A 1,153,433-nucleotide genomic window follows, 5' to 3' on the forward strand; every position below is an offset into this window, starting at 1 on the left:
GTAAATTGAATTAAGACATTTTGGTATTTCAAAATTAATTATCTTTGGAAGTTTTAAATACCTACTTTTTCTTCCAACTGGAGCGAAGTATTGAAGCAGAAGTTCTGGATACTGCTTTCATCTGCACGTAGGCCATGCAGATTTTGATGTCTACAGCAGTGCAAGTCTGACAATGTTTTTCCCAGAGAAAAGAGCTTTGTAAAAGTTTTCTGGTAAATTTGTTGGTATCTTGTCAAGTGTGTGCTACCCTGCTGCTTATTTTTTATAAAATGTAGCAACCTAGGATCCCAGAAATTTCTCCTCCTGTAAAAAGGAATGAAATTGGCTCAGAAGTTGAAAGGACACAGAGGAAGAGACAGGATGATCCCATATGTTTTGTAGCAACAGAACACAAATCACATTTGAGGCCCTATGAAACCACAAGATTATAGCTTAGAAAGCATGAGAGTTCTTCTCTAAATGGGTTTATTTTACCTTCCTTCTTTCTGAAGTTTCAGAGACTATTAAAGTCACTCGGAGCTGAAATTGTCACTTCACCTTCAGAGGCAAAGCAATAAATATGGCAAATAAAAATCCTACAGTAGCAGACAAGTGTTGTAACACTTCTCCTGATACGGGGAGCACTTAGGGAACAAAAATGCTCACATGATTCTTGCTCATGGCCAGCGTCTTCAGGGGAGGGGACCACAGCAGCCTTAGCTTTTCTCCTGAAAACAATTATTTCCAAAAACAAACAAAAAAATCAACTGTGAATTCCATGAGAGTCCCTTTCATCTTTCATTACATTTCCAACAGAAATCAGGACTGTAGGTACAGTAAATAAAAGAAAAATAAGCGTCCGAACACAACAAAAAGAACGCACCTTTAGATGCACCACGGAAGCAGCCACGTAAAGGTAAGTAAGAGTGAGGATCATTTCATTCATCATGTAACTGCATGTAACAGCACTTTTCAAATCACAGCTCTTACCATGGTATCTGCTTGTGGGAGCTTGTGTAAGCTTCCTGCTCCCTGGAAACACAGGATTATGAGCACTGGGCTAAGATTCAGAGGGTAGGATCAGGCTTCCTAGATGAGTTTCCACATTACCTTTGCAAGGGAGTTTCTTTCAGCACTCGGCATGTGCAAAGGTCCACTCAACTAACAAGTGTATTTGATCACTAGATGTGAAATTCTGGGATAAAAACAATTCTTCCTCTGTAGTTATATAATACCTGGTGTTCTGGAGACCCTACTTCAATTGGCACCTGTAAGAGTCGTTGTAACATGACATTAAAGAAGGCTACTGTAGGAATTCAGCCTTTGAGACCTACAGCATCTGATCTCAAAGATAAAAGGAGTGACCTGGGATCCCATCTTATACAAGGGCTTGGATTAAATTATTGTCCTGGTTTGAGTCAGGAAAGCCAATTTTCATTTTACTGATTTTTTTTCCTTCAGTAAGGAAGGAAAAAGACTTTTAACTACTCACAAAGCCTTCCAACTAAGGCTGATAAGAGAGGAATGTTTTTCTAACTGCTGGGTCTTCAAGGTCACACCTTTATTCTGCCAGCTCAGACACTATGGGGAGATGTATGACCCCCCCCATAGGAGGCCAAGTTAGACAGACAGCAAAACTGGCCAGAGATATTCCATTCCATATATCTACGTAAGCTCAGAGGAAGGTCAGAGATCACAGAAGACAACTTCCTTCCTGCTGCTTCTTCCCTTCTCTCCCATCCATGGCTGGTGCCCGGGGAGGACTCCGTCCATCCAGCACCGTCGACCCCCAGGCTCGAGCTTTCCTGACCCTCATCACTTCGTGCTTTCTCCAGCAGCAGTCTGGGAATTTTTGGGACTGTTCACAGCTAAGGAGAGTGCTGTGGGAGTTGCTGGGGGTGGGGGGAGGCAAGTGGCTTTTGCACATACCTGAACATATTTGTATAGAATTGTATATATATTTTATTAGTATTTAATTAAAGCTGTGTGCTTAATTTTCAATCCAGCCAAGTCTCTCTCATTTTCTCTCTCTCCTTCCCCACCTGGGTGGGAGGGGGAGGGGATGGAAAGCATTGTTGTTGGACCTGAGTCAAACGGTGACAATGATCAAAATGGTCCTTCAGGTTTTCAAATCTATGGTTTTACAATGTCTGCCCTTTTTCTTCATAAATGAAGATGGATTCAAATACGTCAGGATTCTGGTTTCTATTTTACCATATATGACAACTGAGTCCTTTCCTGCCGCGTCAAAATGTTGAGTCAGCCCAAATCCAATTTTCTGCTAATGTGTTTGTTTCCCTGATGTCTGTGGCAAAACTGGCATTAATTTCAAATGGTTAAAAAATTCATCTTCAGTTTCTGCTTCCTAATCATGTAGCTGATAGCAAGGAAATTTGATCACAGTTGGACAAGAAATAAAAATAGAGGCTCCTGGGATGCTAACAACTAATAAAGCAATAATGGAAACAGGAATTCTTATTTATAGCTTCCTAGTGGAAACTGCTAACTAAGTGGTAATTTCTTACACCTTACATAGGAGGTAGGACAGCTTTTAAAATAATTTCTGTGTGGAAAGTTACCATGAGAAGTACATCTTCTTCCCTTCAAAGAACAGACTTTCTATATAATTTCACTAACTACTGTAGATACATCCAATTATTATTTCTGTGCATATAGGAACAGTCTATGCTATTTAAAATTAGGTCCTTTTCACTTTCACAAAACAGGAGCAGGAAGAACATTTCCATAATGTTTGCAATTTATTTGAAAATTGCTTGGGTTATAGTGACACCTTATGGTAGTTGTGCTATATTTTACAGATAATTTTTAAAGTTAAGATCTTACAGACTGTTAAAGCCTGTCACTATCAGCAAGGAACTTCTTTGATGTTTTCAGAAAGCTTTTTGTCACAAGTTACTAAAAAACTAATTTCACCCTTTCAGTTTGTCTGGTTTCCCTATTGCTTTTACTAGGAAAATAGATTTTAAAGGGGAATAGTCTTTGGTATTGTCTTCTCTCCATGTTCAACAGATAATCTATGCCACAACATACGATTCAAAATTATCTGTGGTGATACTTGACTAGAGAATACAGCCTCTTACTGGTTTGATTACCAAATTATCACATCTAGTGCATGGTGTCCCTCTAATCCCAGGTATGAACTGTTTTAATATCATGAAAAAAAGGTAATTAAAATATTATTTATTTTAAAATCCCATCTAAAACCAAACCTGTATGATATGTAAGTAAATGCCTGAACCAGCTACTATGTGAAGACAAGAATTTATAAACCTGCCTTCCTGGAGCTCTGCCTTAGGAACCATCATACTCTACAGCCCCTCCCTCACTTGAAGTGAGAAGTTAGTCCCTGTAATTTAAGTGCTGACAACTTATGTTAGTGCCTAAATATGACATACTCTCTTACAATAAATAAATTAGAAAATAAAAATAAAAAAACCCACAACAACAAACATTTTAGCCAGAGTTTTAAAGATACTCACATTGCTAAGCTAGCTGAAACGTTGGCTAAGCACCTTGCACCAGCTGCAGTTTTTTGAAAGAGTGGAGAGGATGTGAGTTCTACTTCCATTTAAAAAGACTAGGTTTTCAAACTTCAGAAACTGTGGAACACTGAAGAAGCAACATCTTGTCTTGCCTTCCAATGCATCCAAAAAAAGAACCGAAAAATGCAATTCATCAACTGTAGCATCTTGAAAGACATGCTGACCAGTCATGCACAGGTCAGGACAGTACCTTTCGTTCAAGTAAATTTGCTTTAAAACAAACAGGTTTAATGAAGTTCCTTTTTTACTAATCTAATCTCTATGTAGATTTATATACTGAATATTTTACCTTCCTTTCATCAGAAATATCTGCTACAGCAAAACAGGTAAAAAATTAGTAATTTATTCAACTTTCTAATCACAATCAAGCTAACAAAGTAGTCATTTCAAACAAAAACAAACACAGAAATTAAACAATCCAGTAAGTGTGTCATAGCTAAATTAAATCTGAGCTCCAGCAGCTGTCAGCACCAGTTAAACTCTTTCATGAGAGCAGCAGCCAGCACCCTCTGCACAGGCAACTTAGGAATTTGAACAGAGCAAGAGGGCAGGGGCACTATCTCAAAGAAAACAGGTCCAGGCCTACAGAGCTGGCTGTGGATATTCTGTCATTTTGGCAGATGACAGTTCCCAGCCATTCCCTGCAATCTGCCCCTCTATTCTGAACAGTTGCTGCATGGCTCTGAGATCTGTGTTCCGTAATCCTCTGCATCACTTACCTGCAGCTCCTTTTCACATTTCTCCTTCAGTCTCACGCTGCCCATGAAAAAAGCAGCAGATGCCTCACATCTCTACTCAGCAGCCACCTCCATTGCATGGTGTGGCAGCTTGCCAGAGCTGGACCATCAAGCAGAGACAGAGCTTCAGGTCAGGTTCACTTCTGCAGCCTCTGATGCCAAATCAATGAGCTCCAGCTGAAGAGCAACAGGCACGAAGTTCAGGCTGCTGCTGTCTTCAACTCAGCATTCTCTTAACAGTTATCACCAGAAAAAACCTTGTCAGAGCCTTCTGATTTCTGTTGCCCTTCTATGATTTTACACTGCCATGCACTGCCTGTGGCCATTGACATAGGATGGAATTATCAGAGAGAACCTGCAAGAGATGGCTGCAGCAGAAAGGGCCTGGAGAAGTAGCAGGCACAGAGCCCTTTAGGACATTTTGATGAAAGAAGTGTGAGCTCAGTTAAACTGGAAATTATGTGTGAAGAGACCTGTACTTACTTAATTTCTCCCATGTGCAGAAAATCAAGGCTTTGCACTATCTGTGTCATGGAAAGAATAAGGAAACACCTTGGACCCAGCAGCCAGTTCATTATCAATTAGCTTAAGTAATATTTATAGTGTTTATTTAATGAAAGAGATTCAACTCCACAGTTCTGTTTTGCAAAATGGAGCAGTGAGTATAATGCAAAGGCTGCTATTTCACTGTAAATATTTTTCTTGCAATGGTTGTCTATCAGTACGAATCAAGGAACAAATTCTTCAGGAAACATCATATATGCTCAACCAAACGATAAAAACCTAATTTTAAAGAGCTTCCTGCTTGCCAAGTAACAAAAAAGAACAGATTAATCAATAATTTAACTCTGCTCAGGATAGCAATGAAAATATGTTAGTACTTTGCACCAAAATCACTCAGATTGCAGAAACAGCATTCAGAATTACAGAATCACACAGAATTATTGAGGCTGGAAAAGACCTCCGAGATCATCAAGTCCAGTTTATGGATATAGATATTCAGTATTTATCAAGTCAGAAATCCACACCAAAAACTATTTCTCCTGCTAGTTTTATACAATAGATCAAGATTTTGAGCACAGCTGGCATAAAAATTGTATTTAGTGTGTTCCAAATATTATAAATTATATTTTTAATTTTTTAGATAGATTTTTCTGTTTTGTAGCCAAGTAAAACCAGGGTTTGCAGCATAAGGCTTTTTGGGGAAAGGCAACATTCAAAGTTCCTGTTTAACAACAGAAATATTAAATGACATTTTAATGTAATTTTATTTTTCCGGAGCCTTCTGCTCTGATTTTGTAAGATACAATTGTAAGACACAATTGCTGTAAGATACAACTATTTTTAGAAACAATTAAAAAAGTATTTTTATTATTTTTTTTAATCTATCTGGTGCCATGTTAGGCATTCTTTGGATAAAATGTATCGCTCTAGTTACAGACATATCTGATAGCTTCATTAGCATTTTTATTTCATTTTGTTTATTCTCTGACATGAGCTAAGCACATACTCAGAGCTTTGGTGCCATAGGTAGGTATTAATTTTATCAGCATGGCAGAGGCAGAAATCTCTTTTCCAGGTTTGGTTCCTCTTTTCTGATTTTTTTTTTTCTAAGTTCTCTTTTTTTTTCGTATTTGATTTTTCTGCTCAGAAAATAAGCCAGTTATCCCTTTCTGTGCTATTTGGTTCTTAAATCACCAGCTGGAAAGGCAACCCTTTAGGGTTTTTTTTTTTTTGTTTACTCTTACTTGCATTAAGGAGGCAGAGAGACAGAAACAAACATGCTGCCTGTGTAGTTAACTACAGCTCCCAAACCTACCTCCCAAACTACCCTACCAAACCTGTCAGGCTTCAGGTGTAAGATGATAATGTTTACATTGATGCAGTTTCAGCTGGAGCTTCTGCTTTGATTAGCCTTCATTTGAACAGCTGATTACTGCAGAACAGTGCAAAATACAATCTTTTGAATGTTGTGCAACAGATGACGCATTAATGAAAAAATCCATTTTAAAAGGTCAAATAATGATTAAAGCAGAAGCAAAAAAACTGACAAAAAAAACCAACCTAAACTTCAAAAATTGTTAAAGGGCCTTAGACAGGCCATGAAATCTCAATAATATATTTCTAAGTTCCAAGTTGTTCCACATCTATGACTGCCTTAATTTGCAGTAACAAACTGCACTAGAGCCATACTACTGTAGGTCATAGGCAGGGGTCCTACAGAGGAAAAAAGGATTCTTTTTAAAAATCTAGTTTAACTTTAAATTGTGTGCCTAGAACACTTACTTTCAAAGCTTGAATAACTATTATTTATTTAACTGCTCTTGGGTTTGTGCATGGCTAGGAGTCTAATTCTCAGTAAGTTTGGGGGTAAGTTGGGCACAATAGATTGGAATCCACCTTGTCACCCCAAGAGCCAGTTTTCCAATTCTACTGAGCAACTGCGGAGGTCTCCAGCTGGTGTCACGAGTGTAGGGAGCTTCCGACATGCAGGACATGAGTGCATTTAAATGTGTCCAGCAATAGGAAAAGTGACAGAACATCCAACAAACCATTTCTCTTTGCCTAACTCCTAAGAAACGGCTCATTTCCTACACCCACTGACCTGCATTCCTCACAGCTGCAAACTTCATAAGGGTAAACACAGATCTACAAACACTAATATAAAAAGGATTAACATAAATCTCTGCTGTTTGACGTACCTAAAGACTAGACATAGTTAAGTGATGAAGCAGAGACAATTAATTGCCAATACCTAAGTATTCCAGACAAAGAACAATTAACTGCAGACTTCCAGCTTTTCCTGTTTGAAGTCTTAGGTTATCTGAATTCATGAATGAACTTCTGAAATTGTGAATTTTAAGCTACAACAAACCAACATTCAGAACATCTGGATTTTAGCGCCTGAGACTTTCCCACTCAAGAAGAAGTCATGGATCCTTCCAATGTCCAGAAATGGAGGGGGACAAAGAGAATGTCACCAGAATAAAGAACATCCAAGTCTGATAAGGAATGTGATCTGCTGAGCATTTTAAGGCAGAAGTTTTCTCTGCAGCATGCCATCAAGTATGGCTCCACCTTACTGAAATGTTACTCTTCTATCTTCTCCTGCTGTTGACTGAAAACTGACATATAATAAGGCTGTCCTCAGCTGATGGATACAGCTGTGGGAGGAATGGGGATGCTGTCATGAAAATGAAGAGAGCAAATTGGACCCCACCTGATGCTGCCTTTCTGTTTCCACCTAATCCATCTCTTTTGCCTTTTAACTTTCTCCACCCATACCATCTCTAGCCAACAATGATGCTTCTGAGCAGATCAGACCTCAGGTGTCTCATACTTGATCAATTTATACCACACAAAAAGCTGAGAACTAGCTTCCTTCAGAATGCTGGCAAACTCTAAGCCTGACAAAGCAGCACACCTTGAAACTCAGTTTAGAGAAAGGGCTGGTTTCCAGGGAAATGAGCAGCCAAAATGCAAACTGAGATCACTATGTGGCTTCAGAACCCCAGATTCTGCCACGGGCTAAGTGGCTTTCAGAAAAAGCAAAGGCTAATTTTAGAGACATCTAGTGCATCAGTTTTTCCCTAGGACTTTTATTCTTTGCATGAAGGTAGAACGTCATCACATTTTACAGATGTCTGGACAGGAACTATTCTAAGAAATTAATTCCAAATGATGTGGGACAAAATGTATTTCAAACAAAATACAGAGTGATAATTTTCTACATAAATTACTATTACTTAATTTCATGGGAATTTTAAATAAAAATATCTTCCAACATGAAAATATGAAAAGTTCATTTATTTCCATAGGCAACCTCATTCACAGTACAAAGTGATATGAATTTCTCAAAACTGTCACTGTACCTTTTACATATTTTTAAAGTAAATGATCTAAAAGTTGATACAAGAATAAATTTGGCTTTTTAAGAGCTGTCCAATAAACCGGATATACACTAATGCCATGCTATGACAGTACTATTTATGAATCACAGCTGACACTACAGTAACATCACTTTATAAATCTCATGAGAATTTTAATGTTTTACAATCAAAACATAAAACTGCCACTAGTACAGAGACTGTACGATTAGACAAATAAACAAGTATTAAATATTTTGCACAAGGCCTGAGTTCACTATAACACATTTTGATTTACAACTTCATCTCAGAAATCTGTACAGCAGTTAGAACTGTTTCAGAGAACTTAAAAGACAATACAACTTCTGGGGCTTATTCTGTTGGTACAAGTGTGAGGCCTGGAAGGCAAGAGGATTTGGTGCATGAATCCAAGGTTTTACTGCCTTGTGTAATGTCCTTGTGAAGCAGTCAAAGCCTAATGGAAAGGAAAGTACAAGGCAGGACCTCACTTGAAAATCACCCAACTCATCTGAAATTCTCCAGATAGGTCTCCCCACAGCTATTTCAGAGCAAAAGTCCACAAGGAGTATATAAAATGCAGCATATCTCTTAACAAAGAACAAAAAAGGGTCACATATACAACAGGGTATTTTTTCTGTACTCCCCCTCTCTGTATTTCTTTCACTGGAAATGGCACAAATCAGCAATATCCCACCCACCCCCAATAAAAAATTCCTAATCAATAAACAAAGGTAACTCAAAGTCCAAAAATCTCATCTGTAATGAGAGATCCAGCACTCATAAACTTATATTTTATAACCTTTCAATTTCTGCTCAAGTCACATAGATATAGGCAGACTAATCATGTAAATTTGTGACAGATAACAAAGGTATCATATAATTGTTAGCCTATATGGAAAGCCTTGTGGGATCTGACTGAAACCTAACTTCTCTTTAAATCTTTGCTGTTTAGGTGCAAATGAACTGAAAAATCTAAAATCCTGTACTCTATATACACACTTATCTACAGACATAGGTAACATTATAACACGTTATAATACAGATGTTAACCTTTTTTTTTTTACTTTAAATGGCCATTGGGATATTTAAGCTCCACATAAATGTGAAACAGGTGTTGCTAAAAAGTCTAAACAGAAAAGGAAAGGTTTAAATAATAAGCCTCAAAATGTTGTGCACCTCTACATCAAAAAATTCAACCTTTTAATTGGGGTACTCGGCATCTGTGCAGACTCTGTAAGGCCATGACTTCCCAAGACACTTCTAATTCACACCACCATGGAGAGAGGAAGACCCAATTTCCCAGCAAAATTTTTCTCTCCATCTCCCAAGTAATTGGTGGACTCCTTTACCTATCAAAGGATTCCTCCAGTACTGCTGTCCTACTGGATAAGCAGGTTCCACAGGTTGCTCTGTGCTTTACTGACACCACTTGTGTGAAAAGGAACAGAAAGTCCATGCTCCTTCCTCCATCCTTGAAATGACACTTGTAGAATTTCACTCCCTGTTTCTCTCCTCTGGAGAGAGGCAAATTGAGGGGCTGCTAAGCTAATCATTAACTCAGTAGTTTGAAGGTTCCTCTCCATCAGTGCCAGCAGAGGCTTTTCAAGCCTCTTAAATAATCCATTTAGCAGGATTAATTTGTTTTCTGAGTTTTCAGAAGATGCTTCAGTTTCATATTTAAAACCAAATGGAACCAATACAGAAAACACTGCTGTCTTGTTGCAGTCACATTAATTTAGCATAGACCAGAGCAAGGACAACTGATGCGTATACTTATGATGTGAAGCTACTTCCACCTCTTTTCTCCTTTTGTAGCAAACATAATATAGATAAATCAATTAAAGAATAGGTATTTACTCCCTTCTCTTTACCTCTCCTTAATAAAATGAATGTAAAGTAAAGCAGGTGCCCTGAGCAGTTCAGCCCAGACTCTGCTTTAATTTCCACAGTGGAATGAAGATCTGCTCAAAGTGGGCAATGGCAGTAGGTGCAGAAGGTGGAGGCTGTAAGGTGATGATACAATCTGCCAGGCTTCCACATTTTTCCATTAAATTAGGTTGAAAACAAAGGGTAGAAATTTTGTCTAATTTTCAATATTGTTCAAGCCATGGTAATAAGAAATTATTTTAGATCAGATTACTTTTTCAGTAACAGAATTTGCAATTTCATAATCAGACAGAGATTTCAAATCTGTGTTCTCCTTCTGTTCTGCACTAGTCCCTCTGCTTCAGGCAAAGCTAGATGTAACAAAGCTAGATGCTTTCCATCCAAGTCTAGAAACAGGAGGTTCCTGGAATGTCCACATTTTGTAACTCTGTCCCTTCCTCCTACTCCTCCCCAAACAACTTGGATGTGAAGTACAACTGTTGTTCTCAAACAACGGTATCCACTCTGGCCAAAAGATGAGTCTTCCAGGCTCTTGCAAGGCCTCAGAATGTCAACTTGCAAGCATAGAGATCAACTGGACAAGGCTTTCTAAAGAAAAACTACTGTAGCAAGAGCCAAGTGGCAGACGGCCTTAATGACTTACCTCTTGCAACTCCTCTTCCCTTTAAGTTAAGAAGAAATAGAGAATTTCACACACACACAGTTTCCTGACACAATAAGCAGGAAGCATCTACAGGGAAGAGAGATTTGACCCTCTCATTTAAATTAAAGTTAATTTTTCATTTTTATTTTTAAATAACAGGAAAATTTTGTTAAAACTTTCATAAGCACCCTTTTCAGTTTTCTTTCTTGTTATTTTTCTACTCTGGTCATTCTGGAAATTGCAGTTAACAAGAGAAATCAAAAGTATGCTTTCAAATCCAAATTTTAAAAAAAATGACATTACTTGAGCCAGGTAAAGATCATATTCCATCACATTACTACTGCACAGAAGAGCCTCTCTTAATTTGCATCTGTAGGATTTTTTTTTACTTTTTTCCTACAAAATAGATTGTATTCTCAGATAGCCCATGCCAAAAGCACATACCCCAAACCCCACACTTAGGGAGGTCTAGTATATAAAATCAACTAATTTTTTTTTCCAGCTGATTTTCCTTCCAATAGGTTAAATTAAAATCCATTTCTGAAAAGTCCCCAGACCAGAGAGATCTGTGACTGAAAATGCAGCACAGGACACTGACATTTAAGACTGCCTTTACCACGATGTATTAATTTCATACACAGTAGAGTCCTAAGAGATGTTATTTCTAAGATAGACTTATTTTCCATATAATTTAGAGGAATACAGATTCAAGTAATTCTTCAAAGGCTTGCCTTAGGTTACCCTAACAAAACATAGCTTTCAAAAGTTGACATAAAAAAAGACATTAGTGTGATTGAGAGTATAGTACACTAGTAACTGTAAATGAACTTCAACAGCTTAACAGTTCTAGTATTGTACTTAAGTTTACACAGATATCTTAACATAGCCTACAATCTTTATCATGACTATTAACTGCACATAACCATCACAATGTGTTAGGTATTGTTTTCTAAACCACAATTTCACTGGTCCCGGGTATTTTAGAATAATAGGACTAAGGCAGCAGCTAGAATACATAAACGATTCTTTAAGAAATATGCTTAGTGCTATTATCACTTTGAACTGTGGAAATATAACAAAACACAAGTCACATTTACAGCATAAGGCCCTTTGGTTTCTTAAGCAGCAAATGAAAGAACAATTTCTCCAGTGAAAGGCTTTGAAAAATAAAGCATGTAGGCTTTCCAAAAAAAGGCAATTAGTTCTTTCCTTCTCAAAATACTCAGCTCTACTCTTCAAATAGTACGTAAGAAAGCTCCTGAAATTCCTAGGAAAGAAAAAGTTAAAGCCCAACAGTAGTATCTGACAGAGCACAGGTTCTATCATGGGCAAGCTGAACATACACCTTCTGGGAAGTAGAAGAAACTGCTGTTTGGTTTTCTTGGGAGAGCTTTATTAAATTTGGAGTAATACAATAAAAAGGATCTGAAATGCCTGTGTATTTACTATATATTCTAGGGCTTACAAATTCATATTTGAGAACTCGCTTGGTATTCATCTATCCTTCATAGGGACTTGAGTCAAACAAAATTAAATAGTTCATTCTAGTCAAGGCAATTTATGGCAGTCTGCTTTTTCACACAATCATGTGCAACTTGTACGAAACTACCTTCTTCCATCTTTCCAACAGAGCCAAAAATCTATGAAGTAATTAAAGATAGTTCTGTGTAACTAAACAGCGTGTGTTCAGTTCCACAGTTAGGGCAGTCAACAACGGAATTTTACACAGAACATTCTTTTTAGGAGGTTCCATAGCTACTCATACTCTTTTTTCTTTTCACACCAGTTAGAAGCAGTGTCAAATTAGCCAAAACACTGGAATACATAATAAATGTGATCAAGTCACCACATGTATTTTAAAAGTGGGATGTTGCTTTTGCTATGTGGCTGGTAACAAGCATCTGGCATTATACAACAGGTCCTAAGCCAGCCAGTGCTCTTACCCTGTCCCAAACTTGCTCAAAATTTTAAACCAACTTAATGCCTCCTGAATCTTGTTGTTGTTTACTACCACATTAATTTAAATTATCTCATAAGAGAAGAAATACAAAATATTTTCTCTTCATAGCCTCTGACACAGTTACTACTTAGAGATCTTTCTATATAACATAACTTTTTGAGGCAGCATAAGAATTTACTTTTTGCAAACTGTCACATGGCAAAAAGACAGTTTGTGCCAAATCCAGGAAGCACAAACCATCGATAAGAATTTAGCAGGCACGGAAAGGACTGAGCCACAGGATGGTGTTATCCCAGCATTATTACCCCCTAAGCATTTTTGCTGAACTTCAGAAATAAAATTTTGTAGTAACTTTCAAAGGAGTTGATTGAGTACACCTCTGAATAATTTTGAAATACTTAGATGCTTCTTTTTTAATTGAATATAGGCATCCTACCTTCAGTGCTTAGATGTTCAGTTAAGAGACAGGAAATTTTTAGCATGTACGATGACCTTGCACTTTGCAATTCCACTGCAGTACCAGGTGAATGCAAAAATCAGTCTTTTTTTCCAGTGCAAAAGTCTTTACTTTGTTGGGTTGAAAGTTTCCCCAGGTCATGCCTTTACTAATCAAAAAAGATGTTAATCAGCTTACCCAGGATCCAAATTTCATCCATCTTTTAAAGAAGAAAACAAAGCATTTTACCCAAAAAGATCTTTTAAGTCATTACTAGCTGAGCTGCTGTTTGTCATTGTGTTTGCTGGTTGTGCAAAGTTCTGAGGAGCAAAGAAAGGATTACCGTGTATACCAAAGCCAGGCTGTCCTATCATGTTCATCTGAGGTCCCAAGACTGAACTGCTTGCACCTGGGGACCCTTGCGGGGGTACAAACTGATTAACCCACTGGTTTGATTTCTGTTGAGCCAACTGTTTCATACTAACTTTGGGTTTTTGAGGACCAAAAAGATTATCTAGAGCAGACATATCTGGAGGTCTGTTTTGTTGTGTCAGTGGAGAGATTGCAGGTGCAGCATTCATAGGACTGTAATTTGGCATATTGGCAGCTGGTGCAATGTTCATCTTGGGTGTTCCTGTTGCACTTGGACCGCTGAAGAAATTCTGAGTGGTGGGACCAGCTCCCATGCTGAATCCAGCAGTCTGAAAACCCATATTAGTATTTAGTCCGTTCGTTATATTTCTCTTTGTGTTGTCAACAGGTGATGAAAATCCCATTCCAACACCCATAGCAGGGACAGGAAAGCTGTTTGAAGATGCAACTTTAGCTTTGTTGATTGACTGGCTAGTCAAAGATGACATATTATCAATCAAGGTATCTGTCAAGTCTTTTGTCTGCAACATACGTAAAATACAGTTAAAGGTTTTCCCTGTACAGACACTCTAGCAACAGTCTTTGTCATTGCTCCTGCAGAAGTGGCATTCATTTTTCAGAACTTAGAATTTACTGCATGGAATTGGGCATGAAATGTAATTACACACAACAGCAATTATGTTATTTGCATTCTTTGCTACTTAGAACTGACAGTTATATTATTTTAATTTGACAACTAAGACTATACACTAAATAATACTGTGACATTTGCTTATGTGTCCCATTCCTGTCTCCAAATCCTTTATATATTTAGCTAATAAACTCTAAAGAGCAAAACCTTTTTTAATATGTGCTTTTTCCTTATCAAGAACAATGGCCTTCCAGTAACAATTACTCCTTTGGCAACTTCTGCAATTTAAAAAATGGGAAATACTGCTAATGCAAACGGAAGGCAGATTAAGATTTTAGTTTTTCTCAGCTGTACCACTGTACTACTAGTGAAAACAAAGGTGACTCATGGGAGAGGAAAAAAAAGCTAAATTCATACAGCACTTGAAAGGAAAAAGCACCACAGCTCCAACAGAAAAGTGCAGGATTTTGTTCTTTCTCACCTGCTTCACTGGAGGTGTTACTGTAGCTGCTTGTGGTTTAAGAGGTTGTTGGCTTTTCAGTTTCTGTGCCTGTTCTTGTTCTTTAGCTAATTTCTGCTTCTCTTCAAGTGTCAGTGATGCCTTTAAAATAGAAAGTACTGACAGTAAGTTGCACAGAATAGTTATTCTACAATGATATTTCATAAATATTACTGTCCTTTTGATAATATGTGGTAGAATGGCACACAACATTTATACAAAAGGGAAAGTGGGTAAGCACAAAATTTATTATAACATTTATCATATTGCCAAAAAAAGACTTTACAAACTTAGAGTAGCATAATGAGAAATTTGGGAAGATCGCAAATAAAAAGGTATTACAACAAAACCATTTTAGCTTTGTCTTCTCAATGTTGGGCATAAGAAAAAGTGATTGTTACTATTTTTGGTTTTATATGGTTACCAGTTGGCACTTGATACAGAACTGCAACTGATGATAAAGTTGGAAAGGAAATTTCATTTTAAAGTTACTTAAGATGCTTTTCAGGATTTTAACTCTACTTTTGTTAATTATGAAGGACAACATCATAAAATTATTCCCTCTCAGTCAAAGATTAGTAACAGGGTGCGGGTAAGTAGAAATGGAAATTTTAAAAGGTATAGATTCTGGGGATCCACTTTCCTTATTAACAGTGTGAAAAGAATTTTACAATTGTTTATCCTTATTTTTTATATTCTATGTCATGTCATGCTTTTTCTTTGCTTTTTATATTTATCTCCGCATTGACTGTTCAGTTTCACTTAACTTTGAATCGTTCAGTAAATGTTAGCCTCTGCTACTACAGGGAATTCTACATTTTCTCTTCATCTCTGTTTGTAATTTTATCATAAAGTTCTCTATTCTAATTTTCCTATCTAAATTCACTGCTGAAGTTTCAGCTTAATTGAAATCTAAAGTTAAGGAAAAAGAAAATGGCCCAAAATTTATAATTCTAATTGCTGCCTACTTTGTACAAAGCTATTTTCAAGAAAAGGCATTCGTAGAAATTCAAGGATATGATCTGAACACTTCATGCAACCACATAGCAGCCTTGTATTAGACAGATGGATGTTACAGGATACCAAACAAAAATATCTCACCTTTCTCTGTTTTGATGACATCTCATTCTCTTTGCTATCAGATCCACTAGTTAGAAGGTCAGTTCCACTAGTATTAAATACCTTGTCAATCTGTTTAATTTCAAAGAAACAAAACTTAGTTATTTGAAATGTTATAAGTTATTGTAACTAAGTAATTATGCATTTCAAATTTCTCTACATAAATAACACAATTGTTGCTTACCTGATTACTTGTACTACTAGATCTTGCCTCTTCAGACACACTCATTTGATTAGCTATATCCAAAGATCTATACAGTGCAGAATATATATATTACAAAAAGGTAGTTTTGCAGTCACAACCACAACACTAATTCAGCAATGCAGATTATTCTTCTGCATTTAAACCATACACAAAAAAATGCATTATGAGAGCACTACCATTTTTACAGAATGCCTGCTGGAGACTGGTAAATCTTAGTATTCCAGATTGCAAAGGCTTCCTAAAGATCATTTCACTAGGTCCTAGTTCCTCCTTTTGAAGAGGGTCACAGACTTCGGGTAGCCCAAATTAACTTGTCTCAGAAAGCTCACCTCACATCAGCTTCCACAAAGTAGCTCGAAATAGCTTCAGATATCATGGCCTTCTAAAAGGCTGCAATGTTTGTATTTCTCCAGTATGGTTTATGTTCTCAACAACTACAGAAAAGCAGCTTAGCATATAGAAGCAAGACATAAACTGTACTAGTGGAGCTTAGTATGAACTGTTACACTTAATTAAAAACTGATGTAGAATAATAAAATGTCACTGAATGTGTAAAAGTAAAGGACTTTACTCCTGTAAAACCATTAATATCACAACATTATTATGCTAGGACTAATACATCTTACAATTATGCTTATTTGCTAGGCTAGAGTTTTCTTACATATGGTAAAAAATTAACTGAAATATATCTCTGCTCACTTTTTCCTTCTCTAATACAAATATAAACACTTACTTCTGTTGCTCTTGCATGACATGAAGTTGCTCAAGTTTTGTTTTATGCTCTGCCTCCAATCTATTAAGCATATCTTTTATAACACAAATAAAAGAATTGAACTGGAAAAGAAATATACAAGAAGTTTGGATTTTGCAGTGATGGAATTCAGACGTATAACTTAAAAGGCAGTACCTCATGAAACTTAAAAAATACAGTATTAGATAAAATGCAGATTTTTAAGTAATTTATAATCCACTTCCATTATCTTGTGTTGGGTGCCCAACTACAAGCAGGGTGTATACTGAAACAATGAAAAATATACATCACTAATTGAAAAAAACAAAGTGGGGCAATACAAACAAAAACCCCACAGATTAGTATTACCAGGTTAATTTTTTAAAAAATCCCATCATGTATTTAAATTCCTAATATTTCATGGCAACATGATTGTACTTCTACATTTTCTGCAATACTTACCACCAAAAGAAAGAAATATTAAGGGTGCACTTTAGCTTTTATTTTGAATTGTAGTTTTTAGTAGCTAACTGCTTTAGCAGGATATTTGGAAGGCAATATTATTTATTTTGAAATTTTATACAAGATCAGTTAAATCCACTCAAAACCAAAAAGCTTTTAACATGCAACTACAGTAATACTGAAAGGTTTTTTGGTTTTGTTTATTTGTGTTTACAACAGATACATACCAATGTATGCATTTTGCTCTGACAACAGTTTAAATTTATTCTCTGCCAATAAAGTAAAAAGCATGCAAAACAGGCGTATTCCTACCTGATTAAGATTAAGATTGTTCTCAATGCTAAGAGGAATCAGATGGGGCAATACTCTTCCTGCAAGCTGCTCTTTGGTAATTCCCAATTTCTTATGAGTAAATGTACACTTGTAAATACCTAACATACAATAAAAAATAGCAAAAATCATATGTTTAGTGAACAATATCAACTCCAAGTAGCACTCTAGACTATGTACTGATAATATGAATTGACTCTGTGTGCAAGCAGAGACAAACATGATCAAGAGAATCTTAAAAGCTAAGTACTCATCCACAAGACAAATATATAGCAAAAGGCTTTGCTAAAGTTCAAAACAAGAGGAGGTCCAAAGTAATACTTTGCAGCTATATTAGTCAATGTATTGTTCTGGTCAATTATCTGAGAATCTTAATATTTGTACAGAACACAAACTGAATTACCACAAACTGACAAAATGCCACCGAGAAATTAAGCTGTGTTAACTAAGGATGTGTTCACTCCTGTCATATGGATGTGGCTAGGAGTTAGCATCACATTGCTCTCTGATTGCATTTTAAAAAGGCTCTTACCTAGAATCTTGGGGCTGTGTTACACATAGGATCAGTCTTTATCTGTTCTAAAATCACTGAAGAAAGCACACTGACAGGCACAAAGGATACAGTGTTAAGCCTATATTTTTTGATAGTGTTTTTGACAGGAGGATTCTCTGCTTAAAAATCCACCTCTGCTAGCAAACACTGAAGATAAAAGAAGCATCTTTCCTCACTTTCTATAGTTAGTTTTAGAACAGAGTTGTCAGCTGGCCACAGAAGATACTGCATACAAGACAGAAGATATTATGATTCTGGAAAAAAGAAGAGTCCAAGTATATAAAATGGATTTTAGCCTTTTCAAAGGCTAAATTTTCAAAGTAGTGTTCACTTATCCACTGTATGCCAGTAGGATTCAGGAGTAATATAACTAAAGTAAGAGAAACGCTATCCCTCATTCTCACACAGCAAATATAAGTCAAGCTGCAAAGATTAAGGGAAACAGGCAGCTTTAAATGGGTGCAAATGATGCCCTCTTGCTGATTTTGAGCACATCAAAATAATTCTGCCATCACATACTATTATGGAGTTTAATGAGGGTTGTTGCTGGTACAGCTCTATTGTTACAAATGGTCTTCTGTCTACTATTTGTTGTCAATAAGAAAAATGGTTACTGTTGTTAGAAATGAAATGTAGTGTTGATTTTGCATTCTAGTGTTAGAAATGTAGTGTTTGGTTTGGTTATATAGTTTGTTTGAGATATATATTTTAGTGTTAGGAATATAATTGTTTGTTTGAGACATATCTACACATTCCAATGACACCTGGAGTGGTTTATGGGCCAAGAAACTGAGGGACTTAATTGGGCTCCATCTGGGGGATCTGAACATGGAGAAGGATTTATGGCCCAAGATAAGGCCGAACAAAGTTACTTCTATGTTGCTCTTCAGGGCAGGATGACACCAGTAGATTGTTAATTGGGAAGACAGCCAAGGGGGCAAGAAAGGTCAAAATTTTACCTTAAAAGGTAAAAAGTAAACTGCTAGAATGGAATGTGTAAACAGGGGCGGGAAACTTATAGGATAATTTGAAGCGTCGGATAGGCTGTAAACCCTGGAGTACTCAGCCAGTGGGGAAACAGGGGAGGGAATTTTGCGTCGGGAATAGGGAATATAAACCGTTATTCACCTTGCTATAGGTGTGCCTACTTGCTTAGGTCACCCATTCTTGCAAGGATGTAAATAAACTGTGCTTCGCTGAAGGATCTGTGTGGGCCTGCTCATTGGCGCGACAAACGTTTCTCACGCTGTCTTCCAGACTCAGCCAGACAGTCACACCTCTTTCTTGGCAGCGACTCTGGTCACTTGGTCTCCTTGAGCCCATTCAAGTTGTTAAAATCACACACAAGTTAGGCAAGCACCAGAGTGGCACTAGGGAAGTGCAACTGGGAACGAAGTCTCCCCTTCCAGAAGTAACAAGCCTTTTGTGAAACCTCACTCAGACTATGCTCCATTTCAGTGCAAAGGCAGCTGTGTTTGCTTAAATGTCCAACAAAATGAGTCTAACAAAACCTGTAGTGAAGAGCAGGAGATTTCCATCTGACATGCAAGAGTGGTAAGAGAATGCAACACCAACATCTTAAAATCTCCATCAGCATCTGAAAGAAGACAGGCCATACCCTCTGAGGAAAACAGCCTCTCTCGCTGTGTGGACCATTCAGGCTGTGAAAGCGTCACAGCTCAACTGCAATGAGTGCTCAGAACTGCACCCTTGAAGACTACAAATATACGTACTAGTGTTCAGAAGTACCAGCAAAAAATAAGGTAACTGAACAGGGGCACATCCAGAAAGAACCAGGAACAGAAGGTTTTAATTGTAATTTTAGCAATATACAATGTAAAGATCAGTGATAATACAGAAAGCTCTCAGATTTGAAACATTAAAACACGAAGGAGGAGAAAGTTTATAATACTAATTACCTAAAATTCCCATTAGCACGGCAGGTTCCTTGGATGGAATTTGTTGTAGAAAAGGTAAAATATCATCAAGCACAAACCATTTATCCAAGTACTCCAAAATCTTGCCTAAACATACTAGTGAGTTTACCCGGACCTGTGAAGTATGACAAGAATTAAACTCTACTATATTTTTACTTAAGAAAAAAAGCCATACAAAATTCACATTTGGAAGGAGAAAGGTGCTGCTGAAATTATGACATTCGTATGTTAAAATTCAAAACAAGTTAAAAACCCCCTTTTGTGTCATGAAAGGAAAATATATACAGTCACACACTGATTACAAACCCTTGGCTTTTCTGCAGGACAGTTATTGCACAGCACACTTTAACAATTTTTACAGTATTGTCAACAATTAGTTGCTAATAACTTTAAACATCGTTAGAGAAAAAAGTAAACAGTGCTTTTGTATTTGTAAAAAAGTAAACAAAAAAGAAAATCCTAAGAAGAAACCAAAGCACACTAATGGGCTTCTTTACAGACATAACAGCAGAAAAGCCGAAGTAATTAAAAGCAACAACATTTTCTGAGGACTGAGAGAAATAAAATTATTAGGATACTTACAGCAAGTGAAGAAGTTTGCAAACATGCATTTTTAATTCTCGGAATTAATGAATTTTTCATTGACGGGTAATCTATTAAATTGGCAAACGTGGGAATTATGTTTAGGCAAAGCTCCTATAAAAACAAATTGCACGTAAGTTGAAAAAGAAACATGCATGTTTATTATAAAATTAGCACTAGTTTTATTCAAGATAAAGTGAGTTTAAAATGTCTTCTTGAGCTTTCCTTTTAAGGAAATATTTAAGGAAACATCATGTTCAACTAAGCTAACCTTAATCTATCAAACTTGCTTAAAAATAGCTGGAATAATAAAGCATCAAGATAGAACCCTGGAAAACAGTTTTTTTTAAAAAAAATTCATAAATTTATAATAAAATATTTAGATAGCAAGAATATATTGCATTTTCACAAAACATCGCTATATAAAAAAACCCCTTTTAGTCCATCAAACTGTAACATCTGCCTATATAAATCAAGCAAGTTCAAATGAGTACTATCAACAACGCTGCAGCAGCATGATAGGCTGAAAGCTAAAAGAGCATATAAAGATTAAACATACTTGGGCAACAGAAAAAAATTACACTCAATTTCAGCCCCATTTCGAAAAATAAGAGACAGCAATAGGTTAAAAGTAAATACCTGAGTAACCAAACTACTGATGCAATAAAACCTCAAGTCAGGTATTTAGCAACAAAAACCATTCTCCATAATACTGCAAGGCTTTGCAAAGGTGAAAGTCACATTTGATTATCCAAATTCTTCTTTAAGAAATATTTTCTTTATCTCCCCTGCCCAGTCCCAAATAACTTTGGCTAACTGGAAGTTAATTACAGCAGAAGCACTGATTTCCAAAAAAAAGACCCTTAGAAAGGCAGAGAAAGCATGAAGAGAAAAAATAAAATAATGATACATAAAAATGTCATCAGAAGGTACATTAATATGATTTTACAGCAAATCAGGTCTTCCAAGGTAACTGTCACCACACATTGCTAACAGTGGGGCCAAAGAATAAGCCACCACTAACTGGTAAGATCATGCATGCCTGTATAGTTTGTGTGGCTCAAGCAAATCCACATCCTACATCTTGCTATGGTGGTTGGTCAGAATTTAGGGTAAGAGCATTAGGGCAATAATCAAATGGTGCCCCCTGGAAAATAAGGGAACGGAATTTTCTTTTACTAAAACAAATTTTCTTTAATAAAACATTCATCTCTGTCAACATTCAGAAATATTACACAGCTTTATCATTTTTTTTTCAAATAAACAAACACAATGGTATACAACACATCGGCTCAAACAAAGAAGAAGCTGTTTTAAATAAAGCCTGCAATTACTATACCTGGATCTGAATCGAAGGTGCTTCCAAGGCTCTATAAACCATTGGTAGAACACTGTTCTTTATTTCATCTGGTGGAGTTTTGGTTAGAAGCAAGTCCATTTTTTGCAGGAAGATCAACAAGATCTATTAAAAAAAGGACAATTCAGAAGCTAAAAAGCTTTAACTCCATATATTTAGAATATAAAGTGTGTTGTATTATATCGTAAAAACTTCAGAAGTTTTCTTGTAACTAAGTAAATGTGATCACTTACCATGTTGCTTGCCTGAAGGCATGGAAGACAAAAAACACTTTGACATATTATTGCATTTTAAAAACAGCAAATACAAATTAAACAAAAAATGCATGTTCTAGACTAAGCCTTCTGAAACAAGAAATCAAAATTGTTTCTATTTACAATATGGTCTTTTTCTTAAACTCCACCTACAGAAAATCTTCATACACACATCACTATTGAAAAAGCTAAGCTTTCAAAAAATTATGGCTCAAAGGCTGTCCTCAAAACATTTGACCACAACTCCACATATAAGAGCTGCATCTATGATCAAAATAGGGACATATTGAAAATAATATTACAGCTACTACATGGACACAAACTACCTTTATTCTATTTCACATGGAAATTATTTATAATAAAATAAAAAATCCCCAATAAAAAAAATTCACATCACATTAACCTAAAAAGCAACACTAGAATAGCACATTCACATAGTGAGATCCACCTTGCTTAGCCTTAACCATCTAAAAGTTAGCAGCTATTCTAGATTAATCACCCAGGGTCAGTCTCCAATACAGAGAGCTACACAACTAATTAAACTCATGCCTCATCTCAGATAGGTGAGGCAACTTGCTACAGGTGACTCTGACTACCCATTGATATCTAAACTCCTTTTAGAAAATAGGTTAGACTAGATGGATAAATTGTGGTGAATGGTATCAAATTCATAATCAAAAGTCAAGTTCTTCATAGGAGGAAAATATTTCCTTTTTTAAGTCTAAAAATGTACAGCAAGCGGTGCTTGTATGTCAAATAAGCAGAATCATGATAGTGTAGAAATTCAAGTATACCAAATCCACATATAAGTTTCCTCTTTCGTTTGCTTCCTTTACAGGGAAGAAAACCAAATTCTTTTAACTGCAGCTAATGTGTGCTTTCTTATTATATAAATACCTAAAACATTACCTTATTATATAATTACCTAAAAAATGACACAGACTTATTAATTAATTAATTCATCATTCATTCCATGAACACTAGTTCTAATGAAATATCCACAAATTTGGGAGAATCACGAGTGAGATGGACCAGATAACGTTTTAGGTCAGATTTTATAAATTCTTGAATAAATAATTTTTATTTGTCCTAAATTTGGCTTTTTGAAACATTCCTGTGTTCATAACATTGTTCTCTTGTCTAGCAACCCTGTCATGCTGTGACATGACAATTTGCATGTTAGCTAAATGTGTATTTCTGGAGGAGCGACATTTGATTATTTTTGCAAATTTGAAAAGGACATGAATGAAACCTGGTATTTAACAACTAGAGAAGCTTCTTTAAAATAGGAAATAGATGTTTGAACATATAAGAGACTGCTTTTAAGTTAAACATTGTACTATATAGAGATTTAGTTTTCACTATGCAGTTCAGAAGCAGTTCAGCTGTTTTCCACTGGCTGTCAATGCTTTTCAACTAAGATACCATAATGCTGAATTGGTTTTGATCTCTCTGTCTACCTGTCCTTAACTTGAATCCCAATGAACCCATTTTATTTTTAGGTTTGAGCTCTACACTTATTTGTCTTTTTAAGTAGAAACTAAGATGTCACGGATTCAAACACACCATCTAATACGCAAGGAGCAGAAGGTGCACTCTAAACAATAATGCTAAAGATGTTCTTTGTTCATCACTACAGAGCCCAGCACTTGTCAGGGTACACTGATGTACTGAATTAGAATATGAACTTACAGCACATCATATGCCAACTCTCTCTGGATTCCCCTAGATACAAATTACGGGCTTGTCTACACTGAGAAGCCATGTCAGAGTAGGGTAGGATGGTAAATTACAACACACTCATTACTCCATGCTAACTCCAAAAGCATGATTAGAATTTATAGTTTAACGAAATATTCAATTTTCATTTTATAAATTCCCTCATACAAAGACATAGTGAACAATGGATAACAATATTTTCATACTGAATTACAGGAGCCTCCTTATGATACATTCACTTCCTAACTCAAGTGCCCTACAAAAGCCAAGCAAAGCATCTTGAGCGTTTGAAAGAAACACTGATACCTTCCCCATCTGCCCATCCCCATGAGTTACTAACACACAAGAACTGGACATTTTTGTCTTGCACAAAGGCAGACCTGGAATTCTGTCCCCTGATATTCTGAACTTTTATTTTTTTTCCTGAATTCCTGGTATATTTTTTAACTATGAAAACCTGTCCTAGAATACTTAAATAATCTTTGCCATACTAACAGACCATAGAAATAATAGTGGAAAAAACCATCTAGTACTTAGTGTGAATTAAAAACGTCAACATAAGAATTTATTATACAACATCTAGAAAACTACAAACTTTGCAAAGGTAGCTCTCTATGAGCTGACCCCAAGTCTGTATTTTGCTTCCCTCATTTCTCAAGAAATAAACCAGCTTTTTTTTGTCTGTTGCACTCCAAAGATAACTTTGAGACAAACTTTTTGCAGTGAGGACTGTCTCACAAATCTGATGTTTAATGTAGCAAAGCACAATGTTACGTTTAGGGATGAAACAGCATAAATAGGATGTTCACTGGCCTCTGGCTGGTTAGATGTTTCATTATTTCCAGACAATGACAAAGCTAACATAAAGCCCCAGTGAAGAATATTAAGTAGTTCTAATTTTTGGAGGTATTATCAGTTACACAATTGTCCCCTCTCCCCTCTCCACAGTATAATAAGAGCTCTCTGATCCAGTTTAACGAAACCCAGAAAGAAAAGGTCTGCTTGTTCATTCCTATGTTTATCTTGCCCTTTAAATGCTCTGCAGAGAAGTAACAGCATCCAGCAGTAAACCAAAGTAAGCTAGAAGGAACCCTTAGCTGCCTTTTACCTGTGGAGGCACAATGCCCACCTTAGTGACAGAAATCTCAGGAACCATCATGCATATGGTGTTGACAAAAGGATGCAAATGTTTTGCTCCATTACGGTATTGATAATGTTTTACTACTTTTATGCATATGAACAACAGAAAAAAAAGTATACTTCACTTCCACAATACATGTCAAATAAAATTAAATTTTACAAATTTGTGCCCAGCCCTCAAATAAACACTATTTTATTATAATCAATAAACAGCACTTAACAGAGTGTCAAAGTTACAACTTTATCACTCCATGATACCAGTGTCAGCAATCTGGATACAAGAAAACAAATAATCATAAGTTCAGCTGCTGTTAGAATATGTGCAGATACTGTACTCCACAAGACTGCTCCGATTGGCTAGATAATTGATAAAATGCTTACAAATATAACTTCTACAATCAACCAAAACCAAAATTGAGTGGTATATTAAATGTTTTGGTTTTTTTCTTTTGTTTTTTTTTTCTTTTGTTTTATTCTCATCTATTATCACCTATAAATGCAGATATATCTTCAGAAAACCCATCTTAAAAAGCAGGGGTAGAGGCTTTGTGAATTTCCTGGAAAAAATCAATTTCATATGAATCAAGACTGACTGCTTGGTTTACAGAGCAGGTTGGGCAATCTGTGTGAAGCTGGAAAAGGGAAATAGAACAATTAGTCATTTTTCAGGGAAAAAACATAAAAATGAAAAAAGTGTAATCTGAACAATATTAACATACCTGGATTGGTTCTTGCTGCTTAAAAACAGGACCAAGATCAGGCAGAATGAGCCTGATATATTCCTCTTTGGTGCACTCCTCAGCAATTAGGAGGACATTAGGCAAGACAAAGGGTACCATATCAGGATTCACAAATTCAGAAGTCAAGCAAGGCAAAATTCGTTGAATTATAACACGCTAAAAAAAAAAACCCAACAAACAAGTATGCGTCACATTGTACTGCATTGCTGTAAGATACTTCTGTGCCAGCTCAATGGCTTTTGCATTAGTGTCATATTTACAAAAAAGCAGACCAGCAATTTTCAGTTTTGAACTCTTATTTTCACAGTATACTCTATCTAATTTACACCTTGCTACTTTGCTTATTCTTCTCTCTTTGCTCTCAAAACAAAACTGGAGACTGTAACAACTGTGAAAGTCAACAAAAAGCAATTAACTGTACAGAAAATAGGACTTCCCATCACATACATGAATAACGAAAACCTTACTCAATATGCTTTCTTTAAAAAGACCCTAAAAAGGCCGTTAAAAAAGACCCTGTCACCCCCCCAAAATAATCAGTTTTTCAGTATCCCATCACTCACTGAACAAGCACATAATCCTGCTATACCTCCCTGTAAAAATCCAGGTACATCATTCTGTAAATTGGATTCTGCTGACAAAACAGGTATTTACACTGTGGATGTTCTCAAATGCTTTAAAATCGCTAAAGAGAAAAACACAACTCCAGGGCACAGTCTCTTTCCTCACAAAATACACTACCAAGGCAGAAATAAAACAGTAATAATGGCCTAAAGGTGATTAGGTCAGCCAATGGCTGTCTAATGTTGTTAGGCATTTATTTCCAAATTCAAAGCATCAGCTACTTCTGATCAATAGAAAAAACTACTAAGTTAAAAAGAAGAGACTATTGCACATGAAGTTTGAATTCTGCACTGTGCAATTCCAAATAGAATCAAAAGTTTAAAACTTTAATGCAATGGTTGAGAAGCTCAGTTATTCTATCATGTATTAAACTAATACCATTTTTCTATCACATAGGCATTATGCCTTATATAAATTAAAGAATATCACAAAAGGAAAAGGAGTCAGTCTAGACATAGTGTCTGACACTACACAAAAGAAATCTGTAATGACAGACATTTGCCTTTGAGGCTTCAGGGCACTACTGGCACAAGCAAGCACTTAAGTCTGTTGAAGGAAAGGAAAACTGCATCATTCAACATTAAAGTACTGCCTTGCTATGAAAAAACTTGAAGCTATTTTATTGGGAGAAAACGTGATAACTTCAAAGGGCTGTGATAGCATCTGGAAACAAAGGGAAAGCCCTGTAAGTGGAGAGAAGACAACTCCCTTTCAAAGTGGATGAACTACAAGAGGACAAGCAAACTGTGGTTCCTTACAAATACTGCTAGCATAATTCGCCATTTTCTGTTTATATAACTATTGGTAGCTGACGAATATTTACCCACCAATTATTTTCTGATTTCCCCTTCTTTCCCACTACTGTATCCTGACAGTCTCACGGCAGTCTGTTTTGGTACGATGCTCCACAAAGCCAAGCATTCCCAGATTCAAAATATTAATAGATCTTCACATATTTTTAACTCACTATTTTAAGACACCATACAGACATACCTTAGGTAGTTTTGGCAGAACCTTTGGTAGACCTTTAAAAAACTGTGATTTCTGAAGGTTATCCCTTTGAAATAATGAATCAAAATACTGAAGCGTCATTGCTCCTACATCATCGAAGAATGGTATCTAAAAATAAGATTAAAAGCTTGTGATCTGGATGGAGACAACAATGACACTGTTACAAAGATTCTGTAATACAATAATCTATTTACTTTCTCAGTGCACTATAGTAAACCTTTAAAATTATGTGCCTGCAACTAACAATTAGAAAAGTTAATTTTTACATACTAAGTAGTATAACATTTTCAGATAAAGATTGATTATTATAACAGAATTTTCCTAACATTTTAAAGAAGCCCATGTAAGTTATGTGCATCTTAAGTAAATTATTACATATGAAATAATGTTGTCTACAAAAAATGGAATTAAAAACCCTCCTCAATTAAAAGTTCTCCTAGGAATCATTATGCTTTTTAATATTACAAAAAAGGATTACTGAATAGGCCATCCAGATCTGGCTACCATCCCTGGAAACTTATAATCATAAACAAGCATTTATATGCAATAAATGTGTAATTATGTAAATTTCTCTCCAATGTTCAGGCCCATTTCTAAATCCTGGCCGCTATAATTTCTCATATTGTAACAACTAAATACATAGATCAGGCTTACAAAGATGGCACCAACAAAATAGCAGGGGTTTCATCTATACCTGTGGTATGTCATATTAATACTGATAGAGCTCCTTCATCATTAATGAAAGGCTGATAAAAATGCCTTATGACAACATGATTGCTATACAAAAATCCATCCCAAACATTCAGCTTTCAGTTAGCCGATGAACAAAAAGACTAGAATCATGTCTATTCCAGACCTGTGCAAACTGGAATCAAAAGTTCTGTGTTCAAAAAATTGCATGAGTAGGATTCCTCCTTCCTTCTGGCTCTCAGTTTTAGTGAGGGCTACTATTTCAAATCTTGTGGGCTTACAACAGTTAAAGACGAATCATGGTCTCTCAGACTATGCAGAAACTTGTTTTCAGTTGAAAAATGTGTGCAAAAAAGAATATAAAAATATTTAAGGAAGCTCTGCTATAAGACAAAGAGAAGCTGATAAGGGTAGGGCAATAAAGAAAACATGCAGAAAAGCAGACTGGAGTAGAGCAATACAGAAGGAAAGACTATCAGCAGAGAATTGAAGCTAGTCTACACTGTGGACTTCAATTCTGTCTTCTAGGTCACATGCCAAGATGTATGTGATCATGGAATTCTACACAGGGGTTAACACAAGCTAGTTAAAACTAACAAGGTAACCTTGCCCATGACAAGCTCCATTTTAGCTCATGTCATGCTGGCCATAACAAGCCACTTTTGGAATTAAAGGACTAATATCTCAATCCTACAATTCAGGCTGTAGTGTAACCATGGTTAGAGAGACTTCATATCTTTATAAAACCATACTGCTTAATACAACCATTTACAGATTTGTCTGTTGTAGTCCTTCAGACAAGTGAGTTGATACGTAAGTAATATCTGCCAATTTCCTCACTCCCCATGTTTCAGCATGTATGTTGGCAGAAACATGACCTGCTACCCCTTCCTTCTTCGCTCACTGTTTCTTTCAACTGTTAAATACACTGTTTTCTCTCTCTGCGTAGAATCTTTATATAACAGGAAAAGAAGAAAATTGTTCAGCTAAACAAATCTGTAAGTAGGAACTTGAAAGGCTATTGGATATGAGAAAAGAAGGCATAAGACAAAGGAAGAATCATGTAAGTTCTACTTTCCGATATGAAAATACATGAAGAGTTTGTCAAATTAAACCTTAAACTAACCTACTTGCAATTTAAATTATTCTTCTTTATACTTAAGAATACACTGAAAATCATTAGCCAAAACTTAATCCTTACATTTATTGCCATTTACAATTTTATAGTTTTAAAATCCTTCCAATACAGTTTTAAAGACTGAATTGCATGAAAACATAGCATAGGAAATACTTACAACTGCACTGGAAAACAAAAAAATAGTATTGCATTGAATGTTTATTCTAAATTCTGTCTCAGCACCCACTTCTTCCATATTAATAAAGGTCAGCATAAGGACACCTTTTGGCATCAACTAACGTTACTTCCAAAACAGTAAAAAACTAAAATTAGTAACAGGAAAACACCTGAAAATAGCTCTATTGTTTCTGCAAATCAAATACTATTTTTCCTCTTCCCTGTGGCTACTGTATTTTCTGTGAACTGACCTTAGTCATTTGATCTGCGTCTGGTCGCACTGCTGGAGCTACATTTAAGAGCAGCTTTACATGTTCACGCACCTCCTCTGGTATGTTCTGAAGATTACTGGAGCTTAAACGGCTCAGCTGCGTAATTGAAGCACATGAAGTCACAACACGCTGCACATAACTATTTCCAAGATACAACAGGACTATATTTTGTACTCTTGATGGTTTCTTTACCCACACGTTTGATATCACTCCCTTCTCCCTTTTTTGAACTCATTTGCTTCTGAACCCACTTAAGACTTCTTTCTGTCTCCCAACAGCCTACCTGCTTCAGGTCACATTTTCCTGTTTCCAACTTACTATGTTCAGGTTACTGGAGAACACAAATCCAGTATTCTTAAACAGGTACATGTTATTATCTGAGGTGTTGACTACACACATGAAAACATAGTACATGCAATTAAGGCAATGGGCATTCAAAGTAGTTACGACAAGGTACATGATGTCAGCTGATCCAGGTAACTGTCTTCTGTTAATATTCATAGTCCACAAAGAATGTGGAATAGCTGATAATTAAGTGGATACCAATTGCAATGTCAAATCATGAAATCACTCTAAACTCAGCCATCTTCAACGGTTCAACATAGGTAATTCACTGTTTTGTGTTTCACACTGTTCACCCCAACAGGTAATGTACTTATTCTACAAAACCAGCATTCAACAAGTTTACAGAGAAATCATGTAAAAAATGAAATTTGTAGTTTATAAAGTTGGTACATGTAACCCTCTCTACACATATGTTTAACTCCCATCTTTTGCTAGGGTTCTTTTTTCTTGTAATAAAGAGAGCATTCAAGGCAAGATACCATTATTGGACTGTTTATGTTGGAGCACTAGTATTGTGTTCTAAATACTTAAAATCTATTTAAAACCAGTAACTTTTCAAATATGAAAATCAATAATAGTCACAAATACAATAAATACCTGATCCAGCTGTCTACTAAAGCTTTTATAAATATCCTGCTTGTTGACCTCAAAAATTGGTTTCCCTTTATTAAACACTGCATACATAACAGCTCCTAGAGAGTACATATCACTGGCTGTCTCACAGCTCACAGAGAGAATATATTCTGGGGCCAGATACTCAGGATTTGGAAGACACAAGGATGGCAAGTTTGGATCCCATTCCTTACAAGGGAACTTTGGCTAGAAGAGAAGAAAGTACATTTATTAGGGATTTTTAAAGAACATTTTAAATAAGGTATTTGAGCAGAAAATAGTTAAGGCACTCAAATTCAATTATGAATGGAACTAAAATGGAGGAAGGCAAAAATGTTTAGAACCTGTGTCTGTAACTTAGAGTGATTAGTTGATGCTGTTAAGCCTGAATATTAGAATAGTGAAGTGTAATGTAAAATAAAATTCACTCTAGGATGTAAGAACCAGGCACTGAGCGGATGCAACAGACTAAATTAGGAAGCTCTGCATGTCATCCAACATGCAAGTGAGCAGCAGTGGCACCGGCTTCAGCCTTTGTCTGAAACCATCACTAGTCTGTTTTGACTCCACTGAGCCAACTCAGACCAAAGGCAGCAAGCACTTCAAGTCCAGACCTGTTGCATTTATTCAAACTTCCTGCCAACAAAATACAGAGGTGAACATTAAATAAATTATTCTTTATTTAAATGCATGGTCATAAAACTCATTTCAGACAAAGATCTGAATTTGAAATAGAATGATCATAAATATAAATATGCATTACCTCCTGTTCAGATGGATTGTTTGACTGGATGCAAAAATCAAAGCCCATAATTTTCCATGCCCCACTCTTATTCAAAATTATATTTTCAGGAGTAACATTTCCATGGACCATTTTCACACTGCTATGCAAAAATGACAAGCCTTCAGAAACCTGTTGATCAAAGATTATTATTTTGGGTTAAATATTTCCCCAAATATCTCATAAGACTTAAAAAAAAAATCTGTTCCTGTCATAACAGTTAAATTGTTAAGTTATCTAAGAAACAATTTTTCACCACTATTTTAGGTACATCTTAAAAATTATGCATGAAGGATATTGAATAGAGATGGGTAACCAGCAGGTGAGATTACTAATGCCAATTAACTATCACAGCATAACAAAAATGCTTTTCAAAGTTGATCAACATTTTCACCACATAAAATCTCAGAGCTACTGTTCCTCCACAGAAGCTTCACATATGGTGAACATAGCTGTAGCACACACATTTATATGGAAAATAAAAATTAATTCTATTTTGTATTTTCCATGCCAGGATAAGCAAAACCAGTAGCAACTCAAAGCCTCCAGTGTTCATCCTCTCTTATACTTATAGTGACTAGGGCACTATCATCTCTCATTTCTCAATTATTTGATGCACTATAGGAAAACTTTGGCAGTTTACAAACTTTATAAAACTATCAGTAATGCTAAAAATTATAAAGACAACCTGTATCATACCTGAAGCAAACCATATTTGGTCTCCACATCATAAAGTTTGTATTCTTTAATGTCAGATGGTAAAGGAGAAGGTAGGTTGTCCCAGCTACCAAGAACGTTGGCTAAACTGGCACAGACTGGTTCTGTACAAAATGCCAAGCAATCCCTATAGTGGAAATACATAAAAACATTTCTTGTAAATAATGGCAATACATCTCTATACTGTGATTAAAGAACCATACAAACATCATATTATACATTACCAGAACCCTTGGTTCTACCTAACAACGTTACATTTCAGGTTTTGAATCTTTATAATATATAATTATATAATTATACTAGAGAAAAATATACAAATGTCTGAAGTATTTTTAAAAAATGGAATATAGAAAGCCACTTATTTTACTCTCTAACATTCACATACATCGCTAGTGATGCACACAATGTTTCATAAAAAGTTATAAGAAAACAAAGCTTTTCTTGTCCCGATCCAGGAAAATAAAACCAAATAATTCTTACTATTATTAAAACTTGTAAAATCAGGCTTTCAGCTCTTCCTGCAACTGGCATATCCCCAACTGAAGCAACACTTAATGTGGTCAGACAATGATCAGAAACAAAATTAATAAAACAAAAGGTAGCACCTGAATATTCTTTTACCTTGCAAATGAATAGAAGAGGTGCAAAGACAAATATTCTTGTTGTTTGAACAGCAGTTTGCATGTTAAGTGATTGTTTTCTATTGTTTTCCTCATGGAAAAACAACAGGTTTTGTTCATGCATTTTTGTGTCAACACTCACAAAGCAAGCTTCCCCACTTAAAGTGGACTGGTTTTAACACTATGCTTCAAAATTTTGAAGTCGTGAAAACAATTTATGCCTCAGTATCCCACTCCCATTTTTGGTTTTTTTGAGACAGCATTACATGGATGGTAGCACACATACCTGGTTTAAGAATGAGTAATTTGTGGGAACGATAAATTATACGATAAAGCATCAGTAGAACACAGAAAACTGAGACTGAGTAACAGTAATAAAGATGTATTTTTGAAAAGAGAAGAAGACAGAAGTTTAACTTCTTGATCATTTCATAAAAACATCACAGAAGACACAATGCCTCGGCATGAAACTACCACATAGGTTTTATATATCTCGATAATTAAGCTTGCTCTTTGAAGTAAAACATGGCTGATGAAACATGCAAATCTCTTATTACTTAGCAGATTTTAGTTTTACTTTAGTTTTCTCTACTGCCTTTCTGAAGGAAAAACAACTGTAAATTAAAATACTTTGAATCATACATGTCAGCCAACCTGACAGAACATTTTTCTTTGGTGTCCTTCCCACCATTCCATTCATGCCCTCCATGTTTCCAGTAACACAGCTTGGGCTACAAAGCCTGGTTTTGTAGTAATCCCAAGGAAGAATCAGAGAACAGAAAGACCAAGTCCTTGATTTTCAGTCTGACCTAAATTTTTTACCATAGATCTCATACATTTAGTTATGGTTAAGGCATAAACGATAGAAAATAGCTAGAGAAAAGTTATTCAGTGGTTTTCGTAACATAAACTCTCTGATTGCTGTTGTTTTGAAGGAACAAAAAAATAGCTGTTTATTTTTTACTTTGGGAGCTTATTAAATAAGGAACCAAACCAGAGTAACGGAAGGATGAGGCAAATCTACTTAAAGCAACTGAATAATGCAGAAGCTGATGTCTGCCATACAGTGCAGGATCTTCAACAGTTGCTTGAATAATATAAAAATGGAATTCAAGCAACATAATCAAAAGAAAATAAGTTAAAAATAAAAATTATGACTAAAAATGCATACGCTTTGAGAAAAACTGCAACAGATGGAACGTCTAGTAAATTAAGCATCTAGGACTCCCCACACAACTTCATTTTTAATGGGTAGTAATGACATAAGTGAACTTGTAATTTGGTTTTTTTCATCCTTTTCTCTGTCTACTTCAGCTCTGCAGGTAAACCAAGTACCTTTTGCCCCACAAAGAAGGAATAAAGGGTGACTTGCAAGCACTTCAACACAAAGGTATGTTACTTTGGAGACACAAAAAAAGACCAGGTACAGTCTAGCCAGAAGGAGCCAATGACAGATTTCTTCAAGAATAAGCACTCTGTAAAGATCCACAATTTTACAGAAATCTTCAAGCATGCTTTCATAAAGTTACACACAACTATCCTAAGCAAACTTTTCTTTTAGGAACCCCTTCCAAAAGCCACTACATCAGTTTCTGGCACAGAAAGCAACTGGACAGGTTTTGTGCTACTGGTGTTTCTACCAGTAGCTGAGCGTGCCAAGTATGCACAGAACACTAGGAGCAAAGCACAGGACATGACTAAAAATTCACAAATGAGAACTCTGACATAACTACACCGTTTATTTTAGTAAAAGGCTTAAATTCTTCAAAAAAAGAACACCAAAGCTTTCTTAAAACTGCAAGGTATGAATCTGAGCCTTTTTTTCTGAAGTGCAGAGATCAGGGGAAGAAAGATGCCCTTTCTAAGTCAAGCGAAATACTGTGACAACTTCACGAACTCCACTCCCGAGATTCACCTGCACGCACTATGACTGAGATGACCTTAGGCCTTTTAGTGTGCAACCATTTATTTACTGTTGTAGAGTACTGAGAGCTGCCTTCAACTACCTAAATTAATCTTCCTTAGGCTTTTGTGATAGCATACTGAACCACAGGGGCAATGACAGCTTTGAACCCTTGTTAATGTAAAATGTGTTTAATACTGTAGGAAAGATATACATGAATATGCAAGTCTGATTTGATCTAAGAAATCTTTGCCCAAGTAGGCACTGCAAAGATGAAGAGGCATTCCTGCAGTATTGTCAGCTCTCAGAAGCCAGGACATTTGGAAAAATGCATCTTAACAAACACAATAAAAAAAGGAGAGTTTGAAACATAATGTACATTCATCTTTCTTAGGCTACAATTTAGAACAACTACTTTGGAAAACAAACTTCTAAAATCTTAATTATCTTCCTCAATAAGATTTCAGTTTTATTTTCAGCTGTATCAGCTTTCTGTTTTAACATGGAGCCTTCATTTTAATTGTTAGATTTAGTGTGCTGTCATCACTGCAGCTGAATGATAAATCTGTAAGACTAACCCATTATTGTGCCTAGTGATCAACTTTACAAAAACCAAATAAGCAGTACAAAGACACACCCCCTCGATTGGCATTTGGGGATCTTTTAAACTCGTATGTGGCCACAACACATACAATTTACCAAAGATCTCCAATATAAATGTATGAACAACCTTTTGAAAGAAAACAATTTTTCAGAGATTTCTTTAAAAATTACATAAATCAAACTACCAAATTTTCACGCTGTAAGGGTCATGTATAGTTTTATAGTGGCAACTGGACTAAGACCACACAATAGATTATGAATTAGATTCACTAGACTCACAATGGAAGTGCATCCTCTGGCTCGGGAGGAAAAAAATTCTGGGGGTGGGGTAAATACCATTCTCACATGAGTAAATACAATGACCTTGAAGCTCCTGAGATACATGTGTTGAATGTTCCAGATATTTTATGTCCAATAACCAAACAATTATCAAGAAAGTCTGTTCTCAACTTTACTACAGCTTACCTGGATTCTTCCAACGGATGTTGAACAGTAAGTAGTCGAGGGTGTCGAAGCCTGGTTAGCTGTTGAACACCTCGTTTTAAAGAATCAATAATCTGATCCTTTTCAAATTTTTGATACTTGTCTATTAGTTTCTTATCAAAGACAAAAACAGCCACTTCCTAAAAACAGGCAACAAAATTCACTCAGTATAACATAGCCAAAACCCAAGCCTATACACAGTTACATAAACACACACATTCTTTGAATCAACAGCACAATCCCACCAATGCAGTAAGTACTTCAATGTATATGTACATACACTTATTTATTGTTCTTACTCTGTCCCAGTCATAGTCACACAGGTTACTGTATATAACTTCTGGAATATATATTATAATAGAAGGTCCTTAGCTTACAATCACTAATATATGATTTATAACCACTATCTACACAGTGACAAAGTAGCAGATCCACAGGACAGAAATCACCTTGATTATAAGTAGATAAAAGCATTTACATCAACTATGAACAATTACAATATTCTGAGCATATATGAGCTCATCTGACAGTAAGTATATCAAGTGGTGCTTTATTAAACCACACCCTTTCTCAGTGTTCTGCTCCAAACCAGTATGATCTACATTAAATTAGATATTCATGAAAGACAATTATAGTCACAGTAATCAGTCTGATTAAACCATTCATGTGACAAAACATGAAAATTTTTCCAGTACTTAAACGTGTTAAAAGTCCCAGAAATGTAGTAATGTTAAAACCAGAAAAAACAGTTATTCCAACCAAACTTTACAAATTAAGTGGGAGAAAAATAAGGCATTTACATGAAACTTTGAAATTACAGAGGTTGGTGTGAAATAAAAAAATAGATTACATCACCGTCTTGGAAGCAATTAAATAGAAATAAACCAATTGAAGAAAAAAGGAGTTTAAAACTTTCTCAAGAAATGGAGACATTCTTATACTCCTATAATAGCATTATAAATAATAATAAAGGTTAGAAACCAGCAGTAAATAATATGAAAATATAGTTTTCAGTCCCAAGACAATGTCTACGCTATATAGGGTGTTTATGTTATAAAATGTATCACATTTTATAACCATGATTCTAATTAACATCTCACATGAACAGCTACATTGTTGATTAAAAAAAAACCTCAAAAATGTCTAGAAATAGGCTATACAAAAAAAAGAAATTCAGTCAATACACAAAAAAATTGGTTTATATTTTTTAGCTTATACCTATTTCATTAAGCCATTAGCAGGTTCTATAACTTACTCAAGCAAGTACACTTCCCTGATCGGACTCACACCAGGTCTTTGCTCCAGCTCTTAAGTGTGATGGAACAAACATTAACATTGACACAAGGCAGGGAGGAACCAATGAGACAGGATAGTAGACATATACTACACCAAATATTCAAAACCACACATTTTCCAGTACAAAGTGTGAACGTATGGAGCAGTACAGGACCAGTAAAAAGTTTCAAACTAATCCAGCACTTCTGAAAGCACTGCTGTTTAATAACAAGTGAAAAGACTCAGAAAGTGAATATTCAAATTCTATAGTATGGGACATCAGCCATGGTTTGAATATTTTATGATGGCTATAAATAGGTTCTATTGCTGCTTGCTGCAATCCTGCATGGTTTGTTTGAAGTTCGACAGAATTTTTACATATCTAAAATTAGCTCATATTTAAGTAGGTACATGATTTTGTAGGATTCTAGGTATGAAAATGATTGCTATCATATGGATTTTGAAGGCTTAGTTATTGTGGAGTGTCAAGAATCAAAATAATTTGAGCTGTGTGACAACTTGCTTTTAATACCTTCATTTTCATGTAACACATCTGATACAAGAAAGCATTCAGCCATCTCTGTCTGCTCCTGGACATGAAAATGTTAAATGTCTTCTCATATTAATAATTCAAAATATGTCATTCTGAAATTCAATTCTATAATAAACGTTGATTTTTATATGCAGCATGCCTTATCAACAATGTAACATCTTAAGGCACACAAGTCACCAGCTATTATTGTGCAAAAAAATGAAGAAATAGATGAGTCATGGGCCATAGAACCCACTCTCAATGCACCAAATTTACTGAAACTATATAGTACACTCAGAAACATTTAAAAGTGTTCATGCCTGGGACAGTTAACTTGAACTGGCCAAAGGGCTATTACATATCAGGTAACTTTATGTGCACTGATAAAAACTAGGGCAGAGCAAGAAGGAGGGAGGGGGCTGCCTCCAAAATGGCTGTTGTCTGGAGACTAGCTGAGCATCAGCCTGTCTATGGGATGTGGTGAGAAATTTTGTTTAGCTTGTTTTTTTCCCCTCTTCTTTCACCTATGAAACTGACCTACGAGTTTTCTTGCTTTTCTTCTTCCTATTTTCTGCCCTCATCCTGCTGGGAGTGGGGAAGTGAGTGAATAGCTGCTTGGGTGCTTGGTTGCTGGGTGGGGTCAACCCACTACATCCTCTAAGTCCATTTGCTATCCTGCATTCCTTATGAAACACAAATCAGTTTGAAACACGTGCTGACAGTTTAAGACACATGTCCCTATTTACCCATATAAATACCTTCCGAACCAAAGAGAATGTAAAAAACCTGCTACTAATCTTAGCCAATGCAACTGCTAAAAAAAGTTAAGAAACGAGCAAGGGGAGAAAGAGAGAATTCTCAAGCAAGTCCTACTTTTTTCTCATGCAAGGAAAAAGTACTGCTGATGTCCATGAACAAAAGCCATGGTCAAGGGAAAGAAATATAAATAGTACACCTATCCTGGATGCTTCTTTGCAAGGCTGTGCTCCATCACTTCCAGTCTAGCCCCTGATGTCCCCTGCCCCTAGCAGAAAAAGGCAACCAGGCAACAAAGGCATGTCATGCTTTCTCCCCTGCCCCCAAGAAGAACTCAAAAATTCAGAAACACTGGGTTTGTGTGTTAAAAAAGGCGCAAACAAAATTAAAAAGTATTCTAAATTAAAGACTAAATTAAAAGCTGTGGAAATGTAATGATAATGGAATAGCTATATCTCTTCCTATTCATCTCATTGGATATTGCGAAAACATGTTAATAACAGCAGTAAAATATTCAAGCATTCTAGTGATGAATACTACAGAAATTTAAATCCTTTTTTCAGTGACATTTTGAATAGTTTGGAGTAATAATGCCAGAGACTAAGTACAAAACAATAAGGGGGGGGGAAAAAACAAACAAAAACCACACACCAACAAAAAAACCTCAGAAAACATTTAAGAACTACAGTTCATCATCTATGCTGGGCACTGAATGATACCATGCTGTCACAGAAAAAAATTAAATGTGATCATGTTAAAGACTAAGTCAGGAACAGAAAAGCAGAGGAAATGCTCATGTAGCAGTCACAGTGCTTGATTTTAGAAACTTTTATTTCCCTCTCATTTTTGTTCTCTCTTTTACTCATATGCACTCCAATATTTTTAAATGAATAATCAAATGTAACTCAATATGCAAACACATGATGTTTTACTAAAGCCTCCCACTGTTCAAAGCAAAATAGTCTCTAAACTAAATACTGTAAAGCATTTCAGTATTACTCTGGTATTTTGCCAGATGATGTTTTACCTCCAGCTTTTTTTAGAAGTTTGCCAATGTTTTTTTTATAACCCTACTTTCCCATCTGTTTGTTTCAGTCACAAGGTATTCAATACAACTATTGCAGTTCTTAAATTAATTTAGTCTTTAAAGCTTGAATAGTGGGAAGCTTTCATTTCAAAGCTACTGTATGCACAGCCAAAACAACATAAATCTGTCTTAAATACCATTAATATATTTAGTACTACCACAATAAAAGTTAAACATGACTGCAGCAGTCTTGAAGTCCAAACCATTATCTCCTAAATTCTGCTAGCTTTTACGACTGAGCTGCCAACAAGAACATTAAGCGATGTAATCCCACCTATTTCTTCATGATCACACTTTCGAAACAAAAAGGACAAGTGACGTTTTATGCCAGAGAAAAAATAAAAATGCAAGTGCATAAAGACTAATTTAACAAATCCAAAATGAGCAGAAGTACATACTTTAAAATTAGCAACATTACTTCATCTATACAGATATAACTAGAAAGATTCATAAAACTTTCAATAAAATGGAGGAAGTCAGCTATCAAATAGCAACAGTCAAACATATGCACACAGGTAACTTCCTCATATTATGTTAGGCTGTTATTCAGTCACCTAAAAACTAAGCAAGAAAAGAAAAGACACATACAAAAACTCCAACCAAACAAAAAAAAAAACCCCAAACTGAAACATTTAGAAACCCAGGATATCCAGCAAGGCAGAAACTTTGCAGAACTCTAAAGAATAATGAAATCATACATATCTACAGAGATGGAATATTTTTAACTGTCCACTGACTTTGAAAAGGAACCAAATTAATCCATATTTGATAACTTCAGCTGACCAACTTCAGCAAGACTGGTTGGTGACTTCCATTTGTCTTGTAAAGATTTCTGATCAGCTCTACTGCTGTAATATTAAACCCCCAAATTTAGTTATTTTATCTGGCGACAGTGATTTAAATTACTTGTGTTGTTGAAAATTGACAACAACACAGGCAATTAAGCCTGTACATCCTGCTTGTCTGATCATGATACACATGTACTGTAAAAAATCTAAGTGCTTGTAGCTTCAAATTAGATATATTCACTTGCAACACAGCAAATATGTACATCACTTCACAAAAGTGACTGCTACCAAGTGGTAAATGACAGCCAGTCACTTCCACACTGCCCAGACAGCATTCAAAAGGTACATGTAAAAGACATTTAAAATAATGTTAAATAACAGATACATTGCAGTACAACACAACATAAATTGATTGTATTGCTGCATAGTTTCATTTTGCAAAGGCAAACTGAATGTTGCCATGATGTTAACTAACTACTATTAATAATAAACGGTAATCACCAGCCAACTAAAATTCCCTGCAGAACAACTGCTGCTGTATTTTAGTGAATAATGATGGCATAAAAATTTACAGAAAGATTTGAGGGTTTACAGACATATAAACAGGATCATATATGGTAACATCTGAACTAAAACTCTGCAAAATCATTGGTCAGAGCAGTGCTTCAAAGCTTGTAAACACGACTGAGAGGAACCAAGTTACACACAATGAAACAAACTTGCTACAACTCTCTAGACCCTCAAACTACACTTGGTCAAAAAAACTAAAAAAACGATCATATTTTCAATGTTACAACTTGAAAAAGACAAAAAAACCCCCACAACCCAAACAACTGGTACATTTGTAAACTCAGTAAACACTAGACAGCTGCAACAGCTAGATAGATGCTTGAGACTATGGCAAAAGTACCTGCTTAATGTTACTCAGATTCTGTCACAATCAGCTCACACAATTCTCCGCAGATTATTTATTCTGTGCAGTATATTTCTTCTCTATTTGCTACAGTTTATTTTCTGACAATCTAACAGATTGTATATATGTTTTCCAAATTTGTTCCTTTGTATCCATCTCTTTTTGGTACATCTGTAGCAAACTGATTTACTGTCTAAGTGACTTCACATCATTTCAGCATCAAGTTTAACTGAAGGCCATAATGTATTCACTCTCATATTTATTAATTGAAAATTCTGTTTCCTCTCCAAGTTTGAAAAAAGACTTTTCACATTTCTGCATTACAATAAAATCATTTTCTATAACAGCAGTTCTTCAATTCTGTTTTTCTAGCAAACCATCTTCCAAAGTCACAATGCCACTTTCACTCACACGTGACTTCAACAGTCAAAACCTTATATTTGAGTGCTCTAAATCTTAATACTTTAAGGAAACTAAAAGGGAACAATACATATCTGAAAGCAGCACAGGGGAGGCTCAACTCACTTCCTCCACAGTCTCCTCTATCCCATGCCTTCCTGTTACTGTATCACATGACTTAACATTTCTAACCCGTCAATTTCTGTATGAAATTTCTGTATTTCAGGTGAGCAAAAAACTACAGTCTCTTCTGCTGAAAACAAATTATGCACACTTTATGATAATTTTAAACTGTAAAAACCAGTACTGCTACCAAAAAACCCAAACAAACTGCAAGGAAAAAAAAAAAGGGGGGAACTAATCCATGTTAAAACAAGCTTCTTCCTTCTTGTCAGATCAGTTTTAACTCAGATTAATTCTTGATCTTGGTTTTGAACTGTATGCTATGAATGCAGAACCACTTCTTTCTTGAGCAGGGAATGCTTAAAGCAACTATCACTTACGTAGCTGAGAACATTCTATTTAAATACCGTTGAGTTCTTAATTTCATTTTACTTACAGTAATACCTTTAGCATTAGTCTACCCTGTTGGATTTTGTTTTTAAATGCCACTTACCAGCTGCTACCCTCAAGTCTGTCTTCTAATGCTTATAAACTTAGGTCTTAACTTGACAACTCACCTGTTTTGTTGATTTTTTAGTCCCATTAAATATCTTCCAAGCAAGACCATTACCACCACTGGCAATATGTCGGCCAACATCAAATTCCCTGGTAACAGGATTTCCCATGACTGCACTGGTGACATCAGCCGTTACCTTTGTAACGGTACTCTTCAATTTATTCAGCATGGACTCCATTGTCTCAGATGTGCACCAATGTATTACCCTACAAAGACAAGAAAAAAAACAACAACTACATAGTCCTGTCACAATTTCTGTTAACATAAGAAGCGTGTTGTAAACTGTAACATGTAACCAAGGATCCAACAGGATACAGGAGTAACCCAGAAAAATAATACTGAAATATAACTTCAAGGTCTTTGCAGTTACACGTATTCACACTGCATGCACACTCTCTGCACATGCTTGGGGATTTTATGTCATTGCTTCTACTTCTTCTCATAAACTTCTCAGTCACTTGATCATTCTACATTAGATCTAACAATGCAATTAAGGACTGAGAACTTCAACCATTTATTGAAAATAAGTAACTGAATAAAGCAGAGAATCTATAAATTGTTCCCATGAAGGGAAAGATTCACACCTTGTATATCAATATAAACAAAGAGAACCAAATATGAAGGAAACCAGACTTCTTTAATTCCAATGCTCATGGAATTACACATTTTCTGAAGAGAGGGATTGCTTAAGATCCCAGATCAGCAAAAGAAGAGATGTGTATTACACATAAGACAAGTAGAAAGTGTGTTCTTTCCTACATTGTGACTGTCAAAATACAAGCTTAAAATTGGCCAGCAGAGTGCTGACATTACTAGTAGTATTATCTAAATATTAATGAACTTAAGTATTAATCAGAGGCCACAGGGGAAGGAAACAAGAAACAATGTTTTTATCCTTTATTTTAACAAAATTCTACAAGGAAGTTTCTTATATATCACCTTACAAATTTAAGACCTAAAAGACTGTGGTGGCTTACAGTTTAGTTCCTCTTTCCCTGTACTGTGTACTTCCAGTTTTCCGAGTTGTGATAATTCGTTCCAAAAGAATCTGACTTGGTAGTCTGCCAGACAGAAGTTCTGAATCCTATGTCTCTCTGCTAATGGATACACAAGAAAGAATGACAACAGGAAAGAAAACATGAGGAGGGGAAAGAAGAAAAGATAGACAGACGCTCTTCCTTATTGGTGTGAGAAAAGACAGAAGAGAATGCAAGAAGTAATTACTTCCTGGAATTAGTATTACATGGTATATTCAAAAGCAACATTTAAGGATATTTCTTCATACTTTTTAAAATAAGGTGTGAGGAGTACTAATTTCTTCAACCTATAGGAAAATAAACATAAGACAGCACACCAGCAAATGCACTGAAATCTGCAGAAATACTGTTTTAATTTATGGTCTTATTTACCAAATACTAATTTCATTGGCATAATTCACATAAAACTACTTCTTTGAAAAACAGAGAATGTTATTCCTATTCAAATGGAAGTGACAAGATTTTTTTTGTGATGAAGATGATATTTTCCATGTCATAGTAACAACAACAAAAGAAGTAGAAGGCACTAACAAATAACTCACTGAGCACTGGGACTAATTAGCCCCAGTGACCCTCAGATGTGAGATGCTTGCTTATATAAACTAAATCTCTTCCCTCTGTATACCTTTATGAGGCAATGTTCTGGCCTACAGAGATTATCTGGTGTCTATTAATACAATCACTTATGCCACACCTTTATCCACATTCAATACACCAATGGAGATTTTTTCCTTTCCACAGCTTCTGAGACTCATAGAACTTATTTTTGACACCTGTATAGCTCAGTCCACCTTGACTGAAATCAACCACACTAAATTATCTGGATATGCACATCTTCCCTCCCTGGTACTATAGATATGATTCCATTAAAAATCAAAACAAATAATCTGCTTAGTATTAAATTGGAAAGACAGACTTATTTTCTAAAAGAAGTAATATACTAAGCAAAACTTCCTAAAAAGTTCTATGAGTTACTGAACAATTCAATCCTGTGTAGATGTAACTATTAACCTAGTCCTGAGCAAACTATTGCACAGTGTTGGAAGCAACACAGCTACATTGCTCTGGCTTGATTGTTGTTGCAGTTATATCCCATCTTCAGTATTCTTTCAAAATGAAATGTAGAAATACAGTCATACTGTGGCTCCATAGATATTTCTCCAACTTCCGTGTCAGCTGTGACACAACTTCACACTATTAAAAGGAGAACCAGAGTAGCAGTTTCACGAAAATTTTTAAAAGAAAGGTATCTAGCTGCATAGATCTTGATTTTGCAAATACTCCACTTTAAAATCTGAAACAGTAGCTATGGCTTCAATGTGACTACTCATGAGCAGAACCAGATATGACTGCAAGCATATTCAGGGTGGAGTTAGTCTTAATTATGGGGAATTTGAGTTTTATATATAAGAAATTGAGTCCAAATACAATGAGATAATCTTAAGAATAATTAAGTACTTACTCGGTATATATTAAGTGTTTTTTTGAGAATATAGCTGGAAATAAATTTCAGAATCATGCAATTCCTTTATTACGTAACTTAATTACAGTACATGATGTTCTGTTTCACAGAATCACAGAATGTTAGGGGCTGCAAGGGACCTCTGAAGATCATTGAGTCCAACCCCCCTGCCAGAGCAGGACCAAAAAAACTAGGGCAGATCACTTAGAAAGGCATCCAGACAGGTCTTGAAAGTCTCTAGAGAAGGAGACTCCACAACCTCTCTGGAGAGCCTGTTCCAGTGCTCTGTAACCCTCACAGTAAAGAAGTTCTTCCTCATGTTGAGGTGGAGGAAGAATTTTTCAATATATTAATTCTATTTTATGAATTCTTCTATAGAAAAATGCATGCAATTCTTAACTGTGCAGCCCAAGACCAAACTGTTGTTACACATAAGCCAATATTCCTGCATAAAGGAACTTTTCATTAACCTGACAAATAGGTAGAAACAAGAATCATGGAGTATTATGAATAGGACCTATAGGTATTTCCAGCTCTGAGATTTTATTCTGCAACTATTCCACCAGGCAAACTCTATATGCTAAAGAACTATTAAATCAATCCTAATAAGTTTAAGATAATTACAAGTCTAATTTATTTGTTTTTAAAGCTTATGCTTTTTTGGATTTTCATTCACTTCCAGCCATCAAACCCTCTCTAATATCAATGCAACACAAACTTTTGTTAGAATTCTCAAAATGAGACGTTGTGCAAAATTAATTGTAGAGCTAGTAGGAAGAAAATGCATGTACATGGAACATGGGTATGTTCAAATTCCTTTCTATAAAATTGAAAGGAAGGTTGTCTATACAAATGGTGGAAAAATGGTGTAGTACTTATTTAATCAGAAGTGCCCTCTGCTGTGGGTGACAGGCTAACTGCAGTGAGAAGCCTGGAAATGCCACTAGGTGAGAATGATAACAGCATTCCAGTGTCTGAAGGGTTAGGACTTAAAAAAGCAAGCCTGGTAGGCCCTGTCCAACCTGTTCCTCTCCAGCTTGACAGCACGCAATCTACTGTTTAACTTAGCTACTGAGTAAGGAGTACTATGAAACTAACTTCCCAATATGCAGCTCGGGCTTTTGAGTTTATGTCCATCTAACACTGTCAATTTGTAGAAATCCTCATGTCAGCATTTGAACTGTAATCTAAAATAGTGCATTTCTTTTGCTGTATAAAAATTATTATTACCAACTCCAGTAAAAACTCAACATATGTCACCAGGAACAATGTACTTAGAAAGTTCATGCAAAAAAAAATTAACTACTTTGGATAGTATCTATAACACTACAAATTGTTATATTAACCACATCCAAAATACACAATATTCGTTATCAACTGTATGAAAACTGGTTTGTTTCATTCTTTTAAGACTGAACAAGTATTTATAGAAAATATAACCACCATGGGCCAATAAAGCAAGTCAGTCACCCACAATGAAACTTTCAGGTTAAAAGGTAATACATGAGAAAAGTACAAGATCTTAAGAGTAACAATGCCCAGACAAGCAACACAGGACATGTAACTAATGTTTAAGAACTCTGATTTCTTCCTCTTCCCATTTCATGGGTAACATTAACGCTACTGATTCTAGGTTCATGAAACCTGGCACTAATCCTAAATAGAAATCCAGATGGTCAATGTCTTGTCTTCATTAATTCCCCTCACAATCAACAATGATCTTTATGCTGCTGTACATCAGCACAATGCTGACCTAATTGCTTGGCAAGGTAGTATGCAACTCTAAACACAGCAATAAGAAACGAGGCAAAACATTAAAAATGTTGAAACAGAGTAAATCCAAAATAAAGATTCCTCACCACTCTTTGATTCTCACTCATGTAGAACAACTGTATGATTTGAAACTACGAATTTATCCTTGAACTAATGCATAGCTTCATCTGATGCCTGGCTATAGATGCACACTGTATAGCAGTGCATCATACACTGTAACAGAATTTTGACCTATAACAAGCTGGGATTCCAACTGAACTAAGGCAGCAGGCAGGTGCACAGGCACTTCATACCATCCATCCAACCCAAACTTCCATCCGATCCACCTGACCCAAACAATAATGAATTCACAGAAAAACAGATGGCAGAAAAAACAAGTTCCAGGGAAAAAAAACAAAAACAAACAAACAAAAAACAATAAAACCAAACAACAACACAAAAAAAAAAACCACACCAAAATATTTTTGGGCACAATCAAGCTTCTACACGTGCTACAAAACCAACAGTAGGATCAAATGCAATGATGCACTGTGCATGGTGTAATTGCCCTGAGCATATGTCACCTTCATGGTTTATTTCAGCATTGTGGTAACGAGCTGCAACTGAAACCCTACCCAAAACTCATGGAACAAGATCCACGTACGAGGATCTGCTCGTCGCCTGCTACAGGAGAAACCCAACCACGCAACCCACATGCCGCACCAACACCTGGACTGTCTCTGGCGGACCAGTCCTGCCGAAGTATTTCCTGTTATTTAAAGCGAGACTGGACGCGCAGCGCTCCACCGAGAAACCCCCGCCAGCGGCGGGCAGGGAATCCCTCCTTCCCGCTGCCGAAGGGCCGGTGACCGTGCTCACCGCCCCGCGCAGCCCCCGGGCGGGCCCTGCCCGGACCGGGCGGCGGCCGCGGCCAGAGGCGAACAGCGGCGAGCGGGCTGCGGGCAGGTGATCCGCGATCCGCCGGCGCGGCCACCCCAGCGCTCGCCCCCAGGCCCTCCTCCCGCAAGGACCGCGCCTCCAGGGCTGCCTCCTTTCCCCTCCACCCCTCGGCTGCCGGGACGCGACACCGGTGCCCCCAGCCCCCGCAGAGGCAGCAGGCCCTGTCAGCCCCGCGCAACGCCGCTAGGTCACGGGCAGCGGCTCCTGCCCCGGGGCGCCGGGGACAGGCCTCTCACCTGAGACTGGGGGAAGCTGCCGGCGCGGTGCCCGGCTGCCCGTTGCCCTGTGGGCCCGGCGGGCCGCCTGTCACGCCGGCTCCGTCTCTGGCTCCAGCCCCAGCTCGACCCCTTCTCGCTCCAGCTACTCCATAGCGACGGCGCCTGCCCCAGCGCCGGGAGAGGAGGCGGCCCGAGCGCGCCTGACTTCCGCCCCGGAGGGCGGGGCTGGGGCGGTGGCCGCGGGCGGGAAGTGATGCGCTCGGGCGGCTTCCGGCAGCGGCGCCCGCCGCCGCGATGGCGGCTTATTTGACTCCGCGGTTCAGGCGGCTCCGGAGTCAGAGCGAGCTGGAGCCGCGGCGGGGGAGCGGGCGGCGGCGAGGTGGGGGAATAGATGCGGCTTCGTCTCTCCGCTACCGCTGCTTTTTCTCCGGCGGGGCCGGCGGCGGCTCCGCGTCCGGCCGGGGAGCTGAGCGGGCTCTGAAGGGCCGGCGCGTGCCCGCCGGTTGGGCGGGCGCCCCCGGCTGCCGGTGCCGCGGGAGGGGCCGCTGAGCCGGGGGCGGCAGGGAGGGAGGGAGGGAGGGAGCGGGCGGGGCGGGCAGCAGGTGGAGAGAGGCGCTTCCTCCGGCTCAGAAGTCCTGGTTAGCTGGGGACGCCGCTGCTCTGGCTGGGCCTGGGGCTATGACTGAGTGTTCGGAGCGAGAGACTGGGGGGCCGGCGGGTCTAAGGTGTGCTCAGTGTTGGTTTCTCCTCTGCTGAGCTGAGGGTGATGGATAGAAGGGAAGTTTGGGGCTGGAGGAACATCTCCCCTAGATGAGGTTAAGAGAGCTGGGACTGTGCAACCTGGAGAAGAGAAGGTTTAGGGGGTTCCCGTCAGTGCCTACAAGCACCTGAAGGGAAGGTGCCAGGAGGACAGAGCCAGGCTCTTCTCGATGGTGCCCAGAGAGGTGGTGAACGTTCATTCTTTAGAGGTACTCAGAAGCTTTCTGAATATGGCCCTGGACCTGCTCTCATAGGCCCTGCTTGAGCAGGGGAGGTTGGACTAGATGTACTGCAGAGGTCCCTGTAAGCCTCAGTCGTTCTGTGATTATGTCATGAATTAATGTGTACATACCTATAGATTACATGGTGGTCTGTTTTGGTATCTTTTGTTCTTTACCGTGGACTCTGCCCTAGTGGGTGTGAGTCAACTTACAAGAATGACTGATTCATGAAGTGTTTTCTTTCTTATCTTCATAAAATTAAGCTAATTTCTGGAGAATTTCTAAATATATGTATAAATATAACTAATTTCACAGGCTAAAAACATATTTTAAAATGTTAAAGCTTTATAAACACCTGTAAAACTTTCATACAAATATTTTGCAGATTGTGATGGTCCTTTTCAGGCAACTCAGCTGTGGAATAGTATTATTCATGCTCTTCACAGTCAGGTGGAAATCAAAAGACGTAGACAACATCTGAAAACATATAAGAACTGTTTCACTGGCTCCAATGCTGTTGATGTGGTACTAAGCCATCTTATGCAAAGCATGTACCTAAGCTGCAATGATATTTCTCGGCTGAAGGGAGTTCGTGTATGCCAAGCATTGATGGATCACAAGGTGTTTGAGCCAGTTGGACCAAAGCTTTCCTTATTCAAGAATGAGAAAGAAACAGAGTTTGAAGACACAAACACTAGCCTCTACAAATTTGTAAATAAGTGTCCTACTCCTCTTCTTCCACGAAAGAATAAAGACAATGAGAGCACATCTCCGGAGCAAATCTGCAAACAGAAGACAATAATGTGTTCCAAGTGAGTTACTCTGAACTAGTCTGATTTTTTTGGGTTAACTGTAGATGAAATTCTATCTGTGTAATCTAGGCATTGGAGATTTAAAAACTACATGCCGGTTTTGGGAAATGTCATGTCTAAATCACAGATGTTTCCAAGTGTTTGTTAGTAATTCTGTCCTGCTTTGATCTGCTCTTTGTTATTTCTAATAGAGTCTGGCATAGTATGTTAAGGATTTGGAACCAATATCCTTGCCCTTTCAACAAGACAGATATGGATGATTGATTTTCTAGCAGGAGTATAGACCCCAGATACAATGAAGCCTTAAAGTCCTCATTTGGTAACAACTGAGGAAGTGACAAGATAAATATGTCCTGATCGTGTTTCTTATACATCTGCTTTTTTTCCCCCTTAAGCAGAATGAAGAGTGAAACAACACTTTCAAACCCCTTAGCATTAGAAACAGCCGATAAAAAGAGAGTAGAGGAGCTTCTTCAATCAATAAATGTTCATGCATCTTTGTATCCAAGGATCATGGTTAATGAACCAACTCATCTGCTTTCAAAAAGAGGTGAGGATTGAATTTCCCTTTTTAGAATTTGAGTGCTCTTCACTGTATCTGCTTGAGTGAATACCTCAGTTCTGTTAAGCCCTACCCCTCAGGGTCCTACATTTAACATGTCACTAAAGACAAAATAGGTAAATGAGTGGTAAATGCTCATAGCAAATAAACTGAGGGAAACAAAACAGGATTAAGTTTTTGCAGGATGGTGCTTTTCAATTTATGCAAATATCCCTTCAGAAGGAAATAGGTTTTAAGATTAAGTACATTTGTACTACATTATTCCTTTGCTATTCACTTGTCTTTTCTTGTATGTTATTATTTGGAGTAGATTATTACTAATTTTAACGTGATGGAGAGATGTGTTGTCTTTAAAGCTTTCTTTCTTAGCATTCTTATTTTGATCCCTTCTTCCCTAACACAAAAACTTCACATTATGCTGTTAACTTGCTTTCTTTGAACATTTAAAACAGTTTTGAGAGTAAAAGCAAAGGTTAATGTTTTTCATAATATTTTATTTTGAAGGTGTGTTTTTGTGTTTTTTATGGTATCAGTAATAGATAATGTCTGGAAACAGCAAACTCTGCTACGACTCCTGCAGTTAATTGATGTTCCACTTCTAGAAGACATCTTGGTGTCTTCAGTGAAGAAAAAAACAGACTGTTTTGGCAAAGAAGAAGACCTGATTATCTCAAATACTTTCCTGGACAGAGAAGTTACACATAGCTTAAACTTGCCTGAGTAAGTTACACATCTATAAAATGGATTTGTTAGTAAATGCTTTATTTTACCCTTGATCAACAGTTTAAGTTAACAAAATAGACACTATTACACTTGCATATTTGTAGACAAAGGTGGCATTAATGTACTTTCCTTTGTTGATGTCTTTTCAGAAGTGGGAAGGGAATTCATAGAAAGTGTATGTTTAGGATTGGACACTTCAGGATGTTACCTGTATATTAAAACTTTAATCTCAAGTGTTGAAAACGCTCCTGGTTTCTATATCAGACACTTCACTCTTAGATCTCTATAACAGATGTTGGAAATTGAACAAATTTATTCTGAAGCTTTTTGTTTGTCACAGTTCCTGGTGATGGTGCTGTGAAAATATGAAGTCAATAAGGCATCTAGTGTTAGGAACAGAAAAGGAGAAACTAATCTGTAGCACTGAAGAATGCCTATATCCTCAGAAGTGGAAGTAGCTGCATGTCATCTTTGCTTTTTTCCTTAAATGTTCTCTTATTTTTGTAGTGTTCCTGGTGATTGCACTTGGGCTGATCTATATCTTAGCATGTCCTTTTAATGAATATGTCAAGGCATGTCTCCTCTTAGTAATGCTTATTTCTGTCAAATCAGTATGTTACAGTTTATCTATTCCTGTTTTAGGGAGAAAATAATGTGATTATTTTTACATATGTTTAGAGTTTTATATAAGATAAAGAAACTCCTGGTTTCAAACTGGGTTTATTGCTGGATAGCATCTTAAGTCTCTGGGTTATTTGTCCCGGAATGAGTTAATGACGTCTTTTTCCTTTGAGCTTTATACTTTCTGTATACTTGATTCTTTTGTGATTGCTGGGTTTATGTTTCTTAATCTCTCATGTGGTTGTTACTCTGTATTATTCTGTGGGAAGTGTCTCTAACATCTGGGTCTTTGCTGATATCTCAGATGATTAAATGCTTGCTTCATCTCTTTATTCTACAATTACTTAAGTGGAGGGCTGGGGTAGCATCTTTGCAGAGAGTATTTTATTTAGGTCTGGCTTATACCATGCCTGAGAAAGTACTTAATTAAAGCTGTCCAGTTTTAAATCTGTAAAGTCGTCTTATTCTCTCTCTCTTTCCCTACCTGAGGGGGAGGGGATCGAGAGCGTTACTGTCACCGTTTAATTGCCAATTCTGAGTCAAACTGTGACACCAGGTATAGAGAACAGCCACCAGTATTTCAAATTGTTGTAGGATTAATTGCCCTGATTTGAAGGGGAGGAGAGTAGCATAGTTTGTTTCTCAGACTTTCAGTTTTCAAATAGTGTTGTGTTATTGTTCAAAATAATCAAATACCTGTTCTCCATGTAGGTACTTGAAAACTGTAAGCAAATACTGTTTTATCCACCCTCTTTTATAAAGTGAACTAGACTGCTTTCTGGATTTTTAACTTACAAAGATGTTTTCCAGATTAGTTTTATCATCCATAACAGGAAAGTCATAAAAAAAAATAGAGGCAGTGTGATTGCACTGTCGTGGTTTTGGACAACACGACAACCAAGGAACAGCCCCATGGCCGCCCACTCAACTTTCCTCCCCCCCACACACACGCACACACTCTGGGATGATGAGAACACAGCTCCTGTGTCAAGACAAAGGACAAGGAAGGTTCTTCACTGATTAAGGTCCTGGGCAGAACAGACTCAACTTGGGGAAAAATAATAATTTAATTTCACACTAATGAAACACACACAGGACACAGACAACACCCAGAGCAGGGCTTGCATATGTTACCCCACCCCTCCCTTCTTCCCAGGCCCAAATCACTTTGTTCCCGGTTTCTCTCCCTCCTTCCCCCCGGTGGCACAGGGGGACAGGGGATGGGGTTTAGAGTCACTTCACAGGCTGGTGGTTCCTGCTGCTCCTTCCTCCTCAGGAAGAAGGATTCCTTCCAGTCCTTCCCTGTTTCCCCATGGGGTCCTTCCCATGGGAGAGAGTCTTCCATGAACCTCTCCTTCATGACTCCTTCCCACGAGGTCTGGAGCTGCTTCAGCCTGAGCTTCCCACAGAGTCACGGGCTTCTTTGGGAACAAAATCCCCTGGTGCCGGGGTCTTCCAAAACTGCATAATCAGAGTCCACTGGCAGCAAATCAAGAGTCCACTGGTCACAAAATCCAAGTCCACCAACCAAGTTCACTCTCCTGGCACCTTCAGGGAATGTTCCACCACATTCCTCCATGAGTGGAGGGGGACAGCTGCCATCTCACCACAGGTTGCATGGGAAGTTCTGCTTGGGCACCTTCTTCCCCTTCTTCCTCACCAACCACCAGCACCGCTCTCCTTCCCCAGCACAGCTGTTCCCCTCCAGCACAGCTCTTCTCCCCCCAAATGCCTCTCTGCTCTGGTGTTATAGCTGTTCTTTCGTTAATCACTGAGGTGCATCTGTTGTCCCTCTAATGGCTCCTTGGCTGGGTTTTGAAAGCAGGGGCAGTGTCTCAGCTTCTTACCGGAGCCACTCCTGGGGCCCTTCCCCCGCTACCAAAAAACCCACCAAACCAAACCAGAACACACTGCTCATGGGATCATAACTAAAGGGAGGTCATAGTCCCATTTCTACTTTGCTGTATTACCCAGCTTATGCATCCAAGAGTTAGACAATATTTGTTGGCTGCAGCAGCCCTAGCAAAAATTTCTGTTTATCTAGTTGTCTAGCAGCAAGTTAAAAAAAACTTTGGTTCTGCTCTCCATGAAGATTGTGTGGATCATAAATAATATTTGCATTTTCTCATTAATCATTGATTCAGTTAGAATTATTTTATACCCAGACCGTCAGATAAAAGTATTTCTCCCTCCACCCCCCCCCCCCCCAGTTCTATTATTTTAGATTTCTTCTAGGCAAAATGGTTAATGACCTTTTCCTCTGACTTTCTAGCCTCTTTGAACAATAAGTTGTCTACCTAGATTCTATATTTGCCATACATTTTCTCTCCCTTAGTTAAGTCTTACAGGCAACAAATGTATAACAAAACTCATGCCTTTTTAGCAGGTCATATAATAAACTGGTTCTGCAGACTTTTGGGTTTTAAACTATTCTTATTTTTCTCTGTTTTCAAGCTAATTGTTTTTTGTCTCTCTTCTGAAGATTCAGGTCCTTACCTTTTCACTCTGGTTAGGTCTGGTGGATTTTCATTGTGTGTGCTGAAGGAATGGCATGGCTGTGTTTGGTTTTAAATAACAGCTGAATTGGACAAGTGTCCTGGGGTCAGTGGCAGTCTGACATGATTGCAGCTTTTGATCTGGGTGTGCATCAGGTGTCTTTTCTGTAGTACAGGAGGACCATGGAAGTTGCTTATTTTTAAGCTGGTCTATGAACTATTATAGTGAAATAAATTACATAAGCTGCTTAAAAAGCAACAAGTTTAATGCTGTGGTTCAAATATATGATGATGCCTGCATGGTTATTGCTACCTAATTTTTTTTTTTTTTAAAGCATTAAATAAGAAAAGATGGAGTATTTTAAAGTAATCACTAAAACTAACTTTTCCTTCTACAGGCTTGACAAATGGCTCTATGCTGCAATTGAATGCTTGGAGTATCTCCCAGACCAATTCATAGTGATGGTTAGTCAGCAGTTACCTCAAAGCACTAACAAACCAGGCAGTCTGAATATATACAAGAAAATTCTTTTTGATGTTATAATAAAGTATTATAGCCAGAAGAAGGACTCCCTTCTTACTACTCAGGATCTCGCTATTCATTCAGGAATTATTGAACTTATAGGTAAGAGCAACCTGGAACAATAATTGCAAGTGAAAGCTGTATAAAGGGTGGAATTTACTAAGCTTTAATTGGTTGAATCATAACACTATTTGCAGGACTACTGCAGATGCCCTTTAATTTATAGGTTGGAAAGGAACACTCAGGTCAGCACCTCCTGCTCAAGACAAGGACAAATTTCAAAATTAGACCAAGTTGCTTAAGGTCTGTTCCAGCTGAATTTTGAACATCTGCAAGGATAGAGATTTGCCAGTCTCAATGGGTAACCAGTTTCAGTATGTAACTACCCTTACTGTGACAATTTCTTACTGCTAGTCAGAATTTCCCTTACTTGTGACTAATAACAAAAAAAATTAAAATAATTGCTATAAGGTTTTCTTGTTAACCAGAATAAGGTTTTGTAAATTCTGGATTTAGGGGGGGTTGTTGAGACTGTTTCAGGATGTGATCCCTCCAAAAAAACCCTCCTTATATATGCTCACGAGTAAAATGGAAGAGTTTAATTTAAATACAAGTTTAAGATTATCCAGGCCTATTTAGGGTAGAAGTACTTCAGTTCTGTAGGTTTTATGGGCTGTTGCCAGAGGTTTCAGTTTTTAGTGAACTCTGACTAGCTTACTGGCATAGGAGCCCAGTTGGCCTATATAAAGATTGGGGCAGTGTGGTGGATCCTGTGGCCAAAACCTCTTGAAAATAATAATAATAAAAAAGAAATATTTTTATCAGTAGTATTTTGCTAAGGAGAAAAAAAAATCAAATTAAAGTAGAAGTCATTAAAGGGAAACTATTGGAAAATTATATATTCTATCCACAAGAAAAGAATGCTAATTTATTTATTTAATGCTAATAATCTACTTGATCTAAACTACATGACTAGTGAATGTCCAGGGCTATTATGCTTTCTTCTTCTTGCTTTCACTGTGTCATCTTTCCAACTTGAGTAAGACCATCTCACAAGAAGTTTCAAATGCTTTATTTCTTTCTGATGGAGTGGTAGCCATAATTTTATCATTAGGAAGTGATTGTCTGTTTGAGTATATTAGCCTGTGTTCTTGGGTCTTCCGCTGTGTTTTAGTTCATAGTTTAAGATCACTGTTAGGAGGTTGTGCTTAAATATTTTACAACTGCTTTTCCCTCTCGGTGCTACAGAATAGATTATGGTCATCAGTGCATAACAACTTGGATTCTAGTGATAGTTTTCAAGTAGAATCCAGTGCAGTTAACCTTACTGTGATAACGGGCTGTTGCTCTGACTCTCATGCAAGAGAGGGCACAAACTAACTATGAACATTTATATATTTAAAATGCTTTTAACATTAATTTGAGGAGTGCCGCAATTAAAGTACGACTTCCTTGTTATCTGTTTATATACAGTTATAACTGTATTTTCCTCAGATGTTAAGTAGTTCAAGATGGCTGATAATACAGATCTGGTGTGAAGGCAAACATGTTAATATGATTGTTGCCTTTAAAATAAACACATCTAGAGCATTTATGTTATAGATGAATACAGCTGGTCAAACTACCCCATGTGGTTTACGGAACCTTTTAAGAGTGGAATTTTATTTTTTCTTCCTTTTTTTTTTCTGTAGTCATTTAATGGAATTCAGTAAAGCTTTTATCTCAGATCAGAGAAACTCTTTAAACTTTTATCTAGGAATGATTTAACTTCCTTTTTTCATAACTACACTTCTACCTTACCTTGATCATGTCCTTTGATAGTTCTTTCCTGCTTTTATTTCTGCCCTTCTTTTGGTAAAAGGTCACTTACTTTCTCTTTTGGTGTTCTTTTAAAATAAAGATGGTTTGAAATGGTTTGTGGTACACCCCTGAAAGTTCTGGATGATTTCTTGTAGAATCTGACCTCTGTCCCAGTAATAGCACAGAGGTCAGAAAATCATACAAAGTTCTATTCCTGTATCTGTCCTTGTCTTGCTCTTGCCTCAAGAAAGTTCCTTGGATTTTTTTGTAGTTCCTCACTTTCACAGTTAACTAGAATTATAATCTAAAGGGGTTTTTATAGGTGATTGTTTTGACTTTAGCACATTTCCTTGAGAAATTCATAACCTAATTACTTAAAGCAGGGGAGGAAATGAACAACAGACATCAATTGACAACAAACAAGCAAAAAAACCAAACCAAACAAAAAAAAAAAACACACAAAAAAACCCCCAAACCAAAATAAATTAACAAAATCTCAAAGTAATGAGAAATTTAGACTTGTTCAGCTCATATTCCAGGATTAATCTCAAAATAATTAATAATACAAAGATGTGTAAACATAAACAGTGCAAACATCACTTCAGTGTTTACACATTGTACAAAGAACATAGTAATGTCCTGTTAGATATTGTCCAGGTACATCTGTTCTCTGCCTAACTATGGGACAAAGGTTTTAAGGTTATGTTGATTAAATGCTGTGTTGAGTCTTCTCAAAAGGTTTTAGAGGTCACGAGATAACCTCCTTTGTTTGGAAGGAGAAGGCCCAAAAATAGGATTATTATTGGATTTTAAGTATGTATTCCTGATTCTAGTGGGTTGCACTGGATACACTGTTTTACTCCATTGCAGAAAAAGGAAAAGCAGATCAGGCTCTAGAGGCATCACAACTTTATTTAAGATTATTAGCACCAAATATCCGAGAGGAACTACATAGACTCCTGACATTTGCTGCCATTGCATCTGAATCTGAGGGCTACAAATTACAAAAACAAGTAAGTATTTGTTATGCTTAGTGTGGGAAATAGCAGTCTGCATCCTGTTATACTTTGTTCACACATTGCAAGTCAATCTAATGCCAAATCTGGGTTCTTAATTTTTTAGTTTGATAACAGATCGGTGATCATCAAGACTTGCACAAAGTTCATCTTACAAAACAAGACATCGTCTAAATCACAGGCAGAGCTGCTGACTCAGTTTCTGATGGACAATCATTCTGAGCTGTTCAAGGTAGCATTTTCCATACCTCATCAGCTTTGTCATTTTTACATATCAAATGCCATGAAGTGCCATTTTGGAGATGAGAGGTCTGAGTAGCAGAGTTTAATAGTACAGCTGGTACAGTTTAATGGTACAGTCAAGTAGGGTGAGAAGCTGTTCCAGACTATGGAGGACAGCTTTTTGAGAGCTTTGTTCTCTCCATATGATATGGTTTCTCTTTATTTGCATCATTTGTGTTAAGGAAATATTGGAAGTATTAAGAAATTTTTATTTAGGCTTTTTCATACCTTGTTTCTGATGGCTATCTACTAAATTCTTAGGCTGCTTTAGTGTCTTTCTCCTTTAGAAGTCAGCTGACATACTCTGGGTGATACACAATATGGCATGCTCTATTGCCTCAGTATACATGTACAGCTCAGGTAACAGTTAAGAGTTCCTTTTGGTGTTTTGAAATGTTAACTTCTAAATTAAATGTTAAATTCTAAATTAAAGGAAATAAATAGAATCGCAAAAAGAAATGGCCTTTTTAATTAACTTGGTCAGGTATGTAACTATATAGATATATTTTATAATATCCTTTATTTATGTTCCATCATATTGTCACAAATACGAAAACATACAACCTTCCCAGCCCTATATTGACTTCCTGAATTCAATCAGTGCATTGCAGTTGTAATGCTTCTGTATTATTTTCTTCAACTATAAATTTCCTCCTAGCTGTAAAATGCTCTAGACATTGTCCAGTTACAAATAAGTCTCAGAGAAACATTGGTGTGGTTTCAGTAAAATGTTTTTAGTTCTTATACAACACATTCTTTCCCACTTCTGACCTCAGCTAAAGAGACGTGGCAGATATTTATTTTTGTAATTGCCTCTAGTTTAGTTTGAGAGTATCAAGTGGTTACCAAGAGTTTTGTGTGTGTTAATACACAGCCACTTTTTTTGTTATTGTTAAGGTTTTGTAATGTGGATGAGGGCTTTGATTAATGATTGGAGATGGAGCCAGATCTGACAAATTACGTGCCCACTCTGCTTCATAGCAGTGACAGCAGAGTGGATAGAGGCTTGCTCTTTCACAACTGCAGTTCAGAGCCTGTTGTATTAAATAAGCTGAAATCAGTTCAAGGTCTACATGACAGTTTTTTCTGTAGTTCAGTGGAAAACATCTAGAACATCTTTCCTCCTATTTCTTTGGCCAGAAATATCAGGAATCAACATAAATATGTGTTCTAGGGTGACTTTCATTAGAGGTTTTGAATGCATACCTAAATAAATGTGGGCATAGATTCTTCTGCAGTTAATTATGTGGTTTTTATTTTTTAAGATGAATTATTTGAAAGATTTAGATTCTTAAAATACAGAAGTATTTGGGTTGTAATTTTTTTTTCTTTGTTTAATTTTATTTTCAGACTCCTTTAACTCTTCTGGAACTAACTAGTAGGAGACTCAAGAGTTTGCTAGAAGGACAAGATGCAGATACTGATTCAGGTAGATGATACACATTTTTATATAAACCTTGCTATACAAACTAATTTTTCATCAATTGTCTATAATTTTGCATAGACTGTTCCATTATTAGAAGTGAAGCATTGAAGTGACTAGTGGCTAATTCACCAAATAATTAAATATAAGCAAACTATAACCATAAGTAAAGCACTGACCTCTGAATATTAGGAAACAAGGATTCTATTATCTAGTTTGAACACATTGCAAAGATTTTTTTACCAAATAATTACTTCTGGAGAAATTAATGCAAAATGTGCTTCCTTAAGTGACTTGCTTATAATTATGTTTGTGAATTTGATGTGATTTTTATATTCAGGAACAGCATTCTTGTCTTTCTGCCACAAGACACCCAAATACCTCAGAAAGCTCAGTGGTTTGATGTTCTAACAGATGGCTTGAGCACAGATCTTGATTGTTTAGTGTTTTGAAGAACCACGTTCTAGATAAGCACAAAGTTTATTAAGAGCTTAAGACTTAAAGAATGGCAGTGTAGCCTAAAAAAAGGAAGGCATTTGACACTTGGTGCATACATGGGATTTGTGTTTTCCAGCTAATTTCCTTTATGAGCTAACATTCCATCTGGCCTTGCTGCCAAAAATATCTTTCAGCACTGTGATTAAAAGGGTTGGCTTAAATAATTGAATTTCTGACTCTTTAGCTTCTTCCTCTTGGCTTCTGTATTACCAGTGCACTTTGTGCTCAAACACTGAGGAGAAACCATTAGGGAACTGAATAAGACTTAAGTTATTGTGCTGTTTAATACTATATTTGATAGAGCAGATGTCTGAGAAGTACTTTTGGTACAGAATCTTTTACCGTCTGTTAGGTTCTGGAATGTGTCCAAATTGCTTCCAGTTCAGTATTCTGAGTATCACACGTGTAGCCAGATAATACAGAGATGACCAACAGAAGAAGGAGCTGCCTATCTGCTGTATTGTTGGAGCCTGTGTGAGCTCTATTAGCACATTGAGCTGAAAACTGAAGCACAAACCCCATACTATATTCTCCCTACTACATCAATCCGTAAATGCACATAGATTTCTTCTACTTGTTGAGATAGATAGTTTGATCTGATTGTAAGCTCTCTGGTGTGGCATAGCCCTACTTCACTATGTGCTTCATAATCTGGTGTCATTTTCCCTTTTCTCATGGAGGCGATGGGAGGAAAAAGAGAGAGCTACTGAGCATTCTTAGCTGGTGAACTTCTGAAGTGCATGTGAGAGCAGGAAGGAAAAGGCCAGGGGACCCTGATATGAAAAGGAATCTGTCTATTGCAGGAAGGTAATCCGTAGGTCTGCTGGAAATAAACATTTCTAAAACCAGTGAGGGAACTCAGGGGTTGATTTTTATCTATTAAGACACTTGAAACCACTGGACTAAAGGATCCACCCTGAAATTTTAAGAGTTAATCTCTTTGCTAGAAGTTGTTAAGTTTTGCCTTTTGAAAGAGCTATCTTTTAATCTAATTCTACTAAACCATAAAAAGTATTTCACATTTTGTGTTTTACAGGCTCTTAATAAAAAGAAAGGAGGGACAGGTCCACATGAAAATCCTAGCAGCTCAGGTTATTACCACTCTATGTGAAGCCTTAAGAAGATGATGTTTGTACAGAAGGAATAGTGAGAATGTTTTACATGTTAGGCAATTGACAGTTGTTCAACCAACTTGCTCCCTGACACCTAGAGGAGGAAAAAGTATCTGTGGAGTAGCTGAATGCCAGTCTTTCTTCAGGCCAGAACTCACCTGCCCAATGATGGGGCTTGCATCCTTGCAGGGCAGTACTCTACTGCATAGGTCCACAACAAAGCTAAGTCATGCTTAAGTTGCTTATGTCTTTCACTCCAGTTCTTTGCTCAGACCTCACCCTGAGCCGCTGCCTGTTACATCGCCTCTGCTTCTGGTGCCCAAAACATGCTGAGCTTTCTTGTCACCTTGAAGTTCCTGAATTCTCTTCCTGATTTCAGAGGTGTGGTTCAGAGGAAACTGTTTCTCCAAATTATTCATTCACTTGCATTATGTACCAGGCCTTGATACTGATCTGTGTCACTCACCAGGAATCACTGGATCATTCCATCTGCAAGGTGCCATTCTTGTCATGTTCCGTTCTTCACTATAGCGCCTGATTGCAATAATTGTATTGGTTCTTTGTCTTGCAGGTCTGTTTGCAATACAAAATCATCTGTGATACTGCACTTGTAACACTGCTTTTCAGTTTCATTCTTGCAGTTAAAGCTTAGGTGTTAATCCATGCTCAGTATGTTTCACATTGTTTGTAGAGAATTGTAATCATGTAGGGACTGGAATATCAGTATACCTATGTTTTTGATCATAATTTTGAATAAGTTTCTACATGATGCATTAATCTTAATCTGAACCTCTGATTTCTCACAAAGGCTTCACCTTCTGTCAACGTGTGACAGCTAAAGAATATGAAGATCAAAAACAACAAACAAACAAGTATCTTCTGGCATTGGTCAAAGCGATGGACAATGACCCCACCTTTACCTTGAAGCAGAAGAAGAAATTAGTTAAAGAATTCCGAAAATACCATTCTCTTATCTATTGTAGTGGTTGTAAAACTACATGTGAATTTTGCACTCTAAATGGTTAGACATCAATACAGCATTTTTTGGTTTTTTTTGGGGGGGAAAAATGGGGGGATTCGTATGAAAATTTCTCATATTACAAAACATTTTCTTCTTAAGATCTTACATTTTCAGTTCCAGGAAAAAAAAAAAATCAAAATTGTTTGCTGCTAAATGTGTAAATTCTAATGACTCTTTTAAGCAAATTATACTTAATTGCTTTTAAGGTAGTAGTTATGGCACACAGCTTGTGCTGCGTTGAGTTCAGGGTTTGGCACTTTTTTCCTTCTGCCCCACACCCTGTGGCTTTCTACCTGAGCCAACTCTACATTCAGAGACATGCTTGGGTTGATAATCAGTGAAGTTTTTAAACTTTTCTATCTGTAGTTCATACTCCAACTGTAACCTAGTATTAAACTGTAGATTATGACTCCTAGGAGTATTGTGAAAGAGTACAAAATGTGTCAAAAATATTAGGAGCAGGTCAGTAGATTTTCAGTCTGTGGCAGGCAAGATTCATGAGGCAGGGGAGCGGTGTGTTCTTGCAGTCAGTAATTATAGCCTGTTGCTCCTTCCCCACTCTGGCAGACTGAGCTGCTGCTAATTCTGCAGTTACACAAAAGCAAGTAAAAAATTACATTTTTCGAAAACTTTAATTTCATAGAATCATAGAATGGTTTGAGTTGGAAGGGACCTTAAAGATCATCTGGTTGCAACCCCCCAGCATGGGCAGGGACACCTCCCACTAGATCAGGTTGTTCAGAGCCCCATCCAACCTGGCCTTGAACACTTCCAAGAATGGGGCTTCCACAATTTCCCTGGGCAACCTGTTTCAGTGTCTCACCACCCTCACAGGAAAGAGTTTCCTCCTGATACCTAACCTAAATCTCCCCTCTTTCAGTTTTGATCCATTACCCCTTGTCCTATCACCACCCTCTCTGGTGAAAAGCCACTCCCCAGCTTTCCTGTAGCTTCTTCAGGTACTGGAAGGCTGCTATAAGGTCTCCTTGGAGCCTTCTCTTCTCAAGGCTGAACAACCCCAACTCTCAGCTTGTCTTCATAGAAAGGTGCTCCAGCCCTCAGATCATCTTCATAATCATCTTGTTTTAGACTCTTGCTGTACTTAAGCAAGTTATTTTAACATGAGAATACTTTGCCAATGTTCCGTTATTTGTCATAAATACTTTTGTAATATTTATAAATTCATAGGACAAAGCTAGAAAGAAAGCACCTTGGCCTCACTTGACACATTGATGATTAACTGTACATTGACAAGGAAATGTTGATTTATATTCCATATTTATTTAATGATTTAATGTTACAGGGGTAAAATTACTTCTTTCATCCTCATGACAGATACTTGAGCTTGTATTGGACATAGAAACAGCATTGACATTGAAAGAGACCTCTGCTGTAGTCGTACCATCCAGCTCAAAGTAGAGCCAATTATTGCAGGCTGCTCAGGGTTTTTTCCAGTTGGGTTTAGAGTATCTCCAAGGATGAAAGTGTACTCTGAACATGATTTTTTCTGTGAATATGTTTCTTCAGATACCTGTATCCTCAACTGCTCTTCAGATGTGTGGTCAAGTTACCAGGATACCAAAGCTTTCTGAAAGAAAAGTGCTGTTTTCTTTTCTTCTCTAAGTTGAAGTGGTTACACTGTTAGATATAACTACCTATGTGTAAAGGTAATAGGTTGTGTTAACTTGCATATTGCAAGTAGCCTTAATTACAGGACCTGGGCCTGTTGGAAATCAGGGAAGGTAGTTGAAATAAGTCTGTCCACTCTGTCAAATACTTTCTGGAAGAGGAAAAAAAGACCCAAGTTCTTCCTTTTAAAGGTGAATGCCTTAATTACTGGACCACAGGGCCAAGTTTTCTTTTTCTAGCCCTGTGTGGAGTGTTTTGGTCATTCTTCCAGGAAAAGGAGCATGTGTAGTAGGTTGAGAATTGTAAATATGAAAATATATTCTGATTAAGTGCTTCTGGTGTTGAGTAGTAGGAGAAGAAGATTTTTAGGTTGGCTTTTTTGTTTTCCCTCAGTGTCTTTACTGGATCTCACTTAAAATACTGAACCTGGTCACAGGGAGGGATAACATGGTAATTTATAGGATAGATGGAGTGGGAATTGCTTTGGAAAAAAAACAAACTTATGTTTTTAAAAACAAATTATTGCACTTTGTGACGTGATTTGAATTTTCTTGTTCTGATTTAAGGATGACAATAAAGTATTGCATAAAAAGCAGTGAATCAGTCTATCATTTCATAGTGTTTTTATGAGGAGGAGGCAGCTCAGCAGGTGTGGAGCCAAGTATCAAAGAGTAAGGAAATACTTCAAGTGGACAGCAGGAGAGTGTCTAGCTGCCAAATGCTTTGCTTCAGTTCATGGGACAAGAAATCAAGATTCATGTAGTTCTGCAAAGGAAAGGAAGAGCTCTTGAGAGCCATGTTACTCACCTACACTGCCAAGAGGATCTACCAAGTAATCTTTTGTAGAAAAAAATGTGATTTTTACATATAAAGGGCCTGCTGAACAAAGCAAGTTTGGTGAGCTACAGATTACTGTTTATCATTTATGCTTTCAGTTACATTCCAAAATTAGGAAAACTCTACTGGACTTGAGAAAGTTGTCACTTCAACAATATTTGACACACAATCATCTGGTAGGGAAACCTCACTCATTTCTATTTATGATTTTTAGCAAAGAGCTATCAAATGTATTGGCAATATTAATTTGTATTTGAATTTTAAAATTTCCAGAGTGAAGAGTTTAGTTTAGAGGTACTTCCCAGTGCATTCTTATCAAAGAACAAGTGATACCACCCTCAAAGTACAGAGGCTTACTTCTATTCATAACACATTCACGTTTGCTTCTACCATGGAAAAGGATCATTGCTGCTTTTATGGTAACAAAGTGCATATTTCCTAAATCCCAGGTAAAGTGTGAAGCAGATATTTGAACTAGAGGTCAGACACAAGGGCCTTTACATGTGGCTGTCAAAATAACAATGTACTGGACTTACATATGTTCTATATTTTCTCTTAAAGAGTAATATAGTAGCTGTATCCTAGAATTTGTGGGTGATGTTCTGAATTAAACCCTAGCTGCCTCATCTATGGCTCATGTGTTCACAGGAGCAGGAGGGTACCTCTTCAGCAGGTTAGTCTGGAGGAAAGCCACCATGAGCTGGCAGTCAGGAGTAAAAAATAAATATTCAAGAAGAAAAATCTCAGAACTATTTAATCGGGGCAGCTCATCATCAAGGTCTCCCATTCTCAGTAGTGTTGGCTTCTCTTCTATATTGCCCTTATGCAATAAGGCAACAATAAGGCTACCTCTGGGTAGCAACAGGAGCTCATGAGAATCTGAAATGTTGAGCAGAACAACATGGCTGTGACTCTATGTATATATCTGAAGCAGAGAAATGGAAGCCAGAGATGAGGATAGCTCTGTATCTTAATGCTATCAGTGAGTTCAGGGGCTGGTGCTGTTAACACCTTTATTTCCCCCGTTCACAGCTCTGACAGCTGAACTACATCCAGCACCCTTGGGTAACAGATCATCACAAAGAACCATTTTTCAAAAGGTGATAGTAGTGCTTGTCAAGGACCACTGGCAGGGCATGAAATCCAGTGAAGCCTCTGCTTGATCCCAGCCATCAGCTGCCCAGGATATTCAGTGCTCTTTGTTCCAAGCCAGGCAAGTGTACAGCATAAGAATGCCTACTGGTTTTATGTAAGGGCAGACAATAGAAGGAATGAGACTTCAGCTGAGAACAGGATACTCCTGCAAATCTGTGAGCAGTGAATATCACCAATCCAATTAAAAGGGCTCTTTTGAGATGTGTTTCATGTCCATTCATCTGGAAAAAAACTAAATCTTGACTTATCACTAGGTATTAGCATCACACCAGTACAAGCATTCAGTATCTTTATTGCCTCATGCATAGAGGTTTTCTGCAGTAAGAATACAATGTAGCTATCAGTAAAAGATGAGAACAGAATGAAATTACAATGAACATATTATTTCATAGTATTAGGCTTGTAAAACTTTATATTTTTAAACTCTGAAAATTAATTTTTCCCAACCCACTTAAATACAGGAAAGCTAAAACACAATCCTAACTGACAGACAACAGGTTGCAGTTCAGAGTTCCATTGGGCATAAAACAATGAAAAAACAATGTATCCAACCACAGTATCTATATATCAAATTTCTCTTCACAGATATTGTGTCCATGTTCTTCATAATCTTCTCTAGTTACTACCATGTCTTCAAAATCATCATTTTCAGAGATGAGCTTCCCACCTTCCCAAGAATAAGTAATGGGGCTGAAAAATGAACAAAGTTACTGTCACTCAGGTGTATGTTTATTTTCAATGGAAGTATGCAGTGATGATTTCCAAGACTTTTTACTTAACCATACCTATTTAAAAAAGTATTTTTGATTGCTAAATCAAACCATCCAGCTCCAGACAAGTTATTAGACAAAGTTTGATATTTTAGCAGGGCTAACTGACTTTGCTTTTTATAAAAAGCAAGTGCCTCTTTGGAGGTAAGCGGGCTGGAAGCGGAGATGTCTTTGTATTTACTTTGCACACATGACTCTTTAATAATATGTAAAAATACTCATTAATAATACTTTTACAACAACAAAGATTTTTTGTACTTTCAGGATATACTTGTTTTGTTTCAGCTGTATATTGTCTCTCTGCAAAGGTGTTACTACTACCCCTTCCAAATTGCTGAAGTGGCTACGTTAATAATAACATGGTGGTACTCAGATGCTGAAAATTCTTCTAAGTAGAAGACTAAACTCTAATCTTGCCTACCTGTGTATCCACTTAATGACAATACAGTCTTATTTGTCTGTTTACAATAAAAAGATTGATCCTGAAAACACTTACATGCTTAACTTTATTATTCTAAGTGCAGGGGAATCAGATGTTCTCTAATTTATTTGATTTGTCTGAAAATACAGTGATTTAACATACCCCTTCTTGTTCACCTGATATTTAAATTAACCCCTTTACTCCATCTGTCTTTTTAATCAGCAAAATAAATCCTACTTTATAGTTTGTTCTGCTAGAAGGACAAAGCTTGCTCTGTACAGTTTAAAACTTACTTTTCAGGAAGAACAACAGAAACATCATAATCAGTTGGAGTAAGACATCGAACTTCAGAATAAACTCTATCTCTGAAGCCTGGAAAAAGGGTGTTTCCCCCAGTCAGAACTATGTTCTTGAAAAAATGAGGCTGCATTTCTGTGAAATGAACAATCTGTAGTTAGAGACTGAATATCTATTTAGAGATGAAAGGCTTTTTTCCCCCAATTTTGTTATGAAGTGGAACAGAAGTAAGAAATATGCATACAATAATTTAATTATAATTTAATTATCACATTGGTTAAATAGCTGCATTGGGAAATGCAAGAAACTCATAAATTACCTCCTGTTCTTTGTGATTTGTAGAATTTGGCTTTGATAACTACTGTTTTCTTATATTGTCTATTACATTTCAGGTCTGCTAACACAATTCCCTTTTGAAGGGGATTTTAAATGATACAATTTTTTAAAGAGTACAGAATAAAAGCCTCAATGCTGCCATACTTATGTGGTATCATAAAACCTATGGAAGTCATATTTGTAGTAATAACATTACTTTCATATACATCATCTATAAAATGAAAGCATTACTATTATTTCTGAGAAACACAGAGTCAGAAAGGTTTTATACTTTAATCCTTAAATTGCTGAGTTAGGTCAGTTTCATTTATCTCCTGAGTTTGTTTTCTCTTCTGAAGAAAGATACTTTTAACACAACTAAAAGGAATTTCAAGTATATTCCATCATTGGCATCCAAAACAGATAGGTCATGTTAGAAAAAGATTGTAAGAAATACGTCTACAGCAATTAACTGAAAAAAAGAGTAGAACCCAATAAATCAATCACCACAAAACTGTGTTTGCCTAGCAGAGGATCTTGTAGACAATTAATTCTAGAGTATATGACACACACCAGAAAACAGAACAGTTCATGGCAACTTAATAACTGGCATATTGAGAGTACTGACAAGACACTTGGGATGCTTTAAAAAAAAACCCACACCAAAAACTAAAAAATACCCAAAAGCCCCAAAATAACACCACCACCATGCTTCCCCCACTTTTCAAAATACTTCTAGGTTGTACCTTCTGGTAGATTCTGAATAGAATAAACAATGGCTTCAGGAATTCCCATCTCTTGAATACCAATATCAGAAGGATGGAACAGTATTTCTGGAACTGCAAATCTTTCATTTGTTAGACGAAGTGTCTGCTCACCAGTCTTGTATTTTCCACTCAGCACCATCTCTTCTCTTGGCTAAATTAAAGACATTAATAGTAGTCACTGTTTAAGAAAAGATATTCAGCTTACCTTTTCCATATACTGCAGAGACAAGCAATGTATTCTATGTTAAGCTATATTATCAACAAATCTTTTAAGGTATGGTATTAAATCCGAAGTGACTTTGCTCTTATCAACTGTTGGTTTCCTTGAAGGAAAATAAGTACGCACAAGGGTGGACTTAAAATATTGGGACTGCTTTTGAAACTATGATGAACTTGGTAAATAAGAAAAAAATTGTTTAATTCTCTTCATTAGTATGAAGACTTTTCAAGCTCTTCTGTAACACGACTTGGAACTTTCTACCTCTTAGGATATTTAAATGAAATACAGAGTAGCTTACAAGAATGTAACAAAGCAGAGAAAACATTTTCCAGCTTAACTTTAAAAACAAACAAACAAACAATAATTACATGGATAGGTTGTATTACAGAGCACAAGTACATAAAGCTACAAGTATTAAATAACAGAACATAAAATGCTGGAAAAACAGTATGTAATTTTCATCTCAACTTCCTAAACTTTACCAATTAATGCATAGTACAAAAATAAGTAAAAATAAAGCATTAGGGAAAAAAAAAGTATTTTTATCCTCTCTACTAGACTTGTGCAGGGCAACAGTCAAATAAATACTTCAAAACACATACTATCATTACCTTACAAAATCCTTTTTTGATTGTGCTGAAGTCTGGCAAAACGTAATCTACCATTACAGTATTTTCCTCTCCTTTCAATCTGAAAAAGAAGAATGTAAAATACAATAGAATAAAGAACAAGTTCTAAATCCCAACTATTTTATGCTGACAAGACTTCCTTTGACTAAACTGGACAATTTTCCAATTAACAGTATGGTTTTATTTGTACAAATAGAATTAACAGAAATACCAACTTTCACATTGAGTACCATTGTATACATACTTGGCAATGTCCATGTCCTTGTAAAAGTTTTGAGAAACATAACACACATCTTCTTTCACTTGATTAATTACATGTGTTTCATCCATAACATGTAGCTGCCTATGAAAAACAAAACACAGAAGTTTGAGAGTAAGTATCAGCATTACCTGTCCGGTTTTCCACTGGAGATGAGCAACCATACTTTTCAAATAGCAGAAAGGTACTGTCTCAATATCTAACACTTGTATTCAATTTACAAAAGCATTCCTGACCTACTGGAGTTTAGTATTTTCATAATTCACAGTTCAAAAAAAGCAAACACCTACCTGCATTTGCATTTGTTTTCATAGCAAGTATAGCCATAATCCTGCAATTAGTTCTACTGTCAAAGACCTTTTACTAGATAAAGCTCCAAACTACAGGATCCTAACAAAAAGCTGATCCTGTTGATTTTTTTTTTTGGTGACATTGACAGAATCAGCAAACTGACTGATGGTCTACTGAGACATATCAGAAAATATGTAAGGTCTTGTATAATTGTGAGCACACAGGTAACCTCAGCAACTTCAAGTGCTGGCACTTAAAAACTAATGGCTTATACTCATCTTAATTCATCTTAAGCTCAAAATGGCAAGTAGCAGATTATGACAGACAAACATTCCCTTCTCCTTCAAACAAAACTTAATTTAAAATTCACAGAACCAGTAAGAATATCACCACAAATTTCTAACTCATTTCATACCAGGTCTCGAGAGATGATCAGCATGTTTTACCTGTAAGAGATGATCTCCTTCAAATGGTTGGTTAAGAGCTTTCCTCCAACATTAATCCTACAGAAAAGGAGTAACACACGAGGAATTCTGTCATTATTAACTTCAGGCATAGCAAGCAATTTGTCTAGAAAATATATACCAGTTTACCTGATGATTGCCTCTTTCTTCTTTTTACTTCTACAATAAGGTACAATGTGTGTGAAAGAGTATCCACTATCCACAATGATACAACATAGCTCAGATGGATTATCCCGGAAATACCTGTGTGCACTAAGAGCTCCAGCTGAAGGAGAGAAAGCTTCATTCAATTTTTATTTGAACATGCACTTTTAGAATTTATATTGCTATGCAAATGTACTTGCTTCATATTTTAAATGCCTTAGAAGACTTCCAAGACCTTGATACATAATACTACAGCCAACACATGAATTCATTTTGATAGTGGATAAAATTAGATATTGTGTATGCCCCCATTATTCTTCCTCAAGAATTCCAGTCCACGTTAAGTTCCTTAAGTCCAAGCCAACTGATCAGACCACAATTTATCAAACCTATCTGAAGGAGTATTCTATGATCAATCATCTTTAGGAAGGTTTGTGATATTATTTACATATTCCCTCTAAGATACATTACATTATTGTAATTCTGCATTTTACTTGCTAATACAGAACAAAACCAAACAAAAAAACTACCACCACACCCCAAAAAAAGGGAAAGCTATCAAGGTCTGCTTTAGCAGACTTTCTCAAATGCTATCCTGTCTCGATACCCATCCATCACCCTGACTCTCCTCAGATTTCCTTTATTTATATACCATGAAACTCTTTAGTATATACATGTGTGCATATGCATTTATTTATTTATTTTCAAGGTTAAACTTCAAAATACATAAATAATAAATGTGAAGTAGAAGGAGACAGACTCACCGTTTACTCTAAGAACTGCTTGAAATTGGTATTCTTCAAATAGGATTTCATTCATGGACTCTTGTATTGAACTGAAGTTAAAATAAGGTTCGGTAATAATAATATTGGTATCTACAAAATCCACCTACGAAAAATACATCAAGATTGTTATTATACAAAACTTAGCAATTAATACTCAATTACCATATCTTGCAGCAGCTGCAGATCATGTACATCTGAAGACATGACTGGCACTTGCTGCATCTGTTTGTGGAAGCTAGGCTTTGGAAGTTTTAGGGAGTTTTTTAAGCCTTCATGAGCAGTGATACAACCTTATCAAATTAGTGGGTAAAACATACCAGAAGGGAACACCCTCATACCTATTCTGTTCCTGTTGCCGCCCTTAAAAATTGTTATCCAGCATTTTGAAGACACATCCACAGAGGAACTATACGATACTAACACAACATACTTTACACTAATGGTGTCAATTACAGAAAGGAAAAGTCTCTTTAACAGCCCAGCACTTGCATCACAAAATTACTATGTAATAACCAAAGATTAAGCCCTGTGCAAAGCAGAATCAGCAATAAAACTCCCAGTGACCTCTGGGTCAGCAACCCAGAGGTCAGCAAAAGATTCTGGACGTTCCCCATTTACTGATCTCTCAAACTCCTTTAGAGAGGACTTCAGAGAGGTTACTTCAGTCATAACTGGATACAGCCCTAAAACACATTACCAGCTGTATCTCTCTGAAGCCTTCACTCATTAAAAAGAATAAACAATATTCCTCAAAACCATGACTAAATTGAATCTAGTTCCAAAACTAAAATGAAAACTAAGTATCAAAAGCCAACACTGTATATTTTTCTGTATGGAGACTATGCTATTTTGAGGTGTACTTTCATTCTTAGGACAATTCTGCCTCCTAGGTGTTATTAAAAATAAAAAACTTTCCTAATACCTAACAATACCTTTTTAAAAGAAAAATTATAAGGGAAGCCTTACTACACTTCTTATGCTAAATCAAATTTCTGTGCTAAATAAGAAAAATTAAGTATCAGCTATTTATATTTTTTATACATTCAACCTACTCATAGGCAGGAAATGGTTATCCAAAGGTGGTTACTTAATGGGTGTGTCTTTCGGCCTACTGACCCAGCACATCACTCTTTTACATCAATGATTTCTTGATCTCTAAACCACATTCTGTCTGTAATTATTATTATTATTATTTACTAATTTAAACTGTAATTATATTGATATGAATTTCTTAACATGTGAACCAAACTCAGTATGAATACACACATGACTGAACAACTTAAATATTTTTTTATTCCTACACCAAAGCTTGACATAAAAATATTCTTCAATTTGTAAAAATAAATCCCTATGATTTCTAATTGAAGGCACTTTCAAAGAGGACAATAAACTCACCAGTTCTATTTAATATTTGATGTACTTAGGTTAATTCCATTAGTCAGTATATAAGCTACACAAGATCTGTAATTAAAAAAAGCCTCTTACTTGATACATTTCTTTTCCAAAAAGATAATCCCAAACCTGTCTCTGGACATCCCAGTTCACCAAGTAACCCTATAGGAATTTAGAAAAAAAAATAAATTACACTATTTAAAAAATAAAATCATACTTTAAAAAAGTCACTAGATATCAAAAATGTCAAGTGATTGACAGAATGGTAATATAAAAAAATTGAGAGTAAAACCATCTAAATTCACATTTCTATGCCAAGGAGTACGTTACATAGGATAAAGAATGCTACAAATACTCCCCATCCATATGTTAATTACTATACCACAAAAACTATGTAAATTGTGTTTCCTATATACATTCTTCTCTTTGACAGAAGCCTGTCAATCTGACCTCTGTGCCAGTGGAGGTTATGGAGCAGATCATCCTTAGTGCCATCTTGTGGCATGTACATAATGTACATAACGAGGTGATCAGCCCCAGTCAGCATGGATTTATGAAAGACCGAGTAACCTGACCTCCTATGACAAGGTTACCCAGTTAGTGGATGAGATAAAGGCTGTGAAGGTTGCCTACATGGACTTCAGTAAAGCCTTTGACGCTGTTTCCCATAGCATTCTCTTGGAGAAACTGTCTGCTCTTGCCTTGGATGGGCATAGATTTCACTGGGTAAAGCACTAGCTGGATGGCTGGGCCCAGAGAATGATGGTGAATGGAGTTAAATCCAGTTGGCAGCTGGTGACAAGTCTTGTTCCCCAGGGCTCCAGTACTGGGGCCAGTTCTGTTTAACATCTTTATTGGTGATCTGAATGAGAAGATCAATTCAGTTTTAGGCCCCTCACTACAAGGACATTGAAGTACAGGAGCGTGTCCAAAGAAGGGCAACAAAGCTGGTGAAGGGTCTAGAAAACAATGCTTCTGAGGAGCATCTGAGGGTATGGGAGTTGTTTAGCCCAGAGAAGATGAGGCTAAGGGGAGACCTTATCACTCTCTACAACCACCTGAAATGAGGTTGTAGTGAGGTGGGTGTCAGTCTTTTTCACCAAGTAACAAGTGACAGGATGAGACAAAACAGGTTCAAGTTGAGCCCAAGGAGGTTTAGATTGGATATTAGGAAAGATTTCTTCAGTGAAAAGGTTGTCAGGCCCTGGAACAGGCTGCCCTGGGAATTCATTGAGTCACCATCCCTGGAGATATTTAAAAGCCACGCAGATGTGGTGGACATGGTTTAGCAGTGGACTTGGCAGTGCTGGGTTAACAGTTGGACTCAGAGATCTTTTTAAATATCTGATTGTATGACTGATTGTTAAACTTAACACTGCTGAACTTGACTCTTGTATACGTACAACCTACATACAACCCTGCAGTTGGGGCACATTGTAGGAAACGTATTCCTTAAAACACCAATTTACATCTGGCCATAATGTTAAACTCAAGGCATCTCACTTACTTTCTGAAAGGGGAGGATATAAAACAGACCAGAAGGATCTTTAATTTCATCCAGTTGATTTGCTGTAAAGGTTTTCAAGCGTGCCGTCTTTGATCTGAACTGACAGTTGGGAATAACGCTGGAAAAGATTGGGAAGTTTCATATATATCATTTTATGAATCAATAATTGTCTTTACACTCCTTCGTAACTCGTATACTATCAGTAACATTTTTGCTGCTGTGTTTTGGTTTCAATCAGTTTATTGGAGAAAGTTACAAGGGAAATTTCTAATTTCTAACCCCTCCAGTGCAGACGAGGCACGTTTCGGAAAACCAACACAGACCCCCCCGCACACCGCACTGACCCACATCCCCTGTCCCCAGCACAACAGAGCAGGCGCCCGGGGCTCCCCTGCGTTCCGGCACCTCCCGCCCCGCGGACCGACCCCCCTCCTCGGCAGTGACGGACACCGCAACGCGCCGCTCGCCGCAAACCGCAGGGGCGGGGCCCCGCACCCGCCGCAGGGGCGGGGCCGGGCCGGGCCTGTCCGCCACCGGCGCAGGCGCGCAGACGGCCCGCTCTCCGTGAGGGGCCGAGGGAGAGGAGGGGCTGCCTCCCGTGCGCCCCGGCGCCGGCGGGAGGGTAGGTGGGCCGAGAGGCTGCCCGCGGAGCGGTAAGGGGACGTCCCTCCAGCCCCGCTCCTCCCCGGGCCCTCACCTGACGTTGGCGTGGCTGTAGCCGATCTTGGCGTTGTAGGCGCCGTTATCCAGCACCAGCGTCGCCATGTTCCCCACGGCGCCGCGGCCGCCGCCGTCCCAGTATTGATCCGCCACCGCCGTGGGTCTCTATGGTTACCATAGAGCGGAGGAGCAGCGCGCGCTGCCTGACGGGACGCAGGAGGGCCGCGGAACCGCCGCCGCCAGGCGCGCGCCGGTCACGTGGCGGCGGTGACGCCGGCGCAGCTGCGGAGGCGATTGGTCGGGCGCCACCCGGAAGCGACGGGGAACCGGGGCGGGGGGGGGCGGAGCGGAGTCACCTCGAGGAGCCCAGAGCGCCTGCGCGGGCCGCCCCTCCCCCGGCCGCCCCTCTCCGGGCCGCGGCTCCCCCGGCGGCTCCGGGCGGCCTGCGGTCCGGGCCAGCCCTGCCCTGCCAGCGCGGCCCTGCCAGCGCGGCCCGGGAAGGGCGCAGAGTGCACGGGGCAGTCGGCGCGAGAGGGCGGGGAAGGGGGCCCGAGCCTTTCTCGGGTGTGTGTGAAGTGAGAGACCCCCCCCTTGCTGAGGGGGCCCTGTGCTGGGGTGGGTTGCAGGTCTTGACGTGGGTGTGCCTGCCATGTCAGTGCCGGGGCTACCGCCCTACGGGAAACCAGCGCATCGGGCAGGAAGGAGATCAGGGAAGGTAGAGGGGAGGTGATTCTCCCCCTTTTTTTCCGCTCTTCTGAGGCCCCACCCGCAGTACTGTGAGCAGGTCTGCAGTCCCCGACACAAGAGGGACGGGGAGAGACGTCCAGAGACCGGCTGTGAAGATTTTCAGAGGGCTGGAGCACTTCTTTTGTGAAGACAGGTTGGAAGAGTTGGGGCTGTTCAGGCTGGAGAAGAGAAGGCTCTGGGGATACTTCATAGTGGACTTCCAGGACGTGAAGGGGCTACAGGAAAGCTGGGGGGGGATTTTTACAAGGGCCTGTAGTGAGAGGATGAAGGGTAACGGTCTTAAGTGGAAAGACAGTAGATTTAGATGTTAGGAAGAAATTATTGACTGTGAGGGTAGTGAGACACTGGAACAGGTTGTCCAGAGAAGCTGTGGATGCCTCATCCCTGGAAGTGCTCAAGGTCAGGTTGCATGGAACTTTGAGCAACCTGGTTTAGTGGGAGGTGTCCCTGCCCATGGCAGGGGGTTTGGAACTAGATGATCTTAAAGGTCCCTTCCAACTCAAACCATTCTATGATTCTGTAAATTCACCCTGTGTGAGAACTAAGCATGCAAAGTGGGGCCTTCCTGTGTAAGAATGTTAAAAAGTTAAAGGCAGAAGACTTTTCAAATTCCACCATAACTATGTTATTGTTGTTCTAAGCATGTTTTAATTAACACTCTTTTATTATAACTAATATACAAACCAGTGCTATTGGTATTCACTGTCACTGATCTGCTCTTGTTCTACTGAGGTCTGTGTCAAATACCACACACCCTTACTGAATCACAGAACCACAAAACGGGCCAGGCTGGAAGGGACCTTGAAAGACCACCTATTCCAGCCTTCTGTGGGAAAGGGAGCTGATACGAGATGATCTTAACACCCTTTCTAACTATCTCAAAAACCTCCAGTGATGAGGACTCCACCACAGCCCTGGGAGGTGGTTTCAGTGACTAACTGTTCTCACTATAAAAACAATTATTTGATTAGGGTGAAACCTCTCCCAGTACCACTCGTACCTGTTGTCCCCTGTCTTCTTGTGAAGAGAGAGCTTCCACGCTTTGTGGCTGCCTTTTAAGTAATGGGATACTGTGATGAGGTTCCCCCTGAGCCTTCTTCAAGGAGATATGACCTAACTCCTTCAGGGCAGGGCAGGTTCTTCAGCCTTTGGTCACCTTCATTTGGACGCTTTTCTGTCTGTCTACATCTTTTTTGAATTGCAGGAATAAGAGCTGGACACAGCACACCAATGTGGCCTGAAAAGCACTGGGCAGCACCCCCAGAACCCTTCCAGAGTGGCTGCTCCCACGCTACACAAAGCTGAGCCTGACCTGGGCTTTTTGGTTATGTCCTCTCAGGTGCATGATCTTAAACTTGTCTTTATGATGGATTTTGCTTTATTTATATGTTTTACTTTCCATCACTGGTGTCTTTGTTGTTATCCAATAAAACAGGAAGTGTATTACAGTTTTGTATCTGTATGCAATTGGCTTACCTGGAAATATCAGATCCTAAAAATAACTGCTACTCCATATGATGACTCTGTAGCCTAGCAAATATCAAATGTCTTTCCAGGACCCAGGATGTTCAGCAGAACTCAGGGCAATCTGATTTGAGACCAATCCTCTTCACATGCTTGTCAGTATCTTAAGGACAGCATCTTTAATCCCTGCTCTAGCAGATACATTGTTTGTTTCTTGAGGAGAGGTCACAGGAATTAGCAAAAGCCTTTTTCCAGTTCAGAAGTTTCTAGATCCTTTTAAAGAAAACTTTAAAGTGTTGGTTGTTCTCCTTATTTGCCCACCCACAGATATAGTAATAGTAAATTTTGGTTTTGTAATTAACCCCAAATACACAAAACATAGAATTGTGACAAATGCTTTAGGTAATCACAGTGTTACAGAGAAATATAAAATATTGCTCTTAAAATCACATATTACCCTTTTATTAATAATAAAAAGTTCCTAGAAGAATAATTTGGACACAAAAAAATCATTATAGCTATTGCTATCTTTTCCTTTGTGAAAATAAAGGTGAAAGCCAGAATTTAATTTTTACTTTCTCCTAGATACTAGCTCCAGCAATTTATATATATATATATAAATACTTATATATATATATATATTTAGCACCTACAGGACAAGTGCCAGGCTTTAACAGTTAACTTAGATTTATGTAGTGGCTGATACACATCAATATTTAAGTCTCTCACAACTCAAGTTGGTATATTTACTGTCCTTGCTAACTGAGGGCATTTATTGAGTTTATCTATTCACCCATATATTGCAATGGCACTTCTGATAATACTTTCTGTTGATAGAGTATCTAACAAAGTCAATAACATAGCAAGGACACATAAATGTGACTGTCAAATATCCATATGGCAGCAAACCATATACATTGCCCCCTCCAATAGCATAGAATTGGTATTTTGTAGTGCTCTTTAACTTTTAATAATGTTCCATCAGTCTACTGAAGCCTGGGATGTCTGCATTTGAAGACAGTTTTCTTTTGCATTGTCCATATGAAGCTGTGGCAAATTTCTCATTCTGCAAGTAGGAAACAAAGCACTGACTGAAACCAAATCAGAACTTCTTCAGTCACATTTTACTTATATTTCTGACTGCTTTATTTGAAGGGGAAAATAACTTTTTTGTTGTTAATTCTGTGACCTTCATGTTTCTGAAGTTGTGGGAGCTCTAGTAATGGTTTGTTTTTTTTGGTTGGATTTTTTTTCTCTCTACTCCATTTCAGCTTTTACAGTTAAGGATTCCACATGACCACATGAAAAGTCAAACTCAATTTATTTGCACACCATACACAAAAGCACACAGGTGCTTATTTGCTCTGCTCTGCAGAAACATGCAGCCTCAGAGTGACTGAATGGAGCCAGCTACAGAATTTGCAGGTTGCTTAGAGCATCCAAAGAACCTTGTCCTTGAGGAAGAAGTTGTTGCATCTTTGACCCTGAGATGGGGGGCATTATCTTGGACTTAGTATACATGAACAGGACTCAATGCACCTTTCTTTATTTAGGTGACAGTGAAGGGCAGGCTGGTGGATGACATGACTGCCTGGTGGGAAACTCTACATTCTTGGGTTCTTGGATCTTCTATTGAATGGAGAGAGTTCACAACTAGGCCCAAGAAATTAGCTGTGATAAATATAAGTCAGAATTCTTTGACATCAGTTTAGTATGCTAGATAAACTAATAAGTGGGGTTCTTTCACAGTGACATGAGTGCCAGCTGTTCCATAAACCAGGAGCTGAGGGGGTTATTGTGCCAGCAGGGCAGGACTTTGCCAGCCAGGGCCGGTCCTTCCACCTCCAGCCAGGGAGTAAGGCAGGCAGTCTAGGGAGGGCAGTCCAGAGCCCAGGTCATCAGGCAAGTGTAATGGCGAAGCAGATCCAAGGTCAAGCACAGAAATGAATCTTCAAGTCAGGGTCAGGATCAGGTCTGGTGGGGTGAACCAGGGCCAGACATAGCCCAGGAATCACCAGAGAGTCCCACAGTGACCAGGCAGGATGGAAATTTGGTGGGTCAGGGTCTAGATCAGCAGGACCCATAGCAATACATGTGATGATCATACTACGGCCACCTCTTTTTTTCTCCTGTGACACAAGAGCAAAAAGCCTTGGTTGCTAGATAAAGCCCACTGAGCAATGTTCGTAAGTGCAAAGTAGTCAGGAAGGCTAAGCCACTCATTCCTCTTTGTGGTTATTGTATTAAGATGACAGCTGATGAAATTCTCACAAGTTTCTTCATAAATGGTTCCCTTCTCCTGTTCAGAGCTGGAGTCAGTATGTGGGACTTTGTATCAAGTTCCATTTTCACGTAGCAGTGGTCTAGTTAGCATGAACATACTAGCAGAAATTAATCTGCCTGCATGTGACTTTGTTTTGGAGAATCAGTCCAAAGTCTTAATAAACATAATCTGGAGATATCCTGATATTAATTTGTGTCAGGCTCTAAAGTGTCAGATACTCTGCTTGATGCAAGGGATAAGCTGGGCTCCTTATCATGTGCTCTTCTTAGTCCCTGGGGTGGGGAGGGGTTGATCTGTGCGGTTTCCTTCAGTCCTCCATTCAGTGTGCAACATGAGGTCATGATTCAGATCAAGCCTGCTGGACAGCAACATTTCTGATTTCCAATTCTGACATCAGTGAAGAGCCTTTGAACTTTCCCTTTTTTTGTGCCAGAGCTATGATCCCAGGACACTTGGAATGGGAACACAGAGCATGGGTCTTGCTTTCCTTGCCCCTTGTATTTTCTTTTTAGAATCATAGAATCATAAAATCATTAAGGTTGGAAGGGACCTTAAAGATCATCAAGTTCCCACCCCCCTGCCATCAGCAGGGAACCCTACCACTAGATCAGGTTGCACAAAACCTCGTCTAACCTGGCCTTAAAAACCTCCAGGGATGAGGCATCAACAACCTCCCTGGACAACCCATTCCAGTTCCTCACCACCCTTACAGTGAAGAATTTCTTCCTAATATCTAACCTAAATCTCCCCTCTCTCAGTTTAAAACCATTACCCCTTGTCCTACCACTATCTTCTCTGATGAAAAGCCCCTCCCAAGCTTTCCTATAGGCCCCTTTCAAGTACTGGAAGGTTGCTATAAGGTCTCCCCAGGGCTTTCTCTTCTCTAGGCTGAGCTGCCCCAACTCTCTCAGCCTGTCTTCATAGGTTTCTCCCAGCCTTTGATCATCTTGGTGGCCCTTCTCTGGACCCTCTCCAACAGGTCTATGTCTTTCTTGTGCTGAGGGCACCAGGACTGTACACAGTATTCCAGGTGGGGTCTGACCAGAGCAGAGCAGAGGGGCAGAATCAGCTCCCTGGCCCTGCTGGCCACACTTCTGATGCAGCCCAGGATGCAGCTGCTCTGTGGGCTCCAGCGCACACTGGCGGCTCATGTTGAGTTTCTCATCAACTACCACCCCCAAGTCCTTCTCCTGAGGACTGCTCTCCAGACATTCTGCCCCCAGCCTGTATTTGTGCCTGGGATTATGCTGACCCAGGTGTAGGACCCTGCACTTGGCCTTGTTGAATTTCATGAGGTTGGCACTGGCCCACCTCTCCAGCCTGCCAAGGTCCCTCTGGATGGCATCCCTTCCCTTTAGGGTGTCAACCACACCACACAGCTTGATATCACCAGCAAATTTGCTGAGGATACACTCCATCTCACTGTCCATGTCTCCAGCAAAGATGTTAAACAGCACTGGTCCCAGTACTGACCCCTGAGGGACACCACTCGTCACCTGCCTCCATTTGGACATTGAGCCACTGACCACAGCTCTCTGGGTGCAGCCATCCAGCCAATCTCTTATCCACTGAGTGGGCCATCTGTCAAATCCGATTTGATGAGAAGCTGATCCATCATTATGGTAAACATAATTTTTCCGAGGTATTGGTAGCATTTTTTCTACTTGGGAGGTTTTAATACAAGAAAAAAAGTGTCAGCTTCATACACAGCTCATTCTCACTTTATAAATCTCTTTAAAGAGTCTAACAAGGTCAGTATTACACAACTGGCTGATTTTTAAATGCCTGGAAAAATCAATTTAAAATGTTCATCTCCTGACCTATTTTTTTTGTTTGTTTGTTACTGCTTCATAGTTCTGATGTAAAGATCCCTGGGGTTTTGGTTCATTGCATGTAAATTATTAATTTGTTATGTATCTGAGAAGCAAAGAAAATAGTATCTGATGTCTTTCCTCTGCAGCTCTAGACTATATTCTAGAGCCAGCAAGCCATCCTTCATACAGAGATCACATATTAAAATTTTGTTAGTTTTACAGTTGTTATTTTTTTTTCTTTTTCCAGTTAATACGTATACTTAGGATCCTCAGTTCTTCAAGATACCTTTTTAACTGACTGGGAAATTTGGTACATCATGATAAGCTATTATCTCAAAATAACTTTTATGTTTTATAGTTATCACAGATACCCAGCAAAATATAAGGACATGGGGAACAACCTGATTTTACAAGTCTGGGGATTAGAGTAATAGCTGAGAAATTCAAGTTAAGCAAAATATTACATACATATTAATTTACTGCCATACAATAGTAAGTTTATGTCAGTAAACTTTTCTTCTTTTATCTGCCCATGTTCCTTTTGTATGGTGCTGTAGGAGCAATGCCATCCTGGCTATAAGCTGGGCTGGGAGGATCAAGTTCAGGAGAAGGCATGTGGCTGTGCGGGTAGGGCTTGCTATGTGAGCAACTCTCCCACCTTCCTGTGGAAGAATAGGTGGCGGAGTCGAATTTGTTGCTTCTGAGGTTTTTTGCTCGTTCTGCCTATTATTTTGGAATGATTTTGGGGATCCCAGATGGAAACACATTTCAGGGTTTCTTTTTATAGCTGCAAAGGAATACTGCATATATAAGAGGTATAAAAAGGATGTCTCAATTGGCTAGAGTAATGGATTTTATCTGAACAACTTAGAAGTTATTTTAAGTATTTATTCTATAAGAGAGATTTGCAGACCAGCCGTCAAGACCACACTACAAACACGTATTAACGCCAAGTATTAATGCACACAGGTAATATGCATTTTACCGAGTAATTCTTGCTACATGCTAGATCCAGTTTTATCGTTGTTACACGTAACACCTTTCAGTGGCACTTCCTAACAGATGTTTAACAAAACATAACAACGGGTGTTGGTCACAACGGAGCGGGAGAAGCAGCGCCCACGGGGGACGCGCTCCACAGGCGGCAGGAGGGGTGGAAACACAGGCAGGGACACAGAGTTTTGGAGATGGGAAGGCCGAAGAGGGAGGAAAGAAGCAGCTGGCTGAGGACAGCGGAGGAGAGGCGGGCGGCGATGCCAGGGACGGGCAGAGGCTGCGGGAGCTGAGAGGTGACAGCGGCGCTGACGAGACGGACCCCGGCTGCGGAGGGTAGCGAGGGCGGCCCTTTCCGAGGCGGCCCGTGAGCTGAGGGGAGCTGGCGACCCTCCCCGCCTGCCTCCGCCTGCCTCCTCCTGCCCGGGGCCGCCGCTCGCCGGGCGGGGCGGTGGCTGCGGCTCGGGCCCTCCCCGTTGCCGCCCCCGCCGCCGTCACTAGGCGATGCTGCATCCAAGATGGCGGCGGGTGCGGAGTGAGCGCCAGCGGGGGCAGCGGCAGCGGCTCCGCTCCCGGCAGCCTCCCCGCCTCGGGCAGGGGGAGGTGGAAGGATGAGGCGCGGCCCCGCTCTCGGCCGGTCGTCGTGAGGGGCGCGGACCGGCAGACGCCATGGCGGGGATTATCAAGAAGCAGATCCTGAAGCATCTCTCCAGGTCAGTGGTGGGCTCAGGGGTGTGCGGGAAGGAGGTGGCAGCTCCCGGCCCCGCGTCGCTGGGCCTAGCGCTGGGCTGGGGGGACTGAGCTTCCTTCTGCCCGCGGAGGGTGGACTTGGAGACGCCTCCTCGGGGTGACCCGGAGGTGGAGGGGTGGCCGGCTGCTTGTGTGGGGCTGTCCGGCGCTGACAGCCGCATAAAGAGCTCCTGGCCCCCTCGCTCGGTGCCCGGCGGCGCGGGGGGTGCGCAGACGCCTGCCCGGGGCGACCAGGGGGCTCGGTCTGCCTGGCGCAGAAGGGAGTCTCGGAGTGAGTCGCCGCCGGGCTCCTGTTCCCCCCCCGCCGGGCTCCTGTTCCCCCCCCGCTGGGGTCCCGTCGCCCCCCGCCGGGCAGACGATGCCCGTCCCCGCAGCTCGCCGCGCCGGGCGGGGGTGTCCTGCCAGCGGGCCCGGAGCCCCCCGGGAGGCGGTGGCCCAGCCGCTCGGCGGGGAGCGCTGGCGGGGCCCGTGTCGGCGAGAAGGTGTGCGAGGGGGAGTGTGAAAAAGGCAGGGGCGGGAGGGAAGCCCCAAATCCTGTCGTGATTCCAAGGCGGAGAGGGGGTTTTCCAGAAACCGTCCCCGTTCGCTTGCAGGCGGGCGTGTGGGAGCGGGGCGTGTGTCCTTGCAGGTCTGGTCTCGACATCTGAGCTCATGCGAGCGCAGGTGAGGCCAGGTGACAAAAGAGAAGCGTTCCGGTGCACGCAAAGCGGTAAAATAAGTTCGACATTTGCTGAGTGACTGAAATAACACCTAACGTGCCTCGTGGGTTAAAGCAAGAAACAAACAAAACCACAGACAACGCCTTCCCCCCTTCCCTCCCCCCCCGAATGTTGTAGCTGTCAATGTCGTGGCTTGAAAGATGGAAGATTTGCAGAAGGTACACAATCTGACTGATACAGTTTTAAACAGCCACATTACATTTCTTCTATTTTCTACGGAGACAGAAACCTATTAGGTACTCCTATCTGCCATGATACCACAACGTTGTTATTCCTCAGAGCTTACTTTTGTAAATTAAGAAATAGAACCTGAAATATTGCTCTCTTACTTGCTTGGTTTTTTTTCAAAATGTTTTATTCAAATTTTGTGTGGTGTATCCGAAATGTGTTTATTTTCATCAGTGCTAATGGGAAAATCAAATGAAATCCAGATTGTCATTTGACTAATCTGTTGATGCACAAGGAAAACAAAATTCTCATTCCAAATCCTTTGATATCTATCTGATAAAAATGGTGTATGATGCAGAAGTAGAATAGTTTTTCTTCTCCACCCTACTAGTGAGGTTTGTAGCTGGGAATGCTGGTAAACTTGCCTTCACATGAACATAACTGAGCAGTCAGAGAATGGAAATGCAGTACGAAGATGTCATCAGCCTTGAGTCGGTTTTCTAATCAGAAATGTGCATGGGATCACTAGACTTAGCTCACTTTCTATAGTACTATTTAGCAAGCTGTGTGGGAAGAGGTGCAGTGAACTGTAGTCTCTGTGCTACAGGTTAAAGTCTAAAATGTGTCTCAGAGCTGGGCATGAGTAGTGTTAGCTAGTTTTTCCCTGGTTTTTCAGATAAACATAGATTAGAATCAAGTACTTTTTAGTGTTGATTAATCCGTGTTTGCTTTCTTGTATGACGTGGTAATTCTTATTCAACAAGACTACATCAATTGATTGTGACAACTAGCTATTTTTTGAAAGTTTATTGGATATATCTAAAAATCTGAGGTTTGCAAGTTGAAGCTGAGTCTCCTGATCTGCACTATGTTGACATTAAAGAGTAAGTTTGCTTCCTAAAATACAGACGGTATTAAGTCCCTTATTATGGGTATTCTTAGTCACATGATCAGACAATACCTTTTCTCTCTGTGTAACTGGTGCTTCACTGGTTGCAAAAGTTGATTACGCAAGAAAACAGAATTCAGGTGACACAAGCACCTGCAAATCTGGTGGCTTTTTTTGATTTCAGGAACTTTTTTTTTTAACAACAAAAATGATAGTGTTGTTCTTTATTTCAGGATTTTCTGATTTTTTCTAAGAACATTATTAAGGTAGTGTTCATACACTGTTTTATTTCAGTCTGGAGCCAAATACATAAGGAATTTCCTGTAATACAGAGAGTGCCAAAAGACACTTTCACTTTTTACTCTTAACACTAAATGGGTTCCTGTTCTGCAGTTTTCATAGTTCCTCGAAACAGATGCCTGTTTGTCATCTTCAACAAAGCAGTTACTAGTGGCAGGATTAAAATTACTGGAAAAAGTCCATATATAATGAAGGAAGAGTGGAAAGAATTATCCTGTTATCTTGATTTACTTTCACTTTTTATTATTTTATTTCTGTTTGAGCAAAGTCAAATCTAGTACATACGTCAAAGAACAGAGAAGTACTTTCCTTTTTTTTTTGCCATAAATCACAGACTTGCAGACTGGTTGAGGCTGGAAGGGTCCTCTGGAGGTCATCTTGTCCAGCTCCCCCAAGTCATCATTGATTTGGCAATATTTACCATGTAGTTTACTGCAATATCTGTTACTCCTGCATCAGCAATTTTCAGCTTTCTTACTATCTAGATACTCTATATGCAAATTAAAAAGCATTGTGTCATTCAGCAGTGTAGTTTCCATGTATTAGTTTACAGTGCTTTTAGATGAATTGATACGAGCACTGGTGTTGTGAAGAAGCCTTATCATTCTGCATTTGCTAGCTAGGGACATTTTTTTCATAGGTAATAGTCTTTGAGGTCTGAGAAGAAGAAGAAGAGGAAGACCAAATGTGCATTTTGAAATACTTTTGCTATCTAAACAACTTTTTACTTTTGTAAAAGGTTTTCTTAATTGCTGTGTCACAGCTTCAGAACAGTGAAGGTAGTAATGCTTATTGACTCAGCTTGTCAAAAACCTGCATCTTGTCCTCTGTCTTCAATATGTTTTGCTCTTCTCCAAGGCTGTGGAAGAAGATGAGGAGGGAAGGAAGAACAAAATACTTACTGTTGTTATTGTTCTTCAGATTAGATGGTGCTTGCTGTAGGATATGAAACTAAATGCTATCTGCTAAGATGAAGAGGTGAGTTTGTCAATTGGAGGCTTGAATTTTTGTCAACTCCATCGTGTGTTTAGGTGTACTTTTTGTGAATGTGGATGGCAAAGTGTATTTCATAAAATATGTGTCCTTGAATGAAACAAGCATCTAGATAGTGGTATTATTCTTTACAAAGGGAGGAATGAGACACTGTGCCTAGGAGTCTTCTCTATAGTGTTGGGATGACTTATTCTTACTTTCAGGATCTTCCCCAGTGAACTGGAACTTGTGTTGAATCTTCCTATGTGCTGTTGTTACATGTTTTCCCAGGTGACAGATTTCTTGTTGAACAGCACCTTTCATTGCAAATGTTTTCTGTGCACTCCTCTCTGGTAATAGCAGATACCCTTCAGCCCTACTTCTTTTTTCCTCAGTTAGACTTTGCAGACAAGTTTATAAAACAGTGGTGCTAAAGATTTCCAGTAGGGCTCTAGATTGTACTGTGCAAGTTTGCAGTGTTCCTGTTACACTATCTGTGGTTCTAAGAGGATCATCTCCATCACAGGGTTTTGAATCTTGAGTTATTTGTATCCAAGGTATTGACAGAGATTGAGTATTAGTGTCAAAGACTGGTATAATATTTTTTCAGGTGTTTTGTGCATTTGGCTTTTAGTATCAATGACTGAAATTCCCTTTCTAGCTAATAAGTGGTCAAACTGGGTCTTCTGTTGTAAGTATCTGCAGTATCCTTGCCTTTCTGTGAAAGTGTTTTATCAAAACACATCTAAGCGGTACGAAGGAAAACTTGCAAACTTTGCCTCTACCTTGAGTTAAGTAGCCTCACTGAATATGACAATATCCAATTCAATTAGATACTAACTCTGAAGTTTACCAAAGGTAACACATAATTCAACTTAAAACATTGCATTCTTTGTGTGACTCTTATTTGCTGTTTTCACAAAGAAAACAGGAAGAGGTTTAAAAGTGTTTCATATGGCAGAAACCCAAATTGTTTTCAGTTTGTGTCATCAGTTAATTTTCTGTGTGAACTTTGGCCTTCTTTGCTTTTGCTCACCTGAAGCAATAGATGTAAAAATACTAAGATTTAATTAGAAGAAAATTGCAGTAAATTTTTTTACAATTTTTTCACCACACAGTTGGGAACTCATTCTAAAACACATACAAAGATTAGTTTTATAAACAGTAGCATACTAATTGTGTAAATCTGAGGAATCAGTTTATCCTGATGTACACAGTGGTATCCTACATCACCTGGCACAGCTTCGCTGATATGTGTCCTACCTAAATATTTGACCTGTGTGTCACCCTGCTTTTATACCGGTAAGACGTGCCTGTTTGGTGAGGGATATTGCCACCTCGAGATCTGAGGTGACTCTAGGATATCTAATGTAACACCTTTATTTGGCCAGAATGGGATAGATTCTCCCTGTAACTAAATGACCAAAGTTGTTTGGATGACCTTTGAAACTCCTGCTGCAAGCAAAAGGAGGAGAGTTTTTTGCTTATTTTCAGTTTTGTATATTCCACTTCTGTGTCACTTTAGTTTTGTGAAAGTTGCCCAATTCTTTTAGCCAGCCAAAGAACACGAAGAGTGTACTTATCCTAGAATAAGCGTAGAATGTCTTCTCTCTTTGCTTGTACTGAAGACTTTACAGAATGTATTCCACGTGAATGACTTTATTGGCTTGTGTAGTATGTAGGACAATTGCAAAACACAGCATATGCATGACAATCTACGTTGTTCTGAATGAATCTATGTTGAATCTGAATGCTGATGAAACATGTTAGCGTATCTATCACAAATGCTGCAGCTAGTGAAAGAATGAGTCTAAATAAGACAGGTGCTAAAGCAGAACTGCTTGAGATGACAGAAGAAAATGAGGAGAAAGAGCAGGTAAAAGTTTCATTATAATCCTGTATTTCTTAAATTCCATTATGTTTGAAATTCAGCATTTTTGTATTGAAGTAGAGACTTAATACCATTTGCATGAACATTTTAGTAGCATTCTGATGAGCATAAAGGAATCAACACATGCCTTTTTCAACAAAAAAAAACCAACAACAAACCCTTCTGGTATTGTTAGTGGCTGCACGTGTCGTATTGCATTTTAAGCTTTTGTAACAGAACATCTTCCAAAAGGCCAAACTGAAATTCCCATGGTGCTTTATGAAATTATGAAGGTATTTTGAAGATAAACCAATAATAATGTATTTGCTGTTAGATTTCTTAATCATTACATTTATTAAGATTTAAATACATTAAATCTTGTATTACATCTCAGAAAGTGCTCTCAAGCTTTCAGTAGCGTTTGGGTTAATAAACCAAAGTCACAGAATTTGACTTCCAGTTTTCTGTTTCTTTTGCATTACTTTTGCAAATGTATTAAAAATCTGGATGCTGATTCTGCAGACATTTTATTTGTAGTATTAAAGTTCTGCTGAAGCTTTGCTGAAGTTACACAACTCCTGTGTATACATAGTAAAATAAGTGCATTTGCAGAATCAACAAGAATTAATCAACAGCATTTTCTTGTATTGTATACAATAATTTTCTTTCGTCTCACAATACTTTTACTAGGAAGTAAGTTTCAGAATGAAAATTATGTTGAAGATGACTTCGTGTTCAAGTACCTGATACAATAGCATGAAGCATTCTTTGGAAAAAGTGAATTTAAATGAAGCCTGTGAGGAATAACATTGTGTCTTATATTCAAATTATTATGGAGTATATAAGAATCAAAACAAAGGCTTTTAATTTGGTATTTCTCCTGCTAAAGCCTTGGTGGATTTTTATATTGAAAGAGGTATAGAAGTATGTACTAAATAACTTCCAGAAAGAGAGGTGCTTTTTATGGTGTCTTTTGTTTAGTGCTTTCTTGTACAAACAAATTGGGTGAAGGAGATATATTTTCTGATGAAACATTAATGGAATTATAAAGGCTTATGCAAAGTGATTTGTGTCACAGATCCATTTTGCAAATCCTGAGAATAATGGCTAACTCAACTCATCTAGTTTTTGCCTGCTTGCAGGGAAACCCGAGTTTCTCAGTCCTGTACTCTTCCACTGGAGTTCTGTAAACCTTAGTGGAGGTGGTGCCAGTGCTCGGGTTTAGGTTGTTTCATTCTCTCCTCTTTACATGAGAAGAAACAGGAGAGGAAAGTTAAAAAAAGCTCCAATGGCTTTTAGTACTTCCCAGCTCCCCCTCTGTGGATGTGGGAGCCTTGCTGTGTGAAGCATGCCCTCAGCGCAGATTTTGTGGCAGCTCTGCCACACAGCTTACCATATAGTTTGAGAATATAAGAGCTCTAACTGTCTTGGAGAAGCTGGCTTCTTTTGTTATCTGACTCCCAAGGAAACAACCCTGGGATACATCTGCCCGGCGATCTGGAAGTTACGGTTTGCTTACAATTTTCATGTTGCTTCCATTGCTGGGGATCTGGAGACCTTATAAAAATAATAATTCATAACTAGGTATCTGCAATTCACTATAGTGATAAGGCTCTTAAATGTTGTTCTAATATCTCAGCAAGCTGCCTCCTAAGGGCACTATTGTCCAAATGCTTGTATTTTATTTGACCCAAAAGGGTAAAAGTGTAGGAATCAATTATATTTAGGCTGAGCCATTTTTTTCTAGGTGAAGACAGTTAAGAAAAAAACTCTTTAAAAAAAATAAATAAATTACCATGTGGTTTACCATGGTAACTATTTTGTTTATCAATTTTTGAACAGCTTCATGTACTAAAATGTTGTAGCCTGCAAAATCAGAATGTCAAATGTGTGCAGGTCTTCATAGCACTGCCCCAAACTCAGAAATCAATCCAAGAAGTCCTGTTCCCTTACTTCTGTGGAGTCTTGTTTCTTTCGTGCAACTTGTGAATAGGTGAAGTTGAGACACCATGAATAGGGACAGATAATGTTGGCTGAGGACAAATAGCGTCGACTGAGAAATCTCAGGCTCAACAAAGCCAAACTTAAAAGCTGTCTCCCATTTCAAAATAAAATAAAAACCTCTAATGCTGCATCTCTGGGCTGTCTTCCTTCTCACATTCCAAATATACTTACTGAGTATATCTGAAACCACTTGGCTGTATTATATACACCGTTTTCTGCATGGTTGCATTATTCTCCATGAGCTGTTCATTTAAACATGGCTGCAGTATTGTAATAGCAGACCTCAAGGCCTATTCTCATGGGAATCTACCCTTTTACACAGGTTGGTTTCCTTTTTGGTTCTATAATGTCATGATGTGTAACAAACTGTTTTAACTGCAGTTATCTTTAGCTAAAACTCTCTTACGTTATTATGTCACTCCTCTTTCCCTTTGAACTTGATCCCTTGTGTGTCCCCTGTGTCCCGTTCCCTGCAGCGTTCCCAGCTGGCTCTGGTGGAGATTGGTTTGCTGTGAATATCCTTACTACCAAAATGAGTACAAGAAGCTTCTCAGAAGCCAACTGACCACTTGCTTTCACCAGGAATAGGGGCCTCTTGTCTGAATACCTTGCCCTCAGGTAACTTCCCCTCTCCCACCTTTGTAGAGTAAATTTAAGAGGTGGTATGCATTTATACAAATTTGAGAGTGAAATGAGCTCTATAAAATGTTAACTGGGTTTTCTCTCTTTTCTCTTTGTTTTTGTAACTTACAATTCTGTAAAAAATAATTATTTGCTGTGCAGCTATGTGTTTTCAGTTGGGTTTTTTTGTTTGGCTTTTTAAAGTCCTAAACTAAATTTGCAAAAGTGGTTTGTGAAGTAAAGCAGCAACTCCATTATAAACATACCTTTATTTGTATTTCCTAAATGTAATCTTCTAGGTGTTTCTCAATATCTTTAGGCTCTTTTACATTTGCTGTTTATAATTGATACCTACTTCATTTGTTTTTTGTAACTTGATGCTTATTACCTCCATATTGATAGATATTTGAAGGATTAGTCAGCTTTTTAACCTAGTTTATGTAATAGAATAACTTTAATTTAAAAAAAAACCACAACAATCTATAGTCTATAGTTAGTCTGTATTGAAAAATCTCATTTTGTTGTGAGATCTCATCAGTTAGCATTAAAAAGATACCTACTAACGTCGCATAAAGAAATCATGCCTTTTCCAAAAGGCAGATGTTCCCATGCATTGTTGCACTGCATTGTTACGCCTTGCTTTTAAATTTACAAAGTTATTTTGCAGTGAGTGGCTTTTCTTTGCATTAGTTACAGAATATTGTATTTTGAGTGGAACGTAATAGTTACCAAGTGTAAGCACATTCTCAAAATGTGTTATTTTTGTTGCCTGCAATATGGTCTATCGTATAGGATTGTCATGTTTGAAGCAAGTTTTTGTGTTCGATAATATTGACCATGGCTATGCTTGTGTAAACGGTTCGTGAAAAGACTCGTGGAATAGAAAAGCTGATGTTGGTCTGTGTGAGGTTTTGTCAAAAATGAAACAGAAGTGACTTGAGCAATATTTTACTTGCAAGATGATTATAATTCTTACAGTGTAAGCTCCTCATTTGTGCACAGTGCTTGGCTATGTCTGAGCAGATCTGCTGCATGAGACATAATTAGATAATAGCCGTTGATGACAGCAGCTGTTTCAGTTCTGCCTGTAGCCAAAGAGCAGCCAATACGTTTTTCCAAATAGAAAGAAAGTAATTTCCCGTGTATATTATTACAGAATTAACTAGAGGAAGCTTTATTACTGTCAAGCTCACAGAGTTGGTGGACATGTCAGCATTTGAGAAAGTATGGAATAGGTCTCCGAGTGCATGGATGACTGGGCTAAGCTGTACTTAGGAAGTCAGCTGGAGTAGGAGTCCACACTGCAGCCCTTCTGTGTCGTGATGAAAAGGAGTCAATTATTTGGAAGGCATCAGCAAAACAGACATACTAGCCTGCACAGCACCTCCTAGAGTGGGAGGGATAAGGGTTATGGTGTGTCATTGCAGCAGACACATTACACAAGTATGAGCTGGTTGATGAGTCAGGGTCCTAATTAGTGATTTTCCTGTAAAGGGAAATCTCTTTAGACTGATAGGTCGAAAAGCCTGATGAGTGTAAGGTGGTTGAGGTCCTGTCAAGTAGCCTGAAAAGTCTCATCTGAAGCTGTAGTGTTGTAGGCAGTGATCTGGTCTTGTCAAATGTGTTGTAACTCACAGTCAGCTAACAGGAGTAGGTCCAAGCTGGGTGTGCAAACAGGGGAGGTGCAGGTCCAGAGGGGTGGCCTGTGAGTAGCTTTGCAAGATGCTGCACAGCAGATCATGCAGATCCTTTCCAGCAGGCCTTGCAGAGTTCTGCATCTTGCTCTCAGCCACCAAACACACAGCTGACAATTCTATACAAGTTCAAGGTGTGATTAAATGGAGCATGCAAGCATTCATGTGGCATGGCCACATTACTCAAGGGTAAAAGGGTGATACCCTTCTGTACAAATTGATGTTGGAGGGTGTACGAAGATGCCAGTCAGGTAGTCATAGGTAGTGAGGGGTATACTTGAAAAGTCTGGTGACAGGTGTAGCTGCTGCAGTTAGTATTGCCATTTGGGAGTCTGCTGTGAATCCGTATATACTGCAGAATGAGGGAGTGGTAGCCCTTGCTATGATATTGATAGGGACCTCTTGGGATGAAACTGTGGTATTTGGGATTCCGTGCAGGGAATGACATTACTGATACAGATGTCTTCTGTAAGGAGGCTAGAGGATAGCCTCTCAGACCACCAAAATTATGTCCATTATAGACTTTATCAACTGGTTACCCACTGGCTGCTGACAGTGGTGGTGGTATTTTACAGTGCTATGGCAATACTCTTTCCTGGTGTAGACTGTGAGAGTGTCATTGTTTGTGGGAGTTTTATGTCCAGAAATATTAAAATGTGTCCTCACAAGTGTTTATTTTCAACCTAATGTACTGTGAATATTCTTAAATGTTTGTGTCAGAGTGTGTCTGGTTAATCCTACTAGGTTGTAGACATAAAAGTTGTTACCTCTCCTACAAACTCTACCCTAAGTGGTTTTTTCCCCCCCCCCCCCTTTAATTCTTTTAAGCTTTTTATTTTGGGGCTGTATTCTATCCTAATGCTTTCACAGGCATTAAAGTGTTCTGCAATGAGTGTTTCTTTTTACTGGCTTTACTTGTGTTCTCTTTTATTTTCATGTGTGTTTTTGTTCTTCTGTTAAGATAAAAAAGCATCTAGTTAACTTTTTGTGATGTTTGTAATTACTATTTTTGTTTATCCTTTCTGTTTCTAAATTAGTGTAGATATTTTTAGAAATTGATAGAATCTCCAAGATGAGGATGTCATCATATTTTGTGGTGATATTTAGTACTACTTGCCATTAATTTTTATACATAGTAGTTTTTTAACCTTCATGTGTTCCAGGCAGTTTTTCATCAATTGTCTCTTGCCTTCCAGCTTCCTAAAAATGTACCTTCACTTAGAACCTGGTAGTTTCCATAAATTATATCTTCAGATGTTCAGTGTCTTGGATCTTCAATGAGTCAGCTGTTGCTGCAAAGCCAATTGCTGATGTCTTGGGTTTCTTAGGAGGTCAGTTTTCTGTGGACTTGATGAATGTGACTTTAATGTTACCTGTCAGCTTTTACACATTTTAACTCAGCTCGCGGATATATTAGGTATTGTTGCTCTCGCAGTCTTCAAGGCTTTATTGTAAAGTTAATTTTTGTAGCAGCTTTTGTGATGCTTTTTGGCTTAAGTTTTTTAAGGAAATATATCAGCTGCTTGATTCTAGTCTTTTTCCATGTGTCTGAAGGACATCTTTTCTAGAAATTTGATTTTTCAATTTATTTTTTTTCCTGGTCTATCACATGCATTCAAAATTTTCATTATTGCCTTACTATTTTAATCACTTGTTGAATTTGTAAAGTCTGTCTTTAGTCTGTCTGCCATTCACCTAATGGCAGCTAAATCTTTAATCCTGTATGACTCTAGTCTGTCTCCCCTTTTCTCCTGTCATACCTGGATCAAGAAGGGTATGCTACTGAGAACTCTTCTTAATGTCTCTGAGCTTAACATTACTGGTATGTAGAGTTGTTTTTTCAATCTAGGGAGTCCGTCTTTTTCTCATCTAGGACTTGCTGCTGTGTAAATAGATCTAAGCATCTTGGTACTTTAGACTTAAATAATAAAGTGCTGCCATGGGAAAAAGTACAGCAGTGCTCCTGAACTCAGTATTTGCAGGTAAAGTTTTGTGCCTGAAACACTGATAGTTCTTCTGTCTACAGGAAAGAAGATAGATGAGAGGAAATTACTATGTTGGCTGCAGCATGCTATTTCCTGTAACTTTTTTTTCTTATTTAAAGGTGGGAGGGATTTAGATTTATTTTTTCCCTCCAGAGATCAAACCGGTTATTGAAAATTGACTTTAATTTGTGGTGGTACATTGGATGAGAGGAACTCATAGCAGTACACACTTTGGTGATACCAACACGTTTTTTCTGTGGCAGATTTCGTAGAGTTAGTTCTGTTCCTCTTCTGTTTAAATGCAAAATCTTAAAATTTGAAGCGAAGCAGTGAGCAGAATTATATTAGACCTCCTTTTCTCTGTTGCCTATAGTCCTGGGAAGCCAAAACTTTCTCAGAATGTCAGTTGAAAAAAAAACTGGTTTTCTTGCTTCAGAAATCATATAGCATTCCATAGTTTTGTAGTAAAATGGTTCAGGCAGGTAAAAGAAAAAAAAAGTTGTCTTTCTATTCTGTGTCTGCTGTGTTGTTACTGATACGGTTGCCAGTGCTTGTTACACTCTGTTGCTCTTTTTCAGAGCCTGTTTTTTGAACCATACACCTTTTTAAGGAGTTGGAGTTCATAACCAGGAGATAAGCAAAACATGTGGCACATTATGATTTAATGGTCTGTCATAATTAGAGCATACATGTAGGCTCCAATTGATGAAGTAATTTTATTTAAAAAGCAGGAGAGGCAGATGATGGAGCCAGGCCAAAGAGATTGTAGATTCAGTAGATGTGCAAAACAGCTGAGAATCCTGTGTCCAAATGCAATCCAGACTTCCGTTACTTCTCTATCACATCCAGAGGTTGGAGTTTCTGTTGATGAACTTGACAAGGCATCTGGTGTTCTCTCCAAACCTTAGTGGAGCGCCACTCTTCATGTGGTCTGTGGCCTTCATTTTATACAAACCATAAGCTTGTGTTTTCAGATAAGTGTTTTCCCCTCTGCACTGTTTTTTGGTTGTTTTTTTTGTTTCGAGTTTCACTTCTTGATGATCTTCTCTGCAAGCATGTTGGAGTGTTCCATACAGAGCTCCAAGCCTGCATTGTCACAAGTAATACTTTAGAAAATAATTATTTCAGGCAAGAAAAAAACTGCATCTTCTGTGCAGATTTTTAGTTCTTTTGGAGAGAAAAGAACAAAAAGAACTGTTGTTGTCCTGACAAAATACAGTTCTTATAATTTATTACTCTGCATATGATTCTTGATACTGTCCTGTTATTGTGCAGTCTTTTATGCCTATCACTAAACTATTAGTCTACTCTTTAATTTAAAGTTTAACCACCTATCTCACTGCATGGTAACATTGAGAGAAAGAGCATGTGTGTGTATGTGCCCAAAGGAGCTGTGTCAGGTTGCTTGTGATACTGATAACTTCACATTTCTGTAATTCTTGCCTTTAAGGCATGAAGTATTTTATAGCATTAATGTACCATATTGAATTGAATATTGAACTGAATTGAAATTCACGCTATCAGATGTATTAATTCAAACCTCAAATCCTGTTTTGAGAAAGCAAGAGTAGGTTGTGAAATTGAATCTACGTCTATGAAAACATTTTTGCTAAGAATATCTTGTGGTATTAGCAAACCAAATATGTATTGCCTCAGTGAGAGTGATGTTTTACTGCCACAGGAAGACAGTGTGGCAGAAAGCTCTGGTGAGCTCAACCATGTCCTCTATTTCCGTTCTCCTTTTATTATTCATTGTTGGGCTTTATTCACTTCCTGTACTGAGTAGTGGGTGTTAACACTCGGTCTGTGCCCTAGAAAAGGAGCATTGGTCAGAATTTCAAGGGATGTTATGCAGGGAAACGGCGCTGTTGTTGAGGCTTCTGCTTGCAGTTTGACCCAGTTTTTAAGGAATAACTAACTCAAGGAATGAACACCAGGATGGAAAATAAGTGGCAAGCTGGGGCGAAGCTGCTTGCTTGTGCCAAGTCAGAGAGAAGAATTTGGACAAATTATGAAATCTGTGACATTTGCTAATTCTGAGTAGTTATATGAAAAACTCATAAAGAATTTCTAAATTGTTTTCCTAGATCAAAGATTTCTAATAATGAAACAGCATGACACAGTAAAAGTTTTCTAGTTCCCACATATTCAGAACAGCAAGGTTCTGCCCTGTCTTCATGGGAAGTAACTCTCTGCATAAAAATGGCATTATAAATGAGTGCCTAATAAAGTCTCGAAGTTCAAGTAATTAAGCATTCTAGGTTAGAGTACTGAGAGACACAGTAGCTCTTTAGATATATAGACAATTTGCCAGCCTCCAAAACCATACTACTTCTTTCTTAAATTTTGCCTGACAAGAAATATTTTAAAACATTGCCAAGGCATTGTTACCACTGGCATATTTAGAATAATATTAACATTTAGTTAAATAATAACATTAAAAGTTAATAGTATTAAATATCAAATTGCAGATTTTATCTGAGTAAATAACTTTGTCAGTGATGTTTATACCAGTTCATGGTGAGTTCACTAGAATGTGGTCCAGATACATCAGCGTATCTGTGGCACATCTCCCCGAGTCTCTGTCACCTGAATGTGAAGGACGTGAGAAAGAAAAGTTGAAGCAGCGTGGGGGTATGTCCTGTTTTGATGTACCATGTGGTCCTAGAACAATAACATTTGGAGAGCTGTGGTTGCTCCAAGCCTTTTCAAATTTTTTTTTAATTCAAAATGTTTTGCTTTTTTGTTGTTTGGCTCTTCTTTTGATTACGGAGATCTGAATTCTTATAAATTCTATCTAACAACTATGATCACTTGTGTTTTGCAGGGCTAGCTGCCCAAATAGGCCAACTGCTAGTTTTCTTAGTTAGAGGCCACTGTATAAAACAGAAAGGATTTCTGGTTATATCTAGTAGTGTAAAATGGTTCTAAAGTGCTGAAATAGCCAACAGACAAACAGGCATATTCTACGGAAAAACTGAGTTGAGAAAGAGCAGAGAACTGGCACAGAGAAATAAAGTGTTGGCATCCTTGGTGGAAAATTTGCTCTGACAAAGCAGATGTGTTCGTTGTATTTGAAGTTACTGTTGATTTTGGGGTAACACTACAGTTTCTTCAGCATCTGCTTATCAGTCACATGCCAGCCATGGAAGCAGAGTGAAGAGATCTGCTGCTTAAGGTGCCTACACCTGCAATACCTGTTCACAACTCACCTGTTTTAAGAGTTTCCTGGAGAGTGTAGTCTTAAAGGTGAAGATCCTCTTATGTTGGTCTGTGCTGAATCAAGCAGCACTCAGAGCATTTTTTCTTTTGCTGACTGCAGCAGACATAACAAATTCAAAGCAACACTCTCTAGAAGAACTTAAAGAGGTAGAAATGGACGAGAAAATAATTATCCTTGTTGAGAATGCTTTCCCTGTCCTGCTCCTTGTTGGCAGGAACTGACTTCTATTTTGTCGGTTTGAAGGATATCTGAAGTAACTCAAGATTGGCTTTGCTGCTTCCATTCTCCTCCTTAATGTCTTTATTGTGTCTTTTTTTGGTGTCTTTCTCGCTGTGAAGTTTGGAAACCCCTACCTACAAATCCTCTGGTTTTCACTGTGGTGTATCTGCAGTTGAGACAAAGATGATGGTTAGATTAGTCTCCAAGTTGAGTGGCATTCGTGGTATGACATAGTGACAGGGAACCCCGTGAGGGGACTCTACTTCCACAGAGCATGAGTCTCAGGAGACTCTGTGTATGTGTGATAGCAGAATGTTCTGGCATTCGCTATATAAATGTGGCTTTAAAATAACACCCCTTTGTGATTCTGATGTTGACCGTCATCTAGAAAGTCAAGAGTGAGAGGTATTGTGCTGTGACTGCAAACATTCAATGACTGCTTTTTTTCTTCTAGGAATTTGAATTAGCCAAGTCAGATGAGACTTGCAAATATGATTTCTGAGATGGAAGGCTTTATATTTTGCAGTTACTGATGGGATGTTTTACTGAGGTTATTCAGATTTTCTCATTACTCTTTCTTGTTAAAAGGAACAAAGAAGGGTAACCAGAAAGTTAAAAAAATAATGCCTTTATTCCCTTCATAATGTTTCTAAATGGAGCATTTAGAAATATGTATTAGTTGTCAATGAACATGTATATGTTGGTAGCCTTATCTTCATTTAGCACTGAAATTATGAATATATATTATTCATGGATCAAAGCTCATTCTTTCTGGATTATTTATGCCTTGTATGCGATACAGAAACAACTGCAACACTTCTGTCATAAGAAATGTAAGAAACACGTCTGGTATTATTTGCAAATAGGCACTGAGTAATTTCAGTCTAGTAAAAAACAAACAAACAAAAAACCCAAAACCCCAGACTTTTAATTCTGAACAGGCTTCTTTCTCTGTGCACCTCTATCCCAGATGTCTTGATCTTTGAGAGTTCCTCTTTGCAATTAAACTGACGAGGGATGAAACTCTTAAGTTTTGATGTTTGGCTGAATGTTTTATAGGGGTGAAAAAATGGCTGTTTTCATTTTGTCAGGCTAGGTAAACACATTTCCAAAGCTTACTGTCACAAGAACACAGTAAAGCAGTTGGACTGAGAAAATGCCTGCCATGCTTCAAGCCACATCTGGAAACTGTTAAAAGGAAAAGCTTGCCAGCTGCCTTCTCCTTCTTCCACCATCTCCCACTGAGCATCTGACTTAATAAGGACCTTGTGGTTTGGTTAGAATTTGGTGGCTGGATGGGAAGAAAATGTTGGAGCTGCACCTCCTGAGACGTCACTTCAGGGTTATGTTCGATGCTGGTAGGCAGACAAACCCCTTTGCTCTCTGCCTGCAGAGTGTCAGCGTGGCGGTAGCTCGGTCGGAAAAGCCCTAAAGCAGAAAGCAAACGGTGTTTTCTGCTGCCTCATCTTGTGAAATTAGACCAAATCATGAGCAGAAACAATTTTTCATGGAAGAATGCACGTGTGGTTAAGCATAGCTCATTCTTCAGCTTGTAGTAGATAAAGTGTTACAGCTGTTGATTTGAGGGTAGAGTACCCATGATTTTTCTCATCCTCACAAGGACGAGAAAAGCACAGTCGTATTGGTTGTCCTATTGTATCAGTAAACCATAGAATCTTAGAGTGGTTACGGTTGGAAGGGATCTTAAAGATCATCAGGTTCCAACCTCCCTGCCATGAGCAGGGACATCTCACACTACATCTATATCAAGGTGCCTTTGAAGTGTAATGACGTTTATTGCATATGAACTCTTTAAAAATAATAGTTCTGGTTTTTAGACCTTGCATATCAGATTGACCTTTCAAGTTTTCATCCGATATTTTTTTACACCATCTTGCTACTTGTGTTTGTATATTTTTAATCTATGTTATTAAATTCTATGATTATACCTAATGAATATTGTAAATAAAACTTTACTGGTTTACTGTAAATATATAGAAAGGTACAATTTATAAGGAGTAGCTTTTTGTTACTCCTCCTGAGTGAATTCTAAGCCACTCCTGCTTGCTCTAAGAATGACAGTGTAAGTTGTAGAGGTTTTGGATTATTTTTTTTCTCCTTTTGAAATACTGAAGAAGAGTGAAATGGATTCAACTTCTACCTTGCATAGTTTAATATAAATAGTTAAATAGTTTGAATCAAAGATTTGTTATTCTGGGTGGTGCACAAATTGAAACATACCTCATAATGTATCTAATCTTACTTATGGAGTCTATTTTTTTTCTCTTCCATTTTGTAAATTGAGTTAATGAGATGCCAGAACTTAGAGGGACAAAGTAATTCCATGGTACTGTTCTTTTCAGGGTGAAATTGTACCTAAGAACCTAATAATTGCTCATCCCCAGATCATTGTTTTAAGTTAAATTGTCACTATATGTGGGACAGCTCTGGTTGCTTTATATGCATTTACTTAAGTTTCCTGTTTCTTCCTAGGTTCACCAAAAATCTGTCACCTGACAAGATCAACCTGAGCACATTAAAGGGAGAAGGTCAGCTGACCAATTTAGAGCTGGATCAAGAGGTGCTTCAGAACATGCTGGATCTTCCAACATGGCTTGCTATAAACAAGGTCTTTTGTAATAAAGCATCCATTAGAGTGAGTATTTTATTATGCCAGAATGGTAAATAGCCAAATCTTTTTTTTTTCCCTTCTGTATTTGTAGACTTTCAAGCAACCTTATATTAATAGAAAATTGTGGTGAGTGTTTAATAAAATTTTAGATAAAACCAAAAATCCTACTAATTTTAATTTCTCAAGTGATTACATGAAATATGTACAGAAATTATTAAAATTAGCAGTGATTTTTTAATTTATTTTTTTTATTTCTGAGTAGGATTTATTCCTGCATGTTCTGAAATAGGGGTAGAGATAAAAGCTTGTATTTCCCTGTGGTCATTAATCTACTGTAATTATTTATTATTCTTTTTTTTATATGCTATTTCCTCTCTTTACCCCTCTCTTTATATTGCTTTCTCTCTTACTCCATTCCTGTGTCCAAAACCATCTTTCTGAGGTAATATGGTCTCGGTGGGAAATGGGAAACACTCTAGATCTAAGAGATGTTGCTTTTTTGGTCATTGTGGCTGTTAATTGAAGCCATGTATATAATCTGTCCTAGATTATACTAATATGAGAGTAAGAAATGAAGCTATGGCATTTTTTTTGACAGATGTTATGATCTGGTCAAATTTTGGCAGCTCTTCAAGTATTTTTGTTTGTTTGTTTGTTGTGTTTGTTTTTGTATTTTTTTCCCTTACTGGGAGGTTGTCCTCATTTTTCTGAATGCAGAGAACTTGATGCTTTTTTGCAGGCATCCCATTAGTTGCAGGCCAACAGAGCAAATGTGGATTTTCTTTCCTTTTAAAGGAAAGAATGTGGAGGACAGTGTTGCTTTTCTGGTGCTTGACAACTCAGTATTAAAGAGAAAGATTATTTTTTTGTTCCTCTATTTTCTGCTCAGTGATAAGTAGATTCTGAAGCTTTGTTTTTAACACCTGAAATAAATTTGTGTGAGCATAAATTTACTATACAGTATTTTCAGATAAACTTGATATTTTGAAAGTACTACTGTTCTGAGTTCACAAGTTACAAATATAATTTGTATGCATATAACACATTCTAAATAAATGCTGTATTTTACTGTATTTTTAATAATTACTTTGCTTTAGAAGAATGTTTTCTCTTGCAGATACCATGGACAAAATTGAAAACTCATCCCATCTCTTTGGTGAGTTCTGAGATCAGCTCCTGAATATACTCTGTAGAGCATAACTTACCTGAAATATTTGTATTTTTCTCTTGACTTGAGTCTAGAAATAACTGAAACATTAATAGGCCTTTACTGAGTATCCTCTCGGTAGTGGTAGAGCAAGACAAAATGCCGTAATGTTTTTTTTGGCATATTTTCTGTGTTTTGCTTTGGTGGGTTTTTTTAGTCTATGGCTTTGGGCATCAGCAGTGTAGTGTTTGACTGTTGGCTCATTTCTGTTAAGTTCTTCAGTTACTACATCTTAATTTGGATTCACTTGAAGGGTAGTAATTTGTCAAATTAACCCTTTTACAAATTTCTGCCTGTGCTTTGGAGCTGTCTTTTAAAAATATTTTTCTGTTCTACATCTGGACTCTGCCCAATGATCGCAGTTTGAGCTGATTTGATACACATAACATTTACAGAGTTTCTGTAACCGCCTAGGGTTCAGTCTGGATATAAATAGAATTTCAAATGTGTAAACAGGATTCAGCAACAATTAGAAGTAATGCTAATTCTTGCTTTTGTGTAATTTTATTATTTATTTTGAAGTATCATAAGAAACGTGGTAGCACCAGAAATTATTTGCTTGATGACGGCTAAAGTTTCTTAATTGCATTTACTTATGAATTAATATTCCTTTAATTGTAGTGCTTCTCAGTATTGCAGTGAATTTCTGAACGTGCTTGTAATTTCTTAGTTCTGAATCAGACTTGGAAAGGACACATTTGCTAGTGACCCAATTGTAATGCACCAATGGCAATACAGCTTCCTCCTGACACACAGAGCTTTAAGTGTGTTAGTGCTGAGGTGGGATGACTCAACTGTAAGATGAAACTGCCAAATTAGGAAATCAGTTTAAGCCCTGCTATTCTTAAAGATTACATGCATTGACCTACAGTAGAAAGGCCTGATTGTTTGCTTTGCTCGTATTGAAGTTACATGAGCAATCTTTGAGGCTAAGACAACGTTCAAGGTCACCTTCTTTTACATAAAGCTTTCCTTGAACAAGTGCATAACATGGAAATTGATAATAGAGGTTCATTCGTCAATGGCAGACTGTACAACAGCCTTTTTATCTTCTAAACTAAGATGAATTCAATGGTCTAAATGTCCAACTTCAGCCCTTTATTACATCACCAATCTTCCACTGTTTTAGTGGGAGTATTTTTGCTACTGAATGTTTAATTAAATTGGATCAGCTTCCTCTGTTGTCATAGCTTAGGAGGTAACTAAAACCCACTTGTCTAGCCAAAGGTACTTGCATTGAGGTGAGTCACCCTCTGTAAAAATCTGTCTGTTAACATACTGGCAAATACTGATTTATTTTTGCTCATAATCAATTCCTGTTTCTAGATGAAAAATTATACAGTTTTGAGGACTGCTTGGGGTCTCAAAGATGCTATGCAGCAGTTTTTCCTCTGCCAAAGATACAGTAGTTGCCAATGACAAATGAACAGACATCTACATCCAGATGTTTTTTGTTAACTTCTATGTATACTAAACAAACTCCTTAAATCACTGCCCTACTGTTCTTTGCATTAGTCATGTAGTGAAGGAAATTGTTCCAGAGGTCTTAAAAGATACTTTAAAAGAGTTGTCAAACACTCAAAAATGGTAGGACAGCCAGAAGAAATCTTGGCTTCCACCTGCATCCCCAAGATAAAATAATGTGGGGTTTTTTCTTGCTTTTTTCCTCTGTTTTTGTTTTGCAAGGCAAGTTATTTATTGAGACAGCTGAGAAACTACTTTAAAAATGTTTAGATTTACTGTCAACAGCTAACACTTCACTTTAAGCATCACGACATACTGAAGTATAAATAAATCCAGAGTAGAGAGTTTATGAATTTCTACGTAGTAGTCAGGGCATTTCATAGATAATAGCACACAAAGTTTGTGGAGCAAATAGATTATAAAGACAGGCACAATTAATGCAGTATGATAATAAAGTCCAGCAGGTAGGCCAGATTTAATTGTGAAATATCTAAAATGGAGAACAGAGCCTTTTAGGCCTTATTCCTGAGAGGGGTTGAATGGAGGAATTCAGAAGGGGTGCTATAAAGTCAGAACTAGACAAGGAAGTAATACTAGTTGTGTTCTCAGTGGGCATCCAACGAGATATCAGAACTATAAGCACTAAACTAAGAGCCTTTCCAGGTTGTCTGATAAATTTAGGACACAAACATTGTAAATGAAATTAGGAGCTTCTTGAATTTATTCAATCACTATGAGTAAGGTTTTGCATTTGTTTTTCTCTCATTCTCTTCACCCCTGTTATTATGCATTATTTATAATGTGTTCTAGTTCTGCTATTTAAATACAGTTTTCATTTCAAATAGGATTTTGGTGTCTCGTTCCCTTAATTCACAACTGCTTTTGTAAGGGTCCCACGCCAAGTACAAAGAATACAGTAATAGCATACAGTTTGACTGTAATATCGTCTGTTGCAAGTTATACTAGAATATATCTTATTTGAAAGTACTTGTTTTAATAGCTTTTCTGAAGATTCGTATGCTCACACAGAATGTATACATGCTCATTTGTGTATATTATATGTATTCAGGTTTTGATGAAAGATGCAGGGCCAAAACTGCACCTACTAAAATGAGTTTTAGTTGGCTAGCTTCAAATATATTCCACGGACATTTTAAGAACTTATTGAACCATTTGGAAAACTCAGGAGCTATTACATATTTCACTGAAAGAACAGCCATATAGGAGGAAAATCCACATAAGTATGCTTTAAATCATGCCCTCTTTGAAATGGGAATTTTTGAAAATATGTGTGATGGATAAATAATAGTCAGGGATCAAGAATTCTGAAATGCAATATTTGACTAGGAAGGTCTATTAAAATTCTCAAAATTTTAACATTTATATGAACAAATTAAAAGGAAAAGGTAATCCTGATGCTTTATGAAAGTTTATGGGAAGATTGTCACAGTAATAAATGTTTTATGTATATTTACTTTGTTGCCTCTTACGTCTCAAATTTTTGGCTTTGTTTTGTTTTTCAAGTCCTTGGATAAAGTTGTAATGGAAATGAGCACATGTGAAGAGCCACGTGCCCCTAATGGGCCCTCTCCTATAGCAACTGCATCGGGACAGAGGTCAGTGACAACACTTATATGTAATTGATGCAAAAAAGGTTGAATTACTTGTTTTGAATTACTATAAGACGGTCATATTCCTTGCAAATTTCCAGAAGTATATAGGGTTGTGACTTGCTATTTCTATCTCTCTAAAATTTTATTTTATTACATGTGGGTGAAGTAACTTATGTATAGTGATAATGGAACTATCCAGACCCAAGCCTGGAAAGAACATCTTAACTATGTATGGGACTTTCTAGGCATATTTCATATGAGTGCTACTATGGCTTAAAAAATATACCAAGATGAACTGATAGTAAGTTTTTTGAAAATTAAGGATAACTTGCCTTCAACCTATTTGGAAAATACATAAAACATTGTGGTGGGTTTTTTGTTTGTTTGGTCTAAAAAAATGCAGTAATAAGGGCTATTGGTTAGTGTGGTGTTTTAAATTTCCTTCATTGTATCAGCCAAATCTTACAAAAAGATTTCATACACACTGTATAGCCCAAAAGTTAATTAATTTGGGAGGACAATAAAGCATTACATCAGTGAATCTCCACATCCACCCCTCCTCCCAGGCATTTTCTTTTATGGACCTGAAACATTTTTCAGTGGACATAGGGACCCATCTACAGAGAAATGAATTTGATGACACGATTGCTTTTCTTGTTTTAACTTCCACGTAATATGCAGAAGTAGTCCATGGCTCTCTACATCTCCTAAAGTACAGCTTGAAATTCATTGCCATAGAGATTCTGTGTAGGATGGAAGTTCTAAAAAGAAATGAAAAACTGCATAAACTGTACTTTTGAAATAAGGAGGAAAGAAAAATCTGAAGGCAAAAAATTTTAGATGGCCAGGGCATACTTAAAGTAAAATTTTCCATTCACTAGTTGAAAGTAGTCAAAACGCGTAACATTTTTATTAAAAAATGAAGTGCAACTGCTATATCATTTTTAATACTGGAATGCATATTTATTTGGTGTGGAAATGTACCCACCGTTTAGGATGGCTTTCTTTTACAGAATGAAACAAATAAAATGCTCTAATACTATTTTGTATCTATGGAAGATAGTAGTTTTAATGGACAGAATGAACTTAGCTTATAGCAATATAGACTAACCCGACTGGAATTGTCCAGTACTCCTTATGTATACATAAAGAAGAGTAAGATTTCTACTTACTGCTGTAGACTGTTATTTTTATGTATATATAATATGTATTTTATTTTTCCATACATTTGTGTGTCTCTATATACAAAATATATATCATGGAGAATTGCAATAATTGTTATACTTTGTGGACATGTATCTTGATCCAAAATATTTTCTTGAATTATTATTTTGCTGTTAGGACCAAAGGGTAGAGAAGAAACTATTGTAACCAAGATCAAGTATATTTAACAAAAATTCCTAAGTGGAGAATACATTAAGAACTTATTTTCTGGTTTGTTTCATGTTATGCTTCAGCTATTTGATAAGTTTAATTTTGTGCCCTTTAATTAGGTATGTATTTAATATGTTGGCGTTTCACTTTTTAGTGAATATGGCTTTGCTGAAAAAGTGGTAGAAGGAATTTCAGTTTCTGTGAACTCCATTATAATAAGGATTGGCGCAAAAGCCTTTAATGCTTCATTTGAACTCTCCCAGCTGAGAATATATAGTGTAAATGCAAACTGGGAACATGCTGACCTCAGATTTACAAGAATACAAGAAGCTCAACGTGGAGAGGTAAATATTTTGCTAACTTTTTTCCTTGTTTTTGTGGTAAAGGAGGAGGAAATTGATTTGCAGTCTTACACAGTCTAGGAGACATGCAGTGGTTGGAAATGGGCACATTCTGTGATCAGTGATTTTAGCTGTCCTGTAGGAACACAAGGATGTAAAAACAGTGGATAGAGACAGATCAACCATTACATCTCTAGCAGTGTCCAAAGTGGGAAGAGCAAAGACCAGGGCAAGCAGATGTACTGTCCCCCTTTTAGATTCTTCAAGCTTGTGACCATTATGAAATGCAAACTAGACCAAACTTTTAAGAGTACTTAAGGTGAAATGAATGGTTTAATAAATGTGAAAGATAGGATGTTGTTCTGGTTTTTATTATTATTTGTAGAGCTTTAACTGGTTATTTATTTGTTTGAGAGGGTTTGCCTAATAAAGTTTTATTTTCTTTAAGCACTTCTGAGTTTTAATGAAGTTCCTATGCCAATTTTTTTTTTCTTGCAATAATTATATCATGTATCCAAAAAAGTAATAGGAGTAAAGTACATATTTCGCTGCTGTCTGGGAAAATGAAAACAAGTTCTGGATTGGTGTACACTAGTCTTTTGATTTCTCTCATTTAACGTAGTTAAATGTCTAGTGAGTGCAAGGTTGATTTTAAATATTGTATTTTGTATTGAAGAAGACATTTAGCGTGCATCTGGCTTTGGATCAACGGGTGTTTCAAATTTTGTCCATGTTTATTTATTTTGAGCCTATTATTCTGGAGCAAGCAGAGTTTACTCAGAGTTAAGGAGTCTGGTAGTTGCTTTTTATGTAGGGAAATAAACTCCAAGAGAATGTTATAGTTAAAAACACCAGAAAAATAATAAGGTCAAAACTGTTTTTATGACAGTTTATTTCCTGCAGCTTCTGTGCAGGCTAATGCTCATGTGTTAATGAAGTCTAAAAAGTTTGACTAGATAGAATTTTGTGTTGCCATATTTTTCTATTTTGTGCTTTTTAAAGAAAAATCTGATTCTGTTTCTCCTTTGAGGGCTTGTTCATTTTTAGTGGAATGAATTCTGGAAACACAGATTTCTAGGAACTGTAGCAAATTATTTGTTAGCAGGAAATTGGATTAAAAGGTGAAAGAACAAAACCAACACTGTATTATAGAAATAAGTTGTGCTAAACTGCATTTTAAGGGAGTAAGCTTTTAGGTTTGTAGCTACAGTCTTAATGTAATGAGGAATCGCCTTATAAATTTTTAAAAGCTTCCATTCATGCTCCATCTCCTGGATAAGGATGGTAGGTGCTCTGCTTTTCTGCAAATAGTGTTTTTTGCATTACTCTGTGCTGTGCCTTTCCATCTTACTTCCCAAACACCTCAGGTTTGTTTTACTTATCTATCTGCTTATATTCGCAGGACATTGGCTGTACAGTTTTCAAATGGATGGAGAATGACAGCTGAAAAATAAGGCACATACAAAACAAACTCTTCCCTCTTCCACTTTCCGCATGGCTTATCTTTTTTTCTTCAGAGAGGAACATAGGAAGGAGTTTAGTGGAACTAGAATTAATGGTTTTTACCTCTTGATGTCCTGTTCATTTGATGTTCTCCATGATGCTTCTTCTGGTCAATCACTCCTTCTCCCATGTTTAATTTTCAATGTCCAGCTGTACTTATGTGCCGGCGGCGAGGGAAGCAAGCAGTCCAGAATCAATGTGATTGATAAAGCAAGCTTCGATTTATTGAATACACAGTGTTACTTTTATACCCTTTTCCAAACCTACATGTAGTGAATTCATTGGATGGTAACCACACATAGTGAATTCATTGGATAGTAACTACTTGTAGTGATTTCACTGGACGGCAACTACTTGCAGTGATTTTACTGGATAATAACACACATCTAAGTTCCAGGGTTCTTCCTTGTTTTCTATCATTCTACTTCTCTACCTTGTCCTTGAGTTAGTTTAAGCTAACAGAGATTGTTTATACTTGTGTTAGGCTAAAAAAAGAGATTGCTTGTACAGCTGCTATTTGTGCTACACTCTCAAGGCCTCTCGAGGAGATAGCAAGGGCCCATGGCCCTGCTGCTCAAGCCATTCTACAACACTTATGGCTCTTGTATCATTATTCTAACGTTTGCTTGGTGCTTCTTCCATATAACGGATACAAAGCTCGTGGAGTCTCTACAACAGACAACGTGCTCAGTGTTTGACTGTCTCTTAATTGATACAAAACACTCCAGAAACCTCCCCCGTGCAGTCCTGTCACTTCCCTCCTCACTCTTTTCCTATATACTAGGATTTAGCCTTTTTGAACTAAACTACACAATCTCCTATTTTCCCTCTATTAAAAGCGACCTAGCACACAACAATTCTGACCTGTATTTTCTTCTAAGTATTTGAAATGCTACTTGGAACTGGTATAACGTTTTCGTGACATTCTGGAGGTAAAAAGAAGGATCAGGGCTTCAATTCCTGACACCTATGAGTAGAATAGCAATGACATGTATTTGTTCTGTTCATATGGCTATACATGAAGCACAGATATATACATACATGTGCATTCCTGCACATGCTTAGGCACAAGTAAGTGGTTATATTGCATGAAGTTGTTTCTCTTTTTCTCTTTCTTTAAAGGTTTTGACTTTTAAGGAAATCACCTGGCAGATGATCAGAATAGAAGCAGATGCAATCCAGAGTTCAAAGCATGAAATAATGAGTGCTCCAGTTCGACTGATTACTAACCAATCAAAAATTAGGGTCACACTGAAGAGAAGGGTAAACTTAAAAAGTTTGAGATATTTTATTATTTTATTAATAATTTTTTAACTCATACTCTTAATGCATACATGTATATGGTAAGAGTTTAAATTTAGGCCGTACAAAATGTAGAATTTCCATAATGAAATTTTTAATAGCATATAATCAGTAAGACTGTAGGGTTTACAGGAACTATTGCAAGCAGAATTTGAAGATGAAGACCTTGCTCAGGTCATACTAATGAAATTGTTTGACCCACAGAGCTTTATTTATGATGATGATGCATGTTGTCTTACCTCTGTGGATTCAGGCAATATTTACATTATATACATTTAGATAAATGCATTAGTTTAATATCCAGTGCATGCCAAACAAAAAGTGAGATACAATTACACTGTATCTTCAGTGCTTTTTAGTTAATGAGAGAAATACAATTTAACATAAAAGATATGTTTGTTATTATGGTTGGATTCAATTATCTTAAAGGTCTTTTCCAACCTGAGTGATTCTGTGATTCTATTTATGTGAAAGAAATTTGCTGTTTGAGAATTATGGTTTTGCATTCACCTTTTTATTTTCTTGTGTTTCCTATAAGAAGTGTAAATATTTAATTGACCCATGTCTTATTTAAACTTTTATCCTACAGCTGAAGGATTGTAATGTTGTGGCATCAAAACTGGTTCTGATTCTGGATGATTTGCTATGGGTTTTGACTGATTCACAGTTGAAAGCCATGGTGCAGTATGCCAAGTCTCTTAGTGAAGCCATAGAGAAATCAACAGAACAGAGAAAAAGCCTGGCTTCTGAAACAGCACAGGTAGGATAATTGATTGTTTCATTATATCATTAGAAGGTGTAGCTGTTCTAAAATACACCACAGTGTGGTTGTTTTTTGAAATATTTTTAGAGAATACTTAGTTACTTATTTTTATTCACCTGTACATCTTAAATCACATTGGGAATGAATCACAGTAATATAAAAGATACTTTATTTAGCAAAGTTTTGTGTTCTTTTGCAGGAAAGAAAAAAAGTTGTATTTCTTTATCCACATACAGAATATTTAGAACTCTGCATTAACTTAACAGCTGATTAACTATTTAGTAAATTTTCTCTACTATTTAGAAAATTTCTGAATATGAATTAAAAAAAATAATTGAGATATGCCAAGGTAAACATAATATGGGGATAGATGTGCTTACTGTAATGATATAAAGTGCTTGTCCAGTTTGTTTTCATGGTCCTGAAAGAGCTCTCCTTCATGCAGTTGTCTTCTTGGAATGTATAGTGAAAAATAATTCTACTTTTGACATATTTCTGCTGGCATAAAAGTGGTATGGGTGCTGCATACTAGATACTGTTATGTAAATCTTGATCTTCTTTCAGCACTTACAGCACACTAGACCAACTTGGGTTTGTGAGGGTTGGGGGGAGAGACCTCTTGTCTGTGAGGAAGCAGGACAAATAAACTGGTAAAAGGTGGTCCTATAGAAACAAAACTGATTCAGTGAAGACACTTGCTTAAAATCTCTTAAAGCTGATGGAGAGTTCTGTTCATGTGGTAATCCTGATTATCTACGCTGTGATTTGATGGTTTAGCTACAGTAATCTAATAGTAGGCTGTTACTGAGCAGGGAGGTCCTGAATTTTCAGTTCCCTGTGTGTGCATCTCACCAGTTTCTTGGCACTGGGACTGGCTCACATTTGACCCTATTGCAATGCAGTTTGAGGAACTAAAGTAGCAGAAACAAGCCCAATGAAAATGGGATTGTTTTCTGCTTGTTCAGTTCCCTGAACAGTTTGCAACAAAATTAGAAAAATAGCGTTGCTGTCAGTGACACAGGTGTAAAGAAGAGGGGAGAAGGAAGGATGGGGGATGAACTGGCATTGCATCTCTGTGCCACTGAGCCATTAGCTTAACTTAGCTTTATTCTAAAATAGCACATGTAAATCTCAGTAATGATCCAAGGTGAATGTATGTGGTGCAGATTTTTTCTTATTGGGAAGGCCTGTTTTGAGTGAGTAGGACGATACTTATATTTGAAAGAAGAGAAACTTGATAAATCAATATTTATAACTAAGTATTTTTTCAGAGCTCTGCCCCTGCACCCAGCTCCCAGCAGGTGAAAGCGCATCAGACAACAGCAGCACCTGATCAAAATGATGCAATAGTAAAATTGTTTAATGATTTCGATGTCAAGGAGACTTCTCATCACTTAGTTATTTCCCATTTGGACCTACATATATGTGATGATATCCATTCTAAAGAAAAAGGTAACTTTTTAAAAAAAGTAGTCATGATTGATTGAATTGTGCCATATTTATAATCAGAAAAAAATAAGACAAATGGCAGCACTTTCATGCCTTTTAAAAGTGATTGGAGGAGAATCAGTGTATATCCAAGGAGCTGGCTAGTCACTGAGAAGAAGAGTGTGAAAAACACTTAGGTTTTAGTGAATGTGTTTCCCTGACTAGGGAAGGTACTTGAAGAGCATAAGGTTGACTGGCTAGAGACCCATTTCCTTACATGCAATATAGCTACTGCATTTGGAATTCATAATTGTTGGTGAGATGTCTTTATTGGTCCTTTATTTTTGGCCATGAAGTTTAAATTTAGCAGTGGAGAAATCAGAACAGAGGACTCAGAAGACCTCTTCCCTGAAATAGAATAAATAAAATAAGAAATTCTAGTCACAATATTCTTGAAAGTAAATGTTGACTTTGAATCATAATCATATATTCTGTGTGAAAGGTTTTGTTTCAGAAAAAACTGCAGTAATGTGTGTACAAAGAGTTGTCTTTTTAACAAGCACTTAAAACAGTATGCAATTTGTTAGTAGTGACTGAGTACAGAACTCAGAGTTCTAAAGCTGATCTTTAAAAATCAGTGAAGACCACCTGAATGAAGTTTTGAGGGAAGATATTGAGGTTTTATGGATAGCTAGTAAAAGGGAGGAAGAAGTGTATGTTAGATATTTAAAGAAAGGTACCATCATAAGACTGGCATTAAATACAATGTCTACAGAGCTAAGCATTGTTTTATTTTACAGACTCAAATAGGCGTGTTACAGGAGGGGCCATGCAGCTTTCCTTCAGCTATTTAACAGTGGATTATTATCCATTTCACAAAACAGGTACGAAAGTGAACATTTTGTGAAATACTTGTGAATCTTTCTTAAATACTAAAAAATCTGTGTATGTGTAGGACTTGGATAATATTGCTCAAAGTGTTTGAAATACACCCTTTTTATTTCCCTTTATATGCAAAATGAAAAAACAAAGGCAACGGCTTGGGAAGCAATTTAATTTGTGTGAATGAGCCAGACACTTTTCACTGTTTTATTTCATCAACAAAATGGTATTTACATATATCTGACCTGAAAATAATTGTCTGTTGACAGGAGAGGGCAGTACAGCAGATTGACAATTCACTAATTGGATATTTGCGAGAGTCAAATCTGCTAGATTTTTTCAATATAGAAATCTAACATTTTATGCCCATTTCCAGGCAATTTTTTGTTCTATTTTATTTCATTAACATAGCATCCCAGCATGTAGAAGTTCAATTACGTAGCCTTTCGTTAAAGAATCGGTATTCAAAAGATACTAGCAATTTCCGAAGAAGAATTTCTTACAAATCCTTCCTAATAAATATGTTTTTCAGAAATCTAAAAAAATTAGAAGTGACAAAGTACATTTGGTGTTTAATTTGAGATCAAAGGCAATCCAGTACAGTGGAAGGAGCTTTTAGTTGGCAGAGGGGTTGGTTGTGCTTTGTTTTACTTTTTACTAACACAGACCAGTCATTTTGGAGTGATTATCCACATACATTAAATACATGATTTAGCTTGCCTCACATCCTTGTCACTCATGGTTGCAGATGGAATCACGTAATGTCATTTCTTTCATAAATAACAAGTGTAGGTTTTGCACCTTAAAAAATGTAACTTAATGTAGGTCAAATAAACATACAGAGCCACAGAAAATATGCTGAAGATTATCAGTATTCTTCCTTTGCTATAGATTGACTCAGTATGGTTTGAAATTTGTGATGTTTGTTTCCTTTCCTATAGAAGTGGGACGTTAAGTTACAGGAGTTTTAACACATGCCTGTCTTGTGATGCAGCTATGTTTTTTATTCACTGTCACTCCTGATTCCTGCTATTTTTAGGTGAGGGTCTGATATGTGATTTCTTTGAGCTCTCCTCAGAGAAAATGTAGAGAACCAGGAAAATAAATAGATTATTTCTTCTGGAAGGATTTTTAGCCAGATTGAAACATGCGCTGTAGACTCTAGGATGGGTATGTTAGAAGCCCGGTAAGAACTCCTTTAGGTGATGGCTACATAGGACATCACTCCCCCTACATGAAACCAGTGATGGAAAAGATCATCTGCAGAGCAACGGTGGTGCCTCCAAAGGTAGTGTTCTCCTGCAGTCTTAAATGATGGTCTGTACAAGTATAAGTAACAGAAATCTAGGTCTCACTGGTAAGCTATGGCAAAAATCTGCCAAAGGTGGTCATGTTTGGTCCAATAGGGTGTATCTGTGGAGGGAGAGGGAACACGCCATAGTTTTCTTTTCTGCTTTAAAAGCTTGTCATCCTCTATGGGCTAACTCATGACAAGGGTGGGAGTCCACTTGCTGAACATAAAAGGAGCACATATTAATCTTGAAAGGTAAAAGGGAGTTTTTTAGCTGTGTAGCTACCATGCTTCTATCTACTGCTGCATCAGGCTATCAACCCCATATGGAAAGCTTTCCTACCCTGAAGTCAAGGCTCTGCATTATTGCATACTTAAGGATGACATTGTATGAATACTCAGTAGGCAAAGAGGAAACAGCTGTATATTTCTGTGGCTGTTACCAGACTGTTTTCTTGTTTTGTACCTGTGGAATATTTAGAAATAGCTTATTTGGAATAGTCTTGGAAACTTCAATTAATCCTTCAGGAAAAAAGCCCTTTATTATTTATCTTTGCAAATCTGGTTCTTGTGAGGCTGATTTGTTTCATTGTTTTTGTAACAGACCCTACTCAGAAAGACTCTAAAGTGAGTCTGAAACATAATTGCCACGGGGTAGCTTTCTAATCCATTGAATATCAAGCCTTCCAACAGTAGCCTTTCATAGTACTTAAGAAAAATGAAGCAGATTGTGTGTCCATCGACTGTGATAACACTAACATAAACCAGATTATTATTGAATGTTGTAAACCTGCCTGTACAGCAATCCATCTTGTCCTCCCAGACCTGCTCTCGCAGAAGCTTTTATCCAGATCCATTATGTGTGCAGCTCATGTGCTGCTGGATGATGATCAGAGAAAGCTACTGCTTTGCCATCGTGCAGGACATGTTGCAGCACAGGAAGTAGTTGATCAAGCTGATATATTGAGACAATATGAGAAACTGGAAAACATTTTCTTCCTGGACAACCAGCAATAAATTCAGATGGTAGCAATATCAGTGCCAGCTCCACTAAAATACTATGTTCTTTTAACGGTCTGGCCTGTCTCTCCACTTTGCACAGATAAATGTGGCAACGATATCTCCATATATAGAATTGTAGAATAATTGAGGATGGAAAGCACCTCTGGAGATTGTCTAGTCCAACCCTTCTGATTAAAATCAGTTGAAGTAAGCTTCCCAGGATTGTGACGAGTTAGGTTTTGAATAGCTCCAAAGGTGGAAACTCCTAACAACCTGCCTGAGCAACCTACCCCACCGTTTAATCACCCTCACAGCAGAAAAGTATTTTTTAATCTTTAAGTGGAATTTCTTGTATTTCAGTTTGTGCTTATTCTGGTTTTTTGTGCTATGAAGCACCACTGAGAAGAATCTGACTCCGCTGTCTTTGCTCTCCCTATCAGACATTTTTACACATTTACAAGATCCCTCTGAGCATTCTCTTTCTCAGGCTAAACAATCCCAACTATCTAAGCCTTTCCATGTAAGACAGGTGTTTCGGTCTCTTAAATATGTTTGTGACCCTTTCCTGGACTCACTCGAGTAAGTCCATGGCCTTCTTGTATGGGGAAGCCTGGAACTAAACCCAGCACTCCAGATGCAGTCTCACCAGGGCTGAGTAAAAGGCAAGGCTCACCTCCCTCGACCTGCTGGCATTGCTTTTCCTAAGTAGCCCAAGGTGCACTTGCCTTCCTACACATCAGGGACACATTGCTTGTTCATAGAATCATTAAGGTTGGAAAGGACCTTAAAGATCATCAAGTTCCCACCCCATGAGCAGGGAACCCTACCACTAGACCAGGTTGCACAAAACCTCATCCAACCTGGCCTTAAAAACCTCCAGGAATGGGGCATCAACAGCCTCCATGGGCAACCCAGTCCAGTTCCTCACCACCTTTATAGTGAAGAATTTCTTCCTAATATGTAACCTAATTCTCCCCTCTCTCAGTTTAAAACCATTACCCCTTGTCCTATCACTGTCTTCTCTGATGAAGTGTTCAACCTGTCGTCACAGATTTTTTTTTCTGCAAAGCTGTTTCCCAGCTGATCAGCCTCTAGCCTGTAGTCTGGGTGTTGAAGTTGGATTTCCCTTTGAAGTCCTTGAGATTATTGTTGGGTCACTTTTTTAGCCTTTTAAGGTCCATCTGAATGGCAACACAATCACTTGGTGTATCAGGTGAATAAGTTTCTGAAAAGGGACCAGGAACTTCTTAGGCGCACAGTTCTGTCAGGAAAGATAAGTGTGTAAAAAAACTAGCATGAGAACATAATTCTGTTACTTGCTCTCACGTATTTTTTTCAATGAAACATTTTTTTTGCATGTTCTTACGTAAGAAATTAATCATGTCATTGGATTTCTCTGCACTGGAAATATCTGATAATGTTTTGAGCATTAGTTAGTGGTGTTAAAAGGCAGGTGGCAATATTACGTTTTTTTCTGAGTGAATTTGTGAAGTAGTGAGACTTGTTTGCATGCAATATACAATCTCTGTTTTAACGTCTGTTACAACTTCTGTTGTTCTATAATTACAGCATGCAATGAGATCATATTTTGAAGAAGAATTGTGAAATAGAAATTCGTGATCATTTCGGAGCAGGCTTTCAGATGAGTTAATATTTCACTCATTCCTCTTCTTTGCAGGAGACAGCTGTGATCACTGGATGCATTATAGTGATGCCACTAAAACCAGAAGTGGATGGGCCAAAGAATTACTAAATGAATTCAAAAGCAATGTTGAATTGCTTAAGCAGGCCGTGAAGGATCAGGTCATAGATTCGCCTCCCAAATCACCACCTGCTGTATCTCCACAAAACCTACAAACAGGTACTTTGTTTGTGTCACTAATGCTCTAGTTCCATTCAATATTAAAAGTTTTCTAAAAAAGGCTGTTCTTTTCAATGATTTCATCACTATTCTTTCCTACAGGCAAAGAACAGATACCGAAAGGAACATCTAGGGCTTCCTCTGTATCTTCCCAACAACCAAAGGGCAAACTGATGTCTAGTCCTATTGTGGTTAGACTTGCAGATTTCAATATATATCAGGTACATTTCTTCAAGTTAGTAAAACTGGGGCCACTTCGCCCTTGACTGTTACATAAATACGGTTTTTAGGGGACAGTTCTGAAGCCCATTGAAATTAGTAGAAGTCACTCCATGCATTATTGGATTAGATCATTATGGGCCTGCTTTTGCTTTGCTAAAATCAGTGGCTATTTTCTTATTGAATTCATATGAGATTATACCCCATCACAACTATGTTTAGGATCCATGTTTTTCTATTCCCCAAATCCTGACATTTGGCATGTCATCTTTTATTATACCATGTTAGTTACACAGCATTTTAATGTAAGGGTTTGTATTTCATGCTTCTCTTATACCTAGATGATATTAATTTTTTTAAATGTTAAATTAATGGGATTTAAATTTTTTTCCCCACTCTTTCCTCCCCCATTGATATTTTGAGTAGACACTTTAACCTTTCTTTCTCCTCCCCCCCAATTGTTTCCTTGAGTAGTTTTATTTGCTGGCTGTGGTTCAGATTTGCTCTTCGATGCAGGTAGGAGGCAACTGGAATAGAGGAGGAATATATCTCTAAGGCAAAATGGTAGTGTTGCAGGAGGATCCACACTTAAATCTCAAGTTCTGACAAAAATTCTTAGCTTGTGACTTCGACTTGCTCCTGTTTTAGTTTTCAATACTTTTTTCCCATATCTTGTCCAGTAGAGGGGGAGGTTGCAGCTTGCTGCCAGAGGTGTTCATCTGTGTTTCAAGTGGTTTTAATAGTATCATTTTGTACTGTCAGGTGTTTTCATTTGCCTTCTACTATGCAGATACTTGTTTCCTCCTCCCTACACAAGTACATTTTCGTTTTTTTTTAATTGCCACTATTTCTGTACAATTTACAAAAAGATATTTTTCTAAATAGATCTATTAGTACTTGAACTTGTGTGTGTTAACACAGATGTTTGCAGCTTGAAGAGCTACAGAGAGTGAAGCAAGCTCATAAAGGTTGTATATTCATTATTTCCGGTGAAACTAATACAAGTGGACATCATCATATATTCAATATTAATAAGTTGGCTAATTTCAAACTAGCAGTCTGACCTACTAAATGTTGGATGAAACAGCTTTGTTTTGACAACATACTTTTTAAACTTCAGTACATTTCAAGACTTTTAAGGTCAAATATATATATCGAAGAGTGATCTCTTTCTTGTGTCATAATTTACATTGGAAGGAAGCAGAAATGGAGTATTACTGTTTTGTAGTCTCTTAACTCTCTGGTGAAGCAGACCTTCAGGCATAGCCAAGTATACATATTTCGCCAGGTAATGCTGAACACTGTACTTAGCAGTATATAGTGGAGAGTTGGCCCATGTACTGGAATCTGTCCTTAGAAACAGTACAAGGAATTCCTAATAAACTTATCTAGCTCACCTATCCCTTATAATCTAGGTATGGGATCCTTTTGGACAGGTGGTATGCAGATACACCATGTCCCAGCATAATTGCTTGTACAGGAGCTGTAGTGTTTGCAATAAAGATATCAGATGATTCCAGGCTTCTGCTGAATGCCTTTGAAAGTGACCGGCTGCCTCCTGCCTCATGTGAAGGAAGGGGATCTGGTACTGTTAATACTATATAGTTTTCTTGTGAAACTGTTCTATACAGAGTGCTTCTACTGCAAGGCAACTAGGTGTTTCTCAGTGTCAGACTTTGTGTAGTTGGGGATCTACATCTGAGAGCAGTGGAATGTACCTTACTAGGGGCAGTGCCTTGCAAACTACAAATGCTTAATGATTCATAAAAATATATGTTAATGAAGTTAATCTTTTATCTTTTACAGGTTTCAACAGCAGACCAGTGTCGTTCTTCCCCTAAAGCTCTGATCTCTTGCAATAAAAAGTCACTTTACCTTCCACCAGAAATGCCAGCTATTCATATTGAATTCACTGAATATTACTACCCAGATGGAAAGGACTTTCCTAGTAAGGCTTTTTTTATACAAACCATACATTTTGTGTGTTACCTTCACTTTTACAAAGCTTAATTTCAGGTTGACAACTGGAAACTAATGGCTTTCTAAAACATAAATAACAAAACACTGCTTCATTTCCACAGTGTTTGCTCCTGACAAACTCCTATAAATACCATTTTTAATAAACATGGTATGAAGTCTGAAAACACTCAGAGCATTTTTACTGGGACATAAATATTTTCCAACATACCTGTGTTGGTCTGGCTATGTAAAAGAACTCAAACTATTGCAGTAGCATCTAAGACACAGCAAAGATCTGCTGGAGTTATTTTTATTAATATGTTATGGGACTGGCCCTGGTTTGTATACAGAAACGTCAGTGGATTTCTTGGTGATGGGACTTGAGGACAGCAGATCTCCTTGGTCCTGCCCTTCCTCTGTAATGAGGACATTCTCACCTTCTCCTCAGACTTCATTTTATTGCAATATTGGGCTTTACATTAAAAAATTCAGTTGCTTGCTTGGAGTGAGAGAAAAAGCACCACTTTAGGTATCCCCTAGCAGTTTCTTCTTGGGACCAAAGGAGTGGCTTTCCATTCTTTCTCTGATGTAAAATGCTGGTGAAATGTAAGTCTGCATTCGTTTTAAAACCCAAGACCGAAACCCATCCCTGAATGTTTTACTTGTTCTCATGGTTTGGTTTTGTTTTCTCTTTTAGTTCCATGTCCAAATTTGTATGGCCAGCTGAATGCTTTACAATTCACTCTGGATGAAAGAAGTATTCTTTGGCTAAATCAGTTTGTGTTGGATTTGAAGCAGAGCCTTATTCAGTTTATGGCTATGTACAAGTTAAATGACAATGCAAAATCAGATGAACATGTTGATGTTAGAGTTGATGGACTAATGTTAAAGGTAAGCTGTCATTGAGGATTGGTTTTGTGGTTCTTTGGAAGAAATTACTTTTTCTCTTATTCCGATACCTGTTAGCCAAGCAGCTTAAGGAATAAATGAAAAAATAAATTCATAAACAATGCACACAGTAAGAGACACTGCTGTGGAAAACTGTGCAGAATATAATGGTTTGAAGACAGACATCTGTCTTTTATACTACTTCATCTGTGTCCTATGGATATTTTGGTTTTGTATTGAAGGCTTAAATGGGAGTATTAAATTATTTCAGTGTGTTCAATGAAGCTGACATGGCAGAAGAAATAAAAATTGAGCACTGAAGTGTAAATAACTAGCAAAAAATTCATATTTGTGCTCTGTATTAATGCAGGGGCCCTTTCTTGTTCCTCTGGTATATCAAAACCTTTGTCTCAGTAGTGAATGCCTGGAGTGAAGAAGGTAGTTCAACTGAAGGCTTATTTCCTTCTCCAAAACCCATTCTCACTGTTTTCTGTTTCACACTGGCCCTTGGCACTAGGTCAGGTACACAAGTTCTCTGTATGTTTATTCCAAAAGAGTGAAGCTTGTTAATGCAGCTGAACATCAGGTTTTTGTTTCCCTTGTCATTGTGTTAGTCTTGGAAGGAAAAATGTTTTACCAGCCTCGATTTGTGTTGGGCATTTGTTTTCAAGGTCTGGAGGTGAACAAAACAATGAATTTTTTTAATGGTGCCCACAGGAGAGGTTTCAAGAGTTCTAAAAAGTCAGCATATGGAGAGATGTTTTGTTTTGGTTTTTTTTCCTAATGCTTTTGGTGCGTATTTAATGGAGCTGGTTCATGGTTTATACTGAATGAAAACAATTGTTGAGAGCTAACGACCAGGCAACTGCAAATACAGATTGATCCAATATCGAATTACTGTATGTGAATACCCTACAAAACTAAGGAAGATAAAAGTACTCTTAAATCTCTCAAACCTGGATTCATCTGAATGATTTCATCCTTATCTTAACTGTATTGTCTTTATTTTAGCAAATGATGAATTTTTTATTATTGGTGTACTTGATGTTTTCATATGATACAGTTTATTATTATATAGTTACCTATTTGGTTACTTTGTTCTGAGTCCTGTTATTTATGTGAAGAAGTCTCATCTCTCCCATCTTTAAAGTGTCTTTGGGATGACTTACTCTCATCTTTCTAGATTCAGCATTGGAGATGTTGTGACAGAAGGTAGTATCACTGGTAATAGCAAAACTAGTATGGACAAGAAACATCAGATGAAGGATTTGGCATAAAAATATGTTTACTTTAAAAGTTGCACTAAAGATATCCAAGTTAAATTAAATCCATATACTGAACTATTCTGGTTTTTAGGAGTCAGAATATATTTTTATGATGAAAATAATTTATGATTGTCAGATAATGGTCACAAAATACCTGTTCTGTATTCTGCAATATTAAGAATATTAGCTGTATTTGTTTGTTTGTTTTCTTATATCTTAACCTAGAAATAAAATACTGTACTACTCAGTGCAGTGAAAAACCCTACTTGACAAATCAAATTAAAAACCAGATAATTATAATTTGGAGTTAAAAGTTAGAAATACTTGGAATGCTGGAAGAAACTTTCTGCCAAGCTGTTTCTGAGTTGAAGAAATATGATGCTTCAGCCTAATATAGCTGACCTAAATCTAAATTCTTCAGTTAAGAAAAGCCTGAGACCCTTCACATTTTCATACCAACATTGAGTTTTAGATGCCACAGCATCCTCCTTAAAAATGAGAGGAAATGACAGTCTGCGAGCCTGACTGTTCCCTGTTCTGTGTCAGTATAATTAGTTCTCACAAAACTGTTTATTTTAGCTGCCATGTCTCTCATTTTGTTTCTCTAATGATAGTACCTTCTTAATCTTCATGTTTATAACTAGACAAAATATATATCTCTCTTGCAGTTCATCATTCCATCTGAAAACAAACCTGAAATTCATAAAGATCAACCTCGTGCAATTTCCATTCAAAGTTCAGAGATGATTGCTACAAATACAAGATACTCGCCAAACTGCAGGCACTCTGATCTGGAAGCTTTGTTTCAGAACTTCAAAGACTGTGAATTTTTCAGTAGAACTTTCACCACTTTTCCTAAGTCCCAGAAGAATTTTAATCTTTTGCATCCCATCTTCCAGAGACATGCTCATGAACAAGATACTAAAATGCATGATGTTTATAAAGGTTATATCATCCCAAAATTGAATAAATACGCATTAAAGGCATCTGCAGCTACTGATGTTTGGGCTGTGCATTTTTCCCAATTTTGGATAGATTATGAAGGAACGAAAAGTGGGAAAGGCCGACCAATAAGCTTTGTGGACTCATTTCCACTTTCACTTTGGATTTGCCAGCCAGTAAGATATGCAAATTCACAAAAAGAGCTTTTATCGCATAATCAGACAGCTTTGAACATTCCAAAAAGTGAATCTAGTGATCTTGCTAATAGACTGCAACGTAAAAAACTTCTAAAGGAATATTACAGCACTGAGATGGAGCCCTTAACCAATGGCATTCAAATGTCAGACACTTCAGGAGTGCTTTCTGAAAGCTCTTCTGATGCCGATGTACATGTTCTTGTCCATGTTCAAAAGCACGTAAGCATGCAGATAAATCATTACCAGTATCTTTTTTTGCTGTTTCTCCATGAATCCCTTGTATTGCTCCTGGAAAACTTGAGGAATGATGTAGAAGCGGTGACAGGAAAACCTGCAGAGCAAACAGATGTCTGCATTGGAATCCTACTGAAAAGTGCAGAACTAGCCTTACTACTCCATCCAGTGACTCAGGGAAACCCTTGTAAGTCTCCAGTTGTGGAAGAAGAAAGTCCAATGGCATCAGAGCTCTCCCCTTTGGGAAATGGAGAAGCTCTTACCTCAGAGAGTAAATTAGCTGGCAATAAGATAATGCAAGCTGATATTACTAATTTTGATTATGTGAATGACTGCAAGCCTTTGAATGCTGAAGTTAATAAAGCCATTTTAATAGATCCTCTTTTGTTTAAATCAGACAGTAATACGGATTTTCAGAAAGGAATGTCATTTTCAGATGATGCATCCGATAAAGGTCTGGGAGATACAAGTGAAGGAGGAAGCAGTGGACTTTTTAGTAGAAGTGATTCAGAGGAGGTCTGTGGACCTCTAAGTGAGAAAAGTAACTTGCATCCTAGGGATTCAGCATCCATTTTAAATCAGAGAGAAGATTCTACTGAATTCTTCATTGATAAAGAGGATGACAAAAACATATTCTCAAATATGAAAAATGAACTCGAAGGTACAACTGAAGGCTGTCTTAACCAAGTCACTGACTTGGAAACAGAAACTGCCTTAGAATCTGAAGAGCTTGAAATCAACAGAGAGAAAGTGACTTCAGTTAAAATGTTTGCATCCCAGTCTTCATCCAGGTATAGAAGATTTAATACTAAATCAGTTTTCCTAAATATTTGAAAATATTTATCTGTCTTCTTGGCCACATACTTTTAGTAATGGTCAATGGAAGTGAACATCCAGTAAGTGAAAATTTTAAAAGTATATAAAGGTATAAGATACGCAGTCACCAGCATTCAATGAAAGCTAAAATGAACTGTTAATTTATTTAAACTATTTACTTTGAGTTGAAATGTTGTAAAATCTGTATTGAGACAAATACTGGCACAAATATCTGCAGGAATGCATGTTGTTTCTATGCTGATCTCCTTTTCTTATCAAAGGGTTGTTGAACAATCAGATTTTTTCTTTTATGTCTTGAATGATTTAGAGGAATTTTTTTAAAGTAGCTTCTGTCTAATTCCTTTAATTTGAAATAACAATTTTCTAATGTCTTTATGTTTAAAAAGTGCAAAGCCTAAGGAACGCTGCCCATCCAACCTTCCTGCATTCTCTGTTTCTTACAAGAATATGAAGAGAAGTCCATCACAAGTCTCTCTGGACACCATCTCTATTGATAGTATGATGCTAGAGGATCATTTGATAGAGAGTGATGGAAGTGACAGCCAGAGCTTTCTAGAAAAAGGTAAGTAGGCTTAACAAAATATTTTTACACAATATTTGAAAATGTTGTTATTAAAATAATACTTAAAAGGATTGCTGAATACTTTACAGCACTATGTGTGTTAGCTTCTCCAGTCAGTAACATCAAGTAAATTCACAGCAAATCTTTTAAAGGGAAAGCTGCTTAAGTAGTGTTACTTATTTAAACACTACTTAATTTTCCTCTCTTGAGGAGAGTAAAATCATTGCAGTGCTATGTTGCAACCCTGAAACAAGCACAACTGTTCCCTGCTTTGGTTGAAAGCTGTTGCTTTGGCTGTTAGTGATTACAGGTTTGTACCCTGAATCAGTGTTACGCTTCAAGTGCTAAAGAAGCTTTAAATTTAAGAGCAGATGAAAAAGAAATGGATTTTCACTAATACTCACCATCCTAATTATCAGGCAAAAAGATTTGGTAGTCTCCTTGCAGCTTGTTTGTTCCTCACAGAGCAGTTCCTAGATATTGACTGTCTAACAACAGGTATTTGTCCAATTTTTGCTCATCTGTGCATGACTGTTTGCTGCTGATTTGAGGGATGAATTCAGGCACATGGTAATTATGTCTGTATAGTCTGTAGCAGTGTGGACTTAGGCAATTGTAATGATCTACTAGCTCTCCAGCAAAACTGTTTAAATTATTTTCTAATGCTGGGAAATACAATAAGAAGACTTTATTGATACCTTTTTTCTGATAAATTCTATTTTGAATAAAGAATGACAGTATTTTTTTCTGTAGGATTTCTTTTTAGTCTAGAGCAAAAGTGAAAAGAATGCTTCACTCACAAACCTAATATGTATTTGGATTGTAGGAATATTCCTGCATGTGCTTTTGTGGGAGTATGCCATAAAATACAATTTCCGTTTTAACTAACCTTTGTATGTCTTTTTAGCTTGTTAAACGTTATTTAACTATAGGCTAAGTCTGCATGCTTCCCAGTTGTCAAGGAAACACTGCCTTGATCACTCTAAAGAAAATATATATAGCTTATTTTTCTAAACATAAACCCACAAACATTTGCTCTAGAGGCACTGTGCAGTGTTGTAGATACATGGCTTGGGATCGTTAACCTTTGTTGTTGTTGTTGTTGGGGTTTTTTTTTGTTTGTTTTCTTGTTTTCTTTTTTTCTGGAACAGTTCTCTATTTGATCTGGAAGACTAAAAAAGGCCCTTCGCAATTTTTTAACCAATGTATGAGGAGTGCCATTTTGGTTGTCACGATATTCTGCTTTACTTGCATAGCATGTAGAACTTCAAAGTCTCTGTAAGACAAATGGCTTTGGCAGTTGAATGATAAATATTTGTTTAATAAGCCATTCAACTCATTTTAATACATGATTTAATGTATGCATACAGTAACAGACACTGACTTTATTCTTGATGCAGGAGTGATTCTGGTTATGCTGTGCTAACTTTGCATTTTTTTTCTGATGTATGTACAAAAGGCATTACAGCCACTAACTATCAAAGCCCATCAGAAAATGTCCATGAAGGAAGCACACTGATGGAAAATTGTGATGGGTCATCTCCAGATGCCATGAGCGCTGCTTCAGAGAATACCCATGAGACTAGCGAAGAAATGGTAATACTGAATTCTGTTAGAATACATGCTTCAGTAAACTAAACCTTAAAATAGAGCTAAAATGAATGCTTTTAGAAGTGGTTTTTCAAGTAGTTTTGAAAGCTTTTGTTAGTGTGTTATGTAAGCTTGTAGATCTAGTGCACTTATGTTAAGTACTAATGAAGATTATAATCAAAGCACTGAGCATTCTCTGTCCTTGATATCTCCTCTGTATCCACTGTTGATGAATAACAGCGGCCACTTAAAAATGTCAGAAAATACTTCTCCTTTAGTACATAGCAATATTTTGTAATATCATCTTGTTCTTTTATGCTCTACTGAATATGATGTTTAAAATGAGCTTTTTACCATCATCAAGTATAGATAAAAGAAAGCACCATAACTCTGACATCTCTTATATGGAGGTATTTCCTTAGCACTGGTATAACTCTATAGCATTTGTAAATAGGAGCATAACAACTGCCTTGCTGGCTAATATTAGAGATGCCTCTTGTTCCAGATTATCAGGACACTGCCCAGTATTTAGAGAAGATTATAAAAGTAGTGCACATGGAGAGAGATTCCCTCCCTGAGACACCATGTAGGGTCCCACTTTTTACATTTGCCTATCTACTTACACCTTGTTGATCCTTGCCCTAATCAGTACTTCTTAAATTACATTCTTGCAATCAGTTAAGGCCATGAACTGAAAACCTAAGAGTATGTGGGCCCAAAGAAAGTGAATTTACTGAAATCTGTTGTGTTCTTGCTGACACATTTTTCTCTTTTAATAATGTTCATAATGAAATCCTACCTTTGCTTTAAAATATTTGTGTATCACATACATTTAAAAAAATGTCAAAAACAGCAGCTTACTGAAATAATTGGTTCCTTTTAAATAATTTTTCAATCATCAGTGCACATAGGTAATATGGAAGAAGCAGAATTTGTTCAGATTGTTATGCAAATGCATGTTAGCATATTTTTTCTACCTGTAGAATATAACTGAAAAGTCATTAGAAAAATAGCAGTAACGATGATGGACATTTATCTTCTGAAATGAAAACTGACTTCTGAAACTGGCTGCTACTATTTTATTTTTTTGTAAAGATAACTGCAATCCAATAAATAGAGACAAAAAAAGCTGACTACTCTGCAGACAGCTAAAGTTTTACAGTCTGAACTGGGTCTTTAACCTGGTCTGTTTCAGCACCGCAAATGCCTTGTTGTGCTTATGATATGTATGAGGATGAACCCACCTTTAGAAGACTTCAGGTGTTACATAGGTTGTGTGCTTCTTTGTCAGAGTGGAGAAAGTGTCTCACTTTCATAACTTTTCTGTCAAATTCTGAATTGATATTAGTGGGTTATAAGTACAAGTGTCTGTCTTTGGACAAAAAATCAAGCAACCCATTGTCAAGCCGATGTGTGAAAAAAGAAAAGCAGAGGAAGAAATTAGAAAACTGCAGCTTTTGGTGAGCAGGAGTTATGGATACAAAGGTTCTTTTGTGGGGGAAGAGGTTTAGACAGAACTTAAAAAACAATAACCCCTGTAAACTCAATTTATAATTTCATATTGTTTTATCTTGATTTTGTTGACAGATGTCTGTTGTGGTTTTCCAAATATTTGGTGTTAATGGTGAAATTGACATCAGAGGTGAAGACACAGAAATATGCCTACAGGTCAACCAAGTGATACCAAATCAATTGGGAAATATCAGTGTTAGACACTATCTTTGCAACAGAACTGTTGGTAAGAACAAAGAATGAGATCTCAGTGTTGTGAAACTGGAGTTGATAACATCTGTTCTAAGGAAATAAAGCACTGTATTAGCCTTGGAGCACAAAGCCAATTTTATGTTAGTACAATAGCATCCTTTTTATCCTGGTTTACAGTAGGTACTCTGGTTTCTTTCCTAGTTGCCAAACATTGAAAGGGAAGAGGGAAGGAAATAAGAATGGAACTATTTCCAATAGTGTTGGTAAAAAAAATGCATTGCATTGAATTCTGGTCACTAGTTTGCTTTTTTTAAAAATCAGATCAGTTGTATTCTGCTATTGTTTTATGAAGATGGAACTCCTTTACTGCTCAAATGATATTTAGCTTAAATGTACCATGGTTTGAAGGGCTGTTTTTTTTATTCAAGATCTATCTCTCTGGATTAAATTAACACCCACATTTTCAACAAATTGATAACCTGTGATTTAAGAAAAGCTGAAAATTGACTCTGTGTCAGGAAAGATAAGATGCAAGGACAGCCCCTTTTTCTTTTTTTAAAAGCTCAATAGGATCACAAGGTGTAGTTTCATGCCAGAAATTTGCATGACTAGATCAAGCAGTGTATTGTTGAAGTTGTTCTTGGACATAAGTACATATATATTCCCTGCCAGAAAACCTAGTTCACAAACTGTGAGGTTTTTTTTCTTGGCACAATGTTTTGGCGTGCCACTTCATGTCACAGTTTGCTTTGCTCCCCTCTGCCAGCCTTCCACACAGATTGCTGGATGCCAGCTCTATTGTGCTGCAGGGATTTGGGGGCAGATCCATGATGCACCTGCTTCGTGCTTTCTTCATCTCCTTTCCCAGGAAACAGCTAGAGCAGCTGTTGGCTGCCATTCATTTCCAGCCTTGCAGCAATGTGGATTTTCTTCAGGATATTGGTGCGTGGTGATACAATCTCTACTTACTTACCGGTGAGCTGAGCAGTTGCCAGCATCTGCTGCCAGAGCAGCTGTTGCAGTTGCGTTCAGGCATCTGAAGGCAAGAGGGAGCTCCGGCAGGGAAGACTTAGGCTGATATTCAGTTCCTACAGCAGACAAACTGATTTGTGGTTATCTGTCATATCCTCTGTAAAAGCAAGAGGGAGTAAATAGGAAGAACATGCCACCCACCTGCTCTCACATGGATCTAAAACCTGCTTCCTCTGGTTCAGCTGCTTGTGAGAGGCACATGCACTGACTTCTTATTTCATGAACAAAAGGTTATAATGTGATTGGAGTCTCCAAATGCTTTCACTTCAGATCTCTTCCTTTATTTTTTCTGGTAGATATGTGGGTGGGCAGGCCAACACCCCTTTTTCTTGTACATTGCTCGTCACTTACATTCTGGAATGTATACCTTTTCTCATCTCCACTGCAGTGCTATGCTTTCTGTACTGAGTCAGGAATCTTCTGCAGCCACTGCTGCTCCCAATCTCCCACATTTATTCTAGCAGAAGAACTAAGGCAGAAAACAGTTTAAAAAAAGAGGAAAATTCTGGAGGATCAAGGTTGGGGGAAAGCTTGAGAATTACACAGAAATAAACAACTTACATGAATTAACAATAGCCAAATACAACCAAAAGAACCAGTGAGCAAAATTGTAAGAAAATACTCCAATAAAAGCTCACCTCCTAAGACAATTAGTAAAACTTACTCAAGTGCTGAATTTACTATAACCAGTAAACTGAGGAACCATGCAAAGCAATGAATTATCTAGTCATAATTACAGTTTATGAAGGTATTCTTGGTAAAAATAACCATTTTAAACCAACTATTCTTTTAATACAGTAGGTGTAGAAAGCGAAAAGTGTGTCTAATAGGTGTAATAAGTTTGAGGGCAGTGTGGCAGCTGTGCATTTCCCTGCAGGGCTGGCTGCAGGAACTTCTTTATCAGATCTTGTCTGTCAGCAATAACAAGAGAAGAGGTGATGGAGTATGGCAGAGATACTCTGAGAAGGACAGTGCTTTTACTGAGACCTTGTCATGCTTGGAGAGGGGAACATCAATTCATAGCAGCTTCCCAATTATTTAATGCAGGTTTTACTCAATCCTGTCTTGGCTACGTCCCTTTCAGATACCTGCAAGATAACCAACGTTGACTTCATAGCTAAGACTGAATGTGTGGTGTTTTGCTGTTTTTCTGCACTTTGATGGGTTCTCCTGGCAATGACACAGACACCCTTTTCTGGTCTGGAAATATGTTGGGCACATACTGCTTACTTCTTTCTCTGTATTTCTGGGAATAATATAGATCATTAAGGGAAACAAAGTTTCCCAAGCCAATTGCAGAACATTGTGGGACAGAGTGGTCATCATTGTTCTCCTATTTGGAGAGTTGCTCTTCCTCTCAAGGACTGCTAGTCACTAATTTTCTTCTGTCTGCACTAGGGCCACAAAAGGTACCTGATACTTGCAGTGTGCTGCTTGCCTTTTTTTTAGTGGGGGAGATGTGTGAGATGTAGCACTTCTTAAACATAAAATGTTGAAGGATGGAGTCCTGGCTGTTAGTGTCATGGAAACCTCTGTTCACAGAGGTAGCAAAGGGAGAAGTTCAGGTTTGCAGCAGAGGATGAAGATTCTCATGTTCATTTACACTTCTTCCCATTGGTCTTTATCAACCCCAATCAATAATGTGTTCATCTACCCTGACTCTAGTGCCAATAGATATGTGCATATGCGCTGCCTCTACTGCTGTGCTAGGTCATCCATGAGAACTAGGCTCCATACAGCAAAAGGAACCCAATTAATCTACAAATAGGAAAGCAAATTATTTGCTCTGCCAGGCTGTTGTAGCTCCAGGCAATGTCTGTTGCATGCTGTACTGAAACTTGGAATTACACTCCTCAGACTTGTACTACATTCAGGCTGGGGCAGTATTACTTGAACAAAGTTGCTGCCTCTTGCTGTATGTCTGGCTGGCTGCACTTCATCTAGAACTTGACTAGCCTGCATGTGTTCTGGGATGAATACAGAAAGTTAATTATCCTTCTTCTTTCCCCTCTTCTTCCCCCGGTTTTTTGTTTTGTTTTGTTTTGTTTTGTTTTTTTAATATATACATACAAAACAGAAGCAAACACACAGTTCCTCTTGACTGCTTAAAAACTTCTTCCCAGTGCTCTTCTGGAGATGGCATCTTTAGTTGTATTTTATATCCATGGGCATTGCGTGCATCTGTTTTCCTTAGTCTGCCTCCCTTTCAGGGGAAGCACTGTGTGCAGGAGCACAGTGTTAAATTTTCTAGGCACCATATCAGCATCCCCACTAGGGATGTGGTGCACTTCTCCAGGTTTTAGGAACTTGGACCAAATCCAGTTTTGCCCTGATGTCCTTTGTCTTCTGGGTGGTTCTCTTTAGCCTCTTTACAAGCCACTACTGAACGTTCTAGAGGCATATCAGAGTGATCTGGTCTGTAGTTTTGAAAAAGAATACATCACATACTGCTTAAGAGGAACTGAACAGGTAACAGTCCCATTTTGCTACTTCCCAAGGGCAAATAGGAATTCCTCCTAGGTCCAGCAGAGAACTTGCTGTGACTGGTAAGCAACTATCACTGAGGCTTCACTCTAGGTCTGTCTGTCTGGTGACTGGGCTAAGTGCATGAGGTACCTCTGCAACTTGGCAACCACTGAAAATTTTTATCTATCCATAAAGAAGACTCTGATTCTACATTTAAAGGGCTTTGAGGTTCTAGACATACTGATTTTGGGGTCAAGAACTGGGGAGAATGCAAAAGGAACTGTTGCAAAGACCTGTGGGATACCAGTGGGAAGCTGCTGTAACTTCAGCATGGACACGTTGTCTAATCTGCATAAATGTTATTAATTCACTTTGAATGAATCTGATGCAGCATAGTGTCACTGTGACTTAGTGAATTGTCACCTGGTTTCTACAGTTTTGATCTGTGCTTCATTTGCTTTAAAGTATCAAGAAACTGAATCCTTAAATACTAACGTTATGAACAGTTGTTATATCATGGCAGTAGCAATTAACACTATACTAATGATGCCTTTTAAAAATATGTTCACATGCTGCAAATGTATTTTCTTTAACAGGATACCTGAGTATTTCTATAAAGACTTGGTATATCAACAAAATTGTGTCTTGCAAATGTAATGTGATCAGCAGTGACACCTTGGAGTCTTCAACCAAGTGCCTTGTAAACCCAGTGTGTAATTTCAGAAGGAACACTAATTCTGTGATGTATGATTTTCATCTATAAAGGCTATCAGTATAAGCTTAACTGAAGAGAAGTGATGTAACTCACAGCCTACCAGTGTATTGTGTTTTTGTTCTACCGTACATGGAAGATTATTCATAGTAGGTTGTCTCTGAAGTGGATAAGGATGCTGCATTCATTACAGTATGTGTTATTACTTAACATTAGATAGTACAGAGAGAAGAAGGCACCACAGAGGAAACCTGCACTTCACAGGATCACAGGGTAATTGAGGTTAGAGTAGTGGAGGCAATGTTAAGATGTTTCCAGTACAGTCCTGTTCTCAAAGCAGCATCACCTTGGAGATTGGGCCAGGTTGTTCTGGGCTTTATGCCATTAGGTCTTGGAAAGGACCTTCAACTGCACAACCTCTCTGGGAGGCCTGCACTACTGCTTAATTTTCCTCATTCTTCGCATTGAGTTTGAACCTCTCTTGTTGCAGTTTGACCTGTTGTCTCTTAACCTTCTGATGAGGACCTCTTTGAAGAGCCTGGCTCTTGTCTTTATAATTTCATTGTAGGTATTGGAAGGTTACTAGAAGATTTCCCATAAGCCTTCTCTTCAGCTTTCTTATAGTTGCTCAAATATGCAGAAGCAGAAATCAAAAAAGCTATTACAATAAACTGCATGTTAGTAATATGGGGAGAGAAGAAAGAGTAGTACTAAAGAAACAAAAATAGAAAAAGAAAGTCTGTGTTCATCTTTGGTCATTTCCCCTCTCCCATTTTCTAATCTTTCAAATGTTAGACTTTTCTGAAGGAACCAGAGTTTAAGCTAATAAGCTTTTTTTTTGTTTTAGTTCTCTCAAATTTACTTATCCGTTAGATGCTCTACTAATATAAATTGACATAATTAAGTTGATTTTACTAGAGTTACTTCAATTTCAGCTATCTTTCAAGTTTCAGTATTTGCTTCTGAATATAATTGCTTTTAATTACTGAGTGTGTACTTTTTGTTATACAGATAATTCTGTAGGTCAGTCGTCATAATGACCAAATTACTTGAGAATCCCATGGGGTAATTAATTCTTGTGGTGAACTCTGTTTTTTTGTACAACAAAGGGATTCTGGCCAGCTCCATGCTCCTCTTCCCCAGATATCTGGTTATCTAAAATATTTTAATTTTTTATTTTACTTTTAGAACTGTTTAGTTGAATGTTGCAGTTGTCCTTAATGTTTAAAGTTACTGAAACTAACAAGAAACTGCTAGGGTTTTTTTGAGGTTCAAATCTGCTGCTACCCGAATAATGGAAGCACCATGTGTTCATGTTCTCCATCTGTGTGTTAGCAAGTAAGTTCCTGATTCAGGAAATTCTGCTTTTCCTAGAGAACACCTGCTCTCTGAGAGAATGAACTGACTTAAATGTTTATTCTGAGTTAAAGTTGAAGGAGTTAGTGGAAAAGTATGCAAAATAATTGGTTTTCCATCATCAAGACATTTTGTGCACAGTTGTTATTTCTGTGTTGTCCTTTTCTGTTTGTCAGAGTTAGGTAACTAATCCTTGTGTGTACTGTTTATTTCTCTTTAGTACTCTGAAGTGGTATACATAGTAATTTGCTCTGAAGTTCTGCATTTGCAATGATGTAATTAATGTATAATATTTCTAAAGTACTTTTAAAATCAGTTGGACAATGGAGGTAGAAGTAATTGCATTGTAATTGCTTTTTTGTACATTGCAGAATTGTAATGCAAATTTGTTTTCCTGTTGCAACAGGTTCTGACTGTAAATCTGTGGCTGGACCAGCTAATTCATCACCTGAAATTAGTCTGAGATGGGAAAGTGGGCCTAGTGCTGTCATACATTCTCTGCTGGCTGTAAAAAACGGTTTTCTTCAGTGTCACGTAGAGAATTTCAGTGCTGAGTTTCTAACATCTTCCCTCACAAACATCCAGCATTTTCTAGAAGATGAAGCTGTTGCAGAAGTGATGCCTATGAAGATAAAAGTTTCTAATGCAAGGATTAATTTAAAAGTATGTTAACAATGAGTTATTTTGCTGCTCTAAAAAATTGTGTTCTCGTGTCTTTGATAATAAATTTCTAATCTGGATACAGTTAACTTTAAAGGAAGTGCTCTCGTACTCTGGAAGGTCTATAGATAACACTAAAACTATCTGAAAATCCATAGACTTGGTTAGCTCTGTCATATGCCTAGAGGGGAATTCTCTGCATGACCAAGCTGTTTATATAAATTAATATGTTACACTTTTTTTCCTCCTCTCCCTGTCTCTTGTAGAGTGAATGTCTGGGAGTTCTATAGGTGAGGTATGCCAAATGCCTAAAGGCACAGTGTGGGTTTTTCTGGTTGAGCTTTTTTGCTTAGCGTAGTAATAGTTTTCACATTACGGGACACAGACTTTAGAGCTTCATTCTCTCTCCTGCTTACGGGATAGTTCTTGTGATTAAAGTTCAGTACCAAAGAAGGAAAGAGGTTACAGTTTAAACCACCTGAATACTGTTTCTTAGAACCCAGATTTAATGTTCTGCCCTACCTAGAAACAGATACTAAATAACATAAGCTTTTCTCACCATTGTAGCTTAAAATAGTATAACTATGAGGACACTCCTGGTCAAGTCTCCTAGGGGATTTTCTTTCAGACGTTTACAGGAGATGGTGAATTCTATACCGCACAACCACTGGATATAAAGACAATGACACTTTTCTGAAGGGGGGGGAGAACACCACAAAAAAAGAAGTAAAGATACGATAATTATAGCATTGCTTTGGAAATTAATAATAACCCATATAAGCTTTGTTCAAAGTGTGGACTAGAAAAGCAGCTCCAGTTCTGCGTCTGAAGGCCTCGATTGTGTTAAGATCATTCTTGAGTGGACGGGCAATTGTTACCTCCACAGCATTCTACTCAGAGTGCATCAGAATTCCCTCCCTCTTTGATTCAGCTTTTCCATCCCTTGAGCATCCTTAAGCACCCCTTTAGGGCTGTTCATACTGCAGGAGTAGCACAAGCACTTGCTGTAAGAACTGTGGATCTGTTCCTCAGATTTCAGTGTACCACAAATGGGAATGCCCAAGTGCAGAAAGGAAAGTCTTAACATTAAAAACAGGATTGTGCTGGTTTATTGGTAAAAACACAGACTTAAGCAAAAGGTTCTTGAAAAAGCTGCTTGAGGTGGGGAATATACATTAAGTATACAGTAAGAGTGTCTGGCAGCAAAGGCACTGAAGTGCTCACTCAGCAGTGCACACAAGTCACAGTGAAGTTAACATGATGGTTGATAAACTGCAGATTTGACATAAAAGGTTTCATTTCTATATAGTTGTTGAATAATAAAGAGAGGGTATGGTTCAAATTTATGTTACATTGTCTCTTAAATGCAGTATAATTGATTTCTTCTGTATGAGACTTGATGCAGTGTGTTTTAGTGGGGGAGAAGAATTTTAAGAAAGATTACTTCATTTTTTGCATTTTCTGCTGCAATCTCGGTGCTGTTTCAAGAAACTTGGCAGTTACATTTCAGCAGCTTTCTTGCTACATGCTTATATAGTTTCTGATTGTACTGGCTGTGTTATTCTTCTTGATAGGACTTCCTGGGGAGACCCTAAGAGAAGCAATTTGTGAAGTTTCTGTGGAGTACAGTAATGTAGCTGAACTGCAACTGGTGTCATCCCAAACTAACTTCTACAATTACAAAATCCACTTAAGAATGATAGCTGTACCCATTCAATCTTTAAATAGTTCAAGGGAAAATCAGATTTTATATAGTGCGGGCTTCTTATCTCTGAGACTGAGAGCTCCTGAGCTGAAGAATATCTTGAGTTTGGGTATAATCTTCTTGAGATGTCTGTAAAAATACTTTGAAGTATTTCAGTCAGATTGTATATACTGAGTTCAGCAGACTTACTCCAGAGATAAGCTGGGCCTTTAAGATGATCCTGGGAGGAAAAAATGGAGGAAAAGTTTAGTGGAAATCCCATTAGAAAATTCTACTCTGAAATGTTCTCTTTCAAGTTTCATTAGATCCACTTATGTTTAATTGATCATCTTAAATTAGCTATTTAATTTTCCTGGTAAATTCAGTTTTGAATACTTGTGGGTTTTTTTTAGGATGACAGTCTACGTGAAAATCTGAAGCCATCTGAGCTGGTACCCATAAAACTACATATTGACATACTCTGGATAGAAAGAAATGATGATGGGTCTTTTCTCATTAGAGGTTTGTATGTTCTTGAACTTTTATTTTTCAATATGTAATCTAATAATTATTAATATATTTTTTCTTTTGTGCTGATATGTGGCTAATAATGAAAAGGTAGCCAATGATAATTTGTATGAGTTGCATTGCCATTTGCCTTATTTCTCAGTGTAGTCACATAGAAGATGATCACCTTTTTGAATAGTGTATTGGCTGTGATTAACAACTCACAGCTAAATCAATCTGAGGGAAATAAAAATATTCATAGAATTTCATCAGGATATGCTTCATCAATGCCTGTCACTTCATCATGATAAATTTAAGATTTCCTTTGATTGACGACCAAATGAAGCAAAAAAAATTCCCTTTCTTTAGAGATTACCAAGGTGGTTACCTCTTGTCTTTGTGGTTTTTGTGTTTCAGGTGTAATAGGGAATAATGTAAAACAAACGACTGTTTGAGAAGTACAAGTAGCAGTTTTCAACTCTGTGTATTGCAGTCATGTCCTGGTAGCTTGTGGCTGAGACTGGTATTTGAGCAGTGATTTAACTTTGTACTTTCCGTGAAACATACACTTTTTTCCTGCATTTATGGGCAAATACTTAATACTCACAACAAGGCAATACGTTTAGAGCTGGAGCTTTCCTGTTGTCTTTCACAGATACGTCAAAGAATCATAAAGTAATCTAGGTGTCAGGAAGCCTCTAGAAGTCATCTGTTCCTACTCCTTGCTCAAAGCAAGGGCAGATGAGATCAAGTTGCTCACTGCCCTGTCCAGTCAAGTTTTGATCATCAAAAAGGCAATACCACAACCTACCCTAAATAATGTGTCCCACTGATCACCCTTATGGTTTTGGGGTTTTTTTATGTTTAATTGAAATTTCCTTTGTTCTAGCTTGTACCTATTTCCTCCTCTCCTGCTACCTCAAGAAACAGGTGCTTGAGCACTTGCCAAGCACCTTGGGGAAGTCTGATCCATGTTTTCTGTATCCTTCTACTAGGTAGGCAAAGACAGGATTAAGATCACACTACAGCCTTCTTATCTTCAGATTTGATAGGGGTATCTCTGAGCCACTCATTTGTACACAGGATCATAACATTATTTAGGATGGAAAAGACATTTAAAATTGAGTCCAGCTGTTAACCCAGCACTGCCAAGTCCACCACTAAACCACGTCTACACGTCTTTTAAATACCTTAAAGATGGTGACTCAACCAGTTCCCTGGGCAGCCTGTCCCAGTGCCTGGCAACTCTCTCAGTAAAAAAAAAATTTCCTGACATCCACTCTAAACCTCCCCTCTTGCAACTTGAGGCCATTTCCTCTTGTTATGTCGCTTGCCTGGGAAAAGTGATGGACAGCCACCTCGCTACAGCCTCCCTTGAGATAGTTGTAGAGAGCAATAAGGTCTTCCCTCAGCCTCCATTTCTCAAGGCTAAACAACCCCAGTTCCCTCAGCTGTTTCTAGTAAGACATGCTCTAGACCCTTCACCACCTTTGTTGCCCTTCGGCAACACTTCGGCACCTCAATGTCCTTCTTGTAGCAAGGGGCCCAAAACCAAACACAGTACTCAAGATGTGGCCTCACCAATGCCGAGGACAGGGGGACAATCCCTGCCTTAGTCCTGCTGGCCACACTATTCCTGATACAGGCCAGGATGCTGTTTGCCTTCTTAGCTACCTGGGCACACTGCTGGTTCATATTCAGCCGGCTGTTGACCAACACCTCCAGGTCCTTTTCCTCTGGGTAGCTCTCCAGCCATTCTTTCCCAAGTCTATAGCATTGCATGGGTTGTTGTGACCCAAGTGCAGCACCTGGCACTTGGCCTTTTTGAATCTCATACAGTTTGCTGTCCAGATCCCTCTGTAAAGCCCTCCTAGCCTTAAGCAGTTCAACACTCCCACCCAACTTAGTGTTATCTGCAAACTTACTTGAAACTGCACCGAATCCCTTTGTCCAGATAATTGATAAAGATATTAAACAGAATATCATGTACTCCTGGCTGTGATTTTCTTGGAAGTCCTCTGCTGTCAATACATTTCTCACACTGGGGTATCCAAAACTGCATCCAGTAGTCCAGATGGGATCTCACTGATGCTGACTATAGGGGAATAATAACATCCCTCATCTTGCTGGCTACACCCTTGCTAGTACAGTGTGTATGTGATTGGTCTTTGCAGTGAGAGCTCACTGCTGACTCATGATAAATCTTCTTATTGACCAAGGCCTACAGGTAGTTTCCTGCAGTGTACCTTTCTGTCCACTTGGTCCCCAACCTGTAGTGGATCAAGAAGTTATTTATTCCAGCTCCAGGACTTCACACTGGTTTCAGCTGAATTTCATTACTCCAGTCAGTCTGCTTTTCTAGCCTGTCCACATTCCTGTGAAAAACAGCCTTGCCCCTCTGTGTCAGTCACCCTTCAATTTGTTACTGTTCACAAAATTACAGAAGGTGCACCTACCTTTTCATCCAGGTCCTGAATAGATTAACCCAACAATTTGCCATGTATTATATGACTTCAGGAAGAGGAAGCTCCAGGGTGATCTTAATGCCCCCTTCACTTATCTGATGGGAAGGTATAGCAAAGAGGGATCAGACTTCTCCAAGGTATGCTGAGGCATTATTTGCTTGTTTTTTAATTTCTCCACATTATCTAATACATAGTTTGAGTGTTTAAAGATGTTCAATGTATTTTGGTCATTTTTTTTTATACCCAACTTTGAAGAAGAAGAAATAGTAATTTAGTGGGAAAATATATCCGTTTAAGGTTTCTTTCAGCATGTATTTTCTCCGCTTTTTGCTGAAGTGCTTTGATGCCTGTTGTTCCTGGGGACTCCTCTGGTACAGTGACTTCAAATGCACAGGTCAAATGGTGTCTGCACTGCAGTGATTATATATCTGCAGTGCTACATTTTTGAGTCTTTATGTGTGTGTGTGTGTGGTGGGAGGGGGCTAATAAGCAGAAAACTCTTTTTTAGAAGTCCATGTTTGAAAAAGAATTGTAAAAAAAGGGGGTATTTACTAGACTACTAAGAACTGTGACCCTCATTTTTCCCAATGGTGTATAACAGTGTATTTAATAGATATTACAGTGCTCTTCAGCTACACATACCAGAAAGTTTATTTAATGCTCAGTCAGTTGAGTTATTTTTTAATTTAAAAACTTGATCCTGCAGGTTTATCTCATTCTATCTTCAAATGTAAATGCAGTCTTCAGATCTGATTTGGACCTGGAGACTTTATAGTAATAGCAATATTAATAGTTCTCAAACTTCTAATGATTCAGAGTGAAAATTCTGTGGAGATGCAGTATAAAAATGGGATAATTTTCTTCAAGCTGGAAGCTACATATTGCTTCTTTTCATGCCTCCTTTCCTTTCTCTTTTCCTCCAAAAAGTTATAAGACTTTTAATTATTTTTTTATTCTCTTAAATTGTTTTTTGGGAGATAAATGTAAATGTATTTAATATTACAAGTATATTTATTTAATTTGTTTTACTTTTATGCTGATGAGAATAAATTTTTTAAAAAGACAAGAAAAAAAACCTGAGTACTTTCTGTGATACAGACAGTCAAAGAATAAATGATGTGTCAAAGATGAATTCAAGCAGTGCATTGCAGCAAGCAACTGGACCTGTTGGACATAAAACACAGGACCGAGCCACACAAACTGTTTGTGAAGTTCCCAGACCTTCTCAGTCAAGCAGGGATTCAGCTGACTTCCTTAAAAATGAGGTATTAAGAATTTCTTCTGTCTTCCCTCCCACCCCCTAAAATTGTGTTACAGTCATTAATCATCATAATTGTTAAACTATCTGGGCATAGTCTTGGGGGTTACTTCAGCTGAGAAATCTGTTTTGGTTGGAAAATATTAATTATACTATGGTTCAGTACTTAGGCATACAAAATAAATTTAATACTGCTTTCTCAGTAAGGCAGTAATACAGTGCAGACCAACTCTTGTCTTTTACATCAGAGGGATTTTTATGAGGGAGCAAGGCCCTTCTCCCCATCTCCCTCATCCCCATACATAAGAACTGCCAAAGACAATAGACTAGACTGTTAAGTCAGACCCTTATTAATCTATCAATCATACCTGGATTTTTAGTTGGTGATGGCAAAAGTTGAGCAACAATTTGGTTATTTTTTTCCACTGGGTAACAATATATTCCTAGAGCTGGAAACCTGGTGTCATTTCCACTCTGAAATGGAAATGACATAGCAAAAATTTTTGGTATCTTGCCTTTCAAACTAACTGCATCACCTCTATCCACATTGTTCACTCATTGACTGAGAATCAGACACAACTGCCTCATCCCCAACAAACCTGTGCTCAGCAATGAATGACAGGAAGTGGTATTTTAAGAGTTACTGCAATGGAAAAAGTTGACAGCATGCAGAAATACTAACAAAGCTCTTTTCTAACCTGATCATTTCAGCTTATTGAAGAAAATGAATGTCTCAAACAGGAACTAGCCAAAACCAAAATGGCTCTTGCTGAGGTCCAATTGGAAAAAGATACCCTGCTTCATCATATAAAGAAGATGAATGTTGATCATCGGTAGTACAGTGTTCTGTTGATGCAAGGCATCATCAACAGAACTTCAAGTGATGGTGGCATCTAAAATACTGTTTGTAAATTGCTGGAAGACAAGGTTGGGTTTTTTTCGGTCACAAAGTTTTGTCATTATGAACAAAATGTGAACTAGTAACTATTCCAGAATTATCATCAAATGTTGTAACTTTTTTCAGCCCGTTTTAAACTGAAATGACTTTGGAAAAAATTAGTTAATACTGTACTTTATTAATTTACTGAAGGAAAAAAATGATCATATAATCTACTTTTAATATTGTCAAAGGAGGTATTATTTTTAAAATGTTTTCTGAAAAAAACTGGATGGCTCAGCAATGAAAGAGGGTGCCTGGGTGCATAATGGAGTAAAATGTACCATGTGTTGTTAACAAACTGTACCTCTGTTTGTTAAGATTATCTTGTTTTATTATTACCAGAAGGTATCTATACAGGAGGTTACATTTGCACTATAATGATATGGGCTAAATCCTCTAGAATGGTATGGCTACAGAAAATTAAAATACCAGCCCTAAACTGACCCTAAATTCATTGTAATTTGCCCAGAGAGGATTTTAGGAATAGTCCTCTGGTGCTATAGAGTTCCATATACCTTTTCCATATGCACTCCTGAAATACCACAGTCAATGGTGGAGAATTTAAGTAAGAGGGCATACTACAGGGCTTTCCTTCTGCATGAAGGTCTGCTACATCTCTACAGCTGATGTAATTTAGACATTCACACTTTATTTTTCCTCTCTCTGTGATGAGGATATATCCCTGCAATAGGATCCAGCCCTTCATGAAAGGTGAGCTTTGAACTGTTTTGCATGTGTGTCTGATTTCTGCACTACTCATCAGACATGCTCAAGGATTTGGTCCAATGTATTTAAATATGTAATGTCTTTGCTTGTGAGGAGAGGATGGGAATCCTACAGGGATTAATTAATTGTATATTGCATTTTTGATAAAAAAGCTGTAGAGAATAATTTAATTACCCAATGAAATTGTGAGATTACATGAAATGTAATTATACAGTTTAAATCATGGGTGATTTGTACAAATTGAACAATAAATTTCAGATAAAAACTGGTACAGATGAATAAACAAAAAAGCACAACACTGTAAAATAGAGAATATAAGAGTGTGCTTCTAAACCATTTGAGAAACAACATACAAAAACATACATGCCTTTAAAAAGCTGGTTTTGCTAGGAGTAAAAATGAATAATTCAACTAGTGACCTTGAATCTGAAAACTGAACATTTTTTAATTGCTGCCACAATTGTTTCTGCTCCATGGGATGTTTGAGGGAAGTTTTATTTGTAGATATGCATAAAAATCTCGAAAAGTATTTAGTATCCTGTGGTTTGACTTTGCATATTCAGGCTGTCAAACTAGTTTTACTTAAAAATGGTTTTCATTAAAACTTTGGAGGACACATAATTTACGCTGCTGAAAATAGTTATTGAAAGTATGTAGATTTTAAGCAAGAGCTCTGTGGAAAAACTGGTTGAGGCACTATTTTAAAGCCTGCCTTATGAAAACCTAGTTGAAACTCCCTTTAATGCCCATGGAAGTTTTAATCTTATTATTCTGAATAAGATGAAAACATATACACACAGCTGTTTCTAATAGAGGAACTAAATATTTATATTTAAAAAGGTACTTAAGACAACACAGTATTAAATATGGGTAGTCCAATTTCACACAAATGTGTCAGATTCATGGGAGGATTTAATCTCAACTGGTTTATTTCTGTACTGATTGGTACTGTTAAAGTCAGTAATTCTTACTTGGTTTATCCCTGCCAAGCTCTAGTTAGGATTATTCTGAAGAAAGGAATGTACAGAGTGCTTAGTAGCATGTTGCTGGAATAATACATTGAGAATTGTTTAATTTTTAAAAAGAAATAAACAGCAATATCAAATGTCTGTCCTTATTATTTCACAAGCAACTACCTGCTTCTTTTGACAAAAAAAACAAACACAAACCAAACCCAAGAACCCAAACAGGCTCTTCGCAGTACACTTGAAATTCCAAGTATCACTTCCCTGCACTTCATTATAAGTGAATACATTTCTATTTTGCAGCAGTTTTGCACTAATGAGCATTATCTGTGGACAGTTAGAAGAGATGAATGTCCTTGGTTGTTGACTTGGCATTACTGAGGGTGGTAGTGCTGTGTCACTCTGAAATGAGTTTTGCTACTGAAAACAGGCAGAGTGTTAATTCATTTATTAATGTTTGAAAGGACAATGATTAAACTAAGCCTTAATAGGTTACACTAAAAATAGCACTTAAAGGCCTCAGTTTAAATACAAAGATTTATTTCATGGTGAGGGCTCTGCTAGTGTTCATAACCTCCATAAATCCTAGGTATGAAATGTGTACCATCAGTAGAGCCTCTTGAGTGGATCGTCCCTTTTATTCTGCAACAAACTAAATGGAACAGAGTTTGGAGAACTTGAATCTGTACAGAAAACTGACTCTAAGAGTACAAAATGTGCAAATGTATTGCAGAAGCAAACGTCTTGCAGTAACCAGATTTCAAGTAAGTAACAATGGAGAATGGCTTCTGTATTTTTAAAAAAATGCTGGTATTGATCTAGTGCTTAAAACATTATTCACAGAAGTAAATTTTCAGCTCACTGTTGCTATCTGCAACTTTTTGATAGTACTTCAGATTGTGATTCAGGTGTTGATATAGATCAATGTCTTTTTATCTATTGTAGGAACAAAAAATGATCTTGCTAATATGTTCAGTAATGATGAAATTGTGGGTGCTTGCTGTGAAATCTAATTCATCCCTCCTGGTAGGAAAAGGAGGTTTTTGACAGCCCTGCAACACAACCCTATCTTTTTGCGTTTTTTCCTTCCATCCCATGCCACTCCAGTCTTGACTACCTTTTGAGTAGTAGCCCCATTTCCTCTGCCTCAGTGAACATACCTGCCATTGTGACCTCATAGGAGGCTCTGCAGTGCAGAAGCACGTCTCCAGTGAATTGATGCAAACTTCAATGGTGCAGGCGATCTATTCTAAGCTGGAGTCTACTCAGTTTTGTAGTAGGGTACCCCCTGATCTTGTATTTCTATTAAGGGCATGAAATGTGGAAGCAGTGCAAAGATCGTGTTAATCACTCTTAAGGAATGCAAAAAATGTGTGGTGGAAGGCTAAGTATAGTGTGGAGAGCATAATGCATGAAGTGGTTAACACGGTTCGAGGCAAGAGTATGTTAGAAACCACCACAATTTGGAGTTAGATAATTGGGAGACTCCTGCACAAATGAGCAAGCACTTCAGAAGTGGTAGTCTGAGCCACTTAAGTGCGGAACAAAGAATAACCCTCTGAACAGCTTATCTGTGGAACAAATCTGGATGTTTTCACAGTGTCTGCAAACCTCGATACACCATTACCACGGAACCTGCAACCATCATAAAGACTTATAATGTAATTATAATGTTCTGCTAACTGTTTAGGTTTTCGAGCACTGGAAAATACTTTTTCACTGAGAAATACCATACTGAAGTCTACCATAGTTAACCTTTCACCAGTAAGAAAAAGAGCGCTTAACCAGTTCTCAGAATTACGAATTTTTCAGTCGTTTTTCTTTTTAAGCAGCAAGAAAACATGGTGAGCTGCACTCTCCTCACATGGCCACCACTAGGTGGCAGTCCGAGAAGTCACTTGTGGCTTCGTTTCCTTGGGGGCACCAGATTGTCCTTGTTTCTTGACTCTTGACCAGTCTCACTAAACTAGAAAATGTCCGGATACAATTTGGGGGTTTTATAAGCTTTTGATGATTAACTTCTTAACATGATTTTAAATCAGAATTTTTCACTTTCAATTTAGATAGCTTATCTTTGTTTCTGCTGCCTTCTGTAGAGCATATTAATTTTTTCCTCTTTAAATAAATTGTATTAACTGCATGAACATTATTAGGAGACCTTATTCCCCCTTTTATGTTTAAATACATTTTTGCACATATTGTCCCTTTCATAGCAAAATGTTTATCATGTTTGTAGGGCTTCATCTGTTAAAAAGTTCAGGAAATGTTTCTGGTTTTTCTGTCACTGCGTAGATGAACAACTCCACCTTGATGTAATCAATCTTTTTTTGCTCAGTTTCTTTGCTAAATAGAAAAAAACACCCTGATTTTAATTCTACATATTTTTAGTAAAAGGATGATATATAGAGGTTTCCTATGTTTCTTTGGGGATAACCAAATGAATTCCTTTACAAATGCTGACCTTACTGATCTTCACCAGATGGAAATATAATAAGATAGTTTATATTAACACTATAGTGCATGTAAGTGATTTGGAGTAATTTCTTTTTATATCCTGTTTGGCTTTTCAAAACCTCACAGGCAGAATGACTAAGCAGAGAGAAGAGCAAACTATAAAATTAACTGTAGGAAAGGGGTCGCTTTATTTTTGTCAAATAGTTAGAGAAAATAGCGTAGAAAGCAGATGTCTTTTCATTCCTCTGGAATCTTAATGTGGTTTGTTCCTTCCACTTATTTTTAAATTTGATTCTAATAAGAGACTGCAATTCAGGATAGGTATGGTGGAGAGTTTCAAGTACCATCCTGCAATGCCACATACTAAGAACATGTTGCAGAGTTTGACAATATGCTGGACACAAACACAATCTCAGCCACTTTTATTAAAATATGTTATCATCTCCAGACATTTAATTTCTTATCTAGGAGTAATGCAAGAAATATGGTAAACTGCAGTCATTGAGCAATTATTTAAAGCAATATCAGAGCTATTTTCTTTAACTGGATCCTAAATCCTTCCAATTTGCTAACAGCTGGAAACATGTAACTCTTAAGGAAAACTGCAAGTTAAGTTTCCAGCTTATATTCTTCTGAAGGTATATCCAGGAGTGGTCATGACCTGAATGCTGAGGTTTTAAAACTTTCCTTTGCAATTATTATAAGTGTTTTCAGCTTATGCAACAGAAAAGTATTCCTTCAAAGTCATAATATTAAGAAGATTTTAAAATAGTCCTTGAAATGGGACTTGACAAAATATTTCAACAGGCAAAGACAATGTAGAGTTAATCTCTTTTGCCTTTTCATTATGCAAAACACGTCCCTGATTTAGCTACTGTAAGTCACTGCTGTCAGGAAGGAGAAGAAAGGGATGGTATTTCAAGTAAGTGTAGGGAAAAAAATACATTACAATGAATTCTGGGCACCTTATTCACAAACAGTTGTTCCTATCTGGCTGAATAGTTGTCATCCTTAATGTCATCATGGCTGCCTTTATAGCTACTGGGGTCAAAATCAAGATGTTTATGTCATGGCAATTAGTAATGTAGAGGCTATAGATTTTGGGTTTTTTTTCTTTCCCATCTGGTGATAGAAACTTGTACATGGAGCAACACCATACTGTATGTAGTGGCAGACTACTAATTGACAAACACTGCCATTTGAGTATTATTGCCATCATCTCCCACTTTGTTGATGCCCCCTCACTTTAAGGACACTTGGAAACTGCTTGTGCCAATCAAGAGAGCCTACATAAAGTGAAATCACAAGCACAGTTACAGGCTGGGTAGAGAAGAGCCCTGAGGAGAAGGACTTGGGAGTGTTGGTTGATGAAAACCTCAACATGAGCTGGCAATGTGTGCTTGCAGCCCGGAAAGCCAACTGTGTCCTGGGCTGCATTGAAAGAAGTGTGGCCAGCAGGGCCAGGGAAGTGATCTCTCCCCCTCTGCTCCAGTCTTGTGAGACCCCCACCTAGAGCACTGTCTCCAGGTCTGGAGCCCCCAGCATGAGGATAGGAGCTGTTGGAGCCAGTCCAAGGGAGGGGTAACAGTTTTAAGCCGAAAGAGGGTAAACTTAGACATTAGGAAAAAATTCATCACTGTGAGGGTGGTGAGACACTGACAAAGGTTGCCCAGAGAAGTTGTGTATGCTCCAGCCCTAGAAGTATTCAAGGCCAGCCTGGATGGGGCTTTGAGCAGCCTGCCCTAGTGCAAGGTGTCCTTGCACACGGTAGGAAGATGGGAACTAGATGATCTTTAATGTCCCTTCCAGCCCCAACCATTCTATGATTCTATGAATACTAGGGTAGTTGTATCAGATAGTGTGCAATCTCACTCACAGTCCTATCCTGAGATCCATCGGAAATGGGCCTGCCAGAAGAATCTGAGGTTCTGAAGCACTGGAGGTGAAGTTACCAGCTGAAGTTAACTGAAGCTTCACATACTTAGAAAAGGATGAGGCAGAGCTGCAACTCAAACATGTTGTAAACACAATGCACATTCTCACTACAACCACACTAATCTTCTCTATGAGAAATATGAAGTGATATTAAAGAAGAGATGGAAGTAGAAAAGAGAATTTTTATGAAAGGAAGTTTAACAATTGTGGCAAGAGAGAAATGCACAATAAATAAAGCCATGCTGAATACTAAATCAGGTGGTATGAGTATTTAGATCCCATAAACACATGTATACATAATGTACATTAGATCAGGTACATAAGAAAATGTACAAAAAAGATTCAAAATATCTAGAAGAGATGATCTGATGTAGAAAGAATCCTACCTGAAACAAAAGAAATTGACTTGGCTTCTACAGCAAATCTGTGTTTTGCTGAATCAGCTCCAGTTACATGAGTGTCATGGATACTCTGGCATTCCTGTAATCCTCTCTGCTACCTTTGCTACTGGAGTAGGTCAGTATGCTGTTGTGTTCTTAACACATTTTTGTTAAATTTAATATTGTTTGTGCATGTTTCTGCCTCTCAAATCTTAGCTTTAACTTAGTTGCTGAATTAAAATTAGTAGGGCTCTTTGCCAGAGGACGATACTCATCTTCAGATAAATAATAAGAGTAAATCAAATGAATTGGCTGGTTTAGCTGTAGACTTTACCAATTACTACTTTTGACCAAAATCTATTGTATTGTCTGAAGGCTGAAAATGAGTTGTCACATTAGCAAAAAAATTACTCATGCTAATATTTTCCTGCATAATCCAGTTATAAAAAAGATAAATGAGATTTAGAAATTAACTGCATAACCACGTCCTCTCATGCAAAAAAAGCAATAACTTTCTTCCCTAGGCAGTACAGGATTAGCTTTCAAATTTTAATAAACACTCTAGAATGCTGTTTTGTGGGGCTTGGAGAAGTAATTAGAAATGAAGAACCTTTTTACCGTTGGGCTAACTGAATAAAATACGCCTAATCTTGTGCTAGGAGCAAAATACCAGCTTCATAAAATCACTGTCTCTGACAAATTTGGTATCAGTTCCTCCTAGCATACAGCAGAAGTATCCTCAACGTCAGAATCGCTGTGTGGTTGTGTGTGTACTGTACAAAACCAGAGAGGGCAATACTCTGTGTATTTAAATTTACATGTGAAGACTACATAAAACTACACTCTTACACAATGCAGTAACCCGAGTCAAGATATATTAGCAAGATGATGAGCAAAGCTCACCTACCTCTTGCTTGTGCTTTGTTGCTGTCAGTGTGCAAACACAGGGAGCAGTCTCCAGGCTAAAAGGTAATTTCTCAGAATAAAAGCACATGGAACCAACCGTAACACAAAGCAACCCTATGCCTATTCTAAATTAAAATGTTTGAGTGAAAAAATAGATAAATGCATTTTAAGCCTGTCCTCTGAAAAATTCTTTGTGTTTCCCTAGTTTTTGTTTAGGAAAAAATAATGGATGATGGTTTTATATTTACATTTTCCATACCACTTATGATTTTATATGCTTCTCTTATATCTCCCTATGGTAGGAATTTTTTTAAAGCTGAAGTGGCCTAGTCTATTTAGGTTATACAAAGGCTGTGCTATACATCTGATTATACCTCTTCTTTACCCTACCTTGCTTAGTTCTGATGTAATCTTTTTGAGACAAGGCAAACACAGTGGTTTTATACATTGACATAACAATGCTCATTTCTGTTCCTAATAATTCCCAATTATTTTATTTGCCATTTTGATTACCATACAGCATTAAACGTAAAACTTCATAGAAATATCCAAAATAACTTGAGATTACAGGGATGTAACAGCAGTTTTGCAACTGTTAAAGGGAAATCCAAAATCTCTCTCCTTTGCTGCAACAGAGAATTATTTTCTTTTGTCAATATTGTATTTTACTGTCTACTAGAACAGTGCCTTGATGTACTCTTTCATACTCAGTTTTAGTTCAAGCTGTTCTGAAACCTATTGTTTCACTTGAAAATTTTGTTACTTCACTTTATACTCACTTCAGAGAGTCTTTGTGAGTTTGATGGATAGTGCAGGTCCTAGGAGAGACCTCTACACAGCTGTCCTGACAGCTCTCACCATTGTGAAAACCAGGCATTCCTCTATATTTTCCCCCCTCCTTTAACCAGTTGTCCATTCACAAGAGAATTGTCTCTCTTTCTTAACAACAGTTTAGCTTCTTTAAAAGTATTCAGTACAGACCTTGTCAACAGCTTTTTGAAAGCTAACTGCAATCTACTGATGTAATTGCCATTTTCCATATGCTCTTTGACTCCTTCAAAAAAACTCTGATACACAAGACCAGACTTGCTTCTCCAAAACCTGTACTGAATCTTCTCCATTGTATGTAGCCAGATGGCTACCAATTTTCCAGGCATGAAAATTAGGCTCAGTAGTTCTCAAAATTCCTCTTCAAGACCCTTCAAAGTTATTTGCATCACATTTTCTTCCTTGCACTCATCTAGTACCAAAGCCAATTGAAAACAGTAGTTTCCACCTCATTATTTTAATGTCAGGAGTGTTTGATTTTAGGTTCCTTCAGACTCTTTGGAGAATTTAATCTGGTCCAGACAAGTTGGTTTTATTCACTGGTTTGTTTAAGAAAAGCTTTTCTTATGGGACTGTAGCTTGAGTTTACCCTTTGGACCTGATCTGTAAAGAAAGGCCCTGATAGTTGAAAGGACAACCACTTTTTCACCACAAATAGTTCTGTTCACTCAAAAAGAACTGGCCAGACCCAAGAATCCAGTGCAAAGTTAGCTACCTGCATCATTTTTGTTAACTATCAAATTTAGATTTTGCAAAGATTTGGTAAATTTCAGCTAGTAAGAGAAGTAGTGGAAGATTGCTTTTCATTGTATATTTGGCAGCACTATATCCATTATATCAATTTGGTTTTTGAAAAAAAACAACAAACCAACACAAACAGTGCTTTGTGTTTTTGCTTCCATGTTAATTCCCAAAGCAACATTAATAATAAATTTCTCTGTCATTTATTTCCTCTTCAGAATGTCTTATTATTATTCCTAGTTGTATGAATCTCTTACCACCCAGCTCTCAGTCTGAGATTTATACCTTTTAAACACATATAGACAGTTCTGAGCCTTCCCACATCACTATCTAAATATGTTCTATTTTCTTCTGTCTGCATGATTCATTTCCAGTAACTACTCTCTCTTCTGGACCCAGTGAGGTCTGAAGCTCTGTGATGCAGAGCAGCACAGTTGGAATTTCAAATGCATTCTGCATTACTAGTTTTCATAACATGTATCCACAAGCATAAACCTACCCAAATGATGTACGATAAGCATTTGCTCAACCAGTTCTGTTAATCCTGAGAAGTGATTTACCACTACATCTATTCCTGTGTAAATGTTGCTATTAGTAGAGACACAAACAGAATGGAACCACTGGCAGAATACCTCTAGCTACTCTGTCACCTTAGAGTGCACTAGCTCCCCTGTGGTGGCATTCTTGTATGCTTCTGTTCAAGAGACAAGGATAACATTTGGACACAATTTTAACAGCTGTCTGTACTTTCAGTTGCAGCCCCTCATCACTAGCACGTTTCAGCTGAGATTTCTCTATGATCCTTCTTTCAGGCAGGCAAAATCTGATGTGTGGGCAATGTTGTACATATCATAAAGGGAAGACAAGAAGGGGAAATGATTTTAAAGTCTGAAAGAGGTTACAACATATTGAAGGTAGAAACAAGTTATTTTGTTATCACAACAAGCATTAAGCAGTACGGGCAAAGGTTTAATACCGTATTGTATCTGTCAGCACACACTGGATTTGGGCACCTAATCAGCATGCACCAACTTGCATTCACATTTGATTCTGCATTTCTCTCTAACGCATGAAGAATAGTCTGAGCCATATTTTGATAGCAAACTGATGTAAACCTATGACAGAGCAGAAGGATTGGATGAATAATTACACTGCTAACCCCACCGGCTGTCACACGAGAAATACATGTAAAAAAATGTATAGATGTACCAGTTAATCTTGCATCTGTAATCAGAGTGAAATGGCAATTGCACTAGAAATGGCATGGCAGACAGATTTGACTTACAGTCAGTACCATCCCATCACTGATTTCTGGAGGCTCAGCTCTCCAGCACAGACACAACCTGCAGCCTGCATGCCCTAGAGACTTTCAAGCATTGGGACATTACAGCCCTCTGGGGAACACACCACATTCCCCATGGTATGTTCAGATGACTCTGCAGGTCAGTGTCTGGGTGACAGACTAATAGTTTAATTTCTTCCTCTTCTTCAGTTTGTTCAGAGCCCCATGAGAATGATATAGTGGGGTCAGTCAGTGCAAATGCTGATAGAGCACCTTGCTGCTGCGCAACATTTCTAAGGGACCATTTCCTTGCATGTTCTTTCCGTTACAAATTTACACCATGACATCTCTGAAAGCAAGTGTTTACAGCTGTGATCTAGTCAGAATTCTACAGTCAGAGGTAGGATTGTTGGGGATAAGCAATAAAAAATGCTTTTCCCCTTACATGTTACTTTAGGTTCCACTTAATCTGCTCAATGCAAGCATTCATGTGCTCTTTTGAAACCCCAGCACTCTTGGTGTTTTTACATTCTCCATGAGTTGGTTTAGTACCTTCAGTTTCTATTCTTTTCTTTTACAGTGGAGGAGGATGTCAGTCCTTTAGCATATTTCAGTGGCAAGAACTAAACTAAGCAGCTGGTGAGTATCGTGGTGCATCCCACTTATTTCAACTGAGGACCTGTCCACTGATCTGAGCAGATCACTGAGGAAGGGTGATGTGCATCTGGGTTTCACCCTAACAGGGACCCAGGACATGACGGGCATTCACGCCTGGCACCAAGGGCTCAGATGTGCTCCTGGGACCTCCACTTTGGGCTTATCCTCTGAGTCTGATGTTTAGATATCTCCTAAACGAGCAGTGCAAACACATGGTTGTCTGAAGTTCACTGTGCCTTTTTTTACACTATGTATATATCCTGTAAAGAGCAAAAGACAATATCAAGCCTGGAAAACTGTTGTCACCTAGGTGCATGAGAAATAACACTATTTTGGACTCTTCGTAGCTTTTGTCCCTGACTTATCATGGGTATACAAAAATAAGAATAATAATTAGGTCAATTTAATGCTAATTTATTTTCTACTGCCCAAATGATGTGATGATTTGAGCTCTCTTAGAATATCCCTCAGAATTTGTAACAGGGATCTTAGACATTCCTTATATCTTTACATGAGAGAATTGATAATATACAGTCCTGAATTATGTTAATATGTTTTCTATTCTACACAACTATTTTTAAGATCACAGATTTGTTTTTTTTTCAATACTTGCAATTCAGTTTTCCTCATCCCTTCTGTACTCCTGCTTGAAAATAGAGAGGGGAAAGTCACAGTGTTAGAAACCACCCATTTAGTTTGCCTTTAAGTATGGGAGGCTACAGTAGGAGGAAATTAAGAAGCTGGCACCCTGAAATGAGAACAAAGCCAGGTGATAGCTGCATTGTAAAAACATTAAGCAAAGTTCCTGCTTATTACAGTCAGTCCCATTCCTTTCAAATTAAAAAACAGATAAAGAATTTCTAGGTAGGATAACTGCTTTCTCTGGTATTTTAGAAAATGGAAGAAAACAGAAGGTAAGGCATATGTTGTGTTAAGAGAAATCTTGAGATTGAAACTGTGATGCCACTTAGACACTGACAGCTGCAGTGGTCATAACTTAAAATGTCTTCGCAAATACTAAAATTATAGAATCAAAATTCTGCTGTGGTATGAAACAGCACTGCCCAAAAAGCATACAATGTTTTTAAAGATCTCTTGGCTGTTTTACAAATTATTTTTCTCATCTATAACTGCTGCAAATTATAAAGCTACATTTCTATGCCTAGTTAACTTATTTATCATACATATAATTTTTAGCACTCCACAATGTTGTCCTGATGTTACCAAGAACAAAGAATGTAAGACACTTAAAACCACAAAAGAATCCACTTGATCTAATAGGTTTGACCATTTACATTCAACTCAGTCTTGGCATGTTTTTTTGATTCCTACAGTCCACCACCAATTTAACCTCTGGAAAGAGACCAACCCATGTTCTGAGATCTTTGCTTCAATAGCCCTTAGAATTTACCCATTTTAACCCTTCCATTACATGGTGCTGCTTAAATTCCTTTTTACTTTTCAGACTGATGGAATAACTGTTTTCTGCTCTGTTTGCTAACGAAACTAAATCCTCTGTTTGGCCTTTTCAGTTTTGTGGAGCATTAGGCTGATGGGCTTACTGGAGTGGTTTCAGCCTCACTACATTCATAAAATCTTCCTGAATCTGCTGGCTACTCCATTGATATTTCTATCCTGACTCTCCATAGTGTTCCACAACAGCGTTCTGGATGATCTTTTCAATTAGAGCACAGCCTTGAGATTATATTTTCCCAAAAAGCATTATGTAACGTTTATACTGAGTCATATTTGCCATCTGCTGATCCAACCCCATAAACAATCCAAATTCTTAAAAACCTGAGTTTTCCTTAGTATCTGCTTCTAATCTAACTTTTCACAAGTGCCAGGTTTGTGCACATACCCCTGCTTTGCCATTAGCTCTTCACAGAATACTGGCAGCTCTTCAGAGGCTCTCAGCAAACTTGAAGACATCTGTTCATGCAGAGGATACATGTGAGAAGGTATTTATCAGGCAATGCATGAGATCGCATACAAAATCAGATGCAAGACATGAATAAAGGGAAATGATGGCTACTTTAACAGAAAACATCAAGAAGCTGAAGAATTGAGGGGTATTCTTAGCTAATGGCTAACTTCTTTGGAATCAGTTAATGATCAAGGGGCTGGTAACAAGACACGTTAAGTTTTTACTCCAGCTTTAAATTACTGTTTCCACTGCTGTGACTATGGACTTAAAACATAAATCCTAATTCATGTGATTATACATGTATTTATTTAATCTACAATGAAACACTTGTGATCACAGAATTAGGCCTTAAAATTGCTATTTATATCAGACTCAATCAGAAAGGCTGTGGTTAAAGAGTCTCTGCACCTAGTAATTTTATGCCAGTGCTCAATTCCTTGTCCTGTTGACAATATTGGAGAAGACATCATTTCACATCCTGAAAATGCCAAACCACGTAAATTACATTTTCTAGGTAAAAGAATAGATGCTGTACTATTGATATGGACAACAGGTCTTCTGAGGAGAGGCTGAGGGAGCTGGGGCTGTTCAGCCTGGAGAAAAGGAGGCTGAGGGGAGACCTCATTGCTCTCTACAACTACCTGAGAGGAGGTCGTAGTGAGGTGGGTGTTGGCCTCTTCTCCCTGGTGACTAGAGATAGGACAAAAGGAAATGGGGTCAAGTTACACCAGGGGAGGTTTAGACTGGATATTAGGAAAAATTTCTTCACAGGAAGAGTGGTGAGGCATTGGAACAGGCTGCCCAGGGAGGTGGTGGAGGCACCATCTCTGGAGGTGTTAAAAAAATGGGTGGACATGGTGTTTTGGGAGATGGTTTAGTTGTTAGGGGTTGTAAGGCAGATGGTTGGACTTGATGATCTTGAAGGTCTTTTCCAACCTTGATGATTCTATGTTTCTAAGTATATTGGAACAACAGATGTACATTGATTTTTTTTTTTCCTTTGTAAGAGAAAATTCAACCCAGAAAGAAATTTCCATTGATTTTTAAGAGATGAAAACTGTTTAATGAGGTAATAAAAATAAGAAAACACCTATAAAACTGACAGGGAGCAAACCCAATCATTTGTGAAATCAACACAGATCTTTCCACTGACTTGAATGTCCCACAGGTCTGCAGTAATTAACACTCTCTCTGAAAATGTAACATCGAAGCCCTGCCTATCACAATGTTACTTTGTCATTGCTTGAGCTTTACACCTTGTGAGCACGGTTCTCAGGAGGACGCCGCTGATCTCAGAGGGGGAACAACAAGGGGTCTATTTGCTTGTTCTACCTATGATTCCACAGCCACAAATTACTAAGCAGGAACATGGAGCTGAAATTTGTCTTCACACGTACACACAATATCACCTGGTGCATTAAACAAGGATGTAAGTGCCTATGCTGGCTAGCACTGAGTATCTTCAGCATAGCTTGTAAGAACTTGGAAAGCCATAAGGAATGATTAATGCTCGGATTAATGGTGCTCAGAAAAGTCATACAATTCACGAAAGTCATACAGTTACATGTTTGAAACATGTAACAGAACAAGGCATGACTGACACTGACGCCAAATGTATTTAGTTACATCCCTCCTCTGAAACATTACAAAGCCACAACCCCGGCGTGTGACGGGCGTGAGTAACCCCGCCTGCCTGACCCGCCTGCCTGATCCGCCGAGCCAGCACCACGGTTCTGCTCCCGACCTCAGCGGCGCCTGGATTTTCCTTTCCCTCCACACTGCCCTGCTCCAGGACGCAGGCTCCCATCGCTGCCGGCCGGTCCCTGGATGGGGATAAAGCCTCTCCTCACACGCACCGACACAACGCCGCGCCCCTCAACCCCGCCCCAGCCCCACCGGCTGCTGACCCGCCCCAGGGCGGGCGCCCCGCACCGCCCACCCGCCCGCGCCCCGCAGGGGCCCGCCCTGCGCTCCCTGCCCCGGCGGGGCAGCGCAGCCCCGCCCTTCGCCGCACCCAGGGGTGCGTTCGGCCGCCTCAGCAGCGGGAGGACTCCCCGCCCCGCCCCGCCCCCGCGGCTTCTCCCTTCCCTTCCCGCAGCGCCAGGAGGCGCCGCGTCCCCGGAGCTGCTGCCCCAGCGCACCTGCGGCGGCCGGACCCGCGGGCGCGGCCGCCCCGCAGAGCGCTCCCGCCACCGCCGGGGCCCTGGGCCCCGCACCTGGCCGGGCGGGGAGGCCGGTCCCCGCACCCCCCCCGGCCCGCAGCACCGCAGTGGCGCGCCAGGCGCTGCCGGTGGCGAGGGGCGGCGGGGCGGGGTCCGGGAGGCGGAGGAGGGCGGCGGCAGCGGAGCCCTGCGCGGCGGCGGAGGGGGCAGCCAGCCCGGGCAGCCACTGAGAGCGCGGCAGCCGCGTCTCCCCAGCAACGGGCCTGGCAAGTCAGGGCTGCGCCTCCTCCCGCCCTCCTTCCCTCCCTCCTTCCCTCCCGCCCTTTTTCCGTCCGTCCGTGAGGGTCGTTCTGCCCCTCGGTCTGGCCGGGCACGGGGGCCGAGGCTGCCCGCTGCCCCCCGCCCCGTCCTCCGGGCCGGGGCTCGGGGTGTGTGCATGGGAGCGGGGGGGGAGGTTCTTTATTGGCCTCGTCCTCCCCCCTTTCGCTTCCACACTCCACCCAGAAATGATCCAGTGAAACTAGGAGGAGGTGATTCTCCTCCTCCCTCCTGCTGCTGCTCCTGCTGGTCTGGAAGGGACTGCAGGAATCTCTGCTCTGCTCTGAGGCAGGGGCTGGGGAGGGGAGGTCGTTCTGTGGAGCGAGGGGGCCGCTGTGGCCCAGGTGTAGCTCTCCTGGTGCGCGGCGGGGTGCGCGGGGGCTGCTCGGTTCCTGACCATGGGGAAGGACCAGGAACTGCTGGAAGCTGCTCGCACTGGGAATGTGGCTCTGGTGGAGAAACTCCTCTCTGGGAGGAAAGGAGGGATCCTGGGCAGTGGATCTGGAGCTATTCCCTTATCAAGCTTACTGAGGTAGGGACATCGTTCCCCATCAGATGCTGGGGATATTAACCTCTTCTTCCCTGTCATCATCATCGCACCTCTCATCTTCATTTCTATTCCTGCATCCTTCATAGTAACAATACATTGTTCACTCTCTAGCCAAGTACAAGTGTGCCTGTGTTTAAAGTCACAGGCAGTCATTTTATTAATGTAGCGATACAGAATTTGTTGCCTTCAATGCGTCAGGACGGTACTTGTTCATTCTGTTGCTAGCTGTGGTGCAGAACTTAGGTTTTTATTGTTGGGCTAATATGCACATTATACTAATTACTCATCTTCCCTTTGATATTTCATCTTCAAATTACTACTTTTAATCACAGATGGAAATGTTAATCACAGACAAGGCATTGCATTGTGAAATTATGTGCAAAAAGCTATCACTTCACCCCATACTCTCACCCATAGTTGCTATCCTCACTTGCAGAAGAAATGAGGCATGCTGTAGTAACAAGCCTATAAACCAAAGAAAGGGATTTTTTTTTTTTTTTTTTTTTTTATGAATGACCATCAAGGCATAGGTATAAAACTTAGGGAGCAGGTTAGGTAATAGCAGCATTACTTTCAAGGTACCTGGGTTTAGTGGAGTGAAACTGGGTTACTGGCCATGTTGGGTGAAAGGACTTAACTTTAGACATTAGTCATATCTTGGGTATTCTACAGCATGGCTTTGATGTTAAGTTTCATCATGCTCTTAAGTTAGAGCATTATCACAAGCATTTATGACATTTTACAGTATTCAAACACAGAAAGGTCTGCAACACACAGTCCAGTGCTGGTGTTCAATAATACACTGGGAATAGCAAAAGAACACTGAAACACTGGTGACCTAGAACTTGAATTAATTGAGTTTTCATTATTTGGCTTTTTTTTTTTTTTTTTTTTTTTTTTTTTTAAGAAAAGGCCTAGAGAAATGGAAATAACTTAATTGAAAAGATATTTGTTATTCTATTGCCAGTACGTCCTCATCAATATATTTATATTATTGCAGTATTCCCTGTCAGAAAATTTCGTGTAACTGCTGGAATTATACCTGTTTATACTATATTATAAAGTCTTCTTATTTTGAAGCTGGCTTTAGTGCTGTAAACAACAACAGTTCAGATATTCATACTTTAACAAAGTTGTATGGTGCCCCAGTTCAATTGGTTATTGCACTATTGTTTAATTACAAGCCCGTTGACCAAAATCAAAACACACAGTTTAATTGCTTTTTGTGCAGTACTTGAATAGACTGCTTAGCAAGGAGTATGCCAGATAATTGGTTGAATTTAAAATACGAGGCTTCTTAAAATGTGGTAACTTGGGTTTTTTTGTAAGTGCAGAAGTAGGTTCACTTCAGTACAATGACTAGCCATTTATAATCCAGTTCTACTGCATGATTTGTGTAGTGACTTTCTTCAGGGCTAGTGCCTGTGCTTTATTTTTGCACTGTTACATTCATGTTGTGTATCGTAAGTTCTGTGTATCCAGAGGGAGTGTATTTGCTTGTGTTTTTCTTTTTTATTAAACAATGTTTAAACAGTGTTTTAGTTTGTGTAGACAGAACACATCGACCGTGTGTTTTGTATATACAGGGTGTCATGAGAGTCATAGTTTGTTACTCAGAATTTAAGTATCTTAGGTTGTAAACTCAACTGTAGGTTCTTCTTTTGTTTTGTTTTTCTTTTGTGGTTTGTCTTTTTTTTTTTTCTGGAAGTGCACTTAGCATAAAAAGAAGTAAAGCAAAATAAAGCAAGTACTGTTTTATTGATGATTTTTCTTACTACTGTTATAAAGAATGTCTATGGCTTCTGTACATGTAACATTAAAAGTAAAAATGCATTTTAAAGTAATTCAATAATGGATTAATGCATAAACATTCATAATCTAACACGGTATTGAACATAATGCTTTTTAGAGGGAATCTTCTTAATGTAATTGACTTCACTAGGCATATTCAAAGTAGAAGGTACTGTGCATTGTAAAAAGTGTTTTCAAGAAATAATTATATGTGTTAGGTATTTTAACATACCTTTTCCTGGAGATGTTGCATGATCTAACTGCTGGTAGTAATTATTAATTAAGTCCAGAATGACATGCAATATTAAGGTTGGATATAACTTGCTACAGAACACATCAAAATAGAAGAAGGTACTGAAAGGGAGTCATATGAACATCTTGCTCCAGTTTAGGAAATCAGCACATACTGAAAATAGCAAAGTTATAGAAAAGCTGTAATTGTACACTAGAATAAAGTTTGAGTTTGGGGTGATCTAAAGATGTTTTAATAGAAAGCCAATTGAAATAGCCTAGTAGTACAGCTATCCTAGTATTTTTTGTATAAAGTTTATTAGACTAAAAACTGCTTTTAAGGGTTATAATAAAAAGAAAGCAGCAGAAAAAAATATAAGAACAAATTTTTCTTCTTTTTATAGAATCTTTAGGAATCATTGTGTTTGACAGTGACTCCTGCTGTTTCACTGATCATTATTGCTTAGTTCTTAAAATGGTGCCCCAGATCTGTATCTGTCCTACTCTGGTGAGAAAGGTCCATCTTGCTTTTTCTTTCTTCTTTTGGTAGTACTCTTCCTATCATTAAGGCTGGAGAAGCCCAAGTCTTTCAGCACATAAATGGACTAATACTGTACTTGATATGTTCATCTAAGTAGCAGTACACTTTAATTCAGATTTCTCCTAAGTACTGGAGACAACTCAGAAAAAGAAAAGGCTTGGAGCCATGGAGGGTTCAGCCACATAAACTGAATTGTCTCTTTTTTTTTTTTTTTTCTTTTTCTTATTTTAATTTGCTTTGTAGTAATCATGTACTTTTTGAATGAAATTCACATTTTTAAATGAAATTCACAATGTGCAAATGCACAAACTGTCTGAGCTCTGATCTCCTGTTTACATTTTTGTAGCAATTTTTTCTGACTTATAGAATAATAGAATCACAGAAGGGTTAAGATTGGAAGGGACCTTAAAGATCATCAAGTTCCAGCCTCCCTGCTGTGATTAGGGATGCCTGACACTAGACCAGGAGGCTGCACAAGGCCTCATCCAACCTGGCCTTGAACACCTCCAGGGAGGGGACATCCAGAACCTCCCTAGGTAACCTATTCCAGTGCCTTACTACCCTCATGGTGAAGAATTTCTTCCTAGTATCTAAACTAAATCTACCCTCTTCCAGCTTATAATGATAGGACAAGGGGTAATAGTTTTGAGTCCTTGTAAATAGTCCCTCCCCAGCTTTCCTGTAGCCCCTTCAGGTGCTGGAAGGCCACTACAAAATCTCCTCAGAGCTTTCTGTTCTCTAGCCTGAATAGCCTCGATTCTCTCAGCCTATCTTAGTGTACACTCTTAGTGTATTTTATGGCACTTGGGGGGAACAATAGGGCAAACCTTTGTATGGTTGTTTTATATTTGAACATTGATGTTAATTGCAGAGTAAATTATCTAATTGTTACAAAGTTTTAAAAAGTTTAGGAAAAAAATATTGTTCTGGAAGGCTTTTTGAGCACACATACAAATATATGAATGGATTCCTGTGAGGATTTAAATGTATGCTTAAAGCAGAGCATGCATAAAGTGCATAAAAATGATAAATACTTCCTTAACAGGTCATATACACCCCAATATTTGTAATAGATACAGATTAAGACCTCGTGCCCAAATTGATTCATTTAAAGCAATGACAACAAATCAGTGATGTTTGACTGTGTGGGCCATATAACATGTTTCAGTTCAGGAGAAGCTTTGAGAGGTTCTGGGTCCATTTTTGGCCCCCTACTTCAACTGACATACTTTGGAATATAAAGATAGTGAGTGAGTATACTGAGGGTGGATTCCAGGAATGCAAAAGTTAGCATACAGCATAGCAAAATACCAGAGCAAGTATAATCCATAGTAAACACCTGGCATGGAGTAATATCATTGCTTAAACCTAGATATCTTGGGGCATTTTACATGCCCATGAGTTTTTGAGCCATCTGTGTGGGCTGATGGACTTCTAACAAAGAGCCATGGAGATGTGGAGATACATCTAAATTCCAGGTGGGATATACTAGGACATCTAAAGCTGTGTTACTTGTGTGTAGGCTGCAGTCTCCAACCCAAAACATTAGTGCAGGGCTGGGATATATCCTTTTTCTGTGAAGCATGGGTATTTTGAGACACATCAGTAGACATTCAGAGTTTAAAAGACTGAAGTGTAAGGGAGGTGGCTTTTCTCTGTTTTTTTTTTCTGGAATTCCACTTCCAGAAATTGACATACATTAGTATATTAATTATGTTTCATATATAAAGAACCAACCAACCAACCAAAACCCAACATTTTTTATGTGTGTGTGATTGCAAAGAGAATTTTGACAGACAGATCTTTAAATTATTTTGCAGGCTTTTGTATTCTTCCGGTATAAACACAAAAGCTTGAGAGTGAAATCCCACAGTCCCTCTAACTGAATGTATCATTCAATACCTTCATCCCCAATCAGTAAATGTATGTTAAGCAATTCAACATGTGGAAAGAGTAGATTGTTTCTAACAAACCTGTTATTTTAAATGTACTTAATTTTATTATCTCTGTAGGTATATAACAAGTTTTTATTGACTAATCAGTTTCTTATTGGCTAGAAACAGCCTTATTTTCTTTTAAAGTGGAGAAAAATTACTTTGAAGGTTTTAATGTATCACAGAGACATTATCTCATTTGCCCACTTGCAGTCATCCACATGCCTTTTTCCCCTTTATATTTTACAACCTAAAGAAGAATTGGTAGTTCTTGATCAAATGCTATTTTTTAGCATTTTTAAACTTTACATGTTATAAGAGCTTTGGATTTTTAGCAGGACAGAATATGAATGGATGTGAAGTGGCACAGAGTAGTAGGGAAGGGTGTGTTGTCCCTTTCTTGTTCTTTGTTGGCTACTGCCCTTACACAGCGTGGGAGGGTGGAGGAGTCTACACGCTGTTTTTCCCCTTCCACACTCAGCAGACTATGGCAGGACACAGCTCTGTTCTTTGCTTATTCTTAGCGCAGCTACACCATGTATAGGCCTGGCCGAAGATATTTCTCATCCAAAGTATAAGAAGCCCAGCAAGCAGATTGTCAGTCCGCGAGTTGCAATCTGTTTCCTCATCTGTTTCTCAGAGCAGTGTCTTGCTTGCAGCAGAGCCACAGTTTAGCCTGATGGCCTCCGTGCATGCTGAGCATCACACAAATCTACTTCTGTCCTTGTGCAGAGCCATGTAATTCGCTTGGCTTGCTGTGCAAAATCGGATTGCACTTCAGTATGGCTTATAGAGCAGGAAGTGTTTCAAATATTGAAATCACTTATGAAGCTTTAGTTAAAGTTTTAGCAAAGTTGTTTTTCATGTTATAATGTAAATAACAAATGAATCACCTTATCAACAAAAATAAAGGCACTGGTTCTGTTTTTCATTACAAATAATGTTGTTTAAAGTAACAGAAACTTTCTTAGGTTGGTTTTATAAAGAAATTGTATTATATGAGGCTTGCAGTAGCAGGGCCCTGGGCTCACCTGCTTCTGAGGTTACTTGTTTCTGTTAGAAGGTGTTTATTTCAGACAACTAGTGCAGGTAATAAAATAGCAAGTATTTGTTCTAATTTTAGTTACACTGCTTTTAATTAATATATGGAGACTTTTGTACTGTCATCCTAAGCAGAGACCAGCATATCCAGATTCCTCAATTACCTTCTTGTCCTGTTAGAGTAGGAAACTTAGGTCTTTTGGGGATCCATTTAATTTTCCTTCCTTTTGTCTTTCAGTATGAAGTGCAAATTAATGATCACTGCAACACTTAGTTCATGCTGTTTGATATTAGCAATAGTTGATTGCTGCCTTGACTGCATGCTTGCCCTTCCAAAGTATGAGCCTCTCTTAAAACTTAACTTTAATTTATTTTTTTTTTTCCCCTTCCTTTGACTTATTCTTATTTCTGAGAAACAGTTTCAATTAAACTTTAGACAAAATTTGATCTATAGAATTTCTTGGATTTCTTCACAAGTTTGAAACACACAGTATATAGAAATACGGGCAGTGTCCAGGACATCTGGTAGAAATCGCATTGTTGAGGGCAAGGCAATTAACAAAGTTTGTGTAATATATCTTTCCTCAGAGCTCAATGTGATTCTGATTTCACAGCTCTGTACTTAATCTCTATGGATAAACTTCTTATTTCTCCTTACTCCAGATCTTGTTTTCTGATTATTGTTCAAGTGTGCATTCTACTAATTTTCTAAAATGTGACACCAAATGTAAAAAATAACCACCAAGAATTGTACACCCTATGTAAAATCTACTGAGGTCATATTATCTGCCTATAGATATGATCAAGATATGGGATGTAGCAGTGCTGGGAGGACTGATAGAGTTTGTGATGGAGTCAGGAAGATTAATAAGACAAATTTTACAAGCTTGATAAGAAGAAGGTAAGGAAAAAACCCAGAAAATTGAAGTGTCTGTAACTTAAAAGAATTCTTTTAGAATTCTTCTAGAATTCTTAGCCACTAGAAGGCTAGTGTCTAACTCTGCAGGGAACCATATAAATGCATTTTGATCACCATCTTGTTTTCCCCCTTGTCTGACATTGATGATTTGAATAGTTTGGTAATTCAATAGAATTAATGCTGCTTTATACATTTTTAAATTTGATCTATGACATTGCTGCTTTTAAGTGGTAGTATTATAGCAGAACTATGAGGGGAAATAAATGAAATAAAATGAAGAATGATGTAATCTGAAAGGTCTGCTATCTTGTGACTTGTCAAGGTTGGAAATGGTATGATGAGCAAATATAGATACTCTCAAGACAAGCATTTTCACAGTCACTGCACTAGTGATCAAGAAGAACATAGCCATGTTTCTAAAAATCTACAGGTAGGTTCTTTTATTTGCCCTGGTTTCAGTTTGAATGAGTATTTGTGGGTGAACTATTAAGGAACTGCTTGTAGCTCTGACTATTTGAAGCATCCTATAAAGAGCTTTAATTTATGTTACTGGTATCTCATCCTCAAGGGACAATATGCAGCTACACTGCCTTTCTTCCAGCAAGCTTAGCATGCTCACCTGTACAGGTGACATATAGAAGAGTTGCACAGCTGGAGTTCCCTTCTGCCATGGAATATTTCTACTGGCCACTTCCAATCAGAGTACACATCCTAATATTTTTTATTACTTCAAGGTAAAATATTTTGACAACTTTTAATGTTAAATGTGCAAGGCATAATAAGCAGTGTTAATTCCTGCCTACTGATAACAGCATTTTCATGGACATGGATCCTTTTGGGAAGTAAGGAATACATTCTGTTTGAACTTTATAGTCTTTATGGGGAGACTTTTATTACTTTTTAATTACCTTTTTCCTGATGACAGTATTTTCAGAATGTTCATTTTGCATTTAAAAAGTAGTATAACAGCTCTTCTGTACCTAATTAAACATCTATGAATTTCTAATACTGTACATGTATCTAATATAAGGAAGGTTCTGTGAGATTTAATTGCAAGAGGTTATGCTTTTATTAAATAATTTTGCACTATTTCCTATTTCTTGCATGTAGGTTTTCTAAGAAAAAGGAAATGCTAAAATGTACATCTTGGGAGCAATTTAGTTCCAATTAAAAACACTTAGTAGTAGCCATGTTCCCACAGGTTTTGATGGCTGTGCTAGGTGTCTTAAGTTCCTATTATAGTCAATGGAGATCTAGTCAGTACAGTTAGAGTAGCTTACAGACTGATTCTGCTCACCCCAAAGTAGATACTGAATTATTTTATTCCAGACAGAATCACATCCCAAATTTTAATCTTCTTGTAGTTAAAAACATTTCAGTGAAGAACAGGAGAACAATTCTAATTGAAGGTATATGTAGAATATATATTAAAATGATCACTTAATTATCTCTTTCCATATTTTGCAGCTCACTTGTATGAATTCAGAAATAGTAGACAATAGGTACTGACCAGGTAATCAATAGATTATCTGGTCAAAATGCAGAATACTGGATGGTTGAAGTTAAGAGATACATGAAAAATGCATAAAATGCATGATGTTGTATCACATGAAATTTGTTACAAGTGTGTAATAATGGAACCACAAAAAGTTTGGCTGGAGCTGAAACTATTGAGGGATGAGAAAGGCAAAAGTACATATATTGACAGGAAAAGAAATGTGGACCCACTGCTTAGTGGAGCAGGAGACCTAGCAACAACATGGTAAAGGCAAGGCACTCATTGCCTTTTCTGCATTTTTTTTATGGTAAAGTTTGATTTCCCTGGTTCCTGAGCCTACTAGCTGACTTTGTGTGGCAGTGAAACATTACCCACAGTACAGGAAGATCAGGGGAACACTTACATTCAAGGGACCAACCTTACTGCGAGGCTACTGTTACCTGTGGACGGTCATGTCAAGCATGGGAAGTTTCTGATGACTGGAAAAGGAAAATGTCATGCTCATCTTCAGAAAGGGCAAGATGAATGTTCTGGGGTCATCAGGCTCATCAGTCTAACCTAAGTCATTGTGAAAGTTACAGAGCATTTCCTCAAGGAAGTGATTTCCAGGCACACAAAGAGTAGAATGTGATTGAGAACAGCCAGCACGGATTTACCAAGCTCAAATCACACCTGACCAACCTTAATTGCTTTCTACAATGAGCTAACTGCCTCTGTGGACAAGGGGAGAGCTGTGAATGCTATTTCACTTTAGTTTAGAGCAGTCTCTAAGTCTAAATGGTGAGCTATGGGCTGAATAAGAGGATGATAAGATGGGTGGAAACTTGCCAAGACTGCATGGCTCTGCAGATTGTGATCAACAGTACCACATCCAACTGTTGGTGTCTGCTAGAGGGTTTCCTCAGGACTCAAGGGTCAGTATTGATTGCTATATATGAAGTATAGCAGGTTTGTAGATGATGACAAAGTAAGAAGAAACAATTCATATGAAGAGTCACTATCAGGAGGGACCTGAAGAAATCAACTGATAGGACCGCCCCCCCCCCCTTTTTTTTTTTTTAATTTCAAGAATCAGGTAGACGCTGTGTTTCATGAGATGGTTCAGTGGTTAGGGGTTGTAGGGTGGACTGTTTGACTTGATGATCTTGAAGGTCTTTTTCAACCTTGATGATTCTGATTCTAAATTAAGCCAGAGCCATTGTGAGTCGGGAGTGAATAATCTCTCAGACCACTTCAGGCTCTTATGCTGGAGTTGGACAAATTTTTGTGTTTCTCTTCTTCTACTGTCGTATTAGTCATTACAAAACCATCAAGATCACATTTAGTCTTTTAGTTAAGATGTAAAGTATTCATGTTATCACAGTGTGAGAAGTGTCCAGGAAATAGATACCTTTTAGAGAAGGTAAAAAAAGAGAAGAGTTTTATAAATTGGAAATAAAGTTGGGAATATCTTCTGGAATATGTATTTCCCTCTGCAGATTGCCTGAATTTCAAACCTTTGTGATGTAACTTTCTAGTGTGTTACTGGTAGTTCTGAGAGGTAAAGTGTCTTCCATATTCACTTGCTGACTTGTCAGGGTCACTGTTTTTTATTTTTAGATGCTACTAGATATGAGTAATGAATCTGTGTGTCTGGGTTATTTTTGCAGATTAAAACACACAACACATGAATATTAGCAGTTTGACCCCAGAATCTTAATCAAGTAATTGCTAGAGGTTTCCTAAAAAATGTAATTTACAATTATTTTTAGTTTTCAATTTTTTTGAAGTAATTATGTATCTACTTCCATATCCTCCTTGTCATCGGTGTAGCTAATTTGACAGATTATGCTTGTAAGTAATTTGCAATCACTCTGCTTCCTGTTTGTGCCCATTTATTGCAGAGCAGTATCTTGCATAACCAAGTGGTCCAATGATCTGCCAGAGATCTTCTCATGTGCACAAGTAACATTTCAGAGAACCAGATATACTAAAAGTAGAAATAAAGCATATGGTATATAGTATATGTTACAAATCTGTTGTTTGCCCATCACAATAGTTAAATCTATCCCCTCTATTTTTACTTTTATATAGACTATGTAAATCTTCCTTTAAGAAGGACTGGAGTCATGACATAAGCAAAAAATGAAGCCAGTAAAAAAATGGAACAAGCATGGGTTGTGGCTGAGGAGAAGTGGCTAGAAGACAGGTGGAGGAAGAGACCTGAATAGGAGCATTTGGAGTGTTTTGTGAAGCAGGCAGCATATAAAAACATGAAGATTCTGGAAGGCCAGAGATGGCTGGTAAAGTGAATGGGTATAAGAATTGAGACCGGGAATAAAAACTGAGACTGGTTGACCACGGAGGTTAGCAGTGGTGGAGCAGAACAGGCAAGTTTAGGACAAGAATCAAGGAACAGGACAAAAGGAGTTATGTTCATCAGAATAAAGAGAGAATGTATATACGCTGAAATACGGTTTTCATTCAAAGCCTGACATTTTCGTATTTCCTTTTCATAACAAATATTCATGAAATGCATTTGCAAACTGTCTTATTTTTTTTTAGTGCTAAAATAGACAGCAGTTAATAAAGTGCCATCAGTCATTCCATTAGTTTAAGTGGGCACTGTTTTTGTGATGGATATAGAGTTCTTCATAATCTGTGGTAAAGTTTTGCCAAGATGACACCATATGGTGAAATTTCAGGAGGTGTAATTTTCCTTTTTATTAATGGTAAAATTAAGGCTGCTGATGCAGTTTTTAGTTAGATACTATCCTGTAGTCTTTTCTTTTGCAAGGTCCTTACCTTGGTTGCAGCTCAGGATAGCTTATTCAATATTTTTTTATCCTTACTGTTCAATGTTTAGCCCCAAGCCTTATTTACTGCACAAAATTAAAACTCTTCTCTAGAAAAAGAATTATTAATTTTTCTCCTGGGCTCTTCTGTGGTGTTTGTCACTATAGTGTCTGACTGCTTCACAACACTAATGAGTTTACGATCACAATAATTCTGTGACTGCATAAGGTTGTTCTGCAGTTCATAAATGCCAACCGAAGTACAGTTAGACTATGGTGAGAAGTATCCACTGACTCGGTGTTTCTAACTGGTGCTACAAGGAGATCATTTTTCACAGTGTGAATATAGTTAATGTAAAAATGTAGGAATGGTTCTTCTTGGTCAAAATAAATGTTCATCTAACCAAGTACTCTTCTCCAGTAGTGACTGGGAGTTAAGAGGCAGATCTTGGAAGAATATAGCAGAAAAGCAAGCATATAGTAAGTAGTAATTCCTCCAGTATGCTCTCAGTTTCCAACAAATTACAGTGGCTTTCCAAGACAGATGCATTGTATTTAATAGCTCCAGTGGATTTTTTGCATTTGTTCAATTGGTCTTTGAAGCAATGCAAATTTTTAGCATCCATAGTCTCTCACAGCAAGGGTTTCACATCTTAATGAAGTATTATGCGAATAACATTCTCTATAAATTAGGTAGCATTGAATATGTTCAAATATATAAGCATCTGTTCAGATATTCAGAGGTTTGTTGCTGGAGACATGGATAGAATCCAGTTCTTTGGTGCAGCATTAAACTGCTGTTCCTGTTCTGAACTTGTTGAATTGACTTAGTAAACACCAACACACCTTTTAATACCTTTGATTTTTAAAAATAAGAGAGTTCTTATTCAGTTATTTCCATTATAGGGGATAGGACTTCAGCTCTTCCAAGATCAGCATTCATTGCCAGGGAAAAACAATATGGAATAGTGTAATTATTAAGGCTCATACATACGTGCAAGCAGAATGACTTAGCACCAGCATTTTAATCCTTGCCTTTATAGCCTCAATAATTTTCAATCACTTCTCTGTATACATATAAATATATATTTCAACAGAAAAATGTATTTCTTTTGATAATGTAGATATAGACTATCTATGTGATGGTGAAAAGAACATAATGAATTTGGAGATGCCTGTAGTAATTCCCAGAAAATACAACTCCTGATGTGTATCTTATATTCTTATTAAAAGTTATGTGGGATTAGAGGTGCTGAATGGTTTTTTTGTGGGTTTTTTTTGTACTTTTTTTTTCTTTTTGGCAAGCAATGATATGCATTTGAACAAGATTCCTGTTATATTACCTGAAACAACAAAGGTGAGGCAAGAAAAATCAAGCTTTAGTTGTTGAGAGAAATTTGTGAAGATGGAAATGAAACCACTGTGTTTAGGGGAAGGTTGTTATTTTCCTTTCTTCTTTTGTGGGAAAGGGTTATTGAGAAAAAAGCAAGGTCATTCCCCGGTGATGAAATGTTTCCTTTTCGATGCCATGCCCTAGAAATAGTCTTTGAGGCATAAATGAGATATGTATCATTTCCCCGCTTGAAATGGTGATTCAGAGTTAATAAGTTACTTTAGGAGTAAGCTTTGCAGTAGGTGAAGCCAGTCCTGGTGACTGATCCTTACCATGTTGGTACTGCTTAACCAGAAAAGAGAGAAGTTTCAGGATTCAGCCTCCATGTCCCTGTCATTCAGGCAAGAGTAAATGAAAGAAAAGTAAAATGAAAAGTTCATTGTATACTTGCAGGCCCAATAATTTTGACACAGTGTCAGTGTTTGAGGATACATCCATCCCCTGTGATCTGAAGAATCTATATGATTGATGTGGAGCTTCCTGTTACAGTCTAAAAATACTGGTACTTGACTGTGACATTCTTGTGATACTATTTGTGTGCACTTTGTGAGCTATAGTGAAGATTATCAGAAATGCAGTCAAGAAAGAGGATTTGGATCCAGATGCAGATTTTGCAGAAAATCCTGGAGAAACAATGAGAGATATTCAGTATGATGTCATTATTTGATCTCTTCTAAATCCCAATAAACTGATCTTGGGGAGCAGGTTTAGGCTTGGGCATCAGCTAGGTTTTGAGGTGTACTATTGAGAGAGTGGGAGCAGAGTCATGAGAGACACAGTGAGATCCAGAACCACACAGACTCTTTAGGTTCCCTTTACTCACCTCTCATTATGATCTAGATCACATGATCACGTTTGCCTATTATTTAAAGAAATACACTGTTTGAAAGGCAAATTTAATTTGAAGAGATGGAAGCATATTCTTGAAAAGGACCCACGTTAATGCTTTCTTCACTTCGAGAATTAAAGTGGCAAATGTCTCATATGGTTGAAGTTCCAAATGTTTCATCAAATTATCTGTATGTATATTTTATATCTGTTTCTACATGTAAGAAGCCACTGCTTAATGACTATCCCCTAAAGAATAGTAGTTTATTTTGGGATATTTACTTCGCCAGCACTTGCTTCTCCTTCTCTTGCTTTAAAGCTCTCTTGGTTCTGACATGGCACAGACTCAGGAAATAAGTTTTGAGAAAACCAAGTGATGTTGCTAAGAAATATCTGCCTTTTAAACAGCCAAGGAAGCATCCTCACTGTGAGGCTGCCTACTTCAGTAGACAACCTCCAGGGAATAAATCAGCTGATTATAATATTGGTAAGAGACAGAGGTTTCTTTCCCTTCCCTCAGTATCTAAGTATTGTTTTCATGGATTTTCTTTTTCCTCACCACCCCTCCTAATTTCCTAATTTAACTGTTTTTCTCCCCTTCCTTTCTCTCACTGTGACACCCAGCTTGAAAAGGGGAAAAAAAGGGGAAGTGAAGAATCCTGAAGATTGTTATGCAAACCTTGAAAAGTAAGACCTTGCAGCAGATACTGACCCCAAGGCCAGGGAGTCCAGTATGAAAAAAAAAAATTAAAAAATTCCAAGTTAAAGCTTTTGCAGAATGCAGAAGGAACTAGATTTGACACTGGCATGGAAAAATTGAATGTGATCAGGACACAATTCATGTGGCCCAGAAAGCCAACTGTATCCTGAGCTGCGTCAAAGAAAGCATGACTAGCAGGTTGAGAGAGGTGGTTCTCGCCCTTTACTCAGCTCTTGTGAGACGCCACCTGGAGTACTGTGTCCAGGTCTGGAGCCTCCAACTAAAGAAGAACATGGAGTTGTTGGAGCAAGTCCAGAGGAGGGCCACAAAGATGATCAGAGGGCTGGAGTACGTCCCCTGTGAAGACAGGATGAGAGAGTTGAGTTTGTTCAGCCTGGAGAAGAGAAGGCTCCAGGGAGACCTCACAGTGGCCTTTCAGTACCTGGAAGGGGCTACAGGAAAGCTGGGGAGGGACATTTTACAAGGGCATGTAGTGATAGAACAAGGGTTAAGGGTTTAAAGCTGAAAAAGAGTAGATTTAGATTAGATATTAGGAAGAAATTCTTGACTGTGAGGGTGGTGAGACACTGGCACAGGTTGTCCAGAGAAGCTGTGGATGTCCCCTTCCTGGAAGTGTTCAAGGCCAGGTTGGATGGGGCTTGGGGCAACCTGGTCTAGTGGGAGATGTCCCTGCCCATGGCAGAGAGTGGAACTAGATGATCTTTAAGATCCGTTCCAACCCAAACCAGTCTGTGATTCTATGATTTCACTGAGGAGCTTGAAAGAACAGACACAGTGCTGGGCAAACATGGCAAGATCAGGGATACAGGATTGATTTAGGAGTGGAGCATGATAACTTCCTGGGTAGAAAGGTATAGATCCACTTTCAGAACCTTCCTCAAAGGGTTATGAAAACTAAGAAGTGGCAAATTTATTTAGAGACTAGATAATATATGGAAGTGGTGGCATGTTGCCTGGTCTTTGTCCAACAGACCTGTAGTACATGTGAATGAATCTGTCTAACTGCTTGGAAAAATGCCAAAACCAAATCCACCAGCTCTGAAAAAAGGGTGAAGGAAGGAGCTGAGTCCCTCTGTGGTATTTCTGTTTAAATGTGTTCTTGGGTTAAAAAAAAACAACCCAAAACTCAGGAGAGAATGAGACAGCAGGCCTCAGGATTACTCTTTAAAGGATGGAGCCAGAGTGTCTAGACCTCTTTGGAATGAAGTATACTACTTTGGCTAGCCTTCAATTCATAGTAGCTAATTACCAAAATCTCCCTTGAAAATATGATTTTCTTAAATGACACAACTTACCATTTCTGGGTAAGTTCCCAATAAACTCTAAAGAGGAAATAAGAACAATTATTGCAGAAGGTCAGCTCATAGTACACATCTCTCTCCCAAGTTTCTTTTACCTTGTGAGATGCTGTGGCATTTTCAGAAGTTTCAGCAAACGTAATGCAGCATGCATCTTTACAGTCTTCTGGAATTCTTGGTAAAGTCCAGAGTACAGCGAAGATCTTCCCGAGAAGAATGAAACTTTTGGAAAAACTGACAATTCATGATATTCCTGAAAAGTACTTCAGTTATTTTTGGATCTTTGGGGAGACCATTTCTCAGCTCCGTAGAGCACAATCTAGATACCAGATTCATTTCAGACTGCTGCACCACAACATTTAATGGGCATCAGATGACCCCGTTATAAAGCTTATGAAACTCTGCAAAGGATTACTTTATTTTCACTGTAACTAAAAGGCTAAAACCCTTTCAAAGCAGTTGAATTGATGCTTATATAAGGAGTTGTCAGGAACTACTACAAATGAGTGCAGATTTACCAGAGCAGAGAAGAGGCCTGTCCTGTCTGGGTCAGCAGTGCTCAGTGCATTCTTCTAATCATATGCAATTTTAGTCAACCAGCCTAACATTCAGATCATCACAGGCAGATGCATTGTAGTTTTGATGACAAATCTCTTTCCCCTTGCAACTCTGTTAGGGCTCATTATTATACATCTAAGCATAGAGAACTTGACAGTAATTTAAATTATTAAAATACTTGTTTTTCATTTAAAGTTGGCATTTAAAACATGCTAGGTTAATTTATGAAGAATTATTTTATTTCTAAAAGTCTTTTCACTTTAGTTTTGATGGTCATCACGCAGAGTTAGTAGACAGTTTTAAAAATGCTGAAAAACCTATCAACAAACAGGGGAAACAATGGCCTGACTTGAACTTCTCATTTGAAAAGTAAACTGTCTCTCAGTTTAGTGTTACGGTGCTGTGCTGAGCTTGGTCATATGGAATACAATATCTGATTTTTTTCTATCATATTGAAATGATTGTTTGATTTTGAGCAGATTTTTTGGTCACTAAGCATATGGTCTGAATAGTAATTACTGTATCCAAAGAGACGTTTGCCATGCATCCCTTAAAATTGATTCTTAGTCTTCAGCTGGGAGGATTTATTTTTAGCATAACAGCTGAAGACTTGCACACCTAAACATTAAGTTGCATTCCGAGTTTAAAAAAAAACCCAACAGATTTTGACTAATAGCAATGTATTCTGTAACTAGACACTGAACATACTAATGATACTGTGTAACTGAGTGTTACTGCTCTCATTTGTGCTAGATATTACATACCTCAAATTCTGTTAGTGCTTTAATAGATTCTCTTTTCCATTGGAAACACCGTCAAGTTGTGTTTACATGTTTTACTGTTAATCAATAGTGTGCTAGCCTATAATTTTCACAGTAGGTCAGTATTTTCCACTACAGCTTAAAAACTTAAATGTAATTAATTGTTTACTTTATTGTCACAGTTTGTTTTTGGTTTTGTTTTCTGTTGAGGGATGTTACTGAAATGCTAATGATACAGGGTTTTGTATCACCATTTTCCAGAAAGTAATGCAAATAGGAGAAAACATATTGAAGAAATTTTGCAAATTAGATTGAATAAATAAAGTCTTACCTATAGAGGAAACACTGGAAAATCTGGAAATGGGCACAGTCACAGTTAGGTAACTGTGTTCATTTTGTAGATTTATGCTTCATTGAAAAGAGCAAGTTCCTTTCCCTAGAGTTGTTACCTGAAGTGATACTATGACATTGAAGGTATATGTCCTTTTCCCCACAACCCCTATCTTTTTTCCAGTAAGTAAAGGTGTCTGTCTATATGTCTGTAGGTGTGCATGAATGTGTAACATAGCCATGAAGGGCAGATAATCCCATTGAAACAGTTAGTAAAATCAAAGAAATGCCAGCTTTTTACTTTGAACTGCACTAGTTTTTGTGATATTTTTAGTGATCTGGGTTTATCAGCATAGAAATGACATGGAGTGTAAGAGAACCAGGAACAGTAGTTAACCTGATAACCATATCACTCAAGTCTGGTGCGGAGACTCAGGTTCAAGTCTCTGGTCTGTCATTATCCCAAGAAAGTTCTCCTACCACTGGTTTACACAACACACACGTTTTCCTTGGTCCAGAGATTACACACAGTTGCGTAAACATATTGAAATGCTTTAAAAAAGTAAAAAGTAGAACTTACAAGCATTATTGGTCAGGACACTTGCTTGGAAAGAAAGAACGGTGAAGGGGGACTTTAAGCTTCCCATCATAATCCAGCAGTATCTCACCCCTCCCTCTGGCCCCTCCCTGCCTCTCTGTCTCCCTCTCCCCATTGCTCTCCATTAATCTATCTTTCCATCCATCCCTCTGTCTCTCTACCTCTCTTCTCCTGCTTTCCTCTCTCTCCCTTCACTCCACCTACTCTCTCTGCTTCCCCTTTTTTTTCTCTCTTTTTACCTGTTTAAATCATAAAGAGAATCACCTGAAACAAAATAATACAAGAACACAGATCAAAAAGCATTGCCTATTTAGTTGGAAATAGACGTAATGATATAGTGAGAAAAAATAGTCTGAAAAGAGAGAAGCTGGTCTTTGTTTAGAAAAAAAATAGTATTCCTCCCTGAGGCTGATCCAATGACAAGGCTGATTAGACTGAAACGGACAAGTCACCCATAATCCTATCTAACATTAAAAAGGAAAAGAGTGAAACAAAGGAGAATACATGTTTTACTTAGAATATGGAAATATGCTTGGGTTGTATAATATTTTCTAGGAACTGAGACCATCGTAAGAATAGCAAACATCCTAAAGAATTACTAGTGTATTTGTCTGATTATACTTAAGTTCATGAAGGAATAAAAGCCAGTGGAGAAATACCTGATAGGAACATGAAGTACTTCAGACAATCAAGAAAATAACTTAGATGACAGCTACAAGAGAAAAGAAAAAAAATGTGACTAGGGATTACTGGCAGTAAAGAGAGAAATGTTTTAGATTCATATGCATTTGATTGACTTCATTTTACTAGATTGTGTTGGATGGGTATCACATGTTCAGAAATGCCTTTCTTTTTATGTATGGTAAACAAAAGAATGTAACACTCAAGTGCTTCACGTTCACAATGGAGCTGCTTTGGAATAAACATGAAGAGTAAGACAATTAAAGTAATGATTTGTACAGAAAAACAAAGAGTGGGGAAAAGTACAGTGACTGTCTAATTTAGTGGTTTATAACAAACCTAAGGAGATGGTTTTGTTAGTTAAAACAGATTCAGTGGCATACAAATGTGACTACAATTCTTGCAGATCTTAGCTAGCTTTGTAAACGTTATAACTGCATGTGGTTGGCTGAAGCACTATTAGATCCAAACTGGCTTTATGCAGACAGTTCCTATGTCTCTGTACCCATGTTTGTCTGCAGATAGTCTGCCCATGAATAGTGGCATGCTGGTGGCGTATTGTAAGTACATGAATGTTGTACAATATCAAGTGGTATTCTTCAGATAAAATTCACTATCCTTTCACGGTACAAGATGGATGGTGCTCCCTTAGTTGCTATTTCATATTTTCTCATTGTTAATGTTAACTTAGGCCTTTAGTGCACATTATGTGGATGTTTTTATAAAGTGATTTATTTTCCTCACATACTTTTCAGTAGAGTTGTGCAAACATAATGCATTTATTTTCCAAACAACCTTGTTTGATGTCAGGGTATTATTACACCATTTTACAAATGAGTATGTCAAACCCTGAGTCATTAGGTTCAATGTTACTGGCTAATTTTAGATGTGTAGTTCAAAACACCTAAAACACGATTTCCGATTTTGCAGAATATTTGTCATCACATACTATTTAAAAGTGAAAAGCACAATTTCCTTTGACTACCAGAGCAACTGCTTTTACAGTCGAAACTCAGGATATGAAGTTGGGCACCCTGAAAGTTGCATACTTAATGATAATTCTTGCGAAGATAGATTTAAAACACTTTCCTACCTTCAAGAAAAAACCTCTATGGTAGAAAATATCTACGTGTCTAGGGCAACATTACATGACCCTGCATACCAATTTATTCTCTTCCCTGTTGCAGTCCTCTAGTTCATTTAGAACATATCCCCCTCTCTGTTTACCTTCAACAGGTTCTGTTGCTACAGAATCATGACCTACCTTTGCAGTAGGTTGCATAGACACGCTGAGGCAGGTTTACTGAAGAAATACATTAAGTGATCATGGAATCAAAGTTTGTGCAATTTTTGCATCACAGCTGACCATCTGCATGGGAACAGCTCACGGGGCAAAGCACCTTTGTATTTGTGGCCAAAGAAGTAATCTTTTAGGCCTGATCAAGCCTGCAAGCCACTAACTAAATGAATCTGTTGTAGGTAAATAACAGAGATGGAACTTCAAGATGTGCTGCAGAGAGGTCTGACTGTGTTAGTGGAATGCTTGGTAGGAGTTGACAGTGGTCATGGACATTGTTATTTTGCCAAAAGTGTTGCTGACATTTACTCAGTTGTCATGGGATTCAGTTTAGAAAATGTGTTCTAGCAGAGTGTCTAATAAATGTTCCTGTTCATTTAATGGAAGTTCAACTCTTCTGCTTTGCCTGACTGCCTTCTTAGTTTTAGCCTTTACTCCAAATATCTTGTGCATCTTTGTGTCCTTTCATAGCTCTTACCCTAGAGGCTGATGCTTCCAGTATTTTTACGCACCTATTTTCATTCTTTCAGCTTCCCCTCTCCAAATTTCCAGTCTTGCCTGTTCTAGTTCAGTCTTCTTTTCTGTCTTCTGATTTAATTTTATTTAGTTATCCCAGGGATTTCCCTTCTTCTGCTCACTCATATTTCCTGCCCTCAGAAATCCCGTGTTATCTTCTATTACTCTGTCTAGATCTACTTTCTTAGAACTCTTTAGTCTGAGGTAGATGTCTGAAATATGACATTCCAACCCAAATGAAGCAGTTGTAGTCATAAGCAAAGAAAAATGTGATTTTACACTGAGGAGTGGAGGTAATGCTTAAGAACAGGCAGTGTTGCTAGGGCACTTTCTATATTTACCATCCGTAAAGAAGAAGAGTTAGCTAGAGAAAGAACATCCCTGGATCTGGCTTTTACTGATGGACAGTAACAGTTTAGAAGGGTTTGTACAGGAAACCATGACTTACTTAATTCTGCACGGTAGGATGAACTGATTTGTAGAATGCATTAGTGCATGAATAGTACACTCAAGGAACTTAGTGTTTATAAAAGACAATCTGATTATTAGACTAGAAGGAAGGGAATACCGTAATCAAGTAGTATAGAAATAGTTTGAGAAATCCTAAAATAATATTAAGATTTAAGAGAATTTTCAAAAAATAATGCATGAAAATTCATGAAGATTTGTGGGTTAAAAACCTGCTAGTGGACAGGATACAAAAGGGTTTTATAAAAGGAAGAATAAAATCCCTCAGTAAATGAAGTTAATTTTATTGGTTTAACTGGTTACTCTGAAGAGTGAATGGGAGTCTTTTGTGCCAGTAAAAGCACTATCTTGCTCACATCCAACATATATGCATGTTACAGTTAGTAACCGCTGTACAGTGAACAAAAAATAAGACACTACAGTAAAACCTTGAAAATAGGCCAGGTTGGATGGGACTTTGAGCAACCTGGTCTAGTGGAAGGACTAGGAATCTGCAGTAATAGTTGGAGCTCAATAAAACAGCTTGGTAATGAAAGATTATTACAAGAATACCAAAGAAATAATAAAGAAAGATTATATAAAGAATGCTGAGGATGCAGAAGTTGATACCAGATACTTTAGATAACCACTCTGTACAGATACTTCTGTTTATGCTATCAAAAGAATTGAGAAATCTCAGGAAAGCTCAGGGTATCTACATTCTCTAACAACATATAATAAGAATACTCCTAATTCCAGTTTACAACACAAAAACACAGGCAAACAAAAGTAACAGAAAAAAATCCCAACATGTAATCTCAGTTTTTCCCCAAGGCTACAAAACAAAAGTGCCTAAACTGTGATTTCTTGTCACATCTTTCAGCATGGACAAGTGGTTCTTGTAGTTTTAGAATCTGCCTAGAGTTCCTCAGATGTCTCCGTTTTGGTATTAAGTTTCTTTCAAATTTAGCTTGTCTACTTTCAGTCTTCCTGCCCCCCAAGCCCCACATAGGATTTGTTGCCTTTTTTATTTTCCTCTTCTTTGATGTCTGTAGTAAAAAAATTGTCACTTACACAGTTGATGCCTGGGAGGCAGTCTGGTGCCTAGTTCATTTTGTGTTGAAACACCCAGAGGAATTAATATCTCTTAGTACCTGCAGGTAGTTGGGGCAAAATCTGTTATTTAGCCATGTGTTTGATCTAGGATCTATTCTTGTGATCTCAAATAATTGTGTTTTTTTCTTGAATAGTGTATGAAGACTAGCATACTATCACTAGTAATAAATTGTGACATATTTTCAATAATTTCTTAAGTAATTTGAAGGTAAAGCAGATTCTCAAATTGGTGAAAATTTTCTCATTATAGTGGACTGCTATTCTAATCTGTGCTACTTTAACTTGATAAAATTATGCCCTGCACCTACAGGTTTTCTCTTTCATTTTCAGAAGCTGTATCAAACCTAATATTAGTGATTATAGGCAGCACCTAAAATGTGTATTTACAACTTAAACTTCATATCTAGGTGCCCATGTTTTGAAATAGATCCTTATGTTTTGTACTGGATCTGTGAAAACTGTCCTCCCTATCCTTCCACACTCAAGATGCAATTTGCAATGCAGTTAGAGAGCAACCTTCATCTGGTGGTGCTTGAGGCTGAATCTGAGAACTGAAATGCTGAAGGCCCCAAAGTTTCACTTTCAGTACATTACCAAAGATTTTGAAGCCAACAGAATCTTATCCACATCTTCAGAGTATTGTGCTGACATTCTGACTGTTGTATTTCAACAGCTGAAATCGACACAGCGTGTATTAGTTTTGTATTACATTATTCCATGTTAGGTGTATTAGAGTATTTCCTAGTCAGGTGTTTATGAATGTGTTTAGAGAAGTGCATGATTGAAAATTTATGGAAAGCACAGCAGACTGAATTAGAAATTACAAGGAGTAACATCAGCGAAACATTATAGAGTTGACTGATATCAGATTAATCAAATACATTAAGACATAATTTAAACAGATCTAGCATTACCCATCCCCCAAAAAATCATCCATGCATGTAGTTAGCCTTCTAAAGTCATTTTGTGGCACTTGTGTCACGCTTAAAATTGAACAGTTGTCAGAAGACACTTTGAAATTATAATTACTCTCTTATTTATAAATAGATCAACTATTCAAATATTTTTATGTATGAATACATCTTAATAAGATTTGGCTAGTTCCTATAAGGACAATAATTATTGTTAATATTTTTCTTCTAGTTTGTGATATTAGTATAATATTACATAGTTTTATTATTAAATTATTCTCTATTTATCTTGATCTTTTGCCTTAAAATCACACTTTTAATGGCTGTTTTTTCATAGTTTCAGTCAGTTTTAAAGGTGAAAATGTAAGAATAACCATTAGTTTATGAGCACAGAATTAAAAATGTGTTAGTGACTGGCAATTGCAGAATTCAAGATAAATTATGAAAGCAAGAATTTACTTAAATGTGAACAAATTTCGTATTTCTGAAAGCATCCAAAGTCACAGAACTAAGTATATTCATACGCATTTGGAAAACTGAGGCTTCTATCAAAACTGATTTATCATGGGGACAAATAAAGTAGGAAGATGGGATTAAAAGGTGGAAAAGATAAAACTACTGAAATGTCTTATTTAAAAGGTGGTAGGTGCTTTTCAGGAACAAGTGTACAGCGTGAGGTAGTAAAAGAGATGGTGTGTTCTAGGAGAGTGAAAGAGTGTGTATGTATGTGGCTAAGTGGTTATCTTATTTGGCAGTGGTTTGCTCTGTCTTTTGCAAATCATTTTAATTTGGAAAGATAACATTTTCCCAACACTATTAAATTTAGAATGGAATAGTAGGGGCAGCTGGCTTCAGGATAATTGGTAAATTTGAACTGTGATAGACCAGGCTGACAGCAATGATAATATCAGTTGCTTTAACCCTTTAATGTCATAGACAAGTGTCTAAGCCCTTAGAATTTTAAGTTAATACAGCTCCCCTACCTTTCTCCAGCTTTCTCTCATATGCTCTCACAGCATAACCTTACTCTTAATCTTTCCTTCTGAGGGATGCTTGCTGGTCTTTTCCCAGACAAAATCTACACAGCTAACTGAAGTTCATCTCCATTTGCTTTTTCTGCTCACTTGGTAAGCAAGCCCCCTCATGCTGAAGCATTCTGGTTCCTTTACCTGTTCTCCTCTTTTCCTTTCTGAGCTGCCTCTGAGAGATCTGCATCCTTCCCTGCTTCTTGCAAGAAGGGTCAGCGGTTATAGAAGCTGGAATTGGTTCTTATTTGGGACTGGAAGGATTTCAGGTCATGTGGAGTGTAGCACAGTATTTATTTTATCCTTTCAGATATGTAATAATCTCTGTCTTGAATTCAAGAAACAAGTCAATCATGAAAGTATGGTGCATTTCAGGAATAACTTCTGACAACTACTATAGGCAAAACTGAGATGTTCTAATTTTCTTTTAGTGTGACTCCATAGATTATTACTTTTTAAAATAGATATCATACCACAAACTATGTAGTTGTTATTTTTTGTTTGACTGTTGTTAAACTAGCTGCCATTAAAAACACAAGCCCTTAGCAGCACCTTCTGCAAGATACTAAGCTACATTCAGAGATTCTCATAGAGACTAGTCATAGTTACTGAGAGAAAATCCTTCTGCTTATTTGTGTTTGAAATCTTCTATTGCAAAAACAGTGTCAACTGATCTATTATACTTAGGAATTACCCAAAGATAAACTATAAAGCCATTTGCTGGTATTGGACTAGAGGGTAGGATATTTCTTTCCCAGGTGGGTGAGCGGGTGCCCTATTCTCCCTTTTTAAGGATTTGCCACCATCACTGAGCACCTTGAAAAGGAAGAAGTCACCTTTTCTCAATTATTTGGGAAGAAGAGATGGCTGCTTATATTCATGGAAAGCCCTCTGAACTATGGGTCTTAAATGGAGAACATCTTTCTTCAGTCTTGAGATGCCTTATCCTTGAAACAAGATGGGTTTTTAGAAGCATGCATGTCTTCAGTGTTTCCTTTTGACCAGTTTTAAGGAACTGCACACTGAGTGTTCTCATTTTAGATGGTTCTCTGCTGGAGTGTTCACTGAGATGCCTAATTCTGGCAATGCAATGGGTGTGGGTAACACATATTTAACTCAGGGTTGATTCTAGAGAGAGATATGTAAAATCTATGTGTTACCTGTATCCTATGTCCTTTTCATAATTGTAGGCCTTAGAAAATAGCAAAACTGCACTTCAAAATAATGAAAAAGAATTTCAGGCCATGGGAAACTGAATACAAGGCACAGAACATAGAAGCCTTTCAGCTTCAGCCAGATAATATCTCCTTACCATTTGGAATGCCTTTCTTTCTAGAAGAAAGCTGGGAAAATAGAAGGGCGTTGCAAATGTGAATTGAAGGACAACAACTAGACTTCAATCCATTGTGGAGTAAGATCAAGATTCAAAAGCCAATCATCATAGTAATTGATTTCTTTTAATCCATGTATAGAATAAATCCATGTAAAATTATTATTCCTTTCTTGAATAATTTTCAGGGGTTTTATTATCTTCAGCCCCATCAGTGTATCTGTGTTTTCTTCAGGAGGCCATGTCCAAGTAAGTGAAGGACAAGAGGGTGAATAAAGGAATCAGCATGGATTTCCCAAGACTGAATTATGCTTAGTTAACCTGACTGCTACCTGTGATGAGAAAGTGAGTCGGCAGTGTGCCCTCACAGCAGAGTAGGCCAACAGTACATGGCCAACAAGTTGAGGGAAGTAGATGTTAACCTCTGTTGAGAGCAATCAATAGTTTTGAACTCCTCAACAGAAGGCACAGACAAACTGGAGCAAATCCAGCAGAGAGAGACACCAAGATCATTAGGAGGCTGGAGCACTGATATGCAAGAAGTTGAAAGAGCTGTTTGTTCAGTCTGAATGAAAGAAGACTAACCAGGATCTCGCTAGGGTGTCCTCAACTGCTTAATTTGGTGCTGAGAAGAGACAGGCTCTTCTCAAGAGCACACAGCAAAGGGAAGCAGGGGACAAATAAAAACTCCAACAATTAAAATTATAATTAGATATTAGGGATAAAAATCACAGTGAGAGTAATCAAGCACTGGAAAAGACTGGCAAGAGAAGCTGTGAAGTCTCTATTATTGAAGCTACTTGAGATTTGCACAGTTTTCCAAGCAAACTGATCTAACATCAAATTTAGCTCCAACTCCATTTTTTCCATCTCAGATAAAGTGATCAAATCAAATGGTTCCAAAGGTCCGTATTCTATTAATATTCTTCATTAAGGGTTGGTAGTGATGATTGCCTGTGCCCTCTGTTTTCTGCTGAAGTGTCAGTCATTGTTAAAGGTGGCATCGTCCACAAATAGTTCAACAGTAGAGCAGTTCTGGTACCTAGAAGCCCATTACCTACATTGTCACAAACCCTCTAAGAAGATGACATTGTTCAAATTGGCTTGCTATCCAGATCACAAATACTTAGATTTTATTAACAGAAGAAATAGGCAGGTTTGCTTGAGTATTATCAGGTGTTGTGGTCTCACTTTTGGTACAAGTAATTTGACCAAATTTTGACCAGTCTCATAATTTTTATCCAGTGATTAACGGGAGGACTTTATGGCAGTACTGAATGCAGTTTGATGTATCTCCCACATTTCTCTCTAGGACAGCCAAAAGCAGCCTAGATGTTATTAATGAATCACGTATCCTAGCTCCAAGTTTCGTAGAAAGTGTGTGTAGGATGGGACATGTGGTACATGTGCCTTATAAGTCTTAGAAGTGAAAACACCTTCCTGGTTTCAAACAACTGGGTGTATTTACTCTGTCATTATAATATGACAGTTGATCTTGATGTAATCTGTTTACTGGTGTACAGCTTTATTTTCTATATGAAGTTCAGTATAGTTAAAGATAAGAAATTGAATTCTCTGGATTTGAAGAACAAAGATTACAGGTGCCTCTTCTTTTATGTATACTTGTATACATGCTGTCAAGAGGTGGACATCTTAGTAAAAATTAAATATATCTTAATGTAAAATTCCTTTACAGATTCACAGAACAGTTGGTATTGGAAAGCACTTCTGGAGATCATTTGCAGAGGTCAGCTAGAACAAGTTGCTCAGGACTGTGTCCAGTGAGATTTTGAGTACCTCTGGAGATGGAGACTCCAGAAACTCTTGGGGCATCCCACTGTAGTGTTCTATCACTCTTACAGTAAAAGAGTGTTTTATTATTTTCAGATAGAATTTTATGTGTTGAAGTTTATGCCTGTCGCCTCTTGTTCTGTGACAGGGCACCACTGAGTAGTCTGGGTCTCATTTTGTTTTCTTTAAACATTTCCATCAGATGCTTATTGATAAGATCCTCCTCAAGCCTTCTCCATCCTAAACAGCCCCAGCACTCTTATGAAAAGAGTCTCTTAGCTTTGAGAGTCAAACAAATTATTTTTTTTCATTCATTAACAATTGGGTAGTAACCGTGCTGATGATTTGGACTTGAATTTGTAAAATCTTTTTCTTTTAATTTATTTTATTTTGAAAATATACCTTTATTAAAAGAATACCTTTACAGAAAGGAAATCTTTTCACTTAAAAATAATTATCAAGAAAAAATAATTACTCTAGTTATATATTACACAGCTTGCATAACTGACCCTCATTTGGTTTTCACCTTAACTACTAGAAAAAAGGAATAACAATAGAACCAGTGAAACCAGAGCCAAGTGCTGTTGGAATCCCTGTTACATGGGGAATTGCTGTTCTTGTATTGCTTGAACTATAGACAAAGCAACTTTGCTCATTCAACTTCGAAATATTTTACGCATAATTTGTTTGATGGGATAGTACCAAATGATGTAGTAAAAAAAATAATTTTATATCATTGTCTTTACAATGCTAAATATTGATGGTGATATGTATAGTAACTATGTTGGCTTTTGTATACCTTATTAATTGAAATCTTAAATTGAGTTCAGTATATAAAGACTTTAAATGGCATCTTATAAGAATAAAATCCACATATTTTCTTTTGGAGAACATGATTTTTTTTTCTTCAGAAATGTTACAAATAAGAGTTCTACTTGATATAGTTCAATGTCTAAGTATGGAAATGATTTTCAAAGGGAAGTGGTCTTGGGAAGAAGTGAAAAATCATACTATATGCATATACTTCTTATTTACAAAACCCTCTGCAGTACATAGCATTTAGAAGATTATTTTATCCTGTGTTTTTAAATGTCTGTCTTTGCTTATAGCAATACCTATATTTATAATTATTTCAATTTAAAATAAAGATACATTATACAGTGTACCAAGTTTTTATCTGTAGATTGTATGTATATGGAGCATTGTTCTTTTATGTTTAATTTGAAATCCTTGGGTTGGAGTATAAATTTAGAGCTACAAACTTCTTTTACATCTTTTAATTCACAGTGAACCAGATAACTAGACAGTGTAAAGAAAGAGTAATGTAAGAATATGACTTTTAATCTATAACTATCTTTAGTGTTTATTATTTATGATCTCGTGGCTGACCATTACAGTGTGTAACTCAGTAGGACCAGTGTAATTTTTCTTCTCTTCTTTGGTTTCCCTTCTTTTGTGTCATGATTCTTCTCTTAATACCATCCTTTTTGTTTCTCTTTTTGCCTTACACAGTCAACACACAATCCTATCTATGACGGTTTGACTTCTGTTCCGTTGTTTCATCCCTTAAGCACTTGAATATATTATTCTTCCTAAATTTTGCTCCATGCTTGACTTCTGCACACATAAGACCATGCAGCTGAAATCAGAACTCTTTGATGAGTAGTGTTTGTAATTCATTACCTCCACCATGTAGAAGTGTAAAGATGGTTCATCCAACTAACAAGTCTTCATGTTCTTTTAATGCTTGTAATTGTAGGATTGAACTAGTAGAAGCTCAGTTGAAATACTTTCTAATTTTTTTCTTCCTTTTTCTTGTGTTTTCTTTAGTTTTATTCCTAATACACAGAATAACTGCATTTAGGTTTTTATAGGTGCTTTAGTTTGTCCCCTTATGTACTTATGAGGGCTTGAAGTATTCAGAAGAGAAGGGAGAAATGTAAAAGCTTCAGTTCTTTCTCTCTGGTAGATCCCTTTCACTGGAATCAAGTAGTGACACTTTTGTGAACTCTTCACAGCCTGAGAAGGAAGAAATCAGGAGTCTTTAGAAACATATTTCCCATGTGCATGCTGGTCAGGACAGTGATCTCTTATTAGATACTCGAGTTGTTGCAGCATGTAGATGATTCTGGAGAAAAGCAGTAAGAATCCTGGACTTAAATTGTGAACTCACCGTAGTAATTTTAATGACAAGGCTGGTGTTGTCACAGCACTCACCTGTGTCCTTAAGAAGAGGTATGAGTAGTTCCAGTTTCTAGTTACTGATGTCTGAAATCTAAACACTGGAGATTTTCAAGGAATTATAATATTAAATAGATGATCCCCTAGATTATATGAATGATGATTTGTCTCATTAATTACAAAGCTTATAATCTGAAGAGTATCAGCAGAAGGAAAATGCCATATCAAAGAGAGCTCATATCTCTGCTTTTTAGTGCATAGTGTCAGGGTTCTGCCTTACCTTTCCACGAAAATATTGTTCTGTGCTATTCTGTGCTACAAACTTTGTTGGCAGCTTGGCTACATGAGGATGCACACTGCAGAATAAGATTCCCTTGTGGTTCTGTGCACAGCCAAGCTGCCAACACTGTTTGAAGCATAAAATACTGCTATATGTCTAATATGCCAAGAGGCTGTAATTTAATGACCTTTCCTGTCAGAATTCACAGACATTATAAACTTGATTTTTGGTTGCTTGTGGCCCTGAAAAGTACTGTAAGACTATTTGTACTGTAATTTTGCCTATAAAATATAAATTTTCCATAACTGTAGCATGTCCTGTTCAGTGGATCTAAGAGGATGTGTTTTTCTTCCGAATTCCTGTCCTTGTCTCTTTCTTTCCCTGGAGATACCACTAAGCCTTGCAGCAAAGATTCTCTGTTATTCATGGTAGACTCGTGTCTATACTAATATTCTATTCAAAGTATATGCCAAGTATTTCTTTGCCAAATTGAAGGATACATGGCCTTGCCACAATGTGATACATAAACAAGGTAAGAAATTATTTCTCCTGTATTGAGAGCTGGTTATTCTTTCAGATTGGTGCATCCAGTGTAAGATTTTCCTTATGAATTCCTAGAAGCTCTGAATACACTATCAGACAATTTATTTTAGGCTTGTGAACTGTAAGTGGGTGATTTAGGACAACAGTCTAAAATTTAATCTTACAACCTCAGCCTTCCAGAAGCTGATTATTTTGTCTCAGAGATCAATAGAAAGTGTTCTCCACCCTGCTTCAACTGTAGTAAAGCCTTGGAATCTCTATTATTGACTACTTCTCAGTTTAAATTCCCTGATGTATACTTTCCTTTCATTTCCATTTCTTCCAGAGATTGTCAGAGACAGTATCACAGGCTGGCACTATGGAAGTGCTTAGTTCCAGGACTTTCTTCCTAATGAATGTGGATATCCAACTCTCACTTTCATCCTTGACCTGTTCCCACAAGACACAGATTTGTTCTTCCTTCTGGAGAGACCATCTGATTAATTACAGGAAATACTATCTCTGATAAGTAGGCCAAATTTCCAATGTTTAACTAGGTCCCTCTCACCTAAGAGACTTTATTTCTCCTTGATTTATGATTCTTGGGAAATTAGAAGTGAGAAATCTGTCAGTTTAGTAAAGGCTTTTGTTGTCCTTAATTTCAACTTGTTTCCCCTGGTGGGGAACTCTTTTTTCCCATCCAGTCACTTCTGGATTCCTCCCATACAATTTGGATGGGAGTTTTTCCCAAGAGCTCTTGTTCCTCTATAGAACCTAAATTTGTGTATTTTTCCTGTGAGAATTTTTCAGGTCTATGCCTACCTTGTTTTTTCAGAACCATTTTCTAAAGAATGCTTTTTTTTCATAAGAATTTGAGGAGATTCGTGCTGCTGTAGCCAGTAACTATATATTCCTGGAATAAGGTCACACTGAGTCCACTGTAGATTCCTTTCTTAGGTTGGTACCCAAATGAGACTGATACACTGCCTTGCAGGTAAACTGTGCAATTATGGATGCACTGCTAGGAATTTCCATCAGTACAAATGTTTATGTGAAGAAGGAGAGAAGTAAATAAGTTGACTTACTAGCAGCAGTATATTTGAGATAGTCACATATATAACTTTCCTTCCCCTTCCCCTCTATCCTGGAGTCAGGCAAAGGGCTCATAAAAGAAGAGGGGGTCAGTTTACCACTCCTCTCTTCTATGGCCCCTGCTGGGAGGATCAAAAGCGTAAAGCACAAACATGAAATGTGGACAGGGCTCATCAGGACTATTTGTAACCAAACTCAGACAGTATTTCTCTTGCATCTTCTAGGCTGAGAAATGCTGTTGTTGGAAGATGGGTTCTGCCAAACCTATGACAGGAATATCAGGCTACATCTATCTTTAACATGCCAGGGAAGATTTCTGGGTACTGGAATATGATGAATGTGCCATATGGCATTCTCCCAAGGAATAAGCTACCAGGCACAGCTAAAGAATTAGCATGGGCCTAGGGCCTGATAGACAGTCTGGATGCAGCTATCCTGTTTGGAAGTTTTGAGTAGTCTAAGTGTGAAGCATTCTATGCCAGTATGGCCTCAATGCCAGAAAATAGTTCCAAACGTTTAATTTACTATTGCTGATGCAGCCCAAGTTCTGGGTGGTTCAGACTGGAAGTGACAAGAGAACTGACGTGGTATTCAGAGTCTGGCAAAATGGAGACTCCTAACCTGCATACAACCTATGACATAACTTCTGGAAGCCTAGCAGAGCCAGAGAGTTTTAATGATCCAGATTGTAATTATCTCAACAGTATATGAAAATTCTAGATCCCGGATTGCCCAGTGCATTTTGTGAATCAAAACGTGCAGTGGGCCTAAAACAACTGTTCCTCCATTAGTTGGAAGACAAGTATACAAACCCCACTACTGAAATACGATTGCCTGGAAAATTTGTTATGGATTGTTCAGAGTGACTGCAGATATATGAAAGCCTATCAGAAAAAACAGTTCCAATTTGCAAACTGAAAGGGACAATCTGGTATCAGTTTACCTTTGGGTAAAGATTTTAGTAACCATAAGTGGCTACAAAACTGAAGTTGTAAAAGTCATCTTACCATTTGAAAAAGCTTCCAAAGCCGCTCTGAAATTATTTCATGCCCTGAATTTGTTACTAAAATTTTGCCTGCTATGTAGCAGAATTATATGATCAACTAGGTTACAATTTCTGTTTCACGGTAATGAGAATCTATTCCTTCATTGGCTATTGAACTGTTAAAGCTTTCTGTTTTACAAAAAAGATCAGAAATTTTGTTTCTGTGTGGGTTGTTGTTTGTTTTTTTTTTTCCTGTAGATTAGATATAGTTTTAAAATTTCTACAACCATAACCTGCATCATGGTATTCTGTTTCTGTACCCAAGGAGAAATTAACCTTTCAGTTTTGTTTGATTGCTCTTTTGTTGAAAATGTTTACAGGTTCTCTATGCATTCAGACTTCTCTGAACTGGAATGATCAAAGTCTGTATGGAATTATTTTTATCACGGCTGGCAATTCATTATTCTAGTAATGAACCCTCAATTAATTCAGTGTCTCAGCAATATTAAAGGAGCTGTGCTGGGGTACAGTCTTTTTTTAAATCATAAGTGTGTTATTAATACAGGTATTTCATATAAAACTGGGGTGAGCTCTCATGCCTCTTAAGATGCAGGGTTCCTTCAGATTGCTTTGCACTGTTTTCTGTTGGCTTGTTTGAAATCCAGAAGAGATGGATATTCTAGTGACTTGATGGTTTTTAAGCATTTGCCTTTTACTACAACACTTCCCCCCCAGCTGGGAAAGAAATGTTCCTGGAATTGCACAAACATAAGCTGTGTTAGGCACACCTATTAGAGATTCTTTGCCTGGATAGTGGGACCAAGGGAGACTATCCATGAGCCAGCAACTAGTCAAACCTTACATGAACAGGACAATTTAAGGAATTAATATCTTTTTCTGTTTTTTTTGCTGGGTACTGGGCATCCAGCTACTCAGGAAAACTGACCTAAACAGTCTTGGTTTGATTTAATACCTTCCTGGGTGAAGCCTCAGCCACTTTTAAAATTTATTTCCACTAGAAGGATATATATATATTTTTTTTTTTTCTGGTATGACTCAAAGTATTACGGGTGTTTTTTCAGTTAGGCTTCAGCACTTGGAGGAAAGCATCCCTCTTCTTGCTACTTCAAATCAGACTGTGCACCCTATGGTGAAATGATAATTTCTTCATTTAACAGAATAATTATACTGTCAAGATTGAACTAAGAATCAAATCTACTTGTTGAAAGTGCCCTTAAAATGAGATGTAGAAAAAGACTTTTCTTTCCAGGCTTGAAGACAGTAGAAATTTAAAGTTAATTCAGTATAAGGTAAATTCAACATGGGCCTGCTTTTCAGGGGGGTTTGGGTCTGGATTCTTTTAATAGTTGCTATTAAGTAGTTTCCAGAGGACTTCACCCCTATGAATGTCACAGTCCTTCCATCTCCATCATTCTTTAAAATTCTACACCTTTCTAGGGATATAACAAACAAGGATCCCTTCCTCTCTGCAAATCATAGACTCATAGAATAAAATCATAGCATATGTGGGGTTGGGAGGAACCTTTAAAGATCATCCATTCCAGCCCCCTCTGCAGTGCCAGGGACTTTTCTGACTAGATCTGGTTGCTCAGAGCCTGGTCGAGCCTGACCTTGAATGTTTCCAGGGATGGAAACAGGGGCCTCCACCACACCTCTGTGTATTGGGAGGAATATTTGCAACCAAATTTGGATTCTCCAGATATTTCTTACCAAAGAGGCAGTTCAGAAAGAACATGAAATTATTTCTTTAATGTCTGAGTCTTATAATGTATTTTACATAAAGGTATCTGCCAAACCAGATTTTGTAGAGTATCCTACCAGTTCTATTTTAAAGAGCAGAAATATGACAAGATTACTCTGGTAACATTCTCAAAATATTTTTACCCCAAATTTAGCATTTTATTATAAGATTACTGAAAAATTCATGATCCATGAGGCTGCAATTGAACAGAGCAGTTGCAATACTTAGAGTAGATGCTAGCTGCTTCATTTTTTTAGAAAACATGCCCCAGTAGAAGTATTTGAGGTACTGAGAATGTTTAGTTTCTTTGTTAGTATTTAATTGTTTTTGTAGAATTAAGAAGCATAGTGTTCACTTGAGATATATCTAGAAATAAGTTGGGGTTTATGTTTTTTTAAGCTTTTTGAAGCTCTACATCAGCCAGATCTTCATTTATAGTTGAAGATTCTATGTCATTTAATCCTCTTAGTCTTGGATTTCATTTCTACATTTGATAAGGTTTTAAAATAGAATAGAAACAATAATTCCTAATTTATCTGAATAGGGAATTCTAACATAAATAGGCTGCGGATTTAATGAATATTTTTACTGCAATTACACTTTTCTTTCTAAGCTATGTGTCATAAATGATTTTGCTCAATAAAAGCCATAATGTTAGATGAACTTATTTGTTCTGAGTGATTACTGGTACATCTTACCAAATATTTTGTTGGTGATGTGGTGGATATGACCTTTGTAATTATTTCAGTAATGGTGTTAATGGAATTGTAAGTGCTGATATTCTTGTTACATACCCAAAAGACCTTTGGAAGACATTTTTAGTATGTAAAGGTGGGAAATTTAGTCTCTGTAGTTGAGGTATGTTGTCTTTGTGAAAGTAATTTTTGTGCTGATAAAGCAATCCCAGTCATGATCATAGCAATGCTTTGGATGCTCCTGAGGTAATTCTGACCTCTGTTGGCAAAGCACAGCAAATGAAATGTGTGCTGAGCAGCACACTTGTGTTTTGATGTTGTTTATTTGACATGACGTGTTTCTGAGAGGAGAAATTAAGGCATCAGTTCTCAGATTTTATTGTTGGAAAGCTTCTTTTATCATGCCAGTCTGATTAGCTTGAGCATAGGGTAGAGGATTTATGCTCAGACTGTCCTTAGACAATAACATTTCCCAATGTTGTAATTTTTTGTACCAGAGAACACAGTTTTATCCAATATCTTTCTTATCCAAATTTTCTATACCATGTCAACAACATTTAAACGTGGCACAGTATAATATCTCTTTATGTTAAAGACTGGCTGTTTCAAATATTCCATTTTAGGTTATGCGGTATTTCTGCTAGAGGCACCATTCTGTAATGCCATTTTAAAGCCTCTGAGTAAACGTGATCAGTGGATTGGTTTTGCTCTGTTATGCTTATTGCAATAGATAATATCACACTAATCAACATTCTTATTCAATGTGTTAATCCAGCTAAAATAAGTAAGTAAAAGAAATATTGAATCTAAGAAATGAGTAATCTGAACAGGTGCTTTTTTTTTTTTTTTTTTTCCTCCTGTGCAGTAACTGTAATTTCTATCATATATTTGTCATATCTGTGTTTATAATCAAAATGGCTTCCCTGAGTTGTGTTCTTGTTAACAAAGTTAATATAATGCTGATGGAAGGAATGAGTGTTAGTTTGATGGAGCCAGGTAACACACTAACAAAGACATTAAGTGAGCCTTTGTTTTGAAACTACGTTGCTCCATAGAACAAATGTGTTCATATTTTATGTTATGGATGGGAGAGTTTTTAGTACTATTTTTATTTCCTTTTGATCAAGATTAATTTCAATCACCTTATGTCTTGCAAAAAAATACTGTTGCAGGCTTCTGATATTCTCTGCCTTGCTCATGGTCTGCTTAGGGCTATGGATCTTCCGAATTGAGGAAGTATTCTACCAGAAAGCACAAATGTTGTCTATATATTGTATGTTTGTTATAGGTCATCAACAGACTTCAAGAGCCGTAATATATTCAGGATTCATATTTTGGTAGTTAATTGCTGGAGCTGTACTCTTTCACTGTTCTGAGTTTAGGTTAAGTTTATGATAGATTGTCCAATATAGTTGGACATGAGTGCTGCTGCTGTGCGATGAAGATATGGAGGCTTTGGATCGAGAATTGGGAAATCATGTGGGTAGGTGATGTAATACCATATAGATGTAAACACAAGATGTGAGACTCTTACAAATATTAATGTTCTCATATGTCAAAATAGCTAGTGATTGATTTCATTGATGCAGGGATTAAGACTCTTGCTATAGGTTGATTTCTTAATCTCCTTTGCAAATCTCTGCATAAACTGAGAATGAAGTTCAAGAATCAAGAGGAAATGGAATCACCTATTTTTTCAAATGTCTAATTTGCTTGTGTCTGATAGAATTACTCTATGTTTGAGGAAACCCAGATTAGGAAGGACAAGGTATTAAAGCCAGCTGAATTGCAGACTCTATAGATAGCAAGTTCTGTTTTGTGTGTCCTAGAGCTATAACAAAGAGTCTCAGGTTGGTTTCTAGGATGAACAATCTTTAATTTTGGAATGAGGTCATAGTTCTAACAGCATCCATATTTAAAAAATGTATTATACATGTTGTTACAGTTATATATATATTGTTTTATATATATAAGCATATAGAAAAAAACATATATATAGCGTGTTATATAGATAGCTATTGTTATTTTTATATATATATATATATATATATATATATATATATATATATATATATATATATATATATATATTATTGTGCTACTTCCAGTGCCAGAGGTTCAGGAATTTTATTTCACTTAAACAAGTGTTAGTAGGTGTTCCAGGATGCATAATTAATCATTTAGAGGTTTTAAAATCTCCTTTTGTAATAAACGCTGACTCTGTCTGTGATAAAAATATATTTAAATTTGCAAACGGCATGAGTTTATGGTGGGTGCAAATAATATGTTGGACATCCAAAGATATATTCTGAAAAAAGTCTCTATGACTTTTCTTACTAAAGATTCAAAGTCAGTTGAATTAGGAAAAAAAATGGCTAAGGGAATATCTCTCCTAACAAAATACGCCATCGTATCTGTATTCTTCAGAGAAAGAAATGGGACTTTGCTTCAGTTCATTTCTGAAATGGGAAATATTAGTGGTTTTTAGGATTTTAGTGTAATCTAATTTTTACAAGAGAAGGGGTGAGAGTGGTCTGTCTGAGGTTGTCCAAAGAAAATACTGATGATATATAGTATAATTCAGTGTTTGCAGGTATATTCATGTATCTTACAGTCAGGATATATTCATGGGCTTTCAAAATACTTCAGAAGATCAATTTTCATTTCTGTGCTTACAGAAAAAATAATTATGCTTTATATAATTTCACTAAATAGCATTTGTCTGGGAAGAGTTGAAAAAAAACCATTTATTTCTAAAGGGAGTTTGAGATACATATATACACACATATATATATATTAGATACTGAAAAAAGTTATAGTGAAGTGTGTCTGATTGTTTTTCTTTGTCAATTTGCCTAATATTGCATAACACAGTGGAGCCCTGTTTCTCGTTGATTTTTATCAATTTATAGATCTTATACAAAGCCTTCAGGTCTGATTCATAACAAATATGTAGAACCCATCTACCTTTATATGTAGGGAGCCCAAACTTACCATACATGGGATATGGAGTTGCTCTCCATAGGAACAATTTATCTGATGCACTGATCTTCAGCATCTGCCATATGACATCCTTGCATACTGTTCAGATCACAAAAGATCATACCTGGGGATATAATTTACAACAGTTTTAAAACATGCTCTATGTTTCTTAAACTTGAATGCTTTTATTTGTTAAAAATACTGCCTGCTGATCTGGTTTTGGAGTGAGTATTTTCATAGTTTGGTTATTAGCTGTTCTCACAGTGTTCTTGTGCAGGATGATGGCAAATGAGAGTTAACATTTTTTCCTATCAGGATGACTGGATTCTCAAGGTCAGAACTATGGAGTGGATCCAAGTATCTGTCTGACTCATCATGGACAAGCTGGAGTTACTAAGGTTCTCTGTGAACTAAGCAAAACTCCAGTTTTTCCCTATAGACAACTGGAATACAGAGAAACCTTGCTGTCATAACTGATGAAAGCTTTCTCTCCTCTAGCCACACCAGGCAAATTGGTCTTGACTGTAAGGATAAGGTAAAACTAACCAGTATCAATCAAGATCATATTGCTCTCTGAATATAACAACTGTATTATGCAGTACCCATCCAGTGTACATCCAAATAAGTAGTCTGGAAAGAATGATGAAACAAAGCTGGTTAGAAAAAGGTCAAATGGAAAGAGACATTTTAGATATATGACAGATTCTTTTAATGAAGAATGACTAATTTATTCCCTATTCCTTTGTGTGACACCATCAAGAAGTATTTCTCCTTTACGTTTTTGTGTGTTGCCTGATTTTTAACATTTTAACTAATATAGCTGTTATCTCTATCAGAATAAAATTATATACCTTCAAGTGAAGTTGATTCCAACTTCAAGTAAACTGAGTTCTAGTTCAGTTAAACTAGTTCATATGATTTTTGTTCAGGTTTAGTTTGTTTATTTTTTACCATAGAAAGTACTTAACTGGAGAGACTGAGTGCTCTTAAATGTGTTTTTCTAAGGTAGATTCTTTCCCAAACTGAATGTATATACATTTGCATGTACTTACACATGCACAGGTTGTCTAACCTGGAGACTCATAGAACAGCGGCTGCCATACAAAATCACTTATTTCTCTAATATTCTTAAAGCAGAGCTTCAAAGTTGGCTAAAATAGCAAAATACTTTTTGTGGCTTCTGCAGAAGCCTACTGCTCATCTTTTGGTCTGCAAAATTTAACTTCCTTCTGGTCTCAAGTGGCAGCCAGCTCCTTGTGTGGTCTCAACCTCAGAGACATGCAGACACACACAGCTGGCTCCCAGGTTACTTCACCTACATGCTGACTAGCATGGCTCGATCATCACTAGCAATCACAGACTGTCTTGCACACTCATAGTCCCTACAGTTGCAAGCACCATGGACACACGAGTTCTCTGACCCACAGTCCCACTCCAGTTTCTAGTACCAAGACCCCTCATTCACTCCAGTTGCTGGCAGCACAGACACATGGGCTCACTAACTCATTGTCTGACCCAGTTGCTGGTATTCGGACCCTCATATGGACCCACATGGACACAGAATAGAGCTCTTCACCCAAGGAAATAGAAATGGAATTTAGTAAGATTAAGTGCAAGATATTGCCAGACATTTGTTCTGTAAAGTCAACAATATACACGTGATTGACCCTTTCTGTACCTTTATTGCTCTATTTTCTTACACTTGTTCCTCCCCAAAATTACTAAAATAGAACCCTTTCCCTACTCTTCAGTCCTCCTCTAAACATCACTTAAAAAGCCTTGCTCAGTCCCATGTGTCGCATACCTGTAGACAGTAACCCCTCTCAGTCTGAAATGTACTTCGGCATTTCCTCATCTTAATGGTTGTCAGCCCTGGACAATGGGGTGAAGGCTCCCACAGGACAGCCCTGGGAGGGGCAATTACAGGGTGCCCTTCCTCTGAGTCCATAATTATGAAATTCCTGCCTGCTGTTGTACTGCTGTTCTCTCCTGACTTGTAGACGTGGGCCTTTAATGTGCTGATGGCTCTTCTGTAATGAGCTTGAGAGTGGCTGGACCAGGGTATTACTTGATTCTCCCACCTATCCTTGTCTCTTTGTATTTCTTTGTGGGTATACACAGGAGCTGTTTGTCATGTAACTTAACACTCTTGTGCATGAAACTTTGTGTAGTTTCTATCTATCTCAGTACTGTTCTAGCCCTTTCTTTGGGTACTTCACAATCACAATATCCTCATATACAGGTTCTGTAATTTCTCGCCTCAGATGTTTCTTTAGAGTTGTTTCTTAGATCCTAACCCAGTGAGAATATGCTTGTATAAGACCTTTTCTATTTCTTTCAGCTACAATTCTTCTGTTCTCCTAAGGTTAATCAAAGGGTAAGGATACATTGACTCTGTGAGGGGCCATATGGACTCAATGACTCATTATGACTTAGGGGGGTATTCTGGAAATCTAAGGCTTGTGTGTGTCTCTCTCTGTCTGGGATTCCATCTCTCCTCAGCAACATGTTGAACTTCTGTCATTTATGACCAGCCTTTTCTTTTCTTTCCACTGGAGAAAGTGCGGATGGCAGATGGATTAATGACTGTACTAGCCTGGTATTGCTTGAATCAAAAATACAGTTAGTAACAGCATGAATGGTAATGGGCAAGTATACTAGATTAGCTGGCACTAAGGTTATTTGTAGACTTTTAAATGCTGCAAGCCTAGTCCAAGTTTTAATCTGAGGCACATGTAGCCTGTTAAATCCATCAGTGTTCATTTAGCAGTGATATTTCACAGAACTTGAAAAATAGTAACTGCACTTAAGATACTGGTTTTTGAGTCTTACATTGTTGTACATGATGCCTTTGTTCTACATGTTACTTCTATGCTTGTGTTATCAAGCTGTTATCAAACAGCTGATTCTGCTGTTTCTATATTTGGAAAAAGATCTTTTCTAACCAACTGTTTTTTTTTTTTGTGGAGGAAAGAAGCATGATCCATAGAAGATAAACATAACAATAGTGCCAAATTTATGTTATTTTTTTTTTTCTCCTTCTATACTGCTTGATATCCATCTTTATGGATATTACTATTACTACACATATAATTGCTTAGGTTTTCAAAAGCAAACCCAAATTCTGAATTCTATTACAGCAGATATAGCAGGAATGCTCTTTGGAGGTGAGGATTATTACATATCTATTGATGCTTATGCCTTTTTATAATTTATCTTCACATTTCTGTTCCTGGTTAACATTCAAAAGGTGTTATATGTATAGTGGAGATTTCTACAACAGCTGGGAGCAAGAAACCCTTCTCCGCCTTTCCAACAGACAGGAAGCATCCCAATAGTGTTTTTTGTGAATGCCTACTATATTTCCCTAATGAGGAATCAAATGTTTCTCAATATTCTCATTTCTTAGCTTATAACAACTTGTTCTTCAGATTTCCAAGTAGAAGTGTATAATTCCTTGATGGGAAGGGAATGGGGATATCTGAGCAGAAATTTTGTATCTTACACATATGCTGCATTGGAGAGTTTCCTTTATCTATCAAAATCTTCACTGCTGAAGAAAGGTGGAGACTGGACTCATTTCATGGTGATACAACAAAAGCACTTAATCAATTATAATTATATATATAATTAGCTTTAAAAATGCAGTTAATATTAATTGAATGGATAATTCCTCTGCCCTTCTTTTTAAATAAGTAAATAAATTAAAATATTATTATTTTAATTTTCAATTTTTAAAAGTTTCTACATGCAACAGCTGCTTTTAGTACTGAAAAGAAGATCTAAAATAGACCTACTCAAGACATCATCTACTTTTGTCAATTTAAGACCTATAGCTGCACTTCCTCAAAAAGAATCCTGGAATGTGTTTTTTTAATGTTGGTTTTCTGTGTACAACTTCTGAGGACCTTATTATTATATACTATTTATTTCTTATGCTTTAAAATGTGACCTTCTGAAAGGGTTTTTTCCCAGTGTCACTAAAGGCAAATATTTAAATTTACTTTCCTTGAAGTAATTTCAAAATATATCTCAAATTCAACAAAGTAAGGTCAGCTATAGGTAAAACCATACATGAAAAAGACATATGTTCTTTTTACGGGGTAACTTATATAACAGTGGATTCCCTCTAAGAGGAATATACAGAAAGAAAATATGACATTCACTAAAATGCAGATTATTAATTTACACAGTTCAGAGCAACATGGTTGTAAATTTGATATATTTTTGCATAAGATACAAAATGGGAGCCGTTTTGCTGTTGCTAAGTAAAATTATTGTTTTGTGTCTGAATAACTGATTATATATATTATTGTGTAAAATTTTGCATTTTCAAAAATGCTTTGTAAAGTTGTCTGTATATTTTGTATAAGCTCAGTGTACATGACTGAAAATGTGTATGAATGTAGGCAGAGCACTAATGAGTATAGAAGCCTGGTTATGTGCTCTAATAACTTTAGGCAATGTGCTCCTGTCAGATTAACAGCAATAAACATGGAAATTTTGTAAGATTTTGTCTCAGAACAACACAAATTCCTCTAATATGCATTTATTCTGTGGAACAAAGGAACAATAAGGAAACTAGGTTGATCTGAACTGCTTGGTGTTTGCCACTGACATCAGTGGGAACAGGGTGAAGTTTAGGTTTTCTTACTGTTAAAACTGACCTGGCAAGATGAGATTCACGACTTCTGTAGACCTGAAGAGCCAGGGCGTCTCTAGGAAGAGCTCCCAAAGATAACTGAAGACCTGGGAAAGAAGGTGGGGAGAGAATTGGGAGGGGTGAGGACATGCTAAGTCTCTCTCAACCCTCATCATGGTTTAGATCCTAAAATGTGCAGGCATTAACATCATCCTCTGTCCGTATCCTATAGAAGAACCGATTCCATCTAGACAGTGTCACCCTCTTGTTTGCCACTTCATTTCTGAGAAGAAATCAATTCCTAAGAGGGTTACCAGTCAGTTGTCAGATAAGATTTAAGTGAAACCAATGGGCAGACAAACACTGATGTAATCAAGCAGCTTTCTATGGCTTTTAAATACTCTTTTCTTTGTTTTACCAGAACATTTTCCTTACCCCTCTATAGTGAAACTACTGTAGAGAGACCATAATTGTTAATGTGTGGATAATGAACTAATAATATAATAATAATGAGATACTTTAATAATATATTGAAAGTTTTTTACACAGGGGAAATACGGTGGAAACAGATTAAAAGTTGTAATGGACATTCTGTGCATGTATGCATGATTCTTGTTGGCAAGGACTGTACCTGTGTGCTGAAGATGAGCAGAATTAACTTATTATTTGCTTGCTATTGTGTTAATATGTGTATAACAGCAGCCACTTCACAGGTGGTTTTTTTGTGTGGGTGGGTTTTTTTGTGTTTTTTGGGGTTTTTTTTGCATATAGCAAAAAGCATAGCAAAATAACAAATAATAGAATCATAGAATCATAGAATGGTTAAGGTTGGAAGGGACCTTAAAGATCATCAGGTTCCAACCCCCCTGCCATGAGCAGGGAACCCCACCACTAGATGGGCTTCCACAAAACCTCATCCAACCTGCCCTCAAAAACCTCCAGGGATGGGGAATCAACAACCTCCCTGGGCAACCTATTCCAGTTCCTCACCACCCTTATAGTGAAGAATTTCTTCCTAATATCTAATCAATAAACTAGCCATCTTTTTCTTTAGTCTTCATTTCGATATCACTTTTGGAATGCTACTCTTTATAACATCTTCATCACATAAAAAAGAAAACATGCTGATCTTCTTGCAAACTAAAGAATATTTCCAAGTCATATTTGACATGAGTTCAAAAGGTCAATATTCTTTGTCCACTGTGAGAACAAATTGTAATTAGAAGGCCTTTCTGCTTTTGGCAATAGTATAAGCACCATAACAGACTTCAGTGTCTTCGTGCCTCACTTTGGCAAATGACAATGGAAGAAACTAATTGCTGATCATGTTGTATTTTGGAGTTTTAATTCATTATTGACTGAAAACCAATTTTTTTTTTTTTTTTTTGCAATTACTTCCTTACAATTCATTAAGTGATAGATTTTCCTAATTTGCTGATGCTCATAAGAAAAAAGATCCTGACTTACTAATGTACGTAAAATTAAGAGGATTGATTATTGACTGCATCAAAGCACTAGGAGAAACATGGCTTTGAGAGCATTCAATGTTAGCAGTAAACTAAACAGCTGCCAGTGTTCTTTCAAAATCTTCTTTTCTTGAGGCTGAATGGTAATTTGTTTTGTTCCAAGCTCTCCTTGGTGTTGCTTTCACAGTAAACTGTTGAAGTGTCACACAGATAAATCAATATGTTTGACAATTCCTCATATATTATATGTGTTTATGACGCCAAAGAGCAATTTTGAGTTTTTCTCTTTCTCTGTCCCACTTTCCTATGAAATTAGATGGGTTTTTTTAATGGAGCTAATACACCACTATAATTTTGCCTTGCTGTATTTTGATTACAAGAGAAGTGTGTTGGATCAACTATTCAAAACATCTGGGAGTTTCAGGGTGTAAGGATATTTACAGATTGTACAATTCAAATTTGATAGTTATTAAACTATAAGTATCCAGTGTATACACTGAAGCTGTATTATTTTTTTAGGAAACAATGTTGCAAAACTGTAGCTATGCAAGACTTCCTAGGACAGGTTTTCTGCTCTTGCCCAGGGGAACAGAAATGCCTACAACTGAGTCCTGCTCATGTCTCCTGTGTTCTTTCGTTTGATAACCTGATTCTGATTTTGAGCATGTCTTTCTGTACCATTTGGGAGCTGACAGTAATTTGTCTGTCCATCCTGTCTCATCTTTCTGAGTCATCAGGATTTACTTGCTTTCCTTTGTCCTTTATCTTCCAACCTGAGTGTCCTGAGAAGCTTCACCTAGGTGCATTTACATAGCCACTAATCAAGTTTCAGTTAAAAACAAACAAAAAATTGGGATAATTTCAGTTGAGAAATATTTTCTAAGAAGAGCATCAAGAAGTACAATACATTGAAGAGTGCCTGGATTAAAGGAGAAAATTAGAGGAGAAAAGAAACACTTTTTGGGTGTTTTGGTTGGGTTTAGTTTGGTTTGTTTTATTAATATTTTTATAAACACCTAATGCATCATTAATAATATGAATCCCTTGCATTTAAAAAAACCCAACAAACCAAAAACAGGCAAATCCTAACAACTGCAAATCAAAGAAAACAAGCAAAACCAAGTAAATTAACATTCTGGTTATTTATGTATTTATTTTACTATTTAAAATACTATTTTCTATATCACTTTCAGTCTTCTGCTTCATTCTCATATAAGCTGGTACAAGTCAAAGGAAGAAAGTAAAATAAATAAGAAAATAAGTAAAAGGGTATTATGCAAAAGTATAAAAGAGGTTATAGAATACTGATAGTTTAGCACTTCCTTCTGATAGACAGGACAGCCTGTCTTTGCCACATAAATAACATCTGTGTATTATGGAAAAGTATAATATAAAATCCTTCATTCTAATTGGAAAGATTAGAGTGACTTTCACGGCTGGAAGTTGCCTTTTGTGTAAGAAAACTTCTGTAGACTTCTGAGAAGATTAAAACAAATTACTTCATTTTGTGCTTCTTCACACCCAAGAAAATATTCCAGTCCTGTTCTTCCAAGAAATTAAATTGCAGGGAGAGGCAAAGATACCCAGCTCACTGCAGAACACAATGTAGCACACAAATAATTCTTTATGCATGCAGTATTACTTTTGGGAAAACAACTGTTTAAATTTATGAACCAATTAATCATTCAAACATGCAAAATAAAGCAGAAAACAGTCTGCAACACTAGTATTCCATTGGTAATAAAACACAGATTCAGTAGTAAAGAATTCTTTAAAAGAATATGTTAAGCATCACATGTCATTTTTTTGATGCAGAACATGAAAAATGTCAGTATGAAAAACTCTTTTCACCTATTAGCTTCAGATTTATTTTTGTTAAACTGCAGCACTTGCTTCTAAGGTACAAAGTGATGAGGAAAAGGCTGAGATACTTAATGCCTTCTTTGCCTCTGTCTTTAGTAGTCAGACCAGCTATACTAAGGGTGTTCAGCCTCCTGAGCTGGAAGGTAAGGATGGAGAGCAGAACAACCCCCCCCCACAATCCAGGAAGAAGTATTTAAAGATCTGCTTCTGCACCTGGATATGCACAAATCTATGGGACCTGATGGGATCCACACTAGAGTGCTGAGGGAGCTGGCACAGGAGCACGCTAAGCCTCCCTCCATCATTTATCAACAATCCTGGTCAACAGAGGAGGTCCCAGATGACTGGACAGTGGCTAATGTGATGCCCATCTACAGGAAGGGCTGGAGGGAGGATCCAGGGAACAACAGGTCTGTCAGCCTGACCTCGGTACTGGGAAAGAGAGGCTTTCATGGAGAGGCTCATCTTGAGTGAGCTCACATAGCAAGTGCAGGGAAGTCAAGGGACCAGGACCAGCCAGCATGGGTTTCTAAAAGGGATGTCTTGCTTGACCAGCCTGATCTCTTTCTATGTCAATGTGACCCATGTTTTGGATGAGGGGAAGGCTGTGGCTACCTAGGCTTTGGTAAGGCCTTTGACACTGTCTCCCACATCATTCTCCTGGAGAAGCTGGAGAATCATGGCATAGACAAGTGTATGCTTCACTGGGCAAAACGCTGGCTGGATGGCTGGGCCCAGAGAGTTGTGGTAAATGGAGTCAAATCTGGTGGTGGTCACCAGTGGTGTCCCTCAGGGCTTAGTTTTGGGGCCAGTTTTGTTCAATATCTTTATCAATGACCTGGGTGAGGGGTTGAGCTCACCCTCAGTAAGTTTACAGATGACACCAAACTGGATGGGAATGTTGATCTGATTGAGGGTGGGAAGGCTTTACAGAGGGACCTGGACAGGCTGGATTGATGGGCCAAGGCCAATTGTATGTGATTCAACAAGGCCAAGTGCTGGGTCCTGCATTTGGCTTGCAACAACCGCAAGCAACACTACAGGCTTGGGGAAGAGTGGCTGGAAAGCTGCCCAGCAGAAAAGGACCTGGGGGTGCTGGTTGACAGCTGGATGAACATGAGCCAGCAGTGTGCCCAGGTGGCCAAGAAGGCCAAGAACATCCTGGCCTGCATCAGGAATAGTGTGGTCAGCAGGAGTAGGATTAAAAAACAGGTAGAAACTTGCTTCCATGAAGGATATGGGTAGCTTCACATATAGTCAGCAAAAAACCTGCAAGCACTCAATATGTTTGTGGTATCCAACTTCAAGGCTTTGGTGGTTTGGGGTTTTTTTGCAAATTAGCAGGCATATTTTTCAAATTTGAAACAAAAAATCACCTTTACTGTTTTGTGACTATTATAGATTGTAAAACTGGTTATACTGGACATATAATGAAGATGCCTCTAAAATAAGTGCTGTAAAATACAGAAAGATAACAAAAGAAAGAGAAAAGTAGTTTGTTAAGCTTTTGGTTTATATATATATATATATATATATATATATATGTCATTTATGAAAAATATAATAGGTTAAAATGGGAGCTAAAATATGAGGCCAAGTAAAAAGAATAAATTTACTATCTCATTAAAGCATATGATTGGATCTCACTAATCTTATGTTTGTATCTCAACTAACTGACCTAAAGTCAATGAATATATACTTGTGAAAAAGTAGTGCAAAATCATATTCTAATCTCAGTATTATTACCACAGTAATACTGGGAGAACAGATCTAATTGAAATGACAGAACGGTTATTAGTCTTCAAGACTGCCCTCGATAAAGTTCATTACTGCTATAAAGATGAATGTGTAAAATTATTTTTATAAATAAATTATACTGATAGCAACATGACATTTTAAGTTCTTTTCTAGGTAATTTGTTTCTCAAAGTTTAATCACATTTGTTACAGTGATCTTTAGATTATATATATATATATCAAATTCTGACATTTCTGTACTTCCCAAGACAAACAAATAACTTTATAATTGTACTTTATTTACAGTATCTGGCGAGGACCAAATATAAACTGCACAGACAGTTCAGGTTATACTGCTTTGCATCATGCAGCTTTAAATGGACACAAGTAAGTGCCTCATATTTGCTTTTTATGTTGATTGGTATCTGTGTAACTTAGAAGTATGTAGCTTAACACTGAGATTTTCACAGAAAGTTGACAGCAAGGAACTGATGAAAAAACAGAAACTGAGAGTGATTTGTGCTACCTTTAATGTGATTTTGGACTGTCCATAAGATAACATATGAATTGATAATAATTATATGTTTGGCTTGTTCGTTTTGCAGTTTTCATTCTTCCTTGGAAAACTTAAAACTTTAGAATGTGTCTTTACTTACATTGTACATTAATCTTTTGGTAAATACTGGATATTCTGTTTATGAATAAATAAATTAAAATACTGTAAAATATTTATTGTGATTTTTCTAAAATTTTAGTTCTGTAGCTAAAGATTTAGAATAATCCATTAATATACTTTACCTCCATGGAATTAAGTCTAAGTCCTTAATATGGTCTGTTAAACTCAGCTTTAAAAAAAAAAAAAAAAAAAAAGGCAGGAAATCACATTTCTCTTGTTTGTATTTTATTGATTGTTTCTTGTGCCATTGCACATTTTTGACTGACAAAAGCCCAGTCCCTTTCAAAGCCTGCTAGTTTTAAATAGACAAAAACTGGTTTTAGTATGTTTAATAATGACTAAACCCAGCAAAGGAAAAATATTGCTGTATAAACACTGAATCTATCAGAGATTTCAAGTGAATCCTGGCTATGTAAACTATAAAATCCCAAAACACACAAAAGCCAAATAGCATTTTCCGACACAGTATTGGCCAATCTTCTGCTGAAGTCAGAGAGGACTTCAAGATACGGACATAATGCACAGCAGCAGATTTAACTGTGGCTTTTGTAAAGGTCATACTGGCCAGTGCCTTCTGTGACCCCTTACCCTTAGAGCAGGGTAAGTAGCAGTCACTCACATCACATTTATACCTGCTACAGTAAAGTAAGCTGAAATACGTCATGATAGTTCAGGCCCTGCTATCCAAACCATCATCCTGATTCTGCTACAATGGTCTGCAAGAGAATTTGACAGTTACTTGGTGGTTGCAATTTTGTTAGTCACCACAAACAACAAATAAATAGCCATACACTCTGATTCAGATTTGAAACTTGATATAAAAAATCAGTACTAGGTACAATCAATTGACACAAAAGCCTTCCCACTTAGGAGAAGTTCTAATTCTTCAAAAAATGCTAGGAATTTAATTTTTTAAACTTTATATTAGGATGAACTTGAGAGATTTCAAACTTTTTCTGGAAAAGGGAAAACATAAAACTTAATGATCCAACAAATAATTTGTGGCTGGGACACTTGTTGGACATCGGTGTTCAAGTCACTGCTTGATCATTGTATGTGATGAATTCTCTCCTCCTTGGTTATTCTGGGATAGTTCTCTCTGCTTTTGAAATTATTCTGCTTAATATAAGTAATTAAATAATATCTGGGGCAGGGACTTGAATCTCAGTTTCCCTAAGTAATTTTCCTTAGCCCAGTAATGTTACTGGGCTAAGGACTCTCAGTGTTCTCCTCTCAGAATTTTATTTCTACAAAATGAAAAAGTTCTGACAGAGCACAAAAAAGGACTCACGCTTGAGAAGTGTGATGGGTCAGGGCATTCTTGAAGGGTGAAGGAGACCTAGGTTCTATTTTGTAGTTTGATTCTTGCAACAGACTCCTAATTGTTGCTGTATATCATTATCCATATTTTTCAGTTGCAGGTTGTTTTTCAGGTTTTTTTATTGTTTGTGATTTGTTTGGTGTTTTCTTTTTTCTGTTTTCCCCCCACATATTTCAATTTCTCTTTGATTAGTGTCCCTTTCAAACCACTTAATATCTCTATGCTTCATTAGACCATCTACTGCAAAATGAGCTATTACATCAGGAGCAGTCTCTCAAACCTTATTTGTACTTGAAAGTCTTAGGAAAGTTTTGGTGTACCAAAAGTCATTCTGCACTGGAGCTGCTCCTTCTGGGTTGTTTTCATATTATTTGACCTTGTCAGGAGTAAGCAAAATCCAGCATAGTCTCCCTCAAAGCTTAGATGTGATGACTCCAGTATCTCCATGATTTCTTTTGGAGACAATTGGGAGTTTCTTTCGACCTGAATATGTTTGCTCTTGCCACATTTTTCTCTCACTAGGCAATTAAGTAAGGTTCCATCAAGGTTGGTAGAACAATTTCCTTGGGATTTATCTTCTGTTTTAATTTGTAGCCAAGGCCTTCATTTATAGTTGTAACATGGATCACACCAAGCTCCTACAACCTTCCCTTGCCCCTGATTTTTTAAGCAAAATTGGTGTCAGTGTTTCCATATTTAGCAAAAATGTGAATAGAACTGCCCACACTGGATCATAGATGCTATTAATTTAATAACTAATGAGGCCTGACTATGTCAAACTATGAGGAGACAGACAGAGAGGTAAGACAGAATTTATTTTTTTTTAACATAATTGATAACCAATTATTATACCTCTCAGTTGATTTTTAAGTTTAACCTTTGAGGTTAAGTACAGAAGACTGCTTAAAAATCAGGGATGCAATATACCAGCTTATCTTAATCTTTCATTCAATCTATGAGAAGCCACACTGAAAATACTGAAATAAATATAATAAGAATCAAAATAATATAAATCACGTTTTTACTCACTGCTTTTGGGAGCAAGAAATGAAAATAGAAGCAATTATTCCATAGAATATAGCATATGTGTGAGTAGATCATAATTAAATTATTTCCTCCAAAATAACTCTTTGAGATAATGCCTTAAAGGAGAAGAAAACCTGCTACTTCTGAGCCTTACTGCAAGAACTTCGTCCATAAATGTACCCTCTTCTCTCCCTGCCTCCAGAATTCAGCAATGCGTACTTCTCTGCCCTTAGCGCCTGGCAGGTTTGTCTTGGGGAACATGAATGTGGCCTTGACTGGCAAATTCTAAAAATGTTTTCATGGCCAGGTGATCCTGTTTAAAGAAAGAGATTCAGAAAACTGATGGTACTATAGTTGATGGGTTTTAAAAAGAAGTAAGAATCATTCAAATGAATAACACTTTGACAATGTTTTGCTGTCTATTTCATAAACAATAGGTCTTTTTTGGTAGTAATTTCACTTGAAATACAGATTTTTTTTTTCTGTTATTCAGTGTTAAAATTTTGGTAATATATATGTTCATATAAAAACTTAATAAAATAAACTTCCTGTCAATTTTTAGATTTATATTCTGTTTTCCAGGGATATAGTTCTCAAATTACTTCAGTATGAAGCATCAACTAATGTGGCTGATAATAAAGGTTATTTTCCTATTCACTTGGCTGCTTGGAGAGGAGATGTAGACATTGTGAAGATTCTCATCCATCATGGACCATCACATTCCAGAGTGAATGAACAGGTGAAGTGATAAAAAATATTTGTGTGTAAATCAGAAAAGAGACACATATGCTCTTTAGGTCTGGCAGATTTATCGCCAAATAAAACCAAAACCAAAACTAAAACCAAATCTGTTTTCCATTCTTTCTGTAATTTCTTCTTCAAGATTGATAACATCTTTCAGTATAAGCATACCAGGTATATTTCTTCCAGATGGACACTGACCTAAAGGATATTAGATTTTTAAAGTAACAAAAAACCTTCTGCTTATTTCTAAAAAATCATACAAAGGCATACTTGCATAAAATATGCATCTTATAAATATTAATGTAAATTTGCATAAACCATAGACTGCCAGGGTGGAAAGGAACTCAAGAATCATCTGGTATGACCTTTCTAGGTAATACTATAGTTAATATGAGATGGCTCAGCACCCTGTCAAGCTGAGACTTAAAACTGTCCAATGTGGGGGAATCTACCACTTCTCTTGGGAGACTATTCTGATGTTTTTATTGTTCTCAGGGTGAAAAAATGTACTTCTTGTGTCCAGTCAGAATCACCCCAGGATCAACTTGTGCCCATTACCCCTTGTCTTTTCCATGTGACTCCTTGTAAATAAGGAGTCTCCATCTTCTTGGTAGCCACCCTTTAAGTACTGGAACATGGTAATAAGGTCTCCTTGAAGCCTTCTCTTCTCAAGGCTGAACAAACCCAGTTCTTTCAGCCTCTCCTCATATGTCAGGTCCTCCAGTCCTCTGATCACCCTTGTGACCCTTCTCTGGACCCTCTCCTGCCTGTCTGCATCCTTTTTGTAGAGCAGGGACAAGAATTGAACTCAGCACTCCAGGTGTGGTCTGACAAGCGCTGAGTAGAGTGGGATGATGACTTCTTTATTTTTGCTGGTGATGCCCTTGTTGATGCAGCCCAGGGTCCTGTTGGCTTTCTTTGCTGCTGCAGCACTGCTCACTCATGCTGAGCCTGTTATCCACCAAGTCTCCCAGGTCCCTTGCCACAGGGCTGCTCTCCAGCCAGGTGGATCCCAGTCTGAACTGTGCTCCTGGGTCATGTGTTCCCAGGTGCAAGACCTTACACTTCTCCCTATTGAACGTCGTAAAGTTCCTGCTAGCCCACTCCTCCAGCCTGTCTAGGTCATCCTGGAGGGTGGCTTTCCCTTCTGGAGTGTCAACCTCTCCACTCATTTTGGTGTTGTCAGCAAATTTCATCAGGGTGCTCTTGATCCCAACATCCAGGTCACTTATGAAGATGTTAAACAGCATTGGGCCCAATATTGATCCCTGGGGGGCTCCACATGTGACTGGTTGCCAGTTTGAGGAGGAACTATTTGCTATCGCCCTCTGGGTATGGTCTGTCAGCCAGTTCCCCACCCACTGCACAGACCATTTGTCAAGGCTGTAACAAGTCAGTTTCTCCAGGAGGAGGCTGTGGGGATCAAAAGCCTCAGAGAAGTCCAGGTAGACAATGTCCGCCGCTTGCCCTGCATCAACCAAGGGCGTGACTTTGTCACAGAAGGCAACCAGGTTTGTCGAGCACGATTTGCCCCTGGTAAATCCATGTTGGCTTTTCCCAATCATGAGCTTCAATTGACTTGTGACTGTCCCCAGAAGGATTTGCTCCATGACTTCCCAGGGACCGAAGTGAGGCTAATGGGTCTACAATAACCTAGGTCCTCCTTGGAGCCCTTCTTATGGGTGGGGGTGACATTAGCCTTCCTCCAGTCTTAACTTTGTTACCTATTAAATTCCTGAAAAACTCTGAGATAAAATTAATATTCTTGGTATATTTTGAGTGTACTGTAAATGACCTGATAAGCAGAGATAAATGACAAACCAGATGGACTGCAAATATGCATGTGCAGCAGAAGGACACATACTAGCAAAAATGATGAGAGTATTACAGTGGGTAAGAGCAGGATAAATATGTTGCATTCTGTTGTCAAACATACGGCACACCTTCTGCTTCCATTCTGTGTATTTTTATGTGGTCCATTTGTAGGGTTAGTATTTAGAATAGAAAGAAAGAAGGTGCTTAAAATCTGACACAATCTATAGCCAGCTGAACCGTTTGAGGACTGAATGTGTAATATGAGTAGTAACCCTAAGCTGTTGAATTTGCCAGGGTAATCAGTAAGTTATTAGAATGTAAATATGGGAATTAGCTCCACATTCAGATTGAAATTTTAGTGCCTACATTGACTGGATATGCAACATTTTATTCCACAGAGATCTAGCCACTGCAATCAAAGGAGCCAACAGGGTTATTTAAGCGACCGAAAGTAAGGCAGGATTCATTTGCTCAAACACAGCAATCCAGTACCTTCTAAAGCCCTACACTGAGACATCTGCCTGGGCCTGAAGGTATGACAGAAAATGCTCAGAATTTCCAGGTTCTTGTGGAGTGGCTTATGGACTGCAGGTAGGATACCCTACAGCAGCTCAAATGGCAAAGTACAACATAACAAAGGAATTGCACTCTCAGTGTCTACATGAGTGTGGCTGGAAGGTGAACTGTGAGAAAATAAGACATGTTAGACCTAAATTGAGAACACTTAACCAGTGTGAGATGCTATTCCTTGAATAATATATTTGGGGTTACATGCTTAGCCATTGGAATCCCTACAATAACTATGATATGAATATCAAGTATCAGTGCAGGAAATACAGGGAAATACTATAATAAAATATGCCCATGTGACAGTCTTCTGTGAAATCCTATAATACCCTGGCTCATCCAAGAAAAAAATACAAAAAACCGCTCTGTGGTTTAAGTTTCAGATTAGGAGTTTTCTCTGAGTTTCTCATTCTCATCAGCTGTTGCATGTAGGATGAAACCAGCTGAATTGTAGGACTACCATTTATCAAGGAGAAGGGTTGTTTTTTGTTGTTTTGTTTTGATTTAATTTCTGCAACAAAATTGAAGAGCAATGTTCTGATTGCATGTTTTCAATTTGCTCTTTGTGTTCTGCTGACAGAAAACTGGAAGCTATGCAGGAACTTCAGAGAAAGAGACGGTGAAAGAGCTATTTCAGTAAGATCAGAAAGAGAAATGTAAATTAAAACCTACTCCTTCCCAATCCCACATATACATCCAAACTTCTAGAATATTCTCAAGCTTGATTAGGTGTGCTGTTCAGTGTCTGTGCTTTGATCACTGGAGCAAATAAGCAGAGTTGCATCTATTCTATACCCCACTGACTCAAACAGGTCTTGTGGATAGATCTGCTGTTATGCATTTTACCTGAACATTTTATAATGGAGAATGTGTGAGCAATCCTCACAAGAAATGTTGGGCCTTAAGTCTCTTAAGGGAGTCTTTATCATATTTAACTTTGAAGTTAAGCTCATGCATACACTCTTCTGAACTTGTAGATCCCCCAGTGTTCCACTCTACACAGTGGCCAGTTTTGTAACGTGGACCACTTTGCTGACACCAACTTTCCCATGCTGATTAGCATTCTGCACAGGAGAATATTATCTGTATCATGGAATGAAGAAAATGCCATGTTGATATGAAGTCATCTCCACCCATATATCCTCAAATAACACTAGAGGGTTATCCTCACCCTAATACTTGAGTCAGAAACATTTCTAGGCTTTTGCTTATTTGCTGATATGCTGTATATCTTGGACTATATTTCTTCCTTCTTTTTTCTCCTGAGAGTTGAGGACACTAGCCATTTTTCTTTACACTTTTTCACCACAGTAAATAATATATTGAAGTCAGTATTTTTTCCTGGTTATTTTTTTGGTAAGGATCACATTAAGAATGTATGTGCTTTCAGTTTAAGAGAATAATTTTGTTCATAATTAAAAAATTGTTGCAACTAATTTGTGATACGTCATTGCTTTTAATCTAATTTATTAAAATTTGTGTAAAAGAAATGCTTCTAAAAACCTAAGTGAAAATAATGAACAGCACAACAAAGAAATAAATGAGAAGCTCATGAAACACAAATGTGTATTACATGTATTAATGGATTTAATATGCTATGCTATAAATTACTTTAACTACATTCTACACATTTAAAATGCAGTTAACTAGTATCATAGGATCATATCCAGACCGACCCAGCATCTAAATCTCTGAATGCCCCCTACTGTTCCTATTACATAAAATTGAAAAAAAAACACTAAAGAGGTGAATAGTTAAGTGACAGTTATTTTATAGGGGTGGTGGAATGTAGACTGGCAACTCTACATACAGCTAATAGTTGCAGCATAACAACTATGTAAGAATAATTCTATCACTTTTTAATGCAGGTATCTTAGTTGACATGCATGATGTATATTTGAAATTACAAAAGATGGTGAAATTACAAAATACATAAGTATTTAACCTTCATTGATGAAGACTTGAAAATATGTAAATTATAAATTGAATGAAGAATAGTTCATTATATGAGTTCAAGACTTTTTATTAAATTAATACCAAATTTAATAAAAACATGCTGTTAACAGTCAGACTACTTACATGTTTGTTTATGTAAAGACATTTGGATAGCACAAACATTTATTATGGCAACTCTCATAATAAAATTACATGTTTGATAAGAAATCCTAATCTATTAAAAACTAATAATAAATAACAGCCACATATAGATAATATGTGGGTTTTGTGTTAGTGCAGGAAATTGCATACAAAAAGGTGAATGACAAGGAATAAATATAAAGATCAAAATATATTTTAATATATACTGACAGAATGTGAATAGTAAAACATTTGCAGGAGAAAATGATGAACATTTCTGAAATTTTTAAGTCATGTTTTTATCTATATTTTGATTCTGCCTGTTCTTCTTTTTGTACATAGCATGTCTTTTCCCTTATATTTCTGTATTTAATACACTGTGGAATTTTTCTGTGCTTCAAATTGTAATTGCCCTTAAAAACACATTTCCTTAATGCCATTTGACACCTGAAATGTGAAGGAGCAGAGGTCCAGATGCATTCATAATATGTAAATACCTAACATCTAACATATTTACTGTCTTGCTGAAATAATCAAAATGAAGCACAAACATGATATGCTCCTCTCAGTGAAACCTCAGGGGCTTCCAGAAGTACAATTCAGTTTCAAAGTAGCCTGCAAAAACAATAATTTTAATGTTCTGCATTTGATGTTCCCCCTCCTTAAATTAGACACTATGTGGATGAAATTCTAGATTTCCCTTGTGATTCTTCTTATATCCTCTTCAGAGGAAAAATTATGCAGAGAAAATATTTTTTATTTAAGCTGATTGCAGCAATAAATTTGAAGAAAACATTTATTCAAAGTAGTGACCAAATTACAGAATTACTTTTTTATTTTGTTTCCATGTAAGTACAGGTGAATTTAAATGGGGATTCAGTAGGGTTTATTTTGATTCACACTGGGTAATTTGCAGAAGAATTTTTCCCAATAACTTTGCAAAAAATTGTATTAATGAAAAAATATTACTGTCTAAATCCAAGTGTTCTCTAAATTATGGGACAATGCTATCTTTATTTGTTGACATCTTGTACAAACATGGTGAGGGTATTAATTAGTACATGTTTGTAGAATCATAGAATGGTCAGAAGGGACCTTGAAAGATCATCTAGTCCAACCTTCCTACCATGGACAGGGACGTCTTTTACCGGATCAGGTTGCTCAGAGCCCCATCCAGTCTGACCTTGAACACTTCCAGTGATGGAGCATCCACAACTTCTCTAGGTAACCTATTCCAATGTCTCACCACCCTCATCATAAAAATATCTTCCTTGTATCCAATCTAAATCTACCCTCTTTAAGTTTGAAACCATCACCCCTTTTCCTGTCACAACAGGCCCTTGTAAAATTATCTCTCTGTCTTTCTTATAAGTCTCCTTTCTATATTGAAAGGCTGCAGTAAGATGTCCTAGAACTTTCTCTTCTCTGGGCTGAATAACCACAATTTTCTCAGTCCTTTTCATAGAAGAGGTATTCCAAACCTCTTATCATCTTTGTGGCCCTTCTTTGGACCTGTTGTAACAAATCCATGTCTTGTATTTGGGAACCCAAAGAGGAATGCAGTACTCCAGATGGGGTCTCACAAGAGTGGAGTAGAGGGGAAGAATCATCTCCTGATTGCCAGGCTTCTTTTTATGTAGCCCAGGATATGGCTGGCTTTGTGGGCTGCAAGTGCTCACTGCCAGTTTGTATCCAGTTTTTCATCCACCAGTATCCCCACATCCTTCTTTGCTGAGCTGCTCCTAACAATTTCATTACTGAGTCTGTACTGATACTGGGGGTTGCTTTAACCCAGCTGCAGGACCTCGCACTTGGCCTTGTTGAACACATGGGCTCATTTCTCAAGCTTGTCAAGGTCGCTCTGGATGTCATCCCTTGCCTTGAGCATATCAGCTGTACCACTCAGCATGGTGTCATCCACAAACTTCTGAGAGAGCACTCCATCCTACTATCTATGTCATTGGTGATGATATTAAGCAGCATTGGTTCCAGTACACAGCCTATGGGGACACTACTTGTTACTGGACTGTTCATTAAGGATTAGAATACAGAGGCTTAAACTGCACTGAGCAGGAAAAAATAGAAATGGTAGCTTGCAGTAAAGAAAACATTCCATCAGGACTGGTAGGTCTTAAAAAAAAACCACAACAAAGTTAGAGAAACTTACCAGTGATACAATATACAACTTCTTTTAAAAGCCTAATATGTATGAATATTCAGGTTTCTTAATTTTTGAATGTAAGCAAAGTTGTGAATAATTTTTCATCTATGTACAATTACAGTTGTGGCAGACCGAAAAAGGAAAATAGTCTTGTCTTAAATAATTTGATTTTTACAACAGTTTTGAAAATGTATCTGGAAACATTAGGAATGCCTAAATTCTAATGTTTGGTGTTTCAGAGAGTACTTGATAAGGAAATGTATGGCCTTTTTAGTTCTTTAGTTACTTTCAAAATAGACAGGTTTATTGATGACATGTGATAAGGGTGTCGTTATCTGTTTTTCCACATAAACTTTAAAAATCTGTGCACCACATAAAAAAACTTCCTCAAAAAGAACGGACAATAAAGTCACAATGTTGTTCCCAAGAGCTCTTCTCATTCTTGGCTGTGTTTAGAGTTTCTCTTGTCATGTTGTTCAGCCTTTGCCCTAGACATCCAGGAAAACACTATAATTCCCATTGTAATTAAACATAGTAACGTCCTACTTGCTGAATCAATCAGGCAAAGTTCCTGCTTTTTTTTTAGAGTGATTAACTTACACTAGTGGAACATCTCAGGAAACTGCACTCCTGTTTTAGTAGATGAAGTAGGAACATCCTGAGATCGTTCCTTTCTCTGTCTTGGAAATGTCTTATTCAGTTACTTGATATTTGGATTATGTGACAAAGAAATGGCTCAGTGATTGAGGAAGTCTCTGTTTTCAAGTTCATTGTAAAAATGCTTGGATAAGACAGGAGTTGAGCATTCTTTGCAAAGGTCTGTAAAATCACTACATTATAGTCGTTATTGCTTGTACAGTAGTTGTGTGGACTTCATGAGCTCTAAACTACACAACTAAGCAGTAAAAGTCCTAAATATACCCACTGTTTAATAGTGGCTTTACAAAGACCTATATATTATATTCATGTGAGTCATTTATTCTCTTGATGTTTCCTGTATCTCTCAACTATAGACTGCCAAGCTACAATAATTGTCTCTATAACGTATTTGCTAATGTGCCCTCCAAATTAATAGACCTTAGGAGAGGTTCCAGACTTTGCTGTGTCATGTGTTCTCAGCATCTAAATGACATACCACAGTCCTCAGTACTGACCAGATGCGAAGCTGTGAAGGCACAATTCAGTCTGCAGCAACAGAAGTATGAGTTCTGGCTGCATGTGGAAGAGAACAGATCCAGAGGAAAGCTGGAAAATGTCAGGACTGTGCCCATGAAGATACCCATGTAGCAAGTAATGAAGAAGAAAATTACAAAAGGTTAAAAGCTGAATTATAAAATGCCTTCCTTATTTCTAGCAGAGGTCTACTGGGCCCTATGAATAACTACTTGTTTAAAATATTGTTATGAATACTAGGGACTTCTGTTTTATACTATTTCTGCATAATATTGGTCTACTCTTTCTGTCTTTTGTATGTCTTACTTGCTTGTCATTTCTAGATTTCTCTTTTTTACTCATTCAGTCTTACCATCTATCTTGCAGTTTCTAACATGTAGTGAAGTATCTGAAATTTCTAAAAGCATCCTAGTCTGTTTCTTCAGCACTAGATGCATTATTTAGCCCTTGGATATAAGATCTAGTCACATAGTGGTAACTTGCATGTAGGCATTTGTATTTTCATAGCAGGTTAACTGCTCATGGCAGTAAGTGTTAGTGCATGAACTTCATGTACTTCAGAAACAACTGTTTCCATTTGGGACTAAAAAGGTAATCAATAGGACTACATTATTATTAATTTCTTCAAGAGTATTTTTTTGTGTCTTTTAAAGATTTCTTCAAAATAATAAGATATTTTAGAGATATGAGGACAAACATTACCTCAAAATCAATGAGTTACATTTGGCTTAGCTTTGTCTGCACAAAAAGCAAGTCAGAAGTAACAGTATTTTTGGGACCAAGGAAATCACATAACTTCAACCCTTAAAATATCTTCATATGTTGTGGTGGGAATTTTTTTAGTGTTTGTTGTTTGGCGTGGGTTTGGTTTTTTTGTGTGTGCGATTTTAGTAGTTATTATTCTTATTCTTATTACTTTATACCTTCTATAGACAAATTCCCTAAGGAGGAAGCTTGTAACACTGACTGCCACATCCATGTCCATCTTTCCATGAGGAATAAGTAGAGGAAGATAATTTTCCTTTCAGTCCAGGAAACACACTGTTATAGCCTTTTCTGTATTAGAGCTCTCTCTGGGAATGCTGAGCCAGCTGTCTGGTAGGCATTCTCTGCTTTCCTAAATTTGAAGATGGCAGACTGACAAAACCTTCTTGAAAACTCTCTCCTCTGTGCTCATTAAAACCTCTTGCTCCAAGGTGACTTATTTTATGTAAGTTGTACTACATTGTCAAAGCAGATAAATTTAGAGGGCAGTTATACAAGTTGTAGTTCTGTCTTTGAAAGCTGAAAATAATTCTGTCTTTTATACCTGAATTGAGATGATTAAGTTACATTTTAAAGAGGGAAGGGTGTTGCATTATCAAGTTTTAATTAGGTAGTACATCTCAACTCTGATAACACAATATATACAATGCCTGTTCTGACTACATATGTGTAAGTAATTTAATCATCGTGTTTGTCCAGGCTGGATTCTTTGATTTTATTTCAGGGATACCTAGGTTTTTAAATTTTGAATCAGTTTGATTTTTCATTAATACAAATGTAGCAAATTTGGCAAATGCAAGGAAACAAACCATTAAAAAAACTCCAACAATGTTAATTTGAAAATAAGAACCTTTCTGTTCAGATTTACAGATTATTTTATGCACCATGCTTGTTTAAAATATAATTTTCTGTATCTATAACCTTGCATGGAAATTCAGCTGGGTGTCCTTAGTTTAGAGGGAGCAAATTTCAGTTTGCTGCACAGCAGCAGTGATTTGGACTGCTTGGTCTCTATATTTCTATATCTGTGACCAAAATTTTGCTCAGTCACCATATTTTGTTAAAAAAGGCCATAGCCAATTTATTTTTTATGTCTCTTTGTAAAGGTAATCAGAATATTAAAAAAATTACAATTTTAGACTATCGGTCCAAATTTCCAGATATATTATCTAGAAATGCTTGAAAAAAATTAAAACATAAGCAGATATTGGATGATATATTTGTTTGGCAATTGTATAGGAAACGTGTATTTTGCTATTTACTGCACAGAATGTGGAAATAGTTATACATCTAATTTCTTTGTATAACTATTTCCACTGGATATGTAAATACAATATCTGTAGGTACAAATTGCCATAATTGGCCATTTTATGTGCAATTATCTCATTTTCCTACTTAATTGTGGTAATTGTACACAAAATTAGACTGCAATTGCCTGTTCATCTATACATATCTGTCCATGAAATATTGAAAATCTAAAAATAAATTCCAAGAAACTATGCTTGTGATTTCTGAGTATACCACTGCAAATTAAAAAAATGCTTCACCCAGTCCTGTATAGAGGATACATTAGAACTAGAACACCAAAAAAGCATATCACAGGTAGCTGATGGATCACTGCAGACATGTACTATTGTGATAATACGTATTTTTACCTGAATTTAGGTCTGTGTAATAGAGAAAGACCTTGCGGTGGTCTGAATAATGCGTAATGATTCAAATACTAATTAGTCATTAAGCCATGTTTACCAATGTAATCTTTTCACTTTCTACTTGGCTCTTCCTGCATTTCAGCTTCCGTCTTGCAAATTATCTAGAAACGTATTCCAGTCTCTGGACTCTTGTATGGTGTTGCAGATGCCTGAAGAGTTGTCTGCAACATTAATGCATCAGAATGTATTGATCTGTCTTCTCTGTTTCCCTACCTGAGTAATTTTAATTTAGAAGATGAGTTTAAAATGACAGCAATATTGCTGAAACTATAAACCCCGGGTTTAAGTTCTTGATTATAAAAGTAGAAATACTGTTAACAAAAGGAAAAAAAGTTTTCCCCCTTCCCATAGTTCTACATACTACTGTGCATCATTATTTTCTTATCCTAACTAGCTCTTGAGTAAGAGGCCAAAGCTTCATTTCTTATTCTCGCACCCTTTCTGTCTTTCAGAATACAAATCTCTTCTTTTTTCAGTTTTCTGTCCCCAGAACTATCTTCAGTTGTTTTCTTGAGAAATATGGCCTATGGATTCAGATTTATCTCTTCTCCTTTCTTTAGAATTAGATTTCTGTCTTTCTCTAATATGTTTTATGAATTTACATTATTTTTGTTTATTAATGAAACAGTTTATGGGCTTTCAGTTTTTGCTACATTTTAAAAAATGTCACAAAATTTTATAAATCGTGTATCAGAAGAGGTATTCAGTGTACATACTTTTAAAATTGATAGTGTCTGTCTATTTTAAGTCTTTATAGAGACTACATAAGATATATTAATAATATAGATGACATACAGAATTCAGAGAGCTCTATAAATTATTTCCTTCCTCTCTGCCTGAAGTAATTTGTCTGTCTGGGATTGCAAGTAAACAGGCAGAACTGCAGAAAACAATTTAAAAAGGTATTGCTTCTTCTCAAGATTTATTTATTTGTTAAGATTGTTAAGTGGTGTTTGGGGAAAGATTTGGGGGGCATTGTTTTATGAAGCAAAAAATTCTTCAATCCTCAGCATCCAAATACTCATATGCCTTAAATGCACATACGTATTTCCCTGAAAAGCTCTGAAAGACTTGCTGCTTTTGTGATGTACTAATACTTTCTCATATCTACAGTTGCTATTTTGCATTCTGCCAAGCTTTGATTTCCTTGATAGTAACTTTTATAATAAGTTCTATATGAAGCTAGCCTTGTGCCTGATACATTGTCATTACAAAGTGTTTCTCTGTAATTTCACTACTTTAATAACAAACTACTATGGTTTAAAACCAGTTATACTGTGAAAAGAGACAAGTGTCAGAGTATTTCGAAGAGAAACAGTTGAATCAAGAAGACTTACATATTTTGGCATATCATGAACAACTAGGTTTTTTGGGGCATGTTGTTAAAAATGGGTTGGGAATAACATGGACATATAGCCATCTGCTCTGCTTGAGAGCCACAGAGCTGAGGCATTAATTTTCTTTTAGTAAAATTTTAGTGGAGTCATCCTGAAGCACTTAACATATATTACCATACATTATATTGCAAACTGTGCCTGTGTAGTGATTTCATGGAGACAATTTATAGAAGTCTAGCAATTCTATTGTGTGATTAAACATGAATTTTTTAAGTTTCTGTTTTGTTTTAACAGAACAATGAAAATGAAACAGCACTGCATTGTGCAGCTCAATATGGTCATTCAGAAGTGGTTGCTGTTCTGTTAGAGGAGCTAACAGACCCTACAATAAGGAACAACAAACTAGAAACACCTCTGGACCTGGCAGCACTTTATGGACGTCTGCGTGTTGTAAAAATGATCATCAAAGCATATCCAAACCTGATGAACTGTAATACAAGAAAACACACTCCTTTGCATCTTGCTGCACGTAATGGCCACAAAGCTGTTGTACAGGTTCTTCTGGAGGCTGGAATGGATGTCAGCTGCCAAGTTAGTGTGTAATTTCTTTCTTCCCTTCTTCCTTTCCTCCTTTCTTCCTTTCTTTCCTTACTTTATCATTAGAATGTTATTCAAATTAAATAACTTCTTACATATTTTTCTTTTAAAATACTCTTGCATTTACTTCATTAGTGCTGCAAGGTGATATATAATACAGATTTATTTTTATGGCCCAAGTGATGTGTTCGAAGGGGTAACTTAAGAAAGATATGTGTCTTCAAAGCTCAATGTATATTTTAATGTTGTCTTGAGACATGTAGATACACAAATACTATTAACTGCTCACATCAGAATATAGGTTTTTAACTTTTTTTTACAACATTGGCTTGAGTTATACTAAGGTGACTTGCTAAAGCTGTGGCCCTTAACAGGCGTAGCAGCCTGAAACAGTGTTTGACTGAGAACTCATTTTCCCAGGGTTATCCCATTCTAGATCCAAAGTTAGTAAGAAATAAAAATTTTCTAAATGCTTGTATGAAACTAAAGCAAAATTCTATAGCAATATATTCTTGCAGCTATTGACTCAAACTTGTTAGCTTTTTGATTCATCTAGTTCTATATACAGTAAACTATGATGGTGTAAAAGGGGTAACTTTAAACAAAAGAGACATAGATGGGAACAGATATAACTTACAGTAGCAGTACATTTTACATCCAATTCTTTCCAGTGGAAAGTGTCCCAGCATTCTATCTACAGAGAAACTGGTTTTGTTATGTGTGAAGTCTTGACTCCATTTTAGTGATTTCTCTTGATTTGACTGACAGCAGTGTATTTGAGTTTAAAGTGTATTTTATCTTCAGATTTAAAGTAGCCTTCTTTCTATCTGAGTATATATCATGTTCTTTGAATTAAGATTGTTTCAAGTTTGTATCTATTTTCAGATAAACCAACCAAGCAAGCATAATTATATCTATTTTAGAGTCACATCCAGCCATTCTTTACCAATCGGTGATTTAATAAACCTTGTGAAATCTACCTAAACTTACTAAATTTTATAAACATTTTAAGCTTTAGGTCCGTTTAATCAAACACCTTTGTACGTAAAATTCCCTATACAGAAAGATTGCACCTGAATTCTATGGGCTTTTGGTATTCCTGGTATTCCATCAAGGTTATGTTTTTCAACTTTTGAGGAAAAAAATGTGAAATGGAAAAGAAAAGATGGATTAAGAAAAAAAGAAAATAAAAAAAGGAAACCAGAAAATGTTTTAAGATTAAAAATTATTATACTCAACTACCTTCAAAATCAAAATGTGGTGAAATAATTTTACTAATTTTATTAGCTGTAGTATCCTTTGAGTTAGCACTGATACTTGCTTCAGGCTGTTTCTAACATAAACAGATTTTTCCTGTGGTTTGCTTGCTATTGCCTACCATTATGCTTCCAATTTAATTTGCTTTTGATTTTCTTTACTAGAAACTGATATACTTGCAAAGGTTAATATAAGCAGCTCTGTTGTTTCAGCTGTCCTTTACTATTACTTCAAGTTTAATGCTAAAGCAACATATAATGGAACCTCAAATATGTGTTTCTGAATGTATAATTTCTCTCCTGTCTCTAGTAACTGAATGAGGAAAAAGAAACTGACTGAACAGATGCCTGAATTGATGTTTAAGAAATACAATAATTTAAGAAAAATAGTGCCTGTCATGGCAAATTGCAAACTGATGGTTATATGAGGGTTGAATATTACACAATGGTTTTACGAAAAGTATTCTTCCTCTTATGTAATCCAGATAATTTTAGCACTGCTATGAATTCTCCTAAGCCATTTCTATCTATAGTTATACCAAAAGTTTTTCCCTGGTCTTTAAAAAATGTAGTGGTTGTACAATCTTCTTTTAAGTAATTATCATGTTTGCCATCTGCACTAACATTCTAGAAGTTCTTTCCCTTTTAAAAAAAATCTGATTTCTTTTCAATAGTTTATATTCTTATTTTGCTGAGGTCTTCATAGGAAGAGGGAATTTTTTTATTTCATTTTTTGCACTGGGTAATCTTGTTTCTTCTGTGTTTGTCCTACTTGCCATAAGGAAATATCACTTATTTATTTTCTCACTGGTATAGATATTCTCCATCAATATGTTCCTTTTCATTCAGCATCTTAGCATATTGACAAGTTGGCTCTGTACACACTGCAAATTTATTACTTCCATAACCTCTGAAAATTCTTTGTTGATGATTACTGGCAGCTTATTAAACTGAGCAGAGCATACAGTATCAGCTTGTTACTTAAACCTGAACTCAGCTCTTTTAATATTAATTAAATTGCTCTGCATCACTGATTGGGAAAGAACAATATAAAAAATATAATCCCATGTGGTAAATAAAATTGTACTTGTTCATACATATTAAATAAATTCAGCTTATCAGCAGTAAAAACTCTCAGAATGTTGAGAGACAATTATAGAAGTAGCCTGTCTGCTGTCACTCTGTGATTGTAAATATTTATTTGTTTAAATGGGAAGTTTTGTTTAGCCATGTTATCTGTCAATTCTGTACACCCTGAGCAATTTTAATCATAGCAAATATTTGGACTAATAATAAAATTTAATTTTTGATTGAATTAATCACACATTTCATTCATTTCCCAGGTCTATCCAATATCCTTCAATCTGAAATTATTTAGAAGTGGGCAATAGAAATCTGCTTCATCTCTTTATGCTTTGAAGTTTTCAGTTAAATTGAAACATATGAAAAATACACAGGTTTTGGGTGAGTGATAGATTTTGGGCCCTCAGTAAAATAAGATACTGCACAGTTCAGTGTGTTTCATGTAAACAGTAATTTTATAATTGTAAATACCTTAAAACTTGGCCCCATCTGCTTATCCACCTATTATCTATCTTGTTTGCCTTCCCTGTTTGTTCCAGTAATGGTGACAATTTTCATTGCTTATCACTGTAGTCCTGCAAAGAGCTATGCCCCTTCCTTTTTGCTGTCACTTTGTATGGAGGATATTCCATGAATGAATTTGCAAAGCTACCATTCCATCCTTCAGATTATGTCTGAAATCCGTATCAAAACTATAGTAAACTGCCTATGAATAAGGACTTGACAAGTGACCTGATTACAAGGTCTTGCATATTTACATGGTTAAAAAAAATATCTCTGATTAATAAAACCCTTCATGCTTTTGTGTGAGCCTGCAAATTGTACACCAAGTTAAATTGTGTATCCTGGTGTTCCTACTGACAGTGTCCTTCTATCCTTGCTTGTTTTGTGTGTCCAGCTGTGACATTGTACTTGTATTTAGCTGTAAGCTACTTGGGGCTTTCTTATACACTTGGCACAGTTTGTGCTATAGTTCCCTATACTTGATATACAGAAAACTTAGCCAGGGAATCAATCTATAATCCATTGATGTGAACTCAAGCAGACTTTAGCTCACTGTGTTAATGAAAATATACCAACTTTTTTTTTTTTTTTCATTAAATATTGCAGTGGAAGCATTTCCAAATATAATATTAGTGTTCACTTTGCCAGGAAAATATGATCCAAGGCAATGAAAGCTTTAGGAAGTAAAGCAGTGAATATTGTCTATAAATCTGAAGTCTGCTGTAGTATAGACAACAAAAGTTAATAATTGCATAAGTACAGCATTAGAAGTGAAACAGATCTACCTAAATAAGATATAGAAATTATTTGCAACTATATTTATTAATCCGTCTAATTTGTGTAAGATGCTCTATTTAACCAGAAAAAAAACCCATCAGTACTTCTTAAAGTAATTGTCCACATGTACAAAGAGATATATCTGTACTCAACCAGTCTTCTGAGTTTCTTTTGGCTCTGCTCATCCTGATGCTCAGCATTTTCCCTATGTTAAAATGGAGTCCAGTTACTTAAGTCTCTGATAACAAGGACATTTCTGCCTTCTGGACAGTTTTTGGGTCGAGGGATCTAATTCACTCATTAGTTATTCACTATTACCATGAAATCCTGCCTAGAGCTTTTAAGATTTACGTCAGCATTCATCTTCGTGATATCTCATGCAGGATTGCACATCTGCATCTTACAAGTGTGCTTTCCATCTCCGTATCCCCAAACTGATTTTCTTTCAGTTTTCTGGCAGTATTTCCCCTCTTGCTCTGAGATTCATTTACATAGTGGGCAGATCAGTCCACTATTTATATAGTGTGCCTTTCAAATTCCTCTTTCAACAGACTGTAATATAGATGTCATTTCTGGGATGTGGCATTCAGTAGCTCCGTCTGATAGCTTGGAGTTGTAGAGCAAAGACCGCCCCAGAATACAGAGCACTGCAGAATGCCTGTAAAGGATTTCAGGATCATGTTCGGATATGACAGGAACTATCACAGTAGAATAGACCAAGAAGCAAGAAAGTATAAAATGAAAAAAATTGAATTTGGCTATTGATTTTTTTTCCCCAACAATATGAATTACACATGTAGGTGGCTTAAGTTTCTCTATTCCCTTTCTGCATAGCAGAGCTTTGGTTCATTGTTACAGAGCTATCTTCTGGCTCTTGAGTTGCCCCCAGATAGATTTGTTTGCCTTAAAAATCTAGAGGAAATTTCCTCTTCGCATTGTAGTTTTCATTCAATTTTTCATGAGATACAGGCTTTCATCAAGGAAAATATTACTTCCCATTCCTCCAGTGGGGCATTTTGGTCACTGGAAAGGACTGCTGCCACTCCTGACAATTATTGTATCAGGATCTTTTCCACCTCTTAACTGAAGAATCAGAGGATAGATCCTTTTCCTTGTCTTCAAAGCTGTTGATTCAGCATGCTGGAACATTACTTTTTCTCAGTCTGAAATCATGCCACAAGAATGGATTGTAGATAGCTGTTCTCACTAAAGTATGTACAGCTTCCTTATTAATGTTAATATGGAATGATCTCTACAATTTTAGTCAAGGTGCAGCTAGTTCCCATCTCTATAGTTCATCTTCAGTAGGACTAAAATTCAGATCTCCTGTAACATTTGAAACTCTGAGGATTTCATTATTGCTGTAATTGGATTCCCTGGCAGAGTCACAGAATTGTTGACATTGGAAGAGAACTCTGGAGGTCATCTGGCTCTAACCCCCTGTTCAAGCAAGGTCACCTAGAACAGGTTGCCCAGGATCATGTCCACACAACTTTTACATTTCTCCAAGGGCAACCTGTTCCAGGGCTCAGTCCCCTGCACAGCAAAAATGTTTCCTTCTGTTCACACAGAACCTCCTGTGTTTCAGGTTTTCCCCATTACCTTCTCTGTCACTTGACACCACCAAGCCTGTCTTAGTCTTGTTTACACACTCTGTTCAAATATTTGTAAACAGCAATGCCATGCCCCATCAGTCTTATCTTGTGTAGGCTAAACAGTCCCAGCTCTGTCAGCCTTTCCTCATAGGAGAGATGCTCCAGTCTTTCAATAATTCTAGTGACTCTCTTGTACCTCTGTGTTTATCTTGTACTGAGAAGCCCAGACATGGACAGAGTACTCCAGGTGTGGCCTCACCAGTGGTGAACAGAAGGGAAGGTCACCTTCCTCGACCCTGGCAACACATCTCCTAGTAAAAATCAGAATACCTTTAGCTTTTTGGCTGCAAGAACACATTGCTGGCTCATGTTCACACATGACAGAGTTTGTTCAAGTATAGTGAATATGTTCAAATATGAGAGACATTACTCTTTTCTCAAAACAGTGAATGATCAATTGTGATGAAGCCTCTATAATGGTGGTGTTCTCAGGCAGGTTACCCCCATAAACTTCTCCCCATTGAACTGAATCTCACCACCTGTTTTCCAAAGTCAAATATTCCAGAAGTCAAAGTTGTACTTCACATCCTTCGTGACAGGGAACTCTATGTTGACAGTACCAAGTCCACCAAATAGTCTTGAGGTTTATTCACGTCAGTGAGTGACAAATTCAAAGGAAATACCATATCCACACAAATACCAAAGAAGATAATAGGCCATATCAAAGACTTTTTCAGGATTGCTGATGTCAAGGCTTCTTCAGTAATCACTCCTATAACTGTCAGTGGCTTTTTGGAGAACTGTTCTCATTCCCAGAAATTTCTGAGCTGCACTTTAAGCTCTGTGTGTACCTTTGTGATTTCACTATGTTATTGCAGAGTTATCCAGTGTTACAGTCCATCAAACTCTTGTGGATACTGTTTGAGTACAGGATTCTGAAAACATCTCTAAGTAAATCTGAATATCTAGTTTTCTTGTTCAGAATGAGTGTTCATCTGGATTGCTTCTGAAAATGAAAAGATCAGAAATTGTTTTGAGATACGTATTTCATATGCACATTCTCTTGCTGACTGCCTTCTCATCACCTTTACACTGTTAGCATACCTGATGTGCTGGATGTAAATGACATGGGGCATGCTCTACTTTATTCATCCATGTACTAAGTATGAAGAAAGATAGAGTGTTCCTATTATGGACATAACAAAGACTTTTCAGGCTCAGTTGTTAGGACATATGTCCACTTACCTTGGGCTCACATCCCATCTCAGGATCTCTGATTACTTCTAAGTATCCTGTCATAGCATTGTTGTAACACTGATGCATTCTGATACAGCTAATAAGTAAGGAATCACTATTTTATATAAGAGTTCATTTTTTGGGTGTGTCTTGAAAATATTTCCACAATAGCAAGCATGACAGTGGTGCCTTTGGATGAAACAGAAAAAGTGAATTCAAGCAGTTAAACCTTTAGCATTTGCCCACAAAAAAAACCCAACAAAAACCAACCAAACAAAAAACCCCAACCAACCAACCAAACAAAACCAAACAAACTCAATACACAATCTAATTTACTATCAAAAAAAAAGAAAGATGAATCAGATATTTGGTGAGATCTAGTTGTGCTTTAGCTAGTGCTAATGCTATTGTATGGAAAGATATTCTGTTCAAGTATTGCAGAAACAGCAGTATAAAATACTAAGAAAAGTAGTTTGTTAAGAGAGGTCGTTTTTCAGTACTGCAGATTTTATTTGAGCAGAAGTCCATTCACAGAGAATTTTATGTCTCAGAAATCTGCAAAATTAAGGTTCACAGACATCTAGAGTAGAATTTAAATAATCTAACTAAACACATCTACTCCTGTTGGAGGTGCCTTAGGGTATCCAAGACATCTGTATGGGGCAGATATGATGCAGATTAAATGTGAGCATCAACTGGAACATCAGCTGGAGACCAGGTGGGATATCCTAGGGCACCTCTTACTGTGCAACTGAGTTGACCTTCTAGGGTGTGATTCACTTTCAGATGAAAACACCTCAGTAAGTGTATATGTCTATATGTAAACTGGCTGAGTCTGCTGTACAGCTATGTTCCACTGATGGCATTGACTACATTTTCACTGCCTATAATAGTTTAGAAATTTTACACAAATGCAGGCTTATTAATTAGGAGTCTTATTACAAGCCTACTATATTTTCTTATATATTTATTACTTTTATAGAAAAACTGACAGCTTTTATGTTGTTATTCTGAATAATAATAATAAAAATAATTATGGTAAATTTTTTTCTTGCCCATTCATTGTATTTTATAAGTAGATAAAATAAAAGGGGAAAAAAAAATACTTATTTTCTAGATATATTCCCTTCACAAGGATTCATTGGTATTTTAATGTGCATTTTAAATGTGAAAATATTTTCTTTTCTAGACAGAAAAAGGGAGTGCACTACATGAAGCAGCCCTGTTTGGAAAGGTGGAGGTAGTACGCGTTTTGCTTGAAACAGGTAAACCTTATTTACAGGAAACACTAAACAAATATCCCTAATATTCCTATTCAGATGTATGCCTCCTCAAGTTTTAGTTATACAAATTACAGTTATCTTTCTCAGCCTTTGCAAATCTAATCAAGTGTACCTCTCCTTAAAACAGTGTTCTGTTAGAATAAGAAAATTACTACACACAGAGAAAAAAAAAAAAAGTTTTCACTAAGACTCAGAAATTCCTCATGTGACTCAGTGTATTCTGTACTGTATTCTGAGAATAAATGTATTCTGAGAACAAAATGACTACATAAAATTTTGTTATTCATGCTGAAAGACAGCCAAGAGTATTCTTTGAAATAGAAGCCAGAAGAATTGCATTTGTCCTGAAAGGACAGTTGAACAGAGATATAGAGTCCTGGCAAACCCATATAATAAGAGTTTCAGTATTGTTGCAGGTAAATTACTCATCTCAACAACTGTCTTCTCAGATAAGTGTGAAGACCAGTAAAAATGAAAATATCTAGAAATTGCTTCTCTGAGATATGTGAACTTCCGTTACACTGAGGGATCTAATTGATCTTGATTTTCAGTGCTTGTGGGGCTATATATTGCAAAAGACGGTATAGTGTCCTACACACAGCTCCTCCTCGGAACCTCAGCTACTGAATACTTGATCTGAGATCTGTTTTCAGATAAAAAGTTCCTTCTAACATGCTTTCCGATTTGGATGAATAGCAAGTAGGCAGAAAGAGATATTTATCTGCCCTCAAAAAGGCAGGGCCTTTTTATATTAATTCACGTAAACTAGGAAGAAGAACATCACACAAATGCAGGAAGCCCTTAGACCACAGATAAGAATATCTCTTACAGATTAGTACACAATATATCCTCTACCAGAGTACAACTGTACAAGACAGTGGAGTGGAATCTTCACTGGGAACTCCTTCAATGCCAAGTGCTCTGCACTTCTGCAACACTCCCTACCTTCTTCCTTTTTTACCTAACCATCTCCTTTTCTCTAGTTCTGCTTCAAAAAAGACTCAGAAGATATTATAAAAAACCTGCTGCAAAGGAAAGGTGTAAGTTGGTGTCTCTGGACTCTGAAAATCAGTTGTCACTGCTAATTAGCCCAGCAATATTTTAACTTTATTTTCAGTGAGAAAACTAGTATGTCTTTCTCACAAAACAAATTAGGAAACCCTCCATTTGGTCAAGAAATAACAGTAACTGCAGCCTTTTCTGGTGAGCAGAGAAATCCTTCCATGCTTCCAAAACATCCTTATAAGTCCTGCTTCCACTGATTTCCTCTACTCACTGTCCCAAGAGGAATCTCATTGTGTTTGTTAGCATCTTTCTTGCCTTTATTTTTTACAAAAGTGTATCTAAACTAAAAAAACAGCTTCAGTCTTCTACCGTAAGGCAAACATTTCCAAAGTAGCCCCTACAAAGCAAAGGTGGAGAGTCATGCAGTGTCATGTGCAAGTTCTTGGAGACCCATCCAGGTTAAGCCTCAAACTTATTTATGGCTTCATTCAGAGATTAACCCAACCAATTACTCTGTCAAACAGTCTGCACAGTCTGTGAGGAAATGCTCTGGCTATTTGTGTGGCCCTTATACGACATATGGGTATTTCAGTCTACTCAGAGCATGAATTTCGAACACATTGCCATGAAGTACAAAACTCTTAAGCTTAATAACTTTTTTCTGTATTGCTCCCAAGCCACATACTAGTACTATGCAGAAAATCCCCAATGAATCAGAGCAGTTTGGGGGGAATTAGAACCCAGGAATGTAAGAAAAACCATCAGAGAAGATCTTTATTTTATAAAATACTATTTTTGGGATGGTTGTTTCTTAGGAACAGTCTGTTAAAGTAATCCCAAGTTTTGTTTAAGAAGCTTACTTTATATCCACATGAGTTACAGAAAGATAAAAACCACCCATGTCAGCATGTGAATTTTAGGCTACTCAAGCTTTAAACAGAAATGGATGCTGTATTTGAACTATAGCACAGCTGTTAATCTGCTACAGTTGTAAAACCGCCTGCATTCAATTTGCCAGATAATTGAGTCTGATTTACCACATTTGTAATCAGAAGTGCTTAGGGTTAAAAATTCCACCACAGATCATTTTCTTTTTCAGGAATTGATACCAACATAAAGGACAGTCTGGGCAGAACGGTTTTAGATATTCTTAAAGAGCATCCATCTCAGCAGTCACTCCAAATTGTGGCTCTACTTCAAGGTAAGTCATATTCAGCTATACACTTGTTAGACATAACAGAAATAGCATGGAGGAGTATTAAGATATATGGTAATATCTACTTGTTAAAGGTTTCATTATACAAAATTTAGTCCTTCAAATTAAAAAAGACAAAATTGTTTGCTAGATACCCAAAAATAAATGGTTGAATATCTGAGTTTCAGAGTAAACCCTTTCTTTTTTTTCTGACCATAGACACTAGCATGGTGTGTCACTTGTAGCTATTCTTTGTACATTCTTCATTACAAAAGAACATATTATAATATTCCACTGTAGTTCTATTAAATTGTGATGATGAGCTACAATTGAAAGGCTTTATTAATTCATAAATAGCAAGTATGACTGAAATGTTATAACACATTTTCAAAACATTTAATTACATCTTTCTCATTTTCCTTACATTAAAAAAAAAATTAAACCAGGCAGTAAGTCTTGTCATTATAGCAGAAACACTATAATTTTGTTATATATGTGTTTGTTTTCATTTATCATCTTACTTTCATGCTGTAAGATTGGTGGAACTCCATTGTTTACTTCAATTTTTTATGCTAGAAGATGGCAGTAAAGTGATGAAACATGAGCTGGTACATAACTCAATGTTAAACCTGATTCTTTCTCTTCCATGGAATTTGTTCCCTACATTTTCAGTTAGTCTTTCATTAACTGTGTTTCACAGAGGAGTTCCCTGCAGGTATTATTGCTGCATCTTTGCCTTTATTGATTATTCTCATCTTTAAATAAGCCATTTTAATCAGTTCAGTGTTGGTTCTACATATGAACTAGCTCATGCTTCAGTCTCCCGCATAACTGTATTTCATAAGAACATTTCACAGAGAAAAAGAGGTTGTGTGGCCACACTGTGTCATTCAGGTGTTTTTTTTCTGAGTAACTGCCGAACTTATTAGCCAGTTTCGGTACAGTTTTCCAGTGAGATGATGGACCAGTGACACAAAGCTCCTATAAGTATAATGAAAATTTTGCAGACTGGAGAGGTATGCTCTTAAGGATCAGATTCATTATATAACTGAACTGAACAGCTTGCCTTGAGATCTCTCTCCCTCCTTATTTTCTCTCTCCCTTTCCTCCATTCTGCCTGCTTCCTCCTTCTCTGCTTCCAGCTACGTAGTTCCCTTTCCTGTTGCCTACATACAGGAGATTGCAAAATTATCTGTTTCAGTATAATGAACCAGTAATATATAAAATATATACTTTATTATATTACCTATATTTTCTAGTATGTAAATATAAGAAAAAATAAGATTACAACTATATGAATATACATTTGTTTGTTTTAATGAACTTGCCTCCTATGTGATTCAGATCCCAGAGTTAGCTCTGTCCCAGGTAACTGGCAGAAATGTGCATCAAAAAGTGCAGAGGAAGATATGGGTGAATGAAGTATGACCTCCCCCCTATCAGCAGAAGGGAGCTCTTAAGCTTGCTTCAGACTGTATGGTGAAACTTCAGTCTTTATATTCTCACTAAGCTGCAGAATGAACATACCACTGGGCAGAGGAAAAGGGGGTTAATATAACACTGAAACTTCTTCAGTGGCAGGAAAAGAGTCTGTCAGAGCTTTCACTTTCTTAGACATCCAAATCAATCATCCTTCAAATATTAACCTAAGTTTCATTATAAAGTCCCATCACCAATTAAGCTAACTTACATTTTGTATCTGCATTATTGCATTTTTCTCCTTAGCATGATCTTGCAGACCCAACCTCATTGAGGAACAAAGTACTTCAAAGTACCCTTGCTCTATGAAAAACAGAACACCCAAATCCCTCTCAAAGGTTTGTCACATTGATGGATCATTATCTGTCCTTAGTTTTTACCACAAAAAAAAAAAAGAAAATTGTCACTTTTGAGGCTTTTTGGTACTTTGACATGTGATCTTTTTCACATGTCTGCCTTAAAAATAAAAAGATTACTGCTTAATAGTTTCAGCTCATTTTAGTATGACCAAACTGTGCTTGTAATGAGCAACTGCTTATTTTAGCTCTGTCTGCCTCATAGTGAAAAGTGATGTGCAAGGACAAAAGATGTTTAAAAGAGCCACTCTGAGTCTTAAAAAAAACTTGAGAAGCCCCCTCAGAATTCCCCTGTGGAACCCACTGAGATTCTTTTTCATCAGCAAAGAGTTCACTGAAGCTTTACTTGTCAATGTTAAAATTTGAACTGTGAGCTGAGGTTGAAAAATAAAATCAGGAGGGGCAAGATTCCGTACTAGCACTGCTGATGATACAATAGAGGCACCCTCCTCTAAAAAGTCAGTCGAGTATCCTCTTCACTGGAGTTTGTGCATTTATCCTGTTGTAGCTAAAAAATCAGGGAAGCACTGGGATTTGGGGAAACCTGAACATACTGTAATTGAGTTTGACACCAGTGGGTAATGAATTCCATGCAAAGAAAGGGCAATTGCTGAGGGAGAGTTGGTGGTTTCCAAATACGTTCCTGTTAAAGCTTCTGTCTTCAGCTGATCTTCTAGCGAAGCTTTTATGGCTCCTCCATGTAGATTTACGGAGAAAAGAAAGCAAATGAACGTGTCAGGCAATTGCTGACCAGTTTTTGTAAGTTTCTTCCTGTTTTTTTTTGTTGTTGTGTTTTTTGTTTGGTGGTTTATTTGGGGTTTTTTTTGGTGTGTTTTGGGTTATTTTGGTGGTGTGGTTTTTTTCTTTACACAGACGCAATGGCATTGAATTGACTCTTTCACCTTATTGCCAGGATCGAGTAAGATTTTCATCACCTAGCATTCTCATTTTTACCATTTCCCCCCTGAATTCTTATGAGTGTTACTGTACACTTTATAGTACTAACCTAGCATAATATTTGTCCTTGCCACAAGGTATTAGCTTTCAAAATATAAAACTATGGCTGGAAGATGCATATCAAGAGACTGGCAGAAACAAAGAGTGAAATAATGTGACTGGTGCTACTGGTGGGCATGATAAGTAGCATGCTGTCTTATATGCAGAGAGGTAACTGTGTTGTAAGACAGGTTTTGGAGGACAAGTATTTTGTTTTGAGGATATTTATGAGAATCTTCTTTGAAGGAAAAAAAAGTAAGTTATGGCTTTAGAAGAAATTTATGGAGGCAGTAATACTAAATCCATTCACCTGATACTAAAATGTGCAGGACTGCTAGCCTCCTGGAAATGAGGCCTTCAGAGTTTATGAATCGTTGGTAGAAGTTTCTATTGCTGTTCTTCCTTTTTTTAAAGCATATTTAAATACCTGATTTTTAGAGATTATAGGTTAAAAAGAAGCAAAATATTTTATCAGTGAGGTTTTAGAAGTGATCCTACTGGTCTTGTGATTTTTACATCTTTTCTCACTATCCTGAGAAAACAGTGGTCGAAGTTTCTGCAAAAAAATTTTTGTGTGTGTTTGCAAAGTCTGATGTCTTTGTGGAGATTTTGGTGGTTACCTGACAGAAGGAAGATAAATAACATGCTTGGAGAGCAATGTGAAAAAAGTGATTAAACTGTACACCACCTGAATGTCTTTTTTTACTGCCTGTTAATTACAGATGGAATTATTAGAAATGACAGTTGATGTTTTAATTCTTTGTCACTTATATATATCCCATCATTTTCTGTGTCTTGCTCAGGTCTGAGTTGCACTGACCTAAACTAAAAAGACTTACTACAGTTTAGATTCTTGATGTGGTAATGAAGAAATAGCTGCCTCGGCATTATGTACTCAAAGAGTGGAGAATTAGAATAATGTGCCAAATAAGGCCAGTCTACTGGATGTGTTTCAGGGATGTAGGGAAACAACAACATTCAGTATTGAAGCAGTTAATGGTTTTGGCACTTAGGGCTTTATAATTAGGCACTGGAGATAAAAGGGATGTTGCCAAGCCTAGTAGGCCTAAAATTAAACCGACCAGCTGTGTTTTAGTTTTAGCACATGTGAACGTGACGCAGGTGCATTCTATACCATCTTTCAACTCTTTCTCCACAGCCCACTATGCTCTCTATTAGTATCTTGCTCTTTTTCTATTTCTGGAAGCAGAATTCTTAGTAAGAAAAAAAGGAGGTAGTAGATAAACAGATGAAAAAATGACACGAGCCCTGGGAAGGCACAAAAAGCTCTTCTGTATAGACAGCATGGAGCAAGACGTAACAGAAAGCTGTTTCCTCTCTCTTCTGCTGTAGTTGCTTAAGAACCTAACATTGTTTGTACATGTTACCAAATTATTCCTAATGGAAAATGCATAAGCAGCTGCAGAACCAGGACTTCTTTCTTCTCCCCTCTGCTTAAATAGTTTTGGTGTCAGCACATGCTTTCTTTAAGTAGATCTTCCATTCCCCTCCAGCCTCACTGGAAGAACAGAATAGGTTTTCAGTCAAGGAAGAATTTAATTTCAGCTAGTGAATTGAAGAGAACTGGGATCTCACTCTTCCTTTGGCTTTGTTTCTGTTTGTTTCTTTTTTGTTGGTTGGTTGTTGGGGTTTTTTTTTGCTGTTGGTGGTGGTGGTTTTGGTTTTTTGGGGTTGTTTTTTTTTTGGTTGTTTTTTTGGGGGGGGAAGTATCTTGGTTTCTTTTATAGGATATTGTGTAAAAGCTGTAGAGTATTAAATGTTTATGAATTCATTTAACTGCTGTTGTTATGGGGACTTAAAAGTTTCGCTGAACCCCTACCTATTTCAGAATCATAGTAGTACTTGAGAGCTTGCTTCCATTTATCTTCCCTGATAACATGCACAAAAATTCCCCTATGTGCCTTTAACTTAATCCTCTACTTATTTCAGATTTCTCTGAGATTAAGTCAAACTTGAATAATTCAGAATTGTCCTCCGAAATTTAGGATACTGAAGTCAGCCCAGCCTCCATCTCAGCTCGTCTGTCACCTTAGCACACCTGTTACCAGTTGGTTTTCTGTAACTGCTCCAGCTGCAAAAGAAGAGAATTTGGGCTGTAAAGCCTCAGGTGGGCTGGGGATCACTCCTTCCCAGAGGAGCAAATGAGCTGTTTCAGAAAGAGTTTTTAGAGATCTAATGGGTGGGGGCAGGACTAAATAGAGCTGCAGGATTCTCAGCCAGTTTTGAGGAGTGCCCTGAGGAGAGCAGAGGGAGTTCTGAAGATTGCTGCCCTTAAAGAAGGCATGTAGGGAAGAAGAGAGGATCCCCCTTCAGGAGTATGGGCTGTGTAAAGGGAATGGTTTTTAAGCCTCCTCTAAGTTTAAATCTTCCTTTGACCTAGTTACTTAAAGAGTCTCCTGTTTGAAAAGGTGAGTGTTCAGATTTTTATTTTATTCAGACTTTGTCTTTTTTAGAGTTTAGAAAGCCTTTTGGTCTCCTTAGGGTATGTCACTCTAGGGAGGAACTCTATGTTAATCCATCCCATGGCATTGCAAAGTAGGGTCTCAAAATGGAAGGAATGGAGCTCATACTTAATTTAAGAAAAAAAAGTGTGGGATTACTAGGGCCCCCTGCTTTCCCCCCCCCCCCCCCCCCCCCCCCCATTTAAAAAGAAAAATATTAAGTACTCTGAGACTAATGTAGCCATTAATCTAAAAGCTAAGGTTTATAATAAGGCAAAAATCTTGACCCTCTCACCTCTCTGAGGAATTAGGACCTGGAGGAGATTAAGTTAAAGCTACCTGTGCTCTACAGCCTGAGTTTTTACTGCTCCTGGAAGTTCAGCAGCAGCAGCTCCAGCTGAATTGGGCCATGTTCTCTTTCTGGCTGGCCTTGCTGGCTCTGGCAACTCTGGGGAGAGGCAGCTGTGTTTCCCTACGGACTTGCTAATGCTTTCCCTTCTGCTTGGCTTTGGCCTAACCAGTGTTAGAGAAACAGAAAGAGTGGGAGTTCCATCACTTTGAACTCTCCTGTCCTTGTTACCTTCTTGAGTGCATGCTCCCCGCTGATCTTATTTCTACTGCTATGCCACCACTTGTATGCTATTGTTTTTTGTGCACATGACCTATTTAGATTGAGTGTGGCTATGTTAAAATCAGGTAAATGTAGAAAAGAATGCTTAGCAAACAAAAGTTTTTGAGATTATTAGTATTAATCCTCACTGAAATGTAATCTGCCATTTGTGTCAACAGAAGTAAAATACTGCACTTTTCCCAAAGCATCATGGTGAGGAAACATCTTGGAAGGGTGTATTAATGTATGCTTCCTTCACTCCTTGCATGCTAGTCATGACAGCTAGTTATGTCTTTGAAACATGGAACAGGATGACAGTAAGCTGGTGAAGACACTGTTACGAATCTGACAGGTCATGTCCAAAACAGCATTTACTCTCCTCTATTGTAGGAATGACAGGCTTTTCTCTGAACTCAGACCACAGTTGGGAAAACTCTTCTAGTCATTAAGTGCTATAATAGACTATGCTTGGTTTGTTGTTTGTTTTGGGGTTTTTGTTTTTGTTTTGTTTTTTTTGAGGCAAATTATAGAAACCAGAGAAGCCTCTCAAGTAAACCATAGTCAGAACAGCTGAAGGTGACATTATAATATTTTTCAGTACATTTGGGCAGGCTGTGTAAATTGATTTCTACCCGGCTGCATGTGCATACAATTAATTTGCTGACATACTTTGGCTCTTGACATAGATGGCCTGTTTTGTGTCTGTTTCATTGATGTGGCTAAGTGGGTGCTTTAACTACAAGCCTCTCACAACTGAGTGCATGTCTTTACTTGTCTTGTACATATCAGGTAGAATTTTCAGTAGTTTAAAACCAAGTTAGAAGTAGAAGTCCCCTAGAAGGACAAAGTTTTAAAAGTTGCATTCTTAGAAGAATGGTACACTGTTGGCCTGTTATAAACCTTTGCACCATGCCTTGTGCTGAGCCTTTTGTAGAGATTTTCTGGAAGGATCTCTGCAGTTTCTAAGGTAAGTATATATGAGACTTAAGTTGAGCTTGGAATTTCCTCCTCAGAACTAACCTCCAGGTAAGTGCATTGGTCTGAAAATGGAGTCTGACAAAGAATAAAATTAGAGTATTATTTTAAAACCGCAGTCTTACATGAATAATGGACAGCAAGGTTAAAGTCCTTCACAATTTCCCCTGCATTTCCTAATAACATCTGTACTGATGCAATAATTTCAACACTCACACCTGGTAGAACTTAATTTTATGTTTACTTTTGGATGGTTGCACAATAATAAAAAAAACTCATGCCTGAAAATATTTGCTTTTTTCTTTTATTTTTCTTTGGGTCTAGCTTCCTTTTTATTTTTCTTCCATCTTGCACATTAACTTGACAAATAAGATAGCTGACAGAGCTGGAAAACATTCCAGAGCTTTTTATCAAGCTGCTTGTTTTCTCATGGTCTCTTCACAGAATCACAGAATTACAGAATTGTCAGAGTTGGAAGGGACCTCTAAAGATCATTAATCCAACTCCCCTACTAAAGCAGAATCACTTAGAGCACATTACTCAGGACTGCATCCAGGTGGGTTCTGAATATCTCCAGAGACGGAGACTCCACAACCACCCTGGGCAGCCTGTTCCAGTGCTCTGTCCCCCTCACTATAAAGAAGTTCTTTCTCATATTTAAATAGGACTTCCTATGTTCCAGCTTGTGCCCATTGCTCCTCATCCTGTCACTGGGAACTACTGAAGAGTCTAGCTCCATCCTCCTTGCACCCAGCCTTTAGATATTTGTAGCCATTAATAAGGTCTCCTCTAAGCCTTCTTCTCCAGGCTAAAGAATCCCAGCTCTCTCATCATGGAGATGCTCCAATCCCCCAGTCATCTTTGTTGACCTCCACTGGTCCCTCTCTAGTAGTTCCCCATCTCTCTTGAATTGGGGAGCCCAGAACTGAACACAGTATTCCAGATGTGGCCCCACCAGAGCAGAGCAGAATAGAGGAGGAGGATGACCACTCTTGACCTTCTGGCCACACTCTTCCTTATGCACCCCAGGATTCCATTTGCCCTCTTGGTGGCAAGGGCACATTACTGGCTCATGGATAATTTACTGTCTACCAGGACTCCCAGATCTTGCTTGCTTGCAGCACTACACACACACAGCCCCAAAAAAACACACACAAAAATGAAGTGCCTCTTTCATATGAAGAAATATATGACAGATTATCCAAGGGACCATTGCCAGCCATCAGACTTAATATCTGACATTTCCAAATCATACATTCTTTATAAAAACCTGACAACTTGCAAAGTATTCTGAAACTGTGAGCTGTTCTCTGCCACTTCCAATTTCATTTTCTCACATGTTTATCTTATCACAGATTGTATTTGGGGTTTGGGATTTGTTATTTAATCAGGAAAAACAGCAAGCTAAACAAGTGCATTGTAGACATTAGAAATTAAATCAAGGTGATTTCACTTCCCAGAAACTCTTTAGTCCTTCAGTGTGACACTGATTAAAGCAGTTATTGTAGTTTTTGTGCTTGTTGCAATAAGTACTATTGTGGTTACTCTCTGTTACCAAAAATTTTAAGAGGAAAAGCTCAGGAACTTTACAGCACTGTGTTTTAGACTTCTATTTTTAACTAAACTTTTGAATCATTCAACAGTAATAATATAATGGAACAGTTACAGAGAGATTTCAAGAAGACAGGAAGAACACAACACAACTCATTACTCCTAAAATGAGATTTCTGCAGCAGTGTCAGCAGATGAAAGAATTATAGAATCATAGAATCCTAGGGGTTGGAAGGGACCTCGAAAGATCATCTAGTCCAACCCCCCTGCCAGAGCAGGGTCACCTAGAGTACATCACATAGGAACGCATCCAGGTGGGTTTTGAATGTCTCCAGTGAAGGAGACTCCACAACCTCTCTGGGCAGCCTGTTCCAGTGCTCTGTCACTCTCACAGTAAAAAAAATTTTTCAGATATTCACCTTGAACCTCCTATGCTCCAATTTACACCCATTACCCCTTGTCCTATCACTGGTCAACACTGAGAAGAGCCTAACTCCATCTCCCTGACACTCACCCCTTACATATTTGTAAACATTGATGAGGTCACCCCTCAGCCTCCTTTTCTCCAAGCTAAAGAGACCCAGCTCCCTCAGCCTTTCCTTATAAGGGAGATGTTCCACTCCCTTAATCATCTTTGTGGCTCTGCGCTGGACTCTTTCCAGCAGTTCCCTGTCCTTCTTGAACTGAGGGGTCCAGAACTGGACACAATACTCCAGATGCGGCCTCGCCAATGCAGAATAGAGGGGGAGGAGAACCTCTCTTGACCGACTAACCACACCCTTTCTAATGCACCCTAAGAACTAAGAACTGGCCATGATAGTGTTTTATAATACTTTCAATAAATGATTGCTTTGCAGCAGTGTTTATGAATCATTGCAAGGTTGTGATATAAAAAATGGGAAAGGCTTTAATGAAAAAAGAAGTAGCAAATATAATTTTGATTGGAGTAAACCCCTTTTAATACAGGAGTTTAAGTGTATGTGTATCTTTAAATTGCAGAGTATATGGAAACAGGAAATGCAAGTATTTCAGAGGAACGCCCACTGGAATGCTCAGAACATCAGTCTTGCGTTTTGTCCCCAGAAGTTCCTCCATCTCCAAAGGCTAAAAGTAAATACTTGTACTCTGTGCATACAGAAGCTGTACTGAACTTCTCTTTAATATTAAAATTATATTGCTAACACATGCATACGAACACACAAAATAAACAAGAGAGATTAAGGAAGTTATTGATATTGAGAAGTGATTTTCCACGATGAATTATCTGTCTGGACTGCATACACTGTAATCCATGTCATATAAGAAAGCAAAGATGTGTACTCTCAGAAAGGACAAGTCAGTGATGGATTATAATGTATTATATTATTTGACCTTAGATATTTTTAATTTATCTGACCTTAAACACTTTGTAATATATTTTGTAATATCCTTAAGTAAAACAAAAGGTTATTAGATACATCAAAGTAGTCTGCAGACATTGTTCATGTTAAGGATTGAATTTGCTTTAGCTTTCCAAGTGAGTACCTCTTCTGATTGTATTACGTTTGGATGCCTCTTTCAACAATTGTGTGTACTCCTTTTTATCTTCTAGCATATTTTTCATATGCTGTGACTATCACTGTTGTGTGCATGTGTTTTCATCTTGCACTTGGATTCACCCTTTACACACCACAGCCACTTAAATTTCGCATTTCCGAAGTGTGGTGTCGTCCTGCTTCTTCCAAACCTGACTTCTGCCTTCTCTAATCATCCAAAGTAAATTTAATTGACTGCTGGCAAATAACTAAGCCTCTTTTTTTTGTTTTTGTTTCATGGGTTTGTTTTTGGTTTTGTTTTTTTGGGTTGTTGGTTTGGTTTGGTTTTTTTAAACACCTTTTACAGGGGAAGTTTTCATTCTTGAGAAAACTGAGTTTACTGCTGCCCACAAGATTATAATCTTTGTGGTGATAGTAAACAAATGCTCTGGTTCCATTCATGTTTCCCATTGGGGTACTTAGCAGGCATGTGGTATATGAAGATAAGTAGCTCCTCTGAGATTAGTAAAATCATAAAGTCAACTGCCCTGTGCAATGGAAATGTCTGTCTCAAAACTGAGTAGTAAATATTTTTGAAGTATGTTTTATTTCTTAACAATAAGGTCATGATCTCACATGCCTTGTTTCCACTTTCAAGGCATAAATACTGTAAAATGTGCTATCTGGCTTTTGCTTGTCCATTGTGTAATTTGATTCTACAGTAAAGAAATTGTACTTGATTATGCTTCCCATCCATCTGCCATTCTCTGACAATCTAATTTCAAATAATTTAAAACAAATTTAGAAGAGGGATAGTAGTATCAGCTACCTTTCAGTGACTGTCATGAAAATCCATAGCTAGATAGAGGGGAGAGACCTTAATTAGTACCTGCACTGAAAGAAATAGGCAATATTTGTCTTTTATGTCTTTGTCCTGGCAGCAATCAACCAGCTACTGAGTGTATACTTTCAGGTCAGTCAGCACCCTTGCACTTCCAGTTTTGTCACACAGAACTCATTCTTGCCCAGTAAGAAATATTGCAGGCCATATGTAGGAGACAATGGGATTATGAACATAAATCTGTAAGAAACCGTAGTCTGTTTCTTTTTTAGGGCACTTTATCATGGTTTTTAGAATAGTTACTAATATTTAGGGATTTTGCTTTCTATTTTTGCAGAAAAAATGTTTTTGGCTTGGAAAATTTCAGTCATAACTGGCCACAGTTGTAATTCTAAAAATATTTTTAGGTTATTTATGTTTGCCTAAGATAACAAACAGTGACTAGGAAGAAATATGACACAAAAAGAGCTCTAGACCAAGCAGATACAATCTTAACCACAGCTTCTTCAGTTACATGAATTTACACTTGTGCATTTATGTATTCTGAGCTTAATATGCTCACTCTGGTTTTCCTTTTCAGCATTTTTTTTTCCCAAAGATGAACTAAAATAGAATAAATTTTGTATTTTAACAAGTCTAAGGACTATAGCTGGCAACAATATGACTCTTGTAAACCTAGTAATGAGAAAGGGTTTCTTTTTTGCCCCTTGAAAAACTTGGCCTTCATTGCTGTTACTGAAGGTAGCTGTGTTACACATGCAATAGATTATCAGACCCTAATGCAGCTGTTCATAACAAGTTGCTTTTTACTCTGCAGCAATCTTGCTGCTGCCAATGAGCTATTTGCAAAAGGGTAGTACTCGGTGTGATTCTAATACTTACTACTAGTAGTACTTCTAGCAGTGGCCCACAGTTGGCATAGACATACAGAACCCATTGTCTTAGTATTTTGGTAGATTTCTTAACCTAATAATTTAATAAATTAAGCAGAAAACATGAAACACAGGTGCAGAAAGCACTAAACATGGGTTTCTGGTAGACTGCTGTAAGGAGGAATTTTTTAAACTTGTGGGTTTTGCCCGGTATATCCTTCCACCATTCCTTTTAATCCTGGGAAAGGAAGCAAGAAATTGTTTACAAAATATAGCTACTTTGATGGGACAGATGTGCATTCCTGAAAACTGTTCCAACCTAATTACAGTTTATGGAACCTACATAGTGCATTAATTGATCACAGCAGCAAACATTAACACAATGCAGAGTATGGGACACTGATTTTGTATGTTTGTAGAAACTTTCCTTTCCTGGATTAATCCATTCTGGGATATTTGCTATTTCTAGCCAATTTTCAGAGTTAGGAAGCAGAGAAAGGATAAGTATATATTGAAATTTATCCTAATTAAATGCAAGGTATAAGGGAATGCAGAAGTATTTAATTACCTACAGTGATTCCTATTCTGGAATGAGATGCCATTTTTTTTTAGGGGATAATTATGCATGAAGATCACTATTTAGATGATAAGGCATGGAAGATAACAGATACTCAATAAAATTCAAAGAATGTGCATTTCCTTTTTAGGCATAAATTACCCCTGGTATTCTAATGATTGACTAATGGTGTGTCTGTTTTTAAAGGTGAAGCTGTGACTGGAGAATTATCAAAGCTCTTAGATGAAATCAAATTGTGTCAAGAAAAGGAATACTCTTTTGAAGATCTGTCTCGTACAATATCAGACCATTATCTGGACAATTTTAGTAAAGTCTCAGAGGAAGAACTTATGACCAATGGAAGCCAAACCAAGCTTAACATAGTAAGTAAGATGGGATACAAAGACAATATATTCAGTTATATCTGCTTTATTTGTTTCACATTAAAGAAAGAAATAGTGCAGAAGTAACACATTATAATACATTTATCTGTCTGTTTTTTTTTTTTAAAAGGCATGTTTTCCTTACAGGTTTTATGTTCCCTGTATTTTACAAAGATTTTGCTTCCCACACCTCAGAATGGCTTTTTATGGCAGCATTAATATAACTAAAAGTTCAGGTTAATTGCTCCTTTTAGCAGGGGTAGTGCAACAATAGGGTTGTGGTTTTTTTTGAGAAATCAATTGAAATCAGTAAGCTCAATGCTATATCAAAGAATAAATGCTTGCAGAATCTGATCAGAAGTGCTCCCCCTAAAAGAAGCAGCTAAGCATCTTCATTTATGACTTTTCTACATTTTATTACTATATATAGCTTTCCCAATAGCCTAATGGTATTAGTGAGTCTCTAATACTGAAAATTGCAGTTGTGATTTTCAGTGATTTCCAACTACAGTTGAAGATATTACTTTATTCACAGGATTAGTAATAATGAAGTGTTCAAAGATTCTTTTTTGATGTGTATCGTAACCAGCCTTTATTTATTTATATATTTATTTTTAAAAAAAATTGAATTATCTTTCTCACTACGTAAGTAAATGGGATTGCCCAGGGAATAAAGCACAGAACAGAAGGAAAATGCTAAGTGCTAAATTTCAATTAGTGTTGCCTATAAGTTAAGAAAAATTATGCTCTCTTATGTGGTGAAAAATGGCAAGGACTTCTATGTTCTCAGTATTTCAATTATTTCAATATATGGGGACAGACTGAGATTTACAAAGATGGTTAGCTGTCCTAAAATGCAGTAGATACTTTTGTAAAGCCCTTCTAGATGTTTGAATTACTATGTACGTAATCCATATTGAAGTCAGTCTGAACAAGGTATTGATCCCATTTAAGCATTTTTATACATATTGCTGATGTTTTTCTGTATTTAGAGTAAACACAACTACACGGGCCTATATGGAGAGTACTATTTGCTGTGATGTGGGATTTTCCTGTTTATTCTAAAACATCCATTTTGGGTTTTAAGTGTTTTAAGGCCACTCAGTATTTTCAGTCTGGCTGCCTTGCATCAGGGAAGTTTTGACACACTGCCTTTCGTTTTGGCAGCATGTGGCCTTCCCTTGGTGTGTAGACTCCCTCTGTAGTGCATGGGTCATATGAAAACCTACATGTGCTGTAAGGAGCCATCAAAGAGTAATCAGGAAGAAGCACTAAGATGAAGAGATTTGTTTAGCTCTGAAAATGGGTATGAAGGTGAGTGCTGCCAAACTACTCTGGGTGCAGGACCTGCAAGCATCGTGATGGAGGAAGTGTGACAAGTAGGGTGATGATTGAAGAAACTTAAATGAGTATTCATGTATGTGAATGTGGGGATACAGAGAGAAAGAGAAGTGGAGACATATATAGATATGGAGAGTCAGAAATAAATTCCTTGGATATCTATTGAAGAGAGAGATTCTTAGAGATTCTTCTGACATTAGTCTTCTCATCCTTGGGAAGCTTTTGTAAAAAATCTCAATATACTAAGTGGGGTCTTCTCTGTTACTAATTTTTGACTGTGCCAATATGATCTCTGAAGAGATGGAAGAGCCAGGTCCCTTGTAATATGTCAGATGATGCCATTTCCTGGACAAATGTTTCCAGAGATGATGACTGGTGCAAGCTTTTCAAATTCTGTAGTCCAGTGATCTGAACAAGTTTCAAAACCCAAGCGCTGACACTCTGTGACTCTTAGGGAGATTCTGCAAAGGAACTGGCTGCCAGGAGACATTTGAATTTTTTTACTAATTCTATTTTTCAGAGAAATAGGAGGCCAAGACTAGGGAATTTCTGCATTGAACCGTAGCTTGTAGGTAAAAAACTTAGAGTAAGGCGCATCAGGAGCGAGCTCCTGAGGCTAACATGGTCGTGTGAAAGAGAGGAAGCATCAGGAAGTAGATTGCATTTAAAAACTGTTTTCAAGCAGCTGGCTCTTTTGAGGAGGGCCAAATCAGCTGTGGTGCTGCTCTGGCTAAATAAGGTATAGACTGATTCAGGACTGCAGAAAGGAATGTCTGTCTATCTAGGGTCTACAGCCTCGAATTCTTCCTTGAATGCCATCCTCTTTTGTTTGAAATGGCCTGGTTTTGTTTTGTGTAAGGGTAGTGGGGATGCCTGTTTTAATATGGTAACCTTATAGCAAAAGTCTTTGTCTGGAAAGTGGAAGAGAGGGGTTCAGTTCTCTCTATGGCATACGGGTGGCTTTTAACATCGCATTTGTAGTCTCCCAAATAAAATTATTGAGCATCAGCCTCCAGTTGATCCCTTCCAGTAGTCTTTCTAGATTTTACAACCACAGGAAAAACACCAGTGCAATCCTGAGAGCGGAACTTAGGAGTCCCTATTAACTAGCAAATTCTGTTCCTTTTCTGGCCTCAGGTGTCTTCTGTTGTTTGTTGCTCAGTGATAGAGCACCTGTGTAAAATACCACATTTTGTTTTGAAGAAACTGTTGGAACTCTAGTAGGCCAAGAACAGAACTGAATACGTTCTTCACATTTGCTGAATTATTAGACAGCTCGCCAACCTCTTAGCAAGTTGTTCTGGTATGTCTGGACTAATGGACTTCCTTTTTTTATCAAGTTTTTCATTGAAAACGCTATGCATTTTATTCCTTGATATGTTTCTGTTGACTAGGTGTGTGAGGTGTGATGTAAAGTATTATCACAACCAGAGGTTTATGTACTTATTTTAAATTAAAATAGGAAGCAGAGTTTGCGCAGCTCTCAGGTTAGGTGAAACTGAAGAAACTTTCTGGATGAAAGTTTAGTCACCTTAATTCCAAATTACTAGTCAGATCTGTATTGACTCTTAAGTTTCCTCAGAATGTGGAAGAGGTTAATAGGAAAATCGAAGGGCAGGATATTAGGGACTGGAAGGCATTAACATCTGTGAGGGTGGGGGTGCAATGAAGCAGTAAGTAAAAGCAAAGAGAATAAGAAAAGACACCACAGTGTAGATGTGAATAGGAATGGATCTGGAGATGAGTAAACGTGTCCTCATAGCACACATGCATTTCAAACGCTTAAAGGGAAACCTGGAAAATTTCTAGGTTCCTGAAAAGCAGACTGTGTTAGCTTCCTGAATGAGGAGAGCAGGTAATGAAGAGGATGAAAATTGTGAATGCTTGTTTACTGAATAGCACAAAGTCAGATGAGAATAAGTTAATGTGATCTTTTGTGTGAAGAGTACATTATAATGAGTCAAGAAATTCAGGTTAAAGCTACACTGAAATCTTAATTTCAGTGCTTGATTTTGCAACTCTGGCTATGTTTTTTATGAGCTGTGATGTAAAATATCAGTTAAATGTTTCTGAGTCCATCTTCACCAGTCATGTATATTATAAACTATCAGACAATGCCCTGTTTGTTGTCTCCACAAAGTTAAAGGCCATATTGACCATAATTTTGCCACTGGAAATGCGGGCTATTATGCTGCTTCAGAGAGAGTTCCACTTTAGTTGGCATTCCTAATTTTTCTGAAATGTTTGTATGCTGTGTTGGGTTGATGCTGGATTCATAGATTTTTACTCCCAGTTCATTTCTGCCTTTCTTCCACCCCATTTTAGTCATCATGATTTGAATATGCTCTGTAGTTCCCCTGTGCATGCAAAGGCATAGAAAGCCCTGGTAGCTGGGAAAGCTTTATTCTCATGCATGGTTCAGTGCTGACATACTGCAGTTTTACTCTTTCCTAAGTGCAAAACTTCCACTCCAAATAACTAGGATTTGATTGTTCAGCAAGTCAGGAAAGGAGCTGTGCTTCAAAACTTGTTCCAGAAAATATGCAGTGGAAAAAGATGTAGTAGAATCCTTTATCGTATTAGTTAACTTAAGGGTTTCATGTTAAAAACTAAGCTGTCTTAAGTATAACTGCTAGCAAAATCAGCTTTTGACAATACCTTACAGTAGTTTCAGGGTGGTTTGGTTTTATTTTTTAAGTATAATTAAAAAAAAAAATATTTTCCAATAGATGGCAGTCTGGCTCAGTAATTTCAAGAACAAAAGCAGCCATTTTATGAGAGTTTTCCAATCTTTTTCATTGCTGCATTAAAGCCATGCATTTTTTACACAGTTGATAGTGCAAATTGCTTTAAAAAATCCACCTGTAATTTTTACAAGAGGAAAATTTATTGAACATCATGGTTTACGTTTAAACTACAAACTAAAATATCGGGGCTAAGTTTAGAGGTTACACATCAAGTGTATATCAAACAATCTGTGAATTCAAGAGCAAGTAAGAAAATTTAAATAGACGTAACTTGCAAAGCAGGGATCTACAAAAATAAAGTGTGTAAGGAAAATGAACCGAAGAATGTCAGTGTGTATATTGTGAGGAATCTTCTTGAGCTCCTGCAAGTAAATTGCTTTAATTTATATTACTCTGCCCTTGCAGTACAAACTAAATCATTGCCGATTTCTTGTCAGGCTTGAGGTTCCTGTGTGTATATTCATGTGAGAACAAATTATTCTGAATGTAATATTGAAGCTAGAAATGTGCTGGATTGGTTGCAATGTATTTGTTCATTGTGTTCTTACTTAAAGACAGAAAAGAGAGATATAGGCTTTATGCCCATGTAAGAAAAGTTCCTGTGGATACCAGAGAATGATGTTACTTTTAATTTGCTTTGGACAGCCTGAGATTGCAACACAAAAAAATGGGGTATTAAGAACTTCTGCACTTCCATATGTGTATATGAGTATATATTTCTATTTGCAAGATGTCTATATTGGATGCAATACATAGCTATCTTTTCCTATCATAAATTTGATAATTTATTTTAATGATTTTTTCTTCAAATTGACTCTTAAAAGAGGTTTTTATCATTCTGTGTTCAAAAATTTATTATATATTTCCAATCCTTCCTCAAGAATGATTTTGAGAAGTGCTGTTTTCTTTTCACTTAGAACATCATGAGAATTTTTAAACTAAAACTAATTTCAAAATAATAAAAATCTGCCATAAACACTTGATAAAACTGAAGCTCTAAATTGAAGTATTTTCTTCAGATCAGTCCCCTTTAATCTTGTGTAGTAGGTGGTTGCTTGCAGTGTTTGCTTTTACATTTATGCTATTGCCTTCAGAAGCCTAGTACAAAAACTACATTATTGATTTGCAAGTGCAAATTCAGTCTCTTGCTGTCCTTGGGTATGTGACATGACTTTAGATTAAAGATGATGTAGTTCCTGAAAGTGCTTTTGTGCTGTTAACAGCCGGGTATACATTAAAGGAATTTACTTAATTGCCTAGAATAGATACTGAGAAACTTATAAGATGCCCTTTTTTTTTTTTTTCTTACAGAATAAAATTGAAGATAGTAAAAACATGTAGAATTATACTGACTGCACTACAGAGGGATTTCACAGAAGTGGCAGCAGTATATCTAATTAATTTTTCTGTGGTTATATAATTGATAATAAAGGCTGGCAGCAGTAATTTAAATTTAAACATGAAGAAAGGTTCTGTGTAGTCTCAGGGAAAAGCTTGGGTTTTCATCACAGGCATAGAAATGTCAATTTCTGATTGCTTCTGTCATTCAGAAAAGGAAGTTGATACTTACATGTATTAAGAGAGTGAAAAATAAAACAAAATAAAACTTTAAATCATCTTCTATTAACATTGTTGAAAACAGTGATGCCACATATTCAAATAGATTTGCTTTTTGCTCTTGCATCAGAAAATCAAGAAGATGAGGGTATATAAAGGCAGTAAAACTATGATCATGTTTGATTTGTGTCTAAGAGGAGATTTGAAAGGATAGAATTGTGTTTTTGAAAGAAGATGGTTAAGAATGAATATATTAATGGTAAATACATTTTATGCTTGGTCCTTTGGAAGTCAGTTATTCTTATTTCTTTAAGGCAAAGAAAAATGATTTTTAATGAAAAGCTCACATACTTTTTTTTCCCCTTTTACAAGGTAATAAACACTGGAATTTGTTGAAAAACACTGAGGTAAAAATATTAATGAGTAGTGCTGATTTTTTTTTTTTTTTTACACAACATTTAAATAGCTAATGATTGGTCTGAAATCTTATGATGTCTACAAGGAACAAATGTACTGGAGTAAAATGTTTACTGCCTTGGATCAAAAGTGGTAGCCTATAACAATATCATACACTTGCATAAAGGCATTATTGAGAGAGTGAGACAAAATTCCACATGACAATGATAAGCAAACCAGAGTTATGTACAATGGCTGACTAATTAGGATACATTAAAAACACATTCAAGAACAATTTGATTTACTTATTCATTAGGGAATAGTAAGACAATCAGACCTGATTGTTTGGGTCTCCATGGAGAGAAACCAAGAAATTTTAAATAATTTAATATAGCAATATTTATTTAACTTGATATTGCAGCTCCCTTGAATTTTGCAGAATTTGTGGTGGTAAGAAAAAAAGATAATTGTACTGAGGGTTAGTGTTTGGAATATTGTTGTGTTACTGAATTCCCCTTTTATAATAGTAATAGATAATTTATGCATTGCTAAATTTTGACATTGCAGTAATTTTGTGCTATATTGTACTTTAACTCTTAGACCTAGTTCAGTTATGAACCTCATTTTACAAGCAAATACTGACTCTATTTCTGTGGGAAATAAAATTATGAAGGACATCTCTCCCAGGATACATAAACCTTATGTTTTAAGATTCCCTTGTGGCAAAAGTCTACCCACTCTCTGAAGATTATATAACTTGAAAAATTGTTTTTAAAAGCTACCACCCAACTAAAACCCATCTGTTAGTCCCAGTTTCTAAGGCACACAGTGGTATTTCCCACTGAGAAGAACTATTGTTGCTATTATTTTTGTCTTTAGGCATTTATAGTGTGACACTGAGTAGCAAACATCCACTTGGTCAGTATAGAATAATATGTTTGCTATAAGCTACTTCACAAAATTATTTCTAAATTATCTCTAAACATGAGGTGATTGTTACAAAGGAGCAGAGTGAAATATACCAACTTCATATGAATTTTTGTTCCTTCTCTTAGCTAATTTATCTAGGCAAGAGAAGTCCAGACATTTTTAGTGTATCCTTTCCTAACCTTTCTACACTTGCTAAAATAGGTTGTTTTTTTTTTATCTATAGGTTACACTGTGCTTCAGTACAGTGTTGTAAAGATTTCTGTGGTAGAGGTATCCTGACAGCAGCTGTGTGGCATGCTCACACAATAATTTGCTTCACAGCCAGCTAAATTGGCCTGCAGCTCCCTGCTGCTGAGATCTGGTAGAAGTATTGCAAGACAGTCTTCCAGCACACATAGATGCATCCTGTGAGACAGTCAGCGCTTCTTTAAGAATATAAAATACAAAAACATGACAACACTAAGCATGACTTAAACTACATGGAGTAAAGTATACCTAGGGGAAGGTGCTGGTCAAGCCACCAGTTCATGTAATCTGTGTTAAAAAGTACCTTCTCCTTTTTCACTAGAATGACCTTTTGGAATTTTTAACTTGTCTGTCTAATTCCGTATGTGTGTGGCAGATTCCTTGACCATCAGATACTTGCAGCAAAATAACTTACAAACAAACCAGTCTCTCTGAATGCTGTTATGTGTTTGGCTTGCACTGGTGAATTGTAAATGCATCTCATCCCTTTGCTCCAATTTGTCACATCATGTACCACAATGACCCTATATTACTGTGTTTTGCAAAGCATGTGCTGGTTGTACAGGCAGTTCCTTTTTCTTTTTTTTTTTTTTTTTGGTAAAGTGTATGCTTCCATTTATTCTTATGCAGTAAAATCTGACAGAGTATAAAACAGGAACTAGTTTGTGCACACTCTCCATAACTTGCCATACTTCAGGCTTATTCTTTCTTGAAACTTTCTTTTTCATGACTAGGTAATACTTGCATTTTCAAGTTTATTTTGTATGTAAATCTTGCCGTGCTACCAACCACTTGCCCTGCTATGGACTCTTTCAGCTTAGCTAAATCTCTTTTACATAAGGATCTCAGATATGAGTGTAACCTTTTTTTCCATATAAAATAATTATAATACAAGCTTTTCAGATCAAAGACCTTGTTTGTCGTTACGCCTATAAAGCTGTATGTAAATTCGGGGTGCTCTGGAAATGATTCATAATATTTTTATCTACTCAAGAATGCTGTTGGACAGCTATGTTATATTAAATCAAGCACAGTAGATTTTTGCTCTTTTTTTTCTCACAAGGATCGTTTTAGTCAGAGACTGTCATATGTTGTAGTAATGAGCACATATGTAAATTGAAGACTAACCTCTGTTTTGTTATACTTAGATGAATACCAAAGAAATCTACTAATCTTAACAGGATTAGCCAGGATCTGAGGGCTCTATCAGCCCTGATCTTGAAATAATTCCAAATAATTAATAAAAAAATATTCCAAGTCTTTCCCAATATGAAGTATATTTGCTCTAATTAAATGTATTTTTGTGTGTTGTTCAGTGCTTTAGAGAACAACCTTTTTCACCCTTGTTTGTGCCATTATTTCTTTCGGGGTTTTTGTGGGTTTTTTGTGTTTGCCTGTGCCATTGTGGATACTATTGCCAGTCTTGCATAGCAGAGAAGTTGTCCTTTCCATTTCTTCCATATCCTCAGTGTCCATCATCCTGTGAGTGCACGGAAGTGAATTACACAATGTCCACTTTTTAAGCTACAATCTCCAACTTAATTTAGATTCTTCTGACACCATTTCAGTCACTTCTGAAGAACAGAAAGAGAAGATATTACCATGAGATGTCTACCCAGGGAGGTCATATTGCAATATTAACCTCAACTCTCTCTTTGTCGTATTATTACAAAGCCAAATAGTTCAGAAAACTGGTTGCTATTGCCAGGATAGCAGACACCAGAGATGTTTCCCTCAATCCCTGACCTTCCAGAGAGGTCTGCCAAAAATCTCTCATGGACTCCTGCCTGACCTTTACTTGGGTTTCACCTCTCCTAAGGCTTTTCTTCAGTGTTTCAGCCAGAATCAGGTTTGCATCTTCTCCTTCACAGGAGGAAAAAAAAAGTTATTTTCATCATGTTCTTCCTTGATTCTTTTAATATGCTCCCTATTTGATCAGAGTACCACCAGTTAGGGGTGCTGAAATTCCAAGGGTTGGATCCAGCTGCATTAAGGATTTCAAGTCACTGTGGATGTGCCAGGTGCCTTTTGCAATGGGGCTGATGTGGTCTCAGCCGTGCCTTCAGGGGGAGTGATTGTATCAGTATCTACCCTTTAGTACTGAAAATGACACTTGATGCCTGTGCTTGGCAGCTGAATCCCACCATAAGCCCTCAAGTCAGTTGCGTAAACATAGCCATCTAGTGCCCTTCTGGTCAGCAGTTGAGATATCTACATGGGGCTGGCAGATGTGACAAAGGATTTGGGAAGTTGTGGTGCTCTGGAACAGCAGTTAGAGGCTAGGCAGGGTGCCCCAAAGATAGATGCTGGACTTCAGTGTAGTGGCAATGATATAAGCAATGATAACATTAAGGATTTAGAAATGTTTGTGAAGCTTCACTAACCTACTTGGTTTATTGTGTTTGAGTATGTAACTATGTATGAGATCTACAAGGAATACAGAGGACTTCTGTAATACTTAAGTAGTATTATGTTTTCAGAAATTAAAATATAACTTTGCAATCTTAGAATTAGTTTTGATAGTTTGTACAAAACCAGAACTTGAATATGTGGGAGATTTATTTTTCACAGTCGTATGTAGATATTTACCCTAGGGGGAAGATAACTGAGTTAATAAGGAAAGAAGAAAGAGTGCTTTAAAATGTACTATTTTCTATCCTGCAATCTTAGACAAGTTATACAACATTCTAGAATTTTTTAGCTTGTTATGTTTCTGCATGTTGCAGAGGTATTTCTGTAATATTTCTAAAATTCTATCACTGCTGTCAGCAGTCACCAGTGCAGGTTTGATTGTGGTTTTAATACATATTGGCCTAAGAATAAATGAGTGATCTACCTTCTCAACAGTAGGTAGAAAACAGTAGAGGAAGAAAAGAAATCTGAAAATATCTTTTGTATATTCCTAGAGACAACACTGTCTACTCCGTTAGTGTAAGAAAAAAATTATTAAGCTTGGAACTGGCAGTAAAACCTGATGATCACCATCTGATAGGAAATGCATGAGAACAGTGAGAACCATATGGATATGCCTCTCAGTTGTTTTCTGTAGTGAGTGGAACATCATAATTTTATCAAAATTTTATTTTACAAAATTTTATTATTTTTCATAATTTTATTTATAATTTTATCATAATTTTATAGAGCCTACTAATCCATTAGAGCTAGTGAACCCCTGCAGGATCCATTAAAGGATGGAGATAAGTGTAAATGTATGGTTTGGCTATATTGTATTCTATGATTCTTTTGCAGTTGAATAAGTAGGTACTTAGCAGCAGCATTTCCAATTTCCCTTCTTCCTCTTAATAAGAGGTAAACAAGTTATATTAATGGTAAATATTCTGCCATATTTCACTTGGATAAATGACCACCCATGACAAGCTAATACAAAAGAATGCTTTCTAAACAAATTGTTTAGTAGCTGAAATTAGAACGCTGGGCAACTTGTTTGGATTACTTGCCTAATTTTGTTTTTATTCTATCCTAACAGCAGCAAGCACATTTATTTTATAACTGACATATAAAAAAGATTAAGTATTTTTGTCCTTAAGTCTTATAGCAGTTGACCACTCATGTCATTGCACTGTGTTGGCAGATTTTTTCAGTCCTTTTGAATAAGGTCAGCAAGTAGAAAACAAATGGCAGATTCTTCTACCTCTATAAAATACAGTGTCAGGAGTAGTTACGAATTTAAAGGACAACTGCCTAATTTTTACTATACATTAGAAAAGTTTCCCCATGAAATTAATACAGATCAACAGTGTGCTATAAATGCATCCCTTAGCTTTGCTGTGAACTTGGCAACTCTAGACTGAATTCAGTGGTATTAGTTTTTAAACTGAGATTAGAAGCAAAGAACAGAGTTACTCGACCATGCATGCATTTACACTAGTTTCTTTACTTTTCCAGATGGATGTAAGAGTTGAATGATTTACATAATTTTTTATAATCTGTATTTTTTTTCGCTTGGCATCTGTCCTTCATAAACTTATTACATGTTTCAGTTTAGTGCTATGAGGGATACTTCTCAGAGGAGGGTCTTTAATTTTCTTTGCTTCAGTAGTTATTTGAGACTGAGCAGTTTCTATTAATACTACTGCTATTGTTTCTGTTGATATTGGTGCTCTGCCCAATACCTCTGGAATACGAACTCTTAACAGCCTTCAAAGAGGCAGCTTCAGCACTGCCTGTCAATCTTAGACAAAAATAATAGAAAAATGTAAAAATGTTTTATTCCTATGCTTATCTTTCTATTAATTATTAATAGTTGATTCCTTATGGGTATTGGAATATTTACCACCTTGTCCTTTCCTCTGTCCAAAGTGGTGCTTCCTTTAATGAATCTCAGTATTTTTAACAGATCACTTATTTAGCCATAGGTACTTCATAAGAAATATAGTGTTACTTAGGAGTTATAGGCATGTTACTGACTGGCTTCTTTATTTGTATTTTATAGGACCTTTAAGACACTATGTGATGACTGGCTGAAGAAATAATTTAAGTATTAGGTCTTCAGCTACCTAGGAGTATGTCTGGAAAGCAACATATAGGTGTTCTTGTATTGCGGTAGATTTGTATGTGCTGTGCTGAATCTACCACAGACAAAAAGAACTGTACAGATGAACTAACACTGGAAGACCAACCACTCTCCTAAATTTTCTGTTAGTTTTGGTTATTAAGAGGACTGCAGTGAAATCACTGTTGTAATTCCATAAGTCAGGAAAAAGCTATAGCTTGCAGTATGTGAGCTTCATGCTGGCAGGTTTTCCTACCAGCCATAGCAAAACCTTTGCCTGCCTAGTGAGGATGATTTTGAATTCTACTTCAGGCTTCCTTGAGAACTGTTGTCCAGTTGATAGTATTCGGCATCTTCTCTGGGGTTAGTGGGTGTGATTGTTTTTTCTAATACCTGTAAAAAAGTCTGAGCTCTTGCATGTTTTACTGAGATCCAAAGGTAGATTACAATTTGACTGATCTTCAGCTTCTATATCACACTGACTTGCCTGTCAAGATGTGTCAACTGATTGTCAGCTATTCTACTGCATTGGTTTTATAATATATTTAGTACTTAGATGACAATATGGCAAACTACTAGTGATTTGCTACTGGAGAATCTATAGATAATCTAGTACAAAGATTCTTCAAGGCCTTTTTGTTTATCCATTCGTAACCAGCATTCGTCTTCAGACAACTGACTCAGTGCTGTACATAGTTCCTCTGTAGACTGGCTTTCGTGTTCAGGTATGATTTTTCTCTTATGTCTCTCATTAAGCCAACAGCAAGTTAATGGAATAATAACTGCATTTTCAGTAACACACTTCTACTGACGATATATATGCTAAATTAAAAACTGTACACTGGAGGAGTAATGAAGTGGTGACTTCCGCCTACTCACCTACCACCTGATTTTTCCTCTACTTTAATTTCTATTCCTTCTGCTCTATTTCATGACAAATAATGTATTTTCTTTAAGTTTCATCATTCTGCCACCCACTTATCCACCCTCTCTTTCACAAGTTTTAAAAAAAGAAAATACATGTTTTACAGCTGATTTGCTTTGCAATTACATTGCACTGAGTTTTTAAATGTTATAACATGCAGATAGTACAGGGATGTTAAATACAGAGATGCCTCTGTAGTTATTCTCCAAGCAGTATTTTCTTTCAGTGACATTTAAAGCCAAAAGTGCTGGTCTTTGAGTAATTTATTTTTATTTATTCAAAGCTAAATGTGCTTAAGCTTTTAATTCTGTTGAATATTTCTAAAAATATTAACACTTGATTTTGCTTCTCTGCAGACTCCTATATGCTTCATTATCAGTCTCTTCTTTTTCAACTGTTGCATGCATTTTTCACAGTGAGTCACATTTTTTAATGACTCATGTGCACATTGATTCAAGGAGACACACAAGCCTGTCATTAACATTATAAATCCCATTAACTTAATTGGAACTATTCATGTCCGTAAACTTCAAGGCTCAAAAAAAGTTACCAAATTCCTGCATTTTTCACAGCTTGCATATCCTTCCTATGTAGCAGTTTGGGTCAAACCTCCTATGCATGTGGGATGGAAAGACATCCCTAGAAGTGCATTTCCGGAGCACAGCGTGTCCTTGTTATCTGTATGGCTTGCTGGGTTGAGCTCTCTCTTGGGGCTTTACACTTCAATGGGCTAAGCACTTTTTCCTTGGTCAAACAAAGCACTTGAAGTGCTTTGATAGTAAGCATTTGAAATTGATACTGCAATGTACAAATATTATCAGTGTACAAATATTTATCAGCATTGGGTACATGCTCAAAGTTAGACAAGTGCACAAAAGACAGGTTTGCTTTTTTCTACCTACTGTTAAGAGGGAGAAGTTAGTTTGGAAGACAATTGAATCTTGCCCCAACCACAGATTTTAGGATGGAGTAAAGAAATTGTGCAAATGCCTACATTTCCACACATTAAAGACAACTATTTTAGTCCATAGATTAAATAAATAGCTCAGATTAAATGCTTGGTTTTCCATCATTTCAAACTAGTTTTAAAGAACTATGTTTTAAGTGGTTTTTTGAATCATGACAGTGCATATTGCAGATTCAAGCAGCTAATACTTCTTGCCACTAATTTCACACTGAAAATCAAATGCTGCATATCCTTCCCAAGACATTTAAAAATAAATTCTGTAGGCTCAATCTACTACATAATTCTTAACAAATATGTTCTTTTTTGGTTAAATTATGATTACTAAACGTACTTTGTGTTCTGTTCTCTGCAATTTTTTGATTTATTGAATTCTTGTATCTTCTGACATTTGAAAATCTTCACCCACATGGCAACATTAAACAAGAGTTAGAAAAGAGTGAATATTCTTACTGAAACACATTGAGTTCTTTCTTGATTTGCACTTAAGATATGCACAAAAAATACCAGATCACTAAATACAAGAGTCCTAGTACTGGCTTTTACATATAGATGAAATACTATTAATGTGAAGATTACCACACCCAGTTCAAAAGTTTTTTACGTTTAGTGAAAAATAATTTATCCAAGATCAGCCTTTTTTTAGTACATGACACTTCATTGATGGGATGTTTTTTATTTTATGGTTATTAGTATTGAAAATTAAAAGTTATTGTAAGTCTTGAAAAATACTACTTTATTTTTTGGGGGAAGAAAAGGTATCTTTTTTAGTTTGTTTGGTATTTCCTGATTAGTAGCTTGTTACGTTTTTAAATCCTTAAACTTTTGTCATATCATACGCATATATGTCTGAATTGTTTCTTCTTTATTTGTTAGATGCAAGGATGTACTAAAAAATTTGAAATGTATAGCCTTGCTTTTGAATACGTATTAAAATGTACTCATTCATTTTGAAATCTTATTTTTACTTATAATTTTGACCTTACTCAGTGTAAATTGTACTTGGTGTCTGGTTCCAGGTTGTATTTACTGCATACTGTCAGATCCTGCTCTGAAGACAAATTAATAGTTTTTAGGGTGGTCATCATGAGAAGTGTCAATAGCACTTGCCCACTGAGGGGCAGTAACTACACATTCATGTACTTTTTATCATGTATGTGAATTATGTTTGCCTAAAGTTAATACATTTTACTTCTGTTACATATAGTTTGTTTTCATGACTCTGCTGACTTTAAGTTACAGTAATTTCTTCCTGGATTCAGACATTACTGTGCTTGAGTTCAAAGTGTATGACTGCTTCAGACAAGATTTTCTTGTATTTTTTTTTTTATGGCTTCTCAGTCAAAAAATACTATCACATGCAACTTGGCTGATGTGCAGTGTTGTAGACATCAAGATTCTCACTGTTTGGGCTTTCTTGGCCTTCTTGAGCTTGGGTTTTCAGAGCACTTAGTCTTGCATACCACTGAAAATAGTCACAGAATATCTTATGCTAATTCCTGATGCAGCTCTTCTGCCAGCTTGCCTTAATCATTTCAATACAGCCAGGAAATAAGGAACACAAACTTAGTGACCACCTTGGAGAAGTTTAAATGTCATGGCCAGCATCCCACAGGGACTGTGTACACAGTACACTTGTCTAGCATTCAGCTGCTTTAGGTACAAGACCATCTTTGTTCTCCTGGTGTTCCCTTGTACAGGAGGTGTAATCAAACTCAGCAAATGAAATTGTCAAAGAAACATAAACTGAGAACATACTTGTGAAAGGATGGCTGCAGACTTGTAGTGTAAGGTGAAGGCCAAGATAATGAGAATGGGAAGTGGAAAAACACCAAGTAAGGAGAAGGCTGCCTTGGGGATTATGGGAGAGGTGTGCCCAGGCCTCCAAAATGTTTCAATGTCATTGTTCTGTGAGTCATGGCATGGTTCTTGTAAATGAGGCTCCTTCTAGTCAGGATCCTTAATGAATCCCAGAAAGGTATATTTGGTTAATGTGGGCATGCTGCTGTGGAAAAATAGTAACTGACAGTGTTGCATTTCATGCCCAAGTGCTACTTTTTTCTCTTCTGCGTCCATCAGACATTTTCCCCAGGGACCATCCCGGGCAGCAGCAGGGGGAGCACTGAGAGCACAGGAAAGCTGTCCAGGCCCTGCTGTCACTGGCTTAGCTGCCACTGCTGCTCGGAACAGCACCTCCCCATTTGTATGAGGATGTTTATGAACTATTTCCCTCTCCATTTTTAGTATAAGTAAACTTAGAATGTTATACAATAGAAATGTGGTTTATTTACTTTTATTTCATGACATAATTACATATCCTTTGGGCCAGGCAAAGGTAAAGGCATGACTCTGTAATCCAGGGGTTAGGATCATATGAAATGGTATGATACTTGCATGATCCTATATCTGGCATACTACTTCTTCAGGAGAAACCACCCCCTGACTTGATTTTCCCAGATTCCATGGAAGTGTTTAGCTTATCAAATGTCTGGTTGTTTCCTACCTTCCATAAACCGAAGGAGATTGCCTTCCAGATTTCATCTTTGCTGCTCCATTTCAAAAAGCTTATTTTCTTATTATGTGATATGCTGCAAGATAATAGTTAACATTAATGTCCAGAGCTATGATGTAATAGTAAACAGTCAAGGTCCTTTAATTTATTCACTTCTACAGTTTTTCTGGTGCTATCTTGCTCTAAGTGTGTATACTGTCTTAAAGGGCATTTTCAGTGCTTCTGCAAACAGCTGATAATTTTGCAAAAACAAGAAGCAGAGGAGAAAGGGAAATAAGAGGTTTTGCCTGACTTACTGTATTAATAGAGAAAGCTCACCTAGATAATGAGGTCTTATGGTAGTCAGGATAGAACTGATATCTGTAAAAAGGAAGGCAAAAACTTTGTTTTATACATGGTCTAAAGCTTCTTGAGCTGTGAACTTACAGCTTTAAGTAACAGTTAAGATTAAAACTTTTCTCTTTTTCCTGTTGACTTTTAAGAGTGAAACAGACTTCCTCTGCTTTTTCTATCTGTACTCATAATGCTGTTTATTGCTAAATATTGGCTTGCTTTCTGAGATCAGGAGAGAGATGTCAAGTTATTGTGATAGCCAATCTGCTGTACAAATATATATGAGGAGAACAGATAGCCTGTTTACAGAGTAAAGTATCCTTCAGGTCCTACTAAGCAAATTTTGCTTTTTGTGTAGGTGAAGAAATGAAAAGGAAGACTTTCATACCTAGATTTTCAAAAGCATTATCTAGATGCTCATCAGATAAGAAAATCAGAGGTGATGTGTCAGGCCCAGTAGAATTTGACAGAAATTTACCACTAATTGTAATGGTCCACTCTCCTTATGCTAGACTTTGCTACTCCCTTACTGCTATATTCTTATTCTCTCTTTTTTTTATACATAGAGAAATTGTATTGTTGGTCCCTGACTGCTGTAAGCAATTTGAAAGACTTAATTCAGTGTTCAAGTGAAAAACAGAACTTTTTTTTTCAATCCTTTATTATGTATCAATAATTTTTATTTCCCTACCAATGTTTCTTTTTTTATATATTTTGTTTAATATCTGTTAAGGTTTTTGTTTGTTTTCTTAGACAATGTATGATGCTTATACATGTCTCTTCTAGCTCAGGCAGATAATTTTCTAATTACATTTACTTTTTCTTTTAGGAGCCAAACCAGCCACAAATAAAAGGTTCTCAATTGTGTCTGTTTTTCTGTTTTTCTTTATGTGACAGAAATATCTTCCTTTTTTTTTTTCCCCTCAGATGTGGACATAAATAACTTTAGTTTCACTATAACACTCCCCACAGGGTTATTTCAAGGCTTCCCAGCAGCACACACAGAATTAGATTTTCATGTCCAAAGGATCTCTGAGGAAGCAAAATTAAATTAAACAGAACAGAAAAATGAGGCAGTTCTGGGAAAAGAATGAAGGCTGGGAGAGAACAGCAGGAAACTGGGTGGTCTGGTTTGAGAGTTTTAGGGGCTCGTGTGACAGTCTGAGCTCTATGAATTGACTGTAGAGCTTTGTATCTCACCTGTCTCCTCCAGGTGCGTCCCAGGCTACCCCATTTGGTTGACTTTTGACTCCGCTTTCTCTCATGCAACTATTAACTCCTTCACTTCTCTTTACAAACGCAGGTCTCTCCCTTGTTGGCTGTTTTCTGGGGAGGACTGGGCTTCTGGTAGAAGGGCTAGGTGAGAAACGTGATAGCAAGAACTGTTTCTTGACCCTTCACATAAGTTTGTCCTAATGTTTCCTTTCTAGAGCTTTGTCAGTAGCAGAAATCTGGGCAAGGAGACAGAAATCAGTCACTAAGTATAAAAAAGAGCCAACCCAATTCTGCAGTAGTCTGTAAATTAGTCTGTATCATGTAATTCATAGCTGGATTATCTTGTTTTATGAAACTGCTAGTCAGTTTATTCCAATAGTATGTAATGAAATCTGACATTGGTCTTTTTGAATAACAGGAGATCTGCCTATATCATATTCCCTACTTCTCATTCATATTTGCAATATTTACTTATATTTGTGTGATCCTCACTCGATCTTAGACGATTTATATAAAATAAATCTAATGGAAATAATACAATCTAATTCGGCTGCTGTATTTTTCTACTGTTCCATAATATTTTTTCTTCTCTGTTCCTGTGATAGCTAAATGCTCATACATCCTCCCTTGAGTGATTCAAATGTATTGAATTTTATTATTTATCTTTTAATTGTGTTAAGAAATACTCTCTGATGTTGTGTGTGTGCATTTTTTACCTTTAGAAGGTGTGTTGGCTATACATTTTTGAGACTTCAGTCTTTGTTCACTTACATTGGTTAGTAAGGTCACAGCTAATGTGTGCTGCTTGCTTTCCTGTACCTAGTAATCCTGCAGTTCTTGGCTTTTTGCTCCAGGGGGCAAGAAACACTTTATTCAATGGTCAAAGAATTCTGAAATTTAAAACAAACATAGGACAACCACCATGGAAGATGGCATCATAAATAGGAGGGGAACACCTGTAATCTGCTTCCTTTGTCTGTGCAAATGCAAAGCAGTAATAGTTCTTCAAGACTCATACCCTGCAGAGTTATCCCAATCCTTTTAATAATCTGTGTAAGAGTATTGGTTGCTATGGCAACGCATTATATGGTGCCATTTGGCTGTCAAAATAATCTCATGAAATATCATGCTAAGAATGATTTAGAAATTGACTTTCAAAACAAAAGTAAATAAATCCACCTAACTTTAGAAGGTATGGCTAGATTCATGAAGTCTGCAGCAAGGGAGCAAATGTCTTCTAACTGAGGGAAATCAGACTAATAGTGATGGATGTATCATATTTCTCATCTTTGCTGAGTGAGCTGAAATATAACGTAGAAAATTTTTTATCTGCTTAAATTAATGTTATACCGACCACATCTGTGTAAAAGAAGTCAGCACAAGAGTAAAAAATTAAATGCCCCTCAGATGTTATGGAATTTGAGTTGCTGCATATCTGTGTGGTGCCTTTACTTAGTTTCTATAAGCTTGTGTTCATCTTCAGAACTGCTGCTATTTCTCTGCTTCCTTTTCCCCCTACTTTTCCTTCATCTCTACATTCCCTTTCTAGCAGCAAACTCCACACATTTCTTTATTCTATTGGCTAAAATAATTTGTAGTTAAGTTGGTCTTTTTAAATTATTTTTATATGAGCCTTATAGCAGTACTTTAGAGCTAATGTTACCACCAGATGAATATATGTGTTCAGCCATTGTCTCAAGCAGCATTGTGTTGGTCAGGCAAAAATCCAGCCAGTTGTGAAAGATTGTTGAAGACAAGCAATCTCTCTTCCTAAAGACAGCATTAAATATCTGAATATCACGTGGACTGCACAGGTGTGAAGCAGGCTAGACAGAACACCTATTACCTATTCCAATTTAAATGTTGACAAGAATTCAGATGAAATTAAAGTTTGCTTTTATTTGGTCATACTTTTTTTAACATGAGATTTTAAATATTATTTATTACTGGCTTATCTTACCTCCTCTTTCTTCTGTAATCAATATAGTTACCACTGCAATTCATTTAGTTGGGGCAGACTATCCTGTGCAGCAAAATATCATAAATTAATGGAATCTGTCCACTCTTCCTGTTTCTGGCTGTCATAAAAACTTACTGGTTTAAGCAAAAATCAGTGTTATCCCTTATTACTGAGACCATTGTGGAAGCCTTAATGCTCACAACTGAATGACTTTTTCCTGTACCTTTCCTCCCTTCTATCTGATGAATCAAAATAAGACAGATAATTTTTAAATAAAATTTTTGCTTACAAAATAAGCTAGCATATTTATTATTGGCAAATACAAAATAAAAATTGAAAGCTCATATTTTGATGGAGTTTTTTTCTTTTTGCGAAAAAAAACACCCTTGGACTGATCCAGGCAAAAGTAATACAGTTGTTCTTTTCTGAACAGAACAGGTGACTATCGAAGTGAGATCCCCTTAGCTCATGTTACTTCCTTCTTGGGGGTAGGATTTTTTAAAATGAGCATTAGTTTTATTCTCTGGGGGTTATCCTAACCTTAATGATGTTAAAGCAAATTTTAAAGTAAAATGAAGGGGAAATACCCAATTACTTGATCAGGAAGAAAGTAAATACATATTTTTAATGTATGAGGTTTGCTCATATTTAAAGTGTAATTGCAGATAGGTCAAAAGGCATCTTCTTTAGAAAGTGTGATTTTTCACACAGCAGATTCACAGTTGAGTAGTTATTTTGTATTAAAATAGCAGTTTATCTTTTGGAATTTACAAATGAGAATCTTTTAAGTTATTTTCATTATGTAAAATGTTTCTTCTCAATGTATCACTGTGTTTAATTTGGAAGTCCTCTTTCTTTAGGCACAGAGACCTTCTTCAAAGAGTTTATCACCAAGGGAGGAAGATGATGATGATGCAGGTGAAAATACTTGTGGTCCTTCAGGTTTATGGGAGGCCTTGACACCTTGTAATGGATGCAGGAACCTTGGATTTCCCATGCTTGCACAGGTATATGTTTACCTTTTAATCCTAAACTATTAACTGCTTAATCTCTTCTCGTCTTAGCTCTTGCAGTAATTTCTAGTCTTGCCTTATTCCCTTGATAATGGTTACCTTCAGTCTTCATGTTAACCTCAAAATCTGGTTTTAAAATTGAATGTCAAGATTTCAGTCATTATGCTGTAATGCTCATCCAGATCAATTTAATATTGGGACTGGTGTTTATTACTCCCATTGTAGTCAGATAGTGTTTAGGTTACATTAGGTTCTCATTCAGTCTGGAAAGAAATTTTGAAGTCATATAATTTCCTTTGGGACAAGTACTCTATTTGTTTATCAGCTTCTAATGAATATAATGACATCTCAGCTGGTTTCTTTATAGAATTAATTGAGGACATAATGCATAACTCAGCTGGTGTAAGAATGTAGCCTAAGACTTCTCTTTGAAGATTATATAAGTTAAAAAAAAAAGAAGTAAAAAATAAAGTCTCCAAACATTTTCAAATGCTCATGATAATACAGAGGAGAGTGAATAAAAACGGGTAATACACTAGGGTCTAAGTCCCAACACTTCTCAGAGCGGAGCACTCTGCAATAGCCATACCAAGGCCTCCCAACAGCTGTGTCTTGAACAAGTGATACTGTATTGCTACAGAACAGGACGATGCTTATTGCTGCTGCTGGCTCTCTCTTGTTCTCTCACCATGCTGCAGTTTAGCACTCTCATTTCTGTAACGTTTTTCCTGTGCTTTTCTTGTAGCATTGAATGGAGGCCTGCCAAATATCTGTTTAGAAAAGTCTGGTTTCTCAGTTGCATCCTTACTTGGCACTGCATTTAAATAGCTTTGTCAGATTCTTGTGTACCAGATTGGAATTACATATCCTGTCTCACCACACTTCATACACTGTTGCTTTCATACTGTGACTGTACTTTTTATTCCCTGGAGTCTCAGGGGACTGGCACCTGTTTGGAGTCAATGCTAAAGCTTCCACTGCAGTCCGTGGAAACAGGATGAGGCAACTCGTGTGCTTGAATAACAATCAGTGCTGCCTGATCTTTTTAGAAAGAACTTTTATATTCCTTCCTGCTTTCAGTAGCTGTTTCCTTCTTCAGACTATCATTAGAGACTTGTGGCAAGGTGCAGAATAGGAGTGTCATGGTTACTAATTCCTAATTTTTAAGAATTTGTTTCAGAAAACATTTAAGGGGAACTTTATGTATCACCCATGGTTTGACTATTGTTACACTTTCCTATGATGAACATATATGCCATTTTGGAGTGATTTCCCTATTTTTAAAAATATTTTTGTTTTCCTTGTTTCTTTTTAATGTAAGGCATATATAAAATGTGTTATAAAATTGGGGAATGCTTTTGAAAAATAGAATAAAGTTAGCTTGGTTGATATCTCCTTTTTTTAAAAAAAGAGAGACTAATTTCAGCAATGATTTAATTTTTAATATAGTGACTCCTGCGTTAGTTTTATTCTTTGTAAATTTTAAATTCCACCTTAATCTCTCTTGCTCTGAGAACTAATAAGATTTTAAATTATGGAAAAAGCTGGTATTTATTCTGTGTTCATTCATGAAATGACAGATTGTCTTTCTAGATTGTTTTTCTCCATAAAAGTTGAAGACAGAGATAGTTCTTGCTTTCTGTTTTCCTTTTTATGGAAGAAAGGAAATAAATTAAGTAGTGTGTCCAAATTATAAACCAGAGAATTCAGTTTATAAATTGTTGCCATCATTGTATTAAATCTTTCAAGCTGTTAGCTAATTTGTTGGATCTTTCACATTTACTTCAGAATGGAGCAGAGAACATCTTGTTCTAAGGGATTGAGAACAGAGATTATTTCAGGTTTTTAGATTAAGACCAGTATCTTGATTTGAGCTAAGAAATTATAATAGATGTAAACTACAACAGCATGTTTTAGGTGAAAGTACAAAAATATGTTTCTGATATTAATAATATCTACTTAATATTTAATTAATAGCTACATAATATCACTAACATAATAATGAAGTAAGGGTATTTGAGATCATGTCTTAAAATCAGTACTCTACCAAAGATCCTAAAATAGCAAAAAGGGGTCTATCAATCGCTCGTGAATGAGTTCATTTTTCCAGTTATCTTCTAGTTCAAAATAGATTTTTTGTTTGCACTTCAAAGTTGAACAAACCTAAAGATTGATTCTTGGTTTGTATACACAGTCAGAGGCACGACGGTAAAATGAAGGTGAATTTTAGGTGAGATTATGACAGTGTCCATCTGTGACCTAATGAGCTCAATTTTCAATATGTCAAAAAAAAGAGCAGTTATCTCCTTGAAAAATTTAGTTTCTTTATTGCAGCTATGGAAAAAGGCTTGGCTGGAGGTAGTTTTGACAGGCAGTATGTCATTTCTGTCTGGACTGTGCTGAGAAGTGTCATTTTAGAAAGAGCTGTTACAGAAAGTTCTGTTAAATTGTTCTGCAGAAAAAAATTAAAATCTAATATAGCAGTAATATAGGAATTCTCAGAATAAGCAACTCTTTCTTACATTCTCACAATCGGTGAAGTCCTAGAAGAGCTTGATGGAAAATCTTTGTGTCTTATAAAAATGTCACAGTTTTAGAAAGTGCCCAATTTTACATCAGAATGGAGCTAACCACCAGCTTCATCCACCCCCAAAATAAAAGAGCCAGAGACCGTTGATACCTGGGTGGATTTTAAGAAACTGAAATTTAAATGCCTCTTCTTGTTTTAGAAGAAAGTTGATTCCATTTGTAGGTTATTATTCACCATTAATGTGGAGTTATTCTTTTGGTTTTTTTCCCTTGACATTAATATTCTTTCGGGGCGGAATTTTCATTCTTGGTAAAACTGATGTACGTTTTGGTGAAAAACGTTGACTTCTCCAAATCAGTATTTTATATCTGAAAAAACCCTGAGAAAATTCCAGATTTTATATGTTATGGCTGTCAGTCAGCACAAAAGAAAAACCTTTTTTTTTTCACCTGTATAACTATATTCTACAGATTCCAGAATTTCTAATAATCTTAAGTAGCAATACAGTAAAACAATTCTGAAAACTTTCGAACATGTAAAACCCCAAAGTGTTTCTATAGCACTCCCAAATTCTAGGACTGCAGGCTGCATTGGAAGCAGTTTACTCTGCAATGACATGTCTGTTAAAGTGAGATGAAGCTTTCATGGTATGATAGTGCTAGACCCTCTTCCATGGATCTCTAGTTCTTGTAAAATCTTCCTACAGTGACTATTAAGATTTCTAATGGTTACATTTCTGACCATTATAAACATACAGTACTAATGAACTTTCTTAATGTCTAAGAGCTGGAATAAAAGAATATGTTATTGTGTAGATATAGTTTTCTCTGAGTAGCCACAAAATTAGGAATTAATGTTACAAAGTAGAACATTTAGCTGGAGTGATCTCTCTATACTGTAGGTAAGTGTTGGAAAGAAAACTGAGGTATGATCCTTAAAATATATTTTTGAGCTATGCCTGCCAATGAGAAAGAAAGCTGGAATCATGTTTGTGTCATTATTATTGACCATCTTAAATAAGCAATTGGTCAAGAGGCTGGTAATTTAACTAAATGTAGAATGGTAGAGGTACAAATAGTATAATCAACGTCAACTGTATGGGGTTAGTTACAGTTATGGGGATTTCCAAAGAAATACAGTCTGCCAGGAAAGAGTTCTGCAGATAATTGGGTTGACACTATAGCTTTGTCTGTGCTCTTCTTGAAGGAATCACAGCACAGGTAAATTATAGCTGTGAAGATGTAGGACCAGGGACTTTGGCATGGGGACTGACCCTGACTACAAACCTGCTGAGACTGCTAGCCACAGAGTCAGATTTTGAGATTGTACCACCACATTGTCAGCATTTTTTTTTTTAAATGACATTGATGTCTACAAGGTAACTGAGGATACATAGTTACAGCCTCACCAGCAGTCAGACCTTCAATTACAGACTACATGTGATGCTGGTCCTATTTTTCAACCTGTATCTTCACTCCTGTGATTGTAGGGGGAAACTGATTCCTATGAAATCAAAATTTCAACTGCATTTTCTTCCCACTCTGATTTTCAACAGGCTTCTCATTCCAATTTGCCCTTTTCCAATGCATATCTTCTCCATGCCAGCCTATCTGTTTCTGTGCTTGTGTTTTGGTTCAGGCACTTCGCTCTTACCTTTGGTTAGGCAGTGAACAGACTTGCAAGTTTTTGTGCTCACAATGGCAAGAACAGCAAATTTAGGCTGAGTATGGATTCACCACTTTGTTTTTGGTAAAAGGAGTTGGAATTCTGGTCTCTGCTATATATTTGTATATGTTTATGACAGTGTATGTGGAGTGTCATAAGCAGAAGACTAGTCATTTTTAGATGCTGCTTTTTAATCTGGACAAATTTCAGATTCTGACAGCTTTTTTTCAGCATAGTAACAGGTTTGAAAGTACCCCTATATCAGAAAAGCCTATTGCTGCACTCAGGACTGTGACAGATACTGATAAAAGCAATAACATACTTAAACTGGAAGCTGAATTGAAATGTGGTTGTTACTTGACCTGTTACTGCAGAAAAGATTAAGACCAAGAAGGAACACATACTGGCATACTAGATTGCTTTGCATGCACTTCACACATATGTATGTGTGTGAACATACTTCATCTACATTTATAGCTGCAAGTCATGGCTGGAATTTGTATAGACAGAGTATTCCACCACAGGATCCTTTCCTGAAGCTTCCCAACGCTGCATGGTGCAAGAGCAGATAGGATCTGTAAAAATCAAATGTTTGCATGTCTTGTACTAATCTAGCTTTATGATACCAAAGGACTGGTGACAGCAGGGCCTGGTCTCTGCAGAGTGCTGTGCCTTTTAGTCTACTCTTGGCTCTCACTCCTGAGTTGTGGGGAAGAGAGTACCTTAACTTCTGCACTTTCATAACATTCAAATGTGAAATAGGTATTAAGCAGCTCAGGCCTGGAGGGAAAGGTACTGGAATACTTCAGCCATTTTTCCTGTAAAATCTCCTTATGGCAGAAACTTACAAGACTGAACAAGGGATATCTCCTAGTTTGCCTGAACGTAGGTTTCTGTAAAGTAGTAGGTAGCAATTTGAACAAAGACCAGTTTGACAAGGGCATTTGTTTGCGTTATCGATTTGTTAAGAGGCTCAAGGTAAAGGGAGGGTCCAGGAATATGGTAAGTGTAGAGCAATTTTGTGTGCCAGTAACAGAATTGTTTCTTGGTCTTAATCTTCCATTCTACAGTGTAGCTTAATTTACTATTCTGCTACTAATACATTTATTTTACAAAGTTTAACACTACCCACATGCATACACACACATACACACACATTTTCCTTGGAATGTATAGTGTGATTTGAAAATTTCTTTGCTAAGGGGCAAACAGAGCCTGATGTAGAGAGTTAAATACAGGGCTGTGCAGTGTCAGAGAGATGGGTGGTTCAGAGTCCTGTGTGATCACAGCAATATTACCAGTTTAAAGCAAGTAATTTGCACACCTTAATCTTGCCAGCCATGCCTGTATTTTCCTAATTGTGATGTAAAGTAATTTTGAGATAAGGTGGGTTTAGTTGTGTCTCATGTAGGAAGATGCTAGATCAGCTTGACTACACTGCCTCTTGAATTAAGTGTTGTATCTATAACTTAAAAAACCTGACAGTTATTCCCTGTGCTTGACGTGATGGCCAACCAGAAAAGAAAAATATTTTAAAAATGAAAGTAATATCTGTGAAGAGAGCAGTGCAGTTACTGTGGAAAAACTGAAGTTCGATTAAAAACCTGTAAGTATAAATCATCCTGTGCCAGCTGTCAGGAAGCATGGCTATTTACAAAAATAGAGACAGATATGGAAAGTTTACTTAAATATTTAATGAAGGACTATATTTCTAGCTTAATGAAAAAATGTAGTCTTCTTAGAAGCAATGAACTTCTAGACCTTCCCATTTACTTTTGAAACTGATCTATGTTTTGCTTATATAACTCCAGGATTCCTAGAGGTAGGAACTCTAGCAGCTTTGTCACATGTTCTTCTGTGGAAGAGGAATTTCCCCCAAAATGTCTTTTATTTAGAAGGAGGGAAGAGAAAGTGGACTCCTGACTACATTTTTAGGAGATACACTATATATTTAGAGTTTGGAGTTTGATCCATCAGTTAATAGGTTTATATATTTCATGTCTGACTTCTAGAAGATCATCATGTCTGCACATCTTTTTGTATAACTTTGAAAAGTAGTTTTAAATGGGAAGGAATTTTGTGTTGTGTTTATAGTGTAGAAGCAGGTTAAGGTTATTCTATGGAAAGCCTGATGTTGAAAGTTATTATGTTACAATTATGGTTAAAGCCACAAAGATGTTTCTGGATACATGAGAAACAAATGAAATGAAATAAGGAGCTAACTCAGTTTTGACATAGAAATCAAGTCTATTCCTAAAAAAATCTCTGTACTGATAATCTTTCTAGAGAGAAGGTATGACTCTATGTTGTCTCTTTCTGGAGTATGTTAATATTGGGAAATTTATTGGGCATTATTTATTTTCATATTGACATTCTTCTATTTTGAACTTCTATTTTGATCTGCCTCTAAAAAAATTATTTTCTTCTTTTAAGCTCAGTGTCAGTGTTACAGTAACTTTTTGAACAGCTGAGGTGCAGAGGAGGGAGTATAAAAGAGGCAGTATTTCTTCTTTGCTTTTTAATGAAAACAGAGTAAAACACCATAAAGTAAACCAAAGTATTTTTAGCTGAAAACTACTGGCTAAAGTAATTTAACAACTTGGACCCAATAAATGGTGTAATCTTTTGCTTTATTAATAACTTTACCTCTCAGTGTATTTAGTGGAAGTACATTTCAAATTAGACTGGTAGAGAAACAGATTTGGGTAATATTACTTGGTGTTGAAGTTCGCCAAAATTAGAAATAGAAAGGCTTGTGACATTATCTTATTTATGCTACAGAGGAGGAAAACAAGGAGGTGTTCCTGCCCATGCAGAGGGGTTGGAACTAGATGATCTTTAAGGTCCCTTACAGCCCAAGCCATTCTATGCTTCAGTCTTGTTTGTTGAGATACTAATTTGATAGGTGATGATATAAACATGGTAGAGACAGAATTATTTTCCAGGAAGGACCTCTGTTAGCCAGGAAAACTTTGGCACACAGTATATCTGGAACGTGACTAGCCAGAGTAAGATTGTTATATTACCTATATTTTTCTGTAGTTTCTAACCTTTGAAAAATACTATAATTTTTTCTCTTCTTAATTTAGTAGATTAAATGATGAGTTTAGTTAAATGGGGTTGAGAAGCAAAGCTGTATTACCTATGAAAAAATATTTCCATTAAACTCTTGATTTGTAGTGTTGTCTATTCTGCATTAAGCTGAAGTTTTATTGGTAATTTCAAGAACACACCACCCACACACTGGAGCAGCAGCTGAAAAGTGCAATATGTATTCTGCCTAGAGAGAATCAGCAGGTGATGATTATACCCTGATGAACAGTGATGAGAAATAAGTATATTGATAAAAAACTGTGGCTTCTTCTAGTGCTATGCTACATTTGCTGATTGTGTTTTAAGGAAGGAAAGCTGAGCATTTTGTTCTTGCCTATGTTGTGTGTAGCTTCTAAATTGCCAATGTCAATTTCTAGTTGCCCATGACTTCAGATGTCCTGTGGCAAACACATTTCTAGTGTTACACAATGTAGACACCACTACACAGGTATGAAATGTAACCAGAGATGTTGTAATCTATTAATTCTTGGATGTTTTCAGAATTGACTGGACAAGGCCCAGAGCAATCTGACTATTAAGATAGTTCTGCTTTGACTGAAAGTTTGGATGAAGTGACTTCCAGAGATCTCTTTCATATAATTATATATAACCATCCACATTCTAAACTTCTCTATAAAATGCTAGATATGTTACCTCAGATTAGTTAATTTCTTTAAAAACTTAGGGCTCACTCAATTTTGTTCAGTTTAGAAATTACTGTTTGTAAAAATATGTCTATACCTGGCCTGCACCATGTAAATCCTGGGTACCAATGGTCTGTGTTGTTTCTTGGTGTGGTCATGAAACAGCAGAATTAAATGGGATGAGTTAAAGAAGTGTCAAACAGTACTGGAATTGTTCATATGTGTCACAAATAATTTGAAGTATTGATGACCATAATGGTTTTAAAGATGGAATTTAATTACTACTAAAGATAGTCAACTTAAAGTTAAATTGAACCCTTTCACATTCATGTCTGAAATATGGCACAGTGAGCAACTGGGGAGATCTTAAATCATGGAAGTATGTTAAATTTTGTTATTTTGTGATTCACTATTTAATGATAAGCAGAAGACACACTTTCAGGGAATGCGTTTGCTTTCATACTGTCTGACAAATTATGGGGAAAAGAAAAAAAAAATAGAATTGCACAGTGACTGCAAAGCAAATAGTTTTGTACATTAAGGAAGGTCAACTTTGTATTAAAAACTTCGTCTTTGAACTTCTGCAGCATTGTAACAGAAACATTAAAGTAGTATGTGTAATTATGTAGAAGTTCCTGATTAGTCTGACAAAACTGGGTTTGCTGTTCAGTATCACATTTTGTGGGGGGAAAGAAAAAAGCCATCATAGATACTTGGTATTTATTGTTTCTGTGATCATAACAGGAGGAAAAGAGTTTATGGACAAAAAGTCTGGTATTTGAGGTATCTGGAGTTAAGAGATCAGTTGGGTGGTGAGATCTGAGCATGGAGATAGGGATTTACTACATGGATGAGCCATTAAGTCATGCTGTGGCAAGGTTACAGTTCTGTGAAGGGCTGTTTAAAGATACTTGATATTTTCTTACTATATATACTTGATATTTTCTGAGTCTGGCAACTTTTTCTCTGTATTGAGTTGTTTGGGTTTTTTATTATGGTGGTATATATATTTGAAAACCACTGGCAAGCTAATACTGGAAACTGGGAAGGACTTTCTCTCTTTCTCTCTCTCTCTCTCTTTTTTTTTTTCTTCAGTTTTTATTTATAGGGAAATTCATGGATTCATAGGGCAAGTTCCTGGAGAAGTTTGTAAAATCAAGAGAACCTTATTTGTTTTCAAATAAAAGACCTGATTAACAACTGAGAATTTAAAAAGAATTTTGTAGGCTGTAACTGAATCCTTTCTGCTGTACAAAAGAAATTGCATGCCTTGAGTTTAATGTCATGTCTGGCTGTTGTATTTCACTGAAAACTTTTATTAACCATACCCATTACAGTGAGTCTGAAAATGAGATAAACCCTCATTTGACATATAACTTAAGCCTACTTCAGAATAAGCATTAATGTGCTTAATCGTGTTTGAACTTCCGTACATACAGAACTTTATCAAGAGACACTTGCATGTTCACAAAAATATTAGCCCAGTCCAAGGCTAAGACTTTCTTAAAATCTGAAGCTGATTGTTATGATTTTTCCACTATTAATAATTAATAATTAAGATGAACTGGTGAATTGGAAGTAAAATGAAATGGAAGTGAAAGAGAGTCCATACTTGAAATATCAAAGGGAAATACATAAGAGTACATTGATGAATGTTTTTCTCATAAGGTATTTTGAATTTTTTTATTGTTTGAAAATGTCATCTGCCAGTTCTAGTCAAATATGCCTTTTCACTTTGAGGCCTCTTAGAAAAGCAATTCATCTAGGAGATGAGGAACTTTGTGGTTTGTGTTTTCTACCTAGGCTGGGGTTAATCATTTGTATTGCCATACAATACAAACGCTCTTTGCGCTTTCCAGAGCAATAAGCAGTCCTGATCACTAAAATAGTACAATAATAAAAAGAAATAACAGTAAAACTAATACTATAGGTAATACTTATGTTACTTTGGAAAAAGTGTGAGATAGCTTTTGAAAAGTTATTTATGTCTCTGTATAACCAGAACAGACCACCAGGCATTTTACAGTTTTTCAACATAAAGGATATTAAATGTGGAGACACTGAGGTAAATTCATAAATTGACAGTGTCAAGTTGACTATATTATTTTTGGAGGTACTATTATATTATAGCATCCTCATTTTTTAATCACAACATTTTATACTGTGAAAAAGAAGAGAGAAAATAAAATCATTAGGCAATGTTAAGCCCTATTTAATTCTACCTAATTTTAAATAGCAAAATTGAGTCCATAACTCTCAGACAGTGTTTAAGTCTGCCTAATTGTCTAAGTACTTACAAACTACTACCTTTCTCCCTCATTGGCCTTTATGTGTAGGAGATACTTGAGTTCTAAATACATATAAAGCTTTTTGAGTAATCTGTTATAATCTGGTGTATGTGGACAGGTGCCTAAAATCTGCTTTATTCAGACTGGTTTTATTAAATTCTTGATTTTGCATTGTGATGAACAAATATTGACAACAGAAAGTTCATTCAGAAACCCATCTGGGTGCCTGTGCTCCCCTGTATGAATGAGAAATTGTGGACATCTCTGAAGATGTTCAATCGATGGCATTTATTTTGAACAGCAAGCCACTGGAAGCCAGCCAGTGTGAGAAATGAAGCATAGGGATGTGTTTGACTACATGTCCAGCTTTTGAGCTGAATTTGGGTAGAAATTAAACAACAGGACACTTACAAAGGGTACACAGCTGACAAAGCAGAAGGCCTTCCTTCACTCCTTTCTGCCTGCTTCCAAAGTGGACAGATTGAGTGTATCTTTTTGTTTTTTGTTTGTTTCCATTGAATATAATGTTCTATTGTAACACACATGAACAATTTTTGAGCTGCCCCTTAAGGACAGCTATCTTAACATTGTTCTCCTAAGGACAAGGATTTCTCATTAGGTCTGCATGAGTGAAGAACTGCAGACACCATAGTGTGGATTGTAAGTGGCTAGCATCTCATTTTTCACCCAAAAGGAAAGATGGAGTGCCAAATATATCTTGTTGTCTGGCTTTAAGTGGTTCCACACGACATACAGACTTTCTGAGTAGCAGATTTCTTTTGCTTGCCAACTTTGTTTCTTCATTGTGAAATTATGAAAGGATTGTGAGTTTTAAATGACTTCTGCACGCTATCTTTAAGCATTTAGATCTCTGTTTTGAAGATGAGTTACTCATTTATTGATATATTAGTTCCATCAAAACCTAGAAGAGTATCAGTAGGCAAAGAGTTCAGTGTGCTTTTTACAGCCTTTTTTTGTGTGAAATGCTGACGTAGTTTGTTTGCATATGAATGAAGGTCACACAGTATTATTAAAGAATATCTGTAAAAGTATTACATACAACTACTGTGACAACAAATCTGGGGCAAGATTTCTGAATTCTGGCCAAACTCTGAAACTGGAATCTTGCAGTGAACCTATAGGAAGTTTTCAAAGTTAAAATTCATTGAAAATGTGACATTGTTTCCTTTATAATCGTTATTCACTTAATTTTATATCATCTCCACCTTCTTGGTTTCCATTATGTAATAAATACAACCGAGCATTTGCAATAAATAAATACATCATAAAACCACAGAGATCATTATAGTAATAATTAAAGCAGTAGAACTTTGACATAAAGCGGTGGGATTCTGTATTTAAAGAGCCATAAGAAGTAATGTGTTTAGTAGCTGAATGTTTCGCCTTCAGGAATGAGTAGTGAAGCAGGTAACTGCTGATACATTGTCTTCTTATTTCAGTCTTAGCTAATTGAGCTCAACATGGCCAAGCCAGTGCTCATTAAATTGCCAACTATGTAGGCAGTATGATAGGATACACTGGATGATGGAACTTTTTGTATGCAACAAACTATATATCCATGTTATGAGTGTTAGTGGGTTTTGACATACTTTTAGCCAAGAAACAGCAGAGTTTATAGAGGCACATTCAGAACTATGGTTCTGGTATGTGATTCAAAAAAGGAAATTGCTGGGTTCTTCAAGAACATAGGGGATATGGACAACACTGTCTTAACATTTGTCTACTACTGTTGTGTGTACTTCTTTTGTAATGTGACAATTTATTTTACAGTTCTAATATATGGATTTAAACATACAGTATGAATTTACTTTCCCTCCTATTGTCTGTTACTGTTAGGTTCAGTTTTAACACTGCTGAAATACCATGCTTACTGCAGACAAAGGTTATTTGGTCCTATTTAGTTAGAAAGTACTAACTTCTTTGAACTTTGCATGCATCCTTGGACATTTAAAGACATTTCAAAAATGTTCTTCCACTGTTGATTTTTGTAGCTCATTTTCTCTTCAGTTGTGTACCAGATAATGATCCTCAACAAACTTGTTAATTTTTCATAATATGACTTTCAATAACTTCAGTATTTGGAAAAACATTTTTGTATTTCTACTGTTTTACTGTGGGAGCATGTGTAGGAGGGGTTTCCATTAAAAAGATCTGGCTTACACTTTTGCAATAATAACTTTTACACCAAACATAATTACGTTTTTTATTTCTTCAGTATTGAGTTAGAAAAGTTTTAAGCAGGGGGGATTCCCTTTACTGAAATAACAAATGTTTATTTGTAGCTTCTATTAAATCCCATGTGCGTGGCATCAAGTAATTGGTTTCTGTTGTATAAATTTGTGAAATAATTTACATGACTTCAGAACAAAATTGATGGGCGAATACTGAATATTTCCCAAAAAGGTGCAGGTTACTTGTAACAGGTAATGGATTAATGCACTTTAGTGGTAAAGCTTTCTTTTATTTTTCAAAGAAAATATTTTCCATAATATTTTAGTGATGTTATCTGTCCTCTAACCAAGCCAGCTTGAACTTCTAGGGTTCTTTTCCGCTTTATGTAAAAAATTGCTATTCACACAGATGACCTATTTTGTTGTGTTCAATTCATCTCTCCCCTCCATAGCAACCCATATATTTTTCATTCACTAGCATAGTAATTACTGGGAATGAAGTTATAAAGTGTGAAAAAAATTCAGCTTGTCTGTTTAACATAGTGTGTTAATTTTTTCTGCATTTGCTGTTTAGTAAATGCTGACTCCACTTCAGGGTTTCTAAGTATCTAACATTTTTCTATGGTTTTGGCACTAATAATAGGAAGGATTATTTTTATTTCATGTTTGGTGCTTCTATTGGAAACCTAAGACTGGTAAGTTTTAGTAGAGTGGGAGACAAAACTTGCTTAAGAGCTGGATCAAGGCTATGAGTCTTTCAGCTGGGGAGAAGAAGCAAAAGTGGTTCACTCCCTTGTGGTACAAAGGCACATCTATAAATTCACATTCAGTCTTTCTCTGCATATTTCATTCAAAAACGTTAACCCCAAGTGGAAAATACCTACCAGTTTTTCTGTAAAACTGTTGTGATCTTTTTTTATTATTATTTACAAAGAAGAAACATCCCCCCGCTCCCCTCTTTTCTTTTTAGTGAAGTCTGGTTATGTAACAAATATTTGTGCATTGTGTAAAGTGTCCCTTCATAACCTCCTTCAAATCTCTGGGCTGTTAGCAAATGAAGTCCAGAGCCTGCCAAAGTACACGTGTATTTATCAGTCTCTGGGAAAGCTGAAAGTAGTTGCTTTTTTTCAACCTCAGCAGACATCAGAAGAGCCTTCCTCCTGTGTGTTTTGACTGTTGAAGCTGACACACTTGAAACTGTACACTCTTCTGATCTTCTCATTCACCTTCTGAGACATCTTCTGGCCCAAACTTCTCAGTTTCCAATGAATTATTGTATCTCTTACTAGAGAAAGTGTTGTTTGAAAATAACTTAGTATGGGATCTCCTTCGTATATGAAGATCTGACTCTGAAATTATATCTGAATACTTGTACAAATAGTAATCAGTGGTTTTATTGTAATTCTTAATAATGCATAGTATTATATTCTTTTTTTTTTTCATTCAAATTTCTTTAGTTTACTAAAATTTGCCCCACAAATTGAGCTAACTGATTTGTGTGTGTGTGTTTGAAACCTTGGTATTAGAGCATATGCAACTGGCGGAGAAGTATTGTTTCCATGGAGCTGATGTTTCAGCTAATTTTTTTTTTTTTTATTACAGCCTTTATTTTAAATAGGCATTTTTCTATATCTTGATATTTTAAAACGACATGGTTTTGTGTTTAAAGGAGGCTATTTAACCTGGAAATTACTTTCTAGTTAGTAATTGCGTTTTGTTCAGCTAAACTAAAAATCATTTATTAGAGCAGTTACTGTATTATATTACATTGCCACATACCACCATTAGCATTTGCATAAACCAGATTATGTAGACTCGCAGTATATTCTTTGTCACACTGAGTAATTTATTAGAGGAAACATCTGCTCTTTTCCATGGCCTGTGTTGTACACATGGGAAAGCTTGTAACATGACTACAACAATATAACTTCATTTGAAATTCTGATTATCTGCCAGATAGAATTATGAAAACTCAGCATAAAATACAGTTATATGTTTCTGCTGCTGAGGTTAAAGCTGCACTCATGCTCACAATTTACCATATTTTCAGACATATTTCAGGCTACATTAGCTAGCTCTGTAAGGACCTTTAGCTTTCAGGGATTGACATCTGTAGAGTTTTCATACAAAATTTTAAATTCTAAACAGCATATATGAAAATATGCATTTGAAAATGAGAGGATAAACCCACATTTGGGGTGCCATGTAAATAATGCTAATTTTTCCTCAAACACAAAGTTTGATAAAGCTGATTAAACTTTTTTTTTTTAGGGTTTCTGAAAAATTACGCATCTTCTTTACATTTCAAGCAATATAAATATACAGGACAACAACTTAGCATGTTTTTTAAAAATAATGTTGTTCACAGCTCTGTGGAAGTCTTACTAAAACTTACTAACAATGGCTGTTTCAGGTGCTGGTGGGAAAAAATTATTTTGGGTAACTTTTTACATGTGTTATTCCTACAACAGCAAACTCACTGTTTCAGGTGCTTGGTGAAAGAGTAAAAGAGAAAATCTATATTTTGAACACCCAGACCAGAGTAGAACCTCCAGTGTCATTACCCATAATTGACATTATTGGGGATTTTCTGGATTCTGTAATATATCAGGAAGTGAACCTTATTATCTGTTCTATGACAAATTACATATTCAAGTGTTTCTAGTTGCCATAACAATGAACATTTATCATAGCCTGACTCATGAAAAATTATTCTAATTACACGATACTATAAATATTACTTTGGTTAAATTATTAGTAAAATATAGCCATAAAATTATAATAATATTCCTGCTTTCTTTAATTGGAGAGGTAGCCGAAATACATATTTTACCATTTAATTCTGTTTCTTGGTTATGATGACATAGAAAATACTTTCAGTTGTTTTTGCTCAGCACATTATTGTGACAAATTCACAAAACACCCTTCAGGTTTGGGCATTCTCCTCACTGCCTTGCTGCCTGTCAAAAAAACTATCTGAATTATTTTCAGTCACTGGTCAGGGCTTCTTTCTTGCTTGAATTCTTTATTCCTCTGAGCAACTGTTAGCTACTTAACATCAATATTTCAGTGTGAAGCATCCCAATCCAACATTGTTATACAACAGACTGTTTACAAACATCAAGAAATATGTTTGATTATAAATACATTCAGAATAGATATGAGGAGGAAATTTTTTATAAGGAGGGTGGTGAAACACTCGCACATGTTGCCCAGAGAGGTGGCAGATGCCCAGTCCCTTGAATCACTTGAGGTCAGGTTGGACTGGGCTCCGAGCAACTTGATCTAGCTGAAGGATGTCCCTGCTCAGTGCAGGGGGAGTTTGACTAGAAGACCTTTAAAGGACCCTTCCAAGCCAAACTATTCTATGATTCTATGACATTAATGGGATAAATGCAATAACTATTGCTCACTCTCATGGTAATCATCAGCTTTGGGTTGATGGAGCCTTTAGGATCAATAACTCTCTGAATTTTTATTAATAAAAGTGTCATAGTACTCTTCTAAAGACAACTAGGCAGAATGTATCCCACTATGATGGAAGAGGAGCCACTTCATTCTGGTTTTCTGGCATGCAGGAAGCTAGGGGAGGAGATATGATACCCTGGTGGATCTCAAGGAGTATGCCAGAATTTAATAGCATTTATTCATTATCTGTATAAATGAAAAATAGATTTTCTGAAGATGACAGATATATTGCATTCTTCCTTTCTACCTTTTGAGACTATTTCCCCTTTACGGCTTACTTTCGGAAGAAAGGAAACCCTAAGTATCTTACTTTTGCTTCTTATGCTTTTATGTTTGCAGATGATCATTGTAGCCATAAAGTTTTCTTTAAAAGTCTCAATTGTCTGAAAATGTAATTTTAAACCATTGGAATTGCCCTTAATAATTTTATTTCTAAACCATTGCTCTTAACTTATATTTTCAAGTGTAAATATGCATAGGGGCATTCCTTCTCCCCATGCTTTCTAAAATAAGTGTCTTAGGGCTAAAATAACTATTTCTTCTTAGCTTTGTGATTTTTATTAGGTGTCTTACATAAATTGTGAGGATAGCTTGTATTTAAAGACAAGGATGTCATAGATCAAAAGAGAGACTTAAGCAAATCCAGATCTACTGAGTTTTCAAATAACAGGATACAGCATGGCCTTCAATTGTCAATAGCCTAGATTCCAGGAGGTGAAGACAATTTTTCATAGATTTGAAATTTATAAGTTATAAATAAGTTAAATGCCTGGTAAGACACAACATACTTACATTGATCACCACTGTGATGAATGAGGCACAACAGTTCATCTTTCAAGAAAAGTTTTTCTCCTATTACTCATCTGGTAGTCATGTCTGACTGATGTTGTCCCATGTTCCAGGGAAGTAATAAAACTTCAGCTGACCTGATTTCTATAGAAAAGGAAACAGACCGTATGAACGGTTTTCAGTTAAATGCAAATTATGTCTTCTTGTCCAAATGTCAGTTCAGATGCTACTGAGCCTCTTTCATATTATTCTTAGGTCATACAAACAAATTTGTCTATACCACTCATACGTCAGTCCTTGAGCATACATCATCCAGATTGATTCTTATAAGGAACTCAAGAGTACCTCAAACACAGAGGCAAACGTAGCTGGAAACTTGGCAGAAACATGGAAAAAAAGACCTAACTCAACATCATGTAGTTTTTGAAGATTTCATGGAATATTGTTTCACACTTGTATATAACCATTTGCAAATGCCATATAGGTATTTTAGAAGCAAAGTAATTCCCACTGGTTAACAATCACATCCTCCTCCCCAGCCTCCCTTTTGATTTTATTGTCCTGTTTAGGTTTCAGATTACATATGGCAGGTATTGTATCATCAAGCATATGCTCAGAAGAGACCCACATGGCTGGAGGCCTCTAAGGGCCATGGTCTGTCCCTGGCATGTGCTCTGCAGCTTCAATTTTGTATTCACAGAATCACAGAATGTTAGGTATTGGAAGGGACCTTGAAAGATCTAGTCCAACCCCCCTGCTGGAGCTGGATCACCTAGAGTAGCTCACACAGGAATGCATCCAGGTGTGTTTTGAATGTCTCCAGGGAAGGAGATTCCATAACCTCTCTGGGCAGCCTGTTCCAGTGCCCTGTCACTCTCACAGTGAAAAAGGTTTTCCTCATGTTTATGTGGAACCACCTATGCTCCAGCTTGCACCTGTTGCCCCTTGTCCTATCATTGGATATCACTGAGAAGAGCCTGGCTCTGTCCTCCTGACACTTGCTCTTTGCATATTTATAAACATGAATGAGGTTGCCCCTCAGTCTCCTCCAAACTAAAGAGACCTAGCTCCCTCAGCCTTTCCTTAAATGGGAGATGTTCCACTACCTAAATCATCTTTGTGGCCCTGAGCTGGACTCTTTCAGGCAGTTCCCTGTTCTTCTTGAACTGAGGGGCTCAGAACTGCCTCACCAGGGCAGAGTAGAGGGAGGGGCAGAACTTCTCTTGACCTACTAACCACACCCTTTCTAATGCACCCCGGGATGCCATTGGCCTTCTTAGCCACAAGGGCACGTTGCTGGCTCATTGTCACCCTCATGTCCACCAGGACCCCCAGGTCCCTTTCTTCTACACTGCTCTCCAACAGGTCAGCCCCCAACCTGTTCTGGTACATGGGATTGTTCTTTCCTAGAGGCAAGACTACACTTCACTTGTGTTGCTATTTCTTTCTACAAGGCAAAAATCTAATTTATATTTTGTCAGTACGTGCAACTGTTCTCTAATGCCTTCCCAGTGACTCACCCACTTCTTTTTTTCTTTCAGTTCTATTGTGTATATATTTTTATTCTTTCCACAAAAATAGTCATTTAATGTACTGGCAGCCCAGCACGTTACTTTTATGAAGTTTTAATTTCAAATAAGAACTAATTCTGACTTGGTGGTGGTAGTCATGTGTATGTGTAATCTTCAACTTGTTGGAATAGTTTACAGAAATTCAAGATTGAATAATCTCTAACTTAAACAAAATTAAACTCAGATTATTTTTATTTCAGATCTAAGGATTATTCAGTATTTCTTTAGAAGGTTTTGTTACACAGGTGAAAATATCTAGGACATGTAGGTTTACTGTAGTTACTACAGTGGGTGAGGTGAGACAACAGAACTAGTGTTACTGAGAAGAAAGCTGAAGAGCTTTTAGTCTTAGAAAAAAGAAGAATTACATTGCTTGATGCCTGATACTTAAAGACAAATTTGTGTTATCTGCCAACATCTAACCTGAATTAGTTTAGAGCTTAAAAATTATTCTAGAATATGCTCAGTACTTGCAAAATGGAGAACACCTTGCAGAACCAGAAGACCTGACATTGCTTTCCTCTAGCAATGAGAATTTTGTACCTTTTTTGCTACACGTACACTTTTTAATTAGGGTTTATCATCTTCACTTAATCAGTTGATAGAATTTCAGGGTATTTAAAGTATTAGTAATTCTTTTTTGGCTCCAACTTATTTAAGTTCTGCTTGGCATACTATTGTCATACTTGCTTTATCAGGGAGGTTTAAGACGAATTTACTTGTCAGTAATTTATATTCCAACAATTTACTCACTAACACCATCATTTTTATTTCTTCTTCTCTGACATTTATATTCTTGCAATGTTAATTACAGAATGTTGAATAACATTCAGAAAATCACATTGAATATTAAGAGCAATTAGGAAAGGAGTAGAGTACAAAAGAGGGAACATGAGTATGTCAATATGAATACTTGGAGAGCACTCAGCTTGAATGCCATGTGAAAATCTGATCCCCATCACATCACTGAAGACTGAAGGGATGAGGTGTGACAGGCATGGTCAAAAGCCTGGAACAGCTGGGTGAGATTTTCTCATTAGATTTTCTTAGTCCCTAATGGAGAGGACAACGGAGAGCATAATAGAAGTCTGTGAAATCACAAGCAGAGGATAAGTCAAGAACAACTATTCCTTGCCTTTTAAAGTGCAAGAGTCAGGAATATCAGACTTCATGAGATAGCTAAAAACAAAATGGGGTGCATGCAAACCGTAAAAAGTGATACTTGTTCTAAAGGCAACGTGAGAGGGTAACTTTAGAGAGTCTGATTGGTGACATACAAAACAAAATCATCACCTTTTGATTATGAATTGTGGGAACCTCAAAGGGTTGTAGGAGAAGCACAGCTATGTGCTTGTGCTAGTGTTGTGCTGGTCTTGTGCTGGTCTCACTGTTCTCTGGGCCAGCCCTGTTGGCTGCCTTTGTAGATATGATATTGGGTGACATAAAGAGCCAATGTCTATTCTTATGTTTCGTATATCAATTGTTAACAGTTTTTCTTCTGTAGCTGAATTCAGGGGCTCAGTGGCATTTCACTTTGGTGTTTGTTGGCAATTTTAAAGGCTGCAGTATTTCTTCATGGGCTTCTCTGGGCAGATTTACTATTACTAAGGTTTTGGCATTCTGACTTACTCTTGCAGAACTTGCATGTACAAGGATTAAACTTAAGTCTTCTGTTTTAGTCATTGCTTTGTGGCATAAATTTTTGCCTCTGTCTTTTTACAGCAAACTTAAATGGACAAAGTAGAATTTTTTTTTTTCAAGGTAGGAAGGAATCTTCGTCTTGTCCTGCAGTTTCACTTCAGCAGCTTTGATTTCTCCACATTACACAGTGCAGTCTAGGGAGAAATATTTTCCAGGAGTATAATATAAAGTTAACCGTAAAAAAGTGGTGGGGTTTTTTTTGTTTGTTTGTTTGTTTTGGGTTTTTTTGTTTTTTTTTGTTTTTACAGGATATGGACTGCAGGAATAATTTTCTATTAACTTAAGGAATGAGATGGATTAAGTTTAAAAAGCTGTATCTGAAGCTGCTGTGAGCCCACTTATATTTTTCAATTCCTTGCTATGTCTTTAGAGTCCATTAGCTGAAACTAGTTTCTATTAGTATATAGCAGTAAAACTGCTAATGCAGAGAGCTCATACTCTCACTAGACATAAAAAGGAAAGGGTAAAAGAGGTAGAGATGCAATCACGTTCCTCTTTTAGGCATGTTTTTGAGCACTGACCACTAAGTTTGTATCATTTGTTAGTACATACTCTTTTTTATTATTATTATAAAGGTTTGTTAGTATTTTGTTTGTTTTATTTATTAAGATTTTTCCCATTAACTATTTCCAGTATTCATTTTAAGTTCTTTATTCAGTGGTCAGTTAACCCAGATGGCATTTAAAATTTGGTTCTACTGAAGTAATCAAGTAAAATTTTGGAGTGGAGCTCCTGTTGCCATATTAACCCTGTCCTTTGAGAGGCATTGAATTGTCATCAGATTATGAACTCTCAGGTCACAACACAATGAGCAGGAAAAACTGCAAAAGAGTTCAGTAGTGTAGTGATTCACTGACACTACAAATTGTTTACCTGAAAAAGGACCTGTTACCTATAGCCATACTTTGCCTTAGGCAATATGAGTCCTTGTTGAATAAACTATTATTCCACATCCTGTGATCTTCATCACATTCATCAGTAATTTTTTGCGTAGTGTTATGACAATTTTGAACTGTCAGGGTGCTTTCTGGCCCTTTGCATTTTATTATATTGTATTTGATGTATGTGTGGTGCTTGATGCTCCCAGGCATCCATGTGTCCAATGTAAGAAAAATGTGGATGTTTGTCTTTGCCCATGCAATTGCTTTCTGCCGGGATTAAAAATTAAATAAATCAAGAAACTCTGGTGAAACTGCATGTTATCTTCTTATTCATGTTCTAAAGCAGAGACAGACTGCTTGATTGGACAATTTAGTGTACCAGCAAAACTTCTGACTAATTCCTTTTTTCCGTCTGTCAGCATTTGCTAATGATGGAAATTCAGTATTCACTATGTACCACTGTTAGGGGACCTTGCAACTTTATTGCTGTTCACGGGAATATAGAGCAGTAATTCATCTTCATTCACAACCTGGGATTCTGCCATCAAAATGTGGATGGCATATCTTTAGCTTTCTTACACAAACATATTGTAAAACCATCCCCAAAGAGAAAGTAATTGCAGTGGTTAATGTAATTGTCACTTTAATGAGATTTAATTAAAAAAATGAATAAATATGTAATTAAAAAGAACTGAGTAAGAGACATCCCCTGAATTAGAACTCAGCAAAGCAGGTATGGCAAGACCAATTATGTTGGAGCTTTTGCAAAATACAAAGTTTGATGAATAAAGCCTTTTCTGTAGATAAACAAGAACTGTATTACAGAAAAAACAGAAAAAGAAACATGAAATGTTATCCTGTAGCATGCAAGTAATTCTTCCAGTCTGATCAAATTTGGATTTCAGCAGAAGGTAGTATTTAATTTGCTGAATTATAAACCCTGCTAGCCAGTGTTATTGAACCTGGTTCTTTTCCTGTGTCATCTGAGAAATATCTCTCTTACCTACTTAAATTTTTGCATTTCAGGAATCTTATTCAAAGAAGAGAGGTTATGCATTGGAAGCAATATCCTCTGTACCTCTGGATGCAGTTCCTTCAGAAAATGATAGCAGTCTTTGTGATTCGATAGACATAGCAGTGACCAAAAAACCTTGTTCCCTAGAGATAGCAAGAGTTCCTTCCTCAAGACCAGGTAAATCACCAAATAATACTTTACATAGTCTTTGGTGTAAGTGTAACATTCTAGAAGGTTTTAAATTATTTATAGAAGGTAGAGGTTTATATTTTTAAGAATACAATACTCTGTTTGCTTATCACAGCATGATTACAGTCTTCCATTAGCTAGCATAAGAGCTTAATATCAGAATGAAGATTAATATCAAAATGTTGTAGAAGGAAAAACAAAGCAGAGATTTAAATAATTTCCTAGATAAAGACAAGAGGATTGCAAAAAGCCAAGTTAGAAATACAATTTCTTTAAGCCCAGCCTTTTGCAGTTGTCTATTTACCAGCCTGTGTCTGTTTTTTAATGAAGTGCTTAGCAACAATATTACGCAACTAATTAAAAATCTAAAGTTCACTGTATTTCCATGTTACATTAAGGAAGATCTGCTCTGTGTTGGAAAATGAAACAGTGTATAAGAATTTATAGAAATATTAAATGACAGTTTGGAAAACTACTGTTTGAATCATACAGGTTTGAACAGCAATGAGTTACAATAGTTAGAAAACAATAGAATTATGCTGATTCAGATGAATCATATTATCTCTAAGGACTCTCTTTATGTTCTCCAAAATTACATGCTTTCTTCCATTACCCTTGTTTGAACTCTTCATTAGTCACCATCTGGTACAGGAATTTCAGTACACAGTCATTTCACTATACATGGTTGGACTGAGAGTCTGCTTGGACAAATGACTCAGCATCACAGACCTATTTGAAATGGGCAATTGACATTTTGACATGTGCTATCTTGATTATGAATCATAATAGGGTAAATATGAGAATGACAGATGATTGCTGACTCACATCATGTTACCTATCTAGTCTGTGTAAAGGAAAGTGCTTTCTTGATTTCACAGCTGAACTAGGATTGGGAGACTGCCAGAGCTCTCTCAGGCAGGTACCAAGATACAGCTTTGGAGTCTGCAAGATGAGGTGGAGTGGGTTATAATTCTCACCTCTCCATAAAGTCTGGGCTAAGGAAAACTTGAAGGATCTTGTGTTATGAACAGTGATCTAAGAGGTGGCACAAAATGGAATAGCATCTTTATAGCATAGTTGCACAGAGCGGACCAGAATGTGGCTCAAACATCAGTATGACTAGTTGTGTAACTGAAGATTTACTTTGTTGATGCTTTGTTGATGTTTTTTTGGCTTATACAATCTGAAAAATTAGCAGACTGTGCAGGACAAGATTATGGGCTGTTGTTCAGTAAAGGGAGAAAATGCCAAATTATCCCTTTTCTTCACACTTACTTGATTAATTACCATAAACACACTTACTGCAGTGGGAAGGCTGCCATGCCCCTACCCCATGAATTGGCCAAGGGAGTTCATTATCTGCCTCAATAGTAATGGAGCTCAACTACAAAGCTTTCCATTGTAATTAGTATATAAAAAAAATAAATAAAAATATGGACATTTTGCTAGTTAAAATACCAGGCTTTGGAAGCGTGCTCTCTGCTGAACATAGGCATTTTCATAAGCATAGTAAGTCTGTTAAGATCAGTATGAAAAAAACAGATCCTACAAAAGGACATTTTTAGGTCTTAATCTGGAAATGTGTTTTGTGTATGGTTAAACATGATGTGTATGAGAGGCCCAGACAACCAAGGAAGCTGTAGGACATTCATTTGCATACCCATCATTTCAATAAAATATAACAAGGTCAGTGAATTGGCAATATAAATATACTGTAATTCCTTCTGTCTTAGTTTTCCATATATCATCGTGATCTTTTTCTTGATATTCTATTGGGAAGAACATTTGGCTGTATAGATAAACAGATTCCAAAATGTGGTTTTGTTTTAAGCTATAAATGTAGTAGTTAGATAACTAGCCAGGCTTGTATCTGTAATCATGTTGGCTGTTATCTTAAACTACAAATGGCCCAAATGTAATCAACCATGTCACTCACAGTTATAAGGTACTTAGTACTATACATAATTGTATGTGGATGTCAGCCTGCCACTTCAGTTCACACAGATTTATTGCTTGAATATGTTAGGTGTGATTACAGAGATGATCAGTTTAAAACAAATACCTAATTTGCATTATTTTTTCCTGAGTTTCCTTGGTTTCATATTGCTGAAATATGTTGACTTTTGGAAAATTGTTTCAAATTGCTGTACAATGTCATGTGTAAAGTTCATTTCAGAGCACTAGGCAGCACTTTGAACATAAAATTGCCCCTGTCTGTCTCCTTTCCCTAGGTGGTAGGACTCCCTAGTTGACTCTCCCCACTGTCTGGGGCATTACTACTACATAGAAGTGGAAGTTAGACTGACTGCACTTAGTCATGGAAAATTCTCCTTTCCTATTTTGAGAGAAAAGGTTATTCTGGCTGACCTTTCAAGCTGTAGAGTTGCACGTTGTAACTATTATCTGCCCTACTAGTAAACTACTAACAGTTAGGGAATAGTCACCTTGCCAGTCATCATCCTCTAATCTGCTGGGGAAAAAAGTGACTTCTGTGTAGTTCTTCATATAGATTTTAATTTCCTGAATCTTATTCTTGAACTCATGGAGAAGAGCAGAGGATGAAAAGTTTAAACACCCAAAGGTAAAGGACTGTTAGATGTAAGGGAGAACAGAACAGAAAGGAAATAAAAGTAGACATAAAGTTTGTTACTTCCACTTCTGAAATTCTGTGTTGTGTGAGCTTAATGTCTGTTTGCAAGAAATTAGGTTTATATAGGAAGAAGAACAGTTACATCATTGGCTTGTGTTGGCAGTTAAAACAATTGATTCTAATGGGGACTGATCTATTAGTCAGAAAGGCTGCATGTATGTCTGAGTTCAAGATAAGCTGTTCTTTGTTTCTGTGGTAGATTGATGGGATAAGTAAAATAGAAATTTGGATTTCAGATTTCATTAATCAATCCCATTAAATTAATTTCATAAATGAATTTATAATTTAATAAATTTTACTAATGCTTCTGTTGCGTTATTCCAGAACAGTATCCTCATTCCTTAAACTAGTCATCTTAATTTTTACACTACCCTTCCATTAAAAAAAAAACAACACATGACATATTTAACCTTAAAAAATAACCATGAAATGTTATACATTCATAAGGCACACATTAGTATTGCCCTTTTGACCTCCAGAATGTAATTAAATTTTGTGAACTGTAGCAGCAAATAATTTTGGAAAAATGTGTAAAATTTCAATAAATGGCTGAAACTCAAGACACTGGATAATTCCTATGCTTGAGTAGGCATTGCCAAACATTTTCATGAAGTTAGTGTGGTTTTGATCAGTCTAGAATACTGGTAGAAAGTTTAGGTGCAGCGCCATGCTGCATTTGGGCCTTTGCTGAAGACCCTTGCAGACTTAACTTGCATCCTTGATAGCTTGGACGTTTTGTACCATGCTCCATTCTTACATCTCATAATGTGATACCCTTTATTTAGCAGAAATGTTGAAGGAAATCCAGGCTGCATTACACAATAAATGTTAATAAATGTGGTTTGTTTGAGTTTTTTTCATTGGAGCTAAGTATGTGTCTATATCCATGAGAGAGATCATCTCTCTTTCAGTCTGTGTGTGTAGTTTCTGCTGTGGAAGCTCCCTAGGGGTGAGACCAGGTTGCAGTTTACAAGCTGAATTTTTAATAATGGTGAATCATGCCCACTTCTACTTAAAATATTTTTAAGTCTCATTGAGTATAATTTGGAATTGGAGAGGACTTTTCAAACTCTGTTTTTCATTAATAATTTGGTGAAAAAAATTCCATATTTGGGAAAGCTGATCTGTCCATGTGGATTGATTGAAGTTTTAACAGCATGTCAATAACAGAAAGAGATACTGCTGTCCAAAAACTGCTTGAAAATCAGCCTGGGATAAGGGAGTTCTAGTTCAAAGACCTATTTTTTCCAGTTTTGTTACTTTACTGTGGCTGCAGGTCAAAGAGATCTTGGTGAGCCATCTTCAACTTGAAACAGCTCAGCTGTAGCAATGCAGAATTCAATGTGGGCTCCAAAATCCAGCTGGGAACTAAGGTAAATACTGAGGGGCTTCCCTTATGCTGAGCTCTCAGCCACAACACAGTCAGCAATTCCCAAGCCAGCAATTTTAAAGATATCTCTGAGTTCCCAATTACATCAAAGATGTAACTTCTGTCAAAGATGTTCCCTTCTGTCAAGGGGAGAAAAATGTCCTTAGATATGTGATGTGTTACCACTCACCTGTAGCAGGCAAGCAAGGAGTTGAAACATAAAGGAAGAGACATGTTAGCAGCTGATCCTCTACCCAGCTAAATGTACTTTGGAAAAATCTTGCTGTTGTCAGTCACGATGGTTTTGCTATTTAAAAAATTTGTAAAAAAAAATAAAATTGCATGTAAGTGTTAGTAGCCTGGAATGAGGACCATACTATATTATATATGATATTAATGATACCTTTTTCCTATAGCCTTATAATCACAGCAGGGAAAATAAAAATAAAATAAAAATCTTGACACTGAATTATTACAGCATAGCGAGCAGTCCCCAGGCTGCCCTACCTACTGCAACATTAGGATTTTTTTGCTTTTTGAGCCTGGTATCTCTGTCCTATCATTACAGTGAAAATTTACCTGAAAATTTGTAGCCAGTGAGTCAGCTCACCTCTGCTTGCATTCTTGTGTCTACTATATAACAGTGTGTCAATGAAGCAATCTCCTACAGATACCTAGGACACAGTTCTTTAGAAACTTGAATTGCAAAACAGCCTAACTGTGATAATATTTTAATCAAAATTAAATCATGATTAAGATACCAAATGGATCTCCTATTGTTTAATGAATTTATAACTTCACTTTTGTTCAGTTGTTTTCTAACTATAAGCATACCAGGGCAAAGTGGCCACAAGAAGGAACCATTACACTGCCAGATACACAAAATTACTTGGATGAATGGAAATTTAAGAGGCTGGCCTTAGTCATTTGTGCTTCATAATTTTGAAACTATAATTGATCTGAAGGATTATGGATTAACCCTTCTGAAGTCCACTCACCAAAACTGCTTTTTTTTGTTTTGCTGTTTATTTACCAGCTTTTTAGTGAAATATGCTTTAAGAGGAAATTTGAAAATCATCAATTTTCAGTTGTATTTTCCAGTTGATAAATTATCCATATTGAAATATAATGCCCAGCCTTAGTTGTAGGACCTATACATATATTTTTGCTGCTCTTTGACTTCCTTTAACCGATGTCTGAGCTAATTGGAGAGAATTCTACTACAGTACAGTATTCCTTGATTTAATTGTTTAAACAGGTTAATTTATAAAGATGTTAGGATCACATTCAGAACTTCAAGATACAAATCTTTGCCAGAACACAGTGTGTTGGAAACCAAACTAACCTTCTCCTGACTGAGTTTCAGTGATGACACATTTCTTATTTGTCATTCCTCCTGCCACAGCATAGAGTGCACAGTTCTTATCAGAAGCAGTTTTGTCTAATGCACTAGCATGTTTGCAGATTGGATTTTTTAATTTCATGTGGTATTATAAAGGTTAAGGGAGTGCTGATGGAAGAACAAAATATACAGTAGCTCTTCTATAGTGCATTTTGTGTTCTTCAGTACAGCTAGTGCTAATTTTAAGCACCTTTCAACAATATAAAATTAAAGATGTCTGAAAATATTTTTTGGCATTTTAAAATTATTTTTGTTTTCTCTAAGTACAAATCCCCAAAATATGGGCAGCTTGGGAGTTCTGTTTTATCATAATGACATTTTCATACCCATTTTCTTTATTTCTGATGTTGCTATCATAGCTCTTGGAGTACAATTAGGATGCTTTGTATTCGCTTTTTTAGTACTATACCTCTTAGAGTAGCACAGTTCACCTGTGGTTTTGGTTCTGTGTTGACAGGTGTTATTAACCTAGTGATTCTGTTCAGAAAATTGAAAACAGAAAATTGAAATCCTTCTATTTCACCATCACTTGAGTGGCAGACTCTTAGCTGCAAAGCACTATGCTAAATAATTATTCTGTATTGTGTTGGGAATAAAAAAAGTCCTGCTTCTTTGTTTAATTTCCCTTCCTACCTTTTAATGAAAGCAGAATTTATCCAGCAAAGCAAAAATATAACTTCAGTATCACAAACTGAGAAGCAGGCAGTGGAAACATTCAGTGATCGCTGTTTCTTGTGTCATACTTGTGTTGTGCTTTCTGGGCTGATTCATGTAACTGGAAGCTTTCAGAATCCCAACAAAGAGCATTAAGAGCAACGAGGTTTTACAGGCTTGTTGACCCTCCTCCCAGAGGCATTTGTAGGATAAAGATGGGTAAAACTGTTACCTTTTTTGCCATTTGGGTAGTCTGTAATGAGCAAGGGAGTGATACATACAGTGGATACTTTTCACACACTTGCATCTGGAATCATTAGTTATTAAATTTTTAAAATTATCTCAATTGCAAACGTAGACTACTTTGATGAATTGTAATAACCCAAATGTAATAATAACTCAAATGTATTATAGAAGTGAATATCAAATTAACTCTTTTTACTTGTATTAAAAAAAACAACTTCTACTTTCTTTTAAAAACAGGTTAACTAATAAGATCCAGTTTCTTGAAAGCAATGCTAATTTGTGTGACTGTGTCCCTATCATTTATTATTAATGGTGATCCATATCAGCCATTCCACTATTGCTGATGTCAGCCTGAAAGCCTATAACTACCAAGGTTACTTCATTAGCTTTCTTTTAGTCTTCTCAAATCTTATAATTATTCTGAGTGCTATTAAGAAAGAGTATAATTTGTTGAGATAGCTTCTTGCCAGATCTTTTTTAACTCTTGAATACAATTAAATAGATCTGTTGACTAACATTTCCTAGCTTTAGTCACTCATATTTAACATTTCCAATGGAAAATTTAGTATAAGCATATTTTCAGATAAACTTCTGTTTGATATTTAGGAAAAAATCTTTTGCATATCTGTTGGTTTATAATGTTATTTTTCCTGCCACATTTCTAGAGTACTGTGCCAAAATTTGGTTTCTTCCTTTGTTCATTTATATCCTGTATGTCCTTGATGCAGCAGTTCTTGTGGAGACACAGCATTATAATAGTAACTAAGGACTTCTTCAGAATGCATAAGCATAGGAGGCTGAATTGAGGTTGCACAAGTCACATCAATTATTACGTATTGCAGCTCTAATCTACTTTTCTTTACAACCTGATCATGCGTCTAAGAGGTTTTTAGTGTATAATTAAGATAATTGCTCCCCATCATATGATCCCCTGGATAACATCTCTGATAACATCCTTAACAATGAAATATTATTCTTAAAAATACTCTGTCATTTCTGAAGCTAAAGCACATGGGAATGACTGATACCATGTGACCAGTTCATTATCAAAATAGATGCAGGTCTCCACCTATCCAGTATGTTCCGGAAAATATGTTTATGTTCCTTAGTGTTAACTAGCCTATATTTTCTCTGCAAAGTGAGAGCAAAAAGCTGCTGCTTGACATGTGTTAAACATTCTTCTGATGATTCATGACTTTTTATTACTTTTTGTTAAAGTACAGCGGAAAAAACATTAGTTTTTGCTGGAGTTTTGGGCAATTTTTGCAAATGAGTGCTCATTAAAGTGCATGCATTCTGTCCAACTCTGCTTCATCCATCCTGGTGTGATTACCATCTAGAATGATCTCATTATGCACTTGACTGCATGCTGTCAGACAAAACCTCTTTTTCAAATCAAGGCAAAAATTCAAATGAACACAATTATTTGGAGGTATTTTGCATTTTAAAGCCCATAAGCAGACATTATTTAGAAGGATTTGAGTTTTTCTTGGTCAGATGACTTTGTTGCAGCATCCTTAGCACACACTTTGGTGTCAGGGCTGACATATACATAGACCATGTACAACATACTCCATTCTTGTAAGTAATCATATGCTTCAAAATGCTCCTGACATTGTTTTATAATTGAGCAGATGTAAGTGACAGTACCTTTTATAAGTGGCAGCAATTTATAGATATATGAAGAATAATATTACTATAAACCTCATCCAATTGCTTATATTTGTGGTAATAGTAAAGCTTCATCTTACTATTCATTTGTTTACGTTTTACATGGATCTGGTGTATTCTAGAGGAATATAAGCTTGCATAATGGGTATAGCACTGCATGGAGATCTTCACTTGGCATTTAGCTAATATTGCGTGTCTCCTGGTGCACCTGTGAATTTTCTACAAACCTTAAACTGAGTTTTCTACAAAGCTTTTCAAGTTGAGTCTTATTCTGTATTGGAAGTTGGGAATTGGTTGTCTTGACTTCGTAGTTTTTATTCTGTTACACTTAAGGCTTTCCATATTGTCCTATTTTGCATTAGGATGAAACTGAGTCCTAAAATTTGAGATATCCAGTTCTCAGGAGTCAGTGCGTCACTTGGCTAATGTCTATAATGCAATCAAGCTCAAGTACTATAAAAAAAAGCTGAACTGTTTTTTTAGAAACACTGCAGGTGTAACAGGAAGTGCATTATGTCTTGAATCACAAAGAACTCAGCTGTTGTATGTGGAAGATGAATTTCTCTGATCTCTCAATTTCAGATTATAAAGCTGCTCAACTCTGAATGATCCATTATTAGACACTTCAATATACATACCGTAGGATCATCTAGACATTCTCAGCAGCTGTAAAATATTATCACATTAACCATGTTCCTGACTCTCCTGCTCCTTGTGTATTTTCTCAGGCTTTTTTTCATATTTTGCATTAAATGTTGCAAATTTAATACAGTATATTCGGGAATGTTTTGTGACTTGCTGTACATGGTGACTAGGTGTGTGGTGTACAGGTGCCTTGCAGCACAGTTATTATTATGTGACTGCCTTCAAGTTAGGTCTTAGATTTGATGGCTTGAGCAATCCCTTTTATTTCTGTGTTCCATATCAGGGCACTTACCTGGGATGTGAGGGATCAAACTGAGAGCCCTAAGCACCTGGCTATAAAGTGCGTGTCACTGGATGTGAGGATGCTATTCAATGCTGGGCCCATGTTTCTCATCCAGTCTGCATCCCAGCTCCCTGTCAGAATAGATACATTAATTCAATCCCTGCTCTGCTGTGTCAGAATAGGGCTGAGCTACAGCAGGATCCATGAACTGAGTGATCAAAAGATCAGCTATGTGGGATACCTGCCTGGCAGTCTTTGTCCTTTTTTTCCCCCTTCAGTCTTTCTTGCAAACACACACCAGGACTTCCATCTTGCTCTGAAGGTTATTTCTGATTAAAATATCCAGCAAAGGATGCATTTCCCCAAGAAAATCAGTTTGGATTAATCAGTTTTTATATGTTGCAAACCATTTGTCAAATGATTCATGACCAGCTGTACACTGCATTCACCCATCAGCTTGGTGGCTCTGCTAACAGGCAGGTACTGAGGTCTTTGGGTCATAGCTCTGCCGGCTCACCCCTGCCTGCTTTCCATCCTTTCTTCTCTGTAGGGATCATCTCCTGCCACAGTTACTGTGCTTTTTCAGATCTTGTAGAGAAGAGTCACTGGCTTTGATATGAAGGCAATTACTAACCTTGGTCTCTTTTCTACAGAGCTAGTAGGGCTAGCATAGCAATCACTCCTTCCTCGACTCACAGCCAAACTGAAAAAGTTTTGCTGGTCCTTCTGACTGACAATCTGTAGGAGAATTACTTTTTTTTTGTGATGAACTCATCAAAGTTGGGCTATGATTTTAGCTTATATCAATTAAAAAAACCTGAATATGTACACTAATAATTTTATTTCAGCATTGACCTGAATCTGATCTGAAATACTATCTGATAAGATAAAAAATCATACCCTTTTTCTGCTATCTTTACTTGTCCAGTAAATAACAATGTAATTGTGGTAATGCTGAAAAAAATTTAGTTTCTGTATTTAATATTTCAGTACTTTTAATTATGTTCTACTGGGAACTCACTTTTTCATGACCATATGATATGTTCTATGAATTTTTAACTAAACTTTTCTACTAGCAGAAAACCTGGCATAGCTTGCTAAATTTTGTTAAAATAAAAATATTTGTGAAAATATTAAGCAATGACTAAAATAAAACATTTTGAACATAATGAACAGATTTATTTGTTTTGTTCACTGTCAGAGAATATTAAAAAATAGAAAGCCATGAATTCCTAGTAAAGGTAATCAGTGTCGCATTCTGTAAAAAAATATTTTCCCTCCTATTGTAAGTTAAATAAAAAACACTGGTTTACTTCAATTTTTTCTGCTTCTCTCTCCCTTTCTGCATCTGCTAGTCCTGATGGCAGTATGTAGCTTACTGCCAAAGTTTCCTTCTGTTACCTTACAGAGATTTCATTTTTGTTCTTTTTGTACCATTTTCACTTTTGTGCCACCTCAAAAAGAAATTTGAAGTGTGCAAGAAATGTAGGACTTCGCTATATGTCAAAATAGGATGGGAATGGGTTTGTATTGCCAATCCACAAACACACAGACGCTGCATATATTTACTAGTAGCTAATGATAGAATAATTTCTACTGCATCAGGACGTCAGACTAGGCTTCCCCCTCCCCCCCCCCCCCCCCTTTTTTTTTTTTTTTTTTCCCCCTGATATGCCTTCAAATACTGCAGTTTTGGAAGTACCCATCTGAAGAATATTTTCATACCCAGCTGCTTTACTGTTTTCAGAAAACAAGAAAAGTCTTCAGAAGGACTATTTAACCTTTTTTTTTTTTTCTCCAGGGAAAGGTTTTTATTCTTTGTAGAATACAATATATCGTTGTATGCAGTAGTATCTGTTCTGGATGAGGATGTAAAACCAGCTTTTAGTAAAAATAAACTTTCCGCTCTAGCTCCAGCTGTTCACTTCATGTCCTTTTTCTTTCAGATGTCATTCCCTCCCTGCTGGAAGATACTTAAATAATATAGGATAATTAAAATCAGTGTCTTTCCAGTAGTGCTGGCATTGAAATTACATTTTTTGCTGAGAGCATTTCCATTATTTTTGGCATCTATTTCTGTCTTACATTATGATGAAAAAAATATAAGAACATTCTGTGAATATTGAAGAAGTAGAATTTGCAAAAAATACTTATTTTCTGATCACTTATACAGTTTTTCTTTCATAGTTTTTCTCATACAACCTGTAATAACTTAAATAGGTATTTTCCATTGATACATTTATCAAAATTGTGAAATGCCTTCTGAAGTAACTTTAAAGAAAAAGCCATAGATTTCATAAATTGCTTGTTTGACTGCTAGATATCAGCCTGAAAAATGCAATGTGGAATAAATTGTGACTTGTATTCTAACAGAATATTAACACTTACAATACCAAATTGGTGGTAGTTAGGAGTTCTGGCAGCAAGAGTGACATGAATTCTGTGAATCCTACGTTTAGTTTTGGCTAAATAATTACTTATATACTAGTGTAATTTAATTCTTTGTTGCAGTTTAAGTCTTGAAGCTAAGGGATGTTGAATAGTTTTGAGCCATGCTTTTTTTTTAATAAAGCCTGGCAAAAAAAGCATAGTTTCACTTAATTATGATCTGCCTTTTGGTATTAGTGTTTGGATGGGATCAGGTGCTTCATCTCTGCTCTACTGCTTTGGAATATTCCTTCTTGAATGAATATACTGATTTGACTCTAGGTCAAACAAACAGGCCAAAGCTGCATCGTCTAGAAATTTTGGTTTATTAATTTTCTATCAATAGCAAATACAAATAGCATGCCTCTGCGATGTACATGTAGTTTTGTGCTGTCTTTATAATTCCTTTATCTAGTTAGCTGCAGTGGTCAAACATTCCAAGCATCTATCCAAACTCCGTAAGAAGTATAGTAGGTTTCACTAGTGGGAACACTTAATAAGAATTTTAGGAAATCTGCAAAGCTTGTGGATCTTAGAGAATCTACAACCAAAACAAGAAAAGAAAGCTACTGTGGCAAGCTGCACACTGTGACAGAAACTAAATGAAATATTCTGAAGCATTTAGAGGATTCTAAACACTCAGAGCAGAATTTATACAAATCCTGCCTTGTCAGTCAGAAGGTAAGTTAATAATGTGCAAATATGTAAGAGAGTTATAACATATAATTTCATCTAAATTGCAGCAGAGAGAAAATAATAGAGGAACATTAACAAAAAATGATAGAATTTGAGTATTTTGCAGGACAAATGCTAAGGGTGAATAAAAATACATGTGAATAAAATATGGCAAAGTTGTTTTGGGGTGTTAATTATAAAAGATCTTTTGAATATTAAAAAAATACAATCAAGTTATTTATTTTTTTTTAGTTACTAAACACGCTAATGCTGTAGTGCCACAAATTAGCTGTTAATGTTTGGAAACTGCATTGTGTAATTCCAAAATCATCCACATGTTTTCCTTTATCTCTCTCAAATCATTTGGATGTTATTAGGGCAACATAATGGATTAGATATCTGGTCCACTCTGGTACAGGTGTTTTTTCATGTTGCTTTCAATATTAACAGCAGACACTTCTGAGATTCCCTAAATTCTGACTGCGTATTAGTAGTGCACACTATCTGCTGGACAAGGTCTTTGTGCTTAATGAGTATACTGTTACACTGTATGCAATATATATTTCTAGTTTGGAAAAAAAAAACCAACAACCAACAATTTTTTTCATTTAAATATTTATTACATACAAAAATGTAAGTTTTCAGAGTGACAGCTGAGCTCTCTGAAGTTGATAAAAAATTCAGGTACATTAAATAAGAATAACTGGTTATTGAGATGTTTTAAAACATCATTTCTAGCTCTCTGGCTGAAAAAAGTTTTGGTTAGCTTTTTGATTTCAGTGTTCTGATAAAGGGCTTCATTAACTAATTAATAGTTCAGAAGAATGAAGCTTGTGAAAATGCAGTTTTGTCCATAGATTGCATTTCATTGCAACTAACGATAGATGCATATTGGGATGTTTATCTTCAAGGCTGCTGAAATTAACTGAACTTAGTCCCCAGGGAGTATGGCTGTCATCAGTATTAAAAGGTTTGAGAGCACTTACTGTCATCACCTTTTGTGGTTTATATTCTGAGATAATTTGAAAATGTAGCCTAATCATGTATGGTATATGCAATAGTAGAATACTTCCTCTACACAGCAGTTTTGTTATTCTCTTTGGATTATAGGAGAAGCCTTGTGAAACACTAAGGCAAGGAAGGATATGATAGTATTCAATGATCTCTCACTCATGAGTTACATTTAAAAATAAGCACAGACATCCCCAGTATGTATAATTTTTCTTTGGAGGATATTTTATCTTACAACACTAATAGGCTTTCCAGTTTTTATTGAATGTCTGAAATAAGCAAAAATATTTTGGCAGCTGTAACTACATCCTGTGCTTTTCATTGAACTTCCAGAGATATGATGACTACATGCTGAGACAAGGCAAATATAGGTATCTATGAAGTATCTGTCATAGGCAAGTGTATCATTTCACTATTCACCTTTTAGAAACAGAAAAGACAACAAAAATCTCAATTAAAAAAAAAAAGTTTATCACAATGGTGCAGCATTGTTTTTGAATGATCAATTAGACATCAACAGCTTGCAGAGGCAGTCTCAAAAGGTTACTCAGGAAATGGTGGAAATCACCCATCATCTCTCATTATGTACTAATGAGAGATGTTTTTCCAGACAGTTGCCTGGTATTATAAGGGTTATGCAAGCTTGAAGCAGTTCCAAAGTCTATTTGTGCAGGTGGGTGATTAGAGGAAATAAAAAAGTTGATAATAGTCATACCCAACTCTCTTGGATGATGCTGAAACAGCTAAGCAGACCCCCTGCTGCCACTGGAATGCACTTCACTGGTAATTAATTCCAAACACAATCCTGAAATAGCAGCCGCATCCAAGATTGGGCCAGTTATAGCTTCAAGTGCTTTCAACAAGACAGTTGCAGATATATATTTACAGTCCTACTCAGAAGAATAGTTATTCAGGTCTAAGTGTGTGGGAAACAAAACAATTTCAAAAGAGCAAATTCAAACAGTTTAGTCCAACTGTTCTCTCTATGCATCCAGTGTTGCTCCCTCCTGATTCCATTATTCAGTATTCCGTCTGCTCTTTTAAAATGTCTCTTGTAATGTTCGTTCCTTGAAATCCTGAAAAACATGATTGTTCTTATCTGTAGTTCCTAGATTGATGCCATGCTGAAGACTTATGTAGGAGAGAAGATTTGCTTTGGGGATTTCATCAAGTTAGAACAATTTAAAAATTGAATCCTACGCTATGGCAAATTGCCTAGTCCCTCAGCTGGGGCTTCAATACAACACAAATGGTTTTTCTATCTGCTTGACAAAATAGCAGATTTTATATTTTTCCTGGATTTCTGTATGAACTGCATCCTGGCTTAATTTTACTGTATGCAATTGCTATGAATCCTTGCAATGGGTCCACCACTAAAAGAAGACATCACATTTTTATCTCATATGGTATGCGAAGAATCTTATACATGGCAGATCTGTATCAAGTCAGGGCAGTGCCTACTATTTTATTACCTCCTCTGCTCAGTTTTGGGTCTTTGTTTCTTTCTACTTGTTGGCTTGTGGTCCTGCCTTGTAAATGTACTGCTGGTGGAATACAGCCCACTTGGGTTGACCCACAGTGAGTGAACTCAGCCCAGCTACTGCTGACTCCATACAAAATGTTCAGATACATTGTTTTAAGACTTGCACTGAAATCTGTCTGTGGGTATATTTTAGTGCAATGGGGTGATTTTCCTTGCTCTCCCTTAGAGAGGGTTAATTGTGTTTTAATGAACCTTCTGTAAGATTCAGGAAGATCACTGTGCCAAATTCTCTTTACCATACAGAATAGGATTCAGATGATTCTTTATGTGGGCCTGGGTCACTCTCTCTTTCTTTTAGATAAAGTTTAGAAATAGTAGGAAAGATGACATGAGACATAATCATCTGGGGAAGTTTATTGGTCTTCTCCTCAGCATGAGGATATCAATATATCCTTTTGATTATCCCTGGAATCAGAAAATATGCATTTATGTGTCAGTCCAATGTGGCTATAAATGACTTCTTTCATTCCAGTTATGAAGCTTTTTAAGGGACTAGACGATTATTTATAATTTAACAACACTGAAATCTAGTCTGTATGGTGCTATCCTTAATGAATCTACATTAACCTGTTCAGCTCTCAACCAGTCAGGATCTTAAGAGGACATAAAACATGTATAGACAAAAGCATTCCAATATTTTTTTCTAAAGACATATCCAAAACCATAGAAATTACCAGACTGGATAGGTGTTTTTGTAGTACTTCTCTAATAGTCTGGCGAATGGAGTCTGCTATAACTGATCAAACTTAGGTCTGTCTTGTTACTGCATTAAAAAGCATTTTGATCCCAGACAACACCAAGGCATCTAGAGCTTTACTTGCATTTTTGCATTATCCTGATGCTGGGGTATAGAAAACAGATGGAGAGTTTTGGCCAGCCTTCAAGTAGTTTGAAACATGCCATGAAGTCCTCCACACTGAGCACAGCTTCAGGAATAAAAGGAAGTTATTTACTCGTAATAGGGTGCCTTTGAGGTTGTTGCCTATGTGTGTATGCAGGCATATCTATATATATTTAGGAGTATGTGTATATATATATGTTCACGCTCATTTCCCACCCTTCTTTTTCTTTCTCCTGGAATTGTAACATACAAGTCTACCCAGTGCCTGGGGTTATACTGTAAAGCTCTACGAGGTTATAATTATTATACTTTGTGCTTTAAGTATTTTGTTCATATTTAGCATTATATTTTCAGAGGTTTTGGAATTTAGTATATATATTTATAAATACCATTAGATGTGTAGCATATAGCCTAGTTCTAGATTACTGCTGTCCACACCTCTAAAGTTATATATTTCTTCCCCTCATACAGCAAATTGTAAATATGCCCATATTGTATTTTAAGTAACTCCACGAATAATTGTAATGTGAAAATAAAATAGACTGTATATATTTGCATTTTGGTTCAGAGCACTGGATGTGAATTTGAAATAAATAATTCTTCCCAGTTACTGTTCATTGCTTCAGTCTCAGTCTGGTTTTGGGGCACATAAACCAGACTCCTATTTAATCTGAAGCTCCATTTCAGGAGGGCACCAAGAGTATAGGGTCCTTCTAGAAGCTGTGAGATAGAGGTATGGTGGGGGTGTTTGGCAGAATAAGTAAGATGCTAACTAGTGCTGAACATGCAAACCTATGTATGTTCTAAATGGAGAGTCATGGCGATTAACCGCTTTGATCTGCTGATCCATTGCCATTTCACTAAATTGAAGAAATAACTGATGTAATATCTAATACAGACATAATCGTAGATTTTGAAAAGGACACTAGAATGTTTCTGTAATGAAAGTAGAAAGCTACTGACGAACTGTGTTCCGTTGTGAAGATTTATTTCTGAGGTTAAGTCTAATTACAACTGTATATCTGGAATATGGGCTGACTTTTGGCTTTTGATATTTTGCTTGCTGAGATATGGTAGGAACTGTTCTGGTTGCTAGACATGGTATCTGCCCAATAGTTAATATTTTTACTTATGTATATGTAGTGCCTTTTCTTTGAGTACGTTATGAGGAAAATTATCTATTAGAAGAGCTCCAGTGGATCTTTTTTCCTCACAGTACATGGATAGTGGGATTAAAATTTTAATGAAACACTTGTTGAATGGCAGTGATATGGTCTTTTGGTATCCATAAGGACATTTTCCTCTAAGCTTCATACCACATGAAGAAGACAATCACCCACCAACTGACTACTGGAGCACAGTAAAAGACAAAGTATCTAGCGCATGATTTTTTTATACATAGTTTCAGTTAAACAGTTAACATTGTAATTATTTAATCTAGCATCTTAGTAGAAAATAGCAGTGAAAGAGCACCACAATTTGCTCTCACAATATGCTGAAAGTCTACAATATTTACTTTAATTTTGGTCTCTCCAGACTCAAATGGGAGTGATCCTTCAAAGTGTAAGTGGTCACCATACCCATGCACACCCTATTTTGTTGACTTCCTCTTTATCCTGTACACTTCAGAAAAAAAATGTTTATAATTTTTTACCACTATGGTAGAAAAACGTGTCATTTTCACAACGATATTTTGGAAAAAATAGTTACAGTTTTTAAGAGTGTGAGTTTGGCGGAATTAACCCCTCATAATTTTAGGGCCTTAATTTACTTGCCCATGCACAGCTGTCCATTGGCTTTTTAAATTATTTTGGGTGTCCCAGGCTGAGGTTTTAGATGGGCAGTGAAAATTCCACAGTTCCCGCAAGCCTCTTGCAGGTGCCTTGGGTTTCCTTGGACAATGGAGAATAGTGTTAGTTACAAAGACTTTGGCAGTTGAATCTTGCCCTATTCACCTACAACAGAAGTGTCCGAGCTGGCTATCTGGACGTTGTTTAAAGCTAATGACTATCTTAGTATAACCAAGGAAGATTTTAGGGCTTGTTTCTCTGACCTAATATTTCTCCAGGATAATATATCTGAACATTGAATATATTCTAAATTCTAATGAATACAGGTTTGGGTTTTCATTGACTGAAAGACGAGTTTAACATGGTCACTGAAATGTTGCTGTATTTAGAGAAATCTCACCTTGCAAGTCTGAAGATCACAGTTTCTGAATCACTCAAGACTGAGTGCAAATTAATGCCCTTTCTTTGGATAGCAATTTGTTTACTATCATATGAATATAGAAGTTTAACTTTGGGCCTTGAAATCCAAAAATCAGTTTTAGTAGATAGACATATATAGCATACTACATAATGTCATTTTTATTTTATTCAGAAATCCTTTTTGTACTGAAAGACAACATTGCAAATGAATCACTGAGTACTTAGAATGTCAGTGATAGCAGACCAACTTTTTTTTCCACTATAGGATTGGTTATGATATTCATTCTTATATAATATTTTTGTGAGAGACGTGAGGTTAGTGTACATTCGTAGTTAAATATTTTCATGAACAAGACAACTGTGCTTACATTAATTAGGCTTCAATAATATTGAACTGGATAATAGATAAAACTTAATATTATGCACAAAAGGCATCTGTTTTTTGCAATTATATGTGACAGTGTGGTGAAAAACAGATTTTGTAAGGTGTTTGTATTATTGCTTCCTCTATTAATATTTTTGTAAAAAGGTGCTGTAAAAACCAAACATTTACCTTATGAAATTATTTAAAACTCTGAAATTTATAAATTAAAAGCATATCTTGTGAATTAGTTCCTATTAAATGCTATTTTATTTCTTTTTATTATTTTCCTGTAAAATTATATAACAACTTTTAGCAAAATATGGAGTAACTGTAAAAAGAGAGACCAGTAAAAAGCTAATCTCGATTTCTGGATATCATGGAGCTGATTCAATATTAATAGGTTTTAGTGTAAAATGAAATCAAGCCCCTTGTCTTTAATCAGAGGGTGTAACTAAATCAAATAATGATAGTGTGGTTTGAGAGTAAGCGTTTTTTAAATGGTGGTAGGAACAAGCTGACCTTCAGCTTCCAAGTGGTGATGTTATAGTTTGTAATTACAGTTTTTTTTATTAATAAGGAAAAGACTAATGTGCACAGATAGTTTGTATGAAGCACTTTTAGAACCATTGCTGTAAATACTGAGTCTAATTCTACTGAAAGTAATTAAAACATTGGGAAAACTAGCAAGTTTTAAGCAGCATTAAGATTTGGATGTTACGATTAAGATGAAGAAGACAAAACCTGTCTAATTCTGTGAGAAATTTAAGAATCATCATCTTTTTTCATATGTCCATGGTTAGAGATGCTCAGTGGTAAATATGATTCTGATGGCTTTGTAACACTTTCTGTCCTTCAAAAACTTGCATGCTGAGCCAATCAATAAACCATCAAACAAAGCAAACTAGTAAGATTCACCAGGATGTAAATCAGCAGAGCTATTTTTATAGTCCACACTAGATGAGTCCACCTAATCTAAAACTTGAGTTTATCTAAACTTTAAAAATATTTTTATTAATTTGGAAATAGAAAACATAACCGTGTGTATTTTTTATCCTATTCTATTTCTTTTGACTTGAAACAAAGGAAATGGAAGATGGGAAGCCATAGAAGTAATTGCAGAATCACAGAATGGTTTGAGTTGGAAGGGACCCTAAATACAATCTACTTCCAACCCCCCTTCATGGTCATGGACATCTGCCACTAGATCAGGTTGCTCAGGACTCCATCCAACTTGCCCTCAAACACTTCCAGGGATAGGGCTTCCACAACTTCCCTGGGCAACCTATTCCAGTGTCTCACCACCCTCACACAAAAGAATTTCCTCCTGATGTCTAACCTAAATCTCCCCTCATCCAGTTTTGACCCATTACCTCTTGTCCTCTCACTACATGCCCTTGTCAAAAGTCCCTCCCCAGCTTTCCTGTAGCCCCTTCAGGTACTGGAAGGCCACTGTAAGGTGCCCCCAGAGCCTTCTCTTCTCCAGGCTGAGCAGCCTGAACTCTCTCAGCCTGTCCTTGGAGGAGAGGTGCTCTGGCTCTCAGATGATCTTTCGAGGTCCCTTCCAACCCCTAGGATTCTAGGATTCTGTGATCATCTTTGTGGCCCTTCTCTGGACTTTCTTGATGAGCTCCATGTCCTTATGTTGGGGGCTTTAGAACTGGACACAGCACTCCAGGTGCAGTCTCATGACAGCTGAGTTAAGGGGGAGAATCACCTCCTTTGACCTGCTCTTGGCTTCTTTTGATCCATCTCTCAGTAACCATTTTTAAAAACCAGACTAAGCTTCAGCTACAAAATACTTGTGACAGTTTCTCATGTATGATGGAGGCAGGAAGGAATATCGTTAGAGCATGCTGCAGTTCAGTACTTTTAGCTGCTGGAGTCTGGTGTTATCTGACTAGTACAGAAACATCTCTTTGCTTATTGCAGCTTGAGCCAGAAAATAGAAAAAATGACCATTATAAGTACTTCCCTGTTCACCCCATCTATAGCACCTATCAGAAACTCAGCATGAGAGCTAATCTTTCCTATGTAAATTTGGTAGGTTCTCAAGTTTCCAAATTGTTTTTGCCATGGAATGTACCACTGGAACATTATTACATTTATACTTACCTAAAGGGGAAAAAAAAAAAGAAAAAAGAAAAAAAAAAAAAAGAAGTTGGCTTTAGTTTTGTTGCCAGAGAAATAGAAAAGAAAATGAAACCATGATTATGATATAATTTAATTACAAAAGAAAATATACTCAAATCTATTCTTAATGAAAATATGAGTACTGTATGCATAAACAGAGAAGTTGCCAGGTTGGTTGCAGGAACTAATTTGATGGTGATATTCTCTGATGGAGCAGACTCAGGTAGTAAATCATTATTGGTTGCCTAATGAGAAGATCCTACTGTGAAAATAAACAGCTGTCCACAATAAAGAAATTGTTTACAAGAAACCATTACATGTCAGACACTTTGTTCCTTTGAGAAAGAACTGAAGGCATGAAATATTGAGCAGCTGGATTTCTTTCTGGGATGTTTATCTCAAAGAAAACTAATGGGGTTTTTTTTGCAAAGCTTTATATTTGGATTCTAAAAGCATGATCCTTATTTCTATCACTTTATTTTGCTTGGAAGGAAAGGCTGTAACTACTCTTTTTTGAAATATTTGCATATTATGTATGTTCCTGAATTGGTTATAGTTGCATGCACACTGTAGGTGAAGAACCTTTTCTCAGGCCTAACTAGTGGTGTATGTAACAGCCCTGCCTCCCCTCATGAATATCTTCCAATAAATTTTCATTCCAAGAATGTCACTCCCAGTTGCTTTGATGCTTCTCAGGTGTGGCTGTATCTAGGTGCAAAACCTCATCTCCAGTGACCTATCTTTGAACAGGGTCAACAAGAAGTCTTTCCTGTGGAAAGACCAAAACCTTGCTCACAACTTGATTCCTTTATTAAACTCTTCCACATATTTAAGTGTTAGCAAACTAAGCTGAGCTGACTATCATCAAAGGCTTGTAAAAGAATGAAGTGGTGGTGGGGAAATGTGCTCATTACCATCAGCACCAATCTGTATTTCTCTCTGGCCTTTGAGAGATACATCTTTGAGATCCTTCTGCACCTGCAAGACTTCCTGATTTCACTTGCAAGGCTTTTATGTGCTAAATAGTTAAAGGGCAGCTGTGTCCTTCAGCTGAGCCACACGGGCTTCAGAGTGAAAGAACAGCAGCAGGAACACAGGGACTGCTGCTACTAGGGAGTTTGTGTTCTTTGTAGGTTTAGTTGGTTGTCAGAGAAAGTTGTTCTCTTTGTTTCTCACACCAGTAAGTAAACCAGTAAGTACCTTAAATAGACTTGCGTGAAACATTTCTCAATCTAGAAGTTATTTCTTAGCCTCCTTGATGGTGCCTGTAGTACCACAAGTCTCAGTAGCAGTGCAAAGCTCTCTCAAAGCAAGTCTCTGATTCTCAGTCAAAGAGGTTCATTGAGAACCATCTATTGATCACTGTCATTGGATACATTAAGAAGAGTGTAGCCAATAGGTCAAAGGAGGTTATCCTTCCCTTCTACTCTGCCCCGGTGAGGCCACATCTGGGATACTGTGTCCAATTCTGGTCTCCCCAGTTCATAAAGGTTAAGAAACTACTGGAAAGAGTTCAGTGCGGGGCCACAAAGATTATTAGAGGAAAGGAGCATCTGCCCTATGAGGAAAGGCTGATGAGAGAGCTGAGTCTGTTTAGTCGGGAGGAGACCAAAGGGTATCCCACAGCACTCTCCTAGAGAAGCTGGCTTCTCATGGCTTGGATGTGCATATGCTTTGCTGGATAAAAATTGTTTGGATGGCCGGGTCCAGCGAGTTGTGTTAAATGGAGCTAAATCCAGTTGGTGATCAAACAGGAGAGGCGTTCCCTAGGGCTCAGTGCTGGGGCTGCTCCTGTTTAACATCTTTATTGATGATTTGGATGAGGGAATAGAGTGCACCCTCAGTAAGTTTGCAGATGACATTGAGTAGAATTGTTGATCTGCTTGAGGGCAGGGAGGCTCTGCAGAGGGATCTGGACAGGCTTGATTGATGGGCTGAGGCCAGTGACATGAGGTTCAATAAGGCCAAATGTCAGGTCCTGCACTTTGGCCACAACAACCCCCAGCAGCTCTACAGGCCTGGGGAAGAGTGGCTGGAGAGCTGCCCAGCAGAGAGGGACCTGGGGGAGTTGACTGACAGATGGCTGAACAGGAGCCAGCAGTGTGCCCAGGTGGCCAAGAAAGCCAATGACATCCTGGTCTGCATCAGGAATAGTGTGACCAGGACCAAGGAGGTGATCCTATCCCTATACTCCACCTTAGTGAAGCCTCACCTCAAGTACTGTGTGCAGTTTTGGGCAACGCAGTATAGGAAGGACATGGAGGTGCTGGAGAGGGTGCAGGGAAGGGCAACTAAGCTGATTAGGGGTCTGGAGAACAGGTCTTATGAGGAGAGGCTGAGGGAGTTGGGGCTGTTCATCCTGGAGAAGAGGAGACTGAGGGGAGGCCTCATGGCTTTCTACAACTGTGACTGTGTGACTTTGACTGTCCATAGACTGAAGCAGAAGAGGATGAGACTTTCAGCTCAATTAAGATGCTCCTAAACGCTTACATTCAGCCCTATCCTCACTATCAGATTCGGAAAGAGGAAAATAAAGGCCTTGATGGAGTGTCTTCCTGTAAAATCTCTGACCCTCCTTTGGTGATCTAGGCTTTCCAACGACAGGATACTTATTCACATTCCACAAATAAACAGATTTCCAGTTAGATAACAGGTCAGACAGGAGTCAATAAGAGAGAGTTAAGGCTTTCTGGAGTGTCATTCAAGTTCTTTTGTGTTAGGGACATTATTATGAGGATTCACTGCATTAGAAGTATTCAGAGAAGGTAAGAATGATATTTGAAGTCCGTTTAATGGTCCTCCACAGTGCCATAAAATGGGAACAGCAGTTTCCCATGTACCTGCAGGTATGTACACATTTTTAAGACATCTCTAGGTTTTCTGGCTGAGATACTGCTAGAAGTGTAGATACTGCAATGCAGAACTCTGTGAAGGGTTGCAGTTTCATCAGAGGACCTAATTCTTGCTGATCCCATAGGTTGCTCTCAGTGTCCAGGAAAGTTGTCGCTAATGGCTGTTAGCATACTCTTAAGTCATGTATGTGTTTGTATAACTTGTTGAACTAGGTCTTTTGTGTTAAGATTTTCCAGGATGAGATACAAGTTGCATTAGAAGCTCCCTTGTATATCACCCCTGCTAGAGCAATAATATTTGGATTCCCAATCAGTAATTCAAAATAACACAATATTTGTGTTCATTTTGTGCACTTTTATTTAGGTATTGAGAGTGCTATGTCCTGCCTTAACACAGAATGACTGTAAGACCTGATAAATAAAGTGTAGATATTCAATATATTCCTCAACAAATACATTCCAAGAATAGATTTTGTAAGATGAAATACTGTTCTGAGTAGTGTTCAGTTTTCAAAATAATTTTTTATTTTACAAAGTATGAAGTATTTTTGAGTTCACATAAATGCTATTTTTATTCACAGATAATGCACCTCAGGTAGCAATTACCACACCAGGATCTGGTAACCATAGAAACAGCTCTACAGGCCCAACACCTGACTGCTCTCCTCCATCACCAGACACTGCACTTAAAAACATAGTGAAAGTTATACGTCCTCAGGTAGGTGTTCACTATAAGTATCCTCTTATTAGTTGTATTTTTCATTTTTAAAAAAGGCTATGATGCATGTATTCTAAGGGGATGTTATCACTCTATACATGACTAGGTCAAAAACAGAGAAAAAGAAACCAAAATGTATTTTGTACTTAGGAAGCAATCTTGATGGCAGGAGAAAATAGGATATTTAATGAATGAGCCCAACAATGTACAGAGACATAGTCTTAATGTAATGTTTTGTATTTTTATGTACTATTAGTTTTCTTCTGAGTTTATGTTCTTTGTTGATCAATATTAGCTCCGTGTTATTGTCCAGGTTTTTCCTCTTTCTGTATCTCCATTTACATGATCCCATAATGTTTCATTCCTTCCTCAGCTTACCTTCTCATATAGCTTCTTGGCTTTCATCCTTCCTAACTATATGTATTTTTAATACTGTTTGGTAAACAAGATGCTTAACATGTGGAAAACTTGAGTGCTCCTTGTAATTCTTTCAGGAGTACAGCCTTTTAAAATAAAAGCTTGGAAAGAAGTAAATCTTAGTATCTGTTTGCTTCAGTAGTATAGAGGTAATCAGCGTAGAGGAGTTTATTTTAGCATCACAGGATCATAAAGTAGCACAGGTCAGAAGAAACCTCATGGAATTATCTAGTTCCCTGCTTAAACAAGTATGACATTAGGTGTGACAACTACATGCTGAGTTGACTAATTGTGCAACTTTTTTTGGTGTGGACCAAAATAACTTCTATTCGTCTCCTACCAATGATTTGGTTTAAATGCAGATATCTGTTTTTTGCTGCTGATGTCTGCAACTGGGCCACTTTGATGCCAGTGGATGCAAGCTTTGTATAATCAGTGTGTTGCTAGCATTTGTGTTACTTGCAAAGTAAACTGATGGATACATATTACTTTAGTAAGAATTATATAGGGCAGATTGTTTTGATGACACACCAAGTGAATATGTTGTAGTGGTAGTGTTCAGCAGGTTTTGCAGAATTAAAGGTAATTACTAGGTGCACCTGCTGTGATTGGACCCATTTGTTTCCTATGGCTGACAAAGTCAGTGCACAATCATTCTAATGACTGGCTGGTGCAGCCCATCTCTCTGTGCCAGTATGGTGGTTTGGATTCCACATCCTGGGAATCAAGTTTGCAAGGGATCTAAAATAACAGTTTCTTCTCCTTTTCTTTTTTAATAGTTGTTTCTGGTTTTGCTTGCTCCTGTAGTTTCTCTGTCCCTCCCACCCTACATCAGTATGGTACTGAAATGCCTCTTTTCCTCTAAGCTGTTTTTTATAGTAGGCAGCAAGCAAACAGAAAGGTATTGGAATATTGTTGGAACAAGCTGTTGTGTGATAGCTTATTGAAAATAGCATTTAAAAAGCTGTTTCCATCATGGCATTACCAACAGATGGACCCAGAACACTGAATGGTGATGTTCTCCTGCTAGATAACTCTGAATGGATTCAGCAGATTCTGGGGAGCTATTTTCAAATTTAAATCATACCATTTACTGACTCCCAGTATTCTCATCATTCTGCAGAACAAAAGCTAGCTGTGCTATATATATGATTGGAATTTTACCACATTTTCTGAAATGTCTCTCATGTGGCCCTACATGTGGCATACTTCCTATGCAAAAAACAACAGCAGAAAGGCATACGTAGGCTGGTGCTTAATGCAAGCTGTAAATCTATGCTCTAATACACAAGAAGTTGTATACACTATGGCATTCAGATTCCATTATGCTTGTCCTTTCTCTGTGTGTTTTATGCACATTGCTTCAGTATTCTTCCTATTCTTTGTTTTTGTTGCAGACCTAATTGCCTCCCCCCCCAAGATCTCAACCCAACAGTTAAGACAAAGAACTTGTAGATGCTTGCAATGTGATGTTTGCAAATCATTAGTGTTAACTCTTCCTGCATATTTAATTCCTTTATTCCATGCCTGCTGCATTCAATTACATGGCAAGCTCTTTGAAGGTTAGCACAATGGGATTCTATTCTTGACTGACCTCTCACCACTCATGTAAAACTAATGAATACTGTTACACAATCCATGCAAAATAATCAATTTTCTGCTTTCTGTGAGGGCCTCTTTGATCTTTTCTTGCAAAATAAACATGTTTTAAACAGATCTAAAACAGCAATAATATACTTTTCCAAAACAGCTGTTGATCCTTTCCCCTCTTCATATGTCTTGTGCATCCAGCACAGGAAGGTGCCAGTGAAAGGCAGAATGGGATACTCTTCAGCAGCTAGTTTTGCACTAAGCAGGCTTTGGTAGCTTGGATGAAGCTGCCAGGGAAGTCTGGCCTTTCAACTCATGTTATTTTCATTTATAGCCTTAGTTATCTTTCCTGGAGGGATGTGTATACAACAGTTTACCCGCAGTAAAGGGAAACACTGTGTTTTTGTATAAGCAGAATCAGAGGGGACCAAAGATTCGTTCCTCCCACCAGTCTGGTGAGGGCAGGTGGTGGCAGAGAGTGGAAAAAGAGAAACCTGGTGAGCTGGCTTTGAAGGCAGAAGTAGAGGATATTCTGCCTCATATTTTATTTGGCCTTTTCTTTCTAAGACTGCATGCCAGCTCACATGATGGCAGTGCGTATCGAAGATTTTGAAGATGTTTGAATGTGAGGTTAAGCATAGTACAGTGGCCTCTCCTTTCTCCTGCTCCAGGCACTCACTTATGAAAAGCAGCTGGTGGGGGACGCTGTCGGCTACATGTGCTACGTGGGGTCCCTGAAGAGCAGGCAGGCAGTGAGCACTGCCAGCTCGTGAGGTGAAAGTATCACAGCTGTGTTAGATAGAGGCAATCTCAGACACAAAGTGTGAATTCTGAGAGACCAGGGTCATGGACAGTAAAGGGATTCCTCAGAGTACTCTCAATTTTTTTTTTTTCATTTTCCTTCTAATTTTCTCTTAACCTGGGCCTAATTACTCACCTTCCTATATTAAAAACATGCCATCACAAAACCTGCCTCAGAATTTCTACTTTTCCTCAACCTTTCACCAACTTTTCTGGAAACTTGCCTTTTATTCAATTAATTATAATTAATTTTGAGGTGAGAAACCTGCATGTTGTTGTGGCCTACCACTTGTTTCTTAGGAGATCCCATTGCTCTCTGAAATGTACCTAAAACTTTATTTGGATATGTCTCAACTATTCGATTCAGTGTACTATTACTACAGCTGAACCTTATTTTAACTGGAATGATGCATCTCCCTGGCATGGTCTAGCACTCTGGAGAGATTCTAACTCAGATCTTGAAGCAATATTAAGTTCAGTGCCACCCACCTGTACTGCTTCTAGCGCTGAAGCTAGCACACTTAAGAGTAATTGAGGCATCTGTGTGCTCTCTCATCTATGTACCTTAGCTATGGCTTATACTTATGATCTAGCATGTTGCAAATACATGCCTTGTTTTCAAATTTTCACAGCGTCAGTCTCTGAAAAAGAGGGTTTGTTGAAAAGTTGCATCTATGCAGATAAGAAACAAACAGGATTTACTTCAGGGTTTGAATCACATAGGTAATTTTTTTTCAAGATTGTCCAGAAAAGTCTTGGTAAGTTTTTACCTCATTAATTGCTAATTAATGAAGACTGAGAAAGTAATAGTTTCAAGTTAAAGATGTATGCCCCTGGAGTACACTAACAACACATGGGAGAAAGAAAAAAAAGAGATGTGGTAAGAGACCAAGTAGGTTAATGAATTAACTAAAGTCCTCTGAAATCTTAGGCTCTCTTTCAAGTTTTAACTTGGTTATGTTAGTACATATCGTAAAATAAAACTCACCTTAGCAGAGTGAAATTTTAGAAAGTGATAGCTTGTCCTACCTCAGTTCCTATTGCTCTTGTCCTGGATGAAGCCTGAACAAAATCGGGCTGTGTGTGACGTTTCATGTATTTTTGTATTAGCCACTCAATTTAGAAAGACTCTCTTTATTTATTTGTTCAGCTCAATTTGAACAAATAAACTAGATACAGAGATGGAGAAAGAGCACCTTTTTTCCTAGGAGGCTGTTTCTTTTGCTAGTGCTGTTTACTTGTAGTCACTGGCCAATTCTCATAAAATTGAATTCCGACATATTATCTTTTACATTCTTTATAAATGTAATCCATCATTTGCATATTCTCTTCTTGTCTTTCTCAGATGTGTTTCAAATGGCTAACTGTAGGTGTAGCTTTTGATATCTCAAGGAGGATTATTTAAATATTACTTGGATATTATCTATCATTAATTAGCATTTTCCCCATTTTATGTGAATAACCAAACTCCCTAAGTTACTTGCTTCAGTGATGTAAAGAGGGCTTCTGGTAGAAACACAACAGAACAGTGAATTTCAGTGTTTCTGACGTAATTGAATTTCATTATCCTTGTTGTTGCTGGTTTTATTGCAAAGATCTAAAATAATTTACTCTTTATAATACAGGTTTTTTTCCTTGTGGGTTTGGATGTACTGTTGTTACCTTAGCCATAATATTTTCTCTTTATCTTTTTAAACCTCTTTAAACAAAGATACAAGTCCATCTATGGTTCATCATTCCTCTGGTTAAGACATCTAGCAATATAATAGAAGATAATAGTTTAAATGTTAGAGGATGGAAGAATGCATTTTTCTGCAAACAGTAATAGAATTCTGCAGGACATCTATAGCTTCTGTTAGACCTATCACACTTGTTTGGGCTACCAGGTGCACCTTGCCTAGTGTACAACTACATTGTGCATGCACAGTGAGCCTGGCATAACTAGGATGATGTAGTTCATAGGGAAAGACAGGGACCATGATGTTCCATTCCCTATAGCAGCCTGCACATGTAGGAACAGACCAGCCATGACAGATGCGTGCTCCAGAGCCTCTCTAGTTGACCTAAAAAGTGAAAGTAGTTTACATTCAAGGAAAATCCATCTGATGCTTTTGCAGTTAGGTGCAGGAATTTGAACAAAACCTTACCCAAAAATAATCTTACAGGCAGCTCTGGAACTTTGCAGTTCCAGAAAATAAATTTTCAGAATTAATCTTTCAATAAACAGGATTTTCAAATGGATTAGTGTCACTATGTTCCCATGGTGAAATAACCCTGGTTCCTCCCTATGCCAACACCCTCCTGCAGTACCCTTAGTTCTTCCCAAATGAAATGCATCCCTGGTCCCACTTAGCTTGAGTTGGCACATGCCTGTCTCTGGAAACAGTGAAAGCCTCACTGCAGTGCACAAATGCATGAAAAGTCTGTAATGAATTTACTGAAGTTGTTTTGCAACACACAAAATTCTGGTTTGTTATATTTTATCATAAAAAGGAGGGCTGGAGAGCTCAGGTATACAATAAATTCTCACCACTCACTTTCTGAATAAGATCACAGGACATCTGGGATGTAAGGACCTTCTTTCTCCAGGGAACTGCTTTCTGTGCTCAGCCCAAGTTACAACATCAGTCAGGTGGGGAATAACCAGGAAAATCTCCATGGAGAAATACCATGCAGGCACACTATGTTTCCTGTTCAGGTTCACACTTTTTCTGGTACGCTTTGGGGCTGGACTTTGTGCAACCATGTGCAGCGTCCATGCTTAGCACAGGATACTTAAACAAACTTTACTGAGAGTTACGATTTTGTGAGGGATCAAACCCATCAACTCCTAGGTAAAAGCCACCTCTGTGTATGTGATTTTATGAAGTTCCGAAAGGTGCTGAACATTTCAAAGGTGCTAGCTGAGCATTCCCCAAACCCAATAAAATAAAGATGTATTCTACAGCTCACAGATGGGCACAATTGGTCCTCATCATTGTTTTGCCTCATCGTGAGATTTCTCCTGTGTTATGTAGTGTTTCCAATATTGCATATATCCCTTAGGGCTGCAAGCTCTGCAAGGCAGTTGACAGAAATCTAGGTATGGAGATATATTTCAGAAAATACTCTCCTGAAGAGCCCTTAAAAAAAGGAAAACAGAGAAATAAGAGACATACTGTCAATGCCATAAAGTTGTGGTAACCAATTCATCTATATGTAACTTAAAATAGGACAGACATTATGAAATTCTGTTATTCTGAAATACTCAGTACCAATTACAAAAAAAAAAAAAAAAAAAAAAAGTTATGGCTGGAATTGTCTGACAGGACTGATTTTTCTGCTTCTGTATTACCACAGAATTAATGGGTAGAAGACATGTAACAGCTCCAGAAGAAGATATTTAAAAAAATATATATTCCTTAGTGCATAATGGAAATTCTGTGACTACTTAATAACAACATTAATAAAAAATACTATTAAAAGGGTGCATTGTAAGATTTCATTTGATGACAAGTAGCTATAAAACTTGATTCTGTTTAGATTATTTTAATTACAGCTGAGATAATATGAAAACATAAACAGATCTACCCAGTGCACAGTACTAATGAAAATAGCAAGCGGTGAGTGCATTTAATTGCAGTTGAACAGGATAATAAAGCACAAGTACAAATAAAAGCAGAACAACACTTTACTGACAGGAGTGCTATGTTTTTAAAATATCGCTTCTACCGACATGTATTTTCTTGGTTGAAGTTGGTTGCTTCCCTGGAGTGATTCTCCAGCTTGTGTTTCCTGATTGAATATAAACATAGATCATACAGGAAAACAGAACATTTTTCATAGCTGATCTTGTAACAGACCAAATTGATGAAATAATGAGCACAAAGATAGTTCAGATACTGAAAGTTAGCTATGTGTGTCTACACCAGTAAAATGAGCTCTGAGCTCTGGAAGGTTGCTTTCTATACTGTTCAATTGTTAGCACAGTCCTGGGTATAGCTTTGTTCCTGTACAATTTTTTGTCTCTAAATGTAAGCACTGTGAGTCCTGACTTGGAATCTGAATGGGCCAAGGACCGTTCCTGGTAGGTAATTCTGTTTTGAAGACCTTGCTCTGTAGGCTAAGTTTAATAGTAGGGTCATGAACATATCCATACCAGATGCCCTGCCCTAGTATGTAAAATACTTGAAAATGGTAACACACTCAGCATCTGGAAGATTAAAGCTTTATTTACAGTGCTTTGATGGGTATCTCACCAGATTCATAGCATTTTCCTTTGTTTCTGTGTAGTGCTGGGTGGTTTTGAGCCCTGTAGTTACCAAGGAATCCTTTATCATCACAAAATGCACCGCATGTTCACATGTGCATGATACCTGTGGAATGCAACTTAAAAAACAGCCATCACTTTCACCCTTCGAAGTTTTAAAGACACAAATGAAATTATAAGAAAAATTTTGATAATCTGTAGGCCAGAATGGGATGTTGCTGACAGCTGGAAGCTGATTTAAAAAAAAAAAAAAAAAAAAGGCCTTTAATCTATTTTCCAACACTTTTTTTTTGTTTGTTTTGTTTTGTTAAGTAGTCTTTGAAAGTTGGAAGCTTTTTACAACTGAGGAATAAGATATTCCTCTTATTTACCAAATCTGTCTCTTGCAATTTGGAGCTCGTTTCAGGCAACATTTTCCCAGGATAGGAATAATGGTGTATCTTCAAAATAAGGTCACATCCATCAAAGAGGAAACCACTACAAAGGTGTTACAGTTTTTAGTGTTCAGGACTCACATATCTCACAACCCACAGCTGCAATATGGATGCAATTAAAAGGGAAGCAGAAGCCAAGGGAAATGGAAACTGGGATAAGAACCGTTCTTTTCCTTATTTATTCCATTTGTCATCTAACATAAGACCAGAGGTGGAAGATGGAAGGGGGCAGCAACTACCTCACCTTTAGTTGTTTACTGTGATGGAAGACTCCTAAAGGAGCAGCTAGTATCACATGCACAGAGAACAGAATCACAGGAACAGAAAGCACTATGAATATATATGGTACTTAGATTCGCATTGCATGACTTTCTAACCACAGGATACAGGAAAGAGCTATGTGTCTGTGCCACCCTTGAGTGTGTCACCAACAGTGAAATGATGAAAGTATGCTGATGGGCCATGAGATTACGGTGAAGAAGTATTCACTTGCTGCTCACACAGGATGCAAGAGGCATCTTTCTCTAAATTAAAAATCAGTCAAACAGAAGTTCTGAGGACTGTGGCAGTATGATGCTATTAAACATGAGTTTACGTTTTAAATGCAGTATGCTTTTAGTAATGAAAAATTCCTATGATTTTGTAAGTTCCTTGTTGTGGCTGCTTGTGATATATTTGTTGCCAGCCATTGTGTTGTTTCTGCCTCTGGGCTTAAACTAAATTAAGATGTAGAGAAGTAGAAACAAGAATGTCAAGATGGGTGCTGAAACCGCCTATATGTTATTTTTAGTTGTAGTCATAATTTAATATAAGGTTCTATGAAATGAAAAAAGAGAAAATTAGATTTCCTAACTAAAATGTTAATGTGTCTTCAGCTTGTTTACCATGGTATTTTGAGGGTTGACAGAATCATTGATTCAGGAGCCTAGTAATAGTTCAGTGAAATCTTACAGTTCTAGGTGACATAGATGAATCAAACCCAGATACATTGTAATCTCCAGTGTTTACAATTTCAGGGCTTCTTGATCATCTTAGTTCAGATCCTATAGATCACATAACTCTGGGCAGCAGCACTGACTGATGAAAATATATCAGGCCTGCTGATTTCTGCAAGTCAAAACTGAGGTACTGGGGAGAACCTGTCTTCTCACAGGCTGTGTTTTGCCAACAAAATTATTAACCTTATGGGATTTTATGTAAGCGTACATGACCAAAGGAAACAAAGATAGAAACTGAGATGGTGTGTTGGGAATATTGAGGCAAAGGACCGAGACTAAGAAACCGTAAATGTAATCACAGAATCACAGAATCCTAGGGGTTGGAAGGGACCTTGAAAGATCATGGAATCCAACCCCCCTGCCGGAGCAGAATCACCTAGATATAAAAGTTATATTGAAAGGGAGGGCAGGAGTTAAAATTGAATGCATTGAAGGACAATGAGAGGGATGTGGTGACTGATAAATTCAATAGGAGATAGCACCATTAGGGAGTTCACTTGGGAGACCTTGATGACAAAGCCACAGAGAAAGCTGAGAAGCAAGTATTGGAAGACCAAGTAGATCTGGAATCAGCTAGGATACTGTGATGAGTGTTTTAGAGTAAAATAAGTAGTTTTTGAGGGAATATAACAACAGACATGGGAAAACTGAGAAAAAGAAAGAAGTGAAAGGAAAGTTGAGTGGGTAGTTTTTACATTGTGTAGGGTAGCTGGAATTTGGCCGAAGTTCCTCTAGGCTCATTGGCTCTCAATGACTTAATAAGCCACACATCTGTCCTCTGCGAGTGCTCTAGACCCTAGTTCAGCGTCTGTAAAATGGGCCTAATAGCTCTGCCATAGTGCAGAAGATTGTTGTGAGAATTAATTCTTTAAAGACACTGATGGGACTATGTGTCAAGGTCAGTACATATGGTACTAATCCCAAAGATAAGAGAAGGTGGAGTTACAAGCTTGTATTGCAGAGTATTTCAAAGTGTGTAATATTTTTATGTTAAATTGAGAAAGGAATTTTACCCTACTGCCTCTGCTAAATGTTGTGAGAAATCTTCGCGTGATCCTTTGCATGCTTATAGTGTTACGTGTGAGTTGTGGTAGCATACAGAATTTGCATGCAATTTATTTTCATGGGAGCATTAAGTAAGTCTTTGCTTGTCTTTTTAATAGAAAGGAAATTCAGTATTTATGCTTTCATGCCTTTCCTGTTTTGCAGTGTTCAAAGTGGTATCTTTCATTGATAAAAGTTCACTACTGACTTAACATGAAAATATTCTTCTTATTAGACCAGAGTCGGAAGTTGTTTAAATCTTGTAATTGCAATATCTTTAAGGATATTTATTTTTGCTTTTACATTGATGATAAGGTCTATTCACTAGCCTAAGTCAATAAGCTGTTTTAGGATAGTCTAGGGTTTTCTAGTTCAATTATAGCAATTGAAATAGTTGTCATGTAAAGAGATTTTAAACTAAAGAAAACCAGTTGTTACAGATTTTAAACATAACAAGTAGATTAAATGCATGAATGTAATGAATAAAGAAAATCTACTAAAGGTCAAATATGCATGTGGTTATATAGCTTACATGCTGGGGTGAAGTTAAGCCATACACTTTGATGTCACAAAGGTTATCTAAGAGTGTGCAGACCTGAGTAGCCTGAGGCAGGCATGCAATGACTGGCAAAGCTGGCTTTGGTACAATGGGTGAAGGAAACATCATCTCTTTCGGACAGTGTTTTCTGTTTGTAAAATCTCCACAGCTATAAAACATTGACTCCTGACTATATTTCCTGGACATTATGATATTCCATGTAGTAAATAATCTCCTTAGGGTTATTCAGGATCTACCTGGAGAGATCTTGGTAAATGTAATTTAGAAGTTGCTTTGGCATATGCAATCCGGGAGAACAAGGCACAAGACTCCACTAATTGACTTGCTAGTTGCTGGTTAAAAATTCTGCCAGTAGGGCTGGAATTTTACTCTGGATTTTAACAATTGAAGATAAGGGATTCATAGTGTCTACATGTGACCTGGAGGTGGGATTCAATCTGGGACAAAAATAGCTTTGCTTTTTTCTGTGTATGTAGGAAGCTCTCTCTGATTTGGATATCTAATCTCCCATCAAGCTCAGGAGAGATGTAGATTTAAATTCAGTTGCCTAAAAATAGGCATCTAATGTCATTTGAGGTGCCATGAAGATGTCTTTGACATACACATAAAGACTGTCACTTATGATACAGGACATATATAGGGGACAACTAGACTCTTCTACATGTCAGCTGGAGGCCGGGTAGATACATATATTAAGGCAAGTGAATTAATACCAAGGTGACTAGAGTGAAGTGAATTGTTCTCAGGATGCTATTGATTGTATTGACTAGATCTCTGTTGACTGTAATGGGAGCTTAGATACCTAGTGTAGATGTAAATAGCTATGCTTTAAAATTAGTTATCTAAATCTGGAACTGAATTTAATCCTAACTGTAGAAAAAAAATCCATTTTTTTCTACAGTCTTTCTGCAAACTGTTCTTTAGAGAGACAAAGGCAGAGGGATGCACTCAACACTAACTGGTTTGCTGCATCTCTCTTTGCTAATTGTTCATTAATTTATGCTTATTCAAATAACATAACATTTTACAGGATACAGCAAAGGTGCAAAAGGCTCCTCGAGTTAGCTGTTAAAGCTCAGATGCTAGATTCCTTTTTAATTATGTGGAAAAATCATTGGCACATGTTGACAGATGGGCCTTGTTAATTCCAAACAATTTAGCAGAAGTGTTATACTTTAGAGCACTAGATGCTGCTTGAGGTTCTGTACAAAATCCTTAGATTGGAAAGACACATGAAACTGAGATATGTTTCCCTGAATTAATAATGTCAAATCTCAAAATAGTATAGGAGGTATTTCGTATCACCCAGGTCAGCAGATGGTTGCATGTTAGCACACACAGAACCAGAAAAAATGTTTCTAGCTTCCATAATAATCTTTAAAATTCACTCTATATACCACTGTGGTCTCCAGAGCAAATTATAGCTATTATTGACATATATTTTTAGGATCTGTGAACATTTGCAAACCAAACTGATCTGTAAAAGAAACTTCAGAACAGTTTGGGGGGCTTTTTTTGTTTGTTTCCCCTCTCCCCACCCGTCCTTCCCCCAAGACCTTGCAAATGTTTTCCTGTGAAACTTTTAAAAGATGTTAGAGTATCTTGTAATACCACACTGAGGTGTAGTGAAACAGCTGATCAGCCTTAAGTTAGTAAAAGGCAGTACGGTGTGTCAGATGCTGCTATTCTGACTCCAAGATCAGGACACACAGTGGCTGGAGAACTGACTGGACAAAGGTCACAGTAGTTCCTTTTGGAGCTCCTTGGGAAGACAGAGCTGGACCATCTCAGCTGAGTGTTTAGGTACAAACTGTCTCGATTTAAGAGGAACCAGAGATTGTGCACAAGATGTTACTTCAGGTGTCACTTTTTCAACTCAGAAGCTGAAGTCCTGCAAAAGCACAAAGACACCACTGTTTGGGAAAGGTCCAGAAATATGTTTCTAAATGACTGGAGAGCTTTTTTAGTTTTAGAAATAATGAGTTTGTTGATGAGTTTCTTGTCTAGTAAAAGTATGCCATTTAGGCTCAATTAATAGCCATTAATATTTTTGGTCTGATCAGGTCCCAAACAATGACTTTTAACCATACTTTTCAATGTTGGAGTCTGTCCCTGTTCATTGAACTCCCCCATGAAATTACTAGCCCTAGGAGTCAGCCTTTCAAAGCAAAAGCTATTTTTAATTATTAAAGAAAGTAAATCCCCTCAAGAGACCATAGATGAGTTCCAGATGAATGCCCAAACTCACCCTTTGCAATTTTTCTCAGTTTTATCAGGACACAGTTAATTAACATGGTGCCCAACTCAACTTTAACAAACAATCAACATTATACAAACCTAAGTCTATTTATCTTTATTTGTCCGACATTCCATCAGAAGGAGTGAAAATTTAGTGAGAATAGTCTGGTTCTGTATTTGTAAAACAAACATTGCAGGACTTACAGCCTAAAAATGAAATAAACCACAAACAAAGCTGAAAATTACTCCACTGGGATAGGTTGTATTTCAACCGGTAGTTCTGAGTAAGGGATGGTGAATAGCTTCATGGTCCAATGACAATCTTACTGCTCCCAGGGCAACAATTTGGTATTGACAGAAATAAGTAGCAAATTCTTCACCTTTACAAATATTCTGGTCTGTTAAGCCTGATATGGGAAAACAAAAAGAGTGAAAGCACCCTTTACTATTTTTCTATTTACTTTTCCCAGCTTTAGTTACCTAAGGTAGCAGTTCCTGAGATGTTTTTCTCAGTTGTGAAAAAAATATACAGACATATAAATACATACCTGAATGCAGGGCCTCCTCTCTTCTGGAGGAGGCATTTAATGTTTCAGGTCATTGGTCCTGAAGCTGGAAGAGCATTGTGGGGTTAGGATATTTTAAGTATGGAGATTAGTGCTGTGATAGACTATTTAGCTTGACATTGCAAAACCCTCAGAGGTCTGTGGCATCGAGCACTAAGGTGATACCTGTATTAGCAGGTACTGCAGTGCAAGGATAACAGATGTGTGTAGTGAAAAAGTTGTAGCTGACGTAAATACCACACTGTATATATTTCATTGGTTTTAATTTGGGCTGGCTCTACTGTGGTCCTGTGGTCATAAGGAGTTGGAGCACCTTTTGGACAATCCTGTAATGTACCTTATGGTGTAGGTCCCAAAAGGAGTGAGTTTCTCATGCTCTGAACCTGCTCTACAATCCAAAGCACAGCAATTAAGGGGGATCAGTGGAGAGGTTCACTTCGTTCACACGTGTTTGATACAAACTAGCATCAAGTTTTTCAGTATTCTGTAAAAACTCATGAAGAATGTTTGATTTTAATGTATCATTTTTAAGCTGACACTTTTGCTCTAAGCTTTTAGGCCTTTCAGTCTTTAAATAGCCCTTCATAAATTAAATAGGTGGCAGAGGGTTGCTTTCAAGTGATGAGTACTTGGTATTATTTTGTAAATTTCATTATAGAGACGTCAGTGGTCTAATTGTTTTGCAAGATGTACCCAGCAATGCAGCTGGTGAAGAGCTCCCTTTCTTATCAAAAGATGATTGCAATTATTATATGCAAGGCTGTAAAAACCTATTTTATTTTGAATTAAATTGATTAGAATGAAGACGTCATTTTTTTCTAGTAAAGATTAATCCAAATTTTGGAAGGAAATTATCTCTACATCATGATGTCATATGAAAAGGTTTTCACTAGTATAACGACTATGTCAAATAAAACCAGTAAAAAGAGGGAAACCCTAGGTCAATTTATTAAATGTCAAGTAATGAAAACTATATTAAAAGTCTGTATTTTTCACTGCAAACTTCTATTTTTCTTGTAGCCCAAGCAGCGCACATCGATAGTATCCTCTCTGGAATTTCACCGAATGAATCACGGCCACAATTATTTTGAAATCAACCCATCTATTGGCTGTACAAGTTTTGTTTCTACTCCTGCAGTCAGTCCAGCTAATTATTCCTTTGGATCTCTGGAATACAGTGTGGAAGAGAGAGAACTTCCAGGTATAGAAAAAACCCTTAATTTTCCTATCAGCAAACCTTTATAAAGCCAGAGGTCTGTGGGTTTAAGCTGAAATTGCTGTTGCCTTTGATAGTGTAAAACATTGATCATAAATACACAAAATTATTCTGTTTTTTTTCTGTTGCTCAACAAAAGGTTTTCTTATTTCATGACCAATATTATTTAAAATACATGTTTCTGAACATTGGATGTTGAATAAACCAAACTTAGTTTCAGAGAAATGCCTAGAACTTAGGTAGCATAGCTTTTGAAATACTGATAATTTAGGTACACTGCTTTCATCATTGTGTGGTCAGCTAACTCTAAGACAAATTTTAAGTTGGAAAAACGTAATTAGAACTCATCTTCTACCCATCAGCAAAGAAGAGGAAGGGAAGATTTATAAGTAACCTGACATTTTTTCTGCAGTAGTGATGGGATTCATTAAATCAAAACTTTAATATATTTGCTCTGATGATAAGAACTTAACTGAGTGATAGTGTGATTGTAACTGTGAGGGTTTTATATGCATATAGAGGTTTACGTAATGAAAATGATTTAAAAAGGATTAAAATGTTTTCTTCTTCACATATCAAAACTTTGGGAGCAAGAAAGTGATAGTAAACCATGCATTTACTCATATGCAAGTTACTTTATTTAGGCTAGTAGCAGAAGAGTATATTATTGGGCAACTCTGATGTATTGAAACAAATACCTCTGATAGCTAGTTTATGTGATGTACAGATGGAATTATTTCTTTTAAAGAGATACTGTATTTAAATCATAGAATCATAGAATGCCAGGTTAGAAGGGACCTCAAGCATCATCTGGTCCAACCTTTCTAGGTAGTACTATAGTTAATAGGAAATGGCTCAGCACCCGGTCAAGCTGAGACTTACAACTGTCCAGTGTGGGGGAATCTACCACTTCTTTTCGGAGACTATTCCAATGTTTTACTGTCCTCATGGTGAAAAAATTTACTTCTTGTGTCCAATCAGAATTGCCCTAGGATCAACTTGTGCCCATTACCTCTTGTCTTTTCAATGTGACTCCTTGTAAATAAGGAGTCTCCATCTTCTTGGTAGCCACCCAAACATGATAATAAGGTCTCCTCGAAGCCTTCTCTTCTCAAGGCTGAACAAACCCAGTTTTCTCAACCTCTCATGTCACAGGTCCTCCAGTCCTCTGATCATCCTTGTGGCATGTACAGTTCTATGGACCCCCTCCAGCCAGTCCACATCCTTTTTTTTTTTTTTGTATAGCGGGGACCAACAAATGCTGAGTAGAGCAGGATGGTGATTTCTTTATCTCTGCTGGTGATGCCCTTGTTGATGCAGCCCAGCAACATCCTGTTGGCTTTGTTTGCTGCTGCAGCACTGCTCACTCATGTTGAGCCTGTTATCCGACAAGACCCTCAGGTCCCTTTTCACAAGGCTGCTCTCCAGCCAGGTGGACCCCAGTCTGAACTGCACTCTTGGGTTATGTGTTCCCAGGTGCAAGACCTTACACTTCTCCCCGCTGAACTTCATAAGGTTCCTGCTACCCCACTCCTCCAGCCTATCTAGGTCATCCTGGAGGGTGGCTCTCCCTTCTGGAGTGTCAACCTCTCCCCTCAGCTTGGTGTTGTCTGCAGACTTCATCAGGGTGCTCTTGATCCCAACATCCAGGTCACTTATGAAGATGTTAAACAGCATTGGGCCCAATATTGATCCCTGGGGGGCCCCACATGTGACAGGTTGCCAGTCTGAGGAGGAACTGTTTACTGTCACCCTCTGGGTGTCATCTGTCAGCCAATTCCCCACCCACCACACAGACTACTTGTCAAGGCCATAACAAGTCAGCTTCTCCAGGAGGAGGCTTTGGTGGACTGTATCAAAAGCCTTGGAGAAGTCCAGGCCCATGATGTCCACCAACCGAGCGGGTGACTTTGTCATATAAGGAAAGCAGGTTTGTCAAGCACGATTTGACCCTGGTAAATCCATGTTGGCTTTTCTCAATCTATTTAAGGTCAAAACAGAAGGAGATTACTATAAAATAAAAAACAATACAAATATTAAAATTCTGTACAAACTTATCAATTGGCTTCTATAACTTTAGTCTTCAAATGTGATGCGTGCTGTACATTTATGGATGGTAGGGTTTGCAAATTCTGAAAACCGTTGCTTTTAAATGATAAAAAAATAATTTCCTGGTTAGATCAAAGAAAAGCTATATAGTTAAAGAACTGTCATGAAATAAGTTAAAAGTGAGAAATTCTGCCTGTTACGATGAAGAAGGAGTTAAAATGATCAGAAATTATTCATATTGCTTTTTATGGACTGGCTGTGTCATTATCTTTGAATGTGCCTATATTCATGGATACAGCAAATCTTTTCAACCCTAACTGGAAATAATGAATTTGAATGATATCTTTTATTGCTTGGTCTGGAGTAATTTGGTTTTTTTAGGGTTTTGGGTGGCTGTTTTTGATTATTACTCTTTTTTCTACTGTAAACTCTCTTCAGTGATCACAGTTTTATTCTGGGTAGTTGCATGATACTAAATATGTCTCAATGTATAAAAGCAAAAATAAGAAAACAGAAAGAGCATTCGTTGGACTCAGAGAATTAACTTCTTTATAATATCTGGATTTGTTTTACTTTTATCTTCTTTGGTTAAAATTAAAAGGGATTTCACCTAGTAACTTTTAATCACTGCATTTCATTTAGTCCGAAACTGGAACTATAATCTCATGCTTATTAGAACTGCATATTTCTAATTTGTGGATTATTTGACTTATGAATTGAGTGGAATATGAATTTCCTCTTATCTCTGCCTAGAAATCTAAGAAAAAACAAGAAAGGCAAAAATTACTGGTTCTGAAGCTTGGGGTATCTTCTACAATTTTTTCAGGAGTACAGTTTACCATAAGTAAATAATTACTTTACCATCAGTAAATGGAATAATTATAGTAAAAATTTAATTCCACACCCCCTTCTCAGATGGTTTCTGTCCTTGAATTATTTAAGGAGCATATAGCATCCCAGATTAGAGTAAATCTTAGTCTGAATGAAAAAAACATTTAATATTGCTCATTAAGGTCCTTTCGACTCTTTAATTATAGATGATGCTCTGTAATTCTGCAAGAGACAAGGAATACTAATGTGTAAAGAGACTAGCAAAATCCAGAAAGAACAAATCAAAATTGTCTCTCTTGGAAAAGTCTCTGAGGCTTGTCTTTTACCTAGATTGTTAAAAAGCTGAACCTAGAATAGTAATAGTCAGCAAGGAGTAACAGGAGCAGTGTTCTGCTACAGCTTTTTTTCTGCTTTAGCTACCTGTTGTTTCAATGAAAGGTTCCTTCTTCCTTTTCCAGATCTACAGTGACAATTGTAATTCATCATCTTGATTGTAAACCTCTGAATTTCCAACTTGTTCTGCAGATTTAAGGAAGATCTGACCTAAAAAGAATGTTTAATTCAATAATAATTACGGATTTGTGTGCATTTCTATGTTTCCTTCAATTTTATATATTTGAGAGTTTATATCTTCCATGGTTGGGTTGTCGGTTTTGGGGGTTTTTTTCTGTGGTTTTCTTTTTTTAAACATGATCAGGAAGAAGCAATGAATAATTTTTACATGCTTATCGAGGCCAAGGGTTTTCTAGATGACCCGAAATAAATAATATACAGAAAGAACTCATTTTCATAGAAACTGCAGCTAATAGTTTTCTGTTGCCTTCTTTGAAACAATGAAAAAGCTTTTTACAGGATTTCTAAATCAGAAATTTAAATCTAAATAAGGCATTAGTATTTCCCTATGCAATATCCATGCTTTTTATATTTTCTTCACAGAGCTTGTAAGGAATCTTTGGCATTCAGAGGAGAGTGGGAGATGAATATAATAAAATAATTATTGCAATTCTAAAATAATTGTAATCTTACCATTACCTCAGTAGTATGCTACCAAAGAATCAGTCTCTTGGAACTTTTGATGGATTAGAGAAAATCCCTTTTAATATTTGGGGATACCAGTTTTACTCTGGTTGTTTGCTAATTGCCTACATCCCCTGATTCGAAACAGGCATCTTGATTTTCAAAAAGTGCATATCTATCAAGTAGAAAACCCTTGAACTCTACCGCAGCACTGTATTGTCCGACTGACAGCTTCTGAAAGCATTTTATTATTAATTAGCTGGACAATGGTCTACATACAGTGGTAAGTATGTGCTTTAGCTTTGGGATTAGATGGCCTTATAGTGTAAATAAGGTGTATGTTGCCTGCATGGATGGCAGATGATACCTTAGTATCAGGTTGCCTGCATCTAAAATGTAAGGATAAAGGCTCTGTAATTTGTTTTGAACTTTAACTGGTGGAAGAACCAGAGACTTTTCTCACTTCAGTAGACATAAGGCAGAGTGTGAATGCAACTTTGGCATGGCCTATTTTCACAGCTTTATTTGCAGCAAGAACATTGCTTTCACAGAAGTGTTCTTGAACTCAGAGTGAAAGATCATGATTTTGTAGCATTGCATTTCACCTCAAGTTGGAGATCTGTGGATCCAAATGACGTCAGCTCATATCACTACACTTTCTATACTAAAAGTGTATTCACTCCATTGCACAAAGAAGTCGTTACTGTATGTAACTCTGTCACGGCAAGGTGTTAGTAGTTTTCTTGATCATTCAAATACGTTAGTAAGTGTTTTTTATGACAACACAAATGAAAAATTAAAGACCTGATAATCAGGTGAGTTTTTCATATAACTTTTGTCGGTAACGAAGACCTCTAGATGTGCAAGATCCTTAATTCCAGAAGAGGGCAGTCTGGGCTTTCAGGGAGATGCCTCTCTCTTCTAGGTCTATGCCTGGTGATATACATCTCTGACATTCTTTTGAAACTGTAAATCTGAACGGCAGCAATTTGAAGGCAGCATAATCATGACCATCTTGGTAACATCAGCTTGGCACAATCAACACTTGCAGCTGAAATTGTCACTCTGTATTATTTTTATTTTAATTTCTGCTTAATCAATCAGAATAACAGATCTTTCCCTGGCCCATGTTAACTTCGTTACTTCTTCTTGTACTGAGTATAATTAGGCTTTGAAATTAAATAGGCAGTTCTGCAGATATTCTTGTTCTGCTTCAGACCAGACAACTGATCTGTTCACAGATGCATGTATGCAGCAAAAATGTCATCAGTCATCTGTAGATAATCTAATTGCAATCTTTATTTTCAGTCCATGAAAATGTTTACATTTTCAATAAATTCTGTATGCCATTCATTATAAAAGACCATGAAGTTTTTATCTCATCTTTTTATGGTACCTAAAGGTATTTACTGAGTTTATCTCTTAGGTACACTGTCTGTCTGCACTGTAGGACCTTAAAATAACTCTATTTACATGTCTTGTTTTCTGACTAGGACTAATGTTAGCTCATTTCTCTAAGAAGGCTACATTGTTCCTAAGAGCAATCCAGAACGTATTTTTTTTCCTTCTACAATGGAAAAGTAATATTTAAGTCACACCTTAAGTTTCTTCTAGAAGTGTCTTCAGGTCTTTCTTTAAAGTAAAAATATCTGAGCTAATTGTTTTGTCTCACATGCCCTGTTTTACTGAAGCAAAAGCAACTCCACACTTCAAGATAAGCCTGCAGTTTCAACTTTCATTTTTGAGAGAATCAAGACATCTTGCATATTACTGTGGCTGTTAGAAGGAATTAGAAAATTGAATCAGAAGTCTAGTCTAAAATTCCTGGCTATGTTACATTGCTAGATACATTCAAAATTTATTCTGCTGCAGGAATGTTCCTTTATGTGACTTTTGCAAAGCTGCTATTTGAAGTAGGTCACGTATTTGTCAACATTACTTTTCTTATTCCAGTGTCTCATTTATTAAGGTCTGATATGAAAAGATCAAACTATGATGTCTATGTAGACTCTTCAAGACTCTTGTTTCTGGGATCATAAAATTTTTTAGAAAAATTAAAAGTGAAAACAAAATGAAACAGATGGAAAAAAAACCCACCAACCTTTTCTTGCTAGAGGATATTTTTAGATCTGCTTTATGTAAGTTCACAGTACACTGTCTCTGTTAACAATATTGTACTAATTACCAAAAGAACACATGTTTTTCCAGGCACAGAGGGGAAAATACTGGCCTATAATGAAAAAAGTGTAATCAATAAATGCTGGCAAATATAGCATTCTCATCTCTTGTATATGGACACTTGCACCTCCTGTGAGGGAACACCTGAAAAAAGTGATATTATGAGCCTATACCGACCAGTCATTGATCAAGAATTCTCTTCTAGATGAAATGCTTGAGAAGGCTGAATTTAAGCCCTCTTTTCTCTGGTTTTTAATTTTCTTCATCATCTGCTTTATTACAATAGAACAAAATCTGCCAAGGCATTCTTCAAACCAGGTTAATTTGAGCCTTTTCACCTGCAAATATTATTTGATTCTTCCTCTTCAATTTATAGCCGAGTTCAACTGAGTGCAATTAGGAAGATGTAGTATAGCTATTCCAGGAACTGCTACTGGGGATCAAGTTTGGTACTGTCTCAAACAATTTCTTTTTTGTTCTAATTAAATTGTCCAGCAGATGTGGCATGTTAAGGTCTCCTTATGTTGCCCTTCTTTTTGCTGCTTCTAATTCCAGCCTTTGAGCAGCTATCCAAGGCAAAGATACAGTCTGTCCCACAGGAACAGACTGTAGAGTAGGGTTAATTAATCTTATAAACTTCTATTTGTTAACTATTATTGTCTTTACACCCTCCAGTTTCAAAACAACATACTTCACGGAGCTCACAGTAATTATATCTCACTCTTAACAACATGTCAACATGCATTGTATAATGTCCAAAGATCTGATAGCAGAAAGATCAACTGAGGTGACGCCTAGGAAGCTGTTGATGAAATTAACACCTGTAGTTCCACTCTGAACCATGTTTTTTTTGTTGTTTTGGTTGGAGATTTTGGTTCTTTTTGTGGGATTTTTTGTGGGTTTTTTTGAGAAACTGATCTTCTTTTTTAGTGCTTGCATGAAATGTTAGACACAAGAAGTCCCTAAATTCCATGGCTCCTCAATTTACAAGTAATCTTGTTGGATATAGTTACATTTTTCTAACCTAAACTTCATTATAGTGTTACCTAGCTCTTCAGTAATGCCTATACAGTGTTATCTTTCAGTCTTTTCTCTGACTTAATCAAATGATCTGGGCTAAAGCCATTTTTTAGGTATTAGTGTGAACCTGGTCTCCAAATGTAATGCCTTGCATGTGACTGTGGATATTCATAGAAGCACAGAATGGTTTGGGTTGAGAGGGACAGTAAAGATCCTCTAGTTCCAAACGCCCTGCTTGAGCAGGGATACCTCCCACTAGACCAGGTTGCTCAAAGCTCCATCCAACCTGACTTGGAACACTTCCAGGAATGGGGCATCCACAGCTTCCCTGGACCACCTGTTCCAGTATCTCTCCTTCCTCACACTAAAGACTTTCTTCCTAATACCTAATCTAAATCTAGTCTCAGTTTAAAACCATTATCCCTTGTTCTATCACTATACTCCCTGATTATGAGGCCCTTCCTATTTTTCATGTAGGCCCCTTTCAGGTATTGGAAGGCTGCTACGAGGTCTCCCCGGAGCCTTCTCTTCTCCAGGCTGAATAGCACCAAAGCTTCCAAGCCTGTCTTCGTAGGAGATGTTCTCCAGCTCTTTGATCATCTTCCTGGCCCTCCTCTTGACTTCCTCCAACAGCTCCATGTCCTTTTTTTGTTTGGACAGAGATGGATGCAGTACTCCAGGTGGGATTCACAATAGTGAAGTAGAGGGAGAATCACCTCTCTCGACCTGGTGGCCATGCTTCTTTTGATGCAGCCCAGGACATGGTTGGCTTTCTGGGGTGCAGGCACACATTGCTGGCTCATGTTGAGCTTCTCACCAACCAACAACCCCAAGTCCTTCTCTTCATGGCTGTTCTCAATCCATTCTCAGCCCATCCTCTATTTGTGCTTGCAATTGCCCTGACGCGTATGTAGGACCTTGCACTTGGCCCTGTTGAACTTCATGCAATTTGCACAAACCCAGTTCTCAAGCCTGTCAAGGTCTCTCTGGATGGCCTCCCTTCAGGCTTGCAGAGTGTGCAGTCAGTCCCACTGTACATGTCACTAACAAAGATGTATTTTGACTGCTAAGTCAATAGTAAAATTGATATGAAATTAATACCATTTGAAGCTGGCATAATGAAGCAATAAAAGTGCAGATGGGTCTCTAAGCCCTGTTGTCAGATATAGCATTGGATGTGTTAATAAAACAAGAAACATGACACAAACAGCTAATCTCTTTCCAAATGACATTCTGAGCCATCTGACCACAAGTGGATATGCATGCATTGATCAATGCGTATGGCTAGCTTTTATTCAAATGGCTGCTCTTCAGAGGATTTGCTCTTTTCTACTACATTGTTTGCTTACTATTAGTAAAGCCAGTTAGCAGTTGTTGACAATATACTGGGGAAAAATCCCATGTCATATGTAAAAGACGTTTAGTGATTTTGAAAGCCTGAGTTCTTAGACCACAATCTGGCAAGCAGCAAGGCAGAAAGTAGAGCTTTGCTGGAGATGAGAATTTTTTACAGACCGTCCTGAATTGGGAAATATTTCCCTCAGATCCTTAGGAACACTGCAATCAGATTCAGGTATTACCTATTTCTTCCACTCTTTTTTTGCCCCTGAAGTAAACATAAAGCAATGTATGCATGTTTGTGTACATGGCTAGTTGCGCTATTAACATCATGTCATTTAGTTGCACGTGTCCTCTTCTTTGTTGTATGACAGAACATACATGCAACAGTGGTTCATCACATTATAAAAAGTTTTCCTGAAGTAACATCAGATATTACAGCAGTATAAAGAATTTTTAAAGAGCTTTCTTGGACGAATAGGTTGTTAGAAGCAATAGAATAGAATAGAATAGAATAGAATAGAATAGAATAGAATAGAAGTATTTATGTCTGATATGCATTTTTCCAGTTATAAAAACTATCCTGACTTGTAAGGTCAAAAGAAAAAATATTTTCTATAATGTTTCGTTTACAATTCTTAGCCACTTCTAGCAGCACAGTAACTATAGGGAATACTCACATTTATCAGATTGTCATCTTTGTCAACTTTTCACTTTGCTCATTTTGTTTTGTTTTCTTTACTAACCTGGAAGCAAAATAACTCTTTAACTTGTAATGGGACAATTTGTCCCAGAGACAGACTATTTTAGACTTTAGGCTGTCAGCATGCCTCATATTGTTCCTTTATCTTTCCTTTGGACATTTTTTAATTAAGATTGACCCAGCCCTGGAGGGATGCTCATGAAAACTTCATCAGTCAGAATTGCTATTGCAAGAGGAGGGCTGTGAGAACTAGGCTGTTTCAGTATCCAGTTCCTCACAGTATCATTTGTGGTAGTATTCTTTCACTCTGTGAATGCATCTAAACTGATTGTAGAATCATATAGAATATACTCTTACATTTCAATCTGGTTTTCTTTTCTTGTCATCATGGCCTCTTATAAATATTTAATTGCTTTTCTGGTTCTTCTCCTTTCCAGGATGTTAATATTTTTTAGAAATTGTTCTACTCACCAGCTACATTTCTGAGCCCTATGTGAGATTATTAGAGCTGAATGAAATGGCAAAACCATGCTTTTTCTTTTAAAAGAACTTTTAGTCCTCTGAGCATACTTTGTGACCTCTGGTTTAAAAAAACCAAAACCTCTCTGTATTACATACCAATCAGTAACAAAGAATTTTGTCTGTTTCCTTTTCTTTTAATGCCATTCTAAAATAAAAGACAATTTTTATTTCTCTTTCTTACTCTCTCTGCATGTGACTCCACTAATTTTTATATTTGCTGTTCTTTGCTATCCAATTATAACGATGTTGTCATGGGCTGTAATAAAGCTCTCTTTTCATGGTGTTCCACACTGTATAAAAATTGTTCTGTATGGGTGGGAAAACAAGACTTCTATGCCTTTGGTGAATATCAAACAACTAGGATAGAGTCAGTCTTACTCATTAGCTAATTAATTAGATATTTTATAACTAGCTCTAGCTGAGTAGTATAAAAGAGTTACATATCAGAGTGCATTGAAGTTGGTAATATTCTTGCAGAAAATGAAAGTTTGTAGCTATTTAGTGAAAGAAGAAAATTAAACCCCTTTCATGAATAGCTTCAGAATGGCTGAATAGATCTTACTATGAACCAAGATGAAATATTTGTATCTGTTTTTTTCTTATGTTATTGAATAACTTCTATGCAGTAGCTAGTTTATAGTTCATAGTTAGTTAAGAATTCAAAAATATACCGGCAAGTTTGAAAAAAATGAAAAGTATTCTTTGCTCTAGTGAGCATTTCTACACTTTGGTAGAAATAAATAATTGCACAAATTCCAGGATATAATTAACAATATCAATTGAAACTGTCAAGAAGTTTATTTGAAAATCTATAGAAACACTGTATGTTATACCTAATTTTAGACTTAGTCATACAAGTTCTGTGTATGCCTGTTTGTTTTGCACTTCTAGTTGTAATGTAGCTCTAATAGTAAAGTTGTATAAATTGAAATGAGGGGTTTTTTTTAATTTCTAATTTTTCCATAGTGAGGGACCCTGTCTTTTTAAAGCTATGCAGAGGATTCGCAGAGAGTTTGGACTTACTGAGATAAAGAAGGTAAAGGCAGATGGCCATGTCTGGGGAAGATACAAAGCTGTACTCTTAAAATATGTTCAGAACTGTCAGAGACCCAAAATAATATACATTCTCAAAAGTTTAACAGAAACAGAAGGACATAAAATTAAAAGCATTAGAAAGGCTGGCCAGAGTAAGAGTAAAGTTTTATCTACCCTATATCATATTTGACAATGACCAAATATGAGTGCTTTTGGGAAATATGTAACTGCAAAAAAAAAACCCACTTAGTGACACCTCTTCACAATGTTGTTACTGCCTTCAGGTATTTGAAGCCCAAAGTCCTGCTAAGCCCAAGGTCCTTCTGGATGTTTCCCATGTCTTGCATAACCCTAGTAGTTTTATGTTCTATGAGTTTATCCATTCTCCATTGAACCCGTGTATAATTTTTGTACCCATAAGAAGTTATTGCAAGGAGTTCCACACTTAATCAAATAGCTGATCCCCATGAGGGGGTTGCACCTTTTGTTTCCAATAATTTAAAAATTCAGAAGGCTGGAAAGTGGGTCCATTGTTTTTGTTCTAGAGCTTCCATTTGTGTGACTTGCACTGAGCAGATTGTGATATCAGCTGATGCCAATTTTCTGCAGTTCAACAGCTCTGTTCTTAGGACTAAGATTCTTAATTCCTTAGAAATAGAATCTTTTTTCTTTTTTGTTTTCTAGTTACAAATATTTTTCTTATGTGAAGAGAAACGTTTTTTAAATAATTTGAAATAAGAGTCTTATTCCCACTTTTGTTGATGTTTTGTAGAGTTCATTAGTGGCTATTTACTGTTTGTACATTTGTAAGAATGAAAGTTTTGAAGACTTACTCTGTAGAAGCATTATTCGTCTATGTTATTTTTAGTATTTCAGTCACGCTGAAGTACCCTGTTCAGAAAGAACTCGGGGTTGATCTTGTATAGTTCACAAGGAATAGTATTACTTATATCCTTTTATTTTTAAGAAAATATTTTAAAATTGCTCTCTCCAGATATTCTCTCAGAGGAACGGCAGGATTCTCTATACTCCACCTTACCCAGAATCCATATTGGCAACAGTAGAGGCAACACACATCTTCTGTCATTCAAAAAATCAAACATAGACTTTTACATAGTCTTACTGAGGAGTTTGTGTCACACTTCTGATGATCAATCATTTGTAATGCTATCTGCAGTCTCTTTTTTAATGTATTGGGTTGCTTGTAGCTTTGATAGTAAGATCCATGCTACTGATACAGTCAGGCTTTAAGTGGCTGTAAAAAAGTATGCCAATTGCACAATAGTTTGCAAGATGTTTACTTGTTAAGAAAAAACAATCTCCATGCAAAAATTCAAGGAATAGGTGAAAACCCAAGGGCATTTAAAAAAAAAAAAAAAAAGTATCATTTTTGATACCACTTTAGTTAAAATCTAGTTTAGTTTAAATTCAATTTAATTGAATTCTCTGGGGCCCAGTATGTGTGGATTTTTTAATTTAAATTGAGGTATTTCTTCAAATATGATGCTCCCCTAGCAGCTTTTAATTTATCAAGCTATCAAGGTATCAGAAATATATATATATTCATGCTTGAGAGCTGTCTTGTTGCTGTTACACTTAACTTACATATGCTATAAACAGGGAAAAGGTAGCTGTAGGTTTGTTCAGTTTATTTGTGTTAAATTTCATCCTTTAATTCAATAATAATGAAGTATTTCTATAGAAATAATTCCATAACAAGTGATTAAAAGTTAATTTACTTTTTTGTTACTTGTTTTGTTTTTTTCCCATAGTAGGACATTGGGGTTGTTGTTGGGGATTTTGTTTCTCATAAATGGGTTAAATTATGAAAAATCTACATTTACCTATGCAACAGGCCACTAAGAGAGAGTTTAATATGGTTGTTAGTAAGGCAAAAGGACAAAAATGAATTCTGTAGGTCATATACTTGCTGGATCTTAAAATATTGTCTTAGAATGTTTGGTGGCACCTTGCAACTGGTGGAAGAAAAAAATCATGTGTATTTGCTACCAAAAAAAAGTGAATAAAGGTATAGTACTCACATTGAAGCCAATCTTCCCATTGAATTTCAACCAAAAGGAACACAGTTCATGCACTCTATGACTGCTCCAGGCTGTGAACCAAAATACAATAAATAGGAACTGTCAGATTTCCCAGCCAAACTAAAACACTAATGTAGATACACCTCTAAGTCTTGAGTATAAATCAGCTCCTATTAACCACAAAATAGCTAGAAGAATGCAAACCATGAGAAGGGAGAGATTCTAAATATTTCAGCTATAGAAAAAGCTCTAGTTGTCCTTTTTACCATATCAAGTATCAGAAAGCCTGATTATGAGATACAGGTTTTGTAAAATCAAGTTTATTATTTTGCTTTTCTGAAATGAATGACAGAAAATCCAAGTGTTAAAACTATAACTATTCAATTATTTGAATGGCTTGCTGTTTATTCACACAATTAGAATAAGCCTACCTGCTTGCTAGCTCTCTTACATTCCTCTCTGAAAACAGAGATGATACTCATACTTGCCCTCTTCTCCCTCTTCATGTACGTGTTATCTAATGCCATCTTCATAGGCAACAGAAAGGTGACACTGAAAAAGGAAGGAATTGGATAACAGAATAAGAAAGAAAAATACTGCTAAAAATATGTATTCAAGAAACAAGGAAGGCTGTTCCCCCCTGTATTGCTAGGTATTTTTCACTAAGGTAAAAAAAATACGTTATTTCTCTTCAGCACCATGGACTACAAGTACTAGACTACCCCAAGCTTTTTTTGTAGCTTCGGAGGTGGTTTCATATTATGACCACAGATTAAAAAGTGTTCATCACATATATTTTTTTTTCATATTGTAAAATGATTTATGGTCTTTTCATCTTTTCTTTCCATTGCTAAGTAATATGTTCCCCTTCAGAGCTTACTATACTCTAATAATTCCTATAAGCAATAAAAGCCCAGTGATATCATTCAAAATCAGAGGAGCTGTCAGCCCATATCTGCCTACATGATGCTTCTATGTGTTCTCAGGGGAAGTTCTCCTTGAACAGTACATCGCTTACTTAGAAGTACTCCAAGAATTTAGGCAGGCAGCTACATTTTGCTGGTTTAACAAGTACCTGGTCCTCACCCAGTCTGTCGTATCTTCATGATTTTAGTCTACAGCAAGTGCCTTGAAAAAGGATGGGGAAACGGAAATACCATTAATCTCGATGAACAATAAGGTGAGCAGCACCAAAGTCCTGAGTGCCTTGCTAAATTCCAAAGAAAAATTTTGGAACAGATGTTTTTCAAGTTCCAATCAATTATCATAATCAGACATGATTATTTCAAGATTACAGAAAATTCTGAACTGATATATTCTCTCTCTCAAGAACATTATTCTACAGTATAGCAGCAACTGAAGCATCACCTATAGCAACAGTAGCCATGGGGAAATATTTTTTCTCCAGCAGTGAAAGCAAATCACTACACAAAATGTAGTACACGCAGTAATATGTCATGGTGGTGATTACCTGGAATCTTAATGAAGTATAGACTCTTAATGCATGTTTTAGTTTTTTAGATTTTTAAATGACAGTCCTTGAGTTTAATAATACCGTGTATTTTGATCTAGACTGCTCTGTCTCTTATTACTCCATGTATGGTATTGGGTTGCTTTAAATACTTATATCAGTTGCATAGGTAATCAGCAAAATTACTTTAGAAAGTATCATATAGTTGTTTCCTTTTTTGACCTATTCAGATTTCAGTAATCACAGATTATCATGTCTTGAATTATTTTTAACCTTCTCTTTGTAATTAGATAGTCCTGTGTCTTTCTTATTTCTTTTTATGGGAGCTATATGCAGTCTTCATAGGACTTATAAACCAAGCTTGGTTATCGGATATGGACTTTCCCACCATTCTGTTCCTTTGCATCACAACCAGTAAGACCACTATGCTACTAAGCACTATATTCATATATGGAGCAACAATAATTTTGACCAAAAAACCCCCACCCATTAGTCTGTGTATAATTAAATTCTGCTTCAGGACCACAGACAATATATCTCATATGAGTAGCATCCTATCTGTAAGTAAATTAAACTTAAAGAATAGATTACTAAATACTGTTGTTTAAGTAGTATTAGGAAAAAAATAGACAAAACAGTAAAAGGACATGAACTGTATTTCGCAGCTATTAATCATTTCAGTCCTAGATCTGATAACTCAAGGATAATAACAGTGATGGTAGAAGGAAACAATATAATTGTATTTCTTTGAAAAGTTTTCCATTTAATAGAAATTTATTTCTTAACTTTCATTGTACTCCTCATTTATTCCCTGGAAACTTGAGAGCTAAACTTGAAATAAACTGGCAGTATGTCCAGTGCTTTTCTTAAGTAAATGTCACTGATATGATTATACTAAATCTGTTGAGAAATTTAAAATTATTTTGTATTCTGACTTAGGAATACAACACCTATAAAAACTGGGTGACAAAGAACAAGAAAAATGAAATAGGTCAAAACCAAGAGAGAGAATAGACAGAGAAAGCAAAAATGGTGACCAATTTGGTGGTTATGATACTTATCTATGCTATAATCCCCTTATTTTAAGTAACTGGGCAGGGATCTAAACCTTGGTTTTCAACACCACCAGTGAATGCCTCGAACTCCTGGTCTTGTACGTTCACATGTTCTCCAGTTTCATCCATACATTTTTTTCAGCAGCTAAGAAACCTTTCTCCAAGAAAGCATTATGGAAATGAAGAACTACATTTAATTAACCTTTTGTTACACAAGTTAATATTTTCCATCAAAAGAGCAGAAAATTAAACAAATATGTCCTTAATTATCCTTTTCTCTAAAGTCAAATAAATGCAGCTACATTGTCCTACAGGACAGGTAAAGGAAATTGCTACTGTTTTATGATGGATATAGCAAATTGTTCTGCATGCTACCACTCATTCATTCATGACCTGAACATGAATTAGCTTTTTTATAAAGGAAATGTAATTACATGCTGTAGTTAAATTTTCTATATTATTCTTTGAAGTCACTGTATAGACCCAAATGTACAAATACATTTTGCAAAATAAAATATTTGGCAAGATTATCTGTGGTTATGACAATCTTCAGAAGATACCATAGAATTTTTCATACTGACAGTATATGCAATTCCATAAGAAAATGTGTTTAAAATGCTGATTACAAGTTAAAGTTCTCTGGAAGCCTGATCCAAAGCTTATTGGTATTAGTGGAAATATTCATACTGACTTTAGCAGATTTCAGATAGAATCAGACTCCAACACATTAAAAATTACTAGTGTGGAAAAGCCTTTTTCTTTCCAAAAACACTGGAGGCAAATACATTAACTCAAAACCAGTGGGATATCATTCTGAACTAAGTCTATAATTCTAAAGTAGAACATGTGCATGATAGGTCTGAACAGTGATTTACAACAGATTTGAATTGGACTGGCACACTTAAATGACAAGACGGGATTATTCTGTGCTCTAAAAAAGCATTAAATCTGCATGTTTCCTGTTTTTCTAAGACTAGAGATCAATTTGAGCATTTTAACACAGTACATCACTTATTTTTGTTGCAGATTCTAAAAATTGCTTTGAAGTACATGCCAGAAGCAAAATCATTTCTGCCCATAGATGAAGTAAGTCATTCTCTGTGGCTTCTTCAGATGTGGAGTCTTCTCAGGAAAAATATCATATTTAAAAATAGAATAATATGAAACTCCTAATTTCAAGTATAGCACTTAGCATTCAGGAAATGTTATGGACTGAATTGTGGCAAATAGTCACAAGCTCTTCTGATGGAAGAGCATCAAAGACGATCTGTCTCAGTTGGACACAATCTGCTCTGGGAAAGAGGAGGGAAGAGGGTCTGTTGTCCATTGCAGGTTATGCCAATGAAGGAGTTTACTTGAATCCTGCTGGATAGTTGGTCATTAGAAAAGCATGGGGGCATTAGAAAAAATTGTTCAATTTCTGGTCTTTTTGACCCTTTCTTACAAGTCGAAGTTAATGCAAAGCTATTTGAGCCTATTACCTCCTTACCTGGTATTCTGAGATGTGTCATGTATAATGTACCCAAAGAAAAGAGGATTGGTTTATCTCTTCAGTCCCTAGTATGAAGAGAGTTCAGGGAGATTTGCTGTCTGCTGTTCTTGAGCAGCTGTCTTGCTAGCTGGTGTAAGGTGTCATGGCAGGCTTTCACACATACTCAGAAGATCAGGAGCAGTATGCAGTCTGGCCTGGGGTAGATTCACATCAGTATATAAATAGAAAATGTAAAGTTGTATTTGAAGCAGAGACATTTAATTCAGACCATCACAGCTATAGTCACATTACTACTGTCAGGTTTTCAGAACATTTTCTTACCGATTTTGTGCATCACTCTGAAATATTGTAAGATAGTTGCAGTGAAGCATCATGTCATCATCTTTATCTCTGAGACTTGAGGTCCAGTTATATCCTCCTGTTAGTACAGATTATAAGATTTCCTATGAGGTGAAGGCAAGGCATATTAGCACAGTGGATCGGTCTCTGGATCATTCTGGTAATAGTTCTAGAGTTATCCAGTATACCAAAAGTGTTTCATCAGTGCCTAAAGTGGATCTTTGAAGCTATTCATTTTGCCACCTTTCTATTCTCAACCTTCCCAGATTTAGTAGAAATCCTACAATCTCTTCCTTGCTTGAGGTTGGAAGGATACTTTTTTTTTTTTTTAATGACCCACCATGGGAGCTTTTGTCTGCCTAAAACATTAGTGAATTTGTTTGATTTAAAGTACAGCTGAGAATAAATATTTTAAACCTGCAGAAATTAATCTGACATTATTTTCTAAACGTCCACATTTCTGGAATGAGTAAGCTGGATGTACTGCTAAATGCTTTAGAATACCATGTGTGAGAAAGGGTAATAGGATGGAAGATGCTTATCCAACATTTGAAAGGTGTTTGCATTTAATGGTATGTAGTGTAACCTCTGGGAAATGAAAGTGTGTAGAATATTCTATTATGGGATTGTCTTTTGGCAACTTTCAACTTCTGTCTGCACCCAGAAATGCACAGTAAATGTGAGGGCTCTTTCAAAAAGTGTGGTTAACAATAGGAATGCACCTTTCCAATGAGGTATTTACTAAAGCTATTAGAAGCTCAAAGCCTGAATAAGCAAAACAGATGAAAAAGTTGTCCCAATTACAGTTCAAGTGTGATTCTGCATATTTTTTTATAATTAGATAGCATATTGGAATTATAGAATTGTGATAAAGAAAGATTTGATGAAAACTGTTCTGCCCTGATATTTTGCAAAGAGTTACTGAAAATAAGTTAAGTGTGAAGCATTTCCCATATGGTAAAAATTCACTCCAAGGAATTTAAATTGATACTCAAAATGTTGCTGTGTTCATGAAGCTCCTTTTGCATCTTTAAAAAGAAAATTGCAATGCACTCTAATCACTACTGATTGTACTGTGATTTAGTACAGGGAAAATTAAATGAACGCAAAAATTGCAGGTGGAAATTTGATCTCTCCCTGCATGAAAAACTTGCAGTATGTCCTCATCTTTCTAGTTTTGACCTATTTTTGCTATATTATCATGAAACTGAGCTTTCTTCAGGGAAATATCAGTAAAACTTCATGCCCTTATGAAGCAGCTGTCAGTTTTCATGTAGTTACAGAGACATTTCCTTCAGCACAAGCAAGATTTCTTATAATCTCTTGTCGTAAGTATTCATTTCTAAAAAAGTATTTTTAATCAAAGGGTTCATGATTGTGTTTGAAATATTTGAGTCAGTTTAGAATAACACTTTAATAAAAACCTTTCTTCAAATTCCATAACATTGCAATAGTCTTTCCAGTTAAATTTTTTTTGCTGTCTAAAGTACTGGACTTCTTTTACAATTTTTCAAAACATTTTATATGTGCTTGATACAAGCCAAGACAGTACAAGTAATGCTTACTTGATTAAAAAAAAAAGAAACATACAGATTTAAATTGGTATTGTCAGCATAATAATCAGAACTTGTTCATATAATATATGGCACAGTATTTGTCAAATGTGAGTTATATTGCAAAAAGAAAATTATGTACCCCCATAATTAAAATATCTATAAACTCAATGCAGAGAAAGTTGGGGTTTTTTCAAGTTAAGTCAGTACTTCTGCATGCTCCTGCATAGCCATAGCATGTTTCCCAGGATTTCCAACACAGAACTTCAATGTTTTATGAAACACAAACAAGAGCAAAAGAACTTCAGCTGTGACTGTCCCTGATTATCTCCTTGCTCATGCATCATTCAGAGGCAGATCACAGTTTCATCCATATACGTCACAATAGTTTGAATATCTAGAAGATTAACCAAGGGAAGTATATTGTTTAATTTCATGGTAGAAAAATATGTGATGCTGCTCATAAGCCTGCTGAATTATTTCCATTGTGTTCTTCAGAGGTAGCTACCTGTCAGTGGTAGTTCAAATGTGTTTCAAGATATTGGGATCAAAGCAGCTGTATGAATGACGCTATTTCTCAGTATTAATTGATTTCTGTGCATTTTTCAAGGGGAATCATTGCATACTTTCTGTGTACAGATAGTACTTCATTGTGAAAACAAGAAGCAGAAGCCTTTGAGTTTGTGATAGTGAGAAATGAAAGTGTTGTTCATAGAAGATTGTTCTAGTTTTGTTTTTTTAAAGCTGACAGTAAAATACTAGAGGAAAACCTGAAAAATTGAGGGATTAATCCAATTCATTTTATAAAGCAGCCAATGATGAGGTTCTCCCAGCAACCATACTTTAAAATAAAATAATAAAAAACCAGAAAATATTAATTTGCATTTGTAAAAGATGAAAAATCAATTGAGACTTCTTGAGAATTTGTATCAAATGAGTAAGAAGATATATATCCAACAGAAGAAGAATATGTCTGACTGACTGTAAGTTAACCTGAGAGACACCACTAAACTAGTAATTCTTTTCTCTTTAAAGATACATAAGCTCATGTCTCCATTAAGTATAAAATATGAAATACAGCCAATATAGTAGGTGACATGTTTATTGTCACATTTCTTATTAGTGGAAATCATACATAATACATCAAGTATGTATTTTTAGCATGTAGCTGAGAAGGTGGGTTTTGCTTGCTTGAAAGGCATTTTGTTTAGTCTTATATGGGGGGAGAGAATATGCACCGTTCCCCACAGATGCATTTTGGAAATAATGTAAGTTGTTGATATCAGTTCTTTTCCAATTTTTTTGACATAAAATACTTATCAAAACCAGGCAGTTCTTCTGATCTTATGTAAAAACTTACTACTTCATAAACTGGATACTGATTCTGAATTAAGTGGATTCCCATTCAGTGAAAATGCTTTCTTCCATGTTTTGTTTCATCGCAGTGGAGCTGGGTTGCCTAGGCAACCAGTAAAATACCAGGACAGGGACATGGCTGATGCTTTCTTCCTCACTTCAAGCCTGAAAACAGGCAGTGCTGTGCAGAGCTCCCAGTCTCGAGTACCCAGGCAAGGAACCCAGTCCATCACACTTTACAAAGCATAAGTGAATAAACTCCCCTGGACTGGGCAAAACCTGTGCTGTTTTCTGTCGAGGGCTTTCCTAGGAAGTGTGGAGCTGGAGCTGTTGCAGTGGTTAAGGTCAGAGAACCAGGGCTGCACATCTGAGGACATGAAGGTTCATTATCTCTGTTCTCACAGGGAGAGTTATCAGGGAGAAGACCAAAGCACCGAGAAGTGGCGTGACCTGATGGGAGATGCACACAAAATATGTGTAATGTGGAGATGTGCAGTCACTGAAACTAGTTAGAGCTCCACATTCTCTGCAGGTAGATCAAGTCTTGCCCAAACAATGTGTACCTCTTTGAATCAGTGCTCCTGGACAGGGTATTTTTCAGGAGTCCTGTTGGTGATTTTCACATTTCAGTTGTTGCTAAATAAAGAGGCACTTAATTGCCCCTCCTTTTGGATTAAACAGAAAGTGGACAGTAGGCCCAATACTTAAACAAAATTTATCAGTCTGATTTTTTGTATAAAAATTGAAAGTAGCAAATTGTTTGAAGTAAATCTCCTACCTCTGTTTAATCTACAGCAAACTGTCATTGGTAGAGTATATTGAAATATGTAGTATTTCAGAAATGACCATGTTACGTTCTTAAATGTATTAATTAGATGAAGTACTCTTCAGATCAGATGCTGTAATATGAAAATCAGATACGTGAGATTTTTTTTTTTTTCTTATTTTTTTTTTTTAGTTTATACAAAAGAAACATTGAAATTCTTACACTAACATTGCCTTTCCTGGCTTTAATTACTTGATAAATCACATTTTTGAAGCAATTTTTGTTACTCAGTTTTATTTTTTTATTTGTTTATTAGTATTTTCCACAGAGGCATAATAACAGATCTTGTCTACTTCCTTTTCAGTAAAAAGGAGTATAAAAGAGGCCATAGGGAGGTAGTTTATGAAGAAGATGCTTGTACACAATGAAAGGAAAAATGAAAACTTTTCTTCCTTTTTTTATTCCTAGTGGTGGTGAAGCAAATAAAAAGTAAATTCAGCATAAACTAATAGAGTGTAACTTTCCTGCATATGTGGATAAGGAACCCTGATGCTTTTAGCATGTTTGGGTGCACAGTTCTGGTACCTGGAAGGAGAAATGCTGGAATTGAGTTTTCTATTTTTCCTGTTCTTGTCATCTGTTATGAACCACAATGGTCCATAGTGTGCATTTTGCAGTCCTCAGAACATTGAAATAAAGTGACAGGGGCTCTCTGCAAGTTTTTCTTACATAACCAGGCTGGCTGGGAGTATGAAAAAGACGTGTCTGTTCAGTATGCCTCTGCTACCAAAGAACTTTGTACAAAGACAATTTATTATTTGAAAGCAGCCCTTTTGCTATAGTAGTTGATGACTTTCCTTTTGCTTATATAAACTGTTTCTTCCTGTTGGAAAGGGATGAGGGTGATGTGTCTTCTAAGAGACTTCAAGCTAAGCTGAAAATCCAGGCATGTGGCTATTTTAGTATCAGGAAAACACAGTCTCTAGAGAGACACCAACCCACGTAACAGTTCCATATACAGGTGGTTTTGCTCATGCGTACGTAAGTTGAAATTAACTGGTTAGCTTGAATGAATGAAGTTACCTGTATACATAATTAGGTATAAACCTGTTCTTTTTCTACAAAAAATGTCAATACCTTGATTTTTCTTGGGAAAATAAATAAATAAGTGATGATAATCTAAGTTTTTTGAAACACCACTAATTAATGTAAGGAAAGTCCAGCCTATTTAAGAGGTAATTTCCATGATATAGAATTGACTGCAAAATTAGTGCTCTTACTTCTTTATCATATTATTAGCCCCTTCTGCATAGAGACCGAACAAATCCCCTGATTGCTAATGAGAAATATTAATACACTTACTGCAAGGGAAAACACTGACTAATCTCTTGCAGACCACATTGAAAAGAAGATCTACACTGAAATGTAAATACCAAACAAAATTGGATTTATGGCTTATTTAGTTTTCAATATTTGAAAGCTTTATAAACTGTACATAAACCATGCACAGGTATGTGTTCTAATTCTGAACAGCCTCATTATACTGTTTGCTTTTTAAGACTTTTAAGTCTTCACAACATGAAATAAATAAACAGAAGGCTTTGTATCCTGTTAAAACTGTATGAACAGAATAGAAAATGCAGCTTAATATAATACTAGGATTCAAAAAATAAAAGAGTTAAATTCCTACACATCTGTTGCTGAAAAATGCCAGACAATTCTGGCAGTTATAATTGTGTATGGCTAGGGAAAAATTAGTTGCCTCTAAAAATACTTTGCCAATCTGTTTTATTTACTAGCTATTCATTAAAGCTATGCATTTTATTTGTAATAAAAAGTATTAGTGCTGAAACATTTAAAAAAAAAAAACCAAAACACAAAAGCAAGAGGTTATGTTAAGAAATACAGTCCATAAATTTGTTCTCAGGCAGTATCATATATTCATTGACTTCAGCAGGCTTCACACATGGCTTTTGCATGCCAATGTTACTGGCAGTTTATCACCATTTCAGGTTTTCTCAGAAGCAGAATTTTCTCAAAATAATTATTTTGTAGTCATTCATGCTATGTGAGAAATGTGACACTGGAAATAATGAATATTATATTGAAGAGTTGCAGATGTTAACACCATATGGATTAGTGCAAACTATTGTGAAAGCTTAATGAATGTTAGATGTATCAGAGGATCCTCTGGGTATTTTCATCCAAAGAACTCTGGGGATGAAAGAACCAAGGACATCTGAAGTATTCCTGATCTCTGCTGACAATTTACTGCAGCCTGAACTCTGGGTTTTGTACTGTATGTCTTAAATTGCTTCGAGGTGCTGTTTTGGGACCTGTAGTTCATGGGATGTCTGCAGATGGTCTCTGAACTCTTTGGTACTGATGTTCTCTGGCACCAGTGCCTGTTTTCATGAAGACTAGATGCAGTGACCCCATTCTGGGTTCCTTTGTGCAGCCTTTAATAATGGTATCCCTTCATCAGTGTCACATTCTCCTCTTGGAACTGAAGCTAATGGATGGTAGTTAACACAAATGACATGTTTTGATACAGCACCAGCATCTTCTCTGTGAGGTTATAGCCGGGGTTGGAATAAGAAAAAATGAATCCAGGAAACACAGAAGAAAAAGAGCAGGACATAAAAAAGCAATCACTCAGAGTTAATATAAATGTCCTTTTTCTCTCAATCCAAAGATAAACAGATGGTGTTCAGTAAAGAATGGGCTTGTAAGTTAGTCTGATAATTTTTAATGACAGTAGCAGTTGTAGTATAACTGTATATAGTCTTAAATTTGCAATAATTATTTCTTATACAAAGGGCAGTATTGTCCCCATTTTACAATATTTTTGTGTTGTACAATGAGCATGTGACTATAAAAGAACTAGAAGCAATTAATCTGTAGATCTGTGTGAGGACTAGTTACTCCTGACAGCACTAAGTAGGCAAAATGCACTAAATAGACAAAAATTGTATTGACAAACAAGATTGTACCTCAGACCTGAATATCTATTTTTGCATGAGATTGCACTGTGATATTAGACTTACAATTGCATTCAAATTTAGATAAAGCACATTACACAGCTGTGCAGCACTGGTGCTTGGTGTGCTTTCCGTGTTAGGGATGTCAGGTAAGAAGTGGCAGAAAGGATAAGGATGGAGTCATTTTCTGGGAAGACGGAATATGTAGGAGAGAAGAGGAGGCAGGTGGTATGGTTTGGGATCATAATTTGAAGCGATGAGTGAAGACAGCATGGTGCAGGGTTGATACCCTGCTTGGGAAGCCAGAGCTGTGCAGTGGAAAGATTAAGAACAGTGGAAGCTTCACAGACGCATTAATAGGTTCTTGACTCTCATATCTGTTGAGGTTAGCTCTCATAACAGAGGTGGGTATAAAATTTCAAGTGATGTGACTTTTCATATAGAATTAAATTCTTTAGGTCACTCAGGTGACCTTAAATCATATCAGGCTCTAGGCAATAAGCTCCATGACTGCCTAGTTACCTAGACATGTATATAAGGGTTTTATAATAAGATAGTTCCTTCAAAATGTCTCTTCTAAATAAATATCGCTTTGCTTTTTAGAAAGCTGTTTTGTCAGTGGTCAGCTTTGTCAAAGCTCATTAGGGAGCCAGCCACAGCTTCTTAAATAAGGTCATATCTACTGAAATAATTTGAGGATTTTCAGGAAGACTTGGTTGTTAGCATTAAAGAAGATTAATACAGTTTTTATTATAGTAATTTGATGATGAAAAGAAGTCTAAGAGCTAAATGGGTTGCTGTGGGAAAGAACATAAAAGGGTCAGGTATTGTATTGAATCTTGGCAATCATGAAAACATTGCAGACTCCTGACACAATTTTTCTCTGCAGTTTTTTATTCTATGCAGCTCCTGCAAGCACAATAAATAAACATTTGAAGGAATGCTGTATTTCTAACTTCCCTTCCAGTAAAAAACGGCTTTTTAGGACCCTAGAGAGCCTTTTTGTCTTAAACAGAACAAAACAGTACCTACTCTGACATACCAGTCTTCTCAGCTGCAAGAATACCATCTGCCTCTGATTTAAATTAATTGTATTATACTGTGTGGAATGTCATGTCCTGCAAAATAACATTTAATCATTTAAATATTTTAAAACTTAAATTCCATTAGAGTTAAACCATAATCATGAAACTTCACATTTTCTTTTGAAGTATATGTGCCTAGAGGTAACACAGCATTATTATAGCCAAAGGGCTTTAGAAAACATTCTCAATTTACTGTATATATATAATGACACTGTATACTTTGTAGTTAAGTTTGTTTTCTCATCTATTCAGTTCATTTCATATTAAAAAGATTCCTATGAACACTAGTGGAGAAGTATAAAAACATAAGCAATTTTAAAGGACTTCTGAAAAATTTAGGATTTATGCTGCAGTCTGATAAGCATCTTAAATAATGTTGATAGTACTTAGCTCTCCTATAGTGCTGATTACATTAGCAGGTCTTAAAGTCCTTTAGAAGGACTGGTATTACTACAGCCAAGAAAATTCAGGCAAACTAATACTAAACTGCTTTTCCAAAGTCACCTGGTAAACTACTGAAAAAGCTAGGAGCAATCCTTGATTCACACTTTGGCAGTTTTTACTTCAGACTACAGTATTTTCTTCTGTATTCTGATTTGCTTTAGTTAGACAGTTTTCCGTTAAGAGATATAGTTTGCTTTCAATAATTCATAACATTGTTCGTGTGGATTTTAAAATTAAAAAAATACAAAGGTTTGTATTTTTGAAGGTATCTGAGCAAGCTAGGCAAATTGAGGCAAAAAACTGACTCCCTTGATCTTTCTTGGCATTTTACTTTCTTTCCTGACATTTTACTGAAATTGTAGAGAATATTTCTACAAAACTGGCAATAATGTAATCTTTATACTGCCACTAGCTTGAGGACAGGTATTAAAATACAGCCTAGCCTAGACTAATTTGCTCTGGGGTTTGGTGCAAGTTTTGCTGCCCATTTATGAGCTGCCATAGTATTGTGAGCTTTCTGTTACTATGTAAGATTGCTTTAAAGCTGTCTTTTTCTCTACAGTGCACTGTAGTTATTGTTGTGAATGCAGTGTTATCACATCTCGTGTCCCTTTAATTAGTTTTGGTTCTATTCCTTTCTGCTGACATTTTTTATCACTTGTTCCTTTTTGCCTTTTATCATGATTCAGCTGCAATATTAAATACTCATGAGAGAACCTGATATCGAGGTATTATTTTTAAGCTACAGTAAAGTGATTTAGTGGATTTTCTGTAGTGGTCTAAGTATGCAGCCATTAAACAAGACAGTGTTGAAGTATTTGTGGCTGCAGTGTTTATTTCTCGGGTACACTTGTATTAATAGTTAGAGCAGAGGGTTATTTTACAGAATTTCAATACGTACGCTAATTGTTTTCATCTCTTACACTTTACATCATATAGTCTATCACCCAAGATGCAAATCTCTCATTAAACTAGATAATGAAGACATTGTCTATGTTTCACAAACAAGGCCAGTGTATCCTCTTTTGTACCTAGAAGGTGCTGTGTAAAACCTTACTTTCCCTCAATGGAAGAGAAATTACAACTGCAGGTAGTTCAGACTTTGCTCTGGAAACCAAAATTGCAGTTTGGAAGGGGCAATCTCTCAATCAAGTGCTCTCAGTGAACAGCTGGTACACAGTAACTTTGTATATCATTACAGCTGTCTTCAAAGTGATTTTGTGACTCAGCCTGCGTATGATACCAAGACTATAAGATTAAATTATGTCAACTTTTTCTCCCTTCATACTTCAAATAAATGTTCCCTTCAGAAATAAATGACCCATATCTTAATATCTTGATTTACATAATTCTTGACAGTCTGTAAAATTCTAATAAATAATTTATCTCTTCAAGAAAATAGATTCTTCTCCAGTGGAATATGTAAAATCAAGTTTCTTTCTAAACAAGTAATGTCTTTATTCAGGTGTTGATTTGGTAGGTTTTGAATTTTCTACTGTGAAAAGAATCAACTACATTCTTATTCCAATACAAAATTGCTTCATAATGGTGAATGTGGTTGAATCAGTATCGCATGTGCAAAGATTTTCTTTCTTCTAAGAAAGCACCTTTGCATCCCCAAATTTTCAAGCAAAAGCAGCTGTTTCCTTGAAAACTACTCTTAAATTAGGATAGTGGAAATTTGACATAATGACAGATTTATGAGAGAAACATTTACAATATACTTACTGACAAATTTGCAGTATTCCTGCTGAAATGGTGGGAAGGAAATTTTTTTGTAAGAAGACAGGAAGATTCAACCTAGAGACAGGATTATTAGAAGTAACAGTTGAAGGCCGCTGCAAGGAGTGGTGCCTTTTACACCACGTGTCTTTGGGGTATGAGAGATGTAGGACTACATCTAAAAATGCTTTTTGGTGTCTCTAAGATCCCAGATGTCAATGAAGTGCTCTTGAAACTGTTGTGAGTGCTACAGTAAAGGCTATACATAGCATTGCTGTGTCAGTACTGTTTAGTTGCACAGAGGGACAGCCACACCTAGCACCCTAACTGGGACTGATGCTTTCCAATCAATCATAACATTTACACATGAAATTAAGAAAGAAGTCTGCCTAGTTTAGCAGTTTATTTAAAGAATATGTGGGAGCCTAAATGTATTAACAGTCTTTGAAGATGTAGAGGAAGCGAAACAATAACAATCTTAGGCATAACACTTCCAGACTTTTTCTTGTGCTGCGTTACAAACATTGGACCTGCACATTGCCAGTATTTCCATTGTCTGAAGAATGCAGGAGATACTGTGTGCAATTTCATAGCTCATCAAATAACCTTTTTGTCAAAAGACTGAAAGGCATTGTGAAAAAGCTACATTTCATCCTTAAAATTTGTAATACTCTTTAGAGTACTAAAAACCCATTAATCCTTTAGCTGATTGATCTTTTTTCCCTTTTTCCCTCCATCCCCATCTGTTTCTTTGGTGCAACCTCCATGAATGCTTTTGTAGTCTTGTGATTATGTTGGATGAAACTGTGTTTTTAGATTGAAGTTCTCTGTAAAGTTAGCATTAGAAAAAGTAGATTCTGTAAGTGTATACGTGATTATCTTCTAATTTACAATGTTTGTGTTGCCAGAAGTAAGTCTATATAGTAATGGGGATGTGTGTTCTGGGATTTTTTGTCCAGCAAAGGCCACCTCCTCACTAGAAAGGAAAGGGTTCATGCAACAGGTAAAAAATGCAATTGATATTCTGTTCCTTCACCTTGACTCTTCTGGCTTATTTTCACACTGTTGCTTGGTTGAGCTTTGCCTCATTTACCTGAAGTTTTTCAGATATTAGTGGAATTCCTGAAGATTTGTCTTCAAGGGTGCAAAATTGTGACTTACACTTGTGTTGGTCCAGAGATCAGCATAATGTTGGTATACACTTGCAGCTATGCTGAAAACTTGGCTTCCACTTTTTACTGCCTGAGCTTTGTACAATTTCTTTTGGTTTGGGATATTGTTTCTTTGTTTGTTTTCTTGGATTAGAGCCTTTGGTCTTCAGGATGGCTCCTTTTCTTCCTCTTTTACTTACTCTCTCCTCTCTTCCTGTCCTTCTTTTCCTGTTAGTTGCAAAAGGAGAGCAATAAGGTGTTTTTTTAAAATAAAGGCTTTTTAAAAATTAAAAAAATATATATTAAAAAAAGATAAAAAATCTGCCAGGTTTTCTTCTGTTATCTCCTATAGGTCTGTCTGATATGCTGATCTCCTAGTAGTGCTTGTTTGCTTTTTTAAAGAGAGGAAACAGTGATTTGTGTAAATTTCTCAGGAGACTGTGATAATTTTATTTTCAATTTATTCCAAATGAAGAATATGCTAACTAAAACAATTGTAATATTGTTCTTGCAATTATTTATTAATTATTATTGACTTAATGAATTAATTCTGCATACTCAGTTCTCCCAAGAGTGTTTGGTAGGTTAGATAATTTGCTGGAGCAAAAGTTCATCAAAGAAAGCACCGGAAGAATCAGTGTTATTTCAAAGCAAGTTGGTCCTGAACCTCCACAGATTTGTATAGCAGCAACAGCGAGCTTGAGACAATGCAAGGAATTCTCTTTTTCAGCAACATAATGTATACCAATGTTAATTTTTCAATTTAGTTGAAATATGCAGTTGTTTACAATCCCTTTGAATTATGAAATATGGAAAAAATTTCAATTCTTATACATGAGTTCTCATTAGAAGTAAAAATAGCAAAACTCTAATAAGGGGGCATTGCCAGCACATGAAAGACAGGAACTGATTATTTGATGACTTTGAAGGTTTATCAAGAAAGAATTTGTATGCCACAAATTGCCTTAAAGGTAACAGTGAGAGCCAAAGCATGTAACATGCTCAGTGTAATGGACCAAGCAGGTGACTTTTGTAAAACACTTATTGAATAGGTCTAATTAAGAGGCCTGAAGTTTAATTAGACACAAGAAGCAATTTGTTTGGGAAGCAATTTTTAGCTGGGCAGAGGCCACATATTAGAAACACCCTACAGAAAGATGTGTTGAGGCTGAAAAACAGTACAAATGTGTTAGTCTATGAAGCAGAAGACAAATTAGCACACTAGTTACAGAACATTGCATGTGATAAAGCAATAGGTCTGTTCTTTCCTACTGGGTTTGTATGTCTGACTGATGAATAATAATATTTTTTTTCTTTGGGGACAAGAGGGGAAAGCAGGAGAGAGTACAGAGGGAGTATGTACAAGGAAGCTGAGTCCACGAGCTCAGAACATTTTTCTGTAGTGACTGAAACTGAACATTCCAGAAGAGACAGTTTGAAGCAGGCTACTCTCACAAAAATGAATATATACCCGCTAAGAGTGAGTCCCTTTCCAAAACAGAAACAACAGAGAGATCTCCTGAAAACTCAAAGGAGAAATGTGAACACTTTAGCTTCTGACTCTGCCATCTAGTACTGTGGAACTGTTTGAAATCCTTGTCTAGGAGATACTTCTGTTGTGAAAAATATTCAAAGTTTGTTGTCATAAGAAATGGAAGAACAATGTTTCTAAGTTTTCAGTGAGAAATGCTAAGAGTAACACGGCACATTCTTTCAACTTACCTATGCAAACCTTACAGTCAGGAATCATACTGTGAATGACAAGAACTATCTACTTCCTGACTGACTGCAGTGACCACAATCAGAAGAATGGGGGCCTTTTATACCTAAAAGGCAAATGGTTTCTCAGATACCTTGGTGGGCAGTATTTGACATGCATACCACTCAAGTGTGGCCAATAGACAAATGCATTGTGTAAAAAGAACTGAATTGTTGCTTTCCGTACAAAGGAAGTCCAGGTATCTCCTATGGACCTCCCACTACAGGCAAGTCCTAATGATCCACTGAATTATGAAACAAATGATGGGTCCAGGGAGGTCCAATAGATAACAACCTATCAAATGAAAAAAATTGCCATCTCTATCCCATGCATTCCCAGCTCCCCTTATCATTGAAAAGGACAGTTAAGCTTACCAGATTTTTTCATGAGAAAGTCTTCTAACTCTTGGTTCATTCTACAAAGATTTTGAAGGGTTTCTTCTGAAGAAGAATAAAATCTTAGATTATGATGATCCTCTAATTACTGCTCTGCATTCATGGATGTGTGGACTTCATGATAGCCTGTCTGAATAGCAGCCATGAACGTAAAAAGGTTTTAGGAAATCTGTACCACTTTTTACCTTTCCTTTGTCTCTGCTCTCTTAGATATACAGTCCTTCTTTGAAAATGCTATAGCTTTAAACTGTTTCACATTACAGTTCATGAGATTGGATTATTGCATGCAATTTTTGAGCATTGCTAGTTCCCTGCCCTTTTCCAGGCGACAATCTGTTACAGCATGAAGTTAAATCTTCCTCAGTTTCATCTGATGTTTCCAAGTGAAAATGGGAATCCGTAGATGTGATATTGATAAATCAAGAATACACAACTCTGTCTGCAGGAGGTGCATGTTCATATATCAGATCACCTGATACTCACATAGAATTTCCCTCTTGATGCAGGTTCTGCTCGTCTACATAGTTACAAAGCACAATCACAATGATCCGTTCTCTCTTTGTCTGTTCCTCATGTGAAAGTTGCTTTTTAAATCCAAAATATCTAATTGCACAGTGAGGAAATTTCATTTCCTTATTAAAGATGTGAAAACAGCTTTCTGAGGCAAAGAGTTTTCTGCAACCTAATATTCTGGATATTTCAATCGTGTTGTTACCTGACCAGAATCTGGGCTATCAATTATGGACCTATAATGGAGCAATTGCACCAATCTTAGTGTATTTTCTGATCACTTACACTCACATTCTGTTTTTCTACATACATTTCCTAGGCTTAAATTATTTTATTTATGTTTAATTGGATTAAAATTTGCCTCTCCATACTGAACTCTGTAGTTCAAAAACATGGATGGCAGACCCTGTTTCTAACCAAAAGAACTGACTTACATTTGGAAATATTAAGGAAACATCTCTGTGGGAGCTTGTGACCAGCAACTAGTTGATGAGTCATGCAGGTTTTTGAACACTATTTTTTTATTCACATAAATATACAAAGCAGTCAGAGAAAAGTATTGAGATTAGTTTTTCTTACCTGTATCTGCTATTTTAAGACAAGGAGAAAGTTTCTGTAAGTTTTGGTAAAATCCATTTAGCCAATATACTCCTGCAAATAGCCTGAAAGAAGCTGGTTTGCAACTTTTGCCTCAAGCAACTGCAGATTAATAATTTCTCCTCCCATATTTCAACTGGTCCTTTTAGCTCCTTAGGTGCTTTTTGCTGTATTATTAAGAGAGATTAGTAAAGTGTCAGTTGTGATGGAGCCTAAAAGTTAATAGTTGTCTTCCAATTTTTTTTCCTGTAACTAAATCAGAAATTGAACTAGTGCTTTTCTGCATCTTAGTTGCTTAATAAAGCTGCACATGGATTCTCTGAGTGGTTATAGTCAGTTCATAGCAGGTTAATTCTGTGTTTCAAATGCACATATGTTTCCAGAGTGTCCTGAGGTGATATCTGGGATTACCCAACATTTCATGCTTTGAGCCACTCAGGTAATCTGGCTCCTTAACTCAGTGGCTAGTTTGATAGATTTATCCCACAATCATTACTTAAAATGCTCACAAACTTACAGCTCCTATTTAGGTAAGTGTATCTGAAGTCATCTGAAGTGGGACGTATGCCCAGAATTACTTCAAGCACTTGTTTATTCTACAGTAATGGATTCTTTGAGATGACAATTGTCTACATGGGTACTACCATCAGTACTCCTTGTCTGCAACCATTTGACCTCTAAGAAACTATTCAAGTGCTTAAACAGAGATGTCTAGACTAATTCGGACACTCTTGATATCTTTTCTGGCCTCTAGCTACTCACCCAGAAAGACCCAGGTTTCTAGTAAGTCATGTGTCATGTTTATCAGTCCTTGCAGTCACCTTGAATACTCTACTGTGTCTAAAGTGGCCATATATAGAATCATTGAATCATTTCAGTTGGAAAAGACCTTTACTATCAAGTCCAGCTATTAACTCAGCACTGCCAATTCCACCCTGAAACCATGTCCCTAAGCACCACATCTACACATCTTTTAAATACCTCCAGTGATGGTGACTCCACCACTTCCCTGGACAGCCTGTTCCAGTGCCTGACAACCCTTTCAATGAAGAAGTTTTCATAACATCCAATCTAAACCTCCCCTGCAACAACTTTAGGCCATTTCCTCTTGTTCTTTTGTTTCTTACTTGGGAGAAGAGACCAACCCTCACCTCACTACAACCACCTTTCAGAGAACGATAAGGTCTCCCCTCAGCCTCCTCTTCTCCAGGCTAAACAACCCCAGTTACCTCATATGCTACTCATAAGACTTGTGCTCTAGACTCCTCACCAGCTTAATTGCCCTTTTTTGAACTCGCTCCAGCACCTCAATGTCTTGATTCTGGTGAGGGGCCCAAAACTGAACAGAGTATTCAAGGTGTGGCCTCACCAGTGCCTGTGTTTAGTTTCCTGAAACTCTTCCCTTCTTTTCACAGAATCTGCACATCTTATGTGTGATGTTACTTTTTAAATTAACTATAACTGTTTGTGAAAAGAAAACATCTTTCAGAGGTTGTCAATCTGCCTAGAAAATTAATAGCTAAATTGTCTTGCACGAATTACGTGCAAGATATTGCACGTTTAGATATTTTTTCCTAAAGATCATTTATGTTTTGCAAATACTTTAAAAAATAATTTCTATGGTTATCTTTTCACATTTGCAAACCCCAAATAAATCAGTGGGGAAAATGAATATAATTATTTTTTCCTTCACTTTCCCCATCCAATATGTATAACAAAAAACACGTAGTGAGTTGCAAGCTTACTAAACTACCAAAATTTTTAGTGATTAGTTTCAAAACAGTTATATGTAACTAATTATATAAAATATCAGTAAATGTTCCACACAGAAGTTGATGTAATCTTCCATGACTGCATGTCTACATTTAGAACTGGGCTGTAATTCTACAGCCAGAGGTATTTTCTAGATGTTCTTCATATTTATACCCTTTCTGTCCTTACAGCTTTTTTTCTGTGACCAAATAGGAAATTTTGCAAAACTTACATGATGCCATTTGGGGTGGAAGGTCTTTATCCTTACATGATTTCTTATGAAAGCACTAGTTCTATTATTGTTGGCTTTGAACCATAATTCTAAAATGAAACACAGCACAGATTAGCTTGTGTGTGAAATGAGGAGAGGCAAACTGCTTTGTATCACATATTAAGTATCTTAAAAATACTGTTTAGATTAGAAATATATTCATTATCAAGCTTAGGAGAGATGGAAATGTATGGTCAGGAAAATGCCAGAACATTTATTTTATATTCTTTCTGCTTTTGTTTCATGCTTTGTAAAACCAAATTGTTACTTAGGCAAATCCTTCTTTTCAAATACAAGTGTTGAAATTGTTGAGGAACATCCATTTTTAGAAACAGTATTCTAAAAATCATCCATTATTTTTCCAGTTTCTTTTGCCTTGATGATTATTAAGTTTTGTTCGCAGTTGATGGAGTAGTTTGTCATTCCTTCTTCCCATTTGATGTGTGAAATATCAGGAGTGGAACAATTAATGAGATTTCATTAGAGTCTTCAAAAAAAAAGGATATGGTTTCAAGATCTTATCTGTCACATTCATATTGCTTTGCACTGATTTTGGTTATTAAGTATCACCAAATTTTCCTCTTCTGTTACTCTTCTCTTCTGTACTATATTGTCAAATTAACATGTACTTTCTGAGCACAGCCACAGCCCACTCAACTGTTAGGAGAGATTACCACAGAACTTCTCAAAGCAATTACATGTGATCTTTCTGCAGAATTACATCAATTTCCATTCATTTATCAGAATTTTTTTGTGAAAGATTGCTTGAGTGTTGCAAAGAAATACTGGTGTGGTTTTTTTATTATTATTTCTTTTTGCAGCATGTTAGAGTTGAGATATTTTAGTATAATTTTAGCTTGAACATGGATGTTGAATTAGTCCACTGTTTCACCTGGGAAATGTTGATCATTTTAGTCCATAAACATGTTAACATGTTAGTTTTCTGGACGATTCTTATTTTGATGAGCAGGTATAAGGCAGATTCTTGTGCAGAAAAATGTGATGGCTCATGGAAGGCTCTCTGTCATTAAGATGTCTAGGAACCATACCTTATATAGTCACATAGAAAGAAATTCTCATGGAAACGGCATTATGGAGGTGGCAAGTGCAGCTTTTTATTTTTGTCTAGGTTGAATTTTGCAGTTAAAGATTAACCCTTAATGTGATCTATATAAAAATTACATTTCTGTGCCCCTCAAATACAAAATAACTGCTGTGAGTATCAAAACAAATTTCTGAAAATGTGCAAGAGAGTCAATACATCACTGTAGGAGTTAAAATTAACTCTAATTGCACCAGATTGGACTCCTGTTGCTGAAATTTTGGGCAAGAACTATATTTGGGTATGATGATGTGCTTAGAATTAGCAGCAATTACCAACTAATATACTTCCTCACTGAAGGCTTTTTTCTTCATTAGGGGTTGGCAAGCAATATTCAAAAAATTCCATATGGACCTGTCTTTCCCCTGAAATCTTTCTTATTTTTGCAGTTCCTGATGAGTCATTGTAAAACAGACGAGTAAAATGTGGACAGTGAAACTATCAAGAAGGTAGCGATAGTGAGGCAGTAAAATCCTTCAGTACAGTCAAGTGCAGACTGCAATGTTAAGGGGTTGAACTGGCAGTTATGGAGCTAGGAAAAGCAAACACATAATCCACAGAGACTTTTACTGTGATTTCTGTGGGACGGTATGGTTTTGAGAAGCTGATAATTTTGGAACGTGGGCACGGAGCCTGGAGACCACTGACACGAAGCTGGCAAACTGCCTTGTGGTGTTTTCTTTAGATATAAGAGGAAGCAGAAGGAGAAACAGCAGTCTGACTGGACATTGTTGCTCCTTTTCTGTGGTGTTGGTGGTGACAGGAGAAGCCCACATTCTCCATTGGTTGCTTAGTAATCGTGTTGTTATATCTTCAACACGGGTCCATGGTACCTTGCTATAACATTTACTACAGGGAGAAAACATTGCACTGCCTCATCAAAGATAACTGCAGCCTACATGCGGCAATCAAAGAGCTGGAGCTTTGTCAGAGGACCATGTTGTTTTCTGGGTGAAATCATGCCTTCTTGAATATTCCTACTTTAGTATTTAAATACTTTTCAGTTTTCTGTGTTACACCCTTTCTTGCTGATCATCCCATTTTCTGGTATCACTTCGGCAATACAACCAATATCATAATTACTGAAGGTATTCTAATGTGTCCAAAACATTCATTACCATGCAAACAAGATGCCTTATTTGCTTACTTACCCTTCTATGAGAGCATACTCACTAAATGTTTCTCAACTGTGGTTGTTAGTTTTATCAATCAACTGGTTATGTGGAAAAGGGAGTTGAGAATACCTTTTCAGGCAGATATTACACGTGCAGAGTGTGCTGCTAAAAACATCTTTCTGTATCAAATACAAACAAAAATTTAATATTTTAATAGTGCAGGTGTCATAATACAGCTGTTACCATAGCTATGGAACAAATTTCTGGTGGATTTTTCTTTTACATTAGAAACTTCTGCCATGGCAACAGCAACGAGAGTTAAAGATGTAACTCTGTCATTATAATTTATCTATTACAGCTCTTTTCATTACTATTATTAACAACTGTTATTCTCCTGAATGTGCTTTAGCTTTGAACATGGAACCTCTTGAGATACAAATGTGAATAAGCTGATTTCCAACTTTATATGAATGCACAATTCCCAGTATTTAGTATGTTCCTGTTTTTCTTAATGTGTTCTGTAGCCTTGGAGTCAGATTCAGAAAATAGATGTGTGAGCTTCATGTAGCATCTGTAATTATACCTCTCAAATTCTGAAAGAGAAAAATGGTATTCCACAGAGTTCTATATATGTATGAGAAGCAACTGTGCTGGGGTGCACCAGTGTATAAATAAATAGCTGATGGAATTGCAATCTGCCACCTAAATGCCAGTTTGGTTGTCTATAAACTGGTGATAATAGCAATATGTATCTGAGACTTTCAGTTTGCAACAGAGCTGAATTTATTTGTAGTTCCAAATGTGAATGTTTTCCATGCAACACAGATAATGGCAGTAGCACAGTGATTTTCAGAAGTAATCTGCTCAGATGGGTAAGCTGTACATGCACTTGTAATAACACTAAAGATCTGTAGAAATGGCATCTGTTTGTGTTTTGGTATTTAGGAAACTATTTACAAGTAAAAAAGATCAGGTGGTAAGAAAAGCAGTATCTGGTAATGAAGCAAGATCTCTTTTTGTTGGGTTGTTGTGGGTTTTTTTAAGTTCACAAAAATAAATGCTCTTGCAAAAACAAAAAAAGTATAATCTATCATGAGCAAAAAACTTACCTCCATTGGGAATCAATCCAAGCACAGGAACTTTCCTGAAGTCCATCCACAGAAGACTTATTCAAAAGCCCATGAGAAATCAAAACTGGTATAATTAACCTACTGTTCACTGAGTATAGACCTATGCAATATAGTTGCCTATCTTATTGTTTCTTTGTACCAGTTAAGTTGGTTGAAACAAATAAAAATCAAGCATCTAACGAAAACGTTCAAAAGCATATTATGAAGTTAAGGGATAGAACAAAATAGGAATACAGTCAGAATATTGCAGATATATCAGTAGATTTGAGATTAATTCTAGCCACACAGGACACTGATCATCAGTACAGACAACTTAATGAAAGAATTTTATTGAAAAGAACAAGAATAATTTAGCTGTGTTTAAAAACAGATGAAAAATAATGCATATCACATTTTGTGCATCACTAATAAGCCTCAGAAGAAATATCAATTTCAGTATCAGTTGTCATAAACTTTATGGCAGAAATATGGAAAAATAAAAAGGCACCAGTCTCAGACATGGGTGCTAAGAGCTAAGGTAGGATTTTTTTAATTTTTTTTTTTTTTTTTAATTTTAAAGTACAGCTGCCTATTTGAGCTAAGATACAGAAAAAGCATTATATTATCATGTTTAGAGTTGTTCATACTTTAAGTTATTTAGACTGAGGTCTTGGACATTTACATAAGCACTGAAGATGTAGTTGCAGTTTTAGATATGATGCCGTTTGAAGAGTTTATTTAATATCTCATGCTTCAGGTCTTGGGTCAACAGATATCAACTTGAAATAAGAAAGAAAAGTGTACTCTAGCAAATGTTTTTATTACTATCTATTGCATGGATATTGTTTTTTCCTCTATGATTTCTTTAGAATAATAAGAGTGGGTGATAGGCCACTACACTGTTTATAGCAGTGGTACAGAGCATCTCTGTTCTCTCATTTTTCTCTGAACATAAAAGTATTAAGCATCAACTGCATTAGGATACTAAAATAATAATATAAATCGGTATTAAAAACACATGAGACTTAACAGTTATCAATTCAAAAGTCAAAAGATTCAGAATTATCATGGAATCATAGAATCATAATTGAATCTTTAAAGTGTTGATTGGAAGGAATGCCTAAAAGTCATCTAGTCCCTCTTCCTGTTTGGAGCAGGACTGTGAATCATCAGGTCCGAAATGACTTTTCCTAGCCAGGTCCTGAAAACTTCCAAGGATGGAGAAGCCACATCCCCAGATAACCTGTTCTAGGACTGCAGTGCAGTATGACCACATACTATTTTTTTCCTGACAACCCCAGTCTTTTTCATTGCCCAGTATATATATGATTTGCATTGCTCAAAATCACGGGAGGAGGAAGGCATAGCCAAGAGATCTTTGCTTCCTTTGTCACATAATTATAAAACTGACAGCTGAGGCAGCTGAGCACCACACAGAGAATGCTCTGCATCTGCCAGAGCTTTTGTTTTGCTGTTCAAGATAGACCAAACTTTATCCAAGTAGTCATTAACAGAGTTCCTTGGGATTTTTGAATGCTGAATTTTAGGTGTTAGGGATCTAAATTATAGAACAACTGAAGTCAACAGTAACTATGCTTTGAAAATATTTTTATGCAACATTAAGTACTCTGAACAATGAAAACAATAAGAATTTATAATTGGTTGCCCACAATTTGTGGACATTTTCAGCATTATCTTCTTATACCTTACTTTACCGAATTAGAGGGCTACCACATTACAGCCTTCCCCTGTAAGGATACATGAGTTTGTATTTGTGAATGCCTTAGATTATGGGCATCATAAAAAGTCCAACGAGGTGCTGATTTGGCTGACCAGCCACAACATACAGTGAGCAGTATCACTCTGTCTCCACTGACTGTCAATCTGATTTCTGACTGCAGCATGACCTTACATACTTCTTATTCATGTAGATATGTAGAATGAGATGTCCTAATCTGGAGCCAAATCCCAGCTACTTTGTTTTTCATGTAAGGGAAAAACACTGGAGTCAATCACTACTTGCATAATTTATTTTTTTTAGTTCATGTACAATTAATTCAGCAGCTATCAGAAATCTAAGAAAGTGAGCATGTTCCATGTTCTCCTTTTCCCCTGTTGTTTTGTTATGTTTTTTTTTTTTCCCAAAACAAACTTTTCTGGCATTATTGATTCCTTAAGCTCTGTCAGGTCCCGCATTCAACCTTTTACCACAACAGCCCACATCTATTTTGTTGCAAAATGTCTTAAGTGTGTGTTCTAGTCCGTTTTTCCCAAAGAAGAAAAGGAGATTTTATTAGGTTGCACTCCTAATCTTTATTAGAATTTTGTCATAATATTTTAACAAATAAGAAAAACATGCAACTTTACATTTTTAAGCTGCTGAATAGTAAAAGTGTTGATGGTGTTTTGAAGTACCAGCCAAAGTCTTCCTTCTATTGTTCATATAATCAAATATTGCCTCCTTTTAGAAGTGATATTTTGAGATTTGTGGGGGTTTTTAAACAAGCAGATATTTTATCAAATAGGAGGAAACAGCTCAATTTCTTTGATGACATGATTCTATGTTTTGATTCCCTCTGGTAGCTAGTGCAGTGCACACAGTCCTGCACTTATATTCTACATATGAACATAAAAGTTCTAGCAGGAATGAGGTGAATGTATTTGTCTTTAATGAAGTCATTACAGAGATACAACTTTTAGTGGGGACACAGTTATTCTGAGTAGAATATGCTAACTTAATGCCATGTGTATAGAGTGCTCTTCTCCACCCCAACACTTCAAATGAGGCATCACAGGTGGAAAAGTGTCTCTGTTTTTTTCCCTAGTACTTGCAGCAATAGGCATAAAAAGAGCTATAAATTTTTAATAATCCACTCTGAACGGTGCCAAAAAGTGCATTTTTTTGGTCCCTTTTTTGTGTGTGTGCGCAGAACTGCATATAAAACTTGTTTCAAAAATACTTTATTTCCTATTTTTTTTCAGTGTTTACTATTACTCTGAATCTATTATCATAAATTCCCAGAAATAAAAACAACACTCAGATCAATTCTTTAGAGACTGTCAGTAAAAAGGCATAGTGCCAATTCACTATTATTATAATGAATATAAAAAGAAAAATTACTGACAATACTCCTGACAATACTGGTTCTTCATGTGTTTTACTACCTACAAATTAACTAGCTAATTCATCATACTAAGCTGTATAATTTTTACACATTTCAACTTAGTAACAAATTAAAAGAGACATCATCAAGTTGATGGAAGAGCAATGACCTGTTATATTTTTTAAATTGGGGGGTTTTTCCTAGAATTTATGTGTAAGCACTGAGTGTTTTGGGCTGTTTTTCAAGCAGTTAGGATAAAATAGTGAAATACAGGGAGAGAATTGTTTTCTAAGAGAATAATAAATCAATCCATGGCATAAGTAACTTTTGTTTCTGTACTTGAGAAAGAAGGAAGCAACATACAAAAGTTGTTTTGCGGAGAGTAAGTTTTGCTGTTTGCAGTGTTTTACCACCTGGGTTTTTAACAAGATACTCTCTCATTTCAGAGCGTCTTTGCCAGGGAGAAACATCTGCTGAAAGTGGGCTTCCTGAAGGACACCCTGCTGAACAGTTTGCAGGTTTACTTCATGGATCATCTCCTGCATGTGACCCACCTGATAACCCACTTCAGCTTTACAGCAAAGCAAAGTACAGTGGTCCACTAGAGAAAAGCATTTTGAGCAAGACCACATCACAGAAGATACAGCTACAGAAAGAAAGCAACACTGATCCTCCTGTTAAGAAAAAAAAGCCACCAGTTGTGAACAGAACCATATTTCATACTAAAGCTAAGCCAGCAGAAAATCATACGTTGGTTGGCACGTCAGCAAGGATAAGTGAACAATGGGTCATTACCACTGGGGGATTTGTGGAGCGAGCGTGCACACTTGGGAGAATACGATCTTTACCAAAGACTTTGCTTGAAATGCATTTGTGCAAAAACGTTTCGAAATCGGATTCTAATCTGATTACCCACCCACCAAATGACAAAAAAGCACGAAGCAATTGGAGCGAACCCACTCCAAACCAACAGAGCTCCAAAGGGAATTCGGAGAGAACACCTTCATTCACATCAGAATGGGAAGAGGTAAGTTTTGATCCTTTTCAAGTGCAAGCAAATATATGGTATAGTAAAAATGCTGTTATTGTTTTTAATTCTAGAGATGAAACAGAAAGTGAATATTTCACACTGCAAATCTCATAAGGTAACACATGGAAGCTGGCACAAAATGCAATGCATTTCTGTTCAAAATGCTGCACACTTAGTGAAGCCTACTGTTTCAGTAGTGAATGAAGTTAATGAGAAGTAATTCTATAGTTTGTTGTGACATTTAAATTATTTTCTGCTAAAGCCCTCACCACTGACACTAATAAAATTGGTAACATAATTTGTATATATGGCCATTATTTACATACTTGATGATTATTTCCCACCATGGCAAAGCTTGCCAGTGAAAGGCAAGAGAAAATGGTAGGAATGGAAAGTCTAAGAGTTTTAGGTTGATTATGCAATCCCTCCCTATATAACACATCCTCTAGCTGGTACGTAGCCAGGGTACAGAATGCTTGGCATATACCTCACTCAGTTACAATGAATTTGAGACTAGTAAAAGAAATGTCCATGCTGAGTTTTAGTGCACATGCTTGCTCATACAAGAGATGTTGGTTTACTTTTAGAACCAAATTTAAAATAATGTTTAGACACCTGTTTTTGTTTTTGTCTCCTGTGCTAAATTTCAAGACTATAAATTAATCTTCTAATCTAGTGCTATTTCACAGACAGTATCATTCCGAGGTATGTGGGGACACAGGAGTTTTTCGTACCTATTCAGTGGCCTTGGGGCACATGGAGAAAAAAGGAACTAGGAAATTCTCTTAAGCTCTTAACTGAGCAATTGCTTTAGTACTTTATAACAAAACAACATGCTTATGCATTAACATAACTGCTTTAACAGACTTATAGTGGTTATACCTAGATGACCAGAGTTGTCAGTGTGAACAGAACTGAACTGTAGAAAAAGATATACTAGTCCCAAGCTTTAGCTTTTACTAGCACGCAAATGTTGCAAAATAAAAATCAGTGGAGACATTAGTTGTGTACCTTTGATTGCATTTTGTAATCTTGACTGTTGTTTTGCAAATGACAGTAATAATGCCATTAATTTATCCATGAAAAAAATATAATAGCAAAGATGGGGCCATCAATTGTTTTTACTGTTCTCTTTTTTGTAGATTGATAAAATAATGAGTTCAATAGATGCTGGAATTAATACTGGACTGGGGGAGATGAATGATCACACTGCAAGTAAGGAAAAACAACTAATTACTGTTTGATTTTGACTTAACTGTCCATAAGAAAACTGTGGATAAGATACTGCTAAGTAACCCACTCTGTTGAAATAATTTGCAGGTATTTGAATAACCATGAACAGAATCAATGTTGTTTACTGTTAGAGATGCATTAGGGCCAGTATCCTGGAGCTGTTGCTTTAAATAGCATATTGGAGTCATTAATGTTGTTTTGAAATCTTACCAGAAAAAATATTCCATTAATTTCTTTATACTGAAGCCTTTCTACTAGGGAGATATTTTCCAATCTTTTTTAGCTGAATTTTGTTTGGAATGATGGGACCTTGCATATATGTAATCTAACAGCTGCTGACACTTTTTAAAGTATTATATTATCTAATGTTGCTTCTAGCAAATATTTGGCACAGGGCTGAAAATGTTGCTGTCAGCCAGTGACTGGTGTTAGCAATGATGGGAAAATACACTAACCTTCCCTACCATGGTGAATTCTAAGAACTCCAAGTTGTTTCTAGTCTGTTGGTGTCTCAGCACAAACCTGTGCGACTGTGTTGATAAGAATTTGGAAAGTATTTTAAAATATCTTCTCTCTAACTCATGGAAGGAAAAACGACTTGTATGTCTGAATAATTCGGTCTTTAGGCAAAGCTATGTTAACTCACCTGTACTGGTACACCCCTGCTAGGAATGGCATTTGATCACTCAGATTTCTATTTTGGGAAGGAGACTATGTACCCTATCACTTGAAACATTTTTTTTAAAGAGTATTTTTACAACTATCCAGTTCATGGAACATTATATCTGTACAGGATGAAACCATGTCTTATCAATTTAATAGAGTTGACACAGCTACTTTAATAGTAGCTTGACAGAGAGAAAGGCATCTAGGAAAAAGAGAAAATAACTTACCTGATTTGAATACAAATATAATTGCACCTAAAACAAGCAGATTCAGATTGTTTTCTTCTAAAAGAGTAAGGGCAAATATAAGGAAACATGCTAGGCATGTTTTCCTGGCAGGTTACATTTTCTCTCTGAAACTTGCAGTGTTGGAAGGCAGAATTATTTATAGAGAAGCTCTAGGTTAGGAGAAAGTTAATAATTTCTGAAGATTCAGGATTTGTTACTTACTAGTTTTTCATAATGGTAGTACACAGGCAATAAGTGCAAAATCAGACAACCATGAAGAGGCTGCACAGCAGTTAAGAGCTATGAAAAGGAGACAAAAGCAACAGAATGTATATGCACATTTGCGTAACTTAGTGATGTGTAAGTGCTACTCTGTCCCTTCCTATGACTGACCATTGCTTTTCTTTTTCTACTTTATTCTATTAAGATCAGAAGATATCTCACAAGTCTTGTCATCAGCCATTTTGTGGCTTCTACTGTATGCATTATTTTTCTTGGCATTCAAATGTGGCTCTTTCAGTTGGCAGAAGATCTGCTCTTTCCTTGGCTGCTTCTTTACTCAGAAGGGACTTTGACTCCCAATTTTTTTCTGTTCAGTGTGCAGCTTCCTGCAAACCAATATTTTTTCTTTTCTGTCAACTCCTTAATGGTCTTTATTCAGTTTAGAACGACAAACTGATTTTGATCTTAATGAAGAAATTGAACTGTGTACTATTACTCAAAATACAACTACTTTTCTTTAAATTTAATCAGTTTTGCTGTACATGCAGACTGCAGTAAAGACATTTATTTCTCCTATAGAGCTTGTTATATGCAGCCTCACATGGATGTTTTCCACTTTTCAGTCCTTCGTATGTTTTCCAGATTCAGTTAAGCACAGTTTAGGCAGCAAAGCAAAGGGAGCTATTATAATACCAAATGCACTAAATGCATTATATTAAATATGTTATGCTTTAAATATATTCTTTTTCATTATTTTTAACAAAATAATAGGGTTATCTAGCAGAAAGTAAGGACTCATTATTTCTCACCATTAACAGGCTGGAGTAGCCAATCAAGTGGAGCCTTATAGCAGTGACATTTATGTATTTAACAACAGATTTTTTATTCAAGATTTTAGCTTGTGTTAATTACAGCTTATTAACTAGCATAACACAATATACTTTTTTTTCTTACTGAGAATACAACCTTGAAGATTTTTTTAATAGGTCTTTGACCCCAGTGAAGGGGTTTGCTTTGAATTTTCTCAGTGTTACTCAGAGGTGCCTCACCTGGCTCCTGTCTAATTACTTACAGACTAGCAATGTCTAGATCACTTAGTGTTTTACTTAGGGTTTTATCTGCCCAAGTGTTGTAGTACTGCAGACCTAAATTCCATCTCACAAGTTCTAATTCACCTTCTCTGTTTTCCTTCTGGGCTTTGTGCTGAGCATAACAGCCAAATATAAAGATCTAGCCTACATTTTTTAATAAAAATTAAATAGTATGGTATCAGGTAATATAATTTTGAAATACTTCAGAAATTTATATATAAATATATGGGGTTTGTTAGTTTTGCTTGACTATATATGTAAAAAGATTATCCAGTAGAGACTAAAAATAATGTATTTAGTGTTCAGAGTGTACAAGTCAAAGAGATTTCTTTTAGTGTTAAACTGAAAGCATCTAGATTATTGAGCACTATATGCAGGAAACTTCACTTTTCTTGATTAATAACTTTTTAGCAAACAGTAAAATTGCTGATAATACTGAAGAGCAAATGTAGCTTGATATGGAATCCTTAATTTTAGTATTTACTTACTCCTGTACTTCATATTATACTTCAATGGTTTTGGTTTTGTAAACCATAAATATATTAAATTCAAGCACAAATAGTCTTAATCTGCCAGGAACTAGGAGTTTTTAATCCTATATAGTATGTCATTCTCAGTGAAAAATATTTCAGAGGAAAGATATCATACACTGATAATTCAATAGCAATATTTAAAATTAGACAATGATGACAGCTTGTGATGAAATCCTTGAATGTATTTACAGGAACTTTGGCCTATATTTTGCCACTGGTGAAATCTGGAAAGATTTCTTTTAGGTCTGCAGGGGAATCTCTTAAGAAGCAGCAATTAGAGGCACAGTGAAAGGAGAGAATAAAAGCTGGCTGAGTAGAGGCATGAGCACTTCATCCACAGCATGCATTCAGAAAGAAAAATAATTAAAGCAGAGCTTTCAGTTTGGTGGCAATACAGGTACTGGAGGAGTAAACTTGAAACTACAGCAACTAAGATGGCTGACACTGTCCTCTGAGGGCATGTAACATTCAACATCTAAATAGCTTACCTCTGGAATAAAAAGCAGGAGTGCTGACCAAGGAGCAAGTAAGAATTAATCTCAATGATAACAAAGAATCCCACTAGCCCAAGTACTGCAAAACCTCTGTTTCCAAGGGGAAATAAGCTACGTGACCTTCTACTCAAGGTGGTGCAGAGACATCTGCACCACCTGGCACTTACATTATGGCTGTGTTTCTTCACAAGAGTCCAAACTTGCCAAGTTGCAAAGGATTCTCCAATCACTAGCATTTGATAAAGAATACTAATGAAATTGACAAGAATAATCCTAAGCAAATCAAAAGTGCTTATAAGCTTCTGGTGGCAATGTGTAAAGAGATCGAAGATTCAAGAGATTTTATTGTCTCTCCCCTCATGTTCAAGTCAAGCATCACTCAGATACACCCTAAATATAACTAGAAAGCCTCTATTCTGAGAGAAGAGAACTTTAAATTAAGAAAAATGTGGCAAGGACAAAAATCATAATCTTAAGTAATGTAAATTTGACATAGGTTTAACCTCTGAGAAAGACAAGATTATTTTAAACAGGACTAAAGAACTGACTAGACAAAGAGTCATGGATCAGTTTGCCAGATACCTTAGCTGTTTGTATGCAAAAGGTAGAAGAAAGAGGAAAAGAGAAGAATTAACAAAAGAATTTATGAGAAATAGAGAAGAATTAATTGAAGATTAAGACAAAATTGGCACTGTAGAGAATTTTTCTTATATATTACACTAGTAGTCCAGTCATGTAGAGGATATAACTTCTTCATTAAGAAGGGAAGAAGAGAGGAAATGTTGGCTTGCATTTCAAAAATATGATGATTGCTTTGAGATTTCAAAGTTAGAGCTGTTAAATGCCTGTTGGTATCCAGTAAAGCAGAAAAGAACCTTCTTGTTATTGGTACTTATCCAAAGCCATTGTACATGATAGTAATGGGAGATTTTAGTCACCACAGCATGTGTTGGGAAAGAAATTGATTTGACAGACTGATCAGGAAAAAAATTCTCAAGGTAGATGTCATCTTTTCTTTCACCTTTGACATAAGGAAAATTTCTCTATTTTACCAAGCATGGTAGAATAACACATGCATGTAGAGACAAGTCAGAAGTGCCAAAGGCCTCAGTGCAATGCAACTAAGAAGAGAAATAAAGATTTAGTGTAACATAATTATATTATTACATTAATAGAAAGAAGAACAAATAAATCTTTGGCATCGAGGTGAGGTACTGCAGGAAAGGAAAAGCTGCTCGTAGTAGGTGCATAGTAGGTACAATGACTTTTTATCACACATGTTTACTGAAGAGGTCACTGCTGAGCATGCAGCAGTCACATGCACAGCTAGTCCTACGGCTGGAACATCAATTGTCGATAAAGAAAGAACAGATTATATGTGCTAGGTATTTTTAAATTGCTATATTGAACTTCATTTTGTGTTACATAACTGTCTGAAAAACTGTGACCTGTTAGTGGGTTTCTGTGTGCATTCTTGGAGGGTGGATGAGGTACAAACAGACTAAAAGAGAATTATGTAGAACTTATCTTTAAAAGGGAAAAGTCAATGTGGGGAATTATTGTCAATTCATAGGAATGTCACTGAACAGTTAAACTACTCTAAGTAGCTGGAAAATAGCAAGGAAATAAGTAAATGACAACATGGATTTCATAAAATCATAGGATTGTTTGGGTTAGAAGGGACCTTAAAAATCATCCAGGTCCAACCCCCCTCCATAGTCAGGGACACCTCCCACTAGACGAGGTTGCTCAAAGCCCCATCCAATCTGGCCTTGAACACTTCCAAGAATGGCGCAACTACAACTTCTCGGGACAACCTCACACCGAAGAATTTCTCCCTAATGTCTAACCTAAATCTACCCTGTTCCAATTTAAAAATGTCCCACCTTGTCCTATCACTACTTGCCCTTGAAAAAAGTCCCTCTCCAGCTTTCCTGTAGGCCCTCTTTAAGTACTGGAAGGCAACTACATGGTCTCCCTAGAACCTTCTCCAGGCTGCTCATTTCTCCAGGTTTGCTCATTTGCCAAGAGCAAACCTACTAAAGCAGTGTATATCCCTGCTAGAAGAGGATATCAGATTTTGTAGGTAAACAAAGAGCAGTAGATGCCCAGTATTTGAACCTGAGTTAGGGTTTGACATTGTCGCATGTGTTTTTCTTGAAAGAAGATTAAGGAAACATGCTTGATGAAAATAATGGTAGGTCAAACAGATGAATCTTATTCCTAATGTCTACATTTAGACTTCTGCAGTCTTGACTGCATTGAGTATGTCTGAGCCACTAATACTGAGTTAAATAAGCAGGCACTTCTTTGGTATTGTTCTTCATATCTAAATGTCTGAAGCATGGCAAATGGCACTAGGAATAAAGAGAGATAGAGGACCTCCTCAGAGGTACCTGTCTAAACCTAGCTGAAATTAATCTCCCTCTCTTCTCCCCAGGATGAAAATATAAAGTTAATATGGTAAAACATCCAAGCAGATTAATAGGGAGATATGTTGCATTTGGCAGAGTCTTAAAAACTTCTGGATATTTGCCAGAAACAAAACAAAACAAAACAAAACAAAAACAAAAACAAAAAAAAACCAAACCAAACCAAAACCAAAAACAAACAAACAAAACCCACAAAGTGATTGGGGTATATCTGACCTTGGCTCGGGCCAGTTGAATAGATTAGGCCACTGTTTTAAGTCACTTTGAGTCTGTTTTGTGATTATTCTGTGACTGCTGAAATAACATGATTCGGATGAAACCTGTCTACAAGGTAGTGTTTAATAAATAAGAGAGCTGTCTTTTCTTTTTTATTTTGCATAGTAGATACTTGTACTGATTAGTAACATACATTTCTCAAAGGACTTAGAAAAGCTAATATGTTTAAATATCAGCCATCTGTCCTTCTCTGGTAAAGAGAAGAAGCACTTCCATTTGATATTTTCTTTGCCTAATTATAAACAATTTTTTCTACAATAAAGAAGTCTTTCAAGGCATGCACAGTATTTCTGTGTTAGCTGGAGCCCAGTAGCTGTTCAGAAGTGTGTGATTCAGAGTTTACTTACATTTACAAGTCACTTGAAGGGAATAATCAGGGAATAATCTACTTCTCAGAATTATATTTTTTTTAACATGGGTAATGGATATCATATCATCATCATGATTAATGCAAGAATTGTTTGAAGTCAGAGAAATTTAAGTAGTGACAAGGAAAAGAATTGTTGAAGGTCATTCCATATCAAAGTAATCTACAGTTAATCTAGGACTTTATTGGGCTCTTGAGAGAATCACTTCTGTCAAATATGTTCTAGCACATGGAGGATGAATTTTATCATTCTACTAATCATTAATTCTTTTTTGGATACTACCCATATGTGCACTAGCCAGTTGCTGTGTACAGACAAGTGTACTACAGTCGGGATTTCTTTAGTCAGATGGGTATGTAACTATCAATGAGTGCTCTCATTGTTCCACCTAGGGAGATGGAGGGTAGAGTTTATGGAATTATCTTCAGTTTCTTGATCTATACTTTTGGCTTGGAACTGGCCAGCCATTTTCTTAGTGTTGAAATAAGCAAAATTCTTATTACATTTTGCAGGTTTGGATTTTACAAAGTTTATTTGTTATCCTTTTGTGGAACAGTGAAGTATCAATATCAAGGCTTCAAACTTCGCTCACTAAGGCTAGCTGAGTGAGTGCCTTTCAAAGACTAATGATGCTTGTTACTGGAAGAATTGTATGCAGCAGAATTATACCTTATTTTTAAAAAATCACTTTCAAGAAAGCTAGCAAATCTTCTGAAATATTTACTTTAGCAGTATGTATTATCATGTCGACAACTTCAGAGAGACCCATGAGTTGGCTCTACTAGAGCTACTTTGAAACCAGAAGGACTCTGGAACACTGGCAACTATGCCTGAATTGACTCCACATGAGCCAGATGTCACATGAAAGTAGCAGAACTGCAGTGGGTTGTGCTGTATTCAGAATAAAGCCTACAAATCAACTTTTAAGTCAGGTTTTTCCACAAGCCAGACTTTATTGTTTCTGGATGCCTCCACTACATACACACATTTCTGTGTCATGTAGTACATGGCTGGCCCTTTACTGTTTGCTGCCATATGGTTGCAGTTTTGGCTAAGTGGTCTTCTTCCAAAGCTGTTAATATTTTCCCCCCTCCAAGGGCAGAAAACAGATAAAATATAAGTACTTAATTAAGGTAGAATTTTAATTAGATATGTGTAGGCATGTGGGCATAAGCCAGTTTTCGCAGTGATGTTATATACTTTAAAGTACATATTTTAATTGTAATTTAGTGTCTGTTTTGCAGCAGCTACTTCCCCTTTTAAAATCTTCATGTGGTTAAACTAAGTACTTTGATTAACCGGATTTAATTCATAGATTTTAATAAAATGAGCCATGCACCCTCTCACAAAGTGGGAGACCTCTTAAGCTCACCATTTTGAATGCACAGCTCTAATTTTGCAATAGCCAACCACAACAACCAGACTGTATAATAGGATAACCTCACGTCCCTCCAAACTCCCACCTCTCCATTGAAGCTGATATGCTGTGCAAAAAGACCAAAATATCTATAGCATCATAAACAGATAAAAACAGAAAAGGCAAAGACAACCTGATGCTGATAGAAGAGGGATCCGATGAGAGGAGACAGCTCCAGCAGCTGGTCTCAGCTTCCAGTGCTGTTTGATGCCTCTTCAATAGGAAATGCATATGCAGTTGGAAATTTTTAAACTGCAAGTCAGTGAATTCTTTACCATCAATTATAGGACTACACTGTAGGGAACAGAGTCACACATTTCAGTTTGATTCTGCACTTTCTTGTAAGTGAACGTGGAATTTTAAGCTGCAATGACAGAACTGCTGGGGGTAACTCATAACTGAAGTTATGGAAGGCAAAGGTGATTCTCATTTCAGGCTGTTTTCAGTCACTCATATTCTCTTATCGATGTGACTCACTCTCATGCTCAGTAACCAAAAGCACCAAGGTCTGCTTGCGTGTGTGGCCAAGTTGTCTGTCCATGTCATTTGTATGGGACATGGAAGGCTGACGGTTGCGTTCTCATTGCATCTGTTGGGGTTCTTTGGATTAGCAATAGCAAACTGTTTTTTTTATAGATCTTTAGGACTCAACAGTTGCTATGGCATGGTCCTTTTGATCCAAAACTTTGTTTACTTCAGTGGTGATCACTGTTTTTCTTTCTTATCTCGGGTATTTTAGCTCTAGATTCTTCCTTTTGGAATAACAGGAAGATTAGTCTCGTTTGCAAAGTGCTATAATGTTGTTGCTGTCCTCCTGTGTAGTCTAGGGTCTTCTGCTGATAAATCATCTGTGCTGTTCTTTTATCAGAGCAAAATTCTAGTCTTGACAGAAACACATTCTTTAGTTTTACCACTGTCAGCTGTGACCTCGGTTATCAGTATAGACCACACCTTTAACCCTTCATAAGCAGTGTTTCTTCAGGTGCTTTCACATATGAATTTCTATGAGTGCGTTACTCATACTAAGCTTCATATTCCTTTCACAAATCTCTGCATATCTAATTATTAGAATGGTAATTTAAGCATGTTTAATTTCCTAAATTATAAAATAGTGGAGGACAGAAGCCATATAGCTTTAAAATATGCAGAAGAAATAATTTGGGCTTTTATTGAGTACATGATAGTCATAATGCATTGCATGCCACTGAAGTTACACAAAGATGGCATCAATTCTACAGCAGAAATCACAAATAATTGGATTAATGTTTTGTTGATTTCCACATTGCAAAAGCCTAAATAAGATATAAAGATGTATCTGTTTTAATGATGCATTGAATCCCAAAACAAACCTTACAGAGACTGGGCAAACTGCAGGATAATTGGGGAGCTTTAGCTGTGTTTTATAATAAATGCAACGGGAGTTAGATGCAAAAGCTGCAAGCATTTATTTTATTTTCTGTTATTCCTGTAATCCTATTATATTGGCAATCTTACCCTGTAGTGTCATAAATGTAATACTCAGCTGTGTGCTCTTCATATACCAATTAATCAGAGCTGTGTTTGAAATAGCCTGCTACAAATGAAGACAGAGGCTAAACTGAAAATACAGTGAAAATGAAAGTCACCAGACCATATTTACCCATGTGGTCTCTAACTCTGATGAATTTTCTTTTTACATTTCCACTCTTAAGTGCCAATCAACATATACCTTTGATCTCCATCCATGCTTTTTGTGTTCAGTGTTAGGCTTCTTTTTCCAAAACTGCTTGTAAAGCAATTAAATCATTATATTCACAGACTGGAATAAATGATTTCTGGCATATGTCTTTGAGAAGGAACAGAGAAGTTTGTCAGCAAACAGAAACTTAAGAAAATGAAGCTATAATATCATAAATGTTGACATTCATCAGTGAGTAAATGGATAGCCTAATTCTTGTCAGTTTTGTTGCTAGTCTACTTGTGACCATCATCAGATCATGTCATCCTAAATTTAGTTACTCTGCAATAGGATTGCTTGAGCAGAGGAATCTTCTATGAACTCTCTTTTAATATACTGCGACTTTTCAGAGTTGTTTCCCCACATCAGATGTAATGTTTTAGTGAAAAAGCATAGGAGATTCAGGTCCCATTCTGGTACTCAAATTTTCTCGTTAGGAGAAAGTATAAACCTTGGCAATCTGATCAGTTGTATTGCTATTTCTGAGTAACCAAACTGTATTTTTTTAGTCACAGAATAAATGAAAAATCACAGAATCAGAGAATCACTGAATCAGGGAATCATGGAATCACAGAATGGTAGCTTTGGAAGAGACTTCTGGAGATCATCTAGTCCACCCCTCCCACTAGAGCAGGATCCTGTAGAGCAGATTACACAGAAACACCTCCAGGAGGGTTTTGAATGTCTCCAAGGATGGAGACACCACGACCTTCCTGGGCAGCCTGTTCCAGTGCTCTGTTACTCTCAGAGTAAATAAGTACTTTCTCACATTCAATTTAAATCTCCCATATACCAGTTTGTGACCATTACCCCTTGTTCTGTCACTTGACACCACTGAGAAGAGTCCTCCTGACATCCACCCTTTAGATATTTATAAGCGTTGATGAGATCCCCCCTCATCCTCCTTTTCTCTAAGCTAAACAGACTCCGCTCTTTTAGCCTTTCTTCATAGGGCAGATGCTCCAGTCCCTTAACCATCTTAGTGGCCCTGTGCTGGGCTGTCTCCAGTTGTTCCTTGTCCTTTTTAAACTGAAGAGGCCAGAACTGCATACAGTACTGCAGGTGAGGCCTCACCTGGGCAGAGCAGAGCGGGAGGATAACCTCCCTCGACCTGGCCACATTCTTTTTAATGCACCCCAAGATGGCATCAGCCCTCTTGGCTGCAAGGGTACATTGCTGGCTCATGGTGAGCCTGTTGTCCACCAAAAAGATGTGTTCTTCCTTGGAAAACATATAATAAAATATTTGTCAGATCTAAAGATCCTTTTTTAAAGTGTTGTAGCAAGACTTATTCTTAGAAAGAGTAATGCATACCTACCACCTCTTCTTTCATTTTGTCATTAACCTAATTACCTGATCCTTACATTCTGCTATTAAATATGCTTAGAAGTCTATACGACCACAGACTTGAAAAATTTATGTGCAGTTTGAGTATACTGCTCAAATCTATGAAAAATTCAAATAGCTTATGTGCCACTGTTCTTAGAGTATTGTTTCAGTATGTTTAAAATAGTCTCACATTAAATAATTTCCCCTTAGAAGGAGTGAGAGATACTGAGTTATAAAGAAGACATGCAAAAGTAAATATGGCACAAGGAAAACCTATACCATGTTAATATACACCCATAATATTTGGTTTGAGACAGATTGCAGAATGGTATGAATACACAGAAGGCAAAACTCAGAAAATCAGATTTTCTTTGACTTCCAAGGGTGTGAAGCTCAGAAATATTTACAATAGTAAAATAGAGAGTGAGGTAGTAGGTTGTTTAAGCATGTTTGGGAATAATGCTAAGACCAGTATACATTATTGTACAGAAAATCAAATTAAGTGAATAAAAGTTACTCTCACTTTAAAAGTTTGGATATACCTGCCTATGGGCTACCTTTTCAAAATTGCACCGATGCAGACAAAACCTGTCAGAACTCAAATAAATTGGTTGTGAATGTTGCTTAAAAATGATATTACTCATATTGCCTCCCAGATTCTATTGGTAGTAGATGTGTCACTGACTCCTAAGTGAATTTGAAAACACTTCTGAGGACAATGATGTTAAAACTGCAATCTGTTCATCCTGTTCAGTTCTCTGCTCTGTCTGACCTGTCCCTGAAGTCAGTGATTTGCACATACTGGATGTTTTGCACCAGGGGGTTGAATATTGCTGAGCTGTGCCCATCTAATTGGGAGATAAAAGGATCAAAGGAACAAAGGTAGATTGCAGACATCAGAACTTGAAAAAAAAAAATTAAAATTAAATACATTTTTCAAAGTTATTTCCAGTAGGACTGAGGTCTTGCCTGTTTTCCCACTGAGCCAGGGGAGTACTAATAATTTGTGTCATCCTCACAAGGACGGTTTAGCTGTGTTTCACACAGTTAATGCTGAAGTGTTGGTTGGTGTGCCTGAAGTTACCAGCTAATGATGCCCTCATTCTAGAATGATCTCAGAATCATCCTACTGTCATTCCAGAGACTTAGAAGTGGTTTTTTTTCAAACCATAATAAATGAATAATATATAATAATATAATAAATGAATACATGAATAAATGAAAAAGAATTATCAGATTACTTGAGAATTTTAGAATTCATTTGCTTAGGTTCAGCTTTTTCCTTGCAGTTTAATCTGAACCTTGCAGCTATGTAATCATTTACACCCATGTGTATTAATATTTAATTCAGCTGATGTCACTAAATTGAACTGCACTTATTCCTTAAAGCAGAGTCAAGTTCAATACCAGCTTAAAAATGTATGCAGAATAGGAATTGACACCTCATCAGGGTTAAAAGTATCTGATGAAAAATTAGACTTGGAAGCCAGGAAATGCTTTAAAGATAACATAATATTCCTAACTTCTTAGACAGACTGTATGAAACCATAAAGGGATTACTAAGGACAAATCTATAAAGCTTTGTTCAATATCTTTAGTGATCTTTTGTATGCGATTATATGGGCATTACTCTTACAAATATTTGGGGTTAGAGATGTTGTTGCAAGTGAGACTATGATGTTTATCTTTCATAAATTATATAGAGGTCTAAGTCTACTAAAATGGAATTAATAACAGTTCCCTGAAAGTTCAGTTGATTCACTCATGTTTCCTTCTTAATCTAGTAATCTCTAGATTTAAATAAACTCACATTCCTAGTAATGACAAGAATATCACATGCTATTTAAAAATCTCTGGTTTATTATAGAATTTATACCACAAAAAATTGTTTCTAGTTTTAGTTCCACCTCCAGAAAATGAAGTACTTTAGAATATTGAACTAGCTAAAGTAAATTAGTTTTCTTTCTAACCTAGACTGTTAACCTGAGTTCATGATCATAACACTAGAATCAGTATTTTCTTGTTTCACTGATCTATATTCAGGAAGATATTGTATTTTAAAGCCTTCAAATCCTTCCAAAATTATTTGCTATTTACTTTTTACCATCCCTACTTCATAACCCATGATACGAGGAACTTCTCAAAACTGTTTTTCTACTTTTATCCACTGCTGCCTTTAGTTCTTTATTTTAGGTTATTGCATTATTACAAATCTGAGATGTCTGAGATTAAATTATTTATTTCTAATACGAATTTGCATTAAATGCTAATAATAGCATTTAGTGTGGAGTTGTGAATTGTTCCGGTATCTGTTTCTCAAGTATGTTTATTTTTCTTTACTTCATACATGAGTTCAGATAAATATTTGTTACGAAGTCTGCAATCTGACTTTTTTCCTATTTATGGTAAGTGATGGACCATCTCAGTTACTTAGTGCTATTTCTGTTTTCTGTTAGGCTATTTAAAATGTTTTATAGGGCATAATTGCAAAGTATAAATTATCTTGTTAGTACACAAATCCCCCTATCTGCATATGAATATGACATTCATATAGAAACCAGCCATTCTTCTCAAATTTATGCAACAAAAATCCATGTTCATTACTGTTTTCAGTGAATAGCAGGGAATGTAAATAAACAGCTGTAGAACAGAATGTTAGAGAATAACTATAGGTGTTGGTTTGGTTTATTAAAGCAGCTGTGGTTTTTCTCTTGTTTGTAGTATATGAAATAATCATTAACATGTTACAAAGCATTTGCAAAATCAGTCTGATGAGTATATTTTCAGCTAACCTGTACCTGTAGGGACACTTGAGCTCCTGCTGAGATCCATGAGCCGTGACAAAGGAACAACGGAAGGAATGACACCTGGAGTACAGTTTATTAAACTTGTCTGGAAAGCTGTAATTCTATAATTCCAATTTCTAAAACAAAAAGCCATGCAGGACTACATACAATGCCATGAGAGGTGTTTTGTACTCTCTGTAGGCATCAACACAGCTTTCTGAAACAGGATCCTAGGCACCGTCTGTAGGTAGGGGAGACCAGTTCAGTGCTCCTGCTCCAAAGATGGGAGAGGGACAGCTGAGCAGTTGGCATGAAGGAGCTTGCAGACAGGGTGAACAGGGTTTATATAACTTCATCCATATGCAAACAGTCCATTGAGTTTCCAGAGCTATGCCAGCATGCCACCTACTCAAGTAAGTTCTTTATTATTCATTGAAAGATGCAGCATTTTGCTTTTGGTATTGCAGAGCCTGTGTTTGCAGGGGATAAATGGTGGGTGGTTATAGAGTTTTTTATGTAATGAAGCAGGTGTCTATTGAGAACCTGACTTTCTGTCAGGTAGCAAAGAAGGCCAGTTGTCCCCTAATGGCAGTGAGCTGTGCCCTCACCCACAGGGCGCAGTGCCATGGGGTCTGCACCCAATGGACAGAGACAGGTATGGGTAATATGATCCATTGACCACCCCCAGACAGGTGCCTGACAGATGGCTTGGGTCCAGGGTCCATCCAGGGAACCTAGCCAGGAGCAAAAATAAGATTGAGTCAGAGAGAAATGGAGACAAGGCTGTAACATGGGTTCATACTCCATGCAGGAGGCAGGGCTGAAGATAGGACTGGGAAAAAGCCTCTGTGTGTATCTGAGGACTCCATCCAGGTGACAAACTACCTACAGTGTAGGCCCAGCATCCATCCAGTAGGTAGGATCAGAGACAGGGCCAGGGACTGACACTGCTGTGGCATTGCTGGGACAGGGACTGATGGCCCCAGCCTGAGCTGAATGGGGGTCCTGGGCTATGAGTAGGATGGAAGGAGGCCCAAGGAGATTCTGGGCATGGACAGCAAGGCCTATTGGTGCCCTCAGGGCCCTGATGCCTCTTATTTTTATTGATTATTGTAGTTTTATATTACCATATCCATGAAATGGGGTAATTTGTGTCTGATTTATATTTTATTAGATTCTGAGGTTTTGAATGCTCTAGGAAATAAGTAGGTGAGGGGTAGTTCAGTGTTATTTTTTAGCAAAGAGCTTCAAGTTATTTTTGCTCCTATTTAAGGATGCTTTTTCCAGCACAGATTTAGAGTATCATCCTTATAATTAGCTGCTAGTTAACATTGCACAACTATTGCATGTAACAGATATTGTCCTGCATCTAATTTATAAAGATGTTGAAGTTAAGTTAGGATTACTTCAAATACCTAAATCAAAGCTAGTCTCAACTCTAGATAAATAGCAGGGGGTAATTTAACCTCAGACAAGTAATTTAATTTTAAAATGATCATTTTTTTAACATGTTTTAAAAGGCTTGCAATGGGAAGTGGAAGAAAAAAATAGTAAAAGGAAAGAGACAGATGTGAAACAGAACCAACAGATTGTTGTAGCTGCAGATGAAGGATGACAAAAGAGCAAATTTTCATAACCTACAAGGACAATAAGTAGAATTGAGATAAACAGGGAGTGTATAAAATGAATAATAAAATAAAGCTAGAAAGAATGAGAAGGAGAGAGGGAATTCACCTGATCAGCTGGTCAAAGGAGGAAATTGCTCTAAAATCTGGTGCATCAGGGGCAAAGGAGCCTCTGAGCCCAACTGGTCAAATTAAAACAGAAAGCAAAGTGCCACACAGTCTCAAGTTGAATCTGATCTGTAAAACAGCCCCAGGAAAAATCCTTTACCTTCCATTGAATGTACTTTAAAGATCATAATTTGAATACAGTAGTTTGCTGTAGTGTCAGTACAGGTGTTTCGTTACCACAGCTCTCCACAGGAGCTTGCAGCAGTTACCAAATCTATGAAATTATGGTTGCCATCCATTTCATAGCTGTTTTTAACCTCTTGAGAGATCTCTGTGCAGTGAGTGTTCTCTCAAACCTTCTTTGAACAGTTCCTTCAAATATTTCTCTGCTACCTGGTACTTCTTGTTTGCTAGTCCAGTGTTGCTTAGCATAGAGCTGTACAAATTTGTAATTTGAAGTTACGTAAATTTGTTTTTATGATGCCAGGAATTCTAGCAAAAAGGTTGGAGCTTGCATAGAGTTTTTAGCAAGACTATATAGCATATATTTAAATATATAAATACACTTAGTATAATAGTTTTTAACAGTAGTCTGAAATCTTTACTGAATTAAATAAAATATTTTGATTGGTCATGGTTTCATGCAAATTGTCAAGACTTTTCTTCTTGCTACATGAAAACAGTGAAAATGATTACTCATAGGTGGTGAGTGTAGTGTTACTATTATCCTGCAAAAGTTCCTGAGGCAAGCACAGAAATTACTCTAAGAAACTATCTCCTTTTTTCATAATATGTTATTAACTTTCGTTGAAGCCTGAATAAGGATGAACACATTTACCCCTTGGATGTGGATATGATTCCTGAAAAAATTACAAGCAACTGAAAGCTCTTTGTCCTATCAAAGGAATTTGTATTAGATAGAATAATTTCACAGAATGATGGAGATCCACTGATGTTTGGATTCACATCAACTGCTCAACACTGCCTCCAGCAGTAGGAGCTGCTTCAGCACTCATGAAGGTGGGAAAAAAGCAGCTGAATTCTGATTGCATCTTAACTGTGGCTTTCATAAGTGTGACACAAGGTTACAATAACCTATTATCCTTGTGGTGGCACACAAAATGCAGCAAGACATTTCTTCCATTTCCTGTGGAACAGAGTTACAGAGGGAGGCTGGGGGATTAATATAGCTCTCCCTGCAATGTTTTTCTCCCAACACCAAACCACCAAACAGGTAGAAAAATCCACAAAGGACTTTTAAGCATAAAGACACTATTTATCTTTCTGGAAGGTATTAACCTGCAAATTGCTGGAAAGTGGGAAAATGCTAGGAAACAATCACTGCATGTCCATCTTGTTCTTGTGCTCTTCTGCAGGCATCTAATAGTAGCCACTGTGAATGAAGCTGGTGAATGACTGAAGCTAGATGAAGCTAGATGAAGCTGTGGTGTGATCTGAGGCAGTTGATCCTGTGGTCTTGCAGTGAAACATCCATCTGTTCTTAACTAATTCTTGCAATGCAGTAGGTTGAATCTTATATTTCTGTTCTGTAGACTAAGGATAGAAATCTGACTGAAGTAATGGCTATTACAGTGCTGCATCATAGAATCATAGAATGTTAGGGGTTGGAAGGGACCTCTGGAGATCATCGAATCCAACCCCCATGCCAGAGCATGATCCCCTAGGACAAGTCACATAGAAGCACATCCAGATGGGTCTTGAAAGTCTCCAGAGCAGGAGACTCCACAACCTCTCTGGGAAGCCTTTAATAGTAAAGAAGTTTTTCCTTATGTTGAGGTGGAACTTGCTGTGTTCTAATTTGCATCCATTGCCCTTCATCCTATCACAGGGCACAAGTGAAAAGAGATTGGCCCCTCCTTCTAGACACCCACCCTTCAGATATTTATATACATTAATAAGATCCCCTCTCAGTCTTCTCTAGACTAAACAGCCCCAGGTCTCTCAGCTTTTCCTCATAAGACAGGTGTTCCAGTTCCTTAATCATCCTCATAGTCCTCTGTTGGACTCTCTCAAGTAAATCCCTGTCCCTCTTGAACTGGGGAGCCCAGAACTGGACACAATACTCCAGATGTGGTCTCACCAGGGCAGAGTAGAGGGGGAGGAGAACCTCCCTCTACCTGCTGGACACACTCTTCTTAATGTATCGCAGAATACCAGTGGCCTTCTTGGCCACAAGGGCACATTGCTGTCCCATAGGTAGCTTGCTGTCCTCCAGGACTCCAAGGTCCTTCTCTATGGAGCTGCTTTCTAGCAGGTCAGCTCCTAACCTGTACTGGTGCATGTTGTTATTCCTTCCCAGGTGCAGGACTCTAAATGTGAGCTCAAAATGTGAGCACACTGCCCCACAAATGTTGGGCTGCTACACCCAGTGGCCTCACTAGCATGTCCAGTTACATCTCCCACCCCCTTCAAACTTAGTTTAAAGCCCTGTCAATCAGCCCTGCAATCTCTTACACAAAGTCCCTCTTCCCCCTTTGAGAAAGGTGTTCTCCATGAGGTGCCAGCAAGCCTGGTGCTTTATAGGCCATCCCATTGTCAAAAAAGCCAAAATTGTTGAAGTGACACCAGCTACAAAGCCACCTATTAACTGACTGCATTTGTCTGTTCATTCCAATGTAATTGCCTGCAACTGGAAGAAAAGGCAAAAAGACAACCTGTGTCCCAGAATCCCTCACCACCATTTCTAAAGTCTCTTTTGATTGTTCTTAGATTATAGGTCTCAGCTTGCTCTCCACCTACATGGAAGGTAGTAGTGTGACGACTGTACTAAACTAGGAAGTTTCCTAGTGACTTTCTTAACCCAGGCTCTGGGAATACAGCATACCTCTCTGTGAGGGTGGTCTACCCAGTATGTTGGACCCTCTGTTCCCCTCAGAAGGGATTCACCTACAACTGTAACCTTCTTTTGTTCCTTTCCTTGCCGATGTTATTATAATGTGGATGGTAGGTCTTTCTGACTGTGGACATACCTCTGGTGTAGGCTGCCCAACATCCACATCTCCATTTGGCTGGTCTTTCTCAACCAGAGCCTCTATCTGTTTATTAATGGCATCTGGTGGGGGGTGAGGTAGGCAAGGAAGGAGTTAATCTATTGCCACAACCACGAACTTGCTTCCATTCCCTCCCCTCATCCAGGCTACTGCCTTTGGGCTAGCAGGGGCAGGATACAGGGGCTCCCTGATCCTGCATACTTTCTGATGGGTGCTCCCATTTCTGCTTCAAAGGGGACAGAGCCTGGCTTCAGCAGTCTGTCTCCTTTTCAGCTTCCCTGCTGCTCCTTAGCCTTTCAGCTTCTTCTTGCAAATCTGCCACTCAGCAGAGGAGATCATCCAACTGCTCACAGCGCACAGCAGTTGTATCTGCCACGTGTTGCCAGCGAAAGGCTCTGACACTCCCTGCAGCCTGTGGCCTGCACAGCTCCATGTTTCCATGGGTTCTCTGGATTCCCATGTCCACCCTGACTGGTGCTGAACACATGGCCTTCTGCCGAATGGAGACCATAGTAGATGTCTTTCCAATAGGGTGACAGCCACCAACAGGGCTCACCTGTTGAGCAGGCAGAGTTGCTGTTCCTCCGCTCACTCTCACCCGCATGCCCGGCTCGCTCTGCCCCTCTCTGATGGCCACGTTTAAATCCCCCATGGTTGCCCCGGCAGTGCTCCCAGCCATGTCAGCCTCTTGGCCTCTCACGTGAGCTGCCAATTCCCACTCTCCCTCAGGGTTCCCTGGCTGCAGGAACTCCCATCCTTCTCAATCTAGTGCACTTTTTTAATGGCACAGCACTTATGGCTGCTGCTGCCTCGCTCCTTATGGTCTCATATAATATAATTTGATTTTCCTGTTGTCTTTAGAAAGCAATTTCACACAAATACACACAGAATTTAAAATACAAAATCAGAATCTAGAAAGACTAACACTACTTTAAGCAGTCTTGCTCTATGTTGATCTGTGCGGCCATATGTATGTTGCTCAGTCTTATAGTAATGACAGTCTTGAATAGAACAAGGTGTCCCGTGTCCTAGTTTCTAGTAAGATCCATCCCTCATTGACTGAACAGGATGGGTTCTAAAGGAGACTAAATTTAAGTTGCCAAAGCAATCAACTGAACATGAAAAATATCCTAACTTTGAAGCATCTGTAATAAATACATGTCTCACGTTAGGGTGGAGCACTTTGACTGAACTGTTCCTGGGTAAATAATACATCAAGAGTCAGAAAAACAAACTTGTAGAAAGGCCAGTGAAGTTCACAAAGTACAGTTCACTGTTCACAAATCGTCTGACAATTAAAATGAATTGTCTTTGCTGACTTTTTAGTTATTGTTATTATAGATACAGTTATTGTACTTACATAGTGTTACAGTTATAATAAATATTGATACAAAGATCAGAAAAGAACTGTGAGGATGGCTTTCCTAGTTGATGGGGGCTGTTCCATTAGCTTGCATTAGCTGTGGTTTGAGAATTATTATTGTGTGCTCTGAGCCACACACAAGCAGTGGATTGTAACCTTTAGATTATAGACACTAGATAGTGTTATTTAAATTCACACTGTTTCTATTCATTTTGTTTTGTTTCTGTATATGCCATGAATAATGTCTCTAAAAGTACTTTCAGGAAAATATTCAGCATCACCAAACACGATCATCCAAAGTGGGATCATCATCCAAAAAGCTAGGTTGCCGAGATAAGTTACAGATTTTATGTAAGGCATCCAGTCTTTTTCAGAGTTTTATAAAAAACTTCATTTAAAATAAAAGCCTTCTGAGTAGCCTAATAATATAACTGAAATGCATAAGGTAAAGCAGAATCTTGCATCCACTTCTTGGAACCTTCTCTACTTCTCCCATAAGAAACTTTCTTTAATCATACTGGTCTGCTGGATGTTGAGCATATTTTCTTTCGTACAACATCCTGTTCCTAGCTATTCTTATCCCCTCTCCAGGAATGCATGTCGTTAGATTGGTTTATTCACTATAACACCTGGTCATGCTAACTCAGCTGTAGCACAAGTTCTGTTGCAATGTCAAGAGATAACTTTTTTATCTTGCTGAAATCATAAATAGAAAGAGGAAAATTATATCCCATTTAATGTTGAACAAGTTTACAGTACTTTCTTCTCCAGCTCTGCTAAACTGGCTGCCAATGTACTTAAAAGATTAGTCCTTTCATACTGTGATATAGAATCCACTCAAAAATTGCTTGGTTAGTAACTACTAAAATTCTCCAGTTTTTAATTCCTTAACACCAGAAGTGTTCAGCCATGTCTGACAGGTATCAACCTATCTAATAAAATGGCTTATAATAATCTATTTATTATGACTGAGGGGAGCACCTCCTCTGCAAATAATAACTGCTTTTTTTTTTTTTCCTCACTCAAAAAATTAAATAAAGAAAATTAAAGGAAGAAAAATCCACATTGTTAACAGCAGAGACAGTATAATAGAGGAGACCTTAAATTCCTTTGCATTTAGAGCAGATCTGCCTTGCAACATGTTTGAAATCATGTGCTCTCTGATATCACAGATTCAGTCAATTCCAAACCCCACAATGAAGATATTCTGAGTCTCATTGGGAACAAGACATCTTGTAGAAATTATCGTAGTGCATACCAGATGGCACTTTTCTTGCAGACATCACTTCAATGTGCTTCTTCTATTGCCTTGGAGGAGAAAGATCCAAGGATCACTTTCCCTGTAAGAGACTTATACATCGGTTTTCTCGTGCAGGAATAGGTACATCTTTTTAAATTGTGGTATAACAGAAGGATAATCATGGGGTTTATGTTCTTCGAAAAGAGAGCATAGTAGCTTATAAATGTGTTGCAGGTGAGACCATCTCATACAGCCTGCATGACATTTTTCAATATCAGGACCAACTTTAGGCATAGGCAAAGTAGGGGCAGGCACTGGATCATAGTCTAGCAAAATGAAGAGGCAGCCTTCTAGTTTCAGAGCAGTAGCTCTTGCTCCAGGTTCTACTTGCATTGACTCACAAAAACTGTCCAGGCATGTCCCTTAAGTTAAATCTCCTGGACTGGCAAAGAACAAGGACATCTAAAGACCCACAAGTTCCCATAACCAAAGTCTTGGCCCTAGACCCCATATCCCTGACTCTGCTCCTTTGCCTTTGCCTTACTACTACTTTTGGCAGAAGAAGGAGATAACAGGGTGCCTGAGCAATGAGATGATAGTCAGGGATGAGAACAAGGCAGCGAGCTGACTGCTTCTCCTTATTTTCTTTCCCCTTGCTGAGCAACCTTATGTTGTGTTGATGGGCTCAGACATGTAGCTATACTGGTAGGGAACAGAGCTGGAGGAGAGTGCACAGTGGGACCAACAGTGTTATCATCATCCAGGGCTGGGGCCATGAAGATAGCTAGATGCAGTACCAACATCTAGATTAGGACATGTGTCTGGGGAGCTATTCAAAACCTGAATTTTGCCTGCACTGTTGCTAGGCGTTGAGCCAAGCATTTCCCATCACTGGCAGCATAACTTCCATGCTGTTTATAGTAAGGTAAGGAAGAAGCAATTTGACCCTGAAACTGGTATATTGATTTTTGGCAGTGCCTTATTGTGGGTAGAACATTTTTGTTGGTGGGGGACACAAGATGCTTAGACATTTGTGCCTACATGTGTATGGGAAATACAGGACTCAGCAATGCACAATCCTTTCAAAGAGTGAGATTATGGTTCACTAGGTCTCTTTCCAATAGCAATTTTTCTGCTTATGTGGGAAAAGGAAAGGCAAAGTTGGGAATCCTTTTCAGAGGAATTAATTACTTTTCAGTCAACTAAGAAAAATTCAGCAAGGATTAAATTCTCATCTTGTTTAAGATAATTTTGTTCTCAATTTTTTCTCTTTAAGAGGTCACCCAGCCTTTAAAATTTCCTTACCCGAGGGAGATCCACTACATTTCAACTCAACATAGCCTACCCTCCTACATACATACATAATCCTTATGACTGACTGGGCGCAGTCCTGAGAGGATTATGCTCCATCTATGTACAAAGAGATTAGTTTGTAGTAGAAAAAAAATCTGCAGAATAGGAAATATTTACAAACAGGTGTGAACAAATGCACTTGTATCTCCATTAGACCTAGAGTCCTATCAGTTTGGCAAATCTACTTTGTCTAAGAAAAAATTAATTATCCATTCATCTGTTTGAAGTACACTTAGCTATTTGTGCAGACTGTACTTTTACCAAAAAAATGTGCTCTGTATCACATATATTCACATGCTATTGTTATTAAATACTTGAGAAAACTCCTAAAAGTTTCTTCAGCAATTACAGATTTACCACCACCTGATAAGCCTTTAGTACTTTTTTGAGAAATCTAATGAACCTTTCATATTTCATGTAGTAGTCAGACAGACCTATCCTAGGCAACTTTCTAACCTCATCAAGATCTCCTGTGGCTCGGCTAAAATTATTCTACAAAATCATTATGGGTTTCAGTTACTATGAGATGTTCCACAAATCCAAGCAGCAATATCAGAGTGAAAGGTCATCCAGTTTTAGTCCAAGGACTAGTCAAACTGTAGTTGAAACTCTTAAAAAATATTGTTAAGCCAGCTAAGTTTCGGGTCTGTTCTGTGACTGCTCTGGGAGCTTCTGCATCTCACTTGCAGAGACTGTATTACAATGTGTCAGTCACAACCTGTAAGTTTGGATTTCTATGAAACGGTTTTCTGCCATAGTATCATCAATCCCAAGTGATGCTCTTGACATAGATCTATAATTTCCTTATGCCTAGAATTAAATTCCTCCTTAGTGATGGTCAGTGCTTGAGATTCATAATGAACTAGAAAAAACAAAGAAAATTAATTAATGTGTTCAATACATTAAGTTCTACTGGACAGGATTCTTCTTAGAATTGTACCCTGAATATACCCATTTTCTGCCTTTTTTGCTAAGTCCTTTGATCCCATTATGGAAATTAAATGTTTAGTAAACATTCCTCTCAGAACAAAGGTGTAAAACATTTCCATCTTGAGAGATACTGTCTCAAAAATGGAACACTGATGAGAAATACATTGTGAGGTAAATGGTTTCTTGTGCAGAAAATGAACTTCTCTTTATTTTACATTCATCACTTTTCTTTTTTTCCAGTTATAGTGGGTAAAATATGCATCCTCTCTAGAATTCATGCAAATCTTATATGTCTGCTTGCTATCATTCATAGTTTTGTAAGAAAAAGATATAAACTTAACATTTTATTTAGTAAAATATTCTTTTAATTATTCATTTGAAACGGTGACCTTTTCAAGTTAAATCATTTTATGCTGACATTAAGGTTTTCTTGTGTCTTATAGTATTTTACGGTTGAAGAAGTCATGCAGATAATCTAATTACTTTGACTAAAATTGTTGTGCCATTTATGTATTTTGCTGTACTACATGAGAAAAACTGTGAAATGTATTATTGTTGATCCATTAAAGGGTTTTACTATTATAAAAGCCAAGATGTAGACCACTGCCTATCTTGTATTAAAATGGGAAAGGGGAAGGCATAGTAAACTTTGCCATAGGCTATGGTTTATGTATTGCATCTTTTATGGTCTTGTGAAACACAAAAATCTACAACAAACAGATATGTAAAGCATAACTGCTATGAAGATTCTATTCCGATATAAGTGCTCTAGGTTGCTTTTGATTCTTGCTATTTTCTGCATTTGTTTTGACTGCTCTCATCATTCAAGATTGACGCTTGGATGGGTGTGTAGGAGGAAGCAGCAGCAGCAGGCTTACAGCTTGCAGACAAAAAAAAAATCTGCCTTATCTGATGGCTATTATTGAAAATGCGAGGTGTAGCCTAGGCTGGGTAATGAAGGGGAGCGAGCGAGGGGGAGCAAGAAGCATGGAGCTGCATACTGATGAGTGTAGGAGTACTTGATAAAAAGAATTCTTGCTGCTGGCAGTGCATTGCTCATTGTGGAGTATTCCAAGAATCACATATAACGGAGAACAGCTTAGCTGACAGCTTGATATGCTTCTTTTTTTTTTCTTTTTTTTTTTTCCCCCCTACTCTATGACGTAGTGGTCTGTAGTAAAGATTAATAACTAAGAAATGTAGAGCTGGGATCAGATCTTACGCTGTATACTGCCCTGTAAACTATGTTTTACTTCTGACTTTTCTGCTTGCTGAAAACATTTATCTGTCAAGCTGGCGGGCTCCTTTGATACCAACTTTCCCAGGAACACGATGTGGCAATGCCACCTCTCAGCCCAGGACTACCGTTATTATCCAGTGGATGGTTATTCGTTGCTTAAACGCCTCCCTCTTCACCCTCCTACAGGACCCCGATGCCCTGTCCAGACAGTGGGACAATGGTTGGAAAATATTGGGCTACCTCAGTATGAAAACCACTTGCTGGCTAATGGATTTGACAATGTGCAATTTATGGTAAGAAATCTTCTGTGCATAGCTGTGTATGTACACTGTAGCTGCCTTTTTTGTCTGTCTCTTCTATGGTCATAAAAACCTTAGAGCTATTCTGCATTGCACTAAGATCTGTTTAGTTCTGCACTTTTCTATGTCTAGCTAAATTAATATATAAACTGTCCTTGTATAAGCTTCCAAAATGTACACCATACAAAATATCATAGCCAGAAATATGGTAAAAGAAAAAATTGCTATTAAGGTTTTTTCTCCCTCTCCTCAATCTTCAGGTTAAAGAAGGAAAATGCACAGTTCTTTTAATCCATTGCAGGATTCTCAGTGTGTAAAAGCTGTAAACACCCCTATCTGCAATACATCACATTATTACTTTTATTTGACCATTAACATCATTGAAATAATAATTAAGTAACATGATCCCATTCTTGCATTTTGAGGTATTTTAATACCAGAAAATTACTTAACGAAGTGTGCTTTCTCTGCAAGTGATTCTGGATGCCTCAGTTTAATGTTTTTGCTTCTTAGATAATCAGGCTATGGGATTCACTTGTTGAAACATGTGCCCTGTGTGGAAAAGTAGTGCATTCCTTTTAACACTTCCATTTTCATGCGTTAACTTTAGACCTTTTTCAGAAACATATGAATGCAATAAAATTTTATGTAATTCAGAACTTACAGTAGTATCATGTGGTGTAAAGTAACATAGACGTGTCACGCACGAACTTTCAATTGAAATTAATATTCACAGTAAAGAGAACAGCTCTCCTGTAAGGCTGTAATACAGTTGCTTTTCTACCTGCTACAGTATTCCCATTACTTGAACAAAAATCCTGACTACATTTCCTATAAAGTATAAGAGCTTAAAATAAAATTAATCACCACTTTTTAAGATATTTTTAGTAACCATGTATATCTTGGAACACTAACTTTTTATAACTTGCACCTGGCATATAAGAAACAGAAGTGAAAAAAACAGCATGGGTATTATGACTGTAAAACCACATTAGTTGTTTTTTTTTTCCTATTTCATTTATTTTGCCAACATAATTATATGCCTACGGGTTTCTGATCAGAAAATTAAGGCACAGATCTCTGCCATTTCCCCATTATAGAAGTGTTGAGGTTCCTTACTGTTTTTACATGGCTGCCATGTGATCTTTTGCTTATGACAGTAGAAATCATTAGAATCTTTACCTTTAAATATTCTTCAAAATAAGGCTGCACGGGTGTGCTGTCAGCTCAGCAATGTGGAAAAAAAAAAAAAATCCAAAATGTTTTTCAAGCTGCAGTTTTCCAACATGTAATCACATATTCTTATATACATTGTAGCATTAGTTACATAAGTAGCTGATCATTTAGTCTTAAAGAGATCACAGAGGGAAATTGTTCACAACAGGCTGTAGGTGGCATAACAAATGTAGAGGGATACACCTACCACAGGTAAATTGTGAGCACCAAAGATGCCAGAGAAACTATCCTGGAAAGCTTTCCAGTCAGCCTTTGGCTCTGGAGGGGCCTGAACCATGTTCTGGGGGGAGTTAATAAGACCTTCATTTCCTGTGTCTCTTATTAGTATGCTTATATAAATATACAAATTTTATATGAGATTCTATTATTAAATACACAAATTCCATTTTTCAGGTATCAGGCAAATTAAGTTATGTCTGTATACTTGTGTATTAGCTAATGTGTTCTGGTCATTTTAATGTAATCCTTTTCTGAAGTGGTTTCTTTTAAAATAAATATTGCAGGTAAAATATATCATTACTCTTAATATTACTTGGGGTAGCATGCATATGTAAATGGAAGTTTAGACTCTTAAATACAATGATAAGCAAAGAGCTGGAAAATTGCCTAGTAATAAAAATGTATTATTTCAGTAATTTAAAAATTTCTAATTTCTTGATTTCACACTGGTTCAGTTCATGTTTGAAGCAGAGCTTGAACAGTTCCCATATTTTATTTGAAATAAGAGAATCAGAGAACACCAATTTATTTATATATTTTTCTTTTGCATGTATCAGCATTATGTGAGGAAAGCCTGTCCTGAAAATTCAAATGAGTATTTTAAAAAATATTTTCCATATTATCTAGTCAAAATGTTCAACAGAAAAATAAACTTGTAAAGTGTTTAGGAAAATGAAAAAAGAAAGACATGCTATGCCAAGAGAAAAAATCAGTTTACTCCAAACTTAAATGTGTTGTACTCTTCCTTAATATGAAATAAATGCTTTACCTTTATTAAAGTGGTTTATACATTATGCTGTATTTTGCAAACATATTAAATTAAGTGTTTCAGATAGGTGAGCTATTTTACACTGGATAACTTTAATATGTCAATGCAGTAAAAATCAGTTAGACATTTTTGTTCTTTTTTCTCTACCATATTCCTGTTGTGTTTTTTTTTCTGGAAGCACATTCTGACCTGCATTTATCCATTCTGTTGCCTAAGCAACAACCATCACACTCCTATTAAGTATGATTTAGTAGTACAGGTCTTACTAGATGTTCAGAACAGGAGAGGGAGTAACACAGTGATATAATTAATGTGTATGGAATAACATACATCTGAGAACAGATATAACCTATTTATACTGCTCTCAATGGCAAAATTCTATTAATTAAATTAGCTTTCTAATAAAAAGGTATTTCCAGATAAAAAGACGTAATGGTTGATCATTTATTGGATCATCAGAATTAACTCCTTTCGTTTAATCCTGCGTTAGGGCATTAGGAAAGATATTTACTAGACTGTGCTTAGAATTGGGAAGATTTTTATTACGTGAAGTGTGTGGACTTTATAGTAAGAAGCAGCCTGTTTCCTATTAACTTAACTGTATGAATTTTTTTTCATACTACATGAATATATATTTTAAACATAGGATGAATTACAATATGAAAAGATTAGTTGGGTTTTCATGAACGACTTTCTTTCTAGTTACAGCGTATTTGCATGCATAGCAAGAGCAATTTCTACCTACTGTTAGTGTAGTGCAGGAATGACACTTGCATGATATTTAGTAGGCCCAAGGCAGATTCAATCCTAAAACTTGGTTAATATGTGTTTGTAGGAGTAGAATCATACTTGAATATGTATGTATATGTATATGCAGTCATTATTAAGTTTATAATTTGTGGTGTAATAGTCTTCATTGTCCTTCAAATGTAAAAATTTGTAATGACTTTGTGGAGAGACACTCCGTATTTGAAGACACAGATATCACTGTAGTTTCATAATGTAAAAACTCTTTTGCAGTTGAACTGATTCTAAAGTGCAAGAAAAAATCAGATCAGTCAGTCATAAATTGCAGTGTACAAATGAGATATAAACAATAAGGAAACATAATGTCTAGTAACACCTTTTGATGGATAGATCCCATGGATATCCCTGGGACAAGCTATAGTCTTTATGCAGACTTGCAGGCCTACATAACTCAGTATGCTGAGGGGGAAAAAAATAAAAAAAAGTGAAACTGCAAAGAAACAGATGAAAATACACAGATGTGCGAGGTCACTAGATCTTTGCATGCAGCTTTCTACAACTCTGGAGATTCATCAAAGACTCCACTCTGAATTCTGTGAGATAAAAGCAGTTCAATCAAATCACTGCCCAGTGGGGACTGGTTCTGATTAAGGACTGCATATGACTGTCTATTTATAGGTTGGTTTAATCGTTTGAGATATTCTGAAATTTTATCACTTGCTTAATATTGCAATTTAATGAAGATAATATCTCTTAAAAAGATTTATTAAAAACTGTATGATAGAAACAAGGAACAGGCAACCAAAATGAGTTAACAGAAAAATAGGAAGCATTTAATTATCTTTTTTTTCACTATGAAATATTGTCAGTAATAGCAGTTAGTAACCAGAATTGGCATTAGACAGTAGACTCACTGCTACTGTCTCACGTGCATCTCTACCCCTGCAAATATTTAAATGGTTTGCATTGCCTGAGGATCTAAATACTGTCTAAGCATTTTTTAAAGTTCTCTCTTGTTCACTGTTGGGAAACTGAGGCATAGAATGACTGCACAGTGGAATTCAAATCTGCTCATATATTTGGGATGAGAGGCACTAGTTCTTAAAATAGCTACTAACATAATATTCAACAGATCTATCCAGTAGCTTAAACATAGGTATCTAGTACCAACTGAGATGATGTAGGGAGTCCAGGAGACCCAGACAGGAGTGACATATTACTGAGGAGCACAGACAGCCAGACCCTCATGATTAGCAGCTGGAGTTCAGGTGGGATGCCACCAAAAATCTCAGATGGCTCTAGAGTCCTGATGCTTACACAGCTGAAATGAATCTTAAATGTTGTAGGTCACACAGAGCTTGTGACATGTCTAGGAAGTGAATATAGTGGCTTGACTTTCCATCTAGCATCTTAGTTGCATATGCATTTCTTTTGTATTCTTCCTGTGAATTTACCTGTACAGGTATTTACCTGGTTTCACAGTGCTAGGCATGGACTACCCTCTCAGTTTCCCGTACCTGCCTGTTTTGGATTTAGTTTTCACTTATTACTTTTCTTCTTCCCTTTGTCTCTGTTTCTTTTCTTTCATTTTTTACTAGGTCTGGAGGCTTATTAGTCAGCTGAAGTTTATTTGGAGATTATCCTCTCTCAGGTGTCATTCCTGGGATTTGCTGTCCTGGAATACCCAGTAATTCTTCTTGCCTTTAATCTCCCTGGAGGATCTTAAACTCTGTATCAAACATAAAGCACAGAAGCAATTTTATTTCTTTAGAGTGAAATGCACCTGAAAGAAAATCTCTCCATGCACTGTCTCCCAAGTCCTGCGCTTAGAGAGACCACCACAACTTTTATCCAAAACTGCCTGGTGTAGAGATTGATGATTTGGGCATTCAATGAAAGCCTGAAAGAGTGAGTCAGTCTGCCAACACCTTTCTTAAATTAGCCATGCTGCAAATGGTGAAAAAGAGGCCAATGTCTGACAAGGGTTCTAGTCAATAGTGACTTTCGTGGCTTTCAGAAGCCAACTCCTAACATGCTTAGGCGAGCACATCAACCTTTGCAACATATAGACTGTGAACTCTCCAGGCCTATAATAGCTACTGCAGAGACTCATCAGGGCACTCATGCATCATCTGAAGCCTAAGAAGATTTAGAGAGCACTGTGTGTAGTTTACCCAGAAATGAAGAACTGAGTATGGCACTCTTAAAACTGGCAGTCAGTGATGTTCAGCAAGCCACATTTTTAGCAGATGAGAAGGAATATGAGTCCCACTGATGCTGGAATAAGCTGTGGTTTAAGATTTTCTGTACAACTGGTGAAATATATGCCTGAGACTACAAGTTTCAGTCCCCTCATCTGGAGTTAACTTGCAAACTCCAGGACTTGCTTTTAGTTTCGTGGCAGATCTAGAGAACTTGACCCTAAAACTATGGAGCTCCTGTCAGTGTCAGTGTGGCCCTGGCTTCTTCCCTGAGCTACGTGGCTCTTTGTCACTCTGCTCTGAATCTTCTCCTTCACCTTTGTAACCTTTTGTGACTGTGGCTCCTGAGGCAGACCAACTCTTCCCACAGTCCAACCTGTTAGCCAAACACGGAGTGGGGCAGAGTTAAAGTTCAAATACAGACATCTACATCCTTACCAGCCAGTAGATGTTTAGGATTCAGTTCAGTTGCCCAGGTATTGGAATCACTTGAGATGCCTGAGACATCTGTGTATGCTGGCAGCAAGGGAAGCGAGCAGTCCAGAATCAATGTGATTGATAAAGCAAGCTTTGATTTATTGAATACACAGTGTTACTTTTATACCCTTTTCCAAACCTACATGTAGTGAATAGGATAGTAACCACGCATAGTGAATTCATTGGATAGTAACTACTTGTAGTGATTTCACTGGACGGCAACTACTTGCAGTGATTTTACTGGATAGTAACACACATCTGACTTCCAGGGTTCTTCCTTGTTTTCTATCATTGTACTTCTCTACCTTGTCCTTGAGTTAGTTTAAGCTAACAGAGATTGTTTATACTTGTGTTAGGCTAAAAAAAGAGATTGCTTGTACAGCTGCTATTTGTGCTACACTCTCAAGGCCTCTCGAGGAGATAGCAGGGGCCCATGGCCCTGCTGCTCAAGCCATTCTGCAACATGTGTAGGCCTGGAATAAATGATACAGGATCTATGGAAAGCCCATACTGATCTGCATCTTCAGTTGGATTCCAGGCAATGTACATTTGCAGCACCTCAAATGACTCAATTCATACCTGTGGGCAACTAGGTGAAGCATCTCATAAGCTATTAAAGCCAATGGAGCATAGAATGCAATTTAGCTGACTGGCTGACTAACTATTGGGGTACTTATTTTAGGATAAATTAAAGTAGATTCATCTGGTCAGCTGAATCACTGTCTAGGCTGTATTGATTTTTTTTTTTTTTTTTTTTTTCACTAGGTCTCCCTAAGCTATAATATAGACACAAAAATTCTGATGGCACAGTTTGGGCTAGAATCCATCCAGGCTTCACTGGAAAGGAAACAAAGTATTTTTGTTAAAGCTTTTTCTTCTCCCTCAGTACATCAAACCCTGAGGCTTCAAGATCTTCTTTTTCATCCTAGTAGGGATTCCTGCTATAAAACTCACAAAGCAGAGCTCAGGTGGGTGCCAGAGACAAAGATTGTGCTTGTCATCCTGCAACAGCAGCATTTCTAACAAATAATCCCATTCCAAATGCTCCAGTTAAGGCTTCTGTCCTGGTATTCCTCAAGATGGTTGAGAGACAGAAGGGCTTATTAGTGTGTTTCTCAATATCACTTATGTACATAGTAGCTTGCACTGTCATTCTGTCATGAAGTCTCAGACCATTCTTCATCATCTTGTGTGAGTGCACCCAGATCTGGAGAGACAGTGTTCATTCCCCAGTGGAAAGGGATTATAGGAGGATATGCTTTATGTTTATATATGTAGTGTGTGTGTGCCTGTGAAATAGTCACTGCAAGCTGGTGACCGATCCTGTACTTGACAAAGGCCTTTATTAAAATGGTGGTAATAACAATTGCTCAACAGAGAGAGAGAAAAAAAAAAAAAAAAGTGTATTTCACTTGATTCATAAGGAACCCATTTCCCAACAGATGTGATTTCATTAAGGCATCCTGGGTATGAGAGTCAGAGGGAGTATGTTTTCATCTCAACCTGTCTCAACTATTATATCTTGAAGGTATAATCAGGGATGGATCCATCTGCCTGTCTGCTAGGTTTTGCTAAATTAACCTTTACGTGAGGGTTTCTCTGGTTGTCATGGAATATTTGGCCGTCTCTACTTAATTTTGCTCCACACAAGGTTATACATACACTGTTTCTGCCATCCAGGTTAGGGCCATGCCATGAGTGCTTCTTTGGAAAGCTTTCCGAAAGAGTACCAAATCCAGACATTGAAAGCCATTGTATGTACAGTCATCACTAAAAGTGAAACTATTTCATAGCACATATCTTTGAGTATGGTTCTTGAGGACTGGAATTAATCCCATCTGTTCTAACAATATGTTAAATGTTAATGTGAAATGTTGCACTTGAGCTAAAAGCCTGCCTAGTACAGAGAGTGGCCTTCATCTCGGCATACAAGCAGTGATGAGCTGTATTCTGAGACTATGTATGTGAGGAATTACCTGTTGGCCCTAAATACAAATTTATAAGAAACTAGTAGCAAATATTTCATCTGAAAATTAGGTTGATAAAGTACATGAAAATTCTGATAATAGTAAAATAAAGCATGACATTTTAAGAACTGATAAAAAAAAAGATGAAATCCTGATATGATGCTCTTGCTATGTATTTAAGGCCAAAACCTTCCAGCTGATTTTGTTGTCTGAAAGGACAATACTACATCTTCTAGAATTAGAAATGTTTTTACATAGAATTATGTGTATAATGCTATTCTTAATAACTTATGAAAGATATAGAAAATATTACAATGTGAAAGGTCATTAAAAGTGAAACAAAGTTGAGAGGTTAAGAGAGACAGAAACAGACAGAAACTGTTTCAGAGTGAAAAACTGAAGATTCAAAGAACAATCAGTTCTTAAGTGTATTTACAATATAGGTAAATAATGGAAAGCTTTGCAATGGAAGAGAATGATAGACATAAAACCAGTGTCCTGTACGTAATAGAAAGTTGTACTTTATTCTTAGTTATTTCATATGGGAATTATTTCTTAATAAAAACAAACAAAAAAAAAAAACAAAAAAAAAAAAACAGAAGGAATTTTTAAAAAGAACACAATGTACAATTGTGTATATTACTGTTTGAGAACAATGTTGTCCAACAAGAAACAATTAAATGGAATCTGGACTCATAGATAAATTAATCTCAAGCAACAACAGACTTCCCTGAATAAGGTAAAGATGTTTGAAAGACACAGCAGAACAGAGGAGCTTGATTACAGATAATCACATTATGGGATTCTGAAGGAGTTATCAGGTAAGGATTATTGGGTACTGATAGATAACTGGAAATCTGCAACGATTCTTGGGCATGTTATCTTTTAGGAAGCAAGACTGGGTAATGTAACATAGCTCAACTATTTAGTTATATGAACAAATCTTAATGCAGATGAATAAAATAGAAACTATCTAAAATAAAGAAAGAATATATAATAAAGAAATAGGTAAATAACCAAAATATAACAAGGAAAACATCAGGAGAGAAAATGACATTTCATTAACTATGTGAGCAGATTACATTCAGAAAGTTTTATCAATATGCCATAGCTAAAAGGAATATTAAGGAAGTTATGACTACTGCTAGAAGTCAGGTAACAGTCATTTCAATTTTAGAATAAAGAACAAAGTATGAGAACTGGTGATATACAGTGTTAAAGAAAACCACTGAGATAACAGAGTGAGGGAGAGAAAGAGAGAGACAGCATTCATACTACAAGCAGATGAAAGAGTACTTGGTTAATTAAAATATCAGAATGATCTAGGTTAGGTGATGTTTGATGGAGTCCTCAGTATATATTTCTAGACTTCTGACCAGTTTGTCATCAACCTTTCAACATACAACTAATGCCTTATTCAAGAAGGAGATGGATGGTGATGTTATTAGCAACAGACAGTTACTGTCATCAGTACTCAGTCTAGTGGGGAGTGAACAGGATGTTGCAATGGGAAGTAATGGGAAAAGGATAAAGCCAAGTAACTGTGCAGTTGAGAAATTACTGAAAAATTTAAGGGAAAGCAGTAAAGAAAAAGATGCTGTGTACAACACATTGTGCCTCTCATCACATAGATGAGAAAATTTCGTTCCATCAAAAAAAAAAAAAAATTGACAAGGGAGACAAGCTTAATTTTTCTAGTAAAATCACAGCTACCTTTTAAAAGCTGTTCTAGAATATGAGGTTTGAGAATTGCCATGCAAGCAAACCATTCCTGGTACAGAGTTGGTTTACTGCTTCTAATTTTCCTGGGCACCTAAGCTTTCTCTCCTTCAGTTTAGAGATCTTCTGTTTTCCCACACATTGGTGAAAATCTTTCCTTCTCCCACACTCCATGCCAATATATTTTTTATTATACCAACACCCCAGCATCACTTTTAACCCTTTTTGTTGCAAAAGCAAGGAAACCTATGAGGCCTTTATTAACATGCTGTCCATTCTGCCTGCCATTCACAATGAGATGTCTGTTCTTGCTGTACACACACGAACTCGTGCACACACATGCACACCCAAATACACATATTAGACCAAAAAAAAGTAATTCACCAATGTGAGAAATTCCACGTGCTCAGAAATAAAGAACTGGAGAGTTACAGTACCTCTGCAGCATCAGTTCATTCCTTATATTCACATCCCTTATGATACATTCTTTATGATCCCTTCAGTCACAGGTTTCTCTACAAATATTTTCCCGTAAAATTCCCTCCTCTTTGAGTGTACTGATTTTTGAGTATGCACAAGCTAGTTCAAAGAACTAGCAGTTAAAAAAAGCAAACTTGTTTTTATTTTTCTAAGTCACATTGTTTAATGGTTTTACAACCTTAGCCCAGACAGGACCCCCAAACTGTCATCTCTTCTCATTCATCAGTGATTTGCACTTCTCTAATACTGTTCGTCTGAAACATTAGAGTTGTGTTATTATTGTAAAGTATTTATACATCCAAACATGCTTTTAATTTGTGTTTATGTTTTAGGAACTGGATTATAAAGAGTTAGAAAAGGATGACATTTCAGATTCTAACTTCAGATAATTAAAAATGAATTTATTAATTAGAAACACTTTTGTCAAGATTTTTCAGAAGCTGAGTAGTGTGCATCAGAGGTCACCTCCAAAAACTTTACCCAAGTGTTTTACATAGGTCTAAGCACAAGTTTAGTTCCAAGAAAGTTTTATGTTCTTGTCTTTCAATGGGAAAAAAGATATATTCTGAAAGTAAGGAAAAAGGCCCAGCGCAGACAAAGCAATCTGCCTTGTCTTAACTATGATTTTATTCCAAATAAGCACAATTGACTGGATAATCATCAAGCTTTTATTCATTGTAAATACAAGGTCACAGAATGAAATTCACACCTGGTGCCTGGTCTTCTTAGTCTACTCCTGACTTTAATATGTTTTAGGAAAGCAAGTAACACAAATGCTGCTTTACTCCCCCCCAAAAAAATAGTTTTGTAGGCCTTAAAACACTTCATTGAACATTTAAAACATTCTATTCACTTTGGAACATGTTATATTCTGCATGTTTTGATGTCCCTCATTAAGCTGCAATTACTGTGCCTATGGAATAAAATCTCCATGCAACAATACAATGTGCTTTAGACTGGCTAGTACTGATGGAACTGTTGGTATATACACTTGTTGTACATACAACTCATGACTTCACTGAAATCTCATGTTTCAGATATTTATTAGTATTATCTTATGCGGTATTATATTGAATTGTTAGAAACTGAATTATTTAGTAGCATTATTGATGGGAACAACAATGGGTTAAATTTGCAAGGTGTACCATATCTGCTCTAGATGTTTGTTGAAACTCTTTGACTGGATAATAATTAGATTATTTTTATATTATTTTTTCTTACCCAAAGACCAGATCTAGATGGAAGGTTTGAAATTTAAAAGTCAAAGTATTTGCCCAGGTGGCAGATGTGGAGGGATACAGTTATTGTGGATACAAGTGCTAACAGTCAGTTTGAATACTTAAAGCTGAAATACCATGAATAAAAATATGCTGGATAAACACCTATCAAATGACCTTTCTGCTTTAAAAAATCAAACTTTTTTTTTTTTTTTCTCTGACTGCTTAGTTGGCACCTGTAAATTGGCAGAGAGTGGCCCAGTGTGCACAGTCCCCCTTTGCAGGTAGAAAGAGGAGGGGGAAAAGTCTGCTTCTTGTTCACTAGAACCTTATAGCTCATGCTAGAAACAAACATATGTCCAGCTGGTTATAGCTCTTAAAATATTTGAAGTCATTGAAATAATCTGCTCTTCAGTAGCCATGCTATTTATCAGCTTTTTCACTGCTTCAGGTATGCTCTCTTCAAACAGCTCCCCTTTTAACCACACAGAAAGCCCCCTTCTTGAAGTCAAGATGGCATTTGTCAAGAAATAATAGTTCTTAGTTGCTATGCTGCATTAGGATAAAAGGTTGCACAATACTGAGTTGGTTTTTAGCCTTGTTCTGTTTTTAAATAGAACGTGAATATTATGGTTCTGCTAGCTTCTTTGAACTCCCTAGGCATCCCTCATGTTGCCAGAAAGGATTTATAAATTTGCAATGCAAGTTATTTTATTTCATTTTCCATCTCTCTTGGAATTTGTAAATGTGTCCGTTCTATCCATGAACTTTTTATTTACTGACGTCCTGATTTTTTAAGTACTTGTTTTATTGCCTGTAGAAATAATAGATCTTCACTTTCTGCCTGGAAAAATAACTTCTTGCAACAAGAGTGGAATATTATGCCAAGGAACCCAGATACAGAGAAATCTCTTGTTCCTTGTACTATCAAGCTTTTTGTCAGCAAATTCTGCTGCCTGGCTTGTATGATTTGATTTCTCTGTTAACTCTGCTATGTATATTATAGCATCTTGCTTCACATATATGAATTTGTTGAAAGTGTGCTGATTTCCTTCCTTCTTGAACAACAAGAAAATGGACGCTCAGGGAGAAAGGCAATAAAGAAAATACTCGCTAGCACATGTAGAAGAAGCCAGATCTGTGGAGAATGGATAGGACAATATAACTAAGGGTATTTTCTGAGGTCAGCCTTTGATTATGAGTTTGGGGAAGATGATTCTCTATTGCCTTAATTATCTGTCTAGAAATTACATCACTTCACTAGCCCACACATATGAAATCAAGGTAGGATCTTGGGATAGAAATGTCTGTATATTAAGATCTCTCTCATAGCCAATTATCTGCTCTGTCTGTCCTTTAATAGTACAGGTTTCTAAGTACCTGCAGTTGGAAAGCCCAGTTTCTCAGGAGGGAGCCAGAGGTAGCCAGATCACCTGAGGAATCTCACTGAGTACCTTCAGTTAAGTTCTGAATAAATGTAGTTGCAATGATTGGACTCAGGCTAAAAATAGTGCAGGAAAACAAAACAAATATTTAATACCTATTAATATTTTTATGCCCCAAAGAAAATGAATCAGGAACATTTTCTGTGTCTGAGTTCACTATATGCAATTTATCATTGCTTTAATCTTGTACTAATGGATTTTATTGCTTTTATAAGCCAAATACGTGGCTGAAACTGTTTCTTAGCATTTCTCTTGCCTCTCCTTGAGCTAGCTGAGCACCAAGCTTAATTCCTCTTTCTGAGATTCTCAGTGTCTGACCCTCTCCCCCCAAATGCATTTACTTTTCTGAGTTCTCTTCCTGCCACATTATCCCTACAGGCTGCACTCTTCTCATGCTTCCCATCTACTCCTTTTCTCCATTCACTCTTTCCTCAGTAGAAATTTCCGTGTACCTTTTTTGCCTCCAAATCAAAGAAAGGAAGGAAGTAGGGAGGGAAGAAGAGGAGGAAAATAGGAGCCATAAAATAATACAAAGAGGGGGTAGAGGACATTTGTTTCACATCTAAGTTCTTCTACTGACTTGAAATACCTGGATGGTTTTCACAGAGATATTCTTGTCACTTTTTGGGAGTGACACTTTTTCTGGCGCAGCAGAGCTGGTGCCAAGTGAGAGCTAGTTTGCTTCTCTGGGCTTAAAATTACTCTTTGCAGAAAGCTGGCTGTGCTCTCCAGCACTCTTTTTTAGTACCACATTATTCAGATGTTTCCATTTTCCAAGGTGTCTCAGACTTCTGATTTACCTGTACAACTAGGTACAAATTGTGACAAGCTTTTCTGATAAACTGAGTCACTGAAAACCCTTAGATATGCATGTGCAAGGGAAGGAGCAGAAGTTGGATTTGCTGAACTGAGTGCTCACAGCCAAAACTGAATTTGACTACAGTTGTTCTTTGAATGCATATATAGATAGGTACTAAGTACTCATTGAAATGGAAGAAAACAATCCCTGCATTTAAGCACTAAGGACTAATTTTGTTTGTTTGTTTAATTCTGGCTCAAGTTAGTCCTACTTTAATTCTTCATCTGTATAATAGGTATAAAAATGCCATCTTGCCTTGAGAGACTTTTATAAAATATCTGAATTCCTGTTTTGGAGCTGTCTAATATTGTTTCAATGAATGTCTAAAACAAAGTTAGGCAGGTGAGTCATTCTTACTGGTGAGGTCTTCAGTGGAAAGTTATATATAAGAAATGGACCCACACAGAGAATGATAAAGGCTAAAAAAAGAAAGATCAGCTATCTTATTTTGTAAGTACTCTCCCTCCCCCTGCACTGAATTAATGTATTATTCATAAATATAATTACACTGTGTGTATGATGCCATGTAAAATATGTATCCTGGGGTGAAGGGTGGTAAGCCAGTGTTGAACAGTTTTCATTCTGGTATTTTGTAGCTTAGTGACCTTGCAACATTCCTTTCATGTGTAGTGGGGATCAGTAGCTCTTATTTTATTCATCACAGTAACTTTCCTTTTAAGAATGTCAACTGAAATATAGAAACTATGTCTAGTGAAGTTACAGTCTCTTGCAATCTTGTGTCACTAGTTCAGGAGCACTCAAGTTTTCTTATCTGATTTGTTGGTAGGCCTGGTCAATTTTGGACCCAATATTAGAGGCAGAAGGGGCCAGTGGGACTCAAAACTGTTCATTAGGACCTTTAGGAGCATTTCTATATTGCAAAGAAAAGTTAAGTTTGAAGAAGCCTTCTCAAAAAGAAATCTACAAACCATCAGTAAAAAAACTGCTTGAATTAGGATGGGGGAGGCCCCAGGACTCTCTGAATATTAGTTGTTGGATGTGGTGTCCTTGTATAGGAAATGGATTGGTGGAAACATTCATGGGAGCAGCACCAGGAAGGAGGGTGCTGTGCAAGGTAGATAGACTTACATGAAGGTTTCCTGTGATTGAGAGAGAAAAAGAACTAATGTCAGATTGCTGATAGTAGATATCCCAACACATGTACTTGGAAAATCAGCTCTGTAGCCATATTGCAGAATCCTTCCACACTGGTTTGGTGCTGGATCAGTCTGCATACAGGTTATACTATGACTAGGAATGTATTGAGTTGTCTCCTCATTAATTTTGAACGTCAATTCGGATTTTTAAGAAAATGCAGCATGTCTATGGGACGAATAATAAGCCTCTCAGATAGATTACTGAACAAGTTTACCTTTTCATAGAAGATTCTTGAAACCAAATAGTATTTCCTAGGCAAGAAGAATAGTTCACAGGGCTATATCAAGATGCTATGACTGTATAAGACCAATATTTGACTTTAAACTTCACAGTTAGCATTGGCATTGAATGCAGTTAGAGAAATTCAATTTCTGGGAACAGACTTCTTCAAATGCATGGATTTTTTTTTCCTAATGTTCAGTGTTAATAAAAGATTATTACTTAATTATGTATACAAATAATTAATGGATTGGTATAAAAATGTCATGTTGCATGAGTGTTTGTAACTTCTAACTACTCAGTTATGGATAAAAAACAGAGCAATGGTAGTCACACTAATTACTGCTTTTTTGCTGTATCTGCAATAAACAATACAAGAATATTTGCAGAAGAATGGAAAATGTGTAAATAAAATGGAGAATTTGAACAGAAAGCAAGGTCTGTATTTGGACTATATCTGAATATAATATGTGGATTGGGAATAAGTTGCTCAGGGGGAAAAAAAGAGATATGAAGACAGGAAGATAACAGAAAGTAAACAGTTTACTATCTGGCTCACATAGCCAGAAAACTGATTTTGCATTTATTTGTGTATTTTTTGGATGTGTTTGTTTATTTTTACATTTCAGAATTATAAATGTTGTTATTCAATGGCAAAATACTTTTAAAAATGTGGGCAAACTATTTTGATGCCTGTGGTAAATAATATTTCATATGGGATCCAGTCAATAACTACAAAGGGGTTTTTTTTGTAAGTTCTGGGTGACAGGTGCTCTATTATTGTTGCAATAGCTAGACCATGCTATATGAAATGCTACTGTTTAATATTACAGTGTCATGAGTTGACAAAGAAACCCAAACTGAAGAAATGCAGTGATCAGTGAATCATTCTAGAGTGCACTTACATATCACTGACTACCCATTTTTTTCCAAAATGGAAACTAATTTTTAAATAAAGTGAATGTAAATGGAATCTCTTTCCCTCGTTCTTTGGACTCATTGTCCGCTCATACCTTGTTCAAGTGTTTTAGGGATCAGTAAAGGACAAAGAGTGAAATATCCCATTTATGCATAGAAGGGATGCCATCTAGAGGTACTTTTACACGCTTGAGGAGTGGGCCCATGTGAACCTCATGAAGGCCAAGTGCAAGGTCCTGTGCCTGGATCAAGGCAATCCCCAACATCATTACAGGTTGGGGGTTGAACTGATTGGGAGCAGCCCTGAAGAGAAGGACTTGGGGATTCCAGTGGATAAAAAAAATTGAGTAAGAACTGGCAACATGCTCTCACAGCCTAGAAAGCAAATCACATCCTGGGCTGAATCAAAAGAAGCCTGGTCAGCAGGCTGAGGGGAATGATTCTCCCCCTCTATTCCGCACTGATGAGAGAGACCCCTACCTGCAGTACTGCTTCCAGTCTTTGGGTCCCCAGCACAAAGAAGACATGGACATGTTACAGCAGGTCTAGAGGAGAGCCACAAAAATTATCACAGTTTTTGCCTATGAAGATGGGATAAAAAAATTAGGATCATTCAGCCTCGAGAAGAGAAGGCTCTGGGGAGACTTTATTGTGGCCTTTCCATAGTTAAAGGGAGCTTATGAGAAAGATGAAGGGAGACTTTACCAAGGTCTGTAGTGATAGGACAAGGGGGAACAGTTTTAAACTGAAAGAGGGTAGATTCAGACTGAACATAAGGAAGAACTTTCCTTACGATGAGCATGGTGGTGCGCTGGAACAGGTTGCCCAGAGAAGTTGTGGGTGCCCATGCCTGGGCTTTGAGCAACGTGAGAGATGTCCCTGCCTATGGCTGGGTGTTGGACTAGAAAATCTTGAAGATCCATTCCGACCCAAACCATTCTGTGGCTCTAAGTATATTTTCTTCCCTCTCTATGAGTTTGAGCCTGTCATCAAAGCACAGTTTTGAAGGGGATGCTCTTTTTTGCCTCTTTTGGAATATATCATCCGAAAGTTATTTTGTAATAAGACTAGTCCAGGGGCTCTGCCAACTCTGCAATACATAAAAAGAAATAAGCTTTGCAGTGCAGGGATGATTTGCTGCAGTCTAGGAAAGGGATGGTAAATCAGCTCTTCCCAATGCTAAAGAGCAGCTGAGCCTTATGTATTCATTGAAATCTATGGTGGATTTTAGCAAAATCAGGTCTTCTGCCTGCTATGTATCCAGCACTCAGTCTCTAGTGTAGCTAAATGCCCATATGCTTAATTTTAAATGAGCCCAAAGATGAGAGTGGGAAAAGGAAAAAATCTGTAAGAAAAAATATTTATGTATTTTGCGTTTCTGGGCTGTTTTGGCCACTAGCAGAGAGATTGAACCACAGACTCAGAGAGACCTCTGCTCTCACCTACTACAGTCATACTGATGATTCTTGACAACTACAGCCTTGATTCAGACTCTCTAGCATGTTTCTGAGGACCAGTGCCTGCTGGGTGCTGAACATAGGTTTCAGGGTGCAAACCAGTTGTTCTTGACATCGCTACATGTGAAGTGAAACGCCTCCTAATATGATGCTGTAGCCTACGTATGACATGAGGGATGACCACCCAGTGGAATGATAATTAATCCTCCTTTATGAGAACAGGGTAATGCATCTCCCAGATCGTTACCAGAGAACAATAGCACTGTGTAGTGACATAAAGCGCATGGGATCACATCACAGCAATCTGCTGGTTGCCGTGGTGATGGGAGTGGGCCTGCAAAGCCAGCCGCCCGGCTGCTGAATTGGAAGGGATAAGAAAAACACAGCCCACTTCCCATGCAAAATGAATTACAGGAACAAGCATAGGAAGAAAAGAAAATTGTCAACCCTTAATCAAATGTTCTTGTATTTTTAGAAAGGGTTTGAAGAAAATGGAAGCCATCTCCGCTTACCTCTTGGGCTTGAGGGACATGGCTAGTAACATCTCTGTACATACTGTGGAAATAAATCACAATGTCTAGCATAAGAAAATCACTTGTAACAGAAATCTCATCTGTGTGCAGTGGCAGATGACAATACCTTATTCAATCCAGCTATTCATTGTTCCTGTCTTAGCAAACAAAAACTGTAGGAATAAATTAAAATGGGTCTCAACAAAATGACTGTATTTAGCAGGCAATCCTAACTGTGTATTTTCCCTATACCCTTTTCATTTTCACGTGGAGAAAGATAGTATATTCCAGTTCTTACTTTTTATTTACAAGTTCTTACAAGTTCTTACCTTTTACCCTTGCTTCACCACCACAGATAAAAACAGAATGGTGGAACATGAATGCATTTAAATATAGCAAATCAGTGACACATTCATCTTTCAGTATTTCTCTTTTTGGAGAGCTGCCTTATATTTTATTATGTTTCATAATACAATATTAAACAAAACAAGTTTGGTTGGCCTAACAGCCTCTAGCAGCTTGGTCCTGAAGATGGTTTGAGCACCTGCAAATAAGGCAGTGTCTTCATTTTGTGGTGCACAGAGTGGACTGCATGCAGCCAGGTGAGGCTTCTGAGACCATATTAAAAATGCAGTTAGCTGCAGCAATGGGGAGCATCCACACACTCGCCTTTACAGTTCCTGTCTTTGGGAGCATGATCTCTACAGTTAAATTAGTCACACAACACCCTGCATAACTTCATAGGAAGAGAAAAGCACTTAAGAAAGAGGTTTACAATGCTAAGGCAAGGAAGCCAGTAAGATACTCCAAAGCAGGAGTTATATTGGAAAGTTTTGCCTCCCCTTGCAGCCCTGCACTAGACATCATTTGGAGACTGGATTTCCTGTGCTGCTCCCTGGATCTTGACATCCAAGTTGTCCCTTTGGATGAGGACAGCCGGTTTGCTGTATTCTTTCAAATTACATTATGTTCCAGAAGCATGAGTCTGTAGCTCACAAGTTTGGGTAGTTGGTTGAAAGACACAGAAAGTCCTGAATTTTTAGCTTTTTCTCAGCTTTTTATATTTGGCAGGCAGTGGATGTAAACCAGAAACATTTCTAGCAAGAGCCCAAGACTGATTTACCACAGCCAGCTGTCACTAATCTAAAGGATAATATTCCTTTCTGGCTTACTGACTAAACTTCACAGCAATTTAGTTTCAGCAGGACCAATGAACGATTCCTCCTCAATCTCAGAATACTGTTGCCTGTCAGTTTTTGCATAGCTTCCTCGCTATTTAAGAAAATCAGGTTTGAGAAAGACACCAGAATCTGATCTCCCACCTTCTGCATTAAACCTCTAATGGCTGGACGGTGCTATGAGGAAGAAAGATAAAGCGAGCAGTTGCCAGTTCATGATGTTCTCCTGTGTTCCTGCCTTAGGCATGCTCAGAGACTTCCTAACACATCAAGCTCTAGTGGCATCTGAGGGCCTACTTTGTACACCCACTTGAAGGTCTGACGTGGTTTCCAAGCTGCTCCAAATGGAATGCTTGAAAAGCAGGCAGCTCAAAGGTAAAGCTACCAGTGTGAGAAAGATTGAGCTGCAGGCAGGAAATGAACAAGTGATTCCAAGACCTCAGTCATAACCTTAGGGCAGAAGTGTGTGAAGGTTTAGGTATCTTCTTGAGCGTGTTTCTCTTGCTGCTGTTTCACAGACCCTTTCAGTGAATCACCCATTTTTAGGACATGGATTCTGCCCAGAATTTTAGAGGCAAAGCCTTTGTGTTTTGTACTCTCCAGGCTGACTTGGGTGGCTCACATTTTAAACAATGTGACAAGGGTGGATAAAGATGTGAGGAAAGAAATACTTCTATGAGACAGTCTGGGAGGTGAACAGAGTTTCCGTATTTAATATAAAAACACCAGTGTTAGCTCCAAGGTTAAACAGAACTCCATGTTAGGGGCAGAGCAGGTATTCAGCATTTTTGTTATGTTTGAAGATATCATGTTTACCGCTTCCTGTACTCCCTGAACTTACGCATTTATTGGAGAAAGGAATGGTTTTCTTAGAATTTAGAAGTCTGTTAATTAGCTCACAGTAATATTGATTTTAAAGTATGTCCTTTGAGAAATTTAGCATCTAAGCTAACTAGCATTTATCTCAAGTAATCTGAATAATGGTATAATATAGACTGTCTGGAATTTTCATTACTCAAATGAAGTGAAATTATCTTTGTAATATGCATTCATGACAATAAGATGTAATTTAGGTAAGTATTAATAATTATTTTATTGAATTGTTATGACTAAATAGGCAGACAGAGTTGGGTCAACAGTGTTAGTAATTAAGTGGGCCAAGTACGACATCAGAAGCATTTTTTTTTTTTCAATTGCCACTTTATCTGTGCAGCTAATTTGCATGTGACAATTGTGTTGGTTGTAATGAATCAGTGCTACAAGGAAGAAGGGATAAAAATAGCAGAAATTCTTCCTACAAGGATCCTTGTCCCAGCTATCAGAATAGTTTAATTATCACTATACTTTAATTAACTATTACTGTTAGTGAAAGGTCTGTGACTGTATGTTCATTTGAATATCAGTATTTGAAAAGCTTTTGATGGCACTGGTTACTTCAGGTTCACTTCTGGAAGGGCTGAATGTGAGCCAGAGAAGGATCTTTAAAAGTAGGGGTCAGCTGGGACTCCATTTTAAACCAACCCTACTTGTGTCACCTTCTATCTTCATGCATAGTTTGTACATTAGAGCTCTGAATTGCTATTGCCTCACTCCAATCTATGAGTGATATAGCCTTTTCTAGTTAACATTTCACCAGTAATTTACTATTACTTCCTGACAAAATGGCAATAATATGGAAAATTTTCTTCCAGTTTTCTTTTTGGTTTTGGGGACTTTCTAGTTCCTAAGAAATCATTACTGTAAAAACTTAGAATAGAGCAATGTGAGGATTGAGCATGAGTATCAGTATCAGTAGTTTAAAAGCAAAGTAATTTTGGAAGAACATTATCAAGTTATGATTATCTAATGTGCGTGGTCCTTTCTTTCTAACATGTTTTCTAATTGATCTTTTTTCCCCAAGGCAAAATGTTATGCTTCTACGGGGAATTTTTCTAGCATAATCTTGTCAGGTTTGTAGGTGAAATAACAGTTTCAGCAGTATCTTCAGGAATCTGATAAATCTTACTGACCTTGAAGGACAAGTGAAATATTTCACTCAATAATCATTCCTACTGATATTTATTTTTCCTACAAACAGTCACAATGCTAATGGGAAGCATCCTTTCCACTCATACTGAAGCCTGCTAAATTCTGGTCATTTGCCAGTTCTTGCTTGGAAATGAAATTTGCGATGGGGTACATACATTGCCTGAATTTTTTACACCAATAAGAAGCAGTTTTCATTATTGAAAACTACATTTCTCTAGTCCCTTCTTGCAATTCTCTTAGAACTAAACTCTTTTGCCTTTTGAAAAAGCTATGTTGTGTTGAAAATTTATAAACCTTCTGGCATATGATTTAGACAGCAAAAAAAAAAGGTCCTGCTTATTAAATGTGTCATTAACCATTTTGTGAGATGTCTTTAATTTGTTCCCAGCCAGAGGACACTTTAGGTATCAACTATTTCAATGGGATGCCATTTGGAAGGATAGTAGGATTAGGTTGTTGAGAAGCAAAGCAATTTGGAATTAAGTGAGGGTTGTTTAAAGTTAGCCATTAAGGATGTGCTTCATAACAGTCCTTGTTCCCATTGATAATAAATGCCCTGCTCCCTTCCTTCCCTGTTATGCATTTGGGGTGGAAGTGATAGGAACAGTATTGACCTTTGTTGCTATTGGTCTCAGTTTTCTGTCTCTGACTTCAGTCTCCAGGCATGTAAAATTGAAGAACATTCCCATCTGTCCCTACTGTACTACCTCCCAAATTCATTTCTACCCTTTTTGTGCCAAGTCATATTTCCAGCAACCCTGATAACCCAAGCCTATTGCCCCAATTCCATTCAGATTCCCCCGGCTGTGCTCCTGCAGTGTCAGGTCTCAGTCAGCCAGGGTGAGATTCAGTGCACATACAAAATGTTGGTGCTGCAGCAGATTGCTAGGTATGTGGCTGGGAGAGAGCAGAAGAGAACACGTAGTGCTCCCCAAACAAGAGTGATGCAGCCACCAGTGCTACCTCATCAATACTGTATTTACCTCAGATGTCATCCTTCCCTTTCACACACCAACCCGGCTCTTGGACAAACCAATTTCCCACATACCAAAAGCATAGAAAGGTTACCAGGAGTTGTTGCTACTTCCAGTAGCACTTGGCATCTCCAGTTGAACTTGGTCTCAATAAGGGCTGTTCAGCAAATGAACTCAACTCAGCCTGCTGGGTAGCAGCTCTTATACAGCTCTAGGTATCAGATTTGATATATTTCCTCCTGTAGATGACATAGTTGAGCATAGAAAAGGTTGGATTAGCTGGTATTGCCAGCCTATAGCCAGAACTCTCTCAAATCTTCTATTTCTTATCTAAACATTCTTTTAATTTATAAGAGATAAAAAAGCATCAAATGCCATTTTTTTTCTTTCTCTTTTATTCAGCCAGTTTTTACTTAATGTACATGAAGTGAAGCATATGCATTTATGTCCCCGTTGAGGGTTTTTTTTCCAGAACTTTGATTGCAGTGAAAACCTATGAAACCTCTCTCCAGCTTTTATGAGGCTTTCAATCTATTAGCCAAGGTGAAGAGCAAGAATAAGCTCAAAAAGCATATGCAGGTGGTTTGTTCACCACAACCCCTCTCCTTCAGCTTCAGTGATTGAGTTTTCAGATAAGTCTAGTGATGTATCTTCCAGCTGTTTTAAAGCTTCTGTACCATTTTAATTTTACTTAGATGACAGCACCAGGCATTGGAATTTTTCACCATAAGTCTCATCCATTGAATCATATGAATCATAGAATGGTTTGGGTTGGAAAGAACATTAAATATATGGAGAAAGATTAAAAACATAGGTACAAAAGTAGGGCAATTAGAAACAGAGACATGCCTGCCTTCCTAATATGTTCTTCTAATCACTATATTTTGTTATCTTCAGGAACAAATCTTTAATGTGCTTTTGTTCCTGCAGGAACAAAATGTGTATTAGTCTTTTTTCCTTCTTCTAAATGAATCTTGAAAGTTGTTATCTTTTGAAAGTACATGAAGTTGTCTACAACTTTATGAATCTTTGGCTTTGATTGGATTTTAGAGGTTCTTCAAGCTGTTTAGCGTATTAGAGGTAGGCTATTTTTAATAGAGAGATTAGGGTTTTTGCTATAAATCTAACATATTCCATAGTAAATTGTTCTGTATATGGAGGTCTGTACTTACATACATTTGGAATTTCTTATAAGGTCTATCCCAGCATTTTTGGCAAAGGCTACATTAACTTAAGATGGAGAGTGTCAGAGATTATTTTCCATGGAACAACCCCAGTGTCAGAGTCTACCATTACATATTTTGTTCTGAACTTATTTATAGGGACTATCTCAGATTTTGGCAATATTTCTGGGTTTTTTTAATTGTGTTGTTTTTCGTATGCCTTCAGTCTTCCACATGCAGAGTCGTTTTTCCTTCCTTCTTGAGCCCAAATGTTCTGTGAAACTGCTGCCTTCTTACTTGGGAGGTTGCCTTCCTGTATGTGCTTACAAGGAAAAATTATTATATTCCTTAAAATTGTACAGAATCACAAGTCCCAGGATAGGTAGTTACACTCTTTGCTAACTGGAACATCAGAACCAGAATCTTTCTATTTCACAAGACTATCTGTGACACATTAACAAGACAGGAACTTCAACAATGCAAGCTGAAGAAAATGAGCTCTGAATCTGCCCTAGTGTAGCCAATTTTGATATCTTCTTATTGCTTTCATGCTGAGAAGTTTTCCTTCCAACTGAGTTTTCCTATAGACTTAAGAAACTAGAATATCACAAAGCCTCTTCTGTTTTTATTATGTAATAAAAATATAATAACCCCAGTAGAGATTGCTGTCCCATATTTCTTGTTACAAGAACCTGTTTTGTATGTAAGCATATCAAAGTTAAATCTTTGGATTCAAATTCTCTAGGTGTCTACTAGAACAATTTCTTTTTTGTGGATGTTTCAGCTCATCTATTTTTAAGGCTGAAATAATGCAAAAAGACATTCTTGCATTAATATTCATTCTACTTATATTTGCCATGTCATCTCTGTAAAGTTAATTGAGGTTAAATTTGGCCCAGTTTATAATAAATGTGTGTGTGGCAGCTAAGAGCAGAGAGAGAATTTCTCTTCTTGTCTCTGATCTTCTGCAGAAGGAAGTGAGATTTTCCTCACTCTCAAAGTAGGAGCCTATGGAAGGAGATGGGAGGAGTGTAAGAAGAGGAATCAGGTAGAAAAAGATTCAGAGACTGGGATTAAAGTGAGAATGGGAGCAAAAAACAGGGAGATAGGAATAAGGAGGGCTGTTTCTTTCTCTTCACAGGCATGTCTGCAAAGCAGACAGCAGCTTTCTACAACCATCAGTTTACTACTGTATGTTTAGCAATAGTGAGTACATATGTAGTATCTAAAGTTTCCAGGTTTGCTCTTGTGGAAAGATGAAGAGCTGGTTTAGATCCATGGAAGGAGACAATGTAGACTATTTTACAGGATGAGCTTCTGACAGTGATGGCAACACACTGGAAGACCTCCAAAACCTGAGCACACTGAAAGACCACGTTGTTGCCTTCTCAGACAGGGAACAAAGATGCAACATGAATTCCACGTTTTGTCACCTTGACACACTCTTAAAAATATGTAATAACTGCAAAGAAACAAAATTTATTAACTGATACATCATGAAAAAAATATTGTAAAGAACGTATAAAGTAATGCTGTCTCTCCTAGGCAGAAACTTTGTGCAAATGGCAGGATTTTTCCTGTGCCTAAAGGTTAGTTGAATTGGGTTTTAGACATTACAGTATTTGAAGCTGGATGCCAAGGTTACTGACACCAATAAACAGTGTGTGGTAGCTCAGTGATGAGTATACCATGATTTTGTATAAACATCATGCAGAGATGAGAGGTGAAATCTGAAAAACAGTGAAATGAATTGAAAGCAGTAGCTGTAAACAAAATAGCTGCATTTATTAAAATGAATGAAAATGTATAGTCTTTGTTTTGGACTGCATCCCCAATTGGCTCAGTTTGCTTAAATCCATTTATGCTAGCTATTTACAGCAGCTGGAGAGTTTAGCCCAAAATGCAGGTTTGTTGTTTGTTTGGTTTTTTTCCATGTTCTTGCTATAGATTTATAGCCTCCTTTGGGTTATTTACAGGAGAAACGAAGGAAGGGGACATTATATTTTGTATGTATTTACCAAGGAGATGAAGGGGGTATTATCCCCACCTCATCACTATCACTCTTTGCACAGCCTGTGCTGTATGCCCTCTTACATCATATCATCTTATCAAACCAGCATGATTGCAAAGCCTCTCCCTGTAGAGCAGGTCTCCGCCTGCCCCTGCTCTGAATGCTGCACACAAATTCTTTCAGGATGTGATTTGCAGACTTGTAGTCTTAAATCGTACCACTTACTGTGAAATATAATTTTAAATGTAATAGCTTTGCAAAGCTGCCATGATTGCCTTAAAAAGACCTCCCCTAGATTTTGCAGGATACTCTACAGTGTAGCACTTGAGAGTCCTCAAGACTTCATCTGTAAACTAATCAGTCTATCTGAAAAGAAAGATTTAGCAGCTGAACAGGGTGAAGTATTGCATATTCCACTGTGCTTTTTGAAGGAAAGCTATGTTGCTATGGGACAGGAGATTTGATATTCAGAAATAATTCATATCCATTATTAAGACCAGATTTGGCAAAGTATTTAAGCATGTTCTGTTGTGCACCTATTAGTTTTTCATTTTGCTGCTGTTTAAGAGATTTACTGAGTCAGAAGCAGCAAGGCAAATGGCAAGATGAAGTTTTTCATGCATTTGCTCACATAAAGCCTATTTCATGATGATGTTAAATGCGTACAAATAAGAATTCTTGCTTCTAGCAAATTATTGTCATGAGATTTCAATGGCGGTAAGAGTTCAGACAGGACCTATGTCTTTTGCAGGTTTTGTTCACAACTGTAATAGTTAGAAGCTTTATATGTGTGTGTGTATATATATATATATAAATCAACTGAGTTTATGTCTGAAATTAGGTAGTCTAAAAAAGCAATACAAGATTTTCAGTCTACTTGAAACCATCTGGATTTGATCCCTGGCTGCAATTGCCTTTTTGAGCTACTGTGAGCTACCTTAACCTTCAAATGCTGAACTTACTATCCAGGTGGAGTCAGACTCCTTGAAGTTAAGTCATATTGTCCTGCTTGTGGAGCTTACAGGTCCTCTCCTCCTGGTAGAAGCTCTTAAGAGTAGGGGCTTGAACTATCAAGTCTTATTTTATGAACTTTTTTAGGCACTTATTTTGTGTATTGTTTGAACAGATGGTCTTTTTCAGCTCTTTGCACATTAGGAGTTATTTGACTTGCCTGCAAGCAGGGAAAGAGGAGTGATGGGTAATGTCAGGACTGCACTGGTACAGTTAAATTCAGGGGGTTGAGGACTGTACATTGTTTGTTGATACCACTCCCTCTCTTTGCTTTCTTCACCATTTTACTAACAAGGAACGAAATTATTTTATCCTCATGCATTCTGCTCATCTTATTCTATACTAAGTCTGGAGAAAAATGGAAGTCACATATAGCTGGGTGAGGTAAGAGCGGAATGAAAAAATGAAGTTTCTGAACATTTCTCTAGTCATGTCCTTGGTTTCAATCAAATGAAAGAAGTTTCACATCTGGTATTGGGCTTGAGTGAGAGATACAGTTTCTCTGCTGGCAGTGCTGCTGTATAGCGATCATCCGTGAGTTCAAGTGCCTTCCACCATATTTTGTCATTATGAAAATGAATGCAATCATCAGTAATTTATGATTCTTGTCAGATACTATAAGTTAAGCAAAATGTTCTCTTTTAAACACAACAGAAGGACTTGTTTCAGGCTACTGAAGGCATCTGCTCTCTATTTTCTTTTTTATTCTACTTTTTTTTTTCTCTTTTTAGGGAAGCAACGTAATGGAGGACCAGGATCTCTTGGAAATAGGAATCCTTAACTCTGGACACAGACAGAGAATACTCCAAGCAATCCAGCTTCTCCCAAAGGTATCGTTTCTGTTATTATCAAAGCATGGGAAATAAGACCTACAGCTTTCATGTTATTTAAAACATTTTTTTTTTAATTGAGATACAGATAACTCTCTATTGGTTTTGTGGACATTTGTTTTGCATATGCAAATGTGGCATAACAATTGCATTGGACTCACTTTGTATTTGTAATTGACAAACAAAGCAAAGGAGAATAAAATCTGTAATTTGAATTGATGGCTGTTTAGAATTTATTTTGCTTATTTGGGGCTTTTCGATCTGTTTATAGACTGTTGCTACAGATGTGTAAATAAGGCTGTCAATGAACCCCAGATGTTTGTCTTTACATAGCAGTTGGCCTGGAAATACTTTGCCCCTTATGTAAATATTCTTAAAAGCCTTGGATGAAACATTATTTCCTAATACCTGCCTTTCATTTAAGATGCAGAGACTTCCTGCAGGCTTCATATTTGATTTGCTGCTGTGTACACAAATTTTGTTTCTCAGCTGTGGACAGAATAACTTGCAGTCATCTTTTTCCAATCACTTGTGGTGCTAGCTGATTTAAACTATAGATTTTAAAATCAGTGATGGAAAGGGATTGCCCTTAAATTTTGCATGCCTGAGTGTAACCATGGAGGCTTCTACTAGCATTCCAAACAAGACAGATAGTGGGCCTAGCATGAAAATTTATTGTTTGGTTTTGGAAAGCTGTATAAGGAGAATGAACAAGGAGAAGTAGACTCCAATAAGGATCAGAGGCTGCCACATGGGATGCAAGTACTTAATGCAAGATATTAGGGAAGAAATAAAACCAAGTGTAATGTGTATGGAGTGTTCTAGAAGCAGCATGTGTAGAACAATTGAGGTAAATAGAGATTAGTCTGCCTGCAGTTTGGTAACACTGGAGAATGAGAAGAGTTATTAAAGTTGTGAACCATTTCTCTATATAGATGTGTTAGTCAATCCATGTACGCTGTAATGAGTCTGTACACCAAAACACCAAAGTTTATTAAAGACAGCAATGTTCCACACACCATATTGGACAAATGAGATAAATGGTACAAGTAGTAGCATATATTAAAGTCACATTTAATGAATCACAATAGATATTCAAGGTTTAACTATGAATTTATGAAGTTTTCAGCAATGCTGTCATTCAAAACAAATTTTGCAATCTTAATCCCAGCTCTTAGGTGAGGAAGTATTTATTCTGTTTTTCCTTCTTGGAGAGATTAGCTTTCTTTGATTCTTGTTCAAATTTTTCAGAAGTAATGAATGGACTGTTAATATATCTTAATTTTTGTGCTATTTGCACTCAGTAACTGGGGTTTACAAAAACATCATCAATAATGTCTGCTTTTTGAGAGTATACTAGTGCTGAGATGAGATTCTGTCATAAAACTCCAACTGAGGTCTTTTTCAAATTTGCTCAATATGAGAAAGGAGGACAGAATCAGGATCTAGAGATACTCATGAAATCAGGTGAGAGCAAGATGGTTATGCAGTGACTGGGAAGTATCAACATCTTCTGAACAAAAGATAAGTAAGTAACAGAACAGCTTGAAGCATAGTCTGAATAACAATGGGTTGGTCTTTATCAGCTTCCCTGTTGAGCTAGAGAAAATAGTCCTAAAGGAGTAGGTTTTTAATGTGTCTTTGATGCAAGAATGTTACACCAAAACAAAGGCAGTCAAAAGCTGGGACTGTGCATCATATTTCTTCACTCAGCAACGCGAGAGAGCTTACCAAGTCGTAATAAATAATTTCCTATTCAAATGCAAGTGCTCTTGAAGGCACACCTATTGGAATAGTTATGGAGCACAAAAATTGGGATCATGGTAATGTAATGTAACCCACCTTTGCTGCATTCACAACAGCTTCCTGAAGACCTAAAGGATTTTCACATCCTGCAAAGCATGAAACTTTTCTGTATATATTTTTCTTTGTTGATAAGTTCAGCTTTGTAATCATGTATTCAACATAGTGCATACCATCTAAATATTTTAAGATCTCAAACCGTAATTGGAGTCTCACTAATTTGAATGTCAATAGATAAAAATTCTTCCAGTTTGTTTGTTTTGAACATTTTCCTCTTCTCTGTTACTTGTTCAATTTAAAACTTGATGACTCCTTGTATTTAAATACTTAATAACATTGCTGGGGATGTTACTTTTAGTTTTACTATTAATGTTTCCTGTCTTAGGATATTTTTAACTCAGGTTTTGAGGTAGAAGTTTGGTGCTTAAAAAAGTGTCTATGGAATAACACTTCCTTACAGCCATATACTCAAGCAGTGTTGCATAAGCTTAGAAGGTAAAAATCAAGCAATAAATGTATTGTCAGGGTTTTAAAATACTCTGTTTTAAAGCTGTTTTTTGTTTTTCTTATCGATAGTCATCTCTGAAACCTGAAAATGCAACAGGCATTTAGTGGCTGAAAAGCAAGACTGTCTTTTTGAACTAATTATTGCTGGCTTCCTAAAGGGTGATTAATCTTTATACTTCAAACACCAGTTACCTGTTTGGTAACCACTTTCTAGAGATCAAAGTAGTTTTAAATAGGAAAAAACCCCATATATTTGCCCAAATATAGATTAATTAATCATTGCAGTTTCTTATACAGTGTTTAACCACTATAAAAATTATGTTTATCTAGATTTCTCAAAATGCTTCTCCCTCATGATTCTGCATTTGAGGAGAACATTTCATAAAAGTGTAAACTGGTATGTTTGTAAGAGACAGAGTTAAAATCTCTCAGATAGTTTTCTGGTTTTCAAAATACCCTTTATTTTTGTTGGATTAGAGCTAGCAGCCCAAATTCTCATCTCACACTAATGTAGTTATTAAAGCTTCACATTAATAATAACTAGAGCACTTTATGGCTTATTATTATTAGATAAGGTTAAGACATTCCAGTAGAAATACAATTTGTAAAGTTAATTCTTGAAATAGAAATGTTTTATACATTACATCAGTCTTAGAGCAAATGTCATAGAAGACTTTAATACTGCATTTAAGACTTTTTTGGGTGAAAAGAATTAAATCAATAAATGTTTGGCAAAGGGTTTTATATATTTTATTGAAAGGAAGTTCAGATGTTGAGAGGTAGAGACAACGTCTACAAAGATACTCAAGTTGCAAGTACAAGGACTTGAGAAAAAAAAAATAAATACTGAGGAAATAATTGTGTGCAGGATATGCTTAATTAATTAAGAAAATAATAGCAGTCATAACGTATCATTTTAGCTATGCTTAAGTGACACAGGAGCATTGTTAAGTTATTTTGGCATACAAAACCTCTGTGCAAGTGAGTTCTACATGAGTTCCTCAGAAGCTAAAATGAATTTGAAAATAAGAATAATTGTAGCTTATTCGAGCACTTAGATAAGCAAAAGGATTGGTTTTGTGTGGCCTGCTCAGTATATAGCTTCTTCTCCCAGTGCATAATGGGAACACATTCTCTCATCTGACAGATGGAAGAAAGATGTTAGCTGAAAGCAGCTTTCTCCTGGCTTCAAAAGCTATTAAAGTATGCCACTTGTTCCTTCCTGCATGGAGAGGTCTGAGCACAAAGCAAGTTAGGGAATCTTGTAGAAGTGGTGTGCAGGCAGCCAACTTCTTTCCGGGGTGCTTTGCAGAACTAGACAAGGAGTAGGATACGAGCAGGCTGGGAGCACACGCTCTCTGTGAGTGGTGTTATATCAGCAGTAAAGCTGTGCTTCCAAGAAGTGCTGGATCTACTACTCATATATAACATTCCTTTTGTGCAAGCACGGTAAGTCTGGCATTTTGGAAAACAGGACTACTGAGCATGTGCACATTAACTGCTGTGTATGTAACAGAGAAAGACCACATAACATGTTTACTATTGCTATATTGATATTGGCTTAGACATCCCAGAGTTCAGCAAGCCTATTTGAATCCTCGTGTTTAATTCTCTCTCATTCAGCACAGCTAATAGGTTGTCATTCCAACTTCCATTCCTAAAAATTGTGTCAAAACAAAGATGCTGCAAAGTGAATATCATAATGTTTATGACCCTTTCTGGCTATGACTCCTTGGTTCTAGTCTGCTGGAAGTGAAGATGAAAAAGAAATCAAAGGAAGTGCTTTCTACCCTGCCATTTTGCCTTTCTAATGCCTCTGGAAATAACTTTCCTTATTTAGAAGGAGGCGTCTCACTCTCACCGTATCATTGCATTGCTTATAAGACTTTTAAACATAATAACAGAAAAAAGTTTTAGAATCCAGTGTAAAACATGAACTTTTCAACTCTAAGATGCAAAGGTTTAGTCTACATTATTTAACTAATGCAGCACAATAGGAATGGATCAGTAAAACAAGGCAGTTAGATACATTCATACTATATAGAGTTCAGGGTGTTTACTTCGGATTAGATTTAGACTGGTCCCATAGACAAAATGTTCTCTTCATCCATGTGCTTCAAAACTGTCTGATGAAAGGCATTTCACAAGTATTTTCCTTCTTAAGGGAGCCTACCAGTGAGCCACTCTAGATGTGAAATGCTGTCATATATCTGTATCATGTAAACAACTGTATCATGACACTGGTCCTGCCACCACAGCCCATACAGTAAGTCTTCTTTCTCTTCCTGCTGCTTTTATACTTTTTTCATTTGTCATTGACTCTGCAACAATGCATGCTGCTTGCTCTAAGGATAGGCAGCAGGCAAGGAACTATGCTATGAGAAAGGAAGGGCTATTCTCTTTCTGTGGCAACTAGACAGTGATGGCAACCTGGAGGAGCTGACTTAGACTTTCTGCACATCCTGTCGTCTGAGAAAGAAGACACAGACAGTTGCTTTCTGGGAGTACTTGCCAGTGTGACTCTTCTCTCCTTCTTGTGTTCATGAGCTCCATAAAGGTGGCTAACAGGATTTACACTCCCATCTGCAACCTGTCCAAAGGCAGCTATAAGCTGCTAATACTACTACTCAGTTGCTCTACACCTTTAGTCATTGAGATATGTCTGTGAATGTATTTTCAGGTCATAAAAAAGGACTTCCAGTTCCTATATGGTCCATAATTTTAGTGTTGAATTCGGAGGGAACACTAGCATCTTCTTTATGGTCAACAATGGTGTTAGCATCATCTGGGCACTGCCTGCCTCATTGGCAATACCGTCTGTATCACCAGATCATGACAACATATATATTAAGAAATGGAACAAGTACCCAGTTTAACTGTAACTCTGTCACACGTTGTGGAAAAGGACACTATGTCTTTCCGTATCTACCTGCAAGTCAACAGGTTGCATGACAGACTGGGTGCAAATATTTCCAGTGCTTCCCAAGCTATAGGTCTGGGCTGTGTTCTGCAGAGCCCCTGTGAGGACACTGTCAATGCTTTTTGACTTTTTTGACGGATGGAAATAGCAAAGACCAGTATCCTTGTTGGCCCTCTGGTCTTTCTGAATCTTCTCAGAGCATCAAGGATGGCCCTTGTCTCTGGGCTGCTGCACCTTCCCAGATGAAGAGGTGACCAACCAGGACTGAATGGAGTAAGACAGGAAAATGTGATCAACACTGAATCTCTTACAGTGTTTCAAATGCAATGGGAAGATTACAAAGAAATGGATCTCTATCTCCCTGTGTCATTGAATTTCTATCCCCACTCCCACCTCCACACATAGGGAGTGGAGTTGTCTTCATAGCTTCTGAGGCTTACTTGCTTCATTTCACCCATTCCACTCCTCAGTGGCACTGGGATGATAGATGTGTTTATTCTGCCTGCTGGTGTGTGGCTGTTAACTTCTGTCTCCAGCTCCATCTGGAAAGTATGTAGGCTATTCCACTATAAAAAAAAGGGCAGCTGGAGGTGCTAGAAGATGGTTGGTGAGGTGGGCAGAGTGAAAGTCCTAAGTAAGTGACTGCCATGGCTTTGGAAGGGAGGAGGAGTAAGACTTGAAGTCAGCTAGAGATTCAGGGCTGACTAGGTCAGAGGGTACTTTTCTATGTCCCCTCTCACCAAGAAGTCCTTCTTTGTGTTCTTCTCTTCCTCCTCCAGTGAGATAAGAGCTTTTGTCCCATCCCCTCCCACTTTTCATCTTTTAAGAGAAGCCATTCATCTCCCTTGTGCCTATGGCCATTTGGCAGCCTCCTCCGAGCACGCGGCAGCGCAGAGCAGAGAGCGACAGCGGCCTTCACAGGAAGTGGCGCAAGGGCAGGCGCGAGGGCAGGCAGGGAGCAGAGAGCAGTGGTTGCTTTCTCATAGCAGGACAGGTAAACTAGCTAGATAGATAGATCATGGTCACAACGTGCCCAAAAACCATAGTGAAAAAGAATGTGGGAACCCAGACGGAGCTTCCAAGCAGGCACGCAGCCGTGCAGGTCTCTGGCTGCAGTGAATGCCTGAGCCTGGCACTGGCACTGGTACCAGAGGGAGTCAGTGACACCACATGTGTGCGATGTGAGCAAGTAAATGATCTCCTCAGGCAGGTGGTTGAACTTACAGAGGAAGTTGAAAGATTAAGAACCATTAGAAAATGTGAGAGTGAAATAGATTGGTGGAGTCGTACCCTGAGGCAGGGGCAGATGGGAAAGGTTGAGAAAGTGATGGATCCCCTCCCCTCCTGTCACCAGACAGAAGACGAGGACTTAAGAGACATGAAGGAATGGAGGGAGGTCCAACCTCGGAGAGGCAAGAAAAAACCCTCCCAACCCCCTCCACCCTCCCAATTGCCCTTGAAGAATAGATATGAGGCCTTGGAAATTCAGGGACAGGAAAATGAAGTTGGAGGGGTAGACTTACCTAGCAAAGCACCTAGGACTCGTCAGTCACCCTGAGTCCTTAGGACTTCTTCATTCAGGAAGAAAAGAAAGGTAATTGTGGTGGGCGACTCCCTTCTGAGGGGAACAGAAGGGCCCATCTGTCGACCAGACCCATCCCACAGGGAGGTCTGTTGCCTCCCTGGGGCTCGGATTCGAGATGTTAAAAGGAAACTCCCTAATCTAGTAGATTCCTCTGATTACTACCCGCTGCTGATTTTTCAGGTTGGCAGTGATTAAATTATTACAAGAAATATAAGGGCAATGAAGAGAGACTTCAGGGCCCTGGGACGGCTAGTTAGGGGGTCTGGAGCGCAAGTAGTGTTTGCCTCCATACCTCCTGCAAGAATGGGTGGGGAGGTAAATAGGAAGAGTTTACAGGTCAATGAATGGCTAAGAGACTGGTGCCAGAGACAGGGTTTTGGTTTTTTTAATCATGGGCTGCTGTATGAGACACCTGGCCTGATGGTGGCAGGTGAGATGCACCTGTCCCAGAGGGGGAAGAGGCTTTTGGGGCAGGATTTAGCAGGGCTCATTGAGAGGGCTTTAAACTAGATGTGAAGGGGGAAGGGGAGAAAACTGGGTCTGTTAGTGACAAGCCCAAGAGGAACACACCAGGGCCCAAAGGCAGGTGGTCTAAGGAGGTTTTGGTCCCACCAGTGTGCTCTGTTTGCTTCCTGAATGCCTGTACGCTAATGCACGCAGCATGGGGAATAAGCAGGAAGAGTTAGAGGTCTGTGTGCGGGCTAAGGGTTATGATCTGGTAGCAATAACAGAGACATGATGGGACAGCTCACATGACTGGAATGTGGCCATGGATGGTTATGTGCTTTTTAGGAAAGATAGGGTGGGGAAGCGAGGTGGTGGAGTTGCTCTTTATGTGAGAGAGCAACTAGAATGTATTGAGTTTTGTGCAGGGGCTGATGAGGGGCAAGTTGAAAGTCTGTGGGTAAGAATTAAGGGGCAGGCTGGTGTGGGTGATACAGTTGTGGGGGTCTACTACAGACCTCCTGATCAAGGCGAGGAAGTTGATGAGGCTTTCTACAGGCAGCTGACAGTAGCCTCACAACTGCAGTCCCTAGTCCTCATGGGAGATTTTAACTACCCTGATATCTGCTGGAATACTTACACAGCCAGCCTTTCACAGTCTAGGAGGTTCCTCCAGTGCATTGATGATAACTTCTTAATGCAAATGGTGGACAAGCCAACTAGAAGAGGAGCGCTGCTGGATCTTGTACTTACCAAAAAGAAGGGCCTTGTTGAAGCAGTGGTGGTCAATGGCAGCCTTGGCTGCAGTGACCACGAGATGGTGGAGTTCAGGATCCTGTGTGGGAGGAACAGAATACCCAGCAGGACCAGAACCCTGGACTTCCACAGGGCGAACTTTGGCCTCCTCAATCAACTGTTAAGGGAAATCCCATGGGACAAGGTGCTAGAAGGTAAAAGGGCTCAAGATAGCTGGTCAACATTCAGGGACCACTTCTTGCAAGCACAGGATCAGAGCATCCCAATGGTTAGGAAATCTAGTAAGGGAGCTAGGAGACCAGCGTGGTTAAAAAAGGAACTGCTGGGCAAACTTAAGTGGAAAAAGAAAGTCTACAGATCATGGAAGGAGGGGATGGTCACTTGGGAGGAATATAGGACTGTTGTCAGAGAATGTAGGGAGGCAATTAGGAAAGCTAAGGCCTCCTTGGAACTTAACCTTGCAAGCCAGGTTAAGGATAATAGAAAGAGCTTTTTCAAATACATAGCTAACAAAACTAACACTAGAGGCAATATTGGCCCACTGTTGAATGAGGCGGGAGCCCTGGTGACAGAGGATATAAAGAAGGCAGAGGTGCTGAACGCCTTCTTTGCCTCTGTCTGTACTCCTGCAGGATTTCCCCATGAGTCCCAGATTCATATAGCCCCAGAAGAAGTCAAGATAGAGGAGGAGTTTGACATGGTAGATGAGGATTGGGTTAGGGATCAGTTGAGTAATCTGGACATCCATAAATCGATGGGTCCAGATGGAATGCATCCAAGGGTGCTGAGGGAGGTGGCGGAGGTCATTGCTAGTCCACTCTCCATCATCTTCGGTAAGTCATGGGTAACAGGAGAGGTGCCTGAGGACTGGAGGATAGCAAAGGTCACACCAGTCTACAAGAAGGGCAAGAAGGAGGACCCGGGTAACTATAGACCGGTCAGCCTCACCTCCATCCCTGGAAAGGTGATGGAACAACTTGTTCTTGTCGCTATCTCTAGGCATATCAAGGACATGGGGGTCATCAGGAGCAGTCAGCATGATTTTATCAAGGGTAAATCATGTTTGACTAACCTCATAGCCTTCTATGAGGAAATTACTAGGTGGATGGATGATGGTAGAGTGGTAGATGTGGTATATCTTGATTTCAGTAAAGCATTTGACATCGTCTCCCACAGCATCCTTGTAGATAAGTTGATCAAGAATGGGTTTGGTGATCAGGTAGTGAGGTGGATCAAGAACTGGTTGAAAGGAAGGAGGCAGAGAGTTGTAGTCAATGGGGCGGAATCTGGTTGGAGGTGTGTGACTAGTGGAGTCCCTCAGGGGTCGGTACTGGGACCGGTGTTGTTCAACATCTTCATCAGCGACCTGGATGAGGGTATAGAATGTACTCTCAGCAAGTTTGCTGATGACACAAAGCTGGGAGGAGTGGCTGACACACTGGAGGGCTGTGCTGCCATTCAGAGGGACTTGGACAGGCTGGAGAGTTGGGCGGGGAGAAACTTGATGAAATTCAACAAGGGCAAGTGTAGAGTCTTGCATCTGGGGAAGAACAACCCCACGTACCAGTACAGGCTGGGGGCTGACCTGCTGGAGAGCAGTGTAGGTGAAAGGGACCTGGGGGTCCTGGTAGACAGGAAGATTACCATGAGCCAGCAATGTGCCCTTGTGGCTAAGAAGGCCAATGGCATCCTGGGGTGTATTAGAAAGGGTGTGGTTAGTAGGTCAACAGAGGTTCTCCTCCCCCTCTGTTCTGCATTGGTGAGGCCGCATCTGGAGTATTGTGTCCAGTTCTGGGCCCCTCAGTTCAAGAAGGACAGGGAACTGCTGGAAAGAGTCCAGCGCAGAGCCACGAAGATGATTAAGGGAGTGGATCATCTCCCTTATGAGGAAAGGCTGAGGGAGCTGGGTCTCTTTAGCTTGGAGAAAAGGAGACTGAGGGGTGACCTCATCAATGTTTACAAATATGTAAGGGGTGAGTGTCAGGGAGATGGAGTTAGGCTTTTCTCAGTGTTGACCAGTGATAGGACAAGGGGTAATGGGATCAAATTGGAGCATAGGAGGTTCAAGGTGAATATTCGAAAAAAATTTTTTACTGTGAGAGTGACAGAGCACTGGAACAGGCTGCCCAGAGAGGTTGTAGAGTCTCCTTCTCTGGAGACATTCAAAACCCACCTGGATGCGTTCCTGTGTGATGTGCTCTAGATGACCCTGCTCTGGCAGGGGGGTTGGACTAGATGATCTTTTGATGATCCCCTAGGATTCTATGATTCTATGATTCTATGACTTCGGTTGAAACACTTGATTCAGAGAAAGGGGTGTGAGTAATGAAGAGTTAAAGGCAGCTGACAGTAAATACAAAGGTATACTTCCACCATTTTGTCCATGTGTGCATGGGTGTGTTCTCCCATTGACGGTGATAAGGTTGTCAACCACTTGACTCAGATCTTCTTGTCTCTTATTAGAGGTTGAAATGTGTTTGGTGCATGACTGCTGCTGATCTTCTGGTTTACTTTCCTCCAAAAAGAGGGCTGATTGTGAGTACCCAGACTATTCTGCCAAGCAAACAAATGTGAAGTAGATAACTTTTAAATCCTACTGTGGCACCAAACCACAGTACTATTGAGCCAAAAAGATAACCACTAATTCAACCCGAGTGAGATAAAAACTAAAGGTGCAGTTGGTGGCATGTTCTATAAAGTAAAACAGGCAGAGGTACTCAGAATCCAGCAAAGGGTGAAAACTTGACTTGGGAGATGTCAGTCTGTGCTAATATCCAGTTTTTGAAAACATACCTCTAAAGGTCTAGTTCTGTGTACTGAAATACCAAAAAATACCCACTGGACTGCTTTTAGAAGTTATAGAAACTCTTGAGATCAAAGGGCATAGCTTCCACTCAGTCTGCAAATTCCAGATCTAGGTTTTCTTAAGATTGCATTGTATGCAATTGAAATGTCCTGAACTGTTGCATTCGGTAGAACTGAATGAGACCTGTCCTTCACTTGACCCAGAAATTGTATCTGGTGAAGAAACAGGAAGTCTTTTCAGTCTTCTGGATCTGGATCTGTTTACATTTTTCCAAAGGCAGGGAGGAGGAGAAAAAGAAAAAGAAAAAAAAAGCATGTGTACATCTACTTTTCTTTAAATTCAGAGAGTAGGTTCCAACTGCAAAAGTCATCGGAAAGGTGCCTATTGCAATGCTAGCAATGTTAAGTAGGAAAATCTGAACTCAGTTCTTGGCATTCCGGATTTAGTGTCAGGGCAGGATCCCAAATCAGGCAGCACTGTGAAGTGAATGTGCCTAAACCAAAAGGTTTATATACAGCTCTTCCTCACCTGCTGTGTCTTTGCAGGCAGGTCGCTGTTTTCACTCAGTGGCTGTCTCAACAGCAGCAAATTCAAAATCTTCTCAGGTCCTTAGGGAGTTGCACCTGTCCCTTGTGAAAGCCACCTCTCTGCCCCTGACTGCAGGCTCAATTTTTGCACAGGCACTGCAGGCAGCAGCTCTGCATAGTGCCCCTGTGCCAGCCAGGCCATCTAGCCTTCAGAAATTACACTCTCCTGTGTCTTATCTTTCAGTGCTCCAGAGGAGGAATGATCTCTTCCAACAACATAAATCCAACTGATCACATTTGTAAAGTACACAATTTATAACAGACAACTCATGAAGACAGGAAAGAAAATAACTGATTCTTTCCCCATTACAGTAAACGAGAATTACTCAGATTGGTAGTTGATAGTTTCATACAAGTTCCCAAAAGTGCTGCTTAAATCTTAGCTACTCCAGGAGTTTAAAAGAAAACATTCTGTGCTTCCTACAAAGATCTTCTTTGCAAAGCAACACAAACATAAGTTCACTGTAATCATAGCCATCATTTAAAAAGCTGTGAAAGTCAAGTCATCTCTTTCTCCTTAGACAGTAGATAAATAGCTTGATTTTAATACACACAGTGTTGAGATCCACCAGCTAGTGTTGTTATCTGTGGAGAAAATAGCATTAGTTCCTCATCTGTCTGAGAAGATCACAGAAAACTGATAATATTCCATATTACAGAATTCACCTTGATGCTTCTGGTGTGTATGTTATAACTTTGAAGCTCCATTTATGTTTATTTGGCTACCTTTCAGAGGCAGAAGATCAAGAACCTTCTATCCTAACATATAAAACCATATAGATACAGCAGTGATACAACTGTAGAAAAGCTGAGTTGCAGACATTTCCTGTTAAAGGATTTCTCAACCCATTAGTATGCTACTTGATATCGCTATTTTATTGTGAGAAATAGCTCCTTCTGGCTTCTGCTTTCTATTCCTTTCAAAGGAAGCAATACTAGTGACAGATCAATAGGATTTCAGAGAGAAATCTCCTATGCTTTGTGTCTTCTTCCATGCTTCATTTATAGAATATTTTCTTAAACATTTATTTTTCTCTAAATCCTATGGGCTTCATTCCTAGCATTTTCCATAGCTGGCATGCTAAAATCATCTGCAGTGAAAGAGCTCACACCAAAATTGTTCTTAAAAGATACCAACTAAAAGAACCAGTAGCAGTGTCTGTGGAAGAACAATACTGCCCCTATTTATGAGCAGTTACTATTTGAAAGACTGTCATGACTGTAAGCTTAGAGATTTTATACTGCTCTGAGGCAAACAGTATGCACTTAGCTGCTTAAATGTTTGACACACCTGGTGAATGTTTTGTAGCTGGTGCAAAATTATCGAAATTTTATACATGAAAAAACAGTCAGTAGATAGGAGTTTTTACTTAAAAAAAAAAAAAAAATCAATCAGCAAATAGCAAGGAAGTCTACTGGTTGTGAATGATCTATGCAAAGAGTCTAAGATCATGGTACAGTATAGAAATAAAACACAAACAGTCCAAGAGCCACAACTGTGGCTGGAGGACTGGAATAAGATGCAACTGAACTGGAGCTCTAATAACGCAAAGGGGCAGCACTTCAGGCAGGTATTTCAAAGTGTTGGTTTTTTTATTTAAAAACTCCATACCATTTCATATGAAAAGCAGATACTATTAATGATAATGTCACATCTAGATAACCAATCTGTGAACAAATATTTGAAAGGAAAACATTCAGCCAGCTATGAATGACAGTTAATAAGCTAGCTGATGTTATTAAAAGACAGAACAACACTTCTCATACAAGGGGATAGACATCAAAAGTTATAGAAAATCTGTTTTAGATAAGACATTGGTCCTTGGTTCATGACAAAACAAAATACTGCTTTTCTGCTGAAACTGCTGGCAACTATTCTAGTTCTGCAATTAATTTTCTTTGATAGAAGCAGCAGGAGGGGACTGCCCCACCAGGGCAGGTGGGCTGGGATCTGAGGGGGGAACAGTGGGATAAGCAGGGAGCACTTGAACAAGGCAAGCAGGGCAGGGATGGTGGCAGTGACTACAGACAGCCATGTCCCAGGGCAAATCCACAAGGACAAGGATGGGACAATTAGGGAGGGTGAGTCAGTGGGTGAGGTGCAAGATGCATGGCTGGGCACAGACCTACCTACAGCATAGCTCTGATGAGTCTCTGGGCCATGGGACTGAGCTCACATGGAGCTCCTGAAGAAGGTGGGGTGGCCCTGACAGGACTTCTCACTGCTCCTCCTCACACAGGTCAATTTCAAGACTACAGCAGCTGCATCATCCCCAACATGGCCTTGAACACATGGAGCCAAATCTCCTGAGCAGGGAGAGAGAAAATGCTTGCAGAGCCTGCTGTGGCCCAGCAGGAAGCCAACATTTTTTTCATTTAGGCTCTTGAGTGACCTGATGACAATTTTGTCATATTGCTACCAAATCCAAAGAGTGATGTTGTCACACATACTTCAGTTGTTCTTGGTCTTCTGCTTATTGGATTGTTTGCCTGTGTTTGCTTGCCTGCAGCCCTTTGCAGCACACAGTTGGGTGATGTCGCCGTTTCCCACAGGTGATATCTATTTTAACAACTCTTCTGACAGAGATCTCCAGTGAAAACTGAGAATTCAGAAATTTCCCATGCTGTGTTTGGTTTTCAGAGGCTGATAGGTTATCAGACTTGTGAAGCTGACTGCATGAGCTTTCTTAATCAGCAAGTCACAAAAAAATTATGTTAAAATCAGGATTTATTAAACATAAATATCAAATATTAATAAACAAAATAAATAATTTGCATAACATGTGCCATTTGGATACATTGAAAATTGTTTTGAAGTTGCTTTGCTTTTCTTTGTTAGAGACAGAAAACAAAAATACCTTATATTTTTCAAAAGTCAGGTGTTCCCTGTGGGCCCTGTACATCTTCTTCATGTCTTCTCTGTATTAGATTTTTCTTCTTCCATTTGTCCAGCCCTTCATTTCAGGTGTCAGTTGTTTAAGCATACCTCATTTCAAATCAGCTCTTGAAATAAACTTCCCAGGAGTCAGAGCTACCAGGGTCCAATATTTTTGAGATCGGCTGGACAGACTACTGTCAATCTAAGATTTGAAGTAAGTCTGAATGATAATGAAAGAATTTTCCATGCTTTTGACATCTAAAAGTTTCATTCTAAATTAGGATTAAATTAAATTCCAAAATGTGAAGTTCAACAACAAAACTGAACTCTCATTTTCTAATATGACTCCTTTGTTACAGAAGTGACCTGAAAGGCTACGATTCCCACTGTTAATTACATGATTTCTCTTGTTTCTCTTTTATTATTTTAGATAATTATTTCACTACACCATTTAAATATTTCCATCAGTATTTTATCTCCAACATCTGCATCAAAAGACCAAAGAGTAAATTGTCATATCCACGATGCAGTGTGTGCCTGCATCACTCCTCTCTGATACTGCAGGAGACCAAGATCAAGATCATGACGTGCTGGCATTCTGCATTTGAACAGACAGATCGACCAACACTACTGCAGCTTTCAAATGCAGACTTTCAGTTTTTATTCTCTGCTTTTAATTCAAATTGTTTTTCAAACAAACCATGAGAAATAAATGGCAAGATATTAAGATCAAAGTTATCTCCTTTTTAACTTGCTTTGTCACTCATCTCAAACTTAAGCTCAAAGAATTATGTTTCTGTCAAACTTCCCTTGTTTCTCAGGCAGTAGGAATGTACAGAAATAGGCAGAAATGGGAAACTGACTTTCACCATGCACAGTGTCATTCTTGCAGCTGGGAGATCCTATGCAAAACACAAGGTTTCCAAAACCCTAAATCTTCTTAACAGTTTACCAGTTCAGTGTATCATCAAGTTAGCAATAGTTAAACTTCTATAGCAAGATGATATGCATATAATACTATATTGCAGATTTTTTTTCTACTTTGTTCTGCCATTATTGCGAAATACTTTAAAATTCATAAAAACAGTATGGCATAACAAGCTGCACCGGTAGAGGTTTTATACATTTTTGTCTTTAATGGCTAGCTTAAAAATCTTCACTTATTTCACCTAGAGGCAATTGAGAAAGAAAAATCACAGCTCTTCTTGGTAGCTTAACAAAATTCAGAAAAAAAATATTCCAGTTGTGTTTCTTAGTTTGCTATGAAAACAAGATTTATGTGATTATGCTTTCTGTGCCTGTTTTGCTATATGAATGCAGGTGGTGGTCTTCTATGTATGTCATTTTGTCAATTTCATTCCAATAATACTTGATCTGATTGTCCAATCTCAACTGACTTTGCAGATAGAGAGGAATATAAAATATATTAAATTCTCATGAAAAATGTGACCAGGTTTAGGAAAGAGACTATTTTAAGCCTCCCCTGGGGGCAGGAAAAAAGCAGTGTGGCTTCAACTATTATAAAATATCAGATAACCTACTAGTAGAGATAAATTAGGAATAATATAACCAAGGCAAAATATTTCATTTGTAGTTTGATACCAAAAGAACCATTCCTCAGTCTAAGTTCTTCCCCTTCTATGAAATCTTAGGTGAAAATCTGACATTTTTTTGCAGTCAGGATATTAATAATATTTTGTTCTCTCTCTTTTGCCTTCCCTCGCTTACGGATTCCCTGATGTCTAGTAAGAATTGAACTCATAGTACAGTTATAGTATATCCTGGTTTAAAAGGCAAACAGGCATAAGAAAAGAGATCAATTGAAAACTAAGTTTTGTTAGTGCTTTTTCTTACGAAAATGTTTCATGTTTTATTAATCATTAAATGAATGTTGATTGGAGAATAAGATAATTCTGACCCAAGGAAAATAATATAAATAACTGCTGTTCTGAAGATGTTCAATGAATATTATCAGTAATTCTTACTCATTCTTGTTTTTCAGATGAAGCAGATTGGTCACGATGGTTACAACCCCACCTCTGTAGCTGAATGGCTGGATTCCATTGAACTGGGTGACTATACCAAATCCTTTCTAATTAATGGCTATACATCGATGGATCTTGTGAAAAAAATCTGGGAGATTGAATTAATTAATGTAAGTTGATCATTTTATAGCAATAGTCTCTCCTAAATACATTATAGTACTTGCCCTTACGTATCAAAGAGAAAGCAGAAAAGTAAATTGCACTACAAATGCAGTTATCAAACCCTGTTAATTATTTCAGCTTTCATGCCTGTACCTGCATTGACTGTACTCTTGACTTCCATTTGCTTTGCCATTGTCTTTAGCATGGTATTCAATCAGCATGATTGTGTCATCACTTTAGAATACTGAATGACATTTAAAATATATTTTGGTAGTTTATAGCTATAAAGCAGAAGTCTCTGCTTTTAAAGTGCCTAATAACAGTACTTCTTCTAAAGGTACTTACAGTTTACTTTGTACAAATTCTGTGGCTAAATTAAAATAAGGAAACCTTATATATAGTTAGTACATTATGCTAAAGCAACAAAATATATTATTTAATTACCACTTTGCTTGAAACTTTACTTACATGAGTCAATTAAATTAGGTGCCCACATATTGGCAACAGTAAACTTTAATATGGACTGCAGTGCAGAGTAATTTAGAGTTAGATTAATTTTGAACTGTTACAGTGAAGACATTGACAGTACAGCTTTGCCAATGAAAGTTATGTGCTTGAAATTGAATTGTTTCCTTTTATAAAAGATAGATGATTATAGCTTTGCTGTGGCTTTTGAAATCAACGGTATTGTCAGTTTATCTGAATGTTATGGCAATCACTACCTGGAGAAAAGCCCAAAGTCATATTTTATTGGTTCTTCACAGACAAAAAGCAGTGCTCTTCCTTCCAGTAGCAGAGATACTGCATCTCTGCCTCTGATAAGTGCCTAACTCCCAGAACAGTCAAAGGCCTACCAGTAACCATAGGTAATCAAGCATAAGAGAGAGCAGCTCTTACAGCTTTATACCGGGAAAGAGTTCCAAGTGTGTTCCAGGCTGAACGAATGGAGAACATACTGATGATGCAAACCTGTGTTTCAACACAGTACCTGGTGCTTTGTAGAGTAAGAATAAGGACCAAACTCTGCCTTACATGTTGTGTCTGTTACCTTCAATGTATGCTGTAGGAGTATAACTGAAGTCATGATTGATGCTATTATGGGTGTCTGCTGGTAAGCTATTTGTATCTTTAAGTCTTTTTTCTATAAGTAGCTGGAATTTTAGTAAGAACTGGGGACCCTTTGCTCCAGAAGCTAGTATAGATTAACAACCTGCAGTGAGCTGAAAAAAGTGGAAGTCTCTGCTCACACTGTTGCAGAAGCAACTTAATCTTGCATCCCAAACATTTTGCCATAATCAATTTGGAAACAAATTACCCTTTAGCTCCCCCAAGTGGATCATTAAAACTTCATTAAAGGCTCGTGGTTTGATTCCAGACTTGCTTAAACTGATGAAAAGCACTGAAGTTAACAGGAATCCACTTCTGTAAAATTAGTACAAACTAGACCAGTATATATCCCTCTAATTTCAGAGCTTAACATTATGTTCTCATTCAAGGCCTGTATGTCTTGGGGAAACACTCCCATTTGCCATGAGTTGCAAGAAGAAGCCATTAAGTTGTTGTCTAAATATTTGTATAGAAATAGATACCTGTAGAGATAAATATTTCTCCCACCTGATGTATCATTGGATCGTGTTTTTAAAGAGCAAAGCAAATAAGGTAGTTCTACTTTCTTAGAATTTCTATTTTAGTACAGTCAGAATATATTTAATTCTCACCAATCAGTAGTAGCTAACCAATGAAATAATGTCCAGTGAGAAAATCTGTAGCTTAGAGAAGTATTTACTGTTATTTTTCCATTTCAATTGGAAGGAATCTTTCGGCAATGGACATGAAATTGGTTTGAAGCATTGTTCAGTCGGGCAGAACAAGATATTTACCTCTGACCAGCAGGCCTGCTTTCTGAAATCAATTTCAAAGGTCTTACTGCCCATTCAAGTGATGACAAACAAGAGCTTATTACAGAAGGTTTTTCATAAAGGAATCCATAAAGGTCAAAGCCACTAACTCTGCAATAGGACTCCTGACTTGAGTAGGTCAGAATCCAGGCACTCAAAAAATAAGAGGAAAAAACAGACTCGACATCCTGAAAAGAAATCAGAGTATCCTTGGTTTGGTGGTTCTTGGTGCTTAAGTTGTAGATGGAGCAAGAAATTTCATTTGCACTTACACCAAATATGCAATAAAAACATATCAAGGGCTACAGCTATGATAACTTTTTCATTTTAGCCATCAGTTCAAACAGTTGCAGCCACTGAATTTGACATAAGAGCCATTTCTGCTTTGGTGCAAGTTCATATTTGGTGCTTCTATCCATTAAGCCATTAGGGAATCATCCATGTCTTGTGAAGGGTTAGGTAGAAACAGATTAGAAGGTAGAGATAATATCTTCTATTCAGTAAACCAGCATAGCTGAAAGAACAGGGGAGAGAAGGGGGTATTCAATTCTTCACAAGCCCTTCTTTACATCTTAAAAAATGAAAATTATTTATTATCTTCTTTCTACAGCTTTTTTGTGATCATCAGCTTACATGCCTGTGGATGAAGTTCATGAAGCTTCAGGGTTTTTTTCCTAGATCTAAATTAGTAGTAAGGTCATCCTTTATCATAATAAATCTCAGTATAGTGTTGAGTTTTACTTATCACATACCTCTGAACTTTCATGTGTGATGCTGACCAAGATACTTTTCTTCTACTTCAGGATATAAATCTATTCAATTAGGTTATTAAAGCAAACAGTTATTTTTTTTAAAGAGAAAAAGAAGAAAGCATATTCTGAAAGTCTTCCTGCAACTGAATAAAGCTAGCCTCTTTAAACTCCCTTTGTGAACTATAAAGGATGGCAAAAGAAAAGATCCTTCAGAGGATGATTCAGGGTGGTTAAATTATGGTTAATTATCTGGATTGCTTCTTTGTCTCTCCCTAGTGTCATACAGAGATGCTAAGAAGATTAGCTTTAGTATGAGTGTTGATCTGCCTGAGGATAAGAAGGCTCCTCAGAGGTACCTGGACAGGCTGGATCAATTGTGTGAGGTTAACCAAGGCTACGTGCTGGGTCCTGCACGTGGGTCAAAACAACCCCATACAATACTACAGGCTTGGGGAAAAGTGGCTGGAAAGCTGTCAGAGGAAATGGACCTGTAGATACTGGTCAACAACTGGCTGAATATGAGCCAGTATTGTGCAGCAGTGGCCAGGAAGGCCAACAGCATCCTGGCTTGTATGAGAAGTAGTGTGGCCAGCAGGACTAGGGCAGTGATTGTCCCCCCGTACTCAGCACTGGTGTGGCTGCACCTCAAATACTGTGTTCAGTTTTGGGCCCCTCAATACAAGAAAGATACTTTGGTGCTGGAGCAAGTCCAGAGAAGGGAAACCAAGCTGGTGAAGGGTCTAGAGAACAACTCTTATGAGAAGCATCTGAAGGAACTGGTGTTGTTTAGTCTGGAGAAAAGGAGGCTGAGGGAAGACCTTATTGCTCTCTAGCACAACCTGAAAGGAGGCTGTAACAAGGTGGGTGTTGGTCTCTTTTCCCAAGTAGGAAGTGATAGAACAAGAGGAGATAGCCTCAAGTTGTGCCTGGGGAGGTTTAGATTTAATATTAGGAATAAAATCTTCACTGAGACGGTTGTCAGGCACTGAACAGGCTGCCCATGTAAGTGGCTGAGTCTCTGCCCCTGGAAGGATTTTAAAGACATATTGATGTGGTGCTTAAGGACCTGATTTAGGGGTCAACTTGGCAGTGCTGGGTTAATTGTTGGACTTGGTGATCTTAAAGGTCTTTTCCAAACCAAATGATTCTATGATTAAAACTAACCTTCATCAATTACCCCTTACTAAATGATCAGAGCTTTGAATCTTCTTATCTTCCTAAAAACAATAGTTCTTAACTCTGTTCCAACACTGTTTTACCATCCCTGGAAGTTTCTATCTGGGCAAGCACATTTAAAAAAAAAACTTCAAGGAGGGTGCCAAGCATAGGAGACAGAGAGGGTCTGAGACACCAGTGGTAAACATCATCTTCCCTCGGATTCTCTAGTCTTCCAGATACCTCAGTGGCATTAAGAAACAAATTGAATGTTTGCAATGTGTTGCAAATTATTCCAGCAAGGTAATGTCTACTCTAAGTTACGTGCTAGTTTCTTTCCAACTTTTATGAATATAGTGTGCGTTTTTCTTCAAGCACAATCATGTAGCAATTACTTAAGCATCTGAATCAGAAAAGTAATTTCAAAGTTATTCAATTGTGTTTCCTGAAAACTCCCACCAGCATTCTCATTCCTTTTTCAACAAGCCAGACTTTGAAATTTAGATTCTGTTTCAATAATTCATTTTTCATTTAGATCAAGAATTTTGCCAGATCCATTTGCTTGATTATTTTCTCAGGTATTTTCTTCCTGGGAAGTATAGTTTTAATTTTCTTATTCCGGGGTTTGTAAGTATTCAGAATGTCTTCTCCCAGCATTGGCTTTATCAAGACTTCTGGGTTGGTCTCCCAGGTTTCTTGGCTCATTAGAGAAGTCAGATTCTGCACCCTGATTCAGGTATCATTTATTTGATGCTGCAGCTACATGGAACATTTCTGAAATACATATAATCTGCTGGGGAAAAAAAAAGTCCACTATGTTATGAAAGCCCCTAACCCATTCTAAGTGTGCACCTATGTTTTAAAGCATAAACACTCTTCTACATGACTAATCATATTATTCTTGTCTGTTATTCTGGATTACTTATGTAACCCTCCCCCTTGGGGAGTCACTCTCTTCAGGGAACTTTTATCAAAGAGATTCTTCAGGCAAGATATAAACAGCTTAAAAACACAAAGCAAGTTATTTATCACCTAACAGACACAATATAATATAAGGATAATGAACTAGGCATTAAATCAGCCTCCACCAAATGACTCACTAAGTCTACTGGGCAAGTAGTCATCACTCAGGTAGGGGAGGGCTGGCCTCTGTTGATCCCTGGAACAGGCTGATCTGTGGTGTTGCTGAGTTGCTGCCTTCTGATTTACCTGTTATTCCTTGGGATTTTATACCTTTTCATCTGAATGTTGTTACCCTTGAATCCTTGAGGTGCCAGTTTCCCCCATCTCAACAATCTTGCTTGTGTCTGCAACTTTACCTTTCTTGCATGCTTCCAGCCTGTGCACTCTCACAGCTCCTTCTCACGCACAGGCAATTTTCTCAGAGGAAAACTGAGAACAGTTGCACAGCTGTGCTGTGCTGAAAGTAGGCCTTGCCTCACAGATAGCTGAACTCCTGTGAGGAGGGTTTCATGTCAGTGGCCTGGTTTACATTTCTTCTCAATTAGTTCATCCTGCACTGTGAGCTTTTTATATTTTCATACATCCGTCTTTCACGTGGATGATTTAGTCTTTGTCTCCTGTACAATTAATGTTTACCAAATGCTTTCTAAAACTTGGTTACTGTCCAGATTTTGAGCTTTTTAGGAAGTGTTCTTGATACTGCCTCTCACAAATTGCTTTACTGGTTTACATTAGGGTAGAATGATTGCTGTTCAAGATCAGATCAAAGATACTAGTGAGAGAAAATAGCTACCAATGGACTGCTTTCATTCATTTATAGTTAAATACTTCAGACCCTCCACAACATCATCAACAACATCCACAATTTAATTTCATTATACACTGTGCGAAAAGGTGATTCTTTAGTTACATTAAAAGCTGCTACATGATCATTTCACTGCAGCCCACTAGGTTTTGTACAGTAGCAGTGGAGGTGCCTGAAAAAGGCCATACTGAAACAGATCAGAGGATCTGCCTGACCCACTGGGCTGCCTCTAAAAATGGCCTTAAGCACATGATCAGGGAAGGCTACACAGATAGGATAAGCATGTTATGAACTATCTGCATAGCATTCTCCTAGTCAGTAATAATTTTCAGCTCAGGGACTTCTGAAATTTGGCAAGTTCTTCCCAACTGGTCCTTGTCTTTCTTACACTGAATGAGTTATTTCCATCATCAAGTTTTGTAATCTTACTGCTAGTCTTCTTTCCTATGGAATTTATGAATATATTGAACAGCAGAGGTCCTTTTACAAATCTGTTCAGAAATTCACTAACCTTCTTCCACTGTGAAAACTGCATTTATCCCCTGCAGTTTCCTGCTTTAACCCACTTTTTATCCATTAAATAACACCTTCACTTGGCTTGATGCCATGACTGTTTTGGTTTTGGTTTGGTTTGGTTTTCTTAAAAGACTTTTAGAAGTGGCTTCATCAAAAGACTTAAGAAATGCAGGCAAACAAGCAGATCAAGCAGATCATCAGCATCATCAACATACTTTTTGACTGTTTCAAGGAACTCCAAGAAGTTTTTGAGATAAAAGGTGCCTTTACACTCAATCACTACAGCTCTTCCCGGATGTGTTTATCTGTGTCTTCTATTAGTATGCATTATTGAATTCCTACTAATTTGCCTGAGACAGGATTGGAGGCTGTTTTTTCCATGAACTCTTCAAAAATTCTCATAAATTTTGCCATCCTCCAGTCTTCAGAAAACAAGAAGGTTTAAGGTAAAAGTTAGACATCAGTGCTAGTGAATCATCAAGTTCATTCTTGAATTCGGTGCTATAGTTCCTTTTGCATGCTTCTCTCGTTTCTCCTTTCAGTCATCTCATTTGCAAATTGAAGAGTCTTAGTCCATTTAGCCATTCCATACTCCCAGAATTCTTTGCTCTGTAGCTTTCTGGTCCTTTTGTGTACAGCTCCAATACTCAGAGTGCCAGCAATACATGACTAATTTCCAAGTCAGAACTGCTTTATACATGTTTAGCTTCAGCCTATAGATCTAAGTAATGGCAATCACTGTATTGAAATTATTTCTGAAAGCTCTCATGAGGCCCTAGCCAACTACTAATGCATCGACAATCTCAGTACAACTTACAGTCTCTGTTTAAAGAACTTACAAATGGACCACATCCTCCATTCAGAGTGCTTGCCCAGGTTAGTGTCTCACTTAGCAGTTTTCCCATCTTGTTATTTAATTTCCCTAGCATGTCACTCTGCAGAAGCAGTTTTTGAAAAAGGAATAAAACATTACATCTCAACAGTATATTCTTAGGCATTGTGACTGCAGATCTACAATTCCTCTTCCTAGAAAATTACCTGTATGGCTTTTTCTTTGTTCACTCTTTCCAGATATTCAGGAGCATATTGCTCGTGTACTTGATTAAGAAATACTTGAAGTTAATTTATGTGCACCAACACTTTTAAATAAGCCATATATTTAAACATGCACACACAGACGTGTGTATGTATGATAAATATATCTATATAAAATGCGTAAAAATATATGTATTTGAAAGTATTCTCCAGCAAGCTAAGTGATGGACTATCACACTTCAAATGCAATTGCCACTTCTGTAGATACAATCATGTAGATGTACTGTTGACAAAACCACAAGTTTCGTGTTTCTAAGTTTCTAGGTAGCATAAAATGCTAGAGAAGCTTTCTGACATGCTTCTAAAAATCTCGTTGGAAGCTCTTTATCCTCAAAAAAGCCAAGTGCCTGCATTGTAACTTGATACCGTGTTTAACCCTTATGTATAGTTTCTGCATGTAACATTTTGGATAGGTAGTGATCTTGTAGCCTTTGAGTGATTTGATGTACAGACTTCCATCTGTTCCTCATGGTAATACAAAATGCTTTTAAAATACATCATCCTCTATCCTGTATACTGTTACTGTTACTTGCAAAAGATCAGGAGATGGCATAAACCGTGGCAATTTCTGCAAACCATGTACTGTTTATGTCTTCCTACTCCCACCTTGGATCATGGCAGTGCTCAGACTCAGAAGTGGGAGGAAAAACACTTCTTTTAGTTCAAATACAGTGCTTTATTCTGGTTACAATACAACATGGAAAGAATGAAATAGAAAGTGTTCACACTGCAGACATTTCCACAGCATTTTTACTTTTTTTTTTTTTTTGGTAGTATAAAGATTCTTCTGTAATCCATCTGGTGTCATTTTATACTAGAGGTTAATTTAAAAGATTATGTAAGTACTTTGAAACAATTTCGCTAATTCTATATTTGCATTTCCTTATATTGTGATCATAATTTTTAAAAAATATTGATTTTCGATTAAAAAGTGGTAGTAAAATAGCCATGTTTGATGAGTAAATATAGCCATTGAAATCTTCAGATTTCTTCTAACGTTTCTCATTTCCTGCATTATTTTTAAATGTAAGGATTTTAGTCATATCAAAATGATATAATTTTCTAACAACCACTTTTCCTCTTTTCTGAGGTAATTCTTTGTTCTTTTATCAGCATCATTAAAACCAGAGCTTTTTTCCCCTTTCTCCTTTTCCCTTTTTTCTTTCCCTCTGCCCCACGCTCTCTTCAAAACAAATTATAATCAGGTAGTGATTGGCAGCAATTTTTAGTACTAATAATCAAAGCTGAGCAATTTTAGCACCTATTGTGTTCCACCTGCAGGATCATTTTCTTGTCCTGTAACACACTAGGTAGCACAAATGATTGATTTATAATGCCAGGTAATTTTTTTATTAAAGCAACCTACTCTGCCAGGTGCCAGAGAGGGTCCTGTCTCAAGTATCCTGCCAAAATCTCGCTCCATTCTGGCAGCAAATAAATTTCATTATAATCTGATTTTCTGTCTAAAATCTTAGTGTTCTATAAGAAGGTTCATATTTCAAGTTTCAGAATGTGATCTTTCCAGGGACTACAACAGAAGCAGACCAACCCAAGACTTATTATTCTTTTTTAAAAAGGTAGAAAATAACCTCTCTTCCCAGCCCACAAGTTCTCTACAAAAACAGATAAAATAAATACTCATTAAATATCTTGTTGTCCTAGGCAACAACTTGTTCTTGCTCCCGTAGCTTAGAAGAGCCCTAGATAAAGAGCTATATTTTACCAGCTTAACCTCTTCAGTGTTGATGAGCTTGCAAGAAAATTTTACTTCCATTTTAGAATAATGTCCTTCTTCAGAGCCTTTAGTCTGATAATAATTTAGGGATTTTAAAGCCATGCTGTTTTGAATTTAGCATCCTAAACATGCTGTCTTAGGATAGCTTTCCCCATTACTGTAATAACTGTAGATTGTAGTAAAGGTAGTTCCTCAAAAATAATTCCATTATAAGCATTTAAATTTTGTTTTCTGGACAGCATTTGTGGTAGTTTTGCTGGAATAAATTGCTTGTTTGGAATCTGCTGTCCCCAAGCCCTACCTCTTACAGATTAAGACATTTTAAAATATTATGTTGATTGAAGGTCAATGTAAAGTGTGTGGTAGATAAAAGTAAGCTAACACAGTGATATTAAGGTTGTAAAGCAATGCTTCTGCCTTTACTTTGAAAAATATTTGTACTGCAAAACTTACACAGAAGTATTCCTGTTTGCAAACAAATAAAGCTGCAGAATTTATTACATAATACTTTCAAGGACTGCAGTACTGTTTTGACAGTTATAAAAGAACACTTGTATTTTTTCAACTAACTCTCCCATTCAGCAGTGAGCAAAGGAGAAATAATTACTCTTTAAAATGTTTCTGTTGAGGTTTTTTTTCCCCTGCTTTTTCATTGCTTTCTAGAATACTGTGAGGAGTTGATATTTCCAATAAAAATTCCCAAGAGTGTATCGGGTATTGACTAACATAATTTGTTTTCTGTTCACAACTAGTTTTAATAGTTAAAGGTGAAGAGGACTGAACAGCAGTCATTTTAGCTATAAGGATGTTGAAGATTAGAAACATTTTGGAAACATTTTCCCTGTAGAGCACATTTTGATAACATTCTCAGGTATAAGAGCAAGTGCAGTGCTGTGCCATATAGACCTATCAGAATTATTAATGTGTCAGAAATAGGACAGCATTATCCTGGTCTTCTGCCTAAATATCCCTTCTCAAATTGTTGGAACTAGCTTGGATATCCCTGCAATCCATGGCATTAGCAGTCCTGGATTTCAAAAAAGAATGAAAAATATTATACCAATATTCTTAGTAGAAGTAAGGTCAGAATGTTTCAACATAACAAAGATGGGGGAAGTATTCACTTAGCTATAAAAACTTCTATTGCAGACTACAGCCAACAAGGGTTGAGTTCTTAAAGTCATCTTCAAGGATTTTGTCCTTTGTTGTTTTCAACTTTCAAATTAATAAGGTTTTAGTCACTTTCCATAAAGAGCAATTGAAAATCCTAATAGTTGGTGGTGCCAAGATACCTTTCATAGTCAGTCTGTATAATTTCAAAATTATCTCAGTTACAGTTTTCTACAGATGTAAAAACATATTGGCAACCACGATGTTTACACCCTTGAAATAGTTGTTGGCAGGTATTTGCGATCCCTTTCATAATGATCAAGTCATTGCAAGGTTATGTACATTTAACTCCTCATTTATATGCCTACCTCAGTTTGTACTTTTTCTTATTCCTTGCCTATTTTAAAGAATGTTCTTCGTATCATGTAGAGATCTTAAAAATGCAGTATTCATCCAGAAGTATTATGTTGTATGGATTTTGATTCACTGCCATACTTTCAAAAAGACTTTGAGAAAATGCAGTTAAACATTTCTGTGTGCAGTTATGTTCAAAAAGGTATTAAATGGTGAAGTACAATATAGCTGTTGTAAATCTGTTACTCTGTTAATAGAAAATTAGAGTTCTTTCTGGTTTTATGGGGTTCAAAACAGAAAGTAATTTTCAAAATCTCTTAAAGTGTTTTATCTGTGTTTTTTCATTGATGAATTAAGCACCTGATTTAGATGCAGTGATGAAAAGAAGCTACAAGAGAAAATGTTACATGGTTACATGAACACACTCATAAGGAAAAGACATACATCAGTTTTCAAAACAATTTTGATCATTCTGGAGGAGTCAACCCAAGCTCCCAGCCATCCTGATTTTCTCAGGATCTGGACTGCATCCTACCATTTAAAACAATAAATTCAATATTAACCATACTGTGTAGTTGCAGGTGAGCTGCTAGTGGCTGCCTGGCAATCTCTATCATCTTACCCTTGTCCACGTGGATGATCTACTTGAAGACGGAAAACACAGTCATAATGTCTGCCTTTAAAATACTTACCCTTCCAGTAAGCCACAGAGAAATGCATGTGCACTCACATGCACACATAAAGCAAAAGAACAAGAATTATGCAGAGCTAAGTATTTTAAACATTTGTGTTCCCACATGCAATATGGCTCTACTGTGTTCTCTGTGAACGTTACCAAACACAAGGTAGTTTGTGCTTCCTGTCTTAAGAGTTAAAGTTATGTAAGATTTATATAAGCAATAGATAAGCATCAAAGCAAGACCTAAGGAGGATGGATGGCAAAACACCAGCCTAGCTCATAAATTAACATTATTAAAGAGTAGTGATAGATCTATGCTGCTTCTTTTGTTGAAGCTGAGCAGCAATTTGCAAGCAGAAATAATTCTTACCTGCTTTAACAGCAAAGTGTACAGTAGCACTAGCACATGACGTCCAGCAAAAAAAAGTTCATTAGCTTGGGTTATCTGCTCTGATCTGTGAAGATTTTTTTTGTTGTTAATATATGGCTCTCTGGGAAGCAGAAGCATAAGATGTGACTTAATGTGAGGGGGGAAAAAAATGACAGAAGTTTAATATGCCTCTAAGCATATGGAGTGGTTGGCTTTGGAAATTCACTAGAACTGAAGCGTGGGAAAGAGGAAACTGGGAACTGAGGAGAATTAGTAGTAAATGAGGGAGTTATATGCAGGGATGAGATACCAAGAGTGGGAAACAACTGCCATTAGATGCTAATGGGCTTAACAAGAAGACTAGAAATACATAATGAAGTAACATACACAGAGTATATAAGTATCATACCAAACAGAAAAAAAAAAAAAATTATAAGTCTTTATGTCTATCTAAAATGTAAACAAGTTTCTACACAGCTATATAGAGAGTTCAAATATTCAAAATTATTTTCACAATTAGGTTTTCTCGGTTTTCTTTTAGCCTTCAAATTAGCTTGCTGGTTCTTTGCAGCAGGGAATAATTTTCATTATTAGTAGAGAGCTCCTAGAACACTCTCTAAAATATGATCTATGTAGTTTCTCTCAGTATTTTTACTATGGTTATTAATAAATTATTAAAAATATAAAAATGATTACTTACAGAAAACTACAGAAAACATACAGAAAGATGGCCATGTCTTCTATATTGCAGAAGAAATAAAATATTGGATAGGGTTTCAGGTAAGATTTATGTTAAGAATACCTTGGTGTGAGAAAGAGTTTAAAAAAGATTCTTTGAAGATGTTTAGTTTAAGCTAAGGCTATAGGCAAAATATTTTCCTGGGGATTTTGGTATAATGTACTTCAGCTTTTCACAGTATTCTAATGGTTTCTGGAATTCAGATAAGGAAGAGAGGCAAACTGGCTGCTATCTTCTCTGCATTTCCCAAGGGATTTAACACAGATTATTCCAATATGTCAAGGATAAAAACCCTCACTGTTTTCCAGGAGGTGCTTTTAAGCAAAAAGGCTGAGATTTTATTTTTATTGCTGACAATTTGTTGTATTTCCATAAGAAACAGCATTTTAGCGTTCCCTTTGTTTTTAATCTCATAAGTATTTTTTTCTGTGTAAGGATGCAATGAGCTACTGTATTTTTCTTCTGAGAATCAAAGAAAATATTGCACATAACTCAATACAGACCCATTAATAGGGCAGAGAAGAATTTATTTTGGTCCTGAAACTTACTGATTTGGTTTGACTGTGCATGGAGCCATTATCAAGACAATAAATGTACTTAGAAGGCCTGAAATATAAATCTGATGGGAAAATGTAAAGGTAAGTTTAAATTAATATGAAAGCCAGAAATGTGTGTACTGATACTGAAGAAAACTGTAATCAGAATCACAACAGATGTAATTCTGAATATCTGAAATCTTGTTTTCAGATTCAATCTTTGTCATGTCCTACTGATGCCTTGAAAGTGACTAAATTATTTTTAAAAAAAATAAAAAAATAAAAATTAATGCCTTCCCCAATTATCCATCAAAGTGTGTGAAGAATGATGTGATAAAATAGATATCTCTGTAACAAATTGTTTTACTGAATTGTAAGAGAGATGAGCATTATTGATTATACCCGTGGTCAGTTTTTACACACAGCTTAGTAAAATAATAGTTAAGAACGTAGCATGCTTTATTTATCCAGAAGCTAGCTGACACTTGGCTTTGAAAAATACCATATGGAATCAATTATTTGTATTGTTCATTTTGTTTTCTGCTTCATCCTTTTTATCTCAAGGGAAGTTTCCATAAAAATGTTTCAGAGCCCTGTTTGCTCTCACTATGAGTCTCCCACCTGAGCTCCTCATCCTGTTTAGCTGACGTGCTGAAATGGTGCATAAAGAACAAACACTGGTCAGTACGTTGTACATTCTGGGACATATCTGAAAGTTTTGTAGCCTCAGTGTTTTCACCAAAGACATCTTACAAGCAGCTGAAAACTTGGCTGGTCATTGTGTGTTGTGTGCATGTGAGTGTGTAAAGTTCTGGAAATCTTCCATAAGTCCTTATTAAATTTACTAGTATTTTAGTAATCCAGCATGTTTATTCAGTGCATTGTTCGCCTTGAGGCTCTTGAGAACGTTTTAAATGTATGAGCTTAAGTGACTGTTGCAGCGAAGTACCCTGAGGTATAGAGGTGATAAGTAAAACTATTTACATAGTAACATAAAAAAGAAGCATTACACTGTCACCGAATAAGGTAATATAACTTCATATATACTTATCCATTTTGCTTCTTCTGATATGTTTAACTTGATGATGTCGTCCTTCCCCTGGCTTTTATTTTTTAAGACTTTCCCTTTGTCAGCCTTCACAAGATAAAGCACAAGCAAAAAAAAAAAAAAAAAAAAAAAAAACAATAACATTCCCACGGTATATTGATCCATCCATTCTCTCCTTTCTCATGGATAAACAGAGGAAACCTCAGTTACATTATTAAGTCTTTTAGAGTGCATCATCTAACCATCCATTCCCAAAATGCCTCAAGTTTCCAAAATGCATTTTAAGGCAAGTCTTCACTAAATTATGTCAAATTAGGGCAGTGTTTGGCACCATTTACAACTATGTCTTTCATCCGTGCACTATATTAATTAGTCTTTTTACATGTTTTAGTAATTGAGTGGGTGGAAGTGTCGCAAGACATTGAATTGTCAGAAAAGCCTGTGCTTTTCACATACATGTGTTAATTTTCAAGTTCCTTGCAAAGACTGTGCTACAAATCTCAATAATGGACATACTGGAAACTGTCCAGATTATTTTATTTTTGCTAAAACAAAGGAAAAAATTTACTTAAGAAACTATTTTTTTCTAACAGTATCACAGTTTGGAAAAGAAAACTAAACTCTCTTACATTTATTTTTCATTATTTAAAAATTTTAAAATGTACAAAATTCTAAAAATTACTTTAAAAGTATAATTTATACAAACATATCACCTGGAAAATGTCTTTCATGTATCTAGGTGATCACTTGAAATTTCAGACAACTGGAAAGTGTTTCTTTGACCTGTACTGAACACCCTAGATCATATTCTGCTTTAGCAAAAGGGGGACCTATGAAGGCATAAAATTTCAGTTACTGGCTATATCAGTGAAATTCATATTTACACGTCAGACAGTCATAGGAGATACATGTCTAGATTGCTATAGTCATTGAAGATATACAGTCATTTCTTTGATATGATTCATCCTGTCCTATAGCAAATGCTTAATTTACATCAAATGAGTCATGCCTTAAAGATGCCTGCTTCTCTCTGATAAATTGAAGGGATCCTTATGTGAGTACTGAGGTCTCTATTGTGGATCTTTTACACTCCATGAGATTAATATCACTTTAAAACTGAATGTGGCTTCATACATGAGAAAATAGAATAGAAAATATTGACTAAAAATATGATATCAAGGAAAAATAGTAAGCTATGGTCGGGCTTAGAGGGGTGGGGCAGAAAAAGAAAGAAAGAAAAAACCTCTGTTTCCCATTTGTGGAAACATACTGGGAAGTCTTGGTATGTTCTGAGAGTTATTGTAGTACAACCTCATATACCAACACATTTTATCATTAACTACCACTGGATTTATGAATCTGCTAAATCCTGCCTGCTCCTTAGGACAGTCATGCATCAAATATCTGGGGGTTTTTCGGTCCTGCAACTATACGCCTCATTGACTTCTATGACAGCTGAACTTTTGCCATATCTTTCTAAACCCACACTGTTAGTTACTTATTCAAAGAGTGGTCAAACTAAATGGTACTTCATATTTAGGCTCATTTTTCTGATGTGCCTTTTTTTAAAAAAAAGTCTAGAATAATCCCATATAAAGCAGATTTTTAGATTCTCTTTTTTGAATTTCTGCATCATATCCAAGACCTGTGTTTTTTATTCAGGCAAGATAAATCCCATTCAAGCAGCACAGATCCTGGTTTTCTAAGGGCTGTGCTCTTTACTGACTTGCCTACATATTAGAACCTCTGTGCTGTTACTAAAGATAAGTTTTAGATAGGATGATTCTTCGTAAACTTCATTGCAAGGCAATAAAAGCTAATTCTGTGCTTGGCAGTTAAACCAAGCATTTGCTGAAGGTATAGCTCTGTGTGTCTCCCAGGTTCAACTCATTGTCTACTTTACATATGAAACATGTAAGACTTTTAAAAATAGTTTTCTAGTGGTCTGTTAGAAAATCTGTACAAATGGCAAAGAAGGAGTGAAATTTGATTATGCTTTCCTACTGACTGAAAACAGAGGAGCCATACATGCAGAATCACCAACTCCTGTCCATATTCCTGGGATTAGTTTAGAATACAAAAAAAGCTTGAATATGTTGTTACAATTATAAAAAGACATGCTATCAAAACATCTTTTAAATTGCCTTTGATATTTCTGTGCATCATTTTCTTACAGTTTTGCACAGATCACCAGAAAGATACTAAGATGTGTTTCTTGGAATTGAGAGAAGAAACAAAAAGCTCACCAGATAGTCAACATAGCCAATTTAGAAGATACCAGTAAAATAATTTAATGCTGTTACCAATACTGATACAGAGTACTGAAGGGACATGACAGAACTTTATACATTTTAAGTGTAAAATCAGAAAGGTGTCAGAGTAATGCATTCATATTTAAAACAAATAAGATTACATTACAGAGACACTTAAATTAATCAAAATAAATATTTGTTCTTGAGATATGAAAAGTTATAAAATTGTCAGAATGAGCAGTGTAAACATCAACCTTTAATACATTTCAAGTAGGTGAAAAACAGTGTGCAGTAGAGTAACAGCCCTGCACGACAAGCAGTCAGGTTGTAAACCTAGTATGAGTTTCCCAGCCTAACTTACCTGATTGAGTGGTGATATCCGATACTAACTTTGTCACAAAGCATCACATACTGCGCTCCTTCCCAGACAGCATTTTAGAGTCATTGTAATAAATGAAAATTCCACTAGGTGGTTCTGGTGCTCTTCCAACAAGGATCGAGACTGTTAGTGCATGGCAATTCTATGTTCTTTTTATGCTGTATTGTTTTCCTAACTATTCTGTCAGAATCCAAACATTTTGTTATATTCTAAATGCTGGTATATATTTCTTGGTTAAAGATGAAATACACTTGGTCGAACAAGACCAAGGCATGAGACTTTAATATTGTGAAATTCCATTGTTGGTTTGTATTTATTAGTTAAACTGCTAGACTTACGTTTTACTTTAGCCTTCAAATTTACCTTCTTGAACTTTAAAAAATGGACTGTAATCACCATGTAATTAAGTTTTTTTATGTGAGGCATCATCAATCTAGTAGAATTTCAAATTATTACATTTATTGTATGAGCTGTTATTTAAGATAGGATATTGATTTAACCACATCTCTGCTCTCAATCTCTGCTATGTCCCAGTGGAAACCACTCTTGCATTTTTATTAAAATCAGCTTATACTTACCACCTTTTCCCTTTACATGTCCTCTGTTTCATAAATACCAACTACTTTTTCTCTCAGGTGGACTGGTATGCAACTTGAAATATGCAGCTTGCATATTCTCAGCTTGTATTCATCTTTAAAGGCTGCTGCTGCAATTTTAGACCTGAAGAAAGACCTTTGTGCACAACCACCTGTATCTTCCAAATGTGTCAACTTGGCCTAGTAAAAGATTTTAATAATTACTACAAATCTTGCCCTACTGAGTAGGTTTCGAGTGTGTTACTGGTTCTACAAAAGTGGGGTGGGTTTTGGTTTTCTTTGTTTGTTTGTTTTTAATAGATTATGAAAATACATACTTTTTGCAACTTTTACTTCTGCCAGAGTTCGTTAGTGAAGTTGGAACAGACATGCCTTTGAGATACAAATAACTACTTTGTATGATAAAACCCCAGAACCTCATGAGTTACAACTGGTGTAAGTTTATTTTTCAAATATTTTGACTACTATTGCTTACTATATCCAGGAACTACAATTGTTACCAATACTAAGGCATTTGTGGGTGTGTAGAACTAGCAGGGAGCATCCTCCTTGGGTTTTTTGGTTTGTTTTTTTCTGTGTTCTTTTTCCTAAACAATACAATAGGTGAAGCAAAACTTTTGTGCTTCAGTTCTGCCCACAAGCCCTACTTTAAACAAAGTAATAGGACATGCTTTAGAATGCCATTACTCAGGATATACAAAATTTATGTGTTATGTGAAAACGAAATAATTTTCTGCCAACATTTGGACTTTTCAAGCCTGTCTTACTCCTTAACATAAGGAACACAGAGGCGAGTCATGTTGACACAAACAAATTTTTCGTATGGTTCATAATTGCTATTACCAGAATTTTCTTTGAATTCCAAAGCCTGAAACTATATTTTCTCTTGGTATTTCAACAGAATATTTATTTTATATCTTAAAAGTTGTTTGTCATTGTGCACTTTATTTGTAGGGTAAGCTCTTACAGTAGGTTGTTTCTCAGGAGAACACGTAAAACGGCACAGATCAGCATGGCAGTTTTAAAATTGTCTTGGTGGTTGTTTACACACCAGAACACCTTAGAACAACACTAGGGACAGAGAACTTTGAAGAATGGTTTTGATTAGAATTCTGATTTCACACGTGTTTGGCAAGGCCATTATTGCATGTACTTCCATCAGGACCACCCAGGATATTACCTCTTAAATTCCATGTAAGCTTCTGTTATTCCTGGTGGATGTGTACCAGCTGCAATAATAAGCAAGCAACTGACATACCCTCTCTGACTTACAGTACATTACCAAATTAGTTGTGATTTCAGAACAATGAACTCCCCACCAGTGTCTATATTAGTAAATCAAACACTGTTCAGAAAGTGCTCCAGGCACTAGAGCTCACATTGAGAAGGACCCAGGTACCCTTTTGGCATATAACAACTTGCATCCTCCCCAACAATTTCCATACACAAGGAGGTTTTAGAGGCCATTCCCAACAGCCGTGCTATCCCTCAGCTTTGCAGAGCCAGAGTTTACTAACACAGGTGCAGACCATTTCATACAATTTTGCTTTGATGCTCAGGAATGTTCTTGGGCACATTTAAGTTATTGCTGTGGCTATAGATCCACACTCTCAGCTCAGAGAGTATCTCAACCCTGACGCTGTTATGAACTTACACAGACACTGTCAAGCTGAAAATTATATTTTTTAACTATCTTTTTTCTTTTATTTATTTTTTTCTTAATAATTCTTTATTGGACTGTAATTTTAGTTTTTCATGCTATCTCATTTTTTAATACTTCACTAAATTTTTAGAGCAACATAGAAAAGCCTTAAAACTGCTAACATAAAGTAGATATTTAAAAACAATTAAGTATTAATAATTTATTAGGAAAGGTCAACAATAACAGCTAACAGCTACACTTCTGCTCTTTACAGTCCTCTCAAGCCTATTTCTTCCTAGGATCTTTTTCAAGAAGAGCGGCTTAAAAAAATGAAGATTCTTTATTGCTTCTTCCTCTAATTTTCTGCTTGTTGTATTATGTCCTGCTATTCCAGAAACAGCATTTTTGCCCTCAGCATGATTTTTACCCTGGTATCGTAAAACCACATAATGCATAAAACCACCTTAAAAATCTCCTGTGCTATCTGCAGTGACAAACAGGTACATTTAATTCCCAGTCTTTTTTGTCTCAGTTATACCAAAACTCATCTTGATTACTGTCTTGCTATAATAATACTTTGTATTAAATTCTAACAACTTGGATCTCAACAGGGAGTTTTAATTAGAGCCAAAAGTATTCCATTTCTGCCTTTCTCACAACACTGTCATACGAGCAGCAGATGAAAGGTTTAAATTTTAATGTGTACTCCAGCATGTCCCTTTGATTTGTGTTGTAAATACTGTTTGGCAGCCTGCTCTTATTACTGTGTATTTTTTTATTACTATGCATAACTTTAAAATAATTACTTTAAAAGCTGATACAAAGTATGGGCAAGAATAATCTAGGTATTTGCTGTGGTACATCTTCCATTATCAACTCGTTTCTTTCTAATATTTTTTCTCTGTTTTTCAGCAAGTTCACATTCTATGATACATAGGTTTTTTGATTGCTTTCTAACTTTGGCATCAACCATAAATTATACTCTTCTTCTTCTCAGTACTGGAAAAATCATGGCGATGCTCATCTTGAGTGAGCTCACAGAGCAAGTGAAGGGCAGCCAGGGATCAGGGCCAGCCAGCATGGGTTTATGAAAGGGAGGTCTTGCTTGATCAACCTGATCTCTTTCTGTGGCCCTGTGACCCACATTTTGAATGAGGGGAAGGCTGTGGATGTTGTCTACCTAGACTTTGGTAAGGCCTTTGACACTGTGTCCCACATCATTCTCCTAGAGAAGCTGGCAAATTGTGGCATAGACAAGTGTGGTCTTCACTGGATAAAAAACTGGCTGGATGGACATGGTTGTGGTAAATGTAATCAAATCTAGTTGGTGACCAATCACCACTGGTGTCCCTCAGGGCCCAGTTTTGGGGCCAGTTTTGTTCAGTATCTTTACCAATTATCTGGATGAGGGGATTGAGTAAATTTGAAGACAACGCCAAATTGGGTGGGAGTGTTGATCTGCTTGAGGGTAGGAAGGCTCTACAGAGAGACCTGGACAGGCTGGATCAATGGGCCAAGGCCAATTGCATGAGGTTCAACAAGGCCAAGTGCTGGGTCCTGCCTTTCAGTCATAACAGCTCCAGGCAATGCTACAGGCTTCTGGTAGAGTGGCTGGAAAGCTGCCCAGAGGAAAAGGACCTAGGGGTGCTGGTGGACAGCTGGCTTAACATGAGCCTGCAGTGTGCCCAGGTGGCCAAGAAGACCAAGAGCATCCTGGCCTGCGTCAAGAATAGTGTGGCCAGCAGGAGTAGGGAGGTGATCGTGCCCCTATACCTGGCACTGGTGAGGCCACACCTTGAGTACTGTGTACAGTTCTGGGCCCCTCACTACAAGAAGGATGTTGAGTTGCTGGAGCATGTCCAGAGGAGAGCTACGAAGTGGTGAAGGGTTTACAGAACAAGTCATACAAGGAGCAGCTGAGGGAACTGAGGATGTTTAGTCTGAAGAAAAGGAGGCTGAGGGGAGACCTCATTACTGTCTTCAGCTACCTGAAAAGAGATTGTAGTGAGGTGGGTGTTGGCCTCTTCTCCCAAGTGGATAACGATAGGACGAGAGGAAATGGCAGCAGGGGAAGTTTAGGTTGGATTTAGGAAGAATTTCTACACTGAAGGAGTGGTCTGGCACTGGAACAGCCTGCCCAGGGAGGTGGTTGAGTCACTATCCCTGGAAGTATTCAAGAAACATGTAGATGTGGCACTTCAGGGCATGCTCTAGTGGCCGAGGTTGTGTTGATGGTTGGACTTTGTGATCTCAGAAGTCTTTTTCAACTGTGACGATTCTGTGATTCTGTGTTTCTTCTGTTGCTCACTCTGTAGACTTAACTACATTAATATTGTAAGCTCCTCAGAGCAGAGATCACCTTAAGATCTGCACAGTATTTAGTACAGTGACTTCTTGACTCATGATCAGTTTCTATCCACTCCGGTAGAAGAAAAATGAGCAATATGCATATTTTATTATGGGTTATTTTAATTTTATTTCCATTTGCTCAGGTAAAAAGCAAGCAAACCAGGCTCTCCCAGCTGTCCTGCATCAGCAGAGTGGCTCTGATTGTCCACACTGGAGTGTGTAGGTCTGATTTCAGAGGTCTCATATATCCTGGCAGACCCGGCAGAAGCTGCTTTATCCTTTACAGCTGAATTGTTGAATTCCAGTTTTATCTAGAGGGATATATTTTGAAATCCATGGTATCCCAGGTGTGGTGCTGTCAGTAGCTGCGCTACCCAGGTATGTCAGCAGAGGCTGAGGTCACACATCTGGGTAGCTTAAAGTTGGTGCTTACATACATCTCCTTTGCACGTCCCATGGTATGGCAGGAATGGTGCAGGGGGAGCCTGGTGCTGCATGATTGTGCCAGACAAGCCTGGCAGGTGGGACAGTGCAGGTGCAGACACCACCCTCAGCTGCGGCTGCACTGATTTCCCCTACTACTGGCAGTGCCTGAGCCAGAAATGATTCAACTTTTCTATAAGATACCGATAGAAATCTTCAGCACTGTTATTTGAAGTTGTAGTATTCCAAAGCCAAGCTAAGCTGATGCATAATGCGTGGCACAGAGATCTGTGAGCTGTTTTGGGTAGTCACTTTGCAATAGATTTAAAGCGATGTTTTACCATCAGTGATGAAAAGGAAAGAATGGATATTGAGAATAGACAGAGGAACAATAAGATTTAGCAAATGTCCACAAGTGTCAGAGTGCCAGAAGGCTGGGGGCTCCCTGGGGCAGGGGTCATGGGGGCTGCCCAGGGCAGCGAGGCAGGGCAGGACCTGGCAGCCTGGGCCTGTCCCACCACCCGAGCCAGGAGCAGGGCAGCCCCAACCCCAGACACTAGGCACCTCCACGGGAACAGGGACAGGCTGGGCCAGTGTGTGAGCCCAGGGATGGGTGTCAGGGTTGGGTAAAGTGCAGGGACGGAGATCAGACACCAGAGGGGATGTGCTCTGGGCCCGCACCAGAAGTGTAGTGTAGAAATAGCTGAATGCCACACGGCAGGGTGAACAGTGGCTCCTTTTCTTGCTACAGTTAAAATCCTTCATAATGTGATAACCTTGCTGCTACATACTTTACATGATATCGATAATTTCCCATACACCATTTTGTATTGGTGATTCCAGACTGTTTAGATCTTTTTGCAGGTTCATAGATCTGGATGTGGTGGTCATCTTGCTTACATCCTTTCTGACAAAATCTGGGTGCAATAGAGATCACTTTACTGAGAATCACTAGTGTATATATACAGCAGGCTACAATTTTCTATTGAGAAACTCTTTAGGATATCAGTAGTGATACAGGCTAGAAGTAGTGATTTTAAGTGTTTCTACTAAAAAATAATTTTTAAAAAATAATTTTGTCTTTTTTTGTATGTGTGGCAGTCTAGCTCTTTTAACTGAGATATAAACGAAGCATAGTGATTTCATTCTTGTTTGGTTTGTCTACATTTCTGTAAATTAATTTTAAACTTAGTCATACATTTCTAGATATTAAATTGATCAGACTATGCTTGCTGGTAGAAAGCTGACGCTTTCCACAAAATATCACAGCCTTATCATTTAGTTCTTTTTCAGTTTAAAGGATGAGAAAATAAGCTATGTTAGATCAAAGTTTGTGTTTAGTATTAACAAAGCAAGATATTTGTTAGTTATTGTAATATTTAAGTTCATGAAAATGTAGATAGATTATTTCATAAGTTTACTTTTTGATATAAGTGTATTAGTTTATTATCCTTGCTACTTTGTAGGTATTCTCCAAGGTCAGTGGAGGGAAATAGGCACCTTCCATGACTAATTATGCAATGCTAAACCATTTTTTTTGTGTTGTGATGGTGGTTTTGACCTCTGCTGTTCAAAGGTTACCATATGGTGAGGTTACACTACATTACACTAAGAAAATATCCAAATTCCATGTTACTGAGCTCTACCTTGATGAAAAATTACCTTGTTACCTCTGGATAGTGATCTCTTCTGCAGTGTTTGGGGATGAGAGCAATGTTCGCATCATAGCAGTGACTGAGTGTTGAGTAATATGCCAGAAAACTTTGAGCTTTGTGAGTCACCAAACCTGAGTGGTGTGGAAGTCCTCTGGGCTGATTTGGAAGAAAGCATTTCAGAACATTTTTGATCATTCCTATAACCATCTTGATGTCACCCAGAAGCTTCCTGTAATCAAGTTCCTACTGCATAAAAAACACCATATAAGTTAAACAAATAAATGTTCTTACTAACAGAGGCAGGCAACAGACAAAGGAGTCAGAATCTATATGCTTTTTGAGGGATTTTGATTTGAGGCTTAAGTCAGAGGAAAAGAAGTTTCTTCTAAAAAGACTGGGAAAACATCTTTCTGAAGCAAAATACTTCCCCTCGGGAAAAGGCCATATATACTATAGTTGCAGAAATATTTCTGAGGTTAAAAATTGATACATACTCCAAACCAAAAAATAGTTCTGTTTGATATTTCCACAAGTTTCATGATATATATTAGTTTGTGGAAATCTTCTGGTCAAGATTTCTTGCTATTGAGCAGTATTTACAACTTTGAAGCTTGAATTTTCTTCGTTGCTATTGTCAGCTGCATTAAGAACTGTGATAAACTAGCAGAGCATGTGAGCTTTTTAAGGATTTAAGGACAGCAGTAAAGTCCTGTGTATGATGAAATAGTGCATAGGTATTGGGAAGCAGTCAAGGTCATTCTCAGCTGATGGACCTAGGTAAGGTAGGCAGTGGTAAGGTCAGAGATTATTTAAAGGAAGATTTTTGAGAGGGATAGTTATACAGAGGCTGAGTTAAATTGCTAACTAAACATGGTCAGGGGCTGTTTGTGGTCTCTGAAATTAAGTGGTATGAGCTGACTGGTATCTGTTCAGCAAAAAATCTCATTCTCACCCACCAAAAAATAGGTCATCATGTCTTAACTAGCTAGCAAGAATGGTCCCTGGAGCAGGCTGTCCTGTGAACTATGCCTCAGAGAGTGCTAATTGGCTATGCCAGGGAGAATGCTATCAGTTAATTAACGTGATGGTCAGCAGTGTGGTGCTTGGGCTGGCTCCCTGGCTCTGTTCCACTGAGCAGTTTAGCCATAAACAGAGGTATCCTTTCCGGAGTGAGCAGGTTTGCTCTGCAGGCTTCAGGCTCACTAATGGGCATTGCTGATTGATCCAAAGGCAAGTTGTGATTTAGGCTTGTTCAGTGAGTTTTTTGTCTGCTTCTCTTTCTTGGCTTTATTACACAAACTAATGGGACCCCCTCTGTTGGAGCACTGGCAGAACTTGATGCCTGAGATGGCAGGTAAAAGATCAGCTTATAGCTCATTCTCTTTTATGCAGTCTGACTGCATAACAACTTCTGAGCAACACAGCCAAGTAATCTGGTTCTGTGTCTACAGTGCCCTGGTACACAGTCAAAAGTGACATTCTACAGGAAGGAAAAAAAAAAAATTTTTTTTGAATATATATACAGCAGTTTATCAAATCCAGATCTCTGATCTTTTTATCTTGGGTGCAATAGGTGAATTAGATTTGCAGCAGTCTGTATTTGTTTTTATGAGAACTATAATTCTTCTTTCCCTCCTGCACAAAAAGAATTATTTTCCCAGAAGAGGTTAGAAAAAAACACCAGGAAAATATGAAGCCATAGTCCCAGATTTTATCTTTTGATCAGGCTCTGCCCCAATTCACTCTCCTGTGCCACAGTAGTAGTTCCAGAACAATATGACTCTCCTGGTTTACAGCAACAGGTCCTTCCTGAGCCAGGAGGAAGTAAATGCTTACCCCTTGAGGCTTAATTAATCAATTCTAAATAATTAGCTGGGTTCTGCAGCCTGTGTTACCATTACCAGTATTTGTTGGTGGGATTGTTTCCTTTTGACCAAAAGACCTATTTAAATGTCAGTAATAACTGTATAAGTTGGTTTTACTAGAATCCTCAAACAACCAGAAGATGTGCTGGCTCTTGCATCTTGGAGGAACATTAAGAAACACTCACTGCTTCTCATGTTGATTATTTGAAGCATTCATCAGGTATCATTCAGAAGCTGATCACAGCAGCAAGGAGTGATGCGACCAAATACTAAGCTGCTGTCTTTCTATGTTTGGAAAACAGATGAAAATCTGTGGTAGGGTGATACACCTGCTTCTTCCTAAATGATCCGGAATAGATTGTAAAGTTTTTTGCATTTGCAGAGCCTGCCATGTTAATGAACAACACCAGAGAACAATCTCCTGTATAATGAGGGGAGGGCAGGTATTACAGAAAGCATTCAAAAAGGTGATCAAGAAAAAGAACACACCTGTTCTGGAAGGAAAAGTGCCTCTCTGGACCTGCAGGAGAGCTTGCTTGAAGAAGTGAAACAGAGAGCTATTGAAAAAAATGAAGCCACCAGACAAGGTATTTCGCTTTTTAATGTTACTGCTCTTACAGGTGTGTGGGAGTTTTTGTTGTGGGAATAGACTTTATAACTTCAGCAGTCAGCATCCAGGACGTGATCTATTTTTTCATTTATGTCTCTACCAACCACCCATATAAGTCTATCACAATATCCTTTATAGACCATTTCTTGGTTTTACATTTCACTTTGCCAATCTGCTGGGTTTTTATATGCTCTTCTAATGTAGGAAGTCTGGTGGCCCTGACAGTAAAAATTGAATCTCATTGTTACTGTAAAAGATACATGCCCTGCAGAATGTGTTTTCCAGAGAAGAAACAGAAAACATTAAATCTATTTACTAGAAAGTAAGTAGCCTATTTGGTTATTTGTAGCCTATTTACTATTAGTGAATTGACCAACATGCTTAGCTTATGGCACTGGAATAGCTGCCCATCCAGTTTTCAGTCTGTAATTGTTTCATTTGCTGCTTCACATTATCAAGATTTTCTTCACTGCACTGCTTTAGTAAGTTTGACTTTTGTTTACTGAATTTATGAATACTGAAAGCTAAAACTTGCAAGGCCAAGAAGTCTTCCACACCGTCTATAACTGATGCTAACCAGTGCAAACAAGGCCTTCAGGATTAGAACTGAACGTGCAGGTTTGCAGTATCCACTGCTGGACTCTGATTTAGCATTTGGTCCTCTAAACAGGAGACTTTACATAGAGTGACTTATTCAGGTTGAGGTCCTCAGAGGATTCGAATCAGTGTTGCTTCACTGCGAGCTTACCTTCCCCATATCACATACCTAAAACTTGATGAGAATGCAGTACACCGCATCACTGCTAACCCCCTCATACCTTTCATGTTTTTCAAGATGTTGCAGTTGCCAGTGAGAAGACATTACACGTGGTCATACAACAGAAAGAGGCCAGAGGAGAGGTCAGCTGCATAGCAACTGAACTTCTGGAAGAACAGAAGACTGAGGAATCATGTCTTCCTCCTTTTATGCTAGGAATCATGAAGATAGCCTGAATCGCAAAAGCCTGGGAGAATGAGGAAGGGGAAGAGAGTAAGCAGGAGTGAGATGTGAACCCCTTTGACTTCTCACAGAGATTGCATGTTCAGCATATTAAAAAAAAAAAAAAAAAAAGGCATCAATAACTACCAAAAGAAATATTGCAGAAGGAAGTAAGATAGAAGAAAAAAAAAAAATTCTTCTTGTATTTTTTTTTCTTTTTGAAGAATGAAGACACTTAGCAAAATATTTAGCCAAGGTGTCAGTTTTCTTGAATTGTCAATGTCCCTGGTCACGTGTTTTTTATATCAAAACTTAATTAGCAGAAAAGCACAATACTTCTGTCCCCTATAAAAGCTGTAGGGGGAAAAAGGTGGAAAAATATATTTACTTTAAAACAGAAGTGCCTCTTATTTAACAAGATATGCAAAAATAACCTGTGTAACAGTCCTTTCTTCTGCAATGTGTCATATTCCATGAATATCCTGCTTCTGCTTTTTGAGACTAAAAATGCTCTGAGGAATTTGTACCCTCCAGAAGGCAAAGTCCACCAACCTCATGTGACACTTCCTTACTGGCTTCTCATTACAAAAATAAATATAAGCAACAATTTTTTCTTCTTTCTTTCCTGCTATCATAGAAACATAGGTGTCTGTATTTTAAGACATTCAAATTGCTCTAATATATCTAGCTATCTATGTTTGTCTCCACACTGTGCTTTTCTGCCAACATGCCAGTCTGAAGTGGCATATGCCAGCCTGTTTACCATGTAACCTGCATAGTGTGGCTGGCCTTTCTTCAGGGAACAAAAGTTAGAATATCCTAAACTTTCAATTCTTGATAACTTCATTCACTATAGGAAAGGTAAGCAAAGAGTCACTCTTCTTGTCTGACTTGTGTCAGGAGTGTAACAAAACATGAAGAGTGAATCACAGTTTTGCTGCAAGTAAGCAAAGGCTAGGTATTCTCTGAAACCATTGCTTTATTTCCATAGACTACTTGTACTTCATATTATCCTTCTGCAGAATTAAGGGTGAATGGGAAGTAACCTATTGGTAAATTTTCATGTTATTTTTTATGTCCGGTGATCATGAGACTGAGTCCCCTGCACTCAATTATAGAAATAAACAGTTTTCTTGTTTTCCATCAACTATCATCCATTTTAATAGTTGGGTCAATTAATAAGTGTTGTCTTTGTGGTGCATTGCACTGCCCTCTCTTTCTCTCTCTCCACCTTTTACTCCTAAAAGATTGCACCTGTATGAGATACCTGGTATCATGTCCCTTTTTCCTGCATTACTGTGTCTTGAAAGACATCTTAAAGCCACCCTCAGAGTCATCTACTTGAATTATGAATATGAATTTTAAAGTTGCCAGCAGTGAAGTAACAATTACTCAAATAAATTGTTTTTAATGTCTGCTAATCCAGCTGTCCAACCTTGCAACTGTATGTAATTGTGTTCTGTAGAGAACTGTGAGAGCGAGCAGTCTCCTCACAGTTTCTTGGGTAGAGAATGAAAATATTCAAAGGCCAACTGTGGCCCATCGTCCCCAAAGTTCAAACCAAGGTCCTGGCTCTTGGAAAATCTTTCCCCTGTCCTCTGGAGCATATCTTAAACAGATTTCTTTTGGGGAAATCCACAGCTCCTTCTCAAACTGCTACCACATCAGCCATTTGTTATTGATTAAATATTAGCACATGTCCAAGTTAAAGGTTTCTTTTCTCACTAGTTATGTTTCTTGCTGTCTCTAGTGACTACCAAGCAGTGGGAAACAGTTTTAGTGGAGGATAAATGAGCTACGGCCAGACTGCTTCACTGATTGTGAAGTGTATCTGCTTGGGATTACATCATGATTTAGGGCTTCATACTGAATTAATGGTTTTAAAGATTGCAAGTAATTTTTTCTGCATATTATAAAATTCAACAGTTTTTTTCTTTTGCTGCTTCATGATCTGTTTGCATAGAAGTCTGTGACCCAACAGTGCAAATAATCATTTTGTCCTTTTTTTTTTTTTTACAAGAAATTGCCATAAAGCTTAAGCAAAAACAACTATTACAATAAACTCATTTTCTTCTGTTGTACTGTAAGTTGTGCAGCATGCTTTCAGCAGTTGTAGGAGTGCTGAGCTCTTTCAAAAAAACATATTAATAAAAATGGAAGTCTGTACAAAAATGACTGGTTGCATTCTGTCATACTTAAAATATATGTAAATAATATAATTGTGAGGAAGGGTGTGAATGTTGTCTACTATAAACAATACTATTCTTGCTTTAAAGCATTTTTACTCGTGCTTCACACGGTTGGTATCTGATATTGGTGATGATGACTAGAAGTTTCAAATAATTCATGGTGAATAATGTTTTTAATTAGCTTTAGCTCTGTTTCTGCATGTGATTTTGTCATGAACATCTTATAATTTTCTCAAATATATTCATGAGATAATTTCTCTGAGTAGGTTTAGTGTATATATTGTTCAGAACTGCAAATATTTGAAATTCAACATCTAAGCTGTTTTAAAGAGCTTTGATTGGATGTATGAGTCATATAGTATTTTTCTGTTCCGGGACTGGTTTTTTATGACAAGTCACATTTACGAGTTCAAAATTTGCTGTGTGCTTATTCTCTAATAGTCATTTTAAAATGTCCTTTTCTGCCAGCTATTCTGCTATTTGACTCTCTTGTCTGAATAGACATTCAAAATGAGTGCAAACAGAGCCACAGCAGAGTCAGCATTTTTCTAAGTAAATATTTCTGGAAATTCTACTCAGGTAGATATATCTCTCATCCAACGGCCATTTGAAATGAGCTTTCACATACTTTATTTGAAGTGCCTTTATGACTGGAGTACTTTGATCTTGAAAACTGGAAGGGATGAGGGAGGGTAGAAAAGGGCATTTGCAAGTCTTTTACGTATTTTGTGCTGTGGCAAAGGGAAGGTAGGTAGTGTTCCTTAGTGCCTGATTTTGCATAATCCACACTGAATAGTAGCCCAAACTGTCTGGATGCAACTATTATACCCTGTTTTGCATTCACAGGTTGTCTGCACTGATACCACTAGAGGAACTAGCCCTTGAACTATTTGATTCTAGGATAGGGTTAAGAGGTGTGTACGTTTCTCTTACTCCAAATTCTGTAACTAAATCAAAAATGTCTTTCTGACATATGGGTAATTATATGTACTGTTTAAAAGTTAAAGCTCTGAGCGACTAATACCCTAAGGCAGCTGTTCTGTTTTGCTGATCATGCTGAGTTAAGCTGGTCACTTTTGGGCTGCTCACCTAATTCACATACTCCCTAATGGAATGAAATACTTTTTACATTTTGGTTGACCTGCCCTTGACCTCTAATAATTTGTGGAAGAGATAGAAACAAACAAAATCTATTGATTACATACTCCACAGCTGTGTAGTGGTTAGTATAATTTAAAAAGAAAGTTATACATGAGAATATGTTAGTATAGACTCTTAATCCTGATGTCATTAGGATCACATACAGAATGGCATTTAATATCACATACTTCGAGCATAAGTAATGAAATTTATTTTAAAAGGCTTCAGTGGGACTAATTCAAAGTTCAGAATATACTTAAATTCTTTGTAGTCTTTAACTATACAACAATTGCAAATACTCTGTCATTTCCACTATGAATCTTCCTGCTGTGTACTAACTCAAGACAAGCACATACTAGTCTAAGCAGTGGAACTGACATGTTTTACAGCAAGCTTTAAGCTTTACTGAACCCAATCCAATACTCTGTAAGTTTGCTATATCAAAACATTTATTCATGCATCTTAATTGCAAATAATCTCAAAGACTCTTTTTAAATAGCAATTCTAGCGCTACTGTTATCAGCAAGGCAATTAGTAGGAAAGTAGCATCTTAAATAGTATCAGTCAGGTTTACTGAAGCTGAATTATTTCAGCCTCCATTTTCATTCTCTTCTATAGTCTCAGGTAGAAAACACTGTGTTTTCAAAACTTATAGCAAATACGGCTTTCACTTATATTCTCATTTCAAAGTAACTATTAACTTTCTGAAGAGGGATTCTGGAACTACAGAAAGGTAACTAAGGGCAGAGTATGGCCAGAGTTTCCACAAACTACAATTTGTCTCCTATCTGTGGATCTTATGTGCCTGTTTTTTATTTCGAGTAGTTAGCATATGCTCCTTCTGGCAACCTTGCACAAAGCTATGACACTGTTCCCTGTAAATAACTTGTTGTCTTGAATATCCAATAGACACAATTAAACGCATTATCTCTCCAGAGCTATTCCGCCACTTAGAATAGGTATTGCTCTGACAACAAACACTATCTTTAGAAGATGAACTTTAATATTTTGCCCTTTGTAGACATGTGCTTTAAAAATCAGCAGCAATATCTAGCACAACAACAAAGTATAGCTTTCTCCTTCTCTAACTGTTTAAATTCAGTGAACTAAATAAACACAAGGATATCCCTTATGTTTTATGATGGCTTGTTCTTCTGCCTTTTTTTCACGCAGAGGGACAACCATACCTTACATAGGATCCCAGCAGGAAAAACCCTAGAAATTCCGGGAAGCCCTGCCATCTGTTGGAGCATAGCAGAATGGGAGCTCTCAGAAATATATAAGAGGTTTTGGTCCATCACCTCTTCTACACTTCTGTAAAGAACAGAAGATAACACACAGCCCTCCATTTGAATTTTGGGTAAGCCCCTTTAACATAATTCTTGTACAAGGGTGTTGCTGGCTTACCTGAGGCCCTCTGAGATCACCAGTTTGTGATCATCTTTATTTTATTTTAGTGAGTAAAAATGAAGTAATGAAGATGTAGCAAACTAACTGGAACCAAATGAATGCAGACTTTGCAATTTATTTATAAGCTTCATATCCTCAGACAATAGCTACAGATCATTGCTATTTATCAGTATACAAATTTGCTAGCACAAAAGGAATATAAAGGTTTTTTCCTCAGCTAATGGCTTTGCAAGGCTAGTATCCCACTGACAATCCTGTACCAAACAGAGCAGCTTTATCTAATGTTCCTGACCTCCCACAAAAAATACCGTGTCTGCTTCTTTCCTGCCTTTTTAAAAACAAGGGTGGGACAGATAGAGGAGGCAGAATTAAATTACATAAAAGTATTCCCTGTGCAGTCCCTTTCACTCTACTACTTCAAACAGATAATCACAGATATCAACATAACTACTCTCTTTTTCAGTCTATAGAAAGAGAGAAACAAGGTATATTTGTTATGAAGGAGCATAGAGGTTAAAAATAATCTTCTGGCAAAGAGCATGGCGAAATAAGAGCAGAAAGGTCATATTAGACAGCATCTGGGTGGATTGTGACAAGGAAGAAATGGAGATGAATGACTAGTCTTAGATTAAAGATTCTCAAAAATGTTTTACATTAGAGTAATCATCACTGCAAAGGTGATTAAAATAGCACGCTTAGTCATGTTCTATCCACTGATCTGGAGAGAGAACATTATTATACTGCACTTATTCACCTATGTAGTGCATGAAGGCAGAATTTTCAGATGGTACATCCCATTCGGCTTGTGAGTCAAGCGAAGATTATGGAACACCCATTTAATTGCCTCTGTAATGCCACAGCTGCAGCATGTGTATTTCTGCATTCAAATACTAGAATCTACTTTCCTAGCTGTTTTAGCTCACTTTACCTTCATTCTCTTCACTGCCTTGCTCAATCAGCTGCCCAAGGCCTACACTGGAAAATGGCTTTTTGCAGTCTTCCAGAGGAAGGGGCTTCCTGCACCCTGCTCATCTGCAGTAAATCGGAAAACTCCAATGTTTCTTCTCAAAAGGAAAAAGCTTCCATCCTCTGGCTGAACAAAATGTTGCTGATGTTCTTAACAGACCAGCAGGCAGCAACCTGTTCATGAAATCTTCCAAAATTATTTTCATCAGGTGTTACTTAACAGTTATGTTATCTGATCTAGCCAAGCATCTCTTATAATTCATGGAACTAATTCCACTGATTTTTAATCAGATACATGATCTGAAAATTCCTGCATGAGGCCTGTGTGCTGGAAACTTTAGTCTACCATACTGATTCATTAGTTGTGGTTTATCTTTTTCGCATCTATTTTAAAAAGAGATCCTTCATTCGTGATAGTTCCTGACCCAAGGGGATTCTAGCCTGTTTGTTCTCCTTGTAAAGGCAAGGTGACCCTGAATATCTTGTAGCCTCTGAGAAATCTAAGAAAATAGTTAAATATTAAAAGAGATCTTGTCTAACTGTCTCTAAGGTGAATAAACTGTCCCACGTGCACCATTTTTATCCACTTTATACTCATATTCTATTGTGCACATGGATACTGATTAAGGAAGATATTCATTTAACTGAAAATATTACCACCATAAGCAACTTCTTTAGAATCTGAGGATGAGAATGTAAAACTCAGTGAGACTATTGTATCTTTGATAACTTAAATATTTTAATTAAGAATTATCTCAAAACTAGAAGAGATTTACTTACATTATTCTTGAAAAAAAAAAACAAACCACATTAAAATGAAATAGTTAGAAAAATGTATGCATTTTCTTAAGTTCAATATTTCTGTAACTTGATTAAGTTGATAGTCAAATATGGAACATAATTGCAGAGGGAGCTGCAGTCCCTGATGTGCATGGCTTGATAAAGCCCTAACCTCTAGGGTATTTACAAGAGACAGTGGCAATGTAAGTTGCAAGAAGCAATAGAGCTGCAATATTGCACTTTGCTGGCTTTAGTTTGTTCTGCCCAGAAGTTGTGTATGTTGGACAGGGCACATCCCCACTCTGCTGTGACTGTGATGTTGCTAGTCACCCACCTACCGTGCACTGAATTGCTGCATAGCCGTAACTGCTAAGGTTTGTCCTTGGATAAAAATGTAAAGATAAGCAATTCTAAAACATTTTCTTCTATCATGCATTATTCTGAGTGATATTACCTGTTACTCATTCTAGTCTCCTTGGTTTCAGTCTCACATAGAGGAAATTCTAGTGTAGTGCCTGGGAAAACGATTAATCAGGGGTCGTTCCTCTCAAACCCCCTGTGATACCCAGAAGACTTCTCAATAGTATCTTGCATAATTTTGCTCATAAGGGACAGCTGCCTAGAAAACACAACTATAAAAATTATTCCTAAGTTTATATTTTTTTGAATATTTTTTCATGCAGTCTTTTCATTGCTCCAGTTTGGACAATAGACATTGATTAATTTCAAATTCAAATCATTTATGGGACAGACTCAGATAGTCATGTCCTTTCAACCAACGAAATAAAAGATTACTGACAACTGCTAGCCCAGAGACATCAGCCGACTGTAGGGTGCTACATTGAACTGCGTCCAGGGCAAACAGGCATGATCTTTTTCTCTCTTCCTCCTCCTCTTCATCTGTGAAATGTATTCAATTCAAACAAGAGATTGGCCTCTTCCCAGGGGATCCAAGATTTCATATCCCTAGAAGCTAATATTCTTCCCTGTTCTGCAGCAGTATCATGAATATTATTCAAGATTCAAGATACTATCTGTTCTGCCAGAGAAAATAAGGCTTTTGCCAGATCTTAATCATGAGCCATATAACCTAATATTCTATGTTTAGAAACTTCTTTTCCAGATGGAGCACATTTCCTTTCCTCATCTCAGGATATCTTCTATTCAGTTGGACTGTTTATGTTATTCCTTCCTGTTTTTCCATCCGTTTCTCTTCAAAGAAGATTCAGAATTAGTCAATACAGTTACCGTAAAAATTCAAAATCATTCTCAAAGTAAAAGTCTCTCATTGGCAATAGGTAGCCTGCCTCAGAGTAAATATCAGTATTTTTAGATACTGTAGTGCTGTTTTCTCAGATGACTCCAAAAATACATCTGAAATTATTTTATAAGTATTCTGAATGTTCTGTCATTTCCTTTTATTTGAGATGACAGTGATTTTGATGGATTCACATTGCAAGGTTACATTTATACTTCCTTGCACTGATAGAAAACAGTAAAGTTTTGAAAATGAGAAATCTGAAAGGCATTGTTCCTGAGAGGCTGGACCAGCAAGAAAAGAAATAATAAATCACTATTGCATAATTGTAAGAGCATACAAGAAAAGAAAAGAAAGTTCAATAAAACTCCAATTTTACTAAAAAATATTTATTAGAAAGGAAGAAGAGAGCATGTTCTTCTTATTTTCGTGGGAGGAATAATACCATTCTCTCTCTTTCTGGGATGTAGTTTTTCACCAGTAAAAAAATTACCAAGAAGAAGGGAAATTAGAATAATGCTGTCAGGTATTCAGGTGGGCACATTTTTTTCTCTTGGGTGAGATAAGCCACCTCAGACTTCTAGAGGTGCACTTGATCGCGTGGCAGCAACGCAGTGACACAGATGAGAGCCTTTCCTTGCTGCTGCCTCTTTGCCAAAGGCAAAGTGCTGCTGCACAGGAACACAGCCCCAATAGCTTCACTTTCATTGTCACTCTAGGAGCTGTAGGAAGGACAGTGGTATGCTGAACATCTGAGAAATAAGAGTGAAAAGTAGAAATAGATATAAAGATGAGCAAAGAAAGCCTTTAACAGAGAAGTGACATTCAACAAAGCACCCTTAGTAAAACCTTCATCTATTTCATTGCTTAGGCATTGACACTGCATCTAAAAGAATGTTCTTTTAATTTTTGGATGATATGCCCATTTCCATTTCCTTTTTAATGCTTAGGACCTGTAGCAAGATATTCTGATCTGATATATAATTGTGGAGCACAGGCACAATAGATAAGCATTAGTATCTTGGAAGAGCATCATCAGATTAGTATGAACTATATAACTTGATGCTGTCTAGAAAAAGATGGTAACAAAAATGAATTATGGTAGCCTTAGGTTACCACAGTTCCTTCAAATCTTTGGACAGAGAGGCACTTCAGGGGACATGGGTGTGATTTTTTACTCTTTCCTTCTCATACTGTCCAGCCAGTCTGATCTCAGTGGACTAATATCATGGGGGAACTTTACCTTAGGGTGAAGGCTGAAGTTAGTGATGTTTGTATGCTGTGATAGTATTCCCCTCCTAGACTCCCTTCCTGGGATATGGACCCCTAACTCTCTTTCACTCAGTCTCTCTTGGGCTTTACAACACCAGCTCAAAGCTGGTTTTTGAGAGTGAGAGGGAAGAGCACTGCAGGCTGTGGGGAATGATATGCTTCTTGCATTTTACATCCTCTCTGTAAGGTAATTATGGAGGTAGCATCTCTGCAGCTTTCAGGAAAAATTGTCTTAAGATGTCAAGGGAGCAAAAGCATATGAACAGAGAGTACTCCACAGAACCAAGAACAAGATTCATGTTGTGGTCACCATGATGCTACAATACTAGCAGTGCCTAATAGTTCTGGTACGGTTTAGTATTGCATTGTTTTAAAATCTCAGTGTTGTTAGTTATGTAGTATGTTAATAGATGGTGATATTGCTCAAGTTGTGCTAGGAGAGGTTTGGATTGGATATTAAAAAGAAACTTTTTTTACTGAAAGGGTAATTGAACACTGGAAGAGGCTGCCCATGGAGGTGGTTGAATCACCACCTCTGGAGGTGTTTAAAAGACGTGTAGATGTGGTGCTTAGGAACATGGTTTAAGCACTGGATTTGGTAGAGTTGGGTTAATGGTTGGTAGAGTTAGGTATGGTTGGACTCAGTGATCTTAAAGGTCTTTTCCAACTAGAATGATTCAGTGATACTGGGTTTTTGAGTAGCAAGGAAGTGTGAATTCCTTTCAGGTCATACATACACTTTCACATTTGCTTGTAGCTAAATCAGCTGAGGAATTCGAAGCATCATACAGAGCCTGTGCTTTCTTTTTGGATCTGAAATCCTTCATAGCTGACACAAACTGTTAATACCATGTTGTTAATGCTGCCATTTGATGACTCTGGAGTGGACTATATGAAATGCATTTCATGGCTGCCATTCTAGCTTCTATATTTGTCACAAATTGCCAATGTTGTTGGTTAAAGATTATGTGTACTCAAAATTATTCACATTTCTGGGGAGTGGATGCTTCCAAAAATGGTTTGAAGAGTGCTGGCAGAGTTGTGGGGAAGTTTGCAATGAGAACAGATATACAGTAGGGGAACATGAGCTTGAAAGAATGAGCAAAATTACAAGAAATGGTTTAAAGAAATACATAGACAGTTGGAAGCAATTAAAAGAGAAAAGCTGATTTAAGTGTGAGCTCTAACAAAAATATAAAATATAATAATAAACTGAATAACAATGACTATAGGAAAAATTAGAACAACTTGCAAGACAATGAATAATGAATTGTATCAAAAGGGGGGAAAAATATCAAAAATACAATATAATTAATTGCTGTTTACATCCCTAAGAGAAGATTATTTTAGATTCTGCTTCTTTCTCTAAGCTAGTTACTGACAGATGCATACCTAGATAGCTGGAGCATTTTTATGGTATCTAGCAAAATATATTTCAAATATATTTTAACTATTAAAGGTTGTTTGTTTTTTTTTTCACTTTTCAGATATTATTTGACAGTCAAGTTTTTTGCCTTGTTTTTTTTTAAGTTATCTTTTCTGGTAACAAAAGCCTGTTTACATATTTTTTAAGCTAATGATAAGGTGATAGTCATGAAGTGATAACTAGTGATTAGATCCTAGCATGGGACATAACTTTTTCCATTACTAAAGCTAAATCAAGTTTCATATTATGAAAAACATTCTTGCACGTACTCACACTTAAAATCAGCAATAGTTTCTGTAAGCAACATCCAGCAAGATTACTTTTTTTTTTTAATTAACTAATTTTACCAAGTTTCAACTTCTGTCAGAATTTCTTCTCCTCTCATGAGTAATTATGATGTTAGGAAGCTGGCATCTCTTGAAGAGTGACTTTAAGAATAATTACATATTATGCTGGGCAGATACTGACACATTAAGGGATTTTGCCATGGTGAGTATTGAGGTGTCAGCTGAATAAAATACCTGAAATTGTAATAAAATCCCACTGATTCCTTCCTTCTATCCCCCCTAGCTAGCAATATTTTCAAATTATTTCAAAACATTATTTCAAAATGATGTTAAACAGCAGGTGGGAACTTTGGTGATTAACAGTGCAATTCACATGAATAGGTTATTCTGAATAGATTAGCAATCATGATGACTAATGACTTTGGAAAGCATGGAAGATAACTAGAACCTTCATGCAGCAAGAAGAGAATGAAAGTGAGACCAGGAATTACTTCTACAGGATATTTTTCTGAAGTGACTTTAGCTGGTAGGACAAGGCTATTTTTTTGACATTTCAGAACACATAGCTTGAGCTGTAATAGGAGGGCATTTTGTGTCTTCTTAGGTGTGAAGTGTTTAGCTATTGCCATCTGGAAACCTGCTTCTTTTCCAGTTTGATCAGCCTGTAGTAAGCCATTTTATAGTTGGTAAATCAACCACTGAAGGTGTTTTAATAAGGGCAGGTGTTCTGATAAGTCAAAATATGTCTGCACCGGCTGTAAAACTTGGAATTAAAAAAAAAATTTAATTACATTTTTTAGTTCCTAAATTATCTAGCCATACATAGCTAGTATTTGCCCTCTCCCCACTGGGCAAAAGACACTGCAGGTTCTGATTAGGCATGATTGATCCATTAACATTAATGAATATCTGAAAAGGTCCAATGTAGCATGATATTGTGAAATTTAACCCTGCTCCACACAATGAAAAATTAAACTGTTGCTTTATATAGATGTTAATGGTGCCAAAATTCCAGGCCTCACTTTAAAAGATCCACATGGTCTCATGTCTCCCTGTTTCACAAAAAAAAAAATATTGCTATTTGTATGCCAAAAGATGTTACTTGCATTCAAATTACAGAGTGATCTTCATTTCATATAGTAGGTGTTTCTGGTGCTTACACATTGGAAAGATGTTTACACAGAGGTGATGGATGGGGAATGGATATAGAAGAGAGTCTTTCAGAATGCTCTTAACAGGCTGCAAAGCTATTCTTTCAGATGTCCTCCTGGGCTTCTGGGTTATGACCAAGTAAACACTGTCCTTTATTTGGAAAGCAGATTTTATGTTGAGAATGGCTAATATTGTAATTGAAATTATTACACACTAAGACATCTACTTTGATTTTGTTAGTAAAATACTTTATTGAGGAGCTAATGCAACTTAATGGCCTGTTTCAGTTTCATACAACTCTGAGGAGTAATAATAGTATACCTTTTACTACTAACAACATAGTAGACTGGAAAACTAAAGTAACATACAAATAGTCAATGTGCAAGTTGGCTGCATATTTGTACACCTGTGGACCACAATGATTTGTGGGGAGGACAATAGCTGTTCTTGGGATTCTTAACGTGGAGAGGGTCTGTCTGTCCCATGCAACTAGAAGAATGAAAAGACTCTCAGTGATCTGTGTTTTCAGTAGGCTTCAGGACAGTTAGACAGGCCAATACACTTATGCATTGTCAATCATTGCTCTTCAGTAAGCTCACCTCATCTGTATCATATCCAACATCCATAACTGAACACACCTTTTTCTGTCCAGTCTTCCTTTTCTTGAATATTTCTGGCATTTTTCTAGTTCTTCTCCCTTGTTCTTCTTGTCTAATCTGTCTTTTCTGCTTTTGTTCAGCGGATGACTTGGAGGCATAGCTGGGTTTTTATTAAAGCAACACAATTCTCCTCTTTCATTCCCTTTCTCATCCCTTAGAGATGTAGCAAGGTATTAACTACTGATACCAGCTTTTTCCCTTCGTGTTGTGCTGTGTTTGGTACTGAAAAAGAAACATTTTTTATTCTCTTTCTACGGTGTATTTTCGAGGAAGAAGAGTAAGATTTTAAAGGTGTTTTTTTTTTCACTCCAGTATGTTTTCTCTACAATACAGTTTAACAATAGCCTTTCAATGACTACCACACATCTTCCAAAGCAGAGGCAAATAACTGAGAAGTAGTTAGACTAGTAACTTCATTTTAACCCATCATTTAACCACAAGACAGGCTGTCCTTACATTGAAGATAGTACCTGCCAACCTACCTCCAAAATGAAAGTGTGCTCTTAATCAAAAAAGCAAAAATTGGAAAGATGCACTGCATTTGTACTGTCTGCTGCACAATAATGATCATGGGATGCACCATCAGAAAATTCTTCCATTAGTTCCTGTGCTTCCTTTCCATCTTTTCCTTTTAAGTTCCTCTGTGTCCCAAGGACAAGGATTTAGCAAATGGCATAAAATTTGAGAGTGACCAATGAGTGTTATACAACATTCTCCTGCTTTTTGTAGGCAAGGATAATGACATAGAGGACCATGTCAGCAGGATACAGTTCATATGCATGAATAGGCTGAAAGAGATCTAGTTCAATGGGATATATTTAGCCTTTTCTTCAGCCCAAAACTGCCAAAGATAAGCTACCATTATCAGATTTTTCTGAGCTGAGGAAAAATACCTTACACTGGAGAAATCCTCTTTCCTTTTAAACAACATATGATTAAGATATAACAGAGTATTACTAATTGATTCTCTATGATTAAGATAAAGAGATACATGAAGTTTCATAATTTCTCCAGCAGAGTTCTGTCAGCAATACCAGATGCAGTTCATATACAGGACAAGAAAATGTCTTGCCTAGACCCTGTTATTGTACAAGGGATAAAGGATTCAAATGTTCCTTATAAAACCTTTCTCTCTGAGATGTAGAATGATTAATTCTGGGAAGATATCATGGGAGCTCAATGTTTAAACTAGACCCAGTCCAGCATCTTGATCCTATGTGAGTGCTGGTACAATACAGTTCTGTGTATTTACTCTTATTTAAAGGGTCTAGACAAATTTCTGTCTTCTGTCAGAATATTATTGAGCAGCTGCAACACATTTTATCCCCACAGACAATAAAATTGCTTTTGCACATGATAGAGTTTAAAAAGGTATGAAAGGTCTTGTTAATTTCTATGCACTAGTAAAAGATGAAGTTCCGTCATGGGAACTTAATTTGGCAAGAATGTAGCCTGGATCCATTTGAAAACATGGTGGACGATTTTTTATTTCATTTATGTATTGCTCAACAGCATTTGTAAGACTCCTGCCACCTGCAAGGTTAGAGAAATTTGCTAGCTATAGTGGCAGCTGTTCTTTTTCAAAGTTATCTGCCTCTACACTCTTCTGATAAGGCAGGCTCTGACTATCAGATCAGTCATCAATTTATTTGCAATTTATCTTTCAAAGACGGTCTTTTGATAAAGGAGACTATAAATAAACACTTCAGGTTAGCCAACAGTTAATTTACAATATGAGTAAGAGAAGTTTCTAAATCAACCTAGATTTGTATTTCTTTTTCTTTTTTTTCTCCTATTTTTATGACAACTGTAGAAAGATATTCTTTCTCAGGCATTATATAGGTGGATGAGTCAGGATTTAGGAAAGGAATATAGGACAGTACCACTTCTTCCTTCTCCAAGAATTTGTATCAAATTGATACAGCAGCAGTGGACATATAGGTAGCATGTCTCTGACATATTCCTGTTCTTGAAGGATCTCTATTCATACCATACAAAACATTATTAATTCGATCTGGCTTCTAGGTCAGCTGCTCAGTTTGGCAGAACAGTATCTCAGTACCTGTTCAACAGTGATTCAAATACACTGTGACTGGCACTGTATGGAGAGGGCACCTGAAAAAGGAATAGATGTCACAAATTTATGTACTTTCAGGTTCCACTCACCTCCTCTTTTCTGAGTGGGAGGGAAAGGGATTCTGGCCAGAATGTTAATAAGGACAAAACAGGTCCACAAATTGGCAGAGAAAGAGGAGCTGAAACATTGGAAATACAATGGCCTTCCTTTAGTGGCCTGGCTTTCCAGATAGGCATGAATTCAAAGGGGAGTTGTAACAGGGGCACACAAGGCTGTTAAAAGGAAGTCTGGACACCAGCCATTCTCTGGAGTGTGAAACTTTGGCCTCTCTCTTAACTCTGATTTAACACTGCAGAAAGAACCTCCATTTTCACAGGATGATGACGAAGTAGGGGAAGGACTACCAAGCATGCAGCCAAGCCTCTAGATCTCTTTGCTCAGCCTTTTCTTTTATAACCCCAGCTCCAAAGCAAAGTGAATTAGTAAAATCTGTAGCAATTACTTAGTTATCCTTATCCTGGCACAAATGTAAATGTTGTTTACAAGTGAATGTTTTATTTAAAAAACATTTATTGTCCTTGCTATAATATTGCAGCATTTATATATATTTTTAAAATAAAGTTTGAAATAATTTAACCTCAAATGTGCAGTTTAATTTTGGTCCATTTACGAGAAAATCTTATTATCTCTAAAAGTTCAGGACAGCACCAAATTTGTGACCTTATGTTAATTTTATACTGGTGTATTTCTTGGACTCTTTTTCTTTTGTTTTAATATATAGCCATGGTAAGTTCAAGGGCATTAATTTTTATTTCTGAATGTGTTACATTGCCAAGTGGAAAAATAAGGATCCGGAGCACTTATATGATAGGAAATAGTCAAGCAAATCAGAAAAGGAGGGATAAGTAGTAAATTTTGATTTAAAGATAAGGGATTATGTACTGGGAAAAAATATCACCATTTTTACTGTTCTGTTTTCTTGCTTGTGTGATACTCTGAATGTGCCATAACATTAGAAAAAGACTAAGCAGCAGGAAGACTTAAGGGCATTGGAGTCTTGGATATGTCTGTTTTCTATCCTGTCATTACTTAAAAACATGGAGGTTGCACAGAATATTTCAAATCCTATTCAACAAGCACTAATGGGAGACCTAGTTTTTTAAAAGCACTTTGCACCTACTGGATTAGAGACTTTCTGCAGTATTGTTACCCAGCTTTCTCAGAGACTGTCTGATGTTGGGACTCTCACTGGATAGATAACAGGTCAAAGACAGCTGAAAGCAGATATTTCTCCTGGCTGGACTCTGATGGCTTATGTGCTCTCAGATAAATGTTTGATGTATTTCAAGTCAGGCCCAAAATATTCAATACATACCATGGTTCTGTCATGACTGCCCAGTAAAAATCTAGTCCAGCTTCTCATGCAGTGCACATGGAAATATGCTGGTGCACTGAGAAAGGTTATTTTGTCTTTAGTGTTTGGTAATTCACCCTGAGCATTCTGACAAGGAATTTGCCCCTTGGAAACAGGATTTCTGTGTTTGCTCCATTAGCTGTAATATGCTAGGACATCTATGAAACAGTTAAAGTTGTGCCTCTTTTCAAAGGCATGAAACACCAGGATCTTGTGTCATGGTTTTTCAGAAGCACAGGAGTTCTGAATGCAGCTGATTAATCATCAGTGACCTTGTCACAAGCTTGAATTGCCAACTGCCAAGTTTTGAATATGTCTACATTTAAATAAATAGGGTGGGACGTAGAATGAAGGGGATCATGGAACAGAAGACACAGTTCTTTAAGCAGAGCAGACAATCGTGGTAAGGGCTACTTGAAGAGATAATTGAAATCTCAGGATGAAACAGACCAATGTAGGACACAGTTTTGCATAAAATGAGAATTATCACTTTGTTTTATGAAAATCTTCAATATATAGACCAGATCTGGATTTTGATAGAAAAGACTCTATTTGCCAAAAGGCTTACTTTTAACTTTTCAGAGAAAGAAAACCAAACTTTAAGTTTCACATCAACAAATACATACATTTCATTTTTGTGCATAACAGACTTTTCAGTTTTCATTAGAACTTCACATTTTCATATAATCATTCAGGAGAAACCAGCAAAAGCATTTCCACAACAACTTCAAAAACCCCTCTTCAATCTGGGTGAGCTAGCTATCAAATAGTGTCAGCCAAAGCACTTAACATAATACTGCCAATTTGAATCATGATCCAAATAGAAAATATTGTTTCACTTTAGAGCACTTTAAAATAATTCCTCCTTCCTCACACTAGATATACTCTGTGATTAGCAGAAAACTGTTAACAGTACAGTTCTTTATTCCAGTATTTAATCAAATAATATGAAAATTTTCAGCAGTAAAAATCACAGTTGTGTCGGTTTTTATCATTCAATATGGACATCATTCAAAGCCCATGGCAACAGGAAGGAAAAGTAATGATATCCTCCTGAAACTCATCAGTGCATTATGAAATTAGTCTCCTAGGAGATGACATCTGAACCCCTTTCTACCAAGTTTTCTATTGCAAGCATGAAGTGAGAGTGATAATAAATATAGCTGTTAAAGAAATTGGTCTGCTTTATCAAATGCAAGTTTGTTTACTTTTAATTAGAAAAGCTTTTCTAAAGAAAAAAGGTCTGTCATTCTTTGTACAGCTTCCATTTTTTTTGCAAATTAGTCTGTTAGCTTGTTCTTCCTGGTTTCTTAATTGACTACTGTCATGCTAATAACTGAATATTTATTTTTGAAGATACTTCTTATTGCTAAACTTTCCACAGGAATGCATGGTAGTATATATTTTATTATGAAAGGCTGCCATGCCCAGACCTTGAGCTCACAGGTGAAACTATTGAAGTCCTTTCTGGTGACATTCTGCCCAGCACATGCCCTGGAACTCTTTTTAAAATTAAAAAAAGACCCACTGAAATATCACTGTTATACTAAATCTATAAAACATACTGTCCTTATTGAAAAGCGGTGTTGAATAGAAAAAAAATATCTGATTATTAGCTGAACTGAGAGTCAAATGAAGAAGAGTTCTCCTGCCTGCTTTAATAACTTTTCTTATTTTTTTTTTAGGTTATTGTTTTCCTGCTTAAGGACAGTCCTCCCCTTCCCTTAATGTGCCAGAGCTGCAAGGCTTAGTCATCCCTTCCCCTTTCTGTCCTCCCCCAGTGACAGAACTTTTCATTTATGCTTCCATTCTTTGAAAAAGCTAAAGCAACATTTGTGTTCTCCTCATGATTTATCCATAATCCACTGAAGTTAAGGGAAAACTTGAGCTGAGTATTTTTCAGAATATATGGGTAATAAAATGTGCCTTGGAAGATCTTTTCAGGTTCCCAATTTAAAATTCTTGCTTTGCTCTTTCTGCCTTGTTGAGGACAAGATCCTAAATAACATTTTAATGTTGCTCACTGACTCCTGGTCTAGGAAAACAAGATTCTCTTGAGAACCTATTAACACTTTGTAGTTACCCAGAAGAATTACTGCTGGGTAATATGGACACATCTTCACCTGCAGGGATTTAGCATTTGGCAACTTCAGACCCATTTATCTTTAAATTTAGAAACCTGGGCATGAAGTTGATACTAAATCTTATTCATGATAAGACAAGGAAAGGAATTATCAGTGGGCCATGGGAGCAACTGTCAACTTTTTTTTTTTTTTTTTTTTTTTTTAATTGCAAGTTCAGGGTTCTAGGTAAAAGCAAATAATAGCTTGGAGATTTTAATTTGTTCAAAAGTGTTACCAAAGTAGAGCCACTGATCTTATATTTTAGAAGGTTATTTTAGAGGATCCTTGCTCTTTTAAAAGCAGTTAATGAGCTAAACTCAGCTGAGTAGAATTTGGCCCAAAAGGGAAGAATTCAGGGTCACTGGTTTCTCCACAGATGTTGGCGGAAGGGGACCGGACCTTGTGTTCTAGTCTGATGGGAGGTGGATTCCTTAGGCATTTAAATCACTGTTTTCCCACAAAATATTGCTATTTTCCTTTGACAGTTGTATAAAAATGAACATTTCTTATAGTAGAGAATGGGGCACAGATTCAGAACCCAGCTACAACAAACCATCAAAATCAGATGGATTTCAATGAAGTGTGCCACATACCACTGTTGGCAGCACAGATGTACTCTGTAGGGATAACCACCCCTACTTCACAGTGTCAGAGTACATCCCTGGGAACTCTTTCATTATATCAGTTCTGCAAAGTGCTAAGCAATTTCCCAAGTACCTGTGGCTCCCAGCTGCTTGCTAGGGATCACCACTTTCAGAGGCATAAACCCAGAGAGAGAGATTGTGTCCCTGCTGAAACTGGGCCTGTAAAAGACAGATAACAAGAGAAAGTGATTGCTAAATACAGTATGGTGAGGAACTGATAATGCTTTCTACTGTAGGATATTATCTGGTGTATGTGGTATGGTTTATATTTAGTATGCATGCTGGTGTTTTGACTGTTTCCCTTTTATGGGATGTGTTTGGGCAATGGTTACTCCCCATGCCTTTGGAAGCATAAATGACAGATGTTTGTGATCATATGTAGGTTCTCATTGATTACTGTATTTACTGAAGGACCAAATAGTAATATTTTAGGTATAGTAGTTTAGAAAATACAATCATTGTGGCGTGCTAGTAGACACATCAGAAATACATTCTAGCATCCTTGAACTTTGCATTTCACATAACTTCTCAATTTGTGACACTGGATGCAATGATCTTTTTTCATCTTGGTTTCTAACATATTTACGGTCATTGGCTAAATTAGTATTTCTTCTAAACAGCTCTTCTTTTCTAGAACTTGAATTTTATTTCACAAAATCTATAGCCCTAAAATCTGTCGGGAAAATAATTTAATATGTGAAATAAAAGAAAAAATATTCAGCAAGTCTACCTATATTTGCACAGATAACATAAAACAAGTTCCAAGTTGGATGTTAAGGTCTGAGAGCTACAGATGGCAGTTTACCTGAGTATTTAAGTCCATCACATGAAGAAAAAGGGAAGTGAAGAGGTACAATCTGAAGGTTACAAACCTTATCCTGATTGGGTGCTCATTGTTGGTACAGGTATTTGGACTTAGGAATTAACACCTGCTTTTTACTGTCACTCTAAAGGAACAAAGTAGAGTCCACCAAACCATCTGAGTTTCACTGGGGAAAAGGTAGACCAGCGCTAACTGGCAAAGGACAGAGAACACACACTCATAATTTAGGAGTACCTTCTGCTGAAAGTCTTGTATTACTTTGTTTCTTCATGGATAGAGACTGGAAGAGTCCAGGTATTTCCCCCAAATTTCTTTACTGCCTTGAAAATCATGTTTAATTACACAGACCAGTAGAATTATCACAATAAATTTGATAAGAAATCTATAAATCACTGGAATGAGGAAAAAAAAAAAAGTTATCTATTCAGATAGGAGCATTTGGCCTCTAATAATTTATTCTGACATATCCAGGATTTGGCTAAAGGTCACCAGAAAAGGTGGATCCCTTGAATTTGTGGGGTTGTTGAGTTGAATGTGGGGAATTTTCATTCTGTAACAGACTTGGACATGGTTCCTGCTTAGATCCAAATACCCTGCCTGCCATTTGTGCATGAGCCCTTGAGGCAAACCTACCTTAATGCCTCAGGTCAAGTAATACATTCAGTAGACTTTTCACAAGATGAATTATGCCGGTTAAAAATGTGCTGTCGCCATGCTCAGAGTGATTTATAGTGCAAGGATAACATTTCAAATGAGTTACATTAATTTCTGGTAATTATCGTGCAATAACAATTCAATGTGGCAAATATTTTGTCATTTAACTAGGGTAGCTGTTACTGCACATTACAGTTTGCTTGATATTTTGTATAACTTACTGATAGGCAAAATATATTTTTTATAATTATATAATAAATATAAACCCATTGTATAATACCCACATCTAACTGCAAATATTACAAGGAACAGCAATTTGAGAATAATGATTACTAGTTGCAAATAAGATTTTTCCAAGAAGTTAAAAAGAAGACTATTCTTTGACTATATTTTAAAAAAATACCAAAACAAATAAAACAACTTCCAAAGTTACCTTCTACCTTTCTTGGTTATGGTGTGCTGAGTTTCCCTTTAAATGGTAATGTCACTGAAATCCTTCCACGTATCAGTGTCTGACCCCAAATAGTTTACTTATTGAAAGACACCGTATAAATACCACAGAATTAATTGGCCTGCTTGCACTCCACGGTTACCAAACTAATTTATGTCCTACCTAAACAAGTTTCAGTGTCCAAGAGAGTCAGTGGGAAGCTGCATGGGTAACTGAGGGCAGAGCTTGCCTTGTATAAATTCCTCATTCAAACAGACACTTTTCTATATGCCAGCGATGAACACTGAAGCTAGAGTTTACTTTTTGATGTAGAGTTAACTACAAAATATCTCCTGTGCTGCCCTGTCTCTTTCATCTCTTTGATCACCAGTAATTAAAGTTGGAAGGGACCTCTGGAAGGCACTCTCCTTGTGAACTTTTTTTTCTGTTCTCTAGGATTTTCAGTGTTGCAAACTGTGTCTGTTGTCCCCTCATCCTTTCACTGTGCACCTCCAAGAAGAGTCAGGTGACATCTGCTCTATATAGTCCCATTAGATTGCTGATATCATCCCACATACCCTTCTTTTCCCAGGACTGAACAAGCACAGTTGCCCCAGCCTCTGCTCATGTGGAGGGTTGATGCTCAGGTATAACTGGTTGAAGTTTATATACAGCTTTACTAACAGCACATAAGAGTGGACACTGTCCAGTGCTCTCCTTCTCAGTTATGGTGCTTGAGAGCCCTAGAAGGAAACAGGGCCAGAAAAGTATGTTTTCAAAAACTAAAGTACTCAGATCCAACTGGGATTATGCTTTAGAACTGGAGGTTTTATGTGCCACTGCACCATATTCAATGGTATTCTCCTTTTACCATAAAGCAACCATTCCACATTAAAAGATATTATTTCTTTCATAAGGAAAGACAAGAAATCCATTTTTGGTCCAATGTACAGTTTCACAAATATATCAGATTTTTTCCTAAGCATTTAAAAGGCACTGTATTACTATGCTAGGCATGCACTAGTGTAAAGAGCTGTAATCGAATTTAAAAGCTTGAAGTCAAACAATTTGTGTGCTTGGGTAGTAACACTCTTCTCAGCAATGTCTCCTGCAGCTGAATGGCTCTGCTCTCTGGTCAGAAATGTACAGGTATCTGCTGGTGGAGACTGTTCTCGCTCAACTTTTTAGGTCAGTTTTGGGCTACCATGGAAGTCTGCTCTTGGAAGTATTGGTATTGGAAGCAGTTCTGGTACAAAGAGAACATTTTTTTCTTCTTTTCTTTTAGCTTCTATCTTTCCAATGACTTGAACATAGGCTCAATTAAAATGTTGTCCTTGTGCTTTTACTTCATGCATCTTAATAATTCTCTCAAGAAAAGAATTAAGTTTTCAGTTAAGATTTGTCCTACAGAAACCCAGGATGCTTTCTCTTACAATTCCTTCATCAGTCAAAATCTAGTGACATTTTTGGTAATTACTTCCAGCACTTTTACTTCAGCTTTCTGTGTCACCCTCCGTGTTTTCTTCAATACAACAAACATGTGAATACCATTCCTTCCCTTCTGTAGTGAGCATAGGGGTGGAAGTGACTTACACAAATTATGCAGTGTCCCTGGCAGAAGTATAAAACTTCTTAGAAAGAAGTTACAAGACCTGTCAAAAGTTGCTGCACCATTTGGTGTCATCAAACAACAGGCTCTGCCATATGTAGCAGCACAAAACCTCACTGTTCTGGCAGGAAGGAAACTGGGGATAATAATTAAGAACCAACAAAGTAGCAAATTGCAGTGTCTGCACTCTCTTCCTCATTTGCTTTTCCTCAGCTGTCCACTAAACGTCAAAAATAACTGTCACTTTTGGATTTGACTGTTAAACTTCATTATTACTATCATCCAAGTTAGCTAATTTGTGCCAGTTCTTTTTCTTGCCTTCCTTGTCAGAAAAACATCCCATTTCACAATGACATACATTTTCTGCTTTGCCCTTTATGCAGCCAGAGGTTACCCAGGGCAAAAAGAATCTCTCTTTTCTCACAAGCAAAATGTTTCTGGGGAGCAAAACAGGGAAGAGAAAAAGGGAATAGCATGGGGGACAGCCACAACAGTGTTCAGTCTTCTGTGTTCAGCAAACCCCCTAAAAATAGTCAGCATGCAATGTGATTTTATTTGTCTGTTTTTCCTACTGTAGAGATCAATATCAGGAATTTTTATTATCCTAGTGTGTAGTGTGTATAGCATACTTACTAGGGTTTCCTTCCTCCCTTCCTCGTTCCCCTCCTCCCTTCCCCTCCCCTCCCCTCTCTTCCTTTTCTTCTTCCTTTCCTTCTTCCCTCCCTGCCTTCCTTCCCTCCCTTGCCTTCTCTCCCTTCTGTCCTCTCATTCTTTTCCAGCTCTACCGTACCAATTTGCATTGGAAGCATCTGGTTATATTCACTTTGTAGTCTATGTTTTGCTGTAGTTCTTTTGTAATCTTTCAGGGGTCACTCTCAGTGCTTGGCTGAGTGTTACCTTTTGCCTTTTGTTCATTACTTTGTTGTATTTATTGTTCAATCTGATAAGCAGTGCTTTCACTCACCTTTCTAAATGCTTTATTTAAACCAGATTGAAGATTCTATTAGACTCTGTCATATTTACGTCAAGGAAATGAGATGTAAAAATGATATCAAGGTTTATTATGAGAACATTGTGAGGAAAATAACAAAAACTACAGAGGAGCAGATAAATCTTGGGCTTCAGAGACTAAATACAGAAGTTATAAAGCATTAAATAGATCTGGTTTGACTAAGGGTGCATATTTGGGGAATGTTTTTGTAATTTTTTATGCATAAGCAGTAACATAAAAGTCTGCAAATGCCTGAAATACTGAAGAAGAATTTTATTCACAAGAGAATGGCAGCAAAGGCATAAGATTACTAAAAGAAAAATACAATAAAAAAAACCCAAACCCTCAAAGTTAAGTAGCAGTGAGGTAAAGTATCATTTAGATAACAGTGTATAGGACTGTTGTGGAAGTAACCAAAACTTCCTCATTTGGGACCTTTTAATCAAGACTGGACAAAAACCAGAAAACATAGGTAATAGCATTGTATTTGCAGAGAGTTAGTGGGACATTAATAAGATTTTCTACAGCTCTAGCTTCTGTGAATCAATTTAATGCAGGAAAGTCTAAAATGTTGATGTCAAAGACAGAAAATAATAATGGTGTTAAATGGCCTCAAATGGTCACATATATGGACACCAAACTAAAAAAAAATTGTAAAGTTCATGTTAAATGAAAATTTAAAGTCATTGATGCAATATCTTATAGTGGTTAGGAAAGTAAACAAATTACAAAGATGTGTCAGCAGAGCACAAAAGCAATCATCAGAAGAAACTACTAGACAAAAATCCAATAACACAATCCCAATGTACTTTGCTTGGCCAGTGGCATATTATAGACAGAAATCAGGCTTGTAAAGATGAGCAAGCCCTCACCTATGTAAATACATTTCTATGTTCCTTAGGAAAAAAAAAAATAGAAAAAATTTCTCTTTTATAAGTTTTTTTTTTAATATTAAAAATGTAGGCATGTTCAATTCCAGTTTGCAAAATGTGAAACTTAAATGTCTTAATTTGAAAGTTTCGTTTCTGATGGGACCCTCACCACCTTTTTAGGATTCCAACTATGAAATTTAGGATAGAAAATTATTGTATCATGGATGTAGAGCATCTTGGGTGTCAGGTTTCCTCACTGATAACAAACTCATTTTCACATTTTCAGTTTATACCAGTTCTTGAGATAGTGTTCCAAAAGTGATGTTACTGTAACTCTTGCTCAGATTTATCATGATTGTTCTTTGTCCCAGACCTCCTTTTTAATCCCTCTTCTAATCCTTTATTTTGTTATACAATTTGTCTTGCTTATTTCAGATGTTAAAAGGGTGTGTTTTATTGTAATTTTCACTGTATTCTATCATGGTTTTAATAACATCCAGAAACTCTACATTTATCAGGGGAGTTCTCATTTGGCAGTTAAATTATTTTTATCATAAGTGGATATTATCAGGCTCTTTGAGACAGAGCATGAAACTGAAATAATGGGACAAAGATCAAAGCCAGCAGCTACATGTTTTCTAGAGAGGAATCCCTGGAAAATCTGGAAAAGATTATCTGATTGAGGGCATTTTTTGCACAACTAATGAAAATTCCCCAAGAGGTTAAACCTTCTAATAGTTTGGAAGATGTAATTAAAAACATTTCAGACTAATACGGAGTTCCCAACAATATTTTAGATGCATTCAGTTTGCCCTTTGCTGCTGGTAATTTTTCACCACCTTAAGCTTCTCTCCTCCAACAGATAGTCAGTTCTGTTTATTTCAGGACTCATTCCCAGAAAAACTGTAGACTCTCACTGCTGCTGATTCTTCTCTAACCTTTTTTACTGAGTAGCTTTAGTCTTTTTAGCAGCATTTTTGTATTTTCTCATTACTGAAATTTAATCTCAAAACCTTTAATTAATATTATAGAATAACTGCCCGTGAGTGTACATATCCCTTTATTAAAACGCTTTGAGATAAATATAGTCATTAAAACTCCAATAAATTAGTAGAGGCGGTAAAATATTTGTGCATTTTCACCAAACTCCTTGATACCTCATTAGGAACTTTCATAAATTTTGACTTGTATTTAAGATCAGGTGTTTCATTCAATTATTTGGAATATATTCACTTCATACGTATTTTAACATTCCTGCAAAATTATTTATTTTAAATTAAAATAGATTTTTAAAAAAACAGTTTCAAGTGCAGATCAGAGAAAGCAAGATGCAGAACATAAATGATAAGAATAGGCTGAAAAAGAAGGGAAGTAATGAACAAACTGATAATTATCAGAGTTAGTGCTGCATCAAATGAAAAAAGTATGAGAATGACACAATGTAGGCAATTTATTGAATAAAGCAAAGCAAATTTTCCAAAATAAGAGTCAGTCAGCAAAATTTAACTATTCTCTGGGAAACATTTAAAAAATACTTTTCCCCTTACAACTGCAAGTAATTAGGTATAATGTTTATATAATACAGCCTGTGGTTTGTATCCTAATTTGTTACTCACTCACAAGGAAGAGCACCATTCATTAAACCACCAGAAGCATTTTATGCACTGATATGGGTTTTCCTGACAGGACATCCATCACAATAAAGAAGACTGCAATTATTAAGATCCGACAACTACACTGTTCAAATGATAAATTTAAAAGATGTTTAACTACTATTCCAGCAGACTGTAACCCACAATAATCTTTAAAAATATAAAGTGTTTCAACATTTTCATCCTGTACAGTCAGTTTTGAGTGCCTCTGGATTTCCAGACATTTTAGAGGCCCATCAGCAAGGCAAAGGATGGCTGCTCTGTAAGGGAAGGGACACAAGGGGGAGAAATGTAATATAAAAAGATAATATAAAAGTTTTTGTTCCAGACTGTGACATCTCCTTGCTTATGATGCAGCAGTATGCAGACTGTCCACTTGGACAGTCTTAGCACTCTTTTCTCCAGTATGCAGAAGAAAACATCCCGTAAGAGCTGAGACAAGGATATTGAAAAAGTTGGTTGTGTATCATGCTGGCAGTAGCTGTTTTCTAACTACTTTGACACTCATGGGTTTTGTGGGATTTTTGTGTTATTAAATATATGCTTCACAGACCTAAGAAATATGCAACTGTGGCCTCAGATTGAATCACCATTTCCAGAATCAACTATGTTCAGATATTTACAAGCCAAGTGACATTTTCAGCACAGACAGGCAAAAGTGTTAAACAGCTGACTGGACTGTAAGAACGATGCTCAGTCAACCCTCATTTAGATGTGCTAGGGAATTCCTTGTCATTTAACTCACCCAAAATGTCTTACAGTAGTATTTAAATTATCTTACCAATCCTTTCCATCAAGATCAGGAACTTCTTTTCCAGGGAAACTTCTCTTACTGCAAGTTCCTTCTTGGTGGAAGACTTTCTTCCTTTCTTATCTAAAAACTGGCCTTCACTGGAGAACTGTAATAGCAATTAGTTAGCTGAACTCAAGCATTTTTTTCCTCAGCATTCTTGCCTGAAGAATAAGAACCGTAATTTTATTTATTTATTTATTTATTTATTTATTGCCTTATTTTACCCAAACCTTTTAAACCGAAGTATTTCAGTTAATATGAATCATACAGTTTCTCTCAGTAGATTATTTTCTTCCTGGAAAGGCAGTCTTCTGGTTCATGAAGACCACTTCAGCCCCAGCCTGGACTTCTCGCTCTTGGCAAATCTTTGCTCAGATCTTAGTTAGGCAATGTTGTTAGCCTTTGCTGCTGCTATCATTGCTTAAGAACTAATTTAAAGTATCCTTTGCCAGCCACGTATTTTTAAGGCAGACTCATCCTGATGCTGTCAACCTTTATTTCTTTTTTATCCATTACTTTAGATAGGTTTGTGACTGTAAATATGCATGTAGTGTCACTGAAATCCACAAGGCTACTTTGATTACTGGTTTGAGTTTGGGTTTTTTTTGCATATTTGGCAATAGCCTTGGCTGGAGACATACGTGAAGTCTGCCATTATACGGTACTGTAATGCACATAAAGAATACAGGGGGAGGTGGAAAAGGAACTTAATTTTTATCCCAGAATATTACAAATGTGGAGCAGCAAATAAGTTTCTCAAGGCTGAAAGATCACCGGGCTTCCATTCTGCTAAAAGTGGTAATCACCGAATCACAGAATGTTAGATGTTGGAAGGAACCTCCAAAGATCATCGAGTCCAACCCCCCTGCCAGAGCAGGACCAAAACTAGGGCAGATCACTCAGAAAGGCATCCAGACAGGTCTTGAAAGTCTCCAGGGAAGGAGACTCCACAACCTTTTTGGGGAGCCTGTTCCAGTGCTCTGTAACCCTCACAGTAAAGAAGTTCTTCGTCATGTTAAGGTGGAACATCCTGTGCTCGAGTTTGAATCCATTGCCCCTCGTCCTATCACAGGGCACAAGTGAAAAGAGCTTGTCCCTGCCTTCTTAATGCCCAGCCCTCATGTATTTACAGACATGAATTAGATCCTCCTCAGTCTTCTCCTCTCTAGACTGGAAAGCCCCCCGTCTCTTAGCCTTTCCTCATGAGGAAATATACTTTATTTTTTATTTTTAAAATATCAGCAAAAGTTGCTTTTTCATATGAGAACTGTAATTCTGGAAACTCAGACCTATTATAGTTAGGTCAGAGCATACTGGTGTCAGAAACATAGATTTTCACCCCATAACAGATATGTTAATTAATTCAATTAATCACTGTTCCAGCTGCTGCTACTGTAAGGGAGGGAAAATGTAGAGATGTTGAATTAGCCACTGTTGATTATGTAACAATGGATAACAAAAAAATAATTACAGATAATGCAACAGTTTGTCTTTCTAGAAAATGGCATATAAAAATAGTAAAGCTAAATTAAGTTCTACATAAATCTCAAGAGAGCAGTAACTTCTATAAGAAAAGCTTAAAAGAAAATAAGTAGTTTTGCAGGAAGAAGTTTTTCTCACCTTAATTGTCTACCAAAAATGGATTGAGCATCTTAACCAAGCCATTAGCATATTTTCCCCTCTATTTTTATCCAGGAAGACTCTGTTCCTCCCTAGGTTGAGACTTAAGCAAAGTGTTCTGCTTTTCAAAATTCTTACAGTTGTGGTAGGTTGCTCCAGTGGCGTGACCCACTGGCTTTATATTACACTCCAGATTGGTAAACAGTAATTTTATTCTGTTCTGAAATTCCATTATTCTTTATTTGCTGAGATCTGTAGTGGTGTGCATGTAGCAAAAATGCAAGATATTTTGAAAAAAGAAAGAAAAAATTAATTTACAATTTGAAAGTATTACAAATGCTATTTAAATTTTCTATCTGAGCTAAATGTGTTTATTTAAGATTGTCTTTTGTTAGGTTATTTTAGCAGAATTAAAGATATTCTTCAAATCAATTTCATGTTATAATTGGCTTTGGTGATTTGGCCTCTAAAATATGTCTTTTATCTGATAAGACACAGTGCTTTACTGGAGTAAGTACCAGTTGATATATCCATTATTTAAATGCTACAAAAGGTTATACACACTATATTTATTTATCAAAAACAAAACTGCCTGTATTGATGGTAAGCAGAAGCAGCTTGATTTCATGCTCCAGACTGGAAAGCGACTTCAAAATGCTATTTATCCCAGGACTACCTTTTCTGATGCCCTGAAAACTCGTTTCATTATCACCACCTGCCATCGCTATTATAGATTCATGGGTGAAGATGAAAATTGTAACCAGTGAATCTTTCTATGTTCTAATGAAAAAATAACAACATGAAAGCAACAGAATGGCTCAGAAAATCTTTTACAAAAAGGACTCAAACCCCGTTAACTGCCATAGGTGAGGCTGTATTGGTCCGGGTAGATTTCAGGGTGTTGGACTAAACATCTTTCAGACTAAGCTGTCCAGAAAGATGGATTACCAAAGCGTTACATTTTTCTTCACTTACACATGGAGCTTGCAGTTTCTTATGTACTCTTCATCATTAATACAGATACTGGTACTGTTGAAAACTGGCATAAAGCAGGTGAACCAAGGTAAGCCCATACAGCAAGCTGAAATCCTCTCTATTTTCTTTCTAACTGTGGGGAGGGTGCTTTATCATCTGGCAGGATTTTGATAACAAAAATCTGAATAGGCCTGGCTCCCTCGCTTGTGTCTCCTTCCAGGCAGGCAAATCCATTTCCTGAAAACTCCACTCTCCAATATGCCTATTTACCCCATCACAAAGGAACGGATAAAGATTTATGTCACATCTTCTTTTCCTGGGAGATTTTTGTCTTTGAGACCTTTTCTATATTCTTACCGTCATAGAGTGTGATGTAAGGCTGGAACCACATTCATAAGAACTATCAGACCTTAAGATTTGATTAGCAGTTAACTAATGGCCCTTCTGGCCTTTGTAGTTAATACTATGCTGAATTCAAGAAATAATTTGGATATGTAATTATGAGTGCTATTTAAAAATAATAAGTTGAAGCATCTGCAAGATCCTTCCTTGACAAAAATGTGATTGCTAAAATTGTCACTGACTAATACATATTTGGGAGGAACAGGCAGCATTTAAAAAGAAAAAAATCATATTCTCATTGTCCACAAAAGCTCATTAGAAACGAGAAAGAACTTGGTAACATCTCCAAATAAAAGAATATGAAATGGAAGATGGGGAAAGTAATTTCTTAGAAATCTTTTTAAATGGATGAAAATATGCAGCATCCAATGCCAGCTGCCAGGAACCGAGCTTTTCAGCATAACTGTTTCACTGCAAAGCATATTACAAGACTGGGGACTAAGTAGTTACTGTCATGCACAATTTGATGTTATAGCAATTTTTATTCAATTTGTACAGCCTTGTAAAAGTTGTTATTTACAAAACCAAATGTACTCTCTCATAATCTGGCTTTTCAGTCTGCTTTTCATTCACTCATGCCCAGAAGTCACCATTTCTATTTATATTATAAGTTTATACTTAATGTAACAGTATTTGAAGCAAAAAATTTATGAAAATAAACGGTTTGCATACCTAGTGGTAGCTGTCTAAAGTCCCTACGGGGTGGTCAAAATACAGTATAATTGTATACAATACAAAGGTGTAAATCGGTCTCATATTTTTGCTGCCTTTTAACAAAAGTCATAGGTTATTGTACCTACGGAGTTGCTTGGGCTTGAGATGACCTCTAGGGGTAACCTGATACGTTCTCTCATAAACCACAGGGTTTATTTATCTCTAAATCACCCCAAGAAGTAAAAGACTTTCTTGAACAGTTTTGCACTTTAAACTAGTGGTGGCGCAGTCTGTTTTGTTTATGTACTCTTACTTTTCCAGATATTATATAGTCTTCCCTAATGTGTAACCTAAATTTTCCTTTCTACATGTTAAATGAGTTCCTCGGTCTTCTTTGATTAATCCAGAAACTGGCCTACTTTATGACATGCCTTTAATTATTTGTAGACAGTTCCTGTTATGTCATTTTCCTCTGGATGGCACTTGCCTAACTCTGTAATCCCACACAGATCTTGTTTCCCTAACATCTCCGTTCAGCTACAGCCTACCCAGCTTCCTTGGCCACAGAACATCCTTTTAAATACCGTGTCCCTGGACAATTCTCTGATCTTTAATCACTGCCGAGTAGTGCAGAGCCATCTTGCTCAGCATTTGGGCTGTGCTTTTCCACAGTGAATGAAAAATAACATCTGAGCCTAAAGGGAACCCTACAAACAAGGAAGAGGAAGAGGCCAATTTAAAGGGGAAATTAAGAGCAATGTTATGAGGGGCAGCAGCCAGGAGAGTCCTGAAATTCTCTCCCCTAGTTTACTCGTGTCAGTCAAGTGTAACAACAGAACTGCAAGAGCTGATGCTGCTCTGATGAGCCCAGGAAGAGAGTGCATTTTATCGCCCTTCTTGCATACAAGTGTTCCCATGATGGGAGGCAGGTTCCTTAGAACACCCCCTTTGCCATAAACTGTCTCACAGTATGACATTCCAGTATATTAACACAGGAAAATTATGCATTTCTCTCTTCTGCAGCAATGGGAACTATTAACATAGGATCAATTTGTATTTGATCCCAGGGAGATAATTAAAGGTCATTGTACCTTGGCTTTGCATTTCTTATGTAGCAATCCCTTCTGGCCCTAAAAGACAGGAATTTTCTGAATAATTAGGGTGGGTTTTAATTTTTACATTGCATGTTTTGTCTTAGATAGCTTCCTAAAATTTGAACAGATTTTTTTCTTAAAATGATAAAACTAACAATTTCATCATCCAGTGAATAGTCTGTAACTTTAATTTTTTTTAACTCTGATTCATGGCAAGAAGCTGAAGTCACTGAATATGTAATGGAGAAAATATTCTGAAAAATTTAATTTGGATATACTCAGAAGTTTGTTTTGCATTCAAAGTCAAAACAAAATAGCAGAGTTGTAGTTCAATAGCCTACTACGTTCATTTTCATGTGGGATTAGTCTCCACAGACATATTTCATAATAGTCCATAGTCTAGTGACTCCTCTGATTCATCATGGTACAGAGGGAATCTCTCACTGTAGTGAAAGACAGATCTTGAGGGAATCTACCCTTCTGGGAGAACATAGAAATCTAAATTCTAGATCCCTGTGAGAAAGTCACTGTTTTGGAAATATAGTATTTTTTTGTTTGTTTTTTTTGTTTGTTTTACTTAAAAAAATATTCAAATTCAATATTTAATTTTGTTTTACTTACTTAAAACATACCATTCCAGGAAAAAATGCCTCAACCAGATTTTGTAAATGAAAATTCAGTATTTCTAATAGCATGTTAATTATGAAGAAACTGTATCTATCAATAAATTCGGATACCTAGTAATGATACTGTGCATCTTTTTATTTTCTTCTGACTTTTTTCTACTCTTCTCTATTCTACTTTACAATACCTCTATCAATCTGTTAATAATATAATGACAAATTTTACAGAGTCTCAGAAACAGACCATTTGTATCAAATATTTGAATAGTCCCACTGTACTACAGTCACCATTACAATAATTATTTGCAGCATAGCCTTTGACACCATTATTGATATTCAGTATTTTGATTTTTTAAAACATAAGATGCACATGCATCGTACAATACCATTAAAAACACATTTGAAGCCATATATTTAGTGTTCATAGACACTCTGCATGCGTACACACGCATTTCTAGAGTGAAGGGAAGGTTCCTTTCTCTTCAAAGCTGATAATCTCACGGTATTTTTTACTACCTATACTGTCCAGCTTCAAATTACTTTTCTCAATTAGTCTTCTATCTCTAACTCTCTATGAACCATTCATTCCTCCCCCTGTGACTTACAAGTTTGGTTTTTCTAAATACATTTACAGGAAAAATAATAGAACATAACAACTTTTATTATTTCATGTTTCCTTTTTTTTCACAGACTACCAGCCAGCCGAGTCAGGTGTCTCTTAACTCCTAAATTTCAATACGTTGTTATTGCTTCCCTTCTGCCAATAAAATCATCCACACTAACGTTCACATATATTCACTTCATGGGCCACTATGTAGTTATCCAATTATTAGGAAGCAAATACTCTGTTCTACAGTTGTGAGGTAATATTCCAGTTTATATTTTTCTTAGTCAGGATTAACAGCAATTTTCCCCTCTGTTTTGTTGCTTTGCTTTCTGATCACACATTGGATTATATCTATCCATTCATCTCTTTATTTTCTTTTCTAGTTAGTCAAGGTAGAATAACCAGTGTGTTCACAAGAATAAAATTGATGTACTTTTTCTAAATTTTCTTTAAAGATTTCAAGAATCACTAAGCTACTTGAAACCAAATTATACCTTACACTTATGTGGATATTCCATATGGGTACATTACAGAGGCTTCAAACTAGATTATCTATGGTATTTTAGAATCTCTTTTTGTGCCTTTTTTGCATCAATTTGGATTGTAATGCTTCTTCACTCCTGGAGTAGCTTAAGTGGAATGAACAAAACCAAAACATTTCAAATCTGTACTATCTCAGGAACTCCTTTGGGCTGTTTTCTACTCTCAGATAAACTCTCTTTAAAAATATTCCATGTTTTGTAACCCCCACCAGTAATTTATTCAAAGTCAGGTGAAGATGGTTTGTAGTTACTCCATTCCTTTGGCACTCAGGTACCAGTTAATATTGTGTGAGCCTGTATGAACCAGACCTCTATTTACATTCAGGTGACTTTCAGATATTAAAATTCTTCTTTGATTGATGTTTAATTTTTTTTTAATTTTTTTTTTTTATAGACCAAAGAGATTATCCTGGAAATATAAAGCATAATCTGTGTTTGCCAGTGAGAATTTCTTCCCAAACCCCAGCACACCACAGAACCAGCCCCTGCAGAGACTCCAACAGTTTCAGATTAGAGCCCCCGTTATCTCTTTGGCTACAGCTCCCACCGTAACTGCATGTCCACACAATTTTATCTGGACTTGCTGTTTCCAAAGAGATTCTGTAGCCCAAATTTATCAGCTTCTTGGACTTCTTTCCAAATTAAAAGAAATTGAGACAACTCTGATTTTAATATAATATCTAGATTTCTTTCCAGTTCTTAACTTTTTTCCTCTAGCATATTTAAACTATCAGAAGTGTTTGTCCTATACAGCAGGATCCCATCCTCTGAGTGCTGACCCAGAGCTGAAAAATAAAGCCAGCTTGCAGGACTGGCAGTAAATTCCCCATGAGACTTCCATGCTTAAAACAGCATTCTGTTAGTCTTCTGTGTTCAAAAGATGACATCTTCCTTTCTCTTCCCCACTTAAAACTCAAGTCCCTGCTTCTTTCCCAAGCCAACACAGCTTCTTCATCTACCTCCACTTAATGTATTTATTCTCTTTGTACTGATTTGTTATAGCACTGCGGGATGTGTTACAGTCTCTGTCAAGTTATATATAATGAAAATTATGTACATACATTTTACCAGGTGCCTAGTCTTCATTGTATGCTTAACTTTCTTTAAGGACCATGCGAAGCATGTAATTCCAATAACAGACTTATGTGACTCTTTGCAGCTCTCCCTCTCCCCTGCTTCCTTTCTCACCTGTATCCAGCTATAGGGTCTTTTGGCATCTCATTTTGGCAAGTACAATAGTAATTTACAATAATATTTCTAGTAATAATTTAATAATAATATTTCTAATACATTTTTTGTTTATCTGTTGAATTTACAATATGATTTGCTTGCTCAGTAAACATACCTAAGCAATTGTTTTACCTCAGGATCTGAATATTATCACGTTTATGTGTACTTACAGCAAATTACGGTAGGGAGTCAGTGTGCTCAGCCCCTATTCAGGAAAGTCAAAATCAATGTATATAGCTTTAATAAAGGATTGTAAAAGTAGTCCTGTTAAATATTTTAAATCACTATCTTGCCTTTTATCTACTTTTTATTCTATTTTTTCTCTACTTGCAAGCAAGAATTAATTTTATCTTGTTCTGACTTTCTAGATTCGTTGATTGAGTATCAACCAGTAAAATTACAGATATCAGCAAAGCAGTTCCAATTAGAAAATACTTATTTCTAACAAAAGACTGAAGTTATTATAATGCAAAACTTGTCAGATCTGTTGAAAGAAAAAAAATAGCACAAACTTTCAAACAATTATTTAAACGAACGGGATATAATATTTTTAAATTTTACTAAAAAGAAGTAGCTTCAACTTATTTTCAGAAAAAAAATATATTGCTAGACAATAATTTTCTGTGACTAAAATTTCCCAGTAGGTACCTAACTAAATGTTTATTAACAGTTAACTGAAAGTAGAAAACAAATTTCTTCCCTCTGTTCTAACACATTTTATTTTCCCTAAAAATACGTGTAACGATGTTTGTCAGTAGGACAAATGTATGTGCCATTTTGTTAAAAATCTAAGTCTATTTTGATTTGTTCACCAAAGGGAAGTGTGGTTATACTTACCTGTGGTTTATGCCTGGGAAATCTGGGATGTAATTTACTTTATGGATGTGATAACTGATTTCTTTCTCTTAAATGGTCTTTTTTGTTATAGATTAAGATTATCCTTTTCCAGAAATAATCTAACCCTTATTTCTGAAATCTCATTTGTATAAGACATTTCTGTTACTTTCACATGGTGGTGACTCAGGTCTAAAGTCTGTGAACATGGATGTTCCTGCTTACACATGGATTCCACAATAAGGAGAAATGCCCCTAAGTACCTGATTTAAAGGTACACATAGATAAACACATAGGAAACCAGATCTAGTTCTAGCTGGGAATTGAGACTTCCTCAGCATACTACACTACTGGTCAGATAGTTTTTTATTCAAATATGATAATTGGTAGTCTTCTCCCATGAGGCTCGCTGACAACTAGCCCTACTCATCGGAAGACACTGAACACACTCTACTTGAGTCACTGCTGATTAGCTGAAGCCACAGTCAGGTTAGGAGAATCACATGGTGTCTACTGTTCTCCAACTTATAGGACCTATGAGTTCCCCTCTTGCATCACAACAACTAAGAGAACCAGGCCCATGAATCAGCCTCAAGGGATGAAACTTTCAGGAAAGTACAGTGGCACCCAAAAAATTCTGAAGCCATTAACAAGAAAAACAAACAATTTGACAGGATTGTCCCATTGCTGTAGAAGAGGAAGCAAGCTGCCCAGTTCCTTTCCAGAAGCATCATGGCCACCAGAGCAGCTCCCTATCTACAGAGACTGCATGAATGAAGTGTTGGACTAATCACTGTGATTAGCATATCAGTGTACTTTGCTGATCTGTTCAAGGGAAAATACAGGGATATTTTAAAGAAAGTATCCTAGATCAGATCCACCCCTGTCATCACTGACAGAGTTTGGCCTTAACATACATATCTAAAATTTTGGAGCTTTGAAAAATATTTGCTGAAATTCATTACATGGATTCCTGTCCCTTCTAGCTAGATCCCCATTACTAACATAAATTGTTCATCTGACATTTCACACACTTGTTGAAAGACACTGTGGTCCACACAGCCCTCAAACCTCGACGGCAGCCTGTCAACAGTCACCACTTCTCACAGCCCAACCCTGCCCAACCTGTAGCGTCCCCAAGAAAGTTAACTGATGAAATGGCTGGTTCATGGCCATGAGGGAGGCAAAATTCTTCTCTTTATAGTAACAGATGTCTCTGACAGAACAAACTCTGAAATGTCCTATTACATGTTACTGCTATGACAGAAGTGAATGGTCCAGTACTTCATTTATTTTTATTGTTACTTATCTGGTCCTGTCAGGATGCAGGGTAGCCAGCCTTCTCTTGAATTCCAAGGGCAGGGTAAGAGCATCAGATACAACTGTCTCAGCTGATGACAGCAGGCAGGTACAGGTGTGTCTCACTCCCCGCTGACACAGCCCTGACACCTACTCAAGCTACAGGTGCTCAGATCCTACAGAAAGAGGTGCTGGCTGAAAAGGCATCCAGGTAAGATGGAAGTGAGAGGGACTAAAAGGGAGGTATGCCTCATGCTGAAATCATGCAGATCTTCCCAGTCAGAATAGTACAACAATCTTGGTTCATGTTTGCCTCCTCATCAAGCTTCTAAATTTCTAAAAATGCCCTTTCGTTCACCATCTTACTACAAACCTTCATCCTTTCCAAGGACTTGATAGTTGTTACACACTTGCTTCCTTCATGCACAGCTGCTATAATCTGCAATATGTTACAATCAATGCAAGTAATGAAGTTTATGGCAGGTATGGAAAACAGCTGGCATTTCTGCCACACTCTGCCATCATCACATCGGGCTCACACTGACATCCTTAACTTGTTCTTCCTCTGGCTTAGCAATTCCATTAAAGTATCCTCCTAACTCAGAAAGCTGTTAATGCATCACATCCCCCCTATACTAAACATGATTTCAATTTACAAATGTAGATCACAAAATCCAGGAAAAAGTGAGTTGGAACTATGCAGACAGTCTTGTTAGCTGAAAGGACGTGGAGATCCAAGGTACTGGCAATTTTAGACAAATCTATAACCATCATTAGACCTTTTAAGGAAATAGTGCCAAAACATCTACTCTGAAAAGACCTGTTCATGTCAGAACAAAGCTAACAACTTAGCTGTAGTATTTTATACAGCATGAGCATGTTTTGAAAAGATGAAAAATAAATGTTTTGCAATGGTCATTTTCATATTTACAGTCTAATTTTTTTTTTATTATATCCAGAAAACATTGCAAAATATTTGTCTCCTGATTCAGGATGAAACTAAACTCTTGTTTTCTGTTCAGTCCTTTTCCATATGGGCTACATCAAATCTATATAAACACCAGACTGAATCTGTAAGATTTATTGAAAAACTGGAGCTGTGGGAAGAAGCAGAAAGTATTCAATCCAAAACAAAACAACTTTTCAAACTGTATCCCAAGATGTGCTTTTGAATTAAGGCTTAGGGTTCCCTGACATTAATTTGGCAGGACTAATTAACTAAAATCAGTCATGATACAGAAAACTGTATCCATAGGAACTTGTATTACTACTTTAGGCATTACTGCTTTCAACTCCTAATAAATCAGCAGTTCATCTTAGTGATTCATAGAAAAACTTACTCCAGTGCCTTTCCTCACACACGTACTAGTGCATTCAAAAAGTGTTATCAACCCTGTTTGCAACCAAGAAAACCATTTATGAATACTATCAGTTACTGCTTGAAAGATTTGGTTTTGAAAAATGGAGCTTAGCACTAGTTTAAGACCTAGCTAAAGTTCTGAGAGACATAAGACTCAAATGAGGCTCAAATGGGATTTTTTTTTTTGATGCTCAAAGCTACGTATGCTTGAAGTTCTAGAGAGGCACCTGCAGTTGGACATGCCAAACATTTAGTCAGTCTGAGCTCTCTGGGAAATATAGACCATGGACTTCTGTGTGTGCTTGAAAAGTTTGCCTTGCTGGTGTACGGGGTCTGCAGCTTCTACATCATTTGTCCATGTTCCTCTTCTTGTGGAAGCTGAAAATCACAGTGGATTTCAGCACTGTAAATTGCCTGTGTAAAAGGGTGCCCAGAGAGTGACACTCTTGATTTTTTGTTTCACTTTTTTTTTTTTTTTTTTTTTTAATTGTCTATTCAGCTGAGGACAGAAAAGGCAGTTCTCCTTGAGGCTTAGTAGGTCCAAAGGCAGGATGAGGGCCTGGGACACCTCACCCGCTGGCTTCTTGGATAGGTCTGCTGGGAGCAGGCCAGAGAAAAGCAGCCTGCCTTGGAAACCGTATACACCTGATCACTTTACCTGCCGTAACTGAGCCCCCTTTTTTCCCTTGGTAGAATGTTCCTTCCAGCCTCCTCTGGCTGAGCTTGTCAGATGATGGGCTCTGCCACCTAGCCTGTAACTTCCTCGGGGACGCGGAGTCAGGAGATAAGAGCCACCGTGGGGGACTGAAAGTGCAACTCTGTCCTCTGACATTTTGTCAAGTAAAATTACAGGGGCGTTATCTTTTGTATTTTATTTCCCTTACTAGACAGCGCGGGTGCCGCTTAATGGGATGCAGTTACTGGAGTCAACAATCCTGTGGGATGCTTATTTGCTCGTTTTACAGCAGGAATCCGAGCTCTGCTAAGATTTATTTAGACATTAGTGTTAAAAAAAAAAAAAAAAGGAAAAAAAAAAATTAAAAGCGGCTCTGCTGCGGTTCGGCAGCGGCGGCGGGGACCGGGTGTCGCTGGCGGCTCCCCCGGCCCTACGGCCGCCGCGCACCGCGGCCCCCGCCGCGCCCGGGGCCGCCGCGCCCCTCCGGCAGCGCCGTGTGCGCGGGTGGGCGCGGAGGAGAGGCCGGGCCCGTATATCCATAGTAACGGCGGGGGCCGGGGGAGGCGCCGCGGCACCTTCTCCTCCCGCCGCAGCCCGCGCGGCGCCGGGACCGCACCGAGCCGCGGTGAGCGCGCGCGCGCGCGGCCCGCGCATCCCCGCCTCCTCCACACCCGCCCCCCCCCGCCCCCCCCCGCTTCCTGCCCCTCCGGGCAGCACGGCCCGGAGCGCGCGCGCGGGCGCGCCCCCGCGGAGAGCCGGGGAGAGGGGGAGCGGGGGCGCGCGCGGCGGCGGCTGCTGGACGGGGAGGGCGGCGGGGGCTCCGGTGTGCGCGGCGCCGCGGCACTCGCCCTGCCTGACTCACCGCGGGGCGCGGGGAAGATGCTGAGCGCGGAGGGGTAGCGGCTGTGCGGAGCAGACGTCGGGGGCCCCCCCTCTCCCCTCCTTCCCTCCCTCCCCGCCCCCGCCGGGCTCGGCAGCTCATCCCGCCGCCGCCGCTCCGAGGTGAGACCGGGGGGCAGGGGAGGGCTGGGCGAGCCCTGGGCGCGCACGGAGGGCCGGGCACGGGGCCACCGGGCGCCGCCCCCGCCCCGCCGTGCGGCCCCGGAGCGGGGAACGGGGGGACGGGAATACGGCGCGGGCCCCCTCCCCGGGGAATGGGAAGCTCCGGCAGCGGACCCCGGGGGGCGGGCGGGAGCCAGCGGCGCCTGCGGTTGCCGCTTTCGCAGGATTATGTCAGCATCGCCGGTGCCCCCTTCGCCGGCACCGGGGCGGGAGGCGGCGGCTGCTCCCTCCCGGCGGCGCTGCGGGGCGCCGCGCTCCCGGGGCGGGCGGGGGTCGGCGGGGCAGCGGTGGGCAGCGGGGCGGCCGGAGTTGCAGCTGCCTGACGGAGCCGATGCTCTCGGCTGGTGAGTTTTCACGGGGCCGGTGTGATTAGGGGGAAGAAGGCGCCCCGGGCAGCCCTGCCAGCCCGGGTGCGCTCCCTCTCTGCGTTCCTGAGCGGTGCTGGATCTCGAGGGTGGGGGGAAAGTGGGCATCCACCTGGCGTGCTGCGCCCGGGAGAGCGGTGGCACCGCGCACAGAGCCTGCAGCTGCTGCTCGCGGGGGGCTGTGTCAGTATTCGCATGGCAAACCTCCGTCTCCGTGGGTCCCTGAACTTGGCTGTGATGTGCCCCGGTCTAAAACTTGTCGAGCGAGATCTCGGCTTCAAGGCACCGCTGTTTGTCCCTCCGGTTATTTAAGGAACGGTAGTTGGGCGAAGTACTACGGTTGTTTAAAAAAAGAAAAAACGGGGATGAAAGGCAGCGTGTGGAGATCAGAATGACGGTTTATGCTCCGGTGTCTCTGAAAAGGCTCACGTTTAAAACATACCTCTTAATGAACATTCGTTTTACCTTATGGCGAGAAGGCAGCATTGGCGTTGGGAGAGCAAAAATGAGACCTGAGAATTTGATTTGGAACTCGGTTTGCTGTACACGTGCAGCAACGTTTTTCCTGAGGATTTTTAGCGTGTGGACTGATGCATGTTGCCATGTGCTTTGCAGAATTCCTTCTCCTCTGTAAGCAGTGGCAGTGTGTGCCCACATGCACGGTACCAAGGTGTGCTCCATAGCGTTCAAGACAGCAGCAGCATTAATGAGGAAGATGATAGTGTCCATCTGTGGCAGGAGTACTGATAAAACATATCATAACAATTCCTTAAAGAACATTTTAACTTGCTCCATTAGCACTAGTGTTAAAGTAGACCTTGCCACAACAGATAATAACTTCTTCTTTGAGTGCACGTTAGGAACCAATTTGTGTCATCTTCTGCATATGCCAAAACATAAAATATAATAATCTGCTAAAAATAAACTCGAGGAAAGGTTGTCGCACGGGGAACATTTTTCTTGAGTGAATATGAGTACAGATTCTGAGCACTGGTGTAAAGTTGATACTTGTCTGCCAAGTACAAAACCTTGATCCTTTGATGTATAATTACTGTAATGAGTTAAAACTCACTTCTTATGGCATTCTAAAAATGTCGGTGATACTCTGAAAAGAATGAAAAGTAACAGATTTTTAGCTGATGGATTTTGGTCTGGTGACACATTTTTACTAAGAGATCTGTTATTTTTTTATATGTGTATATAAATCATACATGCTGGGGTCACACGGTCACTTGCAGACCCTCCTAACCCTACACACCTGAGAAGTTCCATTTCAAAAATCTGTGCAAATGGTTGGCAGATGAAAACGGAAAGAACTTGTTAATGTATTTCAAGTGAGCTCTGCTTTCTGTAATATCAGTGATCTCCTTTATGTATTTTTTTTTTTCTAGAGAAAGGAGATGTGATAGTCAGGAAGAGATAAATTTATCCAGTAAGAAGGCAAATTAAAATATACCATACATATTCATTCTACTTAGAAGGCATTTAAATGCAGTACCCCAAAATTAATTCAGAAAGCTGCAGACCTGATGCTTTTTCTCTTAGCATTTTTCTTTGAGGGAGAGGAGGAAGTGAGCACATGGACTTAAAAAGGAAGGGTAGAGAGGATGTGAAAATTAGGAACAAACCTGTCAGTGAAGCTGCCATCAAAGAAGGCTGCACTGAACTAAGAAACTACGACAGATCAGCTCTAGGTAAGAGTTTTGCTGCTGCCTAACTTGAGGAGGGACCTGTGACCCAGGTCAGTTGTGATTTTACTTTAAAAAGCAAGACATTTTAGTGTTAGAGGAATCAGAATTCCATGTTGGAAATTCTAATTTTCATTTATTTCCATCAATCAGGAGGGTGCAGATTTTGCTTTGTTTAAACATTGAACAACTGGCATTTTGTTAAGAATCTTTGTATTTAATTGTTAAATGTTAGCGGTAGGCATAATGAATAATACATTTCACAAATAGTAAACTTCCACCTTGCTTTGAGCAAACTGAGAAACTGCCAAGCCTTGGACTTAAGCTCTCTTGGCCCTGAGAGACCTGCTGTGCATGCAGACTGAAAGTTAAAGCAGAGACAAGAGCGAATGGTATCATCTGGATCCAGTCTTATTTAATTTGCCGAATACTAAGCATGGCTATTACATTTCTAAGTCTGGACTTTTTTTCCTGACGGTCCTACTATCACAATGCTTTGCTTACTGAATGTTGAAGATTTGTATTAGTCTTCCAAATCAAAAATCATTGTAATGATCTGACCTGTTTTTACTCTGAGAGATATGATCTGGGGTTGTTTTCTCATTTGGGAACATGTTGCTTTATACTTGTTCACATTCTCAATGTTGTCTTCACAGTTATGTGAGCTGCAAGCTTATTTTTATGAAATCACAGTCAAATTCTGGAGAATGACACCTTCAGAAAATTGCACTAGCCTGGCACTCTTCACAATCCAGTGCAATTTTTCCCTTTGTGTAGGCAATAACAGAGGGCTGCTTATACTTGATCTTTTAGTCTGCGTGCCAACTATGCCAGCTTGTCTACAAGACGGTAGTTCTGGTTCCAAGTATCAAAGGGTTATGCTTTAGATAAACCTGGCTTTGACAAGGTAATCAAGCGAGGGAAAGCATTTCATTATCATAGTTTGATTGCTGCTGCTATCCATAGTTTTTCTGTATTTTTTGCCTTTGAGTTGAAAAGCTTCTAAATATAAGAATTTCGGTAGAGTGTTTGATCATGTTAAATTGAATATTTTGAGCACTGAGATTCAAAGATGCAGGTCTTCACATGCCTTGTTCTCAACAGTTTAACTCTATACGTTACGAGCCTGCTTTCTTGTTTGAATGGCTCTCAAAAGACCATCTTAGTTTACAGATTACTTGTAAAGACAGTGGGGCATTGTTGGGACAATTTCAGTGCTCGTATTGATTATGACATGGAGTTACAGACGGCTCAAACATCTGGGAGAAGAGGAGGAGATATGTGAAGTTGGGGTTTGTTTTTTTTTCTCACTTGCTTACATACTCTGGAGCAGTGAATTTTTTCTAAAGGCCCTTCAGTCAATTAGCAAAGATTTCTTGCTCTCTCCTAAGATTATTTTTAAAAACCTCACATTTGGGCTGGATGCACTCTCACAAGCTTGAGCGTAGCATTAAAGAAAGGATAGGATCTTGTTGACATTGTCATAGCCCCTAATATCTAGTGTAAGGATGTGATGATACCAGTGTTGAAGAAGCCTTAAACAAAGGAAAGTAATCAGAGAGGTAGCCTTTCTTCCTTAGTAAAAGAATTATGATTCTGGGTTGAGAATTGCTGGTAGACCTCCTGAAGACTATCTCTGTCCTTCGATCACCGAGTGAGAAACATTCTTTTTCTCATGAAAATGTTCAAGCAGAAAGGAGAAAATACAGGACCGTCTCTCATCTTCCTCAATTTCTTACTGCCTTCAAGCTCCTACTGGTGGGATATTTCTAACTCAGTTGACTGTGGAACATACTGAAGTATCATCTGTCCTGAACACAGATGGTATTTGCATAGTCCGTGCTTGGCCAGTTCCTGTGGGGTTGGATGGTACTTTTGGGATACCTGTAGAGAAATCACAAGAACGTACTGGCTGCTGTGTTGTGTGTGTAACGATGATAGCTAGCATTTCAAAGAATCATGGAATGTATTGGGTTGGAAGGGACCTTTAAAGGTCACCTAGTCCAACCCCCCTGCAGTAAGCAGAGGCCTCTTTAACTAGATCAGGTTGCTCAGAGCCCCATCAAGCCTGATGTGGAATGTCTCCAGGTATGAGGTCTCCACCACCTTTCTGGGCAACCTGTGCCAGTGTTTCACCATCCTCTCAGTAAATAACTTCTTTGTCTCTTTTTGTTAGGACTCACATGCCAATATACCTGTGCACTGTCAAATGAGACTGGGTTAAAGTCAAATTACTAAAATGCAACTTGATCAAGAAAAGTGGTGGTGAGGAAGGACAGTATATCTCAGGATTTTCTAAAGTCTCTGTCTGTTCTATGACTTGAGGGCATTTGCTCAATATTAAAATGTCTTCAATGCTGGGTTGGATCTTCTTTCTGCCAGCCTTTACCTTTGGAGTTTACTCTTTCTGAACACATGTAACTAGGATGTGTTAAAGAAATATATATCTCTCTGCTTATGTTTTTCCAGCTTTTTGATGCAGGAAATCCAAGGTGATTTGTATGAGGTTTGTTACATGTAATTCTTTTTTCTTTTTCATTCTGTACCGTGTTCCTGCAGTCAGCATACATCCAAAGAGGTTTTGCTGTTCAGAATATTTCTAAGTTCTGATGCAGTAAAGGGTAAATTTAATAGCAGCTGCAGTAATAGCAGGTGAAGTCAGTGGGGAGTTTTGCCTGTTTGACAGCAGATTTTAGCCCATTGTTTAATTTCTGACTTTTTTTCCAGGAAGTGCTTCTCTACAACAGGGAATAAGCAAGTAGTTTTTCAGCACATTTAAAGACAGTGAAACTTGAAGGTGGTAAACACTTGTTTTGCTTGTATGACTGTGGATGATCATACAAACACTTCACTTAATTGACTGGTCCTCCAGACTGCAGAGTGGAGTCAGACCTTCAATGCTTCTGGGTATCTGCGTGAATGCCACCTTGGCTGGTTCTGTGCACTTTGAAGTAAAGCTTTTGCAAATATGTCAGTGAGAATAAATATCTCTTTTACCACGGGTATACTGCAGATCATTTCTTTCTTCTTTGTGTATCTGTTCAGTGAGGAATCCTGTATACACGTAGTATATTTTTATTGCCAAGTAGTGTGAGTGATGGTAAAAGCCACTGGTAAATTGATAAGCCACAAAAATGGCTGAAGAAATTATTCCTAATACAGGAAAATGCAAAGTCAATTCCAGTGTTGATCAAGATTTATTGTATAATACTAAAATGTAAGTGTGTGTATATGTATGTGTTTATACATGTATAATAGAAATAACTTTAATTAGGAAAGTTTTACTGCTGTAATTCATTATCATCTGACTGATTTAGTCTTCATCTTACCCCTTTGAAATTGATATTAAGGGTCTCATAATTTTAAATGAATTCATGGCAAGAGCTCTTAGAAATAATCTAGCAACATTTTATTGTTTTATAAAGTCTTACATGATGTCACTTATTGCATAAATAAATATACTGGGTAAATGACAGTTTGCAAATAGTTAAAAAACCTTAAAATTTAAGATTACTGAAAGCTGTCTAATTATCTCCTTCAGGGTCACATAATCAAAGAACTGTTATACCATTGTCATGCTTTGTTAATGCTTTTCTTTTCCAGGTATGTTTTCAAAGGTAATGAAAAAATCTAGGGAAAGTGTTACTTTATTAATAGTGCAGTCACCTGCAAAGCTCATTATTGATGAGTACCCAAGTGGTTTATGAAACGTGCATTATTACATGATAAAAATACATAGAAATTCAACGTTCTGTACTAATATTTATAAACCACCACAGAGGTAACTGGGTATTGGAGTGAGTTGTCACACCAAAAAATACTTTAGCAAAACCTAAGGGAGGTATTATATGACTCATTTGTATCTTTACCAAAGCCATTACAAAACTGAATGCATGTTATTATTTTGCTTTAAAATCTTAATGTGCTGCTGTTCATGTTCTTAGCACTGTCAAAACCCAAGAATTCAAGAATTCTCATAGACCTTTGTGAGTTCTTTTCTATCCTAATCCATGTTATGCCAGTTTGGGTATCTCAGAAGCAAAGATTGGCTCTACAGGAAGTGGATTAGGAAAAGACTTCCAAACCTCATCTTTATTGAAAAATTCACAGTCAAAGTATCAAGTTTAACAAGTGCTCACAGGTTTAAAAATTGTTGCACTAACCTTTTCTTAGGGATTTACTCACCACTTATTAATTTAATCCATTGGCTTTCCATGTTATTTTTACATACTTGTTCAAAATTACAATAAATCTTTAATATTGTCTAAATACTGCAAAATTGCACTTCTTTAAGCATGAAAGTAAAGGAAGAGCATTAAATACTATGGCTGTCATTTTCTGCTTGGATTCTATTGATTCTATTTTTTTTTGTTGTTTGAAAGACCACATTAGTTCTAATGTTTGTTGTGTTGTTGTATCTTTACAACTTGTGTGAGAGATTAACATGCCCTGTTTATAACACAAGGTACTGATTATGGGGTCATCACATGGTGCTGTGACTTGAGCACTTCCAAACTGCTGTCTGCACCCAACCACCTCAGCCCATTGCCTTCAAATACTTTGTGTATGTGTTAAGTCACCCTCACAGCACAGTAATAAGTCATTGAGTGTTGTTCACATTATGTTCATTTCATAAACATCCACCAGCCAGCACAGGATAGACTTTTGGGTTGATCTGGATGAAGTATGCCCCTTTGACCTCTAGTGCTAGGCTGTGCCTATTCCTTCTCCCTCTCCAAGGCTTGCTGTCACCATTTATATTCTTTACAGAGCTGTCTGGGATTAAGTGGTAGTTCTGCAGTGATGATAGGCACAAGGAAGCGTGGGGCAGGAGAAAATAAACATCACATACCCTAAGGGGTTGCACTCAAGAGATTTTTGAACAAGTTTCTCAGCTGCTGTAATTGTCATAGCACCATTGATTGCATTGACTGCACAGACTGAAGATCATGTCTCATGTGCTTTGTCAGGAATAATCTTCCTGGATACCAGGAAGAAGGACAAGCAATAGAGTATGTTCAGTTATAACTGTAGGGCAGCAGTGTTTGGGCAGCTCCGCACATACCTTTCTGAAGGTAGTAAGTATCCCACTATTGCTGCCACTGTCATGAGAGCCCCGACACCACTATTTTCTGTCTCCGTGGCCTAAAAATTAAGCTCTGAACTTTATAAGTCAATGTGTGGTTTTCAAAGGGAAAGGTGCCTTCAGAGGAAGCATTAGTATAGTAGATATTCTCTGCAAATGCCCAGTTGTGGAAATAGGAAACCGACATTAGGCAGTCCTAATCTGGAAGAGTTGGCTGTAAAGTGTTATATTTCCCTTTCAACTGTACTTCATTAAATATGTCATGTTCTGCTATATACTCTACTATCCAAGCAAGTGACCTTTGTAGGTAAAAAAATTTGTTGAAATCTTTGGGTCTTTATATTTAAGGGTAGTACTGTAGGACTACTTCTGTAATAAGAGTATTGGTAATGTTCATTAAAAATAAATGCAATTTAAAACATATGCTAAAGGGCAGGTAGTATCTGCCAAATTACTATTTCTTCCAGTTTAAGTAGCTGACTGCATTGAGATTATATTTTCTTTGTTATTATCTGTACTGATGACCTCACCAGTTAGCAGAAAGTTGGGAAGCTTCTTTAGTTTTGAACAGTTTCCTATTTCCACAAGTAAAAAAAAGGTACCAGTTACTTCTGCTAACTCTTGGTCTGGTGCAGCATTTTATGTGTGTGGTACCTGAGGACTTGGTAATGCCCTGTGGCAGTCAGAGCACACCAGCTGGGGACAATAGCTTGGTCAGGGTGGGAAGTGATTTCCGAGTTTGCTGCTGTTCGATGTCTGAGGTTGGTAAACTATGCTGGGAATTGGGCAAGGGGAGAATCCCTTTTTATCTGCATAGCATAGCATAGAATTTCTTTTTTAAAATGTCTCTCGTGCCATGCGGAATAAGAAGTTTTTGTAAGAAAATTTATTTTGCTAAAGCAATTAAGAACAGAAATACCAGAAAAGAAAGAATACAAACCAGCAGTTATCTCTCCATGCACTTACATTGACATGCACCCTACTTTAAGTTATGCAACGTAAGTAATGGGATTGTTATTTGACCTTCATAATCTCATTATACCACTGGAGGTACAAATGCTTGTGTAAAATAAAATTTCTTCTTTTCTAACCGATCTTTACTTGTAGTTATATGGATGTGATAATGATCTTATAGTTTAATGCAAAACTGTTGATTCATGGAAGTAATTCTGTGTTCGTGAATTATACAGAAGCTATATCTGGTATTGTTGCTATTGCTAGGGGCTGATGTGTCACATTTTTATAAACCTTATTTTTAGAATATCTTAATTCAGCCACCACAACCTGTTCTGGTTAAAACCCTGTTATGTTGATCCTAATGCAGTGATGACATAACTAAGAGGGTGGAGGGGCTATTTAAAAACTAGTCACATCCCTGAAGTGTTACTTTAATTTATTAGGAATGTAGCAAATCCTTTCAAGTTAGATGCACCTAAAAAGGTAGCAATAGCAAGAAAACAGTCAATTCAAATCTGTAAATTAAGTGGAATTTAGCACTTTGGGTTTATCTTACATTTTTCTGCCTCTCACATACCCCCTGGTTTGTTAGTCTGAAGTTTATAGTTTTCTGTTATGCGTCTTCTGCTTTGTTATTCACCTCTACCATTTCCAAAAATGAAACCTTAACCTTTTTCCCCTGGTGCCTTTGTGCTTCTCCATGGGTGAAGAGATGTGGAACTACCCCACTGGAGTGTGTGTGGAGAATCCCCTTGGCTGATGGTCTTCAAGGCGGTTTTCACCATCCAGCTTTCTGTCATTCCTCCTCTTCCTGCTCCCCCACCTCAGCATAGGGCCTCACTGAAGAGGGTGACGTTGACAGTCTGGATCTCCCTTCCCTTGGGAGGAGTGGGTGATTGAAACTTAGCTCAGCCTTGAGACATCCCATATCCTAAAAGTTTAAACTGAGGATTGGGGGATGATAGTATAACGTTAAGTCACCCTTTGTCGCACATTGCTGTGATGAGCAGAGGGTCTAGTCCAGCAGTATGAAAACTGACATTACTGAGTTCAGTCTAAAGGTTGTTGTGTTGCTGTGTTCACACATAGAGCTGTCTGAGTTTGGCTCAAACTTCAGTGGTGTGTGTGTGTGTCTGTGTAATCAAATTTGAAGGTATTTACATAATTACCGAATTATCAGACGTATTAAGAGAGCTGTCATGTGTTATTACGCTATAAAGCCTGATACCTTTTGTAGACTATGACACAGAGAGTGTTTTTGTTTATACTTTTGACATATTACTAAAGATTGTGTGATGCATTCAGAAATTAAATTGACACTATAGCAATCTCTATCTCCCTTCTCTACATGGCAGTTCCTCAAAAAGAAGAATGTCAGTCATGGTTTTCTATAATCTGAAAAGGAATAGAAGTTGAGGTAGTTCATAATAAATAAATAAATAAATAGACTGTTTTTTTCTATGTCTTGAAGCTGTGACAAAATGAACTCCCTTCTAACTTTACAGTACATTTTCAGGCTATGAAACCTGGAAGTTAGGGACAGTAAACTTGTTAAATTGTGGACAGGAGTAGTTTAAAATAGGCAATTTTAATGCTGTCTGTTTATATTCTGGAAAACATAGTGATAGCAGAAGGGAATAGGAACTTCAGGTCTGCAGGAGAGATTCTAGGTACTGTAGTAATTGGACTGTAATCAGGGTTTAAATGTGTACAGTTGTTATTTGTATTCTGATATCTTCTTCCACTCACAAGAATCCAGTAGGCATATTCTAATTTAGATTTTGGAAGGGCTGCTTTGAAACATCATATTGTCTGCCAGTGATGGTATTTTCAAGATACAAGAATTGCTGAGCTCTGTTTGTGAGAATTCTGCAAGGATACTATTTTCTATTATACTCCAGATGTGGGATGGGAATTAGTGGTATAATCCAAGGACTGTGAATGAAGCTGTAGTCCACCCTCCCTAATGTATCCAGGAAACATTTTTATACTTATGCATTTTTCTCTTGGGTATGGAAGGCACTTCCGTATAACAACAGGGAATATGCATATTAAAGTAAAGGTCCTGTTAGTTTTTTCAGAGAGCATCCCTGCTGTGTCCTGACATCATCTTGAAAATACAGTATTCCTGTTATTTAGCTGAATGTTCAACAATTTCTGGAGCTCATGTGCCTCATTGCAGTGCTTGGCCAATGAGAACATTGCGGTAGATGCCATTTGGTAGAAAACTCCTGCCAAAATGGCACAAAGTTCGAGTGGCTGAAGGCAGGTAACAAGTAGGGCCCATCACTAGCTCTGTGTTGCTAAAAAAGACATTGCAAAGTCATACCTGTGTTTTTCAGCAGTAAGGAGTGAGCAAGCAGGATCTCCAAAATGTGTGCTCAACTAAAGCAAATGCTCCTTTATGAAATCACTCTGGTTGCTCTTATTCTCATCTTTCTATAGAAGATTAGAAAAGATTATACTAGTCTGCTACAAATAGCCCCAGTATTGGTCTGCGAGTTTTCATTTTCTTATAGCAGTGATTCAAATACTTCTGCTCACTATAGTGAATCATCCGTCTGAGGCAAGGATGTTTTCTACCAACCAAACCAAGGCTCTGTCATGTTGATTGCTCCTCCAAAGTGTAACAAATCCCACTGGAAAGCAACAGTACTTTCACCAGGAACACTTGGTCCATGATGAAAGTGGAAATGGTTTTCTGGATTAAATAGACAAGAAAGTGAGTTATGCTTATTTCAAACACTTTTATCCTAAACTACTGACCTCCTCTAAAGTAGGCCTGAATTTCTGTCAGCTCAGTATGGGCCCAGGACTTTCATCTGTCTGGGATAATACTATGTGTGTGATTATTCTACAGTTAAGAAGTTTTTGAGGGATTTATTTCTTGTGTTTGCTCTGCTGCCTGAGCCGCACCTATCCTAGGAGTTGATTGCAGTATTTATCAAAGCTATGGAGCCCCCAGTTGAGCCATCTGTAGGTAGTGGTTGTGCCATCTGTCACTGAAGACGACGTTCCAGAGGGAGAGACAGTATGCACAGACTTCGTCATGCAAAGCCTGTAGGGTATGATCTCTGATGTTTGCTTTATCCTTGTAAGATGTATAGGTTGTAGGGTTTCACTGACTTCTAAAATTTTTATAGCAGGAGGCTTCTGGATGCCACGGTAGCCAATGCTTCATCCTTGCCCATCTGTATGTGATTTGCGTTTTGCTGAACTCCACACCTTCCTCTGGGAGGTGAAGTGTGGTACCTAGTTGTTAAAGGCTGTGAGAGTGTTAAATAATGGGCAAAACCAAGCTGCAAATTATTTCAGACTAGTCTATAGTGTTTGGAGATAATGGTAGATAATGGCACAAAGTGAAGTGCCATTGGGTGCAAACATAAGTTTCTAAATATTTTTGTTATCGAGGATTACAGCAGCAGCAGATGTTCAAGGCAGCATGATATGGATTGTGATTGTGTATACTTTTGTGTTATGATTAACTGAGCCAAGATCCCTGTATTCTAGGAGATAGGTGACTTTAAAAAGTTTCAAGAGAACATTAAAAGCATGTTTCAGGAATGCTTCCACTACAGATGTTGCTACCAGGAGCAGCTTTCAAAATTTTTACATGGTTAGTGATAATCTAATTTGTGATTGGCAGGAGTGATTTGTGATTAGTCCCTAAATTTGAAGTAGAATTTGCATTGTCTTCAGATGTATTTCACTTTGGAACTGATGACAGACAGCATGATGACCTCAGTGGCATTGAATATGAGAAGTTACCTACTAATGAAAGTGTGAGCCTTCAGGACAGCCATTTTCATGACTTCATATTCTATTTCACAAGCTTATAGGCAGTCCTTGCCACAATGAAGGGTCTTGACTCCACACAGTGTGATTAAGGGGTCCATGAATCCTGCTGCTGTCTTTTGCAAATCCGGGTGGAACACGGCCCAGACATGCTGGTAACCAGAGTGTTCAGAGCGTGCCTCTTAATTTCTGTGTCCTGGGACAGTGGCTTGGCCATGCAAGTAGGGCACTTCAGTTACCTGTGTTCATTATTGTCCTGCACAGTGATCTGTCAGAAACAGACAGAGACTATAAAGCAACAGTGTGGTGGGTTTTGTTGTACATACGGGTTTGTTTTTTTTAATGCAACATGAGGAATAATTTGTACAAATGACAGAAGCCTGAAAAGACACATCAGTAAGAGTGATACTGTGCATTGCTGTGTTGAACAGGAAAGGAACTGATTTAGCATAAGCAAACAGACTTTGAAAAAGCCCTGTGATAGCTACTTCTAATACAGATCAGATGTAGTATTAAAGCCTGTCATGACTTATATGTGTAATGTCTATGTACTTATATATGCATTAATAAAATATTCCAAGGAATGCATAGCAAGAACATTATATTGTCAGTAAGAGGTAATGCATGTTTAATCCAGACCTAGCTTCTGAAGATACTCATGAAACGTGGAGGATCAAACATTTTATTTAAATATTGAATTTCAGGGCATTTGAGTGGATTATTCTTTGTTCTTTATGGGTGTTATCTCAACATGAAACCAAGGGGATGTATAAATATATATATTTCCATTTTTTCATTTTCTGGTTGTTTTTTTTTGTTGTTTTTTTTTTCTTTTGCAGTGTAGCAGGGACTTGCTCAGTTGCTAGGTAACAAGGTATTGCTTTATTTGCAGGAGCAGTAGCTGAGTTGAGAGTGGAGGCAATGATTTATACAAAATGTATTAATATATACTGTAGCAGTAATAATGATTATTTGAATTCTTATTTTTATGTGCTCTATCCCATGGAAGTTCATTATAATATTTTCTTCTGCTCTGTGTAGGAAAACTGCTAAATTACTAAGAATGTTCAGTTATTTAGTGAAGTAGCGGAATCTGTGTAGTTTATTTATCATCTTAAAATGAGTTATTTCAAAAATAAAGCAAGAAATAAAGTGTTAACAAAGAAAGGGGATTTATAAGGAGTAGTTATTTCCCAAATTTGTCCATTCATACCTTTTACTTGGCCTTTCATGGACAGGCTTGCTTTTCCCAGAGCAATACATTTTCCTCCAGGGATCAAGACCAAACCTGTCAGTCACCAGGGCAGAAGTTGGCTCGTTCCCAGTGGCAGGCTGCCATCTCTTTTCTGCTTCCAAGAAGACCAGCAGGTGATCTGCAGGGCACTCCACTGCCTCCATTCTCATGCAAGTCTGGAAATTCAGAATGGTTGGAGTTGCCTTGAGGGCAAATGCAGATGCCTCCTGCTTCCATTACTGGCACAATGACTGCCTGGGTGGTGCTGGATGCTGTGTCCATGACCAAAAATGTCACTGCCATTAATTTTGTTCAGTTTTGCTGCTGTTTGGGAGGGGGAAGCATATATAGTCCTCATGGATTCCTCATTGTCTTGATGCTTTACTTAGGTTAGGTTACCCTTAGCCAGGTACCACCTTCATCCCTGTCATGTGAAATGTATTAACCAGGTCTCACTGCTGTGCATGGGTCCAGGAAGATTATGTTAGTGTGCATGGAGTCACATTTCTGTGGTCATACTAAAGAAGAACTGTTGTTCTTTCAGGATGGTGGAAGCCATATTGACCCAGAAGAAGAAGAAAGTTGTCCTAGGCATTAGCCCACTAAGTGTAGTACAGCTGAGCATTTTTTTAGAATTACTCAAGTCACTCTTGCCTAAATTTTGACACCTTCCCTCCTTGCAACAACTGAAGTTTAAGAATGCATTACATATATAATTCTGCTATTTTTAGAGCAAACATCCATCCGTTTTTAGCAGTTGCACGTCTTTTTAACCCACAAGCTCACCTGTTGGACTCTAGTCTTGGTTTTCAGACATCCACACATTGCTCCAGAAAGCTATACTTCACCTCCACTCAGAAGCTATTCCTTATACTGATTTTTCTCATCCTAGTGGCTCTTATCTATAGTCTTGATCTTTCAATTTAGGTTTGTTTGGTTTTTACAAAGAAAGTTTCTGCTTTATTTAAACAATTTAAGTGGTGTTTATCAGTCTGTGATGGAGAGTAAGATAAGTCTACAAGCTACAGTTGATGGGCAGGCAAAACCAGGGTAGTATAGATGACAGTTGATCTCAATGTGCTTTACCTGTGCTAAGAGGCATTTGCAGCTGTGGATAACATGCTGCTGCTTGAAAACTTACTTGTAGCTTTTATATTCTATCGTGCATGATATTGTCCCTTAGACCTCCAATGATTTCTAACAGTCATTTACATAATTAGTTAATAACTAAATATCTGCAGTGTCTTAACATCTAAAGTATTCTTGATCATTTGGCTTTCATTTCAGCAAAATAAAAAAGTAGTTTAAATAAAAAGAGGCAAAATGGCACTTTCGCAGTATCTGGCTTTCTGAAAAGTTGCAGAAAAGAGCCAAACCACAACATAGTTAAAAAGATTAAAAGTTAGAAAGCTATTTCTGTATCTATACATTTATAAGACAAATAAAAAGAAAACAGAAAGGGCAGACGAGAGAAAATGCATTCAGCATTAAAAAAATTGCAGCGATTGTGCTTCAGTATGCGTCAGAAGGACACATAAGGATGGTACTCTTCTGTGAGTCACCAAAGGGAAGGTGTTTGGAGCCATTGCAGCATAAGGCCTTCAGAATACACAACTCTATTGTCTTGAAGTTAGAGGGTATCTTTTTTGTATGTCTTCAAGTACTATCAAGTGAAAGCTGTGCATTAAGGCAAGTATGCATCCAGGGTTGGTAGGTGCCCCACTGCTCATCCTTGGCTTCACTTTCAGAGATTTCACCTCTTACAACAGTATGTAGCTACAGGTCATTGGTAGTGCTCAGTGTGCACCTGCCCTGGGTGCTTATCCTGGCAGATTTAGTGAGCTTTGTGTAATTCATTTCATTGCTGTTTAAAATTCCCCAGTCATAATAATCAGACTCTTACGAAGGACGACATTTGCCTGCTTGATGTTTTTGTTATTTGAACAGTCAGGTTCACAACTTGGTTCTTCCCTGAATAGAAGATTATCTGTATGGCTGTTTTCATAAAAATGCTTTCCTTAATGGATAAGAACTGGATTGTTTCTAATTTGACAGTGCTTTAATATTATTATATTAGTATGTTGTAAGCTTAGAAATCAATCTGAAGTTTGCTTGTGCTAAGCAGCAGACCTCTCTTTCCAATCTCACGTGAAAGAATCCTGCATAGAAGTTCTAGATTTGCATGCTAAGGTGCGAGAAATCACTGAAGAAAGTTGTTTAATTAATCACTGTTCTGGCACGAGTGTGGAATGACATTCATTCTACATGAATGTCATGTCATTTCTGTATCCGTGCATGCACAGGTGAGGTTTGTTTCACTCAGTTGTGTTTATCGTTGCTGAAGGACAGAATTGAGTCTAATTTTGGGGTGCTTTAATTTTTCTGTTTGTAGCAAAAGAGTATTAAAGAGTATCACGCTCCTTTTATTTTACAAGGTGAACAATGATTAAATAACTGCACTTATGTTGAAGTTACATAAGAAACGAGATACGAGGTTCTTGCTCTGAGCTATAATTATTATTAAAGACATGCATTTCAGGATATTTGGTCACTGATTTACTCCATTAAAGTTTCCTTTTGAGGAGTACTTTTTTAACCTAAAGAAGTATGTTTTTGCAATTATGCTGTCAGTTTTTTGGACTTTGGAACTGATTGGGCATTTGAGCTACGAGAATGGTTTATTTTGGTATTCCATTCCCACAACTGTCATGAATGTAGTTGAGTGGGAACATTTTAACATCCTCATTGTGGTGGGGATATTGTGTCTTACAGTGCTGGGGGTGGGAAAATCTGCAGGTAAGGAGTGGTAGAGCCATGGTGGGAAGCTGAAATTGCTCCAAGGATTGGCAAGATAATACAGAGGAGCAAGAGGTACAGAGAGAGGAGGAGTTCTGGCCTGGGTCAAGAGAAGGATTGTGGAGACATAAGTGAAAATCCATAGGGAAATGTACTCTTCACTTATGCTCCTGGTGGCACACATCAATTGCCAGCTGCCTCTTTAAAATAAGTCACTATGGTGAGTGAAATATTGGCTGAAGTAAAAGCACTCACTGGGTTGCAAGTAGCTCATACCACTCTTTTCGCTGTGCTGGGTCCCCTCTGGTAGCATGACGTGACTGACGGGCCAGGAGCGACCAGCACTCTTGTCTTCTGCCCAGGGTGAAAGCATGTACCACAGGGTAGCGGGGTCTAGCAGGTTGTTACAGCTGGTGGGAAAAGGTTTCTCAGTGTACGGGTTGCTGTGTAGGGGGCAGGGGAAGCAAAGGCAGATAAATGCACCTTCCACCAAGAATGGAAGGTGGCAGAGTGGCGTGATAGGTGGCAGTGTTAAAAATTCACTTTTGCTTTCTCATGTCCTTTTAATCAGACATTTTGCTGTGCTACAAGGATTAATATTTGCCAATCGTTGATTAAGCAAAGAGTACATAATTTTCTGACTTTTTTTTCCTTTATATTTGTGATCAGTAAATGCAATGTCACTTATGTAATCATAATAATTTTTCACTTAAAGTAGTGGTCCGTGGGAAGGAGTGTTGTGGTTTTCATAAATACCATAATTCATTTACGAGAACAAAGAGCGGTATAAGCAAACCATGTGGAACATCTGATTGTAGGCTTGCAGAGTGTGAAGGCACTAAACGACTTCTTACAGTGCCTGACCAGACTGCACACAGGGTGGATTTTATTTTTTTTCAGGGCTCTTACTTCACCGATTCTGATTGTATGGATACAGCAAGTAAGGCCAGGATGATTTTGTGATTAAAGCCTGGCATTAGGATTTAGGAGATGTGGTTTTCATTCCTATTAGTATGGCAAGTTTTATCTGCAGCCTTAAGTTTATCAGTTAATCCACATGGGCTTCAGGTTTTCATTTGTTAAAAAGAAAATAGGAAAGAGAAATCAAGTTAATACTATTTTTTCTCCTCTGCACTGATAGAAGCACACACTTACATCGATTAGTGACTTGACCCACAGACCAGTACAGAATCAAGTGACCACATTGCAACAGGAAAAGTTGACTCTATATAAAATTGAAGCCAATGCATTAAAAAATAGGTTTCTAATCTTATGTTTATACTATGGCAAGACTCACTGGAGTACAATAAAGCTTGATCATATGTAATGTAGTATAGTGGATTAAATTTCATAATTGCTAATAATAAGTAATCCTTTTGTCTCCAGGGTATATAAAAGCTTGAAAGGCAGCCAAACGAGTGCATTTTCATTGTGTCAGTCTCCTTGCCAGTTCTCTGTGGAAGCAGCTGATGGGTGGGAGGGGAGGTTAGGAAGAGCCTGTGGGTACGTATGCTGTTGCTGTCAGGTTCATAAATTACACAGGTCCCCTGAAAATTGGGTGCACATGTTGTATATCCTCCTGTGACACTCCAGTGTGGCATTCTTCTGGCTCAGGGGATTCAGTTAATCACTGCTCTCTCCCTCTCTTAGTTTAATTTGTGAGCTCATTTCACAGGGGTCTATTCTATTCTTAATGTTTCTATGTGTTTTTCCTGAATACTGTAAGTGTCTAAAAGCAATGAGAAGAGAGTAGACCCCTGAGCTTGGACTGTGTTTTTCATTGCGCTAAATTCCTGTTTCACCATTCATAAGCTCTTGCTCTGCAAAACGTGCGCAGCTGCTCTAAGATAAAATGTGTAGGTTTGGATTTCATTTTTCTAGGAAGCTGGGTCATAGGCACAAAAGTGATATGTACAGCAGCATATCAGGATGGTTCTGCGTTGTATTGCTGTATTTGAAAGTAAAGCTGAAAGAGCGAGTCTTTTATTCATCTTCACATTTCTTTAATCATTTTTTATCATGCTGTGAAGTAAAACATACTGTGTCATATAATTTTCTTCATGAGTCACATTGCTCAACCCTGTTATTTATCTAGTGAAGCAGGAGGCCATGCCTGAGCACGTGCACGTCGCTCCCTGGTCTCTACAGTTCCAGACTCGTATGATGATCAGTTTGCAGACTTTTCATTTTGTCTTGCTCAGCTGTGTCTTCTCTCATCCTTTGCCACAGGGTGATAGGAATCCTGGATGCCTGAGATGCAAGGACAGATCTTACCAAGTTGGATGCATCTGGTTCCCGTCATTCCACTGTTTTGGGATCATTTCTATCCAGACCTGGACTGCTTTAGCTCCTTGTAGGCTTCTGCTGTAGTAAACCACAGGTGTTAACAAAGCAGGCTGGAAAGGTTGAGAGTTATCACTATAGGGCCAAGAGTAGCTTTTGGTAAAAGTTGCTGTCACCTGCATCATGTGCTAGTGTATCTCTAATGTTGTTGCTGGGATGAGCTGACCTATGCTTCTTGCTTATCAGCAACACCATCAGTGTGGGAGAGGTTCCTGTAGGGTCGAGAGGAAAAAGAGACATGTCAAAACTGCAGGTTATCCCGAGCTTGTCTCGCATCTGCCTCAATTTTACATGCTATATTGGTGGGCTGGGAGGAGAGGATTAGCACTAACAACAATGTCGTTCACACATGGGTCTCAACAGAGTCCTTTACAGAGCACAGCTAGGGAGAAATATCTCCATACAACTTCTCTCATTCGTCTTTGCATGTGGTTTTTCGTTTTAGTAGTTTGATTGCACTTGAGTCGTGTCCAAGCTTTTCTTTGCACCTCAGTAAGATTATAAATTCCTTTTACCTAAGTGGAAGTTAGAACCTTTCACAACTCAATGCTGTGAAAAGCTGAAGATTTATTGCAGGGTAATGAAGTGCCATGTTTGTTTTGTCGTAAGGACCACAAGGTAAAAATTGTCAGGTTTGGAAATAAAAGGTTTCTCCTAACCACAGTGTGCATGTTGCCTGCAAGTCTAATTTGGGGTCTGAAGATTGTCTTTCTCACTTTTACAGGGTAAAAAGGATTCTGCAGGCAGGATTTTCAGTAGGTCTGCACCAGCTAGTCAACCTTAGGGCTTCAAATATAGATCTTTTAATTAAGATACAGGAATTTTTTGCTCCTTCCTCCCCCCCCAATATGGTAATTCAAAGCTTTCTGTGCAGTCATGGGACTTGTGAGTTTTTTTCCTAGCAAAACCTGAGATTCAAAAATGGTTTGGAAGAAAGATAGACTTGGGTGAGATTCATTATGAAATCACAAAAGTGAGAGACAATATAAACAGAGTATGCTTGCACTCACCATAACTGTGCCATCTCTGAAATGGAAATAAAAAGTAATCCTAGTTGGTTTTTTTTCTAGCCATGAATATAAGCAGCTATGAAATTGCATATATTTGTAGGGTAGGTCTGCTGAATAAGAAAATACTATTTTTACACAGTCAGCTTTCATTCTGGCATTTCATTTTTACTGTACCCATCCTTTGCAGTTTTGCAATGCAGTGTAATCCCTATTTTATTGGAGTAGAGTATTTCCAAGTGAGACACTGGCTTCATTGCAGTCAATGGTATTTTGTCATTGACATAAAAAAAACAAGGTCTCACCCTTGTTAACAATAAGTGGTATTTGAAAGAGACTGTTTTGCTGGCAATAGATCATTGCAGGCAGGTAATTTATAAAGTTGTGCAAAATATTTTAGATACTATCAAAATTTTCATGCCTGTGTGCTCGATTAGGTTATTGAAGTGTTAAGCTGATGTTCAATGTATATTTAGAAATTAAAGCAAAGCAAAGGTTCCTTTGGGAGCAAGGCATCTTGGACCAAAAACATATGTGTAAGTCTAGATGAAAGGCAACGTGTTAGGTAGGAACTAAATGGGAAAACTTCAACAGGGAGTATGGGTTGTACAGCCCCAGATGTCTAGCACCCTGGTACTTCTGGCAAGCTAAGATGGAATCTCAGTGGGTTCTGCCCTGGGCAAGTACATAGGTCCACAGGCAAGGGGAAAACAAACAAACAAACATTTTTATTCAGCTTGGAAGATTTTGTTGTTAATTAAGTTAATGAAATGTCTAAACTATCAGTTTATTTTCCTAGCCATTCATACAAATTTAAAATGCATAAAAAACGCAATGCCACTTAACATAGCAAAAATGATTTAAATGTGTGTTCACCAAGAGCATAAGAATCTGCAGTGTACTGATAACTGTTCAGTTTGCTGCACAGAGATTTAGCTGTGCAACTCTGAGATATGTTAAAATAATGATGTACGTTTTCCATTTAATTTTAGATCCTATTTTTCAGTATATGGGTCAGCTTCCTAACTCAGTCCTGCGTTAGTCTTGTTGCACAAAGCAGTTTAGGAACTATGGTCTTTAATGTTTCTGGGTTTTTTTAAATACTAAACTGTAAATGAGATGTTTATATCTAGAAATATAGAGGTGTCCAATGGCAATTAGTGTCTCCTTGCCATCTACACCACTAAAGTTATGTTTACCCTCTGAAACAAATAATTTTTACTAGTGATTCTTCTGCTGATAACTCTGTGGTTTTTTTGACCTTTCAGGAATTAGGGAGTTTAAAGAGAAAAGACAGCTGCTTTGTTTTCATCTTAATCTCAGCTGTAAAGTTGAACAGTTTTTGCTATTATTCCTCTGTCTGTGCACCTTCTCCGCCTTCGTGAGGGACTAGCACACTAGCTTGTGTCTGCATTTTTGTCTGGGGTTGGAAGCTAAGCTGCCTTGATATTGAACTTGGAATAGACTGTGTGAGCCTCTGTGAGCATATCTGAATGAGTAGTTCTTCAATTGCTCACCCCAGAAATATGAGGCTTAGCTCCCAGTTTGCTCTTACATGGAGCAGTTTGATGCTGAACAAACCCAGGCTTGGTGGCCTTTGTTCCTCAGGCATATTGTGGCTTGCAGTCATATAAGGGTGGTCTCTTGCACTTTTTTTTTTTCCCCACTTTCTATTCAGATGCATTTATGAAGATGCTAACATACATCATGCATTTTTATATATTTCAGTGCCTCGTACACACACCCCAAGTATTTGCAACCAACTCAACCAATGGTGCCCATTGACGTTTCATTGTACTCTCCATTTTGTGCCATAAAACTATATCTTTATAAGGGGGGTAGCTTGGGAAGTGTGTCAGTTCAGGTCCCTGGAAGGGAGCATTGAGGGGTACCAGCTGGGGTCTTGTCCACAGACCACTTTATACTTAGGGGTTTTGCACTATTCATATATGGAAGTTTCACTTCTCCATTTATACTTGATACAGGCTTTGTTAATACACGTTTTGTTATTGCACACACAGAATAAAAATGTGGTTGTAGTTACAAGAAAGAGTGACTGCCTTGCAAGAATAGAATCCTATGTATTTGTTTTATTTTTTTTCTGGGTATACATTACCTACTCTTTTAATCTTCACTGGTGGTATGAAGTGGTGAGCTGGTAGGTAAGTACTACCCTTTTTACTTCTCTGATTTTAAAAGATAAGCATGGAAAAAAAAATTGGGGTAGTGTGGGCTTTTGGATTTTTAGTGTCTATTGAAAAATAATTCCATGGGGATCGTACGGTAGACACTCTTCATTGTGCTTGTCAGTTGTTTCACAGCTTCGCACATATTTTAAATGAGATAGCTGGACTATGCTGCTTTAGCATTTAAATGAAGCCGAATCAGTATTCTGTCAGCAAGCAGGAGTTTTTATACTAGAAAGGTGTAGGAGGGAGATGGATAATGACGGATGAAACTTGCTGATACAAACACATGCCATGTTGTCTTAAAAATGTAAAATTTGAAACCACTGAAGCTTGTAACACTGCTAAAGCTGGTCCTAGATGGTTTTAAACATACATGCCAGTTCCTGGGGGTTAACAAAATTTGTTAGCAAGATAATACAATGGTAACACACAAAGGTGAATTTTGCTATTTTCTAGGTATTCCTTGCAACACGTCACTAGTAATTTTCTGTTTAGACAGTAAGAAAATATGTACTAGTGAATAGATTTCACAAGATTTAAAATAGCTAAAAATCATATGCACAATTAAAAAATCTGTAGCATGAATGCATGTTCACAAAATCACTTATTTCTTTAAAACATTTTTTAATACCCTTTCTGCAAAATGCTTCCTATTGGTAAAACTTTGCTTTCTCTGTATGTTTTATCTCAGTAAAGAATTATAAGATTCTACTATGTCTGGTGGTATACCAAGTCATCCTAGGTCACACCCAATGAGTGGAGCTGCTTGCAGCGTTCCTAGCACCACCACTTGCACAGAAAACTCACTGTACAGACTATGAAAGAATAGAAATGTATGTGGGTGTTTGTTCTCTTCATTTCAGCAGTATCCTAAAGGTGCAAAATAAGGACAGAGATTGCTGAAGAATGAGGCGGTCTCTTTCTGCAAGCTTGGGTCATTATCCCTTAAATTGCATACATAATAGACATTAAAGATGCATCTAAAATATTTATTATGTGGTTATTTCACTGCTTATGGAGGAGAGCAGATGCGGTCAAATCAAATCTGATTTTGTTACAAATCCAGCAGCTTCCTTTCCACTTTCCCCTGTGCTTTTTACGTTACTTGCTTGTCTGCAGCTTTTGCTTGTTCAGTACCATTTCTCCCTGTCACCTCTGTAGTGGTCAACTGAAGAGGTGGGAATATGGTTGAAAATGCAGATTAAATTGCTGAGCTGGATGAGGGGTGGTAAAGAAATAAAGAGGACCTGGAGCAAAGCTGCAGGGGGAAAAGGAATTTGAGGTCTTTTGAGCTGAGAATAAGATGTGAAGAGAGAGAGGAAGGTTGACAGATGAGAGAGAAGGAAGTTGAGTTTGCAAAGAAGAAAATAGGAAAGTTATCCAAACAACCAGAACGGACAGATAAAATAATGTATTCTGGTTTATCACAACTGCCTTTGTGATGTCACCTACTGCCATCCTTCAAATAGCTACCTTTTAATTTTATTGTAAAATGTAAATCCATTAGGTATTTCTCATCTGATTACTATAATGACCCTTTTTCTGGTCTCTCTATTCTTCTCCTGTGTTATTCATCCTCTTAAAATTTCTGGCACTCATTTTATCTCTCACAAGTTCCGAATTCCCATTTTACCTTATTATTTCAAGAGCTTGCGTTGGTTGTATCTACAGTTAAGAAGTGGATTATTAAAACTTAACATTTTCATGTTAAATTCTCAACAGATATAAATCCTTGTACAGTTAGGACTTAGTTGTAGCTCATGCTGTCTCTGTGTTTTTTGGTTTATGATTTGCTCGTGGTGTTTTGTCATTTATTTGCCTTCCCACTTACTCCCTGGCCATGGATGTGGAGGAATCCTTGGCCTGTGTGAGGTCTTAGTTCATGCTGGTCTGTAACCCAAATACAGCTTGTAATATTCCATAGTTGTAGTTCCCTCTGAAGATGTTCATTGCTGCCTGTGTGTCCCAGGGATTCCCCTGAGCAGTGCTGGTCTGCAGCAGTCAGGCTGTGGAATGGCTGCAGAGCAGCTCCAACCTGGAAGGGAGCAGCTCCAAGCAGAAAGAGGACACTGGGCAGTGTCAGGGAGATGCATGTGGTAAAGAATCCCTCTCGGCTTTGAAGTCTGCTGCCCAGCATGCTGGTTCTGAACTGGCTCTTCTGTGTCAATCCCCAAAGGGCTCTGCCAGCAAATGGCTGTTTTCTGGGGAAAAAAAAAATGACATTTCAGGTTGCTGATGGGTGCACTGTGCTCTGCTACCTCTGTTTTCCAAACTGAAATACATTTTTTAATCTCCTGAGCAGCTCTGGAGCCCTCATACTTCTAGTGTTTCATTTTTAAAAGTTTTGTTAACTTCATTTATCATTCTGAATCTCAAGTATGAAGAATCAGGAGACTTTTTCCCAATCCGTCCATTCTGCACTTCTGTGGTGAAACCTGGCTGCACTGCTCTCATGCTGGTTCTGTCCTCTGGGCTCACAGCTAGGGAGGCCACCTGAGTCCTGGGGACTCAGCAGGAACATCAGCACTAGGTAAATTCCCCGTGGTAGGTATTGATTCAGAAAGATAAACTACCCATCTCTGAACAAATTAGGATGAAACACAGAATGGGTTTCTGAAAATTAAGAAGTTGCGCGCAGCTGAGTACGCCCGTTGTTTGTGATAAAGAAACATAGCATTTCAGAAGTATACTTTAACCTTTTCCTTAAGTATTTTTCATTCCTACTACTGAAGTCACACAGTCAGTCACTTTCAATTCTGTGCAGAAATTTGGTTTACTTACGCTGTTGAGTATCTGTGAGAAGTCCGTTTTATAAGAAAATACGAACACAAATCTTGAATGGAAAATATTTTATGACTCAGAGATTCATATTAGAGCAGAAACAAGTAAGTTTAATTGTCAGGATACTTAAAGAAAAAAGCCTTACACTTTTCTGGATCCAGATCTAGATCACAAATACAGGAAGAATTAAAAAACAAAACAAAACAAAACACAAAAAAAACCATAAATGAGATGTGTACTTGAATAGTAGTGTTTCTAAAATGATACTTAATTAGCAATTATTAAATTTAGGCTTACTTATTAAAAAAACAAAAATGTTAGTTAATTCTTTAGTACAATTCAGAAATACATTTTAGTCTAATTGAGTCATGTGAATGTATCTACATAGTAGAACATAGAAAATAAGTAAGGTACATTATCATCTAATTGTCCATGATAAGCAGAGTTTTTTCTCTTTGCTTGTTATTAATATAAATCTACTGATTCATTATTAATCATAGTTCATGTGGTGATTTGGTGTAAGATGTTCATTACAGGATTTGTTATATTACAGTAGTTAATGTGATCTGTAGTGTAGTGTATGTTTGTGGCAAGATGATGTAGAAACTTACTTGGCTTCACAATAATACCACTGGCTATTATACCTAATACTATTAATAAATATAAATATACGTATAAACTAATTTCTGCTTTAACATTTCAAGCTCTATCAAAATTAAAGGTCTGCAAACTTGTCCCAGATAAATGCGGATTTTCATGGCATTATTTCTGATCTGAAGGGTGATTTATTTGATGTTGTAGCAACATTTGTAAAAAAGGAGTAAAATAGAGTATGATCTTTGTAACACATAAATGGGCTGACTAAGTTATGTAAGATTTAATTGAGGAAATGTGAAAGTGATTTATTTTTGAAGTACAGATCACATGAGAGAATATATCTACAGCAGTACTGCAGGAATAATCTGGGCAGGAGTGGTAGAGCTACTGGGTATTTGATTGAATATCAGTCAACAGCAGAACAAAAAAAGGACAGTGATATATGAATGTTGTGCATACTAACAAGATGAATGTGTATAAAAACTTGCAGAATTCTGTCCCCTGGTGTGGTTTCCTTTGTTTCAGCTGGAATAATATGCTTATACAGTGTATTCTTTATGTCCAGTTAAATTTAGGAATGAGAGTTATTCTTGGTAGAAGAATTTTGCAAATTTGCATGTGTGTGATGATAAATGACTTGCAAAAGACAGGAAAAGTGTTGTTTTTCTGTTTTATATTATTTATTTTTAAAGTAAAAATGTTATGTGCTTGTATTGCTTTTAGATGAGGGGAGGAAGGTTGGTTGGCTTTTTTCTGCTCATGTTGTACATTAGAAATCACAGTTGTGTCTCAGTTGGAAAACCTGTAACCAGATACCCAGTGTTATGAGTGTGTTCCTTCTAGGGGGAACAAGACTGTGGGCCAGTGAAACTGTCTGCTAACATGTAACTAGATGTTATAAAGGAGATAATGATGAATTGTTTTCATAAATCAGTGAGGACAGACCAAGAGCTGGAGAAGAGACAGTTTAGGTTAAATATTAACAAAAACATAATTCAATAATCAGAATGGTTAATTGTGGGATTAAAGGTATGTGCTAAATTTCAACCGTTAGAAACATAAAAAGGCATGACTTGACATTGGGGAGGTTCTTGACAACATTTAGAGTGATTTGTGAATCATTATAGATGTGTTTCAGGGCCTCTGACTCCTCGCAACATAGGGCTGCTGTCCTGCCGTAGCTGCATCCACAGGTCTGCAAAGTCATATGGTTTTCATGCAGGTCCAAAAATTCCCTCAGGTAATACTCTGCAAAATCAGGACTGCTGATTTTACCACTACAGATGGGAAAAGTGAGGAATGAACAAAGTCTTTGGCACTGTCTTCCCTTCATTTGTCTTTATTGCGTGAATTGCACAGGCCCAAGGTAAAGAAGGCAAAGCCTGAGCCGTGGACATGAGGTCTATTGACACTCCCTTTGAAGAGAACTTTCATTTTTGAGGAACCTTTGGTAAGGCTGAAGAAAAAGGAGAGAAAGAGCAGAGGTGAAGAAAACATGCTACACTACCCTGTACGAGGAGTCTTGTGCAGCCCTCCTCATTGAAAAAAATCAAATAGAATTTATAGCAAGAAAGTCAGTCCCATGGTAACCCATTCTCTGGTGGATTTTGCCAGAATGCTTCATTAGTAATGTATCTGACCAAAATGTGGAATTCGGAAGGATACACACATCTATATTCCTTTTAATTTATATATTAACTCAAAGGACAGTAAGTTTGAGGTAGCCAAAGCTTTGCTAGTTTTCACTGTTACTGTAGGGTTCAGTTTATCTTTTTCTTAACTGTAGTACAGAGTCAGCCTCCTGTTCAGAGACCTCTTCAGTACAGCTTGCCCACTTGCTTTGTTCTAATTTGGTTATGTACAAAAATGTGGTTTTTTAAGGCATATTAATGTTGAATGTTTAATGAAGGAATCTGAATAAGATGATGTGTATTATCTGAACAGCTTGTGGTTTCAATTTATCTCAAATAATGCAGACAATAATATTTTATGTTGGAATTTGTCATGTTGCTCAGAGCCACAATGGAGGAACTTACTTGAGCTATTGATGGATGGATATTTTTGCCACTTTATTTGTGTCTTTTTGTAACCCCACTTTTTTGATGGTGTTCCTTTCTGCTCTTACCTCAAGGCATGAAAGAAAAAGATATTTTGAGAAATGCTTTTGCTGTCCCCTTGCTGCCCCTGGCAGAGTTAATCCAGCCGTCCTGCTGTGCTCATAGAGCCTGTTCTCTCCCACCTACAGTGCTTCCTCCTCACAGATTAAGAGTCGAAGTACAGCATGATGCCAGCTCTGCCTGTAATGTATGATTCGGCTTGCCATGGTGTCCATAGCCTTTTTTTATATAGTAGTAGCACTGCTGCAGTTGTGATAGCATAAAGGAAATAAACAAAGCATTGTATTGAGTATTGCATTCAGTTCTGGTCCCTGCTGTACAAAAAGGATGCAGACAGGCTGGAGAGGGTCCAGAGAAGGGCCACAAGAATTATTGGACAACTGGAGGACGTGCCATGTGAGGAGAGGCTGAGAGAACTGTGTTCAGCCTTGAGAAGAGAAGGCTTATGGGAGATCTTATTACCATGTTCCAGTACTTAAAGGGTGGCTACCAAGAAGATGGAGATGCCCTATTTACAAGGAGTCACATGGAAAGGACAAGGGGTAATGGGCGCAAGTTGCTCCTGGGGAGATTCCAGTTGGACACAAAAGGTAAATTATTCACCGTGAGGACAATCGAACATTGGAATAGCCTCCCAAGGTAGTGGTAGATTCCCTCACATTGGACAGTTTTAAGTCTCAGCTTGGCATCGTGCTGAGCCTTTTTATATGAACTGTAGTATTACCTGAAAAGGTTGGAGCAGGTGATCCCTGATGTCCCTTCCAACCTAGCATTCTGCTATTCTATGATGCTATGAAAGCAAAGATAGGAGAAAACTAATACCTTTTCTTAAAGCCATATCATGTAGTTGGAAAATGGACAAGATTTGAGGTTCAGAATCTGACATGTGACATTACAATCCAGAACCATAGTTTAGACAAAACTGCTCTTAATTTTAATTATGCTACAATTAGGGTACCTGAAAGAAGACAGTAGGTTGCTGCAGCTGCAGTTGAGATGCATTGGTAACTTTTACATATGTAGCTTATATTGGGTGTTAAAGACTGATGAAAGTGGGCTTCGGGGTGAACCTGGGGAGGGGGACTGGTACAGTTGATTTCAAGCTGTGATTTTTTTCCAAAACCTGTATTTGTTTTCATGACTTTATGCAAGGATTGCAAACCTGAAGAATTTCAGATAACCGGGAAAATATGTTAATGGAGGATTTTTTTAGTTATTGTTCTTACGCTAAGGTTGTATGTCATGCCATAACCTATACTGAGGTTCAAACTTTATTCTTTTTGGATAGTACCCTTGCTGAAAGAGAAGTGATTAAATTGGTCAGCTGGCTGTACATGCAGAGCAAGTAGAGCAATAATTGAGGTCTCTTTTTACATCATGTTGTACATGTAGGTGCATATTTCCTGTAAAGTAACAAAATTAAGATCTTCATAGAGGTGACATCCCTGGAAAGCATAACACACGGTACCCAAAATAGAGTCAACGGTGCCTATTCCAGCACATCACAAAATGTGTTTTACTTCATCCAGTGTGCCAAATTATGTCAAGGAGTACGGCGTGGCCGAGACTGAGCAGCTGCTCCACAGTAGGGTGAATCCACAGTGATTACTGATAAGACAGAAACAGCTATGAGAAGAAAAAACATTTTTCATGTAATGGCTGCCCTGTCTCTGACAGGTTTGTTCCAGTCCTCAGGGGGAAAATGGCAGACACCTGAAAGACAGACTAGAAAACTAAATTTAGTAACAGCTGAATACTAAGAAGTATAGGCTCATAGGCCAGGTTTTCTGTTAAAACATTGGCTTTAGAGTTCTCTACAAATTAATTTTTTTTATGCTAGCAGCCTTCTTCTTTCAGGTGTCCATTGAGAGAAGCTGTGATTTCACTGTGGTGGATGCACCTCATGTTTGGCTTGTGTTGCTGTAAGCACAAACATCTCCTAGAAAGGAGATTTTCACCCCTTCCTCTTTCCCCCATCCTTGAGCATACTTTCCTACCCATTTATTTTTGCCAGCGTTGGCTCTTCTGTGGTCAAGTAAGGAAGCAGATGAGGAGCTGATTGTACAAGTTCTCCGCCTGCCTCCTGGATCCATCTTTAAGTGGGATGGGATCCCTGGAGTGAGATCCTCAGGAGGTTGCTCTGCTGCAGCTGCTCCCACTCTACAGCCCAGCACCCTTCCACTCAGACCCAACCCTGGTATTTCCTTCTGCAAATCGTTCTTCTAAGGAAGCATTTCCAGGTAGTTTTCACAAGACCTGTAGGACAGTTCACCTGCACTTTGGCTGCCAATTGGGATAGCTTGTTTCCTTAGCATCCTGCCATAGTAGTGGTTCATAGTAGTGGAGTAGTGACATTACCGGTGGTGGCTCTTGTACCAAAGGCTACAAATGCTTTTCAAGGTTTTATCTTTACAATTATTTTACAGCTCTTCCCTTAAAAGCGGATAAATATTAATGCTAGCAGTAGGACAGTAATGCATGATCAAGTTTGTAACTCCAGGGTGTGTAACCCTTTAGGGGATAAGCTTGTTTGAGATTGCTGTGTGTGGTGCTCCATGCAACCGATCGGCAGCACAGCCTGGGCTCAAGCCGTAGGTGGCCTCTGTGTATTGATTTGGCTTGAACTAGATATTCAGGGGTGAGGCCTGTGATTTTAATGTGAGTGTCTTACAAGACAGGAAAATAATTTTACTAAACTTAAAATACTTTAATGCAATAGTAATTAAGTCTTTGTGCATACAGCTGGTAGCTTGCAAATATACTAGGAAATTGAATATGTCCTGAATAACATCTCTTAACAATGTTTGTTCTGATCCTTGGTCCAGGTTCGCCTGTCCAGTATTTGCTTTTTCTTTTTGTATGTTGAAGGACACCTTTCTGCTGTCGTTACGTATCTATGAGCTGTCGACGATTAAAAAAAAAAAATCATCACAGGACCTCCATTAAATTCTAATGTTAGGAGATATTTAACACCATCTTAGGTTTTTCATTATTTTTGTTGCCATTTTTATCAGAGTATGTATTTGCATAATATAGAAATGAACAACCCATTTTGAATTTTAATATATTAATATCTGTATAATTAACTGGTATTCTTACATTACAGAGCTTACCTTTTTATGACTACTTTGGTTATAACTGTGAGCTAGAGTAATCTGAATTTTTAATCCAAGCAGCGAATGGCTGTTTGCTGCTTCTGGTATTACGAAAACATTCATTACTCTATGTTATTAGAAAGCTTAAGTTTATAAAAAAAGCTTTTTATTTAGTAGACAAATGTCTCATTCTTTAAAGGGATTTGCCTGTTGTTTTTTCCTTTTGCTTGGAATTAAGTCTGTGATGAAACTGGACGAAGATCAGAAAAAGGATCGATTCTAAAGCTGTTAACATTTTCTGTGGAGATTTGTATTTATCTCCTATTTCTTGTTGCATTAGCTGTATTTCACGCTTGTGTACAGATTAATGTGCTTTGCTGATAATTACATATAAAAAATAGATAAATAAATGATTAGCTCATTATGAAATGTGTTGTAGTACCAGTAACTTTAATTATAATTTATCTGCTGTGTAAGTAATTTGGCAGAATATTGTGGGATAACATATTGATATTGCAGTTGCTCTCTCGTAGTGCTGTAGGATTAACATTGAAGACATTGAGGAGGTTGGCCAGAAATGGTCTGCATGACCACACATTTTCCAAATCAGAGCTGAACCAGTGACTGGACCTGTCATTAGCTCGACACACAGGTAGAAATACATGTCACTAGCAGAGGGAACAGTTTTAAGAGATCTGTCCTCTGAGTTGGGACCCAATTTGGGAATTTATTCCACCTTTCAAGCACTACAGTATTTTTTTTCCACTTACTGCCTGTGAAAACACAATATTTTCACTTTATATACAGACCTATTTAGTACTAGCTATTTTTCACAAAAATATTTCCAGCCTCGTCTCTTAGAGTAGGTAATCATTACTGTATTAATCTTTGTGTTTGTATGCATAATAGATATCTGATTTGTGGGGTTTTGAGCCTCATGTAATAAAAATGCACATATGTAATATTTGTCATTATACCTCAGGTTTGCAAAATCATTTAACTCTCATTTGTTTTTTTTAAAGGCCAGGGATTTCACTTCTTTTTAGTAAGAAAATGCTTTTTAAAAAGCAATTCATCACGTAGCCTGAGACGCATCCTCAGGAGGCAAGGTGGCCAGGCCTCAGTATTGACCAGGTCTTGTTTCATTGCATTTTCCTGATTTTTGTCAATGAAAAATTAAATTAATATTTTTCCACTGAAATATTAAGGGTTGTAGATTACAAGCATAAAATGACAATTACTTTACTTGTTTTTTTTTATCTTTAGTGGAGCCAAAAGTTGTAGCACCTGATATTTTCAGTCAGCCAATTCTTAAACTAATGAGAATTTTGGAAAACAGTGTAACTACTAAAATGGCTTATTTGGCAAAGTCAGGACAAAAATTCCAGAAGCCTTTAGTACCAAAGGCTGTCCTGAGAAATTCTGCAAAAAATAGTAAGTCCCTACTTGCCTGAACCTCACCTGGGATGACAGCAGCACCACCACAGCTGTGGCAGCAGGTCATGTGCAGCAGGGCAGCTCAGAGGAGTGTAACAACCCAGGATTCAAAATTACCTTTACTTGGAGGACACTTTTGGCTTTTGACTGCTCGGTACCACTAGATTGGAGATCTGCAACTGAAGTGTATGTTTTGGGGGAGGCAACCAAACAAACATGAGTTCTTTCTGATAATGTATAGAAACAGCACTTACCAGGCAGCCATCTGTCTTTGTGAAATGCTGTCACCAAGACAACTGACATCTCTTCCCAGTTGGGTGGGTAATTAGTTCGGGGGATAATGGTGTACATCTCATATCATTATCACATGAAATCATACGAGTGTCTTCATAGGTGTAATAAACAATTGCTTCCACTGCAGTGATGGAAATGAGCAGTCTTGCATGTAGCAGAGCTGCAGCGAGTCTCAGCTCTCCTGGTGTTTCGGTGCCTCTCTGTTTTCATGTGCCTGCTCTTTGCTGGACCTGCAGGACTGTACAGAAAAATCCCTGCACTGTTGAAAATGGCAAGGGTTTGTGAATTTAGGGCTGGAAGGAATCAGTAGTTTCAGTCAGGATGAGAAAGAGCATAAAGTATCTCTATGTGAAAAAATGCAACAGGAGTTTAGTGTGGTTTGGACTGGATTTGTCTGTCTGGTATTGGTAAGCCACTGGGCAGTTAATATTGCAGCTGACTCAGGCTTGTTTGTCTTTTGAAATATGCCAGTTATTACACCATGTAATCTTGGTTAGTATGTGGCATATGAGGATTTTTCACCTTTTTTTGTTGTTTGTTGGGGGTTTTTATTTTGTTGTAACTGCAAAATTGTAAAATTTTGAATGGTTGTCCAGGCTGGGACAGTATATAGCAAATGTATTTAAACTTTTTTCAAATTTCCAGTTACACTAGTCATGATGATCATATGAACTGAACTGGTTGGTCTGGGCTTGCTTCCTGGGTATTCTGGGCACTGCCGTGTTTTAAGATTAGCCCTGTGGGGTGGTACTGTGGTAGGAAAGTGGTAGTAATCAATGTATCCTTCACCCACAATTCCAGAATAGCCTGGAGTTTATTCCTGTATGACCAGCAGTAAAATGATTTATTAACTGAATTTAGCTAGTGTTTCTGGGCTGTTTGCTTGCAGAAATAGGAAGATCACACCTATTGGCTTATATTTACCAGTTTTAATTCTTAAATTCAGAAGTGTCTGATGCTGCTATCAGAGAGTCACTAGTACTGGTGTGACCACTCTCTAGTTTTCCACTTTGTAGCTATTTCCTAGTGTTTGATTGTTGCTACGTGTTTAGTACTAACTAACCCACAGAGTAATTATTTAGATTGTTCCAAAGAAAGGTAATTCATGTATTGAATTTCAGGAATCTTTATAATACACATTTTTTTAATAAAAAAGTTGAATAAGTATAAAAATATAGTATTTGATCATATTATTTAATCAGAAGAAAAGATTAGGCAGAAGAATGTTGCAGAAACAATGCTCAGTTTTAGAAGGAATAACTTGTTATTTCCAGCATCTGCACATATACGGTCATCAGGGAGTTACCGAGCTATATGTGTTTTTTTCTTAAAACATCTGTCAAGTCAGAAATATAAATGCAAAGTGTTACATTGGTTACATTTGTGCATTTCCTACATTTCTGAGTGGAATTTCACTTTGCATGCTAATCATTGGAGAATATGGAGGTAAAAAATAGGATTGAATTTGTGTGTCTGTGTCATTTCTTTGGACAAATTACTTGCCCCATTCTCCTGTAGTTGTATTACAGCATCAAATATAAGCAAATATATGAGATGGAGTTGTATAATTTTTGTCTCAGATATCCTACTGTCAGTGTGGAAAGAGGCAAATCATGTACATGTGAGCTTTTTTTGCCTTTTTTTTTTTTTTCCCCCAGTAGTGAAATAGTGGCTGTGGAGTGCCTTCAGCCACTCTGAACAGTTTCATGACATGTTGTAGCTTATTCCTGCAGCCACAGTGGCAAAGCTCATTTCATTGTCATACATGAAGTACGTGACAATCCATTTGACAAAATGCTTCGCTGCATAGCATTTAGGTGCATTGTATTGACTGTCCCTATAGCCCAGTGTTACTGTGTTCACTGTTACTTGGTATATAGAAAATATTCCTAGGGAACTAATTGGTGGGCTAAATAAGCACAAGACTTTTAATAGTTACCTGATAACACAGCATGAAGATATTTCTAAGATACTGCTTTAGGCAGCTTTAACATTGCATACCATTGACCTATATTTGTGATATTTGACGTTTTTGTTAAATACTGTCAAGGATAATCCATCACAGAATGAGTTCCCAGAGTTTCAGGGTGTTTGTTAAACTCTCATAACTCAAATATAAAATGTTTCAGAAAACAGATGTTTGTAAGTGGAGTAACAGCTTTTTCAAGTAAAAAAATTACTGGGGAGTCCATTTCCAGAAGATTTCAACCGTCTTCAGTTCACAAAGTATGTGGTCTAGGTGAGACTGGGCTACATCTGCCTATTCGCTGAGGACCATAGGTTTCTGTCAGTTGCATCTTTAAACCTCTACCACTTCAGATGTGGGGTGGCCAACATTTTAATAGAAAAACAGAATGTGGAATAAGCCTATCAGCGCTTATGGTGTTCAAAGATCTGTATTGCTTTCAAATTGAGCACGGTTTTTGAAATAATAAATACCATTTAGACCTGTATGCTGATCTCTTATGTGCGAAGTCCCTCAAAACTCATGTCCTTTTCCCTCCGGTTGTTCAACAGCTTTGTGAAGTCAAAGAAGATTGCTTTGTGGGGTTTGGTATAGCTAATAAGGCAGTCAGAATGCTGAGGACATTGAAACAATGCAAGAACTGTAGCTTGACTTAAAACTCTCTGGGTAAATGCTCTTGGATGAGGAGAAAGCATTACGAAATGAGAAAGTTCACTGAAGTGCATTATCTGAGTAATGCTTAAAGCAGCTGTAGTTCGTTCACGTGTTTCATATAGTTAAATATGGAGATAAAATGTGTACCCTTCTGTTTGACATTCAATGTAAACTGAATACATAACGATGTCTCCCACGTGCCTCTGACATTTTTATGTGTGCTCCACTATCTCAGCTCTACTCTTGCTTCTCCAAATATAGACAAATAGGAGAGCACACAGCAGGCTAGTGGGACTCTGCAGTTTGGGTCTGCTGTTGAGCTGCAGGGACTGCAACAACCCTGCAAGCTGCCTCTCAGAGGAAGGCCTCAGTCTATTTCATGTCATAGCCCGCCTAAAAGATGTTCTTGATGTTCAACAATACCAAATTGCACAGCGTCATCCAGCAGAGGAAGTGTGGATAGATTCATGTGCCTATGGACAGGCAGGTGTTTACCTGCCAGAATAATGACAGTGTAGCATAACCTGAGATACTGGATCTAAGAGGTGCCCTAGGAATGTTGTGGAGGTTTGTTTTTTGTTTGTTCTCGTGAATGGTAGCTCTTAGTGCTACTGCTTAAACTGATGTAGTTGTTCACTTCAGGGGTAGCATGTTCAGGGTTTTTTGAGGTCTATTACTTTTTCTAGGTTGAGTGGGAAATTCCTCTCAACTGAAGGGTGTTGACACACGGTGGTCCTAAATATAGTGGGGAGTACTGTCTTCTGAGGGGGAATGGAGGCAGCTCTGGTGTATGAAACCATATATAAATTCTGGAAGAGTTAAGTGAGGACACTGCTGTTGGCAGAGCAGAGGCTTTCTTCTACAATTAGGGCTGCTTTACATTCTGAAGCTGTTGTGGCCTTTAAAGAATGGCATTGAAATACCGTTTTCTTCGCCACTAATGCTTACATTTCCAACTTGCTGTTTCTGACCCCTCTGTTTTCCTCAGAGTGGTGGTGGTTTTGTAGGTGTTGGGGACACAGATACAAACGGGGAGTAGCTGCAGTAAATTTATCACACCGTTTTGGAAGCATTCTCAAAGCTTGGACAAGCACAAGTAATTTGGACCTGTCCACGGACGGTCACATTTGTGTGCAACCAAAATTTTTTCCATTGCATCTGATAAAAATAATAGACATACAGGATGAGTTTGTCTGTCCTCTGTTTCTTAGATGAGGATGATTCTACATGATAATGCAAACTGTACGTGTTGTTCAGAGATTACTGGTGAAAGGCATAGTGAACAGATTTTAAAGGGATAGTGTTTATACATTGGGTGCTTCCTTTTCTCCCTTCTTGCCCTCTCTGAGCATTCACAGCCTGTTCCTCACTCTCGTCCTCATCCATCCCATGAATCCCTTTAATCTTAATCACTTGCTGTTTGCTTGCACTTCTGCATTTTCTTCTCCAGGCTTCTCTGCCCCTTCCCTTGGTTTTGCTCCTGCTCTGCTGCTTTCTCTTCCTGTTTCATTTTCCTTTCCTGCTTAGTAATTTTTGAGCCTTTTTTTTTCCAGTTTTCCACACCTATACCCACTTTGTTATCTTCATTTTACAAGGTTTTTCCTCAGTTCAATCTTGTGTCTCATTTTCTCTGCTGATTGTCTCACATTGCTCTCTGCTTAGCCAGTGTAGTAGACTAACATGTTAAAAGGTTTAAAGAGAAAATGGCTTCACTCTGAATGTATCTTCATTTAATGATTGCAATGTGCTCTTTTTAAGCAGCTATTTTTCTTACTGTTTCAGGTCTTAAAAATTAGCTTGATTGGCCACCGGAAGCGTGTTCTGGCATCTCTGGGAGACAGGCTTCACGAAGATCCTCCTCAGAAACCACCTCGGTCAATAACCCTCAGGGTGAGTCCCCATGAAAATCTATTGCTTTTCTTGAAAAGTCAGCAAGCTTTTCTGAATATGTACATGACAACAGCAGCTGCTTTGAGTTGGGTTCAGCTTACTTCACTTCAGAAGTTTACAGTGTAGCCATTGCAGGCTCACCTGCCCAGTTGCACCTGCCCCTATAGCCCCCAGAGATAAATTGAAGTATTTACAGGGTGGTTCATCTGACCTGTTTCAGATGTCTGCCTTAGGATGAGATAAGTAGTATCTTAGAATTACCAGCTTATTTGCTCCAAAAACTAATGCAGCAGCAGGTGTGTACAAGCTGCACATTCACATTTGCCAGCAGGAATCCCAGCCCAGCCAATTAATGTTGCAGAAGGAGAGTTACCATTTTCATTTCATGCTTTCAAAATGCTAGCACTTACTTTTCAGACATGTGCTTTACACTTCCTTTAAAGAAAGCGTCTTGAAAATGTTGAGGTACAAATGCCATTAAGGAGTTTCCATATCAAAATTCTCTTGCCTTTTAAATTTTCATTTGTATAACATGAGGACAATCAAACATTGGAATAGTCTCCCAAAGGAAGTGGTAGATTCCCCCACATTGGACAGTCTTAAGTCTCAGCTTGACATGGTGCTGAATTGTAACTAGTATTACCTAAAAAGGTTGGACCAGATGATCCTTGAGGTCCCTTCCAACCTGGCATTCTATGATTCCCCCTTTCAGAAACCTTGCTGCAATGTCCCTGGGGCTTTTTCACACTCAACCAGATTTTATCCCCTCTCATTACACCACCTTCACTTCGTTTCTCCAATCTACTGCCTTTACTTCCTTGCTGTCTGTTACCCTTACTGAGTTGTGGTCTCTTGACCCATTCCTACCGTGTTCTCTCCAAGGGCATTCATACCAACACTTTTTATTTTGGTATTTTATGTCATACCTTTTGCATTTGATTGGACCTGCTTATTTTCATGGGGCTACTTTTCTGACTGGAATCTCATTTAGGACTAAAGTTCCAAATGTCAGAAAGTGTCTGTGCTCCCAAGTTAAATTTCCTGGTGTAAAGAGAAATAGAGAAAGACAGAATGAGGACTTATTTTTACATACATTTACAATTTCTGGGACCAAGCTGTTTTCACCCTACTTATTCTCAGGTGCCATATACAGACATCTTAAGACACCCCTGCAAATTCAGCCTATTCCTAATGCCAAGTTGAAAAAGGTCTGACAAGTCTGTGATGTCCTGCTCTAAGGCACATTGCACAAACGTGTGGATATTTTTCTTGTCTTTTATTTTTAATATATTATTTCAATGGTTCCTGATGCATGACAGGTGTTAAAACACTCCAAGGAAAGAGGAAACGTTTAAAAGTCGCACATTTTTCCTCAGTACTTTCAGTGCTCTGGACAGGGGAATTAGTTCCTCTTCAGCAGATGGGAAACCCACACTATTGGTTAGGACTCCATATTCTCAGTGAAGAGGAGAGTGTATATCCCCCCCACTGTGGTCAGAATGATGAAAAGTAGTCTTGTGCTCCACAGCTAGAGTTACTGATGTGGGCAAGTGCTACATGCCATTCATCACCTCGTGGTATTGGAGCCTTCAAGAGGAGAACATGAGTTTGGATTAAAGTTTTCTTTCCCACCAGCTGCTACTATGCCATTTCTCATGAAACGGGGACATAGTCTGTAGTTTGAAAGCATTTTTAGCTTGAAAACTGGTTTAAATAAACTGTCTGCTGTTACTTAGAAGATGGATCATATAGAATCGTAGAATGGTTTGGTTTGGAAGGGACATTAAGGATCATTTAGTTTCAACTCCCCCACCATGGGCAGGGACACCTCCCACTAGACTACGTTGCCCTGTTTCAGTAGAAAATACAGTTTGTTGTTTAAAGAGTCTACTTTTAAGGTCCCAAGGTCAACTTAAGAATGGCTAACACTTCTTTTTCAACTATTTTTGTATTAGCTTTTAAAATATTTTGAAGGAAAAAAATGGTTATATTATATTGAGGAAAAGCAACAAACATAAAAAAACTCCACAAAATGTGTTACTCCCTCAATATCTATGTACTAAGGAAAAGTTCCTTTGATTTCAAAGTTATATACTCAAATTTTAAAAATATTTGGTCTCAGGTTGCCTACGCAATATGTCTTTCCTTCTTTAAGCTCATTTTAGTCTTTAATTACAGGACTAGTTTCCATGTTATTCAGGGAACCCCATCCTTACCTGGTCAGCACTGGAGGCTGGAATTTAAACTGAAGGGACAACAATTTAAGCTGAAACTTTGAAGAAGCTTGACAATAGTAATGATAGTTTAACACAAGAATTCACTGGAGATAATTCCTCTTTTTAGGAACTGGTTAGACAAACATCTGTGGGGCATGAGGTGCACCTAGATGGCCTAGGGAAGGATCTCTTAAGCTCATTTCCAGCCCTGACCTGTGTGGTTCCAGCTCTGTGCAACCAGTGGGACTGCAAGGTGGGGATGAAGCAGATTTTGATAGCAAAATATATGATCAGGCATCACTGCAGGGCATGTATCCCTGCATTCATAACAAGGTAGGAATGTGAGAGGAATACCTGGTGACTAATAGTAGCGCAGTACTGAGGACATGAGAGCACCATACTTGGTCTGCAGATTTGGTAAGGAGATGAAAAAGTGGGTATGAAGTGAGGAAGAGGACTGAAGGGAGAGAATGGGAGAGAGATTTAGGATTAGGGGAATAGCTATAGCTGTGAAAATACAGATTTACACCTGATTTTGCCACTAAGCCCTTGGATAGTGCTTGGTAAGTTATTTAGGTAATTGCCTCATAAACAGCCACTAATTGTATGTTACCAACGTTCTGCGTGTTTGACTGGAGTCTGGAGTCTGATTTGTACAAGCACTGAGCACACAACACTGCAAATTAGATCAACAGAAGTGGAGTTTTGAATACAAGCACTTGGAAACTCAGGCAATAGATATTATAATTGGGCATCCAAAGTGACTGATAGTTTTTAACCTTTGCCTTTGTGTCTCCGGTCCCCCATGCTAAAGTGGTGATTATAAAATGCCAGAAGTCACATGTGTGGGGAAAACAAATTGACTGGCATTTGTAAAGCACTTACAAGCCTCATGAAAATGATGCTGTTAGTCATCCTATCTTCAGAGCAGGATTTGAATAGAGTTTAGGGAAAGGGTTTGGGGCCACGAAACAAGGTGAAAATTAAATACCGACTACATGATAACTAATGATAACACAGTGCTGAGTATTTGCCAACATGCTGCACAGCTGAGGATCCGTCTGTGCTGTGAAGGACAACTTTGAGAAAACAGCATAAAATAGTACAATTACATACTATTCCATAAGCAGAGGCACCAGAATTCTTTTATTTCTAGACTTTACAATTCTTAGCTGTATGGCCTCACCAGCAATTTTCTGGTACAGATTTCTGAGTGAATTTCCTCTTTCTATGCAGGCTGACAAAAGCCAAGAAGTTCTGTAAGAACTGGAATCTGTATGTCTATGGCACGGTCATCTATCACTTTGATGTGCTGATGGCCCTGTCAGTCTGCTGTGATTTGGAGCAGAAAGAGGTTTCTTACCTGACTGGAGGGTCAGGCAGCAGTCATTGGAAAGGATCTCGTTTGGTGCCCCTGTATGCAGGTTATTTTTAGGAGTTGAACCCTTGGAGGGACCATCTGTAAGTTTTAGAGACTATGCCTCACCAGACCTGCACACGGGCAAACTACAGCTTTTCATGAGCTTTTAACTGGGCCAAATGTAGGTGGATTTCTGTTCAGGAGGAAAGAAGACTATTCCTAAGAGGAAAACACTCCTTTCTTTGCCCTGGGAAATTCCAAGTGCTTGTCTCGGAACATAGAAAAGCTAGAGAATTAAAAACCAAAAAAAATCCCACTTAATTAAAAGTTACTAAACAACTATATTTCCCTGATTTTAATCAACCAACGTGGAAAATATTTATCTGTTACTGTGATTGCAAGGAATAATGTAATGTACACTCCTCCATTTCAAGTATTACCATTAAGATGTTACTGTCACTTGAACACGCACAGAGAATTGCAACTTTCCATTTGGAAGAGATTACAGCACTCTGATTTCTTACACTAGATCTTGTTTTTTAACAGCATGGTGTAAAGTACCTTGATGCTTTTCAGCATTAGGTTTGCTTCGATGTAATCATGCATGAAATGCCCACTTTAATTCTTTCTTTAAATAAAGAGACAGGGTTTTTCACCCTCCATGCACACTGGAGCAGGTCTGTGCTTCCTCTCATTGTGTAGTATCTTCAGGTCCCTTCTTGTTGTTCCGTATTAAATACAGTATTAACGCAGTAAGTAATCTGGACAAGGTCTGCATCTGGCAAACACATTCCTGGGTATGTTTTCAGCCCCCAAAGAACTTAATGTCAGAGAAATCTCTAGTATCAGAAAAACAGCCCAGCAACCTATGTCATGAGAGAGGAATGTGTTTCCCCATCCAATTACTGTGAGTGTTTTACAGTCGGCACTGGTGTGTGCTCCAAGCACCAATATAGGTTAGGGGTGGATCTGCTGGAAGGTAGTCTGGAGGAAAAGGATCTTGGAGTCCTGATAGACAGTGAATTACCCATGAGCCAGCAATGAGCCCTTGCTGCCAAGAAAGCCAATGGAATCCTAGGTTGTGTGAGGAAGACCATGGCCAGTAGGTCGAGGGAGATCATTCTCCCCCTCTACTCTGCGCTGGTGTGGCCACAGCTGGAATACTGCATCCAGTTCTGGGCTCCACAGTTCAAGAGAGACAGGGAGCTACTAGAGAGACTCCAGAAGAGGGTGACGAAGATGATAGAGGGATTGGAGCATATGTCTTAAGAGGAAAGGCTGAGAGAGCTGGGACTCTAGCCTGGAGATGAGAAGGCTGAGGGAAGACCTTATCAGTGTATACAAGTATCTAAAGGGTGGGTGCAAGGAAGATGGAGCCAGTCTCTTTTCAGTAGTTCCCAGTGTCAGAATGAGGGGCAACGAGTACAAGTTGGAACATAGGAAGTTCCATTTAAATATGAGGAAAAACTTCTTTACAGTGAAGATGATGGAACACTGGAAAAGGGCTACCCAGAGAGGTTGTGGAGTCCTCTTCTCCGGAGCTGTTCAAGACCCGTCTGGATGCAGTTCTGTGTAAAGTGCTCTAGGTTATCCTACTTCAGTGGGAGAGTTGGACTAGATGATCTCTAGAGGTCCTTCCAACTCTAGCAATTCTGTGATTCTCTGCTCCTGCTGATTGCAGTCTCCATAGCAGTGTTGAACGGTGAAGTTGGGCACAAATGTTTGTAATTGGTGTTTGAACAAGCGATGCGATTGGCATGAGAAGAGGTATCTCCAGACATACATACAGTGGCTACCCTTGAGTGCTGCGGTGGCAGATTCTGGTAAATATGTGACCAGGAGGATCTAATAAGATCTAATATATAACAAGTCATGTATCCATTTTCTGTGGCATTTGCACAGCGACTGATATAAGGTTATAGTTCAGCACAGATTACAAGAAAAGTCTGGTAAAACATTTATACTCAGATACTTTCATGCATTCTAGGAATTATTATTTAGCTTGTTTCTGGTATCCAGTGCTTCAAGTTAAAGGGATGTTCTGTGAGACCTATAAAATTGCAAACAAAGTGTCTATATTTTTTAATGTCCATGCATTTCTTTTTTCCAGCAAGAGATGTTGCTAGAGTTCAAATCACTTTCACTGCTCAGAGTGGCTGCTTAGAAGTGATAAGGCTGTATTTCATCTTACAAATAGCTGGTACTAGATCATGGTTTTATTTGGGCCTTGACAAAAAGCAACTTGCTGTTTTATCTCTCCAGTGGTCCTAGAAGGGAGTTGATATTACATAAGGAGGTTTTGGAGAGAGAATTTGCTACTAGTTTATGTAAATAGTGAATTATTTTTCCTTCCATGGTGGCTCTGCACCTTAGGTAGCAAATCTCAGAAGTTCATCCACCATAGTCTCTACTTCAGGAATTGTGCCTTACTTTTTTTAGTATGAATAATTAAAATACACTTATAAATGCGTGGTTTGAAGTGAGCAATATACTGTTCTTATTATGCTGTATTTTCCTCCTCTCTGTCCAGGAACCCAGCGGTAACCACACTCCTCCTCAGTTGTCTCCATCACTTAGCCAAAGCACTTTCACTACTGGTGGCTCCCTGGACGTTCCCCACATTATCATGCAGGGCGATGCAAGGAGAAGAAGAAATGAAAACTATTTTGATGATATTCCCCGGTCAAAGCTGGAGAGGCAGATGGCACAGGTAGGATTAAAACGATGCCACTGAAAGTCTGTGTGTGTCTTGCTGCAGTTGCTTACAGAGCTAATCCTAACCATAGCTGTGGGTCATCTATGAAGGCTGAATTGTAAACTACAGACTGACAACTTTTCCAAGCTATCTGTTCCAGTTCTCTCTGTTTCAAATGGTATGAGTTGGTGTGCAGTTTCTCCTGAGAGGCAGAGTTTTGGGAGTGTTTAGATGCCTGAAGGCTGAGATGAAGGTGCCTCCTGCACAGCAGAGGATGCAGACTCCCAGTGCCACTGACTCTGCCTCTGCTTTCTATAAGAAGGTGCAGATTGCTCGATTTCTGAGTAACCTACATAAAAATAAGCTGACATCCATTCACTGACAGAGGACTTAGCAGGTGGAGATGGCTGCATTTATTAAGGAGGAGGGTCAGCATTCTGCTAAACTTTGTGATCTGGGGGTATATCTTGAGTGTTTAAAATAAGATTTAACTGTGCAGCAACTCATTTGAGCATCGCAACAGCTCTAAACTCGACTGGATGTTAAATCAAACTGTTCATGAAAGAAAGCCTAAAGTAGTCTCCATCTCTAAAGTTTTTCACACAACCACAGTAAGGGTACTGATAATTTCAAATCAAGTACCCATTGACCAGAGTGATGTCTTGTACCATTCTAAAGGGCAACAAAGTTAAGCTTGTACAGCCTGCTGGCGAAAATGTCTTAGGACATGTCTCAGCTGGGTTTTTGCTGGTACATATGATGAAAGGCAGGCATGTCTTAAGCCATGTGGTGCTTTGCAACACATGTTGGAAATAGGGCTTTGATTTGCCATAACAAGCTGATGGGCAGCCCCTGGATTCCTCTCTCCATGAAGGAGCAGGTTGCTGCATGCTGCCCTGCAGGAGGTTTCCCAGCGGTTCTCTGCCTGCCCCAGCCCAAAATAGAGCCTCTCCCAAAAATTCAGCCTCCAAATGGAAACAGCTATGCAAATAACTGTGTTATGGTTAACATAATGAACAAAAGGCTGCAGTCTCCCAGCTAATTGCACGAACAAGAAGAAGTAATTAAATAAACAGGCAAAACAAGGTGCTGCTGTTACCTGGGAACACAGAAACAAATTGAATTCCATTTGTTCAGAGGACATTTCTAGGGAAGTGAAATTGCATTTGGTTGGGTGGGGCTGTTTCCTTGCCTTATTTTAATCTTCTAATTTTCTGCTGTATAATCTTATTGTACAGAATTAAGGGGGAAGCTGCCTAGTGAATGAGCTTGTTTTCAAACCGAAGTCTGCTGGGCTTTTGTGGCAAGAACAAGGTTGAGCTCAAGTCCAGCAAGGAAAAGCTCAATTCTTAACATGAAAATACTTCTTTGAAGGTCATGAAATTTAGGTGTCTGAGTGTGAAATACACACTTGCTCATGGCTGAGCAGACCAGTTCTACTTAGTTCATTTTATCACCTGGTTCACAGATCCCTATTCCCACCTCCTCTTTTATTCACTAAAATTGAAGGGAAAAAGAAAACAAAACCAAAACCGAACAAACAAACAAAAAACATAGTAGCAATTCTCCCCATTTGTTTTTCACTCTTTTCCTGTTTGAAGTCCTGATATTTCCAAGAGATATGACACATTATCATATATGGCACCTGGATATTTTCTTTAGGCTGTGAAAAATCCCTTTTCCATAAGGTCTATGATGTGCTACATATACAAAGAGAAAACTGAGCAGTTAGTACTTACGCTACTCCCAACTACTTCAAAACCAGTCAAGTGCTGAGATTATTTTATTTTAGTTGTTTAATGTATTTTAATATATTTTATTTTAAATATAATTTATTATTATATTTTATTTTGTTGGAGTGTGTACCCACCAAATGAATGACTTCAGTGCCTTCTCTCTGACTTTCATCATGGAATATAACAGTTGTCATTCAGGACTCCAAAGGGGAAAAAGGAGTCAGATGAAATCCATAAAACAGTGTTTTGTGTTAGTCCCTAAACTCCAATCTGTTTGGAGTCTTTCTCAGCTCTGCCCCCAAGTTCTGCACTCCTGATGTATATAAAATTCCCTTTCACTTTAGTGGAAAGTCAATGACTCCCTGTGGTGATCATTCTCACTAAATTGGACTCACCCCATTAAGAGGCTAATCAGGGATTTCTTGAACCATTCTGGCCCAAAAATAGATTTTTAAATTTATTTTTTGCAATATGTGCTTTGCTAAAATGAGCCATATTTCATTCAGTCTTTTCCCCTGAAGCCCCTTGGAAATTAAAGGTAAAACAATTATTTCTGGGAAATAAAGGAGATCCAACTGATTTTTAACATGAGCCTTCTGCTCCGTGTTTTATCCAGCAACTTCCTCCTTGCAGTTTGCAGGTTCCTCTGGCTTTTTTCAAACCAACAGCAGCTTCTGAGCTCATACCAGTTCTGCTTTCCAGCTAGAATATTTCTCACAAACAGAATAATCTTGAGTTACTATTGAAATTGCTTTGAGGATATTTTTTGTCTTAACCTTTTCTTTGCTAGGCTTTTTGCATGCTGCTGTATGAATGTGCATGTTTATTGGATGCTATAGTGGACGGATTTTCATTAAGACATCTTTGATGCTGTGATTTTTTTTTTTAAGGTTTTAGGTGTGTTCTTCATTATGAGATTGGTGGGTATTTTTATGGCCTTGAAGACAGAGGCCAGCATGGTCTTATTCTTATTCTTATGAGCTTATTCGTGGTATTGCTTTCATGAACTTGATTTTGTTTCAGAAATGTTGAGTTAAGACTATTTTTAGCCTCAATTAAAAACCTAAAATCTGAAGCTATTGTGAGAAGACTATGTGATCTGATGTTTCCATCTTTACTATGGACTGTGTTTTCACTAAACTTCGACATGGGAATCATAAAGCATGTTAATAGTTGCATCAGATACCACCCAGTGTTTGTTAAAACAATGACCACATCAATTTAAATCTGTTTTCCTTTGATTTGCTACATGGGTTTAAACAGTTCTCTAAACCAGAATCAAATCTGCTTGTAAGTAATACAACACTTTGTTTCCTGGAGGAAGCATTGATTTAAATTTACTTAATGTGGGTGGTTTTGTCTCGAGGCCAGCATGTACCTTCATTCACAGTCCCTAGCAGACTGTTTGTGACCTAAGAGGGGAAAATTCTAATACAAACAATGAGTCTAACCAGTTTAGGTTCCCCACTGTAATAAGTTTGGTCATCCAACTCTCTAGCTGTTTTTCCAAATTTGAAAGTCTTTGACGTCTGGTTGGATAACTCACAGCTGCTGAAAAGATAATGTAGAAGATTGTGAGATTAAAAAAAAAAAAGAAAAAAAATTCCAGAAAGGACCAAGTAGTCTGAGTCATCTTTCACTGTGGATGTTGAATTCTGAGCCTGCAGACTGTAGATTAATGTGAGCAAATTAACGTAGTTTAAAATAGCTGAGGTTGCTCTTAAGTTTGCCTAAACCTTTTAAATAGAATTGAAATCATACAGGCAAAGCCAAACAAAATCATTTGGAAAGAGTCCTGTTGAAGTCATCAGGCTCTTCGTTCACACCTGAAATCATTGGGAGGGGGCAAGGATGGGAAAAAATATTTGCAGGGAAGAGCTCTGGAAGTTAAAAAGGATCATCGCTAGGTTCATTAAAATGTCAGGTCTCTGGGATTCATAATTCTGCAGGCAGCAGAGAAACTTTAGGTACTAGATGCAAGCACATCCCAGACTGCCAGCCCCAAGGCTGTTTCTATTAATTCATTGCTCCAGCCTGTGACATACGGTGCTTCAAGCCACTGTGGTGTGTAAAGCCTCTCGATGCAGCCTTCGGAGCACTGCACGCTGCCCCGAGCCGGGGCTGAAAGCATCCTCCCAGGAAGGGTGGAAGGAGGGAGGAGCAGGGAGCACCTCTGCCCACTCATCTCCTGGCAGAAGCAGAGCTGGGTCAGGCATCACCCCCATGCTGGCACCCGCTCTCCCTGTGGAGCTGAACCTGAGCTGCATCCCGAGATGGGAGAGATCTGTCATGTTGGGAGGCAGTGGGTGGGAGCCTCTTTAGGGAAAGCTCCAGGCTGTGCCTGCCTCTGGGAGAAAAAAAATGGGTAATGAGCCAGAGTAAGCTTTCTGGCAGGATAAACCTAGTCATGGCCCATATGGGGAGCACCCAAGAGGGCTGCGATGGGGTCATGTCTTAAAGGAGAGATCTAAGAGGGCTGGAAAAATTATTTGCAATAGCTGGCAGGAGAAGTTCTTTCCCAGAGATGCTGAACCCAGACTTAATTTTGCAAGCCTTTCTAGGTTCTTTGGTCTCGTGGCCTGAGAGCTCTTTCTATTTGTTTAATATTTTTTTTCTAAAACACAATATAATTTAAATGCAAGGTCATTGTAATGGCTGGGTAGGAAGTCTGGAGTAAAGCTACCCTACTTATTGAGTTTCTGCTTTGTAACATCATTTTGTGAGATGTAATAATTCCTTGCAGGATTAGGATTGATGTGCAGGAGATAGTCGTTTAAATGGAGTTAGTAGCAGAGATCCTTTTATCCACCTTAGAGGAAAAGTGTAATAAAAACAAGAGACAGCATTATCCAAGGCAGATTTTAGGAAAACTGACATTTTTCCGCTTTCTGGAATAATACCTTCAACTCAATATCTTACAAATACTTCACAGATACTAATGCATTAATATTTCCAGTGCACTGTGGGGCTTTGTGATTTAAAATCATGTTTTCCATTTTATAGCTAAGAAAAATGAGGTACAGGGGTGATGCAGGTTGGCTGAGATGACACTGAAAGCTTGAAGAAACCAAAAATATAACTCTGGTCCCAGCTTTAGTTTTTTAACTTTTAACTACAGTATGACTTTTTTTTTTTTTTAATTCCCTTGTTTCCTCTTTGTTTTCCTGTCTCCTTTTCTGCTTTGGAAGGATTGAAAGATTACAGTGAGTGAAGGAAAATATGCCCAGGAAAGTATTGGTGTGTAAGATGGGATTATCTAAGAAGCAATGAGGAATAGGTTTTATGAATGGATTAAATTACTGGTTGAATAACAGAATCCTTTACCAGTGGATTTAAGGAGCAATAAATACAAAAGTACTGTTTTCTAGTTTATTTCATTCTGTTGTTATTTCTAAGGTTTCTTACTTCAGTTTTTAATAAGCATGAAATAGTGTGTGTCATGAGGATGTCCAGACAGCCATTTTAAAGACAAGTATGTAAAATCCAAACAAAATGTTCTAAGAGGTTCATCTTTTCAGGTGCATTTTTATTTTTAAGATGGAAATATGACTGAGCTATGAAGACTTTCAATTTAAGATCAAAAGAAAAAAGCTTAGTTGAATCTCTTTTTGCTTCATCGTTTAGATGTTACTGGCAGTTGTCTTTTTCATTCAGATAGATGTTAATGCCCACAGAGAGCTGTATCTTGAACTGTATATTTCAACAAACTTTCATCTGTAAGCCCCTGCAGTATTGTGCATTTAATGGACAAGTAAACTGATAAAGACATTATGAAAAATCTGAGTAATTTCTGTCTGAATAAAAGAAGCAATTTTTTCAAGAATATTACACAAGCCAGCATTTTAGAAATCAAGCCGTGGGATGTGGATCATACCTACATGCTGCTTCAGCATATGGAATTAAGGAAGCCACTTCTATATTTGGTATTAATGATCCAAACTAAAGCTATAAATACTACATCAAGGAGGGGACAGATGTTCTTTCAAGGTGGGGATAGATGTTCTTTATTAATTTACTGTTTTTCACACTCAGTCTTGTGAGCTAGAAGCTCTACATTGCAAAGAATGTATGAAAAATGGAGGAGGATTTTATGAAAAATGGAAAAGATGAGATAGTTTCTACTGTTGAAGAAGTTACTCTTTTTGAAAATTTAAATGTTTCAGAGTCAAGGCTGAATTTTAATATCTAACATTTACTTTTTTGAGTTGCTGCAGAGATGTTGTACTTAATATTTGGGGTACTTTTTTTCAGTTGTCTTTTTTTGTTGTTGGTTTGGGGTTTTTTTTTGCTAAAATTTAGATACCTGTATCTAATGTTCAGGGGCCAAAGTCTCATAATCTTTATTGGTGGTGTTTGTCCAGAACTTTGTACCCTCTGTGCAAGGCTAAAAGGCTGAGGAGCACCCACAGCACCAGCAAAAGGGGTGTTGTCACTCTGAAGAGGCTTGGCTGCTTACCCAAGGTCATGGGCCAAAGCTATGGCTGCAAAGCTGCACCTCCAGGAGTTGAGCAGTGCGGCCACAGCCTCAGTGCCCTGCTGGAAAGACCTTCAGTCAGTCCTCCTTGGCAGGAACCCAGCAGGAACCCAACTCCTGGGTTATGGGATGGAAATCAAATGAAAACTGCCTGCATGTCAGAGAAGATCGCCATGGCATGAAGGAGGGTGTCAGATGGGTGAGGGAGAAGCAAGGCCATCTTATTTGTCTTTTCTCATCAGAGGAAAGTGTGCAGAGTCTAGCTCTGCATGGAGGAAGATGTGGAGATGCACAGGACCCACCCTGGCATGGGAGGTTGGCTTTCCTTCCAGCCCAGCCACCGGCTGGAGGGTACAGTCTCTGCAGGCTCACCGTGGTCCTAGGCCAGCCATCTCCTTTCTAGGAGTGCACTGGCTGCGGCACACTCCTTCTTCTGAAAGAAGCCTTGCTGGGAGCTCCTGACAGGGTGCACTGACCTGGAGGCTGGTGTTGCTGCTCACATCCATCACCTGCTGCCTGCCTGCAAGAAGGTCATTCCAAGATAGTCAATGGTTTTCTGGAAAGCTTCATGTAAAATATTTTCAGGTGAAGCAAAAGAAACATACCCATGCAAAACATATATACTTGTTCTAATAAGAAGTATTATTTCTAATTTCTCTGTCTCTAAACATCTTGTTTTTGAAGGAGGAGCTGCGATTTTTCCTGCTGGTGAGACAAGCTCTCCTCAGAGCTCTGGGAACATTCAGGGAAGCAGCATCTATTGAGACGGCACAACTGCTCTCCCATGGTCCTAAAACATTTACAGTGACAATTACAAAAATGGCCAGACAGCCCCATTCATCTGATTTTCATTTGTTTCCTTCAGCTGTTGTACCTTTAAGGATTGTTTGCCATGCCAAGAGTGATTTTTTTCTGGGATTTGATCCAATATTCTCATTTCTGGAGTTAGACTGAGCTATAGTTAGTGAGTTAGATAATATGCATCAGAGGGAGCAGATTCTGCTGCTGTTCCTCTCCTTCCCGCTGTGTCTCGCTGGGGGTGAACATACCACTGGACACCCACATTTACTTAACCAGGGCTGGTGTTTTCTAGTCTTCTGTTTGTTGATACTCTCTCCTGGATTCCTGCAGCTTGCCAACATCCTCTTTCAAGTTGCTAAAACTGGATGCCACCCCATATGAGGCATCGCTGGTGGCTGCGTATAGCACAAAAGTTCTTTCCCATCCGTTACAATATGCTACTTTTATTTAATACCTCCTTTTTTATATAGGAGAGGGCAGTACAGCTAAGGGCCACCAAGATGGTCAGGGGCTGCAGCACATGCCCTCTGAGGAGATGTTGGGGTACCAAGGCTGGCTGGATAAAATGGTGACTTTGGGTACAAAAACTGAAAGAGGAGAGATGCTGACCAGATGGCAAGAAAAACTTCCTCTTCATGAGGACAGGCAAGCAGGGGGACAGGTTGTTCAGAGAGGCTGTGCGGTCTCCGTCTTTGGAGGTTTTCAAGACCTGACTGGATGAAGCCCAGAGCAACCTGGTCTTATCTCACAGCTACTCTTGCTTTGAGCTGGGCTGGGAATGAAAAAACTTCCTGAGCTCCCTTCCAAACTGAATTATCCTGTGATTTTTTTTAATTTTTTTTTTTTTTTCAAGACTACTGTGTTTAATTTGAAGTATACTAAAGTTTCTAGTTCTTTTTATGGTCCTTTCCCCACCTCCCTGTTAAATCGGTCTGCTGATTTATTTGCTATTTGCTTAGTGCATTAAATCTTACGTTCCCGAGGAACACTTTTGTCTCACTGAATTTCATCTGACTGGTTTCTGTAGCTCATCAAATCCATTTTCGGTTGTTACCTTGTTGTGGAAAGTCCCTCACTTCTGGATCCTTTCTAAAGAGCCTGAGCACTCCTCCAAGTCAATGCATGGAGCAGATCATTGCAGATTGCCTTGGCATGTTCCAGTCTAGTTTTGCTTAAATACTGATACTTGCTCTCTAAATGTGCCTTTGAGTTTCTTGTGCTACCACTACACTTTGATTCAGGCTAGTTTGTGCATGAGACACATCATATGTCACTGCATCAGGAATCTCACTGTCAGAGTCCAAGTCCTGCTGTGCTGCTTCTTGCTGCTGCTGATACAGTCAGTCAGCTTTCCAACACAGGAAGGAAATTTGATCTGAAATTTTTTATACTGAACAACCTCATTACAAACACGTTGAAGATTTCTTGGCCCATAGAAGCTTGTCAGGTAACACATAGTGGGCAAGACTATGGTTTTTTTTTATTATCCTCTGTAGATAAGGATATAGATATATAGTGCACGTATTCCTAAGTGTTTATTTCAGGTGGCCAGGAGCAAGGTCAGAAGGTCTTATAGGCCACGAGGACCAGAGACTGGATTGTTAAACAATTTTTATAGTAATTTACTGGTCCTTGCAGTTAGGCTGGCTATAGCTTTCTGAATCTTTCTTTTCTCCCATTTTCTATATTCTTTTAGCCCTTCTTTCTTCCTTTTAGTATCTTCTCTGACTTTCTGAGGATAATTGCTCATAGTTCAGGTAAATCTTTGACATCTTCTAAAATGCTGTTGAATTAAGTTTGTTGGGCTCTGCTGAATACATTAGGACTGCCTTCCACCCAACTCCTCTTCCTTCTGCATGCACTGTCCAAGTATTCTTTTCTGTTGCTTTCCTCCTTTCTTGTCCTTAGAAAGCATATAGTTTCCATGATCAGCCTTACTGAATTTTGATCACTTTCTTTGCTGTTCCTCTTTGTCTTTAAATAATCAAGTTTTACAAGTCTATAGGGACGGAGCCTAAAGTGAGTTCTCCTTAGATAATTTTGTTCACCTTATGAAACACTAAGTTGCCTCCAATGCAGCTCATGACCTTGAAGACCTGTATGTGTACTGTTCTTCAGCTTTTCCAGTAAATATACGAGTAATTAGAAAGATTTCAAGCAGATGGAAATGTGCAAATACTTTGTAATATGATTGGCTAGTGACTTTACAACAGGTCTCTGAAGTAACTGCCCTATTATCTTCTGTCTCAGAGGGAGTTAGCAAGAAGAGTAAGAAATATTATTTCTTAAGTGAACATGTTTTCTTGAAATCAAGCAGGTTAAGTTAAATAAATATGAGAAGTGAAAATGTACTTAATTATTTTAAAAGACAGTCAAAGTGATTAGAAGGCCATGTCAGAACTGGAATTGCTGAGAAGCGAAAGGAGATGGATGAGTGGAGACCAGGTAATGTGGAGCCTCACCTCCTTCCCTCTCACACTATTAACCAGCCACCTGTGTCACAGGTAGCAGATGGCAGGAGCTGTGTGGGACAGGCCATTTTCTTTCCCCACTTCCTTTGCCCCTCCTGCCCATCAGAGTTGTGTTCCATGGTGACTAGACAGGAAAATCTTTTATGCATGGAACATCTATAGCTATCACAAAAATGGTATCATGATAGCAGAGTCTTGTTGCGAGGGTATTCATAAGCTTTTATCTTTTGGGAAGAATAAGATAAGTGCACATTCGATACTCATTAAGCAACAGCTGATGGCATTTTTTTTTCTCTTCTTTACCATATTACTTAGGGAAATGTTCTTTGTTAAACTCTTTTTCACAGCACCTCTGTGTCAGTGGTATGAAGTGCCCAAGTGTATTTCTTACGGTGGAAGTGCATGCACAGATTTAATTATTTTCCTTCTTTTTGAAGGTATATGTTTTGGGAGCTGAAAATTATGAATGTTTGAAGCCTAATGCCAATTCTCCCTCCTACTGCCTATATTCTGGCCTCAGATACTCTCTTAACCTTTTTGCTTTCCTTGGTTACTTCCTCTTCAGCACAGGGGTATGCAACTTTAAGTACTTCTGGGGATTTCATCTTTAAAAATTTCAGCACTTTGAAGACATAAAATATGTATATAGTAAATGCTAAATATTTTTACAGTGGTGCAAGAAAAAGGTTGGTTTCCAAATTTGAATTCATTACCTTCCATAAAAGTAATGGTCCTTCTGTACTGCATTTCATTACCTCAGTCATTCAAACATTAATGAGGGCAGAACTGAGTAATGAGTTTTGCTCTGCTGCACTTCTGACTGGGCATTCCTACAGTCATGGGAAATTCTTGCTCTCTGCTGGTCCGCTTGATTTATTATTGACTTAATAAGACAAGTCACTTGTGTTTAAAGATGATTTAGCTTTATCCTAGATCTTCCAAACCTCTAATTCTGGAGGTAGGTCTGTGTGATGGGGTCAGTTCACTTGAGCAGTCCTTGGAGCAGAGACCTGGGCCCAAAACTTGCTTCTCACATTTGAGTGCTCCAAACATCTGCTTTTATGCCCTCTTATTTCTCTAATGAATTAAAAAAAAAAAAAAAAAAGGGTTTCCCTTCAGTTATAAAAAGGGTTGAAGACAGCCTATCTTCTGCGGCTTTAACCCATGAAAGAAGTAGTGAAATATACCTGAGGTGTGAATTCCCTCACTCAGAGAAGGCTGCCAGAATGAGAGCTTTCGACCCTTGGGGGGAGTGCACTAAACTACCCTCGAATTTATGTTTGGGAGAAGACAAGCTGGGGAGGGAGGGACAGGGACACTTAGCATCAGTGTGTGTAAGAGAGGATTGACTCCCTGCCCTTCTGTAAAATGGTGCAGCTTCAAGCTTGTGCACACGCTTACTGCAGTGTCACGTTACCTGATCCTGAGTTAGCATCAAAGGCTCTGCTACTTGTATCTGGAGTATTTATAGGTTTGCGTGCTACAGCACTGCAGGGCTGCTATCACAGCGTTTCTATGCTGTCCCCACAGCATCACTATGTCCCCACAGCATCACCGTGTCCCTGCAGCAGCCACGCTGCGCTGCCTCAGAGCCCCATGCACCTCTGCTGAGGGACCCTCACCAGCAGAAGCCAGCTGATCCTGCCCATGCACCACTCTGCTCCCTAAAGGCAAGCCCTTGGGAGGGGCAGGATGTAAGGATACACCTTTGTCTCCAGAATAGCAAGAGGGTGAGAACTGGCTGTACGAAATGACAGCAGCACAGCAACCCTGTGCCAGCACCAGGCAGAAATAAAATGTCTGGTAGCTTACGGTACCACGCTGCCTTACCTCACTTCTTCCAGGATCTCAGCAAGTGTGTCCAAATAGCACTGCGGTATGTTTTCTTGATTACCAGATGCTTGGGGATGCTGCACCTGGCATGGAAATGTCTCCTGTTTTACTCTTCTCTTGAAAAACAGAGGCACAGCCCCCTGCCCTGAATCCCTGTTTAGGAATGCAACCCAGGCAAACAAATGTAGTCATCATGATGATGAGCGTGACCAGAGCATCCAGAAGTCAGATTGTGTGGCATACAGAAAAAAAAGGCCATTAGTGTCAGCGAGTGCAATGCCCTAATAATGGCACAGCAGATGTACCTGAAGCAGGGTTTGCTGCTGGCCTTGCATGGGGAGCTTCATCACGTGGATGAGGACTGTTTTCTAGCAAGTTGCAGAGGGTGAGGTAGAAGACTGTGAACCAAAGTCAAAGTTTTTATTAGCTAATGCTATAAAAATGTAGAACCTTTCACATCATGAAAGAGAAGCAAATAACTTTGGAAACAAGATGGGGAAGAAGAAATTAACCAGATGTGGGAAAAAATTAAGAATTACTGAAGCTGGGGGAAGGGATGTGTGTGCCTGCATTTCAAATCATGAAGGAAATAAGGGACAATTAGCAACATTAGGCAGCCACCAGCCTGTCTGGCAGTGCTCAGTAGTCAGTCCAGGGGATGCCAGCCCTGCCCTGACAGTAACCAGAAGTGACAACCTAGTCTGTCATCGGCCAGGCAGCCAGGTTTCAGGCTACAAAAGGTAAGAGCAAGAGCCATATATATAAGAAGAGTTGCACTTTGGGTTGTTTTGAGCATCAGTGCTGAATTCCTGCTGCTGCTGAGAACTAGAAATACACATTCTTGCTCTTGTTAAATTACTGATATGTTAATTACTCTATTCTGGATGCTGCAGTTGCATTTTTCATGCGTGTTTATTGCCTTTTGTTGCTGCCTGCCAAAAATACTGTGGGCAGATCCTATGCCTGATGCTTTGTTTTAGTTGCCTGGCTACTGTAAAATGTTATCTTAGCTTTTGCTGAGGTGTCACAGATGCTTTCTTGATGAGTGTCCAAACAAGGAAATATGTGAAAGATGCTGGTGAATGCCATGCTTGCCTAGTCTGATGCTTTTGCTGGAGATGCTACAGTATACTTACTTTGCTCTGCTGCTACAAACTTGCTGTAAAGTAACATAGAAGGTTGACTAAAACCTTTCATTTATACAGCGAACTCATGGTCAATCTCAAAGGTAATATCTGTATCTTTGTATGCAAGGGGACTCTTGGTGGAAGGAGATGCTGGGCAGCTGCTTCACTTAATTGAAATGCATTCTTTTCTGGTAATTGTTACAAAGAAATGTTCTTTTTCCTATTGACTGTATCACCAGATTTTTCCCTTCCTCTCTGCCTCTGAAACTCTCCAACAGAGAGAGATTCAAATCTCAGAACTTTATTGGGATGTTGATTTCAAACTTCTTCCCTGACAAAAACTGAAAGTAGCCAATATTTCTTCTGCTCTCTACATTTTCTGGTTTTGCCTGCATAACTTCATCTCTTTACATCACCAGCACTTCTGACTAAATTGTTCTCTTTTACTCACAGTTTGAAACCTCTTCTAAAGTCTCTGAATAAGCTGTGTTTTCTTCCAGTCAGCCCAAAAATATTTTGTCAGCAAATAAATAAAAAATTACTTTTAACAGCTGTTTTACTTCCTTACTTAATGTGATTGCAAGCCTTTTCTTAATTATTCTTGCCTTTTGGCAGTTTGCGGTGCATTAATATTTACAAGATGAGATGTAGTTTTCTGTTTATATTAGCAGTCCTCTGTCTGTGAGATCTGGACCAACCAGAATGCAGGATATCCTTTCTCATCGATTCATCAGGTTCATAATGTAAGATACAGTGGTAAATGGCTATGTTGTCATTCTATGGATGTACAGTCTGTTGCCCTGGTGTGATCTACGGGTGTGTCACGTCGCTGAAATGACCAAAAAAAAAAAACCAAACAGTCCGTAACTTGTCCTCCCTCTTTGGGGATTCTGTGTGCGCCCATTTGTGTCTCGTGTGGCTGGCATCTGTTGGCTGGACGGTGTCCATGCAGGGTGGGGAGGTGGGTGTTGCCAGCCGCGGTCTCGCTTGGGTGGGGGGAGCTTTGACTTCTGTTCCTGATGTTGTTTGCTCGCTTTCCCAAAGCGAGAAACCGTGTAAACAGCTCGGTTTGCACAGTTTCACCCCCTACACCCACAACGTGTTGTGCTGCTCTTTCTGTGTTAACGTATGGGCTTCGCGGCGCAGAGAAGCACACCCTGCTTTGCAGAGGGTGTGCTTTGCACTGTCAAGGAATTCAGAGTAAGCCCGGTGCTGCTTTTGAGTTTTCATCGCTGGTCACACGCAGCAGTCACACGTGCTGTGCATGTGAGAGCAAACCTGGTGATCTGTGTTGCAGCGCGGTAAAGGACGACAGCCGGTTGTTCAGCACCGTGTTTCAGAGGAGCTGTAGATTTATCCTAATTTCTCTCATATAACCACTTCCTTGGAGCATTTCTGCCAGAGAGGGGCGATTTTGGCCCCTTCGAGCTTCAGAAGCTTTTAAAATGTAAGCACGCCACAAACCTGTCTCTGTTATTTCAAAAACCAAAGATAGAACAAGGTAAAAACATTTCTCTCGCTCTAGGAATTAAAACATAAGCAAATAATGAGGATTTGGCTTGTCCACAGAACATTTAAAATACTTCCAGGGAGAAAATGAAGCATTTTTCAGCCAGAAGCATTGTATCTGTGTGCTCCAACTTACTGTTGTCATGGTGACTAATGCATGGTACCTTTACCAGGCATGAGGCTTTAACAGGTGAAAAGTTATCAGATGTGTTCCTTGTTACAAATTAATACATTCAAGCCAGTCAAAACCAGGCCTTTTTGTTGTTGTTGTTGTTGTTGTCTGTAACGTGGAGGGTATTTAATATGACATTTTTTTAAAAATATGAGGCAAGTGTTAGATTTTTATAGAAGTTGTATTGAGATTACGTCTTACCTGTGACTACCTCTGCATCCAGGTGCCATTAATGTGAGTCAAATAACAGTTCTCAGAGAATTGGATGAGATAGAAAAATGTGCAACAATTTTTTAAAAATTACCTAATAGCAGAAATCTGCTTCTTTAGCCCATTTTTCATCAAGCATCTGACCTTTTCTAGGGCACTGAGAAGTGCACATCTGCCCATCTTCAGGGTCTTGACCTTTATGGGTAAAAAGTCATCACCATTCAAGAGTGGAATCTTTGCTGCTCTGGCACCTGACTCAAGGGTGTTTTGTAATTGTAGGTTCTTTATCTGCAAAATGTGGAGCAATAAATCTTCTTTCTCAAGGTGACTGAGGCAAGAGAGGTATGGCAATGGTTAAAGGCATGGAGAGGTTAGAATACTAAAATACAGGCAGTACAGCAAAAAAACACATGATAAATTACACAGCTGTCTGATGAGCTGTAAAGTTAGCTGAGGAATAAATTATCTCCTGCCTTTCTACTTCATCAGAGAGAGAAAAAAAATCTACATACATAGATTGTCTCATAAAAAATACATAAGCTTAAATGTTTGATTATTTCTTACAATTGCAAATTAAATATTTAAACCAGAAAATCCTTATCCTATCATATCTATTTTTAAAAATGAAATCAAACATCATAGTTGGCCCTGCATGGCAATTTACAAACATTTCTATACTGTTTGAAAGAGTTTTAGGTGCTTATGAAGGTCCTGAAACTCAGTACATCACCCATGGGTTGTTCCACACCAATTCAAGTTTAGAACTACTAATAACTTGTATTTTTCTACCCCAGAGTTGAGACATGAAACAACAAGTCTTCTCTAAGTCAAAGATGTTCCTACCTATTTTACCTGAAGTTAATTGCTGTCATTATATCCTAAACCTCAGCATTTCAGTACCTAACAATAATCAGTCATCTGAGGAGCTCCTTTTCTTCCTACAGAGTTTTATAGGCCTAGATTTATGAAAGTATTCAGCTGTCTAAATCTTGCTTAAATGCCTTTTTTCCCTTAAAAAGAAAAGAAAAAGAAAAGAAAGGAAGAAAGGAAGTTGCATGGGGAACGTGTAATAGGAATTACACTTCTAAATATCTTCTTGGATATGAGCTTTGGAGACTACCCTGTTAAAACTCAGTCTAAATAGGTAATGAATACTAGCAAGAGTATGGTTTTAAAATCTAAAGTTTGGTAAGGAACAAAAGGAAAAGAGACTAGAGCCACTTCTGCTGAAAATTAAAAACCACTTATAATACAGTTACAAAAGAGAATTTTATGATTGCGTATAACATGTTTTCTTCATCCGTCATAATAATCTATACCTAGATTTTTGATTGTATGAAACTTTTCTTAGTCACTGCTCCTTCTATAAGACACGCTGTGAAATACATGAGAAGTCTTCCAGTGCAGCAGCTTGTTGGGAGCAGCAGAAATCCTGTATCTCTGCGTGCCCTTAACCTCAGCTGTGCTGTTTGTTTAGTTCATCCTGGAGACATGTGCAGCAATTGCATCAATTCTGTTTTGTCTAATTTAAAAGGAATCGGTACTTGGATGATTGTATGTGTTTATAGAGCAATCAATGGATACAAACAAATGGTGTCCACACAGTCCCTCTCTAAGTGTCTTGTACAGTAGTTTTATTAGCCTGGGTGAAGATTATTTCTCATTGCCTCATGATTATCGCTTCCTAGCTCCTGTATAAAACTGAACCCATATGAGAGGTAATCACTGTTCCTCTTGTTACCCTTCTTCATCTGCAGGCATGAACAATGCTGTTCTCCCTGCTTTTAATACCTTTCATGCAAAAGGGAGTCAAACTGTAAAATTATGTACTCATTTTACTACTGATGTACCCTGTTTAATTTGTCAGTACTGTTCATTTTCTGCATGCAAAGAATGTTGCCTGCAGACCAGAGCAACAGAAGGGTTTGGAGCACCACCCAGGGTCACTTATTCCATAGAAATTCTGCCCCTATCTTATGGCTGTCCCTGTGCTTTCCCAGTGGAAAGATTTTATAGTTCTATAGCTTCTCTATCCCAGATTTACTCCTTTTCCATCATAATAACCTTTTGCTAAATGCGTAGGATGTATCATCTGAGATCTGCTTCCTTACACTCAGCATGCAGGAGTGTATCTTTATAAGGAAAAAAAAAAAAAAAAAAAAAGGACTATTTCAAGTGGTCTGTTAGCTATGGCCTTGAACAGTTCATACGAGACAGCTGAGCACACTGCAAGAATTTGTCATGGGTGCAGTCCATCTTCCCTTGTAGTGAAATACAAACTCCACTAATAAGGATGCAGATCCTTACCCCTTGTAATATGATTGAAACCTTACTTCACAGGGAGAACTGCTTCTTAAAAGTAATCAAATTTCCACTTCAGATTAAATATGGTGAAGGGTTTTATATGTTAGTGGTCAGAGGATTCATTTCTGTGGATACAAAATGCCAAAAACTGGAGGAAGTGCTGCTGCTGCTTTCCTTTCAAAATTTGAGGTCGAAGTCATACCCATCGCATACAGGCAACTTAACTAGGCAAAAGAGAGATTACTGTATAATTTGTAGAAGGGCTAATAGGGTCAACATTATGCAGCTTTGACTTGTTTTATTATTTTCACTTGCTTGAAGTCACCATATCTGCAGGGTAGTGTTGATGTTTCCAAATGTATCTCTTGATTTTCATTGCAGAGTTGTGCAAATGTGTGTCCTTTCGTTATTTTGTGACACATGAAAATTATGTACTTGTTTTGTTTACTCTGTTCTGATTTAAGTCGTAGGATGTGATAGTTTGGCAGACTTTTGAATGTCTTTGATAAGTATTTTTTCGTGTGTTTTTGATGCTTAACTTCTTTTTGCTTTAAACTTCTTGCCATATTCTGTGTGAAATGCAAATGACAATTCCTTGCCAGCTTCCACACATATTTTCACAATATGACATGCATAGAAAATACACAGAGAAAAGTGCAGGTAAAGAAAGAAGGAGCATAATCCAAATTGAAATAATCATATGGGAGAGGATAAAATAGTTTGAGAGAGAACATGCATGAGAGGACAGAGGATCAGGCAGAAGAAATCTGATCCCCAAAAGACAGAGTGGGAAGGAGAGGTGAATGCAGAGGCAGATCAGACAGGATAGGTGAGAAGTGTGGCTGATGGCAGAGGGAAGAGGGCTTGGGAAGAGGAGAAGGACTGTCCATGGATCATTTTCAGTTAAAGTGGCCTGGCCCTGGTTTGGCAGCATCCCTGGTGTAGAGGACATGGGCACACATGAACCAAAAGTAAGAGAGATCACAGTTAAAAAAGAAATAACCTCAAAATAATATTTTTTTTGTTGCACAAGTCTGCAAGGTGGAAGGAGCTCCCAGGGCCCAGAGGTCAGTCCAGGTCCAATAAAACCATGGCCAAAAATACACAATGGCAAGTGAGACGCAGATCAGCACTGCCATGCTGGGGGCATTCCTGTACCAATGCCAGCATTGGCTCTTTTTGGAAGGGAGTGTTCTGTGAAGAGATTTGGCAGCAAACTGCAGTCCTACCCATGTTCTCTGAGGGCTTTGAGGAAAGATGGGAGATGACAGCTCAGGAAGGCAGTCACCTGTATCAATGAGAATGATGAATGTGCAAGGACAATGTTAGTAACTCTACAGTGAGACATCAAGAGAAGGTGATCAAAGGAAATATTCATAAAGAGATTAAAGAATGCCTCATATACTTGAAGACTGTATAGTAAGTCTACAAAACAAAGTCCGAGTTATTTAGCCTTTTAGGAAAGTTAGTTATCAGTTATATGTGCTGGATAACGGAAGACTTAAGAACTGTGTAGAAAAGCTTGTAAAACATGTAGTGGAATTTGTGGATGGCATTTTTGTGCATCTCATTACTTTTTTTCAAGTGCTCTCATCCTCATGTATGTGTTGTAAACAGTTATTTTTAAGGAATATTTCCGGTGCCTAATGATTTTATTCTCCAATCAAATAGATTTAATTAAAGCCTCATTAAACACTACGGTAAATGACTTTGGATTATAAATTAAATAATGAAAAAGGTTGTAGGAGTCGTATTCCCTTCTTTTAGTAATATGGCTCTATGTGTAGAAAATAAATTATTGTGAACTGAGCACAACAATGGAGGGATATTTTATAGCAAATTTGCCTGCCACTTCTCTCATATCTTGAACAACTGTGATTTTCAGACAGGAGACTGGGGAGAGCCTTCGATTACCTTGCGACCTCCAAATGAAGCCACAGCATCGACACCTGTTCAATATTGGCAACATCATCCAGAGAAACTCATCTTCCAGTCATGCGATTATAAAGCATTTGTAAGTGCCAATAAATTTAGTGGTTTGGTTTGGGGTAGGTTAATTAATCTTACATTTTGATAGACTGTTGGGTTTTTTTCATTTATAATATTTTTTGGTCACTTGTAATGAGAAAGGCCGCTTCCTCTGAAGCACTGTGATTATAATAAACGAGAAACAAGGATGCACGGTACTTTTTGCTATGCATTTTCTGATATATTGCAGTCCATATAGCCACAGTGTTAGAGAAATGACAGTATGAATAAGTGGCTGAATGTTGCAGAAGTGACAGTGTGAGCTTAACACCCCTACTTCTCATCTGCCACAAATCCCTGTCTAGTACTTATGGAAAAACAATGAAATGTCATATGGGATCCTCATGTGTACCTTAATGCTGTGGGCATAGTAGTTCAAGTCAGTATTGTCTTGTCTGAGTTTTACACACCTGTTTTTGGGGAAGGGAGCTAAGCAAGATAGAGATCAGGGTTCTAAAGCAGTGTTTTACATCAATGTGAAAAGAGCACATTCAAACCTCTCCCGAACTGATGTCTAATTGAAGTGTCAGTAGCAGTCAGTTTCTTCAGGGCAGGGAGTATTTATTTTCACCTCCCAGCAGCTGTAGCTGATTCCCACTTTGCATCCCTGGAGAAATGGAGCTTTCCTCTACAGCTAAAGACCATTAGTGTTCTTTGGCTGTTTTAAAGGCATGTGAAGAAGAGGAAGGTCTCCTAAACTACAGAAAGTCATATTGGAAGACTTTGGTTTTTAAATGAAAAATGCTCTTCTGAAGCCTTGAGGTCACCGTCAACAGGACAGGGAGGCTGCTCTTTCTGGGAATCTGAAGATGTGCCTCAGTTCACCTGTTTAAACTCTTTACATTTCCCCTTCCTGCTTTACAGGAAAGCATTGTTAATGTTGCTGAAGCTGCTTCCCAGACCACTGTATCCACTTCAAGGGTGGCCACCTAATTAAGCAGGGTTGACTTTTATTGCAAAGGAAAGGTTCTGAGTAGCTGTAGTACCTCTAGCATAATAACTTGTCCAGGACATGGGTTTAGATCCTCATCACCTGAAGGAGCTTGGAGGCTTTGTAGGGTAACACTCTCTGTTCACCAAACACTGGAGCATTTGCAGGGAGATTTGGGAGCTGCTGGACCTGATGTAAAGCATATCTGGAAAAGTAGGAGACTAAGTGTGGGTGATTCAGAGCCTGGCTTCCATGGAGGATGGGCAGAAGGGGTGTTACAGGCTTGTCTCTCTGAGGCACATCTGGATCTTCCATCAGACCTTGGGGAAGAAATTGCCTTGAATGCAGTGATTGTCCCTGGACAGTAACCAGAACCTCTGCCTTCCCCAGCAAGTCACAATCACGGTCCAGCTCGCCTGTTCTCAATCTTGCTCTCCTCCTATGCAGCACCTCAAGTTGAAAAGGAAGCCTAGTGACTTCTAGTTCTTTAAATATTTTTGTAGTTTTCAGTAAAGAGAACAGTTTTATCTGAAGAGTGCCTTTTACCTCATTACTTGATCTAGCAGTAAATTCATAATCAGTTGTAGCCTTTGCAATAGATTGGAAGGCATGTGGGTCATTAAAGAAATTATGATGACCAGGAATATCCAAGTTATTGTTGATAAAGGGAACATCTTCCCTTCCTAAGGATTGTGTAAAACCCTGGCTTGGAAGTTACAACAGGGGCAGCTTTCATTGTGTGCCATATCACTCATAGGACAACCAACAGCTGAACAGCATGGCTCCCACATGCTCTGGGTCTTTGAGAAGAAACATTTCCAAAAGTACAGCAAGTCAAAGGATGGTAAAATTCTCTCTTAGAACTTCAGATTTTTCTGACAACTAAATTGAACAGTACCTCTGTGAGTTGTTTGTTCCACAGTCCACCCTGAGAAGCATTTCTGAATGCCTGCAGCTGAGGCTTTTTGCTGCTGTGCAGATGGGAGGAGATGCCTGGCTCTTCTCTTTCTTCCTCTCATTCTGCTGTGAGCTCAAAAGCACTGCTTTTTTTCCCTGATGCCTGACCAACTGGCAGCTTTCAAGGAAATACCAATTGTTGTGCCCTAGTCTATAAGAAAATAATATTTTTATTTTTTTTAATTAAGAAATTAATTGCATGCTTCTCAGAGAAGGCTAGGGCTGCCAAAGGTGTCAGACAACAAGATCCGGAGCAAGATACAGTTCAATACACTTGTTTAATAATTTCAGAGCTTGCTATAAATTCGTTGTTCTTCTGCAAGGGTGATAGGATAGCAAGCCATCTCATCAAATTAATGCCCAAGGCCCTATTCACGTCACCACCGAGCCCCCAGCTGGACTCGCAGCTGCTTGGCTTATGAATCTTTCACATCTGCAGTCCTCCAGGAATGCCCTTCATTCGTTCCTTTCTGCATGTGTTTATCTGGTAGTTTTGGTGTTGCTCACCCTTCCGTTTATAATACCTTCTAAAGTGTTTCTCACTAACTACTATGCTGGCTACTGTCTGCATTGAAATATTTATGCATTTTCTTGCAGGTCAGAGATTCCTGCTGTACACAGTGTGAAGTGAAGGCTTTAAAGAAAATATCTCAGTTAGGTCAAGAGACCAGAGAATTGAACCAATGCACTTTCTGTTGAGTTCCAGCTTGCATTCAGCTGTCACTGAAGTTGTTTTTGATAGGTCCTTTTTTTGAGATGAATCTGGTTGACTATCTGCTTTGGTCAGCTTAAGCTGTTTCCAAGGGGAGCGACTGTGGTAGAATGAAAGGGGTCAGGCAGAGATGGTGGGTTGCAGCAGCATCCTCTGGGAAAAGGCACCTGCCCACAGCACTTCCTCTCCTCCTGCCCCATTCTCACCAGTGGCACAGCTTCTCTTCAGCTCCCACATTGCTCAATTAGGACTGAAGACTTATGAGAAGCCATGGCATTGCTCTGCAGTGAGGATGCCAAGAGAGACACCCCTGTGCCTGGGAAGAAGACAGGGCAGCTTGTTGTCCCCTTTCCCCAGTTAATCCAGACTTGCATGTGACACTGTAGAAAAATACAGAAATGTCCATCCTATGTACATCCACACATGCAGACGCCTGTAGCATCTGTAGGATGAAGGCAGAGTGTGCCTCTCACTCAGCCCCATGAGCTGTGGCAAGACTGCTCACTGCTTGGTGAGAATGTCCAGGATGATGCACCCAACTCCATCCCTGGAGGAACAGCACTCTTCAGACATGTGTAGAGAGGTACCCCAGAGGAACAAATCCAGAGGAGCAGAGACTGCTCTCAGGGTCCAGGAGGGCTCAAATTGCACCCACCAGCAAGGCATAGGGACATAGGGAAGAGGCAGGCAGGAAAGGTGACATGTCAGTGAGGCACTTGCTGCCTTTTGAACCTCTGGAGATGGGCAGGCTCCTCTGAGAGCACAGTGGCTTTCTGCCAGCTGAGCCAGGACCCAGCACCAGCACCCTGCTGCTTCTCCTCACCCAGCCCTCCTTCAGGTTCAGTAAAGGCTTCAGAATAATAGTTCAGGGTCAGCCTTTTCATAGGAAGAAATGATGGTTCCAACTAGTTTTCTGGTTCAGATTTATTTTCTCTGTTTGCTGGCATTGGGCTCTGCTGTTTGCACATAAGTTAGTTGCAGATCAAGTACACAGAGGTTAGCATCACTGCTGCCCTTCATGTCCACGTGGTTGCACACATAGCAATGTAAGTGTGGCAGATGGCAGCTAAAAAAAAAGTAAAAATGAAGCAGATTCTCCGTTTTTTAATCAAATGGCATTTTTAAGATAGACTTTATAGTGCTTGCTTGTTTTTTGAATGACTAAGGTGATAAGCTAGAAGACTTTCAGATACTGTTTCAGATGGCTCTGTCTAATTCATTACACTTGTTGCTGTGCATTCCTGTTTCATAGGTTGATTAACACACTGGTTTAAATGATTTATCAGAGTACTGCAGAGTGAAAAAAAAATCCCAAAGCCATTCCTTAAGTTAGGTTGGCTGCTACCACTAGTTTCTGTAGGCATTTTTGGTGCATTTCTGTGGATGTTTGTCTGTTCTGGAATTTTAGCTAAGTTTAATGGATTTTTATTTTAGTATTTAGGCTCTATGCTGGTAAAAGAGTTAAGAGGCACAGAGTCAACACAGGATGCGTGTGCAAAGATGAGGGTAAGTTAGTAAACCTACTCCTCTCTCTGTGATTGTAATATTTAATAATACTAGCTGGTCATTACTTGTACTGAGCCCTTCTTATTTTTGTAGCGTTCTTTTACCTGTTTGTATTCCATTGCCCTTGCATTTATACTGGCATTCAGTAGGAAGTCTGTTCTACAGACAGAATCTTAATTTTTATTTATCTTAATAATAATTTTTATTTTCATTTCAAACAGGAACACAATTTAAAGGTTGATTTTATTTTGCATGTTGTAGCTAAGAAAAAAAAAGTAAATGCATGTGTTGTTTTCTTTTGAATCTTTGTGTCTTTTCCAGAGTACTTTTCACACACTTTAAATGTGCCCTTATCACTTTGCCTTTATAAGCAGAATGTATAGCTTGTATATGATAATCTACATTGAATTTACTACATGAAAATATGTACTAGTAAATACATTAACATGTTCCCAAAGCCATTATTTTTTGCTTGTGGTCTAATCCTACAGTCATATAATCCTATGGAAACCTTAACTTATGTGAGTATTCTCATTTATTTTGAGCGAGTTACATGCTTATTGATTGAAGGATGAAAAGGAAACTCATTCAGTTGCACCTGATGGTGGAAAAATGGTTAGGTTTCCTTCAAACTGGTAATAATATGTTTTCTTGTGGCTCTTTGGCCTGATACTGGTTTGTAGAAAATCACAGTGAGGCTCAGACTGTCTCCCATTAATATACTGCTGCTGGAAACTAGTAAGAAGCTACAGGTTTGTGTTAAAACTTGTAACAAGCCTACAGGATTTGTTCCCAATTGTAGTTATTGTAATAAGAAGACACCTGTTCACAGAGATGACAAACATACCATGGTCTGGCATGACTAATTAATGAAGAATAGAATTGTTTGCTGTAAAATTACATAGATGAACTAGTTAAATCCTTAATTCCATGGATCGTAAGTCTTTTATGCAAGATGCCTTTGAGCACTAGATGTGGCATTCGGATCAGTTATAGAGCTGGGAGATGTGTAAAATTCATGCAATCAGACAACCATTTCCTTTTGGTTACGTATCTGCAGCACACTGGCTTTTGTTCAAGCTGTTTTAGCTAAGGGCTGGTAGTAATTCACACTTACTAGATTGCCTGAAGATCTGTGGCTTTTTAGCTAATTACATGCTGATCATTCTTCCTTACCTGGGCTTAAACTCCTCAAAAAAACCCCAACAGCCTGACACAGAGGGATCTACAGTTCCATGCATGTCTTCTGGGGGATTAATGGAGGCTGCAAACAAACCATCTTCCAATTCACTTTTCAAAATGCCCGACTTAGAACTTCAGGTTTTTTAGGCACATGCTGAGGCAGATCTTAGGGCAGAATCTGACACCATAGTAGCATATGACATCTTCAGTAAGTTATTTGACTGAAATAGGAAGCTTAACATCAAAAGAGTCATTCTAAATACTTTATAACCATTTAAAGATATTTTTTAGAGGAACACATTTGGCAAATTTAAATTATATACCTGAAAAATTAAGTGTTTGGAAACAAATGTCATTGAAAATGCAAATATAATACAGTAATGGGGTTTACACATATTTTTTACATTCTCTTTTGAAACCATTGTGCTGTGAGAACATTTCTGGTTTAAGGGGGTTTTATTGCAAAGGGTTTGAATAAAACCATTTTTAATCAGGGTTTCACCTATTCTTTCTATGTAATCCTTTTAATCATATTCTTAGTCAAGTCAGAAGCGAAAAACGTTGACTTAATGAAAACAGATTATTATTTTAACATAAGTTTCCTCGTAAGGAAAATTTATCTTTTTCCAAAACTTTCTCCCCCTGGTTGTATTCTGAAAGTTGGTTTCTATAAATTGGGAGTCCAGACTGTGCTGGGTCATCCTGAAGTTTTGCTGCAATGTTCTTTAAGTACCACTGTGTTGTCATTGAATATGTGGCTTTTTTATAGTCACTTTTTGCTTTAAATATACCTAAAGGGATATTTTCTTTGCAAAAAAGAAGTGAAAATCTGATGTATTATTGGCTGCTTCTCGGGTACTGAATTCTGTCCACTAGTCCTGTGTCTTTAGAGTCAGTAAGATTTTTACATAGTGTTGTACTAACATGATAAAGGAACATTTTTTAATGTTAGATTTTTTTTTTCCCCATTTATATATTTCAAATCCATAGCATGCTGCAATCTGCTTCTCCATGTTTTACCTAATGCTGCTTTTAAAAGTGTTGATATTCACTGGATGTCTTCCAGTCAGCAGATGCACAAGGACGAAAAAGCCTATCAGTGAAAAAAAGTATCTTGATCTTCCTTAATCATTCATAGATACAGAGGAGCAACAAAAATGACATGTTTGCTAACAGCAGATCCCTCCCTGCTAGTTGTGATACTTCCTGTGCTTTCAGTTATTGCAGTTGATGGTTTTGGTTCTCAAGGGAAGCATCATTCAGATATCCCTCGCCTCTCTCCACAGAGGGGCTTACAAAAGCCTCCTGCTCTTAGAGCTGAAGACTGAGGGGAGGTCCTAAATCTTTTATGATGGAAAAAAAAAAACAACACCTTACAAAAAAAAAAAAAAAAAACAAAAAAAAAAACAAAAAAAACTTGGAAACCTCTTTTTTAATAATTCTTCTTGGCTCTCCACTGTGCTTCTCAGCATTGTGTAGCAGTGCACTCCAGCAGGGCAGATGATGGATTTGTTGGGGAAAATCACGCAGATGCAAGAGATGGAGCTCAGCATGGGGGTCAAGGTTACACATGCTTTTCGTTACCATTGCAGAATGTTGCAGCCATGAGAAAAATATGGATACTTGACAAGAACTGTACTGATTAGAGGGATTGTACTTTGTTTTCCCATTCACATATCTGTGCTCCAAGGATGGATTTGTATTTTATGGTTTCCTATTTGTTTCCAACTATTTTCTCTCAGAAACTCCCTCTGCAGTCAACAGCACTGCCTCCTTATATCCATTCCCCACCTGCTGTAAACTGACCTTTGCTACTTGGAGATTAAATCTTGCTGTCCTATGTCTTGCCAGAATAGATTGATTAGTTATATTTGAGAGATGCTTTCAAGAACTTCAGAGCTTTCATCTTTTTCAGCATGGAATAGGAAATATTACAAGTTGTGTTTTCAATCAGACTGTTACCTTCACTTCAAATCACCATAGGAACATGAAGTGAGAATAAAATGTGTTTACATCAAAATAAAGAAAAGGAATAAAGTTTAATTGGAGCTAGGAAAAGATTTGTTCTTTACAATAGACTCCACCTGGCATTTACACATCTGAATTCCTTGACCAGGTAGGAAGGGGAAGGTTTTATACTTACTGGCATGAGTACAGCCGCAAGGTAGATACGTACCTTGCAGTAATGTTAAGTCACTAATGTGTACACTAATTGCACAGCCTGAACCAATCATATATTTACTGCACCAGTAGGGAGCTTAGACTTTTGTCTTGGATCCTGCCCTATCCTGAACATTATGTATCTGTCTTAAGGTTTTTTTGGTATAAAAGAGATTCTTACATTTCAAGTTAGAGTTCTGGGGAACCAGCAACATAAATCTATTTACAAAGCAGGTGTTTCAAATATCTTGCTGGCGGAAGACCAGAAAGTCAAAGTTGAAGTTGTTACAAACACTGCATCTCTTACCTCTGGAAAGGAAGATGAAGCAGAATTGACTTTTTCACTGAAAACAGACACAGTCTGGGACATTTCTTACTCATTTCTTCTTAAATAAAGGAGGACCTGGATATAGATGGCAGTCTCTTTCTCGTAATCCCTTTCTACTTTTCCATCTCCATTTCCTTTCTCCCCTGAAAGCAGAAGCATTCTCCTTAGGCCTTCTTGTAAAGTAGGCAAGAAAATTCCATGTCAGGATCAAATACTGTATTTGAGAATTGAGATTCTTCGGTGTTCTGTAGAGACTTGTAGCTCTGTCTCTCTCATGCGGCTGCTGTTTTGAGAGGGCCTGCAGTGGCACAGGCCCATGGATATTACTTAAAAGAAAAAAAGAAATGGTGGGAGGTCTTAAAGGTTTAGTGCTTGTGTACATCCACATCGTGCCATCCCGTGTTCTTCAGAGGATTATCTGTCCTTGAACTCTGGTGGAAAGGAAATCCAAGCACAGGTGGGATGTGCTCCCCTTTCAGCAGCAGATGAGTGTGTACAGATATTGCAAAAGCAAAAAACCTCTCATTCTCAAGTAGATGAGTTGCAGGTGCGTCCCCAATGCAATGTTGGTATTAATGATGTAGCTTGGAGGCATCCACTAATTGCAGAGAAGTAAACAGTCTTGTACCACAGGGATTACAGATGCTGTCTTATTCCAAGAGGTATCAAATTATGTCAGTGATGCCTTTTTAAGCCTTTTGGGCTGAGAGAAGTTAGTAAATGTTTGTTGTTTAAATAAACTGTAGTTTTAAAATTGGCTTCAAAACTAACTGGTCAAATGTGAATTTTGACTTTTTATTTCAATTTCATCTCATGCATGATACTGTCAAAGTGATTCACTCAAAAGGAACTGTTTAATGAGGCTTCGTAAGCCTTAAGTAAGTACCAGAGTTATGGGTATGATAGTAGGTGGTACCAACATATATTTTAAAATATGTGGTTTGATGCCATTTGGAATTAATAGTTGCCACCAGTGTGGAAAGTGTTCAGATTCTTGTAGTGAGGTGGATTCCAGTACATAATTGAATAGTAAGATTGTCAGCTACAGTCTTCAGATAGCTATTAAAAAACAGTATAGGACAGAATTAGCAGATTCATTTGAAAAAGTAAAAAGCCAAGATGAAATCTTAGGATTTTACAGGCTCATAAACTTGTACTCATAATTTATGTATGGAATTGTTAGTGACTTGCCATAGTGGAATAATGTCCTTTTGCTGTGTATTTGCAAGATCAAGTGTAATTACATGTGCAGTAAAACTTAAAAATGAATGTGGTTTCATTTTGGCCACTGTATGAAAGCTGAGTAATCCAGTCATAAATGTATATATAAGTACATGAAAGTGGTCAACGAGGCAAAGAAGTACGAAGTATCCTGTTTCCTCTTGGGAGGAAATAAATAGATGAGATAAAAGCTTTGTGAGAGTGGGCTGGATTACACCATGTCCTATAGTATATCAAGTGAGTGCTCAGACATCATTCTGTGTGTCCTCCTGAATTTCTTGTTGAGCTGCTTTTTGTCTGTGTTTGCACAGAGAAACAATGTTTAGTCCAGTGAAAGAGTATTCAAGTGGTGAATGAGTGCTCTCAGTTCTGCGCGGGACAAGATATTGCAGTACAGTGCTGTCTTGAAAGGATCAAAGGCCATTTAGGTTGTATGTGTTGTATTTGCAAGTATCGTCTTCTTAAAAATAAACAGCTGGTTTATATTGCTTTATTCCTAGGTCCTCTGCCTTTTAAGCCATTGTCAGTTATATTGATTTGGAGTTCAGTTTATATTCTAAAGAAACGTCTAGCAGTTCTGTCAGTTATTTTGTCAGTTATATTGATTTGGAGTTCAGTTTATATTCTAAAGAAACGTCTAGCAGTTCTGCACTACCTTTAACTCAAAATCAGTATCCAGGAGGAAACACGTTACTCAAGACAACTTGTAGTACTGTAACTATGGTAATCTGTTTAGAGTGTGCTTGTGAGTGTGGTAGTTTTTTTCAGTTGCAGGGCAACTAAAGAAAATTCATAAACAAGATTAGAAACAAGCTTGCTGTCTCGCTCCCTCCCTGGCACCTGTTGCATCCCTTTATGACCTGTTTCAAAAGACGGAATTGGGAGCAGCCCTGTCAAGGCTATACAAGGTTTTGGTGCTGTCCTGCCTAATGGCGGCAGTGGGTTCAAATGTAAACTCAGAAGCATCTTAAACCCAGCCCTTTCTTGTAAAAGCAAGCACTGTAATAACAAGGCAGTTTTACAAGAGGTGCCTTCCACACTCTTCCACTGAGTGCTGAGGGATGAAGCAGCTGCATCAAAATACAGGAGAGGCTGCTGCTCCTGATACCCTTTATTCTGAAGAAAAAGAGGCTGTAGGTCTTTTGGAGGTCTGGGGAAGCTGAAGAAATCTTACATTAGATCTCAATGCTTTTTTTATCTTCCTAGGTCTGTAGTCAAGCCTGTGTTGATTCTTTAATTACACATGGCCTACTTCCACAGTCATCTACTTGCCCTGTAGGAAGTGTTTCAGGAGTGGCACCGAAGCTCAGTCTCTAGCGCACAGACTCTGCAGCATTATGACTCCTGGCTGCAGAAGCAGTGCACCTGAGGAGACAGGGCATGCACATCTGTCCTTATGTGGGTGTTCAGAGACAGGCAGTGGCAAGGAGCCTAGAATATGCTTGCTGTTCATCTAAATGATTCTCCTGCATAAGTGTATTAAAGAGTAAAGTTACAGTCACAAATTACAGAGTTCATAGGAACTATAACCAGTTCCAGGCTAGTGAGCACTTGCCCAGAGACAGAGTCCTGTCACTATGATTGTTTCTACATGAGAGAAAATCTAATCCTGCTACCATGGTACGAACATGCCTTGGAGCATTAGACCGTATGTCAACATGCACATGACATCCAATGCCAGCATTCAGCTGTGGCTCCTGTAACTTTGGCTCATGTCCCTGTGCTTCCCATAGAGGCACCAGATGGACAAGAATATTTTGTCCTCTCATCATGTCCTCACAGGGCTGATAACAGTGACTAGAACCTGAAGAGACCAAGGAAAGGGAATACTGATTCCTGTGTCCCACCTTCTCAAATTCTGGTCACAGGCACATGCAGAGGTGCCCAGTTTACCTGCATTGAGGTGTGAAATACCTGACTGTGAAAGCTGTGGGACTTCATCTCAACATCCTAGAACTTAGATCCAAAGCAGTTACAGTGCCTGAGCAAATTATATTCATATTGTATCTCTGAAAACTCATGCTACACATCCTGGCAGCCACCTCCTCCATTGAAAAGAAAGGAACAACAAGTAAACAGCGTGAGCTCACCATGACAACTCAGAACTTTGGAAGCCTGGAAACTGCATGGAAATGGTAATGATATGGTGGGCTTCAGTTATTCTGTGACTGAGAGTGGAACACAGCTGTGTCTTTTTCATTCTAGCACTGTCGTAATAACCAATGAGGTTATTGCACTGCCCATCTGTTTGTTGCAACAGGGATACAAGTGCAGAATTGTTTCCCAAAATCATGTTCCTACACTGGACTACAGTCTTCCAGAACAGCTTTGCACAAATCCCAGGGTTTGTATGGTTTGCAAGCTGATAGGGGACATGCACTGCTCCTTACCAGCTGAGACAGTTTGGCCTAATAAATTACAAATGTCCATCGGTCACTGATTCACTTCCTCATTTGCCAGAAATAATTTAATACTGTCTCGATGAGCTATCTCACTCAGATACAGTCTTCTGGTAGTTCATGACCTCAATTAAATACTAAAGATAGGTCTGCTCTAGACAAAGCCAGGTGAATGTGGAGCAGTTAAGGAAGGTAATTCAATTACCAACTACTGGTCTAGATGAAAGAGGACTCTCAGATGGTTAGTACAACATGGTCTTGCCAACAGGAAGCTTCAAGTTTATGGCAAATGGAAGATAGTACAAATTAGACCAGAAAGCTAATACAAATTAACTTAGTAGCCGTGTTTATGTAGCATGTCGGAAGAGGAATTTTGCTGCTAAGGAGGCAAGGAAAGAGATAATTACAATAATCACAATGGGAGATGGAGTTCCTGCGTGTAACTGTTGGGATAGAGAGAAAGGACAAAAGTTGGATGATGTATTTATCTACTCTGCTTTCAGCAGGGATACTGTTGCTTTCTCCACTCAGTTCAGGGACACACAGATTGTTAGATTTTTCAGGGTGTTTTACCATTTAAGCTTTCATTTTTAGAAGTGCATGACCTTCTGTGTGAAATAAGCTTTCTCCAGGATACTTGATTGCCATCTTGACTCTTGTCATTTGATACTGAGAGATGTAACAGTCCTCTCCATTACACGGATGGGTGGGGCCCTCCTTGAGACTTTAGAGGTTTTAGCCTTTGTGGCATGGGATAGTAATTGCAGAATGTAGCTGGATTTGTTGCTTTGATTTTTAAGCTAGCAAAAATGGAGTTTCTTTTGATTCTAGAAGGAAGGAGATCTGATAAGGAGACTTGATTACACACCGTTTTTCTATTCAGCTTTTATTTGTTTTGCTCTCTAGTGTCAGCATCATGTATTTTTCAGACAGATTTTTTTTTTTTCATATACAGTCTGTGTTTTCAAGCTTATATCTCTGCTATTTTATTTTTCTTGAAGAATACAAACCCACCACCATTACTTTGGCTCAGCTGCTCTAATAATCTACCTAGGTGCCGGTTCTAGATCTTTCGGTGTATTTACACTCTCATTCTGTCTGCTGGTATTTCTTCATCTTTAACTATAGCTGAACTTACTCTTTCCTCTCAAGAAAATCTTTACTTGATCTCTATGATTGTTAGCAGATACTACCATGAGTAAGTGTTCTCTGACTTGTATCTATTTCATTTATACAGTAGGTTTTGCATAGAATAGTCCTGTCCATCATTACCTTCCACTGTAAAAGAATTCAAATTAGCTATGAACTATTACACTGTTTGGGGGAATTTTGGATTTTTTTGTAGTAAATTTAATCTGTAAGCTAATAAACAGGTTTTCTGCAGTGAACTTAAACTATCCCACATATTTGCCCAGTCTGTTTGGCAAGAAATATCATTGCTGTGTGCATCACATTGAAGGCACCCAGAAATAGACTAGCATGAAAGAAAAAAAATAGCCTTATCAGAAGACATGAACTGAAGGTAGGAGAACCTGGCACTGAGGGAATGGAGAATAAGCCTGCATGTTAATTCATGTGTAAAGTAGCTTCCAGTAGCAGCTGCACTCGAGGAAGTTCAGCTGGTCAGACATGACAAGATGCAGCGTTGGATGGATAGAGTGACTGGCAGGCCTGGAGGGCTGCAGGGATAGCTCATGTTCTAAATGCAACTGCAGGAAGGCAAGAGAGTGAAATATTTATAAATATCAACTAATTGCAGCAAAAAAACAGTACTACAAAAGGTATCATGCTGTTGTTCCATACAGATGGGCAGGGCAGGAAGATGGAGGGGAGGCAACAATGAATGGGGCGTATTGGATAGACATCTTACACATGCACATTTTGGGAAACCCTGGACTGCATGACTGTTCTTTTTAAGCCTGGCAAACTTATTTAATTATCTTCCCATTGTGCTAGGAAAGAGGAGAATTTTTATCATCTTTGCAACAAACTATAAAGCTCTTTTTTGTTTTGTAACTGCAAGGCAGCTCTTTCAAAAGCCCAGGGTATAGTCAGCTTGAGAAAAAGTCAAATATTTGGATAAGTGCCTTTTGTTTAATTTACAAATTTTGTCAGACAAAGAGAAAGAGCAATGTTCTTGCAATTCAACACAACTCTAACAACATCTTCATTTTTATTTCAGAAGTCTACAGAACAAATGAAAAAAGTACCAACCATTGTCCTGTCTGTCTCGTACAAGGGAGTCAAATTTATTGATGCAACAAATAAGGTATGTGCAGTTGTTTAACAGTAGCTTTTATTTCTCACAAATAGGAATACCTATGAGGCTGGATCTGTAAGATCACCAGACCAGAGAGGGAACAAAGTTGCGCTTTATGTTTTCTTCTCTTTTTTCTCTTTTCTCCAAAACGGATGTAATCTTACGGTCATTCTCCAGAAACTCCATCTGGAGGACAAGGGAAGCAGCTTTAATGGTTTATTTGGAGATTATTATGCCCCACCTTCTGCCATTAAAAGGCAAGCTTATCACAAAAGACACTTGGCAAGGAGCCTCTGTGGAATCCCTTAACATACTCTTCCCTATACGGTTCACTCAGTGTGCAGAATATAAATATTTATATATATACATATATAAAATGGTACAGCCATTGTAAGACTAAGGAACATGAGCCTTGGAAGTCCTTTTTGAATGTCAGAGCCTCTCTTGAGAGCTGTTTTTCTGGAACTAGCCACTTGACCACCTGAACTGCAGCAGCTTCTCAACAGTTGTTATTCCATATTTTTTTCATCTTCCTGTGTGGCAATGCCCCTGTGCTTTGTTTCTTACATTTTAAATAAATCCAACATGTTTAAAACAAAAAACAAAAAACAAACAACAAGATACTGAAAGAGAATTCAGTGATGGATAGAGCAATGGGTTATTGCTTAGCTAAAGTTAAATGTACAAGCTCTGTAAGCAAGAGTAAAGTAATGCATTCATTTCTCTTCTTCAGATGTCTAAAATGGTAAGAAAATGCATTCCACACTTATGCTTTTGCATATTGATAGAAAAGAAAAATATCTTTTCTGTTTTGTGACTAAAACTCACTAAGCAATATATTAAAAAAATCTGACAACTCAGCTACCTGACCAAGTTGATAATGTATATAACTGCTTTGTGTCACTGAACGTTCAGACCACACAATACATCTAACTCAGTATTCATCAAACTTGCCAAAATCAGTTTTGAAGGTGCTTGACTAGAAGTGAAGGAACAAAAGCAGAATTTCTGCTAGAGTTTGGAAGCCATATCCAAGCTTAGAAGATGGCATGAAAGAGAAACAGTGGTGAAATTACTGTTATGCCAAGTCTGGCATAATTGCCAGAGCAGAGAGGCCAGGGATTCCTGTCACCTCCTTTTTCTTCCATTGATACAAAATTAAGCTTCTATAATCATCATTTCCTTTATGTTCACTGATGTGCAAGGCATAAATCAGGACATTGTAATGCTGTTAACTCTAACTTGGGTAAGGCTGTTTTCAGGTCTTAAAGCTCTTCTGCAGTGTAAAGGATGTAACTGCAATGTCTTTAGGCTTACCAAAAAAGCCAGGAGAACAAAAGGAGCTTCTGGCATCTCATTGCACAGTGCATATAAGCTTATGTAAGAAGGAAACTTGAAAGAAGATTGGCGAATTGCATTGGCTGTATACCAGACCCACAGAAATCTTACGCCAAGTAGTGCAATAGATGTATTTGATGGAGGTAAATAATGCCACAGTCCTGTATATTTTTCTCAAGTGGTAGATTGCTTTCTCTCTAGTTCAAAATCTGCACTGCCTTTCCCTTCTGTAAAAACCAGGTAATAGCCTGCAACTCTCCCAGGAGCGTTGTTACCAACCTTGTCCACAGTGTGCTGTACCCAATTCCTTCAAGACCCAAAACAGATTAGCACGAAGGTGAGAGCCTGTTCAGACTTGTACCGCTTCCATATGAGCTTCTAGTTGACAGCGCTGGGCACCACTTAGCAATAAATGCATACCTTTTAATGACAAAAATAGCTAGCAGTTATGTGCTTGAAAACTCAGTTCTCATGGCTGTTCATCCTTTTCCTTTATGCCACCAAGCTAAGAATTTGTATTCAGAGTTGTAGCAGCCAAAGCTTCAGGTGACAAACGGGCCCTGACCTCATTCCACGACAGCTATTTCAGTAGCACCTTGAAGCTTGGCATGAAACCACTTTGACATGGCACCATTTCTTTGCAAGTGAGGCCAGAAAGGAATTGCTGCTTAGGAAAAAGCAGACTTGGGATATTTTTTGTGGGTGGCAGCTAACCTGAACTTCTGGGAAGGAAGTTGACTGGCACCAGGTAGGCAAGCAAATGGAAGGCTGCTTAGCAGCTCATCTTTCCAAGGTATTTCCTTGGCAGAACCAGAACTGACTTTCAGCTTCCCTGCTTTTTGAGAAGCACTGGAGGTTTCTCTTGCCAAACTGAGTGAAATTTTTTAGAGCAACAAGTGTGCAGTCTGAGGAGCGTACCCAGAACAGCGAGCTGGTTCATAGTCTTGTAATTTTTTACAAAATAAGACTATATGTCTACTGGAGTAGTGACCCTAGCAAATAGTAAACTCATGCCCTGAAAACATGTTTTATTTGGAAAGGGGATCACAGAGGATCTCCTATAGAAGCTAGAGAAAAGCTCAGTTTCACTACTAATTTTCATCCAGAAGTTTAGGTATACCTCTTATTATTCAAAACTAACTTGATGTAGATATGTTTCCAAACTTCACGTGATTTAAAGTTAAAATGTCAAATTAATCTCTGTGAGTTTTGACTCAAGTGCAAAGCTCTATGTCAACTCCAGGTCACCTAGGAAAAGTTTCATCATAGCAGAGCACTTTCCACATGCACAACATAACTTCAGGTGATTACTCATGATTTGGCATAAATATTTCACATTATTTTAAGACCTTCCAATCTTTAATTCTTTCTGCTTTTTAACCTACAATGTTGCCAATGCAACAGCAATGGCAGTATATTACAGCTAGATCTGTGGTTATCTAAATCCTTGGTTTTGGTACAATTGTAATTCTTATCAAAAACTTTCTTGAAGGTTAAAGTTATCAATTTGAGAAAAATAAAATGCTTAAAGTAACATAAAAAGGCAGTTATTTTAAAGCAGAGGTTATACATGTCATTAGAAATTGGCATATAGTGAAACATAAGTACTGGTTTTGTCATTTTTATGAATAACACATTAAAGAGAAATAATCAAGCATGCCACAACAATTTAAGATTAAGAGGATTATTTAATTTCTTCAGTAGCAGTTTCCTTATCTTGTTTTTTCCATAATTTGAAATTTGGAATGCTTTTTGTTAAGACTTTTCCTAAGCCATGATTTCTTCAATTAAATCTATTAATATGTCTTTGAAAATTGACACCTACATGCAAGGGGGAAAGTTGCCACTTAGCAAATGAAAGAAGATATGGCAAAGCATCTGAAGTGACTTAGTTGCATATATTTCCTGTTCTTAAAAAAAAAGAAAAAAGAAAAGGAGAGAAGGAGGAGAGGAGGCAGGAAGGAAAAGAAAAGGGTGAGGGCATGCCAGAGATGCTCAGAGAGTGTTTTAACTTGAACAGATGCCACCGAGGCAGCAGCAAGCGGTGGCACTGCAAGGGACTGGGACACTAAGATGCCACATGTTCTGTGGAGCAGGAGTGATGTGATGCTGCAGCAGGCTTTGAGGTTTTGTGGGAAAGCCTGAGCTACAGCCAGCAGGACCACAATTCAGGGTATAAACTAACCACTGAGTAAATTCATATTCAATGAATCATTCTTCTGTTTAAATAAACCCTTTGAAATACATGTTGCTGAAGCAAGGCATAATCATAAGCCACTCTGCAGTATCTTCTTCTCTGGCTTCATGGTTCCTTTGGCCTGAACACAATAATTACATATCAGCAATTTTTGTAATGAATAGTCATAATTTTCTCCAAAGCTTTAAGACAGCTTCTTTTTTTTTATTTCATTGGACAGACATGACCCACCTCTATCTCAATAGTGTGCTATAGCTTACATTGGCTGTTGCAAGTAGTGTTGCTTGGTGCATGAGTGGTTTTAATTTTTCTACATCTCTCTTGCAGGATGCTGTTGTCAGTAAGAGGAGAAAAGTTGCCAGATCCTCTTGTAGTTTTCTTTTTACTAAGCAGAAGCCTTTCAAGAGCTCAGGATTTTATTTATAAGTTGTATTTGGTGTTTTTTCCATCTTGAAAAAGTATGGCTGAAATTTATCAAATGCTTTGTGCAAAAAAAAAAAGGAGATATTGAGCCTGCTGGGTTTGACCAGATCCTGTCTATCAGTAGCATGAAACAGTGTCGTATAGTCATAATGATACAGAAAACCAGCATCATGATAGGATGCTCATATAGTGCATTGGGACTGTATTTACAGCTGTATGCCAGGAAAGATGGCTCTTTGTCATAGGATGCTGAATAAACTGTATAAAACCCAAGCAGACTCATAGGCAAGGCCCTAGGATGTACTCATTTCCTACCAGAGTATTGGCAATTTTAGATATCATTGAAGAGGGTCAAAATTCCAATGACCTGTGTAAGATCACATATGGGGTGTATTAAATCTTTTCTTACTGAGAAACTTCTGAAATACTTCAGCACAGCAGATGAACTTAAACAAAAAGTTAAAAATGCACCTTTTATGGCTCTTTCACATTTAATTCCTTAACTGATTGAAAATATTTCTTTAAACAGAATATTATTGCTGAACATGAAATCCGTAACATTTCCTGTGCTGCACAAGACCCTGAAGACCTTTCTACATTTGCGTACATCACTAAAGACTTGAAGACTAATCACCACTACTGCCATGTATTCACTGCGTTTGATGTGGTCAGTTAATTAGAAGATACTTTGTTTAATAGTTCTTTGTAATAGTAGTAATTCTTTACTTCTCTTAGAGCATTTTCAGGACATACCGTGATTAACGGAAGGTACCATTCATTTACCACATGTAAAGACTAATCTGCTGTAGGATAGTAAAAGAACGTTTCTGGAGAAGAACATAGATTTTCTTTTATATTATCTCATTTCCCATCTGAAATAACTCACGTCTGTAATCTCAGTTGTTGACTGTAAACTCAGCTAGTAGCTTTTTGTACACGTCTTGACATAATTCTTCTAACCTAAGCTATAGTCTTCCAAGATATTTGTAACAAGCAGGCTTGGCCACCCATTCTGAAGTCTCAGCACACATCAAATAAACAACTCAGAACTAGATCATTGTGCAGTGCTCAGTCCTGCTAAGAGGTAGGGTAAGGAACTACCTTAAATGAAGTTGGTGGAGCATCCTGCATTTTTTACTATGTTGTACTGCCTGTGCAGTTCTTGAAGGACTTGTTTGATTAGGTCCAACCTTTTGGCTTTTACTCTTACGGGCTGGTCCAATGCCAGCCAAAAGGAGGCGAGAGAGTTGAATGATTTCTTGTGGGAGCCCTTTAAGCATGAACACATCCCACCTTCGTGAAAGAGATGTGGGCTGATGTATGGTCAGATGTTGACCACCATAATGGATTTCTTCAGATTTCTTGCCCTGCTGTTCCATGATTTTTAGCTTTTCAGTGTTAAGCTGGATCAGTTCCAGTAACTCAAACATCTCTCTAAAATATTGTTTAGACTTTTTCACATTATATAGAATAAACTGGAAAAGTGAAGCTTCCTCTGCAAATGCGGAGAGAATGTATGAAAAGTTTTGTATTTACTTTAATCAGAGAACTGAAATGCTTATAGATCTGACAGAGACCACACAGGTAGCTAATTACGTGCCCCAAGAGGTCCTAGGAATATTTGGCTACCACACTGAATTGGAAATATTAGAAACATCTGTGATAAAAGAGATCAGTGCAGAGCATTGTCCTTTCTGTGTCCCTGTGTGAGAGGTTACCTCTGTCACTGTCAATGCATTGTTAGTATTATTATTAGATGGTCCTTCTGTTCTGCTCTGTTCTCTGTCAGTGGGAGGTTCAGCTTCACAAATAATGCAGATATGGAATTTCGGGAAGTTTTATTTTAGCAGCACCTTTACCTTTTCAAAAATATTCCCTTTGTTTTTGACAAGAGCAGATTAATGCTTTAATTCTTCCTTCTGTGTTCCAATCTTCTTGCCTAAAAAGTTCAAAAATCTTCTTTCAGCAAAAGTCTTTACAGCTCCTGCTATTTTGGTGGAAAATTACTTGGTTTGTCCTATATTTATGCTTCTCAGATGGTGATGGACAGACTACTAGTGTTTCAAGAAATCCTGAACATATACCAATTAATCAGTCATGCTCTTTTCAGCTAAATTTGAGGAAACAAGTAGCTCTAATTTTTAAGACTAAGAGGGCTTATCGTCCAAAACTTTTGGGAGTACTTGCCCTTTGCCTTAAGCACAAGAGAAATTTAAGAAGCTATTATAATTTTTAAATCACTCAAGAGAAAGTATTTTAATATAACATCATGTTTATGAATTCTTGATACTTGCTTTCATGAATATAAATAAGTTTTTAAAATGTCTGAACTGAGACATTTTATTTGTGACTGGGAAAACAGTCAACATTGCAGATAGGTGATATCAAGATGTACAGGAAGGTAGGTTAGAAGCAATTTTAGCATTTTGGATCAGTACTTTTGTTGGTTAACTTGTCTGCTGACATTTTAGTGTCCACAAGGAGTATAAAAGACTTCCAAATTGTGTTAAAAATAAATAAACCACAGTCAAGAAGATGTTGAAAGATACAGATTTTAGTGACAAATTAATCAACTGAAATTAGACTGATTGAGGGAGGTTATTATTTCTCCTGGTACATTTGAATACTTCTTAATGGTTTCAAAGTACTGCCATTTCATTTATAGGTTTAATAATCAAGCACAAACATAGAACGAGGTATAGCAGATTAAATTTCTTCTTGCTTGACAAGGAAAGAACAGTGATCCAGGAATAATTACAATATTTTGCTCACTTCCCATACATTAGGAGTAGCACTGAATACCCCAGGTGCTTTAAATAGCTATTTTAAGTAATACAGAAACTCATGTCTAACTGTCTTAACTTAGTTTTTCTTCTAAAACATAATCCTCAGTGAGATGTTACCTACTCAGGTATTCTCTTTTTGTGTTACTTCTCAGGATCTAGCATTTCTGATACAAGTACAGGCTAGACATTCAGAACTGAAGCATACAGAAGATTAAAGATTCCACTTAAAGTCTAACAGTTCTGTAGCCTGATCTTCCGGTTTGCTAATAGAAAGAATCCTACCCATTTGTCAATGGATAGAAGTTCAATCATGTTAAGAAAAGTAAGGTTTAAAATTGTAGCAATCCAGAATCAGGTGTAAAAAAGATGCATCTTAAATCATATAGATTATGGTAATACAATATGTGCACTGGTATGAAAAGAAATTCACTCGCTTGGGTCTTTCAGTTCCTCAGGAATTGGGGGCAGGAACAAATTTTTTGCAGCTAGGAAAGCATTTTAGTGTAGTTACATGTCAACTACCAGCATTACTGATACTTACTGTTTAGGAGTGACCATACATGTAACTTGTTTACTCAGATTTAAAATTTTATAATAAAAAATGTAAAAACTTCAGACTTGATTATAGAATATTGAAGGGGATGAGGTTTGGGGGAAGAAGAGGATTTATTGCTCAGTATTTGAAATCCACTTCACCCTCATTCACTTAAAAAGCAGCCCTAAAACTACCAGGGAAGGGTTCCCTCGAGAGAAACAAACCTTCATAACAGTTCCTATACCAAATTCTGGTTCATATATAGGAGATGTCCAAAGTGATTTTCGTCAGATATTCCTTCATTACTCAATGCACCAATGAATAGAAGACAACTGACATAAATTGGAATAATTTCCACTCTTGCTTGTGCCAAGGATTAGACTGATGCTCTGTGTTTTCTTCTTTTCTGTATTCTCTTGTCCTTTTGCACAGACTTAAGCTGGCTAAGAAATAGAAACTGCTAGTACACATACTCAGCAGAGAAGAAAAAGCATGCATTCAGGTCTTGAAGTTCTGTTCCTTGCCTTCCCCCCGGGGATTAGGGGACTTCATAAAATTTTTCCTCTGTTCATGTGATTATCCAGGTACAATCAGTATGGTATCCCCATGTCTTGAGAACAGAAAACATCTTTCCTTTGCAGTACCCAGACAGCATGCCCAGACAGTCCCATCTCTGAGGTACATTAGGTGAAATGTGTCAAACTGTTCTAGTTCCTCCTGAAAAAATTATTGAGATGGAGCACACTTAGATACAAGGAGCTTTCAGTTCATGAGCAAATTAATCTTTCCTCTCTAATCAACATAAATGGCTTTTACAATAGCCTGAAAGGCCCACTTTGATGGCCTGTTTCCATCCTCTCATCACATACAAGATACCTTTCTGTGCCGCATTAGAAGAGAGGGGTGGATTCAGAAGAGTTTGCCATCCATGATTGCTTTAAATCCAGAGTGAGTAAGGATGAAGAATTTATGTTTCAGGAGCATCTGATCATGAAAGCCTGATGCAGGCCAAGAGACCACAGCTGTTGCAAGTAAATAGCAGCCATGGTGGTCTCATCATACTATCTCTGGGGAGCTGGGCTTTCTTGTCCTTGAATGCACAAAGGCTGACACATTGGAGAGCACAAAAAAATCATGTCCTTTCCAGGTCCACCCAAAAGAAAAAGACTGGTGGTCTGGAGTGATAAAGCCTATATAAATTTAACAGAATAAAAGTGTATGTATGTCAGCTCTACATCTCCAAAGGAAGCTTCTTCTATAAATTCAGTTTTCAAAAACCACCAGAATTGACACTGATCTTAAAGAAGGAAAAAAAAAAAAAAATCATCATCACATAATAGCAAAACCCCATAAAATCCTCATTATATGAAAAGTGCTTTCCAAATAGGCAAAAAGTTTTTTTCCAAAAATTTCTTTACAAATGACGTTCTAAGTTTTTATAGCTCAAAAGACAGAAATCTTTCTTTCTTTCTTGAAATATTCCTGAAGCCTCAACATAACTTTATAGAAGGATGCAAACACAGTGAAGCAGCAGGGCCACCTTCAAATTAAACAGTAAAAAAAGTCAGTTAAATTTTAACAGAACAATTAGCCATTGTAATGGATTGGCTTAATGGAAGTGGCTGAAGAATCCTGAGACTTGCACTGGGGCATTGAATTGTAACATTTTGTGGCAAACAAGGCAATTGACCTCAGTTTCTCTTTTCAGAAATTGTTGCTTAAAGACATTAACTTACTCGCTTTCCTTCTCTGCTCTGCTGAGCGAGGAACGGGATTCTAGCAGCCTCAGAAGCACCGTGGTCCTAAAAGTTTTGCCTCCTTTCCAAGGAGCTTGATGGAGTGCTGTGAGAGTCAATGTCTTCTACAGTGACCAGGGGGTCTGCCATGTTCATGCTAAAGGCATCTTTCATGGTGGCAGACCTGCTTTCTGCCTTCCATGCCTCATGTCAAAAATTCAAATAGTCTCCTCAATCCATCAGAAGAATTTCCATGACAGATTTTGTGATTTGGTTTTCTGCCCCTATCCCCGAGGGAATCCTGCTGTCCAGTACAGCCCCTGCAAGAATCAGTGCCAACTCTAATCCTCATGTTCCTCTCCCACTACTATAGGTGAGAAATTCCTCAAAGGAATTTTATTTGGAAAAAGCAGAAGCAAATACAATTTTTCAGATAGCTTTAAATTTCACAAGGTACAATCTTAAAGTGTTCCTCACCTCCATTTGCAGACTTCTTTTCATCCAGGCTCTACCTCAGTACACAATGTATGAAATATATGTACAAGTTACAGTTCAGTTTACATTTTGCATATTGTGCAGAACAGGGAATGTTCTGTTTTATTTGCTATATTTCAAATATTTATTAACCATAGAAACAGTTACATGTTTCCAATGTCTTTCAGGCTCCCGGCAGGCCAATTTTTTCATGTTACAGACTACAAAAGAAAACAAATCACAGTATTTTCTGATAAGATGCAGGACACAGACTAGATTTATGGCTCAGCATGGCAAACTCTCTGCTTGTCTCTACTCGTCTCAGAGCTTTTCAGGCCTGCCTTTCAGGGACCTTTTTGTATGCCACACTGGATGGTGCATTTTCTCAATCCCACTAGTGTTACAGTCTACTTTTTCTCCAAGCTGTTACTGCGCCCTCTCCTGCTCACGGAATCATAGAACAGTTGGGGTTGGAAGTGACCTTAAAGATCTAGTTCCAATCACCCTGCTAGAGGCAGGGACACCTCGCACTAGACCTGATTCGTCAAAGCCCCATACAACTTGGCCTTGAACACTTCCAGGGATGGGGCATCCACAGCTTCTCTGGGCAACCTGTGCCAGTGCCTCACCACCCTCACAGTGAAGAATTTTTTCCTAGTATCTAACATAAATCTACCCTCTTTTAGCTTAAACCCCTTGTCCTGTCACTACATCCTCTTGATGCAGTTGATGTATTCCTTAGCAATAATTATATCCACTCTAGCTAATCAATGATGATATAGAACACTGTTTTACTGTCATGACAGCTGATTAATATGTCTTTAGAATAGTATTCTTGTCCTGCTACTGGACATGCTCCATTTCAAATAATATTAATCTGTACATTTTTAATAATTATACTCTTGGTCTTAATTCCATAGCCAGTGTTCTGCTAAAAGGCAGGGCACTTTATAATAGTCTTTTTAGTCTTTCCTTTATTACTCTGCTGGCAATCTGCATCCTCAGTGTTTCTCAATCCTGGCCAGTTTCCATAAGTTAAAGAGGAGACAATTTGGAGACTACTGCTATCAAATCAGGCAGACATTTTTATTTGGGAAGCTATGAAACTTTGGCTAGCTTGCTGTTGTGACTGCAGTCGTTAACAGCTGAGAGCATATCCCAGTGGAGGAGTATAATTGTTTACTGTCTTGACCTAACAAAGACCAGAGCTGGCACCTTTATAAAAAGCTCTTATAGTGAGCTAAATGTGCTGAATTTAGCCTGCACTATCTCAGTATGCATGTGTGATAACAAAGGGGTGGAATTTCTTCACAACTGCAGTGAAATTACAGTGCAGGGCATGAAATAAAATTCTTACCTTTCTACCTGTTAACAATTGAAGGGTAGATAGTGTACTTCCAAGTGTCTTACATTGCTTTCTGGTTTATTGTAAACTCAACAGTAAGACTTGACTAGCTAAAGAGGTATCTCATTTTATCGTGAGACATTATATCGTTAAAATTGTACCGGAAATGTCTGGGAACTTTACAGGATCACCTAGTTTCAAAGCAATGTCAATTGCTTCCAACTATGTGCTACAGAGGCTGAGGAAGAAGAGGGTAACTTCTGAATTATATCGAAGATGTATGAATTATTCTAAAGAAACTGTAGAACATAAGGAAACAAGCCTGCAGGCTTGCATTTGCTCTGCAGGGAGCTGAAACATTCTTAAAAAGTTAGGAGCCTAGAAACAGGCTCTAGTAGGAGCCTGCAGAACAAATCCACAAATGTCAAGAAAAAAAATTTACCATAGAATTTTACTTGCAGTTTAGATCAAGGTCAAATTTGAAACCTAAAGCTGCTTTTTAGTTGATGTAAAACTGTACTGAAGATATATATCTATATAGTGAACCCTTGGTTCCTCATTGATGCTTTATAAACCTTTCAACAGGTTTTCTTCCAGAGTTGCAATGAGAACTTGAACTATTCTACCCATACTACCAATCTGGTCTTAGTCTTTAATAGCCGGACTACTTTGGATCTATGCACTAACCCCCACTCCCTGCTTGCAGGAGTATTCTGACGTGCCACTTTAAGCTCAAACACTTTTACTTCTAGAAAAACAAAAGCTGAGAATGTTTCCCCAGCACTTGAAACACACATCTGAAGCAGAGCACTGACTTCATGCATGCATGGGTGCAGATCTCTGAAGCAGATCGTTCACTTTCAGCATTTGTGTCCTTTTGGATGTATCACACCAAGACTGTATCCTTTTCCTGTGCTGTTCAGTGAGAGCACAGAGCATCCCAAGACTCACACCCGGGTTAGCATTGTGTTGGGCTGCCAGCTCTGGAGGATGGGTCAGCAGAGGAGGTCCGAAGTAGGGCAAGGCTGAATGCCACATAGGTACAGGAGTGAGAGGTGGGTGGGATTTTGAGAGCAGCAGCTATAGAGATATGGAGTGAGCTGGGAAGGTGGGGGGGGTCAATGTACTTGTTCTAAAAAGAGATGATACACACTCACCCACTCCTGTTTTCATGTTTAGTGAGACAACATTTTCAAGATTTTAGAAGTACTATACACTCAGTACAATAATTTACACTGAGATTGTTTCTAATCAATGAAAAATCTAATGGCAATATAAATATTAGAGACTAAGGAAGTTAGTACCAGTGTGATTTTAATTATTTACAATATTAATCACTTCTGTAGACAGTACTACTTCATGTATCTGAGGATAATTCTACTCACTCCAAGTTTTACTGTTTTTGGTTTCTTCCAGAATTTAGCTTATGAAATCATTCTTACACTAGGACAAGCATTTGAGGTGGCTTATCAGCTTGCACTACAAGCACGAAAAGGGGGCCATTCTTCAACCCTCCCAGAAAGCTTTGAAAATAAACCCTCCAAGCCAATTCCCAAACCACGTGTTAGTATTCGAAAGTCAGTGGTAAGTAGAGGGTAGCAATGCATGCAGAAAAGCAAAATCATCTATGCCTTTAAGAACGTATGTACTAGAAGCTGTAGAAAAAATGTAACTGTTGAGTCAGAAATGCTTACCCTCTCTGCTCATCACCCTGCTAGGGTTGTGTCATTGCAGCATGGGCAGCCCTTTTCAACAACTGCTCATTTCATATTCTTCCCATCTAAGATGTTGTTTGGCTAATGTTGTGCATGTCTTTTACAGTAACTGCAGAGCTTTCATTGTTTCAGACTAATTCCAGTGTATTTTGCTTCTTTAAGTGGTGAGGATCGTGGCCCATGCATACCTTTCAAACTGTGCTGTTTCATGGACTTACCTGGTTTATCCCGAAAAGTGATCCACACCAAACCTCTTTGGTACACAATCACTGCATATGTATCCTAGGCAAATCACTAATCAAAATCAATTTACACTGATCTTGTCACACCAAGCAACTTCTTTTCTTGCTCCCTTTTTTTTTTGATCCTCAGCAGACCCTCCAGTTCCAAAACTGGGATTCAGTATACCTTTTCAATACTTGAGTATGATCATCAATAGATGACAGAGAAATATTCTTTTATGGCAGAGCTTTTAAAAAATAATGAAAACTAATTTAAAACAAATGACAATACAGATGCAAGGTGATTTGGGAGGGAAAGGGGGAAAATGACTGCACACTGTATCATATTCACTGGCTATAAAGTGAGAACCACACTCTGGTATTTAATTGTTGGATAAGAGGAAGAGGAAAAGAAATGTATGACTGTAAACTTTGTCATCCATTGCCACAGAATCATCCTCCAAAAAATTTTAAGAAAGAGCATTTCTCACTGCCATCATCTGTCTCAGTAGCAAAAGGACTTCTCAGAATCAAGCATGGCTTTAACAAACTATGATGCCCTACAGCTCCAATCTAAACAGGAAAGAGGGTGACCTTGGGTACAGGGGAGTGTAGGCCACCACACTCTCTGCCGTAGGACTTTGTTGATACAGGGTTTGTTCTGTCTTCTGTTCATTAAAGACAATGCTAGGCAGGCCATGCACAGAGATGGTAACCCCTGCCTGTGTTTGCCTTTGTCTTAAAGCAGATAGACCCGTCTGAGCAAAAGACTCTTGCGAATCTACCGTGGATTGTTGAACCTGGACAAGAAGCCAAAAGAGGCATTAATACCAAGTATGAAACTACAATTTTCTGATACAAAACTGTCCCCCCTGTTCCTTGTTGTGCCTTGCACGCCAAGCAGTCACAGCACAGCCTTTCCTTTATGGCAACATTTCAACCCAGCAGAGAGGAAGACTGCACTGTATATGAGTGGCCTTGTAACTAACAAAAAAGGCTGACAGTAATTTCTGGTGATGTTCTTCTTCCTGCAGCACTGACAGAAGAATGACACTATACGAAGACTTTTAAAATTACAGTCCACAAGAGGAGTGAGAAACCTTATTTTTCACGCAGTTCTCCCTTGTGACTCTGCCACAGTGCTTTCTTTGATTTCTTATTTTAGAATTCTACTTTTAAAAAAAAAGGAAAAAAAACAAACAAAAAAAACCAAAAACAAAAGGTCTCTAAACTAACACTAATGCTGCCTACGAGTAGAATATTTGATTGGTTTTTTTATTTCAATCTTGGCAGTTTTTAATTGAAATAGAACCAGAATTAATAGAGTATTTGTGAAACCACTGAATTCATTAATAACTACTGTGTTGAATAAAGAATTCATCAAAGTGACAAGAAATTAGGCACCCTGATTTCTGTGTGCGCTGGTTTTATATGTAATCATTTATGTCCTTTGATCCTCTACAGAAACAGGAACCTCTTGCATTGTAACAAAGGATCAGAGTTTTATGAATGGTTATAAAAAGGTATTAATAATGCACAGAAAATATTAGATATTTTTATGGAAGAGAAGTACTATAGGAAAACATATGAATATTTATGGAAGGAAGCCAGATTAGTTATGACAAATATTGTTTATTTTACAGTTAAGTAAACAACTGCTATTGCAGCATTGTGAAAATTATAAGAGTCGTAGCATCAGTGCACTGAATGTTCCGTGTGATCAGTCTGGAGTGAAAGTGGAATGATCATTCTCCTGCACCTACATATAGTTTATGCAGTTGAACATTGCTATAGCCATGAATTCTGCTAGTATTTTTTAAAAATAATCTCAGTGGTTCTAAAAAAAAGTCAAAACCATGGATTTTGCTATCAAGATTTCTGTCTCAGAAAGCTTGTTTGGAAGAGTGTTGTTAAAATTCTACTGCAAAACATTTTCTAAATAAAAATAGCAAGAAAAAGAAAAAAATTCCAAAGTAATAAATAAGTTTTCATGGAACAAAAAAGTTAAGCATTTGCTTAATATTTGATTAAATAAGATTTACTTACATTTTCTTTGAAGTGTTTTAATTTTTTTAATGTCTGTGGAGTATTTGTATAATACCATAATGTATATTTATGTAGAACTGAAATTATAACAGTACAATTATCACTATAGAAGAAAAATTACATTTTAATGTATATTGTTCTATCCAGTCAAATTGTGAATCATTTGAAGTTCATTATAGAGATATTGATAAATTGTGTGGTTGTCTTAATGTTTTTTTAATTATTATTTCAGATCCAGCTGAGGTTTTCAGTTGGAATCATCAGTTGGTAAATTCCAAAACAATGGATAATTGAACTTGGTTTAAACCTGGTAATTGTATATGGTTTAGTTAAACCTAATCATAGCGCTGAGTGATGACATACTTTTAATACGGTATTCAATTTACTTGAACAAAATAGTTCCTTGTATATATTTTTGCCTATTCACTGTTGATATGTACGTAGTCAACTGACAGTAAAAAAAAATAACACTAAAAATATGGTACCAAAAGGAAAATTGTATAGGAGAACAGTAAATAGTAGCCTCACCGCAACAAATACTTCTGTAAATATGCTTGGGCTTCCAGTTATAAATTTTGTAATTTTGTCATTTATTTATATCCTATAAAAGCACACAAAATAAAATGAAGTTGTACAGCCCCCATGCTCTGTGCATCATGTTATCATTGCTAAAGGGAATAAGGGGCCTGATCCAAAGGATACTGAAATCAGTGAAAGATCCTACCCCTTCCCTGATTTCGTCGGGGTTTGGAGCTTGTCCCATGCTAACCAGGTGTGGCTGTGGAGTCAGTTTAGGTTTAGAATCCAAATTTTGTTTACAGATGGTAAATACTTAATGCTTATAAGTCCTTAATTAACTGGTTTGGTGGTGCACTACTGAACTGCTGGCTGCCCTTATTTAGCTGCACCTTGTAAAGACTAACACAGGGAGTTAAATTAAAACACATTCACTTCAGGCATCAAAAGCACAAAATGGCCAGGTTTTCAGGCTATAAAACCGGGGCATCTCTTATGTATCTGAGTGACTCCCTAAAATTAAAGGATGAGACAGGATCTGCAGCACAACTGTAAGCAGAGGTAAGGGAAAGGAGTGAAACAACAGGAAGGACTGGCAGCTGGCAGGAAGAAGTTCTTCTAGGATCAGCAAAGAGACATCAAGCAGGTGAGGTAGCACAGTAAGCTGCTGAGCTTGTCTGGGAGATGTAATTGGGGCAAAAGAGACTGAGGATGGCTAGCAAAAGTGATGAGACAGATGGAAGAGTGGTGGGGCAGGGGACGAGTGTGAAGAGTTTTGGGACACACTGAAGCAGTGGACAATTGGAGCCCCCACAGCAGACAAAAATTTTGAAGGAGATAAAAGAGGTAACAGGCATAAGGCAATTCTGTATTTGCAGAAGCCTGGGATTTCAGCAGGAAACATTTCCCTCACTAACTGATACTGGTGTGAGCCAGTTGGAGAGAAGTCCCTGGGCTTATCTGACATGGGACAGTGGTTCAGCATTGCTTTCTTCAGATCCAAAACCCAGATCTACAAACTTGCACTAAGCCAAAGCAGTTACCACTTGATCTTCAGTCCTTTTGGTCAAGGTGAACAGCCAACTTTTCATCAGAGTTCCTAGTATGCTGGAAGTGAATGGGCAGTAAGGGGACAACGGTCAGTCTTGCAAGTGAAGGTACGGGAAAAGGCAGACACCTGCAAAAAATCAGCAAATGAGGACATTTGCTGTTCTTGACCTCTGCTCCAGGTAAGAGGGAAGCAGAGGCATTCAAGGAGAGTATGTGAAGAAACTGAAGCATTTGAAAATGGAAAAAAGAGGAGTTAATTGCAACAACTGCCTTACAGTGGGAGGGTGAAGAACAGGCAAAAGAAGTGCGATGATATGGAAGCAGATTGCATTTGACAAGAGAAGATAAGGAAATGGGAATCTAAGTGAGGTAAGTGTGGGTGACAAAGGATTTTGAGAATTATTTGGCTATTGAAGTCTCTAATATGCAAGGTAAAAAAGCTGCTGCTGGGATAAGGCATAAAGACTGCAGGAACCAGCAGGGAAAATCTGCGTTGTGGAGGCAGAGAGTTTCCTAACGCAGATGTTGCATTTCAGACTGGACATAGTGGCTCATCCAGCCTGGCCTGGTGTTTATTATAAGCCAGAAGAGCTACTGCTCACAGCTGGCAAGAGGAGACACTCAGCAAATCTGGTTCTGGTATTCTAACAGTAAGTTGATGCATATAGGTCCTGCAGAACCACAATGTTACACATACCTTGCAGTTTGAAGCCAACATGTCAGTATCAAAAACTGGCATGGCCATAAGATGGTGACCATCAGGAAGAGAATTAGAAGGTTATTGAGGAGGTTGTGTCAGTCCTTTGGAAAAGAAAGCAGCATGCTAGACAACTAATAAAGTTTCAGAACCAACTATGAAATAGTTCATAGCTTCCATTCTGGCTTAAAACAGGCAGCTTGTGCCATGTGCAGAACTCTTATTTAATTTTGCCCTAGATATCTTTCAATGTGTGTTGTTCAGCTGTAGCACTTCACACTTCACTGGAGGATGATGTCTAGGATGTCATCAAGACAACAGTCTAGAAATAGTAACTTCAGCTGTCTCCAAACTACTAGCCCAAAGAACAATTGACACGTCAGAGGAACTGTGTGGCAGTGATGAACATGTAAGTGAAAGGTGTGGCATGAGGATTAGAGACAATATTTAAATGTAGGCACTTCTCTAAGAAGAGGGATATCTGTTATCTCATGGTAAAAGACCAGCTGAAAACAGTGGAAGGAAAAAAGGACTCTTAGCTTGCTGGAAGTATAGAAAGGTTTTTCAGCTCACTAGAGAGTTCAGGCTTCTACTGAAAAGCTCAGTAACTGTTCAGTGCTCTGTAATTTCTTAGGTGAACCAACTTCTTTGCTAGACTAGCAAACTGACCATATGTTATCAAGTCCAGTCTTGAATACGCTGGCTCTAGTTAACTTTCCCACCTGTGAGCTGATAACCTAAGCTAAACAGAGACTGATCACAAACTCAGCTAATTGAAACAAACACATAAGATTCACTTCCAGCCAGAGTTCACACCAGGATGTAGGTTTTGTGGAACTGGTGGATGATTTCCTTCCTGCTGATGAGACAGTCACACTCATCCCCATTACAATCCCAAATGTGGCCAGCCAAAAACATGTTATGGACAAGGCAGAAAAAGGAAATCAGGCAAATGCCTCGTGGTCCTTGCCTTTCAGGAAGGATATGCTCCGAATGCAGGAATAGGAAACCACCTCCATACCTGGCTCCCACTCTTGTACATTACCACAAGCAAATTTTTCCTCAGTCCTACTAAACATGTAAACCTTCGCTAGTGCCGTGTCTTTCATCATTCTGCTATGGAAGTCATGTACCTGGATATCTTAGAGAATGGGTCTGGATTAAGTGGTAGTAACTAGACAGACAAAAATGCTATCAATATGTAAATGAAACAAAATACTCTCCCCTCTTGCCACCAAGAGCTTGGAAAAGAAAACTACTTTTTCTATCAGTCAAGCTGAATTCAAAACACTTTACAACCACATAAGAAAAAGTGAAGCTTAGACAGAAACTGAGGGCCTTAGACTTCCTGCTAGAAGAAAGCTTGCTACTTGCTTCTATAGAATCACTGATTCAATGTCATAAGTTCATTTAGTTGGAAGCTACATGCCTTTTTGTCATTTTTTTTAAACATGGCACTTACTATCTTCAAGTAATTTAAAAAACTGCTCACAATCTCCAGATCTTTATCCAAAAATTCTAGTATTAAAATCCCTTTAAAAAAATAAATAAAAATTTAAGGCACAATACTAAGGATGGGTCAGTCATTTAGAGAATATGTCCAAATTTGAAGGCAGTAAATTTGACATAATGTTTTTCTAATCAAGTATAAGTAAACCCAGAAAATCAGGATGAGACAAAGGAAATGGAAATATATTCCAGTATAAGGAATACCCAAAGAGAATTAACTTTATCCTATAGTGACACCATGAGGAAAAAAAGAAATACACTAAGTTTAACAAAGCATCAGATGCAGTGCAGTCTTTTTTCTTGTGATTACTGGGTAATTGCTAGGCTGCAGAATTAAGGGCTTGGGGATGTCCTAAGCAAAAATATCCTGAAGTATATGATTGAGGCTAGCACTACCTATTTTTTCAGTTTATGTTGCAAAGATTATTCTTTTTTACTTTAACTTACCTTCATATACTTACAGTTTGTGTAGTGTCTGGAAGGTATCACTGACAGATCGGGTGAACAAGTCTGCCTTGGGACTGAGTAAATCTACTGAAACCTAGTATCTGGGAATGCTGAATATGATTAGAAGTTAATATGAAAAGATTTTAGATCATTCACCATGGCCATCTATCACAGCTATTACATTTCACTCAGCTAGACTTGCTTCAAGCTTGAAGAATTTCCCAGGCCAAACCCCAAACCTAGAAAATTAAACTGATTGCTCAGAAAACAAAAAGATTTTGTACCTCTTGCACCTAAAGGCACAGCCCACCTGTGTTCAATGCTTCACTTCCTAGAGAGGCCAATCTCAAAAGGAAGATGAAAATATTTAAAGGCTAGATTATACAGTAAAAGAATTAAGTTTTTCCTGATCCACAGATGACAAAGAAAGTCCCTGAATCCTGGTGTTTCATTACAATCACATAGTCTGTGCAACTGACTATGCAGACATGAGACAAGGAACTTTATCAGAGGGTCTCTAAAGTTCTTTTCTGTACCTATTTTTAGGCGAGACATACAAAGCAAGGAATAAAGATCTAAGTTTTATAATAATCCATAACATTTGAAGCATACAGAACAGATGGGAGCATTTAAGTAGAAACAGAGTATTTGTCTGAGACGTCTGTTTAGACTCAGTGTTGCATAGAGAAGGAGAAATTAAGAACTAATTCCCATGCTTTACGTGATTTTACAAGGTATTTTTTTCTTCTAGCCCATATAACTTATTATTCTTTTGTCAGCAAGAAATGCCATGCTTCTCTTCCACACCTCATGAATACATCTCTTCTCAGCCTTCTCTTCAATTCAACAAAACAAATTCAACTCACACTTTTGTGGTCCTCTACTAAACCTTTGGTCTAATACATCTTGTCCCTGAAATACGAATACCAGAGCTATATGCACTATGCCAGCTGAGGTTTTATTAATGAGTCACAAAGATCACTTCCTCACTTCTTCAAGATAGACCTTTTTTTATCTACCCACAGGCCCTGTTTACATACCACTGCAGACACTTTGAAGATTGTACAGATGTTAACACCCACTTTTATTTCCACATCACCATTTTCAAGATAGTCTCACTGGCATTCTTAAGTCCACTATGTCCATAAGGTAGCAAAACCCTGCTGTTGGATATTGAAAGCAGACACATCATACTGTGATAGCTACTTATTCCTGCAGTTCACTCTTTAGCCAATTTATATCATCTGCAGCTTTATCATCAAAGGTTTTCTAGATCATGGACAAAAGTATTAAAATAACACTATACAAATACTTTGACAAATATTTTAATCAATTTAATATGTTCTCTACCAGTGCCATAGAATAGAAGCTCTTTTAAATCAAAATGCTGTATGATAGTAAATCAAATTTCTGAAATGAATCCAAATTTTATATATTGGGTTAAAAAAAAAAAAAAAAAACCACAAGCAAAGTAATTAGAAATATGTCAGCAGTGTTTGATGTAACTCATCTCTCATAAAACCACAACAATCAGCAACGCCTAGGAAAAATGCTGTGATGTTCAGAGTAGAATCTACTTTTCCATATAACACTAAATCTGCCATCCCACGATTTTACTTCGGACTCACTTCAGGTCAACAGTTGCCTTGGTCATCTTTTTCCAAACACCAGAATTGTCATGCTTCACAATCCTTTAGAAATTTTTCATTTTTCAAGATGTGATGAATTTTACAGTCATGATTCAGAAGACAGGTTTCCATCTCAGGCATTTGGCTATTTCCTGTTTGTACTTGCTGATTCAAAATTATTTATTTTGAATAAATTTATCCTTTCCTCTGTTCTGCTAAGATTATAAACTTCCTATCCCTGTGATTAATCTATTCAAAATATTTGGTCTTTCCAACATATTTCACAACTCTGTCACTGTGATCAATGGTATAAGCTTCTTTTTTGTTAATTGTATAGGTTTAATACTAAATGACCTCTTGTTTACTTTGCTTACTGATATTTCACTTGTTGGTGCACAAACCCTTATCGGTTCCTATTATACTTTATGTGGTAGTTTGTACTCAATGTATCATAAACAAAAAGTTTATCTGTGTTTCACTGCAGCTTCTACATATCTCTTTAGGGGATGTCACATAAGATACCATTGCATTCAGCGGGGTTTTTGGTGGTTGGGGGTTTTTTTCCACATCTGCAGAACTGTGACCCCTTTCAATAATTCCCAGCTTTAACACATCCTCCATTACATGTATGTTCCCAGCTATGCCTTAAATTGCTTTCCTGGAATGATTCCAAACCTGTACCTCCCTGAAGGACCTGATATCCAGTTACAGAAGGAATATGCAAGCAATCAGTGACACCTGGAAAACTGCAGATTTTTACACCTTGAATTTAATTTCATCATTTGATTTCATAATAAAGATCCCATAAAGGTTTGCTTTTCAAGAATGTCTCTGCTGATCTAAAGCCAAGTATGTGGGTGTTTTTCATCTTGCTGTAGTTGATTTAACTTGTAAAAAGAAGACTTAACTTCCTCTCTATATTTTCTTTCAATTACATAAACATTCCTGTGAACAAGCCAGTAAGAATTTCTGACAGATTTAGAGCTGCCTGGTGATAATTTATGAGTACTTTATGTTGCCCTGATTACCAAAATGTTTGTTATATGGCTTTAGTTGTTTAACACAGCAAGAATCTGTTAGGGAAAAAACAGCTCTGAAGGGGAAGGGTAGATTAATGTACTCAGTTTTTAAACTCTACTCAGTTCTTAAGGAAAAGTGCTAGGATTATTTGAATACCCTATTCAAAACAGCCTCTAAAACTGGCTCAGAGGAGATAAAAGCAGAGTCCAAAATGCGCAAGAGCAAATCTTGTGTTTCAGATTGAACACAGAAAGTGCTTAACTGTTAAAAAAAAAAATACTATTTCTGTCAGTCACTGTGCAAACACCACCATTATAATTACATCTTTACCATTCACCTGCTTCTGCTACTGCTGCTACAGACCTCTGACTGCAGTCACTTACAACTTTGCCTTTACTTCCTCTGGAGAAGAATTTTTGCAGTCCTCCCATGTGGGACAAGTCCTTGGGTTACGATACCTAATTCTCATTTCTCACTTTGACGTTTTGACAGTGTTTAGGAACTTCCTGCCGACGGCGAGGGAAGCGAGCAGTCCAGAATCAATGTGATTGATAAAGCAAGCTTCGATTTATTGAATACACAGTGTTACTTTTATACCCTTTTCCAAACCTACATGTAGTGAATTCATTGGATAGTAACCACGCATAGTGAGTTCATTGGATAGTAACTACTTGTAGTGATTTCACTGGACGGCAACTACTTGCAGTGATTTTACTGGATAATAACACACATCTGAGTTCCAGGGTTCTTCCTTGTTTTCTATCATTCTACTTCTCTACCTTGTCCTTGAGTTAGTTTAAGCTAACAGAGATTGTTTATACTTGTGTTAGGCTAAGAAAAGAGATTGCTTGTACAGCTGCTGTTTGTGCTACACTCTCAAGGCCTCTTGAGGAGATAGCAGGGGCCCATGGCCCTGCTGCTCAAGCCATTCTGCAACAACTTCCAATTTTTACCCTTCAAGGAATCTCATCAGCTATGAACAAGTCACCTTACAAACAGCAAAAATTATCTCAGTATGGTCATTTCAGCAGGGAAAATCGCTTTGTTAGAACTCAAACACTGCACAAAACATATTCAAAATAGGAGCCATCCAGGCTAAAAGCCCTTCACTACTTGACATAGTTATCAATGCCAATTCAGACATCCAAACTTTGATATATTCTTCGTTCTCACAAAAGCAAAGCTAAGACCTCTTGTATTTGCTACTAACTGCTCAGAATAGTCACTGTGACCAAATTTGCGTTTTCTGGATAGATTCTTGCTTAACAAGACAAAGGTGGACAGATACAGAGTATTGCCCTAAAGTAATTTCTAACCCATGACAGAACTCAAGGAGTAAAATAAGTAATGCAAAATGGAGGCATAAGCTACATGAGCTGGAGGCACTGTGGTTTAAGTTTTGAAATGCAGGAGATGTAATCTGTATGCAAAGTAAAAATAAAAAATATAGGAAGGATTGCAATTTTTAGAGATCTTGATTTCCTATATTCACATTTTAGAAGAAAAAAAAAAAAAAGCACGATGCATAACACACTTATCTAACAGCTTGCTAAAGATTTTTTAATTTTTTTTTCCACTAATACATGCCGAACAAACCAGAGAGATCAAAACACAAAAAGAGAATATTCTCCATGCCACAGAGCCACTTTGTGATAAAAGAAAGCACAGTGAAGTACAGCTTTGCTCCAGGAAGTCTTTCCCTAACATTACCAATACCAGAACTCTGAACAGTGGAACCTTTCATTTTAAAGTAGGTTAACAGTAACAAAACACTAAGTATGACATGTAATGATGGGCAAAGCAGCTCGAGAAACTGCAGTGTGTAAACAGCTCCACAGCTAGTAGAAGTTTAAGAGGAAAAATAGACCATAACTCCAAGGAACAGACTTTTTTCCATGTCTACAATATTCAGAAGTTCAACACTTTGAACAAAAAATATTTCTGGGAAAAAGGAGATAAAACTATCAAATTGGTAGACTTTTAGCTTATTGCCATCTACTGTGTGCAATATATATTAACCAAATTTAAATGCCCAAGCTACGCTATGAAGAAAATTCCAGGTCATGCGTAGGTCATTGAATCATACCTGTCTCTGGCAGATGCTCCCTGTTACAATCTTGCAGTGAAAATAAAGCTCTCATTCTACAGATTTAGTCTGGCCACTTACCACCACTTATTTTTGAACAAATGTGTACCCAGAAGGTCTACCTCAAACCCAGTGCTCCAAAAACAGCTGCTGGGCCACAATAGCAATTTAATAGCCGAATCCTTGATACCGTAGAAATTAAACAAAACAAAACAAAAACCACAACAAAAAAACCCTATCTGGTCTATAATGTTTTAGAGTGGACAAAACCACAACTGTTTGGCTTTGAGAAATCAAGAGTACAACATCTGCAAGATTTTAAAAATATTTCTTTAAATGCTTTGAAAATTCAAATGCACTCAGGCAACCTTTTTTCATGCTATTGTTGAACTTATATTCAAATAGAAGTAAAATTTAACCAAGGCTTAATCTATTCAAACTCTTTGAAACAGTTACTCCTCACATTTCTCAGTTCTGAACTTGAAGTCACATGTTGATAAGGCCCCTTCCACATATTTCCTTCAATCTCATTTGTACAGCTGGAAATATAAAATGCATAATTGCTGTCCTGTGCTGAATATAAACCAACTCCACAGCACATTGTAAAAAGTCACACAAATACACCAAAAAATTTAGGAGCTACCAACTTGCTTAAGTGTATCTTGCATTACTGCCTAGATGCTTAGTGCTCAGCCACCAAGACATGACTAGTGGCTTCAGACTATGCTTAAAGGAAAACTTTACATCTGCATTTAGACACAGATTTCCACTGGCCTATGCCTATGTGTCTTAATTCATCTAGTTTCTAGTAAGATTTAAAACAAAACAAAATACACACAAAAAACTGTTAATAAGACAAACTAAGCATTTCCAAATATGCCATTCCTCTCATGCGGTATTGCAGTGCTGTTAAACCAAATGTATATGATCCAGTGTTTCCTTTATCTTTTTTCCTATATTGCTTCTGCCAAGGAATTTATAAACACTGGCAAATACTGATCACAATATTAAAAGATTGATTTAAGTGGTTCTAACTGTGAAGTGGAGAAAGAAATGTCCTTGTCATCGCATCTCTGGCACTGGAAAACTATGCTCTCAAAACATGACAGAACTAAGTTTCTTAACACTGGAGTAAGAGTTTGAACCAGCAGGCTACGAACTCTCAGCACACATCAACCTGAATATTGACTCTAGTGAGGAAGAGGCATATGGACCAGTTACTACTATCTTTGCAGAACATCACCAACAAATAATGTGATTTTTCTAACTACAGAAAATCAGTGCTCTCTCATTTACTAGAAAGTACCAGTGTCCTGGTTTGAGAGGAGCAGGATAAAAAGTGCCTACAGCCATACCGACCTGAGACCTTCTGGGCCCCCAGAGCCGCTGGGACCTCTTGCAGTTACACGGGGTCAGCAGCTGTGGGCAGGAGAGGATGGGCCAGGTGACCTCAACGGACCGATCACCACACTCCTGCCCATGGCCCTCAGTATAAAATGGCTCCCCAGGAAGCCCTTTCCTGGCCTCTCTAGCTGGGGTGCTGGTTGTTCTGGGGTCTGTTTGTCTGTCATTACTTCCTCTGCTGCTCCTGAACCCTGTTCTCTCACTGGGGAAGATTATTGTTCACTGAGACGTGTTGCCTTCTCCTGCAGCTGTTCGAAGGCTTTAGAGGACTGTCACAGGGACCCTTGACTAGAGGAACCCCCATCTGCTGCAGAGTCCAGTTTGGGACTTTCCTCACTAGAAGTTCATTACCAACGGAGGAGTGTGGGTTCCATATTTACATATTTCTATACATTTGTCATTCACCATCATTATTATTATTACTACTTGATTAAACCTACTCAAGGGTGTTGTTTTTTACCACCTTAAAGTCTCTCTCCCTTACTCTTTTTTTATCTTCACCTAAGAGGGTAGTGGAGGGATAAGAGAACATCTGTGACCTGCTTATTGGCTAAAACCATGACAACCAGTTACCTATAGAAATGAAATTTGCTATACAGTTTGTAGAGAACAATTTAAAGAGCTGCTTGCTTTAGAAGAGTGATCATGTAAAATACCATTTTTTAAAGCTATTTTAAATATTAAACATACTTTGTGTGCATTTATGCTTTGGAAATAACAATTTACCTCGATAGCATCATATTTACTCTTACACAGCTGAATTGGGTAAACTTGTCTTCGCCTCATTTTGAGCCATTTTAAATGTCCTGCTTTTCAAAATTCATCTGAGTTCATATGTTATTAGAGAAACTGGACAAAGCATAAAAAATAAGTCAAAGGAACACAAGTAAACTGAAAGAAGTAAACAGAAGAAATGAAACATGCCACACACATAAACACAGGGAGTCTAATTTTGGCATCCTAAGTACTCTTGAGTATAGAACAAGAATCCTCACTAGCCTGAAGGACTAGAATCTAACTGCTCTTGGAGCACTTGTTACACGTACAATGTATGGTTTGTTAAATGGAAACAAGCACGGGAAGCAAATTTGTTCTGTAAACAGTCAGGCCCCAAGAGAGACACTGCCTATTGAAACACTTTATAAGATACTTTAGCTTTCTCATCCTTCTAAATAAACACACCCATGCCACTTAAATAGTTCAACTAGTCCAACTGTCACACACTTGTGCTATATCCTGTAACTGTAGGAGATGATATAGGAAGGGCTGAAGTTGTCAATAACACATGCAGACTGAAAATCTTACTCTCTTATACTCACTGAGTCATTTAAAATGCACCCTAGCAGCCCAGCTTAGGCCTCTATTAAATGTAGTTGCAGGGTTTCTCCTACAAACCCCCTTAGAAGAAAGGTGTGCAGTAAGTTAAATTGGAAAAAAACCCTCAAAACCCCAAAAAACATCACATTCCTCCTCTAAACTCACCTCTCCCCACCCTCCTAAAATAAACCCCACAATGGCATGCAAAGATGTGGATGCAGCAAACTGCACAGCAGCTTTGGAAGGGCTGAAAAGCATAGGTCAACCTACTGCAGCGTTTATGCCACAGAGAAGGCTCATCTCAACTTAGCAGCTTCTTGCAAACTGGTAGAACCAGTGATTGTGTCCTACTCCTAGCTGGAAAGAGCAAAGTGAAACTGAGAATGAAAATCACACTGGAAGTGTTCCGAGTAGCTAAACCACTCCCTGCTCTCCAAACACTAAGGTTCATCTGGCTTCTCCTTTTCTTGAAATCACAACAGAAATAAGTTGCTTCAAGTCCTCAGAGCTCTTGGGCGTCTTTGTCACCACCTATGAGGCCGAATAAAGTTCTGTCTTCATAGTAGACAGAGAAACAGAGAAAGCAAAACGTGGACAAGTACATCTGAGTGTGTGCTGTCAGAGAGAAATACTACGAAGCATCTTGCAGTCACCAGGCTGACTTCTGCACTCCTTGGCATTGCCGTGGCATCTGTACTTGTTCTGAAGGAGAAAGGGCAACTGAACAGTTCCTAAGGGGTTCATGTTCCATTAGGAATTGGCAGTACATACCTGGGTTCCCTGTGACCTACTGGCATTTACAGGCTTCTTGAAGCTGAGGCAGAGTGACCTCCCTGCAATGCTCTGTTCCAGCAGGGCAGAGGAAACCACTCGAGTTAGACTGCTTTCTCAGCCTGGCTTTCCCCTGAAACCTGCAAAGGTGTCAGCTTCTGCAAAACACCTCAGGAGAGCAGAGACAAGGACACAGACTCTGTGTCCTGGAGAACTGAGTCCCATACAAAGACTTCACTAAATAAAAAAAAACGGGGGAAGAAACCCCTCAGCTATTTGCACAGCATTCTGTAATAAGGAGTTTAACTGCATAATTTTCTATGGGAGGCAGAACAGTTTTGAGGTTGAGGATGTTCCTCTACGGGCAAGAGGTTACCAATTCCACCTCTACTCACACACTCCAGCAGATCTATAAACATTTACATGGAACAACCTCAGGCAATAACTACATTTCAAACAAGAGTGTAAGATGAGAGGGGAAAGGGGAGCACTGTAGTTAATGGAATGGTATAATTCAAGCCCATATAAAGCATCCTCTTGAGCAGCAGGTTGCTCTGATGTTTAAACTACGTAAAAATTACTTCTTGCCAACCTTTGTTTCCTTTAAAATACATCTAACATCAAAGAGAACAGCTAAATCTGATGATACAGCAGGACTCTATTTTCTATTACAGTATATAGTCTCAACCTTCTTAAATACTTCAAATTAAAGAAGTTGCTGTCTGGGTTGGGCCCTATTTTAACAATTTTTCATTTAAATTTTGTCATCTCCCTGTGAATTATATCTGTTCTTCGGCTCTTCAGACTTTCTCATGGCTATTTCTCTTTTTCCAGCTCATCTACAAAGACTTATGGCCAACTCCATAGATTTGCACATGAACATAACCATCCTGATTTCTGTTACCACCACCTTCTAAGGAGCAGCTTTCCCAGTTCCAGCAATAGGTATGATGCTCCTGCATTGTAATTCACACAAAATAATTAAAGAATGCATTGTTTATCCCACACTTCTTCATGCTACTTGTTTGCTACTCACTTCAAAATTGGTATCATCTATGAATGCAACTCATCCACCAGTCACTTTCTTCATTAAAACATCATCAGCTTTTCCTATTGTCAAGAGTTCATTAGCATTATGACAAAACAACTTCCTGCCCTGGTTCCTCATGTGAAACATTTATCCAGCCTTTTTACCTAGCTGAGTCTGTAAGTTCAGACCAGCATGGGCCTGTGCATGAAGGACAGCACAGCCCATGCCATCAAGGGACAATGGCCACAAGGAGCTTCCTGCTCCTGAAATCTTCAGCTGTTCAGGGAGGGTACTCATGGGATCTGCACAAACTAGATAGTAGAAACAACTGTGCTGAACATCACAGGACATGTTCCAGAACTTCACCTTTGCTCACTTCTTCCTCCATCCTCACATTTAATGCTGTTGTTTACCTGTCAAAGTGTTTTTGATGTAGTTTGTAAAGCAGCATTATGTTGAGATTGAAAATAAAAACACAATAAAAGACAGTAAGAGGCAGCACTCCCCCTTCCTCCTACACTGTAAAAAAAAACCCAACAAACCACTCAAGATTTCAAATTCATTTACAATTTTGGCAAGTATTGCCTCACTGATCTTTATTGAATGCTGTACATACTTAAAATACAAATAATGTTTTTTCTATGTAATTTCTTCTCTTTGCATTTCTGCCAGCATTACTTTGCTTATACTGACCCGTATTCAATAGCACCTTGGCAATGCTGGAATTTCAAGTTAAAAAAAGAGGATAAATTGATGATCATCAAAAAACAGGAAAACACGAAGAATGTATATTGAATCTTATATTCAAATGCACACAGAACATACTGAAAGTGAGAATTTCATTATTTAGGATCAGCAGAGACACTTGCTAATGTACTTTTCACAATCAAGTACTTAGATGCAGTGTTTGACTGCCAACTACAAAAATATCAAAACCATTATATTAATGCTTGTGCAGTTGCTCACAGCAGTTGAGAGGCAATTCACCAGTACAAGGCTTTCTAGGTACCTAAGAAAAATTCTTATCTGATTATTAATGAAAGATATGTCAAGTATAATTAGTATAAAACATCAGAATTTCAACCTGATATTAAATCTATAAATATCTTGTAAAAAAACCAAAAAAACTCAAAAAATCAAACAGAAAATCACATTAACAGGCAAGAGATCCCTGTGCATAGAATCCCATGTAAACAAAGCTGATGACAATAAAATGTCTCTGTAGTATAAAACATCTTAATTCCAAAAGGGAAAACAACTAAAATTCACACCTTCTTATATTTTTCAATACATATCTTTTAAACTATTTCCATTCTCAGTTTAGCTGTTTAGCTCTGTCCATCCTCTGACTGGAAATGTGGCACAATCTCTTCCACTTTAATTGCAATACCCTTTCAGATCTTGCCTTGAGAAAACAAGATTCAAGATGTTCTCCTTAATAAGACCAGCTCATGTGTGTCAAAATGCACTTTATCTCCACCAGGTTAGAAGCACTGAGGTTCTTAAAGCACAGCTGCTATGAACTGAACAGCTACTTGATTTGTTTTGAATGTCAAGCACCAGGATAGCTGGTTTAATTTTTCAAATGAACCATGTCCCTGATTCTTTCCATTTTGTATTAAATTCATTTCCTTGTATCACAGTAAAAAAAAATATTTTTTGCACCTCACACAGTTGTGTTCATGGCTAGAGAGTACTTAGCCTTCAGCCTTAGCACAAAATACAACTATAAAGTATTATATCCCTATTATTTTTTCACTGCTATGAATATTAATTTCGGCTAATTGGAATACATTTTAATGTAATTTCCTTACAAAATTGGAAGCAACATACTTAAGATGCAAATCAAGACTTAAGGATCATAATAATGCTTATGAAAAACAAGATTAAATGTAAGCTCATTTGAAAAAAACATGCATAAATGTACATAAATATACACAAAAACATCATTAATACAAAAATGAAATACAATTCACAGCTTTATGAGTGTTAAATAAACATTTAGCAGAATTTTGTTCCCAGCTGAAAAAGAAATGAATTATCTTTGCAATGTTTAGTGCATTAATCACAACTTCTGTAATACATAAAGAATACCGAGATTATCAACAGTCACATACACTTTGAAATTAGGGGACACATGTATTGACTTGAGGTTTGTTCCGTTTGTGTAGAAGGTTTGTAAGGATTCTCCAGTAGTTACATTCCACCACTACAAAAAAAAAACAACACACTTTCAGTTAGTTGAAGGAAGCTTAGAACAAATGCTATATATAGGCTTAGCATGGCAAACCCAGTTGACTGCTTTCCCCAGAGAGATAGCATTAAAAATAAAAATACAAGCTATCTTAAGTAGAAAATATTTAGGGCTAGTTAAGGTGTAAGACTTTCAGATGAAAAGAAAACTCAAAAAGATTGAAGCTGTTCAATTTTGGGAAAGTGTACAAAATAATAAATTCAGTTACTGCCTCTTACCCCACCACAAAATGTTATCAATAGATGCGAACTGTACAACATTTAACAGATTATGTGTTTTTATATAATCAAATGAATACATGAAACACACTGCCAGACAACATAATTGAAATTATAGCAGGAATAAAAAACAGCTGGATTCACAAGGTGATTAATCATGTACACATTTTAAACTATTTGCAGGTTTTTTAGCAGGACAGGCTTTTTTCAGTGAGATTAGAATTTTTTTATCTTTTTGTTGCGGTTTTTTTAGAATATGCATCAAGCACTAAAAGATACAGAGGAAGCTTCAACCATCAGCTTACTCCAAGAACATAGTCTGAAATTCCACATTTCTCAGAAAAACTGAACTAGATGAGTTCCAGATGTCCCTAATATCCTCAAACATTCTATGACTCTTAGAAGCTTCACACCACACTGTGTAGACCCATCTCAAAAAGGGAAGGAAGCTAGAAAAAACATGTATGTCTTATTCTGTAACATGAAATCAACGTCAGAAGATGTTTTCAATGCTAAATTAGAAAACTCAGTGGTCTTTGTTGAATGGTTACTAACTGACTCAAAGAATTAGTAAGGTAGCATGTCCAGCAGCAGCTAAACACTGACAAACAATTAACTAACCTCTAGCACTACCTGAAATGAGAACTCCACAACAAGTCATTTTACATAGACACAGTTTCTACTAACAGGTATTAGCTATTGTATGAGGGGAAAAAAAAAAACAAACTCCTGAGAAATTTACAATTATGAAGAAACAGTTCATGGACTGAAAGGCCACCTCTTCCCCTTCCCAAAAAACATACACCCAGTAGCTGTCTACACCAATGAAAGACTGATGGAAAGACTGATTTCCTCAGTTTCAACATTCCCTCTTCCAAAGATTGCTTACAGAATGTCTTTCAAGGCAGAAAATTATCACTTGCGATTCCTTCTGAATTTCCATTTGTGAAAAACTTTAAACTCAGTATCTTTAAAAGAAATAAAAGCCTGACATAAAGCACTTTTTCTGCTCATTACAAAGAACACAATTGTTGCTGAAATTGAGTAGATATTAAAGCAAACAAAAATGACTGGGCTCTTTTATATTAAACATATTTATGAAAGACATTGCTAATAAAAATCTGAAGCTAATAATAAAAGAATGTATGGAGTTTGAAAACAAACTCTAAGTCTGACATGTGAATTCTTAAGAGACCTTTTCAGAAGGCTTTCAGGTTTGAGAAGAAGTGATAGACAGTCATGAAAAGGGAGCAGCTCTGTGTTAAGTATAACATTTCACATTTGTTTATTTGAATTAATTATAGAATCACAGAATGGTTTGGGTTGGAAGGGACCTTAAAAATAATCTTGATCCAACCCCCTTGCATTGTCAGGGACATCTCCCATTAGATCCTTTAGAATTACCAGAATACTGCTATTTAACTAAGTATGGTCAGATATTTCATTATTGCAAGGCTTACCTTAAGATAGCCTCCAGATGAAACAAGCATTTTACTGTCAGGAGAAAATGAGAGGTCTGTTACCCAACCACCATGTGTTGGTTCTCCTTCGTCTACAGTAACTGGGGAGCAGAAGTGAAGTAATGCGCCTGTTAAAGTGTCCCAAATCTAAAAAGAGAGATAAGATAATGCATATAAGCAAACCTACCAGGGAGAAAAAAAACTGAACAAAGACATTTAAGGAAAGCTGAAATGTATTTTTCTCTATTAGCGAAAAAAACCCACAACAACTTGCAAAAAAGCATTCTACTTGAAGTAATAGAATAATGCAAAAAATAATTCTCCTCTTAGAACTGCATCATACATGGAGGATTTAATCACACATGCAATTCACAGAACAATTATTAGTAAGTGAATCAGTTCCTCAGCATTCACGGAATATAAATCTACCAACATGGTTAAACACCACTGTCTCACATGGCAAACTTTGCTATTTGCAACTTCTGGATATTCACCACGATGCTAACAAATCAGACATGCAGATCACTAACTATGAGAACTCTCTTGTCTGTGAACTATCAATTTAATTATAAAATAAACTGCAAGGTTAAAGCCATACCCTTATTTCTCCTTTGTCATCTCCAGTGGCCAATAATTTGTTATTTGGAGAGAAAGTGCAGCACCGCACACAGGCTTCATGACCTTTCAGCTCATGAAGAACAGACGAACTTTCAAAGCTCCATATCTAAATGGAAAACATTACAGAAGAGTGAAAAAAAGTAAGTTCAAAACAATTACGGCTTCTTTCTAAATAGGTATAATATTAAAATGTACAGAAGTATTCTGTTTTTTATATATATTATATATCTGAATCACAGAAAAATGTATTTGCTACAAATTACTGAACCAACTGTCTTTACCAGTACTGTTGTGTCCCTGGCCATAGGAACAAAAGTCCAGGCTGATGCAGACACAGACCTACTGTCAGTGAAGGAAGAGTTGGTGTGACAATTATTACAGGAGCTTGAACCATACAAATTAATGGGTCCAGATGCCATCCACCTGATCAGCTGGCTGATGTCGTTGCAAAGCTGCTTTCCATCTTTAATAAGCTGTGGAGATCGGGAGACATCCCTGAAGCCTGGAGGAAGGCTAATGTCACCCCCATCTACAAGACGGGCTCCAAGGAGGACCCAGGTATTTATAGACCCCTTAGCCTTAATTCAGTCCCTGGAAAGGTCATGGAGCAAATCCTCCTGGGGACTGCCACAAGTCAATTGAAGCTCATGATTGGGAAAAGCCAACATGGATTTACCAGGGGCAAATTGCGCTCGACAAACCTGATTGACTTCCATGACAAAGTCACCTGCTTGGTTGATGCAGGGTGAGTGGTGGACACTGTCTACCTGGACTTCTCCCAGGCTTTTGATACAGTCCCCCACAGCCTCCTCCTGGAGAAATTGACTTATTACAGCCTTGACAAGTGATCTGTGCAGTGGGTGGGGAACTGGCTGACAGACCATACCCAGAGGGTGATAGTAAATAGTTCCTCCTCAAACTGGCAACCAGTCACATGTGGGGTCCCCCAGGGATCGATCTTAGGCCCAATGCTGTTTAACATCTTCATAAGTGACCGGGATGTTGGGATCAAGAGCACCCTGATGAAATTTGCTGATGAGACCAAGATGAGTGGAGAGGTTGACACTCCAGAAGGGAAAGCCACCCTCCAGGATGACCTAAACAGGCTGGAGGAGTGGGCTAGCAGGAACCTTATGAAGTTCAATTGGGAGAAGTGTAAGGTCTTGCACCTGGGAACACATAACCCAAGAGTGCAGTTCAGACTGGGATCCACCTGGCTGGAGAGCAGCCCTGTGGCAAGGGACTTGGGAGTCTTGGTGGATAACAGGCTCAATATGAGTGAACTTAATTTCCAAATTAAGAATGCTAGGCTATTAACAAATAAGTACAGGGAACTAAACAAAGTGTTCTGCACAAACTTATGCATTAATCATACATTGTATTTGCACAGAAGTCACTAGGACAACTTTAAGTTTTATCTAAAATCAACTGTGAAACACTATAACAGCTTTAGAGACACATTATCTTGGAATAAGAAACTACAGCATACATTTCAGGACAAATAAGGCATATTTTTTGTTTTTGTATGGAAAGTAACCAACCTTTGCAGTTTTGTCAGCAGAAGTAGACGAAAATGTACGATTGTCAGGTGAAACAGCACAGGAAAGTACAGCACCCCCGTGACAAGCAAATTCTTTTTCTGTGTTTCCAGTAGTGATATTCCAAACCTACCAAATAATACAGGAAAAACAGGTGACATCTGTAACATTGTAAAAAGGCTTAAACGCCTGCATCTTACATAACAATACAAATTCAACTAATGGTTCTAATATGATCAACATTTTGTTATGCTTACTGGTATAGTTAAAATACAAGAGACTAAATCTTACTAGAAACAGAAAATGCAAAAATTGTGTCTTTAAAGTCAGCTTACACTTTAGGATCAATTTATTAAAATGTGTGTGAATGCAAAATGCAGGAAATACCAAAGAGACATTAAAATGTGTTTGATGCCATTTGTCAATTCACAGCCTTTTATTTACCTTAACAGTTCCATCAAATGACCAAGAAAGAAGTTTTGAATTTTCCAGAAGCCTAAAATCCTTGATTGCTTCCTTGTGCCCTCTTAGAAACACACATTCGTTCAACTGCCAATTCCACACCTAATTATAAAGATGGAATACTTTAAAAAAAAAATAATCAGTGGCAAATATAAGTGAAGAAGAACGAACCAACTGATTGATTTTTAAGTCACAGGCATTATAAAAAGTTCTTATGGAGGTGACAACTAATTAAAAGGTTAGATATTGAAGATATTCATAGCAGAGAGACTGAAGACTGAGGATGCCATATTATTTAATAGTCAACCTATGTGAGAGTTACCTAAAACACACACAGCATCTGGTTTTCAAAGTGAATTTGATACTTAAAATTCACTGTTTTTTTAAAAAGAAAATGCAAAACTGTTTTAAATCTTTGATTATTGCAGCAAATGGGCTTCTGACATCTGGCAGACCTCATACTCTCCATACTTAACTTTCTTTTATATTTTTAAAGTGTCTTTTTAATGAAATTTTGCTTTGCATTTTTCTAATAAAATTTTTAATTCAACTATTAAGGGGAAACTAAATATAATTTTATGTTACATAAGCTATTAAGCATCGATCTGATTTAAATGACAATAGTTTAAAACTTTTTAAATTAACAGGTTTTCTGCATCAAAGAAAGGAGAGCAGATGTGTTCAGATGACAATTCTGGAGGTTTAACTAAGGCACTGCCCACTAGAGGGAGCTGAGGACCCAGAAGACAAGGTACCCACGTTAGCTCTGAAAGAAGGGTACAAAACAAGTAAACTGTCGGTACGGCTCCATTGACCACAGTGACCACACTCAAGCTACCTCCAGGTTGAAGCAAATACCAAAGTAGGATGCAGCATAGGTTATATGCAGCGAGTAGGTAGAACACTGATATTGGAAGAGATCTGGTGAGCAGAACAGTGATGAGGACTAGCACCCATCTGTGTTTTGGAGGTTTTACTTCAAACTGGCTCAAGTTTGGTGGTGTGGACTGAATGCTCATTAGTAGCTGGAGCATGTGCTGTAGTTTAGGAATTGTCTCAGCATGCCTGCAAGTGCTCTGCAGTGCAAACTAAAGCACAGTAAGCATAAACAACCAGGACATCCACTTCAAACATGCATCCCTGAGGTGAGCTAAAATGTTAATACAGACATACCACAATGTTTCTTCAGAGCCAATCTACCTTGCTGAGGGTCAGAGCTTATTCATCTGAGACTACATTAGTAAAGCCATTCTGTTTCTAGCTAGTATCTGTATTCAGCACTGTACTGAACTAGGTGGATACACTGGCCACCCAGAGACTGGTCTTTTGACCTCATTCCTTTAGACAGCTTAGACAAGCCCACTGCCAGACCTACTGTACATAACCACTCCCGGGTCGCATCCCAAATCCCTCATTTACACAGTCACAGCTGTCATCTTGTCTGAAAATTAAGGTTTCTTTCATTCATCTTAAAGGGGCTGGTGCCTTTCTAGCATCCATTAAAAATCATAGAATCATAGAACGCTTTGACTTAAAGGGACCTTAAAATCAACTAGTTCCAAATTCCCTGCCTGGGCAGGGGCACCTCCCACTAGACCAGGTTGCTCAAAGCCTCATCCAACCTGGCCTTAAACATTTCCAGGGATGGGGCATCCACAGCTTCTCTGGGAAGCCTGTCACAGTACAATATTAATTATCACATAAGGTATAAATAGAGGCTACAGTTTCTGCAGTTCCTTGCCCCAAACTGCAGCAACACAGAATAAAGTAGTAATTTACTGAGTTTATCTATAGTATAAAAACATCTTTTAAAATAAACTGTAAGCAAGTCACAACAAAATCTTTTTCATTATCTTCCAAACCTGTATAGTTGAATCATGAGCGCTTGAAATTAGAGTCTGACAATCAGAGGTAAATCGACAGTGTTGCACAGATGTCCTGTAGGCCTCCCAGGATTTCAGAATTTTCCCATCCAACAACTGCAATACCTTTACAATGAAGAATGCAATAATTATATTCGTTTTATATACTTGAGGAAAAGGAATAAAAGACCATGCAAATTCTTTTTTAAATAACATGAGATTGTAAATACATGATTGCCAATCAATGGATTGGAACAACCAAAAATTCATATTAGCTTAGTCCTTGATAAAATGAAAGTCAGAGCTACATTGTTAGCACTACCTTTGAGTTATTGCCATTTAGGTAACATTAACGAATGTAAAAACTTTAAAGAACTATGTAAAGAATATTATTGTACAAAGTCATTCAAGTGGCATTTATTTAAAAAGAAAAAACACCAAGAACTACTGTTTTTTAAAATTAAATTTAGGATTTAATACCTTTATTGTTCCACTCTCCTGTCCAAATGCTGCAAATCTGAGATCTCCACTTAAGCAACAGCAGGAAACAGGGGATTCTTGAGCTGCTGTCTGCATAATAACACTGTCGGTATTTCCGTTGATAAGCTGCAAGATGGAAAGTTTATCAAGTTATTATAGCATTTTAAAAATTAAAATTAAATACATTACAATATAGAGCTAAGAACGCTAGACAGAAGTGCGTAACAGTTTCAAACTTTGAATCAGGATCAGTTACCTTCATAAACCAATCGCTTTGAAGGTCAGTGTAATTATCTCAACAGAATGCTCTATGAACAGGACAAGTTCGCAGAAGGAAACATTAATATTAGAAGAGTTTTTAAAGTTTGTCTGACTACCAAAAACAGTAACTCAAAATTCTGCATATTTCAAAAGCCATATAGTGAACTTCACACTCAATTTTACATTGCCAGCCAGATTTTACAGCTTAAGTGCAACCTATAGGCATGACTTTAAACTTACTAGCATGCAAAATACACTGAATCTGAACTCAGTATTGCCCTCAAATCAGTTCCCCAGGGGAAAAAAATCTTTTGGATACAATGATTTAGAAACAAGTTTAAATTTAAAGAGCTACCAGTATGTAGTGTTGAAAAATTAACATACTGCATATTAAAAGGTGACTGGGACCACAATTCTGAAAAATTACAAATTCCAAAGGGTAAAGCATTATGGTTACAAGAAAAACTACTTTTAGCAATGTGAGAGCAGAGCTACAGTTAAATTACAGTACACTTGCTTAAAGGCAATTTGTCTTTTCAGTCAATTTATCTTACGGCGCAAGGGTGAAAAATCTGTATTTTTCTGCAATAGAGTCCTCTCTCACAAATGCACCTCTACCAGAATATTGTATTTAGGACAGAAAATCTAAACACCATCTTTCTCTAGGAAGAGGTTCAAGTTAAGTTACAATAGAAATACCCTAACTATAAATAAATAGATCAGGTCTACTAATTCAAATGAGAGCCAGACTACACTGTTACATCACAGTCGCTTCAGATCTTACAACTCAGGAAGGTTAAAAAGCACACGTAAATAGGTGTAACTCCATTCGCTGTGATTTCTCCCATCTCTTCACTGCAAGAGATGCAGATTCTCTTTTCCCACATACTATTTGTTCACATGAATTTTAGTTTCAACGTTGACTGTTTTCTGTTGGCTTAAAGTCTAACGTCTTTTTATTGCCAAGGCCCCACTGGAGACACTTCAGCTATTTCCACATCTATATTCCCCACTATTCAAATATCATCACCATTTCACTTAGGGTTTTTTTGATAGGATTTTTTGGATAGAGTGAGAAATGGTGAATTTGTTAACAGGAGAGACAGGAGGGGGACAGAAAATAATCAGGCAGAGAGAAACAGGAAGTACAGGACAAACATGAAGAAAAGATTCTGCAAAGAAAGCTCTCATAGTAGTAGCGGCCTAGGAGGAGCTGAGCATCTCTCAGGACCACAAATAAAGGCAATGGTCATGCTGATTAGCCAGGATTACACATAGCTTACATGTTTGTCCTCAGACACATTAGGAGAAAGGACATGACCCTACACAAAAAGATTATCTGCAGTGTCCCTCAGTGCAGGGCAGCTGAACCTCTGGCAACACTCACCTACCTGCACATCCAGCATAAGAATTCATTGCTTTCACAGCCCAGAAGAAAGCTTTGTTCCTATTAGGATGCTGCTTTAGGCTGACAAGGTGAAACAGCTACCTCATGGCATTGCCCATTTTGTGGGTTAATGCACAATCCGTTTGCATAAGCAGCATTTTGCAACAAATATGAAAGCGTTTCCACTCTTAAAGCAGTTATAATCAAGTAGAAGCATAATCTGAATTAATTGCATTGCCTTTACTTCAAAGAAAATCCTATCAGCTGACTTTATTTGATGTATTGGAGAATCACGATAAAGAAAAGACGATGTGCATGCATTTGCTACGACGGAATGAAAAAACATATTTTGGATGTTGCTGTACTTATTGCTTGATGGGGAGGTCCACAGTAACAAGACTGTATCCAGTATTAATACTCTCTTTAGGACATAAAAGACCTCATGCTCTCCTAAGGCTACGGGCAGACCTGAGCTCACACTTTTCACTCCCCCATTTGGAGATGCCTCCCTCAGCTTTTACACAGTAGTTCTGATGCATGATCTGCATTTGCTGTAACACCTGGTCTACACAAGCTGCACACATGACACGTTGCAGTGCACAGCTAAAACACTCTGGAGGGCCCATGGCATACTCAGTCATTAAAATAGTTTTTGTTCCTTTTTGTTGAAAGTCTCCCCTCAAACTTCCTTTTTTTCCTTACTAAACTAGGCAGAGTTTCTAGATATAAAAATGTTCACATATGTAAGAATCATTTGCTATAGATTCAACTGCCATTTCCTACTGAGATTTGCAGGTAACATCCAAATGCACTAACATACTGAGAAATACAGCTTACTTGTAAATGCTTCTGATTGTAGATTGCCAAAATCATCACCTCACCATTGTGAAATACAACATCTAGTTCACTTTTTAGCACAGCATCAGAAGACTTGCACACCTTCTTTGTTTCCCAAATCTGTTGAAGAACATAGTATTCCATTATTTTCATTAAAGGACAGGATATAAAACTTACTGAGTAAGAGTACCTGTAAGCCAGTCTTATAAAATTGCAAATAAAATTATCCTTCTGCTACTTTTATTCACTAAGGAAGGTTGTGCAATTACCATAGTGATTCCAAAAGATGAAACAGACCTAATTTTTTCCAGGTGGACTAGCAGACTCGCCCATGTTTAGAGTCATAGCTATAATGTCCAGTTTTCTCATCCAAAGAAGAGTGTTAAAATCCATTTGTAAAAACTACTGAGTACAGATTTCTGTATTCCAACTGCTTTTAAAATTCCAATAATGTAAGTGTTAACTTGGAGGAAAAGGAAAGCATACTTTGGTAAACTATAGTTCTACTTTCAAAGGTTTTAATGAGGTATTACAATTATGGAAATCTATCCTAAGTATTAACACACAAATATACCTAACAATGAAAGTAATATCAAGTCTACTAGGATCCTCAAAAAACTTCAGAATTCCTGATTCAGATAAAATCTAAGTCACAATTATTCTTGAACAGCCACTGGACTTAAAAAATCATATACAGTAAATTTAGATATACAGTAAATAAAGTAAGAATGCCAGCTTATTTTACTGTACATCTAAATAATTTTATAACAAATAGTTATATTTGCTGTACGCATAAAGAGTAAAAGTATCATATATTATATAAACATCTATTGTGTAATTTTATAATAAACTATTCCTTATATGAATGATTTAATAATATATCATATATTAATTCACATTTTTTTAAAAAGAAAGATGTAATCTTACACGTATTGTCTGGTCATCAGAGGATGTCAGAAATAGAGATCCATCTGGCGAAAATGTCACACAGTGAACCCAGCTCATATGTCCCCTGCAATATGCTACTTTTGATAAAGACTTAATATTCCATAACTACAAAACAAGATGAAAGAACTCATATGTATTTAGATTGCACTTACAGGGAAACCAGTGCAAAAGAAGTAGTATAATTAATTACTATTTATTTTAGTTTTTTCTTACTTTTCCTTCTGAAATCAGATATAACAAAGATTATGCCTGCTTATCACATTTTGATAGTCAGGGAAATTGAATCAGCAGCCTCTTTGACTGCTATAATTTTACAAGATGAAAGAAAAAAAAAGAAAAATCACTCACAGTATTAAAAAAATTCAACTGACCATGTAGATTGTAAAAAAAGAAAAAAAACCCTAAAAAATAACAAAACAGCAACCCCAAAACAGATACAGGCTTACTCTAGCTGTGCTAAATCCCAAAGTAATTTGAGCTGTTTTATTCCTTTTTAGTGAGTTGCCACATTCTGTAGCAGCATATAGAAGAAGAGGGGGATTTTGTCCAAGTTAAGCAATGGGAAGGTCTACATAAGCCTGAGAGTGACAGTAACTTCAAAGAAGTTATACTTTAGCAAAGACAATCAATCACCTACCTCAACAGAACAGTGAGACAAAGCAACTGCTACTAACTCATCACCAGGACAGAAGTCACAATATTGGATCGTACTGTGATGACTTACGATGACTTGTGTTAACAAATCACATGTCTTAACATCAAAAAGCTGTGAAGACATAATCACAATAGTCAGCACCCAGTTTGTACAGCTTCACTCTAGACAAGTATCTTTTATACTCAACAGCATACATTCTTGAATTCAGAATGTATTTCTCTCAGTCAATAAGATTGTCACACGCCTATTTTTACACAGACTTGAAACCATGCACCTTGTATCTGAAATATCTTAATGTCTTAGAATTTTATCCTTAATTTTTATTTCTAACTAGATGATCTTTAAGGTCTCTTCCAACCCAAACCACTGTATGATTCTACAATTCCATACGACCTCAAGAAAATTATTTAAGTGAGGTACTTACCAAAAGCTTATTTTTGGCTGCCACCAAAATCATCTCACCATTTCTGGACCAAGAGCAACATTTTACTAAAGCTTCCACATCATCTGGCTGCTCATCTGCATTCTTGAAGAAATCTTTTATCTCAATACTTTTCAGTTCATTTCCTGAGCGTGCTTCCCAAAGCTGCAATAAAAAGCGAATGAAACACACAAAACCTCTCTTTACTGATGTGGATACAGAACACAACAGAGGACAGCTAACTCCTAATCATTTCTAGGGAAGAGGGGAGGCAGGGATTGGAATACAAGAAAGCCCTTGCTACTTTCCCCAGTGAAGAAATAGTGTTAGAATATTAATGGGTCCAGACAGCTTAGATGAAAAGAAAAAACAAACACACAAAGCAACAAAGAAAACCAACCAAACAAAAAACAAACAAAAAGAAGAGGATTACACTATTTCAGAATCTTCTCCTATCATTCCAGCTACAACACTGTTTCTTAATAAAAGAATAAAAACAAAAATAATACCTGCTCTGCAACTCTATTAAAAGTCCACTCATCATGAAAGATCTGGTATATATCTAACGTTGCACCCTCATTTTATTTAGGTACCTGCCAAAAAACTACTGAATATTTCTGTTCCTTCCACCACAATTTTCCTTCTGAATCACAACAGCTACAGCAACCCTTCTTTCCTGATTTAGCAACTCTACAGAAAGAAAGCAGTGTTTTAAGAACCGCAGTAGCATAGTTCCATTGCAACCGAAGGCAATAAAAAGAATGCTTACATTCTAAGGAAAAACAAAACATAAACCTCTCAAATTTCTTTTAGTGCGCACATGGAAAATGGCACATATAAACTGCTTGTAACTTTTATGTGTACTGATGATTCATTTTCTGAGATGACAGAAGTTTGAATGAATCTAAAAATACTTTATTTTGTTTTTTTTAAACAAGCTTCACCCCTCCCCACCAAGTTTTCTTAAAGAGCATTGAGGGGGGAAGAAAAAAAAAAATGGTGAAAAGTAAAGGATTCAAAATGAGGCTAACTAGGTTTATTTACAACTACAGGAACCCAGCTTTTTTTCCCCTGGTACTGGACAAGTCATTTCAAAATCTTGAATTATAAATGGGACCAATAATCAACTGTTTCAGGATTTAATTCGTTAAAGTTGACCATACACACAGGGGTTTTTATACATATTTTGCATTTTATAAAAAATTAAATTCCAACATAAAAACAAACTGTTACAAATACACTTGTGTACCTTTACTGTTCCATCTGTTGAGCAGCTAGCAACATATTCATCATTTGGTGAAAATCTACAGTGAATGACGGAATTTACATGACCTATCATCGTATTTCTGCAATACTTCTTGTTCAAATCCCAAAGCTGCATGAGAAATAAACAGGTAATCATATTAATAAATTATTAAATGACAGATTGTTCATATTCTTCACAAATTATGCACTGACAACCAAAACCTTAATGTTTCTTTTCTTAGGTTTACCCACATGGTGACGGACTTGATGCTACGCCCCTGGCTGCCTCACAACTTACATCCATCTTCTAATGTGCATGAAAACTATTAACATCAGAATTACATGGAACTAAGTTAAACTTTCTGTAAAGTGCACACAAGACCCTTGAACAGCACAAGGTTACCAAAAGTTTCCCCTGAGGAAGAAGCTTCCTCTTGTCTCTTTCAACTTGGAAGTTCAGAATTATGTAGCTTACACATAAAAATGAAATCTCTCATGGTAAGTCTTGGACAGTCAGATCATCCTTGCCACATCCTTGCTAACAAAATTAGAACAACATTTCATATGTTTTTCTGTTTAGGGCTCTTCCTCTCTACCTCTCTCACACAATTAGTTTTCCAAGCCTATAGCCCACACTTCCTTGCTCCATTTCCAAACGTCTTCCCTTTCCCCTATATATGTAAAGAAAAATAAAAATCATACATTTGAATGTTCAAGTGAGAACAAAAAAACAAGCACAGCCACTTGCATGGTGCCCAAAAAAAAATCAGGCCCTTTTAATCATTCTGCATACTTCAGGTCTGTTATTCATTACTCAGGAAAGTGTTATAACACTGTCTAAAATCTTAACCATGTGTACAGTATAAAAATGGTCATTTTAAACAAGTCTAAATCTACCTGTTCCAAGATGTCAGTGTCAAACAGCAAGTGCATCTCCTGAGACATCCAGGAGGTCAGCACAAAAGCCTCTTCTTTCCACCTTGACATCAGATCATAACTGTATTTTACTTCCAGTTTACACAAACACGAGCTCTTGCAAGAACCCTCCAGATAAGACTTCACATGACAACTGAAGCACCTCACATCCTGCTAGATACTGCTAGAAGAGACAGTTGTTTCTAAGAGCCTCACTCCTGATTGTCTACTCTGAGGTTTTCTTGCACTGGGACTGGGCAATTGAGCCATCATGGGAAACTAAATGAGCAGAAAACCAATCCCACCAGAGGTTTTTGCCAAGTTGGCTGCTTGAACCACCACTGCTGGGTAAGATCAGCAGCACATGCACTGCAACAAAGGAAGAATATACAGCTAAGCAGTAGGACCATCATCTTCAGTGCCAGTTTTACAATTTGCTTACTTGTACTGTGAATTGCACTCTTATTTGCTAGAGACTAGGTCTTAGTAGATTCTTCTGTTTTCCCCCTTCACTGAATGCAGACTTCAGTTGCCCAGTTTCTACTCTTCTTTGTATACAGTCACCCAACAGTGCCACTTGATTAACCTGACCAAACTCCTGCTTTTATTACTGTTATTTTGTTGGCTTCCACCTTCGTCTTTTTACTATGGTAAATGTATTTAATAAAAAGAATGTATCTGCTACACTTCCATAATGCTTTTTTTCCCAGTCTTCCAGCATCCAAGTTTCTTTACATTATTACTGTTTTCCATCCTAAATTTTTGCATTCGTTTTTAAGCAGGTATTTCACACTTGTATTTTCCCATTCCCAACCCACCCTCTAAAAGTCTTGCCAAAGCCATCACCTTTATGCCCTACCAGCAGAGGACATGCCCATTCTCCTTAGCTGAGCAAAACCACTCCTCCTGTCCTGCCTTGCTGAAAATCTGATTACAGAGCTGTAGTCAGTATTCCCAATCTGTTGCCATCTCTCTTCTACCAGGCTCATTAAAAGAAACTTAATTTATAGTATTTAACTAAATTTATACATTAATATTTACCTTGTAATGATAAGCAGCATTAGAATAATCTCAATATTTTCCACTTACTTTGATGAAAGTGTCACTTGAGCAGGTGGCTAAAAGATACTGACCACTTCTGTTATTGAACTGGCAGCAATTGACTTGCTCTGAATGTTCTTCATATACACACCTACACTGGCCTGTTCTTGAATTCCAGATCTATACAGAAATGAAGGATTAAAAAAACCCAAAAAACAAAACAACAAACAAACAAACAAAAACTTTAAAATATATTTAAAGTACTTACTTTTAAAAAAACCCTGTAAACTATGCTGAAATAGAAATATTTCTTTCTTAAGAACTTTTATTAATACACCTCAAAAAGGTTTTGAGATAAAAAGAAAGTATATATATTTACATTTAGACACAATTAATGAGGGGAAAGGTCATAATTCAGATTAGAATTCGCTTAGTAGTGTAATTTCATTGAGGTTTTATTACAATATTGAGGAATTAAAAATTAAAAATAATTCACATTTAAGAGAAAAAATGCAAACCATTAAAAAAATAATTATGGCTACATGCTTCTCATAGATAGGACTGGACTGACACATTATGTTCTACTTAAAAAGAATCATCTGATAATACAAGTAAAATAAGTGGTAATTCTGTAAGTAGGATGTTGACATCATGCATCTTTTACACTATGTAACAAGTGTGTTTTTTCATTTGTCTTTTTGTTAAATTGTGAATTACCACTATGATTTGAGACATTTAAGAAAACTTTTCAGAATCTGCTCTGCCTGAGTTAGTTAAAACTGCTGAACTAGTGAGAATTATTAATTTTGGGGGAAAAAAAAAAAAAGTCTGATCCTTATTTCCTTACCTTCACTTTTTTATCAGCTGAACAAGTTGCTACAAATTCACCATCTGCAGAGAAAGCGCAACAAAATATTTCATCATCATGGGCACTTATCTCCAAGAGTCTCTCTCCACTTTCTGCTTTAAACACCTAAAACAATAAATAATAAAATCTTATCACTCACAATTTTAAAACAGAATATAAGTTTGTTTTCTCTCAAACAGCTCTCTTTACATAAGCTCTTAATAAAATTGGTTGCTTTTCAAACCATTTATCATTTCAGGGGAATTAATAATTATAAAAATATTTAAATTTAGCTTAAATTTCATAAGGATGACATAAAGTGTTAGGGAGAGAAATAGTGAAAACTGATTTAACACATTTCTGTATGCAATATGTTTCATTAGTTTTACTACCATCACTCTAAGCATAAATCCCTGTCCTCTCAGTATTTTTAACAGTAACTGCACAAACTGTTATCTATTAACAAAATCCAAACTATTCTTGAAACTACAAATTCCAGGCTTATGAGATAAGCCCCTGTGGAAGGTAAGAATTTCAGCAGCAATTGGTGATATGGGGTCCAAACAAGAGAAAAGCAGTGTAAAGTTGTACAGGATGACATGAGTCTCAGTCTTGAGAAGTCATAGGCAATGAAAGGACAGCTGGGCAAAGATGTCACATATTCATCAATTTCCCAAAACTCTGGGATTTAACTCCAGAAAGTGTGTGTGGGGAGAAATCAGGTTTCCCTTTCCTCCTTAGTTCACATATTCTTGATTATTAAAACAAATCACAAAGTGTTCTTTACAGCAGTTTTCAGGATACTACAATGGTGAAGTCCCAGTTGTGTTTTTTTTCCTTTATCTTATCATTAAATGAGAGTATCAATGACAATGAAATGGTTGGTATTTGTTCAAACAGGAACATAAATACTGAAGTAACAGGAAATCTACATTTACAGCAAATTATGCAGAATATATGTTCTTAATGTAGCAATCATTTTTTTTTATTTATTTACAGAAACTCTAGAAGAAACCTTGAAAACTGGAAAGCTTGGTTTTATCTCCACACCACCATTAGGAAAAACATTAATAAATTCAAAATTAAAGAATGAGAAATGGATTATTGCTAATTTTCCTATTACTTCCTCAACAAAAGTTTAGTTTAAATGCAATGGCAATCCACAGATGTTACTTTTTTGGGCAGAAAATGAAGATAAAATTAGCAATCTGCAGTCTCAGTAATTAAGCCATTAAGTCCAGAAGCCCAGCATAGTAACTTCAGCACAGCATAAAACAAGTACATCCACCAGGCATCACTCTAAGTGGATGCCATGATCAGAATACTCTAGAAGCCAGCAAATAAAATAATAAAAACACCATAACAACACATTAAGTAGCCAAATGAACAGCAATTAAGCACCACTAATATTATTACTTTAGTACTCAAAGTCTCAAGCATCCAAAAAGATACCAAAGGCTTGCAGAAAAGTTGTTCTTTTCCCTTACCTTTGGCTGTCTGGAATACGGATACTTTACCAGGTTACTGGCTGGCTGACTGCTAGTTTTCTTGAGAGCTGGCTGGCTCCCCTTCAGGCAGACTGATGGCAAATTTATATTAGTCACTTTTCCCTCTGTCTCCCTTAATCCACGTCCTAAGCACTTTAGGTCTGTTTCCAGCTCACACTGTCCTCAGCTTCAGGGGTTCATTTTTCTTCCCAGATGTATTTCTTTTCCATAAGACTATTTACTAATTAAGCACCAAAGTTGCATAATGTCCATCATCATCCCATGGAAATAGTAAGGCTATAATTAAAACATATTACTGTTTCTCAATTCTGTAGGTCTACTGTGACTGGAAAGAACATTTTTGCCAGCAAATATTAAATATGCTGAGGTGTATTACTTAGGCTGTGAGCTCTTCCATACCACTAAAAGACATCTCATATTTACATATGGCAGCAGTGAGGATATAAGCCCTGAAATCACACAGTTTAGCTTTCTAACTAGAAGATAATGCTTACTAATCTAAACATGCAACTTGATGTTTATGTAATACATCCTATTCAATTATTTGCCTCCAACATCTTCTAGTTCTCTCGTATCTCCACGTAATGGCAACCACGTACCGTACTGTTAACAAATGTTACCAAAATGGTACACAGCATTTCTTTTCACTCATGCACAGGTATCTTACCTGAAGTGTTTTATCAGCTCCACATGATGCTATTCTTTGTCTATCCTTAGAAAAGCAGGCATGATAAACTGCATCTCTATGTGGACGAACAACCAGACGGTAGAGGTTCTTCAACGATTTTTTATTTCTACAGGGTAAGACAGTTGATTCTAAATGAGTATGATTTCCTAGTGCCTTTTTATTATTCAACAGTCTCTATAAAAAGATAACACTTTTTCACACCTCTTGAGCAGCAACCTTTGCAACAAACAAACCAAGCCACTATACCTCACCTCTCAGCCTTTACGCTGAAGTAATAAGGGAAACACAAATTCGAGTAATCACTCAGAGTTTCCATTGCTCTCCAAAAGTTACAGCTTAGAGATCAAGAAAGATAGTGTGTGCATGATAAATTAAATATGCTACTTCATGGGCAAAGCAGTTGCACTGCAAGACACAGCCTTTCTAATGATATTTTTTTGGCACGTGCTATTTACAAATATAAATTTATTCCTGAAACTTCCTGTTCTCCTGAAGGTTCCTTTTCACGCCTACTCAAAAACATTTGTAAATTTGTTTACAATTATTTAGATTTTAGTAAACTTACTTAATTTTCACAGCAATTACTTGGTTCTTATTAGTACATATTTAAACAAAATCTATGACTATCACTGCATCTCAGTCAGAGAAAAGTTCAGAATCTAACACACCTTAGATGACTCTTGCCTCACTTTTAACAAAAATTTAGAATTAGCAGCAATCATATAATAATCCTGCTTAGCCAGATCTTAATACAAAAAGCTGTCACTGTAATAAGATTATTTTTGGTGATGAACAGATTGTTACAAGATTACTTCTTTTCTAGAATCAAAATGAATCAGTGTACATAGTTTTCATCGTTACCAGTTACAATCTTCAGGCTTAGCATTTAAATAATGGGTAAAAGATCTCTGACCAAGTAGCCGAGGAGCTTTAGAATAAAAGCAAATTTTCACTGCGAAATGCTCATCTAAGCCAACTTTTCTTCTTTTATGTTTTAATAAAGCTAAAATTGCTGGTCAAGAGAGCAGTGTATTTACCTACACATCCTTCAAACCATTTTTAGAACCTTGCCCTAGAATGGGAGACAAAACTATCAGTCTGTTCTGTTAATTTCAGTCATGTTCTTCAGCATAAGATTCCCACATCCAAGGTGGAAGCCCTGAACTACCTGGAAATTAACTCTTCTGAACTGTGCAACTTCCAAGTGTTTTTGCTAGAATTCTGTTAGTTACGTAAAATCAAATAGCCAAATATCCAGAAAAGACCTGAATTCAAGTATTGCTGAATTATTACTGTAGTTACCTGACACTGAGTCATTCTGTTTTGTGATCACCACATACAGCAGATATTAGAACAGAAAAAGCAGAGAAGAATCTAACAGAGATGGTTACATAGCCAGATGACTACTGGACTATGCTGGAAAAATGTTTAGATATGTATGCTTTTTTCATAAACAACTTTCAAAAATATGAAAAAAACCCCAAAAACTAAACAGGAGAAAATTCAAGATGGTAGAGGTTACAAAGCCTTTTCATATTTCCCAACTTGCTGCTTTCAAAGCCTTTGCAAGATACATGTACATTTTAGTAAAAAATACTTGCACTACAATTTTGTTTGTGTTTTTTTTTAACTATTTAGAGATGTTTCAAAGTATTTTACTTTCATCTTTGTACAGTTATTTAAAACGAAGAATCAAGGAGTACAGAAGTAAATAGATTCCTCTATTTATTTCTATGTAATTATCACTAATTTGTGGCCTTACATATTCAGAGTTCCCCTCCCTCCCACAGGTTCTTGAACATTATTTCACTTTTGCCCCAGAAAAAACACCACAGTTCTTAAAAATTAGACAAAAATTGTATTTAGTTGTACATTAAATTATTTTCTTGGCTCAGGGGATGAGAGTATCAGCAGATGTACTGCAGCTACTTACATCCATTCCAAATAAAATGCTCCTGTTTCCCTTTGAGCATGTAGCTTGGCTTGCTGATACACCTCTGATGTCTCTGGCTGGCAAAGACCCAGCTGTATGATGTCAGGAAATGGTTGCCGTCCAAGAAGGTGCCCATTTAACGACAGAAACTCCTGGAAGTTCTCACGTACTGTGCTGCCCTATGTACAGAGCAGATAACATTTTATAACATAGAAAGTGCATTTACTTCCTTATTTTTTTTAATTTCTATACAGCTCTCTTACAAAATATTCTTACAGAAGCACTTAGTTCTATTTTTAGTTCTATTTTTCTATTTAGTTCTATTAGCAAGTACATAGGATAAGACCGAAATACTTAATTTCCTATTCAGGAAAGCATGTTATCCTTATTTTTCAAACAAAGGATACTGGCAACAGTGATTTACTCAATTATCAGTCCATATAAAATATCAGAAAGACTATTCTATGTGGCCAACAAAATTCTGCTCCTTCTAAAAAGCAGAGAGCCATATGTACCCAGCATTAGTTATTGTTGTTCACCTTAGTTCTTGAGTTCCATGTTCAATTACTTGGGCACACACTGAAGTTATAACTAAAACTAAACCTGAAAACTAAGTCTTCTCCAAGTTAAACTTAGCTAAAAAAACATTAAAAAGTTCTTTCTATTTATCTCCCATATATGCATACATCAAACAGAATGTAATTAAACATGGAAAAATATATTTGGAACAGACTGATCATTTACCTTTTAGTATCATACCTTTTGATCCAGGATTGAACTGTATTCTACATATTCATGAATCAGATGAGCAGGCCCTACCAATTCTGTTTTAGCTTTAATCCAATCTAGAGAAAACATAAGATCATGGAGCTCCTAGAAATAGGAATAGAAATTTAAGTTCAGACCATGAGGTCCACAACAAATCTACTAAAGGAAAAAAAGAAAAGCACAGGAAATGCATTAGGCATTTAATATGCTTCAGTACAATTGTCTCCAGTTAAAAAGTTTGGCAGTTTCCTGTTTCCTGCATCTTACTCGATCAGGTATGAAAATTCTGTGCATAGAAAGCTAAGCTGGTTATTTCAATGCTCTTTGATACAGGTAGTCAAAGAAGGGATGGGGGTACAAAGCAAATCTTGACTTTTGTAGCATACAAGACCTGGTTTAAAATGTAACTCTGAAAATACTTCTATTCTAGTCTGACAAAGATCATTCTGCTAATAGTGATCAGTTCTTCTTTCCAACAGGTGCTGAATTTGAATGAAAGCAAAACATGATATAGTTGTATTTAACTTAAAAATGAGAAAGTTACTTAAAAGGCAATCAGAAACTGCAAACAGGATTATTAGAATAGAATAGACTATGCTAGCTGGAAGGGACTTAAAATTAACATCTACTCCAATTGCCTGACCACTTCAGAGCTCACTAAAAGCTAAAGCATGTTGTTAAGGGCATTGTCCAAACGCCTCTTAAACACTGTCAGGTTTACGGCATCAACTATCTATCTGGGAAGTCTGTTCCACTGTTTCACCACCCTTTTGATAAAGAACTGCTTCTAATGTCCAGTCTAAACTTTCCACAGCACAGCTTTGCACAATTCCAACACATCCTATCCCTCAAAACAGTAAACACCAGCTCCCAGCCTGGCATCATCAGCAAACTTGCTAATGGTGCATTCAACTCCTGCATCCACATAATTGATAAATGCATTGAAAAGAACTGGCCCTAGAATTGAACCCTGAGGAACACTGCTGGTGACCGGTCACCAGCCAGATGTAGCCCCATTTACTACAGCCCTTTGAGCTCTGTCCTTCGGCCAGTTCTTCACCCAGCACACCAAGAACCCACTCATTCCACAGTTGGACAACTTGTCAAGAAGGATGCTGTGAGAGAAAGTACCAAAAGCCTTAGTAAAATCCAGAAAAACTAAATCCACCACCTTCCCTTCATCCACCAGGTGGGTGATCTTATCAGGTCAGGACTTTAGTTTTTTGAACCCATATTCACTGTGCCTGATGACTGCATTGTTCTCTGAATGCCTTCAATAATACCCAGTATGATCTTTGTAATTTTTTGGGGACCTGAGTTTAGACTAACAGGTCTGCAGTTCCCTGGATCTTCCCTCTTGCCCTTCTTGAAAGTGGAATAACGCTGGCTAGCTTCCAGTCGGTGGGACTGACTCCCCAGACTCCCAAGACCTTTGGAAGATTATCATGTAGGGCCCTTGCCACAACATCCACTAGTTCCTTCAGTACTCTGGGATAAATCCCATCAGGGCCCATGGACGTGTGAACACTCAGCAGACACAGCTGGTTCCCTACCATTTCAGTGTCCACAAACGGAAAGTCACTGTTCCCACACTCATAGTTCTGACTCTGGGGACCAGGCAGAGCCCAAGGTCTCTCAGGGTGATTAAAGACTGAGGCAAAAAAAGCACTGAATGCCTCCAGCTTTTCTTCATCCCTGTTAGTCAGGTGGCCAACTTCAACAAGTATCAGTCCAATGTTTTCTTTAGACCTCCTCTTGCTATTAATGTACTTTAAAAAGCCCTTGTTGTTAAAAAAAATAATACTTATTGGGATCAGAAAAAACTGCTTAGAGACAACACTACAAAGGTTCAAAGTATATTACAATTTAAAAATCAGTAAATAATGCAAGGATTAAAATACTATCACGGTTAAACAGAAAAATAATACCTCACATCTTTATTAGCCTTCCAACAAATAGAAAGCATACCTAAAAATGAGAAATAAGTAGAAAAGAGTGCAAACTCTGGGAGGCATACAGCCATCATGAGATAGGCTAAAGAACTCCAGGAATGTAATTCTACAAAATGTAGAGAGGCTAATAATAAAAACATTTTTCTAATACATTGAAATTAAAGACACCAAGATAATGAAATAAGTATGATCCAAAAAACCCTACATTTTTAACCCATATTGATTATGAAGGTTCCTATATGATACAAGTACACAAAGGGTATTTCATACGATGAGTTGGATGAACCATGGCAAAATAGGTTCAGCTGAAAAGGTTTGAGTATGTGAAATAAAGCAATTAGCAACTAGGACCAAATGTTATTCAATATAAGAATTCTAAAGACATTGAAGTGAAACTACTGGAATATTAATCTTCCAGCATGATTTGCATCTTATACCAGCTCAGTACCTAAAGAACAGTTGGTAGCAAAAATTATAGCAATTTCTTAAAGGCACCAAGGCAATTCAGGGAAAAAGACTGGTCCATTTAACTCTTGCTGGATGTTTTGAGGACACTGAAATCTGGTCATACAGAGAAGGAACTTTTGCACCCACATCAGTGTAACATATCAGGGAAAAAACTAACAAGACTTTTGTAGAAAAAAAAAAAAACAATCAAATTCCCTAAAGAAATCAATTTACTATGTAATAACGCAAGGATGGGTTTTTTCAAAAAGGTTTAGAGAAGATTTCTTATCAAAGCTTCTTCTAAAGAAAACCACAAGCTATTATGATACAAAATAAGAAATTTTCACAAAAATGGTTGAAAAGACAAGACACAGGGTAGAAATAGATTAGGTTTTGCAACAGACAGTGATTATCAGTGGAGCCCCTACAGGACTGTGTTGAGTGTTCACCTATCTGTACAAAAGCCTGAGAAAAGACAGGCTCAAGTTGAAAAAAGTTGGGGGGCAAAGGCAGGGGTAAGGCTGGGTCAAGATGGGAAACAGAGAACACCAGGGAGAACTCACCTTCTGCATGTTGGCACCAGCCATGTGGTAGGCTAGAAAGTTATACCAGTACATGCAATCCTCTTGAGATGGAACAGGTGTATTAAGTTTGTAATATTTCTTGTACTGATTTACTATGTTTTTATGTAGCTCCTGCAATGGGAGTCAAAACACACTTTCAGTTAATACTATATGAAGGTATGGATTGGTTTCAGTATTGAGGAATTATACTTAATATTATACAGTATATAGGACTGAGGAATAACAATATTATTTCTCAATCATAATACAACAAAAGAAAGACTTTCCTTCCAAAACTGTACACTTAACCTAATTTATTGCTTAAGGCTGCTTCAGAAACACTCTGTGGATATTAAAAGACAAAAAAGCAAGTTGTTAACTTTCCTTCTTAGATTGAGAACAGCTACCAACTCACTCTTCACATTAAATATGGATAGCCAACAAAAAAGGACCTTTACATATGCAAATCTAAAAAGCAAGTCTAAAAGCTTTCCTGTTCTTCCTATCTATTCTTTCTGCCCTGTCCTTCAAAATTGATTAATTTACTGGGCCCAACATACATGTCCTCTCCCTGCAAGTACCACCTTCTCTGTAATACCTCTTCTCTGTACTAAACTTCCTATTCTGGTTGGTGCCTAGGGTCTCGATGCCTGTGGAATCACCAGTGGAACATGCCATCTACTGCTGGAAATGTCTTTGACAGAGAAATAGTGGATATTGAATCTTCCCTCAGTTTAGTTTCTTAGCTTCAAACGGAATCATCATTATATTATTCCACAGTTTCAAGTTAAAAAATGTTTTTAATTAGCCAGCATTAAGTTTAACTGAATGGTGGACCTATTCTATGAAGCCACTCTGGATACCATTTAACAAAGGAACATTTTCTGAAGAATGCCCAGCTCTGGAGAGCAAAGTTAGAAGTAAATAAGTAAGTCAATACCCTACCTGAAGCTGGTTGCGATTCTTCTCCGTAAGAAAGTCAAGTTGAAGATCATGTAAATAATACTGGAATGAATTCCCATTACGATCACAGAACAACAGTGATTTGTTAACAAATTCCTGTAGTATGTCTTCAACTTCTTCAGTTTCCATATCCCAAAGAATACAGAGAACCTAAAAAAGCACATTAAGACAAAAAAGAATCAGAACTAAGGGGTAATATGACTTGTACGAATATCATAAAAAGCTACTATTTAACTGACAAAAAAACCACATGCTAACAAATGTAGACGTATTATGAATTGTAATAAATTCAGTAAGTTAGCAATTCTTCTGTAGCAAACTACAGGACAGATAATACAAGTTAGCCCATCTTTTGTCTATTTGTCCTGATTATAGTCACCGTACTTTTTTCTTAAGGGGGAGAAATTTCACATAACAGTTTTTGAGCCTTCGGAGAGTTCAACTGCAATCTAATTAAAGAGCCATATATAGAATGCACATTAAACTAACATTAATGCATTTATTCAGTTACCATTTTTTTAGTTTCACTATTGACAACAAAGTCATGACACAGTAAAAGACCTGCCTTATGCAATCTAGCAATTACTATTAAGTTACATACAGCACAAGTTACACAGAGCAATTATACATTTTATGAATTTTTTAAAGTTCTCGTTTGTATCTCACTAAAAACAATGGGATTTCTGCACTGCTGGTGTTACCTTAGTAGGTACTCTGACATCTTTTGGGAGGATAGAGAGGTCTTTATAGTAGTCTTTGTAATTGTCATTCAGTTGCTCAACACTTATGGACATTGCTTCATCAAGAGCTTCATAATCATATGAAGAAGATTTTCTTATTCTTTTAAATTGCTTATTCTGCAGCTGTTTGAGATAGTATTCCCAACGATTAGGGAAGTCTCGTAATAATGCCCCTATCAAGGATATCACAAGCGGAGAACCTGAAGGAAAAGACTAAATTAATCTTTGAGGTTTTCAAGGAACACAATCCAATAGTTTAGTTGTGTGGTTGAATAAAGTAAGTGTAATAGCAGGGTAGAGGGAAGATACACCGAAGAAAGAGACTTGAAAATCAACATAAGACACCTCTGTTTTGTTAAAAAAAAAAAAAAAAAAAAAAAAAAAGCATTTAACAAACACTTATGTTTTACTACAGGCATACAGTATTAAAGAATGTTCCCTCTTCTAGCTGTAAGTATAAAAACCTAGAAAAAAAAGAATACATTCAGTGGTAGATGTTACATTAAAGAGCCACAAGTATACCTTTGCATTCCCGTACAAGGCAGTTAGCTTGTTCTGGCAGTTCTGATATTTTCATATTCACGAATAGGGATAAAATCTCTAGTCCTTTATCATGTGCTAGACCACTTTCCACATGAACCTCATATTTTTTGCCTACACATAGAAACATAGAAGAAAATGCAAAAGAATATTAGAAACATATAGAAATAGTGTTTTCTAAGCAAAATCTTGAGCAAAGGACCTGGCTCATGATTTTTTGCATAGTATTTTATATGGTTAGTATAGAGGAGTATAAATTCTACTTATCAGGATCAAGTTTGCATTAGAAAGATAAAAAATGTATACTACTATAATTACAAATGCATTATGGGCATGTGGTAGCAGTGACCACTTACTAGCTTAAAGATTGCCAGTCTAACTGCAACAGAGTCACAGAGGTTAAATTACCCTGTTGGGAATCGTTACACTCTTCAATGTAGACACGTAACTTTCAGGTAACATGTAAAATTTATTTCAGAGTCATAGAATGGTTAAGTTTGGAAAGGACCTTAAAGATCATAAGGTTCCAGACTCCTTGCTCTGAGAAGGGAAACTTCTCACCAGACCAGGTTGCACAAAGCCTCATCCAACTTGGCCTTAAACACCTCTAGGGAGGGACATCAACAACCTCCCTGGGTAACCTATTCCAGTACCTTACTACCCTCACAGTGAAGAATTTACTCCTGATGTCTAATCTAAATCTACCCTCTTTCAGTTTAAAACCATTATGCGTTGTCCTATCATTGCCCTCTCTGGTGCAAAGCCCCTCCCCAGCTTTCCTGTAGCCCCTTCAGGAACTGGAAGGCAGCTATAAGGTCTCCTCAGAGCCTTCTCTTCTCCAGGCTCAACAGGCCCAACTGTCTCAGCCTTTGCTTCACAAAGAGCATAAAGTCTTACAGAGCAGAATTCTGCAACTTTGCTGCTTATACACAAGTTGACGGACACATACTCTATCAGATTCCTTTAAAAGTTCACAAGAACAAATTGCACAAACACACACACAACTTGCTGTGTAAGAGACGAAACTGCTCCTTACCAGCCACAGCATCTGTTACGCTCCTGTCCCTGCTGGTGATAAGAACCTGACATTGATTATCAAATGCTTTTAATACCCAGGAATCCCAAACGTCATCTAATATCAAAAGAGACCTAGTGCAAGAAGAAACATAGCATATTTCAGATCAACCATTAGTGCTAAAACACAGTACTGCATTTTAATAATGAAATAATATTTTCAGAATTTATAATGCATCACAGCATAATTTTTATATTAATATGTAAAATATCTTAAGAGGACACTAAACACTGTGCAACAAAGCTGAATGCATGTATCTATATTTTTAAAATTTAAGCGTAAACAACAAATTTTCAATAAATACTTCCAATAGCAGATGCTAGGAAAAACAAGTATTTAATCTGTTTTTCATGTCATCAAATATCATAAATGAAGAAAAAAGTTGTATAGGACTAGATAACAACCCTGCTTAACACAGGCTACTGATAAGCTTTGTGAGAGAAACCATTTCAGTATCCTTTTGACTCAAGAGATTTCAGTGTTGTTCTTGTATCTTCAGAAAGCTACATGAAACTAATCCTCTTGTGAAGGAATTGTCTTGGATGCTGAGGGGTTTTTTTACATAAACAACATTTTATATCAACTACATATTTCAAACCTATGGCTAGTCACATCTGTAGGTTGCTACATGGAATCTCACCAGAACAATGTACAGGCTACACCTGCCTATGTCTGACAATGAAGTTACTGAAAACTTTTTAAAAGGTGGGTTTCAAAGGAGCAAGAAGTCAAAAACACTGGCTGGCAAATAAATTTATGAAAATAAATACTAATTATTTGCATTCTAGGTGTTTTGTAGAAGAAGCAAAATTATTGAAACCCAACCCTGCAAATTGTTTAAATGTATTGTCTTTTTTTTTTTTTTTTTTTAAAGGGATGGAATTTTCGGTTACACTAGTCTTTGGTTAAATTGTTCAATTTCCCGAGGCATGCCAAGACCTATTTTTCTTCAGTTATATGACCTTTATGCCTTCAGTGCTTATAAATAAGGATTTTATCCATCAGAAACAAGTGCACATATATTATACCACATTTTCAAAGTTGCATGCAAGTCTTGGATAACCATATCTCAGATTTATACAATTCCTTTATTAACCCACTTTTGATAATAAAGAGGGTTTACAATAATACTAGCCATTAATTATTACTTTTGCGGTACTTTCACATCTGAAAATACAGTGGGCAGCAAGAATTACAACCTGAATTTATGTTTTTAATTAATCTAAGAACTTCAAAGTTCTTCTGGTACCCAGTCTTTTGGTACTAGTGATATTCTCCTCCAACCACATCAACAAATCTCAGTTCCTAATTAGGACTATTAAAAATCCCAAAACCTAACCAAAACACTGTGTTAAAAATCATATGAGATTTAATTCTGAAATTTATTACTTTAAAGAATAACAGTTTTGGTTTCTTCATTCCTAACGCAACAAAATACATAATGCTACTTTAATCAGCAAGTTTTAATTTGACTAATACTTTAATCTCAAGATGTGTACTGGATTCACAATTTGAACTCTTTGACTAATACTTTATTCCTAAGAAATATACTGGGTTGATTATTTGAATCAAAAAATAGCTGAAATGCCTTTTTGTCACCAAGGAGAACCACAGTGCAGAGCAAGCTCCACAAACCGCAGAACTAGTGAAGCTCGGTTTCCAGTGCACTTGCGCTGTAGAAGCTCCAATTCCCAGCACATTCTCCTCTTGTCCCCACATGCCCACTATGACTTCCCAGATAAATCATCATCAGCAAGACCTTCAGTTGGTTCCTTCAACACTCATACACCTAACTGGGCAGGATGCAGCACAGACTGTAGCCTGTTCCCAGCTCATGTATCCAAGCTGGCCAGTTAGCAAGACGACAAAATGAGTTTCCCTTCAATTCGTCCTCTGTGCCACTGAAGGCATCTTCTTATCCAGCTGTCGATTTTTCATAAACTTATAGGATTTTCCATGATACCAAGTTCCTACCTTTAGAGTCAATTTTGGCAATATGATCAAAGATTTTAGAACAGAGAAGGTGAAGGGAAAGGGTAACCAGGACTATGACGAACAGTGTGATCAGACTAACATGGTTTTGAAATGGCAAAAAGCAGTGAGACTAGTGAAGTTTTATCATCAATTCTTGCATCTTTTCCTTGAGATGCAGTCATTCTCAGAAATACTCCTATCTTGATACAGATTCATGAACATTGTCAGGTCAACATCATCTTATATGAGATGTCTAGCAGTCTATAAGGACACTGCCACTGCTGGAATTGAAATACTCTCAAATAAAAACAAGTATCTAATTGTTTCCAAAGCTGGCACCTTCTCTTTTCCCTTTAGTTTCCTCAGCAATACAGGTGCTCTTTTGACGAAACACAATATGTACCTCTCAAAGGAGTCACTTTGTGCACTGTAAGGAACACAGCACAGTGCAGTATATCATCCATGGTAGGCTGCCTTGTTATTTGGCTATACAGTACCTGCCAACTCCAGGAACTCTTCATGGTTCCATGGGATATATCTCAAGAGAAAATAGCACACAGTTCTCCCTTCTACTCAGAAGAGACTGCAATGTTGTGCAGGAATTAAAATAACAAGAATTGTGTAAATGGACACACCACTTTAAATATTTCAGGGAAACCTGCACTTTTCAGTTGAAAGTGTCTTATTTGCACTTTTCATATAAAACTTTCACCAAAAAATGAAATTTTTTGTGACAGACCTGGCAGTTTTTCAAATCTTCTCCTCATAAGAAAGTTTTTTTTATTTTTTCTATACAAAAATGCCAGTATTCTTCTACTCTATGTCATCTATAAAGATCACAAGATTGGAGTACTATTCCTGAGATACCTCACTCAGATGCAAACTTGTTGCCTTTAGTACAGATTTTCACAGAGGGTAATGAAATCCTCAACAAATAACAAGAACTATTGCTCAAAGATGAAAAAAAAAAAACAACAAACCCTGTGCAGTTAACTGAGATGCCATTTGATTAAATCAAGTCACTTTTCCTGAAATTTGAAAGCAACTGTTTTTTTGGCAATAACTGATCATTTAATGAAAACCTGCTTTCACTGTGGTAACTCTAGACCAAATGCCTTAAACAGACATCAGCTGTTCTGGGAAAGAAAAATGTTCTGCAGTGATGCACAGCCTTTTACTGCCACATGATCCCCACACATCAGTGAAGCATTCCACATGCACAGTAAGAACACTGAAAGTTAGAGCAATTCTTATTTCCACCTGTCATTCCCTTCATTAGTCAATGATTAATCATTTTTCAAGTGAATGTGACACCTGCACAGCTGGTTAAAATAGATTTTTACCAGAAGCCTTATGAGCCTAATAAATACATTCCTATCTAGGACAAGTCTACAATGTGTCCCTTAAGTTACTCCACTAAAAAAGAGTCTAAATAGGGACAGGATTCTATTATGTATATTATACATCTGATTCTACCACCCATCTACCCTTTAACTTTTATACACTTATCTGAACTTACTTATTCTTTTTATCATACAAAAGTCAGTGATTTAGAATGTTTTAGCAGCAATCCTTGCACAAGAAGTGAAATTCTGTAAGAATTTTCAGCTTCACCTTGAATAAAACTTCCTAATTATCCACAGCAAAGCAGAAAAAGGAGAAGCAAGAAGCAGAACAGTAAGAAAATTGGTTTAAAAAAAATACACACCACAAAGACATGTAATCACAACACAGATCCCTTAGCCAATTAGACCAAAGAGTGTTTCTTTTTACTGACATCACCTGGGATACTTGCGTAGCATCAGCAAACGAAGACGATCTTTAGCCTCCTCGATGTTAAGTGGAGGCCTTTGTGAAAGGGTAGAGTCATGCTCTAATCTGCTACAGAGATTTTGGAGTTTTATTAGGAGTCCTGCTTTGTCCTGTTTTCCAACTGAGATCCAGTGAACTCCTCCTGGAAAGTAATCTAACAAGAAAAGCAGTATCAGTCATGCTGTACATTTAAAATTAGAAGTATTCAATAACTCAACTTCAATTAAAATATAAAACGGTAAAGTCTACTGCAAGCCAACCTTCCAACTCTACCATTAACACAGAAGGGTGGTTCTACAAGACTACTACTTCTTATTTTTAAAGGAAAAGGCTCTGTAGGGCAAGTTTCTACAGAAAAATCCTGCTGATGCTGTTGTCCCTCCTCTTGACATGCCTTCCTGCTTGTCCCTTGGCAACTCCTTTTGCATCCATCTTCCTGCTAGTTTGATTTAGCATTTATGTTTTTCACCCTGTATTGCTGCAGTAGTTCAGATCTAGATGGGATGTGAAATTATCCCAAAACAGGGAACAAGAAGGCATCTAGAAGAGTTGGGTGCAGCAGAGGATGCTGTAGTCTCTATCCCTACATGTTTTCTAATGCCCAAGTCCCATTTTCTCCTCCAAGTGTCCTATGCAAGGCAAAACAATATAATCATTAAATGGTTTCATTTATGATCTGCTTTAAGCTGAAGTGTAATCACTCCACAAATGCCTGCCATTATTAACATGTATGCAAAAGTCAGAGAAATATTTTTTTTAAACTCATATAGCAAGGGGGAGAATCTGAGGACTTAAAAAGCAACGCCCAAATGGAATATAAATTAAATAGTACTATTTTGCACTAAGGGAAATAACAATTGCAACTTAATTAAGGATGTACCTACTATCATAAACCAAAGCAGATTCCAAGGTGAAAACCTATTCAGAATATGTTCCCATAATTAGTAAAATATTTAGTGGTCCAAGAGCACTAAATGGTTATGAAAGCTGTAAGCTGCAAGCAAATATTTCAAAAGCACCTAAGGAACTGAGAAACCCAAATCCTACATTATTTTCAAGACAACTTGAGATATTTTGTCATATATGTCCATTATGTGTATACCTGTAGTAATTTTTATTAAAATATAGATGTTTTTTCTAAAAGTACCTTCCAGAAGTTGATGATCTCTTAGAGCTTCTGCCGTTAGAACAGTCTTCCCACAACCTGCCATTCCATAAACTGTGACCCAGGCTGGTTCACTTCCCAAGCAGCATAGTTTCTTTTTAATAGCATCTACCAGTTTTGGCCGAGTGACAAACACAACTGGTCTCTGTGGTACACCTCCTTCGCAGAGAATCATCTTAACTGAAGTTAAAAAAACAGATACATGAAAATAAAAAGTAATTTCTAAATTCGATGCTTCTTCAAAACAAATAACTCCCCACTCCCCCCCAGATAACTAGTAAGTTCCCTCTCCCAATTCACGTTCTACACAAATGCTCTAAAAACTACTGGACTCACAAAAGCAAATACTGAAAAAATACTGCTTTGTAGAAATAAGTCACTTAATAGGCAAACTAGCCTCCCATCTGCAATAGTGTCCCAGTAAATACATTTTATGCAAGCTAGTTACATTACTAGCTAAAAGTAAAAAGACAGCTAACAGCTCCAATAGAAACTGTAGCAAACAAGCATAGGTGGCTCAACATTACTACACTCAACTGTCAAGTCACTTTCTCAACCAGAAATTACCACCTCATGGATGCAGCAAAGAAAGCACACTCTGTAAGGCTTTTATTTTGCTGTTATCAGTACAGCATTGTGGCCCAAACAAAATTTCCTTTGATTTCAACTAAGATAGCACAACTTGCAAGAGAGCAGGTAAAGCACAGCAGGAAAGGAAATGTGGACTTCACCTGTCTGCTGCTGGCCACAAAGTAGCCATACAACTCTCATGTAAAGACCAGCTGAGAAAGTTGGGGCTGTTCAACCAGGAGAAGAGAAGCCTCCAGGGAGACTTTACAGCAGCCTTCCAGTACCTGAAGGGGCTACAGAAAACCGGGGGGGGGGGACTTGTTGTAAGGGCACGTAGCGATAGGGCAAGGGGGAATGGCTTTATACTGGAAGAGGGTAGATTTAGGTTGGACATTAAAAGGAAATTCTTTAGTGTGAGGGCTGGTGAGACACTGGAACAGGTTACCCAGAGAAGCTGAGGATGCCCCATCCCTGGAAGTGTTCCAAGGCCAGGATGGGGCTTTGAGCAACCTGTTCTAGTGGGAGGTGTCCCTCCTCATGCAAGGGGGCTTCAAACTATGTGATCATTAAAGTCCCTTCCGACTCAAACCATTCTGTGATTCTGTGATAAGCAGTGCCATATTCCACTGATTAGCTTTGGGAAATCTACGTCAGGTAATAAAAATTCCATGTACTTATGACACTTCATAAAATGAGAGAGTGACAGTAACCACAGCATCTAGTCATCCGAAGTTAAAAGGTTCTCCACTTTAGAGTATTAATTAAGAGTATCAAGCAAAGATGATACTGATGCCAACATAGGTAGAAGTTAGGAAATTACATAGGGTAACTAAAAGATACAGTGGAGAGAATTAAGCAACCTAATAACTGGATCAACTATTGGAATGCAGGATGAGAGATTACAGATTACTCTTCAAGAGGAATGTCAGAATTTTGGAGGCTACAATTTTTTAAGTTAGATTCAACTTCTTTAATATACTATTTGAATAAGGGTCTTTCACTCATGCACAACAAAAATGTTACAATTTAGAGAAAAGTGCGAGAGCTTCAGGTTTCCCATACTTTATAATAAACATTACTAAATATGATTTTTCAAGATGACCTATGAAAGTCATAACTGTTCTAACTCTCCTGCCATATTTAATACAGAAATACTGACTACCACACTTTGAAAACAAGTGAATGCACCATCTACTCCTTTTTTATAAGAACAGGTATTATAAATATAATAAATACAATATATAATAACATAATACATAACATAATAACAAAAAACATAACTTGTCTTGACTTTCAAACAGGGATTGCTGTAGTTACACTGACCGTATGAAGTCATTCCATCCACTGAACTCTTTCCATTCCCAGAGGAGACAGCAGGGATGCCATCCTGAAGAAGAGCCGCTAGTTCTCTGTACCCTTCATGAAGTAGTGCATTATAAAAGGATCTGTATGAATTATTATCTTTTGTAAGAATAATATTTATTAGCATAGCTGCTCGCTCCTCCCGGGTGTTCTAGGAAAAAACATTAGAAGAGATGTTATACAAAAGTAAAACCTCAGAAATTATCTAGTCTATCACTCTGTCAATTATAGATTGCTTATAGTCACAGGAGTAACCTTCCACTTGACCAAACCCTTAATTCAATCTTTCGAAATGCAATATAAACTGCATTCTAGGCATACATTTTAGAATTTGCTGAATCCAGGAATGAGACAGACAGAAATCAGTATTTTTAAAAAGCATGATATAACTTGTGAGTAGACTAGAAAGATAAATAATACTGAGAGACAATTCTACCTGTTGTTTCACTCTCTCCTCCTCCTGCAATGTTAGCACTTCGTCAGAAATCATTCGATCCATAATGTAAGAGGTCTTGATGTCTTTTTCCAAGGCTTGTCGGTTCATAAGTAAATAATTTCTACTCTTGACATCCATATTTCTTCACTGTGAAAAAGAGGAGGGGGAGAGAGTCAAGTCAGAACGAGAACATAACTTTCAAGGGAAAAAAGCTTTAATATAGCTGCATTAATGGAAGATACAGTGAATCTTGGGCAAGCTCATACTACAAACTACAATAATACAAACAGAATGCTAAAAAATTTAGTTGTTTTTACTTTCTATCTTGATAGAGACTTTCATACTACTGTTATTTGAATTTAATTATACTGTGTATGACTCAGTAGTCTAGCTTGGCTAGACATTAGAGTCACATCAAGAAAACACTGGAGAAATCTAATATAATTCCATTTCAACAGAGTAAAACAAGGTACATTAATTAACTTGTAATAGTTTACAAGCTCCTGTGCATATTAATAGTACTTCTGAAATATGAGATGGCATATGCTATTATATTTAATAAAACCATCATGTTTATATTAATAATAAACATTATTACAATTCATCTGACTACAGTATTTCTCTGATTACTTCACTTGGAGGCATACAAAGTAGGTATAAAAATAATTCCAACCTTTAACAGTTAGCCAGACTCACAGTAAAACTTTTGTGCTCACTACATGAATGGAAGTGTTCATTAAAAAAGCAGATATGTACTGCTAATTCTGAAAAAAAAAAAAAGGAAAAATATCTGAGTCCTTTTCCACTTTTCTATGAATTCATGTTTATGAATACTTGAAAGAGTGAAGAATCACAGTCTGTGCAAGCTTCTTATATACTAGGAACTTGCTAAATGTCTCTGAAAAGGTCTTCTCCACACCCACTACACCCCTCCATTTGTTTAAGTCCTTATATCATGAGATTGGGACAACAGGATGAGAAAGAGGTCTGGTTTTGTGGTTGACAGCACTGGACAGAACTACAACAGAAAACAAACTTCCTGTGTACCAAATTCCATGAGATAAACTCAACCTTGTCTTCCATACAAGTACCCTTGATCTTGACACACACTGAAAGATGAAGCATCCAACACTGACAATGACTGAGCTATACTGTCCTTTGTCAACACTCAATCATAGAATCACAGAATGGTTTGAGTTGGAAGGGACCTTAATGATCATCTAGTTCCAACCCCCTTGGATGAGGAGCAACACTTCCCACTAGAACAGGGTGCTCAAAGCCCCGTCCTGGCCTTGGAACACTTCCAGGGATGGGGCATCCTCAGCTTCCCTGGGTAACCTGTTCCAGTGTCTCACCACCTTCACACTAAAGAACTTCCTCCTAATGTCTAACCTGAATCCACCCTCTTCCAGTATAAAGCCATTCCCCCTTGCCCTATCACTACATGCCCTTACAAGAAGTCCCTCCCCAGCTTTCCTGTAGGCCTCTTCAGGTACTGCAAGGCTGCTATAAGGTCTCCTTGGAGGCTTCTCTTCTCCTGGTTGAACAGCCCCAACTTTCTCAGCCTGACTTCACAGGAAAAGTGCTCCAGCCCTCTGATGATCCTCGTGGCCCTCCTCTGGACTTGCTCTAAGACCTCCAACTATGAACTTGCATTCTTCCTCCATGTACTAAAAAAAAAATAATTAAAAAAAAAGCCTTAAGACGACAGAAGACGAGAGCCATTGTCTACCATGTAAAGGCTTCCCAGTACTGATCAGCTGCCTGAGAGTCTTAAATGCTCAAAATGATCTCTCTGATCACAGTACTGCCCAACAACCACAGGCTCCGTATCAGGAACTGCAAGCTCCTCCACAGAGCAGGCAGGCGGCTGCCTGTCGAAGTGTTCACCTTTTCCTTCGCTCCCTCCTTCAGGATCCGGGTACTGACATAATTTCCTATTTTCACTGAAAATTACGTGGTTAGAAAAGTCTTCCACCCTACCTTTACCCCACCGCACGGCTTAGGAAGGCGATGTGAAAGCTCCCCAGTCGAAAAACATCCAGTTTTAAAGAAATAAATACTAATCAATCCAAACGTGAAGCACGTACAGGAAGAAAGCACCTCACAGACAAGGTATAAACTCACAAAACAAAGGGTTACCTCACTCACAGACACGCCTCACCAGAGCCGCCGCGACCAGCCGCAGGGAGAACGAAACAGCGGAGCACTTCCTTCTTCCGGCGCCCGGGGCGGTGAGAACCGCCGGCGCGGCCCGACCCGCTCCCCTGCCCGGCGACAGCGCAGTCCCCGCCCGCCAGTCCCCGCCCGCCGGCCCCCGCGGGACAAAGCCCGCGCTCCCGCGCCGGCGCAGCGCTGCGGAGCCGCGGCCGAGCCCCCCGCCCGCCCGCCTGACGTGGCGCAGCGCAGCGCAGGCGGAGGCGGCGCCGCCAACGGCCGCCAACGGCCGCCAGGGGCGAGGCGCCCGGCGCTGGCCCGGGGCGGGGCTGCGGGCGTGTAAACGTGGTACCAGCGGGGCAGGACGGCCGTCCCGCCCGCTTCGTCTTGCAGCTGGGGCCGGAGGAAAGGCTGGAGGGTACGGCGGCTGATCTGGCGGAGGAGCCCTGACGGCAACCGGAGCGGGTGCCGGACTGCCCGGGGAGGGAGGGGAAGGTGGCCCGGTGTGCTGGGCGGGCGGTGGTGCCGCAGGAGGCCGCTGGGCTGACAGGGCCGCAGGAGGAGGCTGGGGCTGGATGGTGTCCTCAGGCGTGCTCCGAGGGCGGGTGGGGGCTTCTGGGCTAGGGGAGTTTGCTGGGAGCCCCGAGGGCGGAGCGGGTGTGGAAGTGCCGTGGGGAGGTCGGGGAGAGTCGGTCTCTTTCGGTGCCCCGGGGCCCGAGCAGGCAGGGCTGGGGCCGGGGCTGGGCAGAGGGGCGGGGAAGGGGCTGGCAGGAGGGTCTCTGGAGACTCGTTGCTCGGTACCGCACGGGGATCCGCTCTGAAGTTGCCCTTGCTACAGCTGAGGTCTTCTTCCTGTATTGAACGATTTCTCTACCTACCAGTCAGATCGCGCTTTTTTTTTTTTTTTTCCTTTTTTTTTTTTTAACTTCATAATACGTGGTCTCAATCCCAGAGGTGTTAAAAGTTATATCATTTTTGCTAATTTTAGGGGGAGAGCAAGAGATACTTTTTTCGAACATACTTCAGTCCGAGCATGCTTCCTAGTACTGCGACTCACACACAGCTCTAAGCTTCATACTCCTGTGACAGCTTTTAAACGGTGCCTTTTACAAAGTGACTACATTAATTATCTCTGATATTTAAATATTTATATTTTGACATGCGACTAAGTTTCACTACTGCAGTGTGATCCAGAAAGAAGCATGATATTTTTGTCTCAAAAACTGTGCTAAACCAAATCCACTAAGGATCTAGTCTATTTTGAGCAGTATCCTGGAAGATTTTAGGCTTAAAAATTCCATTCTGTACTTCCATTTGGTTGGTTAGAATATGAGCTTTTGTAGTCTTTGAAACTGCAGATTCACATTGCTTGAATCTATTTGGATGTCAGTTTTAGCAGAGGAAATTACAGCTTTTCTTTTATCTAGATGCATTATTTCATAAATCTGTGTTTTTCTGTTAATGGCTTTAACTGGTGTCTGTGGGTGACATTAAGTAATTATAACAGAACTATTTCTAAATTAAATCTTGATTTGCAGTCTCATTTCTAAAAATGAGAAAATGTATTTTCTCCTTTCATGTGGAGTAGGTAAGAATGTATTTTTTTTTAGTCTGCAAGTAGTGAAATCGCTGATGAAATTGGGACAGAAATCAATGATAAAAATATCTTTAAAATGCCTTATCGTGCAACAGGCGAAATATTTCTGTAAAGGTGAAATGAGATAAAGTTTGAAAAGTCAGATCTGTTTGAGAAAATGTGAAAGCAGTTCTCTACAGTATTGAAAACAAATTTTTTTGCAAAGTCTTATGAAAGTATTGTGACACTTGACGAAAGTTTGCTTAACTAGAAGACATAATAAAAGCTGAAGCATTTTTTGGGAATATATTTGTTTAACTGAAGGGCAAAAGGTTGTATTTGGGGATGCTTAGAAGTAACAGGTCCTTTCTGGTTTTGACTCTTTTGGGTTTTTTTCCTAGCTCTCTCTTTTGTTTCTGCTTTTTAAAAACACAAAATGTCAGAAATTAAGGAGAGGAAAAAAGGTAGTTCTTCATCCAAGACCAATGAAGGTTTACAAAATGTTGAGAAGCACACTAATTGTGGGAAGCGGGGAAGTACCAGGACCAGGAATAGTCGGAGTTCTTTTTGGCTGGACTCAAGAACTGCTTTGAGTATAATGTCAGTTGCCTTTTGCCAGATGCTGACCTGGTAGGTAACCCTCTAAAGGACATGTTAATGTTTTCTTTTGTGTTCTGCACTGTATTCCCTCATGGGTAATAAGATTGGTTACATTTGAATATAATGTTTGGGTTAAGTGATTGTAGAAACTTGGAGAAGCTGAAAGGGTGAAAAAAGGAATAGTATTGTTCACAAGTATGAAAGCGTGGTTATAGAGCTAGAGGTTATAGGAGCTTAATTTGTTCTATTGTGTTGAAAGTTTAAAAGGTGCCTTGCTCATGAATTGTAAATATCTGCTTTGGAGACTACATCTAACTGTGAAGAGCAGCTTAATCTGACAATAAGTACAACAAAGCTTATTTGGCAAGTAAATAAATCAACAGTAGAAGCAAAGTAGAGTTTTCTGTAAATAATTTGCTCAGCAGTGTGATAAATTGTTCTTCAGGTGGAGACTTCAAGTAAAGGTCAAATGTCTTTGTAAAGGATGTTTTAGAGTATCTTAGCAGCATGAGCACCTTACTTCCAGAAACTGAAACTTCTTCCAAAACCATATGATTAAATTCTTAGAACTCTAGTGGAATAAAGTAGGCCAGATTATTGCCTTTATGTCAATCTGAAAATTAAGGTAAAATTTGTTGTTCTTTTAATATCACCTAGATTTTATTATCTAAATCTTGAAGAAACAGAGCCATAGTAGAATAAAATTATTAGTGATGCTTCTCTTTACTTAAACATATATACATATATAAAGTATATATATGTCTGGTTTGCATTTATCTAGCTGTAGCTAACATTTTAACTTTTATTGCCTAACTAAATCAGTATAGATGATTCTAGATCTTTTGAAGCTCCTAATTACTGTGCAATGTACTAATAAATACCAATAAATAACAATTTATGAAAGCACAAGTATTTTAAATAAACTCTGTTGTTCTAGATAAAATTATTTTTACTACTGGGAGGACGCCCTGCATAGTCTACAATAAATCTTGTGTCGGGATTAATGAACATCTTACAAAATTTGGAGGTTTTTTTTGGCTTGGTGTTCTCTTTTAACTGGACAAAGTAATTGCAGTTTGGAAAGCTCCCAAGGTCCCAGTACAGTATTCTCCTATGTATCTAAAGCACAGGACAGAGCTCTACTGTCTGTTCAAAGCCAGCATCATCATAACACTAGCCATACAAGATTTGCCACAATGCACCAGATGTTCTTGGATTATTACAGTTAAACAACATTAGAGTTAACCTGTCTTTCCAAATAAAATCCAAAGGCAAGTCCAATTTATTTTTTTTTCTTTATTTCTACCTGTTGAATAACATTTTACCAATAAAATATTGCCTTACCTGTGAAATAATACATTACGAACATGTAAAGGTCTCCCTGTGTTAGGCTTATCAGATATTTTTCCTGTTTGAATGGCATGCTGTGTAAAAAGAACATCTCTGGATCTTTCCTTATTTTTCCACTTGTATTGGAAGATAACTCCTGTATGAAGACAGATCAACTTCATTAAACCCTTTTTATTTTTTCTCTCATGTATTGATCTAGCAAATTTTGCGAACACAAACTGCTGCAGTAACAGATTGCTGTGAATCAGGTCTTGGAACACTTAAAATATGCTAACTATGTAGTTACTTACTATTTATTTATTTATAATTTGCAGGTTCCTATATCAGCAGTCAGGTCAAATTGCTGATATGGAAAAAAAGTACAATTTCTTACAGCAAGAAACTGAAAAGTTATTGAATATGGAAAATAGACTTAACTTCATTTCTGAAAAGGTAATAATTAATACCTTATTTGGATAATCTCTGATAAGCATTTGCCATTATTTTACTTTGTTGTCATTTATTTAAATTTAACTGACTTTTAGAATAAAATTTTATCGTGTTCTACTTGCCTGTGAATGTCATTGTTCAAGTATGTGCAAATAGTGGCTGTATCTCAATATTATTTTTCAGACACTAAACTAGTTATAAAACTTAGATTAATGCACATACTTCATTCTACTACTACTGTTCTATACTAATTGTAATATACATTGATTTGAAGAAAACTTTGAGGCATACTTACGTAGTAGACCTCTTATAATATGAAAGACATAATGAAGTGGTAGTAATATTTTTTCATTGCTTTTTCATTTTCTTACCTATGTGTGATGTTACCAAGCAGAAAACTTGAGCTAGCTACCCCTTTGTCTTATAGATAATCATGAGAGTATAGCATGGCTTGTGCCAGTGATGTTGTTTTAGCACTGATCTCACAGTTTGTCATTGATACATGATGTAATTTGGATATTTATACACTGCACTTCAGATTGCAAGATGTTACATGGGATTTAGGTAGTGTGATGTATTTTAGAAAAACAGCAAAACAACAACAAAACAACACCACCATGGAAAATAAGGGATTGACAAAAAAGAAAATAGCATGTATTGTACAGAAATTCAGCAACAAACTCCTTTCTCTGACTTATTCATGTCAGGTTAATCAACAATATTTTAAAGATGAAAACAAGTCATATAGAGGAGCTTTGTAACAAGTAAAGTGGCTTCTAAGGGACTTCATTCTCTGTTAAATAAATGCAAATGGTTTTCTGTTCTTTCATTAAGTAGACATGGACATTGTTTTGTGTTATAAATGCAGCTTGAGTCTTCTGAAAGTGTCCTAGGAGAAGCTGCCTCATCCCCCTCTGTGATGACTGAGTTTGAGCAGGAAATATCTTCTCTTCGTAACTTAATAAATGATGTTCAGAACAATCAACAGATCCTCTCTAGAAAGATGCAGAGCATTAATGAGAAGGTCCAACATTTTACAAATTCCTGGAGAAGAAGTGTGGACGAAATGAATACGAACACTAGTGGTTTAAAATCTGAAGTGAAGTTCATACATACAGAGGTTACTTCCCAAATTAATGAAGTTGACCAAAGAATTAAATCCCTTTCAGAAAGAGTAAAAGATTTGGAAGACAGTACAGACAGAAATATTAGAACACTAAAAAGGCAAGAAGATGATGAATTCTCTAGAATTGAACAAAAGTTGGACTTGCATGCAAAGGCAGTTGAAAAGCTAGAAGAAGAACAGAATAGTCTGGTAGCCAAGGATACAGACCTGAATCAGAAACTTGTAAACTATGAACCTAAACTTGAAGAGTGCAAGACCCATTTGCCAACAATTGAAAATGCTATTCACTCTATTCTGAGATTATCAAGTGAATTGCTAAGTATGGAGAAAAAGATAGAGGACTTGACAACACAGCTACATAGTGTGGAAAAGGATATGTTGAAAACTGTTTCTGTTACAGTGGCGATGCAGAAGGTTTTTGAAAGCATGCAGTACAATGACAGCATCTTGAAAGTGCAGAATGAAGTGGTTTTAGAAGAAGTAGCACATGATCTAGAAGTATCTTCAACAGCAAAAGAAATAACTTTAGAAAACTATAACTTAGAAAATGACCAGAATTGAGATAAGTTAACTTGGACTTTGGGTTTTAATTTATAAAAAGGCACTTTAATTTATTATAAAGAATGTGACTCCAACACGTTATGGATAGCTGAAATACTGTTATTACTTTAAATAGGCATTGGATCAGACTGAAAGGCAAACTTAACAGGCAAGAAAGCAGGAATATTTTATTGAAGGAGGAAATTAGTATTTTTCTTAAGGATTATTTTCAGCTTATATATTAAAAGCTTGGGTTTTTTTTAAAAAAGGTATTTTAAGCCAAGTATTTAGATTTAACTTAATCTCTCTGGGCAAATATGCATTGTACCTCACTTTTAATGTAATATATACCGTAATGGTTTTGTGCTTATGGTACAGACCTCTTAATGTCAGAGTTGTTACTGGCATCTACATGTTTTATTACATGCAGGAAAGCACTAAGCACATTTTTAACAGCTGAAGCTTAGATGCAACAGCCTTAGAGGAAGCACTAGTAAAGTTCCTCTTACTGAGAAGCTTTCTTGTACAGGTATTTATAAGCAGATTACGTAGCAGCTGGTGTTACTTTTTATTTCTTTGACCCCATGTAAATAGCTTCCTTAGACCTCATTTCCAGCCTTTTCAAACTTCATAAAATCCCTGGTATAATTTTGTTCTGCCATTGAAGTCTTTGGACTACATACAGAGTTAAGTTCTTATTACCAGGTATTCCTCTTAGGTTCTTCTTGCACCATTTAATTTGCAAGTTGGGTGTGATCAGTCCCTATTAGTCGGGGGGGGACGGGGGGCGGGTGGCATGTATTGTGGTTTTATTTGTTTGTTCTGGTGCTGTTAGAAATAAGTTTTAACCTTTTCTTCTGTAGAATGTTCTCTGTTAGGTATTACATGACATATCTGGTGTTGCTTTGCATTTCAAAGGGGAAAAAAAACCATAATGACATCACTGACACTGTTTTCCAAAGTTTGGTGAACCAAAAGCTGCAAAAGCAACTAGTGAAAGCCATGGAGTTATGTACTTGGGGGCAGGGAATGTCTCATTTATCCACAGGTCTAAACACTTCAACAGGTTGTAGTACTGCCTGCCAGGCCTGATAGCTGTACATTGAAATCTGGATCTCAGGACCACCATAAATTTGTGTCTACAGACTTAGGTCTTGATAATTTCCTATTTCTGAACTCAGAAAAGGAGATTACTTAGTAGACAGTATGAACCCATAACATGGATGCCTTAATCAGGCTTAAGTTAAATTCTGGTTTTGTACATTCAGTTACCTAGAACTCTACTGAAATCTTCATGAAACAGTTAATGCTCCCAGTTCAAGAGACTGTTTAACCAGCATTTCTCCATGTTATAAAGTCTGTCCATGTCACATACTTATATATATATTTGTACTTGTTTACAGTGATATTAATAAAAAAAAATGTAGTTGCTTGCCCTGTCCTCATGCATAATCTAATTAAAAATAAATTGCTCTTCCCAAAAAGTGTGGAATAAATACTTGAGTGTTCAGCGGTCCATTAAGAAATATATGGAAATGTTTTTAAAGTACTTTTGCCAGATGTGTTTCTACTTCATGTATGTTTGGGGAAGGATGGCTAAATTACCTGTGGAATGCTCCCCAAATTAATGTCTTCCATCACCCTCGACCCCACCGAAAGCTGCATGTATACAAGATGGAACAGGAAGTCCTCATCCTTAGAGGGTATTACTTATAAAACCATCACAACTCTTTACTACAGAAATTTTGTTTTGTTTTTAAGCAAACATATTTTTGCTAGTGAGGAATGACCAACACTGTAAAAACATTTCTTTTGGTGATGCTTTTTACTACTAGTGTCAAGAAAAGGATTAGTATGAAACTAATTATAGTCTCTTAGAATGTGTTTCAGCTTGCCCATTTGGTGTTTTATTGTCTCAAAGTTCTACACTGATTTATTGGGATTGGACAGGATAGTGTCACTCATATTTTCCTTTCTTCCTCTCAAATTTGAAAACCATTAAAAAAATCAAAAAGTGAACTAAAAAATTCAGCCAAAAATCCAACAGCAGCATGAGTGTTCCTGCATTAAAGTAGCTCTTACAGAGGTTGGCTGTTTAAGTAATGTTTCTCCACTGAAATGTTTTGGTGGCTTTTTAAACAAAAGGGAATCATGCCTAGTTCTTTCGGCTTTTTCTTCTGTGAATAACGTGTTCAAAATTCATATTATGTTAACCCAAAATAAAACCACATCAGTTAAGCAGGTTCTATGTTTTTTTGCGTAAGGAAATTTCAAAGTAGCCATCTTTCTAAAGGTTTCTGAGTATCTTTGTACATGTGTCCGGATCACACAGATTATAGGCCTGATACAAACATTTCCATAAATCAGAGGGAGATTATATTTGATGCTTTGTGTTTTTAGAGGTCATGTTGGAAAGTCATATAGCACCTTGCTTAAGTTTTTGCTCTCATAAAAGAAGTAGTAACATTTGTAGTTGTTATGTATACTGGGGGGGAAAAAAAAAACACACGATTTTTTGTTATGTCATAACAGAAGTTTATTTTCTGAAGACAGAGTTTGCACTCCATTTCAGTATCAGAATAGTAAGATACTTCATTGGGGTCCAGCTTTGATTTTGATGTGAGGTGTTTAGCTAGGAATCCTGTAAAATATTTTTATTTGTATCCTTCTAGTGTGAAAAGACTCAGAACTTAATGGAGCAGCTGGAAGATGATAAAATAATTTCTCACATCAAACATCTGCAGGAAGATATTTATACAATGAAAACAAGGTCTAACAGCATAATTAAAAAAGATGAAGAACTGCAGAAGAATTTAACAACCCTTTTTCATGCAGTCTCAAGCACTGAACAGAATGCAGCCTCTGTAGCAAAAAATGTAACTTTGACAGTTGTGACAGTAAAAACTGACATAAGGCGCATTTCAGGCCTAGTCTCAGATGTGAATGTGCTGACAGAGTCTCTGCAAACACTAGAAGATAAAGTAGAAAAAGGTGAAAAGAAGATAGTCAAAACCATAGGTGACCTGCTTACCAGTAGCATTGACCGAAGTACAGAACTACAGAGCCTGGCATCCAGTAGTGCAAGAAGAATTGAGCAAATTGAGACAGCATTGTCTGAGTTAAGGAGCGATTTTAACAAGCACTCGGATAGACTCCTGAATCTCGAAAGTGACAGAGCGAAAGTTCTAAAGACAGTTACATTTGCAAATGATTTAAAACCCAAGATGTTCAGACTTAAAAAGGATTTTGCCATCATGGAGCCGTTAATAAATGACCTTACACTGAGAATAGGAAGATTAGTGGAGGATGTATTGCAACGGGAGAAGGAAATTGCTTTACTGAATGAGAAACTGGCCAATCTAACAAAAGTTCAAACTGAGATCAAAGATATAAAAGATGAAATAACCCAGATTTTGGACATCAACTGATCACTGTGCAATGCAACTGCCTTAAGAACAGTAGTGTTTGAGGAGTGTGAACTCAATCGTATAGTACTAAGAAGAAAGACAGTATTTAAAGGCTTCATTTAGAAGCATACTGAAACTTAACTAGAGATTTGTCCTCTTCTTTTGAAGAGGACAGAAGAGCATCATAATGATTTAAAGGGACAAGCTACAATATGAGCAAAAGCCATGTCTCTGTGCAGGTATTTGTCTTTCTGAATTATGACGTGATATTTAATAAATAGCTTGTTTTGTATAATAAAACAGTGTAAAGCATAAAATGTTATTCTAACCTTTTTAGAGTTTGCTTTCATGAAGAAAGCATGATCCAAGACCAACAGATCTTCAGCTTACCTTTTCTGCTCCAAAGGAATAAAATTGTGTTTTCCAGATGGACTAAAGGAAGAGTTAGTCAAACTGCAGTAGCAATTTAGTATATTTGTATGCTATGTTTTTTGTAAACTATAGGACTTTTTTTTTTATAATAATATTTAAAGAGGTAAATGCAGTGAAGCAAGCAGTGCCCAGAAGTATTGCTGATGCCTTGCAAGAAGTCTGTTGCATGTTTAGATGGAGTAAATAGTGTAAGATTTTCTGTGAGACTCAATAATTGTAAATTATAATTACTGTGCAGCACTGTTAAGCTTTTAAAATTAGAACTCTGTGTGGGGACAGCATTTCTCATGCATTGTTTCTTAGCCTGTAAAATTCTACAGTGAGAAGCAGAATTAGCAGAGGGAAGCTACTTAGGTCCTAAAAGGTTAGTCTGATATGAGCCACTGGTAGTATTTCTGTGCTGAAGAACATGAGTTTAAGAGATTGGAGACATTTGAAAATGCAGTAGTTGCTAGACTGAAGTAACAAGATCACGGGAATGGGTTTAGCAGAGGCAAGGGAGAAAAGTGCATTAAATAGTAATCAAATTTATTATTAAAAACAATTACGAGAGATCCAGCATAAAAAATCCCCATAAATGAAATTATGTTAAGAAGTATAAGCATACAGTAAGGCCTTTATAACTTCTCAGTTGTTTAGTGATCATAGCTGAACATCTTGCAGCTAGAATGGAACAGTCTTGATAGAAGACACAACCATTCTCTTCCCTCACTGTTCTCTTCCACATTCAGCATTCCATCTTTTGGCCTGCTTCATATTGCTGGTCTTCTGTACCTTGCTTGCTTCATTGCCCTCAGTCAACATGACATGCTTTGTTTCATCAAGTTTTCCTCTTTGTGTTATGAGTCTGCTCCTACCTCCAATTTTATTTTACTCCCTTCCAGTCCACCTGACAGACCACAAGGATAAACCTGTCAAAGACTAGTTTTCCTAGGATGCATCTGTGGATATTGTTTACCAAATGGTGTCCCGTTGTACTTTCACACAATTCTTAAGCAAGCCCCTGAAAATAACCACGTGGTTCATGTCAGGTCCTGTAGAGAAGAGCACCCAGTACAATAGACACAGCTACCAAAAATACTGATACAGCTGTGGGAGAAATCTGTCCTCATCTTTCACTACAGCCCATGTGATGCAGTTAGCAGTTAAGTGTGTTAATTGCATCAGGGACTATAGTAGTTTGTTTTGTCTTCAACTCTGAATGAATCATTTGTGGTCAATAACCAGTGAAAACCTTCACTGGAAGAACTGGAGAACCAGCAGAGCATTGTCTACACAAATGAAGAGAAGTGGAAAATACACTCCAGCTGCACAGTTAATCAGAGAAGTCTTCCCACAGCGAAGAGGTCATTCTGGATGAAAAGAGCACATGCTCTCTTTGGAGCAGGAACCAGAAAAGAAGCCAGATAAACAACTGTTGATTTCACTTTTGACTCCCAGATGAATAACCTCCAAATCTCAGAACACATCTAACAGGGAAAAGCCAACCACACAGTCCTGTTTGTGGTCTTCATGGGAAGTAAAGTATGCAAAAAATGTTACAGAACCATTAATTCTACTCTATCTACAGATGTATGCAAACCACTCGCCCTTCCTTCCCAGGAAGTGCAGGTTGAAAGCTTGATGGTCCTTTCAGAAATTTGTTGCTACAAGCTAGAGAGAAAAGGTTTTAAGTCACAGAGGTAAAGCCTACTTTGGAAAATAAAATAAAAATCTGGATCTCAAGTTTACACACCTCAGAATTCTCCCATAATCTGCACAGGTATTACAAATCTTCGTTTGCCCTTCTAGCACAGGGCTCAACTGTGCTAAAAAATTAAGTGAAGTTTGAGAGTGGCTGTGTAACTACAGTGGCCTAAGGACAGAGGCAAAGCTTTTTCTACAGTGGAAATGATGAGGCAAGATGCAGAAACATAAAGCAGACTGATACCCTTGCCTCCCTGGTTTAGTACTGTCTGTGGTGGGGAAAGCATCAGCTCAGTAAAACTACAGCCCCTTATCAGTTGATTTCTAGGGCCACTCAGCTATATTCTTGACAATTTTATTAAGTGATTGATTCGGGTAATAATGAAAATTACAACTATGCTACTTAAAACATAGGTACTCAAGGGACATACATGGTTTAGTGGTGGACTTGGCAGGGTTAGGTTTACAGTTGGATTTTAAGGGTCTTTTCCAACTGAAAAAATTATATTCTAGTATCATTTCATGCAGCCCAACCTACAGTATTCCTCAGGACATCTTTGCTTTTATGTGAGTACACAGGTGTAGAACTGGCCAATTATATTCCTGTCACCAACTTGTAAGGAAAAAACAAAACAGCGGCAGTAAGACATCGGTGCTGAAAAATGACACAAGCAAAGTAATGCCAACACATTAAAATCCACTTTTGGACACCGACACATCCGTTCAGCCAAGAAGTTTCTGCTGGCAACATCCTTCTCCCATATCACTTGGGAGTTAAAAAGATCATGTTCTGTAGCAAGGCTGTGTGGCTACGCAAGCTCAGCTATACAAAGTACTCATATTTGCTATAAAAAAGCAGGATGTTTATTGTTTTCACTGTGAACTACATCACGTCTATGTAGAAATGTAAATGAATTACAACTATTTGTATTTTTACAGCCCATTTTAAAATGATATGCAACAAGCATTTCAGCAACTATCAGCACATTTGATCTGTAGTACAACCTGGTACAAATACAGGGTGTGAATGTAATTGTTATTCCAAATTCATATAGACAGTACACTTCAATCCAGAGAGCTGAGCTGATCTCAGCTCTATTAATAGCAAGGAAGGATGTTACTTCCTTCTTAAAACAATATACACAAGCAGCATATACACAGTCCATGTTTTAAAAGCACTTTTTGGGTTTAGTGACTGGTCTGGAGTTACCTAAGTTTCACTTGGTTCAGAATGCAAGTGCTTCTTTTCGGTACAGAACTGCCCTTGCAATGACAGTGCAAGTCCATCAGCACTGCTGCTCCTCTGCCCCATTCTCTCACTAGCAGAAAACACACCACACTTCATGCTCTAAAGAAGTTATCAATGACAAAGTTAACCTTTTAAATACTACTACTACAGCTTTACCCACTGAAGCTCATTTCACATTTCAGTGGGTGACCCTTTAAACAACAGCATTTTGTACGTTTAACCCCTTCAGCTCAAGCATCCCAACAAGCCCATGGTGTCAACAAAGGCAGCAGCTGTAAGGCAATTCTCTCCTCCTCCCAGGTTTTCCACTGAAACACAACACTGGAAGTAGCACTTAGTATGTTTTCCCTTTCTCAGTTACAGAAATGGGGAACAGCCAGCTGCCCCTTGCTAGTCTTCTCTCCATTTACCTGGATAAAATTATCTGAGCATCCTTTAAAGACAGTTTGAAGTCTACCCTTGAGCAATCAGGAAATGGATTTAAGATTCTCGTATTACTGCACATATTTAAAATGGCTGCATAAAGGTGAAAAATTGCATAATTTTGCTCCACACATAGAATATGTCGTGAGAAATTTAGGTTATCATTGGATTATTCAACAGGCCACCTCACTTGGCATGAGCCAAGTTCGTCTCACTCTTTTGCCAGCCTTAAAATTAGAAGTGCTTTACTTTCCCAGGATTAGGAATGGGAGATGCTTTCCTGCAAAGATGCTTTTAAAGAAATGATTATATTCAGTAAACAAAATAACTTTTTTCTAACATGTTGAACCATGTACAAAAGTTAACTTCAAAAGCTGATTTAACATCAATGGTCTCAATACAAGATCAAGTCATATTTAATGCTCTTCTCCTAGGAAGCTCTTAGGAGCATTTAATTACTAGCTAAGTATTTTCAAAGCTTCCCACATATTATGGGGAAACAGGATGTACAAACCTGTATCATGAAATATATTTAATTCAACACCAAAATACTTGTACAAATGTTTTATTTAGACTCGGAGAATGCGTTTACTGTCATGGGCATAGGAAAATAGAGCAGTTTTAGATTTTACTCCACATTTTGAAAGGTAGCAACTTAAAGTAAGGCTTGGCTTGCTTATTTAGCATTAACCATCAAAAATCTTGGAAGCTGGAGGGTTTTCCCAGTGGGTGAGAAGTTTAACACTCTATAAAATGATAGCAGGAACATCAGATTCCAGTTAATATACAGTGGTCACTAGATTTATGCTACTCCAGTGGCACCTGCTTTAGTTATCCCTTCAACTCTGAAGGACCCAAGTGAAGAGGAAGGAACATACACGATTGCCCAGCTGAGTTCAGTACAATCAGCTCAAGTGCTACAAGGCAGCACATCTAGTCTTGCACTAAAACACTGAAGCTCCAGCTCTACTAAGTGAGCCATGTAGCACTGGATTTTGTGAACCCTTTATATACACTACTGGGCATTTTCTGGATTTTTCTCACTGTGATAATCAACTGTGGGTGGCTGAACAGGTGAAACACATAAGGCAGCATGCTCCTCTCTGTAAAAGGCTGGAAAAAACATTCATTGTCTGAACAAATATTGCATGTCTCCTCTTGCGTGTCTAGGACCCTACATTTCTTTGTATCAAGTAAGGTCCAAAACAATCGGTATGGCTTCTTGCACAGCACAAGTGCATGGCTCAACCAAAACTCAGGATTACAGTTAAACTAATTGAGGGGAAAAAAAATCAAATTACAGGAGTGCCAAGCATAGGGAAAAGCTGGCAAGTTTGTCAACTCTACAGTAAAAGGCAAGCAATTTTTATTTCAGTGTAAAGCTGTAGTAAGCTTTTAGTGGTCAGATATTGTTGAGAATGTTTATTATTAACATCAATTTTCTTTTGTTAAGGTAGCAGCTACTGTTTAATCCCACAATACAATCAAAAGGACTGAGTTCTTTGGTGTGGTTCAATGCCAACAGACGCAAAAATAAGTGAAGTGAGCACACGTTAGTTACATTGGGATAACCTTCTCAAAGCAGAAATGGCTGTAACATACAAGGTTCCTTTAATCTCCATGGAGAACACTGATAGTACAACCAGGATGCCCTGTAGTCTGCAGTCTCAGCTCAGGCAGTCAGAAGTCATGCTGTTCTACAGTAACAGCTTCTTGTAGGCAAATAAAAGTGGCTTTAGGGTGCACAGAACTGCAGTTAAGTTTCTGCAGTTCTGCCCAGAGAGGTTCTTGGCACTTCTCTGCAAACAGTGTAATCCTTTTTATTAGAACTGTTTCATAATTCTATAGTTCCTAAAGCACAGAATAGGTTATTTTTAAAATTCTTTGGGGGAGAGGGAGAAGAGTATTCGAGGTACTTGCTGCTATGAAATGAAGCTTACATATGCAGTAGTAAACAGACACTAAGCACTCTGTTTCTCATTTATTTCAGGCAATGACAGTGGTAGAATTTAAACCCTCATGTGGGATGAGGGCACAGCCAATAACAACATCATATAGAGTTTGTTTTCTACATAGTCAAATATATAAAAGTTTCATGAAACTCATCACTGGGACAGCCAGCACAGTCAGTCCATGAGTTGTCTATTCAGTTAGACCAAGCTTCCTCTTCAGAGATTCTGGCATTTCAGGTGGAGGTGGACGAGGAAGTCTGAAATAGACCTTCACAGAATCATAGATGAACCACTGTAGTGCAGTCAAGGTACCAATCATAATGATACGAGCGAACAGACCTTTCCATACACCTGCAGAGTGAAACATAAACCGTGAGCAGCGTAAGAAGCCAGGCAAAAAAAAAAGTCCTCCCCAAAAGACAAAACCCCACAAACTCTTGATCGAAAATACATGAAAGTAGGGACGCACCTTTGAATCCAAGCCTCACAAGAACCTGTGAAGCAGAACTGCCCTTTTCTTTGTTCAACACAGACACCACAGAGTCGGCAGGATGGGAAACAATTGCACAGAACACACCAGCTGAAAGAGTAATTTGACATTAGTTCTGTGGTGTTTTAGCTACACCATTACTGTGCAAACTAAGTACAACCAACTGAAACCACATCTTCTAATAAACAGCTAATGAACTACTACAAGTTATGTCAAGCCTCCTGGTATCCTAAAAGGACAGCAGGTACATACTTATACTGTGACACAAATATTAGAAAACTACTCAGTTCTGCTCTTAGAGCACCCTGCTAAAACAGAACTCCTCTGAATCCTAGAATATTGCAAATGGCCCTTCCATCCAGATTTCTCTCCCCTTCCTTCAGCTTTCCCCAGCCTAGTAAAGATGCAAGCTGTTTCACTTAAATTAGCTGAGAGTTCTGAACTTGAACATTTAACATTGGTAATACAGAGGAACAATGAGGAGTACTGTCCTACTACAGACCCATTTTCCAACAACAGACTTAAGTGTTGTTTTTTTTTTCCCTGCACATTTAAAAATTACAAGTAAATTATCCCGTTCTATTTACATCCATTTAATACCCTGGAAAGGGATAGCCTTCTAGAGTTGTGCTAGTCCATTAATGAAGTGTAGAACTTAAAAACTCCTTACCAATATACCCTGCAACGAATGTGACTACCAGCTGTTCTCCTTTTGTACATTCGTTTCGTGGCTTGGGAACAACGTACTTGTACAGAGCTTCAACAGTACGTTCAAAGCAGGCAAATTTCATCATTGTGTATGGAATCTGTCTCATCCACAGTGGTGCAACACCTTTATAGAAACTTAAACAAAGAGACAAACTCAGTTACATTTTCTCCAGTATTTGATCCAGTATTCAATGAAGTATTGTTGCTTGAAACTACAACTTCTAAATACTGACAATATAAAGCTTAAGCATCACAATACATACAGAACAAAAATTTAAGTTTTTTAGTTTCTGAGTACTAACTTAAAACAGCAACACAAATTAGAATCTCTGATCCCTATGGCACAGAGCTGTTTTTGTAGTCACTTTCTAGGTCACAATGCACTGCAGTAATGCAATACTGATAACTGCCAAGAGCAGTAGGCTCATGTCTGCATACCAGCCAAGTCCCGATAGTGATAAATGACTTGTATATTTACAGCCACTTCTATCAGAACAGAAAGCTAACGTGCAGTTATATTACTCTTACATGCCAATGACTCAAGCATCTTTGACTGTACAACCAAAAAGTTGCTGAGTATCTCTGACTGGAACTGCTAGAAACTGAAGTTATCCAGCAGAACTCAGAACAAAGATACCCACAAAGATGGATCTAAGGAGCATGTGGAATTAACAAGCCAGCTCAGCACAGATTCCTTGAAACATGTTAAGTTGTTATCTTGAAATACAAAGACCAAGAAGTATTCTAGGCTAAAGTCACAATTAGTTTAGCAAGTTTTTCATTAGAAAAAATACTCAACATCAAGAACCTGAATAAAAATAAAAATTAAACCCAAGGAGATACTTACGCCCAGATGCCTTCTTCTCCAAACATCTTGGGCAGTGCCTCCCGCAGAGTGTTGGCATATCCAGGCTGTGTCTGGATACGAACTTTAGCAGCTTCCATTGGAGCCAGAGCAATGTCAGCAAAAAACTCCGCACTGGCAGACGCGGCTAAGTACAGTGAAGTGCGCCACAAATACGCATTTTCCTAAGTGAATTTAAACACATTTTTATTAATGAATCATGTTTTTGTGATTACTCTGTGCTACTAATGCTATTAGTTGTGGATATACAGCCTCATGTACATCACTTAAGGCTTACCTCTCCCAGCATGTTGCCATATAAGATTTTGAAAACTTCATAGAAACCAAATTTACAAAGCCCCTGCATGGAATATCCAATAAAGGTTGGAGCCCATCCCTTAGCCAAGCCACGAACACCATCTTCATTGAGTGTCACTGAAAATCCATTGAAGATGCTCTTGTATTTTTGTGGATCAACCTAAACAGAATAGGCAGTTAATAGTTTGAATTAGAGTTTACCATTTCCCTTCTCACACCCTCATCCCAAATATAACATTCTTAAAATTCCTCACACAGCTGGCTTCCTAAGGTTCCCTGGACAAAGGGAACTCACCACAAAATTACACTAATGTAACTAGCAGTTACTTGCTGGTCTCAAATCCTAACAGCCAGTATGTTCCTCAATGCTCAAGAACCAGCAAACTGAATTTTGCTTTACATTTGCTTTCCAAATCAACAATACTCCTTTGTCTATGGAAAAGATACACTGAAATCACTATTCTAATGCTGTTAGTAGCATACTGGTATAGTTATATTTAGATCAGATTATTTAAAAATTTGCGACAGCTTTTGTCAGCTATCTCATCCACCCTACACACAACACCTATGTACATTCAAGTGTCACCACAAACCAAGCCTGATGATTCACCTGATTCTTAATCTGAAAAGGTCATTTTGTCCACTGCTAGTTTGATCCTTCCACAGATACGGACTGCAAAGCAGATCAAAGAGTACTCCAGAATTTCTACACTTGTACTTTGACTTCACAGTAAAGGCTACATACAAATTACTTTCTGCACACTAATATTTGAGTGAGATTTCATTAGTAATTTATCAGTAGTTAAAAGACCAACTTAAAGAATTTTGTTTCATATGAAATGAAACAATTTAATAGAAATTTTTCAACAGGCTGTTCTGACAAATTTTAAGCCACATCACACAGCTACTTTTCTTATTTGACATAATTCAACATTTCCTCAGAGGATAAGAAGGAAGATACCAAATTAGAAATCAACCAAAGAGCTACAGGATATGCATGACAACTTGCAATGTTGGCATGTTTTGTCTTGTGGTCTGGCAAAAATCTATTTGAGAGCTAGTTCATCAATTTTTGAAGATTCTGAATTTCAGAAAATTGGTTATTTAAGTTGGGCACTGTAAAATGAGACTATGTTTGTATGAGAACTGTGCTTAATTATAATCTATGTAAAGGGTGACCTCTTCTTAAAAAGACATGAGAAGGCAGGCAACAGGTTTCTTCCTGGAGAATCTGGGAAGGACTGGTAACATGCTCTGTACTGGATCTGTAAATAGATAAATGCTGACAAGCTTTACAACGTCACACCTGGAATCCACATGGAACCCTCCTCTTCTTCCACTATCCTTTAAGTGCACGAGAAGGAAGGGAAAGCATCACCATTTCTAGGTAAGAAGCCCTAGACTGGCAGCCCAAGCTGAGCAGACTTACCAAGCAGCTGAAGCCTGCTAAGTATGAGGCCTTGCTCCCAGCTGTACATTGCTCTCGGGCCTTCTACACACTAACCCAATTTGCAGTCAGATTAAGAACTGTTTGAGATGCTACATCCTCTCTACCCATGGTCAATCTCCCCCTCCTCAGGAAACTCAACCTTAGGCATGAGTAGTCAAGCTAGCAATCTCAGACTGCGAAGTCCATAACAACAGAAAAGTGCACTTAAGCTACATTTTCAGAAATTAAACATATAGTCAGCTAGCCTGGTCCCAATGCAACATTTGTAGAAAGCATTTTGCACACCTTTGATGCACTCTGTGTTTGTCCCATGTGTCAAAAAACTGATAATTTAAGACCAGAATTTCAGGTGCTCTCAAGTATGTGAAGCCTCTCTTGTAAAGAATGCTAAATAAAAGCCATCAAGAATAACCCTTTTAAGACAATCAGATGCAGTACTTGTAGCCTGACCAGCAGGTCTAATTAATTCACAGTTCCCTCACTACTTTCAGTTCATTACAAAATCACCACTTTTATAATCTGTGTCAGCCTATGCAACAGGGAAGTCATTAACAGAAATTTTAAAGTGTGCTTTCATTTGCTTCATTCTTGAGGCACAGATTTACCTGAATAAACCCATTAGTATGTTTTTAAATGTGGAAGCTGGTATCTCCAATTAAGTGCAACATGACTACCTTTGTTTCAGTTCAATCAAGAACCACTCCACAGAAACCAGCTGCAGGCACTGATGGCCTTACTGATACCACATTAAGTTTTAGCCACCCTACTGAAAGTGGCAACATCAGGAAGTATCCAATCCATAAGCCATGCATTGATATCCACAATGTTAATCGATCAAATTCTGCATGCATGTCACTCCAGGTTAAAACTGTAGATCTTAAAAACACCAAAGATATTGTTTTCTTCCTCCAAAAACACAGGAATAGTGCTAGATAGCCTACCAGCCAACAAAGCTGTAACATTGTGAAGGGTGCCTTCTAGCAAATACAGTCAGCTACACATGCCTTAAACGGAGTAAAATGTAATTCAGATTCTCCTAAATGCCTATGATTCTCTAATAAGTGGTATTTAGTTAGTCTCACAGTGAGAGACTTGATACAGCAACATTCAATTTTACTCACTTCCCACCATCCAGAAAGAAAAGAACGTGTCACTACTGTAAACTCTAAATATGCTGGCAACATAGAGAAAAAGTTTCAGAAAGGTTTAAGTTAATACAAACCTGCATACGACATTTCACTAAATCCAGAGGTACAACAGCAGTGTGTGTCAGGCCACAACTTAGGACCCCACCAACGCCACAGAGAGCATAAAACTTGAGCGAGCCATATTCGCAACTGTATTCTGCAGCAAAACAAAGACACACCATGCTTTTACATCAACTCCATGCACTGCTGGACAATCATGTCCAGGGGATAGTTAATGCCTCCAATTCATTAGTAGATTAATTATACCACACCGGACATGCTTTTGTCAATGTCACTACATACCAATATACAGAACAAACCTGCATTCTGCATTTAACCAGGTCTAGAGGAACCAGTGCTGTATGTGTTGTTCCACAGCTAATAATCCCACCAAAGCCACAAAGCAGAAAGAATCTGCCTGAGCCATATTCACAGCTGTATTCTAGTTCATTGGAAAAAAAATACATATATGTGATCAATCATAAATGGCAACAAAGATGAGAAAAGAAACAAGAGTGCTACCTTCTCTAAAGTATTAAACTGAAATAATCTCCCATGCTGTATTATTCAACTGTAGTGTTATACTAAAAGGTAATTCCCTTGTTCTAAATTAACACTGTTTGGACTGACAAGATTTTATTCTAGGCCTTGCAAATTGCATTTGCTCCTTAGAAAAAAGCAATGTAAAAAAGTAAAGTTTTACACCTTATGACACATTTAAACCACAGAAATTAATAATCACAGAAACTGCTAGTAGAAATCATTACCTTAATGTGCAATATCCAGTATTTCCTTATATTGAGAAATTAAGCAAGAATGTTTCTCTAATATTATGGAGACAAAGCTTCTTCGGTTAAATATTCTGGGATAGTGCAACTTCTGTATTTGACACCATACAGATCTAAAAGACCAATGTTGTAGTTTTCTTTATACAGATATATTTTCAGGTATTTTTTAGATTCCTCATATTTTAAAATTTTCTTTCAAATACAGAAACTCCGATTTATACAGCTTCTATTTAATGAAATAGAATTTCATTAAATTAATCATCACATTCCTTGCTCATAAACAAGGTTTGTTAAAGAATCTTTCAGATCACATTCAATCAAGGGCTATTTCATTTGCACTGTTCCCTACAGTAATGTGTACAAAACTGTCCAGTCTTAAAAGAGCAAGTTATTTTCGTAAACTGCAATAGAGCAAAGTTACTGGAGCTGAAAAACAAAAATCTGTTTCCCTCTTCCATTTTTGGAGGCTACAGAGGGTATGATTATGTGCAACCAGAAAACACCACTTTTCAATTAATAGCATAAATGAAGGTAGTAACACAGTTCTGCTACTATGCTTAGCATTAATATATATATAAGCAAAACTAAAACACTGCATAAGCATACAGAAAACAATACTCTATGTGGAAAACATGCCCCAGAGTAGAAAAGGGTAATATAGGTTCTTTTGCCATTAGATGTAGTCATGTTACTCCAATATAATGGAAGCGACATTAAACTTTCACACCAACTAAGATCTCCAGAGAAACACTAATTAAAAACAAAAGACAGCGAAAATTTATCTTATTCAGAGCTTCTTTCTCCTGTCTTTTTGCTTCTGAAATTAAATCCTTTTCAAACTTAAAAAAAGGCACATTTCAAAAGCATCAGCAGGACACTAGTTTACACTAGCAGGCTCATCCAGCTCGCAGCTTCACTATTATAAGGGAACTTCTTTTCACCAAGACATTCCTGAATTTATATTTTACATAGACATTTCTCATCTTACTCTTCCAAATTAATCACCAAGACAATACAAATGTGATTTTTTTCTTTCTTCTAAAATATCAAATGCCATATCACAGACATTGTATTAAGCCTAAACTTAAAGCAGTCAGGATAATGCCTAACCTAGGAGATGTTTTAAACTGAGATACTGCTCAAGACTGTAAATACACTGGTTCAGGACTTACACATGCCTCTAAACTAGCTTGGTTATGGCAGCAGTTTTGCAGACAGCAATAATATTCTGTTTGCAGTTTACACAAACAAGGCCTTTTATGCAGGTGTAATCAGGGAACAAGACTCTGGGGCTGTGTTACAGGGCAGCTCTGTCTATCTGTATCTTTGGCCTACTGTAGTTACCTTGCTGCCCAGGTACCAGAAGTGATTATTCATATTCCCTTTTTCACAACAATTTACTGTTAGAAGTCACACTCACCAACTGACAGAGGTATCTGTAGAAGGTACAGAAAATAGAGCTTTATGTACCTGCCATATCACAATGTTATTCAGACCGACCTGTTGGTTAGGTGTTCAAAAACAGTAATTAAGAAAGCCATCATCCATTAGGTTTGAGCTCCTTACAAGTACTCAAGTTTGTAGTGGCATAACAGTATTAGGGAAAAAAGCCAGAGGATGTCAGACTTTCTATTTCAGAAATAATCACTTTCCTAAAAACTGTTGCCTATGAAGACAACTGCTAAACATGCAGTACTGAAGGCAAAGAAGTTATTCTAACATACCTAGACCCTGACTTAAGACAAACACCCTGAAATTACTCAAAATATAAATAATATACAGGACAACTCTGTTAAGACAGCTACATCCTAACTATTTCACTTCTCTGCTTCTGATCTGACACGTTAACAAGGACAAATTCCAACAGCTGATCATAAAACACTTTGTCTCTGAGCTGCATTATGATTGATGCCCTGAGCTGAACTCAAAAGACCTTGCAGTTTGTACTGACTTTGTATGACCTTGCATAAGCTCAGATATCTTCTGCAATGTATTACTCTTCCCAGACAAAGGCGAAAGAACCAAGGGGTATGTGAAATAACGAACACAGCAGGAAGTAATAAAAAGACTAAGAAACTCTGGTCACATTTGACCTTACCTGCCTACAAAAAGGATAAAGATTAAGCATAATGCTTTTAAGAAATAAGTACGTGTACTGAATACACTTAGCATACAAAAGAGCAACTTATGGCTTTAGTTAGCTATCAACAAGCTCGCTCCACTAGAAGTATGTTTTTGAAAAGTTAATAAAATATACTGCCCGGTTCTATCTCTCTCTCTCTCTCTCTATATATATATATATATTACATGAACACTCATGCAAAAGCATTAACATACTTCAATATCACAGTACTTCATAAGAGGTATATATTGCTAAAAGCAGTTTTCAATTTATTTTTTTTTTAATAAAGGTAAGAGAGATGCTTTTCAAGATATTAATTGCTTAAAAAAATAGAATTTTAAAATCTACCTCCGCTATTAGGAGTATCACCAAGATTTGACCTTTGGAAGTCTTGAAAGTCATAAGGGAAACATACGGGATGCAGTTGCACTTAAATATAAAATGCATCACTGTATCTTAGCACAGCTATCTGGGGTATGCCCCACAACTATAAAGTAGAAAAAAAATAAATAAATAAAAAAAGGAACAGTTGCAGGCCCCTCGAATGTGTCTGGATATTTAGATGTCCCGCTGTGAATAAACAGGAGGAAAAAAAAAACAAAGGATGGGAGACGGTCTCTCAAATTATCCAGATTCACGCGCCCCACTTCTCCATTTAAGAAAGAAGTACGGGCCTACAGCCTCAGTGCCCGAGGCTGCAGGCCCAGCAGAGCCAGAAAAAGCGCCCTTTTCCCCCCCAAAACAGACTCCATGGGGGTCTGTCATTACTCTGAGCTAAAACCTTCGTACGCCCTTCCCGGATCCTCGCTGCCGCTCAGCACTCGCCGCACGGCAGGGGGAGAGGCTGCCAGCGCCTCCCCCGCCCGTGCCCTTCCTCGTCCTCCAAGCGGGCGCGCAGGCCCAGGGCCGGCTCCTGCCGGGCCCCGCTCAGCGCCGACCCTCCCCCCGCCACCCCGACCCGCACGGGCCCGCGCCAGCCGAGGTAGCGCGGGCACGGGCCCCTCCACCGCCCGCAGGCCTCGCCTCCGCAGCCCTCCCCGCCCTGCCCCGCTCACCTTCCGCGGCGGATGCGGCCGCCAAGCTCCGCCGCGCGGTGGGCGCCTCCGCCGGCTCCGCGCGCTTCCTCACCCCATCCTGGGCCAGCTGGAAGTGCGGGGCGTAGAAGGGGTTGAGCCGGGCGAGCGGCGCGATGGAAGAGAACATGGCGACCTGCGGCGGGGCGAGAACAGCAGAGCGGCGTGGGACGGTGCGGCCCGTCAGGGGCCCGCCGGCCCCGCACCCGCCGGGCGGCCCGGCTCCCCGGGGCGAGCAGCGGCCCCGCCGGGCGAGCGCCCCGCGCCGCCCCCACTCACCTCCTAAGATGGCGGCGGCGGCGCGGGGACCGCGGCTGGGCGCAGAGGCTGAGCGGGGCCCCGGCCCAGGCACTTTGTCCTTCGCCGGCGGGGGCGGAGCCACAGCGCAAGGAGCTGCGGGGCGATAGGCCCCGGCGCTCCGCCAACCGCGGGGGAGCGGGGGCGGGTAACGCTCGCTCCTCAGGCCTGCGCACCGCGCCGCGCGGCCCCGCGCCCGGGAGGGGCCGGGGGGAGCTTGCGAGGCGTCCCGGGCTGCCCGTCGGCTCTGGCACCGCAGCCGCGACAGGCCGCAGAAAGGCGGCGGCTCCTGGCTGGAAGCCCGTCGGCAAGGAGAGGTTTCCGCCTGCAGAGCCAGGGGTGGATCAGCGCGCCCTCCCCGGCCTGAGCCCTGCGCCTGAACTCCTGCTCCTTCCCGCCGCCCGTCTCGGGGAGCTTGCCAGTTCAGTCCACGTGCGGCGGCGTGACAGCCCCGGGCCCTGTCACCGCAGAGACGCTCCCGAGCGCTCCCAAGGCAGCCCGCAGGCAAGCCTTGACTCCCGCTCTGCAGCCCTTCGACTTGGAATCGCAGCCAGTTTTTAAGATGGGTTCAAAGAAGTTCTCAATATTCCTCCAGATTCCAGCTGGTCAGGAGCACCTAGTAATACCTTCTCGTCACAGCCGGGTGATCACAAGACCAAGCTCCCTTGAGAAGAGGTCCACCCCCTCTCCAGGCCCCTGCCGCAGCGCAGTGCGGGACCAAGCGTGGTCAGCAGGTAGGACGCGGAATGCGGTGCCTGCAGCCTCGGGCCGCATCTCCCTCCAGAGGACAGGCCTGCCAGGCACTGTGACATGGCCTACACTGCAACTGCTGCAGCAAACCGTCACTACTAGTTACTGATGTTAAAAGTAGGAACACCCGTGCTTGACCTTAACTTCGCCTTTCCTGATACAGTGTGCTTCCACCCATTTTAGTGCATTTACTTTGTACCAAACTGGCTAAGAACTCCCAAGTTTTCACCATCTTGAGCATATATACCCCTTTCACTGCAGTGCTACGTAACAACATAAGCACAGAGGAGAGTGAAGCTGGAGGCACAGGCTATCCCAGCTATTATTTCTGATTAGGAAGCCACAATGGAACTGGTAGCACACCTGCACTGCCACACTGAAGAAACACCTTTAGTCTGCTCAACAGCTGCTACCCATCTTCTCTGGAGGACCTGTTACAACCACCTTAGACCTTAGCTCTACTTGCTGTATTTCTCAACAAAGTTGATCCAGACAGACCATTCATACACTGGCAAAAATGACACATGCCCAATAGCACTGTCACAGAAGGCTAGGTTGGCAGAGTCCCTCTTGAATAAATTAGACTGCAGCTGCAAGTAGGAAAACTGCATTCTTTAAATAGTTTCATTTAGCAACCAGCTGAAAGTCTGAAGTGCTGTTGACTTCTCTGCCAGCACCAGCAACGAAGACAGGCCAGAATTGTTCATTTTGCCAGTACTTGCTCTGCTCTACTCACTTGCGTCTAAACAATTGTTGGTAGCAATGTTTTATCTAAAAGCTAAACACTGATACTACCTATTCTAAACGTAATTAAAACTTTGGCTTTTACCTTGAAATTACAATTATTGCAATTCTTGCAGACTTCTGTGATTTCTAACATATAGGAAAACTCTGCTCCTTCCAGTTATGAAAGATGAACATATTACATTTATTTGTATACATCTAACGACAATTTGTGTGCACAACTAGTACTGACTTAGACCTCAGAACAATCAATTTCATTGATTTTAGCTGACAATTAACTTCTAACAACTGTACTATCAACAAATACTATTGAACACCAGAGTTTAACATACCACCAGGAAAATACAAGGGTATGTTCTTGCTGAATTGATAGAATTTTACATAGGAAATACCTTCAACTGTTTCCAGATGTGAAAAAATAAAATAGCAATAGCCTGTAATTTGAAACATGGAGATTAATCCAATTTCTGTCACACAGTGAAGGTAACAATAAAAGAACTTGAAAGACGTTAGCTTTTGGTGTCCACCTCTGTCACATTCAGAGTCAAAGAAGCTATTGTAAATTAAATCCATCTTTTTAATCAGTAGCTTTTCAAATTCTGGAGTTTAGGAAAATGTCCATTTAGCAATTCGAAGTTTTCCTAATTACCTCTCCCCTGTTATTAACACCCACCATGCCCCCTTCTCCATTCCTCGCTTCCCACAGTGAAGAAATTTTATATTAGTTCCTGTCTTACAGTAACTTTTCACGGTTCCAATTTTATTGAAGCCTGTAAGTAAAATCAAAGCTCTTATGAGCTTGTTCTCCAGGTGACTTACTGGTTTCAAAAATACGAGATAGTAAAACAACCACCACCACCTTTGATAATCAAGTTAGCACAAGTAGCATTAACTCCTGCTATAAGCAGTATTTTCATACTCACATTGGATCAACAGAACTACTGCTTTGCAGAGATTCAGTAATAGATCAGTTCAAGCTGTAAGTAGGTTTCACAGCTCAAAGGGACACCTGAAAACTGCAGCATCTTCTTCAACAGATCGAATAAACAGCAGTCGCACCCTCTGAACGCAGGTAGTTGTGATATCTCTCCTGTTCCGAGTAGTCACGGCCCTTACGTGTCCTCCGCTGATAATCCTTCCTAAGCTGAATACTCCCCAGGCATGACATGGTTTTCCTCCATAAAACATTAGTTTCCTCTTAAATAGCAAATATAGAAGGCAATGCAGGTACACTTTTTAACCACAAATTACCCATGCTGACAAAAAATTCCAGAGTGAGGTGGGACAGAAAATCTGAGGAATTATTCTTTTAGATATCAACATATACCTACTACTTACAGGCATATATGCCCCCTTAGGACTATTTTACAAGTTGAATTAACTTGTAGACCCTATGCTGTATGAACATATGCATGTATGCATAGGTCTGTAGCTTGCTGTTGCACTGGTGCAAAGCAGCCTGGTATACTCCCTAAAGAAAAAGAAATGCAAAAGTCACAGAAAAGTTCTAGACAAACATAGGTAGATTTACCATACAATAAAAGCTGTATTAACAGACAATGAAGGGTATCCTGAAATGCCTAAGTCTGTAAACAGATTTAAAATTATATAGCACAACCTACATATTTTTATGAGTCAGATGAAGTTTTTTTTATTGAAAACTTTTCAGCCCACTAGACAAATTCAGCCATATCAAAGCAAGCCAAGACTACTGCGCACAAGACACGTCACACAATTTTACAAGCTTCATTTGCAATTATACATTTATTTTTTTCTGACTAGTTTCCTTTTGGAACTCTATTGAAGGCATTATTTTTGTACTCAGCTTTTCTGATTTAACCCGGCACAAACTAGTTAACACTTTTTTTTAAGGATATTTTGTCACCAGACCATCTGAGAAAATAATTGCCAGAACTGAGGACTTTAATACCATGAAGATTTTCCTAAGTTGTGCCACAACACAAACCAAAACCCATGTAGATCAAGCCTAGGGGGGACCTGAGAGCATTCAAGTAGGACTGTACTGAGCATACTGCTAACAAGCAAACTCGAAGAGAGTTCCTTCACACTATTTCCTACTTAAATACAAACCCAGGTCTCAAAACACACACAGAATTTAAGTTTAAAAGCCTCCTCTTTCAGAGCTTTTTGTCTCAGACACTAGGTAAGCTCTCACACCCTTGCCATGCATCAGGTGCCATAGAATTCTCAACACTGTAAGCAATACCCTCTAAGTGATTCACAGCCTGATACCAGGCACATGTTGAAAGATCAGCTCACAACTTACAGGGCAAAGCACAAGCTCTGCATTAAGCAGCTCTAATTCAAACAGGCAAACCAAGATCCATCATGTTTTGGACACAGCATTCTAAGCAGTATGACCCATCATGAGAACAAAACCCACTGAAACAAAACAATGGTCATGCCTATTAACTTACACAGGCCTTTTCCCAGACTTTTTGTAGCCCTTGCCCTAAAAGGGACTTAGTAAATATTGCTTAAGTCAGAACTCAACTAATTTTTGCAAGTGGATTTTGGATACTAATACTAGTCCAAACTATTTTGTGATTGGTTCTGAAAGTTTAACTTGGCTCTGTCTAGAATCCAAAATGAACTATTGGAACAAAAGCAAAATTTTTTAAAATAAAAAAAGGAACACCAGCTCCCACTGCTTCAGTACTTTGATAAAAAGACTACAATATACTTCAGTATAATGTATACACTAGTGTTTAGAAGGCTTCTTTAATCTCATACAACTATTCAGCTAGTAGTAACACAGGTAAAAATAGCTCTAATAAAGCAATGTGAACAGCTTGTCTGGGGCTGGGGGAGGAAGGAAGAGAAGGAATAAATGAGGAAGAGATTACCCTTAGGGCTATCTCACACTATTAAGTGCCTCAAGTATAAGAAGCTCATTCATTTGTTTCTTTCTTCAATGTCTTCCAAGTACAACTGAGCAACTTGTAGGTTACTTTGAGGACTTGGACAGAAAAGTCTTTACCTTCTGTGAAGCAATACTGAAGTTGAGAGGATTCTTTAGGAGATTCTCCAGAACAGTGCATAAATAAAAGCATGACCACAATTAATTGCAGTTCAGTTTGGGGTTTGGTTTTAGTTTTTTTTTTATAGGATGCTAACAGTATCCCTGAAGGAGGTCAACTGAAAGTATTTCATGTAACTAGAAAAGAAAGATATATTTCATGTTAAAACATATAGCAGAGTGGGGTGAAAAAATATAAGGTGAAAAGGGAGTTTGTTAAGCATTGAAAAGCAAATGGAAGACAAGCTTCTCCCCTGATCCAAATTAAACTCCAAACATAGGCTAAAAGGATTCTGGTGCAAAGCTATGTCTCTAGTGCAGGTATGATGAATATTCCTCCCACCCAGTGTTGACATGAACTGCTGTTTTTACATCAGATTTAAGTTTGTGGGTTTTTTAACATGGAATATAGTATAGTACTCTCTGATATTACAGCATCAAAAAATAACACTACTGATACATCAGTTGTCTTGCTTTTGCTGCTTTTCAGCAATGCATTTATTTTTATAAGGAAAATCCACACACATTAAAATCATTTTTATTTTTCTGCATTTTGACAACAAAAGTGAATGTCTTATGTTACAATTTTCTATAGGATGGACACAAGTTCAGCTATCTGGATTACTCAAAAAAGCAGATTAAAAGGAAAAGACATTAATCTTAACAGAAGGAAAAACCAACTATAGCTTTGCTAACAATTACCAAATGTTTGTCTCAAAGTTCACAGAAAGTAAAGCTTCCCCACACCTACAGCCTACACAATAATTGTACCTAGAGTAAAAAGATATTGACTATTAACTAATGTTCTCAGCTTTTTATAAGTAGCACTTTAAGTAGTATGATTTATTGCAATTTTGTACCAAGCAATGAGATTGAGCATCTGTATGCTGCATATTTAAGCACAATAAAATGTATACATTCACTTTAAAAATTGTTGCTTATCACTGTTCATTGGTAGTAAAGTCAGCTGCCTGCTCGACTAAGTTACACAACATAGAGTGTTTCAGCATGCTTTCACTGAGAAAAATATTCAACTGCATGAAAGTAGTAAATCTCACCTTAGAAGATGAAACTGCAGCAGAAAATGCAGCAATGCCCTCTTCATACAAGAATAAAACTTCATATGGAATTGTCATGCTTTGAGAAACTTCTCTACATGAATATTCAAAGATAATCACATAAAGCTGTGTTGGAAAGACCTCGCTTTTTTTTTTTTTAAGAAAAAAAGAGACCACTGCTAAAGTTGAAATTTAGACTACTTCAGATCACAACCTTGACCCAAGAAAGTATTTTAGTAGCAAATTATATTGATGCAATTTTTATGTTCCACACATTACTAATAAATAAGTTTTTCTAAAACATTTCTTGCCAATTAGATTTGTATTCAGATCCTACACCACCATAAGCACTAAAATGAAGGGATACATTTAAATGATGTTACACTTAAACGGAGTTACTAATGATACTAAGACTTTTACAGAATGCAAAAAGGTTTACAGTTACATTTACTAAAAAGTTACAGTAGTCTACAGAAAAGCTTGTACTCTCCCTACATCCTAAGAGATCAAATTCAGTTAGACTGTTACTGAAAAAATGCATTAAAAAATGCATTTCCCTTTATCAGTGTTAATATCCTCCTCCACAATAACCTACAGAGACAAAAGTACAACTTTTCTGTACAAAGGAAAAGCTTTAGAAACACAGCTTCACATTTTACTACATTTTTGCCCTTCTCAGCTTCCAAGTTCTTGCAAAAACAAATATACAGTTTCTCAAAAATCAATTTAAAGGATGTCCACATTAAAAAAATAAAGCCTACAAAAAGTTCAAAGATCTAAAAAAAATGTTATTCCTATGGCAAAGTGACCTCCTACTAGTCCAAAGTCCAGAAAGTTACTGATGTCCATTTCATATTATCTTGCTTCATTTATCCAATTTATCAGGTTTCAATCACATTATTTGTAAGAAGTCCTTGAGCCGATGAGAGGGCAGAAGAGTTCTCTACAATTAAAAATAGGAGATCAAACTGGTTGTGCCTTTCAGAAAGATACTCATTTGGCATCACTTAGAGAGCCAAGATTAATATATTTAGTGAAAGGGTTTCCTTGATTAGTTTCCATAGACTGATAAACCAAGAACAAGAAGACTGAAACAACCACAAAGAGAAGAATTTTTATCCACAGGGGAATAGAACGTTCTTTTTTTGTAGGCGGTTTCTCCAACTTCATGTCAGTTGAGGTACCATATTTTGCAGCATACTTAGAGAAACTTTCGTCCATTATGAAGTCACTGTGTTCTATAGGCCGGCTAGCAGCTCCTTTGATTGGTCTACGGCAGCTAGCACTGTTAATTAAAAGGAGATATTAAAATACAACATATTCAAAAGAGCATTCTAAGGCATATAGGGAAATTTTAGTATAATTACAGAACTAAAAATTATTTCTAGCATATGTAGTACCTGAAATAACTATTTCAAACTCTTAACATGTCTAGCATTATTTTTGAAGTTAATCACTCACTGTTCAAACACCCCTCAAAAAAACCCTGAAATGCTCGTTTACTTCACCTTACCCCCATAATCAACAGAACATAACTGGCAAAAAAAATTCTGGGAAGTGGCTCTATCTGCTGCTTTAACGATCACTTATGCAGTCCCACTAGGATTTCTAAACCCAAGATTGTCCCTGGCCATTAAACTATCTTGTGAAGGCTAAACCAATACCAGGAGCCAGAAGATAAAGCAGCAAGGGTTAAGAAACCCACGTGCCTTGCCAAGTCCTTATATATAAGGAATACACCTAATTTTTATTTTAGAAAAAGTGTCATAGATTTGACTAGACTAACAAACCTCAAAAACAAGAGAAGAAAGCTGAGTGGTGAGCAGATACACCACAGTACTGGTAACTGGTTCCATATATCCTCCTTACAGTTAAAAACTTTATGCAGTTGCAGTTTAAATTGAAGCTATAATTAACATGTTGGAAAAACAGACCTGGATTTCACATTCTAACATAGGGAAATTTTTTCTCACGTTCCTCAAACAGAACAAAGTTTTGTGACTTGCTTAATTACCTAGAGGATTATTTCAATTTTTGTTGAAATATGAAGTTGTAACGAAAAAAATAATAGTCCTTCCTAGGTGCCATCCTTATTCATACTAGGAATAATCTCTAACTACAACAGGTCTACTACTTAGAGAATTTTCAAATACCATATTTTTATTGGCTTTTAAAAAGAGGTTAAATTTGTGCTGGGAGATCTTGCCTTAATTTAACAGCAGGCCTAAAGCAGTTGCATCTACTAAAAAAATTAAATATTCTGCATTACCACAAATAAGCCTTTTCCACTGCCAGCATCCAGAAGTTTTAGTAATTCCTACTATGGGACTACCTTGTCCTCCCACTCCCGTTTTCAATAAAAAGAAGGATGTTTTGGCTAACAACACTATGTATGTGGAACAGAAGAACTAGGTGGTAATCTCAACTAGCATTGATCCAGAGTGCAAAAAACTTCTCCTTAGAAATCTAACAATATAATCAAAAGATACTTCCCAGCTTAAATATGTTTACAGGATCTTAGACACAAACCCCCATAAACCTTAGCAATACCTAATTCCTGTAGGTGTTGATACTTCATAAGGGAACATTTCCTTAAGGATATCCCTTTCTACTCTTTCTTCTTCTGTAGAAGTTTTCTCCAACACCTAGGGAAAAAAAAACCAAAATAAAACCAGTTACAGGCTGAAAAGACCACAAACTCCTGCATAGCTACCTCAGTGACCACAACCACGTGCAATTTCTAAGAATGAGTCACCCGGTGACATTTGGGAAGTTTACTTCTTGGGTTTTAAAGTTGGTTTAACCTTTGTTAGTGGCAGCCGTCTGGTCACTTTTGGTGTCTTAAAGTGTTCAGTGCCCTTCTCAGTTTCCTTTAACACAAAGAATATGTTGTGTAAATACACCACACCTGCCAGCCAACCATGTAGATGGTAACAAAAATTTAACCATCACCTCTATCATGGCTATGTTGAGCAGATCACAGGATTGGTTGTGGCCAACATAATTTAAAAAGCATTGACGTGGGTAATTTATCTCTTCTTGCTGTAACAAACAATGCCACAGTACAGTAGAATACTAAGTGAAAAAAAGTATGCACTTTGAAATAGAACATCAAGTTTTCCCACAACCTTCTATTTGACAACTATACCTACTTTACAGTCACGTTATAAACAAATTAAACAGCCCATTTAATACATCTCAGATCCCTTGGTAAAGTAGGCTTCACAAGTGTTAACAGAAGTTTCATCTACAGTAATTACCCAAAGCAATGAACACAGACAAGTATTACCTTGTAATGTAGAATTCCACAATACCACAGTACTATATTAATACAATTACATACACTTGCAAGTGCTTTAGACAGTTCTCCAAGAGACACATAGTTTCACCAGCTTGAGTGTGTTAGTGATAATAACTTTCTTGATAACTGTCAGGAATCTACAGATGCTTTTTAAATTTGGGCTTTTGGTCTAAAGTAACACTACTATTCCCTAAATTAAGGCACATTAAGGTTTTTCAGGATAGGCTGATTTACATGATCTGAAGTAGATAACCCGATTCAGCTCTATCTTTGAGCTATTCAAAGAACTTGAAATAAAAATATTACAATGTTTTCAGAAAAAAAGATAAGCACAAGGAGAAGTAACACACCAAAATGTACTTGGCTTAGGGAAAAAAAAACGAACCCAGAAATATTCCCACACAAACACACACACCCACATCTGAAAGGGGAAGATTAAATTATATTCTCTCTTCTATGCCATGTGACAATGTTAATTTATTTTGACTAGCACCACCTGGGCAAGGATGCCTTTCACCCCTTCTGTACTAAGGAATAAGCACATACACACAAGAATCTTGTCCACAGAAAGTAAACAATAGCAATCTAAGTTTTAATTTATTTACTTCAGCTGTCATCAGTGGTTTCTTTGGTGTTCTTCTGGGCATGTCTGAGAGTTCACTGATTGACAGTGTAGGAGCTGCATGCTTGAAATTTCCAGGCACCCTATTGACAACCTGCCGAGATTCAAAATTGTTCAAACTCAGTATCAGCCAAAATACAAAAATACAAGGGGGAGTGAAGGGGGCAGAACCAAACAACAAAACCTTTACGTGCACTGAATATATGCATGTTAGGAGTTAACTTATGAATGTTATGTAGCAGATAGTCTGAAATTAGCACAGTAACACATTGTTTATCATTCCAAGTAGTTTCTTTTAAGCTGTTTAGAACCATAAAAGCTATTTAGTTCACAAGATAAGCCAAACTTAAAAGCAGATATTCTGCATGTACTTAAATCAATTATGAAAAAAATCTAAGCTGTTAAAGTGGCTCTTCTAAACCCTCCCCCCAAAAGACATTAGAAGTGACCTAGGTGTCTAGCTAGTCCCATCTCAAAGTGAACAGCATTAGGTACTAATACAGATAACTGAATATATGGTTTCAAAGACTACTGAATAGACTCACTTTCCTTAAAACAGTCTATCTGTTAAAACGAGAATTATTCTGTCAGTAGAGATATATTACAGAAGAATACCACTCGCATGATTTAAACATATTTACTAAGCATATTTACTAGGGTCTCGTTGCTTGCAGTCAATATAGTTTCAGCTATGGGAGTACTCTCTGATATTACAGCATCATCTACAGGCAACTGTGCTGTAGCTTCCACCTGTTTGTTTAAAACAAACAAAAGAAAACAATTGAATAATATAACCACTGGGACTCTAAAGGTGAGAAAAAAAGCTTGTCTATTATAATAAGCCTCTCATCACCCTTTTCCTTGGTGTTCTTCTTGACACTCTTGGAGACTCCCTAGAAAATGCCTGCAGAGGTCCACTTTTTGAAGATTCACTTGTCCAGACAGTCTCAGTAACTTCATCTTGAGAGTAGGTCTATTCAAGCATCAAACACATGATCAAATAAATGAAAGCCAGCTCTCAACATTGGGTATCCACAACCAGAAGCCAGAATAGCATGCATATTCCAAAAGCAGCATGTCCAAAATCCAAGAAAAAATTGTAAATCCTAGTACATTCAATAATGAATAGCTAACTAGATTAGCAGTGTTGACCACAATACTTATGTTAAAGCACATTATTGTTCAAATACAGAACTGACTAATTCCAAATGTTAAAAACTGATTATCTGCTCACAGCAATAGAGTGAACTAAGGCTACAATATGTCAAGTAAAGGACAGCAGATGCACCAGCCTTCAGGCCCATGACATTACCTGCCTACACCCCTCCTCCCCCCCCCCAAAAAAAAATCTATTAGCATAAGGAGAAAGCATCACCTTGTTCTCTACCCAGATAAGCATATATTCACTCAAGCAGAGATGGGAATGATTTGGGCACAGCCACCTATGTTTCAACAAGAACTAGTCTCCAGCCATAGGGGGCAGAGGGAGATGTTTTATAAAATTTTCCACATACAGGGATGAAACTCACACACTTTTCACAAAACAGTAGGTTTAAACAATCAAGCCTGACACAGGTCTTTACAAATCTAAACAACATGAAGTGCCAAAGTTTTATAGTCATTAACAAAAGTATGATCATCTGCTATGCCTTATCACAAGTTTTATGCTCAGAGAAAAAAGTCCTCCTCCAAACAAATTCCGAACATAGTCCTCAGGGAGAAGAGAGAGGAGAGCCTGTTTCTTCTTGATTATATACAAGATTTTCCCTTCTATTTGGTTAAGTTTAGAAGTAAAAACTTTGTTAATACTGAAATCTTTGCATGTTTACACCTCATGCTTTGATGTATTACCAAGTTTTTTGATTTTACAGTCAGTGCTGATGGCAATTATACAGACTGGTACAACAGTCAATTACAGATCCAACAGCAGCAAGAATTTCACTGGGACAGTATTAGCCCCAGGCCAACGTGTTAAGAGAGCAGGCTGGAAAGTATGTATGTAGTGAGGGGGAAAAAAAAAAAAAAAGTCTAACAACGCCATTATCCATGCCCCACTTGTATCTTCAAAGTTATTCCAGTGAAATTGGAAGCTGAGCAGCTTTAAGACTCAACCAAAGTTCTGTATTACAGCTGCTAAATATCCAGCAGAGGGAGCACAAGTGTTTTGCTTTAATCCAAATCCACTTGAAATACTCTGAAAACCAAATTTTATTTATGCACAGACCTCAAGTCCAAACAGATTCAGATGTTTCATACAGAATTGTGTATTTCAGCCCAGGTCTCCAATATCCTTTTCAATTTAAACAGATTTGTGATGAAAAGTCTCCCAACCCCTCTTTATATATTCAGCAGACACTGAATTCTCTTCCATAGTAAGAAAAGCTTAACTTGCAACCTTCAATCACGGCTCCCACTTCACCCCCACGCACTTTCTATTTGAGGAGTGTTTTCTTTAGAAGCTTAGAGAAAAAAAACACTCATTTCAGAGTAGTTCACTCAAACACATTCCATTCAAAGCGGTAAGGCAATTTCCTCATCCTAGTAATGGAGAGCTCCTCTGCCCCAAGCGGTTTGATTAGGAACTAGGTTTTCTTCTCATGAAAAGTTAGAAGTACTTCAGTTAATAACCGCCTCTCTCCTTAGCTCTTCAGATGCTTGTCAGTCATATCTTTCAGGTACAGAGTTTCAAGTTTTTCTTGCACGAAAAGTCTAGGAAAAAACAATCTACTCTGTAAGACCCATCCAGTCTTCAGGAGAGCATACTCAACAGAAAAAATCTAAAAAAGAAATTAAAAAATGTTGTCTACAGTTACAGTTATCCTCATTGTCAATTGAGCAGGTCTTGTCTGCTTATCCCACCAATATCTGTACTAGAAAGCAATACTCATGTTTAGATACATCAACACCCTGAATATAAGCAGAGGAAGTTACAATGATGTAGTACACAGGTACTATTCAGCATGGGCTTTTAGCTGTCATATTACTCACAGCAGTGAAGCTATATATTGTGAGTTTACCTCTGCTATCACTTACGAGTTTTTTTATGGGGTATATGCCATGTCAAATTTGTACACCTGCAGCTGCAATGCTGCATGTTTTATTTTTAAGAAGCCCAGCTATACAGGTAGTTAAAAAATGCAGACAGGAGTAGTAGAACACAGCATGTACAGAATGTTCCTAAGGATAAAGTCTCAAGGAAAGAGAATAGTTTTATGTTGCTAAGATGCCCTAACATTTAAGTTAGCCTGCCTCTTTCTGTCCAGTACCATTTACTATGAGGTCTTAGGCTCAGTTTTGAACTCTACATCCACCTACATAATTGGAAGGAGGCATTCAAATTACAGTATTCTCCAGCTTTTCCAGTTCACTGTAACAAGGCAATTAAGCACAAACAGCCAAGCTCAAACTCATCTAGCCCTCTGCTGCTAACTGACTGATAAGACCAACAAGCCTGCTAAATCTCCCCACCCAATTTACTTTGCACCAGCCTGCTTTAAAGACTATCTATTTGCACTCTTTAAGAGAAACAGCAACATCCCTCCATGCCAAATGGCAGACCATCTTTTCAGCTCTATACATCTGGACTAAGACAAGTGCTGCACAGGACCTCAAAGTGACTAACACCACACTACCAACCAATTCAGCCCCATCACTCTTCAGAGCCTCAATCTTTGAGCAACCTTGAGTACATGAAAGTTGCATGCAATTTGGCAGAGTAAGTATTATCACTTGACACATTAACTGCAAACTTAGGAACCAGTTTCACAGGAAGAGGGAAATAAAAAAACCATCTTCACCACATCCCACTTTTATTTTCAGCAAAATATATGACTACACACATTTGCTAGCCAAAACCACTGAGTTGTTCTTGGCTTTATGCGGCTGTAAATTTTCTTGTTGGATTTTGGGGATTTTTTTGTTGTTGGGGGTTTTTTGTTTGTCTTCTTTAAACATGGCAGTCAGGAGTTGAAAGGTAAAAGGTTTAACAAGATAGAAAGTTAGAGCTCCTATGAATTTGACATAATTTTTAAATCAGATAATTTTTAAATCAAATTATCTTCCTTTGATTAATAAAATATGCAAGTCACAAAATATTTTGTCTATAGGGCACATGTAGAAGATTAAGACAAAAAAAACCAACAACACAGTAATGACCTGTTGTTATTACAGTGAAATTGGATGACAAAAATTAAGTAAGCACTCATCACTTGAAAATGGCACGGAAATACATCACTGTATCTCTTCGGGTTTTATTTTGTAAGTGGCTTCATGAAGACTAGAAAGCTTTATCTGTTGATAACTGAACTAAATACCTCTGTTACACTAAGGCAGCCAGGGATTTCTGGCTGAATAGCGATTCAGAAAAAAGTAATTCTTAAAATACAAAAACCTCTAAAGACAGATGACCATTATAAAGACCATCATGAGCAGAAGTTGCCTGAATAAATTGAGTATTTTGTGTGTTAAACTATGTGTGTTTTGATTTGTGGAAGTGAAATCTGTTTAGCTTGTACCCTAATCATCCAATCAAAAATAAGCAAACTAGTTATGGATCCCCGTAATTGTGCTGTATTACCCAAGTTCACATAGCAGCATGTTTACCTGCTTCAAGAGACATCTATAACTAATGTTTATACACACACACCATTTAAATAGGAAGTATCTGACATTTACCATAAAGTAGTAAGAAGAGTCACTGATCTGCTAAAATAAATCTAGCTATTAAAAGGTCAGATTTTAAGTCAAATATTTTCTATGCAAATCCTTTACTGTAGCACAACTTCACTGCTTATTGGTCAGATTATTAACACTGTAAGGATCCTAAGTAACCTAAGCTGGGGAACAGGGTATTTAGTGGCACTGTCACATCACAAGGACAGATCAGACACCAACTACTGAACCCAGCATTTACAGCCAGCAGTTTGAAAACCTGAGGTGCTTCTGTAAGAATCTCCCCTTTCACAAAGGCAAAATAACTATTATTATTTGTAAGTAAAGAACAAGTGGCACATACAGCAATATTTAAATTTGTTTTTAATTTTTCTTCTTAGGAGAACCTTTTCAACAAATTAATGTCTACTCTAGTACCGATGCTACAAGCATATTTGAGGAAAGAATTATTATACAGATAGCTAGTGCATGTGTGTACACATATACATGCATATAAATACAGGCATATACATCACTTTGTGTATTATATTTAAAAGTCATTCAACAGATGTATTTAAAATGAAAACATATCTACAGATATCAAACCAGACAGAAATATGATGTATGCACTGAAAAACATCTCTAAAAAACACAAAAAACCCTTTTTTTTAAAGAAAAAAAAAATTAAGAAACTGTTTCTTTTACTGAATCAAGTTGTTTACAAACATCCAACAGGATGAGATCAGCCCATCTGACTTAAAAATCTGTCAGGCTTCCAAACTAAACATGTTAACACTGCCTATTATTTTTCTCTAAGAGGTGCTACAGCAAACTGGCAAGTCAGAGCTTTTAGCAGACCATAATTTTGAATGTTATGAGACAGGCTAAAAAGAGCAGCTATAGTTAATTCACAAGATCTTCATGCTGTAATAGGACAGACTTTCTGTAAGGACTTCTAAAAAGCAGCATAGTCCACTCAGGCAATGTGATTATGTTAAAAGAAGTAAAATGTTTAGTGAGCACATCACCTGCAGTTAGTAGCCGTTTCAGATGTCACTACATTTAACATACCTGGTTGTGTTCAACAACTCTTCTTTGTTTGAGTGCTACTGGAGTCTTCGTCCTGGCTTTCAATGGTTCTCTCTTCTCAAGCCTCAGCTCAGTCTTCAGATCTGTAACCAGTTTTAACAGAACTAATTTCTGTAATGCTACTAGTTGTTGTTGTAGTTTAAGCCAATCGTGATTCAACAGTTTTTGATATAAACTCGATATTAAAACTTCAAAACCCACACCCAAGACCAATCAATCAACCCACCCGAAACTAAGTTCATAAGGAACAGAGAATACAAGGGTCTGAGTCATACATGAGAGACATTAACAACACAAAGTACAGAAGTTTATTAAACAAACATTCATATACTATCCCACAGGAAATAACCATTGTGAGACAAAATTGCACTTGCACTTAAAGATGAAGTGCAAATAACACTAAAACACTTAATACACAGTTCTCCTACCTATCAGATTTACAGGCTCCAATCTGGGGAAAATGCACAAAAGGGAACAGTTTAGTAGCAAAAAGCTTCCTTGCCCAGAACAGGCAACAGGATCATGCTAGTACTGCATGGTCAAGTACATGACTTGCATGGTCTACAGCAGTATCTCAAAGCCTCACCCAAGAGCAAGATCATTCCCTCTTCAGACAATTCTTTTACTGCAAGTAATACTGATATATCATTTGAATAGTTCACATGGAAGTTCTACTTAAGTCTTACCTTCTTCATTGTCACTGTACTGGTCAGAATCATTATTTCCATTCTGTCTGGTGTTCTCAGCAGTTGAAGAAATTGCTGGGAGAGGCACAGGTGCCTTCAGTTCTGGACCTTGCTCCATCAGTTTCAACAGTTTTTTCTCATACAGTTTCCTAGTAGTAGCTATAACAAGGAAAGACAAATGCTGAAGATACACAGTTTTCATTTTTCCTGACCCGACTCGCAGAACTTGGCTTTTATATATTCCTTAGGAATTTCTGAATGCATGTTCTTTATTTTTAATCTGTCTGTATGGCCCAATGTATATACATCTAGATATAGAACTCTACTTCTAAGGTTTTTAACTTTTCAGTTTAAGAGAATTCTTAAGATAAACCTAGACCTGTTAGTACACTGAAAGTTACAAGCATTTATATATGGAAAGGGAATGTAACAGCTTCTTAGATGTTTTGTTTCATATGCTGCAATATATGAGCTGTTATGCCCGCACAAAAATAAATGAATTAGCAAGATTGATATTGCGTGAGCAATAGTTTCCAGACAGATTCCACTATTACCCCCTTAATCCCTTTACCCTGGAATGAACACCCTTTCCCAGTTAAACCTTTCCCCTATTGGCAAATTCTGTCCAATAAGCATCAGAAATGGTGCAAGAAAGAATCAGCAAACTTCCTGTTTGCTACATCTAGCCGTCAGGTTGGTTTGTTTTGTCTACAAGCACAGCTGCTTAAAACTAAAAGGTATCAAGCCTAGCACATACTTCCATGTCAGGACCCTGCTGTCAAAAATCTGTCAGGACAACCAGTGTCTGAGCTGTTAGCTGCAGAGAAGTCTCACCTTAGAAGACTTCAGGTAAGAGGATGCCACCCTTAAAAAGAAGTGACAGACTCTCACAAGAAACAGAATCCATACCCCATAAGAATTAAGGCATCTACTTAGACCAAACTGAACATCTTCCTATAGATACTTCAAATTTTTCAGGAGCTTAAGTACTATCCAATAGGAATAGGATGAATAGGAAGGCATACAGAAACAGCTAACAGAAAATAAAACACTTTGAACACACACAAGACTCCAGGCTTGATCACTGGCACTTCCATCCTTCCATTATTTCAAGAACATTCCATAGAAGGCTCAGCACACTGCAGGCATTTTATGAGTTGCGAAATCAAAGTCCCTTGCCATTAGGCTACTGCACAATCTGAAATGAAAGGAGCTTTGATCCCACATCACAGATGAGTGCCCAAGGCAGGAGATTAATCTGGGGTCAGGACTTCTTCTGATGCAGGTTAACATGCAGGATAGAACACTAGGTTCAAGGGGTGAGGAAAAAGACATTTAAAAAAAACAGCAAAGGAAAACATTACTGCACAATGTGGTGAGTAGGAAATGCTTTAAGGAAGGGGAAGCTGTGTTCTCATTCCGTTCTCAATGCTATTAGGTTATTATGCAAGATGTATTTTCTATTTAAGCAGGCCCCAGATCTCAACCTCTGCATCAGAAGACCTAATTACCCCAGCACTGAACTTTAATAGTTACACAGCTTCAGAACAGCAACTGGAACATCTCCAGATGGCCTAGAACACAAGAGGAACAAACTATGGACTTGCCTACATTGCAGTGCTTCAAATTTCCTCTTAAGTAATTCAATGGAAACACCTTAAGTAGGAAGTACGGTTGCAACAGTATTGCTACCAAACCTAATAAGCAACTGTATCAGAGAAGCTTAGAGCACTCAGAACTGAGGTTTAGCCAGAAGTATGTCGAACAGATGAATACTTGCTAGTTCAGCTGACCTACCTACAATCGGGCCAGGGTTTATTCCATACTTCACAAGTTGCTCTTGAAGATCTTCATTGCTCATCTCTGTTATATCTAGGTCATCCTTCTCCTCTGGCCTAGGTTTGTCAGTTTTCTTCGTAGCTTTCTGTGAGTGTGCAAGAGACATACAAGAGAGTGTTTCCAGTTAACAGAAAATACATCTTTTTCTTCTAAGGGAAGAAGAAGATACAAGAGTCCTAAGCACATAAAAACAAACAAAAAATTATTCTGCTTCTCCCACCACCGCTAAATCCTATATGCAACACTTCAAACATTTACACCTACTAAACAAACATGCATGAGTTTCCTACTTATATAAGGAAATAATCATTACAAGCTTCTATAGTAAAAAAAAAAAAAAAAATAAATCCACACTCTCTCAACCAAGTTCCCAACATCCCTATTCCCAATTATCCTGTTCTCTGTAAGATTATATGATGTTACAGAGTGAATGCCAGAAAGGTAAAGCCAGAAACACCCCCAAATTTTCAAAATTGTGCCTGTCTGCTTAGGCCTCTGTAACTGCAGCTCCAATAAAACCTTAACCCAACTCTGGCAACATTATGCTAACAGTTGGCAACACACCACCACAACACAGAGATGGTTATTGAAATAATCTGCCAAGATGCTACTCCTAAATTAGAAGTTTCCACTATAACCAAACAGAGCGATCGTAACATTTGTTCAACTTGGGAAGCTTGTTACTACAACAGGCATTTTGAGCTCCAAGATCTGGAAGACAGTGAGGAGGTAAAACAGAAAAAATATGCTTAGGATCTGCTTGCTCTCAACTGAGAAATATCTTGATACTGCTTAGAAACAAGTAATATTTGTATTTCAGAGTTGTAGTATATAAACAGATACAACTTCTATACTTAACATTTTTCTAAACTTGGTTGACCAGAGGACCTACCTGGGCTTCTGGTACTTACCAAAGACTAACATTTCAAATACAATTGTGTTATAATACTCACTCACAATTAACAAGCTTTTGTTGATGTTGTATTTGGTAAGACAGCACCAAAAGACTGTAAGATGACTGACATGAGTCAACAGTATCTGGCTAGCTGTTAGTGCCAGTTGAATATTGGTTTCCATGTAAGCTTGGTCTTGCCTCAAGTGTCTTTATATTTCAAAGCTAAACAGGGACTGTATGAGGATTTCCCAAATATTCTGTAATTGAATGAGATTTCCTCCTGAATTGTTAAAATCCCTGAATAATGAACTTAAAATTAGCTGTTGAAAAGCAACATAACCTCTAAGAGTCCATGCTCTTTCTTAATTCTAAAATACAGCCTCCAAGCAGTCTGAAGAAAGAATAAGGTCACTAAAATGGCAGATTTGACTCCTGACAGATTTACAGCTCACTTTATCATAATTCCATTCTGTTATCACATAAAAACCTAACTAGTTATTGAAGCAACTGAGCCTACTTATCTAGTACACAAAAAACAAACAGCCTGCAGCTATAGGAGATTGTCATTTACTTTGGAATGTGTTGGTTATAACACTACTTCAAGTGAAGTATTACATTAACAAGAATTTCTTCTTCAGTCCATTTTTTCCTGGACTACTTAACTGTCCAAACAGTGGAAGAGAGTTCCAAAACACATGCTGCAGTTCTTGTTGTGACCTGTTTGGACTATTGACAGCTCTAGTGTTTGCACACATAACCAAGCAGATTAACCAAGATGATGCTTCCATATTTCTGAAGAACTGAATCAATTACCATGGTGCAGGGAATCAACATATTAACACCACTTTGAAGAAACTGGATACCTAATTTAACGTATCTCCACCTTTATATCACTTAGACATCACAGAAGATATTATGAGAACTACTCTACATTCTAGTAGACATTTTACAGAAAACTTTACCAGAAATCTAATGAGTAATACAGTCCTCTAATTCAAGTAAACTCACAGACCTCATAGTATCTTTGCCGTTTTTTGTCTTCCAAGAACCAGCTCACTTTTTCCTGCAGTATTACCAGATATTGAGAATACCAGAATAGCCAGTTTCTGCACAGAAAGAGGGCAGGGTGAGGATGACAAGATGAAGGCCATCTGTGTTCTTCAATCCGGCCAGATGTGTTCATTACCTTGTATTCTGCGAGATCTGCAGTTTTTACTTTTGAAAACTTATCCTCCTTAAAGCAGAAGCAAATTATTTCACTTCTGCAAGTAGAAAGCTGCCTTTAACCACTCCCTGGACCATAAAATCAGTCCCTAGAAGCAAAAGGCAGACTAGAAGAATTTCTCTTATACCATGTCTGTTCTAAGACAGAATTAACCTCAGCAACAGTGTTTGCTTATTTATCACTACTGTTATACTATAAAGCATCACTACACTTTCTGTGCATCATCACAAATTATCCATGAGACTGTTCTGTGAGACGGGTCAAAAGAGCTAGCTTTAAAATTTATCCTTGCAAATTAACAAAAAAACACACCCACTTTTTCTTTGGCTGCTGACCATTGGCAAAATTAAGGTTGTCTTACTGTGGTGCAGAGGTGAAGTGCTTAAAATTAAATTGTGGCGAACACCAGGATTTACTGAAGTAAGGTGGTACAGCAGATCACTTTGCACACAAGGTAAATATTCTTGCAGCTTTCTACCCAGACCAATAAATCCTTACCTTAATATCTGCTAATTCCATCTAGAGCTAGCAGCATTAAAATAAATAAATAAATATTTCTAATAATTGGCTTTTTCTAGAAAAAGAAGATTGAAGAGGATCTGTGTATTTCACTTGAGAGTTGCTCATGCCAAAGAGATGGATATTTGGTAGCAACACCTGCCAGGATCAGTTTCAGATTAACTAGACCCCAACCCTTCAAACAAGTACTGAACTAAACTATAAGCCTGGGGCTCCCACACAGCATTCTCAGTTCTAGACCCACAGGGAATCAAGAGTATGAGAAGTTCATCCTCTTGAGGTGTGATCTCTCCACAGCAAAGAGCTTTCATATTCTTTCATTAACGCAAGGAGCAGAAAATGCAAGTGATGAGAATTCAGACCTGGAAGCTATCTCTCACCTCATTTTTGGCATTCCTACTGAATATAAATTCAACAGCCCCATTTATCAGACACACTTTACAGCTACCTTTACCAGTTCTAGCAGTAATCCACCAAACACAAGCATAACTAACATCTTGAAGGAGACATAAAATAATATAACAGACAACTATTAGACATCACCAAAAGAAGCATTTTCAAATCTCAAGTTAAATGGCATCTACATTAGGATATTCAAAGACTTTAATCCCAAACAGATGCAGCTTCATTACTAGAAGTAGAAAGGTCTAGGGCTTCTTTACTATTTCTCTGAATGAGGTTAAGACAGGCTAAGAAAGCCCAACTCCCACAAACAGAATGCTCTTTAATTTGTCCTCTCTGGTAACAAGTAATGGTATTTCTCTTAGCAGAAGGGAAGATAAGGAACTACACATGCCAAGTCTCAAGAATAGACTCACACTGTGAAATGGAGGTCTCTATACCCCTTTCACTTTTTATTCTAGCATACACAAACATTTCCTGCAGTAGATGCTTCCAGATAATATTTACCAAAAGCTACAGTACAGACAAAATAAACAATGGAAAGGAAATTATGCAGCAGTAATTCTGAGGTACCAATACACTTAACGTTCAGAATTCCCTACCTTTCATCCTTGGTCAATGCTCAACTTAGAATTTCCAAGACTATATAAAATAACAGTTCTAAATTATAAAATGAGGGAATATTTAACCCTTCCACTCCCTCTCCCCCAAGATACTAAATTCCACATTGCTCAGTGAAGGGAACGTACCCACTCTGAAAACAAATGCTGCATAATGATGCGCTGTTTCCAGAGAGCCCAAGTGAAAGAGTAAAAATTTACAACAAAAAAACAATCAAGAAACCAAACTAACAGATGGTCTCATGGCTTAATCTGAATGCTGACCTGGAGATCTGGCTTGTGTATGTGCACCTGCTATGCAACTGACATACACTGCTAGACAAAAAGTACTTCAACAGGATTATTTTATTATAGGCACTGTTATTACACCAGCATTAACAAGCAAGTCTCCCTAGGTTCATGAGTCTAGAATTGCATAAAGTTTGAAGGTGCAGAACAGCAAGGCAGGACTTCGCACTGCAGCAGGAACTCCTCAGTCACCTCACTCCTACTGCCCACAGATGTCACTCAGCAGATCAGTTTCATTTAAAAGGCCACAAAGGTGTAAATTGTATTCTGGGTCACACTTATGCAGCACTTCATAATTAAAAGATAGAACTTCACATGAAACACCAAATAGATTACCTTCCTTCACCAGGTAGTGGATATGCTTTACATCCTCTCACCTATCTGAGCATGCAGTTTCACGTTCCACACTCCTTCATAAAACTACCAGTTTTACTATTACCTTCCCTTTTCCAATAGGGAAGGAACTGGAACTATCTAGTTACCTCAGCTAAAGATATGATCACTACCACACCATTCTGAACATCAAGAGCTGAAGGTAGCTCTTAATTTACTTGGCTACTTTATTAAACCTAAAGAACATCTTTACCTGATAGGTGTCTTCTATAAACTTTCAAACAGGCCTTTCAGGTCCAGATGCTCTCATCACACCTTTATTAACATAAGTGAGGAGACGACATCTGACTGATCTTTTTTCAAATTACCACTTTAAAGGTCAAAAATATCACTCAGTGTTTTAGAAAAGATACTCGCATAACATTAAATGCATCAATAAATCAAGTCATAAAAACCTACACATTATGAGCTCCGAGCAGCTCCTGTTTGGCAACAGTGTCAAGATGGTATTTTTGCTATGTGCTTTAAAACAATGTTCCTAAAGAGGAAAAAATGCCATTTCATACTTATTTTTTCCTTTGATCTATCTGTCCTGTTATTGAGCCTGTAACTGACCAGGAGCATCCAGATGCAGACGGTTACCACCACAGCAAAAAAGTGTCTCACATACCAGAAAAAAAAAGTTGCTCAAAAACAACAGTACAGCTTGAGAAGGTGGCTCCTCCAGACATTATTATTAGACAGGACTAAATAAGCATGATTTTGAAAGCTTTTCCCCTCCTGGTAAGAATATATAGCCAAAGTGAGTGCCTACCCCATTACCCCCAACCTCCCCCCAAAAAAGGACATCTAGATAAGTGAACATATTTAAATTGATACTTTCAAATATTTAACATAAAACAAAAGCTCTCTTAAACATCTGGGCTGACATTTAATCTTACTGTGATATAAAGCATAAAAATGCTGAGTGTCTCTGAGGGGAAGCAAGATCTTGCTACTAAGTAAATACTAAGATCTTACTACTAAGTAAAATAGCTTAGTTTATAACTTTAGGTGCCAAAAAAAATGCTAGATGCTTGAAGAGTTTGCTGTTCCAAAGCATGATGGTTTCAGGGCCTGAAAACAATGTGGTCAGAACAAAACTTCTATAAGTTTTGATCTGTTTATACATGCATGTTAATCATCTGTATGCTCACTACCATAAAGGAAGAAAAAACAGGTAGAAATAAACCCACACGATTTTAAAGACAATGGGAGCAGCATCACTGCAGATGCACAACACTTGTCTCACAACACATCAACTTTACATCACCAACATATTGAGGTTTTATTTGTTCCGAGAGAAGCATAGATTGGATGTAGTATTGACAAAGGGGTGCTGGAAGAGCAATTGATGAAAAAGACATAACCTGTAGTGGAATTAAAGCTATGGGGTTTTTTCTCATTGCTGCACAACTTCAATCAATAGAAAATGTGCATCTAAATGTACTATCTGATGTCCAGAATGTAGAAAAAAGAACACTAAAGTGACAGTTTAAAATTACTAACGACTACAACAATGTCAAAACATGAACTGTCAGTACCAAGAAACCTGGTTTAGCTCTACTGTCTTTTCAGTGACTGCAACACAGTCATCCGAGGACTCCTTTGAACTTATTTTCTGTATCCCCTGCAAGAAAAGCGCTGCTCCCCGCCCCAACACCCGCGGGCCAGCTGACAGATCACGGTACCGACTCCAGCACAGCCGGGAGCCCCGCTCCCCCTCCCCCGGCCCCCGCTCCCCAGGCCCCGCCCCTCGCTCCGCGGGTGCGGAGGCAGCAGCGCCCCCTAGCGCCCAGCTCCGCCCCCAGCCGGGCCGCACGCGCCCCCGCGCGCCGCTCCGCGGACGGGCACGAGCACCGCGCACACGAGAGGCCGCGGGCGCGGGGGTGCAACTCCGCGCACTTCCTAACGGGAAAGGCGAGCGGACCCACAGCGGGATGGGGGAAGGCTGAGAGACCACGACCACCCTTACTCAGGCCAACACGGCATCCCGATTACAATCCATTCTTCACGCTAAAAGCCACACGAAACGAGACGTCTTGTAACTCTTTGCTGGCTCATGCCCATAAAGTCAGGGCTGCTTTCTGACCCTGACCCCAGCCCTTGCGGAGGCCCTGAGCAAAAGGACTGCTCACCTGCGGCACTGGGGCTTCAGCAGGCAGACACACAAGAGAGTCATGCACTCACAACTGCTGCGATGGTGTTACTGCTAAATAAGCACTAACTTCAGACAGAACTTGTGTTGGCTATTCTCTATTCCAAAGTCCCCATTTCTTTGCTCCACGAGTGATTCGGGCTCTTTTCTACCTCTCCTTCTACACATCCCGCACGCATTCATTCACTCATTCATCCATCCATTCATCCCAGCTGTGGGAGTGAGTCTTCACTCCCAAATCGGTTTTTTTGATTGATTGTTGTTGGGGTTTTTTTAAGGATGGTAGAATACTAAACTATATCCAAAGAAATACAAAAATTTAAAGAATAGTAGAAAACACAATGCAAGTGCTCTTTCAAAATGTTTTCACAAGTTAATACTAGTCTTGATTGAGTCATCTGGATTGAAGAGACTTCGGCAACTTTCCAGTTAAGCAGAATTCAAATTTTTAGAGTGATAAAAGAACAGAGCAGTTCAAATTTTTAACCCCATAGAAGATACATTCATTATAGAGTCAAGTATTTTGGTGTTCTAGAAAAATTTAGTAGTTAATTGGCTGTGTTTGAAACAGCAGGTTTACACACGCTCCCTCACACACAATGTACACAAACCAATACTACAATTTCTGAGACCTGTAAGACACACAGAACAGAACTAACGAAGCATTGCAATTTTGTCACTCAGATCTTCACCAACAGAAAAAAGCCATGCTACAAAGTACACGTTATAAAGTATTTTTATTTCCTTAGGTACCCAGTGCAAATAGTTTGATAATCTTTTTAAATATACACATAAAAGCAACACCCAAGATAAAACAAAGTAGTTACACAGACAAATGAAAGACAGAGGACACTGAATCCACGTCGTGGGTTTTTTTTTTTCCCCAGAGCCTACAAAGCAACATACAGGAAACATAGGATTCCTTTATTCTATTCCTCCTTTTTGAAATGCCTTGCAGTCCCAGCTTCCTCCCTCTGACCCTTGTTTCTACTTTCTTCTCTTTCAGAGGTTTGACTGCTTTCCCTCCTTATCCTCTCTTAAGCTTAACATGTTACTTCACGTTGTTTCCATACGAGAATTCCGCTACCCTCGATCTCAGACCTCCTTCACTCTGCCTGTTCCTTCCAACTGTCTTGGGATCAAGTCGCTTTGCAGAACCATAGGTTACTCTTTTTTCAAAGGTATGACGATACACTGCTCTGATACAAACATGTAAGGCTAGCAGAAACAGCACAGAGCCTTCCAGACATTGTTAACAAACGTGTACCACCCCTTCTGTAAACATCAAAAAACTCACCCGTAATTATTTAAGCTTAAGCACCATGGGAAGGAAAAATCAGAGCTAGAACCTTCAGCAGTTGTGAGACTTTCCTTTTCCTACAAGTGTAAAACATGTCCCATTCAAGCTCCTCCTATTTTACTCAAAAGCACCTTACGATGCCACAGGCAGACAACTACAAGTCAGAGAAGTGGCTAGTTCACTATAAAGTTTCTCCAGTCAACGCCAATTAAGTACCAGGCAGATCTTGAAAAGAGGTAAATATTTTGGTTAGGGATCTCCTCCCCTTTTAGTTACAGTTTTCAGTTTTTAAATTCAAGAACTGTTGGGTTTTTTTAAAGATTAAAGCATGGAAGACCTTCAAAGGAATCAGTTTCTCTGCACTCCCTTTACAAATAAGCTTTGAAAGATCATACTTCAGATATATTTAAATACTTGTAATATCACACACATTACAACTCCAGTAACTGGTGATCATTGCACAACCTTTTATGCAAGACCGGACGGCTTAGAAGTATTCTCAATACATGCAAACTTACAGCCCACTTCTGAAAAATAAAAAGGAAATCCCATTTTTCTAAAGGGAAAGATTCCAAATAGCATCTACTGCCCCTCTTTTTTCTTACATGATAAAAGAAAGTACATCTAAAAAAGCAAGAAGCAGTGGCCCAACTGAACATGCCGCACAAGCACTTTGCTCCAAACACGCCAGAGGTATGAAGGAGACAGCTACATTAAGCAGACCCTCCTTGCACTAAACAGTCCATATAATTAAACAAAACAAACAAGCTGTCCCTTCACAGCTTCATCCTTTCATCTGGAGGCATTTACACCGAGTAGCATTGCTTCAGTACAACTAAGACAGCTGATGAAAAGGAGGCTTCTGTCCAAAGTTAAGTTGCAGCCTCGTGCAGAGTTTCTCTTGCTTTATTCCGCCAACACTTACGTATTTCACCTATGAGACTGCCAAAGTACAAGCTTCCCCATTTACAGCTGGGGGGGAGTGGGAATTTCATCCCGCTCCAGAAGCGATCACGCTGCCTCTCCCCGGCTGGAAGGGCCCCCGCCCGGCGCACCCCGCGGCCAAGCCGCTCCGGAGCCCCCGCCGCCGAGAAGCTCACAGGCGGTACGGGACCTGGAAGCGAAGCACCGACTGCCCAGCACTGACCCCTCAGGTCCCAGTTCGACCTGGCAGCGCGCTCCTGCCCCTCCGCCCTAGGCGGGAGGGACCGTCCCCGCTAGACACGGTCGCGCTCCCAGCTGAGGCGGCCGCGCCAGGCGAGGCGGAGCCGTTCCGAGGCGGGAAGACAAGCAGAGCCGCGGCGCCACACGCCGGTCTCCGAGCCGCGGCCGGCAGGCGGGGACAGCCGGACCCATTCAGGCGGGAAGGCGGGCCGGAGGCCGCCAGCAAGCCGGGGAAGCGCGGGCTAGGGCCAGGATCCCGGCGAGGGAGAGGGGCAGCGGTACTCACCCGCCCGGCGGCAGCGCCGCGGTTCCTGACACTGAGAGGCGTGGGCTCCCGCTCCTCGTCGCTGGAGAAGTCGGGCTGCGCGGCGGCGGCGGGCGGGTTGCGGGCGGTGAGGTGCTGCAGGTAGAGCTGCACATACACGTCCTTGCGCTGCTCGCCGCCCGGCAGGCTCACATTGTTAGCGATCAGCTCGCTCTTCAGCTTCTCCTTGGTCAGCACCGACGGATCCGCCAGGAACTCGGGCATGGCCGCCGCCCTCCCGGGAGAGGCACCAACAAAGCGGGGGAGAAGGGGCGGGGGAGGAGAACTCGCCTGCCCCGCGCCTGGGACCCAGCTCCACAGCGGGCGGGCTCGCACACCGAGCGCTTCTGCCAGCCAGCAATAAGCCGCGCCCCGATTGGCGGGGAGGAGAACGAAGCGGCCCTACGATTGGCTGCCGGGCGGGAAAGGGGAGAGGCGCGCGGGACCCACCAGCGTTAGTGCTTTGCGCGAGGGACAGTAACGCAGTTTAAATTCGGCTCCGGCGGGAGAGGCGCGGGGGGTGGTGCGCGCGCGCGGGCGGGGCTGCCGCTGCCCCCTCCCCGCCCCTCGCGGGGCCGCTCCTCCCGCTCCTCCCGCTCCTCCCGCCCCTCCCGCCGCCCGCTCCGGCGGTCGGGAGGCGGCAGGCTGTTTCTCTCCGGCGGGAGAAGCGGTGGAAGCGCCCCGCTGGGGCGGCGGAGGGGGAGGAGCGGTTAGGGAGCTCCCTGCTGACCCGCTGCGGTGGCTGTGACCTGCCGCCGCACCTGCCGCCGCTCTGTCCCCTCCACGGCTCCCCGGGCACCGGCTTCCCTGGCGCGATCGGCTCGCAGAGCTCGCTGCGGGCTCTTCTTCGGTTCTCTGAAGCGGCTGCCTCGCAAATCGCCTTGACAGGAGCTGCCTCCCGGGGCAACCGAGCCTGCTGCTCCCGCCGGCCCAGCGCCCAACTTCACCGACCGGGCTGCCGGGGAGGTCCAGCCGGGAAACCTGGCTCTGGAACTGGCGGTGTAGCTGCTGCCGCGGTGATCACGTCTGTGTTAAAAACATAAATAATTAAAATCGTTTCTATCATACTGCAAAATTGGAAAGGCACGTCGTCGTTTTGCTGAGGTGGCTTTAAAAAGTTAACGAGTGTGTCCTTGCTGGAGAAGCAGGACTGAGTTTAAGACTGCACCGTCTTTAAACAAGTGACTTAAATCCTCCTGTGTTTACACATTGCCTGCTGCGAGCACCCGCTGCTATAAATTTTCCTGGGTTTTATGATGGAAACAGTTTAATATTTAGATCTGACTAAACATCCTGTGCTTTTGAGAACTGTGTTACAGTGTCAGAGATAAGAACTGAAATGTGAATATTTTAATTTGCCCATCAGTCATGGACAGGGATCAGCATTGTTCGTGTTTGCACCAACTCCTCCTCATGTTCAAAAAAAAAAAACCCCACGTTTTAAATGGTTGTTGTGGAAAGGGATTTCCTCTCTTTGGATTTGCTCCATCACTAAATATGGTGGCTGTCATGCCTCTTTACCTAGCCATTACCACGGTATCAGCTCAATGAAGGTGATGAGAGTTATCTTTGTGGAAGTTAATTTCCAGGCAAATCAAGAAGCCACCCACAAGAAGCCTGATGCTTCCAACCGAGGAACTGGTGTGGTGTAACAAAGTCATTAATACAAGGGAGAAGCTTAGCTTGCAGAATTTAATCTACCTTGTAGTGCAAATAGTCATATGAGGTGGCCACCATCTGCAATTCATCATCATTTAGATCTGAAAGTATTTGGTTCTTGCTGAGTTAGATACTTCACCTATTCAGTTTGTTAGATGATGAGGCTGAATGGTGAGTAGAAACATCTTACTTCCATTGATAGCTTATGCATACAAAACAAGCACTCATATACCAATGTGGATTGTCTACTGTCCCTTACTTATAAGCCTGAATAGAAGAAATTAGATGATTCTATTTATTTTTCAGCATATCTTACCCAAAGTTTTTCCTGGCATGTTGGTATCACATGACAAGGTGTTTGGAAATGCTTAAAAGAAATTAAATTCCTCTCCAAATTTGATAGTAATAATTTAAAATCTAGATAGTATGTTTCACCTTGAAAAGCCTTCTACATGCTTTGGAAAATAGATCCTTCCCCAGCCTTTAAGAATTTGCATCTTATTCAGATATAAAACTAGTTGCAGACCGGCCCAGCATATGTCAGAAAGGCAGCAGCAGAGAGACTCTTCAGCTGTTGTACTTGTGAAAAATAACAACCTCCATTTGTGTCAAGTAAAAAATGTTTTAAAGCAGTGTAAGGCGGAACTGGGTCTGGGAAATTTTAACCAAAGTTAATAGTGGAAATGCAATCTAAAAAATTGGTTGCAGACACCATCTAACATCGCCAGGGACAAAAATGGCACTACACTCTAGGCCTGAAACTCATTTTCTGATGCTGCTTCTTAAAAGAGTGCTGCTGCCATTTGTGACCCCCTGTACTGTTTGGGATATGCAATACAATTGGCACTCAGTTTTCCCGTGAGTGACCCTTAGGAGTGGGAGGGAGGAAAACCGTTGAGTTTGAAGTCAGTTTACACCTTTCAATTGAAGTACGTTGATGGTAAGTCTGCTTTTAATAATTAAGTGTAGCCTAAAAAATGCCACAGCAATATGATATGAAGTAGTAAGTCACCTTGAAGTCACACTTCTGTTTCAGCTTTGATTGCAACAAATGGTTGGGTTAACTGGCTTCATCACAGTCATGGAATTGTCAGAGTTGGAGGAGACCTCCAGAGATCATCTTGTCCAACTCCCCTGCTAAAGCAGTATTCCCTAGAGCACATTACATGGGACTGCATCCAGGCAGGTTCTGAGTATCTCCAGAGAAGAGGACACTACAGCCTCCCAGGCTGCCCAAGGAGGTTGTGGAGTCCCCTAATCTGGAGATATTCAAAACCCATTTGGATGCAGTGTTGGATCTGTGCTTTTTGTCTTTTTCCTGTCAGGCAAAACTGGCATAGAAACACAAAGAGAGCAGCAACTCAGCATTGTGTGTTTTGGCTAATTGTTCAGTGGTTGTGAAGCCTCAGCCTCAGATTAACATAATTTACAGTTCATATTTACAGCCCATTCTATGTTTTGAGAGTTATTTCCCCAACTACAGAACTATGCACTGTCTTTCAGGAATTATTTTCTGTAATGCATTTTGCACTGGCATAACTGCCTTCCATGGACACTGAGCTCTTGTTGGCTCAACTTTAGCTGCTTCCGTAGTCATAAAAGCTAAAAAAGCATCATATAATATTAGTGCCAACATATAACAGTAGTGCCACCCTATTTCAAAGCAGTAGACTGTATTGGGAAGCCAAGTGCACAAAAACATCCTTGGCACAAATCTGTCCTTCATTCTCTGGCTCTAAACTTTTCATTGCCAATCCGTGGGAGGAACAGGCATTCTCCAGGCAATGTAAAGACAGGGAAAGCAATATGAGAAAGCACCAAAATGTGCACAGACCTAATGATTAACACTGGAACCTGCAACTATCACCACAATTAGACCATAATTGCAGCCAAGGATCTGCATCTTTATTGTTTGTTTGGTTTGAAGGGAAGACACTTTGCATTTTGTAGCCTAACGCAGCAACCTGAAGGGATAAGGGAATGAGTTCATTACAAATGAGCTCAAAAGATCTTTCAAATTATTTTACAGGGGAAAAAAACAACCCATAGAGTTTTAAATGTTGGAGTACAAAACTGTTGTTTTGTCGTACCTTCTGGGAAGCATTCCAGTACTTAAATGTTTATTCCTAACAGTAAGTTCTTGTTTTCAAAGACTGGAAACCTGCCTCTACCTGAGAAACAAGTACTCACATCTTACCTTTTGTTAGTATAAATGGTGACAAAAAAGAAAGTTTAGGGGAAAAGTGCAAATGGCGTGAGACTATGGCCCTCTTCAGTGGTTGAAAAACTGCTGTAAACCTGCCTAAAAATGTGAAATATGCTGACGGTAGAAGCCAAAAATCCTTCCTTTGTAGGACCCTCCCAAATATCTGGAATTTGTTAGCTTTCTTTAAGTGTGATAAAGAGATTTTCAGTCATGCAGTCGTCTTTGACATGAAAACACTGAATGCCTTCTAAATAATGTCCCATTCTAGCTTTAAGTTTCCCCAGGTTTATGATTCTTAACTTCTGGTGCCACCCATTAAAAACAGGCAGGTGGTTTATTTTGGACTACACTGAAAAAATGAATTTTCTATGTCTGTGCATTCAAAAAAGTAGCCTGAATTCCGTGGAGAATTTGGATAACATTTAATCTGTAATGAAGGATAGGTGTGTAAGTTGCATTCACATGTAACATTTGCCTCATAATACATAATAAAATTGCGAAGGCTATAAATCCATTCATGGGGAAGGCATTTAAGGAAGTGCTATAGACATGCCTTTGTTCTTAGATTGAGCCAATATGGAAATCTTCTTAACTAAAGGAAATGTAGAAAAACCTATATGGAGTATTCATTTGGTCTTGGTGCAGAGTGAGTTTCACCATGAAAATAATACTCCCTCTGAGGAGGGCAACAGAAAATTGAAAGCATCACTAGAAATAAAATAAGCAGTTTCCTACTCATTATGGCATGGTATAACTAGACTTTCTGGAGTCACTCATTTTGTCTCTGCATTCTTGATTAATTTAGAAAAACTAGATGGCTTTTCAATAAGTCCAGCTTATCAGAAATGTCTTCTCAAAGCATAATTCAAGCAGAAATGGCAAAGTGGTAAGAAAAAAGTGTCCCTTACTGCAATGGAGCGTATGTCCTGCCCGGAAAAAGGTCCATCTCCTGCTGGTGTTGCCAGTGGATGTTGTTTTAGACGGGAGGCTGCCCTTGCTGCGCACACAGGGGTGCCCAGCACCACGGGTGGCTGGTGCCACCGTCCCCAGGCAGGGACACAAGGTGTATAATGGCCTTGTGTAACTTGCTTCAAAGCTTCTGACTGCTGACATGGTGATGGACAAAGGCCTGCACCAACCAGGTGTGCTCCTACTTAGAGACAGAAATGAAGTGAAAAGGACTCTTTGCACAGCAGTTTCCCACACTGAATCATTTCCAAACAAGCATTATTTGGACATCTATTTTTATAGACGGAGATAGTACAGAAGCTATATTTATCATATATAAGCTATTACTTCAGCTCCAAGATTTTTCAACCTTATTTGACTTTAAATTATTCCCCATGTTTGGCTGGTAACAATTAAATAACAAACAAACAAACAAACAAAACAACCCTGTGAAGAGATAAGTCAGGTTACAAAATGAAGCATTCAAAAGTTAGAAAGGGACAAAAGCACAGAAGCACATGTACTATAGACATGCTGGTGAGAAACAAACATCCACCAGAGTGCTTGAGTACCTCAGAATGAATGGAGTCAACTTGACAAAACATCTGTGAGGTTAAAGAGAATGATTATCCCCATTTTACCAACAGGAAATTGAGAGGACAAGTTTGCACATAGCTCAGGTGCGTTTAATTCTTCCATTTAATTTTGAAACATGGCTGGATTATTTTGACCTAGGGACAGTAGGCTCTCCCGACAAAGAACTGACAAAAAAATAATTGAACCAAATAATTTGTAGTTGCGGTTGCTGTTGAAAAGGATGATCCTGCTCCCTATCCCATCCTGAGCCTTGCTTGCTTTCCTTGTGTTGGATCTAGTGGCTGAGCGGCCAGAGCTGCATGCTGAGCCAGCAGCTGCTGCTGCACAACTGCAAGACATGAGCCAAGTGGAACAGGAGGAACAGGCCAGCAGGGATGGATGAGGCAGAGCAGGCCAGGGCAGAGCAGGCCAGGGCAGCCAGCACTCGCATGGTGTCAGGGACATGCGTTCAGTGTCGCAGGAGGCCACACTCTGAACATTTCCTGTTAATGGCTCCTCTGTATTGTTGTTAGATGAAGCCCTTCCTGTGAGCCAGAGGCACTGTCTGGCATCAAGCTGGAATGCTTGGCGCAGTGCACCTGCTCTGGCAGCAGTACAGGAACGCAGACAAGTTGCCACCTCTTCTCACCTGCAGCTCTCTGACGGGGGGAAAGCAGAGACACAAGGTATTTTGCGGGACCAGGGAAAACATCTAACAGACTATGCATCCAATAAAAAAAATCACATCCATCTAATGGGTTATGCATGCAAAACAAAAACAAAACCCAAAAAACTAACCAGATGAAACAGAAAGCCAGTCAGCACAGCACATGAGGCAGTCCTGCTCTTTTATTCAGACCTGGTAAAATCTGAGTCAGCTGATACACTGAGACCAGTTCTGGGCACTTAAAAACCCAACTCATTTGGAATGACTCCAGAGGCAAGTGATGGGAATAATCAGAGGCCCAGCAAACACACATTACTCTAGAACAGCTATGGAGAGGCATAACGAATTTCAGATATGTAAGATGTAGCTATAAAAAGGAAGGGAATAAACTGTTTTCCAGTGCAATAGCACGAGGGCTGGACTTAAGTTACGGCAAAAGAGACATCAGGGTTAAATGAGACACCGTCGCTTCATAACAGCAAGGATTGCAAAGCCCAGGAACAGAGCACTTAAGGAAGATACAGGAATTCTGTACTTTGAAGGCTTTAAGGATATGTGGAACCAATGTTAGCCCGTAAAAACAAAAGTGTCTTAAGAACCCCCACATATTTTGATGGCTTTGCAGAGTTTGCATTCTGAGACTTCTTTATTCTCTTCGTTTTCTGCCATGGTTTATAACACCAATAATAAATTCTGACAAATGTAGAATGTTATCTCTATTGTGTTTCTCTCTGTCCCCCAAACCCAGGCCCTTGACAAACTATTCTGTTTCCTTCCTAATTTAATGTCATTAAAGTGTCAAACTTTCCAGCCCATCCAAATCACTCATGGATCATTTCTTGGACTCACCATCTCCTATCTACAACAAAATACTTCCTGTGCCTTTCTGCCACTGGCACCAACGCGTGTGGTGCTGGCTTCCCTGGGGAAGGATTTTCTGTTTCACAGCCTAATCCCCCTGCCCCCTGAAGCCCCTCTCTGCACTCCGCTCCTCTCGCCCTCCCCGGCAGGGCTTTGCTGGCCCTTAGGGTTCCTCACACGGCTTCTGCCTGAGCTCTTGGCTCGTGCAGACCACTTTCCATGTTTTGGGGGGCCTCTGCCCCATTTAAAATTTCAATCTACTCTCGCGGTACATCTTCTCGACTTCCCCTCGCCACTTCCACACGGTGTCTTTGTAAAATCCAAAAGGAGGTTTTCGCCCTTTGTGTTCCAGCGTGATTATCATGATACATGTCATGTCCTGTATCCACAAACACCACCAACAAAGCCACCTCTGTTTCATCCAAGGGGATCTGTACGAGGGCCCTGCCAGCGCAGCCGTCCTGCGGCACGACTGCCCTTGATCGCCCCTCACGCTCGTTCCCGGCGGGGGAACCGGGAACGCGGCTCCCACCGGCCCCACAGCCGCCGAGCCAAGGCCGCGGGGAGAGAGCGACGTTCTCCTTTCACTGTCTCTTCACAGCACTTCCCCTCGAACCGCTACTGGCGGAATCTGGCAGCCGGTGGCTTCCCAAGCGCCTGCTCCTTGTTTTCCTCTCCCCAGGCTGCCCCGGCGGTGCCGCTGATGAGACGGCCCCCCTCTCACAGTTCTGCTTTCCCGCTCAGGCTAAAACAAAACCAGGAGACCTCAAGTTTTAGACGGGAAAAAAACCAAAAAGCTTCACGCCCCTCCGCTTCCTCCGGGACCTGGCCAGTAACGGGCGCTTTACAAAAAACAGGAAAACAGAAGCGGAAAAAAAAACAAAACAAAACACAGTTGACCCCGACGTGATTCGAACACGCAGCCTTCTGATCTGGAGTCAGACGCGCTACCGTTGCGCCACGAGGTCCTACTGGGCAGTGCCACCCCGAGTGTTAGAACTGCCGCATCACGGGCCACTCCCCGGAGTCCCCGCCAGCCCCGCGGGGACCAGGCCGGGGGTGGAGAGGCCGGGGAGGGGTGAAGAGGCTCGGGGCCCGGCGCGGGTGGGGCCCTTCTCATCGGTCTGGCAGCCGCACCCCCCGCGCCGGCCCGTCTCCTCCGCCACTGCTTCGTTTCCTGCCTTCCTTCCCACGCAAGTACGTTAACTGCTCCCACTCACACACCGCTACCGGCCCCCAGCACCAAGGCTCCCCCGCCTCCCGCGAGACGGCCGCCGCACGCAGGCTCGTGGGTCCCGTCCCGTCCCGGCCGCGCAGAGGTGGCTCCTTCTGCGGTCCTGCCGCGGTGGGACGGGCTGGTGGGTTGCACATAAAGGAAAAAGGGAGAAAAACCTTCTTAACACAGCTCCTCGTTAGTATAGTGGTGAGTATCCCCGCCTGTCACGCGGGAGACCGGGGTTCGATTCCCCGACGGGGAGTTTCAAAGCGTTTTTTCCCCCCCTCTCGCTGCCCACAGCGCCAGGCGCCTTTTGCCGCCAACGGCGGGGCGGGAAAAGCAAAAAGCGCGGCAAAAGGCACTTCTCCCCGTCGGGGAATCGAACCCCGGTCTCCCGCGTGACAGGCGGGGATACTCACCACTATACTAACGAGGAGCCGCGGGCCGCTGTGGCCTCCCGCGACCCGGCCCGCGGGGCGGTTCCGCCGCTGGCACCGGCCCCGCAGCCCCACCCGCAACTTCCCCCCGTGGGCGCGGGGCGGGAGCGCCATGCGCCCAACGCGGTGGCGAAAGGACAGGGCTGTGCCGGTCCCTGCGGGCGTCCTGCAACAAGTCCTGCACGGGGAGAGGGTGGAGAAAGGATGCCACAGGGTTCGTGTTTGTCTGGATTCTTCCCGACCTCGCGTTGTGGCGTCGGGAGGAAGAGAGAGGCGTTATGCCCGCCGCCCGCAGTTCCTGCCTTGCTTCCCGCCCCGCAGCGGGGCGAGCTGGGGCCTTGCGTGCTCCGATCGCAGAGAACGGCAGCGATGCCAGGAGACTGCCCGGCTCGGGGCGGCGGGGAGCGGAGCAGCAGCTCGGATGTCTTTGCGTTTGCATTTTTGCATCTCGTTCACGCAGCCGGTTTCTTTTTACTGGAACCTGAGAAGCCCCGGAGTCAGCAGTCCTTGGGGTGCAAGCACTCGAGCACCTGCTTCTTGCCTTCCTAAAAAAGGAAGGAGGGAAACGGAGACCGATTACTTGGAGGTTTGAGAGTGAAAAGGCAGAAGGACACAGGGGCCCCATGGCCTGATGCCGGCTGGGTCAGCAGTAGCGTGGTGGTAGGGTTGCATCACTGTGGCATTAGAGAGGAAACTATATTTAATTTGCTAGCGGGTTAGATGAAGAGTTAATGCCATGTAACAAACCAGCCACAACCGATGTTCTCTTTTGGTGGTCTCTGCCACTGCTGGTGTTTCTTTGGATAAGGGGTCCCCAGCCCCGCCTTTTTGGACAAACACAGCTCAACAACAAAGAGCCATCTACACGTAGATGTCTAAGTGAGCTGTCTGTGAAGCATTTCCAAAAATTGGCCTACTCATTTAAGCATTTGAATATTGTTTCGCAGTTGATGCAACAGGTTCACAAATTTCATCCTGACGAGTTAAAAATAAGAACTAAAGTCTGGTAAGAACCTCATTACTTTCGAGGCAGTGTGGTGAGATGACGTGGTAGGGCTGTGAGCAGGTGACAGGCTTTAAACCTCCCACAGCAGGATCAAACCCAGTGTTGCTAGGCTGGGCTAAACCTGCTGTGCAGGTTCAAACTTTATTCAAAAGATCTTGATGGTTAACTTCAAGCTGGGAGACTTCCTGATGGATCAAACATTCCTTGTTCACATTTGGAGGGACCACTCACACTTGGATCATTTAGATCTTTTGGGCCAGTTTCTCCTGTTCCTTGATCTGTGTGGTCAGGTAGCTGAGATGTGACCAACTCATGACTGACTTGCTGCAGTCAGACCTTCCTTAAATGCTGCTCTCTTCCTCAGAGCTGGTTTTGCCTCAGGCTTTTCTCCTTGAGCAGGCTTCTCTCAGGACAGGACTTCTGCTATCTCCATAACATCTCTTGCAAATTTTTTGCATTACTAAGCACTTTCCAAAGACCAGGCTTACAAGTTGTGCAGACATTTTGTTGTGTCCTTGTCTTTGTCCATGATGGCAAAACTGGATCTGGTTGGGAGTTCTGGACCTCCTGGAAATATGGGGAGAGGTGACAAACTCTTGAAGCACCATGTTGGTACTTCAGCAAAGGTGCAGGTGAACTCAGCAGAGCCAAAACCAAAGCTCTGGATTATGGGATCATAAAATAGTTTGGGAAGATCGACTAGTCCACCTACCCTGCCGTGGACATCTTACATTAAATCATGTTGATCATTAAATCAAACATCCTTCCAGCCTTGCTTTGAACACTTCCAGGGAGGGGACATCCGCAACTTCTCTGGGCCACCTGTTCCAGTGTCTTACAACCCTCATTGCAAAAAATTTCTTCCCTGTATCTGATCTGGATCTACCCTCTCTTAGTTTAAAACCATTGCCCCTTGTCCTTGGTAAAGTTCTCTCTCAATCATTCTTATAAACCCCTTTTATATACTGAAAGGCTGCATTCAGGTCCCCCCAGAGCCTTCTCTTCTCCAGGTTGAAAAGCCCCAACTCTCAGCCTGTCTTCAAAGGAGAGGTCCTCCTTCCTTCTGATCATCTTTGTGGCCCTCCTCTGGACTTGCTCCAAGAGCTCCATGTCCTTCTTGTGTTGAGGGCCCCAGAACTGGACACAGTACTCCAGGTGGGGTCTCCAAGAGTGGAGTAGATGGAGAGAATCACCTCCCTCGATCTGCCGGCCATGCTTCTTTTAATGCAGCCCAGGATACAGTTGGCTTTTGTGCTGCATGTGCACATTGCTGGCTCATGTTGAGCTTCTCATCAACCAACACCCCCATGTCCCTTCTCCTCAGAGCTGTTCTCAACCCATTCTCTGCCCAGCCTGTAACTGTGCTTGGGATTGCCTTGACCCGGGTGCAGGACCTTGCACTTGGCCTTGTTGAACTTCATGAGGTTGGTATGGGCCAGCACCAGTTGCAGTACCGACCCTTGAGGAACACCACTCTTCACTAGTCACCATTTGGACATTGAGCTGTTAAGGACATGTAAGTGCAAACCAGAACAGGTATTAGGCACTAGTATCAATGTTCCAAGGTCTATGAAGCATCAGGTGACCTACCCCTGAATCACAGAATCATTCAGGTTGGAAAAGACCTGTCAGATGACCCAGTCCAACCTTTAACCTAACTCCAGTAACCCAGCTGTCCCAGCCCACTGCTAAACCATGTCCCTAAGCACCATATCTATATGATTTTTAAATGCATTCAGGAATGGTGATTCAACTGCTTCCCTGGACAGCCTATTCCAGTGCTTTGAAACCCTTTCTGTACAGAAGTTTTTCCTAACATCCATTTCCTGTTGTCCTGTCACTTGTTACTGGTGAGAAGAGACCGACTCCCCTCTCGCTACATCCTCCTTTCAGGCAGTTGTAGACTGATAAGATCTCTCCTATCAGCCTCCTCCTCCTCTTCAGACTCAACAGCCCCAGTTCTCTTGAGCTGCTGCTCGTAAGGTTTGTTTTCCAGACCCTTCACCAGCCCTCAGCTCCTTGCCACACTGTAAAATGGCACAAGTAATTTCAGCCCAATGGCTGGAATTTTGTATTCAGTGGGGGGAAAAAGGAGCCTTCTATAGCTTCAGAAATTAATGCTTCTAAATCAATGTAGAACCACAGACCCTGGATAAGAAGTTATGTTGTCTTTAGGATGTCTTTAGGATGCCCCAGTCCAGAAGAGCTGCTGCAAATTGAATTAATTTGATTCTGATTACTTGTCATCGCTATCTTGTAAACTCTGATTGCTGCCCATCCACATATATACAACACTCTGCACTTTGTGTTCTGTTTTCCATTTCATTGTTGTCTGTACCTTCACCTTGTGAAGTTCGCAGTACAGGATTTAATTAACTTTTCAGTAAGAATGTATGTGTTATCAGTTGGCATATGAAGTTACAGGGCTTCTTTCTGTATAGTTTTTAGCTTTATACAATGTCTCTCCAGTGTAATGGGTGGCCTGTATGACTTTGGGAACTCTTTCTGTGATAATATATTTTGATAAGCTAAAATGAAGCTCTAGAAGTTATCGGAAAAAATCAATTTACATCACTCCAGGGAATAAGTATCAGACATCCTGTGTAAACTCAACAGCTGAAGAGCTGAAGAAATTCAAGGTAAAGGGGACTGTGACATTGTATGTCAGTGCCTACTGGATTCGTGGGAGGAGGGACTTAAGGGGCTTTCCCCTATTAGCATGCCTAGTATAGTTTATACAGTACTAAATGCAGCCACACAGCTGGGCAGCTTCCTCCCCGTGCTGCATCATGTGAACTGTCTAATAAATGGAGCCTTTAAAAAACTTGTTGGAGGAATCTCAGGGCTTGAAAATTTGTGTCCTAAGTATTGTGAAATAAAATAGACAAGAAGCGCCCATGCATAAGTGCATTTTCTGCTTAGGTAAAAATCACTCTGAGAGAAAAGTTGTATAGTTGAATCTAGCAATTTCTATTCCTGTAGCATGGTTAAAATCCAATGGATACACCCAATCAGAATAAACTCCTTCTCAGAGGGAATCTGCATTCTGATCACTTTTCCCCTCAAAAGGGATTGCCAAGCTAACGTACTAAAGAAATACCATACAAAAACTGGAAAATTCAAACCAGGAAAAGGGGAGGCTGGCTGGTTTTAATGAATTGCTTCAACTTCAGAATAGCAAAAACTGAGAGATATTCTGCTGAGAAATCAGAGAATAGGACTTGGTAATTAAAAATTTCTATGCACGATACACCTCTTTTGGTGTATAGGAGTTACTGCTTTGGAATAATCGTGAGAGAGTGTTTATGCAGCAAACCTTTACAGATAGAGGAGGATGCTCCAAAACCCAAATAGATAGTGTAAGTGTTCCTGTGTAATGTAGTTCTGGATACTACAATGTGCCTACCAGATGACTACAAGAACAGTCATAACTTTATAGCTGTGATGAAAGACTGCAATGGATCCAAATGATGTCATAATTGGTCTGACTTGGTCTTGAAATATGGCATTTCTTGGAATCTTGAAATTGTCAATGATTTGCTTCAAAATAGACCAATGATGTAGTGCTTAAGAAGGAAAATTCTGGAGACAGCTGTGAAAAAAATCCAATACTGTCATCTACAGCCATAATGTAACTCTCAGATCTGAAATGTAGAAACAGGAAGAATATGAGATAGCAAAATCTGCAGAAATTGACACGGGAAAAAGTACCACAGACTGAAGGTATCCCAAACAAAGATGTCATGGGATAGACACATCATACAAAGAAATTAATTGCACTGTAAAGAGCATGGGGAGATATTTGAAGGTATTTGTTTTACAAAACTATGAATGAGGGAATATGTAACAAATTTAACTTTATCTTAGAAAGCTGATTATCACAAACTTCTTTCATGTGTTCCAATACTCAGTCTATACAGACATCACGGACAAGTGCTGGCCAAGCGATTATCATGGGGAAACTGGACATTGAAACCAAAGATGACCATAAGGAGGAGGTGCTATTAAAACCAAAACCTCTGTGCTTGCTTCAGGTTTGAAATTAGAAATATGCAAAAGATCCTGCAGAAGTGTTCTGGTTTGGTGGGTTTTTTGGTAGCAGGGGAAGGGCCGCAGGAGTGGCTCTGGTAAGAAGCTGAGAAGCTCCCCCTGCTCCAAACCCAGCCAAGGAGCCATTAGAGGGACAATAGATGGGCCTCTGTGATTAACATATGAAAGAATCAACATTAACACCTGAGCAGAGAGGCACTTGAGGGGAGAAGAGCTGTGCTGGATGGTGCTGGTGGTTGGTGAGGAAGAAGGGGAAGAAGGTGCCCAAGCAGAAGTTTCCCTGCAACCCATGGTGAGATGGCAGCTGTCCCCCTGCACTCGTGAAAGAACGTGGTGGAACATTCCCTGAAGGTGCCAGGAGGGGTGACCTTGGCCACTGGACTTGGATTTTGTGGCCAGTGGATTTGCTGCCAGTGGACTTGGATTATGCAGCTGTGGAAGACCCTGTGTGAACTGATTCTAAACCCTATCCCCTGTCCCCCTGTGCTGCTGGGGGATAGGAGGCAGAGAAACCAGGAACAAAGTGATTTGGGCCCAGGGAAGAAGGGAGGGGTGGGGTAACATATGCAAGCCCTGCTCTTTGTGTTGTCTGTGTCCTGTGTGTGTTTGATTAGTGTGAAATTAAACTATTATTTTTTCCCAAGTTGAGTCTGTTTTGCCTGGGACCTTAATTGGTGAAGAACCCTCCTTGCCCTTTATCTCAACCCAGGAGCTTTGTCCTCCTTATCTCAGAGTGTGTGTGTGGGGGAGGAGCTGAGTGAGCAGTCATGTGGTCATTCCTTTGTTGTCATGTTGGGCCCAAACCAGGACAAGAAGACTTGAAAAAAAAAAAAAAAAAATTATACGCTCCCACATCAGAACTCATTAATGCCCAAGACCTTGAATTGTGTTTGCTGTTCTTCAGGCTTGACAGATTGTACTGCTGTAGTATTGAAAAACTGGTGGGTTAAAAAAAAAAAAAGTCAGTGTGCTGAGCCAAGAATGAATAGTTTAGTTTTTATCTAGCAGTTAACACAAGGGAAACTGACCTCACCTTGAAAACGCTATCAAAACCTGTCATGGAAGTATAAAGGGAAATTTATGTATGTTTTGCTGCTCTTGTGAAGGTTTTGAGATGTTTCATCATGACAAGCATGCATCACTGAAAAATTTATGGATGACTCACAAAATCCAGAGTTTAGAAAACACTGAGGCTGAAAGAGAAAGCAGCATTGTGAGCAGATATTGATATATCAAAGTGCATAATCAAGATGCATTTTGTCTGTGAAAACATTTGATATTAAATAGAAAGCATAAATTGACAAATTACAGTTTGGAATCTTCTGAACAGCATCCGAGTTAATGGAGCTTCTGTGAAGAATATAATGTCTGTTAGCAATCTTTCTCTAAGAGTTCTGTTAGAGAAGACCTTCAGAGCTTGATGAACGTTTTGAAAAAAAGAATTATGATAAATGTTAAGAAACCAGAAGTGCTAAGAATAGTCTCAACAAAAGACAAAGTTGACAACTCATTTAGTTTAGCAGCCAAGGACCAGCTCAAAGCTACCAGGGCTCTTGCATTTTGTTGTAGTGCTGGCTTCACTCTGTTCCTGGTCCTCCAGTCACCACCAGTTACTACTTCTTTGTGTTGTGCATAGGGAACAGAGGAATACCTCTCTTCTAGACAAATCTGTGGCTTGATGGGGTAATAGTTTCCTCCCTTCTCCTTTCCTTAGGATACAAAGACTACATGGCATGGAAATAGCATTCTTCTTTTCTTTACTCAGGGGTGTAATCCCATGATTGCTGTAATCCATGTCCACAGGGAAACCTTGAGAAACCCCAAGTGGTCCTCATGACTAACAAAAACCAGTAAGGCTTCATTCTCATTTCAGTAACTGTTTTTTAGCCTTGCTATGCATTTCCGTATTACTCTTACTTCTGGCTTCTCCACTCTGCAGTCCTCATAATTTTGTCTTCCCTATATTTCCTCTGCTTTTCTGTATTTTCTTCTACTATTTCTCCTTAAGAAAAAATTGGATGCCCCATGACTTGTCAAAGTCACGGGGGGGTGCAAATGAGTGACCTGAAGGCTGAAGGAAGCTATAGGTACTAGTCAGCCATGACAGGAGAAGATCCTGGGATTGGCTTCTTTAGCATCTGACACAATTGCCAGTGGGTGGACAAGCAAGAGAAGAGAATTGGCTAGGTTTTTAGATCTATCAGATGGAAGAAGGAAGATGATCTAAAATAAAACATTAAAAAGCCCTTTCATAAATTAATTGCCATTTCCAATGTTATTCATGATAGGGAAAAGCAAATGTGCACATTCACCAGAGATTGCTCAAGATGTGATGGATGGTTAACCATCTTGCTCAACTGTAAAAGCCTGACACTTTAAAAAGATGCAGAAATGAATCAGACTGCACTTTAAATTTGAAACAAGAGATTAATATTTAAAGTCGGTGGAATAGCCAAAACCACAAATGAGGAACTGTTGAGACTGATGTGCTTAGAGCACAGCTGCTTTAAGTAAGAGCTCAGAACTACTGTGTTTCTGCAATACGCTGCCTGACAATCACCATGTTACTCTTAATTCTAATAAAATCAAAGAAAAAGCAACAAGAGAAAAATAATCAGATCTGTGGCTAGGGTCAGGTTCAGAGAACACAGGACATTTTTCAACATGCTCACAGCTGATAAGGGTGGGAGATGGTGATCTGCAATCACTGGTTTGGAGATGTCAGTTTAAAGAGATCAAAAAAAGGCTGAGGAACTGGTGTGGGGCAAAATGTGAAAGGAGACAATCTCAGGGTGCCAATAAACAATTAAAATAAGGGGTTATCAAAGTACAGTGCAATAATTAATCTATTCCTGGGTTGTTGTTGTTTTTTTTTTTTCATTTACATTAGTGTTCCTCATTATGTGTGATTGGAATGTGGAGATTTTTCCTGCAAAGTACACAAAGACTGTACTTGAGAACAATAATCCTTTTTTTTTTTTTTTTTTTTTTTTTTTTTCCCCCAAAGTAAAACGTCGAGTTTGCAATTGCACTGGCTCCCTCTGGTGGCATTCACGGAATCACAGAACTGTCAGAGTTGGAAGCGACCTCTAGAGATCATCTAGTCCAATTCCCCTGCTAAAGCAGGATGCCCTAGAGCACATTACTCAGGACTGCATCCAGGCGGGTTCTGAATATCTCCAGAGAAGGAGACTCCACATCCTCCCTGGGCAGTCTGTTCCAGTGCTCTGTCACCCTCACTGTAAAGAAGTTCTTCCTCATATTTAAATGGCACTTCCTGTGTTCCAGCTTGTGCCTGTTGCCCCTCATCCTTTTACTGGGAACTACTGAAAAGAGTCTGTCTCCATCCTCCTTGCATCCACCCTTTAGATACTTACAGTCATTAATAAGGTCTCTCCTCAGCCTTCTCTTCTCCAAGCTGAAAGGGGTGGACCTGCTGGAAAGCAGTTCTAAGGATAAGGATCTGGGAGTCCTGGTAGATAGTAAATTATCCATGAGACAGCAATGTGCCCTTGTCACCAAGACGGCCCATGGAATCCTGGAGTGCATAAGGAAGAGTGTGGCCAGTAGGTCGACAGAGGTCATTCTCCCCCTCTACTCTGCCCTGGTGAAGCCACATCTGGAATACTGTGTTCAGTTCTGGGCTCCCCTGTTCAAGAGAGACAGGGAACTACTAGAGAAAGACCAGTGGAGGGCAACAAAGATGACTGGGGGATTGGAGCATCAGCAATGCTCTACTTTATAGACTCAGCATGGTTCAGGTAAGATCATCTAGTTTCAACCCCCTTCCCATGGAAATGAGAAGTTACAACAATGTCTTAACTATGGGACCGGCCTGTTTCACTTGGCAGCAAAAATCAATCAGTCTCTTACAGAAAGCTTTAAAGGGAGAATTTCCATCTTGAAATTAAAGAGCTTGGCATCTCTTGCCACTTTCATTCTGAACCAGATGTGCAGTTAATGCCTGTTTTTGTCCATTTGCTATTAATAATGAATACAAAAATGGGAGGAAAGAAAGGATGAAGAGGGGAATGGGGAAGCAGTTAGAACATTTCCCCTATTTATGCACGTGCAAAGTACCCGCATTTTAGTGATTTTGCAAAAGATGAAACTACTCCTTTTTCCTAGAGCTGGGTACCTGTGCAGTCTCCTATTCTTGGTGTGGCAAGACTGACTGAGAGGAAGACAATTATTAAAGTTACATCATCACTGCATCCCAGTCCCCTGTCTCAGCTGCTTAAGTCCCCATTACTGAAGATGGTAGGTTTCCCAAATGAATGAATGATCCTGCCCCTTCTTTTACTTAATAATCATTGACTTCTCAAGGACTGTTGCCTGGAATCAGAGAGGAAGAATATTTTTTTGTCAATTTGAGTCTGCTATATGAACATTCTTGAGTTGATACACTGATATATTCTTAGTTTTATCACTTTAGAAACAATGAAAAGGAGAAGATAGGAGAAGTTCAGTGTTTCTGTAGGGTAGCAACTCACATAGGAAGAAATGGTGTAGGCTTTTCTGTTTAAATGCATGAAGGGGCACAATATTTTCTAATGTAGTTTAAGAAAAGTAAAAAGGTTTCTAAATGGCATGAAGAGTAAGCTTTTTGAAAGGACTTAAATGCTAAAAACCAATAATATTTTGCATTTCTGACAAAATTCAGCTGAAGATATAAAATTTATGTCAAGTCTGACAAAATCCTGATCCTAGAAGCTGTTCTGCTTAAGCAAAAGGTTTTAGACAAACTTATTAGATAACTTTTTAATGAACTTATTGGGCTACTGAAATGTCAGCTTTTCAGAATTATTTCAGACAGTTTATTTCAGGTTTTCAAAAAAACTCACAGCAAACAATACTATAAGTAAGAGGTGTACCGTATAATGAAGAATTCTCTATGATTCACTTACTAGTGCATTTAAATATAATAGCTTGTCATTTGAAGGCCTATTTACATAATTCTGCATGCCTGCATGTTCTTGGAATACTTCTTTACCTGTAAGACATACATAATCAGATAAGCAATATATTGCATATGTCAGCATGTTACTCTAAAACACTTAATATGAACTGTAGAATTTCTAAATCTTGTTTCAACATATGAGGAAATCCTGTATTATTCAGCAAGTTCCTTTACCTGGCATTTCCGCAATGTCTGTTTCACTCCTACAAACTCACTAGTTTTGGACAATGCCTTTTTGTTTTTTAAACCCACTGAGCCATTAATAAGTTACCAATTTATAAATAAAGTTAGCTTCTGAGACAAGAGAAAAATATAAGAAATTTCAGCTGTGTTTAAAAGGCAGAAATGACTGAACTGTGCATTAAGAATGAAATGTCATTCATAATTCTACATCTTATGATTAAAAGCTGAGCTTGACTATATCTAAGCACTGTCAAGAGCAATACATGGTGATGAGAGAATGTGACTGTTAGTGCATTCCTAGATTTGGTGCATGTTAACGAGGTCTGTACAGTGTAAGAAAAAGGTTGAAGAGTGAAGATAATATTTAGAAGCTGGAAAACATTTAAATTGCTTGGATACACAAAATAAAAAATCAGAGGCAAAAGGAGCTAAAGTAGGAGAAATTTTCACTTTCTAACTATTCATAAAGCAACTCTGCTTTCTCTAGAGATGTAAAAATATAATGCTTAAAAATATTACTTCTAACAAATACTTACAATTAGTATTTTGAAATAGTAGTTAATGACTATTAATAAATAAAAAACCCCTGTTAAGTAAATAATGATGAAGAGTGTATCTTTTCCTGATGACATTTTTTTAAACAAAGGAAAGAAAACAAACACTTTTCAGAGGGGCTCAGTCCCAGTACAATGCTGACACCAAGCAATCTTATCACACACTACCTCCTGTTACTAGAGTGTAGCAATCTGTTTTTGCTACATTTGGAAGTGAAAGAGCAACTGTATTAAAAAATTGGCACTAGAGACTTACTTGTGTGTAAAGTCCAGATCTAGATCTGAGTTTGCCTACAATTTAGGGAGGGACAGAAGTGCACTGCAGTTCTGCAGACCGGATCCAGAACTTCAGCTGAGATATTTGGGAGAAGGATGTTGTGAATAGATACATATCTCAGATTCAAATACTTTTGTGTTTCAGGATGCATTCAGAATTTGGGTGTTGCCCTGTGCTAGTTTCATATTTAAACTTCCTCTGTGGTTAAACAATTACTTAGTCTAAGATTTTGAAGAGTGAAATAAAGAGAACGTATGGCTTTTGAAAAGACAAGGTAGCAAAAGCTATGTTTATAGAGTGGAAAATATGCACAGAACTCATGGAAAGAGGATATGAAGTTTGGAAAGCTGCGACTACCATTTCTGAAGCCCAGAAATCACTACATTTCCTTCATGTGTTCAAATGATGAAGTCAAGAGACGGTCATTGTGCAATGTGCACTCTCCCTGTGCCAGCTCATTTTCTGAGAGGGAAAGTAGCATGAAGTTATGCAACAAGAACAGCAATTTCATGGCTAGATCTAAATGGTTAGATATGGTACTAAGAAAGGATGGGCATAGGTGATGGTATCAGGGCAGTCCAGTAACAGCAGGCATGCCATGCACATTGTCAAAGTTTACTGGTCAGAGATCTGAGCATCTTGGCAAGCTCTTGTGCTTACATTAATCTTCTCTCTCTGTGTGCATATAAAGGTGATGCCCAAATTGTAATTGCTTATCTCCTAGTTCCTGACTGCAATACTTAGTGAGCACACTGTGAACATTCTCTCCTTATACAGTCAATACACAGAATTTCAGTGTTAGGCCAGGTTTGGTGCTATCACAAGGCAACTCCCAAGAAAAGGGAATATTTTAACTTAACATACTATGTATAAACACTTTCCAAGCCTGTATTGTAATCGCACATCATTATGTCTGAAGCAACGGTCTTCTGACAGAAACTTAATGACTGTTATTCCACTGGGCAAGCAAAGGCTCTGGTATTCACTTACTGAGTTATTGTCTTAACTCTTTGTGTCTGGATGATCACAGAGAATGTTATTAATACCAGATTGGAAATTAAGGATAAGAAGGTCTATTAATCAAAAACCTTATCCAAAGGACATACACACCCTGGCTTGCTGGACTGATTGTTTTATGCAAGTGATAGTGTAATTTGTCATGATGCCTAACAGGAGCTGCTGAAGAGTCACTGAACTGCATTGTCCTAAGAAAGATGTATGCATCTTACTGTCTTTGCAAATTGTAAAACTAAATTTATAGAGTACAAATATGTTTTTATAGAGGCGACTGCTTTCCACAGATGAGACTGCTTTCAAGCACCTGAAGATGTGATATGACTTAATTTCATTATGTGACTATCTACCCCTTGCTTTCTAAATGCAGATAAACCAGAATAGAGAAAAAGTTTGTAACAGAAGGTAACATGAAAATAAAAAATCTAGAAAGTCTTGGAAGTATTATGAAGAGTTTTCTATCATGCATGCAGTTGACATAGCTATGGTTTCTAGATTTCTCTGAAGGACAGAGATTTTTGAAATGCCTTAGAAAAGCTGACCTAGTTTATATCCACTTTTTGCTTTTCCTGCAATGTGAAAGGATTTTTTTGTTCTGCAAACAGCATATATTTTTCCTAGACTCAGCCATTTCCAGGAGGAGTACATCTTAGAGGAGGAGGGGTTTGGAGAAGTTACGGAGAAGTCAGACAGCTGGCATGCTGCAGCAGTACCTCATTTACATTTCTTTAAGTTGTCCTATAAACCATTTCTCAGTTTTTCTGGAGACCCAATGTGCTAAGCTCCACAGTGGGGTGAGATGGAATATAGAAGGTGGCATGTGATGGACAGCTCAGGGATGTAAGCACATCCCACGGGGCATGTGCTGGGAGTATTGGTCATTTTAGAGAGGAAGAGCTGAGGTGCTGTATTGGTCTTTAAGTATAACTAATGGCATCCTTTTCATAGGAGAGAGAGATTAAGAAAGCGGTGATTTAAGAACATGATGGTGAGCTTCAATTATTTCTAAACAGTGTTATTGCAGAAGATTAACTTGAAACAGAGACTGAGATCTGAGGCCCGAGTGTCAAAAGTCAAAGATGTGAATAAAATACACTTAACTTGTCAGTAAATATCAATACCTCCATAAGGCAACAATGGGAGGTCTTCTGCCAACACCATTTCAGATCAAAAGAAAGGCTTATGTTTTCTGAAAATGTCTCAGTTTTTCCAGCTATATGAATTTGAAAAAAAAAATAAAATCTCTTATTGCAAACTGTGACATCTTGAGGACTCATAAGAAAATCCTACATGGCTGAAGTATTGGTTAAGCACATTTTACGAAATTTATTCTGCTGCTAGCCATTGATTTTTAGTTGTATTGTCACAGTACTTCTGAAATTAAAACATTAGGGAGATAGTTATCCGCAAATACGGATTTCAGCTCCCCGAATCTTTTACGTCATCTCCCTGATACAGTTGGGAGAGGATAAGCTGATGGTTCATGAGAATAAAGAGGTACATGAACGGGAGTATTGACAAAAACAATGGACAAATGGCCTCTAGTCAGAGCTCCTGAGGGATCACTCAAAGTTGAAGTGTTAGTCCAAGATACTGAAATAAACATCACAAGACTGAAGTGATCACAGAATACAGAGTCTTGCTTGTTTCCTTAAGAACAATAGGCTCAGTTTCATCCTCAAGTGATGTTATTGATTTCTTGAGACAAAGTAGTTCTTGGTGCAGAACTCCACCTACTTATAATGTAATACATCTGCAGAAAAACATAGCAAAATATATCAATCCTCACAAAAAGTTGCATCATCGTGTAACAAGTGCTCAGAAGCAGCAATAAGTAATAGTGGTGGGGGGACTTCCTTTTCAGGGGTCCTGAGAGACCCATTTGCAGACAGGACCTGCTTCCTAGAGAGGTCTGCAGCTTACTGGAGGCTCATAGGAAAACCTGGTCTCCTAGGGTCTGATGGGGTTAATTTGTCAGAGAAACGGGAGAGAGTCTTTGGCCAGAGGCTGGCCAATTTAGTTAGGAGGGCTATAAAATAGTGATGCTAGGGGAGTGACCTTCAACTCATCCCACACCCACCACACTGAGGACAGAGCCAGTAACATATGACCTGGGCCTGCAGGAGGATTGCAGGCCAACAGGAAAGCATCTGACCTGCAAAACGTTATCCTTGCCAGCGTGACTGCTTCCAAGGGGGCCCATCTTAAATGCCTCTATGTGAATGCACAGAGCATGGGGAATAAGCAGAAGGAATTGCAGATGTGTGCATGCCTGCAGGGCTATGATGTTATTGGTATCACTGAGATGTGGTGGGATGACTCCTACAACTGGAGTGTGGGGATGGTTGTGTATAAGCTATTTAGGAAGTTCAGGCAGGGCAGAAGAGGAAAGCATGTTGCTCTCTACATCAATGACCAGCTGGAGTCCCTGGAGCTCCACCTGGGGATGGAGGAGGAGTCGAATGAAACCTTATGAGTCAGCATTAAAGGGAAGACTGGGGAAGGAGATGTCATAGTGGGGATCTGCTACAGGCCACCAGACTAGAGTGTCCAAGCGGATGTGGCCATCTATAGGCAGACAGGAGCAGCCTCGCGCTCACAGGCCTTGGTCCTCATGGGGGATTTCAACCACCCCAATATCTGCTGGAGGGACAACATGGCAAAGCACCAGCAACCCAGGAAATTCCTGGAGTGAATTGATGACAACTTCCTCCTCAGAATGGTAGAGGAACCAACAAGAAAAGGTGCTATGTTGGACTGTGTTCTCACCAACAGAGATGAATTGGTTGATGATGTAAGACTTAATGGGAGTCCAGGCTGTAGCAACCGTGACATGGTTAAATTCAGGGTATTTAAGGCAGCAAGGAAGGAGCGAAGCAAGCCCACTACCCTCAATTTCAACAGAGCAGATTTTGATCTCTTAAATTATTTTTTTGGTAGGGTACTGTGGGATAAAGCCCTGAAGGGGAAGGGAGTACAGGGAAACTGGTCCATATTCAAGAATCACCTCCTCCATGCCCAGAAGCTATGTGTGCCAAAGAAGAGGAAGGCAGGCAGGAGAGCCACAAGGCCTGTGTGGATGAGCAAAGAGCTTCTGGACACAGTTAAATGTAAAAAAAAAGTATAAAGAGAGTGGAAGCAAGGACAGGTATCCTGGGAGAAATACAGACAAGTTGTCAGAGAGGCAAGGGATCAGGTAAGGAAGGCAAAAGCACAGATACTGTTGGACCTGGCCAGGGATTTTAAGAACAACAAGAAAGGTTTCAACAGATATGTCAGCAATAAGAGGAAGATGAAGAAAATGTGGGCCCACTTCAAAAGGAAACTGGAGACCTGGCCATGCAGGACACAGAGAAGGCTGAGGTACCCAATGACTACTTTGCCTCAGTCTTCACTGGCAAATGCTCTGGTCACACCATGCGAAGGCATGGATTGTGTAAAGGAAGATGTCCCCACTGTAGGAGAAGAGCAGGTTTGTGACCATGTGAAGGACGTGAAGGTGCACAAATCTGTGGGACCTGACGGGATTCATCCACAGCTCCTGCAAGAACTGGCCAATGAAGTTGCAAAGCCTCTGTCCAGCATATTTGAAAAGTCGTGGCAGTCTGGAGAAATTCCCACTGACTGGAAAAGGGAAACATAACCCCCATTTACAAGAAGGGAAAAAAGAAAGACCCAGGGAACTACAGACCAGTCTCACCTCTGTCCCCTTCAAGATCATGGATCAGATCCTCCTGAAGGCTCTGCTAAGGCAAGTGGAAAGCAAAGGGGTGACTGGTGACAGGTAACATGGCTTCACCTGATTAATTTGGCGGTCTTATACAATGGGGTCATGGCATAAATGGACAAAGGAAGAGCAACAGATGTCATCTACCTGGTCCTGTGCAAAGCCTTTGACACTGTCCCACACAGCATCCTGGTAATGAAAGTGGAAGGATACGGATTCAATGGATGGAGCACTCGTTGGGTAAGGAACTGGCAGGATGGTTGCACTCAAAAAGTAATGATCAATGGCTCGATGTCCAGATGGAGACCTGGACAAATGGCGTTCCCCAAGGGCTGGGACTGGGACTGGGGCTACTCAACATCTTTGTCAGCAAAATGGGCAGTGGCATTGAGCACAACCTGAGCAAGTTTGCTGATGACACCAAAGCATGTGGTGACGTTGACACACTACAGGGAAGGGATGCCATCTGGAGGGACCTTGACAGACTTGAGAACTGGGCTCGTGCAAACTGTATGAAGTTCAGCAAAGCCAAGTGCAAGGTTTTGCATCTGGGTTGGGGCAATCCCAAACACAAGTACAGGCTGGGTGGAGAATGGATTGAAAACAGTCCAGAGGAGAAGGACTTAGGGGTGAGGGTGGACAAGAAGCTCAACTTAAGTCAGCAATGTGCACTTGCAGCCCAGAAAGCCAACAGTGTCCTGGGCTGCATCAAAACAAGCATGGCCAGCAGGTCAAGGGAGCTGATTGTCCCCCTCTACTCCACACTTGTAAGACCCCACCTGGAGTACTGTGCCCAATTCTGAAGTCCCCAACATAAGAAGGACATGGATCCCATGGAGAAAGTCCAGAGAAGGGCCATGATCTGAGAGCTAGAGTACCTCTCCTACAAGGACAGGCTGAGAGGGTTGGGGCTGTTCAGCCTGCAGAAGAGAAGGCTCGGGGGGGTTCTTATAGCAGCCTTCCAGTACCTGAAGGGTGCCTACAGGAAAGCTGGGGAGGGACTTTTTATCAAGGCTGGTAGGTGGGAGTACAAGAGGTAATGGATCAAAACTTAAAGAGGGGAGATTTAGGTTAGACATTAGAAGGAAATTCTTCACTGTGAGGGTGGTGAGGCACTGGAACAGGTTGTCCAGGGATGTTATGGAAGCCCCATCCCTGGAAGTGTTCAAGGCCAGGTGGGATGGGGCCCTGAACAACCTGATCTAGTGGCAGGTGTCCCTGCCCATGCAGGGAAGTTGGAACTAGATGATCTCTAAAGTCTCTTCCAACTCAAGTCATTTTATGATTCTGTGATCCTGCTCTGTCCCCTTGTACATGTAACCATGCAGAGTCCCAAATGTAGCAATTATATATTAATACATCCAAGTCTAAAATCTTCCCTCAGTCCCATGGCTTTTCTTCACCCCTTTCCCATTGTTTCATACTCTTTTTCCAGCTACATTTTCAGATTGCATCTCTAGAGTTGTAGAGGAGACAGATGGCATTCTCATTACATTTGCAGATCACACCAGATCAAGGGGGCTGTTTGAGACACTTCAGGGCAGGGCTGCTGTTCTGACAGGCTGGAGTGGTGGGTGAACAGGAACATTATGAACTTCAACAAGGACAAGTGGGAAGCCCTACACCTGTGAAGAACAAACCACTGCCAACAATAGAAGCTAAGGGCATACAGGCTGCGTGGAGCTCTGTGCAGAAGGACCTGAAGGTATTAGCAGTCAGAAAGCTGAACATGACCCAGTGGTGTGCCCTGGCTGCAGAGGAAGCATCCTGAGCTGTATTAACAGCAGCACAGCTTGTAGCCTGAATAAAGTGTTTATCTCCCTCTACCAGCATTTTTTAGATCACACCTAGATAGTACATGTTTTGGTTTCCTCTAAACAACAGACATGAATAAACTGGAGCAAGTTCAGCAAAAGGCCACCATGTCAGTCAGGCTGGAGGACCCACTCGGTGAGTGGAAGCTGAAGAAATGGGGGCTTGTTCAGCCTGGAGAAGAGATTGCTTCAGGGGACCTAGGTACAGCCTTCCCATACTTACAAGGTAGTGATTGAGGAGGTGCAGCCAGGATCTTCATAGCAGTGTATGGTGGAAAGCCAGGAGACAAGGCTATACATTGAAAGAAGAGAGCTTCTGACTGGCTAGAAGGAAAGCCATTGTCCCCATGAAGACAGCCAAGAAGTAGGACAGAACCCCAGAGAGGCTGTGCAGTCAGCATCCTTGGAGGTTTTTAAGACTTGATTGAATAAATCCCTGAGCAACCTGGTCTGATCTCATAGCTGCCTCTTGTTTGATCAGGAGGTTGGCCTTGAGAGCTCCTGAATGTCTCTTCCAGCCTGCATTATCCTCTGATCCCAGAAAATGATTTCTGAAAACTTCCCTCTCCTCTCTGTTCCTTGGGTGACTCAAAGAGGGTTTAAGAGGGTGAGAAGAGAGGTATGGCATAGGTAGAAACGAATGCTTTTTTTCATTAAATTACACTAAAATCTTATCATTAGGAAAAGGGAGGTCTAGTAGCAGAAGCCACAGGAAGAAAAAGCAAACTGTGAAGTATTTTGGAGCAGATGCTGTAAACAGTTATTCATGTGAGCAACAGAGAGCCCTGATTAATGTACAATTGTAATGAGACTTCATGCTCTACAAGATCAAAATAGTAAAGTGCTCCATTATGGCAATTATCTGTCAAAGGGTGAAAGCCCAATAGCTGAAGTTGCTAAAATACTTCTGTTTTCATTAGCCTCATTATGTTGCAAATGTGTTATAGGGCACTATATGCTAATGTTGTACCTGACAAACAGCAAATGTTAATGGAGATGATGGAAATACAAATTATAAGGAATCAAATCCATGTTCCAGACATTACAAATCCAAGTACATGTTGAGCCTACAAATACCTATCAGTGGGTCTGCGGCCAACTTCCAAACTCCTTTCATCTGATCCAAAATTGAGGTAATGCAGTATTTTTCTTGTGGTATTATAGATCAATAATATTCTACTCAGAGCCGAGACTGAACAAGTTTGATTTTTAACTTAGGGAAGCAGACATTTCTTCATTTGACCTTGAAGTTTATTGGAAAGCAAATAAATGACCAAGCATTGTCAAGCATTCTTTGGTGCAAAGCTCTTTGTAATCAAGATTTACAAACTAAGAGACCCAAATAACTTGAAGGGAAAAAAATAGCAGCATTTCAACACGGAAAGTTAATAACACCTATGTGGTTCCTTGCTTTCTAGCACAAATATATCATAAGGTTTTGAATTTAATTATTTTTTATATATTAAGACTTTCAGATAGCATTTTCTTAAAGTCATTATTTTTGGTTCTGGTCAGGAAAAAGCCTTTAACTTATCAGCTGCCAGTGGATTCAGACATGTTTTAAAAATTTCACCATTCTACTGTGTGGCTGATTCAGGATTTCAACGTTAACCCACATGTCTGGGGAATACAGAAGTTTCGTATAAATCTTTAACAGTGTGGAAAACATTCCCTTCATAGTGGTGTCAGTTAACAAGCTATAGCGAGGAAGGCCTATTCCCCAGCTCTTTCTCAAATCCCTCCAGGCAACTGTTCCCAAAGCTCTAGAGAGTCCTTTGACACTTACATTCAGAAGGGTTCTAATTATAACCAGTTCTTCACCATTGACATAGATGATGATGAGGAGAAAATGAGATCTCAGTGTGTTTCTTCTCTTTTTCATTCACCTGCAGGGAGCATCAGAGAGAGAACTGGCTTTTATTGATTGCACATGGCACAACTGTCTCGAGATACTAGAAAAAAGTTAAATGAATGGCTGATTTGTGTAACCAGCTAGTTCTAAATTTGGTGCTCATTTCTAGATTAAAGCCCCAGAACACAGATCTGCATGCACAAACTCTCAGGAGTTATAAATTTATGTCAGGAATTAAGCTCGTGTAATGCTGGTGCTCAGGAAAAACTACACAGTAGCTGGAGAGGAATAAAACCACAACAGGATAAAAGTGCAAGTGCATAATAACTGGAAAAAAATGAAGACACAAAAAAGAATGGATTTTGAGGTTAGAGGAATAGAGGTCTATGGCTAAACACAGCTGGCCTGGAGGAAGATAACAATAGGATAAATAAAAATATGCAGGAAAGAAGCATTGCCAATTAAGTTTTAATATTATTTGGACAAGAAAGTAGAAATGTTTAAAAATAATCTAATTAAACTTGAGTGTATTAACTGGCAGGGGCAAAGATATGTAAAGGGGGAGTTCTTAAATAACTAGCACACATATTTGCTGTTCTAAACAATTTATTTTCTCCAAGGAGAAGTGCAAAATATGACACTAATTCCAACAGTCCTTCCATTTCCTGGACCAGATTTTCTTCCCTTTTTTTGAATCTTTGCATGCTTTAATAGCTAAAAAAATGTCACAGAGGGATAGTTAAACTGTTCAGTAGCTACACTCACAGACAGTAGTTAGAAGAGATTTGCAAGCTAGGAGAAAGAAAAACAAAAGTTCTGAATAAAGAAAGAAAAAATAGCAACAGAGATCAAAGTATGTTTTAGAACAAGCTATTCTTTATTATTATTGCAGCAGGTGCAGCAAGTGATGCAGCTCTGCTGTGCAATGAGAGTAAGATAGGCTCCTGTGCACAGCCCCTAAGGGCCTTGGGATATGCATGTCACCCAAGCATCACACACCGTCTTACCATGGCTTACAGGGATTGGAAGAAGGTAGTTTTGTGACAACGATGGGGGCCAGAGAGGCTTATCAAATTCCCTTGAGATTCTTCTACAGAAATAATGTCACCAAAGTGACTACTCTTTCATGTATACCACTGCAGCTTTTGTGTGTAGGCTGAACTACAGGATGCTTTGGGACAGAAAATGTCTCCTTCTGTCCTTTGCCTAGTGTTCAGGTGGGAAATTGCTCAGTTAGTGAGTGCTAACACTGGCTTAAGCTCCCAAACTTCTTATGCTTCATATCCTCTGCCCAGAATGTCCAAATATGATTTTTGAGTCTTGTGTAGCTCATGAGTTATTGAAGTGAAGTTGCTCTGCTGCTGCTATGTCATGTGGTGAGTAGCTATGAATTTTAGAGTTTTCTTTTAGGACTCAAAATAATGTGATAAAGGCATCTAGAATGTAATTTTTTAAGTGAACCCAAGCTGAAGCACATTCTTTGGGAAACAAGACAAAAACACCGCTCTAGCCTGTTACTCAGGACAGATTGCTAAATGTTTTTAGTGAGACTCTAACAGATCCTTTGTCATTAGTGGACATGTGCAGAGTATGAACACCTTGACATGGGAGATAATTAACAGGCACAGAAAACATGACCAAAAGCTGGTCCCTCTCTGCTGTATTGTATCATCCCTTCTGGGAGGCACAGGATGCAGTAATATCAACAAACATTAAGCCAGGGCTTAATCTCAAGCCTCAGACTCTGTCAGCTTTTGCATTGCTCTATAAATCATCCTTTCTTCTTAGTAGAGCTAGAATGTGTTTATATCTAAGCTTCAGTCAGAACTCATTGATACAAGTCACTAATCTACATGTCCCAAAGCTGAAGCTAGTTGTTTATTTTTAGGTAGCACTATTTTTCATCGGAAGGCACTGACTTATCAAAACTGAAGTGTTTTGTGGGAAGATGTTTTACCAAAAATTGAGTAGAGCTGTGTGCTGAAGAGGCATGTGTGAGGACCAACCAGTTTGCCTGAGCAAGGCCCAACAGCAAGTTGAGAGCACGCAGCCCAGAAGCCAGGTGTGTGGCTCCTTCCAAGCTCAGCTTCTCTGTCCTCAGTTTTTAAGTATCTCCACTTAAGTGTCTTCAGGGCTTCCATAAGCCAGCAATGGAGAAATCCTCAGTGTTCAGCCCTGAACTGCCCAGCCACCTCAAATCCTGCTACACAGCATTTGGCGAACAGGAGGGAACTTTGTGAAAGCATAAAAAACACAAAGAGGTCTGGACTTCTGAAAACAGTGATTTCAGAATGTCTTTGCTGTGAAAACTTGTCTTTTTACTCTGAAAGATAAGAGGCTTTTCTACACATTCTCTTAGCAGAAAAATTTCTGTCTCTAGACAATAATACCTGCAAATGTATGTATACAGCATTAGCTTCTCACTTCCTAAGCTGTCTCCACAGGGCTTCTTAAACCCTATGTAGTTCAAATATGGAAACAGACATTCTGAGACACAGCAGCAGTCACCAAAGGAAAATGCTCAAGGACAGCAGCAGTATTTTAATGTTTAAGGACAGCAGCATGGTATGAACTAGCCAAGTAGATATCCCACATTGCAGTTACACTGCTTCATGAGTTTAAGAATGCATGCATCAGTAGATGCCATTCTCAGGAATTTTGGGGTACATAGAGAACCCTGTTCCACTCTCTCCAGCTCTGTATTTGCCTTTGGACAAAGGACAAACAGAACATCTGCTCTGCTTCCCTGAACAGTGACTCTAAAGATCTAGGGTCAGAAGCTGTGAAATAACTACTCTCAATTCCCTGAACAAGCTTGAGATTGAACTGCTGCCTTTGTTCTTACCTAGGGAGAGTACTCATCTCTAATTTGCTTGGCAGCCAAACCACAACTTCCTACTACTCAACATACTCCAAAACAATAAAGCATTGGTTTGACTAGTGTTTTATAGTGAGGAGTTATATAAAATAAGAAAGACACAAAGGTGACCTAAGTACTTGTCTACATAATTACACTAGTATAATTACACTGCTAAGATAATACTTGTATAATTCACCCAGGGTAAGTGTCTTTTTTTTTCCCCCTGCAGCTCTGTATGTCTTTTAAAGCAAAATGATGATGTAAGTCTTTGCTAGACTACAGTATTGTGTTTGCTAGGATGTGAAACTTCCAGTATTTAAGTACTCTGATCAGTAAAGAATTAAAATTTGATTGATACAGGATGGCTCAGTGACTCCTCTCAGACTTGTCCTCCTGTCTCTACAAGCACCTTTTGTAGTGTTCAGCCCAGTCTGCTGTTTTGGCATTCAAGATGCTTCAATACCTGGCTCCAGTTTATCTAAAACATCCTGTAAATTGCCAAGAGGAAGACTGCAGTGGTTAACCTCAGGAGAGGGGCAACAAGTATCAAAAAGGGGCTGCTCAGTTTCCCGAGGCTGCTGGCCATTAGTTTATCCTAATCTTATACTGCTGCCCCAGTCACCACACAGTCATATTATCAGCTATTCCTTGAAGTACGTTGAGAAATAACATGAATTTTCATTCTATTTTGACCAAAACATGCTGGTTTGTACAGAGGCAAACTGGGAAGGAAAGTCAGAAAACTGCATGTGAAGAATTGTAGTTCCCAGTACATGGCTCCGGGCTTCTGATAACCTGAAGTTTATGATTGTCTAAAGACACAATTTGTATGATATTGCTGTTTAAAATGAGCAATATTCCTATCTTTTTACAAACCTAAGAAGCCTGTTCAGAGAAGCAGAAGGGTATACAGGGGTTCTTCCCTTCTGGTCTAGATTTTGCTTCTTTAAGAGGAATCAAAATTTACAACGTCCATCTCAGACCATGAGCTTCTTCTCTCAACTAGGAGTCTGGAAAGCACTTACACAGGAAACATCTTATGGTCCTTAAAGGTTAATTATATATGGAGTTTAATACTGGCATAGCAGCGAATTTTAGATTTTATAACTTTTCTTTCTCTTTCTAGTAATTAAATAATTCATCTTCATATTGCCCATCATACTTCTATATCTATGTAACTGTTGTTGCTACTGGCCTTTTACAGCTGAAATACTATCAGACGTATTAACATTAGTTTTTAAATTGAGGATAATGAAACTACATGTTTCTGCCTTTTCCTCAATAGTGAAATATATTTTACTCCTACATACAAAACTGTTTGGCATATTTTACTATTTTAACATTATCTATATTCCCTTTTCTAAGTTTGAATGCAAGTAAGCTCTTTAAAGACAGCCAGTGCTATGAGTGTCATGTAACGATACATGAAGTTTGTACACCTAATGTGGTGGCATCATAGCTGTGGGAGAATCAACTAAAAAAGTTAGGCAGAATTACCTTTTTTGTTTATTTGAATACATAAGATTGATCAGTTCACAGTCCGTGGATGTCATCCATTTTGCTTTTGGACTCACTGGACCATCTCCAAAAATAACTGACATCCTTTCCTCCACCTACTTTATCTGCCTGGGGAAAAATAAACAAAAAAACACTCTAGTTGCTGAGCACAGAAGCCAAACCACGTCAGCTTAAAACTGGAATTTAAAAAAGATGGTGACCTATGTTGACACTGACCTTCAGCAGGCTCTCATTACTTTTCTTGTCAGCCTTATGCAGTAGTTCTGATATGACCCAATGTAAAGAACGGTTGTGCTTCTTTGTTCTGTGCTGTCCCTCCTGCCTGTCATACGTTGTCTCTGGTTTCATGTTGAAGGTTTCACGTCTCTGGAGCTGCCAGTCAGCACAGAGGAGCAGGTAACTGGTGTGCACGGTGCCTGCCAGCCTCACAGGCAAACTCCGGGTGTCAGTGGAAATAAGAATGAATTAATAACATGATGAACATTTTGCCAAGATGTTAGTACTGCAAATACACTATTTGCTCCCTGGTTATTATTTTTAGTATAAAGCCTTTAAGAAAACCCGGTCAGAGGCCCAAAGGCACGCTGCACCGCGCTGCTTACCTGAGCACCTGAGGTACCCAGCTGCCGTCCCAGCGGCCGGGCCTGCCCCCGCCTGCTAGAGACCGCCTGTGTTTTCAGCATATGAAAACCCAAATGAGACCAGAAGAGGGGAAAAAAAAAAACACAATTAAGAAAATCACAATTGTAAACCGAAGAGTTAATCTAGCTCTAATTTAGTTTGAGAGCTCCCCCCCCCGCCTCGGCGTGACGGCCCCGCTCAGGCCGGCACTTGGGCGCGGCGTGGCACGGCCTGTGCCGGGCGAGGGAGGACATCTTGTGGCCAGCCTGGAAAACTCGCCCTTCCCCAGCAGGCAGCAGACCCTCGGCTTCCCTCGGGCAGCCAAACGCTCACCAGGGCCCCGCCTGGCGGTTCTGAAATCCCGAACGTGCTCAGCCGCCTGTGTGAGAGAGAGAGGAGCGACCTCCCCCGTCCCGGTGTTGGGGGCCGTGTCCGGGAAGGAGCTGGGAACAGTGCTTCCCAGTTCAGGTCGGGGAGCTGGGGGCAGCCAGGGCTTCTGAAAAACGGCGTTTCTGTGGTTGGTGTGCATTGCTGCTGATGTATTCTCTCCACCAGCCTGAAGAAAGTTGCTCAGTGCAGGGGGAGCTTTGTGTCAGCAGGGAAGCAGGCAGCCCTTCGGCTCACATCAGGACCCGGGGATAAAAAACCTGCCTTGAAAATGTAACTGAGGCAGGGGAGTGGGACAGAGCCCCTGAAGCTGGACGCTGTTAGCATTCGTTAATCGGAGCGTGATTTGTGGGAGCGTGACTGAACCAAGAGCAGGGCCTGCTGCGTGGTCACGCAGGCCTTGCCCAGGCTGGCCCTGCAGGGTTCTGAGCTGAGCGGGCCCCTGCTGAAGGGGGACCAGGCCCAACAGGCCCATTCACGTGCTGTAATAGTGAAGGGGGGCAGGAGGCAACTGCAACGCACTGCAAATGGTGCTGTTTGGCGGCCCAGCCAAGGTGGGCTGAGCAGCAAGTCCCCAGGGCTGCCTGCCTGCCTAGTCTGGTCAGAGCGAATGGTGTCACCAGTCTTCGGCATTCCTCCTGCTGTCCTCACACTGACGTGCATTGGGCACTTGGCAGTGTCAGGAACAGGAAGAAAAAAGTAATAATTTATCAGGTACGGGACTGTCATGTGTCTGCCTAGCATGTCCTCTGTAGAAAGGTTTGCAGGTAATGTTGCTACTCAGGTCAGACATGCTGAACATGAGCTGCACAGATGTTGCACAGAGACCACCATCACAGTACACTCATCCTACAGGAAATCACCACGATATCTACTCACAGCTTTCCTTTTGGACCATGTGTGCCACCAATTCTGTCTACCCAGACACATGGAAATCCCAAACAAATACAGCAAATACTCAGAATTCACCAGGTAAACAAGTCCAGAGTGAAAAGGAGACACTGGTGTCTTGTCAGCTTTAATCACGGCTCCAGAAGGGTGGAGGAAAAGAGCAAAATGAAGTGACAGCAAAGAAAAGCATGCTGGGCTTTTCTGGGAGCAGTTAATAGAAAGCCCAGCTCTGTGCTTTAAAAGGTATTAGCTAGACCTGCACTTAGCTGTCTAGCTGTCTATGCTCTCTCCATGTTCTTCATATGCCCTTTGGATCGAGGAATATCTGCATTGTGTTTGTGCAAAATCTACCACGATGAGGCTTATTGGTTTTGATCTTGTATCTATGTCTAAAAATATATTAAGAGTGATCAGCTGTCACATTTTCACACTCTAGTGTAGAAAGGTGAGATCAGCCACATGAAGGACATGCTGACTGAACTTGGCAAAGTCTGCTTTTTATGGATCTGACAGAAATAAACATGGAAAAAATGCAGACCATTGTGTTTTATTTCAATTTAATTCTGTATTTGAGGTAAGCAGATGCAAGTGACTGTTTTAATCACTGCAGTCAAACATTTATTTTGACGTATCTGTTTGTTATAATAGAGATAAACCTGTTGGGATGATGCTACATTAGGTCAATTGTTCTCCAAGGGTTTTTTGTTTAAACTTCTGCCCTACAATCATGTCTTAAGTTCTTTGCTGAAAATCTCAAGATTGGGCAGACACCTACTGTACTGTGCACACCTTTTATTTCAGTGAGTACTGCCATCTGACCATTTCCTTGCACTGCCCTGTGGCACTGCCTGCCTTTACATGATGTAAACATGTGACCATTTCATTTTCATATTCGTATACTGTACCTAATGCAGTGAGGTCTCAAGGCTACAGGCACTACCACGGTAGGGCAGAAATAATCACAGTAACACCAGTAATGTACTTAGAGGTCATGAATTTTGCTGACATGATGTGCTCTTAGCAGCAGGTCTAGTTCCTGCTGCATTGTGCATCTGACAGTTGTGGACAGAAATTGGAAGGCAGTCTTCTCATGGAGATTTCTGCTGCCTAAGAGACCTTGAAATCTTCATCATTGCAGCTTAAAATAACTCGAACATTTCTTTAGAATTCTGTACAGATATAGCTCAGCTGCTGAAGAAGCAGGAACTGTTACTAATCTGTCTAAAAAAATATTCACAATAATACCAGTGAAAAAATTTCTGCTCAGCTAACTTGCATCCAGGGTTTAGTTTCAGTAAGTAGAACTAGTTTAAGGGAGACAAATAAGATTTTCCTCTGATACTGGTGTGCATACAGGAACACAGGCAATTTTGGTTTATGACTACATTTTCTTCAATTTCCTGATTCGAGGGTTTTTTTCAATATTACATCCATTTTCTACTGTTAGAACTCCTCATATGAGACTGAAATGCAACATTGTCTTGGTTTGTCTCTGATTGTTGAATATTAGGTTTTGAGTTGAGTTTTTAAAATTAGAATATTTGTGCTTATTTTGCAGGTGGGAAGACTATCCCACTGACAAGCCCTTTAGCCTTATTTCAGTTCTAGCCCTCTATGTGTATCATTCAGTAGGCTCCCCAAAACCACATGTGTTTTTCCCCATGAACAGAAACAATTTGAATTCCAGGACTGTTTATTTTTTCTTCTGGTGTCTCTATTTTAAAACCTTTTGTTTCAGTCTCCACAGTTGGCTTCTATGGAGAGAAATATTGTATATGTCACCATGAGCCAAAATAAGAGTAATCTGCAGGTGATCTTTTGCCAAGGTAGGAAGGACAGCCATAGGAGCTAGAAAAGAAAATGTGAAAGCAGACCAACCTGCAATGAAACAAAAATTCTTCCAGTTGCAGAGAACATTAGCTTCTCTGATAGTCTGTTATTGCCCTACGTACTAACATACAGGTCATATCTCTCAGTATCCACATATTTAACACCTATCTAATCACATGTTTAACAGAAAATATACTTATTTTGTACAGTCATGGTCCAAATGTATCTTTAGGTAGATCTTATATCCCATTAAGTTCAGGAATGTCTTTTGTGTCTTGCGCATTTACACTAGAAGGAATGCATGAAATTTGACAGGTCTGTCTCAAGGGTTGTGTAACAGATTCTGTGTGTTTTGTAATATATCTGGCCTATGAAACAGGACTGGGCAGCATTCAAGTTCTACAGCATATAATTGCATGTAACTTGAGTCTGTGTGCTTTCACAGGAAACACAGTGTTTCATACTATGCTGCTAATCACCCACAGGTAGGGAAATAACTGCACTGAGGTGGCTTACCTTTAACCTGATTTCTGTTATATCCATCCTGTAGCTTTTGCCACCCCCTTAACACCATAATAGCACCAGAGTCTAAAGCATGAAGTGATACTGGTTCAAGAAGCAAGTCTTAAAGGCACAGGGGCAGGCCATCCCCCTGCGCCTAAAGACAGGCCAATGGGGAAGAAGACCAGCCTGGCTGAATGAAGACATTTGGCTGCTACTCATGGAAAAAAGGAGAGCATATGGTCTTTGGAAAAAGGGGCAGGCCACTCAGAATGTCTACAAGGGATATCGTGGGGAGAGGATCAAAAGGGAGAGAATCAGAAGGGCCAAAACTCAACTTGAAACCAACCTAGCTGCAGCTATCAAAACCCACAAGAAATACTTCTATAATTATGTTAACAACAAAAGGAGGACTAAGGAGAATCTATATCCTTTACTGGATGCAAGGGGAGACATAGTGATCAGGGATGAGAAGAAGGCTGAGGTGCTTACTGCCTTCTTTGCTTTGGTCTTTAGTAGTAGGACCAGTTGTCTGCTAGGTACCCAGTCCCCTGAGCTGGAAGACAGGGACATGGAGCAAGAGGAGATGGTTAGGGACCTGCTGCACCACTTGAATATACAGAAGTCTGTGGGTCCAAGGGTATTGAGGCAGCTGTTAGAAGCGCTCGTCAAGCCACTTCCCATAATTTAGCAACTGTCCTGGGTAACTGGGAAGGTCCTGGTAGATTGGAGATTGGCAAATACGACCCCCATCTACAGGAAGGGTCAAAAGGAGGATCCAGGGAACTACAGGCCTGTCAGTCTGATCTTGGAGCCAGGGAAGGTTATGAAGCAGATTATCCTGAGTGCCATTGTGCAGCACTTGCAGGACAACAAGGTTATCAGGCCCAGATAGCATAGGTTCATGGAAGGCAGGTCCTGCTTGATGAACCTGATCTTCTACAAGAAAGTGACCTGTTCAGTGGATGAGGGAAGGGCTATGGATTTTGTTTGCCTGGACCTTAGTAAGGCCTTTGACACCATTTCCCACAGCATTCTCTTGGAGAAACTGCTTAGACCAGTGTACGCTTCACTGGGTAAAGCAGTGGCTGGCTGGCTGAGCCCACAGAGTTGTGGTGAATGGAGTTAAATCCAGCTGGTGGCCGGTCACAAGTGGTGGTTGCCAGGGCTCAGTGCTGAAGCCAGTTCTGTTTAATATCTTTGTCAATGATCTGGGTGGGAGGATCAAGTGCACCCTCAGTAAGTTTGCAGATCTGCAAACAGCTGCTTCTGTTGTCTCACCTGTGGGCAAGAATCTCCCAGAAAGTTATGGGACAAAGATCCATGAGAATGAAACTCCCTGCGTATTGTGAGTCAGAGCCCTTTGGCATATTTGAACCTGCACAATGATTTTCTGGAAAATGTTTGCCACTGCTGGTGGTCCCAGAGTACTGCCTGCATGGGTACTGTTGGTCAGGCTTTTCTCATCCATTGATGGTGTGATCTTGTGTCATCAGAACTGTCTGAGACTGTTTTGTAACAACCCACTGCACTTTAATACATTTGTTTTATTTCTCTATATGAAAAAATTGATTTCTGAAATCAAAGCTTGCAGCCTATTCCCCAATAATGTAAATGAATCACTTTGCTATTCCCTTTTAGACGAATCCAGCAGTTGCGATAATGACATTTTTGAAAGTGGCTGCTGCCTAATGCTGTGTAATTATTTTTAATAACGATTGATCCATAAAATAAAATTCATACCATTCTTAATACACATTCTAACTAGAAGCAGTGAAGGTGTGTGTGCACAGCATGCATATCAAGAAGTGTCTTGAGTCCTTGTTTCATGGACATATCAAGTCCCTTGTTGGTGCAAAAGTAGGCATTCTCCTTTGGCTGCACTGGAATTTCAGTTACTATCAGCTGCAGAGAATTCAGTCTGTGATCCAAACAAGAGTCAGACTCCAAAGCATGCTGTAGAAAATTGAAAGTAAAACAGTATTATGTGTGGATACTTTACTGTCCACCCTAGACCATGAATGAAAGGAGGCAATGAGGAACAGAGATAGTGTTGGAAATCCCCTGCTTATACCAGGGATGTTTTCTGTGATAAAGTAAAATGCAGTTCTGGTTAGCATATTACGCCAATGTAACACAGTCCAAAAAAGTGATGGCCCATTTTATAAATTAAAGGAAACATATACACAGCTTTTTATTTATAAATTGGCTTAATAAAATTTATACCCCCTTGGTCAAACACACAGTTCAAGTACTAATGTACAGGACATGCCTGTAGCTATTATTAAAACAATACAAGGAGGTTAGGATGAATCAGAAGAGGAAAAAGCCTTCTTTTTAGTTTTGAGTGAGCATAGCTCAAGTGTGCTAAGTACCTAAATAAGCAGTATCTTTTTTTTTTTTTTTCTATGGAGTGGAGAAAGAAAACTTTTCAGCACTGTGAAATATTCATACCATCTGCTATATAATGGTATCTATGCAGGCATTTTATTAAGCAGCCATGACTTGGCCACTGGGAGAGTAATCTAGGCTGATTCCTTCCTATTACTGTACCATTATTCAACTTGTGCCTTTTCACAAAGTCCAATAATGTATTTTGTCTGTTGTTGATCTATTCCAGAATCCAAACATCTGTTGAATGCAGGCATCTACGTTATTTTTAATTTATGCATCTTCTGGTTTATACCCTTTGAAAGGCATTGCACATTAACTCTAATTTGATATCTAAAGGTATTAACAACAGTTGTATATTAAAAGCAACATGTTCTGAGGACAATAAAGTGTGCCTTCAAGAGCTGATAGCAACATCGAGTTACAAAGACTTTCCTGGACTATGATGTTCTCTTGTATTAGCATGTGAACTGCTTTCGGAAGGCTGCCAGTTAAAAGGGATCAGTTCAGCTGTGACCTACTGAGTACACATGGAACCAGCCCTTTGTTTGCAGGCAGTTGCTAATATCTGAAAGACCAAAGCACTTGAGGGATATTTACTAGCCTGTCATGGATGAGTAAAAGCATGACTTAACAGAGTTAGATGGCAAGGTTTTACTCTGTTACTTACTACATGGAGGAAACATACAGAGAGATTTGGTTTGAATTGATTTAGAATGATTTACACAGGGACTGGAGATGCAAAAAAGGAGACTCTCCCGTCAACTCATGAGGTTCAGAATGGACCCCTTTGCTTTCTAAACTCCTTCTTTAGAGAAAAGTTGAAGTGCAGCGGGATCCAAACTAAGGCCCAGACTTTATCAACGGTTTATGTCCAAGAGATACAAAGGGTAAGGAAAACCTCCCATAGAGTAACAAGGTTCAGAGTGGACCCCCTTTCTAAGCTCTTTCTCACAAAGAAGTCGGTTTTAAGGGCATAATGGTTTATGGCTAAGGGACTGTGGCTAAGATTTCAAAGTTTCATCATGCTTCTTCCCAATTCACTTGCCTTCCATCTGGGCATCCAGTATGAGTCTGTTCTGAAGTTCAAACCTTAGGTTTCCTGAAGCAGGCTCTCAGGGATGAGATTTTATAAAAATAAATAATTTAATAGAGTGATTACAGCAGCAGAATCAGCTCAAGCTGGGTGCCTCCAGAGAGTGATCTGGAGCAAAGAAGCAAAGAAATCCCTGGGCAATTATATGCTTAGAGACTATTCACCTGCCCCTCAGACATTTGTGCAGTCCAGTAGTAATATTTGGGTGTGGGGTCTTTTTGTTCCTCATTGGATTCCTTCACTGCCTTCAGATGGGCCATTATCTTGTTTGGTGGAAGCTGCTGTTTATGTTTGTAGCCTTGAAGCCTCCGTATCTTCTGATTTACACTGGCTCTGGAGGCCCTGTTTTGACTAAGTAGTACATGTTCAGTAATCTAAGTGGAAATTTACAGCTTGTGGCCTCAGGCTTCAGCAAACCTAGCTACTTGTGCTAGGAAGGTAAAGCTAAGCAAACACTGTACTAAATCACACAATATTATAAATCTAAATGATTAAATCTGTTTAAAACTTACTTATTTAAGCTGAAAAAGTAATCTTGAGAGGTGTCCCTGCTAAAGGGAAGAGTTGCCTGGCATGCAGTCCAGTTGCTGTCCACGGAGAATTCAGATTGGGTTCATCCAACAATCTGTCACTGCTAAAAGATCTTGTTGCTTAGAGAAGCACCCTGGAGAGGCATCCCAGCTCAAGGAAAGATCATCACCGTGCAGCCACACTGCCTAGCAGGGAGAGCTCAGAGTATTCATGGGTTTAAAGTGGTTGGCTTGTAGTCAAATTGCATACAGTGGGAAAATTATGCATGAGACCCCTTGTACTCACAATTTTTTGTGTTCACTGTGTTGCTCTGTTTCTTTGTGGATTTTCTAGAGGAGTTCTTGGCCTGGCTGTGGCTTAGGCCTTTACCTCCTTTGCAGCCTGTACCAAATTGCTGCTGGTTTGGTTAGAGGGATGTCAAGAGAATCTGTCACATAGCTTTTCTTTTTTTTCTTTGTTTTTTTTTTTCTTTGTTTTTTTTTTTTTCTTTTTTGCTGTTAGAGGTACAACAAAAGGCAATTAAAACAGTGATAGAAAGTGTTACGTCTCAACATTGCTGCTGTTTCTTCTCTATATGCTTTTGGGGGGGACCTGTCTTAGCCAGAGACCCTAATCCTGGAGAGCTCCTCTCCACCCTTGGTCCTGCTTTGCTGAGACACTTGCTGACCAGCAGAATCTCTACTGGTAAAAACAGTGCCTGCAGCTGTAATTGGTGGCTTTGTACCACCTGGAGAACCAGCCTGAGTGGAGAAACTTGGGAGCTAAAGTAAACAGAGTGAAGTTTAGTAGAAGTAAATGCAGAAGATGATAAGAAGCTGAAATCAAGCGCAAAATGGCCAATGCCTGGCAAGATAGCAGAGCTGCAGAACAGGGTCTGGGGCTTATACTGGATCACAAACTGAAAAAAAACACCTAACCAGTCAGTGAGATATGGTTTCATAGAAAATGAATCTCCCCCTGGGATGTAATTAGCAAGAGGGTCACTGAACTGTTCAGAATTTACTCTTGCAGTGCTGGTGTGGCATAATTTGGAGAGGTCAAAGCACCACACATTAAAAAGAAGACATTCCCCAAAATAGCGGTGAGAATAGTCAGAGGCATTTAAAAAACATTATCTGGGAAAATGAAAGGATTTGTTGCTTTCAGAAAGGAGAAAACTGTGATTTGGGAGAGGTAATGCTGAGGTGAACCTTTCAGCCCTCTAAATTTTAAAATATTGTTATAGAGAGGACAGTGATCAATTGTTCTTGCTGCTTATCAGCACAGACCAAGGAAAATGGCAGCTGAAGTTTCAGCAAACATTACTTTGTCTCAATATTAGGAACAGGCTATCAAGTGATGTTATGTCTTCCACCAGAATTTTTCAGAGTAGCCTACATAAATGTTTACCTCTTCATAACGGGAGGCTGTAGTGGATCCTTTCCAAGCCTACAGTAGGAATGAATGCCAGTGAGAACTGCAAGGTTACCTCCGTGACAAAAGCCTCTTCAAATTGTTAAGCTGCATCAGTGCATGGTGTTACCAGGTCCTCATCTTGATGCTGCACTGTGTGCAGGTACACCTTTATGTTGTGAATTTCTAATATCCTTCGTGACTGTGAAGGTTTTTCAAACTACCATGTCAATTTCCATGTTAAGCACAACCGATGAAGAGCTGCTTGCATGACACCCTTTTCTCCAAGACATAGCAATGCTCCTCTTTCATAGGATCAGGACATGGACTTGCAGGATCTAGAACAAACATGTGAAAATTGAGACTGCCAGTGAATGTACCCATTGTTTCCCCAGTTTGTTTGTGGCCTGACTCCTTTTTGAAAGCCTGCATCGATTTTCCTACCTCCTGGGCTGTGGCTGAAGTAAATAGAGATGAGCTGAAGGACTTAATGCTGGCAGCCTGGAAGGCAAATAATTCTGTGCCTGGGACTGTAAGCCGGCAGCTAGCCAATATCAACTTTAGTAAATCAGTAACATTTACTGCTCTCAGCAAAACCCACTTCGTTCTCTAAAAGAGCACATTCTTGGAAATCTACACTCAGAAACCCACTTAGGAACTTTCCAGGCAATTAATTTACATCTCTCTGGCTTTTAACCTCCTCCCCACAACTAGTTACACAATTTGGGCTGCTCAAAAGACTGCTGTAGAGATTGCAGCAGGAAAACACTCTGGGACAGAAGAATATACAGTGCTGTTTTGATGATGCACCAATAATTTGTATGTAATGACAAACGGGCTCTCAAATCTGTTACTACTCCTGTTTCTTTGGCAGGCATAAAAGCATACAGGGTGCTGTACAAGCAAGCAGGAGGTTCAGATGCATATTTCAATGGTGTGTTCAAAAGTCTTGGTGCTGCAGAGGCTCTATGCAGGTGAAAGATTAGTTTTAAAAGTCATTGTCCACACTTCTGCTGTCACTGGGGAATCCCAGGGCAAGTAAACCCTCTAATCTTTGACTGACTCTTGAAAAGATATCGCTAGAGACTGAAACAAACTATTTCATGCAAGAAAGGTTTCCTACATTTTGGATTTAGAGAGTCTGATTGCTGAAATTCTGCTTTCATACAGCTTTCTGTTCTAAAAATTGGTTTTCCCAAAATGATCCCAAACTTGCTGAAATAACATGACAAATCCTAATTCCTGTAGAACTTTTTTTTCTCATTTTTGGTGTTATCATTGGTAAACATACCTCTAGGCTGGTATTAAGTGGCAAACTTTTGACGTACTTCTAATAACTTTTAACACCTACCTTTTTTTTTTTTCCCCCACAGGAGAGTAAATCCCACTGAAAATATTTATAGTGATCATCATTTTAGATGCCTTTACAATAAGTCCAGAGGACTTCAGAAAAAGTGTCAGTCTTTTCTGTGGGCTTTCATTACTGCAGTGACTCTGCCTGCACTAAGTCACAGCTCCCAGAGGGGCTTTGGTGATATAGATTCAAATGTACAGAGAGTAAAGATAAGCCCAGGAGCTAAAAAGCACTGAATCCTGCCTTAAAATTAACAATCACAAAAGCTACATCCATTTAGAGCTTTGATTTGACTAAGTCTCTCAAAGCACAGATCAATCATAGGCACAGTAATGAAGCCAATCACCATAAAGTGAGGATGGTTATCCCAGTCTCATTGTTCTTTGCATTAGTCTAGAGATATGGTAGGATCAAGCTCTCTTGTTAGACTCTCAGCCGTTCCTCCCTTTGTATCTACAAATGGCAGACAAGGGACTGCAACAGATACATCTTGCAGTCCGCAACAGCATATCAATGTCCCAATCTGCATAGCACACAACAGGGGTCACCTTGCAGAAGGATTAGTGGGCCAGTTCCCTGTTGCAGTTAGGTAATATGAGTTACATGAAAGTTAATTAGCAAAGCAAAGAAAGCAGAGAGCCTAGAAAAGCTCTGATGGTTTGTTTAAATACTATAATCCTCTGATGTTCTGCAGATTTACAGTGAGACTCATGGATTCCTCTTCTTTCTGGCAGAATGTAGGAGATGAGATACTGCTTGGTGATTTTGACTCTTTAGATGCATAGCTGAATAATCTATAAGACATACTTAGAAGACAGAGTAATGCTTCATGAATCAGTCCCAGAGCTACTTGTTATTTAGTGTCCTTTTGGTACATTCCATGCAGATAACATTTAATAGGACTGTCTGCTCCTTGATTTGGCTAGCCAAGGCATATCTCCAAAAGGAAAAACTTGAAATAGTTTGGGGGTATAGGCATATTTCAAAGCTTTTAATTTCTTTGTTTTACTTGCCTGAATATTCCATCCTATAATGACTTTTGTTTTTAGCAAAATACACTACATTTTTGCACTAAACCTTTATCTTTAGTACTAAGGGTGACCTTTAACTTAGCTGCCATATGCAGTCTAGCCTGGTACCGCAGGCAGAGCAAATATTTACCCCCAAAGGTTTTGTGTCCTTTCGGTTGTGTACCATCCACTCCAAATGCTGCAACTGTATAGAGCTGAGGAATAAAGTTTAAGATTAAACTACAAGGACTGCTTTGCAGTTTGGTGAAATGGTGGCTGTACTTGTGCCCATCAGTCTTCAGGACTTCAGATCAGGACTTCATTGCTATGGGATTCCACACATAACAATGTGATGACTGTCTGCATAGGATGGGAAAAGAAATCTACACAAACTGGTGGAGATCAGATGAATGTGGTGATAAGAAGAAAACAGAACCAGGTGGTTTATGGCTGGGAGAAGAGCAGAGCTTCTTAATTTCCATCCAATATGGGCTATAGCTCAAAGGAACTGAGTCATAGTAATAACTAATACAGCTGTTCTCCATTTCATTTCCTGTCGATTAGCACTTCCATTGCAAAGATGTTACTACTGCTGTGGATACTTTTATTAACAACTAGCAATGCTCTCCACAGAAATTATGCCCTTTGTTGAATTTCTGCAGCTGTGCCTCTAACTCTCTCTGGCTATCTGAAAATCCCAGTGTAGCTCTAGAGGGACAGAGATCTTGCTAGAGACGAAGACCAAATGTGTTCCCTCCAGATCAGTTTTAATTGTGGGTGACAAGGTGGCAGAAGGAAAGTCACTATCTGCCCATGCTGTAGGTGCCCTTTGGTAAAGTGGAAGAGTTAGTTCACAGGGGCAGCATGTGGAATATTCAAAAGTTTCAATCCCCTATCACAGGGAAAACCAGTGGTGGAGCTTTCAGGAAGGAGGAAGCTCCAGGGAACACCAGACACAGGACTGGCAGGATGGGATTAAAAGGGGAGAGAGCAATGACATTCTGCTAGAAAAAGGATGTTTCATTGTGATTTCAGGATGTTGGCTGCTTTGCCTTTGGCTGGCCACTTCACTCCTTTGGGCTTTCACCTCTCAGTTGCAAACTTCTCTTTTGAGGGATTCAGTGTAGATGCAGAGTGATTTTTTTTTTTTTTTTTTCCTTCTTTTCTGAGACCTAAATGTCAGTACAATGCATTGCTGGAAGAAACGGATGTTTACTTAAAAAGTGCACATATATTTGAACTTTCTGTTTAGATTTGTGGTGCTAAGGCAGAAACCAGTGTGATTTCATGAAAGAGAATAATAATCCGTAACGTTTTTCTCTTCCACAAATGTTTTTGTGGTAGGGTTGGAAATCGTACAAGCAGCCACTGGATGGCAATGTTTAACACACAATTTCAGTCTCAACGGTTTAATAAGAGTTGGAGTGCAGGTGCTCATCTGATTAAAACTTTCATCCAAATCCTAGTCTAACATTTATTTCAATTCCATGTTTATATCGCTGACAAAAATTGAACTGGCAGTTGTATTATGGAGAGGCTACTGGCTCTGCATAGCTAAGGTTGAAACTTTTTTTCCATTACAAACTCAATCTTGGCCTCACCTCTGAAATTCTCAGTAAAGGCCATTCTTTCACATATCGGGCCCACAATGAATAGTAAAGATGAGCAGTTTTGTTCACATTTCAGGCAGGTTAGTCAAGGTATCGCTTTGATTCATGCCTGTGGACAGTCAGGTGTTAAAATATGTCTTAACTTATTTTACCCCACTTTGCAGTGTCACCTCTGTGAAACTTCCTATGAAGTTTGAGACCCCGAGGACATCATGTGCTGGGGCTGAAAGGTTCACTGGGTAAAATGGGAAGTGAAGTTCCTCCAGCTGAATTCACCCTTCTTATGTTTGCCTGTAGTGGAAATTCACCTAGCATTTTGGAACATTTTCAGAAAATGAAAACCTAGCGACAAATAACACTGTGACAGGTGCAGGTATTCTCAGGAAGCAATTTTTTACACTCATCTGTCAGTACTCATGCTGGGTGCACTCACACCTGGATTCAGCTAGGAAACAAGCACAGCACAGATTGGGTGATTTGGCTGGCAAATTACAGCTGACCAACGTGGCTCAAAAATAAAATGCTGAATGCTTAGAGAACTAAGGTGGCTTCCATCCACTTTTTTTTCTCTTTTAAAAGTAATCATGTAACACTTTGGGAGACAATTTGAGATAAGAAAGTTGAAGAATCCTGATGATCAGAAATGTTTATTGGGAAAAGGCAAACCACTAAAAATCACTGATATTTTTTACTCTGCTTCTCCTACCTTGTTACAAAAGTCTCCTGTCTCCCTATACACCTGCTCTTGTTATCTATTGCTGACCAGCACATGCCTGATAGGTATGCCATATGCCTGGCAAGAAAACAGAAAATCACAGTTCAAAAGAAATTATTAACAAATCTTGTTGTTGTTTCAGTGCAGGTTTCAGTAGTAATTCAGGGAATCATGTTTACTCCTTCCTGCCTTGGCCAATTTATTATAGTGTTTACTAGGTCTGAGGAAACCAACTCTTTTGGAGCAGGCTTGTCTCCTGAGATACTTCTTAGTGCTGCGATCCAGGAATGGATCCGCTTTCTATTCTGCCACTGATTTGGAGCAGTAAGCCTTTTGCACGTGCCCTGAGAGACTTTGGAATTCCTCTATATGGAAAAAAATCCAATCTCATTCCTATATTTGCACAGGCTTTGAATCCTCTGCTTTGCTTCTAAAGATCATAGGGAATGCTTCCAGCAGATACTGTGTAACAGGTAAAAGGTACACTGAGGGGAGGACCGAAAGCCTGGTATTCCCGTGGAAGAGTGAAGGTTAGAACTACACCTGAAGATCATTTCCCATTTCAAGCATTCTCAGTTTAGTGTTCCCTAACTTTGTAATGGTTCTCTTAGAGAACGGAAGTGCTCTTATATTTTATTTCTCTGATACTAACAGGCACTCTCACACAGTACACAAGCTTATGTCTGGGAAGTACGTCACATTTTTTCTTTGATGCTGTGTAGAGTTAAATTTGGCAGGTGAATTTGTGTTTGATTGAGCTATTTTAAACTTCCCTCTTTTTCGATCATAAATGATGACATGCCACAAAAGTACGTAAACAGCCAGGCAGTAAGGCAGAAAAGAAATTAGACTTATGTTGTCTAGACCTTGCTGAGAAAATGATGTCACGAAGCAGTAGCATAGTGATACTATTTGCGTCACTGAAATTAATTTAGAAGGTCATAATTTCTCTAAGGAACTATTGCTTCAGGTGTTAGTAATCTGAGTGTAAATATTTGTTTTGACAGGACTCTCATCACTTTGCATATATTAAAGTAAATTATTTAAATAGGGAAACCTTTTAAAAATAATTCAGAGTATTCATGCAGTTAAAGCACATGGTTAAAACCCTGAACACACTGCCCAAATATGTTTTACAGGGTATATAATAAAGGAATTTTTGTTAACAAGCGTCTGTTGACAGCCTAGGAGTTCAGGTTCTTGGCTGATGCAGTAGGTCAGTCATACAGAAAGGGTAAATCTCAGGGGCACTGAACAGCCTTTTGCATAACCTGCTCAAAAAAGGGCCTGACTTTTTAAAGTGGATGATTTTGTTGAAATAAGTGAGTTCAAGCCATAGGTCTAATATACAGCTGCAGCTCTGCACGCAGATCTGGCCCTGGAATTCACATGGCACATCCTGTGTGTGGGGAACATGCAAATAGTGATCACATATGAAAATATTATTCTAAATGCCCTGCCCAAAATCACATAGGACCTCTTTGACAAGGGCAAGGGAATACTGAAATAATGAAAGATTGAAGGAACTTTTTTGTTTTGTTTTGTTTCCCCCCCCCAAAAAAAAAAAGCCTCAATGTTTGCCTCTCTGAATCAAATATTTTATTTTTGCACCTTAAATCAGGACAGGCTGCATATTGACATATGTGGTTGCAAATCAGAGCGAGAGGTGTCCCAGTGTATCCCCTCAAGTATCACATAGTTCCTGAATTAAGTATATATATATATGCTTGAAGCTAATAATGCAAACTTTAGTCTTCAATATCAAGCTTGTATGTCATCACTGGAGTTCTTCCAGGGTGTTATGGTGGGCTCAGATTAGGCAGACCTAATGTACCTTAAGTTTTACATTTTAGCAAACCTCTTAGCTGAAGTCATCAAGCCTTTGTCTGAAAAAAGAGAGTAAAATTTTCCACACTATTTGTGGTAAGGCAAACAAACTAATAATTTTCTCCTGTCATCGAAGAACACATATTCTAAAACACCCTCCCTGCAGAAGCACATAATCAGCCCTTGGCAAGAAAATGGAATTAAGGAAACACAGAGAACAATGAAGAGAAGTACTTTCACAGTTAAAATTTGGGGGTGACTTTAGGACAAACAGAAAGAGAGCACTTAAAATAGCATCAGGAAAACATTCTGACTCACGAGAAGCTTCTGCATATGAGGAATGTATTTTCCATGGAATTATAAAAATTAAAACAAGTTTGGAAAACTAGTGTTCCAGTATATATATCCTAAGAGGCTCTTGTCAGTTTCTTAAAGGGAAACCTGTTGTACGTCACAGCCAGTCACAGAGGTGGGCTAGTGACATGATGAAACAGTATGTAAAACAGACTGGAATTTTTCAGTGTGGTAACTTTCTTTGTGCTGTGAAGTCAACTAGATGTTAGGGAGGCAGACTGATTTGCAAATGCAATTTTTGCCTGACCTGAGAGATTGTATTTGTTTCCCATCAAATACGAAAATATCCTGATACTTCCTACACATTGTATTTGTTGATTTTCTGTGTACTGACTGAGCTCATCTAATAGTGGGAAAGAGAGAGGGAAGAACATGTGCATGGGAGGACATGTAAGACCTAGAGTACTGTTTAGTGCTGTGTGCTTGTGGAGTTGGTTGGGCAGGACTGCCAGGTGATCCACAACTCAGTGTTAAACAAGTGTTTCTGCAGCTTTTCTTCTTTGACCAGAAAGGGAGACTGGGTAACGACAGCATGTCAGAAATGTGTTCCTTCCCTGCCTTGTGACAGCTGTGAAAGGAACAAGAAGATCACCTTCCCAAAGAGATGGGGAGGACAAAATTCCCAATGAACAAAGGAGTGAGAAAGGGGGAATGTGAAACCTTGTGCCTGGAAGTACAAGGTCAGAGGCAAATTTCCCATGAGGCCAGTCCTTCTGCACCAAGAACAGAAGGAAGAGAGCCAGACGCTTTAAAGTGTTCATAAGGAACTTGGCTTTTTGTTTTCTTAGTTGCATTGCAAGTTAAATATTGGAAATATCAAATATTTTATGCCTTGGCAGAAGCTTGATTTTCCCTGTGGGAAGGAAAAAAAGGAAGGATTCCTTAGAAAACTTTTAAAATGGAGAGGATGTTCTTGGGTTTTGTGAGCCAAAGACCAAATGTCTTGAAGGCTGAAAGAGAGTATTTTTTGTTTGATTATTTTGTCAGCAGCCACTGTGTGTTTTACTAGAAAACAAGAGGCTTCACAGCTCCTTCATGCACCTTCATTTCCTAGCAAAATGTTTTAATCCATTTCTTTTTAACTTCCTTGCAACAGTCTCTGTTAAACTTGGCTTTAGTTTGCTGTTTCCTGCTTTCATTATTTTGGTCCATGCCCAATTTTGTAGAACCTACAGAAATGGGTTTTTTTGGCAAAGAATCTGTCAGGTTTAAAAAGAAAAGGTAGCTCAAGCAATTTATCTCTAAAATTATAGAGAATCAAATGTTAAATGGTTGTGTCTCCTTACTGCTGCTCTCCCTGCTTATACCTGTGATTTTGGATTTGTATCTACTTTCCAGAGTAGAGAAGATTTCCAGTTGCTATTTTATTTTGCTGCAGTGTATCTCCAGCAGTGGCATAATCTCTAGCTGTGATGTCACCAGTTCATTAAAAAAAATAAAAATCCCTGAAATTTTAATCCAATAAATGGCTTCTCTTAATCATGCAGTGGACTTGTACTGTTTTTTAGCTTTGCTTGACATCTTGAAAAAACCTTTACCTGTAAAAATATAACCAAAGTCTAATTTCCACCTTAATTCCAGACTTAACAGGTTAAAGAGAAAACTGTATACATATTTTACTGATATATAGGAGACACCTGAAAAAGGTAACCATTGCAGAGATTGATTCTGCAGTTTCAGCAACTTTGAAAGTAAGTAGGAGGTTTAAAATCACCACTGTCAGCATTTTCAGAATACAGAAAAAATGTGAAAGTAAAAAACATCTCTCAGTCTGGAGCTACAGGGAACAGCATCTGTTACATTATGACTTATGAATGATGATAAGAGAAGAAAGAACCAAGAGGTTCATGTATTTAGAATGGCTTTCTTTTGGATCTCAGGAACTATTTCTTGTATGAAAGGGTAAATTACTATATTGTGTCCAAGAAATGTGTTTGTTAGAATATGCCTAGTTATTTTCATAACCAAATAGCCAGAATTTTTTTATTATTATTTTTTTAAACCAAAGAGGATACACTCTTTGGGGAACCAAGTGACCATAGTCAGCACACACAACCATAGCCTGGTTTTGGATGCTTAAGTGACAATAGAATTTGAACTGATGCCCTGGGAAAGCTCCATCAGCAAGAATCTCCATCTTTTTGGTTCTATTTTTCTTTTCTGTGAGGTGCCACATGCCTGTCATGCTGCATAAACAAACAAACAGCTTCATTGATCAGGACAATGAGGGGTAAAAATGCATGTTGATAGCAATGAAATGCTAGAACAAGTTTTCTTTTGGATTACTATCTGAGAAGTGCTCTGAGGCAAAGCATAGAAAAGCAAAATCTTCTACTGATTGGTTCTACTCAGTGTAAGGAATTTGCATCTTGGTTTTTGATAGCGATTAAATCATTTTGTTTAAAATGATGCTGATGATGGAGTTGTCAACAGGTTTTTTGAAGCCACTGGGGATACCTGGATAACTCTCTAGGGCAGCTTTGGTAGTTTTTGAGTTAGGAAATAATTAGGAAAATACAATTTAAAAATATAATTTAAAAATCTGAGATTATTCTAGGCAGAAAAAAGACAATCTTGTTCAGTGAGTCCACACCTCTACTTCATCTTGCATTTCCTTTTCCCAAATTTCTGATTCGAACTACACTATTTATTGCCACCATTACTTTTAGTATTTGCTTAATTTGTATGCTGGAAACTGAGAAGGGGGTTCAATGGGTATCTTATTGCCCCACTAGAATGTTGCCTTTATATCAGCTTGTCTGGAGTTTGGTCGGGGTGGGGAAGGTGGATCATCGCACATTTGTATTCCTTGTTAGCAGTTCTGTAAGAGCCTCATAGGAGAGAGAAATGGTTTTTAGGTATTTCTCATGAGTGAAGGTGCTCTGAATCCAGTTCACTCCTCAGCCCGGAATATGGTCCATGCTGGCTTTGTGGCTGGAGTGGGACAACGCTTTGATGCCTGTAACTAATACCTTTATTTTCCAGCAAAATGTTGAAGCAACATTCACCCACCAACACTGGAGAGAGGATGAGTGAAATCTACTTGCAGGCAGGACCTTTTTCTTTCAGCAACTTTTTTACCGTTCAAAGCTACCAGCTGAAATACAGCCATACACTCTGGAGCCTGTTGGATTGCTTTGCCAAGGGACATTCATGTTTGCATAATGGGAACAGCTGGTCATGGCAGGTTATGAGATGCTGGCAGCTGCCTCTTTTCAAGCAGTTTTAGTGGCCCCTGGTCCCTGCCAATTGCAAGGGTGAGACACAGGGTCCTTTGGGAGCACAGTCTTTATTAAGCAACCTGGAGAAACCCTGCTGTTTAAAAAAATTGAAGCAAATTAGAAGGGTGATTGACTACTTTATCTGAGCTAGTTGGAGGTGTCTGTGCTCATTGCAGGGGGGTTGGACTACATGACCTTTAAAGGTCCCTTCCAAACTATAATATTATATGATTTTGTGATTCATGGCTAGCTCTATCAGCATATCTGTTAATCCAGAGAAAGATGACTGAACAAAAGGGAGTAAGTGGAGTCTACTTTTCGTATGTTTTTAATAGCTAAGAATTTCCTCCCAAAATCTTTTCTGCATTGGACCAGCTCACAAAGAGGTGTCGCAAACATTTACTGCTTTCCAGCCTGGTGTTAATTGTGTGAGCTGCATGTATTGTTTCTGCTCTCTGAGTGAGTAACTTAGGTAATCAGCCATGTCAATGGAAATTATAACAATCAAACTTAAATGTGGGGGGTTTTTTGTTTGTTTTCTGAGTATCAGAATTCAAAGGTGAAAATGTTTTGAACATCACTGGAAGTGAAGCTTGACTGCATGAATATTTACTGACAGCAAAGATGTCAAATTGGCAAATCATATGAATAAAATTTTGGTTTGGTTGTTATTATCAATAATGACTGGTTTTGTTATAGTATTACTTGATATTCTTTCACTGGTCAAATACAGTGAAAGCATACAACTAAGTGATAGTGTGAACTTCAAAGGAGTCACAATGTAGGCATAAAACACAGGGGATCTACAGGCTTTGGAACAAATGTTTGCAGAATTTCCCCCTTTTCTCTCTGTCTCCTGTCTCTCACACAAACACACCCCTTTCCAAGTATAAAAATCACTTGGAAAAAACTGATGCAATATTCCCGAAGATATGGCTGCATAAAGCCTTTGGTTTCTCTAACTTCTCCAAGTGCTTTGCTTTAGACAGAAGAGAGGAATCAAATAACACTGATCACATTTCTGTGATGTCGTAAGATTCAATTATACTTCTGATATGCTTCTATAATTCATTCTGCAGAGGGATCTGCTGCTGCTGCAAAAAATGTCCTCTCTCTGAGATTCAACACAGAAATCTGTCACCTCTAGTAGTAGTTTTGGTACTTAAAATAGATAAGAGGGTTGGATAAGTATCTCTAAACCTTTTCTATGTATATTAACAACCTTACTATTAAAATAGTTAGACTCTTTAAAACCTTCTACAAGAATAATAATTCAAAATTGACACTTTTGCCACTGAACTTTCTTACAAGATGGCTTATGGAAAGCTTATATTTTAAGTTAGTTTTCAAAATCTGACTAATAAATTCCTAAGTAAACCTCTGAATTTTAAAAATGTGAGCTTTTAAAGTAGAAACACTAGCCTAAAACTTATGTCATCAAGGCATAAAACGATATGCTCAATCTAAAGAGTTAGAACATGACATTTCAAACATTGAATCCCTTCTATGGGTTACTCAAGCATAAACTGCAGACAGGGAATTGTATTTGATATGTTTGAAATAATGCATACATTCAAGAAAACCATAGTCAAATAATACCAAAGGAAAAAACCTGTATATATCTTCTCCACTTGTAAGAGTAGTTTGGTACTCAGAGGTGGGATGAGCCTCAGAATTACCAGGAAAGTGAAGGAAAGCTTCGACAGCCTTTGTTAGCAATGGCTACCAAAGTGCATACTGCTACATTACCTGATGTGGTTGCAGTACTGTCACTATTTGACTCAGGTCCGACAACAACGCTCTCCATCCCCACCCACCCGGGTGGGGAAGGAGAGAGAGAAAAAGAGACTTTACTGGATTGAAAACTAAACTACACAGCTTTAATTAAACACTAATGATAAAATAAAATATATACAGTTATATACAAATATGTTCAGATATGTGCAAAAGCCTCTTGCCTCCCCTCACCCCCCAGCAACTCCCACAGCATCTCCTGAGCTGTGAACAGTCCTGAAAAATCCTGGAGCTGCTGCTGGAGAAAGCACAGAGTGATGAGGGTCAGGCAATAGGGGTTCTGTACATTTCCTGAATACATTTGTATATAAGGGGGCACTGTATGTGTACAGTTACGGTACAACTCCTAAAGTGAACAGAACGGTCCATGTTGGCTATAGCAGTAGCAGGTTCAATTTTACTTCTCCATTTTCTTTCAAGCTGAATCTCCCAGCTATTGATCTGAGTAGCATTGTTGCAGTAGGGATGCTTCTGCTGAATGTTTATAATGTATTGTGGATATGTAGGGCGAGGTGCTGCTCCACTCACTGCCACTCCCCCACAGCCAATGCTGCTGCCACTGCTGCTGCTGCCACCTGTGATGCTGCCACCACCACTGCTGCTGATACCGCCACTCGTACTGCTACAGAAACATTCCAGCTGTTATCAGCCCAAGCTGGGACACTTTACTACTAGTTAAAAGAAAGCTTACCGAAGGAAAAAAATCAGTAAAAGGAACAATAGCTTAATCCTGGCTCAAATCAAGACAAGTACCCTCTGTTTAAGCCAGGGCTGTTTCCATCCGTGCAAGGATAATTTTAAATGGTTTATTTTATTTTCATTTGTTTGGTTTTGTTTTGTTTTGGTTTGTTTTTTTACCTAGTAGTTGAAGACTCTTACAACATAGGCAATCACTAACTGCAGTGGTAGAAAAGAGTAAAGATCATAACCCCTGGCAAGATTGCAGAAATCAGAGTGAGAAGAGACGTATGATGCAGAGCCTGGTCAAATCCAAAGGAAATCAATGGCAGATCTAGTGCAGGCTTCAGTGGGGTGGGATTGAAACCAGGGCATCTCATTTCAAACCTGATCTTCACTTTGTAAATTTGGGCAAGTTATTTCTACTTCATAGCCTTTGTTTTTTTCTCGGATGGCTGTGAGGCTTAAATTAGTCTTTCAGAAACGTGTCAAGATGAAAATATGAACAATTCCAGAAATATGAACTAATACCAACACACAAAGTCATGGGCTTTTTATCTTACTTAAAAGGAAGTAGCAGCAAGATGATGATATGTGTAAAGTGTAATAAAAGTTATGGATTCAATTAGAAAGATATTTCAGGAGTGTAGACAAGTATGTAGGAGTTCCAAAGAAAAGCAATAAAACATCCAAATCATCAAAATACCTGCCATATGAAAACTTTATCTCACGTACAAAGAAAACCCACAGGTACTGAATATATTGGCAAAACAAAGGGAGAAACTTATTTTAAAGCAAGCAGGTGCTTGCAAAAATAAAACCGTTTAGGGAATCTCAATGAATAATAACACGACTACTTAGCACTTACATAATGAAGGGTACATACTTGCCAAGGGCTCAGTACTAGTGAAACTTAACAAACCTGTGACTAAAGAAAAAGGAGCATGGTCAATATGTCTATTGATAGGTTGCTGGATTCCATATTAGAGTATCAAAAACTTCCCTTTCTGGGTCTGAATCATCCATATTTCTGGCTCCACGAGAGTGCTCTACTAACAGCTAATTAATCCTTCTGGTCATCAAAAAAACCCAACATATATACATCACTGCACCTTTTTGCATAACATTAGCCTTATAATTTTTGAAAATGAGGAGTCATTTACTCAGACAAATTAAGCCAAAAGGACATTTTCCTTGAATTGTTACGATTCTTAATACTGTATTTTTTGTCATACTGACACTGAACAAAGCATTGCTCTCTACTTAGAGAAATTCTATGGTATCCAGTACTGATCTCATATCCTGGGAAGACAGTTTTCTTAAAGTTTTTCTCTGTTCCTGGACTGTCTCTTTTCAGGCATCTTTTAAGGTACTTTTACTGTCTTACGTTTGCTACGTGCAAAATATTCTTGGGTCTCTAAGCGAATTTTGCCCAAGTGTATTTTTGCCAAGCATTTTCATGCAGGCACAAGTACATGTCCTTTTGTCCAGTAACTGCAGCACTGAAAAAAGTCAAAACTATTTTTTATACAGATCACTTATCCCTATATATTAATAATTGATATTTAAAAATAATTGTTAAAGTTAATTTAAAAGACAATTTTTATATATAAAAAAAGTATAATGTGAGATGGGTCTATAAAGCTATCCTGATGTGAACTAAATCCACTGTGGTATCTTACTAACATTCTCTGAGAGCTATATAATGAAAAGTATGTGCAAAAATAACATTTAATTTTTTAAAAGGGTGGAATTCACTGTATGTTAATGAACTCCTGAAAAATGTGACTGATTTTTATGAATTTCTCGTGAAGGGAGGCTGGTTTATCCATGATAATGTTGTATAACCCAAAAGGATCCCATCTGACAGCTGTTGAATAGCATACATAAAAGATGGGACGTGGGACCAGTCAAGTCCATTATAACCTATATTGATGCCCCCCTTTGGCAATTTTGCTATAGAAATCAAGACTTAGTGTGCCTGAAAATAATTACCTTCTCCTCACCAGAGATAGTCCTTCTGTATTGGGATAATGCTATGTGGACAATAGCTACGGGACTGCTTTTGTCATGCTCCTCATGCAATCTGTATTTGACTGACAAACAAAGAATTTCAAGGGCAAAAGTTCAGGTTTTTACAAGTGCTAGCTGTAAACCCACAAGGTAAAATCCTCTTCTCATACATGTCAAGATACTCCATTCTCCCTCATGTATGAGCCATCTCAGAAGGTGGGTAGCAGAGAATAATGACTATGAGAGCAGTGATGTGACTCTGAGATGAGACTTTTGCTGTGAGAACACTCAGTTCATTTAAACAGAAAAGGACTCATTATCCTCCCGTCTGTGACAAAACTTTAAAGGCTAATTTCATTTCAGTCCTTTTGTCTGCCTGTGCTAACTGTGCTAATTCCTGTTTGCTCTCATTTGCCTGAACAGGGTAATGTCAGGCTCTCTGTTTCCTGATTTTAACAACAATTAGACCTTTGGGCATTGCTGAACTGCCTTGGATTTTTATTGGTAAACTTTTAGACTTGAAGGGCTGTGGAAACCTACAAAAATAAAAACTATTCAGCAGCTTCCCCTGTGTGTGGGATTGCTTTGCTGACTGATGTTACAACACTCCCTGCTCTGATGCACATGTTCTAGAGCTGCTTTTTCTCCTTCTGAAAGGACAGGGTGTGAGAGGGAATTTGTCGTGAAAATGTAGGACTGAAAAGCCCAGGACAGGTTTGGAAGTTGCCTGCAGGCATGCACAGCCAAGGTTTTTGCTCCCCTGCACTCCATAAACCTTCTCCAATACTCTATAGCAAACTCAGTAGAAAGAGCAGAAGCCCCAGAAGCTACTCTTTGCCCAAGGAAGGGTGTGGGTGCATCAGCACTGCCTTGCATTTTTTTAAAAACAAGGCGTTTGTCAGGCAAGAATGCCTCAATGGTCCTGAAAGAGATCTGCCCCCAGCAGTACCAAGGGAAGTAAAAAATAAAACATGTCATGTTTTATCTCTGCACCACTTTGTCTTGTCCTGATATCAGAGTGACACACTCCTCTGAACTTTTCAAATGTCAAAATGTTTTGGTAATCTTATCCGGCTCCCAACAGACACAAGAACTGCATCCTGTAGCAGGCAGGTCAGCACCGAGCAACTGAAGGAGGTGAACAGGGCTGTCACTGGGGAGAGGTGTGGGTGTTGGAGCTGATGTCATGTTCTTGCTGGGGTGTGGGAGTGAGATCAGGTACAAGTTAGTCTAGCTTTGACTCTCTCTGGCCTCATGTCATGTTCAATAGGGCCGTATTTTCAGAAATGCTTAGCACCTGTGGCTGAACCTGTTTTTCAGGTGTGCTTCCAGTTAACCACTGGAATAATCACCCTTAGCAAGTTTGCTGATTACACCAAGCTGGGTGGTGTGGTCGGTATGCCAGAGGGCCAGGATGCCATCTAGAGGGACCTGGACAAGCTAGAGAAGTGGGCCCAGGTGAAACTCATGAGGTTCAACAAGGCCAAGTGAAGGGTCCTGCACCTGGACTGGGGCAACCAGAGATATGAATACAGGCTGGGGGAAGACATGCTGAAGAGTAGCCCTGTGGAAAAAGACCTGGGAGTACTAGTGGGTCAAAAGCTGAATGTGAGCCACCAGTGTCCAATTGCAGCCCAGAAGGTCAATGGCATCCTGGACTGCATCAAGAGAAATGTGGCCAGCAGATCAAGAGAGGTGATTCTGCCCTGGTGAGACCTCATCTGGAGTACTGCATCCAGCTCTGGAGCCCCCAGCACAAGAAGGATGTGGACCTGTTGGAGCATGTCCAGGGGAGGGTAACTAAAATGACCAGAGGGCTGGGGCACCTACCTCTCTTATGAAGACAGGCTGAGGGAGTTGGGATTGTTCAGCCTGAAGAAGAGAAGACTCCAGGGGGACATTATAGTGACCTTCTAATACCTGAAAGGGGCCTATAGAAAGGCTGGGGAAGACCTGTTTACAAGGGCATGTAATGATAGGACAAGAGGTAACGGTTTTAAGCTAGAAAAGGGTAGATTTAGGTTGGACATTAGGAAAAAGTTCTTTAATATGCAGGTTCTGGATCATTGGGTCAGGTTGCCTAGAGAGGTGGTGGGGGCCCCATCCCTGGAGACATTCAGGGTCATGCTTGATGGGGTTCTGAGCAACCTGTTCTTGTTGGAGATGTCCTTGCTTATTGTAGGGAGGTTAGACTAGATGACTTTTAGTGGTCTCTTCCAACCCAAGACATTCTACAATTCTGTGATTTCAAAAAAGCTCAGACTCCTGGGTTGAATTCTTCTGAAATTCTGCCTGTGTTTTTGGGTGCTGAGCATTTGCAGATCTTGTGCTGAGAGCTTTTGAAAAATTACTCTGACTCTTGCTAAAGGCAAAGAATTACAGCTGAGTTTCATTTTTCCACGTCTAGGAAACAGTACAAGCAGGTGCCTCCTGAAATCTTTTCTTTCTCATCCTATCAATGTCTTGACTCAAAAGTAATATGAAAGTTGGTCTACCTGTGGCTTATTTCATCCATTAAAGCAAGCCAGATCTAAGATGGTCTGATCAGACAGGATCTGAGCTGTTAGCCCAAAGCCTTTTGGGATCTTCTGTGCCATTTTTTATTCTGCTCTGTAAACATGCATGAGAAAACTCCTGGAGGAGAGGCTTGTGAGCTACTTGTGAATTGTCATTTTGGTCTTGTCTGGGTCAATAAAAAACTTTTGAGAGATCTGCTAATATGCTGCAAAGCCTGTTACTTGAAGATAGTAATTCTGGAGTGTCCCCTCTGGGTACCCTTCTGATTCCTGGAAAGAAGGGAATCATTCACACAAGAAGATATTAACAAAAATGAGAGACCAATAAATGCACCTGTCAGTGTTCAACAACAGCTAAAATTAATTCACAAATCTAAACAATCTGCAGAAAACTGAACACAATTATATAAGAAATTAAGTTATACAGTTGCCATGACCTTTAATCAATCATTCCAGCTGTTAATGTTAATTTTGTGATCTGAAAATCATAGTTCTATTTGCATTTTAATGGCTGTTAAATGAGAGTCATCAGGAAGAAATAGTGGCAGCTTGGCCTTTTGATACTAAGTTCTGCCTTCCTAATGTGATTTGGAAGACTTGAAACTCCTGTTTAGGAGGGGATTTGTTTCAAACTGTAGCAGGCATAGGGAGCCAATTTTGCAGAGGGAAAACAGACACTTCAAAGCAAAGTCCCTTTTTAATCCAACTGTAGCTATAAACATAATAAAAAAACAGCTAAAAGAGCTGTAATGGCAACTTCATTACCCTCATGCTAAAAAAACCCTCTAGAATCTTTTAAAACCCTTTGCGCAGATACATGTTATTTTAATATTTTTTCTAACGGCAGGGTCTTTGTACTTAACTAAATGAAATAAAACCCAGCACATGCAATAAAACCACTAAATAATAAAAAATCTTAGGTTTAGTTCAATTAGTTTATTTTGTATTTACCTGGCCAAAGCATTGCCTATATGTCTGGCTTGTACCATAAACACTACTCATTGGCTTATTTTGCAGATAACAATGTTAGTTGTATTGCCTTAGATTGAAACTCTATTTAAATCAGATTCCCACTTTGGAATAACTGTGAACTTGTTGATTGCTTTAATATTTAATAAGACCTAAATGTTTGCCAGCCTCATGTGCTAGTATTTTCCATTTTAACATTAATACTCTTTCTTATTAATAGTTCATTGTTACATGATAATTTATTTGTATGCAAAGTGCTCAAATCTGATTAAAATGTGATATTTTGCTTAAATCTTCATTTAAATCTCCTAGGAGACAGTCCCTAGGTGAATCTTCTTTGGTTAAAAAAGGAGGGTTTGGAACTACATGTTCAGAAAGGAAAGCAGTGAGCTGAGACACATTTCAGCTATTGGAAAGCAAAGTCAGTGTTAACAACGAAGGAAAAAAAAAGGTTTAGCTCTATCCCAAGTCTTTTTTTATTTAAAACAGATAAATTGTAAGAGGAAGAAGGTTTCAGAAGATGTTTTCAGAGTGAATTTTATAAAGGACTGAATAGCAGTAGGAAAGAGGAACACTGATAAATGCCCTGTCTTTTATCACACAAGTAGGACTCCTATCCATAAAGGCAGCCTAATTTGAAAGCACTCAACAGCACCCGCTCTTCTTCCCCCAGGCACAGGACCCATGCATTTTCTGCTTCTACATTACTTCTACAAATAAAATGGGTACAGGTGGTACGCATGACAATGGGGCTGATCTCTGAAGTCAGAGCCCTGATGGATGCAGGAAATCGTTGCAGGGCCAACAGACTCCCATCCACACTGTGGCAAGCCCGGCTCTGTGTTCTTAGGCCCACAGACTGTGGCAAGCTCTTTAAGCTTCCTGTCTTAAAAGCTAACCAGGAAACAAGACAGCTCTAGCTTTGGCTGAAATACAAATCAAAAGCAACAGTCTCAGGATTCCACTATTTTGGTTTTGCTGGATTTTAGGAAATTTACTGCCTTGGAAACCCGAGGATATGTTTGTCTGGCCAGCAGTGTTCCAGTCTGCAGTATAGCTTTACACAAAGTCAGTGCAGTCATGTGTGCACATGTGCATATGTGTAATTATAAGTATGTGGCAGTGGGCTGTGCATAAGTGGTGACAGAGATCTCTAGTCTGAAATTCCAGCCCCACAGGAGTCAGTGAGGGCTTTGCCACCAGTTTTGGTGGAGCCACATAGTGACCATGCAGTCTGAAGTCCTTTAGTCCTGACTAAGAAAGGGTGAAGCTGCAGGAGCCTGAGGGCTTCTCCACACTGGGCACACTTAAGAATTAATTAGTATTAATTGTGGCCATTTTTTCCCTTGATATATGTCTTTCCATTGCAGGTGTTGTCCTATTTAAATAGGAATCTACAAATCTCCAAAGGTTTAGAGTTTGATTTGGACAGGTGTTCAGAAGGTTTGTGGCTAATTCTAGTTCACTTCTCTGGACTTCTTCAGTTAAGACATAAGTCCACAGATGTCCTGAGTACAAGCTCTCTCATAGCATACCTAGTAATTCGAATTGTGATCAGGTTAGAAATAGGAAGCTTTATATTTTTTTTTTTTTTTCTCTCCCAGGTACATTAGGATTTCTATGCACATGAAGTAATGGATATTAAACATTCTTCAAGAAGAATGGCATATGGAAAGGATTTCCCTAGATTTTTTGCTGAAGAATCAGACCTCCCCTTTTTTTTACTAAACCATACACGTCTGTCCTGAATTTTCATTGCTGGATTAAAGGCATTAAAGAAATCCAAACAGACTGATATCTTATCTCATTATTTTCCACCTGTTGATAATCCTTGGCATTTAAAATGTCAGTATTCTATTTTTGAGACAGCTTTCTCAGGTAACCCTGTGTGGTGTTTATCATGCAATACATATCATGTTCCTCAACAAATTTCAGAAATCAAGCCAGCAGACTAGCTCCAGGAGAACAGAAAGATCTCAGAGGTATCTTTATAGCTATATTGCAGGTCAGAAGCTCAATGCAAATGGGACCTATTTTGTTGCTCACAAATTGCTGAATTGCAGGAAATGTCTATGTTAATATCCTGAACAAATATATTCTTCCCATTATTTTTTATCATATCTTATTTGTATTGCCTTTTAAAAATCTAGATAATTTAGCATTAAACTTAAATGGTTTTAACAAATCAGACCCTGGGGTACTTTTTTTTTCAGGTAGTCAGGGCTTTAATTCACCTTTGTTCTCTGATTTCATCATTTTTTCTGCACCAATCAGAATTGCTACCTGCCCAAATATATTCAAGCTTAGGAAAACCAATATTTTACAAGATATTTTAAGCATTTATAATGCTTGATAGCCAGGTTTTTGATGATGATTGAGTCTTAGAACTAATGTATGTGCTGGCTGAAAAATCTCTATGCAAAAGTAAGACCATTTTCAATTTCCTTTCTGAAAGGATACCAAAATCAATGATAGATGGTTCACAATCTGGGTGTCATGAATATGCTCTTTTTTTCTTCAGAAAACTCTGACCAACCTTGTTCCATCTCATTGGTTTTTAGAAGCTTTACATAATTAATGTAAAACTGAAAGGTGTTGTGAAAAAGAGTAATTTCTGTCCAGTTCTCCAGATTGTTGGCAGTAGTGCTGAAGTACACACAAAGGCCATCTGGCCCATGGAAGATAGTTTCCATACAAACAGACTTATGCCAGATTATTATGTATACACAAATAAGTAAGAAGGTTGTTGAGACTAAAGGAGAAGACTCTTCTTGGTAAAATACTGACTACTGGAGGGTTTAATTGTGACAGCAGAACTGAGTTTCCTCATATGCCCTTTGGGAAGACAGGCTGGCTGTAGTGTTCATCCATTGGTGTTGTCCTAAAGGGAAAAGAGGAGATATTTGGGGAGGTGTCTTCTTGGTCAGGCGGGAACTAAAGAATGGTGATGGGAGAGAGTGAGCAGATCCCCCACCTACACTCTTGCAGTGAAGACTGGAATCATGGTCAAACTCTGAGCACAGCATTTCTGAGACAGCTGACCCTGCATCTGCAAGTGTGAGACAAGAACTGGCCTTTTGGCTGATGGGCAGCTGCCTCCAAAACTGGCATGGGAAGGCTCTGTTGCTGAATCCTTGCTGGTTTCATTAGCCCTCAACCTCTCACCCTCCTCTCTTTGCCCAGGAAGTCCTCTTGGGCTCCCAGCAGTGATTATTTAGAAAGTTAGTAACCTCACCTCTTATGGTAATTCCAAAGAATGGATAAATGCTAGATGTTTAACCTGGGCCATGCTACCAGATCCCCCGAAATGGAGGTAAGCATTTCCTTAGCCAATTGGTGGAAGAGTTTACTGCATCTTGCTCAAGTACTAAGTTTGGAATGTGTCTCGGTGCCCTACTAGAATGACTTTTCAGACCATAGGATTTCTCATTTGCCTCAGGAATGAGTTTTTGAGTATGTATTTAGAGTTCTAGGCTCTGCAGACTTAATGGCAATATAAAAAAACTGGAAAACAGTGTAATAAAGTGAGTGAAAAATAAGGTAAATGGCAGTCAAATAAATCTCTGAAGAGAAATGATGTCTCAGCAGAGAAACAGATTTAATGGAGAAAAAAAATTTATTGGGAACTTAAACAGAATCTGCAGGAAGGAAGGTTAAAATGAACTAATCAATAAACGTTTAGGAAGTTGCCATTTCCCCAAGTCTCCTAACACTCACAAAGTCCTAATCCCACCTTCTTAAACTGTGTAGCAGAGCTGAGGTTGCAGGACAAAATAGTGTATCTGGTACTGTGCTAGCAGACTTAAATTTAAGTTCCCTATATTTTCTTCATCCTTGAGACCTACATGCAGGCTAAGCTGATTTACCAGAGCTGAACTTCAGACAAAATAGTCCCAGAGGCTATAAAACAAACTTTGAGTTAGCATTGTTATTTAGAAAACTGCATTTAATGATTCAGGATGAAGATGATTCCAGCTAGAGTTATATTTTAAATAGCTTTCCTGATTTTAGACAAATGGTTAGGAGTTTATCACAAAAAAATAATACATATAACTCTGCATTATGTGAAGCACTATTAATAAGTTGCTTCTAGTGACAATGTTATTGTTTCTTATATGTGAGAACATACTGCAGGTGTCACAGATAATTTCTGAAAAAAATGTTCAGAATATTTACTGATAAATCTGACAGAATTATTGTTTCGGATGGGAAAAATCAGGAATAGTCTATCATCTGAATCTTCTGTAACTGATCATAAAGTAGTTAACAGAAATTCTCCATCACTGCAGGAATATTTACAGCAAAGTGCAGTTTTGTCAGCACAAGAATTAGTAAAATCTGTTTTAAACAAGGGTACCATACAGCACTGTGTATGTGAGTATTCCTGCTTCAGAAACTTGCAGTATGATTACTCTCCTATTCAACAATCCAGAACATAAATCAACCACATTAGAGGAGCTTTTGATTAATTTGCATACTGGTTCAACATGTTCTAGAAATAACTTAGTTTCTTTTGTATTCAAGGACTTTGGAAGGACTTTTTTGTTTGCCGATGACACCAAAGCATGTGGTGAGGTTGACACGTTGGAGGGAAGGGATGCCATCCAGAGGGACCTTGACAGGCTTGAGAGGTGGGCTCATGCAAACTGTATGAAGTTTAGCAAGGCCAAGTGCAAGGTTCTGCACCTGGCTCAGGGCAATCCCAAGCACAAATACAGGCTGGGTGGAGAATGGATCAAAAACAGTCTGGAGGAGAAGGTCCTGGGGGTGGTGGTGGATGAGAAGCTCAACATGAGCCAGCAACATGCTCTTGCAGCCCAGAAAGCCAACTGTGTCCTGGGCTGCATCAAAAGAAGCATGGCCAGCAGGTCAAGAGAGGTGACTCTCTCCCTCTATTGCACACTCGTGAGACCCCACCTGGTCTGTGGGGGGGTACTGTGTCCAGCTCTGGAGCCCCCAAAATAAGAAAGACATGGAGCTGTTGGAGAGAATCCAGAGGAGGTCCACAAAGATGAGCTGAGGGCTGGAGCACCTATCCTGTGAAGACAGGCTGAGCTAGCTGGGGTTGTTCAGCCTGGAGAAGGCTCCAGGGAGACCTCATAGTGGCTGTCCAATACCTGAAGGGAGCCTACAGGAAAGCTGGGGAGGCACTTTTTACAAAGGCTTGTAGTGAGAGTACAAGGGGTAATGGATTAGAACTTGAAGAGGGAAGATTTAGGTTAGACATTGGGAGAAAATTCTTCACTGTGAGGGTGATGAGGTGCTGGAACAGATTGCCCAGGGAAGCTTGGAAGTCCCATCCCAGAACCGTTCAAGGCCAGGTTGGATGAGGCTCTGAGCAACCTGATCTAGTGGGATGTGTGCCTGCCAATGCAGGGGGGTTGGATCCAGGTGATCTTAAAGTCCCTTCCAACCCTGACCATTCTATGATTCTATGATCAATAGATCCAGACTGTTGTTGGGTGTAAAAATAAAGTGTAGTGTTGATTCCCTGTTTGACCTCTATGCTTCACCTCCATCAGGAAGGAGTGAAGCCCAGGAGTTCCAGCTATCAGTCTCTATTGACACAAAGCCATGCTTTCATCCATTCAGAAACCTTAGGAGACATTAACTGCTGAAGTCTTCTCAGCCTTTCCAATTCAGAGAGCACAGAAAGCAGCAGCTGAATAAATAAAACTGCCTGTAGAGAAGACTAGGGCTTTCATTTGCTTCACTGGGAAGCTTTCAAGAAGTATTGACAACTGCAAGAAATGAAGACATCTTTTCATAATAACAAGCTTCTGGTCACCCAGAATGTCAGAAACTAAAACCATTATAGGATACAAAACAATTTGATGGTAGGCTGGAGGATTTACTATACTGCCAACTGTAATCTGTTCATCCATCATGGCCTTAAATCCTCAGTCTGGATTATCCAGATTGGCCTCTTTGCTCATTTCGCTTGGAGATTTCTGAGGGCTACTAGATAGCATTGCTTATGTACATTTGCAGAAGACAATATGTGTTTCTGTGAAGCTATTTAAAGCAGATGGAGCTCTATTTAAAGAGGTGAAAAGTATAAATGTGAAGCTGGGCACCTGCTTCAGTCAAGTGGCCACAGAGAAGAGAGGAGGGCAAGACAATAAAACTAAAAATCGCACTGCAGAAGAGCTAACTTACGGCCAGGACAGGGAAAAAGAATGAATTCTGAATATCTTTTCCCTGCATGCTGAAATATTTTCAACATGAGTCTAAAATAAACCTATAAACTAAACTTTAAAATACCACTGAATAGTTCAAGGAGTTTCTGTGAATGTAACAGCCAATATTGAGGATCCAAAGTGTCAAATTCAATCTGTCTGTGCTGCCAGCCTTGCAGCTCAAACAGTGATGTCCCTCAGGCACTAGCTGTATCTTGGTCATACCCAATCTACAGAGTACCAGGTACTACAAGCCAGTATATAGATGGCCAAGGAAACAGACATGGTTATTGCTTTGAAGATCTGCCTTTTTGAGGGCCCAGTAACCTACCCAGGAACCTTCAAAATACAACTTTCTGGGGATCTCAGAAGGACACAGATGCCTAAGAAGCCAAATAGATCCTGTTTACCCCAGCAGCACAGAAGCTGTGTGTAGAGACACCAAGTTGTCATCTGCCATGTTTATTCTCATTCTGCTTGTGCTACTCAGTGTAAATGTCACCTACCCTTTGGGATCCGCCAACTGGAAGATTTAGTTGCCATAGGTTCCATGAACCTCTGTGTGCTGGTTTGGTGGGCTTTTTGGTAGCGGGGGAGGGGCCCCAGGGGTGACTGCTGTAAGAAGCTACTAAAAGCTCCTCTGGCTCAGGTGGCTAAGGAGCCATTAGAGAGACAACAGAGCACCTCTGCGATTAACATATGAAATAAGTTATATAAGAGCAAGCAGGAAGAGCTGTGCTGGAGAGGTGAAAGGCAATGCCCAGGTCTAGATCCCGAGGTTGGTGAAGGAGAAGGGGAAGAAGGTGCCCAAGTAGGAGTTCCCCTGCAGTCCATGGAGAGATGGCAGGATGACAGTCCCCCTTTATTCATGGAGGAACATGGTGGAACATCCCCTGAAGGTGCCAGGAGGGGTGAATGTGGACTTGCAGCCTGTGGATTGAATCTGCAGGTGTGGAGGACCCCGTGCCAGAGGAGGAGACTGTTCCCAAAGCAGCCAGTGACTTTGTGAGAAGCCCACGCTGGAGCAGCTTGCTCCTGACCTCGTGGGAAGGACTCATGAAGGAGAGGTGAGGACTCTCTCCCATGGGAGGGAGCCCATGGGGAAGTAGATGAGGAATCCGCTTCTTCCTGAGGAGGAAGGAACGGCAGGAACCACCAGCCTGTGAACTGACTCTAAACCCCATCCCCTGTCCCCCTGTGCCACTGCGGGGAAGGAGGGAGAGAAACCAGGAACAAAGTGATTTGGGCCCGGGAAGATGGGAGGAGTGGGGTAACATATGCAAGCCCTGCTCTTTGTGTTGTCTGTGTCCTGTGTGTGTTTGATTAGTGTGAAATTCAATTATTACTTTTCTCCAAGTTGAGTCTGTTTTGCCTGCGACTGTAATTGGTGAAGAACCATCCTTGTCCTTGTCTCAACCCACAAGCTTCTAGTTGGCCTTTGTCCTCCCCATCTCAGTGCGTGTGTGTGTGTGTGTGTGTCAGGGGGAATTGAGTGAGCAGCCATGTGACTGGTCTTTGTTGTCGTGTTGGGCCCAAATCATGACACTCCGCTGAGAAGAAAGCTCAGCAGGGAGCAGCACAGGTGGCAAGGAAGAGAGGAAAGGAAAGCCCTTTTCTCCCAAAAGGGGACTGGTGGACTGAATCCCATGGTCTTCCCCACAGGTCTATCCCACCATCTTTCCCTTCTCGTGATCAGTCCCTGACCTACACAGCAATGATGAGGCTCCCTACAAGTTCCCCCATCACCTGCTTATGCAGGATGTGAGGCATTACATGCTTTCCACAGTTTCTCAGGGGACCCATCTAACCACAGGCAGTTTATAGTTTCATGTATATTTGCAAATTGATAATTTTGCATCATGTTGCAAGAGGCTGCTTCGCCCTGGGCAGTGCTCTATTAGGAATGGCATTAATTTCATCGTGGGCTCCTGAGCAGAAACTACAAAGACCAGAAATAAAGCAGAGAGCTGGGGCACGATGGACGAGCTGCTGCAGCCAACTGAAAGATGTTCTCTTCCTTCCCATGCACTGCCTTAGCAAAAGGAAGAGTTTGACTTCTGGGACTGGAGCCTCTTCCAAGGATATAGCCAACAACACTGCACTGTCACAGCCTTACTCTTAGTGGAGTAGCCCAGCATACCCATGTGTGCCATGCACAGCATTCATTCTCAGAAGGAAGGCACAGCTGTTAGCTTTGCCCTGCGCTGACAGAGTACTCAATAGCTTTGCTGTCAGGTAACCTCCTGAAAGCTGCCAACGGGGACAAGGGCAACTCTTCCCCACCAGCTACAGAGCTGCTCTCCCACAGCAGCTGTCATGCCTCAGGGCTGCTGTGCTACTTTCCCCTCAGACAAGGAAATATAAGAAGAAAGGGGAAAAGGATAGTCTAATCAGGGAAGCAACTAGGAGGGCGTGAAAGATGAAGGGTTCTAGGAAGGAAAATGTAGTTCAGTCTCAGGAAGTCACGTTTGTACTGAACAGTGCTGGAGCTGGCCGGGAAGGGAAGAAATTGAATCATTTGTGCTTTAATACAAGCTGCATAGTTATTGTGCAGGACTTGGAAATTCTCGATGATGAGAGAAGGTCTGATGTATTTGTCATTGCAGAGCATTAACAGGGTGATTCATGTGAGTGAAATCTTTGAATCTCAGGGTGTAGTTCTTGTAGGTAGGACTGAGGGGGAGGGATGTCACCCTGCACTACTGCCTTTAAAGTGAACAGTAGCTGGAGGAGTGTGAAAAAATGCCAGTGGTAAACTACAGAAGGGATGTTGGAGAAGTGAGGGGGGATGAGGAGATGCTGTCTGCTGCAAAACAGTGAATCAAACCAGAAAGTAGGATGAATTACTCTTCAAGCATCTGTCTGCGTTGTAAAGTGAAAATTGCATTATTACAGGGAACTTAAGTCTAGAAGATCTCATACAGCTGGTAGTAAAACATAATGAGTTTCAGTGATTTAATTTTTTTTTGTCCTTTTTTTTTTTTTTTTTTCTTTCCACAGAAGGGGGTTGCACTTGACGGCTACTTGGAGACTCATTCTAGCAGATAATAATAGATTAATTCTAGGACTACAAGTTGCTGATTGCCTAAGGCTTATAGGGACTGGTTACGTTCATTATAAACAAACAAAGGAAAGTCCTAACTAGTAATATTTATGTTTGTAGCTTCACAGAACCAAACCTCTTATCAGTAAGGAATATTAAGAGAATTTGACCAGAGGGTGGACACATGGCAGAAAAAAACCACCTGAAAATCAAGAGCTGTTTAAGAAGTTTGCTGGATGGGCAAAAACCTATGGCCTAGAGTCAAAAACAAGGACAATTTTGGCAGAATGTTCAGGATGGTTGAGAGAGGAAGCCCATGACTACAGGTTTGTTAAGCACAATGGTCTATAAAGGGGCAGTGAACTGTTGCATGGAGACAACCACAGCATATGGCTTCTAGCTCAGCACACGGAGGTCCTTGGATGTTGGCAATTTTTCTACAGACCATTGGATCTTTCAGAGGGATCTGCTGCAGAAGTTCATCCTCTAGGAGGATGACCCTGGATGAAAGACAAGGGTACCGCATGCAGCAGCCATGCAGAGCTGGCCTCAAAAAATTAACTGTTGCCTTCAGCCTGCCATCCAAATTCTGACACTGGGAAAAACAAGTAGTTTTATGTGGTGTCCCTGAAGAAACTATACTTTCTCCTTTGTGAATGATGAACCTGTGCTTGAAACAAAACCAACTTTAACAGGAGGAGAAAAGGAACATTAATTTAGGGAAAAAGAAAAACAAACAAAAAAATTGAACAGCAGCAGCAAATCAATGGTTCAGCTGCACAAATAACATGTGAAACATCTGCCTACACAGTAACCTTCAGCAGTCTTTCATCTCCCTCTTTGCAGCTGCCTTATTGGCCAACAAATGACTGCCCTTTCACAGGCCACTTTCCACCCACACTTTGCTTTTGATGCCCCCCTTGCAGTTGAGCATCATTAGCTGACAAAGCCCAGCATCTGTACTCAGGCAAGTTCACGTTCAGCCCTGAGGAGAAATAGTATTGTGTTTCTATGACAGGGCTGCTATGCCATTTGTTCCCAAATGATGATTTTCAAAGTGACTGTCACTAGGTAAGCTACCCTTTGCTGGTCTGGTCCAGTCCTGTGCACCAACTGCTGCCTGTAGCAATGAGATTGCCATATTCTGCATAGAGTTAAAAAGGGGTGAGACACAACAGTTCTGCAGGGCTGTGCTGCTGTCTGCAGCTTCATGGCCCTCATCAGCCCTGACTCCGTTTTCATCCTAGCTCCAGAGGTGGGATGAGCTGCTCCTGACTCAGTACTGTTAGGTTATTAAGTTGCATGGTGAGCCCATCGTTTCCCAAAATGATCTCCATTCTGTTTGTAAAGAGTCTGTTTATCTAACATTACCATTGAGTCTGGGAAACATGGAAACCAGGTTAGTTATTAAATCACCTCTTGGAGTCAAGTTTATGATGTCCATATGAGGCTCTCATTCAGAAAAGATCGATGTGGGACCATGCACAGCTGGCAGTTAAAAACCCATTCATTGCCACAAACTGAAACCAGCACAGCACGCAAAACTACAAAGCCTAAAAAAGCCCAAACAATTTGTTTCTGTGTGGTACTCCCCACCTCAAAAAACCCAGGGAAGCTGAGAAACCTTGGCTGAATCTGTTGCAGCTTGACCCTGCCCATCTGTCTGCGAGGAAGAGGTCTTTGTAAGGAAAAAGGGAATTGGCTTCGATGAGGCCCTGACCTGTTCAGATGAAATGTGAATTTCCAACATATCTAAGTTGATTTAATGTATTTTTCCTCTTAAAATGAATTTTCAAGCACTAGGATAATATTATAGAGGAAAATGCATACTTTAGGCAGCAACGGTCATCTTATTGTGGAGTGGTATTCGCATATGTCCTATTACTGTGAAAATGCCTTATTATAATGAAAATCTTCTGTATTTATTTTGCATATAGAATCATAGAATATGCTGAGTTGGAAGGGACCCATCAGGATCATCGAGCCCAACTCCCCTCCCTGTGTAGGGCACCCCAAGAATCACACCGTGTGCCTGAGAGCGTCATCCAAATGCTGCTTGAGCTCAGGCAGGCTTCGTGCAGTGACCACTTCCCTGGGGAGCTTGTTCCAGTGATCTATCACCCGCTGGGTGAAAAACCTTTTCCTTGTATCAAACCTAAACCAATGTCCTCTCAGGTAGTTCTAGAAAGTGATGAGGTCTCCCCTCAGCCCCCTTTTCTTCAGACTAACAGCCCCAGTTGCCTAAGCCACTCCTCATAAGACTTGTTCTCAAGGCCCTTCACCAGCTTCCTGTGCCGTGGTGGGCACAAGCAGCCACCCTGGGGTGAGCAGTTCTTAGAATCATAGAATCATCAAGGTTGGAAAAGATCTTCAAGATCATCAAGTCCAACTGTCTGCCCTACAACCCCTAACCACTAAACCACCTCCTGAAACACCACATCCACCCATTTTTTGAACACCTCCAATGACAGTGCCTCAGAGTACTCAAGGGTACACGTGTGTTTTTTTGTACATTCATTACTCAGCTTTAGTCCTGCAGCAGGACAGTAACAAAGAGCTCCACACTTCAGCTTGAAAGTAGCCTGTTAACAGCCAACTTCTGTAAGTGATCTGAAATCCAAATGCTTCTATGGACCATCCTGCTGCCTCTCATGAAGATGTGGGGCAGAATTTGGCGTCCAAACCAAATTTTGATGCCTCCTCTTGGTCAAGCATCATTAGCTGACTGAGTCACACAGAATCACAGAATGCTTGGAGTTGGAAGGGACCTTAAAGATCATTGAGTTCCAATTCCCCTGCATGGGCAGAGATACTTCCCACTACAACAGGCTGCTCAGAGCCCCATCCAACCTGCCCCTGAACACCTCCAGGGATGGGGCCCCCACAACATCTCTGGGCAGATTGTTCCAGTGTCTCGCCGCCCTTACTCTGAAGAATTTCTGCCTGCTTTCTAACCTAAATCTCTCTTCTTTCAGATTAAAACCATTACCCTTTGTTCTCTCACTGCAACCCCCTGGAAAAAGTCCCTCCCCAGCTTTCCTATAGCCCCTTCAGGTACTGGAAGGCCATTTATAAGGTCCCCCTGGAAACTTCTCTTTTTCAGACTGAACAACCCCAACTCCCTAAGCCTGTCATCATAGGAGAGGTGCTCGAGCCCTCGGATCATTTTCGTGGCCCTTCTCTGGACACGTTCCAACACGTCCACATCTTTCTTGTGCCGGAGGCACCAGAGCTGGACACAGTATTCTAGGCGAGTGCTGCATCGGGACCCAGGCAGGCTCATGTCCAGCGCTGAGGAGAAACAGCATTGTGTCCCTGCGACAGGGCTCCCCTGCCGTTTGTCCCGAAATGATGATTTCCCAGGAGGCCGCCAGAAGCTGTCCCCCTCCCGGCAGCGGGGCCGGCTCCGGCGCGGCCCTGCGCTGCTCGGGGCCGCAGGGCGCCGCTGGGCCGCTAGAGGGCGCTGCCCGCCCGGCCGCCGCTCCCGGCCCCGCCCGCTTCCGGGCGCGCTGGCCCGGGTGGGGGGCGGGCGGCAGAGCCCCTGGGGCTGCGGCAGCCTGGGCTGGGGTGCAGCGTCCCCCGGGAGCCCAGCGCCCTTCCCGGCCCGCAGCAGGGAGCCTGTGGCGCCCGCGGCTGGTGATCTGCTTCCGAAGCTGGGGGGGATGAGAGGGAAGAGGCTCAGGTGTGATCTGCGCGGGATGTCGGGACCCGCGCTCGGGCAGGGCTGCGTGGAAGGCGCTTCCCTTCCCTCACCTTGCACTTCATCGGCTGCTCTCGTGCCATTACTGCCCAGTCGGGCTGGAAATTCACACACAGGCGTGTTCACCAGGACTTCAGCTGTGTCGAGATGAGAGCCGCAGTGCTCTCCCCCTCCTACTTTAGGGTTTGATCGGGCAGTTGTTAAAATACAGGGGCTCTCTTGACTGAAAACTGCTAGGTCTGGTTTATATGAACTTCTTCATGCTCCTGACTAATTCCCCTTATAAATAATCCTTTCTTAAAGAGTTAAAGAGGCAATTGTTCTCCTCCCTATATGGATTTGAGATTTACTAAATTCAGAATTCTGAAATCTTAGGAGTGAGCACAATGATGTGAATAAGTTTGGGTCTTTGTTTTAGTAGAGGCGAAAAATTAATCAAATTCCATTAATGTGCTTTCGTTTTGGATGTGTTTGCTCTCTTTTTACTTTCCTTGTTTGAATACTGTATGAGATATATGTTCTAATAAGAGTCATAGGTGGAAAGTGAGATTTTGAATGATTATAGGAGAATTCTCATTAAAAGTAATTTTGGAATTAAAAAAACATTGTAGGGGGCATTGAAAAACTCTTAGTATAGGAGTGTCATTTCATCAGGGAGCAGAAAACTATCATCTGATATGCACTATCAATCAATATTAACCAATACAGCTCAACAAAGAATGTTGAAGGCTGCTATAAATTTTTCTGGAGCAAACTATAAATCAAGAATATATATTTAAATTATATGACAAATAAATTCTAGCAGCGAATTACACTGAGGCAAAAACTTTTATGTTGTTTGCCAACAATTCACTTAACAAGAGATGAAGTCATGTAGTCATTGTGAAAAACAAACCCAGTTCTAATTTTTTGCAAATAGTTCTGCAATTGCAATTACATTTTCTGAAACACAGTATCCATTTTTGTAGATAAGTAATTTTGATTCAATGAGATTCAAGCTAAAAGCCCTCTATTATTTTAAAAATGATTGCTGTGTGCATGATAATGTTTCAGAGCTCAGATAACTGCCTTGCTGAATGCATATTGCATGAATATTAATCTAACAATATATGCTGATAGTAATTTGGTCTAGAAATTATCACCTCATGTAGACAGAAAAAATGAAATACAAAAATGTCATCAAACATTTACTGAAGTTGGCAAAACCGTGAAAGTGGACATAACATGGGCAAGCTTTTAAAACGTTGTAAGAAGTACTTCTGGTGCCAAAAGCTGTGCTTGGTCATCTTGTAGCATCCTCAACATGTGTTAGATGTTGGACTCCCTGTACAGCACACGTATAGAAGTGCTTGCCTTGAGATGAAGTCCAAGTAGCTGCTCTGCTGTGAGAAGATGAAGATAGGCAACAGCAAACACTAACATATAGTGAACATGTCTAAAGTCTGTTCTTCCCTTGGACTTGAACATTCAGGAGTGCTCTTCCTTTCTGGAGATAGGCTTGTTTGTAAAAGCCACTTTTGAGCTTCTCAATAGCAGGATGCTCTGGGTAGCTTGATCCCAAGCTCTTTTTGAGTACTGACTCTTAAATACTTCATGAGTAACTAGGAACTCAAACCACATCTTTTCTGCTTTTTAAGAAGAGCTGAAGCACAGAAAAAGAGTATCAAGTGCTGCCTTTCCTTTTCCCATTTCCAACAAGAACTTGATTGTTCTGTACAGAGCAGAACTTGCCCAGAGAGGAGTTATGCCAAGCCCAACCTGGGAGACAGTCCTATCTGTGGTTAGGGCAGCCTTGGGGGTGTTAGGTAATGCAGTGGGTTAATCCCTTCTGGTACAGGTCGGTGGTGGCAACAATCCAACTGGACCCCTGAAACAGGGCACCTCGGGGAACCTCCTCTGCAGCAAGTCCTGCAAAAAAGAACAGCCCCTAGTTTGAGGGTCCCAAAGTGTGCCCCTGTCTGAGACAGAGTTGAGCTACTCCTGGGCTGGGACAGAGGCTCCTCTGATATGAGGCAGGGTCAGATACTGGACTAGAAAAAGGTGATGTTCAAACCATAAAAACAACAGCCTTCATGTGTTTTCAGAGTAAAGGGAATGGGGTTTATGAAGGCCTGAGTTTTGGAAACAGCATTTCAATACTTAGTGTATCTAGCTCTCTGCTTTCTGGAAGGTAAAAGGATTTTTTTGTTGAATGCAGGGTTAACTTATTAATGGAAAGACGACCTTAATCTTACAACTGAAAACAAAGGGAAGAATAAAGGATTTGAGGATTAGGAGTCCCATTTATACCTGGGCCACTCCCACTCAGGGCAGATGTTCCCAGACCTCAGGCAAGATGAGAAAAATACGTAGAGAACAGCCTAAACTCTTATTATGGCCACTGATAAGGTGAAAAGGTTTAACAGAGGGAGCCAGTCTAAGCACATTACGTTCCTTGTGCAGTCAAGGTGTCCTAGTTTTATTCCCACAAAAAAAGCCTACCTATCAGGCAGAGATGAGTTGTCCTCCCCCTCTCCACTTTGGTTGAACTAAATTGCTTTAAGGGTACATTGATGCTGTTATTTATGATAGCTCTACTGCAGGTATCAGTGCTTGCTATTAATAAATACACCAATAAACACACAAAGCTCTAAGGTTTCCTCAGCTAAATGAAAAAAAAAAAAAATCACACAAAAAGAAGGCTTTTTCAAAGGCTTTTTCTTCATGACACTAAACTAGAGCCTATTTAAAAGTGTTTCGAAAACAGAACCGATAATTTAAAAGTGGTTTTGAGGTACCATGTTGTAAGTTTTTCCTGCACAAGTGCATTAATGAGCATAAAAATAGTGATGGGACAGGCCCTTAATGTTTTATACAATAAGAATTCATCTTGCAATCAATGGAAATTTTGGCATAAGCAGTTTGAGGAAAAAAAATATGCAGAAGAAATCTTAGCTTATGCTGAGAAAGAAATAAGGTTCTTTTCCTCTGTTATGTGGGCCCCTCATATCAGGGTATCTCCTCCTCTGAGGGTTCCTCATCTTATTGGATGGAGGAGGGAGGCAGGGCAGCTTGCTCATCGTGGCTCTGCACAGGGCCTGGGAAGAGAGGGGAATACAGTCCAAACTGCTGCTATATGGCAGCTATCCCTGATGGTCTGGCATGGGAAATCCTCTTCTGATTCCAGGGTTGGCCCAAGGTCTCTGCTTGAAGGAAAAGACAAAGAGGGAGCTGATCTGAAGTTATTCAAGATACAACATAACCCAATGGCTATTCCACACACCTGAGTTAGGACTTCAGTGCCCTTAGAAGTAAAGGGTGAGGTAAATCCTCACAGGCATCAGACAATATGGGTACATCCAAAATTGCACAAGTTATTTAAAATATACATATAGCAGCTAAACTATAGCAGAAAAAATGGAACTGTAGGTATCTGACTGGGCCAATATGTTTTTCTGTACATACACAAGGCAAATGCAGGGTTTCTAAACAAACGTGGTGAAAATGAGTGTTTTCAGTGTATTTTAACTAGATTTGTACAAGAAGACATTTTCTGTTCAGACAACACAGGGAAGCTCAGTTGCTAGACACTGTCCCTTGCTTAACAAATATATTATGACAGTTTAAATTCTGAAGCAAAATTCTACCAACTTTAAAAGAGCTTAAAAGAAACAGGAATTAAAGCCCTAACAGTGAACAGCTAATAGCTCCGGAGATGAGGGCTTCAACACTGGGGGCGTTTTATCTTTGCAACTGAAAATTACATTGACAAGTGCCAAGGGTGTGTTGGTGTGCATATCCTTTTCTCCTTGGCCTTCTCCACACCTACTAAGAGAGGAAATGAAGTTTTCAAGACCCACAACATCACCACAATGCCAAAATGAACCTGGACAGTGCTGATTATTTTAGCACGTCAGGTTTCTGTGCAGGAGTCATCACTGTGGTCATTCACAGCTCTTCTGTCATTAGACACCATCATCAGGATGGGAGAGTCTCCTACGCGACTGCTGCTGGATTTGCATTAGACATGTTGAACATACAGGTCCTCTGTGTGATTATTCAGATGAGCAATTAGGTGATTCATTTCCTGTTTTAAGCATCTAGATACGGAGCAGAGCATGCAGACTATTGCTGTTATTTGTATTTGCAGCTGCTTGTAATGGGTTCACTCATTACTGCTTGTGCAGTGCCATCAGTGGGTAGAGTGTTTTACTGACACAAAGACACACTTGCCCTGAGGAGCCTGCAGTCAAAAGCAGAAACCAGGATAGTGGAGGCTACAAGTATTCAAAAAGCACAGGAATGAGAGAGTGAGAGCTATAACACTGAAAGATTATGAATTATGCTTGTTATGTTCACCTCTTGCTAGCTCCTTGTTTTTTCAGTCTATGCTGACACGTAACCTGAATGATCTTGCGAAAGAATCATGTTCTGAATTCATATAGCTCCTTGTGATAAGCTGTTGATGTACTAGTGGTATTTTTAAGACACAGAAGAGATATGTTAGAGAAACAGGAGCCCGATTGCACCGCAGATAGAATATTCTAATCAGCAAGCAGCTTATCAGCACACTCATGGGCAGCAAATATTTCACAAATCCTGGGGAATGCCAGCTGAAAATCCCCATAATTACTGACATAACTTTCTCGATAAGCCTCCTCAACAATATGAGCTATTGTTTATACCAAGAAGCACTGGTGCAGTTCAGTGGAAAGATGTGCAGAGCTTTTTCCCCCAAACAAATGAAGTACTGGATTCAAGGGTGAGAAGCAGACCTGCTGGCATTCACAGCTCTTATTCTATTCAATGGTCACAGCGAATGACACCCTTTCATTTTCCCTTCTTGCACTTCATAGTACAAAAGAAAAACTTGAACCTAAACCAGCTATTTTTATTTTTGATTAAATCTTTCTTTCCCCTCTCCAGATGGTACATGCAGGAGCACGACATTAACCCAAAACAAAAATGAGCAACCAGAAGTAAGTGTGCCATTAGCTCAGCTCAGCATCTGATGTGTTTATTTTCAGTGGATCTGTGAAGCAGGCTGACAAACAGAATCTTTTGCTTCACATACCGCTTACAGAGCTCCAGTGAGCAGGCACCATATGAAACAGCCAGTGAAAAAAGCTTCAAGAAGGCATGGCCATGTGTTTGGTGTTTGGTTTTGTTTGTTTGTTTGTTTGTTTTTTTCTTTTTAGACACAGATATAGTTGATCAAAATCTCAGTCAACGAAAGAGACTCATCAGAGAAAAAATTAAGATAATTGCATCAGAACTACCAATTGTCATGAGACATTTTATGACACAATTTAGCTGAATTAGATACTATTGACCTCAGAATGGTTTATCAAGGCAGGAGAAATCAATTAAGAGATGAGAAAACGGCAAACGGTAAGCTACATTTTCCAACATCTTTTCAACTTCTTTGGAATCGGGTGGGATGCTTTGATTTACAGTCACCAAAATGAAAAGTTCAGACTTTCAAGCTGCTGTCATATATGAGCACAGCAGAGCCAGAAAATTCACAAGGGGATGTTATATGGCTTTGTCTATGCCAGTAAACCAGGCCAGGGCATGGGTCTGTGCATTGGCCTGGGATTTATCCATACTGGAAGTTGGATAGCAAGATTGCTGACATGGTTTTGGCCTGTGCCAGTTAGCATCCCTCCTGGGTTTCAGACACAGCCTGAGGGTTAGCACAGGCTGAGGACCTCCCCAGCTGCAGGCCAAATGTGGCTCCCTGTTTTGAAAAGTTTAGCCATATGGATGAGAGTGGTGCTGTGCCAGTGGACCTCAGGGCCAGAGAATGATCCCTGTTATATGGATGTGCCCTGCAATATCAGACAGAGAAGGGGCAACAAACTGTTTTCTGTGACAAAACTGATGTTCCAGTGAATAGCATTGTTAACTGGACTTTCGGGCTCTTTCATGGTGGCTATGTTAGGACACTCCGCTCTGGTAAAGCATCTCAGGAGGCATGGCTAATTTGGAAATACTGGCTTCTTTTGGGCTAGTTCCTGAACTGCATAAGTAGAAGGATACAACATACAGAGGCACGCATGCTTGTCAGATGTGAGCCAGCTTGCACCTGGAGGTGTTATAGCACCATGGTGCTGCAGCTCAGGGGAACAACTTTAGCTGGTCAATACTGACAGCATCCCCGTGTGCAGGTTTTGGCTAGGGTCTTTGCTAGCTGAGGGAAATAACTATGTGGTGCAGTGCCCTACCAGCACATCCTTTCCCCACTGTCTGTGTCAGCTGGGAGGTGACTTTTCTTAAGTGTTTGCACACTGAAGGGCACTGGGGTGGGAGGGGACTGGCCAAAGGGTTTGGCTGCTATTGAAGCACAATTGGTAACAGGAGTCACTAACAGTGCAGATCAACTGAGCATCAATCAACATGAAAGTCCAACTCGCCTTGAGAAACACTGCCTCAAACACAGACAAAAATGAGATGTCCTCTTAATTAAACCAGTAAGATTTCCCACTGAACCTACTCAGCAAACACACCAGAAACCCTTACTGAGTTTGCTGCTGCTTTCCAAAAGCGGCACCTCTTAGGACCTAAAATCTGCTGATACACATGTTATAAAAGATTTTTTGTAGGATTGACAGCAAATAAAGTATTCCGCTGCTTATTGCAAGCATTTTGACAACATAATTATGGGTATCCTTGCTCCAGGCTTCCTGACTGCTTCCCACCTGACAGACAGCCTCACAGATTTTATGCATGCAACAAATGCATTGGCACTCACCCCCATATTTCAGTATAAATCCAGGAGGTGAACAGGCATGAGGTGACTGTCTATTTTGAGTCCTCTGTACAGCTTTTTACATTCCTGTCTTTTCTGTGTTGTTAGGGAAAGTCTCACTCTTTTCTCTCAGCTTTAGGAAAGAGAAATAAAGGGCTGTATCACAAACATTAGAAACAAAAGATGAGAATCGTGGCTGAACCAGAGTGCTGTATGTGTACATTAGTGTGAGCAATTCAACATTATGTTTTTCTTAAAGATAGCTTAAAGGGGGGTTGAGAAAAACTAGAAAAGCAGAGCCTTCTCTTCACAGGTGTTGAGCGCCTGAATCTTCCATTAGCTTTCTAAAGGCCTCCATTTCTTTTAGGTTCAAGGTGCTCTGGGAACAAAAAGCACTTAAGAGAAACATGCTGCTTTTTAAATGGCAGTGGCCAATGACAGACAATAACAATTTAAGGAAGGACAAGGAGCACTTTCCTGTAAGAAGACAAGAGCACCTCTGAAAAAAATCAGGACAACCTGATTTTTCTTTGCTTAGTTTAACAGAATACTCCAGAGCACACCTATTTAAAATCTCCACTAAAACTTATTTCCATGGAGGAGTGATACCATTTGTGATCGTGGAGACCATCTTTAGCTGTGACTTGAAGCACACTAAGCTACTTTAGCTTTATCCTTTGTAACTTTAATTGTGCAGTAAAGTGTTCTTAGCCTCCTCATGTGACACTATGCTAGGAGTCAGCTTTCTGCTGTACATCTCCCTTCTTTTATCACATCTTCAGCTTTTCTTTATCTTTCTATAGCTATTGCATCTCAATACCACTCTCATTTGTCGTAACCTCTACCCTAGCTTTTGAAAATCCTTCTCTCTTCAAAATAGACTTTATACCTTGTCTAATCATCACTTCTCACAGGTTCCTTTTGGAGCAACAAGTTTCAGTGCTAACATGCGAAGTGCAACACTCAGATTCCTGTTACACTTGTGCAACCTGTTGAGATCTGAGGAAGTTGTACTGGTGTAACAAAGGCAAGTTCAGCTCATTAAATTTGCAGTCCCAAACACCTCCTTGCTGTTTCTCTGAAGTGTGTATCCTCAGACATCTTTCTTGCTCCCACATGCCATGGAGCCCCAGGGAGTGAACCTTTGGCGTGGGTGGTGCTTAATGTCAGCAGCTGAGAATGCAATGGAGAGCAGAGGCTTTTCTTCTTCTGATCTTGTCCCTAATGCAACTCATACCTTTGCATTTGTAGTTACTTTCTTCTGGGTAATGTAAAAGCCTGATAACTGAGTCTGTAGTCCTGACACCTTCTAGTAGAAGATTTAAAAAACAGTGCTACCCTTTTTACAAGGGTATGTAGTGACAGAACAAGGGGAAATGGTTTTAAACTGGAAGAGGGTAGATTTAGGTTAGATAATAGAAATTAATTATTTCCTGAGACTGGGATGAGGTAGTGGAACAGGTTGCCCAGAAAAGCTGTGGAAGTCCTGTCCCTGGAAACATTTAAGGCCAGGCTGGATGGGCTTTGAGCAACCTGGTCTAGTGGGAGGTCTCCCTGCCCATGCAGGGGGGTTGGAACTAGTTGATCTTTAAGGTCCTTTTGAACCCAAACTGTTGTATGATTCTCTGATTCTATAAGTGATACTGCTTCTTAAGACCAGCAGTGCATATCTTTTTAGAGCATCAAAGTTCATTTGTACAGCAGAGCTACAGTGCAACATCTGGCAAGATGTGCCACCACAGGGGTTGTCAGAAGCAGTCTCCCTTGCAGAGGAAGCATCTAGGTGCTGTGGTGAGAAAACCCAAAACTAGTTACATCATTGTCTCCATGGGAGTCCTAAGCCTGGAAAGACTCCAGTGTACACGACCTCTGATGTGATGTCCTAGTGCTGCTGGCTACCAGGCCCAGCAGGTGTTTGCCACAAACAGGGAGTCTTTTGGGTGGAGAGTCAGAATTAAAAGACAAAACAAATATCTGTCTGAGGAGCCTACCAGAAATATTGGCACTTCTCAAAACTGATGAGACAAGGAGGCAGCAGGGAAAAAAAGTGTAAATTAAGTGCATTTTGGAGAGAAGCAGCAATGGCCAGAATACAGCAGCTAGCCCTGGACTCTTTCTTCAAAAGCAGAAAGACCCACTGAAGAGCAAAATCACAAATGTTCAATCCTGTTAAGTGAGCTCACAGTAGGAGTAATTTTTAAAATGAAAAGCATGCCCACTGTTCAGAGATACAAGCAGGAGAATGGCAGGGGAATCTACAAAAGGAGAGGTGATGAAGAGAAACAGCAGGAAATCAGACTCCGCTCAGAACAGCAATCCGTAAAGTTCCAGTGCAGGCTGGTCTGCAAAATAACAAATAAAATCTCCCCAAGATAAATGAACTGCCTAATGCACAGGTAGAAAAACAATGAGTTTTACCTACAGGTCCCTCATGGCCCTATTAAAATGTAACATTTAGAAGTCCTTTTATTTTTCTAACTTATGTTATACATGCTTTTGTAATAGCAACCTAAGGAATAAGGAGTTTGGCAACTTGGTAAAATAATTATATTTCAAATTACCTGCATCAACAATAGAGTATTTTCATTTTCTTCTGATATATTAATCCTTTACTGTAGCGGGTGTCAATTATAGACCCATGTAACTGTAAATCAGATGCCATCATATTACATTTCTAATTAGGTATAGTAAGGGGCAACCTCATTAATGTTTACAAATGTGTAAAGGGTGAGTGTCAGGATGATGGAGCCAGGCTTTTTTCAGTGATGACCAGTGATAGGACAAGGGGCAATGGATGCAAACTGGAGCATAGGAGGTTCCATGTGAATATCAGGAAGAACTTCTTTACTATGAGAGTGACAGAGCACTGGAACAGGCTGCCCAGAGAGGCTGTGGAGTCTCCTTTGCTGGAGATGTTCAAAACCTGCCTGGACACATTCTTGTGTGATGTGCTCTAGGTGATCCTGCCTGGCAGGGGGGTTGGACTAGATGATCTTTCGAGGTCCCTTGCAACCCCTAGGATTCTGTGATTCTAAGTGAACCCAAAAACTAGTGTAAACTCTACCTTAACAGAAGAGGTCTGCGTAAGAAAATATTTTTTATTTGTAGATGTTCTCACTGCTCACTTTCAATACTCAGGTATAAAAATTGATCCATTGCTTTAGCATGGAGTATTAGCTTTCTGATAAGGCATCTTGCAATGAGTTGTCTACATTTTACCTTTGAAATATCTGTGAAATTCATGTTAGGAATATCAAGAATTGTTTCAGGTAGATAAAGTAAGCAGATTTATTTTAGGTATTTTTTTTCCCCCAACTTTATTGCTTTCACCGAGTTCAGAGGTAGCTACTGTACCCTTGTTCAAAGTTTGAGGTGGTCTAAACTCATTAGAGGTAGGAGCTTTGACTGGTCAGGTGTGGTGCATGGCTGTAAGGACTCAATTAGGAATTTAAGCCACTGCTTAAACCAAGAAAGATGGGTTGATTTCATTAGTATTGACAGGCAGGTCATTGAGAAGTTCACCACAGGAGGAACTCATTTAGATAATAAATCCTCATGGGTGTTTATAAGGTAAGGTTTAACTCTTGTCCAAAAGGAAAAGGAAAGATTCTTTCTTTTTCCAATAATGAAGGTGACTTTAGGAATTAATGCAAACATGTTTGGATTATAGCATGGTCAGCAGTTTCACTAGGCAGCTTTGGACAAACCTACCCTGGCAGTAATTGTCAGTGAGTACAGCACTGCCATACCACTTCTGCTTCAAGTGCTAGATATTTCAGTACTGGAGAGAACATCAGGATTGCAAGGCAAGTATGTGCTTGCTACAGGGATTTGTGAATTTTTCCTGACCAAAAGGCTTGCCTTGATTCAATAGTAGAAAACTACATTTAACATACTGCCTCCCATTAACTTGTGCAAATTGCTTAGCAATCCTAAATAATGAAAATGTTCAAAATTTTTATTCTGGATGATTTTAATTAATACAATTTCATTTATGGCCTGTAAGAGAATTCTGGCAAGGAAAACAATTGTTTCGGGATGGTATTTTCTTAGTTCCCACAGGTATGATACTTTAGATCTTTAGGTCTCCTCTTCCACAAACACACTGTGGGTAGCAGATGGAGGGTGTCCCCATGGTATTTGGGATGGTCACTAATGAGACACTTAGCAGCACATTAACCAGGATTCTGTGGAGCTAACAGAAATAAGGTCAAGTCAAGAATGAATCCCTTCTCTGTAACTCATGGAACCCAGCAAAGCCACTGTGGCAGCAACTAAAGCAAAGGCTTTACTGATTTCTGGTCAGTGAAGCTACGTATTTTAAGAACCCTGCAGGCACACTTGGATTCTTCCTTCAAACTGTCCCCCTTTGTGTTACTGCTGCCTTAGCTACAATATCTGGCAATTTTCTGATGCAGATGGCTAATCTGCTACTGCTGCCCTGCAGCAAAACCCAGAGGAGAGTTGAATTTCTCCCAAGACTGATTTTCCAAGTATCTAAAGCAAGCACCCCAATTTGGGGAATTTTTAGGAGGGTTTCAAACACAATCTACTGAGATGGTTTCAGTTGCACAGGATGAGCTGTGCTGTCAGCTGTCAGTGATTGTCCCAGTGGTCTTCAGTGTATTGAAATTAAAGATGTGCTGAACTTCAAAATTACCGGCATGAGCAATTGTGCACCCAAGAATATTGATGAAAGTTACACCAATTTAGTGTGTGATCAAGGTTTTGAGATTGCTATGATAATCAGGTTGGTAAGTAGATGCCCAGATGTGTAATATGTCTGGCTTTGGAAGTAAGTTGAACATGCAAATAAGCACTCTTGTTAATTCCTTACTTATTTTAAAGCACTGGAAATCACTAACTGTATTGTTCCCTTTAATAGGTCCATTAGTGCCCCTTCCTTCCTTCCTTCCTTCCTTCCTTCCTTCCTTCCTTCCTTCCTTCCTTCCTTCCTTCCTTCCTTCCTTCCTTCCTTCCTTCCTTCCTTCCTTCCTTCCTTCCTTCCTTCCTTCCTTCCTTCCTTCCTTCCTTCCTTCCTTCCTTCCTTCCCTGTGGTTATACTCACCACAAGACACATACATGTATCATGTTCAAAAATACACTTTGAAAAGATATGATTGTTTACAAAATCAAGCCCTTAGAACTTAGGAAATGCCAGAATCAAGTTTTCCTGTGCACGTTTCATTGGGTTCTGTTCTGGTTTTGCATTACGATGAGCGCTTGATCATATGGCTACATGTTTTTTTTACCCACAGGTGCCTGAGATAGATTAGGATCACTTGCTGGGCAGCTTTTCAATATTCTGTTTTATCTTCATAGTTCAGCACGTGGCCCCATGTCTTGGGTATTGCACTATATTCAAGCTGTACTCTGGTACATAACTATTAATTTCATCAGCAGCTTTTGGGCAGCAGTCACTGTGATTGTTTTCAAGTGGCTTGTGAATAGTGGTGAATTCTGTTTTCTTTCTCTGAGATGACAGGGCACTGTTATCTTCATTTTTCAGGTGGAATGAAAAGATGCAGGAAGATTGAAGTCCAGAGGCTTCACTAATTTCAGCCACCAAAGATTTCTGTTAATTACCCTTGTGGAAAGCTGATAGTGTTAGCAATAGGCTTTATGTGGTTCAGTGGTAACAAGCCTCGCCAGCGGCCGTCACAGCTATTTGCTGACAGGGGAGGCAATGGAGCCCAGAGCACCTCCAGACTCTCTGAGGCAAACGTGCTGTAGACAGACACAGCGTCCTCTGCTCATCCCCTCCACAGCATATGATCTGTGGGCAGCAGGGTCCCCCACTTCTCATCCTTGCCTCCAGCTGAAAGTGGCAGTTTTGTGCCCCTGGCATCAAGAGCTAGATGAACAGGAGCTCTGCTGCCAGGCCTGGTGACTGTCCCCAGCCAGGCAGCAGCTGCTGGGCAATGCCAAGGCATCACAGCAGGGACCATGCCCAGAAAGCACAGATCCTTTGAGGGATTTAATTGCTTTTCTGTGCTAAGTGTGCTCTGACTGTGATCTTAGGAAGGCAAGTAACATGTCAAATTTTTGTTGATTTGCACAGGAGTAGCAAGTGACCTGTTAAACTTTCAAGAAGATGAGGCCAGGGTATCTATTTCCCTTAAAGTTCTTAGAAAAAAATAAGAATGGTCTGGAGTCGAATATTTCCCTAACATAGCCTGCAGAGAAATCTGCCTAGAAGATTTCAGCCCAACAAAAGTTTAGCAAAGATTTTAGCAGATGAAGCAGGGAAATCCTGGATGAATTTACTATCGAGCAGTTCTTGTAGTGGCCTTGCTGCCAATGGGAAGGCATATCCACGCACACATGCACCCACACACAGACTGTGTGCGCATACACAAGCAGAATAATTAGCAGGATGCTGGATGCCCACTCATTTATTTACTTGTTCTTTTCTGTAGGGCTTAGTCTCCCAGACAGTTTGCTTTAATCCTGAGTGGATAGAAATGGCAGGAGTTTGTATAGAATTGGTGTCAGTTTTCAGCCACTGAGAGCAGAACCCATCAGAAGGCAATGCTGAATATATCTAGAGGAATACCATGGCATTAATTGTGCACCGTGCTGAGCGTACCTAGTGCAGCAGAAGGTGACTCCCACCCCGGTGATGGATGGGATCCTGTATGAGCTAGGACCTCCTCATATTTCTCCAGTGCAGAACTGCTTAAAGCTTTAACTCATGGCCTAATTAAAATTAATCAAATTTAAATGGTAAACACAGAAATACAAACAACTGAAGTACAAAGTGAAGGAATCCACTGCAGTCATTCCTCTTTAGGAAATGTAATAACACCTTTGGAGGAAAATTCATTGAGACACAGGAAAAAAAAATTGCCTATGGAAAAAAAAGAAGAAAAAGTGTTAGACTTTTAAAAAAGCTGACCTACCAGATGCTTTATATGTTAATTATATCTTTATACATAATATGAGTGCTGGTAATGCATATATTGGTAAGAGCTCAAATTTACAAGGATTGTGAAGCAGTAGTTTAATCTTCCTGAGATATATTGTCAATGCCAGTATCATGCTTTTTATATGTTTGTGAAATTCAGTGGAAACAATGTTAACTGTTTTCCTTCTTATGAAACAGTCTTCTAAAATCTATAATTCTGTGAGACATTAAGCAGTTGGCATTTGTTGCTACACAATCCCTGACCACAAGCCCCACTGTAAATTCAGTGGGACATTTGGTACTAGTCAGCTTTTGTTATCAGTAACTCTACATGAAAGAACTTGCACTTTCCTGCTAATGAACAAAACTGAAGAATAATAAAGTCGGTCAGGATTTTAAAACCTTATTTTGGATTGCAGCTCTGAGATTTCAATGCAGAGAACTGCATTAAGATGCTCTCAAATCCAAGTGTCTCTCGCTACTAAGTGCCAGTATGCTTTTGTCTCCTGCAGATGGACATACACAAATTATAGCAATATTTAGACATCAGTAGGATTACATCACTAAGTTATGACAGAAGATCTCAAATATTCAATGAGCTGTATGTATATTAGGGAACTGAGAAATGAAAAGGCAGACTCGATCCTTGAGTCTGAAGATGGTGAGCAATACAGGGCTGAAAACACAAGGTAGAAAGAATAAATCCTGACACACCTTGTCTTCCTACCATGATTATTGCTTTTTAAGAAGCCTTACTTTTGAAGAATGATAACAGGTTTTGCCCCTCAAGCAGTTTATTAACTGATAAGCATGTCAGTTGGACTTTGGTCACAGGCACTGACCTCAAAAGTCTCGGGACTAAGGTCTCGACAGCTTCTTTATAGTCACCTCAGAGTTTGCACAGTGGCCTCCACTGCCTCCCTTGGATGAGCCCAGCTGGGCTCAAGGAGCTGGCTTTGGTTCTGTGAAATTGCTGGCATCACTCCTGAGATGACTGAAGTGTGATGGATGCAGGTTGCTTGGAGGTGAAGCATCTGGGCTGGATGTGGTGGAATGGGGCTGCAGAACTCAAGGAGCTCCCAGGGCAGTGGGGATCATGCTGTAGTGTCACCAGGGCATCCTGAGAAGGTCCCTTTGCCTTCTAGAAAGCTCAAAATGGCGATGATGAGAAGATGAGTCAAAGTTATTTTAAACTGTGGTCTCTGTCCTGTGGTTCTGAGGCCATCCCTGTACTATCACTGTGCCTAAGGGGCATCCATCCAGTTGTGCTTTTTTTTTTTTTTTTTTTTTTTTTTTGGCTACTTATCTGAATAACAGGTTATTAACTCTCTTCTATGACACTTAGCATCTGGCTTATTTCTCAGATTATCATTAAGCAAACACTCAACACAGTTTTTGGAAAACCACAGTTCTACCCTGCTTCCTTGGATTTCATTGTCCATCTACCTCCATCCTGGTCCACAGAAGAAGGGAATTAACTGGTTTTATCAGCATTGTGGGAGTAACAAGCGATGTCACATTAAGCTGGAGATATTCCTTCAAATGGGAAGGAATCTCCGTCAGTGGAGATGAGCCTGCATCCTGCAATCTGTAATGTTAGGGTGAGTTTGCACTGCTGAAGCCTGGATGAGTTTTGCAGCTTATGTACAAATGGGCAGGCCAGAGATTTTGCTTTTCTGCAGTTGTATTTTTCAGCTTTTTTTTTTGACTAGACAAACTATTGCCAGAAAAATATGGCTGAAATATTTGTCAAGAACCAGCTGCAAATACCTGCCTTTTACAGGAAAATGCTCCATCTCCCTCCTTTCTGCACCCACAAATATGAGGTATTTCATCTGCTCTTCTTGTTGAGGGACATCACATCAAAGCCATGCTGTACAGTTTTGCAGGGGGAGGGAATTGCCAGTCAGCAAAGTTACAGAAGTTGTTGCATGGGGTTTGTTTTGCCCAACTCAAGGTTCTGCCAGCAAAAGGTTTCCAGGCTGTACAAAAATATGCAAGACATTAGTGATCCTGATTTTTAATGAATTTTAAAATGAGTTTGTGCTGACACAATCAGTTTTGTTAACTGCTGAGCAACTGTATTTCTGTTCACAATTAGCTGTGGAAGTATAATGTCAGGCACACGGACAGAAGCTGGATTTAAACCAGCACATTCTAATTAAATATGTGGCTGATAACTGCACAACTGGACTTGTAACAATGACATTGTCAGGAAAGATCTGTCAGGTGTTTAAAGACATGTTGTGAAGCCAACTCGAGGGTTAAAATTCTGCACTCTGTGATGTCTGTAAGGAGAGCTGGCTCTTTTCACTACAAAAACCCAGACTGTGTGGGTGGGTGGGAAGTAAGGAAAAAGGCCATAGATTTCTGACAGTGGAGGGTTGCAAGGACTCCAAATATGCCAGCAGAGGAAGGCCTCAGGGCCTTAGTTTGGTCCCTCGGTCTAGAAAAGGACAGTTTGTTCCCATTATGAAATATGGTGGAGACAGATTGTCAACCCCTGTGTGCAGTAATTGCAACTTTAAACTATCCTGCTTGGAAAAGATTTTTTGAGAATCAAGCTGTTAAGTGTATGGATTGCTCCAGCTGAGGACAAAGAAGAGCGCTGTACTGTAGATGTTCCTAAGTGTTAGGGCATGCATCAGAAAAAAACCTCAGGATTACTGTGGCATTGTTTGAATTACCATATTTTATTTTATTTTCTCTTTACTTTGGGACATGCAAGGATGAGGAGTTGTTCCTTTCTTTGGGGAAGAAGACCTGAATATTCTTACCCTTTGAAATTGTCCTGTTGTATGGCAATTTCTGAGATTAAAAATACGGGGTAGAATTGTTAATTTGCCAAAACTCTTTTGCCTCTTTTTTTTTTTTTTTTTTTTATAACTTGGGAATGCATGGAAGTGTGCAACACATCCCATCAGTCTACCTATTGTGGTGTAGGCTAATGTGCAATTGTCCATCAGGAGATCCATCTCTGTGGTAGCCTTCAGGACAGTGCAGTGGCTTTGAATAATTTCCTGAATTTGTCAATATGTGGGGCAAGTGAAGTGTCTTTTTCTGTGAGTTGTAGGCACCCCACAGAGATCCTCCTTTCATTCCTGCTCTTGGCCACCGACAGCTGTGTAGAGGGCTGGGTGAGGACCTCCGGATTACTTCCTAAGTCAATTCCCAAGTGTCTACTGTTGCAGAAGGGGAGTCAGAAAACCCTTTGTGAGTCCCTGCTATTGAAAGACAATCTTGACTTCCCTGGGTTGCTGAGTTTGAAGACCTTGTGGTAGGTTATTCCCAGGAGAATGATATTGTTTCCTAGCCAATGAGGTAGAAGGAGTTTCCTATGTGTATTACAAATCTTGGGGGAAAAATGGGCAAAGAGCTGTAGAGATGGAGGGAGAGTGAGGAGCCCTTCTGCCTATCCATCCAGAGTCCTGACAGCCAGCACAAATGTTGCAGGACACTGGGACATACCCCAAGACAGAGAAAACACTGGCCAAGTCTTTTCTTGTCTGTCTATGTTTTTGTATACGTGTAGCCAGCTGAAGATGCAGAAAGCAGCTTGTTTATTATTTTCTCAAAGAAGTGTCTATTTCTTGGCAGGGAAAACACAGGCTGAGACACAGTACGGCACACTACACACATGCCAGGAGCAGCAAGGAGATGGCTTGGAGCAATATCCATGTCCACCTCCAGCAGTGAACATCTGTCCCAGCCGCTGGTACAGCAGGGAGGGGAAGGCAAGTGGAGGGGCTGCCTGTGGGCTCAGTGCTGGGCAGCGCACCAGCTGCCTGCTGCCTGTCCACAGTCAGTGCCTGGGGCAGCCTGGTCCTGCTCCAGGGGTGCACAGACCTTGCAGTGCTGGAATGAGATACTGTGAAGGGATCCTGTCCTCTATTATCCTTTGAAAGAGGGATTATCAGTGCTTTTCTGGGCAGCTTCACTATTCCCGTTTTACTGCCTCTCTGTGGAGGAAGTTGCCCAGCCCTCACACAGTTGCTGGAGCCACTGCAGTTTTCTGACTTGCTAATTTTGCCAAGGGCTAAAGGAAGATTGATCAGGAAGAGTTAAGTCACAAGGCTGATGATACAGACTGGATGGCTTGGAAATGGTATAGTGTGAACAGAGCAGAACAGAATATATTTTTAAAGCTGGTAGCTGCTTCATCATCCTATTCCCTGGCCTCCTGGTCTTGAGGCCAACTCCTCTGTAGCAGAAAGAACAGGAGAAATTAACTGGAATTAACCACTCCTCATACAACCAGCACAGTTTCTGCACCAGGGAGAGACAAACAGTGAAATAAGCAATTTTCAAGGAAAAGTGCTGTGCTGATTTTGGCTGGGCTAGAGTTAATTTTCTTCAGAGTAGCTACTATGGGGCTATGTTTTGGAATTGTACTGGAAGCAGTGTTGATAATTCAAGAATGTTTTCATTATTGCAAAGCAGTTCTTACACAGAGTCAAGGCCTTTTCTGCTCCTCACACTGCCCTGCCAGCATGTAGGCTGGGAGAGCACAAGAAGCTGGGAGGGGACACAGCTGGGAGATCTGACCTCAGCTGCGATACCATGTGATGTCTTGCTCAGCAACAACACTAGAGAAGATGTTGGCAGGAGGAGGAGGGCTGGTGCTTGGGGACTGTCTGCGCATTGGTCAGTTTGTAGTGACCTATTGTTTCCATTGGTATCACTTGTCTTTCTTGGGTTTTATTTTTCTCTTTGTTATTGTCGTTCTTCTTCTTCTTCTTCTTCTTCTTCTTCTTCTTCTTCTTCTTCTTCTTCTTCTTCTTCTTCTTATTATTATTATTATTATTATTATTATTATTATTATTATTATTATTATTATTATTATTATTATTATTTACCATCATCACCATCATCATGTCCTTATCGCAAGCCATGAGTTTTCTCTTCCCCCCATCCTGCTTTCGGGGTGAGTGAGTGGCTGTGTGGTGCTTAGTTGCTGGATGGGGTTAAATCATGACAAGTGGATTCCTGGCTGGGTGGGATTTTAGTCCCTTTAGATTTTGGGCTACAGTTAAGTGGCTCTGGGGCTTCAGAGCACTTAGGCTGTGCAAAAGGACTTGACACAGAGAGGGGCAGCTCAGGAAGTATTATTTAAATGTCAGGATCACATGACAACTAAACAGTTGATACATTATTTTTTAAAAACCCACTGATTTTAAGAGCATCCTGTGTCTCAGGTGGTTAGCCAAAGGGTCTGCTTCCTATGAAGCTTTTGAAAGCATCATGGAGACCTATTTGTCAAATAATGGCATAACTGACAATGGTATCATGATAACCAGACTTCTGCTGCGCTTTGAGGTCCTCCCTGAGGACCCTGCTGCAGGGCAGAGGGGAAGTGGCTGGGGGGTCACCCATTCTTGCAGTTTTCCAGGGTTTAAAAATTTTGCCTCTGAAGAAAAACATACCAAGACAGAACTAAATCTATTCTGTATGCACAGGGCTATAAGAATCAGTTCTGTACTTGCTTTGCGTTGCCCGTCCTTCCCCCTGCACCTCTTTGTCATTCAAAATATGCACATAGGAAACTTCAAGAGAAGCTGCCAACAACATTATCAACATCAAGAGAGACAGACACATCAGTGACACAGGATGTAAGTGAAAGGGTACCACTGAGATAAGCTACACAGATGGTTTTATAGATTAAAAAAGCTGGCATTTCTAAAGCTCAGGATTTTTAAAAGCAGAGACAGATAGAGGGGGAGAGGAGTAACTTACTTATTCAATCCTTCTGGTTTGATATTTCTGTAGGTCTCATCTGTACTTTGCAAGAATGGGTTTGTGCTTTTGGTTGTGCTCCCAGCTTGTTCTTCTTGGTGTTTATAGACTATCCCAGATGTCAAATTGTTCTTTGCAAAGCAAGTTGATAGCTCCTCACAGCAAGAATTGTTCTGTTCTGGGACTGTGCTGAGGCATTTTGCATTTATAAAGTGATTTACAGTCCAAAGAAGTCCTGAGAGGAATGACTTTGCTGTTCCTTGGGCAGAGGAGCACTAAGTCTCTCTCAGCCTGCCTTCTTTAACTAGAACAAGAAGTTCTTTAGTTATAGCCATTGTTCATTCATTCCCTCTTTGCCTAAAATTAAATCACTTGTTCTAGTAGTTCCCAAACCATGGTGTCTTGCACCCTGTTAAACAGGGCTTTCCAGTGTGCGTCTCACTGAAGGCTTTAGGAAGGGAAAGTGTTCGAGAAATTTTGGTAGTGCTATATTTGAGAAAATGTTTTGGAAAAACAAACTGGTTTTGTGTCTTTTGGATGACTTCTGGTATTACTAACAGTAAGTTTTCAACAAGCAGATGAAAATGGGAAGAGGGTATCCATGAGCCTTCTAGAATATTTATTCAAAGTTGAAAACTTTCAGGACTTCTGTCTCCTGAATAAACTGCCCCAAAAGAGCCATCTCCTTCCTGATAAGTAGTTTGCATTAAATTGGTACTACTTCTGGGCACCCAGTCCATACCTCCTGGCACCATCCCTCCTCCCAGCAATCCTGCCAGGTGCACACAACATCCCCCAGCTTTGTCACATGCACTTACTGTCTATGGTCCCAGCCAAAAAAAGGCAATAAAGAGATCCAGAAGGATTTTTGCCTTTCCCACTCCCCTGGCTGTGCTGAAGTTTCACTTTTCAGTGTATACAACATCCATGAAAGTAATAAAATTGATACTGACTCTGGAGGTCTCAGAGAGTTGCTGCAGGTGCAAACTGTCCTTGGATCACCTGCAACATCTTGCATAAAAGAGGGGCTGTTCCAGGCACGATCATGGCACTCCATAACCCAAGCCAAGGATATCCTGCATCTCTGTCAGTGCCTCTGTTTAGATGTTTGGGATCATGGCAAGTGTTTGATACAAAAAAATAAATAAATCATCATTTCTAAGTGAACAAGTGTTATTTTTTTTCTGAGGACTAGAATGAAAATCAGCTTCTGAGAAGTAGACAGAAATACAGAGACAGTTGGATGGGTAGATGCTAAAATTGGTCTTTTACACTGATCTTTTTTTAACATTTCAAAATAGCAGCTTTGGAAGATGGCACTTCCTTTTACAGCCCTTTTCAGAAATAATTAAGTGTCGTTTGCTAGAATTTTGGCCTAGCTATTTAATCACCACAATACCTTTTAGCAAAGGTTTGCCTCCCATCATTAATTCACTCAAGGTAACAAGTGAGATAATGCCTGAGGTATATGGTAGTCTCAGATGTAAGCCTTGCATTACAATAAAGAACAGTGTGGTAAGGCTTTCTCCAGAAGGTATTTTCTTGTGTGTTTTCTAGCTTGCAGAAAGCAGGGATTACAATATGTATCCGCTGATCAATATTAAACTAGTAGAGTAAAATGTCAAGGAGAAAAAAATTGAAATCATACTACATTTCAATACCAACAGTGAAAATCCCAGCCTTGTTAAATGGGAGCAATAAAACTAGCAATTGTTATTTAGTTTTAAGTAATGAACCAAATAAAAAATACAAAACTTGCTACATTGCCTCCTAAATGGAGCTTATTACACTGCTGCTTGAATGTTTGTACAATCTTTAATTTAAACATTTTCTCTTCAGGTCTTAATAATAGGCATGGGTAGTTGCAATTTACTCCCTCTTCAAAGGCAAAAAATGAAAGAGGAAAACAAAATGCTGTAACAACTCACACGTGCACAGAAGTGGCTCATTCAGCCAGAGGAGGTCGGTAGGGTTGAAAGTCAGAGAATTTCACCCTGCGATTTATCTTTCAGCCAGGTAAGGGCAGGATTAGCATGTGGGCTCTCCAAAGCTGCTCCCCCAGTGAGAAGGAAAAGCCATTCATCACTGTTTACTGGGCCTTTGTTCTGCTACAAACCCTTGCAGAGAAGAAATTTGTGTTTCTCAAAAGGAAACCAACATGCAATCTCGTAGATGCTTCAAGGTTTTTTTTTATTATTAGATTTTTAATATATAAGCAACTGAGGAAAGCGTTTCGAGGTGAATGTTAATATATTCCACTCCTCATGGCCCACAGGATTCTCAATTCTCAGTTCATTTTTTTCATTATGCATCCTTTGTTTCTGGAATTACTGTGATAGTTTACTTGTTTGAAGAATTTCAGAGTTGCAGTCATAAATAGGAGCAAATCTTAACCTTGAAACTTGAGTGACAAAATAATCTTATTTCAAATAACTCCTGAGTGGCACATGGAGAAGAAAGGAAGAAATTAATTCCCTTTTTTCCTCTATACATGACTACCTAGAGCTGCTGTTTAAAATTGATCATCTGGTAAAATCCAAAATTTTAAGATGCCTGGCTCTGATTTTTTAATGAAGAAACAGAGGTGGGCTGGGGGATTTATTCCTGGCCTTGGGACCTGTGAACGCATGACCTTCTGTTTCCCCCCTCCCTTTGAGGTACTGGTTCTTACAGCTCCACATGCAGGCAGAAATAATTTTGAAAAGCTTGGGTTCAGATGCTCACCTGCAAGGCAAATAAGGAAATTTTCCTCTTGGGCTACCTTTCATCTATTTAAATATTTTTGCTCTTTGTCTTCTGTTGTGCCTTTGCAGTGAAGCACAGCTCATTATTCACCCTGCCGCTCTGGAGGCAGGACTGGATGGAGTCTGCTTTGCAGGGATGCACAGCTGCCCTCTGGGCACCTTCCCACTCCTCTGCGTGCCTGGTGATGGCCAGGTCAAGCCTTGGAAGGAGTATTTCGGGGAGGGTGGAAGAGTGGGGGGACCCCCCCTTTTATGGCCTGGGACTTGGTGCAGCCACAGCTACAAAGGCTTTTTCCTGAATCCATCCTTGCTCTTGCCAGCCCTGCATAGCTGGGAGACCTCAACTGCTTCCCTCTGTGACCCACAGCATGGCTTTCTGTGGGATATGTAAAGCTAGAGTCTATGAGCTTTTTACAAACTAGTGGAGTGACATTTAATAGGTCACAAGGTACAGAAGGACAGATTAGAGAACCTCATGCAGCATTTGGTGTTTATTTTTATTGTACCTATAACCTTTATACTTTCTTATAGGAAACTCCCCCTCCTGATGGTCAAATCAGTACTGAAAATAGAAAAAAAAAAAAAGAACATCCTTAGCAGTCTAAGGTAAATCAGACAGTAAAACACAGTGCCATGGAAGAAGATGTTCCAAATAATAGTGCCCTGACTAGCTGTACCTCAACAGCGTGCAGAGAAGCTGAAGCTTGGCTCACCCTTCTGCACAGACCTGATGTCACTTGGGCTGAGATCCCAATACACCCTCCTGAGTATTTATATTTGCATTAAGAGGTCCTCTGGAGTGTGCTGGGATGATCCCCATGCCTCAGACTTCAATATCCTTTCCAAGTGCACAGAACCTTCAGAGCAGGACGTTTTTTTTTGTTTTTGTTTTTTTTTTATTAATTGTTGTCACCGTTTGACTCAGGTCCGACAACAATGCTCTCGATCCCCTCCCCCCCCACCCAGTCAGGGAAGGAGAGAGAGAAAAGGAGAGAGACTTGGCTGGATTGAAAACTAAACTACACAGCTTTAATTAAAACACTAATGAATCACACAAGAAAATATATACAATTATATACAGATATATTCAGATATGGGCAAAAGCCTCTCGCCTCCCCCCACCCCCAGCAACTCCCACAGCACTCCCCTGAACTGGGAAGAGTCCCGAGGAATCCCGGAGCCGCTGCTGGAGAAAGCAGAGAGTTATGAGGGTCAGGAGAGCTCGAGCCTAAGGGTCGGCGGTGATGGATGAGCAGAGTCCTCCCTGGACGCCGGCCATGGACAGAAGAGAAACGAAGAAGAAGGAGGAAGCTGTCTTCTAAGATCTCTGTCCTTCCTCTGAGCTTACGTAGATATATGGAATGGAATATCTTTGGCCAATTTTGCTGTCTGTCTAACTCAGCCTCCCACGGGGGGGGGGGTCAGAGATCTCCCCATAGTGTCTGAGCCGGCGGAGTGAAGGTGTAACCTTGAAGCCTCAGTAGTTAGAAAAACATTCCACTGTCTTATCAGCCTAGCAGAACACACAGTTGCTAGTTAAAAGAAAGCTTACTGAAGGAAAAAAAAATCAGTTAAAAGAAAAATTGGCTTAATCCTGGCTCAAACCAGGACAGTTTCCCCCTGATCTGTGACAGCTCATAGAAGAAACCAAAAGCGTATGACAATGACATCTGGAAAATGCATCCTGAAATGATGTCCAGAAGAATTTGGATTTGGCTTGCTTTTGCAAGAATACGTGTTTAGTAATGAACTATTACAGCAAGGATTGTTTTAGAGGTCTAGAACAGCTATATAGTATTTGAAGTAAGAGAGTTTTACTGAAATGTTATCAGTACTTGCACCTACAAAATGTTTTTATCCTCCAGAATCTGTTTGAGATAGACTCATACAACCACTGTAAAATATATTGACATTATATGTATTTTTTTTCCATATTAAACTAGGAAACAGCTGGGAACTCAGTATTTGTTTCTGTCTTCCTTATTAACTGCTTTGATTACTTCTAACACATTCAAACTGTTGGTCAACCAGCAATCTGTAAGATGGAAGAGGCTGGCGATAAGAAACTAGAATAGGAAATTATTTTCCAAATTATGCCTCAGACTTTTTCCTAATCAAAGTTAAGTTAAAGGAAAAAAACAATTAGAAAGATATTATTTTAGCCTGAATATGTACACGTAAAAGAGACAGTTCTTGCTGCCAGCAACAGGACTCTTGGGATCTATAAAATACTGAATGTTGAAGATAGACTCTTTAAAATCTCAGACCAATTAATTATTTAGACAGACTAGAAATTTCAGTTATTATGAAGATTTAAGGGTTTTTACCCATACCTATAGTTACCTATAATTAAGACAATAAAATTCATTGCTGAAGGACAGAAATATTGAAGAAACAATGCCATGACTGTATGGTAGATTAAGAAATATGAATCCTAAATCTAACTGGTTACCTAATGTAGTTCAGAGGTATTATGTGATTGCAGATAGTCAGAAGAGAGAGTTATAATAAAACTAAACCTCCAGTGTTTACTGTTCTGAGAGAGAATCTAGCTTAGGGGAAAAAAAAAAACAACAACAAAACACAGGAAGTTGCACTTATAATTAATGATCAGCATTAATGGAAAAGACTTGCAGCCACATGAAATAATCAGGAGTGTGTGGGACACAGCTGGAGGTACTAAACCAGGCTGCAGTCTTCATAATTTTTTTTGGTAATTCCTTGTTTGTTTTTAATCAAGTACTATTGCAGACCTACATAAATCTGCGGACCAGCGTAATGTTATTCTGGTTACCCAGGCCAATATCAGTACGTAAGCCAGGGAATTTCAGGCAGTACTTTCCTCCATCTTAGGATCCTTCATCCTTGCCTTAGAGCAGGGAATGTCCCTGGCACCTTCAGCAAACTAAGCAGGCACTCAGCTATGCAAAGATTTCACAATGATTTCAGGAGTTGTTAGCACCTTCCCACAAAGGGAACCAAAGTTAATCTGTCTTATTAGTAACTATATAAGTAAAAAAACAGAAACAAAAGTTGAGGGTTTGAGTATAGCTGATAAAATTGAAGAGTCTTCTATCTTTTGGGAAACGTTATTGAGCCTGGCTCAGATTACCTGTTCTCAAAATACATTTTTATCCTCAGAAGGCAGGAGTATGCTCAGGCCTTTGCTGGATGACTAAGGTTAGGGGTTTGGATCCACAGATATGACCTGAGGCTGCAGAAGGGCTCAAACAGAGAAGAAGGAAAGTGAGGAGGAATCATTTGCAGCTAAAAGGCAAGCCCCTCAAGACAGGTGAAAGCATTTTTGCTTTCAGCTGCTGTTTCTCATCTCATGTTGTCTGACCTAGCACGTAGATGGCAGTCAGGGATAACCTGCAAAATGAGGGACAAGAAAGCCAGGAGACATGGGGGAATCACTTCCCTCTACATCGGTGGCTTATGCTCAGTGCCAGGGTGGAAAGGAGGGCACAGGTGTGTGGTCTGAAGGCCTTGTCCCTTGCTAGGTGAAAGAAAAGGAGGTCAGAGCCTTGAGAAAAAGTCTAATGGTTATAGGGACCATGGAATAGGAAGGGAAATTGTGTATCATAATGGAAGGGACCCCTGTTTGAGCCAAGAAAAAGGCAGGAAAGTAATCTTGAGTGAAGGATTTCCTTGGAAGGGAAAAGCAGAAGACAGTGTTATCTCTGCTTAGAATATAAGACCAAAAGGAAGGACAGACCAAGAAAGAGTTGCTCAGTTGATGAGGGAAAAATGACCATAGTGGGAGAAATGATGGAGTTTGCACCATAACAGCAAGCACTAAATGTAGAAGGTGAATTAAACTATATAAAAGAGATGGTGGGATGCACTGGTTCTTACAGCTAATGACAAACAATATTAATTTAGCCCGCCAGGTATTAGTGAATATTAATATTATGTCATTAGCAAGGTTTCACTACCACTGGCGGTATGTTGTGCCTTTTCTGGAATGAAATAAAAGAACCCTACGAATTTTGTGTCTTTTGTGAGCAACATAATCACTTTCAAAAATAAAATACAGCATGTAAAATTTTAAAAGTGAAAGCAACTCTTTTCTGGTGTTCTCATTAAGCCTATTCAATGCACCTGTCTTCTATTCACTCTTCTGAAATTGTAGACCACAAATAAGTGTACTGGGAGTGAGTAATTAGCCATAATTATTGTTTCTTTGTAATATTTTGGGATGTTGAGAAGATTTCTTATGTGAGGGTGTTCTTTGCAGGGAGGAAATTATGCCTGGTGGTGCTGAAGCTTATGACTGTAACCTGCACACCTATGGTGAGGAGAATGAGAAAGAATTAAAGGGGGGTGTTCATGACAGCAGGTTTCACTGAGGACAAATCCCAATATGGTTTAATCACTGCTTGGTTTTAAATAATTGTCCTGAAATATTTGCATTTTTATGTCTGCTAAAGACTTCAGTAGTTACAAGCCCTTTGATTTCCCCAATTTGCTGTAATGGAGTGTATGTTTAAATACATCTGTATGTATAATTATCTTTGACGTCACTGATCCTCTGTGTAATGAATTAGACTTTTCACTATTGTTAATAGGACTGATGTGAGATTAATAAACCAAGCCAGAGAGTATTGATACATGGAATTGATGTAAAGCAGGTTAGAGGAGAAGCTAATTAACATGCTTGCGTGATTTACAGTCTAATTCTATACAAAACATTGGAAACCAAACTTGTGAACACTGAAACAATGAATCCCAGCTGAAGTATTAAAGGCAGTGCTTCAAATTCTGCCATGGTTTGTCCCCTCGATGCTCCTTAATATTACACTGGATATGATTTAACAGGCTAAATATAAACATTGTTATTTATTTGAAAATAGAATTTAATGTGAAATCTGTTCTTCAAAAGGATTTTTTTTTTTTTTTTAAGAAATGAGTGGAATTCTCCATTGATTTGCAAATCTAAACTATTCCATTCAAACAGTAACTGCAACAGTGTGAAAAGCTATTTACAGGTCTGCAACCATCTCTGGTTTCATCAATTTGTTTTTCTGTCTTTGTTCTTATTTCTTGTTTCTTATGGATCTCCTGGGACAGCTTCTTGCTTGAGGAGAGGATGTCAATAGCTCATTTGTCCTCTAGGATATTTCCTCGCAACAATGAGAATACTCCCCAAATTTAATCTAGTTCCTTTGCCTCTTTTCTGTAAAACCAAGGAAAATAAAAAAAGTCATTTCACAAAACATGAAAATCATCTGAAGAAGGCTGCTGTGTAATAACAGCCAGGTTTTGCTTGGTTTGTATAGAGGGATATTAAAATAGATTATAACTTTCAAAAATCCATTACAGAAATTCCAGACCATTTCAGGTACTACGTTTAGAGCATTGTAGATGTTAGATAAAGTTCATCTGAGAAGGGCTTTTTTAGTTGTTTTGTTTTAAATTCACCAACGTATTCATCAAACTTGCAATTAAACCTTGTGTACCTGTAGGTTAGTCTGCTGGAATATTTAGAATTTAAGAATTAGTTTCTATTTTCCTGGGCACCATAAGGTATTTCTTAGTCCATGCAATTTGAGGATATTCTGTGATGCTTGCAGCATTATTTTAAAAACAATGTTAAGGAAACATGAGCATGAATGCGGAGAAATATTTGTATTCTGGACGGGTTCTAGAGAGAAATAAACTTGAATAACATGGAGGGCTTGAATTTTCTAAAGAATAGTGTATGAGATAAGCAACTGTTCTTTATAAGATAATTTCTTGTGTTTGAGGTATGTCTACCAGGGGAAATTAACTATGATAGCTATTCTGGATTAATTCTCCTCACAGATGCTAGGTTAATACCAAACAGAAAAAGGGCATTCTTATTCCAGAACTAGAGCATATACATAAGGGAAATAGCTTTGCAAACTGGTTCCACATTCTGTTTATGCCTGAATTTAATCCAGATTAATTTCCTTACAGGCATCCTGGAAAAAAAATATTAATTTTTTTTAGGTAGACTTAACACTGGTTCCTCTAAGCCTGGGTCAAAACTGTAAGAATAGGAGAATTACCTGCCTACTGATTCAAACTGATTTCCTTGTATTTACTGCTTCAGTTCCTATCTGGTTATCCTTCTGGAGATATTGAGCATCAGGATACTTGGAGCTGCATACAACAGTCATAAACAGACACCCCCCCCTATAAAGCTGTGTTCTCTGGAACAGATCTCTAACAAAAAATAGTATGAAATTGGTGTGATGCATAGATGCATAACAGCTGAGGCTGTGACTTCCCTGTCCACATCTGTACACACCGGTGAAATTGCTGAACCTTTTATCTTCTGAGACTGGTAGGTTCTTTCTTTGTTAACGTAAATGTCTACTTGGTAGAGGGACTAGATTCTCATTTTAGTTACATGATTATTGTCTAGCATATTGTAGCTTAACTCAACTTTCCCTCCCCCTTTCCTCTCAAACAAAAAGCCTCTAAAAACCTATGGGAAATCAGGTGAGAAACTGTATTAGAGAAAATCAGTTCATATATATACAGACCAACAGCCTTTTGACCTTTCTTACCAGAATACACATGATAAGGGTAATTGCCATCACTGTTATTTGTTCTCATTTTATTAAGTCTGTTTTTACAATAGGTGTTAGAGATAAGTACTCTGATGGCTATTTCTCCAGATGTCTAGTTTAAATGTACCATAAAACACACTAGATGTTGTATCCATTAATGCCATATAGTGACAAGAATAGCAGATTAACATTAAACACTGTGCTAAAGGGGAAAATGTTTCCAAATCACATTTGCTTGGATTAGTCACAGCAGCTGGAAATAATTAAAACTGAAACAATTTCTAAAAAGTTTTCCTTCTATATGCAGTTTACTTCTCTCTCCTCTCTTTTCTCTTTTCTCTTCTCTCAGCTCTCTTTCCTCTCTTCTTTTCTCAATTCCAGGTTGCTTTCACTGTCAGAATAGTAGTTTGGTGCTTCTGGTGCTATGCAATGAATATATTTGTGCTTCTGAAGCTGGGAACAAAATCACAGATATTCTGTCCTTGGACCCCACTCTGTCTCATTAAGCACAGGCACTCTCTGCCCTTGTACGTTGGGTTATTTTATATACAAATTAGATGCACAGCACTATGATGGGTACACACAGGTGTTAAAAAATAAAGTTTTTCTGTGTTCTCAGTGTTGCTGCTTCAGATTTTCACCTTTGACAATCTCTCATATATCCCAAACCAGCTAACTGTCCTAACTCTTGGACAGACACCACAGAGAAAAAACTCAGCCTTTTAGCCCCTGCAAAGAGTCAATAGTCTTTAATTCTAAGAACCCATGATGCTTTTTCTGAAGCATCATGTTCTTCCAAACATTACCTCTCATCTTTTGCTCCCCCAACACCACACTGAACATTTTATACTTTCTCTGTGTGTTGCTTTATGGCCAGTAATGCCTTTCAGCTGTGGTGTTCTACTCTGCCTTTTTCTATAACTCTTTAACAATACTCTACAACTACTTACTGCTTTGCTTTTTTCTTTTTTCTTTTTCTTTTTTTTTTTCCCTTTCAACCCCTTTCTTGGGTAATTTCTCCTCTCTATCTCTTTCATCAAGTATTTTGCAACAACAACAGTATCTGAATTTGTCCCTGTGATTTCCTTTCCTGGTAACTTGTATAGAGAAAACATACTTTGACAGATACTTCAGGCAGATAATGAGGATTTTGGAGATGGGTGGTCATGTGGTGCTTGAAATCCCTGCTGTAATGAGTATCAGCCTTTCCCCAACTGAATGTGTTCCATTTCACTTTGTTTAAATGTCTGTCTCAAATTTGCAGACTATAAGAGAAGGATTGAGTTCCTCTGAAAGGTTTTGAATTAGCACTGTGTTCCCAAAGTATCAAAGCAAAAATATATTATGGGGGGGGGAAGCAAACAATTAAAAAATTTATTTCAAAAACCTTAAATCACCTTGGTTGCTTAGCATACCAAGAAACATCATTTGAATGGAGCCTAATGAACTAATTTCAACAATCCTGTGCTTGTCAAGCATGTTGTTGGTTTTTTTGGTTTTTTTTCCCCTTTACATTGATACAACACATTGCTTTTATTTCTAAGCAGTGAGCAAAAGTAAGTGAAACATTTTAATTGAGAACTGAACTCGTATATTCAGTGTAAGTAAAGAAAAAAAAAAAGACAGGGAAAGAAAATGTTTCCTTTGCATTAGCAGATGATCAAAAGTTTTCTCCTCTTCTGAGAGAACGTGACTTGATTTTCGTTCCCCATTGCCAATGTATTACATCCACTCACAATGCTCCAGATATATTTTTTTTTTCCTCAACTTTGGATGTCTATCTTCTTTTTAAACCTCAGGGCATGGAATATCAGCACAACAGCTGCCACGCAGGAGGTGGGCCTCTGGCATGAGAGGAGTAATTGTATTGATTGAAACACAGCCCTGTGAGCCTGGATGAGTGACGACTGCATGATTATGGCTTTGGGAGATGGCCTTCTGCAGTGTCCCATCAGGTGAGAGCAGGAGAGGGTGTTGGTTTGCTGAAAGGAAAGACTCCAGGAGATTAATGTCCTAGTACCTACATGATAAGGTTTGGTAAAAAGTTCATCTACTGAACTGGTAGATGTTTCCAGGCACATTGTATTGCCTCTTGCTGGGGATGAAAACCCACAGGGCTGATGTCAGCACCGTTTTGCACCCAAGCTCTTCAGCAGGGATGCAGGCATTTGTGGGTAAAAGAGAGCTCTTGAGCTTTATGGTGGTGCTTTTTTTCTATATTCTGGTGCCTCATCCCAAACCTGGGTCTGGGATACTGGTGAAGGCTAGTTTTCCACGTAGAGTTGCCATTTGTCTTCACCTTGAAAATCTTCCTGGCAGAGAGGGATTTTGAGAGATGATCTGAATTTGACAGTGTTTCCTTCTTTCTTGACAGCTCATCAACCTACCTTATAATGTTTCTATGAGATTTTCAACACTGTGAAAATCTCTGGTGTAGGATTTTCTTTAATGAATTTCACTGCTGTGATGAGTAGGACTTGCTTTCACCTGTAATAGCCCAGGCATCTCCTGAAACTCCAGTGTTTTCTTGTCAGCTCAGACATAAAGGTAGGTAACATTTGTGTCCTTTCCTCCTGAGCAACTGTCTTGGACTCAGCTAACCTCTTCAGCAAAGTTAGCTGATTAAAAACAAGAATTATCACAGATGACACTTGGGTCTGAGATCTGGAGAAGACAAGCAGGGGTTGTTATCTGCTGATAACAGCAGATAAAATCAGTGTCATGAAGTTGGCAGTTCCTGTGCTTATGTGCTTCATCTTCCATCCATGCATGGTGACTATTTGTGCCCTCAATCTTGCATAGACATGTGCCAAGAGACCAGAGAAATGATAAAGAGCGTAAGAGGAGCTTGAGCACCCCATGGCCCTTGGGGTTATGATTAAAAAAAGGTGAGTGAATGAAGGTGCAATCAGGTGAAAAGCAACAGGAGGAAGGTAAAAGAGAAAATGAAGGAATAGTTACAGTAGGACAAAGGGCAGTAGATGAAATTATCATGCAACAAAGTGGGAACTGGAGACATAAAACCAGATTAAAAAATCAATGGAAAAAGATGGTAATCCCTCCATCCTCTGCTGTGACTGCCAAGCACACTGTTGTGTCTGCAGTGACAGGGAAAGCTGCAGTTACACATCCAAACTGTCTTATGGGGATGAGGAGGAAGGCCATTTCAAGTCTTAATTAGCCATTTAATATAGAAGAAAAAAATCGTGCAGGATTTTAGAGAAAGACACTTTTTGGTGCAACAGTTTTTCTTTAAAATGTTCTTTTGAGGTGGTGCAAATTTTACCTGCTCATGGAAATATAAAAATATAGTCTGAAAAATTAGAGAAGCAAATTTCTTCATAGAGAGTAATGAATGTAATACACTCCGTTTAGAGCAGTTATGTTTGTACTATATATCTTCAGAATAGTAAAACAGGTTATTAGATAAAGTTACATGCTGTCCATTTGTTGCTGGTGATAAAAGTTGTTAAATATTTCCTGGTAATTTTTATTATTTCTTTGTGACTAGTCCTTCTCCTGCTAAGGTGCAAATGCAATTAGGATAAACATTTTGAAACAAGTATATTCTATCTTCCAGGTAGAAAAAGTAGCATGGACCAATGTTGGTGAATACATTTAGAAAACAGAGCAGCCTTTCAATTTCCTAGCACTTAACTGAATAAATCTTCTCCATGTAAAGGAATTCTGTAGAAGATAGATTTAATGGTGGAGCAGTAATAACTACCTCTTTCCTCTCTGTCTTGAGATCTCAACATCTGGCAGGTTTACCTTTACTTTCAGCAATAAGCTTTTTTCAAATAAATAACACTTTCCCTGGGTACAGACAGAAGTTCAGCAAACACAGACACAAAATCAAAACCCAAACCCAGGAACAAACAGTAGCTGTATGTTTTAGAAATGCTGTGTGTTTCAAAAGTGTGTCACAACATAAATATTTTGTCTTGGTTTGTAAACCTTATAACAGGAACCAGGAAAGTTTTGAAATACTGCCTCCAGATACAACTTTTTATTAAAGAAACATGTTACTGTTCAACAAGAAATTCATCTATTGTACTCTTCTGCTATTAGTTTCCCAGGCCAATAAATAGCTTCTTGACCTAACGTGGGCCTTCACATGCTGGAAAACACACCTGCTTTCACCCAGCCCAGGAGGGAGCGTTAATACTCTGCTGCAGCTGGGAAAACACGTGTGCTACCAATTCATAAACCTTTCAAAGTGTGGCTTTGCAGACCACCTGTGATCTACAGACCTCAGTCTGGGAACTGTTATTCTGTACTAATGGCACCTGGGGAGCAGGAGGGATGGAAAACTGTGGGGTTCAAAGGAGGAGTCTGTTAAATGCTATGGCAACAGGTAGCAAAACAGCATTCTCCCTTTCTCTCTTACTAATTAGTAGTTGTTAGCATCCGGAGTTGACTTTGTGTTGGTGGGTGTGATTTGCTGCACTCCGTCTCTTGAAGGCACAAGGGAACTGAAGGACAAGGCAAAGGGTAGTCAAGCAAAGAAGAAAAAGAAATATTAGGAAAGAGGTTCTATACCTTTGTGATGCCATGTTTAGAATCTAATCATGCTCCTGAAGGCCTTGGAATAACGTGCCTAACGTAGCAATACTTTCTACCCTGTCTGAATTGTTTGGTTAGATTCTCTGCATTATTTTGGCATGAAATAGTCCGATACTGTTTTTTTCACTTGTTTGAAATTTCCAGCAAATGAAAGGAAAACTCCTATGGTAGGTCTAAGGAACATCTTTGTCCTTAACTACTGGCAATCCACGCCCATTGAAAAGGAAAGGTTTCTAGGCAAGCTGTAGCCTGGTGGCATATTTGTAGAGGACCAGGGAAGGAGCCACAGGCATGGGATTTCCACTGTCCATAGGGAGAAGCAGGCTCACTGTAGAGAGTCAATTGTGGAGTCTTTCCTCTTACCGAAGCTGAATGATTTGAGATCACCCTTTTTCTATTATATCTGATTATTGTTAAATAAATTTGGCCTATGAGGTTCGATACTTTTTGGAGATAGAGGAATGTGTTTGAAGATGCAGTGTATTTGCAGAAGCTTCATTTCCTGAAGAAACCAAATTATATAGAGGAATTTCAGCCTTAAATACTGTACATACTCAGCGTGTTTGAAGGCAGGGGTGAAATTAGACCACCCTGTTAAATTGCTTTGATATCTTATGCTTGATTGTATTAATCACTCTCATTCAGGGCTTGATTACTACTAAGCTCAGCAGAGCTTCCTCATTGCCTGGCTGGAGAGGAAAAAGGAGCTGATATCAGGAGATGCCAAAGGAAAGACCTGTCAGCTGAAATTCTGCCAAGAACCTAATGCAATGTTTCAGGGATTCTATAAAAAATTAAACAGGGTGGTCGCTAGTTAAATACCAGGGTTTGTCCCTGCTTATTGAAGGGCGGTTGGACTAGATGACCTTTTAGAGGTCCCTTCCAACCCAAGACATTCTATGATTCTCTGACATGCTACAAAAAGAGCAATAATTGTTGTAAAGGTCTAGTGGTCCAAAGCGCATTCAATCTTCTGCCCATTTCAGTAGCCAAGAGACTGCAATAAAGGTTATATGTATCCCTTCGTAAGTCTTGACAAAAAACTATGCATTTTATATGATCCCAATCCGCACAAATTTATTCATGGATTTGTTTTTATTGTTATAAGAAGTTCCAGTTACACATACATAAATTTGCAGAATGTAGGCTGGTATCCTGGCTTCCCATGATACATCCCAATGTACAACTCTCCAAGTTACATCAGCTTTTTGTCATCAGCAGATGGAAAATTTCTAGTGATTTAATAAACACAGTTCTGATTACTCATGTACTTATGTTTTCTTTGGCTGCTTTATGTGAGTTGTGAGCTTGGATGCACAATCAGCAGCTCTGCAGGAAGCCAGATATTATGAGAAACTGTAAGAAAACTGGAATTTCTTCTAAAACCAGAAATCTCAGATTATTTATTAGGTAAACAATATGGCTTAATAGAAGTAGGGCGTTTCTGTTTTTAACCATGCCTAAATAGAAGCTCCGAAGTTCAAATACCATCAGCTTTGCAGAAATGGATTTTAATTTCCCCCTGTGTTTTTAATTGGTGTGCCAGCTTGACTCTGAGGATCTGTCAAAGAGATAAAACTGTCATCTTCTGAAAATGGAGAAGAAATTATAAAAGCTATGAAAGCTAGGTGATGTTGGGCATTTGAAAATCCCACTAGATATCCATCTGCATTTTTAGGCATTTAAATAAAAATCTACCTTCAAATCTGCGAAGCAATCAGTTGCTCATTGGGTCTCTGTGATGGCAGATTTAAAGATCTGCAGGTGCACTAATAAGAAATCAGCAGGATCTGAAGCAACATGAATAGCTGTGTTATATGAAAGAACTGAAACAGTAAACTGGGATAGGAGGCAGGAATGACCCAAAAAGTCAAGCTTGAGGAGCAGAAGCTCCATAGGGACCATAAGGAAATATTTTATTTGTGGTGGTCTTGATGCTTTTTTCCTGTTATCATTGCTATTTGGTTCATATGTTCTGCAGTAAACTATCTTACAATCTTTTTCCATGCCCAAATTCAGCACTTTAATGGATGGCAGTGGATTAAATCCTATTGACACGTATGATAGAGCAGTACTGCTGTAGTGTTTTGTTTGGTTTTTTTTTTTTTTTTTTTTAATTATGCTGTTGAGAGGAAAGGCTTGGTATTCAGGTATTGTCTGTGAGACTTGAAGATTAGAGAGTGGAGAAAAAAAAAAAACCTACAGAAACCATACCAAAATAATTACTACGCTGGTTTGTAGTGCCCAGGTAATTGAGAAGGAGAAGAATGGTAGAGAAAGTGCTAACAAAGTGAAGGTGAAAGAACACAAAATTAATTCTACTGTTTTCCCTTATCTCCAAGTCCTGCCTGTGGTTTCTCTACATTAAAAAGATATTTTTGAAGTACCATTTCATTCAATGAATACCTGATACCTATATCAAAGGTAGCCTAATACTTTCCTAAGTTAGATATTCCCAGCTGCAGGATTTTTCTGGCTGTGATTATGACAATTCATTTGTTCTGCATTTTTAGTTCAGTCGCCCATTGTGCTTGCTCTATTTTTTTAGTCTGCAGGAACTGAACAGTCATTTTATGAGAATTAGGTTGTAAATCACTTACTTTTTCAGTTCGATGTTTTCCCCCAGTGTTCTTCTCTGAGAGCATCTGAGAGTGCTGGGCCTGGAGGATGCTACTTCACCATTCCATCCCTACAAGTGCCACTGGCATCTCCTTGTTTTTAATTTGTCTGCTTGTTCAAGATAATTTTTCTGCACTTCCAGACACTGTTGCTTTTCAGCGCTCTTTAAAATATATAGAGAAAGCAATTATCTATTCCCTAGAATGACATGCAAGCTTGAGAAGAGATTTTGGATTTCCTTCACTAGTGTATTCTGATGTGACTTAAAAAAATTCTCTTTAAAAGAAACCAAATTAATGAAAACTAAGTAAAAGGTCTGGAATTCTGGCATGTATTTACATTATCTGTGAAGCAACTAAAAGGATTTTCCTGGAAAAATCTGTTTGTCTGTTTTGTCAATATCCCATTTGTCAGTCATGCCAGAGAATGAAAGACAGTTTGAGAATGACCAAAGCTGCAGTAAAATGGGTAATTCTACAACTATAAATGATAAAATTTATTATTATTTTAATAGAGAACTATTTAAATTATTTTTTACTTCTTTTTTTGATTAATTTTAGCCAGGCAGTTCAGATGTTATTGCTCCTTATATCTACAAGGTCTTTAACAGAGAGCATTACCCTACTTTCTAATTTGCCTTGTGTATTAATTTATAGATGGGAATGAACCATCTTTGTTTGCCTTAATTCAACCAGAAATACACAGCAGTCTGTCTATGGGTTGAATGTCTGACAAGCTTTTAGAGAGGAGCACATGTGTAGCCAGCATTTAGAATTAAATGGTGTGGCAGTGGAACTGGTAATTTACTACATTTTAAAAAAAAATTTCTGTACCATTTTGATATGTTCTGTACAACAGTTGCAGGTAGATAAGCCATAACTTGGTGAACTGTGATACTCAAATGCTACAATCAATATATTTACTGAGTACTAGGAAAGGCAGAAATAGTAGATCTGTAGCTCAGCCAATCTGGAAAGTTAAATGCTGCCTTTTTGGAGAATTTAATTGCATAATTTTAATTTTGCATTCAGTTTACTTGATTTCATTTATTTATTTTTAAAAGCAGAAGTGAGAAGATGCAGGGCAGTTGTTGTTCAATATTATTATATGGGCATAACCATTAACCTTCACTGAGGACAGTTATAAGGTATAGCTAAACTGTCCTGCAGACACAGGCCGGGAAATATCATCAGTCTCTGCTGCAAACACCGACTTGTGGAATCAGCCAGAACAAAACCATGGGCTTTGTAAGATGAGAAGGATTTACAGCCTCCTGTGCTGCAACATCCTCTGCATGATAAACAGGGGAAGGGGAGAGAAGTGGTGACAGCCAGGAAAGGATGAAGGAAATCTACCCCAGAAGTGCTTATACCACTGTTAGCAAGGACCTTCTTGCATCTATCCTGCCTGTAAGTGGTCTGCAACTTGCTCACCTGTGTCAGTGTCATGTCATGGCCATGGTGCTGAATGAGGTCATTAGTATCCATGCTGATCTCCCTGCATCAGAGCAGATGAGTGGGCTGAGGCTTGCAAGACCAAAGGTGGGTGGATGCCATGGGAAGCAGGACAATCTGTAGAGCCCACAGCAAGAAAGTGAATATCCCATTCCCAGAGTCAAGCAATTGATTCCAGGTACTTTTCCACTGATGCCAGCCGTATCTCGCAGCTTGCTGCTTGAAGACCCTTTAATTGGACCAAGTTATCCTTCAGACTTGGGGTAATGGACACTGAGGTGCTAATTGCAGAATGCAAAGTGAAGCCAGATGGCTTCTGGTTCAGGAGATACATTGCCTTCATTTCTGGTTCCCATCAAGGTCTGGAACTGGACATATACATGCACTGCAAGGTAGCCACGTTAGACAATTAAGGCACAACCATTTGGCATCAGTTATGACCAGCATCATAGCAGAGGTCTGCAAGCTGGTATGCCATCTGGCTTGCTTATTCAAAGTTTTTGGCTTTGATATAATTTTGGCAGCCAACCCTAACAGGAAATGGTCATTGAAATCTGAATTTAAATTTCTTGCCAGCAGGCTACCGCTTGCTTAACCTTGAAAAACTTGATGAAAGGTTTCTGCTCTGTTCCAAAGCAGTGTAGGTGCAACTGGGGAAAAGCAGCATTGTGCTTTAACATGCAGTGCGAGGACATTCATTTCTGTCTGTGGCACCCTTATGACAAGATTGGGCAGATTCATGCAGCCCTCAAGCTGAAGGAGAAGGTTAGTAGTGGGGAAAGGACATCACCAAGTGAAGAGGAAAGAAAACCGGTGGAGACAGAAACACATTGGTAACGCAGAGTGAAATAAAATCCAGGCTCCTGCTACACCAGGTGTCTCCATATGCTAACAGGAGCTACAGAGATCCTCAGACACTTGCCATGGGTTTCTCCTTTTGGCTGTTAGCTTTTTTAACCTGAGCTGAAATTCCTTTAGAGTTTACTTTAAAAGAGACATTGAATTATTAACTTCAAAAACAACAACACCCCTTCTCCCTCTTCTTCCACATTCCAGTGCCACAGTTAGAGTTTACAAATTGCTAAAGAATATAAAAGGAAGTAGTTTGGTTCATAACAGAGAGCTGTTCTCACTTCTTTAAGACAATGTAATCTTTCCTGTGTGCATACAATGAGACACCTACTTTGCCATCCTGTGAATTGTCTCAGGGACTGTTTTCACTGACTTGATCAATTCTCCTTACATTTGGCTGAAGATACAAGCATGCTCAGAAATTATTTTCCAGGTATTTTAAAATTTGTTGTTCGTATTAGTGAATTTGTAGGAGCTTTGCCATGCAAAATCAAGCTTTGCATATGGTGGCATGAGTACTATTTTAGATGTAAAACTAGGACATATTTCAGACATTTTCACAAGCCACTGAGGCTCAAAATGTAAAACTTATGTATAAACGCAAGGGAAAGAAAACTACAAAGGCAAATAAAGTGTGTCTCAGAAGACTTATCAGAACCAACCTTCCTAAGTAAAAGACCTTAGCATAGCTGTCTCTCCCACATAATTTTTTAAAATTTTTATAGAATTTTTTCTCTCAACGTAAGATGCCTTAACTGGAAAATATTCTACTAGAGAGCATCAGTTTTGGCTTCTTGGTTGATGGCCAGTTCCATACTGCACCTTTTTATATTAAGAGTTTATTTTTTGTAGAGGTAATTAACAGTAATTTGATAAAAGTAAATGGAAAAGAAAGTTCTTGATAGATGTTTTTTCTTGTTTGATGCCTGTGTTTCTCAACTTTAGAAGCCAAGAGAAGGATTATTTTCAAACACAAGTTCTTTTTGACATTCTATCTCTTGACTCGAGCCCTACTGTTTTAATTTCTTTCTTACATTTGCATGCCAATCATCTGAAACTGCAACTAAGGAATTTGGCTTACTCTTGTAAATCTAGTAGTTGGTCCTATCACTTTTTTTGTTCCAGAGGGCAAAGGAGCCTTCAATAGCTTTTTGATCTCCAAGGACATCCTCTGCAGAGCACAGGAACCACTATTCTGATGTGCAGGAAGTCAAGCAAAGGAAGAAGGACTCCAGTGTGGATTAGCAGGGGGCTTCTGACTGAGCTCAAATGCATCAGTGTCACACCTGTCTTCAAGAAGGAAAGGAGGATCCTAGAGAAAGGGTATAGAGAGATGGACCAGATTTCTCAGAGGTGCTTGGTGGCAGGCAAAAAGCAGTAAGTATGGGTTGCAATAATGCGAATTCTGACTGGATTGGTCTCTAGTGAGAGTAATAAAACATTGGACAGGTTGCTCAGAAAGCTGTGGAACATGGAGAAAGCTGGAGATACTTAAAAAAAACCTGGACAAAGGCCTTTAGCTATCCAGAGTTAGATCTGCTCTCTGTAACTGATCGAATTAGATGACCTCAAGAAATCCCCCAACCTAAACTATGCTGCAATTCTTTGATTTTATTGCTTCTGTCCTGCAAGTGGCTAAATGAGAGGAAACACAAATGAAGGAGCAGATTTGAGCAGATATTCAAATCCATTTTACCATGTTCTTTGAGTCAGAGGAAGAAGATTGTAGATAAAAGTAATACATTTTACTAGATCAGCTGATACATCTGGAAGAGCAAAACAGATCTATCTTTTATTAAGTTTGAAAAAGAAGTAGTATTCTTCAAAACTGAAAACAAGTAGAGAACAATTTTATGTTTATATTTAGCAGTGAAAAATGGTAGCAAGTACTTCCAGAGTAAAGAAGAATCTTAGGCTAGAACAGAGAAGCATCGGTAGGACAGAAAGAACACTTCGACACTGAGACCAACTCATGCGTTTTACCCTTAGCTTGCCCCTCAAACATTACCTTCAATAACACTTTCTTTGGATATTTCAACAGCTGGAAGAACAATGTTCCCCCACAATATGCTGTAGGAGTCACCATGGAAAAGAGGTGCTAAATAACTATCAATGAACCAAAGAAAGCTTCATCATCTGGACTGAAAACCTAGAATCCCTATTGATTTCCACCACAGCTTCATTGATCACTTTCTGTACAAACACTTAATTTCCTAGTCACAACCAGCAACATAAAAAAGACATAAAATACATCCAACAAAGACCAGTGCAGCTACCTCTACATGCATTTAATCACCAATCAGTCATTTAAAGCAAAACAAAAAGCTTGAGATATACACTCAGATCCTGAAGCACTGGAGCATGAATTCTGAGGAAGTCTCACAACATCTGTCCAAATACTCCGCCCCTGAACTACCAAAACAGGATCATAATTTGTGGGGCAGTTCTTTGAAAATAGACCCCCATATTTGACCATATGACCAAACTACAATATGCAAACTCTCTTCATTTAAAAAGTCAAATTAATTGTATACAGTCACCTAGGGAACACCCCAGCCTTGAAAGTAATACTGAATTATCATCCATACTGGAAGAAAGTTGGAATTGATTTCCTTCCTTGGAAAATAAATAGACAGCACATTCCCTCCCACACCTCTACCCCCTCCGGTCTCATCAAGTTCATTGCCCAAAGCAAGTTTCCTGGAGATCAACATGCACCACTTGTTCAGGCCATTGTTCAGGAAGACTAGGACTTGTGGCAGGAGGCCCACTTGGCTAAGCAAGGAGTTTCTTAATAACCTAAAATGCAAATCACATAAGAGTGGAAACAAGGGCAGACAACAAATGAAAAGTGTAAAAGTACTGCTCAGACATTCTGAGACAAAACCAGAAAGACCAAAAGCCAGTTGCAGCTAAAACTGGTGAAGAACATAAAAGGTAACAAGATGCAATTTTACAAGCATGAAAGAAGTAAAAAGAAACTCAGAGAAAACATGCATCCATTTCTGAATGGGTGAAAACCTAGTGTTGAACAGTATGGAAAAGGCTAAAGTACTCAATGACTTTTTGTCTCAGCAAAAACCTGCTCCCAGATCTCTGCACACACCAGTGCCATATGGGAGGGAGATCAGCCAACAGTGTATTGAAATCTGTAGGGCTGGATGGGACTCCTCTGCAGATGCTGGAAGATATGGCTGATACGCTTGAGAGGCTGCTGTCCTCATCATGGTTTTTGGGAGAGGACCCTGATGGCTGGAATGATGTTACCTCCAAATTTAAGAAAAGCCAGAAGGAGGATCTAGGGAACCCCACTTCAGTCCTTAGAAAAAGCAGAGCACATCCGTTTCTGAACACATGAGGACAGGTGGTAATTAGGAGCAGTCAACAGGTTGTATTTATGGAGATGACATTGGATTGAGATCACAGCCAGCACATTGAGGTGGGCTGGTGATTATTTCCCTCTATTTGACACATGTGAGCCCACATCTGAAACACCAATTTGACCACCCCATTTCTCCTCTGTGTCTTCAGTATAAAGAAAATGCAGACATATTAAAGTGAGTCTTGAGGAGGGGCACGAGGATGACTGAAAAGAACATGGCTAATTCAACCCGGAGAAGAGAAAGCTACAGGGTCTGATTTTTTATGTCTACTGTCTCAAGGGAAAAAATAGAGAAGGCAGACAGACATGTAGCAGATGTACCTGCTACAGCAAAGGCAATTTTCATCACCAGAATGATCAGAAATATTAAAAGCTCAGTAGGAGAAGCCCCTGACCAATCTGGTCTCAGTTTTGAAGCTCTGAGCAGGAGTTTGGACTATGTGACCTTGATTTCACTTCCAACCAAAACTCTCAACTGCTTTTATCATTTTGTGTTCAAAAAACCTGATTCCTTTCTGTGGTGGAAGGACTGATGGCATGGATTTGAGGAAGGTGGTGGGTGTGGGCTTGTATCATTTTTGTCTGGAAACTAAAGAAGTATGGGTTAGAGAAGTGGACTCCTAGATGAGCTGAAAATTGGCTGGGCCACCAGGCTGAAAAGATAGTAATCAATAGGTCAAGGCCAAGGTGGCAGCCAGCAGCAAACAGAGTGCCCAAGGGTCTGATAACAAGGCTGATACTGTCCAATATATTAATCAGCAACATGGGTCATGACATAGAACAAATCCTCAAAAGGCTGTGGAAGGTTTTGTGGAGTGCACCATGATGGCCCTGAGCTTCAGGCCTCTGGCCAATGAAGAGAGGTTGGAGAAGCTGGTTTTGTTTAGTCTGATAGAGAGGATCCATAAGGGGAGAATCTAAGAGTGGCCTACAAGAGCTTGCAGGGGAGTTACAAAGCCAAAAGAACCAAAGACTTCTAGTAGACAGCAGATGGTATGAACGTGTACAATGTCCACAAATCACAGCTTCAGAGGTTCAGAGTGAACATCAGGAATGACTAGTTCACTAGGAGCATAGGGCAACAGTGGAACAGGCTTCCCAGAAAGGTGGTGAATCTCTGCCTTTTCAAGTTTTCAATATGTTCTTGGCTAGACAGAGCCACAAAATCTGATGCAGTGTTTGCCGCAGACCTGCTTAAGCAGGACTCTGGACTAAGTGAGCACTCTTCCAATCAAAATTTCAGTGGCTCTGGGAACCATTCTGGGCAACATGCGCAAGGCTTGCCAGCATGTCTCCATGACCACCATGGTAAAGGCACTGCTACAGAAGCATCAGAAACCCTGATTCCTGCACGAGCACATCCTAGAACTGGCCAGTGAGACAGATACCATTGCAGTTTCCATGGCAGTAAAATAATAACTGCCACACACTGGAAAAACTCACAGGGATTGTCAGTAAAGGATAGAAGTTACCATTTTGCAGAAGGACTTAGTTTTCACTAAATAGATACTCCATCTGTGACTACTCAGGCCTGAACTTCCAGGGACATACAGAAGCACATTCAGAAACTGAGTGTGGGAACTAAAATGCACACCCCTGTTGGACACTAAAAATTACAGATTAAATAGAGAGATTGGCTTTGTGGCACATTGTAATTCCTTTCCCAAGCCCCTCTATCTTTCACAGACAATGAATTACCTGTCTTTTCTTCTTTATGCCCAATAGGAGCTGATGACCTTATCAACTTTTTGCTTGCTCACACTACTCATGCTCCACAGGTACCAGCCACTTTCTTGCCCAGATAGTCTGACTATTTAACATAATCGAGTTAAACGCAGAGCAACTGTTCTGTTGCCTTTAACACTGAAGATGCTGCTTTTATTTCAGCCTTAAAAAATGGCTCTGGTAGCTGAAAGGCTGGCAGTATTTTTCCAACAATCTTCTGGGTCTAATAAAAGATACTATCTCCCTCTGCAAACCTTGCCTCATTTATATCCATAGATTATCACACTATAAAAACAATGCCACTTTTCTGAATTACATATTTTCAAAGAACTGTGTTTTCAAAGAAAAATGGACAATTCTCTCTTCTACTATCACCCATTTCCCTAAATGGAAGCACATGCCCAGGCTCTGCCTGTAAACTGAATTTTCTGGTGGAGCCAGATGATATGACAAAAGTTTAATTTACTCTAATTTGGAATGCTGCAGGTCTTAATCCTGATATAGAGCAAAACTTAGTTCTTACAGTCTGCTGAAGGCTGATGTAAGTCAGCCATTGCAAGTTATCTGTTTGTCTTTATGAGCTGCATCAATCTCAGACTCGTCAGTACAAACACAAACAAGACTATGTTGTAGCAGACTTCTGTGCTCCTGGAAATTGCAGAGCTGAGCAATTTATAATAGTTAGATGGTCTGTCGAGCCTGTATTCTTTAGGGCTAGTGATCTTGGTTGACAAGGAATCTTTTCAAACATTTAATTTTTATTTTTTTACTCAGCTTAAATCAGCCCATTAGCTGGTTGCTGGAAATACAAGGAATTTCTGAGTCAAAAAAAGGAATCCCAGTCCTCTCTTGATGGGTCGTGTCCCAGGTCACAGACATGTCATTTCAGTGAAAGTCTAACTTAAGATGAAGGCTTGTGTGAAATTAATTTCATTAAAGAAGGATTGCAGCAAGCAATAATTAAATTACACTAAAAGCAGAAACTTTTGTAGTTGTTTATAAACCAATTATACTCTTGCTGGAAGACAGCACCATCATTGGAACTATTCCGGATTTTCACTTTCAATAGTTTCACTACAGGTCAGAGTTCACCATAAGCTGCTCCACTGTATAATGAACTAAGCCAGAGAGGCTGGCTTAGTAGTCTAAGTAACAGCTTTGAAATATCCAGACACTCTGGAAACAAAGGTTTAAATCCCAGCAGGGTTGACTCAACCCTTCCACTTTTTGAGATAGATAAATGGTGTGCAGTGCGCTAGACTATCTATGGACCTCTCTGATGAGGTGAGACCTGAAAAAGAAACATGTGATCTACTCTCTGCTCACATTAAAGGGCTTATTGCTTTTTTCTTAGGGGTAAGTTTGTTTCAAACTCTTGGCCACAATTTTTTAGCTCCGAGAGTTGTGCAGTTCAATATGTATTGCTTGTCTGAGCGACCATTGCTTCCTGTTTCAGTGATAGAAACGTTCCAGTGAGACCGACTGCCTGCACTTCAGCCTGATCCAAAACCCATCAAAATTAAGGTTGTTCTCATAACCTTCATATTGATTTTTTTTTTGGAGCAGCATCTTCCAAAAAACCCTAGGTGTCCCCCTGCACCAAACCCAAAGATTATTATTGACTATCCCTGTAGTACAGTGTATCAGAAGCATAAATACATGTGTAATACCATATATTTACTTCCTCTTAGTTATGCATCTGTGCACACACCTAATATGAAAGTGAAATCAACAAATGTGACTCAGTCCTTCTAGCTACCTCAGCCCACTTGTCCCAGTTGTGCAGCATATTAGCATTCACCTCACAGTGATTTGCCTACAGAAATTTTGCAAGATGAAAGTTTGATCCATAAGAAGAATCTCAGGACAGAGCGGTTCCCTTAGCAACCTTGCAGCCGGCTCCAGCAGCCCTGACCCAGCTACAAAGCCCTTCACAAGCCAAGGAGACACACTTAATGACAGCTGGCTGAAATTTGGGAGTAGTGATAAACTGCCTTCTTATCTGGAAATCACCTTTGAGGAATATTATCTTTATTGACTTGCTTAAAAAAAAAAAAAAAGGCCATAAACTGCTGCTACAAATTAGTACATAATAATAAGCAGCAATAGCAATTTATTAATGCGCCCTCCCTCTCCACCAGTAAAGCACCTGGGGCACTGAATAACAGGGTAAAAATAAACACAACATAATTAATTAACACTGATTACATTCCCTCCCCTCCGGACCCTCTCAAGTGTAGCTGTTTAGTCATGTCTGGCTCACCCATGTCTCTCCTCATGCCACCTCTGCTGGGGAGTCCCTTGCCACATTCCCCAGCTCCGTGGTGTTCTGCAAGCTCTGATCTTGCCTTGTTTCTCACCTTTGGCTAGACAACTTTGTCCTTCCTCTGTTTTTGTCAGTAATGTCCCTGCCTTCCATACTCTGCCCCCATTTTGTTAAAAAAGGCCAGTTTTGTCTTTTGTTAGAGAGAGCATTAAATTATGGGTACAACTTCTATTGTGGTAGTGAGGAAAAATGTAGAGAATAACATGCAGACATTGCTATGGATTCCCAGGTCTTTCTATCTGCAATGCTAAAAAGAAGTTTTATCAAAAGTTATGCTTTTAATGACATATTCACATGGCATCTCTGGGCCAGCCCTGAGCCTCCTTGTTGACTGCTCTGTTGTCCAAGTTAAGAAAAATAAAACAAAAATCCACAGAGAGGTTGCTGGCATTGAAGCCTCTGCTCAGTTACAAGGTGCTGCCTTCTAGACAAGTTTTAACCCAAGTTTTGTAAATCTCCAGGGCTGACTCATGGACAAAGACGATGTTTATCTGGTATGGATTACAACAGAAAAATTTTGGTGTGTTTGTGTATGTGTGCATGTTGAACACAAGGCAGGTTCAAGGCAACTATGTCACAAAGTGCACAAAAAATCATCCTCTATAGGTTACTCTTAGCCAAAGTAATACTAACAAGATTAGAATATTAAATAATCATACAGCAGAAAGAAAAAAAAAGCGTTAGCATCTTAACTTTCTCCAATATGCTCCTTTTCATGCTCAGCCCTGTCACCACACACTGAGCTCTGCAAGGATTAACTAGCAAAATTCCCACTGAAGAATACAGTGCCAGTGCACAAACTCATGAGAACTCATAACACATTCCAGTTTCCTAAAAATAAAAATATAAAAGAAAAACTATGGAAATTTATATGTTATAATAGCTATCACATGCTGTAAACTGCTACATGTTGCAACATGTTCAAAAGGAACTTGTAGTTGCCTCCATTGCATTATTTGTATTAGTATTAAGACAGAACAGTAATGAAAAAATCTTAGCAAGATTTATAAAATTCTGATGAAGGTGGACTAGTCTCCAAGATAGAAGTTACCTATGTAAACAGAAAATCTGCATGTCAAAGGAAGATATTCCCTTTCACAGCTTGTGTTAGGCACGAAACCGTAAAAGTTGTGGCTGAAAAATCAGCACTGTGTACCCATGCAAGACTGTGGCTGGAGATGTGACAGTGCATGTGACAGCAGCTTCAGTGTTAGTTCATGCTGGGGTGAGCATCAACCTTCTTTCCACAGATTTGCATTTTGAAGGTGTTGTTTGCGGGGGAGATGTGGTGTTTCAGGACAAATAATCTCAGCCTAAACCACCACTCATTCCAAGTCTCAATTCTGCATCTGTAGCTATTCAGAAATATAATACATATATATAAGTAGGTTTAGATTAAATGCTGATAAATAGATAAAATATACCTCCACACCTTATGTTATTTAAAGGGATTTTTGTCAGCTCACTTGTCAGTTTCTAAAGCAAAAAGATATCCCTCATTACAAGCAGCTACACATACAATTTATAATTTAGAATAATCCTTTCAATTTGACATCAGCTGGGGCAAAGCTCAGGCACAAGCAGAGCAGGTAGCTCACTTGGATGACTAACTATTGGTGGCTGTAAAATTGTGGACAGCCCTGGCTGCCTCAGCCTTGGCTCTTTTCCCTGCTTTTGCCTGTCCTTTCTCCTGGGAGGGACAGGCACTAGCTGTCTGAGCCACCTGAGCTACCCTGAGAGCAGGGGTCTCTCGTCTCTCTCTCCCTATGTAGCTGAATGTGCCACTGCCCTTTGGTTGAGGTCAGGGTGTGGTGCTGCAAGGGGGATTTCTCCAGGGTAGGAAGAGAGGGACAGGCTCATTGCACTGCCCATCTCCATCTCTTTACCTTCTCCACACCATTTATGCAAAGCCACAGAGTCATGGGGAGAAGAGGAGGAAGCAGACCTCTACTGTCACTCAGCACCATCAAAAGTTTTCTGTAGTCTCCTCAAACTTCCCCATATCACTGAAATTTTCTGGCTCTCTGCACCACTCAGCCCTCTTCCTTCTCTTCCTTCTCCCACTGGCATTTTCCATTCATGGTCTCTGATGCCTCTATTCCCCAACCGACACCTGCTTTTCTCCTCAGTCTGTGCACTGAGCCCAGTTATCCCTGCTCACTCCGGGTTTTCATGCCTCTGCACATGCACTTGACATCGACATTCTGAACCTCGGAGCAAAGTACTCTTTTCACCCACCTTCAGTTTCTTAGTCCTGCCCAAGTGCTGGCATAGCTGCTGCCAGCCCCAGCTCTCGCTGCGAGGCCACGGGGAGCAAAACTGGAGCTGTCAGCTGCACACAGCACTGTGATGGCAGCCATGCCAAGCTGACAAAAGCCATGAAAGCTGCTGTAACAAAAAATTTACAGTCTCAGCAGACAGGGCGAGCAAAGGCTTGTAAGAAGGGAAACAGGAAAACAGAGAGAAGAAATATGACAGCCTAACACAAAGGACATCAGTAATGTCTTCAGAGCAAGATGTGCTAAGATGGACCTGCATCTCAAAAAGAACAGGGTATGGCTAGGGGACCATCACTCACAGAAAGCAGGGTTACCAAGATTTTATGATCAAACATGTGATCGTCAAAAAGGTTGAATTTAGCCCTCCAAACACCTAACTTAAATGCAAAATAATTTAAGACATTACAGTCTGAATAAAACATTAAGACATACTAAATATCCACAGTGGTCCCCTCTGAGTTTATAAGCCATGACTACTGAAAATTTTAGACTTGCAAAACAAAGACAGAGAGATTGACTTCAGGGATGTATCGCCTCAGAAGGAGACTGAAGTAATTACAGAATAGGTGGTGAAATATATAGGATAGGAGAAAGGGCATTCTTGCTGGCACACTGGTCTAAATTCAGAGTGATTGAAAAGATTGCAGAAAGATATTGGCAATTTTTCATCTAATGGAAATAGAAAGAAAAAAAAAACGTGTCTGCCTCAGATATCTCAGTTTTGTGTTGTGTTGCTGATTAGAAACAGCCCAATTTGTTTTATGATATCATTTGTTACTGTACCACAAGGTTCCAATAAACAGTTTAATAAACATCGCACCCAAGAACTCATCATCCCTGGTTATATCTCCATAAAAATTTATGGCAGCATCATTCTGCCAGGGCTTCTGACTGAAGAATTTAACTTAGATAGTAATTTATGATTTTTGGATGGGAGGGACATGTTTATAGAACAATTGCCATGCAGCTGGCTAATCACATCAGCCCCACACATCCATAGTGGTAGATGTTTAGACATTTTTTTGGACATTTTGTGCCTCCTGCTTCCCACAGCAGCCTGGTACAAAAAGGGATGGGCAGTGGAGTGGTTATAAGCCTGATCCTGAGCTCCAGCCCAACCATGTTGATGGGACACTGGCTCTACCTTGATGTTGCCCTGCTGGGTGCTAGTGCTGGTACTGGAGCCGGTGAGTGACTCTTTCTAGAAACTGGAAGGTCAATTCCAGTCCGGCCCCTCTGCCTGTCGCTTTAGATATATCTATAACACGCCTGATCTTTATGGTTGAAACACTGATGAGAAAATGCTTGAACTAACATTGCTGCACGACCCCATTCTGTTCTTTCCTACCAGTTCATAGTTTCAGCTAACAGTTTTGCAGCAAGTCGTATTAAACCAGTAAAGTTATTTTCATATATATCAATACTTAATGCTATCAAATATTTAAAACTAAGCTCTGGTACAAAGGCCTTCAGCAAAGACAGGCTACAGGAGCAAAGGAGTGAAACAGCTGGGGTGGAGAAATAGCTGTGGCAAGGAGAGTGGATGCTGGACCTGTCCAGTACGCCAGGCTTGGTGGGAACTGACAGCACCAACAGAGCAATCCAGAAGGAGGGTCAAAAAAGCAGTAATCAAGCAAGAAAAGTAGGTCTTTCTGTTAACACTGGTGAGGAGACCAGAGACATTGAGAGCCTGAGCCCCGTGCTCTGGGCAGGTGCTGGCTGTTCTCAGCTCCCTCTTGCATCTGCATAGTGGGTGAGATTGGGATCCTGAGTGAGGACTCAGCACCATGCAGCACTTGTCCCTGGAAGCTGCTGCTCTGAACCTCCCCTGTATACCTTTTGTTTCTTTTCAATTTTAGTTGCAGCATGGGAAAGTGAAATAGAAGGAAGGGTTGTGATGCACGTAGAGATAGTTCAGTTTAATGGTGGCAACAATCTGTCAGATTTCCAGTATTAATTGGCCACTTTTGTCTCCTCAGATGAAGAGAGGCTTTTTCAGGAATGTGATTTATATAAAAGATAGGTGGTTTTATACCTCTTTATACAAAGTAGGATATTTTGGCATAAATCAGCATTAAAGCATTTAAACAATAAGTTGTTAACTCATAAAACAGTAAGTCAGCTTCCAGCACAAGACAAAATCAGTCACTGTCAGGTTCTGCTCACTTGGTGGGAGTCTTCAGGCAAATTCTCTCACATCTGTACCTTAAAAATAGCTTTATGTCAATGTGTGGGGGATTTAGCTCAGGCTCTCATCACAAATAGGTCCATTTCCAGGCCATTTTTATAACAAAGTCATAGACGTACACAGGTGTGGAATTTTTATTTGTTTATTGGCTTGCCTTTTTTGTCTTTTAAGAGAAATGTCACTGTTTTATTTTTCATGGGTATTGCACCACAGAGACAGAAAGTATATAGGCTTCACCACTGTGCCTTCATTTGTAAGTTCTCCTATGGCTCAGTGTATGACTGTTCTTTACTACTCTGGCTTATGCAGCTTTCTCCTTTTCAATTTTCCTAGCATTACTTCCTCCTGTATAGCTCAGGACTAAAAATAAAGGATAAAATGACAATAAAGGCTCCCAGGGAAAAACAAAAGGGAGGAAACATGAAAAGGACTTGAGAAGAAAAAGGTACAAAGCACAAAGTACAAAGGACCCTGGAGTTGAAAAGATTATAGAATTAAGGGGAAAACGTGCTAATGTAATCTTAAAAAAAAAAAGAAGAAATAATTCAAATGAGAAGCCATCAAAGGAAGATAAAAAGGAGGAGCATTTAAAAAAAAAAAGGAGTTATTTTTAGACAGTCTGTTTAACCCGAGGGGACAGCCCTCAGGAAAGCCAGATGTAGTTTACTAAAATTATTATCCTAATAAAATGTGTAACAGAGCAGAGAGCACCATAACAACACTTTTAATGGAGAACACAAAGCCATGTTCTCTCTGCCTTTTCACAGCACCTTTATTTTGAGCAGATCATGAGCACAACTTTCGCAACAGGTCCTGGCATTCCCAGCTTGTTAATTCTCTGCCAAAGTCCTTACTTTCCCATGATGAACACTGAAACCTCATTTTTCTATACCTATAAAATGAGGATATTATTTCTGTATCTGTCTTGCCCTGGGGGAAGGGAAGGTGGATTAAGGGCTGATGGGGAGTGGTTCCGAAGTCCTCTTCATCTGGAGAGAGCAATGGTGACGCATCCCTAACACTGCTTGCCCATTGAGATTTCCTTAGGATCATCCCAACAGGTAGCTTTAATTATTTATGAGGTGCTCTTAGTAGGGTTAAAATCAAATGGCCATTCTGAAGGCAGAAGGTCAGAATCAGTTCAGCTTGGTAAAATGCAGTCATTAATTTACTACATGATAACCTCTAATTACAGTGCTATATTTAAAGTGAAGAAGTCTTTTTTTCCCCCCTCTTGTCCAAGACCTTATTTAAAGCAATATCCATCTTTCCTAAAAATTACTACATTTTTGGTTGAGAATTCTTATGTTTCTCTTAATTTCATAAATGAGCTATTCTGAAAGATAAAAAAAAAAACCCAAACAAACAAACAAAACCATTACACTCATTTTGAAATGATAACAATATAAAAAAATAAGAGAGGAAGTTTTCTCATTAGTAAAGGTAGTCTTCATTTCCCATTTAATTTCACTGGGGCTTAAGTATAAAGCAGTTGAAAAAGCAGTTAAAGAAATTAACAAAAGAAACATCCATCAAGGACTATTAATCACAAAGGTGCAAACTCAGTTTTCAGTTTAGGAAGCCACTAAGTTAAGTCACTGGAAATTCAAATATCACTTGATTCTCACCTTAGTTTAATCTTGCTCTAAATCAGATGACCCTGGTCTAGATGCACCATTGGATGCAGCTTGGCATTTTTATGTTATAAAACAAGAGCACAAAGAACAAAATTGTCTTTTTAAAGCATTTGTCATGGGGAGTTCCTTGGCATATATGGCATCAGAAGAGCCAGGTTATCTCTGCTAGGCACACCATTAGGGACAGAGAATATGATGTTCATATTTTGCACTGCAACATGCAGTTAGTTAGAGGTTAGGGAAGAAGTTAGACTATGCAGAAACTTCTCAGTAGGTCTACACATGTGCAGGGAAAAGCCTTCACAAGTGAGTTAGAAGGATACCGAAATATTCAGAAGTGGCAAGTGCAGTTCCCAGATGGGCTGGGTACTTCTGACATTCATTAAAACTTTTTCAGCATGGGTTACTCACAGTCAAATCCTACCAATGGCTGACCTAGTCATTGCTGGAATGCAGATAAGGGAGAGGAAGCAAGGCTGAAATCAAGGAAGCCTAGACAGCAGGGAAATTAAACATAAAAAATAGACCACTGCCAAGCTGTGTTTGGCATTTCCCACATGCAAACCCCTGGCAGTTTAGAATGGACCTACACAGTCAGGAGCAGGTACAAAACCTCATTTTTGCCCACAGTCTGATGTTGAAAGTGGGTTGTCTCTGTCATGAAACCAAGCTAATATGCTCTAGGAACGCCATCGCCCTCTTCCAGGGGTGGTCCCAAATGCCTGACCCCATCTCCATTTCCTCCTCATCGCTCTTACCAAAGAAAGCAACACTTGGACTTGCATTTAGTAAACCCAAAGGAATCTCCCAGTTATAGGAATTCCTTCATTGGTAGCTGTTTTTTTATTACATTTTTCACACTTTTATATTCATAGCACATATGTTGAGAAAATGGAATTATAAGAAAGCTGTGCTAGCATAGGTGGAGTACTAAACGATCCTCCACCGGCAGAAGAGCCCTCATCACCACTTAATTTGTACACAAAGCTTCCCTGGTTTAACGCACTTTGGTTCAGCTAACCAGGAAGAAAACTCTCTATCACATGTGGCACCATGTAACCAAGATGTGCAGTCAAATTGGAGTGGTAATGAAAACGAATCGCACAGGCACACTTGGGCAGAGCTCGTGGGCTGATGCTTATTTAAGTAACATGGCTTATCAAATACACTTGAGGAAATGAGGGATGGTTTGTGAAATGGCCAGGAATAGAAAAATAGTTTGCTGGAAGATCTCATTGCTGATCATAGATAAATCTTGGTAAACAATTTGGCAATGAGCAAAACGGGATGGAATAGGGAGGGGCAGACTGTCCCAGAAGGGGGTGTTTTTCAGAAGCACAGCAGTAAAGTATCATGGCATAGATGCAACCAGAAGGTGTTGACTGGTTTATCAGCTCAGGCCCCCAAGCCTGGGACTTCACCAGGGCATGTGAGTCTATTAATGTAGGACTGTGGTTCCCTCAGTTAAAAAAGTAGTCCTGTCTACTAGAATTAGTATAATGAACTTGTGGAAACGAAAATACATGAAGCATTTCCCAAATGCTCGTGCATATGGTTATGCCTGACTTCAAAGTGAGTGCATTATTATGACCTCTCTCCTCCCACACTTCCTTTTCCCAGGGGAAGAAATTTGTTTCTCCATTACTTTTGCACCTTTCTTTGAGTACATCTTAATATTCTTAATGTTACATCTATTCTTCTTTAACTACATATTCTTCTTTACATAAGAAGTCTGAAAGAAAACTCTCAAGTGAAGGATGGTGTCAATATTCCCCTCCACAATCTCCTTGTCTTTAAACAGTAAAATTGTTGACACATGGCTCAGAATATGAATATTTGATCAAAATGAACCTTCAGTGATTCCAGAAACTTCACGTCCCCAAGCGTCTTTTTGGCAGATGGCCAGTAATCATCTACATTTTTTTCCATTTGGATCCACCTTGTTTCAGGTTTAATGCCCTTAGAATAGAACAACCATTATGGAAATTAGTTAGCAGCTGCTGTACATCAATGTTTAGAAAATTAATATTACCCACATTACACAGCACAGAGGCTGAATTTTAATGAAGCATGGAAACTATAAGCAAATTGGCCTTTAACCTCATCAGAGAAATATTCAAACACAACTTTGTCTGAGAAAACTTGTAATTTCCACCAGAAGTCTCTGGACATGACAACAGAAATACAGTATTTTCATTATAATGAAAGGAACTAAATGCTTTAGCAGACTGAAGGTGACAATAGAATCTAAAGTACTACATGTTCTTACTCTTAAGCTTTAGAAATATTTTCACTTAGTTGTATGACAGTGGAAATTACAATGCTATAATAACAGATGAAACGAACAGAAATGATGAGATATATGCTGAGAAGAAAACTGATCTAAGCAGTCAGCTAAGGTTTCCCTGGTTTTAGGAGCTATTACCAGCCCATACCCAGAAGGAAGCAGCACCAGTCCCTTGCTGGTTTTCAGTTGTTTGTTTCTTTGCATGGCTGTTTTTCATCATTGTTTTATTTTCCTTTTCATTGAACTATCAAAAATGTTCAGTTCTAACCTCTTTAATTTAAAGCATATATCTTCTGTTATATTCTAAGACAGTTATAACTAGATCATAGGAAAAACAGAAGGGGTAAATTGATTATCCTTAAGCAATGTATCATGGACATTTTAATTTCAGCTAGAAGCATTTGGTTAATGTATTTTTCTCTCCTTTTTCAAAAAAACAATTTGCAAAACCCTCTTAGGAAAACTTGCAGGGTGTCTTATTGCAGAGCCTTTCTAAAATAATTTTGTAGCCTTATTAAAACACCCTCCTAGTGTGTGTTTGTGTGTGCGTTCATGTGGTGTTGCACATTTTGTAAATATGCATCAAGACTGCCAGTACGAATTTACCTTGAGGGTACACTCACTATATGCATAGAAGGTAGTACCAGAAAGTCTTCTGATAGTAAATTATGCACAGTTTCAAGCAGAACTATTTACTGGTGTTCAAAGTTAACGGGAACAGGTCTGAATGCTGTAGCAGCCATATTTAGGTTTTATTCTCATTTAGTTGGCAGTAAAACAGCTCTGAAACTCTCAAAAGTTAATAAATGTAAAAAAAAAAAAAAGTAATCAGGAGGACATCACAAGATTCCAGTAACTGTAAACCAGACTGACTCACCTGGCTGCAGCAAGAATCTTGCTCTGTGCATAAGGATTAACATTAACAGAGCTTTGGAGGAAGGAGAAGGTCTGCTTACCATTTCCTTCAGACACAATGCTGATTTGAAGACTGCAACAGAACCATAAAGTGCTACAAAAATACTTAAAGGTCATCACATGTTGTAATAAACTGTAACCTAATTTATTTTTTTAATGCTGACATGAATCTGCTGAAATTAGAAAAGCAGGTAACTTTTTCAATTAATGTCAAAATGTTCAATTTTATTTTATAGGTTGTTTTACCCATTCTAAGTTAAAATGATACTTTATTATGGCATCATTTTATGAGCCCAAAGAGACGTTTTGACATTTAGCATAATCTTCCAGAAAGTCAAAAGAGAAATGGTTACGAAAGATGTACTGAAAAAAGCACCCTGGAAAACGATGTAAGAAAGATTATGTTATAAATAGGAGTGGTGATTAAAGTATTGTTTTTCCCCCACTTCAGATGAGGGGGGTCTATTTCCCCCTTCTTAATACTCTTCAGCACTGAAATACAAGGCAAGCATCTTGTGAGAAAGACCTTTTAAAAGCAATAAAAATCCTTCTCCAGCCCTCATTTTTGTCTTGTTATTTTACCTGTAATCATTTGATGACAGTTTAGTGCAGGGGTATTATGGATTTAAGCTGCAATTTATGGGCAGTCTCTGCTCCGTACAGGGGCACTGCCGGTGAAGAGATGAGACATAAAGGCTTGAACAGCCTCACTTAAAGAGCCCCTTTCTCCCAGTCCTCTCTGTGGTCAGGTGCCCAAGCACCCTTGTCAGCCTCACCACAATGCGGTAGTGGAGGATGTCGGTGGATCCTCTCCTGCCTCCAGCCTTTGTCCCCTCCTTCCCCACTGCTTCTCCACTCCACTCAGCAATAATTCATCACCATGGCTTGTGGGCAGAGGGAGAGGATCTCCTCCACCTTGGAAGAAACCATGCAAGCCCCCCAGCTTCCCCAAGGAGGTGGCTGCCCTGCACTCTGGTGCTGGGGCCCTCTCTTGCTCCTTCCTGGCCATTGCCACCAGAGTGCCAGCCATGCATCCCATGCTTCTCTGAAGCCAAGAGGATGTTTAAAAATATGCAGCAAGGGCTATTGATGCCTGATGCTAGAGGGGTTGGCAGAGTGTCAGTCCCTCCTAACGAAAAGGTTTAATTTACCTTGGAGCTTGGGTCCCCAGAGCAGCCCTGGTTCTCTCTCTGTGCCTTCAGAAGGGCATGTCCCACTTTCCAGTACCCACCAGATATCTGAGAGGTGGGAAACAACTCTGGGAAGACATTTTCTCCTACAGGCAGAGGTTGGAGGAGTGGATGAAAGGCAACAGCAGTGGCCCATTGACATCCCCAGGAACCAGGGCCAAGCCCAGCAGGACCTCACTGTCCATGTAGCTTCATCTCTTCTCAACAGCAAGGAAAAGGGAGGTTATATGTCATTAAGTATTAATTGCTAAATGCTGACGTGGTGTCTGGGGTTTCTCTGTTTCAACAGAAGCTGCTTCCAGGGAGCCAGTAGCAGCTCACAGTTGCCTGAGAGCAAATATTGACTCTTGGCTACCAATGGGCATGAAGAGTTTCAAAACATGGTATGTTTGCATGCAGGCAGCAGTCCAGAAGGGCGAGGGGAGAGGCATAAGGGGAGGCTAGGGCCAGTCCTGCCCAGAGGACCATGAAAATTGCCTCAGTGGCAGAGTTGTCCTGTGCTACCTCTGGGAATAGGAAGAGGTGGGAAGCACTAGCCACAGAAGGCTGGACGATCAGGAGAACTCCATGAACACAATGTCCAAACCTTACAGAGCCAGCATGGTGTATGGGATCCACAAACAAGCCGTGCTTAAAGGAGTGTCAGAAATGGGACCAACAAGACCTATGGTCTGCTTGGTGGGACACCAAGGCTAACCACCCAGAAACACTGTGGGCAGGGGGGCAGTGTGGAGCTTGCACCTGGGACAAAGAAAGCAAAGGGAGTGCCATAGTGCTCTTGCACATGCCTCAGAGGTCTGGGGCTTGAACTCAAGACAGTTGGGCAGGAGAAAAAGTCTGAACTGGTCTTGAACACCACAGGAGGGGTATATGGCCACCAGGTGACTGGAGCAGGGAGAGGTGCACCACCATCATCTGTCTTTGTCAGCTGCATTTCATGCAGGGTTTGTCATGTTGAGAACACTCAGTCCCTACATGCTTGTTGAGCTGCTGGCAGAATTTTGCTTTGGGAATTTAAATGCTGCCAAATAATAGAGAGGACAATGAAACCTCAGTTTTGGACAAATTTTCAGCTGCAGTGAATTACCTGTGGCTTCCTTATGAAGCTGGGGTGTTTCCTGCTCTGATGGTGCTTACTGGAAAGGCGTGAAAATACACTGCTGGAACAAAAGAAGATTAAAAAAAAAAAAAAAAAAGAAAAAAGATAAAAGAGAGAGAAAAAAAAGGAAGGCATTGGCATTGCATGGCAAAAGGTGAATATGAGAAGAGAGGGCATTTAATTTGAGGTATAAGGCTGGAATCCCCGTTGATCTAATGAGTCTCACAAGCTGCTTTCTCCCTGTGTGTTAAATCACCAGATCCCTTCCCTGGTACCCCTTGTAACACACAGCCAGACGGTTTTCATCCTGAATGACACACTTGCAAAATCTCCAATAGGCCTCATTAGCAAGGACTTGCTAGCTTTTGCAGATGTGTCAGATTTAACTTGTATCTTACAGGCATGTTTTAAATGTCCTTGTTATGACTGCAACTGCAATTTTGAAAGATTGTACCAACTCCAAATGACTGCAGCTTTCTGACTGCCCCCAGGAAGAGGACAGCAGCCACACCATTTGAGGTCAATGAGGAGACGGGGTTTTCTGCTCTTCTGTGTTAATCAGAAGGCAGAGTCTGAAGTGCCAATTTTATAACGAACTCTGTGTCCAGTTTTCCTCCAGCTCTGATGCTGAACTGTCTGATCAATACTGAATCTAATTTATAATGATGACCCCTGTGAAGCTTGCAAATGTTATGTCAACATATCTTAATGGCTTTGGCTTCCTGAGTAGCCTTGTTAGCTGCAACCTCGTCCGCTTTTGCCACTCTCTTAACTAACTTCCACCTACAGAGCCCCATCTGTAACAATGTTGACCACAGCTCCCATCCTTCTTGTTCTCTTCTACCACTGGAAACTTCTGTGCTGTCGTGCGAGAGCTCTCCAACAAGCACATGGAAGAAAAAGAGAAAAAGAGTGAAGAAAACAAAATTAATTCCCCTGCCGATCCTCCCCCTCCCTGCAACTGATGAACCAAAGAAGGAAATAATTGCTACTCTCTTTTAATAACAGCACGTTTACAGAAATTTCCATAAAGATGATTCAGAAAGGAATGCATGGATTTCTTCTCTGTGGGGTGTCCAAAACGCTTTGCATTGTTCTGTAATGTAATGTTATTAGTACTCCATCTAATTTATATTTGCATTTCCCTGTCTCCAGGGCAAATTTTTACAACTCACTTGCAAAGTACTAAATGAAGAAGTGCTGCAGCGCTAAAGAACAACATTTTCTAGCAAGTTTTCAAGCCATCCATTAATTGCCAAGGGGCCAAACCTGAAAGGTGTTGAAGGACTCCAAAGAAACACTGAGTTTTCTCAATCCTCGTGCAGAGCTGAGAGCACACATCACAGTAGGGGCTCAGGAGAAGTGGTTATTCATTACGGTTGTTGTAGCATCAAAACTAGGAATGTACCCACATGGTGTCTGTAGGCTGTACTTGCTACAAACGGGACGGGCAGTCTCCATACTCAACCTGGAAGGGAGGTTGAAAGTGGAACAGAGGCAGAAGAATGATGAGTGACAACTGGAGAATCACCACCTGCCTGAGGTGTCTCATTGCCACATCCACATGTGTGGCAGGATAATTTAGACAAACTCGCTTGTACTACTTGGATACTTAAGAACACTTAAAGACCCCCTAGTTTTGACAGTGTTTCTCTTGCCAGTTACTGTGTAGGCAGAAAGTCTGTATCCCAGTGGAACAATATAGGTGAAGACAGGAAGTAATATTAGCGTTATTAACAACTTTGCCTAAAGTAGCAGTAAAATCTCCTTTATGTGCACTGGGACACTGATGCTAGGAGATGTAAATCACTTGCTCAGAAGTCAGATGAGAAATGAGTGGCAGTGGAGAGGAGGAGGACACAGATTCACGAAGTCTCAGTCCCATTCTTCACACTCACACAATTTCTCACCTTTCAGATATCATCAGTATATATAAAAAAATATGACTATCTGTACATAAAAAAACCCTACACAAATTAAACACCACCAGTGGATTCTTAATTCAGAGAATGAGTATATGGTATTTCAAGAATTTGCCTCTCAGCATCTCAGGTTGAGCTAATTTGGGTACAGCAACATAAGCTGCAGACATGCCTGAATAGTCACCAAGGGACAATGGCTATTCTTTTCTTCCAGAAAAGAGCTCAGGCTTCACAGTCTGTGGAAAAATTGTATTAAAAATCACAAGGTCTGTGAAAGAAAGAAACATAATATGCACATTCTGTTCTAAATATCTGATCAAAAGACAAGAAAAAAAATAGCAACTTTCTAGCCTTTCTGGGAAGCAGAATTTCATGATTATTTCTGTGCCTGTGATGCCAAGGCTGCTTCTTTGTTTTCTAATGAGAGAATATTATAGTCCAATTAAAGCAGGATAAACTTATTCCACCTGCTTTCTAATGTCAAGAACTCTAGGCTGCAGTTTATGGCAAACTCTATTCACATAATGGGGAAGCTGCACCTGTTTAAACATAGGTCTTAATTTGGCCAAAAATCTTTATGGATACATCTCACATTTTGTTTGTATAAGATGACTCTGCTTGCCTCACTAGGTGCTAACCTTTCAGATATATTTGCAAAGCAGCGAAGTGTAATATTTCAAGTCTTAACCACGTGTCTTAGTTAGCAGCTCAAGCCTTATGTTTCAATATGTTCAAAAACTCTTAATTGATTCAAGATAAGGAGTCAGAAACATGTACTTTTTTTCTCAGCAGGGATTCTAATAATTCATCCACCTGTTTGAAGGAAAGGATGAGCCAAAAACTTCATGTTGGATTGACAATCAGCCTTGTCAGGGAAAAAAGGGTTGTGTGTGTCCCTTCCCCCCCATTTTCTTTGGCTCATTCTTTCCATTCTGGAGGAAGGGTGGGATCTGCAGAACCAGTCTCCTGCATCTCAGAAAATCCAGCAAGTACTATATGCAAACTGATGTCAACTTAGAAAGAGCAACAAGAAGAAAACCTATTTTCCACTTCAAGAACTTGAAGGTAAGGTCAGAGGGGAAGCAATGCAGACACTAGTGTTTATGAATATTGTATGAGCTTTAACATGTAATGAAAGCTGTATTTTAAAAATTAGGTAAACACTGGTCAAGAGAATGTCCTGCTTTGTAACTGACTGCAGTCTAAAATTCATTAGTATGGCTTTCACACTGGAAAAGAAGAACATCTGTTTCAGGTCTGGCCTCTCCTTCTCCCTTTGTTCAGTTCTTCTTAGATCCATTTCTTTGTGTTCCTCTGGCTTTGGTAGTCAGCAAGCAATTTTCTCTTTGGCAGAAGGTGTTTTTTGCATGGCAGTGATAAACATCTCCACACTCACATCAGTGAGATTCTTCATAAGGAAGAAAAACATGATACACCATCCTCACAAGCACTTTTTCTATATACTGGATCCTAAGGGCAATAACAGTGGAATGAGACTATAAACATTCTCTAACATTTAGGAACAAGTACCTGTGATAAGGATTTAATAACTAGGCCATGCTTTTAAGAGAAAGACCAGGAACTCACAGTAAAACATGGAAACTGACCTTCAGCTCAACATTTAGTTTATACAAGCTGAGTACCTGCAGGCTTTGAATATGACTTTCACAAGACCCAAAGTCTGGCTTGCATGAAGGGTGCCTAAACAAACCCCTGAGGATCATGCACATCACAAGACAGAGCATCATGTGCACTTTTTCTCAGTCTCCTCCCTGGCTGCATGTGTGTGAGCCCGTGTTCCCTGAGGGCTTTTCTTTCCAAAATATTTGGTTCAGGAACATTTCTGCAATTTTGCCTCAGAGAAAGCCCTTGCCAAGATCTATGGATGTTGCTAGGCTAATCACACAGTCAACACAGAAAGACTCAAGCTAAGCTTTGAGTCATGTGCAGTGAAAGCCTGTGCTCCTCATCTGCGTCAGTGCAATCTCTGCTGGCTTAGTTTGAACAGCTTTTAGTGGTACCTTGAGCTGATGCTGCATCCGGAAGGAGAAAAATCTACTAATGTGATGCTTTCAGCAACATAGGCACAAGCGGCTGCCAGGCAATAATGCCTGATGCCCTCACAGCCACTGCTTTAGCAATGGACCATGGCCACAGACATCTGAGAAGTTTCAGCTAGGTCAGATCAGTATTTGTACAAGGCAATCTGCCTGAAGGGTGCTTGAATTTTCACAGAGGTTAGAAAGGGTTAGTAAACATTTGCAAGCAACTCCCCTGCAGATCCTCATATAGACAAAACCAGTGAGAGGGAAGGGGTGTTTAAGTTGGATCTGAAGGATCTGGCAAATAGCCAAGCCTCTTCTTCCCTATTTGTAGAAAACTCTGTTAAAAATAGGATAAGGTTCAGAAGGCTCAGATCTGCCCTTCAAAAAATCCAGATAATTGAAGAGTTTCTCTCACTGACACGTTCCTATTTCTGTCAAAAGGGAAGAAAAACTAATAATGTTGGGGTTTAATAACAGAATATCCCTGACACACAGAAGGTCCTTTGATTTTGATTGGGAGTATACAAGGTAGGCTGCTGTTACCTGTGCTTAGTCAAGAGTGCACAGTAACATCATAACCAAAGGTCTGAGGTACAGGGTGGATATGCCACAAATAAAAGAAGAGGGGAGAGCTATGACAACTTGCACTTCTCTTTCACTCTGCAGGGATTTAAAACCAGTAATAAGTACATAGGTTTACAGATGTCCACAGATGAGTGGGTTTTGATCACCTTTATGGCTACATTTTAAAGGCCTGATACGTTTAGAACCACTGGTTTTTAATGACCAGAACTGGTCCAGTTTTCAGCCTTAGTATCTCAAAAGAGGTTCAAGATTACCTTCTAAAATGAAGACAAGAACAGAAGTGGTAAAATAGTCAAAATGGGATCTGATTTGTTGCCTGGAATCCCTATTATTGGTGGCCCTCAAAAAAAAAATATACTAAAAAAAAAATAAATACCCATCCTAAAATAGCAGCTCAGTGTTATAAATAACCATTCCCTGTGAGACTTTTGAGAGATATGCATTCAGCTTACTGAAAAAAACATATTTTTCTTTCGGTCGCCGGAGTAGAGGCAATATAGCTACACATGAACATACTGCATTCTGTCCCAAACACTTCCCTGGAGAATTTCCAGTTAAGTTCTTATTCCATAATTTTTATAGTCAGCAATGATACATAAAATACAGAAATAACACAGTTCAACTTGAAGCTACCACGCTGAATCTCCACTCCTGATCAAAGAATCTTGAATTCACTTTAAAACTGAGTGAATTTCATATGGATTTTATGGCGTAGAAATATGTAGGGAATGTTTGGATGCCATTTTTATAAGAACATTTCTTATGGAAACTGAAGCTGCTATAAATTGAATTACAGAATATGAAAGTCCTTGAGACTTTCAGCAGAGTTTGTGACTGCTGAAATGAAGACACAGAACTTGAGATCAGAGGTGTGTCAGCAGCACAGAGGCTCAATGTGATCCATTTACATGTAAAATTGAAATATAGTATTTTCTGCAAATATTTGAATTCCATTATAGGTGAGTACCTACTGTTTTTTCATTAATACACACTGAAAGAAGATACTTGCCTCTTTGATGTTGAATAGACTATATTGCAATATAAAGTTTTGGTACTGTTATTTCTTTTGCCACAAATATGTGTAACATGTCATGGATATTATACCTACAAACTCCTTGGACTTGAAAATATATGCCCTGATCCCACAGAATCTATTTATGCATTTCACTCTCCTGAGTTTGTTCATTACAACAGTAATTACTTACAGGAGCAGAGCTTGCTTTTTTACTTCCTAAAACATGCTACTCTACTCTAATTACAATCTTTGAAGCTAGCACATTCTGTAAATAATTAAAACACGTCGTGATTCATGAAAACATGTCCAAACACCCTGTAGAAACAATTTCATACAAAAACAAGATTGGGATACTGATTCCTAGATTTCTGCCTCTTCTGAAGCACTGAGGCTACAACAGGGACTGCTGTTGCACTGAGAACTTTTGGGGTCAAGAACTGTCCTGGTGGCCCAGGCACCTCCATGCCAGCATCAGGCAGGACACAGCCTCAGCCTCGGCAGCAGTACAGCAACCCAATATGACTATGGTTCAAACAATCTTCCAGTTTTAATGCAAACTTCATAGCTGTATCTAACCATTACTGAAGGGAAAAGGATGCATTTGTCAATCAAGAAGCTTATCTGGGGCTTTGCAAAAGGCTGTAAGATGCACAGTGGATATAAAGGAGAGGAATGAACCTTGGATGCTTTGAGAGATGAGGTCAAGGCAAGCGTCTGCTGAATGCTAAGTATGACAGTGGGAGTTGCATATAGTTACCACAGGAACAGGTACTTTTGAAATTAAATATTTAATGCTGGTGAACAAAGTGCTTTTGAAAGACTGCAGTGGAAACTCTTTTCTTTTTCCCCCACAGAGCAAGTGCACCAAAGGTACCATCTGAATACAGCAAAGGCAGCACACAGGCCAACCTAGCAGCGTGCTACTGGGTGACCCAGAGAAAGGCTCATTTTGAAGGTTCATTTTTATGGCCCATCTAATATTTGACTTTTCTACTACAAAGGCAGGAACAAACACAGATTGTGGTAGTGTTGTTTTGTTGGGGTTTTGTTGTTGTTTGGGGATTTTTGTTGGTTGGATGGTCTTTTGTGTGTGCGTGTGCTTTTTTGGTTGGTTGTTTTTTCTGCAAGCCTGTTCCTGCAATGGAAGTTGATGTTGTTGACATCAACTTAGGATACAATTGAAAGCCCAAACCTGAACACCACATGCTTCTGAACCAGCAAGGCTTCAAACTAAGCTTGAAATACATACATGTTCTCTCTGGTGCTAATGGGATGATTCATGTGCTTCCAGTTCTATGTGCTTAAGTGTCTCATTGAATCAGGATTTTACATCTGTGACCTTGGAGGTAGCTAGGGAATTTGCCGTTGTGTGTGTGCAGCTGTGTCTGCTGTGTTGTGGGCTAGATGGTGGCATGGGCACTAGCCATGCTCACCACAAGGTGAGAATAGAAAAGATTTTACAAAGGATCGTGAAGTTATTGTGGGGAATGATCCCATAACCTCCAAGGTAAGAGCTACCCGTGTATCACTACCAGAAAGATACTGGTTTGCACAATTACTAAAGTAATCTACAGGAAGAGAAGGTCACAGTAGCAGTTAGCAGTGTAAACATGGAGAAGATGAATAAGAATGTCTTAGAAGCTCTGAATTTATCTGTTTAAAACCAGTTACATTTTAAGAATCAATGAAATAGGACATCCTTTTAAAATGAAGCTGACCTACAACTGCAGTATAACACTGTACCATTTTCTGTTAAAGAAATAAAACCCAAGTAGATGATGTTGCAAAACAGTGGGATTTCAGAGCTTGTTAAATTATTTAAATTAGCTAAACAGATAATAAAAAGCAATACATGAACGATCTACATTTCAAAAGCTGAAGCGTAGCTGTGCTGTGCTTCATACAATTAGTTTTGCTGCAACACTGGCCCTGTGCACAACTTGAGATCCACTTTACCATGGAACTTTCCAAGTATGTGCTTCACAAAAGGCCATCTCATTACGCAGCCAATTAAAACGATTTGTTTGTTCATGATGGAATCTAATGTAGAGATTTGTTTTCTTCCAATAGATACCTTCTGCTAAGAAGCCAAATTGGCACAACTTTATAATTGCACTAGTTCCACTGGGAGCTACAAAGAAGCTTGTGAAACTGGTATTTCTTCAGTGTGAATGAGCCAACAATAAAGACAAGCCACTCATAAAATTTTCCACCGTGAAAATTCGGAAATATTTTAGAGTTGTAGAAGATTAAAGAGCCCAGCATTGTATTTTATTACCCTCTTTATTGTGTTACCTATGTTATAATACCACATATATTATATTATCACCTTTATAGCTGATGTACTGATGAAGTCTTTGTCATGAGGATTTTAAGACCAACAACCTGATATTGCAAACCTTGTTCTTTGCCAAACAAGATGCAAAAGATGCTATGAAAGTTGTCACAGTGACAAAATTTTGGCCTCTGTTGCCCAGATAAACCCATTAACAATAACATTCAAGCTAGGCAGAGAATTCAGTAACTCATATGAATGTGTTTTTAAATTGCAAGAAAAGCTATAGAACCTTATAGCCTTTGCTTGTAGTGAATTTGAACAGAAATTTGCTATGAGGCATGCAGAGCAATATGCACCCTGCATCCTGTAGCATGCTCATCAAAACTGCAGTATGTAGAAACCTGTGGATTAAAGCACACACAAACCACAGAGGGACCGAGAGAAAATGGGATGGAGTTTTTTAAAAAATTAAGGATAACACTGAACCCTAATGAATGGGTACAATTTCTGTAGCACATGGAATGGAATGGCATGGAAGCTTAACTGGCATCATTGCTGCAATAGAAGCTTTAGTGAAACAGATATTTTTTGGCTCTCAAATTTGTTTCTCATTTTTTATTTTGGGGGAAAAAAGCAGCAAAATAAAGACCATGAAAATGGTCAGAGGCAGACCTGATCTCCTGAACCTAATGGAGAGACTGGTGGTCCTTGTTGCAGACCACCTCATCACAGAGGGAATACTGAGAGAGCCACATATGAAAGACTTGTGTCACCCTTCTGTGCACAGGTGACTCTGCAGCAGGGGCAGCAAATCACGGATGCCATGACTTTCACACATCTCTCAAGGGCATGAAAAAAGATTGGCGCTATCGGGAAGGCTGGGGAGATGATGTGACCAATAGCAGTACTGACAAGTTGTATTTATGGGGGACCAGAAGCACGGGCTGTCCTCTCCAGGACAGTTAGCATTTCAGGAGAGACAAAAAGTAAATATTAGCACTGAAGAGAGAGGAAGCCATGCTCCCTTTCATCCCTTCTCCTTATCCCTGGGAATCCAGCCAAGAAGTGAGGGAGGTGAGGGAGGTTTCACAGGACTCTGGGGAAGGGCTGCTGCATACCTGGAAGCTAAGAACAGCTCCAGGGGCGAGACACAGCTTTTGTCACAGGAACACAAATGATCCGGGAGCCTGGACCTGAGGGTTTTGTCCACACTGGTGGTATTAAGCAGTGAATTGTGTTTCCTTTTCTTCGAGGCAGAAGTTTGGTTTATACAATTTGCTTTGGAAGATTAAAATTAGGAGCTAAAATGTTGTGCTCAGACCCTTCTGAAAGTAGAAATTTCCCTTAGGACATCTACATTTACTCAAGCAGACCTCCCTTTCTAGCCACAAGTGTGTGGAACCAGCATATCCCTTACCTTGTGACTTTATAATCTTTCAAGTCAGTGAAAAGTAGCAGTCAAGTAACACCAAGTCACAAGTGTGTATCATTGCATTTTGGCTTGGTAACTCTCCAAGGCTGTTTGTTACAATATTTGAGCTATTTTCCTTTGGACTATAAATGCCAGTATGTAATATCATTATTATTCTTATTGTGGATAAAGTTGAAATTTAAACTTGTAAAATATATGGCAGTGGCTGACGATACAATAAAATGAAGTTTTGGAGCTGATGAATAGTTTATACTGTGAATGCTCAAATAAGATAAAGAATGGAGTTAATGCTGAAAAAAAATAATAAATAAGCTGGGTACATCTCATTAAGGGCTTACTGTTGTATTTGCATTTTTGTTTAATACTCAAATCCTGAAGAACTGCAAATGAGCTGTAACTTTGCAGTCTTAAAAAATAAATAAAGATTAGATAAATGCAGATGCTATGCAAATAGTATAACAGCTGCAGGCTACTGAGCAGCCATTAACATTGCTGGAAAGTTACACAGGTGATCATGAAAGACCTTTCCAGTAAGACTAAATGCCACAGTGGTGTGTAAGTTCCTTCTGACTCTTCCCTTGAATTTGTCATACAGGCTATACAAGGTAAACTCAAGTCATGCCTTGTTAGTTAGGGAAAGATGATGTATCTGCAGGTGGGGGAGTACATGTAGAATTGCAATCGCCTACAGAAGAGACAAATAGTATAATTGAACAATGCTTGAATTACTGCAAGGGAAAAGAAATAACCTTTTCTATTATTTCTAGTTCTTCTTCATTATCAAGTAACATATGAATATCTCCCACATTCAGGATCATACTCAGATCTTCTGAAAATGACTCATCGTGGATCAGAAGAGACAGTTGCTCATTTTTACACCAGATTACAATACATTTTAAAAATCATTCTTTCACTATCCATTTATTTGTCTGCCCCACGCTTTCTTATTGGTGTTCGTTATGAAAGAGATTTATAGTTTAAAACTCCATCTTATTTATCTCCTTCCTTTTAATGAGTAACTATAAAATAGGCATCATTTTCCTAATGTGCATTTTGAGTGTCAGAAATAGGCAATTTAAATGTGGAGCTTCAAAACACTATTAATGCTGCAATTTAGTGACAAAACATCTCTCAGTTTTCAGTGCCTCTTGCCACATTTCTTCATTTCAGTGATTTATTGTATTATTTCTCTGCCTGTAATAGCTAGTGCCCTAAGTAGCTGGTTTATTTTTGCATTTCTGCACAAATTAATATTTTTCAGTCATGGCTGGCTCTACCTTTGTTTGACAATCAGCCGAGAGGAACATGATGTAAGCCCTCCTGTTGTGCCAGGCCCTTCTCGACACCTTTTTGAGATTGTCTCTCCATTCACTGACTACTTATGACTCCTGAATACTAACTTGGAAAAGCTCTGCCTGCCATTAATGGCTCCAGTCTCGCCAGAGAGCACCAACCACTGCTTTCTCCTCCTGAGGACAAGGGGGAAAAGTTGTCACAATGCCTAACATGAAAACCTAAGTAATGATAGAGATTAGATAGTTTCTTGATGATTAGCTCAGCTTCATCTGCTCCAAAGCCTTTAGAGAGGATGAACTCTGTCTTGAGCAAAGCACTGTCGCTCAGTGAATTTACCTGTCTCCCCTATCCTCTCAAACATGCTACAAGCACAAGTAACTTCTTTGTACTCGGTGTGTGGCATGCACAGCTTCAGGGTGCTGGATTATATGCCTGCCTGCATGAGGCACAATATAAATTATCCAGCATCCTGCTGCTATTTGAAGATATTGAAAGGCTGTTTCAATTTTAGATATGCATTCAAAATCCAAGGACTATACCACCACACCTGTGTTAGATATACACTTGTGCTGAACATGGTTTTGTGCAGCTTTATACAAGCTGGTCATTTGTGCAAAGATACTTGTGGTGCTCTGAGAGTTGTAATAGGACAAACTGTGCATGATGAAGCCCTCCCAAGATTTTCTCCTCCTCTCTTCCCAAACTTCAAAGCCTGTAAAAACAGTACTGTGGTGATACAGAGATGGCCTAGCATCAGCATTGACATTTAGGACTGAGGAAATAACCCCCAAAGGTATTAGGTATCTATGCTACTGTCATACAACACATCTATAAAAAATTTCCTTTTTGTGCCCTAATTAATATTCCTAAGTGGCCAACACAAATGCGTTTCAGTGATGATGTCTGCAGAGACAGATATATCAAGTTAACAGCAATATTTGCCATTGGACAAATACCTGTAACCACAAGTTTAGTCCTGGACACAGGAATCCTGTGCTTCTTCAGATTGCAAGTCCCTCGTTGAGATTTTGAAATCTTTACAGAAATGCAGGACTCCAGTTCTGGAGACAAGCATAGGGAAGACACAGCCCCCTTCTCTGCTTGAGCACTGAAGGGGGTTTGAATCTGTTAATGTAAACAAAAATTACAACCTTATTATGAAACTGCAGGATTTATTGTGATCAACAGCTCACTCTTGTGCCACAAGAGCAAAACACTTCAAATTTCCTTACAGCTGAGTGTATTGTTTCTTTTGTGGAAAGATTACATCCCACTGACCTATCAAAGGATGGAGTGGACATGTTTCTCATGGGTGGTGGGGGAGGTCCTTGCTGAAGTAAATTGCCCCAAGCAAAAACCAGTGCTGAGGCACCTGGAAAAAACAAGTGCCATTACATTTGTAAAATCTTCTCAGGCATGTCACATTGTTCAGCAGGGGCCAAAACAAGTATTTTAATCACGTGTTTCTATATTTACTTCTACTTAGGTATATGTCTTTACAGCATTTAGCACTGGAACACATTTTTTTACCCCAAACTATAGTTTTCAAGAAGGAAACCTATCACTTTAGCAGGAGCATCCCTGAAGCCAGCCCACTCTGAAGTTCAATGGAGACTGGCTGAATAGGAAAATTGTTAAAGTAGATCCTAGGGCTGGACAACACTGTGGAGTGGACTTCGTGCAAATCCCCCAAGACTTCAAGTTCCTGTTCAAAACTTGGGGCACCCAGGATTTGGAACACCTTTGCCCTCTGGTCACTGTACAAGTTACTAGTTTTATAAGACAGCAAGTGTCTGAAATTCTGCCATTATTAGACCAGATTATATCCCCTGGCTATTCCATTTGATGCTGAATTTTACCATGAGAGGACTTAAGCTTGTACAGAGCTTGAAACAATAGCTTGAAAGACATATATTCTCCACCTGCAATAAAATAAAAAATACTGAATTTTTGTAAGAGAAGTATGAGATGTCATTTTACTGAATGAGTTCACCTGAAAGAACACATCAACCAGAAAATCGTTCTCTACATGCACCTGAATGCTCTTTGATTGCTACAGTCAGTCACAGACCATCACATTAGTCTTTGAAAGAAGAAACTGCAGACTAACTGCAGAGACTCGAGGACATTAGGCCAGCAGGGCTTGGAGGCACTCTTAAACTTTCTTTCTCCACTCACACGGTGTGGAACTGCTGAGCATTTTGCAGTTTAGTTGACCACAGAGGAGTCTGTCAACTATTTTTTCTGAGTGCTAATCATGACACTTTTGTGCCGAATAAAAGCAGGACATAATAGGAAGAAGCAGGGCCTGGGAACAAGAGGATGAAGCTGAACCACCTGTGAGCACCATTTCAGGCACACATGCAAGGTCTCTCAGCCCAGGCTGCCTACTCCTTCAGCACACCTGCTCTATTCCTTTTTGCTTCTTATCTGAACCAGTCATTTATCTTTTACTCATTTTAATTATTGGGCAAATTGGTCATTTTCTTATTCTGACATTTTAATTTTCTTTGAAGACACTGATTTATTAAAGAAAATCTACCCAAATCTTGTATCAGTGGCCCTCAAGATGGAAGCAGTCTTTTTCCCTTTGAGCAAAGTTTGCACAATGTTCTGAAAAGAGAAAGGTCTGAATAACTCACTCAATCTATTGTATCCAAAAGGCACATGGAATGTACAAAAAAAATTTCACACTTTTACCACATTTTCCAGTAGAAAAAGAAAGGCTGGAAATAAATGTGGAAAGATGTAGTTCAGGTTTATTAAGTCTACTTGACCCTTATGTCATGTGCTGACATTTTAATTTTACTGCCTGACATTTAACAGATCCTTAACAGTCCTGAAAAACTTAATGATTAAAAAAAAACCAAATCAACCACTCTGCATAGATAACTTAAATATATGCAAATAAAATAATTAGCAGCACCTTTTGTTTTATCATATAAAAATGTCCACTGTGGTGATTTTTAATTGCATATTCAGCATGTATTTATTCACAGCTTTTTGACTAATAGCTTGCCCTATTTATTTAAGTACTAGTTGTTTCCTTATACAGCAATATTTATCTAAGTGTTAGGAAACAAGAAGGAGACACTGCTATAATAATAATTCATAGTATTCCTAACATTTGTCAGACTTCTCCCTCCTTTACACAACTGACCTGGGGAGGCACTATTACGGGAATGAAAGTACTGTTATGCCTTTGCATATTTCCTACAACAGGATCATGTCCCTCCCAGCTATTTGAAAGAAATCCTACAGGAACAATTATGAAATACTCTCATTCATTTGGCACAATGGCATATGGAAATTTCCTGCAACACTAATTACTATGGTTGCAATTTTTAGCCAAAAATGTCAGTGTCTGGGATTTAATTAGTCTGCAGCAGGATTTTAAAACTGACCTTCTAGTTTAGTTAATTAATTTGCCACTTTTTTTTTTTTTTTTTTTTTTTCAGAGAGTCCTGTCACATCAGTTTTTAGGAGATTTTAATTAAAAAGAAATCACTACTTCCAAGGCTAGCAGAATATTTTAAAACTGTTGTTAAACATTTTTAGCAAATAGAATCAATACAGTCAAGTTCCTATTATTTCAGAGTTCCCCCCCAGCCATTGCCCACAAGTGTTAAGATTGCTAGTCAGGCATCTGTAAAAAGCAGTTTGCAAAATATAAACATGTCATGAAGTTTTTCCCCAATTAGCTTTTCATCCCTATGCTAGCATCAGCACTCTCTGCTGATAGTTATTCCTTTACAGGAGTTCTTTTACAGTATTAATTAGACATATGTTTGAATCAAAATATTGGAAAGCAAGACACTGAAAATCTTGGAAAGTCTGAATTGTCTCAATGCTTCCGATGAGTGTCTGAAGCTGATTTCTCATTTGAACCAGAAATCTTGATATAAATGCAGTTTCTGGGTTATAAAGACAGAACTGTGAGAAAATTTTTTTTTTCTTTTTGTTCACTTTTATCTTGACATGAGCCAAAATACACCTTTTACTCCATCCTTCTTCTTTGTGACAGTTACCATGCGGAGAAGTTACACATTACTCTTTCCTGTGGAGAAAATTAAAAATAAGCTATCTAGCAGTCCCAGTTCTGCAGCACATTCCAGCTACTGAACTGTGTCATACTGTTTTAAAAGAAGAACTATAGTACATCTCCTGAAATGGAAGCAGCTGTGACTTTTTAGGTGCAAAGGAATCAATAAAAAAATTAAACATACATGGACACACCTGAGACTGCTCTTGACACATGCACCCAGACACAAATGAGACCTATAGTGTGTTATAATTGTAGGGGGTTTACAGCTAAGATTTAATCACCAGGAGTATCAATGCTGCTAGCTAATTCATGCAAATGAACCTTACACTTGAAAATGCCAGTGCACCTATGTGTGCAAAACGGAAAACTTTGGCTCAAGCCATTCATTTGCTTCTAAAAAACCTGAGTTTATTACATTGGGTGAAATACCTTAATAAAAGTGCAGCTTCCAGTAAATCCCCTCGCCATTTTGCAGTGCTGAGATGCCTAGGACGAAGGAATGCTAGATGTGGAATAAACACTGAGTAGTAATTGCATTTCTTCCCCATCCATGATATTGTCCTGGAAGGACAGTTCTTTCTGCTCTCCTAGCATAGAGAGACAGCCCCTTCCGACTTCCCTTCACTTCCCCATCTTCAGCTTCAGTGTGTTCTTATTTCTTTTTTGTATTTCTACACTGCTGTCTTTCAACAACAGTTTGAAGTTTTCAGAATACTTTCCCTCCGCACCCCTCCTCCCCAGAAAAGAGAAGAAAAGCAGGTGAATTCATCTGAGTCACTGAGTCTGAGATATTCCGTTGGAGATAGTCACCACATCCTGGACACTCTTCAAAGACGGCTTCTAAGGCCTACCTTGTACAGTCCAAAACAAGGCTGAGAAGTTCCATGTGAGACAAAGCATGTGTTCCTGTGGACAGATAAGACTGACGTGGCTTTTCACTAGCACTTCAAATGCCTGAAGGCTCCTTGCTAGGCTGTGCTGCGTGCAGGGCCATCACATTTGTGCTATCTGACTTCGCTAGATGAGCTGAGTTGCTCTCCCAGTTCACTGGTTGCATGGGTGACTGAGCAACTTCCAGTAGGTCTAAAGAATACAGGGATGGACTCCCAGGGAACTTTGCTGTTACCCAGCTGTCCAGTCCAGAACACAGCTAAAACTACTGTTAGCCTCAGGGGACAGCCTTTTGGCAAGAATGTGGTAACCTTTAATTTCTATGGCAGCACTTGTGGTGGGTTTCTTGTCATAAGTTCATCCTCTTTACCCCAGATCCTCAATGAGACAAAGGGGATAAAGCACAAGTAAAAGAGTGACATCATTGTGATTAAGTAATTTTCTTGTCAAAAAGCCCCAGTGATATATAATTCCAGAGCTATCACCTAGGATAGTTCATCAAGCCACAGCTATGATCAACAGCAGTATCTTTGTATATCTATAGCTCAGTCTGCCTGTATCTGTCAACTTTCCATTGCAGGAAAATGCTTCCCTTTTTCCCCAAAAAAAGCTGCTACACCTTTGAAGCAGAAGAAATGAGACCCCATTCTTTAAATGAGAAAAGGTTGTTGGTGATGAATCACGAGGAAAAAACAGAGGTAGGAAAGAAGCAAGATTCAAATGGGGGAAGAAAATAAAATATCCAAGAAAATAATTTCAGGGAATATGACTATTTGAAGCTCAAAAAAAAAAAAAAAAAAAGGGTTACATCTTTATGACCTTCTCCATTGTTAATGTTGCAAGTATGAGCCAGCAATGTGAGCTTCCAGCCCAGAAAACCAATCATATCCTGGGCTACATAAAAAGAAGCTTGGACAGCCACTTGAGGGTGATGATTCTCCCCCTCTGCTCTGGTGAGACACTACCTGGAGTACTGCTTTGGGTTCCCTGGCACAAGGAGGACATGGAGCTGTTTCAGCAGGTCCAGAGGAAGGCCACATAAACAATCAGAGACCTGGAGCACCTCTCATATCAAGACAGGCTTAGAGAGCTGGGATTGTTCAGCCTGAATAAGAGAAGGCTCTGAGATGTTATTGCTGCCTTTCAGTATGTGAAGGGGGCTATGGAACACATGAAGAAGGGCTTTTGACCAGGACATGTAGTGACAGACAAGGGGACATAGATTTAAACTGAAAGAGGGTAGATTTACATTGGATATAAGGAAATTATTTTTAAGGTGATGGTGTTGAGGCACTGGAACATGTTCCCCAGAGAAGTTGTGGATGTCCCCTTCCTGGAAGTGTTCAAAGACAGGTTGGATGGGACTTTGAGCAACACAATCTGGTGAAAGGTGTCCCTGTCCATAGCAACTGTGTTGGACTAGGTGATCTTTGAAGGTGCCTTCTAAACCAAATTATTCTATAATTCTGTGATCTGCCAGGAAGCAAGTTTATTGGCTAGCTGAGGGACCACTAGCTTCAGTATGTTAGCTCAGTAGAACATAGTTCATCGCCGGTGAGATATAAATACAGTGTCAACCTGCTTTTCATACAAAATGTCTCTTGAATATAATGAAATCTCAAAACTGCAAGAACCTGTATCAGGTCTTCCATAATTTCCAGGAATCTGCTTTTGATGTTGTCCATTACTCATTCATCAAAAGGGGTCCTATGGACCTTTTCAACCTGCACTTGCCTGCTTTCATTTCTTGCTTGTGAATTTGCCTGAAGACACATATTCTCTTCAGATACATTTTTTCTCATCTTTCTGATCTTTTCCTGCATCATTGCATGATGCTAAGCTCCAGTGCAAGGACTACCAAAAATGAGATGAACTGTCTCTCTTATTTTAACCTCTGACTAAATCCTCTTGATAGAGCCAGAGAGGCTTTGTTTCACACATGACTGAAAGAGGCTGGTGGCTGCAGTGTTTATTGACTCTTTGTCCTCAGCAGGGGAGGGAATTTCGTAGCTCACACCTTTAGCTGAATTTTTCACAAGCAGTGTCACAACGTTAAAATCAAAGAATTTCTCTCCCTTTTAAACAAGAAGCACAGGGAAGTTATTGCCTTTCAGTTGCATGATAACTGTTGACCATTTAACAGTTCAAAGCAAGTTCTGACTGCTTTTTATTCTAACATAAAATACAGACCTTGCTTATTACTATACGCTAAATGAATGGGTGACTATTTCTGTCTCAGAAACCAGAGAGCAGAGTAGCAGTAATCACTTGTGAAATGAAATTAGGCTTACAGGCTGATAGACTGAACACCTCATTTCTACACTACTGTTAGCAATTTTGACTTTGCATTGCACAATGTATGTTCCAAGGGCAGAATTTCATTAACCTGAACATATTTTGGGCTCATCAAGTTAAAAATCAAGCAAGGAAAAGAAAGAAGAATCAATGTGTCTTTTGTAATATTTCTACTGTTAGAAGCTCCAAGGTTTCAAGGATTGCCTGAAATCATGAGTTCATTTTCATGTTACCTTCCCATTCTGGAAGGAAAGTTCCTTCTCTACCAGCTTTGACTGTCTACAACTTTATTGTAAAGGACCCTGTAGACTCATGGTACCCACAGCTGTATTAATTTTCATGCTCATTCAATAGCTTGTGGTACTTGTTCTGCCTTCAATAAAATCACCTCTTACCAATCAATAAAAAAAGCAGAGAATATGAATCTTTCAAAATCAATAATATGTACAATAATTACACAAGTGTGCTTGTGACAGCCGGAATGTTAAAGCAAATCCCAAGACCCATGATCTAAAAACCTCCAGAAACTAGCAGAAAATTATGCAGTTTTATTCACTTGTGCTTTTGTATGAGCCAGTGTCAAGATCAGATGATGAGTGGGTGTATTAACTCCTCAGCCTATTCCCCTGGCTTTCACAAACCAGGCTCCACTTAAATGCAAGGATTTTCAGTTTGATCAAAAACTTTCTGCTGCTGGCTGCCCATGGAAATGGCAGAGTTCAGACAAGGTGGCAAAGGACAGAATAGTGTGTGTGACTGCTAATACCTCACACTAGCTGTTTATGTGGTACAACGAGAATTCACAAGGCAGCCTTACAAAAGCAGGAATCACAAGGCTAGTTAGATATGATTGCAACTACACAAGCTGAAAACAGCTTGGAAAGTCCATGTTAGGCAAGGAGCGAGACCTTTAGGTGGGTTACTCCTTTTTACAACATTTCTCAGTCATATCAGAAAGTTGGCTGGTGGGTGCTCTAGGGAATGCCCTGCTTCCTAAATAATACATTGATGTAATGTGTTTTTAAGAAGCCTGTAGTCTTCAAATTCCAAGATATAAAATAATTTCCATGTAACAGCACAACCTTTCCAAATACAGAGGTTTTCTGAATCTGAGAAGTTTGCAAGCTATGGTTGGTTTTCTTAAAGTCTTTCTTAACACTCCTTCTGAGCTCCACACTCACATCTGTTCACTTTCCTACAAAAAAAAAGTTAATAGGAGTATGACAGTAGGAAATTAGGAGAGATAAGGTTGGCTGGCACGAAAGTGTTTTCACATTTGCCCCCACTGCAGCAGCAGTGCTTGCTCAGGTTCAGTCTCAGTTTCTGGTGTTCTTTATTTCTATTGTGTTGGTGCATAAACCTGAAAGACCAGGTACACAACGTTGACCTTCCTTGCTTTTGACCATTTCCTAAGTATGGCATATCAGTTGACACCTTCAGAAACCCAGTGCTCCATGTGCTGCTGAAGCATAACTTAAAACAGACCTTTAAAGTGCTCTGCAATTTCATCCCTTCAAGTATGCTCAGATCCAGGAATATAAAAAGCCTCTTACAAATAACTTCCTCCACCCACTGATCCTCTACTTTTTTTTTCCCCCCCTTTTTCTTGGGAATACTGATTATATCTTTATAGAGGCACAAAAATACATGGATTACATTTATCTGTTTCAAACTGAACATGCTACCCAGAAAGTTTGCCTAAAAATCCCTTCTGGGGAAGGTGTAAGAAGATTTAAACATAAACAGTAGCCATTGCTTGGTCATTCATATATATTGTTGCCTAAAACTGTTGTGGAGAAGTGGCAAGGTGAGCAGTAAAATAATAGAAAACTTTAAAAATAAGATAAAAATTTGTAAAAGTGCACCTATATTGGTGTTTCAAAGCAGCACATTAGAGCTCAGGTTTATCAGCAGGAAACTGGATACACTGACATCAAACAACAGCTCTAGCCTGTCAGTCAAGAGTTCAGCCAAATCTTGTTTATGAGCATGTGCACTTCTTAGAAATCCTTTGGTGATAAAGTGAGCTTGGACATAGCCTGCATTTCCTGTGTTCTCAGCCTCCAAGGAGATCGATAAACTTGTGTGAAAAAGAAACTTTCCAGAGTTATAAACATCTGCCCTTTGATCGTGGTTCTAGGCAATCAAGCCAGAGAAGCTAAAAGTTGGATTAGGCAACAGGACGAAACAGAGATGTAATCAAAATACAAGAGAAAGGGAATCAATTTGAAGAAGTAATTGATTAAAGGAAATAAAAAATTAACATGATAACTACTTTACCTTTTTAATTCAGCTATGGTTTTCACTGCTATTTTTGTTGCTTTTAGGTGTTGCTTCCTACATTACCAAAGCCTCTGTTTGCGTATTCCCTATTTTTCCTTCTCATTTTAAGTTTAACAGGTATTTTTAAAGGTTTCTACCAACCTTTAGAGCCAGAAAAGACTGGATAAGGTACACTAGAGAAGTCAGAGATATAAGCCCTTAATCATCAGGTGGGAAGATTTTCTGAAAGACTGAAAATCCAAATAAAACCTAACTTTTCCTCAGGGCTGGCCATTTGCAGTCATCTTATCAGGGCCTTATTCTCCTACTTGGATTATTTTGTGCAGTGGCCTGCACCACAGGAAAAGCCAGGCAAGCAGAGATGGGTGCCCACAGGGCTCTTTTGACGTAAGTGCGTTTCTTTCCCTGCAGTGTTTGGGCTCCTCTGTGAAATGTTTCAATGTTTCCCTATTCATTTCCACAGTAGGATTCAGGATGAGAGAGTTTGCCTTGTTAAAAATTACCAATTTCATGCAACCACGGTACTTCGGAGATATATATATATATGTATACACAAATACATGTAAGTGTATATATATATATATATATAAAATATAAGTGTGTGTGTGTATATATATATATATATATATATATATATAAATTATAGATTTGATGTATTTAATTGCTCCTTCAGAGCTATGGAAGGAATACAGATGGCTTTAAAAATGCCAGCAAGTAAACCCTGAACATGAACAAATATTAAGGGAGATCAAATCTTTGAATACAACTCCCTGTCAAAACAATGTCTGGGACCTTTTTTAGAATCAAAGCAGTATGGAAAACTTAATTTGGCTTGATTTGGTTTTCCAGCTCACAGTAGGAGTCAACTGCCACATTACCATGTACACAGAGAGTGGCAGGTCTTCATACTGGATAAATAAGATTTGCAATTAAGTCCTCATTGAAAAAAAATGCCAAAATTCACCAGCAGGACTCTTTGCAAAGAATTTAATCTTTTTTTTGCCCGTTCTAATAAATGAGGTGACAGATGGCCCCAGATTCAATACAAGGGTGCACTGGCTCAGGGGACTCTGTTTGTTCTCGGGTAGCAGCTGAACCCCAGGACTGGGATGCACCCTGGGAGGTGCCTTTTGTTTTAATGGGTAACACTTCATATTTTTGTTCTCCCCACCCCCTCTTTTTGGTCAAATTCACACAATGGCTTGAAAATTATTCCTCTCTAGGTTGCCTTTTTGTATTATTGGCAATCGTTTTGTCCTCCTCCAGTTCTTAAGGGAGAAAGCTTGCATAGCTTTTACATAATGACTTCCTTATCTGTGCAGCCAGCAGCAACATTGGCAGTGCTGGAAATCTGGTTTGTTAATTAAACTAGTGCTCCCTCTGATGGCTGGATGTCAGTGCCCCAAAACCAGGACTTGCAAAGCCAGCAAGGGCATTGATTTTTGAAACAACAACAACAAACAGAAGAAAAAAGATGCTCTAGTAGAGTTAGAGCCCGGATGATATCCCAAAGTACAATGTAAAAGTTGAAATGAAATTTCAAATGAAAATTATTTCCTGAATAAGCACCTTCACTGAGTTGTATTATTTTGAACTCTTTGCAAAATACGATTTTTCCTTTTTGAGCGTGCCTGCCAAAATTACTTCTCTCTCTTACTTCCACATCAGTCAGGAATAACTGAGAGTGTTTGAAGTTTATCTGGCAAACAAGAGAAATAACTGAGAACTTTCATGTCCTAATGCAGTTGAATACTGAATGAAGGTGGAGAACTGAATTTATTCTATGTATCTTTGGGGTCTGCCCAAATTCAACTCAGGAAGATTTCAGAGACAAAACTCAGCACCTGTATTCTGGCTGGAGTACCATCTTCCAAGGAGCTGAACAACTGCAAAAGAATGTGGAGGACTACATACACGTAAGATTAAACAGGAAAAAATGCAGCCTGTTAAAGTTGTTTAAGACCTGCCCTTCAAAGCTGCATTGCACTTCATGAAAAATTATATACAGCCCAGATTGCTCAGGTTTCAGTGTTAAACTGTCCCAGTGTTTTCCTTGACACTTGTTGAAGAAAAATGAAGAACTTTCCACCAAGGAAACTGATGGAATAATTTTTGTGTCCCTGTGTTTATCTCACTCATGTTGATGGAAGGTGAGTCAAAAAGAGTGTAATGAAGTTTTGCCCTCCTTGCTCTATTATGACACAGTGACAGAGAGACTCATTATTACTCTGTTCTGTTTACGAGGATGGGATTAGGTTTTTTAAAAACTATGATTAACCAGGCTTTCCACAGAATGCTGAATATCTTCTCTAAATTACAAATCTTATGTTTCAGAAGTAATGCTGTTCTCCATTTCAAGAAAGTTGTATGTATCAACTTTTTAACTAATTAGTTACCTGGTGCTCTGTTGCAAGATAAATGCATTTGGGGTTGTATTATTAGCAAACAACATTATCTTGTATGCAGCTCATTGGGTTGTCAAGCACTGCTTGCATTAGAAGAGAGTTTCTCTGCTTGTTCAGCATAATGGAGTTTAGGATAATTTGAAGTTTGTAAGTTGAAGGGGGTGAAAGACAAACTAAAAAAAATCTCAAGACATATGTGCTTCATCTCTAAGATCAGGAATTCTTTTAATCCTACCTCTTTGTAGGACACTGCCATCTGCAGAGGTGTTTCTTGGCAGCATTCAGGCTTTGGCTGCTCTCCTGAGCCTCTAACCTGCCAACAGGGAATTGTTGCACCTCACCCAATCTTGCTGGACATGAGCTATGTTCCCAACTAAATCCATTCCTAAAGCCTGTTCACCTAGATAGCTCATTGAAAAGATGTCCTTCCTCTTTAGAGACTCTAAATTTCTTTCCTCCCTCCATTATTCCATTTTTTCCTCTAGTAAAGCTATTTATCATTTCTGTTTCAATCTCAGAGTGCTTCATATTTGCTCCCCCTGTACAAAGCATATTCTTTATTTGCTGCTGAAGCCATACATTCTTCTAGCCCCTACCCCTCACCACCACCTTCTTCAGTGTCAATCTTTCTCTCAATTTCCCATTTGTATTAGCTCAAGTCTCACTGAAATAATTTCCTGCATTTCAGGTACTACAGGGAAGATCAATACCAATTAGGAGAGTGTATTGTAATATAGATGTATTAAAATTTTTCATTCTCATAGGCCAATTTTATTCCTACTGAAGGGTAAAATCAGGTAACAATTTAGTGACAATTCCTTTTTCCTGAACAGGGCTATATATCAATTTAGCTAAGAGCTTACAAGGAATGCTGCATTTGCCTACAGCAAAAGTCTTACCCCTTCCTACCAAAACACTTCCTCTTAGTTACTTCTAGATACAGAATAACACATTAAACCAATCTTGGTTCTGACCTAAATGGAGGAAATAGCTAATACGTGACTTAGAGCCCTGAAAACCACTGAGAAATTATTTTAATCATAGAATCATAGAATCATAGAATCCTAGGGGTTGGAAGGGACCTCAAAAGATCATCTAGTCCAACCTCCCTGCCAGAGCAGGGTCATCTAGAGCACATCACACAGGAACGCATCCAGGTGGGTTTTGAATGTCTCCAGAGAAGGAGACTCCACAACCTCTCTGGGCAGCCTGTTCCAGTGCTCTGTCACTCTTACAGTAAAAAAATTTTTTTGAATATTCACCTTGAACCTCCTATGCTCCAATTTGATCCCATTACCCCTTGTCCTATCACTGGTCAACACTGAGAAAAGCCTAACTCCATCTCCCTGACACTCACCCCTTACATATTTGTAAACATTGATGAGGTCACCCCTCAGTCTCCTTTTCTCCAAGCTAAAGAGACCCAGCTCCCTCAGCCTTTCCTCATAAGGGAGATGATCCACTCCCTTAATCATCTTCGTGGCTCTGCGCTGGACTCTTTCCAGCAGTTCCCTGTCCTTCTTGAACTGAGGGGCCCAGAACTGGACACAATATTCCAGATGCAGCCTCACCAATGCACAATAGAGGGGGAGGAGAACCTCTCTTGACTGACTAACCACACCCTTTCTAATGCACCCCAGGATACCACTGGCCTTCTTAGCCACAAGGGCACATTGCTGGCTCATGGTCATCCTCCTGTCTACCAGGATTCCCAGGTCCCTTCTCCTACACTGCTCTCCAGCAGGTCAGCCCCCAGCCTGTACTGGTGCATGGGGTTTCTCTTCCACAAATGCAAAACTCTACACTTGCCCTTGTTGAACTTCATCAGATTTCTCCCCGCCCAACTCTCCAGCCTGTCCAAGTCCCTCTGAATGGCAGCACAGCCCTCCAGTGTGTCAGCCACTCCTCCCAGCTTTGTGTCATCAGCAAACTTGCTGAGGGTACATTCTATACCCTCATCCAGGTTGTTGATGAAGATGTTGAACAACACCGGTCCCAGTACCGACCCCTGAGGGACTCCACTGGTCACACACCTCCAACCAGATTCCGCCCCATTGACTACAACTCTCTGCCTCCTTCCTTTCAACCAGTTCTTGATCCACCTCACTACCTGATCACCAAACCCATTCTTGATCAACTTATCTACAAGGATGCTGTGGGAGACGGTGTCAAATGCTTTACTGATATCAAGATATACCACATCTACTGCTCTACCATCATCCATCCACCTAGTAATTTCCTCATAGAAGGCTATGAGGTTAGTCAAACATGATTTACCCTTGATAAAACCATGCTGACTGCTCCTGATGACCCCCATGTCCTTGATATGCCTAGAGATAGCGACAAGAACAAGTTGTTCCATCACCTTTCCAGGGATGGAGGTGAGGCTGACCGGTCTATAGTTACCCGGGTCCTCCTTCTTGCCCTTCTTGTAGACTGGTGTGACCTTTGCTATCCTCCAGTCCTCAGGCACCTCTCCTGTTACCCATGACTTACCGAAGATGATGGAGAGTGGCCTAGCAATGACCTCCGCCAGCTCCCTCAGCACCCTTGGATGCATTCCATCTGGACCCATCGATTTATGGATGTCCAGATTACTCAACTGATCCCTAACCCAATCCTCATCTACCATGTCAAACTCCTCCTCTATCTTGACTTCCTCTGGGGCTATATGAATCTGGGACTCATGGGGAAATCCTGCAGGAGTAAAGACAGAGACAAAGAAGGTGTTCAGCACCTCTGCCTTCTTTATATCCTCTGTCACCAGGGCTCCCACCTCATTCATCAGTGGGCCAATATTGCCTCTAGTGTTAGTTTTGTTAGCTATGTATTTGAAAAAGCTCTTTCTATTATCCTTAACCTGGCTTGCAAGATTAAGTTCCAAGGAGGCCTTAGCTTTGCTAATTGCCTCCCTACATTCTCTGACAACAGTTCTATATTCCTCCCAAGTGACCAACCCCTCCTTCCATGATCTGTAGACTTTCTTTTTCCACTTAAGTTTGCCCAGCAGTTCCTTTTTTAACCATGCAGGTCTCCTAGCTCCCTTACTAGATTTCCTAACCATTGGGACGCTCTGATCCTGTGCTTGCAAGAAGTGGTCCCTGAATGTTGACCAGCATAATATTGTATTATAATAATGAATAATAATGAATACATAATGAATGAATACAAGGGCTTTTTGTTACCTTTATTGGAAAAACAGTATAATCACAGTGGTGTTTTTTTCCTTCTAGGCAAATTCAACAGTTCCATTCACTTCCTTGGGGTAGAAATCCTTGGCACAGGATTTGACTCACAGGGTTGTCAATATGGGCACGAAAGTCAAGATACATAGTTACTAAGCTTTTAAGCTTGGAAATTATTTCAGAAAAGCATCAAATTCTGCATCAAAATTCTCAGTCAGCTCCTCATGGAAAGATACTTGTCCTGTTTTCGTTAGGGAAGGAATCTGTGGAGATTACATCAAAGAACAACAGGGAGCCTGACAACTCTCCCCATGTCTTCCACCAGCAGGAGGGGCCATAGCTACAACCAAGACCATGTCCTTGATTTGTACCACACCCCTGCCGTCCTACATCAAACCCAAAAATGACGTAATTTTTTTCATGATGTAGCCAAATTCCCAAACCCTGTGAATTTGCCTGCTCCCCCTCCACAAACTCTCTTCAATGGAGAGCATAAAGCACCCCACACTACCCCTCTGCTATTAAGTGCACCTCGGAAAGTGGAAGAGAGTCATAGCACAAAATAAGGACAGGCTATGCTGTTTACTGCAGATGAGAGCAGCAGAGCTGGGCTGGGGGGTGAGTTTTTCACAGCCTGGTATTAAAGGTAACTGTCTGAGTCTCTGCTGCTGTCAGGAAGAGCTATTCTCTAAAGCAAATTGATGCCTGACAGTGTTTACTCTGAAAGTCTGAGTTTAATGATGACCTCAGACTTTAGTTAAGCATTTAACAAACAGCAAATTAAGATTTGCATTCTCAGAGAAATTACTGGAACAGGCCTAATCTCTGGTCTGTCAATCAGGTGGAGGAAAAACATTACAGGAATAAATTGCTGTCTGCTGTCCTCCTGCCTGCTTCCAGACAGGCAGACTCGCCACCCCAGGAGAATGTGATTTAACCAGGTTTGTCTTCAAAGATGGGCACAATTCCCCAAAAAAGGCCATTCTTTTGTAACATGCAGTAACAGTTGCAGGCGACAGTCCCTACATGCAACATATCCTCAGTGCTTTCTTTAGCCCACCAGCCCCTTTTCCTCTGCTCATGTGCTGGAGTTGACTCCTTCTTCGGGAACTTAGGTGCCCACAGCTACATCAGACCAAGAGGTCAGACTCTTAGTCCCTGGTTTGCTAACAGTTCACCGATTCGGTCTTGAAAGTCAGTACTTCTCCTTTGCTTTTATTTTACTTGCTTCTTTGTTTTTTTTGTTTAAACAGCTTTGGCAGTACTTCTGTCAACTCACTGTCTCTTTCCTCTCTGCTCAGTGCAACTTTTTTTTGTGTCGCCCCTTCTTCCTGCTACCACAGTAGCAGTGTCTTGTCCATCTTAAATTATCCAATGTGTCCATGTCACACATCTCAAAAAACTGCTGCTAAATTTCAACCAAAAATGTGCAGAGGGCAAAGAAAGAACCTGGAGTGCAGCAGCAGAAGGCTTGAAAGCCTTGTCATGTTTTTATTCCAATTCATAAAGCTACTACCCAAGGGAGAGGGCAGAGGGTTGGGGGGCAGAAGTGGAGGAAGCCTGAGCCTTAAAAAAGTGCTGCATGACTGGTGCTAGATCGGTCCATCTGGTAGTTCAGCTTCTTTATGGCTTGCTGTGAGAGAATCACACGGCTCCATTCTTGCATGAGAAAAAGCAGAAGACAGAGGGTGTCTTCTGTGATCTGAGACATGGTGCTACTTGATGCCACTGACAGTCTGAACGTCACCCCGACCTCCTGGGGCAAGAGGCAGAGAGTAGCAAGAGAGGGGCAGCAAAACCTGAACAGGGGTGAGTGAGCAATGTCATTTTCTTCAGCGACACACAAGATTTCCAATTGTCAGTGTTTGTTGGACAACTGTTCTTCCCCCCCAGATTGCTGTTATGAGTAGGAGAGAATTTACCACTAAAATGAATGGAAACATTGATTCCTCCTTTGACTGCACATGTTAACTCCCTCTCTTCTGATTCTTTGTCAGGCTTCCACCACACAGGCTCCCTTGCAGAGCCAGGGACCCAGGGTGTGACTGCTGTGCTCCCAGGGACACTGATAGCCTCTTCTCTGCTTAACCCAAGATTTTACCAGTGCTCAAGACTTGCAGGCTCTTTGTTTTGCCATTTCATTCTCCATAAAAATGCAATAATCAAAAAGTCCAACAGAGTTTGCAGAGGTTTCTAATCCAGTGCTCTTACACATCAAGACTGTACAAGAAATAACGAAATACATGCAAAGTGGTCAAACTCCTACCTGCTTTTCCTTCATTCAGTTTCCTAACCAATCTAAAATGTCAGATATTGAAGTATTCAGGAGGCACTGTCTTCTCCATCTTTGGGGTTCCTCCTGCCCCCTTCTCAGGCTGTGAAATAAACCTGTCTTTTACGGCTTTCTGTTGGGCTTCTTCATCCCTAGAAAGGCTCATTCAAATTCCCCAGCATGTCATGAGGCTGTAAGGGGTCTGGCTTTTTAAATCTGGCTACCCTCTCACCAAGAATGCTTAAATTCAAAAGAAAATTATTAAAGTGCAATATTTCTCCATCATCATTCCCATTCTTTGTCTCTGAAACGTTCCCAAGCTGAAGACAAAAGCTCACTGGAAAAGGTAAATAAGGCCATGATTCAAAATGTGAGTAATAGAACTAAAATAATTGTTACAGGGCCAAATATACGGTTTTGTTTGCATATCTCAGTTTTCTAGGAGTAACTATTAAATGCATGTGCGATTTCCCAAGAGCACTGATGCAAGGAGCAGAACTAGCAACACTCCCAAAATATTAGATTAACACTTCAGAGACCATAATTTCAGAAACAACAATTCTGGATTTAAACATAACTTCTAAACTCAGTTAATTCATCAGTGACCTCCAGACATCTGTGGTTTTTTTTCAAATTGTGAAGTGACAGTAAGATATTAGCTCCAAGGAAAGTTTTGCACTGAATGTGTGAAGGACCAAGGAGCCCTTTGGGTCAGTAACAGCCTGGTAATCTATGTCAGTAATGTAAATAATCAACTAGGATAGCACATAGTGAGTGTCATCTTGCAATACGTTAGGAGGGATTTGTGTGGGTTAAGGCCACAGGAAGAGGGGCAGAAGAAAAACACACAGGTAAATTTCCTATGGTCTACATAAACTCTATCATGATAGGCAGTGATGGACAAGTACATTCAAGCCTCCTGTAAGCGAGCAATTTGGAAATCCACAGACATGCATATGTTTCAATTATACGATTCCCTCTTGGACGTGTTCTGTGTGATGTACACAATGACTTTGTAAGTGCAATGGTGAGGTACAAAACAGGAGAAAGAAAGGGATTTCTGAGCTGAATCTTGTCTTCACCCACTCTTGTCCTGTGCACAGCTTGAAACAGCTTTCTTATGGGGGTGGGCTGGAGTAGGGGGATGGTGATCAATAGAAGAACAGTGCACTCTCTTCCCTCCTGCCCTTCTAAGATAATATGCCAGTTGATGGAAGATTAAAAAGATTGAAGTTCTGAAACTTTAATACATGTAAATGTTCTCCAAAATCTGGAATCCAAGAAAGGACTGAAACACATTTTTCTTATTTTGTGCCTGCCAAGTGAGTTCTGTCATTAATAGATCAAGTATAAATAGCCCACACAGTTGGCTTTGGTAATTTTCAAAATGCGATATACATAAATTTAACTTTATAATCTCATGATAAGTATGACTGTATGAAGAAATAATAAATTATACACTCTGTAATGCAGCTTCAGATGCTGCCAGAATATTTTATTACAGTAGCAAGAGTCATGCCATCTAACACATGAGGAGTAAGGGGAAGATGCTTTCCCTTCTCCTTCTGTGCCCTACAGAAATCCAAACCATTTACAACAGTTCTTTTGCAGGTAGCTCAACTCATTTTTTCTGTCCACATTGGGGATTTAACATTTTGGGCAGAGTTCAGCTGGGGGAAGGTAGGGGCAATTGCCAGGGACAAAATGTTGTTGGTTTTACATGTCTATGACTTTTCACAACCACATGAGATAGAAGAGTATGAAATGTTATACCTAAAATTGAAAAAAAAGTGACTCAAAGGTGGTCATTTTTTTTTTTTTTAAAAGCAAGTTGGGAAGGAAAGGGAAAAAATGATAGGGTAGGAAGAGAGTACCAATAAGTATAGAGAAAGGATGTAGGAGTTCAAAACTTGCAGAGAAGTTAGTCAGTCTCCACCCAAGTTTTCCATATTTCATGATCTTTTTAGTTCATTAGCAGAACTGAACCCCCAAACCTCAGATGTCTACATCCTTAGGACTGCTCTGCTCCACAGACACTGCTGTGACTGCAGTCTCCAGTCTCCATGTTTGAACCCCCTATTAAATGAGTTAGCTTGGGTTATACTTTTTAAGGGGGACAGCACAAACATTGCAGACAAACAAATTTGCTGAACTAAGCATTTACACAGATTTTCAGGCAGGATTTGCAGCTCATGCAAAACTCATGCAAAGCCCTATGTTGCCATGACTGCCCTTCCAGTACCTTCAAGCTACTTCAAGTGAGCATTGGTGGGGTCAGCCCAGGCAGTCAGCCCTTAGGCTCAGCCCTGCACTTGCCTAAGCCTTCAGAGTACAGCTGCAGAGTTCTGTAATGCAAACTGCAAGGCTGTAGACCTCTTGTCCCCAGCCAGCATGGCTGGTGAGTTAGGATTTTTCCATCTCTTACTAGAAAGAGCAGACTGCAACAATATCTGGGTTAGACTCTGCTGCAGTTCTCAAACAGCTTAAGTCGCAAGATTCTTGAGTGATGGACATGGAGGAAGCAGAGATTTTTCCTAATGAAATAAATGAAAGAAAATACGCTGATTCGATGCATAACTGTTATGATAGAAAGCCCAACATGATGGGCTGCTTCCTACTCTGTTAATATCTACATAAATTTGCATAACTATTCACAGATCTTCTTACTATCTGTATTATATTAACTATATTTATGTATGTTCACATATACATATTTACGCATACATACACATAGTTAGATAGATAGATAGATAGATAGGTAGACAGACAGACAGATACATGTGTCTTTCTCCTTAATGTGGTTAGAAGCAAGTAGTGGACAGACAAGCAGCTGGTTCTTGATTAATCCAGGAAACGTGTGACATTTACAGGAATAGAAAAAGCTACACAAAATGTGCCAGAATCCTGACCTTTGTCAAATGTGTAATATCTTCTGGGACTTATGGGATACCTGGATGCAAGTCTTTGCCTCACTGACAGGCTTCCATTTGCTCATCCCCAGCAAGAACTGCTGTCCATCTGCTGGTCTGCCCCACAAGACTGATTCTTGTGCTACCTGGAGCAGAACATGACTGACTTAGATGGGTTGAGCCAAACAGCCCAGTAATTCAACCACCTGTATGATCTACAAAGGATCAGGTGATCACATCTCATCTTTCTTCATAAAATTACACATTCCTTCACACCAAGTTTGAAGGCCTGCTTGATGAAAATACTTTCTAAATCAGTACTGATACATCTAAGAAACACATGCACTAGGTTTCTCATTGATCACTAGAATTCCATCACTGAAAAGCTATAGTTTTAAAGTGATGTAAACTGGGGAGAGAAGACTCTTTGGTCAAGCGCTGGCTGTAGTATCTGCTTCTGGAATAAATTAGGAAAAGCTATACTGCATTTAAAATTAACCTTTTTAACACAATCTTTCCTCAGGGACAGCAACCAGTGGCTGTGTATGGGAACGAAGACAAGGAAGAGAGGAAGAGAGAGATAGAGGAGAGGGATTCACACAGGCAGTAACTCTTTTTTTTTTTTTTTTTTTTTTTTTCCCCCTAGCATCAGAAAATAACAGTTTTGTTATCGTGCATGTATCTTAAGGCAGGATTTGTTCCTTTTTATTGCTACACATCCTCTCCATTTCTCCTCTCCTAGTACATTTAAGCTTTCTGCTTCATGTTGAGCCTATCTTTGCTTTGCCACCTTGGAGCCATTTTGTAACATATGGTCTATTAAGTGCAGACGTGCAACCGCTTACATAACTTAAGGCTTGTTGGAGTACAAAGACCTAAGTATACAACAGATGCACAAACAGACATGGGGACAAATGTGCTGTGGGTACAAAATGATGATGATACTGCTCAGAATCAGATTTATTCTGCTTCTCCCGTGGAGTACACCTGTCTTTTGCTGGTGATACTTGCAGCACCAGCCAGAGAGGCTTCCTCATCCAAAACTAAGCTTAGATCTTCCCTCATTAGTGCACTTGTGATTCTCCCTCCCACACCTCGTTTGCACAGGGCACTTATTTGTTCGTCAAGGCGTTTCATTAGCATATTCAAGACATACCCCCAGTAGACCTGAAAGCAATACACACAGTTGCAAACAAATAAACCTAGATGAGCAAACACAAGTATACCTTGTGGGTTCACAACAGGTTTTTAACAAATTCCCAGGAAGGAGATTAAAAGTCATAACAGTTTAGGTTGTAAGAAAGTGAGTCTTGTTTGTTACCTTCCATGGCAGTTCACGATGCACGTTAAAGAGTGTCTGTTTCTCATGCCATGAAGGGAGCTTCACTAAAGGACCCTCAACTGTGATTTTCTGCCAGATGGAGCTATTCTAGAGCCTAGATACTAGCTCCTGGGTCCTGCTCCTTCACTCTCCTCGGTTAATGCAAAGACTCACATCCAGCTGGGAATTCTTTGAGAAGCCTTCATTTGGGGTAATTCTGGTATGAATGAGTTTACACTATCTGCTTTTCCCTTTGACCCAGATATTTGAACATGTTTAAGGGGGGCTCCAGCAGTCTGGAGAGGGATCTTTAGGGGATGGAAATATATAGAAGACCTTAGACCAGCAGAGAAATGAAAATATAGCATGAAGCAGATTGCTCAGGCAAGTAGTTGAAAAGCTCTCCTGATGATTTATTATAAAAAAAAACTTGCTTCATGGACTGAGAAATCAAGGAAGCTTTCAACCCTTCACACAGTGCTACAGCTTCAGGTTCCCCAGCATGTCTCTCACAGTCCTCACACCCCCATACTGCACCGCACACTACCTGTTGGATCTGCTCCTGCACCACTTCTGTCCTTCTCTCACTGAGGTCATGCCTTGTCTGTTTAGGGTGCTCTTATGTCCCTGAGACTGCAAAATCTGTGTCAAAACTTCTCCATGAATTATCAAGGAGCAGGGGCTGACTGGCAATGCAAACATAAAAGCACAATTTCCTTCTTACCTGCATGAAACCAGGAACCTTTCTCATTGCCTGCAGTAACCATGTAGATACTATGACACAAAGCAGGCTCTGAGGCAATAGTGAGTCTTTTACTAGCATATCTTTCCTATTTAGCATCCTCAATGGCTTTGCTGCCAACAGTTTAATCACCTTAGAAAGCCATGGGTCCCTCTGACAGTAAAGTATACTACCTCGAATTACCTCGGCTGCTTCTTCCCATGGCTATATTGTCAGACATTATCAGCAAATATTTGCTTGTTATAGACTGTCATTGGGGGAAAAAAAAAATGCCAGTCTTCTTGCCTTCCAGGTAACTAATGCTTTGTTGTTTACCCAGTGAAGGCAGTCTTCCTCGAGTTGTTCTCTCTGTGTATATTGCTCATCCAGACAGGCTGACAAGTGACAAGCAGCGCCCACAAGCAGAAATAATTCTGAGTATATAAAAGAGCAAAACCTTTGTATTTTAAATGGCATGAGTTTGTTTTCTCATTGTCCCCACCTGCTTCTTCTCAATCTCCATCTCATGGTTTATACAGAGGGTAGGGTAGTATGATCATTTCTGACAATGAAAAGCCTTATTGTTCCTAAAAGGAAAGAAAATCTGCTGTATTTGTTAGAAAATGAGGGATTTTGGAGCAGGAAAATTGCACACATTTCAGCCACTGTTTTCCAAGTTCAGTATAAAATGACACAAAGATCCTACATACTGCTTTTAGCTTCTGGTATAATTTCACTTTGAAAATATTAAGAAATATTCTATCGTTTTCAGCAAACACCAGACTTGAAAACACACACATTTATCCTCTTTTATTTCCTTGATCTTTTGTATTGTACTACAGAAAAGCTGAAGCCTTTATTTTATTTGGTTAAGGGTAAAGAGAAGGAGTTTCAACTGAAATGCAGAAGCTACCTGCCAACTTTCATGCCTCTCTTTTGAAAAAAAAAACACAAACCAAACAGAAAGAAACATCGGCTGAGACTGCTATGTAAAGTTGTAATAGAATGTTAAACACTTATTACTAGAAAATAAGGTCTTCAGTACAGTAATGTGTGTAATGACTGGTTTAAGTATAATGGTGAATCATCACAATAATAAAACATAAAAGAAATACCAGTTCTTAATTAACGGCCCATTATTTTGGTAAAAGTGCAGCTGCTTTATACCTTAAGTGTATATAATTAAGTGTATCATAAAGTCTGGTTACATTTGTCTAATAATTGAGCACCGAAATGGAAAGCCTTTGACTAGGTGCCATTTTACTTTTCCTATTCAAATTCAGAATTTTTAAAGTTGCAGATTAATTAGGCTTACTGTTAAAACACAGAAACTTATTTTAAATTCAGACATATGAGACATAGACAATGGAGAATCTGAAGTCTTTCTAACAACAAGACTTAACATGAATCATGCAGAAAACGGCCTCAGTCTGTTACCCACACTTCCTCTGATCACTGGCTGCATGCTAGAAAAGCATTTTCAACTGCATTTTAACCTCCAAATAATTTGCTGAAAGACAATTGATTTTGTTTTAGTCCTTAACAACCAAGACTTAACAATTTATTTGAAACTGTTTTGTCCTGGCTTAAATACTGATGATATTTTATCAAAAACACGAAAATGCATGTTGTGCCTCTCTCCCATGCAGGCTTGCCTTTCTCATGCTGTAGTTCACTGCAACACATAAGCCTTTATTCCTTTTCCTATACAGGGAGTCATGTAACTCGGGGTGTTTTCCTGTTGTGACTGAGATGAGGAATTATAAAAGACTAACACTACAATTTAACGCTTCAGAGAAACAGTGTATATCATTACTCCTCTGTAGCCAAGCACACTAATTAATATTTATTGCACCTGTCAAACCAGTAGCCATGGTCAATCCATTGCTGCAGCAGTTCAATGGGAGGCTGGGCACCATATTTCTCCTTGGCAGGCATGTTTAGGTCATCAACAAAGACAAAAGCCCTTTTCCCCAGTGGAGCCCTGTAAACCCTCTTCTTTCTCCTGCAAAATTAAACCATTAATTTTATTCATGTTAATTTTCATCTTACTTGGAAACAGCAGAAAAAAGAGAGACAGGAAGAGAAGAAAAGAAGAAGGAAAGGAAATCACACACTTTCAGGGGAGCCTGCCTGACATTATTATTAGAACCAGTTCTTTTGGAATCCATGACCTTTTATTTTTATCAGATGTGCCGTAAAGGTCACAGAAACATGGGGAGGACATAGTTATAAATCCCCATGGAGTTTAATCAAAGGTGGCACGTTGTTCTGAAGTAAACAAGCTAATAAAACTATTCCAGTTTAAACAACAACAAAGAAGAAAAAAGGGGAAAGAAAAAAATCTCTGTTAAAGACTGTCAACAAAACCCTGATTAATGAGAACGGCTATCAATGGAATTAATTAGGCAAGAGAGATCATAATAAGCGAATTTCGGTGTTGCACCTACAGTAGGCACTTTGGCACCCTGAGTGAAATGCTTTTATTTCCAGCCCTATGTGTCGTTCCAAAGCGTGTCATGGTGCACAGCATGCTGCAGGGGAGCTGCATTCACTCTAGCTAATTACAAGACAATGAGAACTTGAACCAAAGGCAACTACAGAGCAGATTGCTTCAGTTCTGCCAGTCTGTACCCTGATTACACCACGAACACTTGTGACAGTGTGAAATAACAACATAAATGGAAGAGAGCTGAGACATGACCAGCATTTCCTCATGTAGTATGACAACAAATTTTAATTATAGACCTTGCAAGAATTTCCCCCTCTTCCTTCCTCTCCCCCCCTCCCCCGCCCTAGAAGCACCTGGTTGGGCTGTCAGCAAAAGGATATTGTACTCCATGTGGGTTCTAGGTAAGATAAGGAGCCAAAATAAGCCATTAATTCTGCTCAAGGTGGATTTGTTGTGCTGGGTCTCTGAGAAATGTCTAACATACCTAAAAGACAGAGGGTCAGGCAATGCAAGGAGAGGACAAAGTGTTGAAATACCAGCTACCAAGAGTGGAAGTGGTGAAACAACCCGAAACCTGTAGGTGTAGGAAGAGTAAAGCATTTGCTTCTTTTGGAGATGTAGATCATCGTAGCAAAGTCCAGTCCTGCAGGAATCCTTCTGAGCACTGAATGTCAAGGGTTGTAGAGTATTTTATAAAACAGACAGCGAATAGGTATTTTAATGTCATAGATGTATCTGAATACCATCGTGCTTCTCCCTGCAGAAGACTGTGGGCTGGGTTTTTAGCAGATGTGCAATACTCAGAGAAATAGATAAATGCTTTGAAAATTTTGCTGGCTGTCTAAATAACTCTTTGAAATAAGAATTGGCTGTCAAACCTACTAAGAGACATTTGAAAATCACTCTAGCAGTTACATGACTCAATAGATGTCTAAATACCTTAGGAAATATAATCCTTTATGGTTACATATATAAGGACAGATGTATACATATTTTGTCTCTTACACTAAGGCTTGTTACTCAGATGAGTCTAGATCCACAGGGAAGATTTAGGTGATGCCACCAATGGCTTTTAGGCACTCTGCCTTCTTAAGGAAACCACAACATGAATCTGGATGCTCAAGGCTTCTCTATACAGTGGGGAGAAGAACAACAGCGTCAGAGTCATGTCTGGCAACGCCACCATCCGAGGACCTTATCCGCCAGGATACTTCAAGAATCAGTGCAAGGTGCAATCACCCTTTTTAAGGGAAGTTAGGCACATTTCTCCTCTTATTTCGCATGAGCCGATGTAATAGCTCATTGCTGGGTACAAGAAATGTAAACTGTGCCAACCCCAGGAAAATGCCCTGGGTAGTGAAGCTCTCCTGAGAAATGCCACCAGTTCCTGAGCAGGTGGAGGGGTGCCCTGAGCCTGGGTCCTTAGCTCCCACTCACAAAAGTGCAGACAGCTGGAGAACTGGAGGCAGAGCAGGGTAGGTGGACTGCAAATGCCAGGGGACTGAAATGAGTGCTAAGTGCTGATGTCTGTCTTGTGAGTCTAACCTATATTTCCTGGCTCTTTAATTCCTCCACAGGGTTTATTACATGAGGCTGATGAAATGTATCAAGAACTACACTGTGGGCTGAATGTGGAAATAAGCCTTTTTCCCTCTGCAAATAATTATAGACTTAATTCTTGGGTCTTTTGTCTCACCTCTCCCTTAAATGCTGTCAGGTGGTTCTGGTGCCATAAAGCAGGTTCAAAATAATACTTGAATTAATACAGCTTCGTTTAGATGACCATTTATTTTATAGCCCAAGTTAAAATGTTGGGGAGATTTAACGGAAGATAAACTTTGTACTCGGCCCCTTATGCTAGAAGAATTCTAGCAGTTTAATGCCTTGTTCTGAGGGGCTAGGGTTAACAGCATTTTTCTTTTTCCCTGACAAATGAACTGTTAGCCATCAGTTAATTACTGACAGATAGAGGTGATATATCAGATTATATTTTGTATCAGAGAATCTCAGGAATTAGATGCAGAAAAGGCCTCTTCTGTCATCCATGTCCTCACCAATATGGAGCTATTTGGTATTCTATATTTCTGTATAGTTCATTTTACATGACCTAAGAAATGCTGCTTTCTTTCTCTGTTTCTCCCAGAGTCTATTAATTATCAGGAGTTTTTTCCTAACATGCAGCTTAAATGTTCATTACCTTATTATGCTTCACAACGAACTGAATTCAGTGCTTCCAACATAAAGTAATAATTTTACTTATCAGGTGGAAGTGTACCTTACTGTATGAAAACGTCAGAGTTATCACATAGTTCCTGTCTGATAAAACATTACTCAAATCCTGTGATGTTTTCAAATCTTGAGCTATTAATAATTTAACATAATTAATTCAAAGCACTTCACTCAATGTGAACCAGTGAAAGACGATGGGGAAACGATGCATATTCCATCTTTCAAGGGTGGAATTAAATATGGAAAACAAGGAAAAGATAAAGAGCTGCCAACACTTACTTGAAGTGCAAGTCACCTGTTTTGAACTTGCTATAAATTTAACATTTCTAAGACTTTCAACTAACTACACAGGCATAAATAAAAAAGCCCTTTCCCCTATCACAAGTGAACAATTTAACATGGTTAGAGCTGTTTGTCAGGCATAAAAAGAAGAGAAACAAATTAACAAATGGGAGAGATTTTTCTACAAAGGGAAGTAACAATTAAGCAAATTAACAGTCTTGTAGAAATTCCTTTAAAATGGAATACACAGAGATTCCTTCCTCTTTTTGTTAATGCTTATCAGCAGTGAGTATTGTATCACTAACGTTTTTGCTTGATTAAACCTTCTTTAAAAGCAGCTTGTTGTTGCTCTTTTCATGATGGTGTTGCTTTTTTAATCTTATTTATTTAAATCAAGGCTGGACCCAATCTTTGTTTTCCTGGTTGGAAATTCTTGCTGTTAGAAAGAACTGCAGGTGCTAAATTATGGCACAATACATTGCAGCTGTAGAAGCGCACCTGGAAAAAATTAGGCTAGTAATGAAAATTTCACCTGAAAAGTGCCAAATTGGAAGTCTCAGAGATTGAATGCTTCCATTAAGCTACCACTCAGGAAGAAACCAAGTAATAAATATTGAAACTTTATCTCTTTTTTACTTTGACCATAAGGACTGATTTCAGATGTGTTTTGCTCTATATTTAGGAAAAGAAGGGAAGAACACTGAGAGAGCATGCTCATCTCTCATCTCCATTAAATCCCTAGCCAACCTCTACTGCCAATAGAGGTACCAATTAGTGCTAATTGTAGTAGACACTAATAGTGTAGACACCTGTCACTATCTATTGAGCTGGGACCATCAGTAAATTCACAAAGGCCACCAAAAAAGCATCTGGAATAATAATGATCATCATTTTGGTACTGACCCAGTCTGAAATTAAACTGTTGAATCTGAGGTAAAAAGCTGAGCAATGCTTTTTGAAAGCAAAATAATCTAATAAAAATAATGCACATATATATATTGTTTTTTATTACAGAAACACAAAAAATGATAGAAGACTGGTTACCATAGCAACAGTGCTTCCTGCACTGCACGGACCAACAATCCTCACTATTTTGGAGCATTACAATAGATTCATGCTTTATAAAAATAAGCTGAGTGGTGAAACCTAACTATCCCCCTCAGGCAGTGGCAGGACCTATGTGGGGAGAGTGATGAACCCCAGCCTGTCCTGATCCCCTGAGTAGCTGAAATGTACATCACTCATACCCACAGAGGCAACGTTCAGGTTCTACTATTTCATGTGTAATAATGTCATTATTTCACATGTAATATGTCACAAGGCAAGGCAAGGTAGCCGCCTTTCATTTTTGACAAAAAGCATGTAAAGTCTGTCAGCTTCAGCACAACAAGGGCATTTCAAGGGCCGAGCTTGAGTGTGTTTCCAGGCCACCTACTGATTATGTGATGTAAGCCATTCCATTAAATGTTTCCTTCACTGAAAGTGATTGTGGGAAAGACAAAAACCCCTGTGATATGAATCAAGCAAAACCAGCCATCCAGCCTGCAGGATATGTGCTGCTTGGCTTCGGTATGGGAACCAGCAACTGTTGGTCTTGGGAGAGCTTGTATTTCTTGCAGTTATTCTGCAAACACTCCAGGTGCACTCTGCAAGTACTGCTAGACTGATAATAAGCCCATAAAACACTGAATATTAGAGATTACATGTAAGCATGATAGAGAAAAATTAAATCCATTTAAAATCCCTGCCAGGCCACAATTAACCATTATTATTTTTTAATTCATTGTAATACACACTGTGCACAAGAAAAAAGCCAACAAACATAAATGAGAGGGAAGTTAACAAATACATTAATTTACATTTTAACTTGGGCCTCTGGCCTGGAATAAATGGAAGTGGTAAGTCACCTAGATGAGCAAGATCTGTTCTGAAACCTTCTGGATGAGGGACTCCTGCAGAAATACCAACAGGATGCCATTTGTAAGGGGTTTCTCTTTGGCAATGAAAGGGACCACGTGCAGCACTCAGAACAGGTCATTTTTCCTCCATGTAGAACAACTAGACAGCCATGGATTCGCAGGACGTTTCTTTGCATCAAAGGAAAAGTGGGATCAGGACTCTGGAGGGTTTCTGCGAGCTGTTTCCTGCTTGAAGCTGAGCACAAAACATATTCACGGGAATTATGTTTAGATAAGCAAAGCCTTTTCCCAAATACAAACATGTTTCATTTTCAGTTCACAAAGTACCTTTTTGGATTTCTGCATGTTGGGAAATCTGCCATGAAGCTTCTCTCTGTATTCTAATCTCTTGTAAGGCTGCATCTCTGGGCCAGCAGCACAAATCAGCTCTGGCAATGCCTGATGGGCTCAGCGATGCTGGTAAGGACGGTCTCTTTTCTTCATGCCTCTCCTGGAGGAAGCACAGGAAAGGTTTGCATTAATCACTAACTCTCCAGGGAGAACTCTGATCTGGAGTTCCCTTTGCTCACCAGAGGGCTGTGCAGACAAGCATGGAAAAGTGTTAGTTCGCTCCTTGCCTTTCAGTACAGCTCTTCACATTCCCCAAGCAGGCGTGAAGTGATGTGCTTAATAGTGCAACCTGCCTATATGCCCTGATGGAAAATATTGCTGCAAGCAGCTAAGTTTCCACTCCGGGGCCTAAGTGTACACCCTGAAAAAACCCTGTCTGTGAGGGAAGTTACTTGGCAAAGATCTTCCTTTTTTTTTTTTTTTTTTTCAAGAATTAATTGCATGTGGTCACCAAGGAATGGTGAAAGAGCTGAAGCAAAAAAACTTCAAAACAGAAGCAGTAATCAAACTATGAAAATCACTCAACCCACATTTGCTCCAGCAGGTGGGTAAATGCAATTTTCTCCAAGAGAGAAGCAGCATGAGAAAAGCTCCAAGGAAGAAGATGGAGTTGCTTTTCCAGCCCCTGAGGAGCATGTTTCTCCATCTTGTGTTCCAGGTCAGAGTATTTTGACTGACACAGAAGAGCTGTAGCCCTCGCCTCCCCCTCACTGCCCTTTAGCAGAGGGTTTGGACAAATTGTAAGCCCAGCAGGCACGGGCAATGGATTACAGGGTGTCCTTCCTCCCTCACCAGTTCAAAGAAGGACAGTCTAACCTTGTCATCAGGGGATGAAAGAAATCTCATTTTTGAGAACACAATGTGCACTAACTGTTAGTCCTCTTATTTATTTGACTGCTTAATTCAGTATGTGACTTCAGGCATGCAGACAGACGTCTGGTGTTCATTTTCAGTCAGTTGACAAAATGCCTGGAAGTTTAAGTCATTTGATCAAATACTCTACTGAAATAATCACTGACTGAATCACTCTGACAGATTCAGGATGGGTTCTTTAACTGATTCCTTTATAGACCAGAAAGTTGCCTTATGCTGCATGTAACTTAAATGTCTCTTTGATCAGGCAGTTTGGCAGTGTTTGCTATACTGAAGGTACACTGTGCACCACTGTCACAGCCTCCCACTGCTTTCAGTCATGTATGACTGTCTCCTCCTCCCTCCTCTGGGGTCACCATCTTCATCCTGCCTGGACTCAGACAATGACTATCTGAATGGACCTGTATTCATTCGGCTTCCCCTTGTCTTACTCCAGTACCTCTGTGCTCCCAGGAGAGGCCTGCACCCTGTCCAGGCTCCCCTTGGTCCTTACACATTAACATCATTGGAGATGTTTTCTGGGGGTTTCCCTGATGCCACAACCACCCACAGCCTTCTCTTAGTAGCTAGGCTGCATTTCCCAAATTGCTACCTGTGTTTCCACACAACTTACTTTCATAGCACCCACGTCAAGATAACAGCAACCTACACCACGTGGAGCAAGTTGGGTTCTGTGTCATTCCATAATTGACTTTTAATACACTAGGTTGTGTTGATTATGTACATTTGTACATAAAATGCAACATGCTTTGTCCTGAGGCTTCCAATTTAGCGGCAGATGTTTAGCAATTAAAAAGTTAATAAAATACAAATAATGACCTTTCTTACTAGAGTAGTTTCTCTGTTTTTCACTTTTATAAGTCTCTGTGATCAACTGGAAACCTTAAAATTAAGCTCTGCAACATCTGTACTACAGTTTGATTTCATTCTCACAAAGTGCTTGTAGATGCAAACATTAAAGATTCACTCTGAGTAAATGTTCCTGAAATGTTTGCTGTCTGATTCAGCGAGGAGGCAAAAGTAACTCTGGGAAACTATGCTACAAGTTGTACCACTATGATCCTGGCCTGTAACAGCTAACCCTGAGCCATCCTGGATGGGCAAAATCAGGGAAGAAACCTCATCTAGTCCTTAAAACTCTCCAAGCTGGGTGGCTGGTGTTTCTCATTCAAAATAATTACATTTCTTTCATACAGTTTTGGAACACCACATTTCAGATTTTTCAGCAACTTTTGGCTCAGAAGTAGATACAAAAAGAGCATGAGAGGCACTTTTTCTCAAAATATGTAACAGTTTTTCCAGACATATACTCCATTTTTCAGAATCTGCATGTTCTCACTCATTTCGTAGCTAGTCCATTGCAATCCATCACCCAAACAGACGGACTTCTCATATAATTTTTATGAACTGGAAAATCAAATTGTGAGTAATCAAAATTGGTATTTTTTTATTATCTCTGTGTTGAAATAGCACTTTCCTGGAGTCTGCTCAAGTACTATATTTATAACCAGATCCACAGGGGTAGACTATCCAGAGCCCTGTAAGACATCTCATTAGCATCCTTACTTAGGAATATGCTGGGTCACGAACCAGGCAGTCAGTGTGTGTATGTGATGGGAAGAAGCATGAGGACAGGACCCAAGGGAAGAGGTACTGGAAGGGAGGAAAACTTATTTTCATATAGCCATACTATTTTTTTTTAATTATTATTTTTTTTTAATCTCAAGGCTTGTCAATCATTCTTTGCATGCTATTTGCTTAAGATAAGGTAAACTCTAGTTGTATTGGCTTTCTCGTGTCATTGCACATGTACTTTATATAAATTGAAAACAGTGCCCTCCTGAGAATTTTCCTCATTTAAGAGAAAATTCTTTTTTTAGTGTGGGCTAAAATAGTGCAGCTGTCTCCCTCTGAGAGCACAGACTTATGGTGATCTTGCCAGGATTGGGACTGATAATTTTTGGATGTCTAGTTATTCCAGATCTTCTGTCTAGACTACCGTAATGTTTTCTTTGATGACAGAAGTTTGAGAGCACGGCTTAAAAAAACACCATAAATACAAAACAAAAATATGTTGAGCAAGTTGCTTTATCTTGACTATTCAGAGATGAAAATGATTGTGACTTGAGAGTCCCTCAACAAATACCCTCATGGCATTTTCTGTTGTAGGATATATTTCTCTCTGTTCTCTAGAGTCTGTCAGTTTTCATAATAGCATTAAACAAACTCCAGTGTGCACAAAATTGTATTCTTTATGCAGTTCAACTATTTATGTTATGGCTGAGTCAAATTCTTAGGTTTTGTGGTTTTTTTGTTTTTGTTTTTTTTGGGTTTGTTTGTTGTTTTTTTTTTTTCTCAGGGAAGCTGCAATTATTACAGTAAGTTTTAACACCAAAAATATAATCTATAATGTTCTTAACAACTCATGCCAGCACTGAACACTTTCAGCACGTTCTCTTCACTTTTGTTTATTTATTGCATTGATTGATGTCTGATGTTGCCTGCAGATCTCATTTCTGGTGTTTACAAATACAAAGTCCCAAGTTTTGTCCAGGCTGGCTGGCAAGCAAAGCTCTCTGTATTGATAGGTGCAGAATACGGTATGAGCTCTCTTTTATCATGCCAATTAATGTTTGACTTGTTTGTCTGCCATGCGATGAATTAAAAATGCATGATTTAGATGCTGGAGAGCTAAGCATTTTCTAGATATAATCCCCTGGATGCTGCCATTCTTCCAGTTGATCTTTTTGCCCTCTGTGTGTTGGCGAGTACCATATATAGCCTACTGTTCAGATCTTTCCCTAACAGATGGCTGTCTTTACTAGTTGGGACCCAATCTGGTGATTCCCTTTAATATGCTTTAGACTGAAGAATATCCAGGGACGAGCAGCTGATTCATTCTCCTAAAGCAAAAACCAGCTCAGATGATAAAGTTAAGCAGACGTGCTGCCTGGACTGTGTGCTATTGTATATACCCCATAAATCAGAATATTTGTCAACATCAATTATAGTATAGTTTTTCAAGTAATAAACATTACATGGAGAAACAAATCAGCTTCCATTTATTCTGTCAGAAATGGAAGACGAGCATTTTATATTATTTTGTGGATAATCTCTGTGGAGCAAACTAAGTACAATTACATATTTGATTTTAATTAAAACTCTGGGTACTTTTCGAGTTTCGTTAGGAAGATGTCCTGGGTATGATTAGCTGAGGCCTGTGCTGAGAAGTTAATTTGACATACAACATATTTTTCATGAGGTAACTGTCGCAGGAAGCTGTTTGTAATAGCTATCTTTCCCAGGCCTGTGGGGGCAACAAAAAGTAATGGCTTATCCTGAAGCAGCAACTTCTCCAGTATGCAGTACATCTGCATAACAGTCCCAGTGGTGCTCACAGTAATGTCATTAAGCTGGGAGAATAAAAGAAAGAACCAAAAGATGCAGATAAAGGTGTTTCATTACCCACTGTACACAGAACAACAATAGAACTTGGTCATAAAATAGTTTTGAGTAACAATAAAAGCACAAACCACAGAAAATACCTGGGAATGACAAAGGAGTTACAGTTTATGAGCAGCAGGCTGGGTGGAATTGCCAAGTTGGAGACTTAAGCACAAAAGAGCACTAAGAAATCCTGTTTGGGATTGAGAGAGGGAGGCTATTATACCCAAAGCTGGTAATGAGAATGCAGTGTTGTTAACTGTTTTCCTTTACAATATTTGACACCAGGATGGCTTAATGCTATGTTGTTTTCTCTTCAAGCTACAGTTTTCCTTTGCAAGAGTGTGAGAGCAGAATTCTAATGCTGGTATACACTGGGAAAAAAGGGCCTCGCTGCTCTGCTTTGTCTTTTCCAATCTCTTACACTTTAACTGGAAGGTCATTTCATTTATTACACACAGAAAAAGGGCAGGAGCCTGGCTTAAATCTTGGTATGTACTCGTATATCAAACTGGCACTTACTTTGTTCTCCCTTATCTGGGTTAGCCTCTTGCCCTTATCGCTGCTATAGGTGCATGCATCTGGCTAGAGAGGGGTCAAAATGACCTCATTGCACACACTCCTCCTTCAGAGCCTTCCAAAGGAGTTACCTTAACTTCGGATATTGATGGCAGAATTGCTCTGCTGATCCACGGGGCATTTTCTAACCTCAGCAGCTATTCCTCTGCATAAGAAAACTGCAAGGAATGTGTGCTTCATGCAGCAGGTTCACAAAGCAATTTCATCTATTCACAGCTGGCTTATTAAGGGAATCTAGCAAATGGCAGTATCATTGAAGCATTATGTTTCCTGCCCTTTTCCTTTTGAACATAGCTTTGAAAATGTAACCAATATAAACTGATAGAAACCAATTGCTGGGGTTGATAGCTTGTCACTTATGTTTCCTGAAAACCAGAAACTATTCACAGTCACCTCTACTGGGGTCCAAATTGTGCTTTGAGCAACCCTGGCTGTGAGTACCTAATTTTCTGTGGCTGTCCAGGACAGCATGCAGTGCAGTGGCTGCACTGTCCACCCTGGTGTGTGGACTGGTGGCTCACCTCCCAGGTCAGCTGCCAGACTTCTGAGCAGACATTATGGGCTCTGGTACAGTAACTTAGATCAAGGTGTGGAAATGCAGAGGACAGATTAAGAAAACTGGTGTAATGAGGTATGTTTCATATGAAGTCTCCCTTTGAGGTAGAACCCCTCAGGCCTCCTCCCTCCTTTGTCCTGGATTAGCACTGACAGGGCATTTGCATCACACGAGCTATATTGTGTGCAGCCACATTTTGCTGGGCAGCATGAAGACACACAGGTAAAGATAACTCATCTCCTGCAAGAGCCTGTGCTATGAACTGGCAAGGCAGATAAAAACTGGGAGGGAAAGTCAGAGAGACAGAGTGATGTCCCAAAGTCAAAATAGCAACTCTGGGACAAAAAAGTTAACAGCCTCCGTCCGTGTGTGACTCACTCCAGGGTCCCCTCAAGCAGGATGCTGTGGTGAAGAGCAGTGGTGGATAAGATCCACTATCCTCTAGTGAGGATGTCTGTAACATTTATAGAGAGCCATGCCCAAATATACAAAATGTATCAGTGGGCAGGAATCTATCAACATTCTTTTTACTCTAATGAGAAGCCTTTGAAGACTTTTAAAGCCACAGATTGAATAGGAAGCAGTTGGCCAATGCTCCTGCAGTAGAATATGGCCTCTCCTCAGGGATTCCCAGCCGTTTCTGTAAAAAATGAATTAGTTCTGTTTGGAGTGTGTCTTGAAGTACTGTCCCCTAATCAGCCCCCTCCCTGATCAGAAGCTGACTGTGGGCTTTGTTGTACATTAGTGATGGGCTGGAATAAGACCAACCCCCTTGCTGGTGGGCAAATGTTTTCAGTACTGCCTCACTCCTGCACAAATCACATACCAGGGGTGCTTTGTTGTGCTCTTTAGATGCAGATCTTGAGGCTGACATAGCAAAAGGGAAAGAGAAGAATCAGGGAAGAACAGAAAACTCCAAAACCTTTATAGTTACCATAGATGTTTTGTGGCTCCAGAGAAGCACACTGTATACACCTGAGCCCATAAAATTAAGCTGTGAATTAGCCACAGTTTGACCTGTGCAGTATTGGTAGATGTCCTCACAGACTGGTTTCACTCTAGCCCAAATTCTCAGCCTAAAAGGTTAAATATATACCACTCCATACTGTCGATAATCCATTTTTCCTGCTTTCAGCAGTAGGAAGAATGTGAACATACAGCTAATTAAAATACATTTGTTGAAAAGGTCATGCAGTAAGCTGCAGTTCAGCTGAATAGAAGGATTATGATCCTATTCATCCAGTTTGGTGACAAACATACTGAAAATGGAGCTCAAGATACAATTAATCTGTTTTGCTGTCACAGAATAGGAAATGGCTCAAACTTAACAATATTCAGGTTCTGGAAAAACTTCCAGTCCTTAGTGTTCCATACACTGGTACAGTGGTAATAGGCTATGTCCATGCTTTTCAAAAGGGATTTAAGGAGTCAGCTGCTCCAATTCTGTTCAAATAGAGTTTGAGCACCTCATTCACGTTCCTGTAAAAATACCAGTTTACTTTACAAAAGTAATTTGTACAGTGCAGTCACATATTAGTGACTACTACCTCCTAGCAAATAACTAAGCAGTTAAAAGCTATTCTCAATTTGAAACCACTGGTCATCTTCTTTTTTTCCTGAAGGAAAACTTACGACAAACAAAGTTGTGTGTGCCTACATCTAATTGTTCTGCTGCGGAGTCTGATCTCAGTTCAGGAGTCTGATATTTGACTTAATCAAAGACGGGAACTGTTCTGTGTTTAGATTTCAGAACCCACCAGAGAAATCTAAAGGTACCTCCTCTGCATGAAAGCAAAAAGAGAAGTTGTGAGCACTGCATTTTTCATGCTATTCACTGTTCTGAGTCAGACACCTCCATGACTCCATAGGACTGAGAAGATTTGTATGCCAAGGATAGCTGAACATTAAAGAGAAAAAGATTACATTCATCAGCCTCTCACATTATCCAAAAGAGGTTTGAAAAGCCACATACTTGTGCTCTTTGTGATCATTACTTACCCTGGGACTCTCTGTTGAAGTGCCAGCTCCCTGTCCTAGTCAAATTTTAACACCAGGATTCCTGCAGGAACAAAAGGAGCTCAGCACCTTGCAGAGCCTCTACACATATGATCTATGAAGTGATGCTATAGGTCTGTATGACCCATGCATTCCTGGACAAGAAGCAGCATGCCAGGGAAAAAAATGCACTGCTATAGTTTGCAAAAAAACACCAGGAACAATAAGGGAGTGAGAATATGGTACCTACTAGATTATATTCAGAGGTAAAAATGCAAATAGGGAGACAGCAATCAGCCACGGATACTGGGCTTGCTGAAAACGAAAGCCAGCCCAAAGCAAAATCTATTTATAATTCTTCAGGTTGAATTACAGGAGATTTAAATTAATTATACAACTACAAAGGCAGACAGAATATGGAGTTTCAGAACACCCAGAATAATTAATGAAAAGACAGATGGTCAATGACCAAAACTAAAACTTAGGTTCAAACTAAAATGGACTAAAAGCCAGATCCTACAGTGCTGAAGGCAGCTCTTAGCTGCCTTCTCCGGCTGAGATTCCAGATCCCTCATGCAACCTAAAAAGTTGCTGGTATAGGTGATGTCATATGTCATCATCATACAGGGCAACACCACGCAAAGTTTAGACCGGCTACCTCCAGAATTTGAAGTAGCCTTGAAAAAGAGGGCAACTTGGCATGAGCTACCCCACTTGTGCACTGGAGTGGGTAAACAACAGATGCAGACACAATGTGGCACAGTAGAGACTCAGATGGCCATGGAGTGCCCTGTGCAGTAACTACACTCTAACTGCATGACACACAGCACCATTTCCCCAACTCACAGCGCATCCGGCCTGCTCTCCAGTGGCACCACAAAACTGTGCATCACACAGGCATTCTCACATGCAACACAGGCTCAGAATAACCCTGCGGGCCAGGCAGGAAGCTGCCTAGAGCTCATTGACACATGCAGCTAATTATAACAATAAGTCTTAAGTGCTGTCCCTCAGGCAGAAGTCACCACCAGAACTCTCAAAGACTGACATCTGTACTCTTTCTTTCTTCCCAAGGCCTTAGCAGGGTCTCAGCTCTTGATGCTGATTCTGCTGCTGAGGTAATCCTTGTTGTTTAGTGTTCTCCTTATTCTTTACACAAAGCCAAACCAGAAAGCTGCAGAATAGCTTGGGAAAGGATGCTCAGCAGTCCCTACATTGAAGGTGTGACACTATATAAAAATAATGCAAGATAGGTACAGGAACCAGGAAGAAAGGGCTGATAAAAGATGTTTAAAGAGAAAACCTGAAGGTATTCTAAACCCGAGAACTTAATGAAAGAATGCTCACCTGTGAGAAGAGGTGCCTGGGTTCCAGCACTCTTTAATCCAACAGCCCCAAGACAAGGACCAAACTGCAACATTTGTCATCCCAAGCAAGCCTCTGAACCAGCATGATCTGTAGCATTATACACAGTCTACATCATCTCTGAGCTTGTTCAGTGGACACTGGCCTTGGAGGCACCTCTGTCCTTGCTCCAGAGCAGTCCTAGGTCTGAAAGAGGATTTGGGAGGGCCCTTCAGGCAAAATGGGATTGATCAGTAGTTGATCAGCCACTTGGCAGATAAGCACCGTGACCACAAGCAAAGGTTGTACACTAAGGCAAAGAGGAGGCAGGTCCTCTCAAAAGTGTTCTAAAGGAGAACACAGCTTGGTTTGTCTCCTCAGGGAGCCTGATCTGGCTGCCTGTGGCCTCCAAAGGCTGGTCAGACTGGCCCTCGGATGACTCTTCAGAGGGAGTCTCCTCTGGGTTCGACCACAGATTGAAGATGGGCTGCTCAGCTCTTTCAAAACTGAAGGAAGTTGATAGAGATCAAACAGAGTTTTTAGGAATTTTCAGAGTCAAATTAATAAAATAATTTACTACAGTAATAACAGAGTAAAAGGAGAAATTATATGAGCAATGCATCCAGAAACCAGTTCCAGTCTTTCTTGGATTATCTACCTTCTGACAGAATATGAATTCTGACTGTAGATTTCTGAGACCACAGCCTGGATTTGTTATTCCCTCCTTCTCTCTCTCATAGTCTTCAATGTCTAATACGGATTATGCTCATGGTGCAGCCTTTCTCATAGTGGGCAGCCTAATCAAATTCTTACTCCTCTACACAGATGTTTATTTTCATCAAACATGTGGAATTTAATATATTTAAGATTGTCATTCCACTTTCAAATCTAGTTGAAACTAAATAACAGGTTCAACATGTACTTGAAGAGAATCTGTAGGTAAGGCAAATGTATACTGGATAGTCACATAAATCTTCCTTAAGAAACTAGGCAAAAATCCAGAGCACCTATAATGCTTAGGTACTTCAAGAGGTATGTTGCAGCAAATGAGAGTTTATGAAGGTATGTTTTGGAATCAGATGCTCAATTTTTATTAAGTCCTACCAGAAGATCTGTTTCCGGGAGATTTTTCTTCATTAAAAAACAAAGCAAAGCAAAGCAAAGCAAAGCAAAACAAAACAAAACTAACAAGTACTACAGAGGAGAGGACTCATTTGTTTTCTTACCGTGTTGAATAGAAATCCTATTCTTTTGACCCACAGGAATATGCATAACGTTAGCTGTACTAATTGTAAAAGAAAGTCACACTGTAAAAATAAAAGGGAGATAAATTAGCAACCATAAAGTTCAGTAAAGCTTGTTAATCTAAGGATGGGTGTCATGTAATTGGAAGAAAGGCTAAGAGCTACATGGATAAAATATTTCAAGGAAATACATTTCACTTCAAATGACAAAGTATGATTAAAAGTGAGCTGTTAAATCAACTATCATAAGCACAGTTACAGCTGGTTTGTATTTTTGTTGTTGTTTTGTTTTGTTTTTTTACTTAAATTTCCAATACAGTGGTGCTCTTTTGTCAGATTTCTCAGCCTGTCTGACCCACTGCACTCTGCTCTGGTTTTAGCTGCAGGCTCCACTAGGCTGGTTCTCATTGCTCTGAGGGAGACTATACCCCTTGTGTATTTACCTTTCTTTTCCTCCTTTGTATCCCACCTCAGGTTCTTAGCTATCCGGTCATCCTCATAACAACATCTGCTGCAGCTTTTCTTTTTCTCATTCACCCCTACTTTCCTTTCTTAGCAAAGCTGTTACTAATTTTGACAGCCAACCACAAAATCTATCATTTGCCAGTGCCTCTCTCCTGTCTGTAAGCCAGACATCCAGGGACCTGCAGTCTTCTGCTTCAGTCCCTGAGAGATCCCTCTATGTCAGATGTCTCAGGCTCCTCTCTGGACTCTGTCTATTTTTACTCTCTGCCCATCACATTCATTGCATTTTGACAACTCTCTGTTCTTATTCCTCTTCCTATTTGAGATGCCTGAACTTCTACTAACAGCACTTCTTGTGGATCGAATATCTTCTGTCTTCCATTGGGCACAGCAGTCTTATGGTTGTGGTTCAGGTCCTCCCAGACAGCACAGTGCTCCATTCCCTGGACAACTTCTGCTATCTCTGCAGTGCCAGACTCATTTATCAGCCTGTACGTGAAGAAACCTGGGAAGTGGGAGCTTAAAGCTGCAGCATCTACACCAACAGCATACACTCGCCAAGAGGATTTTGCTTGTCTCCCTTTGCATTATGGCATGCTATCTCATCTCTCAGTTTAAAGCTGCTTCTGGTATTGCCTATCTCAGCTAGACAGTCAGTTCCTTGAATCACAAGCTTTTATGTACGAGCTATCTAAACAGCACACATACACTCGAGGTGTCTCTTCCTTCAAACATAAGCACATATATTACTCTCACAGTCAAAACAGGTGCTTTCCAGGGAGGAGAGACAGGACTAAGTAGCACCATATTTTTCCTCCATATTGTTACTTTTTTGTGCTCACAGTCATACTTCTGAGGTCTGGTTTGTAACCAGAGACTTGGCAAGGAGGTGAGCTTACACATGCTCACCTGCACTTGTCTAAATATACATGCAGAGAAATGAGAGCGACTGTGGCCACAACCTTGAGGGCACCACCAGACCAGCCTTGACTGTCCCTCTTTGGATCCCTAGGGTTCACTCCACCCTGCCCAGGCCCCAGGACCCTATTACAGCCCCCCAGGGCCATCAGCTCCTGCCCCAGCAAGGTTGCAGCGCAACTGGTCTCCATCTCCCCACAGCCCTGCCCTGCCCTGCCGTGGGACCCCTGGGCCAGCCCATCTGCAGGCCCACGCCTCAGCCTGGCCGTGGCTGTACCCCTCAGCCCTGTGTGCCCATGCTGGGGCTGGTTCTGAGCACAGAGCTTGACCTGCACCCACAGGCTGAGGTCCTGGCCCACTGCTGACCTGCCCCAGGGAGGCAGCCCATGGGCTGGGGCTGCCTCGGTGCTCCCTGGCTGCCCTGCCCCTGGCTGAGGTGCTGGGATGGGGCCTGGCTCTCCCATGGAAAGCCCCTGCCCCCCACAGTGCCCTTGTAGCCGAAGGTCTGGCATTCTCTGCAAGCTTTCACAGAGAAAATATTAGGAATGGCTGGATCTTTGCTGCAAGTGCTGCAACCTATGTCACCTCCTCACCTGTGCCCACACAGACATTAACAGAATCTGTTGTTTTTTCATATAACAGACAGAGTTTTGATACCTATATTTGTGGAAGGCTTTTTGTAGTGGACAAAAAAGCCAGCCCTCCCTACATCTTTTGGCATGTCCTATTTGCCTTGCTCTCAGGCCTGCCACACTGTCTCCTGGCCAAGGCTGCAGCAGCCTGATGCACCTGAAATGTCAGATCCTTCCCCATCCCATGTTTGGCTAGATGCTGAATGCTGATTTCCTTGACTGTAAATAATAATCACAGAGGAAACACTTGATAAGCAATGTGTTGTGAAACTGCTGTTCTGTTAAAAACCTCTGTTCCCACAGCTATCAGTGAATGAGTTTTCTGTCATTTTTTACAGGAGTCACCTGTTATAAAGCACCTCCAGGGTCTACAGATACCAGTTGAAGTGTGGCTCATTGACCAGCAGCAGCAAAAAGATTGTCTCTGCAAATAAACTAAATGACAACCGCCCTACTAGCATAAAGTTTCTGCAAGAGGCACAACCCTAATTTCTAATCCTACCAAGGGAGCAAACTTTTTGTTCTCCTTCTCTCGGCTCAGAGTAACCAGCTCCCACCTAAGTACTGGGAGCTACCTGAGCACCTCAGGTCCTCAGGGCTCCAGACGTGAACATCAACCCACCCCACAGTGGCATTGCTTCATCTCCTCTTCTTACAGGACCTGCTCGTGGTGGACTTCAGCCTCAGTCCACACTGGCATGGTTGTCATGTAGAGAATGGTCCAGCACTTGGGCAAGCTGGATGTAGGAGCAGGCCCTCCATAAAGATGTACCTCTAGACTTTGCTGATCCAGTGCTGAAAATGAGTGGTGGGGATCATGGAACCCCAAGGCATAGTCTTGATTCCCACCTCCAAACAAAGATGTGAACTAGCTCATTATCTCTTGGGTAAAGAGATTACATTTCTTAAAATATAATCCCACAAGACACTCCAGAAGAAACTTAGTGCCTTGAAAGCACGCTAAATTGTTGGGATCAGCAGTGCACTGCTATGGTATCTGCTGGCTGCTTTCATGGGGCATGGGGGCAGTTGTGGGCACAGCTGGCTGTGAAATTAGCTGGGATGGGGAATGAGAGAGAATCATGAAAAAAGCAAAAGACTACACAATTTACAACAAATATTTCAGTTATGGGTTTGTATGCTTGTATTCTGTTCCAGCCCCCTCTTACTTATTAGTAATAACCCCTCAGTAAAAACTTCTGACTTTAGGAATGGAGATTTGTCTGATTATGTGCATGTAAAATATCTAGCACTTGGTGCACGCTATATAAATAATTCATAATGTTCCTAATGACATGACAATACCATCACAATTTTCACACTTGCTATTTTCATCCTAGCCAAACAGGTATGTAGAAGCCTCATCTGTATTAATTGGAAAAGAGCATGAAAAAGAAAAGTAGAAAGAGAAAACCAAAGAAGCAAAAGTATCCTTCTTTCTGATATATCTGAATCTCTGCCCCATGAGCTGTAAGCACTACTTCTTTCAGGCTCAAGATTAGTGTGTGAAATGAGCCAGACCAAAACTCTGCCTAAACATGAAGAGTTCAGGGGTCCCCAAAAGTTGGTTGTTCAGTTTCAAGGGAAGAAATAGTGTACCAGCTGAGGTAAAACCATTAGTGCAGTGATATTTATACTGTCAGCTTAGGCCATCTTCCAGATGAGGTATGTATAATAGTGGTAACAAAGATTATTACTGCAGGTTAATTGCATAACTAAAAGTGTATACAGTTGTATAAATAATAGTGCTGTGAACACAGGTCTGATTGCCCATTGTCACTATATTTTAATATGCTTTCTTGCAGCATGAACTATGATTAATGTATTTCTAGGTGGATTAATTACAATATTGTGATTAAATGTAATACATTAACATTTCTCTGCTAGCATCTCTGTATTAGAAAGGAATCAGGGTGATTCTTTAGTCTTTACTTGTGTGATGGTTTCTAAAACATATTTTAGCAACTGCAAATGTGATGGTTTTGGAAAATTGGAAGGGATTTCTTCGATATAAATCTTATCATTAAAGTATGTAAATAATAGGGAAGAAACTATACCAACCTCTTAGTGTGTCTGAACTTTGACTTTTGGCATGCATAGATTCTATCCTTGGGGATTTAATACAGATTTTTTTTAATTTCCCTTTTTTTAAGTCGTGCCTTGGTGTATTAAAACAAACTCAACTTTCAATACCAGTTCAATGAAATGCTAGAGTACCATGTATGTCCACTACTGTTGTACAGCTAAAGTTTTGTACAGACTTATTGTTCGTATGAGAGCAGGGAGTTTGTGGTCATTTCCAGCATGCTGAGAAAAGATCTCATGTTAAGAGGCTCATCATTAAGTCTGGCAACAAATCTAACAACTCAGTCACAATTAAAAATGAAACTGTTTACTATAAATAATACATGAAGAATTCAATTATTTTACATACTGAATATTTTTATAGAGAAGAGAGTTTCATTTAATATGAAGCCTTGAAGTTTTCTTTGCACCACTGCTAATGAAAAGATTATAATCTACTCTATTTTCTGATAAGAAGTATGTAAAAGAAACATATGTATATATATCCTGATTTTTAAATGTGTGTTTTTTCTTTCTGTCTGATTGTAAGAACATGTATAGTGTTCTCCCTTTGTCTTTTTATTTTGTTTGTGCTTTATTTTGGTGCACATCAGTCACATTAAAACAAAAGCCAAAATAACTATTCAAGCCCAAGGATATAGACTAAAGACTAACAAAGAAATTATTCTGTTTTCAAAAGATTTATATTTCAAAGGATGATGTGCTATGTTGCAAGTGAAGCAGATGGTGAACATTCTCCTTAAATATTGCATTCTAGTCTTAAAAGTCAAAAAAGGTGCGACCCCTTTGCAAGATATTGACGAAAACCTCCACTAAATTGTTTGTGCCACCTTCAATTCCCTGAGCAGAGGCCCTTTAATATTTTTTCTAATAGGAATCATAGATCCAGTCTGCAGCATACTAATGAATCCAAGCCTACCAATTACGTTTTGCTCTCCATTTCAGATTAAACGACTGTCTGTCTATGCACTCCTGCACCCCACCCCCTCCTCACACCACCGTGTCCTGGTTTTCAAAAATAGAAATAATAACAATAATAATGTACTGTATCTTTCCAGTTAGCAACAACTCTCTATGCTTTGTTAGGCTAATGATAAAGAAAATGCTTGAATCTCAATGTTATGGTAGCAGCTTCTAGAGGATAATCAACTTGCCATGCATCCCTGATGCTTTGCACAGCAGAACAGAGAGATAGGCTTTAAGGAGTCAGAAGCAGCAAAGTGTATATAGAAAAGAAAAACAACCCACAGATGAAACAGCAGAAGAAAGCTGGTGGGTTAAAACAGTAGAACTGCTTAGAATTTTCCACTTAATTTTCCTCTGGAAAATTTTTTTTTTCCCCCATGAAATCTCCCTTCCTTCTTTTTCCTTCGGCTTCCAGCCTTCTGGCATCCCTTTTCTCCACAGCCCTGGTCAAGAAGATAACTGGAATAGCTGTTGTCTGCTCTCCATTCACCCTAGCTGCCAGAAGAGCAGTGGGTTGAGCTACTCATCTTCCAGCAACACGTGAGAAGGATGCTGTCTCACCACTTGCCTGTTGGGTGGTGGGCACTCAACAATGCAAAATCATTACACTTCTTTTGAGCTCACACCCTGTACATCTACAAAACAAGTTGAATCAGATCCATGCCTCTCTTGATCTGACTTCCACTTCTGTATGTCTGGCCCCCATCTTGGCCATCAACACCGTACTTGGTAATTTATTAGTTGTGCCAAACCATAAGTACACCCACTTGGGACTTCCAAGATGGTGACACAGGCTTTGCTGTCAATACAGAAATACTTCCCAGTCCAAGTCTTGGGTTTCACAACAGATGGGGAAGTAAGAGAATGAGAATGAGACTGCAACTGCAGGTACTTTTATGAGAGCCAGGGGTTGGGTTTATGCAGAGTAGCTGTAGGAAATGTTTGATAGAGACCTGTAGGAGATGGTTATATTATTGCAGAACTTGAAATTCACATGCATTCAGGAGTAGCATGGAAAGGGTTAGGGCAGGACTGCAAATAGACAGGTTGCCTAAGATCAGAAACAAGCTAAGGCTTCTCAGCATGCCTGTCTTCACACACACAGCAGTGCCTTCACATACCTTCAGCCTCTGATCTGCAGGAAGTGAAAAGCATGCTTCTATGCCATCTCTCTCACAGCTCTTGCCCATAGGTAGTAGCCTAGTTCGTTCCCTCCATACTAGGAGAATGTTTTTTTCCAGGAGGATGAGTATTTAGTCCTATGGATGTGCAGCAGCCTGCATGGCTCTGGAACTTTAGAGGATGCAGAGCAGCTTTGGGGGCTTTGGTGCACTCATCTTCACAGAGGAGAGGGTCACTGTTACCTCCTTGGAGTCTCCCAACCCACACCTTACATATGGTAGCAGAAAACTGGTTTTAGGTTGACAGCTTCACCATTGGCCTATGGGTAGTTGAGATCCACATTGACATTTTGAGCCTGTGCAGGTGAGGACTACAGGAACACACTGAGCAAAGAAATATCACCATTGCTTGGTGAGACCCTTATCTATTCCTGTGCATAGTAGGAGGACTGGGATGGGGCCATTCTGGAAAACCTCCTTTCCTCTAAGTGCCTTGGCCTTCCATTGCCCTTGTTTCAGCTGTAAACCTCTGTTCATTGCTATTTAATTATTTTCTCCTGAGCATAACACGCATTTCCCTTCCTTTTTTTCCTCTGTCCCACCACAGACAGACTCCTGCAACATGCTGAACTCTTTTGCTCTGTTTTCAAAGCAAAAATAAAACCACGTCTCTCCAGCTCAATAGGTCATGCAAGAAGAGAATAAAATGGGATGCTGACAAAAGACTGATGTGATGCCTGAAGAGTGAATGCAGCAGCCCTCAAATTGGCTGAAATTTATAAAGAGGGGTGGCTGACCTATACTGTAGAGTCATTCCTGGATTGCTTAATGATGATGAGGAAGGGTAATAAACTTTCTGCCTGAACCATGTATCTCTTTGTCTTGTCCTCAGACTCTGAAACATTGAAAGACTGGAGGGAAGGGATGATCCTGTTTCTCAACTCCATTCCAAGCCTGGTAATATGTTCCCAAACTCCTTGCTGGCTGTTGTACAAATGTTCTGGCTGGACAGGTACCCAATTTCATCCCCCTCTAATTCTCATATGGCCAGTCCATTTAGAGGATTCCTGGGCTATTTCTAGTATTGATTTGTGCAATGACTCGATTACCTTCTCTACGCAGAACCCAGATTGAGAGCAGAATTCACCCAACTGACACACAGGAGGGTGCATGATTACCCTATCAAAATTAGTGGCAAAACTCTACATGTGGGAGCCACAGGTAAGTTTTAGAAAAATCACTGCTAGGTTACAAGCAACTAAATGAGTCCCACTGGTTTTAAATCAAGCGCATCCACTGTAAGATAACGAAGTGAGTTAACCTACACTAGAGTTGTTAATTTTGCCTGTTAGGTACAACTGAAAAAAAAATCTCACCACAAAACATAATTCTGTCTGTCCCTTTGGAGTTTAACCACATAAACTGCTGAACTGGAACATATACAGGAGGAGCAGAGAGACCTCGTGAGAGGGGAAAGGGATGGAGGTGAGATGGTTTGCATTGGAAGTTTTCTAGGGCAGATCAGCAGCTGCTGGAAGAAGTCTCTGTTCCACTGGGGAGAACTGCCTTTAACAAATCTCCATCCATCCTGTTCATCCTTCCCTTCCTATGACAACAACAGAAAGGCAAGATCAGGAGGCCTTCAAAGGAAAAAGCAAAAGAAAAATGGATTATTGTTTTTGTAAGTGCTCAGTGGCAGACAAGCCCTAATCTACCAGCCCTAATTTGGACTTGATTGAAAATCCTTGTTGAAAAGAGGAATACTCAGGGGTAGCTCTACTTTGATTACATAGGGGGAGACATCATAGCCAGTTGCAGCTTGTCTTCGACTTCAGTGGCAATAGAATTTCACCCAGTGAGTCAGATTAATTAACATTTACCACGCTCAGATATATTTTACATTTAATTCCCCTCAAATACTACTGTCAACTTCCAGTCAGGTAAACAGCACTGGCTGAAGCCTTCAACAACTCTACTGCAGAAACAATTTTACTCTCAGGTGAAAATCTTATTCAACTGTATCAATGCCCTATCTGGAAGAAGAGACATTTGCCAAGAAAGGTTAACTGACATTCAGAGGGCCTGACTTATGTGGAAAGGTGAGAAACTTAAATATGACTAGGTCAGCCAAGCACCAAGTATGAGTGGGAGGATACCTGAACCATCCAGAAGTATGAGAAACACCTAAACACTACTGATGGAAAGGAGTTGATTAAAGTGATACCACGGGTAAAAGCAGGAGCAACAGTAGTAGCATCTTTTCAGAAACGATACATTCACAGCTAAATACAAAACCAAGCTTTGATAATGAAATTTGTTATATATAACAGTTTTTTGCAGTAAGCCTTTAAGACCTGTCTCCTGAGACGTTAAACTTAGACACAGAAAATACCTTATAAGAAAAGGACAAAGCTGCTACTGCTTCCAGTATGGAAAAGATGACCCCATATATCTTTTGCTTCCATAATTTCTATAATTCTATGAGCTTTCATATTTTGAAAATAAAATTCATTTCTGTTCATCGAATCCTGCTACTGCCTGTTGCCTTGTGACAGTAGAAACCGCTCCCCAAAAAGTTCCAGGTGGCCTTTATTGCAGTCTTTCGTCACTGTCACATCATCATCTTCAGGCTATCTGCACAGGGGAAAAAAAAAAAAAAGTGTTTAGGAACTACGATTAATAACAGGTTTATTGGAAGGGATGAAAATACAATTGGATGCATGATTTTTAGCCTCTAGCTGTTAATGCAGCATCTTACATATGTTGGCACTCTTTAACTGTGGAAAACAGAAATGCTGTTTCTGCTGGTACTGGAAATGTGGCACGTTCACAACACTCCGCACTGAGAAAGAAGACAAGTAATTGTTGACTGGCTGCTATTAATAAACAAAAAAACCCAGACTTGGAGTATAGAAGTGCTTTCTGAGAAATAATTTTTTTCCAGTTTATCTAACCTACCACATTTTTTGTTAGCACTCCTGAAATGCAGTGTGTCATTTTAAAAATGAATTAAGGTCGAAATGGAGTAGAACAGTCAAAGAAACAGTGGGAATGGAAAGAAATTCTTCATGAAAACAGAAATGACTGAAAAATCTTGCTGTGGAAGAACACTGCTCTCTCTGTAGCAAGTCACTTACTTTCCTTTAGCACTTACTATGTACTACACTCCCAGAAAGAAATCAGGATTTCAACAGGACTCAGTAGGGCCAGAAAAGGGACACAAAGGACAACTGGACAAACAACGGTGAATAAATTCCCTGAATATTTTCTCCTGTCCCCTTTTCCCCCAGGTGACAACAAATCTTCATCCTACCTATTGACTCATTCTTGTGTATTATGTGCTAAGTAGTTAGTCCAAATTTCACTGAGTGAATTTAGTTCCATTGGGAAATAATTGCTCAATTGGGGGTGAGGAAGGGGAATGTTTTATTACACATTTTGAAGAAGGAGATGTGTTCAGATCATTAAGCCATTCTTTTTCTCTCTGGATAAAATCAGATCAGAGGGCACAGCAGACATGACAGCAATGGGAGCAAAGATAGATGGACATACACACAGATAAGATGGATAGACAAATATGACAGATGCTGATAACAGGGTTTTAAAATATGGGATAGAAGAGATTACAAAAACTACAATCTTCTTCTGGCCAAATGTGAAAACTGTTTTCTGGAATGTTACATTTGGTGTTAAGAATTCTGTAAAAGCATTAAAGTGATCTGCTATATATGATTTATAATAACTATAAAGAAGCTACCAGCCTGTAAATGGAAAAAATGGAAAGGCTCTGAGGAGCAGAAAATTGTGGGACAACAGAAATAATTTGAAAAATAGTATCCTCAAGTAATACAGACACTTTCTCACAGGTATCTCCAGAGAAGAAACTTCTTACTGAAATATACAGCAATCTTGTATCTGGTCTCTGTCACTGATTACATCATCTACTATATTTAGAATACCTCCAGTGTAACCATGGAAACTGCTTTTGCTTAAACTCACATTATTCCATTCAACACTAGTTGACACTTTAGAAACACTTTCAGAAGCTCACAAAACAATTAATGTATCCCTGTTATTATATGCCTGTATATATAACACTAGTTATTTTTTTTCTTTCCTTAAAGTATGCATTATGCATACCCAGAGATCTCAGATTTCTGACAGAGACCACAAAGAGCCAGATGCATGGCAATGGAGTGAGCATACAAGACTACACAAGAATTCAGAGTCCATCCTCTCTACTTTGCTTTTAGCCTGGCTGCCTAAGGAAAGGACTAGTGCTGTCACTCTGCATGCACATGTCTGTGTGTCTGTCTTTCCCACACAACTTTTGAAACCAGTTTCAACCAAAACTGACAAAGACAAAAAGAGGAGGTTTTTCCATCTCCCACAAGGTTTCCAAAGATAAACAGCTATGCAGAAAGAAGTCTTAACAGTGATCCCACTGAAAGACTAATAAGGGCAATTTTTATTAGACTGAGGAGAATTTACAGAAAAGAGGCTGCGTGATTTCTGCAAGTCATGGAAATACTTATAATACTGATAACAACATTAGAAACAAAATAAAAACTATACTTATACATTGCGTCACAAAAGTGCAAAAATACTTTATTCTGTTTCATTGTAAAAATGTAGCTTTGCTGAAATCACTAGGAAATCCCAAACGAGTATGAGAACTTCAAACAAATAACTGAAAACCTAGAGCAGAATTCAGAGGAACACTTGCAAGCAGAAGTCCCAAACTCAGCCTTCCCAACTGTAGTAAAGAATCTACAATGATTTTTATATTAAATTGCTATAAATTTCTGCAAGAGACTATGTTGCAGAATGGCTTGAGCAGCAGGGCTGTGGGCCCTTGCTATCTCCTCGAGAGGCCTTGAGAGTGTAACACAAATAGCAGCTGTACAAGCAATCTCTTTTTTTAGCCTAACACAAGTATAAACAATCTCTCTGTTAGCTTAAACTAACTCAAGGACAAGGTAGAGAAGTAGAATAATAGAAAACAAGGAAGAACCCTGGGACTCAGATGTGTGTTGCTATCCAGTAAAATCACTGCAAGTAGTTACCGTCCAGTGAAATCACTACAAGTAGTTACTATCCAATGAATTCACTACAAGTAGTTACTATCCAATTAATTCACTACATGTAGGTTTGGAAAAGGGTATAAAAGTAACACTGTGTATTCAATAAATCAAAGCTTGCTTTATCAATCACATTGATTCTGGACTGCTTGCTTCCCTCGCCGCTGGCAAGACTATCTGAGATTAAAAGGTAAAGTTAGCACTAGGAAACGAAGTATTACAAGGTAAGTGCAGATGCACAGTTTTCACAATGCAGGAATGTCATCTTGAGGTTCCAGATGCATCTGGGCTCTTCAGCGTATTTAGAACTGGGCTATAAATGGGAAGGAAGTGACCACATTTGCAGACTACAGTTGATTGTGAGTAATTACAGCAGGATCTTCACATATTTGGTGCCTGAGTGATAAAATGGCGAATGGTATTCTGTAGTAATAAATATAAAGCAAAGAGTGTGTGGAAAATAACCCAAAATATACAAGTACAGGGATGAGCTCTAACTTAGAAATTATTATTCAGACAGAGATACTGGATTTGTAGGCACCTCAGCACGATGATGGGTAAAAAAAGGCAAGTCAAATATTCAGAGTTATTGGAAAAGTTATCAGAGCAAAACAGAAAAGACCTTATGTGGCTTATGAATTCAGGACACATAGACATATTTTTATGACTTTATGTGATTTTAGTCATCTCAGAAGCGATGTGAGAGAGCTGGCTGACATGAGGAGGAAGAAGAAAACAGACATCCAGACTATGGCATCCTTTCAAGAAGAGAAGAATAAATGAGAATTCCTCAGCCTGGAAGAGAGTTGTCGGGGGGGCTGGTAAGATTAAAGCCTACAGAGACATGAATTGTATAGAGAAGATGAAGGGGGAGTGACCTCCTTCAAGCTGGAGAGAGGATGAAGCAGGAAGAAGGGAAATGGCCTTGACCCCAACTTTGACTTCATGGGAGAGTCCTGCCAGTGGTGCATCTTTGACATCTGTCCCAAGTCCTGTATCCTGTCTCTCAGTGGTGCTAGCCAAGAAAGCACAGCTGCATAAAGTGACTGCAGGAAAGCAGAGGAATCATTACAGGAACAGGGATGAGAGGTGTCTAGTTATATCTAAAAAAGCAAAACATTCACCACAGACATTGCTTTTAATGCATTTGAGCTTCATGGCTAGTGTGGTGTCACTAGCAACATCCCAACTCTGCAGTAACATCACAGCAAGACCAGCTGGATTCAACTGAGTGGCATAGCACTTGCTTTCAAAATACTACAGTTTTTCAGTGTTTTCAATAATTTTCTTGAGAACAGCAGTCAAAACTTGCTGCCAGCTACACCTACAACTACCAAGTTGTGGTGTGGGACCAGACCTGTGGACCAAAACAATGCTACTGAAGATCTGACATAATCAGTCCATGGTTTGGGGAAGTGAAAATCCTTTGCTTAGCCCTAGTCAAGCACCATGGTTTGAAGGCAGCAGATCTCCTGCTGCCCTGCCTCTGCTCCCAGGATGGCACCCAGCCCTTCTAGCCCTGCTCCAGGGTTGTCCTTGCACCTCTCTTTTTCCAGCCAGGTTGTAAAATAGGTTGTAGAAATGATCTAAATTAAAACTAACGAAGCTGAAAATCTACACAAAATGTTGCTCTGCTGCAAATGATGGCCAACATCTTGCCAGCTGCTGGATGGGTTTTGTCCACATGACTTCTGCAGAAAAGCAGCCAAATGGATTTTCAGTGCAGTGGCTGAGCAAAGGAGGACAGTATGAAACGATAGTGACACTCCATTGCTCAAGGAACAGGAAGTCCTCAAAGGGACCAGAGGGAGACACCTAGAAGTCAGCCCTTCAGTGTTGTGTGTTGGGGTCCCTTACAGAGCATGGATCAGGGAATAAGCCTTTTCAGCAGAGGGGAACTCTGCAAACCCTTGATGGTGGCAGATCACCGGTTATATTCTGCAAAAACTTCCATATTGAACACACAAAATCCATAAGTGTTTAATGTCGAAAGAAAAGTATCACTCACATGTAGTAGATTGATTCTCAAACAGAAAGACTCTGTCAACTTCTATGTTTTTAGCAAACTTTTCCCAAGGCATCAATCCCTGTTCAAACTTAGGAGTCTCAAAGATGCTGGCTTGAAAAACATGACCTTCCAAAATATTTTGAAAATGTTTCATGGTAGGTCCACTTGTACCAGCAGAATTCTTTAACAGAAAAATTGGATTGTTACCAACATACAGAAACTAATTAGGAGGGAAAAGTACATTTCAAACAGCAAATATTCCCTTTTATACTTCCAGAGCATTACAAATTGAATGACAGCTTGATTTTCAACCCCCACTCACTTCTGCAATGTTAAAAATGTGATTGGAAAATAATATATCACCAACCTGAAACCTTGTTTTACAAATACAAGTTTTAGCCTACGGCAATAATTTCAAACAGACAAGTGGGAAATCCTGAAAATAGGGGCTGGAATGTCCTCTTAGAGTGGAGAGACACCCTGAGCTAATGCATTGTCTGCATGTTGATGCAGCATCTCATTCCTTCTAATGGAGCAGAGATTATTTGAGATCTACATTAATTTGCTAAGGAAAGTCATTAGACACCTCCATCTCATTTGCATCTCACTTTATTCCTTCAGTGTAACATGCAGTTCCATAGTGCCACATAATATGAACCAGTTGAATGGATTCAGATTTAACAAGAAACTATAAATTGCACAGTATCAAGCTGAAATGGCAGTAAAAAAATCCAGTGATCACTGTCTCATACATTGGAGATTGTTATTTAAGGCCTCCTGGGAGACTGGTGCTGTATAACCTATTTCTTGGGATTCCTGTCAGCTATATGAACTCTTTGCAACTGCTGCCACTAATATGTTTTGACTTGTTTATGATACTGAAGAATAAGTGATGGGACCAGCATGGTCACAGTGGAATGGGAAACAATGTGGAAATTGTCTGGGAAAGGTATCATTTTTTTCCTCTGTCCCTATATGCATACACTGAATGACAGTGCTATTACTAGTCTATCCCACAGGCATCCCATATAGGTCCCTCATACGTTGTGTTTGAAGCTAGAAGTTGCCCCATTGTGAAAAATACAGTATCTGAGATACTAGTTCCTAAACAATTGTAACAGAATTTAGATTCAAGATTTAACTTTGAAATTAAATGTAGAAGTTACCAATAAGATCTGCCAGTAAAACTTTAAATCTGTGGGTTTCTTCACGAATTATGTGCCTGCCAGCCAAGCCATACCCCACTTGACAGCAGTTGATGTAACAGCTCATTTTGACCTCCACTCTGTCCCTGCCTGCTCCTGCTGGTGCATATGGCTCCCAGGAACCAGGACACTGAATACTTCCAGCAGAGATTTCATTCTCCAGCTGCCGAAGACAAGATGGATCCAACAGGTTATTTTGAGGAAGCAAAACACCAAGTTCCCACTGAGCAGGAAATTTGTAATTATACCTCCTTTACTTCCCTATTTCCACAACTAGCATTTCTCAGTGAACAAACCAGGCCTTTTCAGCAAGGCACTGAAAAGAGCAAGCAAAAGGCAAAATTGGTTCTCTCTCTCCTTTTAGTGGAAGCAGCTTCTGATAAGGAGACTTGGAAAGCAGCTGTGGCTAAAAATGACAGGAAGGGCAACTCTGGGACCACTGCTGTCAAAAATTTCATACTCCATCTTTGTGCTCCTTCTTGAAGCCAAGCTCCCTGGCTCTGTGTCTCATTCCTATGTCATATGTGTTGATATCCTCATGTACAACCTGCAATATTGTTGGTACCTTGGGAGCACATCTTTCACACTGACAGTAAAGGGAATCATGTCCCTTGGGAGGCTGCTGCATGCAAGCTGTTTTCAATATTATATCAGAGATTTCCCCAAAGGCTCATGCTATCAGTAATTACTCCCATTTTACAGAGGGCATAACTGCAGCTGAGAGCTTACTGGTTTTCTCAGAGATTTCTCATGTGAATTATATTTTTAGCTCAGGAATAGATTTAAGTATATACTTCAGTCCATTTACGTTGCTCTCTAGGACTCAGCTACTAAAGACTTATTTTAAAACCCACTTTAAATCCTGCTGATTGAAGTCCATGCCTATATGGCTTTCTGAGTAAGAAAACTTGGAATCTTGTGTATAACATGGATGACTAAAAAATAATTTAAAAAATAATAAAAAAACCCCAGCAGAGCAAAAAAATATATCAAAGACTTTCATGCCTAGTGTCAAGCACGACCAGATTCATTTTGGGTCTGCCCTCTGAGCAGAGAAAGTACCAGCAGACTGAAACTGTAACATATAAAATAAAAGGAATAAACACAACGGTCTCATCTGATAATGAGAATGCAATGTGTTTTGTGTTGCCTTCCTTTCCCACCCTGACAAAAAAGCCTATTTGCTTTCCACAAAGCATTAAAGAATAATAAAACCATTTGTCTAATAATGGAAAGTTTTGTTTCCCATTGTTTGCAATGCCTTAGCATATCCTGCATCATTCCTACAAGGTAGTGAGTTTTGCGATCAGTACAGTCCTAACTGTGCTTCTGTGACAAGGTGCTTTAAAAGATTATGCTCTACCATCATTTCCCATGCAACTCGTCTGCTCCCTCTTTCTTCTCTCCCCACACAAAGATTTGCAGGATGCAGCCAGAACGAGATATTTGTAAAGCCATCACCTTCTTTTGTACACAGAGATAAACAAAACCCTCACAACAAAATATTGTAAAGTGCATTGAAATAAAAGCCATAATGAGAAGAGTTAAATTGTAGGATGTGTTGCAGATGTTAAATAGAAGCTATTAAAGCATTTCTTTTTTCTGTCACAAGACATGGTATGTCTGTTCACAGTATTATAATTTAAAAAAAGCTATTGAATTATAGTAGTTAGCTTCAACTTCTGATTCTTAATCTAGTTATCTGTGTCACACTTTTTATAATGCTACATTAAAGGACAGTGTTGCTTTGACCTAATGGAGAGAAAGCAGTTTTTTGAACCTTTGCCCAACATCGTAATTATATCTTGCTCACAGCACTTCATCATAGACATATGCACGCCCAGATGTGCAGACACACATTGCTTAACTCAAGCTGTCAACAGAAGTGCCCTGCCTACCAATAAAACACGACCTTTGGAGGGTGAAATCTTGCAACTATTTAATGGCATGCAGTCATGCACGTTAATTTTAAGAAGTTTGGGGGCTTGGCCACTGAGGGAGCTGCAAAAAGCAAACCAGTCACAAATAAAGACTTGGCAAAGCCATCAGGATGAATAGTCACAGGCCTAAAGACAAAGCTGTCTGCAGTGCACGAAAGTGGGAAAACCCTCAGGTTTGTGGCCCAATTAAACCAGAGCATGTCCAGCAGCACAGTCTCTGCTGCTATTCAGACTTAGTACTGACTCAGCCTGGACCTACAAAACACTCACTCATCACTGTTTTCTGCAGCGTGGAGATATTTCTTTTCTAAGCTAATGCAGCACAGGCTGACAGCGCTCAGTGTACCTGAGCCAGTTCTGGCCAGGCTCACCTGAGCATAAGAAACAGCCTAGACAAAAAATATATGTTGTTCCGCTCCTGCCTTGCTAAGAGGCATGTGGTATTAATATAGGCTTGTCACCTAAACAATTATTAACTTTCTCCTTGCTTAGTGTATCAGTTCAGATAGGATCAAAGTACTAGCTGACATGGCTGAAAACTAATCAGCTTATAATTTGCACAGGGTACCCTGCTCGTATTGTACATCATTAATAAATATGACAAAAATCAGACAACTCTGCCTGCTGATCATTCATATTACATAGGAAATTGACTGAGAATGTAATTTAAAAAAAAATCTGTATTCACTCAGAATTGGAAGCACTTTTTCCCTTTTTTTTTTTTCAGGAGTTGTCCAAATCTTTAAAAATATTGCAGAATAGTTTGTTTGATTTTGTAAAATGTCAGCTATCCAAAGTGGCTTTTTTCTAGATTATGAAAAGCATTGTCAGGCTTTCTCATTAGTAACTCTAGGAAAGTTCTGAAAATATTTTTTTATATGATTCTAAGTCAATATCAGCCTATATACAGAGGAAATGGGATGAAAAGTGAACTAGCAGAAGAGTCATCAAGTGAATTGCTTCCTTTCAAAAATCTACTAAATTAGAACAAAATTCTTGAAACACTGGAAATCACACAAAATATCTTTGAAACAGCTCCACATCCCTTCAATTGTAAAAATAATTTGCAAAATGCAATCTGAATAGTTCTTGTTTTTCCTCCAACTGTAGATACGAGTGGCTTTGAAATATTTTAGCAGAGGGCAAAAGGCCCTCTTAGCAATCCTGTGAGTTTTCTGGTGAAAACAGTCAGTAAATGAAAACCAACAAAAAATTTAAGATGTTGTCTAAGTGTAACCCAAAAGGGAAACTACAACACTGGATTTCTGCAACCACTGGGTGATGCCACCCACTGTCCCACTGCAGTGGTCACCCACAGGCTGGTCTTGGGGGGCCTCTGTGCTGCATCTTGTTAAACCTTTTGCCCTTCTGATGCCACAGCCACACTGCCAAGTCCTGTTCCAGAATATTCAGTTCCTCTGCAAAACTGGTTTCTCTTCAGCTGCTGGCCAGGCCTGTGTTGCTTTTTGCAGTAGCTGGAACTTTGCAGGGCATCTCTCCTTGTTGACTTGGTGTGATCAAAGACAGCTGCTGTCTGACATGTTAAGCAGTTTCAGTGCAGATGCAGGGATGTATTTTATAGTCAAAATGAAATTTGGGTGATTATTATGTCTAGCTTGTTTTTTTCATTAAATTAGTAAATATCAACAAGAGGAAAATGACTCAGAGAAATTAGAGTGTTTAAAGGCCAATAGCACACATAATATGATTTTTTTTAAAATGTTTTGTCTTTGGAAGATCAATTAACAAAAAGAATAGACTAAAATAATCTCTAAGTGCAAGGACTGAATGCTTATTAATTTCAGGCCACGAATAATAATAATAAAGAATAATGCTTCTCTCAAGCATGATACTAAAGAATGCCAATGCTATTTTAGCTGGAAAAAGTGGAAGGAAAAAAGAGTTTGGTCTGCTTTGATATTTAGGATGCAGTCTTTGACTTTGTTAAGATAAAGTTGAAGCGGAATGAATTATTCATATAAATGTTGCCATAGAAACAAGCCAGCAAATAAAATAATGAAAGCAGCTCCTTGTTTTTAAGGGGGCAACTACAAAATTTAGCCTATTGGCTCTGAAATTTCAACACCTTGTACACTCTGAGGTAACTCTAACTTAAGCCTACACCTGCAACATACCAGGTCTGCAGTGTCCTGATTCCCCCATATGATTATTTTTAGCATTCAAAGGGGTGCAGGAGCAACTGCCTCAGTGAGCTCCTTGCTGCATAAGGATGGGTATTTGAGCATCTCCTAGCAGCTCGGCCTGCAATGACTGGAGATGGTTTTTGTCTTTTATTTTTCTGAAAATCTAGAGAGCTCCTTTCAAATGCCTTATTAAAAGAAAACGAAGGCAAAGAAAGCACAACAAATCTAGAAATTTCAATGCAAAAATGATGAGGAGATTTCCAAATAACACATTCTTGTGAAAATAGATATGGATATGTAGCTTGGCATTTCCAAAGCAATTAAATCAATTAGGGTGAAATTAACAAAGGGAATAAAGTAGGGATTTTGTACTGCTAGTGAAAATCAGAGCCCTGTGCTTCAAACAGGAACTCTCATTTGGTCCCTGAGCAATATTCAGCACCTACAACTGGGTGACACTGGGTTGCCTAAAGACAGGCAGTGGACAAGAAGGGAGAATCCCAAGTCTACTGGCATGGGGGACAACAAGACAAAAGGGTGATCCCCTGGACAAGGGTCTGCGTCTCCGATGCCCAGCCAGGGAGCACCATGGGGGAGGCAGCAGACAATGCCTGCCCTGATCTGCTGCAGGGTGCTCACCCAGGCTGGTGGGGAAACATCACTGAGAACTGTCATTAACCTTGCAGAGCAACTGTGGTGCTCAAGATACTCACCTGGGAATGGGGATCCCAATGTTACAGAGAGGTCAGGCCTAAATCAGGGCACTGGGAGGCCTCCACATGATCTTGGAGGTTCCTGCTGGCTTTCAGAGCTCTCCCTGATCTTGTTTGCTAAGGGATGAACACACACACATGACTGCTCCTCACAGATGCATGTGCCTATATTCATAGAAAACCATTTGCTACTCTACGTTTAGTGTTTAAAATGGGGTTATTGTTCAGTTGGGTAACAGCAATACAGGTGGTGACCAGGGCACCAAAGGGTGTGTTCACCGGTCAGCATGGGCAAAGCATGGTGTGAGGCTTGTTTTCCTGAAAGTTGTTGTAGTTTTAATTGTATGTGCTTCAGCTTATTTTGCAAGTCAATTTTTATTTAGCTTTTTTCATGTCATTAAAAATCAGCTCAGCAACAGTATTTGGCTCTGTAAATAAACCTGAGGCTAGACTAGGAGCAACACCAGTTTATACCACCAGAGAACCTGGCATGTATTCTTTCATTCTCTTTCCCTTTGTATTTTTCCCTCCTCCTTTTGTTGTTGTTGTTGTGTTTTTCCGAAAATATTTCTTTATTTTAAGCAACGTACAAAAAATCAGAGAAGACAGAGTGAAATGTGGCAACTTTGTAGCACATTACTTGATGTCCCAGGTGTATTCAACTGAGACAATCTCTAGCAATGGAGATTTTAACGGTCAGATTGATGTCAGGAAAAACTTAAATTGTTCTGCTTTCTAGGAAGTTTTTTAAATATACATATATTATTTGACCAGAACATTTAATAAGGATAGGTGCTTTCAAACACAGCATCAGTTTATCCTCTGTTCCTGGTGTTTTTCCTTTCATTATCATCTAAACTTGGCTTTACAGACTACCTTACATCAGATAATTTCAAAGCAACATCTGTTGGTTTCAAGGTTAAGCTTGATGTTGCAATAAAGTACTGCTAAAATGTTAGCTTTGTTTAGAAATAACTTGGCCAAGGTCCACTTTATGCACAAATTATTCGCTTGGAATACTGTATGGACACTGGAAGAAAAGATAAGCTAAATTACAAGGATATTTTTTAGAGCAGTCACTTTTGTTTACAACAGCTTCAGTCTGAGCACACTGAGAGACTCTGGCTTCACAGTTTTTGAGCCTGTGTTCGTGTAACAAGAGGCTCATTCTAGCATTCACACTTCCCCAGTCAAAGTGTCAAAAGACTGCCTCACTGGAGCCAATGCAAAGGACAGGCAGGTCTGGATGAAGAGGGGCCATGGCCATGTTTGTCGGTGATCCTCATCAATGTCGTGTTGCTGGAAACCACCAGTGAGTCTGAGCAGCTACAACTGACTCCCCCCAATGGTGCTGACAGATTATCACAGACTCATTCCAGGGACAAAGCCTCAGCTGGGACAGGACTGAATCAACAGGGTAGTAAACAGAACTGTTTTATTTGCATTTATGGTAGTTATTTTCACTCTGTTGAATTCAATAAATTAAAATTAGACTGACTCCTGGCAATTTTAATCTTCTCATTTTACCCTTCTCGTTACACATAGGACTGCCTTTTATTCCACCTAATCTATTTATTAGATCAACTTGTGAGGGTAGAAATGCTTAAGAAGTAGGCCTAAGCATTCCAACTGCTACATTTCTTTTTTATCTCAATAGCCTGAACCCCTCATCTCAGTGTGGGGCAGATTAATGCTTGTACCAGACAGCTCCACCAGGATCATGGGTTTCAAAAATTCTCCTTAGCAAATAGAAGTTTCATTAGAGGTTAGAAATATAAATTGGTGAAGTGACAGATTCTATGATATGATGGAAGCTCAATTATAAGTGGATAACATAATATAACAAGTGCAGATGAAATCCTATTAAGGTCTGAAAATCCAATATCTCATCTTCCTGACTTTTAATTGATCTTTACACATATTGTCATTGCAGTCGAATATTTGAAATGATTCCTGCACACGTAAACAAATGTAAGCACATTAACTCTGTTAATAATTTTAACAAGTAATTTGTATTTCCCATTAGACTGTCTTACAAGTTGCTTTACTATAATTAAAGATATCATCAGCGATAAGCTTCAATGTGTTATTTAAAGTCTGCTTGTTTATAAAATTTGGTTTTATCATTAACTGCAGGTTGATAAGATCCAGATGTACTCCCATTAAGAAATTCAATTTTATGTCTAAGGCAAATAGGATGTTTAGGTAGGGAAGGACTGTTGTTTTTTTCACGAATCTGAAATATAGAACTTTCTTCCTAAGGATGGCCAGTGGTAAGCCAAGCAAGTTCATTACACCATAGCTTTACCAGAAAAGCAACACCTTTGCCAAACAACATGTGGCTTGCTCACCGTAAAATTGCACAACTCTTTGGTGTCTGGAGTACTGATGTGTAAGAAGTTCTTCACATGAAGGTACTTATGAAAACTTGCTGTGGAACAAAGTCACAGGTCACTTTGCTTTTAGATGGGATGAAAACCACTAAAGAGTGGAAGTAGTTTTGCCTGGGTTTCTCAAAGCCCAGACAGTGGTGGCTTTCAAACACCCAGCTACAGAAATATATGGGAGACAAGTCATATGGGGCACTGGTTAGATCCTTTGCAAATTCTTTGCTGCTTATGCCTTTCCAACTCAGATACAAAGCAGCCCTCCTTTATCCTTGAGTAATACAATGGGAATCAACAGACTATTCGCCTCTTCCTCTGCTCTGTTTTGTGCAATTGTTACGTGCCTCTTAACAGCAGTGCTCTGAACTCACTTTCAAGATTATTTCTTTCACATTACTTGTCAAGCAAGAGAATTGATATGTATGTTTCCAGCTTGAGGCTTGAACTATCTGCTTGTGGTATAAATGGGACTTTTGGGAGCCTTTCTTTAGATATACCCAACACCACTAGTTTGTAAACAAAAACAACTTTATAAATCAGCTATGACTAATCCATTGCTATAGTTCAGCAAGTAGAACATACTTTCAATTCATAATCAAAGAGCTGAAATTACCTTGCAAGGCTGGAAAATTGTCGAGTGGTTTAGCTTTTTTTTTTTCCTTAAGGTTGTAAGACGTTTAGACAGAGGTAAATAATGTCTTAGTGAATAAATTGGCAGACTAGGTGTAGGTGAAAGTAATTTTCCTTAGTTTATTTTTCACTTGTGGTTTGTTTGGAAGGTTTTTCTGTCCTCAATTTTATTTTAGGGGATAAAACACTTATTCCCCAACCTCAGCACCTGCTGCTTTACTGTTCTTATTTTTGTGTAGAGAGGAGATGATTTGGACCTTAATTAAAATTGGAATTACTTCTTACCACAGAATGATATTAAACATTTTGCTAGCAAGAGCCAGTATGCAGTAAAAACTTTGTCTTGCTATTATTTTGATGCCACTTTCAAGATTCCTCCAGGAGATGAAAAACAGACTATGAAGATATTACTGGCAAGTAATAGTTCTATGCTCTTCTATTCCATATGGCATTCAGAAAAGCAAAATCATTTGAGCCTTACTTCTCTGAGATCTCAGCTACCCTTCCTCTACGTTTTCGAAAGTGTTGAGCAGAACAGATTCACGTATAACATTAACTGAGAGGTGTTTAACTATTTATGCTGCTATAATTTTGTATTGATTTTATGTAAACTTTTAGCCAAACACGAATTGCACTGCTTAAAGAAGACTTTTGGGAGTTCCTAATAAATTGCCTTTCCGATCTTTAATGGAGCATTAGTAATTATCGGATACAACGTGATCTAAAGTCATTTAGAAGCCACAGAACAGTAGCTTGATATAGTACATTTCTGTCTCACTAGTAAGTTGTATTATATGCTCTTTATATCTGAAAAATAAATCCTAGAAAGAATACTGACAATGAGTCATCTAGATTTTTAAAATCTATGTGATCATCTCAATAGCTTATTATATATTTTAATCATTAACAACTATGGTAGTAATTTCAGCATTTGTATTGGAAAAGGATTAGCACAAGTGGGGGCCAATGCACAACAGAAGGTTGCAGCAGAAACTTGCTCCTATTTGCAAAAAAGTGTAAGCCAAGGGAAAGTAACCAGGACCAAAGCAGGTAAGAAAATGAACAAATAAAAGTGCACTCCTGCTTGCAATAGTCAAAATAAGAATAGGCTGCCCATAGAAAAATTTTCATTTTCATTTCATTTTCTTTTCATCTCACAACAAGAGAGATCTGATTATTCCAAAGCTAAGACAGAAGGAAACCCAATGAACAAGCACCACTGGGTAACAAGGATCATTGGGTAACCAGAAGTTGCTGTGATGCAGCAACTGGATGCAAACGTATCAGAGTGGGACACATGAATGGCCTGACAAGTCCTTTGTGTCTTATTTGTTTTGTTGCCAGCCCTGATAGCACCTCTTGCTTTAGATACAAAAGCCTTCTGTAATTTTTACATAGTCCTCTTGTTGGTTGCCTGGCACAGCTGGCTTAAGAAGGCTGACTGCACAGCGAGTCAAGGATGTGCTGAGGAGAGAATTCATTTCACTGTGTTGCCGTTGCTATCACTTTATCTTTTGCTGCCAATAATTCCCATGTTTTCAGCAGTCTGTACCTAAGGCAATGACCTTTTATTGGACACCATAGCCATGGGCAAAGACCCCATTGGCCCAGAGCTGCACGTAGGCTTAAGAGTGTTTCCTACCCCTTGTCCCCAGCATACTAAGGATGCTACAGGTTTCTGTGCACCCCTCTGCCCCATCACAGTTCAGTACGCTCACAGCCTGCTTGCAATGCTCACTATTCCTTTTCATCATAGCTCCCTTCTTTGCTGCTCTCTACCCATGTCCCACTCAACTGCCCATTCCCCATGTGTCAGCCTCCCACACTTGCCTTTTGAGCATCCAGCTCCCACCTATACATATTTCTCAATCCAGTGTCTGATTCACCTCTTCAGTCTCCTTTTCCTGTTAATCGCTTCCACTTTGTCTGTTACTGCCACTCAATTCTCTGTCATATTTCCACTCTATCCACAGCAAACACTGCCTTGGTCTGCAATGAATTTCAGCTAACCCATTTCTTGTTCCTTCCATCAGTCTTCCCTGATGCCTTCTATCAGTTTTGTCCCTAGGGAATTGCTTGCCCTTTACTTGGCCCCTATAACACTGTTGGAGTAACTGTATTCCTATCAAGCCTACCCATCTATCTTCAGCATTTATGGTGCTTAGGTCATAACAGAGTGTAGGCACTGCTGCCTTTCCCAAGATCACCCATTACTTTGGAGCCACTTCAGTAAAACTCAACCCATTAATTAGAAATTCTTACTAGTAGCCTCATCCCTTTCTCATTACCTCATATATACCTTTCAATACCTTTACCAATCTATAAAAAAGAACAAACTTGCAGGACTTGTATTTGTAGATATTTTCTGCCAGGCACAGCTGAAAAGGCAGCCATGAGTAACAATACTCCCCAACTGCTTTGCCAATTGCCAGATTCCTGGGCCTGGTGCATGGCCCATAAAAATTGGTCCTTTGACTTGAGTGGTTAATGAATAGGGTCTGCTGCCTTATTTCTTTGTTTGTTAGAGCAGACAAAAGAAACACAATTAAGCAAATGTTCTTAATATTTAGGAGGAGATTTTCTTTTTTTTAACTGCTCATTTCATGGTGTACCATAACTCATGGAGGTCGTGAGCCTGACTCTAGAAAGCAGAAAGCCCACAAATTTTCCATAGAGCACCAGACAGTGGAAAGAAACACAAACATTCACAGCCAGCAAGCAGCTAGTTTACCTCATCCATTACCTCAACTGGCATATTCCCATGTGTGCAGGAACCTTCTAAGGTAGATCTAAAATAAGACAGTGATTGATTATGGAAGGAACTGTTATATAACTTAGACATTATCTCGGTTTCCACAACCTTAATCACAAAGTTCCAAATGCATTCAAGTGACAAACCAATTTAAAAACAATTTGACTCCCAAGACAATCACAACAGGGAAAGACTTTAAACTGAGCAGGTATTACAATGCAATTAGCACAATTAACCCTTTGTCACAGCAGCAAATCAAGAGTTTCCTCCTCTTAGCATTTCTTTAAAATGTCTGTGATTGGAAAATTGACTTCCAGCAGGGAGGAGTTAACACTAGGGCAATCTCTTCCTTACAGATTTTTAACAGTCACCAGGTGGCAAAATCTATTTATACACCGTATGTTTGTAATAGGATCTCAGTTTGTAAGATACAACATTAAATATCTTGAATGAATATACTGAACGGAACAGCATGACAACTGGAGATGCAATAACATGATGAAACTTATTAAAATCGTGTTAATATAATAATCAGCTGTGTTTTGTTCCATATGGCAATTTGTGTTAACAGTTAAGCTAAACCCCATCTGCTTCTTCAAAAGCCGAATGTAGTAAAAGAAGAAAGGTCACAATCATGAACTTCTGCCTCCAAGTCACACTGTGTGTATTTAATAATGAATGTATAGCTCACTGGTTTTCTATACAATGTTTGCCAAGCTGAAAGGCAAGTTTTATCTGCATGTGAAAAGTAGCAGTTTTGGAAACAATCTCACTCCCTGTCTCCTGACTTATTGAAGAGCCTTGAGGAGGTGCACAGATGGCACTGGAATGGTCAATGGCAACATAAAGAGCAGACTTGAATTTTTCGTGCACAGAAGATCCTGTCATCTTAGGGTACACCTGATTCTGCATCTATGACAAGACAAATGGTACCTTCCACACATCTAACAGGTGTGCTGTGCTATCCTTCTGCTTTTACTGAAATACGCTGACAGTACAGCAATGGAGAACATTTGTCTTTATCTTTCTAACAACTGACAAGATGCATGATTACCACTGTAAGGATATCAGGGATGAAAAAAAAAACCAAAAGAAGGCTCTGTCCATAATTCTAGTTATTAGTCACATGCTGAAATGCTGACCAAGTGTAGGAAAGTAGGAATTATTTGTAAAATTGCCTTCAAAGAATGTTATCTCCCAACCCACTTCCAATAAACAGATCAAACAGATCTCACCTGCACCAGCTTATAATTTTGTGTGTATGTGTGAGAATTTCTGGCAGTTTTGTAACTTAGCCAAGTTTAAACTACTAATGCCCACATGAAATTCACTACATCTGTGGTTTTATTTCTTCAACCTTTGAGAAAAATCTAATTATTACTATGATGGATTTTTATCAACATAAACATCTCAGAAGAGTTGCTACCTGTGATTTTGTCCACTGCAGGGAAAGGATATATATTGTGTTTGGTTTTGATGGCAAACTACCATCAGGGCAAATTTAACTGGCCCCATATTCAAACAGAGGATCTTCACTTGGGCATCTGCCTTACATCTTTTACTGCACTGAGATACATAAAGGTTCTAGGTTGTAAGTTTTTGCCATATAAGTGAAAAACAGCCTATTGAACACTTCTTATGTCAGCCCTTTACATAGTTCCAAATTCCTGAACCATCCTCCCTAAAGCAGATAGATTCCTCACTTGCTGCCTGCAACTGTAACCTTGGTAATTTCTATGAATACATTGATCTCTGAGTATAATCCTGTCCTTGATTAACAGATCAAGTGTCCTCTGCAAAGCGTCACAAATTCACTGTGTAAACAGCTCTAGGTTTCCTTTTTGGATTGAGGACCTGAGATACAGAAAGCTAAAAGTTTCTGTAACCTGGGAGACCCCTGTTAGCTATACAAATAAAGAGACTACTACAATGAGGACAGTTAAACACTGGAATAGTCTCCCAAGGGAAGGGGTAGATTCCCCCACATTGGACAGTTTAAGTCTCAGCTTGACAGGGGGCTGAGCCACCTCATATAAACCATAGTACTACCTAGAAGGGTTGGACCTGATGATCCTTAAGGTCCCTTCCAACCTGGCGTTCTATGATTCTGGGATTAGGAGCATAGTATATCCCCACCAATTACAATTTAAGCTTGGTGAACTGCCTCCCAGGGCACAATAAAGGCAAATGTGCATTCTTCCCTATCTATGAAAGTGTAATTTTTGCTAAAACTTTTCCAGCCCGCCACGGTTTGACTCAAGATAGGTGATTAGACCAGTGACAATAATGCTCTCAGTCTTCTCCCCCTCCCACCCAGGTAGGGAAAGGAGAGAGAGAAAACAAGGAGACCTCCTGCATTGAAAACTAAACAAGACAGCTTTAATTAAATACTAATGATAAAAAAAATAAGTACAATTATATATAAATGTGTTCAGGAATGTGCAAAATCCTATTGCTTCCCCCCACCCCCAGCAACTCCCACGGCATCTCCTATGCTGTGAGCAGCTCTGAAATGTGCCAGAGGTGCCAGAGAGAGTGGCAGAGCTGAGGGCAGAGTTATGAAAGTCAGGAATGCACAAGCCTAGGGATAAGTGGTGATGGATAGATGGAGCCCTGGATGGCAGCCATGGACAGAAGAGAAGGGAAGAAGAAGCAGGACGGGCTTTACTTCCATGATCTTTGACCTTATACCAAGCTTACATAGATACATGGAATGGAATACTTTGGTCAGTTTTGCTGTACATCTAGTCCCCTCCTCCCTATGGGAGGGCTGCAGATATGACTCATCTGCTCCTGTAGCATCTGAGGCCACAGAGCAAAGCGTGCTTGATATCTTGGCAGTAACATAAACACTCCAGCATTACCAGCCTGCTAGATGGAAAACTTGCTTCCAGTTAAGAGAGAGCTCACTGAAGAAAAGAAAATCAGTAAAAAGGAAGTTGGCTTCATCCTCGCTCAAACCAGGACACATCCACAAGGAAATTGCACATATGGCACAGCTAGCAAATACACAGGCTGCAGATCCTCCTGTTCCTCCAAGGATGTGGGTTATGAAAGGTCTCTCTCAAGATCTCCCCAGGCAAAGGTACTGCTTCCCAGTGAAAATGGTCAGTATGTTTCCAAGGTGTTTTCCCCCAACAGATGTTAGCAAAAGGGATAACTAGAGAACACTTTTTTGACTTTGAAAAAGCTCAGAGTCCTGGCACCACTCAGAGCCACACTTGTGATTTCTTTTGCCTCCTACAAGCCTTGTTTTCCTGTTGTCTGTCCTCTCTCTGAGCTTCTTGAGCTTCAGGTATTTTGTCCTTACATATGCCTGCAAAAGCTATCAGTAGATTTTTTAGCCAGACAAACTTGCAACTAACTAATAAATAACAATCAGTTTGGAAAGTAGGTCTTTAGACAAGTTGTAAAGAGAGTAAATTCTACCAAGGACAGGTATTACCTTGGGAGAGTTGTTGTGGCCTCTTTCCGTATTCACAGTCCTGCACTGGTTGTTTTGTTTTGGGTTTTTTTATGATAAAGTAAAACAACAATGAATTTAGAGTGGAATGGTATCACTTCTGTGCCATTAAAATTGAGATATAAACCACAGAAGCCAAGATATGCAAAGACACAACTGTCATTTTTCCTGACACCATGCAGTCTGACATAGCGTCAGACTTAACTTTGAATTTCCTGGCTTTGGTGGGTTCTTGTTCTAACCCCGAGACATCATTTAAATGCAGTTTGTCATTTCTGAATATAACTATAACTCTTATATTATCAATAATAACAGGACACCTTCTCCTCAGGGGCAAACTCTCAAACAAATGGCTTGTGAATCAATAAATACATTAGTGTGCTGCAGCTGAATTTATTTATTCATGAGATGCTTATCTCTCTGTAAATTCCTTAGGAAAAATCCTTAATCCTACCATGCTGAATTGACTATTTATCAGTCTTAAATTGGACCTTATTAATTTTTTTCCATGCTGGAAGAAGTCTGTCATGCAATAGATCTTCGTATGGAATTAAATTTCTTTCCATCTCCCTTTTCTCTCCCAGGGACTAAACCTAGTGGTTGAGAATGGGAAACAACAGATGGCAACAAGCTCCCATATACAAATCTGCTGTGTCTGAGCATCCTACAAGCTCTCTTTGCAATCTACTCACAGAAGCCTGTATGCCACGGCATAAGCACAGTCACATTTGGCTTCTCACTCATTGGTGACAGGCTGAACTGTTTCTCCCTTTGTTTTATTGCTGGCTCATTGGCCACTGCTGTAAGTAGAGATCAGCTCCACCACAGCCAAGCACAATTATATTTATAGGGTACAAAGGTACTTACAAACCCTTAAGCATAAAATAGAATTTGATGTGATTCAGGTTTTACCTACTGATGGTGGCAGGAGATGTCTTCTCAAGATTGAGGAACTAAGAAAACAATGTTCTGCTGTGGGCTCATTTGAATAATCTTACCACTCATTAAACACAGCTGCAAGGCAAAGAATGACAGAGTTCAATGGCAAATCAGGGGAATATATTATTAACAAAATTATTGTCAGAACCTTTAGGTATGTTTCCCCAATATTCCTCAACATAATGCCCTTAATTACAATAGGAACAATTTTGCCATTTGCAAGCACTTGAGAAGGTTAGAAGAATACTCTGTGTTGATAGCCTGTATGTCTATTGTTTTAAACACTGTTGCTAGAGAATTTCAGTGTTATACATTTTGATTAAGGTCCAAAAGAGAGGTGAAGTTGCGGTGTTTGCAGCCCATTTCATTTTATGTTATTGGTGAGTTGTAGCACCCAGGCAGCATGTTCTTTTTAAATAATGGCTGTTAGCGTGATGTAAAATATACTGCCTAATTCTAGTATTTTCAAGAGGCTACAGACTGCAGGCAAAAAAAACCCAGGACTCAGAGATTCACAGAAGGTTATGTTTTGCTTGTGTTTTTACATATTATTATCAGCAAGCTACTTCTCTGGCCAAATGGCATCCTCTGGCTCATCAGAAATGCACCATTCTCAGCCTTTTTGGCAAATGTACCCTGATACACCTGTTAGATCAGGCAGCAAGCACAGCAATGGGGCAGTCTCTCTCGATTCAGTTCCTGCAATCAGAGGGTGCCAAAATGCTTCAGGGCTACCAAAGTATTGATGTCTCCAGTGCAATTTTCATCACACTCTTTGCTAAATAAAATAAGCTTTCCAATATGGCTCTGGAGATTGGAGTAGTGTCTCTTTTCTTCTCTGCTAATCAGAGCTGCTGCCATTCTTTAATATTTATCAACCCAAACCGAGAGGGAAATATTCAGCCTCTCATTTTACAGAATATATGTTTTTCCTCACCCAAAAAAACCTACTGGATTCTATGAGGCAAAGAAATTCAAATGCATTTGATTTGGGAGAAGGGGGATATTACGAGTGCATGGAGGACTATGTGGCAAGTGGCCGTTTTTCAGATCTGCTACTGTAATCAGAAGCAGAGTGACTGGAAGGTATTTTCCATGAAACACCTCTCTGGAGCTAAGTCCAAGTACTTGGGCATTGTTTGTAGAAACAATGTCATTTTTAAAGGAAATGCGCTTATTTACACATAATAAAAAGTTTAAGATACTTCTCCTGTAGGGAGAAGTGCAGACAGCTAGAGCTGAAGGAAGTATTTTTTATGAATCCTTCTAGTGAGAAGGAGCACTGAAAACTAAAAGACTCTAAGAGCTAGTTATGGAGCCTGTCACTTTTAAATATTGCAAAACTTGTGACAATTAGTTATTATTAATAAATAGTTATTATTAATAATTATTAACCTTGGCTTACACGGCACTTAGGCATCTGCTTATCTTTCAGCCTGTGAGTAGTAATGCTGGCTCCCAAAGGATGTGCTTGAACATGGTCTTCAGCCTGGGCAGAGAAGAGGACCTGGCACAGTTACTGTGTGCCATTCTGTGGCATGCCCCTTAATCCCCTCTTTCTCCAGGCCAGAGACCAAAGACCCCTTCAGACACTGGAGTTAATCTGCAGAGGAGATCAGTGGGCAAGCGCATAAAACCTGATCATATTCATTGCTGATTTAAATCTTGTTTGGTCTTGCAGATCCTTTGCTTGACCCTGCAAAGTCATTTGCAGGCAAGTTCGCAGGAGAAAGTCCCTTATTAACAGCAAGCCAAGAGCAGCTGCTTTTAGCTTTTCTGTGTGGGAACAAATGTCATGAAAAAGTAGGAAGGAAAATACACTTGTATTTTTTAATGGGGAACTAAAAGCACTAAAAGCCATGGGCCTATCTTGCTGCACAATTTAATTAGACTATTTTTCAGTGGTTTGTTTAGTTCTCTTATTTATATTTAATGTGGCTGCAACCAGCAACAAAGGAGTTTGGTTCACCAGCATAATGATGTATTATGCTAGTGACTAAACTCATGAGACTTTGTAATCCTGGCATTTCTGATCAGGTCAGCTCCTATTATTCAGTTTCTAGAGTCACATATGAAAAATATTAGCATTTGTTGTTCTAGTGAGGGGAGGAAGATCTCAGCACCAGCATGCTGGTGGATGCTGTTGCTAGGAAGGAGCCAGAGTCCTGTGGTGGGGTCATGCTTGCTCCCCCCGACATGGTACCTGGTGTCATCACAAATTACTGCAGATGGATTGAAGAAAGCAGGCCCATATCCTCTGGAAGGACAAAGCATAGAGAGCGGACGGAAGAAGAGCCGTGTTAAGAACAAATTATCCCCAAGCTTTAATCGTGCCTGGTTCTTCTGGGAGGACAAACCACACGAAAGGATAGACAAAGCTGGGTGTGTCAACTGTCAACAGCCCTGAATAGCTCATTACCCCCTTCAGCCAGGGGGAGAAGGTATTGAAGTTGCATCCCAGCACTCAGGTTTCCAATGAAAGAGAACTGCAGGTGATGGGATTTGGAAATCTTTGCTCTCATCATCACTCATCCCTGTTAACCTGGTCTGCTGCCCCGGAGTGTGTCTGAGCTCCAAGAGCTCTTCAGACATTATGTTCTAGGGTAATAGTTTTCACTTTCTGAGACAGAGAAAGCAGAGTTGTCTGTGGCATCCACCAATAGCACAGGAATGTTACAAGGGGAATTTACATTTTGGTTTTCTGGGCCTTTCTTTTCAGAAACCTTTTTTTCTTCTTTAAAATGAGCTCTGATAATCTAGTGGATGAGGTACCAATTGATTTCATTTTCTCATGTTGGTTATATTTTGCAATTTCTAGAGCACATTTCTGTGAGCATATGTAACAAATGTTATGTTTCATTTAACAGAAATGGATATTTTTAGCAAATTTTTTAAGGATGTGTAACAAAAAGGCAGGCTGACAATGCTGTGACACTTTTGTCAGGGTTTTACAAAGTGAAAGACCTATTGAGAGTTCTCAAATATTAACTCACACTTCTAACTAATGTAAGAAATAAAATTGGAATAAGATAATAAGAAAAAATAACAATCCAGTTCTTATGCAGAGAAGTTTAAAAATCTTGGTACCAGAAGAGAAATAACTCTTAGGGACAATTAATATTCCAATCAAATCCTACATGCTATCCCAGTAATATCATACAGCATCGTTATAATGGATTACACTCTGGAAGAATGAAGGCAATAAAATCAGATAATCTAAATCAGCTCAAAATCAACAGGGCTTTACATCCAAAGCTGGTGTTGACATACTAGATATACTTAGCTGGAAAGAAGGCAAGCAATTGAAGTGTACTGACGGTCTTGTGCTTGAAGAATTTTTTACCCTCTCTATGTATCTAAAAAAGAATTATACTGGCTTTGAAATGAATACACAAAAATAGAACAGTGGAAAAATCCATGGAAGAAACTCAGGCTGAACCTGAACACTATTTTAAGCAGAGGGAAGCAAAACTCTCCGCATGAAAAATAGGCAAAAGTTCTTAAGAAGGCTGATGAATATCTTGCTGGTGCTTAAGAGTGGACTATGAAAAGCGGATGGAGTCAATGCAATAATTAGCACGATGTATTTTAAAAATTAATAAAACTATCAAAAATGCAAAACTTATAACTCGTTCTAAAGTTCAAAAACATGTTGCAAGCAACCGGTAAATGCTGGCTTTAGGTTTGCCTCATGTGGGTTATAGCCAAGGATGTTGTAACGAGTGTGGGGACTTGTTTCCTGCACTATATCCCTAAGGAGAAAATTGCTGAAACACAGCATTGCCCCAGTAACAAAGAATGGGAAAGAGAAGGTCATTGACCATGTGGGACTTCACTTTGTTATTAGATAGGCCAGTCAAACCTAGGAAACTACACAACATATCTCAATGTCCTGGGATCGCACCTACAGAGCTTCATTAATGTTGGCTTCTGGAGGGGACCACTGGGCAGAAAAGGAAGAAGATTAATTCAAACCCTGTGGGTGTTTTAATGTGAAAATGAAAAAAAAATTCTCAAGGGGTGTTCAGAAATTGTATCCAGAGCTTCCAAAAAAACCTATTATTGAAAAACGACCTTGACTTCTGTGTATGTAGTACAGTCAGGGCAAGAGACTGCCATTTCACAGAGCTCCTTAGTCTATGAGATTATATATGAATCTACATGATAACAATTATGACAGTAAAAACAATGGAAATGCAGACAGACAAACTATAGCTTGCATACAGCATTTGCATAAAAAGATTGCTTCACTTCATGGCTTTACAGTGGAGGTGGACCAAGCCTATGTAGCTTTTGAGCAGCATCAGCAGTGCTGAGTGACATGTTAGGTTAATTTATGTTACACAGCTGAAATGATGAAGTCTAGAGATGCAGTCTGCGGTAAGCCTGGCTGGACTGTAGCCAGGACATTCAGCTAAGTAACACTACTGGAACCTCATGAAAAGCAATCTTGGGATCTTTAATGACTGAAGAAGAGTGAGCTAACTGCTTTGCAACTCATCAGAAAAACAGTTCCTCATCACAGTGAAGACATTCAGTCTTACAGCTAAGGCACTGTTGGGCAGCTGGGAGCTCTGAGTTTAACTCCCCACTCTGCCACACATTTCCTGTGCAGCGGTGAGTAAGGAAGCTTATCTCTCCTTGACTCTGCTTCCCCCATGACACACAAGGCAGCTACCAGCTTTTGCCCACTTTGTCAAACAAGCGTAGAATGGGATGTGACATGATGTGTTTGTACACATCTATCCTGATGCGGCCTTTCCCTTGGTAGGGGCTGTTCCTGCTCCAGGAAACCACCTTCTGAAGCTGGGGCAGTGTGGTGGGATTTAGCACTGTGTCCTCTGCATGTGGGAGTGTGCATGGCAGAGACCAACAGGTACCCCAGGGGGTATCTGCAGGGGTGACCCTCACAAGGCAAGTCCTGCTGGAAGCTGTAGCTCTGCACTGATGACTGTTCCTGCAAGGAGGTCCCCGTGTCATGCATACTTCAGTAGACGGCATAGACGTCACAGCTGTTGCTGAGGCTCAAAAGCAGAAGAAATGCCTCAGCACTGTCATTCAAATATGCGAGGAAGAAATACTCCCATGAAAGACTGTGAGGCTGAGGCCAAAAATAAGTGACATTTGAATGGCCTGATTTGGGAGCATGGGTAAGAAAAACAGTAGCCAGATGTTGGTAAATGGGCTTGTGAAGAACAAGTTAGAAATACTAAGGGACTTGCTGCTAGACATATTAATCTGGAATTAAATAATGTTATGTATTTCAAAGGAGGCATAATACAATCCCCAGATACATTACTATAAATAATCTAATTTTAACCCCCTAAAATATTCATAATTCTAAAGTAGTCTGATATTTAAGTCTAGAGACAGGGCATTCAAAGATTTAATTTAATTAGCTATAGAATTATAGGCATTTAGTCTAAATCAAGAAAGACAGCTGTAGCTGCCAAAGAATAACATGTAAGACTTTAAGCTCATTGAGACTAAAATTACTTAATCACAAACTGCCAGAAAGCTTTTGAAATAGGTACTATTATGTGATCTGAGATAGGCAAGAAAATACTTCAGAATTAATAATATAAACTTGGCAGATTAAGGAAAAGAAAACGTAAATAAGCAGGCACTGTTAGGAAACTAAAAACAACAGATCCTGGACCAGAAGGACCAAGAAGCTGTTCCACACAAATTCTCTATCAGTGAAAATGCAGCCAACCAAACTGTTACATAAATCTGAATTGGTATGCTGATAAAGGCAGAGAAGTATATCTGCCTCAGTTCTAATAATTAATATCATTAACATAAAGGAAAACTGGTTGTGTTAATTCTAACAACCATTTGAAACATTTGAATAAAGAAACTCTCAAATGACAAACATATACAGAAAAAAAATCTCGAGGTCAAATAGCAGTAGTTGTTATAGTACTATAATGAATTACATGAATGGTTATTTCTCTGTTACAGTAAGAATATCTGACAGATATATCAATACTTCTCTCAATTTAAATGGGCAAATAAAATATTTAAGCTAGACATTGAGCATGCTAATGTGTACATTTTCATTCATGGAAAAGAGTAATTCTGAAAGAAAATTAGACAGTCTATGCAAAAAAAAAGAGACAGGCTAGAGAAACCAAAAAGCCAATTTAAAACCAAGCCCCACTGTTTTGAAAACAAGCATGTTAAGTAATGGTAAGTGCATGTGTTCAGAGAGTGTTATGTGGGAAGTTGATAGACGGAAACCCTCAAGGGCACAAAGGAAGTGTCTTGGCATCCTTCTTCTTATGTTGTGTCCAGGTGTATGGATCCAGCCTGGTAAGACTGAAGTCAGTCTTTACAACATTTTTTCAATTAGTTTTTCCTGTTCTGCTTTGAATTCTCCATTTTGATGAGCATTAAAAACAAACTAAGGCAAAACATCAGAAAAAATGGCAGAAATTGGCTACCAAGTGGAACAGGAGAACAAAAAGACTTCGGAGCAAGAGCTACTTCACAAAACTGGACTTGGAGAGAAAAAGTGACTTCTCTGGGACAGCAATGGATAAACGATCTGCGGGCCAGGAAGTTGTAGACATATTTCCTTATACATTTTTTAGAGAAAAGCAGGGACACCTGCAGTGTCTAGTGGAAAGCTCACTGAAGCCAGTGGCTGTATGTCTGGATTCCTTCTCAAGTCACTGGAGTGAATAAACACTCCAAGGGTAACTTCATTTCATCCTGATGTAGGTGACTGGAAATAGGTCAATTATTCACACTTTAAAAACTGCTCATTTAATTCATGTGGATAAAAGGGATCTGGCTGATACAGTCTACATGGATTTCCAAAAGACATTCAGCAAGGTCCTTCTGCAAAGGCTCCTAAAGTAACTAAACAGACGTGGGATAAAAAGGAAGGTCATTGCATGAATAAATAATTGATTAAACAATTGGAAGAAATGGTAAGAGTAAATGGCCAATTTTCACAGTGGAGGGAGGTCACCAATGGAGTCCCACAGGGGCTGTGCTGGGACTCATGCTGTTTAACATATTCTTAAATGCTGTGAAACAGAGGGTGGGCGATGAAGTGACAAAGTTTACAGAGAATACTGGGTTAGTCAGGGTAGGAAAGCTGAAGACCAATGGTGGAAAACTGTATAAAGACCTCCTAAAGCTGAATGACAGGAGATCAAAACTCAATGTAGAGAAATGTACTAGGAGGAAAATAAGCTTCTGATATATAACTGTGCCATTTTATCTGATATTATAATTCAGGACCAAGATTCTAGACTTCTGATAAGTAAGTGGAAAATTCCTTTAAAATGTTGGCAAGGTGTAGAGTTACAGTTAAAATAATAAAAAGACAACATAAAGAATTATCAGGAAAAGAACACAGAATAAAACAGAAAAAAAAATTATGCTTTGAAATCAATGAGTGAGGGAGATAGATAATAGAAGATTTTGAAATTGCGAAGGGCAGGGAGAAAGCAGCCAGGAAGGAACTATCTGCAGTCTACTGCTGTGCAAAAACATATAACTATTCATTGGTACTGGGAGATGGTAGGTTCTTCAACTTTAGAATTTCTTGCTTCAGATTGCTGGGAATTTACTTAGAAGTTTATATAGTCACACAAAGTAACCAGTCCAATTCAGAGAAGAAAATATGTTCAAGGGTAATTAAATGTAAAATAAAAACACCTCAACCCCCTGATTTGTTGATTTAGGAAAGCATTGACCTGCAACTTGTAGGTACTCACAGAATGTTTCAGTATTATAATAGATGGCCAGTAGCTCTTCAAACCTGTCTTTTGGCATCTGCTATCAGCCATTGCCAGGGTAGGATGCTGGGCTGGGTGGACCTGTGCTCAACCAAGTCTGGCTGCTTTTTTATTATTGAATGTGAATACAGGGACATTCTTGACAAGCCTTAGTCTTTTTTTTTGCCACAGTGATTGCCATGCTCAGTGGTAGAGTTACAAAAGTACACCTCAAATGTGAAATAGAAAACTGACTAATTTCAAAGGACAAAATGCTGAACAGAACAATATGAAACAAAGAGCCAAAGAAAAGTATTTGGAAGAACAATCACACACGCTGCCATAATGGTTACCTAATCTGCAAAACATGTGAGTTGAAAAACAGAGAGAAACTGAGAGTGACAATGCAATGAGTCCTTTAAAAGAAATAATAAGCTCAGACTGGGCTGCACAGAAACTAGTTCCCTTGACTACCGGAGACTTTTGCAATGGAAAAAACCCAGAGGTGACTGAGAGAATGAGCAAGTGCAGAAAGAGGGGAAAAAAGAGACTCCAATTAAAATGCACCAAGAGAGTCTGAAAAAGATTCATGAGGACACCTCAAATGGCATTATGCAAAAGACTGGGCAACAAGCAGACTTTATTGGGCCAACATGAGTCCACAGACAGTAAAAATGGCTAGAAATCATTGCTGCTGTGCAAAGTACCAGAGACAGAAGCACTGGGAGGCTATGACAATTTGTGATGCACCCAGCAGAGCTTGGCAACAACGGGCAATTGATGTATTTGAAGATGGAGGAAACCACTGCCCGCTGATAATTGATTATTACAGTTGTTCTTTTGAAACTAACAGAAGTAACACATTAGCCAGCACTCTAGTGAATCACACTGAGGTAATAGTCACCAAACACTGTATTTGCAATGAGTTTATTTAAGATAATGGGTCACCATACACTTTGGAGGAATTTTGAAAATCTGTAAAGTACCAGTGCTTCAAATGCAGTGGGTAGTTCTTATTACTGATAGTTTAATGGGCTGGGCAACTCTCAGAGAGCCAAAAAGATGCTAACACAGACAAGACCTTCCTTTAGGTTTATTGATAGGACCTTATGGAATCGAATGCTTTACTGGCTGAGGTGTTAATAAGCTGAAATCTCTACTTATAAGTCCCATGGTATTCCCTTTCCACAGCCCAGAGCTGCAAATAATAGCCAAGTAGCACGGAAGGGAGCAAAGCAGAGATCATTCAAGAAACTACAACAGTTCTAGGCAACTCAGAAATAATTACACATCTGGTGGCATCCTTGTGTGGAAATCAATTCACTTTATCTGCAATAGGGATAGAAAGTGGAGAGAACCAAGATTAACCTCAGATGTTAGAAGACAGCTCTGGCCATGCAACTGCTCTTCTTCCCTGATAAAATTCTGATTCACAAAGCTGAAACAGCATCTGAGAAAAACACCAGTTACCATCCCTTCATGACTTTAATGCCACTTGTTGTGCAAAAGGGAGATGACTCAGGCCTGAGCATCAAGTGATACTTGGACTATACTGTGCCACTCAAAAAGTTCAAGCCCAAAGACCTGATGTCCTAATGCTGTAATTACACAGAAACATTGGTAAGACCATCTCTGATTTTATGTTTCTTTCATGCACAGTTAGGTATCTGGTGCAACATCATTTACAGAAAGACTCTTAAAATGACTCCAGGAGATTGTTTCCTGATCACTTGCTCTGCATGGGCACTGAGTTCAGATGTTGAGAGCAAAGAGTGTTTTTGAAAAGCCCAAATAAAAAAAAAAAGCCTGTTTAAGTTGTGTGGAGCATCATTCAAGTGAGCAGTCCAGATAAGAAAAAAACAAAAGTCAAATAAATAAAAATGAACTGTTGCATTTAGAACAGAAAGTCACACCTGAGCTGTGGAAAGCTTAAGGAAAATTTATATGGCTGAGGTAGATCTCTTTCATCTTACAGGATAAGAGGAAAGCCTCTGTAATACTGCACCAATGTCATAGATATTCTCTCATACAAATATTGCCTCAACTAAGAAGATAAATTAAGGGCATTTTGAATGTTATGCAGCAATGCGTTCAGGTATGAAGGTGATTACTATACAGAGTATATTCTTTTACTGGAAGAGTAAGCCCCTTCCAGTGCAGGAGTAGGTTCCTTTCCATACCCTGTAGCCCTGTCTCTGGGAGTAATCTGGCTGATAAACCACTAGGTATGTGAACTGAATGGCTCCTTTGATTCCCTTGTCTCAGCTACCTCTCCACTGAACACAGCGGGAGCTTAGACATGCAGAGCAGATGAAGAGACACTTAAAGGAAGTAATCTAAATTTAGGTATTTTAAACTGAATGTCATGTGCTGTGACTATTTATCTTCTCCTTTGTAAATGTCCCTATTCTCCTGCCCTTACTTATCCTTGTTAAAAACAAGCAAAATTTTAATTAATATAAATTTGCAGAATTCAACTCTTCTTGTTGTTTGTACCACCTATCTCCAGTCCCCTGGAAAAGCTAGGCATAGTTGGTTTGGGGTTTCTTCGGTTTTTATGCTTGCCAGAATCTAGCATAATGGGATCCAGGAATGAACTGTCTTTTTGGAATATATCACAGTATAGGATTTTATTACTGATCTTAAGCTACTGGTTACACGTCAGATCCTATATGATGCCAGAACCAGAGAACGTGGCTCTTCATGGTATCTATACTTAGGATTGCAATGTGACATCTTCACCTGGCAAATGTGAGACTGGATAATACGATACATATATATATGTATACAAACACATCTATGTAAATGAAGCAATTGTGACTGTGTTTATCAAATTTCTTTCTTGTTAATTACAAAGTAATCATCTGTGTTTTGCATAAACAGCTGCAATCACATTAATTTTTTTGAAAACTCTATGGTCAATTAATTTTAATTAACTGTAATAAGCTTTCCTAGTGTTATTTTGTTTTCCTAATAACCTCTTGTTGTTCCAGCTTTCTCTAGCCCTCAGGATTTTCTTTAGTTTTCATTCAAATATTGATGAAACTTAGCCCTGGTTAGTTTTCAGATCTGACAAGATCATAACTTGATGTGTACTGTTATCCATTAAAAATCACTTAAGGCAATTGCTGTTACCACTGTAACATGATAAACCTGACAATAGAGTGTTAGTTCAAAAGAACCCAGTAATTTCATTTATTTTCCATTCCTCAAAACATCTGCAGTGACGTGAAAGAAATGTCAAGTTAAAATAACAATTCATGGGTCATGGTATCAACTGTGGTTTCATTACATTGTGTCTGCAAGCAGACAAAAGCTGTTCTGGCATTCAGACTTTAGGTGAGCTGGTAAGTGAAGAAAAGCTTAATCTATTCCATTTTAAGATTATTAATTATTCAAATACCTACAAAGAGTCTCCATTTTCCCCTGTGGTCCTAAATAGAGAGCACAAGACAGTCAGCACATCGGGGGGCAGGCAAATAGGCTGGTGGGCTCTGCTTACAGTCTGAACCTGCAGGGTCTGCATTAACCCAGGGCGGGATGCTGGGAACCTGTGGCTAGTGTGGCTGAGGGTGGCTAGCCAGCCAGCTGGGGAAGCTGGAACATTGGTTCAGTCTCATTATCGTGCCAAGTTGGCTTCCTGCATTTTGTCTGGGAATGTATTGCACCCCACACACAAACCTTGTCAGTGCCTGTCTCTGCTCTCCCATGACAGCGTGTGTGCCTTAGCCGTGGGAGAGCTGCTGTTTAAAAGATCTTCCAGGTCCCTTCTAAACACCTTCCTCCTTATGCTGAAAGCCAATTAATACAAAGCAGCTACCTCATCACTCAGAAAAATTAATACATGAATACAAATTGAAAGAGCTGGCAATCTGACAAAAAACCTGGCAGAGGAAAGCACAGGTAACACCTTGCCCCGTTCTATGCATTTATGGCAGTTGTAGTGTGGTGTATAGCACTGACAGGACCTGGTAAGCTTGTGTGCTGCTCTGAGATACCTGTGTTGAGAAAGAAAGTGAAGTTTTATCCTACATTGCTTTAAACTGGCAAACCTTCAGGACTGGCCTTACTTTTAGGGAACGAAAATTGCTTAGTCCTAAGATAGTTAAAGCTGAAATCTAGCAGAACAGATATTTCAAGACATCTCTTGCTTCAAGACATCTGTAAGAAAAATGAAGCTTAAATGCAAGAGTGATATAGGCACTGTAGAAATCCCTGTATAAAAAGGGACACTCAGAGACAGGGATGGTTATTGGTGCCCATTTCAGAATGGATCCACCTAGTGTCACTGCCCAGCACTTGGAAAGAATAGATCTCATATGTAAGAATGACACAGGTAATAAAAATTTAAAACATTCTCAAGCAGAAAAAATCCATAGGAGAAGGATTTCACTAGGGTTATTTTTTTTCCTGAAGCATCAAGTCTGCAGCTAGTGGTTGAGTGCATGCAAAAATTAAGTTTACAGATTTCATAAAGCAATTCTTTCTGCTTGAATGTAATAGCAGTAATTTTTCATGTAAGTCAGCAAAACACAATCCATAAAGGAAAAAATACTGCCATTATTTTAAACTCTATTGTTCTTATTCAATCCAAATGTGAACTGAAGCTAAATAATTTACTGTGTAAATTTAATTTTTAATTTTATGCTATTCCAAAAGAAAAGAGAGTGGAAGAGAGAAAGAGGGGAGGAAGCTTCAAAGCTTTAAATCCTTGTATCCTAATGTGTCAACAGTAAAATAATCTAAGGAGCGTGCTTCAGCAAAAATGATTGCTGGGATCTATAATAGGATTGTTATAACTCAATAGTGTTTTATAAATTTTTGATTCACTGTGAGTTTTTGACAGCTTGCCAAGTTCCAGTTTTTATCTGATCATCTTTGCATTAATAATACATTACAATAAGTTTCTCTGAGAAGTGGCCACTTTTTTCTCACTGAATACTTTGCTTTTGCCAGCAAAATATTGACTTGGGTTTATAATCAATTCCTGTTTGGCTTGATCATGCTTAGCATGAAACTGAAATATTTGCTGCTAGACAGCTGCCAATACAAATGTCATCATTGTTCTACTCTAACGAATTCCATCAGTTGCTAAATGATCTGCCTTGCAGGTTGCAGTATGTAACGGACTGAAGCCCAGAGCTTCAAAGACGCCAGGATGTGAGCGGTCATACTTACAAGAGCCTCCTGTCCCTCTGCTTCAGAAACACTTCCTCCCAGCAACAGTATCCATTTCCAGACAGTCAGCCTCTGAGTCACCTGTGGCTTGCTCACTGATGAGATTCAATCAAGGCAAAAATACTGAATAAGAGAAAAAATGTCAAAAATTATTTTGTCACCTTCCCCTACCTTCTCAGACATGAATGAAAACTGATTTTCAAGGAAAAAAAAAGTCTCATCCGAAAAAGGACTTACTTATCATTAAATGTTTTAGAAAAAAGTTTTCAGCCACGAGCAATTAATATATCCTTCTCTTCCTACATAATCATACTATTTATATAAAAATGAATTCTGCATGATTGGTATGAGGAAACAAAATACTATGAAAAATACCAGTGTATCACCTCACTTAGTTAGTTTACTTCCTGAAGGCTTAATATTAATTACCTCTTCCCTCATATTAGCATGCTGTATAAAAAACCCCATCAGGTTCTGGCACACCAATCCCAGTCTCTGAGTTACTCCTCCAGGGAATGGAGCTAGAAGTCCTGCAAATTTCTCTTTCTACCTTTGAAATTGATAGCTTAGCTCTTGGAAAAGTCCAAGATCAGCACTGAGCCAAAGGTTGTCTCTGTTGGCAAGAGACTGCTTTGCCACATTGCCTGACCAGCAAAGGTAAGTGTGCACACTTCTAGAAACCCCATGCTGCTGATGGATAGTGTGCACTCTCAGAACAGGGAAAAGCTGGCTGCACCCTCAGCTGCTCCCATTGTTAATAAGGGTAGTGCAAGTGACCTTTCTCAAGCCCCAAGATGAGGATTGCAGAGAGTGAGAACCTACGTGAAGAATATAAACATTGGAGTCTGGCCTAAATGAAGCAGTGCTGAGGTCCATCTGTTTGAAAGGCAAAACAAGCATGCAGAAGTGGCACAGGCACAGAACAAATGCCAAACACCCTACCTGATCTTCACAGTGCCATCTTTCCCACCAGAGATTTCACTTTGACAAGGTTAAATGCTATGATGCTCTGGCACCTTGTGTGCCTCTGCAATTGATACCGTGTTACTCAGTTCATGCCCAACTTAGAGAACCAGAAAAAGAAATGAAAAACAGGCATGTGCAGGCACCCCAAACCAGCAGATTTAAGTGTTGAGGGATGTGTTAGAATTTCATAAAGTCACTCCTGATGTCCAGCTATTCTTTGTAATTAATTATTACCTTCAGGGTTTTTTGTTCAGAAAAAAAAAAAAGGTAATGTGAAAATACAAGTTTACATTTGAACACTATTTCACATTATATTTATTGCTTAATATAATAAATTTCTCCTCTCCCTCAGGCAACAGACAATTGCTCTGAGAAATACAATATATGTGAGCTTCTAAACTATGCAGGGCTTTTAAAACATTGCATACAACTATAGTATCTCCATAGCAATGACATTGCAAATTATAACTTAACAATACGCCCTTTATGAAAGTCATCTTCACGGATCTGGTTATTACACAGGTACTTTCAGAAATATGTTTCATCTTCCCAAAACTTTAGATCTCTTTCAGAAAAGCATGTGAAATTTTATCTCTGAAAACTGTAGAGTTTATCTATGGCAGTCCTGTGGAACACGAGAGAACAGTGCCCCAAGTCTAAGTGTTAGTGATCTCAGAGAATGAACTCCCTTTATATAGTTTCATCTAACTTGGGGCAAACAAGGAACACAGAATGTGCTTTTGCTGCAGCACCTATCTCCTGCCTGTCAATCAGCTTGAAAGGAAAGGAAGATGCAGCCCTCTCACAGCAAGACACAAAGAACTGACTATAGAGGGAGCCCAGTAAATCAAGACAGTAAAAAACATTACCTGGAATTAAAATTGGAAACAGTTGAGCACTGATCTTCTTTGATGTCTGCAGTTATCAATACATCCATGATTAATCAATTAATCATTGATAGCTGGTATATTTATTATGAAAGTCAAACTACAGAAACAAAATTAAACTGAATTAAATACATCTGCACATATACAGCAGTGAAAAAAATTATCTGGAATGCTGCAAAACCAGTGCTTATTATTTTTAATGTATGCTTTCCATTTGCTAGAGGTGGGCTTCCCAGTCCTCAGGTTGGGTGAAGGTGGCAGATGGATGGTGCTGCAGAGACTGCTGAATTTGTGTGAATGACACATGAGACTGAGTTAAAAATTACCTTTTGTCTCACCAAACAATGAAAAGATGACAGTTTCTGATTCAGACACATCACTGTCTTTCTGCAAATCCACAACAGCAACTCCATCACTGATACAGCGTATAATGCTCCCCGTTCCAGCACAGGCAAGCATAACCTACATGGCAGCAAAGGAAGTCAGGAAGCAAGAAATGCTTCTTGCTTACTTCTCTTCTGACAGTATAATTTGTATTTTTTAGATTTAAAAGTCAGTGAATTCAGTGAGAAATGGATGGGAAAGAAAAAAATTTTTAAATCCCTCTCCCTGTTGTGTGTGTACAAAATGAGAAATATCAGCCCAATGCAATCAAGCATATGGAAAACAATGTTATTCTTTATACAAGAAAAGTAAGTAAGTTCATTCAGCCCTGGCTATCCACATTCTGATTTGTTATACTTTCTTTTGATAGGAAGGATTATTTGTTTTGGTTTTACTTTCAATTAAAATATCAAAAGATGCAGGTGATTGGGTTCCCTTTGTCTGTGAACTCTCACCATTACTTCAGGTGAGTTAGAAAGCTGGTACCTTGCATTTTGTTGCACAGAGATACCCTTTTGTTTTCACCACAGTAAAGAGAAATTACAAGAAATACCACCAGGCTGCAAATATGCATCAAATACTAGCTGAAAATACATAAGCAGCGATCATTAATAAGAACAACAACACTGGTTATCACTTAATCACTTTGCCAAAGGAAAAACACATTTTCTGTTATGACAGTTGTTTTTATTTTCCCCTGTTGAAACAATCATTCTTCCATTAATATATACTGGTCATGACATTGTTGGTTTGTTTGTCAGTTTCTAACACTATGGATCTTTGTGAGGCTTTGTCCAAGCATCTTGACACCTCATTTTTTCTGACAGCAATCATTTCTATCACAAATGCCAGTGGAGAATGGTACAATGGAAGAAAGTGAAATTCGGCCCTTTCATAACCACACGTCATTGTTACACTGATTGAAGGTCAAGCATCAGGAGTACACAGGGGTTTGTATGGCTGCAGCAACAACCACAGTGAGTGGCTGATGCCCAGGAAATCACCTTTTATTGTTTTCCTTTGTGTTACACAGATCCTTGTGTTTTAGTGTAAAATGACTTGACCTGTGGCGAGGTACTTGCTATCTGAAAATCAATATCATGGTCTTTTCCCCTTTCTCTGTTCTGCAGCTCAACAAAGGAAAGGTGTATTTTCTTTTTTTTTTGGTGGTGGTTTTTATTTGTTTGGGTTTTTTTTGTTGTTGGTTTTTTTTTTTTGAGAGTTCATCTGAAGTGGTCCAGCAGATATCAATGAAACTCAAAACAAAGCTGGTTCCACTAAGAGGAAAAACATTCAGAAACGTGGTGCGTTTTTATTCTATTAAATAAGGAGCTGACTCATGCAATTGAGAAGGGGACCAAAACCCAGCTACTTATCACAAGTTCTCCACTTTGGCCTGAGGCAACATGCGTATTTCATTACATTGGTACATCTTCTGGCACTTTGTTTCTAACAACGATTCCAAATCTCAAGATGATGCCTACTTGGCTGCAAATCACGCCTCCTCCAACCTCTGACTCAGACAACAGCCCCTGAACACATAAGAGCAACAGACAGAAACCAAAGTGGTTTTGAGTCCCATAAATTTGTATTTTTTGTTTCAGATATTGGACAAAGACTCAGTTTGTTTTCTAATTAAGCCAAACCAGCTTGTCCTCCCCTGCTGCCAAGCCACTCACTTGTAGGTCCTTGTTTTTTTATGTTCATGTAGTGTCTTGGCGGAAGAAGAGCATGTTAAATCCCTGGTCCCCACTTTTTGTCAGAGATTCTAGGAGGTAGATTCCCTAAAAATCTGGAGAGTCTGTGTCCATTTCTGCATTTCTTGCTCATATTCTTTATTCTAAAGTTTCCTGCTACTGCCACTAGCATTTCCACTTTAAACAGCTCTTTAACACAGATATTCCCTTATGTCTGCCATTCTTCCTTGGACTGACATTTGTATGACAGATGGTGCAAATGGCCCAGCAAATATGTACTGGATGAGAGCTAGAAAACCAAAGCAAAGCAAAAGAAAACCAGACAAAAACACCCCAGCTGTCAGACCAATGACTTTCTAGAACCACATCATGTGCTACCAGTCACCAGGATGAGGACAAAAAACTCAAAAAGATAACTGATGTTGAACCTAATGGGGTTTCAGAGTACTGTTTTGAATCTTGTCACTCAGAGCATCCCCAGAAGACAGGAACTTTTCCCATTCCTTCTCAGAGCCTGCCTTTTTCTCATCACTTAAGTGAAAAAGAAGTATTGTAACAGATTAATGTATTCCTTTTAATAACAATAACAAAAACCCAAACAGCCATACCTGGTATCAGCATTGTATTAATCACAGAAAACAGATTGAGTTCCGTGCAAATGGAGTCTGCTGAAGCTCATGGCAAAATCTGGGATAAATATGTTAAAGACTTAAACAGTGATAGAAGTAGAGGGAGGTGATCAATGTCAAGAATAAACTATTGCCTTTGGAGGCACTTACTTGCTAAGGCTTCGCACAAGAAGAGCAGAGCACTCAAGTATCTGCCCAATGAAGTTGCATTCTAATTTCCAGGTTCCTGTCAATTACTGTGCTTCTGTTTTGCCATTTCTTTGGTAGTTTAACTAACTGGGTGTGAACATCTTTGATGGCAAAGGACAACGATATGCCAGGAAGTCTTATGGAACAAAAGCCCTTTTGTCCACAACAGTGATATTCTTGTCATAGTTTAATATTGGGCTGGCAACTAAATGAATGACAGATGCTCTGTTAATCCCCCCTGCCTCCCCTCATAGGAAAAAGAGAAGGAATAAGGGAGAGAAACTCCTACAGGTTGGAAACTAAACAACACAGCTTTAATGAGACAGTTGTGATGAAAAAGAAAAGTGATGAAATACATACAAATATTAAAAAAATATATATATACAAAAGCAGTATCACTCTCTCCTCCCACCTCCCAATAATGTCCACATCACCACCAAAGCTGCAGGGCAGGCTCCAGAAAAGTCCTGGACTCAACTCCTGGAGTCAGTGGCAGACAGGAGCTGGAGTGCAGGAATGCTGGGGTGCAGGAACACAAGGATTTGGATCAAAGGAAGATAAATGGACTTAGTCTTGCCAGGATGCTAGTCAAGAATAAAGAGAGTGATCCCTCAAATTTATATCCAGTATGACATGTATTGGATGGGATACTTCATTTGGTTATCTTTGGTCACCTGTCTTATCTGCTCCTCCCCAAAGGAGGGCCACAGGTGTGACCCCTTACTCCCTTCTGCTTCCAGAGCATAAGTTGTTTTCTTCAGAACCAAGAAGTGGTCTACATACTGTTCTCTCATTGTAACTATGAAGATCAAGTGTTATCAGTCCTAGAGGCAGACACTGATTGGAAAACATCCTGTTAATTTCAGCAACTGCAGCTACTTAGAAGGGACTTAACAGAAAAGTAAAATAATGAAAAAGAAAATTAAGCTCTATCCTGGCTCAAACAAGGACAATTCTATATTATAATTAATGATGCAGAATCTGTAAATTATATTATTATCCAAACTAAGGTTATTTTCTAACCAAGTTACACACACCATAATTTAAAAAACAGTATAGCAGTCTGTTAAGTTTCCAAGGGGAAATGGAAAACAAGAAAAATAAAAGCAAAAAAAATAACTGGGCTGCCATTCTGAAGAGTATTTCATCAGATGGTCAAAGAAATACTTGTATGGAATGAAACACATCAGAATAAGACAGAACACATTTCGAATTCTTGTTCCAACTGGAATTTCGAACCACCTGAAAATCAAATTAGGTATTCTGCAGATTATTTTTAATTGTAAGTACAATCTAAGAATTTTTTAATAAAGTCATTGGGTAATTTTTTTTTTTTAAAGGAAAACACTTTTTCTTTCTCTCGTCAGTTCCTCAGGAAGGATTCAATTTTCTCTTTAAGCCTAAGACCAGGAAAGATATAAAAACATTTACCCACAACAGGCAAGAGAAGAAAGAAAATTCAGTCTCCTGTAATTGTATTTTGCCCATTTATCTTGCACTGTAAACTGTGAACTAAATGAGAATATCCCATGAACCGGAAAAGGGAAAAACAACACAGTCCTGATTAATCTAGTTCACCCAGAGTTCTTTCCTTGATCTTATGGCATTTTAGAAGACAGTGTTCATTAGTTGCCAAAGCTAAAAAAATGTCATCATATCCTCAGTGCCGAAAGAGAAGTGGAGAGGTCCTCCACAGGAAAACCAAAGTGACTACAAAATTATCGCATGAAGGCCACAGAGGGTAGTGTCCTTTTGGGGTCCTCTCTCCAGAATGCTTTTTTTACTTCCAAAGAAAACTTGATTTCCAAAACTTATATACCCTACACCAAAACATGGAAACATCTGAATTTGTGTCTGAACTTTGAGATACTAAAAAATGCAGCATCCAATATGAGCATGCATGAACAATGAAAAAGTTTAGCTATAGACACTATTCCATTAGTTTGTCGATCCTCCTCTCCTACAAGATAGATTTATACAGTCTAGGAAAAAGAAAAAGAATTACATAGAGATTGAAGTTCAGAAAACCATCAATGAGGATGGTCTCTTTAAAGGTGTAGTTTCACAGACTGGCATGATGAATGCAGAGAAGACAGCTCAGGGTATTCAAAGTGCTTTAGTGCTGTGACCAGCCAAAAAAGAAGAAAAAAACATCAATCAACCAAAAACAACAACAACAACCCCAACATGACAAACAGAAGTTGCATTTGAATGTCATGACAGTCTACTTGCTTAAAAATGCTGGTTACCTGTTTTTGAAGGTTCAGGGCTTCTCACCTTGCGTGCCAATAATTTTGCAGCTAATCTCCATTTGGCTGAGTTTCCTGTTGGACTTCCACAAGCATATTCAGATTAAAAAAATCATATGATTGCTGACTCAATGGGCCTGCATGTCTATATACTTTTAAAAAATAGAACAGGTCAATGCTTAAGTAATTTTTCAATGTTTGAATAATTTTCCAGCTGCACACCGAAGAGATTCTTTCTGCTATCCTGTCTGTCATTTTCTCTCCATGATTCCTAAACAGAGGCTAATCTCTCTGAAGCATCTGCAAACTGCCACCTTCGTAAGGCAAAAAATCCTTAAAAGGTTATTGGATATTGGATTGCACTGGCCCAGAATAGAATATTACCAGGTCTTTATTTTAACTCACTGCTTTTATGTGGTAGGCAGAAGAGGTTAAACAAGGAAAGGGAAGATCCAATTGTGCCCGGTTTCCTTTTCTTTTCAGAGAAAGTTGGTTTAAAACTTCATGTTACTAGAAACAAACATGCTACAGAAGGATTTAGAGTGTAGTAAGAGTCCGGGGTTTAAAATAAATGTAGTTTACAAGGTTTAGGTTTTGTAAGCAAATCCATTCATTATATGATTAAGAAAGCAGCCATGAAGTCACTGACAAGCTCCTCAGCTGGAGGCATGAGGCAAAGCTACTCCAAAGCCCAAGGAAGTGTTCAGCCTTGTTTCTGTATATACCCTCTTTGTTCCCTTGTAGATAGGACTTCTTCTGTGAATGCCTATACATGGACATCTGCATGTCAGACATCTCACACACATACACGTGAATTCCCAGCTATTCACATACTACAGGAGAGGTTAGTCACAGCTTCTGTAACTGAGAGTGACACCTGCCACTTTTGTGTTGTGTAGAGACAGCACTGTGTTTACACAGAACTTATTGCTCAAACAAAGGCATCGAAGTTTTCTATGTGGGATTGCTACCTCAGAATGCACTTTGAAACTTTTTTTCAGCCACAACATTCAGCAAATAAGATGTGAGGAGAAAACTCTTTTGCCAGTCTAGAAAAAAGGTTTTACTTGAAAGGAGTGAGGAGAAAGCAATTCAAATGAATGTAAACTCAAGGATAAGTGAAAATGTTGCAGGTTGCTGCCTACAAAAGGGGGTCAAATGACCCTGCTCTTCCTAGGATATTGCAAAGATTCATTAAAGTTTGTAATGTGTTCAGCCAGAGTAAGAAGAAACTGCAGAACAGTAGAGTAGGAAATGAATAATTCTGTCTTTAGAGCCATGCTTGAGCAGTGTGCAGTAAATAAGGCCTGGGGCCAAACGCCAAGCAATGAGGATAAAAGAACATACTGAATAGCTGCTCATTAAGTGAGCACCATCCATCCTGTGCCCTGCTGAAGCAGGTGTCCTGGGGGAAAGTAATAGTGTGCAACCTTGTAATTAAAACTGTATCATAATGCATATTCACCAGGAGGCAAAATTAAGGATGCCTTGAGAAATTCAGTCTGACATTGCCTAACTTTTAAATGCTGGACTTTACAACTTTTATGTTCCTTTTGCCATATTTTAGTATTATTATTTATTTAATTGTGATTTTTTTTTTTACTGTTTTCTGTATTTCAAGAGGTGAAGGTATATGATAGGAGATAGCAGAATATAGTTTTCCTGGCCACACATCCAAATAATAATAATAATAATAATAATAATAATAATAATAATAATAATAATAATAATAATAATAATAATAATAATAAAAAATAATTTTTATTATTATAATATATAATTATAATAATTAATTATAATTAATTATTATTATTAATAATAATAATAATAATAATAATTATTATTATTATTATTATTATTATTATTATTATTTCAATCCAAGGGACTGAAACTAAAGCTACTGCAGGTGTCTAAAGAGCCCAGAGAAGCGCTGAAAGGAGAGAGGTGGGATTGAAAATCTGTGAGCATGGTAAAGAAAGTCTGAGGGCCAGGAATCATCAGCCTGTGGCCTGTACACAAAAGACACTGATGCAGATCAGGGTTAGATCTTGGCATGTATCTTGTCTTGTCTCACTGGCAATCTGGTTATATTTCGTTACAAACTTTAGCTGGGAAGATTTCTATGGAATAAACTCTGTGTTCTTTGACTAAGTCCTACTCATTCCACACTTTTCTTTCTATCTTGTTCTTTCTTTCTTTTAATCATGTTCATACTTAACTTATCCCAAACAAATTTCAGATAATTTTCCGTGTTTATTCTCTACCTTTAAGCTATTGCAGCACCTTATCTCATGTTATACCCTGGGGTGATCTTGCTTTTTATCAGCAGTGTTTCTCCTAGATTTAGACAGCCTCTTTAACAGTGAAAATGATTGAAAATGACTGTAGAAATATATTTGTATCAACATATGTATGCATGTGTGCATATGCACACCCATCTTTTACACATACATAATCTGGATATTAAAAGAACAGTACTGTCACAGAGCCAAGGTCATAGCAGTAAACTACTCCATAAGGTTGTTTGAACTTGAAACATAAAAACTATTCCTCTCTGTATTGCCCTTTCAGTGGAACTACTTTTGCTTTTAATAAAATGGAAATTTATTCCTTTGTTGATCTCCAGATGTTCTGGCTGAGCAAAGGATGTCCCAATACCTTTGCCCCCATGCACATCTGGGGTTGAAGACGCCAGCCAGGACTGTTCCTTGGCTGTGACAGAAAGGAGGTGACTAAGCCATGAGACCTGCTCTTACCAGGGACATGACCCTCAGGCAACCACCCTGCAAGTATTAGGATTCAGAAAATCTGTTTCTAACTAAGTTCAGCATCCACAGCCTTTACCCTATGGGTCCATGTTCTGTTTTTATCTGGTTAGACTTTGCAGAAAAAACTATTTTCTGCTCATGGGATTTGTCTGGGTGCTCAACTTAAAATGCAAATACCTGGGAGGTTGTTTTTTTTGTTTGGTTGGCTTTTTTGGTTGGTTTGTTTGTTGTTGTTGTTGTTGTGGGTTTTTTGTTGTTGTGTTTTGGGTTTTTTTGCCAGCAGTATCAAACTGGGATCTTTCTGTATTTCAAGGGCAGGAATCTCTTATTTGTAACTTGCTCAAGGAAAAGGGCTGCTTAGCAACTTTCTGGCAGGGCACAAATATATGCTGAACTGTCCCCAGCTGTTGACCCTGCTTTTCTCAGCTCTAACCCCAGCTAAAGAACCCCTGGTCTCCAGTATCAGTTTCTAGACTGACACATCATTCTTTAGTAATATATTTCTCGTATACACCACATATTTTATAGATTAACTGTTCCAGAAACCTTTTGATTCATTGGTCTTTAAATTCACTGCTTTTCCACCAACTTATTTATAAAGCAAGAGATATTTCAATACTCCAAATGCTATTTTATAGGCCTTGAGGGAAGAGAAAACATGGAAGTTACCAGAATGATTTTTTGTATATAATAGTTCAATAAATTTAACTTCTAATATCTAATTCTGTTGTTCATTCAGCCCCTTTGAAAGCATCCTCTTCCTAAGAAAACATTGCTTGAAGTTAAATCTCCAGAGCTTTTGACTTTCAGCCTCTAAACCAGTTATAGTCTCTAACAAAATATTGCACATGCTGAGGCTCAGGGCTAGCACAGTGTGAAGGTAAAATCACAAAAGTTGAGAAAAAAAGAGGAAAATAAATGGTGTTGTGCTTTTATTCCATCAGACAGGTATTTGTGAACAGCAGAACTAATGAAGACGAGTTTCCAACATATTTGTGTCTTCTGCTTGGTCTGCCCACTGGCTATCAAAGTGCAAGCTGCCAGTGAAGCTTTCCCAGCAGCTGGGAGGCCCATGCTTGCATGGCATGGTGCCAGGACCCGTGTCTAAGTCTCACTTACACAGATTTGCTGAAGTCTAGCACAGGATGGGTTCATGCCACAGCCTTCCCTGCAGCATGAGCCACTCCGGATATTTCAGTACTCCCCTGCTCCTTCTATTTGCATAACATTTGAAGGATTTTATGAACATTTTTTTTTCTTGTCTGGAGTATGGAACACAGAAGATCTTCATGGTCTCTGGTATAAACGTGCCATGCATCAGGGCAACACCTGGGCTTGCAAATCAAATCCGTATAGAGAAATAAAAGATGAATTCCTGTTCTTGTACAAGGATCACAGGTCAGGTTGTGCCACGCATGGGCAGGGAAGTGTGAATTTGTCTGTGAATGTGATCTCTGCTCCCTGTGGCTCTATGCCAGATCTGATTGACATTGAGTGATTGGTTCACAAGACTTCAGACACAAACATGCAGACAGCATTGCAGAAGCCTTGTTTCTGGAAGAAACCAGGGTCAAAGTACCATTAGCCTACAGAATCTTTGGGGTGCATTTGAAGTACTGGGAAGAAGATGGTTTAATGATCTAGATACAAATTACACAGTCCATGTCTGTTCTATGGTCTCCTTCAGCTGTTGGTCAGTGCAGGATCACCAAGAGCTTTTAAGACTGAGTGGAAGAAAAACTGAAAGAAACCGCTATGGTATTGCAGCAGTATCTTCCCTAAAGGGAAGTCAGAAATTATTACAGGTTGTGAATCTTTGGGTTAGCTCAGGCAGCTTGAAATTAAAAGAAATGTAGAAATTTAGCATGCCAGGCAGTTACCCCTGCAAACACCACCACCAGTTTAGTGTCCAGATGCAGACACCTCACATGAGATCCATGCTTCCTTGCAGCTGACAGCCCTGTGTCTCCACCCGATGGCTCAGGGTCCAATGTCTGTGGGGACTGGTGGCACAGCAGCAGAATATGCCAAAGCTTTTAGGTGTTTTACATATCTTAGAGCCAAGAAACTGAAAGAAAAAAAAAAAAAAGGTACAGTGAGATGATAGAGGCCATAAGTTCCTAAGGGACATTGCTCTCTGGTCAGATATGATTACCATGGAAAATTACAGTCCCGGACATCCTGACTTCCCACAGCCTGACAACAAAGAGCACTTGCCCAGCAGGGTCTTTTCCCCAACTCTGCTGAACTCACTGCAAATAGCAATGACTGCTGTAGAGGTTCAGCAAAACTTACTGCATCTCATATTTGCTTGCTCAATATTACACATGTACTCCAAGGCTGGTTAGTGTCTTTCCAAGCAAAACTAAAGTCAGGATTTGAGCGCCGTGGGGAGAACTGCAGATTTAGCAGGGCAAGGAGGAGAACATGAGGACAGTTTGAGCAGAGTAAACACAACACAGTAGAGGTAGAGAGGAAGGAGCAGCTGAGCTCTGCCCTATGCTGCTGTGCTTGCTGTGCCGTGGAGAGATGAACGCATGCTTCACTATGGTCACTGAGGACACAGGGACAGAGCACAGAAGAACTGGTGAATCTGTAACTGAGGGACTTGCTTGCCCCTTCTCTGGCTTTATAAAGGTGCAGACAGAAGAGAAAGGAGCAGCTCCAGTCATCAGACATGAGGGAGAAGAACAGTGCACAGGTATATGGCTGGCTCCTCTGCTTTGCACACCAACCACCCCTTCCTGTGTATAGGACAATAAGGAACATTTTTCAGCAAAGTTGTAGAGGGACATATTTTTGCATTTTGCTTCTTCTGATGCCAGGTCTGGTGTGGTGCTTTCCTCATTGCTGCTGGCAGTTCTGGAAAGCCATAAAGAAAACAGGAACAAGCAAGGAAGGGAGGATGTGGGGTGGTAGAAAGCTGAATAGTAATACTAACAGTAGTAGTAGTAGTAATAGTAACCCCAGCACCCTTGTTTATGTTTAATAAGAATGGGTTGCACAATCCACAAAACTTTGCTGCACTTACCCAGAGAAGGGAACTCTAACCTGCAGGGGTAAAAAGTGGCCAAGAGTCACCCTGACTGCGCAGGTCCTCAAACATACCTGTGCTCTAAAGGTACATATATCACTGGTCTGCCATATCCAGAGAAAACAAGATGGGTTTAGCCATTTTGTGTTCCCAGTGCAATAAAATTATACTTCTGTCTCTTCTTCTCAAGATGAGAGGAGTGAAAGTGCAGGGGGAAGATTCTGAAAAAGCAGTTCAGAAAGTTCACTTGCTTGTGTTTACTCATTCCTTCTTCTTCATGTCAGACCTTTCCAAAAAGGGTTCTGTTGTGAAAAATATCTTTGTGCTTTATAGTACCAAATTCCACTTAGGGGACATTGAGACTCCAGTGTAACACAGCTTCTACATACCTGCTTAATGATGAGCATTTATTTAAATAGCATCCTTAGTCAGCAAAGGATTCAAATCTCTTATGAGCCTCAAGGACTTGCAATTACTTTTCAGACTGGAGAATAATACATCAGTGTAGGAAAAAGAGACTTTGAAAGCAGCAATCTGACAAATGGAATCAGAACTAAGCCTGAAAGGTGCATTTTTAAATAACAACAATGATAAAATTTCATGCATAGTATATGAGAAGAGCTGTCTCAGTACTGAGTTCTTATTTATTATTAATCTTTTAACATGTTAACAAGACCCTTGTCATCTGGACAAGACATACTACAGCTTTATATTGATATTTCATCTTGAGGCAACTGGGCCATATGGAACAGAAATTTAAAGTGTGTTGTGGGTACTGTAGGCCAAATTGTCTGCACCAGGATGTTCATCTACATAGCTAAAAAAGAGCTTCACAAATGTGGACTTGGCATTTGCCCCATGATAATGAAAATTCACTGTTTGGTTTCAGCAATTGCAGGAAGTGCAAAACACATCCTACAGACTTTATTAGCATTCTGAAGGTTCAACATTTTGCTGTGTTCAAGGAAAAAGAAGTATCACAGACAATATTCACTGACAGTCCATCCTGTTCTAGGGTATGAGGTGAAGCTATTTGTTCAGCATTACAGCATTTTAGTTTAGGTATTGGATGCCTCATGGGAGCCTGTTATACATTCTTTTATGCAAATGTCGAGCTGTGGACTTTATAGCATGACAAAATAAAAAGCAGAGCAACATCTGCATCAGATCTTAGCTTTTCTGGGTGTTTTAAAGAAGTTTTTATAGATTAAAAGAAACCTGAACATTGGAAATTAAAAAATATATGGCATAAAGATCGTCACTGGCTGATGAACAGTTAGTTTGCCTCTCAGTTAATTTATCTCTCTTACATGAGAAATAAGTTAGCTTATGCATCAATTTCTGCTTTGAAAAAAATTGAAAAAAATACATAGTAACTCCTATACCAACGGAAGACATTAATATAAATTTTAATGAAAGTATGAACTACATAGGGTTTGAACTCAATATCCTTGAAATATAAGGCATCTATCCCCCAGGCTAAACAGCTTTTGGTAACATCTATAAATAAGATGCATGATTTTCACAGGCTCTCCTGAAGAGCAGAGTTATTATCATACATTAGATTTTGCTTCTTGATTAAAAAATCATATTAATTAAATGCAATTAAATTAAATTAAATTAAGAGTTGAAGATGCAGCAATCCATTTATTATTATTTTCTCACAGTGTGGGCCACATTCTAATAGAGTGATCACCCTCCCTCCCAGCCTCCCAGTCATGATTACACAATATCCCTGGAGCACTTGCAGTAACTGTGAGTGCAAAATAGACACGTTATAAAAGCGTTTACGTATTTTAATTCTCTTCAGTATGATTTTTCTTGCGTGAAGAAAACTGGTTCTGAGGCCTCCTCTTAATCTTTGGGGTCACCTCTTCCTTTGAATTGTTTTTCTTTGTCTTGCTGGCTCTGAATTGTCTTTTCTTTGTCTCATTGTATCATGTCTTCTTGCATCACACCAGTCTACTTCCCTGTATCCACTCTAGAATTCCTGGAAACCTTCTTGCAAAGGACAGACATCTCTGCTTATAGCTACTCTTGCTGCCTCTGTGTTATACCATCATTATGATCACACATTTCAATGATCCTTGAGAAGACAGAAGAAGAATGGGTCGGATTCCTTGGAACAAGAACAAATGACTTCTTTTTCTGGTCTTGAAGGCAAGATCCATCATCCAAAAGGCACTTTTGGTTTCATGTACAGACTCCTGAGCAAACTCCAATCCAGTCACTTACAGATGAGAGGTCTAGGATATGTCTATTTGTTTAGTGGGGAGAAGTTCTCCTGCTGGCAGAGCGAGTTGGCCCAGAGCAAACTGTAGCAGGCATTGGGCAGACAGCTCCGGCATTCAAGTAACTGTGTCAGGTCCTTCTGCCCTACTCTACAGAGGCTGGCAGCACAAAGCATGCCCCACTAAACAGAAGCTGAACAGATGTGTTGGGTGCCCTGAACCATGACCAAAGAAAAAGTAAGCCACTTCTCCCAGAAGTATGGAAGTAGGTAATGAAGTCCCAGCTGGCTGAAGAATTGATAGCAGGTGGGGAGTCGGACAGAAAAAAATTACTTGCACCAAACAAACTGCTTCTTATCAGATAAGTCTCAGAGCAGTCCCATTGGCAAACCTGTGACCTCATTAAAACAAACATTCTCCATGGATTTTTATCTTCCTGAAAGTCTCAGAAAAAATTATATTATTTGCAATTCTTTGTGAGCAGGCAGTCCTTATGTGGGAGAACTATTGAGAGGCTGAGCAGCTGTCCCTACAAAACCAAAACCTGGGTCTTCATTGAAGAACACACAGGCATGCCACAAAATTACACCAGAGCCAGTTTTTAAACATGCATATAATAGAATATGGAATTATTTTCTGCTCTTGTGCTCTCCTTCCCTCCACTAAGCTGGCACTGCTACCCCTCTTTTCTGAAATGCCTGCTACTCTCAGGAGCATTCACCCCCTCCCCACTCCCACCATCTGCGAGAAACTTCTTCCTATATAATCTGTCTCACTCATTTTCTATCTCACTTCAGCTCACTACTGGCAACATACTCTCTCCCTTGCCCTCCTCAATTCCTTCTCCTTTCTCTCAGTAATATCATTTTATATGTTAATATTGCTACTTAGTGTTGTCTCAGGTTCCTGGATCTAGGTTATACTGAAGGTGCTTGTTGCATTGCATTTGCCACAGAATCTTTATACATTATGTTTTTATCTCATATGGCAGATTTGTTTCAAGGACATTATGAAAATGAGTCTGTTTGTGATTATGTACTGCTGATTCAAGACACAATTTTGTTTTCCTTCTGGAAAATCATGTTGGCTAAATGTCTTTCTTTTTGATATCTCTGGACAGCTTTTGCATTGTGGTCCCTTATGACAGTTTGTTTCAGAAACAGATTAAACTATACTGGAAAATAATCTCTTTATACTATCCAATTCACAACAAATACTAACAGGGGCTGTACTGAAAGGAGGATGAATTCTGTAAATAGAGTAAGTTCATAACAGTTTTTCCTCCAATGTTTATGTAGTCAGTTTATGGGCTTAGCATTCATTCTCCACCCCATAGCCAAATCCTGTTCAGATTTTCAACTCTTTTCTGTGCTACTGTTCAGGGACACACCAGCCTGTAAGTCAGAGCACAAACCATCCAGAAAGGCCAGGGTACTGCTTTACAGGTGGATAGCTATGCGTATGTATGCTTACAGTCATCCTGTTCACTTCAGTCTTGCAATGCAAAGACAATATCTGAACCAAGGTGAACAATTGCCAGGGACCTTACCACAACCAGTTCCTCACTCTTTCAGTTCACTTAAGCATGTGGAACACTACTGGTTAAGTCTGGCCTTTTACTCATTATCACATTTAAAAATAGTTTTAAGGGTTTATTTGTAAGGTTTCTTTGTAACATATGTTCACACATGAAGAAAATAAATAATAAATAAATAAATAAAGCAGCTTGCCAGGTGTCCATTGGTTTTCAAAGAAAACCCTGGCCAAACTAATCTCCTGAGTATAAGAAATCAAATTATAAGCCTTTTGGGAAAATTGCACTATAAAATAGGCCACACATAAAAATATAATTTAAGTGGTTAGTAGTTTTCACTACAGGAGCCTTGTTCTGCTCTCTGAAACACCAATCATCATTCTATTCATGTGAAATTGGACCAAATCCACCATACAACTGCTCCATAGTGATAGTTCTTGGGTGCATGAAAATATGCTCTACTCTTAATTTAATTTCTTAGACGTCTTCCTTCCTGCTGCTCAAGAACCCAATAAGTACTTTGAAACAGAGGTTTTCACACCCTACAGGGATTCCCACCAAGAAAAAAACATACCAAAATAGCACTTGTTCATAGAACTTTCAAAGACAAAAAATAACTTTTACTTACGGAGATAAAGTGATTAACCAAGAGGTCATTCAGTTTTCCATGACAGCAGTTGCTATGCATAGGTTGAATTTCCCTCTAAGAAGACAAGATTGATATTATGTCCTTAAAAAAGTCTGTTTGTTTGCTTTCTAATGGAGGATCACAGAAAAATTAGTAAAAGTTATTACATGCAATAGATAAAATTGATTCATTATATGAAAAAAAATATACAAGGGCAGCAAATCCACTAAGGAACATATCACAGCTTTCCTAAATAAATTGAGTGGGATATTGGAGAAGGAAGGAGAGGTGGATGGATTTAAAGGAAAGGCTGGTTTTCTCCAGGGATACTCTTTTTCATTTCTAAAGCTTTTGCCCTGGAGGTCCATTTATCAGCTTGCTTAAACACTGTGTATACATAGCTCAAAACAGTACGTGTTCAAAGGCTACATATGATTCCACTGAAGTGCTTTCTCATTATTTTCTTAAACCAAAGAATTCTGCATTTACATTTTAAAGTGTTAAATAGAAAGTTATCCTGGTTTTATTTAACCAGTGAACCAGGGACCAGCTGCAGAATAATTTTTTGTATGATTTCTCTGATGGATACATTCAGGATGCCGTAGTCAGGAGCTGGTAAAACAGCCTCTGGGAAGAGGTCAGAAATTATGCTAAGGGAACATAAAGCTGTGGGACAGGCACATAAAATTAAAAAAACCCACAACACAACAGATAAGTAATGTGGCCAAGGCCACCACTAATGTAATCATTTTAGCTTCTCTTATTTAAAGCTCCTCTAATCCTTCATCTACAATTAATAAGATTTGCTATTTAAAAAAAGTTCAGAGGGATCCACATTTATTGCTAAAACATAAAAGTAAAATTCTAGCCTTTCATCATCTCAAATATATATATACAACTTTGTGAATCAAAAGTCTCTTTCAAACATCTCTGAGGGTGACAAGTTAAAAAACTGCCAAAAATGAACAGTTTATTGTCAAAATCCCACCACAGAGTAGCAAAGATGATACTCGGTGGCATACCCGGTTGGCATCAAAGAGAGTAAGCATTTAATCTATTTTTAAAAATAATTTTCCATTTAAAATAAAAGGTAACCTATTAGAGGTGCACAGATTATCTTTCTCATGCCTAATAATGTCAGATAGATTGGATACATGGAAAGATGGAATCAATAAGTACAGGGAAACAACCCCAAATTAATAGTAAATGTGGACTCTAATAACAGCAATGACAACAATAGCAAGATAAAAAAAGAACTGTGCACAAACGTTTTTTAATGTACTTTTAGACCCAGATGAGATATTTGCACATGCTACTCACACAAAAGGGCTATTTCCATGCCCCTGGATTGTTAAATAAAGTCCTGTTGGATATACAGAGAGGAGCCTGATGTGGTGCATCAGGAAGACAGAGCCTCTGTACCTTCCCTCCATCAGCGTGACACAGAGCCGCACTGGCCCCAGCTGGAGCACTGGAAGCTGAGGGAATGCAGACAGTTCCAGCAGAAAATCACTGCATCTTTTTTTTTTTTTTTCTTCCAGCCCGACTGCCAGGTGAGGTGATGCAGCATGGAATAAGCCCTGCTTGGATGTCCCTGGTTACTGAAGACCTCTGACCAAGGAGGTGATGCAGTTCTGCCCAGGGATGGGGAAGAGCCAGTGGGGTGAGTAGGCAGAATGTAGGAAGTGGCACCCCTGACCTCAGAGACTGTCATACACTGGGGAAGCAGAGCAGGAAAGAGCCAAAAGGGCTACAAAAAGTGGTCCCACTTCTGACCAAAGCCAGAGAATAATGAGAGGACACTAATGTGCTGGAAGCACCATGGACCAGCTCCAGAGCTATACTGCTGTAGCAAAAAAAAGACCTTTTCCATTATTCTCTACATATCTGCTTTTGATCTGATTCTTTTTTCATCTGTTGAGTAGCCAGGGCTACTTCTTCCACCACTCAATGTCTTGTGTAGTAAGAGTTTCTGGAGGGAATATATAAAAAAATCCAGCCCAAACAGCTTAACAATAGGTGTAAAAGAGATCCTTTCCTGATTGTGTTTCTGAACCAGAAAAGAGCTTATGCATCTAAAAGCTTGTCCTGTTTTCCCTCCATAAAGTATATTTCTTCTAAACTTGTTGCCATCAGAATGACCTACAGAGTGAGCAGTGGTGCTGCCTTGAGATGTTTAGGACATGGCATTGTTTTAACATGAGAGGAGACATCATAACTCTTGGAAATTTCTATTATTGTTATTGTATATATAAAGATAGATGTACGCACTGAGGAAAAGAAATTAAACTACTCTGAATCAGTGCACACAGTGAAACACTTCCCCATCTCTCTTTGACAGGGTGTTTGAAATTGAACCGGGAAGTTTCTGTTTGCATTTTGGAGAGGTTTTCTCCTGTAGCTTTGAAAGCAGGTGACATGGTGCCTGGATCAAAGCAAAAAACTTCTTTCATTAAAGCATGACAGTGCTTATCTGTGCTTCTTAGTTTCCAGCCTCATCCTCCCAATGTGCAGCATTGGAATGTGGTTGAGGTGACAATTGGACATGGAGGCTTGGTCCTGCTGACAGCCACTTGCACAGAGAGGGACCCTGGAGGGGTCTCCCTGGAGACCATGAGACAAGCCAAGGGTCCTTTAGTAATGATATTGCAGCTATGGAAGATGACAGGCATGAGCAAGCTGTTGCTTTTCAGCAGAGTGCCTGTATAGGGACATAAATCTTTTGTTTTGATCCGTGCAATAGAGACGTGCGTCTCTTGCAAGGGGTGTACCTTTATATGTAAAACACAAAGTATGTGCATATCATAGGTTGGATGGACATGCTGAAGACTCTCAACAGATAATTGTTTCTGTTGGCATTTAAATACATCTGATTTGAACAGTTATCTTTCTGAGATGCCCTAATTTGATCTCCCCTCTTGAGCTAGCAGAGCTAGACTGTGTTTCACAAACAGGTAGTTTGAAAGAACTCTACTATTTCAGATAAAGTATGTAAAAAATGACATTATTCACATTTCTAAGATAAAAAATACCATAATACCTCAACACACAAAAATCTCTAAAATCTAAATTTCAAATGACAAAAACCATCTTGCTCATTAGTGTGCCTTTAGTCCTATCAGCAATTAGGGTGCCATCATGCCCAAAAGAAATAGTTGAGAACTACTCTGAGATCAAATTGCATAGATACCTAGAACTAAACTGCTCTCTGTGACATTTAAAACACTCAGGATGCTGCAAGACAGTATAAACATACCAAAGGGAAGTTTAATACCATAAAAAAGGGAATTTTATTGTATAATAAACATAATTCAGATCAACAAGGAGAACAAAAACTTCCAGAAGAAAAGCTTGTCTATCCCCACCCACATATGCACACAGAAGTGCTTCCAAGGGAAAATAACAGTTCACAGCTTCCATTAAAATATATATTTAACAACTATACATGGCTGTAATGACACTTTGAGATTTTTTAAACAATAAAAAACCATTTCTGAATGCATTTCCAGGAGTAAAGGCTACTAGCAAATTCCCTGCCAAAACAATTTAAATTACCATGTCACTGTTCTGTGCATGTTCAAAAGCAAAATGGAGATGAGTATGAAACACCAAGTCTAAGATCTATTTTTCAAAGTGTTGAAGCCACCACATGAAAGTGAAATATTTCTTAGTCGCCTTAACTATAGATCCACCGCATTAATGCAAGACAACGGCTAAAAGCTATACCCAAGCGTTTAAAGACTAAAAACCAAGCAATCTGGTTTTCTCAAGCAAGGCATAATAAATTAGCTGTAGAAGAAACAAAAGTGTTCAGAATTCTAAGACAACTAAAAAACTGCCTGTTAGACACTTGAGGAATACCTAAGTGTGAAATTTCAAAACCTGAAATATCCAATTTACTTCTATTTTTAAAATGCCTGTTCCTCTCAGGAATATGAAATAAGGCACATGCACAATAATCTGAAAAACCTCAAGAAGCTGCAGAGACAGATGGAAATGTAAACAAGTTTGAAGGATTTCTGCCAAAAGTCTGCACTAATCCACTGTCCAATCATTAAAGAATAAACACCAAACAAACCCCTTTGTTTTGAATGAATTACAACCTGGAATTACTTGGCAAATACACAATGCAGAACAGCAAGGAAAGAAAGAAATGGAATCTAACATAGAGGGACATATTTGCAAGTCATCTCCTTCTGTGCAAGATTACAAAAAGGCAAAAAATTTGTCTTTAGGACTCTGCTGACTGAGGGTGTCAAAAATAAACTTTTTGCTTTTTGCTCCATGGCTCTGGCAGCAGCAGGCTGAAAGCCCTGCAAGCTGCAGGTTCCATGGGAAACTGGACTGTCTCACAGAAGTTGCCTCAGAGCTGCCCGTGGGACCTGACTTTCTGTCCCAGCAGGCAGAGAGCCTCCAGGGGGGCTTGCACACCCTGGGGCAGCCAGCCTGCAGGGCAGCCTGAGCTCCAAAAGCGACCCAAGGAGCTGCTCGTTGCAGCTGTTGGTGTGGGAGACACAAGGTTGCCACCCTTGTAGCTGCATCTCAGATGTTGCATCTTCATAAGGTATGGATAAGGAGACCAACTTGAATTCTTCCCCAGACCTAGGCCTCTGGTAGCTTAGTTGGCCACTTTCCCTGCTGGGATTTACATCTCTCTCAACAGTAAAATAACTCTTGTTTTAGGAAGAGAGAAGATCCATAGCAATTTCCTATTCACTCCACTCTGGTGAGAATGTGCTTCTTAAATTAAGGGTTGTCATTGGAGAAGGTGCCCAGCACATTTATCATACTTCATAAAAAAAAGCTGTAGTTGTTTACAGCATAGAGAACCAGACTTGCAATGAGGCCACGAGTATTCAGTTCCTCTTTAACGAGTTCTGTGTTCTCAGCGGTCCCCTTCATCTGATGGCATCAGCAACACCCACCAGGAGCTGTCTGGCCAGACAACAAAATGGACACATTGCTTTTAATTACATGACCCATTAGCTAATGAAATGAAGTTTGATCACCAAAGAAATTCTATGTTCTATTTCTCTTATAGATTAGACTAACTGGATTTATATAGGTAAAACCCTTTCACTTTCAAATTCCCAATGTCTGCAACAGTATCCCAGACACTCCCCATCCACATATTGTAGCAGCTATGGAAGAATGATTTTTTGCTGACAATGACAACAGGCACAGAAAGGGACAAGATGTTTCTCTCTGTCAGACATTGCAAATCCATATTTCCCAGGGAGAGAAGAGAGCAGGAGCTGAAGGCTGGAATTTAGCAGGACAGTAGTAGGCAATTGTATGAGGAAAACATGATATGATAAGTTATAAAGTCTTGGCTATATTTATGTGTACATACACATAGACAATATATATCTGAGCAAGAAAATTGTCTTACTCATCTGTTGGTGAGGTCTATTAAGGATGCATTTTTATAGACCTCTTTTCTTTGTCTAGATGAATCCCAGTTGGTTTCCCCTTTTTCCAAGGAACTTCACCTCCCAGTTAGGCAAATACTAGGGTCCTCTTTGTGTAATTAGCTAAACTTACATACGCTTTCTTTGTTTGACAGAAGATGTGGCTTAGCCCATCTGAAATGGCTCCTTCCCACTGTTTTCCCCCTGGCCTTCTGTATCAAGTAGGTAACTTTCTGTGAAGAGTCACTACCTGTGCTCTCTGATGCTATGGCAATCATGCCTGTATTTACCAAATACATAGATAACTCCATCCTTAGCCTGTTGACAAGGAAGATCCAAATACAAAGGAGACTGGAGGAGATGTGTGTCAAAGGTAGTGATTAGGGAAGAAGCTAGCCAGGTTCTTTAGAGACCCAATCTTAGAATTCCAAGGTCTGTTCATTCTCCATGAAGCAAATAGGCTAAAGACATCGAAAATATCCTCCGCCCCTTGCACATATCCAAAAGCAGCTGCTGGAGTGGCTAATACAGAGATGGCATTGGGATGCCTTGCACAGCCCAGCCATGGTTCAAGGCCAGTCAGTTCAGATGTACAGTCCAACTCCATCCCCTCACACCTCTCTTGTCAACCTCCTTTCCACGCCCCCTTTCCTGCCTCTTGGAAAATTTTGTCCCTTTCTTTGCATTTCTGCAAAACCAAAACTTTTCTAGGGTTCAGGGGTTGTTTTGTGCCATGTCGTTGCACATCATAATTGGGAAATGTGTTAAATCAGCTGTTAGCTTTAGTAATTGAAACACACTGGCTGGGGCCCATGAGTTGTGGAGTCCTCCAGCTAGAACTAACAACAGCCTCGGAGCTAGAAGCAGAAGCTGGGAAGAGCTGGGGGAGCAGGCAAGGAAAGTGGCTGGAAGCAGAGAGAAAGGCTCAGCAGGGGATTTGGAGAACCTGGTACAGCGACCCTGTTGTGCCTGGCATGGCACAAAACTCAGCAGAGAGCCAAGTATGGCTGCCCCCTCCCTCCCCAGCTGCAAACCAAGACATAGTCATACCCATTAGTTTCACTGCAGAGTAGCAATGAGTGAACTTCTAACAGCTTTGAGGTCATCTGACTACATGGCCCAGGTGATTAGCTGAGTGCCTTCAGCCTGCAAGAACAAATCTCACATAAACATCTTACAGCTGTGAGATGGTGAATGTTTTTACTCCCCCTTCTCAGACAGTGTAGAATGGTTTGAAAAGGCAATGACAATTTGAAAAATTCATAGAATGGAACTTTTCAAACCTGACAAAGACTTTACTTCATTTTCACTCGCAATTGAGAGCTTGTAACATTTCTTATTTCAGCAGACACGCTGAGCATCCACACACAAAGATAAGTGTAGTATTCACTAAGCCTTACAGGCACTCATTTGGGGTGGCAATCTTATAGTACTTGGTATATGTGTCCATGTATTAAGGAAAATTGAATTGCAGCATTTCTCTCTGTATGTTCAGCTGATCCAATCTAGTGTCTATCACCCTCCTCTCTCATTCCCGGACACCCAATCTCATTGGCATTAATAAAAGTATTAAGGTGAAAAGAGTCTCTGTTTTGTTATCCAGGAAATGATCCTGATTTCCTAATTCTTAAGGCTTTCAACCTGCTGGGATTAGAAGTTGTCAGTGACCTCGCTTTCATATATCTTTTTCTGAGTAAAATTTCTGAACAAGAAATCTGTAGCACGCTTCTGTTTTCACTTAAATCACTGCTACATGGACTTGCCTGCTCAGATGCAGACTCTTTACCAAATGCTCCACCCCTCCTTGCTCGATGGTTTGCTGAACTACCCCAGGTAGCTCTCTACTGAATTGTACTGCTGAATACAGTCTGGGGATGTTAGTGTCTTACCTTGCTGTCTGGCTGCTGGCCCTCTGCATGCAGGTGCTCCCACTGTTCTTTAAATCTTCCCAAATCATGTGACCCTGCCCTTGAAATCTGCTGGAGCATGCAGCAGCACTGGGTTTATGCACACGGGGAATCAATGCCACAAACTCACAGGGCAGAGCCGATGCAGAATTACCCTTATTCTTAAGGGGTCACAGATTTCACAGGCACCAGCATGCTAAAATGGGAGATGCTTTTTCATTCACTTTACAAACCATATTGGTAAAGTCTTGTGAGATAGTAGTTTCCTGGGTTTCAATTGATATATCCTTGGACCTGAGGAGGGGTAGAGGCAGCGCTCCCACTGCCAGTGACAGCACTGCAGGGAGGCCAGCGCTTCCTTCAGCGCAGCCAGGCACAGTGCTGCACGCTGCTTAGGTAGCCCTGAAACATGTACTCGGTGAAATCCATCTTTTACAGCATGTACCATCACCACAGAGAACTTTCCCACCTCTTCCCAAACCACATCCCCAGAACTAGGTCAGGAAGGAGCCTTAGCAGGGCAATCTCACTGGTTATCCCAGGACTGGCACTGCAGTGACAGGGACAAGGTCTGACCAAGTCCCCCCCTGTTTTGTGCAGAAATCATGCAGTTAAGCCTCAAACTCCTGGATGTGGGGAGAAACTCTGAGCCTGCAAAGCCAGAGAGCTTCTCCAGTGGGTGAATTTGATTTTTAAGTTAAGACCAGAAGCGCGTTCCCCCGCCGGGGAGGTGACTTGGTGAATCCCATTAACTGCTCATCTCTCCCGGCTATCTGCAGGTGCTATCAATACACCTTCCACTGCCTCTCCTGGGATAGCTGAGACACTTGGCAATTAATTTGCAGGATCTCAAGCAGAAAATTATCTCTCTGTAGAAAGAGCAAACCCTGACTGGTCTCCATTTTAAGACAGATAGTATAGAAATGGCTGCTATTCCCATGAAATCCGGAGCATACACCCCTCTCTCCCATTTATCCCTTCTACTCCTTCTGGGATTTATAAAGGTGATAAAGGACAGTGCTGTTGCACAGAAAAAATCACAGCCTGAGCATGGTCAGAACTGCACCCAAAACTGAACATCAGCTCTTACAGAGCCATCTGACTATCACTGTCTGCATCTGTGTGAAAATGCTGGTTCCAGCCAGCTCTTTGGAGCAGGATCAAGTAGCTGGTTATAAAGAAAATGTTTTCTTCTTCCTCTTAATTTTCACCATGGAAAACAGCACGTTTAACACAGAAGTATCAGAAGCTGCACGTTGCAGAAGACAGACAGAATTTCTATTTTCTACATGCAGAGAAGGCATTGAAGCGAATATGTTTTATTGATTATTTTGATTGTGAATCTGGAGAATAGGATCTATTCCAAGTGACATCTGCCATTTAAAACTTCAGCAACATGATAATTAAATAAATGTCAGTTAACTTTTAATTTATTTCCAACAATTTATTTTTCAGAAATACTCAACTGTGCTCCAGACTAGGTAGAGCCCTTCTTAGAATTTAAAGTATATTGTATTAAGATTCTTTATAGATACTTGGAATTTCCTTGCAAAATTGAAATCTCTTGCTAAGAATACTCATGTTCAATACAAGTAACTGTGCCTTTTACTATGCAAATCAAGAAGAAAAATGAATTTTGACTGAAAGAAAGGTTTTTCTTGGAAGAGCTTCACAGAGATATTAAAAATGTTAATAAAAAGGTGATATAAAAAAGTATACAAACAGAAATGTTAAATGATAGAGTTTCTATTTAATACATATCTATAATAAACGTCCTAGTTTTTTGTGAAAACTGCAATCTGCTTTCAGTTATTATAAATCTGATAAAACCTATTCTAAGAGGAACCTTTTTTGACTGTGGGGTGGGAACTTTGTAAATTGATCAGGTCTGTGAATACTAAAGAGCCAGATCAATCCAAATCTAGTATTACAAATTTATTTTCCCCACTTCCAGGTGAGCTAGTCCAAAGCAGCTCAGCAGCTTCAGACTGACACTCTTAATGAAATTGCAAATGTTTTTTTAAAGTTCCCACAAAAGTGGTTAATTCATAATCAGGGCATGAGGAGTGAATTTCTTTTCTCTCACTTAACACTAAAGTAACATTAATTGCTCAACATTAATTAAAGTAATGTTAATTATCTTACCAAAGGAGCTTTATTCTCCAGAGGTCCCCTTCAATTAAAGCCTCACTCATACTTTAAACAAACAGACCTAAAAATAAACCAAAACAAATCCCAGAACTCCTGGAAGTGCTCTCCTATCTAGAAACATTCTGGTCAAATTTGTCTGTCTATCCATTTGTGATATTGATATTGCCTCCAACAGCAAACACATTTAACACCCAGCCTCTCTGTGCGATTGTCCTATGAGTCAGAGAAAGAAAGCACAGTGTTTGCCTGTCCTAATTTAAGCAGCCAAAGTTAGATGTCACCCCAGGCTCATCCGCAGAATAACCCTCTGGAAATGTCTCCATCTCTACCTCTCCTGCCATGGCAGCGCAAAGTCATCAGCTCAAACTTAGGCATCTTAATATTAGATCAGAGTCAGATGAAATGTATCCCAGCCTAAGTGATTTACCTGAAGTGCAATAGCGGGAAAAAGATCTCATCTTTCAAAGCCAACTAGACTATTCTTTGTAATTATTTCCTCATATGGTAAAGTTCGAAAGCATTTCACAGAACACACACCAGATTTCTATAATGTTTGGGAGCAGGCATTTGGTGTGGATTTTGTGTTTGTTTGTTTGTTTAATATTAGCCTCACTGAAAAAGTTTCTAATACAGGATTTACATTATCTTTCAAAATCACAGAAGATTTTATTATAAATAATATATATATAAGGTGTTTATAATTCTGTTATTGCCACAGAATAATCCAGGGTGAATCTCAGGGTGTTCAGTGCAACCAGAGTACATCGTGGTCACATTTTTATGTGTACGTTGGAAGGGATTACCTGAGGGTTTACTGGTGCAGTGTACTTGATGCATGAGTGTAAAGCATCCCACATGTTTATGAGGTCAAGAAAAAGGCAGCTGCAAAGTACAAATGGTCACGAGGACATAAAGAGTATCAACATCAGTAACCCATCAGGAGGCATGCTGTAAGATTTGGTAAACCACTAAGTAAAAAAAGCCGTTAATCTCTTATTATGTTTATAAATAGAGCCTCCTTGCAAAGTCTCACCTTAAAAATCTATAAGGATTTAAAAATGCATCACGTCAAAAACATCCCCGAGCTACTTCTATTGAGAATGTTGTGCTTGATGTCCTTGGCCCAAAAGACACACCTTTCCAAGTCTGGCCGAACTAAAAACAACTAAGAGCCATGGTTTGTAAATAGAATTGACAATAGATACCTGAAAGGCTGTATTCAGCCCAGAAATCATGCGCTTCTCATGTTACAAACAAGGAATAAACACTCATCAGAGATTCCTGAACCAGACACAGTTTATTATGCACACACTCTCGGTTGGGGACATCTCTAAGGAAAATAAAACATATATGTTTAAAACATATATGAACTGGGGGTTTCATGTCAGGAAAATGCTCATTGATTTTAGAAAAGAATCTTCCATGTTTTATACAGGGTTTTTTTCATACACCAATTGAAGTAAAAAGTCAACTCTGATTGCACAATTGCCTACTAAGAAGAGAGAGAACAGAGTACTTCTTTGCAGACATTTATTTCTAGCCTTTATGAGTCTCAAGGTATGTCATTATAAGCTGGGGAAAACATGAACCAGAGATATTAATGGCTTTGTTCTCATTTTCTTGTCTTAAAAAAATATAAGACAAAGTGAATTGCATTCAAACTTGATGTGAGCTTTGTGAATTAACATCCAAAATGATGGTAAGAATGAATAAATAAAATTAAATGCTTTTACTTTGATGAGCTACACTGTTCGTCTTGGACAAAACCAGCTTCTCTATCCTTCTGGATTTTTTTTTATTTTTTTTTTTGCAAATTCCTGTGTTAAGCTATTTTTTAAACTTTTTCATCAGTAACTGTTAAGGTAAGAAAACATAACATTTTATCTGATATGTGAGTGAGAGCACACTATAAACAAGATATAAACTTAAAAAATCTTCCTTGGAGAGTTTCTAAATCCAGCAATGAAGTATCAAGTCTTTTATTTCCCTAGTTTAAAAGCCCATTCAGAATATATAACTTTTCATTTCCAGCAACAAATAGTCTCCTAAAGTAATTTTGATTTAAAGGGTCATATTGCCAGCCATAATGGGCCATACTGAGTATGTCTGATAAAGTCTCCACAGAGATGCGATCTCTGATACATGGAGACCATAGCTTGTTTAAATGTAGTGGAAATCCCAGTTCAGGGTTTGGCTCATCTAAGAGGGATGTTTTTTTTTTTTTTCCCTGCGACTTGCTAGGATGGTTCTCCTCCTATAAAACCTAGTGTATATTTCCCCAGAGGAAAACACCAAGAAACATATTCTTGATTGCCCAAAAACAAGTGGGAGAACAAAATAAATAAAACAAACAAACAGCAAAAAAATAAACCAAAAGAAACCCAAAACAAAACAAATAAAACACCAAACAATGAGGGCAAAGAAGCCTTGTATGTGTTGGTGGGCTGTAAGAAACATCAATATTGCACATGAATGCTGTGCTCAGCAACTGCAGGACCAGTGAGTTGGTTCCCAGCCATCCATAGCGGCACCAACAGACACAAGCTCTCAAGTGAACAAGACTGAATTACAGCACCTTAATAATTTACTGCCCCTCTGCTGGGTGACCAAACCCCAGTTTTGATTTGATAGAGCCTTCCCCATTGATGAGTCAAATTGCAGCAGCTGAAACTCTTTCCTAACTGCATTAACCTCAGTCTATTTTATTGAGGTTTGGACTAACTCACTTCACCTCCCAGTTCAGCCACACTCACCCTGCACCTAGGGGCAATTAGGGCAGCTCCTCTGACAGGTGGTAACACATTACACTGCCAATACTTAACCTCTGACAATTGCATACTAGCCTTGTCTCCAGCCAAAGCTCAGCTCCTCTCTATGATAGATTATTTTTACTGTATATGGTCTTAAATCAACCTGACAAAACAAGCCTGTGCTTCGTTTTTAAGAAACACATCATACGAGTTGTTAAACAATAATACTGCTGCATAGTATAAATAGGAAATAAAACATATTGTTAATATATATGTATTTATATATGTATAATTTTACTGTATATTGTGTATTTATATTCATCAGTATACAGCATAGCTCTCATAGGCATACCCTCCAGCCACGCGGTATTTATGTTTTATTCCCTCTCTGTCTCCTCTCCAGGGGCAGGGTAGGGAGTGCAGTGAAGCGCTCAGTTTTGTCAGGGCTTTAGTTTTGATTCTGATTTTCATCATAATTGTTGCTCTGTTCTTGTGTCAGGGGCCAAGAGGTCCAAGAGGTGCTTCTTGCCCTGGAGCAGTGGGTGAGGAGGTGGTCAGTGTTCCTGCAGGAGGGCATTTTCTTCCCATCTCCCAGCCTAGCACCCTAGAAACCCACAGCCCTCTGCACAGAGGGGTTGTTTTAAACTAAATCCAAGAATTCATGTGTAAAAAGGAAGCTGGTTTGCAATGCGAAAACACAGCACACATGTTCAAAGAAGTTTTATATTGTAAAGAAAGAGTTGGTATGTCGTGATTGAATGTGCTAACACACTTGAAACTGAAATAGTTTCACAGAGCTATTTTCTTCATAGGAGTTGGGAAAGGCATTTCAGCAGTGGGACAGGAGGAAGTTGGTTCTGTCATCCCATCAGTTCCTCCCAAGAACATGGAGACAATAGGGAATGTGAGTATAAAACAGACATTTCTAAGTAAAATTCCCTCCAGCACCATCATGAAGAGTTAACTTTGGCAAACTGACATCACTCATTGAACCAACAGTTCTTATGTCTGGAAATTAACTTTCAGATTTCCAGTGAGGACAAGAACAGATTTTACTCTCGTCACCCATGGGTTGTAAAGACAGATCTTGTGACAAGAACTAAAAATCTGGAACTCATTTAAAAAGTATATCTGATATAACACTAGCCATTGGAACACATCCAATTTATAATTATAAGACTGGAAAACTTTAAATTGGGTCAAACTTCATCTCCAAATTAAAATGAAAGCATTCAAGGACTTAATGCATAGCAGCAATGTTGCATCTACTTTCACACTGGCTACTTGAAGGCTAAATTGATATTAAAAGCAAGAATGTTAAATAAGTGGATTTCTTTTTCATTAAGAGTTGGTGTTTTCTTTACTCATCACTTTGTGCTAGAGGGCCATGAAACTGTCTCAGCAAAACTGTCAGTGCTTCCAGTCTCCATAGCCTACTCCTCAGTGAAGCTGAGCTACTTATTTAGCTGTAAAAATATTTCACTATATGGATTTTCTAAAATTACTCATAGAAACAAGAAAAAGGTTTGATAAATCTCTCCTGAATATACTGGCAAACCTCAAGCAAATTACCTTTAAAAAAATTATTGGCCAGAGATTATTCAGCTTAGATGATATTTTTGCTTTTCCAAAAGGCTTTGCTTTTCCACAGTTTAACAAGAAGGCTGACTGCTAAAAAGAAAAGTTGGTGAGGGGCTGCAAGCCATGTAATGAAATGGTGACTTTGTTGCCAAACAATGCTAAAACTCAGCTGACTCCAACATTTTCAGTCGTCACCAGTAGACCATCCTGACATCTTACTGGGGATTGGTGAGATCCCAGGAGGAGCCGTATTGGGTCCTTTTCTCCTTCTAACCTAGAGAGTGGCAGCAGCATGTAGAGAGAAGTGGTGATGTGCCTTGTTCTCTGTACTAGGCTGCTGAACACAGCTCTGAAACAAGTCAGTAAGAAACAAAACAAGATAAAGCAGCCAGGAAAAGCGGCCTAGTTAATGGAAAAATAATTTCTATTTGAGTTATGCGTGAAATCTGCAGGCTTTGGAGTGAAGCAAAACTTTCCCTAAGCATAAAGAGAAAGCAGCTAACTTTCTTGTTCCGTTTAAAATTCTCGTTTTATGACAGTAAGACTAGCAAACTCTCTACTGTTGAACCCACTTCTCGAAGACATTTCATCAAAGTAACAAGGTTACCTACTGGAAATCTAGCATCAAAGATATAGTGCTGTCATACAGGGCAGGGGCAAACAGTACAGGGAATGTATTGTTTCCAACTTAACTGCAGATAGCAAGGAGGAAGTTCAGTGATTATTTTTACAGGGTTTTTTGTGTGTGTGTGTGAAGGAACCAGGAAATAAAAAAACTGCACCAAAACAAAACAAAAAAACCCCAAACCACAACCCCTGTCACACCTAAAAGATCCTCTGTTATCACCTACACTGTTCAAATATATCTATTTATTTCACCTTCATCCTTTTTAAAAGCTAAAATAAGCTGCAAATATTAGACATCATGTTTGGATGGTACAACAGACCATTGCTTGAATTAATTAATGCAAACTTGTTTTCCACTCTGACCAGGGATGTAAAAAACAAATGTAACGAGCAGATGGGCAAAATAATAAATATTCCATTTAATTTTATCTTTTAATCACTTTTCCCATGTTGTATTAAAAAGAGCATAGATAAACAGCCCCTTTTAAATATGAGCATGCTAAATATAACTTCTTCCTTAAAACTAAAATAGGCAAAAATAGATTACTTATGAAAAATTGAACTATTAGCTTATTGAAGCAAGGGTAGCAGATGGAAAACGTACTCAGAAGTTTGAGATTATGTTTTGTTGGTTTTTACCTCACAGTCTATCTTGGTTAGGAATGTGGTTTAAAAAGAAGAATAAAAAAACAATCAGGAAGCAACCATTTTCAAAAAGGGACACAGGCAGCTACTCAGTTGGGGTACCTCTGCAGGGGTACCTCTGCAGCCTCCAGTGCAGCATCTCATTTGCCTCCTACTGCTTTCCTTTCCCCAGTGCCATGGGCCATGGCTATCTTCACACTGTGGGGAAGGCATGCACCAGAGCAGAGTGTCCCCATCAAAGCCACCCTGCCTGGAGGCCGAGGAGAGAGCTCAGTCCTTGCCTGCTTTGGACAGGCAGACCCCTGCAGCAGAGGGGCCAGACCAGAGGCTGCTATGGGCTGGGTATGTTCTGTCCTTGTTCTGCACAAAAATCCAAGTCCAAACACTTATTTTACTTTCTCTCTGGGGTAATGATGTTTCTGGGGCTCTTTGCTTGAACATCAGAGCCATGCTGCAGAGGTATGCTGTGTTTCTGCTCAGAGGCGAGGCATTGCTGTGGCTGGAGCAGTCCACCCCACCACAGCTCTGCCATCATCACCTCACTCTTTGCGATATGCAGCATGCTCTCTGTGAGAGACAGTGCAACACCTGCTCATCATCTCTTACCTTCAGGGTGTTTTTTTTTCCCCGTTTTCTTTTCAAGTGGTAGTTTATTCAACACGGAGCTTGCGAGTCTTTGATGGCGTGAGGTAGGAAATCATCGCACAAAGAGCGTGACTCCTGGCAATCTGAACTCTGCTTTTAACACAAAGCAACCTTAGCTTTATCAAAAGATATATTGTTTCTACCTGCAGTTTAGAACCTTTTTGTTTTCTGAGCCATTCCTTATGTTTCTTTCATCAACTGCCTTTCAAGAGAGGAAAGAATATAGCTTTCTTCCTTCAGAAGCAGACTGCCCAGACAAATCCCCCTTGCCCCAGAAATCCCTATTTAGGGTCTAATTTCTTTCTTGGATACTTGATTAGTGACTTCCAGAAAAATCAATGGGATCTGTTTTAAGGCCTTTAAAGTCTGGGCCTGCTGAAGATAAGGAAATATAAAATTCCAACAGAAGAATCCATCTTTTCAGAAGAAATCCTTTCAAACATGCAAGTTAAGTAGAAGCTATTATTTCTGTTCACTTAGGTATAGTGACATAATGGTTCTTCTAAACAAATAAACAAATAAGAAAATAAACATTTTAATTAAAAAAAACCTCAAATGTCTCGCAACATTATCTGCATAAGGAAATGAAATATGGTGTGTACTTTCTTTGGGGAAAACATTACAACCTTTCACCAGGATGAAACAAACAGATAGGTGGTCATCAATTTAGGAAATGTATATCCTTGACATAAATACCAGCATAGTAAAATACATTGTTGAAATTCAAGTGAATCTTTTGGATGCTGTAAACATATTGATTCCATTACTTGAGTAACATACATTTAATTATATAGGATCAGAAGCTTTGAAAAATAGGTGCGAAGTTAGATAAAAAATGACCAGAATAATGAACAATTCTTCTGAAGTATCATCTTTGAGCAACTCAGAATGCCTGCTTCTTGCACATGAAATAAACATTGTGTAATTGGTAAAGGGGCTTGGATTTGAGCATATTTCAAAATGTATAGAATATATGTGCTTCTAAATTCAGTTTGCCCTGGGGGTTCAAATCAAGGAGATGTGGGGAGGCAAAAAGAAGATACCTATTTCCTGTTTTACTTGATGTGAATTGGGAGCAAAGCCCTGCTTCAAGATTATGCCAACAATGCATTTTACTTATAAATGGCTATGATAAAGCAGATATTAGATACCTTGAGACCATCCTCTAGCTAAAAGATAGACTGAAGAAAAGTTACATCGATTGATATAACCTTCTTCAAGAATACTTCATAATGTGACAGTCTTTGCACCAGCTTAGGCAAAATCTGAGTGAAGCAGCTTTCACACATCCTCTGTTTCTGCTGGCTATTTGAAGAAAATCAGACTGATCCAGGTGCTCTGCCTTCATGACGATCACATGGGTGCATGTCACCCTCAGGGTGGGTGGCACCTTATGGGAGCTTCAGGAGGAGAATGACAAAGAAATAGGATCAATTTACACTGTAAGGCAATGTGGCTAATTTCTCTACAGCTCCCTTCAAGCTACGGTTTCCACACTAGGAGTTGTTTCTTATTCAGGCACTGAGAAAAAAATAACAGAGCACAAAGGAACAAATGAAAGAAAAAAAGGAAAAATAGCTGAGGCTAGTAATCCAAATACTTTATTATGAATAACAAATATTGTTGGGGTCAGAAAGCAAAAGATTGGGTTTCTTTCTTAGAATATTTATTACAGAAATTAAATCACTATTTTTATCTCTAGTTTATGGCTTGCACTTGCAGAAAAGATGAGTTCACTTCTTTTACTATCTACCAGCATGATAATGTCTAAATTTCGTTTTCCTGTTAGAGTATTACTTTTCTTGTGATTATAGCTGTGTCAAAGTGTGCTTTCTTGAAGCACGCAGAAGCAGCATAATACCTTCCTATGAAATGGGAGAAATTCTGAAGTTATTTGAGTTGTGTGATCGGTTATAATGTAATATCTGGCCTGATGCAGGGGCTTAGTAGCTAGCTTCCTCTATTGTCTGACATTCTTGTAAACACTTACCCCTGTGACAGTTTCAGGCCCTGTAAATGTGTCAGTGGTGAACTTATAGTCATTTAGATCTTTGTACTCAGAATTCTAAAGGAATATTTTGTTTCCCATTTCTGCCATTAATTCTTTCCAACAGTGTGTCATTAAGAAAATTTTCAAGTGTGTGACTTTAAAAATATTTAGACATTTCATAAGCCCAACTGTGTATTCTGAATGTGCTTGTGCAAATAGTCATGCAAAATTAAGAGTAACAAGATTAGAACTTTTGAAGAGAAATGAAAGATGATGGGGAAAAAATTTTCACCAACTTATTTTAACGGGAAAACTCCCAGTGAAATTCCCTGTGGTTCTCCCTACAGGACATACATAGACTCTATGGTTTTATCTCATACATTTTGACACTTCAATTGGAATGAGTAACTTTGTGTATTTCTAGATTCAAGAGTGCGTGACAGCAGCTTAGTCAAGTTTGTGCAGATGAGGCCAATGCCCTGGTATCGGACAGAGGGAAGAAACCAGACAAGTTGTAAAAATGATTTTTTTTTTTTGCAATTGAAGTCTACAGACTAAGAGCTGTGTTAGATCTGAGCTCTTTCTAAGACATGAAAAAGCCTCAGAAACCCCGAAGTCTTTCCCGACTCACAGCTGTGATGTTAGTGCTCCAGCACAGACTCAACTATCTCACTGCCAGGCAATTACAGGGATAATGAGCAGTGGCTGGGAATGATTGTGGGGATTGACCAGAAGCCTGAACCAGAAGAAGATGCCTGATGGATTTCTAGGCAGGGGTATAAGTATGCTATAAAAGCCTTCAAATTATATCAGACCATTCAGATGTTTGGTGGCTTCTTCCAAAGTTATTCCATACCAGCTAACTCTGTCTATGATAGCCTCTGGATTCCGGATGCTTATAAATTCTCTAATCAGGTATATTGCCTTTTGGTTAGATAAAATCCTTTGCCATTTGTGTGGCACTTTTTTCTTTGAAAATAAATTTATTTAGCACTTTGAGGACCAGAAATACCACATAGGCAATATTTGAATCTCCTAGTAGTTTATAGACCAGTCTGAAGATACCCAGAATTCAAGCTACAACTCAGAAGAAAAAAAAAATAAAAATGACAAAAAGCCAAGCAAAATCCACACTGGGGAGGTGTAATCCTCCAGTTGAATCTCATCAATTATGTATCATTACCTCCAGTGTATGATAATATCTTAATACAACATAACGTAATTTATCATAATGGATCATAAAAGTGCTAAAACGCACATTTAGGACTGTACATGTATGCAGTTTAACCCTAACCTTGACTGCATCCTAGCCTGAATTTAATGTAAGAATTCAGGTTCTAGGCAACCTTATATTAAAAGGATGAAAAAGATGTCCCTTCACAAGCATCAATCCCTTAAAAAAATGAAACTGTATGGAATAACCCAGAATAGTTGAACTGCCAGCCACAAACCTTTTATAGAGAAGGAACTGAGTTTTTAGAAATAAAACCAAGAAGTATTCTTCTGGTTGTTGATTAGTAGCATGCAGAAATTGCAGCAAATGGTAAGTATTCTAGTCATCCATTCTAATTAAAATTTAAATTGAAAACTGGGTTCTAATGAAGAGGAGCTTAGTGCTGGTCTTGAGGGACCTCCTGTCAGTGGGCAAAGGAGAAAAGTGCACAAAGGCAAAAGAGGTTTCACTCAAGCATTTACCTGCTGTATGCTGCACTCTAATATAAAAAGAAGTGCATGCTGCCTTTTTATCAAGAAAGAACCAATGCAGGCACAGTTGCCCTTCATGGTACTGCAACCTAGTGAGAAAAAATTTTTGAAGTCTAGCAGAGGAGCAAACAGGAATGAGGAAAAAATGATCCTATAATTTTGTCCACCCTTGCAAAGTTGTTATACTATTGTTCCTTTTGGATTGTTTGATAGCTCCATTCTGCCAGCCCACACAAATTGCTGATGATTAACGTAGTGGGGGTGAGTCCAAACATATCTTCCTACACCTGCACCTGCTCAGACCTGGTGTCCAAAGGGTCAACATTTGCTGAACAGCTACAAACAGCATTGGAGGGAAGTGCAAAGCAAGCTATTGGACAAGCTTTTGGTTTGAAAACACCAGTGTATTTGTTTTAAAACTTGAAAATTATATTTCAGTGTGCTACTAAATGTAAAAAAACCAAAAATCCATCACACACCTAAGCTAATAAATTGCCCAGTGCATTGGAAAATTCCCTATGCATGAAATAATAACCCGCTAAATGAATGAAAACACTAAGGCCTCAGCATCTTCCAGAAATAGTTATGTATCTCTAACGGTCCAATAAAAGAAAATGGAAAATACAGCAAGTACACCGTATATTTTAAAGCCTGTTTCTGTGCTATCTCAGAAGCAGAAATTTAAATGAATGGTTATAAACTAATATAATATCAACACCTCCTACCAAGGGTTGCCAGTAGCTGTGATTTTAAAAGAAGGAAAGGAAAAAAAGAAAACTGTAGAAGCTACAAAGATTCACCGTATCACCTCAGTTTATAAAAGAACATAGGTTATGCAGCATTTCCCTATATGGACATTTAATTATGCTTTGTGCAAGTGTAGTAAACCACCTTTAATCGCATTCTGAATAATGAAAAAAAGACCAGAACCCAGAGCACTCATTTCTTGCGGATTCCACTTTGCAGGGTTGCTTTTTGTTTTTTGTTGTCCCTCCCTCCCCAACAAGCTAATAAATGTGGTATTAAAGCAGTCTGTCTCCCTGGCTGTGAGCTTTCTGTAGATGAAAGTTAACTCCTGTCTTTCAAAACACTGTGAGTGGCAGGTTGCATACAAGTGCAGAAGAGAAATCTCGCTGCTAATCTTTCATGAACAAAACACGTCTCCCCACAAACCTCCCTCTGTCACTGTGCACAGAAGGTTGAAACAGCAATATTTCTCTTGCTAAATTTACAGTAGAGAATGCAAAAACCATTAAAAAAATCACAAGGACAGATTTGGCCTCGGCAAGTGGTTGAGTATGCTTAAAATGTACAAAAATTGTATTTTTTTTTCATTTAACAGTAAGCTTCAGTCAATATTGTTTAATGTCAGTACTGTTAATGAAGTTGTCAAGCTTGTCAGTTTCATTGAATACCAACTTTGCTAAGAAACTGGCACTACAATTACCTCCAGCTCCATACGATTAAATTCATCAAAGCACACCAAGGCTCCAGACTGTGCCAGACCTTTGAAGAATTTCCCCATGGCTTTGTAGTCTTGTCCATCAGAACAGTTCAACACGATGCACTGCTAAAAGAAAATAGTTTTAAAAGATCATTTTTTGTTGTTTCAAATGTATAGGATTTGGCAATATTTACTTTTACTGCCTGTATTTTAGCCTCCCCCACTGCAACTCCCTGGCCCTGGAATTTCCCGTTATTTATCCAATCTAAGTCTGTAATATAAAATCAGCTCATGCGGTTCTTAACTTACTCGATCTTTCACAGTAGCATGTGAAATGCATTTATAAACAATTTAAAAAAAAAATAAAAATCTCTAACAGCAGAAAGATAACATTAAAAGAGAAACAGCAGCAATTTCATGTCTACTCAACTCCTGCCCTTCTCAGTATCCCTCAATTAAAAAATAAACTATTTTAAAGGAAGTACATAACCTTCAGGGGAAAAAAACAAACACAACAACAACAAAAAACAACAACCACATGCAAAACCCCTCCAAAACTAGTGAGCAGGTGAGGGAGGAATGCTCCTTAGATGAAGAGTCAATGCGAGAAAAGAGGTTCCTGGATTCCTCTCCTCTCCCTGTTGACAGAAGGGAACCCCTCCAGGATGAGGTGATGGCTCTCACCATGAGGCACTTGGGTGAGAGGTAACATCCGCCTCCATCCCTGTGTCTTCCTCTCCCACCAAGCTGCCAGACAGCCTGAGAAGGACCAAGAGTCCTGAGAGGAGCTGAATTCCAACTGGACAGCCCAGGCACAGGTAACTCTTTGGGCACATCCTGGACCCAACACTTGGCAGCCCTCAGGAGACACACCAGCAATATAACAATCGAGCTGTTTCCCCCAGTTTTTCAAGTAATTTGTTTTGCTTTGTGTTCTTTATACCATCCTGGAAATAAGTATGCACTATCTCCTGAAGACCAAGCAGAAAAAAACATGGCCCACAAGATGTTATTTTGTGAAAATCAAAACAACTATGAAAACAAAGACATAAGACTTGAAAAAAAATCTAAAAATAAGCATGCTGATTTACACTGTGCTGGACACACACTTGTGCTGCTGTAGCTGGGTTGAAAAGTGCAGAAGGTGAAAAGGTGAATGCTGTACCACTGATGTCAAAGCTAATTTGACAATACACAGTGTCATCTAGAGTAAGACACTGTGCTTGCTGGGGCTACACATGCAGTCCAGAATAAAATTCTCAAATGTACCCACATAAAAGAGGCATTCAGAGGAAAATTATGCTCTAAGTCTACATTGCAAATTCAAGCACAAGTTCTTCCATAAGTAACCACCACTGTTGATTTGGTAAATGGCTAATGCAGAAGGACATCCAAGGCAGCTGCAGAGAAATTACAGCTTTATGGCTTCCTACTTGCTGGACTTCCCTTCCCAGACTGTGCTTATAAATAAAACACAGCTAATACTCTCAGGTTTATAATTAAAGAAAAAGGAAGTAGAGAGACCTTGTCAGATAGATCACCTGTGGACCATCATAGAGGGAGCAAGCACTGAGTGGGATCTCCTCTGTCAGAACCTCAGCTCTGAAGCATACAAGGAGGCACAGTAACCACCCAAATGGGTCACACCAGTAGCCCTTCTGTTCCACCAGAGGTCAATCTTTGCATATGAGCCAGCAAAGCCTACCAGAGCATTCTTTGAGACCGAGAGGTGACAAAGCAAGCAAGCCACCATGGATGTGTATTCACAGGCGTTATCTGGTAAGGCCACCACATTTTTGGGAGGATGAACCTATTCAGAATAAAATCTGATATAAGGAAGAGAATAATGGATCAAATTTAGTGATTATCTTAGACATCTGCATGCCAATACTCAAATATGTGGAATAAACAGGAGAAGATTGAAGTCTTCATACATGATCAAAACTATTGCTTACTTGGCCTAAGAGGGTCAAACCAATCACATTCTCAAAATGAGTGTATGAGGTGATACAAAACTTGCTCAAGAAATGCAGGTAGATGAAAAAGTATGGATCTGATATTTCAGACATTAAGGACATAATCTTATTTGTTCAGAGATCCCAGAATGCAGAGGGCTTTTGAACAGCTGAAGAGCTCTTAAGTAATGATTAAAAGGAAATACTTTTGGTGGAGGATCTATTAAAGTTCACTAAAACAGGATGATCTGGTGGAAGAGGTTTTTATAAGCAATAAGAAGAATAATTTAAATGAAAGGACTTGGCGGTACTCAAGCATTTCAGCTGTTCATGCAGGTAATGGAAACTGGATATATTGGGACACAGAATCCCATTCTCCTTCAGGTACTCTGGCAACAGCTAGTAGATACAGATGGCAGAGAAGCCTCCAGAAACAAAGAATTTCTGTATTTGATTCTAACTAATGGCATGAGTCATTTGAAAACCTGAACACAGAAACCAGCTCAAGTGAGCATCACTGTGGAAAAAGAACAGCAAAACAGAAACCAATGGACTTCAAGATATGGATAACCTCAAAAAATTGTTTGTTCAACCATCCAGGAACAAAGGTGAAAGGGAAAAATAGTCAAGGAGAAATGGCAGTTTTTCAACATGACTGTACTAAGGACAGAAGTGCAAACCACATTAAGGAGAAAATACCAGAAAGAATTTAGTAAATTATAATCTTTTCACTTACTAGGAATACCTGAAGATATACAAGAGGCAAAAACCTATGTCAGCTTACAGACAGGCTTACAGAAACAGCAAAAGGTGATAGAGATAGACTCAGAAAAGCACAAAATGAGATACAACTATGAAGTGAGATGGTGCATAACTAGAAATAATTCAAGAACATTAGTAATACCAAGAGATGAAAAAATGTGTTGGAACACAAATCGCAGAGGAAAAATTATCCACAGGTAGTGATGAGAAGACCAAAGCTTTCTGCTTTTTTGTATCTTTCTTTACTACAAAGGCCAGCTACAATAAGGTAGCTAGCAATACCTGGGACAGTGGAGTAATACTTAAGACTAATGCAGGCAAATAAGAGGTTAAAAAGTAATTAGTTCAATTATTGTATTTAAAGATCTGGCTGAAGCAATATCGGAATCATCACTATCTTTGAGGATTCACAGGTGACTAGGGAGATATTAGAAACCTGGAAAGGTCCAACAGAAAGCTGATATTCTATACAGGAGGATGTAGCTACCAGTGGCTGATTATCAAACAGAAGACTACATCAAGCAGGGCTCTGCACCTGAGTCTGCTGTTTCCTGATATTTCCATTAGCCCTCTGCATGATGGAACAGAGTATAAAACTTAGAAAGCATACCCCCTTACTAATGTGAATAACCAAAGTCCTGCTGTTTCAGAAATGCTATCATGAGAGGTCAAGAAGCATAGAGAGATGTTCACAAAATAATAAACCAAAACTGAAGAATCTTCAGCTGAAAGGCTATGCTGAATTTTGCAGAAACTCAAGAAAAATATGGACTGTTGGAGAGCATCTGGAAACATAAATGGGAATGCTATACAGTGTATTGTTTCATGAGACTGAAAGAGGCAACAGCAAGCACCTAAAAAAGGCTTCTTTCAAAGCAAATAATATTTTTTTTTTTTGTTAGAGTGGTGGATGAACTTGCTGTGGAATATCCATGCTTTGATCTCAAAGATACATAAATGTGGATGAGGACACATGGCTTTGTTGGTCCAGCTCTGTCAATAGTGACGGACTAGGATGATCTTAAACTCTTTTCTCAGTCTGTCTTTCACATGATTCTAAAATCAGAGAAAAGTGTGAGGCACACGAAGCAATCTCTGGCAAGAGAAGTTTGTATCTAGCATTGTCACTTTCAAGGCAGTAGGCACACTGCAGTGCCATGAAGACTTACCCAAACTCTCTACAAACATAGTAATCTCAAGCACCTGGAGTGACAGAGAGTGCAATCCTGGGTGAGATATCTGACCACCTCTTGCTCAGTTAATTCTGTCATATCTGCACAGCGCTCCATCCTGCAATGGAGACATACCTCTGGCAATTGGTTCATGTCCAACAACTTCAGGTTGTATAAGCCCAAATAGTAAAACTGTGTAAGAAGAGTGTCCTATCTGGAGACAGCATGGAGGTTTTAATTGCCCATGCAAATATTCAGTTCTTGATTCAGCTCCCAGGATCTCTAAGCATCTTCAGTGATTGAACATATTGCTTAATTCCTTAATTTTTTTCTTAAAGTTAATTGTTTTTCAGCTTTACTTTGTCTTCTCACTCATGTTGGCAAACAAAAGGGGACATAGAAGTAAATTACCTCTTCTTGGCAATGCCACTTCCATACACAAAACTCCTATTTTTCAGCCCTTTTAGGTTGGAAGGGATCTTTTATTTTTAGCTTAGGTTGGAAGAGATCTTGAAAGATCGTCTGGTCAAACGAAAATCTCACTCTGTTTTAAACTGTGCCAGAAATTTGTCTTTGGAAGCCTCTCCCTCTTGTTATACCTTTCCAAGACAGAGTTGCTTGAGCTGAGGAACTTCATAGAGTAGGAGGGAGAAGCGATTCTTTTAAAATCATAGCACTATTGAAGTTTTCATTATTATTCGGTATCCAGGTCCTCAGATAACCAGTTACACTGGGTCACTTCCCAATCAACTGCTTCCCACTTGCATATTAAGCAGAACTTTATAGTGACCCATCCACAGTGATATCCTGGTCTTTTTCATTAGTGGTTACAGCTAATTTCAAAGCAGCAATGTGCATGAATGCCTCCGATTATTCTCTCTGGAGTCCATTAGTTTGCCTTCTTCAGCAGTGTTTTCTTTTGCCGCTGTGCTTCCAGGAGCTTTCAGTTTGGTCTGCCTGAATTTACTGCTTTGATCCATCATGACACAAGACTGGGGAACAGTAGAAGCACCGAACACCTATGTCTTAACCCTAGGGGAAGGCTAGGACATGACCTTGACTCCTCTGGAGGTACATCTCGGTTTGCTCTCATCTGTGGTTCTGACACAAGTCTGCTCTGGTAAAGCCTCTTCCAAATACCTACAAAATCAGTGGAGTTATACCAAGCAAGGGAGGTAGCCCAGCATATGTTACCAGCTGTTCGGAGCCTTTTGTTTCCTTCAACTATAATTTCTTTACATTGTTTTTTTTGTTTGTTTGTTTTGTTTGTTTTTTGGTTTTTTTTCAGTCCCCTGCTTCCTTCTGTTATTGTGAGAGAACAGAAGTGTGGGTATTCCATTTTGTCTTTTTTTCTTCTAGGTCTCTATTATTCTTTTTAACCTGCTTTCCTTCTCTGTCACCATTCCCTGTTGCTCCTAACCTTTTGTTTCCTTCCTTCCTTCTGCTATCTTCCTAAGACTGATTTAAATTAAACTATGAGAAAGTTGTTTTAATGGGTCTTTTGCCTGCAAAGACTAAAATCAAGTGACTTGCTTGACTGGCACTGGATTTCTGTATCACACATGCCCAAGTGCTCAGAAAGTTCATCTATCTGGAGATGGGGAGGAAGTATAAGACATTGGAGGTGCTGAAGCAGGTACAGAGAAGGGCAACAAAGCTAATGAAGGATCTTGAGGATAAGTCTTATGAGGAGCGGCTGAGGGAACTGAGGTTGTTTAGCCTGGAGAAAAGGAGGCTGAAGGGAGACCTTATTGGCCTCTACAACTGCCTGAAAGGAGGTTGTAGAGAGGCAAGTGTCGATCTTTTCTCACAAGTAACAAGTGATAGGATGAGAGGAAACGGCCTCAAGTTGTAACAGGGGAGATTTAGGCTGCATATTAGGATAAAATTCTTCACAGAAGCTTCATGATAGGGGCTCAAATGACTCCTTGGAGATGTATAAACCAAAAAAAGTATGTAATCCTGAGCATCACATGACACACAAAAGGGGAAATTCCACATTTCAGTTTCTTAGACTTTGTAATGAATTAACTTTCCCTGCAATGTGCTCATATGATTGCATTTTCTGAACCAGCAATATCTCTCTCAAACCTCTTTCAGTGCCTGCTTTTTTCTCTCTCCCTCCCTCTCTTTCTCACACACTTTTCTCTCCATATTGTGAATACTTCTCTGGCTTCTTAGTTTTTCCCTTTAAGTATAGTCTCTAGTCTCTTTTCAACTCAAGAAAATTGAAGAGCTGTGTCATATTGTGCTGCTCAACAACTGATGTCTTCTGAGTTGCTAACACTTTGCTGCTGAGCAAGCTGCTGAGTACAGCTACTCCTGTTCTTTAGTAATAGTCTCTAAGTCTTACTTTTAGCCACCAATCTGTGACTCTCCTTGCACTTCTCCATGAAGTATAGGCTGAAAGCAACAGTGGAGCATCATGTCAGGAAGCTCCTTTCCCTGAAACACCAGCACTGGCCTGAATGGGTAAACAAGGACTTATACCAGGGATTTCTGTAGGCGGCTTGGAACACTGCACCAGTTGTTAGCCTGATAGCATTTTGTTTAGACAACAGAAATGATCGTGCTCTTAAAGTTAAGCACAAAATGATGAGTCGAAATTAGCTAGAAATTAGAAGCCAGGCATGGGATGTTTTGCTATTACATATATATTTATGTTGGGAACCTGTTTCTTTTCATTTGCATGCATTTATGTACTTAAGACATATTCATAAGCAAATTCTCCCTCTCCTACATGTTTATTTTCTTAATGAATAGGCACTGTAAATTGTTGCTTTAGAAGGACTGGACTTTAATCTGTTAGATACAAGAATTTTTGGTAATTTACTTGTGTCCTTATTTCTGGATTTCCTTCCACTTCTATTTTGTGATATAAGAAGAAGATGAAAAACTATTTAAAAAAACCATATCTAAGTGCCACCTAAATGCATTATTATAAAGGGAAGCAAAGCTCCCAGTTACATCACTGCACATTCCCAGAAAATATTAATAGCTGTATGCATAATAAAAAAGATATGTATAAAATATTGTATATAGAGTGATACAGAAAATAAAAATCACCCTCTGGGACTTCTACTGTTATTGTCTCAATGAAATTCAGATCCTCTTTTCTCCACTAATTTAGCAGCACACAAAACCAGAATCCTTCCTGTCCCACACTGTGCCTCAGAAATGTCTGTGTACACAGACTGTGTTTCTTTAATCAGTGTAAATTCACCCTGCAATTTTCTCTCCCCACTGCTAGCCCCTTGAGCAACAGCTTAATAAATAAATAAATAAACTCTGTTTAGCTACTTCCCAAGCTGAGTGCAGCCAGACATCCTCTCTAGGTCTTTAGGTAGATGAGCAACCGTGCTGACTCCAGTGACTCACATGCTTGTAATTATGTGCACACAGGGAATCTAGATCCTTAATTTGTTTTTTGCCTCCTGTGGTGTTTAAATCATGAGGCTTTTTTTTTTTTTTTTTTTTTTTTTTTTTTTTTTTTTTTAACTTGCTTGTTTTTCTGGTCAGGTCTTAGCAAGTTTCTCTTTTCCCTGTTCTTGCTGGCATTTCAGGTGCTCCAACAAAGCACAAGGCTCCCACCAGAGTCCTTAAAGAAGAAAGATTTCCAGGGTGAGTATACTATATTAATAAATGAAACCCAACCTTTTAAAAATTACACTGTCAGAAAAACCCATTAGGCTGTAAAAGAGTTGAAGTAAACATTAGATTTTAATATCTAGTGCTGCTTAGATTTTTCTGAACTGAAAATCCCCAGTGAGCACTTAAAACTTCATTACTACGCTGAAAGGTTGTGAAAGGCTATTTAAAGGTTTTCAATTTTGTCTAGAGGTTATTACAGCTTGAAAGAATACAAACCCTAATATTACATGGAATGAAAGGAATCAAATTTATGTTCTCATCTCCCCTGTAGTTTAATCCAGTTCTATTAGATTCAATGGAGAAAATTAGGGCAGGTTGAAACTTTTTAGAGGGCTGATGAAAAATAATATTTGGTCACTGTAGAAAACATTTCTGTCTATTACTCACACTCTAAAGGATATTCCTATCTCTTGGTCCCCCAGTCACAACTAACAGTGTTACCAGTCTCCTGCTCAGAAACCCATGGGCTATAACCTGTGCCAGATTCATACCAAAATATCCAGAATTACACAAGAAAAATTAGGATATCTGACTCCATCTCAGAGATTATCTCTAACTTGGCATGCAGGTTTTCATCATTAATATTTGAAGCTCTTTTCCTCCATTCCTTATTTTGGGAAGGAATATTGTGTGACTCAAATATTATGGGTTGTCTACCATAGGAGACAGCTGTAATGGAAATTGATAAAGAACACTGCAAATTATGATAAAAAAGAACTTTTATACTCACCCACTGAGCAGTCCATCACACTCTGAGCTTGGTCAGTCCCAAGTCCTAAAAATGAAGAAAAGTATGTGCACAGCCTTAGCTGAATCATCTCCTACTAGTCCTACTAGGACTAGAGAGACAGGTAGCCTGTTTCTTTCCATTTTGGTGTTCTAACCATCTCAGCTCTCACAGCTGAAAGGGACAGGGATGCAACTACAGAGATTTTCCTCAAAAAGTATTATCATAAAATAGACAAGAATACTTTTGAGCTCTGCTGCCTGAATGTCTCTATGATGATGTTTCTACCTCGAGCCAACATGCTGCCATTTACTTTAAAATGCACCTGGTGCTAATTGCTTAAAAAGCTTGTACATGATGATCACTGTTGTGATCTAACTCCAGGGGGATGAAACAAAAAAAAAAAAAAACAAAAGGAAGAAAATTGCCAAACAATTCTCTGCATTAAAAAATCCACCTTTAATAAATCTGTGCATTTGAAAAATACCCTTACTATTAATTAGTATTAATACCCCAGGTCCTTGTAAGAGGAAATAAAATTACTATACCACCTTTTTATCACTGAAGCATATCATCCTCTCAGACATAGCAGCCACAGTGAGATGGAGGAGAGGAGAACAAATAAAAGTCTTGGTGAACTTTCTGCCTTCTTTTGCTTGCTGCTTCGACACGTGGCAGGAAGCAGATCAGCCCATGAGGCAGCTATGCGACGTGCTGGTTATCTCACTCCTTGAACTATGGCTTTTGGGTGTATGACATGCCAGAGCTCAGCATCTTTCATTGTCACTCCTCCATTGGCCTCTTGATAAGGCCAGACCAGAAGACAAGTGCTCCCCACCAACAGCAGTATCATGAAGAGAGTTCCATATATTCATATATATTACACCTTTTATGCAACATTTTTCCTCACTCTCTTGGAGATGTTCAGTTCCAGAATTTGGTCCTAATTAAAAAAGGGGGTAGAGAGGTACTAGAAGTGTTGACAACCCTAAGCATAACAAATCTATGCCTTTGACTGTTCCCCTTACCTTCCTTCACAATCAACTATTAGCCCATTTATTTCTTCAGAAATCACTTGATTCTTAATGCAATGTGTGCATGAACTGGCAAGAGAGCACAAAGTAGTTTAGGGACTCAGGACAAAGTAGCTGGAAGGGACCTCCACAAATCTTCTGGACCAGCTCCCCACTCATAAGGGGGTCCAGTGAAGGAAGGTTGCTCAAGGCCTTATCAACTTGGGTTTTAATACTCTGGCATGGAGATATCACCGTAGCTGTGGGACTTTGGTTGTAAAAGAGTATTTGCTATGTTTTTATATAGGCGTATCTCCAGCTATAAAGATGCAGAAAGATATACTACATTTCCAACAATTATTTCCTGTCTTGAAACCCAGAAGGCATGCAAACCCAGAATGCATGCCACTATCAACTGTGCTCAATGAGATGTACTGGTTTTAAGATGCAAATTGCACTTCAAATCTTAATTTCATTCACTTGGGAGAATTGCAACTTGCACTTAATACATGGACAGAAACTTTACTGGCATTTTCCTGAGTGCTTGCTGTTACAAATAAAACCCTTACTCAACACATAATTTCAAAATCTTCATCAACCTTTCAGATCTGATACATCTTCTACATCTTTCTGATACATCTTTAAATTTTATTAAGTAGGGCCTCTAGTCTTTGTTGGTAGGAGAGTAAATCTTCATATTTTTGCTGTATAATAAGAGCCAGAACACAGAACCCACTCTTTCCTTTATGTTTGTTTAGAGATGAGATATAATAAGACATTAATTTCTTAAATATTGGCATGTGTGCGGTTTTCACCATTCCTGTAAAGGTCAGTGAGTATGTTGTCAGTGGAGGAGAAGCAAATAAGTGCTCCTTTGCCCAGGAAGGCAGGTGTTATTTGAATCATTCTTGCTAGGCAATTTTCATCTGCCTTTGAGTTTATTACTTGTGTCAGCATCAGAGACAATAAATCAAGCACAAGTTGCTTGTCTGCACGGACGCTTCTGTTGTCTCATAACGTGGGAAGCTAATGCAGAGGAGGAAATGACACTGCGTGGGTGATGCAGATATGCGTGCTCCCTTGGGAATGGTGTGAGGACAGTGTTTGCACCAGCTCCTGTCTTTTCCAATGCAAGAAGAGTGGCTTATGGGTTGCCTTGGGGCCGTGGACTTCTCCTGCCCAGCAGCTGCTCAGCTGTTGAGTCCAGCTGAAGTTAGTATAAGTAAAGATTTTAAGGGAATCTAACTTACAAACAGCAGCTTGGACCTCACAGGAATACAAATTTTATATTAGCATATATAAAGTGCATGTCCTACGAACCAGACATGCGTCACATTCATTCTCAGCCCTCAAAAGAACTCAGGTCTTTCAGGAAGCCACAGCTTTCCTCAGCTGGATCTTAGTGTAACCCTGTACCCTGCTGTTGGCAGTGCCTACCTAGCCAGCAGCAAATGGTTCTTTAGTCTGACACGGCTTCAGGACATTGTTCTTTTCCCTAAGGCCCTAAGTCAGCAGAAGCAAAGTCAAGAGCTTGATGACCTCTGAGCCCCTTGGTCCTCTGAAGTGCCTCTTTCTTGCGGGGATGCAATGGCAGGCAAAATCCAACCCTGAATCTAGTGGGGCTCGCCAGGAAAAAGCAGATGAGCATAATGTATGCAGAAGCAACACACCAAACTGAGAAAGATGTAGAAGTTTAAAGGTTGTTTTTTTGTGGTGTGGGGTTTTTTTTGTTTTTCATTTTTCATGCTGCCAGTAGGTTTACCTTCTTAAAAAAACCCCAACAAACTAACAAAACAAAACCCTCAAAAAAACAAACAAAAAGCCAACCCAAAAACCAGTAAAGAAAACAGTATCTCAGCTAACACCCTGTAATAATTTGCAAGTGAGAGACTTCTTTTTTACATTTGTATCTCCTGATTAAACTGAGTTGAAAAATACACACTTTCAGGCTGTTTTCTCTTTTGCTCATAGTGTTTCTGGAATATGGTCCCAAAATACACATTTTAGAATTAGCAGGGGCTGAATGGCTAATAAATGTAAAATGCATATCAGCTTTAACCCTGGACTGCAGCAAATACCTCAGTAGCTTCCTCAGAGAAAAGCACTATATGCTTTTTATATTTGAGTAATATGCTTATTATATTTTAAGTACTATATTTTTATAATACTTCAAGTATTTCTTCAAAGTGTTATTAAATGGGATGTTCATACACACATACAGAATAAGGCAAACACAGTCAACATTACTAGGCTAACTTTGTAGTACAAAAATCCATCCATTTTAATTTCATAAATACCCTTTCCTTGGGAATCAGCAGTTTCTTAACCCATCCAAATGCTCTGGAAAGGGTGCTGTGTCTGTCATCAGTGCTCAAATAAAGCCTTTAGTAAAGGCACTGAGAGGTCTGAGAATGCATCCGGGAGGAGACTTCAGCTCCACTCTGGGTCTGGAGCACACATTTCCTTAACTCCAGGTGCATATTCTGTGAGCATCACTGTCACATAGATTCCAGGGAGTGACTTTGAGGGGTGCAGCATTTAAGACATTAAACATATAATGATGACATACTGAAGTTTCTCATGCTAATGTTTAAATGGAATCTAGTTGATCAATGAGGTCTTTCATTTGCAGTCACTACAAAAATACTTTTTTCTTTTTTTCTTTTTTTTATCTTACTTGCACAGTCTGTGGTACTTTCAAAGACACTGGCTGCTCATTATGAATAATCACACAGTGTTCATGAAAGAATATGCTGAAAATGACAAAATCCCCAAGTTATTAATGTGCAAATATTCAATGTAAAGAATGTAAAGTGAAAATTATTTATAGAAAACACTCTGAAATGTTGTAATGTCATTTGTATAATTTGACACTGGAAAAAAAAGTATTGCTATCTTGCTTTTTATAATTTTTCTAACATCTGCCATGCGCAGGATTAATTTTCAAGCAAAATGTAATTCTTGTTTTTAGACAGGTGTTTCTTTGAGACTTTAAAAATTATAACAAAAATTTGCTTTGAGAGAGGAAGAATATAAACACTGTACAATTAGCTATTAATGGCATTGTAAATCCGTTTTAAGAAACAACTTCTGACTTTAGAACTAATAATTAGATTGACATTAAATTATATTCTACTGTCTCTCAGCTTCTGTTCTGACAGTCAAAGGTGTCCTTTTTCTTTGAAATCATATCAATAGAGAATCATTGCAATAACCTGCTTTGAGAGCTTCTGTATTTCAGGAATAAAAATAATAAGGAGAAAGCAAGCATGGGAATGCGATAACATCAAAATTAACAAACTCCACTAGAGATCTTTTCCACATAATGAGCATTTAACCTATAGAAGACTTGAAAAATAAAAAACATCTTGGAGACAAGGAATAGGCTTCAAGATGGCAGTCAGCTGTTGGAAGCAGGCAGGAAAATTATTAGGGCAGAATATCCCCTTCCTGCCTCTGGAATGAATTGCTACCCTTCCCATTGAAGCAGCTGGTAACATGCAATTAGGTGTTCAAATGTAGGCAACTGAATTTGTGCTGGTTACATTTCCATCTATAGTATATATAAGTTACCCACTACCTCAGGACATGATCCTTTAAATTATCGGTCATTTGTGATGCCCTTTTCTTGAAGACAAAGCAGAGAGACTAGGACTGTGAGAGTGTCATGTGGAGGTACAGTGAACAAAAAAAGCATCTCGCCTGGGTATGTCATGGTTGAAGTAACGCAAGTTGCAGCTTTAAGGGGAAAAAAAAAAAAATTAAGCCCACAAAAATAATGAAATTGCTTTGTTTTCCTCTCATGGAGCTGTTTACTCTGGCATTTGTTTGCTCATCTGGCAGTCGGATTTAATACTTGACAGTATTACTTGGCATGCCTAGGTCTAGGGCTCAGAGATTTCTAGGAGAATTTTTTTTTACTTCCCAGACACAATAAGTGCACACACCTTATCCTGATGCAGATCTCCACCTTTCTGCTGTGCTCCTTAGCGATACCAAAAAAGAAGAGAGGCAGGAAAGGCTGTGATTTGAAAATCATTTTAGCCTCTACAGTGTTTTGAAGGCCTTTTGAATACGTTGAATTTCATGTAACACCACTTCTTCAAACCAACGAAAAACTTAAATTAGTGTTTCTTGAGAACAAGGCCAATTTTTCAGTAAATTAATTTCTTGCGGTATTTTCCTTGCTTTTGGCTCAGAGTAATTGAATCACAATCTGTAATCTTCTATCGTGCCACCCTATAACTTTCCTTTACACTTGAATGGAGTTCCTGAACACACTTCCAACGTACCGAGGGGATACCTTCTAGGTGCTGCTGGTCCCAGACTTCATCTTTCAATGTCTGAGAAGAGCATACATAATTTAAAAAGGTCAGAATTGACTCTAAATATTCTATTTTATTATTATGTCCACTCATTTTTAGTCCTGTACTCTGTTGATAGTTGCTTCATGTGCCAAAAGAGATTGCTTTGAAAACACAAAGATTTTTTAGACAGGAGTATATGAAATATCCTAAAAATATTATTATTCTTATTATTATTAATAATAATAATAATAATAAAAGAAAAATCCTCACTGTGCAGGCCAGTTGGGCAAAATATTGTTTCTGGCTGTAGTTTTTATTTGTTGTTTATGTCCATTTACAATGGGCTTTTGCCACTATTCCTAGGCAGAATCTATCAATCTTTCTGCCATAAAGTAAAACAATGCTTCATTCCCTTTTTGTGACCCTGGTGCTGTAATACTTTTCTAATTAAGATCACTATAAAATTCATTTTTCCTCTACTTCCTACTCCACATCCCACTCCCAATTTTCTCTCAGAATAAGAAGGTTAGCATTTCTGCCTACTACCAACATAAATCAATTCATAGCAAATAGCCTAGTGTGATATCTATTAACTTGTCACCAGGGATAAAATTTATTTAGAAGTTAAGAAGTGTTTTGCAATATAAAATGCTGCCCAGTGCTGCACTAGCTAGTACATGTTTCCTTAATAAGGCACATTTTTAGGCACCTGTTTTAGAAATACAATCTACCAGTACGGGAAGACCAAATTAAATTCACATAACATTAACATCTCCAATGATTAGTGTCTCGAGAGTAAAGCTTGCTTTTCTGGACAGCTTACCTTGTACCATGCCAATAAGATTCTCTTTTGGTTTGCTGTCCCTTTTTTCTTGCTTTCCCACACAAACAGGTAGATCACCTCTTTTGGATAGGCACCTAAGAAAAGTACAAAGCAGATGGATTGTCCAAGTAATTTTCTGATGCTAATCATGGCATGGAACTCAGCTCATTCCATTTTTGTTTTCTGTAGGTTTTATGGTAATTTGATTTTAGTTGCACAAATATGAATGCATTTGTTAATCAAGTCTGGCATGTCCCAAACTGTGTAAGAAATCTTCTCATATTTTCTAAGCAGATTTGAAAAATTATTTTTGGAGGAAACCACCTCACTTGATAGGGGTATAAAATAAACCAGGATAAAATATGCACTACAGCATTTGTTTGCCTACACATGTCACTTGTATTTTTCTGTTTTCCTTTGTTTATTAATATCTAATGAGAAAGAAGAAGGAGAGAACTACACAGAAATCATAGGAAAAATAATATAAATGACAATAAACCAGTATTTCATCAGATTACATGCTAAAACAAAGAAAATATTTCACCTCTAAAGACTTGCATTCATCTTTTTAAAGATAACAAGCATAAAGAAAATAATTGGCACTGCATGTTAAAGTTCTCTTTAAAATCCCATTTTTTTGTAAAGGAGAAAACATTGCTGTATTTTTCCAGTTCCATGTACCACCCCGTGTTAACTTCTCCTCAGAGATGTGTTGGATAGGTCATTTAGCAATTTTGCATAAATTGGAATGTTTCAGATTTCCCTTATCTAAGTATGATTCATTTAGCCACTAAAATTGCTATTGAAACCCATTTTGCATCATTAGCTGGTATTACTAAATCGTTCAGCATGCTCGGAAAACACAACCATGGGAAAACATATGTTCATGTGAAGCACTTTTGATAAGCTGTTATAAAGAGAGTTCCAGTACATAAACCCATAACTTCTGCCTATAAAATGAAATATGTAACAAGTAGGCCAAATCTTGATTATATCTCTGATATTAGAGCTGCAATTTTGGTTTATTTTGCCATGTGGTGATAATGCCAACTGTGAATGACTCCCTTAAACTCCTCTGCAGTCTTCTGCACAAAGTGGGAAAGAGCCATTTTTTGTGGTTAGCTTTCATTTAATATTTAGGGTTCGTTTTAAACAATCCTATTTTGAGATTTCTGGCCTGGCCTGAGAATAAGGAGATCTTGTTTTTTCCTCACAGCCCTCTGCCCTGCCGTGGCCCCAGCAGCCCTAATGCACTTGTGGGATGAGGGGATGCTCCTTGCAGCATGGGCAGACCAGACCACGAACTTGCCTGCGACTTTGGAGAATTTCCCAGTTAACAAAGTGTGGTGGATACATCTCTTCCTTACTTGTAATAATCAAGCAAAGCAAGAACTATGTCTTTCTTATTCATCAGAATCAAGCAAGGCAAGAACCACCATAAAACATTTTTACAAGCAAACAGTTGCCACAGAGTTACCATTTTTCTTTGAAAATCCGCAGCAACCACATTGGTTCTTTGCTGGAAAAAGGTACAGGAGAGCCAAGCTATGTGTATAGGTTCCTTTGACTGTATGATCAAAGCTCTTTAAAATACAACTGGGGCTCCTTTCCAGAAATCCAGTTAGTGAGTTGGCATAATTTCTACTTTGTAGGTTTTTGCATGTTAAAACAAAAGACAGAGCATGATACTGCCTGGACCGAAGCTGTGGCCTGGCATAAATGGGGTAGATCTGCTATTGCCAATCACTACCCCATCTATCTGTACTTTCCAAGAGCTTTCTCCTGGCTGTGAATCTTTGTGTCCCTGTGTCCAGATAGGCTGGAGAAATTTGATCCAGTTGAAAAATAACCTCTGGAAGAAAGTGTTTACTTTCCAGCCTGCTTCACTGCCTGCCAGGAAAAAAAGCTATGCCAGCACAGGACTGCAGGATGAGAAGAGAAGCATGAAACACAGGGAAAGAGCCAGCAGCAGGGGCAGCTACTGCTTGTTCTAGTGTAGGCACAGAAAAGCTGTTCAGCACACTGTGTCCACAGCACCCTGCCTGTCTCCTATTTGGTTGTCATCATCCTCTCTCTAATTGAAGTTCTGTCTCCTTCCTTGTATTTCTCAGCAAGCAATTTCTTAGTGTGTAAAGGCTTAAGCTCCACTTGCCACTAATGCCTGTGTTGCTCTGTGCAGAGGGAGACATGCCAGCACCTGCTCAGGCAGGTCAGCAGAAATAGCAGTCCTTCCGTTTGGTCTACAGCATCAATAAGGTCATAACTGCAGGCAAACACTTCTTCTTCACTGACTCAATCTACCAGCAAAACAAACTTCTCACGAAACTCTGTTAAATATAGCAAACCTGCTGTTTGTCTTCCTCCCTGAGAGATATCACAAGGACATTTGGAAATTAATCTGAATTAATTATCTGAAATTAATAATCTGAGCAAAGATCAATCTCACCAGCAGGTTGTCAACAAGGTGCCCCGGCAGGGAAGGTGCTGAAGTCTTCAGGGATGCAGTACTTCCCAAAGTCTTTTCCCTTGTGTTGCATGGGTCCTCCATGGCCGAGCGGAGCTTGCGTGGCTTGGTGCTTTCAGTGGTGGCAAATAGGACCCGTCCAGCAACATTTTGCAAGACAAGTTGAACACACTAAGCAGTGCTCTAGCAGGCAGCCAACCATCAATTTAGAAATATTGTCAGCACAGAGAGCTAATTTGAATTAGTTGTAAGTGGTGAGAAAATGCTAGGGAACACCAGTGTATGCAGTACCCAACTCACAGGCGTATCAGAAAGGGAAAGGGGGCTTGAGTTGAATACATTGGCCCAGGAGCAAGTTTCTGCCAAACACTTTTGAGGGCTAAGATAACCCTTTCCCTGTCTCTCTGGTCCCTGCAGCATCAAGGCAAGACAGAGACAACCTACAGCTGCTGAAAAGTACAAAGCTATTCTACCTAAACTGTGAGTCACCAAAACAACCTTATGCTCTGATTTCAGGGGAGGATAACATCTAGAAAAAGCTGCTGGTGGTACACATGTTAGCTGGAGACCATTACTTCCCAGAACAGGTAGGCAAAAATGAGAGGTTTTTGAAAAATATTGAAATGCCATCAATGTATGAACCTCCAGAAAGCAAACAAAAAGATTTTCTCCTTTCTAACAGCAGAGCAGACTCACTTAGTACAGCTGCTTAGGTGCTATTTTTGTACCGTATCGCTCAAAACCACTGCGTCTCACTGCAGAGAGGGGTGTTGGGCAGTAGGATGAAAGAGAAACAGTGATGCTGTGTCTGAGGAGACATTTTAAAAGCTCCATGAACTCAGTGTAGCTCCACAGAGGAAGGGAGTGTTGCTAGCTGACAGGATATTCTCTGCCATTAATTAAAGCCTGTTTACTTAGGGATCTATCTTGACGCAAAGGAAGAGAATTATTTTTAGAGAGATTTCACCTTTATTGCCATTGAATGAAATTAGCATTAGCTGAATGGCTCACTTGGAAGCATAAAACGCAAAAGCATCTTAGAGTGCCAATTACAAGCATAAGGTCTGGAATGGCTCTCACCAGCAAGCAGCAGCTACCAGTCCTTGAGCGACAACTCTGTGATGCCCTCTCTCTCTCTCCTTCCTGCTGTTGAATTTGCTGCTTTGTGATTCTTCAAAACAGCCTATTTCACTGCAGACAATAGCAAGCACGACTAACCTGCTATCCAAGCTGACCAAAAGCTGTCCACGTTCATGGTGGTATGGCCACCACGCCAAACCTGCCTCTTTGAGTTAAATCATCATACATTTATCCTGAACTGTTTGCCCAGTTTTAGAGTGTACGTTTTGATGGACATCTTTCCCTGATGAAACCAGTCAGCTCAGGGGCAGCTTTGATCTTTGCATGTCTTCCATCCGGCAAAAGGATTCTGCAAACAATAACCTTGAAGTTGACTTCCAGCCATGAGCAGGAAAAATTAAATATTACACGTCAGTTGAGAATTTTATAGAGAATTTGGGGGGGAACATTTTGTTTTAATAGCAAATTTGGGAGAATTGAAATTTTTCTGTAATGTTTCAATTTCTAACATGCAAAATTGAAACAGATTGTCTTAGGTTGGATTGATCCATGCAGAACTAATTTAGTTTGCTAAATACAATTAAAATATCTTGTCTCAGGACAGTTAAACATTAATCTTTCCTTGAGCTGCCACACTGCTTCATGGGAGCTACAGTTTATTCTCTTCTGAGAGACAGGTACCTGACAGACCACATGCCTCATGTTCCACACAGTTTCAAAAAAGAGCGGGCAGAATAATGACTTTGCTTTGCTGACTATTATTTTGATACACTACCTTCGGTTTAACTGAAAACCACAGTGAAAGTCTAGGTGAGAATTTAGGAATCCACCAGTTTGGGAAGTTAGAACTTTGTTTGCACCAGGGTCTGCAAAGTGCAGAAGTAGATCGTACCTGGACCTCCAGGCAGGTGATGAACCTTCCTTCTCTTTGGAAATGAATGGCTGCTGTGGGTATATTTGGAGAACCAGGACAGCGTTGCATAAACAACAGCTCAGATCCCTCAAGGTAGACTGGGAAAACAAGCTCCAGGTCCATCACCTAGACTTTTACATTGCAACACTTCTGTGCAGAAATCATCCCCTGTGACTGCCAAGGGTGTGATTTTACTGCTCTAAAAGCTCTATGAATTGTGCCATTCAAGAAGCAAGGCAGCAGCTCTCCCCTCCAAACATCTCTGCTCAGCTGGATACCTTGTCATTGAATACTTTCTCTCAGATTGGGTTTGTTTTTTTTCTTTCCTGCACAGTTTAAAAAATGATCCTTTTTCTTTCAATAATCCCAGGATTTTGAAGGGTTTGGCTGTAGATGTAGCAACCAGTTTTCACCACTGAAAATGCAAGGGTGGAACAGTACACAGAAGTAGAGTTTCAACATTTCATTTTCACAGAAAGGCTATTTCTTTCTAGGACACTAATGAGGAGAAGCCTGGATAGGAAAAAAAATAAATTACATACTCAGGTGGCAAAGAAGCTGCAGAACAACTATGAGATTGCCTTCAGTGAAGGCATATTAATTCCAGCCCGCTGTTACTCCAGGCTGCCAGCTGAGCCAAGTCAGGTTGCTGCAATTGCTCCTGACAGAGCTCTCTCTCCTGGGGAGACCGAGCGGGCAACTTGCGTGGGGCAGTCAGCTGATGCTGGACACTGGGAGTTGAAAACTTTCAACTGATCTTCCCATTGATCTTCTACCATGGAGCTTCATAAAAACTTAGTGGATGGGATTTTTGTTGCAGGGCAGGGGGATTTTATAAAAGCCTTCTCAGTTTTAATGGTAGTTTCATTGTTCCAGTGATAACTTTTAATCTACACACACAGAGACATATTGTTCACAAGATAAGAAGCTTAGAGATAACAATTGCCCTCTTCTCACTTCAGCTATACCGCAAGCGAAGACAAATACATAATGCAACAAATCCCTGAGAGTGAAGTCTGTGGAGGTCACTGATTTACACCAGCTGAGAACTGTGAGTAGAGCACTCACTTTCTCTTTTCTTGAGGGAGAACATTCCTTATTTCTTTCCTAGGAGTTTTCCTGTAAGTTGCATGGATATGTAGAAATGAACTAATTATAAAGAATGTTTTCAAGATACTTTATTTAAATAGTGATGCACTTTTAATCAGATCAATACCATGTGACAGGTGATACATTACACTAGATGGTATTAGCTGTTCAGCATGAATCAAAAAAGGGTATTTCCTTTGCCTGACACATCTATTTACTGGCATCTCACTGCAGGTGTCTTCTATTTTCCACTATTTAGTAACTTCCTAAATTTTGTTGAGGAACTCTATACCAGAATACAGGTAAAGATTAAAGTTAATACCTAACTTCTAAGTTTCTGTTCCATTTTCAAAAAAAATTATTTTATATGCCCTTAAGTCTCACCAAAAGTCAATCATAAGCTTTTAAGGGCTCATTGCATTGCAAAGTAGATTTAGATGTATCTGAATACCTTATCTACTGCCTGATGCAGTGAACAATTGTTATGTTAACATTATTGCCTTATAATTTTTAAAACTTCATCTGGTCACAGCTTAATGTTCTGTGGAAGTTCAGCTTCATCTGCACTTATTGATTCCAAGCTTTATTTTAAAAGAGCTCATTAGAAATTTATTTTCCTGTCATTGTCTCTTATTCACTACAGTCACAAGACAGAATTAATTGTATCAACAACAAAATTCAAATATATAGCAAAGAAACATGCCAAAGCTCAAAGAGAACACTTTTAGGGCTATAGAATTCAAATCACTATTATCCATTGATGAGTGCAAAGGTATTCTATATTTTAAGTGCTAATATTTATGGGCTTCTGGTGGTGGTAAAAGTACTGTGTTATAAATAGTGACTTTTTAAAGCAGCATATTGGCAGACAACACAGTGAGCATGATTCTGATTTTTCTCGTATAAATATTGCAGTTCATCCTGCTGCGACTGACATCTGTGTGATGATATTTTCTAGTTCTAAATTTATTTCACCATTTTCACTGTATTATCTGCTACTTCAAGTCTGTTTTAATTTACCTTCTAATTATTTTGATAATATGTAATCTGGGAAAAAGGGAAGTTTGCTCTCCCTGTCCTGCAGCAATTCTTCTTGCCCAGGCCTGAGAAAGCAGGGATGCCAGCAGGCAAGAGACATTATGCCAAGGGAAAGGGGACTAGGTCTGTCTTGTTTTAATGCATCACCTCTGCCCCTATCTGATATACAAGGGGTCATTTTAGCAGGATTAACTGTTGTTTCGAGTATTACCACCCTCTAGTCGGTGTTTGTGCAGGTCCAGGCAAAGTTTTACAGTTGTCTGAGGAAGTAGAGAGGATAAGCACCTGCGAAAGATGGGATTTTTCTCTGACTGAATGGTTTAAAATCTGTGGATGTTCAATCCATGAGTGCCCTGGCCCTGTCCTGGTCCCTACCCCTCACAATAGCTTTTAGATTCTCAGATGTGGCCCTCAAAATCACACAGGTTAAGGAAAATACTAGTTTTTTATAGCAAATTTGACACATCTTCCCCAAGCTGTCAGCTCATGCTTGAATGAGCTGTGGAGAGGAGATAGGGTGCTGTGTTGTGCTGGCTGTTTGCTCTACTTCAGGGGAAAGAGACAAGAGTAAGCCTGGCTGCTCCATGACTGCCTGGGTTAAGATAAAATCCTAGAATTTTTTTTTTATTTTATTTTTTTTTTTCCAGTTTTTGCTGAGACTACAACAGAACAAAGACTGAGACTACAAAAGAAGAAAAAATATCAGAAGAAAGGGACTCGGGGGAATGGGAAAATGTGAGAGAAGGTGTGTACTGAGAGTGGCATGGTTAACCACACGCTCCATTCTGGAACTGAGAAATAGCTCTTAAAATGCTTTAATAAATTTAATTGAGCAATGTTACCTAATCATGCAGAAGAAAAACCTATTTAATCAAATCTGCATTTTACAATTGAAAAAAGTGCTTTCTGAAAAGACTTATGACCAGATCTAATGCCTGCATTCTCCTCAGCTGAGGGGATTCAGGTATCCTCGAGGGGCTGGACTGGATTTTTCTCAACCTCTTACATATAAACAGCATTTTATTTTCACAGTCAGGACAGCCTAGGGGATGGGAAACTAAGGCAAAAAGCTGAGACCAGCAAATTTTTTGCCTGAATTACACCTTCTGTAAGATCACTGAAAGCAGCCACAGTAGTAACAGGTGACCCCAACAGCACTGGAAATAGTGCCTGGGAAGTGATGGCCATGGCGAGGTGCCAGTCATGTACCCCTGGCCTATTGAAGAGCTCTGCAGGCTTTGGCACTTCCCAGAGAAGTCTTCAAAAGGCTTACTCATCCCTAGACTGGCCCAGCCTTACAAGCTGAACACAGGGAGCAGGGACACGGCTAACTGCTGCCCAAGATATACATAAAATGTTTCACTGGGATCTTGTGATAAACATAAAATGATCAAACTGATACCCAGCAACATTTTCTTCCCAATCTTTTAATTGTTGTGGAAGGTAGGCATGGCTAGACTGAACATCTGCTTGGCCCCTCTGTTGCCATATCCCGCTTCATAGAGCCAGCAGCTCAGAGGGTGCTGAGCCAAGGGCCCTGCACCACAGAAGCTCTTATAGGAGCCAAAGTACACTGCATGTCTGACAGATAAGATTACCACTACTTTTATACATACATTTTGTACACTGCTGAAGTAAAGCAGCTGAAAATCCAATCTCTTAGGTAAGGTTACCAGGTAAAACATTTGTATTTCATCTTTATATCTATAGAAGCAATGGGAAGTGAAGGACTTAGAGTGTGAAACATTTTACTTCAGTTGCCTGCAAGAAATTGAAAGGTCAGGTGCTGTGAAGGATCATAATGGCTAGGAAGAGAGAACAGCCCCACACTATTGTCCTTCCACAAGCAGGGAAAGACAACTGACTTACACAGTTAGTGCATTTTATCACCAAGCAGCATCTTTCAAATGCCAAACTTATTTACTGAACTTACAGTTCTATTTTATCTCTTACACACAATGCAAATAAATAATATGCTTCGTATAGATTAATCCTTGTAATTCTACACTGCTTACTCGCAGAGATAACTCTCACTCACTTTGTCTTCTCATTATCTGAACAGACATGCCTTTCCTTAAGTCATCAACAGAGGTCATCACACAAATGCCCTTGTGGAATATTCATTAATCAAACAACTAATTTGAAATGGATCTTCAAAACATCATTCATTCCCCATCATTCTTCACACATCAATTTAAATGCTTTATGTGTATAATGATTAGGTTGATGTTTAATTAATTGTGAAAATGTGAATTAAACCTAAATTACAAGACAAATTATTCCACAGCACACAAAAAGCTCTATTCTCTACTGTTAAGTTTCGAAATCTCAGCAAGTTTCCAGGAACACCTTTGTCAGCTTCACACTGTAAGATTATAGCAGATCAGTTGGCTACACTATTTCATGAAGGTTATAGTCTCAATGCCACTAATTTACTTCCTCCAGTGGCAGCATAAACCAAGGTTAATGGAAATACACATCACCTACTTGTAATTAAAAATAAATAGAATATTTATTATTTGAGAGGCAACTCAGAGGGCCCAAGACAGCAAGAGGGACACCAGAGATGTTCTACCTCATCTTGAGAATTTAGCTAATCTCATAAACCCCTTGAATCTAGTAATTAATTTCTCCATGATCACCAAAGATAACCCACCATCTTTAGAGTATGAAACAGTGAGTATGTGACACATACATCTCAGACATGGCAAAAGTTAGTTGGTTTTATGACAGACTAGCATCCAAGCCCATTAATTACATCTGTCCTATTTAGAAACCAGTGACTCCGCATTTCAGCTGGATAAACCATTATTTGTGTTCCTTCTTACAGCTCTTCAGACACTGTTGCTCTTGCAGGTGGACCCTGCTTCTAAATACCAAGAGGGCACTTCATAATTGGATGGCTGATCTCAGTGCACTTCAGCCCAAAGTGCTTTGGTATGCTTTCTCCTGAATTACAGAAACAATACAGTAAGCTGATTTACAAAAAGAACTTCCCAAATTTACACATGAAAAATGGTCAAATATTTTTGTAACAAGAATTGAAACAACTGAGATGTTTTTACTTCAGCATAGCTGAAATACATATAGATATGTATATAAATATATCCAAATTGTCTGTATATAAATATATCCAAAGTGTCTATATATAAATATAGCCAAAGTGATCCATAACATGATGCATGATTAAAACCCAATAATGGTAGGTAATGATAGCATCTAAACTTTATTACAAAGGTAAAAAGAACTTTTAAACAGATCTATTCACAGCTGGACAAAAGGGGTCACTGAGATTAACAATTTTTGTTGTGGTTACGAAGCAAATATGACAAAATCTGTGGAAAAGGCATCATATAGAATTCAAACAAAATAAGGACAGGGAATGCATTTTACAGAACAGGGTGACAGCAATTTGTCCCAGAGTAGCAAGGCAGCAAGCAAGGGCATTTGCTAGTACTGCTCTGAGCCTTACTGGCGTAGAGTTCACATATGCTTCAGCAACAAGATCTGAAATTGCATCCTTTAGTCCTATCCATATGCAGTATTGCACCAAAGTAAGAATTAAAGTTCCATTAGATATGCATCTAAACGTATTATATGATAGTGCTTCATTATTGAATGGATAGTGCCTAAAGGATAAGCAGTAAGATTTGAGTGGAGCTGCTCAGGAAGAGGGAACTGCTGTTTTTTAATTTTCAAAAGCCTGCATGAGCCAGTCTGAGGCACCTCCTTATTTGTATGCCTTAATAATGAGAAATGCTAAACATCTACAGCTCTCACTGACTCAGAATGAAAAGTTAATCCAGTATTAGACCAATTGTCTTAGACTTACTTTCTGTTAGAAACCGAGGGAAAACACCAACTTTTACAAAACACTGCTATTTCAGCTGTAAATCCTTGAATGCGCTGACCTGGGCCACCAAAGCAATATGAATATTAAAGGATGCTGACTATTAGCCAAGATGAAATTTCAGATCAAATTAATGTCAAAATACGATGCAGAAAAAGCTGAATAGTCAAGCAGCATTTCATTAATTTTCCTGTTTGTGGAAAGTTCAATAGAGGTTTTCAGATGAACCAAGAGTTTCAATTTGCTCAGCTGTCTTGAATAATAAGTACCTCTTCCTTCCTTCCTTCCTTCCTTCCTTCCTTCCTTCCTTCCTTCCTTCCTTCCTTCCTTCCTTCCTTCCTTCCTTCCTTCCTTCCTTCCTTCCTTCCTTCCTTCCTGCCTGCCTGCCTGCCTGCCTGCCTGCCTGCCTGCCTGCCTGCCTGCCTGCCTGCCTTTTTTCCCCCCTGATTTTTTTCTTTTTCCCTCCAGCTGGGATATTAGATTTATGGTCTATAAGCCACACACACTAAGAAGTAGTAATGTCCAAATTCCACTTTAGCATATCACAGCCCTTAGCAACTGATAAAGCAACATTAATAAACCTGGTCTCATCCAAGTCAAAGAAAATGTCATTCAGAAGATGTAAAATACAGCAAAAGGGATTGAAGTATATGTCTAGTTTTCAGTGATTTATTTATGAAATTCCTAGGGGACATATCCACACAAAGGTCTCAAAGCTGTGGTCTGTGGTAAATAGTGTGTCATAATATATTTAACAAATGATAATTCAAAGCACAGAAAACTATACAGGGAAAGGACAGAAAATGTTTCCTAGGTGGGAATTTAAAGAACACTTGGTTTTAACAGTTTTATTATCACTTAGGGGTAAAGTCACTGCTGACTCTACTAATAAATAATTCCCCTCTCCGTAATAGCAAAGTATTTTGCTTATATTAAGACTGTTAAAATCCTAAAAAAACAACAGGTCAAGTTGTAGAAGCTTCCATGAAAACGTCCCTGTTAGATACTAATGAAGGAACAGTTTCATATACGGCAGTAGAGCTTTCAGAGGTTATTCAGAACCAATAATGATAAAAATAAAATATAGGCAAAAGAAAATTGATTTAGCATCAGAGAAAACCCCAGGTGGTAGATCATCCTGGGTGTCAGAGTTAATAACTGAAAAACAAAGGGAAGTACTGTACACAATTCTGTATTTTATTGTTTACTATCAAGTGTCTGTAACTGTAAATGGCCCATACAACAGTGATCCTACACTTTTCTCCAAAGGTCATTCCCCCATCTGGTATGGCTGCTAGAATTGGAAGGAGTCAGCCAGAATTTTCCAGCCCCATATTCTATAGAATTACTGCCCTTTTTTAATACCATAAGCAGTTGTTTGCTTCACTTAATGCTCAGATATGCCAAGTACTATATGGGAAATACCCTTATCAAACCTCATCGACACCTCTCATAGTACATCTCTCTTGTCCTGCTGCCTGCCACAAATCACACCTGATTTACCCCTTACCAAGCTGCTGCCAGCCTGCAGTCCACGTTCCAGGAGTTTAGCTACATTGCCTGGCAGTGTCTCATACTACATATTATAGGATATATACTTACAGGTTATATGTTTCCCTGCTGGCTGCTTTTACTAAAAGGACTCTGCAGAGGTTTTCATTTTTACGTGCACCTGAATAATGTTAAGCACTAGAAAGGTTTTATAGGAATTTAGTTGGGTTTTGGCAGGCCTATCCTTCTGTGCTAGCAAAAGCTCTAGGCTGGAAATTATGTCCCGCTGTGCCTGCTCTCAGTCCAAATGCCCAGAGAGGAATGGCATGTGTGAAGAAACCCTAAGATACAGGTTTGTGTCAGACTCCATGAGTCTGCCTTTGGCTATTGCAAAAGCGCTGTGTCAAAGTCCACTAGGGCACTGCTTAGGTTCTGTCTCTTAAATACCTGGGTCCTGACTTTCCTTTCCTTTCCTTGTTGCTCATTTCTTCCCTCTATTATTTCCACTAACTCTTTCTGTAAAAAAATCCCAAACAAACCAACCAAGCAACAAACACAAAAGTTACGCACAATCTCATTAAGCCTGGATACAAAGTTCATCATGTGCAATGATAAGGACTGTGCAGAAATGTCATTCTTCTACATGCAAGCATGAGGCTTCAAAATCGCAGGCATATCTCTGCTTGGGTCCCAGGAGATCACCCCATAACTTGACATGTTCACATTAATTAATTCCAGGCTTGTTTGTTTTGTCCCACATTCTATTATTTTTTTTCCCCCCTTCCTTTTTAAGAAAAGGCTACTGGATGGTGACAATGAAAAGGGCAAAAGTCACATAGATAGAGTCTTCTGAAAGGTCAAGCCATTCAGAATTTGCTTATATCCTTCATTGCATCTGTACTTTTCCTACTGATATCCAAAAGCTGAGTCCCAAAGCCAGGTAGAGACTCAACTCTCCTGGTCCCAGCAGGCATCACATCAGCCTCCATTCCTCTGCTCTGTGTAATTTGGTTCCACTCAAGGTTCTCACTAAAATTACTTCCAATGTTTACTGTCTCAGGCCTGCCACTCTGTGTAAACAATTCAAAATATCAGAAACCATCAATACTCCCTTTAAAACGTTGCATCCTTGGAATCCTTGGCAGAATGAAGAAAAATGTAGATTTAACAACATATTATCTAAAACCTCAAAACAACTGCAAGGAGGGAGAGGATCTATTTACCACCAATACCTCAGCCATTTTGATTGTCTGCTTTAATGTCTTTCCTTATTATTTTTATTGATTTAAGAGTAAAATATTTGAAACCATCTATATTCCTACTACACACAGATAATTGTTGAGTAAAGATAACCATTATCAGTGCAAAATAAAAGACCAGTTTATTCTCATTTACCCCTTGAAAAGCACGTGCTCAATCAAAGGAAAAATCAGGAACAAGAGATAATGAAATAAAACTCCCATTGAAGAAAACATTTTTACCAGGAAGGAAAATAGCCTGTTCAGTTAGCTTCTATTGTTCGGTTCTGTTAGAAGTGGTCATGCCCACAGACTTCTATTTTCTCCTGGATCTCCAGGAAGATAATTCCAGCTGATGACTTGTCAAGCTTCCAATTGCCACTTTTTATTCTTTAGCAAGAAGTAGAGAGAAATGTCTTTAACAGCTTAAATCTTCAGTTCCTTTACTAGCACTATTACTTGTCTTCAAAATATATTTTCCAACACTCATGCAACATCATTTCCCAGTGTTGGTGCAGTACAATAGCAAAGCCTGTCGTTTAGCAGTGCATATTATATTCCTTGCATTTAAAATATTTGGTACCAAAACTTGCTGTCTCTCAAAAATAACCCTTTGAAAAATGTCGACAAAGGAATTATTTGCAATGACCTTCATTCCATAAAACCTTAGAAAATATTTCTTTCTCTCTCTCCATCTGTTTTTAAGATAAATTTCAGAAGCAAGAGATACGTGAAAGAGAACTCTGTATTTTAGTTAATTGTAATCAGCTAATTGTCCTGAAGTTACTGGCTTTAATTTGACCCACTGAAATATTATTTAAAAAAAAAAAAAAAAAAAAAAAAGAAAAGATATTGGGGATATTTAGTAGGTTTTGATGGTATCATGGTGATGGTTTCAGGGCACTTACAATCTTAACTTACCCAAGCTAGCAGGAATATTGCTGTGATACTCTCATATAACCCAGCCCCTGCTGTCTTTCTCTCCAGAGTATCCTTCACTGGTTTTAGCTTTGACTTCTGCTACTCTGAAAACGGTGTGAGATATGAACCATTTCCAGGTTAAGTATGCAGCCTCCGAGGTCTCATTTTCCTTTGGTGAGATGAAATATGAAACTCTCTGAATCCTGAAAACATCTCAAGACAGTCCTAAGTGTGCTGACTTTCATTCCTGTAAGGTCAGTACTGAGCCAGCAATGTCTCCAGGCTGTGGACTGCAAGCCAGCGGTATTGCAGCCACTGCTCCATAGAAATGTCTAACCTCTCTGTAGGAGGTCATAGAAACTTTGGAAAATTTGGGTTCCTCATGTTCTGTGATGAACTGTGAGGAATGGCAATGGTTCTTGAGCCAATAGCATCCCACAGGGCATCTAACTCAGCCGCATTTACAACAGTTGCACTTTTACTATTCCAGAACTGGTCACCTCAGAGCATGGCATCAACATTACAATAGCATCTTCTTTACTAGTCACAGCTGACCTGGGTCTCAGGCTTAGCACTAGATTCACTGTGAAAACAGTACCCCCAGCAGATACCACCCACTCCTTGTGTCACCACCAGGGACTGGCCTTTTCACCACAAATGGTTAATGCAGAAGTGTGAGGCAACCTGATGGTCATTTGTGGATATAGCCCTGACATGTGTGGTCTTAGTAGTCCAGGTTCAAAAGTGGGCATGAACACACATCCATCCACAGAAAATGCTTTTACCAGCACAAGTTTGTTGTGTTTTTTTTTTATTCCCATAGGATAATAAACTGTACTGGCAGAAGGAACTGTGGTGCTGGTGTCTGTGCTCGGAGTTACAACTTTGAGACAAAAACTCACACCCCTCAGACAGAGCTACAGCAATTAAAAAATTGCAGTCAAGTGGAAACCTAGAACAACACAAGCAATACACATACACAAAAGCCAATGATGTTTTGCTTTTGTGGACCTCAGGCCAGCTGGGAGGGCACAAGGGAACATGACTGGTGCCAAAACCCTGAAAGAGAGTGGCAGCTCTACTGGCCATCTCCCAACTTAATCACACACCCACTTTTCAGCATTATCAGCACAGCTGTTTCCACACCACAAAGCAAACCAGCCTAGGGGTTAATTGGTTGAAAAATCAACCCAGAAAGCGAAGAGGAAGATAAAGTTGTGGAGTCTTTTGCCTCAACTCACAGAGCTGTCACATGCAAGTAGCTGAGCTGACAGGGCTGGGAAGGAGAACACTGCCTTTGGGGGGCATTATCCTGGTTCATCAGCAAAGGTTTTGCAGTGTGAAGTCATAAGCTGAGATGCTGCCTTGTCCCCATCATCATTTTGATACATTATGTAGATGTATTGCTAGTCAGACATGAACTTAATTCCATTTCCACACTAAGCTCAACCCCGCACCGAAGTTCAAGTTCTTTAGTACTGTACAAACAAGTTTTCCTCACCACATCCCACTTCACTGCTCTCCATTTGCTTTGAAAAGGAGACAGAAGCTGCACATCTCTTTTTACACATTTTCCCTTTATTCCGTTAGGTACAGGCCTAAGTACCTGCATGTGTATCACAATGCTTGTGGAATATCAGTCAGCAAAACCTGTACATAGTTTCAAGCAGTAGCTGCTCTTTTTCTACTCCTCTGTTGTAGTTTAACCACAGTTTCACTTATTGAAATCCGTTCTACTACAGGGACACAAGACCCTGACAATATCCTTGATTCCTCCTTCCTTCTTCCTATGTGTTACATAGGTAAAGGAAAGGTGAACTTTATTTGCTGGGGTGTCTTCCATAATTCACAGTGCACTTCTTCTTCAGAACAGGGTTTGGCAGAAAAGCTCCCTTTGTAGACCACGGGCCACCTTCGAATTTCAACTTATGGGAACGGGGATATCTACCATTGCAATTGACCAAGACAGGCTTTAGAAACCATTCAATTGCAACAGCAAAAACATAAGTCTTCCCAAGTATGCAACATGGAAATGCAGAAAGACAGGCTGCTCTTAGCTACACTGGGAAACAGTGATTCTTACTTCTTCTAGAGGCTCTCTTAAGAACTTCAGCAACCACAGTGTCTGAATCTCAAGCCTCAGTCATCACATCCACCAACCCAATGTTGTCTCCTGCTGCTTTGGACTACAGCCATTATCTCAAATATTCACTAACAATTGGAAAAGAATCATGTTAGAATTCCTCTACACATCACACTATTGTTCTGCCTTTGATCTCATTTACCTGATCAGTAATTAAAGCAATAAACATCTGAAATCCAATGGACTATGAGAAATTACTTAAGAAATAGGGGCAAAATCACACTTGAACAGTGCTGACTATATGTGCTGAGAGGAAGTCTTTGACTTCTGTTAGAAAATTCTGGAGAAAAAAAAATATTTAAAATTGTTAGAATCTTAGAATATTTTTAGTTGGAAAAGATCAAGATCATCAAGTCCAGCTGTTAACCCAGCACTTCCACAAGTCAACCACTAAACCAGGTCCCTAAGTGCCACATCAACACATCTTGTAATACCTCCAGAAATGGTGACTCAACCACTTCCCTGGGTACCCTGACAACGCTTACAGTGAAGAAATGGTTCCTAATATCCAATATCCTAATATCCAATCTAAACTCCTCCTGAAACAACTTGAGGCCATTTCCTCATGTTCTATCACTTGTAACTTGGGAGAAAAGACCAACACCCACCTCACTACACGCTCCTTTCAAGTAGTTCTAGAGAATGATAAGGTATCCCCCCAGCCTTCTTTTCTCCAGGCTAAGGAACCTTAGTTTTGATTATCTGTCCTGTCTCCTTTCAGCAGAGAGCTAACTGTCATCTATATAAGTCAAGTGGTATTAGTTATGTTGCCAGCTCTCAGGACTAATGTATAATTTTGCCAGTAAGTTAAAATATTAAACAGTCAAAAAAACCACAGGACAGCAGGACACCCAAATATACTCGCTAGTGTTAATGGAAAGGTTACAGAAGTCTCAGTACCCCTTTAGTAACAGAATTTTTGTAGTTTAAAGCACAGGTTTCTCACACCTTCCATTTAGCTCAGTGAGAATTGCAGGGTCTTAAAACTTTCCATTTTAGAGACTGCAGTTGGAAGCTTTCTACAGCAGTTAAAATTTCACCTCATATATGAAAGCGACAGGCAATATGTTGTATTTATTGCTCAGCAGGTGACAGGTTCAGATGTTACTCACCAAATACAAATGTTGTCTCCTTGCAACATCGTCAACTTCTTCACTCATCAGAAGACTTTCTGAATCTAGAGAGCAAATTCTTGGTGGGTTCAGAAAAGCATTTTTAGTAGGAGTATTTCAGGATTTAAAAAATACCACACACTGCAGACTGTAATAAGAAGGTTTGCAGGGATCACAAGTAAAGCTCGGAGTTGAGGGGAGAACTTAAGGGCTTCCATCTTTTTTTCCATGCAGTTAGGATATCAGGATTAAGTTTTTCCCCTTTGTGGAGTAAATGAGTATGTGTTCTGAAACTTGTCGCAAAGTTCTCAGCTAACCTTGCTGCTCCTTGCCATAAAATTTGGCCCACTCATAAGGATGTGTAGTGCTGCAAAATAATCCAGAATAATTCCTTTTATCTCCCAGTGGGGCTACAAAGGGCAATCATATTACAGGTCTTTTTAATTGAATCTTAGGCATTTAAAGAAAGATTTTCGTGTCACTCTTCAAAAAGGATATTGGACTATGAAGAGCATGCAATTATGAGCTATATACCCAGATATTGACTCAAATGTTTGTTTCTGATATTTGTGTAGGATATGAACTGTCTGATTCCTGCCTTCTCCAGAGTAAATGCTGCTGAATCAATGTGTAGTACAAGAAAAATCACAAAAAGCAACCAAACCAAGCAAACAAAAAAGTGTTATACAATTTGAGTAGTCATGGAAAAGGCTGGATAAAACCCAAAGATGAAGCTTTTTCTTTCATCCACTGTTTTCTCTTACTGGGGTGAAGAGATAGTACATCTAAGTATTCGACACAAACTCATTATTTCAGTTAAATAATAAATTGCATATCAGCTTGGCATGCTCAAGGAATGTTTCAGTAATCTCCTTGGTTTTCTTGGAAAAGATAATGAATACTAAACATGGAAATCCAGGAGAAGTAGTGCTTCATTACCATAAACCAGGCTGTAGCAGAACAGAAGAGCATAGCAGACAGAACACATCTCTCTTCTGTCTCTGGTTTCTGTGGCTCTCTACCAAAGCAGAGGTGAGCACAGAGCCCAGCACAACTTCTTTTCCTTTCTTATTAAAGGGAAAACCCACAATGCAATGAATAAACACTAAGACAAAAAATACAGGAATATTAATGCATTTTTCTAAACTTAAATAAGTCTCAAGTAATATCTTCAGATACCTAAGTACTAGGTCATCTGAATTCAGAATTTTGTCTAAAGCTATGGATGGCAATGAAGAGGTCAAAAACCACACAAACTTAAGTGCCAGGTTTTAACCTCCCCATAAGGAATATTTCGGTCCAGTGTGCAGCCAGCATCCCTCAGAGGCAGCAGCAGAGCATGAGAGCGAGTTCAAGGCATGTTTTGGGGAAGAGGTGAATGCCAGACCTTGGGTGGTTTGTACACTGCTAACTCCTGCCCTCCTCTCTGCACTCTGAAAAAATCTTCTCAAAATACTAGTGCAGCAAGCTGGGGAAAATTCCTGTATTGATGGTAAGAGGGCTGAGGAAGGAAAGGGAGTAGTATTTGGTCAAAAGCAGCTGCTTGGGGAGGGAGGGAAATCTAGAAATAAAGAGTTTCTTTTATACTTAAAAAGACAACTGTCCAACAGGACTTGAACCCAGAAGCTGGGAACATTATATTCTCCCTTTCCTCCCATCACAGCCTTGTGCTAAAGGGCTGGTTGCTGCAGCTAGCTCTGTAGCAGCTGCTGGATGGGTGCTGGAGTGTCCCATCAGGGTATTGCCATGCAGGCAGGAACTGGCACACCATCAGTAACAAAATAACTTGGGGCTATATTACCCTTAAACGAAGCAGGAGTCTGCTTCTGTTGTTGGGAACAGAGGACCTGAAGGATCACAATTTTAATTGTACTCACCATGCTGTGATTTAAAGACTAGAAAAGACAGATTTCCAATCTGTCTTTGCTGACCCTGAGGCCCTCCTTATTTCAGGTTCACTTTTGTGCATGTGCCTTAGGTCAGACAGATACAGAAGTCTCTCCCTCTCTGTGACCTAACTGCTCACACAATTTAATTTGTGGCTTTGTGCTGGCAGAATAAGAGGTCAGCTCCTGAAAACCCAGCCTTAACATGTCTTGTTGACAGCTTCTCAGATATTGCCTATCTGCTACCCATATCACAGCACCTGTATTCTCTCCTCACAGCAGTGACAAACCTCCCTTCATTCTCCAACCTGTCATCTTTTCGCCCCGTGAATTTCCACTAACATCCCAAAAAATCAGCAGAGGCTGAATGAAGAGTTGAGAGAATACTGCAACCGATGTAATGCTCCTGCATAGCCCCCTAAACCATGGCATATATTAATATAAATATATAACGAGAGAACAACAGTGAAGCCCTGGAACAAAACATTACAGCTTTTCCCTTGATTATTTGAGTTTCTCTTTGTCACTCTGTGTATGTTAATCTAAAAGACTGCAAGCAGCGGTACGCGAGCAGTGCGTTACTCTCAGCTAATGCATGCCTAGGAGGCATTCCAGCTGCTCCTTCAACCTGAGCTGTTTTGTAATGCATGTGAACCTTGTTGGAGCTGGCATGATATAGTATCTGGAAGAGCAATTTAATGCAATCTCTCATCTGTTTCACTGATTGCAACCATTTAGTGCAATCTTAAAGAAAGATGATTAGAACTCACTGGTTCTTAATGTTTAATTTATTTACATTCATGTCTGCTAGAGAGCCATTTCATTCATCTCCTAAATGACAGCATAAAATCATTGAAAAATGATGTGCAATAAACATTATTATTATACCGCTGTCCTCACTAGCAGATAACAACTGCTGTCATTCGTAACACTGATTGACCTATATGGCACAGCTCTTTAAATTCTAGCCATAATAAAACACATTATAGGCATAATAGTTCTGTATTGGTGCCTGGCACAATAACAGGTTTTCAGTTAAAATAAAATCCAAGCAAGACTGGCATTTCTGTGCAGGTTTCTGTGTAGGTTTGAAGCTCAGCCACTCTTCGAAAGAAAAAGACCCGACACATAAATGTCATATTAGCTGAGAAGAAAGGGTGAATTTTTGGAACCATGACTGCATCCTAATTGGCACTTCTGGTGTTGTTGCCTAGTGCAGAGACATTCATATTAAGCTGAACAAATGCCACATTTGCATTTCCGATAAGTGCTAGCATTTTTCACATTTCTCATGCATCTCTTGTTTAAATAAGCATACCTGAAAAGTTACCTGAATTAGTCTACCGAGATAGCTTACTATCTCATTCTCATTGGCAGAATTGTAGAATTTCATTATAATAATAACCCTGATTCAAGGTAAAGAACCCTGCCAACTACTTTGGGGGGAATTAAAATCAGAGAAACATCAGAAGCTTAAGTGGCTGCAGTCCCCTTACAAAGCAGCAGACAACAGCCTGTGCCAGCAAAAACAAAGTATTTAACAAAGTTTCCAGTAAATGAATTCATTCATAAGGGGTTTTTTTAACATAAACCAGTTATTTTGTGATTGCAATGTTATAAAATGCTGTTTCTTTTATTTGGTGCAATAATATTCATAGTATTTTTACTTCTTTCCAAGGTAACATACTAATATAAAAGAAGGGGTACATTTTTCTTGATGGAATCAAGGTAATGAATATTTTAAAGTTACTCTCCTCCAGCTGTGAAGTGTGGCTTCTAAGTTTTCATTTAAAAAAAATGAAATATTGAAAGTAAAAATAAGTTGCTCCTGCATAGTGCATGGATACATACATAGATACACAATAAATAAATAAAGGTATAATTTTTTAACTTCCCCCTGCCCCCAAAACACAACACTGATTGGACCTATCAAGGTATTCCTCTAATAAGGCATCTGGAATCAAAATGCACCTCTCAGGAAATAACTGATAAAATGGGCACTTTCTGCTTCAATGAACTCAAAAGGCACATTACTTCCTCAAAGTTCCGACACTGAAAGAGACAGACAGATGGAGGGATGGGTGGACTCCCTTCTCTCCATATCACATCACGTTGCCATCTGAATTGCTTGCCAGATTCTAGTCTGTTACACTTGGGCAAATCCTGGACATCAGTGAGGTTCCTCAGGTGTCATTGCCCTTTGTCAGCCAACCTGATGCTACCAGAGATGTCTCAGGAAAACTGAGCCTAAATCCAGCTTCGGGCTGAACTTCCACAGCTTAAAAGTAAAGGAACAACACGTGTCATTTGATGCAGGATGAAGTACTGCACATAACATTATTCAAGTGCAAAAAAAGAATCCCAAACCAGAACCCACTTAAAGTCCCTTTTTGGAGAACAAGGTAATGTTAGCAAAATATAAATAATTCATAGTTCACAAAGGACTAATTCAAGGTTGGCAAGTAGTTCCCAACACTATTTTTCACTATGGTTGTGTTTAATTACTTTATGTTTGCTCACGTTATTTTTGTATATATTCCTGCACATGTACACACCGAAGGTGATGAGGGAAGAGTTTGAAGATAAAGCTGATGAGCTTGCAGATCATGAGAGCAGTGATACAGGAGCAGGGATTTCTCAGCACCAGTCTCAGCTCAGCAAAACGATGGCTTTCTGGTGGGTACAGACCCTGTGAGTCCCTAAACAGTCACTCCCATATGGGAAGGGGAATGATCTTATAAAGCTGCACTCCCTGCTCTTTGGTAACCGAAATCTCATACTCCCTCTATAAATTCCTTTTCCATGTCATAAGTCTTGAACAATCAGCCTCTCTAAATGGAAACGTAGCTACTTACACAACTGTAAGAAAACAACTCAATTACCCAAAAAACAATCTACTCCAAACAGCAGAGGTTTTGTCCAGGCTCAATAATGTAGAAATGGTTTTGGCTTTTCTTTATAAAACAGTACAATATACTCCTGTGAGGCTCCACCTGGAGAACTGTGTCCAGCTTCCAGAGTCTACAGCACAAGAAGAATATAGAGCTGTCTTCCAGTACCTGAAGGGGCTACAGGAAAACTGGGCAGGGATTTTTACGAGGGAGTGTAACAACAGACCAAGGGGGGATGCTTTTAAAATGAAAGAGAGTAGATTTAAATTGGATATTAAGAAAAAAAGCTTTCCTATGAGGGTGGTGAGACACTGGAACAGGATGCCCAGAGAAGCTGTCGGTGCCCCTTCCCTGGGAGTGTTCAAGGCCAGGTTGGATGGGACTTTGAGCAACCTGGTCTAGTGGAAGGTGTCCCTGTCCCTGGCAGGGGGGTTGGAACTAGATTATCTTTAAGGTGCTTTCCAACCCAAACCATTCTATGATTCTATGAATATGTTCAAAATATGTACAGGATCCCCCAGAGATGGAGGAGCAGTGGTGGCAGCCAAAATCCAAACCAGGGATGTGCAGCTGTACCAGACAAGCAGGGTATAGTTGCACTCTCCGCCTCCTGTCTCACACAAGTGGCATTCATTCATTTAGCTGTTATGCCATCCTTCCTGGCTACTTAGGCTATGGGCACATGAACAGGTATATTTTTGGCAAGATAGCTCAACTTTTTAAAGCTGTAAATGACAACACAACTCTTAAAAACACTGCAGGTTTACCTGAAGGGCAGCAAAAACACCAATGTATGAGCTGGGGCAAATCATGTCACACTTCCAATGACTTACACTTGCACAGTGCAATTTAGTCCATGTTTATGACTTTGGTGTCCACTTTCTGCTCAGGGGTGCCTAGTCTTACAAAGTCTGAGCTAGTCACACAGCAAGATTTAATGCTGATAACTGTCTCTCCCAAATCCTTGTTATGTGTGTGCTGTGAATAGCACAGGACGGAGCAGGGAAAAGGCAAAAACTACTCCCTTAAGCTCCTTTTGAAGCTTTCAGTATTTCATGGCTATTTGAGGGCCAATTAGGACTCTGATTTAAAGTTTCAGCAGTCCCTAGGGACAATAGCAGCCCCAATAGAAAAGTAAATACTTGAGTTTTCCCTTGCCTTACAGTGATCAAGAAAACTCTGACACAAATACATTTTCTCATTTTTCTGAGACTAGTCTTTGCAACCAAAAAATAACTTCTAGCCAAAAGAGTAGACACAGCCAGGCAGAACACCAAATTGGGCCCAGCATCTCTTTGTTCTTAGGAAACAAATGAAATTAAAACATTGTGCCAATCAGAACAAGGCTGCAAAAAAAGTCAAACCACATCGAAATTTCCTCTTATCCAGTCGCCTTTTACACTTTATACACAGCAGAGCAGGCCCTCTTCTTAATAATTTCACCTATTTATTCTCCATCCTTCCTTAGAAATTATTGAGAAAAGCAGGCCAGTTATAGGCTGGGAAATCTACATGGTTCTGTTTTGTACAGAGTATGGTGACCTTTTTCTGCTCTCCAGTAACTACAAAGTGTCTTGCTTTTAAAAGTTCAAGCTTGTCATGTTGTTAATCCTGGATGACGACAAGCTTGCACCATATATTTGAAAGATACTGGTTGGAAAATAAGAATGGTATTAACATTCAAATTGATTAACCTTTGCAGGGATGTCCTGTTACACTGGCAGAGTACCAAAAGTACTATTTGAGGTGTCAGATTGAAGCGCTCTGATTCACCATTCCTACAGCCATTTCCTACCTCTGGCTCAGGGGGAAAACTGACCTACTCATGGCCCCTGCTGCCTCTTCCCATTTCCATTAACACACTTTAAGGCATGACACACACCTTCAAACCACCACCATCCATGCAATGGTGCCAAGGATGGAAGACCACGATAGTGCAAAACCTTTGCCAATCTGCCTAGGTGCTTACAGTTTTTACTCCTGTCTGTCTGTTCCTTTGAGCACCCTGCTTCCTGTGGAAGAATTCAGCTTTTTGAGTGCTCTGGTGGTGTTTCAGTGTAAAGTCAGCCAGCTCAGCTTAAATGCAATTGTCTTGGTCTCACTACTATAGCAAGCAACGGAAGGATCAAACTGCTAGAAGCTATTCCCCAGCCAGACACAGAGTCCAGCTGGAAGCAGCAGAGCAATTCTTATACAGAAGTAGAGGGTCAACAGGGTCAAAATTGCTAGTGAGGATATTTGTAAAGCCTCTAACATTTCTGAAATTCACGACAAAAAGTAAAGGTGTTGTCATATCTGCCATTCAGTTTGTGTACCAGAACCTGGGTTGTTAGAAGTTTTGATTAAAAAGAAAAATTAAAAAAAATAATAAATAAAAGGGAAAAGCTCTTCACTTGTCTCTTTTAGAGACAATTACATCTCCTTTCTTTTTAAATCAGTAGCCAGGAGTGTAAAATTAAGAATGGAACATTTCAAGCACCTGAGAAAGGCAATGAAAGTTGGTATCCATAGTTGTATGAAACTGTATCTTTTTCCACCATCTTATTCTGAGTCTACATGCAAGATAGGGCTCACACTGCAGAACAGGGCAGTATGAACCTAAAGAGCAAATGCCAAGAATGAAAACACCTTGAAGAGAAAATAGGAATCAGTGAATGGGAGCTGTCCTGCAGGAAAAAAGTGTAAACTGTATCAGTTTCATTGCTTCTGTATGTCCTGAAAAGAAGAAAATCCAGTGTAGGGAGCTGGGGAATGATAGAGTTAATTCATTCAAATTGGAAAACAATGTACTTCACATGGATTTCACAACCAAAAGACAACCTCTACTTATATAAATGCAAAAATCATTTGCATCTCCTTGTGCCGCTCATACTATGCTCTATAAATGGACAAATGATACAACTCTTTTCATTACCTAGAAAGTAGCATTCAAGGAAATAAAACCCTGGTTAATAGCTGTACCTTAAAAAAAAAAGTGATAGCAGGAAAAACCTGGCTAGACTTAAAGGTTATTCAGCTTCTTCTCCAACCTACGCAGCAATTGCCTTCTCAGGCTATAAATTGTGAGAATGGGAACAATTGGAATCTGAAAGTGCTTTTACGATTACCACTTACTGTTTGTGGACCTGGTATGTTTTCAAAGGGATCACCATCACATGGCAAAGTCTTATTAAAAAGATGAAACATAAGGGTTTTGTTTATAAGTAATACTAAATAATCTCCAGCTCCTTTTTATTGTACATAAAAAAGCTGTATTAGAATTTAGAAGTTCTATTGTCAAAGCTGCTGTTATTAGCCAGACCAAAACATTAAAATAATGTTAACCAAAACATATATACGGCACTAAAATGTGTTCTGATTCTATTTAAATAAGCAAGCACTTTGCCACTAGCTTCTAGAGAAAGAGTTGAATCCAGAAATTGTGTAGGCAGTGACTCATCCCTTACAGGTCATCTTTCTTTTGTACCTCTACTGCCAACCTCCACTCCATTGTACTGGTTTCAGCCCTATGATGGGCTCCAACAACTTAGCAAAAAGGTGGGAGGATGAAGAGGACATTGTCTCCTCACTGTGCTGTTCTCCAGGGTGTGGCAGGGAAAGCCTAAGGAACCCCACTTCCAATCCACAGGTTTGTCTCCTAATCTGCTTTTGGGGTACCAGACAAGCAAATCACCTACTGAACCATAATCAGTGCTACACACCAGCTGCTAAACATACCACCTTGCTTTCCTTTGATAATTCCTGGGGTACTTCCATATTGTTAATTCTTCTCTAATCACAGTCATGGTATCTGTCTCCTGCTGTATTATCATGCCAGTGTATTTGCAAATCTTTAATAATTTAGGCACCATCTGACTGACCATATTCTAAAAGATTACATTCTGTGAAGGCCAGCATTGCTTCTTTAATTTTCTCCAGTTGCAACAGATAGAGCCTTGGGGGACTCTCTTTTTTTGTACCTTTCTCTTTGACTGAAATTCTTACTCTATTTTCTACCTCTGCCTGCTTCCCAATGATCACAGTAATCTCCCCTAACAGACATTAGAAGAATATTCATAGATCTCAGTGCAGTGCTTTCCCCTCCAATAGAAACTTAAAGGGTTTGAGGGCTACAGTGCATATAAGCAAACTGCATAGCAGTGTACCTAGGTATCTTGTAACCTGGTGGTCTATTGTCCCCAAAATGAAGGGAAGATAAGAAAAAAAAAAAAATAGCATCTTTATATCACTGAATTTCAGTGCCTCCAAAGGGCCTCCAGTCTTTTACTAAACCATTCTTAATTGTGAACACCCCTAAATAGTATACAACTGTGGCCCATGAAATATTCCTGACACCTCAACTTGCAACATCCAGTGTGGGCACAGGCCAAATTCAGCTCTGTTTCTTCCCCACGACTTCAACTGGCTACGGAACATGCAGGATGGCAGTAGCTTTGTGCTAGAGACAAAGCTGGACAGGAACAACTTGCTGCTCCCTAACTTGCTGCTCCCTCTCCACTCCCACCCTGCCCAGCACTAGCAGTTACCAGGACGTACAGACACCTGGCTTCTAGTTCCAAATCATCCACCACTCTTCCAAAAGCATCTCTGAAAGCAAACACACTGGGAATGAATTCCTGCTTTTTATGTATTGTGTACAAATACAGCACATTGCTGCTATTCCCCACACATTTTTTCAGAAAATGTAGCACAAGATAGGAGTATATAAGTATATATATATAAGTCCTTATATATATATATATATAAAAGTATATAAGTCCTCACTTTCACACTTGTAAGACAACAGACTTTAGATGCAGCTTTCTGATCCAGACAAAGCAGCAGCCACAGCATGTTTCATGACATGCAGAAGCAGCCTAGTGCTCACCAGAATTACAGTACCTGTGCAGTTCCCAAGACACCAAGGATTTGTCTTCCTCCTTTGTCACTGCTGGGCTGGAAGGAGACATTTCTTGTTTTCAATGGGTAGGAAAACGAAACCTCCCCCTTTCTTAGACTTGTATTAATACAACCTATTAAAATCCCTCTTCAGTGTGCAGAACTGGGGTTACATATCAGCAAGGTTGTAAAAATATATTTATCTCCTCTGCCAAACTTATTTCCGGAATGAAATCTACAAAGAAGTTCTTTTTAATAATCTGCAGTGAGTTCCTGGATATTTTTTATTTATATAGTTGTATATATGAAACTATTGATATCTCTACATGGCAAGAGATACAGCTCACATATTTCTAACAAATGAGACTGCTACTAGATGTATTCTATGAATTGCCTGGAGATACTGCCGCAGAACTGTATGTTTTATCATGCAAGTTGAAAACTAAATTGTTTTGTTCCATTGTTGACTGCAATACACACAATATACACTTTGTAAACTCCAAATTAAAGCTCCAAAACTTTTGCACATTCCCTAGTCAATTCAACAACAACAAAAAATGCATTCTTGAAATCATCATAATATGAAGCAACCTGGAAAATATGTGGGTGGAACTGATGGAAAGATGGAGGAAGGAAGAAAAATGCACCAGGATACACATAAGAAAAACATCTTCCTTGAAGTTCACTGCTCACATGTCCATTGATGGAGAGGAATGCAGCAGCTGAGATGAATGAGACAGTGTAAATCTGAAATCAGGTGTGCTTGGTATGCTACTTAATATTAAGGCTTTGAATCTACATAAATGGCCCCTGCATTTCAGGTTTGATGCTGGCTATTCAAAAGCCATGGAATCACTAGAGTCTCAAATATCAAAACACAGTCAAAATTACAAATGACATATGTAAAGCTGTCTTAAGAAATCAAGATGAAAGGCTCAGGAGCTCAGCAAAGTCACCAGATGATACAACCAAAGAAGCCTTCTTTCACTTGAAAGAGGAAGAGTCTCCACTCTCTGCATCTGTGAAAGAGAAGGTATTTCACCACCTTCTGCAGCAGCAGCCCTGAAGCCATATAGAATGAGAAGAATATGGAGAAGTTAAAGGTCAGTATCTGCAGTTAGTGTATTTTCTTGCATTCCTGGAAAATCCTTTTTTCAGCTGGCTCAAAATATGGAGGAAACTCTTTAAAGAAACTATGGACATCAATGGATGACTTTCAGAAGTCATAAATTCAGCTTATCTATCTGAGACGAAGACTTATTCCCAGAGAAGTAGATGGCAGATTAGATTTCAACAGAGTACGGATTCCACTCTGTCAGATTTCCTAAAAACCCTCAGGTTGATTTTATTTGCAGGCTAGGTTTTTAAGCCTACAAGGTGCATTTAAGTGATATTTTTTCCCTGTGCAAGAGCTAAAAAAAAATACTTAGATTTTGGAAGAATTAAGATTCTCATTACAAAAAACAACAACAAAACAACAACAAACAACAAAACCAAAGCAAACCAAAACCTCAACAAAACAAAACCAAAACATGCACAGACCTGGAACTTTATAATATGCCACATTTGAGACACACAATGAGGCAACAATTCTGCAGTTCAGGGCTGTCAAAATCCACTTGGTTGACAAAATTTAGCAGTTTGCTAACTCTGATGAAATCTGTTTCTTTTCGTTTGTTTCGGTTTTGGTTTATTGTTTGTTGGTGTTTTGGTTTTGTTGTGGTGGTGGTGGGTTTTGTGGTTTTGCTTTCTTTTGTTTGTTTGAAATACTGTGTTAGAAATTAACCCCATAAAATAAAAAGCCTAAGTTTAATTTCAATAAAAGTCATTTTGGGGTATGGTGAAAGAGCACCCCCTTCCCACTTGGTATGCACCAGGGTCTGGAGTTTAAAATTAGAAACAAATTCTACTATCCATCTTACTAAGACAGGATTTCGCATGGGAATAAATTCTCCTCTACCCAGGCAGGTCATTTCTGCCAGCAACTTTTCTGAATAAAAGTTATGCAGTGCTAAAAATAATAAAAACACAACCTGTTACATTTATCAGTGATCACACACAGTGACAAGGAGCACAATTTGCAGAGAGTAGTCAAATTTAGACAATAGAGGGCTCTAATATTTTTTAGTTTGGAACATAAACTCTATACACAAATACACAAATTTAGGTCATTATAACCTACCAAAATGGAGTTTTTGTATTCCATTAAGAACCAAACACAAAGCTTGTCTCCCAAAAGCTCTGGAAAGAAAAAACAAACCCTAAACAAAACAAACAAACAAACAAAATCAACAGAAACAAACAAACAACCCCCCCAAAAAAAAACCCAAACAAACCATATATTTTTATCAGTCCATCCAAAACGTTGTTTGACATAACAATTTTGAGTGGTCCAAAGGATTACAAGAGGAAATACAAGTCCCTCAAAATGTGCTCACGTTGGCTGTGAGATGCATTGGTAACTTGTAACCATGCTGAATTGTTTTTATTTTCTGTTTCTCTATTTCTGCTTTTCTATCTCTCAATAAATCTGATTAAATTGTGCTTGCTTAGTGAAGGGCAAAGGAAAGAGGAGATGGAACTGGCTACAATTGAAAAGAAAAGCAAGGAAATAGAAAAGGTAAGAAATAGAATTTGGGTTATTTTTTTAAAACCTTCTGTAGCCTATGACACTTAACGCTGTGCAACTTAAAACAGAAAGGGTTTTGGAAAAGCTCAGAACAAATACTGTAAAACAAAGAAAAAAAACAGCTGTAGAGAAAAAGTTTTTATAAACTCTATGCCCAGATTACATTATAGTAACATAAGCAGAGGCAGGGGTTAATTTTTAAGTTACCTGTTATACTCCAATATAATCAGCCATATAACTAGCTTAAAAATTTTGAGGCTTTTCTCTACTTTGAAGTGTTACAGTTAGACATCGGCTCTTCATCCTGCTGTATAAACCTCTGTGTCACAACTATTGAACAAAGTTCTGAATACACTACAGACAAAGGCATAGAAACCAAGTACAGAAAGCAGACATTTTTGTTTTAATCCCCTGAAGAAGAAATTGCAGGCTGAGAGGGAAGTGAAAATCAGTTTTGAAACCCTGTGTTCATTCAGGGTACAGTGTTACTGTCAATTGTGCTGATGGCTGCCCTGTAAAGGAATTTGTGAAGGATTTTCTGACAAAAAAAAAGAACCCAAAACCTAATAAAGAAAAATCCATGCCTCTTGATCAGGTTCACTACCACACTTTTTAGCTGACTACTCCATATGATCTTTTGTCTGCTTCCACTCCTCCCCGTCTGTTCCAATGGAACAGTGCCCACTAGCAAATTGGACAGTCCCTGTTGCAGAGACGACAGATGCAGAATGAATACTTGAACAACAGGGGAAAAAAAAGTAGCTTACAGACAATTCTGACTGCCAGCGAGACACGACTGCATTGCAGAAAGTACATTAAAAAAACCCCTACCAACCTATACCAAAAACCTAAGAAAAAGCTGTGGCTAACTTTCAAAAAGATGTGGCTGGATTTCAGTTGCAAAGTAGACAATTGCCTTCTGGGTCACATGTATGAGTTCTTTGGCAGGCCAGTAGGTACTGCCAGCTGAAAGCTATTAAGAGTTAAGATATGTGAGATGCATTAATCAAAGAAATGAAAACTTTTAAGTGGTCATCTCAGAGGTTGCATTATTTTCAACGTGAGCCTCAATGCCAGTGGAAGCCCCAGCCAGCCATTTTTTATCACTGCTAACCTTTCTCATGGCTTTTGCTCATAACGTAGTGATAGGATGCAAACACCAGTAGGTCTGAGAAGTAACATTTCCTACATTTTTTACTGCACTAGAGCCCCAGGAAATGTCGCTTACTTGCACATTTACTTCATTAAATATTGAGATTGACATTTTATTTAAATCTACCCCATTTGCTTGTCAATAATTGCATAGCAGTACATTGTGCTGTACAAAAAGGAAATGAGGAAAACAAAAGGGACATGAGGGGGAAATTCAGCCACTGAGAAGTGTACCTTGAAAAGCTCCAAATACAGTGATGTTTCCCCCTACCAACATCCAAGAGTCTGCACCTGTAAAAAATACTTTTATTTTCAGATTTCTTGAGTCTCTGTGGAAATGAGCTCAGGGAAACACAAAAAGCAGCCAGCCAGATACATAATTAGGGTCAAGTCTTGTAGGGAGTTCAGGGAAAGATGTCTAGAAGAGAAAAGCAGCTTTTTCTCATGACTGAAAAAGTGGTGATGATCCATTGAACTGTTGCTTTGCCAGGATGAGAGGTGACCCTGACAGCACCATTTGAATGTTTTATGACCACAGTGTAAATAGCTGAGACACAGCTTAAAGTCTAGGCTAGGTGGCAAAACTTTTAGGTTCAATCTTAAAAGGGCACAATTCCACCCTGTGTTCTGCTGAAAAAGCCCAACAGCTGCCATTGCATGCCCCCTGCCCCCCTCTCCCCCCCAATACAGCTTCAAATCTGTGCTCTTTTGCCTTGAACATCTATGAAAAAGGTTAGTTTGGAAATACATTTTTAAACCGAGAGGAGTTATTAAATGGTACATTTCCAGCAGTATAAGTAATTTAGTATTAATAACATTACTTCATAATTAAGTTTGAATAACAATAGTAGCTGGATACCTTCATACTGTGATAAGCAACAGACTCCTCTGCCCTGGAGACAATACAATCAGAACTGACAAAAGCAAAGAAAAGGATAATGTACGGAGAGATTAAGTGAGTGTCCAAGGTCACACAGACTGTGTGCCTTTGAGGCTGGAGCTGAATCCAAAGATTGGGTGTTACACTGGCAACTGCTATTATTTTAATGTTCCTAAATCAGACAGCCCTAAGGCAACGCAGCAAAGCAAGGTGTGTTATGGATCTAAATTCCACCTGAGGATTAGTTACCCCTGAGGTCAATCAAATCAACTGCAGAACAGGGTCTGACCCATCTGCAGTTTAGAAAGCAGCTCTGCCTCAGCCACAGCTCCACATTGAATGATGAAAGAGTTAACAGGTATCTTCAGTGGCACCCTTTAATTTGATGTTTTGGGCTGAATCTGTTATGAATGCTATTGAGACAATGTGAAAGCAGATGAATGTCACACCAATATTAACATGGAGAGATGTTAATGTTTATTAACCTAAAAAGGTTAGGGGAGCATTAAGGAATAAAAAACAGCTGGGTATCCTGTAAAATCTTTTTTCCTGCCAAAGCCATGCCTCAGTTGACTGTTTGCCACCACCAGTGTCACCTACACCACTGTTACTGTTTCTGGGTTTGTCCCTGAATGTCTCAGCATTTTAAATATCCGGTGAGCTAACAACACTTCTTTACTTACATGATGACATAGAAAAGACAGGAAGCGGTGGCATTGCTTATCTGCTTTTTTATTGTTGAAGTATTAGCAGGTTATCAGCATCTATAAAACACTATAGCAATTTGATTTTGAAATTGGTTTCATTGCTGCCCTTTTCACCCCACTTCTCAGAAGAACTGGAGTCACATTCTCAATTGATTCTCCTCCTCTGGCAGTAGGAAGATTGAAGAGATGCTTAGGTTCAAATCTAATGTTCACTAAAAACTCAGGAAAATCTCCACACACTTTTTCCATCACGGCTTTGTTTTGATCATTCTCCTGGCCTATTTACCATCTACTCAACAAGTTACATACATAAATGTTATTGTGATTTTTAGTATATATGTGGAACTATCCAAGGGCTGATTATTTAAAGTTATGTCCAACCACCACTTGCTACCACACTCAATCATAAATGCAAATAGAAGTTTCAGACAACAAATTCAGTGATGTTCCTTCTCCCATGCTATGAGCAATTGTACACTGATTTTGTTTTTCTTTGACCAAATGTTTAATACATAGATACATACAACTTTGAGCACCACCTTTTAGATCTGAATAAAACTAACAACTTCAGTGTTGCATTCTGTATTTGATTACACAGACTAAAAAGTATTTCATTGAAAAAATAAATCTACAGAACGCAAAGATGCTAAGGTGCTCACTTTCAACAGTTTTCTCTGTGTGTGAAGGAGGCAATGGCTTGTAGAAAAGGAGTCGTTTTTCTAAGAACCACAGAAAAACACTAATTCTGGTGAGCTCTGTGTCCTTGCACAGAAGCTGCTTGCTTATTTATTTCTTTCCCAGCAACCCATAGGTAAAGAGATCTCTGTTACAGCACCAGAAACATGAAATGCATGTATTTTACTTCTTTGTCACTTAGCCACACAAATCATTTCACCTGTCACTGTGTTTCCACCATAAAACAAAGATTTTATTCAGTGGATATCCTAAGAACGAAGCTTCTGCCAACAGCCTCTTCTCTTAACCAGTGTCTTCTGACACTTCAGATAGACTGCTACAAGTTAAAGCCAATACTGTACTAACATTATTTTATATCACATCATTATGAACCTCCATAAAACAAAAAAACACTCTTCTTCATCCCATACAAGCATTAAGGACACAACACACACTGACAGTAACTTCACTGCACTGACATATACTTCTTCCTTGGTACAAGACAATACTTAAATCTAAATCATTCATATAAACAAACAAAAAAAAACAAACAGAAGAAGAAGAATCTGATTACTTGCAAATGAGAAACTCTTCTACTGATATCACCAGGTCAGCCAGGATCAAACTAAGGCTTTTCAGCTTGAATTGTATAATCTGAGGTGAGTTCCCAGTTTCAATGAGACATTTACTAAACTTCTGCATATATACAGAAGGCTAATTTACTTCTTGAGAGATCAGTCATGTTACCATCTTAATCTAATTAAAGCAAATTTTCTTTAAAACAATATTGATTTTAGACTAAAATTTCCATTGTATTACCAGTAGGCAGTGTTTCCCTCTTCACCCTTGGTGACAGATAATGTCAAATTCAACAAAAATCTATTTATTAAAGAGCATAGTCAAAGCAATTTTTACTTTTAAAAGAGAAAATGAGTTAAATTGTGCTAATTGCTCTATCAAATAAAGATAATACTTTTTTTTTTTTAAGCAGAAAAGTTGCATACTCTTCTATTTTTTCATTCAAAACATTCATAGCATAAGTAAAATTTCTTGGATTTTTACTGTACCTCCAGCTCACAGTTTGACCCTCATGCTCTGTATCAAAATGAAACACGCTTTTCACTCTTAAGTTCTGTGACTGTTCTTGAATGTAGGTAGAAACCAGCCTTTACCTGTCTCCTGTTGTGTTTGGTTAAAGGTCTATTTTCCTTTTTCCTAAAATTCACTTTTTGACAAAATAAATTAGTTCTTCTGAAAGGGCTAAACCAGTACATCTTCCAGAAAAGGAACCCGTTGGTCAGCCGGAACATATGAAACTTGGAATATTGAAGTCTGGAACATTTTTTAACAGAAACTTTAGTGCCTCTTCCCCAGTAGTTTGAAGCAACAAGAGAAGTCACCTCAGAGCACCAGAAGAAGGGTCATGGAGCTATTCTCACTTGCATCTTCAAAAGTACAGAAGAAAAATTCAAATGGGAAACTGAAGGCTGGCATTTGGCTGAGATCATTTATTCACAGCAGATGTCTGCCAAAGGATTGCAGGTGGTCAGCATAGATACTTGTCCATGATTGTAAACAAGCCTTGATTTGAAGAAACAGAGAAGGGGAACAAAAAATGTCCACTGGCCCACTTGCAGATTCCGTAGCCAGCAACCCAGGCTGGGAATGGACATAAAAAGATGGTGGTATTAGGACTGAGTGGTACGTGCTCTTCCACTAGTGCTGAGACTAGGACAGTGTGTAAGCCACAAAAAAAAGAAGCCCACAAGTATGGAGAAAATGAGATATTTGTGAAAAGGCCTAGCAGTAATGAGGGAATAATATTTGGCTTCAGTCTAACTAAATATTTCAACATTACTAGAGAAAGCAAGACAAAGAGACGCAGTTTCCAGAATTACCTTTTTAAGATCCCTGAACCTGAAGATGTCTTCTATATTCAAAATATGTCTACAACTCCAGCTACACTCATCATAGTAGACCGTAATAGCTGCACTCTTGCAGGTAATGAGTAAATTTGAGTTATTTTGGTAATGTTGTTTTCAGTTCATCATGGTTACAATGCATATTTTCTTGCCACAGCCTGTATGAATGATGGGGAATTTTGCATTTACTGTCATTTTTGGTGTTGTTTTCTTTGTAATACAGAAACTTACTGAATAAAATAAAATAAAATAAAATAAAATAAAATAAAATAAAATAATAAAGCAATCAATAAATATTGGATGTTTTCATTCAGTACAGTTTAGTGTGTGTGCCTGGTTCCCCAGAGAGGATCTGGAAACCTATCCTTGGCTCTAATGAACACATAGAGATTAGCTATCAATGCCTGAAAAATTTAGGGTCTCAGCAAGAAAAGAAACACACAAACAAACAAACAAAACCCAACTAACCAGACAAAAAAAAACACAACAAAACAGAACAACCCTCCAAAACCCAAAAAGCCCCCCAACAAACAAACAAATGAAAAACATGAAAAGAATTTTTTTTCCCCACGCCTTGTCACCTCTATGAGTTAGACAAAACCCTTTCATGTGATCAGGTCACATGCTGCCACAGTGCAAACAGGTGCATGACCACAGCCACATCACTGTAATCAGTGCTCAGGACTGAGACAGAGAATTGCATTGCTAGCACAGTGATGTTGTACCTGGGGGCAGGGGCAAGAGCAATCCTCTTCAAAGCCCTTCCAGTAAACCAGTATTTGATTGTTGTTCATCCTCATTCTCAATGGTCTTATCCCCTCCTCCATGCACACTTAAGGGTTTCAGTGAGAGAAGACAATTTTGAAGGCCATTTACGCTCTGAAGCTTGCTTTCTCTTCCACTCAAAAAAAAAAAAAAATTAAAACAAAATAATCCAGAGGTGCATTCCTCTTAAAGAGACTCCTGGCAGAAAATAATATTTGATAATGGCCCTGCTAATTAATTAGGGTGGCTTATAATTATTTAATGTTTTAAGAAAAAACAGTTCCTCTGAAGTCCAAACACACTGATGCATATTATTAAAATTGCATTATGCTATAAATCCAAAGGAATAGAAAATCCTCTAAAGGCAGGACCTTGTCTGGACCTTGAAGTCTGTGTGTTCACTTACAATCTGAATGACTGGCTGAGCCACCCATGTTCCCCATTCTTGCAGTAAAAAGAAATTACCAAGATTTAAATATCTAGCCCTTAGATGATAAATCTATCATAGGCTGTAACATCTCCCATGCACATTTTTGCCAGTCATTGATTATCAGCAACAGACCAAATTAATTCCTATGAGTTTTTGCTAAATACTAGCTGAGTCATCAGAGAAAGATCCAGGAAAAAAAAAAAAAAGAAAAAAAAAAAAGTAAAAAAAATAAAAAAAGTCTGGATCTTCACTGAGCTTAACTTCTGCTTATCATTTCCAAATTATAATCCAGCAAGTTTAAGCAGACGTTCCTTTCTTGAAGGTAGGAGGGAAACACCATCTGTAAGATGTGCAAGCCAACTCCTGTCCAGTGCTGGGAGTGATCACTGTGACCACAGATTGGGTAAGGAAACATCACTGCACCAGACATCATCATCTGTCAGGATTGCTAGGTGCTCATGTTTAGCTCTGGGCTAGATCTCCATCGCCATAAGCTGAAGAAGAGCTTACAACCTGCTGGGCTGATGTTCTTCCAGCATTCTCTGCAAGAAACTATCTGTTCATCTTAAAATAAAATGCATTTATGGGGAAATTAACTGACCGCTGGACTTGGACTGGGATATCCATGGAAAATGACACCAAAAAACACAACTTCCAAAATAAAATCAAACACATCTGCTTACAAACCACTTAAACATAACATCCTTTTTAATGGACCTTCAAAAATGTTCAGTGCATACAACTATGCACTGAAGTCACTTATGTCTCAAAAATAAGGCAGTGGGTGGAGAAAGTAACATTGATTTTCAGATGCTACTTTATCATAGCATTTAATGTTTGAAGATGCCTTTATACTTAGCTAGGAGAATAGTTTTCCAGAGCCAGGAATCTCCCCTGTTGATGGACTGCAGATCAGACACAATGGAATTACACTATATTAATTCTTTTGAGAGTTCCACTTATCTACTCACTGCAATATGTCTCCAATGAAAAAATACAAATGTTCTAGTACCAATACAATTACTTTTAAGTTGCCAAGCATAAGAAAAATTTGTGCTGATGTTCATTTTTTCAAAGGTATCTTAAAATTCTATGTAGTCATTCCTTAAGTTTTTCACTTCTTCCCTTCCTGCCAAATCTTCCAAAATGTTTTGCAATTGAATTCAAGAACAATTCTCCAGATTCTGTTAGCAGAGTAGGTGATGTGGATATAATGAAACTTATCTTCATAAACATCTAGATTTCTATAAAATAATGTTGACCAACTTCATGTCAAAAATTAAGAAACCTTTAAAATCAGTTTTAGCATCAATCTTTTCCCTTTCAGTAGCAGCTGCTGTTCTTTCTACCCTAAATACACTCATGGGTGAACTTCTGGACCAGTAGTCACTGGATATTGTTTTCAAACTGACTGGAGTACACTAAATCTCATTGACTTTCAGTTTTGCTCAACGTGGCATGCCCCCCGAACAGTAAGTGACAGATGTGTCTATTGTCCACAGTAGGACTTAAAAGGCATCAGTGCTTTTTTGACAGGATTCATTTCCCCATCTAAAATGTTCTGTCAGACAGAAGTTGGCAGAATCGCTATAGAAATTCCTTCTTGGATTAAAACTGTTCAAACAGAGCTTTTAGAAAGACATCTGGAGGGGTTCTGGACCTGGTATGCTATCCAGCATCCAAGAAAACCGACACATTTTGCTTGCTGATGGATTCTGGAAGAATCCAAAGCTTTGCTCTCCTTCCTTTGAAAAGAGAATTAACCCGCTGTCATTGGCACTGCCATTTGGACATATAGGAATAAGTGCACTTTGTTTTAATTGTGTGATACTGTTTGGAGTTGTTCTGATTCTGGAAAGATGGGGCATTTCCATGGGTACTGCTCACATAGCAAAGGGTTTGGTTTTTTTCACCAACCAATCAAGAAAGGAAGGCGAGAAGGGATTTTTTAAAAATGTTTGGGCTAGTTGACTGTCGGCACCTTTTTACAGGCACAGCAAAGTGAGGCCACAGGAAGCAGCCAGATGTGGCTCCTCCAAAAAGCCTGGGCAAAAGTTAGGGGTGCAGCAGGGCTGGTTTACTTTCTGATGCTGACTTGAAATTGTAGCACACCAAACCCCCCAGTGCTCCCGGTACAAGCAACAGCTAGGTTGTCATTGCCAGCTTTATGCTCTTATTGAGACCTCCTATAAAGGCAGAATACTTCTGAGGATATCCTTGGCCAGTTTAATGCTCCTTAGCACACAGTAATCAGTCCTAGAGAGTGAGTGTAATTTATTTAACTTTTAAAAGGTAAATTTGTGCAACTATGTCACGGCTCATTGCAAGTAGCCTCTATTGCAGCCCCCAGATCTTGTGCACTAGCCTCTTTGTGTAAAATAGCCAGATCTCCAAGGAAAACAGTGCATCCTGTGCAAAGATTTTAACAGCTGAGACACAAAAGAAAATAATGGTACCTGGCAACTGATCTCTCTATAAATGTTTTCTTTCAAGCTGGATCTGCTAGCAAAGCTCCCTTTTAAGTTTGATGAGCAACTGCTGATTGCACCATGGAGACAGTTTCTACAAGTAACCAGAAGGTAGTGAGGAAGAAGACAGAAGTCTGTAATATTCCGGGAACGCCTGTCTCTGCTAATCAGAGAAAGCTGAAAGATCAAATACTTGCTCAGTGGGCAGTTGTTACCAGGTTTGCTTTTTAGTTCAGTTCAATAAATTGACTCGCTCACTTGTTACTAAAGCAGATTATTGTTAATGGGCTTCTTGGTCAACAGCACTTCTTGATAACATTTTAATTAAAATGAATATGTGTCTCGTTTACTTTTTGGGGTCTAATATGTGACACTTCAGAACACTGACAGCGTCAGATCCCATTTTCCTCAATTAATTGCTATATAATTATTCTCAAATGGCTGGGAAGAGTGCAACTTTTTCCTTCATGCCACATTTGCCACTTTGATACTCACTCCATTGCTAGTGCCCAGTACAAAAGTCATACTTCCCCTCTGAGAGGGAACACCATGTCGAACTTGCAGAGCAGGCTGCTGCTGCACAGCACATCCTTGTCTCAGTAGCAGCACCCTATCTGCTGGCTAGGACAGTGAGCTGGTTGTCTCTGGCTCCAGGCAGTAGAGGGGCAACATCAGGCACCAATGTACACATCCCTGTTCCTGGCTTCTCCCTAAAGGAGATTTGGCCTCAGTTCAGGCTGGGGCATTTCCAGCCAGTCAGGCAGTGCAGCATACAGCAGTCAGAGAATCATAAAATCAAGGAATTGTTTTGGTTGGAACAGACCCCTTAAGATCACCAAGTCCCACTGTTAACATAGCACTGCCAAGTCCACTAGTAAACCAGCTCCCTACGCACTACATCTACAAGTCTTCTAAATACCTCCAGGAATGGTGTCTCCACCACTTCCCTGGGCAGCCTGTTCCAGTGCCTGACAGCTGTTACAGTAAAGGAATTGTTCCTAATATCCAAACAAATCCTCCCCTGGCAAAACTTTAGGCCATTTCCCCTTGTTCATAGAATCATAGAATGTCTTGATCAGAAGGGATTTCTAATGGTCATCTAGTCCAACCTTCCTACAATAAGCAGGGACATCTCTAACTAGAACAGATTGCTCAGAGCTCCATCAAGCCTGACCCTGAATGTCTCCAGGGATAGGGCCTCCACCACCTCCCCAGGCAAGTTGTTGCAGTGATCCACCACCCTCATATTAAATAAGTTTTTCCTAATGTCCAACCTAAATCTACCTTTTTCTAGCTTTAAACTATTAACCCTTGTCCTATTGTTACATGCCTTTGTGAACAGGTCTTCCCCAGCCTTCTCATAGGCTCCTTGCTCTATCTCTTGTAACATGGGGGAAGAGACCGACCCCCACTTTGCTACAACCTCTTTTCAGGCAGGTCTCCCTGCAGCCTCCTTTTCTCCAGACTAAACAACTCCATTTCCCTCAGATGCCTCTCTTAATACCTGTACTCTAGACCTTTCACCAGCTCTGTTGCTCTTCTTTGGACAGCTGGTTGCACCTGCAGGTTGGGAATACCATTGCCAGGCTGTGCAGAATTAACATCAAGGTGTGAGAAAGAAAAGAAAAATACTAATGCAAAGCAAACACAGCCAGGCTCACTCATCTTTTCTTCGTAAAATGCCTAATGGGAGCTCTCTGTGTTAGTCATCATTGTGAAGCACTCACATGCAGACCTGAATAAACTTAACTCATGTTGCAGTGTTTAGAAACAGGAGTGATATAGTATACAAAAATAACATAGAGACCTTTGAGATTGGTGTGAAGTATTTTAATAAATTAAAATCCTCCCTCTTCTGCACAGGGACTAGTTTAAAGACACACAAAAAGACTCTGTGGGAAAAAGCAGAAAGAGGACATGGGCTTCCCATGTTTCAGGCTAACACATGAATCACTGCATTAAGTTTCCCCCTGGCATTACTGATAGGTAGTCAGAATCACTGTTTTAGATCTCATACTATGCACCCCTCTTGCAAATATAAATCTAATTGCTATCAGTGATAGATTGTCCCCTCTGGCCTTATCTGCAGAATGGGGACTATTATTTCACTTTTGTATCAGTCACGCTATGCTAAGAAATAATGATTAAAAAAACATGGAGATCATCTTGCTTCTTTAGTCCTGGCACCCCCCTATCATTACAAATATATTCCTACACAGTTACAGGCTCTGTAATGAACTGTTTGTTCATCAGGGAGCTAGCTTGTAAGCTGTAAAGATCAGAGCTTTATTTCAAAGGGAGGGAAAACATTAGAGCTTTTCATCTTATGTGCACTTAGGTGAATTTGTAACTCACGAAGGAGGCTACACAAGCTTACTGACAGACAATAATGCACTAAGCAGTGCAGCAGAATTTAGACATTTTAGGCATCTCCAGAAAGGTGTAGACTCCATTTTGCAACACATGTACCCGATGATCAGAGCAGTGACTCTTTTCAGTGCCTATAAACTCTCCTCTGCTGCAATCCTTCATTTGTGCAGGTGAATTTTTAATATTAGTTTTTTTGTTGTTATTGTGGACACCTGTCCACTTGGAAACTTCTAAGCCACAAAACAGCTGTCAGACAGTAGCAACTTTTGGTTGCTCTGAACCAGGGCTGGATTCAACCCAACGATGACTGAGAGGTGAGAGATGCAATATCATCTTATCAATTTTCTGAGCCATCTGGTTCTAAATGTGCAATTTAGCAGTGAAACATTACCATGAAGAATCTAACAGCATTTAGGAAGTTTAAGACTAGAATTGTCCTCTCAATGATAGATACCATCTGATCAGCTTCAGCATATTATGCCTTTAAAATAGAGCTACCCTTTACAGTGAAGCAAAGACAGCTGCATATCATTAAATCTAATGCAATATAAAATTATGCTCATATAGAAGCTAAATCTCATCCAAGTATTTGATCTGATGTCAAAGTAACACATGCAAATCAACATAAAATATCAATACAAGAAAAAGAAGTTAGTAGGAACATCTGTACAAACCTCTATTGGAGTGCTTCATTTTCACACAAGGTAAAAAACATCTCAGGTATCGCACGATCTGTGTGAAGTGCCATGAACTACAGCAGTGAAGGATGGGTGCCAGGAGGATGGAGCCAGACTCTTCTCAGTAGTTCCCAGTGACAGGACAAGGGGCAATGGGCACAAGCTGGAACACAAAAAGTTCTGTTTACATATGAGAAAAAAACTTATTTACAGTGAGGGTTACAAAGCACTGGAACAGGCTGCTCAGAGAGGCTGTGGAGTCCCCTTCTCTAGACATATTCAAGACCCACCTGGATTCAGTACTGAGTAATGTGCTCTTAAGTGGTCCTACTTTAGCAGTGGAGTTGGACTAGATGATGTCTAGAGGTCCTTCCAACTCTGACAATTCTGTGATTCTGTGAAAGAACTTAACTGGTTGCTTCCTGGAAGCCCAGGCACCTACCAAGATCTGCTGAAGATCACACAAATAACCTGAAAGACTTCCTCCAGATCTAAGTTTGCATCCTTGCTGGATAACTGTGTGTCTTCTCATTGTCCTTCCACAAGGTACATACTATTTTTAGGACACCTACTTCCTAATGAGTTTGGAAGCTTGGACTTCAGACTGGGTGGGCAGCCCTTGTGGTTCTCAGGAAGCTCTATTAAAGTTAATATGTATCTAGGAAGGCAAGGACAATCCTCCAGATAGGGCTACTGAAATAGTACTTTAATATTATTTCAGGTTATATTTGAACTTTTAGTAAAATATTCATTCATAGCCTCATCCTAATATAAAATTCTTTATTATGTAGTGGTACCGATTTTCAGGCTCTGACAGTTTTGAAGTAGACCAAATGTTAAGTTTAAATAGCCTGAAAATGTCTTTCTGGAAGATAATAATCAGTCAAATGTAAAATGGAGCTTTAAAGGTAACACATCTGTATGGATCAGTGCAATTTGTGAAGACTAAATTATGTCTAATTAACTAGGCTGAGATAGTAGCTTTTTTCCCACCTCATATTTCATTTCATTGTTAAAAGTCATAATCTATACATTAACCAGCCCTCCACCTGAAATGTGGGGGAGTGCTGCTTGCAGAAGGCTCCAAAAAAGAATCTAAGATACTGAGCTGGGCAGTTCCTCACAACTAGAAAATATGTCAAATTCCGCTCTCTTGCATCACATCCCTGGCATCAGCTTTCAAGGAAAGATCCAGATTGAAAACCCCTTTGAAGTGGAACAGAAACTTTGAAGACAGTATCAGAACAAAACCACATTCCACTCTTCACATCTGTCCGTGCACTTTGCAGATGCCACACACCAATAATTTAAATGAAGGCATTTTTCATTTTCATGCATTGTGATAATTCCAGGGCATTTCCTCCATCATATTTGTAACCTATTCATTATACCATTTTACTGCATAATGAAGACAAATGCCAACAGTTTAGCAACAGATTTGGATAATGACAAGATGTACAGTAACACAGAGTAATGTGACCATGCCTGCAAGTTCTAATTGAATATTTTTCTGATCCCGCTTCCATTAATCTTTCCTCCTGCTTCATTTTTCTAGCCATTTTACGTATCACCTGCCCCCTTTCCCCTTCCCTCCTCAAAATACCTGATGAAAGCATTTTCAAGAAATAGATTCTGCCTCCATTGTGGAGTCAGGCTTCCTCCTTATCAATATACACGGCTCGCTTGCCGATGAACCATTGAGCTGCTGATGGAGGAAACCATGCACAGCCCAGGCATGGTACTTAATTGGTATGCTGGCCCATGCAAAGCTATCTGATTGCATTCAGTAACTGGCAGGGACAGAAAGCATTTCCAAGGGAAATAATATCTAGCTGTGAATGTGGAATATGTGTGTTAGAACTGAACAGTAAACACCAGCCTTAATTTTAATATTTCACATTATGCAAAACTTAAAAAAGATGAGTGCTCTGATATTCCAGCAGACCCCTGCGGGACAGGAATGTTATCATAAGAATATTATAGAAACCAATGTAAAATATCCAGCTGCTGTGAGAGTTTTAGGGGCATCAAACATTTTTAAATTACCATTTTCCTTCCACAAATGAAAGTATTTACCTATTAACAGCAGCAAAACGATATTATTTCAGTGGGCTGTACGACCGCAAGCAACATTGCCTTTCAGTTTAGGCTTTGATAGGTTAGTGCTTAATGTCCCAAATAGCCCTTGAAAGCTCCAAGGTGAAAATGTAAAACCATAATCCAGCCCTAAATGGTCATTTAAAAAATGATCACCCCAAAGCTCAGGAGTGCCTTTATGTGTTTATGAGGCATTCCAGTTAAAATAGTTACACTAGGAATGTGGGGAGGATGATACCTATTTAATTTTATGGTGTTTTTCTCTCTCTCCTATGATGAAAGGTGGCTGGGATTGCAGCAAGAGCCAAATCTTGTTTGCCATATTCACACAACTAGTCACACTGACTACGGTGGGACTGTTTGTGGAAGGGATTTCACCTGAACTTTTACTGTGTCAATTATCTTTCTTTACAAGCAGGTTTCTTTTTTTGTCCAACTCTCAAGCCTGTTACTCACACACTTCCAGATGGAATGTGTGACAGACAACAGCAAAGATGTGAAAGCAGCAAAAAGAAACATCAATTCAGATCAGTGAATTCAGATTAAAAACAAAACCTTGACAAAACAAAACATCTTGCTGACATAATTTTTAGGGAATTGGTCAAGGAAGATTTACACAGGACTGGTTAGACAATACCTGCATTGTTCATTCCTTAGGATCTACATCTGCTTTCCTAGAAATGAGAAGGCAAGAAGGAATTTGTGATATTCAGAGACAATTCATGTGCAAATCCTGACCTTCATAAAGATGTCCAAATGTTAGCAAGTTGACTTTTTTTAATTTTTTATTATTTTTTTTTTTTAAGCAATGTGTGACATAAAGAGAATTAAGTGCTGATCTCGCTGGGCAGTCATTTAAGCTAGGGCAATAAGTAAGTGCAACCTGCCAGCCCTGTACAGCTCCTTGTTTGAACCCTGCCTGACACATAGCCTGATGAGCTCATGCTGAGAGTTTTTCACACCTCAAAGCTAACTGTCAGCAGTCTTGGTCAGTTCCTGGGTCAGATACCTGACCAGAGACTGCCCTAGGTGTCCTGCTGTTACCAAGAGGAACCTTTGCTGCTTCAGACATGTGTCCCCACTTAGTCTGATTCCAGCTTTGGTTGCTGACTTCTTTCAGGGTTGCTCCTGAGAATTAAAAAAAAAAAAAAAAAGAAAAAAGAACCAACCAACCAAAAAAAACCCCAACCAATAACATTCTGTGATGCTTTCCCTCCAGGGCTCTCCACTTCATGATGAGGAAGAGGAGCTGGTTTTTCCTGGCCAGCTTCTCAAGCTCCTCTTGAACTCTGCTCTGGAGGGATGGGGAGAGGGTTGCTCAGTAAACACTTTTTTTCTCTGTGGGTGGCAGAAGAAACCTCAACAACCTGGGCAGACTAGCTCCTTGTAGAGCTCAAGCCCTGTGAGAGGAAGGAATTTTAACATCACATTTCTCTGGGATATGCCTCAGAAAGGAGAAAAAAGTTCTCAGTAAGAGCCCAGACCTTCACTTGGAGAGACTGAAGAGTGTGACACAATAGCAGATAGATACTTTTCTGAGAGCTTGGAAGAAATGCCAAGAAAGCTCAGGAAAGTAGCAGACCTAGTGAACAGATGAATTTGTTCTGCCTATAGTCAGAAGTCTTGATACCCCCAATTATAAAAAAAATAAAATTCTAGACACAAAACCCCTATTTTATTGTTTCGGGTGCATAAATATAATAAATTAAGCATCTGTAATTACTGGTATTTTCAGAAAAGATGTGGACTGTGTATTTATTTGGGATCAAGTCCCAGTCATCCTCAGACCTTGCAGATCCCTCCCTTCTTGCAGAACAAAAGGGAAAAGGTACAAAACTTAAATGGAGATAATAGCAAATACCCAGCAATGGCACAAATCTCCAGTTTCCCATATTTAATCGCCTGATTTTCTTCAACTACTGTGCATTAATGGACATAAGGGACAAAAGACTTGATAAACAGTTCTGAACCCTTTGTGCCCTATTCTGGATGTGAGTCTACACTGCAGCAATTCAAGATGTCAAGTCTAGCTGTCAAGGCAAAAAAGAACAGAGATAAATGGTCACCCTGTCACGCAGCCGTGCTTGCTGCAAACTAAGCACAAACACGGTATTTAGAGCCCTTACATTTGAATAGGTTACAATACACCGCCGAATTAAAGAAAGTTTCTGTAATTAAAGGATAAAGAAGTTGACAGAGTTTCTTAGCCTAGTTGTATAACACTTGTCTAAAAGACAGAATCTGAGGGAGATTGGATTTGCCTCAGCAAGGTATGCTGCACAGTGAATTGTCTGATGCTTCCCCACTACCTTTGCCAACTTGATCGCTATTAGTAAATTGGGTGAACTTTTGAATTACAATCTGTGAGAGTCCTCATGCATCAAGATGAGATAGTTCTATGACCTGCATGATTACTTCTGAAGGCAAAAGGCCAAAGTTTTCTCCTTGAGCTTTACATATGAATTGCTCAAGTCAACGCATTTTACACAGTTAAAGGTACCTCCCTGCTTTGCCTTGCCACATCAAGGGAATACAGTGGTAAAAAGCCGTTTTCTTTCTACTTGCAGAACATATTAGCATTTGAGAGGGAAACATCTTTAAAAGACCTTATAAAAGTCTTCAGAAAATCCATTAATCCCAGACATTTTGTCCATAGTTCCTTGCAGTGCTATCAGAGTGTCTAGGCTATTGACCTATAATCCATTAATAGGATTTTTAAGAGTTCTGTTATGGTTACTCTTCAGGAGATGAGTGAACAGATGGATAGGATGGTCACCCCCTTGCTATAACCTTTGCCTAACAAAGCTGATTAATTCAGTCTTTCTAGTTGATAAGGCATCAAGCGTAGCTTTGTCTATAGATAATTAACTAAGATACAAGGCAGAGGAGTCGGAGGACGTGAACAGCAAAGTGAACTCTCTAGGCTAAATCAAATAGACTGGGGACTAGAAGTAGAGGTGAGGTAAACGATGCTGTAAAGTATACGTCATTAACTCACCATTGCATTAGCACAAGTATTCATGAGCAGAGGCAAACTATAACCTAGAAAATGAGCAGGTAGCCAGCTACGACAAACACTACGAACATCAGCTAGAGACCTGACCAGGTGCCACTGGTGCAGCCCAGCATTTCACTCATATATACCTTGCCAATATCTTGAAGCAACCTGAAGACCATCCGCCTGTACTGTACATGTGGCATAGAGCAACACGTCTGCCCTCAGAGCACAGGGGCACCTCCAGAGCAAGCAGGGAGGCAGAGTGAACAGTGTCACAGCTGCAGAGGCTCTACAAACCCCCACAGACATGGTTCCCTCCCTTCCCATTTGCTTTTGTCTGGCTGTTTGGAGCATTTCCGTGGGCCCAGGCCGGACTGGAGACTAGCAGCTGTCTGCCTTGCCTCATTAGATGTGAGCAGTAGGGGTTGCAGCCATCTCCCACACTTAAGACATTCAGAAGCTCCCAGACACATAATTGACTCTTAGCTCCTTTCAACCCCAAAGCAAGCTAACTATAGTCAACAATGATGAATAAAGAAAGAATTCAGGCCTGGTAAATAACCTGAAGTAGAACAGCTGCAACGGGAAGGGAAGCAGCCAAGTGAATTAAGCCTCCCATGTTCCTTGCTTAGCCTTGCTTTTCTCTCCCTGACCTACAGCTGAATACGGCCTTTTACCACTAGTCTTCACAGCTTGCAGCTGCACGGCTCCAAGCCTGCCAGGAGCCTCTTAAATCTCCTCTGGTCAGTAGCACCACCAAGGAAGGTACACCAGGGTGCCGCCCCTTCACCTGCTCCTTTAAAGCCACATCTGCCTTCCTTGGCATTCTCCCAGCTCACCTTCGAGGCCATGCCAGCACACACCACCGACTGCATGCTCGTAAAGCACTTATGTTAATCAAGCACCTTAGGAGGCAGCCTCAGCCACCAGCTCTCAGCAAGAGGGTTGACACAGGCATGGGTTAGCTGGTTTACTGCCTCACCTTGCAGCAGGGGGAGGAAGGTACACACAATCCCTGCCTTGTCGGAAAACTGGAAGGCAAACTGTTTTTCACATCTTCAGTTTTAGACTAACACTTTTAAAGTGTTGCATCTTACAAGTAGCTGTGCACAGTTTTTCATTCTGTTTCTGAATGAAAAAAATAATAAATAAACTCACTGTGCCAGAGCCCTGGCATTTTTTATTATTTTTTTTTAAGAACACAGGCTGAAATTTTATCAGCAGTGAGAGAGGAGGTTGTAGAAAAGCTTTGGGCCACAAACCATGGAGATTTTCACTCATAGACCCAAAATCTTAATTTATAAACTGTTGATCCAGCTGTGAAATAGTACTATAGCTACCCCAACATCTGCTTCGGGATTGTGCAATTTTTATTTGGGCAAGTCCCAGAAATATCTCTCAGTATTGCTAAGACAATCCAGCTCTAATCTCATCTAAGACCCATACCTCATCAGAAGGCACAAAGATATAGTGGTCTTCTCAACAAGTTAATTGCCAAATTGAACGCTCCTCTGGGTGGTACCAAGCTGGACCTGGCTCACTGAAAACAATGAATTATGGCTCAATTCCAGTGAATTATGGTTTTATTTTATGAATTTTATTCTCTAATTAAGGAAAACTACATAAGAAGCTCATATTAGAGACCAGAGATCAAACAGATGCTCTGAGCCATTGGACAAACTGACACGCAATCCCTTCCATGAGGAGCTATGATTGACCCTCTGGAATACCTTGTGCTTGTTAGAGCATTTTCTTAGCAGCTGGAAGATTCAACTTTAGGGCCATGCAGACAGAGAAGAAGAACTGAGCTTGGGTCTCCCTTGTCCTAGATGAGCAACTTTGAACATCTAAGTAACATATAAAGAGGTGATAGTGAAACCAATACACATACAATATTTTACAGTTAGTTATAGATAGAAATGGAGTTCTGTCTTAGCCATATTTTAAAATTCTATACATCGACATTTAAACCTATATTCAGGATAGTATATAGAGCAGATTTTGGGAGGGAATTTCAAGGAACATGCAAAGATGAGCAATGGAGACCAGTCAGTTATGAATGTTTAATGTATTCCTGTCTGGAAAGATTGTGCTTGTTCTCTTGACTCAAATGAGGGGTGCCACCAAAGAGGCAATTCATGTGAGCACAACAGCATGCTTTACCCCTGTCTGATTTCTAAAATGCATAGTAATCATGATATGAGCTTGAAAATCAAGGCTGACTTGGATATTTATTAGCACAATTATGTCTGCAACCCATCGAAGGCTGAACACAATTTTGGTAGTAATTTTCAAATCATTAGCACACTGTTTTAGTAACATCTTATCTCAGCTATTAGGCAGGCTATCCTTAAATTGAAGTCATTAGGAAACGCTCCATTACTGTATTGTTTTGCAGGATGCATTCAGTATATTGGATTATTTTGTAAAGTAAATATCCTCTGCATATGAAACAAATCAACATATATCTACAAAACATAGTTATAAAGCTTAACTGATCTAGTTCATTTTGCATTATATAAAAAATATTTTCAACTTTTATATGAAATAGCTTCTAAATAATATAATTTATTGTACATGATTAATTACAGCAATGATGGTGATCTATCTGTGCTAAAATATGACAGTTTAATCTTCTAAATCACATCAGGAATGAAACAATTCTGAGTCAAAGATATCTTTTTATGGGTTCTAAGTACAGCTCATAAATTACTGTGGCTTTTAAATCTCATCTATATTTCTGCAGCAAAGGGGCAAACCAATGCCTTGTTGAAGTCTGTAGTCTTTTTCATGTAAAATTGCTCTTCATTAAAACATTTTAAGGCATTTTCACAAGAACAATGCCATGTTGCTAAATTCCTCTGGAAGAACAACTTCAATTTTCAGATATTTCCTAGGGTAACTAATTTTTATCCTTCAAGATTTTTTACAGAAAGCAAACACAGTGTTTTCATCACACTCAATTCCCTTCCCTCTCTGAAGTGTCAGGTCTAGCATCATGGCTGGGAAATCCCCATCCACACCAGTTAGTTCAAATTTTTCCTCCCCTGAAACTACAAAATGCCCAAATGTGGTAGTATCTCTCTCTACCTCATTGCCAACCTAGCAGATTCAGAAAGGGATGAGGTTTTTGGTAAAAGTGAGGAAGGCTGGCTGATGAGGACTACAGGAGCTGACTTCTGAGGCTATTCTGTTCATGAAAAAAGGTACCAAAATGAAACAAAACTGTCACCAAGAGAGATGGGGAAAGGAATTATTAGTATATGTGTGGCAAGAGTTTTATCTCCTCCTCCCCAAGCTCTGTCACACAACATGTGGACCATTCCCATATCACAACACTGTTTAAGGGCAGGAGTGAGAGCAAGATGCCACCTTTTCTCTGATTCCCATTTGGCCCTATGTTAAAAATACATTAGCCTTTCTTCTTTGTGATAAGTGTGTTGGTACCAGGCAGGTTTGTAATGCATCCCCAGACAATGACCACAGGTTTTGGGGCAAGATGCTGTGCCATACCATGCCAGACATGAGATGGATGTTGGTACACATGAGTACTATCTTAAGTCCGGACTAGTTTTGGAGCCTGAAGCAACCTAGACAGTCAAAAGGGCTTAAGGCGTGATAGGTGCTGAAGTTTTGCCTCAGCTTGCTCCTCCGTCCAGTGTAGTCCCTCCTCCAGGCTTCCTCCTCCTGACCAAGGTCTTTAGAAAGATTCCTTGAGATGGCAGCTTCGCTGCGCAAATCTTTGCTGCTGAGAAACCCCTGCAATATAAACCCTAGGTGTTTAGTTCCTGCCTTTTTACTAGCATAAAAAGTTTATAGAAGAAGCAAGGGTGTCTTGCTTTGTGAGTGTCCTGAACTGTGACTTTCTGGACTGCTGCTGCTGCTTATTATTGCCCTGGTGCAAATGAGAGCCCACTCTGTCTGCAAGCGCAGGTAGCTCTGCAGCTAAGCCCAGGAGAAACCTGTCCCTCTGCAAAGGTCACTGTCTCAGGACATGGTCTCTAACACAGTGCCTACAGGGCAATTTGATGGTCAGCTGGGAACCTGAGAAGATTGCAGAGAACGTTAATCGGCAATTACAGAACTAAACAAATAAGCCTGGACATTTGGTGCTTTCATTTGGAAAGAATGGTTAGCTGAAACCTGACACACCAGAACCTAGGTTCTACCTCTAGTTTTACCAGAATAGTGCTAAATAATGTCTGGATTCATTCAATCCAATAACAAAATGCAGAGTAGCATCCTAATGTTGATGAGACACAAAGAAGCGACATCAGACTGTGGAACAACTGTAATAAATACCTGGGATTTTTCAGTGACTTGTACGCAAAAGAGAAGCAGAGAGACAAGTAGCTGCATCCCTGTGTGTGCATTTCTTGTGCTTTTCAATTCCACAAGGCTGGTGGCAGGGGAGCATTAGGGGCACAGCTGGGAAGGAGCAAGTTCAGCACAGGTGGAGTTTGCCAGGGTGTCCACACTGCTGCCTTCATTTGCAAATCATGCACTGCTTGTGTGAGAGAGACTGGTTTAAAGATGAGTCTGGAAAAGGTTGTGTAGCTATGGCAAACCTGCCTGGCTTCAATTAAACTTTTCCTAGGACTTGAAAGCAATATTCATCAAAAGAGCCACACTATCCCATGAGGGGGTGGAAGGTCTTACAAAAAGAGACAGCAACTCAAGTTCCAACGTGAACAGCAGAAAAACAAAAAATTATGGACAAGTTCAATAGTAACATTTACAAAGGGCGATAACCAACTGACCCACTGGCTTTTTTTCTCTATTTCAGCTGCAAAAATGTAAGGCCAATGGGAAAAATAACATTCACCACACAAATATTTGGTTATAAATATGATTAGGGAAAATTGGTGGTTGTAGCAGAAATTCTTATCAGGATGATGCAACGGAAGTTCTCTGCAAGAGCTTGTTTTATAGCTCTTGGAGTCCTAACAGCATTACTGGGCCTCATGCAATGCAGACAAGGAATAACTCTGCAGCTGCCTATCAGAAGAACAACTTTCTATCACTTTGATCCCTTTCAAAAATATTTCAATGCACACGTCATGCTCAGCAAGACACCTGCCTGAAAGTTTTAGTTGGATATAAATGTTCACAACATGAATCAAATTAAGTTTCCATGTACTAAAAGCTGAAATGGCCCTTAGATGTCTTATCTCTATTCCCAGTTTTCTTCTCCAAGGTCAGACAAACTAATAGTGTTGTGGGCAAATTGGCCAACAAGCAACTCCTCTTCTGAGTTTTCAGAAAGAAATATTTTTCTGTTTAGCAGACTGCCTGGAGGTAATCTGCCAAACACAAGAGAAAAACGTATGAGTTTTGGGGTTTTCTGTTCAAAATTGTTTTTTAAAGAAATCTAATTTTGCTACCTGAGAAGCTTTCAATGAGAATAACATTTTCTAAAACAACACTAACTTTAGAGTTTTTATTTGGCTCCACACTGTCACTGCTTTCAGCAATCTTCTCGAAGTTGTCCCTGACTTGAAAGCAACTGCAAAGGGAGAGGAGACTGTAAAACAGTGAGCGACAAAGTGAGTTTTGTTGTTGTTGGTTTGTTGGGTTTTTGTGTGGTTTGTTGTTGTTGTTGTCATGGTGGTGGTGTTTTTTTAAATCCATTTGCCTAGGAGATTCTTGAGAAAATACCACATTTCAGTAATGCAATATACTATCATGTTAGGTGCCCATAGGCATAATGCCACATGGCCGCAAATATGAATATCCTCTTAAAAATGTTGGTTATTTTGCCTTCTAATTTACTTTCAAGTTTTTTTTTTCTCTTCTATTAATCGGCTCTTGAATTAACTTCACATTTCATGTCATATTTTTATGAATTCAGAAAAAGCACAAGTTCATGGTGATCCTTATTTATTCCTTACTTCAGTGCTCTGTAACCAGTTGTCCCTGCTGAAGGCATTCTCATGAATTCTAAACAACAGCAGGGGAAAAACAGCATGTGAGCCACAGGGAAACAAAGTCTAGGAGCAAGCTGTCTTCTGGACAACCTCCACTGCTGGCTCCCATGTTGGCAGCTCACAGCACATTCCCACAAATGAGATCTTGTGCTCAAAGACACACATTAGAAATTGTGTTATACCTCTTCCTTCATTCAGTTTTAGGCACAGCCTTCTCAAACCAACTGAAAGTTGATGGAATTCGATTCAGAATCTCATGCTCTGACAATTAATACTGCAAGATCTATTTCTATTCTCCATCTACTGTAGCCAATGGATTTGGGGAACTCCTGTAAGCAGGAATTTGGAAAATTTACACAATTTCCTTCTCTTCAAGTATTTTCTGATTTTTCATAGCTGTTCCCACCTGGCATCAGTTTGACAGATCAATATTGTTACTGCACAAGTTGTAGAGTTTGAACTTTTATTCTTGGCTTAAGAGGCTCCCTTGAGTTATTGCCCTAAAAATAAGGTATCGGCTCCTAAAGTCTGCCCCAAGATAATCAGGTATAAATCTCTTCAGTACATTAGGTGCTGTAATACTACGATAAATATCCACATGCCCAGGATAATCTTGAATGAATCATTACATACAAACTTTATGTGTTTTTCTAATAATGTAAGTACAGCATTTGCTCTCATTTAGGCATATTTTGAATGGCACTGAATGGTGCCATTCATTTACTAAATATGTAGATGTTACATTCCTGCTTCATAGGACTTGATTTTTCTTGCTGCACCTTTTGAAACATCTTCTAATGTCACTACCTCTTCTGCACTTTCTGAAATCCTTCATCTTTGCTACATTATGCTAAATATTGTTTAGAATTGTGTAAAGAGCAAAACACACGTATTAGACTTCTCATTGTTTTTCAGAACTGCACACTTTTATCCAGAGGAGCTGGAATTTCCACCAAAGTTAAATCTGAGACCAAGAAGTCCCCTACTATTATGATATGAAAAGGAGAAAAGCACATTTACCCAAGTGAGGTTAACTCCTCTGGACATCTGGCGAGGTCCATGATTGGTCTCATATACTGAACACAAAGAACAACTTGTGTGTAAATGAAAGGAAGTACCTACTCAACTCAAATGTACTGATTCTACTATCAAATTTAAGATCACAGAATCACAGAATCATTCTAGTTTGAAAAGACCTTTAAGATCATCCAGACCAACCATAACCTAAATCTACTAACCATTAACCTAACTCTACCAAGTCCAACACTTAAACCATGTCCCTAAGCACCACTTCTATACAACTCTTAAACACCTCCAGGAATGGTGATTCAACTACCTTCCTGGGCAGCCTAGTCCAGGGTTTAAATACCTTTTCAGTGAAGAAGTTTCCTCTAATATCTAATCTAAATCTCACCTGGCTCAACTTGAGACTGTTTCCTCTTGTCCTGTTGCTTGTTTCTGGGGAAAAGAGACCGACCCCCATCTCCCTAGGACCTCATTTCAGGTATTTGTAGAGACAATGAGGTCACCCCTCAGCCTCATTTTCTTCAGGCTGAACAACCTCAGTTCCCTCAGCGGATCCTCGTAAGACTTATGCTCTAGACCCTTCACCAGCTTGGTTGCCCTTCTCTGGACTTGCTCCAACACCTCAATGTCCTTCCTGTAGTGAGGGACCCAAAACTGAACACAAGGTGCAGCTTCACCAATGCCAAGTACAAGGGGACAATCACTTCCCTAGTCCTGCTGGCCTCACTATTTCTGACAAAAGCCAGGATGCTGTTGGCCTTCTCAGCCACCTGTGCACACTGCTGGCTCACATTCAGCTGCTGTTGACCTATACCCCTAGATCCTTCTCCTCTGGGAAGCTTTCCAGCCACTCTTCCCTAAGCCTGGAGCATTGCATGGGGTTGTTGTGACCCAAGTGCAGGATCCAACAAGTGGCCTTGTTAAATTTCATACAATTGGCCTCAGCTCATTGATCCCTCATAAGGCTTGTCCCCTAAAGCAGATCACTCTGCAGAGCCTTCCTACCCTCAGGCAGATCAACACTGCCTCCCAACTTAGTGTCATCTGCAAACTTGCTGAGGGTGCACTCGATTCCCTCATCCAGATGACTGACAAAGATATTAAACAGAACTGGCCCCAACCCAGGAACTTATGGATCATGAATCTAAACTATTAAAACAACTAAGAGCTCTCTATAACTTGGTCTGAAAAGAGATCAGTGGGTTTTGTGGAAATGATGGGACTAAGGTGGCAACCTCGTCAGCTGAAATTCTCATGTACTGCAGCTTCAATATCTGTTACTAAGAAATCATTGCACCTTTCCCTTCCTCTGCCTCCATTCAAACTTATTTACACAGTTCACGTGTGTGTGGAATATGACATGACACAACTGTGACAAATAACACCTCAGGAGAATTGTCTGAAATACAGGTTGCACAGCTGAGGAATAGAAACCCTCATTGTAACATTATTCAATTTCACATTTACTTGAATAGAACCACAACTGGGAGTATGAATTCACATATGCTTCAAGACTTATCTCCCCCTGTCCAGTACTAACTCAACAGCAAGCTCAAAGCAAGGTCTTAGAGCTGCCTGTGACAGCAGTGGCCAGGCAGCCCCACTCCCAGCTGCACAGAAACATTTGGGAGTCCTGAGATCCTGGGATGGTACAGTGTCCCAGCTGCCTGGCATGAAGCTGGTACTCAACCACCACATCAAAACAAGGACCATAACAGCTCCAGCACACCCAAGCTTACCAGAGATGGCAAACCTTCTAGCTGTACCATTTCCATCACACTGTCAGGAATAAGTCAAGTTTGCTGAAAATTCTGCCTTTCGTTAATCAGAGATTTATAAAAAAACCCAACCCCAAATAATAATAATTAGAAAAACACTGTAAAAAAAACCCATCAAAATGACAAACAAAAAACCCAAACAAGCAAACAAAAAAATAAAAAAGCCATCAAATCTCTTCAACCCAACAGGTTGTTGCTTTTGTCAGACAGCAATAGTTCCAACGTCACAGGGGACAATGTTCTCACAACTAGCCCAGGACCAGAGATTCACGATACTACACTTAATGAACAAGTGCTTGCAAGACTGCTGCATTTGGAAAAGATGCTATCAGACACTAAATCAGCGGTACATATTAACATTATTGACCTGCAGTTTTGAGAGATTTATTATCTCTGGCAGGTACCTAAAGCCAGGAGAACATGAAGAACCACAGCTTACAGGGAAAGACAGGATCACATGAGATGGTGTTTTTTGCATACCGGGTTTACTATGTACTGACAAGTGCTCTAGAAAGACACTTAGTATCTCCCTTGTTTCCAGGTAGAGTCTCATTGTCAAGAGGACTCAAGTGGCCTCAACACAAGAAAAAAACAAACCAAAATAAACTAGCCAAACAAACAAACAAACAAACAAAATGAAACAAAACAAAACCCAACCCAAATAAAAACAACAACAACAAAAAAACCCAAAACACCATGGAGGCTGTTTTTTCTTTAGTTTTTTTTTTTTTCTTAATCTTTACCTGCCAATATTGCATGTTTGCTTGACATTTTAATCTCTTTGCAGGTTCTGCTCCAAAAAAATGGGTGTCCCTGGAGAATTAATAACATATGATCACTAAAATAATTTTCTGCAAGTCCCCTGAGTGTCTGTAATTAATACGTTCAGCTGCACCTAAAGAGAATAAAGTATCATTATACACATAATAAATCATTTCAAATTACTGAATTATTTGTCTGTACAATTACCCAGGTAATTATCTGAACTTTACTAATAAAAGGTTTCATTAACTACTACTTACTCTGGATAGAACTAATCCATTGAGCTTTCACACTTAAATACAACCACAATGCAGAACACAATGCAAACACTATAGTCATTTAAAAATAAAACCTGAATTATATGCTGTGCTCAGTTCATTCTGAGGCTGTATTTTTGTTATATAGGGTGCATTTCTATAGTGAGCTAACTAGAGACAAATACTGCAACATGAAGCTTAAGAAGGGAACCGAATTTTTTACCAAAGTTCAACCAGCCAAGGTGAATATTAGGCCTTAGGCACAGGGTTGCAAATGAAAAAAACTGACCTGTACAACATTCAAGCAAGGTTTCATACCACCATGGCTATGTTGTTTTAAAATCAGAGCCTTTCTTCAGCAACTTTACAGTGTACTATAAGCCATTTCCATGATGATGGACAGTTTTATGGTAATACAGGAGAGAATTATGTAGGAACTAAAACTGATCACAAGGTGGCATTACCCAAAGGGCCAGAACCAGTGCTCAAGCAAGAGCTTTCTAAACAGCACAGGTGGCTACTCATCCACATGCCATTACTCTGAGGGCTATGAAACCTGAGGGTCTTTTGCTCTTTCCAGAGCTGAGACACATCAGACTCAGATATGTGACCCATGGGGGATGACTTTAGCTCTAGAGACATGTCTTACACTAAAGCAACTGCTGTATGATCTCAGTGTAAGTAAGATGCAAAACCTTCGGGGATTTTGGTTTCTGTGATTTTCAATCAAGTCAGTAATGACACTGTCACAGCTAGAACCTGCTCCACATGCAGGATTCATGCATGGACTTGAGACTTTACTGTGGCCCCAGGTTCAGCCCCATAATCCAACTGGCAGCTAAGCTGCAGAAACTGCTGCCAGCGTGCAGCAAACACAAAGGAAAATGGTTGAGGTGGGATGTGTGCTAAGTCCTATTCCCTCTCATTTGTGCAGGCTGAAAGTGTGCACATTGATAGCTAGAATACTACAAACATCCCCTCTGCAGCTACCTCAGCCATAATTCAAGTGTACATCTGTGAGGTACAATGTTTTATCCACAGGCTTCCTTGCCATTTTTAAGTTGCACAGTCAAATTTTCTTTTCCCCACAAATCTCACTTCTGTTTACATGGTGTACCAGGAATTAGGCACAGAAATATCTTTGTTTTTCTGGCCCTGGCAGCCTACCAATTCCTAAACTTCATTCACTAGCTGTTTCCCTCCAAGATGTTTCAACCTGAGTTGCACAACTGGCAAATATAATCTAGATACCCTCAACCCTTCCAACTTCTCAAAAGACCACATCCTAGAGGTGGTGCTCATATTTTCTTATCCAGCTATTGAGTTAATAGGATGCTCAAGACTTTGCTGAAGAGCTCTTGAACTCACATCAGATATTTGAGGTGGGCTATCTGCAGTGGGAATACTTCAGTCTTTCCAGCTGAAGTTAAGTGAAACATTACCTTTCTTTTTAGCCATGGAGAAGGCTAGGACCTGTGTCAGCTTTCACGGAGTTTGTTAAGCAGACTGGGACATACAGTTAGTAAATGAAGACTTTGTAAAAATAGATGTAAAAGATTTCATCTCCCTTCTTTTGAGAATTGTAGCCCATACCTTCCTAAACCCATTCACTTTCTTCTTTGATTTTGTGTATGTTGTTTCCTAAGTTTTCAAACAACAAATTCCATCATATGAACAAAATGTGGCTCAGTAAATGTTGGAAAGGTTATATTCAGTGTATAGAATCTCACCTCAAACTCGGACAGCAATACTGAAACTTTCTTTCCTCTCTAAGTGGATTGTGCTTCTGGGGTATTGTTTTTTGTTTGGTTTTGGTTTTGTTTTGTTTCGGTTTTGTTTTGTTTTAATCTGCTTAAAGAAGACTCCAGGGAGAGCAAGCTATTGATGACTGAAATATAGTGTAACATATAGCACTGAACAACTTTGACTTGAAGAATCACTAGTTCAGATGAATAAAATTATAATAATATATAGACTTACAGAGTGTTTTTCATCCTTAAATCTTAAACTGCCTTATACTAGAGGACTATCAGAAACACTGGCTTTACCTCAGCCTGAAAAATTGTCAAAGTCAGTACAGACCCAGCTACAGTACAACTTGCAAAGCAAGCTATAGCTTCAAAAAAGCTTGCTAATTACTGTGGTCCTGCTCCCACTCTCAGGAAGGGAAGCGTGACAGGTAAGAGCACCACCTCTGAACCAGTCAAAATGACTGGAAAAAAACTTCAATTCTTAGACACATGAGCAGAACTTCATACCTTGGAGACACACCTTTAAGTGCCTGCAGGCTGAACAGGATCCTAGCCTTTCTTCTTCCCTTGGATTGGGAAAATGAAAAAATCACATCTTCACTTAGTGAGGTTTTGACCCCCAGTTTTCCCTATTCAAAGGCATTTCTGTCTTGAAATGCACAGGAGATGCAGATGGAGCATAGTGGTGGTTTATAAGAAAAGTTTTCTTTTAAAAATAGTAAGCTGTTTGTATAGTCCCAACTGTTCATGAACCCACCAAGGCTCAGAAGGTCTGTTTGGAGCTCCCAGAAGCCTGTGTAAATATTTTTCTGTATGACAGAAGCAGCCTGAAGAGTTATGCTGCGTTACTGATGCAGGAACATAGATGGGATTTTTTTTTTTAACAGAAACCTTGCCACATTTAAGGGATTGCTGTAACCATGTCCTCACATCTACATTGTCCCAGATTGCTGTCCACAGCTGTGAGGGAGGACACACAGGCCCCTCTGAGGGCAACTTCTGAAGCAATTTGATTCAATCATATTCATAGCTTTAGAAAAGACACAGGCTTGAAATCAGGAGTCCCCTACCCAGCACTGCCAAGGCTTTCTGCCATTAAAATGTATGAGTACAAGACACTGAAGGTCTCACTTCATCCACAAACTTGTTACCTAGCTCCACCAAACTTTTGTTTGAGAAGCAACATGGAGCAGTACAGCCTATAACTCACTAGGTATCCTCATGAGCTTTTTTTTCAACAGAAAGAACTATTTAGTTACATTGAAAAATCAGGTTGTTTGGTCTGGCTGCTGCTCATGAATGACATTAAGTGCAGTTAGGCAATGTGCTTGCTCATTGGTATCAAGGTGATGGTAGCAAATGGCCTTAAAGCTACCTGGCTGTCTCTGAGCTGTCCCCCAGAATTGCTGCACAATATTGTTGATGTCCATCCAGGGCTAGCAGAAAACTGAACATTGTCACAAACTGTACAAAGACGCCCACCATTTTGCTCAGCTTCCTGCACTTCAGAAAACACCAGTGGGGTAAGGGTTAAGAGTCCCTCTGATAGCAAATGAGTCATGCTGAATTCTTCAGTCACACTGTTGTGAGGTATACAAAAGTGTTTTCCAAGATTACACATCTCCATAGGTTACACTGTCATTATAAGGAACTGCATTTACACAGTAGAGAAATTTAAGTTGGAAATGTGACACTGCTAGCAAAAAAAGTGAACTAGAACGAAAATCACCCAGGAAAGAAGCACCTTAAACCTTTCATTTCAAAGAATCTGTGCTAAGCCTGAAGAAAGCAAATAATGAGCAATGAAAGGAGTCTTTGTTATGCTTTGATATCAAAGCTCTGCCAAAATGTCAAATAATCCATTTAATCAATCAGAAAATTAAATAACGTGGTAAATTCCCAAGGTAGTTTGAGATTTTAGCTGTGCCAAGTAATTCAGCTACTGCAAAAAGCTTATGTCACAATAGCAATTACTTAATAAGTCATTTTTGTCTAACAATGTAGATGTAAAAATACAATTTAGTTTTCAAATTATTTGCAGCTGTGCTCTTATTGGGATACAGCATGCAATACCTCAGGACGTTCACATTTGTTGCTTCAAGCATGGCTTTAATTTAATTTTTATAACACTATATCCTTCAAAAAGTTCCTATTATCCCAACAAGCTAAGAAATTGATTTCTTAAAATGGGTTTTCATAAGATCATGTAAGATAAGGAAGACACTGTTGCTTCACCTATAAGACTCATTACATGCCTCTGACACAAATACCAAAACTCCTATCATTTCAAATACAGATTATTTATGATGTTTATGCTTGAAATTTGGAGATTTATTTCAGAGTCTAACACTCTTGAGAATCCTGAATTTTCATGAATTAAACTCTGGGAATGTAAAACAAGCTACACAGAGCACTTTTTGCATTACAGACTCTTTATTTTCTATCCCTCTCAAAGGACAAATTTGACAGACTGGTTATAAAGGTAGATTTCCGCTTCTAACAAGCCTAATAAAACTACAGACGCCGTTTGTTAATGTGAAATAAAATATAAAAGTTTTATTAAAGTAAAAAGTTCTAGGAGTATTTAGATGCAAAGTGTGAGTTCAGAAAACTTTAGAATACTTATATTGTCTGCCAAAACAATTCACTTGTGTTGTATAAAAATGATGAAGTTGAGCTTAAATTTAATAATTTAACTTTAAATCAGACTATTTTAGATTTTGTTCCCTTATCTGAACACTTGCATACAGATTTCCAGGACTTTCTTCTGAACTGTACCTTGTGTCAGTGGCAAGAGATGCATCCCTTATCTACCTATAACAATATAGACAATACTTGTTTTTCCTCCTTTTAAAAGTTGAAATTCTGACACAAAAGAATCATAAATTCTATCACATATATACCTACACTTCAGTTTTTAAAGAAAAATAGGATTCAGCACAGCAAACAAAGCCTGACCTGCGTTCATAGCAGCAGGTGGTGAGAGTCTTTGTGATCCTGGAGCCTATTAGCATGATCTCCTTCAGTAGCCGGATGAATAGGGACCTTCCTTTCAGAAGCCATAGTGAGCTTTACAAAAGCCTCCATGCAGAGGAGGGCTGGAATGAATCCAGAGTCATGCAGCTTTCACTAACCCACTGATCCTTTCTTTGGTTCCCCATCTTCATTGCCTACCTACCTCTCCCTGTTCCCCTGCGTCTTGTTTCCTGGACTAGCCTCATTTCCTATGGACAAAGACTACAATGAAAATAGTGAAAGAATCCAGCAGAAAAGTATTAAAAAGGGCCATAAGTTCATTGGTGTGACTGGGACTTGCACTCACAGCTTCTTCAGAAAACCCGAGAACTTTGTCCAAAGTGTCAGCACCAAATTTATATAAACTTTGAGTACTGCAAATCACCAGGTTTTATCAGACCAGGGCATCTCCTCACACCTCCTCTTCTCATGTCCTTCAGTAGCACAAGCACTTCCAGGGGTGAAGCACCAAGGAGACACCCTCCACCTTGTATTGTCTTGTGAGGATGGGAAAAATTAACCCAGAGAGCAGAAGCACAAGTGAAATTACAACAAAAATTTTATTTGTCCCAAATAGGTTTAAAAGATAACAATTTTTTTATGATTCTTGGAGTTTCCCTACTTGCTGAAGTTCCCAAAAGTAACCATATCAATTCATTCAAAACTCTATTTCAGGTTGATCAAATCTATTGAAACCTTAGGTCCAGCCAAAGCATTTGATTTTAATTTGGGGAAAAAAAAATATCCTCTCAAAAAATTGAACTGTCCAAGCAAATAATTAGGAGCAAGGACCCTAAGTTCTACCCAGAAATAAGGGTAATGACAGAATGAGAGGCAAGTTTGTAGTATCTTTAAGTAAATAATGAGACTGAGATGGAAAAATTGGCACAATTCTGCTAATATGTGCCTTCTTCCATGGAAAGAAAATGCTAGTTTTATTTTAGCAATGACTGTTGAAGAGTAGAAAACCAGAAATAAATGTCTCCTGTGTTGACAAGGTAAAGAGAAACATCAAAACCCATGTAACGATACGCTGTGTATAATATTTTTAAGAAGTCTAGAAAAACAAAGACAACTAGAATACATTTTAAATATTGAAAAGGGTATTAAAGCACCAGGTTGACAAGGCAGCTTTCAAACTAGTCCTAGGAATTCAAATAATACTGAAAAATTTGATCAGAAAAACTTCTTTCTCTCTCTCGGTGTATGCGTCCTCCCGCCCTAACCCTACAAACTGAAATAGCACCTGAACTTCCTGCCTCATGACATCATAACTGTTTTTCCAAAACCCACCATGGGGTTGTGGATGAACAGTCAACTGACATTCACATCAGCAAGGCAATGATAGATCTAGAACAGGTAAGTGCCAGTCTCCAGAAATAACCTTACCAATGCTATATTTATACAGCTACTGCAAACCTCTCTTCTTCCTGCAGCTGCATGGCCCTCCTCAACAGTTAACAAAGCCTTTCTTACATTCAGATTAAATTGCTGCAATTTATTCTCCATGATGCTACCCTTGAAGACTGCTTTAAAGTACTAGCTCCTGCAGAAAACAACTGCCCTTCATTTTATGTTCCCAGCCTTGGAAATGACACTACCTTTGTTTTCCAACATTTTCACCCTTTCAAAGGTGGCACTTAAGCTGTCTGTGTTGTCCTAGAAAGACTGATGAAATCCTGCTTGGATCTGAGATTGCCAAGAGGTTGCTTCTCCTGAAAGCTGGCATGTATGCTACCTAAGACAGTATTTTGAAGGCATAAGTAGCATACTGTCTTGCTTTTGATTCAAGCAGTTAATAAAGAAGGCACACAACACGGACATTTACAAAATATTAAGCAAAGTGGTAACTTCTGCATTTCATCTCTGTGACAAGACCTTGCCTTTTTTTTTTTTTTTTTTCCTGACAAGTGACTGCGTTTTAAACATACATGCACACACTTTTACTCAAATGGACACTGATGAGCAAAACACCCTCTTCACCATCACGGCAAGGTATCACTTAAAACTTCGATTGTCAAGTTCTTAAAGCACATAATTCTAAGAGGTATTTCTGATGGCATGTTGCAGGATTCAGAAGAAAGCACATTCCTTGCTTAGGAAAAAAAGGAAATAAAAAGATCAGCTCCACTCTGGAGACAGGGGGAAAGGAACATTATTACAGTAGAAATAATAAAAAAAAAATCAGGAAAGCATAGACTAAAGAAGGCACCTACAATATCTATGGATGAACTTCTACTACAAAGGATAAATCCCAAACTGACAACATCCCTTTCAAAAACAAAAGAAAAACACATCAGAAACCCAAATAGGTGTTTAAAGTATGACTACTCCAGGACAGGTCATTGCTCACTAACACCTGAGTCGAACAGTCATACCACTTAGAGCTGGTTATGAAATGAAGTCAGTGGAGCCACATCACCAGACATTCTGTGAAGAAAGGTATCAAAGTGCAATACCACTGTTAGGCCGCTCCAGTTCCTAGTGCATAGGAACATATTTACCTCTAATGTTACTTCAGAGGACTGTAAATTTCCTGCAATCTCTCTCCATATATCTCAGTGCACCTCTTTGTGATTTCCTTTTGGAAAACCAGAGCACTGACTTCTGTTAGGCAGTTTCCAAAAGCTAGGTGTAAATCCTTTGTCTTATCCTAGCTTTCATTATGAAGTTGGCAAGATCAGAGAATCATAGAATCATACAATGGCTAGGGTTGGAAGGGACCTTAAGAGATCAACCAGTTCCAACCCTCCTGCATGGGCAGGGACCTTCCACTAGACCAGGTTGCTCAAAGTCCCATCCAACCTGGCCTTGAACACTTCCAAGGAGGGAGCTTCCACAAGTTCCCTGGGCAAACTGTTCCAGTGTCTCACCACCCTCACACTAAATAATTTCTTTCTAATGTCTAACCTAAATCTATCCTCTTCCAGCTTAAAACAATTACCCCTCATTCTATCACTCTACGTCCTTGTAAGAAGTCCCTTCTCAGCTTTCCTGTAGGCCCTTCAGGTACTGCAAGACTGCTGTGAGGTCTCCTCAGAGCCTTGTCCTCACCAGGATGAACAGTTCCAACTCCCTCAGCCTGTCTTTGTAGAAGTGCTCCAGCGCTCTGATCATCTTCATGGCCTCCTCTGGACATGCTGGAACTTCCTACAGGCATGCTGAAAGGCAGTTAACTGGTTCTGCTCATGCTCCAAGGAAGAAGGTTTGCTCTCAGCCGCTACAAAGCAGTGTAGCTGCATTAGCATGACACAGAGTCAAATCTATTTTCAGCATCTCACTCTAGAAATATAGGCAGAGTAAGCCCATGTCAGTGACCAAAAGGTCATGTAGGCATTCCATGTTATTTCCGGGTTGGGGAATAAATTTTTCTTTATTGGCCAAATCCCCTCCAGCTCATAGAAAGCATGTGTATTATCCCCTGAGTGCAGATACCACACTGGTTTGTACTATTAGATGTCCCCCACAAATAATGCAGTGGCCCCAGTGACAAAACCTACCCCCAAAAACCCAGTACTGAGTCCCCTCTTTTAACCCTTACTATTAGCCAAGGTGGGGGCAATCATTTGCACAGTGAAGTTTGTGCTGTGCTAATAAAGTGAAGTGCCTCAATCTATTTATATCAGCTTACCTGAGAGTTTAGAAACAACATCAACATATTCAGGAAGTATGCACATGGTATGTTCAGAGTAATTTCTGCTAAAATGCACAGTACTTGTTACCTTCTTTTGACCACTACAGAACCAGAACTACTATAGAGGAATGAGGTTAACAATTAATAAGTTATTTAATCAGCTCCAGTCACACCTGTGTAAATTTCTTGAAAACAATGGCATTGCAACGGAAGTAATCTAGAAATATTAATGGATTGGTACTCCTTAAACTGAGGACTTAATTTTTGGTCAGTAGTCTTCCAAACTGGTGCTGACATACAGGAAAAGGAGTTCTGCTTTCCTTTAAGATCCCATGTTTCAGCATTTGGCTTGACATTTAAAAAAAGTACTTCAACTTGGAGAACATTTGACTCTGTAAGTAACTTGGAATCAAAAAACAGTACAGAAAATACACCCTACAGGTGGGGCTGTATCCTACTTTTCAAAGTATAGCCTGCAGTAAAGATGAAGTGCATATTGTTTAGGAGTGATAACAATACACTTTAAAATGGGGGGAAATGAAAAAAAAACAAAACAGAACAGTACAGGAGCCTATTTGAAACTATTGAAAGACCTGTGTCCCAGGTTTCTGAAGAGTCATTCCCAAAGCACATATTGAAAACATTTAGAGGCAAATGAAGAAAATTTTTAACTTAGCCAAATACGAAGTTGAAAAATAAGCCCAGTTTATCCTCTTGGCAGGACATCCTGGATACTTTTGGGAACAATTTTGTAAAAATGTAAGGAAGAAAATACTTTGCCTTTTAATAGGAGTTCAAAGGTAACTTGTTTCACAGGTTTTTATATATCTTTTCTTCACATGGCAGCACTGGTTCAAAATAGTATCTACCACCTTTGTAAGCCCAAGTAAGACTGAAATAATTGCTACACAACATCTGTGAATTTAAGAAAATTTGAATTCTCTGTGTGCTATTTGATCTAAACCAGAAATATGAATTCATAATAAAACAGGAAAGACACCTCCTGCCTCATTGCTGGGCTTTCCAGCAGGAGTTGGTCCTTAGTTACAATAATGAGAAAGTACTTTCTAGCAGACAAAAAATTCACACCTGAGAGAAATAAAAAAGGAGTCAGAGTATCAAAAATCAATCATGTTTTATTAACATATCCTTCAGACAAAGAATACAAAAGGAAAATAATAAATAGTTGAATCAGAATAAAAAACATTCCCCAAAATATTCTAAAAGGAAACTGGTACCCAAGAACAAAGCAGCCAGAGCAGTAAGGCAATATGTGGAACAGCAGCACTGTAAGGGAATTGTCAGAAATTGTTTTCTGCCCCCAACACTGTCAGCCTTTATCTCACTTCCAGAGAGGGAAAAGATCATGCACTTTCAGAAAGACATGTAAGCAGGGAAACGAATTCTTTTCAATCCCAACGATCATCTCTCAGATTTGCTCTCAAACATGGAAATAAACGACCTGGACCACTTGCTAACAGGGTAGACCTTGCTTTGATTCCTTCTTAATTTTTGAGCATTTAGAAATACCTTGTCTTTTTCTTTTTCTTTTCTTTGTATTCATTTTGGCATGTGTTTATTAGCTACAATAAATTCTTAGCTTAGTGTTTCATATACAGTGTTATCTTTGGCAGAAAATGAAAAATGTATGAACAGTTTAAACATTGATGTAAAGATGGATCAGCTCGTTACAAACTGATTTCCTCTCATCAAACTATGTGGGTGAAAGATGAAGAAACAAAATGCAAAAACATGGTAGTCAACGAGGTGACATACTAAATCATCTTCCAATCATTCTCAATAACTCTACAGCTACAGCATGCTATCCTGATGGCCCCATCTGAGTTGATGATTTTTCACAATGTATTTCATGGCTTCCATCCCTACATGAGACTTTATTACTATCACATAGGAATAAAAAGCCATAAAACACTAGAGTGAATTTATCTTGATCAGATGCAACACTTATTTTCTTCACATGATTTCACCACCATTCCAAAACTAACCAATGATTTCATGCTACATTACTGAACATTTTAAACTACATTTCAATGACAAGAAAGACACTGAAATGGTCACATCACAAATTAACAAAGCCTTAGCCTTTAAACATATTCCTACCTACAAGAATCAAGAAACAAGCACAAGACACAACCATTTAATTCACTGATTAAAGACAGGACACCACAGAAAAGTATCACTTCCACATACATCTTTCAACACATACGGAAAGACAAAAGACACAAAAGGAACTGGCATAGAGCAAAGCTATGAAGGCACCACTACCAGCATCTTTTTAAGACTATTTTCCATGGTGGTTTCCTGGCATGTATCATAAAAAAAATCAGACTCCATCACTAAGACATCTTTAAGACATCTGATCTTAATTGGAGAAACAAAACAAAATGCCCTGCTTATGGCACTGAAACAGCTACTACCACAAAGCTGCTAACTAGTATGACTCACTCATCCCTAAGATTTCTACCTTCTTGGCTATGATAAATTTACCATAGCTCCAAAGTCTGTATTTCTCCTGATGAAAGGCCAAATGAGACAAATTATAATATTCCCTTATTTTCTAAGACAGACTATGATGCCAAGGTCCTGGTCCGAAAACAGTTATTTATTAATGTAATTACTATTCATCTTCTTATTATTACTAATTGGCCAAGATGAAACACAAGTCTCTAGGGTCATTGAAAAGTCAATACAATAATTTAACTGCCATTTGAAAATAATTTTGCTTGTACACTTGCAAGCAAACTAAGCTGTATCAGAAATGTCTTGTTAAGCTAAAAATCTCTACTTTACAAAAAATATTTTACATTTTCCCAGCCACATAACCCCACTGGCATAGTACCAATATAAATTCTAATGTACTATTGACATTAGAACTAAAAATTCTCCAGTTTGATATATATACTGCTATCCTTTCTTGCCTACCAAATCCTGTTTCTTGCATAATATAATGTTGATAGCATAGAAGAGAGCAAGGAATCATTAAATGAAAGGAAGTGCATAAATAAATTCAATTATCATGCATAAAACATGCAAATGATTTAAAGACTGCATATGAAACTCTAGTTTACATTCATTAATCTCTGGTTGCACTTTTGAGGGAGAAAGAGACACTAATTGGGTCCAGATTAATGCACTCCCAAACCTTCCAATTTGTTTTTAGGTGAGGGTTAAATGAGATGTATTAAAATAAACACAGCTGCTTACCTTCTCCAATTCTTTTTTTTACAAAAAAGTATGTAAGTAAATTTCAGGCGTCATGTACCAAGAATCTGGGCTTTTTCTGGACACTTCAGGATTACAGTCCATTATTTTTTCCCACCCCCTGCTTCTTCCCCTCCCTTTTTTTTTTTTTTTTTTTTTTTTTTTTTTTTTTTTTTTTTGGCACTAAGGCATCTTTGTGCTGAAAACTAGTGCAAAAACCAAGCTAATGACTTGACATGGTGAAGAAGGTGGGTGGTGTTTGACCTTGCCTGAATCCTGCCCTGTTCTCCTCCCTTCCCTACACTGAATGATGCTGCAAATGGACCATTTTAAACTGCTTCTAGTCATTCTAAAAGGGGCTCAGTCTAACGCTGGCATATTGCTGCTGCACGGCTCTGTTACATGGGCAATGGGGACACACCAGAGGACTTTAATGGCTTGGCTTTGATCACTCAGCTGGCAGAAATACCACCACCTGCTCCATTTTTAGCTGCTCAGGGGTTCCTCTGAGCCTCTGCTGGATTAGTTGGGTATAAAAGCAGTGGTTCCCTGGTTCCCCCTTCCCCCTCCCACTCGATCTGGTGCTGGTCTCCAAGGATAAGCCACCAAGGACAAGATCATGACCTGGCACAGTGGGTGCAGAGGAAGTGGCTTTCCTGAGGCTGATCCTGCCCCATGAGAAAGGGAAGTACATGAGAAGGAAAATGGTTTTTTTGGCCCAGAAATGAAAAACAAGGGAAGGGCCCATTCCCTTTCCTCTGCTGGCAGAGGAAGGTTAAACAAAGCAAACAAAAAAAGGTCACCAAACTAATTTTGTACTGCAACCAATGAATTTGGATGAGAGGCCCGAAGTGGAAAGGTTAGGGTGTTATCAGTGACATAATTTCTCTCCCCTTTTGTTGAAATGATTGGAAATTAAAGCCCTCCAACACAATACAACACACTTTCTGCAGGGTGGAAAGCATTTAAAATCTTACATTTCTCTGATTATTTTTTAAATGTTATCCTCCTGAACTACAGACATTACACCATGAAAGCACGAAAACACATACATGTAGACTCGAACATATATTCACATATACGGTTTCAGACACAGATCCACTTCTTTTGACAGCCTGACTCTGAGAGCTTTTTATTGGAATTAATTTCTGCATGTTTGCAGATGCTAAATTAGTTGCAATAAATAACAACAATAAGGCTGAAATCTGTCAACATCTTGACAAACATTCAGAGAGCCATTTAGTTAGGAAATATGCTTATGATATTCATTGGTCCTAAAAGAGAAAATTATTATACAGTAACTAAACCCTAAGTAAGAGCTAAAGATATTCACCTCATGAAGCCATTTCTCAACTAGCCCCTTGGCACTTGCTGGAATTATTCGCAGCACGAGCTCTACTTTTTCATTTTCTGCTGACTCCATGTGGGTAATTTCTTCCTCGTGATTAAAAGTGAGCTTGGCAATTCCTTCAAAGCATTTCCTTAGGTGTGGTTGGACATGGAGTAGATCCTTTGTCTCAAAAAGAATTCCTGAGAGATCATTGCTGCATTCAGAGAAAAAAACCTGAAAAATGATAAAAAAATTAACTTCAGAGGTATTTATATAAACATATTTTACACCAACACTAACAGCAGACAGATGAAATGGACTGTTTACCTTGGAAAGAATAGTCTTTTCTTCACCAAATAATCATTCAAGGCCTTCCTGAATGTCATCCAAAAGCTATTCTGCCTCCTTCAACTTATCCAGCATCTGGGGCTGTGAGATAACCCTCGTGGCATTGGTCTCCTTCACTGACTCCTTCGTTATTAGCCTCCTGGTGGGTGAGATAGAATACAGTGAATGTAATAACCATACTTCACACAAAAGGCTCACTCTTTCTTTTAAATTGAAAATCCCCTTATTACAAAACAAGGGGTGTTCTTTTTCTTCTACCTTTAAGTAGGACTGCCACATTCATTGCTTTTTACAAAAACGCAGCTGCTTTTTAAGCTACAAATAAATAGAATCTGCTAGGCAGTAATTCTGCTCAGTCTGAATGCATTATTTTCTAAGTCACTTTGGCAAGGGACTTTTTATTATAAACTAGAATGAACAAGGAAAGTCCTTTTCTCAACTAATTACGACCACACTTTGTTCTATACTATTAACTTACAATGCCAGATTGATCAGCTTTTTTTTTTTTTCCTTCAGCCAGTTCAATAAATTAATATGCTCTTTCTGGGAAATCAGAGGGCTAAGTATTAAAACTGTATAGACTAATTATGAAAATATAAATAACACAGAACAATAAAGAATGAGGTATCAATAACATTTGCACAATCCCTTTGATGTGCACAATGCAATTACCCGTTTTAACACCACTGATGCATGGATAGGAATTTTCTTCATAAAAAAGATTTGTTAAGCTGGATATTTTCTAAGAACTGTGGAAAAAAAGCAAAGCTGAAGCATCAATTTCATGTACCTATCCCTGGCACCCATTTTGTTATCCTGTTTCTAGACTTTCATTTTATAAAAATCAGGAATGACAGAATAGAAGTTAAACCTATGAAGACATTGAACCAAATAAATACCAGGTTTTCAATTGCTACTTTTTGCATTATAAGACATAATGCTGCATGTGTGATTTTAAAAAATAGTCGTGTTTTGGTTTTGTTTTTTTGGGTTTTTTTTAATCATCCTCTTTCAAGGATGGCTTAGTTTGCAATGAGTAGTTTGATACAGATAGATAGATAGATAGATAGATAGATAGATAGATAGATAGATAGATAGATAGATAGATAGATAGATAATCTCAAACACCAGAATATAGTTCTGAGGTTTCAGGAACTTTAGTGATCCAGAACGCTTTGCTTTGACAAAGGAAAAGACATTTAACTACATTCCAAGGGGACAACAGCAGATTTAGTTCAACCATTGTCCATAGCTTGTAACTACTGGTACACAAACACTCCAATAAGTGAAATGTAAACATTTAGGTATGGCCACATAGTTAATTTTATACAACATATACTGTGATTAACTTAATTTAAATAAATAAATAAATATGAAAATTCCTTTCTCCTTATTAGTTCAAATTCACTTTCAATATTAGGAGTCAAAATACAGCAGTGTGGTAGAAAAACCTGTCAAGAGAACTTCTGTCCAGCACTCAGGATTACAAATTAGAAAGAATCCTGGAAACAAGAATTTGCTAAGGGAAAGAAAACTGATACTGTGCCCATCATAATATCCTACTTGCATTCAAAATAATCCCATCCCTATGTAATCCTGCCTAAAATGTTATGAGGGGGGTATGTGTTGTACTTTTTCAAGCTCCTACTGTAAGAAACTATATACTTACAGCCAGCAGCAGTGTTAGTGCTTTGAGGTGCTAAATCTTGCTACTTCCATGAGGCATTTCTCAGTCCTTTCATACACTTGCCAAACTATGGACCTTTTTAGGTTGCTGCTCTCCGTACCTGGAGGCCAACCTGGATGCTAGAGTTCCAGAAGAAGCCTAGTGCATGTAGAATTAAGGACAGCAAAACCGTTCAATTAAGAAATTACTCTACATGCATCAGTGGAGCTTCCAAGATGTGAGAGTAAATTAACACATCCACACAAATATTCATCTGACTACACTTTCAGTACCACGTTGTGAGTTTATGTACAGCCAAAAAATGTCCTTTTATATTATCTCTGAAACAGTGACACTGTCTAGCAAACCACCAATTTAGGGATGTTATCCTTTGCACTAAATAATAAAGGAAATTTAACGTGCTTATTCCCGCTTGCTTAATAATATATCTGGATCTGTCCATTTAGCAACACTTCTTTTTATGATGTGACAGTAAGGACACTAGAGAAATAACTGTGAAGGCAAGACTTCAACGTGGGGTCCTGTTTTCCACAAATTAATTTCAGAATTACAGATATTCTCAACAATTTTCTGGCCAACGTCCAGACATATGACTGGCTTTCAGATTATTAAGTATTCCACCTTTAATGTTGCTAATAGCAATGATGCACAATATATTTTGATTAAAATTGAAGCTATGTTACTTCAGCTGAATCAACTAAAGACAATTGAATAGTCAGATGGCACCCTATGCTCATCCTCTACTGAGAACTAACCAACAGCTTTTCACAGAAGCCAAGGCTAGGGTGCAAAAAGACTAAGTCACTCAACAAACAGTACAGCCCTACTGGAGTCACATTTACAGACAGGAACCAGATCTATAAACTCCCAGCTTTCTAGTTTATCCATCTGACCGTGTTTCCCTACACTTCACAAGGCAGAATCAGAATTAAGATTAATTCAGAAAAACTAAAAAGACCCACCACATGTCTTTACCAACCTCCTGTAGCTACTGCTCTGCCTTGAAACTCTGTATGTTACTTGCATACGTCCAATATATTTCTTACATGACTAAATACAAGTGTTTCACAGCTGCGTTTTGATGTGTATGCACTTTCAAAATTCCACAGTTCATTCCATAGCACATCAGATATAACAAAACACAGACTTAATACTCTGAGGAAGCAACAGCAGCGAAGACCACTTTTTATGACTTTCCCCTGCCTCAAAGAAAGGAATCTCTAGGTCCCAACCATATGGGGAGTAATTTAACAGCCAAGAGCTTACCATTTCTTATTGACAGTTCTCCTCATGCTGTCCTGGAGCTACTTCTGAACCAGAACTTGAAGTCACTAGTCCATAATATCCTGCATAAGTCACAAAAAAGAAAGAATATATCCAACTGAGTTGAAAAGAAAGCATTTTCTCCCAGCTATAAAAATATTTGACATCAAAATACTCAAATATTTTACTAAAAATATTCTTCACCTGTTTCTAGTTTTACTGCATGCAGTACAATGAGAAATAAACCATGTACAAATGCTTGTTTGCCTTTCTCACTTGAATGATTCGCTAACTTACTGGGAGGCTGTGTCTCTACTGTTTCTGAGTTTCATAAAAATGAACAGAAATCAATTTAAGACAATGAACTTTAAACTTTATTTAAACTTTATTTTCCCCCTCACTATTCTAAAGTAGCACAGGTAAGGTGGAAGAGTTTTAAATAATGAAAGTCACTGAAGCCTAAATCACATACAATAGTGAAAGCTGAGATGTGAGATGGAGATGAAATCTAAAAGCTAATTAAATTCAACAAGAGCCTCTCAAAGGCAACATACCAGCTTAGCCTCCCATGCTAATATTTCGTTTTGAAGGATGTAGTAAATGGAGGGCCTTTCAGGGCTGTAAATTTCACAATGTGATCCACCAGCTAAACCTGAGATGGAAAAAAAAAGAAAAAGAAAAAAAGAGATTAGATGCATGGATTACTGTACTGAATAGATGCCAAGATAAAAAGAATAGATAAGTTAGGGCTTCTGAGGAGCTAAATTTGAAGCCAACCAGTAACACAGATTGAACCTTATTACCTCTAGTCACTGAGAAATTCCCTAGACATTTGGATGTAATTTGAAAAGGTCAGAAAAAAAAATTCCTTCACAGCATTATTGCTTCATGGTTTAAGGGTGTACATTTGCGAGATGCCAGCTCTAATCATTTTTATTGACTTGCTCTAGAGAGACAGACAGGTGTACAGGGAGGCAAGACAGATGGATAAGACACATCCTACCTTTGTTTCCAGTTTTAAAAAATATCAGAGTATTAGGTATGTTTTAATGTTAATAATTTCAGTTTATCCTTTGCCATCTCTGAGAAGGATGTGCCTTGTTTCTCTAAGTCAGCCTCAAAAGTTGGAAAAACCTGTGCATATCATTGGACAATTGCAACATTTTTTCATATTTGATCTGAGCCTTCATTGAATTCCATGCGAATCTGAAATGTATTACTGAAACTCAGTAAATGTAATAGGATTTTCTTGACAATTTTAGGTATGCTTAGTTGATTTTTCTTTTCACCTAAGGGGAGCAGCTCTCACTGAACAGATTATAAAAATGACCTTCAACACACCGACAGGTCAAGCTTTGTTAGCAATGTAGCTGTCCTGGAGAAAAAAACCCACACAAATAACCCACAACAAAAAAGCAAAAACAAAACCACAAAAAATCCCAAACAAAAAGAAACAAAAACAACAACAACAAATAAAACCAAACAAACAAACAAAAAAAAAGAAGCCCAAACCCACTCCAACTAAAACCATTTAATTATTTGATTTAACATTCACAAATGCTTGTAATCAAACATGAGAATTTGCTAACATTACACTTACAGTCAATTTTTTTGTTGTGCAATTAAAATCAAAGGAGATTTAACAACACAAAAGCAGAATTATCCACCCCAACCCTTGGAAAAGTTTAATTAGTATTAGCTTTTCTTTTGCTCAGAAGACATTTGTCTTCCATTCATAATACAAGCATCAGTATTTACTGTGTCCTGGCTCTGAACGCACTACAGAGGCAATTTTAGTGGCCATTAAAGTACATCTCTGTGAGTTCCTCCACTGTATTATGTTTATGGAGCCTGTCTGAAAGCTGACTAAAACTGTTTCCACTTGGACAAGAAAGCCGTTTCCATATGGTCATGTTCCCTCCCCTCAAACCCTGCACATTCAGAAAATAACAAGAAATTGCAGCAGAAGAACTGTATATATAGTCACCCCTCTAGAACTTTATGCCTCTGAAAGGAAATCAGAAAGGCTTCGCTGTAGTGAGGAACAAAAAGCATGGGAAATTGTTCTGCTAATGGAAGCTGATGCATCCAGTTGAAATGGGACTGTTCCCCAATAGAAAAGATACATGGACCATTTAAATATAACACCTTCTTCAAGGAAGCTTTCGAAAGAAGACGTGCACCTGCACTTATGGAAAGGGGACTGGAGAGAGGTAATCACATACTAGATTGTAACAACTGATTTAGATTTTACTACTCTTTTTTTTTAATCAGACTCCCACTGTCAGCTTCAGGATGATGCTGAAACACAATAGGATTTTAGTTTTTGAAGCTCATAGATGTGCAACTACAGAGGAACCCTCCAGCTTCTGTGGCAACATGACAACATTGCAATTTTTATTCCCGTTTTTTTTTTCCAGCAGAAGAAGTGATAAAGAAATTAATTTCTGTCATCCTTCTGATCTAAGCTTAAACATGGACTCATGAACCTTATAAATAATTTTGCCCCAAAATCCCTTATTCACCATGAAAATACGGAATGTTCAAGACACAAACATTTAATGTCAGAGAATCACTCTTCCAAAGAATATTCATCCAACATGTTTTGATGCCACTTACAACCAAGTAATGAGATGCCACCTCATTCCGTCTTTGCAAGACTCTCACTTCTTTTATCTCCTTTCTCTCTTTTTTTTTTCCTATCTCCTCAAGAGCAGCACATGTTAAGAAAAAGGTAACTTAAGTCCTGATTCATGGCACCAGATGTAGAAGGGAAGGAGAGCAAGGGTGACAGCACTTCTGTTGCACTATTAGTGGAGTCCACTGTCTGGAGGGCCTGAATAACACCAGTAAGGACATGTTGCCTTGGCTTCAGATTCAGCGCCTCTAGTTGCCATGGAAAAAGAGAGTGCCATGTCAGTGTTAAGAAATCATCAGTAAGGAGAGAACAAAACCATCATGGGTCATTTTATCCAGCTTCTTGGAAGTGATGCTGCCTGATCCTGCACATTGTCTCCTCTCTCAAATCAGCCAGGATTCAAAGACCATTTAAAGAATGGAGAGTGTCTAAGATTTTCAGCATTACACCATTCTCACTCTATCTGGACCAATGACCATAGGAGAAACTGGTACTTTGATAAGACAACCAGCTCATGATGCTCCATCCAGAGAGAGTCAAGCTGATCCTATCTGATCCTCGTGCACTGGCAAAACCACCATTTTTATATGACTATTTGCCTCCCATGTGTGGATTAATTTGCCATGCTGATGGTAAAATTATACAAATTCATCTAACTCTCACTGTAACAATAAAGTTAGTTAACTAGTGAAACAGATTGCTCAGAAAGGTGAGAAATTTTCAGTTAGTTCTAATCAGGGTCTATTCTTAAGCAATGTTCTCACAGTTAAACCACAAGTTGTTTGGTTAGGTGCAGAAATCATGCTTCTCTCATATCCAGCCTTTAAATCATAGGGTTGTGACATAAGTGGAATGCTGGTTGGTGTAACAGGGTTGCACCACAGCAGTGATCTGGTTGGGTTTCTTACTTCATGTCTTTCTGTGGGTGAACAAGAGCCTGCAAATGCATAAATATTAAATCTGAAAACAGAAACCTCACAGTCTGTGTGTCCTAACAAAATCAGAAGTAGTAAGTGCCTTTGTCTTGTGAACACTGGATTACTGAAACCTGTTCAACATACATTCTTTAACTGTAGCTAATAAAACAATGAGAATCCACACAATAAATTATTTTCTCTACTTGAAGCATGTACCCCTGCTAGCTACAGGACAGGTATTCCCTGTCCATTTTTTATTAGCTGACTTGATTGCATCAGCCCCTCCCCTCCAACACTGATATCAAAGTGAAATGTCATTTTTCTGCCCTGACCAATAGCCAGACTCCTCACAGGGCCTGAGGGAAGGCTGGATTCTCTATTCTGTTTCACCAAGTCTAGAGGTTGGTTGTCCAGGCACTCTTCAATTTTGTTCTGATCAGCAGAGATGCCCAAGCTATTCCCCTCTTCTTAAAAAAAAAAAAAATAATATAAAAAACAACAAAAAGCTGGCTACAGAGCACATCTCGGACACAATCCTAGTTTTAAACGAGCTCCAGTGTCACTTCAGTCTGCAGCAGGCCATGTTGCTCATTTATATACTGCACACAGAAGAATTAGGTAACCATTGTACAGATAAGGAGGAATGGCTTGAGAGATGGACATGAGCATCATTACTAGGATTAACTTCAATAAGCAGAGTTAGCTGGTAGCTACCAGCTTTATTACTTTTGAGAACTCCAACAAATCTTCTCTTTTCTGAATGGACTAGCTACTGGAAAAGAATGATGACTCCTGGTTTTGTTTTCATTCTTTTTTCTTTTTTAAGCTCAATATAGAAAGGTTCTCAAGTAAAGCATAGAAAACATTCCAGCTTCTTACATCATATCCTGGCAGCTAAGCCTGTTTTGCATTATTCAGAATATGTCTGAATATCAATGATATTAAGGTATAAAGGTCTTTTCAAACCTAAATGATTCTATGATTCTGTCAGTTAAACATTTACTAACCATTTGCTCTGTCATAAAAGCCACTCGGTGTTTTTTTCTATATAGAAGAATTAAGGCACTGTCAAAAAAAGCTGTAGGACACTTATTAGATGTAATGCTTATGTCTGAAATGTCAACTAATTCTTAAGATAAATTAGACTTTCTTAAAGACATAAACAAAAAAACCCCAACTTGTGGATTTACTATGCATAACAGTCCATCTTGCCAAATTCAGCAAACACTGATTCAGCTCCCAGCTCCAATATCATTAAAATTAACTTCCAACAAATTAGGTTTGGAAACAATGAAATGCAATTTAAAAAACTGTATGTACTGCAGCAGAAACAGAAAACATTTCATGCATATTTAGTGGGAAGGAAGAAAGGAGGAGAAAATCTTTTCTTGTTATTAAAGTCACTAATGAAGGGATCTCTAAAAATACATACAGGTACAGGAAGAATTTATAACCTATTTTTTCTCTCAGCATTTCAACTAGCAATTCAGTATCAGTTGATCACATGGAGAACACAAACCTGAATATTTGCATCATCAACAGCTGCTATCATATGAATTCTTCCATCTTTCCAGTCAGCAGTGGTTTAAAAAGCATTCTCTGAAACAGAGTCTTTAATGATTTGGCCATTACAGCTTGAACTTCAAGCCTTTCACCAATTTTTTTAAAGAGTAATATTTAAATCATCAGACAGAAAGATTCTTTCTGCAGTGTATTGCTTAATAGTCTCCAAGTTGTACATACTATCAATAATTATTTAACAAATTGAATCTTAATTTTTTGTACTTTAAAAAAAATATTAGAACTTATTTTGGAACCCAGAACATACGGGTGAGTAAACCACTTGGATGCCCTACAAAAGTGTAACTGACGCAGCCAAGGTTCTCCTCATGCTGTTTGTCACCTCATCAAGCAACGTAAAGTTTATATTAAGCAACACATACACCACAGGTTTATTTTTCAAATTTTGTATTGCTAAAAGATGTGTGTCTTTTTTAGGCCTCTGACTTCTCTCTGAGTGAGGTTTATGGTCTGTGGGTTCTACTCCAAAAATTTCACTCTAAGAGCATTTAAACCTAGTAGCCATAGTTAGAAAGCCTCTTTTTCAGTCCAGGCCTTCTTTAACCTCTACTGTTAATTTAGGATTTTGACAATTTCTTTAACCCAAATATGGTTAACTGCTTCTGGCTTTCTGAGCTGACACAGCACAGACCCCTCTCCAGCCACATCTGAGCTAGACAGCAGTGATATGCACTTTCTTTTGATTGGGTTCCTTTTATTGTCACCTGAAACCAACCTTTCAATTACATAATATGGGTACATAAATATGTATATATCTATAAATAGACAATATTTAAATTACAAATAAAGCCCAGAATGAATGGTCAGGATGAAGGATTTACTGTACAAGCAAGAGTGGATAAGCCTGTTGCCCTGGAGTGACTTCCATTAAGTTGCCAAAACACCATTAAACCATGGTGTTTTGATTATTTTTTGGCTGTTTGTGATAGTCCTGTGACATTCTATTATTTGTTAACTCAGTATATTTGTCATCGACAAACAAGCACAACAGTTCAAAAGGTAGTGTTAATATTTATGCCTTTCCTCTGTGACATGCTATTTATATGAATGGATTATTATTTTTCATTACTTGTATCACAGTACTGACTGGAGCCCCTGGCTGAGAGCACCACACTGTAGCACAGACTAGAACACACCATGTGCTTCACTTTGGTCTCTCAGAGGCCTTACAGTTGGAAATAAAATAAAGTAACTTGCCTAAAAACTTCCTTTTATCCCTCTTCCACACATGCATGGACACATAGCTTTTTTTAAAGAGATGAAAGACAGTTCGCAGAGAAATACATTGTAAAAGTAAGGTATCAAAGTTTTTACTATAATGAGGAAATCTAGTTAGAGGTCTGTGACTAGTGGAGTCCCTCAGGGGTCCATACTGGGACCAACACTATTCAGTATTTTCATCAGTGACCTTGATGAGGGAACAGAATGCACCCTCAGCAAGTTTGCTGATGACACTAAACTGGGAGGAGTGGCTGACACACCAGAAGGCTGTGCTGCCATTTAGTGAGACCTGGACAGGCTGGAGAGCTGGGCGGGGAGAAATTTAATAAAATGCAACAAGGGCAAGTGTAGAGTCTTGCATCTGGGAAGGAAAAACCTTGTGTACCAGTATAGGTTGGGGACTGACCTGTTGGATAGCAGCATAGGGGAAAGTGACCTGGGGGTCCTGGTGGACAAGGAGGATGACCATGAGCCAGCAACGTGCCCTTGTGGCCAAGAAGGGCAGTGGCATCCTGGGGTGTATTAGAAAGGGTGTGGTTAGTAGGTCGAGAGAGGTTCTCCTCTCCCTCTGCTCTGACCTGGTGAGGCCACATCTGGGATATTGTGTCCAGTTCTGGGCCCCTCAATTCAAGAAGGACAGGGAACTGCTGGAAAGAGTCCAGCACAGAGCCACAAAGACGATTAAGGGAGTGGAACATCTCCCTTATGAGGAAAGGCTGAGGGAGCTGGGTCTCTTTAGCTTGGAGGAGACTGAGGGGCGACCTCATTAATGTTTATAAATACATTAAGGGTGAGTGTCAGGAAGATGGAGCCAGACTTTTTTTCACTGATGTCCAGAGATAGGACAAGGGGCAATGGGTGCAAACAGGAGCATAGGAGGTTCCATGTAAATGTGAGGAAAAACTTCTTTACTGTGAGAGTGACAGGGCACTGGAACAGGCTGCCCAGAGAGGTTGTGGAGTCTCCTTCTCTGGAGGTATTCAGAACCCGCCTGGACACTGTGTGATGTGCTCTAGGTGATCCTGCCTGGCAGGGTGGTTGGACTAGATGATCTTTCGAGGTCCCTTCCAACCCCTAAGATTCTGTGATCCTGTGAAACAGGGAAAGAATTAAGACTGTGCGCAACTTGATACAATGAACTGACATTGTTCAAGGCAAACTCAAGTTGCCTAGATTCAAAAGAAAAAGGACAATCATGGCAAAAACATTTTAAAGTTATATAATCTAACTGAAAAAAGAAAAAAAGGCTAGGTAATGATAATAACAAGATTTTATTTTACACATCTGAGAGCTCATGTGCTTGGAAGGAAATATTTTGTTCCACTGGGAATCTGGTTGAGCCTTCTTCCTTCTTTCCAAAAGTACAATTTCTATTCTCAAACCCGGAGAGAAAATTAACATAAAAATAGTCTCTGACTTAAACATGGTCTGATACTACTCTGTAATAAATAAGGGACTACTGCAGGAGATGTAGTAAGAGTGAAGCTATGCAAGCACGAAAAGAAGACAAGAACTTTCAAGTTAATGTGATTGACAAAGGAGCTAATAGAGTTAACTGAGAAAGGAATTTATTTACATAGCTTAAGTCTTCCTTTCTGAGCATTTCTCCAGCACAAACATGGACAACTACATGAAAAGCAGAACACCTCTAATCTGACAGAGAAGACAGTACTGACTCACTCTATTTTTACTTCTCTTACTATCTTATATAGTTTTACATAGTTGAAAACTATGAAGATCAGTGATGAGAGAAAGATGAAACTGTGATTTGATGGAAATTTGCAGGTAACACGTTACTGCGCTTGCCTTTTTGACATACCTATTGGTGGCTTATAATTTAATGCATGAAAAACAGTAGGGTGAAGCTGAATCTGAACAGAAGAGAGATGGCAGTGTCTAGCAGAGAAAAACATTTGGAAAAGTTCACATGCAAAGTTAGTGTGATTAAAAACATTAAATAGAAATAGTTGATTAGGAGTTTGCAAGTCTTTTTTAAATCTGTGCTGACACAAGACTTACAAAAACTATTCACCATTGGTGACAGTACATCTAGATTTCTACAGGAGCTTACTAGATTAACACACCTTGGTTTTATCCATCAAGGGTAAAAGATCATTTTTTTCAGGTGCATAGCATCACTCATATGGTATTAGAAAAAAACAGCAACCAATAATACAGCAAAAGTAGCCAAAAACTCAGGACAAGCCTAAAAATGTTAAAGTAAAAAAAATATGAACAACAGGAGAAATCAAAATTACCCAAATTGTGTATGAACATAAGGATAAAGGGACAGAAAGAGGATCAGGGTAACTGATGTGGTAAGATACAGTCATGGTACAGAAACAGAAGTCAGGGTGAAAGTAAAAATAACAACCGGACTGTAAGGAAAAAGGAGCATGGAGAAGGAGGACACACTGACCCTGAAAGAGACTAGAGAACCCCACTTCTGACAGAGTCATGAAGAGTTTTTAAAAAGAGACCCTCCACAACAGTGGGTAATTGGAGCCAGAATGTGACTGTAAAGAGAAAGAACATGTTATAAATGCTCTTCTCATTTTTTGGGTGTGAATTGCTCACTGTTATATAATTAACTTAAAAAACAGAAAACATTTAGTTTATTCAAATCATATAGAGTCATTGGAGAATAAATATATTCATTTAATTTAGCAACTAGAAATTGTGAAATAGATGTAGACTAAAACTGACCTAAAGAGAAGTTCGAGTAAGTAACTGAACTGTGAGTGCTTTCCTGTAAGTGAACTGTAAGGTGTTCCTGTAAACTTATAATAAAAATACTATATTGGAACATAAGCAGAGCAGAACTTGAAAATCCAATATATTAAATTAGGATAGATACAAAAAACATCAAATATTATTTGTTAAAGCAGAAGTAAGGTGCTTTTTGACTTGCAGTCTATTAAGAGCTTTCTCAACACAGCAACAGCATGCTCCTTGCTTTGAAAAGTACCTTGGCAAGTCAAAGAGTCAATATTGACATGTTAATTGCTTTGAAGACCAGAAACATTATGGTTTGGGAACAGTGGGAACCTTGAATCCAGTGTAAATATAGAGGCAGAGGGATGAAAATGTATGGTCACTCAACTAATTCACAGAGCAGTATCCAAAACAACACAACACTTCATCTTTCATTCCAAGTCAAATCTGTATGACAAGAATTGCAATAATGCAGACTGCATGCAGCAAAAAGAAAGACCATTTAACAAGAAGATGAAGAGGGAGTTTCTGCATTACCAACAGGTTGGTCTTTCTGCCATAGAACAGTAAAGTGAAATTCAACATGAATGGTTGAATAAGGAGCAATACAGATGAGCTGAAAACAAGAATACATATAAGGAGTGCTAGAAACTGCTTCTATTCTTAGATAGGCTTCCACCCTAAGCAGAGCTGTAATGTCCTTAAATGATGGGGGGATGTAAGCCCTGCCAAGGTAATGCTAAGTGCAGATGAGCTAGACTCTCCTTTTCTTCCTCCTTGGTTCATGTTTGCAGTTTGTGTTAGGTATATTTAATCAGAACCAAATCTCCTGTATGCTTGGGATGTTTTTGGTATTGTCCTTCCATCCATAGCTTTCACATGTCTCCTGCTCCCAAGCACCTAATTTCCAGTAGACCCAAACTGATCTGGTTTCCATGGGAGAACCTTGAAAAGTCTTCACTGGAGACATTCCATACCCATCTGGATGTGTTCCTGTGTGATGTGCTCTAGGTGATCCTGATCTGGCAGGGGGGTTGGACTAGATGATCTTTTGAGGTCCCTTCCAACCCCTAACATTCTCTGATTCTGTGAAAATTCTTACAATCTTATTTATGTTAATGCATGTCTTTATTAAGCAAACTTGTGCATAAATTGTAGGAAGTATAGCTTGGACACAGCAGGCAACAGCTTTTCAGTGTCAGAAGACACCAAGCATACCTTTTGCTCATTGGATGGAAACAAGAACTCATTTTAATGCTTACCTAATTTTTATAGCTGTATCATGTAAATGCTTTGAGCAGCAGCTGATCAACTGACTGAACTGAAGGTTACACACAGGTAGAAATATTATTTGGTTTCTGTATGCTCTCACTAATAGTTCATCTGCTATTGCTGCCACTAAGATTTTGGCCTGACTTCCTATTCTGAAGGTTAAAGGTGAATACCACAGAGGCACTCCTTTCTCACTGACTTTGTTCTCAAATTATGGCTGAGTAAAGCTCAAAGTTCAGAGAGATTGTCTGCATCAAGCACTGGCTTTCTTGAGACCTTTAGGGGCATATTGCTATATTGTTTTCTTTGAAAAAAGGCCTTGGTAGATTCTTTTAAACAATGGATTAACTTGTTCCTCCTTTCATCTACCAATCTGCTGGAAAAGCATCACCTACCCAGAAGAGTTTGGCTCTGAATCATTTATCCCAGCATTTTATTAGTGAAAGCAATCATTGGATGCAATTTCTCATCAATTTTTCAAATTCTATCTTATAACAGGTTTGGTTTTGTTTGTCTGCCTCTTTCCCTGTTCTTCACTCCAAAAGGTGATGCTTCTCTTTCTCATTTACTCTTTCAGCTACACCTTGCATAAGGAAGTCAAGCTCTATTGACGGTGGTGGAGTACTTGTCATTAAATGGTCTAGTATGACATTTTATGACTCAGGACTCCTGATAAATAGGATTTATTCAGGATAAAAGCTCTTTACTAGGTCAGATGTCTCTTCTGAAGAGACAGTTGATTATACAGGATCACTCATATTTTGCAACTGTAATAGGAATGAAGTAATTCTTTTACCACAGTGGCCCAAACCTGACTCGCACCCCTGCTCTTCTACTCTTCAGCCTGAGGTAATTGCCAGCTGAATAATGTGGGTATATGTGGCTGATTTATGTAGGAATATATTCCATCTGAAAAGCTCACACCTAAGTAGTACAAGAGGGCTTGACTAAAGGATTTGGGCATAAAGTTTAGGAGGTTAGATAATTTCAGAAAATATTATCAGCTCGACATGACAACTTACACAAAACCAGAAATATTCAACCTTCTGAAAAAGGAGTAGTGTTCTCCAAATGAAGTAAGCAGCCCAAATTCTATTCACTATATTCACCATAATTGTAGAATAACAGAGTCAAAGGAGTTCTCCCATTGCAACACACACACACCAGATAATAGATTCTGACCAATTTATGTCAAAAGATTTTACACTTTTTATAATTATAACCATAGCTGCCTACATTGAATTAGGACTGTTACAGTTATCTTGAGAACATTTATGCAAGAACTCTCCAAATATGAAAACTAGAACCTTACAGCTGTAACTATTATTTTGGTACAAATAGTTAGGCACAGTACTTATAATCCTTGCTTTGCATTTTGACAGGACACTGTGGGAAAAGATTCTGTTGGAATTACTGAGCTTCACATGGGAGCTGACCTCTGAATATTTAAGCTCTGAAGCAAAAGTAAGAATAAATGGATATATGGGTATATGTGGTACAGTTGCTGTTCTATATTAAGAACACTTAAGTCAATACGTATGCTCTAGATATTCTTTTGTACTACTTTCAATCTTATTTACAGTTTTGCATGACAGAACCATTGAGGAGAATGAAGTGGACTATCTGAATACCGAAATTTGTACTGTTCTAAATAGGCCTGAGAAAACAATTTCTGTTTGTATTTCAGAACACAGCTTAATGTAATTAAAATCCTTTCTACAGCAATTTGAAAGATGAAGCTAAATCCTCTTATATAGAAAACGGACATAATTGTGTTATTGTTGCAAAATTAAAAAATGTCTGTTATTGCAAAAGATCTCTCCTTTGCTGAGATCTGTTTAACTTTTCTGTTACTTGGTTCTATTACACTTAATAGCTTTATGAAATTTGAAAAATACTTTGTTTATCTTCATTCTGGGAAAGGAGGTGGCTATAATTTGCAAATATGTTTGTCAAAAATAGACCAGTTGGATATTCTTGCCTGGCATATTGTCAGCACACATAATGAGTTCCTCCCTCCTCTCTCTCTCAGGTTCCTTTCTCTCTCACATACACACACTCAAAAATGTCTCCAGTAGAGTAAAATATTCACATTTATACTGGAAGCGATGGAGAAGAACCCCGGCCGACATCCCATCTGTTCCCATGAATTAAATTTAGAAATCATATGTAATATAGACATTTCTGTCTGAATATCATAAAGCCCTGACACATTCAGGCTTTCATTAAAAAGCTCTGAGATGTGACTTGAATAACAATCTGTCCTAGCTAATTAGTATTTTCAGTTTAGCATATTCACTTTCAGACGTATTGCTGTTTGCACATGGTAATTTAGGTAAACAGAGCCCATCCACAGCTGCATCAATTAACACTGCTAATCAAAACTGAATTCAGGTAATTAGGCACATTTATGCAAAAAGTGTGTAATTTGTGGGGAAAGCTAGATTCTTCAGTAATATTTCAATAAGTAGGAGTCTCTTTTTGCAAATAAGAGAAGGAAATAATGGTAAATCAGCTCTAACATATACATGATGAATACTCAGTGACAAATATCTAAATTAAATCTTACTAATTGGTCTGTATTTTCAGAAATTGGACTATATTTTTTCACATAAATGTTCTCCTCAGATTCCGCATCGAAAAGCGGATTCATTTCTGACTAAAGGTTTAGTGATTATTCAAACAGGCCTATAAAAGTTAATGCTTCTCAAGCAGTTTTTGAATTGTTTAACATAACGGTTCAACTTCTCATTTCCAGTCAGGCAATTTTTAATGAAAATGTCCTCACTTTATTTTCAATTTAATTTCTTCAAAGAAGGCATATTTTAGTTTATTTTAAATAAAAGCTTTTAGAATTTCTCTCACTACTCATTTCAAGAATAAAGTAATAAATATTTCAAAAACATCCTGCCTGGATCTATGAAGTTTTACCCGAAGAACTAAAAGCTTCACATCCTTTTATTTCCATCCCCTCATCACAAAAACAGAATTTTAAAACTTCCAAAAATTATGAAAACTTTAAATAAGTGTAAGAAACTTTATATTTATATATTAAAAAAATACTCATTTCTGTTGAAACAGAAAGAAGAAATCTTCATTGTAACATTATATTCCAAGAGTTTTCATATGCAGCTATTTCAGTTATTAAAATTCAGTTGTCTCTTAATCACTCTTTCAGAAACCACACAAATTTAAAAGAAAAAAAAATGCAATTATCAACTTGTAGCTAATCTTCCATAAATTGTAAGACTGATACAAAAAAATGCCTAGGCAATTAGTGATTTTTAGCAGAACACTAAAAAGAATCCAATATTTTTGCCTACTTCCAGCTCATTTATTCTTTCTAAAACAGCAAAGTAAGATGAAGTAATTTTACTTCCAAACTAGTATAACACATATACTCAGACTAGTCAGCATGTATCTTCTGCTCTGATTTCAGGATAACTTTTGCAGAGGGATATACAATATATTTTCATCATGTGTAGATTTGCAACATGGAATATGTAGCTTTTGGTAGAAGCTTCAGTGTAAAGAAAAGAAACTCCTTATAACTTTAAGGTCTGACTATATAGCTATTGAACTTGCAGTGTGTTTTGCAATCATATACACTATATGGTATGTACATGAATAAGAAAGTTTTCTCTATATAGGAAAGTGTGATCTGATCTATTATGAAAAGATGTATTAAAAGCGCTTAACGTATTCTGTAGTTAAAAGGGTATCCAACCTCCAATTTTCAGTCAGCTATTGGCAGAGCAGAATATTGAGAGAATACTGATGGAGAGCTCAGAAGAAAAATAAAGCTTGTGGAGGAAACAAAATTTTGGAACACTTTCTATTCAAATAATCACAATGACTACTGTTAATGTAGGGAAATGTTAGAAAGCTGAACAAGACCATTTCTAACCAATTATCAGACCAATTTAGTGCAGTTTCCCCTGCCATCCTTACTGGGGACAATGCAAAATTATGTTATAACTTCACCTTTTTCCCATTTTTCTGTTGTGTGTGAGAAACATTCACCTACATGTCATACCACAAGCTAAACAGCTGTCCAGTCTCTCACCTGGCTTATTAACATTGACATACAGTGAATATCATCAAAACAATCTTATGTGACCTGCCTCTGAAAGGACTTGCCCTGCTTGGTAGATGCTTTCTTGAGAGAGTGAAACAGAAGATGAAATGGCTAACAATGTTTATTTTACATGTTGTACTCTGTAGGAAGTGTGTACAGTGACAACATCCTAGGCTTCCCCCACCCCCACCCTGTAAGAACTTTTTTGATTGCAGTAGTCAGATGTAGTAAGTATTCCAACAGTCTTTCCAGGAATATTTTCTTACGCTATCTCATCTCTTCTGCCTGACTACATTGGTAAATATAAACACACACATTTAGGGCCATCTCTCCATATATAGCATGCATTACTACTTCATCATGAATTGTCTTGATGCACCATTCATTTGAAAACTTTATATCATGCTAGAGTATCATTATTTCTTGAAATTTTGAAACTTTTTTTTATGGCAGCATTAGCTATTAACAGACAAGTGCATAATGGATATATCAAAAAAGAAATATTATATGAAAGTTGGCTGGAACAATAGGAATTTCTCACATATGTAGCCCCACTCTTTGCTCCTCTCCTGCACTGCTCTTCTGTAAAATATACAAAGGGATGGAGACATCTAGCTACTAAAATGTAAAGAAAAATAGTTGGGTGCTACATACCTGCTATTGTTAACTAAAATATGATAGATATGTATGACTAAAAAGATCCTACAAATACTGTTTTCCTCAATTTAAAGAAAAGTTTCATCCTACTTCAAGCACTCAAAATCATTCCAGGATTGTAACCAAAACAAAAGATATTTAAAGTTCATATTTATTTTGTCTACACAGCGTGCATCTTATTATTCTGTTTAAAGAGTTCATGTTCCCAATACTCATAGGGTCATACCAAGAACGTGCAAAAATTTTAGTTTGAGGAAAGCAGAAGATAGAGCCCAAAGCCAACAATTAGTACTCTACACCTTACAAGAGCAAAAAAAGTTAAATAATTCACAAATGTTGCAGGAAAAGTTAGTTCCACAATTGAAAATCAGGCAGAGACTGTTTTGGCAAATGGATCTCTTTGTTAAACATCCTACTAACCCTAAGGTATAATTCAGTACCCTAGAGAATCCCTCTATACTTTTGCCAGCTGTTCCATTTAGGTCACTCCACCACAAGTTTAGCTTTTATCTATTTCTCACTTTCTTCACTGGGTCCCAGAAGCAGAAGCCCATCTCTCTGAAGGCTGTTTAAAGTGTAAATGAAAACAACGAGACAGAAATGAGCCACTACCTCAGGGTCCTTACTTGCTGAACTGCAATTCCTTGGACTTCCCTATCTTGACAGATACAATAGGAAGTCTTCATTGATGAAAAGTGAGGAGGAAAACTGAATATGGAAGGCAGATAACATCTTCATTATACTTTTAATGCTTTGTAGCTGCATTGCATTGAATGAAAGAATAGGAAATTTTCTAGGCAGAAAGTGAACTCAAGGCCAAACAGTTGAAGCAGCAGCCCTCCTGCCCTTCAGCCCAAATCCCAACACCGCTACTGCTGGAATGTAAGGAAAAGACTGCAAATAGCCATTTTTATCTCTCCTCAGGTGGTCAGAAAGAGGTGAACTCAGGGGGAGAAATGGGAGAGGAAAAAAAAAAGTGTGTGTGGGTAGTTTGATCTAAAAAGCCTTGGGTACAGATCTGATCCACTTGCCTCCCTCTCCAGACCAGCAGGTGAAGGAAGGAGAAAGCAGACAGTGACGCTTCAACAGCTTGTTCTTGCTAACTGAACCAATCTCAAGTCACTAAACTGTTAATTTGGTGCAAGGCTTTTAACAAAGACATAATTTCTTACCAAAAGCCACAAAATTATATGAATTTCAAATGAATCCAGTTATAATGCTTCTAGCCAGTGTAAAGCCCTCAGAGAGCCACTGTAGTCCTCCATAACTACTTTTAGACAGTATATTGCTTTATAACACAACACTGATCTCTTACTCTGGGAAAACTAAGTGTAACTCATTACAAAACAAACCACTGCCCTGACATTCATTTGTCTGTTAAAAAACCCACAAACAACAAAAAACAGAGCGAGGCAAATACTCTGGGAGGAATATCTCGAGGCAGATACTCCAGGAGGAATATCTAAGTGTTCAACTTTTAATGAAAAGATTCATAAAAGATGCAGCAAGCGTATCGCTGAGGTCTTTCCAATTTAATCTTAATTAATAAAGTTTGCACACACAGATACCAACAGTAATGTGAAAAAGAACTATAAATTCCATTGGAAATTAACTTCCTAGGTTTTCAAAGGCTGTTCAGTAGCATAGGCACAGCGACTCTGATGACAACCTGCATGACTTCACATATGCAAGTAATCCCATGGGCTTTAGGCAACTGCTGAGGCTGTGTCCTGATCCTACCCATTCAGCATGACGTACTGGCTCCAACCTAAGCAGCCCCCTGTGCACATTCAGGAGAAAGGGCTGGAATGGCAGCACTTAAGAAGCGCAGAGATTTGCACACCTGCTCCTGAGGAAGCGCTTTGCCGGTCAAAAGGTGCAATTCTGCAAGCTTGCAAACCTGACTTCTTAAGGGTTAGGGAGAGGGGGAAAAAAACCAACACAAAGAACACCACACATGCAGCTTTACTTCTAATTCTGCAATGTTTCACACCGGCAAGCAACCCAGCTCCGGAGAGCGGCTTGGCAAGGTGGGACAGTGATCCTCACCTGGGTGACACTGCCCACTTGTGCATGCCTCTGTCAGTTGGAGGTCTATGCTAACAGATAAAGCATAACCATCGTGGTTTTCACTGCTTACCTGACTGACGTGCCTCCATGAGTTCCTGCAGACATCCCTGCATGCTGAGGGTTTGTTGCTGCCACCAAGTTCGGCGCTCCTGTGGTGCGGCTGCTCCGGCAGTGGTGAGCAGAGCAAGAGCCGGTTGCCACTGGCTAGTTCTACCAGTGCCCAGTGGTGAGCCGTCTGTAATCACATCTCACTGAGTGCAAAAGGAAAATTAAAACTTTTTTTTTTTTTCTCTTACACTCAAATGACACAGCATACTGTTCTGTGTTTGCATTTAAATTGGACAGAATAATTTACCACTGGCTTTTAATTTCAGAAGGGTTAATCACCTCAGCAAAGGTCAATCAAACTTTAATCTCCAATAAAATTGCAGTAGCTTCAGTCACCTGCAGGACATTTATTATATTCTTATTTCCATGCAAAAGAATGCATCACTAATCTTCTAACTCTTTACATTAGCACATTTGCCATTAACATTTTACTAAAATTATCAATTCCTATGAAACTATTACAAGAGCTTGTTTCTACACATCTCAGAAGATAATCCTGTTAAAAAACAGCCACATGTACTGTGACATTGCTTTAGTTGTCTGCTCTAATCCTCAAAACCGTTTGATACTCCAACTGAGTTCTATCAATGCACAGTTTCAATTACACAAAATATTACAGGGTTTAGTTTAGAACAACAATATACTGTTTTAGTAACTTCATCTTCCCTATTGTCTGCAATCACACTACTAACCTATTTTGCCACTGTTCCCAGCATTTTCTATTCAAAATATAGATTTTTAATTTTGCTTAGCAGCTCTTGAAAAGCAGTAGATTTACAAGGATAAGTTAAAACCTAGAATCTGTTACTGACAATAGGAGTAATCCTGATTATAGGAATATTTTTCTGGCCTCACAAAACAGAAGTTTCTTTTGAGGCATAGCCTGTTGGCAAAAAAAAAAAGAGATAAAGAAAAAAATTTTAGTTGGTACTTCCAATTTGCTTTACTAATGAAAAATAATTTATCTGCTATTAAATTAACTGAGAACTGCAAAATCTCTCTGAAAAATTCAAGTCAGGATTATTTTAAAATTACCATTGCGATAATATCAGCTCAAAAATAGAAAATTATTTAACTCTAAACAGAAAATTGTAAAATAGAAAAGAGCGCATCCCCCAAATACGTTTTTTTTTTTTAAATAAACATCAGCCATGTTAGGTAGACAGCAATACATTCCTTTAAAAGTCTACTGTAGCAATTTCATCTGAATACTCAGAACTAATTTACCTGTAAAGATATAGAGAAGAAGAGCTGCAGAATACTCAGGGAGAGATAATTACGGAACAGAAACAACGCAAACAGTTAATTTCCCAAATTTTAGAAGATGGTACCAAAAAGTCAAAATTACTTGGGCAGAAAAATAATAATACCACCAAAATAAATGGGTCTCCCTTATTCTCCTACCATGGCCATATTAGGTCCTGTGAGAAAGAGAAGGAACTGTCTTATGCCATCTTACATCTACTGAAAATGTATTTTTTAGCCATAATAACATTTTGACATACCGTAATGTAAATAAACTGTTCTTTCCCATCTCAATATCTCCTTCTCTGTCTCTCTGTCTCTCTCTGTCTCCGTCTCTCTCCTCTTTTTCTTTTAATATATGGCACACAGACAGACACACGCCCCCGTCACTGTCAATATGCACACTCATTAGCAATATGTCAGGCTGGCATTTTCAACACATACTCCAGAGCATAACTGAACTACCACGCAGTGCACACACGCGCACACACACACACAGGTAAATATACAATTGCAGAGAAGAAGAGCTCAGCGGAATCATTTTTAACTCGGAAAACTAGGTAAATGTACAAAAGGAGTAAGAGAGGTTCTCAGGCAATATTTTACAAAGGTGCTGCGAAGTGGCTCTCCAGCTAACGGCACCGATGCTGCTCTCATTTCACACACGCAAACACACACAGAGACACAAATATGCATATACAAAAGCAAATATTTTAGCAAGACATTTTAATGCTGAATTACGAACTCAAGAATGTAAGTTTTCCCTGGGTTGTTTGGGATTTTTTGTTTGTTTTGGGTTTGGGTTTTTTTTGCATTTAAATTACATCCTAACTTGAAGTAATGAAAGAAAAAAAATATTACAAAAAACATAAACCCAAACTGAATGATGAGTTCCTAGAATATAGACTGTCAGCAGCATTTGTAGTTCCTCAAACTGAGACAACTAGCTATGAAAATAACTGCATCTGTATTTTTTTTTAAAAAGCATCTGGCAAGACAGCAAAACCACTTAATAAGGTGAGTAGCGCTGAACTACGGTTTTGATTATTCACCTTTTGATGCACTGATATAGTATATTCTAGATTGCTATTGCAACTGCTTTAAAACACGACAGAATAGCTTCACGTGGCAGCCTGAAATGAAAGATACCATCAAAGAACCATCTAGTTCATTTTTCAAAAGAACAAACAGGGGAGAAATGTATGGGGGAAGAAACATACCTTTAGTTATCCCAGCGAACGACTTCTCAGCACACCTACATCGTCCTGTGGCTCCACCAGTACAAAACTCGACACTGCAGTGCTTGTGATCTCTGTGACAATGGCATCATACTGCCGGCAATTTTTTCGATTAAACTTCTCAGACATGGTAGCAACTTTGTTAATTATGATATTAGCCAGCTGGCGGGTACAATCAATCATCCACTGTAAGAAAGCCAGACAAAGCGACATCTAATCATTGCAACCAGAGCAGATAAATTTTGTTCCTTTCTTATACGTGTCACAGATTCTATCCCTCCTGACCCTCTACACAGCCATCGACTGTCAAATTTAGATTCAGCAAGCTCCCAGCTTTTCTTTATCCCTGCCTTAGATCTGAAACTCCTGGTTATCAGGAAGACATACGTCACCAGCTGTCTCAGAACAGGAAGGCAATCAGGTGAATAGTACTTATTATCTCTCATTGCCTTCTGAGGAGCGACAAGATTGATTTTGGACCAACAACACATCCAGATCTCAGGCATAGCTACTATGGCATCAAGTCTAGAAGCTGATGCATATGTAAAGCTGACCTCAACCTTTTTTAATGCCACATACCAAAAGTCTGAGGGTTGCTTTTTTGGGGGGTCTTTATGGGTAGTTGTTTTGTTGGGTTTTTTGGTTGGTTGTTTTTCCCAAAAATAACTCATATTTTTTTCTTCACAGCTGCACTGGATATTTCCTTATTCCAGGCCTCCTTGCCCCCACCTCAAAAAACCCAGGCAAGCCAACTGCACTGTTACTCAGGGGACTGTGTTTCACAGTTGGATAGTCTTAATTGGGCCCACAGAAGCAGTTAGCTACCATTAAAGCCTTCTCTGTATACATCTTCCTCTCAACTAGTCTGACCATCTATAAATCCCAAATAGTGAAGCCAACACCTTGAGAAGGCTACACATGCAAATACCTTATAAGCCCAAAATATAAAAACATTCTAACAAAATTTGAGCTTATAGTTAATTTCAGAATTGCCCTAGAAGACAGTAACGCTTGAGCCTTTCATTTATGGCAGCATTGGACTGTCTTTTCATTTACAGCAACATTGGACAACCTTTCACTTACAGCAGCATTGGACAATTTTGTGCTCCTACTGTAAGACATTTTTTTGCAAACTAAATACACTGCTAAGTACCGGAAGGTAATTCATATAAGGTAGAAACAAAAGTTACAATAGAATAAATGCCATCCCAATAACTCATTCTAGAACAAAAGAAAAACAAAACCCAACTTGCTACATTTCAAAATGCCTGCTGACAGTTCCTTTTAACTAATTATATCAGAATATATGAGTCAACACAAATTTATAAGGACATGCAAAAAATTTTATGACCACTTTTGGATTCATAGAGTCACACACTGGCTGCCCTGGAACTTGGACCAAAGACTGCTTTTCCCAAATCATATCTTTTCAATGTGATCCTATGCTTGCTTCACCTTAATATAAGGTTAGTTTAAGATTAAAGGTAGCATACAGCAACACTCCATCTTTAACAAGAATATGTTCTGGAATTGACAACATAAAACTAGCCCTCTTTTTAGTAAATCTATTGAATACAATTTATTTTTTTTTCAAAGCTTTCACATATAATTCAGATAAAATATTCACAAATACAAACAATCCAAGTATTTTCACAATCCAAAGGGAAAATAGCGACAGTTAGAAAATGGCACTTTGTGGGAGTAAGAATTATAGCCTGACCTCACTCTCTCGAAATCACGGTCCTGCAAGAACTTGCTTTGCCTTTCAGAAGTCAATTTTTTCTTTTATGTAACTGTTTCATTTGGAAAGTTTATGAGGCCAAATACAGGAATCTTTATGGTGTTCATGATTGGTCAAAGCACAACTAATTGCTTTCTGATATTTGTTGGAAAGGATGAGGGCAAGAAAATAAATTACTTCCTCCAATGTAATGTCATCACTGCAGTAATTTTAGATGACTGATCAAGTATTCACCCAGCTTCTCAGGCAGATATTGAAGACAGCACCAGTGCTGTGCTGCCTCACACATCCAAATTGTTAACAAGTTGAGATTTATCTCAAGTAACTCTACACCGTATTTTCACCAATGCAGTGGCAGACACACTGCTACAAAGCTCAATCCTAGCCCAACTAGAATGACTAATTCACTTTATTAAAATATCTGCTGGCAAGCGGGTTTTACTCAGAAGTTTAGGAAGGCCTTTGTGCATTGTTACTTCTCACTTCTATTGCTGTACTCAAATCACATCTTGCTTTTTTTTAGATAGTCTTGAAACATAAAGAAGTAGTCTTGATCCTAGCACAAACCTGTAAGGCAAGAGGAAATAACTGAGCATAGGATATGAACAGGGGACTTGTGAAGGATACAAAAATAGGAGACTGTGGTAAAAATTGGTTCAGTTTTCTAGAAGGTGAACCAAACCCACATCTGATACTGTAGCAGTATCTCCAGTCAGCCACCAGCCTAGACTTGACCAGTTTTCTAGGCTGTCAGAACAGATCTGAGCTGGCAGAACTAGAAAACAAACAAGATGGTCTCTGACAGGTCTAGATTAAAAGTTACGTAAGAGTAGCAGGAAAGAAGGATCGAACTTGGTACCCTAGCAGCACTTGTATTTGTCCATTTTCAATAAATATGTCAGGCTTTTCTCTCACGCACATTTTTCATTACTTCAGAGTAATACTGAGTAATACAGAATATAGAATTAATCTCACCTACTCTCAGCTATTAAAAATGGTAATGAGGCTGATCTGCTATGCTCTCCTCTGTCACCAATAGGATGAAGGAGAGCACCGCAGGGATCTGCTGAGCATGAACTATTATACTCATTTCCATAGTCAGATATTGGTGGAATGAGTCTTCCAACAGATGTACTGCTTTCTCTCTTAGCTGTCATGGAGACTACTGAACCGGTCTGAATTCAGTTTTAACCCATCTTGCAGCCTGAGGTCTCTTCCAGCCTGAATCACTCCACTAATTTATAAACTGCCTAAGGTAAAAGCAACATAAATAGCAAATATTACGAGATTAACTCAATTACAGGAATTACATGTGTAATTCTTTCAGGAGGGCAGGTCAGCTCCTCTGGGTAGTTTGGCCCTCACTTTCCTCACCTTTTGAAAAAGCAGCCATATTTTTGCTTTTTCCCCCCCTACACTGAGACCAAAAGAAAGGAAATTACCAAATCATCTATACAACAAGAGGTTCAGAGAAAATGAAACACCAAAGGGAATACACAAAGAAGAAAGTACAGAAAGACATCAGAGGAGGCAACTAAACAGCACACCTGACATAGGAGGAGAAAAGGAAAATGAGTGGTAAAGGAAAAGTAAACTCAGGCTCAGGTAAACAAATAAATTCCTTAGGTGGGAGTGAGATACAGCAAAGGATTGGCCACAGTTATCCTAAAGCACATCCAGTTTAAAAAAACCACACTAGCCATGACAATAATAATGGTGGCCCAGGCTCAAAGGAGAGGTTTATTTTGGTAAAGACAAGATTACTCCAGGATTTCCACAATATTTGCTGCACTCTCTGGACACAGAAAATTGCCACCAAAAAAAACCCCTAACTGAATCCTAGAAGGAAGCCTAGAAAAAAGAGTAAGAAAAATAATAGTAATTCTAAAACATTTTTATCAATAGTCACAACTGTATTTCACAACCTGAGATGGACATAAATGCATTTAGTTTATGCAAACCTGTTCATAAGCTTAATCTTAAATATGCCTGTCTTGATAAACCTTACACTTGTACTCTATTAAATCCTGTAAATCTTCCATTCAGTACCTCATTACAAAAACCTAAGTGAAATTAAGCAATAATATATGTAAATTATACATTTAAAATAATAGGCAATGTAATGAAAGGAATACTCTTCATATTTTAATCCAGTGGGCTTTTAAATTAACTTTTAATGTTCAGTGGCTGCCAATTAATAACAAGCCTCCACATTTGACTGTGCTACAACACACAAACAAGGAGATGAGAAGGAGCAACAGAAGGGCATGAAGCCAAGGCAGGATGGCACACAGATGCTGGTCAGCAGGTTTAGGGGAGCACATGTGGCAGAGCCCAGATCCAAGAAGCAAGGTCCCTCTGTGGTGAACCTCTTCCTGTCACCAGGAGATACATAGGCTTGGTGACACACTGACCCTCTCATTCACTGATTCCCCTCTCATTCCTAGAAAGAGCATATGCAGCTACAGACACAGAGCTTATGGTATATTTTCTAATTTTGGCACATCATATGCATTAAAAATAGTCATAGCTTGGTTTTGCTTATTTTATTTTTAGCAGTGCAAACAAAGAGTTAGGCTGCATCATAAAGTGCACATATATCCCACTGAAAAGAATGAAACCATAAAGTTTCACAGTGCAGAATAATGTCTGCAAAGGTCACTCATAGCTTCATGAAGGGGAAGTGCCACAAGGCAGATATGAAGAGGCCACATGTTGTGTCAGTTCTCAGCACTGAACGAACAGAAGTGAAATATTCATGCATTGCAAGAAAAACAACTTTGCTTATAGTCTAGGAACTGACCATGAAATAAAAAGGGGAAACAGACCATTTTCTCACCTGGATCATGATAAATAGCTTCAGTTTTAACCTACTATAATATTGTTATATGTGAAACAAAGGACTTTGCTCTCTTCTGCTGTGACCAGCTGCAGGTGAGCCTGAAATTTTTTTGTTGCTGCTCCCTTTTTCTTGCACCAACGTTCTGTTATTCTGTAACCTACACTAGTCAGATTTATCTCTCCTTAAATTGATGAATAAAAATATATACAGCAGCTCAGACACCTGCACTCTGCCTTTGACAAGGTCCAATAGCAGGCGTTCAGGAGAAAGGCAAGCACAGAGGCATTTTTTCCTGCCATACTCTTCTAAACTTTGCCCAGACGTGGCATGGCAGTTTACTTAGTACATTAAATGTGAGGATGGCCCAATGCAACACATTAGACAAAATTTCAATACAGTTCTCCTGTGTCACAGAATGACAAAAATCAGTAGTAAGGCTGCACAGTTAAACAACTGACAACATATCTGTAAAACTGGGAAGCTCATGAGAATAGGAAAACTAAGAATCAGTTGAAATCTAAAAAAAATTTAATTATATCACAATTTAAAACAACAACAAAAAAGGGCAAGTCCTTTAATTGCTCTCAGACTACTATGAATCCTGGGTTTGAGTTTTGTTTGTTTTATTCTGTAAAGAAGAGACAATTAAAAAATCCTTAATGGGAAGATAACTTTCATATATACAGCACCTTCTCAGGGAGCCCCTCACTAAGTCAAGTGAGACATGTCAGCTCCACAGCTCCAGGAGCCAGGAACAGCTCTTTCCCTAAAGGCAGGTTTTGCAATGTTTTGCAAAATAAAGTGCAGAAATTCATTCCCAATTTTGTGGTTAAAAAGCCTACAGGCTTCTCCCATGTAAAAGTTGCCACCTGCACTAAACTGGAACTGAGATAGCAGACAGACACACAGACACAGAATGAAATGACAACTGAATTAAATAAATGCTTATTCTGGAGACAATGAACACAAAATACGTTGCAGAAAACATACTGGTATGTTGCAGCAACACAGTCCCTTTAGTCTATGGGGTACTTATTTTTGTTTTTTTCCTCAAAAATAACACATGCACTTACAGGTGGAGTAGCTTGTTAAAAAAATAACACATTTTGTCTGTAAAAACTGAAGCATATAAAACACTAACTCTGGCAGAAACAAACTCTTGATAGATGATTCATTAGAAAGGTTTTACCTGCAACACTACCGAAGTGACAAAAACTAAAGCACCCAATTGGCAGGAAATAAAAACAAACCAAACAACAATCCAAGACACTAAAATAATCTCTTTCTAAGTAATTCTTTAAGTAAAAAGTAAAATAATTAATGTAGTTACTTTTTGGGTCTGGATTCTCCAGAGGTAGGTTTCAAATTGTGAAACTGCCCAACATGGATATTCAGGATTTTAATAATTTTCCAGATTGACTTAAAGAGCTTCTTTCAATACAATTAGTTAATCTCCTGACAGATAATTCTTTACACCTGATTAATTTCAGAGCAGTTAAAAGGCAAGAGCTCCAAAAGCAAATTAAAAAAGAAAAATAGAAAAAAATATAAAAAGAACAAGGAGTCCAAGTCAGTAACCTTTTTTTTTTTTTTCTGAAAACCTACGTTTCTTTCTTATATACTCTAAAATTGAACTCTACATTCTCTATTATTTTCATTATCAGAGGACAGTAAGCTCTTACAGAATCTTATTTCAAGCAGTATAGAAAAGTAGAAGGTCTAACAGTAAGAGAAGCACCGTTGTTTTTTTTGGGGGGGAGAGATTTATTGTACCATGCAAAAATTATTTTATTTTTTTTTCAACAGCAGCAGAGATATTGTATAATATCAGATTGAGCCCCTTTTCCTCTTTCAATACAGAAAGTATTGTTAGGAACAGTGGTGTCTACCTATGCCACAGTGAAATCAAGCCTAAAATTAGTAATTTTGTGAGGCCACTGTTAAAAAATGCAGGTCACAAATTCTTGTGAGGAGTGAGTGACTGTGTTAATATGTCACTGAAGTTTTCAAAGCTGCCAAAAGAACACGAATGCTCAAATCTTCCAAATGTTCAAGTCCACTTTGCATAGTGCTGCGTTCTATTTAAGTAGAACCTACCATGTTCAAAAGGAAAATTGTTTCTGTTTCCCCAAAATTAGCAGTTTATGGGCTTTTTTTTCACTCTCTAAAGATGGTATTTGTAGGAAGATATTAAAAGACTCCCATGTAATATGACTGAATGCATCATACATTGTTGATCAAAGATGCATCACTCAGGGATCCCTCTCCAGCTGTACATGCTCCCCACCATGTAACAACTGCCCCAGGCTTCTCCACACCCAACAGGGAGGTGCAATTTGTGCACAAGGAAAGAACAAAAAAAAATATAAAACCACAATACACTTCAACACTCCTAAAGGGTTTATTAGACAAAAATATAACCAGCATATGGGGCAAAGCAGGAAATAGCTCTGAGTATGCCATGTATGTGACATGTATCAAACTTTTTATCAGCGAAGACTCCTTAAGATTTTAGCTGTTGCAAACCAAAAGCTTTCTGTACACTTGAAAAAGGTCTTGGCACTAGTATTAATGATCACAAGAAAAATTAAATTGCCACTCTCACCTTAAACTGAACACTGATTTAAAACTTTTTGAGAAGGGAACTGAAACTCTACAGTGGAAGTGTAGGAATCAAAATTGTTCCTTTGCTGTTTTAATTCAGAAAAGAGTAATCTCTTGCTGGTTGCTATATTTAAATTTAGAAACAAACAAACAAATAAACAAAACAAAACACAAAACCTAGCTGTAACTCACCATTTAACTGAGTTAAAACATGTGAGTTTTAAATCACAAATGCCCAGAGCAGAATAAACCCACATTTAAGTATAACTGCTTAACAGTACCTAAGGAGCTGCTTAATTTTTCATAGGAATTTAGAAGGGAGGAACTTTAATATATGCTCATGTGTTAGGCAGTTGAGGTGCTATACCTCAAGATGTATAACAGTTCTGTACAATACGGCTCAATGCTGCTGTAGTCCAGGTGTTGATACCCAGTAGCAGGCTACATCAAACACACATACTGTCACATCCTATGATTCTTTGGTATTTCCCCTATTTATCACAAATACCGGGTGCAGAAATCTGCAAGTTTGTGAAGAATTGCATGAATCCAATGTAAGGATTCTGGTCAAGGCTCTAAAATGCCAAGTGCCAATCCTAAAGATATGTGGCTGTCTGAGTCTTTGCCTGTGTTTTTAAAGACCTGTACCAACTTAATTATCATTATGTTAAAGTTGTGCAATCAAGTTCATTGCACATAAAAAGGCATGCCAAAAAGACCAAAGTAAAGTGCATAAATTCAAAAGGAAAATAAATTAAATAAATAGAATAAAGCACTAGCTAGCAGTTAGGAAGATCACGCATTAAGATGAAAGATGAAACAGATGCAATACACAGCAAAGATCAAAGAGCTCCATCAATTCATTCTGAGAGTCAAAATCCAGCTGAGCATGGGAGCCCTGTCCGCATAATAAGAAAGGTTGACTAAAACATAAGGATTAAACAGATGAGCTGTCTCCAGTGAATGTACGGCACAGGAAGCCCTGCTGAGCCACTTGTAAAGACACTTTGGAATTGTACACCTGCTACTCCACAGTGAAACCTACAGGAAGCCAGCCTGGAAGGAGAAAGAAATCCACTAATGGACTAAATAGCTAACTTTAAGAGAAAAAAGAAAAGAGTCGACACAACAAAACGTCAGCTAACGGATTTGCTCTTTCCCTTCCATTTAGTTTATTTACCAAATATTTCCACCAAAAGTGACACATACCCTTGAAATAAAAGAAAAAAGCTTAGTACAAACTTAAAGTGTGACCACAACCATCCATATACAGCAGGGTCAACCTAGGATTCTCAATGAAAATATCTGTTTATATACCTTCTTCACTTATATCTTCACTTTTCTTGTCTATTCATTAGATATCCATGGAGAGATTTCAGTAGCCAAAAATTATAAGTAAGGATTAGTTTCTTTTCTCTTGTTATCACCGGAAATGAGAAACTAAACTACAAAAACAGCTGTTAATAACAACTGAGAAGCACTATTAAATTAATTAAATTAATTCTTGTATTAAAGTAAAATCCTTATGGTGTGCATTTAGCCACAGATATAACCCTTATATAAGGAACAAAATGTAGCGCTAGGACTCACTCCATTACTCAAAGGAGTCAAACTGCAGAGGTTTCTAAAACCTCTGAGAGGATCAGTGTTATGTGCTATGCCTTCTTGCAAGGAACAGACAAAGGAAACCCTTGCATCTGAAGATGGCAAACCACAACCTAAAACAATCAGGAAACAAAGCTAATTGAATGTGTACATGCTTCCAAGTTTCCTAAGGCTTTGATTTCTGCTAGATGTTCAATTAATGTCAACCGCCTGCTACAGGTGGCTCTTTCTTTATTTTTTGAATTAATGTTACTAACCTGCTTGTCCCATGAATGTTATTTACAATCACATCTTTTATTCTTGTTTTAGTTGACAGGACAATCTCTTCAAGGATCTGGGCAGAGCTGATATATTTGATTTTCAGGTTATCTACTGCCTGCAGATACAAGCACTTTGATTGTTTACAATGCAGGAGTAATTGCTAACCGTTAAATAACTCCAGAGACTGATTTAAGAGTCCTTCACCTACTGCATGAAAGTAGGGCTTCATCCCACAGTCCCTAATCTGAGTAAATTCTTAAAGACTTCACTACAAAAACAGGATATTAAAAATGAGCAAACACAATTAAAATTTAAATCATCAATCACATGCAAGCATTATATTCAGTTTTAAGGATTTAAAACTAATTTATATTTCAAAGTGGAAATTTAAATAAGAAACAAGCATTTTCACATATCTCATTACATTTCCAAAATCAGTTGCAAATATGAATTTGTGTAGCAGTTTTAAGCAGAATTTCTACAGTCCTTCTTTCAGCACACCAAGCCAAAATGAGAACAGTAAAACAAAATTTAGGAAGTATTCCTATGAGGAATTTTATGTGTTGTTTCGTTGGTAATACATTACTTCCTGATTGCATATGTTCAAGCTGTGGATAATACTTAAAATAACTTTTTGAAACATTTGCCTAGCCTTGGGCAGTGGAATAGAATTACTCTGCTATAAACAAATCAGGCTAATTCTCTGTTTCAGCAAAAAGTCACAGAGCACATTTAAATTTTTATTTTCTGACGCCATTTTGTGGCCACTGAACTTCATGCTTCACAAAATGGTGTGGAAGCACAATACTGTTAAGAACAGACTGACTGCTGATGGAACTCCTCTGAACTTAATATTTTTTACTGGAAAACAGGACTGAAAAACGTCATTGAAGATACATTCTTCCTGACAGCACCATCATGGACATAGTCTAAATCGGATGCTAAAGTCGAAGGCCGCCTGGTTAGTACTGCAGGTAGTTGACCATGTCCACATTTACCACAGAGCCCACGTTCACCATGGTTTAAGAAGCAACGGCAATGTATGCAGCTGGACACAGGGTGTCCCTGGTCCTTCTCTGCCACTGTAGCTTCTTTGGGGAGTCCTGCACCAAGACTTCTCCACTGCTTCTATAAAAAACTGAATTTAGGTCCTAAAGGGGTGAGCAATGGTGATGCCCCCCAAGTGTGGTTTCATGTGCTCATGGACCAAAGAACACAGTGTGGATGGTCTAAGGACTCTTGGGATCCTCTTCAGCTATGCATAAGGCTAACTGCCGCCTCTCCAAGTAAGCTTGGACAGACTTCTCTCTTTTCAGGAAGAAGAAAACTTAAAGAAACTCATACTGTGCCTAAATCTTTAACAATGCCAATTGCTCGACCTCTCGGGGCATAGACATGTTTGTTAGCACACTGTAATTCACTCAAAAGGAAGCCCATCATTTTCCAATTCACAGCCAACAGCAAATGACACCAGGACTCCCGCAAATCCCAGGTGCACGTCCTGCAAAACTCACAAATGATGCGTAAGCAGAGTCAGCCAACTGCTCTACCAAGTAAGCTGGTTGATAGACTGTTAATAAAATTTTACCATCCATGGGAAAACCACAATACCTTCAGACCAAACCACAACTACTTTCATAGAGACATTTCAAAGACATTTCCCTAGAGAGAGAGTTGCCACCTCAAAAAATTTCAACCTGTTTGCCCAGCTCTTTTGGCACTATAGCTGTCATTTAAAAGGTCATAGACATTCTTTTTTATAATGAAGACATTATTTTACTTTCTTTTCCTTTAAATACTGCTGGACAGTTTTAGATACACTCTTGAAATAACTGTTTCATTGAAAGTGTACAGTAGAAAACAGTATGTGAACAGTTCAGAAGCTCATGATAAGTCAAATGCAGAAATTTGCTCTATTGTTACTTTAACCATTAAGCTCTATGCAAGTACCACAGTGGAATGTGTGTGCTTATTATTTGTTTTGCTTCTTTTTTGAATACTACATCACCAGCTCTCACCATCTCACCATATTATTCTTCAATAATATTTTTTTCAAATATACATCTATATAAATTCAGCAGAAGGGATACAATATATTATCTGATTCTTTCAAGTCAAAACAAACAAACAAAACAAAACATTAAAAATGCTTTTAAACTTTATAGTTCATGTAGGATTTTCAGAAAAAAATAATCTAAACATACTTTTAAGTATGCTAAACAAATAAAAATGCCCTTGCACCTAACTCTGAAACATTTCTTCTTTGTGTTTGACCTCAAATCAGACTTGGTTTTGGCTCGACGGAAAATCAAAACTGTTATTAATTCCAACTTTTTTTAGGGAGGCAGGACAAAAATTTTCCAAGTCATACTATCACATCACATGCGTAAGAGACACAACTACTGAGCTCTGCATACTACTCTGACTTGTCTTTTGAAACTTAGTTCACAGGGGTTCATTTCCTAGACTAAAATACTGTCTTCTTCATATATCTTTATGGAGAAGGTCAGAGAATAAACTACACGCAAAATATAGTGCCATTTCAGGGACAAGAGCTATCAGCGTAATCTTTTTTCTTCGTTGTCCTACCTTCCAGTTTGTTTTAAAGTCTTATATCCATTGTACTCTAACCTTAGTTTTTCAACTGTACATCCATCAGGAAAAAATATTTTCTGAAGTCAAAAAAGTATTAAAATTGATAGAAGGTAATAGGAGAGAAGTGAGTTTTACAGTCATATCACACACACAACCCTGTCTATATGAAGGTGTCCATAAATAGGTTTGTATTTAGAAGTTAATATATAAAAACACACGCAAATTGTAAATGCTATTATACCCAGCATGAATTCTGTTGTTATAATTTGCTTTGATAAACTGTTATGAATAATCTATTACTGAGGCAAATTCAAATACTCACTCTCATCTTGAAACCCCCCTATTTAAATAGTGGACAAGATGCAGGAACATGAGTAAAGCAGTTCGATCTTCAGTTTGCATTTCCAGCAAAGGAGATAACATGAGACGCAAATGAAAATGAACAACAAAGAAAAAAGACCTAGAGAAATTTATATCCTTTTAGGTTCAAACTAAACACCACTACACAAAACCTGACAATATTGCTTTGGTATATCGGGTTCAGCTTCCACTGATCAAGAGAAATACTCAGTTATACACGATCACGCACACCTAAATCCAAAGAAAAATTTCTTTTAAAGTCTTAAAGAGTTCAGAGTCTGAGCTCTCCAAAATGGATTACTAGCATTTTTCCAAGTAATTTCAGACACCAGATGCTATAAATACATTTAAACTTGCTTCACTTCAGCAATGATTATGCATTTACTGTAGTTTTCATTATACCAAAAATGCTTCAGCTTCATCAGCAACAGATGAATTCATTAATTTCCTTATTAATTCAAATGATTTTTTTTCAATTTTTTATAAGCCCTAACGTTCTCTCAGCAATATCGGCTCCTTCTCTGTTCCATAAAATCGTAATCAATCTCTATTATTGTCATGAAAATGGTATTTGTCACTTCGCTGAGAAAAAAATAATCAATATATCTTGCAGGGCAGAACAGGCATTTAATGCAGTGAATTGATGCCTGTTAGAGAAATTTAGCTTGCCAGCAGTTTGGGACAAACTAATAGAAAACCAGAAAATTCACTGAAGGCTGACAGATGAATATACAGACATGCCACAGAAATTAATATTTGGGCATTTTGTATAGCCTGTCATTTCATATGCTGGAGAGAAAATGGATTTAGACAAGCAAATCCCAAAGGAAATTATTTTAGTTTTTTTAAAGGCAAAAGCCAAAAGCATGTAAAAATACATTCTTCACAGTATTATTTTTATGTTTATATATGTTTCTGAAATATAAGTATTCTGAAACAATCTTCCATTTAAATATTTTGCTTCAGACATGATACTGAATATGAAAACTGCTGAGTGATACAATAGTGCAAAGTCTCTGAAGCAATACCAAACTCCTGATCCTTCTAAGAAGACAGTACTACAAAAACAAATCAGTGTTACTTGAAAAATTAGAATACAATCAGCACAATGGCATTAGTCAGAAAGTGTTCAGAATCATGAAAAGAAACTAAAGCTGTCATAACCAATATCTAGGATGAAATCCAGTCATACTATTCATGACAAATACAACATTTTCAAAAGAGCAGTAAGAATTTTTTGAACATTACTAATAAAAAAGTTACACTTTAGGAATGCAACCCTCCCTTCTATCTACTGCCACCTGCAGAAGCTGTCAAAACACTCCTCCTTCCAATTACGCGCTTTCTGTCTTTCACTTGCTCTGCAACAAGCCTGTAATCTCTTTAATTCCCTTGTTTGGTTGGTTTGATAAACAATGCTTTTAAGTCACAGGGCTCAACAAATCCAGTGTCTGTGACAAGTGTGATGCAGTTTTCCATCCTTCCAGGAGGCCATCAGCTCTGCTGACCACAGAGATGTTACACTGGCCATGGCAACAGAAGAACAGGACACTCTGCTGCAAGGCTGCCACTTTCTGAACTCTGTTCTTCCTAAGACATTCCCTTAACTCTGGGTTGGACATAAATGGGACATAAATTGCTCCCAGCAAGCTCTAACAGCATTAATTTTAAAACCCAAGATACCCACCAGGTCACAGAGCAGCAAATGTGTCTCTAAACACCTAAGAAGGAAACCAGCCAATCGCTCATGGTGAAACAATCATGCTCCAATTCCAGCGAAGGAGCACATGAGCCTGGTGTATGAGTGCTGTTTGGGGAAGAGGAACAGTTTTTTCATCATGTGTGAAATAGCAGCCTCAGGCAAAAGGAAGGGATCTTAAAGATGTCAATAATTTTACATAGCTTGTGAACACTCAAACACCTACGTTCAAACATAGGAGAACAAACAGGACCAAATTTAACACCTGCTTGGCTGTAAAACTGAAATAAGACTAGGCAACACAAGTGTATAACAACATGGACATTGTAGAAAATCTGTATCTCCTACTGCCTTCACCATTCTGTCATGTATTTAAAAATACCTGTGCAAATTAGAAGTCTCTCCTGCCACTACTGCACTCCTTCCTGACGCCAGTGGTGCTGATACTGAACTACTTCATAGCCATCAGAAATTTGCTGTAGGAAGTGGAGGATTCTTTACATTACTGACGTTCTCCAAAAATAGGGAACTTAATCCAATTTTGTCCTCATTTTTAAAAGAATTTGGCCTTCAGCCTGATAAAATTCAGGCTGTTTCCACCACAGCAAAATTTAAGCTAAACAATAAATGGGAAATGAACTCCTATTGAAACGTTATTACTGACAATTTTGAAAGCCTATTAGAAGGAAAATACCAACACTATGTGCAGAAGTTTTGCATTCTTTAAAAATTAGTGTAAACTTTTGTAAATTGCTCCTTGTGCTACCCAACAGGCCCTACTAAAAAGCCTGTTTCTGACTTTCTTACAGGCCTCCTTTAAGTACTGAAAGGTTACAATAAGGTCTCCCCAGAGCCTTCTTACATGTGGTGAGAAAATGAACACACATGTTATGCCCTGGAAGTTACATATGTATTTTTTTCAAAAGTGCAAAGCAGAGTTTGATGTAAATGCAAATCTTTAGAAATTTACCAGCACCCAAAGCACTTGCAACATCATCCACTCCATATGAATGTATACGCTGAATCTGTTTCATGATAAGTTTTGAAGATATAAGCATAAACTCACTATTAACTATGGATATTTTTATAATCAGTATGCTAGACCCTGAGGGAAATATTCCCATTGATTTTTCCTTGGGCTTTCTAAGATAATTTGTAAAAGACTGATGAAGAATTTGAATAGGTTTGAAAGCACAGTCCTTCTGAGAAAAAGGGTAAAAGGTAATTCCCAATTAAACTCTTTCATATTTAGCTTACTGACAAAAGGGACATAGATTTGAACCCAAAGCACATATTAAAATTAGTTGAGCTTTTACTGAATATGGTACATTTTCAGTTGTTTTTTCCTAATTTTGCAGACAATTTTCAGTCATTTCCATATGAACAGTCAGAAATTCTGCTGTATTCATAGAGCAGATTAGCAAGTAACAGCACTGGCAAAGAAACTTTCCTTCTTTACTGTTCTTTCAAGTCATCAAGTGAGAACGAAACCACAAAAACATTTCTAGCACTTGTTATTAATGCAAATAACCATCTCTAGGAATTCTGATGTACTTTAAAGTTTTTGTCTTCTTTCTCTAAATGCAATCTTAATGCAGTCTGTTTTCTCTGAAATACAAAATATTTTCAGGGTTTATGTGATCATTTTTTCCAATAAGACTCAATAGATGTAAGTGCATGATGCTACAACCATTTAATTTAATAAAAAGTGTACACTGGCATAAACAGCATAGGAAGACAGGCTAAAAAAATTAAACTGCAGCCAAAAAAGAGGACTTCCCATCTAACATCTGGCCTTATTTACCACAAGAGCCAGTCCTGACCACTAAATAAAGGATGACTTACAAAATGCCTCCAGCTTGGTTCCCTATGCAACTACAATGTCCATTAGCATCAGCAAATACATTTTGCTCGAGATGGAAGAAAGTTTTTAAAAAATACCAAGTAGGTATCACGTTGATTTTTCATTTTTCTATTGACCAAATCATAACTCTTAACTGCTAGCTGTTGAATCATTAATACTTCACTTTAGATTTTTATTTCTATTATGTAATACCAGGCTTTAGACCATACAGCTTTTCTTCTGAATCATCTCGTTCCCCTCCCTTTGTATTTGCAAATGAACCTAACTGATCAGGAGACAAGGGTTCATAAAGTATTGAATAAAACCTCATGACCAATATAAACAATTTTATAATTCCGTCAGAAAATCTTACCTTCATTTCCAAGAACAGCCATGATAGGTACTTTACACAAGATACTCTTGAAAAACTAGATTCTTGAGCTTTGAGAAAAAATGTTGTCCTCATTTAGTATCCTATTCTGATTTCTTTGGGGTTTTTTGTGAGGGTTATTACCTTAAAGATGCTTACAGAGTAACAGAGAAGGAAAGGTGATCACATGTCCAAAGAAGGACAAGGAAGCTGGTTAAGGGTCTGGAGCACAAGTCTCATGAGTGACGGAGGGAACTGGGGTTGTTGATAAGGTTGATAAGGTCTCAGGGAAGACTTCATTGCTTTCTGCAGCTACCTGGAATGAGGTTGTATCACAGTGGGTGTCAGTCTCTTCTCCCAGGTAACAACAGATAGAACAAGAAGTACCAAGTGCCAGGGGAGGTTTAGGTTGGATATTAGGAGAAATTTATTCACAAAAGGGTTGTCAAGCACTGGAACAGGCTTCTCAGGGAAATGGTTGAGTCACCATCCTGAAGGCATTTAAAAGATGTGTAGATGTGGTGCTTAGAGACACCGTTTAGTGGTGGACTTGGCAGTGCTGGCGTCATCAGTTGGATCTGATGATCTTAATGGTCTGTTCCAACCAAAATGATTCTATGTGCCCACAGCTATGAGCAGCTAAAGACAGCAACGACAAGCTCTAGCAAAGACTAAGTGGTCCCAGTTCTGTTTTGCTTCCCCCAGTAAAGCGTTCTCATTTTGTTGCCTATTCAGTTAAGAGATTTGAAATCAAAGGATACTGAAAGTTATCTGTCTTTGCTGTACATACTCCAGAATTTTGGACACTTTGGCTTTTAAGAAAAATGTCAGTACTAACTAGTTAGAAATGCAGAAAGGCATTTGACAGCAGCCAAAATGGTCAAGGCAACACTCCCATCTCCTCCCTAAGCCTCTCTTAACTTTAGGACTTCAAAAAATGTTCATTGCCAAGTCCAGGCAACCCTTTTCCTTGTGCTGTGTCCTGCTCTGCTCCCCCTAGCTCAAAGGTGAGTCAAAGAAAGGGCCTGTCTTCACAGACACCAGCATAAAGAGACCAGCACCCCCACTGAGAAGAAGGGACAAACTGGAGAGAGTTGTGCTGCTGCCTCCATGTGCCCACCCAGCAATAGCAGCGCAGCTCCTTCAGAGCACATATGTGTGAACAATATGGCTGCTTGTCCTCTTGAGCTCTCCTGTTTGCCTCCAATTCCCATACATCCCTGTCACAATATTCAGTGTGTTGATGAGCACATAAACTGTATCCAGTCTTACAGGAGAAAGAGGGAATGGGGCAGCAGCATCATCAACCTTTTTATACCCATGTGTTACAGCCTGGTCCCTGTAGCTACAAGACTAAGGTATTGAGCAAACATAAGTGCAGAAATGGATCATATGAGAAAATATCTTTCATAAGCAAGTGATTTCAGATCTTAGCTCTCTCCTTAAACACTGGGATGTCAGATAAAATCACAACTTAGTAAACCTTTGCTTTGCTCATTACTGGCAAAATCCTTTGAAGTTATTTTTGGTGCTATATCCCAATTCAAGCTGTTACAAGCCATTTAGTCTCCTGAAATGTATGAAAAAATACACCATATCCTTGGACTTCTGACTTGTGTTCATTAAACAAATACTTTTGTACAGGTATAATTAGTAAATTTAAAGTTAACAGATTCAGCATCTAGATTTTTAATCCTTAGTGTTCATAATTAAAATTCAATACTTCAGACTTTCCAAATCTTACTTTCCGTATTTTTCAACCTAAATCTTCTGCAAATTTAAATTTGGGGAAAAAAAAAATAATTAAAAAAAAGAGCTGCAATTAAACCAAGTTATCTTTGAACTTAAAAAATAGCCAAGGTATATAAATTAATGTGTATATGTACATATATACTGCCTGAAGTCATGTAAGAAAACAGCAAATTACATTTCTCTATTGATGATTTCCATTGAAACAACTATACTGCTTTTCATGAGTCTGTAGGATAATGGAGAACGGACTCAAGAGTCAAAAATTAAAGCTGAGTAATTAGTCTGAAGGCAAACAAGTTTGGTGCCCATCTGCCATAGTAGCTGGTCATGTCTGACACACTTTGCAGCCGCATTGGTTTGACTACCTACTGTGGATACCAAAGAAGCTGATATCCAAGGGAATCCCTTAAAATCCAGAGACACTGGCACGAATTTCACTAAACAAATCCTCCCAAGTCAGCTGCAGAACACCTCGTAGCAGCTCAATGCTAGTTAGTACTGCACTTGGACAACTGTACAGCAGCATTACATCCTGCTTAACTCAGAGTTGCTTTAGATGTTACCCAGGTCACCCCAGAGTAAATTAAAGTTTGAGTTAACATAAGATGGAAAGTTACAGTTCATGTAAGACTTAATGATAGTACATGTCTTCAGATCCTCAGGAATATGTCAGAATAATCTAATTCTAAACCTTTTTATAGTACAAATACATTGCAATAGAACTTAGGCTAAGAATTTAAATCAGTTACAACACTATATACATAGATAGTTAGTCCAGAACCTACGACCTACAACATTCAGAAAAAGCCAGGAGAACAAAAGAAAAGGCCTTGAGCAGGATAAACAGGGAAACATGCAAGTAAGATGCTGCAAAAAATGCAACTTTTTCTGTCTTAACGAAAAAAAAATAAGGTGGAAAAACAGTCAAAATGCTATTCATTTCTTGACTATCATGAATGCTGAAACTTGTAAAGCACAACCATATTATACCTACAGGAATTTTGATTGGACAAAATCAAGATAATTTTACATGCTGCAATTTTAAATTTATGTATTCTTCTAAGTGCGCTTTTTTAAAAAGAGGAGCTTTAAATCTGCATGCATCAAATGTTCTGTGCCTCTGTATCTGTTGAAAATTCCGAAAGTTGACTGTTCTGCTCTACAAGGGCATCAATTAATGAGAAAATGTTTTTAAAATAATATCATGAAACAACTTGAATAGAAAGCTGTGTAACTTTCAAACTGAATTAAAATTCTAGTGAAGCAGGTAAACACAAGATTAAATCACAGCATCAATTTCCTTCATTTCTCTGAACACTGGCAATGCTATCCATTTCTGTATGGACTTACTCAATTTGAAGAGCAGAAGGATGCTGAAAGTTCGATATAGCATGTGAGAATGGAGTATTGCAATTGTACTATAACTGCCTTGTGAGTCAGTTCTTAATAATACTACCCTTCTAAATGTGACATCATACTATTCTGTTATTTTTAATTTTTTTTTCTTTTAAGAGAAACCTGAATGTAATACTAAAATCTTAACAGTCACGTTGGTATTCTTAAAAAGCCCATCAATCTGTGCCTCAGAAACATCACTCAGCTGTTTGTTTCTTAGGCACAATGTAGGCAAAAGATGTTCACAGTTTGACTCCTCCGTACTTGCAAGAAGCCCGCATGAGGACTTTTGCTTTTGTTTTGTTAATAATAGCACCAGGCGAGAGATGAGGTGGTTGTCAGAAGCTCAGGGAGAGCACTTTCCTGTGGGCTGTTCTCAGTGAGGCTCTGCTCTAACTGGAAAAGCAAGAGAAAGAAGATAAAGATCAAGAAAATGGCAGAGACCAATTAGTCAACACAGCCTGCCACAGCAACCCAGCATTGGGAAACAAGGAGCTGTCTCACTGCACACTGAGCCATGGAAACAGCAGGGGCAAAAAAAAAAAAAAAAAAAAAAAGATAGTTTGGGCAAAGTAAAACCTAAATGGCATTTCTCTCAAAAATAAAATAAAATAAAAAAAAAATCTCTAGTATAGTGTTGTTGAAAAAAACCGTATTAAAAGCAAAGCACGAACCACCAAGCTGGGATCTGATTAAGACTGAAAGTGTGATACTGGGATTACAGGCAATATGAAAATGACAAATAAGAAAATGGGGTATTTGGAAAAATACCAGTGCCAAGTACAGCATTCACATATTTGTCCAGCTTTCTTACATAGTGATCTTATCACTTTGCTCTATCTGCCAAAATAAGCTGGAAAAGCAGTACTCAGTAAATGTGAGAAGTGGCAGCAGCAAAACTCTGCATGTAATGCCTTCTCACAGAAAACTTATAGTAGGGGAGAAAAAAAGTTAAGACTAGGGATATTCTGGCAGCAGATGGTCATATTTAGATATTAAGTGGTGATATTCAGGTATTTAAGAATTCTGCAAGAGGAGACTTTACTTTGGTCTGTAGCATCATTAGGCAAATAATAAAATTAGGCCAATATACCTAATGTTTGTTGAGGGCTTTTTTAAATTTAACCATGAAGGGCCGGAAAGTCAAAACTGAATTGAGATCACCAGTAGTAATTATTTTCACTTAAAGAACTAAATGCTATGAAGCAGTTCTGCAACATTATGGAAGAGAAAACAATATATTTGAAAGAGAAAAACTATACTTTACTAAAAGGAAAAATGATGGGGTTGAGTAACTACCACAATTAGTGATTTCTCTTTGTGATGGTACCACTAAGAAACTCCTTGCTTTTCTATGTGCACTCAGACTAAAAGTGGCCTTTCTCTGAAAAGTTATTAAAACATACTGGTCTAAACCTGTCCTTCCTTGATCTCTTTAGAAAGCCAGTTTTAATCCTGCTTTAACTGCATGAAACAGCAGCTTACTGTTGTTAGAGCACACACAGCACTGGCACAAGACCTAGAAGGCAAAATGCTGTTCTCCCCATTTGCCTGTTTCTGATCCATAATGTAACAAAGTGACACTGTGGATGGAGGATAAACACTGAAACTAAACTGATTTCTTAAGTTATTAAAATAGAGTATAAATGTAGAACACACAAACATCTCTTATAAATAACATGCATCTTAAAATGCTCCCTCTATGCACTTCCCTGGCTATATATTCCCTATTCCTCACAGTCACATTGTGCATTCCCAATTCAGCTCAATGGATATAATTTTAACAGGAACTGACTTTGAGGTCTTCCAGATTTAGCATGAGATAGAAAAACAGATTCCAAGTATTTTGACTCATTCAAGCATCAATAACAGTTGTAGGTGATGAGAGGAAATTTTGTCAAAGCTGGGAAATAACCCACAAAAACTTAAAAAGATGGAAGTTGTTGTTCAAGGCATTCTAAATACATTATGTGACAGTCACTTTTTTATACAGCTAAAAAGGCTTAGCTTTATTTGGCACTTTAGTGATTAAAAAGTTAGTCTTTTAGGGCCCTAGAAAGCTTGAAAAATATGCTGTACTATTTCACAGAACTATGGACTGAGGCAGTTAAAAGCAAAAGAGCATGTTAAATCCAGGGCTGTCTATAAAATTAATCTAAACATCAAACAGATGTAAAAAACCATACACATACATATTTAAATCACTCTTTCAAAATATCAGGACATCTGTCTTGTAGGAGTTATTGCTCTTGGTGAAAATACTCACAGGAGAACAGGGGCTTCTGATAATTCGTTGAGTCAAAACAGGCCTACATATTACAAACAACAGAAAATAAACCCTTTTCTTACTTCTGCCTTCTACAAACTGTTCCCATGGTGGCTACCCTGTAAAGCTGAAATTTCTCCTGTGACTTCCGATCATAATATCAGAAGTGCATTGATAGCTCTTTCTGCCTCAAAAAATTACTTAGATAACTATAGAAATGTAAAAGTGGAATCTCTCCTGCTTAATATAAAACCAAACCACAGAGGCCAGCTACAAGCATGCAGAAGAAGTGCTACCACCCATGATTAACCGAGTAGAAATTAGTATTCTCACATGGTGCTTCATTGTGCACTTGCAAGAAATAATACCAAATAATTCAATAAAGCAGTAATTAAAAACCTGCCTCAATTCTCCTGGTACTGTGGCAATCACGCTCCCACAACCTCGCAGCTGAGCTCGGAGAACTCAGCTGCCTGCACCGCACTGCAAAGAAACAATCCACCCACCACTGACTCCTGCTGTTTCATAAGGGATCCAATTACTGATATCATTCTGACACTAGAGATTAGCTGATTGCCAGTTCAGTGTGCTTACAAAATCTTATGTGTCACAGGAGGCCCTTTACTTGTTTCTGTAAGACAAACAGTGTTTTTTCTAAATCTATTAAAAACCCACTAGAACGTATTCTCTCTCATGTGTAGCACCTCAGCCCCATCCTGTTGGACTCAAAGCAAATTCCCCCTTTAAAATTGCTGTAGAACTAATGTGTGGTGACAGTAACAGCAAAAAAAAAAATACACTTTTAATTGTACTTTTCAAAGAAGAGACTTAAGAGAAGCTGGAGGCACATATGCTACTATTTTTGTACTCAGAAAGACCTGAGATCTATCCGAAGTCTGTGATAACAACTAAAATGTTTCCTAACTAAAAAATATTGATACAGCTTTGCATTGATCTTTTTCCAAATCTAAGAGCACACTGGAACAAGCATTTATGAAGAAAAAAAAAAAAAAAAAAAGTTTTATTTCTGTTAGAAAGCTGTAAATAAAATTAATTAGGATGGCATAATACCAGTTGGTTGAATTCTGTTATTGTTTAACAAAAAGACATCAATAGGACTCCAATACCACTTTCCCCTTCCAGCTGCTGATCCGAAACAAAAAGAAGAAACGCAAAGACAAACTATAAGTAGGGCAATTTAATATCTAAGCAAGAAAGATCAGATGCTAAGAAAAATGGGGAAGACGGACAACGATGAGCAAGAATTATTACTATTTTCACACCACCACCATTGGTATTCTTACAGGCAGACATTCTAATGACTCTGTTGATTATTCAAGTGTCTAGACTGTAGCTACATATGAGATAGCAAGAATACTCTCCTTAATGCTCCAATGAGCTTTAACATCCATTGTAGAAAACAATGTCTTCATCAGCTAAGACCATGCATTTTATAATACTTTGCATACCATGATTTTTCTGTAAATAACACATTTTCTAGAGAAGTTTAAACTGATGTGGGAAATGATGTAATGCCATGTAGACTCAGAATAGAAGGGACTTTATTTTTTTATGCTCCTAAATCCAAAAAATAGAGAAGGGCATTTTGCAGCCCCTTTTAAAAAAATTTCATCAAATCTTCCTCAAATGAAAAAGGAACTTAAGACAAAAATTTCTAATAAAAATATACAAATGTTGTTCCAAATAATTAAAAAAATACTTCATTCACAACATATGCACAAAGAATATTGCCAAATAAAACAAAACCAGGGTTTAACTACTAGTATTAAATAGAAATACTGCATTTTCACAAGTCAAAAGCAAATCTTGTTTGGATTTGACTATACTCTTGGGAAAAGAAAGCTATGGAAACTTGCTGGTGAAAAGTATATTAAAGCTTTATCTTATATCCTGGCAAGAGTAAAATAAGACATACAATAAAACAGTGTAAGTTAAAGAAGTAACTTCATTCCAGAGCTTCTGAACTGACTGGGTACCAAGCACAGCATAAAAATAGGCCTGGGCTAGGCAGGGTGGGAAGGGATGTCAGGAGACCACCTCGCCTGCCCCTCTGCTCCCAACAGGGATCACTAACCTGCCTCTGACAGATGTGTGCATAACTCAACCCCAAAATCTCCAACAGAAATGCTGCAGCCATCTCCAATCAATCAGCTGCTGTCCTTCACTAACCTTACATTTGCACAGGCTTCCCTGATTTCCCTCAGTACAATTTAAGTGCATTATTATTCTTGTCCCGTTCCCCACAGACAAAGACGTCAGTTTATTACTTTCCTTTATCCAGGAACCTTTCATGTATTTGAATTTAAATCTTACATCTTTTCTTCCACGGACTGACTCTGTCAAATTGTGGGTTTTGTGAAAGTGTTCTAGAATGATGATCCTCCTGGTTGATTTTCTTTGGATTTGCATGAAAGTCATGGAACAACTAAAGTATGATATGCAACTGAAAACAATTACCTTCCACTGCATTATCCTACTCACTGTCAACATACACAAATGGCATTTGCCTACTGCACTTAACTCTTGCCAAGTGCTGCTGTTTTTAAACTAAAACTGTCCCTCAACATTTTTTACTAATAAAACTGTCAAACGGGCAATAAAAACAAGTACCTTTCTAATGAACTAATAAAATCCCCCAAAACTCAAACCTCATTAATTTACATTCTGCCCTCTGTTTTGTGGTGTGACTTATCCATGCATCATTACATCACCTATCCAATGCACATTGTTTCTAAAGTGCATTGTTTCATTAGCTAAGCACTTAGGTTGACAGACATTTCACATACACCTATTATGGATTGCTATTCAAAAACAGGGGGTACATCATGTGTCCATATACCTGAACAAAGTTACCTCCATTAAGCAAGAAATATATGGAAGTGCAATATATTATGAAGATAACTGGTTCCTTTTGAAAGAGGTGCCAGTAACATGGAGCTGTAAGCAGTAGGGTTGTACTAGATCACAGGGATGCCCTTGCTTCTCATATCTCACACGGGTTAGGTGTCATCGTTCCCCTGGCTCTTGTCAAATATTACAAGTCAAACTTGCTAGCCAATGCCTCCAAGACAGGTCTACTGGAGCATTAAATCTAAATCATCAAAATAAATGTGATGATACTACACGTTAAGCGCAGGTGATTCCTTATTAAATGTTAATTTAAAACTACATCATTGAATGATGTCACCTGTCTTTAATGAAACAATGAGCATCTGACTTCATAGCCTTCACCAATTCAAAGAAGTCTGCCACTTGTGATTAGCAACAGTGATTATTTTTCCCACCGAAGCAATACTCTTTCGACACTTGCCCTAAGTATTTTACCATTCCGTATCGCCAGCACTGTGACCTGAGCAGAGCATCCCTGCGCATTGTTCCTGACTAGTCAAAGCTACCATGGAAGCCTGAATAGATGTACTACAAAAAATAGAAATATATATATGAGATAACACATTCCAAGCAGGTTATCATTCAGTGCCACTAAACATTTCCAACTATTTATCAGCTATAGAGCTGATATTTGCATTTTGCACTCTACACTTGAAAGCATTACAGCTGCCTGTGGCAACAAAGGAAATGCAAAACTTGATGGAAGAAAATAAATAAAATAAAACTGTTTCCTATGGGACAATTCAAAGTCTCACCTCATCATCCTGAGACATCAGGGATTCTGTGTTGTCTCTGTTTTTTGTATTAATAACGCAGCAATAGTCTCTCAACCACTCTTTCTGAAGAGAAGCTTGTTCTTTGGAGGGAATATGAGTCATGTGGTTACCTCACTCACCTAGAGTCAAAGGCTAAAAAACTGATAGAGGTTCTCACTATCAACTAGTCTATAATTTGGCACCCAGCAAAGTGGTAATAAATGGGTGTTTATCTACTCAATGGGGAATTTCATTTCACTTTCCACCCCCAAAGTCATTACCTGCACAATAGGAAGGAGCAACAGAAATTTATAACATAATGAAGTATTACAGGCTTACTGCCTAAGCTGCATCTCAAAATAATTTTCTGTACTGGAAGCTATAAGCAAACCATAGTCCATAACATGAGAACTGTGTTGATAGGATGAAACAAATGGTATTTTCATCTCCTAAGAGTGGATAAACATTTTATACCCCAGATAACCAGTTTCTGCCATTCTCAGTATTGTTTCCCTTGGCGAGAAAATATTAAATATTCCTCATCTTTTTTTTTCTTAGAAAACATTTGAATAAAAGAGTATCATTAAATAAAACTTGGATGAATCTTTCTGTCTAACTGAAAGTTGAAATTCATTTTCAATCTTGTTGAAAAAAGCTTATGTGTTCAACAGGGTAAGTAATATAAAATTACTGTTCAATTAACTTAGTATACCATTTACACTTATGCTTGGAAACCATATTGCCAGTAAGAAATAATACGTTTATCATAATATCTAGTGAAAAACATGCATAGTAACTTACTCTGAACAATAACATTTATTTTTTAGACTTGGCAGATTACTAGGGAAGAAATAAAAATATTTGTCAATCAAAAAACACTGAAAATGGTACACAGTCAAAAGTCATATTTTTACTCAGGTTTTTTTGTGAAATGTATTGTGTAACCATTTTAAAACCAAGGTATTAAAAGCTAGCACAGTTTCAAGCTGCATCTCTTCCCTGCCTTAATCTTAACCACCTAGTTTCTTATTAGTTTTATATTTCTTCAAGCATAATTTTTTCTTATTTTTTTACATACTGTGAAGGTATTTCAGTATAGAAAGCTAACATTATCTATCCATTATTGACTTCACAGAAGTAGCTGTGTGGTCATCCTGTGATCCTATGCAAGAAAACACAGCAAAAAGAGTAGGTAGTCATTAAGGGAGCAACAGAAGCGACGCACAGTAATTCAAAAGTATGTAAGGAGAAAAGATATTTGAAGCTTATGCTTCTTTGTTCTTTAAGCCTTGAACATATCACCTGCCCGAACTTGGGAAAGAGACCACAAGGTAACTCTTGTGTGAGTTTAAGTGAATAACTCATTGTTTGTGTTGTCTAAAAATAATTAATTTATTTTAAGCAGCTAATTTGGTATCTCTACTTCTTACTACTTTAGAGTAACCGGACTAAGTAACTCTTTTAATGTTAAAACAGGCAATATACCATCAAAGCCCAGCATGCTGTTTTTTAATTCTCTTAAGTCACAGAGTGAACTGAAAATGAGAAATACACAATCCTTTCTCCTCCTAAAGGAAAGGAGTTTCTTCTAAAAATGTTTGGGTTTATGAAGATATCTTGTTTCTTTTCCTAAAACCTATCACCGTGATAATTTATGCATTTTAATTTTTTTCCGTCTATAAGTAATTAGAGACCACTGAAAAGAACAGATAGCTCCAGAAAATTTAAAGTGAAAAGCAAGTTCTCACAGAAAGCACCAGTTAACGTGCACGAGATGCACAGCTCCTGTCAGTCTGGGTGATTTCAGTCACCATGGAAAGCTCATACTCTGGAATTTTCCAGTCCTGTCTTCAGGTTCAGAGGAGCAACAAACAGATTCACTTTATTAAAATTATTTATCAGGTGATAACATATGTTAATTAGACGTTTCTTTCCATATGTCAGTGTACAGTGTTCTCCTCAGTGACATTTACAGTTGTCATTCTCAGCAGAGAACTAAAAGAAAATGAAAACAACTTTTCTTTGCAAATCTGTGTTCCCCCACCATGAAATAGAGTGCAGAAATCCTTCCCCCTTCTTTTACACACTTCTTTTTGACTAAAAGGATAACTGATTTCATTCTTTAGCTATGAAGTACACGCCTTTCATTGACAATAAAACTGCAAAAGCTTCAGCTGTCACCAGAGTGCAATTCTAATAATTCAGAAACAAAAATCCAAGAAAAATGTTGGAATTGCTAAAAAAAAAGCCTAACTGACTTTATATTTTCAAATACAAGGTTTGACTCATGATTCTTGACTTATCAGAAATTAACCTATGCTCAGCATCAGCACTCACTCACAATCTAAAATTTCAAAATCTTCAAATTAGCTGTGTGTGTTAGAAGGCTGCAGGCACCATGGAGTGCAAGAGCTGACATTTACTTTGAATAATGGTGGACTTCTTGAGGGCAACTACCACTGGAATATTATCCCCACTCTACATGTCAAACATTAATGTAAAATCAATATGGTGCCATGTTCACAGTGTTTTTCACACACCTGTGTTACTCCAGGGAGGGTTTTGCTGCATTCAGTGCCAGGTTCCACCGGGATGTGGGAAGAGGTTCACTGCCGCCCTCCTGCTCAGCATGGCCTCACTGCCAAGGGTTGGTGATGGTTCAGCATGCCCCAGAATCTGAGGAGTGACAGCACAAGGGAAGACAAAGATGATTTCAGGTAACTTTGCTGCTCTACTAGCAATTCTTCAGAAACAGATAGAATAAAGGTTGTTTCCCACACTATAGGTGACATCCTGGTTTGAAATGACACAGCTGAAGTTGCTTTGTGACAAGCCTGGTGTTAAGACATGACAGAAATAAACCTACAAGAACAGACATCCTACCAAATACACTTAGACTAACATGAAAGCTTGACTTGATAGCCCCAGATTAATATTTTTATTTCTAAGAACATGTTTTCCTTTCAAATTAATAATAAATTCAGTTTCTTTTCACTTCACAGGTCTTTAACAGGCTCTGTACTTCAGTTTACTTCTTGATGAGAAATGACCAAAAACTTCAGTTAATAAAAAGTGTCACAACTATGAAGGAAGAAAGCCCTAGAAAACTACAGTGCACTCTTGTTCTCTGTAAACAAGCTGTAGCACATCTCCCTTCTTGTTTCCACTCTCCTGAAACACTGCTCAGGCAGTTTTTTCTCAGCTCAACATCGCCAAACTGCCAGTCACAGAGGAGCTTTGTTTTCCCTGAAAATGGCAATCCCTTTAAGTCACTGGAACCTTTCAAACCAAGATTTGAGAAGACTCATATATATATTAAAAGGTATTTGAGTATGTAGGGGTGCAGTTCTAACACACTTCTACTGGATCAGGTATTTGTATACTGACCTGTTATCCTGTATATAGTCAGAAAATTACTACTATCTATCAGCCTCAATTGAAATTACACCAGCTAAGGCCATTTCCCACTCCTGGTTGCTGTTGTACCAAATCACAGCTCCTAAATATGTTGATTGCAATGCTCAGAAATACACTTGAATACCCATCTGGGTCTTGTTCCTGGATATTTTGCTTTATGGAATAGAGCTCAGTTATTTCTCTCCTTTTTTCTCCACTTGAGGCTTCCAAAGCTCAAAGCCAACATTTTACTGAGGTACACAAGAGAAAAAGACAGCTAATTTATGTGGCACAGATGGGAAAAAAGATCATAACCACAGCTCCTCACCTTCACTTACAGCAAAAGATAGTACTCTCAGTTATCACTGCCAGGATATTAGATATTAGATATTGTCTAGTCAAGTGTGATCAGTGAGAGGGACTATTCAGAGAAGCAGCTCCTGCATGCCTCCTTACTGAAGATGATGAGGCAAACGTGAGCCCAATATTATAGAAAACATATGTGGCAATTTCTACTGCTTCCTCAAGCAATCAACTCCATTCTCCTACTAACACTCAAAGCCAGGAAAGCTTAATATCCCAGGCTAACATATTTTCTATTTTTTAAAACCAAGATTTTAATAAAAAATGGGATTGCTGCAGAGAGATGACAGCATGGTTGGTCTCATCTGCCTACTGGCAGCAGATCCTGTATAGGGCTGCCGAACGAACACACAGACTTGTGTGGGCCTGTGTAGTTTGTCGTCTTCACTTTCCTAAAACAACAGGTTTAACAACAAAAGACCTTCCAAAATAGAACTAAGCAAGCCTCAGGAAAGTTTTGAACCTACTGCATTTGTGTAGTTGGGTCATAACATGTGATACAAAGTCATCTAAAACCTGACGGTACATCCCCATTTCCTTACCGCAAGAGATCTTTTCTGTTTAATCAGTGCCCACAATGTTTCAGTGATTGCAACTTTTCAAAGATTTGAGACCATCTTGTAAGTCACGGCACAGACAAGTCATTCCACCAGGCACTGAAATGCAGCTTTGTTCAGGATGGCTGGTAGAAGAGGATATGTAAATTACGGGCCTATGACTAAACAGGAGTTTGGCCAAAAGCAAGAGCTTACCATTACAAAAAAAGAGCAGTAATGTGTTTTTGTAGCTAAGAGAACCTGGCATTATAGGTGCTTATGAGAACAGCCTCCACAGAAAAAAACTTCTACATAACTCATGATACAGGCTTTATAATGGTGAAGGACCAAACAATCCCTTCTCGGAATAAAACCCATGGTTGCAGACAATATAAGTATTTCAAAAATCAGTGCTTAGATACAATTCTCCCTCAAAGCTCAACTGGTGAATGTAGGACATCCTGCTGAAATGCAAGCTTCCCCACACTGTTTTTAAAGAAACATGGTCAGATAATGGAATGTTTCAAGTAAAAAATACTGTATAATGAAAATAGAGCATTTTTTTAATATATGCAACATTTAATGAAGCTAAAATAATTAACACATCTTGATACTAGCCAATAGTTTCAAAGTGCTAACTCAAAACTCCCCACCTAAACCCCACATCATGAGCTGAGAAGATAGCCCCTTTGTATTCCTAAGAGGCATGGGAATTCCTCTGCAGTCTATTGGAAATCTCATTTGTCTATATATTGGTACCTACTTGAGTAAAAGAGAGCTATTGAAAGAAACAATTCTGCTAGTGTTAACTGGATACAACATTAAACTGTTTTGTCATATCTGAACAACAAATTCATCCTATATTCAAATACAGCAGAAATATAAACTGCAGAAAACAATCCCTCCACTCCTCAAGAACATTACAAGGTTCAGCAAATTATATTATCTCAGATTGTACATTTACTGTTAAATTATTGATGAGCTACTTCTATTGTCATTTGTTCATGAGTTACTAGAAATTAAAGCAAATACTAAACTTCAAAACACAGCGTGCCTTGAGAAAAATGTGTCTGTAGGCTCCAGGATTCCCCATAGTCCCAAAGGGATTTTCATAACCTCACAGGTATCTTCAAGTCCTAGAATTTGCATTCTGCTTCCCAGCTCAGCTTGCAGATGTTTAAAAATACATGCAACAAGACAATTTGCTTTTGGCTACACATCTAAGAGGTTCAAACATTTGAATTATTCTGTCTGAGGTCAACTACGATATATGTGCCAAATTAGGTTGAAATCCAGAAGGGAAGAGCTATGAAATACTAAGATTTTCAAGGCTTGGGAACTTGTGCCTATTTCTGACCAATGCACATCCTCTCAGATCTTCTTCCAGGAAAAGGACATATTCTCAGGAACCAAATCTGAAATATAAGCTTACATCTTATGAGTCTGTAGACTTCAGTAATTTAAATTTTGCTGGACAAACAGATATAAAAAGCAGATTATAATACCAAAACTTTGTAACAGTGCTCATTGGCTTCTAGAACTCTAGAAGACAGAAGATGCATATGCCATCATACGAACCTGTGTGCTAGCAAGTTTTGCAAGAAAGACTTAATACAGGCTTCTCTTGGCTTTAACAATCTATTTCTCTAAACACTTTAACATAACAAGAAAATATTTTCCAAGAGTTCAGGATCAAGGCCTATGTCCTGCTAAAGAGATATGCATCCAGGGCAATGCCACCAAAATGTTGTTATACTGTGTAGATATAGTACTAACTACATAGATATTCAATATGATTCAGCTAGTTGTTGTGAGAACTAATGTTCATCCCAAAATTGATGGGTTTTTTTTCGCACAATTCAAAATTTTGAACTAGCAACTCAAGTAACTCTTACAATTCATATTCAGAAATAATTGCACACCAATTCCTAAGTGATGGATGGTATTTCATATAATAACTACCTCCTGAAACATTTCAACACAATTAAGGTAGAGCTAAACAGAACTCAAGTGGTTCTGCTCTTCAGGGATTCACATTTAAGTAAATTATCATACCCCAATCCAAAAGCAATCTTTGCTTTCTCTTCTTTTGAAGTAGATAGCACCAATACTAAAATTACTCTTGGGAAAGGACAACTTACAACATAATTTTCCATAAAGGAAAGTGCCAATGGCATTAGCATTTTTTCTTTACTAAATATACTAGATTTCAAAACCCAAGTAGGAATTTTAAATATCTAAAGTAAAGTCAAATAGTTACCTGCCTTCAGTACTGTTTATCTTCCTCCCACTCACACCAGCCCACCCCCACCAGCTCCCCAGTCTTATTTTACAGGAACAGACAATAGAAAAACCAAATGGAGAATGGACTGAGATGCACTTCTAAATATTTGTTTCAATCTTGAAGAACTCAACAGTATAATTCACTATGTGCCAGCCATATATTTTTTCAGAAATAACCAGCATACCATAAACCTGGAAGGTAAGTCTCAAATATGTTTTAAAGGACTGATTCCAAAAACGCCCAAGATTGCCATCTATCAAGAAGCTACAGAAAAAAAAATCTGAGTAAGAAGTAATTTCTAGCATTTGTTTCTTTGTTAATTATCTGAAATTAAAATCTAAACAGATAGTATTCAACCAAAGTCCTCTATCTGTACCAGTATGAAATTAAAAATAAAATAAAATAAATAACCAAAGAGTCAGAATCTATTAAATCCATCTTGTCTGACACACAATGAAGCTGCATATGATGTAATTTTAAAGAACACAAACAATCACAAAAGTAGTAGAGAACACTGTGGCATACAGTTTCTAGAAATATGTAATTGAAACATCAGCTGTTTCCAGTCTGTAAGCTGAGTGTGTAATGATAAATATGTAATTCAGTTTCTACCCAAGACCCGCAGAGCTGCTCAGAGAGTCGGAGACTGTAGTCAAAGATCCAACCTCCCTAAACACTACAGGTTTGCAATTAACATCTGTGCATTACCTCCTTACCCAAGTCAGAACAGAGCCTGAATAATACAATTTGACAATATCTTTCCAGTGCAACCATTAAAAAAAACCCACAGAAATAAACACTGAAGTAAGTATGTGCAATTTCTGGAGGAAAATATCTAAGGCCACTAACCTGTGAGAATAGTCTTGCTGGTACGGTGAATGCTGTCCTTGACCATGGCTCAGAGAAAACAGTTAAGGAAGAGTATAAAACTAGGACATATTTCTCCTACTTTCTGTTAAATCAGAGTGCTAAAGTGCACTTGAATGAGCAGACTACACCTTAACAGTTACGCTTTATAGCCACCAGGGAAACTATCCTTGATGAACCTCCCTAATTCCATTTTTAACTAATTTATACATTTGTCCTCCTTAATTTCCTCTGGCACTGAGTTCCACAATCCAGCTTCACGCTGCCAGGGAGGGTTTTAAAACTTGCTTTTCCTGGGCAGCCAGAAAAAAACATTAACTAGGTATTCTCTGGTCGCTTTTACCTCACACACGCTGGTGGAAGGTGAGCCAACTCTGGACTAATCATACCATAAGAGAGAGATACTTTCCCCATCTGTCCCCCACCACCCAGTTCTAATTTCAACCTGTTCAGCTTGTTGTGAACACAGCAGTAATTCTCCTCATCAAAGAAACTCCCTCTCTTCTCCCACCACACTCCTGCCAGGAGACTTGTGACTGTTCCAGCAGTCAGCTCTGGTCAGTCATTTTGGTCCGTGAGTCTTGCAGTATCTCTCTTCCTGAGCTGAGAGCTGTATCTAGTTATGGCTGTATCTAAATTCGCCGTAATATTTGTGAGCATTGAAACTACCATTCAGGAAAGCTCCCCAACCTGCTAGCTGATTCTTTAACATATGTTTAAGCTGCCCAAAATTGCCACTTTGTATACAGTCCCAAGAAAGCTGGAGGCTCAGGGACTTGCTCAGAATTGGTAAAAAAAACTCCCCAGAGGTCAAGTGTGTTTACCTTGAGCCATATCAAAAAGAATAAAATTAAGGAAAAGGAGACTGATGGAGGATCCTACAGTTTAAAAATAAGACAATTTCTGAAAATTAGAGAGAGGTGATGCTAAGTGAGCTTCTTGGCCTGAACCAACGGCCAAGGGAACACATTTGTCTATGTTTTACCAGGTTCAGTAAATCATTTAGTGAGATGCAGAAGGTCTGGTAGCTTTAATGAGATGACATGAAGAAGGGCAAAAAATAGGACTGAAAAGTAGACAACACCATCAGTTATTGAGATTTGTTAAACTAAGAAACAATCCTCTCTGACACTGCAAGTTACATTTCTGAGAACACTGAAAGCTAAAAGATAGAAAAAACATTTAATTTCTTCCAAAATAAACACTCAGAAAAAATTGTAATAAATCTGAAAGTGTCCTGCAACAGTACTATCATAAGTTATTGCTGTTCCATTTCTGCAGACATGTGTTAAGACCTATTGCACTAGTATCTAAGCAAATTATATCAAAACTGTTATCTTTTCTTTCCTTGGTGTGACTCATGCCAGCTGGACTAGTGTAAATATTATTAAACATCATTAAATATATTATATAGAAGCTTAAATCATGCCAGCAGGGCCAGTTAACAAGACAAAAATAAAAAATAATACTTTAATCAGTTGTGATGAGAGAATGTGTTGACGGGTGCTACCCTGGGCACTCCAAGACTTACATACAGCCTCAGTTATTTTCCATAAATGGATCAGTATGTCTACCAATCCTTTTGGCAGCACTTCAACTGCTGTCACTTGGTAGAAGATTTAAAAGGCAATCCAGGAAAGTCTATGATTTGCTATAAAAATTAAGGAGTGCTTAAGTGCCTTGATCACATTCCAAGGGGAACTTCCACACTTACAAGGCTGAATTTCATTGACTGTCCCTGGAAAGTGACTTGCTTTCTCTACTGCCATCAGTATAACCCTACTTTATCCTGGCATGTCTAAGAGATACTCAAAATAACAAGTATTTGTCAGCACGGTGCTGAGGAAAACAGTTATTATGGAACAGAGTGATTATTTTACAGCAGCAAAAGCCTACTGAAAAGTGGTTTTACACATTATGCTACCTACACCAATGCAATACTCTTTCTTTTCTTTTTTTTTTTTTTCTGAATATTCTACACTTGTACCTGTGTATATGTACAAACACAGCAAGCTATAGCAATTGATGTGCTTTGGGGCTTTTTATTATGAACTAATGATGTTTTTAGTCTTAGAAGCTTTTCAACAGTGACAAATACTGTATTTCAAAAATTGCATGTCAAATCTACCATGCCTCTGGGAGGATACATCAGCATGTGTTACATCTGCAAGTCTGCAAGCACAACTGTTAAATATATTATAATCAACAGGAGGAATGCAAAGTACATCAAAGGGAAAAATAAAACTCATAGTAGACAGTAAACACTCTCTTCTGGAAAAAAAAAAAACACAGTAGGAGGCCGAAAATTGCTCATACTTAAATTACTATTAATTAAAAAGAAACCTTTAGCTACTCTTTCCCCTACTCCCTACTCCCCTTCCTCTCTCTCCCTGTTCTCCCAAAAGGACTGAGAAAAAATGAAATGTCTGTGTAAACGGAAACAGGGCTCCCAGCTTCCACAAACTGTTGATTTCTGGTCTTTGCCACAACTTTATTTCTCTGCAGAGTTTTCTCAGCAGCACCTCACAACCACATGGTTGCAGACATGCCCATCCAATGCACAAGTGGCCTTGGGAAGCAAAGGAGGCTCTGGATACAGTATGGAGAGTGGGAATACTCCTGTGCACATGCGACAAGACAGAGAAGGCAGTGTTCCACTACCTCTGCCCCAGGCTTCCAAGGATCCTTAAGGCATCAGCCAGAGGGACAGGATGGCTGAGTCTAAGGAGAGGCACACAGATGCACAAAGACACCAGCGACCTGGTTCCCTCACTCTGGTTTGGCATCTGTGTGGTTACTGCATCACAGTAACTTAACAACAGCAAAAATCAATCCAGCATGAGATTGAATGCACTAAATTAAGCCTTAACACGAACTATGACCTGTTGTATCAGCTTTCAATTTTATATAAAAAATTGGTACAATTATAATTTCCCACCTGCTAAGCCCTTTGAGGGAAAAAAAAAAATCTAAGCCATTAAAAAATAAAAAATAATAAAAAGAGAATTCACAAAGAATTCCCCATTTCACTGACACATGACAACCTTGTTCTAAGATCCTTCTTGGAAAAAACTTCACAAAATTTTTCTTGCAGCATTGTGGGTCTACAAAATTAGAACTTGCCAGTGGAGGGACAATGCTGGGAAGGATAAAGAGAAACTAAACAGATTAAAAGGAATAACATACCTAGATCCTGTTTGCAATATGAGTACAACATGCCAAACAGTATTTTGCACGCAGTAAAATGCACATACACTCTGCCAGAGTTCATATCTACTGTAAGTTCATGGTTTAGAAAGCACCTTTGTACCATCCCTAAAGTCATTCTAAAGGATGGAAACAGGAGTGGAAGAACACCTTTAAAATGCATTTCACCTTCTCTTCTAGTCCTAAATTACAATTACTACACACTTTATAAGCCTGCAGCCAGTTTTAGTACACTGCTACTTACAGCTCTTGCATGACAACCAACAGATGAAAGTGGTGAGTGAGAGCTCTCACTCATTGTTGCTAGCAACCCACCGCCTTTCTGATCCCTTTACTTCAGAAACAAAGATTAGGTGGGGGGAAATAAGGTAAAGGATTATTTTTAAAAGTCTGTAATTTAAAATCACCATCCAGGAGCTGGCTGACTTGTACTCCTATTAGTTGCCTCTCATCTCCCACTTCTGTTGCCATAGTAACCTCACAGAGCATTGCCTGCCTCACACTATCCTTAAGTCTTCAGATTCAGTTGATGCCAAATCTGGCTGGGCAAGCCAGTGGAGGATAATGGCAGCACCTCTTCAGTGCTGAGGTCCACACTACTGGTCTACCATCACACAGAGACCACATATATTGAACAGAGAAGTCACCTCTACCATATTGCTCAGACTGGGGCAGAAGATTCATCCAAATCCCAGCTCCTCACTTTTCACCATATCCCCTAGACAGATGAAGGACACACCTCAGCCATCAAAAACTAAAACCCAGAGAAGTTGGAAAATCAGTGAAATGGAGGGCTTTTGATCTACATAATCAGCACAGCAAAAGTCAGCTGTCTACTAAGCAGGGGACTTCTCCAATTCTTACTCCCTCTTCCCTACTTCTAGAAAAGTGTAGTGGACAGTGCTGGGAAAATGGTTTCAGAAAAATATATGATCAGTCTGAAAATTCAGAGGCACATTGTAACAACACCTGTGCTATGGAAAACACTTGGGAAGCTGTTTGTCTACTTTAATTAGTTCTTGGAAGAAGAAGGCTCCTTCCAGTGTCAATCACTTGTTTTATAGAAAAAAGGTACTGGGAATTAAATAGTATTTATTTGTTTGTTTGTTTATTTATTAAAATGGTCTGCAAATTAATAATCAGGGGTTGTTTTGTTTTGTTGTACCTACTGCAACTTCTCCATCACCTTTATTCCCATTGGAATATACCAAAAAAGTGACATTTTGAGATTTCATCTATGAGTCACCAGGTGACCAAAACTGACCAACCAAATGCAAGAGAAAGTACTACACTCTACAGAGTGGAACATCTCCCGTATAAGGTAAGGCTGAGGAAGCTGGGTCTCTTTAGCTTGGAGGAGACTGAGGGGTGACCTCATTAATGTTTATGAACATGTAAAGGATGCGTGTCAGGTGGATGGAATCAGGCTCTTCTCAGTGATGTCCAGTGATAGGACAAAGGGACAACCAGTGCAAGGTGAAGCATAGGAGGTTCCACATAATCCTAAGGAAAAACTTTTCACAGTGAGGGGGACAGAGCACTGGAACAGCACTGGAACTCCACAGCCAGAGAGGTTGTGGAGTCTCCCTCTCTGAAGACATTCAAAGCCAGCCTGGATGCATTCCTGTGTGACCTACTCTAGGAGATCCTTCTCTGGCATAGGGGTTGGACTAGATGATCTTTTGAGGTCCCCTCCAACCCCTAACATTCTGTGATTCTGTGACTTCTCACAGAGACTACTAAAAACCCCCAAATGGTGACTTCCTCTGATCAAAAGGAGCAGGTATGTCCAGCAAGACAGTCTTTCAGTATGTCTTCCCCTGCCAACCCCAGTTAATCTCATGAGCAAACTGTTCTTAAAATAAATCTCACCTTCTCTCAGGCACACCCTGATAGGGAAAAGTGGATTATGGAAACAAAAACACAATAAAGATTGCTATCAAACTGCTAACAAGGAAGCCTACAGAAATATTCAATGCTGAGTAAGAGGTGGCAAAATCTATCCTGTGGATATCTAGAAAAAGGAGGGACAGTTCTTACACATCTAAGAACTATTGCAGTAACACGATTCCTCCTCTTTGTACCTATTAGGCCCTGCAGACAGCTTCTGATCAAGAGATGTTCCCACAGTGTGCCAGAACTCCTGACAATCCAAAAGCAATAGAATTATTTTTTACTATTATTATTTTTCCAACATATTAAAACCTCAACCTCTATGTGAAACATGTACTTACTGAAAAATCAAACCATGCATTACAAAACAGATTTGAAGTTTTTCTGGGTATGGGTACATCTACAAGTTACACAATAGACATGATTAACATGCAAATATAAATGAATATACACCCACAATGTTTTAGCTATAGATACTCATTATTATTGTTTTTAGTGAAACGCTAAAGAAAACTGACAAACCAAATGTGTACAATTATGCAAGAATGCATTTGCAGAATTATTTTTATTATATCTAGGGTTGTGAAGAATGCCTAAACATAACGAATATATAAAGACGAATATTAGGTTTTAAGTGAAATTAATAGATACGGAAGGTGAAGGAAAAATGTCAATTTTGTGCAATAACAGTTTTGAACCAATATGCTGAACGCAGAGTGCAATCATTGCAAGTTTCTTCTGAAGAAGATAATTATTTTCTACAATATCAGGGTACATTTATTTACGTTGGCAAAATTTTTGTCTGAACCACTTAGAAGTTCCTTCTTTCAGAAAGCAATTTTCTAAAATCATACACTTCAACCTTCTAGTAAATAATTTGCTTTCCAATAAAACTTTTCAAAAATATAATTTATGGGACACTAATACTCAGTATTATGGATTATTATTTTTTTAAAAATATTTGCTGGTGGAATTCAGGATACGTAGGTCAACAAGGAGGGTCCACAGGAAATTCACTACCCTGGACTTCAGAATAGCAGATTTTAACCTCTTCAGAGATCTACTTGGTAGGATACCATGGCATAAAATCCTGGATGGGAGAGGAGCCCAAAAAAGCTGGTCAATATTCAAAGAGTACCTCCTCCAAACCCAGAAGCAATGCATCCCAAGAAAGAGGAAGGCAGGCAAGAAGGCAGGAGACCTCCATGGATGAACAAAGAGCTCCTGGACACTCTTAGATGAAAAAAGAAAGTCTTCAGAGGGTGGAAGCAGGGACAGATAGCCTGGGAGAAATACAAAGAAGTTGTCTGAGAAGCTAGGGATCACATTAGGAAAGCTGAAGTCCAGACAGAGTCAAACTTGGCCAGGGACATCAAGAGTAATAAGAAGGGTTTCTACAGGTACATCAGTGACAGGAGGCAGAACAGAGAAAATGTGGGCCCTCTGCAGAAGGAAACAGGAGACACTGTCACACAGGATATGGAGAAGGCTGAGGTACTGAACAACTGTTTTGCCTTAGTCTTCACGGGTAAGGGCTTTGCCCACACCGTCCAGGTCACAAGAAGGTAGCTGTTCTGTAGAAGAAGAGCTGGCTCGAGACTATCTAAAGAACCTGAAAGTGCACAAGTCCATGGGACCTGACAAGATCCATCTGCAGCTCATAAGGGAGCTGGCAGATGAAACTGCAACCCCACTTTCCATCATATTTGAAAAGTCATGGCAATCTGGTGAAATTCCCACTGACTGGAAAAGGGGAATCATAATCTCTATTTTCAAAAGGGAAGGAAAGAAGAACCAGAGAACTACAGGCCAGTCAACCTCACCTCTGTCTCTTGCAAGATCATGGAGCAGATCCTCCTGAAGGCTCTGCTAAGGCACATGGAAAACGTGGAGGTGGTTGGTGGCAACCAACATGGCTTCACCAAGGGAAAATCAAGTCTGACAAATCTGGTAGCCTTTTACAATGGGGTCACAGTGTCAGTGTACAAGGGAAGAGCAACCTGCACTTCTGCAAAGCATTTGACACTGTCCCGCATTACATCCTGGTCTGAAAACTGGAAGGATATGGATTTGATGGGTGGACCACTAGGTGCATAAGAAATTCACTGGATGGTCACTCTCGGAGAGCTTGACGTCCAGATGGAGACCAGTGACGAGTGGCATTCCTCAGGTGTCAGTACTGGGGCCAATGCTGTTTAACATCTTTGTCAGTGACATGGACAGTGGGCTCAAGTCCAACCCCAGCAAGTTTGCTGATGACACCAAGCTGGGAGGTGTGGTTGACACACTGAAGGGAAGGGATGCCATCCAGAGGCACCCTGACAGGGTTGAGATGTGGCCCATGGCAACCTCATGAAGTTCAATAAGGCCAAGAGCAAGGTCCTGCACCTGGGTTAGCACAAAAACAGGTTGGGTGGAGAATCGATTGAGAACAGCCTTGAGGAGAAGCACCTGGGGGTATTGGTTGATGAAAAGCTCAACATGAGTATGCAATGAGGAATCACAGCCCAGAAATCCAACTGTGTCCTGGGCTGCATCAAAAGAAATGTGGCCAGTAGGTTGAGGGAGGTGACTGCCCCTCTACTCCGCACTCATGAGACCCCACCTGAAGTACTGTGTCCAGTTTTGGAGCCCTCAACACAGGAAGGTCATAGGGCTCTTGGAGTGAGTCCAGAGCAGGGCCAAAAAGATGATCAGAGGGCTGGAGCACCTCTCCTTTGAAGACAGGCTGAGAGAGTTGAGGCTGTTCAACCTGGAGAAGAGAAGGCTCCAAGGAGACCTTAGTGGCCTTCCAGTACCTGAAAGGCCTACAGAAAGCTGGAGAGGGGCTTTTTGCCAGGGTGTGTAGTGATAGGACAAGCGGTAATGGTTTTAAGCTGGAAGAGGGTAGATTTAGGTTAGATATTAGGAAGAAATTCTTTAGTGTGAGAGTGGTGAGGCACCGGAACAGGCTACCCCGGTTGTGGATGCCCCCTCACTGGAGGTGTTCAAAGCCCTGAGCAACCTGATCTAGTGGGAGGTGTCCCTGTTCATGCAGGGGGATTGGAATTAGATGATCTTCAAGGTCCCTTCCAACCCAAACCACTCTATGATTCTGTGTTGCATTTCACTGGATGTTAATTGTGAATTCAGGTTCTCATCACAGAAATAAGAGAATAGTCTGCTCAAATCAGCACTCCTGGTACAGGACAGTACAGTTCCTCTCTGGGTCAGTGCAACAACCCTACCAAGACACACCAAGCTGATAATTTCATTTGACAGAGAAACCTACAGTACCTCAAACACACTCTCTTTCAATTTGCCATATATCAGCAGTGACAGAAACCAAAGTTCGTGCTGTGGTTAAACAAAAAAGCAAAGGCTGATTCAGTTTCTGAGTTCATTTTTCAGATCTACCGTTTCCAGCTGATGGCCAAGTAAGTCTTGGAGGGCTCAGTTCTCCATTCCTAGATGCAAAGGCACTGCTACAATGACAGGAATTAAGATTTTTAAAGATGTAAGAAGATATTAAACAGTGATGAAGATAAAATTGCTACAGAAGTTATTTGCAGAGATCACATTGCTTCCTATATAGTATAGCTGATGTTGTAAAATTTAAAAATTGGATGACAAAAGCTGAGAATAAGACTACAAAAATTGATTTCTTCAGGTTCAAGTCAATGCCATCAGGATTGAATACACTGCCACCATTTTCTGATGCTGCATGCCCAGAGGAAGATGACAGCTGCTATTGAAGATAAAGATTACTTTGTAGAACTATTTGAGGAATTACTAGCAAGAAACGAAAGAGCAAACTTCTACCTCTTTAAAGACGAGGGCTGGAACCTATGTAATCAATAACAGCAGACTGAATAAAAGCAAAAGAAGCTAAGGGAAACACTTTGATAGGCTAAAGAAAAATCTGCAGAGGTAAGAGACACCTCTAGAAGATGTAACCTATCCATTTTAGTAGTGCTCTTCAATCACAGGATGGCACACTGAGAGCATTAAGAACTGAATCTGGAATTCAAGGTTGTGTCCTTTCTCATTCAGGTTTAAGGGAATAAAATATTTTTCTAAGAGACTGACCTAGAGACTGATTCCATTGTTTTTTTGCAATAAAGGATGCTACCAGTCTGGAGCAAGATATCAGATCGCTTTCAAGGTGCAAGAGCAGAGAAGAAAAGCGTCCTAATCACAATGCTATTTACACTCAAAATCACCAAGACAGGCAGCTTTTGCTCCAGAAAGTGCAGGAGGGACGACAAGGTGTGCCAGACCTGCTTTTCCACAAACTCCCTTTTACATCCTTCTGGACCCCCAGGACCGCCCCCACCACAAGGGCTGGCCTGACCCAGCCTCCTGCCGCCTCACAGCTGCCTCTCTGGTGCTAGCACGGAGGCATGAGCAGCCATGCAGTCAGCTGGATCAGGTGATGGATCTATCTGAAAAATAACCGTATGAGGAAGAAGAAAGAAAGCTTCATTTTCAGTTGATCAAAAGGCTTTAGAAAGTAATTTCTACCACAAAGAGGAGGCAGGAACAGGGCTTTCAGCGGCATCGCTGGTTCAGGTCAGCTAAGATGCTCCCAAGACTCTTGCTCACTCACAACCACCATGCCACTACACAGGTGACCCTGTATCCAGTGATTCCTCATAACCATCTGCATACACACCCTTTAGTGAGGTATTTAGTTTAGTGGAGGGCAGTTTAGCCTGCAGTTCAAGCCGAGTCAAATTACCAAGCAGCTGCCCCAAAAGATCTCCAGCTGAATGGATGATAACTACCTCTTCCTTGCACTTTGCAGAGAGAACAATATGTCACCGCGTGTTTGGGACCCAAAAACATCTGATATAATTGGTCAATACTATAATTGGGATGATTGAAGATGATAAAATTCATAGAGAGAGACAAAATGATCTGCTCTCGCTCTGCCAGGACCTATTGATTTACAGCAAACATAACAATATGGGGAAAAATATTCAGACAACCCTGAGGGTTTGTCCTGATTGCCACTTTATTTCAAGAAAAGGGCTGCTATTCAAAGCTGTAATTCTCACAATCTATAAATTGACCACACACACACACAATTTACATATATAGAGAAACACAGAATAATCTTAAAGATTGTGACTGAGGGTGCAAATTCAGCAAATAAACAATAGGAGAGGTACTAAAATTAAGGCTTGTCATGAATTCAGATTTGGACCTTAAAACGTGTTTAATTGTACAACCATCTTTTTTATTTTTTATAGGACCCCTAGCTCATTAAGTATGGAGGAAGACTCTTTCTGAGTAAGATTGCTTCATCCAAACTACCCTGTTCTCAGTCATCTTCAGCCTGCAAAGAGGTATACAGACAACAGTAAAGATGGGAAAGATGACCAGTGGAGAAAAAGGATGACATAGTGATGATACCTGGTTAAATCATGAGATATTAAAAGGATTTGTGCTGTTACTATTGAGCATCAAACTTTAAAGTCTTCCTCTGCAGGTAAAATAAAAAACACCTGAGTCACTCAGACCCTGGTTCCACCCTCCATGACACTTTTAGTCAGTGAGACATTTCAAGAGAGAGACAAGAACACAAAGTCCTGCAGACAGTCAGACACAGAGGTATGGTAAATTACACAAAGAAATTAAGAATAAGAATAAATTACAGGCCTTAGACCAATTAGGTACATGCAAATGCATGTCTGATGTGAAGCAGTGACACTAATAGAGGCAAATACATGCTGTTGGCTTGTGAGACAGGACTGTCCCCAGCCTATGCTCAGAGAGTGACTCAGTTGTCCCAGGTGCAGGGAGCAGAAGCCAAGGGCATTTTCCCCCACGAACCACTGACAGCTCGCTTGCCACTTGTGGCCAGGGGCAAGAGCAGGCGGGGTAAGCCAGACCTCATCTGGGAGCTACTCGATTTGGTGTCCCCAGCACGTCATCTATGCCAAAGCTGCCAGAAAATTCAAAGGTTCAATAAATAAATAAGTAAATAAATAAATAAATATTTAGTTTATGATTCCTCTGCAACATTTTACTGTTTTACCTGTGTATGACCTACTGTAACCTGGTATGGTGTAAAAACCCTTAGTCAAAACTATGTATTTTCCAGAAATTTATACAGTTTTGGCTTAATCTACAATTCAAACAATTACTAAAATTGGTTTTACATGTCACAGCTTGCTCACTCTGGGTACATGTGAGAGAACATGCATATGTCTGATGAAAAACACAAGGGAGGGGAAAAAACTAACATTTATGATTATGCAACAATTTACACATTGTATTATGATTTACTCTTCTCTTCCAAAAGATAAGAAATATTAGTTAATATTGTTAAAGGAGTCCACAGTGAATATATTCAAAATATGTACATGGTTTCAATTACATGCAAAATCATGCATTTTAAAGAGTAATAATACAGGTTTCACCTGTGTAACAGGAGGTACCTTGAACCTTTATTTCAAAGTTTATATATTTATTTCAAAACCTGAACTATAAATTAGCCAATAAGGCAGCTGTTGACAAGAAAGGATAATTATTAACTTTATTCACAGATGACGACTGATTAAAATAGGATTATAAATATTTCCTATTTTCTTGCAACAATTTGCAATTTTATGGATCTTACTTAACATTAAGTTTCATAAATCATAAGTCCGCTATAGTCAGTAAAGGAAGCTGGTTTCATAAGTTGAAGACAGTCTCAAAAAATGCAATTATGCTTTTTTTCTCTCACTTTTGTACTCCACTAAGGTGATGGTGACATTTTTGCCAGATAGTCAAAACTGTTGTATTATGCACTACTGAAAAACGAAGATGAAGTGTCTGTATTCTCTTCTTTTAACTGGAATTCTGGAGCTTTGAGGCAAGTATTTAAATTACTAGACTTGAATTTTAGAAGACTAAAATGTAAAAAGAACAAGAACATACTGTGTGTCCTGATCCTACAAACCCTTACTCTAAAAGCAATTTCCGCCTGTCTATGCAGGAACCAGTTAACTTAAATACAGGTGTGAAAAAGACCAAAGATACGCATCCTTCAGCAAAACTTCCTTAATCATTGTGCTATCAAATTACATTTTTTCATAAGTTTAAAAAACTATTACTTCCTTACATTTGTAGAAACAAATAGCGAACACTGAAATACCATCGTAGTCACAATAAATTACTTCTAATTAGTATTTTTACATGTTTTTCTAAGACATTTCTTGTTGAAAAATATTTTGAAAAACCAAAGTATTTTTCCTTCCTAGTGCTTAATTTTTTTTTTTATTTTTTTTTTTAAAGATACATTGGAAACTCTACATCCAAGTGTGTAGGACTGGTTTAATAGTTTCTTATTTTATACAGCAGTCACTATGTGAACACTGGACTATAACGAAGCACCTTTACAAGAAGAACATCCAGGTTAGTTCTGTAACTAGCATCTCAGACCATTTTTAGCAATAGCTACTAATAACCGTAACTCTTAAAATCCCTGAAGCAGCAGCACTATTGTGAACTAACACCAATGAACTGCCTCTGCAAATTCTGCCATCAATCTGATGCTGAAAAGCAGCTCAGTAGCTCCAGAAACCTTTGTAAATTTCATTCCTTTCAGAATTTATTCCAGTAGCAATTATCATCTACACAGTATACTGGGAAAATCTGTCACTGCTGTAGATTCAAATTTTTAAGATTCACCTCAGGAAGACTAAAAATTGGCTCAATGGGCTCAATTAAAATACTAAGGCATACTGTAGCCTACTATTGAAAATAAGCTATGAGAAGATCAGGCTTCAGGAAATACTATTTTTACTTCAATTACACTAGCTTAAACATACATAGAATTGAATTGTATTATCTTCACATACACTTAGCTATAATGAACTCCATTACAGCAAGCTATTCCGTACATTTTTAAAAAGCAAGCTTGGTGGGGTTTTTTAAGCAATACATTTATAATATTGTCAACTACTAAGTTCAACAATTGATGTAACTTTTCCCTCTATGGACTAGTAAATCTGTGACAGCCAATTTAGTAGAAGCCATATTAATATCCAGCTCCCCATGGTTTTATTTATTTAATATTGCTCTATTGTAAAAACCTCAAACAAATAAACAAAAAAAAACAACAAACCAAACACCCCAAAACCCTCACCAAACAAACTACCAAAATATTTTGCTTCTGCTTCTGTGCATTCAGTATCACATTTCCTCAGTGTTTATGTACAACCTGAAAGACTATCAGCAATTTTAACACAACAAAATTATTACTGCTCGTATTATAAAAAACACTTTACATTCTCAACTACCTTTTTGAACTGTCCTACTGAAAGAAATTCTAATATATGAGTAAGCACCACTAAGAACCACACACGTAGTATGTGTCCAGTAGTAACAAATATCTGATATTACTTGAATATAAGGAACTTGCCTAAGAAACTGGTAATTTCCTATATCCAAGCCACAGTTTATTTGACTGCAAATGCTTTCACAGTTAGTAATAACGAAGTGACTGGCAAACAGCATCAGAAATCGTATTCCTGACTTTTTAATATCTGTATAGCATAAATAAATTCATAATTGATCAATTACATATTCAAGCAGGGAAGCACAACGCTAGCCTTTCATTGTCAATTGACGTACAGTCTCATCTCCAGAGAACACAAATGAAATGCTAATGGCAGAGAAGATGAATGCCAATTTCCTTCACTTTGCTCCAAGTTTCAGTGGCTCTCTACAATAAAAGATAGCTGTTTGTGGAGACTGGCTTGTTCCATACCATTAACTCAGAACAAAACATATTTTTAGTGGGACAGCAGTGTTTACTTGTAAGAACTGATGAATTGTACACCACCATTTATCACTTGTAGACAAAGACATTCAGGCACAATTTTGGACATAAATCAAGGTACATGCTCCTAAATAAAAAAGGGATTGCTTAAGTCCCTAAAACTGCATAGATTGAGGTCAGATTGGCCATAGCAACCAAGAATGGTACTTAGGCCTCCAGTAAGACTTAGCAACCAATAAATGAGCTCAGATCTCTTTTCATCTCCACTGGTGTGAAAGCCAAAATTAAAAAGATTAGATCACGCTGCACCCATCACAATAGACTTCACAGTGAAAAAGTCATTTCTAGCCTTTGATTCACATCAAATAAATAACATTCATCCCTTCCATAATGAACAACTTTCAAAGTAAATTGAATCTCCATAGTGCTGCTTTCCCTTGCTGCACCGTATTTACATAACAATATATCACAGGAAGCTCAGAGTGGGTCTTGCAAATGGAAGACTGAGTATAACGCGCCTTTAGCGTGATTGCACTATAGTCAGCTTTAAAATGCTTGCCATTTAAACATAGTGCACTGTGGCTTATAATAAATAATTAATGTCGCTTTAAATCTTGCGGTATGAAACTTTGCCATTATTTCAATATGGAAATTTCATAGTAAACAGCTCCCTCCCCCTTTCCTTTCCAGTCCTTCCATTTGAGGATATTCAGCAAATTCTACTTTCCAGGAGCACTGATGATACTATCTGTCTAGCGCTTCCAGGAAAAGGGATAGGACAGTATTTCATTTTTACTGCCTCTTTTCTCACTGTTGCTGTTCTCTTTTATATATCTTTTCAAGTACTCCAGCAATTATTTTTAACATTCCAAACACATGGGGTAACCTATTACTCTAATCTCACACAAAGCATTAGGTATAGCTGGTTTTCCTCTCCCTAGAGCAGCAGTTATTTGTACATACGGGAAGCTGATCACAGTTGCAGGAATTTAACACGGATCTAACACATGAAATCAGAAAACACATCCAGCGAATGTTTGTGTTATATTCTCACTGTATGTCCTGCCTTTCCCACACTAAACCTGTCATTATTAAAAACGGATTGTTGTTCCCTTCTTACTGCAGGTTGCATAAAGTGACATTTAAAGGAAAGTGTTTGAGACCAATATATTGAAACAAAAAATTCTACACCTCATTAAATATATGCAGAAATAATTTCAACCCTCCACAGCAACAACTCCTGTAGATTAGACTATTTGAACTCAGCAGGGAATCTCATTAATTTTTAAAACTCTTTGACCCCACTGCAGTTAAGGGTGTAAAAATAATTACAAATTAGGGTTGAGGGAGCACTGTTTTAATCTTGTACGCGCTATCAGCTACACAACATTTTATCAGATATGGATATTTATTATAGCTAAGCAGAATTTGAACATAACCAAAATGAAGCCTCATGGTTAATTTAAAAACATGCAAATATTAGATATGTTATATTTTTAAGAACATAACTATAGTAGCCACCACTTCCACAGAAAAACCCTGCCTGCTTTCTGCAAACATTCTCATAACACAAAGCACGGCAATTACAGGTTTAAAAGCTAGTAACAGCCTGGATACGGCAGTAAACGAAAATATTTCTACAACAAGGCACATTTGCAACCTAACAATTTCAAACTTATTTAGAAGGCTATAAAATACTTGGCTGAGGGTATAAATATTCTCTCTTACCTAAAACTTGTCAGAAGAAAGATCCTTCTCCATTGTTGTCACCTCCAGTGCCCCCTCTTGCCACCATGGAGATTGGTTCTGCTATGTTTATTGCTCTGTGCCTCAGTTACAGCCGTGACACTAATCTGTCTGCACAGACCAGCAAAGGGGTGTGTGTGTGTGAAAGAGAGAGAGAGAGAGTGTGTGTATGTGTGCATGCGTGTGTGAGAAAAGAGAGCCTGCTGACTTCAGGACTGGGAACCTAAACCTCAGGCCAAGTCAAGGCTGAACGAAAATGATCAAAGCTCTGTCCCTCATCAACAAGAGTAGACAAGATTTCTCCCCCCACCCTCCACCCCCTGTCCTTTCTCCCCCCAATGAGAAGTAGGGCTGTCATTAGGGATTCCCACTAAAAAGCCTCTAACAGAGGCAGACCTTCCCCAGATTGCTAGTGCCTGCCCAGCAGTCCATGCAGAATACAGGTAGCTATTGTTCCTGAGACAGATATGTAGCCAGCCACTCAGACTCTGACAGATCTCAACAAACCAGTGAGCCTGCCTTCAGTTTAACTCTTTATTTACTAGCACTTTACTTTTTACAAAGATCTCCTTTTGCTCTGGAGAAGGAGGGGCAGTAAAGGAAAAAAAAAAAATAATTAAAAATCAGTAAATTGTTCTGATTTTGTTAAGAATAATGTTGCAGGTTTCAAGTACATAGGCAGTAATCCTACGCAAATTTAGGAATATTGATTTTAATTTTGAAATCTCATCTAGTCTGGTGTTGGGCAACACAGCAATACCACACTTCAGTATAAAACAGGATTCTTATTCTGTAAGTTATATAGCTCCTGCTCTTCCTTCCTCTGAATTCTAATAATTCACAGGGAAATAAAACAGTTTGAATAGCTAACATGAGTCTTTATTCAAATATGGTAGTTCTTAAGAAAGAGAGCAATTCAGTGCAAATGCTTCAGCAGCTTTTCCATCAGAAATCAGTTTTCAGTGTTGACTGGAAATGAAGTTAGCATCTCCGATAGAAAACTGTGCTAGGGCAAGCAGATAGCTAAATACTTGGCATAAGAAGCAGCAGGTACTTATTTCAGTCTTGCAAGAGTTTTGTATTTCAATAAGGAGATTTTACTTGCACAAAAAGTGTCTGGGTTTTTTTTCAATTATTTTATATTATGTGGAGCTTACGAATTTATTCACAAAGATGCAGTCAGTGAAGCTGTTAGAGAAAATATCCTGACATTTACACTCTGTGTTTGACTTTTAGGAAGTAATGCATTATTATATGAAAAGATAATAATTTTGCATTCTGTATAAATACTGTAAAAGTTCAGCCTAGCTGTATTCTTCAGCTTTAAAATATTTTTTTTCCTTTCTCCTGTTAAAATTAGTCTTTACTTCATTTCAAGCAGGTTGCAGTAAGACGTGTATGTGCATGGGTACACTTGCTTTTGGGTGGGTGGGTTGGTTGGATTGTTTTACGCCAATTTTAAGGTGTAAGGCTTGGAGATTACAAGACTTTTCATATGACATTAAAATTATATTTATAAAATGCAGTTTGTTGTGGTTGTTGTTTTTTTAATATCCAGACTGCTAACAGAAGTGCAAATTACAGACAGGACATCAAAACCAATGTTTTAACCTGGCAGAATCTATCAAGTCAGAGAAGCCTCTCTACCCGTTACACAAGTAATAATTTTATGAGTAACTTCAAAACACCATGTTAAAAAACTGCATGCGATTTATTTTGAAAATTGCCAATGGTCCCTTTATAGTGCTCAAAAGCAATCTTTTCTGCATGTTTGAGAATTTTATTACACTCCCACAAAAATGCTCAGTGCCTTTCAAAATTCTTCCAATGTAGCAAGTAAATGAGCAGACAATCAGAATAGCAAATCACTGTTACTCAGCATAACACACCCTGTGTGGCAGAATACCTTTAGACTACCTAATGTGTTTTAAAAGAGCCAGGACTCTGCATTCACAAACCCTGTTTCTGTTCAATTCCAGAGTAACTCATTCACATCAACTGGAGTATTAGTCTTTAAGGAGAGGGACATCCATTGGACTGTACTTTTATCAACAGCTTATGTAGATGTCCAGCAGTAGGTAGGAAAAAAGCTTTCAAGGATAAAAGTATGACTGAATTAATAGTGTTCTTAGATAAAAAGATGAATTTATTAAAAAATCTGAAGCATACTGCATTGGTTTCCTTTGTGTCTTGAGCAAACTGGTAACAAAGTGTTGCCACTAAAACCAAAAATATAATTGAAAATTGCTGGAGAGATAATATGCCAGGCAGATCTTCTGATGCTGGTGTATAGTGTGGAGGAGCCATGCCAGCACCTTGCTGGTAAGAATCTTCCATGAAGCCTAACTCCAAAGGGCACTGAAGTACAGGTTACTGCCTGGAAATTCCTACCCTACCCAGCACACATACACCACTGCAATACTGAAACCAGTGGCACCACACTGGGAAAGGAGTGGCCTGAAGACCATCCAAGACCATGTGACAAGCTCCTCAGCATGGTCATATTTAACTTCAGCTTCTGGTTAGGCCTCATTCAGGGTAATATCCTAGCATATTTCACCCTGAACTGAACCTCCCACACATCTCCCAGGACAGAGTTATCCTGCAACATTCTCATCAGCTGCTGGTTTGGTAACTCCATGAACACACACGGCATTCAAACACAACACAGCATTTTAAAAACACGACTTTATGGCAGAATGAAAACTTTCTGCAACAACCTTCCACTGGAGCTGGGGCCTCATGGGATGATGAAGAACTCTGCGCTACAGAGGTGTGACCTCCTCAGAAACCCTCCCCACTTTTACTGGAGCAATCCCCAGCCTGCGCCTGTGAGGAAAACAACCTTCTTCAGAGTTTGAGGCAAGAGCAGAGAGAAGCGTTCTGCCCAAAGACATCCTGCACTCTCTGGAGGTGGCTTTTGAGTGGGAAGATGGTCACTCTTCCCAGTCAAGCATACCACAAGCCATTAGCAACAGACACCTTGCTATAAAGTACAAAAGATGGGATTTACATGAAGTGTGATGTTTGGTTATACTAATTGGTGATAAATTTTTATTTTATTTTTATTCCCTAACAACAAAAAACATATAGGCACAAAAAGGGGAGGAAAAGGGGCCTTCTTAAGGGGGAGGAAAAGCAAGACTGATTTTCCTTCTCTCTCTTTTTTTTTTTTTTTAAATTGTACAGCTCATTCAATAACGGGAGGCATGATGGGCACAACACGGGATAACTTGTCTTGTGTAATGTAGGATATGTGAGCAGTTTGAGCTATTTCCCAAAAGGAGAGCATAAAGCCAGGTATGTCCTGTACAATAACCCTGTGACTGAGAGTTTTGCTTGAGAACAAACTGCTGGAGCCACTTCTTCCAGCTAACCCACACAGCCCCACTTTGGTGAACAAAGGCACATACCGGTATCACGTATCTATTTTCCTTCAGAGATTCGATTTCAATGATTCTTTAGTAAATAGCTTTGTATTTAGAAAGTACTCAGACCAGATATAAAAAAGCAGTGTTTCAGTAACTGTGTTACAGAGGTGAAATGGACATAATGTAGTCAAGTATGTAACCTCAATTAACCTTTTGCCTCAGTTTGTGGACAAACCTGTCTTTGAAAAGTGAGCTCTCCCTGTGATCAAAAATCAGTTTTACAACTTCACATTATTTGTGACTAGTTCCCTATATAAAAGAACATAACATGGGGAGATCTGCATGAGCTGCAATTCAAATTTAACTCACTGTTATTCTTGATCTTCATTTCCTTAATATAAAAGCTACTGTAAAACATATGAGAAAGCACTAAGTTTTTTAAAAACAAAATATATTTATTTAAAATGTATTAACTAGGCTTGATTTATCTCATAGAATACTTAAAAACACAAGATAGCAAATGTAAAGATATAAAAATATTTAGACTGGAGCCAGTGTCTGTTTTGCGTAGAATGTAGGCAAGTACAGCACACAGTTTAGAAAAGAACTTATGATTAACATATGCTCAACCATGTTTGTACACTGTAACATAAAACAACCAGGAATTATAGTTGATAAAAGTACCCTTAGCCTTCCCTAAAGTTGGTACATATACTGTTAATGAAATAGTTTTCTTGAAAATACTGTGCTGAACAGTGCAACTTTTTCTTCCCTTCAGCTCTTCCACAGAAACATAATTGGGGCATTGCCTTCTCTACTAGATGCTTTGTGAAAGAAAACGTCAGAGATTACTACTCAGCAAGACAATTACAAGCGTTCTACATAATAACATAGGAAAACAGCATCAGAGGTACATTTCACCAGTTCATGTTCCTCTTATAGATAACACTTTTCATACGTGATCTGTTGGGAAAAATGAGTAGTATCTTTTTTTTTTTTTTCTTTACCTGCCCCAATTAGATCAGCAGGCCAAACTATTGCTCAAACAAATGCTTTTCTTTTTATAAAGTTTCAGATTCTGAATCCCAAATACATACAAAACATTCCTCTGTTCAACACTGAGCCCGTTCAACACTTACCTAGCTAACTGGCAGTACCTGAATAATAGCAACAGGGCATATTCACACATTGTTGAGTAAATTAAATCATCTCTTTTCAAAAAGTTCTTTTTTGAAATGTAAAATTTTGTACCCAGTTCCAGAACAAGAGGTAAACAGAATAAATAGAACAATGTATTTCCTTATTTAGAAAAACAATCAAACAAACAAAAAAAACCCCAAAAATAACAACAAAAAAAACACCCAACCCAAATCCCCATGAAAAACATCTTGAACCCCCCAAACCAATATTCCCCTCCCTCAAATGTGATAAACATGAAGATATTTTCTCCCTTTGTTCCTTAAGAACAGTGGTTTCAGAAGCCAAAATACATTACAGTCTGACAATTCACTTGTTAGCAAGAATTCCTATTTATCAACAGCTTTCATCAGCTTAGATGGATTTGGACCTACCTCTTTAAGTGCTGATCCACAGGACTGCTGGTTTTGAAGTAAGTGAAGTAACTGGATGGAGAAAAAACAGCCAGGACTGCCCCTGTAGCTTCAACCTGCTGTGCATAGTTTTCTTCCTTGGAATCTTTTGGTAAAAGTCAGAATACAACACGATTTATTAATGTAGCAAAGTCATTACAATTCAGAGCTAAAACTGTTATTGGACTTCCCTGCAGCTAGTGCTGTTTAAGGAAGCCTTTAAAAAGCAATTTAATTCCATTCCACAAAGTCAAATTTTCTCCACAGATAATTGGTTTTCATTATATGTATAAAAAGCTGCAATGAAGCCAATACATCAAACCGTATCTTTTTTAGGATTTATATTTATTGCTGAAAGACTGACCTGCTTTTGCAGGAATTGTATAATTTCTGGTTTTCTACTGTTAACCTGGCATCTTTACTGTTAATGACATAAAAGCAAACTATAGTAACATTCATCAATGTACCATGAGATCTGAACATAATCAAGAATTCTTCTGGCCTCTCACATTTATACCCAAATAACTTCATGCTGTCATAGATCAAATCTTCATATAGAAACTTGTTTAATAAGAGTTAAAACATTCACACTGTTAGGAGAGCTTAAAACATTTAGTTGGGAAGTGCTTGCCTGCTCTGGGTCATTATCAGTATATTTTTAAACTGCCATACTAAAGCAAGTATTAGAGCCTGTTATTGTGATATATATATATATAAAATACACAATAACATGTATTACCACTGGGCATGTTTATATTCAAAGAGCCTAGGAACAACAGTGTTCTTTTGAGCATCTCGAAACATCAAACTTGCAAACCTTATACACTAATTTAACAGCAGAGCAACAAAACAAAGAAATACAAAAGCTATCAAAGTCAGATATACAACAATAGGAATTACTTCTTTCCATAATTAAAAAACTGAACAAAATCCCCACACTCATACAAGCCCTAACCCTGCTTACAGCAGACACATATAACTAAAAATATTCCCCAACCAAAAGCAAACAAATGCAATAAAAATACTTACCAGACACCTCATATTGCATAGAATGCATATATTTTCTTTCCTTTTTTCTTTTTTTTTTCTTTTTTTTTTTTTTTTAATAGGACAAGGAGACTTAAAATTAAAATCTGTGTAGATTCCTGTCCTCTTGTTCCTGCAGCTCTTCAGTTGTAGGTTCGGAGGAGCTTGGCTGTTATTGTCTGAGATAAAGAGAGTGGCCTGTGTGAGCCAAGATACTCTGTACTGTCTGAGGATCTCTGCAGTGCTCTTAAACTCCTCCACTGAGACAGGTATTTGTTGCTGTCTGTTGTCCAAACAGGTTCATCAGAGCTCTTACAGTCACCTTCATTTTTCAGTCGTGGAGGCCCAATGTGCTGAGAGGAGAGAGGTTTCTTTCTCTCAGTACTTGCTTTTGGATTGGAGGAAGAGGCTCAGAGATTTTCAATTTGAGATCAAAGACAGGCACATGCAGTGGGACAAAACATAGTTTTCTCAATTGTGCTCAGAATAGTAGTCCCTGAGTTCCCACATTCAGCCCTCCCAACTCCATAAGCTGAGGAAAAAAAGACAGATAGTTATATATATATATATTTATATATTTATACATATATATATGCACACAGACACACACACTTTAAATGTATTAGTTTTCCCCCTTGCAGCTCTGCAGTGTCTCTATTGTCGAATACTAACTGTATCTGAAAAGAAAGCACTTAATAAGGCTAAGGTCAGACTGCTTAGACTTGGCATTTGCTGCGATAACAAATCAGAAATGATAGCATCGTACAGATTTATGAATTTTTTGCCCCCGCAGACACAAACATCAGACGTTTACTTTATAAAGAAAGCTTTTAGATTCTTCCTGCAGTTTCCATAGTGATTTCATTTTTTCCCCTTTATCACAGATTGGCTGAAGTACTGCTACCCTTTGTGCTTTAAAAGGCTTGTGCTACCAACTGTCAATATAAAGGCACTGTAGCTAAAGCACACATGCAACACACACTGTCAAAAATAATTGAAATAGATAAATGTTGGCTAAAAGAGGTTTGGGTATTTTCTCTGCTTGTCCTGAAGAGTACAGTAGAATAGTATTTCATCTGAATAAATGTAATTAACTTGAGCCAACCATACCACTGTTCCGTTTCCCATAACCTATGATACTTCTATTAAATCACTCTTCACACAAAAAATAATCTCTTCACAAAAGCTTTAATACAGCTTGCATCATGCAAAATGCCTATGCTCATTAAATATAACTGAAAGCACTTTCATAATTTTTTTTTTAAATCTTTTAAAGACAACGATTATGCCAGTGGTATTTTTCCTCTTCCTAATAAGTTTATTCTTTTAGAGAACATAATGGTTTAAGGAACAATTACACTGTTTCTGGCAAAGCAAACAATGCTCTCTCTTGCTGGAAAGATAACCACCTTTCAAAGTAAGCCTAAAGGATTAGGTTTTGTTTAACCCCTTGCTAAACAAATGAGACCCTCATCTCCTCAACAAAACAGAACTCAGCTAGGTAAACACTTTTTTATTCAGTTATCATGCCTTTAGAAATGTATTCTTTAGACTGTAGAATGCAAGCACAGTTTTTCCCTACCCCTCTTTCAACTGGCTTAAATAAAAAGTGGGTGTGTGGTTAACCCTAGCCAGTTGCTTCAGTCTCTTAAGAGTTTCTATTCTTGTAAGTCAGAAAGGGTCTAACTTATTAAAAATTCTGAAATCGTATCACGTAGTGATAAACAGACTATGAAAATTCTTGGAGTTGGAAATTTTCCAGGTGACTATAAAAATAGCAAGATTCCTTATTTTTATACAAAATTGGCAAAGTTAATGCAAAAAACACAGGGACAAATATTTTAGAAACTTACAGAACATAATACTGTTAAACAGATAATTTCATTTAGGGAAAAAAAAAAAGAGAAAAATAAGGCAACTTTCTACTGGATGCATTTATGAAAATGAAATATTCATTTCCAAACTAATTATCTACAGAAAAATATCAAACTCCCTATTTTATTGTCAACTGTTTATGAGGGGAATAATACAACTGGCTTTTGCTGCTGGGATATTAAAATCAACTGTTAGGCACTGACATCAATTAAACAGGCAGTAACTGTGAGCATAAAGTATGTTAATACTTACTGTCAATAAAGTTTATTGGAAGAGTTTGCAGCATGGTGTAAGTGAGGGACTAAATGTAAATTGATTACCCATAGACATTTAAAATAAAAAGCAGACAGTTATTATGGTTATGTTGATTACTGACATACTCCATGAGTGGTCCTGGCCAAAATCAATACCAGTGGGCTAGCTGAAGGTCCCGTTACCCCTCCATAAACAGCCACCAAACTATAGCAAACCTGACAGAATCTAGACCTACTCTTCATAGCCCCCCTGGCATCAGCTCATGACACCTATTTTCCACCACAACCATCTCAAGGGTCATTTAATGAGCCAGTTAAGCACTGTATTTAAGTAATCAACATTATCTGCCTTATGATGATAAATCTTGTCTAGGTTCAGATTTTTCATGCACGGGTTAAAAAAAAAAATAACCCATGCTAACATTACTGATTAGAACCCTGACTTTCTGATAGAATTATGACTTTTCACACTCCCTTCTTTAAACATTACAGTTATTTTTAAAACCTGCATGCAAACACAACTCAACACAAACCTGAATCACTCTAGGAGAATTTCTATGCAACAAGGGGAAAACATTACTGTTTAAAAATGGCTCATCGATAAAATAAAATGAAAAGGTTTTGTCCTAGAAGAGTAAGGATGAAAAATTTGTCTTTTATAATACAAAAATCATTGAAGCCAGTTTCATCCTACCTAGGAACACTAAATCATACTCTCACAGGACCTTCTTTCTAAACTTCACATATATAAGATGTTCAAATGGTTCCTGTAAGATTCACAAGGCAACTGACTTTCTGGGGATTGTATAAAACTGCTGAATTTATCCACCATCTTTCTCTCTAAGCCAGGGAACCCACAGGAAATTACTTACAGAAGCAAAACACAAACTGAGTATTTTTTTAACCATTAGGGACTAAACAGGGCATTTAAAATGAAGAGTTGACTAACCGTCTAAGTTAAAAAAGAATTTTGTGTTCTTTTAGACACAGTTCTGCATACTCTCCTTGGAGAAAACTCTTAAATACAGCAGGAATGTACTAACTAAAGGAAGCAAATATTTGCTGCTATATACTTTTCGTTAAATCTCTTTGAGCACAAATGTTTCTTTAGTCATGAAGCTGACAGCTTCCAGGACATTCACTCATTCTCTTCATCAAATAAGAAAAATAGGTCAAGCTCAGTGTGACAGTCCTTCCCCCTCCACACTCTGCAGGTAGACCTCCTGCAGACACTGTTTGTCTTTTAGCCTAGGCAGAAGAGATGAATAGTTTTAGAACGCATGGTTATTCATTAAAATATGTAAATTTTTAAAAAATCTAAAGAGAATTCTGCTTCCTTAACTGCTTATCAGCAATGAGACCTGTCTCCTCATCCTCTAGACTAGGGGGCAAGAGGTGGAGGGAACTGACTAGGCAGCCAAAGAAGTAGTCTATATGATTACTAGTTTCCCATTATCACCCTGCAAACTACTGCACAAAAGAAGTAAATAATACTTTTCCAGTGTCATTCCTGGACACATAGTGAGGGATCATATTCTCCTTTAAAAGAGAAAAGAAATGCCCTTTTTCTCACTTACTTAGTATTACCTTGTGGGGAAAAAATTGGTACTTTCTCAGATTTCCCAAGATCTTCCTCTACACCAATAGCATTTTTTCAAAGACTGAAAATCTGCAACCTACCATAAGACATGAACTTCAAAATGCTTTAAAATTTACCATCCTAGTTCAACCAGACAAAACCTCTGCAGTTTCAAATCACAGAATGATAGAATAATGCTAGTTGGAAGAGACGCTTAAGGATCATTGAGTCCAACTCCATGCTCCTCATAGGACTACCTTAAAACTAAACCATATGACTAAGAAAACCATTCAGATGCTTTTTGAACTCTGACAGATTTGGTGCTGTGACCCCCTCACTTCCCAGGGGAGCTTGTTCCAGTGACCAGCCTTCCTACCATCCTAATGTTCAATGTGAACCTACCCTGATGCATCTTCATTCCACTTCCTGGTGTCCAAATGAATTCCAGACTTACTGACCCAACAACTCTAAAAGTCAGTAGTCAAATGTCTACTTGCCAAAGCCAGTGACTTTTACATAGCATCAGGAGTTCCCTAACTGAGGGATCAGTCATTTCCCAAGACAGAACAACCAAAGCTCTCCACTAAGATCTTGAAATATATATATTGGAGGAAAAAGGCAGCCTTTTAGACTATCTTTAAGATAAAGATATTTCTCTTGTACAGTAAGTGGAATCTAAGAAGTCACTTGCTTCCTAATAAGAGAAGAAATTTCCAAAGTACAGGAGGTGCAGGCTGAAGTATTCAAACTTGTCATTGGGAGCTAGTTCTAATCTCCTAAAGTACAGCTAAACACTCGTTTTATTTGGGCCAGTGTTAGAGAATACAGAAGTTCTTCATTGCTTTGTTTTCAGTGACATCTCAACCTGCTAAAATATGCAGATATAAAACTGTTTACTGGAAATCTTCCTTAATGAATGAAAGCATCAGATGCATCTAGAAGAGTGCCAGCTCTGAATCAAGGACATAATTAACTGCCTATGCCAGTTCAGTAAAAAAATTGCACACAGATTTTTCCCATCAAATAGATGGAGAGATGTAACCATGCTACACAGGAAATCCTCCAACATGTTTTATCTGTTCGTTGTAAAAGGCTGTTTTCAGACATTGCAAATGTTTGCTAAAAGACAACTAACCTGAATTCCATGACTGGAGTACCTAACAACTGCACCAGGGCACAAGGGTGCCCTCTCATCACTGGAAATCAACAACTAATCACCAGGAGATAAATCCCTTTTAAGCCATATCTACTTGCACTTTACATGGGAGTCTGCTTGTGTGTGACTACTTTTGTATATGCACCTACCACAGCTGTGAGTGCAACTAGCTGTAACTACTACAATGCATGCATTAAAAACTGCCGCACCTGATTGGGCACATAGGTAATTATATACACATTAAACTCTTGCCTTAATAACACCTGAGAATTTGCTAAAAGGGCAATATGATTCCTACCTACCAAGTTATTTGTTCCTCTGCCCCTCCTTTGTGGCTGAGAAAATTGTTTGAGGGACTAAGATGAAGGGATCTGGTTTTGTTTTTTTGTTGGTTTGGGGGTTTTGTTTGGTTTTTATTGTTTTCTACACATTACTGTGTATTTATACAGGCAAGGTAAAAATGTTCCTACCGATTAAAGGAAAGATCAAAAAGAGATTTATTCTTAGCTCCTGCAAGAATCCCAGAGTCTTGACATTTTCCCCAAAAATGTCATGTCCTACGGAGATAATTTTTAGCACTACCAAAAGAAGCCTACATTGCAGCAAAAGAATGATTCTTTCAACCACATCTTCATTTTGGAGCTTTAGGCAGCCTTTAGATGGGAAGAATCAATGGAAGGAACTGGCTTGAAATGCCTGACTAAAGCAAGGTTAATTTTCATTACATACCACAACAGCAAGAAGTGTCCTCAAGAAGAATTACAAGAACAACAGTATTCAGAGAAAAAGGAAAATCACATTCAACAGACACACATGGAGACATTACTAACTTTACAACAGACATAGATAAAGTGTAGTTTATAGTTTCAAGAAAGCTCTTCTAAATGTCTCTAAACATTGCAGAACACATATTGTTCCTTGTTTCTATGCTGCATCTTTTTTAATCCTATTGATGGAATTTTTCAGTAATACCTCTGATTTTTTAAAAAAATGTGATCTGTTTGCAGTAGGTCTGAAACAAGAAGAGAAAACAAAGAACTGCAATGCTCATCTTCCAAGAAATACTGAGAAAGGGATCTCAGACCTACAGTCTTTCGTGACTGATACCTATCTGATCAAACATGGTGAAACACAAAGTCAGGCACCCCTAAACCCCAACATTTTACTCTTAGTCCTCCCACTGTAGAAAGATGGAATTCATTTTTTACTTTGTAATTTGATTTTTCTTGTGAAATGTTGAAATAATGCCAAATGAGTGTAATTTTAAATTATGTTCTGCCCTTATACTGGAACCTGAAGAAAACTTCAGAAAATATCTGCAGAAAAAACATTTTACATATGTTAATACAATAACAAGCATATATTCTTCAGAAGGTGAAAACCTGTATAATATTTGCATTTCAGAGACTATGTCATTCAAGAAAAGTGATTATATGTAAAACTGTACTAGTTCTATGCAAGTGAAAATCTAAGGTAATCAGCATTGAAACTTACCCCATAAAGCTGTGAATTAAGATCCAAACTTGAAAATTTCAGAATGCAATAGATCATTTAAATAAATACTTAGCATTCATTACCTACACCAATTAAGCTTCAATGTGCCTGTGAAGCAAGCAAGAAAAACCTCACAGACAGGACCATTTAAAGTAGACAGAAAGGTTGTGTACATTATTACTGATTAGAAAGAAAAATCTCTGACCCATAGTTGGAATTCTTTGAGCAAATCATCAGCACTCATCCACACTATCAAGTTCCTCCTTCAACAACTTACACAGTTTGCATTAAACATGGAACAAGGAAAAGTTAGACAAGTAGAGAAATGTGAACATATTCTCAAGGCAAAAAACAATCAGGACAAATAAGATTAGGAGAAGTGATCAACAACATGCCCTCGCTTACTTCCACTTCCTCAGAGTTCAAGGAAATAAAAAGGTAGAGGGAAGTGGGGAGACATAAAAAAGTACTGACAATTATAAAAATACTGAATCCTGTCTAGATCTATCCAAGGACTTTTTAACAATTTTCTTACTAGAGTTTTGTGATTACCTGTGATTCAGGCATGGTAGTAAACTGCCCACACAGGCGATGGTGGATTCTACTGAGCAGAAAAATATCTCTCAGAGAACAAGTTTGCTCTTTTCTGAAGCAAAGCGGAAAGTACTTGGTGTTCTCTTGGATAGAAAGAGCAATGTATTTGTGGTGTTTGCTCCCATCTGAAAGAGTGACTTGACTACTAAGTCTGTCCAAAATCAGCTGTATGAAGAGCTGTTCCTGTTTTAATATCATCTGGATGATCCCCACCCAGCACACACACTGCTGCTGGACTGAAGAGCAGGTGAATGTGCCACTTTCATTGACAGATGGCCTCTGAGCCAAAGGAGCTGAAATACACTCCATTGTGGCAATTTATGTAACACACCCACAGTGGTGGAAAGAAAAGATTTAAATGTTAGTGTGACAACTCTGTGAAAGTTCTTTCATACATAAGCAGATCTCCACCTGTATGCAAAGCTAAACATAGCAAGATTAGCTAAATTCTTCAACAAGTTTTGGAGGCATCATTCTGTAGAGGAATTACAAGAACTGGTGTTTAAGAAAACATGAACAACCATCTCTGACTCTACCTTCAGCCACCCCCATCTCCCATCGCCCAAAGCAGTCTTATACTCAGCCTGACAAAACGGGACCAGCACTAGGAACAAAAACCCCACAAGGCATCTCAGGTCTTACATGTTTAGGCTACACAGTGTGTATCTGAGTATCTCAAAACAGTGCCTTAAAAGTTCAGATGGCATTACCCAAGAAATGCAGACACCAAAGTCTTGAGGTTTTCATAAAATGAAAGAGACTTAACCTGCAACGAATCTGAAGGCATTCTGATGGTCTTCTCAGTTAAAGCAAAGCAGTATTTATTGTATTCAGGTTAAACCTCCTGTGCTCCAGTTTGTGCCCATTGCCCCTTATCCTGTCACTGGACACCACTGAGAAGAGTCTGGCCCATCCTCCTGACACCCCCTGTAGATATTGCTCAGCCTACTTAGGATTTAGAATCAAGAAGACAGTTTGATTTTTTTAAATAAAGAACATTTCATCTTTTAATAATCTACACTTCCTTCCGCTAAAGACAGGGAAAGACTAATTTATTACGCCTTCTTCACTGAGTTGCTGCCATATTTATTAAACATGTCAGGCAAAGTAAAGAAATGAAATGGCAAAGCTTTGCATGGGCTAATAAAGCTAAAAGCTGAAACAGGCATTTCCATAGTGATTTTGATTAAAACAAATCACAGAAAGCAAGCATCATGCTAAAGTTTGTTTGCCACCTCCTTAGTGCTCCTGTCGCTGCCTCACTTGCCTCCCTCTTACGATTGTCCGAAGAGCAAAGTAATCATAGAATCATAGAATCCTAGGGGCTGGAAGGGACCTCAAAAGATCATCTAGTCCAACCCCTCTGCCAGAGCAGGGTCACCTAGAGCACATCACACAGGAACGCATCCAGGTGGGTTTTGAATGTCTCCAGAGAAGGAGACTCCACAACCTCTCTGGGCAGCCTGTTCCAGTGCTCTGTCACTCTCACAGTAAAAAAAATTTTTCGAATATTCACCTTGAACCTCCTATGCTCCAGTTTGATCCCATTACCCCTCGTCCTATCACTGGTCAACACTGAGAAAAGCTTAACTCCATCTCCCTGACACTCACCCTTTACGTATTTGTAAACATTGATGAGGTCACCCCTCAGTCTCCTTTTCTCCAAGCTAAAGAGACCCAGCTCCCTCAGCTTTTCCTCATAAGGGAGATGTTCCACTCCCTTAATCATCTTTGTGGCTCTGTGCTGGACTCTTTCCAGCACTTCCCTGTCCTTCTTGAACTGAGGGGCCCAGAACTGGACACAATACTCCAGATGCGGCCTCACCAATGCAGAATAGAGGGGGAGGAGAACCTCTCTTGACCGACTAACCACACCCTTTCTAATGCACCCCAGGATGCCATTGGCCTTCTTAGCCACAAGGGCACATTGCTGGCTCATGGTCATCCTCCTGTCTACCAGGACCCCCAGGTCCCTTTCACCTACACTGCTCTCCAGCAGGTCAGCCCCCAACCTGTACTGGTACACGGGGTTTCTCTTCCCCAAATGCAAAAATCAGAGATGAGACTGCATAAATGCCATATTGAACCAAGAGAACTTGAAAGCTTACAATTCTAGCATGCTAAAAGGCAAATTAACATCATTGGAGACCAGGATAATCTTATTTTTCCCATATAGTTTACTTTTTTTTTTTTTTTTTTTTTTTTTTTTTTAGATGGCAACTGCTCTGTTTTCTCATTTGGTAGAAGGACTATCAAAGAAGGCAGCATAGTATTGATAACACAATCAAAACCTTGACAGAATTTGAAGTAACTGGCCTAACTAGGCATCATTCATAGAACTTGTAAAATAAACACAGAGTATTTTTTTGCTATCAGGAGACAGAGAGTTCTTCCATAGCTACACACAGGATGTCCCTTATTTTGGTAAGAGATAATACAAAATGACACAGGTAGCAGCACTGATCACTGGAAGAAGCAAAAGAACAGCATAACATGTCCAGTCCCTGTCTTGGTCATACTAAGACAACATTCCCATAATAATAGGAAGAGTTTTTTTGCCCTAGACTTTGTGATATTTCAAGGCTGGGATGTGAAACATAGTTCAAGTGTATCCTGAATGTGAGAGAACCTCTCTCTCAAACTGTTGCTCACGCCTCTAAACCAGCAATGATTCAAATTTTCTCTCAACTTTACTCAAAGAAAGCCTAAATGAAACTACTGCACTTTTATGCTGATACTTATATATTCTGAAGAAGACACCTCAGCTTTACATTACATTTGCATTCTATGTACTCATTCCACGAAAATAATGCATTAAATAGCATATATTTTGGGTGCCTATCAGCAAAGTGTGCATCCTACTCTCAACATTGGCTTCCCACATTAACATTGTTGCTAGACGCTGAAAAGATTAACTACGTAAGTGAAATATACTCATTAGCCTTAAAATTATCATAACAGATTTCCACTGTATCTTCAAATTGCTTTTCAAAGCCTGATTTCTATTTTTGTAATCAATTTCCAAAGTAAACTACACTCATCATTATGAAAACAAATCATGTAAGTCATATACACATTTTTGTTTCCTTGTGACAGACATTGATTGAGAAAGGAACAACTAGTTTCAACCTCCAGTAAGCAGCTGGTATCCTTAGATAAGAAAACGCTTGCACACAGCCAAGATTGCAATATTGTGAAAAAATGATGCAGTAGAAAGAAAGAGACAACAGAAGCCCCAAGTGCTTACATGAGACAACATAATTTATAACCAATATTCATAACATATCCTAATTATCACATTCCTTTTTGTATTCTGTCACTAAAGTGCAACCACAGCTTCCTTTGGCATCACTGGATTTGTTCCTGGGAAAATAAAATACAACACAACAGGAAATATCTGACTTTTTGTATGAGAAGATCAGAGGAAAATGGTTGAAGGATAAACTTATGCAATAATTAAGCTTTGATATATGACAGTTCACCCTTCATGACTCATTCATAAGATCTGCATGTTCTGAAAAGTCAGATCTGAGCTCAATCCCACTACCATTTTAGCAAGTATCTCAGGGCAGAACTGGAGTGTCTGATTGTCATTTTAGCATAAATACTGTAAGAGCAAATAAAAAAGGTTTCTCTGCTTAGAAGTCTAATCAACATATTTAATAATTTTATTTGAAGACATGCCTTTTATAAAACAATGACTCACTCAGATATCAAGTTGGCCAAATACATTAAACAAGGGTAAATAAAGGCTAGAACTTGAATATAGATAATTATTGTTCAAAGACACATTCTGGCTGATTCATAGGGATGGCATATAAAAGGCAAAGCAACCAGCTTACAGTGACCATATAAAAATCTCTTCCAAAAGAAATTCATGACAAAAATACTGCTTAGTGATGAAAGGATAGAAAGCAGGGGATTATTTTTTGTGAATAAAAACCCTTTCCCTTTTTGTAAAGAAAAGAGATGCAGGAGATATTAAATACCCCCTCTAAAAAAAAAAATAAATTTGTAAATTCCATTTCTTTTGCCAATGTAAAAGGAAAACTGGAGAACATTCCACATACACTTAATGTAGACTAGGCCACCACAATCCTTCCTAAATAAGGGACATAGTACTATAATCTCCTTATTGGCCTCCCCCTTGCTTCAGGATGCCAGTAAAAAAAGAAATCACCAAAGAAGCCGTTGTCCCTTCTATGCAGTGCACCATACTCTTGGCAGAGCAGGCAGGAACAAAAAAGCAGGCATGGTCCTCCTTCAATTAAGCACTCAGGGCAGACAAAGTGGCCTTCAGCTTCTGTAATTAAAGAAGAATAAGGCAATTGGCTTTCAGGCCATAAACTATTCCTGAAAGGTCAGCTAAGATATGAAAGAAGTAAGAAGAACCAAAGATCCAGATAACAAAGCTTCTAAGTAGGAAAAAAAAAAAAAAAAAAAAAGAGGAACAAAGAAAAATCATGAATGTAGATAACTATCAAGAAAAGCATTTTTAAATTATTTTTTTGTTTGGTATTTTTTTTTCCTTTAACTCCTTGCTCCTTCCATCAAAGGGAATTTACTTTTATTTTTAAGCAAGCATAATCACTGTTCAGATATTGTAGATTATTTCCTGTTTTAAAGCAAAAATTTAAGCTATTGAGCTATATTGAGCTATAAATAATAATAAATCCCACCTCTGATATTTTCAGTCAACAACACTCAGCAATAATTCCAAACATGGTTTTGGTTATACTGTGTCTCACATAATTCTGGAGGTGCTTGTTTATTGGTATATATTGTAGTAAAATAGATGTTGGTTCATAATGGTTGGCTGCAAGATGTTTTCCATACTCTTCAGGAAAAGACCATTACAGTCAGGGTCTGCTTGTGGGATAGGAATAGGGATCAGGGACTTTATGAGTTTGACTATTGATTAACATCTTACCACTAGAACTGTCCAGAAACACTCACATACATAAGGCAGCAGGAGACGAAAGTAGGCTACTACTACTTCTATTATTGAAGAAAAAAAAAACCCAAACCATAATCTCCTTACTTATGAAATGAGGTGTTTCACGTGCTGTAAATTCAAAATAATCAGGTGTTGTACTGACTGGGTGAAAAAGTGATGATACACAGAGGTCTTTAAACAAAGCTGCCTTTACATACACCCTATGATGATAAACCAGTAGCCTCATTTGGTCCAACACCTCAACCCTCATCTGGAAAACAGCTAAAGTTCACTGCTGCTGTTGTCCTGCACAAAGATTCAAAGGATATCAGACTGATAAGACAGCACAAAGAAACTTATCCTTCAGCTCCTATGCCTGATCCAAGCAGAAGCATCTGCTCACACTGTCTGCCAGTCTGTTCTGCAGACCTAGTGAAAATGTACAGCTGAAGAGACAGACTTAATTTCAAATGCATTAAATCATAGCCAGACTGCTAGTTGGCATAATGAGAAAGAGCTTGCCCACTCCTTTTCTGTTTATGTATAAAAATGCGTTTCTATTGCCTGTCATTATTGGTACTGACTGACCTTGAAGGTTTGTGGTTTTTTATTTGTTTCTGCTCCTTTATAATGTGTGTGTAGGATTATAAAAAAAAAAAAAGAAGTACTGCCCACTGACTCAGGGGAAGACTTGGATAGGACAGTATACGTAAAAAGAAATTATAAATTGCTTTCAGCAAGTGACATTTATATGTCATTCCCATAAGCATTTTACCATGTAAAATGGTCCATGCTCCCCACAGCATTCCAGTCCTTGGAAGTATTGCATGACTGCTGTGACACTGCAGCTAGAAGGCTGAGCAAAAGTTCTTCCAGAACATTAGCTTTTTGAGGAACAGGAGCACACTACTTGTGAAGGCCACCTTCTGTCTGAAATCTAATACCACCCAATGGTACAGAAGTCCTTTTCCTGAGATGAACAAAACATATGCACAACATTGTCAAAAACCAACATTATAATAAATGCGCATAAGGACATTGGTCTCTACATTCCCTAATGTGTAATGATTTTTATGAATGGCCATAGTTTCAGAAACCTCTTGTGTGGGAGAAAAGTTGCACCTCATGAATTAAGAAGGCCCCCACAGAGAAGACTGTGTGTGTTGTGTGCTTGCGTGCAGGCCATTACCAGGACTATATATGTATATTCGTAGGGAGAGATACACACATACACCTCGTGTTACAGCTCCTCTGAGTATTCATAGCCAAGAAAGCAGCCATGCAGCATCAATTTGGGATGACTTCTCTATGTTTTCAACTGAGACCTTCTCTTCTCAACTGGAAAAACACTTCAAGAATTCTAAAGCACACCAGACAAAGCAAAGGAAGGTAAGTTGTAGCTGAAGTATTTACCATGAAACCAAGACAGGTATGAGCAACTGGGTGTATGAGATAGATGAAAACAAGCATCAGTTGCCAAAGATATGCAAGCTGATATGAGGTGAAAAAGAAGCAAAAATGCAAGGGAATGTCACTTTCTGGCTGGAAGAACTAAGGTTTCTTCTTTCCTTTTACTTTGCATGTGTGTGGTGGGAGATCAGGCAAGGCTGACTCTGAAAAGAATTTCTAAATTATATTGTATTACCTGTAGAATCTTTTGGGTAGAAAATAGTCTGATTTGACTTAATAATCCCTGAAGACATACATTTAAATTCAAGCCAAAGGTTATTTCCTTGGCTTTAAAGTTTTCTGTTGCAACATCTGAAAGGAAGAAGTTTTGAAAACTGAAATTTAGATTTCCAAGGATTAAAAGGACAGTGAATAAATGTGTCTGAATATAACACCACAGGGGTCCTCCTCACAGACTGAAAGATACCCAAAGAACAGTTCCAGACCTCTCCCTTTCTAATATTTTGTCTGTTTTCTTGCTGGAAAAGGTATCCTCTTTAAAAAGGGAAATTCATCATCCTTAACCCAGTTTTAGGAAATGAAACTGACAGTCTTACGAATATTGAGAAGAAGGAAAAGTAACCATCCCACCTGATGAACCTGAGTGACAAAAAAGTGTCCTGAGGGCACATTTTTTTACTGCTTGACCTTCAGTTAGTCAATCTTCTTTGATCCTCCGGAATAACTTTGTTGAGATATATCCTCTTCCATAAGCAATGTTAATAATGTTACATCACAGTACTTGCTGTTTTGTTTTGTTTTTTTTCCCAAGGGAAGCAAAGGATAAAAGCAATTCTCTCCTTTCTTTGTTGCATTGCATAACAAAAATCAACAAATGCAGTTCTCCTCCTCATCAATTACTAACTGTTGGCCTTCATATCCTTGAGGGAAGGAAGCATGATTTCTCAATTGTTCACTTTTCAACTGTTAAACAACACAGCTTCCCAACTCCTACAGAAAACAGATGACAAAAGAAAGGCAAAACATTTAGGTTGTTTATTGCAGTTCATGAAGCTTAAGACAAGAAGAGAAAATTTCTATTTCAGAGAGTAGCAAAACTGTCAAAAACTGGATGGGAGGTTTTCTTCTGAAATCCAAGCAGAAGTTAGAGAGTTACAATAAGTCTTATTACAAGACTTTGAGAATCTTCAGGCATTCTTAGAAGCTGACTTATCTCCAAGGCAGTTTTTCTTTCACCTCTAGTTTCCAGTATCCCACATAAGGCATCAGATCCTCTCTGCCCTCAGCTCAGGAGATACTGCTGAAGGTACCTGCGCCTTGTTGCTTCTTATCCACTGGTCCTGGCTGGACATCACCTCCACCAGCCCTGGACTGGCAACCAGGCTCCTGGCCTGGGTGAGGCCAGCAGGACTAGGACAGTGATTGTTCCCCTGTATTTGGCACTGGTGAGGCCACACCTCAAGTACTGTGTTCAGTTTTGGGCCCCTAACGACATGAAAGACATTGAGGTGCTGGAGCGTGTCCAGAGAATGGCATCAAAACTGGTGAAGGGTCTAGAGCACAAGTCTTATGAGAAGCATCTGAGGGAACTGGGGTTGTTTAGCCTGGAGAAAAGGAGGCTGAAGGGGAGACCTTATCACTCCCTACAACTTCCTGAAAGGAGGGTCTAGACAGGTAGACAATGGTCTCTTCTGCCAAGTAACAAGCAACAGGACAAGAGGAAATGGCCTCAAGTTGTGCCAGGGGAAGTTTAGATTGGATTTTTCCTAATTTCTTCACTGAAAGGGTTGTCAGGCACAGAACAGGCTGCCCAGAGAAGTGGTAGAGTTACCATCCCCAAGGGTGATTAGAAGTTGTGTATGTGGTGGTTAGGAACACGATTTAGCAGTAGACTTGGCAGTGCTGCTTTAAGGGTTGGACATCATGATCTTAAAGGTCTTTTCCAATCAAAATGATCCAATGATTCTGTTCAACGTGAGCAGAGGCTACCAGGAGAGGGGGAGGCAGCAGCAGAGGGCAGCACACTCAATGCTGAGGATACCTCCTCAGTCCTCAGAAGTGCAGAAAATGACAAGAAGCACTTTAAAAAGCCCTGCTACATGATCTCACTGTCCAGCCACACTATCCAGCACAACTCATGAGCACAATTATGCAGAATATAGTTCAACTATGTGACAATTTTAATTTATAAACTTCAGCTCTATCATTTTTATTAAGTGTGTTGGCAAATAATAATTGTGATTAAAAAAAGACTTTTGCATAGGGGGGGCAAAGACAGGTGAGCTGTGTGTGATGTAAGGGAGGAAGATAAGGCAGAGATCCAGACTTAAGTGAAGCACTGGATATAGAATGACTTAGCTGCTTATTTCCCTGTCTTTATGTTTTCCTTTGGATACAGAGGCTAACGCATTTAACTCTCGCTTGATAACATTTTCGAATGTACTGCTTTATATTTACATTTCAAAACATATACACAGTTAAAATTACAGTTACATCAATATCATCGACAATCAAGACTCAGGAAATTAAAATCTACTTCCACAAATTGAACTTACTCAAGCTGTACATCCCTTCCTTTGATCATTGCTATCAGTACTGTTTTGCTATTGACAACCTACAGAATGCAATGTATACCTTGGAAGAAAGGCAATTTCTTCCATACAGAGCAAAACACATGGTAATACAATAAGCATTAGAAATCTACAAAAATAAATTTTTGAAAAAAAATATTTTTGTGTAAAACAACTGAGCTGGTGTTACCATGAGAACATTCAGTTTTTCATTTCCTGACTTCAGAGTGTCAAAAAAATTTACTATTATCAGAAAAACTAATCCAAAAGTTATGAGCTCTCCCAATTTTATTTATTTCTCTTCCATGATGCAGACAAGCATCACCACATATAAGACTGCTAACCTCCAACTTCTGGCTCAACCAACCTGCCAACCCAGCTGTTTCTCCAGTATTTCTAAATAATTGAGGATTACAACCAGAGAGAAAAAACTTGCCTTGCCATATCTTTATAAAATGAGAGTCAAATGTTGTGTTCTTTCCAAAAGAATTTGCAGGACAAAGGGAGGAAACTTATTCTCCTGCTTTAGTTTCAGTTTTTACTGTATTACTAAAACAAATACATGAGTGATTCAAAAACAAGCTCCACTATCAGTCTTCAAGTTCCACCAGTGTTTTGTTCATTCATTACAATAAATTCTCTGTGAATCACTACAGTACAGGCAATCTGGGGTGGTACCATGACTTATTACTAAGAAGCAGTGAAAGCCAGTGCACCTACCTATTTATATCAGACTTACCTCAATGGCATACATTTTCCTTGGAACTATAACTTATTGTGAGTGACTCGCACTTCCTCTATCACATGACAAGGAAGGATTAGAGGTTATATTCATTTTCTAATAGGTTTTTTTAACCCAGTTTCCTAACTAGACAGGTTTATGCAGTCAATACTATCTGCTCTGTCAGTCTGCTTACCACTCCCATTAATCATTTTCTGAACTGTTAATTTTGGTGATATTTAACTTGAGGGTGGAGAGGTTAAACACACTGTTCCCATAGGTATTGTCAAAAGAGTCTTCTGGTGCAGGGGATAGACCTCCAACACAGTTCCCTAAAGAGGGACAGGCTGTGGCATGAACACATGCACCAGAGAAGCCACTACAGGAAAGAGCTCAAGCACAAAACCTATGAATAGTTCTTTGCATCATTCTAAGGTTTCAAACTAAAATTAACACAGGATCAAATCAATAGAAGAGATTTCATTAATACCAGTGCTCAAGGAACTAATTGCTTCTATCATTTTTGCAGGGTGTACAAAGAAGATAAATGGTTTTCTCAGATAAGAAATATTGTATTTATCATGCAGTGAATAAAGGGAAGCAAATGGTAAAATGGTGGTATTGTAAACAACTTTGTATTTCTTTTGTATGTGCTGGAAGGAAATAAATTCTGTCATACTGTTGACTTAGGAACAGTTTTTCATTAAATGGCACAAAAGTACATTGCCAGCCTGTTCTGTTTCTCTTTCCAATTCCAGTTTGCCAAAAAAAGCATAATAATAATAATAATTTCTAAAGCCACCATTAATATGTATACTAATTAATAATAGCCTTCTATGCATTCCATGAGGATTGCTGCTTGCATTTGTATATACAACTAAGGGGAATCCACAGCTAAGTGAAAACAAAATACATTTAAAAAAATCTCACCAAGTATACAGCTAAATCTACTTCTACTAGCATAAGAATTCCATGCTTAACATAAGAAAATAAATATTTTTAGTTTTTATTATTTCAGTCCCTTACCATTCTTAACAATTGTGTTAAATGTTCAAAAGAATGCTGTTGCCCCAGCACCCATGTGATAGCAAGTGGATCTCACAGATTTTTGACATTATCACAGTGGTAATGAAACATTCAAGGACATTAACAACTCTATGCCTAAGTTTTGTGGACATTGAAAAATGGCAAATTCCAAGGAAGATTTCAGTGAGCCAAACTAATATGAAGCTTTTCAAATTTGCTCCACCAGCATGGGCCCCCTCCAAATGTAGAAAAAAGCTGTGTATATATAGGAATATCTCTGTTGATTATTTATAGCATCTTCACTTACGTACATTCAGAGGGCGGGATTTTTCAAGTTGAAGTTATAACTGCACTTACACTGTATGTCAAGAAATCTCATAGGAAGCAAGTTAAACTTCCAAATGAAGAACAATATTGCCTGTCAACAAAAAAGGCTTGACAGAATTTATAAATGCCCAAAACTTTGAAGAAAACAGTGGATAGACCTAAACTAGAACAGCATCATAAAAATATTGTTACTTCCATCTGGTTCAACAGTTTTAAATGTTCCTGTGAAATATTATTCTCCTTTCTATAGTCACTAGTATTATTTCTATTTTAAGTCATTGAAAGAAATTAGCTTAATGTATGAACACATATACACAGCTCTGTTTTGTCTGCACATAGCCAGGGAATAAATGGAGCAGGCAGGCTGCAGAGCAGGTATTATGCTTCTTTCAAGCTTATTGAAGTTCTGCTGTGAAGACAGCCCTAAAGCACACAGCTGACTTACCTGACCAACCATAATTTCTCAGATGTGCTATTTCTTTGTAAAACTGTGACCAATCTCTAGGAAGCTCTACATCAGGCTGCTGCCTCTGCTGCTGCTACCTTCATCCAGCTCCTGTGCACGGTTCATATCAGCAGTTCCTGAGTACGGATCCACATGCTGTAAGACAGGGTGTACTTACAATCGGGATCACTAACCCACAGGACATTTGACTGCCACAGGTGAATCACAACCCAGAAATGAGTCAAGAGAAACTTTGGGGACTGCTGCTCTGGTAATAAAATTAGAGCGGTAGTCAAGAGAGACATGGGCCTAATGATCCAGCAGTTCCTTGACTACAAAAGGCAAAGAAGACGAAGGGGGAAAAAACCCTGTAGAATACGGCTCGTTTCCTCAGAAGGTTTGCTTTTTTTTAAAAAAAAAAAAAAAAACATGTGTCTAAAAATTACAATATTTATGTTTGTAGCAATCCTGCCATATCATTCATTTTCTTCTGTCTACTTTCCCCTTTACTGGCTTGATTTAGGCAGAGTCATCTGCTTTACTCATAGGGGATGACCACGGTGCAAACCTTGTCTTCCCTGGGAAGCAAAATGAAAACCATCAACAGTGATACAGTTTAAAAGGTGATTCAAGGAACTGAGCAAAAGCACCTCCAACACACAGCCCCTCAAAACCTCATGCCATCATTTAGACATCACAACACTTCAGTTTTTTATTACAGAAGAAACAAACATGGCATATATATCATAGTGGTCTCCAGGTTGCTGCCCAAGAAAATGAGGAGGCTGCAGGACCCATCTCTCCCAGTGCCAGGCACAAAGCATGTTACAAAGGCTGCTGAGATGACAATGGCAAGGAAAGAGAAGGCAAGTCCTCCCAAAATGTTTGTAGCTGACTTTGGAAGCAAAATTGAAACAATCTTCAGTGTTTTGAGACTCACTCTCCCAAAACAGAAGGATGTGGTAGGAGTGCAATATGCTAATAGAGCATCCATTCTATTTGCATGCAGAAGCACATAATTACAGGCATAAAGACATTGGAAAGCACCTGAAATAATATAGTCTCTCCCTATAAAATATGACTCATCTAATCTAACTTTATATCTTTCTTAATAATGGCAAACATTTGAAGCATTATAGTCAGTCAATTGCTAGGGAATGCCATGAAACTAAATGCATAAAATGTGGAAATTACCTTTAAGTCATCTCATTTGAATGAAATTATAAACCAGAAGATGTTCTATTCATTATTTTATGTAGGTTTTATTACAATAAACAATGTGGTTTGGTTTATGTAACAAAAGTGTCCTAATTAGACCTTTCTTAAATAGATACAAGTTTATTAGTTAATGCATCCTGGGTAAACCATTCCAGCTAATGCAGCTATCGAAGCTAATGCCATGTTTTAATTCTTGCCAGTTTCTAGAGAAGTGATTTATATGCACAGCATGGAAGCTTATACTCATGCTTCTTTGACTGCACATGAAAATAAAGGAAATTCAAGTAAAGAGAGAGAACAGAAAATTAACAATTTTAAGTCTCCAACTAAGCTGTAGTGTCAGTGGGAGAAAAAACAAATATATGGACATGGAATGATCAATAAAATATATTTTGTTTTAGCATTTCCCAATTTTAGTTGGCAGTTTGATTTAAATGTCTCAAGGAAGAGAAAACAAGGAATACTTTGGTTTTGAAAACTGGCACATTATTTAGAAGTCAGAATTTTTAATTTCATTATAATAATAGTCTATTGATACTCTAATGCACACCAGAGCACTAGAAACTCTTTCTTGTCTTTTCTCTTCTCTTTCTCAAGTGCAACCTTTCCTCATGACAGAGATAAATTTGTCCAAACTCCCTCCCTTCCAACTCCTTTCTGTCAACACAATTTAAGCTAAACAAAATCAGTGAGAAAAAGAAGAGGAGGAAAAGCATTTTGTTTTAAAGAGTCATCGCCCATGTTACAAATTCACAGGTATCAAAATAAATGAAGGGGAAGACTGATGAATTATAGATGAGATCAGCCAGTAATGAAACCCCACTCCCACTCCAAGAAAAAGTCTTAGTTCTCTTTAAAACCACTGATCTAAATACTGAAAATATTTCTACATTACCTTATTATGAGCACTGTTATCTTTTCGTCTTCTTTTAACACTGCTTGGGCCTGATTTCTGAAGAAAATATGCTTAATGAGATCATCCTTTTCCTAGGTACAGTGATTTTTTTATCTTGTTGGTCAAGTTCCACCACATCTGGGAGTGGGATAATGATCTCAAGTCTAAAACATAATAGAAATATTTCATGATTTCAGTAGCTTACTGCGGGAAGCACAGTGAGCACACCTCAGAATACAAACCAACATCTCCTCAAATGCACAGCCTGCTGAAATCCAACAGTAAGCCCTGTCAAAAAAAAACCAAAGCAAAGGTTTTGCGTTGAATTACTTTTATTTTCCCCTTATTCCTTATTTTAATGGAAAACAGCTTTACTGACATTGTAACAATAAAGAAAATGATAAAGTGGTAGCTTTTCCTCCAGAATTTTGAAGACAAAAATTCTCCTGGGCATTCTTAAATCTCTGTTCAAGTTTTAGCATATTATCACAGTTTATGATGTAAGTATTATATTTATCATTTATTCATGCTATAAGTATTATATACATAAAACTGCATTTTACATATATGAATATGTGATATATTGAATGCATACATGTATTTAATGCATGCATACATGTGTGTTTGTATATATTTGTATATATGTATGTATATATTTTATATACATCTGTGCACGCATACTTAAATATATATACACACATGCATGCACATAAATACGTGCCAGTTTGTACTATCACTTCTAGAAACAATCAGATTTTTTAAACAGCTGTGAAAGGAAGCTTAAATGTAACAAAAAAAAAAATAAAAATAGAGCACTGTCATGGGTTCCTGAAAAACTGAAAGCAATAGTACATGCCACACATGCTCGAAACACACAAAAGCCCAGGAATTTGAATAGTTCATAGCATAAAATACACATAGGGAAATGAAATACACATAAATGTGTACAAGCCACAGACCCAAATAAATAAGGGATAGCGAAATTAGTCCTATTCCTCACCACAGTGTGCCTCTAAATTGTCACTCATCAGTTTCAGAAGCAACCGCTTTCTTTCCACTTTAAGGATCAATTACTTTCCTGCATTGCCTTTAGATACAACATAATACTGTTCAGCTCTCTCATGCTATTCATTTGCCTCAGGTAGGCAACTCCCTTCTTTGCCCTTCTGACATACTATAATCACACTCTGTGTCCTCTCTATTTAATTGTAGCCTATAGAAAAGGCAAACTCTCCCAGCTATTACAGCAGAGGAATATAAGACTATTTTCCACCAATTTGAAGGAAAAAAAAAAATGAACTGCATTTTATTTAGGTATACAATATTAATAAATACAATAATATAAAGATTTTAGAAATCCAGACTACAGTAGCTGAAGCAGCTATATGACAAGAACGTTGGCTAAGAAGTTTCTCATCATTTTTTAAATTATTACTATTTCTATTTAAAACTCCTTGTCCTCCTAAGTCCTCAAACTCCTATTCAAGGAAGTGACACCACTCTGTATGCATAGACTACATAGATTCCATTCTCTGTGATTTAGTATACAGCTGAAGTACCTCTTAGTCAGCAAAACCATCTATTTTACACAAAATATTGAAATTACACAATGGATGCCTAAAGGATTTTATGGAGGCAAGTATAAGAAGATTTTGCCTGTTTGTTTGTTAGAATTCATTCAAATATTTAAGTTTTGAAATGAGGACACGAGGAGAGACCTCAGGTGAGGAAAATATGAAAAAAAAATCTACACAATTTTAAAGACTGAGATCAGGAAAATTACAGATGTGAAACTTAATATGTAAATTTCTGTAGCATTAGACAAACATGGCCAGCTCTTTGGAACCATTTATGAGGAGATGTAGTTTGTTGAAAAATGGATAAAAATAATAGAGAACATATTAAAATAGAAGCATTTGCTCAGTGCTTAATTTCCTCTTCAGCTTCCTCCTCCTTATAATTGCATAGTACAACATGCTTAAATAATGATAGGAGGTATTATTGCTATGATTGTACAGGAGGTTATAATTTAGCAACACTACCACTCTGTTGAAATTCCAAGAAATTTAATTCATAGTAGATCTAAATAAAATATCTTTGCTTATGAAAACAGCATTAGCAAGAATACATCCCACCTATGAACCATGGGTTTCACATTTTAAATAGATTCCCAAGGGTAGCAATATTAGGATAGAAAAACCTGTCACCATGAAAAATAAGCTATTTCATTTGTCAACAAAAATAAATTAAGTCAGAAAACTATAAAATGTATTATTTTAAAGAAAAATTAACATGTGGTATGAGTACATTTACCCTTCCTTGAACAATCACTTTCTTCTTCTTTTTCTTTATATGAAAAAATCCAAAGCAATATCCCTCTGTCTCTTTCGATCACTTTTTCCTAGACAGAAAAATAGCAGAAGTAATGGAGCAAAAAAAATTTGCAGATCTCAAATTAAACACCAGAGACTGATTTAAATGAAAAAAGTTATCCATTTATCACTACAAATTTGGCACTACTGTGCCAATATGGACTAGAATTTCAAACCTTGTGGTCAATGAAGCATTAAATTATCAGAAATACTGTCTGAAATATGAATTCACTGAAAAAAAACCCACTTGAAAATACCTAAGATAATTTAAGAGAATAAAAATTGGCTGAATATGCCTCTAAAAAGTCTCTACCTCCCTTTCTCAATTCATAAATGGCTTTCTTCTATGTGACTGTTTCATACAAGTAGTAAAAATAAGCATCTGTTTTCTACATTTGAAAATGTTGAACATTTTTGTAGCAAGCCAAATCACTTCTTAGCTGGAAATTATTTACTCTGTTAATCAAACTGATAGCAAAATAGTAAGCTTTCCCTCACACTGAAGCCATCTAAGAAAATTCAGGAGTCCTACTGTCATGAAGCACATAGTGTGCTAACCATGACGTTGTATGAAGTAGAAAATTACTGCAGAAAACACAACTCCTTGTCATGAAGAGGAACACTGAAATTATTTTTTGTGTGGCTGTAAATAAAAATGGAACTAAAAGAGGACTTTAAAAAAAATAAATCATACTCTTTATAGTCCAGTTGAAAAATAATCATCCTTCAACACAGCTCTGAATTTTTGTCAGCCTGAATTCTACTTTTTTACAGGGAAGCTCATTAAGGAAAAAGCTGGTTACACCAAGCTGCAATGATTACCTTACCAGCTTGAGTGACTTGCCTAGGTAACCTCCTTAGGGCTACTTGCAAGGTACCTGGGAAAAAAAAAAACAAGTCAGTGAAGTGCTGTGTACTCCTCTTAGTTGCCATTTTGAGTGAGATGGTTTTGGCTCTGCTGACACTGATCCATAGCTGGATTACTCTTTTGTTTGTGAGTGTCCTCTAGTTATTAAACAAGGATGCTGTATAACTAAAAAAATGCAACTCTAAAAGAAGAGCAATTTTGTCAAGAAAGAGTAAGGGTAACAAATAACCATCTAGCATTATTTATTCACTACTACCAAGAATTATTAAAAGAGTATTTAGCAAGCTTTGAGCTCCTTCTTATCCTGACAGTTCATTAAAAAAGAGCACAAGCTAATCTATTGATATACTAAATGAAGGGGAAAAAAGGTATCTGTGTATTCTGACTGTATATTCTCCTCTAAGAATAAGATATCTGAATTATTTTTAATAAGACAAAATTCATAAGAAGTTAAACAGCAGCTGCATTCATATTGAAAAATATCAGAATCTAGGCTCAAAACACCCAACCATGTCTTCTTTTGAAACAATGAGAGTCCCCAGTGCAGAATTCCTGAATTTTATAAACAATCTCTCACCTTCCTTTTGACTAGTGGAGAAGAGGGGCTGATGAGGGAAGCATGCAAACAGGCTGCAAAGAAATTGGAGTCACTGCCACAGAAAGATAGCAGTAATCCAGGGTTGAACCAGCCCTGCCTCTTGATGCCAGCTCATGGAGGGATGTCATTTGCAGCTGAAAAGGGGGGACATCTGACTGCTGAGAGAAAAAGAGCTGATGGCCAGACAGAAGAAAGGGGAATGAAACAATCACCCTTTCATTGTGCAGCTATCAGAAGGCACTCCATCACTTCAAGCATTCAGTCCCCATAGTCACACAATACCCAGAAAACTTTGATCCAAACTATTTGCTTGACATGGAATCAGGAAAGATTGGACTTGGGGTTTTGTTTCCTCACTGAGCCCAACTGGTGAAGGTCTGGTAGCTTTTTGCATTATTTACAGTGATTTAGAGGTAGGGTTGTAGGAAATAAGATTAATGTTGATTTGAAAGTCTAAGAGGCAAGCTGGGAACGTGTATCCCACTGCAGCTTTCAGCCCATATTCAGAGGCAAAGACATCCAATAATTCTCAGCAGTAAGCCCCAGGACTGTAAATATAATGGCAATCTGAAATCTTCATGAGTTTCCATTTAGTATTCTTACATCGTGAGTAGAAACACGATATTTACCAGTGATTGATATCCAAGGAACATAATCTGTTTTACAGCAGGTTATTTATTTATACATGAAGAGTCCTGCAGCTCTGCCTGGAGACAGAGCAAGATGCATATGCATGCCCTGCACTCAGTGCTAGACTGTGACCTTCTATCTAAAATTCCTTGGGTGGTGCATCTTCACTCAAACTTATGGCCAAAGCAATGGCTTACTCACATTAGTAAAAGAGCACAAACAAGAACTGTCTCCTCCTCCTAGTTCAGATTCCTTCATGGGTGGGATTCTTCTTCCACATAAAACAACACATGAGCAAACTTAAAGTCAACTCTTACTCTTCTGTTTATAAAAGAGATGAAAGTGCATTTGCAGCTAAGTGCAGCGTTCACTAGCTGTATGAAAGAGTAGTTTTTTCACAGAAAGAGTGGTCAGACACTGGAATAGGCTGCCCAGGGAGGTGGTTGAGTCACCATCTCTGGATGTGTTTAAGGGTCATTTCGATGTGGTGTTGGTGGATAGGGTTTAGTGGAGAACTTTGTAGAGCAGGGATAATGGTTGGGCTCGATAATCCCAAGGGTCTTTCCTAACTTGAATGTTTCTATGATTCTATGATTCTATGAATTTAAGGGAAGGTCATTTATGGGCATCTGTGGTCAACAGCATTTCAAAATTATTAGCTGCTTAGAGGGTAATCGAATACATTCTGGATATTGGAAGTTTGTTATTTAAAATGTTATGACTTTTGGATTAAGGGATGTTTCTTCATTAAATTCCTAAGTAAATTGCACTAGTGGAAAGGATTCATCCTCAGTTTTCCATTCCTTTGATGAAAATATCTAACACAGAATTCCCACACATCCCTTCTCAAAATATATGAAAGGGCAATATCCACAGGGATGTTGAGGGTTACGTTGTTCATGTTTATAAAAAATTCTTCGGTTATGAAAATTATTATATAAAGTCGTATACATATATGTCATATATGTCATTCAAAGTTCAGAAAGTTACATATCTGAAAGGCAGGCAAGTCTTTTGTTTCTGCATCACAGTTATTCCTTGGAGAACCACAGGAATAATTAAACTAAAAAAATAAATAAAAGTTTTAATCTTGAAATACCTCAGACTTCAGAAACATGTCAATCTACCTGAACTCACATTAATATATTTGGCACCTATGAAATTACCATCAAGCTCCTTCAGGGCACGCTGCTGGATGGGGTATCTTTATATGCACACCTTCAGGCAAGAACTTGATCTCCCTGTGATTGATAGAGACACTTACCACAACGGAATCATAATCAAGACCAAGGCCCTCTGGAGAAATAAGAACAAAAAATAATGACAGTAATCTCCTACTAAGCAAGAATCATCTTTGCTTTCTTGTAACTTAACATTTTTACCCTATCATGTACATCCAGAAAATGCTGAGGCTAACCTGTATCACCCTGACTGCACTCCAGTCTTCTGCAGAATACCAACCAAAATCAAACAGCAGCACAATGAAACCGCCTACTCATTCAAGAAGTCTGGGATTCTTTATATAAATAATTCTGAAGTTTAAGATCTTAACTATGAAGCAGAAAGGAGAAGTTTGAAAGAGCAAGGAACAATTTTTCATTCCAAGAAAGCAAGAATCCCAGCATTTTGGACCACCATTGTAAGTGCTTCCTGAAAACAGATGTATTTGCAAATTCTGGGGGTATGGGGACTGTAAGAAGGAGCAGAAGTTTTTGCATTTGGAGGTATATGAAATGTGTTATTTTGGGACAGCAGGAAACAGCAGATGAAAAGCTAGTGAAGAAAGGCTGAATAAGCAGCTAAATTCAGAACAAAGGGTGAATTGCTGGGGAAGGGGTAGAAACAGTTAACACTGATGCAAGAGGATTTGCACTTCTCTAAGCCCAAAAAAACCTCCAGAGTTTATTCCACTTTTAGGTGCTAAGCATCTTAAAAAGATGGGAAAAGGGAGAAAAGGAAGCAGTACAAATGGACAGACTCTTGCATGCAAGAACAGGCATCCTATGCAACACAAAAAATTATTTGCTGTCCTCCTCCTTCTCAGAGGTTCGTAAGACACTCACATTCCCTGTTAACCCCTGCAAAATGCAGAAAAGACACTATGCTTGATGAAGATACACTCCAGGTCTTTCAAAATACAAACATACCAACTAAACAGATAAATAGTATATAGCAAGGAATGTACCTATGGTAAACAATTCTGTCGATGCAATCCAATTTGTAATCTTACTGGTTGATTTTGGGACAACATGTTTGTTCAGAGCGTGCAATAAACAACCAAATGTTCTTTCATCAGCAAGTGCAAATCAGCCAAGCTAGTTAAGAACTATTCTAAGAACACTTAATAGCATCCAGGTTCAATGACTGATTTTCTATTTTAAGCAAGAAGAGAGGTACAGCACAAACAATCTGCAGGATAAAAGCCTGACAGCGAAAACTCCACACACAGCAAAGAAAATAACGTGTCTATGACAGCTACAACAGCAGCAATTTTCAGCTTCTTACGCTACTCATGCAACGCACTTTGCAGTCATCCCTCTTGCATAAATCCGTACATTATAATTTTGCGTTCCAATGGATCAGTTTGTATGCTCCATATCTGCAAATGAGCCAGATAATACAAAATGTGAGAAGTGATTTGTGCTATCAGTGACATCAGGGGTTTTGCAGCTGTAGTTATTAACTGATATTTTTTCATCCAGCAGCATCGACTAAAATCAATCATTCTGATAACTAGGCATGGCATGAGCTGTCCGCCCTGTCATTCCAATCTGATTAATCACACGTACACAGACCTTTACCTTAAAGGAGCAATTGTTCACATTTAATCGTGAAGATACATTCAAGCATACCATCAGAGATTACTAAATTTAAGTGCAATTTATGTCGTATATTTTGGCAAATACGTTTATGATAATATGGCTTTGGCATATAGATGTATTGTTTCATTCGTTTCACTAACATTAAAATCTAAGCTAATGTGTTGTACTTTGAATCATTTATGACACCTGATTTGCAGCATTTGAAGCTTACATTATACACATATCTTTATCTGCAGATTCGTCCTAATAACCCAGGTACAGATAAGTTATTAGTTACTATGTCTTCTTCAGACTATGCTTGCTAGACAGTAGGTATCTTCTTCATTACAGATGAAACTCAACTTTATTTTAGCTGAACATCTTACATTCTATTAACTGGTCCTCCTTTTGTTTCAATTTTCCTTTTTAACCTTGGAACAAAGCACAGCTCTTCCCTTAAGAGTTATGCAGGAATTGTTCTTTCTCTTTTGGCTTTTTGGGTGATTTTGTTGTTGTTGTTTTTATTTTTTAATTTGTTTAGTTCTCTTTTGAAAAGGAAAGGCATACAAGACAGTCCTTACAAGCATAAAACTCCACAAGTAACTCAGACTGCTCCAGTGAAAATACACTGCTGTGCTAAAAACAAGTTGAATTTGAGATCTGTCAAACTGTAACATATTAGACTCTGCTAGAAACATCCTGCCTTCCAGACACACTTCTTGATTAGGCCTAAGCACACAAAGGCATTCAAGTGTCCTGGGGTCCACCAATATTCAGCAAACCACATAAGCACTTCACTTTCATTTCAGAAGCCAACTAAATATAAGTATGTGCTTAAAAATCAGTATATCTTTAAGTGTTCTGCTGGTACAAGTGGACAAAACCATGATCTTTGGCTCTGTTGCTAAACTAAAGTCATACATAGCAGACAACTGTTGTTACGCATAACCAGCAGGTGACTTCTCAAGCTTTTATATTATTTAAAAGTATAAATTCACCAACATGTCCCAGTCAGATATGAAGGGTCAGATCCATATGCTAGGAATTATGTTTCATTTACTCTTTTTACACATTATAATATTTATGTTTTATAATATGCACTTTTTACAAAGGCTGTCGTATTTTAATCTAAATATTAATTGCCAGATTAACATTTTTCCATTTAAATGAGTACATTTAAAAAGAAGTTAATAAATATTTTATTCAAGTAACGCAAAATATTATTAGTAAAACTGTAACTTAATGACAATAAACTGGACCTTCCTTTCGAATGACAGCCTGGATAAGTTGACGAGCAACTAAATACCTGGAAGAGACACAGAACATTCTTCTGCCAAAGAATTTCAAAGAGAAAAGCCAAACTGTTGGAGGCAACCTGGGATTTGCTTATGTTTAAATAAATCGCAGAGACATAGATTCATTAATAGAGTGCAAGTAATTACACAAAACTGCACAGTGCATATATTTCCTCAGTCCTGAACTGGGATATAGAAGGATATTGCTTTCTACCATGTCCTGAGTCAACAGTATATACATTACAGCACTTTCAGGGGTTCAATCATCACTCAGTAATGCAATTAACAGTGGCTAGGCAGAATGCAACAGAGGTGTAAAAGCCACTAGAAACTTTAATGTAAGTTTCCCTTAAGATACTGAAAGCTGACTTTTCAAATTACTCCTCCTCATCCTAAAGTATTTTTCATAGGAAGAAAAATGGTATTATTGTACCCAGTTTAGTAGCAAAACCCTGTCATCTTCGGTCTTGAGGTCACAATGCACCTTTATCAAGCAGAGAGCAGGTATCCATGAACAGTACAGCAACCTACATTTTATGCAGAGTATCTTAAGAGGATGCAATACAGTAAGAGAGTTTGGATCTTTGTCAGGCTTTGGAAAAAAAGTTTAAAGCAAGGATTTTTGAACATTTAGCCATATAGAAATTGGGAATCTAGAAAATGCAACCACAGATGGGTACATTAGTCCTTCTAGTATGCAGCATATCTCCATAGCTGCTAGTATTGAGGGACATGCAAAATAATTGTCATTAAGTAAATGAGGATTATAACCGCCTGAGTCACAGGTTGCATCCACACCACTGTCTTTAATAGCTACTCATTAGCCAGTTTTTGCTAGCTTCTGTTGATTTTCCAGTCTCTTTTTAAATCAGTTTGTGCATTTGATCTTCCAAAATAAGCAGACATGGATTCCACAATTTAAATTCTGTAGTTAGGAGCAGGAGGAAAAGACTGATGGGTTGTTGGTTTCTTTTCCCTGTCTAAGCCTACTAGGTCACAATTACACTGGATTCCTCTGGTTCTTATGAAGGATGATGAACAGCTAGTCTGTACTTATCTTCTCTGCAGCAATCATCTTTGTATTCACCTCTACTATAGCACTTCCCACGTATGTGCCTCTTCTGAAAAGTTCCAGCCTGTTCAGCCTGGCCACATACAGAAAATCATCTAGGTTACACTTTCTTGGGTTTTTTCTTAATAAAGAGCTTGACAAAAAAATACTCTGAAATTCAAAGTAAATTTGAACTATATTTCCCACTTCAAAAGCTGAAAAACTGTGTTTACTATTCCTCACTACAACTTTATTAATTTTACTTCTTTTCAGTGCTATACCACAGCAGCCCTCTGGAAGAATCTTTCAGACACTTGGAATGTACATTACTCCTTTAGAGAACATTCTGTCATTATGAAAAAAATGGCTAACAAGTACTATCAAAATCATATTTGAAGACAAGATGACTTCAGCTTTTTTTTATTTCTCATTTTTAAAATGGTTCTCATGCTCAGATTTTTCTGCATTGTCTCCAACCTGTGTGAAACAGGTTGATACAATACTGCACTGAGCATTTCAAACACCATTCCTACCATGGATTTAGAAAGCCATACTAACAGATTTTGCCTTCTTTATTCCCTTTCTTTATTTCTTATGATGTATCCCATGACTTCTCACCCTGTAATTTCCTCAGATGCTCTCTTTAATACTTGTGCTCTAAACCCTTCAACAGCTTTGTTACCCTTCTCTGGACACGCTCCAGCACCTCAATGTCTTTCATGTCATAAGGGGCCCGAAACTGAACACAGCCCTCAAGGTGCAGCCCTCACTAGTGCCAAATACAGGGGGACAAACATTTCTCTAGTCCTGCTGCCCACACTATTTCTGATACAAGCCAGGATGCTGTTGGTTGCCTTTGCCACCTGGGCACACTGCTGGTTCATATTCAGCTGGATGTCAATCAACACCCCCAGGTCCTTTTCCTCCAGGCAGCTTTCCAGCCACTCTTCCCTAAGCCTGTAGCATTGCATGGGGTTGTAACCCAAATGAAGGACTCGGCAGTTGGCCTTGTTAAAGCCCATATGATTGGCCTCATCCCATCGATCCAGCCTGTCCAGGTCCCACTGCAGACCCTTCCTACTCTCGAGCAGATCGACACTCCCGCCCAACTTGGTGTCGTCTGCAAACTCACCAAGGGTTCACTCCATCCCCTCATCCAGATCATTCATAAAGATACTGAACAGAACTGGCCTCAGTACTGAGCCCTGGGGAACATCACTTATCACCAAGTGCCAACTGGATTTAACTCCATTCACAACAACTGTTTGGGCCCAGCCATCCAGACATTATTTTACCCAGCAAAGTGTATGGCTGTCCAAGCCATGAGCAGCCAGTTTCTGCAAGAGAATGCTGTGGGAAACAGTGTCAAAGGCTGTATTAAAGTCAAGGCAGATAACATTCACAGCCTTTCCCTTATTCACTAGGCTGGTCACCTTTTCATAGAAACCAGGAACTTGAGTCGGCCTTTTCTGTTTTCCCCAGATCATCAAGAGTATCCTTCAAGAGAGCAGGCAAGTAAGCATCCATTAAGTGGGCAGGAAGAATTTGTCTCAACAGACATACTACTTTATTGTCACCCAATAAAATATTTCTTGTACTTTCCTATGAATAATATAGTACAGACAAAACAGGACATTAAAGGCAAAGCAGTGGCTTGATGGATTATGAAATATGTTACCTATACAGCAAAGGCCTTGACTTAGTAAGGAGGAATTAGGATATTTGCCCAGCTGTAATTTTCTCTGCTGACTAATGGAAATATACCATGAGGTTTTGGAGTTTGCTTTTTAAATATATTTTAAATGGCCACTCTATGCTCAAGATCAATTTATGTTCCTTCATTTTTTAACTTTTAATAAAAACAAGATTAGGATAAACAACAGTATATTACATCTTAGTTGGGCTGACCTCTTTTGCAACTTCCAGCATATGACTAAATGTCACCTGTAAAAAGTATTTTGCCTCCTCATATAAAAGAAATCTGAAGCAATATCTTGACGAACTACAATTTGATGTGATTCAATTTGTAGAACCAAGGTTTCAATTTTAAAAGTATTTCTCTGTGATGTTCAATGTATTCATGTAAATAAGGCCTTTGCAAGACTATAATGTGGTTTTTCAAGAGTATACTTCTGAATGTGCCCAATGTCAGATTTTATCTTATCTGTAACTGCTATGTTTACTTTTAACTGACTCCATAAATGCAAGAACATTTAGGAAACAAGGAAAACTAAATCTATTTGAAATGAATGTGATACATTAATATGGTATACTTAATTAACTGAGGAATATAAATTACTATCTATTGCTACCATCCTATTCCAATCCAATGCAGACCATGTAGACACCATGTAATTCTTGGAGCTTAAAAATATCTTTTTCCTATTTAGTGTATTTCAGGAAGTCAACATCGTAACCAAGTTCTAGAAAAAACCCAACAAATAAATAAATAAAATGTAAAAATTGCATCGGGGGGAAGTCTAATTGTTTTTCTTTTTCCAATATACTTATTTTTCCATGCTCTGTAAAAGACTTGCCACAAGAAAAGCAATAAAAGAAGATGCTCTGAATTCTGTCATCACGCCCTCTTATACCAAGCCTCTAGATAAAAATACATCAGAAAAGAAGGTTCTTACTGATTTAATACAATAACTAGGTGCAGAATAAATTAAAACAGAATAGAGAAAAATTCTTGGTTACTGTAATCAATATTAATATTGGAATAATAAAAAAAAATACTAGATCCATTTTGAAATAAGGTCACTAAGATAAATTTTATGCATGGTATATTATTCATTTATATGAATACACACTGAAAAAACTTACTAAGAATGTAGCATTAAAAACTCTAAAAAATGCATGGTATGTTCTAACTGCTTTTAACTGTCAAGTGGGATGTGGAAGGTTAGACAGGTCTAAAAGCATATACTAATTTTTAAATTTTTCTTTCTTTGTCGTGTATTTACAATTACAACATTACCTAAATACAGCTTCAATAAGTTACCTGAAATGAAGACACCATGCATGCAATATATTGCTATATATCAAGAAACACAGGAGCTGAGCAGGCCTTTCCTTTTAGTAGTGATATGCAGTGATATGGTCATAATTGACATTTTTGTCACGTTGCTGCAGTGTCCCAGTTTGTGCTGCATAAATGCACAGAAATTCAGCTGCATTTCACCGCTCCCTTCTCCTACCTGCCCTTTTACGTTATGCTTGCTTTCTCTCTGTATCTTCCTTCCAGTCTTTCATCACACGTGAAAATTCAATGTTTTTCCTTCTGCTTGTTGAAAGGAAAAAAGAGTGTGTATCAACTGTGGACAAAACAATCCTGAGCAAAAAACAGCAAAATTGCAATCAACATCCAGATAAGGTCCTCTACTTTAATTCTGAATATGAACTATAATTAAAATCACAACATTGCTGTTGCTGAAATTGAAAAAAACCAACACCCCTACTTACAAAAAAGAACAAAGAAAAATAACACCCAAGAACATGTTATGAAAGGACAGAATGATATGTTATTTAGGCTCTATGTTTAATTCTAATTTTTATAGAATAGATTTGAGATAGGACACATCAACCATATTAATATTCAAGTCTATCCCTTTAAGTATCACACAGTCACTAATCAGAGCTGAAGAGGACTAAGCTTTTCTCACAGTATTCATTCTAATTTTAAAATTACTTAGTTTTGAACTATTTTATATTCAAAACACTTTTCTTTATCTGGCACGTAACCCCTACAGTTCAAGTAGTTAAACAAACAGCATTTAATTTGATATTCTCTAGAATTAATTTCAATAGAGCAGCTGATGAAAAACAGAAAGGTGTTAGTATTTCATAGGTATTTCTAAAGCTTGTCCCTCCAGAATTAAATCTTCATAGCAGTCACTTCATAAACAAGATTTTTTTTTTTTTATGAGTTGTTGCTTACATATGCAGTAGAATATATTTCACAGTACACCTGGTTGTATTAACACAAAAGCATATCTTATAAAAAATAAAATAACACTTTATGAAAAGCAGATTTCATCAGACAATTACAGAGCAAACATGGTACTCAAATGGTGCCCCTGGCACCACCACACTCATGCACAGGTTCTGTTTGGCAGCAATGTTTTCTTCACAGAAATACCACATCCCATCCATCTGAAATTCCCTTATATTTTAGTCTCTCTCTTTTGGTTATTTTTTTTTTATTCCTAATATTAAGATTCAGCTCCTCTTGTCACATTTGAATTGCCCAAAATAATCCTTGCTTTCCCAGGCTGACATTGGTTACAAAACAGAATGATGGGAATGCCAAGGGAGATTTTTTCCAAGGCCTCTTCAAACACCTGGACTTACAAGATTTTTCCTGTTGAATGTCATGGAGAAATCTAAAGCATCTAAGAAGAGAGACAAAACTTATTATAGCAACATGGAAAGTGACAACACAAATACCTTTGCTATTTTTAGCATTTCAAAAGCAATTATTTAATGTTTTCGACACACTAGGCCCAGCTTGAAGACACATCTTCCCATTAGCTTCAGGCAGCTTTGCACAGGACCCATGGAAGCAGTGCAGGGCTATCCCTCCCCCTCATCCACAGCAGCACCCCAAAATGTGGCTGCACATGGAAAAGAGAGTGCTTTTACTTATCAGCATTTGTTTTGCTAATTCAAATGACTCAGCAATGTATTTGTACACTGTATTCAAAACAGTGTAAGGGCATAGAGCGACAAAAGCTTGGGCTGCTGCGACCAGAGAACAAAGCCTCTGAGGATGGAGATGGCCATGACAGCCATTCAGACCAAACCTCTCCCCACTCCAAGAGTGTTTAAGCAAAATCCTCCTACACATGCAGGTCAGAAAAAGGAGAGGAAACTCACAATGCTGAGCTAGGAGGGGACTGAGGGAAGTATGTTTACAGGAAACAAATGCATATGACGCTTACACTAAGAGCACTAATGGACCCTAGGAGCAGGTACCAATGCACACAGAAGTAGAAGGGCCAGCTCATCTCTGAACTACCCTTTCAGATGCATTAAAATCTAATTGAATACATCAGTCCCACCACTTTTCTCTATATATGTTTCTGGTTCCACTTACACAAAAAGACAAGTCCTCACAGCAGGAGTCTCTCCCTCTCTACTTTTCCACATTACTTGTCAAATCACACACCGATTTTACTCTGGTAGAAGGCAACAGCAGTGAGATCCTTCCAAATCTTGACAAGATACAAACAGATCCCTCTAGGACTTTTTAATTTCTCAGTATGGCCTATAGTGTTGCCATTTGGATATGAGTCTCTGATGTATACAACTTCTCTCTTGAAAACAATGTATTTCAGTCACCTTCTCTCCTTTTCACCAAGTCTGGTTGGCCAAAGAACACAGCACTCCCTGAAATCCCTTACACTGTAGGAGGACAGAGGCAACCACAGAACATATTGCAAAAGTTAAATGAAAATTGAAAAAAAAAAATCTTCTCTCTATGAGCTTTTAGAAGAAGTAAGAATTCAGAAGGGAGGGAAATGGTGATACGAATAAGAGCACTTACTGCTTTTTGAGCATGTCTTTTACCACATTTCTATCTTAGAGTAATCTGGCCATTTTATTTCTAGTTTTCACTGAAGCTGCAAAAGCCTCACATTCCCATTCTGTGATTAAAGGCACAGGCTGCATGGATACATTGGCTGTACTCACTTTGTCCCACAAATTTGGATACTGTTAACTTCTTTAAAAAGCCTGCAATCAATGTTTTGCAGACCCCTCTTCACATCAATGAGAATAAATTATTTTAGGGGGTATGAAGCATTTTGAAGAGAGACAGATCTTCCTAACAGCAGACACTACTGCCCATCTTAAGTGCATTCCTGTGATTCCACCCATAAGAACAACTACAAGAGGCCAATTGTTAAAGCAACACCTTGGTTTTTTTTCACACAGAAGCCCCCTCTGCTGTTGGGGAAACCCTGCTTTGTTGAGAAACATCTTTTTCAATATTCAGTTTCTCATGCCTTTGCTGACATTGTCTCTTCACACATGAGAAGTGTCTCCCTTTCAGTTACTTTCCCATGCTATTTTATTATGTTATAGATTGTCTATTAAATTTTCGGCTTGCTCACAGAGGAGCAACTTTGTGGTCAGTTGCAATAATAAAATCATTCTAATGCCAATGTTTTCTGGTTTCAAACACCAGTGGAGTTTATGTTATGCTCATAAAAACTGTTGGACTTTTCTTGTATATTTTCCATAGAAACTGGGAAAAGATACATACCATCTAATACAACGACAGAAAAAATATATCCTCCACAAGCTGTCCTTTAACCAGCCTTACAGTTTTTCTGGTCTGTTATTTATGCTGCTTTACACTTATCATTAAGGTGGTCTAACCCTGTCCATGTTATGGGGCTGATGCCAGATACCTCTACAAGTCATACCCCAAGGCACATCATAGCAACCTTCCCCCAGCTGCCTGCTGCTCTTATTTACGGGACTCTGTGCCCAAACATGCATAAGAGTACAGAGAGGCAACCAACAGCTGTTAGATTTCACAAAGTTTAGGTGACAACGCTTCCTGCCACTTTCCTCACCTATACAAAGCCAGAGCAGAGAAGCCAGACTGGTTGGTTAGACCACACCGACAAGATAAACACATGCCCTTGAAAGAGCTACAGTCCTGTTCATGCCAAAAAGCAATGGATTGGGTCCCCTGTCAGACAGAGAAAGCAGACATCTGCTTCACTGCAAATGCAAAGAGGAATTCATTAAGTCAAGCATAGTTTTATTCCAAACCAAACACTATTAACATTTGAAGTGCTCAACACTTTTAACTAACGTAAATTTTCTTCTCTTGATTTCCTGTGTTAAATAATGATAAATGTTCAAATCATAATTTTTATTATTCTTATTATTTTATCATTTAATTTTGTAGCGACTTCTTGATACTTGCCTTGCACTGCTCTCCCCTCCCGGTTCTATGCATTTCTCCCCCCCGCTGTGTGCATCTGCTGCGTGCCTCTCTCACTTGCTCTCTCCCTGCTGTGTACATCCACTATTTCTCTCCACAACTCCTATATGCATGTTTGCCATCTATCTCTTTCCTCCCTCCTGCTGTGTGTATTCACTGCCTCTACCCCTCCCCCAGCACGCCTCCATCGTGCATCTTCCTCTGCATCTGCTGAGCCCTTTCCCAGATATTCCTCCAGGCATTCATGAACACCCTCTTCTGGCTGCCTGTCTTCCCTTATGCCCTCTCCTCTTTATTTCAGCTCCACTTTGTATATCCCTTATTCCTGCTTATCTTTGTCCTTTTCTTCCATCCAACTTGTTGGTATTCTGGTTCCTTCTCTCCTTATCTGCAGCACCCTTCTCTCCATCTCCCCTTTGTATCATTTCTCTCCAATTCTCTCTGATTTGTTCTCACAAATTGATTCTACAGGAAGAATGTTCTGCTCTCGTTTGCAGAGGTGTGCAAACCTGCACTGCAAACAGTTCAGCACTGTGTCAAAGCTAATGGCAGTCGGCTTAATCTGCAGAAGAATACTTGCTTCCTAACAACAAACACACAGGGCAGTCTTCCCAAACACTTTCCCTGTCCTTTTTTCCTCATATTACTGCATGACTATGCTCATTTCCATGTAAAGCCAAGTAGTTAAGGTATCCCTGAGCATACCTGTCAGGTTCTTACTGGTGAAAGAAAAGGATTTGTTACAACACTGAGCCTAACTGTTGCAATTTATGTTACCAAAAACTAAATACATGTATTAATTACTACTGAATAGCTGGACACATACGAAATATTTTGGATGTTTATTGTCTTTGCAGAGGAGCAATCAGTAATGCATAGAACAACACAAAACTATAGAAATGCCATATCTTGGTTTGAGCCAGGACAGAACCAACTTTCTTTTTAGTAATTTTACTTTTCAGTTATGTTGCTTCTAATTAACTGCGCTTTCTGAAATTAACAGCAAGTTTTTCAGTCAGACTCTGCTTCTATCTAGGACTGATAATGCTTCGTGTTTATAGTTATTGCTGGAGAATGGTATGCAGAAGCAAGGTCATTGTTTGGTTCTGCTAAACTTCTGCTCTGGAAACAAAAGGGAGGAAAAGGGGTCATAGATGCGACTCTCCTGTGGCAGGAGTGGACGGGACAGGTGACAAAAATTCACCGAACAAAGTATTCCATCCAAAACATGTCATATGCAGTATAAATCTGAGGGACCATGAAGGTCGAGCTCTCTTCTACCATGGCCAGCATCCTGGGAAGCCTCCATCCATTCTTCTGTCTTTGATCCCTGAATCTGTGTGTTCCCAAATCCAGTCCCCATCTGCCACTGAGTCCCAGAGTCCAGTCTGGGACTTTCCCAGGGCCTGCCCTGCAGCCACAGTGGAGGTGACATGAGTTTTTTGGGGGAGAAGCACAACATTGTTTTTGTATATTTGTACATATTCATTATTTTATTTTTCATTGTTACTGTTCTCTTTAAAGCTGTGTGGTTTAGTTTCCAACCCATAAGTCTCACTTCCTTATTCTCTTTCTTTTCCCTTTCTGGGAAGGGAGAGGGGTTAATAAAGAGCATCTGTCATTCATTTAATTGCTGGCCCAGTATTAAACCTTGACACACAGTTATTTCTACTTCCCCTCTCCTTGCTGGGAGGGTCACAAATGGGAAGGAGAAGGGTATTACAGACACTGGTTCTGTCCATGCAAGCTTAGTTCTAGGCACCTCTGCAGACTCTGCATGGCCAGATGTCCCTGAGGTGGCCAGGCTGAGGTGAATGAGTTTTACGAGACAGGGAGCATCCCCCAGGCTGGCTGACCTTTTCTGGCTGGTAACTGCTCTGAGCTGCTGCTCATGATTTGTGTAGCAAGTCTCCAGATGAATATTCTTGTGTAAGTTTAGTTCTGCTGTTCCTGCCAGTTACACAGTTTTCTTTGCAACAGCTGTCTAATTGTGCTTTATCTAACAGAAGTTACATCCCTAACAACTACATAGCAACATACAGGCCAAATTGTGGGCCTCCAACATTAGTCCAACTACTCTAGTTATGTCACCTCGGGATGCCAAGACTCCATCTGCAGAGATTTATGTTTGCCAGCTCTCAGTATAATGAGGGACAACACGGGTGGCAATTGTTACATGCACATGCCATATTCACAGTTTAACAAACCACCTCTTCCAGCTAATTCCCAAATCAATTACTATACCGATCTAGACCAAAAGAAGGATGAAAGTAGCCTTCCCTTCCTTTGCTTCCTCCTTTCCAACTGTCCCCTGCAGAGGAGGGACACAGAAACTACCCATTTTCTTGAAAGACAGGAGTTTACTTATGCAACCACATTCATGTTTTCATCTTTCCTAAACAGGCCAATGAATCTTGGTGTCCCAGCACTTCTTAGGCTTTTACCTAGCCCAACTCTCTGCTATTGTGCCTAAGGTTTTGCATATTTTTTTTCATAGTTTTCTTCCAACACCATCTTCAAACTATTTCACTCTCTTGCACTGGTCAGAAGGTGAAAATTCCCTACTGTTTTTAGAAAGCTTCTAATTTCCAGGTTTATTCCAAATCTATCACATCAAGATTATACCAACTTGTTCATGTGCTAGTCTCATCTCTTAGATTAAACCAACAGTTCTTTCCCCTGGAATGAAAAAAAGAATATTCTATCTCCGAGTTTGTTAAACCAAACTTACAAGTTTCTTTCCTGACAAGTAAACAAAGCAGTTAAATAGCACTTCTAAAGGACACCTCCATTGTGTTGAATGAAAAATACTTCCTCTTTCTGTAGAGAATTAAAATTCAAATCTATCCTATCCTTCTTCATTTCCTTTTCCAACTGGTGTATAATAATAGTGACTTAGTCATTTAGTGATCAACTAATTGACCTAATTCCTTCTTCCTCCACATCAGCAAATTTAATCAACTTGCTCTCACTTGAGGAAAAATTTAAGACTGATCACAAGACTCATCCTTCAGGAACTCGATATAGTAACACCTACATAACCCTATACTTCTTCATTCAGCACTAACTAGTGCTGTCTCTCATTTAGCTAATCATATAGTTTACTTACACTGATCACCAATTTTCCAGTTTTGACTATTAATATCCAGCTATTAATTTCCAGATATCCAGTACAGACACATGACATCAACCTCCTTGGTCTAGAACTTCAGTAGTTTTAGCAAGGAAAGATATCCTCTCTGTCTGGCCTAATGCACCTTTAGTAAACTCCTGCAGCATTTATCCCACTTTGCACTATTGTCAAGCCTTAAATATTTCATGTAAAATGTGTTCTATAGGTTGCTGAGCCTTTGTTTACATTTTTCTTTTTAGAACATACATGATAGTTCTGCCATATGCCCACATCTACCTTTTTTATCGGTCCTACAAGAACATGTACTATTTCTTTTCAAAGTCTAGGACGGAAATTCTGCAATCTTTGAGGGGAAAAAAAAAAAGTTTATTTTCACTTTGGCTCTGCTGACTTCCTGTCACATGCCTCATCTGCTGGATTCCACTTAGGTATGTGGAAGCCTAGTCTAGTCTCATCTCCTTTGTCACTTTTGCTCATCATGGCCTCTCCACAGTTACCTATTTGGTTTGGGATGAAAGTCCTAGGCAGCTTGTTAATCCCCCTAGTCCTCCTCTAGTGCACCTTTCTCTTCCACTCCCTTCAGGGGGATACATCTGGGAGCCAGAGTGGCACCAGTGCACAAGCAAGGCTGATGGAGCTCTGGAACACTTTGTTCTTTAAACCCCCTGAAATATGACAGAGGCATTTCACACGCATGGAAGCTGTTCTTGATTACGTTACTCCAACATATCTGCAATATGTCAAACCTACAAGCACCAAGAAAATGCTACCAGAGGCTGGCCCTTAAGAAGGCATACATTCATGCTACATGCATGCACATCTATCCCCACACCTAAGTCTTGCTCAGGTTTTCTAGATCATCCTCTACTTAAAAACAGATTGGACATACAGTGATCCCACCTGTCAGTTCTGACCCTAAACTTCTGACCCTAAATAGTTCCTGCTATAAAACCTGCAGCCATATTTATAGATTTTTGGCAAAGTATTCTATGATTATGGTACTTTACCAGATTGGAAGTACTTCTGTAGATCCTGACAAATGTTATTGAATGATACCTGAGTTGGTAAGACTGCCACTAAAATATTTAATTTACTTTCCTTCCACCACAGATAGCACTGTTTTTTGTTTTTTGTTTTATTTAAATGAGGCAGAAGTTTATGCTAAAATGCATAATCACACCTGCTTTACATTTTGTATTAAATAAGTACATTTTGTTTTACGGGTGCATGATCAATGTAATTGTAGCAGGAGGAAATTCTGACAGTTGCACAGAATAAAAGATGAAGAATTTAGTGCTTCAAATATTACTTTGGATTGAGAAATAGGTTTGGTTGCTGAATACTTCTGTGAAAGTGATCAACACAAAAATGGATAAAATTGCCATTGACATTTTAGAGCACAGTTTGAGTGTTGACACTCCAAAGAGATAATAAGAATGGTCCAAAAGATCAAAGTTCCTATTGCAGGCTTTCTGCACTTTCAAGGAGATGATGGTAAATAAATTTATACTTCGTTCAATATTTGGAAATGTTTTTTTTCTTTCTTTCTTTATTGAAAGAACTTTAAGAATCATCTACATGACTTTACACTAATGAACAGAGTCTACAAAAAAATTACAAAATAGGCCAGTCAACAACTATACATAAAAGCTCAAAAAGTGAATTAGGATATTTCTAATGAAAAGCACTCTGTAAACACGAAAGAGCAGTGGAAAAATATTACGATATTCTTTTCCACATAAAAATACCTGCAATGTTTTTGTTGTCTTCTTGAAGCTAAAAACTCAATTTTTTACTTTAAAGAATAGGTCACCATCATATCCAAACTAGACTAAAGTACTTTTATCTTGGTCAGATAGAAACGGGTCAAAACAGTTCTGAATTTCCTGCCGCTTTTGCCAAGCAAACGTACTTCATCTGAGAATAGATGTCCATGCCCTGACGGAATAAGCTGCCCTCAGGACAGTGATCTAACAAAAATGACTGAGGCTCAGGATATGAATGTAAAACTGATTGCTTGACCTGCTCTGTAACACAGCTCATATCATACATATGCACCTGAAGCAGCTATCATGATTTGCAGATCTTCTGCCTGAATGACTGCCATGCTATCTGTAATATCTTTACCAGTTAAATCACCATCTGGTTCAAAGGCTTTCTAGTTTTTGTATCTCCCTTTTATCTCCTAGAAAAAGAACAAATTTGTTTTCCTTTATTGTATGAGAAGTACCCTTGCACTTAACTCAAGTGCTAAGCTAACACAACTATCTCTACCAAACCAAGACACAGATTTTAGCATTCAGATGAAATTAAATTAAATCCATGTTCCTGCTTCCCCTACAGAAGACAAGATGGACCAAGAAACATATTACTTATTTTCCTTCCTCCTTCCATCCCATCTGGTAAAGGTTCTTAAAAGCTAAAGTAACAGGTGATAATGAATATTCGCAAGACAGATCCCTGACATGTATCAATAAAAATGACACAGCATTTACTAGGATCTCCTGTAGGTCTTAGGTCAATATATCCAGAGGAAGTTGAGATGCTCCTGGCTAAGTTATAAACTTCAGAAACCATAGCTTCTGTCCTCCATAAAATCATGAGATTTGGTAGACTACATACTGCTATTCAGCTATCCATTATTTTAAAAAAAAATTAAAAATAAAGAATTAAAAACCAAACCAAACCAAAAAAAAAAAACAACCCACAAAATCAAAACAAAACCACATTGACCTACATTTGTCTACAAAACTCAAGGAAATACGATATGCGCCCTGAACCACAAGAGAAATCCT

At 38.5% G+C, this 1,153,433-nt stretch overlaps 9 protein-coding genes, 2 long non-coding RNA genes and 4 other non-coding genes across 46 annotated transcripts; 6 read left to right on the plus strand and 9 right to left on the minus strand.

The window, feature by feature from the left end:
* Window positions 1-8,065: 8,065 nt before the first annotated feature.
* Window positions 8,066-47,732, minus strand: SCYL2 (SCY1 like pseudokinase 2). Of its 2 annotated transcripts, XM_051621769.1 has the most exons (19): window positions 47,554-47,732; window positions 43,084-43,203; window positions 42,108-42,312; window positions 35,660-35,817; window positions 32,051-32,195; window positions 31,334-31,483; window positions 30,556-30,777; window positions 29,593-29,709; window positions 27,340-27,465; window positions 25,702-25,878; window positions 21,852-21,974; window positions 20,513-20,626; window positions 19,913-20,045; window positions 17,423-17,541; window positions 16,652-16,752; window positions 15,898-15,964; window positions 15,696-15,785; window positions 14,577-14,696; window positions 8,066-13,985 (listed from the first exon to the last, which is right to left on the minus strand). In XM_051621769.1, exons 3-19 carry the CDS (start codon window positions 42,282-42,284, stop codon window positions 13,338-13,340), a joined length of 2,787 nt encoding a protein of 928 aa, XP_051477729.1. In that variant the 5' UTR covers window positions 42,285-42,312; window positions 43,084-43,203; window positions 47,554-47,732; the 3' UTR covers window positions 8,066-13,337. The 2 variants fall into 2 exon arrangements, with proteins under 2 accessions (XP_051477729.1, XP_051477720.1); XM_051621760.1 differs by lacking the exon at window positions 43,084-43,203.
* Window positions 47,733-47,823: 91 nt separating this feature from the next.
* Window positions 47,824-63,627, plus strand: DEPDC4 (DEP domain containing 4). Of its 3 annotated transcripts, none has more exons than XM_051616963.1 (9): window positions 47,824-47,914; window positions 48,901-49,327; window positions 49,723-49,877; window positions 50,423-50,609; window positions 54,127-54,353; window positions 56,922-57,064; window positions 57,174-57,299; window positions 58,700-58,778; window positions 61,191-63,627. In XM_051616963.1, the coding sequence occupies exons 1-9, from the start codon at window positions 47,830-47,832 to the stop codon at window positions 61,406-61,408; spliced, it is 1,647 nt and encodes a 548-aa protein (XP_051472923.1). In that variant the 5' UTR covers window positions 47,824-47,829; the 3' UTR covers window positions 61,409-63,627. The 3 variants fall into 3 exon arrangements, with proteins under 3 accessions (XP_051472923.1, XP_051472933.1, XP_051472942.1); XM_051616973.1 differs by having other exon boundaries at window positions 49,726-49,877; XM_051616982.1 differs by having other exon boundaries at window positions 60,307-61,249.
* A 1,669-nt stretch (window positions 63,628-65,296) lies between these two features.
* ACTR6 (actin related protein 6) lies at window positions 65,297-74,205 on the minus strand. 2 transcript variants are annotated; one of them, XM_051616997.1, is made up of 11 exons: window positions 73,983-74,205; window positions 73,286-73,403; window positions 71,872-71,940; window positions 70,366-70,489; window positions 69,587-69,722; window positions 69,440-69,496; window positions 68,688-68,786; window positions 68,426-68,504; window positions 67,574-67,745; window positions 66,509-66,647; window positions 65,297-65,714 (listed from the first exon to the last, which is right to left on the minus strand). In XM_051616997.1, exons 1-11 carry the CDS (start codon window positions 74,048-74,050, stop codon window positions 65,585-65,587), a joined length of 1,191 nt encoding a protein of 396 aa, XP_051472957.1. In that variant the 5' UTR covers window positions 74,051-74,205; the 3' UTR covers window positions 65,297-65,584. The 2 variants fall into 2 exon arrangements, with proteins under 2 accessions (XP_051472957.1, XP_051472964.1); XM_051617004.1 differs by lacking the exon at window positions 71,872-71,940 and having other exon boundaries at window positions 73,983-74,199.
* Window positions 74,206-74,360: 155 nt separating this feature from the next.
* LOC127387490 (uncharacterized) lies at window positions 74,361-76,140 on the plus strand. Its single transcript, XR_007890150.1, has 2 exons — window positions 74,361-74,825; window positions 75,897-76,140. It is a non-coding gene; the product is annotated as an uncharacterized LOC127387490 (long non-coding RNA).
* Window positions 76,141-81,745: 5,605 nt separating this feature from the next.
* On the plus strand, window positions 81,746-140,632 carry BLTP3B (bridge-like lipid transfer protein family member 3B). Of its 3 annotated transcripts, XM_051616435.1 has the most exons (22): window positions 81,746-81,960; window positions 89,396-89,537; window positions 99,155-99,317; window positions 100,411-100,449; window positions 103,489-103,580; window positions 105,106-105,295; window positions 107,918-108,058; window positions 108,687-108,857; window positions 110,132-110,312; window positions 111,089-111,172; window positions 115,142-115,324; window positions 115,427-115,545; window positions 117,350-117,491; window positions 118,200-118,393; window positions 120,324-121,819; window positions 122,252-122,427; window positions 123,887-124,023; window positions 125,605-125,755; window positions 131,694-131,950; window positions 134,045-134,153; window positions 137,702-137,868; window positions 138,573-140,632. In XM_051616435.1, exons 3-22 carry the CDS (start codon window positions 99,255-99,257, stop codon window positions 138,696-138,698), a joined length of 4,218 nt encoding a protein of 1,405 aa, XP_051472395.1. In that variant the 5' UTR covers window positions 81,746-81,960; window positions 89,396-89,537; window positions 99,155-99,254; the 3' UTR covers window positions 138,699-140,632. The 3 variants fall into 3 exon arrangements, with proteins under 3 accessions (XP_051472395.1, XP_051472386.1, XP_051472405.1); XM_051616426.1 differs by lacking the exon at window positions 89,396-89,537; XM_051616445.1 differs by lacking the exons at window positions 89,396-89,537; window positions 123,887-124,023; window positions 125,605-125,755; ... (2 more) ...; window positions 137,702-137,868; window positions 138,573-140,632 and having other exon boundaries at window positions 122,310-122,409.
* Window positions 140,633-154,192: 13,560 nt separating this feature from the next.
* ANKS1B (ankyrin repeat and sterile alpha motif domain containing 1B) lies at window positions 154,193-586,225 on the plus strand. Of its 13 annotated transcripts, none has more exons than XM_051612894.1 (27): window positions 154,193-154,614; window positions 201,475-201,555; window positions 204,774-204,930; window positions 216,836-217,132; window positions 224,779-224,854; window positions 226,977-227,078; window positions 236,501-236,611; window positions 239,492-239,667; window positions 260,167-260,313; window positions 282,168-282,333; window positions 305,900-306,036; window positions 319,953-320,133; window positions 360,459-361,039; window positions 362,185-362,257; window positions 386,890-386,996; window positions 413,699-413,797; window positions 430,086-430,238; window positions 532,518-532,625; window positions 538,732-538,911; window positions 552,007-552,081; window positions 557,419-557,547; window positions 561,596-561,667; window positions 571,140-571,226; window positions 575,705-575,842; window positions 583,468-583,635; window positions 584,733-584,821; window positions 585,022-586,225. In XM_051612894.1, the coding sequence occupies exons 1-27, from the start codon at window positions 154,481-154,483 to the stop codon at window positions 585,056-585,058; spliced, it is 3,861 nt and encodes a 1,286-aa protein (XP_051468854.1). In that variant the 5' UTR covers window positions 154,193-154,480; the 3' UTR covers window positions 585,059-586,225. The 13 variants fall into 13 exon arrangements, with proteins under 13 accessions (XP_051468854.1, XP_051468872.1, XP_051468863.1 ...); XM_051612912.1 differs by having other exon boundaries at window positions 584,736-584,821; XM_051612903.1 differs by having other exon boundaries at window positions 552,010-552,081.
* Window positions 586,226-600,070: 13,845 nt separating this feature from the next.
* APAF1 (apoptotic peptidase activating factor 1) lies at window positions 600,071-637,707 on the minus strand. 3 transcript variants are annotated; one of them, XM_051612974.1, is made up of 29 exons: window positions 637,596-637,707; window positions 637,010-637,123; window positions 636,127-636,217; window positions 635,454-635,600; window positions 634,979-635,168; window positions 633,068-633,265; window positions 631,891-632,074; window positions 628,096-628,208; window positions 627,042-627,173; window positions 626,481-626,719; window positions 625,762-625,929; window positions 624,817-624,948; window positions 621,846-621,959; window positions 621,087-621,265; window positions 619,133-619,259; window positions 616,958-617,083; window positions 616,159-616,290; window positions 614,159-614,284; window positions 612,913-613,074; window positions 612,471-612,599; window positions 611,813-611,938; window positions 610,886-611,005; window positions 608,401-608,526; window positions 607,921-608,046; window positions 606,041-606,160; window positions 605,600-605,725; window positions 604,039-604,164; window positions 603,441-603,587; window positions 600,071-601,717 (listed from the first exon to the last, which is right to left on the minus strand). In XM_051612974.1, the coding sequence occupies exons 4-29, from the start codon at window positions 635,589-635,591 to the stop codon at window positions 601,574-601,576; spliced, it is 3,750 nt and encodes a 1,249-aa protein (XP_051468934.1). In that variant the 5' UTR covers window positions 635,592-635,600; window positions 636,127-636,217; window positions 637,010-637,123; window positions 637,596-637,707; the 3' UTR covers window positions 600,071-601,573. The 3 variants fall into 3 exon arrangements, with proteins under 3 accessions (XP_051468934.1, XP_051468941.1, XP_051468949.1); XM_051612981.1 differs by lacking the exons at window positions 636,127-636,217; window positions 637,010-637,123; XM_051612989.1 differs by lacking the exons at window positions 636,127-636,217; window positions 637,010-637,123; window positions 637,596-637,707 and adding an exon at window positions 637,437-637,570.
* A 222-nt stretch (window positions 637,708-637,929) lies between these two features.
* Window positions 637,930-647,346, plus strand: IKBIP (IKBKB interacting protein). 8 transcript variants are annotated; one of them, XM_051642761.1, is made up of 4 exons: window positions 637,930-638,028; window positions 638,599-639,816; window positions 641,451-641,568; window positions 642,434-644,012. In XM_051642761.1, exons 2-4 carry the CDS (start codon window positions 639,623-639,625, stop codon window positions 643,250-643,252), a joined length of 1,131 nt encoding a protein of 376 aa, XP_051498721.1. In that variant the 5' UTR covers window positions 637,930-638,028; window positions 638,599-639,622; the 3' UTR covers window positions 643,253-644,012. The 8 variants fall into 8 exon arrangements, with proteins under 8 accessions (XP_051498721.1, XP_051498712.1, XP_051498767.1 ...); XM_051642752.1 differs by having other exon boundaries at window positions 637,936-638,028; window positions 639,588-639,816; XM_051642807.1 differs by having other exon boundaries at window positions 637,967-638,028; window positions 639,638-639,816.
* A 5,048-nt stretch (window positions 647,347-652,394) lies between these two features.
* On the minus strand, window positions 652,395-661,747 carry SLC25A3 (solute carrier family 25 member 3). Of its 2 annotated transcripts, none has more exons than XM_051642828.1 (8): window positions 661,640-661,747; window positions 661,343-661,496; window positions 657,413-657,534; window positions 654,721-654,900; window positions 654,426-654,607; window positions 653,541-653,713; window positions 652,850-652,960; window positions 652,395-652,731 (listed from the first exon to the last, which is right to left on the minus strand). In XM_051642828.1, exons 2-8 carry the CDS (start codon window positions 661,488-661,490, stop codon window positions 652,571-652,573), a joined length of 1,077 nt encoding a protein of 358 aa, XP_051498788.1. In that variant the 5' UTR covers window positions 661,491-661,496; window positions 661,640-661,747; the 3' UTR covers window positions 652,395-652,570. The 2 variants fall into 2 exon arrangements, with proteins under 2 accessions (XP_051498788.1, XP_051498781.1); XM_051642821.1 differs by lacking the exon at window positions 657,413-657,534 and adding an exon at window positions 657,698-657,819.
* LOC127380321 (small nucleolar RNA SNORA53) lies at window positions 654,004-654,243 on the minus strand. The gene has a single exon (XR_007888479.1). It is a non-coding gene; the product is annotated as a small nucleolar RNA SNORA53 (small nucleolar RNA).
* A 4,909-nt stretch (window positions 661,748-666,656) lies between the features above and the next one.
* Window positions 666,657-689,058, minus strand: TMPO (thymopoietin). 4 transcript variants are annotated; one of them, XM_051642710.1, is made up of 9 exons: window positions 688,666-689,058; window positions 679,395-679,521; window positions 677,598-677,756; window positions 676,894-676,994; window positions 672,026-672,145; window positions 671,827-671,922; window positions 671,156-671,266; window positions 669,800-669,894; window positions 666,657-668,534 (listed from the first exon to the last, which is right to left on the minus strand). In XM_051642710.1, the coding sequence occupies exons 1-9, from the start codon at window positions 688,906-688,908 to the stop codon at window positions 668,243-668,245; spliced, it is 1,344 nt and encodes a 447-aa protein (XP_051498670.1). In that variant the 5' UTR covers window positions 688,909-689,058; the 3' UTR covers window positions 666,657-668,242. The 4 variants fall into 4 exon arrangements, with proteins under 4 accessions (XP_051498670.1, XP_051498676.1, XP_051498684.1 ...); XM_051642716.1 differs by lacking the exon at window positions 672,026-672,145 and having other exon boundaries at window positions 688,666-689,050; XM_051642724.1 differs by lacking the exons at window positions 671,827-671,922; window positions 672,026-672,145 and having other exon boundaries at window positions 688,666-689,050.
* Window positions 689,059-696,496: 7,438 nt separating this feature from the next.
* On the minus strand, window positions 696,497-696,568 carry TRNAW-CCA (transfer RNA tryptophan (anticodon CCA)). Its single transcript has one exon. It is a non-coding gene; the product is annotated as a tRNA-Trp (tRNA).
* A 438-nt stretch (window positions 696,569-697,006) lies between these two features.
* Window positions 697,007-697,078, plus strand: TRNAD-GUC (transfer RNA aspartic acid (anticodon GUC)). The gene has a single exon. It is a non-coding gene; the product is annotated as a tRNA-Asp (tRNA).
* Window positions 697,079-697,180: 102 nt separating this feature from the next.
* TRNAD-GUC (transfer RNA aspartic acid (anticodon GUC)) lies at window positions 697,181-697,252 on the minus strand. Its single transcript has one exon. It is a non-coding gene; the product is annotated as a tRNA-Asp (tRNA).
* Window positions 697,253-1,033,339: 336,087 nt separating this feature from the next.
* On the minus strand, window positions 1,033,340-1,056,578 carry LOC127391016 (uncharacterized). Its single transcript, XR_007890997.1, has 6 exons — window positions 1,056,381-1,056,578; window positions 1,053,878-1,054,058; window positions 1,037,213-1,037,310; window positions 1,036,662-1,036,741; window positions 1,033,688-1,033,847; window positions 1,033,340-1,033,594 (listed from the first exon to the last, which is right to left on the minus strand). It is a non-coding gene; the product is annotated as an uncharacterized LOC127391016 (long non-coding RNA).
* Between the last annotated feature and the right edge of the window lie 96,855 nt (window positions 1,056,579-1,153,433).

The sequence above is a fragment of the Apus apus genome, chromosome 1, assembly GCF_020740795.1.
Source record: "Apus apus isolate bApuApu2 chromosome 1, bApuApu2.pri.cur, whole genome shotgun sequence".
Classification (NCBI taxonomy): domain Eukaryota; kingdom Metazoa; phylum Chordata; class Aves; order Apodiformes; family Apodidae; genus Apus; species Apus apus.

Coding starts and splice junctions, on each gene's coding strand:
- SCYL2 (XM_051621760.1), bottom strand. CDS start 42,284: ATGGAGTCCATGCTGAATAAATTGAAGAGTACCGTTACAAAGGTAACG. Junction 27,466..29,592: donor ACGCAGATCAAATGACTAAG/GTCAGTTCACAG, acceptor TCTTATTTTTAG/ATACCATTCTTCGATGATGT. Junction 15,786..15,897: donor CTAGTAGTACAAGTAATCAG/GTAAGCAACAAT, acceptor GAAATTAAACAG/ATTGACAAGGTATTTAATAC.
- DEPDC4 (XM_051616963.1), top strand. CDS start 47,830: ATGGCGGCTTATTTGACTCCGCGGTTCAGGCGGCTCCGGAGTCAGAGC. Junction 50,610..54,126: donor CATAGCTTAAACTTGCCTGA/GTAAGTTACACA, acceptor TTCCTTCTACAG/GCTTGACAAATGGCTCTATG. Junction 57,300..58,699: donor ATCATTCTGAGCTGTTCAAG/GTAGCATTTTCC, acceptor TTTTATTTTCAG/ACTCCTTTAACTCTTCTGGA.
- ACTR6 (XM_051616997.1), bottom strand. CDS start 74,050: ATGGCGACGCTGGTGCTGGATAACGGCGCCTACAACGCCAAGATCGGC. Junction 69,723..70,365: donor AGCAGTTCTTAGAGTAAACG/GTGAGTCTGTCT, acceptor TCTCTCCTTCAG/CTGGAGCTCTTAGTGCACAC. Junction 65,715..66,508: donor TCTGTTGTTCTTCCTGAAAA/GTAAGTTTTAAA, acceptor TTCATTTTTCAG/CCCCATTACTTATTCTTGGG.
- BLTP3B (XM_051616426.1), top strand. CDS start 81,917: ATGGCGGGGATTATCAAGAAGCAGATCCTGAAGCATCTCTCCAG. Junction 115,546..117,349: donor CAGATTTCAATATATATCAG/GTACATTTCTTC, acceptor TATCTTTTACAG/GTTTCAACAGCAGACCAGTG. Junction 125,756..131,693: donor TCTTTGCAACAGAACTGTTG/GTAAGAACAAAG, acceptor CTGTTGCAACAG/GTTCTGACTGTAAATCTGTG.
- ANKS1B (XM_051612894.1), top strand. CDS start 154,481: ATGGGGAAGGACCAGGAACTGCTGGAAGCTGCTCGCACTGGGAATGTG. Junction 201,556..204,773: donor GCAGCTTTAAATGGACACAA/GTAAGTGCCTCA, acceptor TCTGTTTTCCAG/GGATATAGTTCTCAAATTAC. Junction 413,798..430,085: donor CAATCCAGCTTCTCCCAAAG/GTATCGTTTCTG, acceptor CTTGTTTTTCAG/ATGAAGCAGATTGGTCACGA.
- APAF1 (XM_051612981.1), bottom strand. CDS start 635,591: ATGGATGTCAAGAGTAGAAATTATTTACTTATGAACCGACAAGCCTTG. Junction 625,930..626,480: donor ATGTCAGAGTACCTACTAAG/GTAACACCAGCA, acceptor GTGCTTTTTTAG/GTTCTCTGTATTCTTTGGGA. Junction 606,161..607,920: donor CTCATGATTCAACTATACAG/GTTTGGAAGATA, acceptor CTTTATAATTAG/GTGTGGAATTGGCAGTTGAA.
- IKBIP (XM_051642761.1), top strand. CDS start 639,623: ATGTCAGAAATTAAGGAGAGGAAAAAAGGTAGTTCTTCATCCAAGACC. Junction 639,817..641,450: donor TTTTGCCAGATGCTGACCTG/GTAGGTAACCCT, acceptor TATAATTTGCAG/GTTCCTATATCAGCAGTCAG. Junction 641,569..642,433: donor TTAACTTCATTTCTGAAAAG/GTAATAATTAAT, acceptor TTATAAATGCAG/CTTGAGTCTTCTGAAAGTGT.
- SLC25A3 (XM_051642828.1), bottom strand. CDS start 661,490: ATGTTCTCTTCCATCGCGCCGCTCGCCCGGCTCAACCCCTTCTACGCC. Junction 654,901..657,412: donor TAGTGAAATGTCGTATGCAG/GTTTGTATTAAC, acceptor TATTCTGTTTAG/GTTGATCCACAAAAATACAA. Junction 652,732..652,849: donor TGTGAGGCTTGGATTCAAAG/GTGCGTCCCTAC, acceptor TTCACTCTGCAG/GTGTATGGAAAGGTCTGTTC.
- TMPO (XM_051642710.1), bottom strand. CDS start 688,908: ATGCCCGAGTTCCTGGCGGATCCGTCGGTGCTGACCAAGGAGAAGCTG. Junction 679,522..688,665: donor GCGGCGCTGCCGCCGGGCGG/GTGAGTACCGCT, acceptor GCACACTCACAG/AAAGCTACGAAGAAAACTGA. Junction 672,146..676,893: donor GAGTTGTTGAACACAACCAG/GTATGTTAAATG, acceptor ATGCTTGAATAG/ACCTACTCTCAAGATGAAGT.